Source organism: Mustela erminea, chromosome 15 (assembly GCF_009829155.1).
Source record: "Mustela erminea isolate mMusErm1 chromosome 15, mMusErm1.Pri, whole genome shotgun sequence".
Taxonomy (NCBI): Eukaryota; Metazoa; Chordata; class Mammalia; order Carnivora; family Mustelidae; genus Mustela; species Mustela erminea.
The window spans coordinates 13,491,285-14,583,601 of record NC_045628.1 but is presented as its reverse complement, the minus strand read 5'-3'; the positions used below and the strand labels follow the sequence as shown (position 1 = coordinate 14,583,601).

The 1,092,317-nt window shown below is 39.7% G+C and overlaps 5 protein-coding genes, 2 long non-coding RNA genes and 1 pseudogene across 9 annotated transcripts; 3 read left to right on the top strand and 5 right to left on the bottom strand.

The window, feature by feature from the left end:
• Positions 1-4,838: 4,838 nt before the first annotated feature.
• On the bottom strand, positions 4,839-195,178 carry UGGT2 (UDP-glucose glycoprotein glucosyltransferase 2). 2 transcript variants are annotated; one of them, XM_032315026.1, is made up of 39 exons: positions 194,866-195,137; positions 168,104-168,186; positions 160,546-160,676; positions 159,783-159,895; positions 151,196-151,370; positions 142,459-142,555; positions 139,367-139,436; positions 136,978-137,078; positions 130,501-130,600; positions 128,217-128,277; positions 117,678-117,769; positions 112,706-112,856; positions 103,392-103,511; positions 102,428-102,513; positions 101,750-101,885; positions 95,240-95,371; positions 81,670-81,834; positions 81,194-81,317; positions 80,999-81,097; positions 78,851-78,945; positions 74,213-74,419; positions 70,282-70,413; positions 64,282-64,406; positions 59,983-60,078; positions 53,755-53,857; positions 50,864-50,943; positions 47,218-47,401; positions 42,143-42,301; positions 41,738-41,823; positions 39,958-40,042; positions 34,580-34,665; positions 32,672-32,770; positions 30,901-30,985; positions 26,783-26,965; positions 24,740-24,900; positions 24,009-24,123; positions 16,094-16,210; positions 11,387-11,513; positions 4,839-4,983 (listed from the first exon to the last, which is right to left on the bottom strand). In XM_032315026.1, exons 1-39 carry the CDS (start codon positions 195,015-195,017, stop codon positions 4,961-4,963), a joined length of 4,536 nt encoding a protein of 1,511 aa, XP_032170917.1. In that variant the 5' UTR covers positions 195,018-195,137; the 3' UTR covers positions 4,839-4,960. The 2 variants fall into 2 exon arrangements, with proteins under 2 accessions (XP_032170917.1, XP_032170920.1); XM_032315029.1 differs by lacking the exons at positions 4,839-4,983; positions 11,387-11,513; positions 16,094-16,210; ... (2 more) ...; positions 26,783-26,965; positions 30,901-30,985 and having other exon boundaries at positions 32,747-32,832; positions 194,866-195,178.
• Positions 7,287-11,550, top strand: LOC116574318. Its single transcript, XR_004279212.1, has 2 exons — positions 7,287-9,577; positions 11,412-11,550. It is a non-coding gene; the product is annotated as an uncharacterized LOC116574318 (long non-coding RNA).
• Positions 144,819-147,266, bottom strand: LOC116574316 (translocation protein SEC63 homolog). The gene is given in 2 exon segments (XM_032315030.1): positions 144,819-145,578; positions 145,580-147,266. Coding segments are annotated over 2 exon segments (2,283 nt in total). The 5' UTR covers positions 147,176-147,266; the 3' UTR covers positions 144,819-144,891.
• Positions 195,179-233,076: 37,898 nt separating the features above from the next.
• HS6ST3 (heparan sulfate 6-O-sulfotransferase 3) lies at positions 233,077-874,781 on the top strand. The gene is made up of 2 exons (XM_032315010.1): positions 233,077-234,600; positions 867,619-874,781. Exons 1-2 carry the CDS (start codon positions 233,897-233,899, stop codon positions 868,325-868,327), a joined length of 1,413 nt encoding a protein of 470 aa, XP_032170901.1. The 5' UTR covers positions 233,077-233,896; the 3' UTR covers positions 868,328-874,781.
• On the top strand, positions 683,181-707,373 carry LOC116574563 (annotated as a pseudogene).
• Positions 874,782-967,755: 92,974 nt separating the features above from the next.
• LOC116574046 (polyadenylate-binding protein 2-like) lies at positions 967,756-968,345 on the bottom strand. Its single transcript, XM_032314598.1, is given in 2 exon segments — positions 967,756-967,851; positions 967,854-968,345. Coding segments are annotated over 2 exon segments (546 nt in total). The 5' UTR covers positions 968,304-968,345.
• A 12,535-nt stretch (positions 968,346-980,880) lies between these two features.
• On the bottom strand, positions 980,881-983,931 carry OXGR1 (oxoglutarate receptor 1). 2 transcript variants are annotated; one of them, XM_032314956.1, is made up of 2 exons: positions 983,845-983,931; positions 980,881-983,033 (listed from the first exon to the last, which is right to left on the bottom strand). In XM_032314956.1, the coding sequence occupies exon 2, from the start codon at positions 982,957-982,959 to the stop codon at positions 981,946-981,948; it is 1,014 nt and encodes a 337-aa protein (XP_032170847.1). In that variant the 5' UTR covers positions 982,960-983,033; positions 983,845-983,931; the 3' UTR covers positions 980,881-981,945. The 2 variants fall into 2 exon arrangements, with proteins under 2 accessions (XP_032170847.1, XP_032170846.1); XM_032314955.1 differs by having other exon boundaries at positions 983,757-983,930.
• A 32,336-nt stretch (positions 983,932-1,016,267) lies between these two features.
• Positions 1,016,268-1,022,029, bottom strand: LOC116573870. The gene is made up of 2 exons (XR_004279044.1): positions 1,021,862-1,022,029; positions 1,016,268-1,016,543 (listed from the first exon to the last, which is right to left on the bottom strand). It is a non-coding gene; the product is annotated as an uncharacterized LOC116573870 (long non-coding RNA).
• Positions 1,022,030-1,092,317: the final 70,288 nt, after the last annotated feature.

The following is a 1,092,317-nucleotide window of genomic DNA, read 5'->3' as shown; positions in this document are numbered from 1 at the left end:
ACATTTCTGTAAAAGTCTTCAAAGAGGTTTGCTTGGGGGCTGAGGGGAGAACTCAATCAGAGTTCTTTATTTCCTTCTAAGTAATCTCTATACCCAACATGGGGCTTGAACTCCCAACCCTGAGATAGAGTGTCATATACTCTACTGACTGAGCCAGCCAGGCGCCCCGTCCCAGATTTCTAACTACACACCCAAGCAACTTTCTTCTCAAGTGTTCCGCACACCCTAAAATTAAAGGCCTAGAACACTTACTTAGAACCTTCTCAGAAAGTGCACTGTTTCGAAATTCCTATGAAAATCCCCCAGGCATGAGGGCTGCCAAAAGGGAGAGGAAGGGCAGATCCATTTTCTCTTCCCAGATCCTCAGGACTCTAGACAGCAAAGGATAGCTCTCCTAAGCGACATTTCACCATGGGCAGTTTTTCTTAGGATTTTATTAACTCTCCCTGCCACCTGTGGCAGTGTTTTGTTTCCTGTGGTTTAATGCCTTTTATTATCTCAAGTTCCTAAGACCTCACGAAAGTGGAAATTGTACAGTTTTGGTGCAGACAAAATAGCACGTCTTCCTCCCGGATGCGCTCTGCTGCGCTGACATGTGGTGGGCGGGTGGGGGCGAGGCCTCTGGTCAGGCCGACTGCATCTCCGGCGGCCCGCTGCATGGCGGACAACAGCGGTACGAGTCCCAGACGCTTGCCCAACAGACGGCTGTAGGACACGATGAACAGGACGTCAGGAAAACGTGCAGGCGGACAGACCTCAGGGACACTTCTGCATTAAGTGTCCATGGAGGCCAAGCCCGCCACCGCGCTTTACGACCGAAGCCCCAAAGCCCTTGATGGGGCCTACAAACTCCCCTGCGTGACCCTGGGCCTCCCCCACCCCAGCCCTCCTCCTCCTCCTGCCTGGCGTGCTTCTCCCTAAGTTTCGTCCCCGATGTCCCTTTCTGACACTTGCCCTTCGTAACATTTTCATTTGGATATTTACTGAATGCCACTTACTTTGGTCTGGTGACTTCAAAAGGACACACAGTAGGTACTTAAATAGTCACTGGATTGGTCCAGGTTCCCGGGGCTTCTATTTCGGCCTTCCCTCGGATGAAGCCTTTTAATTTTTTATTTTTTATAAACATATATTTGTATCCCCAGGGGTACAGGTCTGTGAATCGCCAGGTTTACACACTTCACAGCACTTACCATAGCACACACCCTCCGCAATGCCCATAACCCCACCCCCCTGGATGAAGCCTTTGAGAGACAAACATCTGCTGGCAGCCGTGGTCGGAGGGAAGACAGCGGGAAAGGCTCTGCCAGGGGGAGCGTTGACAACTTCCGGATGGGAAGGCGTCCGCTCCCCTAGACTAGATTGTCCAGTGCGTGGATTAACGCGCACCCCACAATTCCCGTTCCTCAGCAGGGGTGGTGCCCTGTGACTCCTTCTCCGCCTTCTCCCCCAGTTCTAAATTAAACATGAGGTAGATCTCTGTCTTTCAAATGTTTTCGTTCTGAACCAGTCTTTTAAAATTTGAGTAATTTCTACTCCCTCAATTCTAATTAAAAACTTTACATTTTAAAGTGAAATCATAGCAGGTAGGAAACAAGCCTGATATAGGTGGGCATGTCCACGAGATCAAAGAAGCTTTTCAAATTCAAGTAATTAAGAACTGTAGGGAGCATTATTTCCCAAATCTGGAATCTTTGGACAATGTTATTAACAGTACCTTTTAAGTTATGAGGTTCCACTGTGGAATGTCCCAGCGGAGAGCAGCTCAGAAAGATCTGAGCTTTCTAACCCGCCGCAAGCCGGGAGCTGCTGTCCTATTTCCAGGAACCCTCCAGGCTCCAGGGCAGCGGCAGCCTGGCCATGCCATGACCACGCACTGCTGGGCCACACGGTTGCCTCTAAGCGGAGCCCGGGCCCTCAAGGCCTTGGGTCTTCCTGCCGCCCCTCCCTCGCTGTCACCGAAAGTTAAGATTTTAACAAACCCACTGGCTCTTTGGAAGTGAAGGGACTGCCTCCATTCTTCCAAGTCAAGTGAGAGAAGCAGGCAGACGGGCTGGACAGTAGCTTACACTTCGTGATACTGAGCCCGACTCCTCGGCACCTTCCATCCCTGGGGCTGAGACCCGTCGGGCCCTTTGGTGAATAGTCCTACTTGTTCTAGCGGAAAGTTAAATGTCATTAATTTTCTTCCGTTGCCCCCTAAATGTCACTAACTTCTTTGAGATACAGCAGCAAAGAAGAAAATGGTCTTAGCCACACTTCAGTCACTGAAGGATACTGACCAGCGTCTACCTACAAAAGCCCCTTCTGGGGCAGGGGCAGCAGGTGGGCCGCTTCCCAGGGGGCCGGAGTCAGCAGCTCGCTCCCACTCGTGTCAGACCACATTTCTCCCATTAAAGAAAAGCCTGATTTTATCAGTCACTCCCGGTGAGATGGCCCATGTGTTTTCCGGAGGTTCTCTCTCTCTCTCTCTCTCTCTCTCAGCTCCACTGTCCTCTGAACTGGGTACCGGGAGCCAAAGGATGGCTACTTTTCAAATCTAACCTTTTGAACATAAGCTTCTGAGTGGTACAAAGACTGGATGGTCTTCAGTCTCGTAGTCTGGGTTTACCTGATGCCTAAAGCTTACAGTTCTTTCCATGATAAGCTCAAAATCTCCTACTTCTTGAATCAACTGTTGACCATTTCCTTTAAGGCCAGGGAGAGCTAAGTGGATTATAACTTCTCACGGAAAGTGTTTTCTTTTTCTCTCAGGATTTGGGTTTCGTTAGCGCGTCCTAGGGGGCCTGCACCTGATCCAGAACGGCCACAAACGCCCCCTGGCTACGTCTCAGCGCTTCAGCTCAGTGCAGCTGGTGGCTTTCTCTGTGAGGGCTGCAGTGCGCATCCTGGGCCCCTGACAAGGGCGGACTTTTGTATCGCACAGCAGTCCATGTGCACTTAACACACAAATTTAAAAGTGAGCCATTTTATAAAAGAATCTCCCTATAAAGAAGCATCTTATTAATAAATGATTTTTAGAACTTTAAAAATTTATTCTTTTTAGGTGGGCTCCACACCCAACACAGGGCTGGAACTCAACCCTGAGACCAAGAATCACAGGCTCTTCGGACGGCCAGCCAGGCACCCCCTCGATCTGGATTTTTAGCCACAAGCTCTCTTACCTGGAAATGAGACACGGACACTGTGCCCTTCAAATCACAACATACAAACCTGAAGGGGGGCATCAAGACCGTTCACAGTATTCTGCAGTGTTAGCTCATGCTCTGTGAAATACGAAGTCTGGCCCACCGGAGATGGCAGTCACGGGCATGGGGACGGGTGCCTGGAGATGGCAGTCACGGGCATGGGGACGGGCGCCTTGTCTAGCCCATCCCTCCCCCCCACAAGGGTCTCATGGAAGGGAACATCAGCTGACAATAAAGGAAAGCAAAGCGCCATCTTACCATCAGGTGGGGCTTCTGCCCTAAACCGCAGAGCGCGCCTCGGTCAGCTGGGCTACACGAGAAGAGCCGCTGACCTCTCACCAAGCCCGGAGTTGTGTGAGTCCGACGGCACCGTGGAGCCGGCCAGCCCGGGCCGCGTCACCCTCCGGCCTTCCACAGCCTCCCTCAGGGTCCCTGGAGCTCACAGGGATCCTCCGGTTCCGCAGGGGAGGCCACACCTGGAACACTCCATGTTATCCCAGACAGATGGGAACCAGTGACAAAGGGAGGGTGACCAGGAGAGGGAGAGAGCTCTTGTGACTTCCAGTTGGGAATGAAGGAAGCAGCTGGGAACAGGGCGGCTATTTTCAAATACTCTACAGGCCGTGCTGCGGCCGAACGGAGGAGGGCTAGACCCGTTCTGAAGAGCTCAAAGAACAGGAGGAGAGACTCCGTCGGCAGCTCTGGCTCACGGTGGAGCTCGGAGGGCCCTGCCCGTCTCCCGAGGCAGACCGCTCCCTGTGGCCTGGCCGGGTTCCCAGGTGTCCCAGGCTCCAGTGGACGGGGCCGGGGAGGGGGTCTGCCTCGGTGGCTGGGACTAACCTCCGTGAGACGTTCCCCACACCACACTCGGTAGCAGATCCCAGGGAGAGCCCCTTACACAACCACGATCGCCCATGCTCAGCCCAGCCCTATCGAATCAGCTGCTTCAGGGGACGGGGTTCAAATGACCCGGGCTCTCTTCCATTCCCACGATCCAGATTCTAGATTAGGTGGATAGTTTTTGTACACTACTTCTATGCATCTATTATTAATACACAGCAGGAAAACAAACTTCATCTTCTTAACTTAGTTTCTATAAAAGTGACTACTTGATACTTCCTTTTATACTCCTTTAAAAGCGCACATACCTCATAAGCCCATGAATGTAATTTTCTCAAAGATTAGAAACTCTAAGAAAATACAAATACAGCATAGAATTGTATCATATCGCTTAAGATGAATAAATGATTATAGTATAGTACCACACTTCTTTCATTTTAAAGTAAGTTATAAATGGGCTTAATTTTTTTTTTTTATTATTCAGAGGTAACCATGAGTCCTTTTCCTTTCTCAGAAGAAAAAAACACAAGAGGTTTCTCTAATTTTAAGTGCGTTTGCAATTAAAGAAATATGGATGCACGAAGAGGGAAAAACAGACAGAGTTGGTTTGCTACGTCCCTGTGAGGACCAGCTAGTTCGCTGATGTTCTACTGGGTGATCTGGCAAAGTACCACTTTAATGGCTGAAAACCCAGTGTTTCAAGCAATAAAGAGAAAAAAAATCTAGTTTTAAATACTCGATGGTCATTTTTTATATAACTTAAACTTATTCAATACATTAAGTACATGTATTTTTAAATAATTAATATTATTTAAATTGAAGAATAGGTCACTGATCTTTAATGAAATTTCCAAAAGTCTTAGCAGTAGTTCCACACTTCCCCAGCAGGTGGCAGATTTCTTCTCACTCTGTCTTTCTCCTGGAAGCCAGCGCTAGAGCTCATCGTGCGTCAAAACTGTAGAGGAGGAAAATGTACTGAGTTATTGAAATCTTGAATATCAGATGCACTTACTAGCTAACTCTCACCAAAGTAAGAGATACAGAAAAAGCACAGCTGCTGAGTGAGGATCCTTTCGTTTGTTTGGTACCTATTTGCTTATGGGAAATGAGATTCGTTCTTTGTACATGATGGCACTTACTATATTGTATCACAAACGCTTAACATTTTATCACCTAGAAGGGGGTTCTCATGAGTCTAGTAGGGCAAGGACCACATCTTTTTTGATCTCTGTTATCTCTGAAACCTAGCACACTGCCTGGCCATGGAAGCCCTGAAAAATCCTGATCGTTTACTCGGCGTGTACCAAGAGCCTCCTGTTAACACAATGGACCAACAGAGAGCAGCAGCCACATGTGGTGGTCCTCGGAGGAGGCAGAGACGGAGCGCTCCAACACTGACAGATGCTGACACGGCCGTGACAGGATCAGTCCTAGCGAAGACTTCTGGAGACCTAAAGGGTCTCGGCATCACTGAGGTGTCACACATGAACCGATTTTAAAACACTGATATTTAAAGTGACATTTTCAGGCAGAAATGAATGAAAGTACAATTTAAATGCATCCTATTCCACACTTCGAGATGTTAGACTCTGTTTCTCTCTTTACTAAATTCCACTTGAGAGATAATAAAGAAATACAAAAGGGAGCAACAATAATGAGAATGGGGGAGGTGGTTAGGAGACATCATTGGAGCAGAGTTATGAATGAATTTCTAAAAATGGAAGACAGAACATAGAGCTGATACACGACCACATGGCAGGGAAGAGGAGGTGATTTTTCCAACAGAAGAGAACCTCCTGACAGCAAACACTGGTGGCGCGTGAGTGAGAATGTGAAGCAGTAACTGAAACACTGTCAGGAAAATCTGTGCTTCTCAGCCTCCCACTCTCATTCTGTCCCCTGCATTTCACAGGGAATTGGTCAGGCTGTTTATTACAAGACAAAAAGGAGAAAATGACTTTTGGAAGAAAAATTCAACAACCTACTGAGAGAGCAACAGAGAGACAGAGACTGATTTTCATATGAGTGTCAATGCTCTTGAATAAAATGCCGTCATTTTGGCTTTTGGCCAGGCTGGTGTGTAGCATGACCTTTATCTGTTCCATGCCTGTATGTCCAGAGAGGAATCTGTCAATTCTGCACATGCTAATGTACCCAGAGCTTCTGATCAACCCTCCCACTCAGGGAAAAAGCCTATTGGAAAAAAAGACATTTTTAAACAGAGAAGACCCTTGCCAGCTCTCTGTATTGAGCAATCTAATCTTTTACTCTTAAAAATATAAAAATAGCCAAGGATCTCCACACATTTGAGGAAGACCAATAGCAAAAGAAAAAAGGCCCAAGATAAACAAACAACATACCCAAAAGAAAGAAGATAACAAAGAGAACCAAAGAGGTACTTAAGATAATTCTAATATTTTCCAGATTATTCTGAAAATGAAATTCAATGAAACCATAAAACAAGAAACTGAAATTCAAAAGGAACAAGGAGAGAAAAAGATCTGTCAAAAATTAAGATGACATTGCCCTCTTAAAAAAAAAAATCAATAGAAGTAAAAAAAAAAAAAAATTCCCTGAACAGAGGGGGAAAAGTAGGAAATATAAAAAGAAAATATAACTACAGAAATACAAAGGATCATAAAAGACTATTATGAACAATGATATTCCAAGAAACTGGGACAACCTAGAAGAAATGAATAAATTCCTAAAAACATTCAACTTATCATGAATATAGGGATTCATGAAGGAACAGAATACCTAAACAAACCAATTACTAGCAAGGAGACTGAACCAGTAATCAAAACCTCCTGAGACACAAAAGTCCAGGACCAGATGGCTTCCCTGGTGAATTCTACCAAACATTAAAGGAATAATTAATACCAATCCTTCTTAAACTTTTCCAAACAATAGATAAGGAAGGAACATATCCGAACTCACTTTATAAGGCCAGCATTAACTTGACCCCCAAACCAGAAAAGGACAAGAGAAGAAAATTATGGACCAATATTCTTGATAAACAAAGATGTAAAAATCCTCAACAAAATATTAGCAAACCAAATTCAACAATACGTTAAAAAGATCACACACCATGATCAAGTGGGATGTGTTCTAGAGATGCAAGGATGGCTCGATATCCACAAATCAATCAACATGATACACGACATCAACAAAATGAAAGGATAAAAATATGATCATCTCAATGGATGCAGAAGAAGCATTTGCAATACATATGAATACTAAGTCATGTTATACACCTGAAACTAATATAAAGTTGTATCTGTCAATTATATCTCAACTTTAAAAAAGGAAAAATAAAGAATAATAGGTCATGACCAAGCTGAGTTTAAACCAGGAACACGGGGATGAGTCAATATCAAGAAATACATTAATAAAATTTGTCATATTGATAAATCAAATATAAAAAACAGATAGTCACCTCCATTGCTCTTGAGGAGGCATTCGATCAAAGGAACCCATTCTCTTTTCTCTTTTCAAATTCTAGTTAGTTAATATGCAGTGCTAAGTGCAACTCATTATTGATAAAAACATTCATTAAAATAGGAATCAATGGCTATTTCCTCCACATAATAAATTTTCGTAGTCCAAAGTGATTATCCTACTTAACAGGGAAACACAGAAGGTTGGCCAGGCAAAGTGAGAAAGAGGCCTAGTGCACTACTATTGTTAACATCCTGTTAGAGATATCAGCCAAAGCAATTAGATGAGAAAAAGCAATGTGAGGTATAACATTAGAAAGGAAGAGGAAAAATTATTCTTGTTTGCAAATAATCTTTGGGGGGAAAAATCAAGAGAATCAACTTAAATATTACTATAAATGAAAACTCAGTATGATCACAGAAATAAAAATTCATACACAAAAAAACAACAGTTTTTCTGTATACAAGTAACCACCAGTAAGAAGATACATTGTAAGAGAAAATCCCATTCATAATACTAACATAAAAATGAAATGTCTAGGAATGAGCTTAAAAAGGTAACGTATAAAATTTAGATGACTAAAATGTTATGATTCTTGACAAACATAAAATGAACCTGAACATATAGAAAGATACAACATGCTCTTAGATGGGAAGAACAGATTTCATGAAGATGTCAGTACTTCCTAACCTAATTAACAAATTTAACATAATCTTCCTTCCAACCCCTACCATCCCCCCAAAAAACCTGAAAAATTTCAGCCTAGATAAGATGATTCTAAAGCTTATATGGAAAAATGAACAGGAGTACCAGGAAAACAACAAAAACAAAATAGCAATGAGGGGAGATAAGCCCTATTCAATATTAAAACTTGCTACAAATGTTCAATAATTAAAGGAGTGTGAAAGAGGCACATGTACAGTCAGAGATCAATGAACAGGATAAAAAATGTGCCACATGAGACATAAATAATACTGGGATTTAGTTTACGATAAAGGTGGCAACACAAATCTCTGGAATAAAGATCATTAATTTCTTTCCAGGGCTGGACAACAATCCTCTAGGAAAAAATGAGCGAAAGGACAAGAATAAATGGAAAACAAGAGACATGACAAATGGCCCTTAAACATACGACAATATCCTCAACTCCATTCATGTTATGGATTGAACAGTTTCCCTCCAAAATTTATATGGTGGAATTCTAATTTGCAGAACTTCAGAAAGTGACCTTATTTGGAAATAGAGTCTTTACAGAGATAATGAAGTTAAAATGATGCCATCAGGTTACACCCTAATCCAACAGGAGTGGTGTCCTTGTTGGGTGAGGACATCTGCACACAGATACATGGAGAGTGAAGACAAGGTACAGGGAGCCAGAGAGAGAACGGCCGCCTACAAGTTGGGAAGGCGGCCTGGGATAGATCCTCTCTCACTGCCCTCAAAAGGCACCCACCCTAATGACATCTGGATCTTGGACTTTAAGCTGCCAGAACCGTGAGACAAAAAATTTCTTCTGTTTAAGCCACTTAGGCAGTGGTCCCTAGAAAACTAATACAGCTGCTATGAGAAATGCAAGAGTTATGAAAGGTATACCGTAGCCTTAAAAATGACGGCCCCTTTGTGTCTGAGTAAAAGAGGTCTTCCAACTTTATACTATATACTTCCATATTGTTTTACTGTTTACAACATATCTTACATTTGTAATTCAAAATTAAGTAAAAAATGCAATAATCTTTCATAAAACTTTTTAAAACTTCTCTTATTATTATATATAAATACATACGTAAACACAAACATGCTATTTTTCTTTAAGATGGAGTCAATCATATTACAAATATTACTTTATGTTTTTAACTTAAAATATGCTGTCAGCAAAATATATTTATCTCAATTCTCTTGAAAGGCTACACTATATTTCACTGTTTGTGTATAATAATGTTTATATAATCAATAGTCTCTTAACGGATAAATTATTTATTTCTTTTTTAAAAGTAGGTCACGCCCAGCATGGAGCCCAGCACAGGGATTGAACTCATGACCTTCAGATCAAGACCTGAGCTGAGTAGTAGATCAAGAGATGGAAGCTTAACCAACCAGTTGTAGCCTCTCAGGTGCCCCAATGGAGAAATTATTTCTATCTCATTAAAAACAATAGTATAACAATCATATGTATACATATATCATTTCTTTTTTTAATTATTTATTTTTTAAAAGATTTATTTATTTGACAGAGAGTATGTGTGTCTGCGTGTGGGGGGAGGGGCAGAGGGAGAGGAGGAAAGAGAATCTCAAGGGGACCCCCTACTGAGCATTGAGCCCAATGGGGGGCTTGATCCCACAACCCTGAGATCAAGACCTGAGCTGAAATCAAAGAGTCGGCCCAAACGACTGAGCCACCCAGGCACCCCGTCATTTCTCTTTTATAACATAAAGTTGTTAAAGTGAATTTCTGGGTCAAAGGGCACACATATTTTAAATTTTTATACATATGGTAATATTTCCTTAATTTATACAGCTATTGTATGTGTAAGTACATTAGAGTGCTCACTTGTCAATATCCTTGCTAACACTGGATATTATTAACCCTTTAACTCTTTCCAATTTGAAAGAGAAACATTTCATCTCATGTTCTGCACATTAAAAAATTTTTAGGTAATTACGTAAAATTTCCTTTCTTCCTTTTCCTTTTTTCCTTTCTCCCCCTTCTGTCTTCTCTTTCTCTTCGAAACAGTTACATCACAACACTGACAGAGTCTTCTTCTGCACTGAAATGGTGACTTAATTAAATTATTTAATTTATTGGGACATCTGGGTGGCTCAGTGGGTTAAGCCTCTGCCTTTGGCTCAGGTCATGATCTCAGGGTCTTAGGATCAAGTCCCGTATTGGGCTCTCTGCTCAGCAGGGAGCCTGCTTCCTCCTCTCCCTCTCTCTCTGCCTACCTCTCTGCCTGCTTATGATCTCTGTCTGTCAAATAAATAAATAAAATCTTTAAAAAATTATTTAATTTATTAATTAAAAATACATGAGTGTGTTTTAAATACTGAACTTCTCAGAAAATAACACACTGGTTTTGTTAAGGAATACAGAAAGTCAAGATGAACACAACTTCACGCTTATGTGAGAAAGTTTACATACAACATTTTTATGTTTATATTTAACATTTGAATGTCTTGAAAAAATAAAGCTTAATAAAATTAAGAATTTTATTTTGAAACACTGGAAAGAATTATTGTTGAGGATTAATATAACCTGTGAAAAGTCTGTAACACGGACTGGAACTCAGTGCTATTTTTTAAAAAAGAGTAAAGAAAAACAGAGAACTAGGCACTGATGAGGAAAGAGAATTATGAGGCAATCAAGAAGTTTGTATCGGCTTTAAAGGAATATTCAACACTCATTTGTTGAAGGTTTATGCAGAGTGATGAAACGCCCAGGTAACCACGGTTTAATCTTGGAAATGGAAGCTCATGGGATCCTAGTCACGCTGCAGCCATGACTAAGGCTGCTCGAACCAGGAACCCATGGGAAATCCCTATTCTGTAGGAGATTGATTTAGGAGATAGGAGGTAATATTTCTAGTTACTATGTAAGTCTTTTACTAAAACTCAGGGCTTGGATTTTCCCATTTGGGAAATTCAGTGTAATGTTAAAGACGGGCATTTTGCTACTTCGATTTTTTACTGCTGGTGTCGGGAGGCTGACGCTGCCGCACTGGGCTCTGCGTGAAGTTCTCTGCATGGGGAAGAGAGTCTCTGTCCACGTTTTTAATTTGTGAGCTTAGTCCACATAAAAAGGAAATTCCTTAAAGAAATTCTGATCTCATCATTTAATAAATTCACCAAGAAATTAGTTCGTAATCTATTATAGTCTCAGTTAATGCGATGCATGGTTCTGACACCACCGCGGAAGGGTGACTTACTTGCATTTTTCTTCTTGTTTTCCAGGTGATCTAACAGTCGCCGGATCTCAGTGTCATACTCCACCCATTCTGGGACAATCCTGGCAGCAGCTTGTAGCTTGGGTTCTTTTGTTTTGGGATTATTGCACTGAAAATGTAAATAAAGTTTTATTAATGAAAAACTATTGCCCTCGTATGTTCGTTATACTTCAACGAAGGAAAGAAGGAAGGAAAGCAGGAAGGGAGGGAGGAAGGACTGATCACTGTTCGGGAAACGTGAAGGAAATGCCTGAGGACGTTACTAAGTCACTAGAGCAAACAAAAATGCATTTTGTAAAAAGCTGAGTCCTAAGCACCAAATATTTAAAGTTCTTAAGTTAGTTGAATGGGGAAAGGATCAAGTGAAATGACAAATCATACTTGATGCGAGCAGTGTTTAATGCAAACACCTCAATCAGAAATTTTTTACTTTTTAAAGATTTTACTTATTTCTTTGTTAGAGAGAGAGAGAGAGAGAGAAAGCACAACCAGGGGGAGAAGCAGGCAGAGGGAGAAGCCGGATGAGGGACTTGAGCCCAGGACCCCGGGATCATAACCCAAGCCAAAGACATATGCTTAACCGACTGAGCCACCCAGGCGTCCCTCAATCAGAAATTTAAGCAAAAATTATTTTAAAAACATTCTGATCGTTTTTTTTTTTTTTTTAAAGATTTTATTTATTTGACAGAGAGACACAGTGAGAGAGGGAACACAAGCAGGGGGAGTGGGAGAGGGAGAAGCAGGTTCCCTGCCAAGCGGGGAGCCTGATGCGGGGCTCCATCCCAGAACCCCAGGATCATGACCTGAGCCGCAGACAGATGCTTAAGGACCGAGCCACCCAGGCGCCCTAAACATTCTGATGGTTAACAAGTAGTCTGTCAAACAATTCTGCAAACTGTTTTGACAAAAGATCTAATTCCATGACCATTCTGTAAAAGAACATAGACTCCATTAACAAATATTTTTTATCTTTTCTTTGGGCTAATGTCTGGTTTATATGCTTTCCGTTTTCCACAGACAAAAGTATTAGTTAGCCTTTAGAAATCCCATGAGTTTCTTTAGCAAAAATGACCATTCCGCTTCTTACGCCTCGCTTCTATTTAGCAACTGAGATGATATTTAAAGTCAGTTAACTGGAAGAAGAAAATCAGTTAACTGGAACTCATTTGTCAAAATATTGACAGGTGTGAAAGGCAGAGTAGTTTATAAATCTCATGTCTAGAAATATTAACTAGTCTACCTGACACAGGGGAAAACCAGTGGGTGTGGCTCCGCAGTCAGGTTCCAACCGCAGCTCACTAGAGGCGAGACCCATACAGTTTGTGTGTGTGTGTGTCTGTGTGTGTGTGTGTATAGAGGGGGGTGTCTGGCGAGACCCACACAGTGTGTGTGTCTGTGTGTGTGTGTGTGTGTGGGGTGTCTAGTGCTCCACACAGAGGAGGAAGACAGTCTCCAAGGTTCCACTGACACAGGACCCAGTTAAACGACTCAGCGAGCAACTGGTCCTACCATGGAGTTCCTTGGGAAATTAAAAGGCTAAAAGGCAAAAGTCTCGTAGGAGAAGGATCTGACTGTGGACGTAGGCGACAGTGCGGAGGCCGAGGTCTGCTGATGCGCTGCACGGGAGGCGTGAGGAGAGAGGTCACAGGGGCCCCCAGAGTGTGCGGCCGGAGCCCTGGGAGGAACGGAGACGCCATGACGGAGACACGCGGGGCGGTGGTGGGAGCACAGATCCCCGCAGCTCCACGAGCCTCCCGTTTGCTCCCTACAAGGCAGTCACAGAGGCCGCACGTGGAAGCCCGCTCTACGCGGCATTCCCGTGTAGCTGCCTCAACCTGCTTCCTCCTTAAATCCTGTGCGAAAGCGCCTGGTTATGAGCCATGAGCCTAGTGTCTGGATCCTTTCCTCACCAGATATTTTCAGTCCATTCCACTGTGGCTGTTTTCTGTAGTCATATATTCCTGAAGTAAGTGGGAAAAGAGGATTTTCTTCGCAGAAATTAACCTTACAGACCATACGTTCGATAAAGTGAAGATAATGAAACTATTTTCTTTCACTTTGTGTCAGAAACTGTCAAAATTACTATGTTTTCCTTGATTTTTGTGCTACAATATTTTCCCCCTATAATCTCTATCAGTGGTGCTATTCTGCCCCTCAGGGGAGCTCTGACAAGGTCTGGACACATTTTGGGTGTCAGGACTGGGGGGCGGGGTGCTACTGCCATCTAGTGGGTAAGGCCAGGGACGTGCAAAACATCCCCCAGAGTGCAGGAAGGTCCCCACCGTTACGGATCACTCGGTCCTAAACGTCAGTAATGCCCAGGTTGAGAACCCTGATGGAAACGGCGCAGAGTATCATGACATTCAGAAATGCTCTCCTCACCTTCAATGCCATTAATCGTGCTATCTTTTCTTCATTAGGCCACTTCCTCGGGGTTTTTCTGCACTCCCTTAACTTTTTCCCCAAGGAGCTGGCCCAAATTAGCACGTTCTCTCATTTTGAAATGTTTCTGTGGGAGGGATGGCTAGCTGTCCACCAAAATTTACGCCACCTTTTCTCTATGTAGACCCATCCCTAGGCAGTAGCTGCGCATTGGGAATGCCATTCCTCAGCCCCTCTTACATTACATGTGGCCACACAACCAATGCCCACCCAAGGGCGCCACGGCTTTTAGGAGTCAGGAAGCATTCCTGCCACTTCTTCCCTCCCCTCCAGATCAACACTACACAAGAGAAATAGTGATGGAAACGACATATGTCATCTTAAATTTTCCAGGAGCGACATAGAGAAGTACAAAAAGAACAGGTGCAATAAATTTTAGTGCTGTATTTTACTTAACCAACTATGTCCAAATGATCAGTCAATATGTAGTAAGTATAAAAGTCAGTAATAAGATGTTTTTACCTTATTATTGTACCGAGTCTTGAAAATCTATCTTACACTTTACAGCCCATCTCAGTTCAGACTAGCAACATTTTAAGTGCTCAGGGTCCACATGTGGCAAGTGGCCGCCATCCTGGGCAGATCAGCTCCAGATGGACACAGAGAAGACAGGACCTCAGAGCATGAAGGAGCCCCAAGTGGACGGAGGGTGGTCCCTGAGTCATGGGGGACAGGGAAGCTACTCACGGACAGAATAGTCACATAGATCTGTACTCAGGTGAGGGAGAAACCACTGAAATTTAGGGTTATAGTTAGCTTATGCTAACCTAAGTACTAGAGACCCCCAGGAGACCCTCTGTCACTAATGTACGAGTCACAACCTTTTACGTCCCAGCACAATGTTAACAATCTCTTAGGCGTTTCGTTCAGTAATGTCCTTGACCTCTCTTTAGAAAATTCCCTTCTTTCTTCTTAACAGTGCCATCTTACTTATTTCTGCTACATTCTATCACCTTTGGTTGCAACCTGACATACTGGCCTGCTACGTTTTTTTCTATACATTTCTAATGTATAGAAATTCTAGAATTTCTAGAAAAAAGTCATTCAATTTCTAGAAAAATGTCTATTTTATTGTCTTGTCTTTTGTTCAAAACTGTATGAATGCTAATATTTTGACAGCTTATTTTTTACCGAAGAACTTGTAAATAATTACTTAAAACTTAAATTAGCACAAAATACATTCTTTTTCTTTCTGAAGAAAAAGAATGTCAATATCTCATAGCTATTAAAGATAATAAAGTATTGGAATGTGAGTTCGAGACAGCTGGACAATAAATTAGTTTCAAATACTTCACATCTAGGAGAGTTACACTGTGTAGCATAGGATCTGCTTAAAATCAAAATGAAAATAAATTTCTCAAAAGGAAGAAAAGCAGACACGTAAAGGATAATTTAGTAGACACAGAATTATTTTGGTCGTCTTCATTTGGGAAAAATACTGGCAGGAGAACCAAACTGGTTATACATTAAGATGAAAGTTAATCCATGAGCACTTCAGGCAGCTCCTGGCCTTCCTTTCAGACGCCCCTGAGAAGCACCCGAGAGAGCAGAGCAGCGAGCCCCAGATCGCCGTCCCTCACACGGCTGCTTGTATGGACGGCCCTTGGCTGGCATCTGGGAACATGGGTTTCAGGAGTGTTGCCATCATTCCTGGTAAGACTAGTACAACAGTGCCTGAAGTGTGCCAACCCATGCTTTATACTGAACCTGCTTTCCTTTTGGATGTTGGGAATTTTCAGTGTATTTCCTTTTTAAGTGCCTGATATGCGACAGGAAGGGGGGGAGTGCTTGCGAGCGGCCCCCGGTAAGAATCCTGCACACTGGGTTCCTGACGAGCTGCCCTGGGACACACCACCTCACCCATGCTGTGGAATTCCTCACAGCTTCAGGGGTTGAGCTGGTCCCACGTGACTGCCCAGGGAGAGGGCTCTTGGAAGCCTGCCCCTGGCTTGCTCTGAACTTTGCCCCCCATACCTCTTCCCTGTGTGGCTATGGCATGAAACCCTGCCATGAGCAGGGTGATATTCTGAGTCCTGGGAGTCCTTTTAGTGATTCCTCAACCCTGGGGGTGGTCCTGGAGGCCCCCTGACACAGCTCTGTACTTGGCCAACCTCAGTGAACACCACAGTACATGACAGATGAAGCAGCAGGGTGCCACGGGGGTGCCATCCCGGCTGTAAAAGAGAAACTATTCTCCTTGAACACATTCACATGTGCTTGCATGCAGACGATCGCGCACACACTCACCAGATCAATGGTTTTGGCTCTCTGTTTGGAGTCGTCGTCGCACCACGTTTCACACCACAGCCAGTCTTGAGGAAGAGACTTAATGGCGACTTGGTAAATCATATTATTGGGGAGATCCTATAGAAACATGATTTCAACAAGGTAACAGAAATTAGGCAGAGGGAATGAGCTTGATGATGCCAACTAGATTAAAAACAAGCTCAAAAAAACATTCGTAGATTTAAGATATCGATTTTTAAGCTACTAACATACTTACTATGGCCCAATCATCTTGTGTGACGATGAACCCGGGGGCTAGAACTGTGCCCAAAGCTGTCCTGGACATCACCCTTGACATCAGGGATGCAGTGGGGAGCCCAGACACCCACCACCCCACATGCCCCCAAATGGACAGCCACACCACCTCCGCCCGTCCTGAACCAGCGCACTGGTCACCCGCGCTGGGCCCGCTCTTGCCATTGCTGTCAACGTGCTGGCACCATGCCCTCCGGATTCGGAGGGGACCCTTTCTTTTTCTGTTAGGAAATAATGCTCCAGGCTTTCTAAGCAAAGACTGTTGACACCTGGGTTAAAGAAAGTTTACAAGGCAAATGAGCCTCATAAGTGACAAAGGCCTCACAGGCCTGCCTACAAGCACGTGCGTGACTGAGCCCAGTCAGGTCTTCAGAGGAGATGGCCATCCCTGGGCCAAGATGATTTCAGCCTCATTAGCGCCTGTGGAGCAGAATGTTCAGCTACGTCAGGCCCAGATTCCCGGCCCACTGCAACTATTTGTTATTGCAAGCGGCTATGTTTTCTGGTAAGTTGTTAGGGAGCGATAGATAATGAATACGGGTGGTTGTAGGATTTGGACTTTCCAAATAAAGCTGCTACATCTATTCATGCACAAGTCTCTATATAGACATATACTTTTTACAAAGATCTATTTATTTAAATTTGGCAGAGAGATCACAAGTAGGCAGAGAGGCAGGCAGAGAGAGAGGGGGAAGCAGGCTCCCCGCAGAGCAGAGAGCCTGATGCAGGGCTCCATCCCAGGACCCTGGGATCATGACCTGAGCCGAAGGCAGAGGCTTTAACCCACTGAGCCACCCAGGCACCCCTAGACTTATACTTTTATTTCCCTTGAAGTAGATTGACTGGTCATAGGGTAGGAGTAAATTCAAATTCATAAGAAACTGCCAAACTGTTTTTCAAAATGTCTACAGCATTTTTTGGTTTTTTTTGTTATGTTAGTCACTGTAGAGTTTTTGACATTGTGTTGCATGATGCACTGTTTGCATGTAACACCCAGTGCTCCATGCAGTACGTACACTCCTTAATACCCATCACTGCGCCAACCCATCCCTCCATCCCCCACCCTCCAAAAACCCTGTTTGTTTCTCAGAGTCCATAGTCTCTCGTGGTTCGTCCACCCCCTCCGCCATTTTCCCCTTCCTTCTCCTAATGTCCTCCACACCATTCCTTATGCTCCACATATAAGTGAAACCATATAATTGTCCTTCTCTGCTTGACTTATCTCACTCAGCATAATCTCCTCCGGTCCCGTCTATGCTGATGCAGAAGTTGGGTATTCATCCTTTCTGATGGCAGAGTAATACTCCATTGTATATATGAACCATATCTTCGTTATCCATTCATCTGCCCATTGAAAGGCATCCTGGCTCTTTCCACAATTTGGCTATCGTGGACATTGCTACTATGAGCATTGAGGTGCATGTGGCCCTTCTTTTCACTACATCTGTATCTTTGAGGTAAATGACCAGCAGTGCAATTGCCGGGTCAGAGGGCAGCTCTATTTTTAATTTTTTGAGGGACCGCCACACTGTTTTCCAAAGTGGCTGCACCAGCTTGCATTCCCACCAACAGGGTTACAGCATTTTTACCTGCTCATCAGCAATATATGTACCCTTGTCAACACTTAGTATGGTCTTTTTAGTATCAACCATTTTAATGGTATGTGGAATTATTCATTGTAGTTTTAATCCTCATTTCTCTAATGACTAATCATCTTCAGCATCTTTCCATGGACTTATTGCCACTTGATCATCATCTTTGCTGAAGTGTCTGTTAAAATCTGATATTTAAAAATTTTTATTTTTAAAATACTTAATTTTTTAAAGATTTTTTTTTTTAAAGATTTTATTTATTTATTTGACAGACAGAGATCACAAGTAGGCAGAGAGGCGGGCAGAGAGTGAGAGGAGGAAGCAGGCTCACGGCTGAGCAAAGAGCCCAATGCGGGGTTCAATCCCAGGACGCTGGGACCATGACCTGAGCTGAAGGCAGAGGCTTTAACCCACTGAGTCACCCAGATGCCCCTAAAGATTGGTTTTTTAATTTTTTTTATTATGTTCAATTATCCAACATATAACACATCATTAGTTTTGGATGCAGTGTTCAACGAATCATTAGTTGCACAGAACACCCAGTGCTCATAACGTCATGTGTCCTCCTAAACTCCCGTCATTCGTTACTCCATCCTCCCACCCCCTCCCTTCTGTAACCCTCAGTTTGCTTCTGGAGTCCAGAGTCTTTCATGGTTTGTCTCCCTCTTTGATTTCTTCCCATTCAGTTTTCCCTCACTTCCCCAGTGGTCCTCCATGCTATTGCTTATGTTCCACATGAGTGAAACCATATGATAATTGTCCTTCTCTGCTTGACTTATTTCATTAGCATAATCCCCTTCAGTTCCATCTACGTTGATGCAAATGGTGGGTATGCATCCTTTCAGATGGCTGAGTAATATATATGGACCACATCTTCTTTATCCATTTATCTGTTGAAGGGCATCTCACCTCCTTTCATAGTTTGGTTACTGTGGACATTGCTGCTATGAACATTGGGGTGCAGGTCCCCCTTCTTTTCATTAAGCCTGTATCTTTGGGGTAAATACCTAGTAGTGCAATTGCTGGGTCGTAGGGTAGTTCTACTTTTAATTTTTTGAGGAAACTCCATACTGTTTTCCAGAGTGGCTGCATCACCTTGCATTTCCACCAACAGTGTAAGAGGTTTCCCCTTTCTCCACATCCTCTTCATGGAACACTTGTTTCCTGTCTTGTTAATTTTTGTCACTCTAACTGGTATAAGGTGGTATCTCATTGTGATTTTGATTTCAATTTCCCTGATAGCTAATGATGTGGAACTTTTTTCCACATGTCTGTTCGCATTTGTATGTCTTCTTTGGAAGACATTTGTATGTCTTTTCACATCTTCTGCCCATTTCTTGACTGGATTATTTGTTTTTTGGGTGTTGAGTTTGAGAAGCTCTTAATAGATCTTGGATCCTAGCCCTTTACCTGATAGGTCATCTGCAAATACCTTCTCCCATTCCATGGGTTGGCTCTTAGTTTTGTTGACTGTTTCCTTTCCTGTGCAAAAGCTTTTTATCTTGACTGAAGTCCCAAAAGTTCATTTTTGCTTTTGTTTCCCTTGTCTTTAGAGATCTGTCTTGAAAGTCGCTGTGGCCAATGTCAAGGAGGTTGCTGCTGGTGTTCTCCTCTAGGATTTTGATGGATTCCTGTTTCACATTGAGGTCTTTCATCCATTTAGAGTTTATCTTTGTGTATGGTGTAAGAGAACGGTCCAGCTTCACTCTTCTACATGTGGCTGTCCAATTTTCCCAACACCGCTTATTGATGAAACTTTTTTCCACTGGATTTTTTTCCTGATTTGTCTAAGATTAGTTGACCACAGAGTTGAGGGTCCATTTCTGGAATCTCTATTTTGTTTCTGATTTTTAAAAAATGAGATTGTTTTCTTTCTTATTAACGGATTTTGAGAGTTCTTTTATATATTTGTCAATTATTTTCTAATGTGGGTCACACTTTTAACAGGTCTAAAAACATATGCATAAACAATGTTCTCCTATCTTCTAAAAGTTTTATAGTTTTACATTTTATCTTTAGATCTATGATGTGTTTTGAGTTGATTTTTGTACATGAAATGTGTTATGAATGGGAATGGTTTTGTTTTGCTTTGTATATGGATGTCTAATTTTTCCAGTGCCATTTTAGAAAGCTGCCCTTTTCCCACTGCACTGCCTTCACACCTTTGTCAAAAGTCAATTATTCAAATGAATGGGTTATTTCTGGAATCTCTATTCCTACATATGGATTTAATTACCTGTTTTTACACCAAATCACACCATTTGGATTACAGTATCTTTATATTAAATCTTGAAATCAGGCAAAATAAGTCTTCAAACTCTGTTCTTCTTCAAAGCTGTTTTGGCTATTTTGGGTCTACTGCATTTCTATACAAACTTAATTTTTTAAATGCTATTAGAGAGAGTATCACCTTTTTAGCTTCCATTTCCAACTATTGCTAGTAAATAGAAATACAGAATTGACTTTCATATACTGATCTTACATCTGCAGTATTACTAAATATACTTATTGGTTCTATATGACTTTTTAGTAGATTATAGAGGATATTCTACATAAATCATTCTATTGTCTGAAAAAAAAAGTTACTTATTCCTTGCCAATTCAATGCCTTTTATTTTTCCTGCCTTGTTGTACTATCTAGTACCTCCACTGCAATGCTGAATGGAAATGATGAGTAGATGTTTTTGCTTTGTACCTGATCTTAAGGGGAGAGTATTCAGTATTTCACCATTAAGTACAATGTTAACTATAGGTTTTTCATAAGTGTCTTTTTTAAGATTTTATTTATTCATTTTAGAGAGAGAGAGAGAGAGTGTGCGTGCAAGTGAGCACAACAAGATGGGGGAAAAAGCAGAGGGAGAGGGAGAAAGAATCTGAAGCAGACTCTGCACTGAGCGCAGAGCCCAATGTGGGGCTCAATCCCATGACTGTGAGATCATAATCTGAGCCGAAAGCAAGAGTCAGACACTCAACTGACTGAGCCACCGAGGTGCCCCTCATAGGTGTCCTTTACCAGGTTGAGGAAGTTCCCTTCTTGTGCTAGGCTGCTGAGAGTTTTTATTAGGAATGGACACTGGAATATATCAAATGCTCTTTTGTATCAAGCTGATCATGTGATTTTCCTTTTTTTTGGTCTATTAATTAGTGAATTACACTGACTGGTATTCTCAAATGGAATGAACCCAGGGATAAAGTCCATTTAATTATGACATAGGGTCTTTATTATATATGCTGGATTTGATTACCTGAGATTTTTATCAAGGATGTATACACCTGTTCATGTGGGATGTTGGTCTGTAATTTTCCTTTCTTGTAGTGTCTTTGTATGGTTTTAATGTTAAAGTCATTAATGTTGGCTTCATAGAATGAGTAGAATTGGTATTTTTTCTTTCTTTAATGTTTTGTAATGAAGCTATCTGGGTATGAATATTTAAACTAAACTCAAATTCCTCCATTGACATAGGGCTATTCAGACTATTTTAAGTGCATTTTGGTAGTTTGTGTCTTTTATTTATTTAAAAAGAAAAAGCCCATCATAAAAAGAATCACAAGATCCAACTCATGGAAGACTACCAGACCCCACTCCCTGGCAGTAAAACCCACAAAGGCTGGATATTCTTAAAATTGTTCTCTGTGGGTAATCCCACAACCCCAAGACAATGGAAAAATGAACTGCCCAATGTAAGAAATAAGCCTAATGTTAAAGAGTAAGCCCTTCCCTGTACGGTTAGCTAACTTTAAAAAATTTATGAAACTCTTTGTTAGAGGCAAAGGGAGGGTTCCCTTCCCCATCTGGGAGGAGAGACCACTACTCTGTGAAGTCTTTTAAGTAGCCGACTAGACTGGACTCTTCCTAACCGAGACCACAGATTCTTCGGAACTGAAATATATACATATTTTGCATACGGGTTTGTCTTTCCTGCTCGCAGAGACTTAGTAGCATTATCCAAGGGCTTACAGAGCTATCCACTGAGGGAGGATTCCATTTAATATTGCATTAGACCAACAGACCCACTTTAGAGCAAGGAAAGGAAGCCTGGTAGAGGGCACATGACCAGGAGATCCCGTGGTCTGGCTGAATACTCTGCTGGCCTGACAGAGCAATAAATGATTCACTGAAGGCACAGGAGGTGCTACCTTGGGGACAAGACACTGCAAGAATGGGGTGCAGCATATGTTCTAAATCACCAACCATCATATGGTGCTGCGTCACCACATGGAAGAATGGGTCCAAGGGGCAAAGCAGAAGTGATCCTGCTTATCCTCACTCCCAGTGACCCTCTTGGGGAGGCTGTGCTTGTTATCCCCCTAATTCTGGGAGGTTTGGGGTCCAATCATTAGGTTAAGTGGCTCTGGAAATTAGTCAGATATTGAGAAAAAAAAAGGTGCTTATCTTTTAGGAAAAACAAAATGTAAGGCAGTAGCCAGGTGGGACACAGGATGAAGGGAGTCTGTCTTAAAGATCAGAGATGGAGACATGTTTAACTGATGATGGGAGGGAGTAAGAAAAAGGTACAGTAAGTGAGCCAGGGCATGTGGTGGGAGGAAGAGGCCTAAGGATGGAAAAGGGAAGATAAAATATGATCAGTTTTGAAAATGTTGAGCTAAAAGTGAAAAAATTACATGTTAAGTGGAGACAGTTGAGATATCCAATACAGAATGTACCAAGGGGAAAAAGGATGCAAATGTCAGACTCTGAAGTCTACAAGCAGGGAACTAGAGCGGTCTGGATCCATGCACTGAACATGAGTCCATGAGACCATTCTCTTACACCATATACAAGAAAAACTCAAAATGGATAAAAGACCTCAATGCGAGGCAGGAATCTATCAAAATCCTAGAGGAGAACATAGGCAGTAACCTCTTCAACATTGGCCACAGCAACTTCTTTCGAGACACGTCTCCAAAGGCAAAGAAAACAAAAGTGAAAATGAACTTTTAGGACTTCATCAAGATAAAAAGCTTTTGCACAGCAAAGGAAACAGTCAACAAAACTAAGAGCCAACCCATGGAATGGAAGAAGATATTTGCAAATGACATATCAGGTTAAGGGGTAGTATCCAAGATCTATAAAGAACTCCTCAAACTCAACACCCAAAAAACAAATAATCCAGTCAAGAAATGGGCAGAAGACATGAAAAAACACTTCTCCAAGGAAGACTTACAAATGGCTAACAGACACATAAAAAATGTTCCACATCATTAGCTATCAGGGAAATTCAAAACAAAACCACACTGAGATACCACCTTATGCCAGTGAGAATGGCAAAGATTAACAAGATAGGAAACAACAATTCTTGGAGAGGATGTGGAGAAAGGGGAACCCTCTTACACTGTTGGTGGGAACGCAAGCTGGTGCGGCCTCTTTGGAAAACAGTGTGGAGATTCCTCAAACAATTAAAAATAAAGCTACCCTATGACTCTGCAATTGCACTACTGGGTATTTACCCCAAAGATACAAATGTAGTGAAAAGAAGGGCTATATGTACCCCAATGTTCATAGGAGCAATGTCCACAACCGCCAGACTCTGGAAAGAGCCAGGATGACCTTCAACAGATGAATGGATAATAAAGATATGGTCCATACATACAATGGACTATTTCTTAGCCATCAGAAAGGATGAATACCCAACTTCTGTATCAACATGGATGGGACTGGAAAAGATTATGCTGAGTGAAATAAGTCAGGCAGAGAGAGTCAATTATCATATGGTTTCACTTACTTGTGGAGCACAAGGAATAACATGGAGGACACTGGGAGATGGAGAGAAGTGAGTTGGGGGAAATCGGAGGGAGAGATGAACCATGAGAGACTGTGGATCTCAGAAATAAACTGAGCAGTCTGGAGGGGAGGGAGGTGGGGGGGTTGGGTGAGGTTGGTGGTGGGTATTAAGTAGGGCACGTATTGCATGGAGCACTGGGTGTGGAGTATAAAAAAATGAATCTTGGAACACTGAAAAAATAAAATAAAATTTTAAAAAGAAAAGAAAAAAAAGAGAAGAAAATGAGTCTATGAACATTCTACGTACCTGATCAAGGTTTGAAAGACTGTTTGGATCTTGACTGAGAGCTTGATACTGGCCCCGGAGCCTGTCTCCTGCTGCAATTCTTCTGAACTTCTTGAGATCCACCACATACAAGGCACTGCAAAGGTGAGGAGTCTTTGGTGGCCCATGTTGTTCATGGACGTTTACTTTCCCCCAGTGACGGTCCACAGGGATGGGACTGACTTTTAGATATCCCTGGGTCTACTAATGATGAAACCTTTCATAAATTTTCTCCCAACGTCCAACACGGTTTCCAACGGGTCTGAAGTTCGTTATAATACTATTAGGATCCACATCCTTGTAGAGTCACAAGTTTTTCCAAGACACCATGAAAGTCATGGCTCTCCAAAACAACAGATTTGAAGACAGTACGCTCATTTTGTGATGTAACCAACTAGTTTATCTTTAGTGGTTAGGAGCCTCTTGCTTGAGTCCTATTAATTGGGTTTAATGCCTGGCTCAGCTATGCTAACGGTATAAGCCTGGGAGAGTCACATGAATGCTGCCCGCTGTGGTTCTCAGGTTTTCACAGCTGTTAAATGGGGATGATATCATCTCAAAATGTTGTCATAGAGATTTTATGGGTTAGTACATGTAGAGTGACGGGCATGCCATTGACACTAACAGGTTGCCATTGTTGTGTGATTTCTAAGAAAACTGAGTATTGTGATCCAGTAACTTATTTAGTTACTAAAAAGTATAAATTTTCTTACCTGATATGGTATTTCCTTCTTAAGAGATGTGATGCCCAGTATCCTTTTTTCCAGAAACGATATCCATCCATTTCAGTGCGGCTGTCACAAAATGGAGTATACCCGTAAGGTGCTCCACCCAGATCGAAATCTCGGAGTTCTTTTAGGTCATGTCTCACAATCTAAATAATTAAAATAGTTTCTTTTAGGTCATGTCTCACAATCTAAATAATTAAAATAGTTTCTCTGATGAAGATTATAAAATAATATTATGTTATTATAATAAGCCCTTTTTATGTGAATCTCAAATAATCACCTGATTGTAGAAATAAACGGAATTGTGCTTTTCTCACAGCTCTTTCAAGCAGCAAGGAGTTTACTGAGTTATTTCTTCAATATTTCTTATTTCTTCTATTGTTCTTTCAGGTGAAAGAAACTGGGGCGCCTGGGTGACTCAGTTGATTAAGCCTCTGCCTTCCGTTCAGATCATGATCCTGGGGTCCTGAGATTGAGCCTGAAGTCGGGCTCCCTGCTCAGTGGGGAGTCTGCTTCTCCCTCTGTCCCTCTCCCTGCTTGTGTGCTCTCTCTCAAATAAAATAAAATCTTAAAAAAAAAAAATGACACCAAAAATGTCTATGCTTAGTCTATATGACCGTGGTCTTATCTTTAATTAGGATAGTTTGTTACATAATTTTATTTTTTTAAAAATTTTATTAATTTGACAGAGAGCATGAGTAGGGGAGGGGCAGAGGGAGAGGGATGAGCAGATTTCCTGCCAAGTGCAGAGACTGACAAAGAGCTTGATCCCAGGATCCTGAGATCATGACCTGAGCTGAGCTCAGAGCCACCCAGGGGCCCCTTGTGATGCCACTTCAATCAAGATAGTTTAAACAAAATGTACTTTGGAAATAAATTAAATATTTCACAAGTATTCTTACTTACTTGATTACTCTTAGTTTATCAAGATACAGATTAATAATTCAAAATCATCTTATGATAAATCTCCATTATTGTAATATTGGCAAATATTAGTCTGAATGATAAAGAAAAACCTCTTGATTATCCTTAATGGCTTTAATGAAATAACAGTAGTAAGTTCCTTTTTTCTTTAAGATTTTATTTATTTTAGAGAGAGCGCATGAGCGTGAGCAGAGTGAGAGGGGGAGGGAAAGAATCCCAAGCAGACTCTGTGCTGAGCCTGATGCAGAGCTTGATCTCGTGACCCTGAGACCATGAGCTGAGCTGAAACCAAGAGCTGAGCACTCAACCAACTACATCACCCAGGCACATTTTTTTAACAGATTCAAGCCTGCTGGAAAACATCACTATATAGATCAATTTGGAAAATACTATAAAAATAATAAAAGTTTACAATATAAGTAAATTCTAATAGAGGATTTGAACAATGTACTTTTTGTTCTAAATATAAATTGAACTAACTTGTACTCTTAATTCATATAATGTTAATATTTACATTTTACTGTTCTACTTAAAAATTCTGTATATTTTGCAAATATTTTTTCCCATTAATGATTACAAAGGCATGGAAGGAAAGGAAGGGGGAAAGTCACAATTTTTGGATATATAAATTTTGAAACCTGAGTACTATAATGGTTTTTAGTAGTCAAATTTGGAACATTTTTTTTCCTTAGAAGGAAATGAAAGTTGTCTGTAATCACAAATTTTTTTTTAGCAAGAAGAAAGAGCTCATTTTTAAATAATCAGCTCATATTCATAGGAACTCAGACAACTATTTTTATTGTGACTAGGATCACTACTTTTTTAACTACCAAAATTTAAGAAAAACTACTACTTCAGGGAGAAAATTGCCATGTCCCAGATAGTAAATGGTACTTCTTGCAGACACATTTGAGTTTCCCTGGAATTCTGACAGATTTTTTTTTTTTTTTAAGACACTTCCTTTATGTGTCCCATTCATGTCATGTATTTTTACGTAGCATAGCAACAAAGATAATAATGAACAGTAGCAACTGAGTCCCAACACCCAGACAGACTTGCAAAAGAAGTTTAAGTACTAGCAAAAACTACGGTTAATCTTATCACCTGGTCAGCATCAACAAAAATGATTTTGTCCACCGCCAGAGGAAAGAGGACGTCGAGGAAAAGAATTTTGTAACCCCAAATAATCCTCTGTTTTTCAGTCTGCTGATGGAGCCAGCTGGGCCACCTGTACTGCACGAGTTCATACTGGAAGCCATACTCCTCGGCCATGTGAGGAATCACCTCCTACACACATACACACATACACACAAATCAAAGAATATGCTCAAGGAAGAGAAAATCATTTCTGTTTTAGAGAAAAAAATTAACATTCTAAAAAGCAGAGTTTACCATAAATTGTTACAAATTACTTGGTAAAATGTCTAGACTACTTCTACAACCTATACCTATTACTGAGTAATATGAAAACGCTGACCAATATGAAAATACAAGCATACATGAAACTATGTGATCTAATGACATTAAGGAATAGGTATGCCACATTGAACAGCAAGTTTATTAAGTAAGATAAATGCTCCCCTAGTTCTTACTACCAACTTTCGACTTGAGAAAGCCTGACTCTACAAGGAAAAGCGTCTGGACCTGGGAACACTGATGTGTCACACGGTGGATGGGTATGTCAACACGCTGGTTGCCCAGAGACAACAGGAAGAGGGAGGGCAAAAAAAACACAAAATGAGCTGTAAATTGGTAAATTAGGTTTTCTACATGAGCCCCATGTTTGAGATTTATCACTATTTAATTCAAGAATTAAAAATCCAGGGTAGTCATTGTGGTTCTGGATGTTTGGTATTGGATTCAGAGTCTTACAGACTTAGAGCATCTTACCCTGTTCAGGGCAGTATTTCATTAACACCTTGTTGGCTAAATTTGGCTCATGAGCCCCAATCTGAGAGGGAGTGTGGTCAAGGTTGGGGGGGAGGGAAGATGGGTTAGCAAACAGAGAATTTGCTTTTTCCTCCTCAGTTCTTATTTGGAGCTTGTTGCTGGTTTTACACCTAGTTTAATTTTCTTCCTGTTTTTGTAAGAAGAGTGTAGATTTAAAGTACATTCCTTACTGTAAGCACTGGTTTCATCTGTGAATTGAAATGCTGCAATTATGGCTAGAACGGCTGCTGAGAATCATTGTTTTGATTTCAAAATTTAAAAAAAAAACATGTTAGAAGAAAGTAGAAGAGCTCTCTAATCAGCAAATATGCATTAACATTTTCACTGAGCACGCACTAGGTGCCAGGTACTTTTGTAGGGCCTAGGGATACAGAAGTGAACAAAACAGACACAAATCATGGCCTTCATAAGGCTTTTGAGGGGTTAGGCAGAAAATGAACGAAACAGTTGAGTCACCTGTAGAACACAGTGCTAGGGCAAAGTAAAAAGGGGAGGGACACAGAGTGAAAATTAGAAGGGACTATAACTGCAGATTGTGTGGTCAGGAAAGGATTATTCCCTAAGTAGGTAGAAGTCAGCAAGGATTTGAAGGAAGAGAGAGAGAGGTTTTGAAAATTGTAAGGAAAGGATCTAGGGTACTAGTAATTTCTGCATCTGACTGGCTACACAGGTGTTTCAACTTCGTAAAAATTCATCAAAGCTGCACACTTACAATTTGTGCACATTGTACCTCACTGAAAAGTTTCAAAAAGATGAGCATTTTGAGAGAAAGGAAGGAAATTCCCCAAAGAAGGAAAATATCATTTCAGATATGCGATTACTTCTGGCCACGCGGCAGAGGAAGAACATATACAGACACGGAACACATTTCTACGGGACAGGCTCATGCCTGCTGAGAGAATCTTCGGACGGAGCTATCTCAGTTTCTGCAGAATTAATCCCTGTGTGCAGTGTTCGCCTAATAGGATAACATCAAAAACTTGGTAACAAACTAGCATGACTTGTTTATATTTATGGGCTCTTTTTCAGTTGTTTATCTGCTCCTAAATGAGCACGTGAGGCATCACTCTTGGTGGTGGCGGCGGGAGAGGCTGTGACATAGGGTTAAGCACCTGGGCTCCGAGGACGGAATGCTTGGGGTCAGATCTCAGCTATGTTCCTAAGTAGCTGTTTGATCTCAGGCCTGGGCTTTAAAAGACAAATCTTGCTTAAAGAAAGGTTGGGCCCTTTGCCCAGGGGTCCTGGGAGGTAACCTCTGCCCTCGTACTGTCCTGCCTGGCGCCACACCAAAGAGTCGATGCCAGCAGTGGGACGTACAGCTGGGGCTCTGAGCCACAGGTATCAGCTGTGAGGTATGGCTGTGCTAAACCCAAACTGGCAGGATAATGGCTCTCAGTTCTTTGAGTTCTTCTAGTCAGCCTCCGAACCTGAGGGGGAGCTTGGATACCTCCTAGCTGTACAGGCTGGGAGGTTATATAATTTCTGAGTCTTGGTTTTCCGGGAATAGACCTTTATGGAGAGCAACAACATACGAAAAGCTCTCAGCCACGTGCTGGCAACAGGCATACAAACATGGCTGGCCATGCTTATTTCTGCTTTTACCCTTGGTTTTGGATTAGAGGAGGAGAAAGCCTTTGAAGTGCTACTGAATGAGACCTGAACTTACATGAAATCTGATGAATCTGTCACGAGAATAGGGACACATGGGGTACACTCTGTGGCAGGGGCGGGAGGCTGAGTAAAGGGTAAGAGCGGTTGACCATCTGAACACGTCTCCAGACGCACGGCGCCATTTTGCGTACAGTACCCAAACCAGCCCCACAGCAACAGCGCGCTGCACCAAGACAGAAGAGCCTTTTTGTTCTCAGAACCATCCAGCTATTTCCTAGGGTGCAGTTTTCATATTCTCCGATACCACCGTCCCAGCCTATCTTCGTAAAATTAGGACAATCTAATTCTTTTTATTGACAATCTGTAGATGTCTTTCACTGCCAAATTTTATTTAATTATATTCATTACCATGAAAAACCACTCATCTTGCTGATTTTGAATTTAGTTAAAAATAAACCATCCCCTTCTGTCCTTTTAAACACTTTTTTTTCCTCATATACTTTTTAAAAAAAATTTTTAATTCTTTTCAGTGTAATAGCATTCATTGCTTTTGCACCACACCCAGTGCTCCATGCAATCCGTGCCCTCTATACTACCCACCACCTGGTTCCCCCAACCTCCCACCCCCGCGCCTTCAAAACCCTCAGATTGTTTTTCAGAGTTCATAGTCTCTCATGGTTCACCTCCCCTTCCAATTTCCCTCAACTCCTTTCTCCTCCAAGCTATTCCTTATGCTCCACAAATAAGTGAAACCATATGAAAATTGACTCTCTCTGCTTGACTTATTTCACTCAGCATAATCTCTTCTAGTCCCATCCATGTTGCTACAAAAGTTGGGTATTCGTCCTTTCTGATGGAGGCATAATTCTCCATAGTGTATATGGACCACATCTTCCTTATCCATTCGTCTGCTGAGGGGTTCTTTCCCACAGTTTGGCAACCGTGGCCATTCCTGCTATAAACATTGGGGTACAGATGGCCCTTCTTTTTACTACATCTGTATCTTTGGGGTAAATACCCAGTAGTGCAATTGCACGGTCATAGGGAAGCTCTATTTTTAATTTCTTGAGGAATCTCCACACTGTTCTCCAAAGTGGCTGCACCAACTTGCATTCCCACCAACAGTGTGAGAGGGTTCCCCTTTCTCCACATCCCCTCCAACACATGTTGTTTCCTGTCTTGCTAATTTTGGCCATTCTAACTGGTATAAGGTGGTATCTCAATGTGGTTTTAATTTGAATCTCCCTGATGGCTAGTGATGATGAACATTTTTTCATGTGTCTGATAGCCATTTGTATGTCTTCACTGGACAAGTGTCTGTTCATATCTTCTGCCCATTTTTTTAATATGATTGTCTGTTTTGGGTGTGTTGAGTTTGAGGAGTTCTTTATAGATCCTGGATATCAACCTTTTGTCTGTACTGTCATTTGCAAATATTTTCTCCCATTCCATGGGTTGCCTCTTTGCTTTTAAACACTTCTTTAAATAAAAACAGCATAGAATTTTTCTTAAGATAAAAGAATAGTGAATACCAAAGTTTTAAAATTGATTAAAAATAGTAATTTCAAAAGACTCATTCTGAAATTATGTGAACTTATGATATAAAGAATTTACTCTTCAAACATTGAACTATTTTATAATAAAAAGATTAACGTACTTACTTTAAATGTTGGTGAGAGATAATTTTTTAGAAACCAGAATTTCACAGGTGTTTTGGTGTTACGTAAAACAGAAAGCATCATAATTCTGTATAAAATAGGAATGTTAAACCCAGTAAGTTAATATCAATAGGAGTTCACTCTGTTTTTCCTAAGGCTTTTAATTATTACACACACACACAAAGACACAAACACAATTACTTAAAGATATTAAGCTTTCACTCTGAATTATGGAGAAACAGACTGAAGTACCTTCACAAATTATGGTTCCTCATCAAGTATGTAATGTATAAGGATACATACACACACACCCCACATAGAATAAATCAGTTGCTTTTTGTTTTTTCCAGTTGACTCTGAAATAGCCTTGTTTAGTTGAACTACCTTCTCATCTCTACTCTATTACTATGTCATTAATACCAGGTGTACAAAACTGCAGGAATTGAATAATCTCCATTAGTAAGTTCACCGGACAAACCATTTGTCTTGCTGTGCTAGATCTCTAACCAGGGAAGATACAGATGTATCTAAATGTCCATATTAAAATGCCAAGACATATTCAAATAGTTTTGAGAAATTCTCTGATACCCTTCTATAAAAAAGGTTAAAAAAATAGCCCTTTGTAGTTAGGAATTAAGCTTTCCTCCTCTTACCCCACCCGTCTTTTTTATAAAATAAGGTATTTCCTCACCAGAAAAGGGAAATTTACTACATATACTTTCTCTCACATCATATTGTTACAACATATGTTCATTTCCTAGCCATAGAGAATACCAATATTCCAAATCAATCAAACTCATGGAATTTAACTGTATTTTAAAAATATACTGCTTGGGGTACCTGGGTGGCTCAGTCAATTAAGCATCCAACTCCTGATTTCAGTGCAGGTCATGATTTTGGGGTCATGGGATCAAGCCCCACACTGGGCTCCATGCCCAGTGTGGAGCCTGTTTCAGATTCTCTCTTTCCCTTTCCCTCTGCCCCTCCCTTGCTCATGTTCTCTAAATGAATGGATAAAATCCTAAAAAAAAAAATATATTTATATTTTAAAAATATATATTTATATTTATATAAATATATATATTTATATACACACACACATATATATATAGGTGCCTGGGTGACTCAGTCGGTTAAGCCGCTGCCTTCAGCTCAGGTCATGATCCCAGTCCTGGGATCAAGTCCTGCAAGGGACTCCTTGCTCGGCGGGGACTTCTCCCTCTGCATGCTCTGCCTGCTGCTCCCCCTGCTTGTGTGTGTGTTCTTTCTCTCTCTGACAAATCAATAAAATCTTTAAAAAAAAAAAATGTATATATATATATATCGTTCTCATAATTTTAGGTTATATATATATATATACTGTTCTCATAATTTTAGGTAATCTCAGGGTTGTGAGATAAGTTCCGTGCTCAGCGGGGAGTCTGCTTGAGAGTCTCTCCCTCCCCCCCCCACTCCTCCCCATACTTGCTCATGCTTGCTCACTCTCCTCTCTCAAATTAATTAATTAATAATCTTTAAAAAGAAAGAAAAAAGCAAGGTACAGAACAAACGCTGTTACTACTTAAGTAAAAAGTTAAAAATGAAGAAAATGTATTTGCTTATCTACCTATGTCTTTGGCGAGCTATGAAAACACTGGTTTCCTATTGGAAGGAGACTGGGTAATAAGAAAACAGGTGGATTGTTTCACTGTTCGCTCTTTTGTTCTTCTGAACTCTTGAAATTCTTTTTGAACCATGTACTATTTACAGAGCATTAGATAAAAAATATACCTACCTTAAAAAGCGTTCATATAAATGGCCAGAAGCAACTGAAAATATGTTTAGAACATCTGCTTCCTTTTTGTCTTTTTCTTTATGCAACCTTCTTGTGAAACTTGAATAAGAGAGTATTGACAGCTTCTTAATATGGATTTGTAAACTTTACATACCTAAATACTAAATTTAATACGCAATAAAATTAGGAAAGCCTCTCAAAATAAGCCCCATCTCATACACAAAATGACTGGCTCTTTCATTTGGGGTATTTATAATGTATAATTTTTTTCTTCCTGGGTATAAATTTTATTTAATTAAATTTTTATTTTTATATGCACAGATATTTAGAATGACTAAAATTTGGAAAAGAATAAACTATAATCACTAGAGATATATTTTGCCAAACAGGAATTTTTATGACAGTATTTTTCAAATCTTTTCTTATTGTAATCTCCCAAATAAGAAAAATACAGTTGATACTCCCAAGTTATGATTAAACTTAAGATAAGAAAGTGAAAGCATTATATTATACACAGTATTTATGTGTCCGGAGGAGTTACCATCCCCAACGTGGTCCTTCTCCTTTCCCAACACAGCAGTATTTGCTTCTGGTACTTTCTGTACAGCAAGTGGCTGTTCTACAGTTTGACGATCACCTATATTCATTTTTGGCTCCACCTTCTGGTTTTAATGGAAGCCAATGGACAAATACCTTTAAAATGCCCACATTCTGCTTCATTATCCTGTCAAACATACTACTCTCCAAATGATCTCAAAATGAGAGGGTCTGAGCCCTTGTCAATCAGTAACAGTTCAATGCACGTAAAGGAAGAGGAACACCATTCTTACCAAACAAGAAGTCTACTACAGAAAAAGAGGCATAAACTGCGCACAATCCCAAATGCTGGGAGCGCTTCGGATTGGCAAAATAAAATCTGCCTAGGTTGTTGGATCTATCTGGCCTCAAGTTTCTATTTCTTACCTTCAGTTAAGATTATCACTGGTTCTCCATCATAACTCAAATGAAGCCCAGATCTCTGAGATGCACTTCAGAGTTCTCCACAATGTAGATCTATAGCAGACAGCTTTTGTGTTTCCTCACCTAACATCCTTTATGCTTCTAGTAACACTAACCTAGTATTTGGCGGGGGGGTGGGGGGCATTGCTTCTCCACTTTCATTCTGTGAGATCTAGGTGGGATGGGCCCCCTCACTGGCTCCAGAGGTAGGCATATGGACCAAGCATACAGTTACAGTGACCCCCATTTGGGACAAATGGCTAACAAGTGGACCAGTGAGTCAGCCCCGGGACTTTACGGAAAGAAGCAATCTCTTCCCACTGGAGATGGCAAACTACTTCTTCTAAAACTTCATCTGAAAATGAAGGAGGCCGGAGACTAGAACGGAGACATGGAGGAAGAGTCTCTGGACCACAACACCTGAATGCCCAAAGCCAGCTCTGCTCCTGGACTCAATACACGTGAGCCAATCAGTCCTGCTTTGATTAATACAGGCCTCAACCTAATTTATAGATTCCCTATTATATTCAGTGTCCAGGGTCTCTGCTAAGCTGGGATATTTTCTGTTCCTGTGAACATACTCAATCTTTTTGACTTCACACTTTCACTCCCATCTCCAGTTCTGAGATCTTATCCCTCCTTTGGAGCCCCTCTTAACCACACACTTCTCCAAGGCATCTTGTCAGAGGTTTCTCCTCACTAGATACAGCCTTTTGCTCCCAGGGTTTGCAGAGCACCTTACTCTCAGCTGCCCCACAGCTCCGGTTTCCTAGTCTGTTTTATTAACATTTTATGTATCAATCTCATCCCACGAGAGAGGACCAATGCTTTACTTAAATGTGTGCCTGCCATATACAAGATTCCTGATGGATCTATGCTTCTAGGTTAAAAAAATTCACTGGTAATTACCTTTTAATGGAATCCCACATTCCTTTTTTCTTTTCGTCTTTATCAGTAAGGATATCCTCCTTAATTTTGTCTGGCTTCTTTTGTACCTAGATAACACAGTAAAGGAAAGTCTTAGAACTGTGCAGCTTTAAATATTACGCTGTGTGGTTAAAAAATGAAACACCCAGGGCACGGTGACTCCTGTGACTCTAAGGTGCAGGGACAGAGCCAGGGAAGTATGACATTACGGACACAATCTGGTTTCAGTCATCAGGTCAGCTTCCTGTTGGTAGTTCTTCTTGTGGTTACCTCCACAGTGCCAAGTAATACGCTTATACTTGTATTTACTGATTTATCAACTTCAGAGATTATCTACTAAGCATATCTGGAACCACAGGCTTTAGATATTTTTCATTCTTTGTGATGAGAGACAAGCTGCTCACTTCTATCACTCTTCCTCACTGTCTGGAAGTTTTGGCAGTAATAACATTAGTTCTATGCAGTGTCTTTGTAGCTTCAAATAATAGTTAAATATATATTTTTTTGTACCAACAACTTCACGTTTCTCTTATATACTCTGTAAGATAAGGATACTAATAATATTTCTACCTTTACCCTCCGCCTCCTGCCTTACATTAGCTCAACTTTTACTTTAGCATTGTAAATACAGATAATATCTACATTTGCTTTGGTAAAACCTAATTATAGCTTCGGCATTTTGCTATGTTTATTCTACGACTTGAAAGTCAGTAGATAGTGCTTACTGTGACAATGTAAATATTATTCACTCAAGAGTCTGCGAGGCCACCAGCACTGGATTACCTCTGTGTAGTGACAGTAACATGACCACTGTGCCCCTCAGGGAGGCTCCTGTATTTCAGATAAATATTGCTCTCTTGCATTCCTCCAACAGAAAAATATTTTTTCTTGGAATTTTATTGCATTTATTTTTTTCTTGTGGTGTGGTAAATTTCTTCTTTGCCATGTTAGCTCGTGTTTTCCAGTTTATTACTCATGTTCATCATGTGGAATTCCTGTCTTCTTGAAGATATTTTTCTTGGAGCTCAACAACTAACTGCCTATTTCTTTCAATGCTTGCTTTGCATTGGTTTTCAGATTAATATCACAATTTCTGAAAATACCTATCTTCCTCTTTCTTGGTCTTCACTGTCACTGTGAGGGCAAACACCTTCAATAAAGGGTATGAAAATCATTTTTCTAAATCTTCACCCTTCAGAAGATAACTTTGTCTTTACATTTGATTAGGAATTTGGCTACAGAATCCTAGCTTCAAAGTAATTCTCAGAACAATAAAGGCTTTGTTTTACTGTCTTGGAAAAGCCATCTTGGAAACAAAAAGTCTGATGCTAGTGTTAGTGACATTGTATGGCTGTGACCTGCTTTTTTTCCTTGATAGTTATTAGGGTCTCATGGGTCCCATTTTTTTACTCATGCTAATCTGTGGACCCTTTTGGCATGAATATTTTTTTCTTTCCTTATCTGTGAAATATCTTCTCTCCATTTTCTGTTCTTTCTCTGTGGAATTCCTATTCGTGGGTTGCTAGGGTTGATGGGCTGATCCTTAATGTTATCTTTTCTGCTCCCCTTGTTCTATGTTATTGTGAGAGATGGAAAGTGGGGAGATAGAAATGTGTTATTAAAATCAGCTGAAAGACGTAAGTGGTTGGGCTGCAGAAGGTCTGACTCAGGTAGGGCATGATTACCACCCTCAAAGATTTGGTGGCTATAGTCAAAGAGTTCAATCTGTTGTGTACTACAGACCAACAACTCAAATTAGGACCAATACACAGAGTGAAAAAATTCAGTTCAAGAGAAGTTAAGCAGCTTTTCAATGGTCAAAATAGCTCAAAGATGGAATGTTCTTTCATACTCCTAGCCTGGCAGAAATGGGATTTCTCTCATGTTTACAGGACTAGGATAAAACTTCCTGGAATACTGTTCCTACAGGGTGTGGGCTTGAGTTAGTATCTGAAGTAGCTGGTCTGGGTTTCATGGGGTTTTTCATCTGAAATGGCCAGAAGGAAATGTATTCCAGGAGAGACTGTGTTACTATTGAGAAAGAAAATCAAGGTCAATACAGGAGAAAGAGAATCAAAGATAAATGTAAGTAACATGTATAACTATCACAGAATAAAGAACAGAGATGATTAGGAACAGGGTATGATGTGGGAATGCAAGGTAAAATTTGGTGATACAGTAGTTTAGAACCTGGCCAATATGTAAGGTGTGATCTTAGAAACTACAACCACATAGTATTTCCTAATTATCCTTGGAAATTAATTTATACTTTACCACATTGTAGACAGAGAATATACTCTGTACAATTTCATTCTTCTGAAAGTTACTGTAACTTTCAACCAAATGTAAAGTTAACTTTTAATCAACATTTTCTGTGTATTTGAAAAACTGCTCTTTTGGTGTTAGTGTGTGTTGTGTTCTAAATGTGTCTAGGTCAGAATTTTTAATCTGTTCACATCTTCTCTATCTCTTGATTTTTTGGTCAGCTTGTCATATCAGGTACTGAGAGATGGGTGTTAAAAATATCCCAGGGACACCTGGGTTGCTCAGTTGGTTAAGCGTCTGACTCTTGATTTCAGCTCAGGTCATAATCTCAGAGACTGAGCCCTGGATCAGGCTCCATGCTCAGTGGGGATCTGGCTTGAGATTCTCTCCCTCTGGCTCTCCCCACAACTCTTGCACATGTGCTCCCTCTCAAATAAATAAAAAAAGTCTTTAAAAAAATATCCCAGCATGACAGAAAATTTCTCTTTGAAATTCTCTTTCTGCCTCATATATGTAAAATGACTTTATCTTTAGTAATGTTATCTGTCTTGTGTAATATCTCTGGTATTATTTAGCTATGCAAATTTTCTTTAGCTTAGTACTGGCCTAGAATACTACTGCCAACCTTGAGTTTTATTTTCATCTTCACACTAAAGTTGTGTTCTTATGTATTAGGTGTTCTTTCTGGAAACAACATATAGCTGTAATTAAAAAGACAAAAACCCATTAGGACAATCTTTGTCTTTTAATTAGAACATTTAGTCCATTTATATTTAATGTAATTGAGTGAAATTCTAACTTATTATTTTGTGCTTCCTTTATATCCCATATATTCTGCTTTCTTTTTTCTTATTCCATTTACATTAATTTATTTTATTCCATTTTTCCTCTTCATTATGGCATTAATAGTTTGTTTCTATGCTTTTAGTGGTTATCTTAAAAGTTAAATTTATATTTGTCTTTAAGTCTAAGAGTAATCATTACCCTTGCTCTGGTCAGTATAAGATTTCATACATAATTGAAAACAATAGTGTTTATCTTACAGCTTAAATGTTATTGTTATATTTTTTAATGTCATTTATTTTAAAATCCTCCCAAGATCTTACAATTGTTTTATATATTCACTGTTCATAGAATTAGCCACACATTTACCATTTTCTTCTCTCTTCATTCTTTTAAAACTCAAATGTTTCCTCTGAGATAATTTTTTTTTTTTCTGTCTGAAGTACTTCTCCTTTAGTGTAAGTGTGCTAGTGACAAATTCAGTTTTTTTCATTTGTCTGAAAATATTTTATGTTTCCTCTTGAAAGATATCTTTTCAGGGTAAATTATTCAAGGCTGGCATTCCTTTTTCCGTTCAGTGTTTTTAAATATCATTCCAGAACCTTCTGGCTTTCATTTTTTTTTTTTTCCTGGCTTTCATTCTTACTGAGAAATCAACAATCAGACTATCTATAGCTCTTTGAAGGTAATGTTTCCTTTTCCTTCTGATTACTCTAAAGATTTCTCTTTCCTTTGGTTTTCTGCAGTTTTATCAGAATATAGGTGTGAATTTTCTTTTAATTATCTTGCTCATTAATCACTGGACTTCTTGAATATGTAAACTGGTATCTTTCATCAATTCATGAAAACTCTCGGTCATTATTCCTTCAAATATTAAACGTACCTCTTTTTTAATGTGAGTATAGTTGACACACAATGTCACATTTACCTCATCCTCTTCCATCTTTGCCTGGAACTCCATTTAAAATTATATTAATTATTCAATACTCACAAAGCACTTTACAAACTGAACTATCTTATCGTTGTAACAGACATGTAAGGTAGGTTCCATTATTAACAACAATTTAAATAGATGAGGAAAATGAGACAGAAAGGAGCTAAGCAATCTGTCCGAGGTCATGCAGCTAGAAAGTGATGGAGCCAGGTTAAGTGCAAATACCAAATCTTTAATTTCTCACTCTACTTTCTATGCCTTTTATGGTCTCTGCTGCATTATCCTTTTTTAAATGTCCCTGTTGCATTAGGAATACTATCTTCCAATTCATTAATTCTCTCTTTAGACATGTAAAAGTCATCCAATGAATTTTTAATTTGGGTTACTGTATCACTCAGTTTCAAAAGTTCTACTTTAAAAAAATCAGATATGCACTTTTTATAGTTTTCTGTTCCTTGCAATTGTTTTCAAGCTTGTCTTTTATTTCTTTAAATATCGTACACACAGTTGTTTCAGAGTCAATAATTCTAATACAGAGAGTGTGTATGTGTCTGCTTTCTGTTGTTTCTGCTGGTTTTCTCTGTTTTGGGATAGAATCTTATTCCAGATATACAGATGTTTCTGCCAAACGCCTGCACAACCTCTTCAATCTGGAACTAATCTAGTGCAAATTCAAGGTTCAGGGGTTTCCTGGATACTTGCACAAAACAAATTTGGGTTAAAAGACTGGGAATAATTTACTAGGGTTCATCTTTACCCTATAGCCAGCTTATTGCCAAGAGGATCTTCTAACAGACTACCCACTTTATATGGTTGTAGGGTTTTACTTTCTGTCCCAATCACCCTGCAAATTAAATCAAAAGTTCAGGTGTACCAGGATGGACAAATGTTCTCAGGACAAGAGAGGCTTCTGTGCTTGCTTACTTCACTACGTTCTTATTTTCCTTTTAATTTTGGTTTTATATTTCCTTGTTATCCTTATTATTTTGTTACTGCTTTTGTCATTTTTGTCATTGCTTTTAAGACGTTTCAAAAACATCACTTACCATCACTTTTTCATTTCAGGGCTAACTTTTCAACCTGTATTCCTGATCTCATCTCTAGGGCCTAATTTGTAACACTACCTGGCTATGGATACAGTAGATCTAACAGACACATCCTAACTTAGAAAAAGTTGTTCCATTTCTTCTATCTTCAAACTTTCTGCCTTCCCTTCATGAACTTAATCTTCTTCTTCCTTTCATGCCAGAGTTCCAATATAACTTTTTGGGTAGTAAGATTGTGAAATTAGTTGTAAAATAATATTAACCAATTAAGAGTAAAAAAAGATAATTCTTAATACTAAGAACAAAATAGCAAGAGCTTCTGCCTCACACACTTGTACTTCCAGTATTTTGCTCTTGAAGCTGTTTATCACAACAATGACATCTCCCTGGTCTGGCTCAGAGTCAGTTCCTTCATGCCTAAAAGCAGAAAAACATGTAGATGTCCACAATCAGCTCCAGAAAAGACATGTAATTATGATGGTATAAATAACAGAATAAATTCATTTTGTGAAAAATATAAACCTAACATCACTGTGTTTATATATTTGTTGTTTTCTGCATTTAAGATATAACACACTATAATTTTCAGAATTACCCAGTTTTAACCTAGTACAAATTAAAATTGTATAAAAGTAATTAATGAAATTGAATATTGCCTAACCACTAAGCAATCCCAAATTAATGCTTATCTTTGCTGCTATATACCAAGATTACAAAAGTCAAATCTATCATATGTCTTTGATATATTACAGTAATTAATATGAAATGCTTTTGAGACTTTAAAATAAGTTGTTATATATCATAATTGAAGGAATTCTATACTGTCAACAACTTTTTAATATTCAGCAGTCATTTTCAAACACCAAAATTTGAAGTGTATGTTAAACCTGTAAGACCGAAAATGTGTCTTGCACATTTGCAAGCATCACTTGAATCATTTGCTGCATCACTTGAATATTTATATTTTATATTATAATGTAGTTCATTGTCTAATTTTCAAAACTGCATAAACAAATCAAATATGACAGCTCTGACTGTCATGATACCCTTCTATGTAAAGGAAAATACATAAAATACTGTTCAAAACATTTACGATAAAGTTGAATATTGTCAAAGAGGGAATGCAATCAGAGGTCAAATTAGTAGGTACTTTGAGGTTAGTCAGATTCATAACACACACTGAACACTTTCCTAAAATGAAGATCGGAGGGGTTATATGACTATGCTGACTAACACATGCCTTTGACTCCCTCTTTCTCCCAATTCCCCAGCTGGAGCGGTTAAACCAAAGTAGAAGGCACAGCCACTCCCATCAATTACCGCTAGGAAATGGAAAGGGTTCCAACTTACGTACTAGAAATGGCAAATTTCTTAAACTGTTCAAGAGCTTCCAGTCATAAATGTTACTCAAGGACAGCAGCAACTTTAGCCATTGAATCCATTGTCCAGTGAGAGCGGGGTAGGGCCCACTCACACACATTGTAGTGAGACCCACACAAGATCTAAAGCAAACTCCTTCCATCCAACCAGATGGTAGAGGTAGTAGCGAGGAAGACTCTTACTCTATTTCAGGCATCATTTCAAGCACTTTAGAGATGTTGGCTCATTTGACCCATACAATCGCCCTCTGAGGCAAGTAAAATTATTATCCTAGATCCCAACAGCCCAGGTAGTCTGGATCTTCCCAACTGCACTATTTGATCTTTCTAAGTAAAGCTCAGAAACTAAAACTCATTGCACACGTAAGTACAGTCACAACTTAGATGAAGAGAATAAACTAATCAAGCAAGCAGAGGACAAGGACTTCACTTAGAATTACTGCCAGAAAAAATGGGAGAATTCAAATAATTTTACATACTCAATGAGATGTGAGAGAAGATCGTATCTCAGTAAAAGCTATTTACCAAAATGAAAGGATTCACTACATCTCAGGAAGTATTATTATTATTTTTTAAAAAGGACGCATACCTGTTTTTCTGGAAATTCTAAATAGAAAAAATAATTCAAAGTTTTGGAGAGAAAAAATAAACCACCCTGCCTCTCATTTCTTAGCCAAAACATTAAAAACCTAATTTGCACATGAAAAATTTTGAAGTGGTTTATATCACTCACCCAACTATTTGATAAATATCTTCAGATTTCCCTTCACGTAATTTCAGTATCCAAGCACCTGGGTTCGCTTTTAATTGAAAATATCCCTTTCAGAATGAGAAAAATATGTTATAGGACTAAAACATCCAACTGTTCAAAAGTGATTCTACATGAACAACTCAAGAGAGTGTTAACTAACTGGACTGAATAAATTCTATACATGAATTCCAAAAAGGAGATTTGCCAATATCATGAAAGTATGATTCCCTCCATTTTTATTACCTTATTTAAGGATTCAATTTTGTTTTCTGGGAGCTGTTCAGCAACAGCAGAATGAAATCGATTTCCTTATTATCACGAGAACTTAAGAGGATTTCACCAAAACATGTAATTAAATACAATCAATTAAGTATTTCTAATACTTACGAGATTGGCCATCACTATTGTATCAACCAGAACAGGTTTATTTTTTGTGCCAAGTGTAAACTGCAGGCCCCGAGGAGGCTGTTCTGTCATTGTATCGAAGCAATGTCCTTCCAGTAGCAGATACTCTAGTTCATATTCTGCTGTAACAGTTCTCTCAATCTATGGGAAAACAGGTCATTGCTTTTGGTATCAGTAACTCTCATAATTCAAATTTTGTAATAAATAAGTAGAACTCTTTTAATATTGGCCAATATATTGTGGGGGCAACATCAAGTCTTTTATATGAGTGACTTAATAGTCGAGTCAATTTCTTAAAGACCAAAACTCATAATAAGTTTTTTTTTTTAATTTCCTGCGACATCAGCTCTACTCAAGCCTCATGATCTGTGCACCAGAATCACAGGCAGGAAGAGCTCATGGAGTTGCAGTATTTGAAGATCTCTTCAAGGCAGAGTGAGATGGGAAATCCCTCAGAGAATCTGCTTCATTGGCTGTCACCCCAGAGCCCCTTCCAATCTGGCAAGAAAGCCAACTTATCATCATCCATCACCTCTCTTGTAATTAAAATAAAAAAAAAATGCACTCAAAATAGAACATGCTCATCAAAATAATTTGCAAATAAAAAATGTGGAAAAGAGGAAAAGCAGCAATCACTTAGACTAAACATTCCTGTACAATCAACACACTGATTTCTTTTTCTCTTTTCCATAAATATTTTTCTAAGAAAGTATAACCTGCTTTTTCATTAAATACAGCTTTCTGTGAACATGTCCCTGTCTCTACAAACACCCTTTTAAATGGCTGGGCATTCCAATTGTTTCCAGATTTTCCTCTACTGCAAATGTTAGAATATTTTAGGGATAACACCTTTTCTCTACTTCATAGGAAAAACACAAGCAGACAGGAGAATAAATCAAATGATAAGTAATTTTTACATAATTTGGTAATTTTGTTGAGCAGGTAAGACAGTATATCTGTCTTACATAATTTGGTAATTTTGTTGAGCAGGTAAGACAGTATATCTTATTTCATTATGGGCTCCTGACACTTTAAATGTGTTTAGGATATAAAGTATTTGAAAATATTCTATACTCTATAGCTGCTTTTCTTTGTAATCACCACAGAAACAATGTTAACACTTGTGTGTAGCATTCCTCTTTAACTCCAGTTCTTAAGAACAAGAAAGAAGTACCTTCTTTGACAACAGTGCTTGTTTCAACTTTAGTTGGGTTCTGAATCAGCTGTTGAACTCTAGTAATGAGCTTCGTACACTTCACTGACCTGTGTCCCCAGCGCTCACAGCATCATGCATGGATGGAAACATTCACGTGGGATAGTTTCAGAATGTGAGAATATTACAAATGAGAAAAAAGCTGTAGAGCTTTTCTAGCTCATTCCTTCATTTTACAGATAAGGGAAATGTACCCCACAGTGGGTGTGAAGCTTAAATATTTTTCTTCATGAGATATAAGGGCAGAGTTCAAGTATGTTCAATCAGGTTGTGACTTAAAAAACCTTTATTTCATATTAACGTGAAACTTTCTCTCATCCCTAGAGTTGTAGAACAGACATCAATTCTGTGGACTGACTCAAACCACAACACCAAAAATAGCTAATTCATTTTTCTTTTTCTTTTTAAAAGATTTTTATTTATTTATTTGACAGACAGAGAACACAAGTAGGCAGAGGCAGGCAGATAGAGGGGAAGGGAAGCAGGCCCCCTGCTGAGCAGAGAGCCCGATGTGGGACTCGATCCCAGGACCCTGAGATCATGACCTGAGCCGAAGGCAGCGGCTTAACCCACTGAGCCACCCAGGCGCCTGCTAATTCATTTTTCAAAGAGTTTTTTTCTAGTGAAAATATTTTAAGTTTATTGATAATTTCATAAAGGTAATTTGTTAAATCCATTCCTATTCTCAAGGTTTATTTTTAGCAAGGATGGGAATTTGTGATTTTTTTGTGATGTTTACATCTCCTTTACATATTACCTGTTCTAAATCTTACCTGTTGATAGGAGACATGGATTTAATACCTTTCAAATAGAACTTTGGGTACATATTAATATTTCTAATAGAAGTGTTTATTGTATTGTTATATGGTTAAATTGTACAGAAGTTAGTTTCTTTCTTTAAAAGAAGTGTAAGTTTAATTAAAAAGATCATCATTTCGGTTTACAATTATCTATGGCACTAAAATAGGAATTCTTTAACAATTACATTGGCAGTGGGCGTCTAGATTATGGCTGACCCTCGAACAGCACAGATTTGAACTACAGAGACCTAATATCTGTGGGGTTTTTTTTTGAAACAGTACAGTACTGTAAATGTATTTTCTCTTCTTTGTAAGAATTTTTATGGTTTCTCCAGCTTACTTAAAGAATTTAAAAAATTAGGAATTTACTAAGAGTACAATATGTAATATATAAAACAAAAAAGACTATTGATTGACTGCTTATGTTATTAGTAAGGCTTCTTGTTAACAGCAAGCTATCAGTAGTTAAGTTTTGGGGAAGACAAAAGTTATACATGAGTTTTTGACTACTGTGGGGGAGGGGTCAGTGGCCCTGGCCCCCATGTTGTTTAAGATTCGACCATACTGCATTTCAGAAGCAGCTAATCAAGTTTTCTGTGACTTCCTTTTTAGTACAGCCACATCCCCTTGTCCTTCAACAACCTTTTATTCCTCACTCCCTCCTCCCTGGTAAACATCCATGAGTACTTCAGGTGTTTTGAGATCTTTCAGATCTAGGCTGTGATGGAACACAACCGAGGGGTACCTGGACGCGGTCCTCACGACAAGCTCGGCGAAGAACCACCTCTGAACTCCAGGTGGAAGGGCTCATCTCCCTCTAGCCACTTCTGTCCCCCTTAATTATGGCATTGATGCCAGTTGTGCCATAAACCGTGTGAACAAAGTCCCGGTAAGGGAGAGTTTTTCTCCATCACATTTTTTAGGTGTTGATGTGATGTCCAGGGATTGGACGCACCAAGGGAGGACTTGCCTGAGAGTGTGTCACAAACCTCTCATACTGAGCCTCAGTTTTTCAGCGTGCACCTTCCTTTGGACCTACAAAGCCTTCTTTCTACCCCAAGTGTTTCCACTTGGTTCGTTCCTGGTCTTCCAGGACCATGGCGGTAATATTCTAAGTATGTACAGAACATAGTGGAAGAGAAGAGCCTTGGAAGTAGTTAATTTTGCAGCTGTGAGAACTTGCAATTTCCTTCCATTTATTCATATGATCTATGCAGACAGAAAGAATTCTCTATGGTCTTCTAAAATAAACAGAAGTACTGTTCATTTACAGAGCTTCTAGGGGCGCCTGGTGAGCTCAGGTGGTAAAGCACCCAACTCCTGATCTTGGGGTTGCGGGCTCGGGCTCCACGCTGGGCGTAAAGACCACGTCAATAAATAGTGAGCTTCTAAAAAGACACCAGTACCTGTTCCCTACAGCAAACAATGGTCAGTACATCTCCATTAACTGCTTAATAGCTGCCGAAATTTTCACCACAGACTCAATCTAAATCTTTTCTAAGCTATGTTAACTCTCCCACCACAAACTTTTTACATTTGGGTGGAATCTGTACATCTCTTTGACTGGTATAGGCCACTGAACTCTCTGAATGAGGGATCCAGGAGGTCCTTTAGGGAGTCGGCTGATTTAAGAGAAAATAGGACTTTTTACTTCTTGCCAAATTCCTTTCTGAATTTTCCCTCCTGGATTTTATTACTTTTCTGCCTTCCTATTCTTTTTCTTTTTTTTTTTTAAAAGACTATATTTATTTATTTGACAGAGAGAGAGATCACAAGTAGGCAGAGAGTCAGGCAGAGAGAAAGAGAGAGAGAGGGAAGCAGGTTCCCCGCTGAGCAGAAAGCCTGATGCGGGGCTCGATCCCAGGACCCTGAGACCATGATCTGAGCTGAAGGCAGAGGCTTTAATCCACTGAGCCACCCAGGCACCTCTGCCTTCCTATTCTTTCCCTGGATGTGCAGGGCTCATGTCTGGCGATGGCTACGGCTGAGTTTTAGGTCCTTCTCTGCAGCCGGGGGCTGTGTTCCACCCAAGGGACAAGAAAGCACACAGTCTACTCCAGTGTCTCAGAAGAAACATGCCTTGAAGGAGAATCTTTAGACAAAGTTAGTGCATGAGAAACAAACACGGGGAGTAATCTCAACCAAATCAGCAGCAGTAAATGTTTGTACCTCGGTAGGTCAAGGCAGAAAGAGGCATGAAGAGGACACTGAGGAGGAGGGCCTTGGTCTCTCTTCTGATCTCTCTAGGTGAGCTCTTCTAAAATGCTTCTGTTGTTTGGGGTTTCTGAATACAGTGTTTTGAAAGACTTGTATTTTAAAACAGCCTCCTCCCCCTTTTAGGGCGGTGGGCTGAATGCAGCAGGCAGGGTAGAGAAGGCCCCTCATTTCCTGGCAGAGGATCATCAGGCAGGGATGGAGACGGAGGCAATGATGGAAGGGGATAGGGTGGAGGGAGGGGTAGGGATGGGAGGGAGATGGGGTAGGGGTGGAGCGGGTAGGGGTGAAGGGGAGTGGGGGTGGGGATGGAGTGCAGTGGGGTAGAGGGCGGGTAGGGAGAGCAGGGGGTTGGGAAGCAGTGCGCAGCCTCCAGCTCTGAGTGAGCACTGTTCCCTGCCTTCTCCCTGGCCGGGCTGCTTCCCCTGGCCATGAGCTGCGGCGCAAAACAGAGCTTGAGATACAACTGCTCTTTTCAGAGTTAAAAACCAAATTTCAGGGCAAAACAGGGTATTTCCGGTGTTGTCCTAAGCTGCTGTGTTTCCGGCTCCGTATTCTCTACATTGTCCATCTTTAGAGGAGCTCCTGAGAACCCGGGGCCGTAGCCACAAAGCCGGCAAGAACATCTAGGAACCTGGGAAATTCGACAGGCTGAATTTGGAAAAGTCAGGGAAACTCAAAAATCAAAGGGAAGACCAGATCAGGAGCTAGAGCCATAAGGAAGCCAATTCTGGGAGCAGCCGCAGCATGACCTCGCGCTTGCTGCGGTTACAGGGGCTAAGAATCAACCCCATTCCTCTCTCCTGACAGAACTTGACGAGACCACTTACATCCTTGAGGTGAATGTTGTCAAGGTCACAGTTGCTGTGTACTGTTTCAACCAACCAGCCTTCGGGAGTAATCATGTTGAGGGTGAGAAGGGGGGCTTCAGGGATATCCAAGAATGTCGCCACGGGTCCAGTAATGCCATCAGCCACCAACACCAGCTCTGGCTCCAGAACAAAACGATAGAAGCTGTCAAAAGAACATAAATAAAAATACGTACGATGATCAAAATTCAGATTTCTTCTGTTTAAAATATTTAAAAATTGAAAATGGCTTAAAAAACATGACCAAAAGTCTCAAGTTTAAAAAAAAACCAAAACTAAAACATAGTATACTGGAAGAGTTAATGCCTGGAAATGGCAGACAATTCCCTAAGATTACATATGCCCTTGGTGATTGTTTCTTTTTTTTTTTTTTTTTTTAAAGATTTTATTTATTTATTTGAGAGAGAGACAGTGAGAGAGAGCATGAGCGAGGAGAAGGTGAGAGAGAGAAGCAGACTCCCCGTGGAGCTGGGAGCCTGATGCGGGACTTGATCCCGGGACTCCGGGATCATGACCTGAGCCGAAAGCAGTTGTCCAACCAACTGAGCCACCCAGGCGTCCCTTGGTGATTGTTTCTTAACGCACATGATTAGATTACCATATATTGACTCAGGTCGGTTCTGCTAGTTTCTGATCTGTATTTGCTCACTAATCCTTCAGATTTGAGCATGGTCCACTTGCCAGCCATTTTACTGGATCTTAGCAGCACTCATCATAGGAAGAGAAATGATAACCAGAAAGCAATTAAACTCAAGCAAATTAGAATTCTGGTAAAAGTTCAGTTAAATAATGCTAAAGACTGGCAGAAATAAAATAACTTCTTTGGGAGCATATCTTGTTCAAGTTACTAAAGTTTTAAGTAAAATATTAAAATGAAGATTAAAAAACAAAAAACAAAAAACCCCAGACAGGACTGAGTTGAAGCCAGCAGCTTATTAACAGAGCTCTAGTGTATTTTGCCCTTATCACCTAGTTAGGAATTAGATCTGTTATTTAGAATCATGACTTCTGCTATTTGGAGACAGCAGTCAAGGGGTCGGCTGCGCTGGAGTTAGCTCCGGGCTGGGCTGGGAGGGAACCCACTTCCAGGCCGGTATGGCTCCCCTCCAGGGCCACTGGAAAAAGGACTGCGACTGATCACTGGTGGCTGGCAGCAGACTGCCGTCGGGTCCCTGCCACCGGGGCCCCTCCATGTTGCTGGGTCAGAGAAGCACGTGAGAGCAAGACATGGAGAATGTGCAACCCACAAGCCGCAGTCTTTGATAACCTAGTTAGTTGCCCAAGAAACTTTCCATTACATTGGCCACGTGCATTCCGTGAGAAGCGAATCACTAACAGTGGCCCAAGCTCTAGGAGCAGCCGCAGAGCGGATGAACCCCAGGACACCATGATCACTGGCAGCCGTGTCCGACGCTGCCGACTACAGGCAGCGGAGTGAAGGAGACACGGGCCAGAGAACGCGTGGACGAAACGAGTACTTGGGATCGCCCAGTGCGGCGGAAATGCCATTGAGTCGGCTGCTGCCGACAGCCAAGTCTGTGACTTAGTAAAAACAATCCGGCAGCAGAGAGGAAGTTCAAGGCAAGCTGCAGGGGGAGGTACAGTGCAGGGGGGAGCAGTGTGTGTTTGCGTGCGTGTGTATGAGTAATCTGCGAAGAATCTGAGAAGAGAAAGAACGCAGAAGAGGAGGAAAAGTCAGGGCTCCCGGGGAGAGGAAACGAAGAGAGTTTATTTCTCTTTTTAAGTTGGGTAAACTCAGGAAGGAAAGGGCTGGCAGAGAGGTTAAAGATACGGAGCAAAGGGACTGTGTGATAAAGGCAGGCTCCAGAACACGTGGGAAGCAAGAGCTCAAGCAGAAAGAGAGGGTTGGCAAGAGGAGAGAGAGCACCCCCTTCCGCTGCCCCAGTGGGAACAAGCTGGGGGTTTTGGAGGGGATGGGAATAGGGGCATGGGGGAGCCTGGTGGTGGGTCCTAAGGAGGGCGCGGACTGCATGGGGCACTGGGTGTGGTGCATAAACAATGAATGCTGGAACACTGAAAAAATAAAGTGGAACAAAAAGAGATAAACATTTAAAAAGAGAAAAAAAGTAAAGGGCTGGGGACCAGTGGTATCTCGTTTGCTTGGCAGATGCTACCGAGCCAATAATGCTCCTCTGAGCTGCCAGTTCCAAACCCGTTTCACAGTGTTTGTGCCGCGCAGCCTCATTAGCCACTCGAAGCCTTAAGGGTCACACCATGTTAGAGAGGTCAAATTCTTTCCCTCCTACCAGATTGCGCTTGCTTATGTTCAATATTCTTACTCTTTATTATATAACCCAAAGCTTTATAGAGATACTATGGAGAGCTCTACTTGTATGACTAAAACTTCTCTACTCACAGAGCTAACCGACCTCTCAGTTAGTGGCCAAAAGAAGATGACAGCTTTTGTTTGGGTTTGAGACATGATATAATCTCAAATACAAGAGATAAATGAGAAGTCAGAGAACAATGTGCATAAGACATGACGACAGGAGTCTCAGGAAAGGAACGAACGTTCCCTATACTTTCATCTAAATTCTTGACATTTCCCATTTTATTGCTTTCCAAATATTAAAAATATTCGCCATGTTTAAAATATCTGCTCAAGGCAATAATCTCTGCTATGTTTCCCAATGATAACAAATACAATTTAATAAGTAAACAAGGGATTAGGTGAATGCAACTTTCTTGTCTTGTGTTTGCATATATTCTTTCAGAGCTACATAATTACGCTATACAAAGAAAAGCACATTAGCAAGCCTTTTTTCTGTCCCATGACACCTGAAGGATACTGTATATTCCTCTCAGTAAGAGTGGCTCAAAATGATAGTGATTCTGATCCTGAAAGAGGAGGAAGGGTCTATTTCTGTCCCAACTTGAGAGACAATGTTATTTCAACCGTACAGTATTAATGTGGAATGTCGGCTTACAATAAGCATTTTCTATATTAATGAAATAGTATTTTATACTATTTACATCCCAATACTTCCAAATAATGAGATGATATCCTAAAGATCATTTTGATAATTCAGCTCTGAAGTATTGAAAATATAGCTGAACAGGGATGCCTGGAGGGCTCAGTCGGTTAAGCATCTTTGTTCGGCTCAGGTCATGTTCCCAGGATCCTGGGATTGAGCCCTGCATTGTGCTCCCTGCTCAACACAGGAGTCGGCTCCTTCTACTCCTTCTGCCTGCTCCCTCCCTCTGCCCATGCCCAGCTCTCCCAAATACATAAAATCTTTACAAACAAAAAAAGGAAATTACAGCTAAATCAAAAATGGTTGGATTCCACTTTATTTTCCTCTTGTGTATTTCCAAATAGGTATTCCTAGATCACATTTCCAAAAATACCCACCGACAAACAGCAGTCCTTGTAAATTCTACAATTAGACTGGATCAATTTTACTGCTTAGGTTATTTTAATTTTATATCAGTTAAGGTTAATAAATTATCTTTGATCTTCCGTCTATTTCAATTAAGCATCTTATAAAGAAAAAAACCAGACCCAGTAACTATGGTCCTTTATTTATTTATTTTGTCTTAGCATTTGCAAAGCTTTTGAAATGAAATGACATTCGCTTAGACTCACCTCTTTAAAGGGGCTTCTGAAAGCTTACCCCTACAGTTCATGAACAATTTTATCTTCATGTTGATAATCTTGCCAAGTACCTGTTTGGAAAAAATTTCCCATATTTGATATTAAGTAATCTTTTTTCTAACATTTATTAGGCATTTACTATGTACTAGGCACTGCATTCGCACTTGAGATTCATTATCTCATGTGATCCTCACAACAGCCTTCACAGGTTGATACCTTTACAGCTGAGACACAGAGAGATGTAGTAATTTGCCCCAGATCACACAGCAAGTCATGGCAGAGGTCAGATTTGAATCCAAACAGCGAGTTTCATGGCTCAAGGGTTACACTGCCTCCCTTTGCCTGATGTGACTTTCTTTCATGGTATCCACATTTCTAAATTTTTTTAGCATTACAGGACAAGTGAAGAAATTGCTAGAAGCATGATGTGCAAACACAGAGTGACGGCCTCCCAGCAACAATGGCGAGTCCATTCGGAATTCCATCCACATGGTAGAGATGTAGGAAGTTCCTGGCTAGATACGGGTGAAAGACTCTCTTTTTATTTCCCCGGGGGCATATGACACAGGAGGACTATTAATTTTGGTAGTCGCTATCTCTAGGAAGGCAAGTCAACACAGATTTGAAAGATATTAGACAACAAAGGACATAGGTAAAGAGAGGGGGAAAAACAGGTGCATGGAACAGAACGGATGCAGGCTTGAGGAGGACTTAGAATAGACAAAGGCTTGCCGAGCACTGATTCCCATTCTATCACTCTTCACACCTGCTACGATGGAGGTTGCTGAGCCACTGTTTTTGCCAAGTGTTAAATGAGACACTATCCAGTTCTTTCAATAAATTCATTTATGTTTTATACCACAAATTTTTTTATAGTAAGAAATAATAAATTACGTGAGGTGCTGAGGTGCTCAGAAAGAATGTTATTATTTTCAATCACGTAACCTGGGATCCAATCCCATATTTTATTTCATTATTATTATTATTTTTAAAGATTTATTTATTTGAAAGAGAGAGCAAGCGAGAGTGAGCACAAGCAGGGTGAGGAGCAGAGGGAGGAGCAGGGTCCCCGCTGAGCAGGAAGCCCGATGTGGGACCCGATCCTGGAACCCCGGGATCATGAACCAAGCTGAAGGCAAACGCTTAACTAACTGAGCCACCAAGGCATCCTCAATCCTGTATTTTATATTTCTGTATAATCTCATATTCTTATTCCTAAATTCTATCCTTACATAAAAACTTCAGAGGTAAGCAATGTTTTTTTCTGAGTAACGACTCCATGGAAACGGGGTATGTGTACACTGTAATGTATCAATCTAGCTCCACTCCTTACAGGGATGATTACTGATTGCTGTTTTCTTAAAGAATAATCTGAATAGTGTGTCTCCAGAAGTTCAAGTGTGAAGGTGTACAAATGGTAAAAGAAAGAACAGGGGTAAGTAAACCAATATGGAACTGTTCGCCCTGATTATACACTGAATAAAGACTTGCCAAAATTATTTGTCCAAACAATTGTAAGAGCTATTGATAATCCCTTTGTCCATCATGACTTGGTAGGGCAAACTCATTTGAGAGAAACTGCAGGTTGAAATTCCGCCAGCATGTCTACCCGTATGACCCAGCTTGATCCCTCCCATCGTCCAGCAGACTTAATGCCTAATTATTTTTGCCTGTTTCCAAAAGTGAGCCCAACTGTCAGAGGACAAATGGTTTCCACTTCTGAGAATGTTTTTTTAAATGTATCTTTAAAAAAAGCATGGAGCAATTTCAAATAGGAGTACACCACAATTTTGAACATCACTAGAAGAAATATATAGATTTCCAGCATAACGAGCTTTTGTGATTTACCCACCAAAAGCTGCATCACAACATGAACATCACAAGGTTTCAGTATAATGAAAAGGCACATAATGTCCTTTCAGAGTCAGCTAGCTCACCTCAGCGTTCCTTCTCTCTGCTTTCTCAATGAATGAACATTCACTCAGCTTTATGCCCAGGGTCCTCCCCACACATCCCCCGGTGTCCGGGTGCAGCCACATGATGGGTTATGTTCTGGCCCGTGACATGGAACCAGATGAATATACCCTTGTGCCCTCCTGCCTGCTCGCAGAAACACCGAGGTGACGTGGAGGAGCCTAGCAAGTGATCTCAGATCACGAGACAAGAGGAGCTTCCCGAGGATGACTGAGCCACCAGACAAAAGTCACCTGTGTCCTCACGCTGTGGAGCTGCCTTTACTCCAGGTGGCTCACGTGTGGACTGTGAGATGAGAAATAAATTCCAGTCTTGAAGCCACCGTTCCTGTGGCCAGACTTCCTGAACACAGCCTTCACTCACTGTCCAGCTATCATTACTTATTAGATCACCGGCTTCTCCAGAAGCCATTCTTTAGAACTGGAGACAGGAAGAGGGGAATTAGGCAGCTGCCATGTTGTGGGGCACTCACATGACCTCTTCTTTCTGTGTGTGAGGAGAGAAAGGGATCTCTCTCCCTTCCTCTTCTGTGAGGCTATAAATCCTATTGGATTAGGACCCATGCCATAAAACCTCATTTAACTTTATTTACCCTCTAAAAAGCCCTGTTTCCAAATATGGTCACAGTAGGGTTTAGGGCTTCCAACATACCACTTTCAGGGGAGGCAGAAGACAATAATTAAGCCCACACCAACACCTAACCTTGGCACTGCCATAACACCCCTGGCATAGCTCTACCATTTCATTTTCTACATTGAAATATGACAGCCTAATTAAAACCTGCACGGAATAAAGCATTAAGAGCACAAATACCTAAAAACAGACCTGAAAGATTAATTATAAATTTCAAAATGAAAGTATATAATAAAATGACATATAAAATATACAATAAAAATATATTATCTTACAATCAATAACTGGGCCATCTTCTGTGCTTCTCTTGTTAATGGATCAACAATAGCAATGACATCAAAGAACATGTCATTCTCTTCAGGATTTATCGTTATAATGCTAGGAAAACAGAAAATAAGATGAAAGATGATCAGCTAAACTTATTTAATTATCTAATAAGTCAATCTCAGCTATATACATTACTTAAAAAAAAAGATTTTATTTATTTATTTGACAGGCAGAGATCACAAGTAGGCAGAGAGGCAGGCAGAGAGAGAGAGAGAAGGAAGCAGGCTCCCGGCTGAGCAGAGAGCCCAATGCTTGGCTTGATCCCAGGACCCTGAGATCATGACCTGAGCCAAAGGCAGAGGCTTAACCCACTGAGACACCCACCCAGGTGCCCCCCCCCCTTTTTAAGTAATCTCTACACCCAACATGGGGCTTGAACTTACAACCCTGAGACCAAGAGTCACATGCTTCACTGAGCCAGCCAGGCACACCTGAGCTATATGCATTCTTATTAATTGCTTTCTTTCTCACTGGATTAAAAAAAATCCTGATTACTTCATAGATGAAAATGCAAATTTTTAATTCCAAGTTTTTATTTTAATTCCAGTTAATTAACATACAATGCAACTACTAGTTTCAAGTACAGAACGGAGTGATTCCACACTTCGATACAACACCCAGTGCTCATCACAGCAAGTGCCCTCCTTAATGTCCATCACCTATTTAACCCATCCCCCACCCACCTCCACTCTGGAAACTGTCAGTGTGTTCTCTATAATTTGGTCTGTTTCCTGGTTTGCCTCTTTTTTTTCCCTCCATGCTATGTTCATCTGTTTCTTAAATTCCACATAAGAGTGAAATCATATAGTATCTGTCTTTCTCTGAGTGCTTTATTTCACTTAGCATAACACCCTCTACCTCCAACCACATCACATCTTTGCAAATGGAAAGATTTCATTCTTTCTGGTGCCTGAAAAATATTCCTCTGTGTGTGTGTGTGTGTGTGTGTGTGTGTATGTCAAATCAAATCAAAACTACAATAAGATACCACCTCACACCTGGCAGAATGGCTAAAATTAACAGCATAGGAAACAACAGATATTGGTAAGGATGCAAAGAAGCCCTCTTACACGGTGGGAAGGCAAGCTGGTGCAGCCACTCTGGAAAACGTAAATTTATTTATTTATTTAAAGATTTTATTTATTTATTTGAGAGAGAGAAAGAGAGATCACAAATAGGCAGAGAGGCAGGCAGAGGGGGAAAGCAGGCTCTCCGCCCAGCAGAGAGCCCGATACGGGACTTGATCCCAGGACCTTGAGATCATGACCTGAGCTGAAGGCAGAGCCTTTAACCCACTGAGCCACCCAGGCACCCTGGAAAATGCAAATTTAAAAGCCTACTGTTTGTGTTCAATAAATTACAAAACTGGAAAGAATAAGAGAAAGTTAAAGTAAGATTCTATGAATGAGTGATTTTTAAAAACTCTTCAAAGAACAATAGTATTAGAGTGAAAACTAATTTTAAGCCCTTCCCCCCACTTAAGTTCTCATGGGTCATACAATATTAAAAAATAAAGCCCAGGTAAGTTTTGTGTTAGCTGCATGTATTTTCTCAGACTTGAGAATAAAATAACTGTTCAGTAGTTTTATTAAACTTAGTATCTAAAAAATCCCAACATATAATAGGAAAGTTCGGGGGAAAAAAAGCTCACATTTATCATACTTAGTTTGAGCCCAGTCCCCCTCTGCTGACCTCCTCCCCTTAGTCTTCTTCCTCGTGTCTTTCACTGAACTAAATTCTAAGTTAGAGGATACACTAATCTTTAGTGATGTTGGGAAAATTAGTAAAAGCATAGAAAAGGCCAATGGAAGATAATAAATTCTATATTTACTGTAATCAACGTTAAAAGTATATATTTGACTAAAAGTACAGAATATTCCAACTGAATTACTTTTTAACACTGTAATACAGGAAGCCAGTTTTTCAAGATGTATGAATTAAATATCTTACATATCACAAGGGAAAAAGATTTCCAAATCAAAATGGATACCCGTAAAATTACAGGGACATTAGTCTTCTTTGGTACAGGAAGACTATAAATATCTAGACTTTTTGCAGTGAGGGGGTTAATTTCTCAGCAATAAAAACTAATGTAAAAGTCACTCCAAATATGGGTCCTCTGAGAAAGAAACAGAAGACATTTTATTTTCTATGTAGTTGACATGATTTGATTTAGTTAAAATAGGAGTGACAGCATCGGACAACAGATCCTCCTACGTGACTACGGCTAGACGTAAGGGTTACAAATCAGATGTTGTAAAATTAAAGGGCCTATTCTCAATGGTTAATGACTTCAGTTATCCTGGTGAAAATTTTACAAATTACTGCCATATTTGCAGCATTATTCAAAACCGGGCATCTTCTATTTGCTTTATGAGATGCTCTGGTGGCCAAAGTAGGCATCTGTTTACTCCAATGATTGCCAATGCTGTGAAGTCGCGCCCATCATCTACCTCTCTGTGCACTGGTGCAGACTCAGGACAATTTTCTGAGCAGACTCCTGAGCCTATCAGGAGGTACTGCATTGACTCAACTGAAAATGAAAGTAGGAGGTCTCTTTCCTCACACAATATCAACAAAAAGATGCTAACTCTACCCACACCACCCTTTCAAGGCAATGGATTTGTATTCAATTTGTCAAGAAACTAGTGCTACACTTCATGCCATTACCCAGGAAGAATAACGTCAAACACGCAGATAGTCAATAACTATTAAAAGCTTAAGTCAGAGAAAGACATGAAGGGCAGCTGGAGGTACATGCAGTCTGTCAAGTCTTAGAAACTAAGGACATTTCGAACCAGCCACAGCAATGGGAAGCTGCCACTCAGCCAACATCCCATCCATTCCATGCAGAGTTGTTTTACTGAATTAAATGATCAGTTTCTGGATAAAGACAGGTCGAACCACCTATTTTAAAGATGTTGTTGAAAACACTTTGTCTCCTGTAGTATTCCCTCTGTGAAGATTTCTCAGAGAAATTTCTGTGTCCTCTCTCTTCTAAAAAGTTATATTTCACCTGGACAACTCATTTATTCTCTTTTGTGAACTCTGTGAACTGTGTACACTGAAAAACTCACCGTTAAGTTTGGGGTGTGTCTTGGCAGGCACAAAGGCCAGCCACCCCCCCACCCCTCCGACAGCGCCCTTTCCTTCCTGCCTTCCCTGGGAGCTCCAAGCTCTAGTATCAACAGCCTTAGAGCGGCTGCTTCATTAACTCCCCAAACTGTGTAAGGGCAAACCCTCCAACAATTCCTTTATAAATCTGTTTTCATCTGCACATCCCCACGCATGTACGCGGGTGCAAGCAAGCATGCACAAGCAAGCATGCACACTCACACACACTCTCTCACACACATACACACACACCAGCAGCATCTCTGCGGTGCTGAGCCCTGACCCAACAGCCCAGCGTTGCTAATGTGCTTCTCTCCACTTTTCCTACGATTCCAACACAAATCAAATCCAACAAAGTCATTCTTCCTTCATGAATACCTTCAACTGGGTTATGGCTAAGTTTTGCTGGCCTGCGTCCTACTTTTAAGGTGGGTATTCACCTGTCTCCTCCCAGATTAATGTGAGTTGATTTTGTGGTTTAATTTTCAGGTCCAGTCTTCTCTGATTTTCAAGTTTCGTTATTTGTCTAACAAATACACACATATTACACATAACAGCTGCAAGGCATTAATTATCTATTATATTCAAGGCAGTAGGTCTGAGTCTCATAAAACCCCTGTAGGGTGGGAATCAACACTATATTTTATCGATTAAGAAACTGAAGCAATGAGAGGTCCCGGGGCTATGGTAACGGATTCAAAAACTGGGTGTTTTGGATAAGAAAGCTCATGCTATACCATACAACCCATGCTGATCGAGATAAACATATCAACCTGGGTAAACACAGAAAAAAAGGCTGAATGCCTAAATTACACTCATAAGCTCAGAAAATGGCAAATGACGGACGCTGCGAGTTTCAGGAGGCAGGCATTAGATGAGGATGTATATTGTATAAACAGAGGCACGCCAACACATACAGGCCACATTCCCATTTATATTTATAGTAATGTCCCAGAGATAACAGAAGAAATTGGGGGAACTGTAGACCACTGTCACAAAGTCGCATCATACTCTTCCATCTTTGTAAAAGAAGGCAGTAGGCTTAAAAGCAGCAGATGCATTGACAGATGTGACAGGTAAAGAAAGTAAGTCGAGACCACCCAACAATAAAACTATAAAAGATCAATGTATCAGACATTTAACATGGGCATAAGTTCCAAACGTATCAAAATTCCCAAGTATAATATAGCATCATGAACAGTCTAGTGACTAATGTTTACAATGATGGTTTTGAGCAATCTGTGTTAAATTATTTCAGCACATTGTATGCAGGAGTCAAAGAAATTTATAAGAATTCCAGGGGCGCCTGGGTGGCTAAGTGGGTTAAGCCTCTGTCTTCAGCTCAGGTCATCATATTCTCAGGGTCCTGGGATCGAGCCCCACATTGGGTTCTCTGCTCAGCAGGGAGCCTGCTGCCCCCACCCTCTTCCTGCCTCTCTGCCTACTTGTGATCTCTCTCTGTCAAATTAAAAAATAATAATAATAACAAATTATCCTTAAGAAGAATTCCAGCAGATGTGTTTAAAAATAAAAGTACTGAATCTCAGTTATCTGAGAACAGTAACACTTCCTTTCGAACTAAAAGTGCTACTTTCTTTAGAAAGTAATTTTCGCTGAGTTTACTCCTGCGTGTGTGTGAAGACCTCTCTAAAGACAGACGTCCTGCGGCTGAAGCCGGTGTCACCGCTGGAGGTACACACGGACAGCCTGAGACGGCATCTGCCATAAAACCAGCCGGCTTACAAGAAAGTGCCAGCCACTGCGAGTCTGGGCTAAACCATTTGTCTCAATTGAGTTTTATAGGAGCAATGATTAGAAAAAAGATCATATAATAAAGCATGCTTATAGTTTAATTATTTGATGTCTATCTTTTCCCCAATTCTGTGTGGTCCTTAATTAAAAACAACAGAAAAGGTTCTCTTCTAGGGACACAGAAAATTGTATGTATGTAGACAGAGCTTGGTGAATTTCATTTCGACTATCTTAGAGGAACCGTGTAATATAGTGAAATTACGCACTAGTTTATTACCCCGAAACAGTATTTCTCTGAGGGCTGCTTTCGGAAATCTGATCTTCACGAAATAGTAATTTTTTTTTTTTTTTTTTTAGAATTTATTTATTTATTTGACAGAGAGAGATCACAAGAAGGCAGAGAGGCAGGCAGAGAGAGAGGAGGAAGCAGGCTCCCCACTCAGCAGAGAGCCCGATGCGGGACTCGATCCTAGGACCCTGGGATCATGACCTGAGCCGAAGGCAGTGGCCTAACCCACTGAGCCATCCAGGCGCCCCAACGAAATAATAAATTTTTAACCAAAAAGTTTTCCATGGATAAACAAGTTGCACAACTGCTAATTAACCAAAACCGAATTTTTCTTTCACCTTTAAGCAGATCCTATTTCCTAACTGTTAATATACTGATGCATACTGGAAATCTTCTCCTACTCCCAAGAATGCAGTGTTCTCTAAAGTTACTTACTTGACCAGAGAATAGTTTTCCTCTCAGAATACATTTGTCAATATCTCAGGGTAGCGTTCCACTGAACACATCTTGGACACTATCTTATCCGTGTCTACATTTTATTATTTATTTATTCATTTAAGTAATCTCTACACCCAGTGTGGGACTTGAACTCATAATCCTGCGATCAAGAGTCACTTGCTCTTCTGACTGAACCAGTCAGGCGCCCCCGTGTCTACATTTTATTAATCAGAATTCTTTAGTAACTGAGTCTTCTATACACTGAGAATATAAACATATTATTTATATATAATGATAATCCCAAGATACTACAAAAATCCCAAATGATCTTGAACAAGAAAGATAATTAAACAAATTATACTAGACAGAATTTACTTGAAGCTTCAGATCCTTACACATCATCCTTTATTTGCTAGAATATATAATTAACCGGAATTTATTTTCCTAATCTCATCAAACACATTTCTTCTCTAAGAATTTTTAATTCTACTTTAAATTTTGCTGTACGTTAAATACAAGTGGAAACCATAACTGAGTATGGGACACAGTGACAGAAAAAAGGCAGACATTATTATGTTCTTACCTGTGATTCTCTCTCAGAAATGTGATATCATGGCGAGACGCAAGTTTAGGCAAAGAGGAAAGAAGGGCATCAACTTTCATAACAAGGTCACTCATGCTAGAAAAACACGACAATGTGTGTGAGTTTTTCAAAGAAGAAAGGTCCACATTTCATGTCATAAATGCTCTGAGAAACATTTAAAATAAATCCAATAGATAAGCTTTATGTAAGTAACTTTTCTTCCAAACTTGTTAGTAATTTGTCAGTTTAAAGTAAGATGACTGTTGCTTTAAAAACCACCCTGCTTTTCCTTATCATTGATAAAATCTTTAAACACTTCTAAGTGGTGTTCTCAGTAGTGTCTGTAGCATATGGTGAATCATTCAATTCAAGGAAATATTTGCTAAGTGCTGGTTATGTGTCCAAGCAATGGGGCCCACATAGGAAAGAAAAAGCAGGAAGAACCACAAAGGGGGGGAGCATTAAATATAATTAAGAAGTCCAGACTTCTATGGTCACAAATCAGTTTGAAAATTAATTAAAACTGTATAAGACAAATACCTAGATTAAATATAACCAAATTTGAAAATCCATGATGGAGGAAATGTATTATATGTTCATTGATACACTGGGGCAGAAAATGTTGGCTGAATTTTAAGACAAGTTTTTGGAAAGAAGAGGAAAAAGAAAAGAAAGAATAAGCACTTCCATTTTATAAAGAAATTTAGATTCTGAGTAGGTTGAGAACCTGTGTCTACTCTATCATTTTTTACTGGACTACCAGGTTCTGACATGTAGGACTCTGCTTAATGGCCACTTAATAAACATGTATAATAATAAACATATAATAACATAATAATAAACATATGTTTTCTACTTGAGAATAACTGGAGAATAACTCTCTTTACTGTAGAAAAGCCCTTACTTCATGACTTTATTTATAATTTTCTATGTGAACATCATTTCCTAACTGATGAATTACTTCCTAAATGACAGAGTAAGTAAAGGACATCTATTCATCTGGATCAGAATTCTGTACTCAAGAGAAGAATCAGAACTTTGAGTTCTGGCAAGAACCACCTCAAAGCCTAGTTGTGTGCTACAAGACACTGGGGAACCCTGAAGTAAAGAACAGAAAAAGATGTAACAGAAAAACAACCCAAAAGGACACTGATCTGGCTAAAATATAAGATGCCACGGACTTTACAACAAAATAATTATTAGGAAAGGAGTAATTTATATAATGACAAAAGGAAAAATTCACTAGACATGTAAGAGTTCTGAATCAAGGTATACATGACTACAGCTCAAAATACTTAAAACAAAAATTGACAAAGTTATAAGAATTAAATGATTGATCCATGATTCTAGCAGTGTTTCCATGAACTTCTTTTAGTAACTGACAGATAAAACAAGGTACTCAGTATTTCGATGACTGGAAAAAACCTAGCATGCTCAATATAATAGACATGTATAAAATCCTCCTCACAATTAGAGAATATCCCTTTAAAAAAATGAAGCATGGGACAATGAAAAGAATGAACCTTGTCTCACAAAATTCAGAGAAATAAATAATAAATAACTGATATTCACAAACCATGGTCTCTAATCACAGTTCAAAACAAACTGGAAATCATTTCTACACTGTGCCATTTAAAAATCTGAAGCACATCTTATTCATTTATTTATTCAATAAATATTTACTAGATGCCTAACAAGATCTAGGTATAATTCTATATAAAGAAGATAAAAACAATAAAATGGACCATGGATTTGCTTTGATGAAGCCAAGAATTATAAATATTTCAAAACATTAAAAAAAATAAACAAATGTTAAAAAGAAACACAGAAATTTGAACATACTAGCACTGAATCATAATGAAATATATTTTAAAATGTATGTGATACAACTAAATAAGTGTAAGAGATGCTTTAAGCTGGTAATTTAAGGATATGTAAGGGAGAAAAAGTGATATTAATAAGCTATGAATTCAACTTGAGAAGTTTATAAAACAGAATAGATTAAAAAGAAATAAAAAGAACTGAAACTGATTAAAAAAAAAAATTAGGAGCTTGGCATGTCCTAAGTCCATATATATGAAAAGTAAAAAAGTAAATCAGTAAAGTAAGTCTAATAAAATAGACAAATCTTTGACTAAATTAAGCAAACTAAATCAAGAGAAAAGCCAACGTAAATGAGAAGTTTAAAAGCTGGATGCTAGGGAACAAAGCTGTTAAAATTCACAAATGACACGAGAGTCTAATAGTAGACAAAATGTTACAAAAATTGGGAGTTGAGCAAGAAAGATCAATATAGAACGTAATATTGTTCCTGTAATTTAGCATTAAACAATTTGAAAATGCAGTTTAAAATACACCATTTACAATATGAACTAAAATCATAAAGTGTAAGGGAATAAATAAAAAAATATGTGTAAGACCTCATGGGACATAAGTGAAAGCTTCACTGAAGGACCCACAAGGAACACTAAGTGTGTCTAACCATCTACCTATGTATTCTCATATATATTTTTATATATAAATCATATACCACAATTATATACCATAATCATCAGTTATATACCTATATTATTTTATATATTATATTATATACACGACTGTATATATAAAATGTATTATACATTTATATAGCTATACACAAGCAATATATGACTATATGTAATAGATGGGTAATTTAATATTATAAAATGATGGCAATTCTCCTTAAACTATCTATAAATTCAAGGAAATTCCCATAAAAATTCCAGGAATTTTTTTTTAAAGGAACTTGCTATCTTGGTCCTAATTGTATTTATACAGGAAAACAAGTAGCCAAAAACAGTTAACACAATTTTAAAGAAAAGGGAGAATCTCTGCTATCTAGTATCAAAATTCGTTATAGAGCTGTGTTAACTGGAGTGTGGGACTGGCACAAGACAGTACACTACTGGAACAGAATAAAGAGCCAAGAAGAACTGAAAATATCATTCAGTAAAAAAATGAAACTGTAAAAGTTCTAGTAGAAAATAAAGGAGAATATCTTTATGAATTTAGACTAGCGAAAATTCTTCTACATTGTGTACACACACACACACACACACACACACACGTTCACACGCAGAGCACGGACAAGCTGTGAAGGAAAAAAACCTGATAATATTTTCATATTGAAATAAAAAACATCTATGTATCTGGTAAAAGATTACAATAAAAAATTAAACAGCCATGTCACCAACTGTGATATAATACATGAGGCACATATGATTGATGGGGATTAGTATAGAGAATCACAGAAAATATTTAGACACCATTAAAAGAAGAAAATAACCCGACAGAGAGCTAAGCAACACACGTGTGGGTTTTTTACAGAAAAGTAAACAGGAGTGAAAATAAACGTATGAAAAGACACTCAACTTTACTTAAAGTCAAAGAAATGTAAATTAAAAAAAGACACAATTTCACATCCACAAGATAGAAAAAATTAAGAAGTGGGGTAACACCAAGTATTGGTAAGAACTGGGGAACGAGCTCTCGCGTTTCTGGTGGAAGCGTTAACTGCTGCAACTACCAACAGTATGCGGAGAAGCAGAGGACGCACAGACCCTCCGACCCGAATGCAACACTCCTGTGCTCTAGAGCAACACTCCTGTGCTCTAGAGCAACACTCCTGTGCTCTAGAGAAACTCCCGCCGCGCAAGCAGACACTTACAGTGCGTTCCTTACAGCGCTGCTAACCCAGTAAAACACTACAGCCAAGTTAACTGTATAAATGAACTATAGTATATGCGTTAAATGAAACACTACGAAGGAAGTGAAATGCAGAAACTAGCTCTACGTGCGTGAGCGGAGTAAAGCTCCAGCCGAAGGTGCAAAGAAGCCACAGTAAATAGCATTTCTCTGTAGAAGTCGGGCATTCAACACATCAACACTGATCGTGGACATCCACGGAAGAAGCAAAAGCATAAACGCAAACCTGGGATCAGGCACACACCACTTGGGAAAATGGTTACCTCTCAGGAAGGATGGAGACGGGCTGGGGGGCTGAGCAGCAAAGAGGACAGTAAGACGCAGAGCAAACAAAACCAACTATTGTCAGCTACGGTTGGGTGGTGGGGAGTCTATGGATGCTTTTTGTTTTTTCAATATTCTCCACATACCTCTTATTACAGCTTATGTACATATCTGAAACACTTTCTAATCTTAAAGAGAATAAATAAGATGCAAAATAGCATCCCCCCAAAATGAATTGCTCTTATGATTTTAAATACTTTTTTTTTTTTAAAGATTTTATTTATTTATTTGACAGAGAGAAATACTTACTTCTTTGAGCTGATTTCCATATTTTCAACAATGCCTTTAATTTTCTCTACTAAATTAGTGAATGTTATTTTTTCCAAGAAGTAAAAATCTTCTGTATAGAAATTTTCATCTAAAGGTCCTGAGAACTTAAAACGAAAGGAGTTTTATCATTGTATATCTTCTAGAAGATACCAGTTTGGGACAAATATTTTCTCATCAGATAGATATTTAAGCAAAAACTGATTACAGATTAAACAGATGGTGGCTATCACTTCCACAATTTACTAAATCTACTGGGAAACAAAGAAGAGAAAAATGTTTCTTACTCTGGTATTACAAATAACTTGCATAAACACCAAAATCAAACTGACAAAATAAAAAAGGAGTAAATTATTTCCATTCGGAAGTTTCACTCTGAAACATAATACTTCCAAAAACCAAAGGCTTTCCATCCTAAGGTAAATTTTGAAAGCAAGTGTCTATATTTTATAAATCTTTTATTTTCAATTTGCTTTTCTATTCACCTATAAATTGTGGTCTACACTGTGTTGATATAAATTAGTACATAAGCAAGGCATAGAAGAGCAAAAAACAGCAAATCACATAATTACTTAAATATACCAACCCATCCTCATTGAACTGATGCTGTACAGCAGTTTGGAGCCCAGCAAGGTCATGCAGCTCAGCTTTAAACTAGTAACTCTAGAGGGGCAAGGTGTCCAACTGCCATGTACCTAATTGTGTAGGATGGCTATTCCATCACGACGACCACCAATTCAACTACCATTAGCATTCCCTGAGGGAACTAGTTGGGTGGTCATCAGTGAATCATGAACGCAAGCCCCAGTGTAGAAGGTCAGCCTGACACAGTCTTAGGCACTAGACAACTACACTTAAGGACAAACAACTGGAAGGCATATTGTCCAGAGCATTTTTCCCCCTTGGTTAAAAGACCAGAATAAAATGGTTGTAGCAGACTTTCTCACTTCCCCTTCATCTGCTTCTGCAATTAATATTTTCTAAAAATTGATAAAGTTCTTGACTTTCTCCTCATTTGCTCATATCACAGATGAGATGAGTTGGGATGTCAGCATTCCAGCTAGACAAATACCATGTTTCACTTTAAACATAAAAACAGGCTCTTAAAAATGCAAAAAAACTGGCACTATAAAACTAAAAGTACTCATATAAACATTTCATTGCCTTAGGATAACTAAGGCAAGATAACTTTGAAAGCACTTTCGATGTTGTATTTTATGGACTAGGAAAGGCCTAGAAAAGAGCTGGATTTTATCTCTATCACCTCTAGTGATTACAGCACTTTTGTTAATAACTTAGAAAAAGGGAATCTCTCAAATTAGTTTAAGGGTTAATTAGATCGGCTATCTTCACTGATTAAAATCCACCAGAGAACTGACTCTACTTCACCGATATAAGTTCAGTATGAATTAGCTGGGAGAAACATGATTCTTTTGTGTCTTAATTCTTCTACTTAAAGTTGAACATAATATTTGTGGAATAAGGTAACTTAAATAGTATAAAATTCACATAATGTCCAAGTTGGGAAAAAGGAACACTGAACTTGAAAGTCCTATAAAAACATAATACAACCCATTTGGTGCCTATCCAACCTATCCATCTTTTTCTTCTTCTTTTTGTTTTTTTAAAGATTTTATTTATTTGACACAGAGAGAGAGAGAGAGGGGGATCACAAGTAGGCAGAGAGTCAGGGAGAGAGACGGGGGAAAGCAGGCTCCCTTTTGAGCAGAGAGCCTGATGCGGGGCTTGATCCCAGGACCCTGAGACCATGACCTGAGCCAAAGGCAAAGGCTTAACCCACTGAGACACCCAGGTGCCCCAACCTATCCATCTTCTTTACAACACTTTGGAAATGTGATTTTTCAGTTATAGAGAGTAACTGTTGTAATAGAAATGCATTACCACCTCTGACAGCTCATTAATATTTTAGAAAACTCAGAGTACTCAACCATATACTGAGCTAAAATTCTCTCTACACTCATGGAGGTCTCAGCAACTGGCCTTGATTCTCTTCTGACTCTCATCAAGTGTAATGCAAATGGAGACTACAAATGTGTCCACTATTTCTTATGACAGCTTTCAAATATTTAAAGAGAAAACAGGAATTACTATTTATTGAAAATTTACTATCTGTGGCTGCTTTATGTGCTTTAGGTTTAAAAGTATAATTAATCTCTGATGACTCTGTAAAATAGACTATCATCATTTCCTCTGTCCAAATGACATTTCCAAACCAAGTCTCATAGAGGTCACACAATTAATGGTGCAAATGGAATCTGAATCCAGATTTGTTTGGCTAAGAAAAAGGTCTTGCTTGTTTCTCTGCTCTCTGCTACCCCTTGTCTTTCACCAATTTGTAAACATGTAGGTTAATAACAGTAAATTCATTATAATTATAATAACAGTGTAATTTAGCATTTTATTGACTACTAAAAACATAGAAATTTTTAAGTCTTGAGCATATAGTAAAAAAAAGTAAAGATGATTGCTGCCCACCCCTCCCCCTAGTTTTAATCATTACATTAAACAATTTGGCTTTGAATATGTTCCAATTCTAACAAACATTTGGACAGGTTCAGAATTAAAACTGATTCTAAAGTGTCAGATTTCAATCACTGAACTATCTGGTTCAGAGTTGTAACTATCTGCTACAAATGCTGTGATTATTCTGCTTTTTAAGCATTACTCGGAGACAGAGTAATAAGCTAAGTATTACATGACAGCTCATAAACCACAGTACTGCTTTTCAGATATATTTTTCAATTTGAAACAGACTTCCATAAATAAAAGTATAATTTCCTATGAAGCAACACACAAGTCAATGTAATTTGACTTAACATCTATCTCCAGCTCCAACCTCTCCCCTGCATTCGACTCATACGTTCAACTGCCAACCCAACAAGCGCAGGCGGACGTCCAGAACGGACTGGTGACTCCTCCTCTGTGCAGAATGAACACCTTCCCCTTCCACTCCTCCTCAACAACTCCACACTGTCTGCAGACTTCCTCGCCTTGATTACATGGCAAGCCCACTCTGCCGGTTACACAGTTCTCTCACCTCCCACGTCAAGTCTGTCAGCAATTCCTGTTCACTCCTTCTCCAAAATACATCCCACAGCCACTCCTCACTACCTCCACCAGAGACATTCTGGTCCAAGCCACCAGCAGCTCTCGCCGGGACTACTGACATGGCTCCCAGCTGGCTTCCTGACCCCCTACAGTTTATTCTCAACAGAACAGCCACTAGAGATCCAGATGAAACATGAGTTGGATCATGTCAGTCCTCTGTCCAGAACCCTGAGCTTCACGACTCATCACCCAGCCTAAAGCAGGAGTCCTTACATGGTCTATAAAACCTACAGCGTCTGGTATGGCAGCTACTTCGCTCAGCTTCTCTTCTGACTACTCTCTTTGTACCTGCGATTCCCAGAAAACACAGCAATCATCTCACCTGGGAACTTCCCTCTATCTAGAACATTCTTCTTCCAGATATTCCACATGGCTTGCTCCCTCACCTCCTCTGGTTCTCTCCAAATGACACCTTATCAATAAAAATCTTACTTGTTCTCTGTTGCTGCCCACCAAAATGTAAGCTTCACAAAAACATGTTTGTTCATTACTATACTCTCAGAACCTAGAAGAATGTTTATTTCACAGCTGGTGCAAAATTAGGAGCTGAATATATTTTTTTTAAGCTTTTATTTGGAGAAAGAGAGAGGGAGAATGAGAATCTCAAGTGGACCCCATGCTGAGTGCAGAGCCTGATGTAGGGCTCAGTCTCATGACCCTGAGATCATGACCCGAGCTGAAATCAAGAGTTGGAGGCTTACCCGACTGAGTCAATGCCCAGGTACCCCTAGGATCTGTTTACTTTTGTAAATTTCAAGGACAATGAGGAGAAACCGTTATTCTAGGAAAAATAAACATAACTATCACTAACATTTGTTATCACTAATATTGATAACAACTTATGGATTGCATTAAACAATGACAAAGAAAGCACAGGGGAGCTTTTTCATAATGTATTACCAAAAGGCAAGGTATCAGATACATCAGGTATAATTTTTTCCTCTTTATCCCTTAAAATGCCAGAGAGCCAAAGATAGCCACATACTGTAAAACCGTTCTAAAAAGCTACACTTCGGGGCATGTGGGTGGCTCAGTAAAGTGGCTGCCTCTGGCCCAGGTCACAATCCCAGGGTACTGGGGTTGAGCCCCACATCGGGCTCCCTGCTCAATTGGGAGCCTGCTTCTCCCTCTGCCTGCCACTCTCCCTACTTAGGTGCTCTCTCTCTCTCACTGTCAAATACATAAATAAAATCTTAAAAAAATTAAAAATAAATGAATAAAAAAATGAAAAACTACATTTCTTCATAGAGCAACCGGTAAAAAAAAAAAAATTCAATTTCTGTGATTTCACATACCTCACTATCAAATTCAGGAATACTTTGTATTACTGTAACAACACATGACAACTGTCATCACTGATTTGTAAAGCAGCACTGTACAAAGATGAACCTTTAGAAGCAAATGCAATTAGCTTGAACGCTGCTACACTGAAGCAGATATATTGATCTGTGAAGGTTTGCAAATGAGTCCCTCACTATTCTCCAATTCCTACAACTTAAAGATTCAAGTAAGAGCGAATAAGCAGGGGACCTGGGTGGCTCCATCAATAAGCGTCTGCCTTCGCTCAGGTCATGATCCTGGGATCCTGGGATAGAGCCCACATCAGGCTACCTGTTCTGCTGGAAGCCTGCTTCTCCCTTTCCCACTCCCCTGCTTGTGTTTCCTCTCTTGCTGTGTCTCTATCAAATAAATAAATAAAAATCTTTAAAAATTGAAAAAAAAAGAATAAACATAATTTCAAGGGAAAATGATATGGTAATACAACATTGGTGAAATGTAGAAAACAGGGGTGCTTGGGTGGCTCAGTCAGTTAAGTGTCTACCTTCAGCTCAGGTCATGATCCCAGGGTCCTAGGACTGAGCTCATCTTCTCGTAGGGCTTCCTGCTCAGCAGGGAGTCTGCTTCTCCCTCTCCCTCTGCCCCTCCCCCTGCTCATGCATGTATTCTCTCTCTCAAATAACGCAGAAAACAAAGAAAACGTTAAGAGTCTATTATATACAGCTTGGAAGACAATTTAGGTATATATAATTTGGTAGTTTAAGCAAAGATATGTCAAACACATAGCATTAGTTGAAATCTTAATAAATCTAAGCACCAGATTCAATTTTTTAAAACTTAAATCATTCCTGAGAAATAAAACCAGATTCTCATACTCAAAAAATAAGTAGATATCATCATGAATTCTGTAGTTCTATAAAGATTCTGTAATCAGAAAAATGTTTCTGATATAGTAAGAAAAAAAGTGATATAAAATTTTATACATACATATATATAAAATAGGATTACAACTCTGTATTTTTATAAACCAGACATGGCTATGTAGAGTAGAAAAAAGGCTTAGAAGGTGAAACAATAAACTATTAATAATAAATTTTATTAGGAGGGTAAGAGTAAGAGTGGTTTTCCTTATAGATTTTAATGATTACATTAATAACTTTATGTTTTACCTCCAAAATAACAATCCAACACTTTCTCGGAAGTTAGTCAATTGTAGAGAAAAGTGGTAAGAAAAAAGTGTCACAAGGTACTTTCCACACCCACTGCAACAGTGGTTCTCAATCACGGTGCTGTAGTGGATATGAAGTTGTTCGTTCTAATACTTGTAACACAGCCAAATAAAAGCTCTCGCCATGAGACAGTGTAACCCACCACCTTCAGCGCGGTCATCAGTGGGGGCTGGGTGAGGAAACCAGTAGCACACCCTGTCATTCATGCGCAGACTTATGCGCTGTGTCTGGCTTAGGAGTCCCGACCTCTGCAAGTGCTGTAGCAGGTATGTTGTGAAACAGACACATCTGAAACCCCTCTAGCACAGGTCCATGAGAAAAGTGAGCAACTGCTTTTTCTACTTACTTTCCCATTGCTGACAATACCTAGTTCTCCAGGACGCAACTGAAGTACATCTTGACAGAATAGCTGATGAGTTTGGAAAATATTCACTCCAACAGTGTTATATTTCTTCTCAAAAGCATTCTTATCCATCCCCTAAAGCATAAATTAAGAAGGATGAAATTAGCAAGAGAAAAATATATTAAATCACTTTCTTAAAGCCTGCTTTATATTAATGCAAAGTTTGAAATTATTCTAAATTATGATTTTTAAAAGTACTATTTTTTCGGCAACATTAGAAAAAGAATATTTCTTTGCCAAGTCAGTTACCATATTTGTAAATCTTGTTATGAGCAGATATATGCCATTCATTCTTAGAAAATTTCAGGTGGATTACTGATTAGTAATGGGCTAGGAGGCATCAACAGAAACAAAATTTAACATTAAAGAAATGAAACAAATGTTTATTAAATTCTGAACTCAGTACCCCCATTTGGAAAACTTGGTAAAAACAATGGTTTAAAATAGAAATACCCTATCTCACCTCATTCTACCAATCTCAAAAAACTAATCTGGGAATAATGCATTTTATTTCTGAAATACACAAGTAATCCTTGGTTAGAGTCAAAAAATATATGGACATTCACAGAAAATAAACCATGAACAGATTCTTCACATCTGCACACTAAGACACACTTCTCCATATCAGTACTTATGAAATTTTAATGTTCCATCACCTGGTGTCTTATTAAAATGTAGTTCCTATTTCAGAAGATCCAGGGTAGGGCCTTAAATTCTGAATTTCTAACAGGTTCATTGTTCCCACGATGGTAGGAATGTTTCACTGCACTCACTGAGCTCTTAACACGTGGCTAGTATGACTGGTGCACAGAACTTAAATTATTTACTGATTTATTTATTTTTAATTTCATTTTTTAAAATGTTTTATTGTGTTCAATTAGCCAGCATCCAGTACACCATTTGTTTTTGATATAGCGCTCAATGATTCATTAGTTGCATATAACACCCAGTGCCCATCACCACACGTGCCAGAATTTAAATTTTAACTTAATTTTCATTTAAGTCTTAAAGAGCCACATTCAGTTTAGTGGATACAGTAGTGGTCAATGCAGTCTTAGATCCTGCTTTCTTCCAAAATCTCCATCTCAATCATCCCATCTCTGACCACAAACTCCAGAACTTCCAGCTCATGCAACCTGGTAATCAGACCATTGTTCAACCCGTTCAGTCCTCAAGCCCTACCATTTATTTACTGCCCATCATACCTGCCGTAATTTTCCTCCTGAGTTGCACCCCGAAGTCCTTTACCACAACAAAAACCTTCCATGCTTAGCTCCCTTGAATGCCTCCCTGAATTCATATTCACCTGGCAAATCCCCAGCTCTGTTTGAACACAACTCTGCTTCCCCTGCAACTAGAACCAAACTGTTAATACAGCTAGAGAAAAACATGCAACTAATACTATTCTCACTTTCAATTTAGGGTCATTAACATCAAGTGGGCCCTAAGAAACCTTCCCATGCTAATGTATTAAATTCATTTGCTTACTCTCAGAATAATAGAGAAATATGTGGCATTTTCTCCTCTTTCCTCCAACCCCTAATAATACCTACTCTTACTCTTACACTTGGCAATGACCGGAATTTCTTCTGAAAATGAATATAATTAGAAGTACTTCATCCTGCTGCCACCAAATAAATCTACCCTTCTACGACTGTGCCCATACATTCTGCCTTCCTTCTGGTTAAAAGAGACAAACAGTTCCTTTTCTATTTCTTTTTTTTTTATTTCAGAGAGAGAGAGAGAGAGAGAGAACACGGGGAGGAAGGGCAGAGGGAATGGGTGAGAGAGTCGGAAGCAGACCCCATGCTGAGGGTGGAGCCCGACAAGGGGCTTGATCCCAGGACCCTGAGATCACTACCTGAGCTGAAACCAAGAACCAGATGTCCAACTGACTGAGCCACCCAGGCACTCTGAACATTTCTTAAGACCAACAGTTAACACTTGTCCACTGGATCCTGGCACCTCTCATCTACTCAAGAACTTTGCTCTTAACTCTGGTCCCCTGTCTCTCTATTATCCTTTCTCATTGTTTGGATGGACTGTGTCCATATAAAACAGTGACATCTCCCCAGTTTAGAAACCCTTGACCTCAAGTCCTGTTCTAGATACAAAATATTTCTCTGTTCATGATAAAATAAAGTTTTTTTTTAAAAGGGCAACTTACATTCATTTCCTGATTTCCCATTCTCTTTTCAATCTGCTTTTATACCTATTACTCCACTGAAACAATTCTCATCAATGACCACCTTAATAAGTAAATGGTCAGTTATGAAGCCTATTTCAGGAACATCTGGCATGGTTGATCATTCCTCCTTGAATTATTTTCTCCAGCTGACTTTCAGGATACCATACTTGCCTGGTTATGTTCCTAACTCGTTGGCTGCTCCATCTGTCTCCTTGACTGGATCATCCTTTTCTTGCACACTTCTATATGTTGGAATGTTCCAGGGCTCTGTTTTCAGCCTCTCTTCTCTCTTCCAACTTACTCTTGAGGTATCTCATCCAGTTCCTTGGCTTTACATTGTGTATAATGTTGGTAACTCTCAAAAGTGTCTGACTCTAAAAATACCCCAACAACCCTGAATTGATTTCTATACTCATTAACTCAACTGTCAATGCAACATCTCCACTCAAATGTCCAACAGGAACTTCCAACATGTTCAGACTTAATTTTTGATCCCTTATGTGTCCAGCTCTCATCTAGATTTCCCATCTCAAAAAAAGATACCACCATCAATTCAAGCCACTCAAGCTAAAATGGAAGGGTACTACCTTTTATGTCACACACAACTGATCAGCTAATCCTGTTGACTAGAGTTGTAACAACTATATGTGCCAACCACCTCACTATCTCTACCACCACCACCTAGTCCAAGACACCATTATTTCTTGCCTCGATTATCGCAATAGCATTCTAACTGTTCATCCCATTTCCATTCTTGTCTGCCTACTACCAAATCTTCACATGGCATCCAAAGTCATCTTTTTAAAGATTACTCACTTCAAGATTCCTCAGTGGTTTCCCATTATACTCAGGAAAGACTTCAGGCCTTTACCATGTCCTACAGGTGCTTGAAATATCTGGGTTCTGTTCCCGACCTCATCTCCTTGTACTCTCCACATCACTGTCCCTATTTTGCTCATAAGATCTTCTGCCCATACCTCAAACCTGGAAAGCTGACCTCTGTGGCAGTCCTTTAGACTTACTGTGTTCCTTAATCTGGTACATTCTTCCTGCCGATTTTCCATGGCTTGGTTTCTCATTTCAGACCTCTGCTTAAACGTAAACTCTTTAGAGATGCCTTCCCTGACCACTCCAGCTAAAAGAGCATACCTCAAACTATCTACCCTCTTCTTTCTTTATATTGTTCCAGTATAATTTAGTCTGTCTGTCTCTCCTACTGCCATGTAAGCTTCACATAAGCAGGGATTGAATATACCTGCCTTGTTCAACAAGTGCATCTCCACTGTCTGGCAGACAATCAGAAAATAGTTTTGAAAGGATTAATGAATCTTCCGTTTTGAGGATCATTTTCCATCTTTATAATGTCCCTCATACTGGATCCCTTCAGGGAAATACCTGAATATTATTTACATGATCCTTTAACTCCCATTTCTTCATTTAAGTCCGTGTCCTAACCAGAATGCCATCAACTTCAAGGATCACAAAGTAGTAGTAGAAATATCTGGTTTGCTAAATGCCTTGATGCAAAGTCATATCATTTAATATTTATCTTTTCTCATTTGAAGGAATGTTTATTATGCCCAATTGATTATACTTATTTATTGATGTTTTTCAGTAAGATGGTAACACTGGCTTATACTTCCTAACACAACAGATACTTATTATTCCAAACAAATAGGTACTGACCTCAGTAAGGAATGTTTTAATTTTTTTTCCAGAGTAAATAGCTGTAGCAGTTTCTTCCTTTGCCAGTTTCCTGAGAAAGTTTCTCAAAAAGCTGTTTTTCTGTGTAAGAAAAGCTGCCAAAACTCCTCTAGAAATAGCTGTGTTCTCTTCATTTATTTTTGAAGTAGGATTATAAATAACCCCCAACCGACTGTGAAGACTTGTTTTCTGCAAAACACATTTATAGGTGAAAAAGATCAGATTTCGCATGTCTTTGTATAGCTGAACTGTTTTCTTTCCCATTAAATCTGTTCAGTGTACCACACAGCATCTTTCTGGGTGAACTATACTGAACGTGCACCTACTGACACAGCCTACAAACAGCCATTGTAGTAACTTGAAGTGCTTCACCTCTTAGTATAAAGTGTTCTAGAATGCAACTTTGTTTACCCTCTTTTTGTGTGTGAAATGACACATATAAAACAATACACAAAACAGAAGTGCAAAACTTAATGAAATTAGCCCATAAAACTATAACCCAGGTGGAGAAACAGAGCCCTATCAGCAACCCAGAGTCATCTCTCTTACACCCTGCCTGTCACTATACCCTCCCACTTTTCTAGAAACAACCACTACCCTGTTATGTATTGGTTGTATCAATCTTGCTGTTTTCTGGTTCATCCCCTAAGTATTATCGTTAAACATTTAAGCTGTTTTCAACTTCATATACATCTAACCCTACAGTATGTATTCTTTCCTGCTTTGTTTGCACTTAACATATTGGTTGTGAGATTTGCCAACATTGTTTTGTGTGGCTGTTTTGTACAGAATTCCATAGGATTCTGTAGGATTGTAGAGAATTCCACAGTATGAATATACTCTATTTTATCTATTCTACTGATGCTGGGCATGAATTTTTTTTCCTGTTGGTATTCTACAAACAGAGCAAGAAGAATACAGCGTTAGCCATGAAGTCTTCTTGCCAGAACATGCTGAAGCTGAATCTAATTAAGCTTCAGACATAACTTCCAGTACAGAGGAGATATGAGGGCTAGAGAAAAGTTAAAAATACTACAAGAAAAAAAAAATCAGTGAAATTCAGAAAGTGGGATTTTTCTATAAAGCAACTAGCTTGGTCTCTTTAAAAAGTCACCGGACAAAATGTGGATGTGACTGTTCTACAACAAAAGAGACTAATGAAATTTAACAATGAAATGCACTGTGGGAAGCATGTTTGGATCCTGCTTTGAAAAAAGAAGACATCTTTGTTGGAAGGATTTAATGAAGACTTAGTACTAACAATGTGAGGTGCTATTGCAGTTATGTAGAAGAATATCCTAATTTTTGGAAAATGCATGTTGAAGTATTAAGGGATGATATGTGCTGATTTCTACAACTTACTTTATAATGATCTAGACCATTCTTGCCCCTCCTCCCCTACAGATAATTAGATAAATCAAATATAGCAAGATGTTAACAGGTATAGAATCTAGGTGTTGGATATATAAGTGTTCATTACATCAGTCCATTGAACTTTGTGTAGTTTTGAAAAGAAAACACGGTCTCCCAAAAACGGCCCCAGAGAGCCTTAAGGAGAGGCCCCAGTAAGATAAAGGCAGCAGTTAGACACAAGCTGGCTACAATGAATTGAAAATGACAGAGGCTCAAGATATAATACTGGAAAGAATAAAACTCCAAAATTATACCACAGATAATTTAGTTAATAAACAAGATCAAGAGTCAGCAAATTATAGCCTGTGGGTGAAATTCCATCTGGAGCCTGTTTTCATAGGGTCCTCCAGGCAAGAAAATGTTAGGTGAAATGATAGAGCAGCCAGAGGTCTAACAGCAAGAACCAGAGAAAGAAACAGATGAACAGACCTGTCCTGGGATTACACTCATCCCTGCGGTTTTGTGAAACTGCATATATTCTACACTGGCCTCCCTTAGGAAAATGAGAACTGGGCATGGCACACATTTGAAGGTGTTCCCTGAATAAACACTGCTGAATAAAAAGCTCCTCGGAGGGCACCTGGGTGGCTAAGTTGTTAAGTGTCTCCCTTCGGCTCAGGTCATGATCCCGGGATCCTGGGATCGAGTCCAGCATTGGGCTCCCTACTCAGTGGGGAGCTGCGTTCTCCCTCTACAGTTCCCCTCTGTTCATGATCTATCTCTCTCACTCTCTCAAATAAATAAATAAAATCTTAAAAAAAAAAAAAAAAAGCTACTCTGACAAAGCAACTCCGAGGAAGGCAGGTTTAAAAATAGTATTAAATCCATTCTGGGCAGTCTGGAAGACTTCACGCCAAAGGTTGAATCTTCTCAGGAGTAACTAGAAAGGGAATTCTAGATAAATTGGATGAATATGGGGCAAAATCATAAAATCCCTGAACTGAAAAGTAGCCTTTAAGTCAAGTACACATCCAACAGTGAAGTGTGAACATCTAACCACTTATGGGGACTTAAGCACAAACTTTGAGCGATAATTGGCTTTTGTTGACTCAGAGGCAGTCTCTAGGATAAAAGATAAAAGATAAAACAAGGAAAAGAGTCTAAGTAGGAACATCAGAGATAAACAATAAGAGGGAAATAGTTAGTTCCCTCCCTCCCCAGAGTTAGTTCCCTCCCATCACTAAACAAATAAACAAATGAACAAACAAACAATGGGTAACACTGGGGATGAGGTGTTACTAGTGTCCGAATGTGCTACTGTGTATTAGCCAAAATGTTTGGTTTTCAATAAAAAAATTATGAGACATGCAGTCAAATAGGACAGTATGATTTATGCAAAGGAAAAACACCAAGCATTAAAAATGATCTTGGAGGAGCCTTAGATAATGGACTTAGCAGACATATAAATATGTTCAAAGAACTAAAGGGAATCATGATTAAAGAATTAAAGGAAAGTATGGTTATAACAAGTTATTACACTGAGAATAATAACAAAGAGATAGAAATTATAAAAAAAAAAAAAAAAGAACCAAATGGAAATTCTGGAGTTGAAAAGTACAATAATTGAAATAAAAAATTCACTAAGAGGGGTTCAATAGATTTTAATTGGAAGAAGGAAGAATAACTGAGTTTAAAGATAAATCCATAGGACTATAATCTATAAGACAGAATGAACAAAAATGAATAGATCCTTAGAGATACGTGGGACACCATTAAACATACCAATATGTGCATAACGGGAGAGCCATATACACTGTAACTACTGGGAAAAGGCAGCCTTACAAAGAACATGCTACCAGAAATTCTTGAGAAGGAAGAAGTGACGTACTCCTTAGATCCCAAACACCCTTTTTGGAAAATGCTGGTCTGCAGGCCACTTAAAGAAGTCACAGTGTGTTCTGAGATTATCTAACATGACATGAAAATTCTCCTAGCTAATGTTATGTTTTGTTTAAAATGTATCAACTATTTTTGATGTGGTAGAGCACCTCCAAGATGGCCGCCAATGATACCCACTTCTCTGCACTCATGCTTTGTACTCACTCAGCTGAGTCACTCCTGAATTTTTAAACCCCAGACAATGGGGAAAAAAAATGTTTGTTGTTTTAAGCCATTAAGTTATGGGTAATTTGTTATCAGCAACAGATTTATACTTAGCTTAATACAAAACAATTTCATTAAATATTTTGGTTTATATTTCTTAGGTGTTTTTAATTTAGACAGACTTCAATGCTCCTCCCTTAGAAATAAAGAAGGTTATAAAAGAGTTTTCTGATTTTTGTTTGTTTTTCTTAGAGAGAATGACAATGGGGGGTTGGTGAGGGAAGCAGGCGCCACAGCCAGCGCAGAGCCTCATGCAGGACTCAATCTCCTGACCCTGAGGTCATGACCTGAGCAGAAATCAAGAGTCAGATGCTTAACTGACTAAGCCACCCAGGTGCTCTTAATAGAAATGTAGCCTGTTGAAGTATATTGGTTTGTAACTCTCTAATAACAAAAAATGAAGGTTGATTTAAGGCTTAAAATACTCTTCAGTGAGAAAAAATTTGTTTTTTCTTAAATAATCAGAGAAATAAAGTGTTGCCTGATAATGTGATAAAAAATTGCTCTTATGAGGTTTTGTTGGTAAAAAGCAGATTTGGGGTCATCGTTGTAATGGCAGGATCCAGAACCATTCACTCTGTTTTAATAGCCTATTTATAACTGCTAAGTCTTAGTCAGTTTTGGCTGCTACAACACAGTAACCATAAACAAAGCGGCAACAAATGAACGGAAACTTATTTCCCATAGTTCTGGAGACTGGGAAACCTGAGATCAGGGTGCTAGCCTGGTCAGGTTCTAGGGAGAAACCTCTTCCAGGTTGCAGACTATTGATTTGTCCTTGTATCTACACATGATGGGAAGAGAAGGAGCAAGGCTCTCTAAGGTCTCTTCTTACAAAGGCGCTAATCCCATTCACGAGGGGCTCCACCTCGTGACCTACTTACCTCCTCCAGGTCCCACCTCCAAATGCCATCACAAGGCCGATCAGATTTGAACACAGGAATTTTGCGAGGGAGTTCCTAAGTTCCTTTAGCAACAATTTGAGGTATTTAAAATGTTCATAGGGAGGGGACTAAAGATTGAATGTATCTTCTTCATTCGGCTTTCTCAAAATCAACAAAAAATTAAAATTTTTGTAGTAAGAATAAACATCTAAAAACTCACCATGAACTTTAATGCATTAAACAGTAGTTTTCGCCCAGATGGTTTGTCAAAATCAGCAATAATCCAGAGAGTAACTGAAGAAATTACATCATCCTCTGAAAGTTTCAAATAGTTTAGTCAAACTACCTCTTCTAAAAATCAAACTAAAATAAGGGAACGTTTCCAGTTAACAACATACATTAAAAATTATCAAAATATTAAATTCAATTTTTTAAAAATAAGCAAATATTGTTAAAGACTATATACACACACACACTGACATGTGTATAAAAATACTAGAAAAGTGTTCTATAAGCTTATAGAAACTAAGATGCCAAAAAGAATAGTCCCTATGGGACCTATCTGTGGAATTCTTTTATTAGTAGATGAAAATTGTATTATGCTTATTATGTTTTCAGTGTTGTTCACAAAACTATCTTCCAGCTACAGATACATTTTTTAAAACTGATAATTATACCCCACTATATGTAAAATAGATATAGTAAAGCTTATCAGTATATATTAAAAACAGCAATATTTTATTAGCTTATAATTCATTTACTTAAAAAAAAAAACTGGCTATCATTAACTTGGCCTAATCTACATCATCTTGTGCCAGCAAAAGCAATACAATTTTTTTTTCAGAAAAATCTGAAAATTTAGAAGCCACGAAGAGAAACTTTTAATTCTGAAGTCAGTTTAATGGGTTCAATTTCACCTAGGCTCAGCATCTGTCACCTGACATAATACTAGTCTAGTTATCTTTAAAACCTATAGAAAAATTAGTCCCCCCCATCACATGCCCTGCTTAAAACAAGAGCTAAAAATCTGCTATATCAAAAACTTAGTCCTGAAGAGATGTGAAGCTATAGTTACTACAGACTCAGTAATATCTATACAATATTACACGAAAACAGTTAACAAGGCTAACATTGAGTCCACATGGAAGCAACTTAGAGTAAGGTAGTGGGATATTCTTTTCAAATAAGAAAGGGAAAGAATTCTAATGTCTTCCAGCGCAGCACTTTTAACCATCATAGTAAATTGAGAATTATTTCAGAAGTGCTATGTAAATTTCTCACAACTCCATTATTTCTTTACACACTTAAATAATTGCAAGAAAGAGGAATGTAGGTGTTTCTCAGTTAATATTCTTCTAAACTGTTAGAGATTTAACCAAAGGGCATTAATTACAGGCTAACTTACAGGCTAACTTACTTAATACACCTCAGGACCTGATAAATAGATTTCTTCTATTTTTTATTCCCTGTTTCTCTGTTTCCTTTTCATTAAACATACTCTGCCATCATACAGAACTGCATTATACTTTATTATTTGTTGGATTTCTTGGAGACAGACCACTTTACGAACATAATATCAAAGATCTGTTAGAAAGTAATTCTGCAGCCATCTGGCCCAAACTTTATTCCACAGCATTCTAAAAAACTGGCTGGGAGGCCTCAGCTTAAAACTCTCATATGTAAAAATATACCACTTACTACACAGTTCATCCTATCTTGAGATCTCTCTCATTGTTAAATGACTGCTTTACACACAGAGATAAAAAGCAGCCTTCTCTTAAATCTTAATGTGTATCAGCTCTCATTTTTTCTCTCTAGAGCAAAGATGGTCAAACAAAACAAAAGGAAACAAAACCAACCAACCTCTACCTTTGCCTATCGGAATAGGTCACTGTGAACCCACTGCAGATGTCCCCATCCAGGCTAAGTCCATATCTGCAAGCACCGCCCTGGATCAGTCTCCCCTCCTTTGTTACAATCCTCAACGTAAGCAAAAACCTTGATGTTGTTTAAGCGAGTGCAGAACTACTCTCCACTGATCTGGGAATTACACTCTTATTCATGCAGTGTGAAGCATCAGTTTACACAGTCCTGAAAAGGGTTTTGCCACTTTCTTAAAAAGATGAAAAATGGAATAGCTTGGTTTGAGAAAAGGCAAAAAACCAAGATGAACCCCTGTGTATGTAAGATTCAGCAGGGCCAAAGGCCCTTCTCAGCACAATGCTTAGATCCTAACAAAAGACAGACTCTTGACAACAAGACCCCTAGTCAAGTAGCAACATACAAATTCACTATGCAACCACCTTACCAAAACTACAAATTTTGCTACTTTAGGAATGAAGTCAGGAAAATAAAATATGCTTATTACCTTCTTGGGTTAAATAATACATGTTCTCTGCTATTACAGCACTCTTATCTTGTGAATCCAAGAAAAAGAACGTAGAGAAATCTTCAACATCAGCAGTTACTGAAAAATTTTCATATTAAATGTTAAATAACCAATTAATAAAACATTCACAACTCAATAAGCATTTGTAGAAAGTATATGGAAGGATTATTTTACCTGATGTGGATATTAAATTAAGGTACTGCCATTTTGTGTGCAAAATCGAAGGATTTACACGGGGTACGGCATTATTCTTCTCCATAAGGAAATCAATTACATTTGTTCGATCATTTAATACGCCCTACAACAAAAAAATACTACTGAGGTAATCTAGGCAATTTATATGCATATATTTTAAAGTTCTGCACAGAATACACTTAACAGCTATGTCATCTAAATAAATAAGTAATGTAGGCAATAAGGATTCATACAATAAATTTCTTAACAAATTTGCCTGTAAAACTTTGAATTTTCTTTCCAATTAAGCAATTTTTGATGTAATTATGCATAGGTAAGCTTAATTAACTAATTACTACTTTTAAGTTAATTGCTAAGTGATCAGGATGGAGATTTTTGCCATGAAAAGATATTTTAGTACAGAAATCATTTTTAAGCATCATTTATCATGTATTTTCTCATAAGTGCTTACCTACCGTCAAAACCTCCCTCTGTAAATTTATAGTTGTATCCATCATTCTGTGAAGAACATTTGTTTCCAGCTCTTCAGCATTCAGCTGCTCAAGCTTAAAGGGTTCTCCATTATAAAGGGCTTGAGGCAAAGGACCCAGGCCAGTCATCCTGTAAAAGCTTGCTCCTTCCTGTTTAGTTGGAAAATGCTAGAGAGTTAAACTGAATATGGCTGTCTGGAAAAGAAATGCATATGAACACGCCATAGTTTTAGATGCCATAGAAAAAAATGTGAACGTTGCTAATCGAACCTGTCCTTTCCAAACATTTTTCAAAGGAATTCACCCACATAGAGCAAGAATCAGGAAGCTTTTTCTGTAAAGGGTCAGCTAGTACCCATTTCAGGCTTTGTGGGCCGTCCGGGTTCTGTCTTAATGACGCGGCTTTGATGCCCTTCCGAGCCCAGCCATGAATCCCAATGTGGATGTGGACTGGAATGTGGACCCGGATGTGGACCCACAGCGAGGTCCCGAGAAAACGGTGTATGTAGCGCCAGGCAGTGGGCGGGCAGGATTTGCTGACCCTCATATAGGACATAACATTTTTTTTTTTTCTAAACCATCATTTACCTGTATCAGAGAGTCATTCATCCCTGCATTCATTTGTTTAATAAACATCTACTGAATTCATGCCCTCGGCATTCGGCTAGATCCTGCAAATGCAGAGCTGAAAGTCTGCCCTTAAGAGGTTCACACAGACACAAAACAGAGCCAGGAAGAAAAGTCTAGCCAAGCCTGAGTAAGGCCCGGGAGAGTGAGAGGGAGAAGCCTGTGGGAGGGAGTGGCACGGGAAGTCTTAAAGGATGAGTAAACATTTGCCAGGAAGACAAAGTGGAAAAAGAGATTCCATGTGAAGCGAGACAGCACAGCAAGGAATGGAGGGGGAGAGAGGAAAGAGCGTATTTAGGCAATGGCCAGTAGTCTTCTGTGTCTACCAAGGGCAGAGCTACATATGCGGGTGCGGTCAGACCCAGGGGCAGAGGCCAGATCCTGAAGGTGCTCGACACCTGGGTTTGCTCTTGTGAGTGATAAAGTGAGACTAAACAATTCATTTGCTATTCACAACTATGTATTATTATAATTATTATTGCCAATGCTCTCAAAATCACTGTGAAGCTAAACAGTACCATTACACCCATCTCACAGATGATGACATATGATAACCTGCCGAGCCATCCAGCTGCTGCATTTTATTAAAAATTTTTTTAAAATTTTTCACGTTTTTATTTAAATTCTGGATAGTTAACAGTTAACTGTAGTATTAGTTTCTGGTGTAGAATTTGGTGATTCATCACTTACATACAACACCCAGTGCTCACCACAAGTGTCCTTCCTTAATATCCATATCCAGCCCCCATTTAACCCATCCCCCTGGCCACCTCCCCTCCAGCAACCCTCAGTTTGTTCTGTTGAGAATCTGTTTCCTGGTTTTCCTCTCTTTTCTATGCCCCCTCTATGTTCATCTATTTTGTTTCTTTAATTCCACATAGGAGTGAAAACATGGTATTTGTCTTTCTCTGACTGACTTATTCATTTAGCATAGTACTCTCCAGCTCCATCCATGGTGTTGCAAATGCAAGATTTCATTCATTCTTTTTTTTTTTAAAGATTTTATTTATTTATTTGACAGAGAGAGAGCACAAGTAGAGAGGCAGGCAGAGAGAGAGAGGGAAGCAGGCTCCCTGCTGAGCAGAGAGCCCGACGCGGGCCTCGATCCCAGGACCCTGAGATCATGACCTGAGCCGAAGGCAGCGGCTTAACCCACTGAGCCACCCAGGCGCCCCAAGATTTCATTCTTTTTTCTGGCTGAGTAATATTCCACTACCACTACTCCGCTATATATATATATATATCTCCACTACCACTACTCCACTATATATATAGTGGAGTAGTGAAATATATATTCCACTACTCCACTATACATACATATCACATCTTCAGTAGATGAACATTTGGGCTCTTTCCATAATTTGGCTATTGTTGATAAAGCTGCTGTAAACATAGGGGTGCATATATCTTTTCCAATCAGTACTTTTGCATCCTTTGCATAAATACCCAGTAGTGCAATTGTTGGGCATAGGGTAGCTCTATTTAACTTTTTGAGGAACCTCCACGCTGTTTTCCAGAGTGGCCGCACCAGCTTGCGTTCCCACCAACAGTGTAGGAAGGCTCCCCTTTCTCTGCATTCCCACCAAAACTGGCATTTTGCTTGTGTTGCTACTGCATTCTAGAAACAAAATTTGCCTTAGAGCTCTTTTACCAAGAATCTGAACTCTTAATCACTATATTATCTCTGCATTTATTGGGCACTTAGGGTATATGAGGCTTATGAATGCATATAAATAAAATGCGAATTCTATCCTTTAATGTAGATGGCTACATTACAAACAAGGGTGAACACAGCCTCCAGGGCTACCCAGGAGGGCATGGTGGATTCCATCTAGGAAGAGGGTAAATAATGGTAAGGAATATGATCAGATTTGCTCAAAGACAACGGTGGCGATGGTGAGAAAGGAGGACATGGGAGAGCACGCCCTGGGGATGGTGCTCAGGGACTCTTGCACTAGGGTGGGAAGGAAAAAGCAAGAGCCAAAACAATTCATGGTAATGTGCAAGGGGAGAATGAGGCAGTTTCTGAAACACTCAGCTGGCAGGACGGACAGAACATAACAAGGTACTGTTTGGGACCGTATGAGAGAAGCAGCAGCTTAGGATGACCATTAGGCAAAGCATTGGTGGCCAAGATGAATGATGATGCTAGCTTCTAGGATAGGGCATAAAAAAGAAAAAAACCATTTGGGGCCCCAAGGAAGGTGATGATGGGCTTGGTTTTGGATTCTTTTAAGATGCTTACAGGGAGGCCTCCAGGTAGCTGCATACATGGGTACGGACCCCAGGAAGAGGTCTCTGCTAGAAACACAGGCCCCCTAATTTACTGCGTTGCTTCTAATGAGGCAACCTGTCTATTCCAAAAGCTTTAATTACCACAAATAAGCCAATGACACTGAATTTTATAATTTTAGCCCTGTTAGACTAAGTTCCTAAACAGGCTTAATACCTAATCTAACTGTAGCTTCAGTCTCCCTCGGAAATGTAGTCTGAACCCATCCGTCAGGAACTTTTCCATCAGATCCGTACCAGTAAGTCTGCCACACGGGCGTATTCCATCCCCCAAGAAAGATGAAGTAGTCTGCCTGGCTCGCCTCTTGCTTTTCCCCTCAGGAAAAGCCACTCCCCGAAACATTCCCTTTCTTTGACTAGTAACATAGCTGCCCCGCCCTCCTTCTCTAAAACCTTCCACTTGGTTTAACTCCTCAGAACATCCCTCTGTTTGTTAGATGGGATCCTGCCCTAGTCAGGAATCATGTTAAAAAGCCAGTTAGATCTTCAAAATGTACTTGGTTGAATTTTTGTTACCGAACAGGTCTGGTGTTTCAGAAACACAGGCACAGTCCCCCAAACTCTTTGATTTCACGGTCTTTCTTGCCATTTGTAACAGCTGTGGGGCAGTTTCTGTTGGTTCTTTTCTGAGCTACAGACAAGCCCATACACTTCCACCTTCCAACAGTCGCTTCTGAATAACGGACAATGCCCTTTCCGAATACGGCCAGGCACGGTCTCTTCACTGCTTAACATCCTCTCAGATTTTTTACTGTTCCCAAGGTCTTCCTTCGACTGTTCTGAGTTCAATTTAATATTGTTCACTGTGCAAGCTGGCCCACTACTTCTCCAGCTCACCCTGTGAACGTCCCTCCACGACACAAACACAACACCTGACTCTGACCCACACAGAGACCACAGCAGCTTCTCATAGCTCTTCACGACTCAGGACCTCCTGACATTTTTTCTCTGGGAGGTTGATCTCCTGTCACTTTCTTATTTTCTTGCATCCAGCTCCTCCTCCTACTTCAGGCCTCAGAGATGAATTCCTCACGTCCATCCCCAGAGCGCTTCTCCCTCATCCTACATGTTGTGTGTCTGGAGGCCCCTTCCAGTCAGCACTCGTGTCCGTCAACCTCAGGGATTTCATTGTGCTCTTTCTCCGATGCTTTCCTTCCCTTTGTTTCCTCTGTTCTTTCTGAGTCTTCTGGATGGAGTCTCCACTTGTTTATCATTTATTCTTACATTCATTTCTTTGAATTTGTCTCTCTGTTCTATTACATTTTTATTTTACTAAAATTTTTCAAGACACCTTCCTTGTGCTCTATTCTTTTACCTACTGTGTTGTGCTTTGAACATTTTAAGTTCTAAATAAATAATTATCTCTTGAAAGGGCAAAGTTTAGAGGAAGAGAGAAAATTAGAGGAACAGGAGTTTGGAGAATGAAGGCCTAAACGTGTTTATTTCGTCATGGAGGAGTCAGAATGACTTTCTAGGCCCGAAGAGGAAGATGGACAAGGGGCTTAGGGGACTGACAATGTCTAGAATAACGTTTGGGAGGGGCAAGGAGTGGGGAGATGAAGCATGACTGAAGGGCTCTCACGTAACACAGAGTCTGGCCTAAATTAGAGGTTGGACAGATTTGGGAAAGAAGGGCCAACAGGAGACTGAAGCTGTAGATCATCACAGGACAGCCACGGGGAAGGAGAGCAGTGGAAAGGGAATTGTGTACTCACACACTTAAAAGAAAAAAAAAAAAAAAGCAACTTCTGAGGAGTGTTTGGTGTCCTTAATCTTTACAAAGATACTTAACACTCTTACCTTTAGGAGACAATGACTGCAATGACTGACAATGACTTAAAAAAGTAACACTACTTAAATACTCATTTCACTGCTTAACTTTTTAAGAGTAAAAGTGGGGTTTCTGATTAAATATGGTAGCTTTATCCACACATATGCTCATCTGTCTTCTCCTCACATATTTCACGAAAGTGAGAATATAATGATAGAAAATATGAGCCCACAAGGGTAAAGAAAAACAAGAGAAAAGATAAGAAGCAGGTAAGCAAAGTAAAAAGGGGAGTCACATCTGTGCAGACAGAAGAGGACATGGCATTTTCAGCATCCCTGGAGATACCTGGTGCCTCAGAGGGAGGGTGAGAGTAGAGGGTGACATGCCCTCTTAGAGTCTGCACTCGGGGCAGTTGCCTCTCAAGGCCCCTTTCTCAATGCTGCAAAACCACAGGGTCCTTTTCTTTCTTTCTTTGGGGGCAGTGGTGGATTAATAGACTATAAAAAAATTTTTTTATATTCAATTAGCCAGTATATAGTACATGATTAGTTTTTGATGTAGTGTTCAGTGATTCATTAGCCACACGTGTGCTCATCGCCACACGTGCCCTCCTTAATGCCCATCATCCAGTGACCCCCCACAACCCCTCCCTTCTGTAACCCTCAGTTTCATTCTGAGTCCAGAGTCTTTCGTGGTTTGTCCCCCTCTCTGATTTCTTCCCATTCAGATTTCCCTCCCTTCCCCTGTGGTCCTCTGTGCTATTGCTTATGTTCCACATGAGCGAAACCATATGACAACTGACTCTCTCTTCTTGACTTATCTCACTTAGCATAATCTCCTCCAGTCCTGTCCAAGTTGATGCAAATGGTGGGTATTCATCCTTTCTGATGGCTGAGTAATATTCTATTGTATATATGAACCATATTTTCTTTATTCATTCATCTGTTGAAGGGTATCTCACCTCCTTTCACAGTTTGGCTACTGTGGATATTGTTGCTGTGAACACTGGAGTGCAGGTGTCCCTTTATTATGCCTGTATCTCTGGGGTAAATACTTAGTAGTGCGATTGCTGGGTTGTCGGGTATAGCTCTATTTTTAACATCTTGAGGAACTTCCATACTGTTTTCCAGAGTGGCTGTACCAGTTTGCATTCCCACCAACAGTGTAAGAGCGTTCCCCTTTCTGGAGGTGCTGGGTGGCTCAGTTGGTGAAGCAGCTGCCTTCAGCTCAGGTCATCATTCCAGGGTCCTGGGATCGAGCCCCACATTGGGCTCCCTCCTTGGTGGAGAGCTTGCTTCTCCTTTTCCCTCTGCCCGCTGTTCTGCCTACTTGTGTTATCTCTCTGTCAAATAAATAAAATCTATTTATTTTTTTCAGTATTCTAGGATTCATTGTTTAGGCACCACACCCTGTGCTCCATGCAATACGTGCCCTCCATAATACCCACTACCAGGCTTACCCAACCTCCCACCTGCCTCCCCTCCAAAACCTTGTTTGTTTCTCAGAGTCCACAGTCTCTCAGGATTCATTTCTCCCTCTGATTTCCCCCAACTCACTTTTCCTTTCCTTCTCCTAATGTCCTCCATGTTATTCCTTATGCTCCACAAGTAAGTGAAACCATATGATAACCGACTCTCTCTGCTTGATTTATTTCACTCAGCATAATCTCCTCCAGTCCTGTCCATGTTGATACAAAAGTTGGATATTCATCCCTTCTGATGGCTGAGTAATATTCCATTGTATATATGGACCATATTTCCTTTATCCATTCATCTGTTGAAGGGCATCTTGGCTCTTTCCACAGTTTGGCTATTATGGACATTGCTGCTATGAACAATGGAGTACATATGGCCCTTCTTTTCACTACATGTGTATCTTTGGGGTAAATACCCAGTAGTGCCATTGCATGCTCATAGGGTAACTTATTTTTAATTGTTTGAGGAATTTCCACACTGTTTTCCAAAGAGGCTACGTCAGCTGGCATTCCCACCGACAGTGTAAGAGGGTTCCCCCTTCTCCACATCTTCTCCAACACTTGTTATTTCCTGTCTTATTAATCTTTGCCATTCTAACTTGGTTGTAAGGTGGTATCTCAGTGTGGTTTTGATTTGAATTCCCTGATGGTTAATGACGATGAACATTTTTTTCATGTGACTGCTAGCCATTTGTATGTCTTCTTTGGAGAAATGTCCATGTCTTCTGCCCATTTTTTGACATGATTATCTGTTTTGTGTGTGTTGAGTTTGAGGAGTTCTTTATAGATCTTGGATATCAGCCCTTTGTTTGTAGTTTCATTTGCAAATATCTTCTCCCATTCTGTGGGTTGCCTCTTTGTTTTGCTGACTGCTTCCTTTGCTGTACAGAAGCTAAAATCTTAAAAAAAAAGAAAAAAAAAGAAGGTTCCCTTTTCTCCATAGCCTCAACAATCTTTTTAATTTTGCCATTCTATCTGGTATAAGGTGGTATCTCAATGTGGTTTTGATTTGAATCTCCCTGATGGCTAGTGATATTGAAGATTTTTTTATGTGTCTGTTAGCCATTTGTATGTCTTCTTTGGAGAAGAGTCTGTTCATGTCTTCTGCCCATTTTTTGACCTGATTACCTGTTTTTTTGGTGTTTGAGAAGTTCTTTATAGATCCTGGATACCAGCCCTTTACCTATAATGTAATTTGCAAACACCTTCTCACATTCTGAGGATTACCTCTTAGTTTTGTTGACTGTTTCCTTTGCTATGCAAAGCTTTTGATCTTGATGAAGTCCCAAAAGTTCATTTCGCTTTTGTTTTCCTTGCCTTTGGAGACATGTCTTGAAAGAAGTTGCTGTGGCTGATGTCGAAGAGGTTACTGCCTGTGTTCTCCTCTAGGATTTTGATGGATTCCTGTCTCACATCAAGGTCTTTCATCCATTTAGAGTTTATCTTTGTGTATGGTGTAAGAGAATGGTCAAGTTTCATTCTTCTGTATACAGCTGTTCAATTTTCCCAGCACCATTTACTGAAGAGACTGTCTTTTGTCCACTGGATATTTTTTCTTGATTTGTCAAAGATTATTTGACCATAGAATTGAGGGTCCATTTCTGGAGTCTCTATTCTGTTCCAGTGATTTGTGTGTCTGTGTGTGTCAATGCCATGCTGTCTTGATGATCACAGCCTAGCCAATAGGATCTAATGTACATTAAAAGGTTTATCCATCACAACCACGTGAGATTTATTCCTGTGATACAAGGGTGGTTCAACAGTCACAAATCAATGAATGTGATAGAGCATATTAATAAAAGAACCATATGATCCTCTCAATTGATGCAGAAAAAGCATGTGACAAAACACAGTATCTTTTCCTGATTAAAACTCTTCACCGTGTAGGGATATAGGGAACATATCTCAATACCATAAAAGCCATCTATGAAAAGCCCGCAGCAAATATCATTCTGAATGGGGAAAAACTTTTCCCTTAAGGTCAGGAATATGAAAGGATCCCCACACTCACCATTACTGTTCCACATAGTACTAGAAGTCCTAGACTCAGCAATAAGAAAACGAAAGAGAAATAAAAGGCATTTAAATCGGCAAAGAAGTCAGATTCTCTCACTTTGCAGATGACATGATAGTTTATGTGGAAAACCCAAAAGACTCTACCTGCAAATTACCAGAACTCATACAGCAATTCAGCAATGTGGCAGGATATAAAATCAATGCACAGAAATCAGTTGTATTTCTACACACTAACAATGTGACTGAAGAAAGAGAAATTAAGGAATTGATTGCATTTACAATAGCACCAAAACCCATAGATACTTAGGAGTAAACATAACCAAACAGGTAAAGAATCTATATTCTAGAAAATACGGAACATTTATGAAAGAAATTCAGGAAGACACAAAGAGATGGAAAAACATTCCCTGCTCCTGGATTGGAAGAATAAACATTGTGAAAATGTCTACACTGCCCAGAGCAATCTACACTTTCAATGCCATCCCTGTCAAAATACGACTGGCATTTTTCACAGAAATGGAACAAGCAATCCTAAAATTTGATGGAATGAAAAAGACCCCCAATCACCAGGGGAACATTGAAAAAGAAAACCAAAGCTAGGGGCATCACAATACCTGACTTCAAGCTTCATTACAAAGATGTCCTGCTTTTCTTTTCTTTTTCTTTTTTTTTTTTTTACATAGAAAATTACTACATGTTTAATTTCATTCCCTTTACCACCAAATATCTAATGAACAATTCATGCATATTCATCATTTACGGAGTTCTTTATATTTCCATTTCAATACCATTACCCAATCACAATTTTTACAAGTATTTAGATAAATTCTTAAGCTATCTATATCCAATAAAATAGTTAATAGATGAGGTTCCTAGCTCTTTTAAAATGGCAGGCAATGGAAGAAAAGAAAAAAATAAAACTACTACTTGTGTTTATCACATATGCAATCAATGTCACATATGCAAGGCTCTCACTGGTAAATATTTCGACGGCAAGTTGATACCCCATAAAAAGCAAAATATTGAGTTTTTTTTCCAAATTCAAAGACTATCAATGAAATATAAATATTTGAAAGGCAAGATGAATTTCAGGACTGTGTGCATCTTTATTTGTCTGTGATTATTTGTAGCTGATGAAGCTTCTAGATTAATTCATGATGTATTGTCCTTCCCCTTCTTTTCATATTTTCCTAGAAGGCTGGCATAAATGTACTTGAGATTGTCCACACTAGACCAATACTATTAAGTGTCATCCACTTGAAATAATTTTCAATTCAGTAGACACCTTCACACATTTGCATTTTTGGGAATAATTTGGAATGAGAGATGCTGTGCTGATCATGTTGGACCATGAAATAGAGCAGAAGATCTAGACTGTCTCTACAGGAAGGTCCTGGTCAGTGACCGCTTAAATCAACATCAGATTTAGACTTCCATAGCAGTCCATAAGTAAAACTGCACAGGATACCCCAGAATAACTTGAGAACTACAATTTTATCAATGCAGAGGCACTCAAACTATCCTTCCCTGTCCATGTTAATGGAAAAAAAGGTTTGCACATTATCCTCTACCATTCTGGATTTTAATCACATTGTTTCTTGCTGCAAAAATTTCTCCAGATTCTTATCAGGGGCATCTTATTCAGGGAGTGAAAGTAGAACTTCCAGTTCTGTCAGAGTCAAAAGATGATATTATCAATTTATATAATCTTTGTCCTCTTCTCTGATTATTGCTTATTTCTATCACTCTTGAAACATGTCAACTGCAGATTTTTGAAGCAACATGATGATATTTGTCATTATCTTTCCAAAAGACTGCTCTGGCAGACAGATGTTTTTCTTATTCTCTGCTGAAACGGAATCACAAAGGCTAGCCTGGGTGATGACAGGCAGAGAGAGGGGAGGAGACCAGGCATTAAATGTGTAGATTGCTTTAGGTTAGCATAGACATTTTCACAATATTTATTCTTCCAATCCAGAAGCATGGAACATTTTTCCATTTCTTTGTGTCTTCCTCAATTTCTTTCATGAGTACTTTATAGTTTTCTGAGTATAGATTCTGTGCCTCTTTGGTTAGGTTTATTCCTAGGTATCTTATGGTTTGGGGTGCAATTGTAAATGGGATTGAATCCTTAATTTCTCTTTCTTCTGTCTTGTTGCTGGTGTAGAGAAATGCAACTGATTTCTGTGCATTGATTTTATATCCTGACACTTTACTGAATTCCTGTACAAGTTCTAGGGAGGTAGAAGAGAGCTCAAACCCCAGTTACTGTAACAGGAACTCAGCAAACAGATCTACAACTTCAGATGTGCAAATACAAAACTGGAGGAATAAAAAAGAATAAAATTCCTTTTCTTGAAGTAGTTATAGTCCAGTTGGAAATGACATTTATATCCACATATGGTTATGTATAAGAAAGGCAATTAATGGGAAATGATAAAATTGAGTTGTAAGTTCTAATATTTAAGGATAACATGGTTATTCAGATGACATTTTTATGGCAATTGATAATAAGTAGTATGTTTGGGCTGTATAATATCTCAAATTCATTTGTATCACAGCAGATATTAGTATTATTTTTACCTACAATAGACATGAATAAATGAATTCATCTCTTTCCACGTGCAAGATAAAATTATGAATATTTTAAACTTTTTAATCAATATATTGCAATTAAATAAACAGCTTGAATATTTCCTACCAGCTGTTCTTAGGAATGTATTTCATTTTAATGCACTTCATAGCTTCAGGTACATAGGTGTTGTAAAAGGTGGCTCAGTGGGTTAAAGCCTCTGCCTTCAGCTCAGGTCATGGGATTGAGCCCCGCACTGGGCTCTCTGCTCAGCAAGGGGCCTGCTTACTCCTCTCTCTCTGTCTGCCTCTCTGCCTACTTATGATCTCTGTCTGTCAAATAAATAAATAAAATCCTTAAAAAAAAAGGCATTAAATACTATAATAAACTTGAACCAGAAAAGGGTTCTTAAGAAACAAAGCAGACATAACTTAGTAAAAAAATCAGTAAGAAATTTCAGATTCATATAAAAAAAGGGCAAATCCACCAGAAAAAAATTTTTACTCTCGAATGAGAACTGACTCTTGGTACCACCATTATGCATCTCAGTCATGCTTAATAGATACGATTCTTGCACAAGTGTCAGTCCCTAAGAAAGGTAAGGTCTGAATAGAAACTGTGCTCTACCACTGAAAGAAGGAAGAAAAACAGAGCATGTAAGGTATGTAAGTATGGGTTTGTGTCCAGGACTCCTATCATGACCACTCACCATCAGCTGATATTAAAATCCAAACACTGCAACCTTTTGCTTTCAACCTGTGTAAACAGCTCCTTAATATATAAAAACTTCCCGATTTCTATTCCATGAGTTTACATAATCACTACAGGATATTTGTGTTTTTTCTCCCCCAAAGAAGCCCTGAAAAGTACTTATTAAAAATAATTTTATTAAAAGAGATGCCTCCATGCAACTTTGGCCCAAAAGAAAGTTCATCTTAGTTGCTTTTTAGTTTTATTTTTAATTATATGAAAATATAGAAATGAAAAATATCAACGCAACTCATTCTCAGTTCAGAAATTATCATTGGGAAAACTATTCTTCAGTAACTAGAAACAATCCTTAACACCTACCACACTGGCTTTTTGATTGCACCGAGACCACCAGACCTCTGGCTTCCTGGCTCCGCTCCCGTTTCTAAGTAGCCTGCTAGTGCCCCAGAGGTCTTCTCCGGGACTACTCTTTGGGCCTCTTATGCCAATGTCACGTGCAGCTCGTAACATTTCAACCTCACAGCACTTTAACCAGCTACCTTCCTTCATTCATGTGCCCGGTATTTTGAACTTTTTTTTTTTTTTTTAAGATTTTATTTATTTATTTGACACACAGGTCACAAGTGTAGAGGCAGGCAGAGAGATACAAGAGGAAGTAGGCTCCCCGTGGAGCTGAGAACCCGATATGGGGCTCGATCCCAGGACCCTGAGATCATGACCTGAGCCTAAGACAGAGGCTTAACCCACTGAGCCACCCAGGTGCCCCTGGGATTTTAGACTTTTAAAAACAAAGAGATTGATGCTCCTGTAAATTTATGGTCGACAACTCCAGCAGAAACTCAACATCATAGCCATTTTTATACATGGCTTCACTGTACTGCCTTTCCTAGCTCCCAGAGCAGCGATTTCTAAAACCTCAATGCTCCCGTGAAGTTCTGTCCGACCACACAACCCTCACTCTTAGACACCTTGCCTCCACAGTCATTTCATTCAGTAGATGTTTACTGAGCACTGCACCCCCAAGACCCAGCAGGAGACAGGGGCCCTGCTCCCAGGGAGGATGTGGTCCAGGGGAAGGCAGGGAATAACAGGCCACTGTAGCCATCATTGTATGCAGGAGTACGCAGCAGGGTTTTTGCATGTGGCGTTAGCACGAGCAGCTTAACCTCAGGCGGAGGGTTAGAAAAGACTTTCCAGAAGTTCTTTCCAAAGTGTTACATCCCCCTCAAAGTAATTAAAGCCAAGAGTACACAGGCTAGAAGAGAAGGGAGGCAGGGTGCAGGAACCCGTGGTGGGAACAAGCACGTGAAGGCCCTGTGGGGAGAAGGAGGAGCCCATTCAGGAACCTGAGCTAGTCTTCCCGCCCGGGGAGAACGGAAGAGCAAGGGAAGAGTCGAGAAAGTGAGGCTTAGGAGTTGAACGGCCGAGTCAGGTGGGACATTACAACGTCAGGGATCCTAACCTTCACTGTTAGCATGGAGACCGGTCTGTGGCCTAAAAACTCTTATAAAATGCAAGAACCCATCTAAAAACCTTGATCTCTATGGGCATGAGAAATTCGACCCCAGTGATGCTCCAACTTCCCAAATTTGTTTCTTGTCCTAGCATTTCTCTAAAAACCCAGCTTTCCATTTTTCCCAAGAAAGTACAAATTACATTCTTTAAAATTCTGCATTCAGGGTGCCCAGGTGGCTCAGTCAGTTAAGCGTCTGCCTTCAGCTCAGGTCATGATCCCAGCACCCTGGGATCAAGCTCCCCAGCAGGCTCCTTGCCCAGTGGGGAGTCTGCTTCTCTCTCTCCCTCTGATTCTCGTACTGTCTCGAATTTTAAAAATATAAGTAAACAACTCTACCTTTAAGTCTCCTATCCTGTAAATCCTGACAATTATATTTTCTCGTGCTTTCTGAAAGGTCAATTAATGGCGATCTGAGCACTCATCAGATGACGTGCGTCATTCGGGGGTCTTAAACTTCCCTTCTTTCTGAGGGTCTAAAATCCAAATCATGAGTTAACTATATTGAGATCATTTACTCATGAGATTATAGTAAAAGTTTCTTGGATCCTGTTTTCAAAAATTCGCATTTCAACTTACCTTTCTGCCGTTATCGTATTTAGAGTGAATGCCCAAAATATCCCAAATATTAGCATCTGGAAATAACTTTAGGAGGACACTCTTCACATGGTCCACAGTGAGTATATTGTCATTCTTCACTCTTTGGTACATCTGTAGAAATAAAAATCTTACACTTAATTTTCATCTTATGGCGATCAGTTTTCTTTCACTGAGTGTGCAAATTTATATAAAATAAAAACATACTTTATACTTTGTAAGTTCTAAGTTTACCACATATGTGCATGTATACACACGCCCTCCACCCACACAGATGAATAAATCATTTTAAGCACACAATATATCTCCCAATAAAAATGGTTTTGTGAATATGTTGTGGCTTTCAAAAAATACTGTAACAAATTTACGTTATGTTCCATTTTGATCAAACTAGACACTGTGCTTCTTAGTAAAATAATGGCTCCCTTTTCTTTTTCCTTTTTTTAAAAAGAGATTTTATTTGTTCTCTTGAGAGAATTTTATTTATCCCTCTTGAGAGAGAGAGTACAAGCAGGGGGGAGAGGGGAAAAGCAGGCTCCCTGCTGAGCAAAGTCTCCTATGTGGGGCTCCATCCCAGGGCTCTGGGATCACGACCTGAGCCGAAGGCAGATCTTAACCATCTGAGCCACCCAGGTGTGCCAGCTCCCTTTATTTAAAAAAGTATATATACAATGTATTTTTTTTTTTTTTAAAGATTTTGCTTATTTGAGAGAGAGCACAAGCAGAGGGAGAGGGAGAAGCAGGCTCCCCGCTGAGCAGGGAGCAGGATGCAGGGTCCAATCTCAGGACACCAGGACCACGACTTGAGCTGAAGGCAGATGCCCAACCATCTGAGCCCCCCGGGTGCCCCCATATAAAATATTTTCAATGGCTTATTTCAGAAAGGTTTTATTTTCATTCCTGACTGCTCTCCAGTAAAGACCTTGACTAGGTTTCTTCCGTCCCTCCATTCTTCCCCCGGCTGAGATGCTGGAAGCACGGTGCAGGATGTAAGCTGTAGCTCCTCTATCTTCCTGTTTCATTTCTCCCTCATCACAGACCCTCTCCTAAGCCCCCCGCACTCTGCTAGGCATGGGGGGAGGGACGGCTCTGCATGGAGGGGGAAGGCACCTCTGGGTAGATGCCTCCGCTGAGACATAACCACGAACACTGAGCTAGAACGAAGCCATCTTGGGGAAAAACTTGCCGACCAGAAGAAACTCGTACTTACAAATACCATCAAGCAGCATTCTGATACAACGGATGTCTCGCCTCTCAAAAGTTCATGTTAGGTCACTTTTCTTCTACGAGAGTGACATCGGTATCTGTTTTCACTAACCAAAAGAAATCCAAAGAGGATTTTCATTTTTATGAAAAATGGTAGGAAGTAGAAACAGGCTTCAGTGTTTGTTTTGCAGCAAGCAGTGAGAGCAGCCCTCTAGGCTCCTTCCCCACGAACGACAGCTCGGGATCCAGCGCTTTACCTGTGTCTGGGAACATCTGTGCTTCTCTCAATCTATTCCGTGTGTCATTAGCAACATGTGCCCTAAGAGTCAGAAAAGCCTAAAAGAGGTTAGTTTTTCATTCTGGAAAATGCTCAAAAATTTTTCCATATCGACTGATGATGACTGCTTCTTTCTTTCACAATCATTTGGGCTTTATTACAGAAAGGTTCAAAGGAACGCTCTGCTCAGAAGCGGGGGAAACCTGCATCAGTTAAGAACGCTATTTTGAAGGGGCGCCTGGTTGGCTCAGTCATTAAACATCTGCCTCTGGCTCAGGTCATGATCACAATTGGGGTCCTGGGATTGAGCCCCAGGAGGGACTCCCTGCTCAGCAGGGGAGCCTGCTTCTCCCTCTCCCTCTGCTCGCACACGTGTGGACACACACACACACATATTCTTTCTCAGATGTGAATAAATAAAATCCTAAAAAAAAGAATGTTGAGTCCCGATTTACTTGAATCATTATTGCCAGAGACAGTCCTCATATGAGGGCGGACAAAGCCCCATGTTATTCCTCATGATAAGGAACCAGCATTCTTCCTTTTCTGCTCCTCACTGTAAACCGGATGACCTATTCCTTGAAGAAAAGGCTCAGGTCTATAATTAGATCCCACAGTTTAGTTTTACAAGATTCTCAATTTATAGGCAAGTTTCCTCCTCATATCAAGCAGAGCATGCTATGATCTTAGTAACTGAAAAAACAAAAAGCAAAAAATGTTAGCTTTCTGTAAAACATAAATAGGGTTTAGGAACAATGAAATTCTGAATAAAGCAAAAATTATATATGAAAAGTTAGTGATATTAGTCATCGTAAAAATCAGTCATTTTAAAATAGTAGATATTCTTAAGCTAAGGCAGCTAGAATGTCTAGCAGGAACTATTTATATAATGATTCAATCTTCTTATACATTTAAAAATTTTTAAGACTTACATGGCTGGGTAAGCAAAAACAGTAATTTGGGGTCTTCATATACATTTTATTTATTTTTCCCTTTTTTAGCTTCATTAAGGTGTAACTGACAGTAACACAGTAACCATTTATAATGTACAACACAATGGCTTGATAAACGCACACAGCGTGATGGGACTCCCACCATCAAATTAACTAATATATCCATCACCTCACACATATTTTTCTTTCTTTTTTGGTGAGAACCTTCAGATTCTACACTTAGCAAATTTCAGTTATATAGTACAGCATTATCCACCACAGTCACCATGCTGGACATGGCATGTCCCGAACTTAGTCCTACTATAACTGCAAGTTTGTACCTCTGGCCAACATTTCCCCATTTTGCCCACCGCCCGACCAACCACTTTTCTACGGTTTCTAGGAGTTCAGCTTTTTTAGGTTCCACATACACGTGATATTAGATAGCATTCATCTTTATTTGTCTGCTACATTTCACTTGGCCCAACATCTTCCAGGTTCATCCACGTTGTCACGAATGGCAGGATTTCCTTCTTTTTAAAGCCTGAATGACACTCTGAGGTGTGCATACATATATACCACGTATTTTCTTTGTTCATCCACCCACTGATGGATGCTTAAGTCATTTCCACACACCTTGGCTGTTGTGACTAACGCTGCAATAAACATGAGCGTACAGGTCACTCTTTGAGATACTGATTTCATTTCCTTTGGAAACAGCTGAAGTAGGATTGCTGGTTCATACTGTCATCCTATTTTAAAATTCTTGAGGAAGCTCCAGACTGTTTTCCATAATGGCTGCAGCAGTTGTATTCTCAGAGGGCTCCCTCCTCTCTACATCGTGCCAGCATTTGGCATCTTGTTTGTCTGGTGATAGAACCCCCTACAGGTGTGAGGGGACAGCTCACGGTGGGTTTTGACTTGCATTTCCCTGGTGATTAACCAAGTTGAGCACTTTTTCACATATCTGCTGGTCATCTGCATGTCTTCTTTGGAAATATCCATTCAGATCTATTGTCTTTTTAAAAATAATTTTTTTAAAAGATTTTTTATTTATTTCACAGAGAGATCACAAGTAGGCAGAGAGGCAGGCAGAGGGGGAGGGGGAGGCAGGCTTCCTGTTGAGCAGAGCACCCGATGCAGGGCTCGATCCCAGGACCTTGAGATCATGACCTGAGCCGAAGGCAGAGGCTTAACCCACTGAGCCACCCAGGCGCCCCTACTGTCCATTTTTTAATTGGGTTATTATTTATTATTATTTTGCTATTGTGTTATATGAATTCCTGATTATTTTACACATTAACTCCTTACTGAATAGGTAGTTTGCAAATATTTTCTCCTGTTCCACAGTTGCCATTTCGATGCAACGCTGTCATTTCGTTGCCCTTTCGATGGTTTCCTTTGCTGTGCGGATGCATTTTATTTTTATATAAATCCTGTTTATTTCTTTTTTTTGCCTTTGATATTGTTGTTAAATCCAAAAGATCATCACCAAGATCAATGTCAAGGAGCTTACCGCTGTGTTTCCTTTCAGGAAACAGTTTCAGGTCCTATGCTCAACCTTTTATCTGTTTTGAGTTGACCTCTGTGCATGGTATGAGACAGGGATCCAGTGCCATCATTTTGCATTTGGATATCCAGCTGTGCCAATTTACTACAATCTACTCCCTCCTACTCCTAACTTAATGTTGACAAAATACCAGATTTTTAGTTCCAAAACAGATCCATCTAATCCTCTGTTCCTTCGTACAATTACGGTGATATGTATTATATCTATATGTTAAAATGTTTTATTCAATCTTGTGCAATTTAAACACAATAAAATACATTCTTATAGCCTTTTGTATGTACCCATATATTTACATTTTATTTAAAGCTACCATTTCATTTCTTCCTGTGAATGTGAGTTACCATCTGGTGTCGCTTCCTCTCAGCCTGAAGGATTTCCTTTAGCATTTCTTTTGATGCAGCAAGAATTCTCTCCATCTCTACCTGTGAATATTTTTATTTTGATCTTTTTGCAAGGATCATAGTTCACGTTAGCTCTTGTTCAACTTCTGAAAACTGACTTATGTCATGTATCTCATTGTTTTATACTTACATACTGTGAGATGGTTAATCTGTTGACAATTAACCCAACATAGCCAAAGTTGAAGGCTTAAAGTATTTCTGCATTCTCAAACACGCATGCAACAAATATTCATCAAGTACGTAACGTGTATTTTTTTTAATCTTAATTTTGCAAGGTAGGAAGAGAAAATTAAATTAGTAAGTTTTCATAGCCACTGTGGAGAGCTGAGATACACGGTCTGATGGCTTTATTCTAAAAATACTATACGACTCTACCATAATTCTTTATCACATGTCAAAAATGTTCATATACTTAAAATTTTGACCTTCTACTATATTCCTCTTTTTCCTGGTACTGTGTTTTCAAATTATCTAATTTAGATAAAATAATTTGCTCATTAAAAGTAATGAAACAATATTACAGAGATTTTATAATTCACGTATTTTACTAAAAGGCTGATTTTGCTCTAATTATTCTAAATTAGTGAGACTAAGTCATCTGAAGGATACAATACAACACATTCCCAATAGAAGGTTAGCTCAATCATGTTTTGGTTTTCTAGGGGGTACAAAAATTTTCAGGTTGACGTATACATAGTTTGAATCACCACCAACATTCATTCGCACACTTCAGACTGTGGTAGATTCTAGTACGCTATACGTATTCCTTCCTCACACATTTTCCCCACTCTTTCCTCAAATTGCTTAGTACGACTGGTAGGCTACGGCACATAAAGAATACTTCCATGGCGTGTTGTATTGAAACTTACGGTTTCAAGTGTAATCTGATTTTCCAAGATATTACAGTATCATGCTGAACATCAGAGCAGATAATTCAAAAGGCCAGTGATCGCAAAGTATGAAGTCACATGCAAATTTATGTCTGAAGCAAAGCGCCTCCAGAATAGTCAGTAAAGAGAACTGAGATAACTTAGGGTAAGGAGAATTTCAAAAGGTCATCAACTTTCTTAGTTTTGACTACCGCATCACTCTGTTCACCATAAGGTAGCCAGACTTCAATAAAAGCTACATCAGTCTAAGTCCCTTATAAATTCTTACACCAATCAGTAAATAAGAGTAATAGCCTGAGATATAAAATTGACATGTAACCTCCAGCACCATTTTACAGAACAGAGCGTATCCCCATGTCACTAAGGCACTGGCAGTTCCTATGCCCAGGACAGTGAGTTCACAAGGTATTCAGTGGCTTTCCCAGAAGCTGTGGGAGCAGAGCAGGGAGTACACAGGGCTTTGGTCATTGCACGGCCTCACTTTGAAGAAGAACCATTCCTTGTTATATAATAGTCGGTGAAAGCGAAAGACCAGTGAATTTTAAAATGAACAAAAGCTGGTTTCCAAGCTATGGTCTGGCTTTCTTAATAATAACAATACGGTTCTTTAATACATCTATTTCCACAATGGGCCATAACAGTTTCAAAACCTTAACTATGAAATAATCTTCCCATTTTGTATTGCTCTTTATCAAGTTCTTGCCAATTTCTAACTTTTTTTTAATACAATCTCTTTGTCAAATTCAGTACTCATCCAGCTATTTCTACCTAATTTGCTGTCATGAAGCGATCTCCTCCTCCTTTGAAATTCTCTAAGAAGGGTCTACATACTTTGCCATTTAGAATATTTAAGTTTGCAGTAATCTGTTTTATTCATGATTTTTTCAAGACCTCATTCAGGATTTCTTCCCTGAATAATCATTTTCTTGGAGTATGTTTTCCTTTAAACTTAACATATACAATTTAAATTCCATTAGCAGCTGGAGAAACTCAAGCAAATTCATCTATTTTGGCAGCGTGTCAGCTGACTAATTTATGAAGTAGGGACATTATGCATTTCAGTTGGGAGCTGCAAGAATCAAATTCATTGTCTATATTAAGCCCCATGATCGTTTTTTACAAACTTTGAAAAATAAATAATAAATGATAATAATTATAGTAATATTGCAGAAAAACCCCCTATACAGTCTAAAGAAATGATACCTAGTGCACTCACTTGTACTATGGAAATAAATGCTTGCGAGACATCATGTTCTTCTGCAATATAGTTGAAAGCTCGCCAAAGAGCAACGCCAACGTCATCTGCTCCATCAACTTCATCATCTGTGTTAACAACGAACACAAAACCAATTCTGGGAAAAGAAGGTGAATAAGGAATGTCACAATTACCCCTTGAATCACAACCAACCATGATTTTTCAACATTACTAGACTATAACATCTAGATAGAGTGTGTTAATAGGGGGGATGAGGGAGTATTATATTGAAAAGTTTGATTCGTAATGTCTAGTCACCAACAACCACCTGTCTAATGGATTCCTCGAAACTGTCAAACTCTCTCTGATGGTGATATTATTAAATGACCATGTTTTTCCAGAAAAATAAAGGAAAAGTATACTCTTAACAGAACTTCAGGGAAATGGATCCACCTTTCAGCACCCAAAGTGATCAGACCATTCTCTCGTGAAAGGAACGTGGTTTACGAGATGACTTCGCAGTTCTGACTAACAAGTCTATCATAAAGGTCAATGATGTTTCACAACACAGCCGTGTTGTGTAAGGCATTAAAGACCACCACTGCTTTCAATTCCACATGAGTACTCTGTGGTACAACATGAACATCACTCACTGCCTTTCCTTCAGCTGACTGTGTAATGTTATAAATTGACAATTACCGAAGAGGAATTTTATGATAATAGAAAAGTTCAGCAATTTTTACAAAATCCAAGGTATATCCTTGAGCAGGATCAATAAACAGAACCTAAAAGAAAGCATACAGTTTATAATCACTATTTTGTTTTAACATTTTGGATTTTCATGAAATTCAAGTTTAGTCTAGTTTCTGTCACTAAAGGTATAAAATTCAAGGTGCCATCTTTTTCTAAAGAAATGTCCAGCAATTCTAAGGAATTTTATATAAGAAGGAATTTCATAGGTAATAAAGGATTTCCAAAAGCTGCACATCTGAATAATACATGGAATTTAATATGAGATCACTCACCCCTTTTTTGAAGCACAGCACAAAGTAAATTTTTTTTAATAACAAGTGAAATACCTTATTCTAAATGTGCATTGGATTTTCTGTAATTTTAAAAAAAAGATAGTAACTGAATTTTGAAAAAAAAAACAGCATTAATATAACTGCTCGCTCTACACTGCTATAGGAAATAACATATTCACTTTCTTTGTGAAAAAAAAAATAAAGCCCTAGCTAAGAAATTCCACACATTTCACAGTTGTATCACGGGTTACTTAATATTATCACAAATAACTCATATGCGTAGATGATAAAGTGATATTCACACACTTTCCCTGAAATGTACTAAACTTTAATCTTTAATTAGTTCTTATTAGTTCTAGAAGGAAAAAAGTTCAATCAAATTCCTTTCAGAAAAATGTGACCATAACTCATCGATTTCATATCGGAACTATAAAAGCACATCTAAGGAGGAGGCAGATTTTGTGGCATTGCTGGCTTTGGATGTCTGGCCGGCCATGCCACCGCACACTTGCCGTATCAGGCAAGTATCTTCCTCTGTGTTACACAAATGCCTCTTCACCAAGAACGGGGTAATCCAAAAAGAATGCAGGATGCATACCTTCATAAGAGATGTACACAAAATGTCACATAAAACTCACCAAATTATGAAAATTACGCCTTACAGAAGGTATAGTTCCAGGGAACACGGGCTTCAGAAGCTCCTGGCAACTTGCAGGCCATGTGACATACAAATCATCATTTTCTAGGTCATTAATCCACTAGAGAAGAATTCAAAAATCTGTGAAAGCTATATTAAACTAATATTTAAATCATTTCCAAAGCCAGTTTTCACTCTTTCAAAGTAAAAATACACAGAATTTCTCTATTTCTGAATAAATATAAGAAGCCAGTTGAATATTCTTTAAATTAAGGAATATATGATGTGCAATGGGAAATTTTATATTCCCATGGTCTTTTAGATTAAGCCTGACCCTCCTCCCAGAACAACTGACTTCTTCTATTCATGTTCGGCTTTCATATTAAAACCTGTATAGAAATTACTCTCCATAAACCATGTGGCAGAGACTAAGTGTTTATCTTAATTATCAGCAGTATAGGTCCTCCACCTCCCTTCTCGAATCTTAATGCTCAGACATAAGGAAAATGAAACATGACACCTTGAATGTTCGATTCTAATCAAGAGCTATTGGTTTCTACTAGACTAAGCTGCCTGCCTGAAATAATGGTATGAGCTGGGAAGACATAAACCACTGTTTAGACCATGGAGGTAGGGTCAACCAATTATCAAGAGTCAATTAGTTACAAGGCAGGAAGCTTGTGCCGAAGGCAGGAAGCTCCATTCCATCCCCAGGGACATTTTCCAAATTGCAGCCTGGGAGAACTCATTCAAACAGAAAGTGACGGTCATACTGGGCTGCAAAGGCAGGAGTCAAAATTAGGGTTGTCTAAATGGTAAGAGTTGAGGGGGCAGCGAAATCCAGGAGAAGGGGCAGTGCAGGGAAGAAATCACAGTTTCTGTCTCTATATAAATTCCTCTCATTTGCTGACTAGGAACCTGCACGTACCCATGGCAACAGCCGGGTGCCAATACCATAAAAAAAAAAAAAAATAAAGAAGAGCCAGGGGGAAACAGACACTGGGACTTTGAAGCTACAGCCACGACACAGTAATGAGACAGAAGTTGAAGTGTGAAGTGCTAAGGCTTTGGCAAACGCTGTTCTTTAATTTGAGAAACCGACAGGGCTAGCTGCCAGGTGTAAGACACAAAGAGGAAGAGCTCCCACGAAGCCCAGAAACGTGCCTCGACCGAGCCAGGTGAGGTTTGGTACTTGGGCTGCTGTGGCAATCCTGACCAGCGTTTGCTTCTGTAACTTTGCAGAGGCAATTTCAGGCTCCTCTCAAAAACTGCCATGCAAAAAAAAAAAAAAAAAAAAAAAAAAGAAAAGAAAGGACTGAATATTAAAATAAAAGAGAAAAAGCAGGCAATACAGAGGGACTTAGGACTTTAAAACAATTATGATTATTATATATATATATTTTAAAAAGAAGAAAAAGAGATGGAAAGATGGAAAATGTTAAGAGAACTAAAAATCCATTACAAGAAGAGCCAAAGGGAGATCTAGATTTTAAAACTCTATAATTAAGAACTGTAAGAACTTCTAAAGATGATTTAACTGCAGAGTGGACATGGAGGAAGACAGTGATCAGTCGACTGGATGACAGAGCAATACAAAGTATATTAACTCAAGTGCACAGAGAAAAGAAACATTGCAAAATCAGAACGAAGGGTAAGAGAGATGAACGACAGAGGCCTGCGGTCTAGCGAGTGCTGCTGACCGTCCCAGAGGAGAGCAGAGAGGAGATCCGTGGTGCCCAAGAAATCAGGCGGCCTCGGCAGTGGTCCAGACAGGAGGTTCTGGGGAGTATTTAACCATGTCAGAAGCAGGGGCTTCAGAGGGAAGACTGAAATTGCTTCGCACAGGCCCAGAGACTGAACTGCCCATTTTTTACTCTCAGGTAAATTTACAGAAGCAGCAACGCTGACTGGAAGAGCGGCCTCCCAGAACTGCATGCAGAACTGGCTGGCAGTGACATGACACTCCAGTGATCTGCCACCATTTATTTTGTTGGCCATACTCTGGCCTTTGCATCTACTGTGCTACCAAGACACTGAAGAAAAGACTTCGTCATTAATAGATGAGAACGTGTAAGACATTCTCTTCACTGTCCAAGGAGCTACAAAGTTTAGCAGATGGACATAAGGTGGGTCATGGTGTTAGTGAAGGACTTTCTGAGAGATGCGAATAACTTAAAAGATGTAAAATTGACATCTTTTGGTCTTCTCTAGGGAGTGACATCAGCTAAAATGGCTGAGTAAGGAATTTCAAAACTCCACCCTGACACAAAAGCAATAAGAAACTAGAAAATTGAGGGGAACTCAACACTTTAAGAACTATGAAAACTAACCAAAATTGAAAGCTTGCAGCAACTTTGAGAGCATTTATTCAAGAAAAATGGCACAGTCTCAGTCAGAACTGTGAGATATGTGGTGTGAAACTTATCCTGGTCCCATCTCGTGCTCCCAAGCTTATCAGTAGCGTTGAAAATGACAGCCCCAATTCCAGTATCAATACTGGAGAAAGCAGAACAGACCACATTCTGAAAGGATTTAATTTTTGTTTGAACTGCCTGTTGACTCCTCAGAAAACCCACTAAAAAGGTTTGTCTATATCCTAACTCATACCAGTGTTAGAGCTGCTATCCTATTTTGTGGAAAACAATTACGGGCAAATGCTTTAGTTGCTCCCGCCTGCAGCAACAGAAAACCCTTGGGATGAAAGCAGAGCAACCAAAATCTAATGAGGAAAGGCTGGGGACTGAGATGTTTTGGGAAACAGGACTTTGAGAATTTCTGAAGGATTCCTGGGATTCTAAAAGGTTGTACACGTGCCCAGGGAAGACTGAAAAGCCCCAGGTTCTCTCCTCTGGTTGACTCTGAAGCTCTGTGTAAGCAACAAGTGAAGGCTGAGGCAGATGCAAGCTGCCTGGCTGAGGGTCCGACATGGACTGCTTCCCTTGTGTCCCCTCCCCCACCACAGGTCATGTGCTACACAAACACACAGAGCCCCTATGCAAGACTGGGAGTTCTGGGGTCCAGGCATTTAAGTAAATCTCTGTCTCTACTGAGTAGATGACTAGGCAGACTAACAGACCTCTGTGGCCACACATAAGAAAGAACACAAGCTTTACAAAATTAGTTCAGAGAAGTCACTAAACAAGTAACAAAAACAACAACAAACAGCAACAACAACCCCAGGGAAGGTGAGAATCTGACTTTCAGAAGTGCCATACTGTAATATTCAAAATGCCCAGTTTTCAATAAAAAAATTAAGAGGCACTGAAAAAATCCTAAAACAAACATAAGAAAATAGTTCTATTTACAATAGCAATAGGAAGGCTAAAACACTTAGAAATAGGTTTAACAAGTATGAGACTTGTATACTGAAAGCTACAAAAGCTACATCACTGAAATAAAGAAGATCTGAATGAATGGAAAGACATCCCATATTCATGGATCAGAAGACTCAATTTATTAAAATGGTGATATTCCTTAAATTATCTATGTATTCAATGAAATGTCAATAAAAATTCCAACTATCTTTTTTCCAGAAATGGACAAGATGACGTTGTAATTCATAATGAAAGCAAGAGTCGTAGAACTGCTAAGATAATCTTGAAAAAGAACAAAGTTGGAGGACTCACAATTCCCAATTTCAAAACTTACTCCCCAAAGCTACAGTAATCACTGTGGTGGTTGCATAAGGGGATGATATAGATCAATGGAAACAAACTGTGAGTCCAGGGGTAAACCCAGCGTCTGTGATGGGGCCCACTGTCAGTAGCAAGTTACATCCTTAACCTGGATAAAGAAATCATTTCCTCTCCCTGTGCTGATTGCTGTTTACCAGTTTTGAATCTTACCGCTGTCATCTTGGTGACAAAAATGAAGCATTAGAATTGTTTTCAGAGAATGACAAATGGCTAGGGTGACTTGGGAAATTTCAGGAAAAGGAAATCAAAGAAAATGATCATAAGCACCTCAGGAATATGGCTATAGCATGGAAATCACAGGGCAGAAAACGGAAAGCTGCCACTGGGGGCAGGGTAATTTAGGTGGAATATGACCGAAGCCCCCTCCACTGTGGGTGGTCTGGCACAGAGGACTGAAAAGCAATTATAATCCAAAGGAGCCAAACATACAATCATATGGTTGTTTACTGACTTTAACAAAATACTAGTGAAACCTGAGGTACCATGGCAAGGCTAGAAACAGGAAATTAAACTACATAAAATTTAAATTGTGTCTTCTGATGTCTGGGACAGAGAAACCTAGAATGCTTAACCAGGGATGGGAGAATACCCAATGACTCTCTTAAGTTTTTACTCAACTGTTAAGCAAGCAACTTTTAAGAAAAAAACTGTCAAGGTTTGTTTTGGGGGAGGGTATAAATACAGTGGACACAAGTAATGTAACTCAGTGAGCCAGCTTTCTCTGTGAAGACAGAAAGTGGAGAGACAGATGCAGGGGGAGAAAAAAAATTAAAAGCACAGTATTGCTTTCATTCTTGAATAACTCTGTTTTAGCTTTAAGATAGCCAACAGATTTTCTGACTGCTTCCTGTGTGATGGGACCTGATGGATGCTGAGGATATCTAACCAACTCCTGGTTTTTGTGCAGCTTACACTCCACTGGAGGAAGATTCTACATAAACAAATAAATGGATATCATATTGGGTGGTAGCAAATGCTATGAAGCCACAATTAAGCTAAAGTGTGAGGTAAGTGCATTGCTGCTCTAACAGACCAACGTGAAAAGAGTTCTCAGAAGTCAGGGCTCTGCCTTTTGTGCAGTTAATTTTTTTTTTTAAAGTACGCTCCACACCCAGTGTGGAACCCAACACGGGGCTTGAACTCACGACCCTGGGATCAAGACCTGGGCTGAGATCAAAAGCAGATTGCTCAACAGAGCCACCAGGTGCCCTATGTCAATTCATTTTTTTAAAGGACTCTAGAGAATAAAGTGTCACACATAATTATCTACGGAAAGCAGGCACTTTCCAAGTGGAAAAGCAAAAGCATTTAAGACACAAAACCTCTGTTAATAGTATGCAAAAAAAAAAAAAAAAGATATTTAAAACATTAAGCTATTATTTAGTCTTAAAAAAGAATAAAATTCTGATACATGCTACAACATGGATGAACCTTGACAACAGTATGCCTAATGAAATACCCCAGGCAGGAATGGACAAATAGTACGTAATTTTACTTTTATGAAGCACTTAGAAAAGGCAAATCCGCAGGGACAGAAAGTAGAACTGAGGTTACCGGGGAGCTTGGGGAGAAGGGACTGGGGAGTTACTGCTTTATGGGTATCGTTTCTGTTTGGAATGATGAAAAGACTCTGGGAAAATGGATCCTGGTAATAATTTTACACTGTGTATGTACTTAATGCCAGCAAGTCACATACTTAAAAAGGTTAAAAGGGCGTATCTTATGTTATATATATTTTACCTCAATAAAAAAATCTACTTCCCGACACTCTTATCGAGAATGGAAAAGAACACCTCCTCAGGTGTCCAAGAGCTGGGCCAGGGTCAGAGCCCTTACAGCAGAGCAGTTGGGGAGTGGACCGGGCGTGGGTGATGGGGACCACAGCAGGGCTGCTCCTCCCCCACAATGACTGGCCTCGGCTGCCAACCTGGGAGGACCAAGATGTTACTTTACAAATGCAGCTGGAAAGTTTCCTTAGAGATGTATTTCTTCTCCAGAGTAGTCTTGAAACTTACTGCCCTTACCGTGGCCCATGCTCTCAGTGTTCTTCTACGAATGCTTAAAATTAAGCATAAATGCTTAAAATAAAAGTCCCAAAGTATTAAGATTACTAACACAGTCCTTTCTTTTTCTGATAAAACCTTTTTAGAGGAGATGTTTGTTAATTGAGCTTAAAGATATCCAAGTTAAAGTAAACTCCGGCCAATGAGAGAATATGCTCTCAAGAGCAGGAAAACAGTAACAATGAATATTTATAATGAGGCACTTAGTGCTCTGGAAAATACAGGGGTAACTAATTCAGAACTTATGTAACTTGTCCTGAGTCTAAGGTCTTCATGACTCAGGGAGTATAGCATTTCATTGGTTATGTTATCCTTCCATGATTACGGAACATTTCCAAGATTATCTTCTAAATTTTTATATGAGAAATTAACAAGTGGTCAGAGATGTTTTTTCCCTTTCTTTTTCTGATCATGTAAGTCATACATACCTATTGCTAAAAATTTGGAATTTTCATAAGAGCATGAAGAAAAAACCCAACTACCTATTAAACCATATCACCCATTAATAAGAACATTTTGACTTATTTCATCTGGATCTCCCGTCCATCTTTTCACATGACAGTATCATGTATTGTAGTTCTGTAATTTCTTACTTAACGTGCAAGAACAGCCACTGTTCCTGGTTGTTGAAGCATGATTATAAGCACAATTCTGATGTCTGAATAACATACCTGAGCACATGGATATACAATTTACAATATTTCTGTTATATATTTAATTCGTTTCTATTTTGTTTTAAGTATACACAGTGATGCTCGTGTCTTTGGGAATGAATACTTTTCTCCATTTCCTACTATTTCTTGATAGTGGTTTCCAGTGAAATTACTTAGATCAAAAGCTGTCAATGCGGAAGGACGCCATAACCATGACTGCTTCCAAGTCTGCTCCAATTTCTACTCTTTGTGGGCGTCCTTCTATCCTTCTGCATTTCCTCAGTTAAGCTGTAGGGTTTTCTTTTTTTTTTTAACTGGTTATTATTAGTAGTAAAGATATTAATTTTTATGTTAATATGAATAAATCACCATGTCTTCCAAATGGTTTTTGGAAATAAAGCTTTTGATCTGCTTACTGTCACTTCAAACCTATTCTAAGATCTTATTGATTAAAATGTTGTTTTGGAGGAGTTTTACTTATATAATCTGCCATGTGATTATTTTCTCATTTCTAATAGTTATACTTTTTATACTAATGGTAAATCAAAATGGTGATATGGACATATTTATATTGATTATGCTATAATTTAGTACTCTCAGAGTTTCATTGTTAAAAATTATGTTTTATGTTGGTTTGAGATACATATTAACTTATTTGTTCAAAGAATATTTATGTTTATTGAGTATCTACTAAAACCAAGCACTGAATGGTGAGAAAAAAATGGATAAAATTCCTACTTTCAAGATGTTTATATAGTCTAGTAAGAAAAAAAGACATTCAGAATGGCTAAAATTAACAAGTCAGGAAATGACAGATGCTGGCGAGGATGTGGAGAAAGGGGAACCCTCCTACAGTCTTGGTGGGAATGCAAGCTGGTGCAACCACTGTGGAAAACAGCATGAAGGTTCCTCAAAAAGTTGAAAATAGAGCTACCCTATGACCCAGCAATCACACTACTGGCTATTTACCCTAAAGATACAAATGTAGTGATCCGAAGGGACACGTGCACCCGAATGTTTATAGCAGTAACGTCCACAATAGCCAAACTATGGGAAGAACCTAGATGTCCATCAACAGGTGAATGGATAAAGAGCCATTTGCGATAATGTGGATAGAACTAGAGGGTATTAGGCTTAGCGAAATAAGTCAATCAGAGAAAGACAATTATCATATGATCTCCCTGATATGAGGAAGTTGAGAGGCAACGTGGGGGGTTTGGGGAGTAGGAATGGAATAAATGAAACAAGATAGGATCAGGAGGGAGACAAACCATAAGAGACTCTTAATCTCACAAAACAAACTAAGGGGGGGCCGGGGGGAGGAGGGTAGGGAAAGGGTGGTTGGATTATGGACACTGGGGAAGGTATGTGCTTTACACACTGCACAGCACTCAGTAAACCTGGCGATTCACAGACCTGTACCCCAGGGGCTAATAATACATTATATGTTAATAAAAAAAAAATTTTTTAAAAAGAAGAAAAAAGGACATCAAAGAATCACAGGAGAAAATTATAAAATTATAATAATTCACTGTGCAAAGTATATGGAAGGACTGGTAGTTCTGTAACGTGACAGAAATGCATGTATACATATATACACACGTGTGTGTGTGTGCGCACATGTGTGTATGTTGGGGGGTAAGGTTAGCTCAGCTGGCCAGCTTGCTCACACCTTGCACATTCCCTAGAAGGACCTGCTTCTGTGACAAAGGCTCTAGGTTGGCTTCTGAGAACTCACACTTGAAATGTTCTGACAGAGTTTCTCCCATGCTGAGTGTCTTGCTACAGGCTGTGGAGGTTTGTACGGAGTTTCTGGCAACATTACGATGAACCCGAGCTTTCCCCTGAGGGTCTAGAGCTTCAGTGACGGAGATCAGTCACATGGGCATTATATGCTCATAGGACAGACCCCTTTCCGAGCCCGGTACTCCCGGCTCCAGCTAGCCTGGCACGGATCGTCACACATGAGATCAAGCACGTCGACTACGACTGCATGAGGAGCCCCTTCTTGGAAACTCCTGCCTGGTTTCCTCTGGACTTTGCCTCCTGTTTTCTCCCTCTGCTGACAAGGCTTGTGTTCTGCTGCTCTAAGACTGCAACCATCAGTGCAACAACTTCTAGCTTCCTGAGTCGTTTTAGCCCATCCCTGGGCCTGAGGCTGACCCTGCGGCTCCTCGATACAGTGCATCTACGACCGTTTTCCAACCTGGGTAGCTGAGGTCAGCTTCTCTCAGAAGTACTGTCTGGAGCAGAAGCCTGAAGAAAGAGTGGGAGCTGACTGGCTAGAGAGGGGAAGCACTGCTTCCCCAGTGTGAGAGAAGGGAAAGTGGCGAGAGGAGTACTTCACAGTCTGAGAAATGAGAGGAGGGAGAAGGCCACGGACAGCCTCACTGGCCACACTGAGGATGGGAGCGCATCCCGGCCGCACGCAGGGCTGAGGTGAGCAGACTCCCAGTTCCCGCAGGCAGCAGCACAGACCAGACCGCTCGGAGGCCCCGTGAGCCGGCCAGGCAGGGTTCTCACCACAGGAGGCGGTATTCTTACATTCTTCAGATTCTAATTATTTGATGTTTTGCTGCTGGTCTTCATGGGGTTACTTGGTTGTATGTGTTTGTTTGTTTGTTTGTTTTTAAAGATTTTTTTTTATTTGTGTTTGTTTTTTAAAGCTGGAAAGGATCCTGAAGGAGAAAGTTCTTGAGAGGAAATGCAGAGAACAGGAAGAAGGGGAGAGAAGATATGAGAACGAGAGGCGGATGAGTCCTTATTTCTACCTTTTTTCTCACTGAGTTCTCCTGAAGCCTCTTTCAAAAAGCTTACATTTATTTGAAAGCCTGCCAATATTTGGTTTTAAGCTAAGTCTTAAATCTGAAGTTTCTAAAAACAAAGAATGACATGAGCACTTACCACTATAGAAGAATGCCTAATATCTAATGCATAGGTATGGTCCAAAACATGTGAGTTTAATTTTAAAAAATTGCTAACATCTTCTTTGATGATCCCAAGATTGCGGAGGCCATTCATCATTTTTCCTTCTAGTTTCAGCATATCCAAAAGACTTTTAAAGGAAAAAAAAAAAGTTTTACTTTGATTTGCCAAGTTAAAAAAAAACCCTTTAAAGTTTATAGCTTTCTTAAAGCCTCAGAAACGAATTCCACTGGTATTTTTAATAATAGAGGGAAAAAATATTATTAAACTCATTGACAATCAAGACGAGGAGTTCTAGTTAGTTACTTAGGATAAACTCAGGTTGACTTTTTTTTCTGTAGTGATAAGATCTTAATATTTAAGAGGTAAGGCAACAAGGTATATTTATTACATTCTTTTTTTTTTTTTTAAGATTTTATTCATTTATTTGAGAGAGAGAGAGATCACAAGTAGGCAGAGAGGCAACAAACTCCCCACTGAGCAGAAAGCCCGATGCAGGGCTCGATCCCAGGACCCTGAGACCATGACCGGAGTCAAAGGCAGAGGCTTAACCCCCTGAGCCACCCAGGCGCCCCTATTTATTACATTCTTAAGCAAAGAAGTGAAAATATGTTCACTCACCCAAGTGAGCCAAAAATGAAAGGAACAGTACAATAGGTTACTCTTTTTGTAAATCTACTATTAAAACAAGGTGAGATCAAATAGGACCTAAAATATAAAATTTTAGCACAGAAAAGAGCCATTGAAGCATGAAAGTTCACATCTGTTTAGAATACATATTAAAATTTCGAATCATATATATATAATACTCTGAGAGCGCTTAGACATGATAGAAAATATTATAGCTAAAAAATAACAACATCAACAAATAATGCTACTGGCAAAAAGTCTGGGCTGTTTGAGTCTCTAAGTTTCTACTGAGGAAGCTCACATGTGTGCCAGGTAAGTGCCTTGTCCTTCCCAAATAGAGCGCCTCTCACCCTGTCTTCCCCCAGGAAGTCCCAGGAAGTCCCAGGAAGGCCCAGACAGGTGGTCTCGGGCCCAGGTCCCGCAGCTGGTGCACAGAGCGGGGATGTGAATGCTGTGGGAAGATAGCACTTCCCTGTAGCTGTGGCTTTATGGATTGTGGTAAAGTGTGCTGGTGTTTGGAAAAGTAAAAGTTTACCAGGCAAGGAAGGATGTTATTACTTTTTGAAACCAACTGTTAAAATTCATATTTATAATATTTAACCTAATTGCCTCCTTAAAAAAAATCCAATCATGCAAATCACTTTGCTTTTCAGAAATGAACAGAATCAGAATAAAGCAATATATGGATTTTAGAATACCATTCTCAGGGAGGTCTATAGAAATCTACATTTATTAAGTATTTTATTTAGGGGCACCTGGGTGGCTCCAGTCGGTTAAGCATCTGCCTTTGGCTCAGGTCATGATCTGGGGTCCTGGGATCGAGCCCCGTGATTCTCCCTTTCCTCCCCACTCCTACTCTGACATTATCTCTGTCCCTATCTCTGTCTCTTTCCCTCTCAAATAAACTTTTTTTTTTTAATTTAAAGAGGCACCCCTAGAGATCTATATTAAAAAAGAAGAGATCTAATACCTGAACTTGTACAAAAGCAGGTGTTTTTTTTTTTAATAAGTGTTTCAAGCTGGCCTGGAGGACTTAGCTCTGAAAGTCTGTATCCTAAGGCAGTTCTGACCACTGCCTTACAAAGCACACTTTTCAGCCTCCCCTCCAACCTATTAGAGGATAAGTGTGGTAAAAACAGCACTAGCTTAAATATCACAAATCACCCTTCTAATAAGATTTAGTCTGGGTTACAATGCTACTTCACACATGGCTTCTTGAAGTTCTTAACCCCTTCGGTCTAAATTCTCTTACGTGTAAAATAAGAATTCTGGATTGCATTGCCAATGTTCTCTCCATTTTACAATGCTTACTGAGCAGACACTTTTTGGGGACAATAGAACTTTAATATTCCCCATAGCTTTTGTATCTACCATCTTTGTAATCTCAACCTAGTTTCCAAGGAAAACCATCAATGGAAAAACCAGACAGAGTTACAGGGTATACTGGAAAGAGCACGGGATTTTGAATCCTGCTACTATTTGCCAGCTGTGTCCCTGCCTTTGTGTGACACTTGAATCTTCGTTTCCCCATCTAAAAAACAGAATGGTGAGACTCCCTTTATAAGGCATAAAGATTAAATTAATTCACTATGGGGCACACAGTTGCCCTCAATAAGCATGTTTCTTCCTTTGTCTTTTTAAATCTTGAATTTGGGCTACCAATTTTAAAAAAATGGTTCTTTAAATGTGTTAGGTCTATTTATCAGTAAAACTCCTTGTATCTCTGGATTTTGAAAAAATTAATATAATTTCTTACGCTTCTCTTTTAAATAGTTACTACTTTAGATTTGCTTAGAGCCCTTCACTGGCTTCTGCCCTTGAGAGGAAAGGTGAAAATCCGAAGCCTGGTGGCACAGTCTGCCCCTTGCCCACCGGGGTGACCGCAGCTTCTTCCGGCTCCTCCTCCCTCCACAGCCTGGCCACAGGACAGGATTTTCATTTTCTCAAATGGGCCACTGCTTGCAGAACCCCACTCCCCACTCTGCCTTATCTATCCTTTAAGTGTTAGCTTAAATGATCCCATCCTTGAAGAAATCTGACATTCCCCGTGTTCTATCAAGAGCTACTTTAAATCTCCGGAGTTTTACACTCCTAGAGCCCTGCAAACCTTCCTGCACTATCATTATGTATTTACTATCTGTTACCCCACCAGACCGCTTATTTCTGTCGTCTTCACCACTACGCCCCAACACCTACCAGTTTCTATAGCACAGTAGGCACTCAGATAGTCACTGAGCTGAACTGTAATACTGAGTTTATAATCCTGAATTTTAATGTTTCATGCACTACAAATACGTATTTTATCAAGAGCCCCAGAGGACTCCGAGACAGACAACTTCATTAAGACACAGAGAAAAACCACACAAGTAGGGATCTCAAGATACCTCTGTTATGTCTTTCTGTCTGGTAGGTATACTGTGGGGACATGCTCAGGCAGGACAGGTTGGCTATCAAAATGATTAACACCCACTTTGCACCAGTTTGTCTGCTCAGATCTGTGGTTGAGGGGATTACGCTTAGGGAAAGAGATGTGTCAGTGGCTCCAGGGTAGAGAATGTGAGACACCATTTACGGATCTCCTCAAGTTTACCCGGCCCTACCTGCCTTCCTCCCGGGTCACGGCCACCGCCCCTCTCGCTGCTAACCTTCTAAGGGATGAGAGCCAGGCTTGGACCTGGCCTTGGACTCAAGCAGCGCTGACCAGACTCGTGGAGGCTCTCGCTCCTCCCACTACATCCAGGGACCGAAGGCAAAGACTGTATCCGTCCCCTACAACCCAAAATGCAGTGAGAGATGGGTGCTAGGAAAGAAGCATAAAATAATTCCTCACTCCCGTTCGTTCCCTAAACAGGGAATTGTGCAGTACTAGTCCCATGGGACCTCTCTGGATCTAGGATATAACCTCGGTACCATGTCATTTTCCTTCCTTCTCCTCTTTCCGGAATCATTTTCTTTTAGGCTCCACACTGATTTTATTCTCCAGGTTCTGACTTCTTTCTGGGAATTTATTTTGTGCTAAAAGTGTCAGAAGATACAAACACCCTCACATCTTGTCCTCCTGCAAGGGCCTTAGAGGAGCTACGGCCAGCGATCACATCAGTGAGGAACAAAATGTGTCCCAAGTCACGCAGATCACCACTGACCAGCTGGATGAGCTAACGGGGCTGTGTTTCCTGAATAATTAACAGCCTTTCTAAGTAACTGGGCAAAACGTTCCTGCTAGGAAAACCTTCTCGAAATCTACGCACCGACTTACTCTCTCTCTTGAACCCGTCCTCACCATTCCTGAGCACAGACGGAATTCCTGTCCCGCTGAGGCTTACAGGCCAACAGCTAACAACAGCTCTACCCCTGCTGTGGAGAGGGCTTCTCCTGTGTATCTTAGTTATCACTTTTCCCAAGCATCCAACTACATAAAAAGAAAAGCTTCATTGGTGCTACTGCATTTCTCAGTCTTTTCTACATTTTCCTAGGCTTCCCCAATGGTAAGAAAATGAAATAAACATTTACTTAATTGAAATCCAATGATGGTATAATCAATTGAATTAAAACTGAATATCTGAACTAAGTATCGTGTTTACTAAATTTATCTTATAAATACTAATTTTTTAAGTAGCTATATGCTTCTCTTTAAAAGTAAAATAAACTCAGTTTGGTTTTTCTTGTTTAGCCCATGACTAATTTGTGGATCAGTGCCCGTGACAAATACGAGACTTTCTAATTTTGTCCTAGAGCAGTTTTTAAAAAGATTTTATTTGAGAGAGAGACAGAGAGAGAGAGGACACATGAGCAGTGGCCAACTGAGCTACCGAGGTGCCCCTACTCTAGGGCATTTTGGAAGAATTATTTGGACCTATGAAAACAGAATGCTGAAACCTGAACGCTACAATTTCAAATATCCTTTCTGACAAATACAAGCACTTTAAACTCTTCCTGTTAATTCCATTCTTCTGGGAAAATGCCTTGTGTTCCTTTCAGTTCCTTCCGGAGGGTAGAGTCCCTGCCTACTCAGCACAGTCCCATGGAACTGCCCTGCTAAAGGACAGACCTATAAGGAAAGACAGTTTGCAACAATGCGGCAGGTACGGATGCAAGGTTTAGAAACTTCAGTTTTCACATCTGAGCACATGTCTCCAGGGTTTCTCTCAGGCCTGCATTCTAAGACACTTGAGAGTTTTCTAGCAAAGTAACAGAACTGTTTTGAACAAAAATATGTATTTGCTTTACTTTTAAAGTGATTATCTGCATTTTGGGAAACACTTAACTCCACAATATTTTCCTACATATAAGTCATAGTTTCTATCAGTAATTTAACACTTACCTAAAAGGATCGTAAGCATTCAGATCCACACGAAGTCCATTTATGAACAGACAAGCATCACCTGGCTGAATTTCAAATCTCTCATGAAGACCCTTGAAAGAGAGCAGGGTAATAGTTAGCCAAGTCCTGTAACAACAGCGACCTGTGCCTGAAGTTGGTGAATTTTCCACAGAGTCATAGAGTAAATACTTTGGGCTTTGCTGGCCATGTCGTCTCTGTTGCAGCCACTCAACTCTTTCCTGTAACACAAAAGCAGCCACAGACAACACGCAGACAAACGGGCATGCCCAGGTTCCAATAAACCTTGACTTTATGAAAACAGGAGCGAGGCTGGATTTGGCCTCTACGTGGTTAGCAGCCTGCTCACCCCTAAGCTTAAGTGATGGAAATCTCGTGGTAGCTTAGAGACACAAATACCTGAATATTTTGATAAATGTTTCTGCAATATGTATTAAAGTTCTAGCTCTAGGACAATTACTTACCTAATACATCTGTATCGTGTGTGTGTGTGTGTGTGTGTGTGTGTGTGTGTGTAGGCGAACACATACTTAGAACAGGATAGTTGCCACACTCCTAGTCCTTACTATCACAGGCTCAAAACTTTGGTGGGTTTGGAAATACAAGCTGGAGATCACTCCAAATTCATGTTCATCTTTTTTTCATTCAGTACATGATCCCCGAGCATATCGGAAACACTTAGATTTTCTATGAGCTAGAAACCACTCCAGGGGCTAGAGCAGTAACAGAAGTAAAGAATGTAATGCTCTTGCCAGTACAGCATAGTTACCAAGATAGTACGGAGGGGGTCATATCCATTTTAAACCCCAGTCTTGCCATTTAGTCACGGTAAGAGTTGGACCAAATTACTTTGCTTCCATATGTCTCCGTTTCCTCATCTGGAAAATGGAGTACTTACTTCTATCTCACAGGTAATAAAGAATAAATGTGATCTATATCTGTGTCTAGTCACACAGGCAGCAGTCACAAGTGAAGCTTTCATTACTATTAGGGCAGGCAGATTCATTTAGACGGAAAAACAGAGGTTGATATCAATTATTCTAGAAAGGCAGGTGAAGCAAGTAACAAGAAGAGATTCAGAAAAGGTTTGGAAGAGTTTAATTTTCCTGTGTGTTATCACTCACCACAACAGGTTACATAAAGAAAAGGGAGAGAAGGATCTAAATTTGTAACAGGACAGAAAATAATTCCACTTGATTTATACAGAATACTAGCAAGAGATTAAACTCTAACAGAAGAAGATTCATAGATGAAACTCTGATATATCTTTAACTATTTCTGTGATTTCTATAATTTATTCTAAGAAATCTGCATTCTAACTCCAAAATCTATAGATGCCTAATGAACTCATTGCTTATTTTCCAAAACTTGCACAGAATTCTCATACACACGGTGTCAAGCTCTCTCCAGCACCTAATTCGTTTTAGGCATCTCAACGATAAGGAGAAAGCATGTCAAGCACATAGATCTATACTAAACTATTACCCTCTACAAGGCTGATGCCAGCCACAGGGCCTTGAACAAAGATAGTCAAAACAGGGTAACCAGTTGAACTCATGGATCTGACTGCTGAAATACTGTTAGTCTACTGGAGACTGCTGCTGACCAATTCTTTCTCCTTCCCCTTGGAGGACTATGCCTTCAATCCTGGAAAATTACCCAAGTGTACAATTTAAGAGAGGTTTTTGCAAATCAAGAGGTTAAGACTTCAGTTTCCAGCGATATGATGAACCAGACATCCTGAAATCCTACTAAAAAAATGTTAGATTAAAATATTAATAATGCCCTCTAAATAGACGGTTTAGTTTTTTTTTTTTTTTTAAAGTAAAGACTTCGTGTAAGGGCAGAGAAGTAGCAGGAATATGAGTCCAAGGATACAAGCAAACACTGAAGGCCCCGTCCCAAGGAAATCTCAAGCTTCCTAGGCAGCCTAAAGCTTGGGGCTTGCAGGGCTGATCTCAGAAGGACCAGAGCCAAAGCCTTGGGCCCACTCAGCAGGGAGAAGGGTCAGAGATATCCTGTGCACACAAATGAAAGGTGTGAAGGTGATCTAGAAAACAAACTGCCCTGAAGAAACAGCATAGAAGCTTGCTGGTCTCACCTTGGTTCTTGGTGAGGGAAGAACAGGTTTTCTTTTTCTTTTCTTTTTTATTATGTTAATCACCGTACAGCATGTCATTAGTTTTTGATGTCGTGTTCCATGATTCATTGTTTATGTATAACACCCTGTGTTCCATGCAATCTGTGTCTTCAATACCCATCACCGAGCTAACCCATTCCCCACTCCCTCCCCTCCAAAACCCTCAGTTTATTTCTGAGTCCACAGTCTCTCATGGCTCGTCTCCCCCTCCGATTTCCCCCCTTCATTTTCCCTTCCTTCTCCTAATGTCCTCCATGCTGTTCCTTATGTTCCACAAGTGAAACTCTACGATAACTGACGTTCTCTGCTTGACTTATTTCACTCAGCATAATCTCCTTCAGTCCCATCCAATGTTGAATACCCAACTTTTTTTTTTAAAGATTTTACTTATTTGAAACAGAGGGAGCATGAGAAAGACAGAGACAGACTCCCCATTGAGCTGGAAGCCCTATGCAAGGCTTGACCCCAGGACCCCGAGATATGACTGAGCCAAAGGCTGATGCTTAACCGACTGAGCCACCCCGGAGCCCCAAGAACAGGTTTTCCTAAGAATTCATGACCTCTTTCATCTTCATAGGAGCTTGAGGCTCAATTTCACATTATTTTTAAGGTCCCAAAAATATACACAGACCTTTAATTTGAAGTGGAGTTAAGCTGGGAGTGCTCTTTGGCTTTGAGCGGAAACAAATACAAATTCCCAATGAGAAAGAGAGCCTCATTCAAAAAAAGAGGGAATACATTGCAACATAACCCCCTTTAAGAACGAACCAAGCTGGATCATTACGTGAAGCTAAAAAGAATTGGGATTGAGTGAATCTCAGAAGACTGGCTGAGCTTTCTAATGGTAAGTCTGTTTATAAACATGTCTGGAGGCCCCTAGGCTGAAAATGCATTCATTCTGAATTTTAAAATTGAAGTCAGATATATCTTGATGTAGGAGATGTTTTGTTGTTGTGTTTTTTTCCAGGATGAGTGATGAGAGAAGATTACAATTTTTTAAAAAATGTCCTACAGAAGAACTCTGAGAAAGGACATTCTATTAGGGTTTTTTTTTCACAATTCTAAAATTTTCATTCCTCCTAAGTAATTAGTTCACATAATTAGAAAAGGTATGAGCTTTTATTTGGATTGGGTATGATTCTTTACTTGGATTTTGTATTTAAATACCGGCATTTGGTTTATTACATAATTATGAGATTGAAACAATCTATTACACAACCATTGAAGAAAAAAAAAAAAAGTTACCAGATTACCCTCTCATATCTCCATTTTATTCCCCCGGACAAAAAAGCGTTACGGAAACAAACAGCTTATAGTAAACAATAACACATACACATTGGACTGACATTTCTAATTCTGACCAATATCTGATTACAATAACAATTCTGAACTTCAAAGTGTAATTTGCTGTACTCTGGGCTGAAAGCAGTTGCCTCCTGAATAAAACCAAACCCATTTTCACTTCTGTAACTTCAGCATGGTCATATTTTCTGACTAATCTCTGCATGACTTTTGCTCTTCTAGTTACTATTACACATGTATCATCATGTAACATCCTTGGTCATCTCTTCCTTTAAAAGGTCGCTAACAATTCTATTGTAAAAAATAATAAAATTAGTTTCTGATCTCCTCCTGCTGCCTCTCCTCTTGTCCGGCCCAACCTCACTCAACAGTTTTCAACTCTCATGGTTTGAAAATCTGATGCCAACCTGGTTTTCACAGTGTACCCTTTTAATAATGTGTTCAAGTCTTTCATTTCAGAAAAGTACCTAATTCCAACTTTAAACATTTGCTCTGTCCATTTCACAGACTCCACTACGAAAATGTTGGATTTCCTTTACCCACCTTTTACTTGTCATTTTTCTTGAATCCTATTTGCTTTAATTTCTTTTAAGATTTTATTTATTTGAGATTGAGAGAGAATGAGAGAGAGAGAGCACCAGCAGCAGAGGCAGAGGGAGAAGCAGGCTCCCCCCTGAGCAAGAAGTCCCGACACGGAACTTGATCCCTGGACCCTGGGATCATGACCTGAGCCAAAGGCAGACACTCAACTGGTTGAGTCACTCAGACGTCCCCACAGTGTACCCTTAAAAACATTTTTTTAATTAATTTTTAAAAATTTTCAGTGTTCCAGAATTGTTTATGCACCACACCCAGTGCTCCGTGCAATCCGTGCCCTCCATAATACCCACCACCAGGCTCACCCAACCTCCCACCCCCCGCCCCTCCAAAACCCTCAGACTGACAGTGTACCCTTTCAATAATGTGTGTTCAAGTCGTTCATTTCAGAAAAGTACCTAATTACAGCTTTAAACATTTGCTCTGTCCATTTTATAGACTCTACTACAAGAATGCTGGATTTCCTTTATCTGCCTTTTATTTGTCATTTTTCTTGAATCCTTTCTACTTGTTTTAACTTCTTTTTTTTTTTTTTTAAGATTTTATTTATTTATTTGAGATTGAGAGAGTGAGAGAGAGCACGAGCAGCAGAAGGAGAGGGAGGCTCCCCACTAAGCAGGGAACCCGATGCGGGGCTCAATCCCGGGACTCTGAGATGGACTTGAGCAAAAGGCAGATGCTTAACCAACTGAGCCACTCAGGCGTCCCTTCTTTGCATTTCTTACTTCTAGCCACTATGTCTCCTCCTATGCTTTTTATAAGGTCAGTTCTCCGTTGTGCCACTTATAATTTTGCTCTGTATTTCTAAAATGGTTACTTTCAAGATCGTTGCCAGGTCCTTCCAGCTCTGGTTTCACTCTCTCTGGCAACCTGGCCGTCCCCCCTTCTTTCCGGCCCATCTTCACCCTTGAGTCTCTATACTTCTGACTCATGTTTTGCATCTCAGCTTCATTAGCTTTTCGAGCACATGTCTGAATGTCGTGCCACAGTCCTTCTCTGCTCAGTGAAGTTTCTTCATCTCTGGTATAGTTTGGTTCCTCCTCTTCCCCTTTACGGGGACATCTTGAGATGCATGTAATATGTCTACACCTTTCTGAGCACATCTGAATCACCTAGATTTTCTTGCACCAGGCATTAGCAGGGGAGATCATTTTGGAGTAAAAGAGGCAAAACTAGCCTCCAGGTTTCCTGGCCTGCAGTTTCCGTACAGTGGTCTACAGTGTGAGCTGGGTCTCCCAGTGTCATCTTCCTTAGATTCTCCAATATTAACCAGCTCAAAGGCTCTCACCACCAGGCACTTTTCCTCTTCACTCAGCCACCAAAGGATGCTGCCCTGATCTCCTGGAGGAGCTGCTTCCTCAAACTAGCCAGGTTTTCTTCCATCTGCCACTTCCTTGCACTTGGCACGACCCACCTCCCGCGGCAGACGTGCCCTCTCCTATCTGTGTCAGTCCCACCTGCCCATAGAGCTCCTTCTCAGAGCAGAGCCCTCTCCCCGGAGAGGGAGCACTTGCTGCTTCTTCCCAGGACCCCGGCCGCGTCCCATACTTCCCCTCCACGGGACTCTGGCTTTATGCTTCAGTTCTGCTGGGGCTGGGCATTTCCCACCACACACAAAATTTAGGTTTTTGCCTTCTACTAGTTTTGCTGAAAATGCTGTTTCATTCTTCTTGTTGCTGTGTATGATTTTTAGGAGAATAAATGGGACTATTTTGAATTGGGCTGCAGCCATATTCCTATTGGAGCCAACTGCTATCTTCTTAATAACAAAATGTCACCTTAAGCCAGCTTTAACTCAAAATATAACTAAACAAAATTAACCAAAGCCAGCTTCCCTAGCTAAGTTGACAATAAAATGCTCAATTATACAAATAATAAAGAAACTAAAATTTCAAAGATCCAAATAATTCCTAAAAAAAAAATGAGGAGATACAGCAAATACTAGGATTGACAGATAATGTTAATCCTGGATTAACATAATGAAATATGAACTGAAAGATCTTTTTAAATGTGATATTAGAATAACTCTGTAATAATTCTAACCTTAGGGGCGCCTGGGTGGCTCAGCCGGTTAAGTGTCTGCCTTTGGCTCAGGTCATGATCCCAGCATCCTGGGATCGAGCCCTGCCAATATTGGGCTCCCTGCTCAGTGGGGAGCCTGCTTCTCCCTCTCCTGTTACTCCCCCTGCTTGTGCTTCTTCTCTCTGTCACATAAATAAATAAAATCTCAAAAAAAAAAATTCTAACCTTAAACTTGTCATTTTGACTACATTTCTACTATTTCTGCCATCTTGACACTGTATATATTTACAAAATATGCTCACAGATGATTCTAATCTGAACCATGTAATTACATTTTCCAGAAGGAGTTTGAAGAAGATGACTTCTTCAAAGCTAGTACCAGCAACTAAACCCAGAACTTCTGCCTGTTCTTATTTCCATAGCTATTTCATTCCTTCAGTTCTTCTAATAGCCCTAAAATCAGGTTTTGTGGAGCAACAGAAATTATTCTGAATTTCTTTCAAACACAGAAACATTGTTGTATAGTTTCAAGAGCATAGGATAAATTCAATTAAACAGATGGAGAAGTAATGTATGAAATTTAATACATTTGATGGTATTACTGTAACCAGGTTCTTAATACAAAGAACTCCAGAATCTCAGTGGCTTACTAGAAGAAACATTTACTTCTTGCTCATATCATGTAGTCACACCTTCAAGTCATCTTCGGTTCCACTCCAGGGCCTTTTTCATTTCAGGCGCCAGACCCGGGGAGCAGCGCCTGTGTGGGACCTGCCTCATGACAGAGAGCAGAAGCAACAAGGCAACCGAACCACAAAGCTGCTGCTTGCACAGATGTGTGCATCCACTCATTTTATATTAGCCAAAGTGACATGGCATCAATCAACATCTGAGGGAAGAGAGTGACTGTGAACAACAACATAATCCATCTCAATATTTCATGTTTCCCCTCTGCAAATGTATCAACCAATGATCTTAAATTTTTAAGCAGTCCTTCCCTGTGACTTTCTATCTATTAGCAACAGCAAACCTTTGGTCATAAAGTACTATAGGGAAAATAACACTGTCTCTCCCTACTTTTCTAGCTAGCTACTGTCTACTTCTTGAGTCATCTCTTGCCCTCCTAGAGGGAAATGAGACCACCTATGTCATTACAGCTCAACTATGGGGACTGAGAATGGGGATTCCTTGAGCTGGTATCACTTAACTATTACAGGAAATTCTTGTCCAGGAAGAAAAAGCTATAAATGAATAAATAATTATTTGCTTCAGGAAATTCTTGCAAACAAAGTATGCCAGGCAAATCTGGAATGGATCTGCAAAACAGTCTGTTTGCAAATCTGAACAGTTTACCTAAACCGGGCAAAAAACTTGCTTATAAGTTTGCTCATCAAAACCATCACTTTTGGGGGCCTGGGTGGCTCAGTGGGTTAAAGTCTCTACCTTCAGCTCAGGTCATGATCCCAGGGTACTGGGATCGAGCCCCACATCGGGCTCTCTGCTCAGCAGGGAGCCTGCTTCCCCCTTCCCCCGCGCCTGCCTGCTTCTCTGCCTACTTGTGATCTCTGCCTGTCAAATAAATAAAATCATAAAAACAAAACGAAACAAAACAACACACAAAAAACCATCACTTTTGTGTTGACTGATCCTAAACCGATGCTAAAGCCCAGAATGGCACAGGAGAAGAGCTGCTGCTTGAAGACGGGTTCCTGGCATAGCGAAGGTCAAGCTGCCCAATGCTGTTCCAATGCCAGCCCCTGAACCAGACACACCAACTGTGGCAGCCCCAGCGCCAATAAACTTGGCTGCTGTGTCACTGTCCCAGGAGACAGCACTGGTCTGGAACCCCCGTCGGGCCATCTGGAACAGGGAGCTGCTCTAGGATGGCTGTTTAGCTGGGATCTCTGGCCTGCTCAAGAGGGAGGCAGACACAGGGCTGATTAGATTCCTGGTACAAGAGCAAATCAGAGCCAAAGAAATGAGTACTGCCCCGGCGGTCTGCTTTTTCTCAGTCTGCACCCCACTGCCCCGCTGCCCCTAGGCCAACCACAGCACTTGCCCCGCTCAAAGTGCCTCTTCTTTTTTTTTTCCATCAAAAAATTGTGTTTATGCTTTTAACAGAGGTAGTTCAACACTCCATTAGCAGACAGTGTGGGTTATTAGTTCAGTTTATTATTAGTTATGAACTATTGAACTAAATCAACTAATTTACAGTTAGTTACAAACTGTTACATACTCCATCCAAACCCTAAAATTTCCCCTACCTTAAAAGACCCAACTTGCTTGAACAGAAGCTCTGGAACCTACAGATAACCTACCATAACAACCTTCTTTTGAGAGTAAGATTCCACCAAGGTCTCCTCCCTTACTTCAGTAAGTGATTAAACTCAGCTTTGCTTGATCAACAGGTTTTCCTCTGGGTTTTTTCATAGAGGACCTGACAGTCTACATTAGATTTCTCCTATCCCACCCTTTTATTATATGCATTTCTCTAATTTTTGTATGTTGTTCTTTTGGAAATAAGAGTCAGTCAAGAATTTTGAGAAGAAATCAAAGTAGATCAAATTTCTTAAGCTCCTCAAATATTTTTGTTTTCTAATCACCTGGCAAGATGGTTGGCCCTTGAACAAATTCAAAGTGCTTATGAAATTGATCTGAAATGAACTGGGTATCAGAACACAAATTCTGGTTCTTTTACTAACTCTGTGACTCAAGAGAAATCACTGGGTCTCATGTTATAAATTGGAATATTAATAACTGCGACAATACACATACCACTTAAAAAACCACCTGTTTCTAAACACTGACTGTATTATAGATAACATTTAAACATTCAACAGTTTTTAATTCAACACCTATTTCTGAGGGAATGTGCCATATCAGGCACCATACTCATTGAAGCCTCCAGATTCAGAGTTTTCTGATTTCCTCAATCCTATCCCCTTCCCCTTCCACTCTGCTTCAGCAACCAGCTTTGGTCATTGCCCTATGATTAGGCCATCGCACTGGCCTACCTGTGAAATTTGCCAGTGCAGTGATCTGGGTCTTCAGTCCTTCCAATGACCTCGCTTTCATTCCCACTATATTCTTCTTTGACCTCATGAAGTCCTCCAGCCTCTGGCACTAAGCCACCTCGTGGAGCAAAGCTCTGATGACCAGAACACCCGCTCTGGGCTGCGACACGAGCACAAAAATAAACTGGATTGGGTGAAGCCACTGATACTCTGGCATCCTCCATTTTTCCTCCCTTTTCTTCACTACCCTCTCCTCTTTTCCTACTGAAAGTACGTTATTCAAACAAAATTCACTGGAAGTATGGAACTTTCATTAGAAAACAATCCACTCTGTTCCAAGAATGGCAAGAGCAATTAGGAAAATTACAGAAAAGAGTACTACTACAACTAGTTCTGGAAAATAAACAATAATTTGGTAGGCGATCAGCGAGGCAAGGAATACCCTACCCAGGGATGCTGTGTGATGGTTCCCAACATTAGGCTCAAGGCACGGACAGGCATCGACTTCACTGTAACTGCTGGAGCTGCTGGTCGCCATCGGAAGAGCTGACATCTACTGAGAGCTCTGTCTGCATGGGACAGGCACTGTTGGCTGGTTAAGCTAACCCACCTCTCCTCAGCCTGCCCCAATTACTAGAAAAGAACGCGACTTTTCTAGCCTCTCTTGCAGTGAGAGATAGCTGCATAACAAAGTTCTGGCCAACCCGATGGAAGAGTTAGCTGAAGTGTTCCAGGAAGGCTTTAGAGAGGACACATATGGCTAACACTGTCCTCCTGCCTCTTTCTGCTTTGAATACAAGTAAGAAGTCTAGAGCTGCGGGAGCCACTCCGCAGCCACAGAAGGGGAAAATCATGTCTGTAACCAACTATTCTGAGGATTCTTTATGTGAGAAAAACAAACTCCTACTGTTCAGGGGCCTGTGCATCTGGTTCTAGTTCTTAAAGCCTTCTTAAAGCCAAGGCAGTCCTATGTCATTAATCCAGGCCGTGTTCTAAGCACTTTATAAATACCAACACAGCTAGGGTCATTTGGGTTCTTAAGAATCTTTTCAAATTACTGACCAACTGTGCCCTTTACAACATACGATTCTAATAATGTTCCAGTGGTCCAAACCTGACTCGGGCCTCACAACCTTTTAAAGCAAAACCAGTTATGAGAAACAGAATAATTAACTCATAGCTTTATTCTTTATCCTGTAAAGAAAACCATACTATGTGGGCAGAAGGTCTGGAAAACAGGTGAATGAAGAAGTAAGTTGTATGTCAGGAAAGACTCACTAGAATCACAGACTGTAAGCTACATAAAGTAGACAATCTAAAAATGGAACTGTTTTAATAATCTAAGAAACACAAATTATCATTTTCTTTTTTGCACAAAAATTGAACATCCAAACTTTAAAATAGTGGTATTAGTGTAGTAAATTGGAAAAAAAAATTCAAACAAACCTTTTGATTTTCCTGTATTTCCTCCCTCATAAGTTGATTTACAGCAATTCTGGTCAGAGATCTGGGAAAATAAATATGGATATAATTAATTTTTCCTTAAATGTTTAAGACTAATCTGTAATTCACTGTAGTAGTACTCTGGCTAAGAACCTAAAAAATTCAAAATGTTTCATGACTATAAAGTATCCATTTCCATGCAGCCCATCTGACAACTGATACAATGGCTTTCATCTGACAAGGGTGTTCAATTCAGGTGGATTACAGACTGTCAAGACTTCATGTACACTCAGGTGATGTATGGAGTTGCTGAATCAGTGTACTATACACCTGAAACTAACACAACACTGTATGTTAATTACACTGGAATTAAAATAAAACCTTAATTTTAAAAAAGGGCTCACCTGCACTAACTGTATGCTTTAAGTACTGTCAGAACTTGTTTACTACTAGATACTTATTTTTCAAATATACTTGACTGAAAACACTGTTTTGTGCTACTGGGCCCAGACAGAGAAATTTCGTATGAAATTACCAATATCATCAAATGTGCCAATGCAATGGGCAATTTTCAGAATACCTGGACATAAGGATTTTGGTTAACCTGGGACCTCTACCAGGGCACGTAAGCTCTAAACAAATAATAAAACTAATTGCACATATTGACTCTTGAATATCCCCTATAACTTAAAGACAGAGAAGATTTTTTTTAAAAGGAGTTATCAACTCCTAGCAAAATTAGTTACATTATTCGTCAATTTTATGCAAATAAGTGACTGAAAAATTAAAAGGTTTATAATGCAAAGTTCAGCTTTAAAGCAAAACGCAAGCAGAAAGGTGTATCTTAAGACAATTCACAATAGGTATGTATTATCTCCTAAAACATGGCAGCATTTGAGAGAAATTACAACAGATAATTTGATAATACAAATTTTTCATTCACTTATAAAATATTTTCTCATTTATTGATTGTCTAAAGAGTGGCTTTACAGATATGCTCATGCCTGTAAGTTAGCCACTAAGCAGTGTTACTGTAGTTTGCAATTATTTTTAGAGATCAACCACAAAATCAGAGCAGAGTTTAGCAACAGAACCCTGAATTATAACTGACTTACTGTCAAAAGAGTGAATTAATGGTCTTCTTAAAACTAGAGTTATTTTACTTAATTTGTATTTGATCTAGTAATTTCAGAAACAGCAGTGCAGCTAAACATTTATACACATGTGCATACTTCTGTTTTAGTATATACTGACTTCTCAAGTTCTTGACTGTTTAAGCTAGAAATTAACACAAAGAATTATATCAATACATTAATTCTTAATCTGTAAGTAAGTTGACAAACTCCTCTATTTCAGGGTCCCCTGGAAAGGTTCTTGTTATCTTGTGACCAACTACATATTATTTATTTGTCTTACAAAAGAAAGAAAATCTAGATTTAAAATTCAGTAGTTTGCACTGTGGACAAATGTACAACACAGCGTCTGAGACACACAGAGGCGCAGCAAACCCCCATGGGTGGAGAAGGGCTGTGGCCATGGCAGGAACATCCTCCCATTCCTTCCAGAAAAACACGGCTGCACTTGTCACATGCTCTGTGTCTTCCAGAAAAGCTAACTTATTTTCACTGGTTGTTTATAATTGTAGAGCCTGTCATTACTAACCAGACTGCAAATGCACAAGACTTTGTTATTCTGTAAAAGTACTGATTACTTTTAGATATGCTTAAGTATTATCTATTGGACTGCAAGATATATTTAATGTAAAATCAGTATTTCTGGAAGGAGTTCCATTAGGTATCCTATTGGCAAAAAAGTCCTCCATAAAATTTTCCATAAATAAGACACCACTACCTGTTTAGAATCTGAAAGGGTAAGAACATGATCTAGCCATACTCTGGGCATAAATCTATTTAGAATAATACTTTTCACAACCCCCTACCTAGAAAAGAGAAAAAATATTCCCTCATTATTCATTCCTTAAATAAGTTTACCATAGCTGGATTATCATATCACTGTTTATGTTTAAATAACTTCAATAAATTATTTTTCCTTTCCATTTGTGTCTAATTCAAGAGTTCTATCCTGCAGTATATACACATGTGTACACAAGCCAGTATTTTCCTGATTAAAAAAACTGTGCATAATGAAGAAATACCCTGATTTCATTAATACTATATCTGTGAGAATTAATTGACATCACTATGTTAAAATGAAATCAGCTATTTTCATAAAATTTATTTAATGGAAAGGGTTCTGGCTTTAATCAAAGTAATAAATTTTAACATACCTGGCTTTTATGGGGAAGTTCTGTGAAATGTCTTTCATTAATTTTATGGCATCATAAACTGGAGTGGACATTATTTGAGAAGCTGCCTGAAAACTAAGATCTGGGGAAAAAAAAATCATTAGGGAATCTAGCATAGTATCAGATTTTTATAGACATTCCATGTAATTTAAATAACTTAGTCAACACTTCTTGCCGTGTTTATATATATATATATATACATATATATATATATGTATATATATGTTAACACTCTTATATTTAACATTCTTCATAAGTTTTAAATGTAAGGCTATCACTTATGTCCAAATAAGGTAAGCTTTACACTTTTATAAAGGGTTAATTATCATTTAATACCTATTATTTTCCATCAATTACAGTATAGCTTCAGAAAGAGATATGGGAAAAGAAATGTTGATGCAAAACTATTTTTTCTAAGGTTTAATGAAAACATGCAACAAAAAGCTTTTGTAAGAATAAAGGGAAAAAGAGCTCTGAGGAGACAGGCCTGGAAAGAACTTTAAGATCCAATGTGTCCATCCAAAGGGGCACGTGCACACAAATGTTTACAGCAGCAATGTCCACAATAGCCAAACTATGGAAAGAACCTAGATGTCCATCAACAGATGAATGGAAAAAGAAGATGTGGGATATACATACAACTGAATACTATGCAGCCATCAGAAGAAAAGAGATCTTGCCATTTGTAAGTATGTGGAAGCAAGTAGAGGGTATTATGCTGAGCGAAACAAGTCTCTCAGAGAAAGACAATTATCATATGATCTCTCTGATGAGGAATTTGAGAGGCAGGGTGGGGGTTCGTGGGGGGAAGGGAGGAAAAAATGAAACAAGATCGGACTGAGGAGGGAGACAAACCATAAGACTCTTAATCTCAGGAAACAAAGTGAGGGCTGCTGGGGGCTGCAGGGAAAGGACAGAGTGGCGGGTAATGGGCACTGGGGAGGGGATGTGCTATGGTGAGTGCTGTGAAGTGTGTAAGACTGATGATTCACAGACCTGCACCCCTGAATAATTATACATTATATGTTAATTTTAAAAAATCCAGTGTGTACAACTCAGTAAATAGCAAACATATGCTTTCTCTCTCAAAATGTTTCACCTTTATACCACAATGAAAATAAAATCCTAGACTTGGTATTTTCCCCAATACTATAGTTCTCTGTTAAGAAAACTGTGGCTTATGTGTTCAGTCTCCAGTATGCCGGAAGCAGTATCTTACTTAGTCTCCTTTACCTTGTCAAGAGTCAGAAAAGATTTTAAAGCTGAATTCTGTTCATTATGGACCAGTGAAACATATTGTTTCTCTGTCACATTTTACCACGGTTAGAAACCCAGCTTACCATATATTAGTAAAATAACCAGTTTAGCATAACAAGGCTGGTTTTATTTCCATGTTCTCAGTGTGGTGAGTTGGGTTGGGAGTCAAAGCTTAGGAAGAAATGTTCTCAGCACAGTTTCCCATGGGATGGACAGCATAACAACCAAGGTTCAAATCCGAGCTCTGTATCACGTTCTAGCTGAGTAACTTTAAATGGCGTTTCCCCAGCCTACTTCAGCAGGTTTCCGGTTCAGGCACTGCAGTGAATAATTGCCAAACACAACAGCCATTGCTCAGTGCTTCTCTTACTAAGATCCTTCTAGAAGAGGATCACTTCCTGCAAAGAAGTACTGACTTTCTATTTAATAAGTGGTGCTGGGAAAAACGGGTCACTCACATGCAAAAGAAGGAAAATGGGCCCCTATCTTACACAATACACAATAATCAACTCAAAGGGGTTAGACTTAAGTTTAAGATCTAAACCCATAAAATCCTGAAAGAAAACATAGGGGTAAGCTCCTCATCATTAGTTTTAGCAATGATTTTTTGGATTTGGGACCAAAATCAAAGGCAGCAAAGTGAAAATGAACAAATGGGACTGTATCATATTACAAAGCTTCTGCACAGCAAGGAAATCATCAATAAAATGGAAAAGCAAGCTGCAGAATGGGAGGAAAATATCTGCAAATCATCTGATAAGGGGTTAATAACAAAAATATCCAAGGAACTCAGGTAAACCGGTATAGCCACTATGGAAGACATGATAGTGATTCCATATGGTGATTCCTCAAGAAATTAAAACGAAAATCACAGTGGGATCAGCAATCCCACTTCCGGGTATGTTTCCAGAGGAAATGAAATCAGTATCTCAAAGACGTATCTGTACTCCCATGGTCACTGCAGCATTATTCACAACTGCCAAGATGGAAACAACCTAAATGTCTACAAATGAGTGAATGGTTAGAGAAAATGTGGCATATACATACAACGGGATATTATTCAACATTAAAAAAGAAGAAAAATCCTGCCATTTGTAACAACGTGGTGAACCTGGGGGTTATGCTAAGTGAAAACAGCCAGACAGAGAAAGACAAATACTGTACAGAATCACTTACGTAAAAATTGAAAAAAAAGAAAAAAAAAGTCAAACTCACACAAACAGAGAGTAGAAAAGTAGCTGCCTAGGACTGGATAGAGACAAGAGGGAGAGGTTGAGAAAACGGCATAAATTTTCAGCTAAAGATGAAGAGGGTCTAAGATTCTAATGTATGCCCGGGCGACCAGCATTGGCACCACTGTACTGCATAACTGAAATTTGCTAAGAGAGTAGAAATTAAATGTTTTCACTGAAAAGAAGTATTTGATACACAAGTTAAGTACTCACTAAATATTGATGAATGAATAAATGACTAGCAAAATTACAAGCTCCTTTATGTTCTCTTTCTTACTCTATTGCTATTAAAGGCATTTATAAGCAACACAATTTTTGACTGATGTGTATATATTTAGGAATGTACATAGTCTTAGGCAAGAAAACTTAATAATTACTTACCTGACTGACTTAGTAATTACTTACCTGACCTATACTTACTTACTTACTTTATTTATTTATTTATTTTTTAAAGAATTTTATTTATTTATTTGACAGAGAGAGATCACAAGTAGGCAGAGAGGCAGGCAGAGAGAGAGGAAGGGAAGCAGGCCCCTGCTGAGCAGAGAGCCCGATGTGGGACTCGATCCCAGGACCCTGAGATCATGACCTGAGCCGAAGGCAGTGGCTTAACCCACTGAGCCACCCAGGCATCCCTATACTTACTTTATAAGTAACAACTTATAAAGAGGAAAGTGTATGGTCAAAGATCTTGCCTGAAATTATTTGGTTGTACAACTTTATGCTCAAAAAAGCAGGATGCTGGGCAGAAGGAAGAATTAGGCCTTATAAGGAGACAGACCTGCTCATTTTAGATACCCCTGATTTGTCTCTGTCAGATTTGTGAACTTAGACTCATTATTTTATGTGTTCCATTTCTTAATTTCCTCATCTGGAAAAGTGGGATATCTAACTCATATGAGTTTTTAAAATTTAATTAGGATACTGTATATAAATAGCCTAACACTTTGCCAGAGATGGTGTTGGTTAATTTTTTTTTTCTTACTCATTTTTTTTTTCAGCATAACAGTATACATTATTTTTGCACCACACCCAGTGCTCCATGCAATCCGTGCCCTCTATACTACCCACCACCTGGTACCCCAACCTCCCACCCCCGCGCCTTCAAAACCCTCAGATTGTTTTTTAGAGTCCATAGTCTCTCATGGTTCACCTCCCCTTCCAATTTCCCCCAAATCCCTTCTCCTCTCTAACACCCCTTGTCCTCCATGATATTTGTTATGCTCCACAAATAAGTGAAACCATATGATAATTGACTCTCTCTCCTTGACTTATTTCACTCAGCATAATCTCTTCCAGTCCCGTCCACGTTGCTACAAAAGTTGGGTGTTGGTTAATTTTTTATCATTGGCAATCAACAGTGTGATGATCATGGACAGCTACCTTTGACTCAGGCTTGAGAACACAACCAGTCTTTAAAAATGTTTTATAACATGAATGTAATTCTCCTTGACATGGCCAACTTTCTGTGCGCAAGTTATATGAAAGCCCCTGAAAATTCACTTACGAAATCAGAATATAAATAACCAAATGAATATAACATCGTCAGATTCTATTAACACTTTTTGCTTTGTTCTAAACTGTTCCATACTTAATGGCTCATAAGTAACTATTTAAGTCCTACACTTTATCTATTTAACTGTTCTACCACTTGGATATTTCAAAAGCAGCATGTTTAACAACAACTTTGTGATATTCCTGCCCCATGTTTGCCCAAAGCTGGTCCTCTTTAGTCTTCTCTTCTCAGCAAACACCACTGTCCATGCAGCGGAGCAAACCACAATCTAGCCAAGTTCTTGGTTATCTCCTTCATGTATACATATCCAACGGCTCCCAGTGATCTTTGCACCCTCTCTAAATAACCCACCCCCAGATTTATTCCAGCCCCTCCTCAGATCTCAATTCAGTAACCACTTCATGGCAAAGACTGCCCTATCTCTCCCCGTCCCTCATGCTCACCAGCTTGGATCTTCCCACATATACCCGTCTTAATCCTATCTACCTTTGCTTTAGAGCAATTACAATTCACAATTGTTATACTGGTTTTTCAAATTTTTTATGTTTATCTGAGATCTTCTGAAGATAATGTAGGGTCTATTTTAGCTCAGTTTATCTTCAGAATCTAATGTTTTCCAAAATGTCAGCTGGAACCCATTAGTAGTGAAATCAGATGAACAGGTAGTACAAAGTTATTTTTCTAAATAAACAGGGTAGAAAAAAAGTTTGTCAGACTGAATAAAATATAGTATACATACTGCAGGTGAAGCTTTTATTTTCATATATATACTTTTAGTTCTGAGCATATCTATGCATTCTTACATCATACACTTGTATATGGGTTTTGACGTAAAATAGGTTTCCTACTGTAGGCCTCAGCCAAAAATTATAAAACCATGGATGTATGGACATAGCTGACATGTAGTAGATACAGAATAAATACTTGGTAAATCAATAAAATAGGAAAAGGGAGATTGCTTACTTTCTCTGTCTTGGAAATCTACTTGGGTCAGCTTCTATAATGTGCTCCTCCATTTCTCATCACTCCCCACGTCTTGTTCATAAGGTCTACTTTCCACACGAGAATGAACACCACAGCACCAGCCCTCGTGTACCGACTGGTCATTCTGCAGAACCATTAAGCCCCTCCTCCCTTGTAAGGCTTTATGCTAAGATGTTCAGCTCTTTCCATTTTCTTTTAGCTTACAGACTTTACGTTCACCCCACTACTGGACCCCTCATCTGAATACGTCACAGTCACTTTAAACAATCTTTTAAACATCAGTCTCCTTATTCTTGAACTCCACCTTCAACCCTGAAACATACTGTCTGTTTTATATTCGCTCTATTCAGGCTCAAAGCTGGAAATCTTCAAGCCCTCTCCGACTCCTTTCATCTCCTCAGTATGTGCTCACTCCAGCCTTCCCTCCCATGCTGCCTACCACTGTCACAGTGCAATCTCTCACCGCAGTATTTCAAGGACGTCTTACCCAGAGTTCCTGTTTCTGGTCCATTCAAATCTATCTTACTCAGTGGTCAGCCAGATCCACTAAAACTAAGCTGACTGAGCACATTCCCTGTTTACAAGCCTTCAAAAGCACCCCATCACCTACAGCGATCACCTACAACTGTATTTTCTAAATTATGGGTTCCCTGGAGAACATTTTGAAGGAGAAAGCAGAATGGTGTTTGCCTACAACAGTTGGAGAAATTGGAGAGAAGTGGGCAGTGACTGTGAATGGGGATGTTACTTTCTTTTCAGGGTGATGAAAATACTCTAGAATTGACTGTGGTGACAGTAAAAAAGCCTCAGAAAATATACTAAAATCCATCAAATGGTACATTTTAAAGAGGTGAACTGTATAGTATGTCAGTTATCTCAATAAGCTGTTAATAGAAAGTTGATGAGCGATGTGATAGGAGGTACGGATGACACAGCAAAATGATGTCCCCACGAATGACTAAAAATCACAAGTAATAAAAAAGAAAATTACAAATCGAAAAGGACTTACAGTTCAAACTAAATTCTGATCACAAGATACCTGCTTACAAGAGGTCAGCACGAGGCTGTTCTAAGCTAATACTGAAATATGCAATGGTCTGTTAAGTTCAAAATTTTAAACAGAAGAAAACTAGTGATTTGGTTCTGATTTCCTGACTGACTAGACAGGATTTTTAATCAACATTTTAGACTCCTTGAAATGTGATTTAATACTTAAAATGAACCTACCAAATAAATCAGTATACACTTTAAAAATGATTAGATAATATCAAACAACTACACTTCATATAATTTTAACTCTTATATGATTTGCTTGAAGGATAGCCTTTTAATTAAATACCAATTTTCATAAAAATTCACATCAGTAATTACTGTCTACAAAATAATTTATATCATGTTATATAAAAGCTTATTTAACACAACAGAGTCAGTTACCAAAATGTTATGTTAAAGTTGACCAAAATACAATACCTTGTAGTTCCCAGACTTTCAAAGGCGTCATTTCTTTGCTACTCTCAATCAGGTATTTTTGGAATGTTGTCAGATTATCTCTAAGATCTGAATACCTTTCTCTGCATTAGAATATGAAGTAATGTTAATTATCATCACCTACTACAAATTATACAAGCACTATATTTTTGAAATTAACCCTTTCAAATAATTAGACAAAAACAAACTATTCACCAAGATAATAAGTACACCGTGATGCAACTATGTCCACAGAGCTTAAAAATAATGAGAGCCGTGTATGTGCACGTTTTTCAATACAAAACAAAACAAACCAAAACCTGAAGGGAGAGACTCTCAACTGTAAACATGTTAACATTATCTAAAAGGGGCTCAAGGGTGAGGGCAGAATTCTTAGCTTTTAGAGTCTACACTTTTTAACATTTTAGAAATTACTAGTATTGATTTTATAATTTAAAACAAAACCATTTTATAAGGAAAGCATCAATACTTCCTATACAATCTTGGAGTTTATTTCCAAAAAGTTCCATCTCTGCAATTTTAAAAAATCTTCAGTAAGTTCATTTTGCCTAGGTATCTTTTTTGAGAGTGCCAAAAAATAATGTAGTAGGAATGACATTTTACCACACATAGGATCCCAAATGTGGCTTCTTTCTTCTCTTATGAAATCAAGACATGGTGCCCTTTAAGAGTTAAATAGTATTCTCTTCAAAAAAAACTTTACCTCCAACACAACTTACAAAACACGTATTTTCAACAGTAAAAAGATTTTAAAAAGTGAAATAAAAAAATATACAAAACCATATACACAGAAATGCATTTATCTTATATTTAATAATAAACATATTGATAATATCATGCAATTTTATTACATGGGACCATGTTTTAAAAATGAATCAAGGGGCGCCTGGGTGGTTCAGTCATTAAGCATCTGCCTTCGGCTCAGATCATGATCCCAGGGTCCTGGGATCGAGCCCCACATAAGGCTCTTTGCTCAGGGGGAGCCTGCTTCTCCCTCTCTCCCTCTCCCTGCTTGTATTCCCTCTCTCACTGTCTCTCTGTCAAATAACTAAATAAAATCTTAAAAAAAAAAAAAAGTCAAGATGACTATAACTGTTCTTACAGTGAAGTGAAAAAGCACAGAACGTCTCTCAAAAGGAAATTCTCTACGAATTAAATTAACCCCTTTCTCAAATATTTTAAATCACAGAATATTAAGTTATGAGTATTATTTTTCATACTTAGCCATAATCTTAACAATTTTCACTGCTGAATTTATATAACCCAGATAAAAATACTTTATTCATATAATATCTCAAAGCAAAGGGTTCTGCCTCAATCGAGAACTAATTTTGAGCATTTCTTCTTTTAAGAAATTGATATCCCAGAGTTCCAAAAGCTTCTTGTGAGATGTGCGATTTATTCCAATAAAAGGTTATGTTTAAGAGAATTAAGAAAAAAAGAATAGAACTGTGGGCTCCAAGATGGTGAGACAGCTGACAATGGAATAAAATGTATTATTATCTACTAAATAAATACCTTAATAAATCTGTTTCATGCATTAAGTTCTTAAGGCACTAGTACACCACTGGGCCAACGTAGTTGAGAAATATAACTCCATCATCTGTATAAATTAGCACAGTCTCCAAAAATGTTCCCTTGCTCTGTAACAATATCTACTCAAGAGGAGAACTGACCTTGGTGTCCTTTATAAATAGAATATCAGGCAAAAATTAAAACTATTAATAAAAACTGTCCTTTACCTTTAATTAATTTTGCCTTTGTAATGAAATCACAAACTTTCCCTTCCTGTAAATAAGGGAAAACACATCTAAAACGACAACAATCCCCTTCCATGGGTCTTCAGAGAGCACTCACCATCCTATTCTTGCTCTTCAATCGGTGATGCAGGAAAAAAAAGGAGGGGGGGGACACAACTTTAATTTCTGAGTGGTTACTTACACATGTATATGAAATTAAGACCAGATGTTAAAAGGTTTTTAACATGGCAACCTGCACACAGAAATTTAAGATAATAAATATTTTCTCTTTTTTTGAGGCACAAAAATTTTGTTTATTACATGCTAATGATCCAATACTAACCATGATTTTTCTAACCCAGTAATTCTGTAAGAGATTCTATAATGTTTTTTGACAAAGATAACTTTGATCATTTCCAATTCCTATTTTGCTAATCATACTCATCATACAGCGAAAACCATGATTATTTTTCCATTGTGTTTTGCATTAATCATGTATGACTTCTGTAATAAATAAAACTGATTACAGGTGTATTTTAAGAAGATGAAACATGCAACAGCACAGCACAGTGAATTCCTTTAGGACAAAGTTAAGAGCACAGCAATGCAACTTTGTTTCAATTCAGACTCACTTTAATTTCCGGAAAAGAAATCCTTGAACCTCATTTGTCTCAACCTCATCCTCCACAGTAGTATTGGTTGCTGCGGTTTTGAAAACAAAAATAAAACAAAACATTTTCAGACTGGGAAAGGAACAGGGCATCAAAAATTCGAAGAATGCAAACTTAAATTCCTTTTGTTTTACCTTGTTTTCCTTTCACAGCCCAGCTCACTGGTACATGTGCACGTACACACTTCTATTTCTGAGCGTGCTCTCTTTCTAAACAGGCTTGGATCATTAAATATTGAACCAACGCTTTACAAATTATTTTACAGTCCAGTTCTATTTTATAACCAGAATCATAAACCAAAGTGGTTGCAATGATTCCTTTAGCTCTTAAGCCAGGCAGGAGCTCCAAGCCCTACTATATCCACTGCCTTTAAAGACCATCAAGAAATCTTTAGAAAGACACCAAAACTCATGGCCTCAAAAAGTAAAGATACAACATGTCACAGTCACTTCCCTTCCCCTTCCCTTGTCCTCGACTCCGCAGACAGTTATAACATACAGGGTGGTAACCGGTGGAAGTACAGGGTATGTGGGAGCACAAGACCTCATTACGTTCCCCTGGGGCTGCTCTGGGAGTGTGCCCGAGCCCCTCCAATGCACTCCTCCCCTCTCTCCTGAGGGCCGGCATCCCCAGGACTACGGCTAGAAGCCCCGGGTGCTGATTCAGCCTTCCTTCTCCTCCTTTCCATTTCTCCATCAGGCAAACGTTATCGGCTGCCTGCTGTGATGTCTGTTTCCTGCCAGATAAACACGAGGAAGAGACACAGAAAAGACACAAACTCCACTTGGCAGAAAGGAGAGAGAGAGACAATTTAATACAGCGTGTAAAACTTCTATGAAGGAAAGCACAGAATATGTGGGATAGAGAAAAGAGAAAACCACGCTTGGCAGAGCAAAAAGACAGGCATTCATCTCAGAGGCACTGACTGATAGTTTCAAGTTTTTAAAAGATGAATAGGCCTTTGATGAAAGAAAAGCGGGACCAAGGAGAAGGTTTCAGGCAGAGGGAACAGCATATGCTAAGGGATAAAAGTACTTGATAGAGGTCATGAAGGTTTAGCATGGAGCCAAACGTGGAGGCATCGAGGCAACAGAAAACTCTTCTGTATTGTAGTTTGGTGTTGCAGAACAGAAGGTACAAATGAGAGGCTGAGGGACAGTGACAAAGTGGAAAGAGGCTGGAGTATGAAAAGCTTTCTTTGCAATGCTACAGTACTAGGATTTATGAGGGAGGTTATGGCGAGCCTCTGCGGGATTTTAACCAGTGGAGTCACAAAGTCAGATTTCATCATAAGGCTTTCAACCTGAAAGCACCGTGAAGAACACTAATCCATCTGTTTTAGGGGGTAAGGAGGACTCGGGACACAGAAGGCCAAAGATCAGAGAGAAAGCCAGTTAGACGTCTGATGTATACAGAGGGAAAAAACAGAACTGAATGAAAGGAGTGTCTACTAGAATGGAGAACAGATCTACTACACACGTACGTTTAGAGGCTGATGAGAGAATTAGTGTGTAATGTGTAATACAGAGCATTAATGTGATTACCTGACTTTATAAAATTTTTTTATCTGACCTTTCAAAGAAGATTCCACAGGCCCAATAGCTAGAAAATGCCTTATGTTACTGTTGTGACTATTAAGTAAGATACTAAATTACAAAACACTGTAAAGCTACATATAAGCTATATAGAAATACCTAAAATCTGAATATTCATATTTGCTCTATACTTTTCCAGCAACTCTGAGAGGACTTAACAGTGATACAGATCTGTATTTGAAGCACAGTCAGGAGGAGTGTCCAGAGCTAGGTCTGTGATGAGAGCAGGGCCTCCAGGAGCACATCCTTAATAGATAAATTTGAAGCAGAAGCCCCATCTGAGAGCATATAAAAGAATGAATTAAAGATTCTCTCTCTCTCTCTTTTTTTTAAAGTTTTATTTATTTGACAGACAAAGATCACAAGTAGGCAGAGAGGCAGGCAGAGAGAGATAGGGGGAAGCAGGCTCCCCGATGAGCAACGAGCCCCACTCAGGGCTCGATCCCAGGACCCTGGCATCACGGCCCAAGCTGAAGGCAGAGGCTTTAACCCACTGAGCCACCCAGGCGCCCCCGAATCAAAGACTCTTAACCAGGGGTGTCTGAGTGGCTCAGCTTGTTGGGTATTTGACTCCTGATTTCAGCTCAGCCCACATGCGGCTTCCTGCTCAGCCCAGAGTTTGCTTGTGATCACCTCCCACTCCCCCCGGCTTGCACACGTGCACGTGCTCACTCTTTCAAATAAATAAATCTTAAAAAAAAATACTTAATCAAGAATCAGGTATAAATAAATTTTGGATGAACCAGTTAATAAAAGATTTTCACAAGCATCTGAAAACTACTTTAGCTTCTTCAGGGACTCCAGAGTCCTTTATCTAGAGCATGTAGCTTAAGCACAATCATAGATACAGGTTTGTAGATCACAGATCTAACCAAATCTGCTTCATCTAAACTAGCAACTCCCAGGCCTCTCCTACCCTACTCAAGAGCAGCAGCATCCTGGTAACTTCATTACAAACATGTGAGACAAAGCTTCCTAACACCGTGTGTGGCCCATGAACTTTCAGACTGACTGAGACACTGACCCCCTTAGATACCCCCACCACCAGCCCCCGACTGGCTGGGTACCCCGTGAGACACCCCATGCCCTCAGCCCCACCTCCAGGCCAGGCTGGCTGGCCATACCCGCCAGTCACCACAGCCATGACCAGCCTCATCTACTGCCTCAGCCTGCCTTGTCTAGGTTACCATTTTTTATGTGTTGTTCACAATGGTGGCGAAGCCACCAGATAAAGCAAAACAAGATTTTTTCCCCCAATTTTTAAAGATGTTTTTGAGTCCCACAATATTAAATATATTTCTTTCAGAATAAAATCAAATTCTAAACTAAGGAGAAACAAGTGTACCCCATCTCCAGCCTCAAATGAACATGTGTAAGATTATAGTCAGTCACTGTTTTTTTAAAAAGTATATAAGCGTCCAAATTTTTATTCTGCTCAAGTTCAGAGAGTAAACTTACTTTTAACTTGGGTATCATCCAAAGCTTTGTATTCTGTACTTTTAATCGCTAGCTCCACACCGTAGCCGGATAAGTACATTTTCTGTGAGACTGGTTTCTGTTCCAACACATTTAGATTTTTAAAAAGAGAAAATATTTGGTCAAACATCTTCTTTTAAATCCAGTATGTTTGTGTATTAGGATATTAGGGTAAATTAATATATTTTTTAAAAGATTTTATTTCTTTTTTTGAGAGAAAGAGAACGGGGGGAGAGGGAGGGAGCAGATGGAGAAGCCGGCTCCCCACTGAGTAAAGAGCCCGATGCAGGACTCGACCCCAGGACGCCAGGATCATGACGTGAGCCAAAGGTAGATGCTTAACCAACTGAATCACCCACGCACCCCTACTAATATTTTTTTTAAACATTGTGAAATATTATTTGGGGGATATTTATACTCTCTCTAGACAGCATATGAAGGACCCAGAATTTAGTTAATCACCACTTCTTTACTTTCTAAAAACCTTGTTATGGTTTTAATGTTTTAATCACCCTTTTAAAAGGAAAAATACCTGATCTTTTTCTGTTAACTATGGTAACTTCCCCATTTCTCCTATGAGTTAATTAATAGAAGCTCCAATACAATTAAGTTTCAATAAAACTGTACTCCTTTCAGTGAACTACACAGGGTTTGCTAAACCGCCAAATGCTATTCATTTGCTAGTTATAACTTAGCTAGTGATATATAGTTATAACTACAGTGTTGCTAAAAGCAATACTGAAGAGTAGAGGCAAAAGACACCAAAAAACACAGTGTCTTGAACAATCTGATTAAATTTTTCTTCACATTTCTCAGTGATTAAAATATACCAAATGCCACAGATCAGTACCTACTCTTGCAACAAGGGCAAAAATTGCCTAAAATGGGAGTTCTCTGAGGTATTGCTGATTGGAATTTTAATACCTAACCTTCCCCTTTCTGTAAAGGACAAATACAAAATGTACTTCTAGAGACTACCCTATCAAGGAAGAGAACGCACATTTATTTCAAAAGGTAAGCAACCTGGATGAATATACATAACATTTCTAGAAGATGTCTAAGGTTCTTTCTAGCTTCCAGATGGAAATTCTTATCAATTTGGCACAGTCATCATCATTTGGCACATTCTTTCATGGCTTAGGAAACTGGTTTAACCTAGTGCCTTGCGAACTCCCTGGAACATGGTGTGCATCTGTGCTTACTCAAGTTTGCAAGAGGGCAGTTTTACGATCCTACACATGACAGCGTTAGAGGTAGAGATTGGAGGGAAGGAGAACCTTTGTCAATAGGGTTTTTTTTTTTTCTTTTTATTCTCTTCTTTCCTCCCTAGCTCCCGTGCCTCCAACCTTAAAAATAAGCAGATGACCAGAGTGACTATTCCTGGGCTGTTCTATTTCCAAATAAGATGATACAAGAATTAGTTTCAGATATGCAGAGAAATATTTAACACTGCTGCCCACGTGAAAATGTAATTTGCTAATTTCTCAGCACATGTTATAATGAAAGATAACACAAGGGAACTGAGCTGCTTATAATTATGGTCATCTGAAAAAGGTGAAAATATTTTAGAGAGTTTTCAATTTCATACAGCTCAATTTAAAAATCCATTTGACAATCCACCAAAAAGACAATCAGCTGGTAGAGAAGCAAATCGAAGCTCCAAGTCTACATATTTTGTTATAGTTCATAAAAGAAATGCAATTTCAAATAACCAATTTCCATTATCAATTCTGAAATATTATTAGCTCCTCAGGAATAAAGATAAATGTTTATTAAATTCATATTTACTGACTCCATATGAAAATGTATTAATATAAAATGTGAACTGTAGCCTAATAAGTTTGGATTTGCAAACCAAAAATGCTCGTAGACTAAATCAACTGGTGAGAAGACTCTTTCTTCATTTTTCTATTTCTTCTTTCCAAAAGAAGAAATACCTGTTCCAAAGGTAGCAAAAATAAGTTTATTTTGTTAGAATTACATGTTGACCAGATTTAAAATATACCTATTTTGAATGTACAATACATTGTTCATTAAGAAGGCTGTAATTTGATGTGACAAAGTGCCCAGATAGTTGGCTAGTATGTGTTCATAGTTTATTTAATGGTCACATTCTCTAAAAAATAACTTGGGACACTGATTTCTTTTTTTTTTTTTTTTTTTCAGTTATAACAAAGGGTTTATTATCGTTTGCCGATGAAATAAATGCACCATCCCATACCTGAAAGGCTTTAACAAGCCTGAAGCGTTTTTCAGACTGTACCAAGGCTTCCCCAAGGCCTAGTTATATTATGCACCCATTTCTAGTAAAGAACTAATACCTCCCTCAACATCAGTTCTGCACTGTTTCTGGTTTATTATACACTTCCGAAACAGCAAAGAGTTGCAAATACTGTGGTCCATTCAGAGCATGGCTTAGTCATCATCTTCCTCCTCCTCTTCCTCCTCCTCAAAGCTATCTTCAAAGCCCTCGCTGTCCTCCGGGTCTTCATCCCCCTCTATTGCTGTATCCCACTGCGGGTGATTTTCTGGTACAGGTTTAGCCTCATGAACTTCCAACTTCAAGGGTTTAATCTGATCCAAACCCATATAGGAGTCTGATCTCAGAAACACTGTATACTGATAATTTCCAGGCTTGCCTGGTGCAGGAAACTTCAGTTCTACCTCTTCTGTATCTTTTAGTGTACACACATGATATGGCATAGATATTAACGTCTGTTCCTTCCTATCTGCAATATAAAGCCACCACCATTCTTGTTTTTCCTCAGGAAAGTAAAGACTATAAACAGGATGCGTTATCTTTGATTTGGTCTCCAGCAGAGCTCTCTCCTTTCGCTGTATACTTTGTTGTAATTCTTGCCACTCTGCTTCATCATCTTTGTTCTGTTTTTCATCTTGCTCTCTATCAGAGTCTCTGTCACTACCATCATCTTTTTCACTTTGGGATTCTCTATTGGTTTCTTCTTCTTCAGAATCACTGCCTTTGTCAGAAACTTCTTCTTCGTCTTCCTTTACTGCAGCTTCACTCCCAACAACTCCATTTGCCTGTTTTTGTTTCTGTTGCTTCGACTGTGGTAAGGACACAGGTGTAGGTTTTTTTTTTTAATGGTTTCTTTTTTTTTGATTTAGCAGTTTTCTTGGGTCCTTTGCTCTTCTGTTGCCATCCTCCTTTTGTCCTGTTCTTATTGGTATCACCCTGCCCATCTTCTGCTGGCTGTTCCTCTGCAGCACAAATAGACTGCTCCTTTTCAAATACTTCTGCCATTGTTTGCCTTGTCAACTTAACCAACACTGTGACTAGGGATCCTACTGTGATGTTGTTGCTATCTTCATCATCCAATACTTGTGATTTTATATCCATGGTCACATATGGGAAACTACCAAGGACAGCCATAACCTCTTCATATTTTTCATCTTCGAGGAAGTGCAGTAGATTGTGACGATCTGATTCTTTTAAACTCACCAAATCCTGAATAGTCTTAATTTTGTACTTTTTATGATTAGAAACTCTCCTAAGATTGTCCTCTTCAATGTGAGGGAGCTGTAGAAGGGGAGACTTAAACTGCTGAAGGCCCTGCACAGCCATCTGGGAAAGCTTCATGCAGTTTTCTAGGGATGCCAAAGTTGGAGCACGAAACTCCCTTTCTTCACGGCTCCGAGCCATTATTATTAGCTGGCAGATAACATTAACCATTTCTTGAAGCAGGGCAGGGCATTTTTTCAACATAAATTGCTGATCTTCTTCAAGGGTCTCAGGAATTTTCACTCTAGCAAGATGAGATAGTAAAAGAACTCTGGCTTTCAGGCTATATGGGCAGGTAAGTGGAGGTTCATTCTTCTTTAAATTAATGCTGCCAATTTCTCTGATTAGCTGAGGTATTAAAATATTATCTGTTGGTCTGCTTGTGGCATCTTTATTATACTGAGGATCAAATTCAGAGGCTCCAGCCAAAACCATGATAAGACGTTTCATATCCATATTTCGGGTTTTATAAACAAAATATGTATAAATCTGTGTTGTGCGTATTAGGATCTGGTCTCCACTATAGCGTATTGAGCGATACCACCAAGAGCCTACAACAACGGGAAGGATAACCATGAATGCTAATCCATATACAAGTAAAACCAAAATTGAGTTTTTCTGGTCAACAATCCAAGCTGGCAAGGCAATTCCAAAGCTTGTGGCTTGAGGGCCATCTGGATTTCCAAACTCTTCCCAATTTTTCCGCGACTCTTCATCAGTTAAAGCTGCATAAGCTTTTGCTATCCTCATGAACATAACTTCATCACCTCCTTTATCTGGATGATATTTAAGTGACAGCAAACGATACTGTTTCTTAATCTCTGCTACTGTTGCCCCAGGATCCAAATTTAATACTTCATAAGGATTATATTCTTGATATTCTCGGTCTGTTTTGGAAACTTTGTATGCAAGGAATAAGAACAATGCCCAGCCTGCAAGCAGAACTATTTTCTTTACTGCAGGAATAATATTTGGCTGAGGTTTTAATAACCGTAAACGATACCACATACATCTTCCATACACTTTTCTGATATTCTTTAATCGAATTTGCTCGGCATTCTGGTCTCGGGGCCAGAGGTAGTATGTGGCCGGGATCACGATGAGCCCCACGAAGGAAGTGAGGAAGTAGAAGAAGGTGTTCCCGCTGTCATCGTACTGGAACTGCTGTCCCGCCATGGCACCCCCCCCCTCCGCCTCTCTCCTCTTACCACCGCCGCCACGACCCCGCTCTGCGCTCCAGCACCCAGCACCCCGGCCCTGTGTCGCGTAGCTCCGACGCTGCCGCCGCCTCTCCTCCCCGCCCCCACGCTACTCTCGGGACACTGATTTCTTGACAGATGATCATATCTCCCCCTGTAGGGCACATCAGAATCACTGGGGGGACATTTTTAAAAAGATAAACAATAATTTGATCTCCTACTTCCATTCCTACTCTGGTATAATTGACATAAACACTGTTAGTTTAAGGCGTACAACATAATGATTTAATCAAGACTATATGAAACAATTACCACATTAAGTTTAGTTAACATCCAAACCTCAGTATTTTTTCTTGTGATAAGTACTTTAAAGATCTATTCTCTTAGCAACTTGCAAATATGCAACACAGTAGTATTAGGTCACCCCAGAACTTGTAGCTGGAAGTCTGTACTTTCCAACCACCTTCACCCATCAACACCACCTCCCATTTTCTAGGAGTCTGGTTGTTTTTTAGGTTCCAAATGTAAGTGACATCATTACAGTATTTGTCTTTCTCTGTCCGATTTCTTTCAATTAACATAATGCCCTCAAGAGTCCATCCATACTGTCACAAATGGCAGGATTTCTTTCCCTTTAAAGGATGAGTACTATTCCACTGTATACACACACCACATTTTCTTGATCCATTTATCCACCACTGAGCATGGGGTCTGTTCCCATGTCTACATTATGGTAGGTAATGCTGCAATAAACATGGGACCACAGATAGATTTTCAAGTTAGTATTTGTTTCCTTTGGATATATACCCAGAAGCAGAAATACCAGATCATACAGTGGTTCTTTTTAAACATTTTTGAGGTACCTCCATATTGTATTCTATAGTGGCTGTACCAATTCCCTCTCTCATCAACAGTGCAAAAATACTCCCTTTCCTCCACATCCTCTCACACCTGTCTTTTTGATAACAGCAATTCTAACAAGTCTGAGGTGGTACCTCATTATTGTGGTTTCTATTTACATTTCCTGGTTTGTGATGTCGAATGCCTTTTCATGTACTTGCTGGCCACTTGTAAGTCTCCACTGGAAAAATGTCTATTCAGTCTCTTTGCCCATTCTTTTCATCAGACTACATTTTTTACTACTGAGTTACCTGAAGTCCTTATGTATTTCAGATATTAACCCCTTATCAGATATATGATTTACAAATATTTTCTCCCATTCCATACATTGCCTTCGATTTTGTTAACAGCTTCCTTTGCTGTGCAGATGCTTTTTAGTTTGAGGTAGTCCTACTTTATTTTTTCTTTTCTATTTTATTGTACTTCATTTTTGCTTTTGATGCCTTTGCTTTGGGCATCAAATCCAAAAAATCGCTGCTAAGACCGCTGACAAGGGGCTTTTTCCTTAGGTTTTCTTCTAGGAGTTTCATGATTTCATATTTTATATTTAAATCCTTAATCCAATTCAAGTTAATTTTTATGAGTGTTGTCAAATAGGGGGCTAGTTCCATTCTTTTGCATGTGGTTAATCCAGTTTTTCCAGCACCATTTAACTGAGTATGTTTTGCTCCCTTGTTGAATATTAGTTGACCGTTTATGCATGGGTTTATTTCTTGGCTCTCTATTCCACTGATCTACATAGTTCTATGCCAATACCAAAAATATTTGTTTTTTTTTTTTTTTTTTTTTTTTTTTTTTTAAAGATTTTATTTATTTATCAGAGAGAGAGAGGGAGAGAGAGTGAGCACAGGCAGACAGAATGGCAGGCAGAGGCAGAGGGAGAAGCAGGCTCCCTGCTGGGCAAGGAGCCCGATGTGGGACTCGATCCCAGGACGCTGGGATCATGACCTGAGCCGAAGGCAGCTGCTTAACCAACTGAGCCACCCAGGCGTCCCCCAAAAATATTTGTTTTAATACTACAGTTTTGTAATTCAGTTTTTTAAAAAATGTATTTACTTGACAGACAGAAATCACAAGTAGGCAGAGAGGCAGGCAGAGAGAGAGAGAGAGAGGAGGAAGCAAGCTCCCCGCTGAGCAGACAGCCTAATGCTGGGCTTGATCCCAGGACTCTGGGACCATGACCTGAGTCAAAGGCAGAGGCTTTAACTCACTGAGCCACCCAGGCACCCCTGTAATGTAGTTTAAAATCAGGAAGCATGATGCCTCTAGCTTTGTTCTTTGTCAAGACTGCTTTAGAATTTACAGCTCTTGCAACTGAAATATATTTGTGTAAAGGAGACATTATATTATTGGAAAAGAATAGAATATAAAAACATACATGTCTATATGAAAACTTGGTATATGATGGTTTAGAATAAAGACTTAACTGTTCAATAAATTATGTGGGGACCAATAATTTTCATATGGAGAAACTAGAATTGTATCTCCAGCCTGCAGCATATTCAAATATATTCCAGATAAATTAAAAACTGAAACCCCAAAATAGCATTTTAATTATTACAAGAAAATACACGAGAATGTCTTTATGACATCGTGAAGGGAATCACTAAAGAAAGGTTGGATAAATCTGACATCACAATTATTACTTGCACTGAACCAAAGATGTCATAAATAATTCGTTTTAATACCAGAAGACCAGAAATATTGTAGAAGATGCTTGCAAAGTATAGAAGAAAAGATTAGTATTCAGAACATATATTTCAAAACCTGCAGGTAAGAAAAAGAGAAACCCAGGGGCACATGAGTGGCTCAGTGGGTTAAAGCCTCTGCCTTTGGCTCAGGTCATGATCCCAGGGTCCCGGGATCGAGCCCCGCATCCGGCTCTCTGCTCAGCAGGGACCCTGCTTCCCCCTCTCTCTCTGCCTTCCTCTCTGCCTACTTGTGATCTCTGTCAAATAAATAAATAAAATCTTAAAAAAAAAAAGAAAAAGAGAAACCCAAATAATCCAATTTAAAAACAGGTAAAGAATATGGATAGGCAATTAACAAGTATATTTGGGATGCTTTTATTATCTTAAACATTAATATGCAAATAACGAGTATTTCAACATAAAACACTCTTTCCATGTTGGGAATATAGTGGTAAAAAAAAGCAAAGTCCTTCTCTAACATTCATTCTAGTATATTTGCGTGAATTGGGCTGCGTGGGGTCGGGGGAACGGTGTGGAGGTATGAAAGAAAGAAAACTTGAGATACAGCAATGGATACTATAGTGATTAGAGCAGAATACTGTGACAGAGTGTGACAGAAATGAGAGGCTGGAAGAGTGAGAATACAATGTATTCGATCAGAAACTTGAATACGATGGTCCACTAAAGAAATAGTTAATAGCATTCCCATACCATGCTTCACACTTCGAACTAATATATACCATAACAATTAAATTAGATTTCCTCACCATAATACTTTTTCATCAAAAATAATTGTATTTATGGGGCGAATGGGTGGCTCAGTTGGTTAAGTGTCTGTCTGCCTTCGGCTCAACTCATGATCCCAGGGTCCTGGGATGGAGCCCTGCGTTGGGACCCCTGCTCAGCGGGGAGCCTGCTTCTCCCTCTCCTCCCTCCTCATGCTCTCTCTCGTTATCTCTCTCTCTGTCAAATAAGTAAAATCTTTAAAGGATAATAATAATTGTATTTAAGGGGGTGCGCCTGGGTGGCTCAGTTGATTAAGCATCTGACTCTCGATTTCAGTTTGGGTCATGACCTCAGGGTCATGGGCTCGGGCTCTGTGCTGCGCATGGAGTCTGCTTAAGAATCTCCCTCTCCCTCTCACTTTACCCCTTCTCCCCCATGCTCACACACTCTCCCTCTCTCTCAAAAAAACCCTCTATGTATGAATCCTAGCAAATATTATAAACATATCATTTTGTTTTTTATCCAAGTTTTAAATCTTCTTTTCCATAGAAAATTCACATTTGATAGGTATGTTAATTTTAAAAAATTTTTAACTGTTCAGGTGGAAATTATGTAAAACCTAGTAAGGAAATTATCAAACATAATTTTTATCTACAAAATAATCTTGGATAATACTGTACCTGAATATAATGCCGAAGAACATACAGAATTTTCCCATTTTGAGCTTTTTCAGACAATACTTTGTGAAATTTACTAAATGCTCTGGTACCAATTTCAGCATAGAGTATAGTCACTGGTAAGTTCTCTTTGTTTGTAGGAAATTTATGATCACCTTTAAACAGATAAGGTCTGGGCCTAAAATGGAAACAAAACACAAACATTTTTTATTAAGATTTTAAGTAATCTCTACACAAAATGTGGGCTCAGCCTAAAATGGAAACAAAACACATTTATTTATTTATAAAGATTCTTTACACATATCAGTACAGTCTCTTTTCCCACCAATTCCTTTAGGTAATTACTATCATTTAAACTTTTAAGATTCCTGAGGCTCAGACAAGTTAAATATCCAGGGTGAAATCAAAGAAAGCCAGGATTTCAACTCCTGTCTACGGAATCCTAAACCTACATCTTTTAACGACTTACAAGGTAGAAAGAAAAACAAGATAATGAAGTTAATAATAAAAAGGTGCTGAGAAGTGACTTTTATTTAATGAATTCAGATATCTATAACCTTTTAGTCATTTGCTATCTTTAAGTAACAAGTATGAAAAAAAGGGGAGAGGGACAGGGACATGAACAACAAAACTACCACATACCCATGAAAAGACTGTGGGGTTTGAAAGTAGGCAGAATTGGACTCAAGTTCTAGTTCGATTACTAGCTATGTGACTCTGAGCCAGGGATTTGATCTCTCTTGGGCCTATTTCTTTACCTGTTCAAGAGGAGGTATTCTCACTACCTCTTAGGAGTGTCCTAAAGATTTACCAAAATGACTTAAAAATAGTCTAGCAGAGCATTAAAGCACATGCTTGAAGCTCAAGAATCATTCTTCTCTCATTCTTGCCAAACTCCCCTTATTTAAACTACTGATCCAGAGTACTGTCAGGGAAAAAAGGAATCAAATGTTGGATGGTAAACCACCATTAGCGATCAAAGTAGGGAAGGTGCTTGGGTGGCTCAGTCAGTTAAGCGTCTGCCTTCAGCTCAAGTCACGGTCGCAGAGTCCTGGGATCGAGTTCCGCATCAGGCTTCTTGAGGGGGTAGGGGTGAGGCCTGCTTCTTCCTCTACCCCTCAATTTGCTCTCATTCTTGCTCAAATATTTTTTTTTTTAAATGATGAGAGCAGGGGGTATTTGTCCATGTAATTATGACTATATACACCTTATTTCCAAAAGGATACACAAAAACTTGATAGCACTGGTTGACTCTGGGGAGAAGTTCTAGAAGTCTGGAGTAAAAAAGAATCTTATAATTTGCTGTATGTACAGATTGTTCCTAGTTGCTGACTTACTTTAAATCATAATCAATCAAGGGCTCAATACCTCTAACAGAATAATGAAAACTTCCACTAATTACTGGCTTCAAATGTGTCATATTTCTGGACATTGACATGGAGTACTGTGTTTATTTCAGGTTTATAAGATTACATGAGTTTAAGCATCTTTACAGTGATTTATAATTTGGCTGTCATAGTAAGCATGCACACGCACCCACCTCTGTTAATAAACTTCTTTTAAGTTCTACACATTCATCCACTTTCATTATTATTATTATTAAAGATTTTGAGAGAGAAAGAGAGTGTGAGCAGGGAGGGGGATGGCGGCAGTGGGAGAGCAAGATGCCACATTGAGCAGGGAGCCCCATGCGGGGCTCAATCCCAGAACCCTGGGGTCATGACCTGAGCCAAAGGCAGATGTTTGAGCCACCCAGGTGCCCCATCATCCACTTTCATGATTAGCATTTACTGTAAACTAAGATTTTAAAAATACTACTGTCAATGTTTGGATATGTGAAACATGAAACAAACAAAATTTTAGCCCCAAGTAAAAGCTGAGTTCATGATTAATCTCTTCTGCAACAGATGAGACAAAAATGTGCAAAACAAGAGAAACAGAATTAGTTGCCATTCTTCACAGGATCCTATTAATAAACACAAAAATAATGCTAAAATCATACTTCATTTAAAAACTAAAAAGAAATCAAACCAGATGAAATTATTAAAATCATTTCATTAATTTTAATGGCTACATGGAACTCAAATGGCACTAGGTCAAATGGATTATTAAAAATACTGATTTCTATCAAATCAGTAGTGTAGAAATGCATTTCATAATTTATACAGGATATCTTACATTTTAATACTGTCTGAAAGAAACTATTTTCAAATAATTTATTATTGTTAGTAACTGGAAAGGCTGATGATGAAACAGTGCTAGTAGATAAATCTTTAGGTCAAAAATCAAAGGAAAAATTATAAGAAAGGAATAGATTTTCCAGAGACAAAGGTCTCCTGATTGTAGGTCTCCCCGCACCCCCAATTCACACGTAAATATGCAGGCCGGCACAACTTCATCTGAATGACGCAAACTGGTGTATTTCCGTGCCCGGAGCAGCCTTGGGTGCCGCGATGTGAAGACGGAGGCTGCAGCTCTCAGGCACGAGTCTAACAATTTTGGAACTGGAGTGATATGTGCCACTTTCTGGTTTTATGCTTGTATTTGGGGAAAGCAGGCACAGAATGAATCCATGGGGGGGGGGGGAAGGGCTTGCTTTTTTGGCTCATTTATTGTCCCCAATGAATATCTGCAGAACAGCAAAGATCAGGAAGGTATAAACTCCCTTGTGCAGGTTTTAAGGGATAACAGACTGATGTTAGATGACATCCCATCTGTCTGACATGGGACACACTAGTCTCCCTGGGACTTATTCACAGTCGGCTGAATCTGGAACCCTGGGGGCATGGTTGCGGCTAAGCCTACAGATGGATGCCCCAGTGGAGTCCCGTTGACAGTGGCCTTCATTAAACGCTTCATGAGACAAAAGAATGGATGATGAGAAGCGCAGTCACAAAAATCTGAGTTTGGTCAAGAATTTATTAGGCCCAGGGATGGACTGTTGGGAGAGGCATTCTGCCACAGCCACTGACTTGTCTTTCTGGGTACGTCAAGACTATGACAGGCCATCTGTCAGGTTTGCAGGAGACTTTGCGGGGTCTGTTAAGGCCTCCCTCTGGGACAAAGAGCAGGTTGCTTACTGCTTGTTAGAAGTCCTAGGTTCCCAAGCTCCGCGTCCTTCAGCTGTGATGCACCCCAGCTGCTCATGCAGTGTTCTTGGGGGCCCCTTTTCACCCCAGGAGAACGTGGAGACACAGGAACCAGTGCAAGCAGGCGAATGTTCATGCTGCTGTGGCGGTGAAGGGGACAGTTCTTTGCTTCTGACTCAGGAGCCTCCTGTCTTCTGCCAGCATCCGTGAAACAGTCGAAGTCACACTTATTGGCTTGTAGGTAGGGCAAAACCAATTCCCCAGGCTGAGAGAAGCTATATATAGCATTTATACATTTTTCTTTCTTTTTGTGACCTTTAGACACATAATCCTTGGCTTACGACCTATGGATATTTGTCCATAGCAGTTATTCTTTTTTTAAGCAAGTGACTTACATATTTGCATATGTATTTACAGTAACATATTTTAATTTTTTTCCCCTCTACAGATGTTTCTCATTTCTAAATTTTCTTTCTCATTCCTAAAATTTCAGCTTTCATGTCTTCCAGGTTAGATTTTTAGTTTTTTTTTCTTTAAAGAAATGACCAATTAAAACAAAGGAAAGAGCAATTCTGTTACTTTTTACATTCATGTTATTTCTTCTTCTGCCTTTGGTTGAGCGGAACACTTGGTTTATTTTTTCCTCTTTTAAAAATCATAACACAGGGGCGCCTGGGTGGCTCAGTGGGTTAAGCCGCTGCCTTCGGCTCAGGTCATGATCTCAGGGTCCTGGGATGGAGCCCCATATCGGGCTCTCTGCTCAGCAGGGAGTCTGCTTCCCTCTCTCTCTCTCTGGCTGCCTCTCCGTCTACTTGTGATTTCTCTCTGTCAAATTAATAAATAAAATCTTTAAAAAAAAAATCACAACACATTAAGGGCACCAAAGTTGCCTTTCTTTTCTATGATTCTCACCATCCCAATTTCCAAAAAAGTATTCCTTAATAGTTTCATATCCTTGTTGAGGGCAGGGGGAGCAAGTTATACTTACTTAAGATAGTGATGATTGCTGACATTTTCTCCCAAATACATAATCATATATGTACCTAAATATATAATATCTGTCAAGTTTTAGGGAAGATTCAGAGCACAGATCTTTGAACAGGAGGTAGGGAACAGACAAATCATTCTACCTGTTTTGGCCATAATGTTGTTGTGTTCCAAGGTATTATGTTTGAAGTGTAAGCAGCTTGACTTTACTCACTAAAAGAATGGGCCTAACACTGTGCGTTTACAGAAATAACTCACACTGGCAGATGGGCAGCAATTTATTTTCAGAGGCCACAGGCCTGAAGAGTGGTGCCTTTGCTCTGCCAGTTGGTGGTCTTCCAAGTGGCAGACTAGACGGGTAGGCCACTGGGAACAATCCAAGAGTCAGTATAAATGTAATAATTTTCACCAAGGAGGTCAGAGACTAGTCAGGGATAGGAGTACCACCTTGAATTCTGCCCACTGAATGCAGTGACCACACCTACTTTTCGTGTTGCATAGCTGTGGCTTGACGGAACAGTAAGGGCCACCTAAAGATGCCATCAGCTTTAACTTAGCTGAACGTACCAGTAACGCAGCCCAGTCATTTAGGGAAACCACTGTGGACTGAGGGCCCCACTGAGCCAGAAACTTTACTTGAGGTAGTGGAATAGGGCACGTGGTTTGCCCAAAGGGTAGCTACCACCTTCCCACGTAAATCCAAGATCATGCTAAGTCAAAACAACTATGCTCTTGAATATGCCATTTTCAATTGACTGGAGAGACTTGTTGGGTCCCTCTATCTTGTCAGTCACTGAATATTACTTAGCGGACGCCGAAATACAAACCATCAGATGTTAGAGTCACAAGGCTCTTCAGCTGGGTTAGGCCTTCAGTTTCAGTAAGAGCTTAAGAGCCCCTAAGAGCGGCTTTTCAAAAAGGAGTATACTTGATGACAGGCAGGCAGGTGGCGCTGATCTACTCGAAACTGCCTCTGGGTATTCCAGCAGCCACTCAGACGCTAACGGGATTCTAGCTCAACTTTCTCTCCTGAGATTGTATGTCGTTCACCTGGGAACAGACGGGACATGTGGTGGTCTCCCTTGAGACTCTGAGCGGTCACAGCATTCACAGTATAAACACACAGTATCAGTGCCAAACGGAATTCAGTCACGGAAGCCGAAATAAAAAAACTTCATCGAAATGGCCCAGACATCATATTAAAGCCTTGCTCATTGTGAACACCTTCCAAACCCTGTCAGTTGAGCTTGGGCGCTCTTTCCTGCAGGAACATCTATCAAGGAGCTGTCACAGAGGCTACAGCAAGTTGTCAGAAAATTGCTCTCACCCCCCCAGGGGCAGAGTAGTACAAAACGGCAGGAGGAGCCGAAAAGAGCAGTGGGACAAAATTTGAAGTGTTGAGCTTTTGTCTTCCTCTAACCATGTGGCCCCTGTCCTTCCTCTTCCAGAAAGCGATATATCTGTCAACATCTCACCCTTGTTTCTAAAACTATTAAGAACTGTAAAAGATGGGGTGCCTGAATGGATCAGTTGGTTAAGCTTCAGCCTTTGGCTCAGGTCGTGGTCTTGGGGTCCTGGGATCAGGCCCTGCCTTGGGTTCCCTGCTCAGTGGGGAGCCCACTTCTCCCTCTCCCTCTGCCTGCTGCTCCCCCTGCTTATGTGCTCTCTCCCTCTCTGATGGATAAATAAGTAGAATCTTAAAAGAAAAAAAAAAAAAACTGTAAAAGATCTAAGGTTTGACTTTATCCTACTTACAAAACATTAAGTTATTAGGTTTTTATCATTTCTTGGTGGGAGGGATGAGAGGGGAAAAATACGGACCTAAATGGATACTACACAAATAGTGGGTGTATGTTGTAGCTGAGGGACACTATACTTGGGGAACCACTGTTTTAGAGCAAGCAGTAAACAAGCCTGCTCTTCTTTCCAAAGGGAAAATCATCTCATTCCTCCAGGTTGCCTGCTACAAACACAACCCTGAGAAATGGCTCAGGTAAAGAACAGTCAGGGTCTTCCACGATCTATTCATCAGACAAGAACGCACAAAGCTCACAGGGCCCACTGCAAATGGCCTCTCCCGAAAGCTTGATGTTAACCTCTCTTTATTCTTAATTTTATATTTAATACTTAGTCAATATTTAAGAAACTTATAAAGTCAGACATCAAAAATAAATAATTTTAAAAGTTACCAAAATCACATTTTAAAAATGCACTAGGAAAAGAAAAAAAAAATGCAAAAGGGCTAACAATTTCACAGTTAATCTACTAAAACTACAAAGGGGGGGGGGAAGCTATAAAGGAACTGCCATTAGTGACGACATGGATGGACCCAGGGGTGTTATGTTAAGTGAAATAAGACAGAGAAAGACAAATATATGATTTTACTTAGATGTGGAATCTAAACAAAATAAATTTAACAAAATAAGTGAATAAACAACAACAACAAAAAAAACCCAGAAACTGATAAATACAGAGAACTAGTGGTTCCCAGAGAAGAATGGGGGTGGGGGCGGGGAATAGGCAAAATAGGTGAAGGGGATTAAGGAGGTACAAACTTTTAGTTATAAAATTAGTCACAGAGAAAAAAAGTACAGCATAAGGAATGAAGCCAATAATACTGTAATACTGTTGTATGGTGACAGAGGACAACCACACTTTTGGTGAGCACTGCAGAAATTACAGGAACTGTTGAATTACTATGTTGTGCACTTGAAACATATACAATGTTGTGTATCAGCTATACTTAATAAAAATTAAACAAAAATTCAAGCAGACACCCCTAAACATAGCAGGGGGTACTTTTCACAGAAGCTTAATGGATATAAAATGCATAAAGTATTAAAACACATGGATCAAACTCCTTTGAGAAATAAATTGCTATATTTAAACAAAAAGGAAGTGATCATTTCTATGACATACTTTTCTTTAATATATATATGTACAAGAACAGAATTTACAGAAATAACATGGTTGCCTAATTCACTATATGAAGCTAAATGACTTTTAAAAAGTGGCATTTATTATTTAAATAGCTAATCTCATCTATTAAAATAGAAGCATGAATCTTAAAACACAAGCAATCCTAATTTAACAGAAGATATCCCACAGCATTAACAAATGCAAAGATGGTACAATATTTTAATATGTATTACAATACACAGTATGTCCAATGAGAAATGCTTTGTACTACATTTTAATAAATAACTGATAAAATAAGTTATTTCTGATTTTAAAAGCGTAAGATTACAAAACTTTAACATTTTTAAAGGTATGAACATAAAAGAAAAGGTATGAACAGAAGACATACAATGTCATCTGTTGAGAGATTCAATAAAGATTTAAATTGTTTTTAAATTAACCAACAGGTTTAACATAATTCTAACAAATTCCACCAAGGTTTTTTAGGAGGCAATTTGGCAGAAGAAAAAGAACTCCAATGTTAATTTGAGAGCATCAGTAACTGCAAAGCCAAAAAAAGTTTGGAGGAAATAAAGCAGCAATGAAATTTTGTACTGTGAAATATCAGAATATATTATAAAACAATAAATACTAAAACAGCATGGCACTGCTACAAGAAATAGTTAATGTACAGGACAGTTTTGAAATAGAGCATAACATAAATATAATGAATATATAATCGATAAGTCACCTGAAGGGAAAAAAGGTCTGATTGGATCCTTTCCTTTGATAACAATAACTTACATGGATTAAAAGTTTAAGGTAAAATGAAAAGAAAAGCTTTAGGAAAGCTACTGGAAAATAATAGTTAAAATCTCTCATTCAGGTTTGGAAAAAACTAAGTATATAAACACACACACATAAAAGAAAATTGGGGCAACATGAACTTAAAGAGGCTTCTGTATATTAAAATTAATATAAAATGCAAGAAAATATTTTAAAAGGTTTACAACAAAAAAAGAGAAGTACTGAGATGAATTACTAAGTATATGTTACTGTTTAATATATAAAGAACTCTTTCAAAATTAGAGAAACAACTAAAACTTTTTAAAGTATAAATAAATCAGACATATATACTGGTACTATTAATAATTTTCTTCTGACTGCCCATATCTATTTATATTAAATACTTGGAAGAAGTAAAAAAGTTTTTAATCATACATTATAATAAGGCAACTTTATACTCTGTATTGCTGTTTATATTATTAATTTTTTATTTCCAAGTTTTAAATTCAGTTTATATTTAAAGAGATAGAGTCCAAATAAATCCAGCTTTGTGTGTTTATTTGAAAAAACAATCTATGATTATATAAAACATTTAATGTATTTTATGGTATTTTGATAAAATTTATATTCTAAAATCAAAAGCTAATGAGACAAAATACTGAAAATATTCGTACATTTTAGAAAAGGACTTGAACTACCAACTCAGGAGATTCAGTTTTACAATAAGCATTATCTTCATTATGAAAAATTTTTATAAGCAATTTCTGCTATTTCAACCCTCATCTCTTTTTATAAACCATTTCTTTCACTACAGGCTATCATGAACTTACCTTGAAGTAGCCTTCTTCAGCAGCTTTTTGAGCTCATTAATTTTACAGGTGTGTTTTTTATGGATAACCACAAATGCATCGCAGCCGTCTGGTGGGGGCTCATCAGCTGCAATCTAAGATTTCAGAAGTTATATTTAGCTACAGTAGCTGATAATTACAATATGATCTTTAAAACTCATATATTCCTTTGATTGAAATAACTCATCAACTACTGTTAAGTTATTGCTCTAATTAAAGTAAAGAATATCTACGTGCAGGCCGAGTCAAATACTTTTTAACAAAATCAACTTTATAGTAGAACATGCTTCAAAGTCACTGAAAAATGCCACCAAAAAATGCCAAATTAAAATTTTCATTAATTTCAATAATTATTTGTCCTTATAATTTCCTTATTCCAAATAACTATAAAATTATAAAATGTATTCAATTATAATCGATCAACAATGATAATACAGTCAATGACAGGCTATGGAAGCAGGTATTCCAAGTCTACAGATTTTTTTTTTCCCCCAAATATTTTATTTATTTGTCAGCGAGTGCACAATCAGGGGGAGCAACAAAGGGAGAGAAGGCTCCCCGCTGAGCAAGGAGCCCATAAGGGATTGGATCCCAGGACCCTGGGATCATGACCTGGCAGATGTTTAACCTGCCACCCAGGTGAGCCTTCTGTAGAGCCTTTTGAACCAAAGATATTCACATTAAGATTCATGCACAGTACCAGCATGCTTCTTTGTCAACTATAGGTTTGGGTGCTTTTACATACCTGTTGAAACATCTGAATAGTTGGTGAGTATGCTCTTATTGAGAAAGCAAACTTTAAGAGGTTGATATGCAAATTGTCTAAGAATTGTCCAGCTTTCTTCAGGATTAAGTTGTAATAAGAATAAGCTGATTCTATACCAAAAAAAAAAAAAAAATCAAGAGAGAAGGATGTTATTTTCATTTTCAACACACTGGCACAGCTCTACTATAAAGCTAATAATACCATCAAATCTTAAGTTTGGTTATGGGTGGTGTTGGAGAAAAACGGAAAATCAAGATCTTGTTCATTAACTTCATTTGGATGCACCAGTGAGGTATAATCAAGTGCTATGATTCTAGGTGAAAATAATTCTACCACTAAAATCTATTTGGGAGGGGCCAGGATATCAGACTATTTCACCCCAAGGCTGTGGGTTGTAACAAGGATAAGATTCAGGACCTACCTATGATTTAAGAGGAGACTAAGAACAGCACAGAACAGTTAAATATGACTTAATTTTAAATGAGATGTATAAATAAATACAACTCAGATTTAATACACATAGCCAAAAGCAATTAGTGTATCCAGAATGCTTTAGGAGACAGAATAATTGTCTTCTTGTACACAATAACCTGAACTGCTGATTCCCTCCTCTAAACCCCTCTGCAAAGTTCCTGAACACACCAAAGAGAAGGATAAATCCTAGAGTGTAAGAACTCTTGGACAGCCCTGGGGAGCTGGAGATCATTTGGCTGGGAACAGTCCCAGAGAACAGAAGCCAAGAGCTGAAGAGGGCCCGGTGACACTCATGGGGTAAGCAGGGAAGGAACCATCTATTTTTTGCCCTTTCCTTTTCTCTACACCACCTGGGGTATAATTATCGTCTGCACTGTTGCCCCTGGCAGCCAGAGGTGGTGGGGTACCAGCACTGCAGCTCTGGAGCCAGCTGGTATCAGCCCCTGAAAGCTGGCCCATGGACATGCCCTGGTCATTTCCTCTCTCCTTTACTCCCTGGTACTAAGTTATCAAATGACAGAAGAAACGTAGTTAAAAGAGCACAGCTAGGGTAGACTCTGATCTTTAGCCACAGATCACAGTTCCTGGCTGTGAAAAGGGAGGACAAAAGGGATGTGTAACCACAGACACTCCCTTGGGAGGTGGGGGAGGAGGGAGAGGAAAAGAGCGCTGCATGGAAGGAGATATGTTGGGGGTGGTGAGGGACACTGGACTGTTTGTTGATTGCTACAGTGTCTACTACTTGTTCAAAAGCTGCTGGGCTCTTGACCCTTGGCTCCTCTCCTTACTACAACCCATTCATTCAGGTGTTACCTGGCTCCCTATGGTGTCCTGTGGGAATCAGGGCTCAGGGAACCAGCGCACATATGTAAACATGGTGGATGCTGCTTTTTCTTTGAGTAAGAAAGTCCTCCATCTCTCATCTAGGGCTTTCAGGTCTACTGTCCACATCCATGAAAATAATCTGTTAGCTTGGAAATGGTAAAATCTCAGAACCTTCACAGTACTCGACAGATCTGACACAGAGATGGAATGCTGATGAATACACAGATTTTTAGAGGAGAAAAGACCCAGCCTCATGGGTCAATTTACAGAATTTAGAGGAAGTCCTTGTAAACTGATAGTGAACATAGTTATAAAATTGTATGGTCAATCAGACAATAAATGGTCCTTGACTTTGTTGCTTATTATTGAAAAGAAATAAGGACGAGATTACAGATCAAAAACTGGGCAGTAGATTCAGAGGCATTTATCCAAGTGAGGTCTTAGTTGTTAACTCTTCTCCATGCAAGGGGACTTTCCCATCAGTGCTTTTGTCATCTTCAAGTCCAATCCACTGTGACAAGTACAAAGACCTTTCTTGGATTAGGATAAGGTTTGACCGTCTTCAGACAAGAGCTATAGACACGCACACGTGCACACAGTGAAAAAGGAAGGAAATCTGTTACTACTATGGACAGAAGGTCAGAAGGTCAGAAAGTCATTAGAACATTGGCTTGCCTGGCAGAGGAGAGGGTAGAGTACAGAATGCAGAATTACAACCACCTTATGATTGAACAATTCCTACAGTCTATCACACCAACCTTAGATCCTTTCAAACAGGACAGTGAAAAGCCTCAAAAATTACTGTAATGGGTCATGGCTGAGAAGAGAGCTGTGGCCCACTTGGGAGATTTCCCTTGGTCAGTTAGAAAGTCTTTCAATTCTGATCCAGGGCTCTCTATCTCGTGCCTTATGTTTGATCCTTAAAACTGTGGGAAGCTAAGTTTTAAGCTTGCAAGTAGGATAAAAAAACTTCAGTCCCTTTAAAGTTCTTGATAAAAAAGCTCAAGAATGAGAGAACTAAAAAACAGGGGGTATGCAAACTGTTCTGAAAGAGCTAAGGAAAAAACAAGAAAGAATACCAGAAAATACAGACTAACGTAAAACTAAACTAAACTAACATAAAAGTAAAAAGAATCAGGAAAAACAAACAGAGAATATACAGGGAAAATGTGAAGAAGATGAAACAAAAAGAATACGAGAAGATGAAAAAACAATTTAAGAGTAAATGACAGATTCAGAAGTCTGGCAAAGGAGAGCTACGGTATGTATAATTGTATCCCTAAGGCAGGAAATCAAAGGAACAGAGGAGAATGAACAGAAAACTCTCCAGAATTAAAAGGAACAATGGGTCTACACATCTAAGAATGAAGATTAAGAATGGTTAGCACTGCAATATTTTCTAGTAAAAATACGGGACTCTAAAGTTAAAAATCTTAAATATAAAATTCAGGCATACACAGTCCTATATGTGAGGAACTCAAGGCCATTATTCCTAGGAGTTATTCATGAGGCATCAATGAGGGAGCAAGCTTTACCTAACCAAGAAATAGTTAGAGGAACTGCAGCATAGAGTTTGATGGTGAACTCTGAACATACTTAACTGTAAAAATAATACTAAATGGAGGAGTTGAGATTTACAAAAGACTATGTAAATCCTGCACGCTCCAGCGATGCAGAAAAGCACACCAGGAACCAAACTGTGACAAAGGAGAAATTAACTGGAAAGTAGAGTAAGCTCGGTGATTCTTCATAAATGGGAGCTGGGGAAAAAAGAAAACCACTGAAGCCAACAGAGCAAGCAGTAGAAGCTCATGTATACTTACGAATACAAAAGACTAAGAATAGGGATGATCCAAATCAGACAGTGACGAGGGGAGGAAAGGCCATCCGCCAACTCATTACTGCTTTTAAGGACGAAGAGAAAATACCCAGAGAGAGGCGGCTAACAACTCTGGGCCTTCACACGCCACTCCTCTGCCGTGAAATGCAGAAGGATTCTCAGCCAACTCCTGTTCAGCAAACCTCAGCTTAAGTGTCATTTGTTTTGGAAAGAGTTTTCCCCGACCTCTCCAGTCCAGATCCTGTTATAAACTCTGACAGGTCCATACTATCTCAAGTCTCAAAAACTAATAAAAAATTATCTGTAAATTTTTTAATGCTGGCCCTCCCATTAAGCTATAAGTTGTAAAGGCAGGAATCTTCTCTAGGCTTTCAACTGTACCTTTTTGCTCCTGGCACACCCCATCGGTCTTCAATACCTTTATGGAATTGATGTTAGAGAAATGAATAGTTCTCTTCCTTCTAGGTCATAAGACATTCCTAATGTAGTACTCCCAAGGAGTTACATAGAATAGGTCAGTGCTCATTCACTCCTACTTAAACTATAGGTGATTTCTCAGAAAGTTATGGTTGAGTTTCCCTCAAGAAAAAAAAAATGTATGTAAGACTCACCTAAGTAAAAGAAGCACAGGTCAGAGAAGAGATACAATCTTAAAAACTGATCTTTAAAAAGTTGTAAAAGCTACAGGGCCAACAAAAAAATAGCCCAAATTAATGCATAGCATAACTAAGACTGTATCAGTCAAACAGGGATCAGTCATCCATGAAAACAGAGAGTCAACGGAAACAAGTGTGAGTTGTGCCTGACAACAGACACTAAGTTTTGTCACCAGTCACTGTTAAGGTCTCTAATGTAGAGATGGATGTAGGGTTCAGGGATTTAGATTCTATAATTTAGGCTTAACTTGCAAGATCACCTCAATCACAAGATAGAAGCACTGGACTCCTTTAGTTGATGTTTTAAAATAACTCAATTTAGGGGCACCTGGGTGGCTCAGTCAGTTAAACATCCTGATTATGACATCAGGAGTTGGATGTTTATAATTATCCGAGGGTCACAAGACTGAGCCGCACATCAGGCTCTGCACTGGATGTGGAACCTTCTTGGGATTCTCACTGTTTTCCAGAGTGGCTGCACCAGTGTGCATTCCCACCAACAATGTAAGAGGATTCCCATTTCTCCACATCCTCACCAACACCTGTTGTTTCTTTTCATTAATTTTAGCCATTCTGACTGGAGGTGACAGCTCATCGTAGTTTTGATTTCTATTTTCCTGGTAAAGAGAAATGATGAGCATCTTTTCATGCTTCAAAGTCCATCTGGAAAGACTTAACAATACTCTTCACTTCCAGCCTCGACTTACGCCTCAACCTACCATAGTTTTGATAACTATACCAGTGAAACTGCTAGCTAAATCACCAGTACTTTTTCTGTTGTTAATACCTTAGTATTCACATTATTTGCTCTGTCTATAGTATGTGATAACATCCACCGATTTACCACTCCATCTTCCCCGGCTTTCATGACATCACACTCGCCAGGTTTTCACCTGCCTCTGTGAGTGCTCCTCCTGTCTCTACTGTGCATTCTTCTTCTGGTTAGTTCTTAAACATTGGTGTTCTTCAGGGTTCTGCCTTTGGGACCTGTTTTCTTCTCCTTCTATACCTCCTCCCTATAACTTCAATTACCCTCTTAGTGCTGATAACTCCCAAATCCTACCCCTTAGCCCAGATTTTGACCACCTAAATCCCCCACACATGTATCAGCTTATGGGATATCTTCACTTGGATATTTGACAAGCATTTCAAATGTGACATATCCAAACTGCAACTGTCCTTCTATCCAAATCTGGTTTTCAGTTATATGTAACTGAGAAATGTCATAACATTTTCCAAAAATCTTCCCAATAAAATACATAAGCAACTTGTGTAAAAACCGTTAAAATCTTCAAGGATTTTGAGAATTAGTTTCAATGTGGAACACATTGGGAAGTAAAAACAAACAGGGACTCTGGAATTAGGTAAACCTTGGCTGACATTTCTAACTCACCTCACAAGACTCATAGGTTAGCTAATATACCGCTTAAATCTTGAAGCACCAAGAAATACATAACTCTGTGGCAGAACCATGTGAAATGGTTGAAAAAACCAGACAATTCAATATTTAAAAGGTCTTAATTTTCCTAACACATAAAACAGTCTCATGAAATGGCATGAAACTAGCACCTGAATTCAAAAAGTTAAATCTTCAATATTTACAACTTTTTAAGGCAAGTAGATCATCAGAATTATTCTTCAGGAAAGACTATTTACAGGGTTTCATGGAAATTAAACAACCTAAAAAACTGTAAGTAACTGAGGATTTAAAATGTTTCTTCTAGGATAGTATCTTGAAGTAAAATCAGTAAATCTGACAGCTGCTGACATATTTAACTCCTCACATACAGAATCCTCTCCTACACCTAACAGCAACAGTGATGAAGCAGCATACGCGCTTTTGACCGTTGCCATGATAAGTAATTTTAATGGAATTCTATTTTCAGTGTTGGTAATTCTTCTTTAATAGGATTTCTTTTAGGTTCAACCCTGAAATACACACTTCCTTATCACATGCTTGAAGTAGAGCTTTGGTGTTCCTAAGCTTATATTCCAACTTATTAATGATCATCTGCCATCAGATTGTCCAGGCATGTCATTTCATTTAGGGAAAATACATGGACACATCTAAGTAACTAAAGAGTTCAAAATCTCTAAGACTAATTTTCGAGAATAGCACTGAATGAGTAACACTAGAAAGTATGTGCCGAGACAAACATTTGGGAAAGCTACATTTAGGGTTTTAGGTGAGGGCCACAAAACTTGGTGGATTTTTTTTTTTTTTTATAAACATATATTTTTATCCCCAGGGGTACAGGTGGATTTTTGAACTGTGAGAACTTTCCACATTAACCAAGCCTGTTTTTACCTCAAATACCAAAACTGAAATTATCAGGACAAATACAAAACCAACCGATAATAGTTCTCAATCGATTTGCCAGTCCACTTCGAAGTGGTCCAAATTGCCCCGCAGAGCCCACTGCGCTCTCTTCTGCTCCTCCCCCTCCCCTCTCCCTGGCTGCTGCCGCTGGCTGCTGTCCTCCAGACCGAGCTCCAACCTCACCACTACTGGAAAGGCCATCCTGTTCTCTCTCAAGTACTGACTAGGTGCCCTTTCCCAGGCGCTTCCTTGTCATCAGGGCCCCTGAAGCTCTAACCACCTCGGAGCAGAGCTGGCTTGTCCACTGTCCCCCTCACAGTATTGTGGGGCCGGGGAGCACAGATCACATTTATTCCCCTTTGTATTCCCGGCATCTAGAGCCGTGCCCAGTGTCTCTTGTGACTCAAATAATGATAATAAGGACGCTTTTCAGGAAAAGTTTTCTAAAAGAGCAAATTGCTTGGTTTTGAAAATATTTCAGTTTAAAATATCATGAAAGGCATGCCTGCTCTATTTTTTTTAATCCATCTCATGAAATCCTAAAATTGCTGAACTTTGAGGCCACTTGAGCCAAATGGAGTCCAGTAAATGAACACTTAAAATAAGCAAAACTGTTGTTTCTCTTAACACTGATATTCAAGAACAAAATCGAATTAATCACCACAGTAAGTTGTCTCTAAACTATTTAATTTTCATAGTAAGAAGTTCTCCCCATGTCTACAAGCCTAAAGAAATCCGTCTTGAGGAACTCCATGTTAATATTCTATTCTCCATAGAGACAGAAAAATAACCTTTTTTAACAATAATTAATAATTAACCTTTTACCCTCTGCTGCTGTAACCTCATTTCAGTGTCTTTAATCTACTGATCTTCTCTCAGAAACACATTAATAAACACTTGCTCATTCTAAAGGTATAAGCATATATACAGATATGTAGTAATATATATTTGTATATATTTAAAAAGTAGGAAAGACTAACTGCATCTTCTAGATAGTGAAATGAAGACACATAGGTTACCTGACTTGTTAAAGGCAAATATTAAAAAATCTCTTTCAAAGTAATTTGGGGGAAAAAAAAAAAAACCAAAACAACAACACTACTAGATGCAAAATTAATACTATCTCAAATTAGTCTAAGTAAAAAGAAAGCCACAAGTCAACAATCTCTAGTTCCTTTTGATATAATGCAACCTGCAAACACTGCTAATTATGTGAGAGTTTTTACAATAAAGTATTAAACCTTTATTTTTTGGAAATGGATGCTCAGAATAATTTCCATTAAAGCATATTTTCAAATTTAATATTCAGATCTACTAACCCAATTAAGCATTTACACTTCACTCTTAACATTAAAAACAATAAACACATAATGTATACACATAGATATAAATTTTTAAAGTTATAATATGCACATCACCTACCTGTTTGCTTATAAACTGCTAATTCTTGTACAGTTTCCAAAAACAGCCAAAATTTTTCATTACTTTCTTCTGCCATAAATTCACTATTAAAATAAAAGCAATCAGTTAATGGACGGAAATTAAAAATGAAATGAGAACCAAATGAAAACTTATGGCTAAAACAAAACCCTCCAAAAATTAAAGTGACTGATTTCCATTTACTATAATGCAGAAAGCGAACAAACTGATGATTCTGACGTGAGCTATCATTCTCAGCTTACAAGCATATACTAGTGACCGGAAAAGACTGCATGAGAAATTACTTCTGGCTTTTCCCCATTTTTAGCTATAATTAAAAAATGGATAATTTATTTTATTTCTCCAAGTGAAATACCACTTAGAAGTATAATTTTTAAGGTTTTGTTTTAGTTCCAGTATAGCTAACATACAGTGTTCTATTAGTTTCAGGTGTACAGCAGAGTGATTCAACACTTCCATACAACACCCAGTGCTCATCACAGTTAAGTGTCTTCCTCCATCCCCATCACCTACGTCACCCATCCCCCCCCATCTTCCCTCTGCTAACCACCAGTTTGTTCTCAACAGCTAAGAATCTGTTGCTTGGTTTGTGTCTTTTTCCCTTTGCTCATTTTTTTTGTTTCTTGAATTCCACATGAGTGAAATCATACGGTATTTGTTTTTCTCTGACTTATCTCACTTAGCATTATACTCTCTAGCTCCGTATCATCGCAAGTTATTGAGAAGTATAATTTAACAGTAACGAAGGGAATGTTACATAAAGGTAAAGACAAAACAAAATAAAAACCCCACACTGCCTCTGTTTCACAAACAAAAACTGGTTGTATAAACACTTTTAAAAAATAATTATTATTGGGGTGTCTTGGTGGATGGCTCAGTTGTTCAGACATTGGACTCCTGATTTTGGCTAGGTCATGATTTCAGGGTCTTGGGATCGAGCCGCACAGCAGTCTCTGTGCTGGGTGTGATGGAGCCTGTCCCTCTGCCCCACCTCCCCTCACTCTCACATACACTCTCTCAAAAAAACAATAGTATCTTTTATTTTTATTTAGCTGCTTATTCATGCAGACAATATTTATTATTTAAAACAGGAAATACCTTAATGAAAAAATTAATAGGAAGCTGGTTTATCAGATTAGGTCTTTGGCCTTGAAGCCCAGACACTTTGATTTTTCCAGAGGGCATAGGGCAGAAAAAATGAAAAAAGCCATTTAAAACCTTTGGAAATAATGGGGAAAAAACAAAAAATAAAACCTTTGGAAATAATGAATTAAGTAAGAGGCAATAAAGTCCTGTACAAAACCAAGTGCAAGACACCCAAAGGCAAGTAGATTCAACTATTTAAACTAGAAAGGAAACAGCCAAACAGATGGTACAGATTTATCTGTATCTTTCTAGTCCTGGTAAATTTAATTTAGTCCATCCTATCTTTCTAGTCTTGGTAAATTTAAATAATGCTTAATAAAAATGGTAGATAGGAGGACATGAAAGACACATGCAAGGTAATTCCTGTGAGTCTGGTCACTAAAGGGGGAAAGGAAGGGAGAAAAGCTGGTTTATCCACATATACGTGACAGGCACAGGAACTGAAAGCAATGCATAAACAACTCTTGCTATTAATGGTGTCCAACTCAATGGCATTTAAAAAAAGAGGTGACGCTAAAAGCAGAAGAAATGATGGGATAGACAGGATGTGACCTGTAAAGGTCAAGGATGGTACAAATCTTAAACAAAGTGGGGAGCAACACTTCATACTTAACTGACTGCAACTACAGACAGGCTCATATACTAGGCAACCACAGGCAAAACTTGAGTATTCCAGAATTTATGCATTTAAGTATGATCCTTCCAAGTGTTCACCTTGAGAATATATTCCTGCACGCTCATTCCCTCAATATACCACTACTCTCAGCACTTTTGGAACTCTTCTAGAATTTACTTTCAGGGGCAATTTGCCAGTAAGTCATTAATTTTAAAAGAGAAAATATCCTTGACAGATCATCTAAATCAGTTCTTCACCTAAAGTTTAAAAAGGTAAAAAAGACCCAAAAAAGAGCATTTCCAATTTGTTCACTTGTTTTATATAGTATTTAGCTCCAAATAACAGTGTTCCCCAAAAAAGTTCTACCAGAGGAAAAAGTGATTTGCATAGAGGATAGGTTTATATGTATGAAAGAGCATGTCAATAGTTACAAGCAAAATTCCAAAAAATATTTTCGTCAAGAGAAACACCAGTGGAATAAATGCAGTTTCGATGTACAAGTTACATGTTAGAAAAATCTAGCCCCATCAGTCTATAATCATCCCTAGCAAACAGTACTAAATTAGAAATTTCTTTAGGTAGGGGAAATAACCTCCTTCATCTTTGGTCCCTACACAGCGCCCATCATAGGGGCATGCTCAAAATAGACACTCAAATTTCTAGGCTGAACTGAAAGATTCTATGTATAGAAAGATAGACAGAGACCAAGAGAGGAAATACAGAAATTCCCAAGAATGCTTTAAAAAATGGAGCACTGCAAACAGAAAGCTTTCACTTCTCTGAAGTCTCTATCTCCCAAGCTCCTTTAATCTACCCAATACTCTCAATTCTTCCTTTTCCGCACTCACTCCCTTCAACCTCTTTGACTTTTCTAGAATTTTTATGACAAGAAACATTAAAAATTGGAACATGAGCAGAATAATGAAGTCTAGAAAACAAAATGTGAAGTCCAACAGTTAAAGGACCTATGGGCCTTCTGTCAAAAAATCAGAAATCTGGTTCGAAAGGATAAAGTCAAGATTGCTAGGTAAAAGTCATAGTGGGAGAGGCTTTCGTTTATGTAACAAACGACTTGCTGACAATTTGTATTTGTTCACAACAGAACCAGTAAGTGCATGAGGGAATACTAAGCATTCTGTCTGGATTCTGCCAACAGGACACCAGTTTCTACAGGTAAGGTATATTGCAGAGGGAATTGTGATGGTGGTCTGAAGAAGTCACTTCCTAATACAAGGTCCTTTCCACTGAAACAACATCACTGGGCACCTACTTCCTTTGTACTGAGCCTTGGGAAAAAAAGTATGACTAAGATGCTCTTGAGGCCCCTGGGTGGCTCAGTCAGTTGAGCATCTGACTCTTGATTTTGACTCAGGTCATAATCTCACGGTTGTGAGATTGAGCCCCTCATCAGGCTCTGTGCTCAGTGGGAAATCTGCCGGAGATTCTCTCTTTCTCTCCTTCTGCCCCTCCCATTCGTGGTCTCTCTCTCTCAAATAAAACTTTTTTAAAGGCAGAAAAATACTTTTGTTGCTTCTACCAAGCGAATACTTATTAGTAATACTTACTGAGTACCCATGTTTGTGCACTGTACCTTGGCAAAATAAATAAAAGTAATGATTTTATCCCTTGAAGCTCACATTTTAGCAGCAAAGATTAGCATATATAACTTGCAGTAAGAGTTATTATAGAAATACTGACCAAATGTTATGCAAACATACCAGAAGACATTAGTTTTATCAGGGGATAGGATGAGCCAAAGAGAAAGTAATATGGTAGGTCCATTAATAAGGTATCAATAAAGAAAAGACTGTACAATACTACATTGCCTCCCTAGGGTTACTATATCAAATTACTACAAACATAGTGGTTTAAAACAAGAGAAATTTATTCTCCGAGTTCTAGAAGACCAAAGTCTAAATTCCTGGTATCAGAGTTAACACAAGTTCCAAAAGTCAGGATCTCGAGTATCTTTTGGGGGGGGGGCCTTCATTCAAGCCACTATAGTCCACCCTGGGCTCCCCGGAATCCACATGATCCCACATAGAAAACGCATATGCCCTATATCTCGACAGCCCCCAAAGTAATCTCAACCCCTTAGAGCATCGTTTCTAAGCCAAAAGCACATGTAAATATCACCAGAAGTCTCCAATCTCGTGTAAATCAATTAAACCAGGTGTGAGTGAGATGCTGAGCAAGCTCCAGCCTGGGGCAAAATCATTCTCCATATGTGGACCTATGAACTAGAAAACAAGCTGACTGCTTCCAAAATGCTGTGTTGAGATCAGAAATGCAAATTCCAAAGATAGACATTCCGATTCCAAAACGGAGAAATTAGAAAGAATAAAGGAGTTACCAGTCCCATACAAGTTTGAAATACAGCAGGACAAATTGTATTATGGGTTTCAAGCCCTGAGCAGAACCATCAGGGGGTTAGTGCTCTACTCATTGTGCTGCCTGCAGTGGCTCTGCCCTCAGTCTCATTATTCCTTTTTCTTGAAGGATAGTACATGTTTGCAACTGAGTAGTGTATCGGCCAATTTCCTGCCTTTGGAAATTTGAAGGTCTGACAGCCTTGTCTCATTTCATCTTGACTCTGTCTCTTTTGGGGTATGAGCTGGCAATGTTTCTGCTGATGCAACATAATCAAAATCCTTATGGGTCTCCGGTAGGTCCCACGAGGGTCATGCCATTACAGAAACACCTTCCACAGAACCTTCTTGCATAACCCTCCTCTACTCCTGACTTCTGCTGAGATGGTTGAGTGGATCTATGAGTCAGATACCTCACCGAAACAGAAAAAGACTGTCCAGCCAGATATGTGGTCTTCTTTCCAGAGCATGCATTCCCAACATGGAGTTTCCTCATTTCAACATTCTTTGCAATCTGGACAGGTAGAGAAGCTCCCAAGTTACCAAGTGCTGCCTTCCTTTTTCCTTAAGAGCTCCTTCTTTAGCTTCTCCTTCCTCATGCATTTTACTATCAACAAGGAGAAACCAAGAGACACTTCTAATGCTTTGCTTGGAAATCTCCTTAACTACCCAAGTTCATCACTAACAAGTTCTGCTCTCCACACACCTATAGAGTCCAATTCAGCCAGTTTTCTGCCACTATGAAACAAGGATCATCTTTGTTTCCAATAATAGGTCCCTCATTTCCTTCCAAACTCTTACTAGCGGTACCTTTAATGTTCTTATTTCTACCAACATTCTACTCATAAGCACATTAAGTATTTTCTATGACAGAAGCTTCATCCCGACCATGTCCCCTGTTTTCCTCTATGTCCTTAGCAAAATCACCTTTAATGTCCCTATTTCTGTCACAGCTTCCTTAAGGCAATCCAGGCTTTTTAACAAATTTCTCAAACCTCTTCCAGCTTTTGCTTGACTTACCAGCTACTTCTATATTTTTTAGCTATTTGTTATAGCAGCACTCTAAATTAAGTTATCAAGTCTGTATTTGTTTCCCAGGGCTGTTGTAACAAATTACCAAAAACCTGGTGACCTAAAGCAACAGAAACTTATTGTTTCACAGTTCTGGAGGCCAAAGTCCAAAACCAAGGTAGTGACGTGGCTACACAGCCTCCAAAGGCTCTAAGGGAAAATCTTTCCTTGCCTCTTTATGCTTCTAGAGAATACAAGTGTTCCTTGGCTTCTGACTACATCCAATCTCTGCCTCTGTTCACATGATCTTTTCCTCTTCTGTCTCTTGGACACTGGACTTAGCATCCATCCTGATCAAGATCCTTAATTACATCTGCAAAAATTCTGTTTCCAGATAAGGTAACATTCATGGGTTCCAACAGTTAGGATAGAGACATCTTTTTGAGAACTGCCATTCTCCTACTAAAACTAATTAAGTTGGTACACCACATGGGGGCTAGATTGTAAAGGACCTTAAGGAGCACCCTACAAAAGTTCCAGTTCTAAGACTTAAGGGAAATAAAAATCAGGACAATGGAACTACAAATCTAAGACCAAAAAAAGAAAACCAAAAACTACTTCAGAATGGAGTTATGGAATCAGATCCAAGCAAACTCTGGGAGAAACGGGTAGAGACTAAGGAAGAGGACACATGTGGGGCTAGAATACTTTATTCAATAAAACTATTTTATTACACCTGATATCATAAAATACAATGGATTATAATATACTATGAACAGTTATGCACCAACAACCCAGACAGCCTTAAAGAAATAAATTCCTAGAAACAACCTACAATGACTGACTCCTAAAAAAATTAAAAATCTGAATTACAATGAGGTAGATTGAGTCAGTAATCAAAACACTCTCCAAAAATAAAAGTCCAGGACGAGATGGCTTCACTGGTGAATCCTCCCAAACATTCAATGTTTGTCCTTCTCAAATTCTTCCAAAAACTTAAAGAGGAGGAAATGCTCCCAAACTCATTTTATGTAGTCAGCATTACCCTGATAGCAAGACAAGGGGACACACACACACACACACACACACACACACACATTATAGGCCAATGTCCCTGATGACCACAGATGCAAAAATCCTCAACAAAATACTAACAAACTGAATTCAACAATACAATAGAAGGATCACGCACCATAATCAAGTGTGATTTATTCCAGAGATGCAAGGATGGTTCAACATCCACAAATTAGTCTACAAGATATCCACATTAACAAAGAAAAAAATAAAAATCACGATCACCTCAGTAGATACAGAGAAATCATTAAACAAAAGTCAAAGTCTATTTATAATAAAAACCTTCAACAAACTGGGCATAGAGGGAACAAACCTTAGCATAATAAAGGCCACATATGACAAGCCCATAGCTAACATCATACTCAACAGTGAAAAGTTCAATTTTTTTTCCTCTAAGATCAGGAACAAGACAAGGACACTCCCTCTCAGCACTTTTATTCAACACGGTACTTGAAATTCTAGCAAGGGCGATTAGGAAAGAAAAAGAAAAAACATCTAAATCACAAAGGAGAAAGTAAAATTGTCACTGTTTGAAGATGACGTATTATATATAGAAAACCCTAAAACTCTATCAAAAAACTATTAGAATAAGTTAAGTAGCAGGATACATAACCAATATATGAAAATCTGTTGCATTTCTGATACTGAATTATCAGAAAGATAAGTTTAAAAACAGTCCCATTTACAGTTGCATCAAAAAGAATAAAATACCTATGAATACATTTAATCAAAGAGGTAAAAGTCTATACACTGAGAACTATAAGACACAGATAAAAGAAATTAAAGACACAAATAAATGGAAAGATATTCTATTATTCATGGATTAAATGAATTAATATTGTTAAAGGGTCCACACTACCCAAAGCAATTCACAGATTAAGGGCAATCCCTATCAAAATTCCAATGCCATTTTTTCACAAAAACAGAACAATCCACAAATGACCCTGAATATCTAAAACAATCCTGAGAAAGAACAACAAAGCCAGACGCAACAGGCTTCCTGATTTCAAACTACATCACGAAGCTATAATAATCAAAACAGTATGGGACTGGTATAAAAACAGACACACTGATCAATGAAACAGACTAGGGATCCCAGAAATAAATTCATACACACACACACACACACACACACACACACACACACAAACACTTACACGGCCAATCCAATTAATTTATAACAGAGGAGCCAAGAAGATATAATGGAAAAAAGACAGTCCCTTCAATAAATGGTTTTGGAAAAACTGGACAGCCACATGCAAAAGAAACTTTACCCCAACCTTACATCATACACAAAAATTAACTTGAAATGAATTAAAACTTGAACATAAGATCTGAAACAACAAAACCTCTTGAAGAAAACATAGGCAGTAAGCTTCTTGACACTGGTCTTGGCAATGATTTTTTGGATTTGATACCAAAAGCAAAGGCAACAAAAGCAAAAAGGAACAAGTGGCACTATAACTAAAATGCCTCTGCACAGGGGCAACTGGGTGGCTCAGTCAGTTGAGCATCTGACTTTAGCTCAGGTCATGATCCAGTGTCCTGGGATGGAGCCCTGTATCCGGCTACTTGCTCAGTGGGGGGTCTCCCTCTACCTCCTCCCCTGTTCCTTACCATGCTCATGCTCTCACTCTTTCTCAAAAAAATAAAATCTTTTAAAAAATGCCTCTGCACAGCAAAGGAAATGATCAACAAAATGAAATGGCAACTTACCAAATAGGAAAAATATTTGTAAATCATACATCTGATAAGGTATTAATACTGATAATACATAAGAACTCATACAACTCAACTCAATAGAAAAAAAAATCCCACTTTATTTGAAAAATGGGGAAAGCTCTGAAGACATTTTTCAAAAGACATACAGACAGCCAACAGGTACAAGAAAGGTGCTCAACATCACTAATCATCAAGGAAATGCAAATCAAAACCATGAGGTACCACCTCATACCTTTAGAGTATCTATTATTGAAAAGAGAAAGCAAGTATTGCTAAAGGTTTGGAAGAAAGAGAACCCTTGTGCACCATCGGTGGGAATATAATTGGTGCAGCCATTACGGAAAACCATATAAACGCTCCTAAAATTTTTTTTTTTAAAGAACTGCCATATAATCAAGCAATTTCACTTTTGGGTAAATATTCAGGAAAAAAAAATGAAAACATCAACTGGAAAAGATCTATACACCCCCATGTTTATTGCAGCATTCTTTATAATAGCCAAGATATGGAAATAATCTAAGTGTCCATCAATGGATGAATGGCTAAAGAAAATATGGTCTATGTATACAACAGATTATTTAGCCATGAAAAACCATAGGATCTCACCCATATGTGGAATCTTTTTTTTTTTATTTCTTTTCAGTGTAACAGTGTTCATTGTTTTTGCACCACACCCAATGCTCCATGCAATCCGTGCCCTCTCTAGTACCCACCACCTGATTCCCCCAACCTCCCACCCCCCGCCCCTTCAAAACCCTCAGATTGTTTTTCAGAGTCCATAGTCTCTCATGGTTCACCTCCCCTTCCAATTTGCTGCAACTCCCTTCTCCTCTCCATCTCCCCTTGTCCTCCATGCTATTTGTTATGCTCCACAAATAAGTGAAACCATATGATAATTGACTCTCTCTGCTTGACTTATTTCACTCAGCATAATCTCTTCCAGTCCCGTCCATGTTGATACAAAGGTTGGGTATTCATCCTTTTTGATGGAGGCATAATATTCCATAGTGTATATGGACCATATCTTCCTTATCCATTCGTCTGTTGAAGGGCATCTTGGTTCTTTCCAAAGTTTGGTGACCGTGGCCATTGCTGCTATAAACACTGGGGTACAGATGGCCCTTCTTTTCACTACATCTGTATCTTTGGGATAAATACAGTAGGGCAATTGCAGGGTCATAGGGAAGCTCTATTTTTAATTTCTTGAGGAATCTCCACACTGTTTTCCAAAGAGGCAGCACCAACTTGCATTCCCACCAACAGTGTGAGAGGGTTCTCCTTTCTCCACATCCTCTCCAACACATGTTGTTGCCGGTCTTGCTAATTTTGGCCATTCTAACTGGTGTAAGGTGGTATTTCAATGTGGTTTTAATTTGAATCTCCCTGATGGCTAGTGATGATGAACATTTTTTCATGTGTCTGATAGCCATTTGTATGTCTTCATTGGAGAAGTGTCTGTTCATATCTTCTGACCATTTTTTAATATGATTGTCTGTTTTGTGTGTGTTGAGTCTGAGGAGTTCTTTATAGATCCTGGATATCAACCTTTTGTCTGTACTGTCATTTGCAAATATCTTCTCCCATTCCGTGGGTTGCCTCTTTGTTTTGTTTACTGTTTCCTTTGCTGTGCAGAAGCTTTTGATCTTGATGAAGTCCCAAAAGTTCATCTTCGCTTTTGTTTCCTTTGCCTTTGGAGACATATCTTGAAAGAAATTGCTATGGCTGATATCGAAAAGGTTACTGCCTATGTTCTCCTCTAGAATTCTGATGGATTCCTGACTCACATTGAGGTCTTTTATCCATTTTGAGTTTATCTTTGTGTACGGTGTAAGAGAATGGTCGAGTTTCATTCTTCTACATATAGCTGCCCAGTTTTCCCAGCACCATTTATTGAAGACTGTCTTATTTCCACTGTATATTTTTTCCTGTTTTGTCAAAGATTATTTGACCATAGAGTTGAGGGCCATATCTGGGCTCTCTACTCTGTTCCACTGGTCTATGTGTCTGTTTTTATGCCAGTACCATGCTGTCTTGGCGATCAGAGCTTTGTAGTAAAACTTGAAATCAGGTAACATGATGCCCCTAGTTTTATTTTTGTATTTCCTTAGCGATTCGGGGTCTCTTCTGATTCCATACAAATTTTTGGATTATTTGCTCCAGCTCTTTGAAAAATACCAGTGGAATTTTGATCGGAATGACATTAAAAGTATATATTGCTCTAGGCAGTATAGACATTTTAACAATGTTTATTCTTCCGATCCAAGAGCATGGAATGGTCTTCCATCTTTTTGTGTCTTCAATTCCTTTCACGAGTGTTCTGTAGTTCCTCGAGTACAGTTCCTTTACCTCTCTGGTCAGGTTTATTCCTGGGTATCTTATGGTTCTTGGTGCTACAGTAAATGGAATTGATTCTCTAATTTCCCTTTCTGTATTTTCATTCTTAGTGTATAAGAAAGCGACTGATTTCTGTACATTGACTTTGTATCCTGCCACGCTGCTGAATTGCTGTATGAGTTCTAGTAGTTTAGGGGTGGAGTCTTTTGGGTTTTCCATATAAAGAATCATGTCATCTTCAAAGAAAGAGAGTTTGACTTCTTCATTGCCAATTTGGATACCTTTTATTTCTCTTTGTTGTCTGATTGCTGTTGCTAGAACTTCTAATACTATGTTGAACAAGAGTGGTGAAAGTGGGCATCCTTGTTGTGTTCCTGATCTCAACAGGAAGGCTACAAGCTTTTTCCCATTGAGGATGATATTTGCTGTGGGTCTTTCATAGATAGATTTGATGAAGTTCAGGAATGTTCCCTCTATCCCTATACTTTGAAGCATTTTGATGCTGGATTTTGTCAAATGCTTTTTCTGCATCGATTGAGAGGACCACGTGGTTCTTCTCTCTTCTCTTATTAATTTGTTCTATCACATTGATTGATTTGCAAATGTTGAACCATCCTTGTAGCCCAGGGATGAATCCCACCTGGTCATGGTGGATAATCTTCTTAATGTACTGTTGGATCCTGTTTGCTAGGATCTTGTTGAGAACCTTAGCATCCATATTCATAGGATCTCACCCATATGTGGAATCTTAAAAAAAAAAAAAAAAAAAAAAAAAGCTCCTTTACAGAGAACAAATTGGTGGTTGCAAGAGGCAGGCACTGGATGAGTGAAATGGGTGGAGGTGGTCAAAAAGTATGTGAAAATTAATAAAGGGAATCTTTGGGTGCCTGGGTGGTTCAGTGGGTTAAAGTCTCTGCCTTTGGCTCAGGTCATGATCCCGGGATTGAGCCCTGCATTGGGCTCTCTGCTCAGTGGGGAGCCTGCTTTCTTTCCTCTCTCTCTGTCTGCCTCTCTGCCTACTTGTGATCTCTGTCAAATAAATAAATAAAATCTTAAAAAAAAAAAAAAAAGGGGAAACCTCACTAACAGGGGTGAGGGGAAATACCAGAAGAAGCTAAAAGGGGGAGCTGTACCACTCAATGTCAATTACAGACCTCTAATAGAATAATCTTCAATAGGATAGAATCCTCAATTACAGGCCCAAGAGGGAAAGAGGTCCCTTGCATCACCTACAAGAAATTGATTACCTCTGCAATTCAGCCAATGAGAAACCATCATCACCCTGAATTCCTGCTTTTCTCCAACAGACTTTCCTTCAAAACAACCCCTTCCAATTTCCTTTATATAAAATAACAATCCTCTCCTTCATTTGTTAGACTTGCCGTAGGTTTTGCCATTGTTTGTCTGTCCCTAATGCAATTCTGTTATTCCTGAGGAAACCGATTTTTCTTGGTAAAATAACTGTTTTAAGATTAACATTATTTAGTGATCAGAGGTAGGATCCAGAGATGACCCCTAACAATCTGGGGCTGGTGAGCAAACAGGGCCCATATCCACAAAGCCAACTTGGTTCCCAGTTTTCTTGCCCATCTTGGAGTTTGAGGGTAAGCTTTCTCCTGGACTGCTAGCCATGCTCTGTTTGTGTTTGAGCTCTCCAAGCTTTTCTTTGGAATTTTAAGGCCTTGTTCTTTCTAAGAGTACTCATTTGGCTTTTGATCTCCTTTTGAAGAACCAAACTGTTCCTGTTGGAACCGCACCTTGTGTTGGCCTTCGGTCCAATTCCTTTTTGGGATTAGAACACTCCTGTTGGAACTACACTAGCCTGTAGTCCAATTCCTTTTGGAACCAACCTGTTCCTATTGGAACCGTGTGCTACCTTTGATTAGTTCAGCTCCTTTTCAGAACCAGATTGTTCACTAGAACTGTGCAAGTCTTTGATCTGACTCCTTATTGACACTGGACTATTCCTACTAGAACTACGTTGGCTTGTAGTTTGACTCCATCTGCAACAGGCATTTACTGTTGAAACTGTGCTGTTTAGGAATTTTTTTTCCTCCTTTATAAAAAGACTTACAAAATGGGATACCAAACATCAAAATGCTTTGAGCTCCCCCACCCTGCTCCTGATTTTGGGACCCTGGTTGTTTTGTGTTTAAAACTATGGTCCCAAAGAGGAGCAAGATGGCAGAGGAGTAAGAGATCTATATTTCGTCTGGCCCCAGGAATTCAGCTAGATAGTTATCAAACCATTCTGAATACCGACAAACTCAACAGGAGATCGAAGAAAAGAATAGCAGCAATTCTATGAACAGAAAAGTGACCACTTTCTGGAAGGTAGGACGGGCAGAGAAGTGAATCTGAGGCAATATACGGGAAGATAAACCGCGGGCAGAGGGAGCCTCCATCAGCCGGATCCCAGCAAGTGGAGCACAAAATCAGAACTTTTAGAAGTCTGCTCCACTGAGGGACATCAGTCCAGTGGCTAAGTGGAGGGGTTGGAACCCTCACTGGGACAGTGTGGTCTCACGACCATTGGGGCCACAGAAAGACCAAGGGTGCCTAAGTGGAGCAGAGCTCTCAGGTACAAGAGCAGGGCAGCTGACTGCAAAGAGAGCCTCTCTGTCAGAGAGGGCTGAGAGTGGGCTGAGACAGAGTGGGCTCTCAGCTCAGGGCTGCTATAAACCATCATCTGCGGCACAGTTGGGCCACTGCTCTTCGAGCAGGGATCCAACAAGTAGCAGATCCAGAGAGACTCCCCCTTCCTCCTGCGGGAGGAGTGGCAGGGGAGAATACTGGAGGAATCTGCTGGGTTTGGAAACTCTACCCAGGGTCGTGAGCCAGAGAAAGAAATGCTTGGTCACATGCTGGATGAGCACAAAGTGCAGCCAGAGACCAGGGAGACAGGCACGATTGACTGTTTTTCTCTGAGGGCACACTGAGGAGTAGGGCCCCCAAGATCGGAGGCTGCCATTTTCAATCTCATCCTCCAAAGCTGCACGGAAAGGCTTCAGGAACAAAAGGTCCTGAGAGCAAACCCGAGCAAATTACTTAGCTTGGCCCCCAGCAAGGGCAGTGCAGTTCCGCCTTGGGCAAAGACACTTGAGAATCTCTGCAACAGGGCCTTCCCCAAGGAGATCAGCAAGAACCAAGACCAAGTTTACCGATCAATGAGAACTGCAAAACACCAATACTAAGGGAATACTGCACATAGAATTCATGGCTTTTTTCCCTGTGATTCTTTAGTCTTTCAAAGTAAATTTTTAAAATTTTCTTTTTCTATTTTTTAAAAAATTTTTCTTCTTTCCAATCTTAACATCCTATCAATTCCTTTTTAAAACTTTTTAAATTTTCATTTTTACAGTCATATTCCATCCCTTCATTGCATTTACTCTTATTTCTGTGACTATATATGTTTTTCTTTCTTTAAAATTTTGGGACGAAGTTTCTCCTAACTGACCAAAATATAGCCAAAATCTAGTGTGTGGCTCTGTTCTATTCACCAGCCTGATCATATTCTTTTTTTTTTTTTTTTAAGATTTTATTTATTTATTTATTTATTTGTCAGGGAGAGAGAGCGCACACACACACAAGCAGGCAGAGTGGCAGGCAGAGGCAGAGAGAAGCAGGCTCCCCCTGAGCAAGGAGCCTGACGGAGGACTTGATCCCTGGACCCCGGGATCATGAACCGAGCCGAAGGCAGCAGCTCAACCGACTAAGTCATGTAGGCATCCTCTGATCATATTTTTTTTTCCTTTCTTTTCCCCCTAGTTTTGGGTCTCTTCTGATTTGATTAGTGTATATTTTTCTGGGGTTGTTGCTACCCTTCTAGCATTTTGTTCTCTCATTCATCTATTCTTCTCTGGACAAAATGATAAGCAGAAAAACTCAGCCTCCCTGTGCCCCCCGCCTGAAAAAAGAACAAGAGGCAGTAACGAATGCCAGGGACCTAATCATTATGGGCGTTAGTAAGATGCCAGAACTAGAGTTCAGAATGCTGATTATAAAGATACTAGTTGGGCTTGAAAAATGCATAGAAGATACCAAAGAATCCCTTTTTGGTGAAATAAAAACTAAAATCTAACCAAGTAAAAAATCAAATAGGTTATTAATAAGGTACGATAAAAAAATGGAGGCTCTAACTGCTAGGATAAATGAGGCACAAGAGAGAATTAGTGATATAGAAGACCAAATGATGGAGAATAAAGAAGCTGAAAAAAAGAGAGATAAACAACTACTGGATCACAAGGGGAGAATTCGAGAGATAAGTGATACCATAAGGCAAAACAATATTAGAACAATTGGGATCCCAGAAGAAAAACAGGGGGACAGAAGGTATATCGGTAGCAGAGAACCCCTAATTTGGTGAAGGGAACAAGCATCAAAATCCAGGAAGCACAGAGAAATCCCCTCAAAATCAGTTAAAACAGGTCCACACTCCGTCATCTAATACTAAAACTTAAAGTCTCAGTGACAAAGAGAAAATCCTGAAAGCAGCTCAGGACAAGAGATCTGTAACATACAATGGTAGAAATATTAGAATGGCAACAGTCCTATACACAGAGACCTAGCAGGTCGGAGGGGACTGGCATGATATATTCGGAACACTAAGCAAGGAAAATATGTAGCTAAGAACACTATATCCAGATAGGCTGTTGTTGTAAATAGAAGGAAAGATAAAAAGCTTCCAGGACAAATAAAAACTAAAAGAATTTGGCAACACCAAACCAGCCCTCGAGGAAATATTAAAAGGGATCCTCTAAGCAAAGAGACAGCCTAAAAAGTAACAGATCAGAAAGGATTAGAGACAATATGCAGTAACAGTCACCTTACAGGCAATACAATACCACTAAATTCGTATCTTTCAATAGTTACCCTGAATGTAAATGGACTAAATGCCCCAATCAAAAGACACAGTGTATCAGAATGAATTAAAAAACAAGACCCATTGATATGCTGTCTATAAGAAACTCATTTTAGACCCAAAGACACCTCCAGATTTAAAGTGAGGGGGTGGAAAACAATTTACCATGCTAATGGACATCAGAAGAAAACTAGGTTGGCAATCCTTGTATCAGATAAATTAGATTTTAAGCCAAAGACTATAATAAGTGATGAGGAAGAGGCTATATCATACATAAAGTGTCTGTCCCACAAGAAGAGCTAACAATTTTAAATATCTATGTCTCTAACACAGGAGGAGCCAATTATATAAGCCAATTAATAACAAAAGCAAAGAAACACACGGACAGTAATACAACAATAGTAGGGGACTTTAACACCCCCCCTCACTGAAATGAACAGATCACCTAAGCAAAAGATCAGCAAGGAAATAAAGGGTTTAAATGACACAGTGGACCAGATGGACATCACAGATATATTCAGAACATTCCATCCCAAAGCAACAAAATACACATTCTCCTCCAGTGCACGTGGAACATTCTCCAGAATAGATCACATCCCGAACCACAAATCAGGTCTCAGCTGGTACCAAAAGATTGGGATCATTGGGATCATTGGGAAAATTCCCTGCGTATTTTCAGACCACAGTGCTTTGAAACTAGAACTCAACCACAAAAGGAAAGTTGGAAAGAACTCAAATACATGGATGTTAAACAGCACCCTACTAAAGAATGAATGGGTCAACCAAGAAATTAAAGAAGAATTGAAAAAACTCATGGAAACAAATGAAAATTAAAACAAAACTGTTCAAAATCTATGGGATGCAGCAAAGGTGTTCCCGAGAGAAAAGTATATAGCAAGACAAGCCTTTCTCAAGAAACAACAAAGGTCTCAAATACATACCTAACCGTACTCCTAAAGGAGGTGGAGAAAGAACAGCAAATAAAGTCTTCTCTCCACTCCAGTGGGAGAAGAGAGATAATAAAGATCAGAGAAGAAAGCAATGAAAGAGAAACCAAAAGAACAGTAGAACAGATCAACGGAACTAGGAAACTGGTTCTTTGAAAGAATTAATAAGATTGATAAACCCCTGGACAGACTTATCAAAAAGAGAAAGGACCCAAGTTAATAAAACCATGAAAGAAAGAGGAGAGATAACAGTCAACACCAAATAAATACAATTATAAGAATATATTAAGAGCAACTATATGCCAGCAAATTAGACAATTTGGAAGAAATGGATGCATTCCTAGAGACGTATAAAGTACCACAACTGAACCAGGAAGAAATAGAAGACCTGAACAGACCCATAACCAGTTAGGACATTGAAGCAGTCCTCAAAAATCTCCCAAAAAACAAGAGCCCTGGGCCAGACAGCTTCCCAGGGGGAATTCTGCCAAACATTTAAAAAAGAACTAATACCTATTCTCCTGAAACTGTTCCAAAAAATAGAAATGGAAGGAAAACTAAACTCACTTTATGAGGCCAGCATTACCTTGATCCCCAAACCAGACAAAGACCCCATCAAAAAGGAGAATTACAGACCAATAACCCTGAAGAACACAGATGCAAAAATTCTCACCAAAATACTAGCCAATAGGATCCAACAGTACATTAAAGGGATTATTCACCACAACCAAGTGGGATTTATTCTTGGGCTGCAAAGGTGGTTCAACATCTGCAAAGCAATCAATGTGATACAATATTTTAACAAGAGAAAGAGAAAGAACAAGAACCATATGATACTCTTAATAGATGCTGAAAAAGCATTTGACAAAGTACAGCATCCTTTCTTGATCAAAATTCTACACAGTGTAGGCATAGAGGGTACATACCTCAATAACATAAAAGCCATCTATGAAAAACCCAGAGCAAATACGATTCTCAATGCAGAAAAACAGAGTTTTTCTCCTAAGGTCAGGAACACGGCAGGGTTGACCACTATCACCACTGCTATTCAATACAGTAATAGAAGTCCTAGCCTCAGCAATCAGACAGCAAAAAGAAATAAAAGGCATCCAAATTGGCAAAAAAGAAGTCAAACTCTCACTCTTTGCAGTTGATATGATACTTTATGTGGAAAACCCAAAAGGCTCCACCCCAAAACTGCTAGAACTCAAACAGGAATTCAGTAAAGTGTCAGGACATAAAATCAATGCACAGAAATCAGTTGCATTTCTCTACACCAACAACAAGACAGAGGAAATAGAAATTAAGGAGTCTATCCCATTTATAACTGCACCCAAAATCATAAGATACCTAGGAATAAGTCTGACCAAAGAGGCAAAGAATCTGTACTCAGAAAACTATAGAATACTCATGAAAGAAATTGAGGTAGACACAAAGCAATGGAAAAACTTTCCATGTTCATGGATTGGAAAAACAAGTAATGTCTATATTACCTAAAGCAATCTACACATTTAATGCAATCCCTAACAAAATACCAGCAACTTTTTTCAAAGAAATGGAACAAATAATTCCAAAATCTGTATGGAAAAGACCCCAAATAGTCAGAGGACTGTTGAAAAAGAAAACCAGAGCTGGTGGCATCACAATTCTGGACTTGCAGCTCTATTACAAAGCTGTAATCAACAAGACAGTATGGTACTGGCACAAAAACAGAAACACAGATCAATGGAACAGAACAGAGAGGCCAGAGATGGACCCTCAACTCTACGGTCAACTGATCTTTGACAAAGCAGGAAAGGAGGTCCAATGGAAAAAAGTCTCTAACAAATGGTCTTGGGAAAACTGGATAGCTACATGCACAAGAATGAAACTGGACCATTTCTTTTTACCATACAAAAAAATAAATTCAAAATAGATGAAAGACCTCAATGTGAGACAGGGATCCATCAAAATCATTGAGGAGACCACAGGAAGCAACTCTTCGACCTTCGCCACAGCAACTTCTTCCTAAAAACATCACCAAAGGCAAGGGAAGCAAGGGCAAAATGAACCACTGGGACTTCATCAAGATCAAAAGCTTTTGCACAGCAAAGGAAACAGTCAACAAAACTACGAGTCAGCCCAAAGAATGGGAGAAGATATTTGCAAATGACATAGCAGATAAAGGGCTAGTATCCAAAATCTATAAAGAACTTCACAAACTCAACACCCAAAGAACAAATAATCCAATCAAGAAGTGGACAGAAGACATGAACAGACATTTCTACAAAGAAGACATCCAAATGGTCAATGGACACATGAAAAAGTACTCAAAATCACTCGGCATCAAGGAAATACAAATCAAAACCACAATGAGATACCACCTCACACCAATCAAAATGGCTAAAGGTAACCAGTCAGGAAATGACAGGATGCAGAGAAAGGGGAACCCTCCTACATTGCTGGTGGGAATGCAAGCTGGGGCAGCTACTCTGGAAAACACTATAGACTTTTCTCAAAAAGTTGAAAATAGAGTTACCCTACAACCCAGCAATTGCACTACTGGGTATTTACCTCAAAGATACAAATGTAATGATCCAAACGGGCATGTGCACCCCAATGTTTATAGCAGCAATGTCTACAATAGCCAAACTATGGAAAGAACCTAGATGTCCATAAATAGATGAACGGATAAGGAAGATGTCGTGTACACACACACACACACACACACACACGATTATGCAGCCATTAAAAAATGAAATCTTGGGACGCCTGGGTGGCTCAGTTGGTTAAGCAGCTGCCTTCGGCTCAGGTCATGATCCCAGCGTTCTGGGATCGAGTCCCACATCGGGCTCCTTGCTCGGCAGGGAGCCTGCTTCTCCCTCTGCCTCTAGCCTGCCACTCTGTCTGCCTGTGCTTGCGCTCTGTATCTCTCTCTCTAACAAATAAATAAAATCTTTAAAAAAAAAAAAATGAAATCTTGCCATTTGCAATAACGTGGATGGAACTATAGGGTATTACACTAAGTGAAATAATGAGAGAAAGACAATTATCATATGATCTCACTGATATGAGGAATTTGAGAAATAAGACAGAGGATCATAGGGGAAGGGAGGGAAAAATGAAACAAGACGAAACCAGAGAAGGAGATAAACCATAAGACACTCTTAATCTCAGGAAATAAACTGAGGGTTGCTGGAGGGGAGCGGGATGGGAAGGATAGGGTGGCAGGGTGATGGACACTGGGGAGGGTGTGTGCTATGCTGAGTGCTGTGAATTGTGTAAGACTGATCAATCACAGACCTGTACCTCTGAAACAAATAATATGTTTAAAAAAAAAAACAAAAACAAAACTATGATTCCTCTTCATCCACATTTCTAAATAAATGCAGCGACTTAACCAAAAGTAATTTAGAACTGCAATGGCCATTATCTGATCTCCCCTAACACTTTTCTGAAGGTTGAACTGGGCCACCATGGCTCTGAAATTGTCAAAGTGTGTGGATGCCTATTTGGATTGGTGTTTTGAAGCTTCCAAAGGTTATCAGAAATCTAAAATTGCCTCTCAGAAAAATACAATTTCTAGATTAGCTGAGGCAAACAATTACAAAGACACAATCGTTTCTGAGGTCTCGCTTTTCTCCCTGCCGTCTTGTCTCAAGATGCGGCCGCCACCTTGTGCTCAAACTCTGCCTCCCACGCCATCATCCTCCTTCCTTTCCACACTGCCTGCCCCTCCTCTATACCCTCAGTTTCCCTCCTCTAATTCTCTAGCTGAAATTATTTTTCCCCCCAAAGTGACCGAGGACCTCGATAGGTTTGCTGAAGAATTGAGCATAGTTGTTCAAACTTAGCAACCTGGTTTCTCAGATTTGTATCAATTCGTCCACATGCTTGTTGGTGAAGTTCAGGCCCAACACTGGATAAAACTACTCCACGGAGAAGATCCTGAAAGGGGTTTAGAGAAACAGACACCTAACTTTTGGCAAGATGCAAAACACTTGCTGGAAATCTCCACTGAGCAAGTATAGTAGCTTTTCCCAAGCCTGCTGATTGAGCAAAATCACTGTTGATTTAGGCTGGCACACAAAAGCCTGGCGAACCCATTCATGACTATTACAATCACCTCCAAATTGTCCTTAAATTCTGATGTTCCTTTAAATGCTGAATCCATGTAGGTAGCATTTAATTCTATGTTTATAGTGCATTCTCGTTTAGTTAAAAGGAACAGGGTTGAATGGGAAACTATGTTTATTCTAGATATAGTCATCCTAGATGTGTCACCCCGCCCCCAAAATAAAATTCTTAAATTCTTCATTTTCATCTCTGGCAAATGAAAGCTCCTGAACAAAACAAAAAACATACTAATTTTTAGTATTTTCAAAGAGCCAGGATATTGGGAAAAAGTTGTTTTTGGCTTAGGAGCTCCTGGTACCTTCAGCCCCCTAGCCAGTATCTCCAGGATCCTCCTAATTCCCAAGAACAGGAGGCTCTTCCCAGTCCTCCTCCTTAATCAACTCAGAGAAACCACCCTTCAGACTGGGAATGCATCTCTGTCCTCATTGATGCCAGAGCTACACTCTTGGTGCTCAGCCCGCCCCCCCGGCTATGAAGCAGTCCCTGCCCTGGAGTAGTAAAGTGGGGGGTCTCCAATAAACCTCAATGGGTTCCTATCTCTGAACCTACTCCCTTTTGTCTAAGCACTCTGATACCCATACCTTTCTCTTTCGTTCCTCATTCTTCATTTACTGGGCTGAGAGTTCTTAGAAAAATACACCAAAATTCCTTTCTCCCAAAAGGGGAAATAATTCTAGAATCTTAACTCAGTAATCAAAATAGGCAACCAGGTAAATTAAATGAACCTTTGACATCTTTTATTTGCTCTGTCTCTGACAACACTACTGCTGAGTCTGAGGACACTGATCATTTGCCCTAGTGGGTCCATCCCTGATGGACAAGATCTTCAACTAGTATTGGCAGAATTCATAGTGTGCCTCCCATCAAGACTCAAATAGATTCCTCAAAACCTCTGTAGTGAGTAAGAACCTTTAATAAATAAAGTGTAATAAATAAATGAATAAATAAATAAATAATATGTAGTAAGTGCAAACCCCTACTAAATGAAAAACAGGAACAAACTGCAAACTAACCATATAGCAAGTAAACCTAGACCATATGCGTGTAGTGATAAGATTAGCGCGGAGTAACAAGCTGTAAATATTTTAACTTGTGCGAAATATCATAGACCAAAACATGTTTAGGACGTGTGTATGTTTTTGGTGTGTAAGCATAAGAAAAACAAGTGATGTAATATGTTTATGAAGGAGACTTAGCACAGTATATAAAGAGGCATCGGGTTGGACTGAGGTGAAGCGAGTTCCCTGTGGGGAGGACATCATCGCCGGTGCTACCGACGCCCCGACAGCTTCGTTGCCGACCACTCGCTGGTTCTCAGTCTCAACTTCTGCAGTGACCTCTCTGTCTGGATTGTGAGGCGACGTCTCCTTCTCCGTGACAACGTCAGCAGACCGTGATAGTCCGGACCATGATAGTGGTGCGGAACTCGTCCCAATAAAGATCAAGTGAGTTACATCATATCCATCTCTCTATCTCTTCTTTACATGTTGCGACCTCCTGGCGGGACGCAGGGGTTTTGCTCGTGACAACCTCTCCTGAGAATTAATGAATATCCTATAAGTAAAGAAGCCTTTCAAGGCATCAAGCACCATGACAGAAGATTACAAAGCTCAAGGCCTTATTATCCCTATAATATGCCTATTTTACCTATGAGGAAATCCAATGGCCAAGGATGGAGGTTTGTGCAGGACCTCTGAACAACAAATGACATTGTTATCCCTCAGGACCCTGCTGTTCCTAACCCATACATGGACATCCACTCCCACTGGCGGCAAATTTTTCACTGTAACTCATCTACACCATGCATTCTTTAGTATTCCGGTTGATAAAGATCAACCAGTATCTTTTTCCTTTCACTTAGGAAGAATGGAAAGACACCTGGACAGTAATGCCCCCCAGTTTCACAGAGTCCTTCTTTTCACAAACCTTAGAAGCTGATTTGGATGTTAAGTTTTTTTTTTTTTTTTTTAACAGGCTCTAATTGGTTAAAATACCTAGATGATCTGCTTCTCCGTTCTCCTTCTCAAACCTTTTCATAGGAAGACAGCATTCATCTGTTAAAACTTTTGGCTTTAAAGGGAAATAAACACTCCAAAGACAAATTTGTTTGCTCAAACTCAGGTTTGATACTTGGGGCACCTGCCCTCAAAACAAGGACTACATCTGGATCTAGGGAGATTTCATGGCATTCTGAACTTTCCAAAAACCTAAAATTGAGGCCAATTATAAGGTTTTTTTCAACTGGCTGACTACTGTTGAAACTGGATTCCAAATTTCTCTCTTATGGCTCAATTTCTAGAAGATTTACTAAAAAAGGCACAACCTCACCCTATTATTTGGAAAGATCAGGAAGACATAGGTATCTCTGCATATGAAAGGGAAGCGAATAACCTTGGGAGTACTCACCCCAAAACACAGGAACTCACAGGGTATTACAGTCAACAATTAGACCCATTGGCCCACGGATATTACCCTGGCCTCAGAGACATTCCTGATGAAATCATCATGGGATCCCTTTTAACCACCCCTGTATTTTGGCTAAGGGCAAAACCGTAAACATTTATACTGATAGCAGGTGTGCCTTTGGGGTAGCTCATGACTTTGGATTATGGAAACAAAGATTCCTTACCTCCAACAGGGCTAAAATAAAAAATGGCTCTTATGTCCAAAATTTGTTAGATGCCACATTTTTGCTGGCTGTTCTGGCTGTTTATGGCTCCTGGGCATTCCAGGCTCAACATCCTGAGACCAAAGGAAACCATCTGATTGATATTTCTGCCCAAAACACTGCTCTCAAAGAAACCTGTCATGGTCCAAAGAGATGTTCTGCAAATGATAATTCAGAAAGACTACCAGGAGATATCCAACAAGTGGAGCGCCCGGGTGGCTCAGTTAAACATCTGCCTTCGGCTTCAGTCATGATCTTGAAGTCCTGGGATCAACCCCCACACCCGGCTCCCCGCCGAGCAGGGAGTCTGCCTCTCCCCTCTGCATGTGAGCATGCGCACATTCTCACGCTCTATCCAATAAATAATCTTAAAAAAAAAAAAAAAAAAAAAAGAGGAGATACCTAACAATTGCCCAAGAGGGGAAAACAATATTGGAAATCTAATAATTGCTGGTTCAATAAAAAGAGAGAACTCTAGTTTGGACCAAGTAACAATCTGGCCCTACCAGAAATCTTCCAAGTTCCTACTACTTACCACTACACATGCCTTAAACCACTGTGGTCTACTGACACAAGACAGTATTCATGAACCAATACTGGTGGGGACATATTAATGAGGTTGCAAGAAGGGGTACCTCACTTGCTCCACCTGTCAAAAACACAATTCAGGGAAACCTGTTTGCACAGATGGATTTCATAGTGTTTTCCCATCGCATGGACAGAAGTTTCAGTAACAGTCCATATGTTTTCTCAGTGGACTGAAGCTTTCCCTTGTAGAGAGGCTGCTGTTTTTATCATGGCTAAAAATTCTGTTAGAAAAGTGATCTGTACCTGGGGAACCCTCTCAAACTTCACAGTGATTGGGAGCCCACTTTAAGGAGCAGGTGCTTTGATGTCTGTGCTGTTTGCCCAGTTTTATCAATGTCATAGTGTAGATCATCCTCGATTCTCCATGAGTTGAGCATATTAACACTATTAAGACTCAATTGGCAAAATTTGCTGAGATCCTCCAAATACCTTCGCCAAGAGCACTGCCACTGGTTCTTCTAAATCTCAGATCCACCCCTTTGAAACTCAAACTCTCCTCCTTTGAGATGGCCACGGAGGTCCAATGCACTTGGCTCCTACAGCTCCTTTGGCCCACAGTAGATAAAAGGGGATATACTTCAATAATGAAAAAGCCTAATTACTTCTATGAAAAACCACATTAGGCAGAGTGATCTTTTTCATTGCGAGATGATGACCTTAAGCATCACATCTTGCAAACTGGAGATTTCATCTCTAGAAAAAGGCACCTCCAGAAAGACTACTCAGTCTTGCTGGAAAGGCTCTTATCGGGAACTGCTAATCCCTGTGGCACCAGACTCCAAGGAATAGGCTCTTGGATTCATGGGACACATCTAGAGAAATCATTAAACTCTGACTGGACCTCTACACCATCTGGGGACCTCCAAGCAAAGATTTCCTCAAATGAAAGCAAACCACATCTCACAATACAGTTTTCTCAGCTTGTCTGGACCAGGCCTATGTAACTTTTCTGCACTGTTTGCTTCTACTATCTCTTTCTTAGAAAGGAAATAATCTTGTGCGCATTTTCCAAACCCTTGTGAAAGGGAGAAACCCCTTGAGTATGGCCTTTCAGTAACAGGCTCATCATGATCCCATTACAAATTAAATTTCACTTGCTTTCTCTGAAGGGTTAGAAAATTCAGAATTTATGAATGTTTTTCATCTGCACTATTATCTGATTCTGAATCCTTATTCAAATTCATGGTTTCTGAATTTGCAACCACACAGGCTGTATGACTGGATAACATCTGTTTTCAAATGGTTCTTTCAAGATAACAGTACTATTTTTGAAGTTTTGCTATTTTTGCAAAAATTTCATTAGTTATTGCTTCATGTTTATACCTGCACTTAATCTCTCAAAGACACGTGGTTAATTCTTCCAGTGTGCTCTTACCGTATTATTTTGTCTTCATGGCTACTTTAAATGGGGACTTCCAGGAGGCATACAGGACTCCAGGTTTGCCTCCATAGGGAGAACTTTTCTCCCTTAAGTCGGATTATGTGCCAGTATATATCTTTAGCTGGATACTTTCTGACCTAGGGGGCCCCATTTAGAACCATCATACAATTTGGAAATTATATTACTTCTTCTGTTTTTATGTAATTATTTTTGTATTTAGTCGCCTATCAAACTTTTATAAAAATGATGTACCCAATAAGGAGAGGATTTCCAATACTTAACAGTCTTGAATTCATACAGACTTTAGATGGTTAGGAAGGAAAACTCCTGAAGCACTTCCCTTCCTGTTACTCAAACGCAGCTTTTAAGTGGTTTCTAAACCTATGTACTTTCCATCAATGTTGGCCAAGATAAGTGGGAAAGATCCTTTCTGGCACTGAGCAACAGCACCACTAAATATGAGACCTGACTTTTGGTCAGTGATGCTTTCAAGGAAAGATGTTGATCAAAAGGGTGAAATGTAAAAATTATTAAACAGAAACTTCATTAAGGTGGATTAGGGATGGAGAAGGGGCTGCTGTACCACTCCACATCAATTACAGTAAGAACTGTCAATTGCAGACTCCTAACAGAAAATTTTCAACAGGAATCATCAATTATAGGCCCCAATAGAGAAAGATGAATTTTGCATCTCCTACAAGAAATTGATTAGTCCTGCAACTCAACCAGAGAGAAACTGTCATCATATCCGCTCTGGCTTTTCTCCAAAGGCTCTTGTTCCAAACTATCCCTCCAAACTTTCTCAGTCTCCAAAAAATAGAGTTCCTCTCCTTTGTTAGACTTGCCTGTGGTTTTGCCATAATTTGATAGTTCCTAATTGCAGTTCTGTATTATTTCCGAAAAAGTCCATTTTTGCTGGTAAAATAACTTATTTTTAAGCTTAACCAGTACAAACTAAGTTATAAAATAAGTCATGGGTACATAAGGCATAGGATAGTGACTAAGTTAATTGTACTGGTCTGCATATTTGAAAGTTACTAAGAGATGTTAAAAGTTCTCAACATGAGAAAAATAAACCAAACTTGTACCTATATTAGGTGATGGATGTTAACCAGACTTACGGCTATAATTTCACAATATATACAAATACTGAATATTACTACACTTGAAACTAATATGTACAGTTAATTATATCTCAATTAAACTGTTTTAGTATCTTAAATATGCAGTGTAGTGTCAGGCGATGGGCTCTTTTTAGGACCATAAGCTGTTTCTTTGGCGAACTGTCAAAAACTGGTGTTAAAAAGTTCATGCTAACTAAAGAAAGGAACTTTCAAATTTTAACTTCTAGAATACTAAGAGCAAAATTCAATAGCTCTAAGTTTTTTTTCTGCAACGTGCTATGAACTAATTTCAGCGGAGGACACTCGGGGAAGAACTGAGTTGTGGGAAGCTGCCTTCTGCGCAGGAAGCCCAGGAGCCGATCGGTGGAGTCGCTGTGAAACTCGGTGCTGCCAGTACCGGCTCCTAAGAAGAACCGCGGCGTCCATGGAAGTTGCCTGCATTAAACGCCACACTCCAGCTCCCGCTCTTCCTATCTTTTTCGTAAACGCTAATGAAATCCAAACTAGTTAAACAAAGGCCCCGAAGTTTGGAAAACCGTGGGCGAGGCAAAGTAGGAACGGCGCGGGGGGAAAGGAACTGCAAGGGAGTGCGGCGCACGGGGTCGCAGGGGCTGAGGTGATGCCCCGACGCCCAGCACGAGGGCGCCTGCAGCCGCGGTGCCAGGAGCTGGAGGGCCGGCCGCCGGCGAGACGGGGTCCGAGGGGCCGGCAGGGACCCGCGAGCCCGCAGCCCCGCCGACCCTCCCTCCGCGCTGGGCTCGGCAGAGAGCGGCCGGCCCGCACCCACCTGGCCTCCAGCAGCAGCGGCGTCTCGGGCCACTTCGCGGCCAAGTGGGCCGTCACCGCCTTGGACGCCGAGGCCGTCCGGGCGCCGAGCAGCGAGAAGCACAGCGCCGTGGAGCCCAGGAGCAGCCGCACCACGTCCGCGGCCTTTGCCATGGCACGGAGGGGGAAGCGCGAGCCCCTCGGACCCCCGCGACCACAGCCCGCAGCCGCCACCGTACCGCCGGCTCCTCCCGCCGCGCGGCCGCCCACTTCCGGTGGGGGGAGCTCGAGTCCGTTACTCAGAGCCGGGGCCGGGCGGGCAGCGAGCGCATGCGCGTCCCGCTCCCGCGCCGTCCCGGGAGCCCCCCGGGGCTGGATCCTGGAGCCACGTAGGTGCGGGCGGGGCCGGATCGAGTCTCGCCGCGGCCGACGCTCTGGCGGACCTGCGATCCGGCCTCTGGTTCTCGGGCGGAGGCTGCGGGACGCGGGGAGGGGAGTCTGGGCTCCCGGAGAGCGAACTGGGATTGCGGCCGTCTGAGGCTGGGTGCAGATGCCAATATTTGGAAGCAAAGGCAGGGGCTGTTGTGGATTTTATCCACGTTTACCCGGGCGGAAAATAAGGCCCATCAAGGTTCAGTTGTCGACTTTATGGGCTTCTAAATTTTATTGCATATTAGAGTCATCTGGTAGGGCTTTGAGAAAGCCTGATGCCCGGTAGTAGTTAACCCACCCCGCCCCCAGGTGATTCAAGCGGGCAGTCAGGTTTGGAAGCCAGTGACCTCACGTGGAAGGCGTGTTAGAACGATGGGTGTTTGGGTGGGGGGGGAGCCTGGGTGGTTCAGTCAGTTAAGCGTCTGCCTCGGTGAGCTCAGGTCATGATCCTGGAGTCCTGGGATGGAGCGCCGCGTCAGGATCCCTCCTGGGTGGGGAGCCTGCTTCTCCCTCTCCTGCTCCCCCTGCTTGTGCTCTCTCACCGTCTTTTTCTCCCGGTCAGTTAGATAAATAAAATCTTTAAAAACAACAACACTGGCTGTTGGCCTCACAGGATCTGGTGCGTGCGTGTGTTGGGTATGGGCGGGGTGGGGAGAGAAGAATTTGCATTTCACCTCTATCAAGTTCCCAAGTGATAATGATACGGCTGGCTGGAAACCTCTCTTTTTTAACCTTTGTATTCAAAAGTGATCCACAGAGTAGCGGTCGCTGCAACATCACCTGTGAGCTCATTAGAAATGCAGAATCTCAGGCCCCACCCCAGGCCTACTGAATCGGAATCCCCAGGTTAACAGGAACCCTAGGTGGTACTGTACGCATTCAAGTCTCAGCGGATCTGGTTTTGAGGGTGGCCGGTGAAAAGACGCATGGGAACGTCATAGTTGCTCATGTCATTATGAGCCGAAATCACACAGCTTTCCCTGAGTCTTGATTTAAACCAAGGACTGTCTGACCCCAAAGCTCCTGCATTTACTTTATGAGGCTCAAAGAGAAAAGCTTGCAGCAGAGTTAGGTGGTTTTCCAGTAAATATGATTCATCAAATCAAAACACTCAGTTTTATTTAACTGGGCAGAGGGGAGCCTCAAGATTCTGGCTCCTAGTCAAGAATGATTCTTTTTCTCTTCAGAAGGCTGTTAATTTATTATAAATATTAAAATATATGGTAAAGAGAAACAGTAGCCGGGAAAAATAGTTGAGGAGAATGCACTGATCCATTTCTTGTTTCCAGTAACTCCGCCACCTTATAAGGAAACTGGATCTCTTGAAGGTGCTGATCTTTTTTTTTCCCCATTTCCATATATTTGCTTAGTATATGCCTTTCCTTAGAAGACCCTGCTCATTTTCCCAAATAAAACAATAACACCCCCCGCCAAGAAGACCTTGTTCTGGAACTTCTATTCAGGTGTCGCTTCCTAAGTCTACCCTTCTTTTCCCAATTGTTCCTACTTGTTATGATCTATCCCTCCTTCAAATCCTGTCATATATCACTTGTTAGTCTCACTTTAGAATTTGAATACAATACTTATTTATTTCCCCTATTCAGGTGGTGTTTCCCCTAGGACTCATGTCTTACGTATTTTTAGCATCCATGGCAATAACTAGCACAGTACATGTTAATCGGCCTCGATAAATATTGAACAGTCCTTGTTTGTTTGTTTGTTTGTTTGGATAAGTGGGCAAAAAGCTAAGGCAATGAGTAAAGAGCTTCATTTCCATCCACAGAACATAACGTAAATATATATTATGAATCTTCCACAACTATTCGCTTTAATTAACTCCTCATGTCTACTTATTCTTGGACTGAAATTTTGACTAAAATTGTAGGATGAAAGAAATAAGATATTTACAGTGAATGTCTTCAATGAAAGCATAGCTGATGGTTGCCAATTTTAAAGAAATGACTTGTGGCGTGAAGAGTCACATAAAATACACTATTAAAGGACACTCCTGAAACATATATTTATACACATTCTAGTATATTTGAGTTCACAGTAGGGAGGAATGCTACATTTCTCTTTTAAAGGACAAAATTAACCCAGTGTCATTTATTTACATAATTATTGTACATTTTAGTTTACATAGTATTTTCCTAGAAATTTAAGTGGGTTTGAAATATTCCTTAGACTGACCATTCCTAGGCTCATTTCTTCATCTGCAGAACAAAAGAATAGGACAAGGGGATATGACCTTGTTGGAGGAGATCATCAGGAGAGCTGCTATTTGACCTCAGGGCCGGACTCAGACGATGAGACTCTTTACTCTCTCTTCTGTCCTTGGAATGTAAGCTCTGCCCACTGTTCCCACATCAGCAGCCACTGCAAGGAAGCAGCCTTCGGAGAGTAATATTACTGAGACAATCTTCTCCGTATAAGAGACTGAACTCTGTTAAAGCCTCAGTATAAACTCTTAAGCAGCTGGCAGGTGAGTGCACAGATCTACTTGCCTTGCGGTGTCCCCGACCAGCCTTGTAAGTAAGCTCCTTTACTTATTAAAACTGCCACCTACCAATGTGGAGTGGTCTGCTTCTTTCTTCCATATCTCCTTGTCCTCTGAGTATGGCAATGAGTTTCAAATTTCACCCAGGGAACTCTCAAGGTTGAGAGCCAACATCGAAGCCTCTTCTATATGTCATATCCACGTACAGATAGAAATATTAAAATGCAAAAGTTGAGTAACTCAGAGAAGGTCACTCAAGTTAATAGAGCAGCAAAGCAGTCTAACATTCATTATCAATAACCCTTCGGCACAGATCAGCTATGAAGGGAATGTGGTTCAGGGACACAATTGAATATTTTTTAGAAAAATGTTATTCAAAGTTATTCACATCAGGGTAATATGAATGAAAATTGATGATGATAGCAGTTTTCATTGTATGTGGAAGAAGTGATTAATGAGTGCTTCATAATAAGAATTTTGTGTTTAATAACATAAATCATCTTGAATTTTTTTAGGTAGGTACAGCATGGACTATATTTATTTAATGAAAATAGTGGTGCTATGTGAGAATTAAGTTGCTACCAAATTACTATGTAATATAATAAAACTTTAATTTTCTCTACCTAAAGATGTCTCACAGCTGAAATGGCTTTTAAAAAAATATTACCCTGTAGGTCTTCCAGATTTCCTTTACTATAACAAAGATGCTTTTCTCGTTGTTGGTTTTTTTTTTTTTTTAAGATTAATTATTTTAGAGAGACAGTGTAAGTAGGGGGAGGGGGAGAGGGAGAGGGAGAGAAGCAGACTCCTCACTGAGCCCAAAGCCCGACTTGGGGGCTCAACTCAAGACTCTGAGATCATGACCTTGAAATCATAACCTGAGCTGACATTAAGAGTTGGATGCTTAACCCACTGAGCCACCCAGGTGCCCCACCTTTTTCTCATTTTTTATTTGAATATCTTAAGTACAAGAAAATGTCCTACTCTTCATTTCAGCTGGGAAGAATGTATAAACTTACTTAATTTGTTATAGTTACACTCCCTAGCAAGATTATGCTAAAATCATAAATGAGTTATTGTTAAGTGTGAGTAAATTTGATCTTTGTAATTTTGCATATTTTATTTAACATATATTACAGATGCTTTGTAAATGTCTAACTCCAGGTCTGTTTGAGGAAATAGTTTACTGTAGTTTGTTTACTACAGTGGCTTTCAAATAACAAATTAAGTATATGAAATATATAATCCTTTAATCAATTAGGATGATATAAAAACATGACATCTACTATTTAACAACATCCTTTTATACTTACATACATGGTCAAAATTTTATAATTGTGCATTCAAGGTTTGCTAAGTCACCATTGCTTCTACTATTTTGTTTTGTTTCTTTCAGAAAACACATAGGATTGAAACATGTTGGTGTCAGACAACATGTGTCCCGTTTTTACATCTTCTAGTAGAGGTTAGTATCTTTATCTGCACAAACTCATCAATTTATTCAAAATACATTGTTTGTCATCTGTGGGAAGCTGACTGTATCATATGTTAGGAAAGAATACTGAGTGAATAAAATGGTTACTGTCTTTAAAGGGTTTATGGTGTAGTGAAACATAACAACGTATGCCAATAAATTATTATAGCGAAAAGTCAATAAAATTCTATGGAAGTCAGAAGAAGATACTTTTTTTTTAAAGATGTTATTTACGTGAGAGAGAGAGAGCATGAACGGGGGGAAGGGCAGAGGGAGAGAATCCTCAAGCCTACTCTTGGCTGAGTGCAGAGTCTGACTTGGGGCCCAAAGTACAGCTCGATCCCAGGACCCTGAGATCCTGACCTGAGCTGAAATCAAGAGCTGGACACTTAAACAACTGAGCCCCTCAGGCACCCCCAGAAGAAGACATTTCTTCAGAAATCTTGTTGAACAAATAAACAAATAAGAAGCTTTAGTAACTTTTCTCGTTCAAATTATTTCATGGATTTAAATCGAGAACTTTGAGAAGCAGCACAAATCCTTTCAATCCCTAGGGAAGCATCTGATTCTACATCATGAATATCAACAACAAAAATAAGCATTTGCAGACCAGCTGCTTCACATTTATTTCATGAGCCATGGTCTCAAACCCTAAGTGACTTCCTCATTTGGTTGGGGTGGGGGGTAGTACAGTACATAAAAAGTAAATTATAATGAGGAGTTCTATGTGAAAAGACTTGGAGGACTGGCACATGCCAATGCACGTGACGGGAATTAAAGAAGAAGGCGGTCTTGAGAAAAGCCTCACAGAATCATTGGTGCAACTACAGTCTGAAGGAAGGAGGGATGACCGGTCTGCCACTGTCGCATGAAGGTGGCCACAGATAATATGTAAACAAATGGACGTGGATATCTTCCAAAAATTTTTATTTATGGACATTCGAAAATTTCCCATTTTCCGATATCATGAAATATTCTTTTTCTTTCTTTCTTTTTTTTAAATTTAAAAATGTAGGGGTGCCTGGCTGGTTCAGTCAGAGGAACATGCGACTCTTGATCTTGAGGTCATGAGTTTGAGTCCCACGTTGGGTGTAGATATTACTTAACTATAAATAGATAAAACTTTAAAAACAAAAATAAAATTTTAAAATGTAAAACCACTCCTAATTCAAAAGCATTAAATGTATTTGGCCCATGAGCCCTAACAGGCAAAATTTTGCTCTAGAGGAAGTTTTGCAGGAAAATTATACAAGAAAGAATTATTTATAGAATTATTGTTTATGATAACAAAAAATTGGATACAGCTGAAATGTCTATTGAAATACAATGACAAAATGTGGCTTATTCGTTCAATGGAATACTAAACAGCAGTGACAATCAATGAGCCACAAATATGTGGACACACATGGATGAACCTCAAAAACACTGTCAGTACCAGGGAAAAAGCAAGTCAAAAGAATATGTACCCTAAGATCCTATTACACAGGGTCCAAGCACAGGTAGACTTAACAGTATAACCTTTAAGCATACACAAAAACTCTAATGAAAGCAAGGGAATGACTAACACAAAATTCAGTATATTGATTACTCTGAGTGAGAAAAAGAAGATGAGAACAAAGTTGGGTCTTCAAAGTTATTAATAGTCTACTTCTTAAGAAAGATAATAGGTGCAGGTTTTACTTATGTGTGACACAGTTCATAATTTTTACAAAGTGGAATAAAAAGCCACAAAACGGATTATGTCAATGTCAATGTTTCTCCATTGCCCCACAAAATTAAATTGAAATTCCTTACACATATACTGTTTGACACACTTATAGATTTTAAATATTTCATTGGATACTGGACATGGCTTCTTCATTTCCTGGAAGAGCCTCCACTGGTGTGGTGTGTCCTCTATGCTATTTAGAAATCTTCTTTCCAAGGGTGCCTGGGTGACTCAGTCGGCTAAGCACCTGCCTTTAGTTCAAGTCATGATCTCAGGGTTGTGAGATTGAGCCTGATATTGTGCTCTCTGCTCAGTGGGGAGCCTGCTTCTCCCTCTGCCCCAACCCTCTTTCTACTCTCTCTCTCAAATAAATAAATAAAATCTTAAAAAAAAAGAAAAAAAAAAGAAATCCCCTTTCCTAGAATACATCAATTTTTAGAGAATCTTTCTATAAATATTTTATTTTCCCTATGTTTATAAAAAACTTTTTTGTTTAACACTCTGACCCCATTATACCCATATATCTTTGTCCTCAATCTCATTATCATGTTCCTTATTTTTTGGAATTACTTTTCATTTCCTGAGTTTTCCAAGCCCTTTAGTGTACTCTTTTATGTGGATATTGTACCTTTTAGCTAGAATTCACTTTCATTCTTTTTCATTTGGTCTGACAGCAAAGTCCCTATCTTTTCTATTATGCCAGGACATAGAATAATGTCTTTGTCACCATGGCTGTCTAGTCCTTGCATGGGGTTTAGCTTATAATAAGTGCTTAACAAATATTTATTAAATATTAAATGAGTGGAATAGAATTACAACTTCTCTAGAATATTTGGTTTTGCTTTTTTTTTAAATGTTTTCGATGGAAAGAATGTACAAAATGACTCTAAATCAATGAAGTTAATTTTTTAATGACATTTCAGAATTTACCTACTTTTTTTTTTTTTGAGGCTTTCTTTTTTTATTAAGAGAGAGAGAGAGAGAGAGAGAATGCACATAGGGGTGGGTAGGGGCAGAGGAAGAGGGAGGGAGAGACTCTGAAGCTGGCTCTGTGCCCAGCATGGAGCCCAATGTGGGGCTTAATCCCGCATCCCTGAGATCATGAGCTGAGCAGAAATCAGGAGTTAGATCCTTGGGTGCCTGGGTGGCTCAGATGGTTAGGGGGCTGCCTTCAGCTCCGGTCGTGATCCTGGGGTCCTGGGACTGAGTCCCACAACGGGCTCTCTGCTCAGCAGGGAGCCTTCTTCTCCTTCTGCCTCTGCCTCTCTCTTTCTCTCTCTGTCTCTCATGAATGAATAAATAAAATCTTATAAAAAAAAGAGTTAGATGGTTAACTCACTGAGCCACCCAGGTTCCCCCAGAATTTACCTATTTAAACAATATCCCAGATATAGATATCAATATCTATATATGTATATTTTATATATTTATCTATATATATAAAGATGTAGACAGAATATCATTCGGCCATAAAAAGGAATGAAATCTTGTCATTTTCAACAACATGGGTGCAGTTAGAGAGTATTATGCTAAGCAAAATAAGTCACAGAAAGGCAAATACCATATGATTTCACTCATATGTGGAATTTAATAAACAAAACAAAGAAGCAAAGGGGGAAAAAAAAGTGCGGGGGAGAGACACACACAAACCAGGAAAGACTCTCAACTCTAGAGAACAAACTGATGGTCACCGGAGGGAGATAGGTAGGGGAATGAGTGAAACAGAGACTGGGGATTAAGAGCACACTTATGATGATGAGCATGGAGTAATGCGTAGTATTGTCAAATCACTAATTGTATACGTGAAATTAACATAACACTCTATGTTAACTATACTGGAATTATAATGAAAAGCTTTAAAAAAAATGAAAAAGAGAGAGAGATTGAGTTAGGCTCTTTTGATCATCCCTGAAAAGAGTAGTCTACACTATTTTTTTCTCATGAAACTGTAAAAAAGCAGCCTGAAGCTGTTTACGACAGCTTGAAGGTGCCCAATCTTTTGTGTCTCTGTTTTGCCATCTTTAATGTGTGCATTTTAGCCTCACGTTACAGATGGTTCCTATAGCCCTAGTCATCATTCCTAGATTACCAGCAGGTGGAGGAGGAAAAAGAAAGGACAAGAGGCAAAACTTGGGTGTGTATAGAGTGGGCTCCACTTAATAAACTTTCCCAGAAGCCTCTCCTCTGACCTCATTCACTAGTTCTTTGCCGCCTGGCCACCCCTGGCATGAGGAGTCTGTGAAACGTACTTTGATAGCTGACACATTTTCCCCTATCGCTCGCAACAAAATTAGGAGTCTGTTGCTGAGGAATCAGGAAGTGATGTGGATTATGTAGACAACTGGTTGTGTTTGCTATACTCACATAACCTCTCTGTTTTCAGTGTTTCATTTTGAGGCAAAGAATTAGCCTGGAAACTAGAGGAAGTGACATTCCAGAAACCAGAAAACAATTTGTAAGGCAACATCAGGACAATGACTATGGGCCATAAGTAAGTATCTCGTAGTCTACTATAAGTACGAGAATGTGTGCTTAATTGATTGAAGAATCACTTGAAAGTCAAATTGCAGGACGTTAAGAAGCGCCTTTATTTTAAAAATACTGTAATTCAAAAGTAGCAAAATATCAAAATTTCGTGTTGATTGTTGTCTCGAGTCTGTTATATTTGCAGCTGCAAGTGCTAAAAATTGCTTTGTCTAAAATTAGTTGTATCAAGTTTCATGAGCCAAGAAAATTTACGTCATTTGTATAATTTTGGTTGGAAAATCATCCTGATCCAGCAACTGATATTAATATAATCAAATAACAATTTGTTTCCTTTCAAAGGCACAACTTGATTATCCTGGCCTAGCTAAAGGAAAGCCAGGGAAATTCACTCTTTCCGTTTACCCTGTCGTCTGAGTGCATTTTTCAGCTCTCTAATTAGGAAAGGGGGATTCTAGACAGGAAAGAGGCATGAAGGCAGTTGAAGTAGCTCATCAAATAGGGAATTGATTTCTTGTGCATACTGGTGATCTGAGAGGGGCAGAGAGATGAAAGGGAGGGGACGCTTTACGTTTAGCAAACTTGGAAAATCTTTTAATTTATTTTCCTTTTTGTGTCCATTCCACTGTAGGGCCCAGCATCATTTTGTTTTCTCTTCCCTCTTCTCCTTTCCCTTTCACGCTTAATCTGATATCATTCATTTTTAATTGAATGAGAATGCACTTCCGAACCTAAGCTAGAGTACCCAGGGCTCTATTTGCAGGAGCGGGTCTGTCTGTTCAAAGGTCATTCACTTCCCCTGGCTGCAACTACGCCAGAAGAAAAAGAGACCCGGGCATGACTCAAGGGGGCACAGGTTATTCGGCTTAACAAGGTCCCTGCTTTATCCATCCTTAGCTTCCCTGTAGCTCAGACTTCTCTCCTCAAATCAACCCCTTTAGCTCAGTGATCCTGCCGCTTCCCTCCAACTGAATAACGACTCTCTAGACTAACCCTTTGGTCTCCTGTCCCAGAGAGTTTCTTATTTTGAATCATTTGGTATCCAGAACATCTGGGGATCTACCTTCTAAAGACAAGAGAGGTGCACGTGGAGGTACTTCTCAGAAGCATCACTGCGGGGCTAGGCAATAGGTAAAAACAGACCAGAAGCGACATTATGTCCAGGTGGGCAACGTCAGTCATGGGCAGTAAAATTTCCTGGCAGTTGGCTGCTGGGGAGCTGGATGCTAGGACCAAAGCATTTTAGTGCATTTGTTCACATATTAACATATATGAGTATAATAATGAAGATTAACCTGCCAGTGTGGGCACTTCATGGATACCCAAAAAACAACACAGAGAAGATAAGAACTCTAAGAACAATGGCACTGACTCAGGTGAGCATCTCATTGTTTTTTTACTTCATTGTAATGCCTCACAAGAAGCATATGTAAAACTACATAAGTAAAATAATGTATAAAAACAATGCCTCATGTATGCCTCATACATGGTAGGCACAGAAAATGCAAATCTATTATTGAATATATTATTGTGTTATTATGTGTCACATTATATTATTATTATATTATAATGCCTTATATCATTTTATCATTACTAGGTGCTTTCAGAGATTGTCTTTGTTTCTTATTATTATAACTTTAATGTTCATGTAGCCAAATTTTCTGTTCATACATTTCCCAAACTGGTGGGAATATTTGTGTGGATTTTTATTAAATGCTCTTGGAAATTATAAGTCATCTCTTCACCCAAAATTTGTGTTCCAAGTTTCTGTAATTTGAAATGTCAGAACGATTTCTGCCGTGGACTCAGAAGGTATCTCTCTGCCTACCCGTTTCTCTGCTGTTTTGTCTGGATTTAGAGTTAAGCATTTGGCTTTCATTTTTATCTCTAATTCAGCCAGGCTGGAAGCGTTGACTAGTAATACCAGCTGGCACGGAGTTGAGCCTGTATCAGCATATTGATGTTCCTGCATCAGCATATTGATGATAGCGACACCAAAATGTCTCTCTGTCTCATGAAACTGCCTCACACAGGCATTAAACAAGCGTGGTGACAAAGGGGATTTGACGGGACTCATCCCCTAAAGTGGATGGATGGCTGCCCATTGGAAGAGAGAATGTTTACAGTGAGGTGATGCATTAACATCACGATATGAAACCAATCAGTAGATCCCAGCTACCCGTAATCCAGATAAGGATGAGTATGTGACTTTCTGCTTGTTGTCGAAGATTAACTATTGGGACCAGAATACTTTGATTCTGAATGTAATTTTTTTAAAAAAGAAACTCACCATGATGAAGACATTTAGAAAACATTAAAGCTGTTGCTCAGTTCTGATAGGATGATCACTGGCTTATCAATTATGTTTTTATTTAACTTTGTAATTGAAGAAAAACACACACAGAGAAAAGCATCTACGTAGTTAAACAAGTCAATGAATTTTTTACATCTACTGTATTCATGGAACCTCCACCCAGATAAAAAAATGGTGCTTCTCCTGCCTCCTAGTAGTCATCACCTACAGCCTCCTCCCCAGAGCTAACCACTAGCCTGAATTCTTACACAATGAATTAGTTTTATCTAATTTTGAGCCATATTTCTATGCTACTTTTGAGAGTGGTTTAAAGTGAGGGAGTATATTATCAGAGAAATGTGATAGAAAGATTATTCTAGGGGTGCCTGGGTGGTTCAGTGGGTTAAGCCTCCGCCTTTGGCTTAGGTCATGATCTCAGGGTCCTGGGATTGAGCCCCACGTCAGACTCTCTGCTCAGTGGGGAGCCTGCTTCTCCCTCTCTCTCTGCCTGTCTCTCAGCCTACTCGTGATCTCTCTCTGTGTCAAATAAATAAATAAAATCTTTTTAAAAAAGAGATTATTCTACACCAATATGAGTAGTAAACATGAGCCACAAAGGCCACATAAGAAATGATTGAAATAGTTCAGATAAGAGAGACCAAGTCAGTAGAATAGGGCTGGAAAGGAAGAAACACATTTGCACACATGGAGTATGAAGCGTCTGGACATGATATAATTTTCTAGCTTTGAGAACTGGATGAATGTGATTCTCTTCGCTGAGAAGATAGAGATGGGTTTAGGGGAAAAGAAATGAGGTTGGTATTGGACATATTGAGTTTGAGGTACCATATAACAAGGATACAGGTAGCATTCAAGATATTAGGAAGTCAGAATGCAAAATATCTGTTGGTAGAATGTCTGAGGGAGGGACGCATTAGAGAAATAAAGGTGTGGGGCACCTGGCTGGCTCAGTTGGAAGAGTGTGTTACTCTTGATCTTGGGGTCATGAGTTCAAGCCCCACATTAGGTGTAGAGAGTATATATATATATACATACATACATACATACATACACACATACACACATACATACATAACTTGAAAAAAAAAAAGAAATAAAGGTGTGGTGATGAACCCCAGGACTCTGGCTTGGGCAAGTAGGTGAACATGATTGACATTCACTGAACTAGGAGAACTGATGAGTTTTGGTGAGCTTGAGGCACTTGTAAGGAATCTAGACAGAGATACTTAGATAGTTGAAAACATGGGTCTGGGCTCAAAATAGGGAATTTTTTGAAGAGGATTAAATAAAATAAGGTATTTCAAAGCACTCTGGAAATAATAGAGTGCTCTGTAGACCACTATTAGCTATTACTTTTTGTTGACTCAGTTTAAAAAGCCCCTGATAGTGATATCCAACTAGCCCATGATTAATTGCTGGAAGAAAAACATCATTTGTGGTTTTGTGGAGGTAAAAGAAGACATCAGCATTTTGTCACTGATAACAATGGCATCATGCCAGTCTTTGAAGCCGTTTCAGCCAGGACTCATCAGAAATTATTCACCTGAAGTTTAACGGTGTGGCAATTCAATGATGTAAGAAAGGAGTGTTATTTTTTTAGTTGGTTACTGTTAATTATGGCACTAAAAATGCCTTTGATTGGGTAACTTGTTGAAACTGAGGATCCTTCTGTAGTCCAGGGAGGAAAGCCCTGTGATCAAGAAAAGTTCTTTGCTGGGGTACCTGGCTGGTCTGTTGGTAGAGCATGTGACTCTGATCTTGGGGTTGTGAGTTTGAGCCCCACTTTGGTTGTAGAGATTACTTAAAAACAAAATCTTAAAAAAAAAAAAAAAAGAAAGAAAGAAAGAAAAGGAAAGAAGGAAAGTTTCTTTGCTATGACATTCTTATGACCTTCATTTTCAGATCCCACTGAGTCACCTAGGAACCAGGGAAACACCAGTAAGAAAGTTGCCTATTGCTTGAGTTGAAAGTATGTGAGACTCATTGAAAAGACCTGAAAAGTCTCTGAGGACATAACAAGATGTTTTAGACAAGCACCATGTCTTTAAAATCCCTGAAGAGGTCATTCTTCCTCTTATAAGAGCGCATGGTCCCGTGATGCTTTAGTTAGTATGGAACCAAGACAAGATAGAAGAAGTAGCCGTCAGATGTTGAATGGGTAGAGAAGATGCGGTATATACATACAATGGAATATTATTCAGCCCTGAGAAAGAATGAAATCTTTCCATTTCCTACAATAAAGATGGATCTTGAGGACATTATGTTAAGTGAGATAAGACAGACAGAGAAAGGCAATAGAAACCTGGTTGCCAGTGGCTGGGGGTGGGAGAAATAGAGTTGGAAAAAGGTAAAACTTTCAACCATAAGATGAATAGGGTCTGAGGATTTAATGTGTACCATTGTGACTCTGGTTGATAACATGGAAATTTACTAAGAGATTAGGACCTAAATGTTCTCAAACACACCAAAAAGATAAATAGGTGAGGTTATGGATGTATTAATTAAGTAGTAGGTGAGGTGATGGGTGTATTAATTAATTAAAGTATTAATTAATTAGATGTATTATTAAGTATAATAATTAATGTATTAATCAATTAAAAGGATTAGTTAATCCTTTTACAGTGGACATATTTATCAAATTACCATTAGGTATACTTTAAATATCTTAACAATTCCTTTTTTTAATTAAAAAAAATTTTTTTAAGATTTTTTTTATTTATTCATTTGACAGACTGAGATCACAAGCAGGCAGAGAGGCAGGCAGAGAAAGAGAGAGGGAAGCAGGCTCCCCGCTGAACAAAGAGCCTGACGTGGGGTTCCATCCCAGGTTGCTGAGATCATGACCTGAGCTGAAGGCAGAGGCTTTAACCCAATGAGCCACCCAGGCGCCCAACAATTTTTATTTTTTAAAGATTTTATTTATTTATTTGAGAGAGTAAGAGCAAGCAGACAAGCAGGGGGAGTGGCAGGCAGAGGGAGAGGGGGAAGCAGACTCCTTGCTGAGCAAAAAGCCCAATGCAAAGCTTAATCCCAGGACCCTGATATCATGACCTGAGCCGAAGGCAGAACCTAAACCAACTGAGTGACTCAGGCCCCCCAAAATAACTTACAATTTGTATGTTGATTACACCTCAATAAAACTGAAATAAAAGAAAATGGGGGAAAAAAGACCAAAAAAAGGAGAACAAATTTGAAGAGGAGTAATAAACTGGACAAGAGAAATCATGGCTTCCTTCTACCAGTCAGACTACGTATTCACCAGTCACTAGGCTGAGTGTTATGGATACCAAGTATAAATACATCTTTCCTTTCAGGGTTCTTACAGGCCAGTGGAGAGACAAACCTGTAAATAATGATTATACAAAAAATATTAATTATGGTCATGGAGATATAAGCAACACACAATGGGAGAATTGGTGAAAAGGGCACCTAATACTCTCAGTAACGAGGACTTCACAGGGAAAGTGGTATGGGATAAGAGTAGAGGCATGAGTTGGAACTCAAATAGGCCAGAAGGCTTGAAGATACTTCCACTAGTGAAACTAATGATAGCCTGAAATGACAGATGAGCGTGAGTAATTACAGCACACAGAGCAAAAAAGATCCTTGGATCCATAGTGATATTCATGAAGGAAGGCAGGTAGAGGCATCATTTTTGGGGTGGGGGTGGGAGAAAGGAAGCCATAAATAGAGAGAAAATGAAAACATCAGAAAATCATCATGCTTGACTCAAATAGACTCATGAATAGTTGCTAAAACCATTGGGTAAAATGATTTTGGAGAATGGGATACTTGAACAGTACCAAAGTATCACCCGAGGGTTGACTCAATTCACTACAAAAGTAAAATTGTATCTTTACAACAGAGTGTAAAAAGGTAAAACTTTTACAGAGGACTGAATGTATCATCCCACAGAGTGAGATAGCGTGCTATCAGGTGCCTTCTGATGAGATGCCGTCAGAGGTACCCAACATCATTTATCAAGTATTTTTGGCTAAACTGTGAAACCCAAATCTATTAAAACCTCTAAACTTAACTTCTACTTTAGAGGAAATACTGGGAGAGGAGGAACAAGGTAAACAACATCAAGAGAAATAGTGGAACAAATTTAGAATACGGCGTCATTCTACAATAAAACTGTGGTCTGCTCTTTTTGTAGGTTAATGTCTTAGGGAAGAAAATGGTGGCACCGTTCTAGATGAAGAGAGATTCAAGAAACAGAACAACACAGTGCCAAGGGTGAGCCTGGACTGGATCCCCATTTGGAAAAAACAACAATAGCAACAACAAATAGCTGCTAAGGACATTTGGGAGAAAAACAGGGAGGAAATTTTAATAGAAACTGGATATTCAGTTATACTGTAGAATTGTTAATTATCTTTTTTTTTTTAGAATTTTTAAATTTTCTTAGTTGTAGTAAGGAAGCTGGTCACACAGGAGAATGGGCTTATTCTTAGGAGATGCTTGGAGTTTAAGATGTCTGTGACACACTGTCAAATGATTCAAAAAATGTGTATATTTGGCAACAATGTCTTTTTCACGTTGGCCCAGGGCATTCTGTGTCAGATCTGTGGCTTGCTTCCTGATCTTCTCACCGAAGACTCTTAGTGACGGCGCGCTCAGCCTGGCCTGACAGCAGATCTTTTGGGGGCCTTAGACTGATGTGAATGTGGCCCGTATTCCTATATAGCAAGGTGGTGTTAAGTGCCCCCTCCCCACCCCCAAGAGCTGCCTGTTCCTGTCTGAGTCCATTCCTGGCCTCCAGTCCTGTGTCCACGGTGTAACAAATGATGCTCTTCTTGTCACCACAGAGCCATGTGTCCCAACAGACATCCTCAGGCTTTCTGCACTTACTGTAGGAGATAGTTCTTTTCTTAACTTTCTGTAGATGGCTCTCTCATGCCATGTTGAAGTGGAGACTACACCAGACTCCAGCAAAAAGAAGCAGGAACATTTTTCTGCATTTGCTGCCATTCCAGACCCCCCCCCCATAGTGTCTGGGGGCAGAATGTCCAGAGAGCTTGGGAAAGATGTATCGCTTAAGTTCTAGGATTAAATTCAGCTTTAACCAGATGAGGATTGACACTCCTACCCCCTCTTACAATCAAATCCTCCTGTGCTTTACGTGCAGTAAAACAAAAACAAAAAGATGCTAATAACTAAAAGCAAAACATTATCAGGCAATCAGGGATATTTGAGGCATGCTTTGGGAAATACAATAAATCACACTCTGATTATAGCAGTTCGAATTGGTCGACTAAAGAGTATGAATTAAATACTTTCTTCTCAAAAACACTGAGTTTCTGGAACAGCTCATCATTTTTTGGATGTCAAACAAAACATTTAAGTTACAGCAGTTCAATCCTTGAGTCCATGCAATCCCTCGTATTGAGTGTAACTATGGTGAACATGTAAAAATTACTTTTCAATAATGCAAATGAACATCTTGTATCTTTTCCCATTAATCTGAATATGTAAAATTTTCAACTCAGTTGATTTACATGAGGTCATAATCATAAAACATCGAAGAAACAGTTTTAAAATCAATGCAAAATATAAAAGGCACACATGGATGAATATGTATAAAAAAACTGCAGCCACAAGCTATTAAACATATAATTAAAATGGATTTATTGCTTTTGGCTTTGATTTTTTTCCTCTCTGTTATTGAATCATTATGGGGATCCCTTGAGTTCAATTATAATTACACACATACACATTATAATGTTTCACATATATAAAGTACATATATAGTCTTTAAAGCTGAACTAATATAATAATATATATGCAAATTTAAATGTGTAAAATTCAGGTAATTAAAAATTATGATTCCCTAAGCAGCATTAACATACAGGTAGTTATGAATCACTGCATTGCACATTAAATTTATATCACGATACATCTCTCTGGCAAGGTGGATTTATTGGTGTGTGTGTGAATTCCTCAAATTTTATAACTTACATTCTAAAAGGATGAGGCATAGATTTCTATGTTGAACAATTTTATTCTATATTTGAAGGCTTTCTTTGTGTCCTGGAGAGCCGATAGGTCCCTGCATGGGTTCTCCTCCTACGCAAAGTAGACTTAGATGACTGCCTAAGGGTAAGTGGCTCAGGGACGTTTCACGACCCTCTTCCTGCGGCCACAGGTGAGGTGATGGGTGAGTGGGCGTCCTACTGAGTTTTTCCTAATGCGTAGACTTGTCAAAGGCCCGAGTGCGGATCAGAATTAAGAACTTGTGCAAGAGAGGACTAGGTTGCTCATTAGAATAATCATATTTTCTCACTGATTTTGAATGTGTGATTCAGAGAAGCTGAGCAGTTGGTAGAGGGAACAAAATCATTAAAAAGATGAAAATAAGACGCTGAAATGTGTCAATAGGGAATATAGCAACAAGGACTCATAAAATCTCTTTCCTTAAGGTGGCAGCAAGGTAGGCTGGTTGCTGTCGCTGATCCTAATTACGCTTCTAGGTCAGACTCATCACGGATTGAGTTGAGACTCCGCAACACATAGGTTGAAGTCCTCACCCCGGTACCAGGGATTGTGACCTTATTTGGAAATCAGGTCTTTGCAGAGGTACTCAAGTTAGGATGAGGTCATTAGGGTAGACCCTCAGCTAATATGACAGGTGTCCTTATAGGAGGAGAAGAACATCTTGTGAAAACAGAGACTCGCAGGGAGGAGGCCATGTGATTGCAGGGGCAGAGATGGAGGGAGGCAGCTGCAGGCCAAGAAGTGCCAAGAATTGCCAGCAAATGACCCAAAGCTACAAAGAGTTAAGGAAGGACTCTCTTGCAGGGTGCGGACACCTTGGGTTCTTCTGACTTCTAGCCCCCAGAGGCGTGAGATGATGCCCTTCTGCTGTTTTAAGCCACACAGTGTGGGACTTCGACAATGCAGCCCTAGGAAATGACTCACTCAGGAATTCCTCCATCGGGAATGGCTGTCTGACTTCTGGATTCCAAGGTGGCTGAGCTTCACATGCTCCTTATTTCTATCTAATGCGAAGTGAGCTGATTTATGATCTTTCGCAACGGAAACATCAGTATCAGCTGGAACCAGGAGTGGTGTAGTAGGCACAAAGCAAATGAAGGACAGGTGGGATTGGTTACGGTGATGAGGTCCTATTGTCCACGCAGTGCTGGACAATACACAAAGTGGCACTTTGTGGTGATGGAAAAATTAATTAAGCCATACCTGTTGTCTCTGGATACCCAGGTAATACATCCACCAAGGGCAGGTCTCTGAGGGCTTTTGTAACTCTAAAGACTAGATCCAAAGGCCTGTAGGGTTGTAGGGTCAGCTGAATTCCTGCTTAGTCCATACTTCCATGTAAAGATTTAAGACATTGGGGCAACTGGGTGGCTCAGTCAGTTAAGCATCCAACTCTTAATTTCAGCTCAGGTCATGATCTTGGGGTCATGGGATTGAGCTTCCCATTGGTCTCCTTGCTGAGCACGGAACTTGCTTGGGGTTGGCTCCCTCTCCCTCTGCCTCTCCCTCCCTGCTGGCGCCTGCTCTTTCTCCCCCTCCCTTTCTCTCTCTCTTGGGGGGGAGAAAAGATATAAGACATAGATGGCAGTGTTTGGAATCCAAATAATAAGAAAATCTGAGAAAGAGGCGAAGTGACATGTTCAAGGTCATCCTGTTATGAGCATTTTACTGCATATGAATAAATAATAAATAAGTAAAAGCACTCAACTTATTATGAGTCAGGCAAAAGAACAAGGAAAGAAAGTTAACTGTATGAAGTACAAAAGGATGCATTGAGGATTATATGTGGGAAAATTTAAGGCTGCCGTTGGAACAAGATCTGTGCCAAGGGCCTCATATTCTCCACTCAGTGGGATCTGTTGGACTTATGAAAGACTTGTCCCTACAGAAGTTTTATTATTTTAAAGTAAGCATTTTGCTGAAATGTCCCACTGGAGAGTGGGACAAAAAAGATAATTTAGGATAATCTAATCTTTATGATCTTTGCAGAACAGGTCAAAAATGAAGAGTGTCTTATTGCATCTAATAATTTGGAAATATTCATGATGTCTTTGGGAGAAATAAAATTATAAGAGACATAGGATATAATGATCAAGTACTTCTTTGCTTTAATACTTTACGTAAGTTAACTCACAGAATTTAGTTCCATACTGTTTACCTGGCATATGCAGTCAGTTTCCTCAGGAGAATCTAACTTTTCCTTCTGAATAGGAACTGGTATTCAGTTATACTGAATATATATATTGAATAAATATATATAGTGAATATATTTTCTATTCACTATATATAGATCATATATATTAATATATGTATATTCACATATATATCATCATATATGTCTCTATATATTCAATATTATATTGATAATATAATTCTATATATATATATATAGAATATCTATCTATCTATCTATATCTTACATATCTCTGGTGTCAGTCATTCCCTAAATGGAGGATACAAAACAAAGGTAGATACCTTCAGTGTTGTCAATTACTGTCTTTGTCCCATTCTCTCAGTGATTGAATAGATTTGAATATTAAACGTAAGTTTGTTCTTGGTTAAGGAAAAGAGAAGATAAAGGATTCTCTGGTTTTCCTCCCTTTTTTTTTTTCAACATTTTATTTTTAAGTAATTTCTCCACCCAACATGAGGCTTGAACTCACAACCCCGAGATCAAGAGTGGCATGTTTTACCGACTGAGCCAGTCAGACACCCTGGTTTTCTTTTGATAGAATACAAATCCTCCCAATTTCTATCCTCTCTCCTTTGCCCCTATATCAAGAGCCAGCAAACAAACCAGTAAACAAAAAGGCTCAAACTAAAAGCTTCTGTGCTTCTTGTACATCTTCCAATGTTACGCAGGGATTAGTCCCACACCAAAAACGAGTTTTTCCTTCTTCACTGAGGAAAGACAAATATTGGCCATGCTAACTGGTCAAAGATAGGCAAGAGAGGAAAAAAAGGAAAACAGACATTTATCAAAGGACAACTCTTCTAACCTGTTCAATCCCACTGATTTATGGGGAGGACTATCTCCATGTTACAGAAGCAAAGATGTTTATTTAGTCTATCAAGACCACTCAGCCAGTGGCAGAGACCTGTTCTGATTCCAGTGCAGGTGCTTTTCCTCATACATCACTCAGACTCTCCTATTAAGAGAATATCTGTTCACGGATAAGGTGGTTTTTGCTTCACACGTCCCACAATACCCTGTTGTCTTCAGATCTTCCTGTAGCTAAGACCCCTTTTCTTAGAATAGTTATGCACACACTCACTATAAGTCATAAAAGTGACAGCAGTCTGCTAATTGCTGAGTCCCAAATTTCCTAGGTGTCTTTGATATTCGTAATAAGTTCACTTTTGCCAAGAGATGCTTCTTATTTGAAACAATGATGATAACGAATAATGATAAAGGACCCATTAAAGCTGTCTCAAATTTGTTATTTTATAAAGCACTCTCTTTAAGTTTGGAAAATCCATATTTCCAAATGGATGTGTAAATTCTTTAGTAAGCTGATCTTAGAAAAGGAAATAGACCATTATTTAATCAACAAACATAATGTACACTTTGCTATTTTAATTTCACCATTTCTACTTTCTCTTTTGCTTATTAATCAAAAACTATTCAGTTTCTTGGCTTGGAGGAGATGTTGCTAACAAAATGTACGGTAATTGTTTAGAAGTGATTTTCTCCAGAGATCCGGGAAGCTTAAGTAGTTGAGTTTCCTATTACTTTCTGCCCCTTGGGCTTTACATTAGTTCTGCACTGACTTTCTTGTCTTGTGTATTTGTAAGAGTAAACGATTAGGTAGGAGAGGCTCCAGGGGACTGTTCTTGGCAGTAGCAGGGTGTGCTTAACTACCTTCTCCTTGCATGCACCTGATGCTGTCGGTTATTAACAGAGTTTGTGGGAATCAATGGCTACAATATCTCTTTGCTTAATAGGTGCCCGCAAAGGAAAAAAAAGATGTAATAACATTTATCTGCAGGTGCATCGGATGGTCTTAATCCAAGAAACAGAATTTTGTAGAGTTGTTGACAGCTGTTCTACTTGTTCTATGTTTTCACTGCACAGGTTGAGCCATGAATATTCAAAACATGGTCTGCCTGACTATGCCACCCCTGGGAAAAATCAACAAGAAAGGGTATGTGTGGTCGAGAGCCAGGATCAGGGAAGGCTCTTGCAAATGGAGTGTTAGGAGGAAGGCATAAACCCCCCAGAATGATGGCACAGACAATCAGCAGAGGATCTTAAAAAATAAAAATGTGATACCAGCGTTGAAGTCATAATGCCCAGGGATGTGGTTGGATACTTGGAGGACGCCAATGACCTCCAATCCATCGACATAGTCTGAACGCTGGAGATGAAATCAAGTTTTGTGACTGTTTAGAGAAAACGTAAAGTGTAAGTTTTTGCATGCTTGTCCTACTATGTTTCTCGAGAAGAAATGACTCACTTTTCTTTTCTTCCTCTTTTTTTCTTTTTCTTCTCCATTTCTTCCTTTCTGTCTTCTCCTTATCTTTCTCTTTCTCTTTTTTCTCAAGCTACTAGGCTTTCTTTGCTGCTGTGTGGGAAGAAAAATTGGAGAAAACAAAAGCCAGATGGCTCTCCATGATAAAAAGGGAAGGGAATGTTCAGTAGGAAAAAGATCTGGTTGAGGGATTGGAGGCTGGAGGGGTGGTGGCCAGCAAGGGGAGGGGGAAGAGAAGGGGAGGTCTGCAGAATTGTGGAGCCAAGTGGTACATGGGACTTCTGGAGGAGAGGAAATGGATAATAAAGATTCATTGCTATGGAATGCATAATGTAATCCTTATGTCTCTATTTCCAACGAAATCCTGGAAAGGTCAGGTATGTGTGTGTGTGTGTGTGTGTGTGTGCCATCTGTTGTATCAACACACGTGGCTCAGCATTAGGTAAGAGCAGAGCTAACCTACTAAGACCCAGAGAAGAAGCAGAGTGAAAATAAAGTATTAAAAAACAGGAATCACCTCCTTTACTGTCTTGTAAATTATGTCCTTCAGTTGAATGAAACTGCTCACTGTTTCCCAAACTTCTTGCCCCTCCTTACCCCTGCACTTTGGTCCTTGCACTAGCTCAGCCTTAATATCCTCTACCACTTCTGTTCCACCGGCCATCCAAAGCCTCCCAACCTTCCAAAGCCCAACTGCCATCTTTCCCTTAAAGGCCTGCTCTGACTCCCTGGCTGGAAACAATGTTCTCTTTGATTCTTATTCTTGCATTTTGTTTGCAGCTCTTTCAAATTCATTATCATCCACTGTCTTTGTGTGACAGTCACCCAGGCGGGTGTCTCTGGACTGAGAATGTGAGCTTCTGCTATGAAGGGAACCTGTTTTATTGGTCCATGTGTTCCACCTAGCCCCCGGGTCAGTACACTTAGAAGACAGATAATCAACAGCAATGGGGGCAATGCTTGCCTGGCTCATCAAACAGAGTTGTTTTTTTTGTTATTGTTGTGTTTTTTGTTTTTTGTTTTTTTTTTTTTTTTTGGCCTGCATCATCTCTTATAATTCATGGAGTTTTTTTAAAAAGCAATTTTGTGGGTAAGATTCCTTCCCCTGGTACAACACTGAAAGGTAAATTGGTAATAACAAATTGCAACTAGTTCTGAAACAAACAAGCAAGATGGCAAAGTAATCAAGAAATTCTTTAGAGGATACTATTTATATTCCAGTAACTATGTTATAATAGGCGCTCATCCATTTGGGAAATGTATTTACAAAATAAAATGGTGTGAAAGTGAAAAATTGCAAACTGTCGTTCTAAAGATTTTTATACAAATGGGAGGGAATCCATCCTGTTATCTATCTTTGTCTTAAATGAAAAGAATTGTAAAATGTGAATTATTTTAAAATCAGAAAATGTAAGTAACCCGAAGAGATAATTAGAGGTAATTTCCGTACTTCCCTGTGGAAAGAATGGATACTTAAAACAGTACCCGTTTCTCAGTTTCCATATTGTCCTTGTGCTTTCTGGCAGTAAGGAAGAAGAGAAATTCTGATTTGAGGATCTACTTTGAAGAAATAATAGGAACCCAGGAAAAATGAAGGAGCAATAGTTATAAAAATCAACATAGATCAATTTAAAAAGAAAAATGACATTGAATAGTGAAAAAGGAAATCACAAAATGAGTCTCCTCACATAAAGTTAAAAAAAAAAACAGATAAAACAATACATCATTGAGAGATACATGCATAATGTTAACATGTAAGGAAAAAAGGAAATCTTAATGCAAAATTGAAGAAGTGAATTTAAGGGGCATCTGGGTGGCTCAGTCAAGTACTGGACTCTTGATTTTGGCTCATTCTTTCAGGGTTGTGAGATCGAGCTCTGTGTTGGACTAGTGCTGGGCAAGGAGTCTCTCTGCAGCCCCCTCCCCCCGAAAACAACAGTCTCTTTCTCTCTGCCCCTCCCTCTCTAAACACACAAAAAGAAGTGAACTTCATATTTCTTTTTTTAATATTTTTTTAAATTTTTTATAAACATATAATATATTATTAGCCCCAGGGGTACAGGTCTGTGAATCGCCAAGTTTACACACTTCACAGCACTCACCATAGCACATACCCTCCCCAATGTCCATAATTCATACCTCTTTAAAGAGACTAATGGAAAAGGACATTTAGGAGGGATAACAGAGGGTCTCCAAAGATACAGATAATATTTTATTTCTCAAGCTGGGTGGTAGATTTTAAAAACTGTACCTATATGTTACATATACTTTTATGTATATGATATAATTAACATTGACAAATGAATATCTACTGTAACCTTATAGTCCTGTTGCAGAACTGGTATATAAACAGTAGAGAGTTATGTCAAGGGTGATGCAAAACTACCAGGTAGACAGACTGTTCGAGGCTATCATTTTTCATCAAAGTGTTTAGGCAAGATATTTTTAATTAAAGCATACTGGAATATTTTATGGAATAAAACAAACCATTTGCATGAAGTTCTAAGATGAAATGCAAGTGTTGCCAAGAACATTGCTGTTTGCACTGAAGCGTTTTAAGCTTGACCCCAAACCATTGTCTTCCAAAGAAATGTATGGAAAGAATCTGGGAAGTCTCAAGTAGTCAAGGAGAGGCGTTTGGCCCGAGCCACCAGGGAGAGTAGACTCATGCCTTATCTCAGAACACAGCAAAGGGGGACTTATAAATATAACCCTCTAGCATATGGTGTTAGACAAGCTTGTTTCCTTTTTACTATTTTAGAGAACACTGAGCAAATTCCTTTAAAGATCCTTGCTGAAATAGCTATTATGTTTGGTGCCCCCTAGAGGTTGTTGGGGATACAGTAATAAATTAGTCTCTAGCTCAGCAGTGACATTTGTACAAAGCCACTTTTAGAAGAGTGAGTGAAGGATTCTGGAGAGTTTATAAGGGCAGATAACACACCAAAGACACAATAGGCTATCAAAAAAGAAAAGGAGGATTTAGACACAACAAACAGGTATCCTTAAAAGGCTGGAAGAATTTACTAACTTCCTTTGCCCACGTACAAACTGAGTTGTCTCTTGTCAAAAAGGGGAATGTCAGTTTTCCTAATATATGTCCATCAATAAAGAGTAAAAGTTTTACACTGAGATAAGCAGGATGAGGATATTAAGAAAGTCTAGAATCCTCCATTCAGCAATATTTATGGAGTGTCCATTATGTGTCAGGCACAATGCTCTAGCCAATGGAGTTATAGAGATGAGGGAAAGCATCATCACTGGCCTTTGGGACATATGATGGAAAAAAGTTGGAAATTAATCAAGTGACATACCAATAAATTTATAACTGAATATTGCTAACATGTTATGGAATGAAAGCACATGTTACTGGAAAGGAAATGTTATATAACAGAATGATTAGATATATTAGTAGAATATATCGGGAAGAATTTCTCTTAAAAAGTGACATTTGAACTAATATCTGATGGATGAATAGAAATGAAGCAGCTGAAATGCAGGAAGGTTGTAGTGCTCCAGGAAACAAACAGATATGCAAAGGTCCTGAGGCAAGATGTAATTTTTTGCATATTCTAGAAATTTAAAGAAGACTAGTATGATTATAGTACAGGAAACTAGAGGGGCAAGGTGGGCATGCTTTGAGGTCCATGTTAAAGATTTAAGTCATTATCTTAAAGACATGAAAAACCAATGAAACATTGTAAAGAGGGGAGGGGGTGCCTGTGGGCTCCTTCAGTTAAACATCCAACTTTTGGTTTTGGTTCAGGTCGTGATCTCTGGGTCATGGGGTAGAGCTCTGCATCAGGTTCTGTGCTCAGTGCAGAGTCTCTCTCCCTCTCCCTCTACCCCTCCCTGCCGTGGGCGTGCTCTCTCTCTCTCTCAAATAAATAAATAAATAAATAAATAAATCTTTAAAAAAAAAAAGAGGGGAATAATATGATCAGATACATAAAAAGAATATTACGACTTCCGAGTGTGGAATAAGTTGAAAGATGCAGAAAGTGGGGGACCAGTAGGAATTGTGAGCCAAAGCCATGGATAATGGTACTTTAGTTTATCACACTAATAGAAAGAAAAATGTTCTAAGAAGTATTTAGAAGGTAAAAATCTGCAGGACTTGATGGAGTATCGGGGGGTAGGGAAGAACCATTGTGTTGGAGGACTCTCAGATTTCTGGCTTAAGATAGTTTTGCCATTGACTTGGGGGCACACATAAAGGAAAGATCATGAATTTGGTTGTGTCCGTGTTGAGTTGGAGATCTTAGGAAAGTGACCAAATACAAGTATTGAGAAGACAAGTTGGCTACATGCAGGGACCCCTGAGGGGAAAAGTTGAGCTGGAGCTGGAGAGGGGTCCGAAAGTCACTGGTGTACAGATAGTAGATTAATGCGAGGGCACGGATGAGGCTTTTGATGGAGGAGGTTTAGAATGACAAGAGAGGAGGAAGTGGTCATAGAGCTCAAATAACTTCTGGCAATTGAGCATGAGCCAGCCTTTATAGCCCCAGGGAAGGTAATGGAACAGGAAAATGAGGAAGACTCAAGTAAAGATCGTTTGTTCATTCAGTTATATAAGAATCACCTACTGAATGTAACTGAACCAGATTCTAGAATTAATCCAAAGAAGAGAAAGGCATAGACTCTGTCCTGAGTAGCCCATAAGCCCATAATCCAGGGGGGAATCACCTCCTGGTCTCCAGCTCCTCAATTTGATGAAAACAATATGGGTTATGGAGAAATCCATGCCCTAGCCTCACAGAGAAGACCACCTCTTTTGGCTGAACATTTGGATTTCCAAAATACGGTTCTGATCTCTACCACAAGCAAGGCTATCACATTGAATCTTTGGGGAATCACCAGTCTACTTGGCAATTAACATCCACCTGAGAAGCCAGGACCTTTTATAGGCAAGAAGGGACAGCCCAGAACAGAGCCAAAGAGGGAAAAATGGCTCAATCTTTTGTTTAGACTGGTGGTCTTCAATCTTGGCTTGGAATCACTGGGGAAATTTAAAACACCCCGAGGCCCACATCCTGATTTAATTGGTCTGGGATGAAGTCTGATATTAGGATTTTCTGAGCTTCCAAGTTGATTTTATTGTTCGTCCCAGGTAGAGAATCCCTAGCGTCAAGCCCTCAAAACTTAAAGACTCACCCTCCACATCCCTATCAGCTTTTTCTTTGTGTGCTTACCAGGAACAGACCGATGCTGTCGATCAAATCTGAGCCTAGCTCACCTACCTATCTTGAGTCCTGTTCATCAGGTAAAACTGTCTGATTCTATCTTAAGTCTTTATTATTAGCAAAGCCAATAGCTACAATCTAAGTTTCTCCCCTAATAATAATAATAATAATAGCAATAATAGTAATAATAACAATAATAACAATTTATTACACTCCTGCCCTTGGCCTCAATCCAAAACTACATGCTTTATGTACTCTGGAGGTTAGGAAATGTATGCCCCTTTTACCACTTAGGAACAGTCAGGTACAGTGTACACAGGAGTTTGGGAGAGCCTTAGGGCCTCCAGGAATGGGGAAAGAACAAGGAACCAAATTTGGACATTTCCCAAACGTGACTCATAACCAGATTAGCTGCGATCCTACTTCAATGGTAGTCACCACTGTGATAGTCATCTCCAGGTCTCTATCGGGCAGGAAACACCAGCCCCAGAAAGCTCACATCTTAGATAAGTTTCAAGTGCCCTCTATGTTGGAGAAGGTAGAGGGCTCTTGACTTTTGATACAAACTTTTACACTCAGCTACTTTGACTTTGACATGCCCCAATGATGACTCCTTAAACACATGTGGCAATAGACAGCCTCACCTCTGTGATGGCTCACCAGCTAGAGACCACGAACAGAACACCTGTAGTAAAACAAAGACGATAGTATTGCTTGTTGTAGCTAAGGAGACCACACACCATGAGCAACAATGACTTGTCTTGAGTTAGGAGGTGTTTATTATAAGATTTGGGCATGTGTAAAGTAATTCTGGGGAGGATTCAAAGGAGCTAAGGAAGGGACTGGGTTCTGTCAGCAAGCAGGGCAATTCGGTGACTGGGTGTCTTTCTACTTTTCATCTAGACAGGAGGAAGAGAGGGGAGCTGGAGTCATCATTGAAAAAGGAACACTTGTCACTCATAGTTTCTGAGAGAAGACCTTGGTTATTTTGTGGTTGCAGAGTAGTTTGATTTCTGTTCAGATGTGTTTATGGAGTGGTCCTATTTTGTCTTGCTCATAATCATGGAGGGTATTCACCTTCTGTTGATACCATGTGAAGCTGTTTATACTCAGCAGGAAAACATCATGGACTAGACATTACAGTCTAGGCCAACTACCAGCTGACAGGTTGTCAGGGCCCACTGGGGGTCAACAGACATGCTGGGGTCAGGGTAGGAATGACAAAATGGTCAAGGATGACTCAGGGATGAGGAATGGGATGGAAGTTAGGAAACATAAACAGAAAAACCTAATTTAAGCAGACATAATATGTCTGTCACCCTTGTTCAGCTCAGAAAGACCCATCAATCATTATAAGAAATCAGCCATTTGTTCTCCAAAAGGAATTTGTTCTTAAATGGGGCACAAGAAAATCTCTTGTCCTAAATAGTATATTTCCTTCCTCTCTTTCTTATTCCTCTTTCCATAATTTAATTGATTAATCTAAAACCATCCACCCTACAAATAACCAGCCATTATTTTATTATGTACCAGGCACTGGGCCAGTATATTACTTTCCATTGCAATATAGCACATAACCACAGACATAGTGGCTTACAAAGACAGAGTTTGTGGGTCATAGTTCTGTCGGTCATAGGTCCAGGCTCGTCATGGCTGGGATCTTCACCCAGAATCCCACCATACTAAAACCAACAAGTTAGATCATCATTTCCTGTCTGCGGGTGCTAAGGAGGAATCTGGTTCCAAGTTGTAGTCAGATTTTCGCAGAATTCATTTTCTTGAGACTGTGCGACTAAGGTCTTGCAGAGTATATGTTAAGGGCTGCTTTCAGCTCCTGGAGACTGCTGGAATTTCCTTGCCAGGTTGTCCCCATAACACGAGTATTCTTCTGGGTCAGCAGGAATGAATCTCTCTGACTTCTTCCTCTGGAACCAGCTGGAGAAGATGTTCTGCCTTTAAAGAACTCAGGTCTAACCAGAGTCATTTCCTTTTTACCATATAACCAGACAGAATCACAGCTCTGCCCACACTCAACGGGATGGTATTATACAGGGCGTTGGAGTCACTAGGAGTCACCTTGGAATTCCGCCTACCTCAGCAGGATAAATACAAACATCAATAATCAATAGTGCCTGCCCACAAGGAATTCTCGGTCTCGATGAAGAGTCAGTCATACAAACATACTTTAAACACACAGTATGGTATCAGCGCTGCTTAACGGTAGTGAGGTGCAGGAAAGAAAGAAAGAATTAAACCTCACCCGGAATTGATGGATATGGAGGGTCCAAATTGATTTATAGAAGAGGAGAGATCTCAACAGAGTGTGGGAGGGCAAACTGGATCATCACGTGGAGGGGTGCTGAAAAGTACTCTTGATGGAAGGTCCCCAGGACTAGAAAGTACGTGTGTGTGCGTGCACACGTGCACGAGTGCCCGCACATGTGTGGAGGGTGGGCAGGGGGAGCTATAGGTTTTTGCAATTGGAATGTACTGGAGTAGAGAGGAAGATGATAGTAGAGTCTAAACTGGTACCACTCTATGGAAAAGTGATAAAACAGCTGCTGGGAAGAGCAGACCCAAGGAAGAGTGGTGGTCAAAGACCCAGTGTTCGTTTTAACTCTCCACAAAGCCACAAACCTCCCCAGCCCACTCCTCTATGAGCAGTGCACTTGATTTGTACGAGTAGACGTCATGTGACACACAGGACCGTTTTATCTTGCTCTGCCATTTTGCACTTTTAGCAAATAGAACATCTCACAACAAAGACCTAGAAAGACAGATGTTTCAATTTCCCTTTTTCCTGGGAAATGAGATGTTTTTGCATTTGCTACATTAGGACAGCACCTTAGCGCTAGACACTGAAATGATGTATCATTGCCTTATAAAATCACAAGAACAACATTTAACTAACAATAGTTGGGAAGAATTAGCATTAAATGTTTAAGAGCAATTTACAGGAAAAAATGATCAGTAGACAGCTATACTCCTGGGAAGGAGGAAAAATGAAAGGGCAACTGTTTCGAAATGACTTTTTTGTGCAAAAACATACATTGAATTTGAGGGCCTGAGCACAATTAAAAATCCCATTGGATAAAAAATCATGCATTTCACAGTATGATTTTAAAAATGAATACTTGCATTAATTAATTGAATAAAAATGAATATGCATTTCTGGGGTTGTGTGGAGGACCTTGACCTGGGTCTGTGTAGGCAGCTTTATAGCTACATTAAACTCCGTTTTTTACATTTAGAATATGTTTTCTTGATAAAATAGAAAGCTAGAATTATAATGAGCAGAACAGAAAGCTTTAAGAAAATGCTCAGGGGTAATTGTTTACTGCCTAATTCCTTGGGGGTGGGGAGGAAATAATTGCAAGGTTTGAAAGACAGTAAGATTCTAGGTAGCAAGTACTAGAAGGTAGTGAACATAATTTTGCCTGGTAGCTCATATACTCCCATGGCAAGGTGACCAGTCTTTTTGATAAATGAATACATATATTCATATATGTACTAGAATTTTGCTTTTGTATGGTATAATTCATCAGACCATGGGAATATCCATTGAAATGTTAGCCAAAGGTCACGCTAAAAAGACTATTATCAGTAGTAGGAACACAGCTGAGTGATTTACTAACGGGGTCGGTGCTCACTTCACCTTAGAGAAGACCTGAGCAAGAAGTGTCAGGGCTTGGAGATTAGGCACATGTTAGCGAGGGACTTTCTGAAAATTACGGCAATCTAAAATGGGAGCAGATAGATTTCTTAACTTATTCAAAGGATATTATTCAGAGGCCTATTAAGTATAAAGGTCTGGGCTTTCAAAAGGTAGAGTCAGAATTCAAGTCTGCCCTCAGGGAGCTTTCGGATCGCCTGTCTTTCTGCGTTGTTGGAAAATGCCGTCCTACCGGAGCAAAGAACAGCTACTTACACTGTCTCTTAGAACCTGCTTTAGAGATTTGATTTCTTACAGAGCTAGAGATAGCGTTCTCTCTCTTTCTGTCTCTACCTATCTATGGAGAGACAGAGATTGAGAGCGAGATAGAGATATTGAAAGGAAGGATAAAATTCATTGCTAATGTGCAGAAGACGGACACTGCATCCTGAATTATAATAGGAAATTAGAAAAGAGAAAATAGTCTTTACAAAATATACTTGTATCTAGACCGACCTTCCTCCCTCCCTCCCTCTGTTCCTTCCTTGTTCTGATTTATTTATTTGAGAGAGAGAGAGAGAGAGTGAGTGAGCATGAGTGGGGTAAGGGCAGAGGGAGAGGGAGAGAGAGAGAGAGAATCTCAAACAGACTCCACACTGAATGCGGAGCCCAAGGGTGGTGGTGGTGGTGGTGGGGCTCGATTTCACCACCCTGAGATCATGGTCTGAGCCAGAATCAAGAGTTGGGCATTTACCTGCCTGAACCATTCAGGCACCCTTGGACTTTTCTTTCTAAAGCTTATCATTAAACTAAGGTTATCTGTCTAACTGCAGAAAAACGAAAGTGTATTTTTCAAGCCCGCTTCCTTAAAATGAAATGTTAATGTTTTGAAGCTCAAGCCCATTTGAAAAATGCCAACATTTTGATTTGCTGAGAGAGCTAGTAATTATCTACGCTGGTTTTTCACTCCCAGTCCTTCAGCCATTTTTTCTCCCATATTAATGGCATTGCTGTCCATGTGGCTTCCAACTTGGGACACCTGGAGTCGCTCTTAAGTTTTTCCCATGCTGAGGCTTCACATGGAGTCACTAGATCTCATCCGTTCTACTTCTAGAATTTTCTTAAATTTTTAGTCTTTTTTTCTACTGCCATTTCTTTGTATGTGTGTGTGTTTGTGTTTCCTTTCTTGTACTGCAGTAATTGCTTATTTAGTCTTTCACAGATTTTTTTCAACAAATATTTATAGAGCACTTACTGCTCCGTGTTACCCATGTTATTAAAACCTCCACCATTTTATCTCCGGTCGTAGCTGAGCTCCAGATCCCATAAAGAGCTATTTATTTGCCATCTCTATTTGGCGTCTCATTAATATTTTACACTTAACTTATCCAAAGCAGAACTTGGAATTCACCCTTCCTGAATCCTCAGGCTCCCAACCTGTTTTGCTTTTCTTTCCCCCTTTTCAAAAAGTAAACGGAACTGTCAGCCTTCCAGTAGCTCACATGACAAACCTCAGAACCATCTTTGATTCATTCCTTGTTTACTCCCCTTATCCGATCTTTCAGGAAGCCCTATCGATCTGGCCTCCACCATCTATCTTGAATCCAGCCACATCTCTCCCTCTCCGAATCAGGCGACCTGGTTTAAGTCCAAGTATGTCACTTACTAGCTATGTTACCTGAAGTAATTCATGTCTGAAAGTCTTGGTTTCAAATGAGAAACCAGTTTTTTAAAGGAAAAAAAGGGCATCAAAAAAAAAAAAAAATCTAAAAGTGTGGCTTTCTCTACCGAGAACCAAAGCCTCACCTGAATGAGGCAATATGTACTGATTTGGCCTTTTTATCTCCCCCAAACTGATTTATTTTGATAGGAGAAAGAAACAGGAGTACTTAGATTGTCAATGAAAATGGTATCAATGCCTGGGGTGCGGAGTGTCTTTACTGGCCTTTTTTGGTGGGGACAATGCTAGAACTGTCTTGCATTAATGTGACTTTCAAGTATCCTTCTATGTTCAGAAATAAGCCTTGATGTATAGTAGGATTTCAAGACAAAAGGTGCATTTTTTGAGATATTTTATGTAATAGAGAAGTACTTTGACCCAACACTTAAAAAAACCTTGCTCATTTACGAGACTATCATATTTCCCCGTTTTCTTCAATCCCAAAATCCATCTTGTTAATTTGTCTTGGTGTATGATCTTTGCTTCAGACTTAGAGTTATTCCCCTCTTTTTCTTATGTCTATATGTTTATAAGCCAGGTCTATTCTTTTTTTTTTTTTCCTTAAAGATTTTATTTATTTATTTGTCAGAGCGAGACAGTGAGAGAGTACAAGCAGAGGGAGCTGTAGAGGGAGAGCAAGAGGGAGAAGCAGACTTTCCACTAAGCAGGAGCCGGATTCTGGGCTCGGGGATCCCTGTGGGGCTTGGGGCTCCCTCCCAGGACTCTGAGGTCATGACTGAGCTGAAGACAGATGCTTAACTGACTGAGCCACACAGGTGCCCCCAAGTCAAGTCTGTTCTTTATTATCCTGCCACCATTTAAAAAAAATATTTTATTTATTGATTTGATAGAGATCACAAGTAGGCAGAGAGTCAGGCAGAGAGAAAGAGTGGGAAGCAGGCTCCCCGCCGAGCAGAGAGCCCGATGAGGGGCTCGATCCCAGGTCCCTGAGATCATGACCTGAGCTGAAGGCAGAGGCCCAACCCACTGAGTCACCCAGGCGCTCCCCGCCACCATTTTTGATTCTAGCGTCTGCTCATACCTTTGCTTTTTGGTTTCTTCTTAAATACCCAAAAGAGGTAGTTAAGAGACACAAGCATCTGATGTTTTTATGTTGTCTACTATAGTCGGTTCTGAGCATTTACACAGTGTTTTATTATTAATTCGTTAAAAATTATCTGATTCAGATTACAGTTGAGGAATTTTATATTCATGTTGCAAAATTGTGTATAGGTAGGTTCTATTTTCTATGACATTTAAATTGGGATTTTTGAAAGGGACTAGTTCAAAATACTTGTTCAACATAATGGAATGCTGGGTCTGATGGAGTTGAAAATTACTGATTTAGGTGCAAAAGTGTTCCAGAGGAAAGTCCAGAGAAGAGCTGAAGGGGTTGGCAGACAGAAAGGGCATCAGGGCAGCAGAGAAAGTGCAGACTGTAGAGACCAGGCTATGATGGTTGGGGTTAATAACAGCTCACAGACGACCCAACCGGAGTCAAGCCCTACACGTGAGTCCAGGTGTGACCAGCCACACACTGCGGCAGACTCCCCACAGACCCCATCTCCTTCAGCCAATGGGAAGATGTTACATAAACTCCCTTAGTTCAGATCACCCCCGAGGGACAGTAAGAAAAAAGAGAAGAGGAGACACGTGAGCTTGAATATTTACCCCAAAGAGATGTTAACTGAGAAGTGATGAGTTAACTCAAGTTGGATATTTTTCAAAACCTCCTGTGGCTCCCCATTTCTTTCCCAGTAAATCATACAGTGGCCACCAAGCCTGACAGGACCCTACTCCCTCCCCACCACCACTTCTCCCTAAGCATTTCACCCTGCTGGCATTTATAGCCTTGAGGGCAAAAATCATTGTCTTTAATGTTCACTGAAATAACTCAAGTACCTCAAAGCACTTAGTACGTAGTAGTGGCTCAATAAATATTTTTGGATTAAACGTATGGATCTTGTGTCCTTATTCATTATTTATTTTTCCACAGTTCGGATGTAAGTTACCTGAGGGCAGGGTCCTTTCTGGTCTTGTTTAATGTATGGTAAATGCTTAACAAGTTGTTTCTTGTTTGTTTGTTCGTTTGTTTTTAAAGATTTTACTTACTTATTTGAGAGAGAGTGTGAGAGAGAGAACACAAGAGGGGCAGAAGAAGAGGGACAGGCAGACTCCCTATGGAGTGAGGAGCCCCATGCAGGGCTGGATCCCAGGACCCTGAGCTCATGGCCCGAGCTGAAGGCAGATGCTTAACTGACGGAGCCACTCAGGCATCCCAGTGCTTAACAAGTTCTTATTGGAGGACATGTATGAATACTTACTATGAAAAAGTTAATGCCTCCTCTTACCCTATACCGAGTTAATGAATACATTATACATACAGGTGGCATAGCGTCTAGCCATCACTCATAAACAGCTATCTATCTATGGTAGATAGAGTGTTATCCAATAAAGCAAAGAATGAACTGTTCATATAAATAGTACTTTATGGGAACCGGTATGCAGGGTTGTGGTTATCCCAAAGTTATAATCATGTAGTGAATCGGAATACACTCCGTATATAACACTATTTTTCCTGCTCTTTGCCCTGTCTATGCAACCTCTTCTACTCAACTTCTCTTTCCTCAGGGGGGAAAAAAAAAGCCCCTTCTTTGTTGGTTATTTGCAAAACTGCTTATCCGGCGGGCTTTTTTTTTTTTGGTTTGTTTACCAAAATGAAAAAAAAAAGTCATTTCAGTGTATAGGAGAACTCTGTGTTCTTGAAGGAGAGATTCATGCTGCCAATGACTTACATAATCTATTTTCTTTTTCATGTGCATCGAAGGGCGTTCGCATCCATATATTCTTGTGTGCAAATGCAGGGGATCCGAAACTATTCTCTGTGATTGTTTGGATTGTTAATCTCTCCAGGGTTTCCTCAACATTCTCCAAGGCAGTTTCTGGCACCAAGGGGAAAATGGAGAAGTTGAGATGCAATTTTATCTCCCAATTGAACTTGATTAAATGGGGACTGTTCTAATCAAAAGTTTGAATCCTAGGGGAGTGCAGTGTTGTTAACGGGTTTGAGAATATTCGAGAAGAACAGGGAAGAAGAGTATTAAAGTCACGGAGGAGAAGGAAGCAGGCAAGAAAATAATTGTAGTAAAGCTTATTAAGGCATAAAATTAGGTGAACAAATTGCTTCACAGATAGTGTTAAGCTCATTGCTAGACTGGCAAAGGAAGTGGAAGAAAGCTCTTTGAAAACATTATTTTTATTATTTTAATAATTTGTGTAGGATTCATCGTAGCTGCAATCTGTTAGCCCAAAACAATTGCCAGCTGGTGTCATCGTGGAGTAACTTCAGCAGGCTGAATGCAAACATGTTTTTCTTTTTACCTGGAGAGCATTCAATTTTATAAGGTTTCTATTCATTTTCACCTGAATGTGAGGTCTGCCCTTGTAGATAAGGAAACCTGTTTATTGCATGATTTAAGAGCTTCGATTAAGTTCACGTCAACTTCCACAACTATAATAGGGAGACCACACCTGGGACAGACTGTTTATACAACTAATGTCAACTCTCGTTAAAAATTAATACTTGGGGGGTGGTTGCCTGGGTGGCTCAGTCGGTTAAGTGTCCAATTCTTGAATTCAGCTGAGGTCATGATCTCAGTGTCCTGGGACGGAGCCTTTCATCAGGAGAAGGGAATCTGTTTGGGATTCTCTTTCCCTCTATCCCTCTCCACTGTGCAAGCTCGCTCTCTCTCTAATCAAAATAATAAAACTTAAAAAAAAAAAAAAAGAGAAAAGTACTTGGGTACAAGCTTGAATTGTCTGTGCAATTGCTTGATTCTATGCATTGCTTTCCTTGTGGTTACCTCAAGGAAATGGCACTCCATTAGTTATTTTACTGAAAGCAAAAGCAGGTTTTTAGGATAATGTACTTTGAAAAGGGTTAAAGTGCACTTATTTATGGAAATATACATTTTGTTAGTAACATAACTATGATATTTGTTTGTCATCATAGTTTCTTCTGAAAGTCTCCTAAATAACGTCTTTTTTTTTTTTTTTTAAAGATTTTATTTATTTATCTGTCAGAGAGAGTGAGCACAGGCAGAGGCAGAGGGAGAAGCAGGCTCCCCTCTGAGTAAGGAGCCCAATGTGGGACTCAATCCCCAGACGCTGGGATCATGACCTGAGTGGAAGGCAGCCACTTAACTAACTGAGCCACCCAGGTATCCCTAAATAACGTCTTTTAACAATGACATACTCATGTTAAGTGTGTTATTGTCTTTCCCCTGTTTATCTGGAAACTGACAGAGTAGGTGCCCAGATACTCCAAGATGTAGAGATCACTCAGCTTTGCCTATAAAGCCAGAGGAGGAGGGAAAATAATTTAATTGTTCTATTGCAATTCCATTGTCTCTTCCTGCATCTTGACTCAAAGGGTCTCAAGAGGAGAGAAAGGAAATTATGGGCTCTTTTGTTGTTGTTTGTTGGGTTCCTTCAATGGTGATTTGAATGTATTTCAGGGATGTTAGTGTTGCTAATCCTGGCTCTGCTTTCTCCTGGTTGCCCTTGGTTCCCTGTCCTCATCTCTGAAATGGGATATTATACTTCTCTTATTCCTTAGAACATTGTTCTGAGGAGCAAATGAGAGAACATCTAGAAAGTGCTTTCTACTCTATAAATTGCCAAAGCACTCAGCTTATACATTTGGGTAGCTAACAAGGTTATGTTTATCCATGTGATATCAAGTGACTTTATAGGAAACGAGAAACTTCTCAAAGTAATATAAAAAAGTATAATGAATTTTTACTTTGGTAAAGGAGAGGTGTATCTTTTAAAATAAGTAATACCATTCACCAGATGCATTCAGGAAGTAATAAACATTGAGTTTTATCTATTCTTTATTTTTGATTTTTATTTTTGTCCTATCACAATTTCTTACTTTGGAGAGTAGTGTGATGCCATTAATAGGATTGTAAACTTCAAGTGAGAGAAAAATAAATAGATTAAGTAAGCTTTAAAGAAGCTGATTCATCTTGCTCAACACCTTTTTTACTAATATAAGCTCATACAGTATCAGGAAGGACACTGTTTGTGGTTGTTTATAGAGTTGAAAAGAGGAAAGGAAGCAGAAGCGGGAAGCTTTGTTGAGAAAAATCCCACCTGTCTAGAACAATAAAAATAACTTCCTATGGGAAAGAGTTAGCACCCCTGAAAGAGATCTAGATCTTAACTAATGGGTCGAAGGGGACAGTCTGACAAATGGAAGAGATCAGTACAGTGTCTCAAGAAAAGACAAGTACCGCACAGATCCATAAAGAGGCCAGGTGGGAAGGCTGACTGCTATGAAGGCATGGGATACCAGGGTAGCTGGGAGGGGCACGATGGCCTGGGCAAGGGGATCAAATTGCATTGTTTCCCTCTTCAACACACTGTCTCTTTCTACTTGGGTCAAGCAAGTAGAGGGATCATGAAGGGGCAGTTACCGCTGTTTAGTGGTACATCCATTCATTACCTGAAAAACAGAAACTGTTATTAAACAAAGATTTGGTTCTTGTGCAAATGCAAAGTTTAGATGTTTGAAAAATAAAGTTAAAAAATATGCACAAGAACAAGAGCTTATTTAGCTTATGAAATAGAGGTAAAAGTAGGTCTTATCGTCTGCATGAGATGAGGGGTAAGGGGTGAGTCTTGCCCATTTAAGAATTCAAGGTGTTTTAGTAACATGAATTTTAAGAGGTAACCCCTAAGCTCTCTTGCATTGGAATTTCATACTGCATGGTTGTGGGCTGGTGGGGCTGGTGGGGCTGGCGCTGGAAGAAATGAAGTGTCTGTTCAACAAAGGCCCTGGTGGCAGGTGCCTGATGGATCATTGATGGATGGATGCTGGTTGAGTAAAATTGTAGAGTCGAACACTCCAAGTTTGTAGTTAAGGAGGGACCGGAATAAAACTTGAGCAACAGTTAGAACGTCTTGGGTGGAAATTAAAAGCAGTCTGGAGCCAATTCCTCCAGCCAGCTCGAGTGCAGTCCTGTCTAGGTGAGTCTGCCCAGCGGTGTGCGAGCGCTCCCCCTGCACAGAGGCCGGCCAGATTTGCGTCCATCTCAGAAAGAGAAAGCTGCGGATTTAAAGGTCTCGGATCCGTGCCGGCCACGCTCTCCTCGGGGCCTCTCTCCTTGCTCCGCCTTCGCCTCTCTCCCAAATACCTCCTCGCCCTGGGCTGAAGGGATTCCCACCCCCAGCTGCCGGCTCCGAGCCCCGCGGAGCAGCGGACTCCTCCCCTGGAAACTCCTCCGGGGCTGGGGAAGGCTTTGGCGCATGCTCCGTACCTAGGGCAGGTTTTTGCTGCGGGTAGCAGGGCTCCTGTCACACCGGCTGGCGGGTTGTGGCGGTGCCAGCCACTGTGTGCGAGTGTGCCTGCGTGCTCGCGCCTGGGCGGACCGACCCGGAGCGGCAGTGCGACTCTTCCCTGGGAGGCGGCTCCGCACAGGCGCCTCGCCCGCGGCCGCCGCGGGGGCTCCTCTGCAAACTTGCGGGCGGGCGCCGTCTGCCCTCGCGGCTCCCGCGCCCGGCGACCGGAGGGCAAAGGCGCCGGCTGCGCGTTCCGGGCGCGGTGCCCGCGGCCGCCCGGGGCGGCGGGGCCGGGCCGCGCCTTCGCCCTTGGCCCGCGCCCTGGCGAGCCTCATGCAGCCCCCGCGCTCGCGGCCGCAGCCGCCCGGCTGCCCCGGGCAGGTGCAGCAGGACCCGAGGCGCGCTCCCCAGCGCCTGAGCGCCTGAGCGCAGGCGGCGGGATGCCCCGCGTGGCCTGAGAGCGCGCGCCGCGCCCGGGCGGGAGCGGGGAGCCGGCCAAGCCGGGCGCCCCCGGGAGCGCAGGGCGCCCCACGCCGCAGCCGGAGCCCCGCGCGCCGGCTCCCGCCTCCCCGCTCGGCTCGCAGGCCCCGGCGCTGCCAGCCCGGGAGTGCCGGAGCGCCGCGGGGCCGCCAGCCAGCCGCACGCCTCGGCGTCAGGGGCATGGAGGAGCGGCGGGCTCGGAGCCGCGCCCCGGAGTCCCCGAAACTTCCGAGCCGGCGCCAGTCCGCGCCGCTGCCGCCGCCGCCGCTTCGCCTGCCGGCCTGAGAGCGGGACCATGGATGAAAGGTTCAACAAGTGGCTGCTGACGCCCGTGCTCACTCTCCTCTTCGTGGTCATCATGTACCAGTACGTGTCCCCCTCCTGCACCAGCTCCTGCGCCAACTTCGGGGAGCAGCCCCGCGCGGGGGAGGCCGGCCAGCCGGCCGCCCCGAGTCCCGCCCGCCGGGCACAGGCGCCGCCCGAGGAGTGGGAGCGGCGGCCCCAGTTGCCCCCGCCACCCCGGGGGCCGCCCGAGGGGCCTCGGGGGGCCGTGGCGCCAGAGGACGAGGACGAGGAGCTCGGGGAGCCCGAGGAGGAAGAAGAGGAGGAGGAAGAGGAGCCGGACCCTGAGGCCCCCGAGAACGGCTCCCTGCCCCGGTTCGTGCCGCGCTTTAACTTCACCCTGAAGGACCTGACCCGCTTCGTGGATTTCAATATCAAAGGGCGCGACGTGATCGTGTTCCTGCACATCCAGAAGACCGGGGGCACCACGTTCGGCCGGCACCTGGTGAAGAACATCCGGCTGGAGCAGCCGTGTAGCTGCAAAGCGGGCCAGAAGAAGTGCACCTGCCACCGGCCGGGCAAGAAGGAGACGTGGCTTTTCTCCCGCTTCTCCACGGGCTGGAGCTGCGGGCTGCACGCCGACTGGACGGAGCTCACCAACTGCGTGCCGGCCATCATGGAGAAGAAGGACTGTCCCCGCAACCACAGCCACACCAGGTACTGTCTCCGGCCCCCTCTGGCTTCCCGTCACCTCCCCGTCCCTCTCCCCTGGGTCCCGACCCCGGGCGGCTCTGCGCAGCCTGAGCGTGCGGGTGGTTTCCCTAGCGTCTTTCCGCGGTTGGGGCAGGGGCTTTCGGAGTGGGGTCGGAAACCTCTGGATGGTGCCCCTTGGTCTTGAACTCATTCCGTCCCTCCTCCCTCCCCTCCCCTCCCCTCCCGCCGCTTCCCGATATCCCCTTTCACCTTCAAAGACGTCCCGACTAGTAGTAGTGTGTGTTCTTCCTCGTGCCCGGGGCTGCGTGGCCTCCCTCCCGCCGTGCAGTGGAGAGGAGGCCTGGGTTAGACTCGCGAGGTCGGATCTTGTACCTAAATTGTGTGAGGGGAAACCCAGACCCGGTAAAAGGCAGGAGGAACTGGGCATAGAGAGGCAGGACGGGCGTTTTCAGGCACACTGAAGCCAGAGACGAGTCTAATCCCTCTTTAAGCGGCTCTAGGGTGGCTTCTCGCCCGCTCAGGAAACAATCCTCTTGATGTGTCTTTGAAGACACACTTTCAAATTCCTGCTGTACCTCGATAACCCTAATTCTAGAGATGGTCTTTGTTGCTGGGCAATGCCAGGATTTAGACTCATGCTGTTCTCAGCAAGATTTCCACTCTCCCCCAGACCAATCAATCAGCACATTCCAGAGGTACTTGTTAAATGCCTACTGTGTGCCTAGCAACGTGCTACGTGGACACAGAGATAAAATAAGTAAAATCCCTTTCATGATAGGTGCCCCCCCACTTTTAAATAGTAATACTGCTGAAAATTAAGAAAGTTTGAAATCTTAATAGCCAATGAAACTGCTTACATTATTAATATCCTTTTCTCCCCCTCCACTTCTAAATAGTAATACTGCTGAGAATTAGGAAAGTTTGAAATCTTAATAGACAATGAAACTGCTTACATTATTAACGTCCTTTGAGAGAGGCACGGGCTTAAGAATTTGGTTGAATGTTCTTTCTGCCCACTGCAATTTGAAGATTAATCTGACATGCTTGCTCAAGGGACTAAAATATTAAAAGCTTGGAACACCAGTTTATTGAAGTTTTTATCTCAGAGGTTTCAAACAATTTGGTGTAAGGAAATAGGAATTTAAAAACTCAAGCTCAATATGTTGGTATCAGATAGCTTTTGCATTTGACATTACGGAAAAACTTCATTTACTGGAAACTACCCAGATCCTGAAATTCACCACCACTGAAGCATCTAATTCTACTTCATTTCTCCAAGAATGAGCAAAATTTCATTATGGGATTTTTTACTCTGGCAGTTTTTCAAATACTTTCTCTCCTCCCTGCTTCTTTCCCTGTTTAATGGAAATTGGTTCGAATAGGAAACTGGTTGGACATGGAATGAAGGCATTAGGCTCCTTCCTTAGCATATTTTAAGGACCTTTTACTTTTAAAAATTTCCAATCCTGCCCCTCTGTTTTAGCTTAAAACAGTTTTTCAATTAATTATTACTTTCAGACTTCCTAACAGATGGGACTGTTATTTCAATGAGAGACAATCTTTGCTGCATTTTACCCCAAATTGTACCCTTTGTATTTCAACCTGTAGGCATTAATTACTGACTGACCCCAAGGAGTTTGCTACTCTGATTCCCAGCTTCCATTTCAGTAAAACTAGAGTTTGGTTATCACAGAGAAACATGGAACAACTCTACTGTAGGGATGGGCATTTTATTCTACCAATATATATATAAAAATCTCAATAGGTAGATGAAGAGTTTTGGAGAAACTAGAGATTATGGAACGGGAAAATAATTAGATTTTTGCTTAGTGATGAAATGCTGCTTCTGCTATAGACCCTACATGGATTAAGCAGTAAGGTCTCACTCCTATAGGAAATACTCAGTATCTCTCTACTCTGTGATGTAGGATAATTCCAACTTGGCTCTCTGAACATATGGTCTCTATAGCACAGTCAAATGCTTTTCTCTGTTTACTGATGGACCATGAACATTTATTTCTCTCTGAATCACCAGTTATCAGATAATCACCCTTCACTGTTTTTTTTTAAATTTTAATTTTTTAATTTTCATGGTAGGTTTTTTTTTGGGGGGGCTTCAGTTACCACATTATAATTCCTTTTCTTCTTCACCTTATCTCCCCCTTCTTGGTATCCTAAATTACTTCTTTGGCTCTAGATGTTGTAGGAAGGAATTGTGGGTTATGCGACGTACCCTACATCGAAAGTTATAGGGAAAAAGTTGAAGGAATGTCCAGTAGCATCTTTCTCACAGAGAAGATTGAATTAGTGGTCTGTCATGGGAATGCCCGAGTACAGCATTCTACAGTCAACCAGATTAGCCTGGATAATGGAGGGTACGCTTCCACGATGCAAAATGGCAGATAATCTATTGCTACATAATGGGAACAAGGTTCTTCAAATAGGGCTGACTCTAAGCAAAATGGAGAAGTAGATCATGTTGATTTTAGTTCCCTAGTCTCTTTGCTTTGGGCCCCCTTGAGGGTCCCCCTCCCCATTTCTCACAGGGATTAATGCCTTTTTAAGTCATGTAATGAGCAGGAGAGAGGATTCTGGATTCAGATGGCTATGGCTCTTGTGTGTAACCGAGAGTGGCCCTTACTAGCTGTGTAACCAGGAGTATCTTACTCCTTCGGAACCTCAGATTCTTTATCTTTAAAGCCTACGTAGTACTTCTCTTACAGAGGTGTTGTGAGAACTGAATGAACAAAGGTGAGCAAAATGCTTAGCACAGTTGTCTGCGTATAGCGTAACGTGCTGGTACGCAGTACTTAGATGCAGACATATAATAATAGTTAACATTAGTTGTTAATCGTAATAATACTTTTCCCGAGTCAAGGCCTTCTTTCATGAAAGGATCTGAGGTCAGTTCCTTAGAACAGCTCACTGTAAGTGGGTCACGTGATTGTGTAGAGATGCTATTTTCTGATTACTTGTATTGAGACAGAAAGCAAACTTCAGAAATAAATGGGAAATTATGGACATTTGAGCATCAGTCAATGCAGGGGACATGACGGGAAACAGGGACACAATATAATTGGGTATATATTCTGCTGGTGATGAAACAAACAAGCAAACAAAACCCAACCTGTCTGGAACAGTGTGAGCAAGTGGGAATATCAAGGACCAAAGGCAGAAGTGGGAAGCCGACTCTGAAAGGAGATGGCACGGTTTCAAGGAAGGAGCCATCACAGGGACGGTATGGACCAGGCAGGGACGAGGCTCTGGGGCTGGCAGTTTGGAAGCAGCACAGAGGCCGTTTGTGACCACAGAGATTCGCTCAGAAGGTGGCACATATGAATGACCTCTTCGATCCTGTCACCGCTGATTTCTTCTCGTTATTTTCCTTTTGCTCCCCCCCCCCCCCCCACTCCCGCAACCATCTTTTTGGTAGGTTATTCTTTCTTGTTATTCTTGTGCTGCCTTCTTTATTCCTGTGTTTCCTTCTTCGATCTGCATGATCAGGTCTTTAGAAGACTATGCCTTACGATTGTTGAGTATGGAAAGGATCACAGCCTTTCACGGCTAAAAAAGACTGACAGGGTGATCACGCCCTATAATACATGTGGTGAATGGGCAATTTAATCCTAAGGAGGTGAAGTGATGTATCTAAGGTTTCTTTAGGGAACTTAAATCTTCATTCTAATAAGTTTTGGTTGATGTTTTGCCTGTTGTTTTCTTCTATTTGCTGTGGAAAATAAGGTGGAGAGAGTTTTTAAGCACTAAGTATGTGCCAGGTGCTGTGATAGTTCTGGCAATGTAGTTTTGAATAGTGTCAGTCCTATGGAGCTTAGGCTATTAGGAAAAAAGACCTTGATCTTCTTTGGTAGGTGAGTAGGACCCTCATTCTTCAATAACGGTAGAAAGAGATTCTTTTTCTTTCCTTTTTTTTTTTTTTTTAAAGATTTATTTATTTGAGAGAGTGAGAAAGAGAGAGTGAGAGTGTGTGTGTGGGGAGGGGCAGAAGGAGAGAATTTCTAGTACACTCCAAGCTGAATGCGGAGCCCCAGGCAGGGTTCAATCCCATGACCCATGAGATCATGACCTGAGCCAAAAACCAAGAGTTGGCCACTTAACTAACTAAGCCACCCAGGTGCCGCATTGCTGGAAGGAGGTTCCATTTATACCGCTTGTAGGGTGGGGTAGTGATTTTTCCCTTTTATGACCTGCTTTCTGTTTGCTCTTTTAGACTAGTTGGAATCTTATGAATATTGTAGTAGGTAGGGCCTTCTGTGTTACAAATGATACAAAATTAACTCAAGTCAGCCAAGGGGGAATTATTGACTTCATAACCAGACCATAGGAAACATAGGAGTAGAGTTGGTTCTAAGAATGGCTGGAATTGGAGGCCTGGGGTCTTCCTCCCTATACTCCTTTGGATATTGAACTCGTCAGACTGGCTAATTCCATGAAAGGGGTAAATAGCTAATATCTAATCTAATAATATCTTTATATAGTAAATAAAATAAAAGAAATTGTATAATAAATATAATTTTAAAAATTTATATTTTATACTTTATATTTTATTTATTTTATTTATATGTGATATATAATATGTGTTATATATTATGTATTTAAAAATAATTTTAAAAATTATATAATAAATATAATTTTAAAAATTAAAAAATTTATAAATATAATAAAATCTTTATAATATCATATCTAATAGCTCCACAGGCCAAGGGAATAGCAAGCTTCCTCCATGTTCCAATTTAAAATCCTGGGGAATGACTGATTAGTCCAGCTGGGAACTTGTGACTGTTCTTTCTGTCCGTGCATGTGGGCAGGGCGATGAGGTTTTCAGACCCACCTGATATCACCGTACCATAGTGGGACTGGGGTGTGTGTGTATGTATGTGTGTGATGATAAGAAGGGGACCTCACACAGATACAGGTCCCACAAAGACCATGGGGTTCTGGATAGTCTTTCCACTCGTGTCAATTACAGGTGTAAGTGAACAAAAAAGAAACAAACTTTTAGATCTCCCTTTTGTGTTCTTGTATGTAGGAACATTTTTAAGTCAAGCTGTAGCCCCAGTTTACTTGAAACAGCTGGAAACCATGTCATATGAGGAATAATTTGAAGGAACTGGAAGTACTTAATATGGAGATGGAAAAATTAAGGAGATGCAAAAATTGCCTTCCAGTAGTCAGAGGAGGAAGGTGTGGAAAATGGAGGAAGCTTGCTCTGCATTTCTCCAAAGGATAGAGCTAGCATAGGTAGGATCCCAGTGGTAGGATAAGGTTTCAGAACCTTCTTAGAACTTGTAGCTGTCTAGGACGCCTGAGTGGCTCAGCCAGCTAAGGGTCTCCCTTTGGCTTAGGTCATGATCCCAGGGTCCTGGGATTGAGCCCTACGTTGACTCCTTGTTCAGTGGAGAGTCTGCTTGTCCCGCTGACCCTCCCCCTACTTGTTTCTCTCTTTCTCTCAAATAAATATATAAAATATTTTTATTAAGTTTTTTTTTTTTGAAGATTTTACTTATATATTTGAGAGAAAGCAAAAGTGAGAGAGATCATAGAGGGAGAATGAGAGGGAGAAGCAGACTCGCGGTTGAGTGGAGAGCCTGAAGCGGGGCTCAATCCCAGGACCATGGGGTCAGGACCTGAGCTGAAGGCAGATGCTTAACCCACTGAGCCATCCAGACACTCCAAACAAATAACATCCTTAGAAACATTTGTAGCTGTCTAAAATGAGAATGAACTCTTTTGTGAGGTGGCCTGCTCCTTAGAAGTGAAAACTTCAAATATGGCTGATCAACTGCTGGTATTGTGAAAGCGGTTCCTCCCCAGGAAGGGCTGAGCTTGCATGGTGTTCTATTTTAAGGTTCTGTGTTCTAATCTAAGCTGAATTCAGGGTATCTTTTTTTGCCTCTTCCCTGCCCCATGCAGAGAAAACAAAGCAAGAGGAAAAAAACCCCAAAAGGATTACAAATGGACTACTCATTTCTCAGACATTTGTAGATCTTTCTACCAAGCAAACTTTCGGTAGAACACGGTCTGATGGTGTAGACGGTTGTATTAATTTAGGACTAAAAGCAACGGATAGGTCCGTGTATAAAAGGGCAAGAAGAGAAAATATAACATAACTTACCACCAAAAGCCATCAACACTTTGAAACATCATCTGGGTACTGCTTTTTTCTGTGGACAGCAGGCTTAAACACATAAGGAGGCTGCAGAGTTCTGTTTCAGACTGTCTAGAATATTATGGCCCATATTGCTTTCTAAAGCATAATCTTTTTGATGTCTCTTCTAATTAGAAATGTTGAACTGCGGAGAAGGTTAATTTTCACCATCAGGTTTGTGTGCTGTGTGAAACTAAGGAGATAAGAGATTGTTCTCTCTAAATGCCATATTCACTTACATGTTCATTACAGAGTCTCGGGAAGTGTCGCTTCTGGTCCAAACTGCCAATATTTGCTATAAATCAGAAGGAGGTTGAATTAAATCCATTCCTTTTTTTTTGAGTTGTAAAGATAAAACTGGAACCAGTAAATTGAGATTGATCATTTATTTTTCTGCCTTTTCTTGCTGGTTACCTTGGGATGTTGACAAGGTTTGATTTTTTAGAGAAATACAAATGCTCATGTAATAACCAGAAACTAGGTAAAATTTAGCCTCTAACAATGTGGACTGGCTTAATCTTAGACTCTTACATTATTATTCCCCAAAGCTAATTATTATCATCTCATTTTTACTAAGGACAATCAGAAGCTTATGGTATTTGAAAGTTACTTATGCTTGATAATGAATTAAACAGGTTTAATTGAGACTGCCAAATTTTAATGTGATTTTAAGACTCATGAAATACATTATTGGGCCAAGAAATAGGTTTAGTATGAAAACAATTAAATGGGGAACTCAAATTAATATTTTCTGGTAATCAATTATCTTGTTTTTTAGTTTGTTAAATTATGGGTATCATATATAAATTCTCTGATTTTCATTGGCTAATATAACTTTATTTTAATTACAGTTAATCAGTTAACTATGTGTTGGGAAGTATACTGGACAGTAAACTTGGAACGGTATTATTTGTTTATATCTCTTCTAGCACATACACTTACTCAGTAAAACCCATGTAAAGTTCCCAAGCACAGAGACTGACCTATAAAAATGCTTGACACATGTCAGCTAACAATCTGTCATCTATTCTAGATTACCTTCTAAAAATATCAGCATAATTTAACCAGATTGTGGTTCTTTATGGAATGATCCAATGTTTTATGTCATGACTCTCTTATTTCAGGTGAAAATTCAAATTATTAGTAATTGCCTTTCATAATTAGCAAGATATCAACTGCCCTGATTCTCTAGAGGAGTAATAAAAGTCAGGACAGAGACCACGGGTTATTAGACCGTTCTAGAAGGTTTCTCCTATGAGACAGCATGCTACAAGTCAGGCATTCCTTTGGGAACAAGGTTAATCTCATTCATTCTCATTTTCGGGGGAAAAAAAAAATGAGCCTAAGCAGAGAGCGTGGCTCTTTGATATAGATTGGGAGGCTGAGAAAAATCTAAACAACATGGCTTGGATTACTACTAGCTGACGTCAGATGGCTGAGGTGGTTGTGACTGGAAATTGTGTTATTGAAGAGCATTGGAGAGACCCTGAATTAGGAAAAAAGCTCTCAAGGGAAATTGGAAGAAATCAATGACAAATTTATCAGCCACTGAAAATCACTGGAAATTGTGCTGATGCCCAGTTTGTGAGTGTCGTTTGGCTGACGTTCAGCAGCATGGGCTGTGATGTCGAATGAGCTGGATTTTTTGTTTAAACTTAGAATATATGTCTTTTTTTAAAAAAATTAAATTCAAGTTAGTTAACATATAGCGTAGTATGACTTTCAGAAGTAGAATTCCGTGATTTATCACTTACAGACAACACCCAGTGCTCATCCCAAGTGCCCTCCTTACTGCCCATCCCCCATCTGGCCCATCCCCCACCCATCTCCCTGGCTCAAGCTCTTACTCCCAAGTAACCCTGAAGAAGTCAGTTACCTATTCTGTACTTTGATTTCCTTCTCTGGAAAATAGGAATAGTGGTACTATGCCTGGTGAGGGCTAAGAATGCACAGAGACTGACCCGTGTGAGTGTTAGCCATTATTCTGTTCTCACGGGGCTTGTGTTACACATCTATGCTGTTATGTGTAAAAATAAAACAACAAGAGGCAACCTGAACCATGCTTTTTGAAGCTGGAACTTCTTATCCCAAGTGATGCAAAAGAGAAGCCATAAAGGGTAAAAGTGAACGTTAATTCGTAAGTCACCGTGGACACTCAGTGGGCACTTAATGAATGCTTTTGACTGGAAACTTGCTTTCTTTCTCCGGCATATCATGTTATTTTTTTTTATGGGAAATTAATGAAACAGCAGCAGAAATGTTTAAAACACACACAATTAAATTCATAAATGGAGCAATCCTGCAGTGAAATTGAATTAGTTGCCTGTGGGCACATAAATATTTGCAGTGCGTTGCAATTATTAATATCTTACCGTGCTTTTCTTGGTAAGTACTGTGCCATTTGTTGTCACAACCTTGCATTTAACACCGTGTGTTCATGGTTACTTCTGTATTCCAGTTTCTTAATAGACATAAGAGGGTAGAAATGCTAACCTCCTTGCAGTCCTCCAGATTTTTGTTAGCTTTTTTTTTTTTTTTTTTAAGATTTTATTTATTTATTTGACAGAAATCAGAGGCAGAGGCAGTCAGAGAGAGAGAGAGGGGGAAGCAGGCTTCCCGCCGAGCAGAGAGCCCAATGCAGGGCTTGATCCAAGAACCCCAGGATCATGACCCGAGCTGAAGGCAGAGGCTTCAACCCACTGAGCCACCCAGGCACCCCTTCTATTAGCTTTTGTAGAGTATTTCTTATGAAGGAATCAAGGTTATGGAGAGATGACAACAAACCTGGATGATAGCTTCCATATTTTGTGGACTCTAATTATGAACTTGTAGAATTTTATAGGTTTGCTTACAAAGTGAAAACATAGACCTAGAGAGAAGGGTGCATGTGATTTTAAGCATACCTAGGTGGTGACTTGACCTGGGTGTGCAAGCCTGAAGGAAAGATCTCTCGAGGACTGTGAAAAACAAGGGGACATGCCCTGGGAAGACAGACCAGCCACTGATCATGCAGAGTGTAAATTAGCAGGATGCTGCCGAGGAGGGAGAGAAGGACAAAAGTAGTCAAGGTGAAGAATGAAATCCTAAAAACCTGAAATCCGAATGAATATTGAAAGTGGAGGTCAGCACTTTATCTCGCAAGCACTGGTTTGTCTCATTAGTGCATTCATGGGGAGTCATCGGCTATCTGGGCGGCTGTCGGCCTTGGAGGGCTGTTGTGCTTGAATGCTGCTGGGGTTCTTTTATTTGCTTACACGTTCTTCTTCTGTGTCCCTGGGAGCAGTATCAGTCAGCGGCCTGGCAGCAAACAGAGGCGCACTCTGGCATGGTGCAGGGCTATTACAGATCTGTGGACTGGTTAAGGGCCCACACTGGACCTGGGGCTCCTTAACGGAGGGAAACTGTTACCTTCTCTGAGCCTGTTGTCAGCATCCCTTGTCTGCTGGGGCCTGACCTAAGTGACAGCCTCAAAGGTAGGAAGGGCTGCCTCATAGGAACTGCGGGCAGAGAACAGCCCAGCGCCCCTCCTCTTCCCACCCCCCCACCCCCCAAATATGGAGTTGAGGCAGAGAGGTCGGATGGGGAGGAAATCTCTTGACCAATCTCTTGATCACTTTCTCCACGTGTCTGTCTCCTTCCATTGTCTTCCCCTGGCTGGAACTGTGTAGCTAAACAGCTGGAGAGCTCCGTGATCCAACGCATGTGCTTTCCCGGGGCGAGCAAGGCAGAGAATGGATTTGGGTTTGGAGTGGGTGAGTGGGATAAAAATGGAGAGTAACTTGCACTGTGCCTTTAAATAGCTTGAAATTTCTTCTAATCCATCTTAGGAATGTCCCACTCAGTTCAACAAACGAGACCAAGTAGAAATATCTTTCAGTACCTGAACCACATGCTTTCTGTATGGACCATTAGTCTCCACCTAAAGAATGGTAAAGGCATTAAAGGACATTCAGAGGAGCAGTCACCACAGGCAAGGGACTTTCCACCGAATAGTAGGGATGATGCTGAGTTTGGGTTTTGTCCCCAATGTACCCCCAGAATCGGCCGGTAATGACGACATGTCTGGGCAGTTATATCTGTATGATGACATATAGTGGACAACCCACATTTTACATTATATCTGCATGTGATATTTTATTTTATTTTATTTTAAAAGATTTTATTTGTTTATTTGACAGAGCGAGAGAGCACAAGTAGGCAGAACAGCAGAGGGAGAGGGAGAAGCAGGCTCCCCACTGAGCAGAGAGCCCGATACGAGACTCAATCCCAGGACCCTGGGATCATGACCTGAGCCAAAGATGGTCGCCTCACCGACTGAGCCACCGGCCCCCCATGCATGCAATATTTTATAGCTTTGAAGTCCTACAGCAGTATTAGTTAAGGCAGGGCAGAATAGTTTACAAAACTGGCTGCCGTTTGCAAAAGCATGCTGGTGAGATGAGCTGCTTCCTGTTGCTTAGGTTTTCTTCTAAGAATATAAAGATCGTTAAAAGGAATATGAAGGTGGCTTTCAGTCTCTGAAGGTAAAAGGTGAGGAAAGGAGAAAAGTTGTACTTGAATTTTTTTTTTTTTTTAGATTATTTATTTATTTATTTGACAGACAGAGATCACAAATAGGCAGAGAGGCAGGCAGAGAGAGAGAGAAAGGAATCAGGCTCCCTGCGGAGCAGAGAGCCCGATGCGGGGCTCGATCCCAGGACGCTGAGATCATGACCTGAGCCGAAGGCAGCGGCTTAACCCACTGAGCCACCCAGGCGCCCCAGTTGTACTTGAATTTCAGATTTTAATTGGAAACTATTTTAAAGCTTTTGGTTTTATTTTTAAGACTTTTGAAACACTATTTCCATATTTGTCTTGGGGGAGATATGATATGCTTGGTATTATGCATAGGTGCAACTCTCCGCAAAACAGGCACGTGGAAACTCCTAGCATTAGATACTGAAACACAGTGGAAGTTGATATGTGAGAAAATTCAAGTAAGTACCATCAAGTCACTGCTCTCATTCCAAGAGTCAAAATGTCATGAGTCAAACACTATTCAGTGTGTGCATTTGTAGGTGACAAAAATGACATTCAGCGCAGTATCTGTTCCGAGGACATTTTTTGAGCTTGGTCCATATGTGTTAAGTTCATTTCTTTTTTTAAAACTTTTTCTTTTTTAAAAAGATTTTGTTTTTTTATTTTGAGAGAGAGAGAAAAAGTGTGAGTGCCTGGGTGGGGTGAAGGGCAGAGGAAGAGGGAGATGCAGATTCTCTGTTGAGCTGGGCGCCCGTGATCCGGCTTGATGTGGGGCTTGATCCTGTGACACTGAGGTCATGACCCTGAGATCATGACCTGAGCGGAAGTCAGTCGCTGAACTGACTGAGCCACTTAGGCATCCCTCCCCAAGTTCATTTCTTCCATCCCTAGGAGGGAATTTCACATTGGTGGGAACAGCATCATCCTTGAAAAAGTTACCCACCTCTATCCTCTTTTTCCGCAGCTCCCCCTACCACGCAACACTCTTTTTTTTTGTTCTCTGGGACACAAGGATCGTCTTCAGGCCCTCGAGCTGGATGAAAGTTACTTGCATGATAAAATTGCCTTAGGAATTGTATCCTGCTGGCTGTGGAAGGTATGAGCTCTAAGGAGCCTACACTCCAACGGAATTTAAGTCCAGTTGACTCGAAGATTCCAGGAGAGGTGTTAGAGAAGTTTTTCCTTCCCGCATAGCTTTATCGAGTTTGTCATTCTGCCTTCCAAACACTCGATGAAAGAGGTGAATTAATGGGTAGTTCTATTTCTAATGTTTCTATTAAGAAGCAGTTCTATCAATACTTCTCTTGATAAATAAATATCAAAAGTATTGTGCATAAAAACGCCAGGCAACATGAAGGAACTCAGGTACATTGGAGCTGTCAAATTTATTATCTGATGTGTATTTAATCTAAAAATATTTGTCAGCTCTCATGGCCCATGCTTTGTCTTTTAAATTCAGACTTAAGCCTACAGCACCACCGCAGATAAATTTCTTTGCTTTGAAAGTTTTATTCTCCAAGTTCCCTATGTGTGCTATAAAGAATAATTAATGTAATGAAAAAATCAATATTGTGTATAAATTATTTAGGCTTTACTATCACTGTAATTTTCTCTTGAACAACTATCGATCGGCGACAATTCATTTGTTAATTTCTTCCTAATAAGATATTCATTGTATTAGGTGTATAGTGGTGCTGTCCCTGCACCTTCAAAAATAAGCCATGAATTACTAATAATATATGCAGCAAGTTAACCTACTAGTGAGTGCCGTGAGGTTGCAAACAGGCGGAGGGGGGAGGTCACTTGAAATGTGCAAAGCCTACGTAGTTAGACAACCGCTAATGACTGGATGAGTAGACTCTTGCAGGATATTAATTTGTACTTTAAAATTTTGTGTGAATGTATTTTTCCAGGTACAAGAAGGCCTTCGCATTGGCAGATTCTGCCCCAGTAGCATTTTCTAGATCTAATAAAATAAACAGGCAAAGAACCTATGTTCTGAAACCCAATTGGGGGTTCAAATCCTGACTATTGCTTACTATTATATGACGTGGCATGAACTGTGTAGGTTCTCTAGACCTCATTTTTTTTTTTTTAAATTCACAAAACAGGGATTAAAAACTTTCCTGTTTAGGGCTAGTGTTGGTTTGAGACCTTGGGAGCTTGCTTTCTTGGTGAAATCTGAAAACACCCATGTACGTGGAGGGCAAAGAAAGACTGAAGAGATAGCTGCTCCAGACTGGTAGGTGGGAGGTTGGATAAGCAAGGGAATTTACCTATGAAGCTTGTCTTGGGAGCTCCGTGCACCTGCCTGCCAGATGCTCATATAGAGACCTTAACTGAATTCAGTCCAAGCAGTCTCAACATACTTCCTGTCTCAAGGCTGTGTCCTCCAGACAGCTCTTAGCATGGGGATGTAGGCAGAAAGTGCATTCCAGGGCAGAGGGGCAGTGGGGAGATCCTCTGATAGCCTGGGCCCAGCTGGTGCCTGGTCAACCAGGGGTCATGTCCATTAGAAGACTTCCTCCAACAGTCAGCAATGCCAACCATATGAGTTAATGTACACACACATTTCTAGGTGTGCAGAGAGCCTGAGGCAGGGCTCGATCCCAGGACCCTGGGATCACGACCTGAGACCCGAGCCTAAGAGGCTTTAACCCACTGAGCCACCCAGGTGCCCCATGTGTTTCTTTTTTAAGCTGATTTTTAAATCCTCTGTTCTTTTGTTTTGGGTGGGGGGTGAGGAATAATTTTCGTAACTGTCTGTAACAGCGCTTTGAATGCGTTGGTTATTAAATGCTGCTTTGACAGGTGTCCACTGAATTTCTTCAGAGGAGTAGGAAAAATGTGAGACCTTGTGGCAACCCAAAGAGATTAGAGTCCAAGAAATCAAACTGCCAAAATTCATGGCAGAGAGAACTTTTGTGTCAGCTTATTTGGACCGGGGAGGCATCTGGATTTGTGATTAAGTGACCACTTTGAATCTAGGCTTCTTCCTGGACTTATTTACTAATCTGTTGTGCGGCTTACCTGTCAACATGTAATTTTTCTGAAGATAGTGACTGTTTTGTCTCCTTCTGCGTCTTCAGTGCCTCTAATAGGGTCTTGTCATAATGGCTATCAAGTAAATGTTGGCTGAATAAATGAAAGAATGAAAGAAAACAAGCACAAATAAATTTATTAATTTATTGGACAATTCGGATAAGAATATGTGTCTTGTCTTCCTTTTTAGAATTGTTGGGAGGTTAAGGAAATGCCAGTGAAAGCACTTTGTAAACTATAAAGTACTGTACAGATTTAAATTTACATTGGCGGTGAGAAGCCTTTTGATACAGAATGGAAGAGGAAGGAAAGTTGGATTTTAGAAATGCAATGAATATATAATTCAGCTTCTACAGAGAGTTTCAAGAATCAGGAATGACAAGGAGGCATTTGGAAAATATGCAAAATACACATTCGGCTCAACAACTTCTTCGAGTAATGAGCATTTTCCTTTAAAACAGGACATAATATATCATAAAAAGCTTTCAAAATGCTTAAGTTTTTCCCCTTAGACCATCAGGAAACCTTTTTTTTTTTTTTTTAAATTCCCAAGGATTTGACACAGATCAAGGTTTTTTTTTTTTAGCCAGTGCTTCAACCCATTTGAGGAAGCTCTCCTAAAATTGGTATTTTTAATTTTGTATTCATGACTTTATCATTATTTTCATATGACAGCTATAAATTATGACTTTTGGTTAATATGTCCTGAAAGCGAGCTGAGAATGTAACTCATTTTCATTTAAGCTGATTTAGCATGTGATAATCCATTGAGCTGTTCTCTACATGCTTTTGGAGCTAATTACAGAGAGAGCAAAAAATTACCTTAGAAGAGAAAAATAAAATCTAAAATCAAGAATGTGCGTTATAATAAAGATCTTTCAGCGTAAGAACTTGGCCTAGTAATGAGCTGGGTTTCATACGTGAGGCATGCCTGATCACTTCTGGGAGCGTGTACACAGCCTAGGTGGAGATCTTAGCGCACACAAAGCGCCTGCGCTGGGCTGGAGTCTTGGAAGAAGTTCGGTAAACGGATGGAAAACGATGGTCACAGATGCAGCGACCGGCAGTGGGTGGAGAGTCACAAGATCATTTATCGAACTCCTTGTTCACAGCCACAGCCTGAGGCTTGGAGAAGTATCCCCATTTTACAGATGAAAAAATCTGAGTATATTTATTAGGATCCTATCAGCTGCTTTTACTAAAACTCGCAATTCAAACTGGCTGAATCGTAAGACATTTAAAATCATGTAACAAGTCCAGAGAGAATTGGCTGATTCTGTCTTGAGAGCATTTTGGAAATCCAGTAAAGCAAAGAAGCAAAGAACCAAAGTTTTGGAGCCCAGCTGTGGGGTTAAATCCTCACTCTACCTCGTATTGCTGTGTGACCTTGCACAGATGACAAAAATTCTTAAGGCCTCGGTTTCTCAATCTGTACAACAATGATAAAAACGTTCCTCCCTGGGATTAGTGTGGAGGATCATATGAGTTAATGTCCAACATAGAGTAAGGATTCATTGAAGGTAGCTACTATTCTTTTACGGAGGACCCAGGTATTTTTTCACACTTTTTACCCTGTCTCCTTAAACTTGTTGACTTGGCCCCAAGGCTGCCTCCCTGCTATTTGTTGCAAGGAGACTGCTGTAGTTCAAGCAGAATTTCCTGGCCAGAAGGACAATATTTAGAGCAGAAAGGGTCACGTTCCCATCCCTAAGCCCATCAGTGGCAACAGGAATGGGACCTCCAGGATTTGTCCCTAAATATGGGGATAGAATAGCCATACCATGAATCACAGGTGGATAGAACAAAATCAAGGCTCTCCCAGCGAGGGAAAAGGGGGGATGGATGTTGGAGAGCCTACCGTCCTGACTTAGAGAGACATATGGGTTTAAGTGATAAAACGAAACTTCAAATCCAGGCTTTATTTCTAAGTTCTGGGCTGCCAATTATTCTTTTTATTTTTGAGGGGGGACTGCCAATTATTCTTAAAAATAAAGTTGCATTTCTACAATTAGTCAAAGATTATTCATTGATTTTTTTCATTAATTTCTTTGTTGGTTTAGTGAACTTCAACATATATTTATTGAGTATCTACTACATATCAATTATATGCAGTGCACTTTGGGGGAAATCAGAGGGTGGAGAAATAGTAATTATTGTTGCCACATTTTAATTGCTTACTTTGCTTTAGGCTAAGTGCTTTATTATGTAAGTACTTGCATTAAGTAGGTACCATTATCATCTTCATTGTACAGATGAGAAAATGAGGTTCAGGGATGTTCAGTGACTTATCTATGGTTGCAGAATTAATCATTGGTGGAGCAGCAAGGTATTTTAATCCAGGTGTGTCTGATTTCAGAACCATGTCTCTTTTTTTGAGCCAAGAGTAGGAAGGACTTCATTGTTATTTTTTTTATTCAGGCATACCTAACATACAGTGTTATATTAGTTTCAGGTGTGCAGTGAAATGATTCAGCAGTTCTCTGTATTACTCTGTGCTCATCCTCCTGGCAGGACCACACCTTTTAATCTCTAGATTGTGCTGATGTCGCGTAGATATGACTGCTGTCCAGGCAGGTAGGAAGAATGCCAGCAGGAGCAAGGCAGACCCAAGGTAGAGCTAGATGGGTTGTTATAATAACCATGTTTTCTAGTTTCTGTATTTCATGCTTTGACATCTGGGGCCTTACTGACCCTGGAGAGATTGCCCTTCCCAGAATTAGCTAATTCCTAGAGATAGAGGACAAGTCTGTGACCTTGAGCATGATTTTCTCAATGAATTCAGAGCCCATTTCCCCCAACCGATTCCTTTACCAAGCTCTTCTACTCCAGGCCACTGCCCAACCTGTGCTTACCACCTGAGGGCCAGGTGGTGCCGGACGATTTAGGACAGCCACTGTACCCTAGAGCCCGCAGCAGTTACTCCAACTAGCCAGTCCTAAACTGGCTGGCCCTGCCTCCCTAGTTCTTGCCCTCAGAAGCCACAATAAAGGCTCTTGTCCAAGCTTTCCTCCTTGCTTCCCTGGCTCCTTGACAGCGGCGCTTTCCTGTGTGGTTAGCTGTGGCAGCTAGGAGTCTGTGAGGACACAAGACCCCTTCCTTCATGACTTCTGTGTCTGCTTTTCTTACCATACATGATTAAAACAAATCCCCAAGTATCCTCAGCTATCAAGAAGGGAACAAAAACTTGGGCCAAGGAATCTGGTTAATCAAAAGCCTAAAAATGGTAAAAGTTGGTTCAGAAGCAGAGTAAACACCAGTGATCAGAATACAAATGTAAGGTCAAGTTGGGACTGGGTCCTGGATTAGACTAACCAGCGCCCTCACATCCATAGTCAAGACTGTGCGTTGGTTGATGGTTCTGAGCTACAGGAGGACATGGATGTCGGAGGGCAGGGGGAGGAAAGGGAAGGGCTGTGAGCTCCGACACCACGTAATTCCTTGTAAGTTGAATTTGGGGAAACATTGACTGGTTGACAAGAGTGATGTGATAATATTTAATTTATAAAAGTTTTCATTTTAATTCCAGTTAGTTAACATGAAGTATGATATTAGTTTCAGGTGCACAGTGTAGTGATTCCACAATTCCATGCATCACCTAGTCCTCATCACGACAAGTGCACTGCATAACCCCCATCCCTATTTCACCCCACCCCCCACCCACCTCCCCTCTGGTAACCATCAGTTTGTTCTCTAGAGCTAAGAGTCCGTTTCTTGGTTTGTCTTTCTCTTTTTTTCCCTTTGTTTATTTTGTTTCTTAAGTTGTACATATGAGTGAAATCATATGGTATTTGTCTTTCTCTGACTGACATTTCACTTGTATTATACCCTCTAGCTCCATCCATGTCATTGCAAATGGCAAGATTTCACTTTTTATGGCTGCATAATATTCCACCACGAGAGTGTGTGTGTGTGTGTGTGGTGTGTGTGTACCACATCTTCTTTATTCATTCATCTATCATTGGATACTTGGGCTGCTTCCATATCATGGCTATTGTAAATAATGCTGCTGTGAACGTAGGAGTGCATGTTTCCCTTTGAATCAGTGTTTTTGTTGTTTAATTTTATTTTGAAGTGGTTTTATTCCTGTAGCTAGCTGGCTAGATTGATTGATTGATTGATGGATTCATGATTGTATGTAGCCCAGTACTGGGCCCTGTGTAGGGCAGAGACTGGAGAGAAGACCTGGTCCTGGCTCTCAAGGAGTGAAATCATAGTTTTATAAGGCATAGACAAAATGACTTGGAAATATTTACATCACAACATTTAAGTCAATTTATGGTATTATATTCAGAATTTTTATGTAAAATGTGTAGAGACCAATGTGGGGCTTGAATTCATGACCTGGAGATCAAGACTGAGCTGAGATTCAGAGTCGGATGCTCAACTGACTGAACCACCCAGGCACCCCAATATATAAAGGTTCTAAAGAAGATGTGTTGTAAGAAAGAATATGAATGTTTTCAGTGATAAATGGGCACATAATTAAGGATTTCAATTGGCTGAAGAGAAGGTGATTTTAGGATAGATGTAGGGTAGTTTATAGGGGGCTGAAGAGATTATTTTTTTATTCAATATCACATTTAGAATTACCTTGTTTTTTTTTTTTTTTTTAGATTTTATTTTATTTATTTGGCAGAGAGAGAGATCACAAGTAGGCAGAGAGGCAGGCAGAGAGAGAGGGGGAAGTAGGCTCCTGGCTGAGCAGAGAGCCCAATGATGCAAGTCTTGATCCCAGGACCCTGAGATCATTACCTGAGCTAAAGGCAGAGGCTTAACCTACTGAGCCACCCAGGTGCCCCCTTAAGTTTTTTTTTTTTTTTTTTTAGATTTTATTTATTTATTTGACAGAGATCACAAGTAGGCAGAGAGGCAGGCAGAGAGAGAGAAGGGGGGAAGCAGGCTCTCTGCTGAGCAGAGAGCCAGATGCGGGGCTCGATCCCAGGACCCTGAGATCATGACCTAAGCTGAAGGCAGCGGCTTAACCCACAGAGCCACCCAGGCTCCCGCCCTTAAGTTTTTTTTAAAGTGATTTTTTTTAAGTGATTTGTACACTCAGTATGGAGCTTGAACTCATGACCTTGAGATCAAGAATTGCATACTCTACCAATTGAGCCAGCCAGGTGTCCCTAGAATTACCTTAGGTTCTTAAACAGTGATGGTTTTACAAATATGTCCACAAATTCTCTGATACTTGTGCCTAGGACTGACTTCAGTGACTTGATTCTAATGAACAGAATACTATCAAAGGGATGAGAGGCCACTTCAGATGTTAGGTCATAAAAAGACGATGGCTTCTGTATTGGTGTTCTCGCTGTCTCTCCCCATGTCCCCTTCACTCCCTTCTCTCACATACCCCCTCTCATCTCTTGCTCTGGGTAAAGTTGTGTTCCGAGAACCCTATGGAGAGGCTTACATGGCGAGGAACTTGAAGCCTCCTGCCCACAGCTGTGTGACTGAGCTTGGCAGGGGATCCACCAAGCCCCTGTCTAGTATTCAGAGACTACAGCCTTGCAAGAGACCCCGAGCCATGTTTGAATGCTAACAGGAATGATAAAGCAAAGACGAGTGATTGTAGCAGCGATGTTTTTAAGACAATGACAGACGATCCAATCACAGAACACAAGATCTCATCTATCTTCTTCTCTTTTTAACAGAAATGAAGGCAGAGTATTTGAGTACAGATACAGGAGGGTTGGTGAACTGATAGTTGAAAGATGAGGTCGTTCTAATCTGACTGCCTTTCTTTTCTCTATGAAGTGCAAAGCAAGGTCATTAGCTGAGAGTGGGGCAGAGGGGAAGGAATGTTGGAAACTCGAGGAGAGCAGAGAAAGTGTAAATAATGAGCTCAGAAGTTGAGAAAACAAATTTCCTAGGAAGGAAGCTGTCTGGCACTATTCAGTTCTTTTTTGAGACCCGCAATTATAAATGAGAAACCAGTCCATCAGCAACGTTCTGTGATTTTCTTCAGCAACATTAGGCTGCGCTGGTGGAAGCATGGGATGGGTGCAGGGGTATTTAACCAGGGTTGGCTAGAAGTGGAGGAGAAGGAGAGTTATGTTTAGGAGGCATACATACTGCCGGATCTTGTAATCCAGGCTGGTTAGGAGATACTCGAAGTATTAGAGCGGTGGCAGGGTCAACGGAGTGTGTTAAGGTTGATAGCGTGGGTCTGTCTAGGGAACTGTGGGAAGGGAGGTGGATTGTGGTGGAAGTGTGCTGGGCTGTAGAAGACGATGGCCAGAGAACAGGGTGTGTGAGGTTGACGTGCTCGAATGGGTGCTGTCCCTTGCACAATCTCCGTGAATAAGGGCTGAGATGGGGTGAGAAGTGATCCCTGGAGTTAAGAAGGTCAAAGAATGGTGAGGACAAGATGTTGGATGGGTTATTTGTGGGAATGCTGATGTCAAGAATGATGCTAAATGTGGAGTTGAAGAAGAAAGTAAGGAGCCTGGCGCTGGAGGTTGGGAAGTCAGTGGTGATAGCACCGTGGGTTGGGGGGTGACAAAGAATGACATCTACTCCAGAAGGCTGTGGGCATGTCATTCCTCAAGTCAGGCTTCCAAGCTCTGAGGAACCCAGAAGAAAAGGGACAAATGAGAGAAGGGAGCAGAACTTAGAAATTAAATGAAAAAGAAGTAACAATAAGAAGTTAAAGAAGGTAATAAAAGAACACGAATATTGCCCTGTAGAAAAGGGCAAAAGCTTTCTCTCCTTCAATATCCCATTGGGGGCATAGGGACTCCTGTGTAAGAAGGTCAGTGTGCAGCATTCAATGAAAGGTTAGGGAATATGACTTCCACTATCTTTATATTTCTCATTCAATCACAGTTATCAAGACATGTTTTTTTTCAACATTCTCTCTTTATGAAAGCAGTAATGGGAATAATATTTGTAAAGTTTTCTTGTCTAAAAGCATTTAAAAATTTTAAGCCTTAGTATCAAAGGGACTGAAATTCTGTTATCTGCAGACTTCCCTTGTGAGGGACAGCTCTGTTCCTTTATTGCCAGATACAAGAGATTTTTCCAGTGGACAGATAACCTCACAGGAAATAAGATCTTGAACATTGGCTGTGAGCTGGGCCCAGAACCTGGAAACAAACTGTGACTCAGCAGATCCTGTGTCAGTATGTGAGTAGGTAGGTTTCTGAGAAATAGAGGTTTCTCAAGGAGATAGCTCTCATTCATAAAGGAGGGTTAGACTATTTTAAACCACTGGGAGAAGGATGTGTTAGGGGATATATGATGATTTCCAGAAGTTTATACATTGCTTATATGTGGAAGGGCACTCATTCGTAGATAGATTGGGTTGTGTTATGTCTAAAGCTTGATTCTTCCCATGTGGGGAGAGCTACTTCCATTTATTCAGGATCTCATATCCTCTTCTGTTCTGGAGAGAGGCTGAAGGCAGTATAATAAATTATACTGGTGTTCATGACTTTGAGGTATCAGGAAGGTCAAGAGGGACCAGAGACCAAGGGAGGGTTTTGGAATGAAGATCCAACAGTGGCCCAAGAAATGTAGACTAGAAAGGTACACATGGTGGTGGGCACAACAACCAATATTCAAGTCCTTATACTTCAGGTTGAATAATAAAGCAAGTCAGGGGGCATGGCTAAGGCCCTGTTGATTAAGAAAAAATTCTCCTTTCTGATGGAGGCATAATACTCCATAGTGTATATGGACCACATAACAAATAACATGGAGGACAAGGGGAGTTAGGAGAAGGGAGTTGGGGGAAATTGGAAGGGGAGGTGAACCATGAGAGACTATGGACTTTGAAAAACAATCAGGGTTTTGAAGGGGCGGGGGGTGGGAAGTTGGGGGAACCAGGTGGTGGGTATTATAGAGGGCACAGATTGCATGGAGCACTGGGTGTGGTGCAAAAACAAGGAATATTGTTATGCTGAAAATAAAAAATGTATATGTAGACACCTTTACACCATTATATTGCAAATTAAATGTTATACATTTTACTAAAAAAAAAAATTCTCTTTTTGGGTGGGAGAGAACAATCTGTTCGACTACGATCCAATGTGAGTAGGTTGGAAGTGTTAGGTGCTGGCCTGGTGCTGGAAAATAAGGGGGCTCAGACATTGTCCCTGTTCCCAAGGACCTTACAGACAGACTTAACACTGGACAGTTTTTGATATGCTGGGACAGGTCAAGTAGGGGCATGGTAAGGAGGTGTGGTCTGCAAGGATAGGAAAGACTTCCTGGAGGACATGGAGTAACTAGAAAGGGCGACCAGAACTTAGGATAATGAGTGGCTAATTTTGCTAAGGGTATGGTGAAGACCTCAAAAAAGTTATGATCCAGGAACCATGCACGAGTTACTTAACCTTGTTAGCGAACTCCTCCAAAATCATTTTTTTTTTACCATTTCTCAGCCCTGTGGTCCCGGATGTGTCTCCATGACATGATGTTTGCTGCACTTTGCCCAGTTATTAAGTTGTATCATAAGTGATTTTATTACTAAAAATGTCAGAAGTACCAAAGTTTATGAAAAATGATCAGATTTTTCTTTTAAATTAAAGAGAACTCAAGGTGACCTGTGGGATCTTTCTCACATTTGTGATGCTTTCTTAAGTGATACAGAGGGATAGATTTACAGTGTGTCCTGAAGGGAAAAGGTTGATTACCACATTTTTAGCATATATAATTAGGAACAGATGAACAATACTATTCAATTATCATATAGCTTAATTACTTGTGAATGTGCATATTAAGGTACATAACCTTCCTGGGCTAACGGCCTACCTCCAAAGACAATTTGAGGTGGATTACAGAATTAGAAGAGGACAATTAAAAATACAAATAAAACAAAAACCAATTAAAAGGAAAAGAAAGATATGTGTGCCAGGCATCTAAGTTTAATTCATTTGTGCAGTTAAACATGAACTTAAGCTTTTAATATCTTGGCTGCTAAGACAAAAAAAAAATACTTAGAGAGCCTTTGTCATTGGGTTAAGTTTGTCTCAGGAAAAAAAAAGACAACTTGGTTTTTCTGACCTCTGGAAGGAATTTATTGCTTAAAGGGACATGGGATGACATCATGAACAATGTTTTCCTGGTAGTTTTGCCAGAAGTACAAAAACATTCTTCAAAGGGCCTTTACTTACATCAACTCTATCAAACAGAGATTTTGGTGTATCACTAATAAGGGATGGAAGAATATAATGAAAAAAAATCTCATTTATTATAGTGACAATGATATAAAATACTTAGGAATGAGCTTTATTAGAGGATCACTGTGACCCACATAAATGAATGTACAACACTTCCCCGGAGAGACACTCGAAGCATGAATGAACAGAGAAATGTTTCCTGGATGGAAGAATGAATATTATAAAGACGGTAAACTTTTAGTAAGTTAATTTATAAGTTTGAAAGTTAAAAAGCTCCACAAGACTCTTTCTTAGCAAAATCATTCTAGAACACCTTGAAAGAAAAAAAAAATCACAGGATACCAGAAATAGTATTAAAGAAGAAAAGTGATGCAGTGGAGTGAGTCCCAGATGTGTATCCGTATATCCCATGTTAGAAGCAATAATTCGTACCGTATAGATTGATGCCTAGCTAGGAAAAGGAGAAATAGGACTTAAATAGGATGAGATGCTCCAGAAACTGATAACAATTGTTTTTGTGAATTGAATGTGGGATGCAGTGGTGACCATAGAATATTAGGGGAAAAAATACTCACTTAGTAGCCAGATCCCCCAAAACCTTTAGAAACACAGCAAACTCTTGTAAGCCCATGTCTCATATTATACAATAAACTATGTTCCAGATGAACTCAATAGTTAAACATAAAAATTAATATAAGCTTGAGGAGAATATAAAACTGGGGATCCTTATGTACCTTGGCCATAGGGATCCCTTCCAAAATAGGAAGAGATAAAAGAAAGCACAAGAAAAAGCCTGAGAGAGTTATCTATATTAAAAATGTGAAATGTGTATCGTAAAACCAACACAACCAAAGTAAAACGGGAAAGAAGAGCAGGGTTTTGTGGGTATGGTTTGGTGGGAATACCAGCGACACACACCCTCCATTATTAGATTAGATGACATTCCTGATTTATTCAGCCAAGGATGCAGGGTTTTATTGGGATGAGAAGGTCACACAGAGCTAGAGCAGGTGCAGGGGGTCCTCCTCTCTTCTGTCAGTGGAACTTCTAGTGAGTGGGCGTGTTGACCTTGTGCCATGGTGCTGTCCCCATGGGGTGGGGTCCTTCCCCAGCTGAGGAGCTCAAGTCTGGCTGTCCCCTCGGCTCTTTGACACTCACGGTCTAAATCACCATCCAGGGTCAATTCACACAAAAATAGATGCACTTAAATGAAAGGAGATGTTTGCACAACAGATCAGGCTCTCCTGGTTCTTGAGCCAGACTCGACCTCTTCAAGGTCACTGCTTTGTCTTTGGGGAGGAAGCCGACTCAGAGGCCAGTTGTCCCTGAGCAGCATCTTTGTTCCTTGCTTTCCAGGACCTCAGAAAGCGCAGTCTTCAGTAAACAGACTGAGAAAAAGCATTTGAAGTATGACAGGAAGGGATTAATGACTTTCTTAAAGGCATTCAAAAACTGGTAGAAAAACTATTACATTCTTAATAGATGATAGGACAAAACCATGTACAGAGAATTTTCTCATTAAGAACCCCAGTTAGTAGGTAAATAACTCGGAAAATACTAACCTCATCAGTAAACAATGCAACTAAAATATAAATTAAAAAACCCCATCACTTATACCTACTAAATTAGTGAACATTAAAAAATATAGGCATAATATCCAGTGTTCGTGAAATTGTAGTGAAACATGGCGAGTTTGCAATCTTCCATTGCTGATTTTTGGAACATAATCTGACTATATATCAGGAAGCAAAAACTAGCCGTGGATATTTGTATTAGAAATCTCCACTTTGGGAATTTATCTTAAGGAAGTAATTCAAGAGGATAAAGAAAACTCCGACTAACATAGTTCTTCCACCATTTCCACCATTATATATAATGGCAAAGAAATGGAAAGCCAGGGAGTACCTAGGAAATTAAATGGTAGGGGAATGGTAGGTTAAGCTGTGGTACAATGAATCAATGGAATATTTTGGCCCTATTAAAGTGTTAATTATGAAGATCAGTGTATTAGGAAAATTTGAGGCATTGTTAAATTAAAGAAGACACAAAATATCTGTTCCCAAAATAGTATCTGTTCAGGGATCAGCTTTGTATCCCTCCTATAAAATTTTACAAGGGAGTATAATAAAACAAAAAAAAGTATTTTGTGAAACGGTGGGTAATTTTAGTTTTATTCCTAGTTTCTTTATTATTAAAAGTGGCATGGAGTAGTGATTAAATAGATTGCTGGGTACAGTTACAAGTTCTACTTACTACCTGTATGGAAAGTTACTTATCATTTCTGTGCCTCAGTTTGCTCCTCTGTAAAATGGGGATAATAATAGCACCTAATTATAGAATTGGGAAGATTATGTGTTAATATTTATAAAATGCTTAGAAAAGTACCTGATACAGGGGCGCCTGGGTGTCTCAGTGGTTAAGCCTCTGCCTTCGGCTCAGGTCATGATCTCAGGGTCCTGGGATCGAGTCCCGCATCGGGCTCTCTGCTCAGCAGGGAGCCTGCTTCCTCCTCTCTCTCTCTGCCTGCCTCTCTGCCTACTTGTGATCTGTCTCTGTCAAATAAATAAATAAAATATTAAAAAAAATAAAATAAATAAATAAATAAAAGAAAAGTACCTGATACATATAAAACACTATGTCAGTATTAGCATATGTCAGTTTTAGCAGTATTAGCAGTTAGTATAATGTTGATGCTAATAAGATATAAAAGAGTATAAAACAACCCAAATGAACAAAATTTCATTCTCACAAGACATCATCATCCAAAGCTTAGTAAGTAGACATTGGCTTCTTGTAAGTCATGTAGAGAGCACAGCTGTTGCCACTGGACAGTGACTTCCTTTAGTATAAGGACTCCAATTGTACACATGTCTACAACATGCTGGTTCATGGTAGGCAATCAATAATTTTTTTTTTTTTTGGATTGATTGTCAAGATCTGTGGCTTTTTGGTGGTCTTGCTGAATAGGTAGCCAGGGTCTAGGTAACCACAGCAGTGGTTCCTCCTTAACTTGTGACTCCCTGAGGCCTTACCTCCCTTCCTCCCTCCATCTCTGTGTCTTTGTTCAGTGTTCTAGTATATGAGGACTCCGTTCAGGCGTTGAGGTTGGATCAGGAGCTCTTTCGTGGCACAGACACGGAACCCTGCATCTGTTAGAGCATTTCTCATATTACGTTTTTGCGTTTGTTGGAGCTCACCCTACTTCCAAGCGACAGAAGCCAATCCAATTAGCTCACGCCAGAAAGCAGTGTTTATTTAGGATGTCAGTAGGCCACAGCAATATCTCTGGAAGGCAGACAGTAGAATAATAGATGTCTGGAAGAGCCTTGAAAATCAGATCAGCTTCGGGAACTGGGCAGCTGGAATGCATGACGTCATTGACATGACTACATAGTCCCTTTATTCAATGACTTCCTTTACACTGCTGCTACCTAGCTCACTTCTTATAGGCCTAATTACACATTTTTTTGGCTGTGAAATCTGACTGGCCTACGTTACCTGATGTAACTGGGGTGGGGGCAGAGGGAAGAGTATCACGGTGTTGAGGTCCACAGGGCTCTCCTGATCAGCTGAGATGTAGCCTGTTGTTCTTGAGAAGGGAACAACAGCATGGCAGACTCCCCAAAATATGCTAGTGGATAGCAGTCTCCCTTTCCCCACTTGATTCCCAAACCATAAATTTTTCAAAGGCAGTTGAGTATCTCATTCATCTAAGTATTCTAGGCAACTGGCCTGGTGTCAGGCATGCGGAAAGTGCTCAATATACATTTATTGAACTGAGCTTTCTAAATTGCAGTAAATTTTCCAACGAATGCTTGCAAATCACTATTTTACAACGTTGATTAAAGAGGAGGGCTGGAGAAGTGGAGGTGGCAGAACCCTCACCTTGCTATGATTTTGTGGGCCCCTGAGTTGTATTCTCACCATTCTATTTGTGCAGAGAGACTCAGGGGACTTGAAGGTAGGTAAGACTGTATGTAAGGATTGATGGGAGTTAATATGAAGTCCCGGGAAAAGCACGAGTTTTGGAGCATACTAATTAATTTTGACCCTGAGGTTTATCATTTATTACATATATGAACTTGAGAAAGTCCTTAACTTCTCTTAGCCTCACTTTACTCATCTGTAAAATGAGATAGAGAATTTAACCATGTTTAAAAAAATTGAGTATTAAATGGGAGTGTGAAATGCTATTTCTAGGACGCAGTAGGTATTAGTAATGTAATTCCCTTCCCTTTCTCTCTCCTTGCTTCTTACCTCCTTAAGTGCTTTGAGAGTTATTCTGAATGGAGTCCTAAGAGTCCTGATTTTTGTAGCATGAAAGAGACTGTTTGGGCCTGAATATTTCATAAGACAAGAACTTGTAGGAAAATGCTAAATGGATTAACATTGTAAGTTGCCCCCTGTGGTTTAAACATATCAAAATAATAGCAGAAGAATTACAAAAATCATAATAAGCATCACAAAGGGAAAATAACCTTTGAAAATAATAAATGAAGATTTAAAATAAAAAACCAGATCTCACTGTGAAAGTATTTTAACACCAAAGAGGAAGAACATATTTGCAGGACCAGGTTTTTGCACTGGTAGTTGTGGGAAACAAATATCAAGAATCACAAAGAGATAAGATTGAGTGATGATATTCACTTGAGAAAATAGAAAAGAAGACATAATATTTATAAAAATAGGCAGTGATGATGAATGACTGCAGCACATGGAAATGCTACAGAAATACTAGAAAACAAGATAGGCTACAAAGTATAGGTTTAGAGTACTCGAGTAAAGATTTACATTCATTGTAAACTGTAACGCTAAGTGATTGAGTTAAAAACATGTAATAGATGGCATGAATTTAGAAAATAGATTGAGATAAATCTGTGAAGAATATTATGGATTGGATTGTGTCCCCCGCCAAAATTCATATGTTGGAGTCCTAACCCTGGTACCTCAGAATGTGATTTATTTGGAGATGAGGACTTTAAAGAGGCAATTAAGGTTAAGTCATTGGAGTGGCCTCTAATCCAATGTGACTTACAAGACGAGGAGATTGGGGCACAGACACACACACACACAGGCTAGGCTTATGCAAAGACAAAGGGAGAAGCTGGCTTTGACAGCCAGAGAGAAAGACTTCAGGATGAACCCAACCCTGCCAATCCCTTGATCTTGAACATTTAGGCTTCAGAACTATGAAGAAATACGTTTTTGTTGTTTAATTCACCTAATCTATGGTACTTTGTTATGGCACCCCTGGCGAACTAATACAGACACAAAAATGTTGGAGAATCTACATGAAAACCACAGGAAGGAAGTAGAGACTTCTTTTTTGTTCTAAGAAGATTTTATTTATTTATTTGAGAGTGAGCGAGTGAGCATAAGCATGAGTGGAGTGGGAAGGGGGAAGAGAGCCAGAGGGGGAAGCAGATTTGGGGAGGGAGCCCTACTCAGGGCTCCATCCCAGGACCTATGAGATCATGACCTGAGTGGAAGGCAGATGCTTAACCAACTGAGCTACCCAGGCACCCTAGGAAGTAGAGACTTCTAACCTAGAAAAGGAGGAATTGTAAAAGTAGAACTAGGAAAAATTGAAATTCTTTCAATCAGTATTTAACAGTGTTAGAGATGCTTGCCACAGGACTATGAGTGGAAAAAATATGAAGGACTAGATGAATAAGCGATGTCATTAAATGCATACATGATTATGTATATAGACCATAAGAAATCAACAAAAAACTATTATTGTAATGAGTTCTGCATGTTGTGACACAAAACATATCCCTAGTCTCTAGTGCTTCATGTACCTATAAAATTAATCTCTTTATAAATAGTAAAATAGCATTAAATAACTGCCGATTAATTTAATGCAGGATATGAAAGCTATTTAAAGGAATTTAAAATAATGAAAGAAAAACTGAAAAAAAGAGTAACGTTTTAAATAAAACTGGGAAAAAGAGAGTAGTATTTTATTCCAGAGTGATTTTACTAAGTGTGCAAATGATTTTACTATCTCTTTATTGAATGGAATGAAATATAATAGATATTGGTATACTTTGTAAATTATAAAGACTTGGATGCTGCAAATTGTCTTATTACTAGAGTTTAGTATAGCAAAATTGAGACTCAGAAATTATAGGGGAAAGTGATTTTAAAATGGTCTAAAATCCTTAAGGATTGAGATCAACAAAGAATGCCTGATTGCTCAGTGATCAATCATCTTGACCTTTGATTTAATGAGATTTGCACTGGATCTCTTCCATTCTCTACTAGAGAGTATGATTCATCTCGAAGACCGTGGAGCCAGAGGGCTCATTCATATATTATCTGAGTGTCTTTAGGCAGTTACATAATAATGCTGCTCACTTTTCACTCTGTAAAATGGGGCAAAGGTTGTCATGAGGACTAATGAGTCCTGAAATATTACATAAAGATTAAAATTACTTTCACAGACTGTTTTCAGCATTAAATAGAATATCAAAAGCAAACAAACAAACTCTTCCACCACAGGGGACTATTAAAGACTGAATTGTTGGGGCACCTGGGTGGCTCAGCCATTTGAGTGTCTGCCTTTGGCTCAGGTCGCTATCCCAGGATCCTGAGATCCAGCCCCACGTCTGGCTCCCTGCTCTGTGGGGGGTTTGCTTCTCTCTCTCCCTCACCCCTGTTTATGCTTGCACTTTCTCTCTCAAATAAATAAATACAATCTTTAAGAAAAAATAAAGCCTGAATTGTGTCCTCTTTCCTGGAAAATAAGTTGGAGTATTAATTCCTAGGATGTCAGAATGTGACTTTAGTTGAAAAGATTGTGGTTATAGGTATAATATTCGTTTAAGATGAGGTCATACTAGATTCCGGTGGGCCCCCTAATCCAATATAGCTGGTGTCCCCGTGGGAGGATGGCCATGTGAATGAAGACAGAGACACACGTATGACAACAAAGGCAAAGATCGGAGTCATGGAGCTACAAGCAAAGGAATGCCCAAGAACCCAAACACAAGGAGGTCAAGGAATGATTTTCCCTACAGATTTCAGAGGGAACAAGGTTCTGCTGACACTTGGTTTCAGATTCCTGGCCTCTAGAACTGTGAGAGAATAAATTTCTGTTGTTTTTAAGCCACCCCAATTTATGGTACTTTATTACAAGAGCCCTAGGAAATGAATTCAAGGACTATGCAGTTTTTGCAGTAATTTAAGGCATATTTTTGAATATTTTAAGGATATGAAAAATGCTCACAATATATTAATCATTGAAGGAATCAGTTCATAAAATATTCTGTATACTCTGACTCCTATTTTCTAAAAATATATAAATGTATGTATGTATATTCCTCCGATTTTCTTCTATGCATCATATTGTTATAAATAGTTTCCTCTTGTTAGGGGCATTTTGGACAACTTTTATTTCCTTCATTATATTTTTCTGAATTTTTCAGATTTTATCTGGACACAAAAATCTATGAATATTATCTTTTTTGAAGAAAAATGTATTTTACTTGGTACTGTCTTCCTGTGACTTAGACAACTGTGCTTCTTCATGAAAAGTATCAATAATAAGCATTTTTTTTTTTCCAGTTTAAATTTCTATGCATGGAGCTCAGCAGAAGCATTACCAGCTCTGGCACACAAAGGGCCTAACATGGACAAATCAGTTAGTTGTATAAAATGTGGAAGGCTGACATAGCTAATGGACATATATTACAAAAGCCGTAAAGCTTCATCTGGAAACTGGATAGGGTTTGGGATAAATACAGGAAGTTGCAAAGCTAATGGAGATCCATTGACCTATAATGAAAGTATCTGGTCTGGGCTGAATGGGAAAAGTGATTAATAAACCTTGGCCACCAAGAATTTCATTTCCCAAATCTCAGACCTCCTAAAAATAGATATTGTTAAAACTGGTCACACAGGATTTATATTCGTTTGCACACCTCTCCAAAGAATATTTTGAATTATTTTTAAGTATATTCCCAACTATGCTAGGGTTTAAAAAATGCCTTCATTTCCCTATGGGATTTTAAAAGTATGCAATTTCAGAGTTGCTGATTTACTAATACTTTGAATTTATGTGTATTTAATTTAGCTGAATTAAGATATACCTAAGCAGGTAGTTTTTATGGGCTTCTCAGTACAGTTTATTAGAGGTTTATTAAGGAGCCAAGCAAATGTAGAGAAAAACTAGGATTATTGGAAGTGAGGTTACTGAGAGGTGTAGAATGGAAATGTCTGCAGAAAATGCCTACTCTTATTGCTATCTTTGATTATAATGTGTGTGCACGTGACACCTTATGGTCATTCTTCCCTCTGGGCAGCTAGAACCTCTCTGATGCTACTGAAGAGTGGAGAAAGCAAATGGGACAGCAAATGGCCACAAGTGCTAATAGCCCAGGCTAGTTCATAACAGCCACCTAAAGAGTGAGCTCAAATCCCTGCCAGCCTCAGGTCTCTTCCAGTAGCAGTAGTTATGAGTAAGACATGATAGACTCATGAACACTTAGCTTATTTTTATTGGCTCTGGTCACTCTATTTGGAGGAAGAGCTGGCCTTGAGCTCCCAAACTTTTCCAGCTACTGGAATCTCTGAGTCATCTCTCATTTATTACCTAATCCCTTCCCCAAATGAACTCACTTTTGTTCAGTACTTAAGCTCTCCTACAGTCCACCTGAAACTTAATGATACACCCATAAGACTACGTTACTTCATATTGATTACTTACTATTGCTTTATATACTGTGATTTTTATCCTTTGTGATGTCATTAGCATGAGAAGAGAGTCTCAATACTATGGAAATGAGGAGCCATGTTTGTACAATCGGCTGTCACCCAACATTTTGTCCCCTTTGGTCATACTAACTTACACAGTTTCTTTTTCAATAGCTGAAAAATGTAAAGCATTTCCTATCATCTGGCTATTGTAGGAGATTTACATGCTGGTAATTTCTTTAATCATCAGAATAACCCTTTCAAATATAGCTACTATTTTATTACTATTATTATCCCTATTTTGTAGATAAAATAGAGGCACAGAGAGAAATTTGCCTGAGGTCACAAAGATAGGAAATGGTGGAGCCAGGATTTGATTTCCAGAGTGCATACATTTACTTATATGCATTTGCATTTGATCTCAAAAGCTCAGACACTTAGCTATTTGCATTTGCTTTTTCCAGTTATGTCTTTTCAGTTATATCTTCAGTTATCACAAGAAAACATTCAAAGACATGTTCTTCTTAATCTATAATTGTGGTGTATTTCTTCTATTAATGTAATCTCATGATTATACTTTTGCAAACCTTCTAACCAGATACATATATGTGTGTGTGTGTGTGTGTATATATATATATATATATTTTTTTTTTTTTTTTTTTTTTTTTTTCAGCTTAGCTTAATGTATTTTCCCGCTCACACTGTTGTATGGGAAATTACACCAATGCAATGGTAACCTTTTAAAAGGAGACCAATGAAAAGTAAGTCTCATGGACAAAATTAAGATGCTCTAATCATATGGTTTACTAAGACAGTTTAAGTCATATAATAAAAATCAAGAGGAGTAATGTGGGATAAGTTAAGGCACGTAGGGTAGTATGCAGATGAGTGAAAGGAAACCCACTCCCTAAATTCTGGGGTATACAATGTTCATCTATCATGTCTCTTTCCTGAATCAACCCTCCAAATTGGTGGTGTGGTTAAGAGGATGAGAGTGGGGTTTGAGGAAGAAGTCTCAACATACAGATGGAAGGTGTCTCAGGGGACATACTTGCTCTGTCAGGGAAATTCAAGGGAAAGCACAACTGCCAGTAACTTTGGCTTGCTAATTTGTCTGCTGAACATATTTGGGTTTTATTTGTGTTCTTCTGGAGAGAGCACTTCCTCAGTGAGAGTTGAGCCACATTAAAAAGCTGATTTAAGGATAACATGGTTGTCGCTCCAAAAGGATGTATTTTTACATTAAGACTTTAGTCTTTCTCAGCTTTCTTCTTTTTTAAAAAAATATTGATTTATTTTTTGGTGGAAGGGAGAGAGAGAGATAGAGAGAGAGAGAGCGCACAAGCAAGAGTTGCAGAGGAAGAGGGAGAGAGAATCCTAAGCAGACTCTGTGCTAAGCACCGAGCCTCACACGGCTTGATCTCATGATGCTGAGATCATGAACTAAGCCAAAACCTCCTTAGATGCTCAAGCGACTGCACCACTGAGGTGCCCCTTTTCTCAACCTTCTAATTGAAAGTAATACCCTTACTCATTCCATCATATCTTCCATTTATTCCATCTTTAACATGTCTTACGGGTTACTAACTTACTGTTTATATTAAACACATCATGTGCCTATGTCTCACAAGCTACTAGGAATCCTATGCACTAATGCATTCTATGAATTTTGCCTTTTCTCTTAAGCTATTAGTTTACTTTTTACCCATGTGTAACATTTTTTTAGTTCTATGCATTCTGTTTGTTTTGGTTGCCTGTTTTAGAATAATTGAATATTCTTACAGAATAGAAGAAGCATTTATTACTCAAGGGAAATAGATTTCCTCACCTCCCATCAACTGGTGAGTAAAAAATATTCAGATTCAACAGGGCATTGGACAAATGGTCTTGTGATTGGGGGACTTCTGGGTGGAAGTATCAGAAACAGTTTTGGAAAAGGAGAATTGGAGCCAATGCTCAGGCTCTTCACATCAGTTAGTTTGTTTTGAACTGCTTCATGTCAACTATGAGAATATTATGTCACCCTTACAGAGATATAAATAACTGTCAAAAGAAATTTCTCATCTAGTTTCCATCACTGAGGAAAGTCATTCCTGGAAATCTGGCATTGAGTATGACTAGAGTACATGTAAATTCTCTTCCCTTGAAGGGGTCTGGAATTATCAACTAGGGTTTATTGCCAAAGGAATTTTGGCATGATCTTATTTTTGAAAAGGGTAGGGCTGTGGGTTATGATTGTCTCGATACTCAGCTATCTCTTGATTTTCATGAGAGAAGGATGCAGACGAAAGATACATATGATGCAAAAATCTAGAAATCTAGTTTGCCGAGAATTCAAAATACCGTAGATAAAGCTCCTCTGTTGTGCCTCCCTCTTGGAAACGTTATAGGAAAGGCCCAGCTGATTGTTTCAGAAAATTAAAAGGGCAGAGTTCATTGAAATGTTAGTTGTTGTGTGCATGGGCCGATTAGGTGGTTTGGCTGATAGCATAAGGTTAAGCCTGTTGAAGATCATAGATTTAAGTTCTCACATTTGTCATATAGGGACTGAATCATCCCAGATATTAAAAAGAAAAGAAAGTAAAACATTCAGGAGCTGTCCTTAATAGTTTTTAGAAGTGGGTCTTATTGCTCTCTTGATGGCAGTTTCTAGCCCGTTGTTCCACTGAATTGCTAGGAATAGCGATTTTAGGTATGAAGTTATTAACCATCTCAAGAGGGTCATCCTTTAGGACAAGGAGACCATTGGGGACTTGAATGGAAGAACTGATCCCAGACATTAAAGGTTGCTAGAGACAACATTATTTAGCCATCTTTTTTGGTGGGCGGGCCCACCAGTCTGCTTCCTGATTTTGACACTCCTCATTCCTTGTTTAATTGAATAGATGTGAAATCAGTAACTAAAATGAGAGGGGTGCCTGGGTGGCTCAATGGGTTAAGCCTCTGCCTTCGGCTCAGGTCATGATCTCAGGGTCTTGGGATCAAGCCCCGCATTGGGCTCTCTGCTCAGCGGGCAGCCTGCTTCCCTCTCTCTCTCTGCCTACTTGTGATCTCTCTCTCTCTGTCAAATAAAATTAAAAAAAAATTAAAAAATAAAATAAGATAAAATCAAGAAACAGATATTGCTTTATTCACTTTCAGTAATGGACTATAAGCAACTTTGACCTAAAAAGCCTTTAAGCATCTAAAATCAGTGAGAATGGATAACTCTTTGGTATGGTGTTTGGAATTACCTTGGAATTCTACTCCTGAGCTAGAGGCCCATGGGTTACCTGGTAAACATGTATTTTGCTAATCCAGTGAGTCATCTGCACTAACACATGGTGGATATAAGCAGTTTCCTCATCTAAGCACACTTTATTGCCGACTGCATATTAAAGATCCTTGCTTTTGATGACAGAATACAAATAAGTAGTGATAGGGAGTATAGAGTGGTGATAAGCAACACAGCTTATAAGAGGTTTTATGTACAGTCTCTTATCAATGATACTCCACTGTAGAGTATCATTTAGTCTGTTCAGTGTAGTGCTATGCCAGATTCATAGAGGATATTTCACTGTATCACATTCTGCCATAGGTAGGGAAGTGGAAGGAAACATAGGCTAACTTGAGAAATTAGGATTTGAAATTAAGTATGGAGCTGGTAATTTTAAGTAAAGGTCTAGTGGCTACCTGGGTCACTGTTAGAAATATTTCTGAATGTTTATTTTTAATTTCTGTTGGGGGTGGCATGCCGTGAAAAATTGCACAAAAATATGTTACATCAAGGATAAAGGGCAAGATATAATAATGAAGGAAGAAATTGGTTTTAATAGAAAAATGTGGGTTAAGCATAATTGTTATAATTGGGGAAAATATTTGTTTCCATGTTTCTTGGAGTCATGACCCAAATGGAAATATAATGAGTTAAATAACTCTTCTTGTTTAAAAGTAGGGAATACACTAGTGTGTTGGGAGAAAGCTTTCATCTGGCCCCAAATTCTAAGAAGAATTTATTGCATTGATCTTAAGGAGCATTAAGCTTTATAAACCAATCTCATTTCCAGTTCCATCTTATTTGCTTAACTTTGTTAACCCATTGCTCCATCTCTCCTACTTACCTTAAAATTATTCCATCATGCTATATTTTTATAACTTTGTAAGCCACCCAAATCTGACTTGGGATAAAGGTACAGTGTAAACAAAGTAAAATAAGCAAGGTGATAGTACAACCTTCAATTGCAATTTCTGTAACATCTGTGACCTCATTTAATATGGTCATTTACAACTGACTCGATAAAATTACACAAGTAACAGCATGTGGTCAAGGTTCTTTTGGGACATTTAAGCCAATGACCGTGTCTATTTAATTTTAGTTCTGCGAGGAGATGTGCTTCCTTCCTTTCTGATGTCTCCAGATTTCACTTCCACTCTACCCGCTTGTCAACTTCAAGCAGACTGTTAATCTCTTAGCCTCTCTTTTTTCTCTGCAACTACTAATCAGTCCCCTCTTGACCTCTATTCCTTTCCAGCTGACTCGGGACCATGTTATTGGTCACTGAAGCTCTTCCTTCACCAGGACCTTTAGCCATGCGACACGTGTCCTTCTGCTGCACTTCCCCCTGTGAAATCTGGAATGGGGTTCATGCTCTAGTTTGCTCCCTCTCTCTTGACTCTGTCTGCTGACTCCTTCTGCAGCACCTGTGTGGCTCAGTCAGTTGAGTGTCTGCCTCTTGATTTCTGCTCAGGTTGTGGTCTCCAGGTCATGGGATCGAGCCCCATGTCAGGCTCTGCTCAGCATGGCGTCTGCTTGTTCCCCTCTCCCCCAACTTGCCCTTGTGTGCTCTCTCTCTCTCTCTCTCTCTCAACTAACTAACTAAATAAATGTCTTAAAACAAAATAAACAAAAACAAACTACACAACTGTTCAGATAGTTGTCCTAACATTATCATGGAATTCTGGCTCGTCTGAGCGTCCTGGCCATGCTAATACTTGTTCTCTCATTAGTCATGGACTTGAAGTTTCACATCTGCAGGTTTCCCCTTGAGCTTCTGCCCTCTAAGCCCTGCTTTGTTTTCTTCTGCTTCGAGAAAATTGGGTCCATCACGGTTATTTCTTCCCATTTCCACTTAAAAATTTAATTGCGTTTCACCCACCTTTACCCTGTTTCCTCCAGTTAAAGACGATGAAGTGTCTGGCTCTCCACTTAACTAGCAGACCACCCACCCAAGCCCTTGCTTTGGTCTCCCCGCTCCTCGGGGCACTTGCTCTGCCAACAATGACCCTTCTTGATCTGGCCACCTCTGCCGCCCCAGTGTTTCCTTTCTTTGAAAGGATCTCAGGTGTCTCTCTTCCTGAAAACATGAATAACAACAACAGCTCTTGGCTGAGCAGAAGTTTCGCTCTATTCAAGACATTCCAACTTCTTCATGTGTCTGTGCTTGCTGTCAGGCTTCTTACTATGTTCCCACTCATCAGTGGGCCACAGGTGGACTTCAGCCTCAGCCACTCCAATAAACTTGCCCTTGCTAAGGTCGCTGGCGGTATCTGGATGGGTTGATTCCTGGTTGAAGCTATCTTTTAGTTACCAGGTTTTCCCAATTCTTCTTCTGTCTCTCTGACTATTCCCTTTCTGGTTTTTCTGGAGTTCTCATTTTTCCTTCAGATGCCCTTCAAACATTGGTGTTATTTAGATGCACATCCTTAGTTCCTCTCTTATCTTGACACTGTCTTTGGAAAGATCTTACATTTCTTTGTGGTTTCATCAACCCCTTGTGTGCTTGTTGGTTAATGGGGAAGCTGAGTCAGACCACTTTGACATGCAGTGTTCTGGTGATTTGAACTGTTCTAGAGTTAGAGTCTGGGGAAACAAGAAGAGGGGACAGCTAGCATCTTCCTGGAGGTTTTGAAGTAAGATCCCCACACCTGCTGCAACAGAATCATGTAAATAAATTTACTCAGCCTCATCCCTGAGTTTCTGAGTCAGTATGTTGAGGGTAGCGCCTGGGAGCCTGTATTGTCAAAAAATTCCCAAGTTGCTTCTGATGCACATTTATTGAGTGCTTACTGTATATCAGGTACCGTGCTCTGTTAGGAAAACCAACATTTTGTTATGGAAATTAAAAGTCTTATCTGTATTCTCTAGTTAAAGGTAAGCTTTGTGGCTGTAGGAAGACCCAGAGGCAGGATCAGAGCTTTCTTCTAAAAGCAGATTTGAGTGTTCTTATAACTAATAAAGCTGATTAATTATTAGGTTCTGTCTCATGAAGAGCTAGCAGTGTGGTGGCCCAGAATATTTTGGGGGTTTTCTGGTTTTCTGTCTCAGAGATGCCCTCTCATGGACAGTCTCTGACTTTGGGGCATGTTGTGTCCTGATGAGTGTATGGTAGGTTAGCCTTAAAGTGTATCCTGGGATAATCAGATGGAAGAAGTTAATCCTATAATCCAGATGTCAGCCGAGGTGTTCCTCCCTATCTGGTTTTTCCAGAAGAGTACTCAATGGTATTGCCTCACATGGGTACAAAGCCCAGTTCCTTCAAGTTCCCTCAACCCCCATTTCCTTTTGTTGGTTTCCTGGAGATTTGGGGGTTCAGAGATTGGGGGAAATTATCTTATACCTGACAGCCTTTCTATGTCTCCAAATTCTCTTTTCCCTGCTTCTTCTTCCTTGTCTGTCCTCTCTCATCCCCTTTCCCTCTCTCTGCTAGGAGCTACACATATTCCCCTCTTGATTTGACGTAGAGAGCACAATAATGGTCATCTTAACATTTAAATGCACTTGGGATCTTTTCCTTCATTTGAAAAGGTTGAGCAAAGTATTAATTTTTTTTGTCTTCTTTTTCAGAGGAATTCTGGAAATAAAATTTTTTTTTTTTTTTTGTCGCACTTTTAAGATGTCTTCTTCAAAACTGTTTCTAAACATGACAGTTTCGGTGGTGTTATAGGCAATATTGTGAGTGGTTTATTCTGGCCGTGATTGTTCGGTTTCTGAAAGAAAACCATTTCTTGCTTCTTAAGGAGGATTTTATGGCAGGCAAGTTTGCATATAGATAATCTAATAACTAAATTATAGAGGGTGGAAATAGCAACATGGTTTTGGTTGACATAATTTGGAGTTTGATTTGTCGAAACATGGTCTATTATGATTCTTGTAGGGATTTTACAATCAACTCATTTAAAGTCCTTGGGATCAGTGTGTTTGTTAGTTTGTATGGAGCCAAGAATGGCTGGGAACTGAGAATCAAAGTTATTTTGGAGCAATTCATCTGGTCTTTAAAAAATTCATCTGAATTGTTATCTTGAGTAGTTGAAATGGTCATATGTAAATAGTACATATTACGGCTTGAATCGTGTCTCCCCCAAATTCATATGTTGCAGTTCCAACACTCAGAATGTGACTTTATTTGGAGATAGTGTTTTCCAAGAATGACATTTTCCCTGTGAGCCCGAAGACAGCCATCTCCAAGCCCATGGGGGAGGACTGGGACAAATCCTTCCTCACAGGTTTCAGCAGGAACACAGCCCTACCAACACCTTGACCTCAGACTTCTAGCCTAGAGAATGTGAGATGGTACATTTCTGTTGCTTAAGCCCCCCAGTTTGTGGTACACTGTTATGGCAGCCCTAAAACACTAATACAGTACGTTTCAAATTGCATTTTTTTTAATGTGGAATGTTAAACTGACTAATCTAGCTTCTTGGTTTGAAGGGACAATAACAACAAGGAGTTTGAAAAATATTTCCACCAGAAATGAAGGCTCTCCAGTTTTGGGGAGGATGATGGTAACTTTTTGGTAAATATAGCAACTTATCCGAGGGTTGTCCAGATGTTATTTGTGAGGAAGCTTTTTTTAACAAAGAATTTAATTTTTAAAATTTTTATTTATTTTTAAAAGAATCTCTTTATTTGTGAGAAAGAGAGAACTTGAAAGGTGGGGAGGGGCAAAGGACAGAGGGACAAGCAGATTCCCCACTGGGCAGGGGGCCTGCCCCCAGTACAGGGCTCTATCCCGGAACCCCCGGATCATCAGCTGAGCTGAGAGCTATCAAGGCACCCCTTGAAAAAGAATTTTAAAGGAGGTAATAGTACTGAGTTGCTTTGATTAAAAAAGCATGTGTGTGCCTGGGAGCTCTTCCCTTCTTGACGTCACCCACCCCTTTAGGTGGCCTGGAACCCTGGGCCTTGTAAGAGACAGTGGGACTACTCTTGGCAAGTAATTTGAATTGACCCAGAAGGAACCATTCCTGAGGGGTTAATTAGTCTCTTTGCATGGATTAGGATTTGCTACCGTTGAAGCAAGTTATATTGTCCTCTAGGCAAAGTATCATTTCTGGGAAAGTCATTAATGATATATGTGTCATGGGGAGAGGTTACCAGAGCCCAGGTGGGGAAGGTTTTAGGGTCTATGAAACATGGGGTGAATCCCATGGGGAGGGATAAGTCACCTAACCAATCATGGTGAACTTGTCTTTCCCTAATTCCTTTTTCTTGAAGTAATGCCAAGAGCGACTATATCCCCAAATCTGCATTCATTATTGGTCCTATTGGTTAAGCCTTGGGCTTTTCAGTGAGCTCTGTAGTATTGCATTAAAAACTGCTTTATAAAAGGATTTACATTTAATGAATTTCTCTGCAGTTTTCTCTGAGCTCTTTATCCTGGCCTATCTAGTCTGGAACTTCCTCCTTCAATGATCACTGCTCTCAGATTTCCGACTTCCTCCTCTCTGAGCCCTCACTCTCTGTAGTTATTGGAAATGTTCAAACCTCCTGGTCTCCCAGTCCCTGAAACTCAGGGCTGTGACCCTGCAGCCTTGCTCAGCTGCGTGCAGTTTTATTTTTTATCATTTTTATTTGTTTTTTGTTTTTTATTATGTCACGTTAGTCCCCATACAGTACACCACCAGTTTTCGATGTAGTGTTCCATGATTCCTTGCTTGCTTATAACACCCAGTGCTCCATGTAATGCGTGCCCTCCTTAGTACCCATCACTGGGCTCACCCACATCCCCACCCCACCCCCCACTCCCTTCTAAAACTCTCCATTCGTTTTTTTAAAGTCATGCCCTCACTTTCGTCTTCCTCCCTGCAAGCAAGGGATTTAAGGGCCAGCGGACGTCAGGACTTAGATGAGCATCAGTTATGGGAAGTGTGCTCTTTTGATCTTCCTAGGGTCTCGTCAGCTCACTCCCCTCAGCTTGCTTGCTTGCTTGTTTTCTTTCTTTCTTTAAAGATTTTATTTATTTATTTGACACAGAGAGAGAGATCATAAGTAGGCACAGAGGCAGACAAAGAAGGTTGGGGGGGAAGCGGGCTCCCTGCTGAGCAGAGAGCCCCATGTGGGGCTCGAACCCAAGACCCTGGGATCAAGACCTGAGCTAAAGGCAGAGGCTTAACCCACTGAGCCACCCAGGTGCCCCTCCCCTCAGCTTTCCATTAAAACCATCTTGATATTCTTTGTCAGGAACTGTACGTCTTGGGCTAATCTGGAGAGGATCTGCCACGTTTGCACCAAACTCAAAACAAGTTCTTAACTGCATCTAAGAAAGCATATATTTTACTTTACTATTTAAAGACCCTCTTCTATTCATTTAAACTGTTTCAGTGCCTTCTCCTTTAGACTGTTTCTCTTGGCTTATGAGCCCACTTAATGCATAGGATATTTTCCCTTTCAGATTATAAAAACCTTCCTGGTTGGGGCGCCTGGGTGGCTCAGTGGGTTAAAGCCTCTGCCTTTGCTCAGGTCATGATCCCAGGTCCTGGGATCGAGCCCTGCTCAGTGGGGAGCCTGCTTCTACCTCCCTCTCTGCCTGCCTCTCTGCCTACTTGTGATCTCTGTCTGTCAAATAAATAAATAAAATCTTTAAATAAAAAAAAAAAAAACCTTCCTGGTTTAACTGAAGAAATCTTTTTGCCATTTGCTATTGTTATTCTTTTCTTTTTAAAAAAATTTTATTTATTTATTTGACAGACAGATCACAAGTAGGCAGTGAGGCAGCCAGAGAGAGAGGGGGAAGCAGGATCCCTGCTGAGCAGAGAGCCCAGGACCCAGGGGCTCGATCCCAGGACCCTGGGATCATGACCTGAGCCGAAGGCAGAGGCTTTAACCCACTGAGGCACCCAGGTGCCCCTATTCTTTTATTTTCTATCATATTAATTTATTATTGTAATTTTATTTATTTTATCTCAGAAAGGATACTTAACATGAGGTCACCCCTCTTAAAATTTTAAGTGTCTAATATATGATTTTTGACCATAGTGCTGGTGTTTTACTGCACATCTCTAGAGCTTGCTCATCTTGTTTGACCAAAACTATGCCTGTTGACTAGAACCTTCCATTTCCCCCTCCCCCAGTCCCCAGAAACACTGTTCCACTCTTGGAGTCTTTGAATCTATTTTAAATACCTCACGTGCGTGACATCATGCAACATTTGTCTTTCTGTGATTGCCTTATTTCACTCAGCATGATGTCTTATGGTTTCGTCCATATTGTCACACATCGCAGAATTTTCTTTCTCTTTCTAAAAAAAATTCTGAAAAGTATTCCATGGTGGGTATATGTATGTATATTTATGGACAACACACACGCCAGTTTCTTTATCCATTCATTTGTCTATATGGATGGATGTTTGTGTTGTTTGCACACCTTGGCTGTCTTGCTCTCGTGAGTTATGCTACGAGGAATGTAGGAGCGCCGATCTCTCTTTGAGATCCTGATTTCAGTTCTTTTGGACAAACACCCAGAAGTGGGATTGGCGGATCATATGCTCGTTCTATTTTTAATTTTTTTGAGGAAACTTCGTACTGTTGTTTTCCACAGCGGCTGCACCATTTTGCATTCCCACCAGCAGTGTGCGAGTATTCCAATTTCTCTACATCCTTGCCAAAACTTTTTTTGTTTTATTGTAATAACCACTGTATGGACACTTGTGAAGTGACATCTCGTGGTGGTTCTGGTTGGCGTGTCCTTGATGATGAGTGACACTGAGCATTTTTCTGTATTATGTCTCAGCTTATAGTTTTATGTATTCTTCATGTTTGAATTTCTCTTTCTAATTCTTTTAATATTCTACATAATAATTATTCTTTTTCACTTGTCTTACTTTTTACACCCCCCCCCTTTTTTTTTTTTTTTGCTTTGGTGCCCTGGTTTTACCTTCATTTATATTTCATTAATTTTCTATCTTTGATATTTTTTCTTTGGCTCTTGTCTTCTGATTATTATTTTTTACCCATTTATGTTTTAGAAGTATAATTCTTTTTCTCTTTATTTCTGAGGTTTTGGTTTTATCCGTTTTATAGGTTTTAAATTTACAAATTCTTTGCATTGTAGTCTCCCAAACATTTTCATGCTATTTATCTACTTCTTATTTTCCTATTACAGTCTTTTCTTTAACTTCTTTTATTATTATTTTTTAAGATCATGGACCCTAAGCATTTTGCTGGGGTTGACAATTGCAAAAATATTTTTCTCAGTAATCAGAGATTGGATGTTTTTCTTTTGACTGTCCCTAACAATTATTCCTTTAATTTTGTAGACTGCCTCTTCATTTCCCTTCAATGTTGGCTCTCCAAGAAAAATAGTATCACCATTGATACCTGCAGAGTTGAATATGATACATTTCTTATCCAAGATTGATAATGGTCCTCTTTATGGAAGAGGCACATTTTATATTAGAATTGGTAAGGTTTTCTCTTCTTGTGTCCTATATTGGTCAGCTGTTTAGGAGGACCTGAATATTCTCAGAGCTCTTCTCTCTGACACCAGCCCTGGGACCATCAAGTTGTTCAGCAGAGTTCTACATTACTCAAAGAGGAGGTCAGCTGGGGAGGGCCACCGCTAAGCTCTGGCTTTGCTGACGAAACTTCCAGTGAGACCACCAGAGTCCCGCTTCTGAAATCTGCTCTGTCTTCATATGCTTTCTATGTTGGATTGGACCTAGCACCTCTCTTGTTAGTTAGTGGGAGGATCCTGCCTGGAACTGTCCTCTTCCTTCATCTCATACTTTGGGGAATACATTGACTGTGATTATCACCAACAGGCTCCCTTTTTTTTCTTTTCTTTTCTTTCTTGCTTTCATTTTTTTTTTAAACATCAACTGGAAGTATGGATGAATAGAAGAATGGATGACTGAAAATATACTTTAAAAATAAAAAGGTTAGGGGGACTTAAAAATTGTGTTCTACTGAGGAAGAGTTGAGGGAGTTGTTTAGACTAATTATAACAGGAACTGAAAGGAAATTTGCTTGCTATTGGCAGATATCCCTAGGGCTGTCATGGAAGAGAGGGTTGCTAATTAGGGCAGAACTAGATGCAATGGGTGGAATTTATAGGGAAACCGCTTCGGCTGTGTTTATGGAAGAAAACCAATTCAAATATGAAAGCTGTTTAGCTCCACAATATGCTGCGTCAAAGTGAACCGTGATAGGCCAATTTTATTAATCAATTATTTAATTAATTAAATGATTCCATCCATTTACAAGAGAGGAGAAAAAGAGAGAGAGAGAGAGAGAGAGGGAGAGAGGCAGTTGGGGGGGGGTAGAGGAAGAGGGAGAATCTCAAGCAGGCTTCTTGCTGAGCATGGACCTTGACTTAGGGCTTGATCTCATGACCCTGAGATCATGACCTCAGCCAAAATCAAGAGGTGGACATTTAACTCATGGAGCCACCTGGGTGCCCCATGATAGGGTAACTTTAGAGGGGGAGTAGAGGTTCTGTCTGTGATTCTTCGGCCTTATGTTCATTTTTACTTCTGACCTTATATTGAATTTCATTGATCTGATGATCTTATTTCAAAGTAGGGTATTTGAATATGAAGTGGGTTTCCTCATATAATTTTATTATTATTTTTTTTGATAATGAAAAGGAGATCCTTTCTCTTCAGCATCATCATTGGTTATATGTCACCATGCGGTGGTGGTTGTCCTTGGATCCGATAAGATTCATTAAATGTCATAGGGTCACACTAAGCAAAAGGTGTGAGCATTGGATTGGAATAATTTTAGAGCTAATCCTTAGATTTCCAGAGGTTTATTTTATTTCAATTTACTGTAATAAGGATAAGTAGCATACAATAAAATGAATTATTTTATATGTTTATTGTGTATTTTAATAACTGTATACGCCAGTGTAGTCAGTTCTTGGAAGTTCCTTCATGCCCCCCCTTTAAAGATTTTATTTATTTATTTGGAGGGGGGAAGGGCAGAGGGAGAGGGGGAGAGAAAAATCCCAAGCAGACTCTGCTGAGCATGGGGCCCTATGCAGGGCTGGATCTTAGACCCTGAGATCATGACCTGAGCAGAAATCAAGTGGGCACTTAAAGGAATGGGACCCGGGGACCCTTTCATACACCGTTTTAATCAATTTTGTCCCCATTCTCACACTGATGGATCAACCACTTTCTGACTTCGGAAGATGAGTTTTGCCTCTTCTTGGGCTATATGTAAATCAAATCATGCAACATGTACTCATTTGTATCTGACTATCTTCACTCACCATATTGTCTTGGATGTTCATCATTCGTGATATTACAGGTACCAGTAGTTCGTTCTTTTTGTCATATTTCACTGTATGAATGCCTAGTTCATCCATTGGACCTTTTGGAGATTTTGGTTCTCAAAACCTAGAAGAACAATGATAAACATTTCCAGGGATTTTGAATTCTGTATGTAGGCTTCCTCCTGACATCATTACTTAACACTGTCACATTTTTGCTTTGTTTTACCTAATTTTACTGAAAGAAACAAGCAGATAATTGCTGTGTGATGTACAATGCTAATGCAGTGTCTCGCTCATAGAAAATCTTCAGTTAATGTGAACACTCATCTTAGCAATGAACAGTTTACCTAGTTTTACCCCCAATTATTTTTTGTTTTAAACTTAAGTGGTATAGTGAATGTTCAGTAAAATGAATTTTAGAAACATTTAATAAAAACAGTTGTGGATTGCAGGAGAATCAAAATGTCTCTCCATCAAATCTATGTGTACACAGTTATATTCCCTTTGAAATGAAGTGGAGACTTGTATTTGTTACCACTTTGTAATAGCTAAACATGGAGCCAGCCTACTGTGTAGTAAGAGAATTTTTTAAAAGCTTGCATTTATTTATTTATTTATTATTGTGAGAGTGAGTGAGAGTGGCAGTGAGAAAGGGAGAGGAAGAAAGAGAATCTCAAGCAGACTCCCATGCTGAGCGTGGAGCCTGACATGGGGCTCAATCCCTGGACCCTGAGATCATGACCTGAGGCAAAGGCAGATGCTTAACTGACTGAGCCACCCAGGTGCCGCAACTTCTGAAGAATATGTAATTACAGGGAAAGTACTCATGATATTATGTTAGCTAAAAAAATGATTTAGAACTCTAAATATAGAGTAATCTTAAATTTATACATACAAAATATCTTTAAGTTGAATAGAAAAAAGATGAAGGAAACATTAAAATGATAGGGTTATTTCTAGGTATGTGGGATGATGGGTGATTTTATTTAATTTATACTATTTTCTATTTTCTAAATTTAGTATAATCAGAATACATTATTTTATAATCAGAAAAAAAAATCTGTGACCTAGGTGATCTGCATCGACAATGAACTCTTTATATAATGCATTTCTATTTGACTGAGGAAACTTTCACTTGGGGATTTTAACTGTAAATAGTTAAGAATGTGTTCTCTGTGCTAAAGGAAAAATTCTGATAAAGAAGCATTTCTTTTTCCTGGAAGTACTGGAGTGCCTTGGATATTAATATAATTTCTCTGAGTAATCATGTTAATAACTATGGTATGTAAAATAATTCCTACAGTATCTGACTGCTTATCCTCCTGGAACTGAACTGAAAGCATTAAATGAGCTCTCTTGGTAATGAAGGTCACAAATCAAAAGAAAGAATACATGAAAAAAGGATTAGAACAAAAAGAGCTAAAGCCATAACTCTACATCCCTGTTATAATGAATCCTATAATTTGACAAATGTCAGTGGGTAAAAAATGGCACTTAATGAATTAAGGATGAGCTGCTGTTCCCTATTGTCAGTTGGGAATAAAAACTTTTTTCCTGAAAAACTGAAAGATTCAGCAAAAAGGCACATATAAATTAAAATAATTTGTTAGATGTAAGCAAGTTTTTTTTTTTTTATAAATAATGTTCATAGGAAAGAGTAATTTTTCTTCTTGAGTTTTGCATAGGGCTTGCAGCATAAATACGAATTTACAAAGTTGATGTATTTATTTTTACTTCTTGACTTAAAAAAATAGTAATTTCCTGCCATGCGTTAGTAGGACTCTGCTCAGTGCTATGAAAAATACAAAAATAAGCAAGTAGTGCCACTGTTCATAAGCCACATAAAGTTTAGTCCATTTCTTGGGTGTGGCAGGGACCTTAAATGAAGTATCTATTTTGAGCCTGGAGAAATGAGTATTTTCAAATCTTACCATTATAATACTAGAAGAAAATGAAAGTGACAGCATAGATCAGTATAGTTCTCAATTGCCATTAAAATTAATGTTTAGGTCATTAAAAAGATGCATTTTATAAAAAATACGTGAAAATAATAGTATTTTTTCCCTCATTTATTTTTAGTAGTATTGTTATTTCCCACATTTGGATAGGTCATTCTCTTGGAAATCACTTTTTCTAAAGAAGTAATAATTTATTACTTTGCATCCAATTCCAGGATTAGTGTAAAAGCGAGATTGATTGGAAAGAATTTAGGATCAAGTCGGTACTTCTGAAGGCAGCGATTTCAATCCTCAGCCAAAGTGTAAACCCATGATATTACAGCAATAAAATATTCACAAGGACACAGATGATCCCTCACACGAGAAGGCCGCACCTTGCACTTTCATTTATCTGTGGCAAAAAAGGTGTATGAATTGTGCTTCAAGGCAACTCTGATACACATGACCGTATCTTATCACTGTATTGTTCTACAAGTTTATAAATATGGTAAATATATGTCAGTGACAATGGAATATCATCAAAGTATAATTAATACAATTAAACATTTTATCCTTCCTTTGTGCTTATAGCCTGTTTTTCTTCACAAATCCTCCCACTTATTAAAATGAATTCATTTTCAGAGAATGCATTAGAAAATCAAGAAACAGTAATATGAGATTTCAGTAATGTCTTTAAAAAAGATATTTCAAAGTTAAAATGCTGATGCCTTCTGAGAGCTTAATTATATTTAAAAATAAATGAAACTCTGATGACTTACGTCTTTCACCTCCCCAACCCTTTCTCTAATATAAATGCTATTTCATAGAAAACTCCTTAAGTAGAACTTGACATCTTTTAAAATCATTCACTATCATAACATAATGTAGTCTGCAAATGTTTTCCACTTCATCTGAAATGTCTCTATGGATGAACACAGATCCTATTGCTAGAGCGACTGAATGCCTTGCATAATGAAGCTAATATCCCTATAAAATAAAATAATGAGCTTTCAAAATTTACAGAGCTCTGGAAAAACTTTTTTTTTGCAGATCAAAACAAAACTTGGAGTAAAAATAGTGATACGTGAATGTTCCTTAACCACTTTTTATTTAGGCGAATGACCCAATATATGTATGTTAACAGGCAGGGGAGTTTCAAGAATAACCTTAAATACTTGTGTTTTACTGCAAGTGATGAGAATTGAATCTCTAAATTATTTAAGTTGAAGAGATATCTAAAAATAGTCTGCTTTAAGTACTTGAGATCATTTTTCACTTTTAAAAATGAATGCAGTTTACTGAAAAAAAAAAATCCTAAAGACTGTTCTTTATAATTGAAAATAAATTATTTTCCCTTTCTAGACACTCGCTAAGAAAACCATTTAATTCAGTTTACTCTTGATTGTTTGGGAGACGGTTACCCAGTTTGTAGATTATTCAGACCCTCTGTGTCTCTTCTTTTCTGGCTGCTTTTTACCTTCTGTTCGTATGTGTGCTTACCAGCATCCTGATAGGGCTGAGTGATAGAGGCGAAGCACATTAAGAAACAGAAGTTAGATGAGTCAGTGTTTTCCTTATTAATGTTAGGAAAATGTTTTGCCCGAAAGCTGTTAGTTAAAAATCAGGTTTTCAATGTACCATTGATTTTTATTTATGGGATATGTGTCTTTTCACGAATTTAGGGAATCCTAAACTTAATGGAAAACAGAGGCAGCATGATAGAGTGAAAAGCTTTGAAATCAGACACAGTGGAGTTCAAATCCCAGCTCTGCCATTACTACCCATATGACTTGGGCAAGATAGATTAATTTATTAGCTTCTCTTTCTTCATCAGTTCGTGGAGAATAAAATACCTGTCATACGTAGTTTTATGAGAATTAGTGATGATTTATGTTAAAATCTGTGATATGGCATATTCACACCTTGTACTTGAGTCTCTCTCTCAGTTTATTAGAACATCTTCAATACCAGAGACCCATTACTTGGTTATTTTTAAGATTTCTAAGTATACTATGAAGAGTAGTTATCAGAAACATCAGGGGCCAACGGTTTATTATATTGATGTAATGATGCCTTATTCACATAATTCTGTGAAGCCGTCTATTCTGCACAGAAAAGCACTCATCACTTTTATTTAGAGAATAAAGGTTTCCAGCAGAATTAGGAGACCAGCACAGGAGAGAAAGGTGAAAGTGAGAACACTGGAGACGTGTTTTTCTTCAGGTTGTGTTCACTTTCAAATAGGTATAAAAAGATCTCAATTTATCTCCTTTATGGACTAGATGGGATTCTAAAATTGCTTATAAATAAAATGCTTTTTAAAAAGTAGAAATACAAATAGATTAGAAAACCTTGATGTTCAAAAAAATCAGACAGAAACTTCAGATGGATGCTCCCTAATATATTTTTAGGTTTCTTAAAAATACATTATAAATCCTGTCATGGGGATTGTGTCTCCTGCTTCTCATTCCTGCCTGGCTCTGCTTCCCAGAGCTCTCATGCTAGCCTGGGACGAAAGCAATTTTATAAAGTAATTGATACCCAGGTGTAGTCACCATATGCAGAAATCTCTTGGAAAAATTGTTTTTCGAGTAAGTTATGGTTTATTTAAAGTTGTTTTTAAAAATTCAGAGAACATAGGGCTTAGTGTCTTTAATAAGGAAACCATTGCATTTGCTAGTATTGAATTATTAAATGGAGTTGAATCATGAATCAGGTGGCACGTAGCATTGGTCGGGAGAATCAAGCTGCAAAAGAAGGTGGTTCTACCATTTGTCGTTAACAACACCAAGGAAGTTCATTGTATCTTCCAGATGCGGAATTGAGATGCCAAGAGATGCAGCAAAGCCAACAAAGTGACCAAGTATGGTTGAGGGACGTTTTATTTTGCTTTGCTTGTTTTTAAAGATTTATTTATCTGAGAGAGAGAGAAGGAGAGCAGGCTTGCCCGCGCTCACATGGGCGGTGGGGAGGGGCAGAGGGAAAGGGAGACAGAATCCCAAGCCGACTTCTGCTGAGCTCAGAGCCCGAGGCAGGGCTCAACCTCAGGACCCTGAGATTATGATCTGAGCTGAAACCCAGAGTCAGTTGCTTAACTGACTGCACCACCCAGGTGCCCCAAGTTGAGGGAATTTTTGAAAGCCAAACTTTCATTTTCTCAGATTTCTGTGCTTATTCCCACATATTTTAATTGAAAAAGGGGCAAATGTGTTTTGTCATTCTTGATAGTGATCAGTGAAGCTCATAATGAAGGATTAACTTAATTACAAATCATCGTGGGGAATGTCATTCATAAGAAATCTACTTTCCTTGCTAAGTTCAGGCTGTGTTTTCCCATTTTTTTTCTCTGTTTTTTGGACTACTCAGAATTACTCATTGACAGCTCATCTGCCCTTTACCAGTTTATTAATTCTCTCTGACAGATGTTGCTAGGTTTCAGCTGTCTTGATACGTCATGATGGGATTGAAGACACACACGTCATCATCCCAAGTGTATACTGGACACAATTTTTTAAGGAGAGAATCACAGCACAGTCAGTGGATTAAAGGCAAGAGAGTCCATGTGGAACATGGCTGTAGAAACACCTGTGGGTAGGGTCTGGGGAGAGAGAGCAAAAAGAAGTGAGACTGTGTTGGTATTTATAGCTACTCTCGATCTCTGCCCTGCCTCCTAGAGCTCTTTCTTAAATGAACATTTCATTTAATTAAGAAAATGCACTTAAAGATTGGTAGTCTTTGCGTAAACCTCAAGGAAGTGAAAACAGCAATCACAAGAAAATGGATTTTGGGAAAGTCAACTTCATTAAGCTTAAATAAATCATAAGAAAAGGATCTCTAAGTGGAAGGTTCCACACGCCCCGTGTTTCTTCTTAGAACAGCCCTTGTAAGGGTGGCAAGAGGACGAACAAAAGAGGGTGGAACCTTTGGAACTACACAGAGCTGTGGATTTGAGACGGCCAACGGAATAGGGATTAGAGCAGAGTATTGAACTAGAAATAGGGCATTTCAGTAACGGCAGATGAGGGTAAAACCGGGAAATTAGTAGTGACTAGAATGTGAAATGCACCAAAAGTGACAAGAAAATATTCTTTAGGGCTGCATGAGACGAAAGCAAGACTGAAAAAGCACATCCTCTCTGTTAGATGCAAAGAAAAAGAGAATTGATACTGAAAAAAAAAAAAAAAGCAGAATCCTGTTGTTCTTTAAGAAAATTTAGCCTTCATGATAAAATGTAGTCTATTAATTTGGAAAGTGAAATAGGAAACAATGTGGTTGAAGGGCAGGGAAACAAACTAAACTTGGCAGGGAATTGATCAAAATCACTTAAATAAACAGATCCCAACGACTTTCAAATTAGAATGCCAATTATTGATGATTCCAGCTCCAAGGTGCTAAAAATAACACCTTTTTTTTTTGTTGTTGTTACAGTAGAAAACTGTTCTTAGAGATTTCTAGATGGCTGTGAACTGCTAGTGCCTGCTTTGTTATGCTTTATGTCAAAGGACAAAAAAATGAAACTTTGTTTTTTTTATGAAAGTAGTTTATGATTTTTTTTAAAGATATTTTTAATTTATTTGACAGAGAGAGAGAGAGGGGTCACACGTAGGCAGAGAGGCAGGCAGAGAGAGGAGGAAGCAGGCTCCCTCCTGAGTGGAGAGCCCGATGCGGGGCTCGATCCCAGCACCTGAGATCATGATCTGAGCCGAAGGCAGAGGCCTTAACCCACTGAGCCACCCAGGTGCCCCTATGATTTTTTTTTTTTAAGTGCCTTCATTTTTATAGCTTTTTTCTTTTACAGCCACAGTAGTGTGACTCCCATTTTCCTGTATCAGGAGGGAAGGGGCATATTAAAATAAGTTGCATTTGTGATAAGAATTATAGATCTGTCTAGGTGAGAAAATCCCATCTCGGTGTCCCATAGCTGGCAGGGCGTCAGGGAGGAGTGAAGCAAAAGCAGCACCCCATTCGCCACCCTAGTCTTATTTTTGACAAGCAGATCTCTTATTTGGGTCAGTTAAAGAATACATAATGTATAATATTAAGAAAAAATTATCTAGGGATGCCTGGGCGGCTTGGTTGGTTAAGCGTCTGCCTTCGACTCCAGTCATGATCCCAGAATCCTGGGATGGAATCCCACATCTGTCTCCCTGTTCATCACGGAGCCTGCTTCTCCTTCTCCCTCTACGGCTCCCCCTGCTTGTGCTCTCTCTCAAATAAATAAACAAATTTAAAATTAACATATAATGTATTATTTGCTTCACAGCTACAGGCGTGAGCACCAGCAGGGGGAGGGGTAAAGGGAGAAGGAAAGAATCCTCAAACAGATTCCCAGCCGAACGCAGAGCCTGACATGGGGCTCGATCCCAGGACCCTGAGATCATGACCTGGGCCGAAATCAAGAGTCAGACACTTGATTAACCGACTGAGCCACTAAGCCCCTCTGTACTACTTGATATTTTACAGTTACAGGGATTTGAAGAATCTGGCAAACTTCCATAAAGATTCGCGAAGATTATTCACCAGGAGTGAATAATGCCTATACATGGAATTTAATGTGTATTTTCTCTTAAGATGTCTGAGAATGACCGAATCAATCCTGTGGAGATTAAGACATGTTATCTGAAGATAACGACTTATTTGAAGACATCTGATTATCTGAGGACTAGTTTCACTAGCAGTCAAACTGTTAGTGGTAGATTTCAGTGGCATTTTGAGTTTTTATTTTTTATTTTTTTTAAAAAAGATTTTGTTTATTTACTTGACAGACACAGATCACAAGTAGGCAGAGAGGCAGGCAGAGAGAGAGAGAGGGGGAAGCAGGCTCCCCGCTGAGCAGAGAACCCAATGCGGGGCTCCATCCCAGGACCCCGGGACCATGACCTAAGCCGAAGGCAGAGGCCTTAACCCACTGAGCCACCCTGGTGCCCCTGTTTTGAGTTTTTAAAAAATTAGCTGGCAAAACAAATAAATTTCTGGTGAAGGTCTACACTTTATCTAGAGCTCTTGAGGAAGGTCCACACCAATTTAAAAAATAATTCCTATGTCAAAAGCAGTACACTGGAGAATAATAGCATTGGAAATGAGATTGAGTTCCTGTTTGGTAGGTTCTCCCTAAGACTTTGGGCAAGACACTTCAACCTCTCGTCTCATGTGGCCCTAGGCTAGATGCCCAAGAAAGACACTTTTGGGCACTCTGATTCTCCTTTGAATTTTCTTTTTCTTTCTTTCTTTTTTTTTTTTTTAATTAATTTTTTTCTTTTTCTTTTTCTTTATTTTTAAGTAGGCTCCATGCCCAGTGTGAGGCTTGAACTCCTCACAACCCTGAGATTTGCATACTGTACTAAGTAGCCAGCCAGGTGCCGCTTGAATTCTCATTTTCAAAATTTATGACAACCTATGTAAAAAATCTAAATGTATCAAACATGGTGTGTGCATGGGTGTGTGTGGGGTGTGTGTGTGTGTGTGTGTCTTAAGGGGAACATGAGTGGAGAAATTTGGATAACGGATCTATCATCATTTCCTTTTGGTGTGATGGTTAATGGGCTGAACATATTTCTAAGTAGATGTGTTTGTGACACTAAAGATGGCTAGCAATTGGAGAAAATCCAGTAAATATTATTAAAAAAAAATCACTGTATTAGTTTCCCGGGGCTCCTGATAGGTACCATGATAGGTTGGCCTAAAAACACCAGGTAGATAGTCTCAGAGCTCTGCGGGGTCAGAAGTCTGAATTCATGGCGTCTCCAGAGCCTGGCTTCTTCTGACACCTGTGGGGAAGAATGGAATCCTTCTTTGCCATTTCCCCAGCAGCTGGGCTGAAGCTCTTGTGCTCTTTGGGAGATGGGTTGTGCTTCCTCTGAAAATGATTAGAAGATGGAACAATTGGTTCAGTTTTGGGACATATTGTTTATCTGATTAACCTGATGTTCTGTATGCAAATAGACCCAAAACAAGCCACGTGTTTGAGAATTTTGTAATGTTAATGTAAAAGTGATTTCTGCCATTGAAAATACCAGTATGAAAAAATTCCATTTTAAATTTTTAAAATAAGTTACATAGGCTGAACTGTTTAAAAGCAATGATACACTGAACTTTGCGAATGTAAACTTTAAAAATGTTAACCTTTGGGGTGTCTGGGTGGCTCAGTCCATTAAGCCTTTGGCATGAACTCTGAGAATTCTCGCTCTCCCTCTATACCTCTCCCTGCTCTCTCTGTCTTTTTAAGGATTTTATTTGAGAAAGAAAGAGAGAGAGAGAGAGCAAGGAGGAACAGAAGGAGAGGGACAAGCAGACTCCATGCTACGTGCAGAGCCAATGGGGTGGCTGGATCTCACCAACTCCAAGATCATGACCTGAGCCGAAATCAAGAGCTTGTCATTTAACCGACTGAGCCACTCAGGTGCCCCCAGCCTCAAATAAATAAATAAATCTTTAAAAAAATGTTAAACTTTGTTAATGGAAACATCCTTGAGGAATTTCCAACCCCAATATATATACCAAATACACTTGATAGATATCTGGTAAGTTGCTTTTTTATCAGTATTAGTAACTATACAATATTGCCACGGTAATGGCTGCAGTAAAATAAGGCTGAATGCTTAGTGGCAAGGGACACAGTTCCTGGGTTTGCATTTCTCTCCATCACCTATGAGTGGACTGGCCTTGGCCAGGTGGTTAGCCATTCTGAACTCATATTTTCTCAATTGTAATGTGGAGGGCCTAATACCATCTCAAAGTTTGTTTGGGGAATATAATGATCTAAAACACTCAGCACGTTATCTGGCACTGAATAATTTTTCAGAGGATGGAGATGATTAATAATAATGTTAATATTAAACAATGCCAGGTAATTTGACATTTAGTATAAGCATCAGTTTTAGGAGGGCAGAATTATCCATTTTATTTGGATTCATTGAATTTTTTTCAAAAGTGCAGTAAAAGGTAGGGTCATAGGAAATAAGACAGTTTGTCTTTAATTGGCTGATGTGCATGTATGCGAAATAAACCTTTTATTTTAATTTCAAAAGATAATTATAATTCTAACAGTTCAATTTCAGTGAAAGTAAGACTTTCAAAACCTCCAAATTGTCCCTCAAACACTGTCAGAACTCGGTGAAGCGTTCCTAAAATATTTTAATTTTCACTTATTAGTGACTGTGATTTTACTCTTCAGCTTAGTGTAACATCAGCAAAATGTCAAGGATTCCTCTAATATTCTTACTGTTACTATTAAATGATTCTATAAGTCAAAGAGATGGCTGTGTACAAATCAGTGAGGGTTTTAATAGATGAACAGGTAAAGATAATGAATAGGTGCCTCAAAAGGAAAAGCCAAGCTAGGAAACAACCATGACAAGAAAAATGTTCCCTGTAATAGGGGAAGTAAAATTAATGCAGCAAAGTATTTTATTTCTTGCTTGTTGTGATAAGAAAACTGTTTGCAAGACAGCACGGAGTCTAGTGACACTGAGACTCACCTAAGATTATTGGTGACAGTAAAATTTAGAGGAAATTTTAGAATGTTGGTCAAGAGCCTTATAAATATTTATACCTGTAGACCCCCAATTCTACCTTTGGAAATTAAGCCTAAGGAAATAATACAAAGATTAAAAAAAAGTTGCATGTAGGAAATGTCCATCACAATTATGTCCATCACAAAATTATGATGACTGGAAGCAATATTAATGTCCACTACCATGGAAATGGTTATATTAGCATTTCAGTTATATGTTGTATAGTCAGCCCATGTGTCTTACATGTGTATACATGATGGTATACAAGTAGAACTATTAATTGAGAAAAACAGAATATAAATTGTATACATACCATCATTAGGGTATTATAAAAATATGCATGGAAAAAAAAGACTTGAAAGAAAAGCCCAAAGGAGGTAGCAAGTCTTACCTAACAGAGGTGATATCATGAATCTTTTCCCCTTTGTACAATCTCCAAATTTTCTTTGCTAAAGTTGAATTTTATATAAAATATTTTATGAAATAAAAACATATTCTCTCCCATTGAGCTTTACTATTGGGCAAATATATTCTTGTCTTGTGGACAAGTTTATCTTGGCCTGTAGGGCAAAAATTGAATACTTAAGTAGATATTAATTAGCCCAAGATTCGGTACAGGGGGAGGGTGAAGATGTCAGAGGTTAATACAGATTTTGATTGGGATAATTTATACAATGAAAATTCATGTCCATGCCATATTGGCCAGTTTTTCTTTAAAAAAAGGTTAAGGACTTTTTTTTTAAGGCTAAGAATGGCACTAATTTTTAATAATGAAAAACTGATAATAGAAAAATGATTTCTATATATACCAAGTACTTATATCTTCCATGGCCAACAACATAATTACAGTTAGTTTATCTTGGTCTGTAATGTATCATACTATTTTTGTGTCAAAATAAATGAAACTTTGGATTTCGTTTAATCTTCCAAAAATGTTTCCTTGAATAAATAGAGAGGAATTGTAAACCCATTGTTTGCTGGACCTTCTTTTAGCCAAACCCCAAAGTTACTTTTTTAGCGACTGTTACAGGCTGAAAATTTTTGCACCCCCAGGGCAGAATTCACAAGTTGGAGCCCAGATCCCAGTGTGACCATGTTTGCAGCTGGGGGCTCCAAGGAAGTACTTATGTCTAACTGAAGTCCTAGGCGTGGACCCCTCATCCATAGTGTTCGTGTCCTTTTAAAGGAAGACACGGAGAGCTCACACTCTCGCTTCCTATGTTCACACACTGATTTCTTCTGTTTGGTGAGAGCTCTCCAAACACCAACCCTGCTGGCATCTTGATCTTGGACTTTCTGCCTCCAGACTCTGAGAAAGTAAATTTCTGTTGTTGAAGTCTCCTTGTCTGTGGTATTTTGTTATAGCAGCCTGAGCAGACTAAGACAGTGACCTCCAAAAGCATCAGGCTTTAGAGAGGGGGAGGAAACACAAGCAGGAGGAGAGGCAGAGAGAAAGGGAAAAAGAGAATCTCAAGCAGTCCTGTCTGAGCATGGAGCCCAATGTGGGGCTCGATCTCATAACCCTGAGATCACGATCTGAGCTGAAACCAAAAGCTGGACACTCAACCAACTGAGCCACCCAGGTGCTCTGCGATTTTCCTTTTATTTCTCTTTTCTCACAATATAGACTCTTCTGACCATCTGTGAAATATCTAATATTTATTGGGTTTCATTATAGAGGCAGGACTATTCTAAGTACTCCATAGGTATTAACTCACTATACAATCATGGAAGCCCTTTGGGTAGGACCAGCTTCCCCATTTTACAGTTGGGTAAATCGAGGCACAGAGAGTTTAAGTGACTTGCCTTAGTCACATAGTAAACGGCAGACCAGGGATTGGAAGCCAGCAGCCTGGTTTCAGAGCATGGGCACCTTACAACTGTACCCTTCTGTTTCTTAGAGTGACCCTCAGTGAAAACAGTGGCTGAAAACCCAGAGGTGGCTGGGTGAGGATGGGCACGGCATTGTGAAATTTAAGAAAGGAAAGGTGCATGGCTCTCTGATTAAGTTGCATGATAGAAGGGCATGTTTCAGAACATCTCGAAGATGAATAGGACTGAATATGACTTATTGCAGCTGAATTTCAGAAGAGTAGAGCCAAATTCCTGGTGATAGTCTCAGGCAAATTCCTGCTGATGTAGGGCAGCGTTGGCCGTGTTAAGACAGTGGAGTTGGCTTTGAGAATACATTTAGTGTGCTCCACTACCTGGGAGAGGTTGGGTTTGTTTCTGAACTTGAGGTCCTGAGCATCATTTCCTCATCTGTAATTCTGCTCTGCCTCATATATAACTCATTCAATGATTAAGTGAAACAAGGGATAAAAGCTCTCAGTATGGTGCACAATATAATGCAGGCAGAGTATAGGAGTGCTGTTCCCTTATGGGAACAGTGGTGGTTGACCCAGAACCACATGTCAGTGAACAGAAGCAGTAACCTTCAGGCAGGTTGGTTTTTCCTGAGAAAATTACTCCAGGTCATTCCAGCATATGGCAAGGGACTCCCATTTATTATCTGGGTAACCTTGGGCAACTACTAACCCTCTCTGAACTTCAGTTTATTGATCTGTTAAACAAGGATAGTGACATTTACTTTGATGAAGATTAAAATGTGATAATAATGGTTTTAATTGCTAACCTACTTTCTCTTTTCTTTAGTAGTCGATGCCATTTAGTAAGTTTTATTGCTGGAAAAATCTTTGGCCATGATTTTTCCAGTTTTTACTTTTTTAAAAAAAGATTTTATTTTTTTATTTTAGAGAGAGAGAAGGCGAACAGGGGGAGAAGCATATGGAGAGGGAGAGAGAGAATCTCAAGCAGGCTCCACAGCCAGCATGGAGCCCAAAATGCGGCTCGATGCCGTGACCCCAAGATCATGACCCAAACCAAAATCAAGAGTGGGACACTGCAGAATGAGCCACATCGGTGTCCCTCCAGCGTTCATCTTTATGGCCATTTTACTTGAGACTCCATTTCTTCTTCCTGCCCTTTGATGGGGTAATGAAATTATAGATATTTTAACCCCCAAAGTTTAGAAATTAGGGGTAGTTTATCAGATAAATTATATGTTGAAAATAACAAAGGGGAAAAAAAGAGTTTTATGAAACAAAATGTAGGCTGGCAGGGAGAGATATTTCTGTTGGTTTAAAATGAGGCAAAACTGAGGAGGGATAGGCATCAGCATTGACATTTCAGAAAGCAATGAAGTATTTGCCCAGAGACCTGTGAGATAATTTGTCATTTTGGACTTTTAAAGTAGGATTTAAGAAAGCAATAGTGAGCAGTTGGCCGACTTGCAAAACTGATAGGTATTCTCAAGAAAATGTGTTGTCTTTGTTCAGTGGAAGCAAACGTCTCCCGACAAGAACTTGAAAGGGTTGTATGTTGTGATAACGTATTTATATCAGGAGGAAAAAAGTTAAAATGTTAATTATCTCTTTGTGTGTGTGTATGTATCTCATGTAATGAATTATCAGCGTTGAAAAGGATTAAAGAAAATATCACTGTGCATAAACTCTTACTTCCGAACAAGATTGTATACAAACCTGACTGACAGATGGATCAGTTAAATAAAACAGAAGACTGACTATGAGCCTGGCAGTTGTTCAGTGTTACATGAGGTAGAATGGGGAATATAACCCAGTCGCTTTATTTAAGGAACAATGAAGACAAGAACAGGAATGAGGAGGGGCAGGACCATACAAACTTACCGTGCGTGGTATGATAAATACTGTGAATTACTGGTATATGCCAAGTGCTTTGGGAGCACTGAGGAGGAACTGAATATTCTTAGGAAGGGTAGAGAAAGCTTCACGAAGAATGTGACACTCAGTGAAAATCTGAAGGTTAAGGGCTCTGTCAAGAAACAATGTGTATAAAGGCATGAAAGCCATGGGTCCCGTGCACCGCCATGATGGCCTGGCTGTCTGAGGAGTCAGAGGAGGCGGGGCTGCAGGATAAGTTTGGGAAGGGATTTCAGAATGGCAGGGTGATTTTCGTTTGGGAGACGAAATGGATCTAAGGGCAAAAAAGGGATGGGTTTGAGGAGAAAAAGCGAACAGCATTGTGAGTATTTTGATGTGGGGTGTCCTGGAAATATATTGGGAAGAGCAGAGCAAGAAGAAGAATGAGAAGCTTGAACTCCTGGAAGGAAGGGCCAAGGAAGAGACCTGTGAGTAGGACAGAGAAAGAAGGAAGGCTTGCAGAGGACGGGTCATAGAGGTAGGGAGAGAACAGGAAAGTTGAGTATTGACGAATCCCAGAGGGAACGTTGGAGCAGGAGGAGGCAGTATTAGCTAGGGAGAAATCAAGTATCATGAGACCTGAGAGATTAATAATTGGGGGTCAGGGTGCCTGGGTGGCTCAGTGGGTTAAGCCTCTACCCTCAGCTCGGGTCATGATCTCAGGGTCCTGGGATCGAGTCCCGCATGGGCTCTCTGCTCGGCAGGGAGCCTGATTCCTCCTCTCTCTCTCTCTGCTTTCCTCTCTGCCTACTTGTGATCTCTCTCTGTCAAATAAATAAATAAAATCTTTAAAAAAAAAAAAAAAGAAAAGAAAAAAAATAATAATTGGGGGTCACCGGGGCCCAGGCTGAGAATGATTTCAGAGAGGGGACAGGAAGCCAGGCTGCTCTAAGATGACCAGCAGGTGGGAGGTGAGGGAGTAAAGGCAGATCATATCACTTTGTTAATCCCTTTAGCAGAGAAGGGAAGCAGAATTAGGGATTGAGAGTCCCAGGGAATGGTGAGAGACCCTAACATGCTGGTGTTTGGTCTGAGAGCTGAAGCCAGGGAGAAGGGAGCAGGAAGAGGGGAAGATTTGTAAGATTTTTAAGGGATATTCCTAGAGAAGAGTGCAGGCTGGGATGAAGAACATGGGTGGGGAGATTATTCTTTTTTTTTTAAATTTAAATTCAAGTTAGTTAACTTGTATTATTAATTTTGGGGTAGAATTTAGAGATTCATCAGTTGCATATAACACCCAGTGCTCATTACATCCCATGCCCTCCTTAATGCCCATCACCTGAAGACACAAGACTCTTCTCTCTCAGACAGGAAGGAAAGACACAGGATCAATGAAGGCGAAAAGGAGAATGGGCTGCCCAAATGCCCTCGTTTTTAAGCTCTCTTTCCCAAATGCTAACATTTGCTTTCATTTATTTTATTTCTGTTTCTTGGAATACTTTGGCTTTTATTTGTATTTTATTTTACTTTCTAAATTTATTTTATTTTTTAATTTATTTTTATTTGTATTTTAAAGGAAATGTGGGTACTGGACTAATAAATCATTGCCGGTCTGCAGAAACTGGTCATTGTCCATAATTCTAGCATGTGCTGCTCAGGAAATGCTTTTCTGATGGAGAGAACTCTTTTCTCGTATAATCAATCTGTGGTCTGAACTGGGGAATTACTTGAAGGACAGACTGGTGTTTATGTCTTAATGGTTATACTGCAATCTGTAATAATAATAATTTCAGGAGTCATTAAATGCATATACTATACAAAAGAAAAAGAAAATAATATATTTTTAAGGAAGCCAAAGCTACAGATATTAAGATCTTATATTAGGTTGGGGTGCCTGGGTGGCTCAGTGGGTTAAGCCTCTGCCTTCGGCTCAGGTCATGATCTCAGGGTCCTGGGATCGAGCCCTGCATTGGGCTCTTTGCTCAGCGGAGAGCCTGCTTCCCCCTCTCTCTTTGCCTGCCTTTCTGCCTACTTGTGATCTCTGTCAAATAAATAAATAAAATCTTAAAAAAAAAGATCTTATATTAGGTTGGACCATGTGACCATTTGCAGTCTACAAAAATAGCAGTTTCATACAGTTCAACATGATGATAATGTCAAACTTATGAGACTATCTGACCAGATATAGTCTTCCAGTGGACACTAATGGAGGTCAGTGTCCATGGTGGGAAAAAGCCAGGACTTTGACACCAGAAAGGACTAGGAACTATTCTCACCTCCCTCTCTTCTTAGCTGCTTGAACTTGGACATAGTATTTCATATCCCTGAGGCCCAGTCCTCATTTTTAAAGTACAGTAATGGTAGTACCTAATTCATAGTATTTTTATGAGCAGTAAATGAGATTAATTTACATAGCTCTTAGCAACATGCCTGACGTGTAATAAACACTAAATAAATAGCAAATGAAATGAACAATATGAGCAATAGTAACTTAAAATCTATATAGTTATGTGAGGTTTTAGTACAAGCCTCTTGTTTGTAGGAGAGGGTGTTGCATGTAATGAAAATGCTGAATTGGTAGAAATTAACGTACACTAAATTTGGTGATGTTTACGGCTTTTTAAAGTTCTTCTTGAATAGGTTAAATTAACGTGGTTGCCCTGGGCACCTTGAAATGGTTAAGCTGTGCTGACCAGTGTGCAGAAGCTACTTGGATTATAATATTAGTTATGTTCTCGAAGCTCTTATTATTGGGTGAATGGATGAAACAGAACTCTGTAGGTTATTTAAAGGTTAGTTTTATTCACTATGTTATTGTGAAGGTTGTTTTCTCTATGTAAAGAGGTCCAAGTTGTCCCATTCGTGTATTTCTGACCGTGGATGCTTCCTGTTATACAGGAGTAAAAAGAAAGGTGGTGATTTATTTCAAGAAGCCCTAAATTCTGCTACCAGGTTCCCTTCCCCTGTGACCAGGAGTTCATTTAATTTCCATTTACTCTGGTTTATCTATTGGAAATGAGAATAATAACAGCTTTTCTTACAGCTTGAGGCTGTTCTGAGGACAAATAAGGGTAGATGCGGTATTTAAGCATTTATTTAGCCAACACACTTTTTTATTTATTTTCTGATAAACACTCTATCTGGTTTCTGCTCTCAGAGGGGATATAATCTAGCGGTGTAGACAGATACACAGGCAGTTGTGCTTTAGGGTGGTAAATACAATGAAAGAGGCATGCAGGCATGCAAGAGAGCCCAGAGGACTGGGCTGTGACTGTGGGGCTTTTTAGAAAGGGAGGTGGTACTTGGGGCTGGTACAAGTTCAGAATATGAACAAGAGGGAATTTCTTTTTCCTACAGTCTGAAGCTATGACACTGAATCTGAATTTGAATGTCTTCACTGCCTTTAATTCTTTAATTTCTTGAATTTAATTTTGTGAATATATATTTACGAAATAGCATTTCTAGTCACTGGAATAAGGGTCATCTTTCATCTTAAAAAGGTTCTTGAGTGCCTGTTGTGTGCTGACCATTGCGCTATGTGCTGCTTGAATAGGGAAATATTGAGAAACCTTTGTTCTCAAGAAGTTGTGGTCTAGTTGAAGATTATTGTTATTGTTATTTTTTTTTCCAGAGAGAAACTGGGAAAGGAGGGGCAGAGGAAGAGGAAGAGGGAGAGAGAGAGAGAATCTTAAGCAGGCTCCACGTCTTGTATGGAGCCCAACGTGGGGCTTGATCTCATGATACTCCAATGACCTGAGCTGAAATCAAGAGTTGGACCCTTACCTGACTGAGCCAGACAGTTGTCTCTCTCTTTTTTTTTTTTTTTTTTTTTAAGATTTTAAAATTTATTTTAGAGAGAAAGAGGGGAAAGGGCAAGGTAGAGGGAGAGAGAGACTCCTGAAGATGATTCCCCACTGAGTATGGAGCCCAAGGTGGGGCTTGATCTCATGACCTTAAGATCATGACCTGAGCTGGTTGCTTACCTGACTGAGCCACCTAGGGACCTCCTAATTGGGGATTCTAATGCATTATTAAGATAGGATGAGATAAGTACACCGATAGGATTATGGGTAATATCTTAGGTAGGCCCAGGTCATGAAATGTCCACAACATATGGAAGGTTTCATAGAGGTGATAGTGGGATTTTATCTGGATTTTGGCAAGTGAATGGGAAATGGAATTGAAGTGAAACCTCAACAAAGGCAGGGAAATGTGAAATTGCATAGATTTTTCTGAGTAGTTGGGATGGTTAGAGGGTGGTGATTATGAAGAGATGGAGTGGGGATGGAAGTTGGAAAAGTATATGGGGCTAAAATTAGGGGTTTTGCCTTACATATCTTTGCTAAGATTCTTACTCTAGAGTACTTTTTTTTTTCTTGAGAGTGAAGGATCTAGAGGCACATTTTACTACTTTTTTTTTTTTTAATTCAAGTATACTTTAGGTAGAAGAATAATACCAAACCCAAAGGATGGGTTCTTAGCAGAGTCATTAAAGATTGCAGTGGTTGCCATGTTACTTAAGGCTGGGGAGGAGGGATGGGTTAGGACTCTACTGTCAAAATCCTCCAAACAGGTGATAAAAGACCTTCAGCTCAAGACTGATGGAAATTAAAAAAAAAAAAAAAAAAGAATAATCTATAACTTGGGGCACCTGGCTGGCTTGATCTGTAGAGCTCATGACTCTTGATCTCAGGGTCAGGAGTTTGAGCCCTGCATTCCATGGAGAGGTTACTTAAAAATAAAATTCTTTAATGGGATGCCTGGGTGACTCAGTTGGTTAAGTGTCTGCCTTCAGCTCAGGTCATGATCCCAGGGTCTTGGTCAGTCTGTCTGCTTAGTGGAGAGCCTGCTTATCCCTCTTTATCTGCCTGCTGCTTCTGTGCTTATGCTCCCTCCCTCTCTGTCTCTCTCTGTCAAATAAATAAATAAATAAAATTTAAAAAAATAAAGTGAAATAAAATCTTTAAAAATTTTTTAAAGGGAAAAAAAATGATTGAGATATATTGAAATCTCGTCTTCCCACACAAAGCTCAGAAAAATATGTAAAAGAGAATATTATAAAACCAAAAAAATAGATATCCCTTATAGAAGGAAAAAGTAGATGGGATTAAACATAAGAGCACAAGGGAAAATTTTCCCACATGAAAGAAGTCAGTGGGGAATTACAAAGGCTCCATCATTAAAGAGATCAAAATCATTTAACCACACAGGGAAATTTGCTCCCAAGGAAATAGAGACAATAGAATAGTCTGAAAAAGACTTCAAAATGAGACTATTTAATATCTTCAGGGTGATAAATGTCTTCACATTTCTAACACCGAAGTAAGTGTCCCAAGAAATCTTGGAAATTATAAAATTATTATTAAAATGAAAACATATCCAATAGGCTAAATAACACCCTAGGAACAGCTGAATAGCAAACCAGTGATTTGGAAGCTCAACCTAAAGAATTTTCCTGGAATGCAGCAAGATAAAAATGTGGAAGAAATGATAACAAATTTTAGAGATGTGGAGGATGGAGTCACAAATTCCAACATCCATTTAATGATATGACAGAAGGTAAAAAGACAAAGAAGGAGAAAAAATGGAGTATTGGGAACATAAAAGAAGGAATTGAATTGTTGAATCAAATGGTTGAGCATGTGGGAGCCTCAGGGCACTTGTCAAATGTTTGGATATAGAGTGTGAAGATGGTTGAAGAGGATCCTAAGAAGGTAAATAGGTAGGGATGGTGCTACTGAATATAAGAAAAAAGAAAGTTGTGGGCAAAGAATTCCAGTTTAGTTTTGGATCTATTGGTTTGGAGCTGCAGGAAAAATAGCTATATGGACCTTTTTATCCAGTACTAGAATTTTACATCTGGAAGCTCAAAGGGAGAGGTAGAGAAGAGATCACAGAGGTAGTACTTGAAGAATTCAAGTGCATAATATAATGAAAAATGAGGTAAAATATGGCATGAAGAATTCTGTTTGACTTATGATCATTGTACTGTGTGACTTAGCTTTATCAAATCAAAGTTGATTGCAATACAGAGTTCTGGCCTATTAAAAATTTATCACAGTTAAGATAAAAGGCCTTGCATTTTGTTATCTAGCAGTTCTTTTTCAGATTTCATGTTGGGATTATGTTGTTTAGTTTATGTTTGATATGCTAATTAACCATTACGTCTGATTATTATTAATGTTTTCCATGTAAAATGTAATAAGACTTTTTTGTCCTACCCCACCCCCTTCCCAAAAGAAATGCTTAATGAAATCATTATATCGACTAAATTACTCTCACAAGAGGTCCCCCAAGTGATCTGATGTTAATATATATTTAAAACTTAGTTTGGGATCTGATCTCAAACTTCTAATAAGACTAGAGTCATCACAGTCACCAATTCTTAAGAAAGGAGGAGAGTTATTGATTTTATAGAGTTGCTCTTCTGCATGTGGACTAGCTTGCTGCTTTCATAGGGCAGTGGGCATATAACCATGATTATTTTTTCTGTGCCATTTCCATGCATTTTAGTATGTAAGTCTTTCTTACGTGTGTGTGTGTGTGTGTGTGTGTGTGTGTGTGTGTGTATTTTTTTTTTTTCCGAACCATCCCAGTGTGCAGTATTTTCCTTGGTACCTGCCCAGGTGGGGCGTTGGACTATAGTGCTGTGTTCAGAAAATGCCATTGAAATAATGGTATAGGATTAATTTATAATGATATTTAATGTATCCATCTTAATAAAAAAACCTCTTCCCCCGCCCCCCACCCCCGGCCTAGGAATATATCATTATTAAACTACGACTGTATGACATGATGTACTTAGATCATTCTGTTGTGGTAAATTCTTCTCAGCAGAAGTTCTGAATCTGCCAGGGTTGACAGTTCTTTATTCAAAAGAGTAGTTGCTAGCAGGGTTCTTTTTAGGAGAAGAGTTTAGATATATTACCCATGAATTCTTAAATATGTATAAAACTGGGAACAAATTTTATGGTCGTGTTGGCATTCTAGGGTGCATGATTTGAGTTCTGGGGAATGGAATTCTCAGCCCCCAGGGGTGTTCCAAGTTTCTGGAGCTTCCTTGGAACTGTGCAGATAACATTGCAGGGAGGAGTTGTTCCCTAGTCTTGGGGAGGAGTCACGGCAAACGGAAGTGGCCTTTCTGCTGGGCCTTGTTTTGTGAGTCCAAAGAACACCTCTGAGAATTAGCCTGCTCATCTGCTTCTTTGCCACATACACACCAACTGTGTTTTATCTCTATATAAAAACCATTTTCTTCAAACAGGGGCTTGCACACTTTCTGAGTATACTCATGCATGAATAGGCTTAAGGATTTGCGGTAACACGCTGCTTTCACCATTTTCTACTTCTACATTGATTTTTTTCTAAAATTTCCTAAGAAAGTGTCTGCTTTGCACATTTCTTCCCTCACTTTACAAATAAAGGCCTCCTCTTCACTGATCTGAAGTGTTAATATGGTACATTTGCCCCAGGATTAAGAATACCCCATGTATCAGAAAAAGCTATGCTGAGAAATATGAGTGTTGGAGGAGAGCTCCTTTAATGATTAATCAAGGAAACGCAAACCTGGTGAGTTTCTTGCCTTTCTGTAGCTTACATCTATCCCCAGTAAGGATGAAGCTGAGACTTGCAACAGAGGTTAGTGGTGTTAGTTCTTTTAAAACTAATATCCGTGTTTTCCAGGACTCACGAAGTGTTAAAGGTACATTGGATAAGACTGCAAATACATATTGCATGTGATTCCTTTCAGATGCAGTGCAATTTTCAATATGATAGTTAAAACCTATTTTACCAAAGCATGTCATGAAATACTGATTCCTGTTAAAGTTGATCTCCATCTTATTTTGTCTTATAAATTATTTAATATTTCACATGTTCTGTTAACAAAAAATTAGCTTCTAAAGTTTAAAATTTTGGGCTGACAAGTAAAAAATATGGAAAGGGAGTGCATATGTATTTTAGGAGGAGTGTGAACACAGTATTTTGAATAACAGGCCTCCTTGAAACATCACCTGGGACCTCCTTGAAACATCACCTGGGACCATCCAAAGACCTCTGTTGGCACCTTATTCCTACAAGCTTACCTCTTGAGGTGCAGTACATATGCGGTTCTTAAAGCTCCATGGTTTACCCAGTGTTCCCTGTGGGATGGCTTGACCAGCGGGACTTCTAAAAACTGACTACTAGTTTCCAGAAGGCAGTATCAGAGGGCAAGTTTCCAGGAGAAGCTTTCCTTCTGTAGTGCCAAATGCCTTAAAAATCATGGGACTAGTGATACCAGCATCTCAGTGGCTAACAACGACCAAAATGTATTTCTTGTTCATGGTGCCATGTGCACACAGTGGGTCAGCCGTGACTGTGTTCCTGTTGTCTTCACTTGAGAGTTCAGATAGGTGGATCGGCCTCTACCTGGGGAAGAGGAAACTGGGCAAACTCTGGGCTAGATCACACAGCTTTGGCCTGGACGTGGCATATCTCTTCAGCTTACTTTTCATTGACAAGACCAAGTACCTTGGCCAAACCTAGCATCAGGGGTGTATGTGAGGAATAGGATCCTCTCTTAGGGAGGGGAGGTGAATATTGTCAAAGCCAGATTTACGCTGGACAAAGTTAAAGAGGCAAGGAAGACTTTATTCAGGGACACTACAATAGAAGAGAGACCTGAACAGAGTCTGCACTCAACTTCCCTGAAACAAAGGGCAGAGGATGTTTTAAGAGCTGGACTGGGAGGTAGGGGGAGTCATTGGCCATCTGAGTTTGCTATTTGGCCTTCCCAAAAGGAAGAGTAAATTTTCTCATATCTTCATGGCAGGAGGAAGTTTTAAAATTTGAAACAAGGCACCCACCTAAGTTAGGTTCCTACTCTCTACCCTCCCACAGAGGCTGGAAATAGGAGCCCTCTCTTCTTTGATGATGACATTTCAAAGAGGTGGCTCCTAGATCCTTAAGAAACCATTCCTGGGTTGCAAAACTGACAAGAGAATTTTAAAAAGGTTTACCTCTCAAAGGGGGCAGAGATAGACTTTACAGCTCTAAGTTTTCTAAAGCAAATACTTCTCAGATATGTCAGGTAAGGGGCCTAGAGTCAGGAAGGAATCTGTGTAGAGTTCAGGCAAGCTGAGGGGAACTTTAAGGACATCTTGGTCAATATTTAAGAACAATAATGCATTCTGCCACAGGGTAGAGGTGCGTGTGTGTAATTTGCTTGATGCCAGCCATAGAAACCAATGCTGGCTGCCTTAAATGGAAAAATGCCTTTTTGAAGACTATTGGACTATAGGGGTGGAGGGAGGGCACAAAACGAATGAGAGCTGAAGAACCAGATTTGAAAAACACATACCACAGGTCCTGACAGATAGTCCCTCACCTTTTGGCAAGGGTGGTACGGTCAGAACTCTGTCACTGCTTGACAAAAATGTGGCTACCACCAGACACCTCTGCAGCTTCTGTCAATAAAGCCTGGTCACTCCTTCAACTTTGCTCCACTCGGAGTCTGGGCTGGAAGATATGATTGGTAGAGCCAAGACCATACACCTTGGATCATGAGGAAGATATTTTCTCTCTTATACACCTAAGCCCTGGCCCTCGGCTAGTTGGGGAGCAGATGAGATCCAACTTTGGCTTTGGTAAGAGGGAGTGAGGGTGATGCGTTCCAGCAAGACTGAACATAACTAGAATTACCAACTTCAGCCACCCATCCAAAGAGAAGATTGGATAGACAAAGCAAAACCAGACAAATAAAGAAGAAACATGCAACCATTGTCCACTACTGAAGGATGGAGTGGTTGTGGAGAAAGTTGTAGCAATTGTTTACCCATCTCCTCTGTGGGACCCTTTAATGACCATCAATGCTCTGACGACCCAATTCCCATTATAACTACTTAGCGCACTTTGTAGGACTCTGAGTGGTTCGTAGTTAGACAGAAAACCCTGTCCTCTAAGCTCCATGCAGTAAGATTGGGGGAATGGACAGGTGAGGCTCTCTAAACCCTTCATGTCTATCAGTTAGGAATGTGAAAATCTCTCTTAACATAGTATAGATTTCCTAACTTAGTTCCTTCAAAGGAGAGGCAAGGGGGCAGTGGCAAAAACTAGGGTTTAAGACTCTGCCTCTTATCTCTCTGAGCTCCAGGCTCCCATCAGAGAAATGGAGTTTTCATGCATCTTTTGCAGGGTGTTTTGGAGATTGTATCCGATAATGTCTGTAGAGTGCACAGAACTGGCACATTAATATGGTAGCTATTATTAGGAAAAAGGACATCTTTAACTCTTCTGCTTTCTCCTCTGCCAGACTGATTTTGCCACAGCCTCTCACAGTTCCGATATTTGTTCAGAAGGAAGGACAGAAATCTATTTTTGCATCGGCTTCTGGGGGCTGCAGAGTGCCATGTGCTCTCGCACTATCTTTCCTTATAGCCTGAGGATCTCCCATGCGACTTGCCTGGCCTAAATCACATGGGGCCAGAAGAGGCCTGATGTTGGGCAGAACAGATTGGAGCATTTCTGCCGGGCTGCTGGGTCATTTACTGAGCCTCAGTGCTTGGCAAACATGAAGCAGCTTGAGGAAGGGTTTAATAGACAATCTTTACTACGTCCTCACTCTAATGCTGCATTAATTCTGCTGAATTGTGCAAGTACCCAAGTGTTTCAGGAATAGTTAATTAATCGAAATGTTGTATGTAAGTGTCATGAATGTGAGGATTTTTATGGAAATTATTAAAATGTTTGTGAAAATTCTCTTTGGGCATGTATATGTGTGTGTATACACACACATACACACACACGCATATATGCCTAAGGATGTGTGGTATCTCTGATATATAAATATAATATGCATGCATGTGTGTGTGTGTGTGTCTGTGTGTGTGTGTGAAATGCTTGATGATGATTAAGATTTTATTGGTGTGGGCTTATATTATAAAGCTATATGTTAATACTGAGAATTTTCCCAAGTGTCGTTAAAACTTAGCACCATTTTTTTTTTTCAGTTTTAAAGAGTAACCATCTTACAAAATCAAACAAATCAGAAGGTTTTATTGGCAGTAATATTGTTTCTTAAACTCTAGTTGCCTTGGTTACTCTTGGAATATTAAAATAATCTGGGCCTTTCGACAGTTGAGGACTAGTCTCCTATTTATTTTGGGCCCATGAGAGTGCTAATTAACCACTCCGTGGGGCATGGAGGAGGAAACGTATGTGCTGTCTAGGGGGAAAGATGGCTGTGGCAGCCGGGAGTTTGGATAATTCCAAGCCCCCAAAGAAAATAGCATCATTGATATGGAGGATCATTATCTTTAAGCTCCCTTTAAGGCCTTTTCTGGATGGTTCCGGTGCACAAAGGCATATTCTTGATCAGTTATTTGAAGTTACTATTTTGGAATAGAGAGCCGGGAGTATTTACTGATTCTAATCCACCTCTGTTACTTTTTCCTTTAGTTATTGTTCTCTAAGCCACCCCTTTCTCAGAGGTAAGCCGTGCTGAAAGTGGCAAGGGTCTCAGAGCACTTCTGAGGAGGGAGCAGCTCTCCCATGTTTGTGTCTGACTTACTGTTGTACTGGGCCCTGTGATAGGCTGCAACCCTATCCTAGACTCAGAATGTCACTGTTGAGATGAAATGTATGAGTTTGCTGAGCTCAGCTCACACTTTCCGGATCTGGTAACTAGTGATCTGGGAAGTGGGGATTCAGTTCTGAGTTCCTGTTTCCAGAGTAGTGTTTTCCTCTCTGGTTTAGACGGAGGACAATCCTAATCCCACCTTTTCCATGTAAATCAAAGTCCCGTATTTCAATAACACTGCTGTAGGCAAAGTTGTTCGCTATAGTGTTGGAATTTTAGAAGTTGTCTTGGAAGAGTTATGGAATCACAGAGTGGAAAGGAACCTTGAGGAAGTCCGTAATCTATCATGTCACCTCCAGACTCTAATGGGAGTGTTTTTAATACCACACATGCTCTCTCCGGATCTTGTCCCAATGATGAACTCTCAAAATGTATGTGGACACAGTGTGAGGAGAACAGGGCTCAGAAGCAAGGGTGTCCAGCTGAATAAGCCCATTTTGCTCATTTAGCTTATTTCTGTTAGCCTGCCTGGTGAAAATGCTTGCCTATAGTAGTGCAGAAGCACGGAAGCTTGGCTAGGAGGAAGAATGAGATCTTGCTTATGATAAAAGTGAAATGACCCAATTTGTATTTTACAGTTTCTGCTTGTAGTGTTTCAGAATCATCTCATGATCCATACTGATAACTCCAATGTTTAGTTGATTGACAGTTAATTGGTGTCGAGAGTAAGCAACATGAGAAAGAGAAAGGGAATGATGCTTCTTCCTGTGTGCTGTGTTCTGTCCATCACTCATTGTCAATATCTTCATCACCATCTTACACATGGGAACACTCGGAGTCAGGAAGGTTCCGTGCCCTTTTTAAGGGAACACGGGTAATCAATGGGGATACTAGGATTTGAATCTGGCCTGCTGCCTCCAACAGAAAAGAAAACTAAATGGAGAAGAGCAACTCGATCTGGGTGCAGTTCAGCCTACTTCCATTTACTTCCTCTTGCCTAAAAATAGGCCATTTCATGTGATCCTGTCAGTGAGCTTCTCCTGCTGGAGCAAAGACACAGCCAAGGAATTTCCTTATGTCTGCAGCTCTCCTGAAGTTTAAAAATGGTGGGAGAATGTGTGTATGTGTGTGTGTGTGTGTGTGTCTGTGTGTCTGTGTGTGTGTGTGTGTGTGTGTGTGTGTGTGTCTGTGTGTTTAAGGCTAGCAACTGGAGGAAAGCTGATGAGTAAGGAGAAACAGAAGACACAGATTGATAAAGGCCTCGCTGGGACTATCAGGGGGAAATCAGTGCCGTGGAGGAAGGAAATGGGGACGAGAAGCCAGTGAACCCACGTCACTGTGTGACTGATAAACACAGACGGTGGTAGAGAAGTTTCTGTATTTCGGAAGCCTGAAGGAATGCACCACGAGGAAGGGGGCAGTTGACAGAGAGCTCATGAGCCCTTGGCACAGCACAGAAACTAGGCGGAGGGAGATGAGTTGAATCTGAAAACAGGAATGGTAGATTAAGCAAGGGGCTTATTTAGTATGCGTGCATAGGCACCTGCGCGTGGTCCAATGCGATTATATTAAAATCATTAAAAACAGAAAAAGATTGGGAAAGATTTAATGTCAGGCCAGGCTGTGGCAAGGGAGATGTTCAGTATATCTCCATATAGATTAGATGAGTATCTTTTAATGAAGAAACATAGACCTTAGATTTTTGGTTAAGACTACTAAATCACCTAGTTTTAGGATCAGCTTATGACAGGAAACGAGCAGATATCTAATTAAAAAGCCAATATTATATCTATTGGGATGAAATGTTAGAGAAGGTGGTTGAGGGCAAAATGCCGACGACAGGAAATGCTGAATGTCCGGCTTTCTTAGCAGCCTCCTTCCGTCGCCTTTCTCCACGGACCCCTTCCCACCTCTGGCCTCTCGCATCTCTCCCCTCCGGGCAGCTACACGGCTCAGGGTTGGCCAAGAGTTTTCAAAATGCCTTTCCTTCCTTTCTTTGGCCACAGGGAAGCCTGGCCCAAGCGGTGGGCATTGTTCCTATGGGATCCAACACCCGCCGCCAGCTGCCTCTCACGCTGGGTTCCACATCAGAGAAGCTTGCTCAGGCCCCTCTGGTTGCTGGGATCTCCCTTAACCACACTCCTCTCTCAGGGGCCTCCAGGCTGTCTCCCAGTGTATCAGGAGGTCTTGGCAGATTATATGAGTTTTGTTTTCTGCTTTACATGTGATCATGTGGTTTGTCTCTGGCTTATCCAGCAGAGGTTTCCAAACCTCATGGATTCAGGCAGCCCTTAGTTTTCAATAATTTTTTTCCCAAGGGCCCTAGGCATAAACCAAACAAATAAACTTAATGGTTCTGCTTATTATGTGGTTAAGTTCAGACAGTTTAATGAATATTTATGTCCTCACTATTGTAACTGTTATAAAAACGTTCACACACCTCGGTTGAAAGCAGAGACTACTTTAATTCTTCCAAATGGAACGCGTGTACCTGTTGAGCACTGTACCACTTCATGGACCCTGCTGCTGGACTGGACAGCATCACTCTCTTTTCTGTTCCACATTGGTCTTCGTGTAATACTTGTGTTTTCTCACATCAACTGTCCCCCAACCCAGCTCTCTAAAGAGACAACATCATCAAAGGTGCATAATGCATCCTCACATTGCAACTGGACTGTCTTGACTTGTAGCTCATGCAATGTCTGTCAGATGGTGCTAGTTTCCATCAAAAATTAAAAATATCTTGTGGTGCCCTGGAGTGCATAGTTTGAGAACCACCACGTGGCCATTTGTTTCACTAACTGTTCCATTCAGCATGGAGTTCACGTATTAGTTCCTTTTACCTAATTGCCCTCAACATTATGCTCTACTTTGATTTTATAACAAACATTTGTTACTGCTTTTTATAAGGAACATAGTAACATTTTTATCTGTGTTTATAAATTGGTATTATTTACAATCACTATTATACGTGTTTTTAAACTTCCTTGAAATAGTCACTGTGAAGTTCTGTCCACAAATGGCTCAGATACATCATCTTGCTTCTCATTGTTAAGAGAAGGTCTCATTTAGCTAGTGATGAAAAGGAGAAAGCAGAAGAACACAACATTCTTTGTCCTCATCTCTAGAGATATTGCTTCCCTCGTCTTTTAATATTAGGTGAAAAATAGAAAGTATTGGCTTAACAGATGTAGAAAAATATTAATACTTACCTTTCATTAGGTTCTTACGTTTTGCCAAAGCACCAAGTGTTTTATATACATTATCTCACTTTAATCTTTGAACAATGTTCTACATTAGGCCATTCATTCTAGAAGCATTCATTGAACAGATGCTATGTGCTAAGGATTGTTTTAGGGGCTGCAGATAGAGATGTGGAAAAAAAAAACCAGGTGGAGTTCTAGCCTCCAAAACCTTGCAATCTACGGGTGCCTGGTGGCTCAGCTGGTTGTGTCCAAGTCTTGATTTCAGCTCAGGTTGTGATCTCAGGGTCGTGAGATTGAACCCCTCGTTGGGCTCTATACTCAGCATGGAGTCTGCTTGTGATTCTCTCTCTCCCTCTTCTTCTGCTCCTCCCCCTCCTCTCTAAAAGTAAATAAAATCTTTGAAAAAGAAAACTTTCAGTCTAGTATAGGAGACAGGTAGTAAACAAAGAATGGATATAATAGAGAGAGAGCAGATACAAGGAAGTGCTATGATTAAGAAAAACAGATCAGATAAAGTGGAAAGAGAATGATGAAGATGTCATTTTAGATGGGATGGTCAGGATGTAACTGTGAAATGGGTGATATTGTCTCCATTTTGTGGTGGAAGAAACCGAGTCTCAGAGAGGTTAAGTGACTTGTCCACTGTAACACCATTATAAAGACCTTAGCTGGGATTCAGATCACTCTAATGAAGGAATTAATGCAATGCAACCAAGAGTCTTGAATTAATTCAAGGATAAAGTTATTAACATATTTGTCGAAGTGTGTGAGTTGAATATCATTGTGTCTGAATAGCTGAAATGTTCTAACATTAATTCCCATCCATAAAGAACTTGAGAACTACAGAAAGATCAGTCTCATTTATAGACTTATCAAGGAGATAAGACCTATTATCACAAGGGTAGAGTTATTGAAGACACAAGCAAACATTGTCCAGTGTGATAGAACAAAATGGTTTCTTTGAAGGCAAGACTTTGTTTCTTAGAAGAGGTAAATTTTCAGGTTGGGAAAAATGGTATTTGGAGGACAATAATATTTATTTAGTTCAAGAAAGAGAGATTATTTTGCTTTTAATTGTGGTTAGTAAATGAGAGAAAAATCAGTTGGGAATTGCATTTCAAATTAAACAACTTCATTTCACTTTCTGTGAAAGAAAAGTAAAATATTCCTCTCACCTGAATTTTATGAACAGAAAAGGGATCATAGAAGAAAGACAACATATAATGGATGGTAATGTACTTTAATTATTATTATTATGACCAGTTAAATGGAAAAGAGAACGAGAGAGTGATAGACAGAGGTAGAAGGCTGAGGAATCTCCAAGGGGGAATGTGTTAGCTATAAGTAAATCATGCTTGCCACACTGTATTTTGGACATCAGGGTAAATTATTACCTGTTGGCATTACATTTGGAAGGTTTTCAGCAGGTAAGAATAGTCTTCAGTTCCCCGGTGCTCTGGGAAACATGTTGCAAATGAAAGCCTATCAATACCAGCTCATTCAGTCTCTTATTTATAATAATATTATAAATAATATAATATAATAATATATTATATATAATATAATTAATATAATGATAATTAATTAAGATATTATTATGAAAAAAAATCCTGTGTAGGGATGCATGAAAATGATTTCCCAACTCCAGTACCATCCCCAGAGGCAATCACTTCCATACTTTTCTGTTTATACATTAAAATATGGGATGGGTAGATAGACAGATACACACACATACACATAACAGGTTACACATCTATCCGCTGATTAATCAACATTAGACAGTCTTTGTTGGACAGCAGTCATGAAAGAGCAGTTGGTTTCATACTCCTTCTAGAGGGTATTTCTCTTGTTCTCTCATTTTCTCACATTTTTAAAGCAGTTTATTCTTATTTTATGACTGCAGTATCCTCCTGATCCCCTGATTTATTTAAAAACCCAATAAGGTTTTTAAGTTATTTTCACTTTCTCTGGCATCAGTTTCTAGTCTTCATGCCTCTCAGACTTCTTGCATTTGTTTTTTATGTTCAGAAGTTTTGGTGACCTTTATTTCTCTGTTTACATTTTTTTTTTGGAAGATTTTATTTATTTATTTGACAGACAGAGATCACAAGTAGGCAGAGAGGCAGGCGGCGGGGGGTGGGGGGCGTGGGGAGTGGAAGCAGGCTCGCTGCCAAGCAGAGAGCCTGATGCTGGGCTCAGTCCCAGGACTCAGGGATCATGACCTGAGCCAAAGGCAGAGGCTGAGCCACCCAGGCGCCCCTCTGTTTATATTTTAAAATGAAGGGCTCCCCACTTGTAGGAAATGACAAAAGTATGGGCATGTAAGACCAAGGCTATTGTTTACAGCAGTATTTGTAGTAGTAAAGGATTGGACAAAACCTACATCCCTATCAGTTGGGGGACTGGTTGAGTCAATCGTGGAGCATCTTCAGAAGGGAGTTCTGTCATGCTGTAAAAAAGATATTAGAAGATTATCTATCCATCTTTCTATCTATCTGCCTACCTACCTACCTACCTACCTACCTATCTGTTTGAGGAATGATCTATGGGATATAATGTTAAGTAGAAAAAAAGGCAAGGTGGAGAAAAGTGTGTACAGTATGATAGCACTTACTAAGAAAGGGGAGATAGAAATATATACACGCGTACTTATATTTTAGAACATAGAAGTGTGAACACAAAATTTAAAAAAAATGTTAGATTTTGAGGAGGGACAGAATTGAGTTATGCTATCTTGTCAATCTGCTTTGGAACCATGTACATACCTTACATAATTATAATACAAAGTGGAATTTTAAAGGATAATCCTCTTGAATCAATAGTAAAATGAAATAGATGAATCTGATTGTATATTCATTTGGCAGTGTAACCACACAGGGATAAGCCATCCCAAGTGATTTAAAAGACAGTGATCTGTACATCCCTTGGAAGGATGTGCCCCCAAGGGTGAAAATAATTGCAAGAAATCGTAAGCTGTTTTTAGCAATTATATCATTGAAATCAAACTGTGTGATATACAATAAAGAGAACTAGTAATTATGTTAGTGCTATTGAGGACTGAGATTTTTGGCAGGGAGGATGGATGTTAAGCAGATATAAGATCAATGAGATTAAGCTGAAGCTCTGTGGTCTTGGGTCTGAATTGAAAGTGTCATTATGAAAACAAGAGGTATTTCATATATATGTACATGCATATATTTATGTGAACATATACATGCTCATATGAATGTATGTTTGTGTGTAATACTACCTTCTCTGCCAAAACACCCTGCAGAAACCATGACCAAGTCAGTAGCAGTGTACATTTCTAGTAGCTAGGTCGTTTCTAGATACCATCTTTATCTAAAATGAAAGGACTTAAAAAATGGCTGATTCCTGGTCAGAGGTAAGAAGTATACAAAATGAACCTACAGTATTTTGATATTCTAGAGAGCAAGGAAACTATCAAAGATGGGTAGGGTCACGTCAAAAGGAGTCAGGAGCCAACTTGTATGGGCTCCTGCTGGATAAAACTAGAATAGTTTACACATCAAAAAGATTAATTGCAATGAATTTCAATGTATCAAATATGTTTAAATCCATGGATTCCTAATAAACAATTTCCCCCCTCTGCAAACTACCCTAAAATTCATGGATCACTTTTATAAGATACAAAACTCAATTAAAAAAAAATTGGTGAATAAAAGAAAAGTTAGTATTTATCTTACCTTTCTTACATAAACAGTACCCAAGGATAACCAAATATTTGATGAGATGAAGCTATCTTTATAAGAGTGTTCCAGATAATAAATGAAGAAGGAATGACCGAGTGAGAGTATCATCTTTACGCAACCCTAATGAATTACTTGATTTAGGCAGTGATTACTGATATCACCTTTGTAAAGAGAGAGATAGCCAGACATTATGTCCCTCCTGATGGAAATATATATGCTATTTTTGAAGTGGTATTGCCCTCGGCTCCCCAAATTGAATCAGTATCAGACCAAGCTTTCAATAAATCTATCAACATACAAGAAATGTAGGTGGTAGAGGAGTATGTTAAGTGACGCTTTGGAGAGCAGTCAGTAAAATCTAAACTTTGAGACACTCTACTAAACAAACAATGTGATTTCTCCAACCAATTAAATTCCAGGGAAGAAAAAAGAGACAGAAAGGAAATCTATAGTCTGTAAGAAATCAAGAAACTTACCGACCAGTCATAATGTATGCTCCCTGTTTTGGCACTCATTCAAAAAAAATATGCTAATTTTAAAAAGATAATTTATAGGACAAATCAAGTATATGAACAGTGAATGATGATATCAAGGAATTATTGATTTGGGGGGCTGTGACTTAGTTATTTATTATGGTTATGGTATGAAAGGGGGAGCCTTTGTCTTTTAGAGAAACATACCTTAATTAATGATGGAGTAGTGTAATGTATGGGAATTTCTGAACAATTTTGTGGATTGGAGAAGTAAGTTTAGGTATATAAAGATCAAGACTGGCCATGAATTAATATTTCGGAAGCTGGGTGTTGAGTACATAGGGATGTCCATCTTTATGTATGTTTGGAACTTTCCATAATTAAAATTATAAAAGAATAAAGAATGAACCAGTTTTGGTTGAAAATAGGTAGCCAGTATGTACTTCTTTGGTGATTTGATGGAACTTTTTAGCTGTAAGACATCGTTCCGTAGGGAGGGCTGACTTTGAATTCCATGTGGTTAGGTGGGGGTGTTCTAACTGACCGACTTCACCGGAGGGTGTGCAGGGTATGCACTGCCTGTTCAGTTCTTTGTAGAGGCCATCTTCGGTTTCATTTCAGAGTAAATGTCCTGGCTATCTGTCTCTACAGGGGTGGGGCATGTTCCAAAAATATGTCTCTGAGTATGAAGCCCACTGGGGACACATTTAATCTGAGATCACTTAGTCTGGAGTAAATCTATCTCATTCCAAGCAACATTTCCATCAGACACCTGGGCGATGGCTTTGTCCCTGCCCTTTTGCAGACCAGGAATACTTTGGAGTAGAGAAGAGGGAAGGTTGGAATTCTCTTCTGGGAAGAAATGCTATTGCCTCATGAAGTATATGTCTGATGAAGTTAAAACTAGAGCCCAATCTTTCATGTAGATTTCTAATAGTTATGGACTATTAAAAGCTGACGTATTTTATCCTTAGGCCAAAAACTATGAAATGGAGAAACTGGCCCATAGTAATGAAATGAATGAGTCTTTCAGTGGATAACGTTAATGGATTAATAAAATAAAACAGTGCAGAGACTGTCAGATTTTTACATAGTTAAGTCAAAAGACAGGCTTGAGCAGTGAAATTTCCAGACCGGGCAATGACAGACTCGATTAAATAGTAAAATATTAGTGGACAGAAAAGCGAGAGTAGAGTGTGAGGGAGCCTGGGGCAAAGTATCTTTAAAATAAGAGATACAGACCATATCTGTAGTAGTCTGAGTCCCACTTAAGTGGGGTTCTTTAAGCACACCGTGAGGACTGCACTGTGGAAGGCCACTATTAGCTCTGTGTCCTGCAAAAACACCGGCGAACTCATGCATCAGTGACCAAACTCTTTATCTTCCCTTCTCCCTGCTGCAAACCAGCATCATCTTTATTTAGCATCTGTTTTTTTTTTTTTCTTCCTATTGAAGTTCCTGGTAATGCTATCTTTGCACTCCTTGTGCTCATAGTCTCGAAGTCATTATTTATCTAGGCATTCATTCAACACACATTTATCAGTGCCTACCTCCGCCAGGCTCCGTCCTGGGTGCTGGGGATATGGCTGTGAACGAGATGATTGTGGTGGTCGTGGCGTTCAGGGGGTTAAGAGTCTCCAGAGATCACTCCCGGCCCCCTTCCTCTCCCTAGGGCTAATGCACCGGGTCAATCCAGTTTCTCTCACCATGATCACCTCTTCCTTGGCATCTCTAAAATCGTCCTCACCACAGTCTGTCTTAGATTATAGTTCTGTGTCTATCACATCCATGAGGTTAGGAACAGAATTCATTTCTTACATATTTTTCTTTCCCACCTTCTAAACCCTTGTATATACGTTTTATGTTTCTGGTTTCAAGATGCAATTATGTGATTACTGAAATACACACACACACACACACACACACACACACACACACACACACACATCAGCTGACCTATAAAACCCCTTTTGTGTGCAGTGGTGAGGGACTTTGAAGCAGATGACCAGATGCCTTACACAGCACCACGCCTCTCTCAGCGGCAGCTTGATGCCTTCCTCCATATTTGTCAGCTTCCTACCAGGAGGAGAGTGAAAATTACATCTGTCTCCCTTCTCTGATAGTGAACATTATTCTTAGAACACTTCCACCTTGATTACAACTTTTTGGGGGGTGATTTTAAAAAGAAAAAAGTAGCTTCTATTCCTAAAGCCTCAAGCATTCCTCCTGGAGAAATAGAAATAACAAGCGGTTAATAAATATTTATAAAAATTTCCCAACTATTCTTAATGATATCAATAGAATCTCGAAACTGGGAGATTAATTGGTGTATAGCAAGCATCTGACATGTAAACAATAAGAGTGATTGAGTACTTACAGGTACCCGGCACAGAGCCAAGTCTTTTATATGGAATCATTTATTTAGTCCTCCCCATGGTATGAGGTGGTAGTATCTTTCCTATCTCTTTTCTACTGCAGATTAAGACCCTGGGGCTTGAAGGCATTAACTAATTTGTTCATAGCTATCAAGTGGTGAGTCTGAGATTTGAACTAATCGCAATCGTATGGAAGTATCAAATAGGAGGCCTCCTTGCTTGTTTTTCCCTCCCGCTCTTCCTCCCTCTGTCTCTCTCCCCCTTTCTCTCCCTCTTTCTCTCTCTTTCCCTCTTTCCTCCCTTCCTTCCTCTCTCCGTCCCTTTCTCTTTTTCTTTCTCTTCCTTCCTTCCTACATGCCTTCCCCTTCCTTTTTCTCTTTCTCCCTTTCTTTCTCTCTTTCATTCATAGCTTTTAAGCAGGTATATGGAACCAGAATGTATGACCACATTTGGTGTGGTGCTATGGACACCTCATTTACCATGACACGCTTAATTTTTAAAAAATAATATTCTGCTTCAAGGCACTTGGGTGGCTCAGTCAGCCGAGCGTCCATTTCTTGGTTTCGGCTCAGGTCATGATCTCAGGGTCATGGGATCAAGCCCCGCATTGTTCAGCACTTAGCTGGGAGCCTGCTTGAGATTCTCTCTCTCTCCCTCTGCCCCTCCCTTCTCCCCTCCTCTCAAATAAATAAGTAACTCTTTTAAAAAAATATTATTCTGCTTCATATACTAATCTTAATGTCCTAGTATCATGGTTTTTTTTTTTAGTTCTTCATGAACAGTGGTCACTGATGGAACTTCAGTTGTTAAATTTTACTTTGTGTATAGTAGAGAAATACGTTGTCTTATTACATAAATTACTCTGTGCAATTGAATTTAGAGGTTTTATTTTGTGTAATCCATGTACTATATTAAAAAAAAAATTCCCCAACTCTAAGTTTGTGGTATATTATAGAACTTTTTTTTTTTTTTTTTAAACTTGGAACTGTGAGAAACTTTGGAGGCACATTTTCTCAGAAGAGGAGCAGTTAGTCTTTGAATGTATGCCCACTTATATTTCTTACTGCAAGTCATTTACATTTACATGTTTCACTTACTGAGTCATGCTCCTAAAATGTCAAATCAATTATTATAGTTAGCAACGACTGGGAAAACTTCCCTCCAAATATTTTCCTCGGAAAGAAGAGATTTCTTCTCCCTTGTTTGAGCTCAGGAGCCAGAACCTTCCAGGTTATCTAGCTGTCCTCTGGGATCTTCAGAGACCTTCTCCAACAGAGTTGCATATGGTCTGTTTTTTCAGAACCTCTTGTCGGAAATCCCTCCTGTGAAGCTACACGGGAGGCATGATATGCTCTGGAAGGCTGATCTACACGGAGATGCTCACGTCCATGTCAAGACTCTGGTGGTCACCAAGACTTTTCTATAACAGAATCCATATCTCCAAACTCCACCCTTGAAAAACCTTTTCTGGTTTTTAAAGCACTCTGTACCTATCCTCTTTTGTTTTGTCTGCTCCGTAAGCGTAGGACTTAGGAAAAGAATTTTTATTAGAAGAGAAAGTGTAGTTGGGAAGAAGTCTGGGGACTCATGCCATGACATGGCTGGTTGGTAAAGGGATCAAAACATCAGCTTTGAGTTTGTGACTACTGATCCCCACCTCTTGAGACTAGACTATGCTGCTCGTATAGTCCGTTTTCAAAATAGCACGCTTCATAAATTGGTTGGTTTAATTAATTTGAGTTTCTGATGCTTTGCTGTATTGTGGACCCTTGACTTTTCCTAAAATGATGTTGAACCCCACAATTCATTATGACTTCTGGGGCGCAGCAGTCGCAGAAGCTGCTGAAAGTATGCTGGGACATAAAGGCAATGTCTTAATGATTTAAGACAAGAATCCTTTATTCCTGAAATAATTCTGTTCACTAATGTGATCAGGGAGCTCAATTTCAGTTTGACAGGGGTTTCAAAATAGAACTTCATGAGGGGAAACTGCAATTAGATATTCATGGGTAATATTCTTGAGTTTGTGAAGTAGAATGTTAATGAAGGGGAGTATTGATTTTATTTTAGCTTAATTATACTAGATTTGCTGTTATATCTGCTGCAGATTGTAAAGAACTTGGTATCATTACTTTGCCTTCTCTTCTTGTTCAGGACCTGTTATGCTTAAAGACCTAGAACACTGTAAAATGTGTAGCAGACATAACATTAGATGTAATAATACCCATTGTGAGTAAGCAGATAAAATCCTTAACAAAATTCCCCCTGCTAGTACTTAGTTGCAAAATAACATCATTGTCTTTACCTTCTTATCCCAGAAGGTTCTCGTCTGAACTATGGACCTCTGTGAGATTAGGAATCAAATACAGAGAACAGCAGAAAACTAGCCGGCCCATCATGCCAACCTAAATTATTAGCTTCCTTTTCAAAGCTTTCTGCAATTTCTTTCTTTATCCAGTATTTGGAGATTAAGAATTTCCATTTTGTTGGGGGTTTCTGTTGTCAGTAGACTCCTCCTGGGTGAATTCAAGGAGTGATGGAAATTGTTTGAGAGCTGATGCCAGATAGCAACAGAGACTCACATGAGACATGGCCCTGTTGTTTTTCTGTTACCAAATGTTGTGGATAATAACAATCATTTTGATAACCTCCATTTTCTTGGAAAATGATTGAATTGAAAATATAAGCTTGGAAATTACAGAGTGCTACGTGAAAGCCTTTGTGGGGAAAACTTGTATAGAAGTTGATTTTTCTTCACCTTTGCTATTGTATCTGTCCAGCTTCATGTTCTGTGAGGGGGAGGCAAAAAAAATCATGTGGGTTTCCACAGGGTCATGTCCCAGTGCCAGTGACCCAAGAAACATAGGCGTTTCAGGGCAGAAAAGTCTTTGGATGATCTTCAGTTTACTCTCTGTGTCTTAGGGGAAATTGCTGTGGCTACCAGGGGGTGTTTATCAATTTTCCTCCCTGGTCCTAAGAGTTATAAACTAACCCCATCCTCTTTCTGTTATGGCCCCATGAGAGAGCTTACTGAGCACAGGTCTTCCCTGCCCCATTTAGCATGAGGCCCAGATAGACCTTGATTTTGGTTCCATAGTCCTTCCTTGGCCACCTCATAAAAATATCCTCTTCTGAAGTGAATTCTGATACCTGGTACCACAGGGATGAATCTTGACGATATTGTGCTCAGTGAAAAGAGCGGGGCATAGAAGCATAGTGACTGTGTGATTCCATTTCTGTGCGTTTCCTGTAATAGTCAAGTTCATAGGGACAGAGAATAGAGTGGTGGTCTCCAGGGGCTGGGAAGAGGTGGGGCATGGGGATTTCCTGCTTCGTAGGGAGAGTTTCAGTTTTGCAAGGTGAAGAGAGTTCTAGAGATGGGTGGTGGTGAGGGTGGCAGGACATTGCAAATGCACTGAATGCCACTGAACTGTGAAACTTAAAAATTGTCAAGATGGTAAAATGTGTTATGTGTATTTTACAAGAAATAATTTAAAAAATCTTCTATCATGCCATTTATTATTATCTAGATTTTCTTGCCTCAACTAGATAATCTCCACTTTTCTAATTGTTACCTACAAAATGTTCACCCTCAGATGTGGGATTTGTATTTTCCCTTTCCCTCATCTCTCACAACCAGTCCATTCCAAAGTTCGGGTGATTTTACTCTCAAAGCGTGCCTCCATTCTGTGTGTGCTGTTTTTGGTCTCTGCCACAGTGAGTTTAGTTTAGACTACCATGCTTTCTCCTCAGGGCTCCTGAGGCAGCCTCCTCACTTCCTTTTTTTTTTTTTTTTTTTTGCTGTTTCTTCTATATGAAATGTTCTTCCTCCATTATCTCACAACGTTGGCCTTCTCTTCTTTCAGATATTCCTGGGACTGTCCCATCATGCAGAGCACTTTTCATCATCTTCCTCCCCTTCCATGCTGGCCTCAGGGATTCTCTCTCCAATCCCTACTTCTTTTCCTCATTGCACTTACCATCATGGCCTTTTCTTATTTACTTGGTTGATTATTGACTCTCGTTTTGAGGAGAATACAATGTCCATGAGGTTAGGGATCTCATCTCCTCCGTTAAACCCATGGAGCCCCAGCTCAGGGTACAGAACATGATAGATACCTAGTGAATTTATTGAGTGAATGAACAAAAAATATATAGTTGTACAACATTTATCCCTTTCACAGTTGAAAAAACAAAAAAAAAAGTTTTATATATATTACGTAGTTCACTATGATATTGTAGAAACATGGATTTGAAGAAATTTGTATCAATAGTTTGTTTTGAAGGTGTTTAACGTATATGATTAAGGACCGCACTTGTCCCGATGAGCACATGGTGATGTACAGAACTGTTGAATCACTCTGTTATACACCCGAAACTAACATAGCACTGTGTGGGAACTCACTGGAATTTAAGTAAAGAAATAAAAAAATGTGCTGTTAATGGCTAATAATACAAATGAGGAATTGTACTTTAAGACAAGCGAGCTAGGGTCAGCCAGTCACCAATTTGGATGTTGCAGAATGCTGTCTGTCATATGAACACACTGAGGTTCTTAGTGTGAAATTGCGATAATGATAACAGTTGCGGGTGCCTGGGTGACTCACCTGGTTGAGCATCCAGCTCTTGGTTTCAGCTCAGGTCATGCTCTCGGGGTTGTGGGATCGAGCCCCGCCTGAGGCTCCGTGCTCAGTGTGGAGTCGGCTTGTCTCTCTCTGTCTGCTCCTCCCCTGCTGGCACTCGTGAACTCTCTCTCACTCTCTCTTTCTCAAAAAATAAATAAAATCTTTAAAAAACAATAACCCCTGTCCCGTCCATTGAGAATAGTTAGAAAGGCTGTGTGATTTTTAAGAAAATTTCTTATGCATAGAGTGCTCTAACATTTACAAAGTGTTTTCTTATTTATGCCTCCAAGCAACTGGGTGAAGTAGAAGCAGATCTCGATTTCTGATAGTCCAGAGCTAGTGAGTGGCAAGGATGCAACTCAGACTGACGCCACTCACTGGCTGCCTATTTGTTATTCTGTCTTTGGTGTGGCAGCTGACCGCTCGTTGTACCACAGCCAAGGGACAGGGACCATTCTGAACATTCTTCAGTGTCATGGAAAACACAGCCTCTTCCTGTTAATGACTTTAACCATGCTGAGTTTCACCTATATAAGTTCGCTGCATTTTCTTGCATATTAATTGATGAAGCACAAAAACACGTGAATCTACGCCCCACATAATTTTTTCAGTAGCCCCTGTTCACTCCCCAAGTGTTTTGTTTTGTTTGAATTTAAAGGTGGTGAAAATAAAGGCGCTTGAAATTATTTGGCTTTTTGAATTTGACTCTATCTCTTTCTGTTTGCTTTTGCTGATCATGCTTTTGGTCATGCGAGGGCACTGACCATGTGATGTTTGCATTTGGAAGCACTTGTCACACATACAGAGTCCCATCTGCTCTTCCCAAATCGGGCAGAGATGCTAAAAAAAGTGGAGTTGGTCTAAATGGAGTCAGATACAGTATGTATGTGTGTGTGTACTTATATGTGTGTCTATGTCTATGCGTATATACATATATATATATATTTTAAAGATTTTATTTATTTATTTGACAGACAGAGATCACAAGTAGGCAGAGAGGCAGGTGGAGAGAGAGAGAGAACAGGGAAGCAGGCTCCCGGTTGAGCAGAAGAGCCTGATGTGGGGCTTGATCCCAGGACCCTGAGATCATGACCTGAGCCAAAGGCAGAGGCTTTAACCCACTGGGCCACCCAGGTGCCCCTATACATATATATTTTATGTGCATACATTGTATATGTGTATAATGTAAACACACACAGTCATACTTATATGTTTGCACGCACACATGGACATATATATGTGTATGCATGATTTTTTCCTTTGACCATGAGCAAACAGGCTGGCTATTTTTCTGAAGATGTCACCTTTCATATGTGCCCTATAAACAGACGAGGCTGTCCAAGGTGTGCTCCCTTTGTGCAAAAGAAAGAAGGAAAGGAAGTTGTACTCTGAGCACTAAGCATACTTGCCCCATCCTCCGTGTTTCATGGTATGGGGAGAGAGGGGCTCTGGGGATTTCATTAGAATGTGCCCTTCCTGGTCTCCTCAACCACGGGAATCCTGAAGGAGACAGTGTACGTGATTGTGGGCGATGACCGAAGGGCTCTTTAGCCTGTCTCTAGTGACCTTTCTCCTGCTGAGCCTTACAGCCCACGTACACAAGTCTGAACTCCGACTTGACATTGTTATGCACCTGCTGACCGTTATGTGGAAGGGCCTTGAAAGTTTGATGTGTTTCAAGCTAATGTCTGGACGCTTTTCCGGGAAGGAGACCTTTGTGTGTGGGTATAAAACACCGCAGGACTTAAAGCCTTATCTGAAGAAATGTGAAAATCTAAGTAAATTGTGTACGTCGGGGTCACTACTTTTTATTATTTTTGACTCTGTGGGCGAATGTGTAAAACCCTTCTCTGAGGGAAGCTATGCTTTTTCCCTCCTCCCCGAACGCTCCGTCAAGTATCTATTTCTAATCAGACTCTGTGATACATAAGCCTCTTTTCCTTGTGTTAGTTCTGTGTGTGGACACTCATGACCCTCAGCATCTGTTCTTCCCTTTACTCCCAGCGGACCAGGGAAGCAGCTTTTACTTTACCGTCCTTCAGGGGCAGAGAGGGTGCCAGGAGGGTGGGTGGGTGGGCTTAATCCAAGAGGCCACTTTGACGAACCGTTTCGGTGATGTAATTTGCTGTGAAAACCGTTTTCTTGGTTTGTGGCTCAGGGCTCTCTGAGCTCTGATGGATCTGATTTACCTCCATCCCCACAATCTGTCGACCACCGTTGCTTCTGGGGAGACATCTCAACACGCTCTCTAGCTCCGTGGCTGTGGCAGCTGCTGCTTATCGGCATTTTGCAGGGAAAAGCACACTCCCCGAGCCTGTGCTTCCGCGGGGCCTTTGAAAGGTTTTTCTGCTGTCTTTTGTACTTACCTGAATTTGTTCACCTCGAGGCAACCTTTGTGATATCGCATTTCTAGCCCCATCCAGCCGAGGAGATATACTGCTAAGAACACCATTTCCAAGCTGATCAAATCATGTATAACCTAAATCGCTGTCATTTACTGAGCACCTGCTAAGTGCTAGCCCTCTTACTGAGGCCACCCCATTTGTTCTTCACCAGGAATGTTGGACATGATCCCCCTTTTACAGATGAGGAAATTGAGATTCAGTGTTCGTGTGCTCAAGATTCCCCACTTAGTAAGTGGAAGAGTCAGTATAGGATCAAGGTCTCTCTGGTTCCAAAGCCCACGTGTTCTGTGCAGTGACCGTCATGCCCCGTGGCTCCACCTTGGACCGAATCACAGGCTCTGGCTCTTGACTTCGGCTCTGTGACTCTCCTTAGTAAAAGTACGACTCAGTGGTTCTTAGGACCAGTGTCCAGGACTCTAGTTATGGTAAACCTCCGCCACCTCGATGCGTTGTGGATCTGACACCTTTGATGGCGGATCAATGCCATGTTGGTGTTCCTTTCTGTCTCCCGCCTGACGAAGGACGTGTTGACTTGCCCGATTGTGGCTGGCGACTTCTTTATCTGTCAGGCTGCTGTCCAGGACCGTGTTCCCCAGGTAGCAGAATTTACTGGCACTTTCTCTCTGCTGATAATGGACACCTGTAAACTGAGTTTCCATTATTCTAAGCAAAGGTTGGTATCTCTGCTGATCTGCTTTGGGCAACAACCCGCGTTTAGGCATTCAAGTTGTAACCATTTCATTTGTAAAGTGCCACTAGTGATACGTGGAATTAGTTAGGTATGTGGTATTAAGCAGGTATATTCCTGTCTTCTGGTGGGCCCCCTTTTCTGTGTCAGCACAGGTTTGTGGGAATGGCATCTGCTCACATCTCTGGTCACTGAAATCCTGTCGCAAGTGATACCATTTATTCTATTTCATCTAACAAACTTTAGAGAACCTGACAGACTGTTATATGTAGGGCTATGGTTTAAGGAAGTGTGATGCTCATAGTAACTTTTAGATAAAGTTGAATATCCATCTTCATTATAATCTACATGTAACATTGTTTTCATTTCAAAATCAAAGCAAAGTTTCTAGAAAATTAAGTAAATCCTTGGCCAAATTTTTATGTCTTCTCTGAGTCATTTTCCTTATCAATAAAACAGATAACACACATCCTTCTTTTTTTTTTTTAAGATTTTATTTATTTATTTGACAGAGAGAGAGATCACAAGTAGGCAGAGAGGCAGGCAGAGAGAGAGGGGGAATCCTGCTCCCTGCTGAGCAGAGAGCCCGATGCAGGGCTTGATCCCAGGACCCTGGGATCATGACCCAAGCCAAAGGCAGAGGCTTAACCCACTGAGCCACCCAGGCGCCCCAACACACATGTTTCTTTTAGACATTGTCAACACAAGGAAATATATATAAAGTGCCTTGTGTGGTGTCTGGTGTACTATTGCTCAAAATGACATTTCTCTTCCTCTAAAGACCATGAATCATGCAGAGTAATCCCATTTTCTTTGTATGTTTACTTTATCATATACTTATTAATACATAATTGTTATTGTTATCAGATGACTGTATTTAAGATACTTATTGTCCTTTAATAGTTATTAAAGAATATGGATAGAAGAGTCTAGGTTACTTTGTATGCTAATTTAAAAGATTTCTCCCAATATACCTAGTCTATATTTTATTTAATTTTTGATACAAATATTAACATCTATATTGTCACATCATAAAAAAAATTATGTAGCTATAGCTAGCAAGGATAAACTTCTTAATACAGGTATGTATGCTGTCTTATTTGAGGGACTCATTTTGATGAAGCAAGAATGGAAAAAATGTATTTCAGTTCATTTTTCTTCACCTATAATTTTCTTTAAAAAAATTCCATGCCTTGATTAAACCCATAGGAATGATAGGACTGTAAAGGAAATGAAAATTGATTATTTTTATTATCATTACTTTTATTTTAATGCTCCTTTATGGTTATAGTTTTATTGAGTTTTCCTTCAGAGGAGCTTAAGGACTATAGGCTTACAACTGAAAACATTCAAGACAGAGGTAGTGAGTGGGGGGCTGAATACAAGATGGCAAAATAGACCACACAGGCCATAATAGAGTCTGTAATAGCAAGTTCAATCAAATCTCATTTAATACTGAATATAAGTTCCTGGATTGTTCATCCTTTAGTTTTCAGTCAGACATGTACCACTATGTAAGGTGTAAATCACCTCTTCTTGGCTCATCTCCCTTCTAGGAGGGATATAGGGCTGTCTCTCGAGAATTGTTTAGTGTGGAATTGGTCCAGGAAGACCTTGTCTTTGAGGTCTGCACTCCCTTACTTTCATCCCAGAGACCTTCAGTGTCTTCCAGGGATCCAGGAATCAGTCACCTTCTACTACAGTGCTAACCCTCAAATCTCAGAGCCCTACACTAGCAAAAATGTGTTTCTTGCTCCTGTTACTTGTGGCTGTGGTGGATTGCCTGTGGGTCTGTATTTCACACCATCTGGATGTCCAGGCTGCTGAATTACTGTGGGTCTGTTCCATTTGTGTTATCATTCTGGAACATGGACCGAAAGGAGCAGCTCCTATCTGGGACAACTCCCGGAAGTGCAAGTGAACCCAAGATGTTGCATTGAGTACCCAATTGGATTTAAAGCCATGACCTGACGTGACATACCTCCTGTCTGCTCCCAGGCTATTGGTCAAAGCGAATCACATGGCCAATCTCACAGGGAAGGGGTGGGTCAAGGGCAAGAGGGAAAAGTGGATACTTGTGAGCGGTGATGCAGTCCACTCCACATTGACATAGATGTTCTGGACCCTAGATGTTAAGAGATAAATTAGGTGATAAAAATTTATAACATATTGTGAATTTCTTCAGGTGGCATTTATTGAACCATGTAGTAGACTGTAAGTGTTAAAAAGATAAATGGTGCAAACTTGATGCCCAAATGAAACTTACATAGCATTTTATAGGATCAGATGTGTGTGCAGGTAACTGTAGCATATCCATCCATTCATTTGTTGATTTCTGCAATAAATACTTATTAAGTATTTATCATGTGCCAGGTACTGTTCTAGGTGCTGGCTCCTTTGCCTTCTTTGCTTTACTCCCTGCCTGGCCATTTTCCTTCAATCCCAGGGCTTCAGTTCCCATCTGTAGATGGACGACTGAATCTGTTCTCAGACACAGACTCTGTTTTGAGCTGCATATTAAGTACCTTCTAGATGCTAACTATGTTTTTATTGGTAATACCCGTCTGGTACTTCATGTCAAAAACTGAACTCTTCCTGGGTCCCAAGCTTCCTGTCTTTCTCCGCTCATTCATGCACTCACTTACTTACTCATTAATTTATTCATTCAGCACATATTTACTGAGTACTTACCATATGCTAGGTGCTGCTTGAGCTGTTGGAGATTCAGCCGTGAACAAAGCAAGCTTCTCGCTTTCCGAAAAGCATACATTTAGAAGTGGGGAGATAGCAGTTAGCTGGTGGTAAATAACAAAGACTAAGTGCAGATAATGAGAAGTACTGTAAAAAAAAATTAAAAGCTGACTGGGTGGTCAAGGAAGGTCTCTTGAGCAGGTGGCATTTCCGGAGGGACCTGATGGACAAGAAGGAACCAGCAATGTGAATTTGAAGAACGTCTACTTCAGGTACAGGGGATGGTTGGTGAAAAGAGGGGAAGGAGAGGAAAAGCTTGAAGTCAGCAGGCAGGTGCCTCAGGGCAGTCTGGTGAGTGACCCTGAGCTAGGTGGGGTTGGAGAGGTTCTGGGACCCAGACACAATGGGCTTTGGGAGCTGCAGCTGATGTGGTCTAAAAGCAATAAGAAATCATCAGTGTAGCCTTGCCATCAAGCCAGAAGTCTAAGCCTCATTCTTGATTCTATCCTTCATTCCTGTATCCAGTCAATGTCTATGACTTTCTCTTTCCCGTAAACTTCTCAGGTCTCTCCACCACACTATCTCCTATTGTCCCCTCCCCAGTCCATGCCATCACCGTTCACGGTGGCTTCTGGCTGGTCTTCCTGCCTCTAAACTTGACCACTTCTAGCCTGGTCTTCATCTCACTGCCAGAGTAATCTTTCCAAAATGCCACTTCATTCAAGTCAGTCTCGGGATAAAGACATTTGGTATTTCCAATCTCCCTATGCTCTGATGCGTGCACGTGCGCACACACATGCACATGCGCATACAAGCTAATCTTTCAGCTGTGTTGCACTGCCTTCTTATCATCCTCTGAAGGCCTAGTCTCTCTTGCCTCCATGACTGGGCACACTTAGTCCCTGTGCATTTTCTTCCTTCTGTTCCCATTCCTACAGCTGAATGACTTCAAGTCACCTTTTAGGTCCTAGTGTAAGTTTTCTTGACAGCTCTGCCTGGTTCATTCCCTGTCTTCTGTGCCCTCACGCCTCCCTTGTGCTGTTCCTTCCCATCTTCACATCATTCCATAGTTCAGTCATCTGTCTTCCCATCAGGGAGGGTGAGCTCTGTCTTACTCCCTTTTGTTCCTGCAGGGCTTAACATGTGCTAGAACAAGTAGATGCTAAAAAATTTTTTTTGTTGATTGAACAAATGAATATATATATAATTCAAGCAGCCAAAGATGTGACTGTTTTGTAGAGAACCTTCTATTTGTAAATAAAATTTACAAGTTAGATTCTATGAAACAGAATTTACAATTAGAAGGTTCTCTACGAAAGCTAGCCGAATTAAATAAAGCTGGGGAATATGAGTCATTTCTTGTAACAGAAAATGGAGTAGGCGAATGGAAAGAAAAGTGGAGTGTCCCTTCAAGAGAGAGCAAAGGTAGCTCAGTGCAGCAGAGAGACTAGTGAGCCTGAGGTCAGAATACCAGAGTTGAATCTTTAATATGATTCACTGTGTGTGGAACTTTGGTCAAGTAACTTACCCAGCACATGGTCAGGAGCCAGAGAACTAGGTTCAAATCTGGCTCTGGCATTTTCTAATGGTGACCTTGGAGGCAAATTACTTATCCTCTGGAGAATGGGAAAGCCATTGGTATCTACCTTGTACAACAGCTGTGAGGATTTTTAAAAAAGGTTTTGTTTATTTATTTGAGAAAGAGAGGGAGCCTGAGAGGGTAGAAGGTCAGAGGGAGTAGCAGACCCCCTGCTGAGCAGGGAGCCTCTAGACTTGACCACTTCATGCAGGACTCGATCCTGGGACTCCAGGATCATGACCTGATCTTGACCTGAGCTGAAGGCTGTTGCTCAACCAACTGAACCATCCAGGTGCCTGAATTTTTTTTTTTTTAATCCAGTTTACTAGAGGTATAATTGACAGATAGTAAGATTAAATTTAAAGTGCATCATGGTAACTTGATATGTGTATATATATATGTATACCTTGTATAAAGGGTCTCCTCATCTAGTTAATGAATGCATTCATCACCTCACGTGTCTGTTTATCTGTTTACGGGGTGGAAACATTGAAATTCTACTCTCAGCAAATTTTCAATGATACAATATAGTGTAATCAATCAGCTGTTGTCACCATGTTTTACAGTAGATCAGAATTTACTCAACTTAGAGTTGAAAATAAGTACTCTTTTACCAGCCTTTCCCTATTTCCCCTATCCCAGCCCTTGGCAGCTTGTTTTCTATTCTCTGTTCTATGAATTTGAATTTTTCCCCAGATTCCACAAAGAAATGATACCATGCAGGAGTGCCTGAGTGGCTCAGTTGGTTAGGCGGCCAGTTTTTGATTTCAGCTCAGGATGTGATCTCAGGGTTATGAGATCAGGCCCTGCATTGGGCTCCGGGCTCCGTGCTCTGTGGGGAGTCTGTGTGAGATTTGCTCTCTCTCTCCCTCTCTGTCTGCCTCTACCTATACTTTCTTATTTTTCTCATTTAAAAAAGATCAGTCTTTAAAAAATGATAGTGTGCAGGATTGTCTTCGTCTGGCTTACTTCAGTTAGCATTGTTGTCAGGATTAAATGAGATAAGAAGGTGCTTTCAGAAGTGCCTGAAAAATATTACTATTTTTATTATCAGTACTAAAATAGAGATAAGAATATTTTCATTAAGAGTTATAATGTTCACCAAGTATGATGATTTTTAAAAAAAATTTATTTTTTATTAACATATAATATATTATTAGCCCCAGGGGTACAGGTCTGTGAATCATCAGGTTTACACACTTCATAGAACTCACCATAGTACATACCCTCCTCAAAAGTATGATGAATTTTAAAAGGCAATATCAATAGTAAGTTAGTACAAAAATATACTCATTTAGAATGAGTGTAAGGTTAGGAAGAAGAGAAAAATAGGACAATATGTGGCAGGTTGAATGAAAGCGTTTTTGAGTTTTCTCAGAAGTATTGCGGTGCTCAGGAGTCTTGGAGAGGTCCCTGAGCATCCTTCTGTGTCCCCCAGAGTGGCTTCGCTCCTTTCTCTGGCAGATCACAGAAATGCAAAATCCATTTCCTTTTCCACATTAGCTGTATCTCTAGCCCTTCTTCTGGCTTCCATTTAGAGATGCAGGAGAGAAATCAAGGTTGCCATGGTCCAGGGATCTCTCTTTTTAGGTTTTGGGTGAGATCAGATGAACCCAAAGAATTTTCTGACCTTTACCCTGTCCCTGGCCAAAATGCTCATGTGTCTATAAGTAGAATCATCCATTCAGAGCACAAGGAAATCAGAAGGAACCTGGCCTGACAGTTCAGTTTCATTCAGCCAGGATTTTCACTCTCCAATAAGGGGCTTTATTCTGTATGTCTTGTTGATCCCATTAAGGGAGTGTAAATAAAACCTGGGGAATAAGTGGTTGAGTAAAGAAAGAGGGTAAGAAAAATGAAGGGAGCTGTGGTGTAAGTTTTGTCAGAGAGCTGTGACTCTGGTGATGGGGAATCAAAGAATAAATGAAAAGTGCTGAACTCTTGGAAAGGTAATTGATTGGAGGAGGTTGGAGGCTGTGTTGTGGATATGTCATAAACATTTAGGATGATATTGATTATGTGTATGCTCTTCCAAACTGAAGGTAGTTCAGATGGTAAAAAGAAGTTAGGGGAGAGACAGAGAGAGAGAGAGGAAAAGTACGCACACAAGAGAGAGGTGGGGGCGGATGAAAACAGTAATGACCTAGTATCTGGCTTCGAGCTGGCAGGTGCTTGTGTGGTAGTTGAGTGTGACTTGTATCAGTGTACAGGGCATTTAGCAAGAGGGGTAGTGAAGTTTCTTCTGGGATTTCATTAAGCCCCTTTCTAGCCATCTTATTATTTTGGAAATTGAATAAACTCTTTCAGGACACCAGAGCTAATTAATACACTTGGTAATCTGCGACTTCATTAAGTGGAACTCCTTGAGGGTACCAGGAAGCTTCAAAATGTGCATTCTAGGAATAATTGTGTTGCTTTTCAGTAATAATAACAATAAATGGGAGCTGTTGGACATTTCCAATGTGTGAGGCCCCGTGCTCGGAGCTTTATCTAATTCTCCGTGAATCTGCACAGCCATCCTGCAGGGAGGATTGTCCCCAGCCCGTTCTCAAAGCCTCTGGTCCCCTCATTGGCTGCTATTTCACATATTGCAACTGTGTCGCTGGCGTCCTCATCTCATTATTTATATAATACTGTAGAACGAAGACCCACAAATCTGCTCACAGGAAATGTATTGTGTCACCTAAACCTGATGGCCATGAAACCAACCCAAAAGTCGATGTGAAGGATGTGTAATGCAGTTGACAATATTTAGACCTGGTCCCTGAATTTTAAAAAAATATTTCCTTTGATGCATGTTGTCAATTTTCACCCCAAGGAAATATGGAGGGCTCTCTTTTCTAGACTTCGCTTTTTATTCAGAAAATTCATCTTACTGCATTCCTCTTACTTCTCTTTATTCCCTTTAGCCTCTCGTGCTGTGGTTATCTATCATTCCTATTAGGTAAATTGATCCCATTTCCAAACTTTAATTAGCATTTTGTTATTGATTAAACTTAGAGGTCATGTGCTACTCACGGAATTAATGAGAATATTATGTGTAATGGTTATTTTAAAAGGCAATTTTATTGATTTCAGATATAAAGCCATTACATCCTTCAAGAGAGCAATATGTTGGGGGGTAGGAATGATGCCTTCACAGCTACTAGTTCAAGATTCGTCTGCTAGTTTCAAGGATTTTCTTTTTGAAATGTCAAAACTAAAAAGGGAAACAAAAATAACATTAACAGACCCACGTAGGAAATTATATTATTTGAGGATGTCAAATTGGAAGATGGAACATGTTTTTTTTGCAGACTTCCCTGCTTCCTGAAAATAGCAATGAATAACAGAGACAATCTTTAATGCCATCTTTGAGCTTTTGCTTGATAAAAAGAATTGCTGTGTAGCTTTGAAAGAACAACAACAACAACAACAACAAAACCCCAACTCTTTGCAGAAATAGTTTATCCTTTCCAGAGCATCTTCTTGTCTCCGTGCATAAGTGCACTCCCAGTGGCATGCTTAATCCATCTTCACAGCCCTACATATCTTCAAGTATGTGCATAAATTCTGTCAGGAAGGAACTACGACCTCGTTGTGAGTAACTGCAGGCAGCGCCGTGCGTGGGGCTCTACTGCCTGATGTAAAACATGGCCCTGGATGATCACTCTCTATGTTATTTGTGAGGGTTATAAGGTTGGCCACCTCGCCCTGGTGGCCACCATCACGGAGGCTCTGTGGCAGAGCCGGTGCCCAGGAAAAGCAGTGCTTTCTGGAAAGGCTCACCCCCCACCCCCCGCCCCGCCATCACTCCAGGTGTTCAAGGTCAGCTTCAAATCATTTCACCCATCTCTGCCTCAGTTTCCTCCTTCGCCAAAGGGGTGTATTATGGCGTCTTCACCATAAATTCATTATGTGATGAAATGATATAATGACCCCAGAACACCTCAAGCCGTGCGTGGCACGCAGTAAAATAGGCTCTCGGTAAATGTGAGTTTAAGGCAATTTTTGTCTCGGTTCTTCGGAATAGGCCTGAGTTCATCCATCTCAGGAGCCCCATGATTTCTTTCTATTTCAGATCTGCTTTCACTTGTGTGCTTTTTCCTGAAGTTCAAGGCATAATTTTGTACTCTTCTGATATGTTCCTGAGAGCACAGATGTGAGTGAAAGTGAGCGATTTAGTGTGGAGTGTCACGCTGGGTCAGCCTGTTAACTGCTTCCTCTCTGCAGTGCCTGTAAGAGGCTGAGTCGGCCTTCACTGGCGGCCCACAGGATTGCTGGAGCCAGCCTCCCGGAAGTGCTTGCCTCCCGGCCTCCGGAAATGCTTGCCTCCCGGCCTCCGGAAGTGCGTGCCTCCCGGCCTCCGGAAGTGCGTGCCTCCCAGCCTCCCGGAAGCACCTGCCTCCTAGGCCTCCCGCCCCCGGAAGCACCTGCCTGCCAGCCTCCTATTCAGATCTTTCTTCTTAGTGGGTCTCCGCCATCCTTGTCCTTGTCCCTTTGGTTTCTCATCTACCCTGTCCCTCTCTGTCTCCCCTCTTTGGATTGTGACCCACGTCTGCTGCCTGTTGCGTTTCTGATTGACATCTCCTTAAATGCCTCCCCTCAAGAAATCCCCTCAGCCCTCTGCTCTATGGAAGGTAAATCAGACAGGAAGGGGGAAGGTGCTGTGTTGACTAAAATCCTCGCAAGAGCCCTATTACTGTAGGCATTTATTATCCTCTTGTGCAGCTGATGCTCTAAACAGCACAGAGAGAATAAATAACTTCCGGAGGCCATAGGACTGATTCATGATTTTGTGGGTCTTGAGGACCATGGTTTAAGATGGTTGGCGACTTTGGTAACCATGCAGGGACTTAGGAAGACCGTGGTGTGCTGCTCACCCTACAGCCTGGTAGTGCCAGTGGGGGCAGAGCTCTCAGAGGCAGACGTCAGAGATCTCAGAGGGATCTTTGCAAGAGGATCATGAGTGAAACACAGCCCCACAGGTGAGGCAGAGCCAGCTGGTTTCCACCCTGCAACCCTTGTTTCAGGAGCTGGGTATTTAGCTACCCCTTTTGCCATGGGATACAGACAGCTCTTCCCAGCCTTCCTTGCCACTAGGTGTGGCCATGTAACAATTCTGGTTGCTGGGTCGTACATCGCGTGTTAGTGAGGATTTTGAGAATCCTGCATCCTCCGTAGGATGCCTTTTCCTGTTCTGACATCCCTTCTCCTGGCCTGTGACTCAGCCAGGATGGCCTTGAGGGTGGAGGCCATGTGCTAGCAAATTGTTTCCCTGATGACACCACGAAGCTGTCACACCAGACCGGAACTGCTTCTCAGACTATGTTATGTAAGAAAGAAAGAAACTTCTGTCTTTTTTGGTCACCAAGTGTGTACAGGAAACACAGTTAAGTGTTAGGTGTTAGGTCTATAGTTAGGCAAAACAGCATTTAGAAGAAAGCTATAAAAATATAACATGGGAGAGGATAAGCACGGGGTGGTGGCGCAGTGTAAACAGGCACGAAGGGGCGAACAAACAGTAGAGAATCTGCTCAAGGACCCAGTCGTCCTGAGGAAAGCACAGGGGAGCTCTTGGCATTCCAGAATCCAAGGTTAAAAGGGCATAAGTGAGATAGATTTCTGTATCAGCCCCCACTGAGTCCAAGATCTAGGAATCAACTCTGGGCTGCTGGTTTGCACATTCACTGTCTGACCCCCTTCAGTCATGAGGCCATTGAGAAGGACAGCAGTGGACCCAGCATTGGGAAGGGCTGACCACATGTGCAAACAACCTACCTTTTGGGTGAAGGACCATGTGGCGTATGTTTGCTCATTGCTACCAACTACCACTGCAGTGGACCCTGGGAAAAATCAAACCCCAGGTTTCCTGCCATAGCTGCTGGGTCTCTGGTATGGGCCGTGGTGGAGTCCTCTCCAGCCTTATCATTCATATCATCATATCATATCATATCATCCCAAATGCTATGTGGCTAAATTTAGTTATGCTCCACATTTCCTGTTTTCTTTTTTGGTCAATGCGACAAACCCAAGGTCCTCTGGTCACGCATCACACCCAAACTGTGATTTTCATGAACCAACCCTGCACTCTTCTCTCTTCCTGTTCTTTTTACATCTCCGAATATTTTCTCATCTTCTTGACTTGAATTGAAACCTGGTTGGTCCCTAAGGCTGTGGCTTCTCCCATAGTCCTCTCAATGGTCAACTGTCAATTTTCTCACAACCTTTGTTTCTCAGGGTTAGGAGGTGCCTTTCTTGGTCTGAAATGCAACTTTCTGACCAGTGTGTCTGCACCGTCCTGAGGTGCATCCTGAGGTGTAACGTTGGTTCCTCTTTCTCCATGTGACCTCCAGATGGATCTATATGATTCATGGAGGACTGGTTCATTGGCAGTGATCTACATATGCTGAATAAGTAGATGATTGGAATTTTCTTTGTTTTTTAGGGTGAAAGTACAGCTAAGTGGTAACCATGTATAAATTAATTTGCTTTATTGAGTTAAAATGGGACTTTAGCAACATGAAATTGTATTCTCTGTATATACAACCGAACAATTATAGTGAAGGCAAGGTTTTGTGTATAGGGTATAGATTGCTTTACTTAAAAAAGGAATTGCCATAGAGGATCTATTGATGGTTACATGTCTCAATTATATTAATTATAAAATTAATTATAAAGTCACTGGGTAGGAATGTGTGGGCTATTATATGGCCAGGTACCTAGTAGGCATTAGTTCATTTTAATAACTGAGTATTAGCTATAAAGAGATGAAAACCCCTAAACATCTTTTGATTCTTTTTTTTTTTTTTGGTTCTGATTTCTGTATTACTTCTGTGTATACTATTTCATTTTTAATTTTAGAAGTTAGACTGTAACTTGTTCTAAGACAAGGCTCAGGCTTTTGCAAATTATAATGTGCTTTATTTTAAAATTTGACCTGAAAGTGAAAGGTAGGCCTAGCAGGATACAACCCATTGGTAATCTTACTCATATTTGTAAGAAAAGCCTAGGAAAGCCTTTTAGCCAGCATCAGAGCCAAAAGACATGCAGATTCTGCTAGCAGCCCCAATGAATATAAGATTAAAATTAAACTTTCTCAGAATAACAGGCTTCTGTGCCCTCTCCAGGTGAGGAAAAAAATATTTCTGACACTGATAATGAATTACATCCATGTGTTTCAAGTCTCCAGATAATAACTACAGAGCATGTTTAGTTCCATGCAGTCCATATGACTGTAGCTTTCATTCATTCCTAGCCTGATCCCACCTTCCCCTTTTTGTGTGCGTTCTAGTGTTACCCGTGGTCCTATCAGGACAAAGCCCAGGCCAGAAAACTTACGGCTGTGAGTTCATGGCAGGTGGCCATGGTATTCTGCCTGGTTATCTCTGAGATTGAGACACAGTTGATAAATGCCAGCCTGCCAAGCATTTATTACCACATCCCAGCTGTGCGTGGGGCTGGGTGTGCGTCCCTCGGATGGCTGTATGCAGATGCACCTGTTTCACTCTGAGCTCTGGCATGTCTCAGAATTTCTGATGATGGTAGCTAAATAGATGGGGCTATTTGGGGCCCGATGGAAGGGGCAAAATTCCTTGCCTAAAAGGAAGCTTGGCCTGAAAAATGGCATCATCAGAAATTCAGATGAGAGCCTATCTGCTTTCCAATTAGTTTCCATTTCAAATTTGTAAATCCCTCACATGGTGGAACCCATCCTAGATTAGGCTGGTTGGAATAATGATATCTTATACCCCAGGTTTCTGTGACTAATACTGGTCTTTACTAGTGAAATCCACAGGAAATTTAACAAAATAGAAAAATTTAGAAATTGATAGAGAAAGTGAAAATCTATCATTTTTATGGAGAGTTGTGTTTTGGTGCCATTGCACGAATGATGCTACATTAATTTTTAATTCCTACTGCATAGTTTCTCTTCCAGTGCTCAAGGTACACAGTTCTATGAACCATATAATATGTTGGTGTTAACACTATTCTTAGAGTATAAGCTTCAGATGTGACTGGAAAGATACCAAATAATGGGCTGATGGTTCTCTATATCACTCGCTTTTATAGCCCTCAGCAAGCGCCATATGGAAACTACATGAATGCATTTTCATGAAATTGATGAGGGTGTATATTTAATACTTACTAGGTAATAAGAGTAGCATAGTTTCATTATAAAACAGATTTCTACTTATATATCTGAACTTTTTCAATGTAAATGCAAAAAAATAATACTGTATGTGTATGTCTTTACACATACACACACACATTGCAGTGTCTATAGCAGATTTCGTCCCCTGAATCAGTTTTTAATGTCTTTTAAAAAATGAATTATTCTGACACCAATGAAACTTACATGAATCACACCAGAGAACTGCATTTTAATGCCTTGATACATCATAGAACAATTAGAGGGAGTGAAGGGCAAATGTATTTTTCTTATTCGGGTATTTCTCACATCCATTTGAAATTCCTGATCAGAGGCTTTAATGCTTTCTGGCTACTATCCCCTCTGTAGTCTACTTCCTCTTCATGTAACTGCAGTGATTTCATCAAATGCTTTTTTTCTTTACTTCCTACCCTAATCCTCTATGGCCACTGACACTGCTGTCCCCTTGCAAAGTGAAAATGGAGGTCATATCCTTCAGCTCCTCACACCTTGCTGAGCACCCCGTGACAAGCTGTGTGTCAGGATCCGTGATACAAACCTAGGACACTGAGCCGGATAGCCACTCCGCCCCCAGGATGCCCCAAGAAGGTGGGCAACTCTCTTTCCGTCATGTCTACAGTCCCAAGAACTCTCAAGGACTTTTCATGTCTCACCGTTTTAGGAACCGATCTCAAAACCATCTTTCAAAAGCAGAAAATAATTTACATGAGGAATTAAGAAAGTGCTACATGTAAGCCAAAATATTTCTATTTCAGAATGTTCTGTTGGTAAACTTTCTACTGTTAGACGAGAGGGTTTTTTTTCTTAAAATCTTCCTCTGGAACCCATTTCTTTGCTAGCAACTGTTTGGTTGGAGTTGGTTCTGCATTTTTGGCATGTCCTGAGGTGTCATCTTGGGTCTCCAGAGTATGCAGCAGTCCCCCTGCTCACATACCCATAGCCTGAGCCGAAGTAAAGGAGAAAAAATGTTGTCTTTCTATATATATTTTTTTCATGACATCAACTTCCTCACCTGCTTATGTCATCATCACCATCGTTGTTATTCTGTTTTTTCAATTATGGTTATTGTTTGGCTGGTAAGACAGACTTCTGTCCTTTGGGCTTACACAGACCTTACCACCATCAGTCCTCAGCCAGTCTTATATCCCCCACTCACTCACCCCAAACCACAGTCCACAGACCCCTAGAGAGGGGTCAGCAGTGTCCATCGCAAGTGATTGCAGCATGGCCACAATTCTCAGCCTGCTGTCTCCTGTTTACATAAACAGATGTGTAACAGGCTTATGGAGTCCCAGTTCAGTACTTTGTAGGACTGAATTTGACACTCCAGTTTTTAGGGAACAGAGTTACGTATCGTCTAAATGTCTTTTATATTGTAAGAATGCTGAAACTCTCTACATATGTTGTTTTCTATTTTATTAGATACTTTCTTACTCCAAAAATCTTTATTTTCTTCTCCTCTCAGGAAAAAAAAAACATAATAAAAAGGATGCTATTTTCTAGGAGAAGTGTGGCACCGTAGGTGGCTATCTTTATATTGTGTTTGTAGGAAACTTAAAATTTTACATTCAGGTTGTATGGAAGTCACCTAAATGTCTGCGCAGCGTGGTGACATACTGCTGTTTTTCTTCCACTTACTCTCTCTTTGTCAAGAAAACACAAAGCGTTTTATAAATATTAACTCTCAACAACCCCAGAGGACTAGATAAGTGGCAGCTAGAGAGAAAGTTACAGGATTGGACAGATGATATTCTGGACATCATAGAGTACACCAGAAACAAGAAAGATCTGTTAATTTCACAGTTTCTCAGACTGGGGTATTTTCTGATTAGGATGAGTCTACCAATGTGGATATATTCCTCTAACTGGAAAACTTACATCAATAAGAGCTTCTATTCACCTGGGCACTTGCCGCCAGGCACACTAATAGGAAAATATCTCTAGGGTAAAAATTAAAAGAAAGCTTTTTGTAGAATTTAAAAAATATTATAAAAAGAGGAATTGAATTGAAATATTGGCAGTAGTTTTAATGGCCAGGTATTATAGCAGTGCATATAGGAAAACGTGAGTTCTTTTTTGTTTTATACGCTAGGCACATAGTAGGTACTCAGTACATATGTCATTGCTTTGAAAGTTTCTATGAAAGCTTATTTCCATTGTAGATTATTTGCCTGTGGTTTAAAAGTTGAAGTCACATTTCATTTATTTTCTTCAAAAGATGTGTATTAACAGGTTATCATGAATCTCAGTGCACATCTTTTTCAATAACAATGTCTTCCTATAGAATCTGAGGAAATTAGAAAATTCTCTGAATCTGTTTGTAGATCTAATCCACATGTATTCAGGTTAGATAAATGTAGTCAATTTTATGTGTTCAAAGAAAAAATAAATTCAGGGTTGAATTTGGGTCCTAAATGCTAATTAATTTCTAGAGTTTGGATTATTTTATTCAAGGAGATAAAGTAAATAAAATAAATTTTATTCCCTTGAATGAAATAATTGTGCCCATTTTTGGGGCAAACAGGACAAGAAGTTTGGAAGCAGGAAAACCGAGGTGAAGTGTACTGCAAAATAGATGTGATACAGGTTTGCTATTTCAGTGGTGAAGAATTCTATTCCCGAACATGGTAAACTCACATGTTCAAATAATAGTATTTCATTTTTCATTGCTCTATATAGTAAGTGACTAGATTAACTATTGAAAATATATCTTCTTTCTCCAGAATCCAAAGAGAGAAGAAAATTTCACCAGCTAAATTTATTAACTTGCACTGCTAAAGCAGATGGTATGATAGGAAAATATTGATTTTTCTATACTGACAGAGCAGCTGATAACTTATTTTTGGTTTGACTTAATGTATAAACTGTGAGTTAGGTCAAGGGATTTTTATACTATTTTGTACTGGCTTATCTTGGACTTTACAAATCCAAATATTGACTTTTCGAGGGAAAAAATTTAATTTAACCCATTGGGGTTTTCATAAGACAGCCACAGATTTCCCTCAAAATTCGGCCTTCTAGGACAAGCACTTGTCTGTTTTCCATCAGGTAGCCATAAAAAGGGCACCATTCAGTAGGGGAGGATAGCCTGGCTGTGTCCACACGTATTACCCTTTTTCTGCTCCCTCTGTTCCTTTGCGCTCTGAATTTGCTGGGGATATATTTTTAACTATTTGTTCTGTCCACCCCTAAAAATCCTGCATTGTACTTCTGTGGGTGTTTTTTTTTTTTTTTCCCCCTGTCTGTGACATGGCAGTTGAGGTGAAGACCAAGGTAAGTGAATGAATGTTCCCTACCCTTTGGTTTAGAACTGACTCCCTCCTCAGGGCAGGACATTTTGATGTCTGAACAGTGATTCTCAGTGTGCGTCTGTCTTAACTCACAAACAGTGCCCCTCTATGAAAGAAGGCAAACTTAGGAAAATCCCAGGAGTCACTTTTGTATGTGAATCTATATCTATGTGTTTAAGTTACATACATTCAGTCATTTTCAGAAATAAGCAAAATACACTCATTTTTGCAGGTGGATCCCAGATGCTAAGTTTGGATATTTTGATAATGGAGTAATGTTACAGAGCATGTGTGTCATGGACCTCTGTGTCCTTATTCAGTAATGACACCTACTTCCTTTAAGGGGGGTTCTTTTTTTTTCTATTTTTTATTATGAAATATTTTATTCCTATATAAAAGAACAGAGAATAATGTAAAAATATCCTTACATCCCCGGTTTAAGGAAAAAAAACCCTAACAAATAGAATTGAAGATCCCTGTGGGTCCTCCCAGACCTTTAGTCTTTCTCTTGGATGCAAACCTAAGCTAAGTGTAGTGTGATCTTTTTCTGCGTGTATTTATATTTTTACTGTGGGTACCTACATATCTAAACAAAAAAGTGAGATGATAGTTTTGCATATTTAAAAAATACATAAAAGGCACGATGACACCTGCTAGGCTCTCACAGTCTGCTTTTTAGCTTAACATTGTTTTTGGAGATTGAGCACATTAATGTTTATAGATATGGTTTATTCTCATTGTGGTATACTTCTGCATTGTATGAATTTATCCAATCCAATTTTATTTGTCCTTCCTCTTGTTGATGGGCATTTTGGTTTTCCCAATATAGGCTGTTGATGAAGTCTACACTTCCACGTGCACACATCTGAGATTTTTCTCTAGGGTATCTATCTAGGAGTGAAATTGCTGGGTTGTAGGGCATTCATATCTTTAACTTTACTAGATATTGCCAAATTGCTCTCCAGTTTATGCTTACATCAGTGGTGTGTAAGAATTTTTTTAAAATTTTTTTTTAATTTATTGTTTTTTATTATTTATAAATAATAAGTAAGAGTTATTTATTATTTATCTCCCATGTCTCCTCTTAACATTTTCCCCTAAGTTATTGTACATACAGATTACAGTTTTAGTGATTGTTTTGATGTCCTTGCAGTGGAGTGTAAGAATTTTAGTTGCTCTATATCCTCATCAGCAATGGTGTGGTCAGATTTTATTTATTTATTTATTTATTTACTTTTTAAATATTTCATTTATTTTTTTGACAGACAGAGATCCCAAGTAGGCAGAGAGGCAGGCAGAGAGAGAGAGAGAGAGTGAGAAGCAGGCTCCTCGCTGAACAGAGAGCCTGATGCAGGGCTTAATCCCAGGACCCTGAGATCATGACTTGAGCCGAAGGCAGAGGCTTTAGCCCACTGAGCCACCCAGGCACCCCTATAGTCAGATTTAAAATTTTAATTTTAGTTGTCAGTCTGATGCATACAAAAGCAGGATCATATATTCATATCAAATATTTTATATATATAGATATAAATATATATAATATTATATATATTTGAATATGTATATATACACACACACATGTGTGTGTGTGTGTGTGTGTGTGTTTGTATATTTAAATTCAGAGGGAGTACACAAGCGAGTAGTAGAGGTGGAAGGGCAGAGGGAGAGAGAATCCCAAGCAGGCTCCACACCCAGCATGGAGGCTGATGCAGGGCTTGATCTCACAAAGTTGAGATGGTGACCTAGACCAAAATCAAAGAGTCAAATGCTTAACAACTGAGCCACCTAGGTGTCTCAGTATCTTTTCCCTGATGACTAATAAGGTTAATCATCTTTTCATATCATTATCAATCATTTAAGTTTTTTCTTCAATGAGTTATTTTTTATAGCCTTTGCTTTTTTTGGTGGTTGTCTTAGTTCAGGTTGCTGTAACAAATATGCCATAGGCTAAATGACTTATAAACTATGGAAACTTATTTCTCAGCATTCTGGAGCCTGGAAGCCTGAGATCAGAGTGCCACATGCTTGGGTTCTTCCAGGTTGCAGATTGTCAACTTCTGTTATCCTTACTTGGTGGAGAAAGAGGAAGGGAGCTCTCTGAGGTCCCTTCTTTTATTTTATTATTATTATTATTATTATTTCCCCAAGAGGGAGTGGGGAAGCGGTAGAGGGAGAGGGTGAGAGATAAAATCTTACTAAGGCTCCATGCCCACTGAGGAGCTCGACCTGTGGCTCTATCTAATGACCCTGAGATTATGACCTCAGCCAAAATCAAGAGTCAGATGCTTAACTGACTGAGCCACCCAGGTGCCCCCATTCTAAGGTCCCTTTTAAAGGACCTTTATAATTCCATTTATAAGGACTCCACCTTGGTGACCTAATCACCTTGTAAAGTCTCCACCTCCTAATACTGTCACACTGGGCATTAGGATTTCTTTTTTCTTTTTTTAAAAAAGATTTATATATTTATTTATTTGACAGAGATCACAAGTAGGCAGAGAGGCTGGGCAGAGAGAGAGGGGGAAGCGGGCTACCTGCCCAGCCGAGAGCCCAGTGTGGGGCTTGATCCCAGGACCCTGAGATAATGACCCAAGCCGAAGGCAGAGGCTTAACCCACTGAGCCACCCAGGTGTACCTGGCATTAGAATTTCAATGTATGATTTTGGTGGGAAAGCACAGCATTTTGTCCATAACAGTGGTGATATTTCTTGTTGTTTTGTAAGAATTCTTTATATATTCTGGGCTCTAACCCTTTGTTACACGTATAGCAAAGATCTTTTTCCTAATCTCTGACTTCTCTATTTGTTTTTTAAAAAATGATGTCTTTGAACTGTAATTTTTTACATTTCATTGATCTACTTAAACAATTCTTTTCCTTTTAGTTTCTCTTATTTAAGATATCATTCCCTAACTCCAAGTCATTAAGAAACTCTCCTAGAATTTTACCATCTGCCTTTTCATTTTTGTGGTTTGTATTTTCAAGGCTACATTCTACTTCTTTTTCTATTTTTTAAATTTTTTAAAATTTGTTTCATTTTTTTAAGGAACAATTTTTTTTAATTGTCATGTTAGTCACCATACATTCTGCTTTTATAATCTCATAAATATGTGTCACTTGTGTATAAGTTTGCACAGTCAGACCAGGATCCAGAATTCCATCTGTAAACCATTTCTATGTGAAATCCACTCATACTCAGCATTTTTGTGAGCTAGTCAATTTTCAGAATTTCATGGGGGTGAGTGGGATCTACGTGAATGAGAGGAATTACATGGAGGTATAGTTGCTTACGTATCCCCTCAAGCCCCCCAGGAAGTATAATCTCCCCTCAACTCTTGACCTTTTCTTTCTTAGGGAATAACCGTGCCATGGTGTTCTGTTGCCTCCAGACACCTGGAGTTCTGGTAATTAGAATTTCTCACCTCATTACACTTATTTTTTTAAAGCCTTTATTACTTTTAACTGGGTAAGCCTCTAAGGGTGGGCTACCTATCCCCCAAAATGATTATTTTAATGGAGTTTATGAAATACTGTGAATGTAAAGAGTTTTAAACCATACATCATTGAGGGCCCAGAACTGGTCAAATTTAATTGAGGCTGGAGCCATGAGTATGAGGAGATAACTGGTGACCTGAATATCTCTTCAGCATCATTAGGAGATCTTCAGATCACAGAACTATCTATCTCTGAAATTTTAACAAGGAAATCAAGCAAGGAGCGGTGTTATTTGAAAGTAAATGAAGATGAACATTGTAACTTTTAGAGCAAAATTAGGGATTTGAGGCTGAGACCATTGAAATACAACCAAATTCTGAGAAAAAGAGACATGCTACTAGCATGTGGGCTGAGCAGCAGCAGAGAGGGCGCCCACCTAATGTGTAGTTTGTTTAGTGAATTGTTTCTGGTCCCCACCCCTTCCCTCACTTGACTCCACCTCCAGACCCATTGTCATGGAGTGGGAAGCAGGTGTTCAGAGATTAAGAAGGCTTCCGGGTGGGGGTGGGGCGAGGCTGGTGGTAAAGGCAGCTTGCCTCTCATGCCCTTCAGATCTCAGTCCAAATGCCTGCATCCCAGCAACAGATTCAAAATATTGCAGACCTGCTTTGTCCAATTTGCGATGTGGCATATAAACAGTAGTCGCCCCAGAAGCAGGAGGCTGTTTTTGTGATGTGTCACGTGCCTGTCTGTGGCTTTCAGTTCCCCCAGTGATTAGTAATTCCTGGTTGCTAATACGTGATGTGACACAACTCAGATAGCTTGGAGAGAAAATCATTGGTCATTCCATTAAGTTGAATTCTAGATGAGAACTGCCAATGGCAGTGGGGGTACCAACCAATCATATAGAGAAATGTTGCCCTTCCCCAGTGCTGTCAGTCAAAAGCACTTCTGGTGATACAAAGTTGCATGTAGCCTCTTACAGTAATGTGAGAAAGAAATATGAAAGAAGGGTTAATAGAATGCTATAAGGTTTTTTTATCTAACATGTTCTGTTACTTTACATTTTTTGTTTTAGGGATGCCTGGGTGGCTCAGTCACTTTAGCGTCTGCCTTTGGTTCATTTAGGTCATGATCCCAGCATTCTGGGATTGAGTCCAGCATCTGGCTCCCTGCTCAGCGGGGAGCCTGCTTCTCCCCACTCTTTCTGCTGCTCCTCCTGCTTGTGCTCTCTCTCTCTCTGACAAATAAATTTTTAAAAATCTTATAAAAAATTTAAAAAAATTTTAATTAAAGTAATACATGCTCATTGTAGAATATTTAGGAAAGCAAAGAAGTAATGGGTACCATAATGATTAGGACATGGGCTATGATATCTCTGTCTCTGGGTTTGTGTTTTTGGGTGTATTATGTAGACCTCTTTCTGATGAGTTTGCCCTCTTTTTAAATGGGGTTAATAATCTGCACCACAAGGTTGTTGTGAGGGTTAACAGAGGTGATTGCTGGCCTTAATGTTGGCACCTATTGTGGTTATTGGCCTATTTATGGGAGGTCGTATAGAGCGTGGTTAAGAGCATCTTCTAGAATGGACTGCCTAGGCTCAAACCCCATTCCTTCCACTTCCTAGCAGTATATCCTTGGACAAATTCCTTAATTTCTCAGTATTTCTGTTTTCTCATCCATAAAATGGAGATTATAAGAGTTTTTAACCATAGGTTTGTTCTAAGAACTATATAAATTCATATACATAAACAACATAAAATAAAACCTACTTTGTACATAACAGGCAAATGTTGATTGTTATCATTATTGTGCAATTTCTGAGCAGTCAGTGCGGACTTCTAGCATGTTTCATTTGTGTTGCATATATATTTTTTGTTCTGCCTGTAACACCTGTAAGCATTCCTTTTAATGACTACATAATATTCCCTGGAGTGGGCATTCTGTGACTCCCTGAGCCTCAATAGTGGCCTCTCTCTCATTTTTTAAAAAATATTTTATTTATTTATTTGGCAGACATATATCCCAAGTAGGCAGAGAGGCAGGCGGGGTGCGGGGTGGAAGCAGGCTCCCGCTGAGCAGGGAGCCTGATGCGGGGCTCAATCCCAGGACCCTGGGACCATTACCTGAGCTGAAGGCAGAGGCCTTAACCCACTGATCCCCCCAATATTGGCCTCTTAAAGTTTCTTTCCTCCCCCGCCACAGAAATATTATCGTGCATACCATTTGTTGAAAATTCTGATTCTTTCCTCAAAGTGGAGATTCATCTTAATTTTTACAGCACGTCACACATTCAAAGAAGTATAGAAGGCACTACGAGACACCACAACCAGATTCACGCAAACTAACATGTTACCATATTTACTTTTGGGTTATTCTTTGCAGAGACATGCTGGTGCCATGGGGTGGGCGGGGTGAGAGATGGTGGTGGGGGCAGGGGGGTGTAATCCGGCAAACAGCTCCTCTCAGAAGCACTGAGGGCTGTCTCCGTCCCAGCCCCTCCCTCCTACTCCAGAGGTGACTTCCTGCTGTACATTATCCTGGCCCAAGCGTGGGTCATCTGCAGCTTCCTGTTTTCCCTGAGTACACTAAGACAGGTTGGCATTTTAGAAGGACTTTGACGAAAAAATAAAGAGAAAACAAAAGGGGAAGGAAGGGAACACACAGGAAAGCACAGCAGTCTAATTTTCTGTCAGCACTGGCCTTGGTCTCCTTACCCTTGCACTCCTGCCCCCCAGCCCCGACTCCCCTGGTCCCCTGAGTCTACAGAGTTCTCTGTGTCTCCACTCTGGCTTCTCTCTCAGCCCAGACCTCACCTGCAACTCCAGGATGCATTTCTGGGACCCTGTTTGTCACATTATCTGAGTGCCTATCCTCTCCTGCCTTGGGGCCACTGTGGGAAGTCAGGGAGCAAGAGCAAAGCCAGCAGTGTTCCTGGGGCCGGTATAGGCAAGGCTGATTTTGAACATCATATCTAGTCTAAGAGCAAGGACTCTGAATTAACGAAGAAAGGGATAGAAGACGATGAGCCTTTAATGAATGATTCCTTGTACCAGGTGTTTTGCATAGATAATCTAGTTTACATCTTCCTCCAACTGCAAGGTAGGGTTTATTTTTCTCACATTAATTAATGGATGGGAAAACCGAATCTTGGGTAATTAAAGCGTCATGCTTAAGATCATCATTGCCTGTTTATGATACAACAGTCTGCTTTATATTTTTTAAGATTTTATTTATTTGAGAGAGAGGGAGTGAGAGAGAACAAATAGGGGGAAAGGCAGAGGGAGAAGCAGGCTGAGCTGAGGAGGGAGCCCAGTGTGGGGCTTGGTCCCAGGACCCTGCAATTATGACCTGAGCCAAAGGCAGATGTTTAACCAACTGAGCCACACAGGAGCCCCATGCAGTCTGTATTGTCAATAATTATGTTACAAACACTGCAGTGTAGCAGTATGCATGTGTGTTTGTGTGTGTGATTTTATGTGTGTGTGTGTGTATATATATCTTGGTCTATCATATTTCTGCTGTATTTCCAGCACACAGAATAATGTCCAACACACAGTGGATGTTTAATAAATCGTAGCAGAATGAATGAATAAATTTATACAAGTCAAGGTCCCAGTGTAAAAGATATGAAGGAGATAGTGTTAATATCTTGAAAGTCAAAATAATTCAAGATGTATTTATTGATAAGATGATTCAGTATAAAGATACAAGACAGAAGACCCGCATTTAATCCAGTTTTGGGACTGGAAACAGCCGTAGTCTTTGCATTTCTGTATCCACAGACAGAGAGACTGGGGGAGAGGGTGGGGTTGGGGTGGGCAGAGGTTCCCAGACTCAGGGGAGAGAGTTGTGTAGAGCAGACCACCTGGAGAGGACTAATGACTGTTGGGTGAAGGACACAACAGCTAGAGAGAACCCTGAGAAGAGGAAGCCAGGACAATAAACACCTGAGTCCCACTCTCTTCCTCCACCATCTCTTGTCTCCTGTCAGGGGTCCCCATCTGCCAAACCCAAGGGGAAGCCAGGGAGCAGGGGGCCCCTCACTGTAGTCTGTACAATTGAGCCTCAGGGCAGTCAGCAGGGTGGACAGGGTTGGAAAGAAGACCTGGAGGGGCCAAGGAGTATCTGCTGGAGAATGTCTATGACGTCTTCCTGTCTCTACAAATCTGGCTCTTTCCAGGACTTCACACTTCCTGTGGGAACATGCCAGTTACCAAATGTCAAATACCCAAGTCATGTGGACCCATGTGGCGGGGAAGGCAAGCATGAGGGATATGTTTAAAATTTTCATCAGTAACTGGTTAGAGATGGAGACTCAAGGAAGGAATGTGGCCTGGCCCTGCTTCATTAAGGCATCTGTTAAAAGACTAGGCTATGAGGAGTATTTTTGTCTTGTGCTCTCTGGTATTATTTACTGCGGTCCGTCACTAGACAGATGGGCTTTCCTGGTGCTGAACCAAGCCCGGATGTGCACCATTCTTTTTCATGATGGGTTTGCCTGCCCTTGGCAGGGACAGTCTTTATCACCACTTTTGTTTTTCCCTCCACTCCCTAGGTCACACGACTTCTTGGTAGACATTTTCAGTGAAGAACCAAGAGCTGTTGCTCAGAGCTGCGTCTGGCACCCCATTTTCCTTCTCCCACAAAGGCACCAATGGCTCCCTCAATCGTCCCCTTCTAGAGCTGCATCTTTTCACATGGGACAACTATGATACCTGGAAAGTTCCTGTACATTTTCCTTTTGGATAATTTGCCCAAATTAAGCCCTTTACTATAAGTATAGGCTTCTACAACTTCACTCACTCAAAGAGCTTGCCTGAATCCCAGATTGTCTTCTTACCATTCACACCTCCATGAAGTTCCTACCTTAGACAACTGCCCTGTTATTCTTGGCATTTTTCTTTCCTTCTCTTTTATCCATTTTCCTTTCCAATAGAGTTTATCAGCCTTGTGAAGGTATTTTAAATGTGGAGCATCATTTAAATAATATGAATAAATTGCTGTAAGTCATAGAGGTTGCATTTCATGAGAATGATGTTGTGTGGTGATTTTGTCCCATGACTCTTTTGAACCTCATACTTTTAGCATGACCTGTTGATAAAAGAATTTGAATGGTGGAGGTAGATGGACCTGAGCCCATGTGACCGTAGGTCCTGAAAGTCTAGTAGTATCATTCATGCATTTATTGATTCATTTCAGGAACATTTATTGAGTGAATCCTGATACGAGTATCACGTACTTTTTAGGCTCTGGCAAATTGGAGGTAGACAAAGCTGACTGCAGATGCCTTTAGGACGTGGTGAAAATAGTCTTTCTCCTGGCGGCTGGTGCTTAGGATGAGATAAGATGGGGTAGGGAAAGTGACCAACAGAGAATTTGGTACATGATTGTTCATTAAACCGTATTTGTCATCCTTTCCCTACAGATAATAAACATGATACCAGATACATTTTTAAGAGTTTTGTGAAAGATCATCTGGAGGAAAAATATTTTTGAAGGCCTTTTTAAATAGACAAATTTAAAGCATCATTAAAGCTTTACATTTTCTGATTTGTTTTCTTGGCTTTTGAGTTGTAAGGAAAGACACCTTTTTTTTTTAAGGGTGTAAGGTAGAGCAGTTATCTCACAGTCATCTGAAGTCAGCTTCCCTTTTTTCTGCCACTTGAAGAGCTTTAATTAGAAATCGTGATTTTCCTTTTCTCAAAACTATCAGCTTATTAGAGCTGGTTAGGTTGTTTGTGATGATCTGTTTCGTTTGGACACTTTCCCTTAAAAAACTTTGTAGAAACGTTTTTTAAAAGATTTTATTCCTTCCTTCCCTTTTTCTTTCCTTCCTTCATTAATTCATTTAGAGAATGAGCAGGGTCAGGGGCGGAGAAAGAGGGAGAGACAGAATCTCAGGCTGACTCCCTGCTGAGCATGGAGCCTGACACAGGGCTCGATCTCATGACCCTGAAATCATGACCCTAGCTGAAGTCAGGTGTCAGATGCTTCACTGACTGAGTTGCCCAGGTGCTTCATCTTAAAACAAAACAAAACTTTAAAGAAACTTTAACTTCTTCCTGATAATGGTATTATATTCCCTAATAAATCTATGACATTTTATCTGGCCCAGGGCTTCTATAAAGTCACATATTAGATACCTAAGCCATATGATGTAAAATTTTAAGTCTGTTCCATTGGCTTTATGAATTTATGGAATTGTTGAAATTAATGTGGTCTTCCAATGTCATGATTTTTTTTTCATTTTGTTTTGCTTCAGGACTGAAACATCCTGTTTGGGGATAAATGTATGGATATTGAAACCATGACAGTCTACAAAAAAATACTAATCTCATTCAGAAAGTAAATATCAAGACATATTCCTAAAGCCATAATACTACTGAGCACAAATGAACATTTGCTTTGCCAGCTCCTTTAAAAGATTTTGCTTGCCTATTAGTGATGTTTGTAAGCTGGCAAAAAAAAAAAAAAAAAAAAAAAAATAGAGGAGGCCTTCTATCCTTAGGTGGCTAATAGAAACTTGGTACACAACATATTTAGCAACAACACATTTCTGACTCAATTAATAATTTAAATATCAGCAAGTTCACACTTGGAGCCATACTATTGAGAACTTCTAGTTTATGAAAGACATCTGAGCATGCTGACTCTTGTCTGCTTGCTTCCCGAGATCCATTTCCCATCCTCCCCTGCTTTCTTTCCTTTTGTATTAGTTGCTATAACAAAATGAAGTAGATCAGGTGACGTAAACAACAGATTTGGTTTCTCAGTTCAGGAGGTGGAAAAGTTCAGGATCTGGGTCCAGGAGGGGTGAAGGCTCTTTCCCTGACTTGCAACTTGGCAGCCTTCTTACTGTATACTTACATGGCCTTTTCTTGGTGTGTGTGTGTGTGTGTGTGTGTGTGTGTGTGTGTGTGTGTATCTGTCTGTCTGTCTAATATTCTTCCTGCCCTCCCCTCACCATAAAACAAAACAACAAAACAAAAACATCTTTGTTTTATATTTATTTAGTTATTGAATTGGGTTCCGTGTCTAGCATGGCGGCTAACATGAGGCTTAGACTCATGACTCTGAGATCAGAGGTTGAGCGCTTAACCAACTGAGCCATCCATGTGCCCTTTAAAGCATTTTCTTAATGGAGAAAATGGGTGCTTCTTTGTTGCTGGGGAATTGGTTTGTGATACCCGTATCCTTTGATTGGTTAGAAAGGAGTTAGGGTCAGGGGAAGTCTTTTTGGGAAATAGTTATCAAATTACCTCTGTCTGTGTGTGTGGGGGGGCAAATAAGACTGTGAGGTGATCAAGACTCCCTCAGATTGTCACTTACTTATTTGCTTCATTGCTTATGGCTAATTCCCTCCTGTAGAATTCAAGCTAATGATTGTGATTGTCTTAAATACAATACCTAGGGTAGCATCTAATATACATTTGTTGAGTGATTTTTGTTATCCAAATTCTATTGAACTAGACGAATAAATAGGGAGTTAACACTTAGAATGGTGAGTGGAGAGGCAGGATCTGGAGGAATGAACTCAAGTGAGTGCCCTAAAGTCCATTCAGCAGGCAGCGAACAGGAAAGGAAAAACAGACAGCAAGGAGCAGGATGGGTAAACTGGCGGCCTCCAGAGTCACTAGCAAGATGAAAAGTGGTTCCTAAAATCTCATGGATCAAAGGGAAAGAGGTCATTGGCACTTGGCTTCTTGGAACTGTAGACAGTTGGAATGTCTACTAGCATGTTGGAAGACATAAGCTACCTGGCAGATTATGGGGACTAGGGTGCTAGGATATGAAAATGATTAAGATGTAGTCCCTGAAATTAGTTCATTTGTCTCTTTAGCATGGATGACTGAAAGAAATGATTATATTCTCCCCTTCAAAATGGGAAAAAATCAATCAACTTTAGTTATAGTATTAAATTTTCTTTTTGGATGATAAATTAAGCACTATTTTAAATTTTATAATTGATTCTAAATGACTGAGCAATAAACTGTAGTGTGTTGACTTTAAGTTTGTTCATGTTCTGAAATACAGATGGCAAAATTGACAATATGATTGGATAAAATCAAGTTTACTTTTCCGTGGGTAACTATAAAATACCAATCTCAATTCTTTATTATTTTTTTTAACTTTGTAAGACAATCTAGAGATGGTGGAGTAAATATGATTTTTCCTCCTAGCCACTTTATGATGTAATAGGGAATACATTGATTTCCTTTCTAACAAGGCACAAATCACATAAGCCAAAAAAAGTTAAGGCCTTGAAATGGACTTTAATAATTTCCAGGCCTGAGAAGATACTATGGATGTCTGTGTGGAAAGGTGATGAGAAACATTTCTTATGGTTCCACATCAGCTTCATTTTCCCTAGGCTGAAGATTAATCACACAGGAAATTCAAGAATGTAGTAAAGCTCAGAGAAAACCAGAGGCAAAATCCCAAGGTCAATATCCAAGCAAGGGGCTAACAAGATCAGTGAAAGCTAACATGAGTCCCTAACTTTCTTTAATGAAAATTGCCCACTGAACTCATACCAGGTAAATGGCCTTAGTTGCTCTTCCTGATTCCTGGAGGATTTTGCTTCTTGAGCACTGCCCTTTAAACGGGAACATATTATTTGGGTCTAACAACTAGTGATTGTTCCAATAGCTGAATCAATAAAGGAATAATCAAAAATGAACTTATTTACAGAGAATTATTGTGTGTGTGTGTTAGTGAATATTAGACAAATAAATAGGGAGTTAACATTTGGGACTGCTAAGTCATTAATTTCTTAGATTTCCATTCCCTTTTTTTTTCATAAATTAATTTTTCATTTATCTGGAAGCAGGCTTTAGTTCACACATTTTAAAGATAGGATTCTTTTTATTTTTATTTATTTATTTATTTAATGAAGGCGATGACCCTTCTTGTAGCTTGTGTATATATGTACTTCAGTGGTATTTTTGGATATGAGTTTGGTAAAAGATGTCAAGCCAGACACTTCATTGCACTGTTATATCTGGAAACTGCAAAACTGAAGATGAGTGTTTTGGTTTAGAAATGGAGTGTAGCCATATACTATGTCCTGGGATTTGTTGATGACTTGTAGGTTGCATCTGTGGGCTAAGTAGCCATTCTTGTTTTAGAATATTTTACTTCATCAAAGCAGAAAAAGTAATATTTTATTTTCTGGTTTGAATTTTCAGTATTCGTATGTCAGTTGTATAATCCAGTCAGGACAAGAATGGGATCAGTCATGAGCAAAGTTGGATGAGGGACTTAGTGATGGAGGGGATAACGAGTCAGTCTTATTTTGCAATAGGAAATGTGACTGGATATTTAGCAAATGGCCCGTTGCTGAGGTTACAACACGTAGGCATTCTTGTTGCACTGACAGCACAGCCCCCAACACAAGAGCAGGAACAACCTGTTCCAATGCCCTTTGCAATATGGTTGCCCCCAGAGTGGCTCAAACCCGCCACTGACACCATTCAGCTAATTTCCACATTGGTGTTGGCAGGGTTGAGGTACACAGAGTATCTTTCTGATGCCCCAGTCTGGGCCTGAACCCAAGAACCATTTCTAGTATTGATATTCATGGATGGGACCAGAGCAATTGCATTGGGAACAGAATACCTATACTTTGTGGTGACACAAAATAACCCCTTAGATGTTCTTTCTGGAATAGATGCAGGGGAAAAAAAAAAACTTTTCCTGTTTTTCATTTTTTAGGTTATTCCTTGATTTGTGTCTAACTTGGGGAGGTGGTAAGAGAAGGAAGAAAATTGCTCAGATGTTGCAATAACATATACACTACAATTTTTGGCAATAACTACAAAACTGACCCTGATAGTTGCTACCATTAAAGGTCAAAAAACTATCCTTGGATATCTAGTTGAGAACTCCAATTTCTCTCTCTAAACCATGGCAATTGCTTTTGGACGGAAGCTCGTTCTGTACTAAGCTCAGACAGAATATTCCAATTACTTCCATTCCTCCCTTTCTTCCTCTCTGTATCCGGCCTCATCCACCATCTCCTCTTCTCCCTTCGCAGAGTACAAATTAACTGAATCTTTGTGGGCATGACTCAGCCCTGTAGCAGCAACTTGTCCATCGTAGTGACACACATAACTCCTTTTGCATGTTACCTATGGGTTTTTAAGATGTTCTAATTTCTGTGTCAGAATATTAGCCTCTACGGCGCTTTCAGTTATTCTGTGGTTCTTAAGGCTAATGATTGCAAATGGGACTCCAGAGCCCTATCACTGTGAGCACTGCTGGTTCGGACAGGGAAGATAAAATCTTCAAGCTTGCACCAAATTCTAACATGAGAAGGAATTTGAGATTAGGAGTTTGGCACCTCTGAGAAATTAACAAAACAGCCTTGCAGTTTTATATATGCTCATAGTCCTGTGGTCCGGACAGAACATAAATTATCTTTGTTTTAGGATAAGCGACTATAGGGTTAGAGAAAGTCAGTGCTCGGCCCAAGGTTACAGGCCAGCTAATTGTTTCTTGATTCAACCAGAGCTCTTTTTTACAAGTTTCTTTTGGTAAGAATCTTACCATCTCTTAAAATGAATGTTCTCTCCATCATCCATTACTTAGATTTCTTGTAGGCTGTTCTTAAATAATTTGGGAAGACTTTTATGTTTGTTTAAGTGCAGCATGTTTGCATTGTTACAGAGAGCGCATTTAATTTTTCCAAAGGGTAATTGAATTATTCTGAAGCTGAATGCATGGTTTATGCCCGGCAATATATTAGCTTGTAAGCTGGCAATTGAGGGAGTCACTAAGAATAAAACATTTCCTCGAAGCATCATAGTATTTTGGTAGCTTAAAATGTAAATTTTGATCACAGAATCACAGACATCTTTTGTAGACAATAGACTTAATTGGTTGTACCTGAAAGGTATACCCATATGCCAGGCTATTTGAGAAGTAAATGTGTATCAAATTGAGGTTGGCCCAATTAAATGATCCAGGGGACATAGGTGTGTAGAAACGCTGATGCTGTTATTACAGATCGCCTACACTAGGAGGTGCAAACAATTGAGTTATTCTGGGAATATTCCTTTCGGAAACCTCTTCATGAATTGTCAAATAATTTCCAAAGTCTGTAAATTAGGAAACAGCAGACTTCAATATTCTGAGTCATGTTTCTTCCCAAAGTGTAACATTTTTATGAAATAAACATCATACTTCAAAATAATTTCTTCACTGCATCAAGGGTTATTTTAGATAATTACATTGAATGTGTCCATCTCTTATTTTTTTTTTAATGGAAGAGCAATATTGGATAAGGCAAAGCAGTATATCTTAAGGTTCTTTTATTTCTATCCGTACCTGCATCAGGATGTACCTGGTATAACATTTTATTTTAATAACATACTTTTCTGCTTTTATTATTTTTTCATTATGTATATTTTTTCTACTTTGCTGTTTTTAATAAGTGATCGGTTTACAACATGCTACTTTTCTTTCCTATGGGCTCTTTCTCTGGTGCTGCTGTTTACCCAGATTTTTTGGTTTTCATGTATGTATTTTCTCTTCACGATCAATTAAAATTGATGATACTAAGTAACTTAAGGTTTAAGAAAGAAGAGAAAAATGTATTTCAACCAGGGGAAAAAATAAAAGAGAAGCCAAGAAGAGCACTTTGTAAAAAAAAAAAACAAAAACAACTTTGTAAAAGAAAAAAAAAAGATTGTAAAACGGAATCATTTATTATGGCAAGTCCTGGGCAATATGCTAGAAAATTTGGTTTATGGTTTTGCCTTGACCTAGCCAATTTTTGGTAAATAAGTGCTTTTTGTTGCATCTCTGGGCCTCTGTGCTTCCCTCAGTGGTAGGGGACATAATTAAGTGGAGATATGGCCAGAAGTGTCCCTTTCGTGTAGAATGATGCTTTGGAAAGGACATAGCACTCTTAAAGATGGTTTGAGAGACTAAATTAAAGATTTCAGAGCATTTAAAAATAATTATCAAATGCTTTCACTCATATGTGGAACCTAAGGAATAGCATGGAGGACATTAGGAGAAAGAAGGGAAAACTGAAGCGGGAGAAATCAGGGAGGGAGATGAACCATGAGAGACTGTGGACCCCGGGAAACAATCTGAGGGTTTCAGAGGGGAGGGGCCTGGAAGGAGAGGGTAACAAGGTGATGGGTATTGAGGAGGCCATGTGTTGTAACGAGCCCTGGGTGTTATACCTAAATAACGAAGCACGAACGCTGTGTCAAAAACTAATGATGTATACTGTATGATGACTGATGTAACATTAAAAAAAAAAAAAAAGAAAAGGAAAAATAACTAATGGTAACATTTCTATCTATTTCAAAGAGAAATACCTTCAACAGTTCCAGGATTTAGATGGGGAAGTTAAAGCCTGACGAGGTCTTTTGTTGTTGCGGCTGTTGTTTACATTGCTGTCAAAAAATGTGAACTCTCTTTTAAACACATACCATTTAAATGGGACCACACAGTCTGCAGTTTCCAGCTGTCACGTATAGTGTGATATTTTTCTGTATAACGAAATATAGCGGCACGGTTGTGTGCTTGGAGGTTGTATTTTAGGTTAGGGACCTCGCTGTGGATGTACATAAATGGTACTTACATACGGTAAAATGAAAAGTTAAACCAGGATATGAGAGGAAGTTTTTGTCAGTTACATTACAGGCAAAGTGTTTCAGCGGTGGATGTTATTGATAAGGACTAGCTCATCTGACATCATCCATATCAGTCTGCTCATCCCGAGACCGTCCAGAGCTTCATGATGTTTGTGGGGACTTTATTGAGTTAGTGTTCTGCATAAATATTTTTATGATATTGAACATCGTGGCCAGTTAAATCCATGGCTGTGTTGGGAGTAATCACTTCATCTTGACGGGCCAAAACTGTTTGCAGCCAACTTCTTTGAAAGGGTAAGCCCTAACACGTTGATTTTGCCAGATTCTGTCTTTTGCATGGCCCACATCAAAGCAAAATATGGTCTGGCTTTTTCAGTATGGTCGTTCTTAACATAGGAGGTACTTTCCTTCTCAACAACCTGCTCTATTCACTACAATCTTAGGGATAAATATTTACCCATCTTTTGCTCTAAAAATAGGAACTTAACAGCCTTCATGGAGATCCAGCAGAACAACAGTAATCAATTTGATCTGGCCTCTAAAACAGGTGTCATTTTGATAAATGGTCCTAATTAACTGAGATCTCAGGTAGGAAGCCAATGGAAGTTAATGCCTCGGCTCCTATAGGGCCTGGACTGTGCAAGTACAGATGTTACAATGAGTTAAAGGCGGCACTTTATTCACTTAGTCAAGTTTCCCAAGTTTTGCATCTCTCATCATTTCATCAAAATAGCTCCGTGTTGTGACACCACTGGCTTCAACTTTCATCTGCTCACAGTGTTGCAGGAGGCAAGGCAGCTGTGGAAGTCTCAGCTCCTTGAGGTCGTTTTTTACTGATCCCTATCCTGCAGTGAGAGACAAGTGCATAAAAATGATTAATTAGACAAGAAGCTTCATTGTTTCCAATCCATGATTCATATTCCTTCTGCATAACATGGGTTTAAACTGCTGGAAATGAAGCTCTTTTATGTCTTCTTACATTAATTTCAGTGGAGATTGTCTAGGTAAAGAGTGTGCGGGATGCCTGCCCTGCGTACTGCTCTGTGTCTAGAGGGACTGTCAGTGCAAAATCATACAGGGACATGACCTTCTCTCCTGGATTCGTGATGCTTTGTGATCTCTTAGTATCCGATTATGCCATGGATGGCTCTGCAGTTGGGTTCTCCAACAGAAGACTTGTGATTTTCTTCTTCATTTTTTTTCTACTTACTCATTTTTAAGTGTTTTTTTTTTTTCCCCCTCTTGTTGTGGGGGAGGTATTTTAGGTGAATATTTCAATAGTCTCAATAAAACTTCTAAAAGTTGTTTCAACTTTTTAACACAGAGATCAACAAACTTTCTATAAAGGATTAAATAGTATTTCCAGTTTTGTGGGCCATATGGTTTCCATTGCAACTACCTCATTGAAGTTGGGACATGGAAGCAGCCACAGACAATACAGACAAGAATAAGTTTGGTTTTGTTTCTACATGACTATATAGAGGTTGATATTTGAATTTAATATAATTTCCCCATGCCATGAATATTCTTCTTCTTTTTTTTTTTTTTTGCAACCAATTAGAAATGTAAAAAATATTCATAGCTCCAGGGCCATAGAAGAATAAATGGTGGGCTGGTTTTGGCCAGTGGGCCACAGTTTGCTAATTCCCATCTAATGTATTTCATGAAATTCTCTGCTACATAATTAGTGCTGTGTTTAGCGCTAGAGTAGACACACAGAAAATATTAAGTGTTGTCTCTGCCTTCAGGAGCTTTTCATTCAGATGGAGTAAAAGTCAACTGCATAAAGACATCAATATTAGAAACCAGAATGTAATTAAGTGCTAAAACCTCAGCCATACTAGTTCTCTAGCTAGCTCAGAGAGAAGGAAAAGGGACCAGGGAGAGGGAGGGATGAACTTATTTCTCATAGCTCTGGAGGCCAAGATCAAAGTGCTGATGGATTCAGCTTTTGGTAAGGGTCCTTTCCTTGGCTTATAGGCAGTCATCTTCTTAGTGTCCTCATCTGGCAGAGAGAGAGATCGATCTAGTGTCCCTTCTAATGAGATCATTAATTCCATCATGAGGGCCCCACCCTGTGACTCTATCTATATCTGATTACCTCCCAAAGACCTCAACTCCAAAGACCATCACACTGGGAACTAAGGCTTCAACATATTTGGAGGGGGGCACAGTTCAGTGCATAACAGCTGGGTACTAGAAACATAAATAATATAATAGAACATAATCACAGCCTTCTAGGGGATCGTCTTCTCAAGGGGAGACCCCATTTAGGCTCTTAGTGCCATGGAATGATAAATACTAAAATAAAGGGACATAACTTACAAGGAGAACACACAGGAGAGGTGCTTACTTCTGCCTGGGGGCTTGGGCACAGAAAACATTCATAGAGGGGGCAACATTGGGGCTGATTTCACACAATGAATACAGATGAACTCGGTGGGAGAGAGCAGTCTCAGCAGCAGGGGCAGAGTTGGGAAAACATGAGGTATATTCAGGAAACACAAGTCACTCAACATGGCTAGAGCATGAGAAGTACATGTTGGATTGGCAGGAAACGAGTCTAAGAAGATATCAGAGCCTAGGATTTTGAAAGGTCTTTCAGGTCAGTGTTGAGTTTGAAATTTACCCTGTGAGTAATAGTGAGCTGTTGAAGGGAGTGGAGTAGGGATGTGATCAGGTTGGTCATCTATTTGGGCACAGTGTAGAAGACGGATTGGAGTGGGTATCAGGCTAAGGCAGGGAGACCAGTTAAGAATCCATTGTCTTAATCCATATGAAGTGATACAAAAAACAGACCTATGGAAATGAGAATCAAGAGGGTAGCAGGTGAGGAGAGAAGAATCGTGTAAAACTCTCAGAATACTTGCTTAGAAACCAGATAGATGATATACTCATCAGTACCCCATCAAATGTGGATCAGTGAATTGATTTGGTGGGAAAGAAAAATTCAGTTTTTGGAGACATTGAATGTGGGGTTCCAGTGTCATTTTCCAGCCCTCTGGGTGAAATATGAGTCTGGTGGGGGTTAGGAGGGAGAGGAGGGCTTGCCTTGGAGCTTAGTCCAACACGGACAGCAAGAGATGAAGGTCCTTGTGGAGATTGACAGATTGACAGATTTCAGGTTGAAGATGAAGCTGAGGGGGTCCCCACCTTATGACCTACCTCTTGTTTATAAAGGAAGTGATAAGGCTACCTACTTTAGGTGAGGTGGGAAAAGAGGTGTAAAGAAAAAGGTAGAAGTAGCCACTCCAGAAGAGTGGGTAGGGTACTGTCCAGTGAAGCTCCTTTAACTTCTATATTGTGTGTGTGTGTGTGTGTGTGTGTGTGTGTGTGTTTTGAGGGGGCTGGAATTGGACAAAAGGGCAGTGGGACCCGGGCTGTGTTTCTCAACCTTTAGTGTGCTTGTCCATCATTTTGAGTTTTTGTTAATATGGAGATTTTGATTCATTAAGTCGGGGTGGGGCTTCACACCCTGAATTTCTTATAAGTTGCTAAGTCCAGGTGATGCTGATGTTATATTCATATCACCAAACTCTGAGTAGCAAGACACTAGGGCATTTTCTAGAAGCTGTTGCATATAATCACTGTTTTTACTTAAATTGTGTGTGTATGTGGGGGAAATACTTCGATGAAGAGTGCTAATAAGAAAGGGGGTTTAAGGGCTTCTGAAACTAGCCTTAGCCCTTTGGCCCATTAGAAAGGGCAAATAAAAGTTGTTTTCTCCCCTAAATTTGGAAATCAAAACATTGATGATTCCAGAGTGCATGATTGTGTGCTATTTCAAGCAGTGTGTGTTTTCTTGGGTATAAGTTGGGTGATGGATAGTGGATAGTTGGACCAAAGGAGTGTGGTAGAGCACTTGAAGAAATATGCCATGTTGATCTAATGTTGATTTGCAAAAAGGTAGAGCTCATAGTCTGGGAAAGGAGGTTTAAGGTTTAAGAGTGAGAAAACAGAACGTCGGGAGGCTGTGTTCTGAGAGTGAGTTCACAGTCTAGGATGACGGAGGTCAGGTGGAGCGAGAGATGACAGTGGCCGTTGGAGCGGGTTGCCAAGAATGTTTAGGTGGATGTAGACTGGAGGATGGGAGAAAGACAGAGGCCAGAGCCAGCCTCCATTGTGAGAGTGATCGTAGGATCATAAATCTCCAGGAAAGGAAGATGCTGGGGATGTGATAGGCAGATGCCATGAGCCTCTGAGAAATCTGATAAAGAGTGGAAAATAATGGTTTAGGAATGCAGAGAAAATGCTATGCAGGAATGCTTGTGTATGGGGCATGTGAGAGTGGGCAGTTTTCTTGAGAGAGGGCTACAAGGGGAAAAATGAATCCTTAGAAAATCAGAATCTAGGATAAGGAGGAATCTGAGCACTTTTGGATTATTATTATTTTAAAAGATTTATTTGTTTATTTGAACGAGAGTTTGTGTGAGCAGGGGGAGGGGAAAGGCGGAGGGAGAGGGAGAGAGAGAGAATCTCAAGCAGACTCCCTGCTGAGCACAGAGCCCACTGTGGGGCTTGATCCCAGGACCCAGAGGTCATGACTGAGCCAAAATCGAGAGTTGGCTGCTTAACTGACTGAGCCACCAAGGAACCCCTGAATCTGAGCATTCTGAGAAGAGTTTGAGAATACATGGGCAGAGTTGGGGAGAGAAGAGGGACTGGCAGGGCTGTTTCCAGAGAGCCTAGAGGACGGGATTGGAGGGGATTGGCTGTAGAAGGGTCTGGGAGGAAGGTAAGAGCAAGGGGAGAAAGCGTTGGTACCTAAGGCAATCTCCTTCGGGCAGTGCTCAAAGGTGAGAGCAAGAAGAGCAGAGATGCTGTTGACGGTCTTGGGTTCTGGGTGAGGCTTGGGTGAAAGAGGTTTTTACAAGGCTGTGCTGCAAACCTGCTCCTGAGGAGGATTTGTTGGGGATTTGGGCCCAGTATCTTTCATACCGTGGGTGGTCTTGTCAGCCAAAAAAGAGGTCTGCTTATTTTATGCATACCAAAAAAAACACTAAGGGATTCATTTTATAATTTTGATAAGCATGTTATGCATTCTTTTTTGAATGACAGTGCAGAACAATTGCTTGACTGATATAGCTGTTTCCCCTTATTAAAACATTGGACTTTTTTTTTTTTTTAAAAAAGATAATGTATTTTCTTCTAATTGTGTGGAAATACTTGTTTCCTACAAATGAGAAAATAGAAAATTAAGTGAATGCAGTTCTAACTTCCTTCACTCAGTGGGACCATTATCAGGCTACCAAGACTAGAATTTCCATCCAGAAAAAGGCCCTTTTCCTTTTGAAGCTATATAACATAGCACATGCAAAAAGACTTGTCATGTCTATCAGAATGGATAGGATATTACAATATTGCAATATTGGTTTTTTGTTCTTTTTATTCCTTTAGTTTTGTGTGGTAACTATTACTGTCCTATTGAAAGCAATAGCCAGTGGGAAATGTAATTTTGAACTCGACAAATACAGAGCATTCATTTTATTATAGAGGGTTTGAAATACCTAGGAAAGAAACTATAGTTGGAAGAACTCCAGCAAAATAAATCTGAAATGGAAAGAGATACAGTGATGATGACTGGAAAAGATACCTAATAAATCAAAATGAAACCAGTTATGAGGAAGAGGGAAAACACAGTAGGAAATTGGGAAAATAATAAGAGATAATGAAACACAGTAGAAAAATATGAAATGATAGCAATTTGTGTTTGCCTGGAAGCTTTAATCCAGAAATTAAATTTGATAGGAGTGAAGGATTAGGAGAGGCTGGGAAGCCAGCTGATAATGACTTGGTTCTAGGAGGTTAGGAATGGGGTCTGAGCAAGTCTGTAAGTAGGAAGTAAAAATTGTGAAGGAATTTAAATTTAATCCAGGGAGCTTTGGGGGAAATTCTGTGTAAAGAACTGACATGGTCAAATGACAGCAGGGAAGATTATCAGCATTCAGGATGCAGGAACAGAAAGAAAGGCATCTTAGGGGAAGTGTGCAGTGAATGCTGTTTCCCGCCGCATGTTGGAATGGGCATGCCTGGGCACATTAGCACACATCCAGCTTCTGGAAAGAGATGCTGGCTTCTGAGCAAGACCTTTTCTTTTGGGTCCTCATTTTATCATCTAGTAAAAGAACATACCCCAACCTTGGCAAAGTCCAAGGTAAGTCTTCGATGCTACACGTACAAGCTTTTTTGGAAGATAATCGGATGATATATCTCAAAAACCTTAAGGTGACCCACTTCCTATGACTAAATATTAGGACTCCAAGGCACTTATATAGGTAATAATAATTAGAGATGCCTTCAAAGATTTATGGCTATGGCTGTTCACTCTAGCATTTTTAATAATATTTCAAATTTGGAAACTACCTAGACATAGAACAATAGCACATTGCTTGGAAGTCTCAGCGGATTTATCGATGTCATATGATGCATTTATTAAGAGCATGTCGTGGAAGAATATCTAATGTTGGAAAATCTTTATGATACATTGCTAAGTGAAAAAAACCTGTTTCACAGGTAGTTTGTACAATATGGGGAAAATGTGTATGTCTGAATGTAGGGGTAGATACTGGATATTCTCTCATTAATGATGGTTACTTACAGAAAAATGTGTATTAGAGGAATCTCTGGAAATCCGGCTTATAAGAGGTCCTAAGATTGAGCTGTAAGGTAAGGATTTGTACTGGGTAGTCTAGATTGTCAACTGGTGTTTGAAGGTAGGCTTCTTTCTAGTCCCATCTAGCAGAATTTTTTTCTACTTATAACCTGAGTGCCTCACACGTGGGATAGGCAGCTTTGGGGCCAAACACAGAGTCAGGAAAGAGAAGGCCACGTACTGGTTCTGGCAGAAGTAAGATGGGATCATCCTTCAGAGCAAATAAATTGTTTCTATCCAAAAGGCCAGCAAAGGGGCGCTTGGGTGGCTCAGTGGGTTAAGCCTCTGCCTTCGGCTCAGGTCATGATCTCAGGGTCGTGGGATCGAGTCCTGCCTCGGGCTCTCTGCTCAGCAGGGAGCCTGTTTCCCCCTCTCTCTCTGCCTGCCTTTCTGCCTACCTGTGATCTCTCTCTCTCTGTCAAATAAATAAAATATTAAACACACACACACACACACACACACGACCAATTAAAAAGTTTTCAGTGAAATGTAAAATATAAATTTAAAAAACTATGGAGAGGCATTTTTTTTTTCCTCCCTTGTTCTCGCTTACTCTTTTCAGACTGATCCTTCCCTTTCCCTACATCAAAACCCCCTAATCCTTTGCGTGTTACATCAAATGGTTATAACACCTTCACCCTCAAATCCCTACGGTCATCTGCTGATCTCCGGGTCATCTTTCTTCATTCATTGAAGATTTCAGTTCCTCCTGCATAGTGTTAGACCCTCCCTGAACCCGGTCATTAGTCTCCACTCAGGGCTGATAACACCCTCCCACTCTTCCAGCTCGGTTCCTCTGCCTTCTCAAACAATCATCTGTTCGACTTTCCGCTCCTCCCAAATCATTCCCACCGGCCGTTCATCACTTCCAGCACCCTCTCTTCGTTTTTCTCCTTAGCCAGCTGGGATTCCACCGTTGTTGAGTATAGTAGCTCCATTAAAATATTCCTCAACTCTTTCACCTTTCTACCTCTTTTATTTATTTCTAGAAAACTGTGACACTGAATCTGTCATTTATTATCTCCTTGCCAACACCAAGTAGCTGAATATTCCTGGAGAAACACACACACACACACACACACACACACACACACACACACACACACACACACACACACATATGAGGGCTGCCTGGCTTATTTTAAATGCATGGTCACCAACCTCAAAACTGCGGTCCTACCATATTTCTCCAGTAGAGTAGACTCACTGTCCCATCTCCTGTAATGACTATTTCCTATCATCTGCTCTCCTCAAATCTCTCAAACCTCTTCTTCTCACTTCTCTAGCTGCTGGTGACCTTGCTTTGTATGTCACTGAGAAGATGGAAACCATCAGGAAGATGTTTATTTGTCTTCTATTTACCAAATCTGTAAACCCACTTGCATTATTATTTTTCCCTCTCAGTACAACAGGGGAAATATCCTTCATCCTCCTATCCAAGCCCATACCTGGATTCCATTCCTACTTTTCTGCCTTCTGCAGGACTGACTTCTCTCACTTACCCCTTCTCCCTGGATCACTCATCTCTTCCTCACTACCAGATCAGTGTGTAAAAACAAACTTAGCATCTCTGGCCCTTATTTCTAACACTTGCTCCTTTCCTGTTTTAGTAATACCCCTCCTTGAAAAATCATTTCACATGGTAATGTTTTACTTCTAATGCTGTTTTTAACGCCAACATTCAGTTGTAACTGTTCTTGTTAATGTCACAAATGACCTTCACATGGTCTGATTCAGTGGTCACATCTTTGCTATTTTTGTTCTCAGACTTCACTTAGCACTAGAGTCAGTTGGTCACTCTTTAAAAAAAAAAAATTATTTATTTATGGGGGGTGCAGAGAGAGAGAAAGAATCTCAAGCAGACTCCCCACTGAACCTGGAGCGCAAGGCAGGGCTTGATCCCATGACCCTGGGATCATGACCTGAGCTGAGATCAAGAGTCGGATGCTTAACCGAGTGAGCCACCCAGGTACCCCGACCACTGTTTCTTGAAACGTGATCCTCATTTTGACTTCTTCAACCCTATACTCTCCTGGTTTATTCTTCTCACATAATAGTTATTCATTTCTCTGCTTCAGAATCTTGGCATTCCTGTTGGCTAAATCTGAACCTTCCCCTGCCACTCCCAACACCACACTTTCTCTCTAAATAGGTCTTACTCTCTACCCATGAATCTCATATGGTCTCCACGTGCCATATTGATACCTCCACCTGATTGTCTTACAGGTTTATCAGGCTTATTTTCAAAAATGGAATCCTGGATTCCATGCTCCACATCTCTTCCTGTTTTATCGTTCCCCTTCTCAGTAAAGACTACCACCATCTTCCCAGTCGTTTGAGAAAGAACACTGGGAATCAGCCTTAATTCATCCCTCTCACCTCTCACATCCAATTTTCCACCAAAACCTAGAGATCTCAAAACTTTCTACTACTGTCCATTTCTATCATCAGTATCCTAAGCCACACCGCATGACCCCTTCCTTGGGACAATTTCTTTAGTTTCCTCAGTTTCCCTGCTCCAGTCTTGTCATCTTTCATCCGTTCATCAACAAAAAGTGCCTTCTTTTTTTTAAGTTAAATTTAATTTTGCCACTTATACGTGCTATGGGTTCCTTACCACAATCCGTAAGGCTGTTTTCTGGAATTTGTTTTTTATTTTTATTGTTTAAAATTTAATTCCAGTGTAATTAATACACTATGTTACATTAGCTTCAGGTATACAATATAGTGGTTCAACAATTCTATTTATTATTCATCATGATAATAGTGTTCATCATGATAAGGATACTTTTAATCCCCATTGCCCGTTTCACCCATCTCCTACTTACCTCCCCTCTGGCAACCGCCAGTTCTCTATGGTGAAGAGTTGTCTACAGGTCTCTTTCTCCTGTCGTTGCATTTGAGCCTCTATCCCCTGGGCTACTGAGATGTCCTCCTTTACGTCTCAGATTAAATGTAGTTACTTCCAAGGGGTTTCCTCAACCTTCTCATAAAAGGAGACCTTCTCTCCATCATTATTCTCTAGCATGGAATCATTTAAATTTTCTTCACAACATTTATGATCTCGAATGATGTATATTTATATGTTTATTGTGTTTCCTCAGCTAGGTTGGAGGCCCCTGCATTCAAAGTTCAAGTCTCTGATCACTGTTACACCCCAGTACCTAGCACAGTGCTTATGCATGGTAGAGAGCAAGTTTTCAGTAGATATTTGTGAAATGAACAAACATGAATATTTGCCAAGTGTCGATTTTATTTGGTGCTGATGTGAAGAGAACGTATAAAAATGTCCTATGTTGTAAGATGTTTATCGTGGTGCGCGGGTGACCCAGGGCATGTGGGAAGGATTGGCAGCACGATATGGGGAAATGGGAAATCCAACAGCAAGCTTCCGAACTTGAAAAATGACGAAATGATTATATCTTTGTGGGAATGAGGAAATAGGGCAATGAAAAGGTCTGAGGAAAGACTGCTAGGAGCTTAGGATTCTCTACCTTTTGTGGGAGATCTTCTACTTAAAAAAAATCTCTTCAGGCAACCTGCCTCAAAAGTAGAATTTATGAAAGTACTCAGAGTAGATTACAGAGCAGTAAAAGATATTAAAGTTGAGAAAATATGCAGATACTGGGTCCTTAGTATTTATATTCATACTAGTGAGTACATGAATGCAGACCATGGAAATGGTTAATAGGAAGTTTATTTTCATGACTGATGCTTATTGATTATTGAAGAATTCCCTTGGTGATTGTCTTATGCTTTAGAGTGTTGATCTGAAAGACATCTCTTCATCCGGCTACACAGATGAAATCAATCATTGAACAGCAGTTGGCTTATCATATTGCACTAATTTATATGAGAAATGCTATCTATAAAGACAATTGTAATGGGCGGCTTAATAAGGCAGACACTGTTAACTGTGTTCATAGCAAATACTGTACTTTTTGCAATGCACTCATTTGTTTTATTAAAGCCAATTATACATTTGTTTTTGCTAATTTTTACTGTATAAAAGAAATTAGGGTTACTTAATAGTCAATTACTGTGAATATGCAGATAAAAATAACGAATGTTACCACACAAAGAGTTTACATAGAAGAGGCAAGGCAAACACAAGTATGATATGTAGAAATTTGCCAAAAATTAATAACTTCTATTTTAAGCCTCTTCAGAACATTCGGGGATGAGACCCTTTAATGCAACGTAATTCCTACCTGGGTTCATGTTGATGACTGCCATGATTTCTACCTAATTGGAATGCTGGTAAAACCTATAGTGTCCTCTCACTAGAGCTGGCTTTTTCCTTAAGAGCACCCGTAACACAATAGACAAGCATACTCTAGGTGCTTACGTCTCTATATTTAGTCACTTTGGAGTACTTGATGCTTTTATGAGTCATCAGGAAGGAACTCTGAACCTGCTTTCAAGTGATAATAGAGAATGATACATTTCAAACAAATTTTGTGTTACAGAATGATAAACACACTGAAAATAAAATTTTGATTATGTATTAATAAGAGTGTTTTCTTTAAACAGCAACTATTCATTTACGTATCATTTATAATATTTCAGGTTCAGTGTTAAGTATAAAAGATATATATGGTCCTGGAAGTACAAAATTGATGGTCTCAAGGTCAAATGAAGCATTAAGTAGGTTGCTTCAGGGGCACGGGATATATCTTGTGACAGATGAATTAAGAGTACCACGCGACCATTTATCTCTGAGGTCCTAACCTAATATGGGGATTGGGCAAGGCTTCCTAGAGGTAAGAACAGTTAAACTAAGCCTTTCATTTAAGAAGAAATTAGGCAAAAGGGGCAGAGGAAAGAGCATATATGTATGTAAGGGCCTCTGAAAAATGGAAAGAAGCCCAGATTGGCTGAAGTTTAGAGTGTTAAGAAAAGTGGTAGAGATGTGTCCAGGAGACCAGATTTGGATTGCCTTGTGAGTCATAATAAAGAGTTTGTACTTGATCCTAAATGCTGGGACACCACTAAAGATTTTAAGGAGATTCAGAACATGATCCAGTTTTATTGTATCCTTTTAACCACTCTCCGTACTGTGGAGAATGGGTGGGAAGGAAATAAGACCGGGGTACAGGAAGATGGGTGAATGAGGGTGTTAAAAATGGCATTCCAGGCAACAAAGTATGGGTCATGGCAGGGGGTAGAGACAAATAGATTCAGGAAATATTTAGGAGTTAGAATGCCCACAAGGTTGGTAGATAGGTGCTTTGGAATCTCAGGAGAGTGGACTGACCTGATATATGTTCAAAAGTTAACAACGCTTAGACGTTTTGTAATTGATGTCATGGGACTCAGTGAAAGGCCTATAACTGTGGCCTGCAAACTGATGTACCTGTACTTCTGGGGATACACAAGTCATCTTAAAGAAATACAATTTCCGGGCGCCTGGGTGGCTCAGTGGGTTAAGGCCGCTGCCTTCAGCTCGGGTCATGGTCTCAGGGTCCTGGGATCGAGTCCCACATCGGGCTCTCTGCTCGGCGGGGAGCCTGCTGCCTCTCCATCTACTTTGATCTCTCTCTGTCAAATAAATAAATAAAATCTTAAAAAAAAAAAAGTGCAGGAAGCAACTTTAAAAAAAAAAAAAAAGAAAGAAATACAATTGCCACGTTCTCAATTTTCAAATGTTGTCTTTCTAAGATCAGTAGTCCTGAGGATCCTCCTGTGGTCAAGTAGATTTCTTCTTCCCCCCATCTCCTTCCATAGAGTTCTTTTCCCATGGACAATAGAAGGGCAGACCTGCAATTTAGTCCTACTTGACACGATGCCTCTGTGGGCCCCACACAAAAGCAATAACATGCAGAGAAAATGTATGACCCAAATGGGCAATATATCCTTTTGTTACACAAGTACATTCTCTCTCCTTCCTTCCTCCCTTCCTTCCTTTATACCTTCCTTCCTTCTTCCATGAAATGAAAAGAATGCCCAATAGAACTGTCAGTTGATCATTAAAAATATTATGTGATTCTAGATCAGTATTTGATTTTTAGCATATAACTCAGAAGGAGTTAAATAATTGAGTGACATTCCTGTAATAAAATTCCTTCCATTTCTATCTACCTATACATAGGAAATGTTTGAGGCACAAAAAATGAAAAACAGGAGCAAACCTGATGCACAACATTGTTCCATTCTGGCAATACGTTATATTACCCCTGGGCCCATAAATTAATTGAAAAAATAAAAACCATCCTAATTAATTAATAGTTCCATCTAAATTCTGTTTTATATAATTAATAAATATCTGTCAAATATAAAATATGTTACATTGTGTTTATCAATTGGATATAATGGCAATTTAATGAGAATGCAATCCAGAAGAAAAATGTTATCACTTAGAAACTTACGGTCACAGGTGATTAAAAAAAATCAAATTTATCAACATTTTTTTTTTCAGAGATGTAGGATAAGGTGATCAATAAAATACTTCCAAGCATAAAATATATTACACTGGGTTGAAATTTTGTTGAAGTAGAACAGAATTATGAGTTCCAAGAGGAAAAGGAATGATGTGATATTTTCTAATGTTAAAGAAGAGCTTATTCATGTATTTTTTTTTTTAATTAGATGAAGGTGGGAATGAAATCCCTATAGTGATTTCACATGTTTTAATCATTGGACATGTTTAAAAGAATGAAGTAATGATTATATTTTTAAATGGTGTTACAGAATTTATAAAATGGAGGGAATTATATCCTTTGTCAGTGATATCCTATATGAAGTTATATGGTAATTTTTGGATGTCAACTTGAAAGTGTTAGAGGGGTGTTTCAAAATCATTTTAGTGAGCCTCTGAGAAGACAGTTTTGGGGACCACTGGTCTAGGAAGAGATGTAGGCTGCAGCAAGAAAAGGGCAGAGAATCGGTCCCTAGAAGCATCATTATTCAAGGTTCCTTCTTCTCATTTCACCAGTGTACAAGGAGGGGAAGCAAGAAAAGTCTTGCTGGATGTAAGTTTATAGGTTGTCTCTTGGGACTGGAGATAAGACCATCATCAACGAGAACTGAAGAAGGATGGGGAAGGAGAGCCAAAAGAGTCTAGTGTTTGGACTAGCTGTTGTGGAGAGTGGGAACTTCTGCTGTTGGTTGAGAAGCTGATCTCAAGGTTGGCTGACCATGACCCTAGAGTGATATCAATCTGTTTGGTATGTGATGTTCTTCATGCACTTCTTGTCAGAAAATTCTTTTTATATTTTTTAAAGATTTTATTTATTTATTTGAGAGAGAGAGAGTAGATGAAATACAGAGTATGAGCAGAGCAGGGGAGAGGGGCAAAGGGAGAGGGAGAAGCAGAAGCAGTGGCTGAGCAGGGAGTTCTACATGGGGTTCCACCCCAGGACCCCAGGATCGTGACTTCAGCCAAAGGGAGACACTTAACTGACCAAGCCCCCAGGCACCTGTTGGCAGAAAATTCTCAAAGTCAATAGATAACTCGGCATTATGAAAAATACTGCAAGTTACATAATATTAAGGGACTGTGGGAGATAATCAGAGGCAGAAACACTAAGTCGTTTATACAAGGTTACCTTTGGCAGATAGTATCTCAGCTTCTCAATTTTTTCACTGTAGGTTTTATAAACTTACCTTGTACTTCTCTGTCGTATCTCTTATGGTGAGTTTACTTATAAAGGGCATCAGAAGTGAGAGGAGACATTAGGAAAAGGGTGTATGTATGCCCTTCTGCCTGACCTCAAAACTTGGTCTCAACCTAAATAGCTGGACCCCCAAATGCACTTCCTGACCAACGTCCTCTCTGTCCCTAGAATTTTATATTCTCGTTCTTACCTGGAACATGCCTGCCTCCTGATTCTACTTGTCCGAGTGCTCTGGATCCATTAAAGTCTGGTCCCTCCCTGTCTGTTCCCAACTCCATTTGTTCTGACCATCTGTATCAGCAGAAGGGAAAGAATAGAAACCAGGAATGTGAGTTGCTCTTGTAGTTCTTAATTTTTACCTAGGTACACTCACAAAACTTAAAAAGAAACAGTTGAAGTTCGTTTTAATGTATTTTATCTAACCCAGTACATCTAAGATATTATCACTTTAATGTGTGATCAATACAAAAATTCTTTTTTTAAAAAATTTTTTATTTCTTTTCAGCATAACAGTATTCATTGTTTTTGCACCACACCCAGTGCTCCATGCAATCCGTGCCCTCTCTAATACCCACCACCTGGTTCCCCCAACCTCCCACCCCCCACCCCTTCAAAACCCTCATCTTGTTTTTCAGACTCCATAGTCTCTCATGGTTCACTTCCCCTTCCAATTTCCCCCAACTCCCTTCTCCTCTCTAACTCCCCTTGTCCTCCATGCTATTTGTTATGCTCCACAAATAAGTGAAACCATATGATAATTGACTCTCTCTGCTTGATTTATTTCACTCAGCATAATCTCTTCCAGTCCCGTCCATGTTGATACAGAAATTGAGTATTCATCCTTTCTGATGGAGGCATAATACTCCATAGTGTATATGGACCACACCTTCCTTATCATTCGTCCGTTGAAGGGAATTTTGGTTCTTTCCACAGTTTGGTGACCGTGGCCATTGCTGCTATATTGGGGTACAGATGGCCCTTCTTTTCACGACATCTGTATCTTTGGGGTAAATACCCAGGAGTGCAATGGCAGGGTCATAGGGAAGCTCTAATTTTAATTTCTGGAGGAATCTCCACACTGTTTTCCAAAGTGGCTTCACCAACTTGCATTCCCACCAACAATGTAAGAGGGTTCCCCTTTCTCCACATCCTCTCCAACACATGTTGTTTCCTGTCTTGTTAATTTTGGCCATTCTGACTGGTGTAAGGTGATATCTCAATGTGGTTTTAATTTGAATCTCCCTGATGGCTAGTGATGATGAACATTTTTTCATGTGTCTGATAGCCATTTGTATGTCTTCATCAATACAAAAATTCTTAGTGAGTTATTCGATAGCTTTTTTATGTAAGTATGCAAAGTCAAGTGTATATATTACATTTATAGCACATCTCCGTTCAGACTGGTCACATTTCAAGTGCTAATAGCCATATGTAGCTGGTGGCTACCATGTCGGATGGTGAAAATTTATATGATCAATACTAGATAATAGTGCTAAAAATTCCATTTTATATTTGCTGATTATTTCAAATTTTGTTTATTGTTTTGTTTTTAGCAGACCTACAGAACCCTAAGGGCAAGGATTGTATCTGAAATTTCTTTGTAGTTTTAAGATGAATGTGCTCAATGCTATGGCTGGGTATGATATGAATATACAACGGCAGACTCAGTGTTCAGTCATGATCGGAAGACAAAATGATCTACTACATTTGCTGAATTATTTTAACTAATGAAACTTTTTGTTAAACCACCTTGATGATACCAGTCTGTTGACTGGCCCTTTGGGAATAGGACAGCTCTTTTTTTGAACAACAAAGCTGTCAGAGTTTTAAATAATTGACAAGTCTGCTAATAGCTGCTGCTGGTGTGATTAGAGCATCATTTAAATTTGTGAGCATCCTGGGGGTGGGACTATGGTGTCTTTTCAGCTCTACCCAGTCACAACAGCTTTTATTTAAGTACGAACATCTTTACACACAAATTAATAGTTCTTTGGAAGGCATTAGATGCTCTTTAAAGGAAATTATGAGTTTAAATTTTCCCTGGGGTGCTTGTGGAGTTGGTTAATATTATCACACTTATATTTGACTTCTCTGAGAACCTAGGTTGAAAATAAATTGGCTTAGCTGTTCCAACTGGTCCCTTAGAAACTTACCCTCCCCTTTTTTTTAGGAGTGGGGGGGGAGGGCGGGGTTGCGGAGATTCTGAAAATGTCATTATCTCTTTCTGATAAGCCTTTATGTTGAGAGTGGTGGCCTTCAGGATAAACAAAGTGGAAAAAAGGCCCTTGAGAATCTTAATTTGTTCAAATTAAAATGAACGTAGGAAGATAATAAAGCTGTTTTAAAAAGCTGGTCTGAACTTTAGCACCGTGTTTTAACCATTCCTTAGGGGGAAATGACATCACCTTTAGTGCAGGGTCAATGAAAACGGAGTAATTATTCAGAGTTGCAGGATTTTTTTTTTCTTGTTTCCACCACTGTGAATGCAATGATGTGAATTCAATACTGCAAATTCTGGAAACTGCAGCTCTATGGCATTAGAAAACCTCCAGGGTGTCCTGCGTAGGGAGGAGGGTTGACAGAGTGATTACTTTGTTCTAATGACTTTATGCTAAAATAAATTTATCATATCAAAATCAGTTTTGTAATGGAAATCCTTGTATCAGTTGCAGAACGGAGGTCTTTTGCATGAAAGGGGATATTTTCCCCCTGTAATTATGACCACTATGTTAAAGCAATCAAGAAGGTGTGCTAATTTACTTCTAACTGATGCAATTGATTTCCTAAAAGCTTTACGGGAATAGGCGATGTCATTGTGATGAATCAGAAATGCTTAATCTTATCACCATACAAAGCAAATTGAGTTGTTATGCATTCCATCTATTTTGGTATTAATCAAAGGGGGAAAAAGCCAACTGTATTCTTCCTCTAGTTCCAGGTAATTTATAGATGGGAAGAGGATTATGTAATCTAGTTTTAAACCCTCACCAGAAGATACTGAGTTGAAATTTGAAGCCTCTGGTGCGAAGGGTTGAGGTGCATTCTGCTAGGGACGGAAGTCTACGGGTGGGTCGTAAGGGAAGTCTGCCAAATGTGATCTATTTCGTACACAGATAATGAACTGCTGTCAGTGCTCCCTCAAGGGGGATCTGGATATATTGCATTTTCTTTTTAAGGTTGGTGTAACTGTGTTTGAAAATAAAATTGTTGTTGCTGCTAATTCCTATTAACTTTAAATGTTACTCACTGTCTATGCTAGGAAGTCGCAGCATGTACTGAATATTAATTTCAATCTCTTCCAGCAAGAGCGAAATTTTACTTCACAAGCCACTTAGATGAATGCGATCAGCTACAGTGGCACTAATTTTGTGTGCTGTTGCTGAATCATCTCAGTTGATGGAAATCAGGCTTCCAGGGCTGATTGGGAATCAACATAGGATGTCACAAACAATGAGGTTATTCTTGGACTCCCTAGTGTTGGACCCTTGGTCATCATGTCTAGCATGGACTTGCCACTTACACAGGATTCAGAGAATTGAGTCAGAGAGAGTACAAGAGGTATGGCATAAAGACCACAACCTCAGGGTCTGCACTAGATTAATTCAGTTATTTTTCCATTTTGAGTCTTTCAGCAATTCAGGGTAGCCTAATTGTTCAGAATTTCCTGATCTGGAAGTTGTGTCGGTTCAGAATTCCCTCAGTCAACTCTTGGTTTCCACTTTCTGATAGGGTCCAACTAATTTGGAGGGACCATGCTGATGCCGAGGCATAGAGGTCCACACGGGTCCTCTCTCTGGTCCCTTATGTGTTGGTCCCTACAGCTTGCTGCAGACCTTCCTTGTTCTGAGGATATGGTCTGCAGGACCCCCACAGAACTGCTTCCTTACCCATCTGGTACTCCTGGGCTGGTTGATGATGCCTGTGCCCACGCCAACTGCAGCAGCATCTTGGTAACTTGGGGAAACAGCATATTCTTCTTCCAGATGAATCTCTTGCCCATGCTCCATCCTTGACCTTTTCGTAGCAAACGTCAGGAATTTATCTCTTTGGTTCTTCTCTGAGCGAGAAACCCCCAAATGCCTACTGTCTCCTAGATGACAGTGACCTGGGAGTGAGAGAGGGTTCTGGTTGAATAGGAAATACAGAGGGAGAAATGCATTCATATGTTCAATCAGTTGACAAGTTAAAAGCAGTATTCTCTAGAACAAACAAACGGAATCAAGTTTTGGAAATACCAGAAAAGAGTAGGGTTGGTCAGTTTGAGTAAAAGTCTATCGAAATACTAATTTTATCTGCATTTATACTAAATATGTATGTAAAATGTGTTGTATATAACTAATATGTAAATAAAATACAGGATAGTTAGGTATATATACACCATCAATACAATAGTACATACATATGCTAATGACTATTTTGTTTGGCTTGTGCTCACCAGTTAGTTACTTACTGTTCCAGTAGTTGCCGTACCAAAAACACCGGTTATCTAGTCCAGTAATTCATTTTAACAATGAGGGAACAGAGACCTGTAACCAGCATGACGTCGCACAACAGTGTAGCCAACTGGAATGTGAAACCAGGTCCTCTGTCTTGCTTAGAATTCTTTGCTCCTTTCTTCCCTCCTTGCCTGAGAATGATATTATTTTGCAATTGAGAAAAATTAGATTAGCTATCCGGGTGAACTTTTTGAGGCTAATAGGTTGAAACATTGAAATACATTATCAAGGACATTTGCAGTGGCTATTTTAAAAAAAGGTTGGGCCACTACCTTTTTGCTCTGGCCTGGGGGACATCCTGTGGAATCAGGGAAGATATGGCTTATTGAAGTCGATTTTTAGATTACACGATTTAAAGGCAGATGCTTTAGAAAAGGTTTGCAAATATAGACTTGATAGAAATATTTACTGCAGAGCCTGCCCCTGTGGCTTCTCTGAATTTACTGTGTTATTTCCTGTGTGTGTGTGTGTGCGCACGCACGTGTGTGTTTAGGAAATATCAGTTTGCCCTTTCCAGCAAATGTAAGGATTTTTCAAGATGTTTAAAAACAGAAGAATGAAATTGTCTTCAGATCCCTAGAGAAGATTGGACTGCCTAGAACTTTCCTTCTTCCTTGCAATGGAATGGATTTCTATTGGGAGAGGATTTATAACTTTATGGGCCAGATAGTGTAAAAGATGTGACAGGTTTCAAAAATAATTTTTCAGTGGGACTATTTCTTGGGAACGGTAATTGATTTTCCTTAGTGTCTGCTAAAAACAAACCTGAAAGACTGCTGCATTAAAAAAAAGGAAAGAAAAGGTTAAAGCAAAGTAGTCACATTCTTGTGAGGATGTGTGGAGATTTAGACAGATTTTGGAGAGATTATTTTGTATTTCATTTCTCCCTGATGAAGAGAGCTACATTTTGGAAAGCCAATCAGACATTTCCTTTTCCTATGGTAATATTTACAATCCTGGCTTTCAAAAAAAAATCTTTCAGAACAACTTTTTCTTTCCCATACTCTACCCCCGTGTGTATTCCAGTCCTTGGGTCTTTTCCTTTTGGTGGCAGTGTGTCTTAAGCAGGATTTTTGCTGGGGGAGGTACCTGTGTGAATGTAGCCTCTCCTTTCCTCCTTCCCTCCCATCTTTCCTCCCTCCTTGCCCTTCTACTTTGCAGTGAATGACTTTGAGCTGCCAAAATCAAATAGCATGAAAACACAGCAGAGCCCATTTCCCCCCTCAGCTTTATTTAGATACAATTGACATATAACATTGTGTAAGTTTCAGGTGTACAGCTGATTTGATGCACATGTATACTGCGTCATGATTATTGCCAAAAGGTTAGTTAACACATCCATCACCTCACATAATTACCGTGTGTGTGTGTGTGTGTGTGTGTGTGTGTGTGTGTGTGTGGTGTGAGACCATTTAAGATCAGCTCTTTCAGCAACTTCTGAGTATATACTATGGTATTGTGTTTTTTCTTAGATTTTTAAAAATTTATTTGACAGAGAGAGACACAACGAGAGAGGGATCACAGACAGGGGGAGTGGGAGAGAGAGAAGCAGGCTTTCCACAGCCCTATGTGGGGCTTGAACCCAGGACCCTGGGATCATGACCTGAGCCAAAGACAGATGCTTTACGACTAAGCCACCGAGGTGCCCCTATACTACCATATTGTTAACTCTAGTTGCCATGTTGTACGTGAGATCCCCAGGACTTACTCATCTTCTAATTTGGAAGTCTGTACTCTTTGAATAACATCGCCTCATTCTTCACCCTCCAGCCCCTCACAACCACCATTCTCTTCTCCTTTTCTATGAATTTGGTTTTTTGGATTCTATGTATAGGTGAGACCATACAGTGTTTACCTTTCTCTGTCTGACTTATTGCACTTAGCATGAAGCCCTCAAGTTCATCCATATTATTGCAAATGGCAAGATTTCCTGTCTTTTTTATGGTACAATAATATTCCTCTGTGGGGTGTGTGTGTGTGTGTGTGTGTGTGTGTGAAATTTACTTTATCCATTCATCTGTAACAAAGGCTATTTTTAATATGGTTGAATGTGAGAATCTAAAATACATAGTTTTATTGAAATTGAGAATCTCAAGTATATCTTGCAGACTACAGTTTCATATATTAGTATAGTCAGCTAATCTGAAAGCACTTTTAATTTTATGTAATCTCTTAAGATTATAATAATAGGGTAAGTTGTGTTTCCAATATACCTTCCAGCTGGGTTCACACTGCTTGTCAATTCTGTAATATTAATCCCTTAGAGACAGAGACTAAAGTTTGGATTTAATTTAGAATTAATGTAATGTGGGACTATATTAATATTAATATAACAAGATAATGTGAGAATAATTCCTTATAGTCTGTTTTTCTTTTAAAATATACAGGTGGATACAAACTCTCATTATTCAAAAAAATTTCATAAGGATTTATAGACACTTTTACCCAAAAGTCACTGGGTAGATCAGCGTCTCACCATAATCAATAGGCATGTGTGTATAACAAAAAGGTTTGTTGCTCTTGAAATCAGGCAAGAGGGTATGGAGTGAGTGGGATGCAGGCTTCTGCCTGTGCTCAGGTTGTTTGAAAGTGTTTACACAGTCGCTGATGATCTTCCTCATGCTTTGCCCTGAGCATTTGGCCCTTTCTGTGTCTCAGTTCCTTTCTGCCAAGATCTGGGAGAACTTTCCGGCTGGACCTAGTTTACATAGGATCTTCAGGATCTTTAACATGCTATGGGATTGTTTACTTATATTATGGATATGTTCCTTGCACAGGTAAAAGGAAAATACAATTTCCATTTGATATCGTAAGGAAGGATCCCAGGTGTACTGTGTGCAGACATATCCCTCCAAATGCTTCATTAAGTGCTAAAGAATTAGGTAACTGGTGTTTCAGATGATTTATTTTATATTAGTCAGAAATCTTGGGTGGATTTGGATTGCTATATGGGTGTTTAGAAGTGTTTTATATTGATTATATTAAGATATTTGGGGAAACTGGGTGGGTGGATGGATTAGGAACCTATTAATTTTACCCATTAAAATAAGAGAGTGATAGGGTCCCACCACCTGAAAATTGCTATGTAACATACTTTCGGAAAAAGACTGAATTCAGATGAGCAATGCCCGGCTTTCTTCCTTGAACTCATGCACATATAATTCCTGCAGGAAGTGATACTAGTAAAGTGATCTCGAAAAGTTCTGCCAGACTAATTCTCGTACTTTCCATCTAGTGTAAACAATGTGGCTACCTGTTCTATCAACTGATACTCCAAGGACTTTTGGGGCATTTTTGAAAAGTTTTCTAGATTCCTGGCTCGAGTCTTCTGAAGGGTTTTTGTCCTCTGGTCTTCTCTTTCTTTGTCTCAAACCCTGTTCTCTCTCTCTCTCTCACCCTCCTGTTCTTCATTTTCAGCGAGCTGCTCATCTACATTTGTGTCCCAGTGCCACTTCCGATGTCACAGAGCAGCGAGGGTCCCAGAAATCCATTTTGAGAATCAGTGGGCTTTGCCTAGGAAAATGCCCTGTAAGCCACTCAGTGCTACAAATTGGGACCTGAGAAAAAATGCTGACAGAAAATAAGGTGTAAAATAGTAGTTGAATGATCCTGGGTACATCATGACCAGAGATTTGTGGTTAGAAGGGAAGGCGGGGGCAGGGGGAGACGTGGGAGGAGGGAGGAAGGAGAGGGAAGGGAGAAAGTAGGCTGAAAACTTTCAGAGAAGTGAAAACAGAGTTGCCACAAAAGGAAAATATAATTCCTATTTTATACTGTGAGGACTTTATAATGACAGGTCCGTTTGATAATCAAATTTAGGTTGTTGATATTTTTTGCAATATAAATGTCTTCATCTTTCCAGCACAATCTGCTGCATTCACAACAGCCTCCTATGAGTGAATTTTTCCACCTCAAAAATCTAGAGACAATTAGAGCAGCATAATTCACAAGGGCTCAAAGTTGAAAGCAGTCCAGATGTGTATCAACAGATGAATGGATAAGCAAAATAGAGTATAGCCATACAGTAGAATATTATCCAGGGATATAAAGGGATGAAATTCTTGTGTCTGCTATCTGATGCATCTTGAGGACATTATACTAAATGAAAAAAGCCAGACACAAAGGGAAAAATATTGTATGGTTCAACTTCCATGAGGTACCTAAAGTAGTCAAATCTGTAGAGACAGAATGTAGATTAGAGGTTACCAGGAGGTAGAAGGAGGGAGAAATGTGGAGTTATTGTTTCAGGAGTACAGATGTTTAAGGAGTTCAGTTTGGGATAATGGGAATGTTCTGGAGGTGGATGTTGGGGCTGCTTGTACAGCAATGTCAACCTGTTCTTAAGGCCAATGAACAATACACTTAAGAATGGTTAAAATGGTAAATTTTTTGTTGCGAGTATTTTACCACAGTAAGTTTCTTTTATTAAAAAAAATATGGAGATAGGAGTGCTGGGTGGCTCAGTCAGTTAAGTGTCTGCCTTCCACTCAGGTCATGATCCCACATCGGGCTCCTTGCTCAGTGGGGAGTCTGCTTCTCCCTCCCCCCGCTGCTCCCCACCCCTCGCTTGTGCTCTCTCACTCGCATGCTCTCTCTCTCTCTCAAATAAATAAATAAAATCTGTAAAAAAATGTGGATATTGTGGCTGTGTGCCATGTCTGCATAGTTTGTGCAAGATGAAAGATGATCTAGAAACTGAATCGCTTCAGCAGAGGTTGGGTTATAGAACCAGAGAGAGAGGGGAAAAAAAAAAACCCATAAAACCCCTGAAGTGAGTTGAATTGGTGGCTCCCTAAAAGATATGTCTATGTCCTAACCCCTGGAACCTGTGAATATGACCTTATTCGAAGAAAAAGGTCTTTGTAGATGTAGATCTTTGTAGATCTCAAGATGAGATCACTCTAGATTACCCAACTGGCCCTCCCATCCAATGAAAGATATCTTAATATGAGACAGAGGAAGAGAGGAAACAGAACAACAGGAGAAGACCATGTAAGATCTAGACGGAGACTGGAGTGATGCCAAGCAGTGCTGGGAGCCACTGGAAGCTGGAAGAGGCAAGCAAGAACCCTTCTCTAGAGCCTTCAGAGGTACGTGGTCTTGCCAACACCTTGCTTCTGAAACTTCCAGCCTCCAGAACTGTGAGAGAATAAATTTCTGTTTTTTAAGCCACTAAGTTTATGGTAATTTGTTGTGGATCTCTAGGAAACTAACACAACCTCCATCTCCTCCATGCTCTAGTCCCTGGCAGTTCTAAGAATTCTCACTGCAGAGAAGATTGACTTGTGGCCAGTTCCTCGGCATCCTGAAGGCATCTCTACTGACTTCTAGATTATAAAAAATTAGAACCACCTTTATAGGTCTGATTTATGTTCACAAAAATCCAAAGAGGTTAAGCATCATTATGTGTGTGTTTTTAGATGGGGAAACTGAGGCTCCCCCCACCTAGTGTTTGTTGTAGAACGTGTAATTTGTGGACTATGTGCATGAGGATCACCTGTGGTGTTTGCTGGAATGCAGTTTCCAGGGCCCTGTCTAAGGCCTAGTGAATCAGAAACTCTAGGTATATTCTCTAGGGTCACACACATTTTGTGTGATCATCTTTCTGTAATATTCGTGCATGTTGGATTTTGAGAACCACTGCTCTAAGTAGTGATTTGATTGATGTGTAATGGCAGGCAAAAGATGCAGTGAAGGTTTGAATCCAGCTTTTTTTGTCTAGACAACATCTGTCCTTTCCAACAGCAACCCGCCAACTTTTCTTTTTTCTTTTTAAAAAATTTTTTAAAAAGATTTTATTTATTAGAGAGAGTGAGCATGAGTGGGGGTGCAGAAAGAGGGGGAAAAGGAGAGGGAGAGAGAGAGAAGCAGACTTCCCATTGCATGGGGAGCCCCGTACGGGGCTTGAGCCCAGGACCCTGAGATGAATGGAAGGCAAATGGTTAACCAACTGAGCCACCCAGGTGCCCCTCATTTTTCTTTTCACTCCAAATTCCTTTAAGGACTCAATGGCACCAGTGAATAAGTTATTTTCTTTCTAAATACTCAATAGCTAATATTTATCTACCCTTTTGGTTCCACATCGAAATGATGATAGTACAGCTAATTGCGTCGTCCATTTGCCTGCAATCATGAACTGTTCCATGATGGGGCCATGTTCCATTTATCCTTGCATCTCTGGTCTCTAGGGTAGGGGCCTTGCATAAAGAAGGCATTGCATGCTGGAAAAGCCTAACCATTCTTTCCTGTTTTCATTACAAAAGAAGTATGTGCTTATTATTAAAATTGCAAACATTGCCCAAGTGTAGAAGATGCACAGTGAGTGTTGCCCTAAATTCCAGCATTTGGAATGTATCCTTTCATTCTGTGGGTGTATACAGATTATTATAAATATACTTTTCCCACAAAAGGGCATATTGCTCTATAATAAGCTTTTTCTTTTTAACAAATACATCATGGACAGCTCCTCTTAATGAGTGCCTCGTGATCTACCTTATTATTTCCCCAAAAAATGGCCATTTAAAAGGACAGTTTGTTGTTAATCTTCATACTTCTGGTCAGAAGAGCTCAATTGGGATCAGCTGAAGAAAGTGATGTCATTTTAGGGCTGTAAGGTATAAAGATGTCAAAAAGCTCAAAGGGATGGACAGACTCCAGAGAGAAGCTTAGAAACTGTCTAGCTTGGAGGAACCAAAGAAAGGAGACTTTTGCCTCAAAGGAAAGGAATTTGCTTTAGAAGAAGGAACTTCAAGTTGTTCCAGAAAAGAGAAGGCTGTATGTTCTGAAAACCCGCCCCCCCCAAAAAAAAGCTGATGAGGTTGATTCCTGACCTTGTAGCTTTCTCCATAGCAGTGAATAGAAAGCCAACATTCAGCGAGAATTATAAGTGGATTTCAGCTGCTTAAAAACCAATTGCGAAAGTGAATCAAAGTAAAAATGGACCAAGTTAGTTTGGAAAAGACATTCTATTTTTCTTACTTTTGGAAATATTCTTAACTTTTGGACTCTTTTTAAAATTTATTCAACAAGCAATTAATATCTGCCACTTTGCAGGAACAAGGCAAGGCATGAAGGCTCAGAGAATGCGGTCTCCACCCACAGTGAGTTAAATTAGGCCTGTGGGACCTCTCCTACCACAGTCTTACTGTGAGAGTGAACAGTTTTCATTTTACCCTATTTTATCCCAGAATGTCTTCCCGAAGACAAAGGTAGAAATTAGGTATAAGAGCTGAGTAATAGACTGTCTGGTTAATAGCATGGAGTTGGAGTTGAGGAGAGGCAATCCCATGGAAGTGAGAATGTTATAAAATCATTTATAAAAATGATGGCATCAAGCATGGTATATGGGCCCTAGGTTTATCTTTGTAAGTAACACAATATCTATGTAATTGTCAGTTATACTAAAAGCCATGTGAAACCTTAAGTACATGTAATGTGAATTTATTGTAAAACTAATTTCCTACCTCAGGTTTTAGATTCTCAGCTTACTTGGTGTGACTTGAGGAGTTGGAAGAAAAGTATTTAAACAGCAGGGTGGGCTTTTGGGTGGTAATTTTTCAAGGGACTCAGCAGGCGGGTTTGATGCTGACTTTCATACAAAATTTGTTCAGAAGAGTTGAAACTAGCCTTTGTCTTTCTTCCCTTGAAAAGAAAGCTGTAGACAACGTCATCCATATCAACAACCCTAATGATTTTTGAGTCTTTCTTTGTATCTAAATCACTTAAATCCTTTTCTGCTATTGATTCAAATCCATGAATTTACGAATCTCTCCATTTTCTCTACCCCCACTTCAATTATAGGCACAGGGTTTTGACCCCAGCCCATCATTTCATGTATGTCACTGAAGAATTGCTATTTCCTTCAATAATAAACTCACCATTGACCAGCTCATGTCCCATGAGCTTTCGATGTCTTGCTTTTGGTAATCTTGATGATAATTCACATTTCCTAAATTGTATTAGTACCAGTATTAACATTTTCATTTTTCTGTCTTCCACTGTATTGTATAAAAACAGGAAAGAAAAGGCAATCAAATATTCAACTATTTACACAAATGCTAGTGTGCATGCAGACAACATCATGCCCTCAGGTCATACTCTAGCTGGGGTGTCATCAGCTGAGATGAGCACACAGAATTGGTCCTGGAGAAGGAAGAGGATTTCATTATATAATAAATGCAAGTAAAGATTGTGTGGACCTCCAAGACTCTTGTCATGTGTATATTAAAACGTTCCGTCATCTCAAAAGTGTGGGAGAGATGGGAGCTAAAAATTCCATGTTATTTCAGCAGTGTCTGGATTATTAATTTACTTTCTCAGTTCAACAGTGACCTCTGAGCCTGTTTTTCTTTTTCTGGAAAGAGGGTCCTGATGCTTATCTCACAGCGTTCCTGTGGTTACCATGAGGATTGACCAGCCGCATGGTGGGAGCCAGCAATGTAACTTTGGTCCCTTTTCACCCAGTATATGGTGCATACCTGGAGGACAGGGGCCACATCTCATCCTGTAGGTCTTTATGGGGCTTTGAACAGGTTGTTAGATAAGGATGAGACATTTTTTAAAAAAAATCTGTTATTTTTCCTCTGGGATGTGGAAGGTGATGTAACAGTTAGGTTTTAGATGGAGAGTTGTGAAGTAGATATGGCAAGTTTAGACATTCTCAGAGAAGCCGTGTATGCTCATCTGTAGAACTTATTTTTGCCTGGGTGTATTAAGAGTTACCACCAACTCTTGGTTGTCCATGGTGAGGGTTCCAGCATATGTTATCACCCAGATTGGTAGGCCTTTGAGAGCAAAAGAGCATGCTCTATATATTTGCACACGGATTGAGGTTGAAATCTGAATTTCTCCCAGGCAAACAGAGATAGATGGTCACCTTCCTCAGGATTAATGTTCTGCCTTTGGAATTTAATTTAATTTAAGGTGGAGCATTTCTCAAAAAGGCTTCCTGTTTCTGTTGAATTAATGTCATAACCACATTCTAAGGATGAGTGGACTTCTTCCTTTCTCACAAGTGTTAGGGATCCTTCTGGAGATAGGTGTTTAGCACCACTGGACTGTCCTTAATTGAACAATGGTACCAGGACCTTGAGATTAATGGGTTTAACAGGAGATGCTAGGATTCCCCTCCCTTGACTCTGATACCTCTGTCCCCAGAAGAACCTTCCCCATTTACCTACTGTGTATCTGCTTGAGGTTTTAATTAGTCTTGCAATAGCACTTGGAATATAAAGCTGTATGATTCAAAGTCAATGATGATTCACATATTACTTGCAGTTTTCTAATGACCCACACTGACGTTCCTTTCTAGGATTGGTCTATGGTTTACCATATTTGTCTGAGACAGACTAGCCTGGTACTTAGAATCAAGACTCTCGCTGCCAGATGGCCTGGATTTGAAACCTTGCTTTACCCACGTCAATTTTTTGACCCTCAACAAGTTATTTAATTTTTTCCCCTTCAATTTTATTAGTAATGTGAGGATAGTAATAATACCTACCTTCTAGTAATGTTGCAAAGATTAAATGAATTAATACTTATAAAATGCTTATCACAGTGTGTGATGCTTAGCAAGAACTATATAAATGTAAGTAAAAAAAATATAAATAAGACTTCTACGTATAATTGGATGCTGGTGATATTAAGCTTGAAATGCTCACCAGCATAAATATGGAACTAAAGGAAAGAACAAAAGAAAAAGTGAGGGCTACAGATAATGCTAGGACGTTAGCAAGAACAGTAGGAAATACATTTCTTAAGAGGTTTAAAGATGGAAATCTATGTGTTACCAGAGCTAGTATTTTACTGGGTTTCATGAACCCGAGAGACAAACATGATTTTTTGCCTTGCTTTCTTCTTTGAGCACTGTTGAGTTTTTCAGTGGTGCCGCTATAATCATTTTAGTCACTGTTAATATTATCATCATATCATTAATATTTTGATCATTGTATAAAATATTAAATTCCATTTGATTTTGGCAGTTTACTGTATTATTTAAAGTAGTGGTCCAGCCTCAGGACTTAGAAGTTCTGAAATGACAGTTTCTTACTGAAGTCTGGATGAGACCTCAGTCGATTCGTATATGTCTACTGATGAGTTTTCTGAATGAAACAGGAAAATGGAAACTTTCATAGAGCTCCTGGCCTTGTAGCTTGCAAGGCCTGCTTCTATATCCTGGCTGGAGTGCTCTGAGAATCACTGCTTCAGAGGATGTGAGCAAGGTTATCTTATTATCAAGGTCCGAGTTCTCATGTCAGAAGTAAAAACAAAACAAACACGAACAACAACAAAGAACCCAAGAAGTTTAAACATTAGTAAAATACAAAGACACAGAAGAATGGGGTTTGGAATTTGATAGACTTGTATCCAAATTCTGATTCTGGGATCATTTGTATGACCCTCAAGAAATTGTTAAGCTCTCAGAGCCTAACTATGAAATGGGATTAACACTCCTTCATATAGTCAGAGTAAGGATTAAATGAGATCGTATACATCAAAGCAGCTTTTCTTGGTGGCACTTGGTATAGACAGTTACCTTCTCCCTACCGTTTACTAGACTGTTCTTGGTCTTAGAGATCATGCCTTTATATTAGTATATCCTCAGCACCCAATGTGGTGTCTGACGTATAGTAGAGATTGAATGGATATTTATTCAATATTGAATGAATAATGGTCTAATTAAATCCATTCATTCATCATCCAGTAATTAGGGAACCAGTCTACGTCAGTTACTATGCTAAGTAAATTTGAAAAGCAGAGATGAACATGGAATAGCTCCCTCCCCATAGGGATTTATGGACAGGAAGGAGAGAATATACCTTATAATGTGTTCATTTGAAAGTGTCTGAAAGGCATTAGAGGACAAATAAGGAAGTGCCTCACTCTAAAGGCATTAGAGGACAAATAAGGAAGTGCCTCACTCTAATTGGAGAAGTCTGGGAAAGCTTTCCAGAAAAAGTGATTTTAAGCGAAATCCCCTCAGCAGATGCAGTGAGGGGAAGGGCAGTCTTCATAGGGACAATTACCTGTGCAAGTTTTCATGGGGATGGGAGTGCCTGCGTGATCTGTGAACTGCAAGTGTTTCCACATATCTGGAGAGCAGTGTGTGTGTGTGTGTGTGTGTGTGTGTGTGTGTTTGGGGGGGGCTGGTGAAGGAGGGGCTTGGTGGAATCTGGGGTGAAAAGCTAGGTAAGGGTGTGAATCATGACTGGTCTTTTAAGATTTGTTCAGACCCTTGAACTTTATCTTAAAGGTGATGGAGAACCTTCAGAGGATTTCAACCAAGGATGGACAGAGCTGATTCAGATAGGGTCCTCTGGCTGCCCCATGGAGGGGCAAGGAGGTGACTATTGTGACATTCCAAGTGAAACAGAGGAGAACATGAGAGCACACAGTGGTTCTCGGAAGACGATGGGGTGGATTCAAAAGGACTTTGGGACTGATTAGATGTTAAAATCTAGGGAAATCCAATCCTGGTTTGGGTAGAGATTGGATAGAAGTAGAAATCCAATCCTGGTTTGGGTAGAGATTGGATAGAAGTAGAGATTCTTCTATATTTTAAGAGCCATAGAAAATAATTTGTATTTTCATTACATTTTCTGGCTTAACTACAAAGATAGTGTTATTAACGTCTGAAAGCCACCACTCTCATCTGTCATCCTTTTAATTTTTCTTTGGTTCTTTCTAGCTCATGTCCTTACAAACATTTAGCTTTGAGCATTTAGTTTTGGATATTTTTTTCACTTTGTAAATTTTTTTTTTTTTTTTTTTTTTCATAATGCACCTCGGGTTGTGTTCCTTATTTATTTATTTATTTATTTATTTATTTATTTATTTATTTATTTTTATTTCCAGCATAACAGTATTCATTATTTTTCACTTTGTAAATTTTTTAATTGAAATAATATTTGACATCTTATGCTGGGTCAGTTTAAGGTGTACAACATGTTAAGTTGATACGTTTATATACTGTAATATGATTGCCATTATGGCACATTTCTATTGGTCTTCTCCCTTTTTTACCTGCAGTTGTTTAACTGGGGAGAAGAAATAACCACTGATTAGCATCTCTGTCAGAGGAGCCATAAAGAGCAGGAGTAAAATTTTGTTTCTTGTTTATTAGATCCAGTTAAATTTATATTACAATATGAAGCTTATTTTTTAAATTCAACTTTATTTTTTCAGTGTTCCAAGATTCATTGTTTATGCACCACACCCTGTGCTCCATGCAATACATGCCTCCTTAATACCCACCACGAGACTCACCCATACCCGCACCCCCCTTCCAAAACCCTCAGTTTGTTTCTCAGAGTCTACTGTCTCTTTTGTTTCATCTTCCCCTCCCGATTTCCTCCAATTCACTTTTCCTTTCCTTCTCCTAATGTCCTCCATGTTATTCCTTATGTTCCACAAGTAAGTGAAACCATATGACAATGACTCTCTCTACTTGAATTATTTCATTCAGCATAATCTCCAGTCCTGTCCATGTTGATACGAAAGTTGGGTATTCATCTTTTCTGATGGATGCATAATATTTTATTGTATATATGGGCTGTATCTTCCTTATCCATTCATCTGTTGAAGGGCATCTGGCTCTTTCCACAGTTTGACAGTTGTGGACATTGCCGCTATGAACACTGGGGTACAGATGGCCCTTCTTTTCACTACATCTGTATCTTTGTGGTAAATACCCAGTAGTGCAATTGCAGGGTCATAGAGTAGCTCTATATTTAATTTCTTAAGGAATCTTCTCATTGTTTTCCAAAGTGGCCGCACCAAATTTTATTCCAACACCAGCAGTGTAAGATGGTTCCCCTTTCTCTGCATCCTCTCCAACACTTATTATTTACTGTCTTGTTGATTTTGGCCATTCTAACTGGAGTAAGATGGTATATCAATGTGGTTTTGATTTGAATATCCTAGATGGCTAATGATGATGAACATTTTTTCATGTGTCTATTAGCTGTTTGTATGTCTTCTTTGGAGAAGCGTCTGTTCATGTCTTCTGCCAATTTTTTGACATGATTATCTATTTCTTGAGTGTTGAGCTTGAGGAGTTCTTTATAGATCTTGGATATCAGCCCTTTCTGTAGTGTCATTTGAAGTTTAAACCAATGACTATATCAAACCATGATTTGGATGCATAGCAGTATTTTCCATCAAATTGTTTTCTTGGTTGTGCCTTGTTTGGTGGTGAGTTTCCATCTGAGTCTGTTCAAAATGAGTTAAGAATCTGAGCCTTTCATGTATTGTATCTTTGTTACTACTATCAAAAACAAAGCAAAACATTCAGTACTATGTGAATATTCTTTGATGTCCTTGTTTAAATCATTTGGTTGCTACTTTGCTAGATTCCAAGCTCAAATGGCCTTTTAAATATTTTTTCACCAAGCAAATTTTCTTTATTGTGTAGCCTGTTTGGCTTTTATTTTAATCCCCTTTACAATGGCTGACTTCCTGGGCTTTGGAGTAAAAGCCAAATGGGATTTATTTATAAGAGCAGAAATTCATGTATTTGTGGATTTTTTTGAAGGTTATTCATTTTAACAAATCCATTACTTTCAAAATGTCTTGAGTTGCACCCTAAAAATTTTGTATTTCGTTTCACAGAAATTCATTAGCAAAAACCAATAGGCTTAATAAATAGAACTAGAATTGATTCTTTCTTTAGTAGTTGGAAAGCTAGTGTACGCATAGCGGTCCCGTTTCTCAGGTATAGATTAGTACATATGGTAGGCTTCCAGTTGTTGAGCTGTAATCAGTTATAGTAAAGCACCATTTGAAAAAGGGTATATGGAGCTGTGAATGAAAGAAAATTGGTTGTATGCTGCTATTTTTTAAATGTTAGCAAATATCCTTGATGATTTTTTTCTTTTTTCTTTTCTTTCTTTTTTTTTTTTTTTTAGTATTAAATGTCTTTGAATACAAGAAAACACAGGGAGGGTGCGGAGGCAGCATGGTAAAATGGAAAAGGCACAGGGAACGTGTTTTACTCAGCTTGGGCATCTGGCTGGGTTTGCATGAGTCACTTGACTTGCTTAGGTCTTTACCTTTCTTTATCTACAAAGTCAGGAGATTGAAACATTTGAACTTTCACATCTTTAAAATGTTATTCTTCAAAGCTTGGGAAGTTGTGTGAAGGTAGAAATATGTGGAGGCTGTGGATCTATAGGGAAATTGGTCCCTGATTTTTTTTTTTTTTTGACATTGAAATATCAAAATAAAGGAATTTTGTGGTCCCAGGCTAATCCTCTTCAGCTAGGTCTGATGAATGTGTTAGGGATTTGTAGCAGGTGCAACGCAGGTCACCTGAGCCAAGTTTCTCATAGCAGAAACTGATAGGAGAATCAGCTGTATTTATAAAGGTACAATGAGAGCCAGAATCATTTTAACCATGGGAAGACTTATCCTTGCCGTGTTTACCTGGGATGAATAAAGGTTTTCAGAATGGTGAGTGGTAACTGTCATTGAGGAATTACAAAAAAAAAAAAAAAAAAGCCTTTTAAGAGAGGGAGGGAGAGCGTGGAGGAGGGTCAGAGGGAAAGAGAGAACCCTGAGATCATGATCTGAGCTGAAATCATGAGTCAGACACTTAACCCACTGAGCTACCCGGGTGCCCCAGAATGTTTGAGAAGTAAGATGACAACAACATCACAATGAGTTATCTTTGTTCCCAGGACACTGAGAGGTACCATGTAACTACATATTTGGCTCTGCTGAAATGAAGATAAAGATAAAAGAGATAGTTATTAGCAGGTGAAAAATATAAAGAAAACTAAGATGAAAGAAAGTGAACATTTTCTATTAAAAAAAAAAACAAACAAACCCAAATAAACTCTTAAGGCAGAGGGACCTTCTGTCCTAGTCTGAATTTTTGGCTGAATAGTTACGGGTGATTAAGTGCCTGGATAAGTCTGAAACCCCTGAAATGCGTAGGTGGATATTTCTGGCTTCTGTAACTTATGTGTCTGAAGATACCACATGCTTTTTTGGGAAAAAATCAAGGAAATTATGTTCAAACCTTGATTGTAATTGTTCCTTTACACAGTCAATAATTTGATTCTTAAGCAGATTTAATGAAATGAAACACCAGGCAGCAAAGAATGCAAGAGTAAGATTCTCTGTGAATAGTCTTTGTGAATAGCATGGTCAGTTATGTATCCCTCTACCTTTTCTGGGTTTATCATGGAAGAAATTTATCCTTATCCAACCCACTGGACTCCTATATCATGCACCTACCAGAGAGCTGGGAGTGTTCCTTTCTCTTTAACCTTCAAGAGAGGATACCATTTTATTTTTTTCTTATTATGTGCAATGTACTTTAATTATTTATTTTTATTTAAGTATATTTACCATACCATGTTATATTAGTTTTAGGTATACAATATAATGATTCAACAATTCTTTTTCAAAAAATTATTTTTATCTTTATTATTTTTTTTAAAGAGAGACAGTTAAGGGGGGGCGGTGAGGAGCATAGGAAGAGGGAGAGAGTCTTAAGCAGACTCCTTGCTGAGTGTAGAACCTGGCACAGCGCTAGATCTCACGGCCCTGAGATCATGACCTGAGCCAAAATCAAGAGTCAGTTGCTTAACCTACTGATCCACTCAGGCATCACAATTATTCAACAATTGTATACATTTCTTGGTGCTCATCAAGAGATAAGTGTACTTTTAATCCCCTTAATCTGTTTCACCCATCCTCCTTCCCACTTCCCTTCTGGAAACTAGTAGTTTGTTCTCTGTATTTAAGAGTCTGTATTTTTTTTGTGTGTGTGTGTCTTTTTTTCCTTTGTTCATTTGTTTTGTTTCTTAAGTTATACATACGAGTGAAATGATAAGGTATTTATACCTATCTGACTAACTTATTTCAGTTAGCATAATACCCTCTAGGTCATTCATGTTGTTGCAAATGGCAAGAGGTCATTCTTTTTTATGGCTGAATAATATTCCATTACACATATACACAACATCTTCTTTATCCTTCATCTATTAATGGATGCTTGAGTTGCTTTCATATCTTGGCTATTGTAAATAATGCTACATTAAACATAGGGGTGCATATATCTTTTAAAATTAGTGTTTTTCATTTTCTTTGGGATTATTGGACCATATGGTAATTCCATTTTTAATTTTGAATAACCTCCATACTGTTTTCCACAGTGGCTGTACCAGTTTGCATTCCCACCAACAGCACACAAGAGTTCCTTTTTTTCTGCATCCTTGCCAACACTTGTCATTTCTTATGTTTTTGAGTTTAGTCATTATGACAGGTGGATAGTGACGTCTCATAGTTTTTTTAACTTACATTTCGCTGATGATTAGTGATGTTGAGCATCTTTTCATGTGTCTGTTGGCCATCTGTGTATCTTCCTTAGAAAAATTCAGGTCCTTTGCCCATTTTTAAATTGGATTATTCGTTTTTTTAGTATTGAGTTTATAAGTGCTTTATATGTTTTGGATATTAAGCCCTTATCAGATATACCATTTGTAAATATCTTTCCCCATCCAGTAGGTTGCCTTTTTGTTTTGTTGATGGTTTCCTTTGTCACGCAGAAGCTTTCTATTTTGGTGTAGTCTGAATAGTTTAATTCTACTTATATTTTTCTTTCCAGAGGAGATGTAGCTAGAAAAATGTTTCTACAACTAATATCAAAGAAATTACCATCTATGTCTTCTTCTAGGAATTTTATGGTTTCAAGTCTCACACTTAGGTCTTTAATCCATTTTGAGTTTATTTTTGTGTAAATGTAAGAAAGTGGTCCAGTTGAATTCTTTTGCATGTAGGTCCTCCCACATAATAAAATACCTGGAATAAACTTAACCAAGGAGATGAAAGACCTGTACTCTGAAAATAAAATGTTAGTGAAAGAAATTAGAGATGACACAAAAGGAAAGACATTCCATGCTCAGGGATTGGAAGAAACAATGTTGTTAAAATGTCCATGGTATCCAAAGCAATCTACAGATTTAATGTAATCCATATCAAAATATTATCAACATTTTCCACAGAACTAGAACAAATAATCCTAAAACTCATATGGAGTCACAAAAGACCCCAAATAGCTAAAGCATTCTTGAAAAAGAAGAACAAAGCTGGAAGTATCACAATCCCAGGTTTCAAAGTATACTACAAAGCTGTAGTAATCAAAACAGTAAGGTACTAGCACAAGAATAGACATAGAGATCAATAAAACAGAATAGAGTCCAGAAATAAACCCATGCTTATACGGTTAATTAACCTACCACAAAGGAATCAAGAATATACAATGGAGAAAGGACAGTCTCTTCAACAAATGGCCTTGGGAAAACTGGACAGCCACATACAAAAAGAAAGGATACCTTTTAAAATGAACTGAGAATTGAAATCTATACCTAATTAAAAATGAGTCACATGATGTTATCAAATATTATTTATTTAAGCATTTGGGTATAAAAAGTTTTTTATTTTTATTTACTTTTAAAGATTTTTTTATTCATTTAAGAGAGAGAGTGTGAGCAAGAGCACAAGCACAGGGTGGGGGGAAGGGGGAGGAGGGTCAAAGAGAGAGGGAGAAGCAGACTCCCTGCTGAGCAGGATGCCCAATGCGAGCTCGATCCCAGGACCCCAGGATCATGACCTGAACTGAAGGCGGATGCTTGACTGACTGAGCCACCCAGACACCCTAAAAATCTTTTTATGTTTTTGTGGTCTCCCTGCATTTGTTTATGTTATTAAATGGGAGCACCTAACAGTGATTCCTAACCCACTTTGTACCTTGTACCTCTTGGCTGGTCTGTAGAAGCCTATGGATGACTCGCAGAATAGTGTTTGTAGGTGCATAAAATAAGATAAAAAATGTAGAATTACCAAAAAAAGCATTTGCATTAAAACACTATTTTCAAAGTTGTACAAAATAGGTGACTATAGTTAAGAATACTGTATTGTATGCTTTAGGGTTGCTAAGACAGTCAATGATTAAAGTTCTCATCACAGGAGAAAAGGTTTGTAACTGTGTGTGAATTACTGGGGTGATAGGTTCACAGTATGTACAAATACTGAATCATCCTGTTGTACACCTGAAACTTACAGTGTTATCCATCAGTTATACTTCAATAAAAATACAGGTTTTAAAAATCATTTTTTAAAATTAATTGGAAGTTTATAAACAAAAAGTTGTACCAAATAAAACTGTGATATGGGGTCAATGTCTTAAATACCATGATTTTTTATTTTGAAGCAATGAATATAATTGGCTTTGCGAGACAGCTGTTAAAACCTAATGTGATATGAAAACATATGTGAATTCTATTGGCAACACAGTCACAGGATTGACTAATACTGTGATGATGTGTTGTCTACACTCATAATGGAAGGAAATGTTAAATTTTCACTGGAGGTAGAGAAAATAAAGATCAAGGGATTTTTTTGCACCCCCCACCCCGCCATCTCAATGAATGGATTCCTTGGGTTTTGTCCTAAGACTCGTTGAGGGTTCCAGGATCCCAGGTTTAGAGCCATAGCCAGAAGGTTTTCCTGGTTCATACTCTACAATTGACCTAACATTCACAGAGAAAGGGAAAGTAGGCATAAATGCCCACATTAACATAATAAGTGGAAAATAAAATAATCCTGTAATATTTATTGTAATTAGAATACTAGGTATGGATTGAAAATATGGATGTGTTTGGGTGTACCTCTCTAACCTTAGCTTTCTTTTTAAGACATAAAATCATCTGTGTAGTTTGTGTGGAAAGTTATTAAAAAGCTGTGGACAAACTTTCAAAAAATGAAGGATTTCTTATGTATTTAATAAATCACAAAAGGTTTGGTATAGATTATAGGTGGCAGGTGCTAAGATTCAGACATTTGTTACATGGAGTGGACTCTTGGCTTATAAAAACCAAATCTGGACAAGAATAGAGCAGCCACTGGGGCGCAGGCCTAGGTCTGGATATTTCTTCTCATTTATAATGTTATCTTTTTTTTTTTTTTTTTATAATGTTATCTTGATTAATACTTTCCCAGGTGGGAAATCATCTTTGACAAAGAGCTTCGAGTTGGCGAGGGGTTGGGGAATTCCCTGTGGAGGCAGCCACAAGTGTGGGTTCAGGGTGGGGTGAGAACCATTTCATGACCCACCTCCTGGGGCTAGGAGCCAGCCAGGGTGAGAGAGATGCCTCCATTTTCCTCCCCACCCCTAGATGTAGAAGAATGTTCAGGAGTTAGTGACTTCATCTGTGTGGTCAGATGGGGTGTAGTTGGGTGGACACAAACTTGTGCCTATGATAATTTTTTTTGTTTTAATCTCAAATAATGCAGTATCTCCTAGTAAAGAATATGAGGAGTCCATCTTCCACATTCATACAGGTGTCACTACAGCTTCCCAAGCTGGCTGTGTCAACCAGAAGAGGTGTGGAAGTTAGAAGTGAGATCTCCAGAATAATCACCATGGAAGGAGCAGTGCCTTTTGTTCAAGCAGAGCCATCTTTAACTAGCTTTCACCAAAAGGTGTTTCTAAGACTGCACAACAATTTGTCAGCTTCTCCTCAGCTACATAAAATCCTCGAATTTCTAGGGAAGTGTTTTGACTGGTCCTGGCTTGTCCACACTTAAGGGGCAATTCACACAGCACATTGACCACAGGAAATTAGATTATTTATATTTCTGGTACCACCAAACAATGAACAACCTGGTCTGTTTTTAGAGACTCCCTGACCCTCACAGAGAGCTGTAAACAGAAAGTAAACTCATTGACTCTGAGTTAAAACCTACGGAACTCTTAGTACAAGCCCCTTTCTCAGCTTTACTTTATGGTACAGGGAGGTGAGATAAGAGACTTCACAGTTCTCCAAAGCCACCCAGGGTCACTGTGGGTTATTTCTAAAAGGCAAAGGTATAAGGCTTAGTTTGTACAGCTTTTTTAGAAATTATTTGCAAGTGTTAAAAGTTGACATTTCAAAATGCTGAAATTTGAAAATAACTTTTAAAAAGTTCTAATTAAGCAGTAATAAGTGGGAATTGACATTTTCTACCATTCACTGAGAAGTTACCCAGCTAATAACCCCTTCTTTTCAATTTTTCAACCCAAAGTCATTATATAAATCTAGAATGACATGGCAATGCTGTGTAGGAAATTGGGGTCTTAGCATCTAGCCTACTTTCCCTCCCTCTCAGTTGACCTGAAAAGCACTATTGATATTACCCTACACAGAAAAACAAAAGTTTGCTCTTCCTTGGAAATTATGAATAGAAATTGATTTTATTTAAGCAATCCTAATTTAATTAATATACTACAAAACTATTGACTCTAATTCATATAGAATCCCTTGAAACACTCCAGTATGCAAAGCGAAAATTCATACTTAAGAATTTTAAGAAGTATAGATACATAGGCTGATCCAAAAGTAGCAAATATTTATGAAGGAGTGATTTAGGGTTATGGTGATACAGACAAGCTTTGTTAGAGGAAGAGATCAAGATACAGGACCAAAATGATTTTTCTCAAGTTTTTCTGGGGACAGAGCCAGTTTATGCTTGATGTCATAGTCCTTTCATTTTCAAAACGTGTCCTCATTTGGTTAATGAAATAGATGGTCATCCTATTTCATTGTCCAATGAATTCCATGGTTTCTCAAGATATAGAAAATGAATGAAGTAGAATCAGATCATTGGCTTCAAATCTCCACTAACAGGAGAACGTTAGGTTCTCCATTTCTCTATGGCTTTTTCTTTATATCTAAAATGGAGATAACTATCCCTAACTCAGAGAATAGCTCAGATGTTTGCATAATAAGCATGGATGCAAGAGCACCACAGTAATGGTTGGCCGGTGGTGGACACAAGGTGTTTTAGTTTGGTTGGTCTGAATCTACAGCCTCTAATTGGGACTCAGGGTTATTTATATGTGGAGTCATCATATAAGATGTTCTGGGGAAAATAGAGGTCGTTAGTTATTCTTCCTTGGACACAGTTCCAGAGTTGTTTAGTTGACAGGACTTTCAAGTGGGAGACCCAGGTTTGAGGTCTGCCACTCTCTGTTTTGACCTTGGGCTTATCACTTGGATTTCTAAGATCTCTCTTACTTTCTGTAGTTAGGACGATTGGCTAAAGTGGATACACAGTAGTGAACAGATTTGACTTCAGATTTTGATTAGATATTCATTCATTCAACAAGTATTTATTGAATGTCTGTTCAGTAAGTGACTGTATGCCTGTATGTATGCATTTCAGTGACTGATAAATCAAAAGAAGACAAAAGAAATATGGTGCTTTCTTTAAAGGAATTGTCAGTCTGGCTGTCCTGTGATATTTTCTAAGTATTCCTGATAGACAGACATCTCTTTTCTTACAACAGGAAAGAATATTTTCGATGTCCTCACATAATCCTATATAACAATTTCTAAATCTTTAAATCTAACTAAACCTCCTCTGGTTTCAACTTGAGCATTTTCTTTTCTGTTTTTTTTTTTTTTTTTTTTCCCACAGCGGGAAAGGAGAAAATCTGTTCTTCTGACTACATGAATATCTTTTATGTTATTAAAAATCTGTCAGGCTTTTTCAGAGCACTCTAAAAGTGTGATGCCATGTGGTAACCTTAAGTACCATAATGAACTCAAGTATTAGGTTGCATTTTTTTCATTTTCTTCATGGTAATACAAACTTTTGTAAAATTTAGGGTGTGATACCAATTTTGTGAATACTATATTGTAACATTAGCAAGATGGTTCCATTTAGGGTGGGAAATTCTGTTAGATGGATCAAGAATTACGTGTGTTGAGAGGGTACCAGGGACACATTGCCCCTGCTGGGAGATTGGTTACTTTTATGATGAAAATGTGGGGATCTTACTGGTAGGAAGGAATGGATATGAAACATATTCTGGGTATTTAGGTCATGAAAGAGCCCAAAAAAGGAACTGGCTTATCAAGGGACAGGTTGGGAGTGGAGAAAGAATCAGGCTTTAAGACAGATAACTAGATATAGTTGACCTCCCACCACTGACCCAAGCACAGAGTCTGGTTGCCCTTGGCTGCATTTTGATGAATCTTACTAGGAGGAAGGGATTGTGTGCAGAGCCAGAGACCAACAAGGCTTATCAGGGGGTTCTCCAAGTGGCTGAAGGAGTTGATTAGAGCAGAGGGTTAGGCTCAACAGAAGATAAAATCTAACATAGCTACATTTTGAACTGCCAACAATTACTTACACTTATCAGACTGCAAAGGACATCAGATCATCTTGCTTATCCTCCTGCTTCCTGGCAAAATTGCGCATTAATGATTCTGGATGGAGGTGTGACTCACATATCAAGTGACTTCAGAATGAAAGCTGAGCCAGAGCTAAAGACAACTTTTCTTTGGGCTTGGTATGCCCTATATTATTTTGTCAATTCCGTCTTGGTAATACTTCAAGAAAATGGACGCAATTTTTCTACTACAGGTTATTTAAATGATGGCAGAGATGTACCTTTCTGAACAGCCAGGAACAACTGTTTCTTGGAAAGCAGCACAGTGATCCTCCCACCCTGCCTCTGGGTTTACAAGATGTCCACGCTTCTCAGCTGTATGCATGACGCAGCCACATTTTATGTGAGGAATAGGTTCATAAAGACTTTGCATTTTTCAAAACTCACATAATTCAACACTAATTTTCCTATTGTAATAAATTGTAATGCAGGGGATGCATTCCCAGACCTCATAAATCCACCACAATTGTAGTGTAATTTTACTTTTAAATATACTTTTTATGTATATGAAATAACATAAAAATAACACGAATAAATAAACTGTAAAACCTTGACCCTTTTCATAGTTTTTTTTTTATCACATGTAATTTCACTCTGTGGCTTTTGATTTGGGGGGTGGTGCCTGTCACAGCATCACCATTCAGTACATTTTGGGTTATTGCTATTGGATATAAACACAATTATAAATTATAATAGTACCGAACATTAACAAGAAGTACGGTTGGTCGTCACAAAAGCATTCAGGATGTTCATGTGCTATATAAAGCTAAGTGTGGTTCATGGGATACTTTTATTTCTGATATTTCTGCTCATCAGCCAAAGTGCTGCTGCCTTGTAGGAATGAGAGATGCTGTCTGTGGTAACCTACTCAGCTGTCAGCTTTGAAGGGATGTGATTTGTGGATGGTTTTAAAAGTGTGTGTGTGTGTGCGCGTGTGCACGCGCGCACATGTGTATGTATGTGTGTAGGGTTGTATTATATAATGTATAAGATGTAGTAAATCAAGTAGTGGCTATTATGATTACTGAGGTGATTTTAGAAAAGATTTTTTATATTCTTGAACCAAATATCTGATGTATGCTGTTACATAAAATTATATTGGTATACACTGAATTGTGTCCCTCTTCCCAGTAGTCACGTGTTGAAGCCCTAACCCCCTTGAAACTGCATTGGAGATAAGAAATAAGGCATTTAAAAAGGTGATGAAGATTAAATGTGGTCATGAGGGGGATGCCATGATCGAACAGATTTGCTGGTGTTCTTAGTTTTACAAAAGAGGAAGTAATACCAGAGCTCTGCGTGTGCATGAAGAAGAGGTCGTTTGAGAATAGGGTGAGAAGGCTGCTGTCTACAAGTCACGAGAAGCCTGAAAATGAAACCTACTTTCTAGCACCTTGATCTTGGAATTCCCAACCTCCAGAATAGAGAGAAACAGTTTTCTGTTGTCTAAGTACCCCTGGTCTGTGGTATTTTGTCATGGCAACTGGAGAAGACAATACACAAATCATCTTTCCATATTGAATATGTTTAAATTATTTCAGGTTTGGTTTTTCTAACTCATAGTGCATGTATACACTAATGTATGTATTTCATTTAAAACCTATTATTTTTATTTAATTTAAAAAGTTACATTAAACATTTTATCTTTATTTCTGGGGAAGGTCATGGTAACAGATGGTTGGGTACAGTTGACTTGTAGAAACCTACACAGTTGCTGTCTCAGAAAAGTCTCCCAGTCTCAGTGGAAACTGCCATTGCTGATCCTAGAGATTCTTCAGAACTAGACTTTTGTCTATGAGTCTGTCCACAGCTTCCCCAGAAATGTCAAAATCCCATGTCGTCTCCTATCATGAAGATGGATCTACCCTGGTGCCATGCTAGGAAGGGCAACCTGGAGAGGCTGGTTTCTGCTCTCCTCTGTAAGGCTGAGTATCTGTAGAAGGGAGCAGAGATGATACCAGGTTGGTCATAGATAATCTGTCTCTCTTGCCTATTAACATATCACCAGTATCAAGAATATTCTCTTGTGCCTAGAAGATGCTCAGTATATATGTTGGTTAAATGACTGAGGCCCAGGTGTTGAAAGTATATAACACAGACATGACAGAGGGTTATTGACTTTAAAGCAAAGGATTTCTCTGGACATCTTACTCAGTTATCTTCACCTACTACCTGTAGCATTTAGTTAAACCAACTTATGAAATAGTACTCTGAAAGTTAAGGTATAACTTTGCTGCTTGGAATTTAAAACATAGTTCTGACTATAAACGGTGGGAAGGTCCCTAGACTTGTCCATAAAAACCCATTTCACTCATAACATTGCTGAAATATAGCACTCATAATGTAGTAGCTCACCACCTTATAGAATATTCTGCAAGAAATATATACTTCAAATTCCAGTTCTGATGCCAGATCTACATTTTCTGCTTTTGCATCTCTGGCAACAACGATACAAATTCCTCCCCCCGCGATTCCTGTTTAGACTTTAAGCAACAGGAATAGGAACATCTTGATGTAGTTTCAGTCTTAGTCATAACAAGGCAACTTAAGTTCTGAGTAGCCCCAGTAGCAGTAGATCAAAACTCTGGATGGGGGAGGGAGGGAGTTCCAGTATCTATAATGAAAAAGTCAATCCTATGTAAAGGACATTGCAAGTGCTTTATATTAGGATTTTCTGTATTATGCTTATTTAATTAAGATCAGAGTTTTCATTGCATAAGGATATAAGCTATAGAGTTAAAATTAAATTAGGAGAATAAGCTATATTAAATTTGCATAGAGATTTTCCTTAGAGGTCTTACCAGGTGAGTGAACCATACCCTCGGGATATTAACTCTGGCAGTTCTTAAAGGAATCACTTAGTAAATTACTGGTACAATGAACTAAAAGATACTCTGAAGAATATTAAAATTGCTCTGAGTTTCTGGGGGCAGGGATCATGTCTTAATCATTGCATTATCCTTCAAGAGTTAGCACTTTATTTAACAAACAGGCATCCAATGAATGTCAGATGAAATGATGCATGTTGTCAAAGAGAAAAATTTAGAAAAGGAGGCATAAACTAAAATAATCTAATCTTCATCCGAGGTCCCACACAGTAGTCCATTAGAAAACAAATGAGTAAGAATTTTAGATTTACAAATAGGAAAACCAGAGTAAAATAAGAGAGAGAGTTAGAATTTGGAAGTCATTAGTACTGTTCACCAAATAATTTGACTTCTTGGCCCCTTGCAATGAAGTGTGCCTGTGAGTCACTCTGTGAGGAGACAGGAAACATCTAGATGATGCTTCTAATGTGAGCATATAATTGCCAGCTTAAGACACTCAAAACTCACCTTTCCTTCTACTCTGTGGAATGGTCATGTTCCAGATAGTGACCGTTCCATCAGCCTGGGCCTCCTGTGACCAACTGGTAAGGAAAGTGAGAAATAGATAGTGTGACCACGTAAGTTTTTCATTCAAACCAGATCACTTTTGAGACTCAGAAGAACCTCTACTAATAATCTTGACTGAGACGAGAGACATAAACCCCAACTGAGAGAATAGGGACATACGGCCATTTTAGACTAACTCTTCGTTATTTTATTCTACTGAGCGAGGAGTTGTTTGTTACTGCAGCATAAACTCCAGACCGATACATGAACTCCATGCCAGGGCTAAAACTGACATTCTCTCTTTTGATTCATTGGCTGTAAATGAGCATGTATTTATCATTTGGATCGTGAAGGACAAAAACTCAACTTATTGAGGGAAATGAAGGGATTTAACAGTGCTTGGAATCCAAGAAAGGTTAAAAAATAAAACAATAGGAGGGTACAGATGGAGCTGAGCCTCAGGCAAAGCCTGAGCTGTGGGATGGGGCCGGCTGCTGCCAGCCCCTTTGCTCCCACCTTCTGTCTCTACTCTTCTCTGTGTGGAGGCCTCATTGTTTCTCACTAAAGCCAAATTTCTTCTGCAGGGGGTCAAATTATGGCCACCAGCAGCTCTTAAATTCTAAGTCTGATTGCTGCTGTCATCAAGAAAGACAGACTTACAGATCTTCTTTGAATTCGCTTTCAAAAATCCCAGGCAAGGATTTCTGTTTGACTCAGTTTTGGAAAGGTGTCAACCTCTTGGCCAACCAGCTGAGGCCTGGAGGTTGAGTCATTAGGACCAAGGCAGCGTCCCTGGAAAGTATACGGGGCAAGGGGGAGGACCATCTTCAAGAAGAATGGGACACTAAGAAGACAAAAACACCAGATATTTATTTTTTATGTCTTCACAGATGTGGACTGACATCCTTAATCAGGCACCTGCTTACAGCTTTTTTGGAGTTACTACTGGAATTTGTAAAACTTTGTAACATTTGTCCCCTCCCCCACCCCCATATTTTCTTCTGTGATTCCTTTTGGTTAAAAGCCTCACATTTGAAAATAGCTGGGTGGAAAAATGATGAGTTATGGGGCCAAGAGACTGAGTAAAGCTAACTGACCCACCTGGGCATTGAACCAGAAATTCTGCTCTCTGTAGAATTATATTCTAATCAACTGAGCTGAGCTGTGGGAACATAAATGACATAATGACATTCAAAGTGACTTTTTAAAGCTGACCATAAACTTCCATTATCTGCAATTAGCTAACTTAGTCCTTTAAAACACACACACACACACACATACACACACTGAAGAGACTACATCATATTAGGTCTGTCTTCAAAGGTTAGATTTGGGGTTTATGATTCGGTAATAGGCTCCAACACTGGGTTTATTCCCTATTGTGCTTTCTCCTGCCTCACCTGAGCCCGGTGTCTCACATAATTTCAATGTAAATTTGGGGGATATAGTTCCAACAAGGTTACCAGCCAAACTTGCCTACAGCTCTGAAGGTACCTATGATTAAGCGCTGTGTCGTGATGAAAATAATTGCTTTAATTAGCCATTAAGCAGGCTTCAGGGTCAACATGACAATAGGTTTCTTTCTCTGTTTGATTTAGTAGAAGCAGTTAATGATTTTGTTTTTATTATCTTTACCCCCTGCTTCAGAATTATTTACTTAGCACATGGAAGGCAACAGATATTTGTTATTATAAAATCAATTTCATGCCTGACTAGACCATCTCTTCCACCTTTGTCATTACTCTTTGAGCTTTGGGTATTATCTTGGGCTCATTTATGTTTATACAACTATATGGCAATGGATCCTACCAATAATTATTTGGGGTATTTGTGTCATACAGCAACAGGCAGTGCATTTTCATTCTCATTTTTAGAGAATTTCCATGTATTTATTTTTCTCCACTTCTATTGAAATTTCTAATCAATAGAATAATGTTCCTACAGTAAAAGTATTAGATCATACTTTCCCTAGTTAGCTAGGTGATGTTAAGAATGGATTTTGTATCTGGAGTAAAAATTCACTATGCAAAAGGACTGAAACACATATCCATAAGCTATCATTTTGGTGAGAAACATTCTTCTTTGAAATCTTTGTTTACTGAAGTTGTGTTCCTTTGTTTTCCCCAGCTTTTATGTAAGGCTCAAGGTGACGATCATGGCTTTTCTGAAATGTCAGTAGCTGTGAAGTTAAATAATCTAAATGCCACTAACATTCTTTCTTTCTTTCTTTCTTCTTCTTCTTCTTTTTTTTTTTTTTTGATAGTGGTGGTGGTTCTGAATTAATTCTGAAACATACATAAAATTAGGCTGCAAAATCTCCTCAAGCCTGTTCAGCACAAGCTGGATATAGGCTTGCAGTTGGGAGTTGACCCTGTTAGGGTAAACCCACCGTTCCCATCATGCTTGCTGTTCTTATTGTGCCTTGATAATAGCCTCATGCCTGCCCTCAGTCGCAGGCAGGACCCAGAACACGACCCTGACTTGTATCCTGCCTCCAACAGGACAGTTATCTGGAACCATAATTCTACTTTCTGATCCCACTGTCTAATCTTTCCCACTGATTAGCTTTGACCTTCAACACCCTGCAATTATTTATTGAACATATACCCAATAATGGGAGCTGGGGGCATCTCCTGGCTGTGTGATGCTCAGCAAATTGCGACCATTCTGAACCTTACTTTCTACATTTAGAAAACGGGACTACTAAAAATATTGACCTTACCTACTACTGCATAGTTGTTGTAAGGGTTCAATACAGTAAAGCCGTTGTTATATGGAGAGAGGTTAGTTATTTCATTTCATTGGAGGTACACATCTAGATTTCTGTTGGAGAATAATTCCTTTAATCTCAGTTAGTTGATTTCTTCCAGAAAGTTCTAAACTGGTCTTAGAGTATAACATTTGGCATAAGTTATATAGAAAGTTTCTATGCTGTGAAGCATATCAGAATCATCTGAGGTGCTCTATAGAGGTAGATTTCTGGGTCCCATGCGCAGAGAGTGCGGTTTTCGGTTTGCCTGGAGGACTTGGAAGCATGTATTTTTAACAAGCACAAGGGATCATTTTCCAGCAACTGCTATATAACAAGGTACCACAAAGTGGGTGGTTTGAACAACAGAAATTTATTGTCTCACAGTCTGAAGGCTAGAAGTTCAAGATCAAGATGTTGGCAGGGCTGGTTCCTAATGAGGGCTGTGAGGGAGAATCTGTTCAGACCTCTCTTCTAGTTTCTGGTGCTTTGTTGGCAGGCTCTGATGTTACTTGGCTGTGGATCTGTCACCCTAATCTCTGTCTTCATATTCACATGGTGTCCTTCTTATGTACACATGTCTCCGAATTTCCTCTTTTTGTAAGGACATGGTCATACCGGATTAGGGCCCATCGTATTGACATCATCTTAACTTGTTCATCTGCAAAGACCCTATTTCCAAATAAAGTTACCTTCTGGGGTACTGGCAGGCTTCAGTATATGAAATTTGGTCATCAATATGTGAATTGGGGGCCCAGATTTCTGCCTATAACATGCCCCAAGTGATTCTGATCCAGATGTGGGTTCCATTTCGAGAAACACTGGAGGGGAGACTGGGGGCTGAGTGAGTGAAGGGGAGGCTAGGGGCTGCCCAGCGTAGTGCTTCCTTTATATTTGAGAGAAGCAGTTGAAATGGGATGGTGCATGGTGTGGCTGGAGAATAATGCCTCTGTAACTAATGGTAAGTGTACAGACACCTTAGGGATTGCTTCTGAGTAACTTTGGAGGAGACATTAACGTTCCTATTAAAAGTGGAAAAATGTTGGGCTGTATCCCCAAGCCTGAAATGGGGCTGTGATCCTGTGAAACCTAGCTCAGAGTCTACACTCGGAATTTCAGCTTACTTGGATAGTTCTTCGGAATTATTTGTAATTCCTCCCACAGACCCATGTTTACTCTAGAACCTGTGGCCACAGTACCTAAGCGTAGACCTTTCCAAAATATTATCTCTCTCCCCAGATGGACTGGTCTTGTGAAAATCTGAGTACATGGTGACCCATCTAGGGCTTTCTCATGACATCAGTTATCTCCATTCCTGAGCTAAACCTGTGGGAGAGAGTTCTGGAAGATAACTGACATAAACAGGAATGACTTACTCACAGCTGCTATGTGTTTGGAGAGCACCACTATATAATTTGGAATTGGTAATGAGATTACATTTTAGTTGATACACTACATTTTAATTGGTAATGAGATGACATTTTAGTTCTAATATTGCTGGGCATATTTTCAGGCATATTTCCAATAAAATTATATGTATGGGTACTGTGGTCTAGTATTTGAAAGTATTCAGGATTTTTTTCTTAATGTACCTCCTCATTCTCCATGGTTCTGCCTGGGCCAGGTAACTAGAGACTTCTAGTTCCCGTCTTCAGGAGGGGACTCTTACAGATGAGGGCGGGTGCCATATAAGCATTGGAAAATCATGGCAGACATAATTGAGAGACTTGCCCTAAAGATATGAAAGAAAACAGATATAGAAAAGTACATTATGATATAAAACAAATTTTTTTTTTCACTGAAGAAGAGATATAGTTCCTAGAAAGTGTGAAGAGAATAGGGAGAAAATCAAGGTAGATGGGGGCAACTCTCCATGAGGAGGGTTCCCTCTTAGCAGCTTCCTGAGGTCAAATCATAATTCCAGACCCAAAGATAATCATTTTTTAAAAAGTTTTTATTTATTTATTTGACAGTGAGAGAGATCACAAGTAGGCAGAGAGGCAGGCAGAGAGAGAGGAGGAAGCAGGCTCCCTGCTGAGCAGAGATCCTGATGTGGGGCTCTCCATCCCAGCACCCTGAGATCATGACCTGAGCCGAAGGCAGAGGCTTAACCCACTGAGCCACCCAGGTGCCCCTATTCTTCATGTTTTAATGTCTAAAAAATAGAGCATGTAGTAGCTATATCCTAATTGTGCTGTGAGTCACACATTTGCAGTGATTGTAATGAAGCTACACAATGAAGGGAAAGACCCAGGAAAAACTTGTAAGGGAGGTATTACCTATGAGTCCTTACCCACCTCCCTACTCTCCCTGGACACACACTGCCAAGAGAGTGGGTTTATTCACCTAGCCACTTCTCTGGCCTTGATCCCCACTGACCCTCACAACCAAAAAGGATGAAATGCCCACTTACAGGTCCAATCCCGCTTCAGACTAGGATAGATTCCACACTCTTGCCAAAGCTCCTGTTTTTGACAAAATCAAATAACATTTTCTCCTTCCGGAATGCTCTCCTGACATTTCTCTGCCCATCTAAACACTCTATCTTCATATTTCCAGGCTCCTCACAAGTTTGACCTGCACAGTGAAACCTTTCTTTTTTTTTTTTTTTTTACTTTTATTTATTTTTTAAATTTCTTTTCAGTGTCCCAGAATTCATTGTTTATACACCACACCCAGGGCTCCATGCAATATGTGCCCTCCTTAATACCCACCACCAGGCTCACCAGCCCCCCACCTCCTCCCCTCCAAAACCCTCAGTTAGTTCCTCAGAGTCCACAGTCTTTCATGGAGAAGGGAGTTGGGGGAAATTGGAGGGGGAGACGAACCAGTGAAACCTTTCTTAATGAACTTTCCCCTGAAGTATTAGTTAGGTTTTATCCTCTGTTTTGTTTTACTTCGTCTGCTGTATTGTAAATTAGCTGCAATAAGGAATCATGTGTTGTCCTTCTGGGTATTTCGTATCATTTCTATTATAATGTGGAATCTCTAGTTGACAAAATCCATCTTTTAAAAATGGAAGTCTTAGGAAAGGTGACATTTTCCAAAAGTCCCTGGAAAATAGTGGTGGTTAAGTATATTGTACTTATTAAATGGAATATATGCATTCATTAAAATCATAACTGTGATGATTATACATCAACATGAATATGTCACAAATTCTATTGACTTTTAAGTGAAGAAAATAGAAGATAAAATTATATTTATATTGCAATTACAGCTATGGGAAAACACGAGTAAAGGCTTGGAGAGAATGTAAATATAGAGACAGTTACATTTAGGTGATAGATTAATGGGTGAATTATTTTCTTTTAATACTAGAGTACTATTTTTATAATAATTGAGAAACAGAGCAATAGTTCAGACTGTGGTCAGCTAGGACAAAAGTACTCAGTTTCTGGGAATGGAAAATGAAATGAATTATAATAGTTACTTCAAGAGCTTTCAGGGCATAAACTAATTCAGATAGTTTGGTGCTTTTAATTTTTATCTTAAACGATAATGAATATTCACTTAATACTGGAAATATTTTAAAGATATGGCTGCCATGTCTTAGGAGATCCACCTTGGAATTCTGCCATTTATATAATAAGCATCAATTTCAATCCCCCCCCCACCAAGTAGAACTGCCAAGATGATATGTGGAACTCAAGACCTGCACTGACTTTATTTTGTTCAAAATCCACATCTTTGGGGGGCTCTTGTATTTTGTTTGCATGAAAGAAACAGTTCTGGTATTTGAATCATCATGTCCTTTTCCCACATAACAATGTCATGTGGGGTTTTCATCAGGGAAGAAAAGGCAGCACACCGGATAAGATTTTGCTATGATTATCTCATCATCTCTTTTCATTTGCTGTGCCACTGGCAAAACTCTTTTTAAACGAAGGTTCAGCAAAATGATTGGCACTTGGTAAGTGGTTGATATTGAATAGGAAAAGCCAAGAGCTAATTTGAAGTCTTTATATAATGTTCTTTGTTTAAAAAAATGAAGAGAAAAAATCCAAAATTAGAATACCAAGAACTCGAGCAGTCTTGCACCATACTGTTTTAATTGGCTGTTGCTCATGAGAAGAATCAATAATTTCTTTTGAAGTTTCACATCAACTGCTTAATTTCATCAAGTCTTATAATTAATCAGCTGTGAATAAAATGAATCAGCTGTAATTTTAACCTTAGGTTTTTTAAAAAAAAAAAAAACTAGCTATAGTGATATAAGTAATAGGTTATCTAACCTTATTCAAAACCTTATAAATGATTTTAGCTATATTTTGGAGGAACTACAACTTATCAATTTACTCCTGAATTTCAGCAATCGTGTTTTCAATACCTTTTCAGAACACGTTTATTGAAATGTTAATGTAATTTTGTGTTCTTCAGGTATTTTACCTGTTTTATTTTAACCACTGAATAATAATATAGGAGTACCCAGTGTAATTCTAACACTGCGCCAGGTACCATGGAGGCAGAGGAGTGAGTCAAAAGCAGCCTGACGGATGAATCTAATTCTCAAAGACCTTTTGATATAAATGGAGGAACAGAAAAACTGGTTGTACATGAAAAAGTAAAGAATAACAGACTTTCAGTGTCATCTTAACTGATTATAGAGAAAATAATTTCAGAAAATTAAGGAAGCTTGAGTAGTCTGATCTCCTTGGAGGACATGGAACTTGGGTGAAGGCTCAAAGTGTGGTGTGGTTGAGTCTGCTGCTTTTCTCTAAGACCTGTTTTTCCCTTCTTAGATGGGAGTAGAATTTAGCTGAGTGCTGCTAAATGTTGCACTTCTCAGTCCTCTTGAGTCTCTGCGTGATCAAGTTCTGTACAGCGGGTTGTAAGCAGAACTGTGTGTATGTAGCTTGTAGATTATGCCGTTATAAAAGGAAGGATGCCTGTGCCTTATTACTTTTAAAGATATTTATTTATTTGAGAGAGAGAGAGAACATGCAAGCACAAGCAGGGGGAGAGGCAGAGGGAGGGAGAGAAAGAAACAGATTCCTGCTGAGCAGGGAGCCCAATGCAAAGCTTGATCTCAGGACCCCAGGATTATGACCTGAGCTGAAGGAAGATGCTTAACCAGCTGAGGCAACCAGACAACCAGACACTGACCACCCCCTCACCCCTACCTCTTACTATATGTTTGGCCATCTTACTGGGTGGGACACAGATAAGACAGCTAGAAGCTAGAGCACCCATTTTGGGCCACCCATGATACTGGAGTCCTGTGAATATGGCAGACAACAAAATTAAAGGACCAAGAACCCCTGTGAGCCCCAACAAACAGAGTTGTCATGTCAGCCAAGAATTATATATGCAAGAGAAATAAACTAATATCTAGTTTAAGCCATTCTTATTTTGAATGTCCTTGTTACAGCCAAACTCTATATCCCAGTATCAGTGGATAAAATTAAGATCAGCAGAGGAGTGGGGGAAACATTGCATAGAAGGGAATAGTTGGGACAGAAGCCCAGGATAGGGATGAGTCTCTACTTCAAAATGTCTCCAACTTAAATAGTGAGTAAAGTTGTGATTACTACTTATTTAACTTCATGTGGTCAGAGGGTACAATTTGTATGATTTGGATCCTTTAAAATTTATGGAGATTTGCTTTATGTCCATGGTCTATCCTGAAGAATGTTCCTCGTGTACTTGGAAAGAATGTGTATTCTGCTGCTGTTGTGTGGAATGTTCCGTAGAGGTCTATTAGGTCTAGTTTACGGTATTGTTCAAAATTTTCTGTTTATCTCTTGTCTACTTGTTCTAGCCATTAGTGAAAGTGGGATATGGAGACCCTCAACAATTACTGATGCCTTGTTTATTTCTCCCTTCATTTCTGTCAGTTTTTGCTTCATATATTTTTGGGGTTCTGTTCACATAAGTTTATAATTTCTTATATTTTTATATACTTTCTCATAATTTTATATATTTTCTTTATGGATTGACTTTTTGTCATTGTAAAATATCCTATTTGTCTCTACTAACAATTTTTTGCCTTAAAAATCTGTTTTATCTGATATTATATAGTCATTCCTGCTTTCTTTTGATGAAAATCCTACCATATCAGTGATTATATTAAATGATTGAACATTTCTATTAAAGACAGATTGTTTTCAGTCTTCAGTTTTCTATATGGGTTTTCATTTTTATTTCTGTCTTTTTTTCATTACAGCCTTATTTTGGGTTAAATAGATATTTTCTAGAGTGCCATTTTAATTCCCTTGTCATTTCTTCTATGTTTTTCTATATATTTTTGAATTGATTTTTAGTGGGTGCCCTGGGGATTACAATTAACATCATAATTTGTAACCATCTGAATTGGATTAATACCAACTTAATTTCAGTATTGTAGAACAACTTTACTCCTGTATAACCCCATTTTTCTCTCCCTCCTTTGTGCTGTTCTTAGTAATATATGTATATTTTGAAGTATATATATGTACCCTTGCATTGTGTGCCCATTAACACGGATTTATTGTCCTTGCTTTATGGAGTTGTCTTTCAAATCAGATAGTGAAATAGCAATTTCCCATGTTCCTCTGGTGGGTGTCAGGCTGCCTATTTTAACCTCGATAGGAGCTGGAGGGCAAAGGCTGGCAAGTCAAAGTGCCATGAAGTTTTTACTGATATTCAGCTGTTCTTCTTGCAGAAATGCCCCCTGGGTCCGTGCAAGTATTTGGTTACTTTGCAGAGTTCTGAGAAAGTTATTTTTGATGATTTTTGCCAATCTTACTGCTTTTGGGAAGGAGAGACTTTTCAGAGGTTTTGACTCTGGTATTTTTGCTGAAGTCACTCTGTCATTCATCTTTATGACTTTTTATAGGTATTACTTATTATTGTTTGGGCATTTTTAACAAGTTAGGTGATTTTTAACAAATTACTTGAAAGCTCAGTGGGGAAGTTTTACTTTGGCTCTTACAGTTTTATCAGCAAGAACATGTCATGTTGGTAGTCTATTATACTTGGGAAGACCAAATTTGGATTCATAGTTAACATATTTAAAAATTAAATTCTTACTGTTGACAAACAAATACATGATTTGTTGACATTCATATATAATTATTTAATACTTATACAGTGATTAATATGGATATTTATTGTTCTCATCACTTTATAAATATTGATGTATTTACTTTCCATAATCTTGTGAGAAGGGTGCCATTATTAACTTTGTTTTGTACTGAAGAAACAACATCATAGAAGGGCTAAGACACTTGCCAAAGTTCGTATAAATAGTGAGTGACATAAATAGAATTCAGATCCGGGCAGCAGGCTCCAGTTTTTGCTTTTAGTCATTATGCCTAATACTTACATTAGTGATTAGATTTAATTCATTTATTCTAACATTTACTGAGCATATATATACCATATGCTAGTTACTGTACATCTGGAGATAGCGTTTCTACCATTACAGAGCTTATAATTGAGGGGCAGGAGAGTGTTAACATTAGACAAAAATTACACAAATATTATACAAATTATAAGTGATACCAAGGGTAAGTTTTGGAGTGTTTGAGAGCACCCTGTCGTGAGGAAAACATCAGCTTGTTTAGAGGGACCAGAAAAGATTTGTTTCAAAAGGTAAATGAACAAATTGAAAACGAAAAGCTGAGTAGGGTTTATCTGGACCCCAGGAAGACTGTCCTGCCTCTAAATTTTTCTGCTTCTGTTAGTTCCAATCTACTTTCTTCCCTGCTTTGTTCTCCTTTCTTCTTTCTTGCCTTCTTTATCTCGTAACTCCTCTTTGGTCTTTGCAATAGCACATGAAATTGTAGTCATTGGCATTCAATCAGTATGTTTCTTTCATTCTGCGTTGGGCATAATTTGGCAGTGGTTGGAAATTTTTAATTGAGTCTGCAGTTTGGTGCTTAGGGGTTTCTTCTCTGTGTCACCTCATAAAACCATATTTTTGTGCTAGTTTAACTTAATTTTTAAAGATTACTCTTACTTAATTTTTATAAGAGATCCAATACATTTTGGAAAAATGGTTAAATTGTCTTGAAAATAGTCAGGAATCACAGCTCTCTAAAATATTGTGAATTTGTGCCTTTGTGACTTTAATTGTAGGTGGACATAGCTTCCGAGTTTGTCAGCTCTTTGCCTTGGTGCCCTCAATCAGTAGCTTGGCAACATATTACACTGGCAGGTTCTTATTGTCTGTCAACACAAAGCTTGTTTTGTGCACAGTATTAGCTCCTGGATGGTTCTGCAAAGGTGATGTGTCACTGAAATTTTCTTTTTTGACATGTCTCTTACCTGGTGGTTAATGGCTGTGATGAAATATTTGTTCTTCAAGAAATGAACCATTTCTTCTTGGCCATATATTCTAGTTTTTGATGATATATTTGCCAAAAGATTGCCAATGAAACCTTCCTTTTTTTCTGTTCATTTAAAAAATATCTACCATTTCTCCATTTTAGGTTTATTATTCCTATCAGTGAAGTGATGTGAAACGGCAGTTTATCAGACCTTCTATTGTAAACCGATTGATTGATTACCTGCCACATGAGGGACTCCGTGTAGAGAAAGAAGAGATGACAAATTCAGGATATGTTCTATCCAACATCAAATGAAATAGAAAAGTAGATTTCTCCTAAATTGTTGGAACAATCAGAGAGTTTTGGGAGAGTATATATTTTGTAATCAATATAAAGTGAGTTATGTTTTTGTCTGTCTTCTATCACATAACGCAAATGGATGTATTTTCTGCTAGAGAGTAATCTAGAGGATAAGCCTAGTGTAGTTTATCTTAAAAGAGGTTTTGTGGCCCAAACAAAATTTCTGCAGGGGTACTTCAGTAAGATAGTCATTTTCTGAAATAATAGCTAAAATTGACATAGAATAATAGGTCCATGTGACTGACGTTCCAGAGAGATGAACCACACATATTCAGATGTTCTATCTTTATACAACAAATGGTAGTTTCGATAAAAGATTCAAATCAGAGTAACAAGAACAGGTGTTTGAATTGTAGGTATTAGTTTCTGATAATGTTGCTTCTTTTAAGGGCAGCTCTATTTAGCCTATTCTAGCACAGCCAGAGGAACTTATATCTCTAACAGTGGTTAATGCATTGATCTTTGGGATTGGAAAAAAACCCAGCCAATTTCTCATAAATCTGAGTATTGCTGTAGTGAGGAATAAAAACAAATGTGTATGCTTTTTTTCAGTTCCAATAAAAGGGAAAAGGTGAAATTGCAATAAGAGTGACTTAGAGAACCATGAGGAGAAAGACCAGTAGAAATATCACCCTACCACTCAACAGAATTTTGAGGGCCACCATGAAATTTTTGTCCTGATGGTTTTAAACATAGCATAGTGTCACCAGTCTGAAGTAGTTAAATTGACTGCGTTCAGAAGTATTACCAGGGGCGCCTGGGTGGCTCAGTGGGTTAAAGCTGCTGCCTTCGGCTCAGGTCCTGGGATCGAGCCCCACATCGGGCTCTCTGCTCAGCAGGGAGCCTGCTTCTTCCTCTCTCTTTGCCTGCCTCTCTGCCTACTTGTGATCTCTGCCTGTCAAATAAATAAATAAAATCTTTAAAAAAAAAAAAAAAGAAGTATTACCAGACGTTGCAAAATTACTGGAATTATTTTTGTCCTGAGACTTGGATTCTAGTTCTCATAATAATTAGTTATGTGATCATAGATATACTAAAAAAATTGGAAAGTGGGGTGGGGAACACCTGGGTGGCTCATTCAGTTGAGTGGCCCACTCTTGATTTTAGCTTAGTTCGTGATCTCAGAGTCCTTGGATTGAGTCTGCCTTTGGGCTCCATGCTCTGTGGGGAGTCTGCTTGAGGATTCTCTCCATCTCCCTCTGCCCCTCCCCCCAACTCATACTTGCTCTCTTTCCAATCTTTCTCTCAAATAAATAAATAAATAAATACATCTTTTAAAAAACGGAAAACAGGGGCATTATATTGGATTCTCTCGAAGGTTACTTTACTCAGAGCTGTGCATTCTTTTGGATCTCCTTTATGTAGCAGTTAGTAATTATGGTCATGATCATGATTTTGCATAGTTCTCTATTGTTCTCATGGAAATTAAGTTCATATCTAATCAAGGCCACAGGATAAGCTTAAGAAAATTTGCAATAAGAATCTTCCAGTGGTTCTACTTGGTGACACAACTGGACCTGGGACCTCTGGTTGTGATCATACTTGCGTGAAATTCTGCCATAGTTGGGAAAATAATTTAATCAATTTTATGAATATTTTCATATTCATAAAATTCATAATACAGGTTAAATCTTCACTGTATTCCCAATTATTCTCTGTAACTCTTCTAAACTTTTCAAAATGCCTCCACATCTCCTGTCTACTTTGGTCTGTAAAAATGGGAATGCAGCATGCCATGAATCCTTACCTTGGGACCAGTCATGCATGGGTGTGGGTTAAGCTAGGTAGGAGTGAAAGGAAGGATGAGATGACTGTTCTGGAGTCAGTATCCCCTGGGATAGAGAGAAAGTCAGTGGTCAAGGAACGTAGCCAGGGTCAGGTAGCCAGAAGTTGTCTAGTTGACCATGCTTTGGCAGAAGCACAAACCAAGAGCAGGTGAAGGTTGATAACCCAGAAGTCAGGACTTAGTGAAGTAGGTGAATATCAGGGAAGACATTTCAGGAGATATGGCTAATGAATATGGGCTCCATGTGTTCAAAAAAGCTTGGTTTGCTTAGTTACCCAGTGGAGAATGGTGGGCATTTGTGGGGTGAGGTAACTTCGCACGGTTGTTCTTCCCCAATCAATGGGATGCCAAGAATCAAACCCACAACTTTTGAATACTTCATCTATTTAGTTTCTCCTCTACCTCTCATTGTCAGGATTAGGGTGCTCTATGTCTGTTAAAGAATATGTAAATTCTTTTATAAAGTTTTAGTGGGAATCATGCCATCCATGATTTGAAGATTCACTTTCTCATCAGGCACCAGAGATGAGAGCAAGTCTGTGATACAATGTGCAGGTTCGTATCATGAAAACCTGAGGCTGCATATTTGCACACTCAGGTTGCTTTCCTTGTAAGCAGAGCATTAGAATTCAGGGTTTAGACAAAGTGTTGTTGTGAGCATGAATTTTTAAAATATGTTATTGTTTAATGCAAAATTGCAAATAAGGAACACATGCCTGGTTACCTGAGGGCATCATTGTTGGCTGGAAAATCCATTCACTCTACATCTGTCCCTAGTTCCAAAAGTCCCTGATGGATAGCCTGGCTCAGCATCTCTTGAATGTCTCTTCCTCTCTGTGCTCCAAGCATCTGCGGCCCCAGACTCGCCATTTGCTTCTCATGTTTCAGAGAGATGTTGGTGATGCAGGGTGGGTTTTTTTTTTCCTTTGATGAAAAATGCAAGCAAATGCTTGATCTCATCAGTTTATTTATGTATTTGTTACTTGTTACCTTTCCACTTTAAAGTAATAAAGCATTCTTTATTACTCATATGGATTATTTCATTGTTGTTCTTGCTTAGTCATGCCCTACAAGGCTGCTAAGTCAGTCAGTCCTTTCCAATTCTCTGTATACGTAGCCTATGCAAAAGCTGTAATTTTATGACTTACAAGACATTATTTTTATTCTAGTTGGGGTTTTGTTTCCTCCCTTTTGAAAATGTTTATTAGGTAATATTGCAATATACAGAATATATGTAGCATAACAACAGGAGCACCTGTGAATCCACCCTTTCAATTATGAGCTAGGGTCATACTCTTGAGTCTTATCTTGTCCTCTTTTCCCATCTGGTCTCTCCCTCTTCTGCCCCCAGAGATAACCAAAGGCTTAAATTGCTTTTTTAATTTATACTTTTCATCACATAAGTCTGAATCTCTAAACAATATGCCATTTAGTTTCATTAACTTTGTGATCTTAAAATGGCTATGGAGGTATATAATTTTCTATGATTTGCTTCTTTTGAGACAAAATCGTGTTTCTAAGAAATTTCCGTGATTTGCTCCTTAAAGAGCAGTGCTTTTTAAACTTTAGTGTGCACACAAATCACCTTGGGAGCTTGTTAAGATCTGGGTTTTGATTCAGGATGTCCACAGTAGGTCCTAAGGCTCTGCATTTCTGTTAGGCTCTCAGATGTTATTCATGTTGCTGGTTTGTGTCATGCTTTGACCAGCAAAATTATGGAGGGCACAGATTATTTACAATTAATTGATGGTGACTTACTCTAAGATAAACAGTGTATTAAGCTCAGCCATGCCTTCCTGAAGAACACACATTTTCTTACATTTATTTCTTTCCCTAAACCTTAGTGGAAAGATGGAGATTAAGAGAAGAATTATGGGACTGGCTTCCTTTGACCTAAGAGCAAAGATGAGTGATGCCCTTGGCTGAAACTCACATGGTTAATATTAAACCAACTTTCCACCTGCAGATGCTTCTGTATCCTAGTACCTGTAGAGAGAGTACTGGTCATTTCTTTAGAAAACTGGGATGTTCGGGTAATGATAAAGTATGTTGACTATGGATATCTTTCTATGTGGGTGCTCTTTGACCGAATGTATATTTTTACTGTCTTTGTCTTACGCTCGTCACGTCATGAAACTTTGGCTTTGGAAAGGTCCTAATAGTGTGAGATAACCTGGAGGAAAAGGGCAGGAAGCTGTGTGACAGAACTTTGCACACCTTTTTTAGTGTGACCCAGCTGAAAGATGGGCAGCTCTGATATGTAGATGATTTATCATCCTTGTGTCCCCCAGCGCATACATTGCAAGGAGCCCCTGGCACTCCCGATCCTCTTAAAGATATACTACCATACAGCAATCCTTTTGCTTTCAGAGAGACTAAAAGATACTTGTTAGTGCTATTTATTCTACTTCTGAATTCACAGTGTTAAACTCTGAAACTACAATCAACTTCCACTTTACGAAGAGCAGTTTCACCTTTGAGAAAATGGAAAATGTGGCCACATATTACACGTTATTTAATAAAGTGGGATAGGAGAGGGAATTGAGCTCTTTGGTTCTAATAGTTGTCTGCCTTAGTGAGAGAAATTAGTGTTCTGAGGAATAAGTCATGAATTCTTTCACCCACTGTTTATCATTACTCTAAATAATGATGAATTTGATAGGTGTGTTGTGTATTTGAGAGTCTTCCTGGCTTGTCTGGAGATAGAAGAGTTGACATTTAATTAAGGACAAGGTGTCTTTTCATTGCAAATGAGAGAAGCTCAAATGATTTTAAGTTCGAAGAGGAATTTCTGGGCTCGTATGACTGGCAAATTCGTATGGTTTTCTAGGCTCAGTCAGGGATAGATCTAGGGCTTAATGAGGTTACCAACTCTCTCCCCCTCCCTCCCTCTCTCTCTCTCTGCAGTTCAGTTCTGTTTTCCTTGGTGTTCCCAAGAGAGCGGCCAAGTTGGCCACCTGCAGCTTGAGGCTGATGTCCTCTATTTGGTGGCAATCTGAGAGAACAGAGTGAGCTCCTTTTTTGTGTAGCTTAACTAGTTAGTTCTCCCTTCTTGCCCTTTATTTTGACCTCCTCTCTTCTTCTCTTTCAGCAGTTTAACTTTTAATCTTTTAACTCTTCAGTCGCTCTCATTTAGAAAGCCCTATTTCCTTCTCTAATTGTCTCCTCTCTTTCTCTGTGTACCTAAGATGACTGAAAGCTCTGGGTGTGTGTCTGAGGGTAAGGTGCAGTTTGTCGATGTAGCCATTTAAAATAACATTAAATAATATTTAATGTCACATAAAAGTGTTCACAATACACAAAGTAGAAAAGCAGATCCTAAAATAGCTGTAGACTGTGATATCGTTGAAAACACATGAGTAAAATATCTAGATCTATAGGCATAACGATATATAGGTAATAGCAAAGATATTCAATAGGATATAATCTAAAGAGTTAACACTGATTATAGCTAAGTCAATTCCAGAAGTTTAGCTTAGTATCCTTAAATCTTTTCTCCTGGGTAATTCACACTCCCCAGGGGAGGCTCTTTCACTCACCTGATAGGAGATTTGCTTGTATATGCAAATATATTTGCTTATACATCCATTACCTTGGAAGTTGAGTGAAGTGGAAGACTGGAAGCTTTAACACTGGTTATGCAAACTTGCATTTAGTGCTCCTGAGTCCAGGATGGCACACATGCCTGATCTCATGCTTGAGGAGAGATGCTGTGTGTGTGTGTGTGTGTGTATGTGTGTGTGTGAGAGAGAGAGAGAGAGAGAGAGACTATGTTGTGAGGAGTTGCCAGGCTGAGCATGCAAAACAGAGAAATCTATTCCCCATATGTCTCTGGGGCAGCACCGCCAGAGCAGAGCCTCTTCTCTGGAAGACCTTGGAAGACAAAGAGATCTTTGTTGCCAAGGCACAACAGTAGAAATTGACTCCAACAGTCATATTCCCTAACCCCCAATGTTTTCTCATAAAAGTAAATCGAATGAGCTTCTATACAATATCCTACAAGTCCCTGTCCACTTCCTAATTAAAAACTAAATGAATCTTTTATTTTGTTAAGGTATACTTCCAAATATTTAACATCTGTGAAATAAATCCGGGTTCCCTCATTTCAAGTTGACTCAAACATAGAATCATAAGGAAAATTTTATCTAATACCTTGAAATAGTTTAATATTTGGTTATTTTAAGGTCCTTAAGGAGCATTTTCTCTTTGGAGGTATTTTAAGATCTTCAAAGAGTATTATCCACATATAGCTCTATATTAGTCATTACATAATATCAAGCTATATGTGGAAAGTAATTTAGCAGAAATTTCAAAATAGAGTAATACCTAACATCAAATTTAAAGCTATGTTGGTGATTTATTTTATTTTTCTTTTCAGGGAATTTAAGAGTCAGGGCTGGAAATCATTATGGTATTTTTTATGCTCACCTCATAACAGGGATGAATATATTCTTCTTAATTTAATTCTTCTTGCCATTAAATCATATGTTACATATTGACACAAAATGGCGGTAGTCCACAGGTGTTGGGTGTTGTGTTCCTCTTCCCTTCTTCTTAGCTCTTCTCTTCTCCCTCTTCCTCTTTATTCTTTAATTCTTTACTTTCCTAGTGAAAAATAATGAACATTTATTTAATGTGTACTAGGAGCCAGGCTCTGTTTAAATGTTGTCAGTGTACTAGACTGTTTAATTCTCATGCTAATCCTCCAAGGAATGATGGGTCTCTCCATTTTTCAGATGTTGAGGCTGAAGCTTCAAAATTTAAGCAATTAGAAAGTTGAAAGAGTCCAGTGCCATGCTGCCCAGGTTCTATAAAATGTAACCCCTGAAACTGCAGCAACATTAGCATCATTTGGAACTTTTTAGAAATGCAGATTCTTAGGCATCACCCCAGATTTACAGAATGAGAAACTTGGGGGAGGGGCGAGGCTTGCCAGTCCACAGTTTAACAAGTCTGAGGAGAACCACTCATTCCAGTCTTCTCTGAATTCTGTGAAGCTTGTTGATCTCTATTGTTGACCTTTCCCTTTGTTATAAATGTACTCTTGAATTTGCTTTTGTAGGTTGTGTCGCATTTTCTTCTACCTCTTAATATATTGCTGAAAACTCTTGAGTTTAAAAAGGTGTCTTGTAGTTTATTTTAGGGATTTTTTTTTAAATTTGTATTTTAAACTAGGTTACTCAAAACGTTACCAGCTAGAATCCAGCAATGCAGTAATGTATTAAAAAAAAATGCACTATGGCCAAGTAGGTTTAATTCTAGGAAGACAAGGATGTATTGGGTATCTAGAAAACTACTAATATGTATATATAATATAAAAGCAATTAGCTTTTCAAGTGTGTCATGAGACCGATTTAATGGCTCTATGTGCCAATTTTCATGTCCCACATTGTTAAATGCTAGTCTAAAAGTAACAAAATAATAAAAAATGCTGAATACACAACTGGTCAGCTCAGTACAGCAATGACCGTGGGGGATGGCCTGATGCACGCAGGACTGGTGACCGGCTGGAACTCAGTGGTGTTAGTGGGGTCTAAGAGACAGATAGTATAACAAAGGGGTTCTCAGGAGCAAATGATTTGTATCCAATACAATAGCAGAAAGATAAAAAAGCATTTCAAAGAAGTTCAAATCCAAATGGGCAGTATGACAAGGTGATTGACCTCAGTAAATATACTATTCAAAGCATCTTCGACAATAAGAGTTAAGAATTGCTCAAACCTTGGAGTTATTTATCTGTTTCTCACAAACATTTTACTGCCTGGTTAAAGCTATCATTGTCTCTCTAATGCATGGATTAGGAGAAACTAGCCTTTAATTGACCTCCTTACTTCTTTTCTATTCTCCCTTCAATTAATCTATTCTCTCTATAGCAGCCAGAGTAATCCCATTACAATGAAAATAAAAGCACTTTATTTTTGTGCTCAAAACTCACTTCAAAAAGTTAAAAACAGAGCTACCTTACAACCTAGCAATTGCACTACTCTATATTTATCCAAAGGTTACAAACAGTGATTCGAAGGGGCATATGCACCCTAATGTTTATAACAGCAATGTTCACAATGGCCAAACTATGGAAAGAGCCCAGATGTCCAATGATTGATGAATAAAGAAGTTGTGAGATACACACATATTTCCACAGCCTATATTCTTTTGGATGGCTATATAAAAATGGAATATTACTCAGCCATCAAAAAGAACAAAATTTTGCCATTTGTAACAATGTGCATGGAGCTAGAAGGTACTATGCTAACATAGGAGAAGGGAATGAAAAATAAATTGAGATGAAAATTAAGGGGGAGGCAAACCATAAGGGATACAGAACTCTAGGAAACAAACTGAGGGTTGCTGGAAAGGATGTGGGTGAGGGATGCCATGATGGGTATTAAGGAGGGCACTTGATGTAATGAGCACTGGGTATTATGTGCAACTGATGAATCATTAAATTCTACCCCTGAAACTAATAAAAAATATAAATAAAGTATACCTAGAAATGGGGTACGGGGGTGGCTTAGTCAGTTAAAAACAAAGCAGAGCAAAACAAAATGCCAAACCTCACTATGGCTTCCTATTTTCCTTAGAGAATAGTTAAGGTCCCTAAAAAACATGTAAAACCCCACATAACATTGTTTGTTACCTCTATGATCTTGTCTTCTACCACAGTCCCTTTGTTGTTGTAGTTCTGGTCACTATTCCTCAGGCCAAGCATACTCTACCTCAGGACCCTTTCTCTGGCTGACTGTTTGACTTGTTCCTTTCCAGTCTTATCACTTAGCAAAAGGCACCTTTGCCATAAAGCTTTTACGGACTACCCTTTAACAATTTTCAAACTCCTACCCATGAAATTTTATGTCCCTCTACCCTGCCAATTTTTAAAAAAAATTCTAATATTTATCAATATAACATTCTGCATATTTTACTTATTGATTTTGTTTATTGTCTGCTTCTATCATGGAATGTGGGTCCTATGAGGGCCTATGTGTTTCATTCACTCTTGTACTGTATTCCTAGACCTAGAACAGTCTCTGACATATAATAGATGCTCAATAAGTACTTGTCGAAAGAATACGCGGTCACGATACAAGAGTCAGGTCTGTATATTGCCAGTCATTGTCTTATTTAGTGCTGCTGGGAGGGTTGGCAGGGATGGGAGGAATTTGAGAGAGGTACTCCTGACTTCTCAGCATTGCTGGTGTGGGCCCTGCTTTGAGATATGACAGGAACTTTTGGCTTTTTGAATATGGATTAGGGAATAAGGTAAATTGAAGTGTTGGGGGGAAGGTAAAGGGGTCTCATTGGGAAAATGAAACTCTAGAAATGAAATTCTAGGATTTTCTAGGAAATTCTAGTCTCATTGGGAAAATGAAATTCTAGGTTGGAATTTAGTTTGATAATGGGCTTTTGTTTTTAATAAAACTTGGTGGTTCTTACAAGTGAATATTATAAATGCATTTATTCAGAACTTACATTCTCAGAAGGAAAAAACTTTCTTGGTCTAATGATATGAAGAGCTACCAAAATAATTGTTTCGTGCTATGACAGAACTTTCTGTCAATGACTTAAAACTGTAAAGAGAAGTACACCTCCCAAACCCAAACCAAAAACGTGATTGATTTTGAAAAGCTCAGGATTCCAATCAGGTGAAATCAGTACAAAATAATGAGCTGATTCACCATCCAGGAAGATGCCAATGATGTATTTTTTTTCCCCTGGCAAAAAGCACATTCTTGTTCATACCATCGAGTATTTATCGAGTACATACTGACTCATTTGTCAAACTGGTGTTCCATGGAAAACAATATTGCAAGATGCTAAGAGCTGGATAGCAAAAAAATTTCTTGTGATTAACTATGTTTAAAAAACTTTGACTTTTGAGATTATAAATGCCTAAGAGGGGCTTTGAAATATAATTTCAAATGGAAATAAAATTATAAATATATAAAAACATATTTATAATTTAATTTATAAATATAAATTATGTTTATATAGAAATATGGAATTTATATGGAATATTTTATTATCAGACACTTGTTAACTTATTTGAGAATGATATCCTATACCAGCCAATTTAGGACCATTCTACCTAAAAGACAGTAGTCGTCTGGTTATTTTATTTTAGCAACCTAGCTAATAGTCATTTTATTTTATTTGAATTTTAATTCTCCTCCAGGCAATAGAGTGATTCATCATCAATTTGGGGGGCTATGTGTGTTCAAATGTTGGTCACTAAAATAGCTATTTAAATTAAATGTGCTTTATTAAAGCCAAACCACTTTTGATTATTCAGGATATTTTTTATTTTTTTTATTTTATTTATTTTTTTTTTTTTTTAAAGGCAGATTTTATTTATTTTTTTTTTTTTTTAAAGATTTTATTTATTTATTTGACAGAGAGAGATCACAAGTAGGCAGAGAGGCAGGCAGAGAGAGAGAGGAGGAAGCAGGCTCCCTGCTGAGCAGAGAGCCCGATGCGGGACTCGATCCCAGGACCCTGAGATCATGACCTGAGCCGAAGGCAGCGGCTTAACCCACTGAGCCACCCAGGCGCCCTATTCAGGATATTTTTTAATCTACAGAAAGAAATGGGTATATTTCCAATTCTTAATTCTAGTTAATTTTTATTAAAAGGACAAAACTATATATATATATATATATATATATATATATATATATATATATACATACACACACACACACACACACACACACATAGGTATATGCCTATGTATACCTATGTGTGTGTGTATTTATATAGAGAGAGAGATAGATAATACTTCAGTAAAATAAACTGTCCAATTGACAAATATTTATTGAGTTTGCCACCATGTCAGGGACCATATAGACAATTGGGGAATGGGAGAGAGAAAGTCTCTGTCTTCCAGGTGAATTCATCCTAATGCAGAATTCATCTTGGTGAGTAAATAGCAAGATTATTAGAATGACTTTAATCTTCTTCCTAATTATTAACTATAAAACAATTTTTCTGTTTTGTTCCATTTCAAATGATTTCAAATTTTAGACTGAGGATTCAAAATTACTTAAAATGTGTCTTAGATATAATAGTTTATGCTAAACATGAGTTGCTGCTTTTATATGCTGTATTATCATGTCCTAATTTTCAAGTCACAGGCTTATTTTAAGACTAATGGATGATGACCTTCAGTGATAATGAACCCCATAATTTCTCTTTAAAACTGAGAAACTGTAGAGATATTAAGACAGTATGACACTCTGCCCCATCAGTCAAGATTTATAGTATTAACAAAAGACAAGGTAGATATTTATGGAACAATAGTGCCTTGAAATAGAACAAGAACAACTTATAAAATTATTAAACAGTTGGGTTCAGTTAGGTACTTAAAGGACTTGTTATATTTGGGGATTTTACTTAACAGTTATTTGATATTCCTTCAGGAAAAAAAAATAGCAACTCTAATAAGTTTCTGAAAGTCAGGGCTGTTGATGGTCTTTTATTACAGCATTGGTGCATTTATTTATTTATTATTTTGTAATTTTTGAGAGAGAGAGGGTGGAGAGGGGCAGAGGGAGAGGGAGAGAGAGGGAGAGAGAGACTCTTAAGCAGGAGATTCCATGCCTAGGGCAGGGACCAACGTGGGGCTTGAACACATGATCCTGAGATCATGACCTGAGCCAAAATCAAGTCAGATGCTTAGTGGACTGAGCCACCCAGATGCCCTCGGCATTGGTGCTTTTAAAGCTCGTCAATAATCTTAGACCTTACTTTTTATGCTCAGAGCAAGGGTCATTGGTAGAATCCAGCACTTCATATATCCAGCTTACATTTTCAGGAACCCCTTCAGGGAGAGAAGAGAGCATCATATGCCTGATTTACGGTATAAGGTGATATCTGAATACAGCTGAAGTTACTGCAATTCCTGGGTTACAAACAACACCTTAAGTTAAATGAAAAAACAAACAAACAAAACCCATCACTTTCTTGTCCCAGTGGATGGAGGTAACCTAGATATAGATGGGTGAAGAAATTGGTGGAAGTAGTGTTCAGATGAGAGTTTGTGAAAAGACACTGCAATAATTGCACCTTATATTAAAAATAAATAATTATATATTTATATATTATATAAAAATAATAATAAAACCCTATATTTTTATATAAACAAGGTTTTTTTATTCTGAGAGCATGTGTAGGGTAAGCTACTTTTTAGATACTTAAAAAATACTGTGACATTATATGCACTATGCTTTAGGTCATAAAACTATGGATGGTGGTAATGAAAGTGTTCCCCCCCCCCCCGAATGAGGAGTGTGTATTTATGTAAATATATTTATAAATATAAATGTACAAAGAAGGCATGTGATAGAAACCCCGCCTGGGACTTAACAGCATCACTGTGATTCTCTGAAATTTTAAATTTTCCTTGTTTGTTGGGTGAATAGAATGAAAGTCATTTTAAAGGAGCCATAGCAAGAAACAAAACGATTGGATTTTTATTATCAGTTGTTTTTTTTTTTTTTAAATAAATAGTATGTGGTTAAAGCCAGGGTTGGGGAAGCAATCACAAGAGGTGATCAATGGATAGGCTTTACACTCCAGCTGTTTTACCAGATGGCCATTGCCAGGTATTTTTGTACCTTTTAAACAGATTACATGTAATAGTGTGAAAATAGTTCCATTTAAACCTTATTAACTTGATGATAATATCTCAAATGTTTTCCTTTTCAGTCTTTTTAATAGAGGTGAGATATCTTTAGTATTTAATAGGTTATTAACCTTCACTTAAATTATTAGTGGGTTTTTTTTTTTTAAACCAAGAAAAATACTCAATATCAGAACACAGAGGTGTTTTCCTTTTTTTTCCCCCCTTCCAAGTGTCATTGTGATTTAGAAGTGGTTGCTGAAAAGAAGTCATGTTAACATAACAACAGTGGATGCAGTTGCAAATCTTTCCATTTTAAGGCTTGGGGTTGTCCCCAAGGAGTAATCTTGGCCACCATGCAGATGTTGAGCTCTCTTAAAAAAAATAGTGCTGAGCTTGATACAGATGTTCTCACATTGCCCAGCACTTTGATTAACCTTTTATGAAGTATCTGCCTACAGAAATCTGGATTAGTATGTTCCCATGTGTCTTATTAAAAGCCTGCCAGACTTTACTGAACATGGTGTTTATACTTTTTGTTCTATGGACAGTTTTGGTGTCTTGTAAGTATAAAATGGAAAACATTAGCATCCACTGACAAGGATGTCTGATATTTGCTGCTTACTTGACTTTGAAATGGAAACCATCATGGTTTGATTAGCAGATTGTAATTACAGAATAACTGTAGTAACACAGATAGGAGGGGTTCCGATTTTCCCATAAACAAGTTGCTAATGGACCTACTTTTACTTCCTTTTGGAACCATGTTAATAGTTTTTCTGCTATTATGTTAATAGGTTTTCTGCTATTATCAGATTGTTGGGTTTGAGTTTCCAAGCATGTGCCATACTCTAGTCTAGACCTGAGCCTTCAAGGCAGGAGCCACATGCCAAATGTAGTTATTTAAATTTAAATAAAAATGAAATATAATTTAAAATTCAGTTTCTTAGTCACACTGGCTTCATTTCCAATGTTCAGTAGCTACATGAGGCAAGTGATTACTCTATTAGATAACATAAACATAGAACATCTCAATTATTGGGACGCCTGGGTGACTCAGTTGGTAAGCAACGGCCTTTAGCTCAGGTCACGCTGCTGGAGCCGCAGGATTGAGTCCCGCATTGGGATCCCAGCTCAGTGGGGAGTCTGCTTCTCCTTCTGACCCTCATACTCTCTCTCTCTCTCTCATTCTCTCAAATAAATGAATAAAATCTTTTTAAAAAATCTCCATTATTGCAGAAAATCCTACTGGACGGAATTGGTCTAATCTTTATATTTTTTTAAAAGATTTTATTTATTATTTGAGAGAGAGATTGAGAGAGCACAAGTGGGGGTACAGCAGGCAGAGGAAGAAGTGGGTCTCCACTGAGCAGAGAGCCCCATCTGTGGGTTGATCCCAGGACCCTGGTATCATGACCTGAGCTGAAGGCAGACTTTAAATCAACTAAACAACCCAGATGCCCCCTGGTCTGATCTTTAAACACTTGAGTGACACATATGCTATGTGGGTTCCCATTTATTTTCTGTGTTCTTAAAAATATTTTTTCAATGGGCTTGGGATTCCTTAAAATTTATAGTATTAAAATCAAAAACATCATCTTTTCTCTAGAGGAATGATCCATTCTTATTCTTTCTAGCTTAACATTTCCATCTGTGGGTGATAGTTTATACTTAGAGATTTTAGAATAGATTCTTGGAATAGCTAATTTTTTTAGAGACTTGGATAACCCCCAAGAAGAGACTCTTGAGAAGTAGATGGTAGATGACACACCCTTGAACTGCAGAACTATGGGAGAAAGGCTGACACGAAATTCAGTGTTTAGAAAATACCAATATTTTCCAAGCAATTTTTTTGATATGTAATTAATGAAATAATTTATTCTTCATATAGCTGTTAAGAGTAATTTTCAATGGATAAGTCATGATTACTTTACCCTGAAATCCATCCCCCCCCCTTTTTTTTTTGCCTATTTTAAGTGAATGGTTGAAATATTTTCCAGTTTTCCAACTTGGATGTCTTGTAGTATGAAATATCTTTTCAAGTGACATAGCTTGATTTGATGTTTTATAAGGAATGCTTGTGTTAATTTGCTGCATCTGCCCTTCTCCATATTCTAAATTGATTACACCCTGGTTTATTAAGACAATTAATCAAATACCATCATCTCTTTCTTAGCTTATTGGATTGGTCTGCAAACTGGTTTTGTCATCTCCAGTTTGTCCCCTCTCCTCCATGCTGCTACGAGCATTGTCTTCTTAAAATGCACCTTTGAATCATTTTCTGTTATGGTCCCATAGCTTGCTGTATCAGAGTCAGAGCCCTTAACAATTTGTTCATTGGCCTGTCACAGCCTGGCTCCCATCTCCTTCTAACTTACTCCCAAGCCCCTCCCCCACTCTTTTTGTTACCTTTCCTCTTATTCTATAACATGTTTCTAGTAAATTCGTAAGTCTTCATAGCCAACTTTCACTTTCTGCTAAAGTTCCTAACCTCACCTATATCTACTTGCTCTCTGCAAGATCATTTTATTTTACTTTAAGAACTAAAGCGTTTTGTGTGACTTCCCTCATTTCTGCCTCTAGATTTCTCTATATTTCCCCAATTTTCTTTTTCTTCCACTCTTCTCAGAGGAAAAAATATCTCTTCCATCCAGTTACCTCAACTAAAGCCAAACACTGAATCCTTACTCAGAAAACTTCAGTGGTTTCCCCTGTAGAGGGTAGGTTCAAGTGGGTAAAGCTCTTTGCTTGGCGTTCAAGGCACACCACAGTGTGGCCCAACCAGCTCTGCCAGCGTTGTCCTCAGGGTCTTCCCTCCTTCACTGTTTCCTGCAAATGGTGTTAATTCTCTGTGCTTTGCTTTGCTTACTCCCTTGCCTTGCCTAATGCTCTCTCTTCTAAATGTCATGTTCCTCTCTCTTCTCTCTAATGACTTTGGGCATCCAGACAAAAGCTGTGTCCCGGATGAAGGCATTTCTGTTTCCCCCAGTGAGCGATGCTCATGTCTCATCTGCATTCCCAGGACACTTTGTCATCACTTCTGTGAGCATCCATAAGCTCGCTACCCGAGCTGGAGCTTCTTGATTTTAATTTATTGCCGATTTAGCTTTTCCTTGTCCCCACAATGCCTACCACACAATCTTGTATTTAGGACATGCTCAAAAAATGGATGATAGGTATTCAGGAGGGCTCTTGTTTGATGAACCCTGAGTGTTATGGGTAAGTGATGAAATGCTAAATTCGATACCCGCAACTAATATGTGTGTTAATCAACTGGAATTTATTATTAATTAATTAATTATTTACTTATTTTATTTATTCTTTAAAATTTTTATTTTGTTTTGTTAGTCACCATAAAATACATCATTAGTCTTGATGCAGTGTTCCAAAATTCATTGTTTATGTATAACACCCAGTGCTCCATGCAATATGTGCCCTCCTCAATACCCACCACCGGGCTCACCCATCCCCCTACCCCACACCCTGCTAAAACCCGCAGTTTGTATCTTGGAGTTCACAGTCTCTCATGGTTTGTCTCTCCCTCTGATTCTCCCCCTTCACTTTAAATAAAAACATGAAACTAAAATAAAAAATAATTTAAAAGAATAAACTAAAAAATGTTTTGTATGACTAAATGAATGGAATCACTTCTTTTCAAACCTGAACATTTCCTTAAACATTATTTACCTGAAGTGATAAGAGACATATTGAATCTACTATAAATCCTTTCATTTTATTTTCTTCATAAGGTACAGATACATTCAACATTTATAGTTATGTTAGCTCAACAAGTTCTTGTTTCTCAGCTCTGGATTATACTTAAAGATGGATCATGTTTGGGAAATAAAATCTTTTAAGAGTTAAAGAAAACATTATTTACAAAGCAGCACCTATTTCAGATGAAAACTTCTTAGAGAAACCTGCTAATTTGGCTGTTCATTAATGAACTCTGGATTAGGGTGGGGAGTGATCAATTTTTTATTTTAGCTGGTTGGATATGATATGTTTAGACAGGTTCTGAAATGTTCAAGTTGGTTAGATTGAAACATAGGACGATATCTTATTTAATGGGGTTGTTTCATAGATTCTTCTTTGGTGTGCTTAAACACAAGATGTCAGGATTATGATGAGGTAAGCAGAGGTGTGTTTTCACTTACATGACTGTGGTGTTGCAGGTGCACACGGAAAACACATAGTGCATAGTGTAAGGTATGCAGTGGAGATAAGGGGAATGGGAAAGGAGGAGAAACTGGTTACAAGTTGTGAGAAGGTTTGATGCTAAGATGAGTATTCTAAAGCGAATTTACTCCTTTGCCTCCTTCACAGAGAATACTGGCTCTGAGATCAGCACACAGGCTTGTATTCGCTTACTCTACCGAGGGTCCTCTAAGGCTGAGCACTTTGCCCTCTTCTTGGGCACGTTCTTTGAATCCAGAGACATCTCTAATCGTCTCTTACCTAAATCAAGATAAAGGAGCACCCAAATTGTTCTACAGCAATTGCAGAATTTTTTTTATTACCGAGCTCCATTTCAACTTTATAGTTATTAGTTGACCTGTCACGAGGAACAAGGTTATCATGCTTGACCTTTGTATCCTCTGCCTATTTTTAAGGGCAGTAACTAACAGCTCAGCAGAAGCGAAGCTGAGTACCTGCTCTTTGTCATGGCAACCTTCGCTTCTGCCAAACACCTGGAATTAAGTGGAAGAGCTTTTCATACTGCCGGGGGGAAAAATATGAAGATTAGCAATACTGTTGGGAGATGAGAGAAAAACAATATTGCAGCATTTTCTACCTGTAAATTCAGTAATGGTATCACAAGATTTCATGGCAATGGGTACTGTAGTTCACTGATGATGGAGGTATTAGTTGACAAATGTGCTCAGAAGGGCAGTCTAGTAATGTGTATCAAAAGCCACAAAATTAAAACAACAACAACTCTTTTTCATGCTTCTTGACTTCACAATTCCCTTTCTAAGAGTTTACCATGGGGAAGTAATCAGATTGTTGTACACAGATCTATGCACAATGAGAGCCATTATCTACCTATTTATAATAGCATAGCAGCTTGAAAGAAATGTCTGGTGTTAAGGGACTGATTAAATAACTTATGGCAGCTGATGATCAAATTAAGTAGACTTTTAAAAGTATACTCGTCAAGATTATTTAAGGATGTAAGGAAGTGCTTTTGAAAAGTTGTTAAATAGATAAATGGCTCACAAAATTGCATAGGTGGTATGATAATTACTTCGCAAGAAAGTGCATATATAATATGAAAAAATGAAATTTATACATGAAATTTATACTTAATGACTACAAGGGTAAATAGCAAAATGTTAACAGTAGCTATCTCAGTGTCATGAGATTAGAGGGAATTTTTGCTTTCTTCTTGATTATTTATTTGGAAATCTTCAGTGGAGTGCTTATGTATTTTACAAAAGACAATACTTATATAATACTTCTGATTATAAGAGTGTTGCTAAGGTCGATAATTTATAGTGTTAACTCTGGCTTTAAGGGTCTAATAATCCCATGATTTTATCTTAGAACATGGTTTGGCAAAATATAACCTTCAGATCTAATCTGACCTGCTATCTGATTTTGCAGATAAAGTTTTATTTAAATACAGTCTTGCCCATCCATTTACATATTATTTCTGGCTATTTTCATGCTACAATGGTAGAATGGAGTAGTTGTGATAGAGACCTTATGGCCCACAAAAGCTAAAATATTTATTATCTGGCCCTTTACAGAAAAAAGTTTTCTGATCTCAGTTCTAGAATGTTGAGTTGGAAATTTCCATCCCTTTAAAAACAGGCTAACCCAGTTAAAATATAGTTTAATATCATAATTTCAGGTAAATTTTGATGCCTAAAATTCTACAAAGGTGTATACTTTATTTAAATAATTTTGTGAATATTAAAATCACAGGACCAGAAAAGAGCAAGATTCAGCTTGATTCTTAATGAAGAATCAGAGAAGTTTAGAGATGTGGGCCTTCTCTCATTCTTCTGTGCTCTGACCTTATGGGCCTCAAACGGTTATTTCCAGTCTAGTTTTGTGGGGAGGAAAAGGGATTATCGTTGCTTTTTTTGCCAGGTGGTTAGCCCACTATCCAGCTGAAGGTGAAATGCTGTGTGCATTTCAGTAACACGTACTTATTGCATGAGGCCCTCTGTGGGCTGCTGTGGAGCATATCTGAAGAGCTCCTGACCTTGAGGAACAGGAACAAAATGGAGAGGGAAACGCATTGTGGATAAGAAGAGAATCAAAGTGCCTGGATGGCACTGGAAGGCTATCTGAGAATTGAGGAACTATGATGGTCAGGGGGACGTTGAAACAGTGAAGGAGAAGTACGTGTTAAATTCGTGTAAGAACTGAATGGTTTTGTACTTATTTGGCTATGATTTTTTTCTCACTTGTTTTATAATATTTTAATAGATTCTTTTTTTTTTAAGATTTTATTTATATGAGAGAGAGAGACAGAGAGAGCATGAGCATGAGGAGGTTTGGGGATGGGAGAGGGACAAGCAGACTGACTCCCTATTGGGTGGGGAGCCCCATACTGGGCTTAGGACCCCTGAGACCATGACCTGAGCTGAAGTTAGATGCTTAACTGACTGAGCCACCCAGGTGCTACTATTTTATCAGATTCTAATGAATAGAACTAAGAAAATATTACTTAAAAATGCCATTTGCAGCTTTCAAAGATATTCAACTTTGAATAGTAGTTTTCTACCTAATATGGATTCCATTCTGATTGACCCTTGTATTAGGATGTAGTCATAGAGGAGTTATATTCATTGGTGGCTTATTTTGAGGGTGGAGTTGCATCTCCTCCAGAGTAAAGAGCCAAGAGCATTAGAGTCTCCTCTGCTTCTAAATATTTTCTCCTTTTTTTCCCAAGTAGACACTGATTTGATTAAAACTGAGATTAAGTGTAAGGAGCACGACATTATTTGTTATATATTAGTGTCAGGGTCTCCTCAAGTGACTTTCTAATGGAGACCTGCCTTGGTTAGTGATGATGATTGGAGGTAGAGTGTTCATTGTTCTGGAGCTGGGGTGTCTTTGGAGAGTGCTGTGAACTCCTGATAGCCAGAGTAAGATGATGGAGAATAACATATACACAGCTGAGAAGGCTTCCAAGCTCAACTACATGAGAAACATTATTTGATGTTTTTCTAATGATTTTTCTGCCCTGAGTTTTCCATATTTCCATCCTTTCACATTTATTGAATTATCAAGAGATCAGAGCTATCTAATAATTCCTCCAAAGTTAATTCCCATGTCTAGATTGTGGACTTTGTGTATCTGGATTTTACTATGGCTGGAAAACCTAAGGGCTTTTTTATTTGGAAACAAAATTATGGGAAAACTCTTAACAATAATAAACTTGGTTGTCAAATAATGTGATTCATATTTGCTTGATATATTTATAAATATTTCTAAAAAATCCATATTTATCCCCAACTAAACATTTAGTTTTAAGGCACTTCATAAATGTTTTAATTTTTATATTTGATAGATAATATCTTTTGTTAGCAAGTTTTTGTTGAAATACAAAGAACATGTAAAATGCATCATTGATGGAGTTTCCTAACTTGTATTATTTATTCTTCTCATCAAATGTTAGACAGCTCTGTATTTTCACAAATTATACAATTTATGCTGTCGGATCCATACAGATTCTACTGTGTAGCTACACATATTGCTTACAGAATTTCTCATATATATGAAAATGAAAATAATGCAAGTTCTTTTGCATTACTATATTTATATGAAAATATATATAACTAATTTTAAAATTTAATACTGGGTCCTATGGAAATCATTAATAGTTTAATATCTTTAGTGTTTATTACAAATAAAAGTAATGATTAGTGATCTGTACTGCAATCTACATGTATCCCACTAAATATATGTAATATAACTTACACATGCATAATTGGTTCAAGATTGGTTTGTTACGTGCCTTGTTGTGAATTGCTACTGGTTCATGGTTAACTGTTCTCCTTTAGTAAAAATGAATCTACATTATTTTTGCTTCATACGACCTCTATGAAAATGGGTTAAATACTGTTTGTCTCAAAACGAAAGAACTAGTTAGTAGTGTATGCTTTCAGGAGAACTGGAAGAGTCCCGTTGACCGAGTCTGTGTTTCCATGTGCTTGCTCTGCACACAGGCTCCCCTGCTCCCGTGTGCAAGTCAATAGCTTCTTTTTGTGTTCCAGGATTTCCATCAGGAAGTGTTTAACCCCATAAATAAGGTCTTTGCTTTTAAGAAAAAAATACATTTAACTCCCTATAAAACTGGATTTTAGAGGACAAGAAATCTTGACTTTAACAAATAATTTTTGTCACCCTCATCATTTATACCAAACAGCTTTTGAAAAGTGCCTTATCTGGAGCTGGTCCTGGGTTGGGTGCAAAGTAGACGGGCAGCATTGATTTAAATAAATACAAGGACGATGCAGACAGCTCAATCAATGTTAAAATAAAAAAAAAAATGCATGTGTCAGATAGATGATTTAATAGCATTATAACCCTCAGGGGAATAATTATATAGGAAAGGGTGGTAATAAGTGATAGGAAGCCATAAAATTTGTTAGTCTTGTGCATTCAATTAGTCTGGAAAGGCTTTAAGAAAGAGGAGGGATTTTAAGATATGCTTCAATGAAAGAAAGTGCTCTCTCTATTATCGTATTTTGGATAGGAAATTACTCTTTCAATATTTTGCCTGTATTCATAATCTTGGGCAGTTATTTTGGCACGTAGATACAGTGAATTTTCAACTGAAGAAGCAATATCCCTACATTTTTGCAAATAGGAATAATTATTGCATGTTGTTTCCAGGAAACGTTGGAAACAACTTTTCTCTCTCTTTTTTTTTTTTTTTTTTTAAGATTTTATTTATTTATTTGACAGAGAGAAGTCACAAGTAGGCAAAGGAAGGCAGAGAGAGAGGAGGAAACAGGCTCCCCACTGAGCAGAGAGCCTTAATCCGGGCTGGATCCCAGGACCCTGAGGCCATGACCTGAGCCCAAGGCAGAGGCTTAACCCACTGAGCTTCTCTTGATGGAAGTTGGTAATATCCTAATTGTGGACATTTAGGGACACTACAGATAAGGTTTCTAAAAGAGTACTTAAAATTTTTTTTTTTATTTTTTAAATTAAATTTAATTTTTTTGTGTGTGTTCAAAATTCATTGCTTATGCACCACACCCAGTGCTTTATGCAATATGTGCTCTCCCCAGTAACCAGCATCAGGCTCACCCAACCCCCTCCTCCCCTCCCCTCCAAAACCCTCAGTTTCTCAGAGTCCGCAGTCTCTCAATATTTGTCTCCCCCTCCAGTTTCCCCCAACTTTCTTCTCTCCATCTCCCAATGTCCTCCGTGTTATTCCTTATGCTCCTCAAGTAAGTGAAACCATATGATAATTGACTCTCTCTGCTTGACTTATTTCACTCAGCATAATCTCTTCCAGTCCCGTTGGGTATTCATCCTTTCTGATGGAGGCATAATACTCCATAGTATATATGGACCAGATCTTCTTTATCCGTTCATCTGTTGAAGGGCATCTTGGTTCTTCCCACAGTTTGGTGACTGTAGACTTTACCTCTATGAACATTGGGGTACATATGGCCCTTCTTTTCACTACATCTGTATCTTTGGGGTAAATACCCAGTAGTGTAATTGCAGGGTCATAGGGTAGCTCTATTTTTAACTTTTTGAGGAATCTCCACACTGTTTTCCAAAATGGTTGTATCAACTTGCATTCCCACCAACAGTGTAAGAGGGTTCCCCTTTCTCCACATCCTCTCCAACACTTGTTGTTTACTATCTTGTTAATTTTGGCCATTCTAACTTGTGTAAGGTGGTATCTCAATGTGGTTTTGATTCGAATCTCTCTGATGGCTAATGATGATGAACATTTTTTCATGTGTCTGTTAGCCATTTGTATGTCTTCTTTGGAGAAGAGTCTGTTCATGTCTTCTGCCCATTTTTTGACATGATTATCTATTTTGTGTGTGTTGAGTTTGAGGAGTTCTTTATAGATCTTGGATATCAGTCCTTTGTCTGTTGTGTCATTTGTGAATATCTTCTCCCGTTGTGGGCTGCCTCTTTGTTTTGTTGACTGTTTCCTTTGCTGTGCAGAAACTTTTGATCTTGATGAAGTCCCAAAAGTTGCTTTTGCTTTTGTTTCCTTTGCCTTTGGGGACATGTCTTGAAAGAAGTTGCTGTGGCCGATGTCAAAGAGGTTACTGCCTTTGTTCTCCTCTATGATTTTGATAGATTCCTGCCTCACGTTGAGATCTTTTATCCATTTTGAGTTTATCTTTGTGTATGGTGTAAGAGAATGATCGAGTTTCATTCTTCTACACATAGCTGTCCAATTTTCCCAGTAACATTTATTGAAGAGACTGTCTTTTTTCCACTGTATATTTTTTCCTGCTTTGTCGAAGATTATTTGACCGTAGAGTTGAGGGTCCATATTTGGGCTCTCTACTCTGTTCCACTGGTCTATGTGTCTGTTTATGTGCCAGTTTTGTTTTTTTTACATGTGTGTGATGAGTCTGTTAAAAAAAAAAAAGAAAGAAACTATGAAGTTATATTTATTAATATAATACCTTAGATATGTTTGAGATTATTCCTGAAGATGTGGTGTCCATTAATTTTGTTCCTCTGACTGATTTATTATGACATAGGAAATATTTTAATTTATTGTATTTTGAGTTATTCAAAATTTCTATAATAAGATAGTTCCTTCAATGGGCAGTGTCTGTATTTTGAATATGAATTTGTGGTACAGAAGGGGATTTAATAGAATAAAATTTATCACCAAGAACAAACTCCTACTTCATATACATATTTTCTTAATATACTTTATATGTGCTACTGCAAGAATGCTGTAATTTGCTTTTTGAAATTACAGCTCTTCACGATGAGAGGGAAGCTTGATTTGATTAATTATGCTTACAAGCTGTTAGAGAGGGGGGAAAAAAGAAAATGGTTTTGACTTTAGTTTTTGCATAATTGCTGCTTTTTGGATTTACATTACTTCCATCAGTTGTTGAGAAATGAAGAACTAATTTATTTTAAAGAAAGAGATAAGATGAAGAGTTGAGGGCATCAACACCGAGATGTAATGACATTTAACTACTACTTTAATATCGTGATCAGTAAGATGAGAGAAAGCATTTATTAAAATGTTAGTGTCTTACTTTATAGATATTTTTCAGTCTTTAAGAAAATAGTTACTCTTATATTTCACGGACTGATTCCTTAGATGATTTTCATTTTACTTAACTGACAACATTAGACGTTACATTAAAAAGAACACAATCGATTCCCTATATATAACTTCATTGAAAGCATTTGTGATGATCTTCGAATTTGGTATTCATTATCCTACGAGAATGGTAATTGAGATTCATTTCAGTTCTTCTTAGTCAAATAATTATAATTAGACAGAAAATATTTATTGCCAGTACCAAGACAATGCTGTAGATTGAAGCATTAGGAAAACAGAAAATATAAGGCACCTGAGTTGTAGACAGTTTAAAAATTAAATCTAAAAGCCATTAAAATAATCAACATTGTTTCTCTTCTCTGTCTGTAATTAATTAGTAGGTATTACGTCAGGCAGCAGACTTATGTAAAAGACAGGGCAAGATGCTTAAATACTGTTACTGACTCTGGGAAATTAGAGGCTAAGGTAATTCCCAAAGTGCCATTTTCATTCTTGTTACCAGTTCCATCTTCTAATCCATTCTTATTCCCTTCGTCTGTACTCTCTTAAGTCTGGGAGCCAGCAAGAACCCCTCTCAGCAGCCATGTGTGGTTAAGATTAGCTTGTTCTTTTCAAGTTCACAGCTTCATAAATATGCATGCTATTATGGGAAGCAAAGATTCTGCCCATGACAATTTGCTGTCTTATGGCATGCATGGTATAGACTGTTACAATGGGGAAATTGCATATAAATGGTGAGTGAAGAGAGTTTCATTGATAGGAAATTAAGGAATTTCCTGGGAAGATTAGGAAAATTCACCTCTGTATAGAGGGAAAGAAAGAAAAATTATATTTGGCATATTTCTTCTATATTTGTACAAAATATTTACACAGTCTTCCACTATAGGAAAACCTAAGTATTTTCTAAGTGAGTTTTCTGGTCAAACATACACTTGACGTAGTTTGCAAATATTTATTTTTCTCAAGTTTTATTCTAATATTGTTTAAGTTAGGCACTGGGATACTATAGCGCTTTGATCTACTCTTAACTTTGCATTACCACTTTCTGGTTTTATTATTTGTTTTTCTTACATAGTCATACATTCCTGAGGGAGGCCACATTGATTTTAGCATCTGCTTAGTTCTGTGCTGAGCATGGTACATAGTGCTCAGTAAGTACCATTAGTACCATTTAACTGAAAGATGATAGACAACATTAGATCGAGATGTTCAAGAAAACTGGACACATCATTTTTAACTGAGATAAAAATGTAAATGTAACATTTTTAGAGGCTGGTACAACTTTCTTTTAAAAATATTTCTTTGAATTCCCATTGTAAGTAAGGTTACTTTCTTTAGCAGCAAAATTTTCACATATACCTGGATACTTCAACCGAGTTCTGTAGTCCACTGGGGCTCCATAGATGGTTTAATATAAATACAAATTCTTTGATATAGTTTGCAAATGTCACATTCATGTGAGTTTTTCTGGAGAGAAGATCGAAGCTTTTATTAGATTCTCAGAGAAGTCCGTGACTTAAGATTAAAAGTGACTGAGTTAAAGAGTAGTTATTTTGGTGAAAAATCCAGATTTTGTCAGATATCACATGTTCCCTCTGTGCTTTATCATTTGAATTAAATTTTGATTAAGAAAATGAAATAACATATGTTCCTATTCAACACTGTATTTGATATTTTCAAATTTAAAAATGTATTAATGTCCTTATTTTTAACTACAATAAGGGACTTTAAATGAAAGGAATATTGGTAGAAAAAAAAACCAATAGTTAAAACTGTTAAGTGGAAAAGTAGGTTACAGAACATATATAGATGAATAAGTTATATTAACTTTGCTAGTTTCATTCAAACTTTTTATTATCTGTTTTAGTTTACTTTTTGCTGTTGTTGTGTACCATCAGTTAGTATTAAAAGATCTCTGTTAAAAATCTTCTGATATTGGGGCACCTGGGTGGCTCAGTCATTAGGTGTCTACCTTTGTTTGGCTTGGTTTGTGATCCCAGGGCCCTGGGATTGAGTCCTGCATTGGGCTCCCTGCTCAGCGGAAAGCCTGCTTCTCCCTTGCCCACTCCCCCTGCTTGTGTTCCCTCTCTTGCTGTCTCTGTCTCTCTGTTAAATAAAGAAATAAAATCTAAAAAAAACCCAAAAAACAAAAAACAAAACCAACTCCTAATATTATAATAAATCTTTTAAATTATCTTATTAGTTTGGTCAAGTATTGCTTTATTTATTTAATTGTATCCATCATTTTAAGGACGTTTATTTTATTTGTTATCTTGTGAGAAACAAATTCTCCTCCATTGTCTGCTTATTTAATTAATTATTTACTTATTTGTTTGTTTATTTAAAGATTTTATTTATTTGACACAGAATGAGATCACAAGTAGGCAGAGAGGCAGCAGAGAGAAGGGGGGGAAACAGGCTCCCTGCTGAGAACCTGTTGTGGGGCTTGATCCCAGGACCCTGAGATCAGGACCTGAGCTGAAGGCAGAGACTTAACCCACTGAGCCACCCAGGTGCCCTGTCTGCCTATTTAGATCCTTATGCTCTAAAGCTACCTCTTTAGAGAACTCTTCTGTCACACAAAATTAATCATCCTTTCCTCTGGATTTCCCCATATTATTTATATTTCTACTAGCACTGATTTCATTCGACCGTAGTCAGTTCTCATTTATATAGCTTAGCTCATGCAACTCTTCCCAATTTGTGCCCCCAAATGTCTTCCCTCTTTCTGCCTATCTTTCGAAATACCATTAATTCTTTCTAAGTCTAGCATAAATTTTGTGTCCTGCCTGATGGTTTCAGATATCCTACTCCTCACTGACATATTCCATTTCTGAACCCCTATTACTTTTTTACCTAATGTCACAGAAATAGCACCTTACGATTCATAATCTTGCCTTGTTCTCTTGTCCTAAACTTGTCCTCATCTTGTCCTAATTTTATGATGTTCCCAGATGGAAACTTGAGCCGCACTGACCATGTGTCCTCTCTGAACGCTTGGGCCTTTCCCAGGCTGGAGTAGAGGTATGGTTCTCAAGGTCACCTCTGTCTCCAGTCTCCTGTTGTCATAGGCTTATCTGTTTCTGGGTCATATTTCTATGCTGTGCTTGCTGGTTTTGTTCTTCCCACGTCAACTCAGATATGAAATTCAGTCTCTTAATTTCCACAAGAACGCCTATTCACCCATGCAGTTCTTTTCTATGATGCATTTTACTAAGATACTAGGAGTTTTGTATCCGACAATGCAAATAAACTTAACTTTGTTATTTTCCATATCTTTTCTTAAAAATCACCCATCTATCTCATCATCAAGAATAACGTTCATGAATACTTTTACCTCAAACATTGCTCCAACCTTACATCAACTTTTTGGTTTCTCTCTAAACCCTTCAATTAAAAAAAATATATTCCTAATGCGAAGTATTAGAAAAAAAATTCCCTTCACATCTGCAGATCCACACTCCCAGGTTCTCATGAATCCACCAAGTAACTTATCGTGGTATTTTCCTAAATCCAAATCTCTAGGGCAGTTGTTCATTTACTGCTGTCCTAACTCGAGAATATCTTCTTCCAGCAGCTCAAAAGTAACTCTCTTATAAACCCTCCTTTAGCAGTGTGGTCAGTAGGACAGAAGAACCCAGGTGGCAAGATGCAGCTAGTTCTAGCTATTTCTGGTGGCATGATGGAGCAGGAGAAAAGAACTATATAGATTTTTTTTTTTTATTAGCATTTTCTTACTGGTTTCTACCTGTTTTCTGAACCTGGTGCTGTACCTTTTGTTTTTTAAAAACATTTATTTATTTATATATTTTTGAGAGAGAGAGAGAAAGAGACAGAGACAGAGGGCATGCACTCAAGAGTGCACAAGCATGGGCAGAGGGAGAACCAGACTCCCTGCTGAGCTGGACATACCTTTTGTTTTGTTCTAAACATTCCAAGACAAGAAAAACTGAAATAGCTCTGTAAAAAATGGCTTCTTTTTTCTTGGAGGGGGATGTGTGAGGGTGAGGTACAGGGGAAGAGGATGAATGAGAGAAATGGAGAACTATATATTTTACGTCTTTGAAATCATGGATCTCAACATTTCTGGTTTCAACAGACTGGGCCTGTTCATCTAATGCTTAGTCCATTTCAAAGAGGCAGATCAGTTTATATGTCTTTGAAGGGGGTTGGGTTTTATTTATTTATTTATTTTTTTGTATTTTTTGAAAAGCAAACCAACATCACAAACAATAACTACACTCATCAACATGGAGGAATTTAAAAAACATATTTTCTCAGAAGAGAAAATAATTCATATTATTTTGTTTAAGTAAAGTATAAAAAACAGGTAAAATCAAACCAGAAATTGTTTAAGGTTACATACAAAAGTAGTAAAAATAATTTGAGGATGTATTAGGATGTCCTACTTGGTCTGGAAGTCAGGTGCAAGTATTTTATTTTCTTACTGTTCTTTAGACTATATGGTAGCATTTATGTATTTTCATACACTCTTTTGTATGTGTGTTATATTTCAAAGTATAATAAATACATAAAGTAGAAAACAAAAATAAAAAACAAGTGAAATATATTAATAATACACCCATATCACAAAACAGAATGTCCCAGAAACTCCTGTACTTCTGTGTTTGCATTAGGTCTATCTGTGGGCGAACAAATCTTACCTAAATGTATTTGACCTTGGGGGAAAAAATAAAGTATAATTGCTACTAAACAAAAAGTCTTTCTTCTTGCTGAATGTATCAACTGTAGAGGAGAAAATCAGTGACTCATATCATGCTACACCCAGTGTCTGCACAAAGGATTTAGATTAATTATTCTTGGGAGGTTCAGACATATTTCTCTAAGATCTTGACAACTGATATTGGTTGGTTATGACCCAAGCCATTACTAAGAAATGGAAAGAAACAGACTATCATAATTTCTGTGGAAATAAAAAAGTTTAAATATATCCTATTATTATTAATAGTTGCAGAATAAATAAATAATAAACATAACACATTATTTAACCTGATAGTTAGGGATCTGTTATTTGAAGTACAAGAACCTGCTTTGATTTACATTCAGAATAATCACCGCCACTGTTTACATTTAGGTTTTTAGATAAAATCCTCTTTCAGAGATTAAAAATGGAAAAAAAAAAAACCCAACGAAAGTCCAAAAAATCTTTCTATACAGAATGTGTCAATGCTCATGAGGATATTAAAGCTTTATATAACATAGAGTATAATTTCTGCATTTGTATGCATTAATTTCTGCACTTTTTACTTGATTCTCCTTGTCACTCAATATAACAAATGAAAATGCCATTTTGTTTTTAAAAGACTGTTTGTGTTAATCATACAATTAGATATATTTTCACAGACTTGGTACCTTTCAGCTGAGGTTGTATTCCTCCTCATTTTCCATAGCGAGCTTGCAAGTCCTTTGAATAGGTAAAATAGATACCCAAGAGGGATGTGACTTTTTGCAAGTCATGTATGAAGTCAGTGGGTTTTCTTTATAATAAGGCCATGTTCCCTTTTTTCCTTTTGTAAGAAAAACAGGAGTTGACACCACTGTGCAGCAAGCCAGACATACTTTAGTGTTTGGCTTCTTTCCAGAACCCTGGAGTGCTCACTTCTGGTTGTATTTTAAAAATTATCATTATTGTGTTAATATTTACAGTTTGTATTGAACAAATATTTGTAGCACTTATTTGTGGTAAGTGCTGTTTTGTTTTCTTAAATCAGTATTTGTGGACCACTACAGGTATAATATTACACACACACACACACATACACACACACACACATAAAACCCTCATGTGGGTATGTGTAGTGTGTGGGGGTGTGTATGATTGCAAATGTGTGAAAGCTTCCTTTTAAGAAAGAACCAAAAGAGAACAGTCAAATAAAGAAAAAAAAAATCAGAATTTCCCTAAATTCCAAGCTATCCCAAGGTTCTCTTCTCCATTGCCTCATTGGATTTTCTCCAGATACAACTTATTTATCATGCATTTGGAGGATCTGGGAGGAAGTGTGGTTCTATCCATGGAGAGGGTCTTCGTCCAACCAAAACCATAAGGCCACCCTTCAGGGGAGAAGCCCACTCTTCTGAAGTTACCATTTGGCCTCTTCTCTCCTAAATGATGAGAAAATTGCAAGTCACATCCAGTTTGTTAGTTTTATTTCAATTATGATAATTTTAGCTGAAAGCTAAATTAGAGCTTAATTTTAGTCACAGCCAGCAGGAGCAGATGCTACTTTTCTGGCTTCTGGACATTTCTTCTCCTCATAGGAACAAACACGCCCACCCCCCTTCTCTTTTTTCCCAACTTTCTAACATGGAAAAAAGTGGACTGCCATTCTTAAATCACAGAGAATTACTCTCTAGATGTTGCTCACCTGTTAAGTTCCAAATTCTAATGATGACATTCAGAGGAAAAAAAAAAATTTTGGCACATAGGTATTCATAAAGGAAAATGTTAATTCTGGCTTAATATTTGGCCTTAGCTTTCTAAAATAATAGTTTTATTGAGATAAAATTAATCTATCATACCTTTCATCCCTTTAAAGTGTATAACTCAGTGGTTTTTAGTACGTTCATAGGATCATACATCCATGACCGCAGTTAATTTTAGAATATTCTCATTAACCCAGAAAGAATCCCCTTGCTACTAGCAGTTATTTCCCATGTCCTTCCAGCCTCCCCCCGCACCTGACAATAACCCATCTACTTTGTGTCTCTATGGATTTGCCAATTTTGTATATTTCATATTACAGAGATAAAAAATATAATCTTTTGTAACTGGCTTCTTTGTTTTATCAGCGTTTCCAAGGTTCATCCATGTTATAGCATATACTAGTAGTTCATTTTATTGTCAAATAATATTCCTCAAGTATATGCCACAGATTGATGGAGATTTCGAGAGTTTCCTTGTTTCGGCTATTTATGAATAACGCTGGCATGAACATTTATGTACAAGTTTTTGCATGAGTACCTGTTTTCATGACCCTTGGGAATATACCTAAGAATGTAATTGCTGAGTCACATGGCAACGCTATTTTAACCTTCTGAGGAACTGCCGGTCTGCTTCCCAAAGCTGTTGTATCATTTTCCATTCCCACAAGCAGTATATGAGGATTTCGGTTCCTCTTTGTCCTTTGCTTTTCATTGGGTTTTCATTATTGTGTCACACTAGAACAAAACTCTTATACTTAGCTCAACATTACAGTCTCAACACCAGCGCCAGTAATAATCAAACTTGTTAGGACTTTTGCAGGTGCATTTAAAAGAATAGGTTATATAGCATTTGAGAAAGGTCTTTCTATAGTTCTGTGCTAGGAGTCAGAAATTTTACAAATACCAGAGCTCTCTGAACATGAGAAAAACAAGATTGCCACCCTAGAAATTGCTTTTCTTTGTTCTCTGAGGACATTAGACCTGGTTTTGGTTTTTGATGAGGTTTGCTGTGAATGCTTCCTTCATGGTGAGCTTTTCACTTACTCCTCAAATGACAGAAAAGAAAACAGAGAGAGAGAGAGAGAATCTTTCAGAGAATCTGTGACACACTGTCTTGGTGCTGTTTATTGGAGAATTAATATGCAGCTTCCTGTGGAATCCGCCTCCTTTTGTCCTGAAAAGTCATTCGCGTGCCTAAGCGAACGCCTTGATCTTTTACTCACAGTTTTCTTAGCAAGATGCTTGTCTTACGTTCTTCCCCTTTGGATTCTGAAAGTGTTGTTTACTTCTCATTCACAGCTCCAAGTACGTATGAATGTGTTTCTTGACCCAAAATTGAACTTTTGGAGGAAGAGTTTCCAAGCCTTTGTGGTGTCTTGTGTTATATTGTCTCCCACCATAAAGTTTGCATTGAGATGTGAGAACATTCTGTTCTAATAACTTTTACTCACTCTTCACAATTGGGCATCTCAGTGTTGTTATGGAAATAGAGTGTGTTGAGGCATAAATGTGTACAGAAAGCTGACAAAGAAACACAGAAGGTTTGAAAATGAGCTTTGTTATCTTTGTGATTGAGTTGAGATTCACTGCAATGATGATTCCCACTTTAAATGTTCTGACTTCAGAGTGTGTATGTATGTATGTATGTATGTATGTATTTATTTATTTATTTATGTTCAGTACAGCATTTCAGCTGACTTCAGCCCCACCATGACCCAGGGGCTCATTGAACAGCTGCGGGCTGGCTATCAACATCCCAGAGTCGGGGAAGGGCAAGGATGCTGGGATCCCAATTTCCTCTAATGAGTAGAATCTTGAGTAAAATTGTAGTCTAAAGCCTGTGGTGCCTTGTTGAGCTTGCATCACTGTGCTGCCTCCTCTGTACTGTGGCCCATCATGGCTGGTCCAGACAGACTGGCATCTGCATGGCCCAGAACAGACCGACATCTGCCTCACACCTTCAGATATTATAATATGGATTTCTGATCCCTTCCTTGGGCTGCCATATGCAACCATGATGCAACCCATGATGTCTTGGGTCCAGGTCCTCTTCCTTTTATGATTACTCCTCCCCATCCCTTCCTGTCTGTGATGAATATAATTGATAATATAATATAATATATAATATATTGTATTATATAATATAATACAATATAATTGTAATTGATATACTTTTCTTTGACTCTGTCTAGTAAACTCAGCTTTCAAAAAATGTAACATGGGGTTGTCTTCTTTTGGCTTTCTTATTTAATGCAAGAAAATACTAAGGAAAAATACTCTCTAATCCCTCTGTTTTGAATCTCATCCTCTTAGACTAAATGACTCATAAGCTCTCCATGTCAATGGTGCCTCCCTATCCTCAGCTCATTCTTCCTCAATATCTGTGAGGATGAACATTTCTGTACTCTTGCCTCTAATTTCCTTGATCACCACTCCTCCTCTGATGATGATTTTTCCCTTTAGTTTTCCCCAGGTGGTCCAGTCTAGATCTTATTATTACTATTAACTTGAACTCTTCCACATCTTAATTTCAGGAATCTCATTCTCCAAATACCATGTCCCATGTTTCCTACTTATTTTCTCTGGAACATCACTCTAGTAATTCTTCAACTTCTCTGCAACTACAATCCATTGACCACCATGTTTTCATTGTCTCTCACCTCCTCATGCCCTACTTCCCTCCATACTGTGTAAATTCCAGTCATTATATTCTTTCTTTTGCTTTTTGCCTCAATGTCCTGGTCCTTTGTCACTTCATTGGTAAAGCCACAGTCCTCAATAGAGTCTATTCTCTGCCTCTGTACCCCTGGAGGTGAATGGGGCCAGGGAAAAATAGACAATTAGACTGCTATGTTTCACTTTAAGTTGTGACCATGAACCTCAAATGCACCTGTACCATGCTTCCCTAGTCTGTTCAATCTGTTTTCTAGGCTATTGCATACCTTTCCCCTCCAACCCCTAATACCTCTTCTCCCATCTTCATTCTCAGCTGACAACTTTATTTCTACTTCACTGAGAAAACAAAACAAAACAAAACAAAAACAAAGCAATCAGAAAAGAACTTCCAGACTCCCATCATCTCATTGATCTATTTATATACTCTGCCTTTATAACAATTACCATAGACAAACTTTTTAGCACCTGTAGCTAGCTAGTCCTGCAAGCTATTTTGTTACTTCTACTGCTTTGTCTATTCAGGAACTCCAAGAATTTCCCCTTTTCTGACTTGCATCAGCTCTTTCCCCTCTCTCTTTGATCATCCCCGTCAACATATAAAAATGCTATTTATCCCTCTCCCTTTTTTTTAAAAAAAGAAACCATCCCTTGACCCACCATGTCTTTCAAGATTTTGATCTTCTTTTTCTCCTTTACACTTAAAAGCAAAACTCCTGAAAAGGAGTGTCTGGAATTATTGTCTCTATCCCACTCTTTCTATCCTTTCATGAAGACTCTATGTAATCAGGGTTTTTTTTTGTTGTTGTTGTTAAAAAAATTCAGCTAAGTAAATTTTGAAGATTGAACGGGCTTTCTTAAATGATTCATGAATTGGGCAGCATCCCATTTAGCAAGTAGAAAGGAGTTCCACTGAATTGCAGAATAGGCATATAGAGGGAGCAGGAAGAAGGAAATTATTGGTAAAGAATCCATTGTTTTAGTGAATATCACCCTCTTAAGGGGAATGGAAGGGGTCTATCACTAAGTTTCCTAGTGCTGACCAGGAAGTTCCCCTGTTGACTGGTTGAAGGTTACATTCCAGGGCGGGGTTGAAACTGCAGTTAGGTTATATATTAAGTCTCAGTTTACTGACTTTGGACCTTAACCTAAATGGCTTCATTATGGCCGTGTGGTCTTCTTATTAACAGTTCATACCACTCCATTGAAATTGCTTGGTCCAGGCTATTGATGACTTCTGTGTAGCTAGATTATTGCAGTCAGTTGCCAGTTACCTCGCCCTATGAGCACCCTTGACACAATTCCTCATGTTCTCCATTTTGAAACACTGTCTTCACTCGGCCTCTGAGATACCATACTAGCCTGGCTTTCCTCCTGCCTCACAGTTGATTCTTCTCAGTCTCCCTTGCTAGTCTCTGTTCACCTCTCCAATCTCCTTTTATTGGCACATCACAAGCCTCACTACTTGAACCTCTCCTCTATTTCCACCATTGGTGTTTTATCTGGGCTTATGACTCTAATACCATATATATTTTACTCTTCCAAAGCAGCACCTCCAGACCACACATCTCCTATCATTCTTCATCTGTCTAATTGCATATGTAGCATCTTCTCTTGCCTAACTGAGAGATGATCTTGGTTTAAAACATCCAAAACAAACATCTGGACTTCCAAAACAGCACCTCCAGACCACACATCTCCTATCATTCTTCATCTGTCTAATTGCATATGTAGCATCTTCTCTTGCCTAACTGAGAGATGATCTTGGTTTAACACATCCAAAACAAACATCTGGACTTCCCTCCAAATACACTCTTCCCACCATCTCCCCTCACTTCATAAACAGAAACTCTTATCTTCTAGTTGCTTGGGCTAAAATCTGAAGTCATCTTGAGCACCTTGAGCACTGTTCTGCTCAAGGTCTTCTGGTGGCCCCTTCACTCTCTTGCAGCTCACTGGCCTCCTTGCTGTTGCTGGAACACAGAGTCTCTTCAGGGCCATTGCTCTTCCTATTTCTTCTGCCTGGAGGATTTGCTTCCATATTTTCCCTTCTTTGTTCAGCATCATCTTTCCTGAAGAGCCTATTTAAAGTTGCAATCTGCTGCCTTCTGGTCCTTTCTATTTTCCTTCCTTCTTTATTTTATATAAAGCATTTATAACCATCTAACATGCTATATATTTTACATCTTATCCTGTTTATTTTCTATCCTTTCCCCAAGCAAAAAATAGGCATCATAAGGGACTTTTGTCCCTTTCATTCAGTGCCGGCAACAGTGCCTGACATGGTAAGAACTCAGTAAATATTTTCCTCATGAATACCATGTGGATTTAAATTGGACCTTCGTTCTTATTATAACCTACCTCTCTCTGCAAACTGCATGAGGTGATGAGTCTCCCCTAAATGAGCCACACTGAGAAACTGAAGGGTGCTTTATCAGTCCTACGTGCCTCTGTGCTAGCCATGAAGATTTGTAGCAATAGTGGGTAGAAAGCTAGACTCCCAGAGAAAATTTACAGAGGCAGCTGTTTAGCACAAATAGGTTGACAGAAGTTGCAGAAAATCCTTCTCTAGACATCTTCAAAAGCTTTATTATGTGGCTAACAGCCTCACTGATAGGATTGATAGCCTCAAAGATATCTTTAAGATTGGGGTATAAATTACCCATTTCCTTAATTGTAGTAGATTAAAGAATTCTAAGGGAAGTGATTACCAATGCTGCAGGATTTCATGTTATTTAGTTAGCAGCTCTAATGGGTTGAATCGTGTCCCCTTCCCCAAAGATATATTGGGGTCCTGTTCCCTAGCACCTGTGAATGTCACCTTAATTTGAAAATATGTTTTTTTACAGATAGTCAGGTTAAGATAAGGCCATTAGGATGGATCCTAATCTGATAAGGACTGTGCCCTTAATTAAGGAGAAATTTGAACACAGAGACACACGTAGAGGGAATACAATGGGAAGACACAGGGATAACAGTCATCTGCAAGCTAAGGCAGATAGAAGAGAGGTATGGAACAGATACGCCCTCAGCCCTCAGGAGGAGCTTACCCTGCCAACACCTTTGTTTCAGATTTCTAGGCTCCAGAACAGCGAGAGACAATAAATTTCTGTTGTTTACACCACCACGTTTATGTTACTTTGTTATGGCAGCCCTGTGAAACCAATATATCACCTTATTTTAATTTTATGACTATGTGTAGGTTGGGCATATGATTTTGGATTTTAATTATCTAGAGAAAAGTTTTATTTCTTATTCCCTAGTAAAAAATCATGGTATATATAGTAATTCTCAGACATTTAATGAAAAGAAGTATTTTACTGTTTTTTGAATGTGTCATTTAGAGGGCAGGCTTTACAAATAAAAGGAGATATTATGATTATTTAATGCTAGACTTTAAGAAATATTTTTGATAAATACTGCTTTACAAATGCAATTTATGTAAGTGATACCCCTTCAGAATTTTCTGAGGTTAAGGTAATATTTTTGCATAATCTTAAACATTTAACATTAACTATTGGGACTATGAATGGAGTCTCAAAGTAAGGGTTATTCTTTGAGGGGCTAAAATCAGTCATTTAAATTGGTTGAGAAAGTTTTTAAGACATTCGAAATTCATTTAAATTGACAGACTTTAATGTTAGGAAGAAGTGGTTTTGTATGTTAAAATCTTTTCCCTCCTGTATTCATTATGTATCTTAAGATATGGTAATATATACACAAACTATATTTTTAAAATACTTAATTTAGTTTGAAATTATTGTAAGAAAGGAAAGATCTAAGAAGAGATCCATGGCTTAAAATTCCGTAGTGATAATGAACTTGGAGAGAACCTTGTACGCTAAGTGAATTATAGACCTAAGATAGTGGGAGAACTACTCACGTAATAATGTTGAATATCATCCAATTTGCTCTATTTATGAAGATCCATAATTTTAAACATATCTGGGATATTTGATCACTTTCTTTCATGTTTCAGGTTTCTTTCCCCCAGATTTTATATCATAGTTTTAAATTTTGTTACACTTAAAGATACATGACAGTTTGGTATAAAACATAAAAGTACTGAAGGTCTGCGTATATATGGCTCTTGTAGGCCTTGTAAATTTTGGCTCTTAGTTGTAGCTCTATTTTACTACCAAGTAACTGGTGACCTTGAGAAAGTCTCTTCACCTTTTTGATTTCATTTTTGTCATCTATAAAACTCTAACAATCTGTTTAATTTGCCTCTTGACAGTCTTTGTGGAGCCTGACAAAGTTTAGATAAGTGATTCTTTCTTCTGAGAATTTAGAGCTGTGGCCCCGTTCGAAATGTTCTCTTGGTTTAGGTGGGCGTTCTGTCTTGCTCTGCTACTGGCTTCCATTTCCTTTAACCATTACAGGCCCTCTTTGGATATCTCATTTGAAAAAGTACTGCTCAATCAGTGAGAATTTGGAGAATGCCAGTATGATTTCAGGTACTGCAATGGAACAAAATTGAAGGCACTTCACTTTTTCTACACGGAATTGCTTAGTATCGAAAATATGCATTGACTTGTTTAGTGCCTATTTATATGTTCTCTCAGCAACATACAGGGAAACACTTGAGTGATATCTACTTCAGGAAAACAGATGGAAATGCTGGCATAATGGTGGGACTTCTATGTCATGGGTTGGTATTTAGGACCTTAACTGCACTAACGTCATCTGAGTCAGAATCAAAGCTGAGGCGACCTCTCTACAGAGAATCTGTGTTTGTGGTTCAGGGTTGTGGGTGTCCAGAATATTTGTGTTCTTTCTTGGCAGATCATTAACCTAAAGTAATAACTTTTTTTTAAAAGATTTTATTTATGTGAGAGAGAGAATATAAGCTGGGGAGAGAGGGAGAAACAGGCTTCCCACTGAGCAGAGAGTCCGATGTGAGTGTCGATCCCAGGACTCTAGGATCATGACCTGAGTTGAAGGCAGATGCTTAACTGAATGATCCACCCAGGTGCCCTAAAGTAATAACTCTTTAGAGTTGTCCACCATCAGGACTTGGGGTAAAGGTCAGGTGCAAGCAAAGGAAAGGCAACTAGTGGGAGGGAGACTGTCCGGGCACCGAGTTTCTCCTCTCTTTTTGGAGGTCTGCAGTGTTGGATGGTTCTGAGGGTTTTGGAGAAGACTGCAGCTTTACCTAGGAGCTAACAAGTTTTGGGAGTAATAGTAATTCTCGGATTTGCAGGAGATATTGGCAGGGGCAGAAGCCCTCTTTGTGTCCAAAGCAAAAGAATACAGTGTGTCACCAAAAACATTCTCTAAGATACAGATTTGGGGGGTATGTGCTTTATAAGGCTTTTGATGACAGGAAACAGCACATTGACCCTTGGATGGATGAAGGCAGGATTCTCTGTTGCCTACAGCTCCTAATTGGAGCAGGCTGCCAGGCAGGGCTACCCAGGAATTGTTCCCAGGGACAGGGTAATAGTAAGTCAGAGCTACCGGGGACAGCTTATGTATGCTAAGTGGACTGATAAATTGAATAATTCAGTGGGCTCTGAGGCATAGGGTCGGTTCCTAGTTGTCTGTTACCTGGCCCTGGGGCCATTAGGATAGATGCATTGTAGCCCAGGGTGTGAGAGCCTGATAAGGGAAATGGTTGAAAAGTATAGACTTAATTTGCCTGGCAGGAAGAAGAGTTGACTGGTCTAGCCAGAGTCATCAAGAATGTATTTTAAAAAAATAAGCTAACTACGTAGGTATTAATTCTTTGTAGCTGTTCAGTTCAACTATAGTTGATGCTTCTTGGCTCTGCCATGGGTTGGTGAATGGCAGGGGAAGACTAGCATAAAAGGAACTCAGAGACCTTAGAGAGCACCCCCCAAACTTATGTGCAAATTGGGCTATGTGTGGCTGTTGATGTTCTGTGAGGCTCAGCATCTTGTGGACTGGGAGGGTGTTGGTTGTTGCTAATTGGGGATGGCTCATGAAGGAGATGTCATGTGGCTATTGAGGGACATCCCCATAGCCAGGAGAGCATTGGGACTATGCTAATGGATAAGGAAGACACCATATTCAGGGTAAGCTGTCACAGGAACCCTTGAAGTTTGAAAGGGGTTGAGAAGTCTTTGGGTGATGTATTTACCATACATGTCATGTCAGCCATTCAGTGGCAGTGGTTGAAAGAGACCTCAGTCATCAGCTCAGATTGTACTGTGGCCCTGGTGACTTTACTACTGGTTTTGCCAACTGAGCAACACAATAGCTGTCCTAATAGCGCCGGCCTCCCTTTTCATTCTCTGTGTCTTTGGCTCTCTGGTACCTCCGTTAATAGGGCTCTGTGCTGCCCACAGTAGCTCTCTTCTAGTAATAGCTGCGGGTAAGGTTTCCATGGCAATTCTAACTCCTAGAAGGAGGTATCTGTGAGGGGGCAGTTTGGGCAGGCACACATGGCCCCAGTGGACTAAGTTGCTGCCTATGGAATGTAGTTTTATAAATCAGATGGGAATTGGTATAGTACTCCTCTCTGGAGTTTATTTCCCCTAGCCTTTAGGGTCCTCTTCGATAGGATACTAGCGGTTTGCATCATTTCCTCTTTGTGTTTTCAAAAGATGTATAGAAAAGGAAGAAAAATACTTCTTGTGTGTGTTGGTGGTAGAATAATCTCTTCTTTGATCGGGTTCATGATGTCTTAGAGACTTGGCCTTTCTTTAGATTATTGGTGCCTGGGAAGTAATAAACCTAGATGTTTGACATTTTAAAACACTTGGAGTTCTGGTTAGTTTATTACCATTTTTCTTACTTATTTGTGCTTTAAGTGTTATAAATTATTGCTCCCCCAAGCATCTGGTAATAAGCAAAAGTTTTGACTAATTGGTAGTGATGTATTTTTGGCTATTACTCACATTTTCATAATTATTTTTATGTTGAAATACTCTAATTTGTTTGTTTTTATTGTATTTAAATAGGTGCTTTTTAAAAAAGACTATTTCTGTAAGATTTATATCACAAAAGTAATCCCCCTTCATTTTCTGTGTACCTGATGCCCACTCTAAAGAGACAAGACCTTTGAATTCTTTCAGATTTTTTATTATTTGCCTCCATGTTTTTAATGACGTGATTTTTCACTTTTAGATTGTTATTTAGTGACCTGTTGGTTGTTACTGGCTGGATTGTGTCCTTCAGAGTTTTGTGTATTGAAACCCTCACCCCCAGCACTTTAGAACATGACCATGTTTAGAGAGAGCCTTCAAAGAGGTAATTAAGTTAGAATGAGGCCATTAGGTTAGGCCCTCATCGAAACTGAGTGGTATCCTTAGAACCAGAGAGGATTAGGATATGAACATGCCCAGGAGGAAGGTCATATGTAGACACTGGAAGATGGTCATCTATAAACCAAGGAGAGAGGCTTCTGAATGAAACCAACCTGGCTGACATCTTGATCTCAGATATCTAGTCTCCAGAACGCATGGGAGATACATTTCTGTTGTTTGGGTCCCCCATACTGTGGTGTTTGTTATGGCAGCCGGAGTTGAAAACACGCTCCTCCTGTGTGCCTTCTGTCCTGTTTCAGCACCACCATACTTAAAACACTCTCACACAGGTCTGTCAGCTTTTTCCCACCCAGTCAACTTTCTGTGACACTAGTTGGGTGTCCTAGAGTTCAGTTCAATTCTGACACAGGTTAAGTTATCACAGACCCCACAGATTAAGGACTCAGTCCCATGAGATGGCTCCCCACTTCAGAAACCAGTTACAAGCAGGAGGCCCCCAGATTACTCAACCTCTCTCTGACTTGGCAACAAATTGGAGGTTCTTATGACTCCCCGTCTTTAGATTCGATTATTTGCTAGGACATCTCACAGAACTAAAGGGAAGCAAATGCATTTACCAGTTTATTATATAATAAAGAATATGATCAATGATATAGATAAATAGCCAAATGAAGAGATAAGCAAGGCAAAATATGGAAGAGTCCTATGTACTGAAGCTTTTGTCCCATTAGAGTGGGGTGTACCACATTCCCAGCATATGGATGTGTTCACCAACCCAGAATCTCTCTTGAATCTTGTTACTTTTGGTATTTTCATGGAGACTTCTTCCTGTAAGTTTGTTCAATCTCCAGTCCCTCTCCATTTCCTGAATGATAGAGGGTGTGGTAGAAAGTTCCAAGCTTCTAACTAATCATGGCTTGGTCTTTCTGGTGATCAACCCCTGTCTTGAAGCTGCTCACAAGCCCGCCAAGAGTCACCTCATCAGAACAAAAGACACTCCTATTATCCAGGAGATTTCAAGGGATTTGGGAGCACTGTGTTAGGAATCAGAGTCAAAGCCCAAATGTTAGAGAACAAAAGATGCTCCCTGTGCTCTTATCAGTTAGGAAATTATAAAGATTTTAGGAGCTCTGTCAGGAACCAGGACAGAGACCAATATATGTATTTCTTATGATTTCATACAGCCCTAGCAAATTAATAATACAGTGGTATGAAAAAAGATAATTTTTTTCTTTCTTGTATACTTACATCTCCATCTAGAATTTATATACACTAAGATCTGAAGTTATTATATCCTTATATTATTAAGTCAATCTTTGGGATTATAATATTATAAAAACTATTACTTATAGGTCAGCCAAGAAATATATCAGAATTAGATAAATATTTTGTTCTTCCTGAAATTGATAACTGTCTCATTCTCATTTAGTCGGTTTTCTCTGACCAGAAACTACTGCTAACTAATGGACTCTGATAGAAGTATGAATCTCTTCTCCGTACATCCAAACGCATGAATTAATTAATCAGTTGAGCCACTCAGGTGCCCCGAAAAAGATACTATCTTTGTCTAGGGCCTGAAATCGTTTAAAACTCCAAATTCTCTAACACAAGAAGAGCTGGATGCTTAATAAGAGATGAAATGGGGCACTGAACTTGAGGATCTTTCAAGTACCTCTCCTTGAGCATTTGGATCTGCAAGGTGATCAGGCTTGAGGGGAAAGAAGGAATTATTGGTGGTGGGTCCCTGCCCAAGTGTATGGTTTTGAATTTCATGAATGTAGAGGCCTTTAAATTGAAAGCTGAAGGATAATCACGTCCCCAAAAGCCCGTGGCAGGGAGACTGGAGTTCCTAGAAACAAAGGTTATTTAAGAATTAAGTAGACTAGGAGTTTATTAAGTAATTGAAGAAGTGGATTGCCAAAGAAACTCAAACCAGTGAATTATACCCTAAACTTGTTTATCTCCTTACATAATCCTCAAGCCACTATACCTCTCAATCTGAACTAGCAGGGGATTACTCTTGTTATTCAGATCTTGAGACAAGTCTTCTTATCATTTCCTTTGTGGATGTGGAGAACAGTGGAAAAGGAAGGTACTCCTTGTGGGTATAAACAAGACAAAGTATCAAGAAAATCCACTAGAAGAGAACTGAGGTTGATACGTTTGCTGATGAATAACCTACTCCTGTCCAGATAGGTGTCCTGGCTATTTCTGTCCTGCTGAGTATGATTTGTGATGTCCACCAGGGAGCCCTGTGCATTGTTTCCCGGATCTCCTTTTCTGAATTCGGCTTCTTTTTTTAGCTTAAAAAATTGCTATTATTGGTTCCTTATTGATTATTGTATGTTAGGGACATTGGAAATAGATAATTTATCTTTTAAATGTGTGTTGCCGAACCAGAGACCCCTCCCAGATTCTGAGAGGTGGACAAGGTTTCACCCAGAGGTCCTGAACTTATAGCTACAGTGTATGAAAGCAAGAGCAGTGCAATCTACAAGGTACCTTACATGCTGGGAGCAGCGGTGGTTGATTCAGGGCAGAAATTTTGGAGATGGATGGACCTAGTGCAAATCTGAGCTCTGTCTTCTACACTGTATACCTTTGGGCAATTCACTTATCTAAACTGCCTATTTTTCTTTTTTCTTTTAAATAATTTACTTGTTTATTAGAGAGAATGAGCAGGAACACAGAGGGAGCAGGAGAAGCAGACTCCTTGCTGAGCAGGGAGCTGTTGTGGGGCTCCATCTCTGGACCCCAGGATCCCAGGATCATGACTTGAGCCAAAAGCAGATGCCTAGTGGACTGGGCTACCCAGGCACCCCTAAACTGCCTATTTTTAAAATATAAAGTAGGGATGTTAATAATCCCTACCCCGTAGATTGATGCAAAGATCACGGGATGGAGGGTAGTGTATGGGATGTCTGTAGCATAGTACCTGGTTGGAGGGAGCACACTGTCAGTGTTAGCTGTGTTGATCCCAATTCTGATGATGGGTCATGCTGCAGAGACAGACAAGCTACTGAGCTAGGTACTGAGATGTGCAGAAGTAGGTGGCATGGTTGGGACAGTTGGAATTGGTCTAAGGTTTCCTTAACATGTCAACATTTCTCCCATGGGGTCATTTTATTTGCATCAGTTTCTCTTATCAAAACCCATACTCTGCCTCCCCATCACAATTCATTTTATAACTCTAGTCTCGTGGCTTAACACAGTGTTGTGTTATAGATGCTGAGTAAATGGTTTTTAAATGAATATATATATATATATATTCATTTATATATATATATTCATTTATATATATATATATACTTACCACTAATTCTTTTCTTAAGTCAATATTTGTACACACGCAGACGTATTTCAGAGAAATGTCGGATGTCTTATTCGCAGACATAATGGCTAAACTAACAAAGAAAGTCTTTGAAGTTATATCTTTTCTGGTTATCTGTAGAAAAAATTAGCCATTTATTTCCAAGTAGGCTTCTGCAGTATTGTGGAGAAAAGGGCATTCCTTTTCTGTGGAATGAAAATATTCTATAAAATATCTTTTCAATTTAGATCTGTGTGTGTGTGGTATTTGGCCAGTGTTCAAAATGGGAAGAGAAAATCTGATCTGTTGTTTTCAAAACCATTTACTATGTCTAAAAAGTAGTTTAAAATATTAATGGTGTTAATTTCTAGACTATATTTCAATGTATAGATTTAAAAAAAATAAATTTAAAATTGAAGCCATTAAAAAAATCTCACTACTTTAAACTCAAGGCATGCTTTTGTCTATTAGGAAGGGCTCTTACTACATTTTGTAGGATCCATTTTTCCTTCATCATGGTACCTTGTACCATGTGAATCTTAAAATGAAGCAATTTATAAATATATATGCACATATATATAGTTTTCAATATATCAGATGCTGCCCATGTATAAATTTATTACATTTTAGAAATTACATTATGTACAAATTCCTTTCCATGAAGAGACCATTCTAACAAGCTCTTCATGGTGCTTTTAAAACTGAGATATTCTTATCCTGGAGATATACAGTAACAAGCCAGGGGAATTGTGTAGCCCTAAGGTAAACTTGACACTTGGCATATGTACCTGGGGTGTCACTTCTGCTGGATTTTTTCTCTTTTTTTTTTTTAGAGAGATATGGGGCCGAAAAATGGAGGTTGGGGAGCAAAGTTAAGTATTTATTAAATGTTAATTAAAATACTTTGTAATGAAAAAGTAGACTTATTATGGAATTGGATGAAAATTGGGAGGGAGACAAACCATAAGTGACTCGTAGTCTCACAAAACAAACTGAGGGTTGCTGGGGGGAGGGGGGATGGGAGAGGGGGGTGGGGTTATGGACATTGGGGAGGGTATGTGCTATGGTGAGTGCTGTGAAGTGTGTAAACCTGGCGATTCACAGACCTGTACCCCTGGGGATAAAAATATATTATATATTTATAAAAAATAAAAATAAAAAATAAATTAAAAAAAATTCTTATGGACTTTTTAAAACTAAAAACTGAGACTTCGAGAATATGTTGAATTGGACTCCCAAGCTCTGTGAGATGCCTCTTCATTCTTCTTTATCATTACTGTAAAATTTTTTACAGACTTTGCTAAAAGATAATTGTTTATTATGTTTATTTGAATTACCATATGTAGATATGACTTGCAATTTACATATTTTTTGTTGGTATAAGACATCCTGAATCAAGCGTCCATATGTACATCCTGAAAATAAATGCAACCATGTATGAATATGTTTGTATTTGGCGCACTTTCTCCAGCACCACTGAACCTTACTTTTATCTAAGAAGAATTATATACTGATAGAAGGAATTTCTTACTCTCTAGCATCGGTAACAACCAGAATCATTAGCCTTCCACCCAAGAATGATCCATGATTTTCAACAGATTCATGAAGGTATCTGTGGTGAAATAGTATTAATAAATTAGTGATTTAAATTTTTTAAAAAAGTTTGTCATTCACAGACTGGGAGATCTATGAGCAAATGGTCACTTCCCAAATTTGGACTCATGATTTGAAACTCAACGGCTGTTTGTATTTATTTGCATATTATTTGTTATATTTATTTCTTTACCACATCTTCTGAACTTCATGAAGGTTAAGGTCTGTGTCTTATTAGCTTTAAAGTCTAAGCATCTAACAGACACATGAAAAAATGTTCATCATCATTATCCCCCAGGAAAATTCAAATCAAAACCACATTGTGATACCACCTTATGGAATGGTGAAAATTGACAAGGCAAGAAACAACAAGTGTTGGAGAGGACGTGGAGGAAGGGGAGCCCTCTTACACTGTTGGTGGGAATATAAGTTTGTACAGTTACTTTGGAAAACAGTGTGGAAGTTCCTCAAAAAATTAAAAATAGAGAGCCTGTGACCGAGCAATTGCACTACTGGGTATTTACCCCCAAAGATACAGATGTAGTGAAAAGAAGGGCCACATGCACCCTAATGTTCATAGCAGCAATGTCCATAATAGCCAAACTGTGGAAAGAACCGAGATAACCCTTCAAAAGACAAATGGATAAAAAAGATGTGGTCTATATATACAATGGAATATTACGCAGCCATCAGAAAAGATGAATACCCAATTTTGCCTCAACATGGATGGGCCTGGAGGAGATTGTATGGAGTGAAATAAGTCAAGCAGAGAGAGTCAATTATCACATGGTTTCACTTATTTGTGGAACATAAGGAATAGCAAGAAGGACCTTAGGAGAAGGAAAGGAAAAATGAAGGGGGGAGTCGGAGGGGGAGATGAACCATGAGAGACTGTGGACTCTGAGAAACAAACAGGTTTTTTGGGGGAAAAATGGGGGGTTGGGGTAGCCCATTAGGGCTAAGGAGGGCACCTATCGCATGGAGCACTGGGTGTTATTCACAAAAAATGAATCATGAAACAGTATAACAAAAACTAATACTGTATGGTGACTAACATAGCATAGTAAAAAAATTTCAAGCTTAAGCAAAAAAAAAAAAAAAAATTAAAAAGAAAAAGTCTAAATAATCTAATAGTATGCCTGGCTCAGTAGTAGGTGTTGAGTGGAACTGAATAACAAACACATTTGTATAGCTCCCCTGAAGCATTGCCCTTGGAACCAATAGAACATTCTGTTGCACATTAGTTTGAACTTAAATGATTCAATTATCATGTTTACTTGCTAATGTCATCCTATCAATTGTATTTTAGAGTTGGATGTTTTGAAGAATAGCTTCTCTTTAACAAGACAGAATCCAGACAAAGCAATAATCTGTCTTTACTCAACCCAGACTTAATATGTTAATTCTGATTTAATTTAATTTTCTTCTGCTCATGGCACTGAAATTTTCAAATGGTTCATTTGGTGCTTAATTATCAGCTAAAAATTTTACCCTATCTAGAGAGAAGCCATGCTGTGTCAAGTGGAGATAATTTATCTGGGCACAGTTCTGTTCTTCTCACAATTGTTGAGCTTTGTGTTGTTCAAGAAGAAATACTTCTGTGATTCTAGTTTAGAGATAACTGATATATTTCAGAAAGCATTTCTAAATTTCAGGGATAAATGCCATGTCTTCAGATTCTCTGTCTATATTTTGTACTGTTTCTCTCTTCTCTTAAAGGCACTTGTCATAACTGCCAAACTGCCAAAGGGTCATGGAACTTTTCCTTTAATCCAAAGGAAATTGTGTACTAAAAGAAGGGGTTTCTAATTTTTCAGCATCAATGACGGCCACACTCAACAGCCTGTTCCTTTGTGGCTTAAGAGATTTGCTATCTTGCTTTTCTTCACCCTTCCTCCACATTTCCTGTTGCTGCTACAACAAAATACTATAGGCTTAATGACTTAAAACAAGTGTATAATCTAGAGGTCAGAAGTCCAACAGGTTTCTCACTGGGTTAGAATCAAGGTGATAAGACTGCATTCTTTTCTTAACACTCCAGAGAAGGATCTATTACTTTTTCCAGCTTCTAGAAACTGCCCACATTCTTTGGCTTGCAGCCCCTTTCCACCGTCAAAGCCAGCAATGGAAGATCTAGCCTTCTACACGATGCATCACATTGACCTCCTCTTATGCCTCTCTCTTTACTTTTTAGGACTCTTATGATTACAGTAGGCCCACTTACATAATGCAGGATAATTTCTGTTTTAAGGTCAGCTGATTAGCAACCTTAATTCTAGGCCATATCACATTCATAGGTTTTGGAGATAAGATGTTGACGTCTTTGCTGGAGAGTAGGGGAAAGATAATTTTTCTCATGATCACAACTCCCATTATCTTTTTCTGCTCCTAAACTTTTAATTATCTTTTCATAGCCCTTATTTCCTCCGTGTCACTCCTTATTCGTAGTATCCCTTATTCATCGATTTATTATGTTATATTTGTTTTTACTTTATTTAACATAGACTATATACCTGTGTGTGTGTGTGTGTGTGCGTGCACGCCTATGCCAGATGAAGCCTTTTAAAAATACTACCACTTTATAAGAACTCTATAAGATTGTCCTAAGATAGACACTGTTTTCCTTCTCATTTTACAGATGAGGAAATTGGGGCTCAGAGAAAATAGTAATTTGTCTAACTAATTGTTCCACAACCAATATAATTCTTTCTCATTCATACCTTTTACTTATGATGAAAAGAAAAACAACTAAAGAAATAATCAGGAAGGAAGAGATGCTTATTTAAACGTCTTCTGTGAGGTATAGGTAAAATTGTCATCTTTTCCTAGATAGAGTCTAAAAACTGAGAGGGCTTGCCCAAGGTCAAACAACTATGTTGGAACAACAAAGCTTATGACCTTTGTGTCGTAGAACACTGTCTTGCCCAATGAATATTTATAAGTTTGGCTATACGTTGCCACTGCTTTCTCTTTGTTATTGATTGGCTAGTTTTTAAACATAGCAAGGGTGCGTATTGTATTTTGGAGTGTGTTTATTGAATTTGTATTCACTTGTGTGGTAGTTAGTAGCCTATCCTGACCCTGAACTGTCCTTTACTACAAAGAAGTGTTCAGTTTGTATTTCAGTCTCTTCTTTTGATTTTATTTAACACTGGATGTTTCTGCTTAATGAAGGTCATTGCTTGTGAACAGTGTCTTTGGTCTTCTGGAACACCAGCCTAAGAATCAGAGTGATGAGCCAGCTGATGGAAGTATTATAAGAGCATCTGTTTTTCCCATAGATAGATGAGGAATTTCATTTAAAATTAATTAATTAATTAATTTTCAGGGTTTTATTTTTTTTATTTAGCATGGGGAGAGACAATGAGAGAGGGAGAGAATCTTGAGCAGGCTCCACGCTTTAGGCATGGAGCCTAAAGTGAGGCTCGGTCCCATGACCCTAAGATCATGACCTGAGCTGAAATCAAGAGTCAAACACTTAACTGGCTGAGCTACCCAGGTGCCCCTAGATGAGGAATTTTATGACATGGTCTTTTGGCTTTCTCCTTTATTTTCTTCTCTACATGTAAATAATAAGGGCAGGCAGGAAATTCTTTTTCAATTCTGTGAGGATCAGATTTGAACAAAGTAATAGAACACAGGCACGTTTTCTAGTAAAATTATCTTCAGATTTCATGTTAAAGAAACATTTGGGTTAGTAATAATCTTACCCCACAGCATGGATTAAGGTAGCCCTTGAGAGAAACACACTCGAATGAGGGGTGCTGAGAGATGTTTTGCTGTTTGTTTTGTTTTAAAGATATATTTGCATTGAAGTAGGCAGCCTTTGGAGGAACTCTTCCTTAAAGTGAGCTCACAGTGCCTTGTTTTTCATAAGGCTATCATCAATCCTTGAAAAATGCAATTACTTACAAACCAAAATGTAGCCTCTAGCAATTTACCTGAAGTATTCCTGTTCATATTGTTGTTTCAGAGTATTGTTGTTTTCAGTTTAGACAGGTTGTTTTTTCTTTTTTTTTTTCTTTTCCCCTAGTGCCTATTTGTCTTAGTGACTAGATTAATTTTTAAGTGTGTGTGTGTGTTTGTGTGTATATCTGGTGCTCAGTATAATTTATTGGAGCAGCATGAGGATGTTATGTTACTAATGGATTTCAAAAACCTCTAGGTGTGCAAGAATTTTATTTGGCTGGTAGAATTCATTTCCACCACACCCATAGTCGCCATTTCCATTTTCCTACCATTTCCTTCATGTGTACTAGAGGACAGTTAACCATATTGTTCATCTGAGTGTATTTGATCCCTTATCTATGATAAAGTCCTTTGTTGGAATCAGCTGTGCTTTGACCATACTAAATATTACTTATAAAAATAAAACCAAGAGAAACAGGTACTGTAATTCTGTGTTTGTATATTCTTTTTTTTTTTTTAAAGATTTTATTTATTTATTTGACAGATAGGGATCACAAATAGGCAGAGAAGCAGGCAGGCGGGGGGGAAGCAGGCTCCCCACTGAGCAGAAAGCCTGATGCGGGGCTCAATCCCAGGACTCTGGGATCATAACCCACTGAGCCACGCAGGCACCCTGTGTTTGTGTATTCTTGCTGGAGGATTGGAAATGTGCTACAACTTGAGCACATTTTACCCCAACTTGTGATAGTAACAGTGGACCATCGGTCAGCAGGTAAGACAGACAGCCTGTTACAGTTCCACCTCCTGTAATCCCAGTCTTTAGGCATTAATGGGCCTTTTGTAGTCCCCTCCCCTTGCGTATGACATACAGAATATGGAAACATTAGAGGAATGTCACTTCCATGATTAGGTTACAAGAGATGTTGACTTCTGTCTTGATAGGGGCCTCTGTTGGCTTTTCTGCTTGTACACATTGGTGAAGCAAGCTCTCACTTTGGAGAGGTCCCTGTGGCAAGGAAAGAGGGTGGGTTCCAGCCAACAAGGAACTGAATCCTGTAAATGACTACATAAGCTTGAAGTGGGTCCTTCTTAAGTCAAGGCTACAGCTGGGACCGCAGCATTGACACCTTCATTATAGCCTGTGAGAGATCCTGAAGATCCTATGAGATGATAAGCCACATTGCTTTAAGCTGCTTTAAGTTTTGTGCTAATTTGTTATGTAGAAATATACAGTCGATGTAGCCTGATTCCCTGGATTTATCTGCCTAAGCTTCCATTCTGTCGTGAAATGTAAGATGACATTGCCAACAAAAGCGTGTCATGGTTGACCATTCATCCCAACCATATTCATGCCTCATTATGTTCTTTTGCTGCCTTTTTTCCACCTAAGACCCAGGCTTGATGAAATTCTCATTGTTTCATCAGCCAGTATTCAGAAAATTGAATCTTATAAATTCAACCAGTCACCTGAAGAAAGTACCCCCGGGTACATATTCCAACTTTGAAATTTGGGGGAATTTTAAAATTTTATACTGCAGGGTCCCCTAGTCTTTAGCATCTATAATAAAGCCCTTGCTTCTGACTGGATCACAGTTAACATTAATAAGAAATTAATAATATCAGAAAAGATGCTAGTCAGGGATACCATGTTGCTTTTGGCTTAGAATTCAAAGGAATGGAATACATTACACAAATCTGTGATTAGGAAAAATTTCACTTCTCTCCTCTGCTACCTTTTGCTAGATCTCTTTGTCCCCAGTCACTTTTTAGATCTTAAATGAATGACACCCTCTCCAGGTACTTGAGCGGACTTCCTCCTTCCCTTTCCGCCTCCCGCTGTGAGTAAACTGGGTGCCAGCACTCTGTTCTTTCCATTCCAGGGTTCTTATACTGAAAAGCTATCATTTAATTATTGGTATCTCCCAATAGGCTTCAAGCCCATTAAAGCAAGGAGTATAAATGTCTTATCCATCCAGTATCTCTAGCACCTAGAATGCTCTTTGGTATAGAGTAAGCACTCAGTAAGTATTTTGTTGAAGAAATAAATAAATTTAAATGTCAATAAAATGCAATCAGAGCAGTCCTACCAATGGAGTCAGCAAAAATGTGGAAGGAGATGCTTGCCCCAGAAAATCTACAGTTCATGGAAAACCACTAACGCTTGCTTTCATGGAAGCATTACAGCAAGCACCCTATCAGAAAATTTAAGAATTTGGGGTATAGATTGTGCAAAAGAGAAAGCCATCCAGGGAGGTGTAATATTCAAAATCCATTAGAGTCAGTGGGAGGACCTATTATTATAGCCCCAAATACTCAGCATCTGGAGGTGTTGGCTATTCATATAACACTGAAAGCTGTGGGTTGTATCATATTCGTGGGGTCTGAGGGAAAGTGCTTCCAAGTACATCAGCATTTGAAATAGTGCTAATCAATGATTAACCATGTAAAATGAAACCTAACTCTGATTGTGACATAATTGGCCAATATGCCTTCCATAGCATTTTCCCCCAAAGAACTATTTGTCAAGGTTACTGAAACCAACATGCATACTTGTGGATTCAGCGAAATAGCACAAACTGTTCAGCCATGAAAGTCTCCCTCACAGAGAGACTTTGGCTTGTCTTCATGGGACTGTAGGAATGTATTTTGCCACCCAGAGAACAGGCAGGGCAGTTAGAGGAACCCAGCTTCAAAAGGGTCTCAGCTGATTTCCCAGGGCACTTTTCAGAGTGGTGTGCACTTCTGAGAATAGCCAGTCTCCCGATGTCTAGATCTCTTCAGGCCACACATGCTCTTGAAATTGGACTTACTGCTCAAAGAAGAATACAAGTGAATTGTATTAGATACACTGATTAGATAACTAATCAGTGTTCTTAATCACATGTGGCAGTTGGGTTTATGTTACAGATGAAGGTCAAGGAAGCTTGGTTTTTTTTTGTTTTGTTTTGTTTTTAAGTTTTTACTTAAATTTCAGTTAGCTAACATACAGTGTAGTATTAGTTTCAGGTGTACAGTTTCCAACACCTGGTGATCATCAGGTGCCTTGAATACAGACAACCTACAGGGAAAGAAATTCAACAAACTTAGAGTTTACAAAAAATTAAAATTTCATGACAATTTATATCCTAGAACAGTCTGTCCTTCACTGACTAGTGATACCCTAAATGTTATGTTGCCCATAAATAGAAATTTGTAAACTTAAATAAAATGTTTGATTTTCTGTTCAGTTGAATGTTTGACTTTCATTTTCTTCTGAATTTGCAATACTCTTAAAGTATTAGTGCAATTTTCAGTTAACATTTTCTGAGTTATATTTGGGCTGCCAAGTTAAAGTTAAAAAGTAGAACAGTGGGTTCTTAGGTTTTTACCTTTTTTCCCATTATTTGAAATACCCAGGTGAAGTGTGTTTGTCCTGTATTATATTTTTAAGGAAGGTATTGTGGCGGTGTTCTGTTTGTTTTAAGATCATATTGTTCTTTGGTTAAATTTATTTCTCTCCCTTTTCGAACAACTCTCTCTAAATATGCTACATAACATTTCAAAAATTTAAATAAAATGTCACAACACCTTTTGAAAAATAAAATATCCAGGGGTATCATATTTCAACCCCATGAAGATTGAGATTCATTCCACTTCTGAAAGTATATTAATGGTGTAGCTTAGTGCAAGTTTTAGCTTGCCAGTCATCTTTCTTTAAAGCAAGTTTATTTTTCAGATATGTGTTGTTGAACTTTATTGCAGCATAAGACAAAAATTTCAACCACCATCTCCATTTCAGTTCAGCAGAAGTAAAGGAGGAAGGGAAAAATTTCCAAAGAAAAGTCACTTTAATTGTTAATGCCAAGACCATGATATGTTTGTTAAGCAGACTAAAGAAAATCTATTCATTTGAAAACCAAATAATGTTGGTGTACATGTTGACTGGAGTTGTAAAAATCCAGTTCAGAAAATCATTGAAGTAGTTATTTTAAAGGAAACCATTTAAGTCCAGTTCAGATGGTACAGGAAGTGAAGCTAAAACCCTTTCTTCTTAGTTGTTGGCTAAGGTACTATAATAAATCTTACCCTGTGCTTCTGAAGAGATTAGTTGGGTATTTGAAAAGAATATTCTGCTGTGTCCTAAGCATAGACCCCAAATCTTCGGAGTCCTGACAATCACAAATTTCCTTGCCTAGGTTAAATAGTCTTTCTTGTTCTTGCCATTATTCATGTCAATCCTGTAGCTACACTGAGTCAGGCTGCTGAAATTAGTATTGAAATGAATCCAATTTCCCAAGCCTATTGTTTTTCATCATGCTCATAACAGATGTTAAGACTTGAAAAGGTTTGAGCTGAACACGTCTGTGGTTCCAAGTTAAGCACGGAAAAGCCAGCCTACATGTTACTGTCACGGTCTGTACTCTTGTAAATCCTATAATGTTTGGTGTGAGATGATTCTGCTAGTGTTGATCAAACCTGCTTATCAATCTGGCATTGTGATAAGACTTTGGAAAGTCTTGGCACACCATTTGCCTGGGAGGCACAGAAGAGGGTCTTCTCAAGCAGAATTATCATTTATATGCAAGATGATGTTTCTGGAATTAGAATCGATAAAATGCAGGGTCTCCAGCTCAAAACTTGTACGTTCATTTGCCTTCTGTATAAAGTGCAAGATGTTCTTTTTTTAGACCTAGGTAAGGGGAAAATTGACATTAAACAATTCTAGGCAATAATGAACTTTTTACTTACCTAGGTGTTATTTTGGCTTTCCTTTCCTTCATATGGATATAATAATGAAATCTAAAATCCTTGGAGGGCGTTTTAGCACCTGCTAATGTATTCTCTTAGTGCAACACAGTGAAGAGAGAGGGTTTGCAAGCTTCTAGCATTATTAAAAATCAATTTACCAGTTACCCTGTAGTGTTCTCATTTTCCTGGGTCTCAGAGATGTTCCCCATTGCTTCCTCCCTGTCCTGTTTTATCTGGAAATTGTTTTCAACTTAAATATTTCAGAAATAGCATTGCTTTTGAAAGTTATTAATAGGAAAATTTATTTGGGAAGATTCTTTTTCTCCCCTCAGCAATCTCAAGATCTTGTTCCCTTTTATGTTACCCTTTTTCACCGAGAGGCATGTTTTTATTTATTTCTGTAATTCTGATTTCTACTTCCTGTGGGTTAGGAAGATAATCAGATCTTTTGGTTAAAGGTCAAGTAGGATTAAGAGAGCAAGTGAAAGATTGTGAACTGTGACAATGACTAGCATCTTTCCGTCTTTTTTTTTTTTTTTACATTTTTTATATTATTACTAAGGATTTGAAAGCAGGGTTTGATTTGGTATAATTAAAAAATTTATTATTAATAATTCTATTAAAATGAGAATGTTATAAAATAAAAATGTTGACCATTCCAACCCATCTGGGGAAGCTGGCAGTCTTTAACTGCCAGAGTGTTCAGAATAATTGGGGTGCCTGGGTGGCTCAGTCAGCTGAGCATCTGACTTCAGCTCAGGTCATGCTCTTGAGGTCCTGGGATAGAGCTCCTTGTCCTACTCTGTGCTCAGTGGGAGTCTGCTTCTCCCTCTCCTTCTGCCTCTCCCTCTGCTCATACTCTCTCTCTATCTCTCAAATACATAAATAAATAATTAAAAGAGAATGTTCAGAATAACAGAAGAAATCAAACTGATAAATACTAAGGGCTTAGAGTGTCTTCTGCCATAATATATTTTTAGCACTAATATTTATTACTTTAGTCAATGCAATTTAAATAATAGCTATAAAATAATAATAGCTATAAAGAGAAAATAGCTTTATAAAAGGGAAAATATGGGGCAATGTTATCATTATTTGTAGATGATATGATTATATACCTGAGAAACCCTAAACTGTCTGTTATTGAGCTCCTGGAAAAATGACAAAATTCAGCAAGCTGGCTGAATTCAGCAAACTAATAGATGATTAATAGCATTATAATTGAGAGTATCAGCACAATTTAGGGAATAGAATAGAAGAAAATATAATAGCAAAAAAAATATATGAGAAATGTACCAGGCATAGATGAACAAGACTTACAATGTCTGCTGGGTTTTCTCCTTCCTTCCCCCCTTTCTTCCTTCCTTCTCTCTCTTTCTTCCATCTTCCCTTCCTCCTTCTCTCTTTCCTTTCCTTTCCCTTTCCTTTTTCTTTTCTTCTTTCTTTCTCTCTCTTTCTTTCTTTCTTCCTTTCAATCTTGACTCAGTGGAAGGACAGAAGTTCTACTTGGATAAGAACGTTCAGTATTGTGAAGAGGTCAGCTCTCTATAATAATGTGTCTGTAAATTCACTGCTTTCCCAATAAAATTGCCAATAAGAAGATGTATTAGTTATATATTGCAGCATAACAAATTAACCCAAATTTAGTGACTTAGAACAACAATAAGCATTTATTAATTCACACGGTTTCTGTGTGTTTAGAATTTAGTTGGGTGGTTTTGGGTGGGAGTCTCTTATGAAGTGTCGGCAAGACTGCAGTCATGTGCCGTCATGACTTGGGCTGAAAGATTCACTAAGCTGTTTGTTATCATGACCATGGTAGTTGGCAGGGGTCCTCAGTTCCTCCCACGTGAGTCTCTCCAGAGGCTGCTCAAATGTTTTCACAACATGGCAGTCGCTTCTCCCAGAGTGAGTGATCCAAGAGAGAGGATAATGTGGAAGAAGCAATGTCTCTTATGACCTAGTTTTGAATGTTACATCCTGTTAACTTTTGCAGGATGCTGTTGACCACACAGGTCATTCTTAGTTAAAGTGAGAGGAGACTACCTAAGGGCGTGAATTCTGGGAGTCATGGATCACTAGGGACCGTCTTAGAGGCTGGCTACTACAGAAGGTTTGAATATGGGGAAATCAATCCTGATGGTTATTAAAGGAAATGAAAATCCGAGAATAGCCAGGAAGTCTTTTGGAATGAAAAAAGTTAAGACTTATTTAAAAATTACTCTTTACGGGGCACCTGGGTGGCTCAGTGGGTTAAAGCCTTCGGCTCAGGTCATGATCCTGCTCTCTGCTCAGCAGGCAGCCTGCTTCCTTCTCTCTCTCTGCCTACTTGTGAGCTCTGTCTGTCAAATAAATAAATAAAATCTTTAAAAAAAATTACTCTTTACCAGGCACTATTGTAACCATTCTGTATGCATTATATCAGTTATGCCTCCTCATATCCCTACGAGATAGTTATTATTATTATTATCCCTATTACAGATGAGGAAGGGAGGCACAGAGTATATAACTTCACCAAGATCTCACAGTAAGTGGCAGAGGCAGGATCTGAACCCAGGCAAGTGTGGCTCTAGAGCTCAAGTCCTTAAGTCTAGGTGGAAAGGGAAGGTGTGCCTTCTAGACCCAGTACATGTTTAGTCTATGATAATAAAAATAGTTCTGGGATAGAAACAGAGAGATAAATTAATGGAACCAAATAGAGATATAGGTTCAATCCATGTGAGAATTTTGTGTGGATGGTGGATGACATTTCAAAATTGTGCAGAAAATTTATTAAATGTTATTGTAATAGCTTGGCTAGCCATCTGGGAAAACAAATTAGCTATAATCATTCTTTATGTTAAACTTCCATGGATAAAGTATTATAATATAAAAATATGAGGGCATCCAGGTGGCTCATTTGGTTAAGCTTGATTTTGACTCAGGTCATGGTCTCAGGGTTGTGAGATAGAGCCCCACTTTGGGCTCTGTGCTGGGCGCGGAGCCTGCTTAGGATTCTTTCTCTCTCTCCCTGTCTTCTTCTAGAATATATAAATAAGTCTTTAAAATGTTATTAAAATTTTTAATAACCAGTGGGGAAAATTCTTTTCTTTTTTAAGAAGCCTCCATGACCAAAGTGGGCCTTGGGCTCAACACCCTAAAATCAAGAGTCACATGCTCTACTGACTAAGCCAGCCAGGTGCCCCAGGAAGACTCTCTTAATCAGTAAATCATATAGCAAGACAGTGATTATTTTGACTACATATGCAAAACATGCCATAAGCAATCAAAAGATAAGCAACAAACCCGGGAAAAATATATGCCTTTGCTTATGCAACTGACAAAGCTCTAATTTCCTCCTTAAAAAGAGTTCTTACAAAATCATAAAGGAAAGACATATAATTCAATGAAAAATCATAAAGATAGTGATTGACAAAAAAATATAAAGTATTCATAAACAAGAAGAATGCTCATCCTCCTATTTAAAGAAATTAAACTTAATTTTCACTTATCACATTGGGATATGGAAGAGATTTAAATTTTGCTACTTTATGGTATCACTAAGGATGTAGGGAAGGGGTAACTATTACCTACTACTGACGATATCTCTCAGATTAAAAGCCACTCTGATCTTTTTACCTAGTATTTTTATTATTAGATATTTATTCTAAATGGCTGCTCCCATCGATGTCTATGCACACTTATGTTTATTACACCATGGCTGGAAACAGTAAAAAAACAAGCAAATAAAGAAAACTGGTTATATCTACCAGGTAAAAAAAATACTAGGTATGCATCCATTAAAGAGTATTAGCTGCTGGGGGTATGCTGATAGGAAATGAAAAGTTCCTTAGATTCCAATTGGGGAACTAACTAGTTAAATGCAGAACACTGGCTGTTATAAATTCCCCTTTCTTTAACATAGCAACAAAGTATTTAGCCACATTTATGTCTATGAGTTTGAAATTTCTGAAATTCCTCTCTCAAGAGGCTGTGAAAGTGGATGGTTTTGAAGAGGGTGATAGTATTGAGTAGAAGGAAAACATGATTTCATTGTATTTCATCTTAGTCTTTTTGACTTTCTTTTGTCATGTGTCTGAATTGCTATTATAATAAAAAGTAATTAATAATTTAAAAATGTAGACTGTAGTAGGATTTGGTTTTATGATACATGGTCTGCAACTCCATATATCACTGAGTTTATTGTCTGGTTCCTCTGAAAAATTAAGTGTCACTATAAATTAGGTGAAAACAACAAATAATAATATGTGTTATTCTTACAACAATGTAAAATCCATAGAGGGGACTTGAACAAGGTAATTTAGAGACTGTGAGATTCTAGGTAATTTTCAGTTTCTCATACCTCTTTGCCATTAGCATTAGAAGTTTTATTTAAAGTACCCTGATATAAACCCTACTAAAATGGAATTATAGAACTACTTGCTTTCAAATACACAATCGTATTTTGTGTCCATATTTCTAAGTATACTAGCCCAGACTTTTGTGATTTTAAGTGATCATTTTCAGATGATCACTAACTTACCCATGTACCTAAGCTATATAATTTTTTTCTCATAGAAAATATCAACATTCATTTAAAGTGAGAGTTCATTGAAAAATTTAAGCAACTCCACAGAAAACTGAAATGCGAATGTGTCCACCTTTAAGAATTGGCATAAAGTATATGTAAACGGCTAAATTTGGACAATTTGAACATCAAAAAAGAAATATGAAAAGGGATTATAAGACATTAAATAAAAAATAAAAGCATGAATCTATAGTGGCATATATTACATTTGTATATATATATATATATATACCTATATTTGTATAGAGAGGTCCCTTTTTAGAAGAATCCCTTTAATAGAAGATCCTTATTAAAAGAATGCTAATAAGTCTGGAAGAAGAGATAAAATAAGAAAATCACAGTGTTGTAACCCTCAATTCAATAATCAATCCATCAAAAATCATCCGTTAATACTAACCCTTTTGGATAAAGATGGCTGGGAACAGGATATTTGCATGGTCTCAAAGTATCTCCTTGCTGATTACTTATGTTCTTGTAAAGTGAAAACTTTTGCAGCTGTACAATGCAGGTCACCTTATCCATGTGATCAAACTTAGTACCACCAGTAGTAGAACAATCTGATATTATATGTCTCCTGATTTGATGTAATATCACCTAAGTAATATTCTTGCCAAATATGTTAAACCAAATCTAATCATAGGGGAACAATCAGACAAATCCAGAAAGTGGGATATTGTGACAGACAGCTGGCCCGGATAAATAAATAAATAAATAAATAAATAAATAACATGAAAAACACACACAACAAAAGCAGAAGGAATATTTAAATTAAAATGATTCAGGGGCACGTTGGGGGTGTCGTTGGTTAAGTGTCCGACTCTTTGTTTCAGCTCAGGTCATGATCTCAGGACCCTGGAATCAAGCCCCATGTTGGCCTCCGTGCTCAGTGTGGAGTCTGCTTGGGATTTTCTCTCTCCCTCTCCCTCTGTCCCTCCTGCTCATCCTGTCTCTCTCTGAAATAAATAAATAAAATCTTTAAACAAAACCACAACGATTTACAGAAACCTAAGAACCAAATGTGGTGCGTGAAATTTTGACATTGGATTAAAAATGAAAAAGAGAGAAAACTGTAAAAGATATTTTGAGGTTTGGGAGGAACTGGAATAATTTGAACATCGATTATATCATAGATCCTAAATTGAAGTACTGTTGGGCTTCTTAAGGGCAATAATGGTTTTGTAGTTACTTAGGAAAATATTTTTATTCTCAGAAGATGGAAATGAAAGGAAAAGTATATGGAGAGAGAGAGAGAAAGCAAATATGGCAAATAATAATGAATGGATCTAGGGGAAGGGCGCACTGGTATTCACTCTAATATTCTCTAGGTTTGAAATTTTGCAAAATGAGAAGAAGGACATTAAGTATGGGTTAATGCCCTGCACTATATCTGATGTCCCTGGTGCTGAATTCATCCTTACTCTCAGGGCCAAGGTATAACCTTTGAGAAAGGGTCTTTGAGAAGGAACTAACTAGGCAAGATGAGTAGGGCTCTTATTTTTACTAGAAACAAATTATGACTGCTAATATGAATGAATGTACTTCTGGGGCAGCTTTATCCATGGTCACTTTTTTCTCCTAAACCTGTGTATTTGATGGGATTATTTGTACTCTACAATTGTCTGACAGTCAGAGTCTTGAACAGCTTATCGTAAGCATATTTCCTTTTAAAATTTTTGGATTGGAGTTCTGTGTAGAAATGTGGAAATCCACCTCATTATATAGGCAAAGTACACTTCTAGAAAACCTTGGTCCTCCTTAGTTTTTCTTTTAACCATTTACTGGTTCTCAATTAGCTAGTTTCCCAGAACAGCACCTGGGAAACATATTAGAAATGCAAATGAATCACTAACTCTGCGAGTGGGACCCTGCAATCTGGCTCTAACGAGGCTCAGTGGATGAAATTGACAGGTCCTCTTCTTGACGATATAGGTTGTCAGGAGTGGTCACCAGGGGTCTGGGTGCTGTGGAGAGGAGAGGGGGAACATCATACAGATTGTGGGACTTCTTCATGCCCTTGGTCTGAATACGCTGAAAGTACTGAAAAATTCTAAGGACGTTGACCTAATAAGGCAGAACAGGAGAAGGTGAATTAAAAGCTCCAAAGATAACCAGTTGCAAAACAGTCTATCCAGTACTAGTCTCCAGCAGGTGTGGGTAAAGCCCTCCCAACCTGCGCCAAGGGAAGACCCAGCAGAGGAGAAGTTAGCAGTAAAGTAGGAGAGGTAGGGGGTGGAGGAACAGTGACATATAGAGCCCGCCGCCCATCCTACCACCGGGCAGGGCTGAGGGTCCAAAGGCGAGCCTGGGAAGTGACTTAGTCTAGGTCATCCAGACAGAAAGTAAGGACACACTTTAGGAGGGCAGGGCAGAGAGGAAGTGAACCGTGTGCTTGGCCAGGGCAGAGCTGCTCTTAAGCAGAGGTGGGGAGGGTGGGAGTTACACCCACTCTTGGAGGACTGGGTGCTGGCACAATCTGAGAAGCAGTGAGGAACCTTCCTGGGGAGGTTAAAAAGACATACCATTCCACTCTGCAGGGAGGGAACAAAAAGACTCAGTGTACCTAAGCATCTGGGCCCAAAGGGTAGGTAGGCATCCAGTGGGTATTTTGTAGGATTTACTGACCGAAGTAGGGGAGAAGGGGAAGATGCCTTTCTCAGTGTTCCTTTTTTTTTTTTTTTTGAAAGATTTTATTTTATTTATCCATTTGAGAGAATGAGAGAGAAAGAGGGAGAGGGAATGTGCTGTGGGGAGGGGCAGAGGAAGAGAGAGAGAGAAGCGGACTCCTCGCTGAGCAGGGAGCCAGGATGACACAGGGTTCAATCCCAGGGCCTGAGATCATGACCTGAGCTGAAGGCAGATGCTTCACCGACTGAGCCACCCAGGTGCCCCGGTGCTCCTGTCTTTGGGTGGAGGACAAATGGGATTAATGCTGGATCCCTCTAGGACTTTCGGAAAATTTAGACCTTTAAGCTGATTGTGGGAAAGGAGCAGAGAAGCCAGGCAAATCTAATATTAATATAGGCAGAAAGAAGCAGGGGAAGGCACTGAAAATATTTCAGTCACCCACTCTCAGAACGAAAGCTGCTAGTGTCTTGTCAGGCTAGGCTTCTGTTCATATCAAGGCTGGCTTACATTTGGGGTAGCCACCATTATGAACAGCTGTGAGAGGTTAGGAGCAGTAGGGAACATTATGGTTATTTTGAAATTTTCAGGAGACGGACATTCCTGATTTATGATATTACATTTAAATAATGCAAGAGGAGGGGCTCCTGGGTGGCTCAGTGGGTTAAGCATCTGCCTTTGGCTCAGGTCATGATCCCAGTGTCCTCAGATAGAGCCCCACATCTCAGACTCCCTGCTCAGCAGGAGCCTGCTTCTCCCTGTCCTCCAGGCTAGTGTTCACTCCTGCTCTCTGTCTCTGTCTCTCAAATAAATAAATAAAATCTTTTTAAAAAGGCAAGAGTAGGCAAAAGAGCATTTATAGACCAGAAATTTGTGTGTTTGACTCAGAGATGAAAATATTATTAGAAACACTAGGTTAAGAATGTATATTAAATAAAATAAAAGTGATAGTATGAATAATTAGGCTCTTAATAGCTAATGAGTTGATTATCCCAGTTTAGAAAGTGCTTGGATATATAGTATTTGATGTGGTGTACCTGTGAGTAGTAAGGGACACATTTTTTTTTTTTTAAGATTATTTATTTATTTATTTCATGGAAAGAGAGAGAGAGAGAGAGATCACAAGCAGACAGAGAGGCAGGCAGAGAGAAGGGGAAGCAGGCTCACTGCTGAGCAGAGAGCCCGATGCGGGGCTCGATCCCAGGACCCTGAGATCATGACCTGAGCCGAAGGCAGAGGCTTAACCCACTGAACCACCCAGGCGCCCCAAGGGACACATTTTTATCCCCATATTGCAAATGAGGAAGTTGGGGCTAAGAGTAATTACATGACATGCTTATCAGTGGAAGACAATGATTCAGCCCAATCTCCTGGGGCCTCAGTTTATCACAAGCCTCTGCTGATCCTACTTTAAAAAAAAAAAGTTTTGGGCTCATTTTAAATCATTTTCTTTATTTCTCTTATTCTGAAGAATGTGTAATAGAAAAAAAAGTGAGATTTTAAAGATTTCTTTCAAAAAGATGTTTGGGGATGCTAAGAGGGTTTCATTCTCCCATGTCTGAGTTTGGGTCATAATTCACATCATTTTATAGTAGCCCGAACTAGCCTTTTCCCATCTGACTGCGTCAACTCTCTGAAAACATCGCAAGGGCGAATTACGCATCTCCAGAAGTGCTGAACGCAGCGGGCAGCTTCCTTGTTTGTGATGTAGAGTTTCTTGCTTTATAAAGAGTTTTGGGGAGCTAACCTTTAAGTCCGACTGACAAGATTCCATGAGAAGCTGGAAGCCCGTGGAAAATATGACAAACAATAACAAACAAAAACGCTAGCAAAACCCGCTTCCTCCAAGCCAGAGTGGATGCTATAAAATCTGTCTAGCTCATAGCTACCCTGCCCATTACAGGCACTCATGTATGTAGGCTTTCAGGGTCTTGCTGCTCTGGTTTGAAAATACTGGAAGTTTATCTTCCTTATTTTCTAGGTCAGCGGTTCTCAACAGGTTGTCTTCTAGACCAATGGCTTTAGTATTACCCAGGGAAACTCGTTAAAAATGCAAATGGACTAGCAGCTCTGGGGATGGGGCCCCGCAGTCTGGTTATAAGAACCTTCTGGGTGAACCTGGGTGCAGCTCATGTTTGAGAACCACTGTGCTGGGAACCCAGAGAGGAGTTGCGTAGGCAGTCTAGTGGGAGAAGAAGGCACAACAAGCCATCATGCTTGGAGAATCACTTAAGATGGAGAATTACCTGTACAATCCCTGCGATAATGCAGTATGGTGATTTTGTTCTATAAATAAGTAAATAAATAAAGTAAATAATGTTTTATAAAGATTTCTAACAGAATAGTTCCAATTTTCAGAAATTGTTTTTGAATATAATTTATTTACCAAAAAATCTGTTTCCTCCTTGAGTTGGAATGTATTGCATTCATTGAGCTTCCTTTAGTTTGTTAGTTGTTTAGACAAAATAGCTAAACTTCTGTAAGACCCAGGCCCCATAAAAGTTTATTTCTGGTTACTTACCCCCCAAGGTGGGTATTCCTGAGCCAGAGGAGGCTCTCCTGCACTCTGTGATTCAGAAACTAGGTTCCTTCCATTTGCTGACTCTCTGCTTCAGCCCCAGTGCCCTGTTGTCATTTTCGTCTCACTGGTGAAAGGGAGGGAGAATGGAGGAGGCACACCCATGTACTAAAATGCTTAGCTCATGGGCATTTATGCCAGTGAAATGAAAATGCATGTGCATTCAAAAACTTGCTCGTGAATGTTCATAGCGGCTTTATTATTTAAAGCTAGGGCTTTATTACTCATAATAGCCCAAACTTGGAAACAACCCACATGTTCTTCAGTGGGTTAATAGTTAAACAAACAATGATCTATCCATACTGTGGGAGACCACTCAGCAATAAAAAGAAATAAACTATTGCTATATGCAACACATTTGATGAATCTCAAAGACATTAGGCAAAGTGAAAAAAGCTGATTCCAAAAGATTACATACTGTATGATTCCACTTGTACGACAGTCTTGAAACAGCAGAATTGCAAATGTGAAGAACAGATTAGTGGTTGGCAGGGGTTAAGGATGAGACGGAGGCTGTGACTGTAAGGGAGGAGTGTGGGTGACGGAACAGCGAGATGGTGCCATTACCATGGAATGAAGCTACCTATAGGACAAAGTTCCATGGAAAGACATGTACACGAGTGCTTGTAACATATGAGTGCACTCTGTGGATTATACCAATGTCAATTTCCTGCTTTTAATATTACATGAGAGTTATACAGAATGTTACCAGCAGGAAAGGCTGGATGAAGGGGGCATGGATTCTTCCTGGACAACTTTTCTGGCAACTTCCTATGAGTCTAGAGTTATTTCGAAATTAAAAAGTTGAAAGGAAAGAAATGTGACCCATTCCCTTATTCAGGAAGTGTCGATTGGATTATCTCTCTTTCTCAGCTCTGTGCTGGGCACTGGGAGTCATGGGCCAAAATGAATGGTCTATAAATAAGGAGGTCAAAATCATGCCTGTTATATTATTCTGTTTATATTGTACGTTTCTTCCTTGTGAAAACTGTGTCCACTGTGACATGTACTATGCACCACATACATGTTACTGTTTTGAAACTGTTGTTTTAAACCATCTAAGAGGGAGAGGCCATGAGTATGAAATGTGAATATTTTCAAGTTTGGTGCCTTTATCAGGCTAGGAACTATATTTCCTTCTAAGAATATGGTTATTGTGTATACAGAAGAATAAGCAGATGTTTCAGGAAGAAATTTGAGAGTCTTGTGTTCTGATTTCATGACTTAGCTAGCTAATTTCATCTTGGGTGGGTCAAAAGCCCGAAAAAAAATTTGCCTTAAATTTAAAATGAGGATCATAATCTACCTCCCAGAGTTGTGGCCGTATTAAAGGAGATAAATTACAAAGACAACCTTTGGTAATATTAAGGCACTCTAAAGAGATATTAAAAGTGATCATATCTACCATTGAATTAGTTCTGCTCCTTTTCTGAGGGGAGAGACTAAGGTTAGGAGGATACTGGATTTTGTCATAAAGTTGAGTATCTTTGAATTCTTTCCAGGTACATGTAAATCAAAAACATTTTTTATAGTCTTAGAATTTATTACATTTATGCATCACTTGGGGGGCCTGAGAGGCCTGGTAAGATTTTAGGACCCATGTCCAGAAATTCTTTAGTGAGGTTAGAGTAGTGATTCTCAACTTGAATACACATCAGAATCTCCTAGGAAGTTTTAAAAATTCGCCATCCCCAGGCTGTACCCCAGACCCATTACATCAGAATCCTGGGGATGAGATTCAAGTGTGAGTGCCCTGCATAACTCTGATGTGAGTAGTTTAATACCATCCCTTAAGAAACATGGCTTTAAAGAATAAGTTGGTAAACTAATTACTAATTGTTACAATTTGCATTTTACTGTTGTATCAGGAAGATACTTGTCATAACTTAAATTAGTGGCAATATTTAAAAATATTTTTGTAAAAAATCTCAAATAAAACAAGTATCTTAACTCTGTATGGTAAAACTTTATATAACTCTAAATTGTATTCTTAGACAATGGTGCTGTTATAAAAACAATACTTATTGAAAAATGAATGATACAAGGATTTGTATTTTTTTTAAAAGATTTTATTTGTTTATTTGACAGACAGAAATCACAAGTAGGCAGAGAAGCAGGCAGAGAGAGAGAGAGAGAGAGGAGGAAGCAGGCTCCCTGCTGAGCAGAGAGCCCGATTCAGGGCTTGATCCCAGGACCCTGGGATCATGACCTGAGCCGAAGGCAGAGGCTTTAACCCACTGAGCCACCCAGGCGCCCCCAAGGATTTGTATTTTTAAAATCTTTTGATTACGGGATGATAAGGTTGAGTGTATTTTTGCAAATCTGATGTCTGCGTGTTATGTTTCCTGTGCATTAAATAAGGTGCAATTAAATATTGATCCATACTTTACTCAAGTCGTAGTTGTTGACTGTGGTGCTGGTATAGTCTTACTATGCTTACTGCTTATTTTCTGAGATAAACTCCTAATTTTTTGCTTTTCAGTTCTTACTGGCACTCTTAAGATTGGTTCACGTCCTAGGTGTTAATAATGATGAAAATGAAGGGGATGTGAATGAGATAATGTGTGAGCTTTTTTGCAAAATGTAAGAACAAAAAAACATGCTACCCATTATTGTTGCAAACCCCTCAGAATGTTCTAGAACTCAATTACATGGAGGTTGCAGAGGGGGAATGGCTGGCAATATCCAGTTAGATTGGCTGGACTTTTCTTGAGATTCAGTGTGTTTTGTAACCTAATCCTTGTCCCTTCTGCCCGCATCCCTCTTTTTTTTTTTTTCCCTTTTCCTTTCTGAGCACTCTTTTGACTACACCCCCACCAAGCAGGGCTCAGTTTCTCATGTTTCTATTGATAATTCAACAAAAAACTCATTTCATGATTTTTAGTCTGCTCCAGTCCCCTAAACATATGAGATCAAAGAGGGGGTTCACAGAGCACAATATTTTACTCCAAAGAACCTCCAAAATTTCCTACATGTTGCTCAACATTTCCTCTCGTTGTTTCACGTCCCACTCCCCCTACCGCCACCCCCGCCAGCCCCAGTCCAGCCCACCCCACATTGCTGGTACTTCTTTTTGTTTTCCTCGGACATTCTACGTTTTTTTCTCCTTTATTAGGCATAACAGTTCACTAAATTCAGGTCCTGAATTCTACACTTCCAGGCTGAATCCTATTACCCACTCCAAAATAGAGGGCTCTCCTGGCATGGGCCACCCTATTTGACTGAAGATGGCGTGCTTACAAAGAAAGAGTTTTCAGAACTCAGTAATCATGGAACGGCTGCTTTGTATATAAATGCCCATTATATTAAGCCTTTTCTGTATTTGAAGAAGACATATTTTCCATCCAGCTGGTAGACATGTTCAATGAAAAAGGGACTTCTCACATCATAAGCATTAATCCAGGCTCTAGCCAGCAAGCCTGATGTTCGGAGCTTTTAAAAATCCATAATTTTCTTCTTTATTTTAAATTACATGGTATAATTCAGGATCTACAGTATAATTCTTCATTTTAACAGAAACATAATAAAACAGAGTAAAAATTCTATTTTTTATTTGCATATTTATGTACTTTTCTCTTAGTCAACTATCAATTATTCAGAATTTGCCTGTGTTGGGGACTATTCCATCCATTTTCCTCTTTCTGTCTTGAGCTTAGACAAAACGTTCTTTATCCGCCGGGGAAATGAAAGGAGCCTAAATTCAAGTAAGTTAGTTATGATATTGTAAGCATTGCCTAAACGATCAAGAGCAGGGTACGTTGAAACTGTTAACACACATGCCAGTGTTTATTATTACTAACACTCCAAGTCTTTGTAAATTTCCTAAGACTTATTTCTTGGTGTAAATGCATAAGGACACGTTTTGCCTTCAGGAAACATTTATCTTAATATCGCTGGGATCTGGGGGAGACATACAGTCCCAACACAGTGTAGCGTATGTGGTTTTAGGATTAAGTTTATGAGAGAAAGCACGGTGGCTCCTTGAGGTTGTGTGTTTAGAGAGGGATCGTGAGAGCGGGTGTGTGTGTATACCCATAGTCATGGAAGGATGGTATACGCCCAGTGCCTTCCAGCATGGTGATCCCTTTCCTTAGAGTAAAGACCAAATCCTTCAGAGGATTAGTGGGGGTTAAGCCTCCTGCAGCATATTAGAGAGAGGGACTGAAGGTTCTTTGGACCAAACTACCGAGAGTCAACTGGCTGACACCCAGTCAGAACCAGCTGCAGGAGAGGCAGGCAGAAGGCTTTTTCGTTATTGAATCAAAAGATCACCCCCTCTTTCCCAGTTTTCTGCATGGTGAAGCAGAAAGCAGATGCCTTAACATACCCAATTGCCTTAGGTATTGTTAACAACTGTCTGATGACTTTGTGTGAGTGTCATCAGGGATCTTACTATATGGCCACCATTTGAGCCGCCATGCTGCCTTTCCGGGCACAGCCTAGGGAAAGAAGATGCTGCAAGTTATATTTTTAATCTGTGCTCCTTTTAGCCAGCCCTGCACATTTGTCAGTCCCTCAGTGGTCTCTGTCATCTGGGCAGCGGTTTCACAAAAAGACTGATGAGCGCCAGGAAGAGGCTGTTAGACACCACTTTGGGGTGATTTCTAGGGCTTGACTGCACTTCAATAAGTACAAAGTGAGCCAAGGATATAAAGCAGGGAGGGTTCTTCCCCCACACACACACACCCCAAGAAAGGGAGGGAGACATGGTGAAGCTTTATGTAATTGTCGCCTGGAGGAAATGTGTGAGGAGAGCACTGGGGACTATTTTCAGAAAGAGATCTTCTGAAAATGGACTCTTTTCACCACTTCTGCTTAGTTTTAGTAAAAGTTGGGTGAAATTTCCCGACAGTATGGTTATATTGGTGACTTTGTGGATGGTTTCCAGCTTGGGCTTTCCACTCATGTAAGCCAGTCACTTCTCTCTGGCCTCGGTTTCTCAGCAGATAATAGGAGGTTTGGTCAATGATTTGTCACCCTGGCTCCTGTTAGAATCATCTGGCAAATGCTGAAGAATACAAACTATGGCAAACTCCAAAGAAAACAAACAAATTGATGACAGGTGTCCTGCCCCATAAAGTTTGATTTATTGGCTCTCAGGCGGGATCCAGGCTGTGCTCTTTCAAAAAAATTCTTTACCACCTTGAGTGATTCTAATGTACAGCTAGGGTTGAAAGTCAGAGGTCTATAGTTAAAGTTCTTTTTTTTGTTGTTCATTTGCAATTTTTCTTTCTTCCCTTAGAATAGTGAAATTTTGTCAGTTATTTTGTTTATTCCAACTTTTACTTTAAGAAATTCCCCATGTAATATTTGCAATATGTGAAACATTTACATAATGTGTAAGTTTTGAAGCATAACAATTGTATGAAAATCCACGAACATATTATCCATCTTAAGAACTAGAAGTATTACCCTAATTATTGAACTTGCTTATGTTTTCCTCTAAAATCTCCTATCTCCTGATTTCCGCAAGGGTTATCAATGTTAAGGATTTTGCCTTCATTGTTGCTGTTTTTAAAATATTTAGAGCTTTATGCATGTATACCAAACGATATATTATTTAGTTTTTCTGGATTTTCATTATAAAAATAATACTATGCTCTATGTTATCTTATCCAATTTGGTTTCTTTTTTTCACTTAACATTGTTTCCAAGTCTTTCCTGCTGTATGTAGCTGTATTTCATTCATTTTCATTGCTCTGTATTATTTTATTTGTGCAAACAAATCACTGTATTATGTGGTCATACTCCTGACAATGGATATTGGGTTACATGTTACTCTAGTCCATATGATGAACACATGCTGTTGCAAGCCTTCAGGGTTTTTTGTTTTTTGTATTGTTTTTGGCCAATCTAGCATGAATAAAATTGTTATTTCATGCCAGTCTTAATTGGCATTTCCCTTATCACTAAACATCTTTTAGCATGTTTAGTTCCTATTTTGAATTTTTATTTCCATGAAAGACCATTCAGGTTTTTGCCCATTTTTCTAATTTTTTTTTTTTTAACTAACATATAATGTATTATTGGCCCCAGGGGTACAGGTCTGTGAATCGCCAGGTTTATACTTCACAGCACTCACCATAGCACATACCTTCCCCAGTGTCCATAACCCAACCACTGTCTCCTGACCCCCTCTCCCCCCAGCAACCCTAACTTTGTTTTGTGAGATTAAGAGTCTCTTACGGTTTTGCCTCCCTCCTGATCCCATCTTGTTTCATTTATTGTTCTAATGGTTGTTTTTATTTCCTTGTCAACATGTAGTATTTCCTTATGTATTTCTAGTACTAATACCTGGTAAGCCATATATGTGAAAATATCAGTATTATGTGTTGCAAAGATCACTCTATGATGTCTTGATGAGAAATAATTAATTTTAATGTGGTCAAAACTATCTGTCTTTTCTTTTTATAACTATGTTTCCTGTAGCTTTAATAAGAGCTGTACCCAGATGTCCTATCCAGCCATCTTGCTAAAATTCATTCATTCTACAAATTTGTAGCTATTTGGGTTATTTCCTGTATGGATGGTCATATCATTTGCAATTATGGTAGTTTTCTCTCTCTTTTTTTTTTTCAGTCTTGTATTTTCTTTTCCTTAATTTGTGGTGCTTTTTGGATTTCTGGTGCAATGTTAAGTAGAAGTGGTAGCAGATGGTTTTGTTTCCTTATTGCCAGTTTCAAATAGAATGCTCCTAACATTTTACCAATGAAGCTTGACATTCGCTGTAGTTTTGAGAGACGCCTCCTATGAAACTAGGGAAATCCCTTTCCGTTTCTGGTTTGCTGAGGGTTCTTTCTTTGTTGATCAGACTTAGCAGTTTATCATGTTCATAAAATATGTTGATGATGTTTTATCAGTTTACCTTTTGGCTATGATGTAAATCAAAAGCCTATATACTTTATATTTACTGCAGCATTCCTAAGACCTGGAACTGTGCTTGGTATTTGGTAGTTTCAAGAAATACTTGTTGGGGTACTGACTGATGGTTCTCTGTGCATAATTCAGCAATGTTTACAACGATTCAATATTTTCATCAAAAATATCTTAAGACTTGTGTCTGTAGTCCTGTGGCATTTATTAGAATAATATAAGAATCAGTCCAGACCTTCAAAACTTGCAAAATACTTCAGTGATATATAGTGTATCAATTCAGTGGAATTTATACAGAAATTAAAATACATTCAGAGACCACTATGGGGTGCCTGGGTGGCTCAGTGGGTTAAAGCCTCTTCCTTTGGCTCAGGTCATGGTCCCAGGGTCCTGGGATTGAGCCCCATGTCAGGCTCTCTGCTCAGCAGGGAGCCTGCTTCCCCCTCTCTCTCTGCCTGCCTCTCTGCCTACTTGTGATCTCTGTCAAAAACAAACAAACAAACAAACAAACAAAAACAAAGACCACTATAGACACAGTGAAAATGCTTATGATGTAATGTTTAGTGGGAAAGGACAATGAAACATCACGTGCTCAGTTGGAGTACAGAGTATTCATCAAAATACAGTGAGCATATGGGCAAAGAATCAACAGGAGTGTGTTAAAATGAAAATGACTCTTAGATGATTGAACATTTAATGATTTGTCTCAGTCTTCTGGTCAAACCTTACCTTAATGTTGCAATAAAGCTTTTGCAGTCATTTAGAAAAAAAGCAGGGGGGGGGGTACCCGGGTGGCTCAGTTAGTCAGATGTTTGCCTTTGGCTCAGCTCATGATCTTGGGGTCCTGGGAACAAGCCCCACATCAGAGCCTGCTTCTCCCTCTGCCTCTCCCCCTGCTTGTGCTCTCTCTCTCTTGCTATCTTTCAAATACATAAACAAAATCTTAAAAAAAAATAAAAATAGAGAAATGCTATATTAATTTCCTAGGGCTATGTGGTGGCTTAAAACAAGAGAATTTATTCTCTCTCTGTCTCCAGTCATCATTCTGGAGCTGGAAGTCCAAAATCAAGGCATTGGCAGACCTCAGTCCCCTCTGAAATGTTTGCCTTCTCCAGCTTCTTAGGCTCCAGGCTTTCCTTGGTTTTTGGCTGCATCACACCTGCCTCTGCCTCCATCCTCCCGTGGTCCTCTCTTCTTTCCATGCTTTTTCCTCTGTGTGTCTCTTGTGAGGGTACTTGTCAGTGGGTTTAGATCCCTTTTAAAAATAAGATCACACTCACATTAGGTTTCCGGAGGTTAGGATGTGAACATACTACACTGAGGGCCACCAATCCACCCACTAGAAGCATCAACCTTACTGTAACTCAAGGGCATGACCTTCAAATATTCTAGTATTTGGAAATCATGCATAGTATACACATAAATTGAATAGCACTTTATATACATGTTTAAGAAATATACTTTTAAAAAAGGGATTTGGGCTATGCGTTGTCTTTATTAAAAGAATTGTTGCTTGAATAATTTATAAACCTAACATTGGAATGAAGCCTCCTGAAGGGTAAGATTTCTGTTTTCTGTGTCTCATTGCTTGCTTTCCTCACCAATTTGAAAACAGGGCCATTTAGACAAATATGTGATTTAAGGAGATATAAGAGGACTCTTTTATGTGAAGCTGTGAGTGTTAAGCAAAATTTTCCTCAAGCATTCTCTGCTTATTTCAATCATGTCTGTTCTCATCATTTTGATTGAAATAAGTGGCTGGGTTTTTCCCAATGTAATCCCAGGGGTATACAAATCATGGTTTGCCTGACACACTGATAGCGACATTAAAAACACTGCTGTGTCTGACTATCACAACTTCCATGTTGCATTTATCTTATTTTGTCATGATGTTAGTTTAAATCTGCTTTCCGTCTCTCTTATAGGATTTTGACCCTGCTAATCACACTCTGCATTCAGGGAGAATAAAATGATGCTGTTTGTTATAGGGAACATTAATTATAAAGTTATTTGGTCTGGCTTCTTGCCCCCAAACAGGTAAACACCTTGGCCAGACTACTTGGCACTCCTTAAGACAGAGGGGCTGTCTTAACCCTTACTAGTCTATTTGTGCATCATGTTATTGTTCTATTATTGTTTTAGTCTCTGTAGTATTTTTATTGGTTTATTTTGATCAGTTAAAAAAAAAAGAATGGAGAAGGGTTGCAATTGGGAAGAGAATCAATCAATAATTGGATATTTTTGGCTAATATTGAAATTTAAATGTTATTTTTAGAACGTTTTTATACATTTATTTTATCTCTCTGACAGACTTCATGTCTTTTCTAATGTTAGCTGTTGGTATCTGCTCCTTGAGGGTGTTTAATCTGGGGGGGTTCCCCATTCTCTGTAATTTCATCCAATTTCTCTGTCTGGTGGCACTTCCTGAGTCTTCATTCCTGTCTATTTCTGTAGATCCTATTCAAGGCTGTAGTATCTTTAAGAAAGAGTAATTCATGAGGGCCTTCTAAACATTCCTCCTGTGGGCATGCAGCACCACTCTTTGGTTCTCTTCCATTTCCACTTCTGAGAAGAGTTTGAGTGGCTTTCTTCAGCCACTGGATGTTTGCAATGCATAGGGTCTAGGAGGAAGCCATTAGAGTCTTAAGTGGTAAAAATTGTAAGCCTGCAAGTGTCATGAAAAGGTCACTAGACAAGAGGGAACCTAGAATTCTGACCTCTCTCCCCAGTTGGCCTTCGTGGTTCTATGAAACAAAGGGTAGAATAGATAATCTGTCAATTTCCCTCTAATTCTGAAATTCTAATATTATTTTTTTTCTTTGAATTCACTGGCAGGCCCAGGTAGACAGCAATAATTTTATATATCAACCAAGTTACAAGGAACTTTTACTTATCTTTATCATTTGTAAGTCTTTCATGTCACACAAGGAAGATCTGCCTCCATGTACCTCTTTAGCTGCATCCTAAGCCTCCTTGCTCATAGCTCTCTGGCCACACTGGCACTCCTGGAACATAGAAAGCTCTCTATTGCTTCAGGGTCTTTGCATTTGCACTTCCTTCCACTCAGTACATGGCTCTTCAGCTCTTCCCTTGCCTTGTTTCTTCTTATTGTTCAAGACTTAACAAAAATGCCACCTTCTCAATAAGCATTACTTGCCCTTTCTGCATGGACCTAACTTTTCATCCACTTGCCTCTGACTCCTAGTTGCTTCCCATCGCTTTGCTTATTTTCTTTATAGCCTTTATCATGATCTGTAATAAGTTTTCTTTTTTTTTTTTTTAAAGATTTTTAAAATTTATTTGACAGAGAGAGATCACAAGTAGGCAGAGAGGCAGGCAGAGAGAGAGGAAGGAAGCAGGCTCCCTGCTGAGAAGAGAACCCAGTATGGGGCTTGATCCCAGGACCCTGGGATCATGAACTGAGCCGAAGGCAGAGGCTTTAACCCACTGAGCCACCCAGGTGCCCCATGAACTTGCTTCTTTATTCTCTTTTTTATTGACTACTTATACTCTGCATCCCAGCATATAAGCCACGATTGCTGGAAGATGTCTGGGTTATTTCAGCTGTATTCCAGTGCCTAGAAGAGTATATAAATAAATGTCCAAAAAAAATCATTGAATGAATGAATCTTCCTGAGTGGATCAAATTGTTCTTCAATAAAGCACATTTAATAAATTATTATGATCACTCTAAAAATCTCTATATTCAAGCCTGTGACCTGGGTCAGTGTGTATAGCAGGGTGCTTATTTGGGTTCTCAATTATTTGTCTTTATTGTTGATTAATATCTCTCAACATGAGATAAAAGCCAATTAACATGTGCCACCAAAACTCTAGAAAATTGTAATATACCAGCTACACTTGACCTTGAATGAAAATTGATTGCTGGTATTTACTTGATCTGGAAAATATATCCTATGGACTTAAACAACTTAGATGTTCCTAGTAAGAATTTTTTTTATGAATATTCCTGTTTGTGACACTAACATCTAATTAGATGCCAGAGGCCCTGGGAAGATAAAAACTTCCCTGTGTATATGTTTTTAAGGCCATATTTCAATGGTAGTTTCAGCCAACATTTCTCTCTGGATTTATTTACATATTTTGTCTTCAGTATTTTGAGTTCCTGGCATTTCATTTCCTTAATAATCTGTTTTCTGAGCTTTGCATGTCAGGCAATATGGTAACCATGCCCCCAGAAGCATATGGAACCTGGAATGATCAACATAATCTAAAGCTTCCACCAAGTAGGTGATGTGACTTGAGAATAGTAAAAGCAGACGGAGTGAGAAGGGGGGGGAATAACAGTATTCTAGGGACTAAGCTAAACAAAGAAAAATAAACTTGCCATCATGGCTTAACTAAGATATATTTTATCTTTTATAGAACATATGTGCAAATATGCTACAAATACCATTTGTGCTTTTTATGGATTGATATTGAAAATTGTTTTTGAATTATTAACTACAGATGCTAATTTGTTACTGTGAACTCATTTAAGAGGTTTTTGGTAAATAGACTAATGTTTGGGAGCCATTGGGTTATTCTTCATGTCAAGCAGACAGAAAATTGATTCAATCTAGGGATAAATCTAGTCTTCAGTGTTATGTTCACATGACATTGATATGTCATGATCTGAAAATGGATTGTGATGTATAGAAAAAAGTGTATTGCTTCAAAAATATCCATGTCTGGTGACATGACAGAGCCTGACATACCAGGGATTGAATCCTTGATCTGCCTTTTACCAGCATCTATAACATGTATTGATTATGACATTATTTATAAACCCCAGCAAGCTCCTTCACTTTTATGAAGCTCCTCATCTGTAAACTGGAGTGAACAATACCAAGATCACGAATTATTGTCGGGATGTTTTGAGAAATATTGTAAATTTCTGGGGGAATAGTACACACTCAAGAAATACTTATTTATGCCCTCTTTCCTGTTCTCCATTTCCCTAGAAACTTTGACTTTTGAAAGTAAGACGTCTTTTTTTTTTTTTAAGGAAAATGTAGCTTAATTCTAAAAGCAATCTTCTCCACACGTACAATTATTGGTAGTATTTCTCAAGTATTTTTGCTGTATTTAATGAGGTCTCCTAGACACAATGTTATCAGCACTAACAATTAGTAGGAATTTACAAAAGAAAGGAAAAACAATAGTTCTTGAGATGTTCTCTCTAAATAAAAAGTTATAATTCCTACAGTGGCTGTAAAATATCAGTAAAATAATGAACCAAATGGTACATTAAGGCATAGGCTTAGCATACAGGTGCTGACATCTGTGCTGTTTCCATCTGGTGCACATCTTCAGTCAAAACAATTTAAGCACTGTTATAAAAAGAACAAGGAAATTAAATTACTGTGACAAAATAAATGACACCATTGAAGGGGGAGAGAAAATCTAGAATAGGTATACAAAGCAACATCTTGCAGAAACAGAATTAATCAAACTCGGACAAATACTTTCTTATAGAATAACCTGCAACTTGGATTAACAGAAAGAGAGATACAATAAAATGCCTGGTAGAATTTTTTCTTCTTTTACAATTGGGAAATCTCCAAAGGAAGCCTATTTTACTTTATTTGTTGAGTTTTGATGGGATTAATAGAATAGATTGTCATTTCTTTTTTTCCAAGTTTTTATGTAAGTTCCAGTTAGTTAATGTACAGTGTAGAATTATTTTCAGGTGCATAATTTAGTGATTTATCACTTACTGACAACATCCAGTGCTCATCACAAGTGCTGTCCTTAATATCCATCACTTCCCCTCCAGGCTGAATTATCATTTATAAAGTTAGTCTTTCTCATGTTATTTTACAGTACTAGGAAAGGCTAGAACAATAATAGAGAACCCCAAATGATGTTTTCACAAATGAGGTGAAGAATATCATTGAATACTGGACTTCAGGTGTTATAATGGCGTGCTGGGTGCTGTCCAAGGTTCTGGGCGCTGTCCAAGGTTCTGGGCATAGCGCAATGAATGAAACCCCATCCCTGCCCTCTTTGTTTTGCAGTCTAGTGGGAAGTTCCTGTGGCTGTTACTCTGAATTCCACAACAAAGACCCCACCCCTAATGGGGCCTCACTTCAGGCAGGGTGGTGAGGACTTCCATGAGGTTTGTAGAGGGACTTTTAGGAAAGCAATCCTGGAAGAATTCATTCTGCATGTAGGCAACCCATCTATCAGTTTCCCTCGCCATTACTGAGAGGCTGTCCCATTCAGTGACTTTGTCTCCCTTCTGCTCTAACCATCCATTCCCAAGAGCAATGGATGCTCTAACCATCAATTCCCAAGTCCACTTCCTGAATCTCATTAGTGTTCCTCTGGTCCAACTGCACATTATGCTTTATATGAGGACCCTTATTTGAGGGACAGGTAGGGCTTAGATCCAGCCTTTGTTATGTTTCCCCAGGTGTGGCTAGGACAAGGCTAGGTTTGCTCACAGAGTGGAGCACCTTATAATTTGCCCAAAGAAGTTTTTCACTCACTAAGCTGTGCCTAAAAGTGTGCTTTTACACAAAATGTAGTAACTTTTCCAAACTTTTGTGGAAATACTCTATGAACTGGCAGTATCCCTGCTAGTTTGTACAGGCCCCAAACTTAACTAATAACCTATTTCACTTAGTAGCATCTCCAGCTAGTCCAACTCCAGAGTTTGAATTCTGAAAGTTAATTTGCCCTTCACAATTCCCAATCTTACCTTAACTCTCTTCACCCTGCTTTTCCTAACTATTGAATCACCAAGACTTATTGATTTAGTTTGTGAATATTGAACTCTTCAATATTTTTCTTACCATCTTCCTTTCATTTTATACTTGTCTTCAATCCTGCATAACTTTCATCTGGATTGTGGTAACAGATTTTCTTGACTACAACCTCTTTCTCTTGAAATCCTTCTCCACATCACTGCAAATAGTCTTGCAAAAATCTTAAATTTAGGTTTGGTGTTCAAACTGACTTTACATTTTCTGAAGCAGTATTTTTCCAAGTATAGTTGATAAAACCTGTGAATTAGACAGGACTTGATAAAAATGTAGATTCCTTAGCCACACTCCAGATCTACTGAATTACAACTTCTGGTGTGAGGTATGTTGGAGGTTTACTGGGACCTAGGATCTGCATTTCAATAACCTCCCTGGGGGATTCTTACAAACTTAGATTTGAGAAATGAATTAAATGCTGCCTAGAATGAGATTGTGCTTTATCAAATGTTTTTTGCAAGGAGGGTTTCTAGAATTTTCGACACAGCCTAGTACATAAAAGAGAGCAGAGAATCAAGAGAAGAAGAAAATATTCTAACACTGGTTAATATTAGAATAATAAGACATTTGTGGTTTCTGTAAAACCATGTCTTATACTTAAAAATGCTTTTGAGAAAGAGATTTTTAATGAAGGTAGAAATGTTTGATGAATGTCTTTTGAGCATTCTATTTTCTGTGAGGAGCCCACTGCTTTACAGAAGTTTTGTTTCAATGTTGGTCATCAATAGTGTCTGTTGGTTGACTGCATGTACGTGTGTACATACACAACATGAATTGCATAACAGATATTAGTTCCAAATTATCACACTTTTTAAAAAAGATGACAAGTTTTCTAAAAAATTATTTTTAGGGAACTACTTTATCACTTCATATGAAAACCATAAATTCTGTCCCAAACATCTGTCAGAATGTTCAGAAAAAAAAATCTAGCCTCTAAATGAAGAACTAGTTTTGGACAAAACTAAAGTAGCTTCTCACACCTTGAAATTTTTTAGGAAAAAATGGTTACTTGCTTGACCTTATTTACTTTTATATTCATATATTGGCTCATTTTCAAAACCATTGAGGGACTGAGCTAGATTTTGGTGACATAAAAAAGAAATGAGTAAAACCTGGCCTCTAATCACAAGCAGATCATAATCTAGATTGGGGGAAAAGATGGACATAATGAAGTTAGACCGAGATGATCAGCAGGCAGATGGACATGTAAAAACTGGACTCAAGTAATCTGAGGAGAGCTAGCTTGAGCTGGACATGTTATTGTGTATAATTATATCTGTGTTTGAAAATGAGTATAGCATAGAAAAAAGGGAGGACCTAAAATATACTAAGCTATTTAAAAATACTTAATAAAATTATGACTCTGGAGGATAGTAATACCTAGATTACATGCTGTTTTTCCTTAACCATGCTTGAGGCAAGTCTTTCCTTCAGTTTGCACACTCTGTAAACCCAACTTTGTACTCATAAATTTATACTTTTCAACTCTATTCATCTGGTGGCAGAGTGCTTCCATAAAATACATTTGCCAGAGGACTCATCCATTGGGAAGCCAGTAGTTCTTCTGGCAGTGGGATTTGGCTGTGGCAGGCTATGAGATCTCAGCTCCCACATTCTTTAGTTGATCACTCAACTTCTTTGTGTATCATTCTCATCATCTGCAAAATGGTAAGAATTATAGTACCTACCTCACAGGATAAGTGTGATACTTAAATGAGATAATCCGTGTAAAGGGCTTGACGCAGAATGTGGCACATAGAAATTGCCCCCTAAGTGCTGACTGTCACCATGTGGTTGGGATAGTTCTGGGGACTGGAATAGCCGTGGTTCTGGGGTCTGAAAAGCTGGCTTGGCACATCCTCTCTGCCAAGTGCCTACTCTGTTTTGATCACTTCCTCCTCACCCTTTGGGTGAGTGGAGGGATCTTTTGCCCAGGGTTATTGGGATGGCCAAACACAGGATACCTGCCACTAGGTACATAAGATGGGTAACAGTTTTTTAGTTACATATGCTCACAGCTGGAGATGGAGAACAGCATAACATGCAGGGCCACAGGGGATTGCATTCAAGAACACAATGAACAGCCAGGAGCTCTAGGAGGCAGAATTTGTAGAATCAAGAGGGCAGAGTGTCTCCTTGCCCCTGTGGGAGGTTGTGATTCGCTTGTTTGAATAATTCGGTGGGCTGGCAGGGAGCTAAAACCTGCTACTTGGGATGAAGCAAAACCTGGGCTTGGTCCCTTTAATGAGGAGGGCTCTTTGGCTGGAGCACTTTTTCTATGGATGCAGTGTAGGGAGGGGCACTTACAGTGAGGCTATTTAAGGCTCACCCGATTTTACCAGATGCCAAGGCAGCACATAATATTGAACCTTTATTATAGGTCATACATCACACTCTGATGCTGAAAAGTTCCCACTGCAACTGTGCTTCTTCCTCTGTAAACAAGGTATGACTTAAACTGAATGTGTCTCACTAACTGCATATTCCACAAATATGCAGTGTTATTAAATAAGCTATTACTGAGTATGATTTAGAAACTGTTGCCTGTATTTTGACTGTAATGTCCTGAAAAAAAAATCTTGGTAAACTCTATTGAAAAAGTCAAGGTCTTTCTTACATCCTTATTAAAGCTTCTTTCTTTCTTTTAGAGTCAAGTACTATGTTTCCATATAGAAAATTAATGAGTTTTAGTAAGATTTATGATAATGTAACTAACATAACTGTCAAACTTAGTCATATCACTTTAGTAATTGAAGCCCAAGGGCCATGCACTTCTAGCAAAGGGTGACTATAATAAAATTTACCTTGTAGATGGCAGACATCAGTAAATGTTTCTGGCTGATCATGCTATTTTACTTCTCAGATCAATATTTGCATCTGACAAATAATGTCAAAGTTATGAAGAACTACATAATTAAGGATATTCTTCTCTTTCCTTATTTACTTCCCTTAATCCAGGATTAATCTATAATTAATTTTTTTCAGTACATTGCATTCATGGGAATTAATAGTAAGATGAAAATGAAAGAATGCATGCATACAATTAAATTTTTTTGTGTGGAACACCTGGGTGGCTCATTCAGTCGAGCACCCAACTTTTGGTTTCGTTTCAGGTCATGATTTAATGGGTTGTGAGACGGAGCACTGCATTGGACTCCATGCTCAGTAGGGAGTCTGCTTGAAGAGTCATTTCCTGTGCCCCTCCCCCAACTCTCTTTCTCAAATAAATAAATCTTTTTTTTTTTTTTTTAAACAGACAGAGATCACAAGTAGGCAGAGAGGCAGGCAGAGGGAGAGGGAGAAGCAGGCTCCCCGCTGAGCGGAGGGCCCAATGCGAGGCTCGATCCCAGGACCCTGGGATCATGACCTGAGTCGAAGGCAGAGGCTTTAACCCAGTGAGACACCTAGGTGCCTGCATTAGTTACCATTTTTTAAAAAAGATTTATTTATTTGCAAGGAGGGGGGGTTGGGTGAGGAAGGGTAGAGGGAGAAGGGAGAGAGAATCCTAAGCAGACTCCATGCTGAGCAGGGAGCCCAACATGGGGCTCAATTTCAGGACCCTAAGATCGTGAACTGAGCCAAAATCAAGAGTCAGACACTTAACAAACTATGACACCCAGGCACCCGTTCATGAGTTATCTTATTTAATTAAGCTGTGTATAAGGTATATATTAGTATATCATTTTATAGTTATTAAGTGACTTGTCCAAATCATTTATCTAGTCAGTAGCAGATAAACTTAGGGGCATATGGTTATTACTACGTACATACAGTGCATGCAGAAAAATGCACAAACTAATGTTCAAACATGATTGATCTTTAAGGAAACTGAAATCTAAACAAAAATGAATTAGATAATAAGAAAAAAAGAGACCAGGTATAAATTGTATAGAAAAGAAAAAAAGATCATAGTAGAAGAGGTTCTGGAAAGTTTCTTTATAGTGCCACAAATTGACCAAATATCTTCAGGGAAAAAGCAACAAGATTGATTTGCGTGAATAAATATTGATTTGACAGGAAGTTAGACAAACTAATTATGTGAGTAAGTATATCTACAGTATATTAAACAAAGAACCCCCAAAAGCAATCTGGGAATAAAACTGTTGCTGTAGACAGTTGCAAATATAACTTCTCCATCCTGCTAACATACTCTCGCCTCTGAAATTACATAGAGATTGACATCTTCACCTTAAGAAAGCTCTCCGTCTAGATGTTTCTGTGTCTCTCAGCCTCCATGTTAGCAATCTCACAAGCATTTTGACCTCCTTCTCTCCTTTGAATCCTGTTTGTCACTTTCCTTTTTATTCTTGTGTGGAGGCTGAACATTAATGTTGATCTAGATAGACACTCGTTTCCAGAAGCTTGCTGTTTATCATGGGTGACTTGTTGCTGAGACGTTGAACCCTGGGAGAACAATCCCAGCCAGTGTAGGATCTTGCCCTGGTCGAATTCTGATGGAATCAGAGCATCATCAGGAGAGATGAACAGGTCTGCCTTGAGGTTTTACGGGAAGCAGATGAGAGAAATAACCACAAGGAATTCAGATCCATGTAAGCAATCCACCCACAATCTTTATTTCCTATTGGTTCTTGGCTCTTTGTCTTTTCATTCCTCTGCTTCTGTGAAGCCAAAGCTTTTTTTTCAGATGTCCTTTTGATTGTTATGAGAGACTGTTCTAATCGGCCTTTAAACTGTTCCTTTTTTAGTACTTTCTGCCAAGCGCTGCCATATTTATTTCCTGACATACGAAGTCATTGTTTTACTTTTAAGTCAAAGGCTGTCATATATTCTGTGTCCCTGCTGTTTTGCCCAATCAAGCCCAAGTTCCTCATTTGACAATCCAAGGATGTCCACCAGTTGTTCATGCTTTCCCTCTTCATGGATCTTAGCCTCCATCTCCTCACATCTCAGTGCCATCCACCCTCCTAATCCAGTCCCATCTACCTCATTATTTCTCTCCCCACAACTATTTATTTTACCGAGATTCACCAAAGCCACGTTTGCTTTATCTCCCTTAGTGGGTGTGTGTTTCTTTATAGATTTGTTTTTTTCACTCTACCACTTGAGACTAAGTTGCAGACATGATACATCACCCCTAAATACTTCAGCTACATCTCTTAAGAATAAGGATGTTCTCCTACATAACCATTATCACATCCAATAATTCAGCAACGATTCAATAATATTATCTAAAATGCATTCCATATTCACATTTCTGTGATTTTGAGGGAAGAAGTTCTGTACAGTTGTTTTTCCCCTCTCCAGGATCTAATTAAGGAGCTGAATTGCATTAGACTGTTATGTTTCTTAAGTATCCTTTAATCTAGAACACTCCTACGTGATGTTTTATCTTTTGTGACATTGGTATTTTTGAAGACATACTTGAAGTATTTTGTAGGATGTCCTATTTGTATTTGTCTAATTATTTCCTTATGATTATGTCCCAGTTAAAGTTTTAGCATAAACCCTATATGGGTAATACTGATTTGTCACTTTCTTTCCTTTCCTTATATCACACTCAAAAACACTCTTGAATGTTCTTTCATTTCCATTTCATTATCACAAACCTTCTATTCCCTTCAGTTCAATTCAGAAAATTGTTATGTGATCCTTGCACTGTGCCAGGTGATCTGGATCCATGAAGGAAAGAGAAGAACATCCCTTCAGGAAATCCTATGATCCATATCCTCTAAGAAATCTTCTCTGATTAACCTTGGTTAACAGTGATCTTATCTTTACTGAATTTCTATAGCACTATCATCTATAAACTATAAACTTAATTTGATTAATAATATTTGGCCTTATATGAGGCTGTAATTTTCTTAATGTATGTGAATAAGTCATGTTTGATAAGTGTTGTTCAATAAGACTCTGAAGTTCCTTTAAGGCAGATGTATGGCTCTTACCAGTTTTTCTTGTTTGTTATAGAACTGTGTTAGACCAAAGGCAAGTGCTTCTGGGTTTATTCTGTTTTTGTAATGCTTTTTTTGTTTTAAAGTCTTTTGCTTCTTTTTCAAAGTGAAGGTATTCTTTTTTTTTTTTTTTGGCTTTTAAAAAGAAATTTTAATTTTTAATTTATTTTCAGCATAACAGTATTCATTATTTTTGTACCACACCCAGTGCTCCATGCAATCTGTGCCCTCTGTAATACCCACCACCTGGTACCCCTACCTCCCACCCCCCGCCCCTTCAAAACCCTCAGATTGTTTTTCAGAGTCCATAGTCTCTCATGGTTCACCTCCCCTTCCAATTTCCCCCAACTCCCTTCTCCTCTCTATCTCCCCATGTCCTCCATGCTATTTGTTATGCTCCACAAATAAGTGAAACCATATGATAATTGACTCTCTCTGCTTGACTTATTTCACTCAGTATAATCTCTTCCAGTCCCGTCCATGTTGCTACAAAAGTTGGGTATTTGTCCTTTCTGATGATTCTTGATAGTCGTCTGCATTGAAAAGAAGCTGTGGAGTGGATAATACATTAATATATAGCTTTGGAATGCATTAGGTGACCTTTGAAAAGTCATCCCTTTACATCATCCTTATGTTTGTCTAAGACTATGATCAGTTTGTGTTCCTTGACCATAAACTTGAACACTGTTGAAAGATAACCAGAGGTGTGTTGAGTGATTTAGATTTTTAAATTAACCGTGGATGATCTTCAAAGTAAATAATCCACACCTGCAAAAGTAATCATTTAAACCCTTTGTCCACATATACGATTAAATGGCTGAACCCTTACGTTATTCTGTATAGGAATTGCTCTTCTCATGGAGCTATTGGCCATCCATCTGTGCATGTTGGTTAAAATATTTTCTTTTGGAAATCAGAAAGATGGCTCAGAATGCAGAGAATTATAATACAGTCAAAATCCATGTTGAACAGAATCCACGGAGGAGGCTGATAATTTATAAAGGGCGCTTAAATTTTGCATTGGACGTTATTATTCTCCATTAGGGGAAGGACATGTTGATAGTCATGGGTCAACCGGAACACTTTGGGATCACTACTCCAAGATCCTAACTACTGCCTGAATCAATCAATCACTAAAAGTAAACCTTTCATGTGTTGCTGTTGGTTTGTTTGTTTCTTCATTTATTTATTTATTTTGGATCTATCAATGCACAGAAGTTTTGCGTGATGCCCTCAACAGGGATTTCACAAAGCCTGTCTTTTGTCCCACATTGAACATCAGGAGCCATTTGCAGGTAGCTGTGCCAGGTCATTTGATTGCTGGCCATCTGGTGTAGCCTTGGCCTCTGAGTCTTAGAGCCATGGAGCCCCCAGCAGTGGATTTACTAACCATTCTGATATAAAACAATCATTTGGCCAACTTTGATGGCGTTTAAGCTGTCAAGTACCCTCTGGTCTGCCTTGAATGCCATGGATTCATCTGTGGTTCGTTTGCTGGAGAATAAACCTCAAGGTAGTTAATCATACACTTTTGGTCACATCAAAGTTAGTCTGTGTTACCTTTGCATTTACAGAGCTTACTCACAAGCAAATGTGAAAGACTTCTATGTGGATAACCCGAATGAATCAAAATAGCTATGTTGAGTTATTTGAGTACAAGTTGGACATGGTTTTAAGAGCAGTAAGTCCATGGATTATAATTAGAAGATTCTAATATACACAAGGATGCTGTGATATAGTTTCTGAAGGGTTGCCATCACATTCATGCCTAAGAAATATATTCTTCATGAATATGCCAAGGCAATATTAATTTGCTAAATGAGATGGTAGTTATAAGGAATAATTAACTAAAGTGATTTCAGAGGCTTCTGCAAACAAAGCAGGTCATGTAAATAGAACTTTAAACTCAAATGGGCCCATTGGTTTAGAGCTCATGAAAATGTGATTATACAATCTGACAATAGCAAAGGAAAAAATGTCACTCATTGTATACTTTCTAAAAGTTCTGAAACTTCTTACCTTTGGCTACCCCCTGCTCCCTTTTCCTCCTGGTTTTTTTTGAGCTGTAATTGACATATATCCCTGTGTATGTTTCAAGTATATGGCATAAATGTTTAACATACATATATTGTGAAATAATGGCCACAATAAGTTTATTTAACAGGCAGCATCTCATAAAGATATAATAAAAATAAATGGGGAAAAAAAGGAAAAAAATGTTCTTTTTCTTATAATGGGAACTTCTAGGATTTGCTTTGTTAACTTTCCTGTATATCGTAGAGCAGTGGTAACTACAGTCATTACATTGTGCATTCCATCTTTAGCACTTATTCATCATATAACTGGAGGTCTATGAGTTTTTGACTTTTGACCACCTTCTTCCAATCTCAGCCCTTCTCCCCTTCACCTCTGGTGACCACAAGTCTGATCTCTTTTTCTAACTGGCTACATCCTTAAGCTAACAGCTGGGACAGCTTTGTGGAAATCCCATTGATTTGTTAAATACTCAGTTTATTAAGTTAGAAATAAATGTGTATACCAGATTGATAAAAATAATAGTTAATTATTTTAAAAACCTGTCCTAATGTGTGTGTGTGTTGTGTGTGTGTCTGTGTGGGTATATATATATACATATATACATATATATACATATATATGTATATATATATATACAAATATATATTTATCTATATATTATGTATATTCTCTGTATGAAACCCATTGATATGCAGGCTTTGGATTTTAAAAAATTGAGGCAATTATCTGTAAGCTAATTAGTTCGTTTCAGTCCTCTAAACTCACCTTTCCTCTACAGAAAACACTATATATGAAAATATGAGTGTATAATATACTTAAGCTCTTAATTAACATGAAGGACGAGAGACTATAAGAAATGGATGGATTCTTATAAATCATCTAGCTGAAATCTTTATTTTATAGATGAGAAGACTCAGGACCAGATCCCTGGAGGGACCCAAGATGTTAACAGTGACAGAGTCAATGCTTTTGCTCTGCTTTCCTCTCTCTCTGGTCATTATTCTTTTCACATTCTAGGAGAAAACAGAACATTTGAAATAACTGAATGCTAACTGAGGACTAACTCAGCAAGGAGACAGACTATCACTTTTGAACTGGGCTTGAAATTTCTTGCTTCCAACACTTTTTTTGGTAGTGTCAATGACAGAATCTCTTCAGGACTGAAATGAGTAATTTTTCTTCGCCATTTTAATTTCAGTGAAATGTAAGAATGTCTTTAATATACAAACTAAGCCTTTTAACTTAAAATTATCTTTAATTTTAGTATCATTTGAAATATTGCATAGGATACTTAATTCAACCCAATAAGCATGAACTGAATGATCGTCTTCCATGAGAAGCTCATAATTCACATCTAAGAGCTCTTAGATATTAAAAATGTCTTTGTAGATTCTTTTTTTTTTTTTTTTTAAAGATTTTATCCATTCACTTGACAGAGAGAGATCACAAGTAGGCAGAGAGGCAGGCAGAGAGAGAGAGGAGGAAGCAGGCTCCCCGCTGAGCAGAGAGCCCAATGCGGGACTCTATCCCAGGACCCTGAGATCATGACCCGAGCCAAAGGCAATAGCCTAACCCACCAAGCCACCCAGGCAGTCGTCTTTGTAGATTCTTAAAAGTACCATGTGGTATGCTTAGATCATTCTTCCAGTTTTCAACAAGCTCTTCCCTTTCTCTCATCCACCACACTTAATCTGTCACCAAACTTGGTTAGTTTTTACCATATATATATATATATGTCAATGCGGTTCTCCACCTTACCTTCCCCCCCGTAACTGCATTAATTCAGGTTGTATCACTTCTGGGATGACTTTTGCAACAGCCTCTTACTGGGCCACCAGTCTCTGACCTCGTCTCTTAATCCCAAACAGTTCATCTTTCTTAACATACATGTTTAACAAGTAAAACAAGCCAGCCAAAGCTTATAAACAAGCCAAGATTTCTTCTTCGTGGGTGAGGTCAGTAGGTTGGCATCTCAAATGTTGGTAACCATTTCTAGCCTGTGATGCCAGAAAATTGTTCAATAATGAAAGTAACAGTGGCTGAGGAATGATCACAGTCATATGTCATATGAAAATTTTTGTAAGGTATCAATTTTAAAGATTAAGCAAATATGGAAACACTAGAGCATTCTTTTTAAAAATATTCTCTACCTTCCTTGGCAGATTGTAAGCTCTCTTAGCTTGTAGTGTTCTCTTAGCTTCCTCTTCAGATATATATGTGCTGAAGAAGCAAGGCAAACCAGATGTCTAGTTGTAGCTGTGGCTCCTTTACTGCTTAAATTTCTTCAAGGCTGTTCTTATGGTCTTTATTGCCTACTGAGAAGAGTGCTTCCGTTGGAGACAGGCTTAGTCAGTTTTCCCAATTTGTTCCAGAATAGAATGACCGCAGCTGGTAATCAAGAGTCCAGTAGAATTTTGTGCTCTAAAACTTCTTGAGATAAGGGGTAGGCCACTTTTTTAGGCCGTAGTTAGGGATTAAGCCTCTCTTTCAATTTTTTTTTAACTGAAGAGTTTTTAATTTTATTTCCAAGATCAAATATTACAGCAGAACATTTTCATGTATTTATAAAAAAAATACAGCAGTTGAATTTATAGATCAGAGATTTCCTTGAGTTTGGTCTCTCTCTCAGCACAGTGAGCTGATGTCTTCCAAAGACTTATCCAACTCCTCTCCTTCCCTCACCTGATGTATCTATGGATACATATATTCTCTTTCAATCTTTGTCTTATCCTGCTTTCCTATGACTCTCTAGATAGGATATGGGCTTTTATATCTTTTGTAGTTTGGGTTTTAAGTCAGCATGGTATCATTGTTGTAAAGCTACACCTGAAGTTTGATAAATTAACTTTAGAGGTGACATAGTTCATGTATGATAGAAAAATGGTTTGTATGAAATGTGTAATCCTCATTGTGCAGAACATGAAGAAAGGCATGAACATAGCTTTTTTCCAATAATCTTTGTAACAAAGAGCTCAGCGTGTGGTCCTATTATTTGAATTTTCCCAAGCTTATGGTACATTGTTTAGCACTATGATAGAGAATAGTTTAAGAATGCTGCAAATTTAAAATCATTTTGGTACAAAGTGAAGCTTAGATCTTTTAAAGAAAAATACGTACACAAAGATGAGAAAATTGTAATGTCACTCAGAATCATTCAGCTTTATATACTATGTGAAAACTAACAGATATATTTAATTATTTTATTTTATTAACTGTAGAAAAAAACAAGTGGTTAAGGTAGCTAAAATATTAAAATATTACTGCCTCTCCACTTTTTTTGTTGTTGTTCTTGGCAATTTATTATTTTTTTAAAATTTTTTATTTATTATAAACATATATTTTTATCCCCAGGGGTACAGGTCTGTGAATCGCCAGGTTTACACACTTCACAGCACTCACCAAAGGACATACCCTCCCCAATGTCCATAACCCCCCCCTTCTCCCAACCCCCTTCCCCCCAGCAACCCTCAGTTTTTTTTGTGAGATTAAGAGTCACTTATGGTTTGTCTCCCTCCCAATCCCATCTTGTTTCAATTATTCTTCTCCTACCCACTTGCTTCTCCACTTTTGTACCAAGAAGATCTTCCTGTTAAGTTTTCATTTGTTCATTTATTGTTTTGTGGTCTTCTCAAAAGGAAAACTTTTGGCTAATATACTTAAATTATTTGGATGAGTTTTGTGTGCTCCAGAGGATGTTGGAGAGTCTCTCCCTTTTTTTTTTTTAATTTATTTTCAGCGTAACAGTATTCATTATTTTTGCACCACACCCAGTGCTCCATGCAATCAGTGCCCTCTATAATACCCACCACCTGGTACCCCGACCTACCCCCCTCCACCCCTTCAAAGTCTCTTTTTTTCTTTTCCAGCATCTGACTTAAAAGATAAATTATGTTTTTTTAATAAAAATACTATTGTAGAAATTTTTTAGTATTTCTGGAGGACAATAAAGAGAGGTCTGTATTAGCATTACAGCATTCCTGTGGAGTTTCTAACAAGTGTAATTGTTCTAATTTTGTAAAAACAAACAAACTATGTTAGTCAAATTTATCATTAATAGCAAACTAAACTCTCTTCTCAATTTTTAGTAAGTGGTCTAGTGAAAGTGTGCTGTTGCAGTATAAATATATTTTCTCTCTTTTGGGTCCCATGTGGTTCTTTCTTCCCAGTGTGTCATATACTTGGTTCCAAGGACTGTCTTGAGCATAGGAAACACTAGATGAACATATAGTTAAGGAGGGCCAGTAAGGGTTAGAAGGATGGAGAGAGGGAGGAAGGAGGGAAGAAAGGAAGGAAATGGAAGGAAGAAAAGTGGGGAAGAGGCAAGGAGGAAAGAAAGCATGGAAGGACTTGCCTCTTACTAGCTGTGGGACATTTGCCTAAGCCTCTCTCTGTTGTATGTAAAATGGAGGAAATGATACTTACCTACAGTGGTTAATCAGGGATTACCTGAGAGAACATTTGTAGAATGTATAGTTTGGCTAATTACTTTCTTTTTAATACTTTCTTTGAAAAATTCTATAATTCCTCCAGAGGCCCTCCCAAGCCCAGTTTGGAAATTTCCAAGCCTTGGCATATAGATACATAGGTTATACTACATTAAATTGAATTTTGATGTTCTTTTGATGGCTTCCTTTTGATCTTTCACTGTGTGGTGTGTAATGTGCTATGTGCTATTATGTGGTGCTATATAGTGTATCAGGGTACTGTTTCTGACCTCTTGATCATTGTCATCTTATTGGTAGCTTAAAGTTGGCCATAGAAATTGCCAAATCTATTTATCCTGCAGAGATAGTTTGTTAAACATTTACCAGCACAGTACTGTCCTATAGGGGCCGTTGGGTATGGGTAATGGGTATCCCATCAGTGAGTATCCCTATGAGAAGTCAACACTTATAAATGGTGGCAAATTGATTTGATTAGAAACAATTAGAAATGAAAAACAAGTAATGGCAAAGATAATGCAAGGAATTCAATGAGAAACATATAGTCATCTCTAGTCTCAGAAATGACTGCCTTTTTAGACTAGACAATTAACAAATAGGTATCTAATTTTAAAGCATGTAGATTATAGATTTATTAAGGAGGACTTACCTTATATAATGTTCTGTAATGTTCTTACTATATGATTAAGTATTTCTGAATATCTTATTTTTTCTTTGATCTGCTCATTCTTTTCAGTAATCCATTTGTGGCTATATTAAAACTTTCCATTTTAACAAAGGCTAACTCAAACATTCATATCAAGGATATAAGCAGTCTATGTCTTTGACCCACCAACACGAATTGTTAAAATATGTATTTTACATTTCAATTTATTGGTGGATAAGAGTTTTATTTCTTCTCCTACAGAAATATAGATGGAATATTTTTTTCCTCTTTGTTCCTCAAGAACCTTTTAAGCATAGAAAAGTAGTGGACTGATTGGTAAAAAATCCTAAAAATTCCCTGTCAGTTAAAAAATTACCCCACAAATAAGACGTTTAACAAACCCCATTAAACTTATCATCCTTACCTATACTTTCATATGTATAATGCTTTAGCATTTACATAGCGCTTATAACTGAACAGCAATGATACTATTTATTAAGCACTTTCAGGTGCCAGGTTTTGAGTGAAGGGCTGGTCATAGTCTACTATGAATGTATGTATTGTATCTTCACAACACCTTAGGAGATTTCTAGATGAGGTATAGTAATCTTCCCCACTTTACAGATGGGAAAACTGAGTCTCAAGGTTATTATGATTTGCTGAATAATCTAGTTACTATATGTGCAAAACTCCTAGACATTTCCTTTGCTGCTCTACAGAGTTCTGAGTGGGTTCTGTTTCTTTCTAACCATGTGGATTTGTGCAAGCCACTTAACCTATCTTTGCTCATTTTATTGACTATAAGAATGAGGATAATAACCCCACTTTACAGATTTATCATGGTTGTTAAAGGTCATAACAGGTGTGTAATGCCCACCGCTTGGAAGTGCTGAACAGAGGCTTTGTACTGATAATCTTGTCACGGTGACTATTATAAGACATTTTCCAACAGTAACTTTCCACTCTCATTTTACTTCTTAACTTTCCATTAGAAATATCTTTTTTTTTTTTTTTAAAGATTTTATTTATTTATTTGACAGACTGAGATCCAAGTAGGCAGAGAGGCAGGCAGAGAGAGAGGAGGAAGCAGGCTCCCCACTGAGCAGAGAACCCGATGCGGGGCTCGATCCCAGGACCCCGAGATCATGACCTGAGCTGAAGGCAGAGGCATTAACCCACTGAGCCACCCAGGCGCCCCTAGAAATATCTTTTAATTGACTGAAGGAACTTAGGTGGTTGTAGTAACACAGTTGTTTCACATTTTGCATTGTTGAACATACCCTAAGGTGACCCTCAGTGAGTCATGCCTTTGTCTAATCCACCTCCTTGAATGGTGGGTGAAAGTTACTTCCAGCAAATAAGATTTGGCAAAAGTGATGGGATGGATGTCCCTCCTGTGGATATGTTATATTATGTAAGACTTAGTTTAAGACAAGAGTGCTAGATTCCCCAGCTTGCCCTATAGCAGCATGGACAGGCTGCCATGTTGTGAGAGACCAGAGAAAAAAGGCCACTTAGCATGAAGATAGCCTCTAGGAGCTGATGGTGGCCCCCAGATGACACCCAACAAGTAGGATAGCAAACTCAGGAATGGGATATTTCCATACCACATGAGCTTGGAAGAGGACCTCAAGCCCTAGAAATGAATGCATCCTGGCTGATCCCAAAATTACAGTCTTGTGAGAGCCTGAGCAGAAGACCAATATGCTGTGCCCAGGATCCTGACCCTCCAAAATTATCAGATAATAAATACGTCTCCTTTTAAGCCACATTTATTACCACATTTGTGGTACTTTTTCTGCAGTGGTAGTTGACTAATTGATAGATGATGCATCTGTTTCTGAGTACCTGTCTAAACTTTGACCCATTTTTGCCACATTAGTATTAGACATTAAGGTATATCTTAAATTTAAATTGTAATTAGAATAAAATAAAAGCTAGTTTTTTAGGTTTTTAAAGGGTCAATAATTTTTAATTATCAACAAATTTAAAATGTGAGTGTGATTGCTGAGCTGAAAAAACCCTTTTAGAGTCAAAAGTGATTTTAGAATTTATCTAAGCTTTTTATTTTATAAATGAGAAAGTCGAATCACCTTTACACTACATTCTTTTGCCTCTGTGAATTATGAAGTTTTCACTGAGATTTTTCTTAACTCACCAAATGCGATTTCCAACAAGTTTTCAAGGGATGTTGAAACAACATTCCTTATGTTGTTTATATACAGGAGGGAAGAAATACCCAAAGTTGCATCATACAAAGAAAATACTTTAATGTTAACAAGAGCCCTACCCATTATAGAAGATCACTGATAGTTGCCCGAGTGGAGACAGGCCTAGAGGTATCCAAGAGTCATCCAGAATCATCCATGTCCATTGGCTGGTGCTATCAGTCATGCTCTTCCTCTTCTCATGGCCTATCAGTGGATTGGCTTCAGATTTAAGATGGGGCAACCCAAGTTTAATAAGTTTACTTGTGTGTCTACTGCAGAGAATGCAATATTTATTTAAGTCATTGACTTGTGATGCCTATGGAAGAAGTAAATGCTCTACACCTTCCCATTTAAGGTCTTTCCTCAGTGATCTTGCCTAACTTACTGCTTCAGTTCTGTGACATCCTGCTCCAGGGCTCAAACTTTCTTTTCAAGGGAGACTGGTCTGGTCGTTTCCACCTCTGGGTTTTGGGCATGCAACTCACTGCAAGTTTGAACTCTGCTCTTCCTTCAGACAGGGAAGTCCAAATCCTCCATCTCAACACACTGGGAATAGTACTGAAATCACACACATGCACACACTCATACTTGTGGTTCCCTGAACAGACTATAAATTCTTTGAGTTGAGCAAAGAGTGTCATATTACTAATTTTCGTCCCCTGCAGTATCTAGTCATGTGCCTTGATAAGTATTAATTTGATGTTTGTTAGCTGATTAATTAATTAATTGGTTAATGTGGATAAGGAAGTGGGTGATGGACATAATTAGGGGGGTGATAACAGGAACTTATCACCGCTGATGGGAACCAGGGAGTTGGTAGCACCCGTAATTAGAGACCTATTAACAGGAGCATTTCAGAAAGGGGTGCTGGTGAACAGGAGGCCACCAGGGAGGAGTGACAAGAGAAAAGGCATTGGGACTGTGACAGAGAGAAGTTCCCTCCAATGGCGTAGGGCTCTGTGTTTTGGGGACTGGAATGTAGGATAATTCTTTCATTGGAAGCAGGAAAATATGTTGTGATTTGTACAGGATTTTTCCCATTCCTCATGTCGTGTCACCATAATGTTCTTAACTTATACTCCATCACGATTTCAGAGAATATTCTTTTCCTTCTCCTAACAACAAACTTAAATCCTTAGGTTTCCAGACTCAGAGTGTTAATTTGAAGAATGAAGATAGATAGTATAGAGTGCTAAAATCTAGAGAAATGAATTTTTTTAAACATACCTTTCTGGAATGAAATGATATGAATGTGAAACTAGGTATCTCTAATTTAAAATGTGTTGATTATTGCATGTTTAATTATTTTAAGCAGGGATTGGGAAGAATGGAAGTAATTAAAGTGGTGTGGAGACCAGGTGAACACACAAGAGGTTGCAGTCTCCTTTAATGGGGCATCTTATAACAGAAGACTTTCCTTTTCTCTAATTGAGAAGAGACTTATGGTTTTTTTCTTCCTTTCTCTAATTGAGAAGATCTATCTTTGTTACTATTGAACATCATTCCATTTTTAACTCCCGCTTGTAGGGGTCGTTTGATGCTGTGTCTGACCCTCTAAGCCCTCCAAGTTTAGTGTTGATACAGACTTAATAAGCATCCATTTAAAAAAAAAAAGATGTATTTGTTTAAGAGAGAGAGAGGGAATAGTGGGGAGGGGCAGAGGGACAGAGAGAGAGAAACTCAAGCAGATTCCATGCTCAGTGCAGAGCCCAACTCGGGGGTTGATCCCAAGACCCAGAGATCATGACATGAGCTGAAACTAAGAGTCTGATGCTTAACCAACTGCACCCAGCATCCTTTGTCTTTTTATAATCCAAGTCACAGTTCAACATGCCAACAGTAGCTGGTCTGAGATCCCTGGTTCCCTTGCTGGATGTCCCTTAGTAAACTGATAGCTCGCCCAGAGCTGTACACACCTGTCCTGCCCGAATGCACTCACTGAATCTTGGTAAAAGCTGTCTGTTATTACTTTCATAGAGCTTTATTTGTTGAATGTTACAGTTGTCATGTGCATACACATTCATGAGTCAGAAATGCTCTTTAATAGTCTTTTTATTTACTGTGTAACCTTGTGTAATTAACTCTCTGAATTACTTGGGACTCTTTAAAGTTGATATAACATATGTTTAACTTACTGTCTATATAAGGAACAGATGGATGCACAAACTATGAGACCCTGGATCAAGTTATTTAGCTTCTTAGATTTTTATCTATGTAATGAGGATGATAATAGCATTTATCTTATTAGATTATTATGTGGATTAAGTGAAATATTATACATAAAATGCTTAGAACAGCCTGGAATACATGCATACCATGTACATTTTAGTTCCTGGGTGGTCTGAAATGGTCAGTGTTCATGTGACTGACCATTCTTTGTTCTGTATTTGTTAACTGAGGCATAATTTCCATACAAGAAAAACACACAATTTTAATTGCGCAGTTTTTATTTTTACTTTTGACATCCATGTGCACTTATGTAATTCATACTCCACCTAAGATACAGAACATTTATATCACCCCTGAAAGTTACTTGTGCCCCTTTTCAGTCAATCCCCTGTCTCCCAGAGGGAAACAAAAGAGGCTGATTTCTGCCACCAATGATTAGTTTTGCCAGTTCTAGAACTCCGAATGGGTGAAATCGTAGAATATGTGCTCTTTTGTGTCTAGCACCTTTTCTGCAACATATTTCTGATATTCACTGATGTTGTTGCAGGTGTCATTGGTTCAGTCCTTTTCTTTGCTGAGGGGTATCCCATTACATGAATATACAATTTGTTTATTCAGTCTCCTATTGACGAATGTCTGGGTTACTTCCTGTTCCGGGCGTCTTAGGAATGAAACTGCAATGTGTAATTTTGTATACATCTTATTTGTAGATATTTGTTTTCCTTTCTCTTGGGTAACATCTAGGAGTAGAATCACTGAATCAGTAGGTAGGTATGTGTTTGGTTTTTTGTTTATTTGTTTTTTGTTTTGTTTTGTTTTGTTTTAGAGAGGCAGGGAAGAAGGGCCGAGAGAGAGAATCTTAAGCAGGCTCCACGCTTAGCATGGGGGCTCGATCTCATGACCCTGAGATCATAACCTGAGCCAAAATCTAAAGTCAGACACGTAGCCAACCGAGCCACCCAGGCAGCGTGGCACATTATTAACTTTTTAAGAAGTTGTCCAACTGTTTCCCAAGTGTTTTTGCCATTTCTGTATTCTTACCAATGGTGTATGAGATTCCCAGTTGTTCCACATTCATGCTGATCTCAGTCTATCATTTCAGCCATTCTAGGGGGTGTAAAAGGATCTCATTATAGTTTTCATTTCCACTTCCCTGTTGACTAATGATTAGAAGCTTCTTTTCAGCTTATTGGCCATTCATGTGTCTTCCTTTGTGAAGTGTGTATTCAAGTGTTTTGCCAATTTCTTATTGGTTTCTTTGTTTTTATTATTGATTATGTTTATGTGATTTCAATACTTATTAACAAATTCTTTGTGTACATATAAGACATTTACTATGTGTTTGTTCCATTTGTCAAAGGAAGGAAATCACTGCTAGAGTGGTTTACTTGTCCTCAAATAGACCCACTTAAGTATCAATACCTTTGTTTTAGAGTTTCACACCAAAACCAGAGCCAAAGCAGGTGTTGCTACCATCTGAGAGTGATAATCATTTGCAGATGCTACATATGGTATTTCTACTAACTCAGATCCTACATTATGTAGTTCTCTACATTTTTACACTTTTGTGACTTAATCATTTCCTTCCTACACTTGTTCTAATTGGTCTCTTCAAGGAAACAAAATCCCGTTGAGAATATGAGAATAATTTGTTTCTCTGAATTGGGTATATGCAACAAAATATTTTTAGGTGAGAGGAGCAACTGTCTTTTGGGGCGGGGGACATTGCCTTCAATGAACAATAATGTAACTGTGAAATTTGAACGCTTTCATTAGCTTATATCAGGGTCATTACAGTAGTGACAGCTAAGAAATGTTAATACGTACTTAGAAAATGTGTTTGTTAATGGTTCTCAGGCAAAGACTGTGACAGAGCTGCCCTTAATTCCATAAACATAAGGCATATTAATCCCCTTAGTTGACAGGTGCTTAAATGGGCAGATTGGATGAGTAATTGGGTTGTTCTCCTAATCCTTAGCTTTGAATATAAATGAGAAATATCTCGATATTTTTGTTTGTCTTCAGTAACGTCTTCTAATTGATATATTTTAAAATGAACTGTTTCTGTAGAATGGTGATTTCTTTTGGCATCTGTTGTTCATAGGAGAGGGGTTACAATTATAAAACATTTCTAAAGGAGCATACCTTTTAACACTCAGCTGTGTTTCTGGGACTGAGGAAGTCATCCTCTAATTAGTTCTTTTTTGCTTTTGTTTTTTAGTTTTGTTAAAAAACATTCAGGCAGTTCAGGAAATAGGGGTTTGGGAATGGTGGTAATAAGAAAGAGGGATGTCATGGAGTGGGAGTTGGGGTTCAATTTATTTCATTTTAAATAACGTTATTTTGGGAGGAAATAAAAAGCAGCTATTCCCGAGCAATAAGATGAATTCCTTTGGAGGCTGCTCTATGCCTTAGATGCCCCCAGGATACAATTTAGTGTTATACTGTGTGACCCAAAAATTTTAAGGTAGTTTCCAAAAGAGTCTAATGTGCTCTCAGGAGGCAGCACTTGTCCTGGAAGGACCCGGCTCAATATTCCTTTTTACTTGACGACAAGGAGAAAAATTACTTAACATTTTAAAGAGTGGGCTGGTATATTTTTGAACCTTTTGTTGCAGACTCTTCATCTGTCAGTGTGATGAAGGATTGGGGAAAAATTTCAGAATAAGTAAGAATTGTGGCATGAGAGACATTTTGTGGAGTATATAGGAAGCAAAGTTTGGAAGGAAAAGTTGAGGAGTTTTTCAGTGCCAAATCAGGCTGAAGAGCCAAGAAGCTCAAAAAAGGTCAATACCTTAGCAACAATGGAGTAGCCAACCCCTTACTCCAACACCACCGTGAATTAGGGAAGGACGGTGAAGTGCTGGCCGGTGAGGTCAGGTAATAAAATATAGTATATCCAGAGAGAACCAAAGGCAGAAAACATCTGAGTATCCCAAATTTTATTTTTTTGTATTTTTTTTCTCCAAGTTTGTGTCTTTCTGTATTTTGCAACCATATACACCACCATTTGTACAGACATTTGAAAATTTAGTTCATAAAGACAGCTGTGCAAATTTCTAATTGGTTAGCATTTGTTATGTTAATAAATGTGGATGTTTTATTTTGGGAAGGTTGGTGAATAATATGAAGATATTGATATATGTGGAAATATGATGTTACCATGTTTGGTCATCGTTGATGGGAACTCCTAGAAGGAAAGATCCATATCTCTTTATTTTTGTACCTTCTGGATCTAACATTATGCTTTGCTTCCAGTAAAGTGCCAGATAAACAAGGCAGGTCAATTAAGGAATAAAATCAGATTTAGGAGATTTCTACCAGACTTGGGTATTTCTTAATAATGACCTTTCTGGATGGAAATATGACAAACCCCTCTTCTTTTTATTAAATTAAAAAAATTAAATCTAATAAATTTTTTAAAATTTTTTAATTAAAAATTTTTTATGTTATATTAGTCATCATACAGTACTTCATTAGTTTTTGATGTGTTCCATGATTCATTGTTTGTGTATAACACCCAGTCCTCATTGCAAAACTCTTTTCTGGAACAGTATGTACATATAACAGCGTTGCCACATTTTTATTTCCTTTGCTGGTATAAATTACCTTTCTAATGCAGAAAAAGATTACCTATGACATAGCAAATCAAGAATCTTTGGAATGATCTTTTCGATTGGTGTTTAAAGGCCTAGAACACTGAAAGGGACACGTTTGGAAGAACAATGGGACTTCAGAGGATTTTTACAATTTTCTTACAAGTGCCTTTGGTGGGGTGTTTAATTACTTTTTAAAGATATTCAAATTCAGAAACTCTCACTGCTGAGATTTAGACCACTTTCCTTTTCCAGCAAGGAAGGGAACTTTTGAAAGTTGGGAAGTTTAGAACAATAGAAAAGAAAATTCTCATGTGCTTAATAGACTGAGATTTTTTTTTAAAAAACCCACTTTTCAGCTATGTGGATAATTTCATTTCCTTGGAAATTTGTAATCCTTTTTGCACTAGGTGCCCCACTTTTTAGGAGGTGGACTACTAATGGCATTAGATGTTGTGTTTATTTTAGATTAGTTCATTTTAATTACAGTCTTTTCTAATCAGTTTTATATTTTTACTTAGACATTAATCTGGTATTACCCACAAGATAATTATGACAGCTTCTTAATATTAAAAAAAAACCCACACAAACATTCAACTAGCACTTCGAAGAGTATAGGACCTTGTACCATAATTCTTAGGCTCAGTGATACTGATTTCTTCCTTCTTCAACCCTAGGGAAAACCACCATAACTATTCCTCTATATTTGGCTTAGCTTCATGAAATCATGGTACTTACTTGACTTTCATGTCTGAAAATATCTGTACTCTCCGATAGTAATAAACTGGAACATAGAGTGCCATGTGTATCCATATAGCATGGGAACTTTGGAATTAGCAAAATGTTTTGTCTGTCATTTGCATTTCATGACCAGGGAGGAGTTCAACCCAGACAAAGCTAATGGAAAGGTAGCAACTGGCTTTGTATTCATTCTCAATTTTCTTTGGAATGGCTTGATATTTAAAAATGCAGCTAGTGTTCTTTTCAGGCAACGGGAATTGTAAACTGTAAAAGAGCAACATCAACAACTTATTTAAGTATAGCGTGTCTTCATGCCCTCAGGGGTGAAGAGAATGCATATCTTTGAGTTAGATAAAGGTACATATCAGGGATTTAGAATTTTCAGCTGGCAGAAGTTACTCTAAATAGGTTTTTGATTTGGCAGAGGCTATCCTCTTTTGGGGGAATGTTGTGGAGAAATGTCTTCCTCTGTTGACTCATTAGGTCAACATTCATTAAACATTTTCTGCAGACAAGATACACACACAAGTGTACGTATGAAATACAGTAGTCTTGTTTTCAATGGTAGTTGCATCTGATAACTATTCTCCACTACATATTTGTATTAACATTCTACAGTGTAGTCATTTACAGAGAATTGCATTTTTCTTAACGTATTTGACTTTGAATCCAGAGAATGTCTTTGAAAAGGATTATATTTGTTAATATCAAAACTTAATGAAATAGTTTATTAGTATTGAGACTTAAAATATTCTTCATGAAATTTTAAGCTGAAAAGGAGAGAGCTACTTATAAAGTTTCTGTCAATTTCATCTGACACACCATTTAACTCTTAGGTGTTAAATCCTACAGGTGTACTGACTTCTACAGGCAGTATGCATATTGGTTAAGATGTTAAACTTGGCTTTTGGGTAGATTGGGATCATATCTTTGCTCCTTTTTTCACAGCTTGTTTAAATTTAAACAGATTTATGTTTGTTGTTTTGTTTGTACTGATGAAATGGGAGCCATGATAATATTCACCTTATAGAATTGTAATGATAAAATGAGCAAGAGCCTGTAAAGTCCCCATATTGAGTACATATTAGAGGCTCAATAAATGTTCATCTTTTTTATCCCATACCTGGAACAGTTTCTTTCCCATGCTCAAAATTACTTATTAAATAAATAAATCAGTGCTTTGGGGTTCTGAAAACAAAATTGATTCTGAAACACCTGGCTGGGTAGATTATATTCACTTTGGTAATCTGTTACACATACCCTTGAATAAAGTGCTAATTACTTCAATCAGTAAATAAGATTTTTGATGACCTAGCAAGATCAAGAGACTGTGCTAGGTACTGAGACATATAAGCAGAAGAAGAAGTTATCCTTGTCCATAAGGAATTTAAGCTACAATTATAGATGGGGGATAAGACCTGAACATTTGAAAATTTCAAGAGTAATACTGAATTTAAGTAACAAGTGAAGTGATAAAAGAAAATAAGTCTCTAGTAAGTCATAGAGATAATAAAAATCTTAGGTGCAAATTAAAATTTCAAGTTCTGAATTTAGGGAAGATTGTTACAACTCAATACTTCTATATTGAGAATATCTGGGATTTTTAGCAGTTCTTTATACGATAATGGTAAGTATGCCCTATTCTCCCCCCAATATTCATATTTCAAAGGAGATACCATAAGTACAAATTGTGATATTGATGCTTCACCACATGAGGACCAACATGGCCGACAGTTGGGTATACAAAAATGGATGAAAAATATTCCCCCACCTAGAACACCTTGCACAAACACACACGTAGCTGTAATATGACTTACAATATGGTAAGGCCATTCAACTGACATATTCTCAATGGGGAAAGAAACTGAGCATCATTTGTAGGTAGGTGCTCACTATTGAATGGTAATGGTTTCCCATGGATGCAAAGGTGAAAAAGGTATGGCCCCGCCCTTGAGGAGGAGGAAGACTAAAGGGAGTCTAAAGTGAGAGACAGGCATGCAGATGAACACAATATCCAGACAAAAATGCCCTAATCAAATTTTGTACGCTCTGGGAGGCTAAAAGAATGTGTCACATGAGATGCTATAAAAGAATGAAGAGAAATAGCAAAAGGGTTCTGAGTAAACAATAATGGCCTCTAATGGGGAAATCAGGGAAAACTCCATGAAGGAGGCTTTTGAGTTGAATGTGGAAAGGAAGTTATCTCAGTGAATTCCCCAATATTGGTTCATATCTGATATCTACAGTATCAGGTCTGTGTGGGGAATCCTGGACAAAAATATTCCGTGCTTATATTCAGCTCCTAATGCTGTATCCAGTCATAGCAGGATATATGGTATAAATAGCATAATATTTGGTTTAATAAATAAATATTGCATTCAGTTGTGCATAGACTGAAGAGGCAGGTGTTAGAAAAATGCTCAATAGCACTCCTCTTCCTCATTTATCTTTGTATCCCCTACAGGGTCTAATACAGTGTCTTATACATTGTGGGTACTGAAATATTTGTTAGATTTATGACTGTTGGGTGGGGTTGGGAATGTTGATACTTAGGTTAATGTAGTAAGTAAACATATCAGAGTTTTTCCATGGCTGATGTGCCAGAGCATATGGTAAATTTCAAAATGTCTTTGTCATTGTGGCACTGCCCAAGATGAGATACAAATCAATAAAAAAAATGAATAAATAAAATAATAAATAGGAACATCTTTTTATTGAGTGCTTCTAACCTTACATGTGCTGTGATAAGCATTTGGTATGAATCATCCCTGATCTTTATAATGTTCTGCAAGGAGATCCAACTCTGTTTTGTAGGTAATGGAATCAGACATCAAAAAGTGAACTGACTTATTTAAGGACCCACAATCAGTAAGACCGGAAAACGAGCTAGAAGCAGAAAGCTCCTGAAAGGATCTATTACACACACACAAAAATAGGCTGTGATCATATGGTCTTAAAAACAAGTGCAAAAATAGAGGTTTATTCAATAAGTAGGAATAAGGTCTAAATTTTAGTGGAAAAGGAGTTCTATTCCTACCTGAAATAGTACTCCAGTGTGAATGCCAGATGGAGTACAGAGTTAAATGTAAAAAAAAAAAAAAGAAAAAGAATAAAGAAATTTTATAAGTACCATAAGGTTAATGTTTTCTTCATATTCATAGGTAGAAGGATATTCTGAAAAGAGAAAGGAGCAACCATGAAAATGATGATGGATTTGACTACATAAATATTTACAGCTTCCATAAATCAAAAGAATAAAAGAATATCATGTGCAAAGTTGAAAAGCAAATGGCAAGTTCTAAGGAACACTTTTAAAATATGTATCAAGAGGTTAAGACCCATGATATAATAATATAAAATAATACAATATAATATCAAAGTGTCTTACAAATAAGAAAAATACAATGTTCCCATTCAAAAATGGGCAGAAGAAATGAAGAAGCAATTTTCCAAAGAAGTACAAATAAATAAGCATGTAGAAACATGTACAGCCAAACTGATATTGGAGAAGTAAAATTTAAAACCATAAGGAGATGCCTCATATTAGCTATCAAGTTGATAATGATTTAACAAACAAACAAAACCCTTGTCCTAGGGAGAAGTTCTGGGGGAAAAAAAAAACCCACAACCCTCTAATATACCATTTGGATATTTGTTGAAACTGTAACCTCCAGCTGTGAAAAACTGAAAACAAATCAATGATAGAGAACTGCTAAATTATTGTTTGTTAATGATAATTATTATTAGCAAAATTATCCCAATTATATCCAGTAGAATATTATTTAACCACTTAGTTATAATATGTAATTATATGAGAAGTGCCTTATATTAAATAAATAACACATACATAAAAGATAATATCACTTTGTTAAAATAAGAATATAGATAAATAGAAAGATTGGAAGCAATGCACTTAAATGGTAATCATGGTGGTCTGACTTTGGTTACATTATGAAGATCATATTTTCTAAATTCACTGTAATTAAGAAATGGTAGGAAAATAAAGCACTAATTCTTTTTTAAAAGTAGTGAGCGACGCTTCGCTACACAATTTGAAATTTACTGTGAAGCTTGGTGCTCCTAGCTAGGAATGGGAATATTGCATTTCCAGATTAAAGTTCTTCAACCTTGCTATCAGAGAATACACAATTGTATTAGGTGATATGCGAATGTAAATGTCAAATGTGATAGAAATAATGGCACTAGGTGAGAAAGAAGGGAGGGGTGTGTGGAAGGAAGAAATACAGTGACTTGAAGTTTCAGGGTGAGGGCACAGAGAAATGAAAGAGCTCTTTATACAGACAGGAGAAACCAGTTGGGATGCAGAGAAGGGTGGTGGCGTGCACAATGCATGTATGAGGCATGTCTAAGAAGGGAGGGCTAGGAGTGCACTAAAGATGTGTTTGGGGCCCCAGAAGAAGATCTAGGTTGGAGATAAAGATTCTCAAGGGCAGGAATGAGAATACATCTTGGAAGAGTTTTTGTGAAGAAAAGAGGGTGGCTGAGATAATGGTGGGCAAAGTTGACATTTAGAGAATGAGATGGATTGAGAAGATGCTCAGAAAGATGGTCAAGTACAGGGGCGCTCAGTAGCTCAGTCAGTTAAGCGTCTGACTCTTGATTTTGACTCAGATCATCATTTCAGGGTCGTGGGATCAACTCGCGCATCAGGTCCATGCTCAGCTTGAAGTCTGCTTCTCCCTCTCCCTGTGCTCTTTCCTCCCTTTCTCTCTCTCATTCTTTCTCTCTCAAATAAATAACTAAAATATTAAAAAAAAAAGAAAGAAAGAAAGAACAAAAACCCAGAAAGATGGTCAGATGCAATGTCCAGACAGCTAAGAGGAGAATCAAGAGAAGCTATTCTAGAATCATAAAAACGAAAATTTCTGCAATAAGAGAGTGTCAAAAGCCACAGAGAAGATGAGTGAGAAAGATATTGGATGGTTTGATTGGATCTCTTTCTTTTAATAATTTATAGGATTTCAAGAGAAACGTCTGCAACTCAATTTGAAATGGTTAGTTTTTACAGGGAATAAATCCCATTAAAACCTTCAAATTTCCATTTTGAAATATGTTTTTGCATATGTAATATATTTGCATACCTAGAAATGTAAACATAAGCCTTGGGCAGTGTTGGATTGGTATTTATGGAATGAACAATTGAACAAAAGTAGAAAAGAAGGAGCATAGAGAGACCCCTTGGGCACTAACCCCTCTTCCTACCTTTTTCCAAATCGGTCTGGCCGTCTGTTACTTCCTATTTGCTCCTGAAGGTGGAAATGGACTGCCTTTGTTTAAGGCACAAAAGGCATGACCATCAGCACACTGAAGGGGCATGGACACATGGGTGTGTTACCTGAGCCCTCTCTTATTGAAAAGGTCTTTTGGGAGGGGTTCTTTCTGTGTTTTACTGTCATTTTCAGCTGGCAATATTTTTTTTTTCCAAAAATTTTATTTATTTATTTGACAGAGAGAGGGAGAGATCATGAGTAGGCAGGCAGAGAGAGAGGGAGAAGCAGGCTCCCTGCTGAGCAGAGGCTCATGCTGATATGGGGCTCAATCCCAGGACTCTGAGATCATGACCTAAGCCAAAGACAGAGGCTTAACCCACTGAGCCACCCAGGTGCCCCAATATTTTTAATTAGAATTTGGGATTTCAGCCTTAGACTCAATAGTGTTTTACCTCTTCATGAATATTATTCTTTGGTTAGTCCAAGTGTTTCTTAAATTTATGAGTAACAGTAACTTAAACACATCTGAAAATAAAGTAATCTGGAAAACAGGTGAGACAGGGTCACAGTGTAGAGTTTAATTGGTTAAAGCACACAATGTTATCTTAAGAAGAGTAGAAAATACACCAGTACCACTGTGGCATGAAGGATAATCTTAGTAAATGTGGCCAGAGAAGAAACTGGGGAGAAAGAGATTGGAAGCCAATGCATTATTTTATGTAATAACTCTTAAGAATTTTCAAGCTATCCATTAATTCTTATAGAATATTAACAGGAGAACTTACAGAGGATATTGTGGCAAAACTTAATTTTTGGAAGAAAAATTTACTATTTTATTTCTGCGTCATCCAAGTATCTGCTGCACATTAAATTTTCTTTTGCTTCTTAAATCCTTCTTGAATTGGCTTATAAAGGTTACAGGTGTGCAAATAATATAATATTTGGTGACTATAGTAGGCTTATATATATAGCACATGAAACTGTTATGATTTGTGTTTTGGGTCTATATCTATCCCCTAAGATTTGCAAATATCATCAGACTTGATTTTTACCAGCTAATGATGCCTAATATAGTTGTCCTGTGAATAATTTTAATTACTCCTGTTACTTTCCATTTATCTTACCAGGATCCATGGCAGAATTCCTTTCTTCCTCTAGCTTTTTGATGAGATATAGAATAGATGGTTGGAGCTTAGGTTTCAATTATGAATGTGTATCATGTCTGCAATTATGTTAAACACAAGCAACAAAGTGTTACATAAATTAAACTGGACAATAGCCAAATTTCTTTCAGAGGATGGCAAAGTCAAAATTGAGAAATTCAGTGCCTCTTCAAACCCATATGGTGAGTTTTGCTGATTTTGTTACAGATTTAAATTCTTAACTAATGGCCTTGTTTACTCATATCTTTAAGAAAGGAGATATCCTAATAATGCACTTTAGGAGATAAATTTAAAAATAAAATACTTGCATATAGATCAGTCCTGCAGAAAGACAATTTATTTCATTTTGTTTTACTAAGTATTAAGTTAAAACAATCGAGTAATGATTTTTATTCATATTGTTCCTTAGCTGATTAGAATAATGGAATTTGAGACTTTGCAGAGATCTTAGTATCATTTAGCCTAACCTTTTCATATGTATATGCAAAATATATGGAGTCCAAAGTGGTATATTAACTCAAAGCCAAATTTTAGCTAATTTTGTGATTTCAACTTCAACTCAGATTCCTAAATTTATATTCCAGTTCTCTTGCTCAACATAGTGCTACTTCTTGCTGAATAAATATGGGCTTGTTTTCATTTTGCACATAAGTGACACGTAGGTGTTTAAAAAATGGTGTATTTTATAAGAAATGATGGAGGCTTTCTTAGGACAGTATGATATTTGAGCAAGAACTAAAGTCACTATCCCTTTAAAACAACAACAACAACAGCAATACCACCACCAAAACCCAAAACATGTCTTGAGGTTTCAACATATTTTATTTCCTAAATTTAGCCTTCTTAGTTATAATAATTAACTCCTCCAAAAGGTTGGTTTAAAAATAGCATGTTTTACATGTAACTGAAAAAATTCAGTCTAGGATATTGCTGCCTTACAATTATGGTTCTTTAGGGAATGGAATGACCTGCTCAACCATTTGAATCTTCTCACTGTGTAACATTAATCAGAAAATTACTGTTCCTGAGGGAACTTGTCTGGGAACATGATGTTCGGTACAGATGGGATGCGAGCCGCTGAGAAGCGGGAGGGAGGTGGAGTCATCTTATTCCTTCACTGGGGAAATCTCAGGCATCCGTGAGGAGCCCCCAAGTCGTGCTGATGAAGAGGACACAGTATAATACAACTCTTAAGCCTCTTCGAGCCCAGTGATGCACTTCCATTATCCTCCTGCTAAGCTATAACAATTTTCACTGCCTTTTGGAGGAAAGAAAAAATAAAGTGCTCGGCTTTTATTTGGAATGAAGGGCACACCATTTCCTCACTCTGTCTTTGCTGGTTCTGCCTAATGAAGCAGCTTCGGCACCACGTGACCAGAGTTGGGGAGATAAGACCAGCTTGCGTGTTGGCACGGAAGACCTTTGATTGGCTTTAGAAAATAATGGCTGGTGTTCTCTGTGGATCTTGCAAGGAAATCTTACTGAAAAAGACATGTTTCATTTATGCCACTTCCTTCGCTTCCTGGCAGCCCTGCAAATGATCTGGAACAAGTGGGCATACCAATAAGCAAAGAATGTGCTTTATAGCCTGTCATCCTCCACTTATCTTATTTTGATGAAGATATATAAAGGGAGGATCGCATTTGTACTTGGTCTTGTGTTAGGAATCTGTAAAGCACTAACAAAATAAAAGGTACAATTTCTCTTTGGTAAGTTAGTTGACTATTAAAATTGAGAATAATTTTCTTGCAATTTCACAGTGCAGTTTTTCATCGATGGCAGTCATCATTTGGGGCAGGAAAGGGAGAAGCAGTCTATCAAAAACAGATAAAGAAAAGCCACACCACAGCCTCCTGTTTCTGCTATTTTGGATGATCGAGCTTGTGCGCAAATGAAATCATGACAGATTCATTTATATGAAATGGCCACTGCTGATCTCCTTGCCAGAAACTAGATTGCTTTTTTATTTAGGAGATTTGCAGAGCAGTCCTTAGCTTTTTTCGTTAGTGGCAAAATGGCACCCGGCCAGCTGCCTCTTCTCATTCAGTTGGTGTTGCCAATGTCTTGGGATGCATGCATTAAAATGTATTCACAGTCAATTGAAAGAAGAAGGTTTCCATTTAAATTTTTTTATCATTTCCATAGTTGGGTTGGGGGGTTCTCCATTTAGTCCACTATGAAGATTAATAGCTACAGTGGCATCAGCTTTGCAGTCAATGAGCACAGAGACAACACAAACAACCTATGGATGATTTTTTTCATTAATTGATTTGCTATTATTGATCATAGATAAGATGATTTAGGTATTTTCATTATTGGTTGTACAGGCCAAAGTTACTGAGCAACTGAACTCATTAAGTTGGCTAATGGGAGAACATAAAGGTATTAGGTAGTCACAAAGAAGAATACTTTAGAACACTAAACTAGCCAAGCGTGTTTTTGGATAGCTCATTTACCAATTTCCACCGTGCCCTAGAGAGCCTGCCTGCTTATCATGGGCTATCTGTCCTGCTGCCAGCACACGTTCAGAAGTTCTTAGCAAAGAAAAAGGAATTAGAAGAATTACTCTCAGATAAGTGAATATATTTTGCAATTATATTTTGCAGTTTGCTTATGGTCCCTTTTCTTATTGGTGCCAGCTGTTGGTATATTCATTGGACGAATGATTCATTTATTAGAGTTGTGTTTGGAGCTAGGGGTTTAGAACAAAGCAAAGATCCTACCCGATTGAGCTCACTTTTTTTTTTTTTTTAAGATTTAATTTATTTATTTGACAGAGAGAGACACAATGAAAGAGGGGACACAAGCAGGGAGAGTGGAAAGGGAGAAGCAGACTTCCCACCCATTGAGCAGGGAGCCTGATGCAGGGCTTGATCCGGGGACCCTGGGATGACCTGAGCTGAAGGCAGACTCTTAACACCTGAGCCACCCTGGCATCCCTGAGCTCACGTTTTAATGCACTACTTTTCTTCTTTGTCTACTTCATAGTCAGTTGAGAGAGAGAGAAATCATTGAAGATAAACACATCAAGTTTTACTACTGATGAAGCTGATTGGAGAATGTGGCTTTTAACTTTAGCAACCCGAAGGAGTTTGCTAATTAATATTTTATTCCTTTTGGTTTTTTTTTTTTTTAAAGATTTTATTTATTTATTTGACAGAGAGAGAGAGATCACAAGTAGGCAGAGAGGCAGGCAAAGAGAGAAGGGGAAGCTGGCTCCCTGCTGAGCAGAGAGCTTGATGTGGGGCTTGATCCCAGGACCCTTAGATCATGACCTGAGCCAAAAGCAGAGGCTTAACCCACTGAGCCACCCAGGCTCCCCTATTTTACTCCTTTTACTAGACTTTACGTTTCATGAGAAGTGAAGCCATATTGGTTTTGTTGACCATCTACACAGAGCTAACGTAGTGAAAAATAGTATGATGTCATGTGTTTTATATATATATATATATAGATATGTATATATGTAAAACATAATATGTTATTTTATATTTATATAAATATATTTATATATGTATATATAGTCAATTTTACATATATATGTAATTGTATGTAAGTGTTATTTATATGAGGGGGTAGAGTGTTCTCATTATTTGTGGTAGTTGTGTTCTGTAAAATTGCTGTGAGCACTGAATTAGTGAATATTAATTACTCTTAGGGGAAATTCAGGTTAAGATTCCTGAAGGCCTCTGGTCACATAGCTGTTTCATCTGACCAATACATGCCTTATTTTATGGTTGTTTCTGTTTAAAGACACCGTATTTAATATCTATTGTTGATTCGTTAACATTGAACTCATGGCCAAGTACGCTGTAACTCCTGCCTGAAAGGAAGTTTATCTAACACGTGTATTTTCTTCATAAGGCACACCCCAGGCTTCTTGCACTTAGGAACACCAGACAACACTGCACTCTACTTGAGGACCATTTTAAGTAGCAAAATTACCAAGAAAAAGCACAAAAATGTAAAAAACATGGCACTAAATAGAGCACAATAAAGACACTTGCCTGCACTATGAGAGCTGAACCAAGAAGGCAGAGCAGAACGTTGCCTTGTTCAGCCTTGGTTGAGAATGTGCCCGTTGGGTGACTCAAAATTGTTGCTGCTCTGAGCACGTGGTCCGAAAGATCACAAAGGCCCTATCAGTATTGATTTTGGTCTTAACAAACACATTTTAGCCAGTGGGTGATTTTGCAAATATGGAATCTGCAAATAATGAGGATTGGCTTTTATGTAGATACCGATTAAATTGCACCTTCTTTCTTCCTCATTTGAGTTCTGAGCTGTGGATTTAGCTCTGGACCAGCTGCAGTTCGAAGCTGGGAATGCAGTTTCTGGCTCAGAGGCTCAGAGCAGGCAGCTCAGCTGGGCCCCCTCTTCCCAAGTGCTGGACTCAGGAAACCAGACTTCTTCTCTCTGCCTTTAGCCTGGTAGGTGCTGGAAGAGATGGTGATGGTGCCGTGATTTCTTCAGCCCAGTGTGCCTCCCGACCTTGTTTCAGGGGTGGTGAATGCTGAGCTGGAGGAGAAATGGCAGGAACAGAGGACACAAACAGCAATGCGTGTATGGAAACACAAGAAAAGTGGCTGTCAGAACTCCACCAGGCGGCAGCGTGGCCTCACTCTCTGTTTTGGGCCAGATTCCTGTTTCTGGGCTGTAATTCCAGGCTTTGCTGAGTCACTGCACACTTAGAAGCCTGCCAGCCCTGGCCTCCTGAAGACCACATGCTTCCCAGCTGACTTGGGGTCCTTTCAAGGACACCGGACCGGACCCATTGCCCCTGGAGCCTAAAGTTTAGCATCAGTGTATGGAGGGTCCCCATAAATAACTTTTTGATTGATTAACTGTCTTTAGGCTTTTTACTGATTTTTAAGTTAGACCTTTTTCAAGTGTCTATTGAATAGGGGGATGCCTAAAAATCCTTTATCGTGGAGGAAAAAACCCTTCCATTCCAAAATACAGCAGCAAGGAAAAGATCATGGAAATGCTCATTTGTAACAATTTAGTGTGAATGCTTTCCCATTAAAATGCAATTAGTCAACAAATGTACATTATTAATTATGAGTTTCTTTTCTATTTTGATGTGAAACCATCCTTCAGGCATCTGTACCAAAAGGACACCTTAATACTAAAACTGCATAAATGTGTAGGGAGAAAATGGAACAGCCAATTTAAAAAAAAAAAAAAAGTGTGAATTTGACTGGTTTGCATTTGGCAGGGACTGCATAGCGAATGGGAGTTCTGCGGCATAGTATTTACTAACGCGTCATCTCTGCTTGGTGTGATATTTTGATGATGATGATAGATAAACAGAGAGGTAGGTAAATAAGTGAATTTGCATGAGATTGTGTTTCATTTTCATATAGCTGCCATAACTAACGACCACAAACTGAGTGGCTTAAAACCAGAAGTTTGTTGTCATACAAATCTGGAGTCTACGTTCAAAGTCAAGTTATCAGCAGAACCATGCCCCCCCCTGAAATGTGTAGGGAAGAATCCTTTCTTGCTGCTTTTAGATTCTGGTGGTTGCCAACAATCTTTGGCTTTTCTTGACTTGTAGAGTAAGAAAATTACTCCAACCTCTGCTTTCACTTTCACCTGACCGTCTTTGCCCCACATGTCTCTGTGTCCCCTTGGCCTTTCCCATTTCTTTGGACTCCCATCATATTGGAGTAGGGCCCATTCTAATGATCTCAGCTTGATGACATCTGCAAAGACCCTATTTCCAAATAAGGTCATACTCCCAGGTACCAGGAATCAGGGCTTCAGTGTATCTTTTTGAAGATGAGATTCAACCCCATCATAGAAGGGTTGCTATATCATCGTGAAAGTCTTGCAGTTGACTTTGGGGCACAACTTTACAGTCATGAATTTTCTGTGGGCTTCTCCAGTTCTCTCCTGCTGGGGTGTTCCTCAAATTCTCAAGCCAGCAGCAGCTGGTGTCTCCATGCCTTGGAGTCTTGTACTGACCAACTGCATTCTGGCTAGATGGGTAACTGTGCTGGGAATTACCTGATGGACACCTGGATTTATATGAAGGGATTTCTGATACATCTTTGAGGAATAAGAGGTCATGTTTTTAGTGTTTGGAAGCATCCCCATGTTATATCTACTTTCCTGTAGATCTTTATACATTTCCCTCTTCCTTATCCTCTATCCTTTATGCCCCTCTATTATTTCTCTATCAGACTCATGGTTGACTGAATCTGGATGCACTATAATGTGACATGCAGAAGGACTCTAGGGGAGAGAAATGTTCATTTGAAGAATTTACCTTACATATTTTTGCTCTTTTGCCAGAATGGTGAATATTTGGGCTACAGCTATCTTTAGATCAACCAATACACTTTTTAAATATTCAAAACAGCTCATAATTGATGGTCAAGTATGTACAAGGATTGGATTTTATCACAGCAGTGCCCAGGTTTGCCTTTTCATGCCTCCTTAGGTTATGTACACTGATAAAGGAGGTCTTCATAACCTAGCTATTTTGTGCTTTTTACTTTTAAGCATGTCTTTCATTTGGTTTGGGAAACAGTTGTGCATAGTCATGGGGCAGTATAGTTATTTCCACTTTGTCTGGAAGGATTGAGAGAGTGTGAACTGAGGTTCTCCCCCATAGGGAATGAGAATGTGGGGTTTTATTTATTTGAGAGAGTGGAGGAAGGGCAGCAGGAGAGAGGGAGAATCTTAAGCTCCACCAGATGTGGAGCCCGACATGGGGCTCGATCTCAAGACCTTGAGATCATGACCTCAGCTGAAATCAAGAGCTAAATGTTTACCTGACTGAGCCACCCAGGTGCTCTGAGAATGTGTTTTGAATCTTGGTCCTCTTCACTCCCGTTTTGCCTTCTTTCCTACCCCACTATCAGTTTCTGTGCGACCGAACCTTTGTTTTTCTCTTACTTTTGAGAAAATATAGCCACATCTGATTTACTCTTTGTGATACTTTATTGAGAATGTCTGACCCAATACTAGACTCTATTATGTTGACTCCCCCGGAGGTTATTTGCAGTGGAAATCAGAGTTGCAGAAGACAGCTAGTCACAAACATTAATATTGATTACCATTGAATTATTAACACCCCATTTCTTTAGTTGTTGCACAGAGTCACCTCCTGTGTAGCTTGGCTATGAAATTAAGATTGTTTTATCATCACTGTTAGAAGAGAAGAGGGATTCGTAAAATATTAAGTCATTCATTCATTTACAAGTTTGTCTCTTCTCTATGGAGAACTTTAGGCTATTGTCAATATCTCATATTCTCAGGGAAGGGAACAGGACCATACTGCTATACAGTCTGTATTAGTTGGATTGAAAATCTGATCATAATACTCCCTCATTTAAAATATTTCCATTTTACTCAAGATGAAGACCAAGCTCCTCCTTAGTGTGGTATTGAAGGCCCTTTATGATCAGACCTCTGCTACACTCAATGACGTGCAGTCACTTGAATGTGCCATTTTCCTTCTCTCCTTGGCACATGCTGTTCTTCCATTTGGAAAGCCTCTTTGCCTGATCCACCAATCATCTGCAATCATCTCCTTAGATTCTGTTTTAGTAATCTTTGGTAGAGGTGTTCCTGAAAAAATAAGAATTTGATATCTCCGACCTCTGTGTTCCCAAAGTATTTTGCACACATCTCTAGTAAAAGAGTCAATGTATTGTTTATCTCTGTATCAATTATCCATAGTAGATTACAAGCTCTTTGAGATCAAGGAATACCATCTTCTTATTGTCATATGTCTAGTTTATAAATTTGGCTATTGGTTGAGTGCCCCTCTCTGGCACATGGATACGTAAATGTTTATTAAATGAATGCATGTTTTCATGTCTTGGCTCATTTTCTCCACAATTCGGTTTTTCATATTTTTACATAATTGTTTTATCATTCGTGAAATAATTATCACCTCCTTCTGAATATATTGCATGTTTCATGCTTCCCTGCGTAATACTGTTTCATTTTAGCACTGTTTATCATAGAAGTGTTTTTGTAATTAAAACAAAATCACAGCACCCTGGATATAGACTCTTTGCCGTGCACTTTCAGCCAGGGAGTGTGATGACAGGCTGTGCCTTACGCTCCCGGCCAGACTGCATTAGCACATAGCCTGCACATTTTCTCAGCCACGGAGCCCACTGCACTCTTCTGAGTTGAGTGGGTTCTGCACCACATGTAGTTGGGTCTGGAGTGTTCTCTCTCTTTGTCACATCTCTTGTACTTTGGCACACATGTCTGCAGAGCAATGGTGTCCTTTTTGATGTTGAAATGTGGGTTCTATAGTGGTTTAAAAGTCCTCCAAGTAACATTCTAGAAAATAGAGGATAATCTTTATCAGGAAATGAGGGATTGGTAGAAGGCCCTTGACATTATGGAGGGTGTATATACATCACTGTGGACTGGGGAAGATGTTCAACAGAAGATTGGGATTTAGAGGAAACTATGGTGGAGTATTGTCATGATTCAAGGAGATTTTGAGGAGGATATAGGAGCAATTCTCACTGTGTGATGCATCTCCATTGGGACAGAGAGATAATGACTTCATGTCACACGAATTACACTAGAACTCATTCTCTTAGAGTTCTTGTTGGGGAATGCACCCCCCATCCCCCCATCCTCATTCCTATTCTTAAAATGAGATATGTATTTACTCTTAGAATTAAATGCAAGATAGCAAGACATGTGATAGAAAGGATTCGAAATAACAAACTAGTGAGAGGTAATAACAAAAAATAAATACTCCCATTGATCTTTTCCTTTTTAAAGCACGTTTTCTCCTTTTTTCTTGTTTCTTAAAGCATCTGGCTCTCCCACCCAGCTTATATAATACTATCATAACATTGTAAGTAATGTATGTGTAAGGTGGACATTAGAGGAGGCATGCATATTTAAAAGTAAATGGCATTAAAATGAAATAAATATGTAATTGAAACAGAAGTCTTCCATGGGCAACAGAGAAAATGCAACAGTTTTTCCTTTTCTTATTTTTCAGGATTCCCTACAGTTTCCCCAAGGTTTATTGGATTTTGGGAAAGTGATCATCCAAATAGAATCCATGAATCTGCAGACCTTGCTTTCTTTAAGGATGAAGGTTCCATCTTCATTCTAACTCTGATATTTCACTTTACATCAAGATGGGCTATTCATTCATGGACAGTCACTCAGCTTTTCAGATTTATTCATTCACTCATTCCAAAAATTTTTAGAGAACGTCTTGATACTATTCTGGGTCCCCCCCCCCAAAAAAAGTCCCAAGTTCCTTCAGTGAATTTATTTCCTAGCAGGGAGGACAGTAAATAAGCAAATAAACAATACATGATCTCAGAGAATGAAAAGCAAGTGAGAAATAAAATGGATCCGTTGCCTGTAGAAAATGCTCCAGCAGTGGGATAAGGGTGAGTCTGAGATGAGGTGGATGGCCATAGCCTCTGGGGACGTGACATTTGAGCACCTAGGTGAAGTGAGAGTGCCAACTATTTAAAATTCTTCAGGAAGGCATAGCTGGCAGAAGGAATAGCAGGTGCAAAATTTCTTTGATGGGGGCCCACGTGGCAAGTATGAGGCCATTGTGGCTGGAGCAGAATGAAGGCTGGATTTTGTTGGCCACTGTGAGGATTTTATATTTTATTCTCCCCCATGATGATGCACTTCAGAAGACCAAAGTAACAAACGTTTGACTGGCTGCTGTGTCAAGAATAGACTACAGGAGGTGAATAACATAAAGTTAAGGGGACCAGTTAGGAGGCTACTCTGTAATACTGCACAGGAACACAAACTTACTTCATTCCCCAAACATGTGACGGTATCTTGGTTGCAATGATCCAGATTATTCCCATGCATTAAGTACTCTAAGCCTTTTATCCCAATTTTACACTTCATGAAAACTGGATTCAAAACTACTACAGGGACCAGTCACATTCACATTACACGGGTCTGTGTCCTGTAAAGGCTCATCATTCTCCAACAGGATCAGTATTATGAAATTCAATTACAATGACCACATTTATTAGAGATAAATTTTTCCCCACTGTTGACATTCTCTGACCAATGAATTCTAGCAATGGAATCTTTCCAATTAACATTAAGACTTCTTGATTTAGATTCACTCTTCTTTTGATGAAACATGAGTCCAATCAATTCTTGTTTAGTAATTATACCTGTAAATGCTTTCAATTAATTGGTTTCCAAACACAAAGCAATAAAATTGTTTAATAAATTAAAAGAACAGTAAACTCTCCAACACCATTTGCTGGCACTTCATTTAGTAACACAGTACACATTCAATGGGCACATCCTCGTGTTCTTTTGACATTCTTTTCCACAATGAACTTGAAATAAACCCTGAAGTGCTGAACATAATCACACAAATTTCTAATATATCCCTGTCTGGAAGATGATGCTTCTCACTTTGTTTTCATTGAGTAACACTGGAGAGAGCTGCTAATAACCTACTCTACAAATCAAAATGATGCACAAGCGGGTTGTGTAATTTTGGAATATTACTGTGGTTGTGTTCTAGTTTGGCTGGGAGGAGCTACCCACGTGAGGCAGGCAGGTGGCGGGTCTGAGCACCTGCTCTGGAGAGAGACCACAGAAGACAGAGCTCAGGTTCTGGCTTTTGAGAAGCATGTGTCTTTGGGTAAATGACCTATTGAAGCCTCTCGTTTCTCTGTTCAATGAAATAAACATGGTAGCAGCCTGTTACGATCACTGCGAGGATTAAATAGCTAATAGGTTTAAAGCGCCAGAACAACAAACATGGCAAGCACTAAATAAATGGGAGCTTTTATTACGCTATCCTGCAGTTTGCTGCCTGGAGCCTTGAGGAACTTTGCAGTTCTTCTTTTGAATGAAACTTCATATAGAAATCTCTCTCTTCGGTGTATATGAGTATATTAGAAAGATCTGTTAGGTCTGTATTTGGCTTTTCAAAGACAAAATGTGTGAGATAGGAATTCACACACAGGTTTTCATTACAAAAAAAAAAAAAAAAGTCAGTTAAGAATTAGTTTGTGCCTTTCTTGGGGATTGCTCTTTTTCCTAGATTTTTTTTTTCTTATATCTTAAAAAAATGGAAGATCAATCATTAGCATTTGTAAATCATGCATATGTAAAATAACTCATTACAAGACTCTGTGTGTGTGTGTGTGTGTGTGTGTGTGTGTGTGTGTATAAGTACCGTGGGGGACCTCTAACCCCACTGAATTTCCAAAGCTCTCTACAAACAAATCAGGAGGGACAGTAAATAATCATTCTCTAGAAACCCCAGACAGTCAATTTGCAGGTACAATTTGATATTTGGGCCAATTACCAGAATGTAATGTTATTTGGTATATATATCACAGATGGTGGTTTCCGGGGCTTCTCAATTTGTTAGATATTAGAAAATACAGCTTTTCTCTATAGGTGGCTGAGTTCTATTCTTTTATTGTATGTGCCTTTACTAAGCTTGCTCTATTATTCGCAGCTCTGTGGTTGGCGCTACGGATGTTTCAAAGGTTCTAGAAAAAGAAGTCTGCGCCCCTGAGGAACCCAAGGGAGATGAAGGAGAGCTTCATATTGGAACTCAAAATACGGAATTGCCGTTTTCATAGGCCAAATATCGGCAGTTCTGTATGATTCATCCTAAATTGTATTTTTTCAAAAGCTAAAATACAAAGGCCCCCCCCCTCCCCGCCCCGACTCCAAGGCCCAGCCGTGAGGAGGCATGTGCCTCAGGCCGGGGGCTCATCAACCTGTCACAGCTGTGTAATTACGTAAAGCTAATAAGTCCGTAACCTCATTTCAGGGTTACTATTGTTTGCATTGCCTCTATTTGTGTTTTTAGACTCCAGCTCGTAAACCCTATAATTAGGAAGAAGTATCAAAGTGCCTACTTACACACTTTTTATTTGTTTTCTAGGGTTGTAATTGTCTGTAAGTGCTTGCATGGCTCACAATTCAGCAAGCGGAATGGTTTCCCAGTCCCTTCATTGCAGCCTTTCTGGATGCTGCTTTCTGTTTCATTCCTCACCTTGAAGCTATTCAGTTTTTTCCCAGCTTTAATTCCACTCAAAAGTAAGAAAATGTTTATTTTCAATTAGAGTCTTACATAGCTTGATAGTTTCCCTTTGCCATTTTGAGGGGACCAGAGGAAATTAAAATCAAAGACAGTAAGTCATTCGACTTCTACTCGTCAAAAGATTGATACTTTCCTCTTTGTCTCGAAAGAGTTCTGAGATTTATCTCTTAAGTCAACTGCCTCTAAATTCTTGGCACACATGCAGTTAGCTGATGGCAGCCCTTCTGACGCTGGTCCCTGTTCTCCATGTGTCTTCGGAAGAATTTCGACTCCTCTTGTTGTTCCCATGAAGAATCTGTTGCACAAGTCAGATTTAATGGATTCTGAGGAGATGCACTTACTCCCAGACAAATGAGAGATACGATTGCCCTGTCTTTGGGAAGGTTTTAGTTCTGTTCTGCATGACCCTAACATCGATAGGCGAGCAGAGTTGTTGTTGCTGCATATTGAAACGTCTGGGGAGATTTTTGAAAACCCTGAGATTAGATTGAACCCCAAGACAATGACATCGGGGTCTTGACTGGGGTGCGATTGGGGCCTCTAGAATTTTTAAAGCTCCGCAGAGGATTCTAGTGTGCATCCAAGAAAGGGAGCCTCAAAGGCAGAGCAGAGAGAATTGGACAAAAGTTTAGTTGGTGGAGAGGCCAGTAGAATGAGCACGTGCATTGGATTCAAAAGGACTTGGGTCTGAAATTCAGGCCTCATACTTGTTATGTGACCTTGAATGAGTTACTTAAATATTTTTGAGCTTGTCTCATCAGCTGTCACATTTTATGGATGATAGTGTTGTAAGGATTAAGTGCTTGGGTCTATCATTCAGTCGATCTCAATGAATACTAGCGCCTTCCTTCTCTCCTGCCTTCTTTAATAGAGTTTATTTCAGAGGATACTCCAGTGTTTAAATATGTGATTTTTCTCTGCTAGTGGTTATTTATTGGTTAATTTACTTTATTTATTTATGTTTTTATTATAATATCTATTATTTTATAATATATGTATTTAGAACAGAATTTTTATAATATGTTATTTATATTATGGTATATTATTTATTGCTATATATTTATTGGAAACAGTCTTGGGATTCCCAAAGTATTTCAAAGGTAGAACTAAGAGTTTGCACAGACCCTTTGCCCGGATTTCCCTAATATCAACATTTTGCACAACAGTAACACTTACATCAAAATTAAGAGATCAACGTTGGTACAAGGCTATTAATTAAGAATAGACTTTATTGTGAATTCACCAGTTTTCCACTAGCACTCTGTTCCTGTCCCAGAATTCAAACCAGGATCTCCCACGGCACTTAGTTTTCATATTTGCTTTTTCCATTCTATGACAGTAGTTGGTATTTTTTTGCCTTCATGCCTTTTACACCAGGAAGAGTACTGGTCAGTTATTTCGTAGAACACCTCATGATTTAGGATTGTCCCACACCTCCTTTTGGATAGAGTTGATGCCTTTTGGCATGCATCCCACAGAAGGGATGTGACCTTTTTAGGATGGGGGGATTTTCAATATATGTGGAATTCTTCACATAATTAATAATATAGTTTGTGAAATGAGACATTTTGGGAGCTGTACTAAGTTTCCCAGGGAGGCCATAGTGAGTACCATAGAGTGGGTGGCTTTAACACCAGAGAATGAGTTTCTCGCCATTGTGGAGACTAGAAGGCTGAGATCAAGGTGTTGGCAGGATTTGTTTCTTTTGACGCCTCTCTCCTTGATCTGTAGGTGACTGGTCTTTTCATGGTGTTTTTACAAGGTCTTGATTCTGTGCATATGTCTTGTGTTCTAATCCCCTTTTTAGGGACACCAGTCCCTTTGGATTAGAGCCCACCCCCAATGACTTCATTTAAACTTAATTACCTTTAAATGCCCGAATTCTGAACACAGCCACATTTGGAGGAACTAGTGGTTAGTGCTTTAACGTATGGATTGGAGAAGCATAATTTAGCATTTAACAGGTGCCTCTCGAGTAGATACATACACTGTAACAGAAGAGACAAAGGATTTTACCAGGATGGTGAATGATCTGCAGGACTCCTTGGCAAACAGAAGCAGCTTCTTGGCACATTGGAGAAAATGGGCCCAACAAACATGAAACTCAATGAGGACAGAATGCTCAGTCGGGGGAACCAAGCTGCTTAAGCATTAAGTAGAAGACAGTTCATTAAAGGACATGATGGGAATGGGGGGAAGGGTCAGTCCTTTGGGTTAAAAAAGACTCCCCCCAAAAACATGTGCCACTATTCTAGATGTAAAAATCAACATGTTATGGGGATGCGGCAAGATATTTAAGGCTACAGAAATCTTTTTAAGGAAACATCGAAAAGGGCTTATTCAGCCAAAAGAAGAAATCGCTGATGGGGGATTTAATTATCTCCAAGTACTGTCTGTGAGGGAGTTCTTAAACCAAGGACAGTGACCAGCTGTTTCAAAACTTTACAAGAACAGATTTCAAGTAAACAGGCTTAAGTGAATGAGGTTTAGAATATAAAATTTTCCTGACAGAAACAGTGGCTAAATATGGGAAAGGTTACAGATGGAAGAAGTATGATACTGTGAAAAGAACAGTGATGGCGGAGGTAGATACGTTGGTTTAAAATACCAGTCTACTATTCAGCTGTGTCATCTTGGATGATGAACTTAACCCCTATGAAAACACTACTGGCCTCATTATTTTTAAGGACTAAATGAGCTACCGGAAGCCATTTTAGTAGAGATACTAATGTCAGCTGAGCAGATTGGGATGAGAGCTTGCCCCTCAATAATTGTTAATTTGGGGCGCCCGGGTGGCTCAGTGGGTTAAGCCGCTGCCTTCGGCTCAGGTCATGATCTCGGGGTCCCGGGATCGAGTCCCGCATCGGGCTCTCTGCTCAGCAGGGAGCCTGCTTCCCTCTCTCTCTCTCTCTGCCTGCCTCTCCATCTACTTGTGATTTCTCTCTGTCAATAAATAAATAAAATCTTTAAAAAAAATAATAATTGTTAATTTGATTGATTGTGACTTTCTCTCCTGTATAATTTCATGTGTTAGATGTGTCTAAATAGTGCATTGTTCTCTGCTCAACCTGAACCAGTATATATGGTGCCGTTTGAAGTCCAGGGAAATTATATTTCCAGTCCTTTTAGCTAGAGGACTTTACATTTTCTATCACAAAGTGGTTTGGGGGCTTAAATTCCTAACCCTCTAAGAATCCAGATAAAGCAGATATGCCGTAGGTTCAGTGGAAAATTATAGGGACTAGGTAGACTCTTTTTGCTGTCAGAATAATGCAGGGCTTGTGTTTGGGGAAAAGCATGAATTATTTGACAAATCATAGTTTATAAAATTCAGCTATGGTTAACCACTGTGTATTACCAGATTTCACAGAAATATTTTTCTATTGTCAATTTAAACCCCTTAACAGATAATGAACCCTGACAAAAAGGCACGGTAAAATTTCGGGGCTCATTCATAGAATCCAAATTGACGTTGATCACTATGCTTCCACAATTTGATGTAGTGCGCCTGCTGGGTATTCCCTTTCTGAGACAACATCGCCGCTAGTGTCTTCACGTTGCTGTGAATGTTAGCAGCTTTAGGCTCTAATTTGGGGTATTACCCTTTTTAGTTTGAGGAAATCTCACAGTCTTTTAATTTCCCATCTATGAAATTAGAATAACCCTAATTTCTGGCTTCATAGGAGTTGTTTATTTTAAATGTAATGCAGATGTCTCCCGGGTCTCACTAGCATGGGGAATACAAAGGATGTCCCATTGAAGTTACATTAAAAAATCCCACTGCAAGGCGAACTCTCTGCATTCTGGATTCTTCAAGGTAGCCTCCTTTGGTTAATATTGTTTCCAGGACAGTGCCTCCATGAACTTCTCATGCCAGGCTGGGTACTGGCTGGCCCTTTACCCCACCTCAGACAGCTGACTCCAGGTTCTCCTGGGAGCACGGTCTTAGCTGTGGCCCCGATTAGACTCTCTACCCCAAGTATCTTCTTATGGTGGCACCTGGGCTCCTGCTGCGATCCCCCTGACCTCTATCTATGCTAGTCCCATAGGGTCCTGCTCTTCTCTTTACCACCTTGGACTTGCAGTTAATCCCTATAGCAAAAGCTTAAGGATGACCCAGGGGCATGGACCACCCAGACCAACTTCCCATTGGCTACTAGCGCTAGCTTCTCTCCTAGGTTAGAGCCTTGTTCAGTCCTTCCAGCTGAGCTGTTTCCCTGTTCAGGCACATAAGGTTGCCCTCCTCGACCAGAGGATGTGCTTTTGCCAGCACTCCCCTACCCATTTTCATCTTTCAGAGGCATATTTCTGCCACTCTTTATGTTTACCTTTGACGTGGATTCCTTTAGGTCCAGACCCAAGAAAACAGTATCAAGACAGAGAAGCTGGAATTTTCCTCTTCCCAGCTTAGCCCCACCCTCCAAGTCTTGCTGTCTCAATCTCCGAGGTGACTGAGAGTGGGTCTGTCCAGTTCCTTTAGATCCTATCCTCTATTCATAGGGCTGTGGCTTTAACTTTTCCTCAAAAAACACATCACTTTCTAGAAAGCTGTAGTCTTATAATACTAAACTTCTTTCTCATGTTTTCTTCCTTCTAAGTTACAAGGACAAAAAAACAGGTCCTTTAATTTAGACATTTCTGGGTGTCTGTGGTTTTCATTTTTATGTCCCACCCTGGGTTGGACTTAGAGGTTGAGCTTTGTCAAGCCTGGTCTGGTTCTTTTTCTAAGATTGTCCATCATCTGCATGTTTTCAGGCTCTGCTTACCTGTGAGCAGACAGCTTAAATAAAACATACACTAGCCCACAAGAATGAGCAATGGTTGGCAAGCACTATTTCTCCAATTAGAAGATCGTGTTCAGAGATGCAAATCTTGCCTGTTACATAATCATCTCTCAGAGACCAACTTAGTTCCTCAAAGTTCCATCTTCTCAAACGTTCCGCTGTACAATATGTTCTTTGTTTTAGATTTGCATAACTTAGTGGTCTACACATGTGGCTTTCCCAGAACAAAGGCATGGTCAGTGCTAAGTACATACTACTTAGACCATTGCATCCCTTCATGGTACAGGCTTTGAAATTAGTGGGAGGTTTTGCCCCTCTGAAGATTCCAGCTTGTAGTTCTTATACCCAGAGGGAGGTGTTACTCTATCCCCTCCCCAGCACATGGGGAGAATCTTCCATTTCATTTTGCTTTTTTTGCCTTTACATTTAGAATGTAAATATTTGCCAAAATGATACCTTATCCCTACCTTGGGCCTAAGAGTGTGCTCTTTTATGTAAGACTTAATAGATTCACAGAGTCCTTCAAAATTGTGGGTAATGAAGCCTGCAGAAATATGCAAATTGCCTTAGTGGGCATAGATTACATTTACTACATATTTTAAATTGCTGGCCTGATTCTGAGAAACTTTATTGTATTACATTTAATGATGTATGTCATCTCATCTTTGACAAAAATGAGAAGTTTTATTTTTCCTCTTTTCTTCAGTTCTTTTCTTTTAAGTAATTTCCTTTTAAATAATATCTTCTCTAGTATATTGTTAATAAAGGAAAAAAGCATCATACTGAATTATGGTTCATTGGCTAAACAGGGCCCCATATTATTTGAATTATTTACTGTTTTGTAGCATTAACATTCTCCTCCAAATTTAAAAGTTTATTTGTAATGCAGTAATATTATAATCAGAGTTACTCTGAAAAAGCTAATGGAGCTAGAAAATAAAAGTTTTCCAGGCCTCAATCGGGATGAAATCATCAGTTTCTTCATAGTAGATGTTCTTTTGCAAAAGGTCAGCAAACTCATCTTCATTCTTGTAAAATGTGGGCAGAAATGAGAAGAAAGTGAGAGGACAAAAATGAGAGAATCAAAATTACTTATAATTATATCTCTATGCAGTAATAATGACTTTATTACTATGTTGCATATGTGGCTTGACATTCTAAATGAGCTGTATGAAATTAATACCAATAAAACTATAAAGACAATTACAGGCAATTGTATAAAATAAAAGGTCTTTGAGCTCTTTTTAAAATATTGAAAATCATAAATGAAGAGAACATGGCAATTTTCCTTCCTCTTTCTGACTTTAAATCTTAAGTAGGCTTATTTAGCTAATAAATAGTAAGAAAAATGAAGCTGGGAACTAGCCAAAGCCACAGATTATTTAAATTTGTTCTTTTTTTAAAAAAGCATTTTTCACTGATTCCCTGTTCTGTGTTTTTATTTGAGGTAAAATGATTGGATAATAATAAAATTCTCAACTCTGATAAAAAAGAGCCTATAACAAAAGTTGTACTTAGTGTTCTGGGTCCTTGAATGAGCAAGGGTGATATCTTTATAGGGTGGAAAAGGTCATCTGAATATTGCTATATTTTCCAAAGCTAGCCAAGTATGCCTATGACTACATTTTGACCGGGAAGATTACCTGGTGAATTTTTCAAAGAATCCTATAATTACCAACCGTTATGGGCTGAGTTTTTCCTCCCCCTCCCAAGTCATATGTTGAAATTTGAACACCAAGTGCTTCAGAGCATGACTGTATTTGAAGATAGTCTTTAAAGAAGTGATTAAATTAAAATGAAGTCATTAGGGGGGGCCCTAATCCAATATGACTGGTGTCCTTGAAAGAAGGAAAAATTTGAACACACAGACATACACAGAGAGAAGAGGACGTGAAGGTACAGGTTGAAGGTGGCCATCTGCAAAGCCAAGGAGAGAGGTCTCAGAAGAAACCAACCCTACCAACACCTTGAATTTGGCTTTCCCACCTCTGGAATTGTGGGAAAGGAAATTTTTGTTGTTTAAGCTACTCAGACTGTGGTACTGAGTTCGGCAGCTCTAACAAACTAATATACTACCCATTTTCTTCTTATTTTGCTGCATTTCTTCTAATTATCACCTGATTGCCTCAGTTCCCTGCCTTTCTTGACGGGTGGCTGCCTCAGCCTTGGGCTTAGGTGTCCAGATGGCTTTCTCAGACATCTTTGCTCTCTAGTCACATGACTGATTGACCTCCTAATACAGGTCCCGTTCACCCAGCCTTGAAGACTACTCTGAAGGGTTCTAGGCGTGTTACAGATGCAGCCATTGCATAAGCCTTTTTTGTTGCTGGTGGCTTTCCTCTAATCTTACCAGGTCTTGACCTTACCAGCGCTAGAGAGATCCATGATTTTCTCCCCAAGCTTCTCACACTTTCCCTGGAGTTGTCTTTTGTTTTGATTTTGTTTTTATTTGCTTTTTGGGAGGTGATCTGATCCCTAGATAGGATTAACTTTACTTTGATTGTCTTTATGGGGACTGAATGTTATTTATCTTTTATGTACTTCTCATATTCCAATTTGTACACCGGTATTTTTGGTTCCTGTTTTATCTCTCCTGTGAGAATGTTAGTGCCTTGACTAATTCTCATCACAACTTATAAGGAGGTTAATTGAAAGAACTCTCATTTCGATGCCTTCTTGCTTGATCAAATAATACCTGTTTGCACCTATGACTGAGCTGATTGTCTTGGCGGACAGCACCCTTGTTATCTGCCTGATTTGAATTTCTGCCTTTCTCTCTAGGTAAATTCTCACACCTATCCTCTTATTTCCTTTCTTCTCGTGGTGTCAGTACTTGACACTAAACTACCCTTGAGACACTTTGGCAGTTTTAAAAGGGAACATTCAAAATGTGATGATTATATTTAATCAATAGCTCATTTGGGTTAAGAAGAAAATGGTAAAAATGGTGTTCCTTAGATATAACTTCTCCTCATATTACCTCCATTTCCCCCAAACTTGACCATATTGTTTTCCATATTTTCTGTTTTTTCTTCTGTGAAGTATGGAAGTGTCTCATTCCTTTTCTAGGTGAACTTTTCTCTGGAGTCTGTCTGTATTCTTCATGATTCTGGTTTTGCATAGATGCTTCTGCCTGAAATGCCTCCTCTCTCCTGTTAACCTGACGCACTGCCCATCCTGAAAGCCTCAGCTCCAACTTTCCTTCTTTGAAAGGCCTTCTCAGACTTGTGAGGACACATTAGTGTTCTTTTTCCTTGGGTCCTCTTCAGTCAGACATATAGCCATGAAAACAAATAACTTAGGGTAACTGTCTCTATCCCCACTAATCTAGAAGCCCTTTGAAGATAGGGAGTGATAAACACAGTGCTCAGGGGTTTCTCACACATTGCTTAAGGCAACCAATGAAGAATTCCCTCATTCCTTAGATCTCTCCAGCCCCTACTTCTTCTTCTTCTTTTTTTTTTTTAAATTTCTTTTCAGTGTTCCAGAATTCTTTGTTTGTGTACCACACTCAGTGCTCCATGCAATACGTGCCCTCCATAATACCCACCGCCAGGCTCACCCAGCTTCTAAGCAGTGTCCTTTAAACCTGTAAACAAGCTCTAGTTTCATCACAGGACAGAGAAAGAAGAAAAGGAAAAGAAGGAAGGAAAAACTCCTTTGTTTGGTCTTCTCCTAAACTACCATGAAATTCTCCAGGGATCAGACTTAAAAAAACAAACAACAACAACAACAAAAATATGAATTTTCTACACTTTGTTTCTCATTCATTTCTCAATCCACTAAATCTCTCTTAACTGTCTCAAGTTTATTGGCATTAATTTGTGAAGGTAGAGTGAACTCATCTCAGGCCTTGTTTGGTTATCTGTTCACAACAGGGGACTGTGGGTTGACCTCTTCTTCCAATCTTGAATCTCTTTGGCATCTACAATGTTCTCACACCCCCCCTTTTTTAAAAGACTTTATTTATTTGAGGAAGAAAGAGAGAGCACAGCAGGGGGAGTGGTAGGCAGAGAGAGAGGTAGAAGCAGGCTCCCCTGCAGAGCAGGTACCCCAGTGTGGGCCTTGATCTCAGGACCCTGAGAGCATGACCCAAGCCAAAGGCAGCCACTTAACCAGTTGAGCCACCCAGGTGATCCTCAAATACATTTATTGATAAAGTTCCAAGTGGAGATATTATAGGAGGATAATAATGACGTTCTTTTCCACTCTTCTCTTTTAACTCTTCCTGTTATATTCTCAGATTTACTGTAGAGATAGACCTCAAGGCAATGGTCTAGAAAGCCATAGTAATTACCAAATATGTCAACAGAGTGTTCCTCAAACAACTTACAACACCTGTGCATTCCCTCTTTGTCCCTTTATTAACTTATTCTTAGTTTGGCTTGTTGAGTGCTTGTCGAGTGCTGAGTTTACCAATTCAAGATTCCTCCTCACTCTTTCACACATTTCTAAATCTGGCCCATTTTGCATGACTTTAATTTTCCCTCCTTCCTGGAGATCACCCTGATTCCCCAGTCTACACTGATCCCTTCACTCTCTATCCTCAGTTTCTTGTTGTTCAAATAATTCATCGAGATTGCTTCCTCATTGGTAAGTGCCATTATCAGCTGTTTTCATTATTTAGCCTCTTCAGTGTTTTGTCTTCCTTGTCTTATGGAAATTTTATATTTCCTGGATACAGGGGAAGTGCTATCACTTCTCTCATTTCCATCCTTCCATCTCTGCTTTGCCCCCATCTCAGAGGGGCTCATATACAGCTGAACACATGAGGATGCTTAATTCTTGAATTAGACTAAGAGGATTTGACCATACTTTTTTTCCCCCTAAGATCTACTTATTTATTTGGGAGAGAGAGAGTGCATGAGCAGGAAGGGTGGGGGGAGAAGGAGAGAGAATCTCAAGCAGACTCCACACTGAGTGGGGCTCGATCTCACAACCCTGAGATCACGACCTGAACTGAAACCATGAGTTGGTCACTTAACAGACTGCACCACCCATGCGCCCAAGATTTGACAATTCTGATTCCTCATGACTGTTTGGGGTGGAAATCACCAGAAATAGTGTTGGGAGAAACTATCAACATTTGTTTTCTGAAATAAAGGGAACGTCTGAATCCAAAGATAGACTTATAATACTAGATGAAGCCTTGACTTCTCTTGTTTGGTATCTTTCTTGCTGTAGTCTGTTCATGATATGCCCAGGAACAGAGAACTGCTATTGATGGTTCAATACAGCTGATAAAAAGACCCTTGAATTATTTAAGGGGAACTTTTGTTTCCCCAGTAACTCTGCTGGGGATACTTCTCATGTTAAAAAGTATGAGTCTTGGTCTCTCTTCTAATTTTTCTTTCTTGCTTGTGTAAATGCACAATAAATTCCTTTGACAGTCAGAGTCACAGACAAATGTTATTGGAAATCTCCAACCTGTCTTCGGGAGGAGTAACACTTTTAACAGTGAACTCGCCGGGGGACACTCTGTTATGATGTCATGACTTTTTACTCTTTACAAATGTCAGCAACATTCATCTTTTAAGAGTTTCACTGCTCTAAACATATATTTCTTGCCACTTGTTCATTCATTCAGTATATACTCCACTGTGTCAAGGGACTGATATGTGTTTTCAGTTCCAGCTGGTTCTTCTGTCTCAATATACTCTCTATTCGTTGTATAACAATTTGATTTCTTTCCTCCTCCACCTCTGGTATATAAAACAAGAGCATTTTGTAGGTTTAATATATATATATATATTATATATATTAATATATATAATATATATTATATATATATAATTTTTAACCATATTCTGACAAAAATCTCAGATCATGACTTAGGATTTCATTAAGTTGTTTATTCTCATATGAAATTCTTATTTTATAGATAAGGTCTAGAAAGGTGGATCAACTTATTTAAGGTCTCATAGGTGATTAGAGATGGAACAAGTATCCCTATCCAGATCAGGATCCTACCCTCTACTCTTAGGTTTTCTTTTATCTCTCTCTCTCTTTTTTTAATTTGGCTCATGTTTGACCCATATTAGTTCATAGTGGGCTCCTTGGGCATGCTAATGTTGTTCACATATCTTAAGCAGAGAAGTTGACTCACCATGAACTCCACCTTAATAAAAATGTATTCACGCCACTGAAAGAGCTTGCAAGTGTTTCGGACCAGTACTGCCTGTAGGTGGGTGATGCTAATAAAACTTCTCAGGAGTCTTAAGAAAGCATCTGTATGGAAGGGTGGTTCAAAATTCAAAGGCCTTTTCTGGTTTGAAATATAATATGTGTGTCCTCTAGAGCAATGGAGGCTGCAGTGGTTTGAACTACAGAAACGTAGCGAGGTCATCAGAGGAAGGGTTTGGAAATGAGCAATGAAGCCATAAACAGGGACCATTAAGTAGATTAATTAATCCCTTCACAGCCACCCCCTTTTCTCCAATGCTTATTACTAGGTAGATGAAAAATAGGGAATGAACCTAACAAAAAATTGAACGTGCTTTTTTTGGGAGGGGAATGACCCAGAAAACAAATGGAGGGGTTTTTATGCCACAAAATAAAGCTTTCCACGTGGTAGGACTTGGGGAGCCTTTGGCTCAATGACTGTTTTTCACATGCTCACCCTAAAATGGAGTTTTCCAGTTGGTGAGTCTTACCCATGAACACACATTATTATTATAAATAAATAACAGAGAAGCACAAGACAGCTGAGGAGGGTCTTCAAATTAGAGAAAGACCTACAAAAAATATAAGAAAACAGACTCTACAAGAAGCAGGTTATTTAAAGTTCAGAACACATGGGAAATAAAAAGGTTACATTTTGTCTCCTCACAGAGATTTAAGATGTTACACCATAAAAGGAACTTTTAGAACACAACACTTTCACTGTGAAAGTGAATAATCAGAGAATGCTAAAGAGCCCCTGAAAATAAAAGATACATATATTATTAATATATATATTATTTGGAAGTTAAATTTTAGGAGGTCTTTAAAAATAGAGAATGAAAAGACAAGAAACAAGAAATAAAGGTAAAGGACATAGAATTCAATCTGGAAATATCCAGTGTTCAACTAAGAAGAATTTCCGGAAGAATAACTAAAAGAAGTTGATGGGAATCAATTTCGTATAATATAAGAAAGTTTCTGGAGTTAAAGCTTGTCACAGATTTTCACATTGCAAATAGGGCTGAGCAGAGGAACAGTGCCATTAAAAAATTTTAGGGCATCAAGGTCAACAGAGAGAATTAAACTTATTACCTAAAAGAAAAAAAATCCAATTTTCCTCCCACTAGTCATTAGCACACTGGATCCTAGAAGTCAATGAAACATTGACTTTCAAATATGAAAGAAAAGATTTTTGGTCCAAAATTCTATATTCTGATAAATTATCAACCAGGAAGCCAGGATGAAGTCATTTTCAGACATGTACTCTTAGGAAGTTACTTGACAATGCACGTTAGCAAAAAGAGAGTGAGAATTTTTTAAAAGATACGGGTTTTGGAGCACCTGAGTGGCTCAGCTGGTTGAGCATCTGACTCTTGATTTCGGCTCAGGTTGTGATTTCAAGGTCATAGGATTGAACCCATGTCGGACTCTGTGCTAGAGATTCTCTCTCTTCCTCTCCTTCTGCAACCCTCCATCTCTCTCTCTAAATAAATACTTTTTTTTTTTTTTAAAAGGTGTGGTTTTCAAAAAACAATGCATCCAAGAGAGGTGAAAAAATTGAAGGATGACCTTTCTGTAACACAACCTAGGAGATAAGATGGGAGAGGAGAAAAGATCTCAAGGAGGGAAGTTCTGGGAGAACTATGGACTCAGTATACTAAAGAGTACAATGAACAGTAAGAAAAGTATTTGAGAATATAATAACAACTAGACCATAGAATTAAATTTGAAATTCTAAAAAAAATTCTTTATGAGAATATCATGGTTCAAATATGAAACAACCAGCCCAAGTTAGATTAGGACATAACTGGGCTTCAAGAAAAATGGAAAAGGTTTCAATCAACAGAAAGAATGAGTAAATTGGATATTAGGGACGAGATGAGAAAGTATACATCTAGCAAGAGCGAAGGAAGCCAACACAAGGAGAAGTGTTATGTAAATGAGGAACACACTGAAATGTCTGCAGATTTTGAACAATCATTGACTGTTGTTAAAAAGGAATCATTCTTCGAATGTTTTTCTCCAAAAGTCACAGGACACGATAGGGGAACCAAAATACCAATTTCTTTTTAAGATTGTACTGTTTATTTGTTGGCTTATTTATTGTTCTTCTTACTAGAGTATAAGTACCGTGTTGGTCTTGTTCATGACTCTGTCCCCAGTTTCTAGAAGAGTGTCCAGGTCATAATAAGTATACTGTTGGAATGGAGAAGTAAATGGTTTCCCCACTGTCCTTTTTTTTTTTTTTTTTTAAGACTATTTATTTATTTTGAGGGAGAAAGAAAGAAAGAGTGTACAAGCAGGGGGAGCTGCAGATTCCCTGCTGAGCAGGGAGCACAACTTGGGGCTCGCTCCCTGGACCCTGGGATCATGACTTGAGCTGAAAGCAGACGCTTAACCCACTGAGCCACCCAGGTGCTCCCTCCCCAAAGTTCTAGAAAGTGTTCAATTTCTGGACTTGATCTGTAGGCAAGGAATGAATTCTAGTTATAGGGCAGAAAATAACTATTGTATTTCTTGATATTGTTGGTCGAGATAATGTAAAAGTAATGATCATCAACAGATTACACTTCATAGTATTCTCCTGACACTACTCCAAGTACTTATTTATTATTTATTTTGCTCCAAGTATTTATATGTATAAACTCACTTACCCCTAACTATGAACTGTTTGCATCGTAATTATTCACATATTATGAATTTTCACTTACAGCTGGAAGAAGTGGAAGAGAGAGGTAGAGAAAAGTATGGAATGTGGAACAGAAGCTTCTTTTACTTTAGATGACCCTGGATGACTTGCATTTTAAATCAAGTCACTTTAATCAAAATTTAAAACCAAATTACCTAATGCAGTGGGTACGCAGGGTTGGGGTGTATAAAGGGGACCGCTATATAATTTGAGGCGGTTAACCCTTAAGGCTTCTTGAAAATGACCAGAGCCTGTATCACAGGGCATGTGGATTTCAAAGCACTAACCGGTTATTCTGCAATGGGTCCTGGTGTGGGAACAAGCCGAAAAGGAAGTTTTATTAAAATGAAGACTCCCCACTACTGGACATTGCCTGTTTAATGAAAATTGACTTAAAGCATTGAGGTCTCATTCTTGTTTTTGTGAGCTGAATAAGATTTGAACATCAAGAGTAGCCCAATAATGAAGTGATTCGTCTTAATTTCTTAAGACTAAGATCTCGAAATTTTTATTTTCATATAGAACACAAATGGGTGTGTATGTAATTGACAGTTTACATGACGCTTTCTGGGTTCAGTGGGATCCCTAAGTGATAGGATTTCTTATGTAGGAATCTATTTATTGGAGTTCACCTTTTTTACAGGAAATAAGATGATCTGAACATGATCAAGTATACAATTATATGGTATATAAAACAGATATAGTGACTGTGCTATTTATATGTGACATCTCTCTGGATAGTGATGTGAGACAAGGTTTCATCTGCTAGTTTCTTATAAATAGACTAAGCGGATGGCATCTGCTGAAACAGCATTTTTAGAGATTTTTTTTCCCCTCATTTTCAAACTGCACTCGAGGCTCGTAAACATATTCTTTGAAGATCAGAAGATTTAGCACACAACATACCCCCATCTAAACTACAGCATAATCTAAATGTAAGGAGAAGTCATTAAAAAAATGGGGGTATCAAATGTCGTGAATGACCTCGGTGTAGTTAGGGGTCGATTGTAGAGTCAGAAATGAATTACCCTGCATTAGAGATGCTGGATGCTACAATAAGTTGTGGAAATTGGAAAGAAATAGGTAAAAATAATAGGTCAAACCTATTACACTGGCCTTTCTTCAGTGTAATTTTGTGCTGAAAAGCACTGAACCAGATATCACCCAGTGTTTACTGAAGAAGAAAACACTGAAGCTATTACTTTTTTTATGAAATAAAACAATCAGTTGGGCAAAAAGTGTGTCAGAGGAATGCTTGACATTGGTATTGGTAACCAGAGTATATGGCAGTCAACTATGTTCATCCATTTATAGTTAGAGATTATTTTTTTTTAAAAAGTACTTTGAAGTCTTATAGATTATAGTTTGTTAAACCTAAAATACCTTCTTGAGAGAGCAAATAAAATCCATTATTACCAAAACATTACCCAGGAAAGACTTCAAATAAGCCCCATGAGAGTACACTGTACTCTATATTTTCCTTCATTCTTCTTTGGTAGAAGTAATAAAAAAATTATAATGTTAAACTTTTTGAAATAAATATATTTTATATATAGAATTTGTGTAAGATGGCTATCAGTCTTAATATCTATATCTTTTTATAAAAGATGAATTCCAAAGTGAGTTAATAATTTTTTTTTTTTTTAGTGTAGGATTTCTTTTTAAACCAGTGAGCTGGGGCTGAATTTAATCAGCAGTACTTACTGTGCATATTGACCTATCCAACAGTGACACCTTCAAATATGTATGCCGTTCTGTGACTGCTGCCATTTAATAATGAAAGAATTCTCTATCTGTGAGAAGACTGATGTGGGGATGTAAATGGGAGTATTTTCTTCCCTTCATAATGATAAAGGAACATGATTGATTGACAAGGTCTGTGGTGTGCCCTCCGTCTTAAAAAAAGAATACTTGACACCCCTAATGGCCTTGAACTCTGGGCTTCATTATTCCTATTCCAGAAGTTTCTCTTTTTTTGCTGAATTCTGACACAGCTTTGGTGGTGGAAAAGAGGAGGCATGTTTATGGGTCCAGGAGAGCTGTGGACGTGAGATGCATTAGTTGAAAATGAAATGTTCCTGATGAACTCCTTTTTTCAGAGCCAGCTAACACTGGTGTGGAAGTTAGGGTACACCAGGGCAATGTCCTCATTCATGCCTGTGAAGAACCTGAAGGCCAGAATGGCAAGTAGTCTGTCCTCTAAATGTGGTTCTTCTGCATTCCTTAGTTTGATTCTTGGGACTAGCATCTGCCTTATCGTCCAGTCAGAAATCTGGAATTCCCTCCTGTCCACACCTTTTCTTCTGGGAGTTTCCAGCTTGTCCATTTCCTTACCACAGCCCTCAGTATCTAGTCCCCAGAAAAGGAGGCTCAGGAAAGCATCAGCTTCTACTTTACTTTCATTCAACAACTTATCCACTGAGGCATTCCAAGAGGTGGAGTTCACTGACGTGGCAGGGTGTCAGCTGTCCTGCCTGTTCTCCATTCATAACTGTCCCAAGCCAGTCACTTCCTCCATCCTTTCTTCCTCTTTCATTCTTCCCCTTTGGGTCTTGATTCTCAGCTCCCAGAAGTCCTGTCTACTCTATCTCCAGAAGTGTTTACTTCATTTCCATCTTATGTAGGCAGAGGAGGTCATGCACTTCCTCCTGAGGACACAATGGGATTTTGCCAACTATGGGACTCTTCACCTAATTGTCCATGGTACAGTAAGTGCAGTTGGGTGAAGCCAGGGCTATTTCTTTGCCCACATCCTTTACTCTTTAGTTCTGATCTAAAATCTTGAGGATTGTGCAGTTTATTTTCTCTGTTGGCATAAAACTTCTGGGTTACTTTTAAAAAATTAAACCATTAACCATAACATTTTACAGTCTTAAATTCTATGCTTCCTGTGTAATCTCACTTATCCCACATAACCCTTAAATAATCCTCTTCATATATGCCATCATCTTCATATATGCCATCCAAATGTCTCTTTCCACTACAATTATGACTGTATTTTTTCCTTGCCTAACATTTTCCAGTGTATTTTTAATTTAGGATTTTTTAACTTTAAATTTAAATTTTTATGTATTTTTATTATGAATTTTTAAAATCACCTGCATGGAAGGTCAAAATATTTTAGAATGGCACCAAATGCTAGTTGCATTCTACCTCGGACTTAACTTTCAGTCTCCTGAACAGAGCTCCCCACCCCCTTTCTGGATATTTCTAATGTCTGCTGTGGTACCTGAGAAATACAAAGAAATACAATCATCTCCACCTGAAACTACTTGTGCTTCAGATGAATCATGTTCCTTTTGTTACTGCACCTTTTCCCTTCATCTAATGCTCCTGTAGTTCCTCTTTCTCCCCATTCACTTGACTTTCTAGATTCAACTCTAGAAAACCCCTCATGGGGGTGTCTTCTCATCCAGTGCCCAAGTGCTCCCTAATAGAACCTTTCTTCATTTTTGTAGCTCTAATGTGACACTTAGGTTGCATTGCAATTAAGTTTAATTGCCTCTCTCCATTAGACTGTGAGAATATTTGTTTGGTTTGTCATGCCTAGAACTTCAACAGACACAGATTGAGCATAATTTTTGGATGAACTACTATAATTTTATGTCCCCACCCATCCCCCTTTTGGAATGAATGGCTATAGTCTGGAAACCTTTAGAATGGTTTGAGGGCTAAATATGAACTGTTGTCCAAAATAGGTCCTCTCTTCTCTCCCATCTCAGGAAGATACTGCTAATATTCTTTGTGACATCAACCATGCCAAACTTGGAGGTGGCATAAAATATAAATTTATAAATAATAATAAAATTATGTCTCTGTCACAAGTCTGCATGATTCCAGTTCTTGTAGAGTTCTTGTAAGAGAGGATGCTTCATGTGCCTCAGTCTTTACCTTGTGGACCGTGACTCCACTGTTACCAAATAATACTACTAAAGATATCTCTTTATGGGGTGGGCCCATGTTGTATCTGAGATAAATGAATGAATGAATGAATAAGTACACGTATACATGTACTTTATCTTGAGAAGGTTATACTTCCATGAGTGTGTGTATGTTTGTATATCCGCCTCTACCTACCTACCTACCTATGTATCTACTTAGGTTTAATCCTTCAGAAGTATTCCCATTTAGATGTTCTTTCAAAAGAGAATGCAGGTATTGTGGTCTATCTAGCTATTTACCACAATAGCTAGGAACTATGTTACTTAGGAACATGTTCAAAGATGCTGAACAATGCTGGGTGCTTCTGTTGCCCTTCTCCCATACAGAAAGAGATCATAGAATTTGAAAGTTGAGAATTTTCTACAGATAAAAGGTGTTATACATTAACATTATATTGCCTGCTAAAATTCTAATTGGATTTAGGAAAACCATATTCAAGTATGTGGCTTGGGTTTTTGAAAACATGGAGCTGCCCCAGGTTAGTAAGTGATTTTTATTCCTGTTCTTTCCCCATGCTTATGCCTTCTGCTCCCAAAGACCCCACTAGTCCTTCCACTAGCGGTGCCTGCCTTGCTCTGACTTCAAACAAATATTTTGCTCAGAAACTCTCTCTCTGAGAGAGGGTAGTTCTAATAAATGAGTTGTTTCGAAGAAAATAATTTTTTCAGGGGGTGTACAATTGGCTTTTTATCAGTTTTATGAGCCTTTTTGATGGACTTTTACTTTCTTGTTTTCCCAGTGGTATTTGGCATGGAAAGTTTTATGATTTGTTTTGAGAGTTATTTAAAAACTTGTCTATTCATCTCAGCAGAACATTGTTGCTTATGAACTATCTCACCATAGTTGACTCTTTATAGAATTATTGTTGAGTTCTGCTTATTTTTAATAAAGATGTCTTTAAGCATTTTGTGTTGACTAGAGACCCCTGTTTTGCCTACCTCTATGCTTCTTCACCACCCCACCCACCGGCTGGATTGGGATGACTATTGAGTTTTTTTTTTTCCATACCCCAGAGACCAGCCATCTATCTTTCATTCTTCAGTACAAATATTTACCAGTCCCACAAGAAGTTGAGATGATTGTCTTGAGCATACAAATTGCCCCAGAGGCTTCTGGCTAACTTGTCCTCAGAAACTGTGCATCTGATTAATACGAAATTATGCTTGGGCCATATTTTTTCTCTGCTGAGGGAGAGGCAGTTACTATGTGTGTTCATTATGAAGGAGATGTGGCTGAAAAGTGCAGTTGTAGTCTGTCACAGAGCATTTGGCATCTCTGCTAAAGAGGTGAAATTATGTTATTGGCAAAACAGTCTGGGTGGGTATCAAGTGTGCTGGCGCTAGACAAACACTCGGCTGTGGCTTGTGAAGTCATAATGGGAACTCTTCAAACCCCCACGTGAAGGCCCCAGCTGGAACCAACAGCCAATTTTTGCCACATAAAAAGACCAACCAACATTATGGAGACAGATTTAGTTTCCTCTGGTTGTGGCTATACTTTTGTAATTTTATTTCTGGCTTTTTTTTTTTTTTCATGTTTCAGAGGACATTATTTGCTCCAACATATTAATGACAATAGAGAAGACAGAAGGGATAGATGGCAGCCACATTACCCATTTTCCTATGATTAAAAACACCAAAACTCTCAGTGATGTTCACACAGGTAACATAACTTCATCCTTAACAAAAACCAAAATGTGCTTTTATTGTGAATTTCCAATATCAGAAAGGATCATTTTTCACACTCTTTGTGTTTTCATTCTGCTCAAGTCTCAGATCCTATCATCCAGCCCCGAGTGTCTAGAAAGTGTAAACAATGCCTCATCTTTGCTTTCCAAGCAATAGTATTGGTTTAATTTAGATGCTGTACTTTAGAATTTTAGCTAAATATTGAAGTTTGAATTCTCAGCCCCAGCTTCATTAGTAGTGATTAGCTAACGCAAATGCATCTCTGATTTATGCATGTCTAAAAATGATTTTGAAAAGCTGTCTTGTGCAGGGTTGATTGTTATTGTGCACGGTTTCGTCCTTCTAGGCTGTCTTCTTCCAACACTCCGATCAAGTAGGCCACCTTTGGGAAATGACACTGGCAGACTGCTTGTACTCTGCAAATTAATATTACAGATAGAATTCTAGAAATTGAGAAGACTAACATTTTTGTTATAATAAGAGTTTGGGACTAAATTTACAGAAAGGCAAATATATACTAGGGAGTATTTTTTTTTAAGAGACTGTAAATTTCTAAATGAATTTCTGACATTTTGAAATGTTTTGACAGTGCTTTGTTTGTATAAAGCTTTATGCGTAGCAGCCTCATTGACTTGTTTCTGTTTAATCTGGTTTTTATGTGATCATTTTTACCTCTGTTGAATGGGTAAAAAATAATTTAGCATTTTTTCTAAGCTCTGGCTGGCACAAGAAAACTCTGAATCCAGCCAGGGATTTTTCTATGGCCTAATTTGTGCATTGCAATGAGGATAAAATTTGCATCTAGTTTTATTTTTCACTCTCTTTACTGGTATTTATGTAATGCAAAATTAAATGTTGCAGAGCGTTAATTAACCAAGGAGAACCATAATCATCAGCAGAATCTATATAGTAAACCTGTGAAATTCATAGAGGCTCAGAACTTGAGGGTAAATAGCCATCTTTTGGAACCATATCATTGAGTTTGTTCTCCAACCAAATGACACAGCTGAGCAGTAGAAACCCAAGTGTTTTTTTTTTTTTTTTTTTAGAAACCCAAGTGTTGAGGAGACTTTTTACAATACTCCAGAGAATTATAAAGGTTTCCCATTCTCACTTCAAAAGAAAACCAGTGACAAAAAAAATTATTGAACTTAATATTCATATTTTGTGGGCAGCCAGGAAATTAATGTGGGGAAATGAAAAGCTTGATTTTTTTTTTTCTTTTCAGCGTAACAGTATTCATTGTTTTTGTACCACACCCAGTGCTCCATGCAATCCGTGCCCTCTCTAATACCCACTACCTGGTTCCCCCAACCTCCCACCCCCCGCCCCTTCAAAACCCTCAGATTGTTTTTCAGAGTCCATAGTCTCTCATGGTTCACCTCCCCTTCCAACTTCCCTCAACTCCCTTCTCCTCTCCACCTCCCCTTGTCCTCCATGCTATTTGTTATGCTCCACAAATAAGTGGAACCATATGATAATTGACTCTCTCTGCTTGACTTATTTCACTCAGCATAATCTCTTCCAGTCCCATCCATGTTGCTATAAAAGTTGGAGATTCCTCAAGAAATTAAAAATTGAGCTTCCCTATGACCCTGCAATTGCACTACTGGGTATTTACCCCAAAGATACAGATGTAGTGAAAAGAGGGGCCATCTGTACCCCAGTGTTTATAGCAGCAATGGCCACCGTTGCCATACTCTGGAAAGAACCAAGATGCCCTTCAATGGATGAATGGATAAGGAAGATGTGGTCCATATACACTATGGAATATTATGCCTCCATCAGAAAGGATGAAAAACTTGATTTTAAATGTCGTTACAATTTTATTTTTAAATGAGTTTTAAGATTTTCTTAGTTTACTGAGGATGTTTTAATTTTATTTGAATTATGAGCTCTTCTGATTCTATCAGGAATCAAAAAAGAAATCTAATGTCTTAAGATAATACACATTTTTCTAATGCACAGTAAAGGGAATTATTAGATTATTTGGGAGCAATATGACTACCTCCAAGGTCTTGGAGAGGTTCTTTTCTAGCTGGCTAGTTAGTCTTTTGGCTACCTACATGGGGATAAGACATACTCCTATATATTTTTTTCCTAAGGGAATGGAGAATCCCATAGCATCTTTCTACCCTGTGACCCGGTAGGATAGTCTTATCCTTCCAGGGATTACTCTTAAAGGAATGAGATTTTACTCCACTTGCAAATCAACAAAGTAGCCTGCCACAGTTTAGATGCTGGCAAAAGATATGAGACTCCTGGGTCCGAGATAAAGGACTCACTCATGGTACCAAAGATGGTGGGTGCTTCATGTTGCTTTTGTTTCCCTTCTTCCCTGTTCTCCCCATTATTCCCAAGTCCCATGGGATTGATGAGGCACAACCCAGCTAGACGTTGTGGACCCAGTGGGTTTGTGGCACAGCTGAGGATCCCTGCGTATACGAAACCCAGTATTTTATAATGGAATATGTGTTAGCCTGACCAACCCATGACCTGGAGAGAGACACTATCTTGAACTTCTGGGACTGTTTGCCATACAAACACTCTTGAAAAGTGAGGCCAGAACAAAAGCTGAGACAAGATGTACAGAAATAACTTGGATATTTGTCTCTCAGCACTAATGAGTGAAAATGATGGGGCTCTGCCTCGAGCCACTTCTCTATGAATAGCGTATCTCTAGCGTTCTTTTAGCGGTACGTGGAGGTAGAAGAAAACCAGTTCTAGTATATTTTTATTGCAAAGTCATCTCATTAGTTGATGGTGACTTTACTCATTTGGAAGGCCACACACCTGGAAGTGAACAACAGGAAGCTAGGATTGCATCCCAGAACCCCTGGTACGTAAAACTTCTTACCCCTACCTCTGAGTAGTCTAGAAAATTTAAATATTTCTCAACCAAATTTTGCTGGTTATATATAATTCAGTCAGCCTTGATTGAAACATTGATAAAGAAAATAGTGTCTGTCATAAGTGTGGCTGTATTCCGTTTTCTGGGATTCCTTTCCTCAATTTTACTCTCCCTATCTTGCCCTGTTGGATATCATTATAAGAAATTGTATAAGGTTTTAGAGAGAAGTTAATAGAAAAGGGGAAGCATCTCTTTCTTCTTTCCATAACCACTCCCTACCCTGTAGCTAGCTTACCCTTAGCTTTCTGAGTTCAAGATTTCTCCTATCTTGTAGTGTTGGCCCTTTGACAAGTAAATGCTGTTAAGCATTGAATGTGTGTTACACTGGGTCTTTTTATGGGGTCTGTGGATCAGTGCCTGGAGATTAGGGCATATGTTAGGAACTGAATATGTCTCAGCTCTGTGACACTAAGAAAACCATAGTGAGTCTGTGTTGATGCAGGGTGGAAGAATTCACCAGCTACAAGGAGATAAGATTTGAGAACTTTGTCTTTTTATTTTTTCTAATTTTTTTAAAAAAATTTCATCATCATTAGCTATCAGGGAATTTCAAATCAAAACCATACTGAGATACCACCTTACACCAGTTAGGATGGCAAAGATTAACAAGACAGAAAACAACAAATGTTGGAGACAATGTGGAGAAAGGGGAACCCTCTTACACTGTTGGGAATGCAAGTTGGTGCAGCTATTTTGGAAAACAGTGTGGAGATTCCTCAAAAAATTAAAAATAGAGCTACACTATGACCCTGCAATTGCGCTACTGGGTATTTACCCCAAAGATACAGATGTACTGAGAATAAGGGCCATATTCATAGCAGAAATGTCCAATTGCCAAACTGTGGGAAGAGTTGAGATGCCCTTCAACAGATGAATGGATAAAGAAGATGAGGTCCATATATACTATGGAATATTATTCAACCATCAGAAAGGATGAATACCCAACTTTTGCATCAACATGGATAGGTCTGGAGGTTATTATGCTGAGTCAAATAAGTCTAGCAGAGAAAGTCAATTATCATATGGTTTCACTTGTGGAACATAAGGAATAACATAGAGGACATTAGGAGAAGGAAAGAAAAAGTGAATTGGGGGAAATCAGAGAGGGGGATGAACCATGAGAGACTGTGGACTCTGAGAAACAAACTGGGGATTTTAGAGGGGAGGGGATGGGGGATGGGTGAACCTGGTTTGGGGTATTAAGGAGGGCATGTATTGTATGGAGCACTGGATGTTGTACATAAACAATGAATTTTGGAACACTGCATCAAAAACTAATGATGTATTTTATGGTGACTAACATAACATAATCAAAAAATTAAAAAAAAGATTTTATTCATTTATTTGAGAGAGAGGGCACGAGTGGCATGGGGAGAGTAGAGGGAGAGGGAGCACAGGCTCCCCACTGAGTAGAGAGCCCATTGGTGGGGCTCAATCCCAGGACTCTGAGATCATGTCCTGAGGCAAAGGCAGATGATTAAAGACTGTGCCACCCAGATTTCCCTACATTTGCCTTTTTAATGAGAGCTCCGGGGTATGAGAGCTGCTGTATATGATAGCAGCCATTGATTTTGGGGGTAATTTAATGAAAAGTGTAATACTATGAAAAATCTGATTTCACTGTGTAAACCCAACATTAATTTTTGTCATTTATGTGAACGACTTAGCATTTATCCCTAATTATCATGCAGCACAATGATTATTCATAATACTAAATATGTGTCAGATCAATGTTTTTAAGTTGCATTGATTATAACACTAAAATTTGCTCATGTGTGGTGCTCCATCTTCATTCAGATGGGCATCTGCTAAAGTGTTAGGGCTTTCTTCTTACAACTTAAAACATTTAGAGGTTTTTTGTTTTTGTTTTTTTAAATGAATGGAGAGACTCTTTTGCATTAGAAAAGATAAGTCTGCAGCCAGTTTGACTGTGGTCATTATGAACAATAGAATCCTCATATCTTGAGGCTATAGTGGTCAGGAATAGCAGGATAACTGGCATTTTAGTCTTTGAGTCTAGTAGCTAATTACCTAGTTCTCTTCTTGTTTTATTTCTGCCACTTGTCTTATTACTAAGCAATGATATTATTGAATTCTAAATAGTATGATGTCTGCTTTCAGGCGAGCCAAGCAGAGGAGTATACAGTATCCTTGATATGCCGAAATAAATTGAAGTTCAAGAATTAGCTGCTTTTTCTTTTATCTGCTTTTTCTGCTTTGTGGATGAGGACTCAGCTTTCTCTTCTACATTTTTGTCTGTTAGTCTGACTTGGTTTCAACACTGTGCATTAACCAAGACCACTTTGATTTAAAATTTATTCATTTGCATGCTGTTAGAATGAAATAAAACAGAGCAAGACATCTTAATGGGATAAGAAGATCCCCAGTAAGTATTAGCTCCATAAATAATGTTTCCCCCCGCCCCCAAGGGGATTGCTTGAACATCAGTCTATCAAACACATATAGAATATCCACTGTGTGGGCAACACATTTGTGTCCCCAACCCTTGATAGATGAAAGAAGTTTACAGAAATTAATTGCTTGTAAGGGTTGAACTTGAAAAACTGACTACTTTTAGTACATTTAGTACCTTTTTTGAAATAAGATTTTAGTGATTAGATAATTTATAACTTTGTCTTTATTGTAAATCAGAATGAACTGTTTACCCATGGTCAAGTGATCTAGATTTTATGTCAGTTTAAAACTGTTTAGTGCTGATTTTATAATGGAAACAGAAAGCTTATACTTCTGTGAAACAGAACTAACCAGGCCAGGGGAATTACTGTAGAACAGTATCTTTTAAATGGTGATGGTTAGACTTTAGTCTCTTGAGTTAAATATAGCCTCTTAGCTGTTCTTGGCAGAGTGATGAAGCTGTGTTATTTTTTGTGGAAGATCCAACCTTTCTGAATGCTTTTGATTACAGGTATGTTTAGTTGGACTCTGAGGCTTCAGTGGAATTATAAAAACTTGGCTCTTGTAGGTAAATTTTTGAAAGAACAAATTTATTTTCTGTCTTATTTTCTGGGTGTGGTAGGATGAATGCAGTAAGTATACCACATATAAAATGACTATAATCAGTGTTTTGATCCTTTTAATAACCACTGTGGAAAACTGAGGATGACTAGATTCAGTTAGCCGGATAATCAGCATTTTGACCTTTTGTGGCAAATCATTTCTGCTGGGTAAAAATGGGGATGAGTAGATTAATCAGACCATGTATTATCCATTTGTAATCTGTTTTCAGATGAGGCAGAGCGGCCCCTATATCAAGCTTTGAACGTCCAGCAACTCTCTACTAGAATTACACAAATTAGTGATGTGTAAATGCATGTTCCTAAGTGATAAGCAAGTACATTTTTCTTAGTGATGAGTTATATGGTATTTAATCTTAGTTATATGTTCTGTAATATATGTGTCTATTATGTATATCTACTATACATGTCCTTAACTTTGTCAGTTCTGATAGTCTGAGATTTTAGTTTCCTAGAGGACAGTTTTACTTCTGTCTAATTTATTTTAAAATCATTTGAGAAAGTGATTTATGTAATTAGAGACTTGGCAAAGCTTTTTCTCCCCTCAATGATAGTGGTATTTAAACTGAGATTTTTCTTGATCTAATCTGTTTTTCCCTACAACTTTGTTTATATGAAATTATGAAACTTTACTTATATTTACATCTAATTTTTTTGGCACAAGTCATGGATTTGACTATGCAGTCCTGACTTTGTAATATTTTTTCAGTCTCAGATTAAGCATTTGGTTTACTGTCTGAAGGTTTTATTTTTGTTTTTTGAAAGTGTCGTCATTGTACATATTTGTCGTAATTGCATATTTATGAAATACATTAATCTTTTGAATTTTTACCATAGCAATCCTTACTTAGTACATGCAAATCATTTTTAATCTCTGGAATTTATAATTGAAATATTTTAATAAAAGAGCAAAATAGTAGGCAAAAAAATGTTGATGTGTATAACTTTAAATTCTATCAGTTACATGGAAGCTGATTACAATTAGTATAATGACCCTGGTTAGAATTCCTCCTCTTATTTTGTCCTTGCTCTGAAATGTATTTCAGAGGTCAAACTCTTAGTTATCCTTTTAGCAGAGATTTCTATCATTTGAATATGGCCAGATTGGCATTTATCTTTAAAAAACACTTATTGGAAACAGCTTAAATTTAAAAAAAAAAATGCTTAACATCGCAAGCTTTCTCATCCCAGGATGGGCCTCTTTAAAAGAATCTCAACCCTCAAACAAAATGAAGTGATTTCCCTTAACTTACTGGTAGCTCAGGCAGTAGAAAGAGAAAATGGTTATTTGCATGGTGATAATGTCGCAGTTACATGAATGTGATAAACAAAGTGAACACATAAATAGTATTTCAGAAACAGAGAATCATCTGAGTCCCTGTTGATTATAGTATAGGTGCTAGACATTTTAATGGAATTGTTTCTTAATTACCGAACTCTCTTTGATAGCCATGAAAAAAAATTGGATTGGACAGTATTGATTCCAAGCACTTCTGTTCCTCTTTAGGGATATTCTGAGCTGGCAAAACACATACAGATGGGCAGACAAGACTGCTTAGTTTGCCCTGTGCTGAATTTGATCAATAGGAACCTATTTCTGTATCAAGGAGAAGTAGCTCTGTTAATTTAGCCCTGGAAATCTCATCATTAGATACTCTTGAATAATAAGATATAAAATATTTTAGTTAAGATAAAAATTGCATGTTGGCATTTTTCACAGTAAAACTTGTTTTTCTTTATATATATATATTTCTTAACATGTCAAGTGCTTTTTTTGAGTTGTTTTTTTCCTCAATAAGAATGCTAAGAGGGCCTTCACTAGTAGGTAATACCCCTATTGCTTCTTATTCAGTTAGCTAAAAAGTTTTTTTGTTTTTTTTTCTGTAGAATGAAATTTTCTATTTTATTTCCTGGGTGAGGGGTGAATACAGTAAGTATTCCACATATAAAGTGACTGTATGCTGACTGTTTTGATCCTTTGGTTATAATTACTGCTGTGTAAAACTGAACAAGACTAGATTCAGTTAGCTGTATAATCAACATTTTGACCCTTTTTAAAAAAAATCATTTAGGAACTGGGGGAAATAGAATAATAAAAACAGATTCATTTTGGCTAATAACACAGTAGTGCTTTTTCTTTTATCATTATCTGGGTTAACACAACTTCTGCTTTGTATTCTGTGTTCTCCTACTTTGATATTACCTTTACTCATTCAAAAAACATTTCCCAAGGCTTACTATGCTCAAGGGTAACTGGTTGATAACTTGGAATCGAGAATACACTCGCTATTATGAATGTCAAATTTTATTTTCTATTTTAAGCATTTATACATAAAAGTGCACTTGCAGTAACAAAATTATATAAGGTATACGGATTGGCTGTGTGACGTCTGATTTAGGATATTTCCATCTCATAACAAAACACCCAAAGCAGTTTTTCTTTGATGTTTTCTCCACAGTTCTTCTAATGGAGCCATTTTTCTGAGTGCTAAAATAAAGTTCAGACTCACTCACAGAAGTAGGAAGTAATCGAGAGGGGACAAAGCCTTGGCAAGCAGCACATTTCAGACTCAAGGTGCTCTGGCTCTGATTTGACTTTCTTTTATAACATTTGGAATAGGTTCTAAGAGCCCATCCTGTCCAATCTGTTACATTTGTCAGGTTCTCAAGACCAAATATATATATATATATATATATATATATATATATATATATATATATATATATATATGAATTGTAGTTTGAGATTTGAAATTCCCAGATCATATTTCCATTTCCTGCTACACATATTTTGAGGGAGCGGGATACTATTAAAACTATCAGTGAAGTGGAGACTGCAGTAGATACTGGTAAAAATGAAGCCGTTTGTAAGAAAGAGGTGATGTAAAAAGAGAGACAATTCGGTCTTGACAGGACAAAATTGTCAATTTGGTCTTGACAGGAGAGATCCTGGAAGCTGGTGGTAGGCATTCTCCTAAGATTATATTCACGCTCATTTGAATTTTATTAATTTTATCATAAATAAGGAAGAAAAAGAACACATGAATTCCTCAGAAGTCATCAAAACAAAGGAAGAGAAATACACGTTTTATCTTGTTCTGAACGCAGAACACCTGCGTGACCTCAAAAGGATGTCAGAATCATCATTGAGTTACTTCTAAAGAAGGTCATCTTGGTCATTGCATTGGATAGGTCCTACAGATTGTGAAACTCACACGGAATTCAGGGCAGAGTATAAAGCAATAAGGAGAATAGTGAGTATATCTGAAAATAGAGGTACAGTGCCAACTAGGTCAGCCTATATCCCTGATATCAGAACTAGGCATGCAGTTTTGGAATAATGGTAGACTCGGATATTTGTATTGTTGAAGTGTTGCAGTGTGTTCACTCCTACATATTCACTGGGATTCAGGAGTGATTATAACTATGTTCTTGTTTTCAGCAATTCTTGGTACGATTGCATAGTATGTTCCTTTCCTAGCTTTGTACACACAAATAGTTGTAACTTTTTCCCTGAGAATGATGCCCTCCAAGCTGTAAAGGGATTGATCAATGTTCACATTTGCTTTTGTAACTTAAAAATGATAAATTGAATAATGGCATAATTAAGATCCACTTTAATTAACTGGTTACAGTCTGTGCATGTATTTGTAAACTGCCTTTTAAAATTCAGTGTTTAAAAGTTGCAGGAGTGATTTGAAGTTTGACCTGAGAAACATTTTGAAAGGTTATTTGCTTGATTCTCTTTGTAACTGTAATGATGATTAATGAGCAGATTGGTTTATTTTAAATACTTTTTGAGTAGTTAAATTCACTGTATTGCAATTATTAAAAGTAAGAGTCTCATTAAATTCTTCTACTTGGAGATCAAGATAGGGCCAAAACATTATACATGACATAACAGCAAAAACATAATTTCTGTGAGAGTGTTGTTTCCCCAGGATTGGACCATTCTTCTGTGTATTTTTAACCCAGCCACTGTGCCATTATCAGTATGTAGGAGCAGAAAGCAGGCCCAACAATGAACAGAGAATTCAGACTATCAGACGTTTACCAGGAATTTAAACAAACTAAACGAGTTGAACTGTGAAAGTAATTTATTTATTTGGAATTATACTTGTTATTTAAGTTTATTGATGGTTTTACATACTGGAAAGAAATTTCTTTTAATTTGGTAACTAGGTTTCATTCTGGGACACTTTCCTTCTCATGGCGTGTATTTTTTATAAGACCCCATAATGTTTTATAAACAGGTATTTAACTGGTTTATATTCTCTGAGCTCTAGGGTTTGGGAAACATGCAGCTGTTTTCAGACTTTGACCTCAGCAGGGTCATGCAGCCATCGGCCTGGTCCGTACACACTTTAAGACTAGAGGCGTGGTTGTTGCAGATGCATTTGTCTTTCCTCAGAGAAATGTGTGTGCTTCAGTATTGATTTTCTATGTCTTTATGCTTAGCAGTAAACTGTAGGAAGCCATTACTTCATGTAACAGTGGGTTTAAGAATTAGACAACTCATATGACTCTAAATTCAATTTGCAGGTAGTTTTCACTTAGAAAGAGGCCTGGCAGCATGCTTGCCCAGCACAAGCCCTCTTAAATCCCCTCTCTTTCAATGGTGAGGTCAGAGCATCTTGTCAAGAAGTGTAACTTATGTTCAAATAATGCATGTGAGCTGGACGTCTACTGCCAAAAACAAGCTGCCTGGGGGCAGAAACAAGAAAAGCATCGTAAGTGCTATTGAACAACTCACTGTAGACTTTTAATTATCTGAGATTTACATAAGCAACTCCACAAAATGGGAGATATACCCAATTAAATGACAGTAAATTTACTTTGCTGCAGAATTCAATAATTTACATCTTGGTTTCCCTTCATTGCATTAATTACCTATTTGGTAACAGATTAAAAAAGCATCTGGGTAAAATTTAACCTACATATATTCAAATTAACTACAGTGATTGATTTATCTGTATTTTTATTCACTCATTTATTCAGTATATTTATGTGCTAGTCACTGGGGAAGGAAAGACATATAAACAGATGTATACAGCTCCTGTCCTTCAAAAGCTGACCATTCCACAGGCTTGATAAACACCTAAGTAAAAATTATCATGTGTTGTGATAAGGACAACAGTGAAACATGGGATATCCATTTCTGTCACTGTGAAACACCACCTGATCAAATAACCATAGGCTGTTGAAATGCATTTGAATTTTTTTTTTAAATGTATTGCTGAATGAACACAAAATGAAGCAGAAGAAAATAAAGCTGAAGCAAATTTGGAATTCGGCAAGGTGAATGAACTCCAAAATTGACTTTTACCCTGAGGGGTGAAATCCATAAGACCTTGAACCTTCACATCTGGCCAAGTGACTCTGCCAGGTAGTCGGGGTATGGGAAGGAAGGGGAGCAGTCTCAAGGTTATTATATGAGGTAAGCAAAATGTTGGTGACAAGGAAGCACATAGATGAGAAGAAAGAAAAATTATAGACTACTCTTCTCAAAATATAGCTGCAAATGCCTAAAGTTGTAGCACACAAAACCCAGATACATCTAAAAAAGATAGTATGTAATGTTATTTCAATAATGCAAAGTTTACTTAATATTAGGAAATGGGTTAATGTAACACATTACCCAAACCCAATGAATAATTTCTTAAAACTCCCAGGGGATTCAGGGAAAAAGAATTTGATAAATTTTAGCATCTATTTATGACTTAGAATAATTCTTGGTAACTAGGAGGGTAATGAAATTTTATTACTCTGGTAAAAGGAACTTATACAAAACCTACAGCAAACATCCACTGAAGGTAAAATACTGAAAGTACTCTCTTTACAATCGGGGGTGGGGGGTTGAGTGACCCTGTGGGTATTAATATTGCGCATTAAGGAGGGCACATAATGCATGGGGCACTGGGTGTGGTGCATAAACAATGAATGCTGGAACACTGAAAAATAAAATAAAATGAAAAAAAAAAAACTGAAACAACAACAAAAGCAAAAAGACCAAGGTAAGAATGCAGATTATCACCACTTCTCTTCAATATTACTGGAGGTGTTAGCCAATGTAGTAAGACAAAAAAAAAAAAAAAAAAAAAAAAAAAAAATTTAAAGGCAGAAACAAAATTATCATTGTTCAAAGGTTATCTATGTAGGAAACTCAGAAGATCTATGAATGAAATACTGAAGTTAATAAGACAGTTTAGCAATTTGCTGGGTGTAAAATCAAGGCTTAAAAGTGAGTTGCATTTCTCTATGCGAACGCCCAGGAAGTCAGTGTAACAACATATGTAAAGTAACAAGAAATAAATCTAACAAAAGTTTTATAATATTATATTCCTATTTAAATGATGTGTGAGGTTAGAACTAGGGAACTAATATAGAATATCATAAGTAATATAGAAAAATATAAAGAAAGTCTAAATAAATGGAGAATTATGTAATTCTTCTAGATAGGAAGATGCTAATTTTTCCCAAGTTGGTTCATGCCAGTTTAACAGGGTAGTATGTATTTGTGTAATTATTTAAGCTTAAAAATTTTTTGTTTGTAAAAGGAAAGTGCAAGCACTACTGAAGACAACCTTGAAAAACAGTAAGGTGAGGCAAATTCTTTCAAATAATCCAGCTTAGTTAACTCGATATTCCAATTTTGTCAATGTATAGGGCTGGCTATGGAGAACTATGGGGTGAAATGTAGCACACACCACCAAACTCAGGCATATATGATAACTTTATCAAGAGAATATTGCAGAAAGGGATAAATGTGAATAGTAATAAGGCAGATAATTAGATAAACATATGATAAGATTGAAATTAGGTTCCTATCTTCCTACAAAAAGTATATTAAAGAGATTAAACTTTTAAAAGTGAAAGAAAAAACTATAAAATGTTTAGAAGAAAATGTAGGATTATATTTTTATAACCACAAGGTAAAAAACAACAGAATACTCATTTTTCTCAAGTGCACATGGAACCTTCTCAAGAATAGACCACATACTGGGTCACAAATCAGGACTCAACCGATACCAGAAGACTGAGATTATTCCCTGCATATTCGCAGATCACAATGCTTTGAAACTGGAGCTCAACCACAAGGAAAAGTTTGGAAGGAACTCAAACACCTGGAAGCTAAGGGCCACCTTGCTTAAGAATGCTTGGATCACCCAGGAGATCAAAGAAGATCTGAAACAATTCATGGAAACCAATGAGAATGAAGACATTTCTGTCCAAAACCTATGGGATACAGTAAAGGCAGTCCTAAGAGCCATACATAGCCATCCAAGCCTCCCTCAAAAAAATTGAAAAATCCAGAACACAGCAGCTTTCTCTACACCTTAAAGAACTGGAGAAACAACAACAAATCAAACCAACTCCGCACATAAGAAGGGAAGTCATCAAGATTAGAGCTGAGATCAATGAGGTAGAAACCAAAGATACAGTAGAACATATCAATGAAACTAGAAGTTGGTTTTTTGAAAGAATAAGATCAATAAGCCACTGGCCACACTAATCCAAAAGAAAAGAGAGAAAGCCCAAATTCATAAAATTATGAATGAAAAGGGAGAGATCACAACGAACACCAAGGAAGTAGAAACAATCATCAGAAGTTATTATCAACAGTTATATGCCAATAAGCTTAGCAACCTTGATGAAATGGATGCATTCCTGGAAAACTACAAACTCCCAAAATTGAACCAGGAAGAAATCAACAACCTGAATAGACCAATATCTAGTAACGAGATTGAAGCAGTGATCAAAAACCTCCCAAAAAACAAGAGCTCAGGACCTGACGGATTCCCTGGGGAATTCTACCAAATTTTCAAAGAAGAAATAACACCTATTCTCCTGAAGCTGTTTCAAAAAATTGAAGCAGAAGGAAAACTTCCTGACTCTTTCTATGAAGCCAGCATCACCCTGATTCCCAAACCAGGCAAAGACCCTATGAAAATGGAGAATTTCAGACCAATATCACTGATGAATATGGATGCTAAGATTCTCAACAAGATCCTAGCAAACAGGATCCAACACACATTAAAAAGATTATCCACCACTACCAGGTGGGATTCATCCCTGGGCTACAAGGATGGTTCAACATTCGCAAATCAATCAATGTGCTAGAACAAATTAGTATGAGAAGAGAGAAGAACCACATGGTCCTCTCAATTGATGCAGAAAAAGCATTTGACAAAATCCAGCATCAGTTCCTGATTAAAACGCTTCAAAGTATAGGGATAGAGGGAACATTCCTGAACTTCATCAAATCTATCTATGAAAGACCCACAGCAAATATCATCCTCAATGGGAAAAAGCTTGCAGCCTTCCCGTTGAGATCAGGAACAAGACAAGGATGCCCACTTTCACCACTCTTGTTCAACATAGTATTAGAAGTCCTAGCAACAGCAATCAGACAACAAAGAGAAATAAAAGGTATCCAAATTGGCAATGAAGAAGTCAAACTCTCTCTCTTCGCAGATGATATGATTCTTTATAGGGAAAACCTAAAAAACTCCACCCCCAAACTACTAGAACTCATACAGCAATTCAGCAACGTGGCAGGATACAAAGTCAATGTGCAGAAATCAGTGGCTTTCTTATACACTAACAATGAACATACAGAAAGGGAAATTAGAGAATCGATTCCATTTACTATAGCACCAAGAACCATAAGATACCTGGGAATAAACCTAACCAAAGAGGTAAAGGATCTGTACTTGAGGAACTACAGAACACTCATTTTAAAAATTGGGAACAATTATTTGATGGGAGGAAGAACTACATATGAAAGCTTCCTGCTCATAGAAGAAAAGGGTTGTGTTACCTGAGTAGAACTTGATTTTTTCATACTTCTTTAGCAAGAAATATTAGGGGGGAAAAGTTAGAAAAAATATAGTGTCCCTGGAAGCCAGTTTCCTTTGTTTCATTTATTTTGCCTTTACATATATGTTTGTAGTCTGTTCTTCCTGACTCCTATCTATAAGTTGAATGGAGACAAACTTATTGGTCTCAAAGTAAAATTGGAGTTTTCTGAATTTTTAGCTCAACTCTCATCAAACCCTAATATTCATTTTGGGTGGAGAAGGAGGTACAATCTGGGTAGATATTAGGGGTTATGACTAGGGGCTTGTTTGCCTATTGGTGGTGGTACTTAATAGTTTTTCTTCTATCTTAAAGTCTACCAGGCTTGCTTGAATTCAATGTGTCACATGGATAGATCTCATTGTTGTTTATAATTTTCAAAATAATGATTATACTTTCCAAATTTCCTTGTGTTCTCTCTGCCTTTAAATGGGAAGGTATCTCAGAGCTCCTGGGTGGCTCAGTTGGTTAAGCGTCCGCTTTCAGCTCAGGTCATGATCTCAGGATCTTGGGATCAAGCCCCACATTGGGCTCCCTGTTCAGCAGGGAGTAGTCTTCTCCCTCTCCTTCTGATCCTCCTCCCTGCTTGTGTTCTGTCTCAAATACATACATAAAATCTTTTCTTTTTTTTTTTAATGGAACGGTCTCTCAAGCTCTCCATTTGATATGATACTGAAAGAAAAAGATGGCAGGACAACTCACAGGAATGCCATATTAGCAGCTGGCACCAACTTCTGCTAAAATCTGTCCTTAGTCCCATTTTTCTTTAATTAGTCTCATAGGAAAAGAGAAGCAAGATCATGCTGCAAAATGGGATATTTTGGGAATTCTCATTATTCTTTTATAATTGTGCCTCTGGTCATTTTTTATCTTTACCTCAGTAGAATTTCTAATAAAAACCAGAGGCTAAATAGATTTAATTTATTGAACATCTACCATGTGCAAGGTATTGTTTGGACTACACAAATATACAGGGCCTCCACCTTTCTTCAAGGAACCTATAATTCAAAAGGACAGAAAGCCGTGTTAATGACAGTTAAGTCATTGTAAATAAAATGGCAGTAAATGGATGCCCAGATATCTATTTGAGGTATTGAGTTAATTTCCTTTGGGTATATACCAAGAGGTCACATTGCCGGATCACTTGGTTGTTCTATTTTTAATGTTTTGGAACCTCCACATTGTTTTTCTTAATGACTATACAAATTTACATTCCCACCAAAAGTGTGTAAGTTTCCCTTTGCTCCACATCCACCAAGGCCACTATTTATTATCTGTTATCTTTTTGAAAATAACTATTCAAAGGTGTGAGCTGGTATCTCATTTTGGTTTTGATTTGTATTTCCCTGATGAGTAATGATGTTAAGAATCTTTTCACAGACCTAATGGCCATCTGTCTGTCTTAGGAAAAATGTCTGTTCAAATCTTTTCTCATTTTTAAATTGGGTTGCTTGGAGGGTTTTTGGCTATATATAGTATATAAATTTTGAATTAACTGTTTATTAGGTAGTAGGATTGCAAATATTTTCTCCTAATCTGTAGGTTGCCTTTTCATTTTGCTGATTGTAATTTTTGCTGTGCAGAAGCTTTTTAGTTTAATGTAGTTCTGCTTATTTTTGTTTTTTCTGCCTGAAAAAGATACCATTACAGCATTATTCACAATGCCAAGATAGGAGGCAACAAAGTGTCCATTGTCAGATAAATGGATAAAGAAATTGTGGTATATGTATGTAAATATATATGTATATGTAAATAATATACATATGTAAATACATATACATATATATACCACAATTTCTTTATCCATTTAAATATATAAATATACATAATACTAGAAATATATATTATATATATATAATATTATATATATATAATATATATGGGAATATTATTCAACCTTAAAAGAGAAAGAGATCCTAACATTTGCAACAATATACATGAACCTGGAGGGCTTTCGCTAAGGGGAATAAGCCAGACACAGAAAGAAAAATGCTGCATGATCTCACTTAAGTGTGCAATCTGAAAAAGTTGAACACACTGAAGCACAGAGCAGAATAGTAGTTACCAAGGATAAGGAGGTAGGGAAAATGGAGAGATGTTGGTCAAATGCAGCAGGTGCAGAGGATACAGTTACATAGGAAGGCTGTTGTGATATAGAATGAATAAGTCTAGGGATTTAATGTACAGAGGATGATTGTAGTTAATACTCTGCATCATATACCGGAAATTAGCTGAAAGTAGATTTCAGGTTCTCTTACCACATAAACACGGAAAAGGTAACCATGTGAGATGGAGCTGTTATTTAGCTTGACCTAATCATTTCACTATATATATGTAGATCAAAACATCATGTTGTACACCTTAAATATATGCAGTATTTATTGAAAATAATAATTGTTATAAGAATAAGTGACAACAACCACAGAATTAATTTGCAGCATTTCCTAGATGATCAGCAGTCTCCATATGTTAACTCACCTTGTCTTGCTAAACAACTTCATCACGTGGCTACTATTTGGCACCATTTCACAGATGATGAAACAGACAGGGAAGTCAAATCCTGTGCCCAAACTCATACAACTACTACAGGGTGCAGTCAGAACTTAAAAAAACAAACGGGTAGCCCAGTTGAAGACCCACTGCACACATGACATTTAAGTGCACTGCAAAATAAAGCCAAGAAGAAGGTTGGTCCAAGGGCTAGGTATGGGTTGAGAACAGCACTTGTATGCTGAGGTTCCACCCGAAACCCAGAAATATGGAACTGACTTCATTAGAGACTCATTCCCGGAATGCTGTATTTAGTGTTATTCAGTCCTGTGTTTCTTTATGTTGACACCCAAGGGCTGTGTCTTCCTAATGATTGAAACTTCTGTTTTCTTTAAGCATACCTTATTGTTGACTTTTCCCAGCAGCTATTTGCATTTTAAAATGTCAGAGATTGCTGCATACCATCCTAAATGAGAACGTCAAGCTTCAAGTTTAGGAAAATGACAAATGAGGCTTAGAAACAAATGTATAAACAATGTATGCCATGATGCGTTAGGCATCTCGAATGGGCATTTTTCCTTATAAATTATGAGAAGGTCTAGAAAGCCAGAAATTGGGTGTCTTTATATTGAAATAAGTGTGGATAAGAACACAAAAGTTGAACCAAAGGCACATTCCTTTGGTTACATGGTCATTTAATTGAATGCTTTTGTGTGGTCATTTGAATTTTATTTAAAAGGCTACACACACACACACACACACACACACACACACACATACACACACACGACACAATCAATCACATCTCCTTTTTCTGCAAGGAAAGCAAGGAAATGGAAAGAAAAAGGCATGCTAATACAAGGTTGTGTCGGAATGGTTCCTACAGCAGGCATCAGTCCACTTAGCACACACATGCTAGGGCAAAGGGTGATCAGAAACAACAAGGAAAACCTACGTAAATATACTAAGAAGCTCTGTGTACAGAGGCTACAGAAATTATAACTGAGAATTTTTGGTGTTTTTAAGAAGTAAAAATATTTATCTTGGATCTTTGGTATTACATGTAAAATATGACCGCTCACAGGAAGATCTCCTTTCTTTGGCAAGACCTGTAAGAGACGATTTCGATTCCTTTTCCACGTTGATCTCCTTCAAGGAAGCAAGTAAATAATTTCCACACCACTGTTTTCTTCTTGTTTATTCATGTCTTTTACTGGAGAAAAGAAATATTTGCTAATGGAAGAAACAAAGCAAAATATTTACACCATGCTGCGCCTTTCTTTTTGACAAGGGCAGATGTGGTAAGGAAGCTTTCTCCCTCATAAAATTGTTTACACGAAACAGTAGGAAAGAGCTAAAGAATAACAGTTTTCTTTAGCAGCTGGAGGTTGTCTGAATAGAGTCTTCAATTCCCATGCATGTTTTGTAATGCAGATGTCTTTGAAAATGGTCTTGCCAGTGCACCTTAAATACATTTTAGAATTATTTTACCATGAAATTAGTTTTCTCCATCATTGGCTTAGTTGAATCCCTTTTTTTTGATCAATGCTGGGACATTAAAAATAAAGCTCTGGCTGCACATGCTATTTTTGTAAGTTCCTATCAAAAATCCATCCTGCAGCAGGCCAGTGTGCTTTGAGAGGTCATTATTGCAGCGCGACTACTTAGTATCCTGCTCCTCCACCTCTCACCCCAAGGCTTAGTTTTCCACTTCTACCCCAGCCACTGGCCTGCATTTGTGTATTTATTGAGCAAATAAAGAAGGAGAGGAGTTTCAGGAGAAAAGGCAGCATAGAACTGTATTGCAACTGAATGAGTCATATCTAAAATTTGTGATTCAAATAGTCACTCTTGGTTCAGAAACCGTTCTTGGAAACTTGCTGGTGGTGATGACACTGGTAGAGGTGATGGTGGTGATGGTTATGTAGATAGTGTTAGGAATGATAATGGAGATGATGGTGATGGTGATAATGGTGGTGGTGATGGTGATGTAGATGGTAGTAGGAATTTAATGGAGATGGTTTATTGCTGGTCATGATGGTGGTGATGGTGATGGTATGATGGTGGTGATGGTAATGTAGATGGTAGTAGAAATGATAATGGAGACAGATTTCTACTGGTGATGATGGTGGTGATGGTGATGATGATGGTGGTGATATGATGGTGGTGGTGGTGTCGGTGATCATGGTGGTGGTAGGGGCATAGCAATGGCTTACAAAATCCCAAATAAGTTTCTAGGAAATGTAATTGGTACAACACATTCCTTCTATGCTCTTCTCATTTCTCTGCTAGTATTCTTTTAATATTCTTAATCTGCAAGATATTATTCTTTTAATATCTAATATCTGTAATAATCTTAATCTGCAAGTATTCTTTTTCTCTGTTAATATATTCCTGTGTCTAAAACTACAACTAATTTCAACAGGACAAGTCTTCATTGGATATACTGCATACATATAGAAGATTCTTCAAAGTCAACAAAATTAATTTTCAATTACTTGTTTGGTATGTATTCAGTACCCTGAAGAAATGAGAGTTGTAAAAAAGGAAACCAATCCTGTAAATTTAGTAGAGTTAAAAATCTCCCCAAATTCACTTTTCCAATTGCTGTTCTATCTGAGATCATTGTCTGTGTCATTGCTAGTGGTTACATTTTTTTTTTCATTCCATACTTTGAACTATGAATCTATTACAGAAAGATCATGTTGGTGAGACATTGAGCATGCATAAGTTAGGAATAGTAATTAGTTTTCAGGCATTCCATTGAGAATGGCAATGCATTTTCCCCCGAAATAATTTCCTCCCATGCAGTTGGTTTATAATAAACTTGCATATTCTGAGTGGCCTGTCTTTATCTTCTTGACACATTATTTCTTAATTTCATTGTACCATTCCTTCCGTTCATCATTTCCCCTCACCCACCCATGTCTAGATGTGTCAGCTAGTATCCCCATGCCTGGGATGTGAAGTCTTTTCTACCTAGACAACAAACAACTTTTCAATTCCATCCCACATACCCCTCCACTTAAACCCTGCATCTTCCCTAGTCGTGGTTCTGGAAAGTGGTGTATGAGTTGTCTTCCCTTGTTTCTACTTCCCACTCTTAAATCCATTGCAGTCTGGTTTCTGTCCTGACCACTCCTCAAAATTCCACCCAATATTAGCCAAGGGCCTTTTTTGCTCAACTGAGCATTTTCCTAGATTCTTACTGGCCACCTAGATGGCATTTGACCTTGCCAATTACATCCTCTCTCATAAACTATTCGACTGATATTCACCTTAAATATAACTTCTTCCAAGATGACTTCCTGGACCCCTCCCTCTCTGCGTAGGAAAGTACTTCTCTAGCATCTGTGTTTCCAGCATAACTTAGGAATTGTTTGAAAATGTCTACATTTCCTGTTTCTTTGTGCCCCTCATGCCTTGCACACATGTGGCACAAAGTAGTCATAATTTTCCTCAAGTTTCTTTTAGTTTCAAGTCACAGATCTTTTCTCGAGCTTAAACAGGTGGAGGATTTATTATTGTGACTCAGAGTCACATTTTAGGTCAAAAGGCAGGAAATGCCACTAGCCTTGTGAGGACTGAGGATAGGAGAGACAGCTGTGGGAACCAAGGCAATTTATCTTGAATGCCCTCTGCCCTCCGAGGCCAAATAACTACTAGCTTCTTCTGTTTGCTGTGTTTTGCCCCATTTTTTTCCCTCTGTCCCTCCTCTGACATCGTTACTTCCTGTCCTCAGTGCCAGGGGAGCAGGGAGGAATGGAAGCAACATGGCACTCCCTGAGGGAGCACGAGCTACTCACTGAGGAGAAGACCGGAGCAGAGCAGGCACTACAGCATAGGTCTTTTTCAGTGCTCCTTTAAAAAATGTGGTGCAAGATTGAGCATCTATCTCCCAGTATTTTCTCATTCCTTTAAGCAATCTAAGCTCCCCAAACACCAATATTTCCCACAAACAAGAAGATGATTTTATACAGGATAGTTTCCACATTCCTCTGCACTTTCCATATGCCACACTGGGCTGTGTTGCTCTTATCAAAAGAGCTATTTTAATCTAAAGTATGAGTTCCTTATGGAGTCTGTGTTGACTATCATCTTATTATTTTGGTTAAAAAAATTGAGAGAGGGGTTCCTGGGTGACTCAGTCGGTTAAGCATCAGGCTCTTGATTTCTGCTCAGATCAAGATCTCAGGGTCATCATATTGAGCCCCGCATGGGGCTCTGCACTCGGGGAGGGGGTCTGGGTGTGATTCTCTCCTTCTGCCCCTCCCTCCACTCATGCTCTTCCTCTATCTTTCTGTCTTCCTCTCTCTCTCTCTCTCTCTCAAATATAGATAAAAATGTATTCAGTACCCTGGGAAATGAGAGTTGTAAAAAAAGAAATCCTGTAAATTTAGTAGAGTCAAAAGTCTCCCCATATGCACTTTTCCAATTGCTGTTATACCGGAGATCATTGCCTCTGTGGAGAGAATGAGCTCACTGCTTCTGTTAGTCAGTTATTGCTACGACAAGGCAGAGTAGTAAACGGTGGTCCAAGTCTCAGGGGCTTACAAGACATGCATATTTTTTTTCTTGCTCATGGATCTGTAGGAGCTGAGGTCTGGCTGATTTGGGCTGAGCTTGCTTGGGTTTGGTGTCATCAGATTTGGGTCTCTTCATTTCGGGATGTGGGCTACAAAGACAGAAGCAACCCAAGGCTTGCTCCTCCAAGGCAGAATCCCTAGCAGAAATGTGGTTGTTTCTTTAGGCCTGGGCTCAGAAGGGGCAGTTGTCCTATTGTTTAAAGCCAGAGATGGTGGCTCCAGGGTGGCTTGGTCAGTTAAGGATCCAACTCTTGGTTCCAGCTCAGGTCATGATCTCGGGTTGTGGGCTTGAGCATATGTCAGGATCTGTGTTCAGTGTGGAGTCTGCTTGAGCTTCTCTTCCTCTCCTCCTGCCCCTCCCCCACTTATTCTTGCTCTCTCTATCTAGAATAAATAATTTTTTAAAAAATAATAATAATGCGGGGTGCCTGGGTGGCTCAGTGGGTTAAATCACTCTGTCTTCAGCTCAGGTCATCATCCCAGGGTCCTGGGATCGAGCCCCACATTGGGCTCTCTGCTCTATGGGGAGCCTGCTTCCTCCTCTCTCTCTGCCTGCCTCTCTGCCTACTTATGATCTCTGTCTGTCAAATAAATCAATAAAATTTTTAAAAATAAATAATAATCCAAAGACAGGGCAAGTCAACCACCACAGTCCTTAAATGCCTAATAATTTAAATGAATTTTTAGTTTTTAAGACAGAGTTCAAGTTCCTTAACCAAGTATGCTAGAATGCTGGGTCTGTGACTGCCTCTGGCTGATGTCCGGAGCCTCAATTCTCTTTCATTTTCCCTTCAATTTGTTGAACCTGTCATTTTGTTTCATACCTTCTCCCTGCTGTTCTTTTGGACATTCCTTCTGTTCTTTGTCTAGCTAGCTGCTACTTATCCTTGAAAACTAAGGTTAAGAAAAGACTTCCTCCAGAAACCCTCTATGATTCCGTTAAACTGACATTGATGTCCCTGCTCTTTGCTTCTTAGTTTACCTTTATCATTGCATGTATCCCATGGTGTTGTTGCCTTAACTCTCTGTTCCTCCAGACGGAGCTGAAAGGGCCTGAGCCAGTTACTCCAGGACTATGGTAACACCGTAGTTGACATATGTCTCTAGGAACTTGGGCAGCACCTGCAACTTACAGGCAATCAATCAATGTTTGTAAAAGGAAGGGAGAATGGCAAGGTGAGAGGTTGGAAGGGAGGGAGAGAGGGAGGATAGGAAGAAGCAAGGAAAGGTGGTCCCCCTTACGTGGGGACAACTCATTCACTGGGTGCAGCCTGTAAGCTTATGTTAGGATTGTAATTAAAAGATGCTAGACTTTAATCCATATACTGTTAGTCCAGTTTTCTAGGCAATTTTCTTACATGGGCCCCATCTAGACAATTAGTACTGGAAGCGTGTGGTTAAATTATACGTCCCTTTCCAAAGCCAAATCCCTTCCTACTTCCCTGCAAATACTTTGTGGCTTCTACCTTGCCTAGAGATGTCTGCATGAATGTGGGCAGGCTTAATTACACACGAGCACTCTTGCCCTGTTAGTGACTGATATGCAGTTACATGCCCTGGTAGAATGCTAATAAGGAAACAGGGACTTGGTGGTTATTTAGGTATTTTCCTTCTGATAAAACAAAGGGCAATGAAAGTAGCCCGGGTTCCAAGCAGGGTATCCCCTCTATTCCAAGCAGGTATCAAAAAGAGTTTATCTTTATCTGAGCTTCTCCAGAGCCCAAGTGACTGCGTGACACAACACGGTAAATAACTTCTTAAAAAAGTATATGCTGACTTGTTTTAGAATGCGTGCACTGTTTAAAAATAGGTCGGGAGTTTGACACACACCTGATTGCCTCAGAGATGGAATCCGAAGTGTCTGGATCGCAGCCTCTTCCGGAGAAGGTTCCCGTCACCTCACCTCTTGTCTCCAGCTGCTCAGCGGCAGTTAGGTTACAGAGGCGGCATCCAATTACTCAGAGTATCTGCCCCTGCTCTTGGCAGGGACTTAAACTTCCCGGCGTTTGCGGATGATGGATGGCACTTTTTGTAAAATGCGATTCCTCTAGAATACTGGGATGTTGAATCTGGAAGAGGGTAGGTCTTGGTTCCCACAGGATAGCAGATCAGAGATCGTGGCCAGATGAAGTCAAGAGGCCACTGAGTGAGGGGTATGGTGTGACCGCTTCAGACTCCAGCGAGGACAGCTTGCTTATGAATGTGTTGGCTGCCATACACCAAGAAAGTATCTCCTTGTTTCCTCAGTGTGCATTTCTTTCCAGTATGTTGCCATCCCCAGTGGAATGGGAAGGGCCTGGCCAAGTGCTGTGAGCATCCACATTGTCGCGTGGCCGCCCTGCGAACGACAAAGAGTGGAAAGTTGCAGAAATGGCTGTCAACATACAACGGGCAGTGAAAATCAATGAGAGGAAAATGGTCCATTTTTGCTTCATTGATTTTTGCTGGTCAATGAATCCTCTTCATTTTATGCAGCCCCCCCCCCTTCCTTGAGTGTTTTTTCCCTGTTGGGCACATCTTAATGCTGGTGCTCTGCATCAGGCATGGACCCGAGAGTGACAGTTCCTTGAATCACAGAAGGCTGTTAGTGACGGCGACGTGGTAGGTTTGGAGGAGCGCTCGGGGAGATGAAACTGAAGCTTGGGGAATGCGAGGCTTGCTGCTGATTTGGAGTGAGTGTCTGATGCAGGGGGGTGGCTGGAGGAGCTGATGACGATAGGATGGAGTAGCTTAGCTTAGAGACCATAGTGATTGTGTCCAAATGGATAGGAAATATTTCAAAGGCAAAAGGACCCATGACAGATCCCATAGATGAAGACTAAGCATTGTGCCCTATGAAGTGAGTGGTGCCACATTTGTGTGGACCTCATCATAGGATTTCAGAGGTACCCTTTGCCCGAACACAGTGACTGTACCAATGTTTCTGTGTGAACGCAAAGAAAAAACAAGCATTTGGTTTACAGTAAAATAAGTTGAATAACATGTTTTCGGTCACCACCTTAGGTGGAAGAATAACTTGGCTCTTCTGGAGAAAAATCAGGAACCCAGAAATCATGACCTATCTGCAATGTTTGCCCCAGGGAGTTCTGTTCCCATTAAAGCAGAAAGGATCAAGAGAAAATTTTAGCAACCCTCAACAATTATTGTCTCAAGCTAGAAACTCGTTTTAGTTATTCTTTTCCGATAAGCATTGGATGGCTCTTTATGTTTTTAATTCTCAGGTGTGAAACTAAGGCACAGAACATTTTTTTAAAATTGTGTAACATCAAATAGAAGTTAAATATAATACTTGGTTGAGAGCTCAAAACCCTAAATATTTAGTCAATAGTTGATTGACTATTGAGACTCATTACTTTGTAGGGAAGCAGTAGACAGAGGACGTTCCCCAAGTACAAAAACCAAGGTTCAAGGCTAAATCACAACTCTCTTCTCCCCACTGAGGCTGTATTTTTTTCCTAAATAGACCTTTTATATCTTGCATTTGGAAAATCCTGCTCCACTATTTAACACCGAAGTGTCCTGATCATTCTTGGGTTTAGAACATTTTCAATTCTCTGAGCTATCCTTACTTTTCAGTCTTCTGCTTTTTTGATTGGAAAGGTGGGCAGTTACTTAAAAGTCATCTCTCTCTGGTCTAAGCAATTCCTTTTGATGGGACAGTATGTCCTTATGTAGCTTTTGGGCACATGAAACCAGGGGTGACAGGAGGTTGATAGCAGTTATTAAAGCAGGTTCCACAAATGCACGTTTTCCTTCCAGCCTTGGGCAGTAATACAAACATAATAGCTTAGTTGCTTGGTAATAAATATGTAGTGTGTTCCTTAAGCTAGTTGTCACAAGTTTTCTTTTATTTCCCTGGAAACCTCAGTCTGCTCTTTGACCATCAGCAGTCCGTGAATGCACAGGTGGGCGGATGCTATTTGGCTACAGTATAGCCCTGAGAAAATAGCAGCATTACCCATCAACCAGTTTTACAGAGAGAAAATGAAGTCTTGGAATATTCTAAATTTGTTCTGCTAATGGTATGAACTAGTTAATTAGGGGCTTTTCTCATCCAATAATGGTCATGGAAAAAAAATATGAGATGAAATCATCATAACTTTGTTCCTGGGTAAACCTGTTAAGACACAAAGACATCTGTGGTTGTATTCCAAAATGAGGACTTTGGAGTTGAAATGGAACTTATGATAATTAGCTTACCTACATTTAAAAATCTTCATCCAAAAATGGCCAACAGGATGAAACGCAGGAAGAACTATGAAATAAAGTAGAAGCTCACCTGATGAGATGCATGGTGACCTTGGCAACTGGTAGATTTTTACTTGAAGAAAACACCATCTGAAAATAAGAGGGAACTATCTTTTTGTTGGAAGGGATGGATGGTACTTCTTCATAGCTGGTGAAAGCTCTTAAATTTAAGGAATAAATCTGACATAGACATGAGAAAAAGAGGCTGTTTTCATCTTTGCTAGAGACTGAACACTCCAAAAACATAGATAATTAGGTAGATTTCCTCTATAACTATTCAGGATCCCTTGACAAATCCAATGATGGGTTGACCAAGGAGACAGGGAACTAAGACGTGAATCATTCCTTGAGACTGTTTAGTACCTGTGGTGACATTAGATCTTGTGAATGTTGCCAGATTCGGCCTCTGGGGTGCGGTATATTTGCGATGTAGTATCTTGGATCAAACTTTAATAATCAGAAAGGGAAATCTATCCATGCTATCAATGATGGGAAACCAATCTCTGAGGAAGAGTTCATATCAAAGGATGGTGAAGTAGAACTTACAAGGACACCCCCTTGATTTGATGATGTTCTTGAGTTCCCCTAAATAATTCAGAGCCCTTCACACATACTGAAGGTTGGAGTAAGTTGTAAGGAGGAATTTCCTGAAAGGGCTGTTTAATATTGGACATGAATTACTGAGGAGGGTTAATAACTTTGTGTGTGTGTGTGTGAGAGAGAGAGAGAGAGAGAATTTAAATTAATTCCTTTTAGTAAAACATTGGTCATCTAGCTTTTCTTTTCATGTCCTCACGAGGACACAGAGTCTAATAGAGGCCAATTCTTTCTCATACACCATGGCAAGGTCAGTCTTTGGAATTCTTGACCAGTATACTGCCTAAAATACTATTGCCTCATTTAGTTTATAAAGAAGGCTGGGGGGAGGGGGTAGTGGAGGAAAAATAGGGGAAGTAACTCTTCCCCTATTTATAGAGTTTATAGGGGTATAAACTCACTTTTCTTTTTGATTATCAGATCTCCGTAGTAATAGAGAACCTCAAGTTACAAAAACAGGAAGTTAAGAAATCACCATGTCCTTTAATATGAAACCATGCTCTTGCTACACCAACACCTGTGAGATTTTTAGGTGAAAAAGATAAAGGCATTTATGTATTGGCAGGTTTGGGTTCTTTGAGTAGTACAACTAATGTTTATGCATGCATGCCCTCACATCTGGTTCACTCAAAGGAGTGGCTAATTTTCATGACTAAAATGCAGGTCTCATATATGCAGAAAACCGAATTCTTTGCTACCGATGTACTACATGATCCATTAAATACAGCAACAACACCAAAACAAAAACCCCTCTCTCTGCCTTGGTCATGAGACAGCCTCAGTATGAAGGAACTGGCTCTTCCTCTGAGAAATTTTATTCTCATAGGTATGCCCAGCAGTTTGTAACTAATTAATTCTTGTTTAGAGAAAAAAACAGAACCTCATTCAGCACCCCAGACCTAGATCTGTGGGCACTCAATCAGTATGTGTGTGTCCAGTGAATGACTGATGTGGACTCTGGAACACCTGGAATTAAGACTTACTATTTTCAGTGAGAATAGATTGCTCTGTCTTAGTTGTGTTCATGAACAGCCTGCTGCTTCTGGCCCAGGAATATAAAAAGGGAAATGTGCAAGAGGAGTTTCAAGGGTGACAGGAGAAGAGAACGTGAAGAGGGCAGGGAAGAATGGCAGGAGTCCTAAGAGGCAACCAAGGAAGGAAAATTGGGACTAGCTTAAACATTAATGTATTTAGAAGAATATAAAGGATGAGGAGGACAGACAAAGCCGGCAGGGAGGTTGAGCAGAAGTTCATTATCCCCCATGTAGTTCCCTACACTCATTTCTACTCTAATTCTTTACTCTTTGATCCTGCTTGAAATGGAAGCTGATCTCACTTTCAAGTAAAGTGCATTTCCATTGCTGCCATCAGACTAGTTTTTATGTGATCAATAATAATAATAACAAGAATAATATTATACCTCCCATTTATATGTAGCATTTGCTTTGCCCCTCTCATTCTGTGGCTGCTTTAGGTTCACAAGTCCAATCTTGACAACTCCCTAATGGAGGTGCGATGACTCCCCTTTCACAAATGGAGATTTGGGGGCTGAGGAAAGATTAGATTATTTGCCTGGGGTCACACAGTTTCCAAGTGATAGAGGAATAACTTAAAGTCAGATTGATCAAACCTTAAGTCCTTTCTCTTTTCTTCTGTTCTATGCCTGAGCTGAGCAGAGAATAATCACGGAGAAGGGAAGCTGGGAGAGAGCGATCTTGGATTTAAGCATTAATTTATTTATTTAACAAAACTTGTTAAAAGATCTGTTGTGTTCTAGGCCCTTCAGGGAGCTCTCATTCTAGCAGAGGAATGCCAAGGAGACAGGCAATTGTATATCCTGAAGAAGTGACCAGGGGTGAGCAGAGGTTGACCCTAGAACACTCCATTCAGCCTTAAGAATTCGAAAAAGTAGGTGTTGCCTGAACAGGTTCCTGAGAAATCAGTCTAGAGGGAGATGAGCAAGAGGGACAGCAGTGTTCTAGGATGAAGGACTAACGAGTCTGTATGTTGGTAATTCCAGGAACATCAGTTGTTTATAGGATTGAAGCAGGGAGAGTGGGATGTCCAGAAATGAGGGAGGAGAGGTAACCAGAGGGCCTTGAAAACTTTGGAAAGGAGTTCATATTTTATCCTCAGAGCAATCAATAGGCAACCTTCAATGGTTTTAGATAAAGAAACATAAGGCTCCAGTCTGCACTTCAGAATGATGACTCTGGATGTATAGGAAATGGGTTGGGATGGATCAAGCCCAGAAGCAGGAAGACTTTTCCCACTGATTCAGGGAGGAAGGATGATAACCTGATTGAAGGCAGTTGCTGTGGTTAGAATTATGTGGATTTGAGAAATATTGATGAGATGGAATTAAGAGAACTTCATGACTGATAATATGGATATTGGGACTGAGTCAGATAAAAACCAAGTTACACTGCTATACAAAACTGCACCTAAATCTCTGTAGCGTAATCAAAGCTTATACCTCTCTCACGCAGAGTCTGTGTAGGTCCAGGCAGTGCTTTCAGGCAATTATCCTGCATGCTCTGTGATCTAGTTGCTTCAACGTGGTTAGCTCTTTCTCCACGTGAGAAATGCTCCACAATCACCCTGATCGGGGAGAAGACGACTTGGAGAGTGTGGGAGCTCTTTATCACCTTAGCCACCAGAGACCCACTTGCTTCTGCTTCCATCTCATTGGCTAGAATTAGTCACATGGGCCCACCCAACAGTAGGAATGCCCTAGTATTGTCTACCACAAGGACTAGCAAGTTCTGTGCTCTAAGAATTATAAGAATGTACGTAGGGGTATGTAGGTGGCTTCGTCAGTTGCCTAACTCTTCTATCGGCGCAGGTTGTGATCTCATGGGTGGTGAGATCGAGCCCCATGTCGGGCTTCACACTCAGTGTGGAGTCTGCTTCAGATTCTCTCCCTCTGCCCATTCCCCCTCTCACTTGCAATCTCTCTAAAATGAATAAATAAATAGATCTTTATAAAGTAAAAAGTGTGTGTGTGTGTGTGTGTGTGTGTGTGTGTAGAGAAGACAGTCTATCTAGTATGTGTGGCAGCAGATTAACTTCCCAGGTTTTGAGCTGATTCATGAAATGGGAAGGGCGTGCAGGTCTTGGTGTCTTTTGTGGATTTTGCTGCTTTGTCCTGAAGACAATCAGCATTTATTAGAATGTCTGTTTGCATATCACTAGGTCCTTTAGGCTTCTGGAGCTTGCCCTCATCATTCTCCACCCCTATTCCACCTTCTGCCATCTTGGCATCTGTGGTTTTAAATGGTTTATGGCAAAGTTTCATGCAATACTGGAAAGTGATTCACCATAAATCCTGTCTTTGTGTGGACCAGCCCAGATTGTGGGTTCATCTGAGTGTGGCTTCAGTGTCCTCTGTGAAGTGGACAGAACACAGTGCCAGGTACTTATGAAATGGGTCCATGCACTTAAAAATGGCAGTGTGCTGAAAAGAAACTAAGTGATTTGGACAATTTTGTCTAGATAAGTCTTAACCATAAACAAGATTTATTAATCGCAAAAATATCTGCTCCTTCTAAAAATCCTTATTCTCTATTTTATAACATGGGATTTAGGGTTTTAATAGGGAATGAGAATGTCTTTACTTTCTCAGCATAATAAGTCTCAGGATTGGATTAATCAACCACCGAGTACATCATGGACATCTTCATTTTTTGCTTTAGACACCAATTAAGTCAAAAACAAACTTTCTGAGACCCAGGAGCCCATGATTTAGAATTCTTGTCAAGGCTGTCGAGAAGAGCCTATGATGCAAAGTGAGAAATTAAAACATGTGTTTGTTGATTACAAAAAGCAGTCACAACAAGATGTGTACTTCCTACTTTTCCTCCTGCGTAAGCAGAGGAAAGTGGTGCATTTTTAGAGAAGGAAACAGGGTCCATTTTACTTTAGGGTAGGCCCATCCTAGCCCTGCTGGAAACATTTGTAGAATGAGTCAAGAGTAGACACAGGACTTAAAGGATTTCTCCTTTTCTGGCAGCAGCTCTGCTCATCTCCCAGGCTGGTAATCAGACCAGCAGTTCGATGGGCTCACGCTCTACCAGCCGCCCTCCTCACAGGCTGCTGTGGGCAGAAACACCATGCTGATCCATCCTGCTCCTAGTGCTCTGGGTCTGGGATTTTGCAACCTCTCTGAGCATCAGGTGATCATGAAAGAACGTGGTGATCCAGTCTCACAGACTTGCCGTAAGGCGGGGTAAAGTCACGTGTGCAGAGTCCTTCGGAAACTGGAAAACAACTTCTGTGAGTTTTAAAGGGAAAAGAATTATTTTTCAGAGTTCTCTTTCTCTGGCCATACATACTCTTACCTGGCTCTCCTTTGCGTCTTTCTTCCCTTCTTTGTTCTGTTGGTGTTTAACTCACTTCTCTCTTCTGCACAACATGCTCGCTTCCTTGTTCTTAGATCTCTGCCCTCTATCCTTCATCAGGCCTCCCCTCAATAAAAGAATGCAAATGGGGAAAAACTTGTTACTACTGCTAAAAGTCTCAGCAAAATGCTCTTTTCTCTTTTTCCCTTCTTGTCCTTAAGTATATTATTCACAGCACCTCTGTATAATGTGGATGCTTTATAAATATTCCTGTTCATAATAATCCACAGAGTTCGCGCTATTTACACCAGGATGATATTTACCAGTAACCAGTAACTCTTCTTCAGGGTCCTTTCTCCTGGGGTAAAAGCAGGTTCATTATTTTGGACTATCAATCTGATTACTTTGCCATACCTCCCAGTGGAGACTACTGGGGAGTTGCTGGTTATGAGACTGAGGTCATTAGCTTTCAAATTGGGCTCTTTGAAACCAAACAGAATGTATTTTCTGCTCATGTGACAATATTTTTCAATATCTTAGGATTCACATTCCTTCTCTTGTATTTTCCATAAAGCTCAGTTTGGATATAGCACTGTCTGTCCTACGGGGACTAACTTTTCATTTGGTCTCTTCGGCAGTGCTTTTAGAAGCCCATAACAATCAAATGACTTGATTAAGGTCATTTCCTGAGCTGAGGCAGCTTAATCTATCTAGATCCCAAGCAGCTTTCAAAATGACTTTCCTTCAATCCCTTACAGCAATGGTCTTTCCCCACTTCAAGTTCAATCAATCATTAAATATAAGGAAATAGGTAAAATAGAAATCTACAGGAAAATATAAAACTTAACAGAGATTAGCCTGCATGGCTGTGTTCCTTTTGGTTGTTGATACCATTATGTTCAAAGGAAATCCTAGGAAAAATTGTTAAATAGAAAAACTTAACATTATGGTCATGCCTTCTATACTGATTACCTTTTTCTGGTTTCTCTGATTTCCCCCCAACAAATGTTCTTGTTTCCCCTAGTGTTACTTTTCACATGCCATATACACGTAAAGAGGTTCTTAATCAAAAAGACTCCACCCCCAAACTACTAGAACTCATACAGCAATTCAGTAATGTGGCGAGATACAAAATCAATGTACAGAGATCAGTTTCTTTCTTATGCACTAACAATTAAAATATAGAAAGGGAAATTAAAGGTTGATTCCATTTGCTATAACATTAAGAATGATAAGATACCTGGGAATAAACCTAACCAAAGAGGTAAAGGATCTATATTTGAGGGACTACAGAAAACTCATGAAAGAAATTGAAGAAGACACAAAAAGGTAGAAGACCATTTGATACTCATGGATTGGAAGAATAAACATTGTTAAGATGTCTATACTGCCTAGAGAAATCTACACTTTCAATGCCATCCTGATCAAAATTCCACTGGCATTTTTTCAAAGAGCTAGAACAAATAATCCTAAAATTTGTATGGAACCAGAAGAGACCCCAAATTGCTAAGGAAATGTTGAAAAAGAAAAACGAAACTGGGGGCATCACATTGCCTTATTTCAAGCTTTACTACAAAGCTGTGATCACCAAGACAGCATGGTACTGGCACAAAAAGAGACACATAGACCAGTGGAACAGAGTAGAGAGCCCAGATATGGACCCTCAACTCTTTGGTCAAATAATCTTTGACAAAGCAGGAAAAAATATACAGTGGAAAAAAGGCAGTCTCTTCAATAAATGGTGCTGGGAAAACTGGAAGCTATGTGTAGAAGAATGAAACTCGACCATTCTCTTACACCATACACAAAGATAAACTTGAAATGGATAAAAGACCTAAATGTGAGGCAGGAATCCATCAGAATCCTAGAGAAGAACATAGACAGTAACCTCATCAACATCAGCCACAGCAACTTCTTTCAAGACATGTCCCCAAAGGCAAAGGAAACAAAAGCAAAAATGAACTTTTGGGACTTCATCAAGATCAAAAGTTTCTGCACAGCAATGGACATAGTCAACAAAACAAAGAGGCAACCCATGGAATGGGAGAAGAGATTCTCAAATGACGCTACAGACAAAGGGCTGATATCCAGGATCTATAAAGAACTCCTAAAGCTCAACACACACAAAACAGATAATCACATCAAAAAATGGGCAGAAGACATGAACAGATATTGCTCCAAAGAAGACATACCAATGGCTAACAGACACATGAAAAAATGTTCATCATCATTAGCCATCAGGGAGATTGAAAGCAAAACCACATTGAGATACCACCTTACACCAACAAGACGGTAAACAAGTGTTGGAGAGGATGTGGAGAAAGGAGAGCCCTCTTTTGGTGGAAATGCAAGTTGGTGCAGCCACTTTGGAAAACAGTGTGGAGATTCCTCAAAAAATTATAAATAGAGGGACCCTATGATCCTGCAATTGCGCTACTGGGTATTTACCCCAAAGATACAGATATAGTGAAAAGAAGGGCCATCTGTACCTCAATGTTCATAGTGGAAATGGCCACAGTTGCCAAACTGTGGAAAGACCCAAGATGCCCTTCAATGAATGAATGGATAAAGAAGATATGGTCCATATATACAATGGAATGTTATGCCTCCATCAGAAAGGATGAATACACAACTTTTGTACCAAATGGACGAGACTAAAAGAGATTATGCTGGGTGAAATAAGTCAAGCAGAGAAAGTCAAGTATCCTATGGTTTCACTTACTTATGTGGAACATAAAGAGTAACACAGAGGACACTGGGAGATGGGGAGGAGAAGTGAGATGAGGGAAACCAGAGGGGGAAGCAAACCATGAGAGACTGTGGACTCTGAGAAACAGACTAAGGGTTTTGGAGGGGAGGGAGGTGGGGGATGGGGTAAGCCTGGTGGTGGGTATTTTGGAGGGCACATATTGCATGAAGCACTGGGTGTGGTGCATAAACAATGAATTTTGGAACACTGAAAAGAAATAAAATAAAATGAAAAAAAAAGAGGTTCTTAATCTACCAACAGATTTGATGTAAGCAGTGTTTATAGAGTACTTACACTGTGCCACATACTAGCTACTGAAGATAGTAATAAGCAAAAATAGATGCAGTTTCCCTCTTCATGGTGCATATAGTCATTAATGAGAAAATCATACTCATGAAAGGATAAAGCAAACTGAGATCTAACTTCTAAGGAAAGGAATATGGTTTTATGAATGCATTACCCCACAAAAGGACCAGATTTTGAGGGCATGGCAGTCAGGGAAGTGATCTAGAGATGTGAAGAGTGAATAGGGATTACCCAAATGAAAGATGGAGCTTATAGAGTATTCCACACAAAGGGAATAGCAGGTGCAAAGGCCCAGTGGTGAAAAGAGTCTGGTACCTTTGAAGAACTGAAAGGAGGATGATGTGTTTTGAATGCAGAGATCAAGGAGGCGGTGCTTTGGGATGAGTTGGTAGAAGCAGACAAAGCCAGTGCACCTGAGACTGTATGGACCACACATGCATGGTCATGAGATGTGACTATAGTATTTTCAGTAAAGATTGAGACATGATCAGATTTTTATTTTTAAAAGAGGTATTAAGCTTCATACTAAAGAATAAAATTTACTCTCAGAATTAAGAAATATATCCAGTTTGAGAAATTTAGAGTATTTGGTTCTTTGGCTTACTATTATATCACTCATTACATTATATTACTGTGTATCTTTGTGTGCTATTTGTCTCACTCAAGAGGTGAGCATCCTTAAGAAGAGAATATTTTTGTCATGTATATTTACATGCATTAGTACCTAACACAGTGCCTGGAACATATTGGATGCACATGAAATTGTTTCTGGGTAAATGGATAGAGGGAGAGATATGAAGAATGAATGTTAATGTTATGAGCACATATGAGATTGTACTGACCCAGTTCATACAGTCTGAGTTAGTTCAGAGCTCTCCAATTCTTTTTAGAAATCTATGCATTTCCTTGTTAATTCTCTACACAGGAGGAAACCTTGAATATATAGATTAGAGGCACAGAGTGACTGATATCAGTGGCTGGGGAGTCTCCAGGTGATGTATGACATTCTCAGCTACAAAGGCAGCAGAGTGGGATGACTGGTATTCAGAAGCAACAATGCCATTGGGTCATACTTTATAAATAGGTAGAATTTTTGGTTTAGAGAATGTAAAATCTGACAAAAGTTGTATAAAAGGACAAGATCACTGGGAACTTAAAGAGGTAAGACATTATTTTAAAAGCATCCATGTAAGGTGAGGAAGGATAATGTAGATAAAGTTAGACCCTATTCAGTTATGGTCAGTGTGTTGTTAAGTATCTCAAACCCACTGACTTTTGTTTGTTCTTAAAGGGAGACCTGACTTCTTTTGTGCAGGTGCTCCTATCTACCTCCCTCAAACAAAATAAAGTGGTTAAGAAAATGGAAAAAAAATAAGAAAACTCTAATATAGCTATGTATTCAGAAAGGTAAAATTCTATGGGGTTATTTGAGGTTTCCTAAAGCACATGTTGTTGGCTTGGGGTTGTGAGGCATTGTCTTAGAGGCTTGATAGGTGACCATAAATAATCTTAGAAAATATTGTATGCCTAGATTTTATTTCCAAGTGTGATATCCCTGTAAAGTAAACAAACAAAAAACACCAATTGAATTTTAACAGGACTAATGTTTCCTGGTGGAGCTGGTGTCAGAAGATCCTTCTGGGGATCCCAAAATTCAGAATTCATGGATGATCTCTAGTTTATATGATATTTACTTATATGATTTATATGACATTTATATTATATGAACATTTATAGGTTATGAACATCACATTTATATAGAATATTAGATATCAAAGGATAGGGGCTATCCTTAGTATCTAGTGAACTACAACTATGTTATAGCTCCCAGCACTGGCTCCTAGAATCTTTTACAGATATAATCAGTATTTTTTACCTTTTTTTTACTTTTACTTTTATATCTTTTACAGGTATAATCAGTATTTTTTAAAAGCAGAGCAAATAATTAGAAACTGGATCACATTGAGACTGTTCACATTTGGGTTCTACTCTTTTCAATGTGATTTTGAGCATAATTGGAGAGTTTCTGCAGCTGAGGGCGTGCACACTGATAACATGAGGCATGTTCCATGTTTTCTATATTGGCGACTTATGTTTAAAATGTGAGACTGGTTATAAACATCTATCATTGTGAGTAGAAGCAGCTGTACCACCTAAGAGTGTCTAGTGTAAGAGGCCAACCACATTATAAGCACATGAACTTGAGTTTACATTTCAGAAAAAAAAAACAAAAACAAAATGACTTAATTGAATAAATCCACGTAATCAGATGCTTTCTGTATGGGAGGAGTACGGTTTTCTTTGCAAAATGTTTCATTTTTATTGTTACCCATACTTTAGTTTTACCCAAAATGATCTTTTGTGTTGTTTCTTTTTCTTCCCCCCTCCTCCCCTGCTTGGGCTTCCTCTCTTTGGATGTGTGTGGACTCCTTGAACTTGATTCCTTCTCTCCCATGACAGGTAAGAAAGGACAACTTTGCTGCTTATATTTTCTTCTGTGCTTTAGTTATATTTAGTGAGAAACATCGCTTGTCTGTTCCACTGCTGTACTTTAATATGCCGAGAATATGCTCCTAAACTTGAAAGCTGATAACTTTTGGAGTGCCTCTGAGATGAAACCTTTAAATTATTGATGATATATGCTGCATATTGTTATTTAGATCATGTGCTGGTATTTGTGTATCAAGGCATTTTAGTAAGAGGGATGAGTTCCTGAAAATCAGCCTGTAAATTGATTCATCCTTCCCTATTGACTCTGTCGGGACTTCTGATTGGCAATGCTGCCTTGTGTTTTCAAAGCCGAGCTTCCTTTGTTAGCTTCATGGACCTCAAGTCGCTGGGTATTTATAAAAATCAGGAAAATGCACTTGGTGACTAAGGACATGACCATGAAGGCTTTTGTCAATCAAATCATCTCTGATATTATAAATAATCACTACCATCTGTGTCGCAGTTTTTTTAAAATGGAACATACGTGTAATTAAAATAATATTCTCGGTCGCTTTGGATGCTCCCACATCAATTTTACTTTTGGTATAAGTGAATATATCTTATATCACTCGCCAAAAATTTTAGATTCCTTAAAAAGCATTTTTTTTTTTTTATTAGAAAGTGATTTTTTTTTTTTTTTTATTTAACTTCTGAGGAAAATAGATGAAAAAAATTTTCAAGAATGAGTGATAATGGTACTATATGTCTAAGACAGCCTGTGCGCTCTTTGGGGTATGTGTGTCTTACATACTGAGGAAACAGATTAACAATATGTGGTGATCCTCAGAAACAGGCATGAGAAATAATAGATGATATTACAATGGGCATGTTAACCAAGCCATTCCATTAGGTTCTCTAGGATATATCTTTATATTATTGAAGTGAGAGGAAATAGCATTTCTAGCTTCTATTAGCTTTCTTCCCCCAAAGAACTGCCTTTGAAGTTATGATTTAATGTTACATCTCCAGCTTTTAACCAGGCTTTTTATAGCAAAATGACTATATACAGAACAAACTACAGTTAGTAAATAGCTCTTCATGTTACTTGATGGCTCTTAATTCATCAAGACACACAATAAACTTACAAGATTTTGTGCCAGGAATTTCTTTTTTCTGTGTATACCAAACATGTATACTTTTTTTTTCTCAAATTAGGAAAAAATAAAACAAAATCGGTTTCTGTTTTTGACTGCCAACTATGAAACTTAGAATTAAGGTTTTTTGTGGGTTTTTTTGTTTTTTTTTTTAATAGTTCCTAGTTTATCATAGTTCCTGGTGAAATTCTTTTTTTTTTTCTTTTCAGTATCTTTCCATGTTTTCTAAAAACAGCCATCATTTTAAAAGCACTGCTTATGTTGTGTTATTATGCTATTTACTAACTGTAGATGCTCTGTACGTAGTCATTCTTGTAATACTGTGAGTCTCTGTCTTTAGTCAACATTATAAATGATAAGTAACATTAGTATGGATCATAATAAGTCCTAACATTCTTTAAGAGTTTCCCAAGTACCACGCAATGGTGTTAACTTGTTTAAATCACATGTGGGTACTCGTATGCTGTGTATCTGTTTGGAGCAGGTTTTGTTGATGTTTGGGGGAAAGAGCACATTTATATCATAGCATATCAGATAATACTATTCTTAAAATAGCTTCCATGTATCTCAGCCAGCATTTTTTCTCTCTTTTTCTCACTTCTGTCCCTTCCTTCTTATGTATAAATGTAAATTTCACCCTGTTTTCTTATGTAGAGCAATCTGCTCCATTTGGCCCTTCCACTTATACTCAACTCTGAGCCTTCCCCGCATATTTAAGAAACTTGGAGATGCATTAAATAGGGAGAAGTATTACAATTCTGAGAATTTGGTCTTTCAGTTATATTGATAGTAATTATAATCAATGGTACCGATTCTGGAGTTAGATTCTTTAAAACACACTTGGATTTGGCAGTAGCTGAACTTAATTCAATAGGAAAACATACATAATTAGTTCAGTCCCAGAATCTTAATTCTAGAACTGTTCCATGTTTCTGGCGTACAAGAGAATAAGGACATCAGACATGTGTTTTTGTAGTAGAATCCAAACGAAGAAAGTAAGAATATGTGCATCTTAGTCTAAACTTCAGAGAATGAACTGAAGTCTGAATTGTCCTGAGTTCAACCATAAACAAATATTTTCAATGTGTTAGGGGTCGTGCATAGAAATAAATGCGTGAGGCAGAATTTTAGGGATATTAAAATGAATAAAATGAAAACAGTATTACAATGCTGAAAGATTTATGAGATGACTATTTTGCATTGACCAGATGAAGAATACATTTTAAAATATTAATATGTGTACATATTACAGTACTGAAATGCTGAGGATATTTAAATGAATGGTTATAAACTCTTTCTGAGTACCAAACAACTGCATTTCATGGCTATGATGTCACTTGAGAGATGTATTTTATTAACTCTGTATCATCTGATCTATAAATAGAACTCCCTAAAATACTACAGAGTGGTAACCTATTAAATACCGGTTTCTTCATAGCATTCCTAGGGTAGTAAGCAAACTTGTTGCTGACCCTATACTCCGTTTCTATTATTGTGTTAATTCTGGCTAAATTGCTTCAAATTTCGTGTCATATTGTGCTATTTGTTGTCTTAGCAATCAATATTAAATCACAGATGGGCGGCATGGGTGAGCCATCTATGATGAACCATACAAGGACCCTTACTGCTATTGTGTATTTAGAACATGAGTGTGTGGCCTGTGACTGCTTGTGAGCTAATTCTGAACATTTATCCTAATGACTTCCTTGATAATCAGGCTGGGGTTACTATAGGGTATAGGTTAGTTCTTAACATAATTTACCTTCTTGGACCAGTTCTGATGAAGATCCATGTTAATCTGAATATTATACTTCAGCTAATTAAGTTCAAAGAGAGTCCATTTATTTGAGTAAATTATCCCATTATTTTCGCTAACTAAATGCATTTTGAAAAGCTTTAAAAAAAAAAAAAAAAAGGTGACCATTGCTGGAATTTGTTTCTGAAACCATATGCATGCCATCTGGTATTTATCCTCATGGTTATTGTATCAGTATTCTGTGGTAGGTCGGAGGGACTTGGGGACACATTGCATACCACATTGCAAGGAAAAGTGGAGAGAGATTTTGTTTTCAAAGGTGGAAGGGTATTTTCCTGTTACATGGTTGTTACTGACTTCACAATTATAATAGTAATGTGCATAAAATACCCAGAGCAGTGCAGATGTATGGTTATGGGACTTTGACAGGAGTGTGGTAGAAGTGAGGGTTCCCAGTGGTCTGCCCTTGAATGTGCCATCTTTCATAAATGGATAATCTGCTCTCACCTGTCTGCATCCTCAGTTTGCATACTAATAGGTCTGTGGGCCCCACCGGTCCAATTATGGTGGTAAGTTATGTCCTAGCTGTTAGCAATATTTCTTGCTAGGCAATCTATCCAACTCATACCCTCTTCATGTGCTAAACCCTTCAATGAGACCATGGTCATGATACCTTTGCTCATTTGGCCTTGTTTCCAGATCTCTCAGTTCTAGCCACTCTTGCTGAAAAGTGTGTCTCAAGGGTCTCCTGGACAACTTTGGTATCACCTGCTTCTTGTTTCCCACCCAGAGAATAAATTCATTGTACAATATGAATCATAATTAATGTTGATTAATAAGTCCTTCCACGGTACTTCCCCAGCTATTCTCCTTCCCTGGGTAATCAATATGAACAAATACACATCTTCCATTTCCCTAGAGTCATGCCTCATTCTGACTGCTGCCCAGGAACTGGTTCTAGCGTTCAGCATTTACCTGAGCTATGTTCTCATCTTGTCTTCCTCCTTGTCTCTGCCTCCTTTGGAGGTACTTGGTTCATAGTTAGTTGTTCCTAACCCATCAAATTTGAGTTCACTTGAATCAAAAATCTCTAATATAACATCCCTGTCCAGCACTGGAAATCTCACACTTCTCTGATAATTGCAACTGGACAGTCCTGTTCTCCTCTGCTTTCCATGTCACTCGTGTGTGATCCATAGAGACTTGATAGTCCATTGTTAGTTAATATGTCATATTTAGCAAGCATTTATTTGTGTCAGTCTGGCTACCCAATATTGTGAAGGTATGGTCATGAGATGAAGGTTACCATCTTGTTGGGTCATTCCTGTCAATCTTTACAGTAGCATTGCAGGTGTCATCATCTCCAGTGGTTTTTTTTTCTCCCATGTGTGATGGAGACACTATGAAACTTTTATTTTCTAAGTCTATACCCAACATAAAAATTAAAGGCCCATGTAAGAATTAGGTGGGTAGATCTAGGCTGACCCAAATTCTGTTAGTGGAGCTCCAACTTGGCTCCAACTTGTAACTCTTCTAAAGGGTATATTTACATACTAGAGGTTGAAAACTTCTGATTTTTCTTTTCCTCTCTTACCTGCGGAGTGTAGGTAGGTCAGGTTGTTTTCGTTTTGGGGGTTGTTTTGCCCAGAATATCCAATCTGTCTCAAGTCCTATTTCCAGACATTGTCATTTTGTTAGTCCACACTGTAGAGATTTGGTTCATTCTTATGACTTTTCTGTTAAATCCACACTTTCTCCAGGCATTCACACTCTTTCTGTGGCAACTAGACAGAATCATAGTTCTTTCAACCAACTTAAGAGAGCTTAGCCTCTCCTTTTGCTTTAAATCACATTCTATTAAGGAACATACACCAGTGGTCAAGAAGCTGGGTTTGGGGTTATTGGGTGGTTCTACTTTGTGTCACAGGTACATCTTCCCCCTTGGTCTTGACTTGGTCTTATGTTAGGGTGACTACCCTTCAATTCCTTCTTAGGAAGTTGAAGACTATGCCTTTTGGGACATTCTTTCTCTCTCTTCTTCCTTGAGAGCTTTAGTTCTAGTGTCTACAGATAGATGATCAGTCCCAAGACACCTTCAGTATTTCTAACAGAGAAATTTAATTTTTTTGAAGAATGGCCTTTGCTGAGACCCTAATACATATATGTGGGCATATAACTGAGTTTGAACTCCTCCATGACTTTTAAGCACAAATTAAAATTGATTTGAGTCTTCTTATATATTGACAGGAAGTACAGTAGCTTCCCTTTTGGGGATCCTCCCTCTCTTAAAATTTCCATGAAACCTGAGGGCTTATCCGATCCAAATGGGGGCTGAAAGGTCAGTTCAATTTCCATTATAAGAGCAGAGAGATTGAATCCTCTTCAGTTTGCTAATGCTGTTGCTTGTGGCTGCCAAGTTTGGTGGCTGTTGACAAAATCATGCTCCCTGCTCTGACAGATGCTGCTAATTCACATCTCCACACTGGCCAAGGGCACTCTGCCAAAGTTGACTTTTGAGCGAGGACAATTTTAATTTCGCAGAGCCATGCTCTGAAAAAGTTGCCCTTCGCTTGGCTTCCCAAGGTCATGGTTCTTGCTGTTCAGTTCATTTAGTCCCTTTTCAGAACTAGAACCACTGTTTTCTTACTGACCCTGGAGACCTATACCTAGAGATCAGGTAACTTTTCCCTTTTTGTTCTTAAAACACAGGAGGTTTCACTGTACCCATTTCCCAGACAGTTCCCCATTGTAAGGGAGGTTCCCTTAATGACGGTAGGCATTCCTCAATTCATCCTTCTCAAAGTTTCCCTCAAGGTTTCAAAATAATTCTGACACCTCTCTTAATAGAATATTAAAAAACAAAAAACAAAGAAACAAAAAACACCAAAAAACAGAATAGAGCGTTTGGCTACATAGTCTAATAATAATAACCATTTAGGTTTTAGAATGTTTTTCAGGATTTAAAGTGACTCATTATTGCATTTATTCTTCACAACCATTCTCAAGATCAATGTTACTGTATTCCTTTGTGACAATATGTGTCACAGTGGGGAGTGTTGGCATCATCAGCTCAAATAAATGAATGTTACCTTCTTGACCTTTATAATGATGGGGGAAAGTTAATATCTTAAATTATGAACTGAACTGCATATTTCCTCAATAGCAAAATATTAATTATACTGTGATTTTGGTTTGCCAAGGAGCTCTGAAAAAAGGATAAGTTTTCTTTATCTTTTTTTTTGTGTGTGTACATGTGTGTGTGTATGTGAGGTCATATCTTTTTAACTTCACATTGGGGTAGAATGCTAAAAAGATAGAAGCAAGTATAGAAAGTCTTGAGATATATTATGATTTATTAAAGAAAGAATATCAGTATCTTCCATTTTGAAACAAATATAAGGACTCTTATTATATTTTTTCAGAATGCCCAAGTGAATTTCTGATGATCTCATGGTCCTGCTTAAAGCCATCAGTTCAGGGTCAAAATTCAAACAAATTGTCCTTACTGTCTGTACAAGTCTTTCCACTGTGCCCATGACTATCCGTCTTTGTGATGTATCAGAATAACCTCAGGAAACTTTTAGGAGAGGGGCCTAGAACTGCCACATATTTGGTAAATCACAATCTCTGAAGATAGCTAAGGTCCAGGAATCAGTGCTTTGGTCAAGCTCTACTGGAAATTCTGCAACAACATTTCAGAACCACCAAAAATACATACATACACACACACATGCACACATAGAGAGAGAGAGAGGGAGAAAGAGAGAAACATGGGGAAGTAATAAGAAAAGAGAAATCCTTTGGGCACATGGCCCATGGCCCAGCACATATACTGGAGGAACTCCACTAGTATAGGTGTTAACGAAGAGGCAACGGGATGACTGCTTTCTTGCTACTGCCCCACTAATAATCTATGCTTCAGCATAACCAGTATTGTTGGGAGACCTCTTTCTGAGATGTCTCTTTGGCACATGTTTTAGAAATATAGCAATATGAAGAATAACTAGAAATATTTTTGCCCCAAGGACAAAATGAGTTTGACTGCATACAGTGGATGTTTCTGGTTACTTTACTCCATTCTCTCCTTTTCTCCTCTCCTCACTCCTGCTTCTTTGCCTCCCCTCACCGACCTGTTACTTCCCTTCTCTTATTCTGTGTTGACATCTCTTTCATTCCTCCTGACTGATATTATACTGTTTCCTTTTTCACAGTCACCCTGAGGGAGATTTTTATGTTTTTTTCCACATCCCATTTATAACACCCAGTTCTTGTTAAATGGATTCAAGAATTTATTGGTGCAGAATTCATTAATGGAATGAGAATGCCCTCTCTTGAGCTGAGGATAGTGTGTATGAGGAGTTTTGTTTTGAAGGCTATTGCCACTGGTAAGAAATAGCCCTTCCCTTTTGTTTTTATTTTTATTTTTGGCTAGTTAGCAGTTCCCCTATTGCCAGTATTTTATAATAGTCTTCATTAGGAGAAAGAGCCTTAACTCTGCCATTACCTCCTTAGAATTTTAACAGTGCCTTAAACACTGAGAACTTGGGGTTTTCCATCTTAGGTGGATAGAGTTGATGAGGAAAATAGCCACAGAATAAGTGAGGAGATTGTTTTTGTTTTGTTGATGGCTTCTTCTAGTAACTTCTTTAGTCCTGCTCGAGCTAAGATTATTAAGAGCTTAATGAAAGAGCATATTGCCTCTTTACTTAAAGAGCTATTTAATGAAGACTCTAATATCATCCCAGCCTGGGGGCAGTGGGAGTATAATTGATATGACTTCATAGTGCCGCAAATTGGTAGTTGTATAAATGTGTGGCCAAGACCTGAATCTTGGTATTTTTGAATCCAAGCCTTTGTATGCTACGGATACTAGATTTGTGAGAAATATAAATACAGAATAAAGCATGCTTTGTGTGTGTGTGTGTGTGTGTGTGTGTGTAACTCAGTAAGATTTGGACTTATACCTGCTGCCCTTATGAATAGGCTTGTGGTTCCTGCCCCTCTTCCACATGATGCTTGGACACAAGACAGGCATGAACAGCCTGCCCTGAGTCCAAGACACCCTTGGCTGAATTTCCCTGGATAACTGGGTTGTCCAGGGGTAATGGGTGGAGGCAGAAGTACTCATAAGTGGGAGGTGGTATCACGACTGCCTTGCTGTTTGGGCCACATTAGAAGAGGGTAAGAAAGAAGGACAGTGATCCAAAGAACAATCACCAAAGCCAAGAGTTCCAAGGACAGGGCTGTGCTCCAATCCAATTCCACCTAAAATCCCTTTTATCCCATTAATGAAAATTCCACCCCTGACTCCAGTGACCACATTCTATTCTTGGTACTTATTTTATCTTTGACTTTGGGCAAATTTCATTCTTCCTTGTAATGGAGTGACGATTATGGGGACAAAACATCCAAAGTTCCTAGGAATCACTCTACTCTGGGAATTTGTTACCAAGGACGGCCACCATCAACTCCTCCCACCTTGTATGCTCTAGCTGCTGTATCCTTCAAGAGGTGGAGCCTTCATTGTCTGTCCTTGAATGGGCTAACAGACGTCAACCAGTATAATTTAGCAGATGTGACATTCTCGGTCTTCTATCCTCTTGGAAGCTAGCTGTCAAGTAAGAGATGACAACTTGAGACCAGAATGCCCACATGAGTCTAAGGGTGAGGCCATATGGGAAGACCTAGGCCTGCCCCACAGGACTTTTCCAACCACCACGGTTGAAATGCAAGACATGTGAATGAAAATTTGGGTTGGGATGAACTGGGTTGTTCCTTTTCTGCTCCAAGTGGTACCTGCTAGTGTTGAATTTCTCAATAGATATGGCTGTTCTGGACATTTCATATAATTTGAATCATACAATAAGTGGTCTTTTGTGACTGGCTTCTTCCATTTAGCAACCATGGTGTAGGTTTTGAAGGCCTTTGCATGGCATAGCATGTATCAGTACTTCATTCCTTTTTTGTGTGTTTTTTTTTTTAAGATTTTATTTATTTACTTATTTGACAGACAGAGATCACAAGTAGGCAGAGAAGCGGGCAGTGGCGGGGGCGGGGGAAGAAGGCTCCCTGCTGAGCAGAGAGCCTGATGTGGGGCTCCATCCCAGGACCCTGAGATCATGACCTGAGCCGAAGGTAGAGACTTAACCCACTGAGTCACGCAGGTGCCCTACTTCATTCCTTTTTATTGTCCAATAGCATTCCACTGTATGGATATACCATTATTTGTTTATTTATTCATTAGTTGATTGACATTTGGGTTGTTTCCACATTTTGCCTTTTATGAGTAATGCCACTATGAACATTCATGGACAAGTTTTTGTATGGATGATGTTTCCAGTTTTTCTGGGTATACACTTGTGAATGGAATGACTTCTGTTTTAAAAGTGTCACTTTTGTCTGCTGTGTTGAGAATAGACTGAATGTTTACAAAAGTAAACATTGTTGTAGCAATCCAGATGCGAGAAGATGGCAACTGCAGGTTTTTGACTGATGACAAGTTCTGGGATATGACTGAGCTGTGGACCCCCATGATGGCCACTGCTCCGGATGGTGCCATCACAACATGTCAACATATCAACAAGTCTGCCCTACCATCCTGAATATGGTGTGAAAAGCCCTACATTTGATGGACTAGCACCCTGTGGCATATGTTTTCTAGAGAGAGTTTCTAGTCATAGATACAATGATATTGTACCAGATCAACATGAATGCTATTAAAATACAACTGTCCAATAATATTAGAGCTATAAAGCATAACTGTAGCTGGCTTGCAAAGAATAAATGTGTGGCCATATTATTGGAATGCTTTCACCAATTGTAGGCTTTCTCAACTGTGAAATGCATCACAATTTATGACACTCTTGGCAATCTCAGTTTCTCTCTGGTAGAATGAAAGTTTGGGAGGAAGGACTTATGGGAAGAGATGGATAGGGGGAGAAAAAATAGAGCTCACAAATATGACTATAAAATGTCTTCTGAGGGTGATGAGGGAAAGAGAGGGAGGGGCATCACAACCCACATCGGCCAAGTTCCGATGCCCACAGTTGACGGCATCCTTGCATCCTGGGCCGATGCTCTGGTTTAGAACCTAATGGTCTGTTTGCTTAACAGAGGAGTATCTCTTCTTTGATCACCCATTGTGCATAAAATCGGTTTCTAAATAAGGGGAAGTGACATTAAATGTAACAAGTGCCTACTACTGGGTATACTTACACGCATTAACCTTCATTATACTCTCTGAGTGGAAGCTGTGGCTAACAGAATGGATTCTGGGGCCAAACCGACTGGCTCCCAATTCCAGCTCCTGCCACTTATTAATTGCTGATTCGGGGCATGTTATGTAACTGCGCTGTACTTGTTTCCTTACCTGTAGATGGGGATGATACTGATAACCTACCACACAGGGCAGTTATGAGGATTAATATACTCAAAGCATTTAGTGCAGAGCCTGGCCCATACCAGTGTGAACTGAGTTCTGCCAGAGAGCGTGGCTCATTTCCTCTCACCTTACATGCTGTGTCTTCACAGTGCGTATAAGAACAATACATCACACATGATTTATTGCTTTCCTAATGCATCTGTCACACATCTGGTATGCTAAGAAATCCTGATGAATATAGGGACCTACAGTTCTCCAAAGCATCACATGAGTCCAGTCGAATTTGTTGGTTGGTTAGGATTTGAGCCAGTTTGTGAACTTGACCTTTGACCCATACCACAAAACTTTTGTAGTCTAGCTTACAATCATAATGGTGAATGAAGCAAAATTTCATGGAAAACGAGACTTAATTTATGTGACTTCTTATACCCTGACTTACATTTGTTCTACCCTTTTCTTTTCTCCTTAGACCTATAACCAAATATAAGAACCATAAATCATGACTGTTTGTTAAGGCCCTGTAAGATAGATATCTAACTTTTCCCCTCTAGAAAAGCTGGAAAAATAAATAACAGTGTTCTAGCAACCCTCAGGTACCCTAACCTCACTGTGTAGACTGTAGTATTCAGTTAGCCTACTGTTCCTGACCAGATTGGAGATTTATTTTAGGTGATATCTGAAATGCCAATTTCTGATATCTTACAATTTCATGGTTCTGGGCACCTAGCAGGCACTCAGTAAATATCAGTTGATTGATTGATTTGATTTCCACAGCTTTCTGGTTAGTAAAGTGCCAGCATGTTCTGCCTTGCCCATGTGTGTGCACATTTATATAACATTATTTTCTTTCATTTGTCAGTTTTGGACACTTTTAATGGGAATAGATCAAAAGTTTCGACAGAGAGAGGGAAATGGTTCAAAGTACTGGTTCCCTCCTGACATTTTCTCACAAATGAGCTTTTTTACCATTAATATTTAAAGAACTTGTATATTAGCAAGTAGGGACAAAGCAGATGTACAGTGTGCTCTGTAAGTCAGATGAAGTCTTACCTCTCCATTCTTTTTAGGGTCCGCAAGGATAACCTTGCCAGAAAGAGTCACCAGAGTCAGGTATACAATATTCCAAAGCAAGGATTCTGTAAAAGTTCCTGTAGGTGATTTGTACTACCAGAGGTCTTCCACTGCCGGGTCTGTACTGCCTCTCAGAGGGCAGGTTATAGCCTTCAGTAGTTCCTATAGCTTGTTCATTCAAGGATAGGAATATTTCTAAGATATTTAACTAAACCACGTATCTTTTTTTTTTTTTAAACCACGTATCTTGAACATATCCTAGTGCAGATGAACAAACCATGAATTTCACCAATGAATACCCATTTTGGGCATTCATAGTACCAATGAGCAAGACTTACGGTTGATTGAAATACACATGACAGAATCTCCTCTATAGGGTTGGTGGATTGGTATGAGTGCCCTATCTTGGGAATTCTTGATTAGGTCAATTGACTATAACTTGGTTATAACTTAACTTAATTATATACATACTATCTACCTACTGTCTCTGCTATTCACAAAATAGCTTAGAACTTTCTATTTTATTTTATTATTCTTCCAGTGTGTTTTTTAATATAAGTGGATACATATTTATATATTTTTTCCTCTTTTTCTTTTTTTTAAATTTTATTTTTTCAGTGTTCCAAGATTCCTTGTTTATGCACCACACCCAGTGCTCCATGCAATACGTGCCCTCCTTAATACCCACCACCGAGCTCACCCATACCCCCACCCTCTTCCCTTCCAAAACCCTCAGTTTGTTTCTCAGAGTCCACAGTCTCTCATTGTTTGTCTCCCTCTCCGATTTACCCCAATTCACTTTTCTTTCATTCCCCTAATGTCCTCATGTTATTCCTTATGCTCCACAAGTAAGTGAAACCATATGATAGAGCTTTCTATTTTAAATGTGCTATTAGTGAGTTTCATTCTCTCCACTTTGTGTGTTTGCAACAATTGGAACCCCTCCTGCATTTATAAAGCTTGTTTACTAAATGCTTAAGTTTCATAAAATGAGAAGAAAGACAATTGGAAAGCTTCTTCTTCTCCTTCGTCTTCTTTAAATGCGCAGATATGGGCGCCTGGGTGGCTCAGGGGGTTAAAGCCTCTGCCTTTGGCTCAGGTCATGATCTCAGGGTCCTGGGATCAAGTCCCACATCGGGCTCTCTGCTCAGCAGAGAGCCTGCTTCTCCATCTCTTTTGTCTGCCTCTCTGCCTACTTGTGATCTCTATCTGTCAAATAAATAAATAAAATCTTTAAAAAAATAAAAATAAAAAATAAATTTAAATGCGCAGATACTCCCCTAGGACGTTCACAAGGGAGTGAACTAATACCTGTTTGGAACTACCATTGGTCAGCACCTGCTATACAAGGAGGGTCTGGACTATGCCTCTGCTGGCATTTAGCTAGGAAGATCACATGCATACATGGAAAACAACTAGAGAACAGCACACTAAAGTGTGGAATTAATAATGAAAGGATATGAGAATGTAGATGACACAGAAGTAATGCGAGATCATGGCGACCTCACATATCCCTGGAATAGATTAAGGTGGAGGTGAGGTAACAGGAAGGGTAGGGTTTATAAAGGGAAGAACATGGGAAAGCATTCTAGATTGATGGGATAAGAGATCGTCATGGGGTGAGGGTGGACATGTGGGAGCATGGTGCGTTTCTAGAAAAACAAAGAAACCAGCCTGAGTGGGGTAGTAGGGTACAGGGGTTGGACTAATAATAATAGTTCAATGAGCACTTATTACGTGCCATGTTATGTGCTAAATATATCTATGAATACATTTAATGGTTCAAAATCCTTTACAAAGCAGTTGCTACTGTTATTCCTACTTTACAGGGGATGGACTAAGGTACGGTGAAGTGAAGTGACTTGCCCGGGGATCACATAGCTGGTAAGGGACAGATGTGGGATTTGAATCCAGGCCCCTGACTCCACAAACACTGCACACTCACATCTGTAACTGCTATGCAGTTCTGCTTCTCTGGTGGCCACTGGCTGGGGTAGCTAGTATAACGTGGGGAGTCTTGGATACTGCAGATGTTTAACGCTGATTCTGATAGGTATTAGCAATTGCTTGGCTACGAATGCTTCTAGCAGAATTAAGCCTTAGAATATAGCTAGGAAAGGGGACCTTGAGTGACACCCATGGCATTTAGTGGCGTCCTTGCTCTCCATTCCTTCAACCTAGTTGTAAAGAACCTAACATAATTAAATATGACCTTTCCCCTCGGAAAATGAGGTATGCTCTCTTTCTTTCTCTTTTTATTTTTATTTTTTATTTTTTGGCTTTCAGTGTATTTCTTATAAGCATGTTGTGATTTAACACAACTTCAAAGAAGTTCACCAGTGATAGAATAGCTTACAAAAGTGTTTGAAATGTATAAAATTCTGTTGCATAAAACCTATGCAACAGGAATAAAATAATACTCGAATTTCAAGGTGAAACTGAGAAATGTAAAAATGCCAGGCTTTCCTGCTTGACACTTTGGGGAAATATTACCCCAATGAGATGATTCTGACCCACAGTACTATATTATATACTCAAGCACTAAATTTTGGTGACATCCTCCCTATGAGGATGTAAATAATGCTTATTCAACAAGATGGAAACATTTCTAAATTTTGCTAAGTGATCTCCCAAAGCAGCTGAAAATATCTTTAATGTGGAACAAATTTATTCCTTTGTAATTGCTATTTTACATCCCGTGTAATCCCATGGGAGAATTCCCAAAAGATTGGCAGGCTACAGTTTAAATCCATCAGAAACATGTGAGAAAATATCAATCAGCAGGCTTCCATTAAAAGGAAAAAGTGCTAATAAGTACAGCAATTGGGTCACGAAAGTGGATGCCTTTGTAGGACAGCAATGAGCCCTTTTAGGTGGAGTTCTGTATTTGGAAAATATTTCTAAAAATTCTCAAAGTATAACTCAGGCTAGAAGTTGGAATGGTCCATGAGTTAGGGTGAGTGTTGTCCCACTGGACTGTGGGGCTAGCCACCCCCCACATATCTTTTGGCCACGCATCCCCTCACAGCCCTCCCCATCCCCCAGAGAATACTGACTTCTGCAAAGCACCCAGAAAACCCTTCAGTGAATTGAGGGAATACATTGGCAGGAAGATACCTACTTGCCCTCCTCTATTCTAAAAATACATTGCAAATGAAGACAACTTCACATGAGTCGACCTGTAGTTATTCGATGAAGAAATTGTGGGGGCTTTTAAAAAATGCTGTCATAAGCACGAAGAGAGAATGCATACGTAGAAGTACATCTCTCTTGCTTACTCTCAATAAAAAATATATGTCACATCAAGAAATCGAACTAAGGAAAGGATAGAAAAATGGTCTGTGCATACTTTTTCTACAAAGGGTTTCTTTTAAGATTTTTACTGGGCTAGTGGTTTTAATGGAATGTTTTTTAAATGTAGCAGCTGCTGGTTCAGGCTCTGTCTGATATGAATGGCTCCGAGTTTCACTTTGTCTCTGTGTGGGATAGGGGGCACAGAATCAATATTTCTATTTCTTTAGCAGCTCTGCCATTGTGTGATCTTGAGGAAGGTTCTTACCCTTCTTAGGTCTCAGTTTACCCACCTCTAATAAGGAGCTAAATAATGCAGGATTTTTTTTTATAAGATTTGAATAATAGATGTCTGAAAAAGCTTTTAGATTTGGGATTCAAAACCACTGTATCATTGGCAGTGATAATAATAGTAATAGCTTGGATTAACAGAACTTTTCTTCTAAAGGCTTTAACCACTTTTACGTTACTCTTCCATTTGCCCTCAGAATATTCCTTCAAGGTAAGAATGAGAAAGTATCAGCTTCCTTATTTTGCAGATGAAAAAATGAGGCAGAGAGATGATGGAATGAGCACTAATTTTCAAAAACAGTATTTCTGATTCCAGGAGGTTTTTCCAATTTTAACATGGCAAATGTAATTTCCACTATGTGTTCTGTATGAGCAGGGAAATGTCCCACAAAGGCCACCTCTACGAGTTGTGTCTGTCATTCTTTCATTTCTTAAATAGGATAAGAAATCTTTCTTTGCAGTGACCCCTTATTTTCCCATTGAATGCTGCCCTTCCATTTAGATAGCGATCATTATTTCAGTGCTCTGTGCTTTAAGTGAATGGAGAGATCCGTGTTATTTCTGCCCCCTGTGAAACTGACTACATTGCCTTAGCCCCGAATAAGCACTTGCAAGATACGTACAGATCCATTATCTTGCCATGCGGGTTATCCATATGCTGGCATTACAGTTTTCTGATGACTTCCACCTGTAACAGTGTGTAACTGAAAACCGGTCATTCCTCTCCCGAGAACATCATAATTTCTGCTGCCGAAATGGAAATTGACAGGAGGAGTTAGATACAGCTGTACCTGATCGTCGAGGGATAAATTATTTTGTGTAATTGTTAGAGCCTGGCTAAGACCTAATGGAATGAACATGTTGTTTTCCATACCCGTGGGTGTGGATCGTCCTAGCAAATATTGTATGCTTGGAGTTAAAGATGTGGGAGTCTGTCAGCCCATTGACAATGAGAAAAATTAATTTGAACTGCTGATAAGGAAGGAAAACATACCCAACGAATTAAATTTAATAGACTGAGAAAAAAAATAGGTTTCTCCTTACTATTTCCATGTGGGACTATGTCAGACTTCATTTAACTCAAATAACTAAGGATATCAGAAACTGTTACACTGCAGCCTTCGTTGGAGAATTCTGGGTGGCAATTTGGTACATCAGTCACGGGCACTATTTTGGTTAACCTTACCTTTGAATGTAAAATGTAATGATGTGTGTCCCGAGCAGAATGGAGAGTGGTTGGCTGTCAATGACAAATCTGACATTATTTCCGTTCCCTGTCCCCTGTGGTTCTGCCTTTCCAGTAATGAACAGTGGAGGAAGGCCAGACCCTGTCTGGGCTGTGCCTTTCTGAGATCTTAAGAAGATAGATCTCCTTCTCTGGAGGAGGAAGTAGGATTTTGCAACTGGGAACTCACTCAGAATAACAGGTTTGCTCTCAATTTTCTGCAATTAGTATGTGGTACCGGGAAATCTTGGCATACAGAGCTTGGTTCTCTTTCCCTGTATCTCTACGGACTTGTGTTGCCCAGCAGCTGATCAGCACGGTTCCTACCATAGTCCCTACATTCTCACTATTTTCCTCTCATTTTATTTGCAATAACTTTATGGTTCCTCTAAAGAAGTTACGAGCATCATAAAATTCAAACAATTAAAAAAAGACAAGGAAAACAAACAGCAACATTCAAGTGTGATCATCACTAACATAGGGTGAGCCTTATTCCAGATGTGCCCTAAGCATATAGGTAGAGGGACTGATAAAAATAAAATCAAGATGACGTTAGAATGTATTATGCCATTTATACAATTTTAAGACTAACTATCCAGTTGAATTTTAGTTCAGGGTAACAAGAGAAGCTGAACGAACCCAAAGGAGTTGAAATGCAGATAAGTCTTTCATGAGGAATACTGGAACCTGAAAGGATCCAGTGTTAATAAAGAGCCAACGAAAAACTTTCAAAGTTGAAATTACACTGCTTATTTTATCTACATGTTTAAAATTTAAACTTTATTTATTGACTTCCTGCTATGAAACCAAGGAAATTAGCACACTTTTGCCCTTTTAAACTCCACGACCCACTATTTTTATTAGTTACATGGTTAGGTTTTCCATCATTGGGGTTTATTGCATTTACCTGTTGTTGGGTAGCGTTCATTCTTGTGGTTTCATAATCTTAAGGGCATCTAAAGGAAAGGAATGCTCAGCTCAAGCTCTTCTACTACAGGTCTTCCATTTTTAGTTTTATTTTTATTTATTTCATAATTGGCTGGATCCCTTAGAATGGCCATCCCCCAACCCCCATCATTTTGAACTTCCGTTCTAGAAGCTGGATTAATTCTGCTCCTCAGTTTTGTGGGACACAGTCTCTTAAAAAAAGTGATAATTATTTTATTATTGTTATTATTTATTCTTTTATTCCCCAATTTCATTTTCCTGACACCACCCCACAGCCAATCATTCTCGTGTGTTTGATGAATATCCCAGGTTTGATGGATGAGTTGGCTTCCTTATTGAACATGTAGTGTTGTATTTTTACATAAATGATACTATGCTAAGGACTTCATTGAATTTCTTTTTCACTCAACATGGTATTTTGGGGTTTTATCCATGCTCCTATGTGTATGATTTGTGGCTTTTTTTTTTCTTAGATTTATGTATTTATTTGAGAGAGAGATCGAAAGAGTGAGTCGGGGAGGGGCAGAGAGTCCTAAACAGATTCTGTGCTGAGCCTGGAGCCTGGTGCAGGGCTCAGTCCCACGAATCCTAGGTCATGACCTGAGCCCAAACCCAAGAGTCAGAGGCTCAGCCGACTCTGCCCCTCAGGTGCCCCAAGTTTGTGGCTTTGTAGAGACAAAGCATTACGTGTAATTTATCGTCCAAAATGGAACACTGTTGAAGAGAAAACACTGCATTAATAATTACCCCAGGACAGTAGGCATACACTGGGGCTGACCCAGGCCACTGAGGTGCACAGTCACCTTATCCGTAGTGAACATTTTCCACATTTTATATTTTCAGGGCTGTATTCCTAGAAGCTTAGGTTGAATCCAACTTCCTGCCACCACTAACTACGCAGAGATGGATATGCTTGTATATGTCCTCATGCAACCGTGTGAGAATTTCCTGGGAATTTATATCTAGGGGTTCCTGGGTCAGAGGTGTACCTATGATTAATTTGTCTAACTAGCCAGTTTGCACTCCAGAATGACTGCAGCTGTGTAAACTTCATCAGTAGTACACGGGGTTTCTCAGATTCCCACTCCCCTCCAACTGCTGCCATGAGGCAGCTCTCTAGTTTTTGGCAATCTGATGTGTTCGATACCTCAATGCTATTTGAATGTGAATTTCTTCAAATACTAATGAGCCTGAGCTTGCTAGCCTTTGAGTGTTTTCCTCTGTTGAATGGCATGTATGTATACAGAGCCTGTTTTGTTGTTGTTTTTTAACTAGGTTTCTTGCTTGGATTTGTTTGATTTTGACTTGCAGGCATTCTAGATAAGATACCCTTGCTGGTGTTAGATTGCAGGTATCTCTCCATCTCTCATTTTATTCTTGTGGTCATCAACTTTGCACCTGGTGGCCTTCGTTAAAAAGAAATTGTTATTTTTATTCATCACATCTATCTAGGTTGCTTTATCTAAAATGTGCTTTGAGGTTTTTATTTAAGAAGTCCTCCTGTATTCCTAGGTTACAACAATCTCCCCCTACATCATTTACTATTAACTTTATTGCTTTAATTCCTACATTGTCTGAGATCTACTTTTCTATACACTATTATATGGGAATATGGTTTTAGTTTTCTCCTCGTAGTCAGTCAGTTTTCCTAGCATTACTTTTTATGCAGACTAATATTTGTCAATTGAGTTAAAGTATGAACTTTATCATATAAAAAGATATGATTATACAGCCTCTTTTTCTTGCTCTGGTTTCTTGTGGCGTTTATTATTATGAGTTTGTTTTAAAAATATCTGTTTGGGCGAGTCCTCTGTCTTTGCTTTTCTTTTGTGGTGTTGAGCTGGCTGACTATTCCTGGAACTTTTATTTAAATTGTAAAATAAGTTTTAGATTGAGTTTATCTGAATTCAGCTGGAATTCTGATTTCGATTGTACTGAATTTTAGATGGAAGAGGGAAGGACTGACTTATTATTAAGTGTTCCCACCCAAGAGTTTAAACCATCCATCTGTTATGTCTTCTTTAAGTCCTTCAGGAGATTTAAATTTTTTCTTATAGAAGAGACTTATAAATTACTTAAAAATTCCTGGACAACTCTGTATGTCTATTGTTGATGCAAATGTTATCTTAATTCTTAGTTATATTTTCCAGTATTTCATTGTTATAGAAAAATGTTACTGTTCTTCTAAGTGGATCTCAAATGTGCCAACTTCACCAAACCCTCATTAATTCTAGTCATTCGTTGATTCAGCAGGTTTTTCCTTGTGGGCAATTGTATCACCTATAAATAATAATGATCATGTTTTCTCTTTAATTTTTCTGATCTTTAACCTCTCTTTGTTGTTGTACTTAAAGTGGGCACCAATCTTTCTCGAAGGAAGCGACAATGGTACTGCTCCCTAGTAGTTGGAAGAAAGCTTCATGAAGTTGTGTTCCCTTCATTCTTGTAAGCTTGAGTACGTTTTTCTGTTATTCCAATTGATTCTAAAATTATGGTAAATATTCTACAATATTCTAAAATATTCTAGACTATTCTAAAATAGTCTAGAATACTTTAAAGTATTCTAGAGTATTCTAAAATTATGATAAAACCTTTTCTTTCCCTTGAAATTCTGTGGCCTGCTGCACAATGACATCATAGTATGTGTTTCTGTAGATAAATCTGAGGCCAAACTATAATTTTCCTTGTTTAAATGCCTCTTCCTTCTCCCTTTTCCACCTTTATTGGTTATCCATATAATCTCTCTCCTTATCCTAGAAATTCAGTGACTTTCCACAACACATTCTGGCTTTGATCTTTCTGTGCATTTTTTTCTGGGGTAAGATCTGAAGATTCAAGTCTTTATTTTAAGATTTTTATTTATTTATTTGACAGAGAGAAATCACAAGTAGATGGAGAGGCAGGGAGAGAGAGAGAGGGAAGCAGGCTCCCTGCCGAGCAGAGAGCCCGATGAGGGACTTGATCCCAGGACCCTGAGATCATGACCTGAGCCGAAGGCAGCGGCTTAACCCACTGAGCCACCCAGGCACCCCTCAAGTCTTTATTTTAAGAAAATTTTTTGCTATTTCACTGAACACTTTTTTCATTTATTTGTTGGTTTGTTTGTTTTTTTACCTGTTCTCTACTTTCTGAATACCAATAATACTCCATTTGGAGTTTTCTTTGTTTTCAATCCTCTGCTCATTGCTGTAATCATTTAAACATCCTGGCTAAGTTCCCTTTTGTTTTGTGTGATATTCACTGTTATCCTCACTTTTTTATGTGTGTTAATTCTAATTTTTATAACTTTTTATATGCCTTTCCCTTTCATTTCTTGTCTGAGATCTGCTAGCTTACTTTTCATTTCCTTATGGCATCTTAAATAATCTTTGAACTCTGGAATCTCTTTCTGGAGCTTTTTTCTTTAGAGCCATCACCCTGTCAATAATTTCTCTGAGGCAGTAGAGAACTCTCTCAACTTCACCTCTGGATATTGTCTCCCTGAATATTTTTGCCTCTTATAATATATTTTCCCTGGGTGCCTTTGCTGTGTTCTTCTACTCTTCTCTTCTCCTAGATTTTATGCGTATTTTAACCACTTTTTAGAGGATTACTAATGTAGTAATGGACCACTGAAGGAAAGCCCCATGTACAACAAAGACAAGATGTTTGAGAGCTGAGTGAATCTGAAACCCCTTCTACTCAATCTCTCTGGGGACACATCTCCCAGATTGGGATTTCAGAAGGTTGCTAAGGCTTACCTTACTCTCGCCACGAGGCTCTTACATGTTTGTTCTCCTTCATTCCCTCCACTTTGTCGGCCACGGTCTCTCTGAGAAAAAAATAGATGGTAAATATTAGAAATAGATGAGTGGCATGTTTCTCTCTCAGCAATCTCTCCCTGATTCCCTGGTTCTAACTGTGATTCACAGAATCATCACCCACTCTTCAGACCTGTGACTATGACTCTAGATCTCATCACTCTGATCAAAGGATCTCTAATATATATTTTTTTCAAGATCCTATAGGTAAATTGGAAAATGTCTGTTTCCTGGCTGAGTCCTGAGGAAGTATGTAACTGTTCTCAGGTGGTTCCCCCTGCCTCAACTTGATTGGGCTCCACATTATATAGCAGATGCATTCATAGAATCTAGAGGATACTTTACACAAAGTACACTTGTGTCAGTAAGGGCATATTTATATGAAACTGTCAAGAATTATTCATTGTCATGTTTGCGGAGAGTTTGTTCATTACAGGTTAGCACAGTGGTTCTCAAACATTTTATCTGTGGCCCATGCTCTAACGATCTACTTTCCATTGTAAAAATAACTTAAAAAGACAACAGTACAGTGATGACGTAGGATCAGATATGGAGTGTTGTGTTTGCGTCTTCAGTTCAGGAGTGAGGAATTGGATGGTTTATATTTGAATCCTACCCCATATGGGCAAAGAGGAGGCAACTGAAATTAGATGACACCAGCCTGAGTTCAGTTGATAAGAATGCAGCAAGGCAGAATTTACTGGCTTTAGGTCCTATATTGAAGGTAGAGCCAGTAGGATTTGGTGATACATTCAATGTGGGTCATAAAATGCTTGAAAGGAGACCAATTTGAAGGTTTTCCTTGGCCTGAGCATCAGAGTGAATGGTGATGCATTTTATCATAGGTCACTATTATGGACTGAATTATATCTGCCCCCAGCATTAATATGTTGAAACACTAACTCTTAATATGACTCAAATTAGGGATAGGGCTTTTAGGAGGTAATTGTGGTTAAATGAGACCTTAAGGGTGGGGTCCTAAGCTGGTGGCCTTGTAAGAGGGGGAAAAGAGAACTCTCTTTCTCTATACCTACAAAGAAGAGGTCATGTGAATACACAACCCTATTGTGGCGTTGACCAGCCAGAAGAGGCCTCAGAAGGAAACCAAGACTGTTAGCACCTTGTTTAGACTTCCAGTCTCCAGAACTATGAGAAATACATGTCTGTTTTTAAGCCACCAAGGACCCCTAACCCATGGTATGCTGTTACGGGAGCTTGAGCAAACTAATATAGGAACTCTGAGTAAAATACCTCTGTTTAGTTCCTTAGTTATTTTGAGGTGGTGTTATTAATCAGAGAGTTCAGTTTTTGACAAGTTAAATTTGAGATTCTATTAGACATGCAAGTGGTGTTGTCTGGTAACAAGCAGTTCAGGGGGAAAGTGTTCATAATGATGAAGGTAAACTAACAGTAATTTCCAATAAAAAGCCTTGAATAGCAACTGAAAGTCAGAGCAACCTCAAGGCAACTCCGATTTTGCACTAAAAACAAAGCATTCTTTCTGAAATTGGTAAGAATTCGATCTATCTTTATGTGCACCTTCGCCTTGGAGGAAGGAGCTTTGTGGTCGGTGTGGGAGCCGGCCTCCTTGCTATGCTCCTTTACCAGAGTCCATGTTAACTGTAGGGATAATATAATGTTCGATTATGAATGCCAAATATTGCTAAACTTGAATAAATCACTAACATGCACTTCTAATAAAAATAAGATCTATTGAGTTTCTTATAATTCCTTTATAAGTATTCAAGAAAGCAATTACATTTATCACATCAGTATGCAGCTCAGCAGGAGGGCTCTCTCCATCCAGATTGTGGGGAAGCATTAAGCTGGTGAGGTCCTTGCTAGCAGTAGGCCTGAGGGGTTGGCCTTGTTTACCTGTTAGTAGAGTCATTCCTGCCTTATCCATTCTACACACGCTGAGCACATTCATGTTTCCTGCCTTTATATATGCTACAATGCCTTTCCCCTGCTCTTGTATTTACAAATTCTTAGGCATCTTCCTACCTTCATCTTAAATGCTACCTTGTCTAAGAGACTGTCCATGCTCCCTAAAGTAAATGCAGGCTCTGGACTGTAAACTCCTATTTCAACTTTGTGTGGAGTTCCATTTTAGTCGTTAACTATATTACATCATTATAGTACACTCTATTGTTTGTCTAGGTGATTAGGAAGATAGCCACAGCATTAATATTTATAGCATACTTACTATGTGGCTGACTCTACCCTATTTAGTTAACCTGTACTTCTCATTTGTATGTTTTGACATCTCTTGAGCACTTACTAGGTGCTCAGTAAATAAACTATTAAATAGCAAAACATTTTCCATCCCTGAAATAGTTTGCTGAAGTTTAAGTGTTCTTAAATTTGCATATTTTTTGAATAAGGATTTAATATGTGTTTTCAGTTTTCTTTTCTTTGCAGAGGGAAAAATAATGGAAGAACCCTTACTGGTTCAGAGCAATCGTTTGCATTAGAACCTCAATGAGCACACTGAAAAGAATTGCATTTTTTTCTAGTGAGATATATTGACACCCTAAACAATTTCCAAAACCATTAGGTGTTAACTTTAGCTACTGTTACAATAATGCTGTGTGACAAACTATCCTAAAATCCAGTGGCATGCAACAATAAGCGTTTTTGGTCATGGATGGATCTGAGGGGTGTTTGGGGTTCAGTGACCAGGGCTGGACTTGGCTTGTCTTTGGTTAAACCCATAGTGAGGTACAGATCTGCTCCCATCTTTCTCATTCTGTGACCAGCAGCTATCAGGGATATGTTCTTTTTGTGGCCATGGTTGGAAGCTCTCAGAGGGACAAGAGGACTTGCTCAGAACTGACTTATCATCACTTCCACCTGTGTCCCATTAACCAAAGCAAATATTATGGCCAACCCAACAACAGCGAGGCAGAGAAGAATATGGCTCTTATTTGAGTTCTGCAACCCAATTCTAAAGGTGGGAGCGGGGGTGCATTTTTTTGTGCTCTGGACACAAGCTGGGTGTCCTAATAAGTCAAATCAGTTGTGACACTGTCTATGTGGAAATAGTGTCTGATCCCACAGGTGAAGGGTTCAATTGAAAAAACTTCTTCTCCCCACCCCACATACCAGACACACTTTCAGTCTTCAGTCACAAGCCTGGGCTGTTCCCTGTGTATCTGGTAAACTGGCTACAAATGAGCGGTTCCCACAGTCCTCACCTTGGGTTCCATTAATTTGCTAAGATGGCTCACAGAACTCAGAGAAATGCTTCACTTGCTAGATCACCAGTTTATTGTAAGAGAGTATAACTCTGGAATGGCCAGATGGAGGAGCTACAGAGGGCAAGGTATGGGGAAGGGGTATGGAGTTCCATACCTGCTCCAGGGCGCCACTTTCCCAGCACCCCCATTTGTCCCTCAACTTGGAAGCTGTGTGAACCCAGTCCTTTTGGATTTTTATGGAGGTTTCACTACAAAGGCATGATTGGGTAAATCATTGATAATTGGAGATCCATCCAACCTCCAGCCCCTCTCCTTCCCAAGGTCAGGGAATGGAGCTGGAAGTTCCAACCCCTAATCACCTGGTTGGCTCCTCTGGTGGCCAGTCCCCATCCAAAGGTGGGCATGGCAGTTCACATCATTAACATAACAAAAGACACCTTTGTTGCTCTCTTCTGTTAGGAAATTCCAAGAGTTTTAGGAACTCTGCCAGAAATGGGGACATAGACCAAATATATATTTCTCAATGTAAATCATAATATCACAGCCTCCTGCAGAGATCAGGGTTGGGAACCAGGAATGGGGACAATAATCAAGTCAGTCATATTGGGCTAAGTTTCCCTTGACATAGAAGCTACGGTAATTGCAGTGACCCACACCTTTATTAACACATGATTTTTCTTCTGCTCATTTTGGGTTTCCTTGAAATGCTTCCTTTTCCATGGAGGCAACACCACCTCCTAAGCAGATTTTTGTTAAAAGAAACACAGTGGCACATAAAACATTTTGTATTTCTTTTTGATTAAGAAGATTCAAATGTTAATTAAATATATCTTATGTGAGTGGTAGGCATGACTGCAAATTAATTCTTGTTCCCCTTTTTAATGGGAAGCAGCTGGGATGGTACTAGTTAATTTACTTGCTTAGAGCATGATATTCATTAGAACAGTACTATTTATTTGATCCATGCAGTATGTTAGGTAGGTTATATAGCAACTTTGAAATTATTTATTAAAAAAATAGAAAAAATAATATAAAAAATATTATATACCACCTGTCCTCTTTCTCCCTTGGGTGTAAATGAAAAGTCAGCAAACATTCTTTTTTATTACTTGCTTGGTGTAAGTAGCTATTTATCTTAAATGAGTAGTTAACTGCATATTTTTGTTGTAGGAATTCAGATGTCTGGATTAAGACAGCAGTAATTTAATTATTCATCTATATTATGTTCCTAGTAAAGGCTACTGTCAAGTGAATAGGAAGTGTCTAATAGCATTTTTGTGAACTTCCTATTTATTCAGGTATATTTCATAATGCCTATCTATTCAAAGTCATCTTACAGTTTTTGGGTCGTTTTATGAAGCAGCATTAATGTTAAAATCATTTCACTTATTTCTAAAAAGGACAGATTTCTATGTTCTGGAACATTATCTCTATCCTTTCTATGTACAAGCCTTTAGAAAACATTTATTTTCACATTTTGGCTGAAAATGACTTTAGAGTAGATAGAGAGTTTATGATCCAAATATATGCATTCTGTTTTATTTTATTTTTTTATTGGTAAGTTGTCTAAAATGATAGAACACTTGTTTAAAAGCTATTTACTGGGCGCCTGGGTGGCTCAGTGGGTTAAGCCGCTGCCTTCGGCTCAGGTCATGATCTCAGGGTCCTGGGATCGAGTCCCACATCGGGCTCTCTGCTCAGCAGGGGGCCTGCTTCCCTTCCTCTCTCTCTGTGATCTCTTCCCTTCCTCTCTCCTACTGTGATCTCTCTCTGTCAATAAAATCTTTAAAAAAAAAAAAAAAAAAAAAAATAAATAAATAAAAAAATAAAAGCTATTTACTTAGCACAAGGTAATAGAGTTCATTTTCCCTGGCTTTCAGAAGATGTGTTCTTAGTGGGCAGGACAGAGAAATGCCTGGAGAATCCTCTGGGTCTAAAGCATGGTTAATGCTGCAATTGAATCACTTCGTTCATGATTGGAGGTCTCAGTTCTCATTGACTCCGACATTTTCCTAATTGTTTGGTAGGTAATTGGTATCGTGTTTGATAGTCTGTCTTCTAGAGAAGAACTATGGCTTTACTCAGTGACCTATTTACTTTCCCTAAATTATAGGAGAGAGATGGGCTACTTTGGGATAGGTCTTATTTCTGTGCTTTGAATGAATATGACTAAACTGAACACTTGGTTGCATTGACCTACCACTGGGGGACAGAGGAACAAATGAATGACCAATTCTAGGCATGTCCTGCCCAGTGAACATTTATTGGATTCCAATGATGTGACTGGTAATGAACTGACCACTTAAGAGTATATGAAGGTGAGTAACAAATAGTTCTGCCTTTAGGCAGTTTAAACTTACTTGGAGAGACAATATTTATGGTCCATTTATGGCTTAGGAGACAATATATGGTGTAATGGCTGTAAACACAAGTCAGGCCAAATGAGTTTATATCCCACTTATGTGATTTATTAGCTGTGAAACTTTAAACAGATTACTTAACCTTGCCATTCCTTCATTTCCTCCTGTGTAAGTAGGTAAAATAATAGCACTTACCCCATTAAGTTGTTTGAAAATGAAGTTTCTAGTTCTGCTGGTGGTAATTTTTGTAATGTTAAATTATAAATATACACACATATATCTTGACTTGGAAAATGTAAATGTTACTTTTTGACCTCTTAATATGAAAAGTGAAGGATTACTTGGTTTCCCCCAGTCTTTCCTTCCCTTTACTTCATTAAACCAAGGACTACTTTAATAGCACATGTAGTAATTTTATTGGTTACATTTTTTATAATTTTTAATTTTTTTATTAACATATAATGTATTATTAGCTCCAGGGGTACTGGTCTGTGAATCGCCAGATTTACACACTTCATAGTACATAACTTCCCCTATTGATTCCCTTTTAATAATCTATTTGACCCTCCTTTGCTGGTTCCATTAACTTTAGGCAATATTTCATAATTCCTCACAGCAAAAGCTGAATGAAATGACATCATTACCATTCTTCAGCCCTTCCTCTAACTCCTAAATTCTGTTAGTACTACCATTATTTTCATATCATCGAGGTTTATAAAATTTATTCCTTGTTTGGAAACCATAATCTAAATATTTTATTTTGTCTGTCAGTTAATTCTAAAACTATAAAAAAGTTATCAATTCTATATTATTATGATGATAAAAATGTGATTCACTGAAGAATCAAATGGTGATTGATCCTATAGAAATATGGAAACTGATATCTCTAGAATTATACTATCTAGGAGAGAACATTTCAGGCTTCAAGATGAAATGCATCCTTGTTTTAAAAATGACATTAGGGCGCCTGGGTGGCTCGGTGGGTTAAAGCCTTTGCCTTCGGCTCAGGTCATGATCCTAGGGTCCTGAGATCGAGCCCCGTATCAGGCTCTCTGCTTAGCAGGGAGCCTGCTTCCTACTCTCTCTCTCTGCCTGCCTCTCTGCCTACTTGTGATCTCTATCTGTCAAATAAATAAGTAAATAAAATCTTTAAAAATAAATAAATAAAAATAACATTAAATGTTCAAAAACATGCTACATTTTATTTCACTTCTTAAGACTTCCTTGATTAACTTTAAATTATTTTTATTATTTTTTTATTTTGGGGGCCTGTCTAATTACCCTCTTTCTCCTTACACTTTTTCTTATTACTAAGGTCAAAAATAACATTAGTTCATCTATCTACCTATCTATCATCTTCCTGAATCTATATCTTTATTTTTTAAGATTCATTTATTTGAGAGAGAGAGCACAAGTACACATGAGCACAAGCTGGGAGTGGGGAGGGACAGAGAGAAATAATCCCAAGCAGATACTCCACTAAACAGGGAGACCAAGGTAGTCTTGGTGCTTGATCTCAGGACCCTAAATCTCCCTGGAAGGGAGATTTTCTGAGTCCTTGAATGCTTGAGCATGTCATGACCTGAGCTGAAAACAAATGTCAGGCACTTAACACACTGAGCCACCCATTTGCCCTTGAGTCTACTTTATACCTTAAGATTTCTCTTAAAATCTGCCCACTTCCTGTCGCAATGTGGATGGGTTTCTTTCGAGGTCTGCAGCCCAGTATCAGGCAGGAAACAACTTTTATTGATATATCAGGGTCATGTCTTCTATTTGTAGGGATCCCTGTTCCTATTTTTCTTTATAGTTTTTTGGTTTCTTTTACTGTGTTCTTATCTTTACTGAACAGGTACTTTTTGAGCACACTATGTACCAGGTACTTTTAATATATTTGTGTATAAAAATGACAAAATCCCTGTCTTCATACACTTTTTCTTGAAGCCTGGAAAACAGAGAATAAACAATAAATAACTAGGTAAATTACATTCACATGTTAAGAAGGTGATGAGTGAGTGATCTAGGAAAAAAAATAGACTATGTAGATCAGGGTAAAGGAGACCAGCAGAGTTGGTGAGGCTGGGTTATGATTTGTTTTTCTTTTAAGTTACAGAACTTTATATTTTAGAGTAGTTTTAGGATTACAGAAAAACTGAGCAGAAAGTATGCAGAGTTCCCATGTACTACCTCCCATTGAGAGTTTCCTTTACTATTATTATCTTGCATTACTGTGGCACATTTGTTGTAATTGATGAATGAATAATTGTACATCATTATAAGTGAAAGTCCACAGCTTACATTAGGGGTCATTCTTCCTACTGAATCTTCCTTGGATTTTGGTGAACATGTAATGTCCTGTATCCATCATTTGGTATCACAGCGAACGTTTCACAGTCCCCAAATACCCTGTGCATCATCTATTTATTCCTCCATTCCTTGTTCCAGACTCTGGTGACCACTGATCATTCTACTGTCTCTACTGTTTTGCCTTATCTAGAATGCCATATAATTGGAATTATATGGACTTGCATCTTTCAGTTAGAAATACGCATCTTAAGATTCCTCCATGTCTTTTTGTGGCTTGACAGCTCATTTCTTTTTACTCAGGGTTACAAGTGTTAATAAGCTGAGCAACACAGGTGCTTTGTTGGAACACATACTCTTACAACTTCTTAGGAAAGGGGGCCTGGAAGGGAGATTTTCTGAGTCCTTGAATGCTTGAGCATGTCAGTGTTTTATCCTCACATAACTGATAATTTGGGTTGGCATAGCACGCTAGGACAACAGAATGTCCCCTCAGTGTTTTGAATGCATTGCTCCATTGTCTTTTAGAATCTAGTGTTGATAATGAAAAGTCTAACACTCATAACTTTGTAGATAATCTTCATTTTTATTTTCCTTTGGACACAGGATTTTCTGCTCATCTTGATTGTTCTGAAATTTCACAAGGATGTGCCTGAGTGCTGAATTTTTTTTCATTCCGGTCTTAAAATTTTTCTTTTATTATTTATTTGATTATGTATTTCTCTCAATGTTGTTTGTTCTCTCATTTTGGAACTTCTGTTGGATCAATGTGGACTATCCTGAATTGAATCTTTTTCTCTCTTAAATTTTATTTCAAGTCTTCTGTCTCCTTCTGTTTCTGTGCTACAGAATATCCTAAAAATAATTTCTGTCTTTATTGGAGTTTTTATTTTGGTAATTATATACTTATAATTATGAAAGATAATTATAATCTTTTTATTATAACATATGATTTTTCCTCATAGCATTCTATTTTTATTTTACGGTGATAATATTTTCTTAAATGGCTACAAGAATAAGATTCAACTTTTGAAAGTTGTGGTTTGTTCTCTGAATTATGTTTCTTCCAGCATCAATTAAATTTAGAGTGTTTGGGTGTGAAATAGGCTAGCAACTTGACACTTAGTCCCTCTATCTACTTACACCAGTTTGTCATGGGCAGATTCTTTAATTTCTGTTTTAAAAGAGAGGTCTTTAGTTTGTTTAGCCTTGAGGGAATTTTGAGCTGCCTCTTGTCAGCACGTGCTAGGACAGAGATGGGAGATCATTGATTGGTGTATTTCTTAATTGCCCACCTCAATATCTGTTTCATTTTCCACCCATCCTGGTTACTAGTGGACTCTGAACTTTGTGGCCGCTGTGAGGCTTCATCAGGAGGATTGGCTACTTCTAGAGCCAACAGGGCATAGCAGCTACTGAAAATTCACTAACATAAAAGCTTTGAACATTTTCCTAATGTTTCAGTGTTTTATTCACACACACACCCCAAACTTAAATTGGAGTCTTTTTTTTAAAATTTATTTATTTAACAGACAGAGATTACAAGTAGGCAGAGAGGCAGGCAGAGAGAGAGGAGGAAGCAGGCTCCCTGCTGAGCAGAGAGCCCGATGTGGGTCTCCATCCCAGGACCCTGGGATCATGACCTGAGCCGAAGGCAGAGGCTTTAACCCGCTGAGCCACCCAGGCGCCCCTTAAATTGGGGTCTTAAAATCTGTTTTACTATCAGTTATTTCAGATATAATCTGTGACTTTGAATAAACTTCACCTGGAAATATTAGGTGCCTAGTTGGAATGTTTTCATGTCATTATCAGTTTTCTTTTGTGATATACCTATTTGTTATAAGTGTGATGAAAGCCAGTAAATGACAAGCCTAAATATGAATTTGCTTGTTCTACAACTATGTGTTGTGTAAATCATGAACCAGGCATTGTGTTAGGCTCTGATGACAAAGCAATGGAAGACATCATTCTGATGTCGAGGATTTTGCACTTTAGTCAACAAGACGGACAAGTAGATCTATAATGAGAGTGCTGTGTATGCATTATTCTGGAGATTTCCAGAACACAGGCACCCATCATTAGGTAAGCCAGGGGGAGAGGAAAAGCTTACTAAGTCTCTGAGTTGAATTTGGAGAATTTTTGGAGTTGGCCTGGAAAGGGAAAGAGACTGTATATTCTGGGCAAATGGCGTGGCTCAGTGAAGGAAGAGAGATGTTCCTGACCAGGAGCACATGTTTGGTGTGGTGAAGCAGTGTGATGCAGGTGGAGAGATGGAGATGAAGGCCAATGAGGAACGGGGGAAGACACAACTGCTCACCCACAAAGAGCCTATGCTGATGAGCTCAGAATTTCTCTGGAGGATGAAGTGCACGAGTGAAGGACTTAAAGTAGGTGAGTGTCATGATCAGAATTACATTTTAGAAAGGTCACTCTGGATGCTGTGTGGAGACTTAGGATTATTCCCTTGGATCTATGTGGTGCTGTGGGGGATTTATTTGATTTCTGCTGAGATAGTTAAGGGCTGGGCTGCCTGCTTACCTCCTCCTTCTAATCCTCTCCAAATTAGCAAGTATTTGTGAACATTCTCAGCAAACTGGTAACTCAACTTCTTTTTGTAGTATCAGTTCTAGGGCTTGAGTGGGAATGGTTAGAAGGGCAAGGCTGTGGCAAATTCTCTGCCTCATTCATGGCCGCCATTTTTGAGTAAGTACCACGTGCTAACCAATTGCACCCCTGGAGCTCCGGGCCTTCATTTTTGTAAAACACATGGCATTAAGTTGGACTTTGCCTTTATTTGGTTGCTGTTCTTCTTTCCTATTGTTCATAATTTTTCTCTTCATTGCATTAAGTTTGAGAGACGGCAAACATGATGATCTGGTTTTCTCTAATTTTTCCTGAAACTGTGCTCTCTCTGATCAGAATGGAAATGTTCTTGGTGCCTGGGTGGCTCAGTGGGTTAAAGCCTCTGCTTTCGGCTCAGGTCCTGATCTCAGGGTCCTGGGATCGAGCCCCACATTGGGCTCTCTGCTCAGCAGGTAGCCTGGTTCCCTTCTTCTCTCTCTGCCTGCCTCTCTGCCTACTTGCGACCTCTCTCTCTCTGTCAAATTATAAATAAAGTCTTTAAAAAAAATGGAAATGTTCTGCAAATGTAAAATTACACACCAGATTTCAAAGATTTAGTAATAAAAATAAGAAAGTATAACATACTAATAATTTTTATATTGGTTACATGTTGAAATCATAATATTTTAGATATACAGGGTTAAGTAAAATGAACTATTAAGTTATTTTCACCTGTTTCTTTTTACTTTTTTTTTGAGTGGCTACTAGAAAATTGAAAATTATATCTGTGGCTCACATGATATTGTTATCAATATCATCACCAACTCAAAAGACTCTCTGTTATTCCTTTAAAATGGTAACAAAAATATTAAGGAATTTTTAAACGTTAATTTATCTATAAAACAAGTATTAACTGAGTACTAGATGTCAAACACTTTTCTAGGCATCAGAGCTATAGTGGTGAATAAAACAAAGTCCTAGCTCTCATGGAGAATGTATTTTGGTGGGTGAGGCATACGATCAACAAGTAAGGAATAAATGCCTTACGGAATTCTGATTAGTGATAAGTCATGTGAAGAGCTAGGGCAGGGTAAGGAGTAGAGAATTTCCTGAGGCTCTGCTGGAGAAGATGAAGCCTCACACGGGTAGGGAGGTTGGGGAAAGCATCATGGAGGGGACATCTCTTCCACAGAAACTAGAAGTGATAAAGAGGGGCCAACTAGGTGAACACTGTGGGTAGGAGTGTCACTGATAGAAGGAACCGCAAATATGGAACAAACCTCCCCTGAAGCAGAAACAAGCTCATTGTGTTCAAGAAATGGCAAGAAAGCCAGTGTGGCTGGGGCAGAGTTGGGTGTGTAGTAGGAAGGAGGCGGGGTTGTTCTGAAAGTCTGTGCAGACCCCTGGGGATATCAAGACCTTTCAGGGGCATCTGCAAGGTCAAAAGTATTTTACTGTGTTAATATTTGCACTCCTGTTGGAAAGGTATTGGTGGGGCCCTAGTGCTCACCTAGGCGGGGACCAACTATACTAGCCACTGTATTCTTCATTGCCATTCAGGACCAGTACGCAAAATGCCGGGTTCGCTTAAGAATGACCTTGCTAAAGCAGTCTAATTATTAGTTGCATTAAATCTTGAGCTGTGAGTACACATCTCTTTAACATTCTTTCTAATGACATGGGAAGTACATATTAAGCAATTCTGCTGCATGCCTGAATCTGATGGTCATCCCAAGGAAAAATGCCGGCACAATTGATTGTGAACCCACCTGGCAGTGTTTTTGATGGAACATCATTTTCTTTTATTTGAAATAATGTTGTAGAAATTATGGTTATTCAGACTCAGGTATTTGGCAGAAATGTTCTCAGAAATGAACCTATCACTTCAAAAGTGAATCTGGCACTTCAAGGGAAACAAACGGCATTACTTGTTGCTAATGATAAAATTTGAGCTCTCAAGAGAAAATTAGAATTTTTCAAAGACCTGTATCAGCCTCCATGAGCTTGATAGTTGCCCAGTCTGATTAGATTGGTGTACATATGTAACATATATAATTTTTAGGGGTGCCTAGGTAGTTCAGTTGGTTAAGCGACTGCCTTCAGCTCAGGTTATGGTCCCAGGGTCCCAGGATAGAGTCCTGATTCAGGGTCCCAGCTCCACGGGGAGTCTGATTCTCCCTCTGACTTTCTCCTCTCCCATGCTCTCTCTCAAATGAATAAATAAGATCTTTTAAAAATATGCAATTTTTGAATACTGTTTAAGAAAATATGTTAACATTTGACAGTTCTGCATAACCCATTGAACTAATGACCAATACACAATGTTAAAAATCATACCTGAGGGACGCCTGGGTGGCTCAGTTGGTTGAGCCGCTGCCTTCGGCTCAGATCATGATCCCGCCGTCCTGGGATCGAGTCCCACATCGGGCTCCTTGCTCAGCAGGGAGCCTGCTTCTCCCTCTGCCTCTGCCTGCCATTCTGTCTTCTGTGCTCACTCTCTCTCTCTGACAAATAAATAAAATATTAAAAAAAAATCATACCTGAATAAAGATTCATTCAAATTCCAAGACAGAATAATGTATCTTACCACAATACCTTACAAGCGTTTATTGATAAAGCCTCATATTCCACATTGCAACTCACCATGAAAACACTACCACTCGTCAAGTTTGCATGTAGTACCAAATATATATATATATATATATATATATATATATATATATATATATATATCCACAATTATCTAAAAGTGACTTGAAAATATTCTTGTTGTTTCCAGCTACATATTTGTGAGAAGCAAATTTTCTCATATCTTTCCACTAAAATAACATATCATAAGAGATCATATGCAGAGCAGATATTATAATCTGTCTTACTGATAATTTGTTCCCATATTGTTATTGGTCTCCCACCTTTCCCAGCTCTGCATGAAACATAGATCCCATATTCTTATTCCCCCCACCTTTTTTTTTTTTTAAGAGAGGGAGAGTGGGGAGTCGGAAGGGGCAGGTAGAATTTTAAGCAGACTCCACACCCAGCAGGGAGCCCAATATTGGGCTCTATCTCACAACTCTGAAATCATGACCTGGAGCTGAAATCAAGAGTCCGATGCTTAACTGGCTGAACCACCTAGGCACCCCACTACCATCCCCATTTTTAAAGCCATAACCAGCGAGTGCTTCTAAAGTTTAAGGATCATTAGAATCACCTGGGGCCTTGTTAAAATGCAAATTCTGATTTAGTAGATCTGATGAGTCTGTGTTTCTAACAGGTTTCGCATGAATCCTGTGCTCCTAGTGCGCTGGCCTCGTTGAGAAGCGGGAGTGTGGAGCACTCCTCATGGCTTATCAATACCTCACCTTCAGAGCAGCATTCAAGACTGATGAGAAACTGTTGAGTCTGTATCACTAGCCACCTCTCTTAACACTTTCTCCCTCCGCTCATCCTCCTCTCTGGCCTCATCATTGTTGTAGTCACTCTCCTAACAAACAATGAGTTTATCTGCACCAAGTAAAAGTTTGCACACCCTCTATCCCCCGCCTTGTCTTTGTAGCCAGGCTTTGAGAGATTCAAATTCTCTTGGCCTGGTGGCAAGTTGGTATTTGGGAAAAAGGGATTTTCCTTAGATTTAGGCATGTTTTACAGATGTCCCTTCATTGCCCTTTAGACATACTGCAGAAGATTCGATTCTTTTCCAGCTCGCCACTGTAAGATCACTATGTGTTCAAACTTTAGAAGGGGAGTGGTTTGGAACATCTAACTCTTGGCTGGGTCTTAGCATAAATTTCAATTCATGATGATTATGTTAAGCCTTGAACTGTTCCTTATATTTATTGCTCATTCAGGGCAGGTCAGCAGGGCAGAGGATGGACCGTGATCCATTTGTGGTGTTGTAGCTAGGATCATCCTTCTGGTGATGACAGAGTCATTGGCCAATCCATGGTCATTGTTAGAGCAAGCATTATGGAAATGTCAGCTTCCCTGAGGGTACAAGTGTTTGGGCAACAAAATGTTTTTGAGTGGGGAAAGTAGCACAGTGACCTGGGCTCATCATGGAAGTTGAAAAGAAACTGTACACTGAGAAACTCCAGGGACTTTCAGAAGCCAGGGGGCTGCTGCAGAGATCCCTGCCCTCCTGGACTCACAAGAATAAGAAAGCGATGTGCTGTAGAAAGCGCACTTGGGTGGGAATTACAAAGCTTGGTTCTTCTTATGCTGTATCCTAAGTCTTGTGAGCTTGAGGCCATCACCAAACATCCGTGAAACTCAGTCTCCTCATAAGTAAAATGGAGGTTTTATTTACCCGACTTGTGGACCTGGGGTGACATGAAGGCTCGATGAGACAAGAAACATCACTCCCATTTTGTATCTCATCGAATCACTTTTTATGAAAACCAGCAGAAATGGTGTCGCTGGTATGTCCAGTCATCCATGTTGGGGTGATGTGTGTAATAAAAATAATTCGTGCTGCACCTTTCTCTGGTCCTTTCGCCTTTGAGAAATAAACACAGCTGTCAGATAGTAGTTTCATTACCCTGAAAGCCACGGAGAAGAACACACCATGGGACTGGAGGCCAACTATGCGATCCTTTCTCTTTTTCTCCTGAATACAACAGACCTACCTCCTAAAACCAGTGAGCTAGACATGGAAATGCAGACCGTTCCAGACCTGGCAGCCCCACACTGTCCCCACAGTAGTGGGATCCACCCTAGCTGGATCCAAACAGTAGCCTCATGGCAAGGCCACCCCTTTTCTGTGGGAAGGTAAGAATGACACTCAGAAGACGGATAGCTGGTCCCCAAGACTTTTGAGGAAGGATAATTCCTATCTGGTGCATCACAAGGGGGTAACTGATTGAGGGAAGAAAACCTTTTCTTCTACACATATGGTAATGTATCCGCGCACCTCTAACTTTGACATAGACGGTCTTTTTCCAGTGAGAAATAAAAGGGTTAGGGAGCTTAAGAAATGGGCTCAAATTCCTTCAGCCAGTGTGGCTGTGAGAGCACCCTGCCCGCTCTCGGGTCTTCAGTGATGCAGAAGGTGTGAGGTCTGTGGCTTCCATTGGCAAATATATTTCAGGGCGAGGCAGGTGGTTGGCAAGGCCGATTCAGAAGGAGAGTGTTGATGGAGGTTTGGATGTTCGAAGAAAGACTCAAAGCAGGGTGAGAAAATGTTTGATGTAAACTTCTGGAAGTGAAAGAGTACAGAGAACAGGCAGGTCTGAGTTGGGAGCGGGGCTAGAAGGGGATCCCCGGTGCGAGGGTAACAAGAGGACCTTTCCTACTATGACAATGACCCCGATTTTTTTACTTAATGCCACTGCCAAGCGATAAGAACAAGCATTGACATCACAGTCTTGTCACTTCTGCTTGCCTCTTGAGACAGCCTTCTCCTGTGTTCCCCCAAAGTGGAGCCCTTTTCCAGGAAGTGGTCAGCAAGCAGACTGTCTAGGCAGGAGGTTAAAAGATCTAGCATAAGATGCGTACTTTGTGTGATTTTCTGCCTCATTCTCCTTTAAAGATAAGCTGGGGAGCTGAAGTGTCCTTCTCCTTTGTAATTGGATGCCGTTGTTTGCATTTGAAATGGGAGCCAAGTGAAGTGAAACTAAAAACTTCTTAAATGGTGCTTTGATTCTTCAGGGCAGTAGGGACATAGAGACAGATGAGTTATTCGGATCTTCCCAAGAAAATCCCCCACCTGTTGTCCAGCCCTCCACGTTTATTTACTCAAAAACAAGTTTCCCATTCCTCAGAGTTTCAAAAATGATCCTGCATGTTATGGACAAATAATAATTTAATGGACAGCCTGATTAGATGGGCACAATGAATTAGCTATCGGCCTGACAGCCATGTAAGCATTATGTTCTGTATCTGTTTACTCAGCACTAGGTGAAATGCAGAAGTCTATTGAAAATCAGATTTCCATGCTGCTTTGTCAAAGCAAATTTAATCACAGCCAGAACATGCGGCATCCATCATTTCCACTTCAGAAGGCATCAACGAGAACGGATCAGCAACAAGGAGCCTGGCTGCCATGGCTGTCCTCCACTCACAGGAAAATTAAATTTAACTATAGATCCTTGATAAATGAGGCCGCCGAAGCCATCAAACATGATGACGAAGTGCTCAGTATTAAAGTAATCCCCAGAGGCCCCCAAACCGGAGAGAAGCACAGTCTCATTTGATCTGGCCTTGAGGTCTTTGCGCACGTTCCCACCTCTGCTCTGGACAGATAAATATGGGCTTTAATGCATGGCTCCAGGGATCCAGAGATTATTTTTCTAGAAATCTGTATACTTGGTCTTTGCTTTTCCAGAAGTTTTTGCCAGAGCTCTCCCGGTCACTTAGCTGATCTGTCTTTTCCTTATATAGCTTTGCCTTCCTCATCATTCTTTATTTTATCAGGCATTGATCATCCGGACCCCAAAATGACTATTGGATCTTGGTTGCCTTTAAAATGCTCCTTTCTCTACCATCCCAACACGATTCTCCCCCAGGCTCCAAATCATAGGAAATAAGGCTATAGATACAATTTTGGGGGGATGCCAAGACTGTGAGCTACTTGAGGGCAGGGACCATATGTTACTGATTTTCTTTATCCCTTGAGTTTAGAAATTAGCATATGGCACATAGAGGTGGCTCAGTTAGTGTATATTGAGTGAATGAGTAAATGAGCGATCATGAAATGCAGCTGCATATTCTGATCATAGGATTAAGAGCTGTGTAATTCTGATTGTGAGCCAGGTGTATATGCTGACAATTTTAGTAAATATCTCAAGGATAATAATATAATTACCTCTTTGAAATTCAGAGTATTTAAAAAGATTTTATCTCTTTATTTATTTAGTGAGAGAGAGCGAGAAAGAGCGGGGGCAGGAGCAGAGGGAGAGAGAGAATCCGGAGCGGACTCTTCACTGTGTGTGGAGCCCTACATGTGGCTCCATCTCCCGACCCTGAGATCATGACCTGAACTGAAATCAAGTTGGACACTTAACCGACTGAGTCACCTGGGTGCCCCTAAAATTCAGTTTTAATTAACTGACTAGCTAATCAAACTGACCTCATGTGTTTCCATTTTCTCATTGGAAATAATGTGTTTAACCATATCTATCCCATGTGGTTGTTAAGAGATTTACATGCAATTAATTATTGACATTGGATAACTCATAAGCAAAGTACCAATATAATTAGTTGCAACATAGTCACAGTCATCATCAGCACACTTGTCATTGCTTACATACTTTTTGCTCAGCCTCAGTCTTGGCATTGCAGAGGAGGCAAGGGACATAAAATTTGTTCTTTTCCCAAAAGGCATACTGAGGGCCTGGGACGACAAGAAAAAAAGACACACATACAAAAACAATATACCAGGGAAATGCAGAAAAGATCATAAATGCAAAGACTTGAAAGGAGGACTTGCTCAGGTATGTATGGAGAAATCTGATGTAGTGGGAAAGTATCTCGGTCTTTGAAGGCAAGTCATTGTAGCAGAGTCCTGAATGAAGTGGGGGATGGAGATACACCTGGGAGTAGACCCCACGGACATTAAGGAGACTAGTCCAGCTTGACTAGAAGGTTTGATGGGGGTTAGTAGAAAATTAATTCTGTAGGTATGGGTGAAGCTAAGTTTTGGACAGTCTTGAAAGCTAGGTGGGGCTTAAACTTTTGGCTTGATATGTGTGCTTAGAAGTCCATTTTGGGTTCTTTAGCAGGAAGTCACATGTGAAAGTGAGGCTCTTGGAAGAGTAATTAATGTGGCGTGGGATGAGAGCCTGGGATGGGGGAGATGAGTGGAGCAGGATTCTGCAGCAATTCCGTGTGGCTTAAGGGAAGATGAGTAAAGAACAAGCATGGGTGCTTCTGCATCTCTCAGAGGAAGAATCAATGGGTTTGGGCAACTCTTCACTTTCCATTGCCACTGAGAATCACATCACTGGTGAAAAGCAAACTTTTTCGTGATGCCAGTAAGAACGGAGGGCAGGGTGAGTTCACCTCGCTTTCAACTGATTGACTTGCAGGGATCATTTTAAGTGTTAGTAATTGAGAATAACTCTACAGCCTGAGAGCACTCGGCACATGAAGGTATATTTATAACTCTTCTCAACCTCATCAAATGTCAATTTAAAAACTTATATAGTCAATAATCAAGCACATTTCAGCTCCCCTGAAAAAATTATGTTGCACACTTAAGCATACCCCTGCACTTAAATCTCCAACAGGAAGCATTCAAAAGGAGGAGCTGGGACTAAGTGTACTGTCTACCTTCTTAACAAATTTACATAGAAATTTTCAAACTTGTTATGAAATTGTTAAAACATTTTCCTGGTATCTCTTGGAAACACTTAGAAGCTTTGGCAGAATTTGTTGTCTTTGGTCTAATCACATATTTCCAAAGGCAGTTTACAAACATGTTATTTTGCTATTTACTAATTATATTTATTTGATACACCAATCACTTAATAGCCTCTGGCTGCATTTACAAATAGTATTGAAAAAGCTCCCGCTGTTACACTTATAATTTATTATAGACAACATAAAAACAAGATGCTCTCTCTCCACATGAATAACACACACAGGGATGCTTAGAGAAAAACTCTGTACAGATCCTGAATGATCAAATATAAAGGGCATTCTTAGCTGAGGGCGTTAGTTTCTAGACAGCTGGAGACTGTGGCTCTTGTCCATCTGTGCTTAGGAGCAGCAAAGCGATACCTAGAATTCTGACTTGGGTTGGCCGTAGAAGATGGAAAACTATGGCCCTTGAGGGACTGCTTAATGCTTGTCATCCTCTTTTTGCAATAATCGGAGTCAGCCAGGTAGAATGTGGTCCTAGTTTCCCTTGAAGAGTCCGTGATGAGGAATACTTTCTTTCTGGAGGGTTATGCAAAAAAGAGAAGAAAAACTGTCCAAAAATGTGGGCACCTACCTAGGCTGTGTGGTTTCAGAAGGGTCAGTAGCCCAATGGTTTACTTTCGGGGGAAGATTCTCCCACTTACCCATGTACCTGATGGTCTTCCCTTTTGGTCTCCTCTCATTTAAAAAAATAATTCTTTAAATGTTTAGTAGGGCCTTTGCTCTGTGTATGATGTGAAAAGCCACTGAGAAGCTCCTACTTTTCTAGTTAGACTAAAGCACTTTTCTCCTGCCTCCAGGACGTGGGGAGGCCTCTATGAGGGGCCAAGATTAAAAAGGGGTCCTCATTCCCCATTACATCTACTTTCATGTTTGTCTTATTTTGGGCATTTTATATTTCTGTGCTGGTCCACCATTCAAAATATTCATTCTATTACTTGTCGACATTCATTTCTTTCCCTGGAGATCGTAAAAACATCTCTGAGGGCAAGGGGTGTGTTTCATGCACTCCTGTATCATCAACTTCCCTAATGACTAGCATGGTGCCATTCACATAACTACGTGTTAATTGCATTACAACGAAAAACAGCTGTATTAGCGTGGATTAGTTAATTTTATTAATGTGTCTCAAAAAGCAAGCGTACCAGTGAATAAACCAACGTGAGGACAGATCAGGTCATGATGGTAGGTTGGATGTTAGAAGTCTGTTTTCTAAAGGAGAGTGGGGGAGAGTCTGCCTCCATTAGCAGAGCCTTATGGTGAGACACAACTTCAGCTTGGTGTGAGGTGCGGGTGGGTCATGGTGCTCTCAAAGGGGAAAGTGGGCACCAGAAAGCATGGAAGAAAGAGCAAAACAGATTCTTCCCTTCAATCTTATGGTTCTGTTAAAGCCCTGATGTAATACCTTAAAGATAACGTTCCACAGCTAATGGATGCAGGTGAAGCAGATACGCATACGAGTGGGTTGCTTATACCGTATACTTCAAAATACGATGAACCAAACACTAATCACAGCTTGAGGTGCCTTGTCGTAGGTGTTATCAAAACATTTTAAAGGAACTTGGCTCCACACTCCAAATAAGTAATGTGATTTATGTCAAATGAGATGCTGTTTTATCATTCTAGCAGAACATGTGAATAATTTATGGAGTAATTCTAATCACGCATTCAAGAAAAATAGAGATGATGGTCATGCCCCTCTCCTGCCTTATATATTAATTATAGAGATCTTTTGCATTGTGCATTTGTTAACAATTAGGAAGGAAAATAGTTTTGTTTTAAAATACTAGGAGATATCCTGATGAAATGTTTGGGTATGTGGGGATTGACTCTAGTAATATTTAGATCATCTCAAGAGTTTAAGACTTAAATTGGGAAAAATCTTATTTCCCAATTTTTACCAATTCTACGTTTTCAGTGTGGTTTTTCTACCAGTTTTCCCCGTTTCTTGGTGAGGGTAGGCTATAGAGGACTTGGGTCAGAAGAGATCCGGAATCTCCAACTGGTCTGTAAGTTCTCTTTGGGCAGGTCCCTTGTTCTCAGTTTTTGTGTGAACTCAGCATCCCCCCCGCCCCGGCGCCCCTGTAGGTCGTTGACATCATTGCGTCACAGGCATAAGAGTGGTCCACTCCTCCAGGTTTGCTCAGTACAGTATTTCTCAACAGAAAGTAATGCCCAGGCCATCTAGAAAAGAGAGGTTGATACAAAGTAGGTGTTTTTCACTTTTGGCAGAATTCTTGCCAAATAGGGAAATCACAGATGGAAGAAAAGTCCTTCTCAGCTAATGTCCTCTCACAGCATTCAACATTTTACTAGTTTTTTCTCTACAAATTTTAATCTGGGCTCAGATGATTTGTATCTATCATATGACCGCAATGACTACGATATCCAGCTCAACCAAAGCATCTGCTCGACTCAGTTTGAGTGCTCCTGTAAAAGTCTGTTCATCTTCATTGTTTTTGTTCTGATATAATGTATTCCTGCAGTCGAAAAGGAAACCCTCTACTGGACAATTGGCTGATTGATAACAGCTGTTGAGTCCCCTCATGTAAGCAGGGCCAGGCTCAGAAAGCCACAGTGGTTCCCTTTTGTGTCTTGACACATCCACTTGCTATCCTAGTTCCCTAAAAAATATCCTCAACTACTCTTCTGATTTGGCATTTCCCACACCTCACTTCCCTTGTGGCCTACACCATAAACATGCTTGGTATTTTCCTATTGCCCAGGGACTGGATCTTTCCCAAACGAGAATCTTGATTCCTTCTCTCATGGTTTCTCTGCTGGATAACTAGAGCAGAGTGTTGGGTAGCGAGCGGTCATTGACAGGCCCATCAAGAGGGCAGTGGTTCTTCGCTAAAACCCAAGGTTTATGGGGAATTCCTTTATGGTGCTATGACACTGAGAACTCACTCTGGGGTGATGGGGCACAGTTCTGAAATCTCCTGGCAGATTGGGTCTTGCTGTGTGGGGAGCATTGCTCTAGACCATCATACACAATGGATTCTTTGGCAAGTTCGACATGATTGCTTTTCTTCCCCATACTTTCCAATATATATTTTGTATTTATTTTTTCTAAGCCACTTTCCAAAACAACATCTACCTTTCCCTGAATGCCCATTCAGAGGTCTTTATAAGCTCTTGGTGGATGTCAAACTGATTCAAGATTTCCCAAATATTTATCATGTGCTGTCATTTCAGACATTTCTTCCTTTTTCTTTTTTTAACTTATCCCTTCCCTAAATGTTTGACTCATTTTATTTACTAAATTATAAGCACATGAAGGGCAAGAAACATTTAGGGATGTTTTCTGACCTCTTGTATCTACCTCAGTATCCCCAGTTCCTCCTCAGCCAAAGGGACCTTGTCAGCATTGTTCAGATTTGGTTAATGGATTCCTCACTGAGGATAATCTCTTAAATTGACGTTTTAAGCTGTGCCATTAATTACTAACTAACATGCTCTTGTAACTTAATGCCATTTCCTTCTCTTCACTCTGCAAACCATTTTTGTTCTAAAATAAATCTCATGAAGGAATCACTTCTCTTTGCTTAGCTTGGGACATCTAAATTAGCCCTAGGCATTCCTATTTAATTCTGGTTCTGAGTACCTTATGGAATTAGATTTGGCATGGGGTCCTCCACAGGGAGCTGTCAGCTGCAAGGACCAGGATGGATGATGCACTTAGAGAGTGTAGAGGAAGAGTGACCTCAGGAACAGATTAATCCATATCTATGCACAGATATATGTCAGACACATCTTTCTGAGAGCTCTGTTACGCAAAACCCGAAAAGCTTAGAGCTGAAGAGGATTTTAGAGGACGAGTAGTCCAATCTCAACCTTTTATCCAGGAGCAGACTGAGACCCAGAAAGAGGTAACAACTTCCCCTAATCACAGAGCCAATCAGGGGACATCCTAGTATTGGAACCCAGGCCTCCTGGCTCCCGAGATCGTACACTGGTTTGAGCACTCAAGATTAGTTTCAGTTCTCTGTGCTGATTTTAGGGCTTAGCGCATAAGGAGACTAGGGAGTTAACTAGCAAAATTGAAATGGCCGTAATAAATTAACAATGTATTGTGCCTGGGAGCTATGATTACAGGTGCTGTAAAAATGCAAAATGTAATGAGAATGATAACTTTACTGAGAAGCTTCTGAAAACGGGATGATATGATGCCTGCCCAGGGCCAGATGGGAGGTGCCTCCTCAAATCAACCCATGCTGTACGACCTCCTGGAATCTTGAGGAATGTTTGTCCATTACCATTAGCTATGGCTTGCCACCGTGATGCCCAAAATAGTTACCTAGGGGCCCAACATGTAAAGTATTTTCATCAGCGCTAAATTATTCATGGAGTGATTTTGTTGGTAGACTACAACTCATTGTATTCTTTGATTTAGAGGCAGTTTCACAATTTACCAACTGCTCTTCTTCTGTCAACCGTGTAACGTGATGGGAGTAAAGTTTGACACCGTGTTCGTTTCCTGAGAGCTTTTAGTTTTTACATTTTATTTTTACATTTTTTTCTTAGTGTTACTGAATCAAAGTATTTTTTCCTCTCTGTGGATTAGTTACAGATATCCTTAGGCCTGAAACCTTTTTGATTCAAGGATCCCCAGGGGCAAAAAAACCTCAGGAACAAATAGTTAACAAATTATGTTTGAACAATTACAGAAGAAAAAGATGGTTCCTGGCTCATTAAGAACAAGACATGACAAAGATACTTCCTCACATTTGTAGATAGAATTACTGGGCTGGCAGATGAAGGGAAAAACCATAAACCATAGAAATAGTATATCTTTATTTCATTAAGATATCCAGCAGTTTTTCTGCTGGTATGGATATATAGGCCTGTGGTGAGTAGGGAGAGATTGGAAAGCATGATAATAGAGTCACATGGACCCTTTGATTGAACACCTACTGGAAAGTGTTAGATTCATGTCACCTTAAAGATCTATTTGGGGTTTTTATTCATGATTATGTAAATGCATAATTAAAGTAACAGCCTCCCACTTTTGTAAGAAACAATCTCTTCTGGAGTATTTGGGAAGGCAGAACTCAATCTCATATTGCCAATGCAATTAGAAGCTTTTTCTTCATTCCTGATCCCTTTCTGACACCTCTTGACCACAGTCCCCTATCTTTGTCATGTCCTCCTTCTCATGAACTTCAGCAATGTGCTAAGTGTGGAAGTGGCTGCATTCAACATTCTCACTTTTTAATGGAGATTTTCTCTCAGAGACATAGTCTAAGGCCTTGCTCTGCCACTTTCAAGTCCTGCCCTGTCTCCATCTGCTTTTCAACATGTCATTACAGTCACACATGGTAATTGAGAGCCCCTCTGGGAACTGATCTAGGACACATGAAAAAAACCAAGATGGCTGTCGCTGCTCAAATGGGATTTACATTCCAATGGGAGGAGAGAGACAAGTAAACAGACTAGTGCTATGGTGAAATGTGGTTTTTACTTTTTCACATGTCCATATCCGTATCTTCACACATTTGTGGTAGACTCCCTTTAGGACTTACAGACAGGACTGTTTCTCTCCCTGTCTCTCTCCTCTAGGCAGTCTGGGACAGAGCATACCCAACAGCATTACTGGATATGTGATTTACTCAGTCTAGGTCAATCTGCAGGGAAACTTTAGCCTCCTTTCTCTCCCAGGGCTGGTTGGTTCCAGGTCTTGCTGGCATGTAGTACAATAGCTCTCCTCATTTTGGTCATCATCCACTGGGTGACCACTGAACCCAGTTAGGCTCTCAACTCCAAGAACAATTCTCAGAGATAGGACAGATAAAACATATGTTGAGAAAGAGAAGCATAATCTTCACAGCTGCCCCTGCCCGTAACAGAGAGATCATGAACTACTTCATGAACCTTAACTGATTTGCTGGTCTTTGCCCTTTACACTGAAATCTGCAGAAATACAAAAAATGGAACCACTATAGGACCCACTGCTCGGAATGGACCATTTCTTAGCTATATAAATATTGAGCAAACACTTCGAAATTAATGTATTTTTGCTTCAATCAGAGTCCAATTTCTTGACCAGAACATCTTCCTATAATCTTTGTGTGAAAAGAGTCAGTTTCAGGATCAATTCTTCTTCTGTCCATGTAATACTTTAGAAAAGTGGGAGTGAATCATTCTTCAGTCACACATTGAAAACACACTTCTGAGTTATGTGTAAGACACAAACTATGAAGGATGATGGCAAGTAAGTTTTAAAACATGTCTTCATAGGAGATATTCAAGAAAAAGTGTTAACAGGCCAAAGCCAAAAATAGATGACAGAATCAAAACTTTTTCTTAATAGGATGGAATGATGTGTTTCAAATATGGATATGAAGTATGAAAGATTAAGTGTAAGGTACTGAATTCTAAACCTTATCCATACTAGCTCGGGGTTGGAAAGACCTGATGTGACTCTCTAACAGTTGAGGTGACAAAAAGACTTCGTGGGGTTTGGGAGATCACAAGCTTACCCTGTGTCTACAGTGTGGCATGGCCACAAAAGGGCAAGTGGCCAGAACAAGGGAAGATACAGATCCACAGACATCTGCGCTGGTAAGCTGCAATCTGGAATATAATGTCGACTTTGGACACTAACTCACAGAGATATTTACAAACCAGAGAGCATTCAAAATAGGTTGAATCCAATGGAAGGGCATCTGAAAACTGTGTAATAAAATAAACTTTTTCTGAAACTAAAGAATTAAATACAGAGAGGGAAGGCTTGTAACAGAGATGATATGTTTCTTTAAATATTTACATGGGTAACATATGAAAGAATGAGTAGACTGATGTCAGGCAGACAGGAGTTCTAGAATAATCTAATAGTGGAACAAGCTCCCAAATAAAGTGGTCAGTGCTTTCTCACAGAAAATGAGCAAGTAAGAGCTTGAACAAATCTGCAAAATGTAAATCACTGTTCATTATCTTGGTTTTGGTTATTATTATGATCTTCAAGACAACTCATTGTTAGTCTTCCTCTTTGACCCACACAGTGAAAACATCCAAAATATATGAATATTTCCCAGCTTTTAGTCCCTCATCTTTCTACCTTCCGGTGGATGGGTCACGTTTGCATCAACTTCCACAGTACCATCTTTGCTGGTGGATGTCTGAGGGAACGTGGTACGTTGTCCCCTGCTGGCCAGGAAGTCTTCCCAGGAGTGAGTTGGGCACTCAGAGAAAATCTGAGTTTTCTCATCAGAAATTCACATCAGTATTGCTTTGAAATGAAGCTTGTACCAGAGTTTGGAGAAATTATAACAATAAAGAAACCGCTTTCGAAATTGGTATTCTAGAGAGAATCAAACGGATCTCTGTTAATTAAAAAAGGGAAAATGCACTCCTTGCCTGGTGAATATATAATAGAAATGTTAGAGAACATCTCTGTATACTGCTAAGTCTTGCTGGTATTATTAATGCAGCCTGTGTCAGCCATGAAAACGTTGCAGGGGCTTCTGCGCAAGACTGAGATTTGTTTTTCTTTTGAATCAATTCTTGCTCAAATTTCTGCTACTTATTTGGATTGTGAGTTTGATATCTCCACTTATTGTGCTCATGTTCTCCCATATTAGAATGGAGCAATTATTTCAATTTCCCTCATCAAACCATTGTGAGCAGACTTCTCAGCTAACCATAGTCAGGAGAAATTAAATGACATCTCACCAATGATGCTGGCCTATTTACTAATCTGTACTCCCTTTCTAGCCAAAACTACTCTTTTGAAAAGCTTAGGAGATATTGGAGAGCTGATCTCAAATTATACTCAGACCCACATCAATAATCATGGGAAGGAGGGAGGCGAGATAACGTGATGCCCTACTTCTGATGGAGATCAGACTATTAGTATCCCAAGAGTGGTCAGTATAGTTTGTGTTGAACTTTTATTTCTCTCCTAATCTTCATGACATAGGATCAAATCCTCCTGAGATGATTGTTCCTGTTTTTCTTTCAGGTGGTTCTTTGAAATGTCAAGTAGTTCAGAATTGACTTATTACCTGTATTCTTATGGCTCACATAAAGATCTATGAGTTCACTCATTTTCATCTTTGTTCATGAGACATTTAAAAACAGAAATTCCGAGTAGAAAAATCCAAGACCTACTTTAAGAACCACCTGATACGGAAATTAAGTATCAAGAACGGGTAGAACATTAGCTGGAATACAGAAGGTAGGAAGAGCTACGCACAGATATCTGCTCAACTCTACACTCTGTGAAAAGAGGCATGTCCATATTATTTCGGTATCTGTAGGGTGTCCAGTAGGGCCTGGCACATTGTAGATACTCAATAAATACTCATTGAATTTGCCAACATTATAAATCACAGGGTGAATTAGACATGGAACAGCCTTACAGGGTGGCCTTTGAATTTATTCTTCAAGTTATTTAACAGGGGGGATTTAAATTCCATGTTATAGCTTTGCCTGTAATAATAATCTTAAAATATTGTACTAAATCTCAATCTAGACTGTACATTAGCTTTACCTGGGACTTTTGAAAAATCTCAGTGCTCCAGACTGCCCCCTGACACGAATTAAAGGAAGCCCTTTGAGGGTGGAATCTAGGTATCAGAATTTTCTCACACCCTCCAAGAAATGCTAGCATGCAGCCAAGTTTGAAGACCATCATACCAGTGTGGTGCACTTGTGTTTGCACATGTGTGTGAGGGAATTTAAACTCCATGTTGTGAGTTTCACTGGATACCATTTCTGTCCAGTGGCAAAGGGCAGGGTTTGGGGGTGTGGAGGGGAAAACTTGCACCACACTGCAGAAGAAACATAAATATGAACAGAAAAAGAGTTGGTGCGATAAATCATTTCACTATTAATTATGCTGTGGACTGTTTTTATGTTCACTCTTCTTTATAAATGAGATGAAATAGCTTTACAATGTGCCTAACATACTTTTAAAATGCCACATAAATTCACTCCTGTTTTTATGGGGTTGAAAAATTTTAACACAAAAATAATTTGCCTAGCTTGAAGAATTTGCATAAAACCATCGTAGGGGTGTGTTAAAAATTACTCTTCTTTCCTTTAATGTAAGAGCGCAAGACAGGACGGAGGATAGATTTCATTCTTATGGTGCCCCAGGTGAATCTCACATTTGCATATTAAAGATTCAATTTCAAATAAACTCCCAAGTCACAATGAGCACTTTCCCTACTACATATTTCAGCATTGGCCTGGGATCATGTAAGCAAGATTCCTAGAGGGCCAGCAGTGTCCACAGTCATCCAGCCAGGTGGCCCTTGTATATTCTGTTACAAGTGATAGTAGGAGGAGAGTCTGATCTGGGTAGCTCACCACTGATGCCAGAGAGAAAACAGTAAATTACAGAAGTGGGAAGCTATAGTGATCTGGATTTCTCTTCTTAAAGTCTTATGGCGTCACTGTCCCTAGCAACAGCTGGGCTTTTTTATGGGAGTGAGGTGGAAACTTGCTGGTATTAAAAAAGTACCACGGGAACAGAAGGGAAGTGAGGAAATACTGAGGAGAGTTCCTCTCAGCAGAGTACAGTATCTTCTAGAAGAAATTAACCCTGGAGAGAACACCTCAGGGGATACAGGGTACGGGTGAAGGTTAAGGTAAGCTCAGATATGGCTCAGGCAGGTATTAACATCAGGATGTTAACTTAGTACCAAAATCAGCTCATAGCAAATCCACCAGCTGATTCCAGCATCTCTTTCCTGCTTTTTTGGGTTTGCCCAGCCATTCAGACTAGTATTTCTTTACTCCTTAAAAGGCACTGGAGACAGAGTGCTACATACATCAGTAGATACCTTCCATCAAGGGAAAATTAGAGAAATTCTATTAATGTGATATTTATTACTTTCTTAGTATTGCTTTTGGAAACTTAAACACAATAAAATAGTTTTCCTTAAGATTATCCTTTGTGGTTCCCTTGTTGTCAAACAAGTGAAAGGTAGAGAAAGAGAGAGAAAATTCAACTTGAGTATATTTTAGTACATTCTTTTCTTTGTACAGTCTTAGTGCTCTATCTGCGCCTTGATTGCTTTTTGCTTCATCTTTGTTTGTCATCTGAGTTGCTTGGGGTTTGGCCAGTGTATCCGTGAGTAGTGTGTTTACCTGCTGAAATGGGAAAGCTTCCAGTTTTAGGTCTTACGATGGCTTGATTTGTAGTTTGTTTTTAGCTTAAAGTACTTACAGTATCATGGGTGTTTTAAGGCCTGAGAATTCTTTTTTTAATCCTAGAGATTTGCTTGAAAGACGAAGCTGTCAGAGGGGCACCCTTGGAAGTCATAACAATTCCCTTCCACTGTGAAGCTTTCTTTAGGAGAAATGCAGAAAAAGGCAAAAGTCGCAAGATTATAATGTCTAGAGAAAGACAAATCCAGCCTTCTTAATGTTTCGTTCAGTGATTCTGTTTTACTTGAAGTGTGGCTCCCCATTTCCACATTGGCCAACTTAATTGGTAACTCAAAATATTTTCCAGTTCTTATGATTCAAAATGGTGTTCATATGTTCATATGAAGGAGTTCTTCTTCAGCATATGACTGGACCTAGGGCCCCGGGACTCTTCCTACTCTAGAGGATTCTACACTGCATCCAGACACATCTTCCTAAAAAACTATACTATATATATTCCACCCCCCTGAAAGATGTCCTGTGATGAGGAAACCTGCAGGCATCAATTTCGTGGCTCCAATGTCACCATTCCATCTTCTACTCTACAATGCCCCAGTTAGAACTCTCCTTCTGTAAACTGACCTATCCATTGTCAACTAAAAAAATGTCTTCTACTCTCTTGATTTTTCATGTTTTCTCACCATATTCCTCCTTGGTTATTACTTCCTATATTGGTCAGGTTCTCTAGAGAAACAGAACTAATAAAAGATATCTCTTTCTCTCACTCTCTCACATAAGGAATCAGCTCAAATGATTATAGGGGCTGGCAAGTTCAAAGTGTACATAGCTAATACCCTAGATGAAACCCAAACCTGCTGTAGAACCAGGAAGAGTTATTATTCAGTCCGTAGTCTGTCAGGCAGGAGAAATCTCTCTTTTAATTGGGGGAGGCTCATCATTGTATTCTGTTTAGATCTTCAACTAATTGGATGAAACCCACTCACAAGAGGGAGGGCAGCCTGCTTTACTTAGTCTACTGATTTAAATGTTAACCTCATCCATAATACCCTTACAGAAACATCCAGAATGTTTGCATAAATATCTGAGCACCCTGTGGCTCAATGAAGTTGATGTGGAAAAGCCATCACCCTTTCCCTACAACAATTGAAGACAGTTATTATTATTCCCCTCAATACACAGCTCTTCAACCTAAACATCCCAGATCTTCAGTCATTCCTCATACGGCTGAATCTGAGGTACACCAGTATCCTGGTTGTGCTCCTATGAATCACACCGCACCTTGTTCCTCTCATCACCACAGTCCAGTTCCCAAGGAGGAAGGTTGTTTCTTCTCCTCCATTTCTCCAAGGGTGACCAGACTTCACTTGTTGTTTTGTTTTTGTTCTCCTGAGGCACACAGTGGAAATTATTCTTGGGTGTGTACACAAATTAAAGAACTTCCTCAGCCTCCACAGAACCACCATTTATTTGTTGGTTGGATATGTGTGTTAATTTATTTGTGTTTTTCAATACACAATTGAGATAGTTTATCAGAGGTGGAGGAGTGGAAATGGAGGTATGAGGAATTTTTGATGCTGGCTTTTTCAGAGTATAGGAGATTAGACTATTAAATCCTCACTGAGTCAAGGAACAGATGTGGCTTTCATTTGATTCCAGGCTTAGAGAGAAATTGTCAAACTATGTTTCTGGAAGTAATAAAAATACTAAGTATTTGAAAAGTAAACTCTTAACTGAACTTTGTAAATGATATAATGAAAGATCCTCTAGCCTTGATTAAATAATTATAAAAAATCAATGTCAGTCCAATAATAATCTTTCACTTTGATGACTTGAAGAAGCATTGTTTTTATCTAAGTAAGAACAGTTTATAAGGAAACCTGAGGAAAATCCTGATGATGTCCACAGCACTCTTTAGCTTTCCCTACCAGCTGTACCAGAATGTTGGTGGGTTGAGAGCGCACCACATTCTGTCATGCTTCCATGCCTTGACACATGCTGTTCTGTCTGCCTCGAACACCCTCTCTTGCCTGCTTCATCCCAGAGGTGCTTCAACCTGACAATGGCTCCTGGGAGAGGCCTTCTCTGACTTTTACAGGTAGACTTAGACATCCCATCCAGGCAGTTTGCTTTGTGCTCTATTCCTTACCTCACTTATCACGTTGTGTGTTGGACTGTTTCCACATTGGACTTTCTACCATACCAACACCTTGGAAAGCAATGCACGCACACGCGCACACACACATACACACACACTTATGAATACTGCTACCATTGGACATTCCATGTTAAGAAGCAGAGCCTGGCTTCTACCCTCATGGAGCTTCAAGACTGATGTGAACCCAAGTCTTGGCATCTTTGTAAATATCAGTGCTTATGAATCAACAAATGAAAAGCAACTCCCCATAGACTCTTCAATGATAGAGACAGTACCTTATGAAGTGTTTTGGTTTGTTGTTGTCGTTGTTGTGCATCTCCAGAACTTAGCATAATTAACAATACACATAGGTACTCAATAATTATGTGTTGAGTGAACGAAAGAATGATTAATTTAAGTAATTTCGTTGTTGACTTTCAATTTTATATGAGCAAGTAGCTTTTCAGAGAAACCTCATTTAAAGGTTTATGTTAATTTCTTTTCATAAATGCTGTTTTGAAGCTGATAATTTTAGGGGTAATGAAAATTCAAAAGTCAGGTCATCTCCCAGGAGAACGAGTTGGAATCACATGACACTTTTTACTAGCACAGGATATTTAGACAATTCTAATCATAGTTTCAGTAATTATAAAATTATTAATATCAACTCTCAGTTATATTTAGACTTTCAAGGTAGAATTTAACCTTTAACTCTGTCCAAATCTGTCATGTAAACAAGCTAAATTAACTGTCCTTTGAGATCAAAAACTAATATCGTACATGAATTTACTCAGAGTGTGTTGGCTCTTTGAAGCTTCCTGGAAACCAAATTCAAATTCAAGACAATTAAATGTTAATAAATTTCTGGTGATCAGAGAGACAAATACAAGGAGGATTAATATTCTTTCTCACTCTTAGAGATAGGCTTTCAAAGTGATAAAATAAAATGTTACCTTTGAAAGTGACACCTTAAATTACAATGCTCAGGTATCCTTATATAGAGAGTGAATGGGCTATGTTTCTTCTTGAGCACTGAGTAGATGCTAAGGTTGGTAATCTCCCTTGAGAGGGTCATAGTAGGAGTAAAAATGTATTCATTCATTCAACAAATGTTTACTGAAAACGGTCAGGCACTATTCTTGATAATGGGATTATGGCCTTAAACCAGGAACACAGAAATCTCATCCTGGGGAGATCATTGCTGGTGGTTAAGAAGATGCAAATACAGAGGAAAACAAACTCCAAATAATTACAAAAGAAGACCCAATAACCTGTGTAACTCAAGAGAGCATTCTATTTTATAGCTCATATTTTGATGTTTCTTTGGGAAGTGATTCAGCCGGAGCCTTGAGTTTGGGATTTACCTGTAAATATTGACTCCACATGAGCCTTTTGCCAGGAGCACGGGAGCCACAGCCCACCCCTTCCCTACTGCTCAGCTCACACATCTCCACCCCCTGGATCACACTTTCTCACTTCAGAAAATAAAGCTAATGTAGGAAATATCCAACTTCAGCTCTCCGCCAGCTCTGTATTGACCTTGTATGTTCAGCTCTGTAATTTTAAGACTTCATAAATATAAAAAAATACTTACTTTTATCTTCAGTTTGGCTTTAATTTCTCTTCTCTGGGAGAACTGTAAACCTGCCAACTTTAAAGTTAGTTGATCTATTTATTCTGAGCTATAGGAATACAGAACGAGTCAGTTGTTATTTTTTTTTTTTTTAAAGTCAGAGCAATCTTAACTGATGCGCTATGGAAAAAAGTTTATTATGTGCATTAAAAATGAAATTTGGTTTATTTCAGTGGTCTGGAGCAACCCAAAGTGCGTGTATTTATTGCTTCAATGCATGTTATACACCTATTACAGGAGTGCAGAGGCTTATGATAGTTTCAACGTCTTTGCTTTTAAAAATGTTTAACTTTTCTGAAGTATGTTGCATTGTGTTTTTCTGACCACAGCCTTACCGGGTCACCTGAGGTCAGATAAAGCTAGAAGCAGCTGATCCTGACTGCTCTGAAGGGGTCATGATGTGTGTTTCTGGGTTCTTTATAGCTGGCCTTTCACCAACTTGTTACAGTGCCAGGTCAACTGGAGCAGGAAGGGTCAGAGGGCAAGAGTCCAGGGCTCTAATCCAGACCTTCCCATCTGGGCACTGTGGGCACTGTGGACATACATTCAGCTGCTCGCTCTTGGAACAAACGTAATGGGGCTGCCAAAGTAGCTATCCAGGCCAGCAAGAGCCAACACAGGAGAGATTGTACAGTAAGGACCAATAGATGCATCTGGACAAGTGGCTGGAGCACTTTTTCAGGAGTCAGGTAGAGGACATCTGGCTGAGGTTCAAGTGTAGGAGTTTATACTGGAGGAGGAGTGAGGGTGGCATTGAGAAACACAAACTAGAATCATTCAGGGGTCAGGAAAGATTAGGAAGCCATAGCCATAGCACAAGGCAAAAGAATGCCAGACCAAATATCAGGTAGAAGAAGAGTTTAAGCCCAGTTATAATGGCTGAAATAAAGATTCTGAGTAGAACTTGGAACAGGCACCCTTGGAGTCTAGCTGTGGTTTGAGTTGTCCAGCTGCAAGGATAGGGGTGATTTAGGGACTGAGAAAGGATAAACCTGACATTAAGGGTTAGTGGGTCTTCCCTGATGTGTGGACACTGGAGTCACTGAAGATATTAGATATCATGGGACTCAAAGTGTATTTTCGGGCATCCATTGTAACTCCCACATGTACTGTGTATTTCTCTTATCCCCTGTCAATCATGGATTGGGATCTCTATTCCTTGGTTTAATAGCACTTCCTCCTTCTTCCTGGGAACTCATATGTCTATTGTTTCGAAATTCAGCATGTGCTTACTGAGCATCTACTATGTAAAGGCCATGTGCTAGATGCTATGGGGGCCACAGTGATCAATAAGGCATGATTTCCAACTCTAGATGCTGAAACTGTGGTGGAGAGGTATGACGAGGGTAAAGATGAGGACGAGTCAAAGTTCTGAATGAGAGATGTGTTTTGAGTGGTCTAGAATGCCACAGTAGTCAGGGGCAGAAAAAGAACTTCCCAGGAACGTTTCCCGTAAGTGTAGATGAGGGGGAAAGACTGAGGAAAGAGCAGGGGTAGAGACAGGAAAGCATTCTTTAGGTTGTTGGTAATTAGGACAACAAGGAAACAAAAGGTGAGCGTGGAAAGGCAGCCTTGCACAGGAACACCTACCTTTGGTAGAGTCTTAAGTGTCAGATTAATTCAAATAAATCTCATTGACGCTTTGTGTGGTAGTTCCAGAGCCCCACTGAATATTTTATGCATAAGAGTAATACAATCAAAGAGGTGCTTAGTTTTACACAGACCGAATTAAATGAATGCTCAGAGAAGAAGGCCATGTCAGAAAGCACCTGCATTGGTGACATCATCACGGAGTGCCCCTGACGGTAACAATTTGGTGACAGAGAGAAAAGGATCCAAGACAGCTATGGATTTGAATTTGGCTAACTCAGAGAATACTGGCACAATGAACAGCATTAGGGAAATTAGAAAAAGGAGTTGGCCCTATGTGTTTGTGTGTGTGTGCATGCACACGCGTGTGGGCACACGCACATACCTGACCAGGCCAGGTAATGGATGCTGACGACAGTAATACAAATAGGTTGATCAGGCAGCTAGCTGGAAATGGATGTCAGCCTGTTTAGGTTATTAGAATGTGGTGCCACAACTCGTGAAATATGTTAGGGATTAAAACAGAAGAGAGATCAGAACCTTAGAGTTCATCTTCATTCAAGGGAGAGAAGAAAAATGAGGTACAAGAGAAAGAACCAGAGAAAGGATTGTTCAGAAGAGATGAAAACCAGTAGGTATAAGTGTCACCAAGCCAAGAGATGACAGCTTCATGGAGAGGGTGTCATATCTTGGTCTCCCTAAACTGTATGTATTTATGACTTAAACATGTTTGGGTAAATTAACTACAGTGGGATATAGATAGAACAGTAAAAGTCAGCAGTTAAGATGACTAAGAGTATCATAGCCAAACAAGTACATATATCCATTAATAACCATTTTCAGAATGGGAGCAGCTGAAAAATAGCTCATAGAAATCCCGTCTTTGCTGTAACAGCTCTCTTCACAAGTAACACTCTATTTGAGTTCTCTGATGAAGAGTCTGGGCAAGGTCTCCTTGTATGTGGGCCTCCAGTCAAAGAAGCAACCCATTTCATCAGCTTCTGGGCACAGGAGCCCCACCTCTCTCATCAGCGGCCCACACCCTCCTCCTCCAGGGCATAATCCAGCAATAGGGTCCCAACCTCCCTGAGGCAATTTCCCTCACGACCTGAGAAAAGTTGCTGTGGGATTTCAGGGAGTGCGGTGGTTGAAGAATGTTACAGTCTGCAGAATAAAATCAGATGCTTTGTGGATATTTGTGAATAAAGAGTACTAGACTTCATTCTTCTGTTCTTTTTTTTTCCTTCTACTCTTTTGAATAACATTAGAAACAGGGCCAGTGGTCAAATGCTTCATGAAGAAAAAATGGGCAGAGGGAGAATGTTCCAGAAGACATATCCCTTAGGTTAGAGTCAAATATGGTATTTTTAAAGAAAACGATGCTATAAGATAGAGATCTATAGCAAGAGTAAAATCGTAGCCTTGCCACAGAGTTCACGAGACCTAATGGAGACTCTACAGGGCGGTGTGTCCCGTGTTCTCAGGGTTTCTCTCCCCGTGATCTTGGTGTTAGCAAACGTGGCTTCCATTCTGTATGAATGACTTGGGTACATATGTAAATACCACTTCTATATTTAGATTCTCATGTTAGGTTCTGCCTGGAGCTCTGTGAACAATTTGTTATTAGAAAATTTATGATCTGTAATTTGTAGACATGTCAAAAAATACACCAAAAGGAATTAATAAAGTCATTTTAAACAGATGGTTCTTTTATTAAAAAAAAAAAAAAGTCCTGAATGGAATACAGGGCAATGAACTAGAGCGAGGTGTGGGAGACAATACATTCTTGTCTGAAAATCTTCACAGATGTCAATGACAATAAATGCCAGACAGAGACAATAAATTCTAGATTTTTTTAGTGGAAAAAGCGCATCAAACAATTTATTTTCCCAGGATCTCAGACACCTTAAGTTAGCACCATAGATTATTATGTATTGGTCTCCGTGTGTGTGAATTAAGGAGAAATGGCAAATTTCCGAAGGGTGTAAAGGGTGAGATGTCTCTATGCTTTTGCCCTTTGAATTTAAACCATTCTTAGTATAATGGAAATGAATTTTTGATCAACCCAATTTTGATACTGACTATGTGCCTTTCCTAGTCTATTCTTATGTTTAGAGAGAGGTACACCTGGGCTTTCCCTAGTGTGAGGGTAGGAGGGGCCAGGTTGTTCATAAATTAATTGGACTGCCTTAGGTTTTCATGCCCCTGTATTTATAGTGCTTAAAAAAAACCTGGATTTGTAGGGAGAGAGACTTTGAATTTATTGCTAGTTTTTGTACTAACTAGGCAGGTAGCTAGGTAGTGTGAGTTGTGACTCCCACTTCCATAACTTTAAAATAAAGTTCCTTTCCAGAATAAGAAATATAGGCTTTACCCTCATTCTAATGAATCCATTCCTAGAAATTGATATCTAAATGAGCATATTTGGTTTTCCAGAATTGTCCTCAGATTTGGCTAGAACTTATTATCCCTAAATTTGTCAATTGGAATTACTCCTTGACCATTGGGGGGAAAAAAGTCCTGCTTTAGTGTACTTTTGGATTAACTGAGAAAATGGTTTGCTTTGAAAATATAACTGTATTTTAATCCTGGTCAATGAGGCTTGGTTTGACTATAAACAATACAGGTAAAGCAGTTTTCATCTTGTTTCTGATATCAACCCTTTGTATGTTCGAAACCATCCACTTTTTAAAAAAATTTAAATTCAATTAGCCAATATAGAGTACATCGTTAGTTTCAGATTAGAGTTCAATAGCTCAGTATCAGTTACATATAACACCCAGTGCTCATCACATCATGTGCCCTCCTTAATCCCCATCCCCCAATTACCCCATCCACCCACCCACCTCCCCTCCAACAACCCTCAGTTTTTTTCCGAGAGTTCGAAGTCTCTAATGGCCAAACCAGTCACTTCTATGAGAAGAGTGAACAATGGTAACTATGTCCCAGGCACAGGCGAGTCATTCCTCATAAAAACTACAGGAAAGCCGTTTCTAGTACTAAAAGTGACATTGTTGGTATATAATAATGGCTCAGGATATTTTGGCTGCAGTCATTTTTGTCAGCAGCAGTAGCTATGGCACGGTGCCATTGTTGGGTATGCTGAGACAAAATAGCGTGAGATCTGATGTCACATCCAATTTCTTAAACTACTTAATCCAGGTGATTTATAGATCATCTTAAAGTTGAGATGAATTCACCAACAGTGAGTATCTAGAAACAGCCAGTCCTGCTATTCATAAGTCATATTTGTTCCTAAAGTCCATATTCAACCAGTGTTTTTATAATACCAGATTATTTTCACAGGTCTAATCTCATTGTGCCTTTGCACCTACCCTGGGAGGTAGATCTTACTCTACCAGTTTCTGTAGATGAAGATGTACTCAGGAAGGTTGGAGGTCACACAGTCAGCTGTGGTGCAACCCGTTCTGAACATGTTCCAGCTGCAGAGTAGTACTGAAGGCTTCAGCTGTTAGGGACGGAGTGGGAAAGGCAGGAAGTAAGATGCCAAGGCAGCCGCTGATGGACAAGCAGAAGTGGCATTGCTCATGAGTAGAGGGGACAGGGCGTAGCCTAAGGAAAACCCTGAATGATGCCACATGGAAATAGAAGCCTGGCAGACTCTGCACCCAGCTCTCCCAGAACCTCTCTGAACTTCCAGTGAAAGGGCAGTTCTCACAAGCCCGATGCAGCAAAAGCTTGCTGGGAGAACTTACTGTCTTTGGGCCACCATCATGCACCATAATGGATCCCTCAACCGTCTTGGCAAGTGAGGAAGAGCCATGTCTGCCGTTGTGTTCTTACCATCCCCAGGTCTTAGCAAACTGTTGCACTGGGCATACCATGGCACGATCTGGTAGTGTTTACCCTCAATGCACATGTCCTCTTGAGTAAGTCAGTATGTTCATTGCCCACTGTGCCTCTCGGCTGCCTTTGACTGCCAGCTCTGACTAGGAGCACAACTGCACGGAGTAAGGACGCAGACCCTGGAGTCAGCCAGCCAGGATTTGAATCTCAGTTCCATCACCTACTGGCTGAGTGACCTTGGATAAGATCCTTAACCATTCTGTCCCTCAATTTATTCTTCTGTATAATGGGGACAGTAACAACAGTAGCTGTCTCATAGGGCTAGTGAGAGGATTAATAACTACATGAATATTCTATCTGCTTTTGGCCACGCAGTCATTGTCCACAGGCTGATACCTGTATATGCATAGACATTGTTGGTTTTCTTGAAATCCCTTTCTGGTTTCCCTCAGCCTTCTGCTTTGTCTCTTTTCCTCTCTCTTTCCAACGCTTTTGTTTCCTATTTTGTAGATGAGCATGCCATCAAATCCATTTTCTCCTGACCTTACCTCCATCAGTCCCATCTTTGCAGAAAGACTACAGCCACCACTCTAATCATCATGCATGTTCTGATGATGCTCAAACTGAGATGCATAGTAAATAGATGGTTTTGAGAGCTTGCTACGTGCCAAGTTCTGTGAGAGGTACTCTGACGCGCCCTTTTACTGCTTTCTCAATAGGCAAGTACGTTATTATTTCAATATTAAGAAGAGAAAGTGAAGTTTCAGAGAGATTTACTAACTTGCCTTAAGTCTCACAGCGGGGCAGATAACAGTTATCACTGCCTGCTGCCTGCTGTGTGTAAGAGGTTCATTTTTCACAAACCATTTACAGATTCATTTAAAAGCATGTAATAATGTGCTGGAGAATTGGGGCAGTATGGTGAGTGCCAGGTCAGGGGAAAATTTAAACTAAAAAAAAAAAAAAAAAGATAGCCTAGTACAGAAAACCTGAAAGCCTGGGACCAGTTTGAAGTTCTGGCTTGGAATCCTCTTTTTTTTTTTTTTTTTTTTTTTTTTTTTTTTTTCTTAGCTGCTTATGTTGTCATCTAAGGCAAGTTGGGTACTTTTTTTGGTCCTCATTTTCAGTGTCTGAAAAACAGGAATCATAATATTGTCAAGGTGAGAATTTAAAAATGGAAACACATTAAAAAACGCCTGTAGATTTTATACCACAATATAAATATAAGTTTTATTAATCTGATTATTGGTTTTTCAGACCAGTAGGGTTCCACCGGTAATCTTAAATGCAGATTGGGGAATATTAATTAACTGTCAGGCAAAGATTTCTTCGGAATGCCTGATAGAATTTTGGCCAGGCAAAGATGAGGAATGGTGGGCTTGTGCTTTTCAAACACTGTGTTCTGACTTTAGAAGGCAGCTCTGTTAGCATCAAACTGAATTTTGGGGTCATTTTGACCAAGTTCTAAGTGAGAATAGATATAGCCAATTAAATTTTATTGGTCCATAAAGCTATGTGTCACCCACTCCTCCATTTTGCAACCTATTTATTGCACCGATAACTAACTGGTTTTTGAAGATTTCCATCCTAATGAAACTAGACCACAGGAAGACATGTGTAGATGATATCTTTGGTTCATTTAATGGGTCAGGAAAAGGGGGTATAGCTGTCTCTTTAATCAGCAGACCTCAGGCTTGTTTCACTGAGAATAACCCAGGTGCTGATCACCTTAATGACAACACTATTTTAAAAAGCATTTTAAGCACATTATCCTGTAGATTATTCTATTTTTTCCCCCTAATGGAGCTGTCCTTGAAGGACCATTATGCCATTCCTTTCAGATGTTTAATAAAGCACGAGATTATAATGATCATGCTTGAGAATAGGTTTTGTGCAGCTAGCTGGGTATTGCAATATAGCAATCTTCTGTTAAATCATTGAGATGCTAAAATGTATCTTTAGAGGAGTGGTGATAGGCTTTTATTAAATTGCTCTAATCAGTATCCCCTATGATCATTCATACCATTTTATTTTTAATTATTATCACCCTAATCAAAAAGCATGTATTCAAAATTCCTTTGTGCTTTCTCCTGAGTTGAGATCTAGGAGAGTTTCAGCTAGGCCCTCTGCAAGCTTCTAGCTCAGGGAGACAACCCTGCAGCTTATCTGACCTCTTAAATTATGTATTATGTATCGTTGAAGGTGTTGGTGTGAGGTTTGAGTTTCAGCTTCTAAATGTTCTGGTTTGGGTTCAGAGACATGCATCTAACCTACCACACAAGAGACATGTTACGTGATCACCTCTGAGCACAACAGTTACCTTGTGAGAAATAAGGTGATTTGTATCAAGTAAGTCCTTAGCTTCAGAGCCCTTAGCAAGCACTCAGTATGGGGTCGCTCTTTAAAACTAAGACACCGGACATCAGATATAATATTTAACCAGAAAATCCAGACTCATTTCCCACCCGGTTTCTAAAACAGTCATTATTACATCATCCCTGATGATTCAGATTTTTTTAAAAAAGATTTTATTAATTTATTGATAGAGATCACAAGTAGGCAGAGAGGCAGGCGGGGGTCAGGGTGGGGGGAAGCAGGCTCCCTGCTGAGCAGAGAGCCCAATGAGTGGCTCGATCCCAGGACCCTGAGATCATGACCTGAACTGAAGGCAGAGGCTTAACCCATGGAGCCCCCAGGCACCCTGACAATTCAGATTTTTAAAAATGTATATTCAAAGGTCTGCCGAGCAAGTTGAATCTCTTTTGGAATCATAACAGGAAAAATAAAAAAATCTTGCCTTGCTGTTGAGTTTGGTAAAATTATCAGCTGTGTTTCAGGATGTCTGTGCACCAGGCAGGGGAACTGTGTGACTGAAATCAGCATCTTCCACCCAGAAGTAAGGAGCCGGGAGCGCTCCTTGTAGCAGGTGGTTGGTGGGGCAGAAGTCAGGTTTCAAGAGGAGCCGTGTTTGTTGTTCACCGAAGGCTAGGGAAGTAGAGAGAGAAAGCAGCAAACACTGAGATCAGGATCCAGATAGAAACTCTCAAGTTTCTGAGGCCTGGCTAAGAAAGAGAAAGCAGAGCTGGTTCCTGAATGTAGGGCTGGACAGAACAATGGATTCAAGTAGAAGAAATAGCAAAGGAGCCTCAGGATGCAAAACTAGTTAGCAGTTCAGCCAGTACAATATTTTCTTTTGATCTCGATTTGATTTTTCTAAAAAATCAAACTTCTAGTCGCCTCATATAGAAATTTTCACAAAAGGATCCCATGACGTAGGCTGTGGCTCTGGGAAGGCTGGGTTTCTTTCACATTGTTTCAGACCCATTCCTGATTAAATGGGGAAACCTATCACACTCATGTCTATTTCAAAGGAATTTTTAAAAACCTTAAAAAGAAATCAAACCCCAGGTGTCTTCGAGGGTGACAGAGCAACAGCATTTGTTTTGCTTTGAAAATTATTATTTTTTTTTATTCTTGCTCTTTTAGAATGAACACCCATTAGTCTTCAACGATTTTTTTTTTTTAGGAAGCTGTCCCATCTTCAGATATGTATTTTTATGCTTGAAGAATTCTTGTAGCAGTAAGGAAAAAACATTTCAAGTTACATTTGAGAGAAAGAATCCAAAGTATGTAAGAAACAGAAGAGAAGGCTGGTCTCAGTCCACAGGCCCGTAGTGGCAGAAGCTTTCTTGGGTACACAGGGATAGGGCCCATGATCTTTCTAGGGAAGCCCAGAAAGAGTCACTCCATAAAGAGCTGCTCAAAACTTTAGAAGGTGTGCTCTGCCCACCTGGAAAGTATAGCATCCCAGCATGATCATGACTCCCCATTTAATCAACAGGATCTGCCCCGTAACATGAAAGGAGGGATTCCAAGGAGCTTAGTTGTGCACCTGTTTTTTTTTTTTTTTTTAAGATTTTATTTATTTATTTGACAGAGAGAGATCACAAGTAGGCAGAGAGGCAGGCAGAGAGAGAGAGAGGAGGAAGCAGACTCCCTGCTGAGCAGAGAGCCCGATGCGGGACTCGATCCCAGGACCCTGAGATCATGACCTGAACCAAAGGCAGTGGCTTAACCCACTGAGCCACCCAGGCGCCCAGTTGTGCACCTGTTAAGCACAATGTATAGTATTGTTTCCATTACCTGTATTGTGTCTCTCTGTCAGTCTTCATGGAGTCCCTATGAAGTATATTTTATCATACCCTTTCTCTCATAAAGTTCAGTGACTTGCTAATATCTGTGTTTTGGGGAGGCATGCCTGGTACCAAAATTCATCACCTTCCTTTATGATACAGACTCCTTCTATGTGGATGGCCTTTTGGAAGAGAATTGAGCCTAAAGAGCCCCTCATGCGGACCTCTCTACCCCATCCCTCCCACTGCTTTGGCCCCAAGTCTGAGGTCTGTGCTGTATCGTGGTGTGGTCAGCCTCTGTACAAACACCATCTTGACTTTTCTCCTGCCTCTCTTTGGGGCCCTGCAGATACCATAGGAAATAATATAATTGGCTGCAGCCCTCTTCAGATATGAATGATAACGTTATGTATCTAGTTTATGAGTTTAGTCATTTTTCACCGCCCAAAAAGAGGAAACAGAAACTACCTTGTTCTTCCTTGCAATTGACAATGAACTAACAAGTTCAGCAAGTGGTGTGAATGGCATTTTGAGTTTCCGGAGAGCACAAGTAATTGGGCAATTTAGCACCGTACTTCCGGCTGATGCATTTTGTAGAAGTTTCCTTCTACCTTTTCAGAGACTCTTTGTTTGGAGAACAACTCAGAGGGCATGCAGCTTATGTGTTTTTAAGTGAAGATAGTACATACTTGCTATTCTTCTGTCTTATAAAATTACTTGAGACTATTTTTCCCCTTTGTGTTGAACTGCTACAGTTGGTCTTGGAAAGTACTTTTAAAATACCAAAGATGAAGTTCTATTTCCTTCACAGATCATTGGGTGCTTTGCCGTAGCACCTTGCATAATGAATGTCTCATTGGCATACTGCTTAAGCATCATTTAGTCACACAACCAGAAGAAATTCCCTCTTTGACTAGGAGTGACTCTCTAAAAGCATGGCAATAAACACAGGAAAATAAAAGAAGACGAAAGCACAAGGTCATGAGAATTCATGTGAGGATCTTTTCTCCATGAAATGATCTGGGCAAATCTAGAATGAAGAGCTCTTAATTAAATTTACAGAAATGATAGACTATCTTGTTAAACTGAATCTTTCTTCATCCCCTCCTTAGTCTTACAACAAGCAAGATCATCCTCATTCTCCAAAATAAATACTCAATTAACTTCTGGGATAGTGCTCAAACACATCAAGACTAGACCAAACAAAAAGTCCAAATTATCTGAAGAACTCATGGTAACAAAATTCATACTAAATCCTTGGAAACGTCTCATTTTCCATGTGCATTTGCAGAATAAAAGCATTCTTCTTGGTGGGAGAAGAAATCAGGAGTTCTGTTGTGGATGGTATATTAGAGGGACAAGGTCGGAGGCCATGGTGACATCCTAGGGGCAGCTATATGCAGACTAGCATGTATGAGAGAGCATAAGCTCATATGTACAACAGACCCGCATCATAGATGAAAAGGATCTTACTTATGGAGGGCTCAGGACTTCTAGCTGACAGAGTGAGTTGGGCACATACATTTATCTCCTCTTTCATTCCAAAACCCTTATAAAATGAGACTACAGGAAAGCAGGAATTGTGGTGCCTCTAGCTTGGTTCTTCTTTCTCAAGATTGCTTTGTCTTTCAGGTTCTTTTGTGATCCCATATAAATTTTAGGATTGTTCTTTCTATTTCTCTGGAAAATGCCATTGGAGTTGTGATAGTGATTTTATTAAATCTATAGATGGCTTTGGGTAGTATGGATGTTTTAACAGTATTAATTCTTCTGATCCATTAACATGAAATTTCTTTCCATTTATCTGTGTCTTCTTCAGTTACTTGCACCAGTGTCCTATGGTATTCATTGTACAGATCTTTCACTGCAGTTAAATTTATGACTAAATATTTTTTCTTTTTGATGCTATTATAAGTGGGATTGTTTTCTTGATTTCTTTTTCAGGTAATTTGTCTTTAGTGTATAGGCACAGAACAAATTTTGCATATTGATTTGGTATCCTGCAACCTATGGAATTTATTAGTTCTAAGAGTTTTTTTTTGAAGAATCTTTAGGGACATTATAAGACAGATCATGTCAGTTTCCTTTATGATTTGGATGTCTTTTATTTCTTTATTACACAACCATAACAATCAAAGCAGTAAGACACTAGTGTAAAATCAGACACATAGACCAGTGGAAAACAATAGAAAGCCTAGAAATAAACCCACACATAAATGGTCAATTAATCTTTATCAATGGTGACAAGATACACAATGGAGAAAGAATGATTTCTTCAAAATGGGGAAACTGGATAGACTGCAAAAAAATGAAGTGGGACTCTTACACCATACACAAAAATAACTCAAAATGAAATGAAGATGTAAATTAAGACCTGAAATTATAAAACTACTAGAAGAAGACAGGGAAAAAATCCTTGACATGGACAATGATTTCTCTTTTTGGATATGACAACAAAAGCATAGCAGCAAAAGCAAAAATAAATAAGTGGGGCTACATCAAAGTAAAAAACTTCTACACGGTAAAGGAAATCATTAACAGAAAGAAAAGAAGCCCACAGAATGAGAGAAAATATTTATAAACCTATATCTGTCTGATAAAGGCTTAATATCCAGACTATGTAAGGAACTCCTACCAATAGATAGCAAAAAACAAAAAACCTAATGCAACCGAAATAACCTGACTAAAGAATGGGCAAGGACATTCACAGATGTTTTCCATAAAAAGACATACAAATGGCCAACAGGTATATGAAAAGTTGCTCAGCATTTCTAACCATCAGTGAGAACTGTGAGATATCACCTTATGCTGCTTCTTTGGGTGCTGTTATCAACAAGATAAGAGATAACAAGTCTTGGTCAGGGTGTGGAGATTCCTTTTGGGATCCTTTGTATACTGTTTGTGGGAATGTGAATTGGCACAACCATTTTGGAAAAGAGTTTGGAGGTTTCTCAAAAATTAAAATTCAAATTTCCATATGAATCAACAATACTTCTGGGTATATATCTAAAGGAAATGAAATCAGTATCTTTTAAGATATCTGTATTTCTATGTGAGGCACTGGATATGTGAATTAACTTGATTGTGCTAATCTTTTCCCAATATATAGGTTTAGTAAATCATCACATTGTACCCCTTTAAAAATCACATTGAACTACTTAAGTATATACACAATTTTAATTCTTCTACTATACCTCGATAAAACTGGAAAAAAATGAGGATAACAGGATAAAGAGACATCAACCCACAAGAACCAACATATATATGAAAAATCTTAGAAAGTCATATGAGATAGAAAATATCCCAATAGCAAAATGAGCAAACAGAACAAGTAGGCATTCTTTAGAAGGAGAAAGCTTATTGTGGCTAAGAACATACAAAAAAATTGTTCAAGTTTAATCTCATTGGGAATCGAGGAAGTACAAACTGATGAAAAGACTAAGTCTTTTAAAGCCCTTTCACCCACAAGAATGGTAAAAATCAAATGTCTTATCATATCATGTGTTTATGGAGAATTCAGTGAAACAAAAACTCTCACAGACCGCTGATGGGATTTAGTATAGAAGATAATTTGGCAGCATTTAGAAAAATGAAAAACGTGTACGTACCCTATGACCCAGAAGGAGTTCCGCTACTAGGTCTCCAGCACAGAGAAACCGTCAATAATATGCTCCAGAAGAAATGCATGTGAGTGTTACTACCACATTATTGGAAATATAAGATAAGGACCTGGTTAGATATTCGGTGATACAGTCATACTACGGTGTTTTTTAAAAAGCAAATACTGCCACTTGGCTCTGGGAATCTTTACATTCAAGTGCCTGGATATTATGAGTATATCATCATCCACTCCATTCTTAGACTCTAATATGATACTTACATCTCAAAATCAGGTCATATCTGAAAACAGAGGGTTTGGGAATGAATGGTAATACCATATGTGATATAGAATATGTTTTAATTATGGCAACTATGATTATGTTTTGGATTATGCTGTGTTTATCTTGCTGAAATTTTGTTCTAGATATCTCGGGTAACCCTTGGTTTTTATCCACTGTCATCTGAAATGCTGAGCTCTAGACACTTCAAGAACAAGGTCCTGTAGCCTATGATAATGGATGTATTTAAAAAAAATCATCCGTAAGTATGGAATTTAAAAGTATGGAATTTGTTCTGTGCTACAAATAAGAATGAGGCAGCACTGTCTAACCATACCTGGAGATTCAGTTAGAGCTGGGTTAACCTCATAGAGAGTGTTTCTGTCCTTACTTAAGGCTCTGAAACAGATATACTTGATTTTCTGTATTAGTTATGATTCCACAAGGAAAGATGGATTTTCCTTTATACTTCTTTTCATTGTATGACTAACTATTCCTAGCATCATACTGGACTGTTAGGCATTCAACAGCAACTTGCCAAACTACATTAATAATGTGACAGAAAGGAGAAGATGCTTAGCTGAGTTGTTGGCTTTTTGCTTGGAGGAAAATGATGACATCATCCCAGCAGATTGGAAGTTATGAGTCCGATCTTTGTATTCTCCATTGTGCCCTTTTACCAAGACAGCCATCTTTTTCCAAATCTGAAGAACAGACTGACATCAGGAGGGCAGGGCCGAGAGATATAAAGAACCTGGGTCTTTGATGATACCTTTCACCTGAGTTCATCCCCACCCTACATATCTTGCATGAGGTTAGCCTCTGTTATTTGAGGCCGGAAATACCAAAAGGGATACAATTTTTAAATAAGTTGACTTTGCAACTAATCAAAAATGCTAAAAAAATTGCATATGTTTTTATCGGATCACCAACATTTTCCTCCGAGTGAAAAGTAAGAGCAGGGAAAACAAATCAAATCAACCTTAGAAATAGAGATGACCAATATTCGTTGAAAGGAAATAAAGATGAACTAGTCTAGTCCTTTCATTGAAGTTGAGAACTTGAGGCCCAGAGAAATACAGACTTTAGTCATAATCATTCAAGTTGTTGGCATGTCAGGAAAAGTTCTCAGGGCTAGGTCAGCCACTTCATATTATCTCTATATGGTGTTAGTGTCAAAGAGAATATTTAATGGGAGTGGATCCTGGGGTATTATTAACTCAGTAGATGCCATTTCTGGGTGGTCATCAATGCCTGTCTACCTTAAACTTCACAGGATCCTTCTACAAATGTATCATTAACTTGAAGGGATTGTATAAAATTGAGGCATTATTATTTTATGTTTCATTTTATGGGAATATGAAGTGTCAACACTTCCAGTGTTGTTTATAAATAATTAATAATTATAGATGTTTTAGGGAGTTGAGAATATGTTTTAAGCAATAAATACGCTTCTGGTTTGGTTTATGTCCTTTCTGATTAAGGGATGACCTGTAACACTTATTCATTTCATCCTGTTTTAATTGGGAAATGTTTTAGCCTTAATTTTTGTTCTTTTTACACAATACAATCTCTTTACTTATACTTCTTTGCCTAGTTAATGTTTAATGTCATTTGTATTTTTACACCTCTGATTATTAACCCGCAGAAAGGTTTTTCAGTGATATGAATTATAGCTTCTATCAAAAGTGCTGGCGGAATTAATATCCCAGATTAATGTAAGGCTGAAATCTAAGTGGATAGCACATTAAAAGAAAGTAAACAAAGATCCATGCACTCTGGTTTACAGCGTAAATGAAAGGTCAGGGAGTTGAGACTTGGGGTCAATGCACTATGTTTAGAAGGGTTTTCATGACACATAAATCTGGCTACCCATTAGATCCTGATTATCCACTGGGCAGTTTCACTCTTGTTCAGTCAATAAGCATTTATAGAATACCTAATCTATGCCCATCAGTGTACAAGACACTGGGAAGCTTATTGGCAAGGGTCAAGTGTAAGGGGCAGGTGACAAAAGAGTAGCAGAAATGTAACAAGGAATAATACAACATCCCAAGCCATGAAGATTGTGCCATCGAATGGGTGAGAGAGGTAGCTAGTCAAGTAATTCCAGCACATCGTGGTCAGTGTCATAACAATGGTTTGACCGGTTTTTGAATACAGATAAGTGCACATGTACTTAGGGCTTCTCCAAGGAGGTGACTTATAACCTGGGTCTTTAAAAATGAGTAGATTCCCTTGGGTGGACAAGAGAAAGGAAAAAGGGGTTTCACAGGTGAGAAAATACCATTTGCCAAGGAGTGGTGCAAGCAAACTGTTGTGGAAGCAGGCAGTAGTAAGTAACTAAGGAGGACTGGGGTGGAGGTTATGCATGGTCAGAAATCAGGCTGAAACATCTTGATGATGAGGGAGTGAGAGTGATGTCAGGAAGGCTCATTTAATCCACTCACAGCATTGCTGAAAGCTCAAGGGGTCTTTCGTCCGTCTACGCTTGTTGGTCTACTCCATGTGCTGATCAGCTGTTGGCGGATCTGGCTGTCCTAATCTGGGGTCACAAGCCAGTTCTACATGTACACACACTTTCATCAAAAAAGAGGTCCCGTATATCACAGATGATGTGGTTTTGGAGTGTTGCTGTTGGTGTCAGGAGCCAACAGCGAATGACATGTCTTTGGTGCAAAAAAAACGTGGTTTTATTGAAGCCTGGGGACAGGACCCTGCTGTACTGGGGTTGTAAGGGGTGATTCTATACTTGGAAGGTGGGGAGGTAAGGACAAAGGGGGGTTTTCAAAAGGACTTTCATATGCTAAAGAGGACTTACAAGATTCTGGAGGCCTGACTTGTCAAGATGAGGTTGTCTGTTTTTCCCTCTAGCAAGGCATTAACATGAGGACAGTTGGGAGTTTTCCTAGAGGAAATGTTACACTTCCCCTGTCTCAAGTACTGTGTTTGTCAATGAACTGCACGTTATAAAGAAATTTAATTTTATTTACATTCCCTCCTGCCTTTATTTCCCAGATCACTATGGATGTGTTGGGTGATGTGAGGGGTCCAGGAAACAGAGTCTCTGAGTCTCCAGGAGTTAGGCAATGGGTAAAAATGCTTTTTCCTTATAAATCTCGAAGGCACTTGTAAACAGGGAGACTCATGTCCTGTAGGACTGTGATCTCTATCAGTTAAGTGTTTTTCCCTTCCCTTAGTCTTGGGGCGGCCAGAAGAGGCTGAGGAAGGTCACACGTGGGGAAATGTAGGGTGTCTGCTTGTGCTTTGCCCCCAGCTTGCCTTCTGCTCCCTCATCCATATAGAAGGACTAAGAGGTGATATTTTAGTACTAAAAATTTCAAACTGAGCCTTGTTTCAGATCATATCTATATCAACAGGAGTAGGTCAATCATAAACATAATATTGACATACATACAAGATAAGGTGAAAAATTCTAGGCTTCGTCTTTAGTAATAAGTTGACAGCATAAAGATTTTTTTTCTTATCCTGCATGTATTTTTTCATTTAACAAATTAATCTCCAAGATTCTTTCTTTTGGTGTCTCTGCTATCCTTGCCAAAGTGGGGCTCACAGTAGCTGCTGCCTTAGAAGAGATTATCCATAGGTTCAGCTCTTGGTAATGTTAATGGGTGATAAGGAGCTACCATTTTTCCTTGCGGTTACGATAACTAAGGGGTAGTTGACTTAGTTTCCTTTATTGATTAATAATGCCCAGTGTTTAAGACAAAGATAATTAGAATATTTATGCTCACTTCATATCAACAAGGATTTAAGGTCGTAAACACAGGTACTGATCCACAAAACAATGAAAACAGCCCACTGTTTTCAGGCAGTCCAGAGTCCCCGAAATCCTGTGAAGTGAAGACCCAGCTGCACCAATGTGCATTTTGTACCTGTCTCCCTGAGGTCAGAGTGCACAGAAAACCATAGAAATGTAGACCCTGGGAGGTCTTGGGCAAGTCCAGTCACCTCTATGTACCTTCAGGGCACAAGAGCTCTCTTAGGGTAAATATTAGAAGATACATGTGGACTCCCTATGATGAATAAAAATGAATTATTATTATTATCTTTAACACTTCTTATGGTAGTAAGAGCATTAGCACCATGGGACTTTTGATAATTTAACTAGAAATAGTCTAATTTTTACCTCTACTCCCTGTAGGGAAGAGTTTTCCATGTGAAGTTTGAAATAAATAAGATTCAATGGCACATTTTTAATGTGCTAAAGTATTTTCAAATGCTTTCTGATGTCATTTGCATATAAACAATTTGTCTGCTAATTACACATGAGTTATTCAGTTATTAAAATAAGCCCTACAGGACTTATATTGGGCAATATTTGAGTGGGTTACTTTTACTTACTTCGAAAATAATCAATTTGTATTTCTTCTAAAGTATTTCATTTCATACTTTGTTTTTTCACCAATGCTCTTGCCCCCATTTTGTACTCCAGTCCCCCCAAATAGTCTGAATCAATGAAGTTTCCGTGCATTAAGCACAAACAGTGCTTGATAGAACACTTAGTTCTAAAGCCTGTGATTTGTTGGTGCTGCTTGGGTTCCTGTTTGCCCATGATGATATAATGCATTAAAGACACATGAGCAATATCCCAAGGCAACGGTTGTTGATCCATTCTAATTGCAGGATAATAGACACGTTGTATAACACCGAATAATCAAAAAATCATCTATATTAGATTTTGGAGGATGGCATTTGCATCTATATTTAATATGATTATCTTATTCAGTGAAGAATTCCTTTTCAGTGTTGCAATGAAGCCTCACCATGAAAACACAATTCAAGGACAAGATGCAAAGGAAAGAATACTAGACTAGATGGATTTATGGGGTTCTGGTCCCATTCCTGCCATCAGCTAGCTGTGTTAACATGGAGCGAGCTGTAGTGCCTCTCTGGGTGTCCCTTTGCTCACAGATATTCAGATGAGGTTGAAAACGAAAATCTCTTAGAGTCATTTTGCAGTTCTATCTCTTGCTCAATATCTCCCAGTCTACTCTTGATGGGAAGAGTGTTTTTATATCCCTGACCAAAGACCCCTTCAAACCTCTCCCAGACTTTCTGAGAATAAATAGAATATTTAGCCTTCATTTAAACAAACAAAGAAAGAAACTAACTACAAGCAAGATGTCATCAGGGCAAGTAATTAGCTAAACTAATTCAAGAAATATCAATATTTTTTCTAAAGCAGGAGGTCCAAGTTTCAGCCTTTTGACCTTGGGCAAGTCATTGGATGCGGTTACCCTGGTGGTATTTCTAGAGTGACAGGTCATAGACACTGATTAAAGCCCTGTTCCAAGTGCTAATGTGATATATGATTCTATGTAAATGATATCAGTAAGTCATGTGCTGTGATATGAACAATATAATCTCCCTTGGATAATTAAGGGCTACTATCTTATATTTGAGTTGATCATTAATTTTCTCTGTTTACTGATTTTTTTGTATTTTGATTTTTTTATTCACTATGATATCTTATGATTTAATCTAATCAGAGACTAATGTTTATATATACATATATTTATACATTTCCCCCAAGATTATTCTATATTGCTCCAAAGATTCAATTGCTTGAGCAATGTTTTTTTTTTCTATTTGCTAGTGAATAAGCATCTTCCAAGACATATATTTACATATATATTTATATATATAAATTTACATACATATTTTTATATATATAAATTTATATACATGTCAAATTATGAACAATATAATTCATATTTCACAGAGCATGTTGACATGAGTCTCTCTTAAAAGATTTGTCTCTCATGTTATTTTCACTTTCACCGGCTATAATGGAAGAGGTTAAGAAGAAAAAAAATGGCTAACCCATGCATGTTTGCTATTTTATCCACTCCTTTGAATTGTGTATTTACGTGCGTGTGTGTGTGTGTGTGTGTGTGTGTGTGTGTGTGAGAAACGGTTGTACCTTCTGGATGAGTTCTCGGCAGTAAGCCCATTTAAAATTTGTCATGCCTCATGATCCTGACAACACATCAAGAGGAGCTGATTTAGGAAAACACAGATTGTTTGCTAATCCCTACTGTGAGTGGATTTCTTACTAATTATTTTTTGACTTTGAACCTTTTAAAAATATTCTTTAAATGTCATTATTACATGGAAATAATTTTTTTTTTGATTGAGGCAATGCTGTTTTTTGAACTGATTTGAATCTTACCTTTTTAAGGTGTACAATTAAAACAAATTATTTAAAACTCACTGCTTTTTTACCAGTTTTCAGTTTAAATAGATTTTGGTATCTGCTCACATAGTAAATCTTTTTTCTTATGATTCAGACTTCTCATCTATTCCCTTATGCTTTAATAGATACATACAAACCCAGAGAATGCTTTATTTCCTCATTTCAAGCTTTTAACATTTAAATAATCAGCCTTCTTAAAATGATAGAAAATTGGATCTTTGAGTTTAATAATCTCATAAGAAGTCAGGGCAAAATGAAATTTTTAGTTTTTATTGGTCATAGAATCAAATATATCTACAGAATAAAGTGAGATAATGTGGTTTTAATACAGGAGCTTTATTAAATTACTTTAAACAGAACTTTAAAAGAGCTTTCCCAGTTTCTATTTCTTATGTGCTATTTTTTGAAATAGTTGATGTCAGGAAAAATGACCAGTTTCAAACCATACTAGTGTATGATTCAGGAAAGGAATAAATTCAGGCCAACTTTTCTCTTTCCATGCTTATTAGATTGTGGTATAGTCATTTCATGCACCAACTACTTTCTGAGTGCTTCTGGAAGCTAGAGGAGGGGGCAAGGAAGAATCTTGTCCTCAGGGAGCTGACACAGTCGTCTTGGGGAGAAAAGGAAAGTCCTAGGAAACACCCGGAGAATATCTGCATGATAACTTTCAGAAAGAAAATCCAGGTAATGAACGGTGTTGGTGAAAAACCACAGAGGTACAGAAAACCTCTTATATAGGGAATCAACAGAAAGACAAAATAATGGGAACTGCAGAAGAGAAATGTGGATTCAGCCTCTCTTTGGAGATGAAGTAACAGGCAAGGAACAAAAGGAGATGGCTGGGGCTATGGGCCTAAGCCAGAGTTTGGACTCAACGGAGAATAAGAAATAACTTTTGGAAGTCTCCAGTGCTCACTATAGGGGCATTTGAATGGGATCCAGTGTCAGATCCCAACCAAGTCCCTAAAACAGGTGAGAACAAACATGTTTTATCTAAAGAAGGAAGTTTCCACTCAACTCCAGATGCGGTACTAAGGAGTCGATGGAGATCTGGTATGGCCAGATCTTCAGATCTTTCAAATACAGCCAGATGATTTGATTTTAAAGGAAGTGCTCCTAATTTTAAACGTTTGGTCTTCTTCACTACTTGTGAGACAAATTAAAGATACCTGCTGGCTTGATTACAGCCTAAGACTGACCTAGCGACAACTCCCAGGATAAGGACATGGGAAGGTTTAAACCTGAGAGTGACATAATCATAATTGTGAATAAGAAAGAGGATCCAGGCAACCACACAAGAAATGAGCAGGAATCAGATCAAGACAAAAACGGGTCTCTGGAAACTGGAATGGAGGATCTAATTCAAGAGAAATTGCAAAAGAGTCGACAGACCTTGGAAATGTTATTAGTTCACAGAAGAAAAGTAAAGTCATGAAAGAAACCTACCCCAAGGTTTTGAATTTAGGGGTCCAGGTCAATGGGGATAGAAAACAGCTTAGGGGCAATGAAAACCAATTTATTATATATTTTCCTGCTTTCATTAGATTTTAAATTAATGAGAGGGAGACATAAATGTCAAAATTGAGTAGGGACTTAATTGATCTCCTGTATAAACACTACCTATTTGATCACATCCTTCTACACATAGAAGCCGCTCATGCAGAGCCTTTTATTTTTGAATTTGAGAAATGTAGCAATTGGCTCATTTTTTCAAACGCACATTATTCTGTGTTTACCTATGCAGATATTCATCTGTTCATACATGTATAGGGTTGCCAGGTTTTGCAAATAAAAATACAGGATGCCCAGCTCAAGTTGGATTTCAGATAAACAACAAATAATTTTTGTGTAAGTGTATCCCAAATACTGCATAGGGCATACTTACACAAAAAGTATTAATTGTTTCTCTGAAATGCAAATTTAGCTTGCCATCCTGTATTTTATTTGGCAACGCTGTGCATTTACCATCTTGTTTCTCTTGGATCGAGTCTTCTTTCTCACCCCATTGTTTCCACTTTGGCTCTTCTACAAGCCATTCTTCATAGAACAGGCAGGGTGATTTTTCAAAATGTGCTTATGGTCATCTCCTTGCGTAAAACCTTTTAGGGGCCTCCCTTTGTCCTTAGAATAAAATTCAGACTCCTTCCTGTGACTCGCAAGGCCCTAAATGATCTAGCCCATAACCCCCTGCTAAACCTGGTCCTGCACGTACAGTCACCTGCTCAAACTCATCATGAATACACGGTCCCTCCCCCCAGCTAAGTTCGCAGCCTCTATCCTTCATTTTTTTCAAACCATCCACACTGATTTGCACTTTAGGTCTTTGGCACTCCCTGTTCCCTTGCTTTGGAATCTTCTTTCTCCAGCACTTGGCTCACCCGTCCCTGCCATCATTCAGGTCTTAGCTCCAGGGGGACCTCCTCAGAAAGGTTTCCCATGGCCAGTCTATCAGTATGGTTTCTCAGCCTCAGCACTACTGACAGTTTGGGCTGGATCATTCTTTGAGAGGATGGGTTGTCCCGCGCCTTGTACGATGTTTAGCAGCATCCTTGACCTCTTCTCACTAGATGCCTTCAGTTGTGACAATTTAAAAGGTCTCACCAGATGTCCTCAGGGGCAAAATCACCCCTGGTTGGGGACACACTGAAACAACCAATCTCTTTCCACTCTATTTCGATCATATGATCCTACTTTCCTAACTTCACTCTCTGCAGTTTTTCTGTTTGCTTTTATTTACTTGTTTATCATCTCTTTCTCCCTCACTAGAAGAGAAATACTGTCTACACCATTTGATCCATTTTACTTCCCTCTCTATCCTTATTGTCCAGAACCATGCCTGACATAAGGGGCTCAATAAACATTTATTGAATATATGCCAGATACATTCAGATGACCTTTATTGAAGAGCTAGCATGCCCCAGGCACTGTTAGGTTTAGATGGAATAACAATGAACATGACATTATGCCTGGTCTCTTGTCTCTCTTATACCAAAGCCCAGTCATGAGCTCCACATTACAGGAAGTAAGAATGACAGGCCCCGACAGGCTTACTGCCATCTTGTGTAAGGTCCAGGGAAGCTAACCACACCACACTGCTTGGATGAGTTCCGTACAACAAAGAATTATCCTACTCCAGTGAGAACACTGTCCCTGAGAGAAATACTGTTTTGAGCTGTTCAGCACTCACCAGTTGGTAAGAATGTCACTGGGCACAGACCCTGGAGGAGAGGTGGGCAAAGGAGTTTCACAAACGAAAGTTAGGTAACTCACCAGAAGGAGGAAGGTCCAGTGCTTGAGAGGAGTAACACGTGTCTCTTGTAACAGGGTAAAGGAACCAAAAAGAAGTTACTGAAGACTTTCTTGGAATATGGAGATTGGAGAATTTTATAAAAAAAAAAAAAAAAAGTTCAGAGAGTATTTGTTGTATTATATCATTTGTGTTAACTCTGATAGAACATAATTCTTGCTATTAATCATGGCATACATTCTTCATGTGGCAGTGATACCCAGGGCTTTTTCCTGTTTTTCCTAGTGTCTGTTTAGCTTCTAAAGCAAACTCCAAAAAAATGAAAGCATACCCACGAAGAAGTTCACAAACCCTAAGTGTGCTACTCAGTACTTTTTCACAGTAGCAATCTACCCACATGGCAACTTCCCAGATCAGGAAATAGATCAGGAAATCCCAGCACCCCCAAAGAGCCCCCTCTTATTTCAGTGTCTGTTCCCCACTTTCCCACGAGAGAACCTCTATGCTGAGTCCTATCATCACAGAGTGATTTTATCAACCTTGGAAGTTTATACATATGGAATTATATAGTACGTGCTCTTGTGTTTGCCTTCTTTTCTCAGCTTTGTGCTTGTGACATTCACTCAGGTTGTTCCTTAAGCTTTATTTCCTAGATCGTACCACTGCCCAAATATGTCCACAATATATTTATTGCTTCCTGGTTTGACCTTTTTCAGATAGTGCTTCTGTGCGTATTCATATTTGTGTCTGTTGTAGGTGTGAGTCTGCATTTCTGTTGGGTACGTAACAAGGAGTGGAATTGCTGGCCCATCAAGTATCTGTATGTTCAGTTGTAACAGATTCTGCCAAACACCCTCCCACAGTGGTTGATTTAATTTACTTGCATGAGTGTTCCATTTGGTCTACGTGGGAAAATAATTTTTTAAAAAGGCAGTAACTTGTAAGATCAGGTCATGATGAAAAAAAAAAAAGGAAGTGTTGCCTTAAAAGAAACACTGCCTACTCTGTAGTAATTTTATGTATGCGTGGCATACTTAAGCATTTATAACAAAGCTGATCACTTCCTTTTGTGAAATTTTACCCATGTGCCTACTTGAACCTCCTTCAGACCAGATAATGATGCCAAGGATCTACTGAGTCTAGGAATTTCAAATCATCCCCTGAATACTGGGGATATGGGAATAACTTACTCTGTAAGTGTATAGTGTTCCTTTAACTAAATCATAAAAATCATCGCTGTGTTATATGAAAAGTTTATGAGGTCACATGAATGCTTGCTTACTGTGCATATGGTAAGAGCTGTGCATTTCAAGTTAAATATAGGAGCAGTTCTGGCTGTAAAGAAGTAGTTTAAGAAATCAAGAGAACTATAAATGGCCATCTGCTCTCTTCTCCATTTTTATTTGCTGAATTAACCCAGTGCAATATTTTAATGAATAATGGGTTGCTATTCCATCTGTTCATTAATTTTTTTTCACACCATACAATAATCCATCATTTTTACTGAGTGGAAACAATTTGCTACTTTGTAAAAATATTATTTTTTAAATAAAGGCGGTGGGTGTAATTCAACTTTCCATTAACTTCAAGTATATTTTAAAGATGAAGATACTGAGAGCATCATCAGGGTCAGGGTGCTGGGAAAAGAATTTCTATTATTCGTGATGACACTGTGCATTAGATGGCATGGATCCTCATTTCGTAAGATATGTATGTTTGGGCTTATTTGAAAAGAACAAGAAGAGAACCTTTCTCCGTATCACCAAAGGTTGCGGAGATGTAAAGGCATCAGTGATAATGAACACATTGGCAGAAGAGTATAAGAATTAGTTCTTCAAAATTAATGCAAAGCATATGTCACTATCAGAATGGAGCTTCTGGTATTGCGAGTCTGTACCCAGTGCTATGCGTCTCAAACTAGTGGAGCATATTAATGCATGTGTGCGTGTGTGCATGTGCACATGTGTGCACGTTTAAATTAAAATTTCATTTAAGTACGTTTTTAGTTTGTTTCTGTTTCCTGGCCTCTGTCCTTTTATTTCTCTTAAGTTGGCTTGTCACATTATATGCATTATATGCTTTTGGGCCATTTAAAGTTCACATGTCCGGGAGCAGATGTCAGTTTAATGACATCTTTAATGCCTGCTGTGCTACTTCCCCAAGTAGATTCCCTGAAACAGGATTTGGCCAGAGGGTTTAAGCTGACATTTGGAGAATTGATGAGTGAGGTGAGAGGTGGAGAAGAAAAGGGAAAAGGCTTTAAAATATGCTGGTATTGATGATTTTTAAGATTTCTACATCATTTACCAAATATTTTCTCTTCTGGTGGTTTTCTAGCCCAGTCGGTTTTAAATAATTTATCAACAGATTTTTTAAAAGCCTCCACTCCAGTTCTCATAGGTTCTGGGACCTGAGGGTATTCTTACCTATCAGTAGAGATATATTATTCCCTTTAAAGGTAAGGGGTATGTTGGGCAGAGAGTATGGAAAATGATTAGTAACAGGGTTCCTATGGATTACAGGGGCCTAGCCTACATTAATATTATTTTGAAATAATCACTAAATTCTGGAAAATATGATGATGCTCTAATCATCATGGATAAAATAAATGAACCATTTAGGGGCACACATTTAAATCCCATCAGATTTCACTTGTATCTTCTTTCTATCCAATTGGAAGAATTAAAGCCATACATTTTTTACTTGTTCCTTAGAGTTTGTCTGTGAAATATTACATACTTACATTTTCCCAAGACTCTTGGGCTCCATACATTTGCTCGTAGGAGCTCCCACACCCAATTTTTCCCTATATTACTAACCAGAGGATCTGGTAAAACTAGCATTATTCCTTCCCAATACATAAAGAAGATGGTACATTGGGAAATTTTTTTTGAGAGCAAGTTACGTTAAAATTTAAAGACCAAGCAGAAAAGACACTCCAAAAAATTAAACTATTCAATATTTTAAATGGTCCAATATAAGAAGTTAATGATTTCTGTTTGGTTGTGTATGAATATAAAGATGTCCCCACAGATAACATACCAATGGTAGAGAGGTTTTCTCTGTGGACTACATACCCTGGAGGAATTTTAATTTTCATTTTTTACATCCGTGTAAAATTTAATTTCAAAACAAACTACATGGACATCTTTGTGAACCAATGTTCAGAGAGATGACACTTCAAAATGTTTCTGTGAGCTACAAAACTTAAATAATAAATGAGTGTTTCTTGACCACAGTCTGTTATAAACTGAGGCATGCATACAATGCACCTTTTACAGTGGAGAATCGGCTCTATTGTGGTAACACCAGGACCAGAACTCAGCTGACACTGGCTCCAAATAGATGTCAGTAAATTCATTAGTAAGTCCTGTCCAATGGAGTCAAGATCATAGAACCATTTTCTTCAGTTACAACATGGGAATGAAAGGGGGGAAGTCATTATGTTCCATGAACATTTACTTGTGAATTAATGGAAATAATTCCATTTGAATATACTTTAATTTGAAATAGACAACACATTAATATTTCTAATACAGTGTGATGATGAAAAATGAACTATGAAGGGTGATATAGCCTTCTCCTTGAACCTTGAAGAAAAGGTGCACGACAGAAGCCATTTTCCTTCCTCTCTTGAGGAATGACTGGAGGGTTCCATGAGAGTTACTGCGCTGTTCTCTACCAGCCCATCCCTAGTGACAACATAGGCACACAGGCACACAAGAAGATCTCAGGAAATAGATCATAACATACAGATATGACTGTGGAAGTGGATTCTGGCACCAGGTAGCCTGGTCAAATCCCAGCTCCAAATGTTAATGACTTCTGTAGTCTTGGAGCAACTACATAATCACTCTAAACTTCAACGTAAGTGTGTGGGGATAATATTAGCTATCTTCTGGGCTATTGTAAAAATTAAGATTTTTATATATAAAATGTTCAGTTCAATGCCAGACTGAGTTTGTGCTTAAGTAATGGTAATTATTTCATCTGTTAAGGTTGGTGATCTTCCTGCCCCCAAGTAAAATTATTTATTTATGTTTAAGAAAAAATTTTAGGATGGAAACTGAGGTTTATGCACCAGTGTAAAGCATGTTAGAGGATTTCTGACACACTGTTATTGATTCCCAGTGTCCCTGGTATGATTTATTCTAATCAGCACCCAGAAGATTTGGGGACTGGTTTTATTCCCTTATATACTCAGTCAGTTGTTTGCTAATTTATAAGTTAGTGTTATGTTCTTCCTTTATTCTTTTGGCTTAATTGTATACCTTGGTGTCCAGAAAAGAGAAATAACATGAGAAGCTTAAAATCCCTCAGAGAGTAGAGTATGTTTATCAAAATCCATAAAGAATGTTCGATTATACAATCTCTTCCAATGAAAAGGACTGTGCTGATGATCATGTTAATTAGAATACCTTCCACTCTACTGAAATGCTGTATACAATCAATGTTTTACTTCCCTGTGTCTCCAAGCACATAATTTGTACTTTTCTGAAGTGGGAGAGACAGATAGTACCAAATCTTTGTGTTACAGCTGGTTCCCCAGAGAAGCTTGTAGCTGTGCTGAAAAGAAAAAGAAAAAATAAAAACTTAAGGCAGATGGCCTGAACTATATACTGGGATATCATAGAAAAAAATTTACACCTTATCATGTGAAGCTCCAGAGTATTACCTACATGATCAGCCAAAGCAATGTATCAGGCTGAAAAACAAACACAAAAAACCCAGACACATCAGTTCTCCTTTTCCCCTTTCCTTTCCTTCCTACCTATCAGCATTTTATAAATGAAGAAAAATTTTTAATTCAATGTTTATTTGATGAAATAAACAATAACAAAATCATGTAATCAACATAGTTTGAAGAGAGCACTTGCTTGCTTTCATGTCATAAGACACTGTAAGTAATACTTGTATTAATTTCATTTCAACAAAAATTTGAATGTTTTTCTTAATGCAACTGGTGTGTTAGGAACTGTTGTAGACCTATTGACATAAAGAGAAATGATCTCTACCTTCAAAGAGCATTCAGTCTACTTGAAACAAGACCACAACTACTTAAAATAATTTAGGGTGGAATGAAGTACAGGTGACGAGAGTAGAGAGCCCAAGCCTTCTGCTCAGAATTATCAGAGAGGTTTCATCAGAGAGGTGGAATTTGAGTTAATCCCTAAAGGATCAAGTAACTTATTCTAAGGTACCTAAGTGGAGGAAATGCTTCCAAGAGAGGGAAGATCATGAAAAATTCATCACATTGTGGATGTTTGGGCACCAACAGTGGGTAGTGTGGAGTGTGGCCGGAGCAGGAAAAGCGAGGACAAGATGGACGGAGACACAACCATGATGGTAGCCAGCAGGACCTTGAGTTCAACACCCAGAGGACTGGAGCTATTTCACAAAGTAAGCAGCAGGGCACACTGGAGATTTCTGAGCAGGAAAATGACCTGATCTGTGTCAGAGTAAACGTTCCCTTTGCTTGCACATCTCCACGGATAACAACTTCATCATTGAAGAGGCTTGGACCAAAAACCTTGGAATCACCTGGGACTCCTCTCACTCTCTGTGCTTCCCTCAGTCGGGAAATCCTGGGGACTAGAAATTAACCCAAGACTAGCCACATCTGATGTTCTCCGCTATCATCTTCATCTAAGACAGACCATCTCTCACCTAGTCTGCTGTTCCCTTGCTCTCTGATCTTCCTGTTTTACTGTCGGGGTCTCTATCTAGCAGACCCGGTTGTCCTCTTAACCACAAAAATCGAGAACGTTACTCTTCCATTCTAAATCCTCCAGTGGTGTCTCACCTCATGCTCATTAAAATGTGTGGTTCTGCCCATGACTTGCAAGGCCCTGTGGGATTACAGTTGTCCCCTCCTTATCCCCGGTTTTGCTTGGTTGTGTGTTCTAAGGGTTCAGTTTCCTGGGGTCCAGAGCAGAAGAGCGACATAATTCCCCTCACATCATCTCCTCACGTAGGCATTTTGTCATCTCACATCATCACAAGAAGAAGGGTAAGCAGTACAGTAAGATGGTTTGAGAGGGAGAGAGAGAGAGACTACATTCATACAACTTTTATTAAAGTATATTGTTATAATTATTGGTTTGTTTTATTATCAGTTATTGTTGTGAATCTTTTACTATGCCGAATTTATAAATTAAACTTTATCACACATAGGTATGTATAGGGAAAACATGGTATATACAGGGATCAGTAGTATTTGTGGTTTCAGGCATCCACTGGGGGTCTGGGACCATATTTCCTGTGGAAGGGGGGGCTACATTCCTCCCTCGGTTCTGCTCTGACCTGGCCTCTGGCCATCTCCTGCCCCTTTATTCCTTGTCATTCTTTCAGTGCTCCAAGCATAAGATAGCTGTAGCCAACACCCTCTGTTCCCTCTGCCTGTGACATCTGTCACAGCAGTGGTCACCAGGTGACCTGTCTTCTAAGAATCAATTTTGTGTCTGTCTCTTTTTTGGTAGAATTGAAACACTTTGAAATTTTGTCAAACACTTACATCAGACATGTGTGCTAGGCACTCCTTAAAGAACTTTCCAAGTATTAACTCATTGAATTCTTGTACCCTCACAACACAGGTAGTATTCCCATTTTCTAGACTAGGAGGTTGCAGCACAGAGAGGTTTAGTAAATTCCATAAACTCTCACAGCTCCTATGTAGTGGAGCTCAGACTCAAACTCAGGAATCAACCATCTTCACCTTTGCGTCTGACTTTTGGAGGCAGGGGCTTCATTTTGTTCACTATTAGGTTGTATCCTTGGCACCTAGGTTGTGGCCTGGCTCAGTATTTAATGAATAAATAAAATTGGCTTCATTAATTTGATGCAGTGGTACAGTATTACTTTCTTGTGTTCAGAAACCAGTGGAAAAAATAGGAAGATAAATATCGGAAAGTTTGTTTTTGTCCAAGTTAGTATTTGCCACCAAATACTATTTCTTTTGAGAGTTTATAACTCAAGTTGCTTTTTTTTTTCAAGATTTTTTTTATTGGCCTGCATGATTCCATTTTCTATTAAAACACTGTTATTGTAAACTCAGCAGTAAATACTAAATATTAAATACTTGACTGCTTTTTTATGATCACGTGCTGAGTTGAGTAAATTAATCAAAAGAAAGCTTGTCTCTAAAAGTTCCTCCTTTTAATTGCACTGTGGGAGATAGTCAATAAAAAGAATTGATGAAGAATATTAGCCTTATCAAACGGAGCAAGCCTATATTGATCGTGGCAAGTGCCAAGCACTGTGCTGTAAACATAAAGACCTTTATATAAAACTCCTACATCTGTGGAGTCCACCCACACTGTGGTCTAAGAGACTGGCAAATAAGTAAGTACAAAAATGATCACTCGGGTGCAACAGGAGCATAGAGCTGTATGTTTGGAGAATTGGATAGAGTTGGAGAGGTGAACGGAAAGGCTCAGTGGAGGAGAGGGGGTTTGATGAGCATTTGCAAGGCTGACTTGTTGGGGGCTGCTTAGGGGCAGGGGCTATCAGTGACGATGATGGGAAGAGGGCTTTCCAGACAGGGAAAAATGCAAGACTAATGGGAATTTACCATATTGTGAATCTTTGTTCAAGTTGGTCTTTTATGGTGAAAAAGTCTATTAATTTGTGAGAATGCAATTTCTTATTAATTCTATAAATTGCTGCAAGAATATTGAAGGTTCAGAATTGCATGTGTAGAAAAATTGCTGATAGAAAATAAAATAATGTGCTATCATTTTATAGGTGGTTTAAAATGTATTCCCATTTAATTATGAAAATGCAAAATTATGGTCTCATTTAACTCCTTCTTAGAACTGGCATTTTGGGACAGTTTTTGAAAGCAGCCAAATTTCTACAAATGCCATTAACTTTTGGCTAAGCCTCAAGTTTGTTTCTATCTCAGATACATTGTTGTGAGGGACAGTGAGAGAGAGAGAGGGCACTCACGTGAGCTGGGAGAGGGGCAGAGAGAGAGGGAGAGAGAGAATCTCAAGCCAGCTCCCCGCTGAGCACTACACAAGGGTCTGTCTCTCAACCCTGAGCTCAGGATCGGAACCAAAACCAAGAGTTAGATGCTCAGCTGACTGAGCCACCCAGATGCCCCTGATGTATCTTTAAAATGTATCCAATTAGTTTATTTGTGGGTAAAACTTAGCATATATTTTGTGGTTTTCCATACATTTTTAGGAAGACACCTAGGTTTTTCTTTAAGAGACTTTAGTATAACAATGTCTTGGGTTTTATGATCTTGAAAATTCCTTATACCTGCACCATGCATATTATAGTTTTACAAAGAATGTTGCTTTAACAGTTTACCTACTTTGTTTCAGTTGCTCCTAGAAATAGTTCTGTGGGTTAGCAAAGACCAGGTGGTCCAGATTTCCATGTACAAATTCCTGCTTCTCTTCTACTTGATCTTCGAATGTCTGAGATCTTTGAATGTCCAAATGCAATGCACTCAGATAGCTGTTGAGACCATGTCATTCCAAAGAAGGTATCGGGACACCAGGCAAGATCATTGATCAAGGGGGCACAGTGATAGCAATGCAGATGGACAGTGAGTCATGTGACCAAGGATTCAATCAATCTTGACTGTTTCATGATACGATGTGAACCCCTGACATATCCCTACACTTCTCTGTGTCTAGATAAATCATATCTGAAACTGAGTTGGAAGGAATGGGACTAAATCATTTCCAAGTTTCCTTTTAGTTCAAAGTTTTGAGACTTTATGTGAACTTGAAAGTCAACGAAGCAGCATAAACGTAACCGTTAGAGGAATCTGTTAGAGGATTTTGGTGAAGCGTGAAGGTTTTAAGATGTGACACCAGTGAGGTGTGTTTGGACATGTCATCATAGGCGTTTTGCAAATGGGCAGCATCCCTCATATAGAATATACTGAAAGTTGGTTTCATGTTGACATAGGCACTTTTTGATATTTAAAACTTGAAGCTTACTTTGGTAAGTCAGTTGCACCATTTAAGTGATCTGCTTCTATTAGAAATTTATGATTTCCCTAAATTATATTAAATAAAAGTTTTCTGCTAACAACTTTATGACAGGATCAAAAGAATTACTTCCAGATATTGCAGATTGATGGAAACACTGTTAATACTGGTGAGGAAATGTTTGTGTTTTGGGGGTTGTTTTCATTTGTTGGTTTTTTTGTTTGTTTGGTGGGGCATTTTTGGTTAAACGGTATTTTTTAAATCATCTGCCTCTGAAAAGTGTAGTGAAAATAAATTTATAGAAATGGTATCAAAGCCATTTTTAGTAAGCAAGAATGGTCTCAATTGCTGATGTCATAAGCATATATTTATTTTCTTACAGGATCTCTTGTAAATGAAGGTGCCTGTAGCCCATGATAATTGTTAGCAATTCGTTGCTTTCTTGTATTTTGGTCCATAAACTAGGTAATTGACTGGAGGTCAGAGCTAAGATATATTGTCACTCTTGGTACACTTTCTAGGAAAATGTAGAACCTCCTTGCATATCTTATTAGATCAAAGGCTAAATTTATGACTAGTCCTAAGAAAATCTATGGTTCTTTTTCTAAAATCTGTATTTTCATTTGGAAAAACTCTAAATGTCTTTTCATTCTCAGCACTTTTCTATTTAAACAATTCCTACACAGATGTCAATACATGCAAACCCTAACCCTATGAACCTCTGGTCTTCAAAGTAGAAAGTCACAGTCATAGAGTTATAGTCACAATATCTTTTTTTTTTTTTTAAGATATTGGTCTGTTTTTCAGTACAAAGATCACTATATGAGAAAAGTATGGATATCTGAACATCCATTTTTATAACTTCCATGGAATTAGCGGAGGAAAAACTCCATGAACCTAAAACTCAACTTATTTCTACTTCTGACATGATTTACTGATAGTTGTATGAATAATTCTACTTTCTTTGTTCAAGTAAAGTAGAGAAAGAGAATAATGTAGTTGACTAATTCTTTGAAGCCTAGATGAGTATCTTATTAATTTGTGTATCTTTGGCACCTACTAGGTGCCAGTAATTCTTTGTTGAGTAAACAAAGCGCCTCACAGGCTTTCAACTAAAGGGCAAAATACACAGGATGCTTACTACAGAATAATTCATGAGATGCTAGTGACCAAAGGGTCATTTCTTTTCTTTCAGTAAACATGTTCAAGAGACATAAGAGTTCAGAGTGAACCAGAGTCTTTCAAATCCTAATATAGTTAGTGCTGGCATCTTAAAATAATTTATGGATGTGACTTTTGTATTATGTCATAGAAATAATTTGTCTACAATCATTTCATAAGTATCACTGAATAGCTGTCTTGTAATAAAAGTCCATCATTATTATATTGAATCAGGATTAAATACAGAATGTAAGTTGTACTCTTGTAGAATGCATTTAAATACCTTGATTAAATTCTACTAACTCAATTTCAAATGACATTTCATGCCCTTAGTCTCTTAGTTTTTTCTTTTCCCACCCCTACATGTTGATTGTCTTTCCTTGACTTCTTATCATATTATTGATTTTATTTTTCTATTAGTTTGAAGAAAAATTGGGTTATTCATGTGAGTTTATGTTAACTACAATGAACAATTTTAAACTGTGCTATAGTGAAGCTAATTTAAATACACGGAGTTTATCATGGTTGAATTGTGTTTTAGGCATCAGTCTGTACTTCCAACTTAATCTTTCACTAATGTTTTTCCTTTTCAGCGTCTTTTGGATTTCAGCCACTGATAATCCAGTCTAAAGCTTTCATGAAGGGTTGGGTTTAGCTCCATTTAGCTGAGCTGGTAAAAGTAAATGTGAATGGTAGTAGTTGTAGTTTTTACCAGAGGAAGACAGCAGATGCACAGAACGCTAGAATTAACTCAGCTTCTCTAGGTCTATAGCTAAAAGAATTGTCCAGGACCAGTAGCATCAACATCAGCCGTCAGGGTCCCAGACCCCGCCCCAACTTCCTTCTGGAGAATTCCTGGAGGTGGTGGTCACCCATCTGTGGCTTCACAAGCCCTCCAGGTGACTCTAATTCAGGCTCAAATCTTCCCTTGTTGTGGAGAATTCTCTAGGGCCTGAATCTATGAAGAGTCCGATCCCATCTCGAGGAGGTCCAGGCAATACAACCCAAACCTTCTTTAGTATAACCTGAAATTCAACAGTATACATGGGTTGCAATGTAGACAAACTTGAGCTTGCATCCCAAGAAAAGGATTCCTGCCTCTTCACCCAGGGTAACCCAGGTAAGCATCAGGCTTGTCATCTGAAGAATAATGCCCACCTTGCTGGGCTGTCGTGAGGGTTAGAATGATATGTAAAAAGCAAGACCCAGAAATGCTTTTTTTTTTTTTTTTAAGATTTTATTTATTTATTTATTTGACAGAGAGAGATCACAAGTAGGCAGAGAGACAGGCAGAGAGAGAAGGAAGCAGGCTCCCTGCTGAGCAGAGAGCCTGATGTGGGACTCGATCCCAGGACCCTGACATCATGACCTGAGCCAAAGGCAGCGGCTTAACCCACTGAGCCACCCAGGCGCCCCCCAGAAATGCTTTTACCACATTGCAAATGAGGCTTAAATGTGGGCCTTTACTTGTTTGAGTCCCTTCTAGATAATATTAAGTTCTGAACTGAAATTTCTATTTTTGTTTTGAAGCTTGCATTCTTTTCTTTCTTTTTTTTTTTTTTTAAGAATTTATTTATTTATTTATTTGACAGAGAGAGATCACAAGTAGGCAGAGAGGCAGGCAGAGAGAGAGAGGAGGAAGCAGGCTCCCTGCTGAGCAGAGAGCCCGATGCGGGACTCAATCCCAGGACCCTGGGATCATGACCTGATCCGAAGGCAGTGGCTTAACCCACTGAGCCACCCAGGCGCCCCATTAAAGATTTTATTTATTTATTTGACGGAGAGAGAGAGATCACAGGTAGGCAGAGCAGCAGGCAGAGAGAAAAGGGGAAGCAGGCTCCCCACTGAGCAGAGAGCCCCATGCGGGGCTGGATCCCAGGACCCTGAGATCATGACCTGAGCCGAAGGCAGAGGCTTAACCCACTGAGCCACCCAGGGGCCCCTTGCATTCTTTTCTTAAGGAGGACTGTCAAATTGGCCTGGCTTCAGAGCCCAGAGAATCCCACTATGCACTCCTGGCATAATACAGTGCTTGGCATGGTCCAGAGGCTCAGCAAGTGTCGGTTCTTTGAGTACAGAATCTACTCCCTATTCTGCCATTTGCCGTCATCTACGTTTGAGGCCTGAATTACATCCTGGAATGATTTCCCAGCATAGAACATAAGCCAGAGGATGGGTATATAGTACATGTTCCTGGATGCCAATGAGTTGGGAATATGTTTAGGAAACAAACCTTAAGTGCCGAGGGGTGTCAGCTCTCAAAAAGCAAGACTCTGCTTGCTTGCCAGGTCAGGCGAAGATTCCAGCCACTCCATTTGCATTTATCTAATACACGGCAAGCAAAGCTTATGGAGTTGAGTTTTTTTTTTTTTTTTTAAAGACCAAAACCTCTTTAAACTAATGTGAAATTGCTTAAGATTCAAATGACAGTTCTTTGAAAGTCAGATTGTATTCTTTGCCCTCTCTTTGACAATGATTATAGTAATTGAAGAGAATATAGGCTTCTCCATTGAAGTGTATGAATGTAGACATGTAGGTTATATTTTCAAAGTAGCATGTATAGACTTAGCCATGTATCTCCTTGTAATACTGATGGTGTCGTGCAAAAATTGTTTTTGCTCATTGGCTTGAAAACGTAGCCCAATGACATTAATGCAGGTATCCTTCAGCATCATCAATTATCCCATTTCTCTATATTTCTTTTTGATTAATTTCATTCCAGAATGTAGAGTTATCTGAGCATTGATTGTGTGTGTGTGTGTGTGTGTGTGCGCGCGCGCGTGTGTGTGTGTGTGTGTGGTTTAATGATAATACTGCTAGCATTTTCAGTATTTATCAAATGCTGACTGAATCTTTTTGGTTGAAGAGTTGGTTAGGAAAATTACTGTCAAGCTCACTCACCACCATAGTAACCGAATTTTAATACCTTCTGGGGATACAGACATTTATGTAATCTAACTCTGTGGCACTGAGGTACAGTGTATGTAGTGTATTTATGATTGAACAGAAAGTTTCAAACAGCAGCCTGTGAAATTGGATTTTAGATGTAATGTACCATAAATAAGTGCTATAAAGATTGCCTTTAATGCTATAAATCAGATTTTATTGGTTTCAGCTATCTCATTCTGGTTATTGTATTACCCACAAAATCAGAGGAAATCAAAGAGCTGGAATATTTTTTATTTTAATATCCCATATTCTACAGTAATGGCACATGCACTCATACAGCTTCCTTTTTGGGTAGGTTGGGCAAAGTTGACAGGTGGCAGGCCCTGGCAACATATCAGTGGCAGGATCGATGTAAACAACCAAACTTGGGGACTTGAAACCTTTTAAAATTTCCTGTCTGTGAAATATACAAGGGAGGTGAATTGGCAGATCCTTTTCTTTTCTGAGAAGCTGGTTGTCATGTTCTTCGTGCAAGACTAACACCTGTAGAGATTGGCAGGTGAGATGTGCCTTGCATCTTTGCCAAGTGGATGGAGTTTGGTGATGAAGCTATCCACTGGGGATGGGGGTACCCATGCATGACCTATCTGAGTTATATATTAAAGCACCCCAAACTGTTGCTATAGAAGAAAGTGTTGTCCTCAAACAATCTCTCATGTTCAATTTAGAATCAGCCCTTCTCTCCCCGCCCCTGACACTTTGATGCTTTTTATTCAGTATGGTTTAGTCAAGAAAATCAACATATTGGCATTTTAAAAAATGCTTAGAAGAGCCTGCACATGGTCTGGTAGAGCCCAGGAAGCTATAGTAATTTAAAGGTGAACTAGTTAGGACTAGAACAGTTTTCAAGCTATTAAAAATGCAACTGTTCGGGCACCTGGGTGGCTCATTGGGTTAAAGCCTCTGCCTTCGGCTCAGGTCATGATCCTGGGGTCCTGGGATCAAGTTCCACATCAGGCTCTCTGCTCAGCAGGGAGCCTGCTTCTCTGTCTCTCTCTGCCTGCCTCTCTGCCTACTTGTGATTTCTGTCTGTCAAATAAATAAATAAAATCTTTAAAAAAAAATACAACTGTTATTGGTTTATGTGTAGTTTTCTCTACCGTTTGTTTACATAAGTACCCAGCGTTCAAGACACTCTGAGTAGCCTACCTAGGCCTTGTGGGTATGACTTTCATTGTTCAAGGTCAAAGCCATAGGACCGGAAGAAGGCAAAAGGAGCAGCAGGGGTTTCTTGACACTAAGGATATCAGAGAGCTACATCTTCAGGGTGCTTCCCTTTTTTATTTTTACTGCAGCATGACATCAGATATTTCTTATTAGTTCTTCTCCCACCAAAAAATAACCATTCTTAGCCATCAGAGAAGGCACGGAAATGCTGTACTTTGTCTTCATTACAAAGAAATCTAATTCCCCCCAACACTTAAATAATCTCGAACCTGCTGGTGATAAATGCCATAGATAACATTAATACTACTAATACTATGCCAATCTGAGTTCAGCACTTTTTTTTTTTTCCAAAATAAGAAATCTTCTTGATGCCACCTTTACTCGTTGTGAACTAAGCTGAAAGAACTAAAGGGATTATGTTGATTAGGGCTTGACATTTATGACTGCCAGCTCTTTGCTGAAAATACAGCCCAGAATCTCAGCACTGGCCCTGGGAGGCAGTTGGATCCCAGAGTGTGATTTTGCACTCGTTTTAGGGTACACTCATTTTTCTGGGCGTCCCCTGGGCCACCTGCATTGAACAAGAAACTCTCCATCCCTGGAAGCGTCCATGTAATTAGGGGGTCCACTTAAAGACCTCTGTTGCTAATTTCATGTTCTTAATGGAGCGAATGGGAACTTCTCTTTCTCCAAAACTAACCTTCTCCAGGAAGCTCTCATCAGTGAAAACACTTTCTATTTAGTTACAGATCAGACAAATGATTGTATCATTTGTCCCTTTTGTATTCTTCTCTATCTGACTCTCCTCAGGTAAATGCTAAAAATATAATTTTATATTTTGGTTTATTTGGTTTGCTTTCCCTTGCCTCCTGGCCTAGCCAACTTGGCCGAAGGTCACCAGACATGAGCTTTTATTCAGCAAAGTCAGGTTTATTGTGCCATTGTGGTGAGAGAGACCCTCACCAGGGCAACTGTGGGGCATCTCACCAAACAAAGGGGAAAGCATAAGGGTTCTTACGGGATTTTGAGGGATAATGGAGTTTAGGTTAAATTTAAATAAAGCAGTGTTTGGATAGGCTCAGAGCAGAGCAGGGCTGTGTGCAAAGGGTTTAACATCAAGTTTGGACTGTGAAGGGGATCTAAAGTCTTGTTTCCTTGGAAACTGCAAAGTTAAGACAGACATATAGTGTAGTATCTAGAAACCCCCTATAGGAAGCTTGCACCAGGACTGGAAATTGAGGCTACCTCTGGTCAAAGTGGCTTAGATCCTTTAGGTAAGAGAGGGATGTTTCAATTTCACTGATGCACTGTTCAAAAAACGTTTTTGATAGTTAATGATTTTAGAGATCAAAGTCTCTCAGGGAGTAAAAAGCAGTAGTCACCCAAAGGTGTTTGTTGAGACACTCTCTATATCTGTAGTATGTACTTGGGAGAAGTATGGTTTCTTGTTAACTTTCAGCTGTATCTATTTTTTCAGATGTTGCACGTAGGGGTACAATTTTTTTTTTTTTTTTTTGGTTTCTCAATTTAACTAATTTTTATTTTCTTACTCCCTATGTCAGGTAGAAAAATTTATCCTGTAATGAAAAAAAATACTCAGCACTTATAGGGTTAAATAGTTAAGAAAATATATGGACTAACAACAGAAAGGTTGAGGAATAGAAAGGGCTTCAGGTAAGGTTTGATCAAGCACCTTTGAAAATCACTAAATGTCTTATTTCTTTCCCATGGCTTTCCATATTTTCTGCTTGGCCCTCATCTTATAGCTTCTTTTGGAATTCATAATGATATTGGTCTTTATATTAATATGTTTACAACTCTTTCATATTTTATATTTTTTTCTCAGTCCTACTTTCTTAATAATTTTATCCTTTCTGTATTTTAGTTTATGAATTTTGTCTTCAGCTAGGTCATATTTTACTGTTAATCTGTCTTGGGTTTTAAATTTCAAGTATTTCTAGAAATTCCAAGTTGTTATTTTTCAAGTCTGCCTGGCTTTGTGATAGTGCTTATTCCTTTTAGATATTTTCAACTTCCCCTTTTATGTCTGTAATCATTTTGAATACACTTAATTTTTATTCTGTATCTCATAGTTCTATTATCTGAAATCTACTTATCTTTCTTATTTATCTCTTGACTTTTACTTGATGGATTTTTTTCCTGTGTTCTTTGTTGTTGTTGTTGTTGTTTTATCTTTGTAATTTGGGATTGAAAACTTCTATCTTTTAGGGCTTTATTCGTTGGAATCCTTTGCACGCTGGGTTTAGCATTAGAGTGGTGCTGGAGATGAAGTCCAGAATCTCAGAAATATACTAGCAGAGAATATTCTATGTTAAATATCAGGCAGAGAATATTCTATCTTAAATATCAGTAGGTGCCTAATCATGTTGTAGTAAAGATTCAGACTCCAAATCTATGTGAGAGCATACTTGTGAGTATAAATTCTCAGGGAAACTTTTATTACCCCAGACCCCAGTATATCTGTGTGTGCATGTGTGTATATGTATGTGCGTGTGTATAAGTGAGGTCATGTATTTATTTAACTGACCATTTTTCAAATGATTGGAATTTAAACTGTATATAGGGTCCCACTGGGTTGCAAATAACTTATCCCAACTTGTTATCCCCATTGTTCTTTCAGTGATTATTTTTATAATGTGAGGTTCTTAATTTTAGAATAGTCCAATTTTTCAGTATTTTCCTATTTTTGAGATGAAAATATTACTCTGTAACAACTTTACAAAGGTATTCTCCCATATTGTCTGTTAATATGCCTTGATTTGATTTTTTGTCAATGATATGAGATAGGGAATCCAACTTTTTTTTTTAAGTTTTTGGTACAATATTCAATGTTTCATTAGCTGTGTATAATACCCAGTGCTCATCAGTCATATCACATGCCCTTCTTAATGCCCATCACTTTTCCCCAACCCAGAGAATCCAACTTCATTTACTTAACATAGAAAACTAATTCTCCAGCATCATTTATTTCTCTATAGCTTTTCAACCAACTCTGTCAATTATTAGATTTCATACATGCTTGGGTCAATTTGAAAGCTCCCAGTGATACTTCTATGACTTATTTATATGTACTTGAATCAGCATCTTATTGTCTTATTATACAATAAGTACTAGTACATGTTAGGCAATTCTTCTCACCTTATTTTCTTCTTCAAGTGTATTTTGGCTACTCTTGATTATTTGATATTCCATATAAATTTTAAAATTTATTGTGTATAGAAAAATTTGGAAGACCTCTTTCTCGTAATATTTGGTCTTTGTATTAATGAATTTGGTATTCCTATCAATTTTTTTTGTTTTTTGTAGGTTTTAATATTTTTTCAAAATGAATAATTTTTTAAAGTACTGTATATCATTGGTTAAGTTTATTTCTTGGTACTTAATATGATTTGGCATTATTTTAAATGGCATATTTTAAAACTTACACTTCTTATTATTGCTGCAGTGTTGGAAATATAATTTTGAGTAGTTATCATATATCCAACAGTTTGCTAAAATTCTCTTATTAATTATAATATGTTATCTGTATATTCTTTTTGTGTTCTATGGATGCACTCATATATTTTGGAAATGGGGACAATTTTATCTTTACATTCTGATTCTTGTATTTTAATTTATTTGTATTTCTTACTGGCAGAGATTTCTCAACCAATTTTTTTAAGTTGCGTTATAATTGGTACATAATATTGTATAAGTTTAAGGTCTGTAACATATTGATTTAATAAATATATATATTGCCACATGATTATTGTTTGCAATAGCAAGACCCTCTCTCATGTCATATAATTTAATCATGAATGTATGTTAAATTTTAACTAATGGTTTTATGCATCTGTTGTGTAGAAAGTCCTATACTTTTCTTCTTTAATTTTTTAATGTGTTGAGTTAGAATAATCAATTTTCTAACAATTTTGCACTTATGAGAAGAAGACAAGTGGCTACAGTGAGTATATTTTTAATACAATGCTAGATTTTGTTTGCTAATATTTTATTTATGGATTTTTGGAACTATGTCCAAGATTTGTCTGGCCTATTATTCTCCCATACTCTTTCTGTTTGTTTGTTTCTTTGCTTCTTAAGGCTATATTAGCTACATAAAACAAGTTAAAGAGTGTTTGTTTTTTATATTCTCTGAGTTTGTTTGTTTCATGTATTTTTTTTATTGATTGAGTGTGTAATAGTCTTCTCCATAAAGTAATTTGGGCTTGGCATTTTCTTTGTGAAAAGATTTTAAGCAATGGATTTAATTGCATTAGGGATTATATGACTATTTAGGCTTTCTAATTCTTCTTGAGCCAATTTTGGTAAGTTGTATCTTCTGTAAAGCTTACCCATTTCATCTGTGATTTCAAATTTCTTGGCATAAATTTTTTTATAATAACTTTCATTATAATTTAAATCTCTTCTACATCTGAAACTATACCTCCTTTCTCATTCCAATTATTTTTCATTTGTATTCTTTCTCCTTTTTAAAATTAACATTACCAGCAGTTTTCCTATTCAGTTGATATTTTCAAAGAATTGACTTAGCATTTTGATCCTTTCTATTGTATGTATGTTTTCTCATTCTTTATGGATTGCTCTTTGTTAATTCTTACATCATGGCTTTATTTCGATTTATACTGTCATTCTTTTTCTGTTTAAGTTTGGTACTTAACTCATTTATTTTAAGATTTTATCCTTCTTTATACATTCATACAAACGTATAGATTTCCCTCAGAACTTATTAGCTGAACTTACTAGCTGAACAGCACAAATATTAATATGCATTTATTATAATTATCATTCAGTAGTTCATTAAAATAGTTCCCATCATGAATTTTTCTCTGATTCATGTGTTTTTTCAGAAACATATGCTTTTTAAAAATTTCTAAATATATTGTCCCCTTCTTACATAACTTTTGTTTTTGACTTTTAACCTAATTATGTTCTATTTGAAGAATACAATCTACCTGATATCAGTCTTTTGAAAAATATTGAGGTGTACTCGGTGGCCTTTCATGTAGACAGTTTTCAGATGTAGTTCACATGTTCTTAAACAGAAGATAAATTCTGAAGTAGTTTGGTTCAGTGTTCTGTATTATATATGTCCATTTAAATCAAGTATGCTGTCCAGATCTTCATCACCATGCTGGCCTTTTTGTTTGCTTGCTCTATCAATTTATTAAATGTTTTATCATTTTGAGGAGACCTTATTTTTCTCTGCTCACAATTTTTTCCCCTTAAAGTCTATTCTTTTTGTGATATTTTGAGTTTGTATTTGAATTAACTGATCCCTTTGCATCCTTATTTGTTCAGAATGGGTGTATGTGTATGTATGTTTGTGTGTCTGTCTGCGTGTGTGTGTGTGTGTGTGTGTGTATAAACTTGAATAATCTTTTTAACAATTCTGGATAGATTTTTTCATTGGAATTTTATTTTACCTTTTTTTCTTCTTTTTTGATTTATGTTTTGCTTTGTTATTCACTTTTTTCTAATTTTTTGCTTTCTTTTGAATTTTATCTCTGTACTCATTTTAAAAGTCTTAAAATGCCTCCTTTTAGTGGTTACTACAGGTAATTTAGCATCCATAAATTAGCACAGCTTAAAATTAATCATAACTTTACTCTCATCCCATATGATACAATAGCCTTATAATGTTTTAGCTTTATCACTACTCTCCCAACTTATATGTTATTATTGTTCATTCTTTATGTTCTGTAGTTTTTTAACCTTTACAAATTAAACTGTTTTATCCATCAGTATTTGTATTTACCATATATTTACTGATAACATTGCTCAGAATCCCATCTTGCATTTTAGGTCTGACTAGATTTCTTTCTTTCTGAGGCATATCCTTTAGAGTGTTGGTTAAGGATAGTCTGTGTATGATGAAACCTTGCAAGTTTTACTTCTCTGAAAATGCCCTTATTTTGCCCTTGTTTTTGCAAAATTAGTTATATTGGGTATGCAATGCTAGGGTGATGATTGCTTTGTCCCAGTGTATTGTACTCTGTTTTCTGATACCCATTGCTGTGCCAAGAAGTCAGTCATCAGTATAAATGTTCCTTTATAAATGATATCCCTTTTTTCTCTCTGATTCTTTCAAATATCTGTTCTTTATTGATATATATTTTTACTTTCAATATGTCTAGGTGTAGTTTTCTTTTTATTTAGTATGCTTGGAAATCATTACGTTTTCTGGATATGAGTTTAGTATCTTTCAAAATTGTTGAAAACATTACTTATCTTTTCCCAACATTTCCTTCTAATTTTATCCATTATGAATAAGTGAAAATATGAAACTCCATGTAAATATACTTCAGAATTTCCCAGCGTATCCTATCTCTTTTCATCTTTTTTCTATTTTTAATATTTTTCTCTCTGAATTGATTACTTCAGATTTATCTCCAAGATCATTAATACTCTCTTCAGCTGTATTGAATCTACTAATTTATCCTACTGCATTTTAAGTTTTATTTTAAAAATTAATAAATCCAATGTATACTTTTAGAAGTGAATTGGTTTTATAAGGATCTTATTTTTTCATGTTTTTGAATCTTTTATTTCTTGGAGCACGTTAAAACTTTTTATATCGAAAATATTATGTATTCAGTATTTGAGACCTTTGTAGATTATTCTGTCATCTCTCATTCTTAGTGTGCTGTTTCATTTATGTGTTGTGATCCTTTTTATTGTGATTCCCTTGTTTTTCTTTGAATTATCTGTGAGAACTAGTAGAGCTCCACACTGATTTTGAGTTCTCTAAAGGATGTCCCAGATTAATACCTCTCTGACTGTACATTTAAATATTTTCTATGCTTGTGGTTTTTCAATACATACAGAAAGCATAAATGTGAGCAAGAAATCCCAGATTGTCTATAAGGATTGATTTGTGATTATGAATTCTCAGGGAAATTTATTTTTCCTCATACTTAGTATCAAGTTTATGGTAGGCAAGTTCCCTTACTCTCCCTTTCTGATGGTTAGAATTATTTATTATTTACTCTTCCACTTTGGAATTTTAGCTCTGTGTAGAGCTCTATTAAGTTCCTCACTCTAAGCAGACCCTGGCTCTTATCTCTTACTACCTCCTATGCCCTAACAATCCATCTAAATAGAGAGTCAAGGTCACACAATTTGGCCAATACCCTCAGGACAGCTGAGGCTTTGATGCTGGCTTACCTTTCTGGGGCTGGCTTTTATTTCATTTTGGGGATTCAGTTTATCTGGGATTCCTTTTTTTCTCATGAGTTCCAAGATGGCTTTAAAAATCTATGCATTAGAAAAGATTTTATTTAGTCATTTTGGGAGCTTTCAAAGGGAAACAAAAACTTTAGCCTTCCACACTTCCAGAAATGAGAAGTTCTCCCCAAATGGGCTTTTTCTGAAAAAAGTGCCTGATGGAATCAGGCCTGATGGAATGAATGAAATTTACTTTATTGAGTTTTACATTTTTTTTGGAAATGCAACTCACCATAATTAGAAATCAATGGTTTTCAGTACTCTTAAATGTAAAATCAAGGCAGAAACATTCTAAATTGTAGAGTACAAATGCATACGGGATAGAGATTGTTGCTAATTTCCTACCAGGAAATTAAGGTCTATAGAACTAGGTTGTAATCAAATGAGCTGGGAGGTGGAGGTGATATTTCAGGTAGGCCCCTCTGGTTTTCAAGGGCAAGGTAAAACACATACAAAACAGCACATCTTTTCCCAAACTTCTCTTCAGAGTATTTTTATTCTGATGTAGATTATGGGCCTTTTCTCTCCTTTGTGCCTGGGCACATCTATCCATTCTTCTCTGTTTCTAAAAATAAAAGTTTAGCAGCCCTTGGCCCTGTTTAGATCAAAGGGCACAGCAATAATAAATGTTTTTGTCATGCAATAACAGCAAGGAATACTGTAAATTTCATTCTCAAAAGGCTGATAACATAAGACACTGACATTGTCCAAGAGCTGTAAATTTAATGAGGTAAACAAGAATGTTCTAAGAGTAAACAATATTGTTTGTGTGGAAAAAGAAATAGCCATTTGTTCTATTTTTCTTCTCTGCACCAACCCATACTGCCAAGTCATTCTGTTGGAAGATTCTGTTACCATTAGGGACTGGTTTTCAGCCCCAGTCCATAGTAGCATCTTATCTACTGATATCCCAGACATGTTACAAAATTTTTAAAATACAATTAACTGCAGTATACTTTGGTTATGTATCATATTTTTAAAATATTCACTAAAGGTTTTCTCCAGACATCTCCAGATAATATTGCAAATTCCTCAAAAAGCCAATTAATTTCAATTCACTTAGTAAAGATGTCATATATTTCTTAAACATTTCTTGCATGATGCGAAGTCAGAATCAGTGCTCTAGGGCTCATGAACATCTCCTTGAAAGAAAACCAAGGAAGTCTGGTTGCCAAAGAGTGTGGGAAGGATTGCCATTTGACCAGACCAATGGAGACCGATCTGGAAATAACACACAAGTTAGAGCTCTGACTAGGTGATAGGAGTGAATTGGCTGTTCTCTCATTTGAACATAATGGAGAGCTTTTCTAATTCAAGAATACCAAACAGTAGACTGATACTTGGGGGGAGCCCCAGAATACCAGCTAATATAACTCGCTATCTGAACATCAAAATGTTTCTTGCTTTCTGCAATTCAGTCTTTTTAAAGACCTTCGCAAAGCAGTTGCAAAGCCCCAACCCTTGAAAACAGAGACTTTAGGCGACCATTAAGGACTTAGACGTATGTAAGTGGAAGAAGATGGGCTTCCTGGTTTTGTTATCTAGTCACTGCCTGGTGAGCTTGGAGAACCGTATATAACAGAAACAGGATCCCTGCCCTTAGCAGCTTCCATACCAAAAGCAAATCACTGTGATTTTCAGCAGCAGTACCATTTCTTTTTATTGTTAGTGTTGGCGATGGAACTTTGATAGTTCAGCCTGTACATTGCACTAAGGATTAAGGAAAACATTGCCTCCATCCATATGGTGTGTCATCTGAATACATCAGGCAAGACGTTAGTAGATATAAAAATCTGGGAATGCGCGATCATGAGATGGGCATATTTACAGTGAAATCAGCCAGGTCATTTGTTTGTGTTTCTACGCTCACTGTGCTGCAAGCCACACTTGTAATCAGAACCTCTTCTAATTCTTTTCTTCTTTCATCTCACTTTCCTGACACTCTTCTAACAGTGGAAGCTGCAGGCTTGGCAGTGTACTCCTTCCCCACAGTGAGTGAAACATGGAGGAGCGGATTTCGGTACCATTCCTCGGATCAGTCAGCATGTGTGTGTGCACGGGCAGCAACCAGTGTTTCCCAGACTTCTGGAGAGAAAGGCAGGCATATAAAGTGAAGGCATATGTGCAGACACACCAGGGAAAGCAGAAACGCAGAGCAACCACAGCAAGCAAAATAAATCTCAGCTTGGTTCAGGAACAAACAGCACACAGTGCCGTTTGCTGAAATATAAAACTTTCCGTCTCAAGGGACTGAATTAGTGACTGAAATCTCTGCCGAGCACTTAGGAGTGAATATAGTATGCTTCAAAGGCATTTGAGAGAGAGAGAGAGAGAGTATCTAGAAAATCTTTAAAATGGAAGAAAACGTAGAAGTCCATTAATCTGTCACTTCAATTCAAGGAGGAGAACCTGGGAGCCCAGAGATGTCTTAGTGGGCTTAGTTCTAGACACTGACCTGGGCGATGGATGAGCTAGTGTTGAAACTTGGACCTTGTGGGATCGCGTTCTCAACGTTCCCAAACACAGACCTGTGACCCTAAGTATACATGAGAATGTGGCAGTGGGTCCTGTTTGTACAAGTGATGAAGGGAGCGTGTGCCCAGATTCTGTATTTCCACCTTAGCGCTTGCCTCATCTGTCATCGCTAATGTGCGGGGTGGCAAGGCCTATGGAGAGGAAAAGTCAATAAGAAAAGGACAAAATGACTTGTTCTGTGTCACCAATACTAAGTAAGGGTTTATAAGGCTAGAGATTGGACTCCTCCAAAACGCAACCTTCACCTAATGAATTAAGCCTCATTCTTTATATCCTAGGGTAACAGAGTCTCTAAGAAATCTAGAGATTTGGTCTCATTCATTCATTCATTCATTCATGTATTAAGTAAGCAATTATATAGGAGTGTCTTTACCACAGAAAAGGTCTTCAGAGACTATTTTGTTACCAAATTTATTCACCATTACTTTACGTTGACTTTACCACAATGTGGTATTGACAGTCTTCTGCATTTTCTTTGAGAATATTTACTGCTGAGCCTCTAGGACATCACCCTATCCTTCTCTGACATGTAGGTCTCTGAAAGGTCTCATCACCTTCAGAGGCACCTGCTCCCCTGCTCCCTTCAAGTGGTATTTTTCCCCAAGGATTCCCACCTACTGTTTTTCCCTATTAACAAGTTCTTCATGGGGAATCTCATCTACTCTCAAGGATTATTTTGACTCCTATACATTTGGAGGCACATAATATAATTTTTTTTTAAGATTTTATTTATTTATTTGACAGAGAGAGAGAGAGAGAGATCGCAAGTAGACAGAGAGGCAGGCAGAGAGAGAGAGAGGGAAGCAGGATCCCCGCTAAGCAGAGAGCCAGATGCAGGGCTCGATCCCAGGACCTGGGATCATGACTTGAGCCAAAGGCAGAAGCTTAACCCACTGAGCCACTCAGGCACTCCACATAACGTAATCTTAATCTCTTACTCTTCTCTGGGCTTCAAGCTTACATTTCCCAAGGCCTAGTGAGTATCTCAGGCCACTCACAATATCCTTCTCATTCTTCCTTGTCAATGTTTCTTGAATAGCTTTACTCCCAGCCTAATAAAAATGCCCTAATACAGACTCCCCTGGCTTTTCACGAAGATGATTAAAATTGTTTCCCAGTTGGGCTCCTTGTTTTCTGTCTTGCACAAATAAAATCCATATTCTTTATTAAATTCCCAATTCAAACTGTTTTAAAACACAGATATGAGCCTGTTTTCTCAGTGTTGAAATTATTCAGTATCTATCTTTCTGAAAATTTATAAGATTAAAAGAAAATCCTTAGTTAGTTGGACATTGCCCCTGTCTCCAGTTTTAATGGCCCACTCTTCCCAGCCAAGCCCTTGAGATTTGCAGGGCAGACCACATGCTGTTCCCTGCCCTCTTGCCTTTGATCATGCTATTGTGCATGCCTGGAACTCTCTGTCCTCTCTGCTCATTCTTGATGTAATTCCTACTTATTTCAGGATTCAGCTCTGGCACAGTCCTCTTCCGGCATTCTTGACTATACCACTAGGATTATACACACATCTGTTGTATTCTCCTTGACACCCTGGTCATACTCTACATAACCTCGACTCACAGTGTGCATGAAATGTTATGCTTAAGCATCCATGTCCTGATTAGACCCTAAGTTCCTCAAGGGGTAGACGTATGCAACCCCCTCCTATCCTAACACAGGGTAGGGAGAGAATACATTTTTCTTGACCTGACTGCCAGACCCCTTGCTACATGCCGACAATATGGAGATGCCCACTATGTTGGCCCTGTCTCAGGGAGCCCATGTTGGACAATGGGAGACCTAGGTACCTAGTAAGTTCCACCCCCACACAACAGGCTGTGAGATGCACACAGGAAGTGGAAACCCCCAACTGAGCCTGAGGAAGGTGAGCGGGGAGAAGAATCAGAAAACACTTCTCCATGAGATGAACCTTCAGCTATTTTCTTCATTTACCCTCTTCTGCACTTTGACTTCTTCAATTAAGGACACACAATCCCTTCAAACCCTGACCAGAGAAGCATAGGACTACTTCAGCGACAAGCTGATGAGATCCTGAGCTTTCCCGGGGAGCTGTTTCTTTCATCTGGCTTCCACAAGTGTTTAAGCCAAGGAGAAAGTACACTTGTGTTTGCCAGGGACTTGCAAAATGTGCTCCTGACTGGCAAAATACAAAAAGCTTTAAAAAGTGAGGAAATTGTACCTCAAGCACTGCCATCAGATAATAGCAAACAAGCTCACGTTTGTGCAGAAATTGGTGGAAAGGCACTTGCTGCATAGTAAGTATGTGGCCGATAAGAGAACCAAATGCCACTGTTGCCAAATGTCACTTTTAGAGACTCACTCCGCACCTACTGACTTTGGATGAAATTGCCTACGTGGAGCTCAGGGAGGATTTGGCTCCAAGTGTGCAGTTTGGCCAAGGCTGCAGCTCTGACTGTTGGGAAAATAGCAGCTTGCAATTGGAGGTAGGATCTGGGCACATCAACTGGATTTCTTGTCCTGTCTCTCACGATCCCTCATGCCTGGAGCACAAAGTGAGCCATCTTATTTACTTTCAGTGCTGTGTGGTGCCAGACTTGTAGGAGCCCAGCCCCCGAAGGGGAGCTCAGTATATTTTTCCAAGAGTCCCCATTGCTAGAAACTCAGAATGGAGCTGACACAAATCTAATGAAATGAAAGGGCTCTCTTATCCTCCCGTGAATCCCAGAAAGCAGTGGCATTTGGAAAATTGTGTTCTAAACGAGTTGACAAGGGCAGGAATTTAGTAGAAGCTAGCTATAAATCTATATATATTTGAAGATTTCAACTCACCTCCCTCCTTACTTTTGTTTGAAGATAAATCATGTTCAGTTTTAGGGAGTTTAGTTTAAATATCATGCATGTACACCTGAGGATTCTTTTCAAAAAAAGAAAAGAGGAAGAAGAAAAGAGAGAAGGAGAAGAAGAGGAAGAAAGGAGACCTTTAAGAACCATGTTGGTAATAGGCAATACAATAAAATAAGTTAGAAATTAAAAAATGAATGAAAGTGGTTTCCTTTGTCAAGGCAATGTCTATCCTTAGAAATCTGAAGAGGAAGAAATTAGAAGAGGAAACAACTTTGGCGAATTATACGACTATGGCCTCAAAATTTGCTGGTGCCTATGGAATTCACAGGTTTTTATTACCACTACTATAGCCTTATATAACTCTTTGTTAACCTGAGCTTTATTAATGAGAGGGGGCCCCACTGAGGTTGCCTTTATGCCAGATGTAAAAAACAAAAAGGTACAGTTTACCAGATTGGTATGATAAACAATGTTAGAAGCATGGAGAAGTGTTCTATATGAGGAATTTGTGAAGCACCTGATATTTTGTTCTTTACACTGTGTGGATAAAGAAATATTTCTTGCCACAAGCATGATGGAGTTGGAAAATTATAATACACATTTGTGGAACAAATATGAATTAACTTTGAAGTCTTGGACAGATTATTTATAATCTCTCTTTTCTTCAGTTTCCATCTCTGGAAAATGGGAATAGTTGCCCCAAAATCTTGTTCTGCTAATTAATTATGATAACACCATGCCTGAACTCCTTGTGAGTAGTTTACACTATTAGCTTGTGTTACTGTTAAGGCAGGAGAATTAAAGTATTACATCAAAGCAGATAATAAATGGTGATTAAGAGCAAGGCTTTAGAAGTTACCTGGTCCCTATTTCAAATATGTGTAGACTACTCACCAGGTGCCAGTCATTAGCTACATGGTGGTTATTCAATGGTGAACGAAAATGTGAGCCCTGTGCTCTTATGGAGTAAATAGTTTCCAAGAAGGAGAATAAACAAGTAAACAAATAATAATGGTACCCAGAATGGTAGTTCCTTCTTGAAGAATTTCTTGGTTTTGTCCAAAGCCTGGGCTGAAATCCCATCTCTGTTTAGTTTCTGTGTGTCCATGGTGACTGAGAAGGGTGCCTTGTAGTGGGTAGAGACACAGAGATGCTTCTGTGGTTTACTAGTCACTTAAGATTGTCAGGGGAAAGAGGGTTGTCTCTGGCACTCATGTCTTGGTGATAGCTCTGATCACTTATGGAAGGAATGCCTTATTGTGTGACATCAACAAGAAAACACTTACAGCTTTTTTATTCCTTAGTGTGACCAATCACCCTGGCTTCCCCAGGGCTGAGAGGATTCTCAGTACTTGGGACTATCAGTGTTAACCCTGGGAAAGTCTCAGGCAAACAAACAGGTTGTTTACGCTAGTTATGTTATCCACGTGTCCATCATCAGACCCAGAAATATATAATTTCACATTGTGAAAATTTCTACAAAGAAAGAGAATAGGATGCTATGAGAGTCAATTACAGGAGGGACCTTGTATAGATTGGGTGGGAGCAATTAGGTGAGGCAGCAATTAGGCTGAGACCTCAGACATGAGTAGGACATCAAGTTTAGCTGCCACCTTTATTTCTTGAGTTTTTCCATCTTACAGAAGTCATATAATCCTCGCTACTATAGTTTCTTCATCTGTAATAAGTGGATAATCATCATACCCAATCATGCTTCTTGGACCCAATCATTTCATACTTCATTGAATATTTTTGAGAATTAACTAAAATAAATCATGCAAATCACTTAAAAGATTACCTGGCTGTTGATTTTTGATTCATCCCATTTTAGTAAGAAAGACTTAAAATTAGTGAGACTTGTTATATGGCCTGAAATATGGTATATCCTGGAGAATGTTCTGTGTGCACTTGAGAAGAATATATATTCTTTTGTGGAGTGGAATACTGAATAAATGTCTGTAAGATCTAGTTGACTTATAGTGATGTTCAAAATTTTTACTTTTTGTTGATATCTGCTAATTTTTTCATCCATTTTCAATAGTGGGTTTTTGAAATTTTCATCTACTATTGTTGAATTGTTGATTTCTTTAATCTGTTAGTTTTTGCTACAAGTATTTTAGGGTGCTATTGTTATGTGCATATATGTTTATAATCGCTATGTCTTCTTGATGAATTGACTCTTTTATCATTGTAAAATGACTGTATTTATAGTAACAACTTTGGTTTTAAAGTCTATTTTGTCTAATACTAGTATAACCACTGCAGGTTTTTTTTTGTTTTTTGGGTTTTTTTGTTTCTGTTTGCATGATACATCTTTTTACTACCAACCTACTTGGATCTTGAAAGTGTGTCTTTTGCAGACAGCATATAATTGGATTATATATTTTGCCAGTATCTTTTTCTTAATTGAATTGTTCAATTCATTTACATTGAATGAAATTACTGATAAGGTAGAATATACATCTGCTATTTTGCTATTTGTTTTCTATATGTCTTCTATCTTTAACGTCTTGTCCATTACAGCCTTCTTTAGTGTTACATATATATATATATATATTTAAAATATATATTTTTAGTGTTATTTTCAATATAGCTTCAGTAGTATACAAATCTTTGCTCTTATGTTGCTCCATTTCTTCCCCCTCTTTTTGTTACTATTGTCCTGGAAATACCCATTGTGTGCCCATCAAAACACATTTACAAGTATTATTTGTGCAGTTGTCTTATAAATTAGATAGGAGAAAAGATGAGTTTTAAGTGAATAAACAAAAAATTATACCATGTTTTATATTTACCTGTATACGTTACCATTACCATTACCATTACCATTATGTCTTTGTGTAAATCTGAGCTATTGTCTAGTGTCAACTTTTTTTTTTCAACCTGGAGGGCTTTCTTCAATATCTCTGTGGGAAAGAGAAGCAACCAAATAAATCCTCTCAGTTTTTATCTGTAACTGTCTTAATTTCTACTTCATCTCTGAAGGATAGTGTTGCTAGATATAGAATTCTTGGTTGACAGTCTTTCTTCTTTCAGCATTTTGATCTTGTCATAGCACCACTTTCTGGCCTCCCTGATATCTGATGAGAAATCAGCTTGTTACTTGGTCTTATTGAGAAACGTTTGTGTATGATAAATTCCTTGTCTTTTGATTCTTTCAAGATTTTTTCTTTGTCCTAGGCTTTCAGCAACTTGAATATGAACTGTCTAGCAGTGGATCTTTCTGGGTTTACCTCACCTGGAGTTTTTGTTAGCTTATTGGATATATAGATTGATGGTTTTCTTTAAATTGGGCAGTTTCAGCCATTAGCTCCTCAAATATTCTTTCTGCTCCTTTCTCCTGCCCTGTTTTCTTCCTCTGGGGTTTTCCTTATGCATATGTTAATTCATTTGATGCGCTTAGACTATATTCATTTTTCTTTCTTCTTTTTTCTTTCTGTTCTCTAAACTAAATTATTTCAATTGACCTGTCTTCAAGCTCACTAAATTTTTTGAAATCATTTTATTTCTGAAATGTACATGTATATGATTTGGTGATAGTCTTAGACACCACTTCCCCAAAACTCAACATTGAACATCACACACAGACACATACACACACACTCACACACACCCCTTCTCTGATACCTTTTGTATCATGAAGTCCAGATTATGTTTATTATTATTATTATTACTTTTATATCTGAGTATAGTTGACACACAATGTTACATTAGTTTTAGGGGTATAACAGCAATTCAATGAGTTTATACACTATTCTATGCTCAGCATAATTGTAGCTGTCATGTCCCTACACAACACTATCACAATGCCACTAACTATATTCCCTCTGCTGTATCTTTTATTCTTGTGACTTATTCATTCCATAACTGTTTATCTCCCACTCTCCTTTGTCCATTTTACCCATCTCCTCACACCCTCTTTCCCACCAGCAACCCTTGGTCTGTTCTCTGTATTTATAGGTCTGATTCTGTTTTTTGGCTTTTTGTCTATTTGTTTTGATTTTTAGAGTCCATGTGCAGGTGAAATCATATAGTATTTGTCTTTCTCTGACTTATTTCACTTAGCATAATACCTTTTAGGTCTATCCATGTTGTTGCAAATGCCAAGACCTCATCCCTTTATGTGGCTAAATAATCTTCTATTGTATATGTGTACCACAGCTCCTTTATTCATTTGTCTATCCATGGACACTTGGGCTGCTTCCATATCTTGGTTATTATAAGTAATGCTGCACTAAACATAGGGGTGCATATATCTTTTCAAATTAGTGGTTTGGATTTTCTTTGAGGGGCGTGGTAAATACCCAGTAAAAGCTCACCAGTTTTTAATTCTGCCTGCTCAAATCTTATGTTGATCTCCTATAGTTAGTTTTACATTTCCTTTATTATACCCTTAATCTCCAAAACTCCTATTTTGTTTCCTTTTATAATTTCTACCTTATTATCGACATAGTCTATTTGGTGACCATTCTTTGACCATATTTAAAATAGCTAATTTTAAAGTCATTGTTGTAAGTCCCAACATTTGACCTGCCTCAGGGACCATTTCTATTGATTGATTTTTTTTTCCATTGTGTCTATGGGCCATACCTTCTTGTTTCTTTGTATGACTCCTATTTTTTGTTGAAAACTGAACATTTTAGCTAATATAATGTGGCAGCCCTGGAAATCAGATTCTTCTTCCTCCCCAGGATTGCTGTTGATGTTTGTTGTTATTTAGTGACTTTTCTGAACAAATTTTGTAAACTCTAAATTCCTTTTTGTGTATGGCCACTGAAGTCTCTGCTCAGGTCTCTAAATGGTCAGTTAATAATTGGGGAGAGATTTCCTTAAGTGCCTGGAACTAATTAGTCCCCCCAGTCTTTGCTAGGAGCTCTATGTATGTACTGGGGAACACCTTCAACACTCAGCTAGGGTACTTTTTAATCTTTATTTTCTGCTTGCAGAGAATGTCAAGTTCAGTAAGAGGTTAGACTGTTTTAGGTCTTCCTGAACATGTACACAGTCCTGACCATATACACTACACAGGCACATGGGCTTCTAGATTATTAGGAATATGTTGGGGATTTTCATAGCCTCCTATGGACATCTCATTCCCCATCTTTTCTTTTTAAGCTTTTGCTTAGTCCATTGTCTGAATCATTGCCCACTCCCTCAGGTAGCTGCTGTGTTAAACAGTTGTCTCTGAATTATTTTGGAGAGGGGCAAACACCCCTGGAACAAAGGCTTTTCACACTAGCTGAGCTGTAAGTCATGTCAAATAAAGATAGCCATGCAAAGAGGGTCTTCTGAGGAACCACTAGACAGGTCAAAAATGATCAGTTTCTAGGAATGGGGCTTTGAAGAATCTCCAACTCCATTCTGCCCCTTGGGAGGGCTGTGGAGTACTGGTTTTAGCAGTGATAGTGGCTTTCAGTTTTCAAGAGTGCTACAAATTTAGGGGTAGGGGGTGGAAGTTAAAACACCATGAAGCTTGCTCTTCCTAATAAGATGTATCCTTTAACAACAACAAAAAGTTTTTATGAATTTATGTGAGCCTTCAGCTAATATTTAGTTATAAAGAAGTAAATTCTGATAATATTTGCCAGTGTTCTCATTGCTTTTATGGAAGTGGGACTTTTTGGAGCTCAACAGCATTTTCATGGATGTGACCTCTCACTACTAAGTGACTCAGTAAATGGCATTTGTTTATTGTTATCAATTAGCAGAAGAATCTCGTGAGGTGAACATTATTCTCATATTAGAAATCATACTGAAGCAAAAAGGAAGCAAAATATTTGGTGTCTTCCACCTCCTTTTGCTTTACTTTTCCCATTTCATCAGCCAGTGTGGCTCCCCCATTACAGTGGCATCCTTGGGAAGGGGGTTGATATTAATCAATTTTGTTAGAATAATCAATCATATAGATTTCAGATCATATGGTTCCTCTCCCAGGAAACTGTGTACTGAGTCAAAGCATGTCTATATTCTCTTAAAGAAACTTGAAGCATCAGGTGGAAAAGTGGAATTTTGTTTTTAAGGCAGGGAAGCCCTTGAGATGCCTGAAATAGCATCATATGGGCAGGAGACCTTAGTCTTGTTAATGGGTCTAGTTTGGAGTCTGACTCTACCCGTGGGCATGGAGATCAGCCAGGGCTCCTGTGAGATGATTAGGGCACTGCTACAGGGGTGTGGAGCACAGGGAGTAGAAACAGCCTGGAAAAGCGATTGACATTCTTGGGGCATGGGGGATGTAGTAAGGACTGGCTTCATAACATGCAGCTGGCAAACTCAAAATTGGATGTGAAAATCAATAGCAGAAACCCATGGCTGTACCTTAGGATCAGAATGTATCTTACTCAGAAAACCAAAGTTGTCAAACCCCCTTGTCCTCTTGTTGGTATAGCAAATAGACAATGTTTCAGAAAAACAAATCTCCAGAAATGATTTTCCTCAATGGATCCAGCTGCAGAAATGATGTTCTTCCAAAAATAGTAATTATTTGAAGGAGGATCTCAAAGAAGACTCTATTTGAGGTGGAGGAAATATTCTGCCTCATAACCTGAACCTGAACCAATCCTGTACCAGAAATACTAACTGTTCAAATTCCAGTATGTGTGCTGTGCAAAGATCCAGATATCTAAGACTTGAGATACATTTTTTTTTAAAGATATGTATTGTTTAATAGGGTCCAGGGCATTATCTGAGCATCCGAGTGAGGGCTGCCCCAGTGGTTCTTCTCACTGCTAGCAAATATTCTCACAGTGCTTGGGAAGCAGGTCTGCAAAACTGGGAAATTCAGCCCTATCTCAGACACAAACTAGAGCCAGCTGTATCTTTGCCACTTTTTCTGTCTTTATTATTTATTTATTTATTTATTTATTTTTGCTTTGCTTTGTTTTGGTTTGGGAGAAGAGGGAGCAAAAGCCAGCTGTGAATCTGGTGTTTACTTGTAGCAAGAGAGACCTGTGGGACATATGATTAAAGAAATAGCTTTATGAATGAGGAAGGTGAGGCCCAGGAGGTTTGAGGGACTAATAGCATTCAGAAGAGTCAGAGAGTTGGACTTAACCTCATACCTGTGATCCCTTCTAGCCAGTGCTTGTTCCATGTTCCTGTTCTACTTTACATAATCCAATTTGAGTGAAATATCACATAGAGGTGAGAGAGCTTGAACGTGCGTAGGAATCTCCGAAAGTGTGCTTGACCTTATTACTTGTACTTTGGTTATAGGATTCATACTACCTGAAAAAAAAAAAAATTAAGTGCATATAATAGAGAACATCACTTAGCGTGGACCCTCTGTCAACACCAATGCAATCTACATTGAACAAATACTTTTAGTTTTGATTGTTGATTTGTTGGAATTAACTCCAATTCAGGCAAAAGAATTTGAGTCCCGTTTACCAGATTAAAGGAAACCAAATGCCATGCAAATTGCTAAGAGAAGTTCTGGGTCTGCTGAACATGCAAATAGTTTATTAACAATTTGGTGGTTTTTTTCCCCCCTCTAGCTCAGTTTGCTCACGGTCTGCTTGAAACTAAGTGACCTTTCAGATTTCTTCAAAATCTATGGTGCTTGATTAGATGCCATCACAAAAAAGAGATCTGTTTCTAATAGTCAAAATGAAATTCAACAGACTCAGAAAGATGACCTCATAGTTGACAGTACTTGGGATTTTCAGTGATAAAGAGGAAGACACAGAAGGACCAGTATTAAAAGCTGCTGCTTAGAGGGTTAAAAAATAAGTAATATAGCCATATTATGCATTGTGATTATAAACTGCTGAATTGGCGCTTGCTGTGACAAGAGTCTCCAATTTATTGGATGCATGTCATTGGAATTTGCCCTTTCTTTTATGTATCTTTCCATGATGAATGCCAGTGCTGGGAAATGAAGAGCTCTTACCCTTTTCATACTTTGCTGAATGCTGGCGAACTTGCCAATTGATGCTTCTATAATTTTTGCTTCAAGGTCACCTGAGGGGACAGAGTCATCCAAACAAGGTCACTGACTGTGTTGAAAGTTAATAGTTGTTTCTTGAAAGAAAAGTCATGGAAAAATTAGGACACCAGGGAAATAATTACTATAAGATAGGAAATGGATCAAGAGAATATTTTCTTTCAATAATGTAATTCATTTACAATACAATGTGATAAATAGTGCTTGGACAACTAAGGTCATTTGGTCTGCTCCGAGTAATTCAATTAGGAGAAATCCGAAAGCGGTAAGTGCATGGTAGGTGGGAGCTGTAAAAGCACTGGACTGTTAATAATTTGAGACTTTCTCATCCCTTTATGCGGATGAAAGTGGATCAATTATGTGAACAGGCAGGTCTCCGTATTGTCCTCATTTTGTGTATGGGTCCTGAGGGAGATTGCACAAGGACCCCAAACGGTGAGGCAGAACTTTGCCTTTTGGAAGAGGTTCACTGTCTTCAGTGTGATTTTCAATCCAGGAAAAATGCAATACTTGGCTTTTTTTTTTTTTTTTCTTTTCAAGTCATAATTTCAATGTCCTCAGAACATAGAGCTCTTTTGATTCAGAGTAGCTCCTAAGAACTAGGACGAACATTCACCTGCAATTTGGGAAAACTTGTAATATGATAGCAAGCCCGGGCTGGCTAAGCTTTCCTGAGAGTGCAGACCCAATGAGCATGTGGGTTAGGCTTTTAGTGCATTTCCCACAAGGAATCTTTAGATTTAGTAGGCTTCTCTTTACCATCCAGCAGATACTGGGGGTGGCATCTAAATTTAATTTAGCCCAAAGCAAATCTGCTAACAGTGTTCATGTTTTTCAAATGAAAAAATTAGAATACATGATTTGACAATTATAAATATATTTCTGAGGACAATGAGATTGTCTCCAAAAATTCTTGAAATGTCATCAGCACACATACGAACTTTACTTCAAAGGTACATAGAGCTTTTAAAAAGTTGTATTGTGTATCTGATTGTCATAACATGTGTCTAGTCATTTAGATACAAGTCATGCTATGGATACATAGCATGACTTGTATCTAAATGACTATGAATTAACTATACTCTTTTTATTCTCTTCTCCATCAGTGAAGCTAGGTTGCACACAAAAAAAGCAAACTGTCTAGACACCTCTGTTTCCTAATGGCTTTTCTTAGTATTAATCAGTTTAGCCAGGCTCTTGGCTGTTAAGTGCAATACCTTGTACCAAATGTCAGTTGACTTAAAAAAAATTTTTCTTGACCGTGTCTGAAAAACCACATCAACTATTTAGAAATTCTAAATGGTGTATGTGTTGGAGTATGCAGGTCTCCTGATGACATTATATTTTAAGGGGAGCTGAAAGTGGTTAAAAATTATTTGTAAACAAGTTTATACTAAAATTCTTGTATAGATTTGGAAAATAATTTGTTTTGCCCATTCTCTCAGGAGCTAAAAGAAAAAAATTCTTACTGAGTCTGATATACTTTCAGCTACTAAGGGAAAAAAAGGAAAGAAAAAATAAAACAGTAGCAAAATGATCCCAGTTTATAAAACCATTCTGGAATTTAGCTTTTTGTTCTTCTTTCTTCACTTGGAAATCTCTCATGTCCTTTTAATATGGATATTTACCCACATTTTGCCTTTAGTTTTCTCCTGTTTATCACAATTTGTCCTCTGAAGAGTTCATCCTTTCCTGTGACTTTAATTGTTCTCTCCTTAGAGATGATTTCTCAAATCAAAAACTTACCAAACTTTTGTTTTGGTTCTTAGTCCTATATTTCCACCAGCACTAAAATGCAGTGGCTTCAAGTTGGTAGTCCGAACTTGACAGTGATGGGAGCTTATAAACCAGAGAAACTGGCAAAGTCTACAAATTCCATTCCCTTCCCCTGAAGTCCATTTTTTTAATATTTACTAGAGTACCATTAGCTGTCACCTGAATTTCATAATTTCACTTCAAACACAACATGTAGAAAGTAGAATTCATTTATCAAGCTAGCTGTCTTGCCATACTCAGATTATCTCTTGTTGCCTTGGGGACAGCACCATTATTCCGCCTCATTTCTTAATGTTGATTGCCTCTGGACCCAGTCCTTGGTCCTCTTCTTTTCTCTGCCTCGTCTGTACTTGCTCCTTTGCTAATTTCATCCTGTCTCATGGCTTTATGCAGATTATATGTTGAGAACATCCCCAGTTATGTCTCCATCTCAGACCTCTCTGCAGACCCCTACACACCATTGCCCATTGAACATGGCCACTTGGGTAGCTGATAGACATTTTGAGCTTCATATGCACTAAACTGCACGTACACATCTCTTCAACCTCAGTCCTCTCTATCTTGGTTTATGGCAACTCTATCCTTCTAGTTGTCAAGGCCAACAAAACAAAACAAAACAAAAAAACCCAAAACGAACAACAACAACAAAAACCCTGACTCTTCTCTTTCTTTCACACTCTCTATTTAGTTTGTCAGGAGGAAATCCCATTGTTCCACCATGAAAATCTATCCTGCTCACTTCTGACCACCTCCTTTTCTGTATCCAGGTGTGAACATTGTTGTGTCTCATTTGGATTCCTGTCGTGCCCTCCTCAAGGATCTCCCTAGTCTATCCTTGCACCTTTATAATTTTCCCCGGGGCACACCCAGGGCTTAAAAATGTAAGCCAGATCTTGTTATTCTTTGACTCAAATGCTCCAGTGGCTCCGATTTTATTCAGAGGGAAAGCCAAAGTTCCTATGATGGCCTGTAAAAGCCATTTAAGATTTACCCCAGATTTACTGTGATTTCATTTCCTACTCTACCCCCTCCTGCTTACTCTGAAGTTAGGTATGCCGACATTCTTACTGTTCGTTGAGTTTGCTACATATGTTTCCGTTATTCCTCCTGCCTGGAATGTTTTTCCCCCTGGTAAAAGCGTGGCTAAATTCTTCCGTCTCTAAATTCTTCCGTCTCTTTCATGGCTTTGTTCATCTCACCCCTCTTCAATGAGGTCAACCTTGACAACCTTATTCAATATAGTGTCCTGCCCCACCTCCTCCCTCAGTGCTGGTCGCCCCATTTCCTGGTCTACTTTAACATCTTCAAACATGGTACATCATTTCTATTTTTATGATACTGATTGTTCATTGTTTATCTCCCCCACCTAGAGGTCCAGCTACATGAGAGTAGGAGTTTGTCCGTTTGCTTCCCTGATTTGTGTGAAGCATGAAGAGCTATGGTTGGCATGCCATGGGAACTGTATTAATATCTATGAATGAATGATCTGCTTTGAAAGACAGTTAATCTTTGACCTTTATTTCCTTCCCACTTCAGTATATACTGAAATCCATCCTTTTAGAAGTCCTTCCTTGGTGAGGACGCAAAGGTGAGGGCTCAAAGAATAGAATGGGTTCTAAAGGAGTGGGCCACCTTTAGGGTTTTGGTCCAGAAACTGAGGCTGGCATGAGGGCTATGTTTATCTGAAATAATCAGGTACAGAAAGAGTACAAGAATGAGTGCTGAATATCAAATCGGAAAGTAGAACTTACTTTAAGTCCAAGAGGCATGTGGAACTTCCCTGGAAACAGGTAACAGATCTAAAGGGTCAGAAGGTGGAATTCGATGATGATGCAGTAGGGGAAGCAAGGTGTGAAGACCACAATAGTTACAAGTATGCCTCTGGGCGTATTTCTACCAGCCTGCAAACCCTGCTACGGGTGGGAGGGTCGTCTGATTGAGCTACGTAATAGAGGTAGATGGTTCTGTCTTTCTGATGTTTCTTCCATTCATTCTGTCCTTTACATTCCTACTACTACCTAAATCCCTGCCAATGTGATCTGGTGATACAGGAATAGCCTGTTCTTCATGAGCACTGCTCTCCAACCCAACCTCTACCTCAATACCAGATGGATCTTCCAGATCAGGGTGTCAATTCTGTCCCTCTTTCCTTTTAAAATTCTTTAGTGTCTCCTCATTTGCTACTGGATAAGGGCCTGACTTGTTAGTTTAGAATAAAAGGTTGGCTCCAACCTAGATTTTGAAATTTCTTTTTGCCTTACTTTCCTATAATCAATCATTTATTCACTCATTTAACAAATTTTTATTGACCTGAAGTATGTGCCAAGAATGAGCAAAGGTTTATCATACATGTATCATTCCTTAAGTCTACATTTTATGATCTTATCTCTGCCCCCTTCCTAAAGCAATCCTCTCTTTCTGGGGTGTTCTTTTTCATCACACCTCTGACTATAGAAATCATATTTATCTTTTAATACATAGTTGAAATGCCTTACCTTCCACCTTATCAGTCCTAACCATATCCATGACGACCCCATCTTCTGCTATAGACTTACCATGGCATCCACACCAGTGTATAATTTTGTCCCTCCTGTTACCATTGGTTTTGCTCCCTTGTTGCACTCTCCTCTCTGGAAAAGTGAATCTACTTGTTATCCCTGAGCATGCCATACCCTCCTTACCTCGGGCTCACATTCCTCTATTGGCTTGTAGAACTCTTATTCCTTCTTTGGCCACTCAAATGAGTTCAAAAGTGTCTACTTCAAGAAACATTTCCCTGTCTCTTTCCCACCCTCTGACCAAATTCTAACAACCTCTTCTCCCTTTGGACATTCTCAGCATCTGGCTTTGTGTGCATTGAGGTACCTGTTTCATACTGTTCTGTATTCAATGAGTTACTGACATGCCTTTTCCCTCATGTGGCTTGAAGCTCATTTGGACCACAGGAACCACATTCTCTTTGGTGCTCTACCCCCACAGTATTTGGCCCAGTTCTCTGCTCATAGGGAAGCCTTCAGTAAGTGTGGAATGAATGAATGCAGAATGTGGAACAGGTAATTTGAATTTGTATGTTAATTGTCATGACAAATATCAGATCTGTGAAAGTTTAATACCTGGTATATAGTCTCAGGTATATTGTCTCAGACATATAAACTACATTAAATTCTATCATATATAATGCAGTCACAAAATAATTCTATAAATAAACATATATATATATATATGCATACATCTGTGTATGTATAAAAATACCATATTAAGTTTCTACTATATATCTGCTGTGTGTGTGCTGTATAGTAGATATATATGCGTGTGTGTGTATACATGTGTATGTGTATATATTAAACTGTATTAAATCTCTACTATTTTATGTAATACAAATAGTACAGTCTTTCTGCATAGATACATATAGAAACCCATCTCTATGTATATGCACACATAAGCATGTATGTATATATATAAAATTCGGTATGCAGTGCCTAGTACATAACAGAAACTCAAGGCCATTGCCTTCCCTTGGGCTAAATGTATCAAGAAACTCAAAAGTTATCTAACAGGAGGTACAGGTCAGAATATCACGGTCTCACGGCTGTCTAGTGCAGAACATGGGTCACATGAGTGAAAGTGGTGACACCTGGGTGGTGTTGGCACAAGCCACCTGGATACCTCTTGACACAGGAACATGCTATGAGCTGTGAGAGTATCTCATAAGTTTCCCGATGGGAGCCAGAAATAAGGGTGCTTTTCCAGTTCCTGACCTTGTCCCTTTGTCCCTCATGTTCTGACACTGTGTCTGTCGGGCCAACCCTCTTATTAATTCCTGACTCTCTGTTCATCTCAGTGAGCCATCATCCCTCCAAGAAGAGTTTACGCCTTTTGGAACACTGGCAAATGTAGTCACAGGGCATGCTAGATGACTCTTCTGTATGAAAAATGGATTTCCCTGAGTGTAAATCCATCCCTCCACCTGACCCCCCCATTCAAATATAGATAATTCACTCCCTGCCAGTCACATCAGTGAATCCCCATCTGTAGTCTGAGGTCCAGGAAGAGATGCGCAAACACATGTTGTCTTTCCTTTTCACCATCCCTTTCTCTTCCTTCCCTCCTGTCCTCCTCTCCTTTCCTTCCCTTTCTGTCTGCCCACCTACCTCTTGCCTTCTGGTTTCTTAAGATGTGGCTCTGCTTTGATGTACTTGGTACACACAAGAAAACATTCTGATGGTTAAAGTAACCGTTGTCACCTTCTATGGAATTGTTGATATGTAGGCTTATGGATTGAAAGCATCTCACCATTTGTTCTTATTGTACACTGCGTTAGAAATATTTTTTTGTTTGCTTCTTTGGAAGGAAGATGGAATTCAAACACATAATTAGCAACCTGTGAATCATGCCTCTAGTCTTTGAAGACCTTTGTGGGCTATGGGTTCTGAAAATACTGCTGCAGTCAGCAAGCAATAGGACTCTTGATTACTCTAAAACTGAATTTCAGGAGGCCTTGCTGGCCATGTTTGCTCTCATATTTGGTAGCTCTTTAGAAATGCCATAAAAACAAGCAGCACTGCTAGAGGAAGTAAGGAGGATTTTCTTATGGTATCACAAAGTTCAAATCACATCATAATAATCATCAATGGCTTGACAATCAGATTCTCATGGTTGACTGCTGTGCAAGAAAATAGAAATGCTTTTTAAAAAACATATTTTTTTAAAAATGTCAATACTATTTGGGGTCTAGTGTTTCTTAAAATCTTTTCTGAGGTAAATGTTAAGGCAGGAGATCTTCGCTTCATTACTCATCCTGGTCTTGAACCAAGAAGGTTGGAAGAACCCAATTGTCTATGCGTGGCATGTGTCCGCTTGTTACCTTCAACCTTTCCCAAAGAAACTGAGGCTGAATTTAGGCAATGCATAAAGTCCTTTGAAATTTTTGCATTTAAAATCACCACTTGCAAAAAATAAATATTCTGATTGAAACAAAGGAAATCTATAGTGAATGATACTCTCTATGGTCCATTTTTTAATTATGAGTGTAAGAACACATTCCCGCTTTATCTCTTTTACACATACTAGATGTGCCTGTTCCTCAACCCATCGTTATTAGAAAACAGCCTGGAGTTAACGTGTCTGAAGCGATTATTTAATTTGACAAGGGCAGTACCAATTTTTCCCTTAGAGAGTTTACATTACAAAATGTTGAAGAAGGAACTTCTTGGCTGAGTCGTCTGGCTTACCAGTAATTTTTGTTATTTTTAGGGTGTTTATAAGTGAGGTAAAAGCTCACCTGAGCCCTTAGGACACTGTTAAATTTATATTTTCTCTCTGCCAGTATCTGTAAGGGAAGAGTAAAATGAGCATCTTAGTTCCTTACTTTATGCTTTTCAATGCAACTAAATTCCTTAATCTAACACACTTACGATGACAGGGTCTGGAGAAACTGAAACCTTGAGAGTGGTTGGGTCATCCACCTTCCTTGAGGGGGCTAAATCAGGGGACATTGAGGATGTGTTAGAAAATGCACTTCAAAGTCTAGTTCAATAGGGAATACCAAAGTCTTTAGAACACACGAGATGACTGCTTATCTCCAGGGGGGTGAATGCATTAGAAAACATCATTATTGATGTTCAAAACATCATGGAGTTCTTACTTGAAACTTCTAAATGGGCTGCCAAAGAGAGGCTTGCTGATTTTTTGTTTAGGTTTTCGTCATTCACATCTATTGCAAAATTGTTAGTCTTCTTGGAAGTCTATTAAAAAACAACAACAACAACAACAACAAAACCAACCTAGTCCTTTCATTTACAAGATTGTTGGAAGACTGTCTGTTATGTCAGTAATGAGATGTCTCCAGGAAGAAAATACTGATTGTATGCACTGAAGAGTATCATTGCTAGTGCCGAGAAAAACCAGGCATTATGGATACAGAGTAAAATGAAACTCTACCAAGCACACACAGATCTTGTCCCTTCCATACGTGCCACATGCACATCTTGGTCCTGGGAATTGGGTGAGGATGGCTGGGAAAGGAGAGATAAGCAATATGATGATAGAAAGTAAAGATGTGTCTTCTAACACTTGTTTACTTGTCAGCCTTCTATCATGCTGTTCAGGGCTTTCTACAGATTTCTGGAAGGAGATACCACATCTCAGGAACAAAGGAGTGGGCTGAGCATAGTTCATGCTAGTAAAAGATGTCATTCAGTTTCATTGTTATTATGATTACCACAATTACAATTCAGAATCTGTGGTTGCCAAGAGGAAATTAGATAATATATAAAACATAGCAATAGATAGAATCCTCTCCAGAACTTCCAATTTAGACTCCTATTTCTGTGCCTTTGTTCATAACCTGAGAGAATTATGAAGATCATCTTTGGTCTACCTTTGAAAAAGCATTATTAAAAATAATCCATGTGATTTTTTAAAAAGCAGGAAAAATAAATTAGAGATACCAGGTATAGTTAAAAGTTATACACTGAGCTGAGCAGAGCAGACCACTAATGCAATTAGTAATTTATTCTCCATTCATGTTTTCCATCCATGATTTCTCAGGATACTTTCCAATATCCCAATTATATCACATGCCCTTTCATTTATTAAGGGAAACCTCATTTTATTCCTATCACAGATCAAAAGTTCAGATCTGTAAGTTATTAGATAGTGAACTGATCTTCAAAAGATAGACCAAAAATACATTGTTGGAACTCATCCTCAATCCTATTTCAAACTTCTACTCACTTTGGGACTAGAATAAGGGTCAGGAACCTAGATGAAACTGAAATATGATGGTATGAAAGAGGTGTGTTTGGGGCCAAGCCTCTGGGCTTAAAATAAGGGCTACCATAAATGTTTCTTCTTTTGATCAGTGCTCCACTCTGAGCCATTCCACACAGAACAGGAGAAAGAGGGGCATAAGAGGGGTGCTGGTCGGGTCCTTCAAAAAACAGGCTATACCGTTAAACTAGGGCTGATGTGCTTGAGTTCCAAGATTTAGGTGGGTTTTAAATCTTAAATCTCATAGTGAACTGACTGGATTTATATAGATTATACCTAAAACAGTGTCACTGTTGCTCTAAAGCCATTTGGGGATGCCTCTCCACTGGATGCTAGTTGACAAAACCTAGATGTGTTAGAGCTAAGTGGATTACTCTGACTTCCTTTAATGGTGTGTGTGTATCTGTGTGTGTGTGTGTAAAAGAGAGAAAATGCATGTGTCTCTATGGCCGTGTTTTTTTTTTTTTTTTTTTTGTTTTGGTTTTGCTTTATTTTGTTTGTTTGTTTTTCTGGGACATGCTTCACATAGCAAAGCAAGAAAAGAAGAAAGGTAAAATTCGGCCAGCTCTCATACTGATTCAGTATAAGCAAAAAGAGATATTCTTTTCTTATTTTTATCTATTGCAAAGCAAAACTATAAATATAACAAGGATAATTTTAAAAAGAGAAAGACATCTAGAACTCATTCACTTTTAAGACGGAACAAGAAGGGTACTAGGACAAGAATGCAAAAGTATATCTTGTCATCATTGTTCCAAAAGAAATTTTTGGGTGAGTCTGAAAAGTGCTCTGGTGTGAGTGCTGGTGGTTTAGAGATGCTATTGGCAACTTTTGCAGAAGGAACTTTTGAGAAGAAGCTGCCTGGCTGTGGTCATGCTGTCACCAGAAGTGTTCAGTAGAGTCTTTCAGAATCGTACATGGCAGTAGACATGGAAGAAGTGGAGAGAGAGGGAAGGAGGTGTGTCTTTTCCAGAATTCTGTTTTAACAAGGGCGAATTCAGTATTCAAAGTTACCATCCAGACAATTGTGAAGAAGGAGGAACGCACCATGACCAGTATTTGAACTCAGGCTTTAATAAAACAATTAAGAGAGTGGCCATAAAGAAACACATCCAAACTGAAGCAACATCTGAATTTGCAGTTGCATGTAACTGTCACCCACAACAAGATTAAGAACATTCCTGGCATTCTAGAATGTTCAGTTGTACACTTCCCCCTAGAGGTAGCAATGATTTTTTACTTCTGTCACCATTGATGAATCATGCCTTATTACTGATGTTTATAAAAATGAAATAACACTGTGTGAACTTTTTGTGTGTCTCTGGCTCCTCAACATGATGTCTTATGAGATTTATTCACATTATTTTATGTATTGTTAACTTGTTTAATTTTTAATTCTGTCTACTATTCTATTTTATGTCACAATTTCTTTATGTGTTCTTCTGTTGATAAACATTTGGGTTGTTTCCAGTTTCTGGCTATTATGAACAAGAATTTTCTGAATATTCCTGCACATGTCTTTTGATGGATGTATGCATTTGTTTCTCTTAGGACTATGCCTAGGAGTGTGACTGCTGGATCATACGATAATAATAGCAAACAGTTTTTCAAATTTGTTTGCCACCAGTTTGGCTTCCTCAAGGAAGATATGAATGTTCCAGTTTCTCACATTCTTCCCAACAAGTGATATTATCAGTCTTCTGGATTTAGCTATGCTAAAAGGAATGTTTCATTTTCATTTCACTAATGATTAATTATATTGGTTTTTGCTAATTTGTTATGTGGATATTCTCTTTTGTATAGTGCCTGAATTTGTTGTATATTTGTCCAATTTAAAAAGTAAGTTTACAGGGCATCTGGGTGACTCAGTCGGTTGAGCATCCAACTTTTGATTTAGGATCAGGTCATAATCTCAGGGTCGTGAGATCGAGCCCTCATTTGGCTCCATTCTGGGTGTGGAACCTCCTCAGAATTCTCTCTCTGGGGTGCCTGGGTGGCTCAGTGGGTTAAAGCCTCTGCCTTCGGCTCAGGTCACGATCCCAGGGTCCTGGGATCGAGGCTCACATCAGGGTCTCTACTCAGTAGGGAGCCTGCTTCTTCCTCTCTCTCTGCCTGCCTTTCTGCCTACTTGTGATCTTTGTCTGTCAAATAAATAAAGTATTTTTTTTTAAAAAAGAATTCTCTCTCTGTACCCTTCTCCCTTCTGAAAAAAAAGTAGAATTATCTTTCTTTTACTAGTTTGTAGGAGTTTCTGAGATATACTAATCTAAGCTTTTTGTTGGATATTTGTATTACAAATATCTTCTCTTCCTCTTGGATTTTTCATTCTCTTCCTGGTATATTTTGATAAATTAGTTCTTAAATTTGATGTATATTGCTTTTGTGTACTAATTAAGGAATTATTTTCTACCCTAAGGTGTGAAGATACTCTGTTTTCTTTAGGAAAAAAATTTCTTTTTCACATTTTGTTTCTTGGGCCATTTCATGTTAGTTTTTGAATATGGTGTGAAATATTGAGGCAAGGGTCATTTTTTTCCCTCATATAGATACCTAATTTCTCTAAAGCCACTTCATGAAAATAATTTTTTCCTACTGATTTTTAGTGGCATCTTTGTCATAAACCAATTGACTGTATGTGTGTGCATCTATTTCTGGACACATAGTCTTCTGCAAATTTCTTTTCTACTTAGTATATCATGGTTATATTTTTATGATAATAAATATTCAACATAATGTCCTTTCAATGAATAGACAGGATTTAATTTATAGATGCACTAAAATTTACTTAATCCCTATGGCTTATGAATTCACTTATTAAATTTATTTTCTCTCTTACATATACAGAATTATTATGAATCTTTATTCCATACAAAAGCTGTAAGAACATCAAGACAATTAAATTTTTAATGAAAACAAGCTCTATTATATACTGTGAAGTGCGTTAACATCACATCAAAAGAACTGAATTCCAGTGAAAATTCTGCCATTTTATTAAGTCTCAGCTATAATTTTGGCACAATAATACCTACTTTTCAGAATTACAACAAGAATATAGCACATTAATGGACATGGGAATGCTTTGTAAATTATAAATTCTTATAAAAACATCTTTTGTTATTGATAACTAATAAAAGCTTGACAAGCATTATATCATTTTATCTTATTTGACAAACATAAAGTCATTTGAGCTTGTTCATGAGAAAATAGACCTTACCTGGGACAAGATTCTAATTTAGAAGAGACCTCCAATCTTTAGTAACTTTATAGTAATCTTTTAAACATTAAGTACCTGTCTTATCTCCAAAATTGGCACCATCCTAAATCTGTAACTGTTGGGTTAATCAAATAAATGATTTCAAAATTTCAAGAAGTACTTCCTCTGTGTTCCTTGTCATCACCTGATGAGACATGGCAGGCAGACTTGCTCACCTAGATTGCAAAAATCAATGAAGGTGTCTCAGGCATAAATTCAAAGACCTGGGAAAATGATGAGAATAAAACAGCCCATAAATTTACTATGGTTGGAGTCAGATAATTATGCATTGCTTGGACACTAGCAATTTCAGCAATGACATTGCAGAAGGATGGTCCTCTTAGACATTTTAGAATGGCCTGCAGGAGACATGATGACCTTGACATCTTCAGCCTTCCCAAAGTAGACAGCAACAAAGATGTGTCTGCCTTTGCTCAGTCCAAGGTGTTAGTGCTCACACTTAGCTCCATGCATAGTTCCCAGACCTACATTCCTGAGCTCCAGGGAAATACGGATTTATTCAGAGCCACTAGTCCCAGTCCTGTGACATTTTAGTCAACATAGTGTCCTGCTTGTTGCATGTTAGCCAGTGGAAATAATAATCTAAAGGACATAGAAACAGTGCATTTCCTGAAATCAAAAGACTGGAATTGGATGCAATTGTATTCATAGTGAATGCAATCTATCATTACAAATGTTTTGAAAACACAGACTTTGGAAAAAGAGTACATTTTATTGGTGAGCAAGGAGAAGATGAAATATCCACATGAAGTTGCTGAAAAGAAGCAATGAGTCATTACTCATAGGTACAGTGTCCAACAGAGTCATGAAATTGTTGAGGGTAAAATGTCACATACCTGCTTTGTTGGTATATCAGTCACTGACCTGGTTCACAGTTTTGTGAACAGTAAGAAAAAAGTGCACTCTCCTTTAGTTTCAGTGAAGGACTATTATGATATGAATAGTGAAACTTTAAGTTTTCCTTGTATCCTTAGAACTAATAGGGTATCTGGAATCATTAAAACCACAGTGAAAGAAGATAAAGTGACTGAGAAACTAAAAATCATTTAACTGTGCTCTCCCAGAGAAGTTAAACATTTAATTCCAAATTGCAGAGATAACCTAAAAGAAAAGCTATCCAAAATTTCCAAAGAATAGGTTGTTAAAACTTCTTTATCTCATTACCTATTCTCACAGCTGTTTGGTTAAGGTGGAGGATGTCTTCATTAGCTTTGTAATTTAAATCCTTAGAGTGTTAATTAAGGAGGGAAAAAGTCACAGCTTCTTTGGTGTTTTGTGGTTACTATGTACTGTCTAGAAAAAACAGAACTTAGATGCAGACACAAAGAGCTTGAAAGTAAAAGGGCTGGAAAAAGATATACCATGAGACAAGTAACCATAATGGATTTGGAGTAGTTATATTAATATCAAACAAAGTAAACCTCAATATAATAAGTATCATTAGAAACAAAGGAAGACATTTCATGATGTTAAAAGGGTCAGTGTATTAGAAATGTACAATCATTATAAATGTGTATACACCTAATAACAGAGACCTCCAATACTTAAAGCAAAAAAAAAAAAAAAATAACAGATTTGAGAGGAGAAATACACAATTAAAAAATTGTTAGAGATTTCAGTACTCCACTCAATAATCAATATAACATAACAGAAAATCAACAAAGGTATAAAAGACTGAATGACATTATCAACCAATGTTACTTAACTGATACTGTAGCACATTTCACTCAAGAACTATAGAACACACATTTTTGGAATGGAATATTCTATAGGATAGACTATATGCTGGGCCGTGCAGTAATTCTCAGTATGATTTTTTAAAAATTGAAATCATGCACAGCGTATTTTCTGACCACAACAAAATTAAACTCGATATCCATGACAGAAGTGTGTCAAATATTTGGGTAATAATATACTTCTGAATAACCCACGGGTCAAAGAAGAAACCAAAAGGGGAATAAAAAATTATTTTGAGTTGAATGAAAACCAAAACAAAGTAGGCAGAAATTGTGGAATGCAACTAAGGCAATGCTTAGAAGGAAATTTATAATTCTAGATGCTTATGCCACCAAAGAAGAAAGTTTTCAATCCCAACAATCTAAGCTTCCATCTTAAAAAAAATAAATAAATAGAAAAAGAAAAGTAAACTAATGCAGAATAAGCAGAAGGAAGGAAATAATAAAGAGTAAAGAAAATTATGTTTATAGATTACCAAAATTTACTCAAGAAGAAATAGAAAGTTGGAAAAGATGAGAACAAGCAAAGAAATTTAATTAGTAATTTAAAATCTTCCCACAAAGTCCTGCCTCTCCTGTCCTCAATAGTGCATTCTATCAATGCCTAAAGTGAAAACAATTTTTACAGACTCATAATAGATGAAAAGAAACATTTTTCATCTCATTTTTTTTTTCAGGCCAGAATTACCCTGATACCAAAGTCAGACAAAAATATCACAAGAAAAGAAAACTATAGATGGATATCCCTCAAAAATATAGATGCAAAACTCCTTAACAAAATACTAGCAAAACAAATTCGTGGTATATCAAAAGGATGCTATGCCATGAGCATGTGAGATTTGCTTTAGGAGGGCAAACTTGGTGTTACAGCTGAAAACCAACTAACTGAATAACTATATTAATGGGATAAAGAACCCATTAATTAATGGGATAAAGATAAAGAACAGAAACCACAATGGCCATCTCAATAGACACAGAAGACACATTTGTTACGCATATTTCTGGCCAGAGATCTACAACGGTACCTCTACTTTGGAAAACATTTTGAGAGTTTCCTAAAAAGTTGACTATATCCTTACCACACAGTCTGGTAGTTCAAAGTTCCATGTCTAGGAATCTACACAAGAGAGGAAAAAAAGCACGTGCACACAAAGAATTGCATATGAATGTAAACAGCACTACCATTCATAATAGTCCCCAACTGGAAACAATCCAAATGTCGATGAATTTCAAAATGTGGTTTATCCGTACAATTAAATGCTATTCAGCAATAAAAAAGGAAAGAAAACACTGATACATACTACAGCATGGATGAACCACAAAAACATTACCCTAAGTGAAAAAAGCCACACATAAAAACACAAATCTCTATGTTATTCGATTCCATTTATAGGAGATGTTCAGAAAAGGCAAATTTACTGAGACAGAGAGCAGATCAGTGGTTGCCTCGGTTTGGAGGTTGAAGCAGGGTTGAGTGCAAACAGACTCAGGGGAATTTTTTGGAATGCTGGAAATAGTTGAAAACTGACTTGTGATGGTTGCCACTCTGGAAATTTATAAAAATCATTTAATTCTACATCTGCAGTGGGTGGATTTTATGGTATGTGAATTATACCTTTAAAAAGGTGGTATAAAGGGACGCCTGGGTGGCTCAGTTGGTTGGACGACTGCCTTCGGCTCAGGTCATGATCCCGGAGTCCCGGGATCGAGTCCCGCATCGGGCTCCCAGCTCCATGGGGAGTCTGCTTCTCTCTCTGACCTTCTCCTCGTTCATGCTCTCTCTCACTGTCTCTCTCTCAAGTAAATAAATAAAAAAACTTAAAAAAAAAAAAAAGGTGGTATAAAAAAGTCTGTATTTTCATCTGTAGAAGAAATGGATATACACAACATTATGTTTGGGTGTGTTTAAGAAGTGAAATAATTGAAACAAGTGTTTGACAGAGTAACAGTGAGTCCATGTTTGTCATCATCTTCCTCTTCCTCTTCCTCATCCTCCTCATCTTTATACTGAAATTAAACATCTGTCTTCAAGACTGTAGTTGCTGAAAATAGCAACAGAAAATACTACCCAAGCCAGTAGAGATTGGTATCATTTAAAATTCATGGTCTCTAACTTTGGCTGAAGGCTTTGATGCCTCATGGTAGTTCTACGGCTCTCACTCAGAAGTTTCTGTTCTTTTCACAAAGCTCTTCAAAACCCCATCTCCCTTCTCTCATGTACACGTGAATGCCACTTCCTACTTCGTGGAGAAGAGCGTGTCTATGAAGGGATCCTTTGAAGCTCTTTCTGCGTCTACAATGATCTTTCTGTGTTCTTTCTCTTAGTGTCAAAATTGCCCCTCCTCTTTTTCTTGGGCAATTCTTCTGCCAGGTGAAGTCCTTTGACTTCCTCGGAATCCTTATCAGTATTCCCCCGTTAATAAACAAAATCAGATATATTTGCCAATCCAAAGCTCTTTTTCATTCTTTTTTTTTTTTAATCCATTCATACCTTCACTGATGTATCCAGTACAATACAATACTCATTGATGTATCCAACAAATTTTTACTGGATGTCTACATTGTGCCAAATACTTTCCCAAGGAGACGTGATGGTTAGCAAGAGAGAAATGGCCCTTGCTCTCAGGGAGCTTATACAGATTAGTAGAGAAACAGTAGTTAAAAGTAGTAAGAAGAGGGGCGCCTGGGTGGCTCAGTCAGTTAAGTGTCTGCCTTTGGCTCAGATCATGATCCCAGGGTCCTGGGATCGAGCCCTGGGTCAGTCTCCCTGCTCCGTGGGGAGTCTTCTTCTCCCTCTCCCTTTGCTTCTCGCCCTTCTTGTGCTCTCTCTGTCTCTGTCAAATAAATAAATAACATCTTTAAATGAAGTAAAAATAGTTGGAAGACTAATTAACTAACTTTAATTATTAATAAGTACAACAAAGGAAAAATATGGGAATACTAAGAGAACATATAGGGGAAACTCCAGGGATAGATCCCTGAGAGTTATATTTAAAATGGATTGTGAAGTATGAGTAGGATTTAACAGGCAGTTGGAGATAGGACAGGGAGATAGGGAAAGGAATTCCCAGCAGAGGGACCAACAGGTACAAGTGTCCTAAAGCCAAATACAGGAGAATTCCTTAGGTTTGGGACTAGACAGGCATCATTTGAGTCCCAACTCTGCCACTGACTTCTTGTCATGGTATGGTCATAAGCAGTGTGTGACAGAGCCCATCTGAAGATCTAACGACACAGTACAGTCTTACTATCCTGCACAAATAAATTCGTACTTTCCATACATTCTCTCGCTTAGTCCCCACAGTAACTCTAGGTGTTATTACCTCCACTTTGAAACGTGGGGTCAGAGATTCACAGGACTTGATTCGCTCAAGGACACTGACTAGTTAAGTGTTCAAAAAGGCTTTACTAAGTCTTTTGGAATAAGTTATGTTACAGTGATTTTGCATACAGCAAGACCTCGATATGATTTCCTTTTTACCTATTTCTTTCTTTTGCCCTTTTCTTTGTCCATCATAGAACCATCATGAATTTACTGAAATACGTCTTTTCTATACAATATTTTTGTTAGATTAAGATTTCACTACTATTAAACAGGGATATGGTTAATTTTTAAGTGGTTGAAGGTGTTTTCATTTTCTCTTCACAATCACTGCTATTTAATATCACAGTTAGAAGGTCATAGCAACATTTTTGAGCTTCAGCTTCCTTATTTCTATAACACAAGGGTTTGATCTAGAGAGTAAGTATGGCCATTGCCATCTCAAATAGGCTGTGAATGTATCTTTCTGAATTTGCGTGTAACTCAACTTTCAAAATTTTACTTCTTTATTTTAAATAGTAGTTATATTTTATGCCTTCATAAGAATAAGTAGATGAAAGTCATTCATATAACTATTTCATCTTGTTTCAAGATATAGAATTTGCAGATGGGATGGTGCATCTAGTTAGGTGACTTTTTATATAGAAAAATTTACGAGCCAAAACATTCCAAGTTTACACTGTAAGACATTTAAAGTGCCTTAAAGGATTATATCAATACATTTTAATTATAAAATGTCATCCATGATGAATTACACCAGTACATTTGCCGATTTTTTGTTATGTAGGATGTCATTTAATCATGGAATCAAAAATGTCTTTCTCATGCTAAGATAGATGGTCTTCTAAGCCAAGATAAACACCACATTTCCACTTGTATTTGTTTTATTTAGGATACTCACAAGATAGTATGGCTACGGATTGTGCATAGAGTAATTTATATTTTGCTAATGCCAAAGTCTATAAACGGTATTGAATATGAAGTAAAAGTACATTTGTAAGGCCGTATTTAAACACAGAAATAGATAACGGAAAGTAGTCACTTCAGGTAAATTTTTCTATTCTCTTAATATCTAACTTTAACTTGTAACAAAATCTTCTGAAAGGGTCAGTATCCAATTAAACTCTTGTACTAAATGTTGAATACAGAAGCAGTTGCTTCTTTACAGAAAATATGCCTTCTGGAAACTTCTAAAATGCATGTCATCTTTTGAGTATAAAAAAGCACATTTGTTATCCTAGTTCAGAGATAATTGCTTGCCATTAGGTTGGTTGGGACGTAAATTTTACTCGTTTCTGTCAGCTAGTGTGTCAACTTCCTAAGCTCCATCTCCATCTGCCCCTCCAGTGACAAGCTGAATATCATTCTGCCTTCCGCCAAAATGATAATGACTCGTAAATGTAAATTTCATTGAAATCACACGTGTGGAAACATTTATTAACTTTTCTTTCTTCTTTTTTTTTAAAGAATAGAGAAATCAGATGAGTTGATTGTGGTTCAGCAACATTATTTAAAAAATCCCTTCCAAACCAATTTGCTTTCCTGTTACAATGGTGTAAACATATTATTTATTTCCTCCTTACTTACTGCCTTCCTCTAGTTTGGGGGAGAGAGGTAGGGAGACCAGCCACCTGCATATGCCCTTATGCCAGGATTCTTATTTCAAAGTCCCCAAACCACAATTTAACACCACGGACTGTGACTCTAAGGAAATGCCTTTAATAAAAATGGCTGTAATTTGCAACATACCAACTGCTTTTGGTTTTTTCCCTAATGTTCACCCTATTTGACATGCTCTGTTTTAAGCTATTGGCTCTTATTAACCCCATCCTTACAAGAATGCTTTAAGAGAGATGCCATTATGATGTCCATTTTGCAGATGAGAAAAACAAGGCACTCATGCATAGCTGGTGAGAGGTGAAACCTGGATTTGAACCCAGGCAGTTGGTCGGGTGGAACCTACCCTCTTATCCATGACCTGTTGTGTTCATGTTTGTTTGCCTTTTAGCATACTATCTTAATCCAAAAAAAAAAAAAAAGCCAACAACCAAACAAACAAAAAAACACAACCTTAATCACACAGAGTGAGAAAACTGATGATTAAAAAGTTTAGACAACGTCCTTGAGTGTACACTGCTAATGAATTAAGTGGCAAAGCCTGCCTAGCTGGTACTAAGGCGCATGCTCAGAATGCGTTCCCAGGGGGCGCCTGGGTGGCTCAGTGGGTTAAGCCGCTGCCTTCGGCTCAGGTCATGATCTCATGGAATCGAGTCCCATATCGGGCTCTCTGCTCAGCAGGGGGCCTGCTTCCCTTCCTCTCTCTCTGCCTGCCTCTCTGCCTGCTTGTGATCTCTCTCTGTCAAATAAATAAATAAAATCTTTAAAAAAAAAAAAAAAAAGAATGCGTTCCGACATCCTAAGAAACTCCATCCACTGGCCCATTCCCTGCAGGGCATTGTGCTGCTGAAGCGGACAGGGTAGGAAAACCTTTCAGTGTTACTGTGCCTGCATTCTATCCTATGCCTGGAAGAATTCTGTCAGAGGGCTGCTGACCCGGCCGGTGCACGCTCGGTGCTGTGGCCCGCCAGTTCTGGGGAAAAGGGAAGACAGACAAGGGAGATGAGCCCACAAGTATAACTCGCCCCTGCTTCCCTACGCCTTTCTTTTTTTTTCTTCCGGTATTAGGTACATTTGGTATTATGTACATTCAACCTGTTCATCCAGGCTTTAAAAAAAAAAGAAAGAAAGAAAAAAAGAAAGCAAGCAAGCGGAAAAAAAAAAAAGACAATGTAGTTTCCTTATAAAGATAGGAGATTGTGGCATATTAGTCTTACATTCACCCTTGAGGATAAGAATTCTTGCTGATAAGAAGTGAGCTATAAAATATGGATACCATGTCTCAAGTATTTAAGGATAAAGTGATAAACATGCAGATGGGGCTATTAATGAACATTAATTGCTTTAAATTAGGTTTTATTGTGCAGTGGGTAAATTGGAAAGTACACATTTGCATTGGTAATAGAAAATTAATTTAAATGCTTCAGGAAGCAAAATATCACCTGACATGCTAAAACCTGTTATTTGTGGTAGACTTGAAAGAAAACTGGAAGGGCACTGTGTAGTAAAGTAAAATAAAATAAAATAAAACAAAATAAAACTATATTAAACAATGCTGGAGGCATGCACATATGTCAGTACCTCTTTAGGTATAAACCCTAGCCAGCTACTGAGTTTGCTTGGGCCAAGATGGCAGCTGATTTAAAGTTACATGGGCTCTCAGGCAGTCATTGGATCCTTCCTGCCCCGTCCAGGAAGGACATGTCTTGAAACCTTCCAGAACACATTGTTACCGATCCACATCTTATAAAGTACTCAGAGGGATGAATGTGGCTTCCCTTCCTGAGTGGCCTGTTGCTAGCCAGGACCCATCTGGGTAAGGAAGTCCTCCTTCATGCACCTTGTGGCCTCTCCAGTGACGGTTTAAACCTCTGTTTTCTTACTTTATTTCTGAAGAGCTGGATATAAGATTTGGTGGCTCTTCAGCTTTCCTATGCTTGATATACTTTCCTTCTCTTTACCACTTAAAATTTTTTTTAAATTTATTTTTTATTTATTTTCAGCATAACAGTATTCATTATTTTTGCACCACACCCAGTGTTCCATGCAATCCATGCCCTCTCTAATACCCACCACCTGGTACCCTGACCTCCTACCCCCCACCCCTTCAAACCCCTCAGATTGTTTTTCAGAGTCCATAGTCTCTCATGGTTCCCCTCCCCTTCCAATTTCCCTCAACTCCCTTCTCCTCTCTAACTCCCCATGTCCTCCATGCTATTTGTTATGCTCCACAAATAAGTGAAACCATATGATAATTGACTCTGCTTGACTTATTTCACTCAGCATAATCTCTTCCAGTCCAGTCCATGTTGCTACAAAAGTTGGGTATTCATCCTTTCTGATGGAGGCATAATACTCCATAGTGTATATGGACCACGTCTTCCTTATCCATTTGTCCGTTGAAGGGCATCTTGGTTCTTTCCACAGTTTGGCGACCGTGGCCTTTGCTGCTTTAAACATTGGGGTACAGATGGCCCTTCTTTTCACAACATCTGTATCTTTGGGGTAAATACCCAGGAGTGCAATTGCAGGGTCATAGGGAAGATCTATTTTTAATTTCTTGAGGAATCTCCACACTTGTTCTCCAATTTTTTAAAAAAATATTTGTATCATTGTTTTGCCCTGGATCCTGCTCTAAAAGGAATGGTATTTAAAAATGTTAAAATTTCTCTAGCAACCTTTCATCCTAAAGCAAAAGGAGCAGGAAATTGTCATCAACGTTGTTATACTGATTTAGCCAATGGTGCTGTTGTTCCTTAAGGCAGGGAAGAGTGAGAGAGACAGGGATGGGTCTGGGAGACAGAGCAGGGAACGGAGGATTAAGTAAGCAGAGAATACACTGGTGTGGGTTGTGGAGACAAAATGAGGCTGGAGATTTCCATGTGAGAACCTTCCGTTCATAGATTATTTTCAAAGCAGTAGGATTGAATGAGCTAACTGAAAGAGTAGATGTAGAAAGTGAAGTTACGTGTAAAAAGAACTGAGCCTCGAGCCTCAGGGCATTTTGGCATGTTGAGGTCTGAAACAAGAGGGAAGAACCTGCAAAGAAGATGCAGAACAAGTGAGGCCAGAGACGGATGGAAAAATTAGGAGAATGTGGTGTCCTGGAAACCAAAGGAAGAAATGCTTTAAGAGAATAGGAGTAGCCAGCTGTGTTTGATGCCACTGGGAGGTCAAATGAGAGAAGGTTGACCTTGGCAAAGTCATTTTTAGTGGTGTCATAGGGCCAAAGTCTGTTTGAGGTAGATTCAAGAGACAATGGCTGATGAACAGCAGAGCTAGGTGAATACAAACATCATTTTCAGGGAGTTTAATAGAAAGGGGGATAGAGAGCAGGATGGCAGCAGAGGGGAATGTGAGATCAAGAGTAAATGTTTTTCAAGTAGGAGATCTACCAGCAAGAATGTATACGAATGGGAACGATTCAGTAGAAAAGAGAAATGATGATGGCAGAGAGAAAGGAAATGCCAGGGAGGGGATGGTATCCAGTGCACACGAGTGGAATATTTTGACCTCAGATCTATCCAGGATAGTTCATCTATGCTTCTCCGATGGCAGCTAAATATATGAATTAAGATGGAGGAGGTTTAGAGAGTGGGCTCATTGAATAATGTATTGAACTCTTCTTTATGGATACTTGACTCAGATTTGTTTCAGGCAATCAAATATTTTCTTAGTTCTTTGAATAATCCATTGGTCCTTGGGAGAGAACCTGTTGTGCCAAATGGATAGATGATAAACAGTTAACAGAAAAAGAATGTGTTGTGGTGCTTGTGCAGCCAAAAAGCTTATGTGTTTTTTGCCAAGCATAGCTGTCCTCCTTGGGGACTACCACACGAATGCTCCATATTGTCCTATACATGGGATCAGACCCTCCCAATGCAAACAGGAACCAGCAATGACCTTTAACAGGGATTTCCTGAACACTTAGAGAAAATGAAGGCACTTTTAAACTATACATAAAACAAAATATAGCACAACAAAGAAAACTTAATTCCTTTCTGGATTGTCTGTGAACAATACATAGTGACAATAAAGTAAATATTGACTATTTAACCATTTGGCAGGATGGGAAGTGTGTGTAAACTGTACAAGAGGGTAAAAGATTTACGTTCTGCACTATGGAGCCAACACATAATATTTACAATGAAAAACTAAGCAGAAGTAGAAACATGGTATTCAGAAATGTTGGTATAAATGATAAGGAAAAATGCTCGAAGGCAGCTACTGTGGAAGAGGAAATATTATAGATGGGGCTGGTGGGGTGGGGAGCACTGATTTCACTGTAAGTTTTGTAATACTCTAACAGTTTAAACTATTATTTGTTTTTATTTTTACTTTATTAAGGATTTTATTTATTTTATTTGAGAGCGAGAGAATTTGTGAGTCAGGGAAGACTGAGAAGCAGATTCCCCACTGAGCAGGGAGCTGGACACAGGGGTCATTTCCAGGACCTAAGATCATGACCTGAGCTTAAGGCAGCCCCTTTACTGGCTGAACCACCCAGACGCCCCTATTATTTTGTTTTTCGATGTTACTTCAATAAAAATATTTTAAAACTGAAAAAATTATAACTTAACGTTAAGGGTTGAATTGTGCCTGTTCTCAAACGTTGAGCTTCTGAACCCCATTATGTCCCCAAATTTATGTGTTGAAGTTCTGAACCACATTATTTCAGAATATGATGCTCTTTGGAGACAGGTTCTTTGAAGAGTGATTAAATTAAAATGAGGCCATGAGGGTGGAGCCCAATCCGAGAAAACTAGGGTATCCTTAGAAGACAAAATTTGGACACAGACAGAGGGAAGGCCATGTGAAGACACAGGGAGAAGACACCATCTACAAGCCAAGGAGGGAGGTCTCCGAAGAAACTAACTCTGCCAGGGTCTTTGACTCAGATTTCCAGCTTCCAGATCTGTGACAGAAGGATTGTCAGTTGTTTAAGCCTCCCAGTTAGTGGTACTTTGTTATTGTGGTCCTAGGAAGCTAACCTGATTGGGAACTCCTGTATGGCAGTTGTTGTATGGAGGACATGGATCCAGGACCTATCTTTGTGATTAAGTATTGATTCAGTTGAGGGCTGTTGCCACTGTCAGTCCTCAGGGGAACAGGGTAACTTCAGGTGTGGGAAACAAGCAGTCTTGAAATACCTAAGACCAGAATCTTCAAGTCATCTCTGCTTTATCTTCATGTTACTTTCTCTGGGTGTGTTCATCTTCCCTCTGGCTCTCTTTGATAAGGGCACTTACGGTTGCTTTTAGGGCCCACTGGGATAATCCAGAATAATCTCCCCATCCCAAGAGCCTTAACATAATCACATTGACAAGAGCCCTTTTTCCAAATTTACTGTTGCCCAAATTAGGAGGCAATAACTTTGGGTAACCATTGTTCAGTCATCTAGAGGAGGTAGCTAGTATTTTATTGCTCAAAAATAATAGAATCTTTCCTTCTGAAATTTCAATATGATGTGTTTTGGCTTAGTTTCTGTCAGTCATTTGCTTTGTAGGCACTTTATGGGCAATTTCATCTATAAACTTATGTCCTTTATTTCAGGGATATTTTCTTTATTGATTCTTTGAACTTCCTTCTCCTATGTCTTCTCGATCTTTACCAAGCGTTCCTGACTGTTAGTTGTACAACCTCCTAGTTCTTCCAGGTGAATTCTCTGGTCACTTAGGTTTTTTATTGTGTTTTCTGGTCCTTGAACTTTTTGCTCCAGTTCCTGGGACCTTTCAACTTAGATCATCCAAATGCCCTATCGATATTTTACATTTCTGATACTAAAATTTTAATATCTAAGAATAGTGGTCCTGACTTTCATAACATCCAATTCTTGTTTTATATCCAGAATATTTTGTAAGCTCTGAGGATTTATTAACGAGCTGTTTTTGTTTTTGTTTTTTTTTAATTTTCCATATTGTCTTTTTTTCTTCCCAGGGGCTTTAAAAAATCAGTTTGCTTGTTTTTACCTTTCTCACTTATGTGGGAAGATTTCTTCAATGTCTGGATGTTTGCTCAAATTTTGTGGTGAGGTAATGAACACCTATAAGTTGATTACAGTGAGTCCGCTATTTTGGTGGGTGACTTCCGACCTTCAAGTTGGAAAACAAAACCGTTTTTTTCCCTTTAGGTGGTCCTTGCTCTTAGATGATACCCTCTAAATTTGGGGGGGGGGGCGGTGAGCTAAGCTTCCAGTATTGTGGGAACTCAGTGAGGAAAGGAGCCACATGTTCACCATATATGAGCAAACTTTCACTTAGTCTTTCACGGCCCTCAGTTGGACATGTTGTTCCTGAGTTCACGTGATCTCATTTACTCTCAGCAGAGGGTCAACATTCCTTCTTTAAGGTGGGGAAAAGCCATGGAAACACGTGGCACCTCCAATTTCTGAGCTTCTTCTGTTCAGCAGGTGCTCAGCTCCTCGATTCCTCCTGGCCTGGCCCTGTCCCCATTCCTCCCTCCCTCACACAGACACAGGCTTTGCAACTCTGTTCTCAGAACTTGTGCTGGTATTCTTACTTGCCACTGTGTCCTTTTCCGTTCCCAAAAGAAATGTCCTTGTGGGTTTATGCCCTTTTTTATTCCTTTACTCTTTTTCAGAGTTGTTGTTTTGTTTTTTTAAAATCATGTTTCAGGAGGAAACAGATACATGCCTAGACTCAACTTAATCATGTTTAAGCTTAGTCTGAAATAACAGTAAATTTAGCAACCAGATAATCCATTCTAGCTTTAGCTTCATGCCTACCCTTCTTCCAGAACAACATGAAGAGAAATTCAGGCCTGCCTGCCTTATCTTTGGGAAACTAATACTTGGACAAGAATATAAAAAAACAGACAAAACCAACACACACACACACACTCACTCACACCTAATATAAATTGTTATTTTAAGTATAAATTTGATTTTACAAATTAGCTATCTTTTTAGCTATTTCATCAGAAAGATATATATAAAGCTAAATCTAAATTTGAGAAAATGTATTTTCTAATTTCAAGAGGGAATCATCCTTCACTCTCTTCTAAATGTATATAAAAACCCTCTTTCTATTATATACTTTCTATTTATATATTCCCTATATAAACTCAATTTCCAATTCTAAAAGATGTATTCTCTATCTCATTATAAAGAAAAAGCATTTTGGGTATTTCATTGAGTGTAGGGCTTCCTCCAGAATAAAATGGTAAGATGGGCAGGAGCTTTCTCATATTTGCAGAATGAAAGGCCCCACTTTTTAGAAGAGAAAAAAAAAACATTATTTTTCCAATTCCAAAAAACAGTTTACCAGTTTCAAAAATGGTATAAGATCAAGTCTCTCCTGGACATCTAGTTCTATAAAAGTGTTTTAAGAAAGCATCACTAGTCACTAGGAAAATACAAAGGAAAACCACAATGATACATCATCTCACAACTGTTAGAATGGTTATCATCAAGGACAAGAGTTAAGTATTGGTGAGAAGAGGGAAACTTGTGCGTGATTGGTGGGAGTGTAAATTGGTGAAGCCATTATGGACAATAGTATGGAGGTTCTTCAAAAAGTCAAAAATAGAACTACCATGTGACCCAGCAATTCCACTGCTGGGTGTATGTCCAAAGGAATTGAAGAGAATTTCAGAGAGAGATTGGCACTTCCATGGTCACTGAAGCATTATTAACAGGCAAGATATGGAAATAACCTAAATGTCTGTCAATGGATGAAAGTTTAGGATTGTGGTATATATACAACTGAATATTATTCAGCATGAGAAAGAAGGAAATCCTAGTGTTTGCAACAACACAGATGGACTTTGAGAGCATTATACTAAGTGAAATAAGCCAGACAGAGGAAGATGAACATTGCACAGTATCACTTTTATGGAGAACTAAAAAACGGAAGTCAAATTCATGAAAACAGAGTAGAAGCATGGTGGCCAGAGGTTAGGGGATGGAAGAAGTAGGGAGAGATTGGTAAAAGGGTACAAACTTTCAGCTATGACATAGACAGGGTCAGGATCTAATGTATATCATAGTGACTAGAGTTGACATCATTGTATTGTATAATTAAAAGTTGCTAAGAGAATAGAACTTAATATTCTCATCAGAAAGAAAGAAAGAGAGAGGGAGGGAAGAAGGGGGGAGAACAAAGAAGGAAACAGGAGAGATTATTTTAAGGCTAAATGAAGATTGGAATCAAATTTGGAAATTGGTCTGAAGCAGCTTGAAGGATTAACTTCTCCGTCCAGTTTTCAAAAACAGACCACATGGTCGCTCCCTATAGTGTCACGTTTTTCTGTATAGGTCTGTACCTTCTTTAGATTTTGACTATGAATCCACCTTACCTACCAGTGCAAGTGCTGGGGCGAGCCAACCTGGCTGGGTAGCTCGTTCTCATTGCCCACTTGCACAAAGCGCTGTGCTCTTGGCCACCATATAGGTCAGGCCGCCTTCTAGATGAGTTATCCTGGTGTCACTTGCTAATCCCTGGTCCATTCAGAACCACCTGCACAACACAGGGGGGACCCAGGGCTGCTTCTTGGCACAGATCTCTGTATTAGTCAGCTCAGGCTACTGTAACAAAGTACCCCAGACTGGCAACAAGCAGAACTACTTGAACCAGAAGACAACTCTCAGGGTGTAAACACCATCACCGACACACCCAGTGCAATGTTCAACCCCATTACAGTTCCATTAAGCAAAAGTATTTTTACTGAATTGAATGCAGTTAAATTGTCCAAGATAGGAATGCCTTGCATCAATTACAGGTAGTACCGAGCTCAATACATTTCCCTGACAAATTGCTTTATGATTCCTATTCCACCCCAGGAGACAAAGGCAACAATTGTTTTTTAAAAGTCCCCATTCCCAGGTTATAGTTGCCTGCCTTGAAGTTTTTGAGGTCTAAGTCATAATTTTCTAAATTATTTATGATTGTGTTCTTCAGAAAAGACCAAGAAAAGTTGACAAGTCTTGTGAAGTCAAGATAAATGACACCTTGTGCTCTCTTTCATCTGTAAGATCCATTACTCTGTCAAAGGAGTAATTTAGATGGCTGCGATTTGTTCCTCAAAAAGTTATTTTGATTTTTCCAGCACCCTCTCCTAGGTCGTGGTGGTCAGCAGGTTGCATTGGTTCGAACACCTCTCCGAGTAAACTAGAAACAGGACAAGGGGCTAGGTCGTTGTCAGTAAAGAAAAGTGGGCTTTAAAAAAGACAAATGTCTGTTGTCAAATGCTTTGTCACGATGCTTGCAGCCGATCTCTGAGGTGGAGCACGGGTCACTTCTGTGGGTGGTTGGGGACATTTTCAAATTAAAAGAAAAAGTTGTTTGCCACATCACTGGATCTTCGGTTACAGTAAATAGAGGTAGAGCACAAGAACCTCTATGTAGTTGTCTTTTGGATTAAAGCAGGTTGTTTAGATTTGTTTGCATTTGGTAGGATATACTTTTCCAAAGAAGAGGAAATAAAATGTAAGATGAGAAATAACCAGGGGCGCCTGGGTGGCTCAGTGGGTTAAGCCTCTGCTTTTGGCTCAGGTCATGATCTCAGGGTCCTGGAATTGAGTCCCGCGTCAAGCTCCGAGCTTGGCGGGAAGCCTGCTTCCCCTGCTCTCTCTGCCTACTTGTGATCTCTCTCTCTCTCTCTCTGTCAAATAAATAAATAAAATCTTTTAAAAAAGAGAGAGAAAGAAATAACCATTAAGAAAGGAGGTGAATGAGTCAGATTTCTGTTGATTACCTTTTGGTTGGCTTTGTGTTCCTCCCATGGCATACTCGTACCTGGCTGGATCACAAGCCTCTCCACTAAATAGGATGCGAATGCCTGGTCTTCCTACAATGGCCATAGGGTGTCTTGGCATTTTAAATTTCAGTAAGGTGTCTCTGTGTGTGTGTGTACAGTTGACTCTCAAACAATGTGAGGTTAAGGGTGCCAATATTCCATGTAGCCAAAAAAATTTGCATGTAATTTTTGACTCCCACAAAACAACTACTAATGACCTATTACTAACGGGAAACCTTACCCATAATGTAGACAGTCGATTATCATGTTTTGTATGTTTTATGTATTATATGCTGTATTCTTAAAGTAAGCCGAAGAAAATCATTAAGAAAATTATAAGGAAGAGAAAATACATTTATAGTACTGCACTGTATTTATTGAACAAAAATTTGGGGGCGCCTGGGTGGCTCAGTTGGTTAAGTGTCCAGCTCTTTTGTTTTGTTTTAAGTGTCCAACTCTTGATCTCAGCTCAGATCTTGATCTCAGTTTCCAGAGTTCAAGCCCTGCACTAGGCTCCATACTGGGTATGGACCATACTTTTTAAAAACAGTCCATATATGAGTGGACCTGTGCAGTTCAAATCTGTTATCCAAACGTCAACTCTGTTTATACATACATATATTACACATATATGTATGTATCTATGTGTGTATATACGTCATGCGTTTTTTTGTTGTTTAAGAAAAAGTAAAGCGAAAAAGAAGTTCACATGTCATTTTCATTCCCTGTGCTCTATTTCTTTTTAAAATCGATTTATTTTCAGGGTATTATTAGCAGCCCTGTGCCCATATCACTTTGCATTCAATTTTCTTATATATCTTATGACATTGTGTTGTAAATATTTGATTACATCTTTTTTCTCTCCTCAAGAACTTGAGTCATGCTAGATTCACATAAATTTCATTTCAAATTTAAGTGAATGTTGTACTTGGTCAAAACGTTTATTTATTTATTGTTTCATGCTGAATTCTTTAGCGTGGAGAAATATTTTTTAGGACTTGGACCTATACAGTTTGATAATACTCCTATTTGTGATACATCCTTGTAGTATTCTAAGAAAAACCAGTTAAAAGCAAAATTGACCATCTGACCTCAAAAGCAGTATGAAGAAGTGACAGTGATACAGAGTTGCTTTGATTCAGATTCAGTTTATCTCATTAACTGTGTACCTATTAACCACCACGTTATGCACTTCATTATTTATTTGTTTTTATTAACAATCGAGCTATTTGTGCAGCCCGCGCAGCCTTTGGAAGAGGGAACAAAGAATGCAGCCTTTCAAACTAGAGCTTTTGTTACCTATAAAACGATTTATTAAAATGTCAACCCTGAACTCACCCTGAGTGTGAAGATGATAGGAAAATTACATCAATTTCCTCGAATGGTCATGGAACAAAGAGGTCACTCCTGTCGGGACCAGAGGAGGCAGCGCCCTGGCTCTGGTTTCTTAATCACCATGCCCTCAACCCTCGGGCTGGCCTCGGCAAAGTTCTTCTATGCTTGTTATTTCCTTTCCACACAGGGATATATAATCTGCAGACACCAACCTCTTTGCTTGGATGGGGCTCGGACTTCTATTTGGGTTCTGAACGTCTTAATAGTATCCGTAGGCCGCTAGCATCCCAGCGTCGTCAAAGTTAACTGATGTCTGAACTAGTTAATTAATTAGTTAATGATGAGAAACACGAGCATCACTTTGAAAAGCTCTGAGCAGGCTCCTTGCAAGCCCACGGCAGCTGGACCAGGAAATCCTCTACCCTGCACCCCAGCGACTACGCAGATACTTAATGTGAGACGATTGCACCGACAGATCCACATGTGCATATGTGGATGCCTTTATTTGGGAGCTTTATCCCCCCCTACTCTGTCCATTCCATCCCACACCCTCTTGAGCATTCAAATCCCAGCCCACCTGAGCAATTGCTGCAAGGCAGAGCCAAAGACCCTTCCCCCTTAGCGCTTGTTGCTGCTTCCCTGTCAGTCTTTCTTGGGTGCTTTTTGTTTTCCTATGAGGACTCACTTGAAATGCTGCTGTTCCTTAGCTTTCTGCCCCCAAGACACCTTCTGTTAGGGAGGTCACCCACTGGTTACTGTGGCAACCGTGCTGCGTGAAGCAGGCTGTTCTCTGCCATTTCTTTCTTTGAGGCAGACATCACACATTCATTCATCAAACATTTAAGGATCTGGTATTGGCTAAGACATAATAATGGGATCAAAAGTTCCAAGAGAATAGGTCCTGGCCTTGATAACATTAAAATCTTTTGGGAGAATTTGGACATAATAAAAAACAGTGTGCCCAAGACCCCAAAGGCCCTGTTCCAAACCAAAAAACAGAGATGGTAGAAAGATAGAGAAGGAGTGCCGGGGGGATGGTGGGGAGAGGGATACAGCTCAGGGTTTTAAGGGAATAGCTTCTGAGCCCATCTAGCACAATGCTCCAGAACAGGTTTCTCCCCTGGAGATGCCAGTTTTTACGGATGGGAGATTTGCTAAGAAAGACCTAATACCCATCCTAGCGTCTCTTTCTGGGAGACAACAGACGCAAGCAGGCTACCACATGGTCCTTGGCCTCCCAGTGACTTCACCATGGTATCCATGAATCTTGTCTCCTCATCATTGCATAGGTCATCAACCCCTTCCCATAACCCAAAAGATACTGACTGCATTGCATTAGAACCCCTGCAGTATGGATAAATGTAGCTGGGCACTTCTCCTATATATTTATAAGGTATATGAGATGGCTGAAAAGGTAGGGAGAATGAGTTCAAATGAACTGTTATTAGAAGCCAACCTGGGGTGGAGGGCCCATTAGGGCCCACCCTCAGGGATGAACTAAGACACTTTAGTGTACTCCAGTCTGGGGACACAGGGGAGAGGATACATCTATTACTCAAGTATAGTAAAATGTGTTTCCACAGAGGTGTAAGACAGTATGTTAGCACAACTCAGGAAGGTTCCAGTACCACCATATTCTTAAGAGGTTAGACCATAGCTCTTGGCCACATCTGCATGGGTCCCTATGGCCAACTTGTGAAGGGGGGGTTGACCCACCATCTTGGGGCAACTGTCCCTTCCTTCGTTCCTGGGCATAATTTTCTACCCACTGCAGGAATATTTAAACTTTCAGTAGACTTTATACTTCAGAAAAGTTATTTCTAGAATCCCAGGCATGATGAGAAATAGTAGATAAGAGCTGGGAGTGCAGATAGGTAGCAGAAGATGGGGAGTGCGATGGCTTTAGAGCTACATTAACATGATTTGGAATATAGGCTTCACCCCTCATTAACTATATGACTTGGGATAAAGTACTTATGTTTTCTGGGCCTCGGTTTTTAAATCTTTAAAATGGAAATTACTTACCATCATTAGGTTATTTTTTCCTAAAATGACCAAAATGTGCCATATAGGTGGCTGCTGACTTTGCTTGGTTCAGGTAGTAGCTCTGCTTATGTGGATTTTCCACAATTTCGGCTCCAATAAGAATAATAACACTTGATCGTATAAATTGTTTGGATGTGCCATATGTATGAATGTTAGAAATGAAACTAGTCCCCCCAAATGAGCTTAACTCGGGTCAAGATAAGAATGACACCTGTTTTCAACCAATCCCCTTTGTGGAATCTGAGAAAAGCCTCTTCTCTCAGCCTCATAGTCAAACACTTGACAGTACCTTCTCTCCATCTGGATTTCCTTTGCTCTAGGTTCTCGTGCTCTTTACCATCCTGCTGCTCCTAGACTTACCTTCCAAAAAAGCACAACTGATCACGTCACTAACCATACTACCACCTTCATTGGCCTTAGGGCTCTAGATTCAAGTCCATGCCTCTTGGATGGGCATGCAAGGCCCTCAATTAGCCTAGAGTCTTTTTAGTATCGTCCACAATACATTCCACCATGGACTAGGTGCTGCTAGTGTATTAATTTTGTAGTGTGTTTTCGTCACCGTAGACTACTCTTCAAAGAAAATCCAGTTTAAAGCCTGGTATGAAAATGAATGAAGCAACCTGTTTGTAGTTGGGGGTGGGGGTGGGGCATTCATTCCCACTCCCTTCCTTCACTTTCTCCTGCATTGAGAGATTCTGTGTCGCCCATGTTTTAAACCAGTCCAAGTCCGGACTTGCTGAACCTGTTGGTCATTTTCTGACTGGTTCTTGTTGGGTCGTGTCTCATCTAGAAACCTCCTTTCCTCCTTTCTCTTCCACACGGTCCCTGTGAAAAATACCTCCTCTTCCTTTGGTATGCAGTTCAGCATTACTGTCCCCCGCCCACCATCCCATGCAAAGTCTCTGCTGACTACCTGGGCAAAATCAGGGGCTGTTGAAAGTAATTGCTCGGATGTATTCTTATCTATCCCATAGACTGAACTGCCGGAGACACCAGTGAAATACATTATTTGTCTTTGTGTGTGGACTCTTGTGGGAGTCTCATAAATAAATAAAACAAAAGTCATAAACATATTCATTGTTTTCCCCTTCAAAAACATTAATTAACACACAGGGCTCAATATGGATATTAAGGATAGATGTCACCATGCAGACATATATGTATTTGTAAATGAATATACAACCTTGTTCTATTCACGAATAACATTCTAAACTCAACTGAAATTGTGCATAAATATTTAGGTGGCATAATGCCAGTTTTTAAAGCATGCATCTTCATATCATTTATTTTCTCTTCATATTTACCGTGCTCAGTAAAACCTTGCCTTCTGAAGCTGAATGTTTTATTCCTCTTCTATGTTTCGTCCATCCTGTGTAGTTAGGTTTAAAGATTTATAGAAACACGGTGAGTCTGTGGTACATGCAGAATTCTCAGGAGAACTCCAGCTGTACATTGGACAAATGAGGACAATGACTCGGACTCCAGAGGCCACCAGTGACCCTTAGAGAACTGAGTGCTGTGTACCGCACATAGATCCTAAAACCGTGGTACCTGGATTTGAGACTCAATACAAAAGAGACTTCATAATAGTAAATTTTGTTCATTAAGCTAAAGTGCTTAAGGTGAATTCATGGTGGAAAGCTCATTAAAGGCCAATAAAGAAAGAAGCTCTTGTATTGATATTTTTAAATAAATGATGGGTTTATTTCTTTTGTCTTGATCATAATGAAACCCTGCATTAGTTGATCGATTTTTTCCCATGTCTTTTGTTACTACCAAATGAAAATAATTCCAGAAAAGCATCTTATTAGCATTATTAAAAAAAAATCCTTGACACACTTTCAGAAGCAACTTTATATTCTTCTATTCCTTTTTATAAGCCTGAAATTAAATTACTTTCAGGGATTCTATGGGAGGCTTTTCCCTGCAGGCATGGAATGGAAGTGATTTCACGAAGGTTTGTTTGATGCAACTGTGTTGCCATAAGGTTTATTTGCATCACTTGTGCTCTCCTCTGTGCCGGGTATATTTAAGGATCTGCTTATCCTTCTTAACATTGACAGTGCATTAGTGAGGGGAGCATATAATATATCGTTTACGATACTTAAATGTCAAACACTTGTTCATCCAGCTAGGGTCCAGCTATATATAACTGCTCCCATTAAATCTGTCTTATCTGTGCCTCAGTTGGAAATGTCAATTAAAGTAGGCATCTAATCTCATTAGAAAAGCTCAGTGACAATGCCATGATATCTACATTTATCTGTCAAATTGTGTTTCTTCCTCACATTTTGATGTTTTAATTAAACTTTGGTATGCCTTGGTGGAATTTTTACTGCTGGAGAGAATCTTCTAAAGCAGTCTCCTTTTCCTACTTAATGTTCATTAAGACATTGTGGAAGCATGAATACTAGCGGTATTATTTCATCATAGATATAGTACATTCGTAATTCATCTATTGTTCTCCCTTTGGTTCAAGCAAGTGCTAGCTAAAGCAGAGGGGAAACAAGATTGGTAGGCATTTGTACTAATAGATGTTGGTTAATTTGGCTAAGTCATTGCACCGTTGTGAAACAATCTTCAGTCTTTAGAAAATACTCTCATCACCTGTTTAATTTCTGTTGGGGTTACTGGACTATTGTTTGCTTGCACAAGAGTCTTACATTTTTTTGGTAAGGAAAAAATCTTCAGTAATAATAACAACGAAACCAAAACAATTAACAATTTCAAGTCTTTTAGCACAACAGCACACAATTACTACTATTTTCAGTTGTACAAAAACTAGGATAAGAATCCCCAACCACAGAGAATCTGAAAACAAGTGAAATGTGGGTGGATGGATTTGAAGGCTATGTTTGTGGTTTTTTTTTTTTTTAAGTAGACATTTCTGTGCCACATTGCTATGCATACCTCTCTAATTGGAATGGTCTCTGTGTACTGGGGAATCGGAAAGGTTGTGTTGACTGGTAAGTCACTTTTTGCAGGTCTGCTAATATTTACTTACATAGAAATAGTTGAGCAGTTGTAATTCTGAAGAAAGTAGATTCAATTAAAACTGATTATGCACTGAATTTACGCATACATTTGTTGTCCCAACAACTACACTATTTTTTTCCAAGTAAAAAGTTCTATATATGTTTTAAAGATTTTATTTATTTATTTGACAGACAGAGATCACAAGTAGGCAGAGAGGCAGGCAGAGAGACAGAGAGAAGGAAGCAGGCTCCCGGCTGAGCAGAGAGCCCGATGCCCGGCTCGATCCCAGGACCCTGGGATCATGACCTGAGCCGAAGGCAGAGGCTTTAACCCACCGAGCCACCCGGGTGCCCTAAGTTCTATATTTTCTATCATATATCATTTATAGGAAACTGGGTAAAATAATTTTTTCTCTTCTTCTCTATTCTGTATTTTGATTTGTTTTTTAGTGTGCCTTTTCACTGGTTTCTGTATGGATGCTCCAAAAGGCAGTCTGTTTTCTACTCCATTTCCAGGTATCCAGAACCTCCAAGGGTGGGGGCAAAAGGAGATGTCTAATTTTTGAACTGTTTTAAGTAGCTGAATTAAATGTTGGCATTAATGTTTAATACCATCCAACACAATTGAAGGCTTCATTTGCAGTCAGAAACATAAGTGCCATCACTTACGGGAAGCGTGTGTGTATAATTAGAAGCTTCTTGAAAACTCAAGCCTGATCCATTTGTATGTCTTCTTTGGAGAAGTGTCTGTTCATGTCCTGTGCCCATTTTTTGACATGATTATCTGTTTTGTGTGTGTTGAGTTTGAGGAGTTATTTATAGATCTTGGATATCAGCCCTTTGTCTGTGGTGTCAAGATATTTGAGAATATCTTCTCCCATTCCATGGGTTGCCTCTTCGTTTTGCTGTTTCCTTTGCTGTGCAGAAGCTTTTGATCTTGATGAAGTCCCAAAAGTTCATTTTAGCTTTTGTTTCCTTTGCCTTTGGAGACATATCTTGAAATAAGTTGCTGTGGCTGATGTTGACGAGGTTACTGTCTATGTTCTTCTCTAGGATTCTGATGGATTCCTGCCTCATTTTGAGGTCTTTTATCCATTTCGAGTTTATCTTTGTGTATGGTGTAAGAGAATAGTCAAGTTTCATTCTTCTACACATAGTTGTCCAATTTTCCCAGCACCATTTGTTGAAGAGACTGTCTTTTTTCCACTGTATATTTTTTCCTGCTTTGTCGAAGATTATTTCACCATAAAGTTGAGGGTCCATATCTGGGCTCTCTACTATGTTCCACTGGTGTCTATTTTTGTGCCAGAACCATGCTGTCTTGGTGATCACAGCTTTGTAGTAAAGCTTGAAATAGGCAACATGATGCCCCCAGTTTTGGCTTTCTTTTTCAACATTTCCTTAGGAATTTGGGGTCTTTTCTGGTTCCGTACAAATTTTAGGATTGTTTGCTTCAGCTCTTTGAAAAATTTCGATTGGAATGGCATTGCAAGTATAAATTGCTCTAGGCAGCATAGACACAATGTTTATTCTTCCCATCCATGAGTATGGGCTGGTCTTCCATTTTTTTGTGTCTTCTTCAATTCTTTCATGAGTGTTCTGTAGTTCCTTGAGTACAAATCCTCATCATCACTAGCCATCAGGGAGATTCAAATCAGAACCACATTGAGATTCCCCCTCACACCATTTAGAATGGCCAAAATTAACAAGACAGTAAACAACATGTATTGGAGCGGATGTGGAGAAAGGGGAACCATCTTACACTGTTGGTGGGAATACAAGCTGGTGCAGCCTCTTTGGAAAACAGTGTGGAGATTCCTTAAGAAATTAAAAATAGACCTTCCCTATGACCCTGAAATTGCACTACTGGGTATTGATCCCAAAGATACAGATGTAGTGAAAGGAAGGACCATCTGTACCCCAATGTTCACAGCAGCAAAGTCCACAGTCGCCAAACTGTGGAAAAGAAACAAGAGTCCCTTCAACAGATGAATGGATAAAGAAGATATGATCCATATATACTCTGGAGTATTATGCCTCCATCAGAAAGGATGAATACCCAATCTTTGTATCAACGTGGATGGGACTGGAAGAGATTATGCTGAGTGAAATAAGTCAAGCAGAGAGAGTCAATTACATATGGTTTCGCTTATTTGTGGAGCATAAGGAATAACACAGAGGACATAGGGAGATGGAGAGGAGAAGTGAGTTGGAGTAAACTGGAGGGGGACATGAACCATGAGAGACTGTGGACTCTGAGAAACAAACTGAGGGTTTTGTAGGGGAGAGGGGTGGGAGGTTGGGTGAGCCTGGTGGTGGGCATTATGAAAGGCACGTATTGCATGGAGCACTGGATGTGGTGCATAAACAATGAATTCTGGAACACTGAAAAGAAATTTAAAATTTAAGAACAAATAAATAAATAAATAAATAAATATGTATTTTTATGCAAAAAAAATTTAAATTAAATTAGAAAAAAAGAAAACTCAAGCCTTAGAACAAAGTTCTCAATTTGTACATATGGGGCAGGGGATGAGGGGGTAGGGAACGGCATGTGATGAGGGCTAGTTGGTCCTAGAAATAAATTCTTTTGCCAAGGGAACCTGTTGCTTGATAAAGGACCTAACTTCAAATGTCTCCTGGGTTTGAAGTATTCCCATTGTGTTGTCATCTGCACTTAAATATCCTTTCATATTCTTGACACTTGAACTGACAGCCCTAACCTGTTATCACTTGGTAGTGCAGCTCCGTGACATGAAACGTACAGCTAATTACAATGCACTTCAGAGTTGTAGATGACAGCAAGAATGCCAGCAGAAGACCCATCCAAGCAAGAAGTTACTAGGTACGTTTGAAGGCTGCTTGCCAGGGCAGTCATGGTAGAAAAATGCTTTGCATGTGTGCATACACGTATACACATATATACACAAACAGAAGGATACCTATATAGCATTTTTATTTGGTTCTTTAACTTGCAGCAAAAACATACAGGTGAAAAAAAATTATCAATATATAAAAGGAATATTCAGCTCACAGCACACGGAAGCAATCTATTTGGCAGGGGCTGGTTCTCCTAATCTGACAGTCATATTTTTAGCAGGTAAGTATCATTTCACTGTTATTCTATCAGCCATGATTCCAAAACAAACCAATGATCGATGATTTTACTTAAGTCCAAAGGATTATATGCAGATAGTTTCTTTCTCTTCTTCTTTCATCTTTGCTTTTACTTTCTTTGTCATGAAAAAGATGGAAATAGGGTGGCCGGTGGCAGTTGTCGAAGGAGTGTTAATTCCTACACATCTGTCACAGAGACTGTGTTTTGTGCTTTACTCAAGTTTATCTCACACGAACACGTTCATGTTTCCAATCAGCCATGGATGCAGTGGGTGTCATACTACCATGGGCAGTAAGTGTGTTAAGATACCACGAAGAGAATAAATAAGACTGGAATTCACTAATTTGATAACACATGTTGAGCGTCAGCAATATTTAAGAACCAAGGAGTTGAGATCTTCCATTCTCTAGGAATGTGACATGAATGAATGACACGCATGTACCTATCTCATGGTGGGGTCAAAAAGGAAAAGAAATCGAATTAGATATCCCATAGATAAAATAGCATCTTTTTTTTTTTTTTAAGATTTTATTTATTTATTTGAAAGACAGAGATCACAAGTAGGCGGAGAGGTAGGCAGAGACAGGAAGGGAAGCAGGCTCCCCGCGGAGCACAGAGCCCGATGCGGGGCTCGATCCCAAGACCCTGGGATCATGACCCGAGCCGAAGGCAGAGGCTTAACCCACTGAGCCACCCAGGCGCCCCTAAAATAGCATCTTTTACACACAGACACCCCATGGAAAAGATGACAACAACCGCATTTCATTTCCATTTTCCTCCTCTGTCCAGAAGGATTAACCAGAACTTCTGAGGAGCTGAGAAATGTGGTCCACATCCATGTCCCCCCTCCAGATCGTAAGGACCAGAGAGGAACTCAGAGAAAGAGAAGGTCACTTTAGGTACCCAGTTAGTGACAGTGGCAGACAAAATTGTAGGTATATAGATAGCATTGGGCCTATATTTTAAAACTGAAAATAGTTTCATTTTGGGAGTCTACAACTGTACTCGCCCAAGTTATTACTTTCCCATTGGAATAGTAACCCATCATTAAAATTTCATACGAGGAGGAAGGTGTTTGCCCGCAGTTACACACAACTCATCATCACACTTTCTCATTACCATACACGTCTCCTCCAATTTTGGGTCTCATTTTCCTTTAGACGCATCTTGAAAAGCTTCCTCTTTGCCTATTTATTCAAGCAAATGATGACCTTTCGAGCCAAGAAAATATCTGTCACAAGTGAAAAGATATTTTTATTGATGGCAAAGACCAGATTGTGGTTTAGCCCACAGCAATGCATTTATTTCCCTTTAATAATTATGGTTTATTACCTGTGTAAATAGTGCTGAAATGGTGCTGAGTACATACATCTCAGAGGCCAAAGCCTTCTAAAAAATGTCTTGAGTTATTGTAGCTTCCTACTGAATGCAAGGTAACTGAACCTCTTCAGGTTTAATGTGCTATCCTATGTTGGCTAGGCACATCTGAGAAGGATTGATGGTCATTTTTTTTTTTTTTATCGCTGTTGTTGTTGTTTTAATTTAGTACATCCAATAACTTCCATTCCTAAGACACTGAATGCACAAGACAGCCCCTTCCATCAAGAAGCTTGTGATCTGTGCAACTAAATAATAAAATAGAAAAGCCTCCTTGATAAAGCAAGCACGCTTACAGTCAAGGAAAGTTAAAATGCCATATGTTTGTTCCAGTCCTCTAATCACTGTCCCTGTGTAAAATTACAGCTCTGGAGCTTGATACTTCCATTGTGGAAACAGACTTAGAAGTTAACTGTGTAACACTGGTGGTGAGGAATGGAATTCACGGCCATATGTCATAGATACATTTTATTTGGCATCTATTGTCTACAGTTACTTTTTACACTATTCCCCCTTTGTGGAATCCAATGCATGTGATAATCAGATATATTAAAATGTGGATTTGGGTATTTAATATTCACGAGAGATAAAAGTGCAATTTAATTTATGCATACTTGCTGCTCCCTTTCCTCCAGGCTTTCTTTTCTCCTTTTCGTTAAAGAAACACTGAGCAAATATCAAATAGATTCTGAAACAGCCAAAAGAAACTTTTGGTATAAATATATGGCAAAAATGTTCATTTTGTGAATATTTTTAGTAGAACAAATACACAAAATAATTCTGTTAAAGAATAATCTGTGCAGGGAGACAAATTTATACTCTCCACCCCCAGTAAATACATTATTTTTATCCACTGTAGAATATGTGTTTGGTTTCAAGGCAGGCTATTAAAAGTTTCCTTGGGGTGGGAACTTCTGAGTTTGGGGTGGGTTTTCATGCTGGAACACATGGCGTCTTCCTTTTTTGTGATTTGGTCACAGTTGGCTGAAAGTCAATTACTTTGAATTTGGGCAACTTATGTTTGTAACACATCTAGACAGGGTGCATTTAAAGAATGACTACAATATGCAGAATGTCTCTAAACATGCCCACAGTTGAGCTCACTTTGGTATTTGAGATTTGTAAGAAATGAAGGGCAGAAATGATTATATATTTCCAACTCAGACATCAGCCAATCCTTGAAAAATCTGAAACACTTTCCATCTCTAAAATGATCTGGTAGCGTGCATGTCAATCCAAGAGACCATTCACAGGATGGCCTATGGTATCTAAATTTTATCCCTAAGGAGGAGGGCAGGTGGGCTCATTGGTGGCATTAGGGATAAAGTAGTAAAAGCTGGGGTGAGGGGGCGGGTAATATCTACGGTTGAAACCCTCTGTTTTTTTAGGGACATGGATAATAAACGAAGAGGAAAAAGCCAGTGAGGCACAACGGCTAACATAGTGCAATGTCTCACCAAAAAATTGGCTAAGACAATGAATGAAATAGTCTAACACTGGTTTAGTCCTTATTTGTACCATTTGGATAATAGATCTGTGAAAGGAATTAACTTCTTCCAGCACCAATCTTGTCAACCAAAACCTTTCAAATCTCCCCTGATGCTACTAAGCTAGGCTGTGGGAGAGTGGCTGGATACTGTGCTTTTATGCACAAAAAAATTTCTTTTTATTTTTTAATGGATTTTTTGACTTGTGATTTATGTGGTTTAACCCAGCTGGTGGCATGAAGACCTAGGATTAGTTTAGCGTGGATCCAAAAGATGGTAGAGCAAAGGCACTTTCTTCCTTCTGTTTTTAATTGCTGCCCCCACCTTTTCAGGTCTTGAAGGACACTACTGAAGGAATAATAAAGAAGAGACATTCACTGGATAGAGAAGTTTATTCTAACCTGATCAGCTGTCAGATTCGCAACCTTTGAATTTAGGTCCGTTTTTGTTAATGAGTTTTTTCTGGAACTTATGAATCTGTCAGTTGTGTAGGAACTCTCTCTCCTCTTCAGTGACCTGTTTAGTGTGATGAAATAGATTTATAATCTTCATTAAATAATCTGCCCATCACCATGCAAAGTGTCCCACTAGTCTTTGGCATGTATCTTTTGTCTAGCTACTGTGGTCGGCTTACAACAGACCAAGGATGATTTGCCAATTCTTATTTATCCAAGGACTCCCCAGTTTAAACATCCTTCCACTGCCACTTGTTTATTTGAATCTTAGGCTTTAAAATGCAGGTGAAATTGGGGTATCTGGGTGGCTCTGCCTGTTTAGCATCTGATTTCAGTTCAGATCATGGTCTCAGGGTTATAAGATCGAGCATGGCATTCGGTCCGCACTGGGTGTGGAGCCTGCTGAAGATTCTCTCTCTCTCTCACTCTGTCTCTGCCTCTCCGTCCCCCCCCCCACTCTCTCTCTCTTTCTCTCTCTCTGAAGAATTAAATAAAAAATAAAATAAAATAATAATAGATAAACATAAAATCCAGCTGAAATCTCGTCCTTTTCGAAGCCTTTCTTATCACCCTAGTCCAGGGAGTCACCATTTATGAAACACCCGTTCTCTCCACATCCTGTCCTAGGTCCTTGTATGTTCTGCAAGAAAGCTGGTGATGAAACAATGTAGGGCAGTGGTATTGATTTGTGCTCCACCTGTGAATCCCGGTGTCACATTATGTAAAATGGGTATCATCAAAACAGTCTTTTACAACCTTTCAGCGTTGCTCAGAGGGTTCATAAAATGGCATCCATAAGGGTCAGCTCAGCCCACATCGTTGACACCGAACAAATGATTATCACTCCCCATCATCAGAGGGGTCCAGGAAGGTATCACTGACTTCTTGGACCATTAGTAAGTATTGGAACTGGAATTTAGAATCAAATGTGTGGGACAATAAAATCGAGGCTCCTCTTTGTTTCTCACGTCTTTCCCTCATCTAAGTGCCTAAAATACTGGTCTATAGCAAATTCAGCTTTGTTATAAACTATATTCTGGTGTAGTTTATGCGTATGCCTTTTATCCCTAACTACGTTGCAACTGACGTAATAGCAGGCACAATTTTGTAGTTTATGCTTATAAAAGGGTCTCCAAGAAATGGGTTAATTGATTGTTCAGTCAACAGGATCATTTAGTGTGGATCCAAAAGGTGGTAGAGCATCTTATAGATGCTGAATATAACTGAGATCATCAGTTATATTCGTCAGTTTGTGTTTTGTTTTGTTTTGTACTTGTTTGTGTGGTTGGTTGATATGCAGAAATAAGTATGCCTAGTTACGTATGAAGGAAATGCACTATGAATTTTGGCTCATCTTCCTCCTAGAAAGAGGAGAACTGTTTCCTTGGTTGTCCTTTAATTGCTCATGTTTTGAATTATAATGAAGAAAACCAGTGAAGGACATGATGGACAGAAATCACCTTGTATGCACTGCACATTGCTACATGACAGATTTGAGATTTGACTCAGTTCTACCAAGGAAGCTTCATTCCATTGCATCTTACAGTATTAGATATAAAAGCATAAATGAATCTTCAAACTGAGGGTTTTGGAGGGGTGGGGTTTGGGTGAGCCTGATGGTGGGTATTAAAGAGGACACATATTGCATGGAACACTGGGTGTGGTGCATAAACAATGAATCTTGGAACACTGGAAAAAAATTAAATTAAATTATAAAAAAAGAAAAAATAGAAACCTACGGCAGGGGGAAACTATCTTTAAAAAAACAAAACAAGACAAAACTGGAAACAAAGAATCAATGGACTCCAAACCTTAGGCAAAAGTACACAGATACTTGAACATTTGGTTTCATTACTCAGGTTATAATTTACATGCAGACATAGTATGCTGTGTATGATTTACTATTCAAAATGCAATCAAGTCATCTTTGTGTGATAGATTGGTATTTTGAGTTTTCATAACAAATGCTTTTCTAGACACTATTGCCTGACTCCCTTCCGACTTGGTATTTGAAACCAGATAATAGGCTATCTTATAAATGCAACATAGATATCTCTAGTGTGCTCCCTAAGACCTTCATGGATCATCAGAAATAAGACTTCTCTCCCATGCCAGGAGGGAATACTGAGGAAATACTCATGGCTCTGCATCTCCTCATGCTTACCTCTATTTATGAAGACAGAGATTACCCTCTAAGCAGTGGCAAGGACTTCTGAAATTGTTGAAACGTATTTTTGGATCACTTTTCAAAGTGCCTCTGTGCAGAGACCATTACTCTGCATGAAAACTACCCAGGGATAGGGAAATAAGAAAACACATTTCCAACACATGGGAAGGTTTGGTCCCTTGTGGAATGAACGCCTGCAAGAGATGCTAAGAAAAAAATCTAACTATGGATTTTCTTCTTATTACCACTGTTCAGTTATGGTAGGTTTCAGATTTTTCAACTCCCAAGTTGGAAACGAATGCCTACCTAAGAGAGTATTATAGGGAAACAGAAAGTAGTCTAACACCATCCTGGGCACACAGCAGGCCCTCTGTAATTTCTAGTTTCCTCTCTGTCCCATGATGGATATGTCATGTTGGTTGACTCTTACTAGGTCTGTCCAGCAGCAAATACTACATCAGAAGGTAATAAATCAATACACGTGACTAGTAGTCTTTAACGGACCTGCTTCAGTTCACATCTCAGCAAAATGTTTATTTCAACTTAATGTGTCCTGACATAAGGAGGGGGTGTTTTCAGCCAAAATATTTAATTTGCAGATGTCTCATAACTGATAAGTTGTCAGAGGGCCATGTGTCAATGACTGCTCTGGTGACAGGCTCTGAAGATGAAAGATCCCAAGGGGGTGTTCAACATGGAACTAGTTACCACCTTGTGGCTGCCTCTACCCTTGCTCATTTGGACTCCATAGGCTCACAAGAGGCTGGCCAGTGAAGGAACCCCACTGTATCTTTTCTTCCTACTGGTAGTCATAGAGACGGAAGAGAAGAGGCAATCGGTTGGAATTGACCTAACCATAATTGCAGTTTTTGACTCTGGAAGGCGGCAAAACTGGCCTTTCAAATTGGATGGTCAGCTCAGGTATGTCTGCTTTGCTTTCCTTCCATTCCTTTCCTTTCCTTTCCCCTTCCCTCCCCTCCCCCCCTGAGGCTCTTCATTTCTTTTCTCTGACCTTTTCCATTTCCCATCCTATGTCATTGGAACCACCTGAACCATCCAGTCAGTACAGAGAAGATTTTAAAGAAAAGTAGCAAATTCTGTGGACGTGTGCCCTCACGACATTAACTCTTCTGTGAATATCTGCTCTTAACTAACTTTTCATCAAGGGACTGTTTCATCTTATTTAGCTCTTACCCTCACTCATCACCGTCAGGTAGGCATTAATATTCTGACGCCACAGAAGGAAAAACGGCTGGCAGAAATGAAAGGATGCGTGCTCAGAGTCACTCGACAACATGCAAGTTAGAGAAGCAGCGTTCAGATGCACGTGAGTTGACCTCCACCCGTCCTACCTGAGCTAAACCATGTCTAGTGGGACGAGGAGAAAGACTAACACTTACAAGGCAGAAGGTTGATCATTCAGTAATCAGCTAAAATTGAAAATTTGAGATTCATTCAAACAACAAATGTTTCCAGGAAAGAAGTACCTTCTTCATGTCTGCAGAATCAGTAGCCTTGGGGGCCTGGCCGATTTCATAGTATATTCAAGGACACTTGCCACTATTAAGACAGCTACAGATTCCCAAATCTGTGGGGAACTTTAATCACAGATTGCTTTCAGGGAGCTTGTGCAAATCCTGAAGATGGAGATAATTAAACCCCATTAAGATTCCATACTGAATGATTCAGCAGCAACTATTTCTATATGAATATTAATAAGATTTCATGGAATAACAGATGTTCATTTTTTACTTCTTTTCTTTTTCTGGCATAGCTATTATTGGTCAAATTACAAAACAGAAATGTATATTTTTTCCATTCACTTATTTACTAATTTTGGTCTCCTATTAATTCTTTTGTGTCTTATCTTTCTGTTGTTTTGTACTCAGAATTATGCAAATCCAATTACTACTCTCAAAAATTACTGTGTAGGAGAAAATATGTTGTTGTCAGACCGGTGCATTTTCTGATGTGCTATTTGAGGGATGTGATATGGTGTGTATTTTACCAAGCTCGTGCTGGTAGTTTTGCTTGGAAAAGCCATTTGAAATCAGATGATAATAATTTGAAGTCAGATGATAATTTGAAAAATTAAGTTTTCTACTCAGTTACAATGACTCCCTAGTATTGATGTCCACCTAAAATCTTAATTTCCAATTCCATTTTGGTTCTCTAAGATGAAATTTACCCTTCATCTAGTACCTCACCTTTATGTAGATAAGGCTGTTTTCTCTATGCTACAGGTGGCATACGAAAAAGCTTATTGTCCTGCTTCACCTCTTTTTAATAAAAATATGAAAACAGATTCTAACCTCATCATTGGATATAAAACAACCTTCTCCAAGACCAAATATATTTGACTTTGTTATTCCATTTTAAAAATTTACCCAGATTCGGGCGCCTGGGTAGCTCAGTTGGTTAAGTGCCTTCTGCTCAGGTCATGATCCCAGGGTCCTGGGATATGGGGGTGGGGGAGGACACTCCTGCTCTACAGGGAGTCTGCTTCTCTTTCTCCCTCCGCCCCTCCCCTCTGCTTCTGCTCTGTGTCATGCATGTGATCTCTCTCAAACCACATACATAAAATCTTTAAATAAAATTAGCCAGATTCTTTAGAGTTGCATTGGAGTTACTGCATAATCCAAAGTATTTCAGCTATTTATTCTTGTGGTAAAATGATGATTGGCTATAAGTATAAGTTGGAGGAAATTAGGCAGAGCTAGTGGGAGAGACCATCCCTCACAAATTTTAAAGCCAGAAAAGACTGCTTTCATATTCACATTCTCAGTCTCTGAACATCTTTCATTTGGAAATTGGCTCTAGCCCTGTCACAGAGACTCATCTTTAAATTAAAGTTGCACAGGCCCAGATTTGACCCTTAATACACATTTACTGCTGCCCTCAGCAACTATTTATAAACTACAGACCTGAAATTCTCAAAGCAGCTAAGCTTAAGCAGTAATATCCTTCTATCTGCAGGCAGTCACGTCTCCTTTCCCTAGTCATAGTTTTTAAAACTTACAGAGGGAAAAAAACCTTGTATATCAGAATAGGTGATCCATACACACACACACACACACACACACACATGCATACACATCTGCACAGAAACACAGACACCTAGAAGCTCTGGGTTGGAAGTAGCCTGAAAATATTTTGGTTCGAAGTCTCAGCTGTTTGGGGACACCTGGGTGACTCAGTCGGTTAAGGATCTGCCTTCGGGTCAGGTCATGGTCCTGGAGTCCCAGGATCAAGACCCCATCAGGTTCCTTGCTCAACGGGGAGTCTGCTTCTCTCTCTGCCCCTCATCCAACTCATGCTCTCTCTCTCAAGTAAATAAATAATATCTTAAAAAAAAGTCCTAGCGTCCTAGCTGTTTGATGTTTGAGAGCATCCATTTCATCCGAAGATAATATTATCATGTTTAAAGAATTATTTTTTATTATTTTTTAATTTCTTAAAATGTAACCTTTCTTAGGTTGGCCAGGAAAAAAAAAAAAAAGTCGGTCTCTTTAGATTCTGCTCATTGGCCCTAGTTTACTTGTTAGAGACAAAATATTGAAAACTGTTCTCATGTACTATGTGCATCTCCTCTAGGTCAGCCCTCCCTAGTTCTTCTGAATATGGGACATCTTCAGATTCTGTCCTTTGTCACTGGCAGTCCCATTTGAAGGTGTTCCAGTTCCCTGGCCCTTTGAAAAGTTGGATAGCTATGCACACTGCAGGCAAGAATGAGACATAGGCATAGAATTACCGAGGACAATTTGGCAATATCCAACAAAAGTTTTTGAAATGTACTTACTCTTTGATGCATCAATTCCTCTTGGAGGAATTTAGTGTAAAGAAAGCCTTATACTGGTTAGAATGGCAAAAATTAAAAAAAAAAAAAACAGGAAAGAACAAATGTTGGCCAGGATATGGAGAAAGGGAAACTCTTTTACACTATTGGTGGGAATGCAAGTTGGTATAGCCACTCTGGAAAACAGTATGGAGCTTCCTTAAGACATTAAAAATAGAACTACCCTGGGGTGCCTGGGTGGCTCAGTGGGTTAAGCCTCTGCCTTCCGCTAGGGTCATGCTCCCAGGGTCCTGGGATCGAGCCCCACATCAGGCTCTGTGCTCCATGGGGATCCTGCTTCCTCCTCTCTCTCTGCCTGTCTCTCTGCCTACTTGTGAGCTCCATCTGTCAAATAAATAAATAAAATCTTAAAAAAAAAATAGAACTACCCTATGACCCAGCAATTGCACTACTGGGTATTTACCCCAAAGATACAGATATAGTGAAAAGAAGGGACACATGCATCCCAATATTCATTGCAGCAATGTCCAGAAGAGCCAAATTGTGGAAGGAGCTGAAATGCTCTTTAACAGACGAATGGATAAAGAAGATGTGGTTCATGTATACGATGGAATATTACTCAGCCAACAGAAAGGATAAATACTCAGCTTTTGCATCAACACGGGTGGAACTGGAGGGGATTATGCTGAGTGAAATAAGTCAAGCAGAGAAAGACAATTATCATATGGTTTTACTCATATGTGCAACATAAGGAATAGCACAGAGGACGACAGGGGAGGGGAGGGAAAACTGAATGGGAAGAAATCAGAGAGGGAGACAAACCATGAGAGACTCTGGACTTTGGGAACAAAACTGAGGGTTATAGAAAGGAGGAGCGTGGGGGGTGGGGTCGATGGGTGAGGGGTATTAAGGAGGGCATGTGTTGTGATGAGCTCTGAGTGTTATACACAACTAATGCATCATTGAATACTACATCAAAAACTGATGTTGTACTGGGGCAACTGGGTGGCTCAGTCATTAAGCGTCTGCCTTCGGCTCAGGTCATGATCTCGGGGTCCTGGGATTGGGCCCCACATCAGGCTCCCTGCTTCTCCCTCTCCCTCTGCCTACTACTCCACCTACTTGTGCTCATTCTCTCTGTGTCAAATAAACGAGTAAAGTCTTAAAAAAAAAAAAAAACAAGCTAATGTTGTACTATATGCTGGCTAACTGAATATAATAAAAAAATAAAAAGATTGAGATGTACAAGGTTCATACATAGTGATGTACAACACAACATTAATAATAGAAATGATAAATAACAATCATGAAAACCTGGGAAAACCTAAATAATGAGTGAATTAAATAATCACAGGCTTCTGTAGAAAATGGTAGCCTGAGAATTTATGTTCATGTCTTCGTCCTTTGCAAGCATTTACTGCAATGTAGTAGTATAAATTCATAAGAGTAAGGATTGCTATACAGGGAGAGGAGTCTCGGAGTGGATGAAAGAATTTAACACATTTTTTAAATGTATCACTCAAGGTCCAACCAGAGAAATAGGAGATATGTATTAAGAGATTTATTGCAAAGAATCAGCTTACAGGATTGGGGTGTCTCACGACGTAAGTGTGAAATCCGTAGTCCAGGCTCAGGAAGGGTAGACTGGATCTCAGTTATGAGCTGAGGCAGCTGTCAACAGGTAGATTACCTTCTTCCTCAAGGAAGCATCATCTCTTCTCTAAGGCCTTTCATTTACTTGAATCAGGCCCACCCAGATTATCTGGGATAATCTCCCTCATTTCATGTCAGCTGACTAGGGACTTTTTTTTTTTTTAAGATTTTTATTTATTTATTTGACACACAGAGATCACAGGTAGGCAGAGAGGCAGGCAGAGAGAGAGGAAGGGAAACAGGCTCCCCGCTGTGCAGAGAACCCCGATTCGGGTCTCAATCCCAGGACCCTGGGATCATGACCTGAGCCGAAGGCAGAGGCTTTAACCCACTGAGCCACCCAGGCACCCCTAACTAGGGACTTTTAATTTCATCTACAAATACCTTCACAGCAGCTGTTAGATTAGCCTTTGATTGAATAACTGGGAACTGTAGCTTCAGCAAATTGATACATGAAACTATGACTCAAGAAGACACAAATGTAATATCATTTGTGTATGGGGTAAATCAGAGAGGAGGATGGCCCAGTATATGTAATAACACTGATGGGATCGGGGGCAGGGGAGAGAGCTGATGAGCTTGACAGAACCCCAGGAACTGGGGTGGTCTTAGGGTGGACTGGTAAGTGAGGCAGAAGAGTGGATACTTATTGGTCAGTTGTCCTCCTCTCATCTTTCTTCCCTGACCTCTTACACAGTGGCGTACAACTAACCTTTAAAATCAGAGCCCATGGGTGCCTGGGTGGCTCAGTGGGTTAAGCCTCTGCCTTCAGCTCGGGTCATGATCTCAGGGTCCTGGGATCGAGGCCCGCATAGGGCTCTCTGCTCAGCGGGGAGCCTGCTTTCTCCTCTCTCTCTCTCTGCCTGCTTCTCTGCCTACTTGTGATCTCTCTCTCTGTTTCAAATAAATAAAAATTAAAAATCTTAAAAAAAAAATAAAATAAAATAAATCAGAGCCCCAAAGGGAGTTTTTCTCTAAGGAAGCAGAACTAACATCTGGGAAGAATGAGGACAGCCAGTGTGGCTGCTGCCAGAGGAGAGTGAAGCCTGCCTCATCGAGCATGTAGAAGAGGTGCCTCTCCTAACAATGAGCTCCGGATCTGCTCACACTAAACTGAAAAAAGAACAAGTGGGGTCCAAACACACAGGCACAGCTCTCAGGCCACCCTTCTGTCTTCTCATCCTCCAATATAATTCTGGCCAACCAGAATCTTTAGACCCTCGAGGAAGAAGACAGCAGTTTAAAAAAAAGAATGAGTAGGGACACCTGGGTGGCTCAGTCAGTTAGGCGTCTGCCTTCGGCTCAGGTCATGATCTCAGGGTCCTGGGATCGAGTCCAGCGACAGATCTCTGCTCAGTGGGGAGCCTGCTTCTTCCTCTCCCTCTGCCTGCCACTCTCCTGCTTGTGCTCTCTCTCTCTAGCAAACAAATAAAATCTTAAAAAAAAAAAAAAGAGAGAGCACATGGAAAAACTATCCCAGAAAAAGAAAATTCAAGAGCAAGATGCTATGAACAAGACAAAGAGATAAAGTCCTGAGAGATATATATTATATACATGGATATATACACATCTATCATATGCATGTATTGTAAGTATATATGATATATATCTGTATGTACTATATATGGTATATATTATATATATGCATAGCATATGACATATATACACATATGTATGTGATATACATAGTATCATATGTGTGCATACATATATATACATGCATGCATGTATATATATGTATGCACATATATACTATATATCACATATATGTGTATATATGTCATGCTATGCATATATATCATATATACTATATATATATAATAGTACATATATACATATATATCATATGTAATGCATGTGTGTGAGACAGAGAAAAGGAGAGGGAAAAAATCCCCAAATAGTAAAATTTTAACAGTAGGAAAATATGAGATAAAATATTACATTGAAATTAATCTATGTACTTGAACATATGACAATTAAAAGACCCATCAAACAAAAGGAGAAAATATAGTAGGAGAAACTAAAGACAATGCTAGAAAATTTTGAGAACTAAGGAGAGGCAGGATCCTTCCAATTAAAAGTTGAAGAGGATGAGGGAGATAACACCCACAGGTAGACACATTGATGTAAACTTCTAGAATGTCAAGAGGAAAGAGAATATCCTAAAGATTCCCAGATAGAAGTTTTTGAAACTACAGGTAAACTCTGTGTGCATGGGTGGCTCAGTCGGTTAAGCATCTGTCTTCAGCTCGGATCATGATCTAGGGTCCTGGGATGGAGTGTTCCAGGTCCCACATCCAGCCCCCTGCTCAGCAGGGAGTCTGCTTCTCTGTGCCTCCCCTGGTTTGTGCGCTCTCTCTCTCTCTCTCTCTTGCTCACTCTGTCTCACAAGTAAAATATTAAAAAGTTAAAAGCAAAACAAAACTACAGGTAAACTCTGAAGGAGGTCTCATCAGCACCAATATGTGCTTGAAGACAATGGTACAATGTCTCTAAATTTGAACTATAAGGGAAAATAGTTTTCATCATGAATTCTACTAGCTAATGGTTACCTTTACATTGTAAATCGCTGGGTTATTTTATTTGTTTTTGGAGAATTTTTATATTATACCTCTGATATTCTTCAGGGATTGGTATAATATGTTTCCATATATTTTTAAGTGTGCATCACAGAAACAAACACAAGAGACCATATGTAGTGTAATCAGTGCTTAACAGTACAAGTTTGTTACATAACTCATTTGAAATATTTTATTACTACTGAGCAGTGAACTAAGATTGCATTAGCCTCTTTGGTGACAGTAGTTTTTGCTGAATCCTATTGAATGCGTTGGTAGTCTAAGCCCCTAAACTATTTTTCATTTGTATGTCCCTAAGGCATATCTCCCTTGCTCAGGACCTCAGTATTTATTTCTTATTCGTTTGTTGGGGTAGCAATATCCAAAGCATTGCATTATCCCTTTTCCATTTTTTTTTTAAATTCCAGTAGCCCATCATGTATGTTGTCAACATTTCTGTGGATGCTGATTTTTATCTTAATATATGAAACCTAAACTAATAAATCTGTTAGTCCTAAAGCAAAAAGAAACAGCTTGAATCCTTTGCTTGTCACCTTATGGTGTCTGGGTCTGTGTAGGAGAGGAGGAAAAATTATCCACCATAAGGAAGAAGAGGCCTTAATTCCCCCTGGCTCCAAGGGGACTGCTTGTCACACTGGAAAAGGTCATTTGCAAAATTTGTTTCCTTTGGGCCCAAAATAGATGACACACTTCCCCTGGAGCAAATGATTCACTCTTGTTTCATTGGGTTTAATCATTAGGCTAGATAATGACTTAATGAGTGTAAACTCCTTACTCTTATGAGGCAAGGACATTGGGACATCCGGGTCTCATTTGGTTCACCCAAAGAAACAGTGGGGCTGGTGGAAATTCACATCATGCAATGACCTGGTCACAACTTAAGGTTGAACGGTTTTACCGACAGAGTTGTTTTGATCATCATAATAAGCAGAACAATTTTATTTGGGCTGATTTTGGAGAGAAGAAACATGGCGGATAATAATCAGCTATTTTAAATAGTTGGGTTGACCTATCAATCAAAATTACCATCTAACAAAAGAAGTACTATACTTACCAAAGTCATAACATTTCTATCCTGACAACTGGCATGGCATATAATTAAAACCCAGCCTTTCACTTTGTTTTCATTTCTTCTAAGACACTATGCACAATTTGAGACAGGTGAAATGTTAATTACTGGTCTGAAGATGGAGAGAATGACTAATCGAATAATGTGGTAGCTCATTGAGATTCTACATTATGTATAGACAAAACTTAATGATGGTGTTTAAGAATAAAAATAGAAGAGGCTGGATTTTAAATAACTATTGAAAGTGGTTAAATATACATACTTAACTTGCCTTAGATTCCTTTTTTTTTCTGGGCACAAAAATAAAATTTAACACTATGGAACTCACAAAGGTGGGAAGAAAAGTCAATCAAAATTTAATACTGAGAGCACTTTACTGGATCCTGGTTACTTGGTGAACTTAAAAAAGTGTCCCCGTGACCAAACTGTTTATTATCAAATGAGGAGGACAAGAAAGAGGCAAGAATTACTTATAAGCAAAGGGAGGTGAAAAAACAATGCATACCACGGATGATGATGTCAGGACAGAAGAGAGGTTTCCCTGCCTTTCTGACAAACCATTCTGGTGGTCCCAGGTTTAAAGTAGCCCTTGGGGGACAATATTTCTGAGTAGTCCATTGGCACTTTTCAAAGGAAACAGTGAGTATTTGATGAATACCCAATTCAGTGTATATACCCAATGAGTATGCCAATGAACCCAGTGAACAATATTAATCAGTAGAACATATTTCTATCTCACTTTTGAAGTCTAATGTTGAACGTACCAGGATGCAGTGAGGGTTGCCCACTGCTTCCTCGCTGGTACCACTTGGACATCAGCACAGCTGTATCAAACCTTCTGTGCGTATCTCTGTTGAAAACCTGCAAGACAAATCTCTTGCTTCTGTATACAGAAAAAAAATGTTGAGGGACTCCATCTTTTCATTTCAGAAAATGTCCAAGAGAAATAAAACTAATAGAAGTGGATCTCTTTAAAGAGTTTTTTAATAGCTTCCATGAAGTACCATGAGTATTACAGTTCAAAAGGTGTATTGGCTGGATCTGGACCAAAGCAAGTGAATGGGGAAAGAGTTAGTGCCCTGGGCAAGTCGGTTAAATTCTGTGAACCTCAGTTTCCAGAGCAGGAGTAATACCCTGATAAGTGGTTTTATAAAAGTCAATAAAACATAAGGTGCTATCACTGTTGCTATTTTCTGCTCTCTACCTTTGAGATAGCCCATCCAACTAGTCTAAGACTTCTTTGTCTAATAATATAATGGAACTATAGGATCTCCAAAGCCTAGTCTCTTCCAGGTTTAAAATATTCATGTATATTAGATATATTTGCTCTCCAAATTGCTTCCATTAATGATAAAATCAAATTCTAAAACTGAACATAACCTCTGTTATCAGAAAGAGTTTCTGCTTCCAAACAGCAAACCATGTGTATCTTTGAGATGGCTTCCACCAAAGATGAACGTTTCTAAGTGATCTATTAAATTGACATTACCCATCTGATGTAGCATCCAACTGATGTTTTTACTTGAGTTTGCTTAGAAACTGTATTTAACAAATGGCACCGAGAACTTCTGGCATCAACCTGTAAAGCACTTCTGCTCCACTGAGTTTGTTAAGGTTGTAAGAAGAGTAACCAACCTGTCATTTTCTGGAGCACCCTAATTAAAAATGGAAAATGAAAATAATGTTATGCTCTCATCAGAGGCACTTAGCCTGATTGAGCGCTTGCTTTTTGTTCAGCATAAAATTTCTGCAAATATTTTCATATGTCTACAGTGGTGATAACAAAGAAAATGCAGCAAATTCACAGGCGTCAATGTTAACACTACTTACTGGCAATCACTGTATTATGCTTGTTTTCTGGATTTGTTGGGATTACTGATTTCACTAGCATTTAATAAAGGGTACTAGATGCCTTGTTATAAAATAACTTGTCTTAAAACGTGTTGGTATTAGTCATTGCTCTCAAAATAGTTCTAAGTGGGCACCTCAGATAGGCCCCAAATATCTCAGGCAGCTCTACAACCTTCCTTAGAACAAGAAGAGAAGATATCAGCCCACATTAAGCCCTGTCTCCAGTCAATGTTACAAGATCTGATGGGATTCTGATTTGAGTTTCTCCAGAATAAATCCCAACCTGGAAGTCTTTTGGTTCTCCATACACAGTCTGGAGCCAATTTTAAAAGTTTGTTGGATTCATTTCCCAGTTAGCTTGCCGAGGGCAAACATTAGCTGTTAGATCATGGATCATGGTTAATATGGATGCTTTAAGAGGAAGGATAATTAAATATTAATAAATTATAATTTGGTCAAGAACAAAGACCAGAAATTACAAGTATCGAATCTGTCTAGAAGCCATATGTCTAACATTCTGTATTGGAATGAAGATGTTTCTCTTGTGCTGAGTTCTCCAGAGCCCGGGCTGGAGAGCTGGGTGAGGAAGAGACCAGGTTCAGGCCATCTGAAGAGTCAGCTTTGGGGGTTTAGCTGAGAGGGAGCCAGATATGAGGGAGCAGAATGGAAACTAGGAAAACTGGGACACCACCCACAGGAGGATTTGAGTCTACAGGGGACTAGAAGAGTGAGAAATTCCCTCAAGTTCCTAAATGTTGGAACCTGCACATAAGCTTTGTGAGTAACCTGAGGTTTTTTATCAGGACGAGACAGGTGCTATTGAGGGTCCAAGGGGCCTGGGATCCCTTGGGTGTGCTATGTGGTCTCTTCTCAGAAACTAGGCAAATAATTTTAAGAGATTCTAAGAAAGCATTTTTTAAAAATAGGCTTTATTTTTTAGAGCAATTTTAGGTTCACAGCAAAATTGAGCAGAATGTACAGAGATTTCCCATATACCCTCTGCCCCACCACACACACACACACACACACATAGCTTCTGCCGCCGTCAGTGACCCCCATCAGTGTGCAACATTCATTATAACCAATGATCCTACAATGATGTGTCATTACCCCTAAAGTCCATAGTCTGTGTTAGAGTTCACTCTTCTTTTTTAAGATTTTATTTATTTATTTATTTATTTATTTGACAGAGAGAGAGAGGGATCACAGGTAGGCAGAGAGGCAGGCAGAGAGAGAGGGAGAAGCAGGCTCCCCGCTGAGGAGAGAGCCTGATATGGGGCTCAATCCCAGGATCCTGAGCTCATGACCTGAGCAGAAGGCAGAGGCTTAACCACTTGGCCACCAGGCGCCCCTAGAGTTCACTCTTGATGATTCTGTGAATGGATGAATGTATTAATGTCACATAGCCACCGTTATTGTCTCCTACAGAACAGTTTCACTGTCCTAAAAACCCTCCATGCTCTGCCTCTTCATCCTTCCTTTTCCCTTAACTTTAGGACTTTTACAATTGCATCTAAACCAGTGTAAAAATCACTTTTAGAAGGGTAAGAGCAGCCAAAAGAATGATTCAGATGAACTCTTCTGTTAATGGGATTCTTAGTCGCATTCTCCCACATGACACCATTTGGTGCATTCTCGCATAGCTGCCTTCCTGACAGTGTTTACGTCAGATGTTACGTAAGGATGCCGCAAAAAAGGCCCTGGGGTTCACTGCGCCATCCTAGCTGCTCAGTGCTCTACCCTTACACCCAGACACTGATGGCCTTTCCACCAGCCCACATGGGATCCTCAAAGGCAGGTGGCTTCTCTCAAGCCTCTGACTCCTGCCATGACTCACATCCTCAGGGAGCAGCTGTGTTCATGCTTTCCCCAAAGCAAGTCCTTGCCTGCGGTGCGTGAGAGGCCTGACAGACAGGGAGGAGAGCAGCCTGTTCGGGCTCCAGCACGTCCCCCAGGCCTCAGTCTATCCACGGTCTTGGCACTCAGCCCATCGGTGCAGGCGACAGAAGTCTGTCTCATCGAATCTCCAGCTGTAGGGCCCATCATCTAACTCTTGCTGATCTCACCCGAAGGACAATGACAGGGACTTATCACTGGCCCTTACCCTCTTTTCTTCTTTCCCTTCTAGGTACATGGCTTGTTCTTTTGCTGCTATATCTGGCTTTTCCCCTACTTTTAGGTTGGAAGCCCAGACTCATCTAGGAGTCCTTTCTTTCAGCATAATCCATTGACTTCTTTCTTTGAGGCACTTCCTACTAAATACAATCATCTCAAATTGTCTTTTTTTAATTCTTTACAAATAAGGAGACTGACCTCTCTTTAGTATATCCATCCCCGAAGAGCAGCAAGGAAAAAGTTTTGTCCTCATTGCCTGGGATCGGATGCCCAGAAAATGAACAGATGGTCCCCAAAAGCTGTATTTGGGGTCATATGTTATATACCCTGGTGGACTAAGGAGCAGGCAGAGCTGATAGTAGCCTGGGTCTCTGCACAAAAAAGGCATGAAAAAAAAAATCTCTGGAACCTAAGATGTCACTGGAGATAAAACAGCAAGGAAGCTGCATTTTCACATCTCCCCCTGGCATTGTGAGGGACCCAGCCAGGCCTGTGCCCTAGAGTTAATACAAGGGCCCCTGCAGCACACTGGCCCTGATTTGGGGAGGTGGGGCCTCCTGCTACTTTCTACATCTGTGTGCTGGGAGCCAGACACACTGACATTTTCTTCTTGGCACTGTGTGTGCTCAGTCACATAGGGATGCCCTGACAATCCCAGAGCTCACGCACATGTAGGAAACATGCAGGAAGGTTCTAGGATTTGTTGATTTCTCTCTCTTCTTCTTTTCACCCATGGAGAGCAAAGCTTAGCAAGCAGTGAGAAATCAAGGAGAAGTATTCACTGTCAGTCCTCTGAATGAAAAGAAGTCAGCAGTGAACCATCACGGGCCTTGCATTGACCATTAACGATCTAAGTGAAGAACTGAAGTGCCCAAGGTTTGCTGATGGGATAATCCGCGTCCGTCAATAAGAGTTGCATAGGGGTAAGGGCGTTCCAGATGGGCCTGAAAGTTAGGAAACCTAATGAAATAACTCCTGGGGTTATTGGATTTGTGAACCTCTCAGGCAGCCTTCCGAAAAACACTAAGTACTGGTAACACGAGTTCAAGAAAACAGCGGCCAGAAGTCATTCTGGGACTCATGTTTACTTACTCACTCCTTCACAGTATGTTTGTGGAAAATGAATAAACAGGGCACTCAGAAGCCACTTCACTTTTTTTTTTTTTTTTTTTTTTTTGCCATAATTATCTGAGAGCAGCTAATGACTTCAGATTCGGTTTCTGAAAAACGTGGGACCAAGGGCAAGCCTGGACCTCATATTTTAGCGTGTAACGTGGAATTATGGAATGTTCAGTGTGCACAGTCTGACTGTGCAAGGCACAGGCAGGCCGGGTTGAGAATGCTTCATTCCCCTCTCATCACGGCCAGGTGAATTGTCTCAACGAGGAAGATGAGGAAAATACGGACTCGTGACGTCAGTAATACTCAGTTTGCTTAACACGCCCTTCCCTTCCTCCCCCATTGCCTATTCCACTTTTCTCTCTCTTTCCTTTCTTGATTGGCCCCTGCTGTCTCCATACACAGAAGTCAGGCTTTTATTGAACTAAGCAGCCCATATGCAGAGCTGGGGGCCTGTTTCCCTCCAAGGAGATGTGGGTCTCCAGGGCAAGCGCCCAGTGGTGGAGGATCCCGGGGTCGTGGGCAGACCAGACCAGCTGAGCAAAAAAGACACTTGGCTACCCCTCCTCCATTCCTCAGCACCATTTCCCCACTGCCCGACTCCCACGAAATCTCCCTCTCATGTTCTGTCTTTCTCACACCCACGCACACAAGGACACGTGCCCATGACTCCAGTTTCTCTCAGTGTAGGAATTGTGTCTTATTCTTCTGGATATCTCTGGAGACTTTCCCTTTGGTAAGTCCTGTGTTTGTGTTTCCCTAAAATTCTTGTGCGGAAGCCCTAAACTTCAGTGTGACGGTATTTGGAAGAGACGCTTTGGAGATAAAGAAGCCATGAGTGTTAAACCCTCAAGAATAGAATTAGTGCCCTCATAAGAAGAGACAGAAGAGACATGTTATCATGCAAGGCTATAGCAAGAAGATGGCCGTCTATAAACTAGAAAGAGTCCTCACCAAAACCATGACCATGCTGGAGGCGTAACTCAGACTTTCAGCCTCCGTAGCTGGGAGAAGTAAGTGTTTGTTGTTTAAGCCACCTGGTATGGTAGCCTGAGCAAAGACTGTAAGCAATCAATAAATGTCAAATAGATGACTTAAGGGGAGCATTTTAAGATACTGTTTAATTTTAAAGTCTACATAAAGGGATAAATCAAACTAGAAAGCTCCATTTCCTTATGATGATTTTGTAACTTGGAAAAGATGTACAGAAAATATTTCCTCCTTCAAACCAAAGGTTCTGAGCAGCAGAACCGTGTTTGCACTCGAGCCTCCAGTCCCCGTCCCTAACTTCAGCTCTGTGCTGCTTCTCGGTCCCTTGCAGAGGTAAGGGATGTGCATGAGCTGACACAGTTCTGGTGCACAGGACATAGTCACCCGGTGGTATTAATGTCTATCGCCATGAATATTATTCTAATTCTCCCGCTATGTGTAATTAGTCTACTCAATATATAATTCAAGATTTGGAAAATGGCTAAAAAGACAGCCAAAGGAAATAGAACAAAGTATTAAACAGTGCCATTTAACCATGAGTTTGGAAATGAAAGCATAGTGTAGGTCCCAGCCTTGAGCTAGGCACACTGACTTGGGGCCCTGATCCAGCAGAGTTGTGCCCAAAGGCAGCTGCCTTTGGTCACCTCTAAGCTCTACACCCACCAAGAAGGTGTCCTTCCTGAACATGGCCCACAGAAGTGATGTTTGCTTCAGATCCCAGAGACTAAAATGATCAAACTGGGCCACATGAGGCTGTGGTCCTTCTCAGGTCAACATAAGTAACAACGGATCTTCTCTCTGTAAGCAAAAGCACAGGTGAGGCAGATAACTCCTTTTTCATTTGTAATTCAGCAAGGGTTTTAAACACCTGCTACAGCAGGCATAGTCCTGATCCCCAGCCTCCTCTTGCTACGAAGACAAGCAGGCTGAGCCCACTGCAGTGGGATGAACATCATCACTCCTGCCTCCTGCCAGGAGCTGCCTCTGAGGGAGCTTCTCCTCACCAGTCCAAGCTGAGAGCCCCTGAGTGCGGAGAAATGTTTCTCCAGTGGAGAAGAAGGCCTCATGGAGAATTCTGAACAGAAGCTGGATCTCCTGCTGCTCTGGGAAACCAGATTGGATAGACGGACTCTCTCTGCCCTTGAAGATGAAATGAGAGGTATCCCAGAGTGACGTCAGCCGGCTGGACCTGAAGGAACCATGCTGCTATCAGAATAGAACATTTTTCCCAGACTTCTCAACGATGCCATTCTTACCTTGACTGGTCTTTTGCTAGTCTTACCAACAAAAATGTACCTTTTGTCCTAAGTCTGTCCTACATTTGAACCTGTTTGTGTGTAACCTGCTTCTCGCAAAGGGAACTGAGCAACCTGTATTCCCTCCTCAGCTTTGGCATCTTTCTTAGACCTTGACCTGCCGCTAGCCGGCAACCTCAGCCTGACCTGTCTCCCCTCAGTTGACCATATGTCAGCTCTGCCTGAATGACCCACCCTTCTCAGAAGCTGGCCAGCCAGAATACCCAGCAGTCATATAATTATGTGGTGAAAAGAAAATAACCAAGCACTCTAGTAATACATAATGCATAAATGCCTAAATATATGTATAATTTATTAATAAAGTAATATGTGGTAATGAAATAATAATAAGAAATAAATAAATATGCATTTTCACATGGAGATGAATCATTTCTTATGTGGGGAATATATAAATTTATTAAGTAATTCTCTGTAGGAAAATACAGTATGAGCAGTTATGACAAGATGGTCCTCATCTTTGCCTGTCTTCACTCTAGCTTTTGTCATTTCGTGTCCTTCTATGAACCTCGTAGTTTGTACTTTGCATATGTATATTTTTTCTCCTAACTTCTAAGGATGTCTCCTTATTGAGCCACCATCCAAAGCATCAATTAAGCACCTGCATATCCATAAGACTTTTTCAGGGACTGCCTTCCCACGTATTTTCTATTTATGTGTCATTGCGTGTCTCTCATTTCAGACTTTCCATGTGTTTCCCAGTCTATTTTGTGCCACATTCCCTCTGTGGGTTAGTCTTTCTTTACATTTCCATGTTTATTTATACCTCCACCTGTGATTCTATAATCCAAATTGTGATCAACCTGACTTGTTTTATAATTTCTGATACAACCTCTATCAAGAATAGCATTGAATTTGATTGTAATAGATTGAGTAGATCAGGTGGTATACTATCTGGGAAGTTAAGATGTCTTACTATGATTCTCTGCCCCCACAGAATATAAAACATATGAGTTGCGTAGAACTCTAGTTTTCTGGAATAACAGATGGCTTACTCTATTATGGGATATTTGTCCAAAGATGCATAAGCTAGGAATGAATGGTTTGATTTCATTTCTTGTCTACTGTGTAAACCAGTCCTGATTTTCTTCACTTCACTCAGTGACCTATAGATTGGTGATCATGTAAGGGCTGCCTAGACTCATGAAAAATGACTCAACTGAACTGAATTGAACTAAGGTAAATGGTAGAGAGAATTAAATAGAGTTTTAGGGCATGAACACTAATGAACACTGAGAGATACAGATTCATCTTTCTTGACACCAGTATCTGTAGATACTTCCTGGTGTGATAGCCTCATAAGAACTTGGAACAACAATAAAGCAGAGAACAGATGGACTGGGCATCACTTGGTGATTTGGAGCTATGGAATTTTAAGTTTCATGCTGATAGACTCTGTTATATATTGGAATTCCATATGCTGAACTCAATGAGCTATCAGGCTCACCCATGTAAAACACGGTCTCTATTATTCCAGGGTGGGCGTTGAGGTGGTGTTGTGTGGCCAGACAGCAAGTGAATGAATGAACAAGCCTCTGGACAGCACCTCAATGCCTTTGGGAATGTCAAATAGCCATTTTTCCAGATAAGGAGTATTGGCTTACCCTCCAGATCAATCAAGATGACTCCATTTCATATGGTGATAGGCAACTGTTGGATAGTTTTCAAATGTCCCCCGCAGTGTCCTGACACTCTTTAGCCAATAAAGACTTTCCAGGAATCTGACACAAATTCTAGTTCTGTGACACTTTCCACACCCCACACACCCTGTGCATTTAAAGGATTCAGTAGGTGTGATTCTTCCATTCAAACAATACAATGGAAATGTACGTGATTCTAAAGGGAGAAGAGAACAGAAATAGAAACTAAGGCCTGTGCCAACTGAATCAAATGAGATTTTTAAAAACAGTAAATCTTCAAAGCTTATTTTCAGAAGAAATTGTCTTCAAAATGACTCCCACTGAGTAACATAAAATGAAAATCCATTTGAGGATATAAAAAGGAGGCACCCGCTTTCCTTGTTTGGTACCACAACTTTACTATTGTGAAATGTCATCTTTTTCTGTGCTAAATTTTCTTGGCCTTTTTTTGGTGTGATGTTAATGGGATATTTTCAAAATTCCACATCTGTCCCAAGCTACAAAGAAGCATTTATAACCATAAGCTTGTAGGCTTGCTTGTTATAAGAGTTTTAAATATGGACCCTGGATATTGTACATCTTTCAAAGCCATTGATCGCCCTTGATCAAATAGGACTAAACTGCTTTGAGTCTCTTTGGATCCCTTGCATAAATACATATTGAGGGGCTGTTTTAAATGTCCATTAGATCTTAACGTTTCTCTTTAGAGCCATTACCATTTATCATATGACTGTAAATATAGATTCAGGGATGTTTAAAACACACATTATTTACCTGGCAAGGCTTAATGGCTCCAAAGATGCATTAGAGTCCATTTATAACTCCTCTCCAAGAATAGATCCTGAACACCTCCCATATATGAATTTTATTTTATGCCAAGGGAGGAGATAATGCTACTGAGTAATTTACCCAATGTTTCAAATAAAATATATTTTCCAAGGCATGTGAGTTCAACAGTTTTGTGACTCTTTGTAAAAGTAATTTGCTTTGAGTGGTGCTTTGGTAGAAGAAGCCTGCCATGGTTTTATTGAAAGCATTTTTTTTTTCTTTTAATAGTGCCTCAAAAGAAAAAAGGAAATTCTTTACCTTTATTTCTTCTTCAATTAAATCTTTTTTTATTGTAGAATAATTGGCATATAATATTGAATTAGTTTCAGGTGTACAACATAGTGGTTTGATACATATATATGTTACAAAATGGTGACCACAGTAAGTCCAGTAACCATTGGTCAACGTACAAAATTGTTAAGATATTAATGTATTATAATTTATACTTATAATTTTTCATAATTATAATTAGCATTACTTATAATTATAATATATTGTACAATATTCCCTATGCTGAACATTATTTTATCCCTGTATCTTATTTACTTTATAACTGGAAGATTATAATCTCCTTTAATGATTTTTTTCCCACCACAACTTCCCCACTGGCAGCTATCTGTTTGTTCTATCTGTATATGTTTCAGTTTCATTCTGTTTTGTCTTTTAGATTCCACATAGAGGTGAAATCATATGGCATTTGTCTTTGTCTGACTTATTTCACTTAGCATAATATGCTCTAGGTCCATCCATATTGTCACCACTGGCAAGATTTCATTCCTTTTTATGGCTGAGTAATATTACATTCTGTATCTACCACATATCCATTATCCATTCATCTATTGATGAAAGCTTAGGTTGCTCTAAATAATGCTGAGATGAAGATAGACTGTACATATCTTTTCAAATTAATGCTTTTGTTTTTTTCAGATAAACAGCTAGAAGTGGGATTGCTGGATTGTGTGTTTGTTCTATGTTTAATTTTTTGGAGGAGTCTCCATACTGTTTTTCATAGTGGCTGTCCCATTTTACACTCTGCCTTTAGAGTAGACAAGATTAGATTTTCTATTTTATTAACATTTACTGTTTTGAAGTTCATCTATATTACGGTTAAAATAAATATTCGAGAAGGCCTGGTGGTGAAACATAGTGATTACTGGAACGGTATAAAAAGCCTAGTGACTAGGTCCCTAGCCTTCGGTACTGCCTCTTGTTCTGTTTTGTTTTTGGTTTTGGTTTTGGTTTTTTTTGTGGTGAGATTTTCCACCTTGTCATTTTGTCCAGAGAGATGCAACGTGGGGAGTTTAGGGGGTAGGAAAATAATAAATGAAACAAGATGGGATCAGGAGGGAGACAAACCATAAGAGACTCTTAATCTCACAAAACAAACTGAGGGTTGCTGGGGGGAGCGGGGTCGGGAGAGGGTGGCGGGGTTATGGACATTGGGGAGCGTATGTGCTATGGTGAGTGCTTTGAAGTGTGTATATCTGGCTATTCATAGACCTGTACCCCTGGGGCTAATAATACATTATATGTTTATTAAAAAATTAAAAAAATAAAAGCCTAGTGACTTCCTCTACATGCATAGAACTTTGGTGGGCAGGGTAGCATATAAACCAGTGTGGGGAAAATGGGCTACCCAGTAAATGATGCCAGCCAGGATAATTGGTTATCCATGAGGAAAAAAAATAGACCCTTACCTTACACTGGGCCCTAAATAGCTTCCATATGGATTAAAAAATTAAGTGCAAAAATGAAAAACATTAATATTTTTAGAAGTATCAGAGAATATTTTGAGTAGGAAGAGATTTAAGGTACAAAACTCCACAAAATTCAAAGAAAAATATAGATAAATTAGGCTATCTTTAATAAAGATGTATAGCATCTCTATAAAAATGTGTATCAAATGGAAGGACTATCTAAAAAAAGATATTTGTAACGTATATTACAACAGAGGATTAATAGCCCGAGTATACAGACAATTTCCACATATTACCAAGGAAAAACAAATAACAGAATTGAAAATTGGGGGAAAAGTGGGAGTAGGATAATCATAAAGGAAGACATCCAAGTGTCCAGCAAACATATGAAAATGTGCTTTCTCTTCCAGGGTGATATGGTAAAGGCAGAATAGGGGAAAGGAATGCCATTTTACCTAATCGAGTATGCAGAATTGAAATGTTTGAGAATGTCAAGAGTCAGAGATTGTGAGGACACAGGAGCACTCATGTGTCACTGGTGGGAATTTTAATTGGCATCACTGCCTTAGATGTATGAATAACGTTAAAGGTGTGAATTCCTGACTCTCTAGTAACCCGCTGCTAGCTACCTAGTCTAGAACAACATTTGTACCTCTGTATCATTACACAAGTAGATGCCTGAGGATCCTCATGATTGTTTGTAATAGTGGAGATCTGGAAACAGTCCAACTGTCCCTTATTGGAAGCATTAGTTAATAAAGTGGAGTAGTCATTACATACAAATAGCGTTTTCCTAAATATAATAATAGCAGAAATACACATCCTGAATGGAGTAGAGTTACATATGTCAACATGGATAACTTCCAAAGAAAGAATGCTGAGGGAAAAATTAACAAACTGGTCATTCAAAGTTTAAAAACATGCAAAATAATACTTTATGTGCAATGGATTTATACATATGAAGGGGAAAACAAAACATTCAAGGGGATGAAACACTGACCTCAAGCCAGTCCTTAACTCTGGGGAGACAGATTAGAGAGTGATGTTGCGTTCTCCAGTTGTATTTTACGTTTGCTTTTTCAACATGTTTCAAATTAGAAAAAAATCTGGAGCATGTATGGGAAAATACTAAATTTGACAAAGTTGGTGTATTTGTTTATTATGTCATTATCCTATCTTTTTAAAATTCTTGAAATTTTCCCATTTAAAACAATTCCACACCAGTTTCCTTCCCAAATCCCTTCCCTTCCATGCGGCACCTTCCAAAGGCCATTCTTAGTAACCACCTGTTTCTCCTAGCAGTTTTTGCTCTGTCTTTATCTAATTAAGCTAGAAATCCATCTAATTGAAACATTGTCTGCTTCTCATGATGAAAACTAGTGGTTGTCTTCACTTATAACACTTCCTATCTTTCCTCCACATTTTTGAAACATAGTTGTATCAAGATTTTTAGTTCCCTTATTGGTTGTATTGAGTTTTGGGAAGCATGATATACTGGACTCTTAATTTCTTACACCATCAGTTACAGAGAGTGTTTCCTACTCCTTTCCTTTCTAAGATGGGCCCTTCTTACTGTTTCCTCCCCTTCCCTCTCTGGGACTTTTTGTTTTGTGCTTTGACATTATTCAGGTTGATAACATCTACATTCTGTTCTGTAATCATAATTAAATCTTTTGTGCTTTGTCTCTGAGCTAATTCTAAAGGATCAAAATCAATAAGGAATATTTATGTTATTGTGATGATTTAATGTGATTTAAAACAGATCCTAGCAGTATATCATGGTTTCATTACTTTTCTCATATTGCTTTTTACTTTTTCTAGAAATTTTAATTGTCTTTATTTCTTGAATTAGCTACCGGTATTATTTTATGAAATGTTCAAGTATCCCATAAGCATTCCATTTGAGAAGCTGATATGATTCGAGAAGTTGTTGCTTTTTTTTAATAGAAGTAAAGCTGGACAGATAACTAAAAGATCTACTACCCTTCTAAGTGCAATGTAACTTCTGTCTCTAGCAAAAACCAGGAGGGTATACATAATTGATCTAGACTCACTGCCAAACAGTTCTATTTCATGTCATTAAGTAACTAATTTCAACTAATATTTTAATTAATGCAAAATGTCAGCCATGATGTCTGTCTGTCTGTCTATCTATCTATCTACCACCTATCTATCTAGTCTACCAAACTACCTGTGTGTGTTAGTTTTATGTTACTACATAACAAATCGTCACAAACTTTGCTAATAACTCTGTAGTTCCAAAGTCTGGTTGGCTTAGGTGAGTTCTCAGGGTCTCACAAGACCAAAATCAGCGTGTTAGCCAGGCTATGTAGAGGCTCTGAGAATGGATCTGCTTCCAAACTTACTCAGCTGGTCAACAGAATTCTGTTCCCAGTGGTTTTAGGAATGAACTCCCATTTCCTTGCTGGTCGTCATCCAACAATTGCTGTCTACTTCTAGTGGCCACCAGTATGTATGTTTACATGGCTGGTTCCATCTTCAAACTTGGAATCTCTGACTTCTCAACTGCAATCAGTTGAGGAAAGCTCTCTGCTTTGAAGAGCACCCGGGATTAGGTCAAGCCCATCTGGGGCTTTAATTACATATGCAAGATCCCTTCAAAGCAGCACCTAGATTAGTGCTTGATTAAATAGCTAGGGCAGGAGAATTCAGAGGGAAGGGACCTCTTTAGAATTTTGCCCACAACTCTAGGACCTTCCTTCCTTCACTTACCTACCTACCTACACCTAATCTACCTATCATTTGTCTGACTAGCCATCCACTTTTATAAATACACGCCCATCTCTATGCCATTTTATTTCTGGTTTTGGTCTAGAAAGGATACAAGTTAGTTTTTGGACTTAGAGAAGACAGCATGCAGTAAAAGTAAAGTGAGAAGGAAAAGAAATGCACAGATCAAGATAACAAATGCTCTTGACCCCGCCATGAGTGAAAGTAAGTGGGCCAAGTAAAGGAGCAAACCCGAGCCACAGGGGCAGTGAACTACATCAGACTCTAATGGAGAATGCCTGGTATCACTTTCCTCTATCAGATGAGCCAGCAGCAGATTCAAAGTCCGAAGCATGAAGCTCTGATGGGGAATTGTGTGAAAGCCGGGCAGCATGAGACCCTTTAGCCTTTGTGTCTGGGATGCTAATAAACATCGGGAGTAATTTGTGAGCAGTGTATATGGATCAGTTTTTGAACCTTTATAATCAAAAACGTTCAGTCGAGAAAGAAGTATACTTTTATAGGGTAGGGACACTTGTGTGGCAGATCATGTGATTCTGCTTTCCACCTGTATGAACTCATCTCTGACAAGGCACACCAGGGACTAGTGTTTAGGTAGGCAAGTGGAGCATGCAGGCCCTTCTCTAATTGATAGATCATGCACTCAGAGGGAGAAGGATCTGGGAAGAATAAAAGCCTCTGGTCCCAAGTAAGTATGAAGTACCACACTGCTATGCTTTTTCCAGTTTTTTCCTTTTTTAAAAGATTTTATATTTTATTTTATTGAGTGAGAGAGGATGATCAGGGAGGGAGAGGGGGGAAGCAGACCCCCCACTGAGCAGAGGGCGCCCAACGCTGTGCCGGATCCCAGGGCCCTGAGATCATGACCTGAGCTGAAGGCAGATGCTTAACAGACTGAGCCACACAGGCCCCCCCCCACCCAGTTTTTTTCTTCCTAATATTTTTGGAAGTATACCACATTCTGTATCCTTTCACATAGACAATAGCACTTAATCCACACACTAGCCGTAGTGAGTGTGAGCAGAGGAATAAAAAAGAAAGATATAAGGATGTGGAAATATAACCTGCATTGCATGGCTGTTAGTTACTAAGTAATGTGCCAGGTGCCTTTCATATTTAATTTTATTTATTCCTCGCAACTCCAGTTCACAGGTGGGGAAATCAACATTCAAAAATGAGACAGAACTGGGGTACCTGGGTGACTCAGTGCGTTAAGCCGCTGCCTTCGGCTCAGGTCATGATCTCAGGGTCCTGGGATCGAGTCCCGCATCGGGCTCTCTGCTCAGCGGGGAGCCTGCTTACCTCTCTCTCTCTCTCTCTGCCTACCTCTCTGCCTACTTGTGATCTCTGTCAAAAAAATAAATAAAATCTAAAAAAAAAAAATGAGACAGAACTTGCCTGGTGTCAAGCTAGACTTGGCGAACTTGGACTGAACCCTGGCGTGTGTCTTCAAGAACTTCTCTGATGGGAGGATGGCTTGGGGACCCCAGAGAAGTGCTCTAGCGGTTCCACATATGTAGGGGAAATTTTCATTTTTTAATGCATCATTTAGCTGCATGTTAAAAATATAAAAAGATACACTCAACAGTGCGATATTCCAAATTCTAACCCACTGGAGATTGCATATATGACTCCCCCTGCCCTACACAATGAAATGACAGCAACAGACCAGCTCCCCCACAGTTTTCTGTCTCAGCCTCTTCTCTGTAGTCCTGAGCACCTCCCTGTTCCAAGCCACTAAGGCATACCCAACCGGTCCGTTGATTGTGAGATTTCCTGAGTCCTCAGCCTGGATCCGCATCCCAGCGACAACCACATAGCACCGATCACAATAATTGTTAAATAATAATTTGTTTAATTAATTTCATTTAAGGTCTCTCTTCCCTGCCAGATTTCAATTGCGCAGGGGACAGATAGATTCTCACCACATATCTCTACAGTAACTTACTGAATCTATAAATAACTGCCAGGTTAAGTCATTTTTTTGTGCAGACCTCAGATCAAAGCTTTCCTTCCACCTCTCTTTAATTGAAGAGCACCCTGAGATTACAAGACACGCTATCATGCTGTTAAGGAACTGTTACCAACCGTGACTCCTTTTCAGTGTGAATCAAAATTTCTTTCTAGATTATGAAACCAACAACAACAAAAAAAGATGGGAGGGTCAGAAAAAAATTTGGATATTGATTTCTGTAACTACCCATCTCAAATTTGGGGGATTATGAAAACAGCCCTATTGTTTGGTGATTGACTATATAAAATAAAGGCTAGAGATGTGAAATTATCACATTTATGTAGCTTCATAAAGCATGTCTTTAATCTGTTTTATATAGTCAGTGTAAGATTTAATTTGAAACAGAACTGTATAACTACTAATGTAACTTTCAAAAAATAATGCTGGGCACAGAAGAGACCCTAATTAAAATCTATTAAATAAGAGAATGAGTGAATGAAAAGAGGGACGAATGAATGCTCAGCTTGGTGTTAGGGACTGGACATTTGTGTACCCTCTGAAATTCCCATGCTGAAGCCCTACACTCCCTAATAGGCTGCTATTGAGAGTGGGGGCCCTTTGGCAGGTGATTAGGGTAAGGCTGTAAGGGTGTGGCACTCCTGAATGGGATTTGCGCCCTTATAATGGGCAGGAGCGCTAGCTTCCTCTCTACTCCCTGCCACGTGTGGATACCATGAGAAGTCAGCAGTCTGCAACCCAGAAGCGACCCCCACCAGACCTGCCCATGGTGACATCTGATCTTGAATTTCCAGCCTCCAGAACTGTGAGATCTAAATTTGTGTGCTTTATAAGCTTCCCTGTCGTAGTACTTTGTTACAGTGGCTCACCCAGACGAAGACATTTGGTAGATGCCAACATCAGCCGTTGTGGCTACTGTGTTCCTCTTTATTCATCACCATGTTCTTCCTTTGACTTTGTATCCCCTGCTCGCTTCCCAGTTACATCTTTCCTTCAAGGACGAAGCTTTATTAATCTGTGGTAAGGGTGTACTTTGTAAGGAAGCACGTTCCTTTAGAGATAGCCTTGCTGTGCCCCATGCAAATTTCTCTTCAAAATCTACTTTAGAATGGCAGCTAAGTAGTTCCTACCTCAAGAAGCTGGAAAATGTGAGACCAATGCTTCCTTTTGGTTTAAAGACGACAGAAAAAGCAACAGAGTCTCCTTTATTTTATGAGGGTTTTTTTGGTAATGTTTGTGTTTTGACTTTTAAAATTATTAGGATTTCATAAATATTTGAACCCTGTGGAAATAATCTCATCAACATTCTATTTCTAGGACTATAAAGCAATTACAAGCTTGAAAGTGCTATTTTATTGTAATAAAAAGGAGAGTATTGGTGATATGTGGTTTGTGGTTTATTAAAGCCAGCTTGCTTAGACTTTAAAATGAGTAATTGCCAACATAATTACTGTTTTACATTACGTGATCTGCACGCAGCTGTTTCAGTGAATCTGTCTTTCTACAGGTTTATGGTCCTCTTGCTTGCAGGACTAAAGAAAATGTAGTTAAATAATTTAGCACCTCTGCCGTTACCTATAGCTGTGAATCTACCTTCCACAAAGTTGTCCTAGAGATTCTTTGAGTCAAGCCCAGACAAGAAAACCCACACTCCTGGCTGCCTGAGAGCCCAGTCTCCTAACACCATCTGTCTTCTTTTTGTCTGCTGGGAACTCCCGCGGTCCCAGGCAGCCACATTTCTCTCTCTCTCTCTCTCTCTCTCTCTCTGGACTCAAGGGGGCGCTCTCTCGCACTCGCTCCCCAGGTGTTGGCACCTTGACAGGTGTATGTCTTCTCCGCGCCAGATGCCAAAACGTTGGTTTGGCTCACCTGTCCTTTCCTTTCCCACTGCTCCTTCCTAATTTCCTCTTTAGGGTCACCCAAACGCTGCAGGCAGTGATAAAAGAAGTCACTCAGCTTCTGGAAGCGACCCCAATACTCTCTTCTTTCTCTAAACGCCTATAACATGTATGGGCTCTAAGACCCTGTCCTCACTCCTGTGTGCTTATGTAGAATTTGTTTTGTTCTTGTACTTTTCTCTCCGAAAAATAGATTACAAGCTTCACGAGGGCATGGCTGTCTTCTTCCTTTTTGTATTACTCATAGCTACTTGCCTGTAGTAGGTGGTAATGAACTAGATGGAAACTAACCCTAGGGCCTGCTTCTGCTGGGTCTCAAGCAGCTGCTGAAGGGACTGGGGGTGGGGGTCTGCGGGGCTGGGGCGGGTATCAAGCCTGGAGGGGCAGTTGTCGGCTCCCCTTCCTTCCCTGGGTTTGGCTCTAGCTGTCTTGTTTTCTCTTGGAGTTTATGGGGGTCAGGAAAAAAAAATGAATGGATAGAGAGCTTTTCAGCGACATAGTAGTGGTCTCCTGTGTTCTGTCCAATTTCTTTTTAGGTGAGCTAATGTAGCTCCTTAGTGGTGGTTAGCCTCACTGCTGAAGCCCCCGAGGACCTGTTTGGTTTCTGTTTCACCATTTTCTGCTCCCCTCCCCGTCCCGAAAATGGTAAAACAGCAACTCGTCCTGTGAATGGAAGTCTCTTCTATGGATGAAAAGCACTATGGAAAAGAAGATTTTCTTCTTTTGTTTATAATCCTCATGTCTTCATAGGCCTCTGGCTCCTCAGATGATGACATAGATGTGCCTGGTTGTATTTTGAAGTTTGCTGCTCAGTTAGGAAATACTGTTTTATATCCTTCGTATCACACGTTTAAGGGTGTCATTAGAAGAACAATTCACATTAGTACATCTTCCTGTTCTCTCTTCATTGCGTATCTTTTGTGAGAGCTCAACGAAAGACTGTGTAATGATAACCACTGCGGGAACTGAAGAAAAATCATACAATTTGTACAAAGACACATGGTGAGCAGATAGTGGAGACCTAGAAACTGTGAATTAACGAGCAGACTCGGCAGCAAAGTTTTAAATTCTTCAAAACCCTCTCAACGCTGATTGCCTCTGTACTGAGGCTAATGATAATTCCTCTCCAAGAACAAGGTGTTTATGTGTTTTTATGGTGCATATCTCCTGAGTGCGAGGTGCTTAGACATATTATTTTAGAACAAGACACAGCATTTTTATATCTTTATCTACTTAATGACCTCATATTTGCCTCTGCAGGTGATTTGTGTTCCAGTCAGGAATCTTCAGGGATTAACCACACATGAAGTGTTGTCTCTGAGGAAGATTTTTCTATAACCAAATTAAGCCAAGCTAATTAGAATGTTCGCATAAATCACAATATTTGTCTAATAATAATAATGTCTAAGAAATTTATATTCAAAGTAAATTTACAGACACATTCTCTTTATGGAAGAAAACACACTTCAGATATTGACTTACTGAGCTAAAGGCAAAGGAAGGGATCTGGTCCTGAGCTACGATGATGGATTACACACCGAAAGGGATTTCTTACGTCACCGCTGTGCACTTCCATGGATATTACCTTAGTTGGCTTTTTTCAGTATTAGGAGGAATTTTGCATAGTCTCCATTACCTTATCTGAACCCTTGGAGCCAGATCTATTTCTTAAACACAAGGTTTCAGGTAATGTTGTATTTGTAAAGATAATAAAGGTAATATTATATGTGTATCACTCATGATGTAGCATCTGTGGGATGCATGGGAGTCCCTGGGGTCAAGCCCATTGGCATTGCTCCAGCAAAGCTCATGAAGAGTCACACCAAAGAAGCTAAATAATAAATTTAAAGACCCCCTATCCGTTTAGATCAGGTTTTGCCAATAAATGATCAAGGGGCACTTGCCAATAAATGATCAAGGGGCACTCCAGAGAGTGGGGATTTGGCAAAGAAGTAAGGTGATTGTGCAGCGGTACAAAAAATATGTCTAAGACCCAGGTTTTCACTAACAAAAGCCAAAAAATGTTCCATAGACATCATTTATTAATTTATTATTTTAAAAAGCAAGATTATCAATACTCTGTCCTGTTTTTCATAAAATTTAAATCATTTTGCTTGGGTCACCTGCCTTCTTTTTGCAGTCACATTTATATTGTTTTCAAGAATCTTTACCCTGGGATCATGACTCTCAAAATTTCCCATTTTTTACTAGTGAAAGGAATATATACTGTGGAGTCAGACAGATCTAGATTTTTAATCCTACGGTGACTTTCTGTAATATACCTGACTCTTAATACTTCATTTTATTCACCTCTAAAGTGGGAATAATAACATTCTCTTATAGGGTTTATGTGAGGATTAAATATGCATAATGTATCTATAATAGATACACATACACAATATATACATATTGTATGTATGCATAACATATGTATATATACATATAATATACATAAAATATACATACATTATATTGTATATATAATACATATATAATACATAATACGTATATATATAACATAATTATATATAATACATTATATATTTATGTATGTAAATATATATATAGACTAAATATATATATATTTAGTCTAAAGGAATTTGTGGCAAAGACAGCTAATTGTGTACCCAATGTCCCTGTTCTCATCTTGCTTACTGGCAGAACCTTAATTTTGTGTTGCTCCGTAGCCGCTATAAAGGCTGACTGCCTCTCCCAGCCCTCCTTGAAGCTGGGTATGTCTGTGACACAAAATCACAGCCAAAGAAATGAAAGAAATTCTGGACAACACCTGCCAGGAAACCAGAGGAAACAGCAGGTGTACATCCTTTGTTCCTTCTGCTTTGTCCCTTCTTCGACTCTGTACACCTCACAAGGTGCTCCAGCAGACATCCCTGCACCCTGAGGGATGGTGGCATAATGAGCAGAGGACACCCTGGCACCAGGAGCAGCTGTGTGGAGCTGGCCTTCCGACCCTGCACCTTCCTCCTTCTTGTAGGAGACAGAGAAGCTCACATCCGTCTTGTTTGGCCACTGCTATTTTGGATATTCTGATGCTTACAGAAGAACCTGATTCTAACAGACAAATCTTTCAGTAACTGTTTGTTTTCCCGAGCTGTCCTAACAATCTGCCCTTCATGGGTAACCAGAAGACTCTGCAGGTCTTCTGAACCTTCCAGTTGGGGCTTGCTGGTTCATTCCTCTGGTGCGTTCCCAGCCCAGCTGTGGGCATCTTGTCCCCATCCCCTCTCCTAGCAGTGACTTCTTCCTCTCCATGCTTCAACATGATCTTGGCTTAACCGGGCAGTCTGTTTGTAAGGCATTTTTCATGACATTTCTGTTTTATCCTACTTTCATTTCCTCCAGCTTCTTAAAGAGCTTTTTAATGGTCTTACCTTAAATCCCTTTAATTCCTATTTTATAGTTCTAGAAGTTTTTTGATGTTACATTGTGAAGTACTTTACTAGGCCTCCTCATTTTGCCTCCCCTCCTCCAAATTCTTCATCACATCCTCGCTTGCTTGCTTGCTTTTGTAGTGTTACTTCTCCCTTTTAGAAAAAGTTGTCTCTCCATTGCTTTATTCTCCTCTTGGGATTAGCCTGGCTTCTTCCCGGAAGGCATACAGCTTCAGAAGCAAGGCTCATATATCCTTCACAACACTCTTGAGAGATTAAAGCAATAAAATGTAATGTGCATGTTATATTAACCATTATGTACACTTAAAATGCACAAAATAGAAGTCTATATTGAATGTGTACACAAAAATGTAGACAACGTGAGAAAAATGCCACGGAGTAGATACATATCAACTTTGGTAGTAATTACTTATGTGGAGGCAGGGAGGGAAATGAGGTCTTTGGTTACATCTGTAGCTTTTTAAGCACCTCTGTTGATGTATAATTCACATATAATAAACTATACACATATCAAATATACAACATGATCAGTTTTGACATATGTATGTACCATGAAACCACAATCAAGATCATGAACAGATCCATCACCCCTCAAATTCCTTTTGTTCCCTTTTGTACTTCCTTCCATTGACTCTCCTTCTCACCCTCATCCAGGCAAACACTGACCTACCCTGTGCCTAGAGATTAGTTTTCATTTTTGAGAATGTTATGCAAATGAATTCATAAAATACATTCTCTTTTTCTTTTGGGAGGGTCTAGCTTCTTTCACTGAACATAATTGTTTTGAGTTTCACCCATAATTTTGTGCGAATCAATAGCTTATTCATTTAGTGCTGAGTAGTAGTTTACTGTATAGATTACCATAATTTGTTTATCCATTCAGATATTGGTGAACAATTTGGATTTTTCCAGTTTGGGGATATTATAAATAAAACTGCTGGGAATATTTTATGTGAGCCCTGAATGAACATTTGGTTTTATTTCTCTTGAATAAACACCTAAGAGAGGCATGCCTGGGTCATATAGTAGGCACATGTTAAACTTTTTCAGAAACTACTGAACTGTCTTCCGAACTAGCTGTACCATGTATGTTCTCAGTACTGGGGAGCTGTAGGCTCTGAAAGGTGTGCAGTGGTATCTCATTGTGGGTTTGATTTGCATTTCCCTAACAACTAATGATGATGAATATCTTTTTATATGCTTATTTGCTATTTACATATAACCTTTAGTACAGTATCTCTTCAAATCTTTTGCTTATCTTTTACTGAGTTACTTGACTTTTTATTATTTACTCTTGTGAGTTCTTTATTTATTCTGTATATAAACCCTTAGGTACGTGATTTGCTAAGCTTTTCCCCCAGTATTTGGCTTGTGTTTTAACTATCTTAGCAGTATCTGGAAGAGCAGAATCATTTAATTTTGAATAAGTAAAATGTACCATTATATTCATTTATGAATTATGCTTTTGGTATATTAAATGTGAAATTATCACCTAATGCATGCCGCAAAGATTTTCTCATATGCTTTTTCTGTTAGTTTTTAAATTGGGGGTTTGCCATTTAGAATTATCCATTTGAAGTTAATTTTTATATAGGTACAAGATATGGATAAAAGTTAAAAATTCTTTGTAGAGGGATATCCAATGTATTCTAGAACCATTTGTTGAAAGCTGATTTTTCATTAGATTATGTGTATGTACTTGTGTGTGTGTGTGTGTGTGTGTGTGTGTGTGTGTGTATAATAAGAGAAAGAGATTTCTGGACTCTATTTTGTTCTGTTGACTTACTTTTCTATCTTAATGCCAGTACTTCACTCTCTTGATTATTGTAGCTTTATAATAAGTCTTAGTTCAGGAAATGTTAACCTTTCAAATTTTTTCTTTTTACCCTAAGTTTTTTTTGTTTTTCTAGGTCAGTTGCATTTCCATATATAGTTTAGAACAGCTTTAATACTTCTGCAAACATGCCTGCTGGGATTTTTTTAAAGCTTTTTTAAAGATTTTATATATTTATTTGAGAGAGAAAGAGATAAGGAGAGAGAAAGAGAGAGAGAGAGCATGAGTGGGGACATGTGGGGTTGGGAGTTGGGGAGGGAAAAACAGGCTCCCCACTAAGGAGGGAGCCTGATGCAGGACTGGATTCCAGGACCCTGGGATCACTACCTAAGCCAAGGGACAGGCCACCCAGGTGCCCCTGGGATTTTTTTTAAAGTTTTTATTTAAATTTCACTTAGTTAACATACAGTGTAATTTAGTTTTGGGTGTACAATATAATGATTCAACACTTTCATATAACATCGAATGCTCATCACAGCAAGTGCCTCTTTACTCCCCAGTACCTATTTCATCTATACCCCACCCATCTCCCATCTGGTAAACATTTTAGTTTGTTTTCTATAGTTAAGAGTCTGTTACTTGGTTTGCCTCTCTCTCCTTTTTTTCCCTTTGCTCATTTATTTGGTTTTTTAATTACAGAATAAGTGAAATCATATGATATTTGTCTTCCTCTGTTTTATTTCTTTCACTTAGCATAATACTATCTCCATTTATGTCATTGCAAATGGCAAGATTTCACTCTTTTTTATAGCTGAGTAATATTCCATTTAAATTTGGAATACATATTTACATACCACATCTTTATCCATTCATCAGTCAATGGACACTTGGGCTGTTTAGAACTACCATATGTTGCAGCAATTGCACTATTAGGTATTTACCCAAAGAATAAAAAATACTAAATGAAAGGAATACATGCACCTTGATGTTTCTAGCAGTATTACTTACAGTAGTCTTCTCGGATTATTTTTGGAATTATTTTAAATCTATAGATCAGACAAGGGAGAACTGAAATCTTAAAAATTTGATTCTTCTTGTCCATGAATAATGGTATAACTTTCCATTAAATTTTCTTTCATAAATGGTTTATAGTTTTCAGTGTACTGGTATTGCACATCTTTGGTTAGATTTATGGCCAAGTATTTCATATTTTGATATTATAAATAATATTGTCTTTAAATTTAAAATCATCAGTGTTGCTAATATATAAATAGTAATGAGTTTTTAAATATTGACCTTTTATCATGTGACCTTGCTGAACTTAATTATTTTTTCTGTAGCTTTCCTTCTAGATTCCATTGGATCTATTGGAAAACCCATTGATTTTCTTCATAGGCAATGCAATCTGGGTTAAAGAAAAATTTACTTCTTAATTCCTGTGTGTCGATCCATATTGCCTTCTAGTATCATTTTCCTTATGCCTGAAAGACTTCCTTTAACATTCTTTGAGTGAGGGTTTTCTAATGATGAATTATTTCATCTTTAGTATGACTGAAAGAATGCTTTACCTTTATTTTTGGAAGATATCCTTTTAGCACTTTAGGGTTCTATTTTATTCTCATTTGTGTTGCTTGCAAAGAAAAATCTATAGACATTGTTTTCTTTTCACTCTCTATTATATGTAACTTTTCCTCTGACTGCTTTTAAGATTTCCTCTTTATCACTTTTTTTGAGCACCTGGATTATGATGTGCTTTGGTGTAGTTTTCTTCGTGTGTGTGTGTGTGTGTGTGTGTGTGTTTATGTGTGTGTTGTCCTGGCAGGGTTTGCTTGGTATTGCTTGAGCTTCTTGGATCAGTGTGTTTAAAGTTTCAACTAATATTTCTTCAAATATATTTTGAGTTTCCCCTTCTACAATTACATATATGTTAGGCCTCTTGAAGTTGTCTTATATCATGGATATTTTTCTTCTTCTTAAAAAAAATAAAATGCCTTCTCTTTTTGTTTCATTTGGATAATTTCTATTGCTGTACCTTCCAATTCACTAATCCTTTCTTCTGCAATCTCTAATCTGTGGTTAATTCTATCCAGTACATACTTCTATCTCATAAATTGCTTTCATATCTAGAAGTAGATTTTGAATCACTTATGTATTTTCAATGTCTCCATTAAAATCTTGAACATGTTAAATGCAGTTATAATAACTATTTTAATATCCTGGTCTGCTAATTCTAATATTTGGGTCAGTATTGGATCCGTTTTGATTCACTTTTCTTCTCATTATGGGTGGTATTTCTTACATCTTTTTTTTCCCCTAAGATTTTATTTATTTATTTGAGAGAGAGAGAGAGCAGGAGCAAAGCAAAGGGGCAGAGGGAGAGGGAAAAGTAGGCTCCCCCCTGAGCAGGGATCCCAATGCAGGGCTTGATCCCAGGACCCAGGACCTGAGTCAAAGCCTGATACTTAACTGACTGAGCCACCCAGGCACCTAGTATTTTCTCACTTCTTTGTATGTCTGATTATTTTTGAGTGGTTTCTAGGCATTGTCATTTTACTTGAAGGGTGCTAGATATTTTTTATCCTTTAAAAAAAATATTTTTTTTATTTGAGAGAGAGAGTGCATGAGCATGAGTGGGGAGAGGGGCAGAGAGAGAGAGAAGCATACTCCCCACTAAGCAGGGACCCCCAATGTGGGGCTCAATCGCAGGACCCTGAGATCTTGACCTGAGCTTAAAGGCAGTCACTCAACCAATTAAGCTACCCAGATGCCTTGGATATTTTATATTCTTATAAATAGTCTTAAACTTTTTATGTGGTTGCCATTAAGTTACTTGGAAATAAATTCTTTAAAGTCTTGCATCTAAATTGGAGGGGGGAAACAGAAAATAGTGCTTTACTCAATAATCTGGGAATGTTGAGATTATCTTGTGTTTGACAACAGTCACAATTCCCAGCCCTGTGTAAGAAGCCAAGTCCTAGTCCCTCTAATATTTTGAGTAGTTCTTTCCTGGTCTTGGGCAATTTCCTCACATGTATGTGCTTTGGGATAGTTTCCTTACATATATTGTCCAGCTATACTGATTGCAATTGTCCATTTTTTTGTCTGTCTCCAAATTCTTGAAGGCAAGGAGAGCACCTATCTAAGACACAGCCTGGAAAAATGTAGTCACTCAATAAATACTTGTTCAATAAATGAATGAAATAAAGTAAGAAAGACAAAGATATAAATATAAGATAGATAATCAAAGTATATTTTTAATATCAAAGGTGAGAGAGATTACTTTCAGCTGGTGCTCAATAAATATTTGCTGAAGGAAAAAAGAATCTCAGTATTATATTCATTTATCTAACTTGTGTCAGACAATGTCTACAATTCATTTTGCAAATCATCTAAGTTAGGGAGGGTACTATTCATGGCATCATTCATTCTTTTAAAAATATAGATAAGAGATACCCTAGCAGTAAGATTAAATGTAACTCAGAAGTGCCTTAAATATTAACAAAGAAAATGTTCTATTTTTTTTCCTAATGTTTAAAATTATCTCTTCCTGAAAGGACAGACAACCTACCTACTGTTTGAGTATTTTTCTAAATGTTACACTCTGCAAAGTATAAATATAATAGTGAGTCATTTTCAGAACATTTTATAAGGTCAGTGTTCTCAGCTTCTTTTTTTGTTACCATTCTCATAGTCTGACAAGCTCAAATGTTGAAAGGCTTTATCTGGGAACCCAGTGAATGTGGCACCTTCCCACAATTAAGATTTTAATTTAATTGATCACTCCCAGTCCAATACATAAAAAATTATCACATTCAAAGGAAAACCACAATTTTTTTCTGGGTCTTATTAAAAGAAGTGCTCTCTAAAAATGGAGTCAGTTATTTTTATGTCATAATATGTTATGGAGCATAAAAGAGCTAATATGTGCAAAGGGCTTGGCATATTGTAGTTGCTAAGTTAAAGTTAGTTCTGCTTTAAAAAAAAACTGTTTTTACCATTCGTCTTACAACCAAACTATGAATCAGAGTGGTAGTGGTAATGGAAATTACCTCCTTTATTTGATGGAGGTGGGAAAGAGAGAGAGAGAGAGAGAGAGAGAGAGCAAAAGAGCCAGATGGTTGCTTAATATCAAATTATAAGTTTTCATCCTTAGGTGAGTAATACATGACTTACCTAGCACTGTGAATCATTTGTGAGAATGCATACACGGTGCCAGAGGAGCAATACTTGAAGTCTTTCATTGTCTAATCCAGGGAAAAGCTTAAATAATAAAATTAGTATATCAGAGTATGGGGGGAAGACGTTGCTAGTTTGGGTGGTTAATGACAGCACCCATGCTGAGGGTAGGTTGTGGGGAAGAGGTCTCTCCTCTAGAATACTAAGTAGAATGCCCACTCAAGTTGGAATTCCAACCTCCAGAGATGCTTTGAAACAAAGAACCATCATTGACTTAGAAAAGTTGTTCTATTCTTGCATTATCTCAGCTGATAAAGATCCCTAAAGAAGCTCTGCCTTCAAAGGAGTAGAGAGAAGGCATGGACCATCCTACACTCTGAAAAACCAAAAAAAGATGGAAGAGAAGCTGGATCACATAAGATACTTGATTCAGTAAACTCTTTTGCTCTTGACTTCAGTTTCACTACCTGTTTTGAGGGGCTTTAAAAATGGTTTATACTTTCTATCCTCACAAGACCACAAAATATTTTTAGTGCATTTGGTTTGCAATTGGTTTTCCGCATTCCTCTTCATTTTCTGTATATATAACACCTTGGTATCTCCAGATTTTATTGTTTTACTGCTTTCTTGCATCTCTAGTATATGTTCAATCCAATTAGCATGTGTTTGTTTTTTGAATCTTTATTCTTTACCTAGAATATGGAGGTTTTTAATGTAGCACTACATGCAGTAAGATCTTTTCTGTAGGCTTAACCTTTATTTCTTGCCGTTATTAGCCTTTGTACATTTTGTACATAATATTATCTCTCTGTTTTCACTGGTGTGCTGACAATTCCCTATTTAGTATCATCTGGTAATTTCCTTAATGTACGTCTTCTTCCAGATCATTAATAGAGTTGTACCTCAAACTGGATCTGACATTTATTCCCATGGTTCCCTTTCGGTCATCTTCTTGCCGCTCAGCATGTTGCCCTTCATCATAGGATTTTTTTTTTTTCTTGAGGATTTGCCAGCCACTTTCCAATCCTCCAGAAATTGCTTATATCCAGTCATTTACAATTAATTTTGTGATCGGTGTTTCAGAATCTAGCAAAGTGCCTTGCATATAATAAGCACTAGATAAACACTATAGAACAAAATTGGGTCAGCAGATCAGCCATTTGCTTTTGTGTGTTCAGCAACCCCAGCACTACCAAAACCGAAATAGACTGAAACAAACAAGTCAAACAAAATCATAAGTCTTTTTTGTGACAGACTTCTTAAAACAGCTGTTAGCTGTTTTCTCTACTTTTAAATATTAAGGATGCTACTTTTCTTCTGATAGTTTAGAAACAACCTTTTTTAAATTTTTTAAAATATTTTTCATTACTTTTCAGTGTACTAGAATTCATTGTTTATGCCCCACACCCAGTGCTCCGTGCAATACGTGCCCTCCACAACACCCACCACCAGGCTGGCCCAACTTCCCACCCTCCTGCCCCTTCAAAACCCTCAGATTGTTAATCCAGATGCTGATATAAATAATAAGCAAGGAAGACATCCAAATACTATATGTATTCTATAGCAACTTTAATATTAATCAGGTCCTTTATAATCCTATCAAAGTCCTAGGAGGATTTGAGAGATCTTATAATAAATTGGTATTTCCCTGAGACAGTACCTATTGACAAGGTTATAGGAAAGAACACCACTAAAAGAGATGGAAAGGAAGAAAGCCTATTTTAAAAGTCCTTCTAAACTATGCCAAGAGTGACAGAAGAGAGGAGGGTCTGAGTTTAGAAGTCAGAATAGGGATGAATTCTGACACTGTTATTAATGAAATAAATGGCTTCAGCAAGCTGCCTAACCCCTTTCAGCCCTCAGTCTTATCCTCAGTGACAGGGGGATGAAAATATTTAACCACATGAGGTTTTGTGAATGTCATAGATGATGTAAGTCAGGCCCTAGGAAAACCCCTGGCCAGTGATGGGCTCTAGGCATACTTCTGCCACTTTTCTCTCATTTCAGGAAATTGCTCCTTCTGCCCCATGGCTCAGGCCAGAAGTTCAGAGGGCACTTCTGACTGGCTTCCTCTTTCATCTCCATATCCCCAAATAGCAACCCCTATTCTTATAGCCACATTCTCAAGAATACCGCCGATTCACCCGCTGCCACCTCTGTACCTTGTCCCAGGGTCCCTGCCATGACTACCCCCCTGTTTCAACTGCACTCTCTCCCAGTTCATTGCCTACAAAACACTCAGATTTAACCTCTCCAAGTGCAAATCTCATCTTGCCACTCCGTTGCCGACACTTGCAGGGATGTCTCTCTAATTGGAAATAAAATCCAGCCCCTTTGTTTACTTAAGATCTGGCCCCTGCCCTCAGACCACACGCTTCACGTGGACAGGGACGAGTCGTCACTGCAACTCGTAACAGGCAGTCTTGAACACACAGGAGGCACTCACAAAAATTGGCCGGGTAAAGGCACTACTCTGCAATATTGCTACAAGGGAAAAGAAAGACTCTTCTCCTAGTTTGTCATAGACACTTCCTAGGTCGGTGTTCCAAAATAGATTGCTCAAAGATGTTTAGCAGTGACAAATGGTAAAACTGTGATTGGTCCTGTATTGATTGGTCCCACCTTTGTTACCCAGACACAGACATTTAATAATCATTGAGTATTCAGGAATGCAGTTCTTATAGATTAAAGCAACTATCTGTTAAAGAGGAGGGGACTGAAATGAAAATGGAGAACCCTTTGATGAACATTATATGCAAATCATTAGAATTTCATATAGATGTAATTGCTCCCTCAGAAATAGATTAAATATACACAGCATTTTAAATGACATTTTTACATTGTTAAAGCACAGTTGATTATAAATTACGAGTATTTTAAACCAGGCGTGTTTCCTCTCCATCAATCAGTGTTATCATGGCCATCTTTTTAATAAGATTATTTGCTAATGCAAAACTAAAATGAGCAGTGCCCAAAGCAGCATTAAGGCAGAGAATGATCAAGTGACAGCACCCACCCCCACATTTGATTTTCTCGCCAGGACATGGTGTCTGGAGAAATTTGTTTTCCTTCATTCACACACCCCAGTGGAGCTTCTGCTAATGGGTATTTTTTTCAGGTGAGGAGTCATGAGTGCCTCTAAGCTTTGAGGTGCTAATCATTAGCATTTAAGAAGCATCTCAGAGAACAGACTCTGGCATTCTCCCCAAAAGCTGAAGGTTGAGATGCTTCAGGGCTATTTTGGATGCTGGATTTTGACATTTATACTCTTTCAAACCAAGAACGTAATATATTAAGTTGACAAAGGAAGTAAAGTCTTCAGGCTTTCCACTGCACAATGGAGTAGACTGCTGGGCCAAGTACCTTAGCCAGAAAGTTCTCTTGTGTGACTTCAACTGCCCTGTTTTTTTTGAAGAGCCTAGGATGAGGTATGATGAAAATCACCAAGAGCAAAAAACAAAGGAACACACATGATCTCTAAAGGCAAAATTATTTTTATTTAAAAAACCGGAGAAGGACTGATGTGTTCTATGTGTTGGGGATGGAATGGGTACATGGGAAGGGCAGGAGCAAGTTCAAAAATGCCAAGACTCCTACTAAAGTTATCAGATAAGCAATATGTTGACTGCGCTCATCACAGGAGTGAACTCTACCTATTATCAGTTAAATAATTTTTTATGAAAAGCACTTTTTCATGAAAAGCACTCACTATGAAACAGGCATTGACATATACGAAGAAGGGGGAGCCTGGGTGGCTCAGTTGGTTGAGCATCTGACTCGATCTCAGCTCAGTCCTTGATCTCTGGGTTGTGAGTTCAAGCCCCACATTGGCCTCCATGTGAGGTACAGAGCCCACTTAGGAACAAGAAAAATCATATATGAGAAGAATATTAAACACAAAATGTGTAAACTTACCCAAAGCATAGAAAGGATATTGGGTTAGAACCTAGGGTTTGAAATTCTGAAAAGAAAAAAAAAATGTATAAAGAACCAAGAGCTCCATCCCTGGCAGCATTTAAGAGCTGTGCAGTTGGCCTCTCTCTGGATTCCCCAAGATCTCTGTGCTCAATAAACAGAACCTGTGTTCTCTCCTCTCATATGCTGAGTGATTAAAAAATAAGTAAAAGCAGTAAAAGATATGAGATAGACTAAATATGGCTATCATATAGTTAAGTATAAACTGGTTAAACTCTTCTAAGAGGAAGACTCCGTTTCAACACGCAACACAAAACCTACTTACCTTCTGTGTGAGAGGAAGACTCCAAAAACCAAGTGATGTACAAAGGGAAGAAGTCACAGGAGACCAGATGTCCCAGGCAGATGCAGACAAAAATAAAGCACTGACCAAAATGCTGACCAGAGTATTTGAATCCAGAGTAAATCTAGACAAAGAATGGTATTGTAAAGATACAGAGTATCTTTCACAATGGAGCTCTCCCACTGTGAAGACCTAATCACCACATAATGCTACATTGAGATCATTATGGAAACCATCACAAAAAAACCTTATAAAAACCATAACTATATAAAAGAAATATAAGGCAAAATTGGACACTTTAAGTTATTTATTATAGTTACCAGTAGGCCAAATGGGGGGGAGGGGAGTTAAGAGTACAGAAAACCTAAGTAAGAATAAGATGGATTTCATTTCTATAACTATATACCAGACCCACAATCCTGAAGACAGAATAAGTTTTCTTTCCGTTGTTCAAGAAATGTTTGCAAAAAATAACATACTGGCCATCAATAAAACTTCAGCAAATTCACCAAAGCTGAAATAGGACCAAAAACGTTCTCTGAGCAAATGTAATTAAATGAGAAATTTCAAAATATCACTATTTTAAAAACAACAAAAAACACAGCCACATGGAGATTTTTTAAAATTTTTCTCCTAAACTGTTTCTGAGACCAGAAGAAAATCAAAATGCAAACTGTGATATGTCTAGGAGAGCTTGATGAAAGCGTGATATGCCAGAATGTCTAGCATGCATCTAGTCATGCTTAAAGAAAGTCACAGCACTCAATAATTCACTCGTAAACAGGGGGGAAAGATTAAACCTCTGAGAAGAGCAAAGTGGGGCACCTGGGTGGCTCAGTCTGTTAGAGTCTGATTTTAGTTCAGGTCACAATCTCAGGGTCCTGGGATTGGTCTGGTGTTGGGTGCCCTGTTCAGTGGGGAGTCTGCTTGTCCCTCTCCCTCTGTACCTCCCCACTCTGGTGCTCTCTCCTTCTCTCAAAAAAAAAGGAGGGGGGGCCAAGAAATTAAAAACAATAGAGACAGATTTTTAATGAATGGGAAAATTGAAAAAGTATAGAACTAATAAATCTAAAAGCTGGCTAACAGAAAAAAAGAAATTGTTAGCTGACTTAATCATAGAAAAGAGGATAAAGCAAAATACTAAAAAAAAAAAATGACAGGGAGTGCTAGTGCAGTAGAAATTTAAAAAATCATGACGCTATTTTGCTTAGCTCTATATAAACATAATAAAGATTATGTATTCATAGGGAGTTATAAAATATATAGAAAATCTATACAGACCATCGTTTCTATAAAAGAGATAATTTCAAACCACAATTCTACTGATAGCTTAGATAAGAGAGAAGTCCAATGCTGTTCAGACTGCTTCAGAGTATGGAAGAAAGGAAGCCACATTCTGTGTTATTTTAGTAAAGCCGTCATCTCTGGAGGAGAATCTGTTTCTTTGCCTCTCCAGTTTCTCCAGGCCTCCATTTTTGCCTGGGGACCCCCGCTCTGTCTTCAAAACCGGCAAGTGTATCCCTCTGCCACCTGTTTTTTTGACATCTCTTCATATTTCCTTCTCTGATCTCCTGCCTCCTTCCTTCAGTTACAGGACTCCTGTCATTACATGGGGTCTGTTGCATAATCCTGCATACCCTCCCAATTTTAAGATCCTTAAGCTAATCACCCAGTGTTCCTTGCCATGTAAGGTAGTATAGTTACACTTTCTGCAGAGTAGGATATGGGCATCTAAGGGAAGGACACTATTCTGCCTCCCACACCACATTGGCAAAGGTTAGTGTATCGGATAACATCATGTATAGGATGAAGGTGGTCAGCAGGCATGCTCAGACATTGCTGGAGGTTGGTAAAACCTTTAGGCACAGCCATTTGGAATATTCATAAGATTATAATTGCACATCTAGCAATTTCTCTTTCAGAATCCTCTAGAGAGGGTAAAGATGATTATATATCCAAGGATACTCACTGCAGCATTTTCATAACATTAAAGAATTGAAAATAAATCATCGCCCAAAAAGGACTGGTTGAATATGGGACACTGAAAGAATTGAATATACTGCAGCCTTTCATGAAAGACACTTTTCCCTCTGTATTGAAATGGGGGGAAAATGGCCAAGAGGCTGATCACCTGTCATTGTTCATGAGAGGCCCATTGTTTATGCGTTTGTGTTTTTTTGTTGTTGTTGGGTTTTGTTTTTTGTTTGTTTGTTTGTTTTGTTCTGGTTCTTGTCTCTTTTTGTTTGGTTTTTTTTTGTTTGTTTGTTTGTTTTACATTTTAAAATCAGGATGTGTCTTTCAAATAATGACCTGTCATTTTTAAGTGGTAGAATTTTTTTTTTTCTGTGATAGTAATGAAAGAATGATGTGTTTTCTGGTCAGTGAGAACTTAAATATGATGGGATACTGTAAAAAACAAAAGTTCAAATTAACATGTAACTATTATGTGTGCAACAAAATAATTATGTGAAACACACACACAGTTTCCCTCTTTATTAGATCATTACTGTCACCATTCAAAAAAGCTTTTTATTTCTCCTGTTAAAAAAAAAAACAAATCTCCTTTTGATCAAATTTTCTCTGTCTAGTTAATACCTCTTTTCTTGGCTTTCTTTCACAGCAAAACTCCTCAAGAGATTTAATCTATACTCATTTTCTCTAGTTTCTCTTTGGCTTCCCCTCCTTAAATCCATTCTAATTCATTTTTGTCCCATTAAAACTCTTCTCATCAGTATTACCATTGACCTTGATCTTGATAAATCGTTCAGCAGCATTAGACACAAATTGTCATGCCTCTTCCTTGAGGTATTTTTCTTCCTTTGGATGCCAGGACACCTCACACTGGTATTCCTCATCCCCACTGCAGTCCCTTCTAGATCTTTCTGCCTTTTCCTCATGGTTTTCACCACTGTGCCAGGACCCCAGGGCTCCCCAGGGCTCCATGCTTGTTCCCTTTCCCTTCTCCATCTGTGTTCACTCTTGTGGGGGCTCCTCCAAACTCAGAGCTTTGAATAGCATCTCTTTGCCTCTGACTCTTAAATTTTTTAAAAAAGATTTTATTTATTTATTTGACAGAGAGAGAGATCACAAGTAGACAGAGAGGCAGGCAGAGAGAGAGGGGGAAGCAGGCTCCCTGCTGAGCAGAGAGCCTGATGTGGGACTCGATCCCAGGACCCTGAGATCATGACCCGAGCCGAAGGCAGTAGCTTAATACACTGAACCACCCAGGTGCCCCTGACTCTTAAATTTTTAGGTCCTGCTCACAACTATTCCTTGACTTCATACCCATGTATCCAACTGTCTGCTTAACATATCCAATTTTGACATCTAATGGGCACCTCAAGCTTAGGATATCTAAGACTGAACCTCCCAGCTTTCCCCCGCCAAACTACTTCTTCTAGGGTCTTCCTATCTCAGGGCATGACAGTTCCAATCTTTCAGTTGTTCTGGCTAACATCCTTAGGTCTCTTGCAGTCCAAGCCTTAGTCCATTCTTGTTGCTGCTGCCTTCAAAGTATATCCAGAGTCTGGCCATTTCTCGTCCCTTCCATTGCTGCCATCTTGGTCCAAGTCACCGCTCAGTCTTGTGCGTGTATTACTGCACTGTCATTCTCAATGTTCTCCCAGGTCTTGCTTCTCTTCGGGCTGCTCTCTACAAACCCTCTAGACATCCTGCCCAAGTGGAATTCGGACAGTGCCATTTCTTGCTCAGAAGCCTCCAATTCTCTCTATTCCCTTCAAAACAAAAGCTATGTTTATTATAGTGATAAATTGCAGGCTGATTTGGTCTCCTATGGACCTGGACTTCATTTCCCATTATTTGCTCCCAAACTCACTCTTTATGGATACTCCTCACAATTATCCACCAAACTTACTACCCCTCCTCCTCCAAGTCTGCTCAAATGTCACTTTGTCTATGAAGTTTTTTCTGATCACCCTTAAATTTTGCCATCTAGTTTACACCTTCCAAAGATTCCCTAACACCATTCCTTGTCTTGAATTTTCTCCATAATTATTATCTTCTACTAGACTATAAAATTAACATATTTATCTTATCTATTGCTTGTCTCCCCGCCCTAAATGTAGACTACTTGAAGAAAAGGAATATTGATTTCTTTACTCACTAATGTATATACACCATTTTCAATGCTTGACACATATTGAGTGCTAAATAAATATTTGTTGAAAGGGTTATTAAATCCTTATATGGGCACAGCATACTTCTAGAAGCATACACAAGTGAATGAGAACAGAGGCTTCTCTGTGGAGGGGAAGTGGATTTCTGGGGGACAGATAGGGAAGAGAAACATTTATTACTCTACACATTTTGTTCTTTTAATTTTATGCTATTTATATATTGCAAACAATCAAATAGACCATTTACAAACAATAAAAAAAAATAGGTAAACCTTTAGTCTCAGCTGGGAGTTGAGGTGGAATAACAGATTTTAAACTGAGAATGCGAAATATCCCACACTCATTCAATGCCACCCACAGTTCTTTGCTCTGGACATGTCTCTATTAATGATATGGTAATTTCATGTAGGTCAGTAGGAAGGAGTGTTGGTGATATTCCCCATCATTAGATCATTCTTTCTCATTCCATTGACTCATTTTGGGGAGTTTTTTGGGGGAAGAGTGGTTTTTTTTAAATGAAGTTTTTGTTTTAATTCCAGTATAGTTAACATAGAGCATTATATTAGTTTCAAGTGTACAATGTAGTGATTAAGCAATTCTCTATATTACTCAGTGCTCATCACAACAAATGCACTCTTAATCCCCTTCACCTATTTCCCCCATCCCCCATCCACCTCCCCTCTGGTAATCATCTGTGCTCCACATCTAAAGAGTCTGTTTTTGGTCTGTCTCTCTGTTCATTTGTTTCGTTTCTTTCTCTCCGCATAGGAGAGAAATCATATGGTATTTGTCTCATACTCTCTAGCTCCATCCATGTTGTTACAAATAGCTCATTCCTTTTTATGGCTGAATAATGTTCCTTTGCATATATATACCACATCTTCTTGATCCATTCATCTATAGATGGACATTTGAGCTGCTTCCATAATTTGGCTATGATAAGGAATGCTACAATAAAAATAGGGGTGCCTACATGCCTTTGAACTAGTGTTTTCCATTGATAGGTTTTTTTAAAGAGAACTTGCAAGAAAAGTAGTGTCCAGAGAGACAGGGCTCTTGAAATCAGAGTCAGATTAGCTCTGAGCTGCAACAAGATTCTACCTTTTCCTCCAAGGAGAGACAGAGGCCAGTCTTAGGCCAGGAGACAAAAAGCTGCTCACAAATGGATCACTCAGTGTGTCCGGCAAAAAGATAGAGACAACAATCCTGAATTAAACAAGGGCCAGATACTAGCTAGCCTGCTATTGTGGGAAGTTAGAAGTAGCAGTTATGATGTTGCTAAGCAAAGGCACTTTGCTAACATTAAGCATTTTCGCCTTTGACTGAAATATAAACCCACGAGGGGAAACAATCCATTCTTTATTATTTTTTAAAGTAGCTTTCTGTCTAAAAAACAATTTACTGCCACCAGAAATGTGTCTTCTTTTAGAAAAGCGTATAATTGGCTACCATTTGACATTATGTGGCATTATTAAAGTCTTGAAATTCTCTTAATGTACTTTTTTTTTTTTTCTTGCCACTGAGCAACATTTTTATACTTCCAGATTCCCTTCCTGTCCTACCTGGTATAATCTATTTTGAAAGCTTCTCAGCCAGAGATGATTTTGAAAGAGTCAGATTCATGGTATAACTTTATATGATTAAATTTGTTGGACTGATATAAAGATAAAATGTAACCATAGGTATTATTCCTTTGGATTAATTTTATCCTGCAAACCACACTAGGAAGGCCTTGTTAACTAACATTGGAACTAGTGGTTCCTGGAAATGTTGAATTCTACCTGGCCCCATTTTAGAACATCTATCTGCTTCGCTGTGGCAAATGTTTATGGACCACCACTACGTTCAGGATTCACAGGACAGACCAGGCAAGTGTGGAAAGGTTTCATTTTCATCTGAAAGAGTGCTCCTTGACAATGCATATCTTCAGGCTTCCCCCAGGACCATCAACTTCCCCAGGATTCTGCTGTTCACTTAGGTTTGAGAACTACTGAGCAAGGGGATGAAAATAAGTAAAAGACCATGTCTTCATTCCTTTGAAATGCACAATATAGTTAGTGGAAACAAATCCTTTGCATAGAAAGCAATGTGGTTTTATTACCAAGCAATATAGAGGCACCTGACAAAAGGTACACTTGAATACAGGGCTGGCTGAATGAACGAATTCAGTTCAGACCATGTATGGGAGCTGAATGGGTATACTTGCTTCTCTCCCACACTCCTCTGCCTTCTTTGTGATTCTTCAGTTTCACAAGGTGAGCAAAACATGCCACGTCTCTTTAAGAGAGATTGGGCCTTTCCACATTTGAAGCTATACCAGCATGATGATGTTAAAAAAGACAAAATATTTCACCTAGTCTCAGCAGAGCCTAGTTACTAGATATGGCTACTAAAGACTAGAAATAGACTGTGTCATGTCCTAACCAGCAGCCCGGGCAGGGGTAGAATCTAAAAATTCAAATAAAACAAAAAAAAATGTGGCCAAAAAGGAAAAAAAAAAAGTAAAAACGGGTAAATCAGGAAAAAATAGGAACAACAACAACAAAAAAAACGATTAGAAATAATTCCAAATCTATTAATAATCTCAAAAGGCGTAAGAGGGCCAAACTCCCTACTATAAAGCACAGAGATATAAGTTTGAATAAAAGAAAACTGAAATTCAGCTCTGTTCTCTTTACAAGTAACACACATAAAATGACAGAGCTAAAACATAAGGACAGGGAAAGATTGAAAGTGAAAGGAGAGAAAAAGACATACCAGCCGAATGTTAATGATAAATGTACTTGAGGCCACTGCAGTCATATTATTCTGTTCCCTGTAGCTGTGAGATTTCCAGCTCCTGCACATTTTAAAGGAACAGGAACGCGTAATTAAATACCATGGTTTCAGGTGCATGATAGTTCAGCTGAATATTCAGGCTTGTTTTAAATTCTGAGCTCATTTTTTTCCCCTAGAAAATGCCAATATCTGAGTTTATTTTCATAAAAGAGTTACATTCCTATGATTAGAGATCTTAATTTCATTTTCTTATTAAAATGCTGTAGATGAAGACACATTCTGTACGAAATATGTTTCCATAAGAAATTGCACCATCTTTCTCTATTGCTCATGAACTTGAATTGTTGCAAGGCTGTGAGCTAAATGCCGCAGAATGTTAACTGATGGGAGGCTAAGGACTGGCAACTTCCCCAGTGGAACCCTGTTTGGACTGCCCGCACTGGGGTGGGGAGAGACTCTTTGCAGGAAATAATGCAGCATCCCCTCTAACATTCATGGTATCCTCCAAGCTTTATAAAAATTGTGGCTGGCTTTTTTTTTTTTTAAGTAGTAATACCTTTCCAGATGTGGCTGCAGTCGCGTGTGTGAGAGCTCCAAAGGGACCTCCAATCCTTTCCATGCTTCACTGCCAACCTTGGATGACCGGGTCTGATATTACAAATCCTAGGGGACATGATGGGTCTCTTTCCAGTCAAACCAGGGGTAAAATTATGGTGTCTCAAGTCATTGTTTGTTCTCAGTTATTCATCAGGAGTGTCTCAGAATAAGAAAGTTATTTAGTGTGGAAAAAATGACTGCAAATAAAAAGTTGAGAAGTTCAAAATTCATGCTTTAAAAACATTGAGGATATTGAACAGTCGCTCAGACGGTCCCCGTATTGACTTGATCCTGCCTCTTTGGTAGTCTTGGCAGTGAACATGTGGTATTGGGAGGGAAAGCTTCTGAGGTGACCCAGCTTTCCCTGGAGAACACAGCCATTAAACATCCTCTATTCTTCTCTTGTAGGAGTGCTCCATACTGTGAGTAAAATCCCATAATGACAGTGGAAATCCTGCTTAGTGAATAACTGAGCTTTCTATTCTTTTTGAAGTGGGGAAATGGGGGTATGTTTCTTTATAGTTTTTCTGGGGCTCTTAGTCCTTGTGCTGTATGAAATAAACCCAAAACACAGCTTGTGGTCTTTTCTTTGTTAGTTTGACAATGAAGGTGTTGTGAATCAGGACATTTCAAGACAGCTCTCTGTTGTAATATACATTTGGGGGTAGGGACTAATTTTTGAAGATTTATCAATCTAGTGCTTGAAAAGGCATATCACAGGAAACGTTTTGTACCTTACAACTCTTTCCTGCCTATGATTTATTGGACTATGGCACTATAAATCATGCTTTCTGATTCCTTCTTCTCTTTCTGAAATAAGTGACTCATGCTGTAGGATCAAGCCTGTTCTATTTTCTTTTTCTTCTTCTTTTTTTTTTTTTTTTCATTTTCACCCAAAACCTTGTCTTCATCTTCCCCAACCATGTATATGTCATTTATCCTGGTAATTCTCCCATGTTCTGGGAATGCCCATTTAAAGAATATTTTTGTAAAAATCATATATCATCTAGGAAATACAAAAGTAAAAAATTTAAAATATTTGAGTCCTTAAGAAAATGCATAGGTTTCAGTATATAAGCCACATTATTGCCTGGAAACATGGTACAAATGAAATTTTATCTTATTTTGACTTTTTCCCCCTCTTTCTGTAAAGACTGTAATTTTCACTGGGCTTGGAAAATACGAATTCAGATTATCAGTCAGGTTGTAAGCAATGTTTATTTTCTTTTAAGCCAAACTCCTAGAAACCCGTAAAGAAAATAATCATATTTTTTACAACACCACAGGTAAACAACAAACAAATTTGGAAACTAGAAGATTTTAAAGCGAGTGACAGGGTAAATCAATAACTCCCACATGGAGGGAAGAAATGATTTTCTATTCAGGATATCAAACAAGACTAACGTGATTTTAATGGCTGAAAGAGCAGACTCCCCATTTGCACTTGCATGAGGGGGAGGTTAAGGATTGGCAGTTGCTCATATAAATCAAGTCTGGTAAGAACCGTATGAATAAGTGTTTGACATTTTCAGTCGGAAAGGAGCAGCTTGTCTTCAGCTCGGAGAAGCCTTCCCCTTGTGACAGTCCTCTTTTTTTCCCTCTTTTGATGAACCAGGTTTTTAATATCAGCTTCACATAAACAAATGCACGGTAGCCCAGAGGGCAGAACTTTCTGAGGTGGCAAGGTAGCCAAGAGGAGAGGGGAAAATGTGACCGTATTTGCCCATCAGAGCTAAATCTGTTGCCTGTGGGTTTGCCAGCACGTGTTACCTAAGCTCTTTCTGTCTAGTTGTGCTGTGTTTCACAATTCTCAAATCCAAAGAAGCAGAGAGAAAGTGGTGACCTATCAATCAGATTGTTTTCTGCTTGACATCAACTTTGCAGACGATTCTGGGTTTTTATAGGTCAAATGTCTTACATGGAAATTACGCATTGGACAACTATTAACCCAACATTTATTGTTGAAGGCCTACTAAGTGCCCAGAAAACTATGTGATTCATATCCAAGAGGAGATAAGGTGCCTCCTAAGTACAAAAGACCACTCAAAACATCTGAGTTCTCCTCCTACTTCTACCACTAATTATATGACCACTATGGATCACCCAATCTCTTGGCCTTCATGAAAATCAGGAAATTAAGTAAACAGATTCTAGTGCACCTTCCAGTATAAACATGATAGCATCAGTGAACTTAACTGAACTTACATACCAATCTCTACAAGAGGAAGTAAGAGGAGACCAAAAGGCATAAAGTAAACAAATAAAGTGCAAAACAATAGAATGACAAAACATGCTAGGATTTAAGGCAGTGCCCAACCGAGGTGTAAAAGTGATGACTGCTCATCTTGCTAGGCATACATGAGTCCATGTCCATTTAAAAGAGATGGACCATGGGGTGCCTGGGTGCCTCAGTGGGTTAAAGCCTCAGCCTTCAGCTCAGGTCATGAACCCGGAGTCTTAGGATCGAGCCCCGCGTCAGGCTCTCTGCTCGCCAGAGAGCCTGCTTCCCCATCTCTCTCTCTGCCTGCCTCTCTGCCTACTTGTGATCTCTGTCAAATAAATAAAAATCTTAAAAAAAAAATAAATAAGATGGACCAGACCTCTATATGTCAGAGCAGAGCTCTTTGGCAGAGCACCAGCAGTCATGAAAGGTTACCTTAACAGGGTCACAGTTTCCTGAGTGAGTTGGTTTTGGCGTGTAGGAGGAAGGCGAGAACCTCTCTTTGCAGAGGACAAAGAATATCCAGGATGGGCCAATTACCCTTAATATGTATTCAGTATCTCAGAACTCATTTGAATGCATTATTCAGTATCTCAGAACTCATTTGAGTCCTGCGTGAGGACTCCGGCTCCCCCCACTCTGGAGGTGGTTTGACACCATACCTGAAACATTCTACTTTGATCCAGTCATGCTCCTGTAGCCATCTGGCTGTTGGCCATGATGCAGAAGCACATCTCCCGTTGGGACTCTGCTTCTACTCGTTGAGCCTTTTCCTGCTACCTTGCTTTCATCTGCCCATCTTTCCATTGCTGCCTAAAGACGAGCTCAAACAACACACTGTAGCAGTGATTTTTGGTTGAACTGCCTTTCCCCACTGACAGAATACTCAGCTGTCATGAAAAAAATAAAGCAGGCATCAGTAGGGAGTCAGTCCCCCAGTCTTAGGACTAGACCCAAGAAATGCATTAGACTCTTCAAAGATGCAAAAAACTTCACTTGACAATTATCCAGCCCCGCTCCCATTTTAAAGAGAGAATGTACTTTCTTGCCAAGACTAAGGGAAAGTAAGGGGACTAATCCAGGCACTTTTATATAATTGTGTATCTAATCTTCTTAATAACCTTTAACATTACTTGATATAATTCCAATTTTGTGATGAGGAATTGAAGGTTTAAAAGGTTAAGTAACCTGCCTAAGGTCAAAGACTTAATATGTGATAGAATTGGATTAAAACCCTTGAACTAAAAATTCTATTTTTTTTTCTGCCAGGCTATCGCTTTTTGCAAGTACACTGAATAGCAATTACCTTAGTTCCTCTCAAATCTAAAGATCAAAGAAAGGATAGTAAAGGAAGGATATATATACACAAGGAAGGTAAAATGTAGTAACTATACATGGCTAATGAGTTTAAACTGGTTACTTCCAGTGCTTTAGGTAGAATAAAGAAAATCATTAAGTGCTTCCTCTGCAATACTGGGCTTCCATATTTTCTGAATATCAAGAATAACACGATTTTGGCTTCTGTATTAATCTCATATGAAATCATGAGGCATCGCTGTAAATGTTTGGTTCATGAATATGAATGATCATTTTTTATAAAAATATAACATTTAAACACTTGCTCTATAATTAAATGTTATTTTGAAGATTTTTCCATTTCCAGGTCAAGATTTCCTCTGAAACTCTAATCTAATTAATGGTGCTCTATCATTTGATTTATAAAATGAAGGACTCATCTCTAAGAGGGTCCTACCACCGGTCCTGCAAGGTCTAACTTCATTGATAAAAAGCAAACAGTTGGTGAACATCACTGAAGACTATAAGGTTCTCATGCCATTGATTCTTGCCATGCTACCAATAGATGTTTTTGGCTTTATGTCAGTTGTTTTTCAAGGAATTATAATAATATTTTTCAAAAAGCTTTCCTGTGACTTCCATTATACTGAGAGACTATTTTTCCCCCAACCTCCCTACCATCTGTTTTGATTCTACGTTGGAAAATCTCCCTCGTATTCCATCCAGAAGGGCTACGTGAAATCAATATGGCCACAGCAGATTGCTGATACATTCCAGCTTTTAAGTGGGATGTTGTTATGATTAACAGAGGCCCAGCTCTTTACCTCTCTATTATCCCAGTGCTATCTTAGAACATTATGGTAGCTCCTCACATTCAATTAATTCTATATGCTTCCTAAACAAGAAGCATAAGGCTAAAAGAAATGTGAAGAAAAAAAGATCAATTATATTTAGTTTTCGGCAGGATTGGAATGATATGGTTTTTCCCTTTTTGTCTATTTTGGTTAAGGCCTGATCAATATATAAGAATACCATGTGTTTTAAAATCGGGGCAATGAAAATCATTAACAAGATCTAATATTTTACATGCCATATGTTTAGCTAGAAATTATATTGAACACTTGAGCTTTTTTTCAATATTAGTATCCCAAATAAGAAAAAAAATTAAAACTTATATAACACCTAATCTATTAATTCAATCTGTCACTATTAATTTTGCATGATCCGGGCACAAATAAATATGTGTATCTCTGCAATTAAGAACAGTTGGGTTATTAGGGATAGCATTTTATAGTGGCTCGGTTCTGGGTAATGACAAAGGTCCAATGGTGTTTGAAGTAGATTGAGACTCAGGGCCACTGGAGATGCTGTAATCAAAAAATGGTGATGCTAGCCTGTTACCTGTTCTTCACATGCGGAAGTCTCTAAGGAACAAGGTAGGTAGTGGGAAGATATATTCAGGAGGTGTTTGATTGCAAGAGTCAGAAATTTTGACTAATGCAAAAGCGAAAGTCATTATCTCATATAAATGAGAAGGTTCTAAGTGTATCCCACTTCACACAAGATGCAGGGCATGTTTCTTGATCCATCCCTCATTGTAGCTTGTCTATTTCACTCTTGTGTTTACTTCATCCTCTGCTGTTGCAAACAAGTGCTCTCCATATGGCAAGAAAGATGGTCATGGGCATCCCCAGATTTCCAACTGCTTTGTTTAGCAGAGTTTAAAGAGAACTTGTGTCTTACAAAACCCACATACAACTTCCAGGACAAGATTTCTGTAATCCTGGTTGGATCTTGTATCCTCTCCTGGACCAATCACTAAGGATGGAGGAATGGGGACCCAATGCTTGTTTGAGCAGGGCTGGGTCAGGGCTTTGCATCCCTGCGATCCAGGAGTATGGGGTGTTATGAAAAGGTGATTCAGTTGATACAGAGGAAAAACTTTGGATCCTGGCTGATTAATTAATTATAGCTAATCCTATGTGGGACTAATCAGTCTAACTCATGTACTTATATAGAGCTACCTAGAGCTAAGCTAGTTTGCAAATGTCTCACATCCAATCCTTATATAGTCTTTTGTACGCCTTCTTTTGTATAAGTATTTTGTCTGGTCTCCTTCATTACAGTGTAAATTTTCAAGCTTCATTAAGTGACTGTGTTCTACCTATAGCTCTGCCTGCCTTATAGTAGAAACGGAAAAAGGTTCGTGAAATGTACAGGGGCTATGCTAATCTTCTCTGTATAATAACAATTTTAGATTATGTGGTAGGAACATAAATTGGTACAACCACTGTGGAAAGCAGTATGGGTGTTCCTCAAAATATTAAAAATAGAAATACCATATGATCCAATCATTCCACTGTTGGATATTTACCCAAAGAAACAAAAACACTATTTCAAAAAGATATATGTGCCCCTATGCAGCATTATTTATAATAGACCAATATGGAAGCAACTTGTGTCCATCAAGAGGCAAATGGATAAGGAAGATATGGTGCACGCACGCACACACATGCACGCACACACACACACACACACACACACACACAGGAACATTACTCAGCCATAAAAACAGATGAGATCGTGCCATTTATGACAACGTGGACAGACCTAGAGGGTATTACACTAAGTGAAATATGTCAGATTAAGAAAGACAAATGCCATATGATTTATCTTGTAAGTGGCATAATAAAAAAAGCAAATGAGCAAAAGGTAAGATCAGATCTATAAATACAGAGAACAAACTGATGTTTCCCAGAGGGAGGGGGTGGGAGATTGGACAAAATGGTTGAAGGGGAGTGGGAGATACAGGCTTCCAGTTATGGAATGATTAAGCCACAGAACTAAAAGCCACAGCAGAAGGAATAGAGTTGATGATATTTTGGTAGTGGTGTATGGGGACAGATGGCAGCCAGACTCAGGGTGAGCACAACCTAAGGCATAAATTTGTGTAATCATTATGTTTTACACCTGAAACTAACATAACATGTATGTCAACTGGACACAAATTTTTAAAAAGTTTTTGAAATGAATAATAATAATCATGCTTTTTCTTACTTTTGTGGAATAACCAGTAGAGTTGAATTGGCACTAAGTGCCCTGTTACAGTGAGTTCTTGCCATTTTGTCTTCTTCTGATTTGGCATTCAGTGCCCTCCCTCTAATTCCGGACCTCTCCCACTCCTGGCCTCTCCCGTTACCCCTTAGTTTAGGAAATCAATAGCCAAGACATTTAAATACTTTCAGCTCCACAGATCTTTGGAATTCTCTCTCACTTCCACCTGCTCTCCCCGCTATGTGGGTCTCTTACTGAGACAGAAAACTAACAGTTGATTCCACAGCTGCTTGGGGATTTACTGAAACTAGCATAAAATGAGTAATGGGCAAGTATTTGGATTTTTCCTAATATCACTGCAAATATGCTCTGTGTTCAATATAAATAAATTAATTATTTTGCCTTCAATTGGGATTTCAGTGGAATACTATGCAACTAATAAAATACTATTGTTCAAGATGATTAAGAAGTCAAGATATTTTTTCAAGTGTTAAATGAAAATAAGCACAATATATAAAGTTTATATGTCTTGTCATACATATAATGATGTTACTACACACATATGTATATACTTATAAATGTATATGTATATTTACTAATTCACTAACATACTGCTAGGTTTACTTGTTAGTGTTTTAGTTAGGATTCTTACACAATAAGTGAGACTTATTTTAGATCATGTGTGTGTATATGTATGCATGAGAGCTCTCCTTGTCCAGTTTTGGAATAAATTTTATATAAGCATTGAAGAATGAATTTTAAATTTTCCATCTTTTTCTAAACTTTGGAATAGTTTAAGTAAGATAGCTGTTTTGCATTGCCTTAGGTTCTTTTGGATTTCACTTGTAAATTTATCTGTGTTGGCAGTCTCAAATTAGGGATAGATATTTGCTTAAATATTAATTTTGTCTATAATCATTCATTCACTGAAATATTTTAAATCTTGATTTAATTTTGGTAATTTATATTTTCACTTAAAATTGTCCCTTTCATGTATATTTTAAAATGTACTTGGGTAAGGTTGTGCAGAGTATTCTTATAATTTTTCCCTTTTTTTCCCTAAAGATATTTATTTATTTATTTATTTGACAGAGAGAGACACAGTGAGATAGGGAACACAAGCAGGGGGAGTGGGAGAAGGAGAAGCAGGCTTCCTGGCAAGCAGGGAGCCCGATGCAGGGCTCAATCCCAGGACCCTGGGACCATGACTTGAGCTGAAGGCAGACAGACACTTAACAGCTGCGCCACCCAAGCACCCCAATTTTTCCCTTTTTAAAATATTTTTATTTATTTGAGAGAGAGAGAATAGAGCAAGAGAGAGAGCAAGAGAGAGCATGAGCAAGGGTGAGGACAGAGGGAGAGGGAGAAGCAGACTCCTCACTGAGCAAGGAGCCCGACACAGGGTTGGTTCCCAGGACCCTGAGATCATGACCTGAGCCAAAGGCAGATGTTTAACCAGCTGAGCCACACAGGTGTCCCTCTTATGATTTCTAATATCCTCTTTGTATCTGTAGTAATGCCACTTTTCTGTTATTTGTATTTCCTTCTTTTTGTCAGATTGTTCAAAATTCTGTATATTTTGCACCTTTGCTTACTTAGATCTATTGTCTTTTAGTTTTCTAGTTAATTTCTGCTTTTATCTTTCATCTTCTCTGTTCTCTTTAGCTTTATTTGCTACATTAATTATTTAATTCATAATATCCCTAAATATCATAATCTAGAGTGAACAAACAAACTGATTAATCAATTACCTTAATCCATGGGCATGAGGATAAATCAAACCTAAAATTCTTGGCAATCAGTATACTATTCTCTAATGAAATCAAAGAAGATATGATTTTGTGTAGAGAATTTTTAGTAACTACAAAATCTCCCACAAGTGTTTCGCCTATAATAAATGCCATAACTTTCATAGGAAGACAGTTGAAATAATCAGAATTTCCCAATTCCTTCATTTACATATTTAAATTAACCTGGTACCATTAGAGAAAACTTATAGCAGTTACCACACATTTCAAGGCTGGCAGGTGGTAAAAATAAATAAATAAATAAATAAATAAATAAACCCCAAAGTGATAGTTCTATGGCCCAACTAAAATATTATTCTTTGCAAGTTGCTTCTATACACACTACTTCATCTGCACATGTCCCAAGGAAAAATAGCAATGATAAGAAATATTGCATTTCTCTGCTGCAACTTCCAGTGGTCCAGGACCAGTGGTCATCATGTTGAGTCCAGCCCTAGACTACCCCTTCCTCAATGGGTGGCCTTGACAAGCCACTTAGTGCCCTGTCTGTCTGTCTTTAATAGTGAAGTAAGGACAAAAGCATGGACACATACTTCATCCCAATAACTCATTCATGATACCATTATATCCACAGGAGTGTTATTGTTAATGAGATAATGCTTTTAAAATTCCCTGTATGTCTTTGACCAAGCAAAAATAAAAACAAAGAAGAAGCTACTTTTAAAAGAAGTGCTCCGCTGGCCTGGACTCAGATCTGAGTCTGACCCCCCTGCTTTCTGTTGAGAGGACTCAATTAACCATGAAGACCTTCAAGGAAGCCTGGAAACTTTGCCCAACAGGCAGGAGGCCAGCCATAGCCTAGCATACTATCATTAGCGTCCTTTAAAATTTTGTCAACCTGAGTTGAAATGAGGTGAGGATTTTAAAATACAAAAAAGAAACATGTCAACAGCACTTTAGTGTTAAAAAGAAAAGAGCTTAATTTTTTTGTGTTTAGAAAAAAATTAGAGGCTCACTGGAATACCTTCAAGCAACACAGAAAAATGTAAAATTAAATGTGCTATTTTCTCACACACAAAATGAAACCTAATCTTGCCGTGCCCTTTCCACACATCTGTGTATATGTTGTCTATATTTGAAGTAAGGAAATCACACAACTGGTTTTTTCCCTCATTATATGTTGTGAACGTAATCTCATATTTTTTTTAAGATTTTTTATTTATTTATTTGACAGACAGAGATCACAAGTAGGCAGAGAGGCAGGCAGAGAGAGAGGAGGAAGCAGGCTCCCTGCCGAGCAGAGGGCCCGATGCGGGGCTCGATCCCAGGACCCTGAGATCATGACCTGAGCCGAAGGCAGAGGCTTTAACCCACTGAGCCACCCAGGTGCCCCTCATATTTTTAACTAATATTTAAAATAAAATGAGTACAGGTGACCTGCTGTTGTGGATTGAATGGTGCCCCTCTTCCCAAAATATGGCCACTTAGAACCTATGAGTGGACTTTATTTGGAAGTAGAGTCTTTGCAGCCATAATTAAGTTACAGATGTTGTGATGAAATCATTGTGGACTATGGGCCATGAATCCAGTTTTGTCATTATACAAGAATGGCAGAGGGAAATTAAAGACACAGACGAGAAGGCCAGTGAGAAGAGACAGAGAATGGAGACATTTTGGTGGCTACCGGAAGTTGGAAGAGGCAAGGGACAGAACAGGGCATTTAATTAATCATACCTAATGCAACAATTTTTTAAAATTTAAATTCAGTTAACTAACAAATGTACATCATCAGTTTCATTTGTAATGCAACAAATTTTATTGACTATCCTGTTTAAAAGAATAAAAGCTGATTTCCAGATTAGATACATATTATATGTATATTGTATACTATATCCTCTCTCTTTAAAAAATAATGTTCTATGCATCTACATATAGTACATAAAATATATATAATATATATTACATATTATATATAATACACACATTATATATATACACATTATATATACCCATAATATATTATATATATAATATATATACACATTATATATACACATATATATATTTCAAATATACACATAATCTAATAGAATAAAATAGAATAATAGAATTATTCTGAATTACAGAAATATAGTATCATTTGCTTAACCTGAAGAAAATTTTTGAATCAAATAAGTTAAAAAACAAAGAATCATAAGCTGACTACCAAATTTAAGGTCAAGATTATTACCAATATTGATGAAGCTACTTGAGTGGTCATCCTGCTCCCACATATCCCTGAAATGTAACTACTCTCTGACTGTTTAAAATCATTTTTTGCTTTTGAAAGTTCTAAAAATATGTGTGTTTTCCTAAATACTATGTTGCTTTTCTTTTGAGTTTACGTAATGGTGTTATACTCAATGTAGTAATTTTAGAGATGTTTTAATAAACATTTCTAAGATTTATCCACGTGCTACCTTCATTTGTGTATGTACTTTTCTGTGGATGAACTTTGGAGCTATGAAGCATTTTGCTAATAGTTGCTGTTTACAACATGCTTGTCCGTGTACCATTGTCTACCAGACTTGCAGATTCTCAGGGTGCACCCATGTTAGGGATACGATAATGTCAAATTGCTTTCCAGTGGGTTGACAGCAATTAACACTTCCTTAGGCAGTGTAGGGAACTTTTCTCTTGTTCCACATACTCTCCAAAACTTGATAGCATAAGGCCCCTTTATTTTGCCAAACTAGTGAGTGTAAAATGTGATCCAGTTTTTATCTAATTCTGCATTTCTCTGATTAATAACTGAGTTGAGCATGTTAAATCTTTTTATGTTCTCCGCTATGTGAGATGTTTATTCACATCTTTTGTTCATTTTTCTACTGAATCATTTGACTTTTTCATATTGACATTTAGGATTTTGGCACATATTTTAGATGCCTTATCAATTACATATGTTGTAAATATCCTCTCCTCCTTTGTAGCTTATCTTTCACCATCTTTAGACTATCTTAATGATACAAGTTCTTAATTGAATGTTATTAAATTTATCTATTAATACACGTATTTGTTCCTTTTAAATATGCTGTATTTTCCTTTAAAGGGTTTTTTAAATTTTTTTAAAGATTTTATTTATTTATTTGACAGAGAGAGATCACAAGTAGGCAGAGAGGCAGGCAGAGAGAGAGAGAGGAGGAGGAGGAAGCAGGCTCCCTGCTGAGCAGAGAACCCAATGCGGAATTCGATCCCAGGACCCTGGGATCATGACCTGAGCCAAAGGCAGAAGCTTAACCCACTGAGCCACCCGGCACCCCTCCTTTAAAGGTTTTAAAAGGCTTACTTTTTATACTTAAAAGATGTAGAATTTATTTTTGTGGATGGTGTGAAATGTAATGTTCAAATGCCATTTCTTGGGGCACCTGGGGGGCTCAGTAGGTATAGCATCTGCCTTCATGATCATGAAGGTCATGATCCCTGGGGTCCCGGGATCAAGTCTGCTTCTCTCTCTGCCCCTCACCCCATTCATGCTGTCTCTCTCTCTCTTTTAAATAATAAAAATAAATAAAATTCTTTAAAAAAATTTAAAAAGCAAATTTCATTTCTTTCCTCATGTCACCAACCAGTTGTCCCAAAGCATGTTCTTGCAGAGGCATCTTTGTTCTTAGAGATTCGTGTTGCCATCTGTGTCATAAATCAACTATCTGTTGTCTCTATTTGGTTTTCATCAGCATTTGTTTTGTTTTAGATATCTCTGTAATTATCTTACAGTGTTTTCATTGCTGTTGTCTTAAATTGGTCTTGTGGGGCAAGTCTTTGCAACCATTTATCTTTTTCAGCAGTCTATATTGCGACTTTGCTTTTCAATGCACATTTAGAATCACGTGGGTAAGTTACTTTAAAAAAGAACGGGGTGGGGCGCCTGGGTTGCTCAGTGGGTTAAGCCGCTGCCTTCGGCTCAGGTCATGATCTCAGGGTCCTGGGATCGAGTCCCGCATCAGGCTCTCTGCTCAGCAGGGAGCCTGCTTCCTCCTCTCTCTCTCTCTCTGCCTGCCTCTCTGCCTACTTGTGATCTCTCTCTGTCAAATAAATAAATAAAATCTTTAAAAAAAAAAAAAAAGAACGGGGTATAGATCTTTAGATAAATTTGGAGAGAATTGTACCTTATGGTACGGAGCCTTCCTGTCCCTGAACATGTTCTATCTCTTCATTTAGTTAGGACTTCAGGGTCTTTAAGTAAGGTTGTATATTGTTTCCATAGTGGCCTACATTATTTATTGGATTTCTAGGTGCTGTATATTTCTATTATTTTAAATGCTGTATTTTTAAAAAATTAAATTTTCTCAATTGTCACTAATGGTATATAGATAAAGTATATTGATCTTATTTTTAGACAGATTGCTAAATTAATATCTCTTATTCATTTTGGATTTTTTGTGTAGATAATTATGTCACCTGTGAAGACTTTTTTTGTTTTTCCCATTCTATGTTCTTATATTTTAAAATTTGATTTCTGCATGTTACTACATAACCAAGAACCTCCAACACAGCCTGCATTCAAGTAGACGGTGGCCATACTTCTCTTGCTCTTGATTTTAAAGTGATTGCTTCCAATATTTTACTGTTAGGAATGGTTTTGATCTAGATTTTTTGGAACTACTCTTTTTTTTTTTTTTTGGAATAACTTTTTATTAGGTTCAGGAATCTCCCTTTTATTTCTAGCATATCGGTAATATTTATCATGAGCAACTCAATTTTATCACAATTTTCATCCCCTTTTGAGAGGATATATGACTTTTTTTCTTCTCCTTTTACTTATTAATGTGGTGAATTGTACTGAAAGGCTGCTATCAAAACCACCTGTGCAATTTGGGGAATTTCTAAGTGATGAATGGTATTAAATATTGTCATTATTTTTTTCACCTATTGAGATGATCATATACTATTTCGCCTTCGTTTAAAGAACATAGTGAATTATGTTGATTCATTTTCAAATGGTAAACAAATCTTCTATTTCCTGACAAACCATATGTGCTCATGATGTGTTCTTTTTCTTAATATATATCAGGGATTCACTATCACTTATATGTGAAATCTAAAACACAGAACAGCAACAACAAAAACAAACCCATAGAAAAAGATGGGATCACGGGTTACCAACGGTTGGGGGATGGAGGTAGGGGAAGGTGGTCAAAAGTTACAACCTTTGCCTTGTAAGGTGGCTAAGTGCTAGTGGTTGGAATGCAAGCATGAGGACAGGAGTTAACACCACAAATAGCTAAGAGGAAGGTTGTAAAGAGGGTAGATCCTAAGAGTTCTCACCCCAAGGAAAAACAAATTTTTTGTTTCTTTTTTATAGTATCTGTATGAGAGGTTGGGCACTGAGTAACTAAAATGATAGTGGTGATCATTTCACAATCTGCGTGAGTCAAGCCATTTTGCTGTACACTTTGCACTTGTACGTGATACATGTCAATTGTATCTCAATAAAACTGAAAGAAAATGAACTGTGTATATATGTAGTGCATATATCCCTGAACTGACGAGATCGAAGTCACATTGCTTGCAATCCCCATGCGTAGACCGTTAAGTCTGTGCCACCAAGTGAGAGGGGAAGGTATTCAAATCGTTCTAAATATTGACATGGCGGGAATGCAAATTCTCAGCTTTTACATCGGGTTTGCTCAGCACAGAGGGGGCGGGGAACGTTTGCTCTCATGCCCATCTCTCTCCTAGGGGGTGTCTGTGGAACTCCAGCTGGAGCCTTACTCTCTCTGCTTCAGGTTGTCCTTGCCACGCTGTGAATAAAACTCACAAAAGATCATTCACTGTCTCAGCGGCCTCATCCAAGACTGCTCGCTTTGGGGAGAATAAGGTATATTTATTTGAAGGCCAACCTGTGCTTTAACCACTCAAGTCGCTGACTCTAAATAATTAGCACTTACTAAATCTGTCCTGCGAGAACTGAACATTTTTGGAGGCTCTGCAAAGCTGACAGGTGTTGTGTCTTTCTCCCGTTTCCTCATTCCTTCTATTGTTCTTTCTCCTCTTCCGTGGCTCTCTAACACCTGTGACGTTTATCCCACCATCGTTCCTTTCTGTCCTTTACAATTCAGAAAGGATGAAGTAAAAAACCCAAAACAAATAAACAAAAACAGCCACACCACACAGAGATTGGTACTGATGTTTTCTCCCTGTAAGGTCTCTGTGTCAGTGGCAATTTAGCTCTTTTTGAGAAAAGTGACTCATGTATGAGACTCTTTGGAAATGCAGTGAGTAGGGGTACAGAACACGGGCAAGCAACACAGAGGGGGGGAATGTGGCCTACTAAAAAGTCTCTCAAGCCAGTGAATTTTACAAAGACTAGTTTTAAATCTGACATAAGCATATACAGAAAATGAAGTAGCATGGCCTAGTGGTTGAGATGCCCAGTCCGGCTGTTGCATTCCCCAGCTTGGCCATGAAGAACACCAGGGCTGGGACAAGATCCTTCATCTCCTTTGGCATCAGTTTCCTCCTCTGTAAGTCGGAAGTAAGAATAGCACCAGCTTTCTAACAGTGTTAAGTAAGAGCCCAAACATTTATAAAGTGCTTAGAATAGTGTTGGATATATAGCAGGCACTGTATAGTTTTCTTAATAGATGAAATTTTAAAAGTAGGGAGGGAGGGCGCCTGGGTGGCTCAGTGGGTTAAAGCCTCTGCCTTCGGCTCAGGTCATGATCTCAGGGTCCTGGGATCAAGACCCACATCAGGCTCCCTGCTCAGTAGGGAGCCTGCTTCCTCCTCTCTCTCTGCCTGCCTCTGCCTACTTGTGATCTCTCTCTCTGTCATATAAATAAATAAAATCTTTTAAAAAAATAATAAAAAGTAGGTAGGGAAAAATTGGATAGGGAAGTAAAACACAGGTTTATTACAACAACGTGCTTTTTGAAGATATTTATTCCAGAGTAACCCTGAAGTTAGAAAGTAAGCAAATTTTCTGGCATGCAGAAAAATAGTAGAAGTGGAAGAAATTACAGTAACTTGCAATTATACCTCCAGAACTACAATCATTTGAACTTTAATTAAGAAGAGTTCAGAGTGTTCCTAATTCAACATTTACTCACATTTACTTCTTTAGATTCTATGGACCTTCCTCACATAGTTCTGCTCCTTCTTTTAAATATTGTAAAGCCTTTTCTATTGAGTACACGAACAACACTAATTTTAGCTCCAATTGTTATATTTCCAAAGAAGCTAAAAAAAGCATTAAGCCTGACTGTTTTCAAAGAACGATTCTATAACAAGACACTAGGCTGTGGTTTGAAAGTGATTGGTCTTATTAACTGGAGAGAGAATTATGGCCTGATAGAAAAGGAAAAAAGGAACAAGTGACGATGATATCTTACACTTTCATCTTACGCTTCCCCAAGCACCTGAAACCAAGTCTCATTACCATTTCTTTAAGCCCACGAAGAAAGTAAGATAACCGGTTAAGGGTGCTTCCCAAGGTCATACTCCAACTTGCTAACATAGCGATAAAAATCCAATATACTTGATTAGTGTCTGCTGCCCACTCGTTCTCCTGGTATCGATCCCAAGCGTGATGCGCAAGGGAGATGGACAGGATGATCTTCTTGGTCTTTCCAACCTCGCCATCTTGCTCCGTGGCTCCCCTTTTGTTCAGCGTCAATTACATCTCAACAAGCTTTCCTTCACACCATCTCGGTTCAGGCAGAGTTCTTGCTGGCTGAGAGGTCAGAATGGGAAGTGTATTCCCTGGCTGGTCCCTGTGGCCACTTTGCCTCTTTCTCACCCTTGGTGCACCTCCTGGGGCAGAACTTAAGTCCTCATAAATGTTTTTGGGTGTTTTAAGGCTTTGTTTCATTGATCACTTTCCCTAGGAATGCCTGTTGTGTTCGCAGATGGTTTCAGAAGGTTTTGAGGATTTCGCTAATTTTTTTCCACTTTTTTTATTATGTTCAGTTAGCCAGCTTATAGTACATTGGATTTCATTAATTTTGAATCAGTTTTGTCTTCTTCTTCTTATTATTATTTTAGTTTAAGTTTTAACCCATTGGCCAGGACTTTAAGCCCAGTTGAAAAGAAAGATCTAGAAAGGGCCTCCAACCTGTCCAACAGGTAGTAGCCATAGTAGCCTATTGAAATAGAAGTTGAAACTTGAAGTAACCAAAATTTAAAATTCATCTCCCAGTCGCATTAACCATATTTCAAACCCACAGTAGCCAACACATTACCTTTCTTAGCTTCTACCTCAATATATTCATCTCTAGAGTGGAATGATTGCATTAGGTGACTCTAAGACCCTCTTGCCCTAGCATTTGGTAATTTTTCCACTAGGCGACTGAAGATCCCTGTGGCACTAATATTCTGTGATTTTTTTTTTCAACATTTTTCTTGGGTCTGGCAGTAGTGCCTTGGGTTCTGTGAACCGTGGCACACGCTCTCTCTCTCTCTCCCTCTCGATTTCTCTCTCTTCATCTAGCAAAGTGTACCTTTCTTAAATTCACCTTGTATGTTGGAACCAAGTGCTTGACAAAGAATATGGTAATGTATTCAACAAAGGCTTTGTGTACTAAATATAGCCTCAGAGTTTTAAAGAGTTTTTTTTTTCTTTTATGAGTGTTGGCAGCTGTTTTACTATGAAACAGGTCTCAGAAAGAGATGAGGACACATTCTATTTTGAGATAAAAGCTTCATCTGAGATGTAGAAGTGACACTGTAATAAATGCTATTATAGTTAATGAAATCAGGGTAGCAACTGATTTTTGTTTGATTGTATGAGGCAAATTCTTCCAAATTTCCAGGTATACATTCTGAGCATAAACCAGCAGTAGATCCAATTGTCAATCAGTCAGAACTACAAGTTGGTCTCTGTTCTATTCTTTTTTTTTTTTTTTTTTTTTTGGAGCCCTGAGGTTATAAGAAAAAAAGAGTAAGAAAAATAGATACTAAAATCATAGAGACTAGAATTTCCCTTTCTTTTCCTGTTACCTACATGAAAAGGGAGCAATTAATTATCCAGTGAGAAACATTTATGAACCTCGGTTTACAAACGAAAACAAATGATTAAAAAAAATCCTATAACACAAAAGTTCTGTTTCTATCCCTTTGAAAGGTAAATGTGACAGTACGGCGTTAATCTAAATCTTTAAAAAGGGAATTTTAAAACCGCAAAGACGGCAGATTTCCAAAGTGCTGATTATATGTGCTAATTGTTTTTTGCTTGTTATTTCAGTCCCTTAACTAGGAAGATTCTTAGCATATGTCTGTTGCCTCACTACTTTCTTCAGGCAGAAACTCCCTTGGGTGGAGTTGCCTGGCAAAATCATTAAGAAGAAGTTTTATGAGCCTAGGTGGGATAACATTTGGAGATGACTGATTACATGATTGCAGCTAATTGTTTGTGGGACTTAGAAAGTCTCTACCATCTTTAAGGGGAACCATTCCACTTGTAATTCATCAAAAGAATTGCAGCTTTCCCTAAGGATATGCTTCCTTTGGGGTGTCACCGAGAGATATTTCTGAGGCAACCTTGTACCAGTTTTGGTCTCTTTTTATTTTCTGATGAAAATAATCCCCCCTTTGTCACCAAAATACAATTTATGACGACGAGGCCCTCTCCTGCTAGGATGTTTGTCCTTCGACAAGAATATTTGAGACCTCTTCCAGTTGTATGCCAGAAATCATGTGCTAACTTTGTCTTGTTAGATCCCTACTGGTTAAGATACTTAGCACACAGGTGTAACTCACTCCAGCAGTAACTTGCTTTTTATTTTTTTTTAATTGTTACGAATAACATACATACATTTGTTTGTTTGTTTGTTTGTATGTTTGTTTTTATGGTGCTAAAGGATGCTTAACAAGAGACGCCCTCTTAACAAATGTTTAAGTGTTCGATACAACATTGCTAATTATAGGCACAGTGTGGTTCAGCTTTTGAGCTGAGGTAATCCGCGAATGAAGTGCCTTCAGCATTTGTAAATTTCGTGTATTTTTATGCAGAGTATAATCATTCCCCTATTTTTTAAGCATTTATTCATCAAAGGCTTTGAGCGACTTTCCTAAGTTATAGTTAATAAATAACCATTAACTGTGAGACTACAGTGTTGCTCGGGGTTCCCAGCATCCTCAGCCGGACATCAAAGTCCTATCCACGGATTTCTCCTTTCACATCTGCTACAGCTCCTTGCTAGTTACGTGCCAAGTATCCAACAAATATTTTCAACAATTCACTCAACAAACATTCCCCGCAGACCCCTCTATGTGGTGCACTGTGACTAACACAGCTGCACACACGTGCGTACGTGTGGGTGCACATGCACACACGCACCCCACGCTTAAGGCTTAAGAAAATGAAGATCATCTGTGTCTCAGTCCGTCTGACAAAAGCTCTGTCTGCTCGTTCTCATTACCATCACTCTGGGAAAATGTGTGATACGGAGCAGTTAGGAAGGATGGCTTTGTGGGGGGAGCGGGGTAGAAGGGGTGAGAAATGCGAAAACACAAACTGTTGCCCATTTGTAACCTGTTACACACGTTGCGTCCAGCTTCCATACTGAGCTGATGAAGTCTTGAATTGTGAGCCTGAAATATAGCTGGGTATGTGCATGCTGTGGAAAACACGGATTTTGTTAAAATTTCTGCCCATTGGTAGTCTGGGTAGTATTCGGTGGTAAATGGTGGCTGAAACCATGTGGAGTGGCTCAGGGAGGAGAAATTAGACGGGGAACTGTGGCTCTCGGGCTGTGGCGTGAAGCCAGCCACGTTCCCATATTACCAAAACCTCCAGCAGCCCAGAAATTAAGGGCAAAGCTGGCAAGAAACTGTACACGCCCTGAACTAAAAGAGAAAAAAGAAAAGCATCAGATACACAACTTTATTGAATAGATATCCCTCACCCAGGCCTGGCTTAAAACCAAGGATATCCTGAGTCCTGGAAAGGAGTTTCCAAGGAGCTAGTATTAAAAACAAAGTAATTGGGGTGCCCAGGTGGCTCAGTGGGTTAAAGCCTCTGCCTTCAGCTCCGGTCATGATCTCAGGGTCCTGGGATCGAGCCTCACATCGGGCTCTCTGCTCAGCAGGGAGCCTGCTTCCCTCTCTCTCTGCCTGCCTCTCTGACTACGTGTGACCTCTCTCTGTCAAATAAATAAATAAAATCTTAAACAAACAAAAAAACCCGAAGTGACTTCTTTGTTCTCCTGTCTCAGTTGGAAGCCTTAAGGACCAGGCTAGGGACTGGGAAGGAAAACATCTCCAAGGTCACTCCGTACCTTGTTTTCTTTTCTCTCTTCTCACTCAGGCAGACACAGGAGGGTCTTGGATTCTCATCCTCTCTCCCGACGACGGCTTGAGAAGAAGGCTGTCGTGATTTCCCCAATCCCTTCACCCTCTCGTTGTTTACCTCGCCGATGCTGAAAACAGAGGTCACACTGGCTCGGGCTGCAGACGCCGCTCCTGACTGCCTTTGAGACAACAGATGGAGGGAAATGGGGATGGACACTGTCTGTGCAGAATGGACACTGCTCGGTGTCCCTCCCTCAGCCAGCTGACCGTGTAGAAAAGTAATTGCCAACAGTGATTTGGGGCCTGGATTTTTGCAGACGGTACATTTAAGTACATACATAAGCCTTTCTTAGCAAATGATCGCAAACTCCGACCGTGTCACTTTTGTATGCTTATCTGGCTCTTTCTTCATTTCTCCTCAGACACAGTTGTTTGAGGGAATAGAATTTTAACATGAATACTCAAACTCTATTTCTTGTAGTCTGACTGAAGTGTGATTAAACTCAGAAGAAAATGAATTCTTTCCTGCCACGTCAGCCACAATGCAGGAGGGGGACGGAAAGACTCTTAATACCCCTTTGCTTTTGTGGATCCCATGAGCATGTCCTTCAGAAAAGGCAACATCAGACTCCTCCGTTAGCGCATGAACAAGGCCATTGATCCTGTGGACCATTTCTGGAACATCTAAAATGCCAGCGATCACGTTCTGAAGTCTCTGGCACCTGCTTGCTTAGACCCACTTTATTCAGGGCACAATACTGAGTCAAGAAAAACTCTAGACAATACTTCAGAAACTTCAGTGAGCAAACCCATCCCTGCAGAGCTCGTGAGCACGGATTCCTGGGCTCCCCTCCAGCAGTTTAGTACACTGGCAATGGCCACGACCTGCGAATTGTCAGCTCTAACCAGCTCTGAGGGCGGGCGGACGCTTCGGTCCCGCTGAGCCCCTCACAGCCGGGTCCCTAACAGTGCACACACACTCCCTCTCTCTCTCTCTCTCTCTCTCACACACACACACACACACACACACACACACTCTCGCTCGCTCTCTCACACACAGATACCTCTCTCTCACTCACACACACACACTCTCACTCACAAACACTCTCACACAACATACACATCTCACTCACACTCTCACACACAGACATACACAGACACAAACTCTCACTCTCACGCACACACTCTCATTCACAAATACACACACTCTCCCACACACACACTCTCACACACATACACACTCACATACATAAACTCTTACACTCATGTACACACTCTCATTCGCAAATACACACACACTCTCCCACACACACATACACACTCTCATATACACACTCACACATACACACTCACACAAACTCTCACACTCACGCACACACTCTCATTCACAAATACACTCTCCCATACACACACATACACACTCTCACACATACACTCGCACATACACACTCTCTCACACATACACACTAACATATACATTCTCTCTCTCTCTCTCTCTCTCTCTCACACACACACACACACACACACACACAGTCTGCCTTTATTTAAGGTAGGGCATTGGGTAGGTTCATCTCAGCACAGAGCGGTAACACATCTTCTTTACAAGACACTTCAACTGCCTTCAAGGAAATAGCAGAGAGAGTTAGAGGCCATTAGAATAGACCGTTGAGAACATCCCTGACTTTAAAACCCCACGCAGAGGAGAAGCCATTAATGCAGACATCCATTCTGTGCTTACTAGGAACACAGTATTGCTGACACATGGCTTTAGAAGGACCATTTAAAACCTGTAGTCAATTGGTAATTATTAATATTTATTGCTGCTCTGATGAAACCCCCAGCATATATTTACTTTCTAAAGGCTGGTAATAAAATCAGATAAACTGATAAACAATTAGTCATTTGGGGGACTTTCTCCCTGTTTAATTTGTTTCTCACTCCTATCCTCTCCCTCTGTGTATATATGTCATGTATACGTGCACTTGTATATATGTAATATATGTGTACATATATTATGTATATGTGTATATGTAGAGATATATAATAGAGACAGACGCTTATATGGTTTTAAAGAAAATATATATAGGATATATATTTTATATATGGTTTTGAATGTAATTCTATAACATTATATATGTGTATATGTATTCTAGTTTTGCCAGCTAAGTTATGAGGGAGAAATAAATTATTCTCTGTACTCTACCCCTTTCTTATTTGGAGCAATGCAATTATATCATTAAGCTAATTATGCCAGCAATTATAAAGGATCTAGTTATTTGGGAACAGTTATTCAGAATGAATTGTTCCTTAATGCCTATACACATGGATTGGTTTGATGGGAGAGAGGGAAGTCTGTAGGTCAGTGCAATATTTCTTGTTGCATTTTGCTGTCAGAGGCTTTCACTCCTGCCCTTGAAGGGCTGAGAAGTACTGGATAAACCACATTATGCCGGTCCTTATCTTTCTTATGGGTATTAAGGACAGATATTCTCATTAACTCTCAGCTTGTGAATTATGGGCCAGCCGTTTACTGTACAGAATAATAAATTGTCCAGAACTGTGTGTGCACACAGCTATTGGCTCTAAATAGGGGCTTTCCTGTTCAGTGTGGTTCAGTTGTTTGTAGAAGCCAAGACTGGAACTCCAGTGGATAAACATTGAAAATGGATCCTCATTGTGTTTTTTTTTTTAATCATTTAGCAATTCTCAAACAATTTCTCCTTAGTGTCATTTTAATCCTGATATGTGCTTATTTTTTTTTTAAATGACCAGAAACTTAGACAAATATATATTAAACTTAACACTTTCATGTTTTCCTTACATTCCTGCCTTACAGAAGTAAGGGATTCTGGATTGGACATCATATTTATTTCATAAGAGGAATAGTTATAAGGCAACAGTTTGCTTGCCACACTATGTAAAAAACTATAATGCAAAACAAGGAGCGTGTGATATTCTCGATGGGGATGAAATAGGAGATACTGGGGGAAAACAAAACTAGCAGATCCTGTGGCACAAGAAGCACTCAATAGATTGATATTGAATTATGGATTGATTGATTATTGTGTCATAACAGTCAGAAATCAATAGAAGTTTGAAGCAGTACTCACGTGTATCAAACTTTAGTTAGGATCGGAGATCAACAGTTAGGGAGCTTTTCAGCAGGTGTTCTGGTCATGCCATCAGGAGTAGACTGGATGAGGTGACACGTGCTTGATCAGTATGTCTCTGGAAGGAAGACAGTGCTGTAGATGGCGGTTAATCCCTTGGCAGAATGGCTGGTTAGATCAGCAAATTCAGTGATACACTTTTAGGAAGTCTGTGTTATTAAAAGACTTACATTGGTACGTGTAGTCATTAAATGAAAGAAATCCGAAAAGGATTTTCACTTTTACAAAAAAAAAAAAAAAAAATTGCCAAACAGGAAAATAGGTTTTGCAGTGATCATCTCCATGGAGGCACCTGCCCTCTGAGCAGAGCTGCCCGCATGGCGCCACCTAGCCACTACCCTGGGAACTACACTCAGCATGGGACATCTAGCCATCAGAGCTTTGAACTTGAGTTTGTGAGCCTCTGTGCTTTACCTGGACTTTTTTTGGGCACCCATTAACAAGATATGCACTACGGCATCAGAAAAGCTTAAGAGAGTTGATTTAAGAAAAAAAAAAAAGAGGTGATTTTTCAGATCTAGGAATGCTTAAAATTTTTCCTTTAAAAATTAGTGGTAATTACTTCTTTGTTTTAGGCCATTTTTGCTTATGGGAGTTTTTATAAGAACACCCTACTTTCAGATAGCGAGGGGGAACTTGTTCACTGAAAGCAAGAGTCAGCTTGTGAAAGAACTCAAGAAACCTAGGTAAGCATTCTTAATGAAGTAATCACTCAACTATTCGCAGAAGTATAAAATAAGTAGAACAAAAATGGCTGAGGGGTTGGGGGAGAAGAAAGTTAATTATTCCAGCCCCAAACCCCAGAGAGCACATGTGCATTTTAGGGAAGTTGTAATAAACAAATGTTCATTGCTTTCTCTATCAAGGTGCCCAGCCTCCTGAGATGTTGGCAGCTCTGTCTTCTTATATAGAAGGTATTCTCTCCTCTCCCAAGCAGTTAGAGAAGATCTTGACACAATTGCTTTTGATTCTCATAAACCCAACTTGACTGAAAAAAGCCCTCAAGGGTTTAGACATCACCCTTAAACAAGACTACCAGGAAATAAAATGTATATGATTTATATAGGGTGTGTGTGTGTGTGTGTGTTTTGCTAGGAGGCCATCTTGCCCTTAACTACTTCTTCTGACAAAGATGGGCAACAAAAACAACAGTAAAGTACTAGTTGTGAAATACCACAAGTCTATAGGGTATAATCATGACCAAGTTAAGGCTTCTTGTTCTTTCTTTGTTGTATTTTTGTTTCTTTTTCATGTTTGGTGAAGTCTTTATTGTTTGTTTTATTTCACGGTGGTTCAGCTTTACTTTGCTAAGGGGTTACAAGGGAAGACCATTGGGTCCCTACATTAGTCAGAGTTGTATATGGACAGTTGCACACATCTGCAGCCAAGATATGGGTGCAAGCCACTCTCATCAAGGTGAGAGGGGTTCAGGATGGAAGTGAAATTCAACAAGGCTATCAGAATTGGTGCTATTTAGGTCAGCTGCTGCTGACTCCCTGCTCATCCCCAATCTGAAGATTCACCATGTGGAAGTGATGGTTTGCTTTATATTAGTAGGATTTGTAAGATGCCTAATTCCAGCACATATCAGAAATAGGGAAGGTAGATTCAGTGCTATTCTGTACTCTAAGCAAACACAGTTAAAGAAAAGGAGACAAATAATATGTTTGTCAGTGGGAGAAAATCGAACTCGGAGCAAAAAAAAGAAAACAAACAAAAATCATGTGGTTGTTGAGTGTTTGGTCATCAAACACTCAGAATATTGTAACATAAAAATATTTATAGTAAATGGAAATAGAAATCAAAGATTCTGTGTTGGAGTTAAATATTCAAGAATTGTCCTCAGGGCATAGGTAGGAGGGAATAAAGTGATATTTATTAAGCATCTTCCGTGGGCCACACGTGGTCCCAGAAAGCAGCAAATTTACAGGTGCATCATTAAGTTAATGTAGGTACATTGATATTTACAAATAGGCATTCAGTACATTCAGTAAGAAGAGCATCCTTCCGAGTTATGGTTGGCAAAAGCAAGGTCCTTCCCACTAAGACAGACTGTGGTCTCAAATGCTATCTTGAGAAGTTTGGAGTTTGTTCTATAAGACTGGAAGAAGTTTGGATGAAAATTCCTTTTGCGGGAAGGGACAGAGAACTCATTTTGTGGCAATTTGTTCTATGGGAATGGAATGTTACTGGAAATTTTGGGGCTAGCCAACAACTATATCAAAGTTGCATATTGGAAAGATTGTTCTGACGATGATGTGAAAAAATGCATCTGAGCTTACAGGTCACTTTGGGAGAAAACAATGAATTGAGGGCCTGGACATTTTGAGTGTGAGGAACCGGCAGAACATCCATGCAAGGATGGATGTGATCCTCGTTGAAAATGCAGAAGGTACAGAGACAAGAGATGAAACTGTAAAGTAGAGGAGTAAAGGACATTTAAAAATGTAAAGTAGAGAAGGCTCCACTCACAGTGTAGGAGTGAATATGAGGGCAGATCCACGAACTCAGGTGACGTAACACATGGCTCTTTGACCCTTGGACTTGCCCCAAGATCAAGCAGGTGTATTTGCTTTCTTTAAAACCTCCGATCTTACTTACACTGTTGTTTTGTTTTGTTTGGAAGGACATTTAAATCCTGTCTAGCTCACCAAGATTGCAGTTCAAGTGGAGGCACTGGGAAAATGAATCATAAACTGCAGGCCTCGATGACCTATTGTCCAATCCCAGAATGGAAATGTGGTTATTGGAATGTATTGCTGAATAATGCGATTAGTTTTAAAAGCCTGGGCTTAGAGCAGGAGACCAAGGCAAAGAATTAGAACTGCGAGATCAAGATGCAGAGCGTACAGAGGGCAAAGCATGGAGATTGTTCCCAGTAGCAGGCGTGGAGCACAATTCCTAAGCCAGGGCTGAGCTCTGGAACTCTAACAGTTAGAACTGAGGGAGAATGGGTATACCAAGTAGAAGAAGTAAATAAGTATCTAGGAAGAGAAAGGAGATTGTAGAGATGAAAGATCCATGCAGAGGACTGACAGCATACATAGAAAGCAGCAGTTGATACTATTGACGCTGTATGCCAAGGATTTGCTTTGGCTCAGGTTAGGCGCGATTGCCCTGCGTTAGTAAGAACCAGCAGCCTTGGTTGGACAGCCCAAGTCTTATTGAAAGAGATAAATAGCAGACAAAGAGCTGGACAGGGCAGTTCTTGACACATCTATTCCAGTTCCAAACTCTTTCCTGGAGAAAGAGAGAACTAATCTTCCCCAATTCCTCCTCCCTCTCTTTAGTCTAATCCTGCAGGTCTTAACCCTGGGGTGAGAGGCATTTTCAGAATGGAGCGAATGCTAGAGACCCACTCCTCTCAGAACTGTGGGGGCTCATGAACCCTCAAATATCTCCCATCATTATAGCAGTTCACAGACTCCTCTTAGCCTGAGAACACAAGACCAGGATGAGAAGGAGTCAGCTCTTCTGCGGCACACCCTAGCTTCTCTGGGGAAAAGTCAAAGGCTCTGCCGCCCTATCTTAGTATATGAATGGGAGACAGAAGACAGAGTGGGGTTGAGCTGTGTCCTTGCCTTCTGAGTGTTCCTGGCTGCACGCTGCACGTCTGTGTATGGGAGAGCTGTTCTGGCAGAGGGACAGTCTTCACTGGGAAGAGGGGGGAAGGAAGAAATATTCATCACAGCACAATAAAACAGTAGCAGCAGCAACCACAACAGCTACCACTAAGTACTGCAGGTCTGTTAAGTACCAGCCAGTATAGGATACACTTTACCAAGCTATATAAACATGGTTACAGCTAATTTACTGATAAGGAAACAGTCTGGAAGGAGTTGGAGCTTATCCTGAGGTTGAGAGCTAGGTCTGTCTCACTATGAGGAATTCTTCCTTCCATACCTATAATCCTACATCTTGCTTGTAGAGACAGTCTCTTTTTGCACTTTACAGAGCAAAAATTTGTCTTAACATGTGAGAGTTTTCCTATTAGATGTCAGTTGCCAAGCTAAATAAAGGCTGCCATGAGTGCATAAATGCCTCTGTGAGAATTAGGAAAAGGCACTCCTTCCTCCAGGTGGATACAGCCCAATGCCAGGACACACAGCTGTGCAAGTGAAGCATGGGCCAGATTTCAGCCCCTTGTCTCTTGGCCAGGTGCCCTTGTGCAGTGAATGACCTACCCAACTGTACACAGCAGCCTTGAGCCAAATTCTCCAAAATGCTATCAGAGGTGAAGAGCCAAGGACAAAGCTTTGTTCTTAGGAAAAGCTGTAGTGTATTCATAACAGTTTGTCAATGATCTTGATATTCAGTAGCTGTATCTTCTTAAGCAAATTGCTCTGGAAGTTTACTCTTTTGAAAAAGCATACACTATAAAAATGGAAAGATAAAACTCTCAACAGGAAACCAGAGAAGATCATAACTCTGCTGCAGTTCAGCAAATGAAAATATATCAATAATGAGATGAAGCCCAATTCAAAACAACTTATGTTGTCTTTGGGCCTCAAAAATAATCTCTTTCCCATTATTAGGGAAAACGTGAAAATTTTTTTCGTTTCTCGCAAATCCAAATCTTGTTTTCAAGAGATGATCATGTTTAGCTAAAATTGCTTCCACTTAGCTATTATAGTGGAATGACAAATATGTTATTGTTTGGTGTTTATTGACATTATTATTAGTCAGTTGTCAAACCTTGAAGGAAAAATCATGGACTAAAACCCTGAAAAAGTAATCTTATTTTCATAAATATGTTCCCAAATAATTACCTCGTGTCCAATATCCACATAGCCTTAATATAAACTTCTCATGTGGAACAGGAATGGTTGTAGATAAGTTAGAAATCTGTTAGGGAAATAAATAGAAATTTAAGGCATATTTCATGATATATTAACATCCATATTGCTTGTGAACTTTCAAGCTTATTTCAGCTACACTGTTTTTCTATAGTCCAATGCTTTGCTTTGGAAAACACAATCAATTCACCAAGTCTAGCCCCGATGCTGCTTCAAGTTCTTTCTGATTATATATGTTGATGTTCAAGTGAAGAAGGCCATTGAATTATTTAAGAAACGGAAGGCAGTAAAATTATCCCGGAGTTAAGGATTGCCAGTTTTCTCCCTGTTCTCCAAAATGCTTGCCACGAATGTGTCACATCATTGCCAGGCAAAATGAATCCCCTCTGTTCCAATTCAGCTTTAATGTCTTTCCCTGCACATGGGTGTGTGGCCACGAACTGCTGAGGGGCCATTGGCCAACTCAAAAATGGTGGACATACAAAGGAGGGTTTGGAGTTTGGGATGCTTTATAGAATAAAGCTAATTTGATCATTCACTTAAAATTACTTCTTCTAGGTGGAGGAAGGAGAAATGCTCCAATACCCACTAAAACTTCTGGGTTCCCTATGGTGAAGGGAGAAAAAGAAAATGCACAGAAACTATCCAACATAAGAAGATAAACTCTGAGAAAGGCCGGAAATTCTCCTCTGGAAGAACGGGGAGTAACACTAGACCTAGAATAATTTATAAGAAAGCTGAGCAAATAATTTCAAACCATGTGCTCACATGAGGACAAAATACAGCATGTTATTTGTTGAAGGACCAAAGAGGCTTAGGAACTAAGAGTCTTGGGTGGATATGTGGATATGATGCAAAAATATAAAAACAGAATATATGGCACCGAGGGAGAGCTTACTCTGAATGCACTAAGGCTGCAGGTTGGACTCACTTCTTTCTTAGGAGCCAATGGTTATAGCTAGTCTTTGAGGTCCTGACCTTGCCTGGTTTGTCTACATAATGAGTATAACCCTGCCTTCTTCTTTTTTTTTTTTTTTTTAATTTGTTTATTTGACAGAGAGAGATCACAAGTAGGCAGAGAAGCAGGCAGAGAGAGAGGGGGAAGCAGGCTCCCCGCAGAGCAGAGAACCCGACGTAGGGCTCGATCCCAGGACCTTGGGATCATGACCTGAGTGGAAGGCAGAGGCTTTAACCCACTGAGCCACCCAGGCGCCCCGAGCCTGCCTTCTTTAACCACCTGTCTCATTTGGGCATCAGCACCCCACCAGCTGAACATTGTGAAGTTTTCATTGCCACCAGAATTTTCATTTTTGAAAACATTTTTGCCTGAAGTTTTCATTTTTTATCCAATATATTAGTGTCATACGGGCTGTAGGATTCTCTGATATGTTCTGCCTCATCTTCATTTCTTTCTCTGGGTTTGAAATTCACAACAGTTTCTATTTTTCTGTTAGGAAACGGTGAATCCCACAGCCCATTACCACCACCACCACGGCCCATCCTAACTATGGGGTATTAGACACATAAAAGGTATTTCTTCTCTCTTGTGAAAGGACCAAGAATCTTTGAGGGGTTTGGGCGATGATATCTTAGTTTATGGACAGGATGGAGCCACGGAGTCTTTGTAAGGCAATTTGAGACAATATAAAACAATTCCTTTGTTGGGGGATTAGCAGCACAGGGCTCAGCCAGGAGAACTGAAGTAGGAAAAGGAGACATAATTAAACAGAGCCCAGGAGCAACGTGTGGAAGAACTTTACATCACAAGATCACATTAAAGCTGTTGCTGGTTGGCTTAAGAAGAGGGTGCCTTACAGTCATCATATTTGTTGTGTCCTTGATTTTCACTCTGAACTCCCGCCATGCAACAAACCAGCACTCACCAATGACCTCGATGACCACACCCCAAAGTGAGAAAGACTCAGTAGAAAAAGCAGAGGAGAGCTGGACCCTGGGGGCCTCCTAAACCTTAGTATTTTCAGGCTCTCCCCACTGTACTCCTTTAGTTTGTCACTAATGGGAGATTGGAGACTGAGGCCGAAATTCACTTCCTGCTGGGAAGAAAGGAGCTTGGATGTGAATAAATAAGTGGCATATTTATTTGTATTGATATCTGCTTTATCTCCTCATGAGGATCTGGGGAAGGATTCATGGTGGTAATGAAAACCTTTAGGAAGTGAATATGACCTGCTTACCTGACCTGTCTGGGGAAAGTCAGTGCTTTGGGAACTGGAGTTAAGCAGACGTAGCACAGAGCGGGAGAAAGGGGAAAGATTTGCAACCTGCTCTTCAGGAAATGAACTTCCAAGATTTGTAACTTTTTAAATCTTTACCTGTTTATTTTTATGTATTTTGCCAAAATAACATCAGGCGTTTATTTTGTCGTGCTAAACTGTAGTAGTAGAAGTACACCTACCCTCAATGTTGTATGACAGCGCTCAGCGAACACACAATAATGTTATTCCTGCTCATGGACAGATAAAGTGACTGGGTTTTGCTTAGAAAGCAGTGGAGGAATGGATTTCTATTTCAAACAACTGATTAGTGGGCTAAAAAGTATTGTTCAAAATGCATTTTATAGATGTTACACATTATCCTCAAGGAACCATAAATTAGGTGCCTCAAATTGAACATGAAAACTAGAACTTTATCAACTGACTGAATTCGTTAGACTTGATTCTCTAATTCTATTGTACCCTCTATCAAGCCTATCCTCAAGGAAGTGATAGAAATAGTGTTTCATGCAATGAAACCATAAAATTTGCCTAATAAAAAGATAACAAGGATTGAATGCTTTTGATACAGAGTACAGTATTTGGGAAAGCTCTTTGTATATCAGTGCTGTGACTCTGGAAAGAAGTCTGGGAAGTCAGTTTGCAAGATGGATGGGTGCTTACTTATACCAGGGAGAAAGACTGACCAGCACGGGCTTAATTAAGGAATTTAGAACCATAATGGGTCTCAAAAATGATCTAACACATAGCTGATGAGGTAACCACTGAGATCTGTGATGGTTCTGCTTTCATGTGCTACAAAGCTTAGTCCCCTGAAATTGGTTCAGTCCTTTGTAATCTACCAACACAGCCATTTAACAAGGTTCGCCCAGATGGAATCTGAGCAGCAAGTGGGCAAAGAGAGCAGAGACCAGAGGCTTCCACTGTGCTAGTGCATGGGGACTGGCGTAGATTCTCCTTCCAAGGTCACACAAAGATCAAAGGAAGAATGGCAGGAAAAAGAGACAGAAGCTCACACAAACAAAAAAGCAATAAAAGGGTACAAATACACAGAGGGAAAGAGACACAATGAGAGAAGGAAAGTCCTTGTCTTTTTTTTTTTAATTTTTTTATAAGCATATAATGTATTATTAGCCCCAGGGGTACAGGTCTGTGATTCGCCAGGTTTACACACTTTACAGCACTCACCATAGCACATACTCTCTCCAATGTCACACACCCTCCCCAATGTCCGTAACCCCACCACCCTCTCCCTACCCCGCCCCCGCCACCCTCAGTTTGTTTTGTGACATTAAGAGTCTCTTATGGTTTGTCGCTTCCCACCCCATCTTGTTTCATTTATTCTTTTTTTTTTTTTTTTCTTTGACAGAGATCACAAGGAGGCAGAGAGGCAGGCAGAGAGAGAGGAAGGGAAGCAGTCTCCCTGCTGAGCAGAGAGCCCTATGTGGGGCTCGATCTCAGGACCCTGGGATCATGATCTGAGCCGAAGGCAGAGGCTTTAACCCACTGAGCCACCCAGGCGCCCCTTGTTTCATTTATTCTTTCCCTACCCCCCAAATCCCCACATTGCATCTCCACTTCCGGGAAGTCCATATCTTACTGCGCACCCGCTATAACCTGCACAATTCTAGACACACACACACACACACACACCACACACGCACGTGTATTTCTCACAGAAGTATTGTTCAGTAGGTATTACTCCCAGTTAGCATATGCAGAAACCGAGATTCAGAGTTAAAAGAATTTTCCAAAGGTCCCACTGATAGCATAGACCAGATCATGGCTGCTCCAATGCAATAAACATCAGCCAGACTGTATGCCAGGGTCCTTTGAGGCTCTATGACAGGGAAGCTTCTGTCTCCTCCCAGGACTCCAGCCGCATTCACATCTTTACTGTTCTCTGAATGCCCCAGTGACTTTCTCCCCTCTGCTCCCTTGCACTCACTGTGCCCTACAGGATGAACGCCTCTTTTCCTAGTGCTCTGCCCGGATGGTTCACAGTCATCCTTTCGGTCTCAATGTCCCCCTCAGCCCCTCCTTCATTCTGCTCTAGCTCATCACCCTGTTTGTTTTCTAGATAGCCCTAAACAGTCTATCACCATTTTATTTATCTACTATCGTGTTTATCTGCTCACTATTTGAATGTGTCATGAGATTTTAAGTTTCTTTTTGTCAAAACATGTATTTTATTTGCCCTTCTATTCCTAGAACCCAACACATACCTAGCAAAATAGTAAGTAACTAATAATTAGATAAATTTGGGAGGCAAGAATTCAAATTCTGATTTGCCCCCAAAGCATGTGTTCCTTCCATTAGACTGTAAGGGTCTCCTATGGGTGGCTGCACAGATGAACAGAGAATGATGACACACAGGGACAAAATGCATGCACACAACATATACACACACACTCACAACACGCAAAACCCCACACACTTGCATGAGAAAACATTGCAAACTTAGGAAAGTTTGACATGTGACCAAAAAAGGCTTTTAAAAATTTACATAAAATAAAATTGACTTATTTTCTCATTTAAATTCAATTAATCAATGCATGGTACATCATTAGTTTTTGATAGACTGTTCAGTGATTCACAGTTGCAGATAATACCCAGTGCTCATCACCACAGGGGCTCCGCTTATTGTCCACCCCCCAGTTACCCCATCCCCCTACCTGCCTCCCTTTCTGCAACCCTCAGTTTCCCCAAGTCAAGAGTCTCATATGGTTTGTCTCCCTCCCTTATTTCTTCCCCTTCAGTTTTCCCTCTCTGCCCTGTTCCTTATGTCCCACCTATCAGAGTGAAACCATATGATAACCATCTTTCTCTGCTTGACTTATTTCACTTAGCATAACACCTTCCAGTTAAAATTGACTTTCTTTTTAAAAATGTACAATTCTGGGGTGCCTGGGTGGCTCAGTGGGTTAAGCCGCTGCCTTCGGCTCAGGTCATGATCGCGGGATCCTGGGATCGAGCCCCTCATCGGGCTCTCTGCTCAGCCGGGGAGCCTGCTTCCTCCTCTCTCTCTCTGCCTGCCTCTCTGCCTGCTTGTGATCTCTCTCTGTCAAATAAATAAATAAAATCTTAAAAAAAAAAAAGTACAATTCTGTGAGTTTTAGCACATGTATGGATTCTTGTAACCATCTTCACAACCAGAGCAAAAGACCAGTTTCAAAGCGGTTAAGCTGTGTAAGTGGAACCTTTCCCCTCATCCAACCCCTGGTAACCGCTGATCTCTTCTCCTTCACTGGAGCTGGACCTTTTCAGAATGGCATAAATGAAATCATATAACATATGGCTTTTTGAAATGGAGTTTTACTCATTAGCACAACTCCCTTGAGAACCATCCAATTTGTTGTGTGTATTGATTGTTATGTGTCATCATTAAATAAGTGTCCATTGTATGGATGTACCACAGTTTATTTATTCGTTCACCTGTTGATGGACATTTGTGTGGTTTCCAATTTTTGACAGTTATGGACCAGCCATATATCGTATACAGGTTTCTGTGTGAACATAAGTTTTTATTTTTCTGGGGTGAATGTGTAGGCATGGGATGGCTGGTTCAGTCCATTCTTACCACAAGAGTGGTAAATGCATGTTTGGCTTAGCAAGAAACTGCCAAAATGTTTCCCAGGTTGTCTGTGACAGTTTGCATTCTCAGCAGCGAAAGTGATGGATGCTCCCCATCCTTACCAGCCCTCAGCATGATCATCTACATGTGCATGCGTGTACATATGTATGCACGTGTGCATGCATGTACATATGTATGTACTTATTCGTTTTAGCCATTCTAATATGTGTGTCATGGTGTCGCATTTGGTTTGAATTTGCATTTCTTTTACTTTTCATGTATTTATTTTTATCTCTGTATATTTTTTTACCACAATGTCTGTTCAGATATTTTGCCCATTTTAAAAATTGAGGTTTTTGTCTTATAATTGCATGATAAGAGTCTTTTATGTATTTTGTAATCAGACTTTTTTGTATGACATGTAATTTGCAAATATTTTCTCCAGCCTGTGATTTATCTATTCATTCTCTTGCCAGTGCTGTTTGCACTGTCAAAAATTTTCAGTTTTGATGATATCTAATTTATCCATTTTTTTTTTCCTCATGGATTGTGCCTTTGGTGTCACTTCTGAGAACTCTTTGCTTAACCCAATGTCAAGAAGGATTTCACCTATGTTTTCTTCAATGTTTTCTCAGTTTACTTTTTATATTTAGGTTGACGATCCTTTTTAAATTAATTTTTGTATAAGAAATCAAATTTAAATCAAGGTTCTTCTCCTTCTTCTCCATTTCCTTCTGCTTTTTCTTCTTCTTTTCTTTTTCATCTATGGATTTCTAATTGCTCTATTACCATTCATTTTGTTTTTTAAGATTTATTTATTTTAGGGAGAGAACATGCGAGTTGGGGGAGGGGCAGAGGAAGAGACTCCCAAGCAGACTCCCCACTGAGCATGGAGCCTGAAGCAGGGCTCAGTCTCATGACCATGAGATCATGACCTGAGCTAAAATCATGAATAGGATGCTCAACCAACTGAGCTGCCCAGGAGCCCCTCTAGTACCGTTTGCTGAAAACACTATTCCTCCTCCACGGAATTGCTTTTGAGCCATTCTCAAAAATCAGTTTAGCATACTTAGATGGGTCTATTTCTGGATTCTCTGTTCTCTTCCACAACCTGCATGTCTCCCCCTTTGCCAAACAACACAGTCTTGACTACTATAGCTTTATAGTAAGTCTTGGAATCAAATAGGATGAATCCTCCAACATTAACCCAGTTTGTCTTTCCATTTAAATTTTAGAACCAACGTGACTGTATTTGCAAGATACCTTCCTTAGACTTTTATTGGAATTGCATTAAAAATCAATCTGAGGACAATTTGAGGACAAGTGGTATCTTTACTATATTGAGTCATCTACTCTATGAACATGGTATGTCAGGTTAACTATTCTTTGATTTCTCTCATCAGGCTTTTGTAGTTTTCGGCATACAATTTTGCTGCTCTTTTTGGGAGTGTTCTGTAAATGTCAGTTAGATCCATTGGTTAATGATGTCATTCAATTCTATATTCTTGCTGGTTTTCTATTTACTCATCATAGTGATAAGCAAAGGAAAGGGTTGAATTGCAGATTGCCTGTTTTTCCTTTTAGTTCTAACAGTTTTTGCTTCAAATTTTTTGAAATTATGTTTTAGGTACATATACATTGAAGATTGTTATACATTGTTGGGGAATTGACCCTCTTATTATTACGTAATTTCCTTAGCACTGGTAAATTTTATTGTTCTGAATTCTACTGTGTCTGAAATCAGTGTGGCCACTTTTGCTTTCTTTTGTTTAGTGTTTACATGGACATCGTTTTTAATTACCTATGCTGGTATATTTAAAGTAGGTTGTAATATAACTGAGTCTTTTTTTTTTTTTTTGACATTTGGATAAGCTTTCACTCTTAATTCATACATGCCCTATTTACATTTGGTGTATTATACCTTGGATTTATGTCTACTGTTTTTATTATTTGGTTTTTTCTTGTTTGTTTGTTCTCTTGGCTCTACTTCTTCTCTTTTCTCATTCCTGTTTTCTTCTCGATTATTTGAATATATTTTATTATTCCATTTTATTTTATCTACTGAATTTTAAATATTTCTCCTTGCATTATTTTTTAATGTTTGTCTAAGGATTACAAAATAAATAATTAATTTTTATAGGCCACTTATTATTTTATCACTTCCAGCGGAATATGGAAATTTACTGCCATAAAAGTCCTTTTGCTCTTCTCTCTTTATGTTGTTCTCACTATTCATGTCAAGATCATCATAAGCTCTATACATTGAAGCTCCAGTTAGATAACATTCTAATTTTTGCCTTCAACCATCATTTATATTTAAAGAGAAAGATGAGAATAGTCCATTATATATATTTTTTAATTTTTTAATTTTTATAAACATATATATTTAACCCCAGGGGTACAGGTCTGTGAATCACCAGGTTTACACACTTCACAGCACTCACCAAAGCACATACCCTCCCCAATGTCCATAATCCCACCCCCTTCTCCCAAACCCCCTCCCCCCAGCAACCCTCAGTTTGTTTTGTGAGATTAAGAGTCACTTATGGTTTGTCTCCCTCCATTATATTAACCAGATGTTTCTGTTGTTCTTCCATCATTCCTGAAGTTCCAAGTTTCCAGTGATGTCATTTCTCTTTCCCTTGAAGAACTTTTGTCTTTCAGAGCAGGTGTGCTGCTGATGGGTTATCTTAGTTTTCCTTCTGAGAATGTTTTTATTTCCTCTTTATTTCTGAAGCATATTTTTGCTGGAAATAGAATTCAAGGTTAACGTTCTTTTCTTTAAACACTGGAAAAAATGCACGCTTCCTGGCCTTCATGGTTTCTGATGAGCCCCCCATAGCTGTTTGCATTGTTCTTCCTCTGCATATAATACAACAGTTTTCCTTGGTTGAGTTAAAGAATTTTTTTTTTTTTTTTTGCTTTTAGTATGTAGAAGTTTGATTATGATGTATCTGGATATGGATTTCTTTGAGTTTGTCTTGTTTGGGATTTATGAGCTTCTTAAATCTGTAAGTTTATTTCTACCAAATTTGGGATTTTTGCAGCCATTAATTCTTCAAGCAAATTTTTACACCACTCTCTACCCCCTCATTCTGGAATTCTGATAATACAAATATTTTCTGGTATTGTCTAATGGGTCCTTCATTCATGCTCAAGTTTTTCAATTTTTTTCCTCTGTATTTTTCAGATTGCATATTTCCTATTACTCTTTCAGTTCACTGACTTCACTCTATCATCACCACTCAGCTATGAGTGTACTTGGCGTTTTGTTTTGTTTTGTTTTTACTTAAGCTATTATATTTTCTAATTCTAAACTTTTAATTTGGTCATTCCTTATATCTTCTATATCTCTGCCAAGACTTTCTATCTTTCCACTCGTTTCAATGATATTCATTCTTACTTCTTAGAGCATAATTATAATAGTTGCTTCAAAGTCTTTGTTGATAATTCCTACTTCTGACAACATCTGTTGTCATCTCTTGATTGTCTTTTTCCTTGAAAGGTGTTGACATTTTCCTGATTCTTTTCATACTAAGTAATTTGGGATCATACCCCACACATTTTGGATGTCATATTATAAGACTTCGGAGAATGTATGGGGAATGTCAATTTTTGCTTAGCAGGCAGTTAACCAGATTATGTTCAGGCTAAAATTTCCTACCCACCTTCTGTGAGTTGTGGTCCTACTGCTAATGATTTTTTAAAATCTTTGCTGTGTTCTTTGGATCTGTCACATATTTGGGCTTCCTTATTGGTAGTCAAGGACCTGGGCAATCATATATCTCATACTTCAGTCCTCAAAGCTTTGGAAAGCTGTCAAATTCAGATCTACCTATGCCTAGCTTGGTGGTGAGCTCAGGATATCATACACACTTTATGAGATCACTTTCTTTGGCACCTCATCTCTAGGATACCTCTTATAAATTGTTCCTTCCAAGGGCACCCCTTCTTGGCATGCTGGGGAGAAACTCAGGTCTTAATTTGGCTTCTTTGTCATAAACTTCTTGTAACTGCATCCACCTCTGGGGCCCAGTAGCAAAATAAAAGCAATAGGGTTCCCTCTCCATGCCCACAAGTCCACAGTTTCTTCTGGTCAGAAGGAAAGGTTACCCACTCTCATAATTTAAGGCTCTTACCTAAACCATAAGATTTTCTGGAAACTTGGGCAAGAGAAACAAAAAACAACAAAACAAAACAGACATTTTTCTCCACTATCTCTGACCCACAGGGCAAGGGTCTCTTTCCACTCCTCAAACAATAAAAAGAGGACTTTCATTGGAGATTTTTCCTTCTGTAACCAGTGTGCCATTCTGGGTGATTCAGACTGCTTTTGAGTCCATGCCAGTACAACCAGAAGCAAGATCCCTGGGAAAGTCCTCACTGATTTGATGGTATGTCAAGATATGTCTTCCTTCCTCAATGTGCCTGTTATCATTTATTTTCCCAAATCAAATAGTTGTTCCATCTATTCTATCAAAGGTTTTGAGTTGTATTTAGTAGGAGACATGGGGTAGGGTCTGCTTAACCCATCTTAACCAGTGCCGGAACTTCAAAAAAGACTTTTTAAAAATTGTGTCATATTTTACCGCTCTAGGCAAAACTATAACCAACCAGTCAGATTAGCTAAAAATGGGTTCTGAAATGAATAACAAGGGTTATTTTTTCTAATCCTAAGCAAAAGAAGGCAAGCAAATGATCAGCTATGGAAGGAATTCTGAGTTGTAACTTTTCCTACTCTGATCATCTCATCTTTTTTAGAAAAATATTAGACAGACCAGTGGAAAAATCATATGTCCCTCTTCGTTGACAAGCACTGCTGCAGTCTAGCCCCTAGTGGACAAGTACTTCGGTGTTTTAAGATTCATGATTTAGAGGTGCCTGGGTGGCTCAGTTAAGCACGAACTCTTGGTTTCGGTTCAGGTCATGATCTCAAGCAGATCATACCCTGTATCCGGCTCCATACCCAGCAAGGAGTCTACTTAGGACTCTCTCTCCCTTTCTCTCTGCCCTCACACCTGCCTCTTTCACTCTCAAAAAAATAAATAAATCTTAAATAAAAAATAAAGACCTTGTTTTTATAAGCTTGTTTCCTAGAAATGAACTCCATAATCAGATTCTAACACACACACACACACACACACACACCCCTCTTCTATACTACATGCAGTACTTATTTATAAATATTATGGCAAATGAAAGAAAAACATAAAATCAGTCCCAAGAACTAACTCAATATTTAATATTAGAAAATCCTGAAGAGTAACTCAGGATTCAAACTCAACCAGCAGTTATGGAGTCTTTGACTACATGTTTCCATATATAAGTGAAATCATTTGGTATTTGTCTTTCTCCGTCTGACTTATTTCATTGGGCATATTACCTTCTAGGTCTATTCATGTCATTGCAAATAGCAAGACTTCATTCTTCTTTTATGGCTGACCAATAATCCACTGCATGCACACACCACATCTTCTCTATCCATTCATCTATTGACGGACAGTTAGGTTGCTTCTATATTCTGCCTATTGGAAATAATGCTGCAATGAACATAGGGGTGCATATAGCTCTTCGAACTGGTAGTTTCATTTTCTTTAGATAAACTCCCAGGAGTGGAAATCCTGGAAAGTCATTGAGTTCTACTTTTAATTTTGTAAAACTGTTTTCCACAGGGGCTGCACCAGTTTGCGTTCCCAGCAACAGCACAAGAATGTTCCCCTTTCTCCACATTTTCACCAACACTGGTTTTTCTTTTTGATAGTAGCTTATCTGACAGGTGTGAGGTAATATCTCACTGTAGTTTTGATTTGCATGTCCCTGATGTTGAGTGATGTTGAACCCTTTTCTTATACCTTTGGCCATTTGCATGTCTTCTTTGGAAAAATGTCTATTAAAATCCTTTGCCTTCTTAAAAAATATATAGTTGTTTGTTTTTGACATTAACTTATGTAAGTTCTTAATATCTTTTGGATATTAACTCCTTACTGAATGTATGACTTCCAAATATCTTCTCTTCTCCTCTTCAGTAGCTTATCTTTTCATTGTGCTGATGGTTTTTTTCACTGTGCGAGAACTTTTCAGTTTGACATAATCCCATTTTTAAAAAACTTTTAGAGTTTGTTGCCCTTACTATCCTTTAACCTCTGACCTTTGGGTTTTTTGGCATCTTGCATGCTAATGTTCCATTCTTTATGATCAATAATAAACATTTAATAAACACCATATTAGGCACCAAGTGAGTCATAGCAAGCGTATAATGTGTAATCACCGTCTGCCAGTCTTGTAGCCACAGCAAGAGCCACTTGTTGATTATCTTTGTTCCCTTTGACCCATATGCTACTTTGGAAACCTTCTCAGTATAGGGGTTCAGGCAACCACATCAAGGCATTGAACTTGACACATGGGATAAGGTTTAGTTGCCGTAACTATGTCAGGCTATAAAAGGTAATAATGAGTATAATCTGGGAAAAGAATACCTGTTCTCATTCTTATATTAAAAATCTTTATTTTGTATGGCAGGTTAGATCAGGAAGGATTTTTTTCCTTGACAATATGACCCTGATTACCTCTTCCTTTGTTCGTCCCTCTCTTTTATCTGCTTTTATTTCATAGTTCATGCCATTCTTTAGTAACAGTGTGTATTTTAGACCTCTGATATACTGCTCCGGATAATTGTTTCAAATTAATGATGATGCCCTGTAAGTCCTTGTGAGAGATATGCTTACTTTTTACCAACATAATGATCTTACAAGGCAAAATAATGCAGTCATTATTTCCCTGTATCTTAATATATATTTATCTATAAATAGCACATACACGCATACTGTACCATATGTATGTTAACGTGTAGATATCACAAACATTATCCTCCTTCTCAAGTTAAAAATGAAGGGTCAGTAAACCAAAAATTCAAGCAAATGGAAAAATTAATAATTATCTTTTGTGGGCAAGGAGATTAGATGTTCTGTTTTCCAAGCCCTTAATAGTCTTTGTAAAAACAGTTTGCCCACAGCTTCACAGCAAGATTTAAATGAATGTTCAGTGATGGATTTACACACGTGAGCTGCGAAATGGAAATGGATGCTGATCCTGAATTTGAAATACAAACCATGGTTCAGACGGCTTCCTGGAAGCTTACAGCTCTGGCCTGTTTTGACATTTTGGGAGAAACGAAATTTTGAATTGGCCACATATGCTCCCCTCTGGTGTTCCATGGAACCCTTCCTACATTTGTTCCCGTGATCTTCAACTTTGTTCAGTTACCCTATGAAATTGTTGATCTGTTAAACTCCCTGGCCACCCATTTCCAGCAAGAGTCTCTAAAATAGTTCCATATTTGGCTTCAGGCATTAACCTAGAGACAAGGATGTTGCTTTGTCCATGTGAGCATAGATGGCCAATTGAGAGGAAATTTTATAATCTGCATTTTGACCTGGACCAGGAGACCTCGGTTTCACGTTCACTTTTCCAGAAACAAAGAGGACTGTTTACCTTGGGCATAATATTTCAGGTGCAGTGAGGGCAGCTTTTCCCATCTGAGCTGGCATGGCTTTGTTTATCCAGAGAGATTTTGCTCTGTGGCAGCCTAGCAGTTTGAGTGGAAATTTTTGATTCTCCATTATCATGCCTCTTGTAATGAGAAACTTGCAGCAACATATGTTTATTAATCTTAGTTAAAAGACACCTGCCCAGATGGTTTATACCTGGAAAACACTTGCAGTCATCAATCCTTCTCTAATCAGCAAGTTTTTCTTCCCTCCTGTTACCACACCAACTTGGCGAGATGACCAAGAGTTGCTTCCTTTTGGTCATGTGTGGTGCATGCAGGGTGAGTTAGAAAGATGGAGGGCAATAAAAACAGATCCCGTGGCCTGAAAAGTGAGTTTGTGTCTTGCTGACATACCCTAGTAGCCCCGACCTTGGCTTAAAAGGATCCATTTCACGTCATTCTTGACCTTATAGCCCGAGAGTCACGGTGATGAGGTACCCTCTGTATACCATCCCACTCCCACCAGGCTGCCTGGGGAAGTACAGCTGTGCACAGAGGGCTCTAATCACCAATGCCCAAGGTGGGGGGTGGAGAGGACAAAACATGGAAGTGGGGCTATTTTTTTTATTGTAGAGGCTCTCCCTGTCATTCCAGCACCCCCTGTCCTTGTATCCCTGGAAACTCCTGGGCATCTGTTGCTTGCCACAGAGGCCAGAATTCTATAAACAGAAACATTATTCTGGGATGAAATTAGCCAAGGTATTAAACTGATCCATGTGATGGAGAGCAGACCAGGTAGTTGAGAGACAGAGAATAATCATCTGCGAAATACAGATCAGCCCACACGTTAGAGAAAGAGAGGTGGTGAGTCGTGTGCCCGCCAAAGACAACATGATAGTTCCCTGCATCCCATTATGTCAAAAGGGGATTTACTGGATTTTTACCTCATGCTTTCTTCCAGTATGTGGGCTGGAGAATTGCAGTGGGCACCTTGATAATTTAAACCACCATCATTAGGCATTGCACATTGGATGTCTAATTAAATCTCTCATACCGCTGTATCACAACCACAATTTGTCGTCTGGGGATCTTTACAGTCTGCTCCATACCATAGCAAGCAAAGATACATAAATGTGTAATCAATTCTCAGAAGACCAGGCCGCTAGGAATTTATTTCCACTACAATGCTCTAGGACTTCTATCCTACTTTGAAGTAATCCCTTGGGAGGGAATAAGGGTATGATGACGGTTCTAAGAATTCCTTCCTTCATAAGATATTGTTGAAAGATAATAATGCATTTCATTTTTGTTTTTTGTCGTCACGCAGATATTTTCTTATTGATTAAATATGACAGGCTAAGAAGGATTGGAACCCTTGAGGAAGATTTAGGTGTGCATTTACCTACTTTTGTTACTACTGATTTTGCAATTAGGACAGTTTCCGCTAAACCAAATGGCAAAGGGCACTGATTTTGTTTTCTTAGACCAGACACTTCAGTGTCATTCGTTATGTGCAGTCCCTTTATTTCAATCCCTGATGGCAGATTAAACAATAAAACATTTGACACTCATCTTTTGGTGAAAATGTGTAACTCTGAACTTATAATTAGGCACGTGAGTTCTATGTGTGTGCAAATCTGTCTGATAAATATTCCACCGTGCAGATGACAATTCCAGGGAACTGTGTAACAAAAGGGAGGCTGTGACTCTAGAAATTTACAATCTATAAAAAATAGGCATATTTTAACAACAAAGAGTCTTTCCAACATTTAGATTTCCTGAATATTTATGGCCAAGCCTTCAAAAAGAACGTATTTTAAGATATCTCTACAGAACTTCAACGTTCTGAAAACAAAAATGAATCTTCTGTTTGACAAATTACTTTGACTGAAAATAAGGTATTTGACCAAGCGTGTATTTTTTTTTTCCTCCCTTATTTCTTGGACTGATAAGTAGACTTATATTACTGAATTCTGGTGTTGATCTCTGATAAGAACTTGAAAGGCGAAGAAAGGAAACAGCCTACATTATGGCAGATTTTGGTCACTGTACCATCCTCTGGGAAAAAAAAATAAATAAACTAGGTGAAGAGTGTTGTTTCAGCCCACCATTCTTGATTTGATGTATAAGGTCATCAGATGAAACATGAAATAGAGATGGGCTTTCTAACCAGCTGTGTATTTTGGTTCCAGCTGACTGACAGTACAAAGAAAATGTGTCAGTCATGAATATTAAGTTTCTTTCTAGCATTTTTCTTCCAGATGGAAGCCACATGCTCATCGTAGCAAGGCTTCTTCCAGCTGATGAATTTTCTTATTTATATTTTTGGCAAAGCATATTGATTTTCGTCTGTGACTTCCACCTTAGTATCCTACTGTGTGGCTTTAAAAAATGTTCTGCTTAGTTTCTTTTAAAACACCCCACCTCCGAAACAAACCTATTTATATCAAAGTCATGCCTGCACAAGTCTTTTTCTTATCACTCAAACCCTTCACACTTTCAATCCTCCTCATTATCTTTGGAAGTACGTATTGTAAACATACCTTTCTAACGGACTGATGGCATGACTACCTGCTCTTGTCATCACAATGATATAAGAATATTAATAATCAATTTTAATATTGAAATCTATTATTTTTAATGTTGTCATTGTACCAGGTATTTGAAATACACTTGGTATTCATGATGGCTCTTAAATTCTTCCAACAGTTCTCCAAGCTAAGTATTATTATTTTTACCATACAGTTGGGACAACTCAGGACAAAAAGAGGTGAAGTAACTTCCCCAAGACCACAGAGCTAACAAGTGGCAGATGCAGGATTTGGAGCTAGTCTCTGAATCCCAATCTCATTCCCTTAACTGCTAAGCTATCAAAATTGTATAAACTTGATGATCTTGGTACTCCTTCATTAATACCAGCCTCATATTTCTCAAACAAAAATCCAACAAGACTTAACTATTAAAAATGTGCTTAAAAGTTGTGCTCTGGCTCATTCCACTTTCTGACTTTTTTTTGCAAATTATTTTCAGCCTGGTCCCCAGAGAGCCTGAAGAGAATTATATCTAAAGGGAAGGGTTTTATGTTGGGAGACGAGTTTTCATGGAACAGGTCTTTTCCTGACTCTTATCCCCATGGCAATAAGCATCTGACTGAATTCTCCTTTGCAGTCTCCACCAAATGGCAAGGAGCAGTGCTTCCTTGAGGGGCTGCTGTTCTTTGGCGATGAGGCACAGCAGTCCAGCCCAATGGTACTTGCTGGACTGGTCTAGCTGTGGTCTCTCCTCTCTGACATATCTGTTGACGGCTTTGAGATGGTGGGAAGGAAAAAGGCAACATAAACCTGAATTACCGTCATTGTGATCCTCGATGTTACCATTAGTATTGATAGAAGATCTGTTTCTAATTTACCATCCCAAAGCATTAAGATTCACGTATTTTAAGTGGCAGTCATCACACCTAATTTACCGGGCATTTATTCAGCCTTTAGTTTGTCTGAGTCAATCACTGAAAATGAAATCTTGCCTTTTGATTTGTTGCTGGCCCTTATTTGAATGGGAAAAGGAAACCTTCACATTTGAATGTTTCAAGCCTCATCATATTTCCCTTTGCCACATGACAGCGATAAACAGATCTTGGCAAAACCTCAGACGCAAAAGAAATTTTTTAAATGAACCATACTGTCACTTCTTTTGACTGATATGGCAATAAACCAATAATTCAAAGGATCACTGAACATCTAGAGTTCTAAAACAGGAGAGCAGTTCAGACTGTTGGTTTAAGAAAGCAACATTCAGCTTAATGAAGTTTCAAAGGGTAACTTTTTAAAGAAAACTCATATTTTTGGAATGTCAGTGATGATTGGCTGAAAGAAAATTTAATAGAGTGAGAAAACATGAGCCTTGGAGATGGAGAGGCAATCTCAGACACTTTGTAATTCTGAAAACTTGGATGCATTAGTTAAATTCACCAAGCTTTGCTTCCCTTATAATGAGAGAGAAGTAATAATTGGCAGCTTGCTAGGTTAATATAAGAAATTACAGAAGGGAAGGAGGTAGAAGATGGGGTAACCAGGTGATGGGTATTAAGGAGGGTATATGTTATGACAAGCACTGGGTATTATACACAACTAATGAATCACTGAGCACTACATCAAAAACTAATGATGTACTATATGTTGGCTAGCTAAACATAGTAAAAAAATAAATAAAATAAAATAAAAATAAAAAACATCTTTCCCTTTTGCACAGAGTACTCAAAAAAAAAAAAAAAGTAAGAATGCCAACAGAAATATGTGAGCTACATGTGTAATTTTAAATTTTCTAGTAGCCACATTAAAAAGAAACTGGTGGAATTAATATTAGTTGTATATTTTATTTAGTCCAATATATCCAAAATATTATTTCAGACCATATGATCAATATGAAAATTATGAATGAGTTATTTAACATTTTTTCTGGAAGTCTTTGAAATAAAATGTGAATTTTGTACTTAGAGCACATCACTAGACGCATTTCAAGGGCTTACCAGCTATGTGTGTCTACTGGCTGCTTACTGTATATGTAATAATACAAGTGTCTGAAAGATTGCCTCAGGAAATCAAGGATTAAGCATATTATAACAAGTATAAAAACAAACACTGGATTATCTAAAAAATGGAAACTAGACATGTAATATTTTTACATAGTTGTTGAGCTTTTGTATTAAATTGATGTTATTACTAAATACCCAGTTAAAATTAAAAAAAAAAAAGGGGGGGAAGAAGAAGTAGGACTGAAGTATATAAGAATACAAAGAAATGCCCCATCACATGATAGCTGTTCCAGAAACTGGCTACTACTGTTTTTCTCTCACTGTTATTTCCTGATGAGTCATGATCATTATTACCTGTCCATGAGGAGACCTGAATGGGTGAGGATTCTTCAGTAAAGGACCACTGTCCACATATAAAAGTTGAGTGTAAGGCCCCCGACTACAATTTGCCAGACATTCAACTATGCAGATCAATAGGCTGAGAACATTTGCAACCTTGTGAAGCCCTCGTGTTTAAAAAAAAAAAAAAAAAAATCCATTTATGACATAGAAAGGGTTGACCCTCCAAGAGAAGACACTCAGAAAATGAGATCCAGTTGAATGATCCTTTTAATTATATTTATTGACCCTTCAATGGGAAGTCACATAGTACACAGGCATGGATGCACAAGGGAGATTTGAGGCTCCACTTTTAATGGAAGTGAAATGCTTCAGGGGAAAAGCAGAGAACGCAGATGTTTGCAAGCCACGAATTTGGTCCCAGGCTGCACCAACATGGCGCCATCTGATTGCACCACTGTCCAGTAAACAGGGTCCCCTCCAAGTTCTGATCTAAGCACTTCATTGCAGAATTGGCAAGCTGCAACCCCCTAAAGTGATCCCAGCTGAGAAGGGAACAAAGGCCGAGAGAATAAACAATCTGGTTAATTGAGTTTGAATGATAGAATTGCAACGAGGGACCCATAAAAGGTGCTATAAGAAGGATGTTTAAAAATTCTAATAAACCTTATAGAGATAGTAGTGGAGGAGCTCTGAAAATAACAATAGCAAACTGCTATGAAATCAGAGCATATAAACTACGAATCTAAGAGTGTGGTTATGAGAAACAAAGTTGTGTTTTTTTTTTAATTGCTGGTTTTATGACTTCAGTTTTTTACAATTAACTTTAAGAAGGATTCTAAAGTTAATATGCATTCTGTAAGAGTTTGCCTGTCATACATGACCTTGAGGAAGTCACTTCATCTCTGAGTGTCAGCATCCTTGTCTGTAACATGAGGATAACAATACTTATGTTGTCAAGTTGGAGTAAGGATATGAGGTTTTATAGATAAAATAAAATAGTGCTCCCGGGGCTGCTGTAACACAATACCAGAGACTGGCTTAACCATAAGAAATTGATTTCCTCACAGTTCTTGAGGCTGGAAGTCCAGGATCAAGGTGCTGGCAGGGTTGATTTCCTCTGAGGCTTCTCTCCTTGGCTTGCAGATCGCCACCTTCTCTTTGTTTCCTAACATTGTCCCTTCTCCATGTGCCTGTACCCCTGGTGTCTCTGTATATGTCCAAATGTTCTCTTCTTGTAGGAACACCAGTCAGAGTGGATGAGAACCCACCCTAATGGCCACATTTTAAATTAATCACTGCCACAGGCCTTATCTCCAAACATAATCACATTCTGAGATACTGGGCATTAGGTTGTCAACATATAAATGGGGGGCAGGGAAGCAGGTTGTCAAGATATAAATGCGGGGGGAGGGAAGCAGGACCAACAGCACTATATAGGGAGAGTAGAGTTTAGAATAACTGTCCCAAAGTAGGCACCCAATAAGTAATAGCCCTTATTGCTAAAATGGACATTATTATCACTACTCATATAATTTGATTTTCTTATCAAATATGTTAGATACACCTTACCATAATAATTTTATATGTACGTAGGGAAACTAAAGTGCAGAGAAGTAAAAGTTCTGGCCCAATCTTACATAAGGTGTCAATTTTAAAGCTGGGAGTGTACCTCATTTCTTCTAACCCCAAACTGTTTTCTTTCCACCACATTGTGCTGCCACAAAGTAGTTGGACAATTGTCAGAGAATTAATTTTCCTATTAAATTCAAGACTATCCTGTCCCAAGGAATTTATACTTCATCTATGCCAAAGAAGCTATTCATCCAAGCAGCTCAGTGTCTGAGCAATTAAAATGTTCTCTAATTAAGGCAAATTCTACTCTTCCTTTTTCAGAATTTGCAGATTTTAAACCAAGCTCAAAACTTTGAAATCTAGAACAAGGGAAATGTGTAACACTTTTCTATCTCTAGGAAATTCTATCTTTTGCCTTTCATATCTTGTTGTCCATTGTCCAAGATGGCGGCCAACAGATAGAAACCCACTCATCTTTCCAAACCTACCAAAATACCTGCATCTCTCTACCTACAACCATACCTCTCATCTAACTATAATGAATAAAAGTTCCCCAGCTCCTACCTAAGGCCAGACGTCTCGTTGTTATATCCTCTTGAGAACTTCATTTCACTCTTGGGATCATCCCTCTTCTCTTTCTCTGCTTTGTCAGTTTCTGTTCCAGCCTCTCTTATTTTAAAAGAAAGAAAGGAAAATACATATCTGATGGCCCACTAGTTATTGCCCCATTTCATTTTAAACAGTTCTAGTAAAATAGAAAAGGTATGTATAGTCATTGTTTCCAGTTTTGCAACCCTCATACACCACTTAGCCATTCCCACCATGTTTCATCGTTGTCTTCCACAAAAATCCATATGTTCATTTCTCTGTTCTTAAACTCTTTGGTCTTTTAGCATCATTCAGGACTGTTGTCCACTTCAGATTTCATGAACACTTTCTTCCCTTGGCCTCAGGGTCTCAAAATTCAATTCCTTCTTGCCCTACTTATCATAACTGGGTATTCTATCTCAATCTCATTGTTTGATCCTCTCTGACCACCTCAAGGACTTGAAACATTGAGTTTTCCCCAGATCATGGATTTCTAAGGGATCCTCCCCTCATATTCTGAGTTCTTAGGAGATCTGAAAAAAAAAAAAATTAACATTTTTGAGCTTCTTCATGGATTAGGTGTAAAAAAAAAAAAGGATTTAAGTTCTCTACTCAGATGTTGTCCAATATACCATATGTCTCTCTAGTTTTATTTATCCTGCTGCTTGAATGGTGTTTATTTTCTCACTTGATTTGTTTCCTATTTGAAAACAGCTGTCAGAGTTGCTTTTAGAATGTGTGTGTTTGTATTTCAGATATTTATTGAGTACACTTTGCATGTGTTCTCTTACGTAATCTTTACAAGGGCCCTAAGAAATAGTGGTTATTATTCCTTTATTGACAGAAAATTGGAGCTTGAAGAGTTTAAGTGACTTATCCAAGTTCACACAGTTGATGGCAAAGTCAGGCTCTAACCCCATGTCTTACTCCATTGCTGTTGCTCTCTATAAATGTGGGTGTTACAATGAGCATTTCTAGAGTGAAAAGGAATTTGGGGTCATTTGGTTTGGACTAGTAGAGTGCCTTTGGCTGCAAGCAATAGAGAATTCAGTTCATCTGGAATAAATAATGGGCTTTATCATCTTCATGAAAGGAACTCCAGAGCTATATCATAGTAAGATCAGTAACTCAGAATATCATCAAATATCCATCTCCCTTCAGCACTCGTTTTGCTGTTCTCTGTGTTGGCTTCATCTGAAGGCAGTTTTTCCTTGTAACTATAAGATGGCTGAAAGAGTTACAGAAGCATATCAAAGTACAACCTCATCTCACAATAGAAAAGGAGATATTTCAGAAATATCTGATTTATGAAATGTATCAGGAAGGAAAAACTCTATGAAGACCTCTAGTAGACATCTTTTCACATCTCATTGACTACATAGCCGTCTGTGAACTCCCCACCTTGGCAACCATTTCTAATGGCTGAGATTTATCAGGACCTCTTGATTCCTGGGGAAGAAGAGAGGGTTAGAAACCAGAAGAAAGTTAAGGGTTGGACATTATGAAAGAAAGGAAGTTGACTACTCTGTAGACAACCAAGAGGTCTACTCCACGTCTCAAGGAGTCTTTCAAGTACAATATCTGTAAATGCCCATCTGCTTGTGTATATTCCATTTTGAAGCCATTTCCTCTTAAAAAAAAAAAAACAAGACCTTTCTTTGTTAATAACAACTTTTCAGCTGTTATTCTTACATACATTTTTTCTTTTTTCTTTTTTATTAACATACAATGTATTATTAGCCCCAGGGGTACAGGTCTGTGAATCGCCAGGTTTACACACTTCACAGCACTCACCATAGCACATACCCTCCCCAGTGTCCATAACCCAACCACCCTCTTCTTACCCCCCCTTCTCCCAACAACCCTCAGTTTGTTTTGTGAGATTAAGAGTCCCTTATGGTTTGTCTCCCTCCCAATCCCATCTTGTTTCATTTTTTCCTTCCCAACTCCCCAAGCCCCCCACATTGCCTCTCAAATTCTTCATATCAGGGAGATCATATGATAATTGTCTTTCTCTGATTGACTTATTTCACTCAGCATAATACCCTCTAGTTGCAACCACATTGTTGTAAATGGCAAGATTTCATTTCTTTTGATGGCTGCATAATATCCCATTGTATATATTTACCACATCTTTTTTATCCATTCATCTGTTGATGGACATGTAGGTTCTTTCTATAGTTTGGCTGTTGTAGACATTGCTGCTATAAACATTCGGGTACACATGCCATTTCGGATCACTGCATTTGTATCTTTAGGGTAAATACCCAGTATTGCAATTGCTGGATCATAGGGTAGCTCTATTTTCAACTTTTTGAGGAAACTCCACACTGTTTTCCAGAGTGGTTGCACCAACAGTGTAGGTGAGCTCCCCTTTCTCTGCATTCTCGTCAGCATCTGTCATTTCCTAACTTGTTAATTTTAGCTATTCTGACTGGTGTGAGATGGTATCTCATTGTGGTTTTGATCTGTTTTCCCTAGTACCGAGTAATATGGAGCACTTTTTCCTGTGTCTGTTGGTCATCTTGATGTCTTCTTTGCAGAAATATCTGTTCATGTCCTCTGCCCATTTTGTGATTGGATTATTTGTTCTTTGGGTGTTGTTACATACCTTTTTTATCCTAGAAGTCTAATTAGCTACTTTGTTGTCAAGAGCCTTAAATAAAACATGCTTTCTGTGGAACCAGGAATAGTTACTTATCCATCATTTTTGTCTGTGACTGTTCTGCGTAGAATTTCCAATTTTTCAAAACACGCTGGTCTGCAATTGAACACATTCCCAAACTATCCAGAGGTTCATGCAATTTTAAAGATTGTCCTTAGAGGGCGCCTGGGTGGCTCAGTGGGTTAAGCCACTGCCTTTGGCTCAGGTCATGATCTCAGGGTCCTGGGATCGAGTCCCACATCAGGCTCTCTGCTCAGCAGGGAGCCTGCTTCCCTCTCTCTCTCTCTGCCTGCCTCTCAGTCTACTTGTGATTTCTGTCAAATAAATAAATAAAATCTTTAAAAAAAAAAAAAAAAAAAAAAAAGATTGTCCTTAGAAACAAGTTGGCTGAGTTTCATAATCTCTGATCATAACTAACAATCTGAACACCTTCTAGTGACATTCCCTTGTTAATAGTATCTGTGACTCAAATGCCCACTGCTGGTCTCACTTCATTCTTATTTATAGAATATTCACATTTTTAAATACTTTCCCTTAGCTCTTTTCTCTGACTCTAAAGCAAACCATACTTTCAGGTGGGATTATAAAGCCTCCCTAAAAAGTACCTCACCATTCTGCATATCCGGTTATGCTGCGGACCAATTCTTTCCTCCGTTCACATGACACTACAGAATCTCCCTCTCATTCTAAGACATGGAAACTGACAATTACTGTCTCACCCCGACTCTTCGTCCTACTTTAAGACACCGTCTTTCACATCAAGAGGACTTTTATATGACGGAATCCAATCTCTTCCCAAAACTCTGGTTGTCAGTTACCCATGGGATACAGTGAATGGCCTCATCCCCCTTACTCCTTCAGGAAAGCCTGGATAAGAGTTTGTTGACAAGAGCCAACACTTAGTGTCACAATCATCCAGCATTCTTCAAATCCTCTTAGCATGTAGTCCCTATAGTTGTTAATCCTCGAGAATTTGATAAAGTGAAAATAACAATACTTCTCATTTTACAGAGTTGACAATTAACTAATTAGCCAATTAACTCAGTGAGCCAGATTTGTCCCAGTAACTTAAGAGCTTTGGGAGGTATATTAATCCTTTAAGGCCACTGGAGCAACATTTGCAGCGAATAGGCCCATATCCCTAACTTACTACCAGGGAGGGACTGGGGTATTGTTAGGGAATAGAAGTTATTAATCCTCACTGTACCCAGAGGAGCAGGTAAGAATGACTTTGCACAAATCGAAAAGAAAATGTGTTTCATTTTGTTTTTCACTTTTAAGACAAAAATAGACTCGGAATTAAAAGCCAAAATTGGAACTCAAATTTTCTGGCAAATAGACTCTATTCAAATTTGAAATCTTGCCAGAATTTGTTTATTTGTTTATAGTTTGAGATCCAATACTGAGAGTGGAGAGGCAAGAAATTTTGTCCTGGGGCATGGGTAATTCTAGCCTTGGAATTTTTGACAGCAGCAGAGGAAAATTAGGATTCCTTTTTGCTCTACAGTCTGCTTAAATGAGCACTTATTAAGTCATGTGGAATATAACTCTAGATGGTGTTCATGATTTGGGTGAAGGTACAAAACAAATAAATAAATAAAAGACCTTTTCAACATGATTCCTGGTCTGCAGAACAGAAAAGACTTTGGTTGTGTAGTGGGTGCTGCTCTCAAAAGACTGCAGCTTATCTGAAGGAAAACTATTGAAGACCCATCTCTCCCTCTAACTGTAGCAGGAGGCTGGACATGCCTTTTTGCGTATCCTGGACACCAGGCATTGCTCAAAGGGTTGCACCTGAAACATGGGTTTACTAGCTTGAAGCCTGAGCAGTAGAGCATTTGCCTGTGTTGGCATTCCTGGTGAGGTTTCCAGTTCTCTCGTGCCAAGGCAAATGGTTTAGAGTCAAGTTACCAAACCCAAACGGAGACAAACAGGGGTACCTCTGTACCCCAGAGGTTGGGGTAATAGTGTGGGGATGGAAAGATACGCAGCTGGAGTGATCAAAAGAGAGAAAAGTCAGTCTCTGTAGAGGAATGGAGGACAGATGGCAGCCCCAAGTGTCCTTTATGTGACTTCTGAGCCACATGGCATAAAGGAGGAGGGAAGTATCTTGAGCGTTTAAGGGTAGAGCCTGGGGCTTACAAATGTATTTACACACTTACGTTCGTTACACATACAAAGCCATAAATCTTCAAAGGCTCCGCGTCTGGCTGCTCCCTCTTCTTACCCCCACAGATTAATCACAGCTACCTTTGGGAATAAGAAGAATCGACTTTTTCTTTCTTTAAAAATAATATTAAAATTCCTGCTTCTATCAGTTTGGCTATGTGATATTTAGGTTACCTAGGCAGTACACAACACCCCGGGAAGACTTTCTTTCTTTCTTTCCAACTATTATGGTCTGTTCTCTCTGGGTCCTTCCTTCCTCGATGAAGTTTCTGCACCACATAAGAAGGAAAGCTTTCATTTCAACAATAAGCAGCATGGAACATGGCAGAAAGCACATCAAGCTCTTTGACGGGACTGCGTAGGAATTCAGCAAAAGAGAAGCCTCAGTGGCCTTCTAGACAAAAAAGGGCCAGAACTAAGCTTTAAATCACAAGAATTCTTTCTGCTTTGCTACTTTGAGTGCAAGTCATTCCACTTCTCTGTGATCCATGTTTGCCCTTTGAAAACTCATGTACGTACGTATGTGAGTATTGATAACTCACTTGGTTCCACAAAGATTGTAAGCCAACGTCTAATACTATGAACAAAAAAATACTTGGGAATGTGTGAAATGAGAAAAGTAAGAGAGGATAAAAAGAAACATGTAAATGGGAAAAATGGTTCGAGGAAAAAGTAAGAGTAAGAAAAATCAGGATAAAGTTAGGGTTACTTTGTCCTTAAAGTACCTTCATTTGGGAGAGGAGGTCAGGAAGGTTCTGGCACTTTCCAGTCACAAATATCAAGAGGGCACTATGACAGTGATGTTGGTGACAAACAGTCAGTACTTACTAATTGCTTACCATTCACCAAGCATGATGCTAAGCAAGCATTTTATTGTTATCCCATTTTATATGTTCCCCAACTTTCTGAAGTAAATAATATCATTATCCTCATCTTTCTAATAAGGAGCCAAGACTTGACAAGATGATAGAAATAAAGAGATTTGCAAAGGAAGAAAATAGGGAGCTTAGTATTGTTGCATGGGCCACTAACAAGAAGAATGCAATGTAGTGAACAATACCCTCAAAAATATTTTTCTAGTGAACCTTACTGAGTTAAGAAGCATTGGAAAGACTATTAAGTTGCTACAATGTTACAATGTTACATTTATATCCAGGAAAGTTTGCTAATGAAATTCTAGAAACTACACAACTTTGTTCCAGGTATGCAAGCCTCTCCTGCGACAGTCTAACTCAAGGATTTATTTTAGGGTATCTAGAAAGGTTAGTAGTTCTATCTTCAAAGCAATGTTCCACAAATCCTACTTCAGAGTGTTTATTAAGTATTTATGCTCCCTGGAAAATATCTGGAATTGTAGATGTCTATACCACTTGTTAAATACAGCCCACAGCTAGAAGAAGGATTGACTCCATTTTATAAGTGTGGTGGAGACTAACAAGGACACATAAGCACACTTATGTATAAGGTCACTGTAAAGTCACCCAGGGCATGTCCTTGGGTAGAACCAAAACACTTTTTATAAAGCATTTTTGAAATGTTTTCAAGTCCCAGAAGAATGAATAATCAAATTTCAATTAATTTATGTATTCCTGCACTCATGGAAACGTTATTGAGATGTGCCTGGTATTAGACGCATAATGGAGACAAAACATAACCAGCCCCTCTCATCACTGAGCATATGATCTACTAATAGAGACTGATAATTAAATAGGTCATTAACGCAAAACACAATAGAACCAGGATCAGATAGAGTCATGGTGCAAGGCAGCGCCCATCACAGGTAACTGCTTTATTTTGAGAGCAGGTGAGAGCAGACTTTCTGAGGACATGACATTTAAGTTGAAATTGAAAAGAATATTAGGATCGAGTCAGGTTATAATCACAATAATCCTGGTTTTGAGGGAAAAAAAAACATGTTAAAACAAACATCACAAAATCTTTACCTGGGTCACGTAAAAAAATCAGCACCAGTAAAGCACTCTCTGCACCTTCCATCTTCTTGGTTACTGTCAAGTGTAGTCTTAATTAGCTAGATGGATTGATGTACATGTAAGATAAAATAACTATGAGTCTGTTGAATGTTGGCTATTCAATTGCAGATTATAAATGTTCAATTATGTTCTTAGACTTGGACAGATTCTAGGATGTCCAAGCTTTTTCTAAGTTCCTATTTGCCAAGCCTGTATCTTCACCAGGTAAAATTACCTACTAGCTCCCCTCTTACATGGACTTCCCTGCAGGAGGAATATCATAAAGGTTAAGAGCAAGGGTTCTGGCTCGGAAATATCTGGGTTCATCTGCTCCTTATTAGCTGTATGGCCTTGTCTAAATAATTTCAGCTCTCTCCAGCTTGATTTCTAAGCCTCTGGAAGGTGCAAATGCCAATTTTAATCATTTGTTAAGCATCACTTGTGCAGAACAAGTGAACTCCAGCACATGAGATGAACACAGTTCTTGGCCCATGGCAAGCACTCCAGAAGATGATGGTTGTTATCCCAGTAATGTCAGACACTGAACTTCGTCTTCCCCCTTCCATCTTCCTAAAGTCCTCATTGAGTCCGGACCCTCCTATTATGGGTTAAATTATGTCCCCCTCGAATTCATATGTTGAAATCCTAACCCCCAGTACCTAAGAATATGACTTGTTGGGACATAGATTCTTTGCAGATGTGATTAGCTAAAATGAGATCGTCCTGGGGTAAGTTGTGCTCCTGATTCAATGTAACAGGTGTCCCTATAAAAAGGGGGAATTTGGACACAGACACACACTCATGGGAAGTGTCATGTGAACTGAAGACAGAGATTGGGGTGATGATGCATCTACAAGCCAGGAAACACCACAGATAGCCAGAAGAACAGTAGAAGCTGGGAAAGAACCTAGACCAGATCTTCCTCCAGCACCTTCAGAGGGAGCAGAACCCAGCCAACACCTTGATTTGGCCTCCAAACTGCTGGACAATAGATTTTTGTTGTTTGAGCCTCCTCTTCTGGTACTTTGTTATGGCAGACCTAGAAAACTAATACTAGCACCTCCCATTCCCAAGCCAGAAACCTGGGAGCCACCTCGACCCTCTCTCTCTTCTGTCAACCGCCCCATCCAGTGACAATGGTCAGCCATCCCTGGCTCTCTCATCCTGTACCTTAGCTGACGTCTATCCCCTCAGCTCACCCAGATGGATCCATCAGGATTCAATCAGGGAACTAAACCACTCTGTGTTTTAAGGGGTTTGTCATAAGAATAAGAACTTTCTCAACTGTGAGAGAAGCTAGGAAAAGTGAAGATCTGAACAGGAGAACTTTAAATCAAAGAAAAATCCCTGACCAGTCTTGGGTGGCTGAATGGGTGGAAGCTTGCAAGGGAGATCCTGAAGGATGGCACAAGCCGTCGCACAGTGGGGCCATGAGGTGGTTGGTATAGGACGCCTATGGAAGGTTCCTGACTCCTCATGGCTCTTGGTTCTGAGAGTTTCCATGCAGTGTGGGTCTGGAAGTGCTGGGGGTCAGCAGGGCCGCTGTCAGCACCAAGATGCTGGTATAGAATGGCTGACGGGCCACAGGACAGCCTGCCCGCACCTCTGCATGTGTCTCAGCTCCTAACCAATGAGGACCTTCAGGGTGTAATTCAGCTTCAGTACCACCTCCAAATCTCAAATCATTTGCTTTGCAGAACTCTAACCTGGCCCATCCAGAGGAAGGAATTCTGAGCGATGTTGCTTGCAAATTGACAAACACATAGCTGAAGCTGTGGCAAATTCTCACAAACTTCGTGACTAAAGATGACAGAAATGTATTCTCTCACAGATCTAGAAGCCAGATTTCTGAAATCAGTCTCAGTGGACCCAAGCCAAGGTGTTAGCTGGGCTGTCCTCCTTCCAGAGGCTCTAGGGGAGACTCTGCTCCTTGCCTCTCCCAGCGTCTGGTGGCTGCGGGCGTTCCTTACCCTGTAGCTGTGACACACGGCATTGTGATTTTCAGCCTCCATTTGAAAATCTGGACTCTTCATGCCTGTTAACCTGTTTATTTCTGCCTTGACCTCTCAGTTTGGCCCATAGTAGGTAAGAAGTCAGTGTTTGGAGAACTCTCCCTGGTCATGGGCTGTATCAATCAGTATTATACTCCCTGATGTATCTGTCAGTGAATCAGTCCATCATTTCTACAAGCTTCCTATACCTCCTCCTCCCCCAAATTCCTTTTCTGCCCAAGTAAGCTACAGTTGGTTTCTCTTGACTGCCATCAAGAACCCAGCCAAAATGCTGGAAAGTTTTAGAAATATCGATTGCATCCTAAATCAAAACAATATCCCTTAAATAGTTTTGGTGAAAGAAGCTTTGTTTTGTATAAGAATATTATACTGCACATTGTTTACCAGACTTCCATAAGCCTCAAACCATTTCTTTATCTGTAAAATGGGGATATTTTCTTTTAGGGTCATTTTGAACATAGAATGGATTATTCAACTAGTACATGTTGGGTGTTTATTTTTTGTCAGTCACTGTGCAATGTGTTTGGGATACTTGGAAAACATCAAATGAGTGTTTGATAAAATATGAGTGCTTGATAAAACCAACAACTAAGGATGTAGAATTTGAAATGATTGCCATAAGAATGAAACTGGGTAAATAAGGAGTTCAAAGCTTTTTGTATAGTGGTACAAAGTGAAAGTATGGTAGGTAGATGCCATATTTTAAATATAATTTAGAAAGATAATCAATGCCTACATGTACTATTAAGCATCTATTACATGCTCTTAACTGAGGTAGAGTGGGTGAATGATTTCCAAAAAGACAATTTCTGGTCTCAGAAGACATAAGACACATGTACGTGAAATAATCATTTGAAATTTGTGGAATCTGATCCTGCCAAATAAATAAAATAAAAAAAATACAAGTTCTAAGTGAAGGGAAAAAGACCCCGCTGTGATCCAGCTGGGCTCTGTGGGAAAAGCAACAGAGGGGGTATTTGAGCTCAGCCTTTAGTACTAACAGAATTTGAAAAAATACTTTTGCCGGTCATGAATGCTGTTTACTGATATTTTTCCCATTTGAGCTACTGAGGGAGTTGTACGTGCTGATTTCACTGTGGCTTGGTGGGACCATGTGACTATTTCTAATGAATGAGTGGAGAACAGAAGTGACATGTGTCACTTGCAGGTCAAGCACATGACTGCCAACGTGAGTCTCCCTGAGCTCACTTCCTCCCCTGGCATAGCAACCAACAGCATTGAACATGGCTACTTTGCCTGCTGACTCTGTAGTGTGTGAGATAAGGCCAGCTTTGGGCTACCTCCTGAGAGGCACCTGACTTGCACAAAAAGTAATAAGCCTTTGTTGTTTTGAGCCACTGAGAATTAGGGGTTGTTTTGTTACTGCGTATAACCCAACTTATTCTTACTGACTCAGCACTTGTGGAAGAAAAGGCAAAAGAGAAAGCATAGTTGTGGGAATATAGAATCTTAAATATGTCAACACCTTGAAAAAACTAAATTTTGAAAGGAAGTACGTTCTAAAAAAAGGCGAAGGAGCCTAGATTGCAAATTTTGCATGTCCGAGTAAGAAGTGGGGACTTCTTTCAGGAGCTTGGTACTGGTTTTGAGAAGTTAATATGATGATTCATAGGAAGGTAGCGGTCCATGGGCATTCAAGAAGGGAGCCCCGCCAGGCTTCTGCAGAGTGCAGATGAGATGGGAGAAGAATTCTCCTAAACTGGGAGCATTCCTCTCTTTTAAATCACACACACACACACACACACACACACACACACACACACACAAACGCACACACTCACAGAACAAAACAAAATACATGCTAATCTGGGCAGAATTTATAGATTCACCTCTAACCATTCGAGCTATTGGCTTAATATTTTAGACTCAAGGAAAAAGCTCTTGGACCTCTGATTTCGCATTCATCATGCTTGAGTAATGGTCCTTGTTAGGCCTGTAATAATGTCCTCTTTTTTTTAAAGTGAAGCCTAGTAATAAAATTTTTATTGTAATCCGATGCTAACATGATTCTTCCTAACTAAGAATTATGTTTGGTGGATTTAAGCAACCCCAGAAAATATTCAGGCTAAGAATTTAGAAAAAGATACATTTGGCAAAAAGAACACCCTTATGGATGAATGTTTTAGGAGGATTTCCTAAGAATATGCTGTTTCTTATTCAGTCTTGTCTTTTACTTTTAAATTTAAAACTAGTAGTTTTCAACTTTTAATTTCTTTAAGAATCCCCTGGTGACACATTAAAAAAAAAAATGCTCAGAATCCTCAGATCTGCCTCAAAGTGATTCTAATTCAGCATAAATTGGGGAGGAGCAATATTATGGACTAAATGTTTATATTCAGCCCCCAAATTCATATGTTGAAACATAACCCCAATATAGAGGTAAATAGGAGTGGGCCTTTGTAGGTGGTCATGAAGGTGGAGACCTCATGAATGGGATTTGTGTCCTCATAAGAAGAGATGGCAGAGAACTCTCTCATGTGTCCCATCCTGTAGGACACAATGAGAAGACAGCCGTCTATGAACCAAGAAGTGGGTCCTCACCAGAAACTGGATCCACCAGTACCTTGATCTTGACTTCCCAGCCTCCAGAATTATAAGAAATAAATGCTTATGTTTAAGCCACCCAGTCTGTGGTATTTTTATTATGGTAGTCTGAATGGACTCAAACAGGGGCTAGGAGCCTACACATTAAGAAGTAGCTCAAATCAGGGGCACCTGGGTGGCTCAGTGGGTTAAAGCCTCTGCCTTCAGCTCAGGTCATGATCCCAGGGTTCTGGGATTGAGCCCCTGTGTGTGGCTCTCTGCTCTATGGGGAGCCTGTTTCCCTCTCTCTCTCTCTGCCTGCCTCTCTGCCTACTTGTGATCTCTGTCTGTCAAATAAATAAATAAAATATTAAAAAAAAAAAGAAGTAGGTCAAATCATGTATGTAAGAGGTCTGCAGACCACACTTGGTGGGATACAGTACTGGCCCTGAGCTTCTAGACTTGACCATAAGCTTTGTGAAGGTGGGGCTGTGTTTTAATTATCTTGATAGCCCTGGCTCTAATTATGAATCCTAGCACATTCAAGGCAGTGATGAATAAGACTTGTAGACACTGACTTCGCCGTTAAGCGGGCCTGGATTTATATGTCGGCTCTAACATTTATTCATTCTGGGACAGAGGCTATAACCTCTCCAAACCTGGCATGGTCTTCTGAAAGTTGAGGATAAGGGTACCTTCCTCCCTGAAGAAGAGGGAGCTTACAGGAGGTCATGTTTCCATACAGCCTGTTATAGTTCCTGGGTCCAGGGATTTAGAATGAGATCTTGGTACTATTAGGATGGTATTATGACTGACAAACAAAAATGCTAGTTAGGGGTCCTGACCAGGGAAGAAATGCCAAGTAAGAATTAAAGTTCCTCTTGTTGAAGGACTGAGATGGGGTCCATACCTTGCAAGGCTGAAATCAGGTCAAAGCTGATTTGGAGAAGGTGGTGTAGATCTGGAGCCACAGTGAGACATCATGGCTCTGCCACATGAGGGAAGTGTGTATGGTCTCACCACGGTGGCTTTCTTTGAAGGTCTGCTGGCCCTTTTTATCAGGAAAGTATGGCTTCCTCACCTTCTGGGCTCAAACCAATTAATCAGAAATCCCTCTCCTGGGGCGCCTGGGTAGCTCAATGGGTTAAGCCTCTGCCTTCGGCTCAGGTCATGATCTCAGGGTCCTGGGATCGAGTCCCACATCAGGGTCTCTACTCAGTAGGGAGCCTGCTTCCCTTCCTCTCTCTCTGCCTGCCTCTCTGCCTACTTGTGATCTTTGTCTGTCAAATAAATAAAATCTTAAAAAAAAAAAAAAAAGAAAAGAAATCCCTCTCCTTCCTTCAGTGAGGGAGACAAAGATGTAGAAGAGAAAAGGAGGAAACAGATCTCTTTCCTCCCCTTGCTGGGCACAGGGAAGTGCTCCATGAAAGGTATTCATGTGAGCTGTTTTCATTGATTATGATGATCATGATGATGATCATCATCATCATCATAATTCACTATAATTCACTATTTTTTTGTATATGTTTTGTATGTCGTTATATGTTTTTATATGTTATATGTTTATTATTCACATAATAATTCACTGTGTTTGATGATGATCATGATGATGGTCATCATCAAACACAGTGAATGATGAGAAAAGCTGACCTTCATTTAATGCTTATTATGTGGTAGTGTGTGCCAAGATTTTTCCATCTTGTGCCTCACTAAATCCTCACAGGAAACCCTGTGAGCCTGGTACTATTTTTATCACCATTTAGAAACGAGGAAAGTAAAGCTCAGAAAGGTTAAATAATTTGTTCAAGTAAGTGGTGTCACAGCTTGGATTCTGTCTAATGAGCAGATCTTCTTAGGAAAAATTTAAAAACGGATTAATTGTTAAGTTGAAATAGAAGGAAATAGGAGTTGCCCTGACTTTGGGGAATTTGCTTGGATGTGTTTTGGGGTGAGGGAATCTGCTTTGCCTTTACCTAATGGAAAAACTGTCCATGAAACACAAAACAAAATAACAACCAAAGTGTAGCGAAAGAGCTTAGGTAATTTTTCTATTATGCGTGTTGGTCAAAAATGAGAAATTACCATTCAAGTTTTCCTGCAGCTTAATTATATAGACCTCTGTTCTGTGAACAATACACTAAGTACTAATAATAGGGGCCATCCAAAACCAAATTCTCCAGAGACCTCCCAACTCCATCGGGTCTGTTTAGGACAAGTGATAAGGAAACAATGTTCTGTATGAGGGAGCAGCAGGCCCCTAGACAGTGTGAATCTTTTCCTTGTTAATGAAGCAAAGTGAACATTTTTTTGTGGTGTAAAACCAACAGTAGAAATGAAAAGCTATTCTTGTTACTTACCTTGGGGCTGCAAAGGAAATCTCTTTAGCGGGTTAGCCAGGAAGTGATAAGAAGGCACCATCACGAGACCCTGCCTTGCTCTGCTTTGGTGGAGAGGAATCCAAAAGAATGAGTCCTAGTTTTAAAGGGCCTTTCTACTTCTGATACGATTTGGGCCCTGTTCCTAAATCATCCTAGAATCAGAATAGCAATTCTTTTTTACCCACTTGGCTGGAGTGTTAAAGAATCGTTGGAAAATGTTCAATAAATGTCTGGAGCACTATGTAAATAGGAAAAGTACAGTTACTTGTAAGAAGAATACCAAAGAAAAAGCTTAATATTATTCAACTTTTTTTTTTATATTAGGAAGCAAATACATTTGTTATAATGTACCAAAGAGTAGAATTGCTTCATAGATTAGAACATGCAGTGGCTCCAACATAGTAGGTATGTAAAGTATCTGTGCAGTGAATTAATGAATAAAAAACATGAATAGGAGTCCTCATTAAAAACAAATTAGAAAGTTGAACACATATAATAAATAACCATTTGTACCTACCACTGTAATTTAGTCTTTTTACACCCAAAGAAAGCTTTGTGTAAGATATAAAGAATATCAAAGCTTGAAATCCAAGAGGGAGGTGTGAGAGAACCAAGAAAATGTGGGTCCCAAGCCCGAGTCACAGCTAAGCTAGAAGATTCCATTTCTATTAGATCAGAAAGAATATGCTCAGAATAAACTTAGGTCATGGGAGACTCTTGGTCAGAGAGTACACATGCTTGGGGGGGTGGTAAGCTCTACCAGGGGGGCTGTCAGAATCGGGGTCTGGAGGATAGGCAGGGGAGCACATATCCTTCCCCAAGTTTTCCATGCACCAAGAGAACTTCATTCCTCCTCAAGGTCACCTTTGGCTCTGATGGCCTGAATTCCGTGGCATTCCAATCCTGACTCAGCTAAAGAAGCCAGCTTCTTGTCCTGGGTTGCCCCAATCCACCACCCACAAGAAATGCTTGTTTGCATACCATCCATTACTGATGGCTTGGCGTAGCAAGGAGGGTTTACAATACAGACTCGCAAGAGATCAGTTTAAGAGTTAATATCAGTCATCTCTTTTCTGCAAATCTTCCAACCACCCTGCCACTGGAAACCTCCTGCTGGCCGATATTTCCCTGCAAGCCTCTACCAGAAGGCCTCCACTAAGCTAGAACAGTTCTTTCCCCAAGAAGAACTTGGAAGTTGAATCTTGAAATTAACCTTTCAGCATTTTTTTCCCTCCTCAGGGGCACATAAGAACAAGGACGTTTGCATAGAAGGTCAGTTTGCCTGCTAACTCTTATCAGCTTGCTAACCTTCAAGCCTAGAGAGATCAGTTACCCCCAACTACTAGGTGAAGCTCTGCTCATTTTCAAGTTGTCAACGAATCATGGAATAAATTTTGTCCTAATTACCATGTGTGGAGGGTTTTCCCACACCACGGAGTAATTCTCTGCTACCAGCAGGGTGTGCTACAATTCAGCTCCATTCTGACATCATCTACCTGGAGAGAGTATCAGATCCCACCGGTGAAGGCCTCAGTCCTCCAAGACTGCCTCCCCCACCCTTCCAGTACTTCTTCAGACACGAGCTGCAAGCCCAGGCTGTTACCTGTGCTTCTGAGCAACTGGCTACACAAATCAGTTTCCCTCCACGTCCTCCTTGGGTTTAATTAGTTTGATAGAAAGGTTCACAGAACTCAGAGAAATATTTTACTTACTAGATCATCAGTTTATTATAAAAGGATATGACCCAGGAACAGTCAGGTGTAAGAGATGGATGTATAGGGCCAAGTATAAGGTAGGGGCACGAAGCTTCTATGGTCTCTCTAAGTAGCCACTCTCCATGTATCTCCTCATGTTCACCAACCCTGGAAGCTCTCAGAAATTGGTCTTTTTTTTTTTTTTAATGGTGGTTTCATTACACAGATTTGTTTGATTAAATCATTGTCCACTGGCAATCGAACCCTTCCTTCCTGAGTGGTCAGGTCTGGAACTGAAGGTCCAGATGAAACTACACACATAGTTGGTTCTCCTGTAACCAACTCCCATCCTTGGGCTACCTGGGGGCTTTCCAACAGTCACCTCATTAACATAACAAAAGACATCTTTAGGGGCTTATCACTTCAGGAAATTCCAAGGTTTTAGGAGCTCTGTGCCAACTCTAGATGAACACCAAATATGTATTTCTTATTATAAATGACAATATCACAGATGGTGTCTTTTCTTCTTCTGAATATGAGCAATTATCTTTGTATTTTAAAATGAACACACACACACACACACACACACACACACACACACCCCTCTTTAAGCATTGGAGATAAATCTTTGATACCCTGATTTAGGATTTGCTGGAAGGTTTCATGTTTTCAGTGACTCCTGCAGATTTGAACTTGAAGGAATACGGTATAGGGTTATCAGCTTCTTATCTTCAGAGTTTCTTAGGACTCAGGGCCTGCTTCCTTTTTACTTACGTTGGATGTTTTCTAGAATATAGATTTTTTTTTCCAGAGAGTATAAAAGGGTTAGATTTCCTGAGTATACCAATATTTTTATTCCATACTCAATTGATAGTTTGACTACATAGAAAATTCCAGTAATTTTCCCTCAGAAATTTGAAGTCACTGATCAATATTTCTAGCATTCAGAATTCAATAAGAAAATTATTAGCAATTTAATTTTTATTTTATCCCATTTCTTTTTAGATCTCTCCTTTCTGGAAGCTTTTGGGAGTTTCTCTTTGGGGCTCTAAGGTTTATTTACATTCCTTGAATTCCACAGGACTCTTCAGTTTCAAAATTCATGTTTTTTTAGGTTTAGGAAATAGTCTACTTTTACTTTCATTATTTCTTCCTGTAATTTCTTGTTTTTTTCTTTACTCTCTGTTGGCAATTTTTTCTAGACAGATATGGAACTTATAGAAGCCATTTCTTTGTCTCTTAATTTTTCATATTTTCCGTATCTGCTTCCTCCCCATCTGCCAGGTTACCTGGATCCTATCATTTATTCCATCTAATGATTTTTTTCAGGTCAAATACATATATGAATATAAATTAATTTCTAAAAACTCATTTTTTTTTCCTGCTATCCCATTCTTATTTAATGGATGCAGTAACTTTTCAGGATAGTCAGAATAATACATTTTGTTGATTAAATTGCCTATTTGTCCTAGGCAGTTGTCCTGTTTATTCATTTTTTTTCCCTCAAGTGTTGGGCAAACCTTAATGGTCCATCATATTTATAGAAAAAAACTAGGCATATTAATGTGGGTAGCTAGTGTGGGTTTCCTTACCATTGTATTCTTCTATTTCTCTAATAAATATCTCCCCTGCATTAGTTTTCCAGGGCTGTTGTAGCTGAAGTACCAAAAACTATGTAGCTAAAACAACAGAATTTTATTGTTTCACGGTTCTGGAATCTAGAAGCCTAAATCAAGTTGTTGGCAAGGTTGATTCCTTTTAGTTGTGTGAGGGAGAATCTGTTCCATGCCTTGCTCCTAGTTTCTGATATGTTCAGACATTCATTGGTCATCTTCTCCTTGTGTCTTCGCATTGTCTTCCCTTTTCACAACATCTCTGTGTCCAAATGTCCTCTTTAAAAGGACACCAGCCATAGTGGATTAGCCATACTGAAGACACTAATGACCTTATCTTGACCTGAGTCTTTACAAAGACATGAGTGAATTCCAAATAAGGTCACATTCACAAATACTGGGGGTTAGGATTTCAGTATCTTCTGGGGCAACATAAATCAACTCATAACACCTCTCAATGGGAGATCAGCGATGGGTTTTGATTTGATTAGTGAAGACAAGTAGTTGGGCTGGTGAATTCTAAATTGAGAAAGATGAGTCCTGAAACACCTCAGCCCCTACCCCAGCCCATCATGGCAGATCATTTAGTCATTTAATTTCTTTAGATAGCAGGTTCTAGCATGGTCAGATATGTTGCAATGGATATTCTATGAGAGGGGAAAGATGACAGACAAAGTGTTCCCCTATTTTCTCAAAAACATCAACCTTTGCTATCTTGATCAATTTGGGCTATTGTAATAAGATACCATAGACTAGGTGGCTTAAACAAAAGGAATTTCTTTTTCACAGTTGTGGAGGCTGGGAAATTCAAGATCAGGGTGTAGATTTGGTGTCTGGTAAGGACCTTCTTCCTGATTTACAGAGAATTATCTTCTTGTTGTATCCTCACATGGTAAAGAGAGAAAGCTCTGGTCTCTTTTTCTTCTCATAAGAGTGCTAATCCCATTATGGGGGCTCCACTCTAAAGTCTTACCTTCTAATACCATCTCAATTGGGGTTACAGTTTCAAAATGTGAATTGAGGGTGGGGGGAAGGGCACAAACACACAGTCTACAATATCTGCCTCCTCCTGCTGAGAGATGGGAAATTCCATCTTTTTATGACCTTGAGTGATTTTAAGTATACGGATCAAAATATATTTCAAAAATAAACTTGACTAGATGTGATTTGTCCAAAAGCAAAATGCCCTGGGATCAGCTAAGGGTATGTTTCTCCCTCCTTACTGCTTGACCTCCTCTTTCACAAAATCTGCCTCAGTCCAGCTGCCTTCTGGAAGGGCAGCACTCTAAGTCAAGACCAAGCTGAGGACCCTCATGTGTACACCTAAGTCCTAAACTAAACTTAAATCCCAGGTCATGGCCAGAGTGCTTTTACAAGTGATGTCCCATGAGAAGGTCAATGTTCTGCAGTGGCATGAATGAAAGTATTCTGGGATAGATGTGAGACAGCACAGAAGTAACTTGCAAAGTGATGAAGAGGAAGGATTTGAATAGAATTCCGGATTAGAACCGAAAAAATACATGACCCGTTAGGAGGCACCTTTTAAAATTCCAAAAAAGAAAAGATTTAGGCAAATTAAGAGAAACTACAGCTACTTAAACTGGGAAATGAACTTGAGAAACCACTGAAATGCAAATCAAAACAAACAAACAAACAAACAAAACCACCTTTCAGAATGGCTAGAATAAAAAAGACATGAAGTAATAAGTATTAGTGAGGTTGTGGAGAAAAAAGAACCCTCACGCACTCTTGTTGGGAATGCAAACTGGTATAGCCACCATAGAAAACAGTATGAAGTGTCCTCAAAAAACTAAAAATAGAACTACCCTACCATCCAGCAATTCCATTACTGGATGTTTACCCAAAGGAAACAAAAAATTAATTAGAAAAGACATATGCACCCCTATGTTTACTGCAGCATTATTTACAGTGGCCAAGATATGGACATAGCCCAAGTGTCCATTGTTAGATGAATGGCTAAAGAAGATGTGTGAGATATGGATATATATCATTGAGATTGTGAGATATGTATTCATATATATCTTTTAATGAAATATTACTCAGCCATAAAAAAGGATGAGCTCGTGCCATTTGTGACAACATGGATGAACCTAGAGGGTATTATGCTAAGTGAAATAAGTCAGAGAAAGACAAATACCATATATTTTCACTTATATGTGAAATACTAAACAAAGAACAAGCAAACTACTAAAAAACCAGAACAGACTCATAAATACAGAGAAAAAGCTTATAGAGATGGATGAAATAGATGAAGAAGATTAAGAGGTACAGGCTTCTAGTTATAAAATAAGTAAGTCACAAGGGTGAAAAAGCATATGGAATATAGTCAATAATATTGTGGTAACTTTGTTTAGTGACAGATAGTAACTCCACTTATCATGTCAAGCATTTCAGCATGTATATGAATGTTGATTCACTATGTTATATACCTGAAATTAATGTAATACCACTCATCTTTGAACAACACAGGTTTGAACTGCACTGGTGCACTTGCTGGTGGGTTTTTTAAAATAAATGGATGGGTGGTCCATCCATTTTCTGTTCCTTGTGATTTTCTTAGTAGCATCTTCTTTTCTCTAGCTTACTTTATGGTAAAAATACAGTATATCATACGTACGACACACAAAATATGCGTTCATCGCCTATTTATGGTATCAATAGGGCTTCTGGTCAACAGTAAACTCTTCGTAAAGTTTTAGGGGAGTCAAAAGTTATAAACGGATTTTCAACTGTACCAGGGGTGGGTACCCCTAACCTCTGCGCTGCTCAAGGGTCAACTGTATTGTATGTCAGTTAAACTTCAATTTCAAAAAACTTCAAAAAACACTCTAAAAGAGTGTTAGTTAAAAATGTACAGACTTTACATCAAGGTTCAGTTCCACTTGCATTTGGGGGATATGCCAAGCAGTGTAGGATTTCATGAGAGAGAATTTGTTTTTCCATAGCACATCTCTTGGGTGCCTGAGTCAAAGGCAGAACACTGGCCTTTCCTGAACCAGGGATTTACTCTACCCTGGTTTATTATTTATTATTTACTCTATAATTCTTAATTTCAGAAATAAATGCGAATGTGGAAACTCTGATCAGGAGGAGAAATTCAGCTGTCCTTGCTGGTGTCCCCCCTCGTCCCTCAACCCTCCTTGTGTTGCCAGTTCTGGAAGGAGAAGCGCCACATCCCCAAAATGCCATGGAAATACTACTGCCCTTTTGGCAGTAAAGCTGTTACCAATCCCTACCTTTCATTGGTACTATGTCACCTTTAGAGAAAAGGCGGTTATCTAAAGCTATTTTATATCAACGCTCACAGGGGCTTTCTGAGTTGGTACAAAGATGATTTTGATATTTTAATGAATCTGGGAGTACATCCGTTCTGTTCCCATATTTTGCCTCAGGTAGGGGTAAGAGGTGTTATTCTCTTCTGCAAGAGCTCTCGAGAAAGAGGACTTTCTGGTCCTTATTTGCTGAAACCTCCTTTTCTGCCCAGGTGCCACAAGAGATCCTACCCCTCTCTTTCGAATTAAAATACCTGCCTTCCTTGCAAGCGGGAAGCAGCCTTCTGTGCTGTAGGCTACAGACGTCAACAGCATAAAGCCCTCAGCAGGAGCTGAAAACCTCCAGGACTAATGGCTCCAGCAACTTCCGCCTGGCCCCAGGAAAAGGGTCACTGGTTTTAACTTTTGTCTATCAGCCTCCTTGGCTGTTTTGGGGGTGCACGATGTGGTGGAAGGAGGCAGACAGCCTTTAAAATGCATTGGAGGTCAATGTATTCCATTATATACACAGTGCTTCGAATTCAGTTTTAACCTTTGATGAAATGTGCAGTGTTGGGATTTTTTATGCTAGAGCAGACACGGGAAATCACAGGTGCAACTCATTTGGTTTTGACTTAGAAGCACGGCAGGCCCCTGGAATTTTTATAGGAAACCCTCGCTTTACCTTGAGCATAAAGTGTCCGAAGTCTGTAGCTTGTCTCTGTAACACACCTTAATAGGTAATATTGATTTGTGGAAATTAATTACTAGAGAAACAGTACCCAGCACTTGCCTAGTGTTTGGAAAGATTTGAGAGCCCTCTTGTGGCTGTAATAAACCCCAGCTGGAAGCTGATGAAACGCTTCTGGCTGTTGTTTTTTTTTGTTGGTTTTTTGTTGTTGTTTTCCTTTCTCTCTTTTTGGTTACATTCATTTGCCTGTGGTCTGGCTTTGAACTGGTTTTCATTTGAGATCAACATCATCATGTTTCACATCATATCAATGGAAGACTTGGGAATGGGAGCATTGTCAATTTTTTAAAAGACAGACTTTTTTTTTTTCTTTTCTCATTATTAAACTCAAGTGCTTACTGCCAAGAAAAATAGTAAACGCAGAGGGGGCTTGCTGAGGGAAATTCACAAAGCAAGGGCACTACCGTTGCATCATTCTGCTTCTTAAGGGATGTGTTCTCTTATTTTTAATCCAGGTACTGACTGCTGCACAGAGGTAAAGCTAACTAGCAGCCCCCAAGCTACATTTATTTTGAATATCTTAAAGATTATTTTCTCTGATTTACATATAGCAAAGTAGGAAAATAAGTGTCCTCATTTGAGTGTTTTTAAATCTCTAAGAAATGCATGTTGAAAGCTATTACTTCTCTGATGCTTCAATCACGCCTGAAGAAAAATATCTGCAACTTAAGGTCACTGTTGCTCCACACTTGAATTGATGAAGGGAGCACCCAAGGCAAAGTTTAGACAGAACGAATTGATTTTTTCCTGGGAGATTTAAATTATTATGCATATATTTTTCTAAGTTCTGTCATTGCTTTATTAATTAGGCAGAATTACAACAATGCTTGAGAGCCTGTTGCAGCTGGAATGTCCCATGCAGGGTCCACGTGATAAGCTGGGCTTCTGGAAGTAGCTCAGGCTGTTATTGTGGATAAGTGGGTTTTGGAGAGAACCTGATGGGGGCTCCGTGTTACTTCCAGCATAATTTGGTTTCCCTAGATTCATTTGTGGAGTGACATTGGCACCCAGTCACAAATGAATCACTAGCCCTGCCTATTGTTCCTAGCACGGAGGAAAATGTCATATTCATGCACTGAAGAAGGAAAAAAGAAAAAGAAGTGAAAGCAGAAACCCCTGATGTTTGCACCTAGATAGGACATAAGAGAGTTAAAGATGGTGTCTGGTCTGTTTCCCTTTCAATGCTCAGGTGCAATTAGCAGAAGCGGCAGTTACATTGCCTGGTAGGGACTGAGAGAAGTAACCCTGGCCAGGAGGAGAGGTGATGCTGGCCAGGGCAGGATGCTGAGCAGCAATCATTTTGTTCTGTAGGAGAGAGGGCATATTTCTGGCTCTAACTTTATCTTTCTCGGTCTTCATTAATATGAACTTTGGCAGTGTTGAGATCCTTTAAGGATATCCACAAAAGGCTTGTAAGGGCTGTATAGAGGGACCCAGGTTCCATCTTGAATAAGTTCTGGCTGGCCAAAAGTGCATGATTTGAACATCAAATAAGTATAATGACTGCAGGGTATTGAAACTCACTATGTTTAGATTCACAAGTTAATAATGATATTAAAACAAAGAAACAAACAAACAAAAAGAAATGACATCTACAAAAAGCTCCTCCTGGAGATTTTAGGAAAACAATCAATTATTTTGAAAACCAGTAAATAACATGAGTCAGACATTCATCTACTTTCCCTACTCTATCACCTATACCTCAGGAGATCAAACAGTGGATAAGGGGACGTTTCTCCTTATAGAAGCATCACCGCTAGCAAATGAAGCAGAAGTGATAGAGTTGGAATATCACCATCTTGCAGTCCTTTAACGATCGCCTCTTAATGATAGGCGGGCATCACAGAAAAAGAGACCACCAGGCATTATGTGCCTCCAGACTGAGGTCCACAACACTGTTTACTTAGAAATCCCAGTCTAATATTTCAGAGTGATTTCTTTTTTTTTTTTTTTTTTTCTGCTACTTTAACTATTACCTGAAGGTATATCCACATCCGGACATTTCTGGCTGTTTCTTCTGGTCCCTCTTTTCCATGTGTTTCAAGGAGAAAATGAGCTAATGCAGAAATCAACGAAACATCCTGTAGAATCAGGTGCAAATTACCTTGTTTCTTTCTAACTTGATGACATTGGAGCAAAACACAACAGTGTGGGATCTTGAAAGAAGGCTACACCGTCAACACCTTGGGGTTAAGGCTGCAGTCTTGTGGGCGATTACATCCCAAGGACCTAGCACAGTGTTTGGTACAAAGGACATAATCCAAAATATTTTTAAATAGAACAAATCAATGAATAGAGTGGCTAGAGAGGAAGAGAGAGGTCTCACTGCCCCTGCCTCTGAGTTGTTTTACCCCGGGATCATCTTTTCATATCCTCAGGTGTCAGCCTCCTCATCGGTAAAATTTTGCTATGATTTAAAAAAAAAAAAAAAAAAAAAAAACAACTGCCATGATGTTGTCCTTTCCTGAGGATGAAATGAAATAAGGAATGAGGGAAGTATTTTCAAAACAGTAAGCATGTTCACAAATCGAAAAGTATTCTCCTTTTTTTTTAAATTAACATAGTTCATGTAATATTTAAAACCTCACTATCTTTGGGTCATTTCTGAGGCTCTGATGATCACGAAGGATGGACAGTTGTTGAAGGGAAGGGTGTGCATGGTGTGTGGAGTTCTTCCTGTCTGAAGCTACCACTGGGTCCTTGACACTTATTATTTTATTCTGGCAACTCTGTAAAGTAAGCATGTATACCCTGGCTATTTAGATGAGGAAACCAGGGCTCCCAGAGGTCATGTAAGCTAACCGGGTCTCACAAAGAGTGAGGTGCATCCGAAATTGAAAGCCAGATCTTTCCGACCTCAAACCTATTCTCTTTGCACAGCACCTCAAGAGACGTTTCCAGAATGCTTGGAGGATGCCATGTCCAAATGAGTAGAGCTTGACTTGTATTTTCTCGAATCTGCTCTTCCTAAATAAAAGGCACCTCCTTTGGTGGCTGCAGGATTCAGCCACCTCCTTTGAACACATTCCTGAGATTTCGTAGCGTTGTGTTCAGAAAAAGACTTATTTTAAAGCCAGAGAGAGAATTATGGCATTGCATGAGTTCTGGCTTATCTGAATTCTCTTGTGCCGCAATTTCCAACCATCCATTATTGTCCAAAGCTTACTACAGTTTTTGGCTTCTAGGTTCCTCAGGAGTGTTAAAAAGGAATGCAGCCGCACTGCAATCTTTCCCACTAGTCTCTGTAGCTCAAGTGCAAATTTGTTTTGTGGTTTCGTGTGCGTGCTGGGGTCAGGAGAATTATTTCTGAACTGCTAAGCTGTGACTACCTAGAAAACCCTCTGGACGCATAGACTCCAGAAGTTGAGATAAGCCCTCTGCCCTCCCGAACCCTACAGTGTGCGGCCTCACCCTCATTTCCTGCTGCCCCCCACCCTGCCAGGTAACCACAAACCCCTCACCCCAAGATGCTCATTTTGCTTCTAGAGCTTTGAATTCAACAAAGCCTGGACCATTGCAGCCTTCGATCACAAACTGTATCTCTAAGACAGCCTGACTCCAAGAAGAGGCTAGAAGGCCATCCGAACTCTCTTTGGGAGATTTTCGTGAAATCAGACATCATCTAAAAGCCTAGTATTTTGTTGACTGAATACCAGTACAGCACTGAGTAAGGGAACCGGGTCATAGATGACACTCCATACACGTTAGTTATTGTATTGCTATTAATACCGACTTTGGTGCCACATGGAACTTTGCATGTTTTAGGCTAGCTTGCCGCATCATCACTGCCTGAGGGATGACCTCCAAGTCACTCTACCTTTGAGAACTGGCAAGGGATGGAATCAAGCGGGGATCTCTCGGGTATTTCGTGGAATATCCTAAAATGATCGCCACGTCCTGACAACAGAATCTAGGAAAATCCTAACTCAGAAGCATCTTTTATGGAAGAAGCACAGCAAAATCTGGACAGAGAGGGCTTTTTTTTTTTTAACTTCCTGTGCTATTTTAGGAAAATCCGTATCAAAGCTGTCAGATAGAAACCTAAATATGGAAACACGTGCCTTGCTCTTAAATATCCTGATTCACTTCTTCTCCTTTCCAAACTGGCTAGAGCAAAACAATGGCAACGGCAACACCTCGTTGCTTCTAGGCTGTGTAATTCTCACATTTGCTAAAAGCAACGCCTGGGAAATTAGCTAAGAAGAGAGAGCCCGGCTGAACACGCATGGGCCTGATAACGCAATCTGAGTGTTCTATCTGCTGTTCCGCTTTGCACGGCTGGGATCAGAGCCCCAAGTGAGACGGAATTGGGCCTTATCTTACTCTGGGGCGGCTCCAGGCTTCAGGTGAGTGCCCCCACATGCATAAACCACAGCTCTGCAGAGCAGAGCTCCTCGAGACGTCCCCGCACCCAAATCCCAGCAAGGCTGCGCCTCTGAACCAAGTGATCACGAAGTCCCTGAATAATGCATGAACGCCGGACCCTCCCCGGCGCCTCTGAAACTGAACAGGAAGGAACTGTACTCGGCGAGATAGCAAAAGCAAGCCCCTGGAACGTGCATTCCCTGAAATTTATTCCTGCGGCAGCCACTTGGGGGAAAGTGAAAGCAAATACGACAGCCACCTGAAAATCATGGCATTTGTGTCAGTCCGACGCTCCCAGGGTTCTTGTCCGTAGAAAGCAGCAACGTGACCGGATTTGAAATGTTATCTTATTGATAAATACTACCTCTTCCTCGGGAGAGGTTGGAGGGGGCTTGATCGTCCCTGCGAGAGGACCCAGAGGATCCAGAAGCTGCTCATTGCACGCTTGGGTTTGGTTGTTTGCGAACAGTGTGCGGCTTCCCGGCACTGAAGTTAGTTGACCTCCAAGAACTGCAGAAATGCTGCCTCCTGAGAGGCTGTTTCTCCAAGGACTGACCCCAGTATAGTCCTGGGAGGAACCTTCTGCCTTTCGGATCCGCGTGTCTCCTTTCATCAAGCTGCAGTACTGATGAGGGGGCTTCGTCTCTCGTTTGATAGTCCAGCTGCTGGTTAAGTGCAACATAAACAGATCTTTTTGGAAGAATGTTTGCACACCGCTGTGTCACCAGCCCCACCTGCCCGGGTGCCCCAGCAGGGAGCAGAGCCTGCTGCATGGCCCTGCCTGGGGTCTAGGTAGCTCCTGATGGCAGGCCCCACAGAATGTCCTCTCCAAGGCTCACCGTGGTCAGCTGTATTTTGGCATTAGGACTGGGAAATCGGGGCAATTCTCTTGACTCAAAATTCTACTCCCAGCAATGTATTCCCTGCATAAATATTTATGGTTTAGGACAGTCACCGGATTATTGTTTGTAGTATCCTCCTTGAAACAGAATCAGCCTCGTTGTCCCGAACTGGGAGATTAGTCACATAAATTATGGCCCATCTATAACTGGAACTCTTCACTCTTAGAGAAGAATATGAAATAAACCGAAAAAGTGTTCACTCTATAGTTTTGACTTACAAATATACACGTTAAAAGTAAAATGTTCCTTTATGATCTCAAATCTCTAAAGGAAGAAATAGGTATTTAACTGTGGTTATCTGGGAGTGAAGTGAAGTGATTATAGATCATTTTAGTGTTTTTTTCTCTCTTGTTGTTCTGCACGGTTCCTATTTTCCATGTTGAGTTTCTAACTTGGAGATGGGGGAAATCACAGATTAAAAAAAAAAAAAGCCAGACCAGCGACATCTAAAAGGATTCTCCCTCTAAAGTTATCAAGTACCCAGACAAAAAAAAAAAAAAACGGGGATGAGCAGCCTCTCTCCTCCTGAGGGAAGCACCCTGAGATGTAGGCATTCTCCCCCACTCTAACTTAGTGATTGAAAAGAGTCAAGATTTCAGGGTAAAATAAAAGTGTAAAATAAAAGTGTCTTAGCCAGGAGGGTCTGGCTGCTTTGTAAGTCGCGGTGAGGGGGGAATGGCGGCTGTGTGACGGGGGATGTGTGGCTTCTGTGTGAAGTAAGATAACCACCCTCACATTCGTGTCTCCATTTTCTCATCATAATACTGGACATCCTTGGAACCAATCACTCTGACACACACCATTGTCAGCCGCCCAAAGTTCTTTATTACCATACTTAACAATCATAGTTCCCAATTTCCCATTTGCTTAGAACATCATTCTTAAAATCGTTAATTTGTTTTCAAGGCTTGAATAAAAGGCCTTTTCATCACCGTGTCAAAGGGCAGTCTGATTGCCAAGCTCTAACTGCCACAGTTCCCCCTATCAGATACAGGATAGTGGCGATAATACTCTTCGGAGATAATGAAGAATGGGGAGCTCATAATGAGTGTGCGGCTCTAAAGGGAGTCAAGAAATTAATTCCATTTTGAGCATTTGGAAAATGACTCCAGCGCACAGTACAGCGGGGCAAAGGGGGAGCTCAGTTTCACTATTTGAAAATGCGCACATCAGCTTGTGTGTAAGATGTACACTGTTAAATGTCTGAACTGGAGATCTCCTTCAGATGACCCCCAAATCTACCTGACAAAGGCTCACAATGTTCTTTGTGAGATACTGAGCTCTGGTAAAACTTGATTATCTAGAGGAAAACTCTGTGAAAACTCTGCAGGGCAAGAGGAAGATGGGGAAATTGATTATTTCCCATACATTTCACAAGGTCTAGGCTAAGAGAAACCATTAGAGTGGGCAACTTTTGTTGGTTAAGGCAGCAAGTTTGGTTTCCTGGGGACATAACTATCAGAATCCCTGAAATAGTAGCTGATAAAATATTTATTCATGCCACGAGCACTGAACAACGAAACATCCATGTTGTATAAGGTCATGTATCATATGCTCTGGGGGATAATGATTAGGGCATGAAGCCTGCTCAAGGGATAGGGCAGTCGCTGGTCGCTGCAATGGAGATAAAACACAAGGGGCACAAGTTTCAGCGGGGGAGAAATCCCTTCCTCAGAGGACACCACAAAAGGTTAGCTGCAGGACTTTCTACTTGAGCCGGTTTTTCGGAACGCGCAGAACTGTGGACCTCGATGATATTAATTTTGCTGCTTGATTTTATGAGAGTAAGGCTAGCGGTGGAAGGAATACATTGAATAAATCTTCCCTGTCAATGTGGCATTTTATAGGCTCCTCCAGATGTGTTTTCATTGGCTAGGCAAGTGATAACCTCATAAAAGTAAATATTTTTTGAATCGCCACAGGCAGGGTGATTCCGGAGACAAATACTCATCATTCCACCTTTTGATGAGCATACTAGCTCTGCCTTCTTTCTTTGAGGAATCAAGAGGGAAGGATTAGGTAGAAGGAAAGAAGAACATATAGAGGAGGAAAAGGTAGTTTGGAGCAAGCTGGCGATGCGGAAATGGGGAGGGAACAATGACACATGATTGCGTGATAGGAATCTGTCCCTGATTTCTTCCTTCCCAACCCTGACGGTTCTGGGCTCTTCTCCAGTAGTCCTTCACCACAGCTACCAAGTGTCTGTCCTGGCTCTGCCTACTCTGTCCATCCTGAACCCTGTTGCCTAATGAATCTTCTGAAATCAACACTTCTCCCATTTTAGTGACTGACAGCTGGATTCAGAACCCATGATTACTTGGGCTCAGCAAGCTCTTCTCGCTTTTGCCCTCCTACCGACCATTTATTAAGCAAACATTTTGTGAAATGCACAACGTGAGCTTCCTGGTCTAAGTAGACCACTCTGCTCTCCGTACGTTCTAACTCTTCTCTCCAATATTCCTTGTCCACTCTTTACCTCCATAGCCCCCTACGCAGTATCTTTTTCTAATCTATCATCCTCACACCCATAAGACTTCAGGGTATTTTATTCTTTTTTTAACGTTCTCCACATTTGCTAGAGTAGATCCTCACACCTAACAAACCCTCGAAAAGCATGTGTTAATTAAATGGCTTGCTAATTAAAGAAATGAGCAATTATACAATAAACTGCTTGGTGAAATACAGGTTTTTAAAGCAGTGGGAAAGAAACTAGTAAGCTTAACATTTTTTAAAAAGCCACCTCATCGCTCCTAATTATCCGTTGTTTGAAATACTCTTCTTTTTATCCAAAGTCTGTGTTGACTGTCTCCCTCTGGGTGGGGACCATCCCAGTCAAATGATGGATACATTCATAGATTCTGTCTCTTTCTACTCTTTTCACACATTTTAGACAGTCAAAAATAAGATCAGATCCGTTTTAGGAAAGGACAGAAAGGTGTATTTATCAAAGGCAAAATTAGCCTTAGTCATTAAAATACATTCATCTTCTATGTTGATCATCTCTTTTAAGGAGCATCAGGTGTGGAACTTCTGCCATGAACTGCACTTTGGGCGAAGTGTTCTGGGATATGAGTCCAGTTATCAAAGAGGAGGTTCAAGGGTAGAGGTGACGGAGCCGCTCAGATGCAAGTTAAAAGAGGCAACAAGTGATGCGGTAAAACCCTGGAGAGTGGAAAAGTCAGGCAAGATGGATAGGAGGCTTGAGTTGAGCCAGAAAGGACCAGGAAGTTTTCTGCAGTATGCAAATGAGCAAAAAACAAGGCAAAGATGGAGGGAAGGTTGTCACGCCTCCCAGCTGCATTTAGAATCGCGCGATATGATTACCTCACAGTAGAGCAAGACGCTGAAGCTGCCGTGAAAAAGTGTGTGTTCTGCGCCTCTGGACTGGAGGACGCCGTGATGTCCCCTACGATCATTATCCCTTAAAATGATCATTGAACTAACCAAGGTGCCCTGTTCCCTAATCTTCCCAAGTACACAGGTATTTGCCGTCATTACCTCGGGACCCCGAGAAGAACAATCATAAAGCACTGCAATTGCTTTACAGATGCCCTTAAATGAATTCACCCAAACTCTCAGCGAAATAGGTGGCAAACAGCCCACCTGCTGGATAGGGCGCTGTCACCGACAAATGAAGCTATCTGTCTTGGAGACTGCTCGGGTCCCAGGAGATTGGTAGAACATTCCCTTAACGTGGTAGTTAACATTTCTTTCACTGCACCCAGATCCCTGGGTGCTGGTGATCCCCTCAAGGGCAATGTGTTAGTAAACTCTGAGTCCCTGATGCCTTGCCCCTGAGCGGGGGATTGGCAAGCAGGAGGCTCAATTAACGTTTGCAGAATTAACAAATTCCTTTGCTGGGAAGCTGCTTGTCCTTCTCTGTTCTTTGTTTTACCTTTCACTGTGCTGTTGAGCAAGTAATGTCTTTAAAAAAATTTGCAAATTCAAGTAGTACAGAACCCTCTAAGGCTTCTCCCTAGAAACGGAATTGGGCGTTTGGGGAGCGGAAGAAAATGAGTTTGCATCATTTTGGAGGTTCATCAAACTGGAATAAAGCTGGTAGACAATGACCGTTGGGTGTGTGGCCTGGATGTAGTCTTCATTTCAATACTGATCTTTGGAGTTTTTTGTCTGAAGCAAATGAAAAAAGAGGAAAAAAAATAGAAATGAGAAAAAATGATTCCATTGATCAGTTTTAGGTGTTTTTGCTTTATCTTCAACCCTGTCGGTTTATTTTTCCTACTTGTCTAACTTTCTATTTTGACTCCTTCACAGAATTTAAACAAATAAACAAAACATACATGAGAATATATCTGACCAAAGCAATACCAAAATGTTAAATGAGCCTCCGGAACCACGAGATGGGACAAGTTTGTACTTTATCAATATAAATGTCCCACCAGTACCTTTTTGTGTCTTGATGTCAGAGTTTTATTTACAAATTGATCTCTTATCTATTTGGCTGGTAGACCTTGCAGACATTTGGGACTTATTTTACTCATGTACACATCATCCTATGATTTGACTAGTCATTGTTAAATGTATCATTACGTTGAATGAAGTTAAATTTGAAACCAATACCATTTTAAGCCAAGTCAGTTTCAGTCAGCCTTGAGACCATGTAAATTTCCAATGGCACGAAGACCTCAGGAAGTTTATGGCCAATTTTTCCGAGTGAGACGAAAGCCACTAAGATTCCACAAACAGGTTCCAGATAAACCTTTTTGTCATAAACCACTGTAGCTCTTGCCTCTAAAATCCTCCAGCTCTTATGACTGTCTTAAAAATCTGGATCATTCCTAAATCTGAGACACACGAATGAGGTTGAGAATTATCCGTTGACCATCATCATCTTTCTTCCTTAAATCCTTTTTTTTTTTTTTTTTTGGTATTATCTGTTTTGCCCAGTTATAGGAAGATTATAAAATTTTCCATTTGCAACTCCATGCAAAGATATCTCTGATTTAAATTCTTCTGTCTTAATCTGTTTGGCATCCTTAACCCACCTGAACTACCTCACTATGATCATTATTGCGTTTCTATATTTATTAGGCACTTGCTTTGTGTAATAAAAATCAGTCTCTGCTTGTAAAATTGAAACATGAACAAGTCCTGACGTAGGACCAAAGCAGGATTAATAATGATCTGTCATATAATATTCAACTACAATAATAGCCACTCCAAACAAAACTTTCCCGTCGACATTTCCTCGTGGAGCCCAGAAGCCGTATCAGTCCTTTTCTGCCTTCCCTACTGACCTTTTGGGAAATTTCCTCCCACTGATGAAATTGTCATTCTGTCACCGCAAAAGACAACAGAGTAATGTAAAATGATGATTGGCAAAAGCAAGGGCTCAGGCTGGCCTGTCTGTAGCAGTTTCAGCACGTTCTTCTTTCTAATTTAAGGAGAAGCTGGCGTTTCTTAAGATACTGTAGTTCCCTTAGCACATTTCAAAACTGTCTGGCTAGGCTTTCAAAAGAACTGAAAATAGTAAATTTAGAGTTTTAAATATTATAGTTCATTGATTCCTTTTTTAAAGGCAGCATAAAAAAGCACTACACCCTTAAAACCCTTATGTTTGTCATTGCTTTTAACTGGGTATTGATTTTTTTTTTCTTAAGCCAGTTTAGCATGGCCAAGGGAAGCCCAGGGTTCCTTTCAGAGTTCTTCAGGATCATCTGTCTGCTCAGGGGACCTCTGAGGGTCACCCCTAGTGCCAGTGGTGGGGGATGGGCACCCCATTCCGTAGACAGGCTTTCAAATTATGAGAAGACTTTCCTTCATTTTAAATCAGTAGTTACTTTCCTCTAATGCTATGGGTTCGTCTTTACTTGTCAGCTTTTCCAACTCTCTTCTTGTTTCTTCACACTCGTAGCCAGAAACACCCTGATCTTTACTGGATCATCCTGAAGCTAACCATTTAAAAAAATATATATTTCTTCTCAAGGTTCCATTTGATGCCATTAGATAAGACCTACGATTATAATAACCACAGTACCTGACAATAGGCATTCAATACACATTAATTATATTTTGGGTTTTAAAATATCATTCTGGTGCACAGAAAGCACAGAGGCAAATCAGTGGACCTAGACTCCATTTGCAGTTCAAGTATTAATTTGTTCTAGAATCTTGGGCTATATTTTCACCTTTCTCAGTCTCAATGTTCTCAGATTTAAAAAAAAAAAAAAAAGAAGAAGAAGTAATGATAAAGCCCATCTTATGAAATTGTGCTGAGGATTATCTATGTTAGTATCATGAAGTATCTATCACAGTTCCCAGTACATAGTAGGTCCTCAATAAATACTGATCTCCACACAGGGTAAATCTTCCCCCAACCCTACCTACCTTATAATCCGGAATAGCAGTGTCAACAGAAAAGACTAAGGACCTTTGGCTTCCAGCTTTACCTTGTTTAGTCCCACACCCTTGGGTAAACCACTCCATCTCCTTGCATATTTATTTCCCTATCACATAGTCCCACATCTGCCACACATAAAATATCGGTTGGGGAATAACTTTCAAAAACCTTGGTGTGTTTTCTTATTATAAGGTATTATTTGGGGGCACCTGGGTGGCTCAGTGGTTTAAGCCTCTGCCTTCGGCTCAGGTCATGATCTCAGGGTCCTGGGATCGAGCCCTGCATCGGGCTCTCTGCTCAGTGGGGAGCCTGCTTCCTCCTCTCTCTCTGCCTGCCTCTCTGACTACTTGTGATCTCTGTCAAATAAATAAATAAAATCTTTAAAAAAAAATAATAAGGTATTATTTCCAGCAGCAATTTATCAGTGAATAAATGAAAGTGCTGAATGAATGAGTCACCTATTGTCCCCATCACGTCCCTCCCCACACCAGAGCAGGGAGGAGAAACTCCACAAATGGTGTTGAAAACCCGATCCACTCATGTTTATGAAAATACGCACATACGGGGGGCGCCTGGGTGGCTCAATGGGTTAAAGCCTCTGCTTTCGGCTCGGGTCATGATCCCAGGGTCCTGGGATCGAGCCCCGCATCGGGCTCTCTGCTCGGCAGGGAGCCTGCTTCCTCCTCTTTCTCTGCCTGCCTCTCTGCCTACTTGTGATCTCTGTCTGTCAAATAAATAAATAAATAAATAAAATCTTTAAAAAAAAAAAAATACTCACATACGGGAACATTAGTCTGATAGGTGCAAATCCAGGCAACCACTCTCACATGAACATGTGGCAGAAGAGCCCCTTGACTCAGTGCTGATATAAACACTATGGAGGTTCAGAATCCCAGAGCTGTTGTTGTCTAAGACTCACGCTCTTCCTTCTCATTTCTTCCAGGAATTTCTATTACATCACCATGTTACGGGACCCAGTGTCACGCTACCTGAGCGAGTGGAAACACGTCCAGAGAGGGGCCACGTGGAAAACCTCCCTCCACATGTGTGATGGGAGAAGCCCTACCCCCGATGAGCTGCCCACCTGCTACCCCGGGGACGACTGGTCTGGGGTCAGCTTGCGGGAGTTTATGGACTGCTCCTACAACCTGGCCAACAACCGCCAGGTGCGCATGCTAGCCGACCTCAGCCTGGTGGGCTGCTACAACTTGACTTTCATGAATGAGAGCGAGAGAAACACCATCCTGTTGCAGAGCGCAAAGAACAACCTGAAGAACATGGCCTTCTTTGGGCTCACGGAATTCCAGAGGAAGACACAGTTTCTCTTTGAGAGGACATTCAACCTCAAGTTTATCTCCCCCTTCACGCAGTTCAACATCACGCGGGCTTCCAATGTGGACATCAATGAGGGCGCCCGCCAGCGCATCGAGGAGCTCAACTTCCTGGACATGCAGCTTTATGAGTACGCGAAAGATCTCTTCCAGCAGCGTTACCATCACACCAAGCAGCTAGAGCACCAGAGGGACCGGCAGAGGAGGCGGGAGGAGCGCAGGCTGCATCGGGAGCATAGGGGTCACCGGTGGCCCAAAGAGGACGGGAACACAGAGGGGGCAGTCACTGAGGACTACAACAGCCAGGTGGTGAGATGGTGACCCCCTGCCCTCTCCTTCCTCGTGAGGGGGAGGATGAGCAGGCATACTGAACTTCTGTGGCGTTGGTGACCTTGGAGGATGGTAGGCATCTGAGGACATCTGGCTATATGTGGCTTGATTTGGACACCTGCTTCCTCTTTGTCTTCATCCTTATCCAGCTGGAGATGATCTGTTGTCTTCTTCCTCCCCCCGCCCTCCAATATTTTTCAATCCCTGATATCAAGTAGGGTAGGAATGCATCCAATAGAGACATCCTTAGGAGGTCAAGGAGAGAAGCACCAGAAAGGAAACTCTCGAAGAGCTCCTTTGCAGCATCACGAGAACCCCACAGAGACACACATGAAAAGCCAAATTATAGGCTTGGATGTTCTGCTGAATCTGGTCTGTTTCACACTGTCTCTGTAATGGCAATATTGGCCTGTCCAGAGAGAGGAAGAAAGAAAGAAGTCCCTTTCAGCCCTTAGATGAGGTTTTATGCCAACCCTCCCTTGGCTGTTGGCTCTCATCTTGAACCCTGTTTGAATGTGGCTTAATCATAAGTAGCAGTGTTTGGTGGTTGTGATTGTTTTTAAACAAGGTTACCCTACTACTGATCATCACTAAAGACTCACACTCCACAAAGTCCTTGCATCTTAGCTGGGAGCCAGGCTTCCTCCCCCATCTTTTAGGGCAAAGCTAGTGGAATCAGGATGGGTGTGCGTGGCCCCTGAGAAACGAACAGTGGTTGGGGTAGTTAGGAGAAAATGTGCTTATCAATTAAGACCTAAGGAGATCACACTTTACTGATCTTCTTTTCATTCAAAAGAATTAACTAATAAATGAAGGGGCGGGGGAAGCAGGAGGATGACTGTATGATGTCTCACACTTCCATATGGGCTACAAAACTTGTAGGTTTTTTTCAGGGATGTTTCTGTTTTACCTCTTCAGAGCAGTCATCCTCTTCGACATGGTACTGCCAAGTTTGATGTTCTGTTAAAAGAATCTTGCCCGAAGATTAGGAGTTGAGCTGGCCCATATGCAAATGGTATGCAAGGTCACTAAATACATGATAACTGATTCAGGCCAGGAGATGCAGAACCCAATGGGCCAGTTGTCCCAGGAGCGTAGACAGACGCTACCTCCCAGGATCCTTCATACCTCCAGCCTGATCACTTTTTTTTTTCCCCACCTGATCTTTGCCTGTGGTTCGGCTGTGGCTCTATTTGGCAGCTCAGACTGGAATGGATAAAGCAGGACAGGAAATTGGGCTCATTACCCACTGCTTCTTCTTTTCCATTTTTCCCAGTCACCACTACAAGAACACAAAGTCTGTCAAGTACGCTGGGGAGAAGTATGGAAAAGGGAAAAGAAAGGCCTCGCCTGGCATTCTGTAGTAGGATCAGAGTGGCTAGAAAGTTTCAAAACATTGATCTGATCAGTCCTTTCAAGGAGCTGAAGGCAAAATGAGTGAAAGCCCTAAATCAGATTGAAAAGCCTATTTCATTGATATCTAGCATGTTTGATGTTTAAGCCAGCTTTGCATAAGCCACATTGCAGCCTCTGGAATACTCTCACTGGGGTGGAGAGTCGATCAACCCACAGGCATTCATGGAATGCCTGCTTGTAGAGAGAGGAACCCGGGGTCTCCATCAGAGAGAGATTTGGAGAAGTGGCTTTGATTCTTCTTTCATGACCCTTGGCTTCATCTGTCATGTGAGGGAAGGCATTATTGGGGACCTCCCTTGTGTCACTTATTGAGGGAGCCCTATTCATATCTTGAATCCATTCACAACAAGGTAGATATTATTAGGCCTAATTACCTAGATAAGAAAAGTAAACCCCACAGAGACGAGGCAGCTTCCTGGTGGATGGTAGGCTAAGTCTGGCCAACTGCAGAGCGCAAGTTCTTTTGATTCCATCATGTTTTCCATGTGGGACAAAAGCTTCCTGCCAATAGTGCAAGAAGCCAGCCATTAGAGCCCAGAAGGATTTGTCGCTAACCCATGCGCAGAGCACAACTGTGACGGTCCCGCACTCGCAGTGGACCCGGAGCCATGCTGCCTTGGGTGAGTCCGCCCTCTCCACCTCCCTGACCCACCAACAAGCTGAGAGATTGATGATTTTATAGGCACTTGTACTTTTTGACACCTCTATGTTAAAGGGACCGAGTCAATATTGCTTGTTAGTTGGTAGAAATTAGACTCACGGAAGATTCGCATCTCCCTTACCGCCGATTTGTTCCTGAGGTTGAGAGGGAAGAGGTTTACAGCTACAGTTAATGAGCAGCCCTCTCGCTCTCTCTTTGCGTTCCGATGTTAAGATCTCATGTTCTGCCTAGAATGGCAGAGCTGCAAATTATCCTTCAGCCTGCCGCTGTGACACACACACACATACACACACACACACACACACACACACGTGCGTGCACACATAATAACAATCCAGTGTTTTGTCATGTGGAAAATCAAAACAAGTTAGAAAGCATGTGGATTGTTTCTTTTAAAGTCACTTTAAATTTTTTGGCAGGAAATTCATGCATCGCTGAGACTTGGAGGCGGCCTCTGCTAACTTCACACTGTTCCTTAGGCATGTCGGGATTTATATCAAAAGGCTTTCCTCGGCCTGCACCGAAGGCACGATGTATGGTGCTTCACTTGAGACCAGATATCAGGATGTTCACAGGAGAAACCATCTCTTTGTGTTGGCCCAAGGCCAGTGCTGAGCAAATTAAAAAGACCGACAGGGGCTTCCTCCCTCATAACATTTCATTCTAAAGCAGCACGCTTGTTATATCCCTGGGGTCCTATGTTGATAGAAATGAAGAGGTAGGGATACAGTTTGTTCTTCCAAAATTGACTGCGCACCTACGTGCTGAGTGACACTCAGAGAAGGGTTGCCAAGAGAAGACAGCTGGGCCTTGGGATCCACGGGGAGTCAGCAGTTTTGCAATCCAAAACCCAATCAATTCCAGATACATTGGTATTAAGAGTCCAAGAGGAGGGAGAAAATTTTCCCCAGGGACTTCCACATCCTACTGACTCCTACAACTCCCAGATAGACATTCCTTCCCTTTTCTTGACAAGGGAAGCCCCAGATTGGGATGGGGTGACCTTGTGTACATATTTCTGGGTGTGTTTAAGTTATCATCATGGACTGAGGTACATACTCTCTCTTCTGTCTCCTTCTAACTTTTTGGAAGCCTACTCTTGGAAATCAGAGAAAGTCTATCCTGAGAATTCTTTGGATACTCCTTCTAATAACTAATAACATTAGCAATCAGTATTGGGCAACAGCTATCGATATCATGTGTGCTATGCATTTCTTATCATCTCAAGGAGGGAATTGTTTCATAGTTTAATCAAGGGTTTGAAATATGAGGACTTGTTCAAAAGTCTGAGTAGAGATAGTATTTACATGGGGAAGAAAATCTACCAGAGGGAGACCTGGCAAAGAGGCAAGCATAGATCATTTAAGAAAAAAAACAAAACAAAACAAAAAATTAAATCCATAGGATAGGATTCCCATTTGGCTGCTTTAAGAGAGAAACTCACAATAATAGTGATTTCAATGAGATCAAAGCTGTTGTCCTCTTATTTGAAAGGCAAACTGGTTAGATAGCTCTGATGAGTGACATTAAAGAACCCCACTCTACCCCTCCTGTTGCTTATTCATACTAACATGTGCATGCCATCCTCATGGTCCACAGTGACTGCTGAGGCTCCTGCCATTTCATTTGTATTCCAGACAGAGTGGACATGGAACGAAGTTGCAGATATCACATCCACTCACATCTCATGGGCTAGAACCTAGTCATTAGCTACAAGTAAATGCAAAGGAGGCCAGGACATGTCTTTATTATTGGTTGCCATGTGCCTTGATAAACAGGGAGGGAGGATTCTATTATTAAAGAAACAATGTGAAAATTAATACTGGTAAAACTATCAACCTCTGACACAAAAGGGAATTGAAAACTATGTCAAGTGCTTTTCACATTTACCTATTTCATCATACGTTTTGCAAAGATTAAAATTCATAACTTTGTATAGCACTTGATGCTTTCAAAACACTTGTACATTTAGTATCCTATCGGATCTTCAACACTCTCTCATATGGTAGATATGTAGGGCGTCTATTCATGATCCCATCTGGTAGTTTCCAGTGGCGATTCAGAGAGTTTAAAAGATTTCTCAATTCGAGTTTATCAATAAGAGCATGGCTCAGAGCCCCAGTCTTGACTTTATAGCCTCCCCGATGACTTTATGCTGCTCAACATCCATATCAGGACTGGGAATTGCAAGAATATGAAATCTCGGCCTTTATTGGCTTATGTTTTTCCTTACCTTCTTGTAGAACTGCAGTGACTTAGAAGATGCCAAGGAGATTGGTAGAGTTGGCTCAAGGCCGCCAGGGAGGGATCATCTCATTAGGAGTGAAATGTCCAAGAGACTGGCAGTGTTTCAGGGGAAACCGAAAAGCACAGACATTCAAACAACACATGCTGACTGTTCACCCCAGCCAATCCCAAAACCGAGTCAAGATGAAGGCTGAGGAAATGTGCTCGCAGCTCCTTAGGGAAACTCAGTGTCAGAAATATCTCGAATCAGGAACAGCCTGAATAGTGAGAGGTAAGGGATGATCAGTAGAACCCTGCTCAAAAAAAAAAAAAAAAAAAAAAACCAAAAAAAAACTCTCTTCTTCCCTACTTCTTCCCTAGGTCTCTGGAATTTTATCAGCAACTTACTGCTTTGGTTCTTAAAGGTTTTATTTGGTGTTAAATGAGTCCCTTTGCAGCCTGCCCTGTTGCTGGAGAGAGGAAATGCAGCCGTTGCTGTCATAGGCTAACATCTTCACACAGAGTTTATCGGATTCCTCTCTCACCATGGCCTCTAGCTGAGAAGAAAGTCCTGTATAATGGGATCACGCAGGGGTGGGAGTTAGGGAGAGTAGGGGTAATTGGAGAGGAAAGCAGGGCTCTTAAAAGGGAAGCAGGTCTTTCAAAGGTGGAAAGATGAAGAATTTAACAGGTGCCCGGAAATCTTGAGAAATAGAGAAACGACACACGGTTTCTGTCCTCAAGAGCAAGAGCAGGCTGGGGACATGTGGACCGTCATTCTTTGGCCATTTCAAAGAGCTGCCAAGGGCATGCGGCTCAGGAAACAGGACCCGAGCGCTGGCAGCGTTTTAGGGACTGAAGTAAAGGCTGAATGAGTTGGCGGGGTCGGATCCGAGGGAAAGCTGGCGTGGACTGGGACAAAGGGTACCCTCGTCTGATCACAGCTCTGTCTCCAACGCTTTTCTTTCGCATAATTTGTGTGCCTCCTCTGGTCATCAGAACCGCAGCTGAACGTCTCCCGGCTGGGTCCCAGGGCTGGCTGAGTCCAAGGGTACCCGCCAGCCGCCGCACCTCTGGGGAGCACGCCGAGTTTCCTTCTCCAAGTCACCTCCCTCAGCCTCCTCCTCCGTTCTCGATGGGACATTATCCTGCTCTGCTCTCACCACATCCACCCGGACACATCCGAACTAATTCCCTAAGACTTTGAATGAGCCCTTCTGGGCCAGTGGGTGGGTTCTGAGACCCAGGTGTTCTGTAGCCTCATGGCTGGACCGCGCGTGGGCCCATCCGCACCGCACATGGACAGCACCAACCTTCCGTGCAGAAGTGCTGAGATTCGCAGACGACTGGCCTTGCCATGAACACCAGCAACCTCTGCGAGACAGAAGCCCCGGGACTTCCAGGCAAGGACTCGAGGTATCCTACCAGGACTCCCGATCTGAGCACGCCAAAGCACAGATGTTTCTTAAGCCTGTGTTCGACGTCGTCTATGGAACAGACTGCAACTGTCACCCTTTGACGCACGGAGTAGAGACTCTGCGCGTTCCATGTTCTGTTGCTCTGTGGGAACTCATCAAAGGGCCGGATGTCAGTGCTGAAAACCCTCAGTTCTTGCCGGGGGAAACCGTATTCCAAGGAAGCAGAGTTCGTGTGATTTAGTTACCGCCATTATTTGCCTTCTACCAACCTCTTACGTTTTTAATTTCTTATCTTTGTAATCATGTGGCGGTCTTTCCTTTCCTTTCCTTCGTGTGCGTGTGTGTGTGTGTGAGTGTGTGTGTGTGTGTGTGTGTGTGTTTGGCCCCTGGAAGAACTTTCTGGGCTGGACTTGCATTATTTTTCATTTAATGTATCAAAGATGAAACCCGTTGGAAAGAAAAATCTAGACTTTTACTGGTGCCCCATTTTAGATGTAAACATAGTTATTCACTAGATAGTAAATTATTTCACCTAAGAGATATTTCCTTTTGTTTCTGTGCAATAATATGTATGAACCCGGGTACTAGGAGATTGTATTGTGACATTATCAACCCTTATTGCTATTTAAAAAACGATAGTTTGTAGAACTGAGGATCTCCATTGATGTGAAGCACAATTTAATGAATAAGTTAACATATTAAACTGTTGTGATGTCAAGAACAATTGTTTTCCCCTGTGATTTTGTTAGACATTTTTGCAAAATGAGAAAAGTTGGTCAAACACTTTAAGGGATTTATGGAAATTGAATCCATGGGATCAGCTTTGTCAAACTCTAAAAAAATCCATGCTTTGGATACAAATGTGCCTATTGGATGTGAAGCTTCAGAAGCATAAAAGACAAAGAAAATATAGATTGAAACAATTTAAAATCTCTGAGGCCAGGGAGGATTTCACAGGCTCTCAAACACATAAGCTTCTAGAACGGTAGTTTTTAATGGCCCTCCCTGTTTCTCGCCCACCCCAGCACATTGAAATTCACTGTGAAACATGGGAAGGCAGCCTGGAGAAGAAGGGAGTGGTAGGAGACGAAAGCGGAACCGAAGCAAAGCTGTCTGGCATGGACTCTAAAGGAAAAAAAAGAGAAAAAGAAGGAAAAGAGGCAGAGAGGAACATGGGGACAGGGGGACAAAATGGAAGCAGAAAAATAAAATAACAATGGCAATGAACGTAGGTCTTTCCACAATTTCAAAGCGTAGGATTGGTCCCCATCCATTTTTAAATACCTAGTTCCTAAAACAAATGCAAAGAAAGAAAATTAGTTTCTGGTAGAAAAAAGTCCTTTCCTTCAAAAAAAAAAAAAAAAATTCCTTGCGTGGTGGGTGCCTTTTAAAATTTTCTTTTTACTCTTTAGAAGTGGGATTTGCGGATTCCTTCCTTACTTATGGGTTTGTGAGATTTAAAGCCTTAGAAGAATGTTATTTGACCATGTCCCTCTAGCTCATGGGAATCATAGGCAAAGTCACCTTGACTCCACAGCAATTGGAGAGCTCATAGGAGAGGCCCAAAGACAACAGAGCTGAAATATAAACACATGTGCACCCCCACTCCCCCACCACCCCTGTCCCCACCCCCACACAGACGTTTTTGTGGGCTTCTGTCTTCTAAGGGTTGGGGGGCGGATAAGTTGAGAGAACTCAGAAACACTGAAGACTTACTTCTTTCCCCCACTCACCGTGAAGATAAAACTTGAAAGAAATGTCAAAAATGTTGAAAATCTCCTCTCAAAATAGTAAGGTTTCCCTTTCACAGATCAGTTTTCATATAAAGATAAATGTGAAAATTAGTAGACTCTAATTTAGAATAATTATGTCTTTATATATAATGTTAGGTTTTTTATGATTACAAAGTATTGTGTGATCTTCAATCTTTTGAAAACATGTGAGAAGAAATGCATACGTAAAAGAGCCAAATCCTGACATGATTTTGATCTATTTCATTGTTTTAATGTATTGACAATTAGAGTAAAATTTTAAATAACAAATGTTTTAGGGAATTAGAATCCTACAATCTATATATGTAAATACATATTTTACAAACACATATTTTAACCTCTTAATGCTCATTCTTTGAAAACATAATTTCAATACTGCATGTAATTCTACTGTTCTGATATTTTGGGGACATTCTTTTCATTTTCAATGTTCCCACTGGTGTAACTGTCACTAAAATGAATATATGTGTCCTTAAGCAGCATCTCCGTGTCTCTGTATACCAGTGGGCAAGAGGACCGTGATTGGATCACTGATTGGATCTCCCCAACGACTGAGAAAGAAAAAATATTCAAGACTGTCAAAATTGCATACACACAGCTAAGTGAATTGTGGAAAAAAGAAAAATGAAAGTTATTCATATACTCAAAGAAAAATACATGTGTCTCTGCAGAGCCACCTCCCTGGCCCTGGATGGAAGCACTCATTGCCCAGGATGCTGGGAGCGTGGCTGCTGGCTGACAGCGGTCATCTGCGTCTCTCTAGAGGACCTGCCACCCCCTAAGTTATGCCACCTATCCAGGCCAGGCTATCTCGAATGACATGGCTGGAGAGGCTAAGGCCACATCTTTTCAGTGGGGACTTCTCAGCTCCAACGCGCGATGTAGGGTCCGTTGAGGTTTTCACTCTAACTCGGCCTCAGTTTCCTTTCTGCCCCTGTCCCCCCTTCAGGTTCCCCCCAACCCTCCGCCAGTTGCTCCCAGTCAACTTTTTGCACACACGCTCCGCTCCCAGGGCACAGAGACCTTCCCCCGTCCTGGCCTCCAAGACTCTGCTCTAGCTCCCGCCCTGTCTTTGGAGCTTAAAGCTGTTTTGAAAAGTTATTCTGGCATATTTTGTCCAACATTTTTACTTGTTTATGGTTGAAAGAGGAATCTGTGTTAGCTCAGTCTGACAAGTTTCTAGAAACAAGTCTGTTCTTCAGTGTTTAAATCTCCTTCGCTTCTCTATTTCCATGGCTTTTTCATTATTCGCTGCTTCTTCACGTTCTATTTTGAATCTGCAGATTTTCACAAATAAACTTTCACTCCCTTTCTGCTTGGGGGTTTCTCCTCTGTGTTTGCTCAGTGCTTTCATAAACCTCTCTGTTGTAGTCATTCTCTTTAATAATATTTTTCTTTTCCTATGAATGCTTCTATTTTACTTTATTGTTCCATTTCTTTTTTTTTTTTTTTTAAAGATTTTATTTATTTATTTGACAGAGAGAGATCACAAGCAGGCAGAGAGGCAGGCAGGGAGAGAGGAGGAAGCAGGCTCCCTGCCGAGCAGAGAGCCCGATGCGGGGCTCGATCCCAGGACCCTGAGATCATGACCCGAGCCGAAGGCAGCGGCTTAACCCACTGAGCCACCCAGGCGCCCCATATTGTTCCATTTCTTAATTTTCAAGTATTAATCTTACATTTATGCTTGGATTTTTCATTTTAACTTTTTTTACTTATTTTTTTTCATTGATCTAATTTTTTATCTTTTATTTCAAATCCCACCAATTCCATCTGACTCATACTGTTTCACTTTTCATTTTTATTGAGTATATCCTTTTATTCAATTTTCTATAAAAGTGTATTTCAGTTTGTCATTGTTGGTTATAACTGCCCCTTTACTTTGAAACAAACTTATTTTTTCCTGTTGTCCGTGATCAACATGTTGTGCTCAGATAAATGTGCCTGCATAGTTTCTGCTTTCAAAACTCTACTGAGGTTCCTTTGGGCCTTTTTTTTTTTTTTTAAAGATTTTATTATTTGTTTGTTTATTTGTTCATTTCAGAGAGAGAGATAGCACGCGTGCCTGCGCACCAGCTATGGGGGAGAGGGAGAGGGAGAAATGATGCAGGGCTCAATCCCAGGACCATAAGATCATGACCTGAGCTGAAGGCAGATGCTTAACCCACTGAGCCACTCAGGCATCCCAACTTTGGGGCTTTGTAAGTGATCAGTTTTTGTAAAAGTTTCGTGGATACAGAAAAGAAAATGTATTGCATTATCAATTACACATTGATATACACATTACACTATATATGTATGTGTGTCTGTGTGTGTATATATATAATCAAAGACAGGATACATACAAAAATCTGTGTATCATTTCTTAACAGTTTTTAGCTTATATAGTTTGATGATTTGTTATTTAGTATTTATGACTTCTATATTTTTTTATTGATCAGATTACCACTTTCAATATAAAATGACCCCTCTGTATCATTTAATAATATTTTTTGCAATTCTACATTTTAATTCTACACTTTAATGTAATTCTACATTTTAATGTTTTCATTTTAATGTTTTCAACTTCCTGTAATTTGCAATTAACATATGGTGTAATTTTTCTTCACATAGTTTGAGCCATGGTCTTAGTTTGAAAAGTATTATAATTTATAGATTATGGTCTTCTGCTACTTTATGATTTTTACTACTTATGCTTCCTTTCTCTTTTATTTTCTCTTGTTTTGATAGGTATGATTTCTTTGGAATCAGTGGTGAGAATGCAATCATATTTACTTGGCTTTCCTTGCGTAATTGGAAGATGTTCACACTTATGTAAATGCAAACACTTACAGGTTTCCCTCATCCTACTTCCAAGTGTTTATTTTCATACCTGAAGTAACAACCCTGGATTAGAAATAATCTGGGAGGCTAGATTCATATTGACACTGCTGCTGTCATATCGTCATTAGAGTTAGCACTGTAATTCTATCAGAAAGGGAGAGTGAAAATTAGGCAAAGTGTTAGTTCCATCCTAATCTGAAAAATACTAAGTTACTTTCAAAACCAAAGACTTCACACTTCTTGCTGAGGCTTGCATGATCATTTAAATTATTTAAACAGTTGCTGCCTATGAAGTAAGATATGACGATGAAGAAGACATTAGGACCTCACAGATTGGTGTTTGAAAGCCACGGGGACAGGTAGCTTTCAGAATGTCATCAGTTCCTGTGAGCAATATATTTGCTCGGTGAGAAAAAAAAAAAAAATTAAAGGAGTGTGTCACCTTCACGAGCTGGAGATCCAGGTGATGGGAGCTGAAATGATGGGGGGACCATTGGCTGATGATTAGTAGATGACTTTCTTTCCTTTTTTTAATTTATTTTTTATTTTTTTTATAAACATATAATGTATTTTTAGCCCCAGGGGTACAGTTCTGTGAATCACCAGGTTTACACACTTCACAGCACACCCCCCCCACCAGTGTCCATAACCCCATCACCCTCTCCCGATCCTCCTCCCCCCAGCAACCTCAGTTTGTCCTGCGAGATTAAGAGTATTTTATGGTTTGTCTCCCTCCCGATCCCATCGTGTTTCATTTATTCTTCTCCTGCCCGCCAGATGCCCCACGTTGCATCTCCACTTCCTCTTCTCAGGGAGATCATATGATAGTTGTTTTTCTCCGATTGACTTATTTCTCTAAGCATAATACCCTCTAGTTCCATCCACGGACGACTTTATTTCTTACAATCACTTCTTTTTTTATACTTTACACAGATCCGGTTACAAACAGGATGTGAACTGCGTGTGACATGTGAGCTACGTGCAGGACGCGCGCTACATGTGGGATGTGGGCTACGCACAAGCAATTGAATGCAACAAGTGAACAACAATTACCTCTTAGCTTTATTTTTTTTTATTTTAATTTATTTTCAGTGTTCCAGAATTCATTGTTTATGCATCACACCCAGTGCTCCATGCAACACATGGCCTCCATAATACCCACCACCTGACTCCCCCAACGTCCCACCCCCCGCCCCTTCAAAACCCTCAGGTTGTTTCTCAGAGTTCACAGTCTCATGGTTCATCTCTCCCTCCGATTTCCCCCAACTCACTTCTTCTCAAGAGCGAGTTAAGGATTGTCCACACTGATCGGCTCCATCTATCCTGAAGGAGGACATGAAAGCACTCCGGGGATCCTCCCACTTCTATTCTGGGCGCTGGCCCAGGAAGACTTTTGCTCTCCATCTCTTGGAGTTTTCTCACAGGATCCGACATGACCCCAGTCACATTGGCAAGGATCTGGGTTGTGTTCCAAAGGAGTGAAAATTTTTATCAGGACTCTAGAAATGCAATTGTCCTCAAGTTTAATTTATGACTAAACCCATCCTAATATACATAAAAGGGGGATTTAAAATGACCTTCTATAGTAGGTAACAAGGTTTTTGTTTTGTTTTGTTTTTGTTTTTGTTTTTAATTTAAGAACATAATTTAAAATGTCTCTGAATGAAAACACTGGCAATTCTATTATCAAGGTAGCGGTTATTGAATGAAGATAACATAAAGAATTCTTTTCTGAAGAGGTAGAGCCTACGTAACTCCACGTGGCTCACTTTATCTGGGGCACAAGCCAGGTGCTCATGCCCTCCCCTCCTGTCTCTCTACCTACAGGTGTTGGATGACAAGAAGTCATTAAGTCTTTGCAAATCAGGGCATCACTCCCAGGAGCTCTGCCAGGAAGTCTGCCAGTTAAGTTTTAAACAGAGGCATGTATATTACCGTTGTAAGAAGTCACTGCTGACGGTTAGTATTCCCGTGTGCAGCTGCAAGTCACAGCCAATAATCCTGCTGTCACGCCTGTTGCTGCGCTCCATGTGGAAGGTAGACCAGCAGCCCGGGTAGTAAGCTCCATCGTGGCTGAACAAACCCCTTCTCATGTCATCATTTTCTTTGCTCTCTAGGAGAGAAAGCCATCCCTAGATAAGATTCTGAAGTTTAGAAAAGGCGCATGAGACATTCAGCATCAGACTATGACGTTGCACATCTTGGTATTAACAATTACCAGTTTTAATCAAAGTTATTGGAGCAAGCTTTCATGAATTTTTAGCAGCCCCAAAACTCAGATTAGCAACTTTTGTCCCTCTTAATAATTTCTATGATTGGGTTGAAGGTCAGTAAATATTCTATAATATCTTTACCACCTTCCAAATCTAAAGACTGATGACAATTTAACTCTTTTCAATGTCTCTTTCCCTCCTTTTTTATTGTTCCTTTGTCTTTCTATTTTAAGAAATATTCACTAAGCTTTCTAAAAGGAAGACATGACGCTAGATGCTAAAGCTTAAAGAATAGGGTCCATCTGATGTTTTCAGCAATCTCTTTAGCACTCACAGACCAAGTGACAGGTGTCCTAGAAAACACATTACCCTTGCTCCCAGCTGTACCTCGGGAAGTGTCTTCACTTTCGGCCATCTAGACCTGCACAGGCCACCTTTCTTGGCCTGTGTTGTACACAGTTTATTCCAGATCAACGTTTGCTCTGTTCTCAGATGCTGTCAGCCCAGACAGTCTTCCCTCCTCTTGTGCTCTGACTTACGACCACAGACCAGCTCTGTCTCATCCTATGCCTGGCTCAGCACCCTGGCATCCAGCCCACACACAGGGCTGGGCTTCTGGCTGCCCACGATTGAAGGGCAGGGGCATCCTTGGCCCCCTTTGAGCCTAAGTCCTAGACATAAGCTCTAGAGGATCAGGGACAACTTCTGCCTATTCACCATTGTTTAATAACAATGACCCTGGGACATAGTAAAAAGTTTATAGTTGATGAGTGAGTTAGATGAAAGAATTAATGAGAGAGTGAATCTGACTTGTCCTCTTGGGCAAGATAAGCAAATCCTGTAATGGCCACATTGGCCCATGTTCTGATGAGTCCCAAATAGATAGTGCTCTCTGGATCCCTATCTTTAGTGAACTAATGACCACCTACACCTAAATGTTTTCCACTCACCCTCAATTCAAATTATATGGAATGAAACTCATCTGCTCCTTTTCCATCTGAAATAATCTGAGCTTCCTTCTGTACTGCCTTACCCCCCACTCAGTCTTAAGCTGAGCAGCTTATGGGATCACTCAAGGTAGAAAGCCGACTCACCCTCAATTCCTCTAACCATTCCTGCCAATCATGTCTCCAGCCTCCTTCCCCTGTTCTCCATTTCCACAGCCACAGTCCTGCTTTAGGCCTTCCTCTGTCTCATCCAATCTGCCAACAGGAGCTTCCCACACCTATTTTAACCTTCACAGCAACACTCTAAGACCTTACAACTTTTTCTCTAATTAAGAAATTGAGTCGGGGCACCTGGGTGGCTCAGTGGGTTAAGCCTCTGCCTTCGGCTCAGGTCATGATCTCAGGGTCCTGGGATCGAATCCCGCACTGGGCTCTCTGCTCAGCAGGGAGCCTGCTTCCCCCCATCCCCGCCTACCTCTCTGCCTACTTGTGATCTCTCTTTCTGTCAAATAAAGAAATTTTTTTTTAAAGTTCCTAAAAAAAAAAAAAAAAGGAAATTGAGTCATCAGAGAAAGTGAATAATAACCACTGAATGGATACATAACCAAGAAATATTGGAAGTAGGATTTGAGTCAGCTTTTTTTCAATCCAAAGCCCATGTTCAACTATGAAATAATTATTCTCCCAGCCTCCAAACCCTTTTGTCTCAGCCTGACTCTACTTTTTCAAAGAGCTGTCATATCTCTTCCCTGTTCAACCTTCCCAATGGTGATCCATCGACCTTAAGATCAAGGAAACACTGTAGCATGACATTGAAGACCTGCAAAACTTACCCTCCCCCACTCTCCCCACACTCTCCCATGTCATCTTGTTCTTTACTAAATCTTTCTTCTCCTCTAGTTATGCAGAATTTCTGGAGAACTCTACCAAATGGTTTAGAGGGAAAAATACCTTAAGGGGATTATTGGGTGAGTAAAGATGGAGTTGATTGAGAAGATAAGGGAAGAAGTTAAAGGACAGTAGAAACCCACACATTCTTCAGGTGCAGGGACTTAAAAAGCAAGATAACCATTTTGTGTGAGTAGACAACTATTATGCTATCCCCAACACAGAATTCTTTGGTGAGCTCTATAATCTAGAATGACAATAGTTGAGAAGATTGAGACACTATCACAACAAATAAACCATGAGTTAGTCACAGGAAAGCACGTTTCTGAGTCTCCCCAAGGAGAAGTTCCTGTGCACCTATCTTCAGTCATAATAAGAAAGGGACCACTGGGGACATCTTGTCCTACTTCTACTGCTTAGCCAGTCTTTGGAGGATAGATCTTAAGTACATATTAGCAACTTAAAAAAAATAGTAAAGGCAATCTGCCAAATTGCTGAAGCTGGTAACAAAGAAGAAGGAATATAATTATATGTAGTATACGTTTAATATTTTATAATAAATATAATTATTATATTACATTGAAAATTATAATAATTTAAATCTGTGAAGACAGATAATCCTAACTTAACATCTGGATAACCAGACTATTTGTATTTCCCAAGATACTGCTATCTTTGGATTCTTTTGCCAAAATAAGTGGGAGTTTATCATGAAGCAATACCTTTTAGTTTGAGTTTGGCTTTTTAGTTTATTTTCCTGCTTTAGGACTCACTATCTTGTTAGCAAGTAGTTCCTGGACTGTCTACAGATTTCTTTGATGAAAGTTTCAAGGTAAATTGGTTTGCTTTACCTCCTGAGATGGTAATTCAGATAGACAAGAAGAATCAGACTCTTGAGCACTTTCATTGGCCTTTCATGATCAAATCTTCCCGTAAACGATCAGAAATAGGTAACAGTGGCTGATTAACCCCTTACCAGCCAAAAGAAACCCATTCTAGACTTAGGATCTGCCCATCTCCAACCTAGCTCTATTACTACCTCCCAGAATGTCCAATCCTGAGGCCATCCCCCCATTTTCAGGACTAGAGGCAACATTTCAATAGAGGCCCTGGCCTGCTAACCCTCCTGCTCCATCTCCCACTTCTGTTCCAACCCACACTGTGAAGAGGATTGTGGCAAGTCAATAGAGACATCAGGCCAAAAGTCCTAGCTAAGGGCAACTCTCTTCGATCACTCACGCTCTTGGATGGACTCCTACCAGGCCAGGTTGGACCTGGGGCATAGGCTTATGCTATTGTGGGTGGTTTGGGCAGGAAATTCTGGGGTGCTGGGCACCTGGAACATTGAGTAGAAGGAGAGAGGGTCACAGGCTTCATTTGTACACATCCTTCCTGGCTCTGCAGAATCCTTCTTTACGGGGTAGGGCATGACCATCAGAGGCCCAAAGTGGGTCCTCTAAGCAAAGGGGTCCCCATTGCATAGGTCCCAGGGTGGTTTTGCCAAACAGTGTTCATGCCAGATGCTCTGTCTTCATCATCTCTGTATTTCTAGGATCTGATTATGTAGTCAATATATAAATATTAGATAAATGTAATTGACCACAGATCCCTAAATCAGGTCATGCCTCAAGGTTTTCTCTGATAATATCTGAAGACAGAGATGGCTCGGACTGCTTTTCTGCCCATGAGAGATAGGAAAGGCAGTAGGGAGAGAGGACACCTACACTGCTATTGGTCAGTAGGCTGGTGTGATGGATCGGTGGCACAACTATCATAGTAATAAGTCAGCCTTTCTTGAGACTCAGGTGGGGACAGGTAGTCCCATTCAAGCAGGAGAGGCTGCCCCTGGACATGGCACCAGCTGCATGACCCTCCTAAGAGGCCAGTGTGGCCCTGTTTTGCCTTGGCTCCTGGAAACTACAGAAGCAAGTCACAGCTGAGCACACCATCAGCTGTTTTCAGGAGTGTGGAAACATCTACTCACTCTAGGGTCTCTGCTCTGGCTTCAGTTTCAATTGTCCCATTTCAGGTCAAGTTTAAAGCAGATCCTTCCTCAAATCCTCCTAGAAGTATAGCAAGTGTGAGGTCTGAGTAGGTAAGTCAGCATATCTGATGTCTCTTTTGTAGGGCACAAGTTACCTAAGCTGGAAGGAGAAGCGTTGGGTTCTTATTTTTTTGTTTTTTTGCCAACAACTGTATTAAGTGATTAAGATGCAGTGTACATGCAGATGGACAGAGAGAAGTCCCATGGCCTGCCCCCAGAGAGCTCCAGTCCCAGCCAAACTCTGTCAATAGGTCCTTTACTCGAGACCCCTCACCATCTTCCGCTGTAACAATTCCAAACACTTTCGAAGTTCTATTTCTGCTGTTCTAGGGGAGAACGTGCGACCCCTTGTCACTAGTGAGTTACTTGGTTCTGTCTCCTTTTGAGCAAACAAACAAAAGAGTGGGATATTTTGATGCCTTGCTATAGGAGACTGTCGGCATTTACATGTGGCTCTGAGCCCCGGCGAGACTGGAACGGTATCTGTGGGAAGAGGCTAGACGTGGGAACACAGCCTGCAGAGCTTCTCCTCGTGCAGTTGCTGATATATTAACTTTCAGTTCAGGATTTGGACATGTTATTGATTGCCAAGCGCAAACATCACCTTCTAACTTGTCTCTTCCAAAGCAAGCACTACTATGGATATCTTTGTCTCTGCTTTCAAAAAAAGAGCATTCTTTTTTAAGAGGGTCCGCAATCCTCCATCTGTATCAACAATCACTAGCCACCGTGAGTAGCCCACTAACAGACTCTGCTTGTTCCAAGAGCATTGAGGAGCTAAGATAAGGAGCAGGGGGGGTCAATGGTAGACGGTGTAACTGTTCGCCAATGTGCGTGCCCCTCACTGGGCAAAGGTTGTGCTTCCCTGCCCTGGTAAACTGAGGCATGGTCTGTGAAATGGGAGTGGAGCAAAATGGGTCACTTCTGGGCCAGTGCTTTAGGATCAAGCAAATGCTTCACATGCTTGCCTTTCCTCTGCCCCAGCAGTTGGCAATTCTCCAAGGGGCAGCTGTCCCATAGGCCTAGACCTCAGGGTACAGATGATTACAGGGGTGACTTGATGGGCAGAGCCCCAGCTGATCTGAGATGGACAATCTGCACAAGGGAGAAAGAAACCTTTGTTACTTTAAGTCACTGAAATTTTTAGAGTCCAATATGAGCTATTTCCAGAAAATAGAGAGTGTATCCCAGCTTTTCCTCAGGATATTTTGGCTTTAGTTCTGCCTCTTCCCAAAACTTAAGATTTTTTAGCCAAGCGAAACTACTTTGTGAATCTCCGTGTGGACTATCAACCTCACAGGGTCATTGGAAAAAACAAAATCGAGATAGCGAAGTGCCTCTGTTTTACGAAGATAGGGTTAGCCACAATGAGGGTCTCCTTAAACCTGAAAGAGACAGATTTAGGGTTCTTTAGCTCTCTGGGTCCTTCCAAAGACTCCTCTTTGATGGGGCCAGCGGGGGAGGGGGTTGATGTCCGACTCACATCTGACCACTGGGGGTCTGTTGAGGATCCATGGTGGGAAATTGGCAAAGAAGAAGGAAGGGCTACTGTTCTTAGGGTGCTGGCCTCTGAAAGAAATAACACAAAATGCCCAAGAACGGTCTTTCGGACACCTTTGATGTAACAGGGGGTAGGGCAAAGCGTGGGCCACTAGAAATGGATCCTGTGAACTAGAAGGGGCAGGTTGCAAACCAGATGGCCGACAGGAGTGAAGTCCATCGGGACAGGTGTGCTGTGACACCAGGACGTAAGAAGGAAAGGTGCCGATTTCTATGTGTACCCAGCATACACGCTCGCTCGCTCTCTCTTTCTTTCTCTGCCCCTGACACAGACACACAAAACCTCACACCGCACTCAGTGAGGTCACTGTCATTACCTTTACGGTTTTCAGTGGGAAAACAGACTCCAGAACGGATCCCAGTGCAGGCCCGAGTGGCTACAAAGCCCGTGTCTCCTCTTTCCCTCACGCTCTTGCCTTTCTGAGAACTGTTCCAAGAGGTGCATCCCGTCAGCCGTGGTCCTGGAAGTGCCGGCGGCATATTCCATTAAAGCCTGTGGCCTCTCTCCTTCCCTCCCAAATTAGGTGGTTAAATTTTCTCTTCACGGGGCCTTTGGCAGCTTCCACTGCCTGCGGGGTCTAATTGAGCAGGAGTCTCCTGGGGACTCCGCTCTGCTATTTCCTGATGAGCAAGGGGAGAAGGGAGCAGAGAATGCAACCATTCTCATTAAAGAGGGACCCCCGTTTGTCACACCTCTTATCGGCATCATCACTATTTTAATTAACCATCTTTGCCATTGGGCCTACAAATAATTGTTCTCTGCTTTGTTCAAACCACTTGCGTGGGTACCTTTAAAGGTGCAGGCATCCCCCTCCATCAGCCATTGCTAATTAGAGCAGGAGAAGCTGTAACTCTCTCTTTTCAGAAGACCTGCAAGTCAGGTAGGACCCGACCCTCATTAGCAAGGGGAAGATTACAAGCCCTGCTCTTATTATCCAGACACTGGTCCCTCTCCTGAAAGTCACGGCTTGCTAAGAGGGAGTGTTGATCTGATGTGGATTTTTGCCCAGCAGAGCTTTGCCCAGCAAAGTTACAAGATAATTTCTTATTCTCGCAACAGGATGAGATAGCATTTACTACGAGGAGGGTAATTTTCCAGTTAGCAGGTGAAAAGGCAAAGAAAAATTTTAAAAAAAAAGAAAAGGAAAAAGAAAACCTCCCTTAAGTCTGACTGTGAAAAAAGACCATAGTAACGGGGTCCATTAAAGAAAGCTACACTGCAGCTCAGGACGGTGGAGGTAAAGACTCTGCCGGGACTGGTTCTGGAAAAGAAGCCACAGCGGGACGAGTCCACTTAAGTGTTGGAGAGAACACAGGGTCCAGAACAAAGTGGGCTCTATGACGGCAGGTGTAATGTGGGAACGGCATTGCACACCTGCTTTCAGACCCTCATGAAGGGAGAAACAGGTGTGGCTAAAACATCATCACAGGCAATGTAAATTGCACCAGTGACTTGTCATAGGTCCAGATTTCTGGAGCATGGTACAGCCACGCCTTTCTCTGTGGTATTCATTTATGGATTTATCTGGGAACCTGAGAAAAAGCAGCGGGGGCTCCTGACACTGTCCCTCTGTGACTAGGGATGTCCTAAATCCCTTTGTGGGCATCTCCTAGCCTCGCTTTCTTCACAGCTACTCTTTTTTCCTGAGAGACTGAGGATGCAACTGGACGATGGTGGCCAGACCATACACAAAAATGAGACTCTGACCCATGATCTGCAGCAACCAGCTCATTATCTATGCTAAGCCTTCCAGAAGGCCATTCAGACCGCTATCTTTATCAACGACCCAGGTAGCCAGACTATCACTCCTGTAACAAGTGGCCCTAATGGCCAGGACTTGATAAATAACCACGAGCTTTCCTAATGTTTGTCCTCATTTCCAACTGGGGGCCAACCGGAGAAAGCCTCATGTGCACCCCTAACCAATCACACAGGACCCGGGTTCTAGTTAGTCCGCCTCCCGCCTCCCTAGGCCAGCAGCCTCCGATCAGAGCACCCCCGGAGCCCACCCTTTCCTCTGTGAAGCTCTCCCATCTTCGGTTTGTCTTTGAGTCTCTGCCAAACGCAACTGCTGGTCAAGCTCTCCCTTGCTCCGGCCGACTCTGAATAAGTAGCCTCTGCTTTTCTCATTTGGTTGGTCTTCGTCTATTCCTACACTTGTCCTACTGTTCTCTGCCCCAGGGCTTCCTGGGGCCTCCTTTTTTAGCTTTTCTTCCCCATCAGAGACATGTGTTCGGTAACGATGCAGGTTCATTATGCAAGCTCCTCCATTTCTTTTCCTCCAGAACCATCCCCGGTTATCCTGTGTTAATCAGTGTATTTGTTATCGGTTGCCTAAGAAATTATCCCACATTTTAGCAGCTTGACGTAATACCTGTTTATTACCTTACATTTTCTGTGGGTTGGGAATCTAGGCATGGCTGAGTTGTGTGCCCTTGCCCCCAGTCCCTCACAAGGCTGCTCTCAAGGGCTCCCCTGGGGTGTTGTTATCCCAAAGCTCAACCAAAGCAGGGTCTGTTTCCAAGTTCCCTCAGTAGTGGTAGGCAGGCTTCAATTGCTTACAGACTGGTGGTCTCTGGGGCTCAGCTTCTCCTGAGCTGTCGGCTAGAGGCCACCCCTGCTTCTCGCTACACAACCTTCCCCTTAGGGCAGCTCCCAGAATGGCAGTTGGCTTCATCAAAGTGAGCAGGTGGGGGCGGGGAAGTGTCGGCAAGATGAAGTCTCAGTCCTTAATGTCAGTAGTGACATCTCATCACTCTGGCCATCTTCTGTTCATTAGAAGCAAGTCACTGTCCAGCCAGCGACCAAAGCAAAGAGATGGCACAGTGGACATGTGAGAGATTTCAAGGCCCACTCGGAGATTTTTCTGGGGATCCACAATACATGCTTTAAAAATGCAAAGACAGTTTATAAATGTGCTCATGCACGTATGCAAAGACAAAACTCACAGGTAATGCAGTCTGCTTGGAGAGGATGGCCGATTTGAGGAGGCTGGGGATCTCTCTCAGCCCACACTCCTCTCCTCGACCCAACCCCAACATTTGTGCTCATCTGGCTGGACCGTTTGTATCTCTAAGTATTTCCGAAGCCCTCCTGGTGATTAAATGTAGAGATAGGAGCACTGTGTATTATAAAAATCATTACCCTTGGCAAAATCTAGAAGTCTTACTTTATAATTAGCATTAGTATCCAAAATCACTAGCTGTCTCCGCAACTTTCTGGCCTGTCCTCCTTCCCCAGTGGAAGAGCTAAATTGCTTCTTGTCTAATGATCGTTCGTCCAAAGATCAGCAACATCTTCAGACCCATGAGCCAGAGCCAAAGTCATCCTCTCTCCTGCCATCAATCTGACTGCTCCTCTGTGTCTCCATTGTAAGTTTATCACACAAAACACCTTGAGTTTGTCACTAAATTCTGCAGCTTTTTCCTCCCAAACTTCTCTCACCATGATTCCTTCTTTGGAACTCGTAGACCCAGTCTTGGTCAAAATCCTGTCTCTTGCCTGGTTTGTTGTTTTCGACATCTACCCACCCTCCAGGTGAAAACCAGGTAATGCCTTTGCACATGATTTCTAGAATGAGACCAAAATCCTTAGTTTCCTTCTTTCCTTCATGCCCCATATCCACCCTTCTAACAATTCAAAAGACATCAAGACTTCTACCATTTTATACCACTTCCACTGCATCTACCCAGACCCGAGCTGCCATTAGCTCGTGTCTGGATCATTGCAGTAGTCTCCTGTCTGGTTTGCCCTCAGTGCCTTCATGCTGGTTCATCTTAGCAATTAGAGTGACACATCTTTAAAGAAAAATCAGATCATATCACACCTCCACTTAAAACCCTCCATTGGTTTTCCTTCTCACTCAGTAGAAAAGCCAAAAAACCTTAAGAAAGCCTAGACAGCCCTTCACTATCAGGTCCCCCTTCTCTCTGCCAACTGTTGTTGTTGGGTGGACTGGGGAGATCCTCAGCCCTGAGACCTCCATTCAACCCATCCCCAAGATGTCACTGGAGGCTCTGGGTCTCATAGTAATAATGAATTCAAGGATAGACCAGATACAACTGTTGAGCGGTACAAGTGGGAAAGTTTATTTAAGTGAGTACACTCTTGAGACTTGAGAATGGTTGACCTCAAGGGAGAGTTGCACCTGGGGGTTGGGTCTCTATCTTTTATTGACAGTTGTTAGCCAGTGAGTGGAATGTTTATTACGTGGGGAGGGGATTTTTTGAGAGCAGGGTTTCATGTCTTTTCTCCCTTACTTGGTCAGGGTCTCCAGCCTTCATTGTCTTGGCTCTGTCTGGTTTGATCCCACTCCTTGGTGCTTTGTTTTGGGAGAGCTGCAAGGATAGACCTCTGACTTTCCTGATAGCTGACCCTGAATCCATCTTTGCTGTCCTCCAAGCAACCCATGAAAATCTAACTAACTGCCCACTCTGTCACCTTATTCACCTCCTCTCCTATACTCTTTCCCATCTCCCTCCTGCCATCATGGCCTCTTCTCTGTCCCTCAGAGGCCCCAGGCAATGTCCATGCTCAAGGCCTTTCTATTTGCTTTCCCCTCTAACTGGAACATTCCCCTCATTTGGCTCCCACCCTTGCCTTCTTCGGGGCAGGGATCAAGTGTCACCTTTTGAGCAAGACTTGTCCAGCCAGAAGCTTCCCTATTCTTCTTCTCAATCTTATGTCTCTCCTTGGTACATTTATTGCATCTGTCATTCCACATATTCCATTTGTCGGTTGATTTTTTTACCCTCTGCTTGAATGTAAACTCACAAGGAAAAGCATTTTTGAAAAATTTGTTTTGTAACTGGTAAATCACCAGAACTTCAGACACTGCCTGGCACTTGATACATATTTGTTGGATGAATGAGCAAGACCTACAAGGGAATCAAAAGAAACCCTTAGCAATCAGCTCTTACCACACCTTGTCACAGATTTATGCTGTATTACTGCCCTGCCTCCAAAGAGTCAATGATTAAAATATGTGTCCACGTACATGTATACATATATTCCCTTGCTTACATTATTAGTTTTTTCTATAATGGACTCCCAATGGACAAACTCCTATTCATCCTTCAAAACCCAGCTCACAGGTCTTCCCTTGCTGTACATTTCCCCTCTCTTCCTGTCAACTCTATTTACTTGCTCCTTTGTCTCCCCATCAGAATGCTTTGTGCAGGGGCGCCTGGGTGGCTCAGTGGATTAAGCCGCTGCCTTCGGCTCAGGTCATGATCTCAGTGTCCTGGGATTGAGCCCCGCATCGGGCTCTTTGCTCAGCGGGAGCCTGCTTCTCTCTCTCTCTCTCTCTGCCTGACTCTCCGCCGACTTGTGATCTCTCTGTCAAATAAATAAATAAAATTAAAAAAAAAAAAAAGAATGCTTTGTGCAGACCTCTATCATATCCCTATCTCATGCTATTACAGTTACTATCCAGCTGTCTGTCTGTTTTGGCTTCTACACCTTACTGTTGTGGCACCCAACCCAAGAGCTAAGGCTTTTGGCAGAGCAGGTATGCAACAGACATTTGTTGCATCCTCCATGACAGTGAGTATGGGGAAGAAATGGACTTGCGAGGCTGTTTTTTATACCCTGTGTATATCTGATGGGATAAAACAGCAGTAGGCTTCAGAAATACTTAGAGAAACACTAATCCAGTGTTTCCCAAACTTGCCTACTTATAAAAAATCACCTAGAAACTTGTAAAAAATGCAGATACCTAGGATCTATCCCAGACCTTCTGAATCAGAATCTTCAGAAGGAGAATCCAGAAGACCTGTATTATTAAAAATTAGCATTGAGGGGACTCCTCTGACCACACAAGTTTTTGGAAACCCTGGACAAATCCACTGTAACTCTTGGAGGGGCTAAACACTTATCTGAACTGACTTTTGCTCTGTTTACACATTTGCATGGATAAATATGGGCAAAAAGTTTTCCTGGCACCATTTAATCTCAATTCCTCCCTTAAAAATTCTGGACCACTGCTCTGAGCTGGTGGGAGCCGAAACCCAGTGGAGCCAAGAACCACAGGGTTTCCTTAATGTTTTCTCATGGATTCAAGAGTTAACTTCCAGAGACTTGTCTTCTGTTGGCCTCAGTTCACCCATCTGTAAAATGAATATGATACCACCTCCTCACAGGGGTATTGGGAGGTTTAATTATATTTTGAAATTCTTTGCATCTGTCAAAGAGTAAAGACTTGCAGGGTCTAATTATGAGCAGTGAGCTAGTATTCCTAGGTTATCATGTCATGTCTGCATTTAAATTCACAGAATAAAGAGCCCCTTGGCTTTCATTTTAAATAGATCCCTTCCTCTTGCTTTCCAAGTGGTTGGAGCCTTACCTTGGATCCCCTCTTAGGCCAAGGAGTCTCAGCCATGGCATTTCTTGGTCTATCATCCCTGGAGTCTTTTGTGGGTCAGCCAAGCTAAGTCCCGATCTGTCCACTGACATCAAGGCAAGCTCCCCTCGCCTGTTGTCTCGCTTGCAAAATGGAGCAATATTAACTCTAAGGGCTACAAGTAAGGGTAAGAGAATGGGAACTGGATCACTGGTATTTTTTTTTTTTAAGATTTTTTTTTTTCATTTATTTGAGAGAGAGAGCGTGAGCGTGGAGGTGTATCTGAGGGAGCAGGGAGCCCCACACCGGGCTCAATCCCAGGACCCTGAGATCATGACCTGAGCTGAAAGCAGATGCTTAACCAACTGAGCTACCCAGGCGACCCTCAGTGACAATTGCTTTTTTAAGAGCAAAAGAATGATAAAAGACTAAAGGTTGGGTAGTGAGGAAAAGTTTTGCTGCTAAGGAACCCACCTACAGGGTGTAGGTTTCCAGGGATGACATGTGGGGGAGGAGAAATGCAGTGAGATCTTAAAAACTGAAGGACCCTGAAGAGTCTCTTCCCATATTAAGAAAGCCAAGTCCCTGCATGCTGCCAACAGGATGGGGTTATCTGAGCTCCCTTCTTAGGTAAGCAGTTGATGGTTGGAAGTGGTCTTGGGGTGTGAGGCTTCACTCCGGGGCCCTGCTGCACACGGGAGCTGCTTGAGTCGGGATTTGCTTCCCCATGACTAGATGGCCATTGCCGATCTTACAAAACTGATCATTCATAATATTGTCCAACGTAATGAACCATCGTCCTTGTGTCTTTTCAACTTCCTTCTAGGTATCCCTTGCAGCTCCTGTCTCATCCTCTTCAACTGCCCTTATCTGCCCTTACTCCTCAGGACTATGGGCATTGCAATATAACTCTGTTTTCAGGAGTCAATATTATGCCTCTTTCTTTAGGGTCCAGGGCCCACCCACCCCCAAAAATTTGCCAAGCTAATAGCCTAATGAGTAAGTATACTTCTATGGCCTTCTATAGGTGATGTTGTCCCTCTTAGTAACTTTCCAGAACAAATCTGCAAGCTGACTGGCAGACTGGGGAATAAAGAGAGGAGGGAGATGTTTGAGGATGGGCCATCTTTTGGCAACCCTTCAAACCACCCCTGCTGGGGAGCAGTATAGCTCCCCTTAACGTAAGAGTAAGATGCTTGTATTAGTAAGGATCCTCAAGAGAAACAGAACCAATAAGGAACACTGCCTATATAGATAGAAAGAGAAAGTGAGAGTGAGAGAGCAATTGGCTCATGGGATTGGGGGTCTGGTTAGCAAGTCCAACATTTGTAGGGCAAGTGGGCAAGCTGGAGACAGGTAAGAACTGATGTTGCAGTCTTGAGCCCCAAATCTGCAGTCCAGCAAGCTAGAAACTCAGGCAGGGTTTCTATGTTGCAGCTTAGAATTTCTTCTTTGTCTATGTTTGGGTTTTCACCATTCCTGGTGCAGAACTCCTAAAACTCTTGGAATTTTCTGAAAGGATGAAAGCATAATGATGTCTTTTGTTATGTTAATGACACAACCTTTGAATGCCCCTAGGTCCACAAAGGGTGAGGGCTTTCATGTGATTAGAGGGTTAGAACTTTCAGTCCCACTTCTTGACTGCTGGGGGAGGGAGGGATATTGGAGATTGAGTTTGATCGCCAATGGTCAACGAGTTAATCAGTCATGCCTGTGTGCTGAAACTTCTGAACACACAGGTCCGGTGAGCTTCAAGGTTGGTGAACAAATGGAGCTTCAGAAACAGTGTGCTCAGAGAGAGCACAGAAGCTCTGCCCACTTTCCCCTTACTCAGTCCTATGTGTCTCTTCCATCTGACTATTCCTAAATTATGTCCTTTTATAATGAATGGGCAATCTAGTAAGTAAAATATTTCCCTGAGTTCTGTGAGCTTCTTTGGCAAATGAATTAAAGGAGGGGGTCACCAGAACCTCTCATCTCCAGCAGGTCATCAGAAGCAACTAGGTTTATGACTGGCATCTAAAAATGTTGGGGAGCATCTTCTGAGACTGAACCCCTAAACTGTGGGATCTGATGTTATCTCCAGGTAGATGGTGTCAGAATTGAGTTGAACTGTACAATACCTGGTTGGTGTCAAGGAATGGTGTTGGAAAACACATTGGAATTCGTTTCAGAATTATATCTATTAATTTAAATATTAATCAATCTAGAAAAATACCTTCACAGCAACACCTCAATTGGTCTTACACCAAAGAGCTGGGCACCATAGCCTAGCCAAGCAGACACAAAATTAACCATCACCACACTCAATTTTGTTCTTATACCGCCATCCTGCAAGGGTAAAAAACAATCATTTCCCCTTCTTTCCTGAATTGTGGAGCCTCTGCTTCTAATGAGGCAGAATGTGATAGCAAGAGAAAGTGATAGCAAGAGAAAGTGATGGCAAGAGAAGGTACACACATGGACAGAGGAGGCAGTGAGAGGCAATTTAGTATGTATGCAAAACTACTATTATTTCCAAAGTTATTCCAAGCTACTTTTTAAAACATGGTTTAAAATATGAGGTTTTTTTTTTTCCTTTTTTTTTAAATTCTCAAATCCAGATGAAACGGGAGCAGACTTTGGCACACAGTGAAAGCACCGCTTGCTAAGCATCTAGCCCAACTCCTTGATAGGTAATGGCACCACCTAGCCTGGAGAAGAACAATTGTCTTATCTTCTCAGACCAGCTGGCTCATGGTGTTCTCCAGGCAATAGATCAGAGAGAATTATTTCCAGCCAGCTCTCAGCTCCCAATCAGCAACCCAAGGGCCTTCCTACCTCCCTGCTGCCTTGCTAATTCTGCTTGCCCCACAGCCAATTTTCAAGATGGGCAGTGTGGAATTTCTCACTGGAGTGAGTGGCTGTGGGTGTAGAGCCCCATTTTGCAGACGGAAACATGGAACATGGTGATGAATTGCTCTTCACTGACAGAGCCAGAAGCAGCAGCTCCAGTAGCTGGTCTCCCACTGACCAGTGCTTCAGGTCAGGCTGCGAGACTAACTGAGAGCCAAACTCAGTTCCAGTTCTTGGCCATCCGGGCAATAACCATCACTTAACTATTGGGCTCACAGCACTTGGTTACTTTGGGGCTGTCTGGATGTAAATGGTGAAGATGATGATGATGGTGGTGGTGGTGGTGGTGGTGGTGGTACCACTTACTGACTTAATTGCTTTGGAAGCCATGAGTGCAAATTACGTGTGTACAGCCATTAGTAAAATTAATGTTGATTACCCAATTTTGAATTTGCCACATTAAAATTCTGTTTCACACAATCTTTGATTTCAGACTTAAAGGATGTTGAAACTGAGTGCGATGTCACTACTGAAGCAGGTGATTCTCGCTATCGCATACATACATATCACAGCATAGCTTCATTATATGTGGAAAATACCTGACCGTAAAGAGAACGTAGGGAATGTGGAATTTCACAGAAATTTATTACCTGACTGGATAGAGAGAATGCTAAAATTGGGGAACCTATGCAAATAAATAAACCTGTGGAAGCGACAACAACTGAAAGCGTATTCTAGGAGCTGTCCTAGGTACCGTTGCATCTAGTCCCTCAGGAAGCTGACCGCCATCTTGTGCCTCTTCTCATGGAAAGACTTTCTTGTAACTCTCATTTATTGTAGGACTTTTCCCTGTGAAAACACCCATTCAACTTCTTTTGAGAGTTCTCATAGGAAAATAGATTTCCTTTTACCAAAGAAATTGCTTTAGAGTTATCTTTACTGGAATGCATGTATTCTGTTAAGTGATAGATAACTGAGATATCTTGGTGGGCCCAGAAATTAATTTCCTTTCTGTTTCATGGCCTTGCTCACTGGTTCCCACTGTTGACTGTTACTCATACATCACTCCTTCCAATTATGAACCCTGCTTGAGAAAAACTGGCTGGAGAAAACATAAAAGTAGATCAATCATAATATTTATACCTCCTGGGAAGGAACCCATTTCATTTTCCTGGTCCACAAATACAGTATTAAATTAACTTTCCTTTAATTTATCAAACACAAGGCATTTATTCATCTATGCAGTCGACAAATATTTATTGAGTGCCTACTACATACCAGACCACTGTTGCTCTCAGAGATGAGAGCAACAAATCTTACAGTCAAGTATCCTTGTCTTCAAGGAACTTACATTCTAACAACACACAAACACGCACATGTGTGTATGCATGCACATGTGCTTGGTTCATTTAGATGTGAATAGATTATAACCAAATGTTAAGACTTGAAGGGTCAAATTATTTAGCGTACTTGTTAATTTCCATAGCATAAATAATTTTAAGTAAATTTTTTAGTGTTTTTTATGTCCTGCTTAAAATTTATTTTTGCCTTAACCACAGTCCTAAAGAGATTTTTTCTTTCTCCTCCAGAAGATTTATGGTATAATCTTTGCTATTTATGTCTATAATTAATGTGGAATTAATTTTTATATATAATATCAGGATAATTTCAGGATAATTTCAGGATAATATCAGGATAATTTCAGGTCAAAATTCATTGTTTCTTCACTTGGATATTTTGCACTGATGATTTTTTAGGAAAATTAAATAGATAACTAAGGGGTGCAGCAGAAAATATTAACATTTAATAAGAAAAATAGCAGACACTTTACCACTTTCTATGTACAAATGCTGCCCACCACATTTTACATATGTCACTCATTATATGTACTACAGCTTAGATACTTACTATTATTATGATCCCCGTTTTCAAGGTTATGAAACAGAGAGGTCAAGAAACTTGTCTGAAGTCGCACAGCTAATAGACAGCAAAGCATATATTTGAACTCAGGCATTCTGGCTTTGGAACCAGCAACCTTAACCACAAGGCAATGTTGCCTCTTATAGATAATAAATCTGATGATGTTTGTAGTCCATTAAACAAGTGGGGTTATAACGTCTAAATTTGGACATCTTATTTACATGCTGCGAATTATATGATTTCAGACAAATCAAGTAATAAGGAACAAAGTGGAGTTGTAGGAGATAAGCTACACTTATCTTCCCACCACCCTCTCCTTTTGCCCTGATTGTGGTGCTTCTTGCTTACATTTCAGGCAGACAGAACTGCTCTGAGGACGGTTTTTCTCTAATTCTAAGGAGCATGACACTGTCTTAGTTTTCGGCACAGGAGGCATGCTAAAAATGAAGCAGTTATGTCCCCTTTCCCATTATGTCCCTCTCCCTCAGCAGCGACCGCTCTTCAACCAGGAGCTGGGTTTCCATCTCAACTTTCTTTGTTTCTGTGGCTTGAAGCCAGTCCTTTAAAATCAATTTCGCTTGCCCTTGACTCCAGTGGTTGAATTTTCTATTTGATTTCTTTTTCTTATTCTTTCTTTCTTTTATTTAAATGCTGGCTTCCATCCAAGACAAGAGGAGAAATGGGCCCCAACCTTCCAATACGGATCCTCCGGCAGGCTGTAAGGTTATCACAGTCCCCGCCGTGGCAACCTGGGACCTGCAGTCGCCCTGGCCTTAGGCTCTGGGCGGGGCTACCGCCCCTTCCCACCTCTACCAGGAAGGAAAGAGAGGCAGCCAAGGAGTAGTTTGTGGTTTGGGGCTTTTAGAGGGAGCGCTTCACTGGGAGATGGAATCCACAAACAAACCTGGTGGGGGAAGTACAATGGGTCCTTCACAAGCAATTAATTAGCCTCGCTCCTATGAAAGCGATGCAAATGTTGGAGACGACCATACTGTAATACAGCTCTAATTAGGTTCCCAATCCAGTAGCCCATATGACTAAATGGTTTATAAATAGAACCTTAGATGTGGAAAACAGAAGCACAATGCCTAAGTCACGACTGACTGAGTTCCATTTAATTAAAAGTCATTTGAGGTGGTGCTGTGGAGCTGCCTCAGCTTCTGCACCTGCGGAGGGCACTGTTTGTCCTGACTTTGAAGCAGAAACTTCAAAATGGAATTGTGCTGGGGGAAAAAAAAATCCCTGTAGGAAGTGGCGGGGGACTGGGAGAAGCCATTGTGAGCTTCCAGAAGCTACCTGTATCCTGAGTGTGGAGAAGCAATACCCAGAACAAATTTTTCAGGGGGAGGGGAAAAAAAAAAAAAACAGTATCGGGAATTTTAAACTTCTTTTTGTAGTTCAAGATTGGAAGGTATTTCGAGACTTGACCCTGGCATTTCTGTGGTTCCTGGGCTCTCGCTTCTCTAACCCCCTTAGGGAAGGAGGCCATTTGAAAACATCACGGATTCAGCTTTGACTCAGCCTCTTGGCATTCACGTGCCCTTGAGAAGGTCATTAACAGCTCTTTCTCTGATTTAAACAAGCTTCTCAAAGGCACTGGCATGTCTTGGTCAACATAATCCCGAGCAGTGGCCACTCAGACTGTTGTTTCATGGGTGGCTCAGTCGGTTAAGCCTCTGCTTTGGACCCACGTCCTGATGGAGCCCTGGGTCAGGGTCCGTGCTCAGTGGGGAGTCCGCTTCTCCCTCTGCCTCTCCCCCAGTTTGTATCTGCTCTCTCTAGTAGATGCTCGCTCGCTCTCGCTCTCTCTCTATCTCTCTTAAATCATAAAATCCTAAAACAAGACAAAACAAAAAAAGAAAGGAGGAAGAACAAAGGAGGTAAGCTGTTTTTTCCGTCTAAATAGTTTGTTTCTACATTCAAAAATATTTTTACAATGACCAGTTCATGAACGAGCTAACCTCCGTCCTGCCCTCAAGCAGGTGGTTTGATCCCCACCCTACCCCCACCTTCTGTGTGCATTATTATTGCAACTACAGGTGATAATGAAATGACTGACTTCCTGTTGATTTTACTCTTCTTTCAGAATTGTGTTGTAACAACGTAGCCACTTAACCCAGCAGCTCCCACTGCCCTGCCTCTGGGGTGAGGGACTGTGGGACAGGTAGGGATACAGGATTCCAGCTTCTTCTTATCTTTCTTTACCAACATCACAAATGTGATAGAAGTGTTTTGTTTTGCCTTTCCCCTCCAGGCTTTCCAAGGAAGAACCAAGCAGATGAGGTAAGAGGATTTCCAGTGGTCTGAGCTGGAGAGCCCCAACCCAAGCCCTCAAGAGAAAGTGGCTGCTGAACATACTGGCAAAACATGTGCATATATTGACTTCTCACCAGAGAGTTAGCAGAAAGGATACACTGTAGGGTGTTTGGAAGTTCTTAGAACCAAAGGATGCTATGGGCGGCAGTAGCCATGTTGGTAAAATGGGGTTACATTTGACCCTTGAACAACTTGGGGATTGGGTACTGCCTTTCTGTGAAGTCACTACTCTGAGCGTAAGTTTTCACTCTCCCAAAACTTAACTACTAATAGCCTGCTGTTGACTAAAAGCCCTACCAATAACATAAACGGGATCAACCCATATTTTGTATATCATATGTACTGTATGCTCTATTCTTTGAAAAAATATTTTATTTATTTTTATTTGAGAGAGAGCGAACGCAGGGAAGCACAAGCAAGGGAAAGGGGCAGAGGGAGAAGCAGACTCCCCGCTGAGCAGGAAGCCTGACTCGGAGGCTTGAACCCAGGATCCGGGGATCATGACCTGAGCCAAAGGCAGATGCTTAACCCACTGAGCCACCCAGGCACCCCTATATACTGTATTCTTACCATAAAGTAAGCTGGAGAAAAGAAAATATCATCAAGAAAAGTCATAAGGAAAAGAAAATACATTTACAGTACTACCTTGATTTACCAAAAAACAGCCATGTAGAAGGGTACCTGTGCTGTTCAAACCCATGCCGTGCAAGGGTCAAATGTATATTAAACCTTGCATTTAATTTAAAGAAATTGGCTCTCCCTCTACTGTGCGTGGGACTATGTCTGGATGCCCGGAACACACACTCTAACAACGCAGCAGCATTTCCCTGCCTTCTGCGTCTTCTTCCCTGACCGCCGCCACCAGCCACATTCCATCCAAGGTTCTAAATTCACTTTCAGAACAATCTGACATTGTTCAGAGTTTCTATAATGAGAAAATGGAAGTAATTGGGTTGACTCTGGATTTGGAGAGAAAAGGATATTTTTGCTTTAGTGATTGAATTCCTTTCTTGTATCCCCCCTACTCTCGATCCCCTGTCCCCCATCCCAGAGGCTGACCGTGTTCAAGTCCTCCGTAGCCTGCCTGGGGTGGCAGAATCACGGTCAGATGCAGAGTGGCAGGTGGCGTCCCTTGCCCCTTACCCCCCTCCGTCCTCCAGCAACCAGCGACTGGCTGTTTGTCAAACACATTTCTCCAGCCCCTCTCCAGCTCCGTCTCATAGAGCCAAGCTCAGATAAAGCAGCTCCCAATTTATTTTGAAGACAGAATTAGGTTAAATTAATTGGTTTCTGAATGATAAATTTATTCTTTGAAGGGCAGAAATTCTGTGGCAGCAAGACTGATATACCCATAGCCATTGACAGGAGGTTATCTGGTGCGTGAAAGGGTGTGGAAGCAAATACATTCTGCCCAATCCACATCACACACACACACACACACACACACACACACACACACACACACACACGGATAGATTGGTAAGAAACAAGTACATTTATACTGAGTCTGAGACATATTACCCGACAGGTATTTCAATCTAAGTACATTGCATTGATGTGCCTTATATATCCGGTGCTCTGCTAGGCACTGGGCTATGGCAGGACTAGAGCAGTGAGGCCAATAGCATGAACAAGCCGAGCGAGCAGAGAAGGAGGAATTCTGCCTAAGGACACTGGGCAGGCTTCCCAGAGGAGGTAACCCTTAAGATGAGCCTTAAGAATGAGTCTGATTAATTGCCTTGAAGAAGTGCAATAATAGAGCTGAGAATTTACTGGTCTACTTGACAAGCCTGTCACTAGCTGGTGTCACATCTCGGAGCCCCAAGTTAAAGGCACGTAACATGCATGATATTTACGAGGGGGATGAAATTGAAAGTCCAGGGTGGTGGTTTGGGGCCCTTCTGGGGTGTGGGGAGGGTAGAGAAAGCAAGTGAGCTTCATAATGAGAAAGAAATTTCCTCTTAACCCACTCACAGCCTTGGTGTAATAGAATGAGGAGGGAAAGGTCTCCAAAGCTACTTCACATGTGTCCTTGGGCTGAGCTCTATGGAAACATATTTCTTACATTACAAGGCTCGAATGCTTCCTAAAGGAGCAAACCCAAGTCATTCTGTATAGAATTGTGACCTACATTTCTCATTTTTCTGAAAAAAAAAAAATGAGGTGAAATTCATGTAGAATAAAACTAACCATTTTAAAAGTAACAGCCCAGGGGGATTGAGTACCTTCACAATACGGCGCAACCACCCGCTGTCTAGTTCCAAAAGATTTTTATCATCCACAAGAAATCCTCTTGCTTATTAAACAGTTCATCCCCAGTCTCTTCTTCCCCAGACTCCAGGCAACCACTGAATTGCTTTTTATCTATGGATTTACCTATTCTGAACATGCCATGTAAACGGAATCATACAATGTATAACTTTTATGCCTGACTTCTTTCACCCAGTATAATGTGCTTGAGGTTCCTCCATGTTGAGCCATATATCAGTATCTCATTCCTTTTTATGGCTGAATAATATTGCATTATGGGTATATACTGCTGTATATATATCCATCCACAGATGGACATGGAGGTTGCTCTATCTTTTGGTTATTGTGACTTAGGCTGCTATGAACACGCATGTCCATGCATTTGTTCGAATACCTTTCTTCAGCTCTTTTGGGTACATGCATAAGAGTAGCATTTCTGGGTCATATAATAATTCTATCTCTTACTTTTTGTGGAGGCACCAAAATGCTTTCCAAAGTAGCTACCCCATTTGACATTCCCATAAGCAGTGTACAAGGGTCCCAAAGTCTCCATACCCTTGCTGTACTGTACCCATACGTACTGTTTTCTGGACTTTTTTAGCTTTGTTTTATTGTAGCCATCCTAACAAATGGCAAGTGATCTCTCACCGTCGTTTTGATTTTCACTTCCGTGATGACTATGTTGAGCATCTTTCTATTTGCTTGTTGGTCATTCAGGTAGCTTTTTTGGAGAAATGTTTATTGAAGTCTTTGACCCATTTTAAAAATTGAGTTATCTTTTTATTGTTGAGTTGTAATGGTTCTTTATATATTCTACATACTAGACCCTTATCAAAAATATGATTTGAAAATATTTTCCCCATTGCATAGGTTGCCTTTTCAGCTACTTGATAGTATTCTGTGATGTGCAAAAGTTTTTAATCTTGATGAAGTACAGTTGATCTATTTTTTTCCCTTTGTTTCTTATGCTTTTGGTGTCACAGCTAAGAATCTGTTGCCAAATCCCAGGTCATGAAGATTTACCCCATGTTTTTTTCTAAGAGTTTTATAGTTTCAGCTCTTCTATTTAGGTTGTCACTCCATTTTGAGTTAACCTTTATATATAACGTGAGGCAAGGGTCCAACTTAATTCTTTGGCATGTGGGTATTCCATTGTCCTGACACAATTTGTTGAAGAGACTATTCTTTTTTTTCCTCCATTGAATGGTCTTGGCACCCTTGTCAGAAATCAATTGACCATGGATGTATGGGTTTACTTCTGTATTCTCAATGCTCACCCCCCTCTATTTTTATGGAACTTTCATGGTGAAGATTTCAGACACAATAAGTTCCATTTTGTTCATTTCTCTTGATTACAAGACTTTCAGGAGATTTCCAGACCGTGCGTGCAATCATACTTTCATCTTTCCTCCCTCATTCACTAAAGATTTCTTGGCTTCTTTTCTACTGTACTACACAACACCAGAGTAACTCCTGAAGCCTAAAAAAATGTTTTTGAATAGTTTTTAAATAATAAATTTGGCCATTGTGATGATGTAGCATTTATAGTGCTAATCCAGGATGAATGGAAGCCCTCACACATTCTTCCATTTGCTCTCTTGAGTTCCCTTGACGAGTAGCCATTTATTGGAACTTACATTATTCTACTTCCAAACTCTTCTCCTGACAAGGTTTTATTCTTATGAAATGTCACTTCTGTAGCTTTCCTTTTAAATTTACTCCACCTGTGACATTCTATGTCTGGCTCCACATTTTTTGGCCCAAGCCTTCTGACTGATTATTTACCTGTTGAAATATTTACATTGATTCTTTGAGGCCACAGCTGCTCCTGGCAGAATTACCTCTTAGCCCCCACAGGCGAGTCTCTGAACTTTTCCAATTGAAAAGGTCAGGCAGTTATGGGTACTGACAATTTTTAATTTTGTAACCTCTGTGGAAAGCTGAAGGGGGCAGACTTGAACAAATAAGTTAGTGGGAGCTGGCCACAAAATTCACTGAAAACAGCCATGGGAGGAAGGAAGAGGCATTTGAACTCCAATAAATAAAGAGGGGTACTGGGTGTTCTTGTGACAACATCAAGTGGTGTCATCACATGGACTGGAAGAAGTTTTAGTTATTAATCCCTTAAATATCCTGCAGGCCTTGCCCAGTTAAGACCTTTCAGCTTAGTTTCACTCAACTTATTTGGATCCAAAGATTATTTACGGATTTATGATGCCTCAGAAATAATGGTGTTGGAACGTCCAAGGGGACACTGCTTTCTTTAAGATGTTCAAGAACTTTGCAGTCAAAAAGCTTCTAGGCTTCCTGACCACAAAGAAACCTTCATGGGAATTTTGTCTTTCATCTGAAACCACTTCCTGGTACTGCTACAAAATAGGGAGGGGCGCCTGGGTGGCTCAGTGGGTTAAGCCTCTGCCTTCAGCTCAGGTCATGATCTCAGGGTCCTGGGATCGAGCCCCGCATTGGGCTCTCTGCTCAGGAGGGAGCCTGCTTCCCCTCTCTCTGCCTGCTACTCTGACTATTTGTGATCTCTTTCTGTCAAATAAATTAAAAAAAAAAATAGGGAAACATGTCCATGTTATCTCCTAAGATGTTCAGATAGCACTCAGTCACTGCAGTTCTGAAATCCTTTCTATGGACAGTGGAGAGGGAATCCAAGGCACCCCCAGCTCTGTGAGAAGTGAGAACAAGACCTCTTTCAAAACAGACATTTTCTGTTGGCCCTGGGAAGAAGTCTGGTTCTTTCGCATGCTCTACATTTTGTCTCTGGGATTCACAGGACAAATTACAGTGAAAGAACTTTGTCATGTAAGTGTCACAGAAGAAGTCACAGAACACCCAGACTACTATTTTTAATGTCTCTAGACTCAAGTAAAGAAATATAATAGAGTTGGAGAATGCCTTATGGCATTTCTTCAGCTCCCTTCTATTTCGCTCCTTTTATAAAATCAGGCTTCCCTCCCTGCACCTTTCTGCTCTAAAGGAGTTGCCATATGGGCTTGACCTTCTCATAGGTTATCTTGGGCTTCCTCTCATATTTACCTCTTCTACACCACTTGCCTTCTTTGAGTTTCAAAACATCAGTATCTTCTACCTCTCCTCTTATTTCTCTGGTTGCTTTATCTCAGTCTTTCACTAATTTTTTGTCTTTCTGGCCCAAAGTAAAAAGTTATGAGCTTCATTTTCTCTTCTTCTTACCCCCTCTCTTCCTTTCGAAGGACTCCCTCTCTGCTCCTGGCTGTAGTAATCACCTATATTCTGAGGTCTCTCAGTTCAGTAGTTCTCACCTGCCCCCAAACTCCAGACCCATTGCCAACTACCTTCTGGGCACCACCACAGGAATACCTTTCAAAAAAATATTCATGCTTAATATGGTCTATCTACAACATACTCTGCTGAAAGCTATACAAAAATTTCTTCTCTGTATGTTACCTCAGTTAAAAGTAGTCACCTGTATTACTACTTCTCTCAGATCCCAAGTTTGGACACCCTATTAACTGAACTTCCAAAATATTAACTCTCGTTTCCTACCTATCCAACTGTCATTGCTCCATTGAAGGGCACAGGGATCCCACATTGCTTTAACCATAGCCTTTAAGCTCTGTGAGGACAGGAGTTTTTGTTCATTTTGTTCACTGTCTAGTGTCAGCATTTAACATACTACCTGGAACGTTGCAGCAACTTGTAAGTGTTTGTTGAATAAATGAAAAAAATCTATTTCTATATTCTTTCCCCTTTAATTCATTATACACAACTATCAGAAGTAACCAAAGACATAATCATATCATCACGTCTTCTGAACCTTTCCATGGTTGCCTCCCATTTGCTACAGAATGAAGTCCACCATGTCCAGCTGAAACACTCAAGACTTTCACAGTGTCCTCAGCTTAATTCTGAGAGCTCATCTTCTACCACTATCTTCTAGAACCCTACTCACTCGATGGACTCGACTATTGCTGTGTCTTTGATATATATTCCCATCTCTGACTTTGCACCTTTTGTTCTCTCTGCCAGAAATATATCTCCCTCCTTTGTATCTGATATGAGATGGTCTTTTAACTATAGCTGTTTGAGTGGTCAAGTTTGAAAAAAATCAAGAGTTAATAACAGGCAAATAAAGTTAACATAATGAGAACTTTAGGGTGTAATTAAAGATTAAGAAGAGACAAAAAGGCTGTCATTCTGAATCCCTATCTTTAAAAATAACTCTTCTAGCTTCCTGCACTCTTAGACCCAAAGTTCTTCACACCCACCTCAATGACTCACACATACATCTAAGGTTTCTGAGACTGAGGAAAAACACTGAGGAAGGGCCAGCCAGATAATGGCGGAGATCAAGATTCCAAGGATGGAGGGAGTTAAAGTCCACATGCTGATGGAGGCACAAGGGTGGGGGGAGACTGTGGGCCAGGACAAGCATTAGACATAAGTGCATGAGAATCTCTAGCTCTGTGCAGGGCATTCTACCACTGAGAACTGAAAGCAAATGCATGACCTTTTCTGGAGTCTCTCTCTCTCTCTCTCTCTCTCTCTCTCTGTGTGTGTGTGTGTGTGTGTGTGTGTGTGTGTGTGTGTGTGTATGCACCCTGCTGTGTATCATGCAGAGGATGGAGACTAGATCATCACCTCTCCCAACCCCTAGAAGTCACCCACAGGCATTTGAGATCATTAACCATAGACTACGAGAATGGAAGAGAGCAAAGCAGGGCTTTAAGCCAACCAGCTAACCAAAAATACTCATTTCACTGATTGCTCCTGCAAGCCCTCACCTCCCGTCCCCGAGAAACAGATGTTGGTGACTCAGTTACACACCTATCAGTTTCCTTCTCACACTTCATCAAGCGTTGCTTCCCCAGACAGAATTGATGGTTCTGTCCTCTGGCTTCTGCTGTCTTTCATGGGCCTCTCAGTTCTGCTCAGCTGGGTCCTGTCTTCTCAACTGGATCCTGAGTTCACCGAGAGCAAAGCTATTGATACCGCCTTCCTATCCTGTACAGCCTCACTGGGGTTCTTGCTCTCTGTGGCCACTCAATAAATATTATCGACTTGGCTTCCGCAGATGTTGTCACTGAGGCCCAAAGCAGCTAACTGGTTTTCCCAGTGCTCCATGACTTGTCAGTGGCTAAGCCAGAACGAGATAGCCACTTTTTCTTTGCAACAGAGAGCTCACTGTTTTCCGTCTGAAAATAATATTTCTTGGCATACATTTGCATAGAAAGGAATTACAGAATGTGCACCGTGGTTATTTTCTTCAACCACATTGTAGTCCAAAGTAGCACTTTTCAAATGGAAGGCAGCCTCATCCACTAGCACAGGCCACAGAATCAGAGGGACCTTCTCCCGAGGAGCTCGCTGCAAGCCCGTCCATTCCCCCCGCCCCCAGCTCCCTTTCCTCCTCTGTGAACAGAGGACACTACTGCGCATGCCCCAGGGATGCCGTCGAGCTAACAAAGATGGGGGCAGCTCTAATGGCTAGTTAGCTCTTCCTCAAGTGTCTCGTTTGGGTAACAGCTGTATCAGCTATTTGTTGACTCAGTTTTTTGTTTGTTTGTTTGTTTTTACGGCAGGAAAATCTACTCAAAATAAGAAATCACACCAAATGACAAAATATGAAAGCAAAAATCTACCTCAAACATCACAAAATCCAGAAAAAAAATCCCCACAATATTTATATTAATCCCTGACCTACCTTTACCATACCTGTCCCTACATATCGTGTTTACATACTTACAAGTTTTTTATTATGGTGAAAGATATAGGACACAAAGTTTGTTTTTTTAACCATCCTTAAGTGTACAATTTAGTGGCGTTAATTATGTTCGCTGTGCTGTATAATCGTCACGACTAGTCACTTCTACCATGTTTTCATCTTCCCAAACTCTGTAGGCAGCAAGCCCCAGTAACTTCCCCTTCGCCTCTCCCCCTGACCGCTAACCTATGACCAATCTGCCAATGCTAGGCAAATGGGATCCCTCAATATTTGTCCATTTGTGCCTGGCTTATTTCACTCAGCCTAATGTTCTCAAGTTCCCTCCATGTTGTAGCCCTTCACCCCTTTCAAAGGCTGAGTGATATTGCATCGCATTTTGCTTATGCACTTATCTGTTGATGGACCTGAGTTGTTTCTAGCCTCTTTGACTTTTGTGACAAGTGCCGCAGTGAGCGTGCATGCAAGCATCTGTGGGTCCCTGATCGCAGCTCTTTTGGGCGTATACACCTCGGAGTGCAATCGTTGGCTGATGTGGTAATTCCGTACTTGCCTTTTCGAGGAACTGCCCAACTGTTTCCACGGCAGCTGTACTGTGTTGCCTCCTCAGCCACACTTCTCACTTTCCATCTTTTGTCTTACAGTCTTTCTGGTAGGTATGTTCCCTCTACCTTATTTGAGGCTTGGAGGGATTTTGAGATTTATTTCTTCTTCCCTGGGTATCCTTATTTTGTGCCTAGATGACCAATTCTATAATTAGAGATTCATTCCTTTGGTTTGATATTTCTCACTTTCTATTAAAATGCTGAGAGCAGAAGCATCTAGAGTCTTTTAAGCTATTTGCAGCACAGGACAGTCCCTGTCATGTGGGCAGTGATAGAGCAGCTGGGACTGCTGGCAGGGACTTGGTAGGGGCTGCCAGAAACTAAGCTCTTCTTCGGGCTCCCTGTGTCATTCTGTCCATGTCACCATCCTTCCCCGGAGCCCAGTGTTTGCAGAGATGCTCCTTTTGTCCACCTACCTCATTCTCCCATAGAATTAGATACAGTCCCAGAAGCCCTCCCTTTGCCCGCCCGAGCCCTTTGTTCCTGCTCCAAGTGGGCTGCATGCTGGTTGGTACCCTGAGCCACCTCACAACCGAACGACTTCAATAATCCCAACTAGAGCCATTTCCACTGTCCCCTCTCAACCCCAGCAATGACCACGACCGCACCCCTATGTGCTGGGTATCCCACGTGCTGCACCGCTGATGCTGTGAAGTGACCCGAGGCCCCTCCTTGTTGGCAGAAAGCTCTCTGGGTTTGATCCATGCTCATCATCTCAGGCGGATCGGCTCCCCCTTCCTCCTTCTTCGAACTGAAGCCTCCTGTTCTCTCTCATGTTGGAGCCGGTGCGTGCGGAGCATCTACAAAGCACAGGCTCTCCCGCGGCCCCCTTGCTCCTGCCCCTTGCAGCCTTTGCTTCTGTATATTTGTGAACTCCTGAGAGAGCTGTTCACCCTCAGTGTGATGTGAACTCTAGCCCCTTGAGCTGTACAGTGCCCGGACTGTGCCTTCTTCTCTCGCTGTCAAGCTTTGGCGCGGTGTTTCCCTCTGCCCCCAAGCTCCCTGTTTCAAATCTTCCCAGCCCCTGTTTTTCTGGTACTCTTCCCGCTTGGTGGCCTCCGTCTTGGCAGGGGGAGGGGGTGGCATTTGAAATCCTTATGGAAACCCCCAACCGGATGCCACTCTGTGGCTCCAGTGTTCACCTGATTATAGTACTTTTCATACTATTTCACTTCCATGGACCTGTGGGCCCATCTAGACTGTGAGCTCCCCCAGGACAAGAATTGAATCTTCCCCATACTAATGATTGACACTTAGTAGGTATTCTATAAATGTCTGATGACCAAGAGAGAGAGAATGGAATGGCCAATCATATACCAGGTCTTAGTATTCATATTAATTATGAATAATAATATTTATTATTCCTTCTGATAAAGATGCTTCCCTACCGATTTCTATATATCCACCTGGTCTTGAACAATATGCTGTATCATTTCATACATGTGTTCTTTAATATTCATGTGTACTAAAATCTCATTCTGTTTTTACTTTTTTCATTCAACCCTTTGTTTTTCAGATTTATTGAAGTACACATAATCTAAATTTTTGTCATTTCATAGAGTGCATTTACCCCATTTTGCTCATTCCTTCCCCCGTGTTGAACAGTTGGATTATTCCAACTTCTTGCTGCCACAATCCATATCATGACAAATGTTTTTTCCATGTTCCTGTAGGTACCTGTGTAAGGCTGTCTCTGTGATATATGTCCAGGAGGGAGAGGAATTATCAGGTCCCTTCTGATAAGTTTTCCTGAAGTTTTCAGGAAACTTCTCTCAGTACCACCATATTGCTTTCCGTTGTTGCTCTAGTTGCCATATTCCCATATGCTAAGTGACATTTTGTATTATATACTCTTCTAATTTTTGCTATTTTGATGCCTGCAAATCAGTATCTCATTCTAATTTGTATTTGTATTTGTCTGGTTGCTCAGTGTTTCAATGCTTCTTGATAGAATGGTGCACCTTCTTCTCTGGAATGTCTAGTCACAGCTTTGCCCATCTATCCTATTTTGCATGTAATGTTACACCTTGAATAGTTTCTGATACTGCCCATGAACATTATTTAAAATTATTTTTTTAATTTAATTATTATTTAAAATGGGTTTATAATGTTCCAGAACATGCCATATCTTGGTTACTCACTGTTCTTTGATTAGACCTTTAGTCATTTCCAATTTTTGCTAACAGTGATAAGCATCTCTGCAAAAATAATCTTTGCCTATGTGTGAGATTATTTCCTTTGGACCGTGTCATGGAAAAATAATGACTGATTCAAAGAACATTTGGAGTCATTTAGTATTTATTGCCAAATCACTTCCCTAAAAAGTTATGGCATTTATAGTTTCATTTACAGTACATTAGAGTGTCTTACCATACACCCACGAATATCTTCCAAATCTTCACCAACCTGAGATGCGAAGTCTAGCTCATTCTTTTGCTTTAAAATGTTTACTAGTGACACACCTGGGTCTATTTAATGTAAATTAGAGATTTGCATTTCTTCTTTTGTAAATTTGCTGTTTGTGCTCTTGGCCTAGTTTTTTCAGGCTATTTGTATTATGCTGTTGATTCACAAGAGCTCTTTATAAGAATAGTTTTTATGTCATTTTGCCTCCCATGTCTATGGCATGTGGTGAAAGCTCTTATGAAAAGAATCATCTTATGAAAAGACGGTAGTTGTTTGGGGCTTGTCTTCTGTGGGTGTCTAAGAACATTGGCTTGCAAGAGCACTGCTAGACATCTGTGAGAGTAAGAAAAATAGCTGTAGGCTTGGGAAGACTTTCAGATAACATTTTTGCACTGGAGCAGCAGAATCATGCAGCCTTGTTATTCTGTCTCTGGTCTCCCCAGGAAGGTCTGACTATTGTCTCTCAGCAGAGAGCTCCTGAGAATTTCCCCAGCTCTGCCTGTCAGCTCATTGGTCTTACCTCTTTCCTCTTGCCTGTGTTTGCATCTCACTGACTAAGGAAGTTAGGAGACTCATTGAAGACAGAAGGGCCAGGGCCTTTAAGGTAAAGCGGGAATAATGAGGATTCAATGAATTCAAATTTTAGGACAAAGGCTATCTAGGCAAAGGCAACATTTTCTTAATTCTGGTTTTAATGTGAGTTAACACGTCGTTCTATTTTACGCAGTCTCCAAATCAGATCTGTTCTACCATAAACCTATTTGTAATTCTCGAGTAGTTAATAACACAGCACCTTGTTCTGTGTCATGTCAAATCTTGCCGAAAGCCGGTGCATTAACCCCCGGAGAAGGATTGAAACTGTGACCAGGGCTCTCGCTTGCAGTTAAGGCTGGACATATGTAGGGCTAATTGTAGAACCGTGTAGCCGTCATGCTGCAAGGAGCACTGAAATCCTGCCTAATCGTATTTTACTTCAGGGGTAGCTTACCTTTCTCCTGAGACATGAAGGTACTCATTTAGCCTCTACCTGTTTGCTAAGTGGCTGCAGAAGGTCTATCTCATCTAAGTAGCGCTTGATGCTTGTTTTATTTATTTATTTGTTTTTGTCAAATCCTCAGCTGGGCAAATGTTTGTTCAGTCCCAAGCCTACTTTCTTGGATACAAAGTGCAGGACCTACGCACAAGTGCATCTGGAAACTTCAAAATGATCTGTGTTTGCCATTGGGCGATAAGCCACTGAGCAGTAATGAGTCATTTTCCCTACTGAGTACATTTCCTTTCTATGTAGCCAAGGGAAGATATTCACATGCTCTAAAAAGCTAGATGAGCTGCTCAACTATCTTATTTCTCTGAGTCTGATGCACACTCATCCTGTTCCTTTTATGCCTTAACTCCAAGTTCCGGAGCCTCTTACTGCATGTTCCCATAGATGGGGAGGAGGAGGCTTTGCTTTAGAATATTTTTAAGGGCACCTGGGTGGCTCAGTCAGTGAGGCATCTGCCTTTGGCTTAGGTCATGATCTCAGGGTCCTGGGATTGAGTCCCCCACTGGGGTCCCCACTCAGTGGGGAGTCTGCTTCTCCCTCTCCCTCCGTCCCCCACCCTGCTTGTGCTCTCTCTCTCAAATAAATAAATAAATCTTTTTAAAAATTGGAAGGGGAGGTGAACCATGAGAGACTATGGACTCTGAAAAACAATCTGAGGGTTTTGAAGGGACGGGGGGTGGGAGGTTGGGGTACCAGGTGGTGGGTATTATAGAGGGCACGGATTGCATGGAGCACGGGGTGTGGTGCAAAAATAATGAATACTGTTATGCTGGAAATAAAAAAAATATATATTTTTCAAATATAGAGATATACAATAAAATGCACAGATTTTAAATGTAGCTTGAGGAGTTTTGACAAATGCACGTATCTGTGGAACAACTACTTTCAGTCAAGATAAAGAACATTTCCATCAGCCCAGAAACCTCCTTTCTGCCCTTTCTCATCTCAGGCTCTGTTCCCCTTCTGATTGTAAGAAGCAGAGATTGGTTTTCTTTGTTCTACAATATCTTATAAATAGAATTAATTACATAGTATAGATTCTTTTGTACATGGTTTCTTCACTTTACTTAGCAATACTCGTGTAAAAATACCATAATTTGTTTATCTAGTAAATTGTTGATGGACATTTGCATCATTTCCAGATTTTGCTTATGATATCATCTTAGTGGTGGTATGTTCTAACCGGCACATAAAAACCAATAACTAGAGGGCGCCTGGGTGGCTCAGTGGGTTAAGCCGCTGCCTTCGGCTCAGGTCATGATCTCAGGGTCCTGGGATCGAGTCCCACATCGGGCTCTCTGCTCAGCAGGGAGCCTGCTTCCTCCTCTCTCTCTCTGCTTTCCTCTCTGCCTACTTGTGATTTCTGTCTGTCAAATAAATAAATAAAATCTTTAAAAAAAAAAAAAAAACCAATAACTAGAAAAGACTGATAAACAGTAACTACTTCCAAATTAAGAATTCCTCTTGATCAAAAGTCATATTAAGAGATGGAAATGTGGAGCACCTGTGTATCAGTTAAACACCTGCCTTCTGCTCAGGTCATCACCCAGGAGTCCTGGCATGGAGCCCCCCGATGGACTTCTTTCTCAGCAGGGAGTCTGTTTTTCCCTCTCCCTCTGCCCCTCCTATGCTCCCTTTCATGCCCTCCCGCCCCCATGCTCTCTTGTCCTCTCTCTCTCTCACAAGTAAATAAGTAAAATATTTTAGAAAGAAAGGGGGGGGGGATGCAGTTTGCAGAGCAAGAGGAGATAGTTGCAGTATTGCAAAGAATATACAAAAAACTCTTATGACTTATTTCATTTCTTCTGAGTAAATATCTAAGAGCAGAATCCCTATGTACTTTGGTAGGTCCACCCAGACTTTAAATGATGATGTTAGCTGTATGATTTTTGTACATCTCCTTTATTATATCGAGGGTATTTCCTCCTTCCTTAGTGTTCTGAGAGTTTTTCAAAAATTTATAAGTAGGTGTTACATGTTGTTAAATGTTCTGTACCTATCAATCTGATAATGTGATTTTATTCCTTTATTCTGAGTAATGTCGTTGATCAACTTGGTCGCTATGTAATATACCTTTATATATTGTTGAATATCAGGTGCCAAAATTTTATTAATACATTTTTAATCTGTGTTCAAGAGAAATATTGGCCTGTAGATTCCTTGTAATGGCTTTGTCAGTTTTTACAGAGGGATACTAGCCTCATTTTCTTTGGAGGAAGTTTTTTCACTGTGAATTTAATTTCTGTAATAGATAACAAATCTATTTAGGTTATCTTCTTGAATGAACGTTGGTAGTCAATGACTTTCAAGGACTGTGTTCATTTCAGGTAATCTCCCAAATTTACTGCCACAAAATCATTCATATTTCTTCCATATTATCATTTTAATAAATGTACTATCAGTAAAAAGGCTCCACTCTAATTCCTGATATTGGTAATTTGTGGGTTTTTCCAATATTTTTTTCCTAGCTATTTTGATCAACCTGGCTAGAGATGTATCTTTTTTTTTTTTTTTTTCCTAATCTTCCCCAAGATCTAGGTTTTGGTTTTATTGATTTTGAAAATTGGTTTTTATTAATATTTTAGTATTTCTTCTTATGTTTGTTATTTCATTATTTCTGTTTGCTTGATTTTAATTTGTTCCTCTTTCAGTTCCTAGAGTGGAAGCTTAAGTCATTGATTTGAGACTTTCTTCCCCTTCTCATATTGGTGTTTAGGGCTATTTCCTTATAAACACTGCTTTAGGTTCATTCCATTATATATCATATTTTCATTTCTACTCACTTCAAAATAATTTCTAATTCTCCATGTGATTTTTTCTTTGATGCATGGATTATTTAGAAGTATGTTATTTAGTGTCCAAATATTTAAGGAATTTCCATACATCTTTCTGTTCCTGATTTCTAATTTAATTCTATTGTGATCATGTAACATAACTTCTCAATATCCTTTCAACCAGTATATGGCCTAACTTAGTAAATGCTCCAGGTAGATTTGCAAAAATAAATAAATATACATATATATTTATTTATATATATTGCTGTTGCTAGGTAGAGTATTCTACTGATATCATTTGGATCAAGTTAGTCAACTGAGTTCTTCAGGTATTCTACCCTTCTACATGTTTCATCAACATTTGAGAGAAAGATTAAAATATTCTATACAATTCTAGATGTATCTATTTCTTCTTTCACTTCTAACAGTTTTACTTTGTGTACTTTAAATTTGTTATTAAGTGCATAAAGATTTTTGATTACTGTTGGGAAGGAAGTTGACCAGGGATTGCTTGCATTTCTGTGTGTTTTCTCAACAGAGGAGAATTAATAACAGTGTATTGATTTTTGTGGTTCTTGTTTTTTTTTTCCCCCTAGCTGTCTTTTTCAGATGTCTAAGCAAACAGACCTGGACGATGGAATTGTTCTTCAGATGAGAGGCCAAATTTGTTTCCTTACCAAGATAATAAAGATTATGGTTCTAAGACAAAAGTTGGATATATTTCTTACAGGCCTTTTAGAAGATCAGAATTTCCTTCACTTGGAGTTATTTGCAGCATGAACCCACAGTGTGAGCAGCTTCCAACTGGTCATTTCACATTGCTTTTATTTTGCTTTAATTTTTTTTTTTAAAGATATTTCTGCTGGGTATAGAATTTTATGTTGGTAGTTCTCCGTCTTCCAGATGTTAAAAATGTTTCTATACTACTTTTTTGCTTGTATTATTTCTGAGCCTTCTGTCACTCTTAACTTTGCTCTGCATACACAATGTTTCTTTTCTGCTTTTGTGGTTGCTTTAAAAGAATTTTTTTTTCATCAACGCTAGCTTTAAATTAACAGTGGGTTGTGTATGATCTGTCGCAGTATAATTTCCTTTGTTTCGTCTGCTTGAATTCTTTGAGCTTCTTGGGAAGTTTGGGGCCATTATTTCATAAAAATATTTATTCTTCCTCAACTCCTTCTTTTTGCAGGATTCTGATTACTTGTGTGATATGCTACTTAAAGTGGTCCTACAGCTCACTGATACTGCTCTTGTTTTGTGTGTTTTGTTCTGTGCATTTGATTTTGAATTGTTTCTATTGCTGTGTCTTCAAGTTCATTAATATTTTCTTCTACAAGGTAGAATCTGTTACTAATTCTTGCTGTTTTTTTTTAAGTTTCCGATAATATAGTTTTTATTTATAGAACATCAATTTGAGTCTTTTAAACATATTACCCAAGTCTCTTATTATATGCACATTTTATTCTTCCTTCTTGAACATATACTTTATGTTTATACTAGATTTTACTACTCATTTTACCACTGATGTCTGCATTAGTTTGCTTGGGCTGCCTTAACAAAGTACCACAAAATAAGTGACTTTAACAATAGATGTATTATCTCACAGCCCTAAACGCTAGAAGCCTAAATCAAGGTCTTGGCAGGATTGGTTCCTTTTAGAGGACTGTGAAGGAAAAATCTGTCCCAGCACTCTCTTTTTTGCTTGAAGATGGTAATCATCTCCATGTTTCTTCACATCATCTTCCCTCATGTCTTCAATTTTTGCTTTTTATAAGAGTACCAGTCATGTTGGTTTAGAAACCACCCTAATAAACTCATCTTACCTCATTATATCTGCAATGATCCTATGTCCAAATAGCCTCACATTCTAAGGTACTGAGGATTTAAGACCTCAACATATGAATTTGGGCGATGAGGACATTACTCAACCTATAACAATATCACTTCCAGATCTTTTCTATTGAGTTATTTTTATCCTTGTTACAGGTTGAAATTCCTGCTTTTTTGCATGCCTATTAATTTTTGGTTGGATGACAAATGTTTAAAATTAACATTATGATTCGCTGGAGAATTATGAATTCCCTTAAATAATGCGGGGCTTCGTTCCATGATACACTTAAGTTACCTGGTACTAATTTGATCTTTGTTTATGTTTTCTTTTAATCATTTTTAGATAAGTTCAGAACAAGTTTTATTCTGGTTCTTATTTGCCCAGCTACTGCAACAACACCTTTCTAAAGCACTATATTTGATGACCCAGGTATTAAGAGGTCTTTCCACTCTGGCTAGTGGGAAACAAACTATTTTTGGCCCTGTGTGATCACTGGGGATGGGCCATCTGACCTTTCCTACTGTCTGTTCCTGGTATCATGTAGTTTTCTCATGGATGCACTGGCCAGTAACCAGCTGAAGATTCAAAGGGAATCTTCTGTAGATTTCCAGAGAGTTCTTTCTCTCTTCCTCTCTCTATAAATAGACATATAGATATAGATACATAGACAGAGAGCTATAGACACATATATATAGAGAGATATAGATATCTCCTCTCTATTACTCTTCCGTATGAGTTCTAGCCACTTTGAACTCTCCCAACTCTCTTTGTCTCCTCCACTTAGGGATTCTGTTGAGTCCCTCCCTACATCACACCCTATGAATTACCCAAGCCAGTAAACTAGAGCAATCTCCAGTTTCATTTTGTTTCATGTCCTTCTCCCACAGATAACTTTCCTGTGTTGCCCATTGTCCAATATCTGGAAACAGTATTTCCTATACCTTTCCCCTTTTAAGGTTTTTCTAAAATTAATCTGGTACCTCTTACTCCATTATGGTGAAAGTACAAGTCTTCAAATTTGGTTTTATATTTTCATCCCACACTTACTGAGTGGCTACTATGTGCCAGAGGTTGCTATAAATGCTGCTATAAATGCAAAAACAAGGGAAGATAAAACTCCCAAAGAGCATACAATGTGGAAGAATCAAGCCATAGAAATACACATTAAGTCAATGGTGTGCCAGAAGGAATTGTGTGCTACAAAGCAAATCAAGGCAGGAAAGTAATAGGGAGTGCCAGTGGTGAAAAGCGACTGTAATTTAACATAGAGTGAAGAGAGGAGACACCACTGAAAAAGGAATCATCACAGCAAAGATCTCAGGAGGCAGACAAGCCAGTCACAGAGATAGTTGGAGGAAGCACTTGGACTAAAGGGAGAGGAAGTGCAGAGGCCCTGAGGCAGAAGCATGCCGGAAGTGTGTGAACAACAAGAAGGAAGTGGATGTGGGGAGGGTGGACAGTGAAGGAGCTGCAATGGTGGAGGTAGTCTGGGTGGTTGTGGCTGGAGGTGGGGAGACTTCTAAGATCTTGAATTATGTTATCAGCATTTTGGTTTTTGTTATGAATTATACATGGGAGTGAAAACTTACCATTTCTCTTTTAGCGGGAGCCCCTTAGCTATTGTATTAAGAGTACAAAGTGAGTGCCAGGGCAGATGTTAGGAAGCTTTTCAAATAATCCAGGCAAAATATGATGGTAATTAGACCCAAAGGAGTTGCAGAGGGGGTGGTGGAAAGTAACTAGATTTGAGGTATATTCTGATGGAAGAGATGGCAGAATTTGTTATTATTAGGTTATAGACTCAAGCAGTCCCCCCTCCCCTTCAGAGGGCTCAATCTTACCTTGAATTATTACAAATAGAAGAATTATGAGGCCATACTCTTCATGCTATTTTATTATGCTAGCTTAAACCTTCTGGGCTCATCTAGAGACTTCCTTTAGAGACAGTGACAGAAACAGCCTTGAATGTGCTTCTCCTAGCAGCATAAATCTGCCACTGGCTTCATTTTTATTACACACAGATCTCAGTAAGACTGTTTGGTAGGGCTTTTGCCTACCTGGGACAATAGGAGGATTATTTTTTAAATCAATGTGCAAATGAAGATGAATTTATATTTTCTTCCAAATTTTACCCTGAGTGTTCACTATAAATCCTTAGGTAGTATTTTAAAACTGTCAAGAAAATATGTCCTTAAAAGTTATCCACATACTCTAGCTTTGGGGGACTTTACTGATTTTTTTTTTTTAAACTTACCTGCATTTGACAGTATTTGGTGGGTGTTTCAAAATGATCAGCGTACTGACTCTTGTTTTGTTATTTAAGTTGAATATCTCTGGAGGCTTAATCCATTCATTTTATTTAATGGACATTTATTGACAACTACTGTATGCCAGTCTCTGTGCTGTGTGCTCGGAACTAGGGCTGTTTCTTCTCCGTAGATTGCAAAGTCAAGGAACTTATTAATGTGTATGCAATTGTAACATAGAATGTAGTGAAGTTAGAAATGCTGGCAGGAACCTGTTTGGTGAGAAAATGGAGGGCTTCTTCTGTCAGCTCTCGGGGGGCAGTTTCCTAGTTGAAGAGTTGGTAGTGCTGACAGAAGGGAGTAAAGAGTGGATGTTTCCTGAAGCAGCAACAGGCATAAAGGTTGTAAAGTGAGAGAAATCGCAGTGCACTGGGGATTTGAAAGTACTTCAGAAAGATTGGAACTTTCCATTAGGACACTCAGCAGTAATGTTGAGGAGTCCATCACAGGGCAGACTGTGAAGTTCCAGGGTTAAGGAGTTTGCATTTTAATTGTAGAGCAATGGAAAACATTGAACATCTCTTTTAGCTGGAGAGTGGTATTGCCCTATGAAAGGTCACTCTGGCTGTGGTGTGGAGAATGGACTAGAATCTTGTGAGTTCAGAGGCAAGAAGACCTGTCCCTAGGCTGCTGTGGTAGTCTGGTAAAATTATGCCAACCAGCCTGAGTAAGTCACTGCTGGAACCAGAATTCCAAAAGATAACAAAAGAGAATCTAAAGAATGGGTGTGGTGAGGTATGGTATGTGGGAAAGTAAAGAGTGAAGAAGAATCTAAGGCTAAACCCCAGGTAAAACTATAGTATCACTGATTAAGATATTGGGCATTGAGCGAAATAGATTTGGATTGTCTATGATAAATTCAGATTGGAACGAATAAGAGGTTGAGGTGTCTGGGTATATCCACCTGAAGATGTCTGCAGATAATTAGACACGTGGCCCTGGAGCTCAGGAGAACCATTGGAGCTTAAAGTATATTTGAAAGTTATAGCATAGAGCAGTGTCTGGGTGGTTCAGTTGGTTAAGCAGCTGCTTTGGGCTCAGATTGTGATCTCAGAGTCCCGGGATCAACAAACCTTGCCTTTGTTGGTTGGGGGCGGGGGGGGAGTCCCTGCTCAGTGGGGAGTCTGCTTCTTCCTCTGCCCCACTCCCCTTGCTTGTGCTCTCTCTCAAATACATAAATAAAATATATTTTAAAAAGAGTTATTGCATGGGGCGCCTGGGTGGCTCAGTGGGTTAAGCCGCTGCCTTCGGCTCAGGTCATGATCTCACGGTCCTGGGATCGAGTCCCGCATCGGGCTCTCTGCTTGGCAGGGAGCCTGCTTCCTCCTCTCTCTCTCTCTGCCTGCCTCTCCATCTACTTGTGATTTCTCTCTGTCAAATAAATAAATAAAATCTTAAAAAAAAAAAAAGAGTTATTGCATACAGATGGTTGTTGGAGTTTGGTGATAAGAGAACACAGAAGGAGGGAGTCCAGAGGATTGAGGATGGGACCCTGAGAAGGACTGACATGTTAAGGACCAGCCAAAGAAAAAGGAGCCAGCAAAGAAGACTGTGTTGTAGCAGCCAATGAGGCAGGAAGAAATTCAGTCAACATGGTGTCAGGAGAATGGGGAGCTGGGGAAGCTGAAACTGGTGAGCATTTCCCTGAAGTCAGGAGTAGGTCCTTGTTAAAGCCAGTGTTAAGCCATGACGAACTGTCAGGTAAGATGCAGCCCGCCTGTAGCAGGAGGAAGGCATCCACTGTTCTCGGCTAGAGCTGTTTCAGTAAAGCAGCTAAGGGGAGGGCCACACTGCAGGGAACTCGGTGAACAGCAGACAGCGCACAGACGGAGTGGATAGAGATGGTGATAGAAAATAGGGCACAGGTTCACAGCTGAAGTGGGACATGAGGGCCATGGAAAGCTTTTGTGTTGCAGCTGGTTCTTCAGAAGGGAGAGAAGTGAGTATGTGTAAAGGCTGATTAGAAGGGCTGATATTAAAGGAGCAACGGCACCTAATGAAGAGAGGTACTTCTAGGGGAGGCAGGAATGGTTGGTCTCCAAAACTTGCATGGAGAGAAGAGCCACATGGAAGAGAAAGTAATTCTGGAACGATCAGAAGACAGAGAGTTATGGATTGAATTTTGTTTTCCTAAAATTCCTAGGTCAAAGTCCTAGCCCCAAGTACTTCTAAATGGGACATTATGTGGAAATGGGTCCATGCAGATGTCAGTTAAGATGAGGTCATACTTGGGGCGCCTGGGTGGCTCAGTGGGTTAAGTCCTCTGCCTTTGGCTCGGGTCATGATCCCAGGGTCCTGGGATCGAACCCCGTGTCGGGCTCTCTGCTCCGCAGGGAGCTTGCTTCCTCCCCTCTCTCTCTCTGCCTGCCTCTCTGCCTACTTGTGATCTCTCTCTCTCTGTCAAATAAATAAAATCTTAAAAAAAAAAAAAAGATGAGGTCATACTGGACATGGTGGACCTCTAATCCCATATGTCTGATGGCCTTATAAGAAGGAAGTCGGACAGAGACATGCACATACAGGGAGAATGCCACATGAAGGTGAAGGCGGAGATCAGAGGGAGGCTGCAGGTGCTGTCAAACCACTGGGTGTTAGAGGAGAAGCCTAGAACAAGTTCTTCACTGGCGCCTTCAGAAGGAGCCCACCCTTGATCTGGGACTTCTGGCCTCCAGCACTGTGAGACAATACATTTCTGTTATTCAAACCACCCAGTTTGTGCTCCTTTGTTACAGCAGCGCTAGCTGACTAATGGGTACCAGCCATGCTTCATTTGTGTGTGAGAGGCCAGAAGTCAAGGAGGTTCTGACTTGATGGTGGTTCCTTGCACTATGACTTTGGACCCAAGGTCATCTTTGGGGGGTCCATGCGGGAGGTAGCTTGGGGGGCTTGGAGATGCGTGGAAAAGACTTGAAACAGCCGCTCTGAACAATGGAAGGCAGCAGTCCAAAAGGAGAGATGAAGGGGCAGCACAGCTGACCCCAGCTGAGTTTGGATCTCCATCATTTCCAGTGGTTTTTTTTGTTTGTTTGTTTGTTTTTTAAATAGCTCTTCCCGTGGCACAGCACAGCCCTGTGTGATTATTTGGGGAATATATTTTCCACCACGGAAGTCAAAGCTAACTATCTTTCTCTGCCCTGCCTGTCTTTTCCTGAGCCCTACGTCCTCAGCAAAGGTACAAAGTAATAAAACTATTTTATTCATAGGAAAGGTCATTAAAATTACTGAGCGGGCTGTTTGCCCATGTGACTCACATTCTTCCACCACCAAGAACTAATCCCCGGGGTTTAGCCGATAAAACCCATGACTAAAAAATGTTTTTGTCTTTCATCATCACCTCTCTCAGAGATTTGGTGGCTCTGAGCTGTACTCCGTAGCTGAAATGTCTCCTCAAGGCATTTTTCTTCACCCTTACATTCAAGATGTCTTTAGAGGTTTGTATTCTCTTCCCATGAATATGAATCAGGCCTCCGCAGGGTCTGTAACAAACCAGTCTCGAGCAAGTGCAGCAACATGGCTGATGGAGGAAAAGTTTCCATGGAAAACCTTGCGAGGGCACATTTTTGTTTTCCACACGAAGCACCAATTACTTGAGGTAAAATATGGCAACTTGCGTGAGTCACGTGAAACTCACGTGAAATACAACAGAGAAGGTGAGACTTGGATTTTTAGGAAATCTGTATTAGTCCCATGGTTATGGAAGCCCCTTGTATTTTAGACCCTATCCTCCGAGTAAGCAGCTAAGTTCAAAGCCGGCCAGAGATGATGAGGAATTTCTCAGACATACGGAAGGAGCAGAATTGCAACTTCTGGGCAAGATTCATCAGGAAAATGGAGAAGAATGGAGCCTGGACAGCTCCAGGAGAAAGAACTGAAGGAATGGTCAAAGCAGGGCACAAGCAGTCATGAGCTAACAGTCTGCACTGGCCTCAGAAAGTTCCACGGGAGGGCTCCATAAGTCTCCTCGCCACGCTGAAGAAGTCAACAGCTCAGACCTTGTGAGTGAAGCCTGGTTGCCGGAGCTCCAAGCTCCCTAGGAAGTCATCCAACTTAGAAGGCACTTTGAGATAGATTTGGAGTTGACTTTACCTCAACTCCAGCAGAAGTAGTTCCGAGTCCAGAGCAGGATTTACTCCCAGCTGCCCTATGTCAAACGTTTCCTTTTAGTCGGAGAAGTGGAAATGGTAATCTTGATTCTCACTCTTTAGTGGTGATGTCTGTGCCTGTACAGGCACCTCAAACTTGGAACATTCCACCGTATTCAACCACACTCCTGCTAAATGCTAGGTGGACATTAACAATGAGACCTCAGAGTCACAAAGGTGAAAACATGGAATAATAAAGCTTCAGCAAGGGGGCGCCTGGGTGCCTCAGGCAGTTCAGAGTCTGCCTTAGGCTCAGGTCATGATCCTGGGGTCCTGAGATCGAGCCCCACATGGGGCTCCCTGCTCAGCAGGAAGTCTGCTTCTCCTTCTCCCTCTGGTGCTTCCCCTACTTGTGTTCCCTCTCCCTCTGACAAATAAATAAATAGAATCTTAAAAAAAAAAAAGCTGCAGCAAAATTTGGAATAGTATACCCAATCTCTTCCCTCCTGCCCCATCCCACTCCCTCTCTCCATATATATGACCCCCAACACTATCACCATCATGATTTTACAGAAAAGAAAATACCAACTAAAACCTGGGGCTTCATTAACGTGACCATATGGTTTATTAGTGGTGAAACAGGTATTAAACCTGAATACTTTGATTCTGTATTCAGAGATCTTTCTCCTGCACCACTTAAAAGGGCCCTGAGCCTAAGGACCACACATCAGAAAGAAGGGCCCATTGGAGTAGACTCCGTCAACCCTGATAACACAGAAAAAGCTCTGATCTGCATATTAAGAGGCAAAAGAAGATGATTCATAATGGCCTCTTCTAATCTATCAATTTCTATTACGAAGTATCTAATACCACGGATTTTATTTTATCTGTACTTCATAATTTATTTCAAAGCCCTCTCCTCCACTAGATTTCATTTAGTTCTTACCAGACAAACAAACAAACAAAAACCTGTGAGAAGGAGAAAGAAGTTTGGTATGATAATCTCCCTTCAGAGATGAGAAAAATGAAGGTCAGAGGAGAATGATAGACACAAGTTCACAAGGCTAATAATAATCATTAGCACTAAGACTAGATCCGAGCATTTTACCAATTTCTAGCCAATTGTAAGTTCCCACTCTATGTCAAGACCTATGCCAGAGCCAGAGGTATTTGAGATTGAGCTACAAGATGCCGGATTTCAAGGACTTGGAAGCCTGGTGGGAAGTTAGGTAAACAAACAAGTGAATTACAGCCAGTGAAAAGAAAATTATTAACTTGTGTCTACCAAAGAAGTCATCTAATAACTACTCTGAGCCTCCCTTCACTCATCTACAATAATAACTCCTTTGCAGTGTTGTACAGAAGAGATGTATGCTATTTTAAAATTTCATTTTACTCGACGCAATATTACAAGGCAGCTCAGAGAGCAGGCACAAGATGCTAACATTGGGGGGCGGAGAGGGAGAGTTCTGGACAAAACAGAAATTTGTTTCATTGAACTTAGAAGAACTGACTGCCCACGGATTCCTACAATGCCTCTAAGCCCCTGTAATCTTAAGGGGTAGGGACCAAAGCCTGCCGAGTGCCCCCACACAGTATAATAGATCTTGGAGAGATCTATTCTAATTTGAAATTTGCTCACATGCTGAATGAATAAGAATAAATTGCTTACTTTCTCTGATTCTACTCCCCTGAAGGGTAGAAAAGCATAATTATCCCAATAAATAACATGGCATTATAAGTCAATGATGGGATGGCATCTTCCTGGCAGCTAGACTGTAATCGTGTGAATTCAGATCTCAAGTTCGCCAAGGTGCTTGTTACTGCACTGTTCCTAGGGCTTATTATATTCTTTTGGTCTTGAAAATGGCTGTCTCTGCAGCTGAGTTCGTTAGGTAAACAGCTGGGGTAATTGATAGTGTGAATACCATTTCATTTCCTGCTGCTCTAAAAGAATTTGCTCTGAGGTGGAGGAAAATGACCAGTTCTGCCACAGGGAGCTCTGGCCAGTTTTCCTTGAGGAGCCTGTCTTACTTGGCCTGAGTGTCTGCAAGATGTGTTTTTCCCTTGAAGAGGGAAGAATGTGGGAGGGGCTATTAGTTCCTCTCTTTCTCATCACAGGGCTGGAGATCAAGGTCAGATCTCATTTGGCTCTGAAGAGTTCTGCAGAGAGCTCCCTGGTCCTCACTAGAAAGCCTTGGCGATGCTAGATGATCAGTGGATTTGACCAGAAAAAAAGAAAAATAAACCATATTACAGCTGTCAGCCCCAAGCCTGAGATTTCTAAATGTGGGAGGAAAGGTGTCACGGTTTCTTGGAGCTGAAAGCGTATTCAATTTGGGGGGTGATGCTCTTTGAGAAAAAGAAAGGGATATGAAATCCTACTGAATGGAAAGAAAGACTTTATCCCCCAGTTAATTCATAAGTTTGAAGCAATTCCAGTAAAAATCTCAGAAGGACTTGTTTAGCTTGACAAAATTATTCTCTGGTGTATTAAAAAAAAAAGATAAAATAGTAGTCAAATTTTACATAATCTACTTAGGAAGATGTGACTTACAACTGCAGCAAATAAAATATACTACCAAGTAACAGTGAGTCTAGAACAGACACACAGATGAGTGGAAACAAATGACTCAAATGAAAAAAAAAAAAACAAAAAACCCAAAGTCATATGGGAAATGCAGTGCAAAATAACATTATTTTATATCACAAATGGCTCTCAACAACTTTTGCCTTCTTGGGTGAAGAGAATGGGAGGACAGCAACATGGCAAGTATAATTCATATCAGTGAGTAACAAAATAGCTATGATTAACTGTTGAATAGTACAGAATGCCTGGAAAATAACTTTGAGATTTCCATTTTTTTTACTTATGTCCCCCCCACTTAATTGCAGTGAAAGAAGCCTTTTAATAATGATACTAAAGGCAAGTTACATAAGTGGAAAGGTTGCTTGGTCTACAAGAAAAAAAAAAAAAAAAGGAAACATCTGAATTTCCATTAATTAAAAAATACATGTTAAACTCGGTGAAATATTTATAACATATAAAGAATTCATGTCCCTAGTACACAAAGAATCTAACAAAACTAAAAGGGAAAACTAAAAGTTAGAAAGTCTAACTAAAACTAAAACTAAAATTGTCTTAAATGGACAACCTCAAGAGGGAGTCAGATACAACACACAAAAATACAAAAATACCATATTCATATAAACAAATATGTTAACATCACAAAGTTACATAAACAAAAACCACAGTGACATTTTTGCTAATGGAATTGGCAAGCTTAAAATATAATTTTTAATAATCACTGTTGAGGAAGCAGCAAAATGCACATCTGATAGAAACAAATTGACACGTTTCTGGAGAGCAAAATGTTGGAAATTGGGAAAATGTTGATACCTTTTAACCTAACAGGTTCTCTGCTTGGCATTTATTCTGTGGAAATTATTACAGATATTCACAGAGATTGACATGTAAGCATTCTATACATTGTATTCATAATTTAGAAATAATAGAGAAGTCTATAATATGGGACTGGATGTGTAGCAGGAGCATACGATGCAAAACTGCATCTGTTGAAAAGCACAATGTAGAAGGATATTTAATGATATGGAAAATACTCATCAGTAAATTACTTGGAAAAAAGTTTACTTGCCTACACGATAACAATGATTTTTCACTTGGTGGTAAAATTGCTGTGATTTTCTTCCCTCTTTTATATGCTTTCCTATACTTTCTAAAATTTCAACAATTAACATTTGATAAGTTGTAAATTTAGAGGCCATGATATTCTTATTTCTTTTCTAGAATCTGAATAGAAAAATCCAAAGCATGTTATAGCATGAACTTCAGGTGGCCATCTATTCATTTCATTGTTGTGCTGGTGGGGATCTGTGCCTACTTACAGCGATTCTCTATTCTTCCTGTAGAAAACCACCTCTGCCATACTTGTGCTCAGTTGCCAGGACTGCAGGGTACTTCCGGTACAGACTTATTCCAATTGTACTGTCTAGGGCGGACATAGGCCTATGACCTGGGCCTGGACCATCAGAGCATCCCTTCTCCTGGCCAGGTGGTTAGATCATGAAGAAGCAGATGGCATAAGTCAGTCCATTAGATTCCATCAGGATAGTCTCAGAGATTTTACCTGCATGGCCAGAAAGAAGATACTCTTTTTCGTGTGTGCCACTGGACTTTAAACCCATGAATTGTCTCCAGCAGCCATTCCCCAGGCCCAAAAAAAAAAAAATTTAGTTAAGGGAGAAAAAAAAATTAAAAAATAGTATTTCTAACCACTTTGGGCTGCTTTTTTGTTTTTGTTTCTGTTTTTTGTAAATTATGTTAGTCACCATACAGTACATCATTAGTTTTGGATATAGTGTTCCAAGATTCATTGTATGCATAGAACACCCAGTGCTCCATGCAATACGTGCCTCCTTCATACCCATCACTGGGCCAACCCATTCCCCACCCGACCCCATCCCCCTCCAAATCCCTCAGTTTGTTTCCCAGAGTCCACAGTCTTTCATGATTCATCTCCCCCTCTGATTTCCCCTCCTTCATTTTCCTGTTCCTTCCCCTAAGGTCCTCCATGCTATTCCTTATGCTCCACAAGTAAGTGAAACCATATGATAATTGACTTCTCTGCTTGACTTATTTCACTCAGCATATATCACCTCCAGTCTTGTCCATGTTGATGCAAAAGTTGGGTATTCATCCTTTCTGATGGCTGAGTAATATTTCATTGTATATATGGAACACATCTTCTTTATCCATTCATCTGCTGAAAGGCATCTTGGCTCTTTCCACAGTTTGGCTATTGTGGATATTGCTGCTATGAACATTGGGGTACACATGATCCTTCTTTTCACTACACCTGTATCTTTGGGGTAAATACCCAGTAGTGCAATTGGGCTGGTTTTGAGTCGGTTTCCATTACTTGCAAATGAAAGAGACCTAATCAACACAGAACTCAAAGAACTCACAATCACTCAAAAACATACCAGGGAACTTTTAGGGACTGAGATCAAGTGTCCTAAATGAGAACAACTCGCCTTTTTCTCTTCTGAGCTGAAAATCCAACCTAGTTAAAGAGACTCAACATCCTTCCTGGGTGAACTGTCTCCACCTAGCTAGTTCTCATATAAATAAGGGGTACTTACCAAAAATTACCAGAGACTTCCAAAGCTCCCTATGCCACTGCTTGACAAGCACATACTTCATTCAGAAAAACCTTCTAAAGGATGGGACCAGTGGGCTTGCTGAAAATCGTTAACTTGCAGTGTTCTTGCTAATCAAGTCCATAAGCGAGACCAGTGTCTTCTGAACTGTCACGCATTACTAGTAAAGGTTCTACCAGGAAAGCAAAACCACATTGAGTAATAAAGAGGAAGGGGGTGAGTATAGGAACTGAACCTTTTATAATTGTGGGTGGAACTAGGAAGTAAGGTCTGGTAAGTGGAACTGGAGAATCAGAAAGGCCACTAAGGAAACTTCCTGAAGCTTTGGCATACGTGAGCAACTTGGAGCTTTGAGGGAAATCTCAGGAGCCGTGGGAAGGAGAAGGGATGCTGAAGTCTATGGAAGGCTGTTGCCACTGTGTCTGGATATGGACTTAGGGTTCCTTTTATTAGCAAGGCTGACAGTTGGGAGAAGAGCTGGAAATGGAGGGGGAGAGAGCAGGGAAATCCTGGGACCCAGCCACATGTTTGCAGGGAAAGCTGCAGCGAGGGGGTCCCCCGGAGCAGGATGTGTGCTGCTTCACTTCTGGCTTGTTAATTTCCTGCAAATGTTTTGTTTGGTCAACCCTAATTTGGGGCACTTTTATCCAAACTGACACCATTACCAAATCACCACAGATGTGTATACCATCCACCCAGGGAATCTGTTAAAAATGTAGATTCTGACGCAGGTGCTCTGGGTGATGCCAGTGCTTCTGGCCCAGACTGCACTTTGAATAATAGGCTATGGTTCCTTGGATGAAAATGAAAAAAAAAAAAATGCACAATAAGGAGAGCAGGATGAAGGAGGCTGCTCTTCCAGCTTCACTTGACTCCTTTTTAAAATAATAAATAGCACCTAAGCAGCCCTCACGAGAAAGCAGAAAATTGGCTCGCTTGTGATGATCAAAGGACCATTTTTAAAACTTTCTTAATCTTTGGCTTAGTAGTACATTAAAGGAGACTACGGAGACCCCTGGTGCCTTCTTGAGACTGGATATTTGGGCTTCTCTTTCATCTGAATGGCCCTTCGCCACCTGGCATTACACCCGTCCCCGGTAGGGTGCTGGTCTCCATCTTTCCTCCTTGGATCAAGAGCAAAAAGGCCAAATTCAGAAATCTCCTGTTAGCATGAGAGGAGATATTTTTTGTGCATTTCATCAACTTGCTTCTTTGTGAAGGGCTGCCCCAGATTTTGATTTGTGGAGCCCATGACCAAGTAACAAATGAGGGCACAGAGATCATATTATATAAGAGATGAGTTATGGAAGCAATAAGCACGTGTAAATAGCATTTACATATTTAATGATCATTTTATTCTATGGCAATTCTGCATTAAATATTCAGAAATTATGTTCTCTTTACTCATGTAAAAGTCTTTTGTCAAGTGCATTATTATTATTCTGGGAAAAGAAACTCTAATAAGCCATTATGTGACACGTGATGCCATTTAAAGCTCTCCTTTCTATGTCAGTCACCTGGAAGTCCTCACCTCAGCCCACCTTCTGGGGTCACCTTTTCCTGTAATTGTGAGATGGGGTGGCTGGAGCTTCACCCCCCTACGAGGAAGGACCCTCGTTCCCAGTTTTTCCATCCCCCCCCTGCCACAGGCCAAGGAGTTTCAAGGGCTTTTATTTCTTCTTATCTCCTCTTGCTTCTTGTGTTTTATTTCAACTTCATTCCATTTCCCCCGAAGTGCACGTTCTCTGACTATTCATTTCACTCCACTTTCATGCCACTAGCAACCCAAAGGCAGAATGCTAACCCTGTCTGGTTTCGAGGTACTTTGCTTTCAAAATACCGTTTGCAAAAGCTACTTGTGTTGAGAGAGATTTTTATTGACAAATTTGGCGGTGGAGTGAGGGAGCGTGAGGCCATAAATGCACAAAGCAGCTCATCGCAGGTGACTTTAAACAGAGAGAGCCAGGTTCCCAGAGCCCCAAAGGCACTGGTCCTGTTGTCAAACTTCCCTATAGCATTTCCTTTCTCGCCCACTCTCCCATGGGGCATCCCGTGCCTCGTGGTAACGTCCTGAAACTCACAGCTTCTCCCAATTCCCAGGGCAGCACAGCGTGGCTCCCTCTGGTTTTCCCCTGACTATCCAGGCCATGACCGGTCGCTCACTCTCTCCAACCAAAAGGACTCACCAAGGGATCTCCTTACAAACACAAAAAAATTCTCCATTCTGGTAGAAAGGAGTCCTGCCACCAGGTAATAGACCAACAATGGTGTTTTTTTGCAGGGGGGAGAGTGATGGTTCTGCTGTATTCTCCTGTCGGCAAAATCTTTGCAGCCCCCATAAGGGTATCTACTCTTCAAATTTTCACCCTAAAGGAATGTGGGAGGACGGAGGAAAGAAACACATCATTTATGTGGGGAATCTGAACAATTGTTTGCGCTGATCCCCAAGAGAAAGTGGCTTAGATACGTCAGTGTATGTGCAGCGGCCGTATGTGGTAGACCAGAAGCCCTGGTTGTATTTCACCCTAACAAACACTCGTGGGCTTGGAGGCATAAGTCTCCTGGCACTGGGGCATTTGAAGTTCTGTGCCTAAGACATTAAACCAATATAGGGGCTCCTGGCTTTTCTGTCTCAGAGACAGGTCACTGTTGAAGCAGACAGTTGCGCATTCTTACCCTGTTTCAACATCCCCTTTCCAATTTCTGCCACTCCCAAAACAGCCCCCAGATTGGGGTTGCAGGCAGTCTGCTTCAAGCGGGCGAATCCAGTGGGGATCCTTTTCCAGAGCAGCCTGAAGCCTTCCACTATCAAAAAGTAGTAGTATTTTTCTTTAAGATATTCTGTGACTATGGATGTTGGGTGAGACTGTGTCATCGGAACAATTTGCTGGTTATCTTCCGTCCTTGGAATTTAACGAGGCATGCATTAACAGGAATTTAACAGGCATGCTGTTCTCAAACAGCAGTCTTTGCAAAGTTGAGAGGCCGATTTCAATTTTTTTAAAGATTTTATTTATTTATTTGACAGAGAGAGATCACAAGTGAGCAGAGGCAGGCAGCGGGGAGGCGGGGAAACAGGCTCCCTGCTGAGCAGAGAGCCCGATGCGGGACTCGATCCCAGGACCCTGAGATCATGACCTGGGCTGAAGGCAGAGGCTTAACCCACTGAGTCACCCAGGCAACCAGGAGGCTGATTTCAAAGGAGTGTCCAAGCACCCATCTCAGGGTTGGGACTAAGGTAAAGCAAGTGAGGCATTTCAGACACAAAATTTGGGGGGGGGGGCACCAAACGCTTCAGTGATCAAGATAAGTAAAGTTTTTGATACATACTATTTAGTGAAATATATTAAACAGTCCAAATGAACCCAAAACTCCAAGATGAACGTGATACCCACCTTTTAAATGAAGACAGGCTCAGCTTCACTGGTTTTCCCTTTGCCTCAGGCTCTAGTACTGTGAGGCACACGCGACCGATTCTGTTTTTATTTAAAATTTGTTATTTTGTTGATCACAGATTTTTATTTTTGCTTCCATTTTGGCTTTTTCAAATATTGCATTAAAATACGATTTATCTTGATTACATCGTTTTTTTGTGTCTAGGCGTGCTCACCTTGCCCTAATCCAGGCTCTGGTCTTCCCTTCCTGTTGGGTAAAACTTGAGGGACAGCCCAGCCCAGGCCTTGCCCAGTTGGACTTCAGAGCCTTATGTTGGCGTCCTCTTTCCTCAAGGTTCGAGAGCAAAAGCAAGGTGTGGCATTGAGGCAAACTGGGACAGTGGACATTTCAGTTCTCACCAGAGGACCACTCGGCACGGGCTCCCGCATGCTGACTTCATGCGTTCTTTCTCTCATCTCCCGGATGCATCAGTAGCTGTCCTTCCATCTCTAAAATGCCAAATGAAGGAACCCAGCTAATCAAAACATGTTATTTCACAAAGAGGAATTTAACAGTTTCTAAGTAAGCATTTCTTCTTTTCTCCCTAGGGCGCATTAATTGAGCAAAAGATTGTGCCTGCCCACTAGTGACAGGTGCTAGTAATGCAAAGGTCACTAGTGACAGGTGCTAGTAATGCAAAGATCAGTACAACTCACAGCTGGCCTTCAGGGGGCTGATTGTCTCTGTGGACCTCGGTCTTGTGGTCTCGAGGTCTTGCAAGACCTCCGCAAGGTCTCACCCCAGACCCAAAGAAACCCAGTCTCTGGGAGTGGGCTCTGGGCGTCTGTGCTGTAATGAGATCCTCAGTTGCTTCTGAAGCACAGTGAGGACTGAAAATCCCTCTTCCAACTGAAGAGCAAACACCAACAATTGCCCAGGAATACAGTGCACTGTAGCAACAGGCAAAGTGGGATGGGGGAAAAGTGGAAGGAACATTCATTCTGCCTGGAGGGCTGGGGAAGGGTCTCATAGAGGATGTACCATTTGAGTGAGACCTTGAAAAAAGACGGAAAGAAATTGCTGGGCTACCCCGTTGGATGATGAGCACGGAGAAGGGTTTGTCTAGTTCTGGCGGAGCTAAGGGACTGCGTGAGTCCCAGTCAGAAATGACCCACAGCTTGTTCAACAGGACACCAGTCCTACAGAATGCCTCTGCGTGTGCGCGCTTCTGGGAGAGAAGGAGGTGTGGGGAGGGAGGGGAGAAGAGAAAGAGGGAGATGGGGTGGGCCGAGGGGATTGGATCTATGGACTGAGATGTCTTGAAAAAGCTGCATATTTATTTCCCTTCTCGGAATTTCATGTTCTATATTGGCATATTGAAGGTCTAAGGGGGCCCACAGCAACATTTTTGAGAGCAAATGGATTTAACACTCATTTGGCCAAAAATACTTTTTTATTGTTTTGCTTTCAGGGAATGCCTTGATATCCTAGACCTAACTAGTGTAACATGAAACACACCAAGGAAGTGTTATCAGAGACCATGGATTCCCAATTGCTTCTCTGCAGAGCAGCTGTTCCAAAATTAGACTCCACAGTACCCACCATTTGACAGATAACAACAAAGAAAGAATAGCTAAACTTCCTCCAGCAACCCTTGATAAATATTTTTTTATTTTCGCATTTTTTTTCTCATCATGGTCCCTATAAATACATTTTAAAATTTGTGGTCATAACACAAGTGATATTTTGAGTTCTTCTTTTCTCACTCAAATTTAACTGCAAATATCTCTTCCTACTGTTACATGGTTTTAATAAAGACATGGTTTTAGGGGCGCTTAGGGTGATTCAGTGGGTTAAGCCTCTGCCTTCCGCTCAGATCATGATTGCAGGGTCGTGGAATCGAGCCCTGCAGGGTCCTGGGATCGAGCCCCTACCTTTAGAGGTAGGATAAAACTTCAGTGTTGTCCTCTAGAGCTAAAAGAATATCTCAACTCCAGTGACCACAAAGGGGACATTGAAGTAGAAGAGTACCATGTGTATTTCAAGAGTTGCAGGACACTCTCTCTGCTCAGCAGGGAGCCTGCTTCCTCCTCTCTCTCTGCCTGCCTCTCTGTCTACCTGTGATCTCTGTCTGTCAAATAAATAAATAAAATCTTTAAAAAATTTAAAAAAAAAGACTTGGTTTTAGTAGTTAATATTGTTACTGACTCACTAAGGAAATAGCACAAGTTATATACCATTCCTCTTGTGTGACACAAAGGTTCATCCCAAAAGTTCTGCAATTATGAGTAATTTTGCTGCAAAGAACAGGTTAAAACTATATTTTCTTTTCTAGAATTATTTCTGTGAAATAAATTCTCAGAAGTGTGATAACACAGTTATGGCATCTGTATTACTATACTAATGGAAATATTTGGCCTTGATGGAATTAATAAGTTTGCATCTTTGGAGTGAGGCTAATGAATGGATGAGAAGGAGTTGTCAAGCTGCCTTCTACATGATTTATTGAAATCAGACTTCCCAATGGACAGACTCTCAGTACAGAAAGACCCCTCATACTCAGAGCGAATAGGGCCTTTACGACACTTTTTCTTTTACTATTGTGTCTATAGAGACAGAAAGGAGCATATTTGAAACTCAAATTCTTAGACAACTTGCAAACCTCTGTTTTTGCTTTCTGTTGGTCTCTTTGACCCCAGGAGCCCTTCTTTTTCCTGGCATGGAGGAACTTATAAGCTGCTACCCACTCTCCAACTCTGGAACTGGAGATAAATGCGAATTTGGAATCTATCTTTAAAATACGGAACTGCCTATAGCTGAAAGGCTTTAACACTCTTCGATCTGAAGTTATGAAGTCCAGATAGCAACACCCCCAAAAAGAAAGAAAAAAAAACAGAAAAAAATATGTATTTCCTTGTGAAAATTTATCTCAACAAAGTATAGGTACATGCATATGGCTACTATTAAACTTTGAGCATGGGTTGCCAGTAAGAAAATTTATAATAACAATAATTTCTATGGCTTTTCTGATCCTCTAAAGTTGGTAAAAGTGATGCATTCTGGCTTTTAATTCTGAAACTGAGCAGAAGGGTCGTGACTCTACACTTTACCTACTCTAGAATGCAGATTTTTTCCATAGCTTGAATCAATGTTTTAAAAGAGCTACTAATTCAGGCTTTGCCCATTCATTTGGTCCCAATGATTGCATAACCCTTCGGGATTCAGTGAAAACAGTTCTTTCCTGAAACTTCTGGTTGAATCAGAACTTTAGAGGTAGGATAAAACTTCAGTGTTGTCCTCTAGAGCTAAAAGAATATCTCAACTCCAGTGACCACAGAGGGGACATTGAAGTAGAAGAGTACCATGTGTATTTCAAGAGTTGCAGGACACTCTCGGAGTTTTGTGGGTTTCTCCATTCGTTTTGTGTCTTGATGCTTCTGGGGAATCCTCTGACTGAAATGACACTACTGAACAGAAAACATGCACAGACTGAAGATGGAAAGGAAGAACTAAACTCTGAACTGAGTAGCTGAGGCAAATGAAAATATAACTTAATTAAAATAATTGGAAATGTACTCTTTACAAAACATCAAATAGCTCAACAATAAAACAAAGTTGGAAAAATGGAAGAGAAAATGTAAGCAATGTAGACAATCAAGTTAGGACATCAACATCCATTAAAAATGCCTTCAAGAAAGGAGTAGCAGAGGGACGCCTGGGTGGCTCAGTCTAGTATCCGACTCTTGATCTCAGCTCTCAGGTCTTGATCTCCCGGTTGTGAATTTGAGTCCTGGAAGTCTATCTTAACAAAATAAAAAGAAAAAGAAAAAAGAAAGGAAAAACAGGGTGGCTCAGTCACCTGTCAACTCAGATCATGTTCCCAGGGTCCTGAGATCAAGTCCTACATTGGGATCAGGGAGCCTGCTTCTCCTTCTGCTCCCCCCTGCTTCTGCTTTCTCTCCCTCTGACAAATAAATAAATAAAATATTTTAAAAAGAGAGAGAAAGGAATAGCAGATAAAATGGAGACGTTATCAATGAAATATGGTAAATTTCTGGGATATGAAGAAAATGAATACCCAGCATAATTGAAGCAAGGATGGCAACACCAAGCTATATATTTTCCAAGAGTCAAAACATCACAGTGTAGTGAAATGTCCCTAAATGTTTCAGGATAAAAAACTAAGGATAAGGAGTCAGAATAGTTTTAGACTTCTCAATGCTACCATTACAAGTTTAGCCAATAGTGGTGTATCACCATCGAAGTTGAAATGAGAAGTCATTTTCAATCCAGAATACTATACCCACCACATGATCAATAAAGTATGACGAGGGAGTATAACAGTAGTTTTAATTCCCCTGCCGGGCCCTGCATTTTAGAAAGCTGCAAGAAGATGTAGTTGGCAAAATAGATAGGCCAATGGCTGGATGATCACTAAGAAGGCTGGACAACTGTGCCCTCACTGGACTCCTCGGACTGATAGATTCTCGGTGACGGCTTCTGAGGCAGCAAGAGCCCATGTTCCCTGTCAAGATTTGTGAAGTGTTTTCAGAATGTTGCCATTTTACCACGAGCACCGGTGGTGCTTATATCCCCTGGGACTGCTAGAAATGAGAACCATAGAACTTGAGGACCAGAGGGAATCTTCGAGATTTTGCTAGTCATCTTCTTTATTTTACTGAGAGTAATGGAGTCCAGGAGGAAAAACCCAACCACAGAGGACAGTTTTATGGCAGATCCAAGGGAAAATCTGTCTCTCTGATTCCCTCCAGTGCTGTTTCTGTTTCATGCCCTCTCCACTTTAAGGACTTAAAGCTTTTCTGACCCCATCCTGTCATCCCTTGCCTGTCCCCCATATCCCTAGGGAAATACTCCCACAAATCCCTATCCTTAAAAAAGTATTTACAAAACCACATAATATAAATATCCTAGAAAACAATTTCAAACTCCATCTTGAATATGTGAAAAAACATTTTTATGATGGTTGAGCTGTGATTTCTAGTTGACCTGAGTCTATAGTTTCTTTTCCCATGGCCGAACATGGGGCCTCCCTTAAAACAAAGCCCCAGGAAAGCCTTCTCCAAGCTCATACATATGCTATCCAATTGGGAATTTGCTCCTAGAAACTAGCACAAGTTCTTAGGGGGTTGGGATGTTGGAATTTCTGACTTTCCATCAAGCTGCTGATTAAATTACTTTCGTCATGATCCATGCTGACAGCTTTTTGCTTATGATGTAGAATCATAAGCAGGCCACTGAGCCAAAGCAGAATATAGTAGCCACAATGGAACACACAGTCTAATGAGAATCGTCTATATCATTAACATCGGAGAGGGCACTAACCCAATTTCACATGCATAGTGAATTGTGGCCCAATATCCTTGGCCCTCAATCTGCCATGTGGCAGCAAATGCCTCCCCCACAGACTAACTGATGTTGCATTATGCAACTGGACGTGTATTCTTCAACTTAAACTCTTGCCAGGCCTTGAAATGTAAATACCCAGATTTGAAATCTGACCATAGATCAATGGGAAGGATAGATTTTGTGGAGGATGGGGAGCCGGACAGAGGCCCCTGTCTGTGCCTCTCAGATCAAACTCTGTATTTACCTACTTGCTCTGCTTGCTTGTAAGATTTACACTGACAAGGAAACAGAACCAAAGCCTCTTACCGCGACACATCGAAATAACCCAACCCTGTGATAGGGATCAAAAGGAGTTCAGGAGGATTTGTACTCCGCAGGTATAATATTTGCCTTGTCTGATTTGTCATTGTGCACAAACATTGGCTATTACTTTTATGGCAAGTAGAAGGGCAGAAGCCAAAGCTCTGGCGGAGAGTAAATAACATAGTCCACAGTGACGGAAGAAGACATTAAAAGGCTTATAAGCAGGAGTCGCCGTGTGCGAGCCCATCCTTGTGATTTATAGCATTAATGCTTGCTGCACACAGCCCCTCCCTGTAGCTGGAAGCTGGCCTTTCTTAAAAGGGGGAAACTGTGGTTGTTTTACAGGCTTTCCTGGGGTCTATTGTATGTGAAAATGCACATTTGGAAGACAGATACCTGGAAAAGTGTCGTTTCCAGCCCACTGCCCTCAAGAGTATGTATGTCGGCACATGTGGTCCATGACCCCAGCCCTGTGGAGGGCCCATGGTACTGCAAGAACCAACTCGGACTCCTCATGCCAGGTTCAGACTCCAGTCTCTGCACGCTCCACAGATACCACCAAATGCCCACTCACCACAAGCCCCCTCCCCCTGGTGCTCTGAGTTTGTGTAACTGCTAAGTTCAGGTACGAGAGGGGCTCCACCTCAGCATTCTTCAGGGGTCCAAGGATTCCGGGAATGCGTGTGCATGGTGGCGTTAAGAGGTAACACAATAGCAGTATACCAAGCAATGATCTAGAAACTCTATGTGCATGGAAGTATTCAATTTTTACAATAACACTACAGGGCATACACTATCTCAGAGGAGGAAACAATATAGATGGACAGAGCTAGAAAACAGGTGGAAGAGTCAGCATTCAAACTCAAGTAGTCCGACTTCAGAGTCAGGGATGGACCAGAGGCAGGTAGCATTGGTACCCCGTTGCTCCTCCAAAAGCCAGATGGTTCCCACTGTCCAGGCAGATGATGATGACTTGGTAGTTTGCTAGCAAGGACTGATTCAGCAGTTCTAGAAACTTAAACAAATTTTACCTGTCACGCTCTATGGGCATCGCTCAGGCAATGGCCCCAAATGTGAACCACTATTTTATCTGGGGTACGAGTTTCCAATCTCTCCTCACTTAGGCTCCCCATCCGCTCCCCTTCGTCATCTAATATTAAAGCCTTTGTCTCCCTTTCCATGTCACTCATCTAAGGGTCTGAGAGAAAGAGAAAAGGGAGCCCCTGATAGTCCAACATCTGGTCTGGCACTCACAGCCAGGCCTCAGGATTCTCTTGTTGAACACAGTCCATCTCATAGACTACCACCGTCAGAGGAGATGATGAAGGGCAGTAAAAATAAGTCTGGTCCACGACCTTTTCAAAGCACAGACAAAACCAGGGTTCCCACACCACCCACAGAAATGGCCAAACATCTCTCTCTCTCTGAGTTCCTGGACCTAATTCCAGTGAGACAGGGGAACAGTCCAACAAACAATCCTCAGACACCCTGCTGTCCCAGAATTCAGCTCAATCCTGACACCATCCCATGGAGCAACACTAGATGCCACAGGTTCAGGGCTCCACCACACAAGACTGCCATCCACTTCAGATGCCACAAGCCCAGCTTGTCACCAGTGCTTCCGACCAACCAGCTACAAATAGGAAGTTCCAACCACCTGCTGCCTGGGGACGGTTCAGGATGGCACTCACAAGTTCAGGTGATTACCTGTTCCTCTGATCAACTGCTCATGTATCAGAGATTCCCACGTCCCCCTCTTTGGGTACAATTAATTTGCTAGAGCTACCCATAGAGCTGAGGAAGCCCATTTACTCTCTAGATTACAAAGAATGCAGCCAATGAAGACAGATGTAGTCTGCACAAAGGAGCTTCTGTCCTTTTGGACATCAGCCTTCAGGGGCCCGTGTGGTAACTTGCAGAAGCTTTCTTTTACCCTCACCTGGGGGTTCTCCAAGCACCCTCCTCTGGATTGTCATGGAAGCTTTAGTACTTAGGCCTGATTGATTAACTCGCTGGCCTTTGGTGACTGGTTCAATCTCCAGTCCCTCTCCCTGCGAGGAAATCAGAGAGCGGGACTGAAGTTCCACCCTCCAATGTCGGACTGGTTCCCCCGACAACCAGCCCCACCCCTCCAATGTCTGACTGGTTCCCCCGACAACCAGCCCCACCCCTCCAATGTCTGACTGGTTCCCCCGACAACCAGCCCCACCCCTCCAATGTCTGACTGGTTCCCCCGACAACCAGCCCCACCCCTCCAATGTCTGACTGGTTCCCCCGACAACCAGCCCCCCATTCTTAGGAGCTTTCCAAAAGTCTACTTTTCCAAAAGTTGTGGAGGAAAGGGGCTGGTTATGAATAACAAGACATCCATTTCACCTTTGTCTCTGAAGCACTCTTAGGAACTGAGGATAAGAGACCCAATATTTTAACAAAAGGTGTTCCCACTGCTCCTATCATTTAGGAAATTCCAAGCATCTGGGGAGCTGTAAGCCAGGAAATGTGGATGAAGATCAAACATATATATTTCTTATAAATCACTATAGCTCAATCTCCTTCTCCTGGAGAACATCTCCTTTATTAATTAAAGTTTTTAACTTCACCTTTTCTTTTTTAGTTCTGGATAAAATTTTTTTAAATAATTTTTTTGTAAACACATAATGTATTATTAGCCCCAGGGGTACTGGTCTGTGAATTGCCAGGTTTACACACTTCACAGCACTCACCATAGCACATACCCTCCCCAATGTCCATAACCCCACCACCCTCTCCCTACCCCCCTCCCCCCAGCCACCCTCAGTTTGTTTTGTGAGATTAAGAGTCTCTTTTGGTTTGTCTCCCTCCCGATCCCACCTTGTTTCATTTATTCCTTTCCTACCCCCCAACCCCCCACGTTGCATCTCTACTTCCTCATATCAGGGAAATCATGATAGTTGTCTTTCTGTGATTGATTTATTTTGCTAAGCATAATACCCTCTAGTTCCATCCATGTCGTCGCAAATGGCAAGATTTCATTTCTTTTTATTACTGCATAGTATTCTATTGTGTATATATACCACATCTTCATTATCCATTCTCCTGTTGATGGACATCTAGGTTCTTTCCATAGTTTGGCTATTGTGGACATTGCTGCTATAAACATTCAGGTGCACCTGACCCTTCGGATCACTACGTTTGTATCTTTAGGGTAAATACCTAGTAGTGCAATTGCTGGGTCATAGGAGAGCTCTATTTTCAACTTTTTGAGGAACCTCCATGCTGTTTTCCAGAGTGGTTGCACCAGCTTGCATTCCCGCCAACAGTGTAGGGGGGTTCCCCTTTCACCACATAGTTCTGGATAAAATTTATTAAGATACCCAATTATAGAATTACCCTTGCTTTCTGACAATACCCTATGTAGAGAGTTTTTCAGCTTCCTTAAACCTCCCCCAAAACACCTTGCTGAAGCCCAAATCCTCTGCTAACTAACCTTTTGGACTGAAATGTCCCACAGTTCCCTAAGGGGCATGGTCTGCTCGCTGCACTGCACATTCATAAACCCAACTTTGTGTGATTACAGATGAATTTCAGATGAAAAGCCTTGAATGAGGATCCTCAACAGTCATTTAATCTAAAACCCAAGTCATTCCGAATAAAAAAGAATGCCTATATGTGCAAACAAAACACCTAGTTCCCAGTTCCTTCGATGACTGGGATGGCCCAGCCTTCTGCAACAGGGTCACAGAGCCTCAACTTCCTGGAGTGGAGTTGTTTCAGATTTATGTTTGCCCCAGGGAATGCAGCACCACTGCAGCACTGATGTAGGAAAAGACCTTAGGATTGGAAGCCCACAGCCAGGAAAGAATTCTTAAGAGTCTTTGGTGCAAAAGGTGGTTTTATTAAAGTATGGGGACAGGACCTGAGGGCAGAAAGAGCTGCAGTGGGACCATGAGGTGTGGCGCATTATTTACTTCCAAGTTGGGAGAGGGTTAGGGGTAGTTTAAGCCTCCCAGGTATTTTGGAAACAAGGTTTTCAAGGTTTTGAAGGGGCTAACTATTGTTAGGAAATGTCATTTATTAGCTGTTTAGTAAAAAGTCAGTCATGAGACTCTTCAGATGTATATCGGTGGGTCATAGGCTTGGGGGATGGCTGCTAACATTTATCTCGGGCAGTAGAGATAAAGGAAGTTTCTAAGGGAATTTTTATATGTTAAAGTCGACTTATAGATCCTGGGAGTTGGGCTGAGATTGCCTTTTGCCCTTAACAAAGTATCAACATCAAGCCGTTAAGTCCCTAGAGGAAGGCAACTCTGCCTGTTTCAAGGACTTATCAGTGAGCTGTAAATAGTAAGGAAATTTAACAATTTTTCTTCTGCCTTTGTTTTCCACATCACCACCATTTTGCTAAGAAAAGCAGATGAGTCTTGTGATTCATTGGAAAAAACCAAACAGAAGGGACTGTATTTGTTTTCCGCTCTGGTGTAGTCACTGGTGTGGATTACATTTCCATTCAAGCATGTGTCCAATAAATACTTTTAACTTCTTCTGTTTTCAGGGAATTTAGCTTAGTAAGGGAGAATGGGATGAGGGATATCAGGTTTTGCAAAGGAAAGTTAAATATTCAGACATTCCCCTGTGGACTTTTTAATATCTACATCTAGATTTATCAACTGTACCTGATATTTTTTAAGGCACTTCACAAAGTTTTGTGTAGATATAAACCCCAAATTGCAATACAGTATAATAAATAGCATGATACAAGTGAACCCAGACAACTAAGGAGCACAGAGGAAGAGAACTTTTGTTGACATGGATAGGCTAAGGATAGACCATTACTAGGTAAGGTGTTGTTCTTACAGGGTTAAGTAGTCATGAGCCAGGCATGTGCTCTACAAGATATTCCAAGTACAGAAAGCCACTTGGTAAAGGAAAAGAGGTCAGGTTCCTTGGGAAAACTTTCTGTAGATCAGTTTGGCTTCTTTCAGAAGCCTTCCCAAAGCCTCAGGCTGAGTTAGTAGGTTTCTGCTGTTAGAAAGCATGTGATCTATTTTTATGCCCGTATATTTTCTATGCATTTGTGTCTTTTCCTGGAGGGAATATTCTGGAACTCTCCTGACACCAGGGTGGTATGTGAGACTGAGAACAGGGCTTTCGTGTCAGATAGAACTGGCAATGACATGTATTATCATGCAACCCAGACTAGAATCTGGCAGTACAAAGCAGATGCCCAGAAATAATTTGAATGAATATATAAAGTCATTTAACCCTTTTGAACTTCAGTTTCCTCATGTGTAAAATAAAGATAATACCTACATGGAAGAAGAGCAATCACGGAGGATCTAATGGGATAATTTAGAGAAGTAATGACATTGGCTTTCCTTCAGGTAGTAGCATTAGAAATGGAGAGAAGCCAATTGATTTAGGATGTGTTCTGGAAGAAAAATTTTCAGAGACTTCTAATGAGTTTGATATGATGGGTCAGGGAAAAGGAGATTCCATCCTGTTTTTGACTTTCAGTTGTGTCACTTACTGATAGAAGAAAAACTGGGGGATGTTATTGAGAAGGAAAGGTATTGCAGTCTGGGATTTAAAAGATCTGCATATTCACAAATGTGAGACTGTTTATCTAATCAATGACATTGAAATGAGATGCTTGACAGTACCTGGGGGGGGGGGGGGGGGGGGTGGTTGGGAGGAGGAGTCCCAGACATATCCCTGGGAATATTCCAACATTTAAGGGCCAAGCTGAAGAGCAAGAGTCAACAAAGGAAACTAGGAAGGAGTGGCTCAGGGGGCACCTAGATGGCTCAGTGGGTTAAATGCCTGCCTTTGGCCTAGGTCATGATCCCAGGGTCCTGAGATAGAGTCCCGCATCAGGCTCCCTGCTTGACAGAGAGCCTGTTTCTCCTCTCCCTCTGCCTGCTGCTCTGCCTACTTGTGCGCTCTCTCTCTCTCTAACAAATACATAAAACCTTAAAAAAAAAGAAAAAATATAAAGAGTGGCCGTAATGAAGTAGAAGGAAAATTAGGAAAGTGTGATATCACAGATGACAAGGGGAAAAAGCATTTGAAGAAGGAGGGAATGTCTGACTGCATCAACTATTACTTGGAAATTGGGTAAGGCAAAAATAGAAAAAGAATATGGCAAAGTCAAGGTCATTCGGGATTGTAATAAGCAGTGTTAGTAGAGTCCCCGTGTGCAGTAAAGACAGGAACTCTGGACAACTCTTTAAATAAGGTTTGCTTGGGGAGGTACAGAAGATTAATAGACTGGTTGATTGTCAAGGGAGGATCATGTAGTTCTGTCTTTTATATTGTATTAGGATTGGAGGCACTTCTGTTTCACATTAGAATGATCTGGTACAAAGAGGAAACTGATGAAGCAGGAGAACACGATGATGTTCTTGAGGAGAGAGAAGGTTGACATGTGGTCCACAGATGTGGAGACAGTTTATTCCCTATCCTTGAAAGCAAGGGACAGAGCTTAGGCTCCAGGGGAATTTAGTGGAGGGAAGGAGGAGGAACTCCTATTTCATTGTTTCTAATTTCTCCGAGAGCTTCCGAGCAAGGGCGTTTGTCAGGAGTGAAGTGAAGGAGAGGAGGCGAGACGTCTGAGTAGAGAGGGCAATGTGGTAAAACGTCACTTTAGGGAATGGGAAAGAGACCACTAGGGATCTCTAATAAGATTAGCAAGCAGCATTGTGTGCTTGTTTGAAATGTATGAACATGAATTAAAGTGAGACAAACACACGGAATTGTGTGCTTTGCTAAGCCAATGTTTGGCTACTCGGCAGGAATGGAATAAGTGGGTCTTTGGTTGCTCCGGTATTGCTATCGACCAGGCTGGTAGAGAGCTAGGGAATTCAAGGGGTTTGCAGAGAAGGTGGGAACATTAGGGGCTTGGTGGCTAGGGCCAGATAGATTGGTATCTGGTAAATGAACGAATGAATTAGGACAGTGAAAATTTTCAAAGTGGAAATATGCATCATTATTGAGTTACTAATGAACTCTTTATCAGTTTGCCTTTTCTACTGCCCTTGCTACTGAACGTGGGCAGTCTACACTCAGTGGCCTGATGCTTGGGTTCTCAGCTCTCTCCTTTCAGCATGGGCTTGGGAAAGATGCACACAGCGTCTGGATGGCTTGGAGTAACCAAGGAGACCAAAAGGATTCCTGCAAAAACCTTGAGTGACATTTTCAGGGATGCAATCCTAGCTTCTTCCTAAAATGACTATATAAATTATAGGTCTGCAGGCTCAGAAAGCCCATCACTAAATGGTCTCAGAGTCAGAGTGTGGAAGTTGGGGAATAAGGGAGGTAAGAAGACAAAATATAGAAAGGGAAGCTGAGAATTGTTTCTTCTACTTTCTGAGTCCACAGACAGAGGGAAGTCGGTCCTTGGCTCCTCAAAGGTTCTCCGTCTTCTTCCCTGTCCCACCGCCCAGAAACACTGGCTTAGCTACAGCTCTCTTTCCGAAAACACCTTATGATGTGAAACGCGGGAGACTCCAAATTCCTGTTTATTCTAAAAATCCATAATGCCTTTTGTAATCGTCAGGAGCCTTTCATTACTCTCAACTGATAAGTTTGTTTTCCTTCCCCAACAAATGCCTCTTTGTTGTTATTTCCAATGCCCTTCTGCAGACAGGATGCTTGCAAATAAAAATAGCAAACACACCAGCACCTGTGTCTCTATTTAGAAACATCATGAGTGAGAGGAGGGTGCCCGCTGCCTGGGGCCCCTTTTGATTCCACTTAGCCTGACTACTGAACTGGCAAGAGCAGGTAACAGCTTTCTCCCAGAGTCTCGGAACACCGTGACTGCGGAATGACGACTCTGGTTGGAGGGCTCAGAGCTGCCACGCAAATGTATTTGCTGTTCCTGAGGAAATGGTATGTGAAGAGGGTTTTTGGAGTCCAAGAAAGAAAAGGCTAAAAGGTGCTTTAATTTACAGGCTGCCACGATGTGAAAGTGTGAGGGGTTTTTTCCCCCCCTTAGAATGGTAGCTTTGAATGTATACAACGAAACGTGATGTCTTCAGTGTAAGGCAGGAAGTTCTTCCATGGGGCACGAGAACGCAGCCCCTAACCATTAGTCTTGTGGCAACTCTCAAACGTGCTGCCTGATGTGGGAAACAAAGGCAGAAGAAAAAATATGAAATTTCCTCATGACCTAGAGCCCACTGACATGTCCTTGAGACAAGCAGAATGACATTCCTCTAAGGACTCAATTGCCTCCATGTAGACACTCTGCTAAAGGTAAAAGGCAATCCTACCCTCCCCCTCTCCTCTTGATCCTGTAAGCCTGCTTTAACATATAAAAATTCCTTTAGAAATTTCCTTTATCTCTACACCCCCAAGATATGTGTTGGGTATCATCCCCCAAGCATAAAGCCCACCAATATACATCTGAAGGGTGTCATGATAAAGGTTTTACTAGACAGAGATACATGCCTTTTCCCAACAACAGCTAGCCCCCCAAGGTCCTGGAAACATTGCTTTTGCTATCCCAACCCCCTCCCAACTTGAAAGCATATCATCAGTCACTCCTTATAACCCCACTGCAGCTCTTTCTGCCCACGGGTCCTGTCCCCCTGCTTTAATAAAACCACCTCTTTGCACCAAAGACGTCTCAAGAATTCTCTCTTGGCTGTCCGCTTCGAACCCTAATGTCTTTCCTACATCACTACCCAGTAGATCTGCAATGTCTCTGTCTCTGGGTAGAGCATCCATGTGCTCCCTATACTTAGCCCTTCGCCCTTCTGAGCATGGGGAGGAGGGTCTCTTCCCAAGGAGAGTTCCAATGTTCTTGTCTGCCCTTTGGAAATGAATGCCCCCCTTGGTCCACCCAGCATGACCCGTGCGTCCTCTTCTGGGAGAGGGAGAGGGTGGGATATATATTTATGGAGTGCCTACCCTGTATTTGGCACCACAGATGAGAACAGCCATTCTGAGGCAGGAAGTCATTTGCTCAAGGGCGCTAGCGGGGCTGATTCCAGACGCCAGCGTCACCACCCTGCTGCGCATTTCTGAAGCCTTGAAAATTTGCTGCCTCGTGTTTCTCAGAGACTCTGTCTGCCTGGCCTATTTGTTCCAGCTTGATGGCAGCTTTGTTTAGGTGATAATCAAAGAGCCCCGCTGTTTTATGAGGCGGTAATCCAAGCCCTGTGTGGGGAACTATTCTTTTAGGTTGAGTGGTTTATCCCTCTGATAAAAAGAGGTAGATTATTGTTCTGAAAATCCAATGTCTTCTTTTCATTCCTGCATTAGATGAAGACACTTGCATATTTACTTTTAGCGGAGGCTTCAGAGGGAGCTCCAAGCTCAGATGAGTAGGTCTGGCTGCCCAGCAGAGACAGACACGGGATTGCTCTTCCTTCACTGTTGGCTGGGATTTGAGGAAATCATCTGAAGTGGTTGAGAATGACTCCTTTTCCTTGTATTTGAACTTTTCTAAAGGAGTTTATAGGGCCATCAATGGCCCCATTTGCGGGGCAGAAGTACTGTCCCAGCTTTAGCACCAGAACTCCTACATTCTGGAAACCCTAGTCCTGAGCAAACCAAGGTGATTAGTAACCCTAGCTAAAAATTCAGCTGGGTAGACGCTTGGGTGTCTCAGTTGGCTAAGTGTCGGACTCTTGATTTCGGCTCAGACCATGATCTGAGGTTCATGAGATCGAGCCTTGCACTGGGCTCCATGCTGAACGTGGCTTCTGCTGGAGATTCTCTGTCTCTCCCTCTGTCCCTCCTGCACCCTCTAAAAACAAACAAACAAAAAACAGAACCTCAGCTGGAAGAAAAGAGAGAAAGACAGAAGGGACTGGGAAGCAGGAACTAAAGCAGATAGTTGCTTAAAAATGATTTACCATCCCTAGTGGCATTTGAAGCCACTTTCATACTCTATCCTAGTGACAGAATGGGAGTTTTTGGAGGCCCACGAAAACAACCTTGAAGTCCATTAAATAGTAAAATGTGGAACCTCAATCACAGGAATACAAGACAGCCTTAGAAATTAGGAGAGTAGATGTATCTATGACCATATTGAATAATTTCTAAGATTGGTGCAAAAAAAAAAAAAGAAATGTCTAAATCTTTTGCACATGTTTACTATTTAGAGAAGGGTAGTATATTCATTTCTTATTCCCATGCATCAATTATTACAAACAATGATTAGAGCAGTTCGTGTTTATTATCACCCAGTTTCTGTGTGTCAGGAGTCAGGGAATGGCTTAGTTGAGGTCTTTCCAAGGCACGGTCACAGTGGCAGGCAGACTATTCTCATCTGAAACTCTGACTGGGATGGATCCACTTTCAAAGTCTCATGCTGTTGGCAGAAGCTGAGATCCAGCCCCCCTCCCTGGCTGGCCTCCTAAAGGATGCCCAAAGTTCTTTGACACGTGTGACTCCCTAGCAGAACTGTTTGCTTCCTCAAAGCCAGCAAGATAGCAAAAATAATACTCAAGCACAATGAGTGATAGAACCTTATATAACATCACGTGATTAGTTTGGAGTCAGTTTTCATTCTTTTTCACAGTTCAGGTTTTTTTCCCAAGTGCATTCATCACTTTTTAATTAAATTATTAAAATAAAACACACACACACATGCACCCACAATTTCTCTCATCGGTAAAAAGAGTAAATATCAGGCAAGGGAGAAAGCATTTTTTTCACTTGGCAGTCATAAGCCCCTATGTGCCCAGTGACTGACTGCTCAGCGGCCATGCCTGGCCAAGGCTTACATATAATTTCACCTGTACATGAAAATTGTGGTATATCTTATGGCAACATTAAGATGTTGTAAAGAAACCCTATCATATCTCTTAAAAACACTGTTATGGTATGTTGAATTGATTGGAGAGAGTATATTATGAGAAGTGGTCCATTTAGCTTTAAATAGTAGAGCAGGCCAATTGCATTTATAGGGTACACGAAGACATGTGTGCAGGAACGTCCTAGGAAGCTACCTGTAAAGTAAATGGCTATTAACATCTCATGAAGCCTGCAGTGGTCCATAGACCAGCAACACTGGCATCACCTTGGAGCTTGTTGGGATGAATTTCTCTTCTAACCTTAGACCTACTGAGCCAGAATCTGCTTTTTCAAAAGATTCAAATGCAGGGCCCCTGACTGGCTCAGTTGGTAGAGCATGCAACTCTTGATTCTCAGAGTTGTGAGTTCAAACCCCACATTGGGTGTAGAGATCATTTCGAAAAAGAGAATAAATAAGTAACTAAAATAAAAAGATTCAAATGCATTCCAAGTTGGGAAGTTTTAAGCTAGACTACTCTGTGCTAGAGTACCATCCGTACCCAGAAAAACTCACCCACATCTTCCAGGAACTATCTACAAAGAAAGGCTTATTGCAGTATTGTTTACAGTGGCAAAAACAACAACAACAACAACAACAAAACCCTGGAAAAAATAAAACTAACTGCTCCTCTGTAGGGGATTGAAAAATAAGTTACAGTGTATTTATCAAAGCAATGCACTAAGAAGTTAAAATGAACGAACTATAGGCCCATCTGTCATGGATATACAGAGAAGTGGATATGGATAAATCCCCAGAAGATAACAAAACAAAAACAACTAAGTTCCAGGAAGGAACGTACAACATAAGATCATCTATGTGAAGTACGAAGACTCGGCATGTCGGCACATACATGGGTAAGTAAGCATCAGAAGGACAAACACTAGGGGCACCTGGGGGGCTCAGTCCGTTAAGCATCTGCCTTCAGCTCAGGTCATGGTCCTGGGATTGAGCCCGGATTCAGGCTCCCTGCTCACTGGAAAGTCTGCTTCTCCCTCCTTTCCGCCCCTACTTCTGCTCTCTGTCTCTCTCTCTCTCTCTCTCTCGTGCCTGAGTTCTCTATCTCTAATAGATCAGTAAAATCTTAAAAAAAAAAAAAAAAAAAGAAAGAAAAGAAAAAAGAATGACACTCAGCTTTTCCAGATGATACAAAATGCTCCTTCAGAATGTGTGGACTGATTTCCAATCCCACGAGCAGTGAGTGGGGGCCCCATGGCTTGCATATCGCCCAGCTGCCGTTGGTCAGACTTCTCATTTTTGGCCAGTCTTTTGGGCGGTTGTGAAATAGCGTGATCAATTGCTGCTTCATGTGCTTTTCTCCCTTTATAAGTGGGATGTGCTCACTGACCCTCAGCTTCCCTGTTCTGGGAGTAGCATCGTCACGTCCCTTGCACATTTTCCTATTTATGTGTTTTCCCTTATTGATCTCTAAGAAAGACTAATTAAGAGCATTAAGAATGCAAGTTGATGTCCTTTTTCTATTTAAGTTGCAAGTAACTCTCAGACTGGAGAGAACACGGGCCAACAGGAGATATATAGTGGGATTCTCAGTACAAATTAGGGCCCTTCTTAGGTTACCCCTCAATATCTGACAGTTTCAAATGTATGGCAGTCTTCCTGCCTTGAAAATTAGTTTTAAAAAATCAATCAATCAACTAAGTATATAGGATTAGCAACTCTTTACATGGTTCTCCATGGTAACTTTATTTTAACTTATAAAGCTTCCCAATAATGTTTATTTTTGGTGCAGTTGTTCGAGGAAAAAGAAAGGAATAACAGTGACACAAATTAGCAAAATTCAGGATTTTCCCAGTCAGCTAAATTTTTTTTCTTTGAAAAAAAAATGACAATCTCTGGAAATTACTTAATGGAAGATATTCTTTTTGTGTTTGATACAGTATTTGTGTAGCTGTCACTGTTTATATCTGAAAAGAGAGACACATTTTCTTATTTAAACGGAGGGGAGTCAATTTCTTTAGAATGCTGGAAAATCCTTGTGCTTAAACGATTACAAAATCTCATTTAGGTGATGGATGTTCCTTAGAAAATTTTTGGTTGCAGCCCAAAGAGAGCTGTACTTCCATTTATAATGGGAAAGGTATATCCGCCTGGTGAGTGAGACCAATGCTTTAAGTAATAATGGGTTTTCTCTCAGACCCAGGGTGTAAATGGGATTTTTAAGCATTGCAAAACAGAAACCCCACAGACATGTGTGATATTGCTCAAATCTGAGGTTGAACCCTGTCTGCAGGCCTGGCTGTCTTGCTTCAAGATTTCAGATACGTTGAAAGCCTTCAAGGTCGGTAGATCACCAGGCCGGTCATTCTCATCCTCCAATAATGACCAGTGAAGCTTTGGTTTTGTTTGTTTCTTGGTTTGTTTTGGTACCAGTATGAGTACATGGGTTTAAGCATATTTGCTGTGTGATAGGTAATGAACGTATTCGTGCATTCCCCTCCCCGCCCCCACACCACCCATTCATATGACTGCATTAGGAGGTGGAGCCCTTGGGAGGTAATTAGCATTAGATAAGGTCATAAGGGTGGAGGCCTCATGAATGACGTTAGTGTCCTTTGAGACTCAGGAAGAGAGCATACTTCCTCTCTGTTCTCCTCCCTCTGAAGCACAGGTGAAAAGTCAGTGGTCTGCAAAGGGCATTGGGCGGGGGACAGTTCTCACCAGACCTGCGCACACTGGTATGCTGGTTTCAGACTTGGACCCTCCAGAGCTTTGAGAAATTTCCATTGTTTTTAAGTCATCCGCCTGTGGTATTTCTGCTAGAGTAGCCCAAACATACTAATTAGAAACATTGTGTTTCAATCCATTGTATTCACTAATGATTGAATTTCCTCATCTTTGGCCAGCAGGAACTAATTCAGACAGGCTCTTTTGATGCAAAAAGACATTCCAGGCTCATTTTGTACATATTCTGGCCTAAGATCTAGGATAATTTCCTTCTTCCAAGATCCTTGATTCCTTTTATTATTTGTGGATGACATCCTGGGCACTAATGGTATCATGGTAAATGGGTCAGTCATTGTTTCTAAACGTTTCAGTGGAGGTAGCAGAAAATTATATTTTTTTTTCTTAAAAAATACAGCATAGATTTATAGTAATACTTGCGATTCAAATTCAGGCTTATAAAGTTTTCATTTAACTTCATTGATCTAATATTTATATCATCTTTCAACTCTGCTGAAAAGCTCACATAATCACTTGTTTGATATTGTTCCTAAAACATACAGAAAAACACAGAATCATTATATTAACATTTCCTCCAACAGAATGATTGCTAAAAACAGGTTAAGGATTTTTTTCACAGAGCTTTTTTTCTTCAAGGTCTATCCCACTAGGATCGGACAATCAATTTATTGTTTTTTAAAGTCACTTGGAATAACTTCTCTGTGTGATTTTGTCTCCAAATAAATACATAGCTAAGGTCATCCATTAATTTTATTTTCAATTTTAAGTAGTTACTTTTTCATTTATTTCAATGTGGCTGAAATAATTCACATGGTTCCAAAGTAAAATCTACAATATGGGGTATATTCAAAGCAGACTCGTTGTCTCCTATTCCTTTTATTTTATTTTATTTTATTTTATTTTAAGATTTTATTTATTTATTTGACAGAGAGAGATCACAAGTAGGCAGAGAGGCAGTCAGAGAGAGAGAGAGAGGAGGAAGCAGACTCCCTGCTGAGCAGAGAGCCCGATGCGGGACTCGATCCCAGGAGCCTGAGATCATGACCTGAGCCGAAGGCAGCGACTTAACCCACTGAGCCACCCAGGCGCCCCTCCTGTTCCTTTTAAATCAATCTAAACCAGGCACGCATTATAGTCTTCTCAAAAGGCAGAACTTGTCACCCCTGCTTCCCACCCTTTCTGCTCAAAAACCTTTACTTACTGCACCAACCACTGTACTATGGTCAGCTGAGCTCCACAGGGGTGAGTCCTGGCCTGCCTCTCCAACCTCATTTTCCTCCCTTACTTGTGATGCTTTAACTAAAACGGAATGGACTCTGGGCCTTGAAGGTATCAAAATCAGTAGCACTTTTGTGTTTTTATCAATTTCATTCCCTCTGTGTGAAACACTCCTATTGTCCACATTCTGTGTGTGAGTCTGTCTAGATCCTACTCTCCCTCTGCTGTTAGGCCATTTTTCTGCCCTCTTCAGCCTCTGCCTGGATCAGAGTCCTCTTGAGTGCGCCCGTGGCATTCCACATATGTAATATCCAACACCCTGTTATACAAGTGCCTGCCAATGTGTCTGCATGTTCCACTGAAACATAAGCTCTATTAGGAGAGGGATTTTGTCTATTTGGTTCACCGTTGTATCCCCAGAGCTGAAAACTTTTTCTGAATCTAGGGCCTCCACTAATTCACATGGTTCCTTTGTGAGTAGCCAGGAGTTTTTGTGCAGTCTACATGCTGCACAATCATACATGGCAGACCTGCCAGGCACAAAGTAGTCGTTCATTAAATATTAAATATCTGGTGAATTAATTTTAATTAATTATTTATTTTAATTAATTTTAATTATCTTTAGATTTGATATTTACTTATTAATAGCTTTATTGACGATCTTCTTCTTTTTTAAAAATTTCTTTTTAGGGGCACCTGGGTGGCTCAGTGGGTTAAAACCTCTGCCTTCAGCTTTGGGGTCCTGGGATCTGCTTAGCGGGGATCCTGCTTCCTTCTCTCTCTCTCTCTGCCTGCCTCTCTGCCTACTTGTGATCTCTATCTGTCAAATAAATAAATAAAATATTTTTAAAAACTTTTCTTTTTACTGCTTTAGAGCATCCTTGAGCAGTTTCTCTGAAGATGATTGAACTGCCATTTTCCAAATGAGAAGCTCATTTGCAGTACCACTTCCTTTGGGAAGGCACACCAAGATGTCTTACCTGTTCTACCAAAAGAGGGCATGTGCTATTTATTGAAACTTGACTCCATCATCAGCTCTTTGAAGGAATAAGTGGATTGTATAGGAGAGGACAGAGCTGGAATCATTACTGTTTGTTTCGCAGACAGCAGGCCCTGAACCTCATCTACTCCAAAGCTTAGAAAGATCTGGAAGTGTGAGGGTTACACTCACTACCATGCAGTTTGACCCTCATTGTTCCTTTCACTTAAGTGCATCCTTGTGGCTAATCTACCTTGTGGAACTCAGAACCACCACCTTCCCCTGAATGCCCAAGTGCTCTGCCTTACACGGGGTGGTGGGGGGCGGTGGGGAGACCCTCTCCACAGGCGGACAACCTTTGGAATCATCAAGGCAGTAAGCCATTTGAGCGCAAAGCTTTTTTTCTTCCACAGTGTTGAAAGAATTGTCAAAAGGCCACTTCTGTCATAATTAAGGTTCTTCAAAATACCAAGATATTTGTTTTGAATACTCCTTCCTTCATTCCATCACTACAGAGCTCTGTACTGTGATGAGAGCATGATGCCCCACACAGGCCATAGACTAGAGACAGAGCAGCTCTGCTGTCAATCCCTGCTTAGACCTATTTTAGACCCTTTCTGGAAGACACTTCAAATCTGGAGAGATTGAGCTGATAAGATATTTTTAGCGCTGTGTTCAAAGAATAGGAGGAAAGAATGTAAGTGTCATAGGAAAAGAATATGGACTTAAATCTGTATCCTCTTCAAGAATTCTTTCCGAGGCTCATTGGATTGCTTCCTGAAATATTTATATGAGCAAATATCTTGACTTACCATAAAGAAAGTCTGGGATGACATAGTCAAACAAACTTGTCTCTAAAAGAAGATAAAAGCTCCCAATGGAAACTGAGGTGGCCAGCTGCCATTCAACATTTAGATCTGTTAACAGCAGTAAGTAAATATTAGTAAAAGCAATTTTTTCATTGACTCCAAGAACTGGGTAAATACATTGTCATGGAAATAATTCTCCAAAGAGCAGAGTTAAAAATGTGTGTTTTAAAGACAGAGGACAACTATTTCATGGGGTCCTTGAAGCAGGAACGAGCCTCTGAGGTTCTCCAAGAAATTCACTTTTCCTTTTCTACACTTAGCTGACTTTTTTTTTTAAATAGCTTTATTAAAGTATAGTCAATATATAATAATCTACATATATTTAATGAATATAGTTTGATGAGTTTGAACATATGTATATACCCACAAAACCATCACTGTAATCAAGGTAATAGACATATCCAACGCTTCGAAAGTTGGCTTCTGTCCTTTAGGCCCTTTAGGGATTTTATTTTATTTTATTTTATTTTTTGCAGTGGGGGAGTGAGAGTACTAACCTGAGAGCTATCCTTTTAAATTTTTAAGTGCATAATACATATTGGTGACTTAGGCGTTATGTTGGACCTCAGATCTCTAGAAGTATTTGCATAACTGAAACTTTAGACCAATTGAACAGCTCCTCATTTGCCCCTCCCCCTGGTCCCTGAGAACCACCATTCTAGTCCGTGCATCGAGTTTATTAGTTTAGGTACTTCCTGTGGGTGGAATCATACAGTATGTGTCCTTCTATGGCTGGCTTATGTCACTTAGCAAAATGTCCTCTAGGTTGATTCAGGTTGTCACAGGGGGCTGTATTTGCTTTACTTTTAAGGCTGACTGATATTCCACATTTTTTTATCCATGCATCTGTCAATGACCATTTTTGGTTGTTTCTATAATTTGGCTGTTGTGGATAGTGCGACCATGACATGGGAGCGTAGATATCATTTAGAGATCCCGACTTCAATTCTTCACGATGTATGCCTAGGAGTAGGGTTGCTGGATCATATGGTACTTACATTTTTAATTTTTTTAGGAACTTCCATGCTGTTTTCTGTAGTGGTTGCACCATTTTACATTCCCCAAAACAGTGTATTTAGGTTTCCTTTTCTCCACATCCTTACCAACACTTGTCCTTTTTTTTTTTTTTTTTTTTTAAATAATAGGCATCCTAACTGGTGTGGAGATGATGTCTCAGTCTGTTTTTGCTTTGCATTTCCCAGATAATCAGTGATATTGAGCATCTTTTCACTGGCCTTTTATGTCTTCCTTGGGAAAATGTCTGTTTGGTCCTTTACCCATTTCTAAATTGGGTTTCTTGTTTTTTTGCTATTGACTTGTATGAGTTCCTTATATATTTTGGATAATAACCCATTAAGAGCTATATGGTTTGCAAGTATCTTCTCTCATTCTTTTATTCCATAGGATGGCTGTTCATTGTTTTCATTACTGAACAAAACTTTCTAGTTTGACATAGTCCCATTTGCCTGTTTTTGTTTTTGTTGCTTGTGGTTTTGGTGTCATATACAAGAAATCACTGCCATCACCAATGTTAAAGAAGATTTTCCCCTATATTTTCTCCTAGTATTTTTGTAGTTATGTTGAAAACTTTAATCCATTTTGAGTTGAGTTCTATGTATTATGTAAAATAAAGGTCTAATTTCATTCATATCCATTTGAATATCCAGTCTTTCCAACACCATTTCAAAGATACTGCCCTGTTCCACTGATTATTCTTGGCACTCTTGCCAAAGATCCATTGACTGTATATGTGTAGGTTTATTTCTGGGCTTTCTATTATGTTCCATTAATTTTGTGTCTATTTTTATGTCAGTACCATATGTACCTATTCTATTAGTATAGCTTTATAATACAATTTGAAATTATTTACAGTAGCATCAGAGAGACTAACTACTTAGGAATAAATTTAACCAAGGAGGTAAAAGATCTATACACTGAGAATTATAAAACATTGATGAAAGACATTGAAGAAGACACAAATGAATGGGAAAATATCTCATATTAATTCATTGAGGAAATCAATAGTGTTAAAATGTCCATGCTACCTCTGCCCCCCCCAAATCTACAGAACCAATGCAATCCCTATCAAAATTTTTATGGCATTTTTCATAAAAAAGAAAAGGCAATCCTAAAATTCATGTGGAATCACAAAAACCTGAATAGATAAAGCAGTTTTGAAGAAGAAAAACAAAACTGGGGGCGCCTGGGTAGCTCAGTGGCTTAAGCCTCTGCCTTCAGCTCAGGTCATGATCTCAGGGTCCTGGGATCGAGCCCCACATTGGGCTCTCTGCTCAGCAGGGAGCCTGCTTCCTCCTCTCTCTTCCTGCCTCTCTGCCTACTTGTGATCTCTGTGTGTCAAATAAATAAAATCTTAAAAAAAAAAAAAGCACACAAAGCAAAACTGTAGTCATCACACTTCCTGATTTCATTCTGCATCTTTTAATTGGAGAGTGGTATCCATTTATGTTCAGAAGAATTAATGCTAGGTAAGGACTTACTATTACCATTCTGCTAGGTTTTTTCTGTTTGATTTGTGATTCTTTTATGCCTCCCTCTTTTCCTCTCCTGACATGTTCCTTTGTGATTTGTTGACATTTTTCATGTACTGATATTCTTTGATTCCTTTCTCTCTTTTTCTTGCGTATATCTACTATAGGTTTTTTTCCTTGCTGTTACCATAAAGCTTACATAAAACATCTCATAGTAACAACTGTTTATTTTAAGCTGGTAACAACTTCAATCACATACAAAATCCCTACATGTTGGCCCTTCCCCTTGATGTTGTTGATGTCACACTTCTATCCTTCTTTTATAAATTTTTATTTATTTATTTTTTAAAATTTATTTTCAGTGTTCCAGAATTCATTGTTTATGCACCACATCCAGTGCTCCATGCAATATGTTAATATCCACCACCTGGTTGACCCAGTGCCCCACCTCCCTCCCCTCCAAAACCCTCAGCTTGTTTCTCAGAGTCCTCAGTCTCTCATGGTTTGTCTCCCCCTCCGATTTCCCCCAACTCCCTTCTTCTCTCCATCTCCCCATGTCCTCCATGTTATTCCTTATGCTCCACAAATAAGTGAAACCATATGATAATTGACTTTCTCTGTTTGACTTATTTCACTCAGCATAATCTCCTCCAGTCCTGTGCGTGTTGATACAAAAGGTGGGTATTCGTCCTTTCTGATGGAGGCATAATAGTCCATAGGATATGTAGACCATATCTTCTTTATCCATTCATCTGTTGAAGGGCATCTTGGTTATACCCTTGTTTTTTTTTAAGTTGAATTATTGATGTCATTCTTAACATTTTTTGTTATGTTATTGATGTCATCCTTGCATCTTTTAAAAAAATATAATTCAAACACAGTGTCACATTCATTTCAGGTGTACAACATAGTGATTCGACAAGTCTGTACATTATGTTCTGTTCACCACAAACCTAACCACTATCTATCACCATAAGACACTATTACAATACCATTGACCATATTCCCTATGCCGTCCCTTTTAGACCCTATACTTACATCTTTTATAGTGTATTTCCACTGGAAATTTTCTGTATTTGTGGTTATTCTTAATACCTTTATCTTTTCATTTTTATATTAGAGTTAAAAGTGGGTTACATACCTCCATCAGAGTATTTTGTATGTATCTGTATTTTTGCCTTTACCAGTGAGGGTGATCTAAAGAGGAAATTGAGAACAAAGATGGCCAACAAAGAGATGAAAACTGGTACAAATGTAAGTGAAATTTAAATCAAACAAAAGGGAATTATAGAAGCAAAAGCTAGACACAGGAAAGTTGGTTCTGCCTCCACTTGAGAGACTCTGAATATGCAGCAAAAGGAACTTATTGAAAGTGAATTTATCAGCATAAATGAGGAAAATGGTTGTAATGAAAAAATAAACATGTCCCAGAGGAAGCAGAGCTGGTGAAAAAATGTCACGTGAAAGGATTTCTCAGAGGTATTTCATGACACTGAAGGCACGAAGAACACAATGTTGAAAGCAGATCCAAGCTTAGGAAGGAGGATGACAATTCAACAAGGCGTAGGAAAGAGGCTTACTCCATGTTCTAAGTTCTACCACGAGAAGAAAGTAAGCACTCTTCAAACTACTCTTGATACATTTTTTTACAAAGAAAACACTTTCCGTCTCAATGTTTCTGACGTTTTACAACTGACATAAGGGAGTACTTAATGTTTCAACATAAATTTTTAAAGGCCAAGGAACAATCATGGTTTTTTTTTTCCTATTGATTATTCAGATCACGGTGCATGGTTTCAGCAGCTTCTGCAAAGGGAGGACCACCTGTCTTCAGATGCATTTCAAATGCTAGTGAGTGAATAGTAAATGTGCTTCAACTATACAACCCAAACTGAGATGATTCAAAATCTTGGACATCTCTTTTCAACGTAGGTTAAGGAAAAGGCTTAAGGCTCTTCAGCTGGCTTACGAGTCCCACGGGGAAAAGCTGATGGCATGAAAACAGGAAGGTACAAGAAGAGGACTAGCTTTGGAGAACCAAGAACCTGAACTAAATATTAGTTCTTTTGCTCATCTCTTCTTCAGTCTTTCTTGAGCACACATGCAATGATGCTTTTGCCTCATCTATAAAATGAGGACGGTAAAACCCCTAGTACAGGATAGTTCTGAGTATTAAAAAAATGTGGGCATATACAGATGAAAAACTGTGGTGCATAAAGCTTAACAGGTCCCGGGGACACCCAAACTGTTGCCATGTTTTCTATAACCGCAAAAAGAGTTGAAACATAAGTTAGAAAAATAAACCTCCAGTGGAGGTGACAGAGGGCTTTCCCACCCAACAAGGACAGGAAGCTGTCATTTATTACAGGCTTAGTCAATGTCAGGGACCTGAGAGAGAAGCTCTTACTCAGTCAGTACAATAGCATAGCAAGGTGTGACAGAGAACACATCTAAAGACAGCTTGTTCTGATGACTCTGAACTTTCTCCTACAGAACATTGCCAGCTCTGGGTGACTATGGTTAGGCCAGTAGCTAGTTAATCTATAAGACATCTTGGATTTTCTAGTAAAAATTACAGGTATTTCTGGGGTGCCTGGATGGCTCAGTGGATTAAGCATTCACCCCTTGGTTTTGGCTCAGGACATGAACTCAGGGTCATAAGATTGAGCCCCATGTCTGTCTCCACTCTCAACACAGCATCTGCTTGTCCTTCTGCCCTTCCCCCTGCTCCCTCTCTCTCTCTCTCCCCCTCAAATAAGTAAATAATTTTTAAAAAATTATAGTTATCCCAGAAAAAAAGTTTAAACTCTACAGTTTCTGTTCACCTCTAGTTATTTTCCTGATTCCACATTCATAGAAAATACACCTTAGCTTCTCTGCTTCTCATTTTGTTTGAATACACTACAAAGAGAATCAAATTTTAATAACTAGTATTAGTGTATGTTTACATATAATGAGGCTATCTCCATGTTCGCACAGATGGTCTAGAATAACCAAACATCATTACCACCAGTTCTTGTAAATGGGGAGCATCCCTCCTAGTTTCTTTGATCAGTATCAATGAAATATTGTTATTTTGATAGTCATTTTTAAAAGAAAGTTTTGTGCTATACTAGAAATTTGCTAGAATCATAAATTTTTCATGTTTCTTTCAGAGGTGAGTGGGGAGAAAGGTTTTGATGGTGCAAATGTCCTCTCCTACAGGTTGAATACACAGATTCGGGTAGACCATCCTCTGGTTTAGCTGGGATCTGAGAGTTGAGTGGATGCAGAATCAGCCTTAGAAAGAGCCCTGGCCCTGCTTGTCTCTTCTTCTCATCTCCCGTCATTCCTCCACACATTTTCCCTCTAAGTTTCCTGAGTTAACAGTTCATGTGCCTAAGATATCCTGTTCTGACTTGTCTCTGTACCTCAAAGTGACGTAATAGTCCAAGAAAAAGATATGGCAGCCATGGTCATAGCAGAGTGGATGGACAGTATGATTCCTAGAGAAGTCAAAGATCCAGAAGAGCAGATCCTGGTACCTTGTGCTTCCCCCCCCCGCCCCCAAAATACTTTACAATGACATAAAGACCCTTTGTTGTCTGCCCCTCCGTCCATCTGCCTATCATCATCTCCCACAGCTGTAGGAACTGTGAACTTCAGGCACCCTCCATGCCCTACAGATCGCTGCTTGTTCTATATTTGCCTCCAGATGACTCTACTTGCCTGTGCTTTCCTGTCCCGTCTTGCCTCCTTCGTTTCCCAGAGCAAATGTTGCCATAGGTGAACTTTCCTAAGAGAACTAAGTGCTTTTGCCTCCTAGTTCAAAATACTCTTTAATATAGTTCAGTTATGAGGTAACTGGGTAAAAAGAATAGTATTATTTTATCATTGGCACCAGATTTCCCATTAGGAAAAGAACCATTTTTATTTAGAAAGATACACTGGAAAGCTACAGCTAACAGAAAATAAGGCCTCAGGAGAAAATAGGAATGACACAGAGACAGATGAAAAAACTGTGATCCACAGAAAGCAATATGGAGCTGGGAGAGAAGCGAGGGCAGAGAGGTTGGGGGATGGGCTGAAGACATCAAGAGGATGGGGTAGGCTAGAAGGTGGGAATGTACGTCACCAGACAAAGCAGGGACATTTACAACGAGATGGATCTAATATTCAATTCAAATTCATCGACCACATGGTCGTGAGACGCAATGCCCCCTGCTGTTAGTCCCACTTACCTCCAGTGAAGACCTCCTCTCTGTGGCATCATGACGTGAGTGGAACTTTTGGAATGTGAAGGAGACAGATCTGTGACCCCTCGTGTGACCGAGACCGAGAGAAAGCCACAGAGATCAGAGAAAAAAGAATTCTGAAGAAACTGGGTCACCAGAGTTGGCAAGGAGATTTAAATAGAAATAGAAATGCCATCCTTCCCCCATTCCAAATCCCTGCCTGAACCATAGACCCCACGTGAACCTTATACCACTAATTTTCCCCACCTGTAAAATTAGAGGGAGAAACTAGATGGTCCCTTAGGGCCCCTCCAGCTTTAATATTCTATGACTCTAAACTTTCCACTGAGCTTGGGGAAACTAGCACAAGTTATGTTCTATTGTAGAAAAATATTTGGTGTTCTGAATTAACTTGATTAGGCACTGGAGATGACACAGGTAATGACAGTCGTTTAACACCTAGGTGAGGGGGAAAAAAAGCAAATTAAGAGAAGTATTCTCATGGCACCAAACAATGGCTTGTTTGGATTCTTCCAGCAGTTTTTTAGCATCTGTTCTAAAAATTACAATGTGTTTTGAAATTACTACTTGAGTGCATACACAATGTGTGTCATACATTTATGTAATTATGTTATTAAAATGAAGTTTCCAGTATCTGTGGATACACACATGACAACAGAAGCAAAAATACCAAACGCCCCGGTCTCTCCAAACCCGACAACTTAAAGATGGCCAACACAGGCTGTCAAGTAGCGATTGATGCCGAGGGCTTAGTCCAATCAATTGATTGAAATGCAATTATTTGGAAGGAAAATATTAAATTGTTCCTGTTTATCTGCCAGAGGCAATTATCTGATTGTGTTTAAGTAACAGCAGTCCCAGAGAGCTATAACCTAGAAGAACAAGCATGGGTTTGTCAGTCCTACCCTATTTCAACGAGGACAGGTCTATCTGTTTTGCCACAGAGACACTGATACAAGAAAGAAGACACTGTTGTAATTTCTCAACTGAGCAGATATTGATATTATTAAGTCAATTCACCATTAGTCATATTTTGAATGGATATGTACAGAACCAGTGGGCTCCTGTACAGAGTTCCTTAGGAGCCGTTACAAAGTATTTGGCACTGGGAGTAGAAGTCAAGCCCACAGAATCTGGAAACAGCCCTAGTTCAAGTGCAGTCTCTAGCCTAGCATCGGTTGGTTGGGTGATCTTAGTTGCTATCCATACTAAAGTTTATTCTCCTGTAAAACCGTGCTCTCCCTAATAGCTCCTAAGTCTTGGGTTTGTCGTTGGGATTCAGGGAATGAAGACAGGAGTACTGACAGTGATACCCAGTGTATAGCAAGTGTTATATAAATGTAAGTTGTCATTTTGGTTTGAAGATTTTGTCAGGAAGAGAGATTTAGAAAGAGTACTAACTAGGAAAGAGATAAGCAGGTGTTCTTTGTTATACTCTTGGGGTAAAAATAAAAGATTGAAAGACAATATGATACAATGGGAAGGTGGATACCAGTCACCTGGGTCAAACAGAGGGGAAGGAAGCTACTGTGTATTTCTTGCCTACTTGATTCCAGGCACTGGGCTAGGCACATTACCTGGGGCAACTTACACCAGCTTTCTAACATTCCTAGAAATAGTTACTATGATCTCTGCCTTACAGGTAAAAGGATGAAGGGCTCACCTCCTAGTAAATGGGCAGTCCCAATCACAATCAGGTCTGTAGATTCCAGCCCTATGGTCTTGGCATTGTAAGGTGGCACCGTTCCCTGACGGCACAGAGATTGCAACCATTAAAGTCAACTGTCTGAAACAGAAGTCTTTAAGCTCTTTGGTCTTCAGGACCACTCTCAACTCATAAAAAAATGTTCTGAGGACTTCAAAGAACTCTGATTCATGTGGATTATATCTATCCATGTGATATTTGATATTAAAGCAAAAAAAAGTTTTTCATGTATTTATTAACTTAATAATGACAATAAACCCATCACATGTTAACATAAATAATGCATATTTCTGAAAGATAACTATATTGAGCAAAGCAGAAAATACTTGTGAAAAGGGGAGCATTGTTTTATGGTTTTTGAAACCTCTTTAATGTCTAAAGAATTATCTGAAAGAAATGATAAGAAAATTTCAGGGGGATGCTCAAATAAATATAATAAGAAAGCGCCTGAATTTATATGATTGGACTAAAGAGAAAACCTATATTTTGAAGTCTTCTATCTTGGTGGGGAGAAGTATGGGAACAGGCGAACTATGCCAATGAAAACAGTGGCTCATGGCATTCCTTCAGTATTTTCTGGTTGAGAAGTTCCATTAAGTTTGATCAAAGTCATAAAGTTTTCAATTAAGCTCTACTTAAATATGACTAATGGGAGGGAAACTTACCTTCAGAGGAAGCTTCAACACGGTGTGATATCTCTCTCATGAAAGTTTCTGGACTGCTTGGCTAGAGCAAATTGTCTACAGTCATAAGTATGAGGAAAAGTCTGGAAGAGGAAGATGTGGGAATAAGATAATGCAGGAGATGAGACATGCTGAGTTAGTGACACCAGTAGTCTGAACTTGCTTTAGGACTTCCCCAAACTATTTCTTCCACGTGACTAGGAATCTAAACATTTCTGGTATGTTCTAATATGAAGAACATTGTTGAGGTCTGTTTCCTTAGAATTAACTATTTGAGACACCACTGTATATTTTAAAATACATGATCAGGATGAAATGGCGTGCAGATATGGGTATTTATTTACTGCTCACTCTTCTATGAGGGTATTCTTTTTAACCCATGCAAGGGTCCATCAGTTGGTACAGAACACCTGAACTCCAAGGGTTTACAGGTTACTACCTTGTATTCACACAAGTGCTAATCGACAATAAAGTATTAAAAAGTAATGTAATATAATATAATAACAGACAATTAAAATGCTAGCAAAGCATATTTATTTATTAGAAAAACAGTTTGGCCAGTGGTTAAAACTGCAGAGCCTGAGATAGATTCCTTGAGGTCAATTCTGTTTCCACTGTTTATTGCTCCCATGACCTTGGGTGAGTTTTCTAATCTCTCTGTGCTTCAGTGCCATCTATAAAATGGGGATAATAATAGTAATTTCTAAGTTGTAGGGTCATTGTAAGGACTAAATTAGTTAATATATGTAAAATGCTTACAACTAAGCCCTCTAAAGAGTTTGCTGTCATCATTGCAATCATTACCATCATCATTAGTCTAAGGTCTAATGGTTCCTCTTAACTCTGACTTGAAATGTCTCCACTATTGTACATACCAAGTGAGCACGCAGTAAAGATGGAAGCATATGGACTGCCTTTTCAGGAGAAAACTTAATCCTCAAAATCTCTGCTCACTTGGGATGTTTCTGACACTCAAGGGAATTTCAGATGAGATTCCACTGAATTCTTTGGTCTGGAAACTGTACCTGTCACTAGGGATGAGAGTCTCTTCCAAAAGCTTCTCTCCACTTCATCCATATTTCCATCCCTGAAGATAAGACAAAAGATAAGAGCCGTCTCCAGGTTGAAATATTATCGACATATGCTCTGTCACAACATGTTATCTCCTTTTGTTTCATTTTTCATTCTCCTTTTCCTTTTCATTCTGCCACAAGCTCTATGCAACCAAATAACTCACAAGATAACTTTTTATTCTTCCTTGACAATTTCTCCTTTGACTTCCACTTCCCCCCAGATTTAAAACAAATGATTAACTGTTGGAATAAACCAAACTTCCCCCAGCATCTCCTCTCCAGCCCACACTCCCTGCCTCATTCTTCCCCAGGCAGATGCAGCCTCAGGGCACAACCCCGTCTTCCTGATACATCTACTTACTAAGAGTTTGCAGCCACTTTGGAAAACAGTGTGGAGGTTCCTCAAACAATTAAAAATATAGGTACCCTTTGATCCACAATTGCACTACTGCATATTTACCCCAAAGACACAGATGTAGTAGAAAGAAGGGCCATCTGTACCCTAATGTTCATAGTGGCAATGTCTACAATAGCCAAACCATGGAAAGAGCAGAGATGCCCTTCAGCCGATAAATGGATAAAGAAGATGTGTTCCATATACACAATGGAATATGTGTATTTGGACCTTTCTGATGGTCTGAATCAGAAAGGATGAATACCCAGCTTCTGCATCAGTGTGGATGGTACTGGAGGAGATTATGTTGAATGAAATAAGTCAAGCAGAGAAGTCAATTACCATAGGATTTCACTTACTTGTAGAACATAAGAAATAGCACGGAGGACATTAAGAGAAGGAAGGGAAAATGAAGGGAGGGAAATCAGAGGGGGAGATGAACCATGAGAGACTGTGGATTCTGAGAAACAAACTGAGGGTTTTGGAGGGGAGGGGGATAGGGGGATGGGTTGGCCCAGTGATGGGTATTAGAGGAGGACATGTATTGCATTGAGCACTGGGTGTTCTATGCAAACAATGAATCATGGAACATGACATTAAAAACTAATGATGTGCTGTATGGTGACTAACATAACATAGTAAAAAATAAGAAAATAAAAAAGTACAAAAATCATACGAGTTTTAAGAGAAAAAAAGATTTTTAAGGAAAAAAAAACAGTTTGCTTATAGCTCACACTGATTTTAGCACCCTTGGAATAGTTTGTACTTCAGCAGACACAGAAGGAATGTAGTTGGCAAATGAAGTCATAGCATGGTTTAGCAATTCATTTTTATTACCAAGCAAAATTCCAAAGCTGACATGCATTTCTTACATCCTGAAGACCCACAGACCCAAGATGAACACCACAACCGCCTCCAATCACTCCCACCAGCATCAGTGCAAGGAAGGACCATAAACCGAGAATCAGAGGAAGGATTAGCTAACTCAATGATCATTGTTCTACATACCAGTGAGTTCAGTGCACAATCAGATTCCTAAAACAGATGATCCTACTGTTTCCCCCCAAAAATCTCCATACACTAGACCTACACCTCTTATGGTTCAGGGTTCTCTTGGAAGCTTCCAAGAACAGTGATTTAGGAAAGTGTTGGTTTTGCAAACCAATAGTACTGTAATGTTTAATAGCCACTTTCTGGAGGAAAACCACTGATATCTACGAGCTAATCTAAATTGTAAGGTAGGTTAGAAATCGTTTCACATCAGTGGGAAAATGCGCCCATGTACCAATTTTGTCTATTTAATTCATATTCCAAAAGGAGGATCACATTTTATAGAAAGAGATTGTATTTTTAAAATGCACCCTCACTTTGCCTTTCCCAGCTGTCTTTGGCTAAGACAGCATTTTAAGCTTTTCATTTTTTTCAGATATTGAGGGTTTTCTCTGAGGCACTTTTATTTCTAATAAGGTTTTCTATGCCCTCTAGTGGTTATTTTGTTTCCGGCGTTTGAGGCAAAGTAATGTGCAATTAGGGAGCAAAATTTCGCCTGAGGGGGATAAAAGAGAGCCTGCTGTGCTCTTAGTATTTGAAATGGTTTGGGGAGCGCCTTCAGAGAGAGGAACATTCTAGAATGGCTTCACCTCACGTTCCACAAAGACCGGCGCAAACTTCCAATTTATTTTTTCCAACCTCTTTTCCCGTGTTCCCCAACACAGGGCCGTGTAAAATTCTGCCTCTTTTAGACTGCATTTGATAGTTTATTATAAGAATTGGTTATTTCAGTTTGAAAGTTGACAGGGAAGAGCCTATTTCTGTCCTTAAATCCTGGCTGCTGGAGAAAAAGCTCTAAATTTCACTTCTCTGAGAAATAGAAAATGAATTGTGTCCATCTTTAAGACCGCTGAGTACAGCCATATGGCATTTTGTGGGGCCCTTTTTCCCGTTTTCAAGTCTGGCGCACGAGGTGGGAACCAGGTTATCCTCCTGCTCCGGCCTTCCACAAGCCACGGTGATTTGAAAAATCCATTCTGAGATGTAACATCTGTGGCGGTGTGGTCAGAGGCAGATTTGTTTGCTAGAGCCTCCAGGCCCTCGGAGCGCCTTCTGTAAATTTTGATCTCTCGTAATTATTGGAAATGACACCAACTCTTCTTAATTAACCCCTCTGACATCAACAGAAGGTGCGCTGACTCCGTGAGGTTCGTGCAGAGGGCTGTGCGTTGGGATGGAAAAGATTCCATCGCTCAGCTCTCTCCTCCTGTGGTCCCCAGGACTCAGAAGACTGAAAAGATGGGGTGGATTTGAGGCCGGCATTTATGTGGATCTGAGGAAATGCTAGCCATTGCTTATCCAGTGATAGAAGAAAGGGCCACTTTTAAATAGGTGGACTGGGAAGAAGCAGTATGAGATGTCACAAATGTGTCCAACGTAACTGACCACCATCTTTTCCATAATTCTTCCATCGCATTTGCAAGAGTACTGTGGTCAGTGTTTATATTGTGAAATAGATCTCTCTCTTCTCTCTCTGTCTCTGTCTCTCTCTCTCACACACACACACATATACACAGTTTACTACTGAACAATGAGAAAACAAGGACCCCCCCTCCCTCTCCCCTTCCTTGATGAGGCAATGGCAATCCCTGTTTACAAATTAACGTATGAATGGTTTTTCTTGTAAGAGAATTCCCTTTGCTCCATTTCCTCACTGATACTTTGCGTTGTCCAACTTTCAAACTCTTAACCAATCTGCTGGAATTGAAATGGCCGCTCTCTGCTGTCCAATTTTGCATTTCCCTGAATACCAATGAGTTGAAGCTGCTTTCTATCTCTCTGTTGGCCATTCACGCTACTTCTGGGAAATGGCTCTGTATTTTTACTTATTGTTTCTACTGAATTATCTCTTTTCTTCACTTGTAAGGACTTTTTTTGTGTATTCTGGATATGTAGGGTCAGCCGTTTCTATAGCAAATATCTTTTAAGACAGTCTTTCAATACATTTGAGACTTGTCTTTTGCTCTCTTTATGGTGTGCTTTGATGAATAGAAGCTCTTCATTTTTTATGTGTTGAATTTATCCATTTAAATAACTTTTCTTTAAAAGATTTTATTTATTTATTTGACAGATAGAGATCACAAGTAGGCAGAGAGGCAGGCAGAGAGAGAGGAAGGGAAGCAGGCTTCCTGCTGAGCAGAGAGCCCCATGTAGGGCTGGATCCCAGGACCCTGGGATCATGACCTGAGCCGAAGGCAAAGGTTTTAAACCACTGAGCCACCCAGGTGCCCTGAATTTATCCATTTAAAGGGTTGTAGCTCTTGTGGCTTGTTTAAAGATCCTTTCCTTTTTCAGATTTTTAAAGACAGACTCCTTTGCGTTCTGAAGTGTTACTGTGTTATCTTTCATTTTTGTGGCAAGGAAATTTGATTGTCTGCAGGCTCCACCTACATCATGCTCCTCTCCCCTTTCTGAGGACAGTGGGGAAGTAGCTTCTTAGTCAGCAATTAGTTAATTCATCTTTGCGTGGAGATGGAATCTAATGACACTCTTTTTCTAAAAAAAAAAAAATATATATATATATATATACATATATTTATATATATATATTTTTTTTTTCATCAAGGTCATCTTTTTTTTTTAATTCTTTTTCTTTTTCCTTCTTTCCTCTCCCCCCCCTCACCTCCTAATACACACTTTTTTTTAAGTAAAGGGAATACCATGATGTTGCTCTAGCCTGGCCCCTGTAGATGCAACCCCAGGGCCGGTAAAACCATTATAGAATGTAAAACCATTGTAGAATGGAGAGGGGGAACTGTTGTAGTTGGTGGTCCAGCATGGTCTCGGGCTCATGGGAAACCCTGGTCCATTGGTTCGTTTTGGGATCACCCTGATTTGTCTTCTTCTACATAGGAACTCATCTAAGGCCAAGGAAGTCCTCACTGACTCTTTGTCTGAGAACTCTATATATGCAAACCCTTTAGGATGGCCACTAGACCTGTCACAGAGTAAGGTAACGCAGTTGATTGAACCGTAGCCATGAACGAGTGCTTCTGGCCCTTCTGCTGTTGCATCATAGTCTGCTTTGCCAACATGGATAGAACAGGCATCAGCCTCCATCTTCTCTTCACTGGACATGATCACTGGGCCAACATTGTGTGGAGGTGGACTCATATTCATCTGTTTCTCTACCTCGTTCTGTAGCTCCTTAAGCTTCTCCGATTGTTCCCCCATCTCCCTAACTTGAGCTTTGACCACTTAAAGCTCTGGGTCATCAGTGGTTCCTTCCTCCCCAGGTCACCCTCAAACAGTCCCAGTTCCTCCTCCTCCTCTTGACCCTAGAATATGTGTAGAAGTGATGTGACACTAATAGAAGTTGTGTATGCCTTCTCTTTTTCCTCATCCACAAAGATTCAAGGACTCTGCTCTACTAGGATTTGGTGAAGCTGCAGATGGAAGGAACAAATTTACCTGCACCAGGTAAATAACCTGCCAGCCAGGAACACCTATGCTGGGCCGTCACTTCAGCAGGAATAGGATTTGTGTTGTATTAACCACTACGTTTGGGGCTACTTTGTTTCATCAGCCATCATTACCCTAACCAGTATGGAAATCGGCATCTTGAAGTTAAAAACCCCCTTAACAAATTGTGAAATTTGTAGCATTGATCTATTATAGGTGGGTGGGAGGCAGCGAGGAAATCCATAAGGCAAGACAGAAATACAGAGTTCCATTCCATGGTAGCATAAAGCTTTACCTGCTATAATTTTGAAAGTGTATCTGGTACCTAGTAGTTGTGTAGATCTGCAAGCAGGAGTTGGAAGGAGCTAGAAAAATAGTGTGTTCATTTTTGTTCACTGCTTATAGCAGAATGTAAAGAAGATGTGTCCCAGCAAGTAGTGGCAAACCCAAGAGCAGAGATGGAAAGTTATGGAAAGAGCCTAGAAACTGGGGCTTGGCAAAACTGTTTCTGCACTCTAAGCCAGGATTAAAAGTTTGAATGAGAGGTGCTTGGGTGGCCCAGTTGGTTAAACATCTGACTACTGGTTTTGGCTCAGGTCATGGTCTGATAGGTTGTGAGACCAAGTCCCAAGTCGGGCTTCTGGCTCAGTGCAGAGTCTGCAAGAGATTCTCTCCCTCTGCCCCTCCCCCTGCTCTCACTCTTTCTCTCTCAAATAAATAAATATATCTTTTTTTTTTTTTAAAGTTAGAATAAAAAGGATTTTGAACAGCAAAGTTCCAATAGGGGTTCTTAATTACACAAAGGGATTAAGCTCTGTGGCAAAGATTGCATTAAGGTTATTTCTTTTCAACTCAAGGTTATTTTATGACATACCCTCAAGATTGCATTGAGAGAGTCAACCATGGGAGGTGGGGTGCAGAAAGCAAAGATACGTATCAGATAATTCGATCCAGGGTAGAATTAATATGGTTATCCATACATGGGATTTACTGGAAGCAAATAGATAAGGAATCTAGTAAGTATCTGTGGGAAGTCTCTTGCTAAATAAACTGAAGTCTGGTTTTAAAAAAGCCTGGGACTATAATGTAGCTCTCATGCCTCCAAACTTGCCCCTGTAGGAAGTTGGCAGTGAAAACAACTTCCTCAAGGAGAATGTACGCCTCCAGCCCATTTCAGATGGGGCCTTAGGGCAGTGGTTCTCCCAAAGTGTGGTCCCCAAACCAACAGCTTCACCATCACCCAGGAAACTGTTAGAAATGTAAATCACCCAGACTCACCGAATCGAAAATTATAGGCATGGTGCCTAGCAATTTGTGTTGCAGTAAGCCCTCCAGGGGATTCCGATGCTTGCTAAAGCTTGAAAGCCTTGCCTCAGAGAAGAAACAATCAGGAAAAACATGCTGGACAGCAGGGAGCTGTGGAAAAGAAGTTTCTTCTAGAGAACAGAACTGAGCCTAATCAAGGTAAAGAATACCACACCAAGGGAAAATAGTCTTCCCAATGTCTTTATGGCAGGATTCCAACGTTCCCATGATGATTGTCTTCTTTCCTTTCCTTTTTCTGAAGGAGCTTTCACATTGATAATTTCTTTAATTTATTCTGTTTCTATGTATTGGAGTGGGACAGTTGCCAGATAACTAGTCTTTTAATTCCTAAATAGCCAGATAATGAGGATCTATAGTGAGACCAGTTACTGCTGTAACTTCCTGGTCCCTAGGCAGTGGAGGCCCCATGAAATGAAAAACTGTTGGGTCCCTGACTCATTGTGTAGACACAAACGATCTTCTGACCAAGAACATCCACACTGATTTTTTTTTTTTTTTTTTTTTTTTTTTTTTTTTTTTTTAGTGTGTAATGAAGTTCTATTGTTTTGAGATAATTTCTGGTCCTACTTATTTCATTGTTAAAGTATGTTGCATTTTTTTCCCGTAAGTTACTAAGTTGCTTTATGTCTTAGATATGTATCTTTAAAGAACATACGTTATATTCAATTAAAGTGTAGTCTGAAAGTCCTATTATTTTTAACTGGGATATTTAGTCTTTTCACACTTATTGTAATTACTGACATATTTGTATTGATTTTTCCACCTTATTTTATGGCTTCTGTTTATCCCACTTTTTTGCTTCTTTTTCCCTCTTCTTTCTTGACTTCATTTGGATAGATTGATATTTACTTAGTGGCTGGCTAACTTCCTTATCTTTTATAACTCCCAGGTGAACAGAATTGGGTTCATTGCAATCCTTGCTTTATGACAGATTTTCATCACTGTGTGCATGTTTGTGTGTTTAGAGGGGCGGTGAAGGGCAGAAGGAAAGGGAGAGAGAGAATCTTAAGCAGACTCTATGCCCAATGCAAAGCCCAACATGAAGCTTAATGCAGGGCCTGATCTCATAGCCCTGAGATCATGACCTGAGCCAAAATCAAGAGTTGGATGCTTAACCCACTGAGCCACCCAGATGCCCCTTCATCACTGTTCTATGCAAAACCTTCCTCTGTGTGATCCATTTGTTCCCTTGTCAAGTGATACAAAAAACAGTTACGAACTAATTGCACAACTGTTTTTGCTTTTTCCCTGTTCTCTTTCCCATCTCCTTAAGAATATCTGCTTGTGTGTATGCAAGGCTTCTCAGACTTCACTCCAAATCTCTTTTTTACTTTTCATTTTCTTGTTTCTTTGAGTTGCATTCTAGGTAGTTTTTTTTCTCTCTTATCCCATTTCCAGTTAATTAATTTTCCTTTTGCTGTGTCTAATCTCTGTTTTACCAATCCATTAATATTTTTTATTTCAACTTATATTTGTTATTTCTAGAAGTCTGTTTTTCTAAATTTGCTCAATCATTTTATCATCTCCTTTTCATCACTCCTCCTCTCAAAGCTTTCTTAAATTTTTAAACAAAATACACATTCTGTTTTACAGCCCATTCCTGATATTTCTCACATAGGAGACTTTTGATGGTCTGATTCTTCTATCCTCCAACTCTGATATATTTCACCCATTGTGCCCTTTTTTTGACATTTCTTGGGATTTTTTAAAATGTGTTTCTCATTTTCCTTGGAAATTTTACCACTAGGAATTCTTGGGCACCTAGGTTAAAGCTGTGTCGCCTCAGAGAGGTTTCCCATATACTCTGTCAGTTACCTGGTGGTATTCCCATCTGGAAATCACTTTAAGTGCAATTCTCCACTTGAACTTCAATTTTCACATGCAGATAACAAGTTTACATGAGGGCTTGATGCTGACTATGATTTCTCAGGGGCGATTCGTTTTCCTTCTATCCCATGTCAAAATAAATGCAGCCTATTACATATGCCATGCTGCTCCCTTCTGCTTTGTAGCCTTATTTATCATTCTTCCTAACATGGAAAGTAGAGTCCATTAACATGCAGAGTTTTGCAAGATCTCTTACTGGAATCTCTACTTTTTTGAGTTTCCTACATTTTGTCCTATCTCTTATAGTTAGAATGTATCACTCAAGACACTTTTAAGAATAAGAGTGGGTGCTGTTAAAAATTAGACCAGGGCAATAGATATTAACTAATGCTGTCCTCGGTAAACCAGGATATATGCTGACCCTTCTCATCTCAACTGTATCTGTTTTGGTATCTGGCTCAAAATACCAGATACTATTTGGAAAATTACAGCTTTTGCTGCTCACTGACTTCTATTTTCCCATCTGTATATGTATTTTTACCCTTTGGGGATTCTTTAGTTTCCTACCAACTCAGTGAGCATTTTTATGGGTGTTAATGAAAGTATTTTATTTATCCATTTTTGCTGTTTCCATCGGGAAGCTCATGCAGTGGATTTAATTTAGCATGTTATCAGCAATAACGGTCTTCTTCCTCATCTTCAAAGGCAATACACAGACTCATTTTAAGCATGAATTTTCCATACCTGGAAACTGGTCAAATAAGAATTAGGATTATAAGCAGATATTTCTTATTCTAATAAGGGCTCATTTTTGTTGTTGTTCCATACATCACATCTTCTCACATATTGCTGGATGGTTGGAGAAAGCTTCTCAAAAGCTTAACTTTAGGGGAACCTGGGTGGCATAGTAGGTTGACCATCCAACTCTTGGTTTTGGCTCAGGTCATGATGTTGGGGTCCTGGGATAGAGCCCAGCATGGGGGCCATGTTCAGGACAGAGTCTGATTGAGAATTCTATCTCCCTTGGCCCCTTCCACTCATGCTCCCTCTCTCTGTCTCTCAAATACATAAATAAACAAATAAATAAATCTTTTTTAAAAAGACACTAAATTTTAGCAGCACTTTTGTGAATGGTTAAAAATTGAATGAGGCCTTAATATTGGCCTTGTTTTAATTCCTAAATACAAATAATAACTGGATTTAGAGGGGGAAAAAAAGCCTATTATTTGAAGTTTTAAATGGACTATGTGAATCAGAAAATGTTTTGTAAGAAGGTAGTTTGCTATTTGATACAGAGAACATTATTTGTGGTGCATATGTAGTTTTATTTTATTTTATATTATTTTATTTTATTTTATTTGGCTTTACTGGTTTAAGATTCAGATATTTATAATGTTGCCTCTGACAACGGGATAACACTAAGTATTTAATACCAAATACTGTAGTATTGTTCATCTCCTCGGTGGATTTAAACAGATAAATGGGGCATTTAACCATGTACAATTAACACCCTAAGATATTTCTGTGGATTTGCCATTTAGAACACCCTTTAGAGTTATTGGTAAGAGAGATTTAGATAATTATATATGTTCCTGAAATAATCTCTTCGGATTGAGCTCTTCAGAACATAGCTAGAATAATAATAAACTAGTACACAAAATGAACTGGATAAACATTTTGCTAAGATTTGATAAGTAAAGGCAGCACAGCATAAGCAACCAACCTGAGAGGTACATAGGAATATAATGCCGCCGGTTTGCAAGACTGCAGCATCTTTGAAAGTGGACTTGCTCACCATGAAGGTCTCTGTCTTCAGGGGTAGCACAATAACATAAAGGTTTACAAGATGCTGGTATGAGTTAACCTGAATAGAGTTAAAACTGATACTGAGTCCTAAACATTGCATTCCTCCATTCTAGAAATCCCTCTACTCAACAAGCAACAATATAAATAAAGAATGAGGATTTTATGCATCTATGTTTTATTTTTTAAATGTTTGTGGAAGGCACTGCGATTAATCAAAAAAACCCCACATCCTTTAGAAACATCAAGGTAGTGTTAGTGAGCATTTCTAGAAGAAAAACAATGTGTTCAAGCTGTGAGCATATTTTTAAATCATAGAAAACAAATTATATGCTATTATGTAATCCCATAGTATCTACTTTTATTTCATATCTAATCATAGGACTAAAAAAGAAAAAGGAAATAGAGCACTCCAAGAAACTCAGTGGTTTAGGTGCACTCAAAAGAAACTCCACTTTCCTAAAACCTCTGAAATGTGCACAAAGTTACAAAAATCAGAGAACGCTTCACCTGCACTGAAATCAGGTAATAACTGGTATCCTGTGACCAGCCTCATAGACTTTCTTCTAGTTATCAAACAGTTAGAATACATTGAAAGGAAATGCCAGGAGAACTCTCGACTCCCCAGAGCAAAGTACGTGGCAAGCTGCAGGCCATTAATGAAGGGGATGTGGACTAACCCCACTCATCTTCCCCAGCTCAGTATCCAAGAGCTCTGTGTTGCTTTGAACAGTCATTCCTTAGAACCTCCTGGTCTATGTCAAAGATGTCTCAGAGAGTATTAATTTAAAGGTGTTTTGAAATTTTCTTGTGCTCACTACAGTGTTTCTCTTTCCCAATGTGCTTTTTCCCTGTTTGTTTATTTTGGAGCCTCTGATTGTACTATAGACTTTCATCGCTTGCCTTATTTGTGGCTGTCTGCTTGTTCTGAAGAGTAAGGCACTAAGAAGTAGGGTTGACAAGCAGGTCAAGTAGTTGGCAGCACCGTGGGTAAGTAGGCTGAGCTCTGCCCCAGCTGTTAGCATCTAGAATTTTCTCTTCTTTTATGTAAGTCAGGAGAGTGTAGTGGTTTTGTGCATGGTCTTTGAAGTCAGATCACCCAGGTGCATGAAGAAAACAGAGGAAGAAAAGGGAGCCCAGCACATCACTAGTACTAATAAATTATATTGATTATTGACATCTTTTCATTTCCATGGAGAAGAATGCACCAATATTCTGCTGGGAAATGGAAACATGAGTTTCCAGTATCAGGTATCAGAGCCACATGTTTCTACCAGATATATCGGACCTTGCTTTGATGCTGCCTTCAGTTTTATCTGTTGTCCCCAAGAAACTTCCTGGTCTGACCTCCCCAGATTGAAAAGCTTTGAATTCTGCTGTGGAAAAGCGTCCATCATTGGTTTGTATAGGAGAAGAGGGAGTATCTAGAGATGCCGTTGTTTCTTACTCAAGCTTTAAATCAAACTCCTTGCCATCAGCCCCGCTTACAACCCTCTCCAAGAAATAGCTAGTACCTCTAATCCCTCAGAATTTTATGGTTGGAGGGACTACATTAGCCCGTCTCTGGATTCTCTGCTGGACCAGCTTTGTTTTCATTGGGTTTCACCATTCATCCACAGGCTTTCAGTTTCTAAATTTTCTAATATCTTTACAGTTATGTTCCTGTTGTTATGTTGGAGTCATTGGAGGGGAAGAGATAAGTGGTTCCACCTCCATGTTTAAATCAAAATCTCCCAACAGTTTAGAAGAGTGAATAGTGGAAAGGGTTCATGGGCGAGGCAGGAAACGTCCCACGTGGGTGCTGCTCCCTCAGCTGGCACAGACTGTAGGGGAACAGAAGGGAGATGCTCTTGCACCACTAACAAGAATAGGACTGGACAACACATATATCCAGTGTCATCAAGCTGGGCCCATAGAGAAAGTAATGGTGTGAGCCCCACAGTCACCCCGGATCTGTGTCCAGGTGTAATTTCCTACCTGTGGTGCAGAGATCAGAAGTTTAAGTAGAGAACAGAGGTCATGTGGTCCCACTGAGCTAAGGAGATGGAGTTTGGCATTGCTGAAGCATCTGAAATATTTGGAGTAGAGCACCAAGGATGACAAAATCATGGGGGAGCATAGGGGCAGAAATATATGGAGATTCGCCGTGATTCCTGGGCCAACGGTGTGTTTGCAGGGTGAGATCACTTGAGATTGACCAACAAGAGGCCGTTAAGGCATCGGAGAAAAACTAATGTTGGAGCAATGCTAGGGGAGGTTGCCATTCTGGCCCAGCCAGGGAAGAAAAATGTTACTAACTAACTAGTAACTAATCTCACTGAGACAGCAGAAAACTGAATCTTGGTAGTAAAGACTATGCCCCAAAGTAAGTCCGTCCTAAACATGTTTTGAAGTTTGGACAAGACCAGAGGAGAAATAGAATTTGGTATTTGGGGTCCTGCTGGATTAAAAGAGTGTGGAAAACATCTCAGGTTTTTCACAAATCTGTTCTTTAAAAAACTGTAAAACCAAGTCGCCGCAGTTTTAAAGTGATTAGCAAGTAACTGATGCGTCTACCAGAGAAAAGTCAACAGTCTTCAGAGGACAATAATAGACTCTAAAGTCTCCACAATGATATATTCATAATGTCCTATATGCAGTGAAAAAAATAAATAAATAAAATAAATAAAATAAAATAAATTAGACATGCAAAACAGAAAAATGTGTTTCACAGCTAAGAAAAGAAAAGCTATTAGAAATTAGCCTCGGGGTACCTGGGTGGCTCAGTGAGTTAAGCATCCAGCTCTTGATTTTGGCTCAGGTCATGATTTCAGGGTCATGAGATCGAGCTCCAAGTTGGGCTCCATGTTCTGCGTGGAGTCTGCTTGTCCCTCCCCTTATGCTCCTCCCACACTTGTGCATGCTCTTGCTCTCTCTCTTTCTCTCAAATAAATAAATAAATAATATTTTAAAAAATAAAAGGAAAAAGAAACTAACCTCAAGGTCACATTATATTGTTGCTATTGTTAGGTTAACCAGCTGGTCTTTAAAAAACCACTGTGGTCGGTTAGATAACATCTTTCCAAACATGTCCTGCCCCAATCCCAAGAACCTGCAAATATGCTAAATTACACAGAAAAAGGGACTTGGAGGATGTGATTCAGTTTGGGGTTTTGAGATGAGATTAACCTGACTTATTAGGGATAGCGGGGGAGGCAATGTAATTGCAAGGGTTACAATAAAAGAAGGCAGGATAATCAGAGCCAGAGGGAGGAGATAGACCACTAGAAGCACAGGTCAGAGACATTCCAAGATATTGTGCTGCTGGCTTTGAAGATGGAAGGCGGGGCCGTGAACCAAGGAATGGAGTTGGCAGGCGCCTTGAATCTGGGAAACATAAGGAAATGGCTTCCAGCCCAGAACCTCCAGAAGCAAGGCAGGACTCCTGACCTCTGACCTCTGAAAGAAAGTGATTCTGTGTTGTCTTAAGCCACTAAATTTGTCATAATCTGTTACAGCATCAGAGGAAACTAATATGAACCGGAGGCTAGATTTAACAGACAAAGATGTTAAAGGAGCTATTTATATATGTTTAAAGAGTTAAAGGAAAATTATCTATTTAGTGAAGGAGAGGAAACTTCAGAAGAGAAGTGGAATTCAATAGAAATTTTACAATTGAAAAGTAAAATCACTGAAATAAAAAAAAACCTCTCAGGGGAGCCCGTTTGAGTTCCTTCAAACGCAATTTCTGTCATTCAAACAAATATTAATGGACATGCAAGGAGACAAGATTACATGACCAAGGAACATGAGTAAAATGGCAGGCAATAAAAGCAGACCCAATGGTTATATGACATTGGAGTAAACGGAAAAAGACTTTAAAATAACTGATTATTCAGTTCTAGGAAATATAGGGAAAGGGATAAAATAGATCAAATGAAAAAAATAAGTCACAGAAGTGGTAGAATAAAGATAACCAAAAGTTCATTGCATAAATTTTAAAAAATGCAGTATTTGAAATTAGGAATTCAATGCATGGGTTTCAGATTGTGTACAGTACAAGACAGGATTAATGAAAGATAAATAGAAAATACTCAGACAGAAGCGTGGAGAGGGAAATAGAATTGAAAGAAAACAGGTCAATGTGCATTGTAATTTATTTTCCTCCTAGGAACTCAACCACAGAAAGGGCTCTCCCACTTCAGGGATTTTTGTGTTGCTGGTCTTGTATCCTTTAATATGATCTAGACTCACTGTATAGTATCAGGTAGATCATATCAAACCGTGTTGCTGGGTAGAACTTAAGAATAAAATTAGAACAGGAAGAAACAGAAAGGAAGAACAGAAAATAAGAACAGCTTCAAGGGCTATATGGCCCCATAGGTTACTAATGTCCTGTTCTGCCTCTTCTCAGAGCTTTCTCGGGGAAAGTTAAACCGCCCTGCCCTGGTCCAAGAGGACAAGCAAAGGCACTCATGTCGGTTTCGAGAAGCACGGCAGCGGTAAGGCAAGCTCTTTCTGCAAGGGTAGAGTTCTGACTCTGTGGATCACAGGCATGGCTGCCAACCCTGCAGAGTTGAAGAATAAAAATTTGGCTGCTGTAGAAAGGAAACACTGCCAACACTTACATTCCCGTGGAGGGAGCACTGTGGGGGCACCTCACCTATCTCTTTTCGTCACTTACTTGTGCCTTCCCAAAGGAGGAGGCGGAGCTAAGTCTGATTGGTGGGTCTGTCTGCACTCAGAGCAGTCAAGTAAAGGACAGTTGATGTGTCAAAGTTCTTTATAGAAAAGCCATAATGGACAAAAGTAGAAGAGTGTTAGAATTTTAAAAGTCATCATTGTGAAAGCCCTCCTAGGTCCAGACAAGAATGAGCAATGACTGATAACCTATGAAGGACAAAGGAGGTTGGAGATCTTTTTTTTCTTTTTTTTTTATTTATTTGAGAGAGAGAGAGAGAGACCATGAGAGGGGAGAGGTCAGAGGGAGAAGCAGACTCCCGGCTGAGCAGGGAGCCTGATGTGGGACTCGATCCCGGGACTCCAGAATCATGACCTGAGCCAAAGGCAGTTGCCTAACCAACTGAGCCACCCAAGTGCCCTGAGGTTGGAGATCTTTATCTTTCAGGCTGATCTTTATCTTTCAAGTTTCAGGCCGATCGTTCTGAAACCCGGGCTCTACGGAGGGAGTCAGACCCTGCAGCTCCTGAGGCCGAGTACTGTTTTGGTGGAAGGAAAGCAGAGGAGAAAGGAGAGGAGGGAGGGGAAGAAGGCGGGAGAAAAACTCTGCATCTAACCTAACCTCCAACTCCACCTTCTAATTTCCACCAAGTACAAGGCATGGAGAGACATGACAAAGCGGAATCAAGACAGGCAAGCCCACAATCAGGAAAATTCCACAGGATGAATGATGTGATTTCTTCCGTTACTAGATGACCATAATAAAGGAGAGGGGAACACTAATAGGTTAACAGAAATTTAATAGACCTCTCAACCACGTGTGGTACAGGGGCCTTGTTTCGGTTCAAATTTGAAAAAGAAAAAAAAAACTGTAAAAAGACGTATTTGAGGTAACTAAGGGAAAGAAAATAAGGATTAGAAGTTGGATACTATTAAGGAGTCATTTTTTTAGTTTTGTGTTGGCTTTCTGTGTTTTTTTTTTTTTAAAGATTTTATTTATTTATTTGACAGAGAGAGATCACAAGTAGGCAGAGAGGCAGGCAGAGAGAGGAGGAAGCAGGCTCCCTGCTGAGCAGAGAGCCCGATGAGGGGCTTGATCCCAGGACCCTGGAATCATGACCTGAGCCGAAGGCAGAGTCTTTAACCCACTGGCTTTCTGTTTTTTGAAAGAGATCAATGTTGAAGCATTTATAGGTAAAACTACTATGTCCTATAGGACTTGCTTTCAAATATTCTAGCAAAAAAAGCATGGAAAGGGATAAATGAGACAAGGAAAGATGTTAATTATTGGTGAAATTCGGTCGTGGATACGTGGGGTCATTTTGGTGCTTTAAAAAAAAAATTCTGTGACCGTTTAAATTTCCATGATATACTGGGAAAAACAAAGTAGGGAGGTTACTGTGTGCCCAAAATGTGGAACATTTTTGGAAAAATCCAAATTCCCTGGCCTCAGGTACAATGGACCTAACTTGAACTTGGAGTCTTTGCAGTGGTGAACAGCCCCAGCAGCTCCTTCTCTGGCAGAGAGTCAGGACTCCGTGCTTCTGTCCTCATAGTTTCTTGGCCTACTACTACCAGGCAAGGCCATTTGGGTCCCATTCTAGTCTCAGAAGTATCATCAATCTCTTTTTTGGCTTCTGTTCCAAACACAATTAGCCCAGAACTCTTTACTTTGGAAAATAAATCTGACCCTTCGAATCCAATTTAGCTGGGGTCTTTGTGATGATAGTCTATGGGCAGAACCCCGGAAGGCAGACAGACATCTGCGCCTGACCCTGATCTGCAGAGAGCAGGTCAGATACAAGAGAATGACAGCACAGCTGAATGAGGGAGGGTATTTTTGAGGATAAAGGAAAATAATGCATGTTCCCAAACTAAGATGGGTTATCCAGAGCAATAGAAAGGTGAAAAATTTGAGAAAGTGGGATTAAGTGTCAGAGCAAGGTCCCTATGAAAGTAGAAGGATGAAAGATGGAGCAGAAGAATTCGTATCAGAAAGAGAACCGATTTATTGTTCTGAACATGGTGGGAAGAAGGAAAAGGAAAAAGAGATTCTACAGGGACAATTGAGATCGACATAAGGGAGGCTGAGGTGGCTTTCTTCTGGTCGGCAAAATCTTTGCAATAAGAAAAGAGAGAGACAGAGGGAAAGGAAGGGTTTTGCATCTAGGATTGGAACAACAGCAGCTGTGATATAAAGCCTGACTTGGCCACACTTCAATGAGCGCCCTGGGGCTGGACTCGGCATTGGAGAGACAGGAGAGAAGAGCTACCCAGCCTCCAGCTTTCCGGTGGACCTCAGGAGGCTGTCACTGCTGACTGTGCAGGCGGTCTACGTGAGCTAGTCAAGCCCTCCAGTCAAACAGCTCATGCCCTGTGCTAGAGAAAGGCCCAGAGAGGATGGCTCAGAAGGTGGATGGCAGAGACGGCGCCATGATCCAGAAACGTCCATGTGCGGAGCCACTGGCTTCCCTCTTTCCTCCCCCTGCATGCTTGACACAGGGTCCTGGCAGACATCCTCCCTTAGGTCTAATGTTCTAGAAGCACCTGAAAGCCACAAAGCATTCCCATGGTACTCGTTCTTCTGTTTCAACCAACTATTCCAAACGTATTCTAAAACTGACTCTTAAAATTATTTTTATTCCCTAAACACAGGGAACATAAGCTTCCTGTAAACAGAGGGGCGGTAAAGCTGTGTTTTCACGGAAAAATGTTACCAGTTTATTCAGTGATTTTAAATTAGTTTATTAATTGTATCAACACATTGACTAAGGTTTTAAATATCCAGACTATGCATTTTCTCAAATATTTACACTCCGTGATCATTAGGCACACACATAACTCAAAAATAGCTTTAGCTGTTACATAAATAGATAACATATTTTCAAGAGTCAGAAAAGAGAAAGGTATCTAAAAAGAATTGGTATTTCCCGAGATAGTTTTCCACAGAAATCAAAACACTGTTAAGTTTTACTTAATACCTAATATACACATGATATTTAAAAGTATTTCTGTTCCCCCCCCAAAAGAGGCCGATCCTTTATTTCCCAGGATGTGTTGATAATTACTAATACCACTTAATAATCTTTCTCAATTCAGTAACAACTTCTAGAATTATCTACAATAATAAAGACATAATGCTCCCAATAGCTCATGGGTATGTCAGCCATCTGCACTGACATCTTTGAATTGTCTCAAGTGTATTGTCCCGGTTGGCTTGAATCTACAAAACTGATGAAAGCCTAGTGAGAAACACCGTTTAATGATCTCAAAGCAAAGTTTGAAGGAAAAAAAAAGTCTTAAAGATATGAAATGAAGACAAAGAGAATACTGAGAAAGAGACAAATAATGTCTTGGATAGTCTAAAGGTTCAACAGAGACAGCCCGAGTATGAAAGAGCAGGAAACCAAGAGTAAGAGGAGTGTCCTTGTTTTGGCACTGCCTTAACTGGGACAAATGTGTGAAGTTTTAATTTAATAAAACTACTGAGACTAGTGGTCTTATTGATGCATAGTAAGTTGGCGAGACTAGATGTTTCTCAAGATGTCCTGGAGTTCCAGTAGTTTTGATTCCCCATGTGAATCCTCTACTGATAGGCGTGTATCCCATTCTTACATTGACCCTAGGGAAGAGCTCAATAAACTGGGGGCATAGAGTTCCTGGTAGATCTGTGCTGGCTTTAACACATAATTACCCGAATATATAATATTTACAGAGAGCCATTGAAGGAGCTATTCTGGACTTCTTAGAAGTTCAAGTCTCAGCAGGCTCTTCTTCTTGATTGACTTCATGAAGTACGTCAAGGGTTGTTTGAGTAACTGGGTTTTTTCGCTTGCTCCAGATCCCTGCTGGTGTCGCATCTCACCATCGAGCAGATGGCCTGCTGAAAGTTGTCACTGACCACCACGTACAGTAGCAGGTTACCAAAGGTGTTCAGGGCAGCCAAGGGTCTAGAAACAATATAAGCTTCATGGATCTGGTTCTCAGCGGAGCAGCTGATCGAAAGCAGGCGGGATTCGATCCGGATGACCCTCAAGATGTGGAAGGGTAAAAAACATACATAAAACACAAGGAGTAGTAGAATGGCTAGCCTCCTAGCTTTCTGCTTCAGGCAGCTGTGATTGTGAGGTCCTTGCGTGAGGGTGTAGATAATCATTGTATAGCAAAGTGTCACTATGACCAGGGGAAGGCAAAAAGTCATGGCCGTCAAAATTAGATTGTACCACTTGATGGTGGGGAGGTCGTCTGAGCTGGTGAGGTCAAGGCAGGTGGAGCTGTTGGTCCCGGTGGTTGAGGTGATCAGGAAGGTCATGGGAATGATGGCCACCAGGGAAATGATCCACACCACGGCACAGGCCACCACGGCCCATCGCGTTCTGTGAACGGAAAAGCAGCTCAGCGGGTGAAGGATCACAAGATAACGGAAGACACTAAAGCAGGTGAGGAAGAGGATGCTGCTGTACAGGTTGAAATGGAAGCCGAAGCGGATAAACTTGCACATGACGTCCCCGAAGACCCAGTTCTCGCCGCTGGCGTAGTAGTGAATCAGGAAAGGGAAGCTGCTCAAATAGAGCAGGTCTGTGCAGGCCAGGTTCAGCAGGATGACGGTGTTGCCTTTCCAGGGCCGCATTCTGAAAATGTAAGTGGAAATTGCCACTGCATTCCCTGGAAAGCCCACCAGGAAGATGATGCTATAAATAACAGGGAGGTAGTGCCTCTTGAGCGGGATTTTTTCATCGGTGCAATTTCCGAATGGCGCTGCATCATCGGGGAAGTCAGAGGCATTTGCGGAATTGTCTGGTGACTCATTCATGGCTGTCCCCTTTCATCTTGCAGGGAAACGAGAGAGCTGGGTTTGGCAATTCAAATCGGCTTCGATTTAACTCGCTGATAAAGGAAAATAAGAAACATTAATGACGGGGTAATGAAAACAATGATCTTCTTTTAAATGAAAATTGCTCCAAGATCCTGAATTTGCCACTTCTTTCTCTTTAATCTCAAAGAGACCCTGTGGAGAAAAGATTGAATTTCTAAGAAAACTATTGTGAGGCAAGACATCTAATAATAATATAGAAGTTAAATTACTCCCCGAATTAAAATGAAGGATTGGAAAAAAACAAAGGCGCTTTGCCGTGGAAAACAGTTTGGCAAGGTTGCTGTTCGGGGAGGCCATAGGGTGTCGCCGTCAGAGACTTCGCCACAAGACCCACCATTAATCAAGCGTGAAGCACTTCACCATCTTGTTACTTCTAAACTTCACAAGATGCCGAGAATTGTTTCTTATTATCTCTATCTTACAGAAGAAATAGAGACTGAGGGATGTTTGCCACCTGTCCCTGGTAAGGCATCTAGGGGCAAAGCCGGGGTTTGAACCTGTGTTAGTCTGATTTAGAAGCCATCTTCTATTCTGCCTTACCTCCCTGTGCTCCCCCTCCATCCAGATTCCCCCAAATACGTGATGGGATATGAAATGGGAAGGCATGAGAAGACGGAATACTGGCCATTTTCTAAATGTAGATTTCATGCCTTTCACCATCATGTGTACGGTAGATTTCATTTTCAAAGGTCAGCTCTGCCAACCTATTTTACTAGCTAACCTAATTTGCTCACAGGAGGGCGTGTGTGTTTGCCGGGGGAGGAAGAGCAGCAGATTCATGCAGGGTTGGGAGCTCTGGGTTCTGTCGCCAGCCGGCCTGACCTTGATTCTCCATTTAGCCTCTGCGAACTTCTGCGTCCCGACGCACATTGGTGAAGCCTCCCGGGGCGGGAGCAGTGGGATTTTCACGTCCTTCTTCTTCCTTCTCAGTGTTTTCTAAAATTTTGTCAGTGAATTTCTGCAATGAGAAAAGCATGAAGATTATTTAAAAGAAGAATTACTTACAATTAGCTTTTTATTCAGATGTAAATAGATGTTGGTAAAATGCATCCACTTACACATTTATGGAGTGCCTACTGTGTATTAATTAGGCACTCCGCCAGCTCTTAGAGATACAAAATGAATAACACACACAGATGTACAGGCCGCTATCGCAGTCTACTGGGGGAGATGGACACGGACATAATTTTAACGAAATACAACACTACCACATGGAGCTCGCAATATATTTTTTTTGAAAAGCAAGAAAAGCACTTGGAACACTACTGGGTGCATGATAAGTGCTCAATAAATGTTGGGTAGTTGTTAATCACGAAGTCCTTTGACAGAGAAATGGCACGAAGCTACCAAGATAGCACAGAAGGATGCTACCTGGAGAACGGGGCAGGACAGTAAAGGAAGGTCGTTAGGAAGGAACATTTAAGCTGAAGGTAGCAATAGGAAGGGGAAGGCATTCCAGGCAAAGGGAACAGCATGTGCAAAGCCACTGACATAGGAAGACTTCGGATGGCTCAGGGGAGCTCTAAGTGGCTCAGCACGGCTGCTACATTAGGGAGCAGTGGGAGATGCGGCTGGAGAGAAAAAGCAGCTGATAAGGAAAATCATAGCGCCTCCTGTGGACAAAGCTCTATTATTCTAAGTGTCTTGCATATATACATTCATTCCATCCTCACCACAACCTGGCGAGGTAGTTCTGTGATCAAGCCCCTTTTACAGAGGAAACGGAGGCACTAAGAAGCAGTGATTTGCTCAAGGTCACCCTACTAGTTAGGACGGAACCAAAATACAGACCAGGGCAGCTGGGCTGTCTCTCACAGTGCAGAGGCAAGAATCAAAGTAAGTGCCCTAAAATAACAAGGCTGAATTAAACTTCATCGCAGAAGGGCTAAGTAAATCAAACGTGCTAAATTGTGTGATGCAGGGCTAGATTGTCAATGGCAGTGGTCCTCACTCAGCTCTTTGGGTTGGGAGAGTTAAACGAGTTAATGTATTAATATACATAGAGTGCACTGAAGGATGCCTAACACATACTGCTGTATCATTGTCTACCATCATTATTACTATTACCTGGTACCAAAATCTACACGTTCATGCTTTCCATCAGTGTAGTAAAGAGGTATATTTCACACTGGCCCAATTTCACTAATCTGAACCGGTAAAACCTTGCCCTGTTCATTGGCCTTAAATATATTCTCCAGCTCGCACTCAGGATGCAGATCAAGACGCCTTTAAACATTTATGACTTCTGTTCTTTATGAATTGGGGAAAGATTAGCCTAGGGATATGAAACCTGCCACTGGGCAGCCACTAGGATCCTCCGGGAAGAGAGGCCAGTGCTCACTGAGTTGTGTATTACAGACAGAAAGCAAATGTTTCCCTCCCTGTCAAGTTAATTTACTCTCACTATTCCTAGAACTATTACCTACACAGTCCTGGAAGTGATAGGACTCAGGGACTTCAGACCAGCAGGTTAGAGAATCGAGCCCAGGGAACTGCAGCAGAGAGTTTTTCCTTGGCAAGATTCTTTAAACGGACTCATGGGGAGGTATTTAAGCCTGAACGCAAGGGGTCATGGTCCCAGAGTCCCTGAGGTCGCACTTCCAGAAGTCACTTCTTAGTAAGTCCTGATTCAAGGCCTCACTGCTTGTCTCTCCTCTCCCTAAAGCAGAAAGATGGAATTACTTCCTACTCCAAGACCCGACTTGGAGAGAGTACACAGTATATATTTGCTTAAAAAAAAAAAAAAACCAGGAAGAAGAAGAACAATGAGCAACATTAGCAAAATTTTATCTTGAACCGAAGGGTTAATGAAATGGCAAATACTGTTTTTTAAAAAGTTTGCTTCTTTCACCACCTTTAAAACAAGAAACACAATTATAATTTCTGTCATTGCCAAATAACACCCCCCCCCACCCCCCACCCCACCCCACCCCCGGCCCAGGTAAGGGGCCATTTTAAATAATTGTATCAGGAAAAGACAGGTTGTAGGTAGAAACAACAACCTTACTGTTTTGAAAAACAACAGTTCAACAGGGGATTTAACGAAGGTTGACTGACCAGTTGTAAAGGAGGAGGGGTTGGCTGAGAAATTTAACCCCTCTTCCGTAAACCTCAGCAAAAGGATGGTTTGAGTTTACAATATATGGGTCGAGTCTAGAACAAGGGACAGAACTGGTCAGGGATGGGAACGAAGTAGAATGAGGGGGGGTTTTAGAGTCGTGTGCAATTCACTGCCTCCACCCAGACGTTCACAAACGACACCTTTACATTCAAAAGACAGTAAAGAAAAATGTGATGTGTTTCCTGCTTTTTTACCACAACAGTGGATCTCAGTCGTAGGGAGGTTACAGACCACCTAGAACTAACGGACTCTTTGTAAACTGGCAGTAATGATCTATTAAGTTTCAATGTAACCGGATACATATCTTTGAACTAAACTAGGTAACACCCAGATAAAAGCAAGCACCAGTGATGTGGGATACCTTTATAAAGAAAAACAAAACAAAACAAAACACATCATTTTGGCTCTATTTTTTTCTCTGAAATTGGGAAGAGACTGATTGTTTGAGGCTGGCTGCAGGACATTAGTGTTTTACAAACACACGGCGAGGGGACAACTAACTTGAATGCCAACTTGCTCCTGGACCTCGAAGAGTGGGATACCAAGCTTCTCCGGATTCTTCTAGGATTTTTTTTTTTCTAGGATTTTCCTAGGGTGTCTGTTAATTTTTTAGTAAGCTCCTAACCCAACTTTCCAGACCCCACCCTGTCAGAGTTCTCTTCCTCCCGACACACAATCTAGGTTTTTCTGGTGCTATTCCAAGGCTGAGTTAACATTCATTCTTTCCTCGTCTCAGGTGGCCAGTGGACCAGGGACATATAAACGTGTAGCCCAGCACCTCTCATGTTCCTTCAGAGTCCTTGGAAACTGCAGCTGGGATTGCTTTTGGTCACCAAGAAGAACCGTAGATACACATTCCATTTACAAAGATCCATGTTCCTTTCCTCCTCTACATATCTGATTTGATTTGGGGCTGATTTGATTTCAGGCTAGTAGAAAACAGACCAATTTCTTAACAGGCAAGTTCAAGAGGTGCATTATTGTTGTCCTTCCAGAATTTGAAGAAATCCCTCTCCCTAACCCTTTGCTCAAACCCAGCTTTCAAATAAGAATCTGCCACTCCGTCACTCTAAAGACTGTTAGTACTTGCCATGTTGATGGGGCCTAGAGCTATGACATTAGCTATTTGGTCTTTAAATAAAGCCTGTGGAAGCTCTCCTGGGAAAAAAATCCATGTATGGGCACACAGAAATTTTACATACCATTTGGAGGTTTAGAGACAGTCCTAAGCATGTTCATTAAATCCATAGTGACAAAACAAGACACCCCCCCCCCAAAAAAAAAAGAAGAAGAAAGAAAAGCATTTCGGGGGGTGGGTAGGTTTATTTCCTTCATTTGTTGGGGAGACTGTGGGGCTGTGTCTTTGGACTTTTGCTAACACCAGCAAGATGCAGTAAGAGCTAAGAAATTGCCGGGAAGTCACACTGTCAGAGAAGAACGCTGTCTGTCCCCGAATACCTCCCCCCTACCCCCAGCCCAAAGACCATGCTTGGTCCTGAAAAAGGCACAAGAAAGGTTTGGCAGTCCGGAACTTTTTCAGGCCTCTCTGAGATACACCTCTGGCCATCTTAAGCTTCCCTTTTCTCTGCGGCGATGCGGGTACTCCTGCTGCCTCCGAGAGAACTCAGGGGCCCCTGCTCTGTCCGCGCCCCAATCCTGCCGCACTGACGTGCCAGGGGCTCTGTTCCCCGGGGCTCAGGGTGCCCCGCGTCCCTCCCGGATCAGCGCAGGACCCCCGCACCCGTCTCCCGCCGGCCCCCCGGCAGCTCCCGGATCCGATCTCCGCTCACCTGGCACCCAGCGCGCGACCCCCGTGTGCCCCGCGCGGCCGTCGGAGCGCGCCTGCGCCCTGGCGGCGGGACCGTCGGAGCCCAGGAGCCCAGGTGGCGCGCCCCGCCCCAGCCCCTCCCACGACCCTGAGCCCCGCGGCAGGTGCGTGCTCCCGGCCCCGCCCCAAAAGACAGCAGGCAGAATCCTCTCGAACCCTCGGTGGATGCGGACGAGGGACAACAGCTTCCACACCTGGGGAGCTCTGGACATCCACCATGCCGGCTGGTCGCCAGCCAGCACAAAGTATCAGCAGAGGTGGTCCTTGGCCCAGGAGGTCTGGGGTCCCTGCTGCCTGAAAGCAGAACCGTCAGCACCATCGCCTGCTTGCCCACAGTTCAGGGCCTTTTATCTAGCTTGGAATGGAAGCAACTTCAGTCTGACCCTCCAAATTAAAGACTTCCACTGAAGTGTCTTTTCACTGTATCCAATTACAGGCCTGTCCACCAGCACTCTGCAAAGTCGTTTAGAAATAGTTTGTGACTGTAAGAAGAGCATTTGTCCGGATCTCCAGATCACGGTCGAAGCCCTCTTCACTAAGGATTGGGAACAGCCTCTTCCCTTCTCTGAAACTCAGCTCCATCATCCAAGAAAACAGGGCTCTGAGTCATTGGATTCTACGGTCCCTTCCAGCATTAAAGACGAGTTTTCTGTATTGCCGAGCAGAGATGAGCGGAGAAAATCCCTTCTAGCTCTACTGTGAAAGAGCATAGAATGTCCATCTGCACTTCCATGTTGGTGGGCAGTAGCGTGACCAGTCCCTCCTGTGGGCATGCAAGCCTGCTTGAGCCAGAATGGCAAACCAGGCATTCTGGAGCCCAAGTGAGAAGACTCCCGTCCAGCTGATGGTTGGGACTGCACTACAGTAGGTTTTTTAAATTCATTATGGTGGAGCCACTCTGGAAAACAGTATGGAGGTTCCTCAAAAAGTTAAAAATAGAGCTACCCTATGACCCAGCAATCGCACTCCTGGGTATTTACCCTAAAGGTACAAATGTAGTGATTTGAAGGGGCACATGCACCCAAATGTTTATAGCAGCAATGTCCACAACAGCCAAAGTATAGAAAGAGCCCAGATGTCGATCAACAGATGAATGGATAGAGAAGAGGTGGTATATATATATATATATATATATATATATATATATATATATATATATATAATGCAGCCATCAAAAGAAATGAAATCTTGCCATTTGCAATGACGTAGATGGAACCGGAAGGTATTAAGTTGAACAAAATAAGGCAATCAGAGAAAGACAATCATCATATGATCTCCCTGATATGAGGAATTTGAGCGGCAGGGTGAGGGGTTTGGAGTGAAGGGAAGGAAAAAATGAAACAAGATGGGATTGGGAGGGAGACAAACCATAAGAGACTCTTAATCTCACAAAACAAACTGAGAGCTGCTGGGGGTGGATATGGAGAGGGTGTATGGGTTATGGACACTGGGGAGGGTATGTGCTATGATGAGTGCTGTGAAATGTGTTAGCCTGATGATTCACAGACCTGTACCCCTGGGGCGAATAATACATTATATGTTACTAAAAATAATTATAAAAATTTATCATTAATATTATTTGAGTCCCAGTCTTTCTAGGGAAATACCTTGCATTAGGAGAAAAATTATTCTCCAGTTTTACTGTTTTAAATCACTTCCTCAATCCCCCATTTGGAACTATAATAGCCCTATTTTGTGCCAATCTCCTCACACATTCATTTATCAGACATTTGCTGTTTGATTACCCTGTATCAGGCACTGAGGAGATAAGGAGGAATAAGACATGATCTCTAACTTCTAGGAACACATGTCCTCGAAAAAAATAAACAATGTAAAAGGTGATTAGTGTTGACACTGGTAAATTAGGGTGCTAGAAGGTGCATAATCCAGGTATAAGAGAAAGAGAGATCAGAAAAAGCTTCCTGGAATAAAAAGACATTTTAACATTTTTCCATCATGAGCAGGATTTCTAGGTAAAGAGGAAATGACTGAAAGAAATTATTTAAGAGTAAGTGTTAAGACCTAAAATCTTAAATGTGCAACGAACATTTTAAAATATCCAGTTCTGGGGGAGCCTGGGTGGTTCAGTAATTAAGCATCTGCCTTCGGCTCAGGTCATGACCCTGGGGTCCTGGGACGGAGCCCCTCATCAGGGTCCCTGCTTAGCAGGAAACCTGCTTCTCCCTCTCCCAATCCCCCTGCTTGTGTTTTCTCTCTCGCTGTGTGTCTCTCTCTCTCTGTCAAATAAATAAATAAATAAATAAATACAATCTTAAAATAAAATATCCAGTTCTGGGAATATAAAATGGTGCAGCCACTATAAAAAACATTATAATGGTTCCTTAAAAAATTAAAAATAGAATTACCATGTGATCCAGCAATTCTACTTCTGGATAAATACCCAAAAGAATTTAAGGTAGATATTCAAAGAGGTATTTGTACACCTATGTTCACAACAACATTATTCACAGTAACCAAAATGTGGAAGCATCCCAAATTTGGTATGGACAGGTAATGAAATATAATTCAGCTTTAGAAAGGAATGTTTGACCCAGGCTATAACACGGATGAACTTTGAAGATATGATGGTAAATGAAAAAAAGCCAGTCACCAAAGGACAAATATTGTGTGGTTCTGCTTGATTGAGACTAGTAATTAGACTAGTCAAATTCATGGGGACAAAAAATAGCCATCACTTTACCAGAAAACAATGTATTATTATCTGACGCTCTAAACTGGTTCTATCAACAAGACGATGATTATGAGCTTTATTTTCTTTTAATGTTTACCTGTAAATATAACTTCTTACTACAATTAAAAATTCTCACCTATAAGGTAGTCATTTGCTGGAAAAAAAATCCTAGCCAATATAGATCTTAATCATTCTCCAAATAAAAAGAATGACAATTTATGTATCTTGAAAACAGCTTGCATTAGAAAATGCTGTCACTAATTCAAGCTATATTTAAGTTTCAAATTTAGGTCTTTTAGCAACCTAAGTCAAAGACATATAGGGTGAAATTCAACTTGCATTTAAAATTGGTCTCTTGCCCAGATTCAGAAATGTACTTTCTTCTTTTAAATAAGCACTCAGTAGAACAGGATTCTAGCACTTCCATTCATGGCTCTGGGAGCCATACATGGACCACCTACAATGTTCTGCAGTCTCTCCCTCGAAACAGAGGCTGGGTCTTATCTTCATGAGGACCTGGATACTCAAATTTCCCTAGTCAAGAAGCACTGATATCTTAAAACCCCCTGCTCCAAAAAGATCCCAGAAACTCTGCAGAGAAGGCAGATTCCAGTAGCATTCTCCAATGAGCCATTAATTATCGAGTTAGGGGCTGGCAGGGGGAAGGAGTAACACATGAGTTCTCATCGGAGCTTTTTCTCCATTGAGTGAGAAAGAGAAATGGTTAGTGACAGTACAGAGCATTCCGTTTCTTTCTCCCCTGGTTATCCTGACCCGAACATCAATGATCATGTTTCCGGATTGCGTTTAACTATGGCTGAACTTATCATCCCTGACCATTTGTATTAACCGTGTGTTTGATGTTCTATATTCTGATGCGCTGACATTTGGAGCTTTGCTGACCTGGGAAAGACTGCCTCCCCGCAAGTTAGCCAAGTTCTCAACAGAGTAACTCACTAGAGAGTGTATTTTCAAACGCAGACCACTCAATCCAGAGCTCATATCCCAAACCACTTCCTCCGTCTGGCTCTCACACTCTGGACCACTACCTCTCTGCCCTAATCATTCCAAGACCAGTTAGCAGACACATATGGACAGCCCCTATGCCCCAGAGCCCACTGAAATTATTCCAACCAGCCTATTTAAGTTTGCTTCCCCTCCCTTGTTTGTTTCTTCCCACAGAAACTATAATATAGTCCCCCTCTCCTTTTAGCCTCCTGGTCAACCCCAGTGCTTGCCTGAGTTTCCTGTTCCCTGGTGTGGCATGTCCGCTCCTCTTGGAATCCGTAAGCATAAGAAACTGTCTTCTCAACCAATTTCTGATCTGTTGACCTCACCATACCTGAATAACAACAAATCTATATTTTGAACACCCTTTATAGCCTTGTCAGACTTTTTGTAACTTCAGCTACAATATACATCTTCGTATGATAGTAATAGTCCGCTGAGATTAATTTTCTTGATTGAAAAAAAAATGGTTAACTTGCTTTCCAATGCCTTTTAAATGGATTGCTCAGTGAAAATGCACTGTTTAAATAAGGTGAGTTTTTGATCCATGCTCTCCTAGGCAACAAATTCCATTATTGTGATGCCTTCCAGATTCCTGCAATATCTCTCCAATGAAAAAAACATTATGCTGTAGTGGACAGAAGCCCAGAAGTTTGAAGCCTGAATTTTAGTGTTTAGAAAGCAACTCAATTAGCTGGGAAAAGAAATTCCCTTTGTAGACTTCCATCTAGGAAAAGCAGAGGTTGGACAAGATACTTTCTACAGCCGGTTTTGGATTAAAGGGATTTTAGTTGCAAAAAACCTAGGAGATGCTCAAAGCTTTGTTTCTTAGAGAAGTAGCTGTGCTATTGCTATGCCAACATGAGTCATCTTCTTTGCTTCTATGTGAACATTGATGATTTTTACGTGTTTTCAAATGAGGTGTTGTTGTGAACACTTCTTTGAAAAAGAGGCTTTTCTGGGAAATTTGAGACTGTTGGGAAAGAGATTGATTAGACTATCTTCAGACCCAATCCCAGTAAAATCTGAAAGATGAGCAGATACATTAATAGGATCTTCTGGGTGGAGAAAGAGCCAAGCAGTGAGAACAGCGAGACTGTTGGCCAGAGCAAAGAATGGGATTGCCACTCTGCTCAGGAGGAATGTTGATGTGAAGTAGGGTGACCAGTGGAAGCCAGGAGAAATGGAGATTAGAGACAAAGAAAAGGTGTGTACAGAATTCAGAGAAGAAGAAAAGGCATCATTAAGAATTGAGATCCTTCCCTGATATGAGGAAGTGGAGATGCAACCTGGGGGGTTTGGGGGAAAAGAATAAATGGAACAAGATGGGATCGGGAGGGAGACAGACCACAAGAGACTCTAAATCTCACAAAACAAACTGAGGGGGGCTGGGCGGAGGGAGGTAGGGAGAGGGTGGTTGGGTTATGGACATTGGGGAGGGTATGTGCTATGGTGAGTGCTGGGAAGTGTGTAAACCTGGTGATTCACAGACCTGTACCCCTGGGGCTAATAATACATTGTATGTTTATTAAAAATTTTTAAAAATTATTTAAAAAAAAAGAATTGAGATCTTTGCCTCTTCTGGTTCCTGTATCCCATCCTTCTGACCACACTAACTACTGTCTGACTCAGAAAGATGTTATAAGACTTAGAGGTATGGCAAGGTCTAATAAAACACTAACTACTTTATGAGTCTTTTTGTCCAGAAGTTCTTTTTCTTTTTCCTGGATACTTGCTGGACTTGTAGTCTCTACCATATTATCCAGCATTTATTCATTTTTAAGTTGTTTCCTAGTTTAACGAACTGTAATTGTTTTGTAACTTGAGTCTTACCTAAGTCAACAGGGTTGTCTCCGTCTTGTTCAAGGGGAGTTTATATTTTCCTCTTTGGATTTTTTTTTTTTTTTTTAAGATTTTATTTATTTATTTGACAGAAAGAGATCACAAGTAGGCAGAGAGAGAGGAAGGGAAACAGGCTCCCTGCCAAGCAGAGAGCCCGACGTGAGGCTCTATCCCAGGACCCTCGGCAGGCAGAGGCTTTAACCCACTGAGCCACCCAGGCACCCCTCCTCTTTGGGTCTTCAACAGCATGTTACATAGATACACAGCAGGCAGTAACAATCGCCTATTGTTTTGGCAGTAATTACTATAACCGTGAATCTGATTCCTCATTTGACCTTAATGAATACTAAGTTCTTCAGGTTTCTAGTTACAAGTTGAGACCAAGCAGTTTCCCACTGGTGTCTGGCCAATCTGTTGAGCATATAAAAACAACAGAGGGGGAGAGTGGCCAAGAATTGAAGAGAATGCAAACTACGCTGAAAGACTGAATGGGGTGATGAGGAAATCACTGGGGACCGGAGAACCACTGTAGCCACGGTCTAAGGCGCTGCCCCTAGTTTGTGCAATGTGCCGAAGAGTAGAACAGGAGGAGAGAAATAAGGGTGCAGTTTGCAGGCTGACGTGTTTATAGAAAAGGTCTTTATTCTGTCTTTAGGCTAAAGGGAACCTGAGCAGTAGACTGAGGAAAATTTTAAAAGCCAAAGGAGAAGAAAAGATTGGAGAGAGAGAGGTAATGGATAGGAGATAAGATCACACTAGGGAGGCATTTCTCAGCAAATATTAAACGTGTTTGAATCCTGGCTCCTACCCTTACAAGCAGCATAACCTCATTTTTACACCCGTCAAGCTGGAATAACATGATTGTACAACAATTTAGGTACAACAGACCTAAATGAGATAATACATACAAGTCTTTAGCATAGCGTAAGCTTTCATAACATAGGAGCTATTAATAAGGCAGGAGCCCAAATGGAAAGGAGAAAGGCCACCAACTCCTCTGACAGAGAAAAGGGGGATAGAGGAAGCTGTGCATGGATTTGAGGTGGAATTTCATCATTTCTGACTCCAGAGGTTCTCACCTTTGGCAGAGTATCAGAAGCGACAGGGGAGCTATAGGAAACACCAGTGCTTTCCTCCTATCCCAGACCTACTGAATCAGAAACTCTGAAGGAGGGCATGACAACTGATATATTTTTTTTTATTATTTGACAGAGAGACATCACAACTAGGCAGAGAGAGAGAGAGAGAAGCAGGCTCCCCATTGAGCAGAGAGCCCGATGTGGGGCTCGATCCCAGGACCCTGAGATCATGACCTGAGCTGAAGGCAGAGGCTTAACCCACTGAGCCACCCAGGCGCCCCTGACTACTAGTATTTTTTTAAAAGCTCTCTGGGGGGATGCCTGGGTGGTTCAGTGGGTTAAGCCGCTGCCTTTGGCTCAGGTCATGATCCTGGGGTCTTGGGATTGAGTCCCACATCGGGCTTTCTGCTCAGCAGGGAGCCTGCTTCCTCCTCTCTCTCTGCCTGCCTCTCTGCCTGCTTGTGTGTACTCTCTCTCTCTGACAAATAAATAAAATCTTTAAAAAGACAAAAAAAAAAGCTCTCTGGGTGCACTATAAAAAGTTGAAAAAAATTAGGATAAATTTTATTCCTCGTGTTTGACTATACATTTTGGAAATAAATACTTCAAAAATTTTAAGTAATGCTGATGGCAGCCATGGAAGAATCTAAAAAATATCTAAAAAATGTTCCGTTGAGGGGCACCTGGGTGGCTCTGTCTGTTCCCAGGTTTGAGCCCTGAGTGGGGCTCCCTGCTCATCGGGGAGTCTGCTGCTCCCTCTCTCTCTGCCCCTCCTCTGGCCTCCCCTCTTCCCGTTCATGTTCTCTCTTTCAAACAAATACATAAATCTTTAAAAACAAAAACAAACAAACAAAAAGTTATATCGAGCAAAAGAAGCCTGAAACGAAGAGACTCACTTTTTATGATGCCATCGTGATTCCACTGAGATCAATAAAAAAAAAAAAAAAATCTATGAGGATAAAAGTTAAAATAATGTTTGCTTCTGGGAGGGGAGGAGGGTTGGTTAGAATGGACTATTGAAATCTTTCTAGGTTGCTATAAATGTCCTGTATCTTAACTAGGGTGTTGGTTACTGAGCTAAATACATTTGCGCAAACTCATTAAACTGTATACTTAAAATCTGTGAATTTTACTGCATGTATTTATACCTATATATCTAATTACACAGGCAATGGGGAGCCATTAAAAGTGGTTGAGTAGGGAAGAGTAAAGCGTAATGAAAGTTATTTTATATGTGTTTAGCACCTTATTATCCACTTGTTTTTCTGTTGAGCAGGCGTTTAGTTCAAGTCTCCTATCAGCAAGTTTCTACTACGTAAAAAAGAATGTCCCAGGAAACTACTGGGAGAAAGGAACCAACTTCTTGTTTTCAGTTTAAAGATTTAATCTTTCATAGTTCCTATCTTATTTAGATATCATTATATTTAAGGTATATTCTATTTTGGGTATTTGTTCTATTTTGGTTATTATTTGTTCATAGTTTCTTTCATCTTCTGGTGTTTACATCTGCGGTTAAGATTTTCATTCCTCCTTTTGCTCTGTAGACCTTTGAAATGATGGAAAGAGGGGCACCTGGGTGGCTCAGTGGGTTAAAGCCTCTGCCTTCAGCTCAGGTCATGGTCTCAGGGTCCTGGAATCGAGCCCCGCATTGGGCTCTCTGCTCAGCGGGGAGCCTTCTTACCCCCCTCTCTGCCTGCTGCTCTGCCTACTTGTGATCTCTGTCTCTCTTTTCTTTCTCTCTCTGTTAAATAAATAAATGAAATCTAAAAAAATAAAATAAAATAAGAAAGAAAAAAGAAAAGAATGTTGGGCCAGAGTCATGTGGTTCCTTAAGCTATCTTCTTGTTTTATGAAAGATGAGTAGACGCAGGAGCCAGTGCCCAGTGTCCTCGCCAGGAGGAGGAAGTCTAAGGATACCAGCATATCGCGCAAACGATGATCTTTGTCTTTACATCTAAGAAGGAAACGCCCCCCACCCACGTGTGCACAAACACCCAGGGACTCAGCATACGGAGCTCCCCTCACACTCTGTCCTCTGCTGAGACCCCCACAAGGCAACGTGGGGCTTTTGTGAGCCCCCGGAGCACTAGTAACAACCAGTACAGGATGGTCAGTGTGAAGCAAGTAGAAAATGGTCCCAGCTCGGCTTTTACCTTCTGTAGCCCCACTGTTTCCCATTTGCCATGTGTACGGGACATTAGTCACACTTACACCCCAAAGGAAGTTCAGAGATTCAAATTTCTTTGGCACCAAAGTAATGTTTGTTTGTGTTTTCAATAGCAGCCAATGGTGATTGCATTAACTTGACACCACACTAAAAAAAAAAATAATAAGAATTCCTTACTGGAGATTTCATTCCCTTCCTGCCTCTGTTGGGACTGCTTCTGCCTCCCTGGACTCTTTCGGGAACATTAGGCCATCATGAGCTGTTGAAATTCATCTCGCTTCACCCTCCCAACAGTCATCCTGAGCAACATCATCTTATTTTCTTTGTCAGCCTTCTGCGTTTGAATTAAAATGCCTTGGAAACACACATAACAGGCTTCTCTCATTTCTTTATTAGAGCGTTTTCAAATTCTTGCTTTTGACCTTTTGATATTGCTTACATGATTAATTTTTTCCTAGGGCCCTATTAACACAACAGACCATGTACTAACCTATTAACCTTAGAAAAATCAAAGCTGAAATCTGATTTGAGTGAGAAAACCAAAACAGTTTCCAGCCAGCCTGGGCTTTAGGAACAATAAGCCAGACGCGTTCCTGTTGGGGACAGGAGGGCTCAGCACGCAGAGGAAGGATCTGGGGAGTCAGAGTCTGAAATACATGGGATGAAGGACAGCATCGTGTTTAATCTGAGAGCGGCTCGTCTTAGCCCTCACTTTTGGAGAAAAAAAAACACACACACATGATTTAACTAAAGAAGCTGTTAACACTTTCTCTGAGTTTTCATAGACAGTCCTCTGGGACCCCTTCCACGATGCGCACTGATGTGCGATTGCCGGGTGAAGTCATACCAGACTGACATTTCATGAAAATGGGGGGGAGTTTGAATTCCCTTTCACTGTAAATCCTACTTTAATCCCACTTGTGAGTTTAGCTGTATCCGGACCGTTGTGACACGCTCGCCGCTGCCCAGTGATAATCGTGGAGACAGGCGCGCTCTGTTCGGTTGGTCTCCACTTGGGAGACCAGAAGCCTCACTCTGTCCCATCTTCAAAAGTGGTCTGTGCCTGGCCTTTGCCATCCGCTGCCATCTCTCTGTCCACGTGAAACCTACTGATCACTGGGCATGTGTGGTATGACGTGGCTTTTGAGTCTCCAGGGCCGACCTTTCTGTTTTATTTTGTTTTTTAATACCGGAGCGAAGGGATCATCAGAATCTTAAAGTGATATTCTTCGAATAAACACATCCATATTTGGTAATTGTATTGCATATTTATTTGAAGAGGAAATACTGCCACTTTGTTCATGCATACTGCTTTCAAGCCTGCTTTGCTTGGTTTATAGTCTGTATCTTCTGCCGGGACGCCTTCTGGGTGAACCAGGGGCGGAGCGGGGAGCCAGTGCAGCCCCAGGCTCCTCCTGGAAAACCTCCTTCTGGAAGCCACCGTGCCTTTCAGTTATGACCAAAGAGCAGCTCCAGGGAAGCCTTCTTATCATCTGTACACCTTGTGGCGTCAGCTACTTGCCCTTTGAAGGCTGAGCTCTTGAGCGGTGTTCCTTCCTGACATGTCACCGGAAGGGGACACTAATAGCAGACTCTTTTCGGCACAACAGACCTGTGCACTTATGAGGCCTTGGGCAGGGTCCACTATACCATTTGCAGGGTCCCTTACAGAATTAAAATGTGAGCCTTCTTGTTTAAAAAGGAGGATAGTGCTCTCCTCGGCGGCACATACACATACTGACGTTGGGACCATACAGAGAAGGTTAGTTGTCACGACCCCTGTGCCAGGATGATGGCCGAATTTGTGAGGTGTTCCATTAAAAAAGGAAGAAAGAAAGAAAGAAAGAAAGAAAGAAAGAAAGAAAGCCTTTAAAACTATTAAAATATGAAGGTTTTTCTTTCCTTCTGAGGTCTCCTTTTGATTTATCACGGTATTTGGTGGGGTTTTTTTTATTTGCTATTTAATGTCATTCTAAATCAAGAAAAATCAACATTTTAAATGATTAGCATGAAATGTACCATTTATCTTTATATGGTGCAAAACCAGTTTGAAATGCAAATAGGGGAACATTCAAGTCATATACAGCAACCTTGGAATGACGAAAGCCGTATTCAAAGCTCATAGGTGGCAACAGTGGACACACTACACAGAATGAACTCAGCTTTTCATAGCACACATTCCGCCAACTCTATTTTCAGTTACTGAGGAGTAAAGAAATGCTGAAAGGAAAACAAACCATCGCCTTATCTTTTCCTTTCTTTCTATGTCATCATTTTCAGTATCGTTGGCCAATTCAAGAAAGTAACACAAATTAAAAAAAAAAAAAAAAATGGAGTGTTGGGGCTCTTTGCTCATTAGCATTCACCAAACTGCCATTGTCTTCCTCTGGGTCTGAAGCAAGTTCTGGTTCAAACAGAAAGCATGGCCTAGAGGGTGGTCAATGACGCCTCTTACCCAGTCACAGATCCAACACGCTGTATTTGCTGGGAGTCACTGAATTGCTACGCCTCCCGGGTCCACCGGAATGCGCGGCTGTTTGTAAACGCCAGTCGTAAATCGGGCCATAAGGAACGGCAGTGCACTCACATGTGACGTGGAACTTCTCTGTTCACACACGTGCTCCATTGTCCCACCCTGCTTCCCTTACAAAACACAAGTTCAAAGATCGCATTCTTAAGAATGTTGAGACAGGACGCCTGGGCGGCTCATTGGGTTAAAGCCTCTGCCTTCAGCTCAGGTCGTGATCCCCGGGTCCTGGAATAGGGCCCCGCATTGGGCTCTCTGCTCAGCGGGGCGCCTGCTTCCCCCACCCCCATCTCTCTCTGTCTGGCTCTCTGCCTGTTTGTGATCTCTGTCTATCAAATAAATAAATAAAATCTTAAAAAAAAAAAAAAAAAGAATGTCAAGACAGCAACCACACAGCATTAAGCCAAAAGAGGGACCCTTTGGAGCATGCGCCCAGGGCTACTGCATAGGTTGCACGCCCTGGAAGGCAGCCCTGGCATTGAATTAGGAAATGACGTGTTTGACCGACTTGGGGTCAACCTTGGAAAAGTTATCAAAGTCAAGAATTTTTTCAGTAGCGTCCATTAGAAAGAGACAGTTAAGTTGCTATTTCTTATGTGTGTAGCCACCAGAGTTATTAAAATCTGGGTATCTTTGAATGAGTTCTATGACCTCTGGTTCCCTCTTCTATGCCGCAGAATAATTTTGTAAACTGTGAAGGGAATGGGTTACCTTGAGCTTCTGGGTACAGCCTTCATCTCAGAATGGCTGCAGACATACGAGCCCCTCTTCTTCCTGAGGCTCAAGGCTGCAGAGTGACCCCCTCTTATTCATTCTGGGCCATTCCTTCTCAGGGCCTTGACTGATGATGTCTTTTGGACATGGCATGTGTGATGTATTAAAGGCTTTGATTTTGGGTGGACTTTGTCTGCAGCGGCTGACCATCCAGCCACAAAGGAACAATATGTAGTCACTGAAACCTGGAGAGATAAAAGAGGAACTGTGAAAAGTAGACCTTTGCCCAAAGGAGCCATATAATCCCCCCGCAGCATTGTGTACACACACACACAAACACACACGCAGGGGTGAGGCGGTGAGGGAGCATCAACATGGATTTCTTCCTCAAGGACTGACAGAGCCAGCTATGTCTTTGAAACCAACATTTTAAAGTTGACTCTGGACACAACTCCAGCTTTGGTCTTATTAAATCACGGATGACAGGGAGGAGCCCGGGACTTTGCAGATAGTCTGTTTTCCTCAGACACGCCAGGACGGTTGCCAGCCACCCCCTTACATCTTGCAATTCCCTCAGAGCATGAACCTGTTGCATGTTACTAGAAAACACCACGGGAATAGCCTGCTCACGTTTTTCTAGTGAGCTGCCCCTGGGCTGTGTCCCCACAGTTTCGTCCTTGTATACTGGGGAGGGCTTCAGAAACACACCCTCACCCCATGTCATGGTCCTTGGAGCAAGGAACAAGAGCATCTGTTGTATCCGGGGGCCTGGTGTGCCAGGCTCCACGGTCAGAGCGGCAGCGACCGTCCTTCCTCTCCTTGTCCTTGGACACTGACCTTAGCCCTGCATGTCTGCAGGATAAACAAAGTCTATACTGGCCTCTGCTCTTGCTCTCAGTCCCTCTCTGGGACGTATCCTTCGGCCACAGCACTATGCCTGATGTGCCTGAAGCTGAGTGAGTGTAATGGCAGGACTGAGTCTAGAACACAGTAGAAAGCAGGACGTCCCCATGCCTCACAGATCCTCCTTGAGGAACGTTTCTGGGCACCCACGACCCGCCGTGACTATGTTCCTATCAAGCAACCGAAACAGGCACAGACGTGTGCTGAGAGCTTTCCGAAGGCCATGCTCCTGAGGCACAGGGCAGCCACTGTATTTGAAATAATAAAAACCACAGTTCAGAGTTCGGCTTTGCAGATTTCTAACCAGATAACCTTAGACCAGTTATTTAATTCTGGAGGCTTTTGTTTCCTCCACAGTCAGAGACAAAAGTACCTCTTTGCCTACATCACGGTTTAGAGATGTAACAGGCTGGAAACAGAACATAGGATAAGACACCGTAAGAAAGCTGTTAAAGTCTATTGTGATGTCAAGCCTTACTATCAGATGGCTAATACCATGCCAGGTGGCATGGAATAGAAGGTAACTAAGCCTGGAGACTTATCTGAAATCAGCTCACCATCTGGCTGGAGGGCAGGGCTCTGTACATGGTACTAATACACTCTTAGATCCGCACATTATGTATGGCTAATAACAAGGAACATTCTGTCTACAGAGTTGATCTGTGATTATTTCCATTGTACATATGAGGTAATGAGATGCAACGATCCCACATACCTTTTGAAGGTCACATGCATAGCTGCAGGAAAATGGCGAACCCAAAATATGAAACCTATGGAGTTTAAGTCCAGACTCCGAACTTCACCTTGACACCATGCCATGTCCTTTTATTGGTATTAAATGTTTAGTACAGGCAGTAATGAAGCGGGCCTAGTTATGGAAGAGATCAATAAGATAATCCTCTCAAAGACCCTATGTATCTTTCCCTCAGAGCCCTACTTCTGGCTTTATGATAAGCTAGAGTAATAGCTTAACCATAAAAATTAAGCCTTCTTAATGTGCCCTCCTTTAGAAAGTTCTCGAAATCTGTCAGCTTAGCTAAAATGTGGAGCTTCTGAGGAAGGCTTTTACGGAACACTCAGACCCTGAACTCCTGATGCCAGTGGAGAGGGGGTCTTCAGGAAATTGCCAAGCATGTCCCGTAGATGCCAGAGTTCTGCTCACACATGCAGCTAATTCGGCCAATGAACGCCATATTTACTAGTATATTTTATTAGGATTGCTTCAGTGTGCCCTCTTGCTTGAAAGTACTGAACTGTAGCCTAGTTCCTTTGAAACAATATTGGTCTCATGCATAATGAAATAGAACTGAATAGCACTTCTGGCTCTTGAGGGAGTCAAAGTGTATGACAGATTATAAAGAACAGTTTGATCACAACCACGTAGCACAATTACAATAAAGAAGAAGTCTTACTGGGAAGGCTGACCTAGAGCAGAATATGACACAATTAAGAGCCACCCCTTATTCCTTCTTCAAATACCTGGGAGAATTCACTGGTTCCTGAAAGTTCACCTATGTCTTTTGATTCCTCCTTCTGAAACTAATAAAATCTTGATGCGACTATTCCTAACTCTAGCACTGCTGATGACTATCTTGTGTTCATTTTGGCTCTGTCTCCCCACACTGCCACATGAAATACAGAAGCCATCTTCTAAGGTCTTGGAAGAACAATGCTAAAACTCCAGGGATCTCTCGATATCAGAAAATGGGTTATTTTTCCTTGAGTGTCTTTTTTTTTTTTCGTGAGTTTTCTTCTGGAGGCTTCATTTAACGTTAAGTGTTGATGAGTGGTCTGTTCAATCAGTTTCCCAGCACATTTTATTGAACAGCAATCCTGCGAGCTGAATTTGGTGTTCAAATTTGGTGTTACTGATGGATGCTCGCTGGTAGAGATTTTAGAGATCTCTTGGAGATCTGGGCCTTCGGCAGAGTGCTCCCTCAGAACCAGTCATCCCAGGGGAGGACTCCAAATCAGACGATTTCGGAGCACTTTCTTCAGTGAGTTTCTACAAGATAGAGAGCAAGTGGGCCATGAACAATTAGCCAGGGATGTGGTCAGGGAACCCATGGCGGCCATCAGAAGCCAGGCACCCTGAAGCTGCAGCCACATGTACGGGCTGAGTTTTGGGTGTTTGTGGTCTAGAAGAACAAGTTTTGGGCTAAGACAAGCCTTGTAAGGATCTAATGAGGAACCCAAAATCAGCCCCCAGGATGACCTAAATGCCAGTGTTTCCTAGAAGTTCTAAACACAGTGAGATGCAGAAGATCGCCACACATGCAATTGTTGGTCAGAATTGGCCTCCTCTACTAGGCTATAAATTTACATCTTGTCGATCACTCTTTGCCCTAGTCTATATGGTAGCCATTCAGCAAGCTGGACTTATTTCAGGCAGTGTGCGTCTTTAGGGACAAAGCTACAGGATGTGACCTGGCATCCTGAGAACCCAGTCATTGTGCTGCAATATACACAGTATATTAGCAAACCCCAATTCTTCATGCTGCCCCTCTCCTTGGGGCCGACTCTTGTGAATTCTGAGCAGGAACCTGCCTCAAGAAAACAGAGATGAATCTGTTTCTGTAGCTTCCTTCAAGTTGAGTGAACTTGGTCCAGCTGTCTCTTAGAATGAATCCCACTTTCTTTCATTTTAAAACATAGGTCATTAACCTAAATGGAAGAGAGCGAAACAGATGACCAATGACCCTTAGTTTTGTGGGCAATGTGCTGTGTGTCCAAGAGCAATAAAAATTTCCAACCCAGACAAGTTAGAGGCAGCAGAGGCCCTTTCTCGAAGACCTGGAGCAGCCCCGTGATTTCGGTGTTGGCATTGTTGGTGTTTCCTATAGAACTTTCTTTTTATTTTAAATTGACCGCTCTGCTTTTCACCTCAAGTTCAAATTGTTAGTAGGGAGGCTGAAAAGATGAAGAATTTAAGTTAATTTGGGTATTTGGGGAGAGTTACTGCAAATGTAGCATCTTTTCACTGGATGGATTTGTGGGGGTGACACATGCGTCCTCCCCACCACCTCCAGATGCTGGGGCTTTAAATTGTCACGAGAGCTGACACCTTATTGTGCTGTTATGTCTCTAAAATAAGGTGGGTGTATCATAAATTCCCTCCGAAAATTGGGCAACTTTTCCTTTGTTTCAACTCACGTGGAAAATATTAAGCATATGAAGAGACATCTTAAGTGGTGGGAGTTTTTCTGCAAGTAGGGAGCTAAGCCAACTATATGCATTTCACCCATAACCTCCCAATCCTCCTAGGAGGCCCCATTGTATTATTCTCCATCTTATATGAGCAGAAATGAGCATCATAGAAGTTTTTTGGCTTGCCCGAGGTCTCCCAGGCTCACCCGTTATTAGTTTAGTATCTCCAGCTCCTTCCAGTGTTCTTTCTTCTGCTTTGTGAAGTGGGGTCTCCAGGAAACTCATTTCTCCCTACCTGCCCACAGGTGGTCCTCAAGGGAGGCTGCGGGCTACAAAAGGAAGAAAGGTTGTGAGCTAGTTTTCTAGGACTGCCATCAACTACCACAGATTGGGTGACTTACAACAGAAGCTTCCTCACTCTTGGTTCTGGATCCTGAAAGCCTGAAACCAAAGTGTCAGCAGGACCACGTTCTCTCTGCTGGAGGTAGAAGAGAATCTGCTCGAGCCTTTGTCTTGGCATCCGGTGCTGCTGGCAGTCCTTGACATTCCCTGGCTGGTAGATGCATCACCCCAATTCCACACAGCACCACACACATGGCCATCTCCCCCCTGCGTGTCTGTCTTCACATGGCACTACCTTTGTGCATCGGACTCTGTGTCTCTCCTTTTGCTATAAGGAAACTTGTCACATTGGATTAAGGACCCACCATACTCCATCTTATCTAATCCTACATCTTAATTTACATCTGCAAAAACCCTCTTTCCAAATGAAGTCATATTCACAAGTACTAAGGGTCAAGACTTTGGTATATCTTCCAAAGAATGAACTCTACCTATACGGACTATTATTTTTCTCTGCCTTTGCTCTCCCTGTGACATCCACTCACAAGGCAGCTGTGGTCCCAGCAGAGGTCATCACAGTGGCTATGGCTCTTGGGCTCTAGAGGCAGGTCTTCTCCAGCGTCTTTCTTCTCTGAGGAGCCCGTACCGCCACTAACCAGTCCTTAGCCCAGAGATCTGAATCTCAGCTCTGAAGGGCCCTCGTCAATGTTTCCAAATCCCTTCCTTGTTCACTGTTCCCTCTGCTGTGATGTTTGTAACTGCGGTCTGCCATTGCTGCCCCTGTTAAAACTTGAAGTACTTCTTTTTAAAAAGAGATTTTATGTATTTGGGAGAGACAGAGAAAATAAGCTGAGTGAGGGACAGAGGCAGAGGGAGAAGCAGCCTCCCCGCTGAGCAGGGAGCTGGACGAGGGGCTCGATCCCAACACCCCAGGATCATGACCTGAGAGGAAGGCAGACACTTAACCGACTGAGTCGCCCAGGTGCCCCTTGAAGTTCTTTTTTACTGTTTCTTGTAGATAATCACCTTTTATCTAGTCAACTTGTTATCTTCCTATCAACTTCTCTGTCAAAATACTGATCTCCTGACTAGAAACTGATATGCGGGCAGTGGACTGGGAACTACATCTCAGGCAGAGTGGTGTCGCACTTACATAGTTGAGCTGTGTCTCAGGAGAAAGTACTGAAACTTTTCCCAGTCCTCAACTTTGCACTGCTCCTGTGAAATGACATGGACGAAAGCCCCTACCCTTGCTAGTTTTGAAGCCAGAATAGGTCAAATAAACCGAAGGATCTTCTGGTCTCTAAATATGTCCAAGCAGTGATGAGCCCCACTGATGTCCCACTTCTACATACCCCCGGCAATCTACTGCCCGGTCGTCATGAGGACTGTATGCAGGTACCCCATTTTCATCTTCTGCTGCGAACATGGTAGCAGGGCTCCTGCCTACCTCTTTTGAAGTTAACTGTGGCCCTAACTTCCTTGGACCAATGAAATGTGAAAGAGAATGTCCTGTGCCATTTTCAAGTAAAGCCCTAGGAGCCAATGCAGGACGCCATCTTCCCCTGTCCTGTCAATCATGGAAGTGCATGTGAAAACGGAACTTCCGCCAGCACCTGTCCCTGAGTGACTACAATGAGCAGGGCACCCACCTACCCTGAGCTGCACATGTAGCAGGAGGGGGAAATGAATGTTTGGTGGACCATTTGTTCTGGCAGCATATGGAGCCTGTCCTGATTAGTACACAGACTCCCATGTCCAAGGGCAATATCTCAAGCTCATACATTTTTAGTACTTTATTCATTTGCCTCCTGGGACACTGTGCTTCCCTGGTATTCCTTCACTCTCATTGGCTTTTCCTTTTTTCTTTTTTGCAGGTTTACTGGATCCTTCTGCCATTCTGTCCTGCAAACGCTGAAATGCACCAGGGTTCACTGCAGTCATTTCTCACTGCAGTCATTTCTATCCACACTCGCTCCCTAGGAAAATCTCATTTAGTCCCACAGAAATTAATTCGCATCTGTCTGGAAATTGATCCTCATTACCAAACGCATATCATGAACTACCTATTAATCGTCTCCATCATGATGTCTCCTGGACCACTCTACAATTCAGATACCCAACAGAAATTTTGCACACCTTCAAAATCTTCTCCATCTCATTCTCATACCATCTAATTGCTCAGACCTCGGAGCCTGAATTCATGATTCTGCTATTTCTACTGCCTCTCCCAGGTGCTCAGTCCACAGTAGGTCTTGTTGGCTCCAATTCCGAAATGCTTACCAAATGGGATCCCTGATTGCCACTCCAAGTGCTTTCATCTGAGCCCCACCCCAGCATCTAGTAGGCTTCCATGACCTCTTAATCTGTGCTTCTGTTTTCACTCTCAGTCCCCAACATCCACGTTACAGACAGCAGATATCATGTTCTTTTTAAAGTATGAATTATGTCACATTGTTCTCCTCCTCCTTCAGACACCTCCAAAAACTTTCTGCTATACCTAGAATAAAATCAAATTTCTCTAGACAGAGGGGTGCTTGGGTGGCTCAGTGAGTTAAGCCTCTGCCTTTGGCTCAGGTCATGATCTCAGGGTCCTGGGATCGAGTCCCGCATCAGGCTCTCTGCTCAGCGGGGAACCTGCTTCCCTCTCTCTCTCTGCCTGCCTCTCTGCCTACTTGTGATCTCTCCGTGTCAAATAAATAAATAAAATCTTTTAAAAAAATTTCTCTAGATGGAATAAATTAGGAACCCCACACTTGCTCACTCAAAGAATGTAGCTGAAACTAGAAGCCACATGCTTCCCTTTAGAGTTTAATAAGAGATCTTGAAAGAATGGAAAGAAGACAAACTATTCAACCAGCACCACTTATCACTAAGTAAATAAGAGGAAACGGAGCTAATATATATCCATACTAGTTGCCCACAAACGTAAGTGACATCTCTGCTTATTCTTTGGTCTTCCTGGGTGAGCGTCCGTTTGCTGAGAAGGTCTAAGAGCTCACCAGTTATCTCAAAAGGGTTCTTAACAGTGCTGGGACTCTGTTGACATGTGTCCTTGAGATTAAAAATGTCTAGTATAGGAAATCACATCTATAAGATCATTTTGTTGTTAAAAAAAAAAAAAAAGTCATGTTCATTCACGAAAGGTTGTTAACTGATTTTGCCCGGGGAGTTGGATTTTGCCCACCAGGCTTGCGATAATTATTTTACTGACCTCTCTCCTCTATTTCTAGGGAAACCAACTCATGTAAAAGGACTATAGAAGATTTTTTTAAACCTAGGAAGAAATCCTAGAAGCATTTCTTCCTTGTAATAATTTTTAAGTAATAATAAATTCTCTTAAAAGAAGCTGACATCAAAGCACATTACTTTGTGTCCCAGTCTTACCGAGTATCCCATGCCTTAGCTCACAAGGCCGTGTGGGATAGGAACGTCATCTACCTCCCTCGTTCCCTCCACGCGCTCTGACCTTATTGATGTTTCTAGACCACAGCAAGCTCATTTCAAATGTAGCCCCTTTAGGGTTGTTGAGCGTTCTGTCTGGAATATGTTTTGCCTGATCTTCCCATGAATCTCAGTACTTAACGGGTGGTTTTGGTTCAAATACCACCTCCTCCAAGAAGTCTGCCCATATCACTCTATCTAACCTTCCCCTCCCCAGGCCCATCAAGTCACTCTTTCATTACCTTACTTCTTTTCTTTATTTTATTTATTACATGAAACTGTGTTCTTTGTTACTTATTTATTTGTCTTCTCCCATTAGCATCCAAATCCAATCAAAGCAAGGACCTCATCTGTCTTATTCATCAGTTTTTCCCTCAATCATGAACTTGGTGTCATCTATGATAGATCATATAAAAGATGGCAGAATGAACAAGTGAATGTTTATAACTTCAAAAGCATTTTAACAGATAATAATGACAGTCTTACACTACATATCTAGGTGAATTAGGGCCAAGGACAATTTTCTAGTAAGAAAATTGCCTGGTTCAAACACTATTTTAGCATGTGTCTTTTATAGGCTACAGCTATAAGTTGGCTTAGCTGATATGTATGTTTTATTTAAAAAAAAAAAGGCCACTTGAAAATCATCTGTATTGAATGAATTAGCAAGAACTCAGCCCACACTTCCCAGGTTAGCAGGTGATTCTTGCTGCTGTACATTATGGATGTCAGACTGAGCTGGTATGGGACATATGTGCAGCTTATTGAAATTATTAGGGTTCCTTGAAATCTTCCTGCTAAGAAATTTCTCAGGATGTCTGTTTATGGATCAAGAACTGTCCCTGAATGAAATCTGACAGATGCAGAAGACTGGGGTCCCATCCACTGGCTTTAGCTGGGTCAGCAGCTCTGACACAGGATGTGGGCAAGGATTCACACCTTCAGCTGAACCGGGATTGAGGGAAGGACACATACACCCACGCTGGTGTTAGACCCTTGGATATGGATGCTCGAGCCAGACTCTAAGCGACTAGTTGTAGAGAATTCATGTTGCTTGTTCTTACTAGCAGAGATTCAAAGATAGCTGCATGGAAAAGTAAAAAGAACACTGGATTTCTATTTTTGGAGAAGGCCATGAAGATCATCTGCCCCTCAAACAGCTGATGGGAGGGTGCTTGGGTGACTCAGTCGGTTAAGCGACCGACTCTTGATTTCAGCTCAGGTCACGATCTCGGGGTCCTGGAATCGAGCCCCACATCGGGCTCCGTCAAGTCCGAGATTCTCTCTCTCTCTCTCTGCCCCTCCCTCTGCTTGCACTCTCTCTCTCTCTCTCTCAAATAAGTAAATAAATATTTAAAAAATTTAAAAATAAAAGCTTGGTGGGTTACACTTGTAGAAACTTTTTGGCGGGTGTTTTTGGTTACTGCAATGAAAATATTTTCAGTGGTCTTTTAGCCCATTTGTATTTTCTGTTTTGATTTCTCCCTGTGCCATTAAAACATCATTTTTGCTAGAAATTTATCTTTTTCATTGAGGTTTTCAAGGTTATGGTAATTTAGTTACATAATATAGACACATACTATATAGATAATATCCTATGTGTTGTATATGTTTTATATATACACTATATATGTAAAATATATATATATTAAATATATATGTAAATATATATGTAAAATACTCCAGATATGTGTGTGATTATGTCACATGGGTATTATATATGTGTTATATACATTTAAAGATATGTATACCAGGTAGAATTTCTGTAATATTCTAGTTACTTCTCTCTTCTGAGTCTGCATGTTGTAGACCTCTAGCCACCCTCAATCTTATCCCTCTCTCCTGGCATCTGCAGCCTGGCCAGAAAGCACCAGGGAACTGATGACTTGTGCTTAGTCGAGCATTCCACTTGGGGTTATTTTTGTTTGCTTTTTAAAAGGTTTTGCCAATTGTTCTGTTTTTACTAGCCATTGCTATATACCCCCCAAATCAAAGATCATCTCGGTGGGGAAGCCATGACTCCTGGAGTGTGTTGTTGCGGGACTTGTTCTCACCAACGGGCCTCACCTGCTTCTTTTTCCCATCTGAAAGTGACTTTAATTAGAACCAAACAACAAACTCATATACTTCAGCCTTTCACCATGAAATTCTTTACGAATTTGATCAAAATCATTTCATACGTAAAGCAAAACATAACAACACCCCAATACTTGAGCCTATGCTTTCCTGCAAATATCATGGACCTTGGAGTAACATCAGTTGGTCGGCCGACTATTCAGGCAAGTATTTGGAGCACATGAAGATTTGTTGTTTGAGTTTTTTTTTAAGGGACAAGTGGGTTGTTGTTGTTATGTTATGTTGTGTTTTGTTTTGTTTTGTTTTTTGATAGGCTTTTCTCTCTCTCTCTTTTTTACCTGAAACAGATTTAAAGTCACTTTAATATAAAACGGTATCACTGTCTACCCTCTTAGATCAGTTTACCATTTCAAACTAATTTGAAAAATGACCTGAATCATTCCATTAGATAAAACGGAGGCGTGGAATTCTGTTAATTTTATTCATGTGTATGTTTAATAAAATGCCAAAAAACATTACCTATGTTGTTGCCTTTTCAAAAAAGTGTTGACAAGACACTGCTCTGTTTCCCTGTGAATCTGGGTACCCCCAACATAGCTCTGTTCCCGAGGTACATGAACCTCTGTTTTATTTTTTATTTTTTAAAAGATTTATTTATTTATTTTTGAGAGAGAGAGAGAGAGAGAGAGAGAGAGGAAGCAAGCTCACTTGTCAGGGAGGGGCAGAGGGAGAGAGAAGCCCCGGCTGACTCCACACTGAGCCCAGAGCCCAAGGCGGGGCTCCATCTCACGACCCCAAAATCACAACCTGAGTCAAAACCAAAAGTCAGTGGTTTAACCAATTGTGCTGCCCAGAATCCCCAATGAGCCTCTGTTTTAAAACAACAAAGATGTATAGACTAAATCTGTACTAACCTTGGGAAGGAACTGTTATGGTGGTAATAGTTCTCAATGTTTTCTCCCCCTCCCCGACTTAATGTAGGAGACAAATATTCTAATCAATTCTTGATTCATGCCATGTTTCAATTCTCAAAAGACTATTGCAGTGGTTTTCTGTATTAGGTGAATTTTCCATTAACGTGGTCCAGATGATGTCATTTGGCATAGGCTGGTCCTGAGGAACTGTTTGTCTTTAAAATAAAATTTAGTATCTGTTCATCCTGAGACTATAAAGCTACTTTAAAGTTATAAAAACCATTCACTTGGAATTCTAAGAGAAACACAACTCTATCTTCATGCAAAAACATGACTTTCTATTTTTTTCCTCTTGATCTTTTTCAGTATATCCACTGGCCAGTAAAAAGAAAACGAGCTGAAAAACTTTTAAAACAGCAAAAAAATTTTCTAGTTTTATATTTGTGAGAAGGTTTGTGAATTTTAGGATTGCCCGCAGATTCATTTTGCTTTCATGTCGATTCTGGTGAAATACGTAACATTTCTGGAGTTCTTTGTTTTATTTATTTCACCTCCACGTGTTCTCCAGATAATGAGGATTGATACAAAGCAGTTGCTAATACCATTTAAATGAGATAATGGTACTTAAAACTCAAAGAGTCCTTCCTATGTTTTAGGAAACATGAAAACATGCCAAAACACTTGCACATCTTAGCTCATTTAATCCTCATGACAATGCTCTGAGGTAAGTATTATCATCTTTATCCCTACTGTATAAGCTAAGAAAACTGAGCCACAGAGAAATTCAGTTGCTTGCCCAAGGTGAGAGCTATTAATTGGCACAGTTGGGATTCGAACCCAAACCCCACGGCTCTAAGAGTCCACACGGCTGATCAGGATTCTGCATCCCCATGTTTGAGTGTGATACAGTTTTATTGCTCATTTGTTTTGTGTCTTTCTAGAACTGGAAGTGGAAATTTGCTCTCCGTGGTAATCAAACAGCTGGTAAATTACTATTTTTCAATTTTAAGTAATCTTAGAAATGTGGGATGCTCTGGGCAATTCCCTGAGCTGCTCACCCATTTTGGTTAGAATCTGCTACAGTTTCTGAAATAGTGAACAGCATTTGCCAGACAGTGCAAATATACAACACTTTAAAATAAAACGATTGGGTGCCTGGGTGGCTCAGTGGGTTAAGCCGCTGCCTTCAGCTCAGGTCAGGATCTCAGGTTCCTGGGATCGAGTCCCGCATTGGGCTCTCTGCTCAGCAGGGAGCCTGCTTTCTCCTCTCTCTCTCTGCCTGCCTCTCTGCCTACTTGTGATCTCTCTCTGTCAAGTAAATAAATAAAAAAATCTTAAAAAAAAATAAATAAAATAAAATAAAATAAAACGATTATGGCCAGCCAGGGATCAGATCTGTTCTTATTGGTCAGTAAGTGTTGTCTTGACTGTAGAGTTTCATAAACTCTGAAAGAAAAAAAAAAAAGAAAGAAAGAAACAAAGAAAGAAACAAAACCACCCCAAAAATTAACTGCGGCTGGAAGTGTTTCCTTTTACCAGCAGATGTCACTGTTGCCCCTCAGCAGGAATGTTTAGCCTCCACCGGAGATAAAACATGATGGAGAGCGGGAGAGTTATTTTACTAAAATCTCTCAAAGTCGCTGGGTACAATCATGTTACTTTGGCTAGAAGACAAAGAATTAGGCAAAAGAGAGAGAGAGAGAATGTGTCTCCCCACTTCCACAGGGGGCAGAGAGGGTTTCAGACAACCTGGTGCCTCCCTGATACCTCAGAGGCAGCAGCTCCGGGGGGAGGGAGGGAGGCTGCGGAATGTGCGAGAAGGAGCTCCTCTGTAGTCAGGGCAGAGTCATTCTCTTCCCTCTTAGCCCCCAGGACTCAGCCAGAGCAGGAGTGCCAGGAAACAGCCAGAGCCACAGGATGGGAGTGAACAGACCTTGTTTGCCTGCACGTGCAAGGCACACTCCAGAAATGCCTAGAGATAAGTGGGAGAGAATTTACAAAGTCTGAAGGTCCTATATTGGCAAGTGGGACCAAAAGCAGTAGAAATGAGCCTCACACAAAGGCATTCTGAGCATCTGTCTCTGCTAGGTCTGGGAGAATGCAGAGGTACAAGACATGGACAGCCCTGGACCCTGCCTTCACCCTGAAGGCAGAGGGAATGCACAAACAATCCTAGCAAACCAGAAAAATATGGCTGTGACTTCTGTACACTTTTTTTTCCCCTTAAAAAAAAAAATCCTACTACTTTAAAACGTTGCTAAATCACTGCTGTCAGCAATATTAGGATAACATCATTAATTATTTTAATGATTCCATAAGCAAGTAATAAGATACTTGTTAAATTATAATTGTCTTTAGAGGCATCAATTATTTGGATTTTTTAAAATAACCCTTCCTCTAAAGTGTTATTGTATTCTAGTAAATTCTGATTCCTAGGGTAGCCAGGAAATACATTCCACTTGAGTTTTAAGATATCCTTTTAGAGTACGTTATGGAGCACTTTTCCAAGATCAATCACTTTTCTGACTTGGTCCTGTGATTTCAGAAGCTCCTTTGACAATAAGGATATGACGTCCGTCTTTGCTTCTGGATGTGGGGCTACGTTTTGATCAAAGTGGTTAGCAGTAGGAAGACAGCTAGAGAGTGACCTTCAGGACTAGGAGGGGACCAAAGAGTACACTTCAACTTAAACAGATCTTCAGAATTATATCTCCTGATATAACTGATTTCTAGGTCACAAACAGTTGAAACTGCTTGGTCAATCCATACATTCCAACCGCGTAAAGAACATTACTATTTGGAAGTCTCCAGGCTTCCAGATGTATCAAGTGAAGATACAGAATTCCCAGTTAAAAGTGAATTTCAGATAAAAAGGAATACTTTTTTAGTACAAAAGTATTATACAAAAAATACTTTACATATGTGTTATATAAATGAAGTACTATATAAGTACACACATAGGGGCGCCTGGGTGGCTCAGTGTGTTAAAGCCTCTGCCTTCGGCTCAGGTCATGATCCCAGGGTCCTGAGATCGAGCCCCTCATCGAGCTCTCTGCTCAGCAGAGAGCCTGCTTCCCTTCCTTTCTCTCTGCTTGCCTCTCTGCCTACTTGTGACCTCTGTCTGTCAAATAAATAAATAAAATCTTAAAATAAAAAAGTATGCACATATCCTAAGTACCCCCTTTTTAATATTGTGGATTCCGTTTATTAATATTATTTTAAGGATTTTCACTTGTCAGTTCTTGAGGATATTGGCTTATAATTTTTCTGTTTTGTAAAAATCTTTTTCTTTTTTTTAAGTTTTGGTGTGTAAGTGATGGTGGTCTCATAAAATGAGTTAGAATGTGTTCCTTTTCTTCTACTTTCTATAAGAGTTAGTACAAAATTGCTGTGACTTCATCTGTAAGTGTGTGATAGAATTCACCAGTGAAACTTCCTGAACTTGAAATTTTCTTTGTGGTAAAGTTATTGATAGTAAACTCAGTCTCCTAGATACAATTTTCTATTTATTTTGCATCGGGTTTGGGAAATTTTATTTTTCGTTGGAGTTCATTAAATTTGTTGGCAAAAAGTTATTCATACTATTCTCTTATATCTTTTTAATATTATGGGATCTGTAGCGAGATGCTCTTTCAATTTTGTTATTTATAATTTTTGTTTTTTCTTTTTTCCTAGGAGTACTATTTCTCAATCTTATTAATCTTTTCAAAGAACTGTCTTCTGGCTTTAATTTTCTCTATTATTGCCCTTCTCCCTTTTTCAAGGATTATTGATCTTATTTTTACTATTTCATATCTAATCCTTTATATTTTAAGGTGTTATTTTGAGGGCACCTGGGTAGCTCAGTTGGTTAAACATTCAACTCTTTTTTTTAAAAAAAAGATTTTATTTATTTATTTAAGAGAAAAAGCAGGGGTGACAGGCAGGGGAAGAAGCAGGGGAAGAAGCAGACTTCCACTGAGTCAGGAGCCTGATGTAGGGCTTGATCCCAGGATCCAGAGATCACGACCTGAGCCAAAGGCAGACGCTTAACCATCTGAGCCACCCAGGCACCCCTAAGCATCCAACTCTTGATCTCAGGTATCAGTTTCAGGGTCATGAGTTCAAACCCCTATTTTGGAGCCTACATTAAAAAAAAAAAAAAAAAGATGCTATTTTCTTTCCAGCTTTGTAAGGTACAATGAAATCATTAATTTGAAATTTATCTCCTTTTCTAATATAAACATTGCCCCTGGTGCTATGTTAGTTGCATCCCTCAATTTTCAATATACTGTCTTTTTACCATTATTCAAAATGTTTTCCCATTTCCTTTGAGATTTCTTCTTTAACCAGTGGATTCCAAATATCTGGGTTTTTAAAAACATATACTATTGTCATTTATTTTTTACTTAGTTGCATACCCTGTAGTCCTTTGAAATGCTTTAAAATTTATTTAATGGACCAGCACACGGTCTCTCTTGGCGAACATTTTATGTTCCATGGAAAAGAATCAATATTCTGCCGTTGTGAGTGTTAAGGCAAGATGAGTAATGTTGTTAAAATCTTCAACATCTTTCCCAATTTTATTGTCTGGTTCTACCATGTTCTGGAGGGAGGGTGTTAAGTCTTGGATTTTGATCGTATGTTCTCTATTCTCCTTTTAGTCTTGTAGATTTTTTGTTTCAGATATTTTGAAGCCATTATCAGTCATATACATTTATGGTTTCCCATGTTCTTCTGGTGAAACGACTCTTTATCATCCTGCTATTTCCCTGTGTGCCTCCAGCAATACTTGTCTGGAAGTCATACTGGTTTTTTATTCTTAAATTTTCCGAGGCACAACTTTTCCCCTATTTTTTTCTTCAGACCTCCCTATGTCCATTTCAGTTATACCTTTGGGGATGGAGAAAATGAGCACCGTGTGATCTGTGGACCCACTGAGAGCTGGTCTGGACCAGAATTCCATTTATCAAGCTACCCCATATGTTCTCACTTCAATAGAACCCATGGTGATGCTTCCTGCCTGATCAATATCACCCTGTTTTTTCCCCAAGGAGCCTGGTGCCATTTACAAACCTACCCATACAGCAGCAGAGGGGAAATGCCTGGACATCTCTAGGACCACAGGATCTTGCGGGAATGACCTTGCCTGCCTCTCTAAACTCATGTGGCCGCTCACCCTTGAGACACTGTCCTCCAGCCACACTGACTTCAGCCATAAGCTGGCTGTCTTGTGTGGGGTAGCACCCCGCTGCCTTGTTCCTTCACCTCTCTCCTCCTGTCCTGGGATCTCCTTCCTTAAGCACTATCTCACCGGTGTGCTCTGTACATACGCCTACACATACATATGTTTAGCTGTCAGTGATTTGATTGAATTGAGCAAAAATACACAGCTTAGTTTTCTTTGTTTCTTTATTTTTAATTAAATGGACAGCCGAAGTTTTTGGTTTCTGTTTTGGGGGGGGGGGGGTTGTTTTTGGTTCTTTCATCACGTCTGCAAACACTTATTTGAAGTTTCAATCCTGTTTCCGGAAGGTTTGTCCATAAACATAGGTTTGTCTGCCCCCTAGCGTCAGGCCCCGGGATGCCCGCAGAAGTTGAATATTCGCGCAGAGAATTTTTGATGCGGGGTCACAAAATGACTTTCTCAGACTGGGAAAGTGCTGTGTGCTCCAGTCATGGTCTAGGAGCCGCAACTCGCACTTTCCTCTTGATTTGTTAATACAAAGCCTTATTACCTTTGGGGTGAAAAAATGAAACGGAAAACACTGTTTTAGAAATAACTTTGGTCTCCAGGATGTCTGTCCCACAAAACCATCATCCTAGAGGAGTTTTGAAGCTTATTTTAAAGTTTATAATGAATAAAATAATAACGTATAAAATATTTTAATAAAAGCGCTTATTCGTGTTCCAAACGGCACAAGAAATCGTTTGAGGTTGACATTGTCTCTTCTGTGTTATGGTCTTTTCCGTGGTCTAATCACTGTCTTCGAAAGCTGGCACCAACCCACTTTCTAACATACCTCCAATCCGATGAAGGTTCTAAATGCAGAGTCCAAAGGGGGCGGGGAGTCTCCCTTCTCAAATAAGCTTTTCAATATGGTTCTAATGCTTATCTCATCCGGACGTCCTTTCCTCCCTCCTAAAGATTCACAGCTGCCATCCAGAAAGTTTCCCTCCAAGCTGTATAGTCTCTGTTTTGTACGACAAAACAATAATTCCTGTTTCACTTTTAAATACGAACTTGTGTTGACTGTTGCCTTATCACCCCTGACCTCCCCACGGCCACAGCCCACACTGTATCACTCATACTGCATTAACTCCGGACACCATGTCCTTTGCCGGACTCAGAAGATTCTATGAATGAATCCAAGCAAAAGAGTCAGCACATTCCCCAGTATCATGAACGATCTGCCTCTCAAAGCCTGACGTCTTTCTCAAAGAAATAGTTCATTTTCACTCTGCATTTATTTTTAGATAATATTTGGATCAGGGAGCGTGGCAGACACATGACTATGGTCTTTATGATTGACTGCCAGGGGGTGCCGGCCCCCATGTTCTTTCTACCACTACCCTTGAATCGATGTGAGGTTTAGGGAGAATGCAGATTGAGGGGTGCCTGATTTGCACAGTAGTTGGTCCGTGCTAAAGAGTTGAGAATTTAAAACTTTTCTAGGCATGTGCATGGCTACCAATGTAGAAATTGCATATGAGTCAGAGATGCAGCTTTTGAGAAGGTGAAAATTTCAAATACTCCAAAACATAGCTAGGTAATTCCTATGTTTAATAAAAAAAAAAAAAAAAAGACATCTTTTGGGGGAGAAGGAGAATGAGGGAAAAAAACAAAACTTGTAGAGGAGTTATTTAAGATAAGATTTTGAACTTTATATGCCAAACTGCACTTTGCTTAAAGTATAAATCTTAGCCCACTGAAAACTGGAAAAGCTACAGCTATTCTTATTAATAATTGGAGGTCATTAATAATTATTAAGAGTGTGTGGGAGGGCAGGGTACAGCAGATGCTGGTGAGAGGTGTGATAGAAGGGAGATGCTTTGGACAACAATTTTTAGGTTAAATCAGTGAAAATAAATATTTCCAGTATGGATTTTAGTGTTTTATGTCTAATGGTACACTCTACAGCCACAAGGTGGGGACACAACACCATCTTCTTTGTCTCATTCTTGCTGGCATATAGAAAACTCACAAGAAAAGCAGTTTTTAAAGTCAGGTGATTCTGTTTCTAGGCTCATCAGAGGTTTCCTCCCTGTTTTCCTGTAGAATTTAATAGTAATTTTGACCCTATATCAGATACAGAAAATATGCTTGTCAAATATAGTTTTGAAAATCACTTGCTTTAAAAATAATTTGCAGGGCACCTGGGTGGCTCAGTCATTTAAGCATCTGCCTTTGGCTCAGGTCATGATCCCAGGGTCCTGGAACCGAGTCCCACATCAGTCTCCCTGCTCAGTAGAGAGCCTGCTTCTCCCTCTCCCTCTGCCTGCCGCTCTGCATACTTGTGCTCTATCTCTCTCTGTCAAATAAATAAAATCATTAAAAAATAAACCAGTATGCTGAGTTTAAAAAAAATAATAACAATAATTTGCACACCATGGCAACCAAAACTTGCTTCTCCAACTTACCCCAACTGAACCCCATAGAATCCTGGAGTCACCGGGTCCTAGGTAAAGCCCTGGTGCATGGCCTTGAAAACTTTAGCCCCCTCCCCCAGTCAGCATTCTTGTGTTGGCCACCTGAGTCCTTACACCAGAGTAGTTCTCTCTTCTTTCCTCCCATATTTTTGCATGAACTTTGCATCTTATATATTGTGTTTAATTGAAGTGTTTTTCAGAATATTGAATTTCAGCATTTCAAATAAGGATGTACCAATTTCTCTTTAACCACAGTGACTTTTCAGTTAATGATCTAGAATACACTGACAGCTCTTCTAACCTTTTAGAATATCAAGACATATGTGTTATATCTATGCAATATCTCCATACAGATAAAGCTGTAGATACAGAGTTCTCTCCATTCTGTAGGTTTAATTCAATACATAACCATGCACTCCCTTCTCATATAAGGTTGTATAAACAATACTTACTGATAAATTCATCTATATATAGGTATGAAAGATAATCCACATCTTCATCATAAACACAAAGTTCTATGTAGCTATGAATAAGAACGTGTGTGTATACATATGTGCCTGGCATTTTTTGTCCATGATTATAGGTAACTTTCTACAGCTAACTTCACACTTATCTAACTGCTCAAAACATTTCCAACTGGATATCCTCTAAGCACCATGTCTACAATTGAATTCGTTATCATATCCTCACCCCCAATTTCTTCATATATTTCCGCGTCTCAATGAGTGGTCCTACAAGCCATCCAGGAATTGCCCAGGGATCTTGATGATGCTTTCCTATCCTTCACCTTGGTCTTACAATCAACTGCAAAGTCTGGTGGACTGTCTTCCAAGTATTTCTAAATCCCACCCCCTTCTCTTGTCCTTACAGAAACATCATAAAGTGGGTCTTCTACCTGTCCCCTGGCCTCCTTTGAACCCATCCCTGACACGGCCATCAGTCTCATCTATGTGATCATGTCTCTACCCTAGTTAAACTTAATATTCTGGGCACTTCTAAAGATCTACAAAGCTCTGCATTTCAGAGCTGATCAGGTATTTTTCTTCCTTAGCCTTTGCTTATACTGTGTTTTCCACTAAGAAAACTCACCTTGGTGAATTCACTTTTAAATTACATTCAACTTTAAAATACATAAGGGAGTTGGGGGAAATTGGAGGGGGAGAGGAATCATGAGAGACTGTGGACTCTGAGAAACAAACTGAGGGTTTTAGAGGGGAGGGAAGTGGGGGGTTGGGTGAGCCTGCTGGTGGATATTATGGAGGGCACACATTGCATGGAGCACTGGGTGTGGTGCTTAATCAACGAATCTTGGAACACTGAAAAAATAAAATAAAGTTTAAATAAAATAAAAAATCAAAATAAAATAAAAAATAAAATACATATTAAATGTTAATTTAAAATAAGGATATATTCTACATGCATATATTTTTGTTATATATCTATAAAAATTTAGGTATATAATAACCAAATCTATACTAATATGGTAATGAAACAAAACTTCTGTTTGACCCTGGCAATAATTCAGCGCTGCTATCTATGTGCATTCATTTTTTCAACAAATATTTACTGAATTCTCACTACATAAGAGATGCTTGGGAGACATTACTAAATAAAAGGGGTAAAAATTCTTGACCTGGTAAAGCTTAACATCTGGAATACAGAACATTTCTTCCCTTTAAAAAAAATCCATTTTGAATCTTTTCATAGGTAATAGATCTTAAGAAATTTTATATTTTGAAATAGAAACTTTCAGTATTTACCAAAATCTGAGTTGTGTTACTAAATAAATTATTTGTTCTGAAGGTAAATTTTTGTTTCTAATCTTCTATTTTCAGAACATTTTAATTAATTGGTTTGTATATATTCAAACATATCACATACTCAGTATTCATCAGCTAAGGAAAGCCTTTATGTATATATCACACAGGATTAGATTCTGTAGTGTGTGACAGAAGACAGAAATAACCATGACCTAGAAAAGACAGTTTATTTTTCCCTCTCGAGAAAAGGACTCTGGAGGCAGCATGTCCAGGGCTGATACAGCAGTACTCTTGTTTCTGAATTAGTTAGCTCTTGTACCCAGTCAAGGGTCTCAGCCAATTCTCTCATGGGATATAAAGAGAAGCCATGAAAAAATTGATCCCCTGTTGGAATTATACCTCTCAGGTGTCTGGTTGACCAGGAGGCTTGCACATCGTTTGCTCCAGAGCTATGGATTATAGAAGAATTTTTGACAATAGTGGCTATATTTTGGTGACTATGAGGTCTGAGAACAGTCCCTTTTCTTTAAAGACTGTTAAATGGAAAATAATGCAGTAAAGAACATGGACTACCTATATCAAGAATTTTTTTGATCATAACAATTATTTCAGATACCCTACCACCCACCGGAAGACGGGGATCATGCATTGTTCGGTGTTTGCATTTACTTGATCTTCTAGCACAAGATCCTGCATGGTTCTGCTCTCGTTCACCTCTCCAGGTTCATCCCACCATACTCTGCCCTTCCTCCATCACCTTTCGCTTGAGATGCTTAGAAAGGGCACATGGCTTTCTGTACTAGAGAAACTCCTAGCTTTTAGAGAAAAGTCATTCATGCAGGTCTTGACTCTCAGGGGTCCCTAAACAAAAGCAACTGGGTCCCTGCACTACAATGGCCCTTTACCCATTTCCCTTTCCCTTTTCCATCATGGATAACACCTTATTAAAAAGGTGACACAGATGAAAAAAGTCCAAGAATCTTACAAACGTACAGCCCTGGGCATCATTGAGCCTCTATCCACATGCCCTGTTATGTAAGAAAAATCCTGATTTTTGTATTCTTGTTTGTGGACAGTCTGAGTGTATTCTTAATGATAATCCAATATCTGCTTATTAAGAATTAGAGAGGAAAAAGAGACAACAGAAAGGGAATACTAAGAAAGAATTCCAGAGCAGGACAGAGGTTTACAGATTGAAAGAGGTCAGTGAATACCTAAAACCATGAAGAAAATTAAAACTTAAGACACATTATCAGAAATTTCAGAACACTAGGTATATTTCTTAAAAAAAAAAAAATCTAAAACCTGAGAGGAAAAGAAAATCAGTTACATACAAACTTTAGGAAGTATAATGGCATGTGTCTTCTTCACAACACTAAAAACCAGAACACAACGTAACCTTGCCTTCAAAGAACAATTGTGGAGGAAATTATTTCTGCTATACGATTCTGTGTCAGCCAACCTGGAAAATATCAAGGTGAGCAATATTATTGTCCTATACTCATGATCTCCTAATATTTACTTCTTGTGTACCTTTCTCAGGAAAGTCCAGGTGGAAAGGGAACCAAACAAGGGGGTATACTCAGAGTAAAGACCTGGGATCCAAGGAACAGAGACTTTGGGAGAGACAGGCAAATGGCACTCACCAAGAAGAGAATGGAAAGTCCGCAGGGGAGAGCGGGTCCGCAGACCTGAGCATAGCTTTTCCATCCTGGAGCAGGACAACAGAAGGCGCCAAGAGGGACGCCCCTCCCCCCGCCTCCCCTCACCCCTGCCCAAGCAAAAGCAGTAGTGTTTAGCCAGAGGAACTGTACTGTTCTCCTGGAGAGTTTAAAGAAAAATTAGCTGGACAGACATGGCCAACTCAGCAAGCAAAAAAGCAAGATAAGGCCGTGTTAATTACAGGAAAACAGAAAGATGAGTAAGCAAGAAAATAAAATAATTGCCCAGTGTGGCTTCCTTTGTGAATATTTGTAAGTCACAATAATAGAAACTATGAATATGGACTTAATGAAGCATTGTGGTATTTGGGGAAAACGGAGAGAGAGGTGCAGAAGACTAGCTTCTCATCTATTGTTGTGAGAACCCCTAGATGTCTAAATCTATGAGTTGAACAAACATGGTAACACTGTATTTTCAAACATGATGTAAATTCCTATAAAAATGGCTTAAAGAGTTTTAAACGAAGGATGAATGAAGGACAAGACAGAAGATGTCTGTTTTTCCTCACTGGGAATGTTAACTTTCAAGAGCATGTGCATATTTTATTTTGCTACTAATTAAACTATTTACCCATAAATAATTGAGGAAAGCATGAAAACAGACCTTCTCAAATTGCAATAAGGAAAACTGTAAAAGCAAAAATGATCGTTTGTTTCCATGTTCTGGTTTTCTGTTTGTTTCCATAGTTTTTGAGCAAGTATTTCTGGATGGTCTGAAATGGGCCTGCTAAAACCCATTACAGAAACTAGGTGTTTTAAAACATGTGAAAGGTTTTGGGGGAATTTAAGTATTGGAAGAGAAGAATTTTCCAGAAAAAATCTAAGAAATCTACTAATCTGTACAGTAAGTTTGCAATCAGTTCATGCTGTTCCCTTCTTTGGAATACAAAATTATAAACTCTGAATTAAAGAAAAACTTTCAATTAAGGGATGATCTTCACTTTTTTTATAGCTGTTTTAGTGATTTGACTGTAATAATTTTATAAATTTTGTGAGCCCTCCATGAAATACTATTTTGGGGAGGAAAGTCTCCTCATGAAAATTTGACTCTGGCCCTGGAATATAAAGATCGTATTTACAAGAAAATTATATTGACATTATGAGTTTCTGATAAATCTTATGGCCATACTTTAAATTATATTTTTAAACGGATTAAATATGTATGTGTTGCCTGTGCATGTGTGTGTGGATAGCATGAGTATATACGTGAACAAACAAAATTATTTCTGAAGTTTGTTCTTTCAGTTTTAACGAAATGAAAGACCACTAGATAACCATACCAGGGTATGGCACCGTGCAAGTCAGAATTTTTCTTGTACAAAGTTTTTGCTCTGAATCAATTTATGTATGCTCCCGTGTGGGAACCGCCATAGCCTTCTCTTTCTTCTTTCTTTTCCTCCCCAGGCAAAGTCAAATGTTAACTCTGTATAAAGGTTATGTTCAATAATATGTTCATGCATATAGCAACACTATTAATTATCTTAGCTAATCCCCTTAATAAAGACTAGGTTGATAATCCTAGCTAACTATCTCTGAAAGCAATTTCTTGTTCAAAATAACTCTTATTAGGATACATCCTCAAAATTCAGAGTCTCCCAGATATAGCCATATTTAAGAGTTTTGTATCTTTGCAAGACTTGGTCCCTCACCTGGAAGAGTTTTCTTCCTAGCCCACAGAGCAAATCTTGATCATCTTTTAAATGGTTTTGGCATCAGCTCATCTGACATTAGATGAATGCTCTTAACAACCTCCATGCCTTAGCTTTTCATAGTAAGCAGCATGTCCCTTGCTCTGCAAAATGCCTACTACACACCTAGGGCCGCCTTCTTCTGGAGTGCTCTTCAGCTCTCCATCTGGCCTCTCCCTTCATTTAAGCGTGCACTCACCGAGTCACTTTGAACCACTCGTGCCAGTGATGTGTGTCATTGTAATTGTGCAACTGAATTCAAGCCCACACAAACCAGGAAAATGTGCATGGGCAAAAGATACATTTCTCTGAAAACTAAGTCAAGTACTCTGTTGAAAAGACTTGGTGAAGGTTAAGTCTTCAAAAATACCCAAAAAAACACAAAAACAAAAAACATGTAAAAACAAATGGGCAAAACAAGTGTGAAAATTTGAGAAAAAAATGAAAAATCTAGAGCGATGGGGTACTTCGTAAGAATGGTTTTTGGCTCACTGCTCTGTAATACATCAAAACTGGAAATCACTGAAGATTCACTATAAAAGTGGTTTGCACAAGCCCCAAACTTTATTTTCTCTAGAAGTTCTAATATTTACCCGCTCTTAGGGATCAATGTTGTGACTTATAACTTGTTGTCTACCTTAAGCCAGGGGATAGAATTAGGATGTAAGTATATGTGATTTTATTTTAATGGAAAAAAAAAAGGCATGATTGCACAATTACATATTAAGTGGGGCATTATTTACCAGAGGATGGACTTCCACAGCAAGCATCTACTTGCAGAAATTTGCACTGTAGTCAATCCTCAGCAAGCCTCCAGCACAAATGTTCAGCAAGGAAATAACCTCACAGTCATGCAAGTGCCTTTTTAATGAATTTGCACAAAAGATGAGTCAGAGAAACAATTTACCGCTAGTGGGGTGGGGGGCTTAAGCTGTGATTCTTCATATGTTGCTGGGTTCCTGCTCACACTTAACACTTTAATCCTATAATAACAGACTGGAATAGACATAAGGATTCCTCAGAACAGCTTGCACTTTTAACAAGTTTTATTCAGCTCAAAAGCTCTTTATTCCTACCCAACACAAAAATTAATGAGAAGTTGTATAGAAGTCGTAATCAATATCGCTGATACTTTTATCATGGATATCTAGACGCTCCTCCCCAACTCTGTGATGGAATCTGATTTTTGTCTCCAGGATTTGCTGCCCAAATGGTTACAGTTGTCCACATGTCCCCAACTATATCTGCTCTGTCATCTGGTTTAAACGTCAGTCTTTGATGTTTCTGTGCTATCCATGGATGTCAAGATTTCTTTAGCAGATGGTGGAGTTTCACACTTCCAGTTTCTCAATATAACTGGAGCAGATATCTGGGTAACATGAAGCCTTCATTTACTAAAAGTACAGCCACCTTATTGTGTTGTTTTTCTTGAGAAATTTAAAAATACAGAGAAGTACAAATAGCATATATCAAGTATCCATGAACTACCACCCAGCATTAAACGTTGTTAATATTTTTGACACAATTGATACAAATCTTTTTTTTTTTAAAGAAGTAAACATAATAAAGGATGATGGATTAAACCAAAGTCACTTTGCTCTCAATTCCTAGTCTGAACTCTGTTTCTCCAAAGGTAGCCCTTGTCATGAATTGAGTGCATTATTTTCTAGTGTAGCAAACAAATAAAAAACAAACAAACAAACAAAAACCACACACACATTTTCCCCTGGGAGCATAAGAGAGCATGATTTATATGTTTTTTAAATTCATGTAAATGACATATTATTCTGTATTTTTCATACAAAATTACACACTTCAAGACCTATTTGTATAGAAACATGTATTCGATTCCTTCCAGTGACTATATGGTATCCTAGTCAATCAATATTCCACAATTTATTTATTCATTCACTATTGATAGACTATTAGATGGCTCCTAATTTTTCACCATCATAACATTCTGTAATTGTTTATTTCTTCTTGCACACGGGCAAATTTCTCTAAACTGGCACCGCTTAACGTGTGGTCCACAGACTGGCCATGGTCCATGGCAAGATGAGTCTATGGCAGCAGGCCAACTATGTCACAAAGCACACTCTTCTGTTCACGACATTTCACAGCAAGACACTATTAAGGAAGGCAGTGATGCTCTGATTTACATTCTGGTACAAGCTCTTCATCTAATCAGGGATTGGGTGGTACTGCTCCAGAGCACACATAAAAGTGAAATTTCTGGGTCAGAGAGTAGGTGACTTTGCCATTTTACTATGTAAAAGGAGTTTACATAAAAGGAGTTTACTAAACTCCTTTCCACAGGGATTGTCCCAATTGACTCATTCATAGTACCCGAGGTCTCGTTTTTTCCATTCTTACCCACTCTTTTAAGAAAATATTTATCACAGTTTTATTGAGATGTAATTCACAAACCATGCAATTCACTCATTTACATGATATAAGTCAATTAGTTTTTAATATATTCATAGAGCTGTGCATGTGCATGTGCCACAATCTATCCTAGAACATTTTACTCACCACCCTCCTCCAAACCTCATACCCTTTCGCTATCACCACCACCCCCGCCCCCGCTTCCCATTCCCCCATTCCCAGGCAACCACTAATCTATCTTCTGTCTGTACAGATTTTCCTATTCTGGACATCTCGTACACAGAATCATACACAGTCTGCCATAATCTATAGAGACTGACTCCTTTCACTTAGCGTATTTTCAAGATTCTTCCATGTCACAGCATGTATCATTACTTCAGTCCTTTTTATGATCAAATAATATTTCCACCAGGGCTGCAGCAAGGGGGCCACGGCAGGCCCGGAGTCGAGGTGTGGGGCACACCCCCCCTTCCCCTCCTCCACCCAGTGCAGAGTCCCAGCACACTCGCACCCCTATCCCTCCCTCCCGCTGCATCAATGCCTCGGGGCAAACAGCCCCTGACCAGCCAACAGCACCACCCTGAACTGGAGGACCCCCGGGGTTGCACGGACCCCGGGGAAACCTAGAGTCCAAGAGAGCCCTCTTCCAACTCCAGGTGGTCAGGTCAACCCTGGGGACCCTGAAGGAGCTGCTGGCGCCGCAGTACTGAGGCCACACAGAGACTGTCTGGCACTGCAGAACTGCTCAGCACCCGGCCCGATTTCTTCCCAGAGATGACCTGTGACTTCACCGGCGACGGGGCCCTGGTGCCCCGGATGTGCTGAGCATGTGCACCGCGCGCGCATGCGCATGCAGGCGAGGGCCGGCAGGGCAGACCCCGCTCCCGGGCTTTGCCCACGTGAGCTGGGGGCGTGTCCGGACAGCTTCCGGTTCAAGGGCCAGGAGGCGGGAACGCGGGTCATGGACTATAGAGGTGAGGAGCTGGCAAGTCGCCTCACCGTGCCTGTTGCTGGCAGCCACCTGAAACGCGCAGTGCACTCTCAAGGTCAGCTGGGGGCTTGGACACAGGGTGGGCGGTGCTCTTGAGGGTCCAAGTGGTGGGAGGCTGTGCAGGTGGCGGCCGTTCGAGCTTCTCTGGAACCTTCGAGCCCCCGCAGGCCTGTCTGTATCAGCGGCTATCTTCCTGGGGTCGGGGCTGGGGCAGGATGCCCCCAGTGTCTTGATTTCTGCCCTCATCTGTTCTCCTGTAAAAACAGGATTCAGGCTGTGTTTTGGGGCAGGTCTTTGCATTTCTCAGGAGTGTGGCTGTGTCTGGCCCCCCGACCTTTTGTGGGTAGCCTGGGGACCTGCCCCCGCCCCGGAGAGTGTTATTTCTTTGATGGCATAGACCTTCGTTCCAATAACCGACCTAAGAAACACTTAAAAAAAAAAAGAGTTTTATTGAGATATAATTTCATATACCGTATAGTTCACCTATTTAAAGTGTAGAATTGAGTGGCTTTTAGTATATTCTCAGATAGGCAAGCATTACCACAATTTTAGAACATTTCCATCATCTCAAAAAGAAGCTATCACCCCTTGTAACTTTTAGCTGTCACCCAGCCTCCCCGGACCCCCCATGCCCTCCTCCCCTGCTTCAGCCCAAAGCAACTATTAGTCTACTTTCTTCTCTGTAGGTTTCCCTATTCTGGACTTTCGTATGAACAGACTCATACACTACGTGGTCTTTTGTGACTGGCCTTTTTCATTTGACATGATATTTTCAGGGTTCATTCAAGTCACAGCATATAACTACTTCGTTCCTTTTTATGGCCAAATCCATTGCATGAATATATGCCATTTTTATTTATTCATTCATCCATTGGTGGACATTTGGATTGTTTCCAGATTTTGACTATGACAGAAACACTGCTATGACCATCAGCATTCCATGGGTATACCGCGTTTTGTTTATTTTTTCATTAGTTGATGGATAATTAGGTCATTTCTATTCTCTTGTATTATGAATAATGTTGCTGTGAACCTTTGTGTATGAGATTTTGCGTGAACACATGTTTTCATTTCTCTTGGGTGTATATCTAGGAATGAACGGCATTGCTGGGTTATGTGATAGGCTGTATTTAACCTTCTGGGGGAACTGCCAGGCTGTTTTCCAAAGAGTATATGCCATTTACATTCCCACAAGCAGTGTATAAGTCATGAGTGTCTAAGTTTTGTTCTAATTTCAACCCATCCTCAGCCACTCTTTTTATTAACTTTCTTATATCCATCCTAGAGTGTGTAAAGTGGTATTTCAGCGAGGTCTTGATTTGCTTTTTCCTAATGACTAGTAATGCCGAACATATGTTGATGTGTTTATTGGCCGTTCGTATATACCTTTTTCAGAGAAATGGCGATTCAGACCTTTCACCCATTCTTTAATTGAGTTCTTTTTCTTTTTGAGTCATAAGTGTTCTTTGTATACTCTAAATACAAATTCCTTATCAGATACAGGCTTTGCAATTTTTTTCAATTAATGTGTTCTATTTATGTTTTTATAATTGTAAATGAGGTATAATATACATCAGTGTAGATCAACTAATATATAAAAATTTAATATATAAAAACTGGTGTGTGTGTTGTATATGTGTGCATTTACACATGGATATGTGTATGTATATGTATGTATCTACTCTATTTGCATATGTAGTCTGCTAATATAATATATTGTGGATTTGATTTTCTAGTATTTTCTTGAAGCCTTTGTGACTTTTTTCATGGGAAATATTGGTCTGCAGTTTCCATTTCTTATAAGCTCTTTGGGTTTGTGCCAGCCTCCTAAAGTGGCTGTTTTTTCTCAAGAGCCTGTGAAGGTTTGGTATCATTTATTCCTTAAATGACTGATAGAATTCAGCAGTGAAGCCATCTGGACCTGTTATCTTTCTGTGGCTAGAATTTGATTACAAAGTCCTTTTGTATTAGATGCTGGGCATAGTGGATTTTATATTGTTGAGGTCTGGGTTTTGTTATCTTCCCACAAACAATGTTGGACTTTAAGAAGGTGCTGGAGTTACCTGTGGACCAGTGGATTGTCAGCAGATGATTTTGAGGCTGACTTTTGTTTTTGTTCAGCTGGGGTTCCAGTAGTCTTTAACTAAATCTGCATGCCACGAAAGCTGGACTCTGGGGTCCTTATGGAATGCGTGGGCATGCGGCAGGAGCTTTCCCCTTGGGCTGGTTGGATCTGGAAATTCTCACATCCTCTGTGAGCTGAGAGTTGATCAGCAGAAAACTCCCAGGAGGTTCTTTGGCCAGTTCTCAGGGTTGCATACATATGCAGAACTTACTACTCAGCCTCAGATGGAAGGCGTCTCTGCACTGTTCTGGAGTTTTGACTCTCTGTAGCACTTTCTTCTCCACAGATTCCAGATACTTCATCTCTCCCCAATGCTCATCTCTGTTTCCTTGCCTCTGGGAGATCACGGTGCTCTCGGTGAGGTCCCCTTGTCTACACCGCTGTGCAAGAAGTCTCTCCTTGCCTCTGGGAGATCACGGTGCTCTCGGTGAGGTCCCCCTGTCTACACCGCTGTGCAAGAAGTCTCTCATGAAGAAAGCTGAGGCTTACCTCGTTTGTGTCCCTCATCTTGGGGAATCACCATCCTGCCCTGCTTGTTGTCCAATATCTGAACATAGTTGTCTGGTTTATTTTGCCTGACTTTCTCTCCATTGATGGTGGGAAGGGAAGTTCATTTCCAGTTACTCCATTATGCCCGAAGCCAAAGTATCCACATAAAAGTCCAAATTAATAAGAGTAGCAGCTTTCATCCAACGAATCAAAAGAAATCCATTCTTTCTCTTCTTGGAACTCCTGCTTGCAATAGTCTTGGGGGCTCTTCCTCAGTCCAGAGGGTTCAGAACTGATTTCTGTGTGATTACCTGAGATAAGAGCAGGAAATGTGCTCAGTGCTTTGAAGACTCCTGCTCCCTTCTCTGCCCCCTGGTGTCACTGTAATTGCCCCCTCATGTCACCTCATGTAACAGGGGTGTCAGTGACAGCAATGTGTTTCGCACCTGAGGTGGATCCCTTTCTGCTGCCCCTATCTCTACACCACAAAATGATAATTTTCATTTATAAATTTCATGTAATAGAGATGAAAGAAAATGAGTATGTTTCATGTGTGAATTAAGATTTTCACTTACCAAACAAAACCATTGCACCTTTCAGTGAGCCCTCTGCTTTCCACAGTTTTAAATTCCAAATAAAAGGTCCAAGAAATCACATGATTTATAGAATTGAAATAATAGTTTTGTTTCTTTGACTTTAAAATCATTTGTACTGTCATTGCTCATATATAATTTACTGTTTAAAAACAGGAATGTGTTGGGACACTGAGGTGGGTGACCAAAGATGCTCTGAAGCAAGCTCAAAATTTTCAGACCGTTACAAACTCACCCTTGAAAAAAAGAATCCTGTGGAGCTAATTCTGCATGTTGATGGCTAACTGTGTAACTCAAAGCTCTCTGAGTTATGTAGAATGCAATATTTATTAAAGAACAGGTAACTAAAGCATATATAAAATTAAGTCCAAGGGGGACTATTTTTTTTTCACAAGAGAACATTTTATCACTGGGATTAGAATTGCAGACACTTGCTGATAATATGAAAGCAGACTAACTTGTAGCTATTTGTATTATTGTGTTTTTTTAATTTTATTTAAATTTATTTTAGTTGACATATAGTATATTATTAGTTTCAGGGGAGTTCAGTGATTCATCAATTGCATATTAACACCCAGGGCTCATCCCAGCGAGTGCCCTCCTTCATGCCCATCTCCTGTCTAGCCCACTGAGCCCATCCCCCACCACCTCCCCTCCAGCAATCCTCAGTTTATTTCCTAGAGTTAAGTGTCCCTTATAGTTTGCCTCCCTCTCTGTTTTTATCTTATTTTATTTTCACTCCTTGCCCCAATGTTCATCTGTTTTGTTTCTTAAGTCCCATGTGAGTGAAATCATATGGTGTTTGTCTTTCTCTGACTTACTTTGGTTAGCATTATACCCTCCGGTTCCACACAGGTTTTGCAAATGGCAAGATTTCATTCTTTTTGATGGCTAAGTAATATTCCATTATATGCGTATGCATCTGCCCCACATCTTCTTTATCCATTCATCTGTCAATGGACATCTGAGATCTTTCTGTAGTTCAGCTGTTGTGGACATTGCTGCTCTAAACATTGGGGTTCACGTGCTCATTCAAATCACTATGTCTGTATCCTTTGTATAAATACCTACAAATGCAATCGCTAGGTCATAGGGTAGCTCTGTTTTTTTAACTTTTAGATGAACCTCCATACTGTTTTCCAGAGTGGCTGCACTAGCTTGCATTCCCACCAACAATGTAGGAGGGCTCCCCTTTCTCCACGTTCTCACCAACATCTGTTGTTTCCTGACTTACTATTTTAGCCATTCTGAGAGGTGTGAGGTGGTATCTCTTTGTGGTTTTGATTTGCATTTCCCTGATGATGAGTGATGTTAAGCATTTTTTCATGTGTCTGTTTTTGAAACTGACTAAAAAAAATAATAAAACTGACTGTAGGCAGTTCACTTCCTTGTTTGACTTTACTCAGGGTGTACCACTCCCACAGCCCCCTTGATATACCATCTTCAGCAACCCTGTGTGGTGCTACCTTGCTGAGGAAGCACCGTGATCATCAGAGCCCCACAGTGTGAACCCATGTTGTCCAGTGTAAGCTCTGCCCATCTCAGAGACTTCTCTGTGTCCCACGACTCTCCATATCCCTCAGTCCACTAGAGGTTCTTCAGGGCATTAGGAACGGGGCAGAGAATATCTCCTTTGCTTCCATGTCAAAGTAGGCTCAGCTCTCAGTATCCAACTTCTTAGTAACATAGCTCTCACACGCACACGCTCACATGCCTGCCTCAGAAGGGATCTAGCCTGCTGGAAATATTTTATTTAGCTTTATTATATTCATTTATATTCAAAGTGATTTGTGTTTATGTTTATGTTCAAAGTGATTGGCATATTGGTTTTTTTGTAAAAATTGCCTTGTTTTGGTATCAGTGATGTGTTGTAGAATGAGTTGGAAATTTTCTAGCCCTTTGTGTTATAAAACAACCTAAATATAGAAACTCTGCTTTTTGAGGTTTTAGACCTCACCAATAAAATCCTCTGGCTTGGAGCCTTTTGGTGGGAGAAATATTTCGCTAAAGTTTTGTAATAAAATAAAATAAATTTAGCTTTTGTTTACACATGCCACTTACAAGGAATTCAATTAATGCAGAAAAGGCAAAAATGAAAATAAAATACTTAGATTCTGTCACCCATAAATAACTATTAACATTTGGATTTTCATAAAAATAGAGGCATGTATTTTTCAATAAAAATATTAAATATAATTTATTTGAATATAATAGAAGAAGGATAAGCTGAAGTAAAACCAGAGCAATCCCTTAGCCTTCAGATAAATATTTTTTCATTCCATGAGATATTTCTTAATAAAAGATCCTTCTAAAATTAAGGAAAGAGATGAAGTAAAACCTTGAGAATGTAGACTCATTGTGTCTAATTCAGTACATACTAAAATATGAGGCAGGGCAAGATAAATGCATTAGCAATTTTGTCCTTCATCATCTTATCAAATATATATTTTTCTGTAACCATAATTCTCCAAGATGTTTAGTATTTGACATAAATACAAACATACATACATACATTAAATTCAGTGCTCACTGCCACAAGAGTCTTCATTTCTTAGTTCTTTGATTTACATCATCTCTGGAATTTTGTCATCAAATAATTTGTTGAAGAAGGTTTATGCTGTATTTTGTATGTATGCCTGAACATTTCCTTTCTACCAGAAAGCAGAGCTGGCTTTGTTAGTGCGCAACCTGTGCTACTGTTCTGGGCCTGGCACTCAGAAGGACCTGTTGCTTTGTTTCATGTTCTGTTGTCTTGGTTCTGAGATTCTTAATGTTCTTTTAAACAAGGAGTCCTGCATTTTCATTTTGCTCTGGACCTCCAGATTATGTAGCTGGTTGGGCTTGAAAGACAAGGTTTTTGCAGATACTAGTTCTGAGTCATTTTTTCCTTCAGTACATGGCACCAGGGTCTTCTGGCATTCACCATGACTGGAGAGAGTTGGAGGCCAGCGTGAGAGCTTTCTCCATGTAGGTCATATGATATTGCTGCCTGAATGCCTGAAGAATCCTTCATCTTTGAAGTTCAGCCACTTCACCAGCACATGCCTCTGTGTTAAGCTTGCTACATTACAGCTTTCTGGAACACAGTATGTTCCTGCCTCAATCTGCAGATTTGTTTCAGAGAATGATCCTCATATAATATATTTAGGTATTATTTTTTTTTTTTTAAAGAAAGTAAGAGGCAGACCTGGACCTCCATCTTCTCTTTACTAAGTTGTTCTCTCCTTGGACCTCAAACTTCAAGCCACAGCACTGAAGAGGAGGCTCAGAACCTCTTCTTCCAGGAGCGAGGGGAGAGATCCCTTAAAGAAGCAAAACAAAGCCAACCCTGACCCCAAATCCCTTTCCAACTAATTATGGTAAAACCGCTTGAAAAAGCTGTCTGTTACTACTGATCCCAGCTTTGGAGTGGTGGTGGCTTCCTGCTGCTGCTAATCTTTTGGCTCAATAACACCCATCTGTCACTCCAAGTTTTCCATCACATGTGTAACCAATTTCTTGCACTAAATCCCCTCACCCCTGTTGCAAAGACTTAGAGTGGTTTCTGTTTCCTTGGTTGACTCTTGACTGATAGATACATGGGTGAATATTTTAGTAATATCCATTAGATTGCACTTCTTATTTGTGTCGCTTAAATCTTGTGTATCTTTTCCGATAGCTTTTTAGTTTGCCTGGTCTGTCAATTACTCAAGGATTGAAAAGGTTTTCATTGTGGTGGCAGGTTTGTCTATTTCTTTTTATACTTCCATCATTGTTATTTATTAATATTATTCATTCTGTAAATTTTATTAACATGTACCATTCAATGCATACAAGATTAACATTGTTACATTTTTCCACTTGGAACTCAAAGCCAACTCTTGCTTTATGAATTGCATGAGCCCTTCCAAGTTTAAGTGGCCAGAGGGCTTCGGTGGAGGAAAGTGTGGTTTTAGTGTGCACATTTCTTTTCTATGTGTAATATTTTTCTTTCTCTGGTTTCTGTGCTCTTCTGTTCCAGTCTGCTTTTTTTTTTCCAAACATTGTTCAGACTTCTGGTTCTCAAGTTTCACACTTTTCCCCCAACAAGGTGATACATATATTCTTTTTCAGTGTGTGTGTGTGTGTGTGTGTGTGTGACACACATATATATTTCCATTTTCATGGAAGGAATAAGGTAGCTTTATAGGTTTTTCCTTACCTCATCTGTTGTTATGGTATTGAAATGGTGTGTTTAAAAGCAATGGCTGCTAAAATCATCATGGCTTAGTCTCTTCAGAAAAGTAATTCTTTGATAACTTCATTTTTTAATACTCTTTCTTCAGGTTTCCTATTTTTTCTCAAGTCATTGTAATAGTTTATATTTGCTATAAAACTGAGCTTTTATCAAGATTTTCAAATCTGCTAGCATTATTTTATTTTAATTCTAATTTAATTTAAACACTTTTAAACTCTTCCTTAGTTTAATTTGTTTTCTTTTGTCTGGCCAATGGTTTATTACTTTGTCACCTTTATTCTTCTGTAAATTAATTATTTTTTCTGCTTTTTAAAAAACTTTTATTTAAATTCCAATTAATACACTGTAATATTAGTCTCTGGTGTACAATATAGTGATTTAACACTTCTGTACAACAGCTGGTGCTCATAATAGCAAATGCCCACCTTCATCCCCATCACCTATTTCACCCATCCCCCCTAGTAACCAGCAGCTTATTCTCTTAGTTAGGAGTCTGTGTCTTGGTTTGCCTCTCTGTCTTTGTTTTTCCCCCTTTCCTTGTTTGCTTTGTTTCTTAAATTCCACATATGAGTGAAATAATATATTTGTCTTACTCTGACTGACTTATTTCACTTAATACCCTCTAGCAACATCCGTGTCATTGTAAGTAGCAAGATTTCATTCTCTTTTATGGCTGAGTAACATTCCATTGTGTATATATACCACATCTTTACCCATTCATCCGTTGGGCTGTTTCCATAATTTGGCTATTGTAGATAATGCTGCTATAAGTACCAGGGTGCACATATTCTTTAGAATTAGTATTTTTGTATTCTTTGGGTAAATAACTAGGAATGCAATTGCTGGATTGTAGAGCAGCTCTAGTTTTAACTTTTTTGCAGAACCTCCATAGTGTTTTCTAGAGCGGCTACACCAGCTTGCATTCCCACCAACAGTGTTAGAGGATTGCCCTTTCTCCATATCCTCACCAACACTTGTTGTTTCTTGTGTTGTTGATGTTAGTGTGAAGTGATACCTCATTGTAGTTTTGATTTGTATTTCCCTGATGATGAATGATGCTGAGCATCTTTTTTTCATGTGTCTCTTGACTGTCTGTATTTCTTCTTTGGAAAAATGACTATTCACGACTTCTGTCTATATTTTAATTGGCTTAGTCATTTTTAGGGTGTTGAGTTTTATGAGTTCTTTTTATTTTTAATTTTTATTTTATTTACTTTTATTTATTTATTTATTTGAGAGAGAGATCACAAGTAGGCAGAGAGGCAGGCAGAGAGACAGGGGGAAGCAGGCTCCCTGCTGAGCAGAGCCCAATGTGGGGCTCGATCCCACCCTGAGATCATGACCTGAGCCAAAGGCAGAGGCTTTAACCCACTGAGCCACCCAGGCGCCCCGAAGCTTTTTATTTTGATATAGTCCCAATAGTTTATTTTTGCTTTGTTTTCCTTTGCCTCAGGAGATATATCTAGAAAGAAGTTGTCACAGCCAATGTGTTCTCCCCTGGGATTTTTATGGCTTCATGTCTCACATCTAGGTCTTAAATCCATTTTGAATTTATTTTGTGTATGGGGTAAGAGAGTGCTCCCATTTCATTCCCTTTCATGTTGCATGTTTCATGTTGTCCAGTCTTCCCAACACCATTTGTTGAAGAGATTCTTTTTCCTGTGGGATAAAAACTGTTAACAAAGTAGGATTAGAGGGAACATACTTCAGCATAATAAAAGCCATATATGAAAAACCAACAGCTAATATCATCCTCAGTGGAGAAAAACTGAGAACATTTCCTCTATGGTCAGGAACAAAACAAGGATGTCCATTCCTACCACTGTTATTTAACATAGCACTGAAGTCCGAGCCTCAGCAGTCAGACAACAGAACGAAATAAAAGGAATCCAAATCGTCAAGGAAGAAGTGAAACTTTCACTGTTTGTAGATGACATGGTACACTATATAGAAAACCCAAAAAACGGCTAGAATTGCTAAAGGAATTCAGTGAAGTTATAGGATACAAAATCAATATACAGAAATGTATTGTGTTTCTTTACACCAATAATGAAGCAGAAGAGTCCCATTTACAATTATACCAAAACAATAAGAAACCCAGGAATAAACCTAACCAAAGGGGTAAAACAGCTATACTCTGAAAACAGTAGAAAACTTATGGAAGAATTTGAAGAGGACACAAAGAAATAGGGAAAAAAATCCATGCTCATGGATTAGAAAAACAAATATTGTAAAAATGTTTTCACTACCCAGAGAAATCTACACATTTAATGCAGTCCCTATCAAAATACCATCAACATTTTTCACAGAAAGAACAAATTGTCCTAACATTTGCATGGAACCGCAAAAGACCCGAGTAGCCAAAGCAATCTTGAAAAAGAAAAGCAAAGCTTGAAACATCACGGTTCTGTACTTCAAGTTATATCACAAGGCTGTAGTGATCAAGGCAGTATGGTACTGACACAAAAATAGATACATGGAACAATGCAACAAGATAAAAAACCCAGAAATGAACCCACGATTATATGGTCAATTAATCTTTGACAAAGTAGGAAAGAATATCCAATGGGAAAAAGATAGCCTTTTATAAATAAGTAGACAATTTAAAATTCAACCTTATAAAACACATTTTTATTAATGACACATTTTTGTTTCATTTAAAAAATACAAATGCAGAGGAAAAAGTTAATGCTTTTCTGCCGATTCCACCCTTTAATGCCCTGAGATAATGCTAACAGCCTGATACTGTATTTCCACTCTATTCTCCATGGGGAGGAAGCACAAACACACATTCACCCAGGAGTTTCTTTAGTTGTTTGCTTTTTGCTTTTGCAAGAGAGGGATGCCCTATACACATCACTCTCTAACTTCCAGTTTTCAATATTTAGATATATTGAACACCCTTTCAAGTTAGTAAGCTTTGTTTAGGCATGAATTATAGTGCTGTTGGCCAAGTTCAATGTTAGTGAATCAATAATATATATTAAATAAGGTGACTTTAAATGGAAACACACATAAAACATGGTCATGTACTAATCCATTGACAGAAATGTGACCAGAAACTCACAGGAGCCTAACCTTATGTTTCTCCCAGGAGGAATGATTGAGATATACTAATTCAGGGTTCATGGTGACTTTATAAAACATAATGTACATGAAAAACTAGAATCCACTGTGTTTAAGACAGGTGCAGATTTTGAGAACCAATGCTTGGCAGTCAAACCATTTTTAACTATAGTCACACAAAATAGATAAAATAAGGTCTGGCTAGTTGGTTTATTCAAAACCTCTCTCTCTCTCTCTCACACACACACACACACACACTCACACACTCCCCAACTGGTAACCTAATTGTTGCTTTTTTTTTGTTGTTTTAAGATTTTATTTCTTTATTTGACACAGAGAGAGGGTGCACAAGCAGGGGGAGCTTGATCCCAGGATTGTGAGATCATGACCAGAGCCAAGGACAGACGCTTAACCAGCTGAGCCACCCAGGTACTTTAATATTAGCTAGGAACCATTATTGTCTCTGTCCTACTAGACAAGTGCTGGTAGGAGAGGCTGGGCTAGTGGAGGCCTATTTCCAGTTGAAGCTGTGAGGGCAGTTGTCTTAGAATCTGTTAAGTTGTTAAAGATATCTTTTTAAAAGTCTTTGTTTTCTATGAATAGGCATCCAAAGTGGATCCATTTAATGAATTATTTTTTCCATGTTCTTGATGTTGAAAGTAAAGCACAAATAATGAAAAAGGATATTGTGAGATCTATCGAGCGGGCTATATATACACCCGCACACACACACACACACACACACACACACACACACACGGCAAATAATCCAAATCAACACAGAACAAAAACGATCACTTTTGGAGTAGAAAGAAGATTCTTATCCATGGTCTCATGAACATTGCAGTAACAGTCATTATTAAGAGCCCAAACCCAAAGCCCCGTGTCATCTTTTATTACTTTAGGCAGCTTTTAATAAGACATGGGGAAAAATTAGAGTATTTCATTATTTCTGCAAAATGTAAATACAGCAGTCACTGAAGCATCCCTTCGTTAGTTCAAACTGTGGGTTCTCTTATCTAAATAATATTAATACTAACTAATGTGAAAGAAATGATGGATAACTCTTCAAATTATAAACATAGGCTAGGTTTGGGTTTATTTCTAGGCTTAGACTTTTCCTCTCTGCTGTTATAAGAGTCAGAGTTTCAGTTTAAATTTACCAGACATGTATATATATGCACACTAACTATTAATTATGGAAGATGAGAACTTAATTAAGACTATATTGATGGTCGTCTCCAATGTAGGCCCACCCTTGAATCCCTTTACCACCCTTTTCATCTCTTCCAGTTGCTTTCACCTCTTACCTTCTTGCTCTGTCTGCTTCCAACCGCCCAAATCTCAAGGACTCCTGGGTTCCTCTTGTCCTTAAATGATCTGAAACATCTTCCTTCTAAATCCTGTCTAGAGCATCCCAAGAACCAACTGAAAATGTTTTTCCCTTTCTTGACTCCTAACTTGTACATATAATTCATCCTTTATATATTATTTTAAAGAGTAATGTTTCCCTTTATGTGGGTGTATATTTAATATACCTGTGTAATAACCTACGTACGATCTGTCCACACAGTAAGAGTTTTTGAGAACAGCCATCTTGTCTTCTTGTTTTTTTCTTCTTTGCTGAGCATTGAAGCACCTAAGTTTTCAACTGTGTCCTGTGTGAAATACGATAAGAATTGTATTTTTTTGAGGGCTGTAACTATAGAGGCCCCGGGGTAGCTCAGTTAGTTAAGTGTCTCCCTTCAGCTCAGGTCATGATCCCAGGATAGTGGGATCCAACCCTGCATCAGGCTCCCTGTAAGTGGGGAGTCTGCTCCTCCCTCTTCCTCTGTCCCTCCCCCTCCCTCCCCCGATCCTGCTCTCGCTCTCTCTGAAACAAAATCTTAAAACAAAAAACAAAAAACAGCTCTAATTATAAATCAAGTACGGAAGAATTAGGCTAAAGGTACAGGGAGATTTTGCAGGAGGAGGTTGAGAATGAAACAAAGGGTGAAAGTCAAAGGAGAATTTTACTTGAATTACTTGAAAATAATAATGATGTGATTCCTTTTATAATCATCTGTCCCAGTTTTCCTACTCATACCCTACACTACAACCAAACTGCCCATTTCCCCAAAAGCTGTTTCTTTCCTCTGTGCCTTGCATGACCTTGGGCTTTTGCATAGTCCCTTGGGCTTTTGCATAGTCCACTGAGCTGGGTTTGAATTCCTGTTGACTACTTAAGGATTGCATGACTTTGGACCTGTTACGTCACCTGTCCACAATCTCGTTTCCTTCTCTGACAAACAATGACGATCATGGTACCTGTAGCATAGAATTTCTGGAACTCTCAAGTGATAGTAACCATGCAAGGTACCCCCACCTCTGCCATCCTTTAAAGCAGTATTTATCAAACCGCAGACAACCATTGGGTTGTGAAATAAACTTCAGGGGTCCCAATCATGATTTCTGGTTAAATGAACCAAGTACAGCAGAGTAGAGTAGGATATAACAGACCATACTGGCCTATAATAAGGGAAAATATTGCTTTGCAGACGTCTTATTTCATATATATGAATATGTGTCCTACACCATGACATGAAATGTGTTTCTCGCAGATGGTTCTGGAAAAAAACAGAGTTTGAAAAACACTTCTATGATCAGTTTAAGTTGCATATCATTTGTGAAACTTTCCAAATTCTGTGACCCGGACACACACACACTCTTCCTTTGACCTTTGACCCCTGCGTGGCAGCCACGTTCTCTGTGACATCAGAGTTGCTTCTGTAAGTTTATCACTTTTACAACAGGATCCGAAGCTCTTTCAGCATCTAGAATGGGCCTTGCTTATCTCTGCATATGTAGCAGGTCTCTTAGCATATTTTTTGCACCTTATTAATACTAAATACACATTTTGTTAATAAGTGACTAAGTTTTACCCACATTTAATTCTGGAGGTGACACCTTCACAAAGAAAGCCTGGAAGAGAAACTAGACACAAATATTCAGGAATTTAACATCAATCGGAGAAAAAAAAATGCATGGCTACTTATATGTTTTAATGAGAAAACCTTCTCTTTAGGAAGATATTTCTAAACTTCTTGCAAGGAGCTTGTGTTATTAGATAAGGCATTTCCCTCTTAATCTATGTAGGATGGAATTTCTTAAACTGGGTGTAATGGGTGAGCTTTTGAAGTACATAAGTTCTCTGAAATTGTGTATGCAATCTGTTATGTGTGTGTACACACACACACACACACACACACACTGGAGTGTAAGAGTCCACAACTTTATTTTTCAAGGGGGTATTGCATGATCCAAGAAACCACGACTTTAAGTCTCTGTGTGATATATCCCTATCAGTAAAGAAGAATTTCCCAACTATCTAACATTTTCCTTTAGCCTCAACCCACTTTCCTTTTATCTTAGGAATCATCCAGGGAGGGTTAATGATCCAGATTCTCTCCCTGGTCCAAAGGGCACCCTGGGCTAGTACATTAGGTACAGAGGCAGGCACTGGGACTCGTTCAGGCCATTAGGAGATCATTTAGTCACTGATCTCCTGTGTCCTGCTCCCTCTAGTAATCTCTTATTAGTTTTGCACAGCAATAAATCACCTGTTTGCTCAGCATCTTGACAGTTCTTGGAATATGTGACTCTAGTGCCTATTCACCTTCCTCTGGCATTACTGAATCCCTGATGGGTGGCTCAGAGCATCACTGATGTTCAGTTTGCTTTTGACCTTTAGGCTTGATAAGGACTGAGCCCAAGGAAAGCCACTGCAATTAATGGTTACTTGGGACCTCCCCCTTAACGGGCTCCCTAGGCAGGGGAGCAGGGGTAGCTGGGCCCAGAACAATTTGGAGATTAATGCATCCAGTGTTTAAGTGGAATGTGATGTCTGCACTTTTGCTTGCAGCTACGCCTTCTAATTTCCCCCACCAATGGGACATCTTCCAGCACATTCCCCTAAATAAGCAGGAGTGCCCGGGGAAGCCATCAGGGGAATGGTAAACACTGCGGATATTTAAACAGCTCCTGCCCTTCACCTTGAAGCTCATCCTCTCTCCTTCATACTAATTCCCACCATTAAAACTGACCTTGTTTTCCAGAATTGAGATGGTAGAGCCCTGGGGAAACCTGACCTAAGGTTTAGAAACCAGGTAAAGATTTCCAAACAGCCAAGGAGTAGCACAGACAAATTACCCTCTGATCTTTCTGGACAAAGCATGCCCCCTCTTTAAGGCAGCCTGGTGATTGTATTTCAGCGCCTCTCCAGAGCCGTCCTACGAGCAGTCAGCTTCAAGGACAGTGGTCCAGATTGGATGCTAGTTCAGGAAGGCTGCCTCTCCCAGCAGCAATAACCTAGGGGGGAGTAGGGGCGGGAAGCATCATCCTGGTAGGTTAAAGGAATAGTTGATTCTTGATTTTTTTTTTCTCCCGCATGGAATCTAAAAGCCTGAAACATTAATCTCTTCAAATGCAACTCCCCCTCTGCCCTAATTGAGCACTTATCTTATGGGCAAACAGCTTAGCGGTGAAATCAAATCACTTAAAAGGTGACTCTTTTTGGAGGACAGCATCTTAGGCCAGTAGTGATCTCCATTATCCATTATCCACTTAAAGTGCAGTTTTCTGTTCTTGGCTGAGTTTCCATTTTTCCCCACTTCCATTACACTTCATCCTGTTTGGCTTTCTACAACAGCGGCCCTGGTGCATCTGAACTTGGAGTCGGGCCTCTCTTCTTCCATTCACGAGAACCGCCTTGCTTCTGGGTAAGCAGGTTATTAACTCTTCACACAGCCCAAACTCAGTTAGATCTTCCGGACTCTGGGCTTCTCACTGCCCTTTCACAACATGCTCCCCCTTGATCTTTAAGGCTTGTATGGAAGATTCTACCACCAAGCCCTCCACGTGGATGGTTTCCTTGGACAGGGACTCCAGGGCCCTTCTCTTCCACAGAAATTGTAGCTTGGAGCCCATGAGTCAGGCCCTGCAGTAGTTCTTGGTGAGTGAACAGACCGACCTCCCCAGCCCTCTGCTGCTCAGCTATCTGGCTTCCTCTTCACCAGTGACCATGTCCTCCACCCGCTCCGAGCCCTCTGCCCCTCCCCCCCCGCCATACCTTATACTTCCCGTTACTACATACCCCACCTCTCCCCCACTTCAGTTTCTCCACCCCACTTTGAGACCTTCACCTCTTGTTGTCTGCCGGATCCCTTCCTCCGACCCCCCGACTCAAGAACTTGTCCCATCCCACTGGAATTTACCAGTGAGGCTCCACTTTACCAGAATTTACCACAGGCTCCACTGAGCCTCTGACCCTTCCCCTTCCCCTGCCTGCTGACAGCGTTACTAGCCTCCTTACCCAGTTTTGCTCCCAAGGCCCATCATAGATGCTTTGTACAAACCCATAACTCCTTCTTTCTCTCCCTTTGCCATGGCCATTTGGGAAAGCCCAGTTCCTGAATGAATCCAGCTCCCTGTCTTTGCCTCACCTGCACCGCGGCCTCTGGTTGTGGCTGGAGGAGAGCTTAAAACCATGTTTCATGCCACCCTCTCTCCATGATGCTCACCTTGAGGTTGCCCCCCTCCCCAGCTACTTGGAGTGTACTCTCCCACTCTCCCGGTCTACTGCTGTTTCGTCTCCTTTCTTTCTCCAGACTTCCTCCCCCTTGTCTCATCCTCACTCCTGTCAGATACCCCTTCTTCCTATTTCACTGCAAATTAGAAGGAGGCAGAAGAGAAATTTCATGTGTCCTCCGTCAACCCACCTGAAGCTGCCTCGTGTTCTGCCTTTCCTCCTGTCCCTATGCCAGGACCCACTCCCTCTCGGTTCTCCTGCTACCTCTGCCATCCTTTCTTTCTTTGCTTTGTTTCTCCTCATCTTCCAGAGCCCTGAACCTTGGAGTTCCCCAAGTTTCTGTCCTCGGTTCTTTTGTCTGTCCATATGCATCTGCTCGGTACATCCAGTCCTGTGGTTTTAAAAACCACCTGTGTCTGTATCTTCCATCTGGACCCCTTCCTGAATGTAAGGCTGTGCACCTGCGTGCTCAGCATAGCCACAACGGATGTCTAATAAGCACTTCGCACCTAATGAATCTGCACTGGAACCTGTAGTTTTCTCAAGTTAGAAAATAAGTAAGGCTGATCTTCCAACATTTTTTTTTTTTTTTTTACCACCTTGGCACATTGTTAACACTATCCTTCTCATTTCTTAGGGGAAAAAACCCTAGGATCATGATACTCCTGATTCATAGCTCTCTGCCTAGCCACCCATTTTCCGTTCCTAAGGAAATCATCCCCTTACCATCAAAATATATCCCAGATATTTCTCCTCACCTCCTGTACGTTGACTCCTGCCATCCAGCGTTTAGACCAGTGCCCACCATGTGGACAGGGTTCCATGACTGTGTGTTGAATACCGAATGCCTTCCAACCACGCAGAAGGGATAACTGATAATTTTCTAGATTAGAAACACGGAAGTGACATGACATCATCAGACCTTTCAGAGGTTGCTGAGGATGCAGAGATGAGAGAATCCGTAATGGGTCTTACTGTAGTGGCGACTTGTCTCCGCAGCAGTCTCATGGCCTGCTTGTTTGCTCTGCTCTCTCAGAAAAGCAAGAAGTTCACATTCTTCCCTACTCCTCTTTTCACATAATGTTTATATTTAAATGTAGTAGATCATTAGTTGAGATATACTGGCTTAGGTGGCCTGGTAGGGACTGTAGAAAATTTGCAATGTGCTACCATGTTTATAAAGTTTCAGCTTTCTTTGTTTTTGATAACATATAGTAGCTCCAAATATATAACCGTTTATTTGCTCATTCTTTACAACCCACTTCCGTCTACACACTCAGTCTTTCAAGATGACCAAACAAAAGCTTAACAACATTGATACCCACAAAAGAGATCTCTGGGTGTTTTCAGTGTCAGACTGGAGCATAGTTTAGACTGATAATACTGATGATCACAAAAATGAGTTTTTATTGCCCTGTTGGACATTAAATGGTTTTGTCTCCAACTCCGAAAATATTTCAGCATGTTGTCTTGCCTGGTGGATTTTATAACCCTGTTCCCCTAATTCTTGTTTGAACTGGCTTTACCTTTTTATTTGTTCCCTCATTATGAGTTATATAAATCTAACTTGCATGTTTGTCCTGTATTTATATGAAAGTCCTGCTTTTAAGTAATTTGTATTGTGACTAGGCATATAACATACCTGGTTAAGCCTTCACTTGTTTGTAAATATTTCTTATGACATGTAGTGCAGAGTTGAACTTTATATAAATGGAGCCATACTGTATTTTTTGCATGTCTGGCTTATTTTGTCAACATCTTTCTGAGACTTATCCAGGTGTCGTGTGCCCCAATGATGTGTTCACTTATTGCCATTTTATTTCAATGTAGGAACATAACACACTTTACTGCTTATGGACATTTGAGTTCTTTCCAGTTTGGGGTTGTTATGAATATCATTGCTTTGAAGATTTTTGTTAATGTCTCTTTTGGTGTATATGTAAGCATGTGTAGGAGTGGAATTGCTGGGCTCTGGAGTGTCCCTGTTTTTAGCTGTACTGAATACTGCTAAAAAGCACTTTACCAGTTTATATCCCCATGCACAGTGTATGTGAATTATTTACTGTTGTTCCACAGTTTCACCAACACTTGGTGGTGTCAGGTTGTTAAATTTATAGCCCACCTGCTAGGTATATGGTAGTATCTTGTTTGAGATTTCACTTGCATTTCCCTGATGACTAATGATGTTGAATAACTTTTAGTATGTTTGTTGGCCTTCTGGACATCCATTTCTGGTGAGATGTTCAGATCTTTTGTCCATGTTTTGTTTGTGTTGTCTGTGCATTTTACTATGTAGAATTGGTTTAAATGCTGTGGATATGAGTTCCTCATCCTTGAAGATAATCTTCCTATTGTAGTCCTCTCTAATTGATGTCTTTAGAGGGACAGAAGCTTTCAATTTCTTGGTCTTTCCCTTATGATTAGCGCTTTTTGTGTACTGTTAAGAAATCTCTGTCTTTCTCAAGATCCTAAAACTGCTCTTGCATATTATCTTCTAGAAGCTTTATTGTTTTATCTCTCACAGTGAAGTCAATCCTCAATCTATCTGAAATTGACTAATAGATACAAAAACTTCTCCACAATTTAGGGCAAAACATTTGTTAATTCAGTGGCTTTGTATCATGTTGACCAATTAAATGCATGATACTTCGACTAAAATTGTTCGGTTGCAGTTTGATTTTGGCATTGTAGAAACATAGCAAATGGACTGAACATGAAAGTCTGCTTAGAAGAAGAGAGTGATCTTGAAATTGGCTTCTGGCCCAGAGCTAATTATTCCCAAGATATACCTGTTAACAAAATTAGGCTTGATTTCCTTAGTCACCTCTTGTTATCATTATAAATTCATCATTTTCCTGGCAGGGGCTGAGTTGGGTCCGTTCAGTTTCCTCTGGCTTTAATAGTCAGTGACTCCTGGCTTCTTTCAGTTCCAGGTAAACCAACTGATTATTATAAAAATTAAAATATAAATAGGTTGAAAATGACCATGGGCCACAACAGATAATTTCAGATTTTGTAAAGGAGGCAAGATAATTTTTAAGGTCCTTTTAGCTCTAAAACTTGATGTGTATATGAGTATGCATGATATTAATATATACACTTACAGACACACACATATATGCATTCATACACATTTTTGTATGTATATAAAATCTTAAGCATTTATCTATTAGTAAACATAAAAATTTCTGTAAAAAATTCAGGTTACTTTCTTATTTATTTAACCTAACCATTACTAACATAACCTAACATTTCATAAACTCTAGAGAGCAACCAACTATAAGCCTATCCCTCAGACACTACCTATTTTTATCATTTTAGGGGTATTTCTTATCAGTCTTTTCAGAATCTCTAATGGAGAAATATGTTTAATAGAAAAAAGTCTAAATATTTTTTCTACATGTTAATCACATTTTGCAAAAATTAAGAAGTAGAATTGGGATGATTTAACTTAAAATATGGGTCATGAAATATATTAAAAATTCACTTTGTTAGTGTTCGAGGGTGAGGGTGGAGCATCTCAGGGAGATTTATGGTTGTTTTCCAGAACAGTTGATACTGAGGCCAAAAACAAGTGTTATGACTGCTGATTGGGCAAGTTAGACCAGAGTAGTTAGATATGCCATGGACCGAGCAAGCAGCAGTGTCTTCAGACATGGGCCCCAAATAAAAATCCTGGGTGGCGGTGGTAGCACTTGGAACCAAGAAGATTTTTGATTGGACAGGTCATGCAGCAGCTCCAAAGCAGCAAGGATATATTTAGTCAACGGCAGTCAAGGCTTCTCTGGAGAGACTAAAGGCTGCATGGGGGCTGCTTAGTTGTAGATCCCTGGATTAGTTCAAATATGACCAAACAGTTCATATTTTATTTTATTTTTTTTAAAGATTTTATTTATTTATTTGAGAGAGAGAGACAGTGAGAGAGAGCATGGGAGGGGAGAAAGTCAGAGAGAGAAGCAGACTCTCCAAGGAGCAGGGAACCCGATGTGGGACTCAATCCCAGGACGCTGGGATCATGACCTGAGCTAAAGGCAGTTGCTTAACCAACTGAGCCACCCACGTGCCCCAAACAGTCCATATTTTAATTCTTCTTGTTCCCTCTCCCCTCTCGTCACTGAATTGCCTTGATGGCACTCTCAATACCAGTTATTTATAAAATAAAGAGTCCTAAATATTTGGAAATAGACTTAGCATTTGTCTCTCCATCCCCTGTCCCCAACCTGCTATTCTTGGTCCCCAAATAGCCAACTTGGACAATGGGGGATGCTTCTTCCTAGGATAGAAGTTAATGGGATGTCCATGACTTCTCTTTCTTAGACTATGTCTGAGCTCCATTTCATCCATTGTTAGACTTAACATTTATGTGGGGAGTCTGCATCCATCTGTGGTTGGTAGCATCATGAAAATAAATAAGATGTCTTTTTGTATATTAAGATTGTTCAGAAAAACAGAACACACACACACATATGAGAAAGAGAGAGAGATTATAAAGTATTGGCTCAGGGTGTTATGGAAGCTGATGTGACATCTGCAAGTTGAAGACCCAGGAAAACCAATGGTAAAGTTCAAAAGTTCAAAGGAAGGCCTGAGAGCCAAAGAACCAAGTCTGAATATCTGAGAACCAAGAGTGCCAAGAGTAGGAGATCAATGTCCCAGCTCAAAAGTCAGGCAACTTTCCTGTACCTTTTTGTTCTTTTTAGCCCCTCAATGGATTGGATGATCAGGACCCACATTAGGTCTTTTTGTGAGGTTTTTTTTCTTACTAGTTTAATTTCTTCAGTGGTTATAGGATGTTCAGATACCTTTTTGAGCCAGTGTTTTTAGTTGAAACCCTTTCTATGAATTTTTCTATTTCATCTCAATTGAATATTTGGTATAAAAAATTATAATATCCTTTTATGATCTTTTGAAATGTCTGTGGGCTCTCTAGTGCTATTAGTGAGTTGTGCTGCTTCTCCTTTTTTCTGGTTTTGGAGTCAATGTCATAAAAGATTTAATATTTATTGTTAGGTTTTTTTCAAAAGTCCAATAATTTTTAGGTTTCATTGCTCCTTTCTGTTGTATATTTGTTTTTATCTTTATTTATCTTTGTTTATCTTTATTTATTTATCCTAATTTTATTATTTATTTTCCTTCAGTCTTATGGGCTTATTTGTCTATTATTTTTCCAGGTTTTGAATTGAATACTTTCTTAGCTTATTAATTTGCAGCCTTTCTTCATTTCTAACACATTTGTTTCATGACTATTATTTCTCTAAGTAATGCTTCAACACATCCTTCTCAACCTTTGTAGTGTTTTATTGTTGTTATATTTAGACATATGTTTTAAAAAAACTCACAAATGGTTTTGTTTTGTTTGTTTTCATCCACTCTGACAGTAGTTAGTCAAGTAATCCATTTGTGTATACTATCACAACTACTGATACATTGGGATCATATCTACCATCCAGTTTTGTGTTTTCTAGTTGTCAACCTCTTCTATGCTTTCTCTTCCCCTTTCTTGACTTCTTTTGGGCTGATTTTCCTTTTAGTATTTCACATTTTCCTTCTACTTATTTGTAATTATATATCCTGCTTTTATTCTTTATTTTTATTTTGGAAATTGAAATGTAGGTTATTCTGTCAAGCTTAATGTCAATTAATAATTTGGTCCTCATCTTGAACAATACAGAGATTTTTCTGAAAATTCTACCACTATTAACCTCCTTATATCTTTTGTCAATATTTTAATTATACATTTTTTAAATTGCAAAAAGCATTGATTTAAACTTTTTTTTATAGTCAAACTCATTTAGAATTACTTATATATTTCCCACTTCCTTTGCTTTTTAATCTCTTCTTATATTTCAGATCTCTCATCTAGAATAATTTTCTCCTACCTAAACTATATGTTTTAGAATTTCCTTTAATGCATTGCTGGTGGTCAACACTCTGTTTTTATTTGACTGAAAATAACTTTTAGGACTAAGATGAAATAAAGATATTTTCAATGAGTATCATATTCTAGCTTGCTAGTTATTTTTAAAATGTACGTTATAAATATTCCATGGACTTCTAGATACTATTAGTTATGTTGAGAAGTCAGCTGTCAGTATACGGTAGCTTCTTTAAGGACTCTATTCTCTCTCTGCTCTCAATTAGATTTTCTGCAGTCTCTCCATAAATTGTCTAGGTGTGGATTTCTTCCTGTCTTGTTTGAGGTTCATTGGCTTCATGGGATCTGTGGACTAGTGCCTTTGACCATGCCTGGGAAACTCTCAGCTATCCTTTCTTTAAATAATGATTCTTATTATTTCTTTGGTCTTTTCTTGGGAATGTGATTTCACATATGTTGCATATATCTGCTCTGTCTCACATCACTCATGCTCTCTTATGTAACTTCCATTCTTTCTTCTTTCTCTGTCTTCAGTTTGGATGTTTCTATTGACCTCTTTGCCTGTTCATCAATCCTGTCTTCACCAGGTCTCATCTTCTATTGAGTGATGCCTTTGTGTCATTCAATTTATTTTCTCCTTTTTGTATTCATATATATATATATATGACATACATATATATGAATACATTGTATATATAATACATATACATATAATACTATATATATATATTTTTTTTTTATTCTGTGTTCAATTATTCTCATTCTGTCTTCTGTATTACCCCCAATTCTGTTTACAACTTTTTGCTGTTCTCTGGATAATTTATCTTCCATTTTAGAATTCTCCTTTTTGGTGTTTCTAATTTGATGTTAAAGCCATCAGTTGTTTCTAAATAGATTCATTTCTTTTAATTTTCTAGAATTTCTGTTTGGTTACTTTTCAAAAGTACACTGGGACATTTTTATTGTTTTCTTTTTCTTTTTTTAAGATTTTATTTGTTTATTTGACAGAGAGAGAGATCACAAATAGGCAGAGAGGCAGGCAGAGAGAGAGAAGAAAGCAGGCCCCCTGCTGAGCAGAGAGCCCAATTTGGGGCTCGATCCCAGGACCCTGAGATCATGACCTGAGCCAAACACAGAGGCTTAACCCACTGAGCCACCCAGGTGCCCCAATAGCTTTCTGTTTCTGCAGGTATCTTTAAGTTTATCTGGTATTTCTTTATGCATATTCTAGTTTTACAGTCTGTGTCTAATATTGTCAATATATTAATCTTTTGAAGCTATTTTGTTTTATTTTGCTGGTTTTGTTCATGAAGACTAATTTTCTTGGGTGTCTGGTTACCTTTGGCTACATATTGCATTGCATGGGAAAAATTATTTGTAGGGATTACTTGAGGCATATAGTACAGGTGCTTCCCTCCAGAAAGAATTTTCTTTTCCTTCCCCAAAGTGCCTGGGGTCACTGTAATTCCATGACCTCCTTAAACCAAATTCCAGGCTTTACATTATCTGTATAACCAAAGGATTTGAAACCGCTATGAAATGCCCCATGAGCTTTGCTATTTTGATTTTCTCTGACCTTTGAGTGCATGGCTATTTGAAGTCTCAGCAACTTTTTGGGAAGGATGGTGGAAGGAATTGGCTGCCTTTATAGCATGACCCATCTTGTACAGACTCCGGGATTTCTTTTCAATTTCCTCTCACTTAGAATCCCATCAAAAATAAGATTCTAATGTATTGGGAAGATTGGGATACCAAATCTTTGAGCCAAAAGAGACTTCTGTGCTTTTTTAACTTTTAGGGTTTTTGTTTATTTATTTATTTGGAACTTTTTAGTAATATACTTTAAAAATCCATCCAACATTTTAGCTCTTTTCAGCAGCCAATATAAGTAGCAGAAAGCTATATGAAACGTGCTTTTTTCCTTAAAATGTTGAATAAAACTTGGATATATTTGGGGATAAAATTGAAATTTGCAAGAACTTTTACGATAAAACAAAAGACTTAAAACATATTTTTTGTTCACTACAGATCACTTGATATTCTACCCCTGGTCAGAACCTCTTCTTTGTCTTCCCCTAATAACCCTACTCCTCGCTATGTACACACAGATGCATACAAATACACTTATTTTCTGTTACTGTTTTTGTCTGGGAAGATGTATGTAAAAGCACTGGCCTATTTTGTTTATATTATATCTCTTGGATCTATTCTCTTTGCTTTTTATATTTTTCTTATAGTCATTACTTGTAGGGTTTTGTTTTGTTGTTTTTTTGCTCTAGGAGGATTTCTCAAGCTGTTTATCTAATTTCTTGATTTACTATTCATTCTGTTCTTTAGAGCCTGCACTATATTTGTCATTTTTAGTATAACAATTTCCCTCTGAAAGTAATCTTCACTGCTTTCAATTTTTTCCTTTTTCATTTATATAATATCTTAGGGAATCATATTGAGAATATAAATTAGATTTGAAAAACCGTTTTCTCCTGGATTTTGCTTGGTGCATTATCTGTTTCATCACAGAATGTGTCCTCTGATAACTCAGATGCATGCACTTCTTTTGAACTACAGGGTTTTTTCCCCCTGTATATTATGTTCTTTGTTTTCTTATCCTTTCAGATGCTTATGTATGTCCAGTATGTGGAGCTCAAATAAGTTGTCTTGAAGATGTATATATTAAACGTTTATTTATATATTCACATTCTTTACCCTTACAGAAGAATGGGAAAAATCTACCTCTCTATCTACCTACATACCTACCTATCTCCTTCTTGCCTACATAAAGTCTCATCTACCTGTTAAAATAGTTCTCAGAGAATTCTCTGCCTGTTGAGGAGTTTCTTCCTGTGTTTGCCATTGTACTCCTCTCATTAGGAGTCCCAACAACTCAATGAGCATTTGATCCATCCTCGGGCTCCCTGGAGTTAGGAAAACCAGTTTTTTTTTTTTTTCCCCCAGACTATAAGCCAGTTTTTACTCACCCTGAATATTTCTGATAATATCTCATAAAACTCACTACTAAAGAATATTTCCCCTGCTCACCTCGCCCATGTTCTCTGTAAAGTGCTGCCCTTCCCTCCAGTTCCCCTTTGGGAAGTTCAATATAATCTCCTCTGTGAGTTTAGGCCTTCCCCCAAAAGAAGGAAGAGCTGAGGTTCTTTTGCTTTTGGCCTCAAAACTTCTTTAGGCAAGAAAATAGTAAGGGCTTTGCTATGTGCTTGAAATTGGAGAATTAAAATATACGTGGAGTAAAATACAATGTAATAGCTCCAGAAAAGTACCTTGCTGAAAGGTATCTGATTACCAGAATAGAACAAGTAGAGATCATGTTTAAGTAAACATTGCTTGAAAGAAAAAAAGAAGTAAGAAAAGAAACACAAGGAGAGAAAGTCACTTATTCCATTCCTTCAGGAAGCTCTTTCACCAGTATTGGGCCTGGGACTGTTTTATTTAGCCTGTTAATAGAAATCAAAGCAAGTGAGCGCATAGTTATTTTTCAACCACATAGGCTAAGAAGATGAAGAAAATACTTCCACTAAATGAGTGAGTCAAGTTTAAATGTCACCCCAATGATATTAGCTTGATGTCATCAGCAACTCAAGTAGTCAAGAATGAGTTCTGCTTACTGCATAAGTGTCCAAGTTATGATAAAATAATAAAGTCAGATGGTTGCACTGGAAGTCAGGGATCATCTCTATATTTTTGGACATTTCAATGGGAATTTGGGAAGGTTCAGGATGCAAGAGTGAATCAAATTTCTAACATGATTGTGCTATCATCACTAAAAGTTTTAGGAGATAAGGAGATCATTGGGACAGACAACAATATTTGGCAATACTGACAGATGCCAACATACTCCTCAAGTATTCGGCTGGAACTCTCAAGTGCATATCATACTATTGTGTATTGCCTCATATTGAAGGTAAAGAGAAATCTTCCTAAATAATTGTTTCAACACTTGTAAGGTTTAGGATACTCTTGTAGAAGTGCAAGAGAAAATAGATGGTTTAATCTTCATACCATGGCCCAAACTAACATTACACACCCATGAGATATAAGAGAAACAGTTAAACTAACTCAAAACCCAGTGCAACTCATCATCTTTGACACAGCTTCTTAGAAAACTTTATCAAGTAAGTTGGACAAAATTGATATGGTGGGCCACTAGATTATTTTCAAGTGGTAGTGCGCTACTTTTGGCTTCTTAATGTGTAGTTGAGAAGCACAAGAACCCAATTTGCCACATGGCTAATTGGCAACTGCCAATTCAACCTCATAGAGCTGAAACTTTCTGGCTACTGAGAGCAATTGCTGGTACCCCAGGCATGATGAAGAGGTCATATGTCTTTGAAACATAGGCTCCCCAATCCAGATATCTGACCATTACAAGTGTGAATAATCACTGACCTTTTCTAACTATTATATCATCAACTTCATGATTAGAAAACTTAATGGAATAATATGAGAGTTTCGGTGAGCCACAATAATAATTGAACTGTCATTTACTGAATGCCTTGCAAGAGCTGCCCACTGTGGTACATCACATGTTTTTCCCCTCCTGTGAGCCTTATAAACCTCATGATCCATTTTACAGGGGAAGCTGAGGCCTCAGAAGGTTAGGGATTTACTTTAAGTAATATAGTGAGCACATACCAAAGCAGGGATTTGACCAAATTTTCCTGATTCTGAAGTTGGTGTCCTTTTCAATTAAGCCATCTTGCCTCGGATATGAACAATCTATGTAGGTTCTCCTTTCCTCTAGGATACAGTTGACCCTTGAGCAACATGAGGGTTAGGAATGCTGATGGCCACACAGTTGAAAATCCATGTATGCATTTTGACTTTCCCCAAACTTAACTGCTAACAGCCTGCTATTGACCGGAAGCCTTCCCGATAACATAAACAGTTGATTAACACAGATTTGTCTGTTATATGTATTATATGCTGTATTCTTATAATAAAGTAATCTAGAGAGAAAGAAGTGCTATTAATAAAATTATAGGGAAGAAAAAATACATTTACGACACTGTCCTGTATTTATCCAAAAAATTTATGTACACGTAGACCCATGCAGTTCAAACTCATGTTGTTCAGGGTCAGCCTTATTTACATTTGAGTTTTTTATTTTCTCACCTTGAAGTGGATGCTTGAAAGGAGTCACAGTGCATAAGGATTTTTCACACAATATCATAATTTAGCATACCTCCCCTTATATAAAGATGGTTTAACTCCACACTATGTGTAAGGAGAATATTGGGCATGTTTTGGTATAAAGCGTACCACGAACCTGTAATAATTTTGAACATATGAGTACAAATTGATGGATGCTTTGAGTTTTAAGTGTTGACAGGGTTATCTTTTGAGCAAGATAACTCATTCAATAATATTTACCTTTCCACAAATGTAACTGTGCCCCAGGAGAAAATAAATCAATAAGAGATACTCCCTGACTCAGATACAACAGCCCCGCAGCCATGGAGAAGAGAAACTGTCTAGGAGAAAGTGGTGTGTTAGAAACATTTTCGTACTGTCTTGTGAGACTCGACTAATAAACTTCCAGGAATTTTGTGAGCAAGGTGTGAAATGTAGCTATTATTAAAAATTAAATTATAGAGTCTCACAGTTAAATTACATTGAAACAAAGTGATAAATACTCAGCAACACTTCCCAATTATTTTGTTACAGTTTGGTATTATCTTCAGGCTTACACTTGCTCCATTGTATCTGTATGGTGGAAACTGACCTAACCCTCTGATACTGCACATCTCTTCCCAACTTTGCAGTAGGTGATGCCACATGAGTGTTCTGAAATTGACCGCAGTGGGAGAATTTCCATCAGACAAATTGGCAAACCCGTCATGTCAAGGCTTGATCGTTTTGCTGATTGCCTGGACAAGGTTTGGTAAACTGAAGCCAGTGAGTCAAATTCAACCTCAGATCTGTGTTCATAAAGTTTTATTGGAAAACAGCCAACAACACATTTATTGATGTGTTGTCTGTAGCTGCCTTTTTTACAACAGCAGAGTTGAGTAGTTGGTGAGAGCAACCCTTTGTCCCACAATCCTAAAATGTTTACTATCTGGCCCTTTACAGAAACTGTCCCTCAGCCCATGAATCTAGACTTACTAGGAAACTGATAGGGAAAATATTTGATAATGCAAGTTAAACATAAAAGGACATCATATGTATAGGCATTGCATCGGCGCTAGCATGAATACTTGTAAAAATCTTCCAGGATTCAAAAACAATTATCCAATTCAGCAAAAGTGTTGCTCCCATGGTGGACAAATGAGTGAAGTTCCCATAACTGTGTGTAGTGCTGAAGCGGAAGTTTCATTTTAGTGAATATTACTTGTTTGAGGTGGAGAAATAGTTAAACAGTAGACAGTATATCAGATTTAATGACAATAAATGTATTAAGGAAAACAGCAGACTGGAATGTAGTTTTACCAAATCATGATTGAATTGCAACAGCAGATTGCCCATGGATGCAAGAATTTGGGAAAAATCGCTGAAAGCATTCTGTGAGAATCAATTGGCTATATAAAATTTATAATAAAAAGTACTGGGCACTTTATTATATGTAAATGATGTGCTACATATTCTTAATATCAGTAAAATTAACAATAGACATACGTACATATAGACATATCTATCTGTGATTTTACCCAAAGAACAAATTGTTAAACAATTACCAACCGGCAGCCAATAGGATGGCACCAGCATGTAACAGCTCTTTGCCCTGGTGATGATAGGAGACCCAGCTTGTCACTAATTATTTCCTCTGTAGACCAAACCAAGCAAATAAAAAACGGAGCAGTAGGCAGTAGTAAATTGAACAGCATTAAAATTGGCCAGCGCAATAGACAAGCCTTGGTCCCCAAAGAGTCATTAAGCATCATATCCTTCACAGCTCCATCCAACCAAAAGAGCACCTGGTGTGATTTACCTTGAGACCAAGGTAAGTAAACTTGGGAGTCAGGTGGTACCTACCTGTGTTGAATAGGAAATGAAAAAAATAAAATGTTACCAACAACTCCACAGGCTGAGGGACTTAGAGAGCTTTCATTTTTACTCCTCTCACAGTTCAGTATGGTTTGGGGATTGGAAGTATTGGCCACCCTCAAGGAGAAAGACCAGGCTGCTTCCACCAAGGGGACTCCCAAGTCCTCATGGGGTGTCTGGTATCTGGTTGGCCCTCAAGGAGAGCGCATGTCGGCTTCAGCAGGTGGCTTTAGAGACTAAGTCTCAATAGGGAGTGTGTCATTTCTGGTCCATGTCTCTTTAGCCAGAATGCAGGGGAGAGCAGGAAAAGGTGGCCGCCTCGTGTGCCCCAGAGGGAAATGAACTACCTCCACTACCTCCCTCTTTCCCTCTGCCTGGCAAGTCTCAGGGTATGCAGGACGTTTCGCCTTTTACAGTGCATCGCCTTTGATGGTATTGATCTTGCTGAACTCCATAGTGAGCTTGAAACAAGTTGGGTCCGCTTGTTGTTAGTCATCCGTTACAGACATGCAGGGTTTTAGATGGTCCCCAGGGGTTCCAGTAGAGGCATGTTGCTGGAAGACGGTGGCGGGGGTGGGGGCTGGGGGGTGAACTAAGAAATGAAAAGGATTTTCTGGTTCTGGTAGAATTTCTTTTTACTTTAATTTTACAACAGAATTTCCCAAAGAACTTGGCCAATTTACACTTATATCTTTAGGGCAGGGCCTTCCTTTATGTCATTGCCGTCTCCTGGGTTTGTTTGTTTGTTTGTTTGTTTTCAAAACTTTATGTGAGGGAGGGTGAAGGATGAAGAGAAATGTTAGCCAAGGTATATGAAATGTGAAGAACGTTTAAGAGATGTCCAAGATGGACGCTCTAAGGATTCTAATTGCACTCGTCCAATTGCAAAGACAAACGCTCAATAATGTGAATTTATGGTAATGTGCTTGCATGTGCGTATTCTGTGTCCCTGTGTGTGGGGGGGTGTGGGAGTGACTCTATTTCTGGAACACGCTTCTACGGGCAGCACAATACGCTTGTGCTGCTGGAACAATGTCAAGCCAACAGGCCACCCTCCCCCTCCCCACCTGGGTGCCAATAGTAACATATATGTGAGGGAGGTGCTTCCACATGCCTCTTCCCATCTGCTTGCTAGGCTTCGTGAACAGAATGGAGACCCTGAGAGGCACGGCAAAGCCAGAGCCACTGCTGTCAGTTGGCCCAAGGACGCCTGCCCTCATGGTGTTTGGCACAACCCGGGTCATCCATGCTTTGCTGTCCACTCTGGGAGCAGCACATGCCCCGAAGGGCTATTTTTCATAAGCTTCTCACCTTAGGAAGGCAAAGAGGCCATGAAAAGAGACAGTGGAGAATCTAGAAGCTGTAACATAAGGAATATCTAGCCTGCGGTGAGGGTCCACGTCAGCCCCTTGTTTCCTAGCCACAGAAAGGCTCCCACCTGTGGAGTCCCTGCCTGCATTCCTCTTCTGGGTCTCTCCTAGTGTGATCCTGCCATCTGTCACGCAGAGTATTCTGGGAGAGACCTTCCTATTCCTGTAACCTGCAGAGGAATGACAGATGAATGTGGGGGAAGGGAGGCGCACAGCCCCCTCTCTGAGTGGGCTCGTGTGACTTCAAGGGGAGCAGGGCTCACTGCACATGAGCTTCGGAAATGAATATATTCCCAGTGACAAGGGTTGCCTTTTCCCAACCATGTCCCTGTTTCCCATCTAGCTTTTTTTCTGACATATATTTTTTGGTAAAAGGGGTGAATTCTGTTCTTAAAAAAGAAAGAAAGAAAGAAAAAAGAAGAAATTGGAAGTGGAGTTGGGAGAGAAGCTGACTACAGAAAAGCAGCATGGAAGAATTTGGGGGTGTGAGAACTGTTCTGTGTCTTGACTGTGGTGATGAGTACATGACTCCTTGTATTTATCAAACCTCACAGAAAGCTATGCCCACAAAGGGACATCTGCTGTTTACAGAGTATAAAGCACATTTATAAAAAGTTTCAGACACGTCACTCACCCTTGTAGCTCCCTTTGTGAAAAAGATAATGATATCAACTAGAGGGACCAGAAAACATTTATTAAAATGGACTGAAATGGACCTGTTCCAGCCAATATGGCAGCCTCTACTCACATGTGGTTATAGAGCACTTGAAATGGACAATCAAGTTGTGATGCGCTGTCTGTGTAAAATAGACACCAGCCCTCAAAGATTTCATACAAAAAAAAAAAGTTAAATAGCTCACAGTTTTATATATTGTGTACATGTTGAGGTAATATTTTGGCTATATATTATTAAATATACTATTAAAATTAATTTCATCAGTTTATTTTTAAAGACTTAGAAAGAGAGAGAGAGAGAGAGAATGCGTGCATGAGTGGAGGGAGGGGCAGAGGGAGAGGGAGACGCATACTCCCTGCTGAGCAAGGACCCTGAGACTTGATCCCAGTACCCAGAGATCATTAGCTGAGCCGAAAGCAGATGCTTAACTCACTGAGCCACCCAGGCACCCCATTCGTCGGTTTATTTTTGCTTTAAAAAATATATAATTTATTTGACAGACTGAGAGAGCACAAGCAGGGGAAATAGTAAAATGAAAGAGAGAAGCAATTTATATCACAGCCTGCTTAGGTTTCTTATAATCTATTCTTTTTTTTTTTTTTTGATGTTTTAAATTGTGAGAGGAATTCTAGCTATTAGATCTCTATTAAGATAAACAAATATATCCCTTGTTGTCCAGAGAGCAATGGTGACTTGCCAAATGAGTCTGTCATCCTGATCAATGTGTATCCAGTTGAATTTGTCCAACTGTTATTTTTTGAAAGATACTTTAAAATATCTAAATGAAGATATATCAATTATCTTCAAATTGATCTATAAATTCAATAAAATCCCCAAAAAATTTAAAAAAAAAAAGGGAGAAGCAGGCTCCCAGCCAAGCAGGGAGCCTACTGCAGAGCTCCATCCCAGGACCCTGGGATCATGACCCAAGCCAAAGGTCGATACTTAACTGACTGAGCCATCCAGGTGCCTCTATTTTTACTTTTTAACTACTAGTAAATTTAAAATTACATTCCTAACTCACATATTTCTGTGGAATATTGCTGGCTGACACAGTGTACAAGGTGTAGGTAGATATATCGCAGAACTGGAAGCTTATTTGGAATCTCTCTCCCTAATTTCATATTCATTACCCAGAGTTTTGTTATTAGCCACCAGCTTTTTCTTCTATGTTTCATTTCTTATTAGAACTGAGACTTAAAGCATAATCTTTATTTCAATAACTCCTGAACTGATATCTCCAGTCCTGTATCTATCTAAACCAGTGGATCCCCAATCAGGGCCGAAGTCTGGGTGCGTTTTTAGTTGTCATCGCTTGGGAGTGGGGATACCATAGACATCTAGGGAGTAGGGGCCAGAGATGGTAGTAAACATCCTACAGTATGCAGGGCAGGCCCACAGCTATATAGCCCAAAATGTTAACAATGCTGAAGATGAGAAACACTAATAAAGATTTATTAATCTGCTCATTGATATCACATTGGTAACCTATAATGTATAATTCACTAAGTTAATTTTTCTTCTAAGTCATCTCTACACCAAACATGGGGCTCAAACTCATGACTCTGAGATCAAGAGTCCCATGCTATACCAACTGAGCCAATCAGGAGCTCCACTATGCTAAATATTTTGAGGAAGATAAAGTACTTCACCTACAAAAATGTAACAACATGGTCCCATGTCTACAAGTAGATATGGATCCTGAATTCACCATATTTATAGAGCTAAAACATCTGTTTGAAACAGAATAGATGATCGATAATGTCATAATGAGATAATGTAAGAACAGACGGTGAAAAGTAATAAGTGAACTATGGATTATTTCTCACCTATTTCTTTGTTTCAGAAAGCTGACATGATATTTCTACTTAGGTATCAACACAGCTAAAATTTAACTCATTGACTTTCCCTATAACGAACAATTTTCTAAGTATACCATCATTATTTTAATCTCTTAGGTTAGAAAATTGGGAGATAATTTGACGATCTCTGCTGGCTTCTCCATTTCTTGTCAAGATTTTAAAAACTTTTCTCTAATTTATGGGGGCCTGGATGGCTCAGTTGGTTAAGTGGCCGATTCTTGGTTTGGGGTCAGGTCCTGAACTCAGGATCCCAGGATTGAGCCCCACCTCAGGCTCTGCGCTCCGCGAGGAGTCTACTTGAGGATTCTCTCTCTCCCTCTGCCCTCCCCCACATGCATATGCACACATACTTGCTCGTTCTCTAAGTAAATATATCTTTCTTAAAAATGTCTCTAATTTGGTCAACCTAAATAATTTTGCTTCCTTTTCTTCTTTTCCAACTGTGGGTAAGCAATTTTAAGGAAGCATATCAGTGCATTAAAAAGTATACATATATAATATGGTCCCAAAATATAATCTAGTGGAAGAAGTATGTGACCTCTTGAAATGCCGAGAAAAGATGACTACCACACGGGTTGAATTTAAGTGACAGATAAATTGTGGCAGATAAATAGTAGAGATGAATGTTTAGAAATCCTAAGGAGAATAAGATAAATATAAAAATACGGCTTCTGTGAACAATTTGCTTGTTATTCTAGTCCTGATTTCTCATAACTCTATTACTGAAATAGTTTCCTCTGCCTTCTGTTCTAAATCCCTAGATGTCATTTTTGGTTTAATTTTCCTCAAAGATTTCTTTTATTGTGATATTGCTCCTGCTCCAAAGTCCATAATGACGATCTCTTCCCTAAGGTATTAAATACTTGGCAATTTGACCCAACCCCACATTTATTTTTCACAGTCCCCCAATGTGCAAGCACCACACCAGCCCCGTGGGCCCATTCGCACACCCCTGTCTCCATGCGTCTTTGGGGCTGTGCTCCTCCACTCTTTTGCTGATACCTATGCAAGCCCTCTTTCCGGTCCATCCAGGCCCCTTGAAGTTTTCCTTACCACACACTAGGGCACACTATTTCCCATCTTTGAATTAATTTGCCCTCATAAATAGACACTCCCCAACACTGAATATTCTTATTCTCTGGAAGTTATATCCATAATCAACACCATTCAACATGAAGTGTTCTCATTCTGTAGGAAGACAGAAGCCCTCTTGCAGTGTCCTTCCAATTCCATTAAAAGAGTCCCTAGGAGATACTCAATTCTCCTTAGCCTATGTGCTGCATTGATATTGTGCCTTTGGAGAAATATTACTATGATTCTGCTATGAAAGAGGGAAAAAAAGTATGCAACTGATTGCTTTAAGCAAGCAGATCAAATATTCCTTCCACATGAATGTTGCATTTCAGGGTAATTAACTTGAAAACTACACATAATTTAGTTTTTAAACTTTGCTGGTCCTCCTTTTTAAGAATTTCTTGGAAAGCCTGTGGTACCTTCTTTTAATATGTTCAAAGATTATAAATTTTAGTTCTGTGAAGGTGAACTTCTGTTTCTAAACTGGCATTTAGAGTCATGTCAGAGGACTCAGATGGGGGAAGCTGGGTGGTATCATAAACGGTCTAAAAAAAGTGAGTAGAATCAAGAGATTCACTGTTCTATTGATGTTGGTTTTAAGTAAATGCTGGGGTGTTGATTCTCAGAGGGAAGAGCCCTGTTCCGCACGGGGGGGCGGGGTGGGGGGCGCAGCTCACCAACATCACTATGTCAGTATTTCTATGGGAATCTATGTCTACCCTGCTGGCTGTTCTGTGCTTCTTCACCAAGAAAGCACACCTTCAGGCAAGAAAAACATGTGCTTTACACCACCCAGGAAAGCCCTGCTCAGTCCAGGGAAGCCATGGTAATGGACTGAATGGTTGGGGGTTGAGCACCAGGTGCTGGCCAGATTAGGTTTTTACTGGCAAATTTTAGAGTGTAGTGACTTCTCCTTGAAGCCAAGGGATGGTAAACCGTGGTAATCAAGACTTTAGAGGTGGGAGCTCTATTATGAAAGAGAACCTACCAGTGCTGGGGAGAAAGAGAGAGAGAGAGGGAGAGAGAGAGAGTGTGTGTGTGTATGTGTGTCTGTGTGTTGGTGGGTAGAACAAGAGGCCTCAGAGATAAGCTGCACATGATGTTAAGTACCAGCATTTAGACTTCAGCACTGTGCTTGTTCAGTCCCCATTTGTGAAGTTCCCAGCACAGTTGGCTGCTTTGGCACATAATAATGAATTGGATTTTACATATTACGAGGCACCCAGTTTTTTTTGAACATTGACCAAACTTGTAATCTGGTACCTAGATCTCAAATGGAGGGGAACAAGTACTTTTATTGTGTAGACCTTTCTTATCACACATAATTTCCTTTAAGACCCACAGTGGCTTTCTGAGATAAATACAGTTGTCCTCCTTTCCACAAAAGGAGGAAGTAATCTTGGAGACTTTTAAGGGTTTTGAGCAAGGTCAGGTGCATAGTCAGTGTTTGAAAGGAATGGAGGATAGTAAGGGCCACTCCAGGCCCCCAAGCCTTCTAGAATATTCTAAATCCAAGTGTGTGAGTCTTCCTGAAAAAATCTGCTGATGTACTCTAAGCAGGGTTATATATTTCTGCTGAGTCATTTTCAGAATGGTGACCTTCTGCTTTGATGGACTGCCAGGATTCAAAAGTTCTTTGAATTAGGGGCTCCTTTCATCCTGTTGAACATTATCAATTCCAGCCTAGTTATCCTTCCTTGTTTTCTAAGCTCTAAATGAGAGAGAACAATGCAGTCACATTTTGATATTCTGTAGCTTTTCTCTGCTTAGTCATGCCACTAAGCACCTTTTTGTGTGAGAGGCAACATATAAGCTATTTGCTGAGTGCATGAAAATAGGCTTATTTTCCTGCTCTCCATTTATAAAGCATTTTCACATGTAACATCTAATTTTATTTTGCCTTGGCGAAAGAGACGGTGCTGAGACCAAACATTTCCACAGCAGTGGTTAATCAAGGTTACTCCTTTTAAACCATTATTACTTATCTTTGCACTAAAGGACAGGCATGAAAGAGAAATGTCTTTAATAACTTACCGATAGGGGGGCGCCTCGGTGGCTCAGTGGGTTAAGTCGCTGCCTTTGGCTCAGGTCATGATTTCAGGGTCCTGGGATCGAGTCCCGCATTGGGCTCTCTGCTCAGCAGGGAGCCTACTTCCTCCTCTCTCTCTCTCTGCCTGCCTCTCTGCCTACTTGTGATCTCTCTCTGTCAGATAAATAAATAAATAAAATCTTTAAAAAATAAATAACTTACCGATAGGGCAGGTAAGGAAGTATAAACAAGCTGCCCTAAACCGGGGGTTCTCAAGCTGCTTCAGCTCACCCAAGGGTGCTTGTTAGATATTCTAGGCTCTGGTCCTGAACCGACTAATCTCAGTCTCTGAAGGTGAAGCTGGGCAATCTACATTATTTTGAATAGCTGTCCTGTGAATCTTTTACATAATAATTTGTATTATGATTGCTCAGCCAAAGGCCTCAAGATGGAGGTCACTGTATGGAAACAGTGCTTTAATGTCCTTCTGGTACTGTTTTCCATGATCTACAATATTCCCCTCAGTAAGACCCAGGTGACCCTTTTGCCAGACCTCCTGGATGAGTTAATTAAAATAAAAAAATTGATTCTTAGGCTACTTGGAATAAGCTATCTTTCTGAAGCTGTTGTGGTCTCTGATCCATTCATGACAATCTGAGAACTAACACTGGCAATGATTTGGGGTTATTTTTAATTAGAATTTTTTCATTCATTATCCAAAATTAACATGACTAGATTGCTTCAGAAAATGGAAACATTTAGATTTGGAAGGAAGAAGTGAAATCTTTAATCACTGGGACATTGATTACACTCTCCATGTTTGCATTAAGTTTCATCAGGGAAATAAAATGAAATACATTGAGTTTGGTGACACCGGGAGAGCAAGTATGGCCAAATTTGGTTAGCAAGCAAAGCCAATAAGTGAAGTGGTGTAGGGCGAAGCAGAAAGTTCTCAAATAGGGTATTCTATTAGGTAAAGAGATTTGGGCTTCTGAGAAACATAAATAGCCTGACCCAGTTGGTTAACTAGACAACAACAAAATGGCTGTTTTCTAGGACAGAGTAGTGACACCAATGTGCACTAAGTCTAAGACTTGAATATTCAAAACACAGAAAAAGACATGCATACCAGTATGCTTTATCGTCACTGTAAACTGACACCAAGGATTCTCAGCCTCTGCCCTCCCGACATTTGGGGGTTTTTTGCTGTGAGGAGCCGTTTTGAGCACTGTAAGATGTTCATCTGCATTTCTGGCCTCCAGCCACTAGATGGCAGTGGCTGGATCCCCAGTTGCCATCACTAAAATTGTCTCAGGAACAGAATCACTTGCAGTTGAGAACCATTGAACTACATGCAGGAGTTTAATTTTAACTTCTGCAATCAAAAAAAAAAAAATTGAAGGAACTCTTTAATATGCTTAAAAACAGAATTCAAAATAAATGTATTTAAATATTTGAAAAACACTCCAAACTCTGTCAAGATCAAAGACGTAGAAGTGTGAAACATTCCGATTTTGTATATAATGGCGCAACCTCCCTTGGATTTATATCAGTGGTAAATGAAGACTTAAACTGTTAAGATTGACAGCAAGATTAGTTTAGGCAACCTAGACTTCTTCTACCCAAGCAATAGGATAAGCTTTTGATATGCAAAGTAGACTCTGATATTATCAGAAGAATGGAAAGGACAGGCAGAAGAATATGTAGTCTCCCCATTTTAAATGTGTTTTCTTGTTATTCAAATGTAGAACTCTCAGAAAACATTTTGTGTCACTCTGAACTTAACCTCTGGGTATATCCATGTGTCTGTGCTGGAACTTACCTCCTGTACGACCATTCTCACTCTATTCTCCAGATGGGTGGAACAAGGGACTTGATCTACTTAAGGTCTCTCTCCCTCTCAGTTAACTGAGACTTCTGTAAGTCCTAAGACCTCAAGTGGTGGCCAAGAAATAAACTTCAGGGAGAATAAGATCTTGATGGACTCCAGGACAAGGGGCCCAGAGGAATGGAAACCTTAAGTACAAAGGCCTCTCTCTGGCGAAACCTCTTGAGGAATATTCTTTTTTTTTTTTAAGATTTTATTTATTTTTATTTGAGAAAGAGAGAGTGAGAGAGAGCATGAGAGAGTAGATCAGAGGGAGAAGCAGACTCACCATGGAGCTGGGAGCCCGATGCAGGACATGATCCTGGGACTCCGGGATCATGACCTGAGCTGAAGGCAGCTGCTTAACCAACTGAGCCACCCAGGCACCCCAAGGAATATTCTTTAAAACATTTTTTTTATTATGTCGGTAATAAATGCCCATTTTAGGACATGCAGGGATTTAAAAGAAAAAATTAAAAGACAATCCAATTATCTTGCTTTTCTGTGTAGTGTTACCATCTATGTTAGGTTTGCTTAAGTTTTAACTTTAATCTAAATGGAATCAATGGTATATCTTTTTTTTTTCACAATTTAGTGTTTTCAGTCCACATTTTTTAAAAGATTTACTTATTTGAGAGAGAGAAAGAGAGAGATAAGCTATTGGGGAGAGGGGAAGAGGGGAAAAAAGAGAGGGAGAGGGAGAGGTAGAAAATCTCAAGCAGACTCCCCACTGAGCATGGAGCATGATGCAGGTCTCTATCCCATGACCCTGAGATCATGACCTGAGCCGAAATCCGGTGTCAGATGCTTAACCGACAGAGCCATCTAGGCGCCCCCACATTAAGTTTTAAGATTCATCTCTGTTAATGTTTGTAACTGTAATTTGTTTTCATTGGTGTTTAATATTCTACTATAATAATATATCACATTCATTCATTCTGTTGATTTTAGTTGGTTTTGTTGCCTATTACAGATGAGGCACCTATAACTATTTTTATGTCTCTCTTGTTGCAAGTGTTCACGAGTTGTTCTTACCTTTCACATGTGAGGGTGAAAAACCTGGACTTGGGAGAGGTCTGTTTCCAAATGGCTAGATAATGCCAGATTTTTTTCCAGATTGTTTGTACCATTAAGCTCTTACCCGCTCGCCATCCTTACCAACACTTGGAATTGATGGGTGTTTGAATATTCGCCAATGTGATACAATGAAAAAGTAGTTTCTTGTGGCTTTAATTATATTTCCATGATTATTAGAAAGCTTAACATCTTTCCATGTTTTATTTGGATATTTATGTTTCCCTTTGGCAATTTTTTTGCCCATTTTATGTTTCATTATTTGCCTTTTTTAAATTGATTCATGTATGTGGTTTTTTTAAATATTTGGATATAAATTCTTTTTCCAATTCCATAAATGTTTGTATGTATGTGGCAGTTAGTAATTTGTCTCTTTATTCTGTAGAGTTTTTCGATGAACAATAGTTGTTAATTCTAATATAGTCAATTTTACCCATATTTTCTTTATGTTTTATGTTTTCTTATCTGTTTTAAGAAATTCCACTCTCCCTTGAGGTGTTAAACTACTATCCTATATTTTCTTCTAGAAGTTTTAAAGTTTTGCCTCCTACTTATAGGTCCTTAAACCACCTTAGAATGATTTCTGTGAATGATATGAGATACACAACCAACTCCATTTTTTTCCATATGGATGTCTAATTGCCTGGTGTAATTTATGGAAATATTTATTTTTTCTACACTGATCAGTCTTCAGATGGACAGCTTTTGAAGCTGCAAAAGCATGCCCTCCCTTAGTCAGATTGCAAAAGGCCCCCCATTTGGATGAACCAATTAGCAAATATGCGTTCTTCTAAGCGTATCTATTAGAACAAGATGTCGTTCCTCCCAGAAAATGGTGCCTTGACAGGCACATGGCTGCTCTCCTTGGGCTGGTTCTCAGTTCCACTTAAGCTAGCTACCCCCTAGGAAGCTACCCTGTCCTGTTGTATTGCTGCGTGTCTATCTCCATACCCATATCACATCATCTTCATTGTAATAGCTTTGTGATAAGTCTCAGTTTTTCAGAGGACAGATCTCCCCATTTGTTCTTCTTCAGCTGTCACAGCTCCTCTTGACTCTTTTATTTCCACGTAAATGCTTGAATCAGATTATCAAGTTCAATGAAAAAAAAAATCCTGTTTGTGAGTTGGTGGGAATGGCACTGAATTCATAGACCAAAATGAGAGGAATTTAAATCTTTTCATTATTGAATCTTCTTCCCCATGAATATAGATGTGATTTCATTCTTTCAATTCAGTTTCATATTTTTTTCCCTTAATGATCTTCACTTTGTCAGACTTCTATCTAAGATCCTTAGGACTTTTGCTGTCTTAAATTTTGTTAAATTATTTTAATTTCATTTTCTAATTCTTCGTTGCTAGTGTCTAGAAATTTTTTTTTTTTTTGCTTTAATTGATTTGGTATTTGGTAAATTTCCTAAATTCTTATTCTAAATATTCATGTATAATTTTGGTGGGGGTTCTTTATAGGTAGTCTTACTATCTACAGATTACTATAGATTTGTTCTTTCCTTCCCAATTGTTACGATTCATTTTATTTTATGTCCTTACTGTACTAACTAGTTTGCAGACACTGCCCAGTTCTCCACCAAAACTTCTTTTCCTTTCTTTCTGGGTACCCACAGCTAAACTACATTTCCCAGCATTCCTTGCAGTTAGGAGGTCCATATGAGTAAATTCTAGCTAAGGTAATACAAACTCCTTAAAGAGCTGTCCATTAAAATCTCCCAAGCACAATCCACTTGTTTGTTCTCCTTCTTCTAACTTGAACACATGGACATGTCAACTGTCAAAGTTACATGTTAAAGATGGAAGAAGCCACGATGTAAAAGAAGCCTCAGTCCCTACCTCAACACAAACAGTCACCCACCGCTGATCCAGAACACCTAAGTAGCACTTTATCTGAACAAGATACAAGCTTCTACTCTGTCTTTTCTACCATACATTTTGGAGGATTTTGTTTGTTTTGTTTTTTTAATGCTAGCTTTACCTGTGGTTGTATACTGGGAATTATAGTACGGAGTAAATTAGAAGTGGTGGTAATGAGCACCCCTGTTGTCTTTGATTTTAAAAAGAAAACTTTGGAAGTTTTACCACAGAATTAGATGTTTAACATACTAGCACTTTGTTTTCCTCATTTGCTAAGTGTTTGTACATGAATTGTAGCTTTTTATGGGTGCTTTTTCTGAGTATATGTGGGTGCCTGGTCTCTTTTCTGCATTTAACTCTTTAATACATTTGGAATTTGTTTTCGCCAACGCATTTATGTAATGATTCAAATTTATCTTTCCCTACCAGCTTCCCGTAGGAATAAGGATTAGATTTGGCCACATACAACAGGGAATCCAAAATAGCTATGACTTGAACAAGATGGAACTTTATTTCTCCATCATTTAAAAAAAAATGTTCAGATCTAGCCTGACCATCCCCTTATGGCGGCTTCCTCATCACTGGAAATACTGGTTTCTTATTCCATTCTGTTCCACTCTTCTAGTAATGACTTTCAGCTTGAAGGTCCCCTTACTGCTTACACAGACACTGAAGTTCACCCATTGCTTCCATTCTCCAGCAGAGAGAACAAGGTAGGGATGGGGCTGGGGAGGATGAAACAAAAGAGTCCATTTGTGGCTGAGACAGCTCCCTTCAACAGTCTTCCTCAAAATGCCACACAGCATTTCCACTCATACGTCATTGCGTAGGATTACACTGAGGCCCACCGCTGGACATAAATAAAGTTGGGAACTATAACCTGATAGTGAGACACATAACCACGCCTAAAAAAAAATGAGTCTTTGCCACCAAGGAAGAAGAGGAGGCTAAAAAGTTGGGTAGCAACTCGTGACTTCTGCTGCACTAAATATCCTGACTGTAATGATGGGTGAATAAGACCTTCCCTGTTGTCTTGTAATGCTTTCCTTATTAACTTCCATTTTATATATCATGAACTCTGAGGTGCTCTTCTGTTTCAGTGATCTGTGTATTTTTTTTAGTAGTGCCTTTTTGACTTTTTTTATTATCGTTTATTCTATGCTTTTCCTTTCTTGGAGGGGTGCTGTTGGTAATCCAGCGACTTCATTTTCCTTTTTCAATATTTTTCTTTGCTATTTTCACCTGTGGATTTTTCTCCATAGTCAAGGATTATTTTGATAAATTGCAAAGAAAACTCTTAGATTTTAGCTTTGGATTTTGGCAGAAGTCCTCAAATCATTACAAAATTAAGTCTTCTCATCCAAAAATAGAGTAGGTTTCTCCATTTATTTAAGTTTCACCATCATATGTACATATAGATCTTACATAATTTTGATATAATGTTATTTCCACATATGTTATGGGTTTTTTAATATTATGAAGGGTCTGATTCCTTATATTTTAAGTTGTTTGTGATATATGTAAAAAACAAATGCATTTTTAGACATTTGCTTAATATCTTTTCATTTTACTATCTCTCCATGATTTATTTTGGATGATTTGAATATTCTGCAAGTAATTATAATTTTTCTTTTTTCTCAATGATTTATATAAGTTTAACAAATTAACGTATTGGCCATATCTTCCAGAGTACTCTTAATTAATTGCTACGCTAGTGTGCTCATTATTCATGGACCTGATTTCAGTAGTAATTGGTCTAGTTTGTACTATTACATATGTCTGTTGTTTTGAGGTGAATATTCTTTATAGTTTTGAGAAATGAACTTCCAGTCTTCTTATTTAAAAAATTTTTACTTATTTATTTTTAGTAATCTCTACATCCAGTGTGGGACTTGAACTCACGACCCCTGAGATCCGGAATGACATGCTCTATCAACTGAGCCAGCCAGGCACCCCCCTTTTGTTTAAAGAACAAATGGACATTGAACTTTATTGAATGCCTTTTCAATATTTACTATTTTTTATCTGACATTAATATAACAGGCTATATGTATATATAGCTACATATAGATCTTACTGAACTATGATAACATTTTTGCTTGTAGTGAATTATTAGTTTACTACATTTTAAGTTTTAATTTTCCAGCTTTTTGTGGGACTTTTGTAGGAGCTTTTGAGCTGTCAGTTAATTTTGATCAATAGTTACATTTGTGTGAGAGAGAGAGGAGGGAGGGAAAGATGGAAAGAGCGAGGTGTCAGGAGTTTTTAACAGATTATTCTGGCTTCATGAAATGAATTAGCCTTCTATATTTTTCTATCTCTAAGAGAAGTTTATGGAGAAACAGGAATTCCCTCATTGAGGATTTGAAAGAATTCACCAAAAAACATTTAGGTCCCCAAATTGTGTTGGGAGGTGATGCTTGGATACCATTTTTAAGAACTTCGGGACAATTGAACCATTTAGGACTTCTCCACATTGTGATAAAAGTTTCTGAGATCACAAAGATCTAAGAAGGCATTTCAGAAAGCAAAAAAGGGAGCAGCACAGCCCTCTCCATGTGCCTTGTCTCTCCCGAGGCATGTTTCCAGCTTGGCAAACAGACATCCTCCCCTGCCCTTGGTCTGGTGTGGGTGAGGACCCAGAGGCCTTGTCGGGAGGAGACTGACCAACAGGAACCCAGCTACCAGGATTCGCACAAAGACTCCTGTGCCCAGCAACTGAGCGCATGCCTGTAGGATAGCCGCAATTAAATTCAGTGGCCTAACCTATGCGGCTCCAAACAATGGGAATGGACCTGATGGTGGGGGGTGGCCCTGTTTCTCTCCACTGGGGCATCATTGATAATGCAGATTCCAGTTGCTGCTTTTGCCATAACTCTGGTCTTTATCCCCTCCTGGCCCCATCCCCCACAAGTCTAAGTTTCTATCCTTCGGGGTCATCCCCCTGGTCCGGGTCCCTCCCCCTGAGCATGCTCAGCTAACTTGTCAGATGTCATCATCTCTTTGCTTAGACACAGCTCTTCCTAGAAGCCTTTTCTGATTCTGAGTTAGGTTTGAATCTGTGCTCATGCTCTAGGAGTTACACTCTATTCCCTGTGTATCAGCTCCTTTCTCTGTGTCCCTTTCTAGATGGAAAGCCCAATGAGGGAGCAGGAGACACATCCACGGGCATTCGTCCTGATGTCCTCAGTGCCTGGTGGAGTGCAGAGCCCAAGGTAGGAATTTGATGAGTATTCATTGAATGAATGAGCGAGTCAGCAGAAGCACACGTGATGTTCCTCTCCAGTTAGGAGCACACTGAGTGTCAGATCTTTTGGAAACACCAGCAAGTGACCTCTCAGAACCCAGAGGAGAGAAGAGCAGACTGCCCCGTGGTCAGCGTCACAGGCAGACTGCTCTCCATTCGGTCTCCTTCCCATCTGGGATTCATCAGCCCAAAGAGAAGTCTTTTGTTTTCTTACCTGAAAAACTGTTAAAATTGTCTGCTGCCACGAGGAGGCTAATTCAAATCTTGCTCCGGTGTGCCATGGGTGTGACATTGGGACCTTCCGTAAGAAGGCCTGGGGCGGCTGGACTCTCGGCCCCACACTGCTGGCCCCGTACGGCCTCATCCACTCTCCCGCTGTGTCACCCAAACAGTCGTGTGGGACGTCGCGTGGGACCATCTGAACAGGCTTGCAAGAACTGCTAGTCGCCGTGTTGGCAGGCTGGCCTCTATTATTAATGCTGCTTTTCAGCCGTTATTAGTTTTTAGATGTGCCTTTAGGTGGGAAGTTGAAAGCAGCACCGTATTTCCAGGCTCTGCAGAACTTAGCAGCAGTTCTGTACCCCCGGAGTCCTGGAATTTCTCCCAACTTATAAAAAAGCTGGAAAGGGGGGTACATGGTGGTAGTAGTAGTAGTAGTGATAGTAGTAGTGGGAGTAAAAGTGAGAGCAATCATAATGGTAGTAAGTAGTAGGGGCCACAGTGGTAGCGATAGCAGTAATACTAATCATATTCTTAAGTCAGAGAGCTGGATGGAATGAAATGTCTCATCTGCTATTTTTCATGTGTGAGCCCCCAAGGGGCTAGAGCACAATAGCTGGAAGCAATCAGCTGCAAAAAAACACAATTTCTTTAAAATCTTGTCCCTTATCTTTAAAACCCATTCAGATTTACTTGCTGCTTCCTAACCTGCCAGTGTCTGCCCTTCCTCCTGCCCTCCCCCCCAGAATAAACACCATGAGCTAGAAACAAGCTCCCAGAACATGGGTCAAGTTCATCCTGGGAGTTCACCTGGGGATTTCAGACCCCCCCCCCCGCCAGCCTCACCCCCTCACTTCTGGGGGGCCTATGCGGTCCTGGGCATTTTCTTTCCTGCTCCAAATGGAATGAAATGAAACACAAACCACAGAAGTTCCATGTTAATAAGGAGAACAGTGGACGGGACTGAAAAAGTACCCAACCAACCAACAAAAGACCAGATTGAAACCGATTTTTATTGTTGTTGTTGTTGAAGGGAAAAGGAGCAGGATATAAGCTGGGATGTCAGCATTCAGGGCTTGCAGCTGGACCTCCCAGTATCTCCCCATAATTCCAGAATGGCTGGGAATCTTGTTCTAACAGCATTGCAGTCTGTCCGTAGTCCATCACTGTTGATCATACTCTCATTCAATTATGCTTGGCACGTGCTCTCAGTCTGGAAACTCTGCCAGATACCATCTCCGATTGCAGCTTGGCTTTAAAGAGCCTCTAAAGAGGTTTGATCAGGGTTTGATCGGTATTTTATCATCAGTTCAGGGGTGAACATCACTTGAGCCTCTTTAGATGATGTGTGGTATAATGTTTCCATGAGATAGGACTAGCTCTCCAGGCACCATATTTGGAGGCAGAGCTCCGGGAAAGGCACTAATTATTTTTGGCACTAGACCTGACTTTCTTAGCTGGGAATATAATAATCAGGTTGGACCCTAACTTTCTGGTGGCGGCCCTGATTCTGTGTTGACTCAGCTTTCCTAATGCCTTCCTGCCAGTGTTTGAAGGGTACCAACAGGAGCCCGGGAAAAGATGCTTGGTCCCTCTCTTTCTATTGGTTTGCTTTGGGTTTTGTATTATTGCTTTTAAAAAATCGTTTCTAGAGAACGATCCTTATTCGGACAAATAGCTCAGGTTGTTATCAGTCCAATAAGAGAATAGGACCATGTAAACTCTAGGGTGCCTTCCAGTGTTTGTGTTTTGGGAGTTTGAAATTTTCTGTCAAATTGTCTGAGAGGCCAAGATGCTTCCTGGCTCTGTGTGGAAAAAGAGATCCTTAAAGTATTTTACGGCTTGAAGATTCCAGTGAACTGGAAGAATGTCATCAATCAGTATCCAGACTAGACCGGATTGAAACGTCCACCCCCTTCAGACCAAGAAAGAACCAAACAAAGGCCGTGAGGATTGATGGACATTGAAAGAAAGCAGAAGTAAATAGTGAGTGGTAATAAACAGAACAACACAAACAAAATAGGGGACAGAAGGAAACTTCTGGAAGCGATAGATTTGTTTATGGCACTGATTGTGATGATAGCTTCATGGTGTATACTTACCTCCAAACACATCAGGTTGTAGACATGAAGTACCTACAGCTTTTTGTATGTTGATCATACCTCAATAAAACAGTTTTTTAAAAATGCAAAAGGTAAATGGTCCCACCAGCTCATTCAGTGGGACCTCGGGGACGTTCCCTGAAGAATATAAAAATGTTTCTCATCATGGATTCTGATGGGCATTAAATGCACCGGCTCAGTTCCACAGGATTCCTTTCTCTGCAACGTAAACTGTGTGCCTTGGACAGGCACTGCTGACTCTCTGGTACATTTCACTGGTGGTCAGATTTTTACAGCTCCAAGGCTTGATTGGAAAACACAGCTCCAAGCCTCTGACATAATTTGGAGGAAGGCAGAAGCCAGGTAGCCTCTAGAGAAGATGGCAGGGGACCTGGCAATGTTTGGGACTGCAGAGGAAGGGTGCCAGTTGTCTCCCAGTAATTATGCTTGATGAGAAATGCATGGTCCCCTGGGGGAGATGACCCCATAGTCCATTTCCATGCAACGACAGCAACGAGTAACAAAGGCTTGTATTCAGAATGTGAGAGCTGAAAGGGAACCCAGCATCTACCTCATTCAACCCCTCATTCCGAAAATGAAGGGCACCAAGACCCAACACGACTGGGTATGCATTTGGTTCAGCTCCCATGGCTAATTAACGGCCCAGCCAGGTGTGGGAACTTGGTTTCCCAAAGCCAGGAAGGCCCTAATTCAAAACCGGGCCGGGTCTCTCCGCAGCTATGTTTCCCTCCGTAACGGACCCAGTCTCCCCTGAGCCTCAGGATCCAAATCTGTAGAAAGCAGGAGCGATGCCCCTGCTTCTCAGGGGTCCTGAGCAGACTAAACTCACATACGGCGCCTTCTCCGCTGCGAGGGCACCTGCTAATGTCGCGGCCCTCCCGTTCTCTTACCCCAGGATTAATAGGTTTCATGGAAGCGCCATGAAGTCAGTGATTTCCTTTTCTCAGACGTGCTCTGGCTGCAGTCTGGTGTTGCATAAGCCGCTGGATCAGGACACGGGTCCCCCGGGAGCTGGCGCTCTGCGACCAGACACGCCGGCGCGGGGCGGGCGTTCCGTCCAGCAGGGGGCAGCCGAGCTCGGCCGGGCGCTCCTGCGCGGCGGGGCCGGCGAACAGCGAGCCATTTGTGTGCCCTTCGGGAAGCGCCTAACCGGCCGCTCCCGCCTGTGCTTCTGCCCCGGAAGCATTTTTCCTGTCTCCTTGCAGGGAGGACACCGTGTTTTGGCCACTCATAGGTGCCCGGGCTGCACCGGCCTGGGCACCCGACCTGCAGTGTCACAGCCGTTCCCGATGTCTCAGAGGTGACGACTGTGTTAGTCACCTAAGTTGAGTAACCGGTAACAGACAAAGGCTCTTTCTAAAAAGAAGAGGAGGAGGAGGCATTTCATTGTACTGTGTCTGTCCCATGTATTGGACATTCATGAAGTGTTCCAGGTGAGTTAGGCATCTTTATCAACGCAGGGCAACAGGAAACAATAAAGAGGAGGACAGGGATTTTTCTTGATTTTTTTTTTTTTAAAGATTTTTTTTATTTATTTGACAGAGAGATCACAAGTAGGCAGAGAGGCAGGCAGAGAGAGAGGAAGAAGCAGGCTCCCCGCTGAGCAGAGAGCCCGATGTGGGGCTCGATCCCAGGACCCTGGGATCATGACCCGAGCCGAAGGCAGCGGCTTTAACCCACTGAGCCACCCAGGCACCCCATTTTTCTTGATTTTGAAGATGGTGCACATTCTTTTTTCCTCCTCGGAGCAACTCATTTGGAAGGAGGTGGGGCTGGTGAGCGGTGGGAATCCCAGGCCCCATCCCAAACCCGCTCTGTCAGAATTCTGTAGTGTCACAAATTCCCCTGCGTGAGTTTTGTGCCATTTCAAGTAAGAAGTGAGGCCCAGAGGACAGGCAGTAGCTGCCTTCAAATATTTAGAGGGCCAATATTTGAAAGAGAGGGTATATTTGTTTTGCTTTGCTCTGAAAGGCATGTTTGGGTTTAATTAATGTAAACCACAAGAGAAGGAAGGAGGTTTGCAAATCCTTAACGAGCAAGGGATTTGGAATTGAACCTCATCCCAAACCTCACTATCTCCCTACTTAGTCTCTCCGGTGGGTTAAGCTGGGGAAGTCCAGCTAAACCATTTCTCTCATGTCTTTATCTATAAAAAGGGGGATCTTGCTCTCTAAACAGCTAACACTTATTTTAATTCATGGAGATAATGATTCTGAAAGTGATCTGTGCTTTTTAAACTATAGCAGAAATGTCAGTCCGGACTCTCTCCAGCTGCAGTAGCCCGACACGGAATGTGTTGCCTTGTGAGGTGGGTGCCCATCCTCATGACCTGGGGGACAGAGTGAATGGGTGTGTGCAAGTATTTGTAGGGCTCTCAAGAAATTCCTTATGGCCAGAGCATGTGGTGCCCATGGGGAGAGTGGCGGGGGGAGGTGATGTGAAGCTGGGTGGGGGCACCCATGGCAAAATTAGGACTAGAACCCAGAAGTTGGCTTCTTTCATGTTCATTGTGCTGCGAGGAAAAGCAGCGTCTCCAGTTCCCCTCTCTTCCCACTCTCGGCTCTTGAGAACTCCTATTAGGTGGCCTCTGGTCTGTTGGGAGCCTTACCACCAACCCAAACCCTTCGAGTTTCAGGAAGAAGCGGTCTGTTGACTGTTTCTTGCTGCCTCTGCATCCACACAATTAGCAGCAAGCGGAAACAAGGCGGAGAAGAGCCAGCCCGTGACTTGGTTGTGACCAGGGAAGCCCAAACCTACATTTGTCTTGTCTGTACTGTGCTATTAAGTGAAATGTCTCTTCTGGAAGGCATGTACCAGGCCCACAGCCTGGGGGTCCTCCCCTTAGAGGGCAGCAGAGGGCACTGGAGTGAGGAGAAGGGGCTGGGGACTGGGCTCGGTACCTGGTATGCGGTGGGCCCTCCGGGAGGGCTTGTGCAGTGACCCAGTGGAAGGGGGACCCAAGAGCAGCAGCTCAGCCGGCGGCTTGCTTCCATCCCTGGGCCCTTCTACCGACACGCGCGACACAGAGACAGAACTTCCGCTTGCTCGGACTAGGTTGGGCCTCCTTCGGGCCTTCGACCTGACTCGAAGACCATCTCTCCAACACTGAGGTGGGGGGAAAGGGCATCACCCAGACCCTCCTGCTCTGTCACCTTCTGAGAATGCTCATCAGCCCCCCATACGACATTTTCCTCTTGTTGCCTGCCTTCTTCTGCTCTTGGACGCACACATCAGGCTTAACCTTGCAGGGACTCTGTATTTGTCCTGTCTGGTTTCTAAGTCACCTAGTACTTTGTCTCCCAGGGCGGGTAGCGGGGAGGGCACAGGCGCCGGGAAGCACTGGGGCGGCCACTGAGGACGGAGTGGGAGCTCCAGCCATCTTTGGTTGTCCTCCGCTCAAGACAATGTGTTCAGCTGTTTTGAGGCCTGTTTGCCCGACTCCGACCATTTTTTCTCTAAATCAGAGCAAGCCTTCCCCTTGCCCCTTCCCTCCACACCTCTTCCTTCCCTCGTCTCTCCTCCAGCCCCTCTGCGTTGAGTCTTTGCTGTATCCAGGAATTCCTCCAGACGCTGTGTGTTCCAGGAACAGACAACGTCCAGTTCATTTAGGGAAGGCAGGAATTCAGTACCATCTGCTTGTCACCATTTTTTGCCCTAAATAAATATTCAACAGTATTTTGGTCTTTTCCATTTGAGTTTCTACCTGAAAAACAGATGCCCGTCCCTTCACATTGTTGACAGTTCCATGTGACTTTTGAATTTTTTCCTCTCTCTCCGATTTTCTCATTACTTTTTATTTTATTTTTTTAAAGATTTTTATTTATTTATTTGACACACAGAGATCACAAGCAGGCAGAGAGGCAGGCAGAGAGAGAGGAGGAAGCAGGCTCCCCGCTGAGCAGAGAGCCCAACGCAGGGCTCAATCCCAGGACCCTGAGATCATGACCTGAGCCGAAGGCAGAGGCTTAACCCGGTGAGCCACCCAGGCGCCCCTATTTTTTTTTTTTTTTTTAAGCATGGTGTGATAAAGAGTGTGGAATTTAGAATCAGGATATCTGCTTATGAGTTCCAGCCTTGCCCCTGGCTAGCTGGCCAACCCCGAGGACACCACTCACCCTCTGTGGGCCTCGATTTCCCCGTCAGTAAGGAGAGACCCTGCCAAACTCCCACAAGCCTGGTCTCATTCCTCTACTGTGTCGTTCCATTTGCTTTCTCTAATGTTCTCTTCTTTTCTCTTCTCAAAACTGGCATTTTAGAAACTGTTGCCGTTAAAATGAGTAGTTGCCTTTTAAAAATCTTCAAGTTGCTAAGCAGCATCTACCTCCGCGCCCCCCCCTTTAATGCAGCCTTGTTGCCATAGTATCATCTGAGCATGGTAACAAGAAGCAAAGAGCAATCATTTTTTGCTAAATAGGGTTGGGCAGACAGATAAACACGCTAAAATGTTTCCTTACAACCCATCTGGAAGCAGTGGGGAAACTGCTTCATAGTACGCCGCTCGGATTCTTTCGTGAGCCACTACCTGGATTTCCCATTTGCTTACAGCTCTTTGGCACACCTGTGGCTCCCCGGATGTCACAGAAGCCCCTGGCACAGCACTTCCTACAGAAGTGTCGGGGGCCGGGGGGGCTGCCACTGCTACTCCCTTATTTGTAGCTACGTAGGGCTAAATGCAGACTCAGATCCTTCTCGGATGGTTACTAAATACAGAACATGGAGCATGAATCATGTTTGCGACTCAGGGTACCCATGTCGTAGCAGGTTTGGAGAAGATGCAGCAACGTCATCAGAGTGACATCAAAGGGTGCTCTCAAAAAATCTAAAAGATTAGCAAAGCTAGAAAATAAAGGGCTGACTTGAAATCTAACATGTGCCTAAGAAATATACATCCTGGATTTCTGTTCTCCCAGGTGAAGCTCACAAGGTCAGGCACTTGATTACTAAGGATGTAAACGGAGGCCCAGCCAGAAGGGGCTTTTCTCCTCTGGCCGATGGAGTCCTGGATGGTCAAGTTTCCATAAACAGGATACACAGGTGCAGCTTGATTGCTGGTTAAGATACTGAGATATGTCTGTAGTGGCTGGTGTTTGCCCTAGCTCCCAGAGCGTCCGTCCGCTGCCCAGTCACCCGTGCTCCTGCTCCGGGACTCTTCTGTCCTCCCCCCATCCAGCATCTCAGTGGTTAAGGCTGACACACAAGGGTCTCCAGGAACAGAGGCCAGGGCCTGTTCTATACTGATTGGTCAGTGTCTGTATTATACTTGTTAACTATTTGGAGTATCAGCTCTTGAGGCTTTCCTTCAGACCTTTTTCTAAATAATAAAATCAGCGTTTCCCTGAGAAAGCACAATGTACTCTTCCAAGAGTAAGCCATCCCAGAAACATGCTGTCCTCTAAGAAACACAGACCTGTGCTCAGCCTTCTTTGGGAAGACATCACTTTTGAACTTGGGTCACAGCAATGAGGCGAACAAGCACCATTGCCTGCACTCTCACGCTTGGCGGCCCAATGACAAGGACACACAGTTGTCAGACAGCTGGTGAAAACAGGAAGCACTCTGCATGCCCTCCTCGCCCCCCCTCCACCATGTGTCTTCACTGCCTGCGCTCCCTACATCTTAAACACATCTGGCTCAGAAAGACTTAGGGCCTTTTACACAAAGACAGGCTTGTCCCAGACTCCTTCAAAGAAATCAGCTTCTCCCTCAAAATGGAACACTTCCGTCCATTGGGCTGTAGGGACTTTCTTATTCTGCATGTGATAGCTTCCACTCTTTCTAAACCTCACCGGAAGCCCCTCCAGAGTTAGTAGGAGAGTCTGAGGGCCCAGGAAGGAAGCAGAAGAGATTTTCCAGTCTTTGCTTCAGTCAGAGGGAACCACAGACATCACAGATGGATGGTATCCATCCAGAGCCACTCAGAAAGAACTTCTGCCATGTCACTCAGTTACTTAACTCAGAGCTTGCTGACCCTTGCTCTAGGAAAGTTCTCTGGGATGCATAAGGAATGTGTTGTTGGAGCCCATTTTTCCCTCTGTTAGGAGTCCAACAGAAGCAGAAGTTAGCTGTCAGAATGACCTGTATGCTGGTCCTTCCGAGCTCCAGCTTTCTAAGTGTTCCCAACTCCTTCCTTTGTCTGGCATCCTTGGCCAGGTGAGAAGGGTTTGCCACTCCATGTAGGAGCAGCGACCGCCACATGGCCCTTTTCACAGCAGCTCTCAGATCCTTGTATATGACTGTGTCTTTGATTACTTTACAAAGGTGTGTTTTCCAAACAGACGCCTCCCTCTTTCTGGATTCTGTAAACTTCGACACTGTCCCCCTCTTGACCATGCCCGGAAGGCAATTGGTCAGAGCCTCACAGGGCCTTGGCAGTTTTGCTGGCTACATTGTCTTGGGATTGAGTTCCAGCGGTATGCTAACAAGTGTTTTAGAACCAGCTATCTAAGGAAAAAAAAGAAAAGGCCCCAATTCGTGCGGTGTTTGCCAGTTTCTATGGTGTAAATACTCCCACCATGGCCAACATGGCTAACATGAAGCCCCTGAATACAGAGTTAGGGAAAGTTGTGCCCCTTCCTCCGTGCAAACTGGCACATAGAGCCAGGCTCTAGCATGTCATGGAAGTCATCTCCTTTTCAGGGGAACATGACCATTGATCTTGTTTGCATGTCCCATTCTGTGTCTTGTTCCCATGTAACATCTAATTCTGTCCAACATACCAATCCTTTAAGCCAGCGGTTTCCGAACTGTTTTCTGGCCAAGGGTCTTTATGTTTCTATCAATAAATAAAGTACTTAAAAGCAATGCCAGCCTGAATGGGGGATTGGGAAGGGTTTTAGGTCCCCATACTATCCTCCAGCTATGGGGACCACTCCTTTTAGTGTTTTTGATGATTGGAAACAGTATTACATGGAAAATATTACATAGTTTGTGACATATGATCGTTTTCTTGAACTCTTTGGAATAGATTGAAATGAACAATGATTTTAGTCCACTTGGAACCACTTGTAAAGCCCATTTTTTTTGGCTAGGAGGGGCTCTCAGGAGCCCTATTAGTCAACATACTGATAATGACCTCATACGAGTTGTAGGATAGGCCGTTGCAGTGGGAGCCCTTGCTCTACCAGGATGCCTAATTTAAGTGTTTGTCTGCAGCTCTGAATGTTCTCTGGCTTCAGCTGTCTACCCAAAACTGAGAGCTGTGAGTCACACCACTTAACTGGCTTGCGAATTTTCAGTCCTGCTTTTTTCTCAGTCAATACCTTTTCTCTGTCTCTTGTTTTTTCTCACCAGGTTTTCTCACAAAATTATTTCACGTAATTTAGATAACCCTAAGAGATTTTTTTGTATATTTCCCTTCCAACAGAGTGATTCCATTTTTATTAATCTGTCCTACAACATAGATCATAATTTCATGGGAATGTATCATTCGATCTTCATGGACTCATGATTCAAGCTGATGAACTCTTTTTATTTTGATGGGAGAAATAGATTTGGAATTGCCCAAGATTTCAGGGATCAAGTTATTTACAAAGGAAAAAAAGAAAAGAAAAGAAAAGAAAATTCTGAATCAGGAAAGGAGCCTGCGAAAACCCAAGAGAAATCCCAGGAAGATTCTCTCTGTCTGCAAACCCTACATGTCTGACAGTCTGACGTCACGTAGGATTGAAAGGTTCTTCTAGCTCCACTTCTTCCTGACTATAGTCTTAGATCTGAGAGCAGCAGGGAATTGTAAGTGTGACACAGAAATGCTCCGAACTGTCTTCAGGCCAGGCGGTGGGAGGAAGTGGCAATCTTGTCACCCGTGCTGCATGCAAGTACAAAAGCTTAAACTTTCACATAAAGCAAACAATGTGAAGTATTGATGGTGTATTAAAGGTGGTGAGGGAGTAAGACTAGGGGACATCCGATATCACACCTTTAGGTAATCATTACCTCCATCTGTGAGTAAGATCTATCTTGTTGGTCCACAGAAATGGGGAAGACCAACCTGACCCACATCCCCATCTTCAGTAAATTATTGGACCTCTCCATTTAGACATCCTAATGGCTTCACCTTGAACATACCCAAACAGAACAACTCAAATCCAGCTTCTAGACTGTGTTCAAGTAGCATCTCAGTAGTACCATTCACAAGGTTACCCAGATCCCAACTTTCTTTCCCCTTCCTACTACCCACTGAGTTACCAACTTTCTTTTCACTGGCTCACATTTCTATCTCTTTCTAGTTCCAACATCACTGCTCTACTTTAGGCTATTCTAATTTTTGCCTAGTCTGAACTAATTTCTTTATTCATAAAACCCTCTCAATAACTATCAGTGAATGTCTTGGTTGCTATAGAGTCTTCCTCCTAACTTGTCTGCCCCCTGTCAGTTGTGTTTTCTGTCTCCCATTTATGCTCCACACTCCAATGGAAGTTCTTTAACAAAAAAAAAAAAAAAAAAAAAAAAAAAATTATTTATTTGAGAGAGGGAAAGAGGGAAAGGAAGATGAATAGAGAGAGTCTCAAGTGAATTCTGTGCTGTGCTCAGAGCCCCATGCAGGGCTTGATCTCATGACCCTGAGATCACGACCTGAGCTGAAATTAAGAGTTGGATGCTTAACCAACTGAGCCACCCTGTCACCCCCTTCAATGAAAGTTCCAAACAGAACGTGGCTTGTGTCACTTTTGGAGGTCATCACATTGCAATTGCCGTGTTCTCCCATGTGGCATGTCACTGTCTTTCCCTATGTGGTCACACACACTCATCAAGGCATCCTTCCATCTTGCTATGTCTGTGGAGTCTACTGGACTTTGCTTCCCAGCATTAGTCTCACCCGGACTCAGCCTTACCAAGTTTCTGGGTCAGTCTTACCAACTCATTTCAGGATCACATCTCCACCAGCCAATGGGATATTACTAGTGTTTAGACCTTGTGCTGGATCACCTCTTTCCCCCTTCTGTGTTCTCCCAGAAACGCATGGCCTATAAAATATGGAAACTATATTTCCTAGAAGCTTTTTCAGCTTAGATTGTACCAAAGGGAAAATTGCAAGTGAGATTTAGAAGTTGGGAAGAAGTTGACATCAACGTTTTTCCTGTGGCAACAGCAGGCAGCTTCGAAGGCCTTGACCATGACTTCCAGGAGGCCTTCTGCGGTCACCTGTTACGCTGTTGCAGGCATTTGAAATCACTGACTAGAGTTCCCACAACTCCTGCACGTCGTTCTTCCCTAAATTCTAGAAGCTGTTTTCACTGACCTTTGTTCCCCTCACCTCCCAAGGGTTTTGCAAGCCCTTCACACCCTGCATGGAAACTTTTCTTCCAGAAATATGTGGAGTAGTTTCTCTTTTTTTGATCAAACTTCGGTGAATGCAGATCAAGCAGCCGATGATTCGGAAATGAGTTTAAGCCAAGCCACAGATTCCAGCTCACTGAGATAAACCTTTCTGTTCTACCCACAGTTGCATGTGTCCATAGGATTCCACTCCTGTGTCAGATACTGAACTATATTCTGAATCTTCTATAAGAAAATACAACCCTGCTGTAGATCCCAGCCCCCTTGGCTAAGACCTTGGTACCTTTCCTAAACTTTGCTGGATGATCATCTCAAGGAACTCACTGTGGCCTCTTATCTACTCTACCTCTTGGACTTGTGCTCCAAACCAGACAACCTCTTGGGAACCCCAGGGCTGCCAAACACCCGACTTTGATGTTTGTTTCGGCCTGGAAACTTCTGCCTTCATTCTTTATTCACGTTTTGGCTCCAGCCAATGTTGGTTAACCATTGACTTCTTACCCCAGCCCTCCAGGTGACAAATTATACAGCCAAGTCTACTTCCATGGCCTGGGTCCTACCACATCCTTGTTTTGTTTCCTTCCTTCCACTGCTTATCTAGTTGTGAAGACCCAGCGTGTTTCTTAGTTGAGCCTGTCGTGATTTTATTTTATTTTTTTAAAAGATTTTATTTATTTATTTGACATAGAGAAAGAGATCACAAGTAGGCAGAGAGGCAGGCAGAGAGAGAGGGGAAAGCAGGCTCCCCGCTGAGCAGAGAGCCCGACGTGGGGCTCGATCTGAGGACCCTGAGATCATGACCCGAGCCGAAGGCAGAGGCTTAACGCACTGAGCCACCCAGGCGCCCCATGCCTGTAGTGATTTTAGTCTGAAGCAAATTATGTATTAAACGCTTAGAAGTATGACATTTTTCTATCCCTGTCATTCTACTTCAAATCCTTATTGTATCCAACTTCAAGTTGGGGCATAACTCACAAATACAAAAGGAAGTCTCAAGTATCATAATGAAGAGACGTTATATTTTTTAACATAGAAGCATAGACCAGTTAGTCTGGTCAGAACTACTCATGACATCTTCGTATTTCTCAAGTCCCCTGCCCTTTTCCCCCTATCTATTACATTAGGGTAACTTGTTGTACCATTTTTTTCATGGATACTACTTGCTGTTCCCAAAGAATCTCTTATTCCATATCCAGGTAACAGAACATATGATTATACTGTGCTTTTGAATTAGCCCTCTATAGTTTCTATGTGCTGCTGAAAGCGTTCTTTCTTTTCTCTGGCACACTGTCTGCTTTTCCTCTCTGGAAAATTTTTGTAACCACATGTGTACATTTAGTACTACAGACTCTTCTTTAAGAGGTAATTTATGGAAAACCAATCCATGTGCGTTATGAGTGCCAATGTTATAAGTCCGTGTAATCATATAATTTCAGAGTGTGTTTCAGCCAGAAAACAGGGGCGTCAGTCTCTGGTGTGCCTGCACGATCCTCATGTCCATATTCATAAGGGAGTACTTCATACAAAAAAATCACGGCAACAGTTGTCTTACCTGCCTCTATTCTTAATGTCTGAGTGGAGAAAGAATTTTGGCTAGAAATTAGATGTGGACACACTACCTATTCTTCTTGGAAATCTTTTAAAAGAGATTCCACCCACCTATCACATTGTTCTGCAGGATGAGTCATGAGTACCGCAATGCCATAAAAGGAAGATTCTAACACATTTAATCATAGACCTGGCTGGACAGATCTGTCAGCCCTAGCCCTCTAACAGGGATGGGCACGCTCACGGGCACACGCATGGTATGATGACTCCATTCCTCTGAAGTATCTGTCTCCATCGGGGGGCTTCAGCCTTTCCCCCTCTCTCTTGCCATCAAGTCTTGCTTCATCCAGTTTCCAGAATCCAACCGCCCGCTTTCCAACGGGGGTTTCCATGACAACTTCTGTTTGTGGTGGTGTTGACTCCAGAACTCATTTTCATCTCTCCTTTGTGGCACTGAGCTCTTCTCTCCTAAACATCCCTGGTTCTTCTCTGTTTTTCTGTTGTGCTTGACTTTGACCTCAGCCTCTCTGAGTTCAGTTTACATATGGATGAGTTTTGTTCTCAGATAAACCAGAAAGAATCAGAATCAAAGTCATACTTTTAAGCCCTGTCCACCACAGAGAACTAGGTCAGGTCAAGGGTCTCCTACATTGTACAAAGTGGTGGCCATTAATTTTCTGCCCTGGAAAATAAGGATTAAAAAAGAAAAAAAATCCAAGGAAATCCAACCCCACTCTCAATAAACACACACACACACACACACACACACACACACACTTCTGGACACCTTTCAAACTAATTCTACATGTTTAATCAATTGAAAACTCATTTAAGATCCTGTGTCCTCCCCCCCCCCCCCCCCGATGCATTCCCTGATAGGGAATGTCTATCAGTCATTCACTCCTTAGTATAAAGTGACATTATCATTCAGCTACAAATTGGCAGTCCTGGATAAAGGTAGGAGATTGAGAAGAGGGTCATTTTTTTTTTTGACGCCCCAAACCTTTTATTTTAAAATAGTTTTCAGTTTACAGAGAAGTTGCAAAATTACAGTTTCTGTATACCCAGCACCCACTTTCCCCTTTTGTTAGTATCTTATATTAGTATGGCACATTTGTCACAACTAATGAGCCAATACTGATACATTAGTATTAACTAAATTCCATATTCCATCCTGTTTCCTTAGTTTCCCCCATTGTCCTTTTTCTGTTCAAGGATCCCATCTAGGATATCATATTACAGTTAGTCAGGTCTCTGAGAAGAGGGTCATTTTTAAAGGAAAGAGGCAGAGAGTCAGATTCTGTAGGGAAACGATCTGAAAACACAAGTCCCAGGGCCTGAGGATATGAGGTAGCACTTTGTATGAGCTGGTAGTGCTGTTGATAAAGGGAGGTAGGAGGGAAAAATCACTTTTTGCAGATTTCTTCAGCACACTGTTGGCAGCACCTGCAAAGGACCACCATGAACCCTTTTACCCTTTGCCCTTGGCCTGTTGTGGTAGGTTGCAGTGCCTGTGCGTGTGAGGTCCTTCTTCACCAGATGCAATTGAAATCCAGCTTAAATTCTTAGAGGCATAGCCGAGACATGAATGCAGTATATCCCACTCCACTGAGAACAGAGGCTCTGCTCCTTTCTCATTCTCAACCTCTTTTTCTTCCCTACTTTAATCTCCTCACTGAAAGGGCTCATGAAGAATCCTTCCCACAAAGTTCTGTTGGTTGCTTCATCATTCAGAAGCATGTAGTTAATGACAAACATAAAAAGGAGAAATGGACACCAAGTCTACAAAGTTAACAGAGGAGAAATAAGTCATTTGAAATCTTTAAAACACCAAGCATCTTTATATACTGGAGAGCAGAACCATTCTGGAATTGGCAAGTTCTGAGTGCGGGTCCTTACTCTGCCTTCTCTCTAGCTCTCAATGCCTTACTTAACCTTTTGGAGCCTGAGTTTACCCACAGAAGGGGGAATAAAAATATCTCTTTCTTAGGGTTTTGAAGATTATGAAATAAAGTTTGTAATGTGTCTGGCAGAGGGTTAAGCCAAATTCCATTTCAATAAAGGATTCCATATATACACACACATACACACACATACGAAGATATTTTTAATTTTCTTGAGCTCTTGTTCAAAAAACTTTCTATCAATATTCATCTAAAAATTCATCTAACAAAATAATTACTGAATGACTAATATGTGCCAACTAGTATAAAATTTGATATCATTTCTTTTTCTGGATTTTTGAAGATGTGACTTAGACTTATTTCGAAACCAAATTTTTAGAACAGAGTCACCTTTATTAGACTCATGATGTCTGTGCTCTCGTTGGCTGGTTTGGAATTCTGGGATTGCTTACTGTATTTTTAAAAAAAAAAAGCAGTCATGATTCCTCTTACAATCCAAATTCTCTGGAGAGCCCTCAAACCCATTCATTTCAATGCAGTCAGTATTTATGTGCTACTTCCTATGTGCAGAGGGCAGTGCTAGAAGCTGGGAGTAGTTAAGGGAAGAATAAAAGACTGTTCTGTTTCAAGGAACAGTAAATATGGCTGACAGCCAAAGCATCAGGCAAATGATAGAATACAGGGAAATGAATGCAGTGAGCAAATGATAGGAGAAATGTGGGGAGAGAGGTTCATTCTGGCCGGGAGTGCCAATTAGTGGATGAGATAGCATTTATAAATAGCCTTAAAGAGTGAGCAGGATCTGACCTGGGAATACACAAAGGAAAAGAGACCTGAGTAGGCAAAGAGGTTGAGCGCCTAGGGTACTATATTCAGAGAGACAATGAACTTGGAGGAAGTTAGAGCTTTGGAAGCATGGAGTCACTCTTTTATAGCTAGAAGGGACCCTACAGTCCAATCCACTCATGTTAGCTGCATTTATTAAGGGAATTATGAAGGATTCATTTCAGAAGGTATGTAGGATTAATTCATGGAGAACCTGGAATGTCAGTTGAAAAGTCTGGACTTCCCACCACAGGTAAATGAATATTTCTGGGGGTTTCTGAGTAGTAGAATTGCATGTATTTGCAGCCCTTATTCTATTTCTACAGCTCTTCTGGATAAATGTTTGGAAAGCTTGTTAAAACGTGGATTGCTGCCCCTCACCCCAGAACTTCTGATTCAGTAGGGGTCCAAGAATCTGCATTTCTAACACGTTCCCCAGCTGATGCTGATGCAGGCTGGCCTGGTGACCACACTTTGAGAACCATTGTTCTGTTGCGTACTATGGTTCTCAACTCTGGAAGCCCATTCAAATCATGGCTTTTAAAAGCGTCCTGAGGTGTGTGCCTAACTCCAAACCAGAGGATGAGCTGTTGGTAATTGTTAAAAGCTTGCCTGTGATCTCTCAGGTCAGCACTTCTCAAACTTGCTTCTGCATATGAATCACTTAGGAATCTCAGCTGCATATCCCTTTTTTGCAGATCTGGGTTGAGGTTTGAGATGATGCATTTCTCATGAGCTCCCAGAAGATATTAAGGCCATGCTGGTCAGTGGACCACACTTGGAATAGCTAACCTCTAGATTCTGCTTTTTTTTTTTCTCTCTCTCTCTCTCTTTTTTCTCTTTCTCACTTTTCTCTCTAAGCTTTCATTCAGTGTTTGATTCAGTCTGTCTTTTCTGCTCCCAGTCCGGTGGAATGACCTGCCATTCCCAAATCCCTATTGGTATTGTGCCTAAGTTGGGGGGGGGGGACAACTATAGAGAGGCGGGGTGAAGAGCTCTGGGTTTGGATGGCAGCTGAGCCATCCTGGAGATGAGACTCGGCAAACTCTGGCTTGGTGGCGCGCAGCCTGGCGCAGTGCAGGTAAGTATGAGCCAGCAGCCCGGACCTGGATGTGTCCATCTGAAGCCTTCTGTCCCCACCACCTGCTGCGCTTGGCAGGCCACCCACATGCCTCCTGCTCCGCCTGCCTCGCTGCTCCTCTTCACACACTCCTGAGCTCCGCTTGCCCACCCTCTCCCAGCAACTGGCTTTTTTGCACAAATTACTCTTTGTTAGGAGCATAATTCCCAGAGAGAGAATAAGAAGCTTCCTGGCATATCTATTAATCATGAAGGGGTTTGAAAGCTGGGACTAAGGAAAGGGAGGAAAGAGACATACGTATAAACTAAATGGAAAATGCCCATTTGAAATGAAAATTCTGACCGCCCCCCCCCCATGAGGACTTACGTTTCTATAATTACCTTAAATGCCTTCCTCCCTTTTCTGTGTGTGTGTCTGGGGTGGGGGTTGAGGGGGCAGAAGGGCAGGGGTGGGGTGGGGGCAGTTTCTCCCCTTTTATTTTCCTCAGTGAATTCTGACAACGATTTGAAATGCTCTTGGCTAGAAAACTGTACTTGGAGGGATAAAAATGAAAACATTCCATGGCTGTAAAGCGAATCTCCTCTTACAACCTTGGGTAGATCGACACTAGGACACCCAAATTATGTCAATTAAAGGACGCTATCTGAGCACAAGCTGCACTGTGCCGTCATGGCACAAAGAAAGAAAACAGTAATTGTTGTGCTAAGCTGTGTTTATAGTAACAAAAGCCCCTGGAAGAGTTTAGCCCTTGAAATTTTTCTTCCTGGGACCTTGGAACACTACCACTTAGGAGCGGAACCGATGGTTTATTTACTGATTATATGTGAGTGAGGAGATTTTTGCAAGGGTTCCAAGAGCGACTTCCAAATGGACATGAACACAGATACACGCGAAGAGTTCGGGAAATTCAGGCCAATTGTGGTACTTTGTGATGCTCACAAATTTGGGTCACTCTCTCAATTAGTTTAGCTCCTCATCTGTGTGAGTACAGAAACAAAAGCTACTTGGAGCCCTTGCGGGTTGGCAGAGCATCTTAAAATACCCTCCTAAAGAGGCAGTGCTGTAAATTCAAAACAGACTTCCAAAATAAACTCAGCAGGGCAGCGCTCGGGGAGCTTGAAGCGCCAGCACCCCCCAACTCCCCCCACTCCTGCCCCCCTTCCCCCCAGTTCTGGACGCTTGCTTGAAACTTCAGTACCATTGAGCATTACAGCCTTCTTCCATGAGCCTCGGCTTCTCCTGGGAGGAATCAATCATTCTGAAGCACAGTCAAGATCTCCACCATTCCAGATGCGAGCTTTTGCAAACCCTCCTCCTGTTAGTCATTATCCGTGTCTCCCTGGCATTGGAGGGAATCAGATGTACCAAACGTGCTTGCATGTGCGTGTGCGTGTGAAGGCCTGGCGTTTGACAGGGAGTCGGGTCAGGACTTTCTTCTCGGATGTTGCCCAGGACGTGTGTGCTATATGGTAACAAGATAAAATTCTCTCAGAACCGAATCCAGATTCTGTCCTGTTCGTCGCAGCCATTTCTGCCACCGGAGCTAACTTGTATGGTTTTGAGCATAAGCACAGATCATCTGTTGTGCTTTAAAGTGGGTGGTTTTTTTTTTTTTTTTTTTAAAGGAGCTAATTTGGTTGTGCAATACCATCAAGAGGAGCCACTTGTAAATTATATTTAGGTGTGTGTATGTTCTTTCACTTGCGGTGATGATGAATCATATCCATCTTCATTTTGTTATGTAACTCCACACTTAGAAGAAGGGTTCCGAGACTCTGCTGTAAAATCCCCTAAGCCAACCACGCTCCAGCCAGCAGGAGGGCCTCTGCGCCTCCCTCCACCTGGCCTGGCCTTTTGGGGAGGAAGGATATAGAGTGACCAACTTGCCCAGTTTGCCTGGGAGTCTCCTGGTTTTAACAGAAAGTCCTGTGTTTCAGGAACTACATCCCCACCCACTTTGTCCCAGGTCAAGTGGGACTGCTGGTCACCCTCACAGGTCTGTCTGCTTGACCATTTCTGGCCTCAGGTGTAGACATTAGCCCTGGGTCCTGGGTTCGACCCTGGCCTTCCTGCTCCAGCAGGAAATCAAGAAGATTCCGTGCCCTGGAGTCTGGAGACAGATTTGGGGCACAATGAGGTCAGTTCTGGTCATGGAGAGGAGGACAGTTCTTCAAGTTTCTTCTTCTGGACTGCAGAATAAGGCAATAACCTTGGCTTTTCGACTAGGTTTATGTTCTCTCTAGAAAGATATTACATATACTTTATGGGCATAAAAGTTATACACTGTAATTAGGATGTGTAGAAAATTCATTTTTCTGTAGCTGAATTAAATTTCCTCATGAGCCCTCCTTTCCACTGATGGAGGGGAACATTTTCCCCTTTGAGGATTGTTGAGCTTAAGACTAGACTTTTTCAGGTGAGACTCTTGATCTAAATTCAGTCTGTTGAAGATCATACTCCAGGGGTGCCTGGGTGGCTCAGTTGGTTAAGCATCTGACTCTTGATTTCGGCTTGGGTCATGATCTCAAAGTCTTGGGATTAGACCCTACATAGGGATCTCCACTCAGTGGGGCATCTGCTTGGAATTCTGTCTCCCCCTCTCATTCTGCCCCTCACTCAATTTCTGTCTCTAAAATAAGTAAATAAATCTTTAAAAACAAAGAAACAAACAGATCATGCTCCAGTCCTTTGTATTTTCTTTTCCCCTGGGAAGTCAGGGTAAATGTGTGCCGCTGGCCTTCACAGGGGTTGTGTGGTCAGAATCCTCTGTTCTGGCTCATCCTGCAGTGGTCCTCACAGCTGGGGCCAATGCACTTACTGGGGCTGTCCCCTGCTGCCGTTCACCAATATTTGCTGCTGCTGCCCAGAGTCCTACTGCAACTCCAGTCATGGGTTCGTGTCTCCTTCTTAGCCTGCCCCAGATCTCCGCAGCACATTGACCCTCTCAGCCTCTTGGCTGCTTTTCCTTACACTTAACGGGGAAGAGTCAGTGAACATACTTAGGCCCTCTTTACTTCAACATGCAAGGACATTGTGTTGGCTCAGAGCATGATACAAAGTGTTCCAAATCGTCCAGGGTTTCAGTCTGATGGTGGGCACAAGCCCCGAGGGTCACAGATTCCTCTTAACCTATTTGGTGTTTCTAATGTCCTATCAGGCTCCTCTCCCAACACAGTTTCAGCTGGGAATGGGACTGGACCCAAGCTACTAGGGATATTGACCCAATTCTAATGCTCTTCTGTGCAACACTTTTCTTAGTTCAAGCCCCAGCCCTTTCTGTGCAGAGGAAACTGCTTATGTCATGCTTACATAATGTCCTAGGTACTTCTCTGTTCTAGGCTTATTGTAAAAATTCTGCAGTCTGAGTCCTACAAGCTTGACCTTTCAATCTTCCAAATGAAATGCATTTCATTCAAAACAAAACCAGCCCTTTCTCTTTCCTTTTCCTCTCCTTTTTCTCCTCCTTTCTTCTCCCCACTCCCCTCTTCTTCCCTTCTCTCCCTGTCTCTCTGTCTCTCTCTTTCCCTCATCCTATCTCTTGCAAATCTAATGTGCTTTGACATTTGAGCAGTTATTACTCTCTGTGTACTCATTAAACTAAAAACAACTGTCATAACAAATCAGCCCCTAAACTTCAATGGCTTAACATAATGGAAGTTTGCTTCTCACTTTTGAAACAGTTTGGTACAAGTGAGTAATGGGGTATTCTAATCCACATGGGCACTCAAGGACCCAGGAATTTTGGCGTCTTTAGCATAGAGTTTCTACAAGGTATTTGAAGAAGGAGAAGGTATTTCCACTTTTCTTGGGAGGGACACAAATCACTAGAGTTCATATTCAGTTGGGGAAGACTAGTCATATGGCCCCACCTAGATGCAAGGGAGCCTGGGGAATGTAGTCCTCACCTGAGCAACCCCTTTCCAGCCACCATTCTAACTAGGAATTGTCCTTCTATGTGGTGACTTTTGCAGACTTCTAGAATGCATGGGGCATTGTGCAGGGCATTTGGTAGAAAGATGATTAAGACATGGTCTTTACCTTGGGTGCCTGGGTGGCTCAGTTGGCTAAGCAACTGCCTTTGGCTCAGGTCATGATCCTGGAGTCCCGGGATCGAGTCCCACATCGGACTCCCTGTTCACCAGGGAGTCTCCTTCTCCCACTGACCTCTCACCTCTCATGCTTTCTCTCTCTCTCAAATAAATAAGTTAAATCTTAAAAAAAAAAAAGAGACATGGTCTTTACCCTCAAGGAACTTACCTTAAATATTGGTGAGCTCTTAACCTCTCCATACTGCTCTTTGCTGTCTGGAACAATAAGATTCAGCCTTTTGGCTTGCCTTATT

Bases quoted from the DNA above. Each gene is read 5' to 3' on its own strand.
- UGGT2 (XM_032315026.1), bottom strand. From the start codon at position 195,017: ATGGCAAAGGCCGCGGACGTGGTGCGGCTGCTCCTGGGCTCCACGGCG. The intron at 78,946-80,998 runs GTAATAAGCATA...TGAAACTTTCAG, and splicing joins GTATTATTTAACCCAAGAAG to AGGATGATGTAATTTCTTCA. The intron at 40,043-41,737 runs GTGAGTGATATA...TTCTGCTTTTAG, and splicing joins GATATTTATCAAATAGTTGG to GCATGAAGGAACTGACTCTG.
- HS6ST3 (XM_032315010.1), top strand. From the start codon at position 233,897: ATGGATGAAAGGTTCAACAAGTGGCTGCTGACGCCCGTGCTCACTCTC. The intron at 234,601-867,618 runs GTACTGTCTCCG...CATTTCTTCCAG, and splicing joins CGCAACCACAGCCACACCAG to GAATTTCTATTACATCACCA.
- OXGR1 (XM_032314956.1), bottom strand. From the start codon at position 982,959: ATGAATGAGTCACCAGACAATTCCGCAAATGCCTCTGACTTCCCCGAT.